At 40.9% G+C, this 1,153,433-nt stretch overlaps 1 protein-coding gene across 2 annotated transcripts; it reads right to left on the bottom strand.

The window, feature by feature from the left end:
- Positions 1-632,948: 632,948 nt before the first annotated feature.
- On the bottom strand, positions 632,949-1,136,816 carry LOC122563391 (glutamate receptor ionotropic, kainate 3). 2 transcript variants are annotated; one of them, XM_043717129.2, is made up of 16 exons: positions 1,136,156-1,136,816; positions 955,124-955,291; positions 952,757-953,014; positions 942,954-943,135; positions 941,343-941,396; positions 920,162-920,335; positions 916,922-917,065; positions 912,275-912,382; positions 889,921-890,034; positions 874,193-874,396; positions 809,036-809,259; positions 763,325-763,443; positions 707,531-707,748; positions 642,564-642,789; positions 641,534-641,784; positions 632,952-637,829 (listed from the first exon to the last, which is right to left on the bottom strand). In XM_043717129.2, exons 1-16 carry the CDS (start codon positions 1,136,238-1,136,240, stop codon positions 637,635-637,637), a joined length of 2,724 nt encoding a protein of 907 aa, XP_043573064.2. In that variant the 5' UTR covers positions 1,136,241-1,136,816; the 3' UTR covers positions 632,952-637,634. The 2 variants fall into 2 exon arrangements, with proteins under 2 accessions (XP_087833030.1, XP_043573064.2); XM_087976904.1 differs by lacking the exons at positions 955,124-955,291; positions 1,136,156-1,136,816 and having other exon boundaries at positions 632,949-637,829; positions 942,954-943,157; positions 952,757-952,920.
- Positions 1,136,817-1,153,433: the final 16,617 nt, after the last annotated feature.

The following is a 1,153,433-nucleotide window of genomic DNA, read 5'->3' as shown; positions in this document are numbered from 1 at the left end:
TTTAATTCACCACTCAGAATTACTTTCTGACATTAGCCAAAAAAGAAGAACCTGTTGCTTTCTCAGAAGTGAAATCTTAAATCTATTTTTCCACCATTTTTGAAACAGACCTCCCAACTCGTAGCAAAAGACTACAAATTTACATCACAGAGTACAAAAATGTAGACAAATATCCTCATGGATATATATATGTTTTATCAAAAATCTCCTCCTCTTCTATACAGAAAACTTCCCTTAACTGCCCTACCCACATGTCTTACTCATACCCCCACCTCCGCCACCTCCACGCCCTCAAATCCCCCTTCCTCTCCACCCCTCCAACCCGCAACTCAAATCACCGTAATATAGAGAACACAGTATCAGGAATTATGCAAAAGCAATGTTTAAACTGGCAGGTTTCTTGACAGCTAGACTGCAACTCACTTGCAGAGGCATCAAGGGAATAGGCATCAACTGATGACCATCCTTTAATTTGATGTCCTTGAGGGATTTTAGGGGTACAACAGAAGAGCGAGAAGAATTCCGATTTTAATTACCAGTGTCCATCAAAGAATGACAAGCAAGAAACTGACAGTGCGTGAGCTATTCTGGCACAGCACCAGGTTACAAAATGTGAGGTTATGCATTGGAATCAGATCAGAACACTGCACTTCAGCTATAAAAGTGTTTTTCACTATGGCTGAAGGATGTTGCAGCTTTTTACTTATCACACAAACTCATGAACAGGCTTCAGGCCATTACATCCGTTCCTGAAAAGTGCCCAATCTACCTCAAATTAAACTGGTGAGGTGTCCCAAAATGTAGCCACAGGAAAGGTGTCCATTTCCCATGTCCACAACATGAGTGGTTTACTTCACCAATGGGACACTGCCACCAACTCAAAACTGCACTCAGCCTATCACACAAATGATGCAGGTTGTGTGGTGCCTGTTTCATAGGCCAATGACTTGTGGACTGCATCAAACAGCATGCCCCTTTGGCTGCTCGCAATCAGTAGATTACTGTTTGTACTCCGTCTAATCCTGCAAAAATCAGAACAGACATTTGGATTTTCTAACGGCCATCCAGTATTAATTCTAATATAAATGGGAGCTACACATGTGGACCACATCACATCCACATTGTAGCAAAGTTCGAAGAAATTGCCAGGGAAATTGAAGACTCTGTCGGCCCATTTAACTGTACTTAGAACCCTCTGAAGGTCTTCATATAAATCAGATAAGTTTTGAGAGTTCCAATGAAATTAAGTAAATAATTACGTAAGAAAAGTTGATAAACCAACTGATGAAGGAGCAGTGCTCTGAAAGCTAGTGCTTCAAGATAAACCTGTTTGACTATAACCTGATGTTGTGCGATTTTTAACTTTGTGCACCCCAGTCCAACACCAGCACCTCCATATCATGTCAGAATTGAGGTAGGACTCTACATTTCTGAAGGAACCCTGATTGAAGTCTTCGCTCAGAAAGGTGAAACACTCCCCTTTCATAAAGAAAGCCTGTATGGGACTGCCATTCCTCAGACAATCCAGACCATCATGCCTCGTATTTGATGTGATACTGTGTTTGAATTGCACTTAATGAACAATGCACAGTGTTTCAAATACTGCAATATCCAACTCCAGATCATCAACTGGACTTACAAGCATATATATTTGTTTGAAACAACTTAAGTTCATTCTTAGGGCTCTGTCACTGCAAACAGAAAGACCCTGTCCAGGCATTAGACCTTTTAGACCTTTTTCTATTCAACAAAACTTTACAACTAACCCCTGGAGCATTCCCTCAGCAAAGCTTTTAAGTCCTCCCGTCATCAAGTCATCATGCTTCTTTTATGCAGTGAAAGGCTGTCATCCCCTTTAAAATGGAATACTTTGGTGTGTGCCCCTGATGAACGCAAGACAAAAAGCTTCAATGGCAAGTTTCTTTATTTTTAAGCAAGTTTTGAATGATCAAGCAGCTATTCATCATGTTTATTTATTCATTAAGTTAAAGAGATAGCTTGAGGTAAACTGATCAAGTGAGCTCTCCTTCATGGACTTTAGTTCATGGTACAATGTTAGGCAGATATACTATAATGGTACAGAATAAAAACAAAACCAGGCAGTTCTAGATGTAATGGTTTGATCTTTGTTCGCATAGCTGATTCTAATTAAGGATTGGTTTTACACTACATAAAGCTTTCAGTGTTTCTAACTGTCAGAAAATCAGCCAAGCTTCTAGTTCTAGTTGCTAACTGCTGATGACAAATGGAAAGTGCATGAGTGTGGAAGATGGCTGAGAGCAGGTTGGACTCTGTTGTGATGTACTTCTTCCATGATTGAACAGCCTGACAAAACATTCCTGTGTAAGATCACCACTTAAATGAGGTACCACAGGGCTATGTAGAATAAACTGTCAGTGCCTACTCAGAAATCATACCATCCATATCCAAAATTAAGTTTTCTCAGTGTAGTAATCATTTTGGGAGTTGGGTAAGATAGCAGGGATTGTGGTGTCCATTCAACTAATTTCTCCAGTGGAGAATTTTCCGATTTAGTTTAATGCTGAAAAATCCTTAAACCAAAATAAAGTTTCAAAGTTTTTCAGCCAGCTGAAGTTAAAATATTAGTGGTGCTTGAGGTGAGACATCCACTTACATTGCGCTAATTTTGAAGAGGCAGAATGCAGAGAAAGACTTTTAAGTATGATCACTCATCAAGGATATTTGCAGGCTGATGAATTCATAAGCATTAATTGTTTCATGAATACAGGAATCAAGAGACCATCATTTAGGACTGACATAGGCAGAAATTACTTCACTCAAAGGATTCTGCACAAAGGGAATCTCCACCATAGTGCAATTTTCCTTCTCAGCTGCATGGCTACACACTTGTAAAACTACTCCACTGTTCTGATTGGCATCACACGCCAACTGTGGCATTGACGTCTGGTTCTGGTCGTCCTTGCTGTGCAGAGGACCCTGAGGCTATCTCAGATGGAAAGTGATTTAGAGAGAACGTTGTCTCGGGGGCCTCTGGAGTATATATCATAAAATATGTTAAAACTGGGATCATCCAGTCTCTGAGGGAATCCAGGTATATGAAGCGTGAGCAGGAAGGTGGAGCTGGAAGCCCCAGATCAGCCATGATCGTGTGAAATGGTGGAGCAGTTGTTTTGAGCCATTTGGTCTACTCCTGTCCTTAATTTTTACTTCTTGTTATGAAAAGCTACGGTGGTGGCTGGGGGATGTTTAGGAGAGCCTTAAATCGCATGGGAGAATAACCAATGAGGAACTGTCAGCTTCCCACCTCTGCTGTTCCCTAGCGTTAAGGCCCATTGGCAGCTTTCCTACCCTGCCACCAATTCTTCTTTTGTTTATTCATTCACGGGATGAGGGTGTCACTGGCAAGGCCAGCATTTATTGCTATTCCCTAATTGTCCAGAGGGCAGTTAAGAGTCAACCACATTGCAGTGGTTGTGTAGGCCAGCCTAGGTAAAGGCAGCTTCCCTCCCTAAAGGACATTAGTGAACCAGGTTTGTTTTTTTCTGACAATGGATTCATGGATCCATGGTCAACATTGGATCGTTAGTGGTCATTATTGAATTCAAATTTCACCATCAGCTGTGGCATGATTCGAATCTGGGTCCCCAGAACATTATCTATGCCGTTGAATTAACAATCCAGTGTTAATACCACTAGGCATAACGTCCCCATTATGGTGCTCCTTATGTATGTCATTTTGGCCACTTATGGTCTTATTCTGCCACTACAGCTGTAACTTCAGGAGTAGGCAGGGACCATGCCATGCAGGAACTTCACCAAGCAAACTTTCCTGGGCTACTTGCAGGCTGGCCATGGGATACAATCGTGCAACTACACTGAGTGCTCTATGGAGAGAGCAAGAGATTCAGCTTCCAGAAAGGAGCATTGGGGGTACACTATCTACCAGCCCCTGCTGTCAACACCCCTCCCTCCTATGTCACAACCACATTCCCTTGATACAGCACCTACTGTCACTCACGTTTTGCTGGGCATTCAGCCTCAGGTATATCTTGCACAGGCAATAACCTCTTTGGTGGCATTGTCATTCAATGGAACTGCAGGCCTCTGATTCACTGTTGCTTTTAGTGGGCAGGACGATCATCGCCTGGATCCTTAATCATGATGATGCAGGTGTTTTTAAATGCCTGAGGCACTGTTATTTTGTCAGGCTTTCCTTATAAAAAGGCGAAACTGAACCTTAAGTTTGTGTCTGAAATCGAGCACACCTCCGTTAGTAACGACATGTGTGCGAGTGTACATCCTGGTAACTCAGAGATGACCGCTTACATTAACAAAAAGCTTCAGTCATAGTCTGTACAAGGTTTAGTTGGCTGATGTACATTTTCATTTCATTAATGTAAAACAAAAAACTGCGGGCACTGAAATGAGAACTGGTTTTTCTGGAGCAACTCAGCAGGTCTGACAGCATCTACGGAGAGAATGCAAGAGCGAACATTTCTTCAGAAGAAGGGTCCGTGGACCTAAAATGGCGCCAGATCTGATAAATTTCTGTTATCCAGCAATTCCTGTTTTTATTTTCACTTCACTGTGGTCCTTACCGGTGAAGTGAAAATACACAGTGAAGTCCTAATCCTGCAGAGAAAGTGAGCAGAGAGACTAACAGCCTTTGGGAGAAATTTTACACTAAAAAGGAAATACCAACCACAATTTTTTTTTTCATTTTGTATCATCTAAGCTGGTAGATGTGAACAAAATGCATGAAAATCATTCCTTGCACACTTTTGATGAGGTGCTAGATGCAGAATATCACTTTCTTAACCTCTGTCAATATAATATGATCTTTTCTTCTTTGTTTTTGACAGTACAGTGGGCCAAGAAGCAGCATACAAACACCCAGCGTCATGAAGCAGTGGGGTATGGGCTCACACAGCTAAATGCCCATTAGCACTTTCTGCTACATTGAGAAGTAGGAACAGGAGATGCCTGCTGATTACCACAGGGGGAAATTAAAAAAAAATGACAAATGAAAGAGTGTGGAAAAGAGACAAGCAGGCATATAAATAAGGGAGAGATACAAAGATGGACAGAAAGTCAGGGAGTGGGGAATAGAATAAATGAGACAGGGAGAGAAAAAAATGAATGAAAGAGAAATGAAAATTCAGAAGAGTGGAAGGACAAATGGGAGAAAAACACAAATAGAGGAACAAAGAAGAGAAATGAAAGTAAGAAGAGGCAATACAGGTCAGAAAGAGGCAGATGACTATCAGAGGAAGCGACAGAAAAATGAGAGAAGGGCCAAGATATTTCAATCTCTCAGTCTAAATTGGATTCAAACCCACTGCTGGTAGATGAGAGGACAGTGCACTAGTCTACTCCACTTACCAGTCCCTGTGATACTGCGGCCTTTTCATATACACATGCTGGTAAATATATTCAAAAAATTGCAACTGCCTTATGTTTCTTTTCTAGAAGCGAAATGTATTGTTGACAGTTAATTAGAAGCTGCTTTCGGATTCTTGTCACATTTGCTGAAAGCATCATTAATTTTAGCTGTAGGCTTCCTTGACTTAATTGATTTTCAAATTGAGGCATTACTGCCAGCCAATTAAATGGCAGAGTTTGGGGGTTTTAGACCACATCTTGTCAGTAAATGGATGTTCTTACATTGTGTGCCATTATTCTGCTCAATTGGTCACCAAGAACAGACTGTTAGCATTAGTTGATCAGAAGCTGAAGCGAGGTATGTTGTTCATTGTAAGGATGCAAATATTTTAGTGATGATTGCCAGAATTTGATGGGTGTTTGTGAAAGACATTTCTGCAGAGTTTAAGACTGCCTTTGCTGACACAGCACCAAATAAACCATTAGGTGAAGTTTGCCACCTTTCCACGATGACATAAGAGGAAAAATTTTGAGGGCTTGCTGATAGCACAGAGGACTTACTGGTGTCTGTCACATGTGAAAAACAACGCCAGCTTCTACTTTCAACTGGCTGCATACTTCATGTCCTAAGTCATGGTCTTGATAGCAGAATTTGGCAGTCAGCAGAGCTGCATTCCGACAGTATGTTCAGGGAAAGAAAAGATTTACTTTGAATGTTTTCAGCTTTACTCCCAAGTTGTGCAACATATGCTTCCATTGTAATTGCCTGGTTAGTCCTTCTCCAGATCCAATCCTTAAATTATCAGTGTATGAGCTGCACTAATGTTGGGCATAAGAGGAAATGCTTGACAGGAGCTGCCATGGAATCAATTGCTACCCCTGCTTTTTGCTTCTGCACACATGTCGTAATACCAGCTTGACCTCAAACCCTCCTTTACTGGGATCAGCAGAGCTTTGGTGAAAGATCGCAGAACCTGAAATGAGACCTATTGCAAGACATTTTATTCCTGGGAGAAAGTGTGGACTGCAGATGCTAGTTATCAGAGTCGAGAGTGTGGTACTGGAAAAGCTCTGCAGGTCAGGCAGCATCCGAGGAGCAGGAGAGTCGATGTTTAGAGCATAAGCTCTTCATCATGAGCTCTTCAATTTACTCCCGGGTCAAGATGCAAGAGCAGAGTTCCAGGGTCTGCAAACCCAGTTAACGACATGTGTCCCAAACATTTGGACTTTCATTTGATGAGGCTAAGTAACAATGTGGGGAAGTGAGGGTGGGAGGGGGGTGTAGGTAGGGGGCAGGCAGGGTAGTTGATGGGGATGGGGTTAGTGTAAAGGCTCAGTTTTATGAAAATCATGTCCATCAACCCTGGAACATGTTTAGAGTCTGCTGGCTGCAGATGCAGGCTGGGCAAATGTCCTGCCTGAGTTGGCTCCAACACTGCACCCTAGCAAGGAGAAACAGAATAAGGTCAAACCAACCTGCCAGCCTTCACACAGTCCTTGGCACATGCATTCCATGCCCCATTCATGCCAACCAAGCCACCTCATGCTTTATATTCCAGCAGCAAATATTTTTCCTAATTCATTTACAAAATGATGGCATTGCTGACTAGGCCAGCATTTACTGAACATCCCTAATTGCCTAGAGGGCAGTTACAAATCACATTGCTGTGGGTGTGGAGTCACATGTTGGTCAAACCAAGAAAGAATGGCAGTTTCCTTCCCTAAAGGACATTAGTGAACACGATAGGGTTATTTTTTTTTGTCCCCCTGGCAATCAACAATGGATTCATGATTATAAAGAGGCCCTTAATTTTTATCGAATTTAAATTCAAACATCTGGACTCAGGTCTCCAAAACATTATGTCGGTCTCTGGATTAGCAGCTCAATGATCATACCACAAGGCCATCGTCTCCCCGTGAGTGCGAGACATGCAGCTGCCTGAGTGAACAACAGATGTGCATTGTGTGAAAACGGTAGAGGGCTGAGTTTGAGGCGCAGAACATTCAGATTTTTCCCTCTGTTACTATCTCCACTGTGATGGAGGGCATGCCCATCTGGACAAATACTGAAGTGCCTGTTTCTTCCCACAGCCGTTGCCTCTCAGCCCTCCCTGCTAATACTGGAGCCAGTGTCATTCTCAGAAAATTGGAGTGAAATATTTTGACAATGTGGCCTCCTTCAGTTATTCTGATTGAGTGTGAAACTGTACGAGTCAGTAGGCTGCTAAAACATTAGCTGATCAGATGGAATCCAGACCCAGAAATTTCAGTACATTTCACTTTCATAATGTCTTCCTTAATTTTAATTTTAAAATATATGCATGTCTTGGCTCCATTTTATTTGAAATTGCAGAATTCCAACTGATAAATACTGACTGTCCTCGAAATTCATGAAGGTACTTCAATAGCTTCTTGCAGTGTTCTACTCAAACTGCATTAAAACCTGGCATCTGTGGTTCCAATCATTTAATGTTCATTCTTGATCCATAAAAAAAAAACATTTAAACAGTGATATCACTTAGAAGCAACTTATAAACACAGGAACATTGGAATTAGGAGTGAGAGTTGGTATTTCAGCCCTTCCATCTTATCCTCTTCTCAACTCCACTCTTCTGCCTACTCCACATCGCCCTTTCTCCCACTTTCCATCAATAACATATCAATTTCTTTCTTGAATATGTTGATTGATTCTGCCTCTGCTGCACTTTGGGGAAATGAATTTCACAGATTCACAGCTGCCTGAACATATGCCCCTCTTACACTATATCTCTTGTTCATGACTGTCCCACACATGGTGACTCAGTGGTTTGCACTGCTGCCTCACAGTACCAGGGACCCAGGTTTGATACCACCCTTGGATGACTGTGTGGAGTTTGCATGATCTCCCTGTGTCTGCATGCGTTTCCTCCCACTGTTCAAAGATATGCAGGTTAGGTGGATTGACTGTGTTAAATTACCCATTTCGCTTTAAGGGATGTGTAGGCAAGGTGGGTTAGTCATGGGAAATGCAGGGTTACAGGTCTGAGTGGGATATTCTTCAGAGGGTCAGTATGGACTTGATGGGCCAAGTGGCCTATTTCCACTTTGTAGGAATTCTATAAAGGGCAAACATCTGTTTAGTGTTTACCTATCAATGCCCTTTAGAATTTTATATACCCACAATCAGATCCCCCTATATTCTTCTGAACTCCAGCAAGTACAAACCCAAGCTACTCAACCTCTTCTTGTACAACTGCCTTTCCAGCCCTGGAATCAATCTGGTGAACCTCCTCTGAACTGCCTCCAGCGCCACCACATCCTTCCTCAAGTAAAGAGACCAGAACTGGACAATTTGCCAGATTAAGGTTCCACCAACACTTTAAGTAACTGTAACAGCACTTCCTTCCTTTTATAATCCAATCCTTTTGCAATAAATGCTAGGATTCCATTTCCCGTTCTTATTATATATTATATTTGCATACCCACTTTTTGCGATACATGCACAAAGACACCCAGATCTCTCTGCACTGACGCACGTTGAATCTGCTTCCCATTTAGAGAATAAAGTGCCCTTATGTTTTTCTGATCAAAATGGACAACCTCAGACTTACCCACACTTATCCACATTGAACTCAATGTGCCAAATTCTGGCCCATTCCCTTATCCTATCGACATCCATCTGTAAACTGTTTATCTCCTCCGCACCCTCTGCTTTAGTATCATCCACAGATTTTGAGAGAGCTCTCGTATATGCTTCCAATTGGATATTTTGGATGATGATCTGCTTTGCATTCATAATCTACTTCAAATACCAAATTATTATTTATGTCTGTATGAACAGTTTTAGGGGTTGGGGGGTGATGATCTCAGTTAGCCCAGTATTACTTGAGGAAGCTAGTTGATCTCCTGGAGCCAAAGGGTAACCATGAAGGATCAGACTCACCTCATCGTGGAATTTATAAATGATCAAGAAAAGGTGTAGGAAATAGAAACTGTCACACTCTTGGGGGATAAGGCCAGCAAAATTATTAAGTTCAATGCAAGAACGTAAGAACACAAGAAAAGGGAGTTGGAATAAGCCATTTGGTCCCTTGTGCAAACTCTGCTTTCAAGAGGTGATCGTAGTGTGGACTTAAGTGGAAGCGATGGCCTAGTGGCATTATCATTACACTATTAGTCCAGAAACTTAGCTAATATTATAAGCACCCAAGTTCAATTCCCACCATGGCAGATGTAGAATTTGAATTCAGTAGAAGTCTGGAATGAACAGTCTAATGATGACCATGAAACTATTGTCAATTGTTGGGAAAACTTGCCTGGTTCATTAATGTCTGCCATCCTCACTTTGTCTGGCCTGCATGCAATTCCAGATCCACTTGAGTTTGACTCTCAAGTGCCCTCTGAAATGGTCAAGCAAGCCACTCAGCTGTATCTGTTAACTGCAGCAGCTCAAGAAGGCAGCTCACCACCATCTTCTCAAAGACAACTGGAACAGGCAATAAATGCTGGATTGCCAGTGATGCCCAGGTCTACTGAATTAAAAATAAAGTGATTCTCCTTACTGTCTCCTGTAAAAACTGTTTCTTTAAAAATCCAAAATATATGCTCAAAAATGCTGAAGCCCAAACACCAAGTTTACATCTTCAATAATGCCAATTTCTGAGAAATAGGGAGACAAATTAATCAAATTAGTTTGTGAAAGCCGCCCAATTGTGTTTCAATACAGAACAATGGGCACACCTTTAAAGATAATTTGAAAGCAACCAAATTTAGTCTAAATAGGTGGGATCGTAAAAAGAGAAAGGAACAAAAATGAAAAAAAGAGAAAAATAAAATGACATATATAAATCCTCGAGGGAGAAAGGGATGAAGCTCCTCAGGAACAGTATAAGATGATGCAGAAACATTTCATAAAAGTTTTCAAAGTGGCAAACTGACATTTTTAAAAAAGTGAAGTTGCAGATAACCATGAGACTTCTTAAAAAATATTTAAACTTAACCAGAGTACCCTTCTGTACAGTTATTCCAAAAAGGATAAAAACAATGGGAACCTTATAGGGATCTGAGTGATTTCAGCTATGGGGCAGAATTGTATGAAAGGTCTAACAAGGCCTAGTTTGATTTCTGGAAAAGCTTGTTACACCTCATGCATACTTGCCAAACAGTGATGCAACTTTCAGTGACGAATTGCTAATTAAGGGGGCTTAATGCTTGGTAAATTCCTTATTAATGGCACAACTTGCCTCATTATTAATCAGCTTCCTGTCTTACCAAACAAGTCAGACTTTGAAAATTCCTAAAATACAGGGTAAAGTAGAAACATGGTGACTTTAGCTCATCACTTATTCCAAAGGACCACCCACGTTGGACACCAGACAGTGATTTCTCAGGGCATGGTCATGGGCACTGGCTACACATACCCCACATCGATGGACACTGGCATCTAACCATGTGCCAGCCTTTTACAACCCTCTTAGTCCATCCCTACACCCTCTGAATGCTACTGCACTTCAATCCTGCACCTTGGACTGCACTGGTAACCATCATGCATTGCTGTAGCAAGGATACTTTGCATTCAAGAACATGTGCCCAACTCATTGACTGGAGAAGGTTACCTCCCCAGGTTGTTTGCTTGCTATTATAGCATTCTCTCATTCTGAGCCTACTTATATGCTCACAGCCTTGTGATGCATTGCCTAGCCTTGTTTTCCTTTTGCCTTGGCCCTCAGGCAGAGAGATCAGGCTCAGAGTAATACAGTATTGCTGTGACATTTGTCACAGACAAAAAGAGAGGCTTATATGAAAAAGGACATTTTGCCTGTGAACTGCTGGTCACCCACTCTAGATTCTGGTCAAACCTCTACCAGGTGAATTATTCTGGTGCTGTTATGATGGTTCAGAACCTCAAAATAATGTCAACTTTATAAACTTGTAATTTCAAAACATGTTTTGTTTTTAAAGAGGGCTGATCCAGCTGAAAATGGCTAAAGGTGTATATTAACTTACTGTCTACAGTTGTAACACCCAAAGTACTGGAGAACTTCAAACAGACTGGACTGACTTTCTCACAGGATCACTTAAGTGTTGTAGTGCACAAGGAAGATCTTCAGTCCAATATGCCTACACTGGTTCATTAAAGGAGAAGGAGAAAGTGAGGTCTGCAGATGCTGGAGATCAAAGTTGAAACTTTATTGCTGGAACAGCACAGCAGGTCAGGCAGCATCCAGGGAACAGGAGATTCGACGTTTCGGGCACAGGCCCTTCTTCATTAAAGGAGAATCATTACTTTGTGCCAATTTCCTGCTTTTCCCCCAAAACCTGTGTACATTATTTTTAACCAAACAATCTCCAATGCCCTCGATTGATTCTACCTCCTGGTTTGCAGACCATGCATGTCAGACCCTAAGTATTCACTGAATCAAAAGGTTTTCCTCACTTTGCTCTTACTTTGTTTTAAATCTATGCCCCTATGTTCATGTTGCTTTTATGAGCAGGAGCAGCTTCCCCCTCTCTATCCATACAATCTGCTCATGATTTTGAGAACTTCTATCAGATCTCCTCTGAGCCTTCTCCTTGCCCAGGAGAACAGTCCCAACTTCTTCATTCTAACTATTTTCACTTCTTATGACTACAAAGATCAGGAGGAGCCGATGACCCCTTGCTCAATGACAAGCTGCCACCTGCAAATTATGGCCCAAGCTCGCTGGGCATAAAATGAGATCTTGAACAACTGATTCAGTGGGCTGAGGAATGGCAGATGGGTTTAATTTAGATAAATACAAGACGTTGCATTTTGGGTCAAGCCAGGGCAGGACTTACACAGTCAATGGTAGAGCCTTGGGGAGTGTTATGGAACAGAGAAATCCATGGGTTGAGCTTCAATGCTCCTTGAAAGTGGAGTCACAGGTGGACAGGGTGGTGAGGAACGTTGGAATTTAGAAATGATTTCAGAAGGTTATTCACACATTGGAGGAGTCAACAAATGGAATGGACTCCAGGATGAAACAAGGTGAAGAAAAAGACCTGGAACTATTTCAGAATGAATTGGATGTTGTAATATTCGTGGATGTTAGGGAGTAGGGGGAGCATAGAGTTTGGGGTCTATGATTAATGTGGGTGGAGGATCTGGAACAGATTGTTCATCATACTCTTCGAATCACAAATTAACTTGTTCCTTTACTATTCAACCAACAAATATGGCCAGAGATCATAACACACTTTAGTCAATCTCTGATACTTCTTCTTTTAATACTCTTAACAACTTGGTCATCAAAATGATTTTTAGTGAACATTGTTAAATCTAAACTTTCTTCATTCAACATTTAGAAACTCACTGAATTAAGCAGGGAATGTTAGACAGCAGTCAGAGTTTTAGCTGATTACTTGCCTCCACAGGTTTAAGGCATTGAATCTATTATGATCCATCTTAACATCTGATGATGGTTAGCTAACACACTAACTAGGAAGCATACCTGTGGCTTCTGGGATCAATGACACTGCCATATTAATTTGAAATCTTCCTTGCATATTTACCACTTGCAAGTTTATTGATGTTTATTCCAAGAACAAAAATTTAATTAACATTTTTATTTTTAAAATGGAGTGTAAGCTTCGGGATACAATCTATCCAATTTAAGAATCTTGGACTCTTTGTTGCAGAACCTGATGTTATGTCCCTTTGCTCTTCACTGCACATCAGTCCAAGTAAATTATTCATTCTAGCTTATAAATTACTCCTACCAGTTCAGAGGTAGTATATCTTGTTGTGCCCTTTTGAACCTTTTTGCTTTAATGAGAGTAAACGAACTATGACTGCTCAGGAAGCTCATCAATCTTACTTGCTTCTTGTTTCATTTTTATACAGTACCATTTGCTGAAAATTTGAGTAAGTGTATGATAATGTATACCAAGAATTGGCAAATATACAGAAAACATTTTGAGTAAGTGTATGATAATGTATACCAAGAATTGACAAATATACAGAAAACAATCAGAATTATATATATATATATATACTGCCAAAATCATTTAATCACACAGTCAGTGCATATTGCTGAAAGAACCTCATTTCCATTGCAATAGAAATAGAAAGGTCCTTTCTCTTTCCCAAAAAAATAGACAAATGAGAACAACCTGAGGGGATGTTGACCTTATATCCACCAAACAAAAAACTAAATTATTTATTAAGCAGCATGAGTGAACCGTCCCTTACCGAAACGTAATCAAGGTAGGAAGGAGGAAGTATAAGAATAGAAGTTGACCTCCATCTTGGTAACCCATTATGGCAGATCTTCCACAGCCCAAAACGGGAGACAATGACTATGCTGTTTTGATTTGATTCAGCCTGTAACATATGTGATGTTGGTCTTTGGTGCAGGCAGGAATCCTAATATGGGATTTCTATTAACTTGACAGAAGTAGAAATCAAGTGGCAATCTTTCCTGAAATAGTTGAATCTTTGTTTTAAAAGTTAAAATTGTTTGTACAAGATTACATATTTAGAGGGTCTCAGAGGGTTCAAGCTCAGAATCAATTTGGCTGGAATTAAGGAATTAAAAAGTTACAATTGCATTGCTCAGTGTAGTCTATGTCGCCAATGAGAGAAAAAATTGCAGGAGACCAGATCTGCAGGGAGACTACAGAGAGATGCTAATGGTATAGGGTAATTGTAATGGGACACTTCAATTACACAAATATCGACTGGGATACTGGTAGTGTAAGAGGCACTGAGAGGCAAGTGTTCTTGAATTGTGTTGAGAAGAGTTTTCTTCATCAGGATATGTCCAGTTCAACAAGGAAAGATGCATTATTGGACTGGTCCTTGGAAATGAGATGAGCCAAGTGGATCGAGTTTCACGAGGCAAACATTTAGGAGACAGTCATGATTTTACCATAAATTTCAGGGTGATTTTGGAAAATGACATGCAACAATCCAGAGCAATAAAAATCAATTGGTGGAGAGCTCACTTCAATGGATCAAGATCAAAGCTGAGCATGATTGATTGGAAGACAAGTTTGCTGGAAGATCAATATCCCAATAGTGTAACAGCTTCATGGAGCAGACCGGTTTGGGTACAGTCAGTGCATATTCCTCCTCATGGTAGCTCAAATAATTCAGAATTCCCGGATGACAAAGGAGGTAGAAGTTAACATTAGAAAACAAAAATTTGCTGATGATAACAGTAAGGCAGAAAATGCAAATGAGGTTCAACAAAAATATTGAAAATTTGGAGAGAGATGAAAAAGATGAGAGTTTTTTCAAACTATTCCTTAGTGAGTAGTTAGAGTATGGAATATACTGCCTGGAAGCTGCAAGTGTGGGGGAGACAAGTTCAGCTGAGGAATTCAAGAGCTCTTTGAATGATTATTTGGATAAAAATAATATAAAGGCTGTGGTCAAGTTACCACAGGGCCAAAGTTTGATGTTCTATGTTAACGCGCAGCAGGAGATATCAGACCTGACAGAAAATTAGCCAAACTAAATTAAACAGCAGTTATCAGCTACAGAGAGCAGTTAAACCAAGATCAAAGAGGTCAAAAATGTTCAGGGGGAACCCATTACTATTGGCCCAAGAGTTGTACATTGGAGAAGTAACAACCAAACTTTCTGGCACCTTGACTCCCAGCCATGCTAGAGGCCATGCACTTTACATCTCTCCCAGTGGAAGCAATGAAGGGTGTTGGAGCATTCTAATTGCATGCTTTGAACTTCTTGCGCTCCCATTGGTCAAAGGCCACAGAACATGCAGGAATATCTGCAGCGAGGGGGCATAAGTCAGAGATGGGTATTTTCCATTTGTACCGGTACTGTAAGTTGAACTGTTTTGAAAGGGCCTGGGACATCTACCCACAAGCAGTGGGAGTGAAAATCACTGATTCAATGTCAGTTTCATGTTGGCTTCAATTCAGTTCAACATTGCTCATATAATGATTAGAAAATCAGATCTCAATATTCCACAAAATGGCCGAATTAGCAACTTCTGCAAATGTTACTTTGTCCATAGAATGAATTATTTTGTTGGCCACCTGGAGATCACGGTTAATCTGTTTGCTGATATACTGTGAGGTTTCAATGGAAACAATGCAAAGAATCAACTTAATCAAAGATTATCCAGGGAACTGATGGGCAAGCTGTGAACTGTGAAAGTAATTGGTCAGAAGAGTCAACAAAACATCATTTGAAAGGAGGAGTGTTATTGATTTCTTTATGTCAGAAAGTTATGAGCACTAAATTTCATCATTACAGATATAAAGAAATCAATTGATAAAAATTCCTGGAGATTAAATTTTGTAGCACTTGAAAATGGGTGAGAATCATAGAGCGCATAATTTACCCAGATCCATTCATTGTGTTGCAGATAGCACATTAAATTGGTGTTGCCTTTTCTTAAAAAAAAATTATTTCTATACACAACATTTAACAATAGTTGCCTATTGTTACAAAGTTGAAAGAGTGTATGTTCACTTTAAGATAAAAACTATTTTCTGAATTTTTAAAGTAAATGTGAAGTACAGACACAGCTGCCAGAACAGCTAAGATCCAGGCTGTTCAAAAGTAGATACATATAACAATTGGCTGTTAAATTTGGATGGGTATATGATTAGGAAGGATTTGGAGGGATATGGGCCAGGTGCTGGTAGGTGGGACTAGATTGGGTTGGGATATCTGGTCGGCATGGATGGGTTGGACTGAAGGGTCTGTTTCCATGTTGTACATCTCTCTGACTCTATATGGATTAGCTGAGTTTTGGTTGCTGTTTTAACAGCAATTCAAATCTAACTCATTAATTTAAATTATGCCCAGGATATTAAATTCAATTGAGTTTGAATTTATTGTATTGGCTATATCAGATCACTGACAGGGAGTGATGTTGGGGGTATAAAAACGCGTGGAATTTTAAAATTGGTCAGAACAACTGCCAGCAAACAGCAGACCCACTGCTGTGGAGCTGGAGAGCTAACTGCCCACCTAACACTTTGCTCTCAAAGAAATAAGAAGGCACTCTTTCTCAGAACGTGCCTCTTCCAGTAAAAATAATTGCAGTAAAAAGAAAGAAGACCATGTAGGGAGATCAGCAGATGTAAGACTGAAGATAGCAGAGCAGACAGAGACCCAGTGCACTTGATATTAAGCTAATGTAATGTTTGCTAAGTGTGTTATTGGAACAGCACGTTAATAGAATTTTAGTTAGGGGAAGAGTATTCAGTTTTTTAATGGTTTTGTTTTGTGTTCTGTATTAGAGTTAGGAAAATAAATTGATATGTTTCTTCAAATAGTGGGAATTAGGATCTTTTTTTCACTCCCTCACACTTTTAACAGATTACAGGGTGAGGCAAGCTTGAGTTTATTTTTATATTTAACAGAGAGGTTCAACCTCCACATCATAGCAATATACATAACATGACTGGTTACTGCTTCAGAAAGGCAGTATACAGCTCTCACAGAGTAGGTCTGGTGTTGTTACAAGAATGCTTCAGATTTTTTTTAAATTGAATCTGGACTCAAATACATTTTGCAATGGCTAAATTATACAAAAGATGGAGCATCAAAGTCCTCAGAAAATGCCCTGAAATCCTTGGTGCAAAACCTGAGAGATGGTAGATGCGTTCTGCATCAACAGAAGATTTTACAGACATCCACTCAAATGACAGTGAGATAACACCATAAGACATCGGAGTGGAGACTAGGCCATTCAGCCCATCAAGTCTGCTCTGCCATAGACTGATAAGATTTTCTACCCCATTCTCCTGCTCGCTCCTCACAACCCTTGGTTCCCTTGATACTCAAGAACCTATCTATCTCAGTCTTAAATATACTCAATGATCTGGCCTCCACAGCCTTCTGTGGCAATGAATTCCATAGATTCACCACTCTCTGGCTGAAGGCGTTTCTCCTTATTTGAAGATCTTTCCTTTACTCTAAGCCTGTGCCCTAGGTCCGAGTAGTTACTCCCAATGGAAACATCATCCCAACATCTACTCTGTCCAGGTCGTTCAGTATTCTGTATGTTTCAATTAAATCCCCCCTTGTCCTTCTAAACTCTATTGAATATAAAACCAGAATCCTTAAATGTTCCGAATATGTTAAGCTTTTCATTCCTGGGACCATTCTCGTGAACCTCCTCTGAGCACACTCCAGGGTCAGTACATCCTTCCTGAGATATGGGGTCCAAAACTGTACAGAATACTCCAAATGTGTTCTGACCAGAGCCTCATAAAGCCTCAGAAGTACCTCCCTGCTTTTATATTCAAGTCTCTCAAAATAAATGTCATCATTGCATTTGCCTTCCTAACTATTGACTCAATCTGCAAGGTTTCCTTGAGGGAACCCAAGACTAGAACTCATAAATCTCCGGGAACCGGAGCTACAGATCAGATGATGGAGTAGCTGGTGAACACACAGACACAGCAAACAGAGAGTCAGTGATAAGGCAAAGGTTCATTCAGTATGATGGGTTGAAGTGTGTCTATTTTAATGCAACAAGTGTCAGGGATAAAGGTGATGAATTTAGAGCATAGATCAGTGCTTTGAGCTACAACTGTGTGACCATTACGGAGACTTGGATATCACAGGAGCAGGAAGATTGTTGGATATCCCAGGGTTTAGCTGTTTCAAAAGGAATCAGAGAGGGAGTTAAAGAGGTGTGGGAGTGGCATTACTAATCAGGGATAGTATCACAGCTGCAGAAAGGGACCTCCTTTTGACTACAGAGTCAGTATGGATGGAAGTCAGAACAGGAAAGGAGCAATCACTTTATTGGGAGTTTTCTACAGACCCCCCAATAGCATAAGAGACATGGAGGAGCCTATTGGGAGGCAGATTTTGGAAAGGTGCAGAAGTAATAGGGTTGTTGTCATGGGTGACTTTAACTTTCCTGATATTGATTGGAACCCCCTTATTTCAATTAATTTGGATGGAATGGTTTTTGTAAAGTGTGTCCAGGAAGGATTCCTGACTCAATATGCAGATAAGCCAGCTAGAGGGGAGGACATATTTGATTTGGTGCTTGGGAATGAATTAGGTCACATGACAGATCTTTTGATGGGAGAGCATTTCGGTGATAGTGAACACAACTCCCTGACTTTACTATAGTGATGGAGACGGATAGAAGCAGACAGTATGGGCAAGTATTTAATTGGGGGAAGAATGCTATTAGTCAGGAACTGGGGCACCTAAATTGGGAACAGATGTTCTCAGGGAAATGCACAACAAAAATGTGGAGGTTGTGGACAGTGCTGGATAGGTTTGTCCCACTAAGGCAAGGAAAGGATGATAAGGTGAAGGAACCTTGGGTGACAAGTGATGTGGAAAATCTAGTCAAGAAGGAAGAAGGAAGCTTACTTAAGGTTGAGGAGCCAAGGATCAGGCAGGGCTCTAGAAGGTTACAGGGTAGCCTGGAAGGAACTGAAGAATCGACTTAGGAGAGCTAGACGGGGGCATGGAAAAGCTTTAGTGGTAGGATTAAGGAAAAACCTAAAGTGTTTTACACATATGTGTGGAATAGAAGGATGACCAGACTGAGAGTAGGGCTGATGGGGGACAGTGTGAGGAACTTGTGCCTGGAGTCAGAAGAGGTGGGGAGGTCCTTAATGAATACTTTGCATCCTTATTCATGACTGAGAGTGACCTTGTCATTTGTGAACACAATGTGAAACTGGCTGCTATGCTCAAACAGGTTGATGTTAAGGATGTGCTGAAATTTCTGGAAAACATAAGGATAGATAAGTCCCCTGGGCCAGACAGGATAATAGTCAAGAATGTGGTGCTGGAAAAGCATAGCAGGTCAGGCAGCGTCCAAAGAGCAGGAGAGTCGACGTTTTGGGCATAAGCCCTTCTTCAGGAATGAGGCTCATTCCTGATGAAGGGCTTATGCCCAAAATGTCAACGCTCCTGCTCCTCGGATGTTGCCTGACCTGATGTGCTTTTCCACCACCACACTCTCGACTCTGACCTCCAGTACCTGCAGTCCTCACCTTCTCCAAGACAGGATAATACCCAAGGTTACTACAGGAAGTGAGGTAAGAGATTGTTGCGCCTTTGACAATGATCTTTGCATCCTCACTGTCTACTGAAGTAGTGCCAGATGATTGGAGGGTAGCAAATGTTATTCCCTTGTTCACGAAAGGAACAGGGATAATCCTGGGAATTACAAACTGGTCAGTTTTACGTCTGTGGTGGGCAAATTATTAGAAAAGATTCTGAGAGACAGGAGTTATGATTATTTGAAAAGCATTGCTTGATTAGAGATAGTCAGCCTGACTTTGTGAGAGGCAGGTCATGCTTCACAAACCTTATTGAATTCTTTGAGGGTGTGACAAAACACATTGATGAAGGTATGGCAGTGGATGTGGTGTATATGGATTTTAACAAGATATTTGATAAGGTTCCCAATGGTAGGCTCATTCAGAAAGTAAGGAGGCACGGGATACGGGGAGATCCGGCTGTCTGGATACAGAATTGGCTATCTCATAGAAGATAGAAGGTGGCAGTAGATGGAAAGTATTCAGCCTGAAGCTCGGTGAGCAGTGAATTTCTGCAAGGATCTGTTCTGGGACCTCTGTTCCATGTCATTTATATAAATGACATAGATGAGGAAGTGTAAGGGTTGTCCAGTAAGTTTGCCACTGACACGAAGATTGTTGAGGTTGTGGATAGTGTGGAGGGCTGTCGTAGGTTTTAATGGGACATTGACAGGATACAGAACTGGGTTCGAATTTGAATGCAGAATATAGGGTTAAAGTCAGGTTTCTTGGCACTGTGGAGGAACAGAGGGATCTTGGGGTCCATGTTCATAGATCACACAAAGTTGCCACCCTCATTGATAACGTTGTTAAGAAGGCATATGGTGTGCTGGCTTTCATTAGCAGGGGGTTTGAGTTTAAGAGCCACGAGGTTATGCTGCAGATCTATAAAGCCCTGGTTAGACCACACTTGGAATATTGTGTTCAGTTCTGGTCACTTCATTATAGGAAAGATTTGGAAAATTTAGAGAGGGTGCAGAGGAGATGTACCAGGATTCTGCCTGGACTAGAGGGCATGTCCTATGAAAAACGATTGACGAAGCTAGGGCTTTCTCATTGGAGCGAAGAAGAATGAGAGGTGACTTGATCAAAGTGTGCAAGATGATGAGAAACATCAACAGATGTGATGGGTCCACTACTTTTCATCATTTATTTAAATGATTTGGATGTGAACATAAGAGGTACAGTTAGTAAGTTTGCTGATGACACCAAATTGGAGGTGTAGTCGACAGCGAAGAGGGTTACCTCAGATTAAAATGGGATGAGAAGTGGCAGATGGAGTTTAATTTAGACAAATGCAAGGTGCTGCATTTTGGGAAATAAAATCTTAGCAGGACTTACACACTTAATGGTAAGGTCTGAGGGAGTGTTGCTGAACAAAGATGCCTTGGAGTACACGTTCATAGCTCCTTGAAAGTGGAGTTGCAGGTAGATAGGATAGTGATGAAGGCATTTGGTATGCCTTCCTTTATTGGTCAGAGCATTGAGTACAGGAGTTGGGAGGTCATGTTGCGGCTGTACAGGACATTGGTTATGCCACTGTTGGAATATTGCATGCAATTCTGGTCTCCTTCCTAATGGAAAAATGTTGTGAAACTTGAAAAGGTTCAGAAAAGATTGACAAGGATGTTGCCAGGGTTGGAGGATTTGAGTTATAGGGAGCAATTGAATAGGCTAGAGCTGTTTTCCCTGGAGCGTCGGAGGTTGAGGGGTGACCTTATAGAGGCTTATTAAATCATGAGGGGTATAGATAGGATAAATAGGCAAAGTCTTTTCCCTGAAGTGGGGGAGTCCAGAACTAGAGGGCATAGATTAGATTACTTACAATGTGGAAACAGGCCCTTCGGCCCAATAAGTCCACACCGCCCCCACCGAAGCGCAACCCACCCATACCCCTATATTTACCCCTTACCTAACACTACAGGCAATTTAGCATGGCCAATTCACCTGACCTGCACATCTTTGGACTGTGGGAGGAAACCGGAGCACCCGGAGGAAACCCACGCAGACATGGGGAGAACGTGCAAACTCCACACAGTCAGTCGCCTGAGGCAGGAACTGAACCTGGATCTCTGGCGCTGTGAGGCAGCAGTGCTAACCACTGTGCCACCGTGCCACCCATGGGTTTAGGATGAGAGGGGAAAAATATAAAAGAGACCTAAGGGGCAACGTTTTTACTCAGAGGATGGTCCATGTCTGGAATGAGCTACCAGAGGGAGTGGTGGAGGCTAGTACAATTGCAACATTTAAAAGGCATTTGGATGGGTATATGAATAGGAAGGGTTTGGAGGGATATGGGCCATGTGCTGGCAGGTGAGACTAGATTGGGTTGGGATATCTGGTCGACATGGCCAAGTTGGACCGAAGGGTCTGTTTCCATGCTGTACATCTCTATGACTCTATGACAGAGTGGATAGGCAGAGACTTTTTCCCATGATGTAAATGGCTATCAAAAGGGAGCATAATTTTCAGGTGATTGGAGGAAGTTTTAGGGGAGATGTCAGAGGTTCTTTACATAGAGGGTACTGGGTGCATGGAATGCACTGCCAGCGGTGGTGATTGAGTCAAATACATGAGGGATATCTTAGCAACTCTTGGATAAGCACGTGGAAGATAATACAATGAAGGGTCTGTAGGTTAGTTTGATCTTAGAGTAGGATACAAGGTCGGCACAACATTGAGGGCCGAAGGGCCTATACTGTGCTGTATGTTCTATGCTCTCTGTTCTTTGCACTTCAGACTTCTGAATTTTCTCCCCATTTAAAAAATAGTCCATGCCTCTCTTGTTCCTCCCCAAGTGCATGACCTCACACTTTCCCTCGTTATATTCCATCTGCCGCTTCTTTCTCCACCCTCCTATCTTATCCAAATCCTTCTGCAGCCTACATGCCTCCTCAATGCTACCTGTCCACCTACTTATCTTTGTATCATCTGCAAACTTCACCAGAATGCCCTCAGTTCCTTCATCCAGATCATTAATGTGTAAAGTGAAAATTTGTGGTCCCAACACTGAGCCTTGCGGAACACCACTTGTCACCGGCTGCTATCCAGACAGCCAAGCTTCTATCCATGCTAGCACCTTTCCTCTAACACCATGGGCCCTTATCTTACTCAGTCGCCTCCCGTGTAGCACCTTGTCAAGGGCCTTCTTGAAATCCAAGTTGATAACATCCATTGGCTCTCCTTGGTCTAACCTGCTCATTATTTTCTCAAAGAATTCTAGCAGGTTTGTCAGCATGACTCCCCTTGCTGAAACCATGCCCTATTTTACCATATACTTCCAAGTATTCAGAAATCTCATCTATCACAATGGATTCCAGGATTTCACTCATGACCAAGATTAAGCTAATCGGTCTGTAATTTTCCGTCTTTTGCCTTACTCCCTTTTTAAACAGGGGTGTCATGTTAGCAATTTTCCAGTCCTCTCGGACCGCTCCTGATTCTAACGATTCCTGAAAGATTACCAATAACACTTCCACTATCGCTTCAACTATCTTCCTTAGAACTCGGGATGTAATTCATCTGGTCCAGGTGATTTATCCACCTTCAGGCTATTCAGTTTTTCTATCATCTTCTCCATGTGATGGCTACCATACTCAGCTCTGCCCTCTCATTCTCTTGAATTTTTGTGATATTACTCATGTCTTCCACCATGAAGACTGATGCAAAATGATTAGATCAGAGTCCCTACAGGATGGAACAGGCCACTTGGTCCAACAGGTCCACACCAACTCTCCGAAGAGCAACCCACCCAGACCCATTCCCCTGCCCTGTATTTACACCTGACTAATGCACCCAACATTATGGGCAATTTAGAATGGCCAATTCACCTGACCTGCACATCTTTCGATAGTGGGAGAAAACCAGAGCACCCAGAGGAAACCCACGCAGACACGGGGAGAATGTGTAAACTCCACACGGACAGTTGCCCAAGGTGGGTATCGAACCTGGGTCTTTGGCGCCGTGAGGCAGCTAACCACTGAGCCACTGTGCCAGTCTGAAATAACTATCAGGTCCTCAGCCATTTCCCTGTTCCTCATTACTACCTCTCCAGCATCATTTTCCAGGAGCCCAATGTCCACTTTTGTCTATCTTTTGCCGTTTATGTATCTGAAGAAACTCTTACAGACTTCCTTAATATTACTGGCTAGCTTACCCTCATATTTAATCCTCTCCCTCCTTATTTCATTTTTTGTTGCCCTCTGTCAGTCTTTATAAGCTTCCCAATCCTTTGGTTTCCCACTGTCCTTGTGACATCAATCTAGTGTGGGATATGTAGAACATGGCTGCAGTGTAGGAAGTAGTACAATCTCCTGATTCAAATCATCAAAAAGTGAGTGAATTCATTGCCAAATGACACATTTTAAAACCTGCACATGAGCTACATCCACTGTTCCATTCATTATACCCCAATAACCCTACTGCTTACAATTTTTTTAAATCAGTACTCAAGCCTATCTCATGGTCACACACTCAATGTTATTACAACCCTGTACCCACATCTCATAATCTGTACACATTGACAGTCATTGAGTCATGACAGCCATATTACCAAAACAACTCTACCGAGGATGTCATAGTGGCTCAGTGGTTATCCCTGCTGCCTCACAGCACCAGGAACATGGGGTTGATTCCACTCTTGGGCAACTGTTTGAACGTAATTTGCACATTCTCCCCGTGACTCTGTGGGTTTCTTCCACGGGCTCCAATTCCATTCCACAGTTAAAAGATGTGCAGGTGAGGTGTATTAGCCATGGGAAATACAGGGTGATAGCATAAGCCGATGGGTCTGGGTGCGATGTTCTGCAAAGGGTGGTGTGGATTTGATGGGCCAAGTGTCCTGTTACCACACTGTAGAGATTCTAAATTGCAGGACATTTGTTGTTAACATCCCTTTTGTAGGAGAAAATGCTACAACTTATTTCAGTGTGAAGTTGTTAAATGACCAAATACTGTGTGACGATACGGCTCCTTTAACAAGGTTAGGTTATCCTTGTTTATTTTCAGAGGGGTCATAAATGCATAGATTCAGATGTGTCAGGGTTGTATGGGTTTCAGGGCCAATTTGATTATAGCTAACAGATACTGCCTCAATAAAAAAGGCTTTCAAGTTTAAAAAAAACACTTGTACAATGAAAGGGGAGTGACCAGTCCTCCCATCTCAGCTTCACCTCTCTTTTAGCAAGCAGTCAGTTTTTCGAGGCTGCTGGTCAAAGATACAATTCTATGCTGATCCTTTCTTCCTCCTGTAAGAACCTGTGTTTGATTTTACCTTTTTTGCCAAGGTAGTGTTTATGGGGATGGTGCAAATATTTGGAACAGCATTGTTAAGTTGCGATAGAGTCAACTAGGTTTTCAGATATTATGTTAAAGTATTCTAGATTCTGTTCTCTTTCGTTTGTTCTTCATTCAGTATTCTGTAAGTAAATTCGGTTTTGTTTAAAACCAAGAGGTTTTGACAAGCAGCGTCGCCCCTGGAATACCCAATGAACACCTGCTTAAAACAACCATAAAGTTAGGGTTTGGGCTACCCTCTGGAAATGTTTTGAGGGGATCTGCCCTGATCCATACCACCTGCCTTCAATCGCAGCATGATCATTCATAATAGATTATTCAAATTTAGCCAAGTATAATGAACTATTAATATTGAAAATTGTCCTTGCATCACATAACTGTTTCACACTAATTATTAGTATAACTTGGGTTCTCGTTTACTGTTGCCAGTAAGTGTGCTTACACAATCTCTGCAGCATGAACGCTGTTAGGATCACAGCTCAAAAGATTAAGATACTGTAGACATTTTTATAATTGCAATTTCAAAATGTATTTTTTTTAATGGTTTTATAAAGCCCAAAATGAGTCTCAATGTAAACTATGTGAGGAGAGAGAGAACAAACTACTAACTCTTCTTGCATTTCATAGTTAATAAACTCACTCATCTTGTTTATTCAAGAAAGCCTGAATAAATTGACTCTTTTAAATCCATCAGTTCATTTGGGTCTGGGACAGAGGTATCCACAAGGGAAGGGATCATTTTAAAATGAAACTTGTTATGATCAACTGAGGGAGTGAGTGTATAAAATAAAAAGGGAGCCAGTTCATCCCTCCTCATTCAAGAGTTTCGCAGTTTGGGGTATCCTATCTGGAACTATAATTAGGTAACCTCTCCTGGGATCTGGTCATAACCCTATTTCCAATTGTGAGGGAATGGATTCACCTTGAACCCCAATTTCAATCTGCACTTGACACCTTGCCCCTGAGAAAAACATTCAACTTTCCCCCTCACAGTATTAACACACAGTACCTTGTAGAAATGTTTTTGAAGGAATGATTTACAACAAAGGGAGAAATAAAGGATTTCATTTGCTCACAATTTAATTTACAAATATGTACTATTTTCTGTTTCAATTTCAGCTTTCCGACACTGACCCCAGTTCATTGATTTCTCCAGAACATCAGCATTATTTAACAATGAGGGCCATTATTAAAATAACATTATATAATGAGGAATATAATGAGGAGAAATTCAGGACAATTACTTTCACACCTATATTTTGAACACAATTTGGTGTCTATCATGACCTCTAGCTTTGTGATGACCTCTATCACCATCAATAATCTGGCTGCTGATAAACTCCTTTCTCAATGTAAGTTTTCTCTAATCAGTTACTCAGACTACTTTACAACTCTATTGTAGACCAGTCATATTATTGTGAATCCTACCCCTGCCCCAGCAATCACGTTTTATCCAAAAGCTCTAATCAATAACATTACTGCAAAATATAAATTTCTCTGGAATGCAGCTGCCATGACAACCTCTATTCTTTCTCAGAACAGAGGAAAGCTTTTTGTAATAATATTGCTTTAAATGTGAATTAGTACACCACCCTCAGTGGAAAAATGACTTGAGGAAACCTACGATCTCACCGTATGCATATTTTGAGTTTGAGATACCTGGGGCAGAAAGTCAGACATGTGGCATACACGCACACACGCACACACGTACACTGCAGGCAGATCATGCTGTCAAACACTTGTGCAACACGAAGTTGTGACTCTTTCAAAGATCATTATTCAACTCATGACTAAGATCCTAAAGCCATAAGACATAGGAGTAGAAATAGGTCATTCAGCTCACTGAATCTACTCCATTAGTCAATAAGGTCATGGCTGATCTGATAATCTCTCTTAACCTCAGAGAACTGAATAGATATTAAGGAATACTATGAATATCCCAATCACTATTATCCAAATGAACCATCCAATGTTTACAGGGTAGTTGATTGCTGATTGTTTTCTTTCTGGCCGTGGAGAAGATTTACAAATGGTTACTGTTTTGTCTGTTCATTCAATTTGCAAACACTAGGCAATTGTGATGAGGCAAAGGTTTTGCTGACTTCAAAACATTTTGCATAAACAAGTTGCTCTGAGGATTGTGGAATACTAGTCCACCCTCTTGCAATAGAATGTCACTGGGAGATTGGGCTGTGGCTGTTAAAAGAGGGAAACCAAATATGGAGGCTTCACAAGAAGCGACATTGACACAGGGTTTTAAGACGGCTTAACTAGGCACCATGTATGAGACATCTGTGTTTTAACAAAGATATCATTGAATTGTTATGGTGCAGAATTAATCCAGAATTTCAACTAGAATTAGATTTTACTGTCATTCAAGTACAGCAATATAGGAACATAGTGAAAATTGTATAAAGTCACCATTTTCAGTATCACCTTAGAACATAGAATGTAGAACAGTGCAGCACAGTATAGGCTTTCAGCCCTCAATGCTGTGCTGAGTATTTATCTTAATTTAACATCAACCTAACCTACAACCGTGTCAATTTACTGCCATCCACGTGCTTTTCCAGCAGTCACTTAAATGTCCCTAATGTCTCTGACTCGACTACCACCACTGGCAGAGCATTCCACGCACCCACCACTCTCTGTGTAAAGAATCTACCTCTAACATTTCCTCTAAATCTTCCTCCAATCACCTTAAAATTATGATCCCCCATGACGGCCATTTCTGCCCTGGGGAAAGGTTTCTGGCTATCCACTCTATCTCTGCCTCTCATTACCTTGTACACCTCTGTCAAGTCACCTCCCTTCCTTCTTCTCTCCAGTGTGAAAAGCCCGAGCTCCCTCAACCTCTCTTCATAAGACATGCCCTCTAATCCAGGCAGCATCTTGGTAAATCTCCTCTGCACCATCTCTAAAGCATCTATATCCTTCTGATAATGAGGTGACCAGAACTGGACACAATATTCCGATTGTTGTCTAACCAGAGTTTTACCGAGCTGCAGCATAACCTCGTGGCTCTTAAACATAATCTCCCTCTAATGAAAGCCAAAACACCATACGCCTTCCTAACAACCTTATTAACTTGGATCATAACTTTGAGGAATCTATGTACATGGACCCTAAGATCCTGCTGTTTCACCACACTGCCAAGAATCCTGTCTTTAACTCTGTAATCTGCATTCAAATTTGACTTTCCAAAATTAATGACTTTGCAATTATCCAGGTTGAACTCCATTTGTCAGTTCTCAGCCCAGCTCTGCATTCTGTCAATGTCATATTGCAGCCTGCAACTGCCCTTGACACTATCTACAATACCACTGACTTTTGTGTCATTGGCAAACTTACTAATCCACCCTTCCACTTCTTCATCCAAGTCTTTTGTAAAAACTACAAACAGCAGAGGCCCAAGAACAGATCCCTGTGTGACACCAGTGATCATCAACCTCCAGGCAGAATACTTTCCATCCCTACCACTCACTGTCTTTTTTCAGTCAGCCAATTCTGTATCCAGACAGATACATTTCCCTGTTTCTCATACCTCCTAACTTTCTGAATGAGCCTACTGTGGGGAACCTTATCAGATGCCTTACTGAAATCCATATACATCACATCCACTGCTCAACCTTCGTCAACTTGTCTCATCACATCCACAAAGAACTCAATCAGGCTTGTGAAGCATGATCTGCTCCTCACAAAGCCACGCTGACTATCTTTAATCAAACTATGTTTTTCCAAATAGTCATAAATCCTATCTCTTAGAATCCTTTCCAGTACCTTGCTTACCACAGACGTGAGACTGACTGATCTGTAATTCCCAAGAATTCCCTATTTCCTTTCATGAACCGAGGAACAATATTCGTCTCTCTCCAATGATCCAGTATTACTACTGTGGAGAGTGAGGATGCAAAGATCATTGCCAGAGGTGCAGTAATGTAATTCCTCACTTCCTGTAGTAACCTTGGATATATCTGGACCAGCTGAAAATGTGTTCCTGGAAAAGCGCAGCAGGTCAGGCAGCATCCAAGGAACAGGAGAATCGACGTTTCGGGCATAAGCCCTTCTCCAGCATCTGCAGTCCTCACTTTCTCCTCTATATCTGGTCCAGCCCTGGGGACTTATCTATCTTGATACTTCCCAGAGGTTTCAGCACATCTACTTCCTTAATATCAATCGGATCGAGCCAATTAACCTGGTCCATGGTATTCTCACTGTCAACAAGGTCCATCTCTCTAGTGAATACTGAAGCAAAAAACTTATTTAGGGCGTCCCCTGCCTCTTCAAACTCCAGGCACAAGTTCCATCCACTATCCCCGATTAGCCTTACCAGCTCACTGATCATTCTCTTATTCCTCACACACATGTAGAATGCCTTTGGATTTTCCCTAATTCTTCCCACCAAAGTTTTTGTGTGTCCCCCCACCCTTGCTCTCCTCAGTCCATTCTTGAGTTCTTTCCTAGCTACCCTGCAATCCTAGGTAAAGCACAAAACACACCAGATGGCCTCCTTCTTTAGAGACCGCAATTTCCCTTCCCAAATTGTTAAAGATGCCCTCCAATGCATCTCGTCCAAATCCCGCACCTCTGCCCTCAGACCCCACCCCTCCAACCATAACAAGGACAGAACGCCCCTGGTGCTCACCTTCCACCCTACCAACCTTCGCATAAACCAAATCATCCACCGACATTTCCGCCACCTCCAAACGGACCCCACCACCAGGGATTTTTTCCCTCCCCACCCCTTTCCGCCTTCCGCAAAGACCATTCCCTCCGTGACTACCTGGTCAGGTCCACCCCCCCCCCACAACCCAACCTCCCATCCTGACACCTTCCCCTGCCACCGCAGGAATTGCAAAACCTGCGCCTTCCTCATCTCACTTACCTCCTAAAGGAGCCTTCCACATCCATCAAAGCTTTACCTGCACATCCACTAATATCATTTATTGTATCCGTTGCTCCCGATGCGGTCTCCTCTACATTGGGGAGACTGGACACCTCCTAGCAGAGCTCTTTAGGGAACATCTCTGGGACACCACGCATCAATCAACCACACCACCCTGTGGCCCAACATTTCAACTCCCCCTCCCACTCTGCTGAGGACATGGAGGTCCTGGGCCTCCTTCACTGCCACTCCCTCACCACCAGACGCCTGGAGGAAGAACGCCTCATCTTCCGCCTCGGAACACTTCAACCCCAGGGCATCAACGTGGACTTCAACAGTTTCCTCATTTCCCCTTTCCCCACCTCACCTTAGTTCCAAACTTCCAGCTCAGCACTGTCCCCATGACTTGTCTTACCTGCCTATCTTCTTTTCCACCTATCCACTCCACCCTCCTCCCTGACCTATCACCTTCATCCCCTCCCCCACTCACCTATTGTACTCTATGCTACTTTTTCCACACCCCCACCCTCCTCTCACTTATCTCTCCACGCTTCAGGCTCACTGCCTTTATTCCTGATGAAGGGCTTTTGCCCAAAATGTCGATTTTACTGCTCCTCGGATGCTGCCTGAACTGCTGTACTTTTCCAGCACCTCTCTAATGTATGCCCAGTAATCCTCTAAAGCATGCCAGATCCTTGCTTCCTCAACTTTAAGTAAGCTTCCTTCTACCTTTTCGCATGAAGCTCCTCTGCTCTTGTCATCCACGGCCCATGAACAAAGTTATCCAACACTCGCAACAAGTGCTCCTTAAACAGCCTCCACATTTCTGTTGTGTATTTCCCGTAGAACGATTTTTCCCAATTTATTCTCTACAACTCCTATCTAATAGTAGTATAATTTCTCCATCCCAATTAAATACCTTTCCATACTGTCTGCTCCTATCTTAAAATACAAAACCAGAATTAAAAAAAAAAGAAATAGAAGAAACAGCGCCAAAAGAAAAATGGAAAAGCATCCATATTTTAAAGTCCTTATCCAAATGAAAAGGGAGAAGTCCAGATTTTAAAGTGTAATCTCCCTGGGCCAAGCCCTGGCCTGGAGTTTAGATCAGCCTCCCTGAAGTAATGTTTCAGCATTTGCTGCTTTGATGGGAGTTGAATCAATACCCCTCCCAGCAATAATGTGACCTGTGGATTATTGCTTCCACCGTAAAATCTGACTGCTGCAGCTAGATCTTCAACTTAGAGCAAGAAAAGTGATTGCAATACTTATGACTGTGAATGTTACCGAGATATTGAATGTTTATGTCGCTATCTCTTTCCAGGCTGAAGATATCTGCAACATTTGGTCATGCATTTCATATCCACTGGGGATAGACAGCATTGAGTGACCACTGACACACTACAGGGCAGAAGTGGACACTACAGGGCAGAAGTGCAGAAGATTAGAGTCAAGATTTGAGCATTCCTGATGGAGGGCTTTTGTCTGAAACGTCAATTTTCCTGCTCCTTGGATGCTGCCTGACCTGCTGTGTTTTTCCAGCACCACTTGAATCTTGACACTGACAACTACACTCTAATTCTGTTTCCCAGTCTCTCTATTGATGGTCTTTTTATTTATACTAGTAGTTTATCTTCTGCCTTGGAACATTAAAGACATGAATATTTGTCACTGTCATTGCACTTGATCGTGAGATAAGCTTCAACACCTAAATTGTTGATATGACCCAAGAATATGAATCATTCTTTAAATATAAAAGTTCCACATTGTCAATGTTAGAGAATTACCAGCTACTGAGCATATGGAATCTTATAATCTGAGGTAAATAATTGGTTATACCACATTTGTGATTATTTAATTTCCTCCATTATGCAGTAGAAACCGTCAACATTCAGTAAACTCTCCATTATTATGCATGCCTGAAAAAAAGTGAATTGGGACAAATGCCTTGTGGATGCACACTGACATTTAATGAGACCTGCTGATTTTCTTATGGCCTTGGTCATGAACTGATGGCACTGACCATGTTCCATGGAAGACAGGTGTTGGCCCAAGCAGAGGTTACAATAAGTGGCGAGTTGAGTTTGGAGCATGTGAATTGACCTATATAAAAAAAAAATCATGCTGAATCTATGTTGCCTGCTCTTTATTTCCATACACAAACAGTGCTAATAATACTATTCCTTGGCTGCATGTATCAGCCCAGAATTGTAACTTCCAGATGTATAAAGTTTGACTAAATAGAAGCCCATTTTGACTGGAATATTTGGCTGGATAGGTATAGAAAATGAATTTGAGATGCATCGTGGCAAAATACAGCAAACAGCATGATCCAAGTTTTCCTCAAGTTGAACTGGAGGTCATGCTCTTTGAGGTGAAAATAAATATCTCACATCTGAAGAGGGACAGCCGGATCTTCACACATAAAAACACAGTAGGATACAGAGTGGGAAAGATAGTCAAAGCATGATTCATATTCTTGGGCCATATCAACAATTTTTAAAATTGAAGCTTACTTCTGGATCAAGCCCACTGACAGTAACAAACATTCATGTCTTTAACATTCCAAGGCAGAAGAAAATCGAATTATATAATTGAAAAGACCATCAATAGAGACTGGGCAACAGAAATGGAGCCAGAGGTCATACCATCACGCCCAAGCCTGAATGTTTGGGTAGCACTGTGCGTCTGTGATTAGCACTGCTGCCTCACAGCACCAGAGACTCAGGTTTAAATCCAACTTTTGGCAACTATGTGGAATTTGCATGTTTTCCGTGTCTGTGTGAGTTTCCTTTGGGTGCTCTGGTTGCCTTCCACAGTCCAAAAATAAGCAGGTTAGGTGGATTAGCCATGTTAAATATTCCCACAGTGTCCAGGGATGTGCAGGCTAGGTGGGTTAGCCATGGGTGACAGGGTAGGGATGTGGGTTTGGGAGGGATGATCTTCAGAGGGTCAGCCTGGACTTGATGGAACAAATCTCCATGCTTTTGGGATTCTATGATTCTGTGCAAGGGTAGCTTCACTGCTGGGAACATTTGACGGCATAATTTCTCCCAGTATGTAGAGTGAAAGAGCGAATTCAATTCCTTGTATTGTGTGTGCACACGCAAAAACAGACCGCGAAACAGCTGGCCCTAATTACTCCACACTGCAGTCATTGCATTAGATGTGGACCATCTTCACTGCCTGCAGTGACACTCCATAAAGCTTTGTGTCATCTCAATTCTCAACATGGCACACTAAAACAATATAGAGTGAAGTTAAGTTTTAAAAAGTGAGAGCTTAAATGCTCATTTCTTTGAACTGTAATTATTACATAATTCTGCATGGGAAGCAGTGAAGTTTATTCATAGGTATAAAAGGTTTATGATGTAGTAAATTTATTAATGCAATTAAAACATGTGGAGAATTCAATATTTAGAGAACAAACCTTCTCAAAAGTTTGAGAACAAAGTTAAACTTAATTTAAACTAAGGCTATGCTATAAGTATTAAGAATAAAAACACACGTAGACTTAAAATTGACTCAATAGAATTGAATAGATAGATATTTGATGATTGGTACAGATATCTTAAAGTGAAGGGCCCCTTTCTATACTGTAAAGGCTCTTATGACTCCATGACGATACAGCAGAAATGACAGCATTTCTCATTGCATTGAAAACAAATGAGAGCTGGTTACAACTCATTTCATTAAAATTAGATTCTCACATGAATGAAGGGGCTTCTTTTATTTCAAAAATATACTTTATTCATAAATTATCTGCATGTAAATACAGCAAGTACAAACCAAGTCCATACACACATTACGGTGGAATTTTGACATTCCTTATTACAGCTTCAGACCAGCTGCAACATAAAGGCATTTTCTCAACATGAAGGTAAACTATTTACATTCCTGATAAGGCAACAAGGGGAGTGTGATAGTTAACAGACCTTCATTATATTTTGACAGAAAGAACTTTGACAGTAGCCATCCCACACTGAATGATCTTCAACACTACAACCAGTGGAAAAATATATGACCTTTTGTTTGCAGTATTTACAGCATACACTGTTACATATGCAGTTTAATTCATAATACACTGATTTTCAGTGAAAAATAAATTAATCACAGACTTGGATTCTCAAGATACCAATTTCAGAGCTGTGTATAACTCTGAACTTGAATGATTCAATCACTATATACTAAATACTGATTGCAGGCAATGGCTGCTCCTTTTGTTACAGTAAATTCAAATGTATTAGTTTCCAGTTGTACAATATATGCAGACAAAGAGCAGAAAACACAACATTTCTGGATGAAAATATAAGCTCCTAGTTTCAATAATTAATCACAAAAAGAACTTGTATTTATATCACATATTCACTATAATAAAACATTCCATCTTGCAAACACTGAGAAAGAAGAGCTGAGAAAGGATTGATAAGGTTACCAATAATGCGGTAAAAATGTTCCATTTTGGAATTTAAGTCTAGCTTTTCCAATTAACCATAATTTAATGCCATTAACTCAATTAGTCTATATAGTTTAAAATTATAATTAATCTAGCCTTATGCGACTCCAATCTTATATTGATGTTTTTGACTTCTAATGTCCCTGACATTAAAGTTAGATTGTGAAGTGCAGAAACCCTACAGTGTGGAAGCAGGCCATCTCACCCACTGAGTCCACACTAACCCTCCAAAGAGCATCCCACCCAGATCCATTCCCCTAAATATATCCCTGTAACCCTACATGTCCCATAACTAACCCATCTAACCTGCACATCTCGAGACAATCCGGACAATTTAGCATCTATCTAATCTGCATATCTTTGAACTGTGGGAGGAAACCAGAGCACCCAAAGGAAACCCATGCAGACACGGGGAGACTGTGCAAACTTCATGCAGACTGTCAGTCAAGACAGGAATTGAACCTAGGTCCCTGGTGCTGTGAGGCAGCAGAGATAATTAGTCAGCTACCGTACTGCTCCCTTCAAAAAAGAAATCACAGAACAACTAAGAATGGGATATGAATGCTGCCATTGCCAACAATGATCACATGGCAAGAGTTTCTATTTTGAAGGAAAGGTAATTTTTGTCTTCCTCACTTTCTATGGTGCATTTCAATAATTATTCTCCTCCACCATTGCTGGTGCACCATGGTTTCAATATGGATCCACAGGATATTCTACAACTTATTCCCAATTGCAGCCTCCATCACTGAGAAGGACCAGGCAGCAGCTGCCACCATCACAGTTTCTTCATGAACCTGGTTGTGTACTATTTCAAACATACTTAATTTCCTAAAGAAAGCGACTTATCAGTGGTAAAACCGCCAAGCGAGAAACCCTCGAGATTTATCTACTCACCTCTGACAGAAAATGATTAAAAACTGCAGAATATTCCTCCTGACATTGAAGTTCAAACTACTTAGTGGTTCTCCTCCACGGCTGCTTCTTCTAATGTTACCTGGAGCCATAATGTTGAAGAGAAGGTTTGGATTATATATGACTATTCATAACCCCATCAAATCCAATTGCTTTTTATTATCAAATATTCATTGAGTTCCTTTTTTTAAAATGACATAAAATTCTTTACTCTTGGTGGGACACTTTTTAAATATCTACAAATTAAAAATATTCCTGCCTTTGTCACTGAGCTAATATTAGCTGAATTTTCCATACTGTTGTGGACAATTGATGAAATCCTGGCGCTGCAGCTAAAGTGGCGTTTAGAATATAGAAGATAGAAAAGCACAGCATGATGTTGTGCCGAGGTTTAATCCGAATGTAAAATATAATAACAACCTACGCACCCCTCTACTCACTGCTGTCCACGTGCAAAGATTTATCTTTCTGAAGATAAGTCAAAATACATTTGCTTTAACATCAACTGTAGTTCAGTGCTAACATTCTCTTCTCTGATGCAAAAGGCTATGTGTTCAGCCCTGTCCCAGAGTGCAAACTTTGTCAACAGTACCAAGGGAATGCTGCACAGTCAGAGGTACCATATTTCAATTAACACATTAAATTGAGATCTTGTTGATTCCTTGAGGTGAATGTAAAATGTTTTATTTTAAAGAAGAGCAAAATCATTTTCTCCTGGAGTCTAGTGAATAATTATTCCTCAACCAGTATCACTGAAAAATACAATTCATTTGTTAATTGGCACAATAGTTGTGAGATGCTGCTTTGCACAAAGTACCTGCTACATTCCCCCTACATTACAATCATGAAGTTAAAACTATTTCATTGGCTGAAAACTTATTTTGGAGATTGTTATAAATACTGTCCTTTCTTTTCATTTCCAAATTAGCAGCTGGTTGAAATTCCAATTCTCCGTTCAATTTCTCAGCATGACCATCAATAGTTGACTTCAACTAATTTGAATGAAACATTTAGTTGCAAACAATGCAGAGAACAAAACTGAGAAATTGATACTAATTTAGAGTTAAATAGAGTATAACGTATGTTAATACTTGCTCATGAAAGTTGTCATTCTTGTTTAAGAGGTGCTGTGACTGAAATGAATACAAAACCACTAGCAAATGTGTCTCACATATAAAAGGTGCAATTTAACCTTCATGGAGGAGGAGGAAGCTGTAACTGATGGTGAAAAGTAATAGTTTTGTGACTGAGGATTTAATAAGGCAAAAGAGAATGACAGCTGTTTTAAGGAATGTCCTTCTGCTGCTAGGTGACCTTAATTCTACATAAATAAAAAGTAAGGAAGCTCAAAGATAACTGCAGGTTTGTCAGCAGCTGGAAGAGAAAAATGCATTGATGCTTTTGGTGAGGAATTTTCATCGTTTCCTAATATAGGGAATCAGCTGACATCATATTCAACTTTTTAAAATTCAAATATGTACAAGCTTGGATACTGCCAGTGATTTTTTGTTTTGGTTTCCAGCCTCCTATAAAATCTGATCTCTTCTACATTCCCTACTTTCTCCACCACACCATTGGTTACAGGTGATTTCAGTCATCTAGATTCTAAACTCTGGGACTTCTTCAACCCCAAACTTCTTCAGCTTTTTTTTTTCTACTTTTTTAAGGTATTGCTTAAAAGATCAATATTTTTGACCAAGCACTTAGTATTGCCCTCTAATGTTTCCCTTTTGTGATCATTTCATGTGACACTTGATGATGTACCTTAGTATGCTTTGCTGCACAGAAGTCCCAAATTCAATGTGAACTGTAATTCCATATCTTGAGAGACTCTTATCATTTTAGTTTAGTTACATCCACAAAATGTTGTACTTCAGGTAAATGAATTGCAGCCAGATTTATTTAGCAGGGATTTCCTGCACTACAATGGAAGTGTGTAAACAGTACATATTCAATCAAATGCTGAAGTCCTTAATTAATTAACACCAGCACTTTGGGTGTAATCTTGGCATCAGGCAGCATCAGCTGTGGCTCAGTGGTAACATTCTTGTGATTAAGTCAGGAAGTTGTGGATTTAGGTCCCATTGGGTGAATTGCACAAAATCCAAGCTGACATCTCAGCGAGAGAGTATTACACTGTTAGAAGGGCCATCTTGTGAATGAAATGTTAAACAGAGATTTGCTTACCCTTTCAGATGCACATAAAAGATGTCACAGCATGCCTTTTTCTAAAAAAAAAGCCAACCAATCAACATCCTAGCCTATTTGAAATTTGCTGAACTTGCATGCAAATTAACCACCGCACTTTATATATTACAATGGGACTGTATTTCAAAAATACTTCAGATGATGTATAGTGCTTTTGGGATATTCTAAGCTTGGCTGGTGTTATATAAATACAGGTTGGACTTTCTTCTTTATAAAAATCATGTGGGTGAACTGCAGGTGCCACGTGAGATTTATCATGAGAGTCTGCAATTTTAAAAAAATATTTTACAGGACGTGGAAAGCACTATTATCTGGAGGATTTTCTGGCCAACATTTATTGCTGAGAGGGCAATTAAGAGTCAACCACATTGCTATAGATGTGGAGTTAAATGTCGGCCAGACCAGGTAAGGATGGCAGTTTTCTTCCCTAAAGGGTATTAGTGAACCAGATGGGTTTTCCATGACACTCAACAATGAATTCATGGTCATCACTAGACTCTCAATCCTACATTTTTAATTGTATTGGATTCAAATTCCACCATCTGCAGATGCAGGATTCGAACCCAGGTCTCCAGAACATTACTTGGATCTCCAGATTAACAGTGCAGTGGTAATATCACAATGTCATTACCTTTCTGATAGATTACCTGAGCATTTACCAACTATCCTCTGATCAGAAATGTTCAATATGGATAGACAAAAGGAAGACCATTCTTGACAAGCCAGTCTTTTTTGTTTGAAGAGGCGACTAAGTTGACAGGGGGTGTCTATGGCTATTTTACGATGGGTTGCTGGAAGATATTTGATAGAGTCATCAGATATTGTTAGCTAATGCTAATGTTCATGGAATTAAGGGCAAATTATTGATCTGGTTGTGACTTTGTTGAGTGAGAGGAGTTGTGATAAGTACACTCCTTGACAAGTTGTGGCCTGTCGTGTCCAGCAAGGATTTGTGTTACAGTCTCAATTACTCAATCTATTTATTATTGAACATTCCCAAATAAGAAAGATAAGCAGAAATTAAGGCAATGTAGATTAAAGAATGAAATAATAAGGAGTTAATAATAAAAGAATGTGTAAAATTGTGATCAATGTATTTCAGTGTAGAGGAATGTGCAGATTATTTTGCACCATAAAGATCAGGGTACTTCCTAAACGGTAAAGTAGTAACCAAGAAACTGTCAGCGTCTAGTTAAACAGAAAATTACTTTATCATGAGCAAATACAAAAAGTAATCTAGAAAGATAATATATTGGTGGTCTTGATAACCAGTGATCTAAATGAAATCGATTTGAAGTAATAGTTCAGCTATAAAATGCCCTGGTTGGATTACATTGAAAATAATGTAAGCAATTCTGAGCACTACCCTTTAGGAAGGAGTAGAGAAAAATAAGGAAGTCAAATTTTCTGCTTGATTATGTCTCTTCCAGGTCACCTCTGTGTCTAACATCTGACTTGAATCTGTCATAGCTATTCACCAAGCTGTGTTGCACTTCAAGTTATCAGTTATGGGTTTCTCTGCTGAGAGGGTTATATTACTCATTGGCTATTTTACTATTCATGTTTCCTTGTAATGGTTGCTGATACTTGCTGTCTGAATGATCTTCGGTTTTGATAGCAGTGGAAAACATTTCTGCCAATCTAATCTAATCACAAGTTTAAATCTCACTGACATTATAAGACAAAATTCTCCTGCCAACACAACAAATGTCAATGGAATTGGTCTTCTGTTTGAGACCTGTCATGAGTCGGAATCCTGTAAAATTTTCTAATATTTTTCCTTTTGACAGCCTGCTCCTTTACTAATCATTCCTTCCTGGCTAGCCTTTAATCAGGTGATCCTTAACTTTAACAATTTAACTTCTCCTGTCTTTTAAAGAAGAAAAGCATCAAAACATACTCCTACTCAGAGTGAAAGTCATACAGATTAAAAAAATATTGACTGCAATATCTATAGGTTAGTAATAATTTGGCATCACTTGTACTGAAGAATTGCATGTAGTATACTCTTAATCTTAATTACTATGTCTTCTCCAATATGTCAAAGAATTGCTATCAGCTATGGACAGTACTTCTTGTTCATGGCTCATTGTCTGGTTTTATATGAACATGCACCCTGATGTCAAACATCAAATTTATAAGATGATCCTTGACATAAATATTAGCTTTCCAAAATGTAATGTATAAATCAGCTAGTTTGCCAAGGAACAATTTGGGGTTTTCTTCTGTTTTAGATTCTACTATCTTAATGATGTCTTTGTGTGGGTTGTTATTTGATTTCTTGTTTTTGTGTAACTGTCTATTACTTCAACAAAATTATTAAAAGCAATCTATTACATCACTGGTGAAATCTTCACTTTTTTAAATAGTTGGACACTGTTTTTGCCTGTGAGGCATCTTTTGTTCCACACTGTTGACAATAACCTTTTAGTGCCAGGTGACTGATTTGGTTTCTCACATGATTTTATAGCTTAAGAATTTCCATGAATTATGTTGATGTCTATTTAGGATTGATGTGTTTTCTTTCCAGACTTGTGATTTACTCATTTGAATGGCTTTCCCTGGAGCAAAATCCTATTTGACATTATAAATCTGATAAAGACTCCTCAACAATTCTGATAATACTTCTGTGCTCTTAAATTCTGAACAGAATTAATCACAGTCACATTTCTTCACTAATATGTAGAGAGCGCTCATTAAATAATAAATAAATACTACCTGATGCTGAACTCTTAATCTTAAGGTTTTTTTTTAAAGTTCTGAATTTGAAGAAATTGTCAAAGATTTTCTAGGCTTCTTTAAAAGCATCTATTGCTGCTTTTACCCCTGAGAATCATTAACATCAATTGCAATCCAATTAGTGCACAGACATTTATTTACACATACACCTTCTGATATTAGATGCAATTTAAAAGATTTTCTGTGTATTTTGAGAACTATTTTCTCCAAGTGGTTCAATCCTATGTTCTGTTTGGTGCATTTCTGCAATTACATCTTCCTGGTTATATTATATCTGATACTATGTCATCCTAATGTGATCAAATGTTTTCCTTGCTTAGAATGCTATCATGCTGTTCTGGTTTATTGAGGAAATTTACAGTGTTTTGAGGCTCAAGTTGATGAAATCAAGTCTGAGCAGCTAAAATAGATTATTCCTGACGTTTTTTGCACTTAACATGGATAAATCCCACAGTTTTCACTTTAATAAATTATTTCCATTTCCTTAATAGCTTTACTGAATGAATATAGCTTCCTGTGGCTTTAATAAATGACATTGACTTTAATGAAAGTATTAGTAAATGATTCCCATTTTCACCTCTTTAAGAAATGAACTCTGGTGTTTTTTTATTTTCCCCTGCTGTCTGGTAATCTAAAAGTTCTTGGTTGTTTTCATTTTCTGTTCCAGGATTATTCCCATCACCTCTATTTTAAAAAAAAATGACTCAACTGTTTTTTTTTCAGTTTTACTGAAGGATCTCCAACATTTTCTGGGGCCTTAGTAACACCTTCTAATACTTGCTTTGGCTTCAAAACTTATTACAGATTACATTGATATGATAGATACAATTACAGAGACTGAGAAGAATATGGTTTCACTTCATCACAATCCTAAGCTATTCTGCCACAAGTCCAAATGACATCAGCACAGTGGCTGGTCTTTGGCACATCCTGGTATTGACCCTTTCAAATCCAGGAGGAGATGGATGAAGTATCATGCCATAGGGGTCCAGACTGCACGAGTGTCATGAAAAGACAGATTAGCTAGTCTTTGCCCAGCCATTGTTTTTGTAAATCATTATGAAATCCATGTTCACGTTATCCTGATCTGAAACATGAAATAGATGAAAATCAAAACAAAAAATGTGGCTTTCAGAATCTATAACGATGAAATGAGAGTCAGTTTTTGGTATAGTCAGAATCTGCTCCTTGGTCAGCCTGATATTTGCTGTTGTCATGGTCACTGGAACAATCTGAGATGTTTGGGTTTATTCATTTCCAACAATCTTTCTTGCTACTATTGGTCTACTTTATTAATGCCATGCATTGACAAATGTCTGCACAAAGCCTTTTGCAAAGGAGGTGTTCAATCTTACTAAACAATAAATGTTTACATTGCATTTAGTAACCAATTAATTACATCAAACACATATTAAAGTCTCTCAGTAGCACTTGCAATTGGTACTGCAACACTCAAACATTCAGCACACACTAAACTGGCTAGACACACTGGTTAGTTCTTCCAAGGGCCGATCCTTGGACAGGATTTATCTCATGATACCAGATAATCCTTTGAAATACTGACTGTCTTATACAACAGCTTTGGCTGGAATTTGAACACCTGTCTGTTCTTTACCTTTAGCCATGGTACGTACTTCTGCACTTAATATTTGGACACAAATCATTGAAAATATTGCATAGACATTAAAACTATGGAGGTATTGAAACCTTCATCTGGTAAGCTATCAATTATCACCATATTGTGAAATTAAGCATGCAGTTCCAATGTTGTGCATTCGAGTTTGGATGGGCACATTGATTGTGATTTAAGTAGTCTTTTGTGTGGTTGCTATCATTAGGTACTCTGTTAAAGTTCCCAACTCTCAAACTGCAGTCAGGTTGACTTACATCATCTCTGGGGAAGATTGGGGTACGTGAACAGTTTAAAAATTGATCGTTCAATGGAACCAATAATTTAGTTGCTGACAATGCATCCAAATTGCACTGTGCATTCATAAAAATATGTCTCAGAGCTTTGTGCAATACAAGAAAACAAGCCTCATTGAGATTTAATTGATTAATCATTACTTTTACTCACATGGTGTTCCTGCACCATGAAAACCACCATTCTTCATTGTATACAGCAATTATGACAGACATTCAAATTATCAACTGTGTATTGATTCCATAACAATGTATGACTAGACTGAAAAATGAATTAACGTCAGCCTGCAATGAAATTAATTATTGAAATCTACACTTTATGTTATCAGGATATGTTTGAACTAGTATAGCAGGTTATTATAAAGCTCTTCCAGAGAGCTCAGTTGATGAAGTACTGGTGAAACCCAAAAATTCTTGTTCAGCTTCATTTTTAAAATAGAATTCAAGGAGGCTACATTATGACTAGACTTTCAATAACACCCTTCCCCACTGGTGAAAGAGGACAGCAACTAACTTGACTGAATGATGCAAACACAGAACTACGTCTTTATACTATTATTTACTTGGCCCAAGCAGTCACAGGTAAGGTGGGCAGATTCTCATCTTTACCACGTGGACATCAATCTAAGGGAGTGAATACTCAGTCACTTGTGAATCCTTTTGAATCTTTGTATCATAGATTGACTCATCAGATTCCCACCGAAACAATGAATGTGAAAAATGCTTTCTGCCTCATCAAAATAGACTGTTTAATATCATGAAATAAAAATAAATCTTGAATTTCAGTAGATTTCAGGATATCAATAAACATTTCCTTTGGAAGTTATTCAGAGAAGGTGTTAAAGAGCAGTCTTATATAGCTTTCTATCAATTCTGAATTATTTGTTTCCAATATTTGCTGAATCCTCTCAAAAGGCCCAATAGTGTTTTTGGTGCAGTGGTAATGTCCCTATGTTCGGGCCTGAAGGCTTGGGTTCAAATCTCACCTGCTCCAGAGGTGTGTCATAACGCATCTGAATAAGTTGATTTGAAAATCTTTATAACTGAGACGTGCTAAATGGCACTTTAAATATCATTGAGGAGAAATAGTTATTCTTTATGATTTTCCTGGTGATAGGTCTTGTTCAGAGCAAGGATGAATTGGAGGATCAGTTGATGGAGTGGGATTGTGCAACCAATTTGCACCAAATTGAAATTGTCAGCTGGAACTCAAGATCATCGCAGGTTGGGATCACTGAACTCAACCCAAGTCTCCAAACAGCAAAATCACTGAGGAATACCAGGTACTGGGGGCTTCGCCCAATGAAATTAACACTGTTTACATGTTCTTAGAAGGCTATCTTGTAGTGTTGTTTTTATCTCCTCATTTTTTCCATCTCAGAGTTATAGCATCATAGAGATATACAGCACGAAAACAGCCCCTTCGGTCCAACTCGTCCATATCCTTATTAATCTAGTCTCATTTGACAACACTTGGCTCATAACCCTCTAAACCCTTCCTATACATATACACATCCTTTTGTTGCAATTTAAATCTTGCAATTGTACCAGCCACCACCACTTCCTCTGGCAACTCATTCCATACACTCACCACCCTATGTGTGAAAAAGTTGCACCTTAGGTCCTTTTTAAATCTTTCCCCTTTCACCCTAAGCCTATGCCCTCTAGTTCTGGACTCACCCAACCCAGGGAAAAGACCTTGTCTATTTACCCTATCCATGCCCCTTATAATTTTATAAACCTCTATAAGATCACCCCTCAGCCTCCCAAGCTCTAAGGAAAACAACTCCAACGTATTCAGCCACTCCCAAAGCTCAAACCCTCCAACCCTGGCAACATCCTTGTACATCTTTTCTGAACCCTTTCATGTTTCACAGCATCCTTCTTATAGGAGGGAGACCAGAATTGCACACAATAGTCCAAAAGTGGCTAAACCAATGTCCTGGGAAGCTGCAGCATGACCTCCCAACTCCTATATCAATGCTTTGACCAATAAAGGAAAGCATACTAACCACCTTCATCACTATTCTATCTACCTGAGACTCCAGTTTCAAGGAACTAAGAGCTTGAACTCCAAGGTCTCTTTGTTCAGCAACACTCCCCAGGATCTTACCATTAAGTGTATAAGTCCTGCTCTGATTTGCCTTTCCAAAATGCAGCACCTCACGTTGACCTAAATTAAACCCGATCTGCCACTCCTCAGCCCATTGGCCCATCTCATTAAGATCCTGTTGTACGCTGAAGTAATTTTCTTCGCTGTCCAATACACCTCCAATTTTGGTGTCATCTGTAAGCTTACTAATTATACCTCTTATGCTTACATCTAAATCATTTACATAAATGAATCGTACAGCATGAAAACAGATCCTTCGGTCCAACTCGCCTGCACTGATCAGTTACCTTAAACCGATCTAGTCCTATTTGCAAGCATTTGGCCTATATACATCTAAACTCTTCTTATTCATGTACCTATCCAGATTTAAATATTGGAATTCTACCACTTCCTCTGGCACCTCATTCCATACACGCACAACTCTTTGCTTGAAATCATTGCCCCTTAGGTCCCTTTTAAGGCTTTTAAGGGATAGAGTAAGGTGATGGGTCTGGGGTGGGATGCTCTTCGGAGGGTCAGTGTGGGTTTGATGGGTTGAATCGAGAGTGTGGTGCTGGAAAAGCACAGCAGATTAGGCAGCATCTGACGAGCAGGAGGATTGACTTTTCAGGCACAAACTCTTCATCAGGAGTTGCTTGGATGCTGCCTGACCTGCTGTACATTTCCAGAACCACACTCTTGACTCTGATCTCCAGCATCTGCAGTCCTCACTTTCCCCTTCGTTGGGCTGAATGGCCTGTTTTCACACTGTATGGATTTTATGATTCTATGATTAAGTCTTTCCCCCTCTCACCTTAAACCTATGCCATCTAATTTTGGACTCCCCTACCTGAGGGAAAAAGACTTTGTCTATTCACTGTATCCATGCCCCTCATGATTTTATAAACCTCTATAACGTAACCTTCAGCCTCTGGCACTCTAAAGAAAATAGCACAAACCGTCCGACCCCAGCATTATCAATGTAAATCTCTTCTAAACCCTTTCAAGTTTAACAACATCTTTCCTACAGCAAGGACCACAGAATTGAATGCATTAATCCAAAAGCGGCCTCACCAATGTCCTCTACGTGACACCCCAACTCCTGCACTCAGTGCACCAATCAATAAATGCAAACAATGAAATGCCAGCTTCACTATCCTGTCTGCCTGCAAAACTAAATTTCAAGGAATTTTGAATCTGCACCCCAATGTCTCTTTGTTCAGCAACATTTCTTACAATGCTACCAATTAACTGTATAAGTCCTGCCCTGATTTGCCTCACCAAAATGCAACACCTCACATTTCTCTAAATCAAACTCTATCTGCCAGTCCTCGGTGCTGTTGTACTCTCAGATAACTTTCTTCATTGTCCATTATACCACCAATTGTGGTGTCATATGCAAACTTACTATATATACATCCTATATTCACACTCAAATCATTTGTAGAAATGGTGAACAGCAGTGGACTCAGCACTGATCCTTGAGCACACCACCAGTCACAGGTGTCCAGTCTGAAAAGCAACCCCCTACCACCTCTGTCTCCAATCTTATTGATTGTAATTGAGAAGAAAGGTACCGCCTTCTTTCAGACTGTGCAGGACTGTGCATGACAGCACACAGAATGATTTTTTTTCTGATGTTCCCTCTATCTTTATTGAAAAACGTTATCTCTCAATGAAAGTCACTGCATAGAAATGAAATCATGATTCTGAATTGAACAATTGTGTCTTTGGGTGGAATCTTGTAGGGATCTGAGTCATGTGGGCAATGGAGAGATTTCTTGCAGAATTGGATGAACTCGACAACGGGAACATCTTGTTTTCACCTTTAATTCGTTCCATGAGCCATGTGGCATATTTCTTGCCAGGCAGCAGCAAGTTGCCAGTTAAGGAGAATTACTAATTTGTAAACATCTTCTCAAAGGCCCAACTCATTTCACTATATCCAGCATCATATTTTATCAAACTTACCAAACAAGCTTGATGCTGAGAAAACAACACGGAAACTATAGCTGGTACCTTGTGAATTCAACTTGTTCAGAAGGACTCCTATGTCGAATACTATGCATTCAAACACTCCACTTCCACAGATATTGTTATTCGATATGTATCTGCCTCTAACAACCCACATGGCACACCTCTGATTCATTTGTAGGATGCTTCTGTATTTCAGTGCTGCATCTTGGGCTCCACAATCAACTGTCATTGTAATGTTGCTACAAGGACATTGCGTTTCGGGGTATGCACCCACCTCATGGACAGGACCAAGCCACTTCTAGTTTTCAGCTCTCTTCAGTTAAAGGGGACAGCTGTTAGTGAGATGTCCTGCCACAGTAAGTCAATGGCAATCTTTAATACTTGGGCAGGGGCTTGGACGAGTTCCATCTGCCACACAGGGTATTCAGAGTTAGCAGGCTTTCCAAATAAGGGGTGAGAATCATTTTCCTCAGTTCACTACCCGACTTGATTCTTTTTCACCTCTATCATGGGTTGCTCCTCTCTTCTCTTAGAAAGAGAGAGAGAGGCATGTATAACAGGAGGTGACAGTGGTGGCACAGCTGTTACTTTGTGTGGAGGTGGAGAGGCATCCCAAGTGAGTGATTAGGCTCAAGAGAAAGTATGCGAAGTTGTTAGTGTTGTGGGTTGGATTGAATGGGAACAACTGAGGAACAATGTTGTGGGCATTGGTGAGATTGGTAGAAAATGGGCCTTGGTGGGAAGGGCATAAAATAGCAGAGGTGCAGTGAATGTGAGACATTGGAAGATGGCGGCACTGAAAGTAGCCAATTTGAGAAGGCCAATGACCCTGCTAGACATTCCTCCTTTTGGCTGAGACTACACAAACCTGAGTGGTGACTTCAGACCAGGCTGGTAGCAGGACCACCAGGTTCTGACCCTCAAAATGGGGTAATATTTCTCTTTGTCTGCCATGCCCAGGACAAATATCAGGAACCCTGCAGGGGCATCGCTGGACAGACAATGTTTGTTCAGCTGCACAATGGGCTTTGGGAAGGGTGCAAGTATTGCTGGTGAATTCTGGGATACCAGCTGAGTGGTGAGTTGTCATAGAACAGCCTGTGGTAAGATGAAATCCAGAACTGGACGTGAGCAATACCCTAGGGGTGCTATATGTAGTTAGTGAGGCAAGTTTTGTAAGATATGGTCAGAAAACCCACAAGACTTCACAGTGGAATTTCCTGCAAGAAAAAAAAATCAAATGCAAATTGGACATAGTCAAAAAATGTAAAATGTCAATCCTTTGAGTGATTTCTCAACAATGCAATGGATTACTGACTTGATACTTTGCTATTTAATATCATTACTCTATCAAACCTATGGCTTACTGGCATTAACAATATTAAATAAAAAAGATAATAAATATTTATTTATATCTTAATGCATCACAAATACTTCCATAACACTACAAATTTTATTATTTGCAGAAAATGGTGCTTGATGCAATCCATCTATTATGTGGGCATAAAGCATTAAAATATTTGCATAATAAAATATTAAATAACACAAAATATCTATAAATGTTAGTAATTTTAAATTGTTTTGTAAAGAGGGTCTTAGTTTATATATTAGAAGGACTGCTAAATTAGGGGCAAATTGCATTTGTTCTGCTATGACCTTGGATTTAAAAAAGATTACAGCAATGGCTTATATTACAAAACATGAACCACTGACATGACTAGTTCTACCAAATATTAAACTTCCCAAACTATATCTCTTGCCTTGGTTCTGTGTTATTCTTTCAGTGGATTATAAAGATATCTTCCAAAGGAAACTGAGTATTCCCTGTGTGTTTTGTGACCATTCATTTTAGTAATAAAGAGAGAGCATTGACTTAAAATAACATTTTTTAGCTGGCTCTACAGAAGGGACAGAACTCATTCTCTTGGCCTACATTTTGAGACTATTACTAAGCTGATCCAATTTACCTCCTGATTATAATGAGTGAAGTAACAGCTTCAAGGGTCATCTATTGTATACCCAAGAGACATTCCTTCCACTGATTCCAATCTCTTAATGTAGCATGAATAGAATTTCTTTCGTAAAAACTTCCCTTTGTTTCTCCCTCACCAACCACTGGCAAAGCCTTTCTTACTGGATTGTTGCACAAACACCTGCTCATCCTAATGATGGCATGATGCATTTATCGGACAATTACCTGATAAATTATGACTCTGGAAATTGCTAATAGAAAACCTCAAGTCTGTCTGGCTTGTCATCAACCTAATTGTAATCAGCACAGGATATGTTTGGATATTAATGAGCTGTGAAATAAGGATTGATTTTTGAAGTGTTTGCAAGCTATAACTTAGTTAGAAGTTACAAATAGGTAGAGCTTTATTATGCAAGATTATCCTAAAATATTACATACAAGTTAAATATTGTATAGCTTGCTGCAATGAATTTATTTCAGTAATGACATGTTCATTAGATGTAGAGTTATTATGCATTGTTTATTGAATGATAAACTTCTTGGTTTAGTAATTTGAAGTCAATATATTCCACTTGCACTATTTTATTGGAGGCAAAGTAATATGAATACATCAATGATGTGAATCATATTGCTAAATTTCCTCAAGCTGAGTCAATAAGTGCACCATACTCAGTGATATCTCATCATTTTTAATATGTCAAATGCACTGACTATGTGCAGATTGGAAAAAGAAATACATGATCCAGGCACATAAGCCTGAACAACCAATCTAATGCCACAGCACTTATTGATTACAATTCTGAGTGGTCCCAAAGATTGTTCACAATAGACGGATAATTTTTTCTGAAGTGTTGGAGGCCGCGGAGTGACTTCATAGAGATTTATAAAATTATGATAGCACGAATAGGGTGTATAGTCAAGATCTTTTTCCAGGGTAAGGGAGTCCAAGACTCAAGGGGATAGATTTAAGGTGAGAGGGGAAAGATTTAAAAGAGACATAAGGGGCTACCTTTTCACGCAAAGAGTGGTGCATGTGTGGAATTAATTGTCAGAGGAAGTGGTGTAGGCTTGTACAATTACAGCATTTAAAAAACATTTGAATGGGTATATGACTCAGAAGGTTTTAGAAAGGTTATGGGCCAAATGCTGACAAATGGGACTAGATTAATTTAGGATATCTGGTTGGCATGAAAGAATTGCACTAAAGAGTCTGTCTCTGTGCTGTACACTCCTATGACTCTATAACTCGAAGGTACATTCTTTTAAGTCTGCTGCACTTTAGCTGAACTTGACATTGACCTTGGTTCTATTTTATCATTCTACTCTACTGATCCAAATCCTTCAGTCTTCTGCCATTCTTCAATTCATTGAAGTTACAGGTTCTTCACAACAAATGGTTTCCTCTTTACCAATGATGCCCAGTTTATTTATGCCTCCAATCCTTTTCATGAAGGTTTGCATGGCGACCACTTGTGAAAACGTAATTGAGGTCCCAATCGATTTTTCTCTACCAATAGCATTCGTTATTTAGATTTGTTTCATCTTCAATTTCTTGTTTAACTTCAGTTAATTGTTCCTGATTAAAGAAGTCTTGTGAAAATCTCTATGGCATGTGTTAGTCTTTCTAATCTCATCTTCAAAACAATTATTTTGTTGTTGTTGCTTCCTGCCCTCATCCTTACGTTTCGTATTTCCACCTAATCTTCATCTTTGCCAAACTTTCCCACACTGCTGTTCTTCCCTCATGTCCATATGATTTCTGCAATTGTGATTTGTTATCTCTTAAAAACAATTCCTATTTTATTTCCTTTGCTGAATTTATTTTATTAATTGTGATTTGATCTCTGCAATCCAAATAAATCTTGCCAGTCATGCAGCCACTTTACAATTGGTCACGGAGTTTTAAATCCATTTTTGAATGTGTTTTGGAACCTTAATTGTCTCCTAAACCCAATTTATTTTCTGTTGTGAACAGAAATTTTCATTTCTCTATCCATTTCCACTCTTGTCCTCTCCCAACAATGACAGTTCCTTTAGTCCTCGCTTTTTATTCCGGTCGTCTCTGCAACTCCACCTTCTATATCTTCTGTCATTTCCACTTGGACTGGTGCTGGTGTGGTTCTTGTCAGTGTATATCATTGTAAATCTGTCCCCTCACTCCTTGAGCACTCATCTGAGCAATTTAACGTTGTTTCACTCCTTCTCCCTCTCATCTAAAGTATCAAGCATCATGACAATTTTCTTTGAGCTATCTCTTACTGCTTTATTCCCTCAGCCTCCACACCAGCAGATTCTCATTCTAGATGATTTAAAATCATTTAAACCCTTTCAAAAGGTCTCTGTTCACTACCCTCCTCTTCTGCCTTGTCCTCTCCATAAATTTAAATTTCATTAATATTTCTGGCTCATGTGTCTTTTCAGGTGGCCTCACTACCTTAAATTTCAGTTGTAAATAAGGCTATTTGAAGTACTTCCTTATATTTCTCTCTATTCGCATTATGTTCTGTCTCCAAATGGTGCTTTGTACTATATTCACTTTTGGTTTTAAACAAAAACTTGTCCCTACTTCACTTTTGCAATCACCTCCTTAGATTATTGAACTCCTCCATCAATGGTCATTCACTGCAATCTTTCTTTCTTTTAGCTTTTATGTACTGGATTTACTGAATAGAGGTTTTATCCATTGCACTGACAGCTGGTCAGGTACCTCTCCCATGGAAGAGGTACCCCTGCACTTTATCTTTCTACTTTCTCAAGTTTGTACATGTATGCAGCTGTTGAAGCTGCACAATTTTCTAACAATGAATTAATTAAGCAACAACGAACACAAAAATGCTGTCACAGATTTAAGTAGTTGCTCTGTCGGGACACCAAGGCAGTATTAAAAATATGGCTAATTATAGATTAATTGGAGTGATGTTTTAGTGTACTGCTGTGATTTGCTATCTAGATGATCTAATATTGCTGATAATCTGAAGTACAATCGTGACTATGTTTAGTGGTTTGGTGTCAAAAAGCCATGGTCCGTTGGATACTCCAACTATTTCCAGCGACAACCAATTGTTTCTTGGTTGTAATTATTTTCCACTTGGTTAGCTGTAATCGCTTTCTGCAAGTTCATCTGAATACTGATTGACCTTATCTGTTAGTGATGCATATTATCTAATTAGTGCGTAGCTAACAAATTTAATGGACATGGCTGTGGATTCTAAAAGCAATATAAAAAGATTGAATCATTCCCAGATTGTGCTTTCGCCCTGTAGGCAGTCCATCTGTATGGATATCTGATAATTTTTCACAAAAGGAAATGAGGGGATTTAGGTTCCCAATTTAGCGACAAAAAAATATAATGAGCAGCAATTCTCAAGGATTCAATAAAGTGTTGAATCAGGTTGAAGGGTCATCAACATGACAGCACAGATATTCAGATGGTCACTAAAAGACGGTATAATTCACTATAGCTTTAAAGGGAAGTCTATAAAACTATTATTAGCAATCAGGTGAGAATAATATATTGAAAATGTCACCAGCAATAAACCCATCGAATTCGCAAACATGAAAATAGTAGAATTTGTAATATTGCAACATGTATAATATTACATGTTATATAGCACATGCTATATAACACATGGTACAATCCTTTTGGAATATCCAAAGGTATGTTGTTCAAACAACCAAACTGTCAATTAACTGTTTTGGAAAGTGAGACCTGTTCACATAGAAATTTAGAACCTAAGAGTAGGAGGAGACTATTCATCACTTCAAGCCTGCTCTATCATTCTGTATTGTCACATACTGTCCTTAACCTTGAAGACATATTCATAGTTTCTCTTCGTACCCTTTCATGGTGAAAAATTATCAAACTTTTTAAGTTACTTTATCACCAGTGTGTTCACTAGTAGAAGCAAGAAGATGAAAGTAATTTTTGGGGAAGGACTAATGACAGGCTGGATTTTACTAATGGCTTTATAGCGCCTACAGTTGGACAATTGAGTGTCCCCAGTGTGCACTTGCAGGCTGCCATAGTGGCCTAATGGTAACCCCAGCACTGAACTCTAAAATGTTGGAATTGTACCAGCCTGCACTACTTCCTTTGGCAGCTCATTCCATACACTTACCACCCTCTGTATGAGAAAGGTGCCCTTTAGATCCCTTTTATACTTATACCCTCTAGATTTGGACTGCCCTAACCTGAGGAAAAGACCTTGAATATTCATCCTATCCATGCCCCTCATGATTAGGTCTCTTTGCCCATATAAGGTTTAATCTACAGCCCACTGAATTAAGCTGATGCCCTCCTGTTGCAGAATAAGGGCTGTGGGTGGGGTCTGCTGGGTGGTCATTTGCAAAATACCAATGAGCCAGTAATGACACATTTAATTGTAGTATTAAATTTGTAAATTTGTTGCCCAGCTCCATAGCCAACTTCCTTTTTTGTGACTGTCCCTTGGACATTTCTGTGGTGGCAAAGAATGCATCATACAACTAATCAACATGGTGCTCCACCATTTTCCTTGTCCACCTTCTGCTTCTGAAACCCATGGGCACAGTATTCAAACTCAGCCTCACTTTTTCAAAAAAAAATTCAAAATTCCACCATTGTTATCGTAGCAGCAAGGACCATTTCAAATCCCATTGTCGCAGATAGCAAAAGTTTATTTTAATTAAAGAAACATCTGAAATTAAGAGTCTCAAGATAACCATTTCTGATCATCAAGAAAAACAAACTCTTCTGGTTCGCTCACAAACATCCTTTTTTTAAGGAAGGAAAATACTGTCTTTACCTAGTCTCTGTGACTCCAGACCCACAGCAATATGGCTGACTCTCAACTGCCATCTGGGGAAAAAGGGATGGGCAATAATTGCTGGCTTCGTCAGTGACATTCACATCCTGTGAATATGCGTACAAAAAAAAAATCAGTGAACATCCTCGCTTCTGACCTCCTGGTAGAAGATTATTGATGAAGCAACTGAACATGGTTGGGCTGCAGAGCTTAAAGCTGATCTGTTCTGGGATGAGGAGAAAGTGAGGACTGCAGATGCTGGAGATCAGAGCTGAAAATGTGTTGCTGGAAAAACGCAGAAGGTCAGGCAGCATCCAAGGAGCATCCAAGGACCTGCTCCTTGGATGCTGCCTGACCTGCTGCACTTTTCCAGCAACACATTTTCTGTTCTGGGATTACACAACTCTGTCTATCATTTGTAACTTATGCTGTTTGGCATGCAAGTAGCCCTACAATGTAGCTACACCCAGGTTGATACTTGTTTTGTTTTATCTGGTGCCATTTCTGATATGCCCTCCTGCACTCCTGATTGAAACAGGGTTGATCCTTTAACTTGACAGCAATAACAAATTGGGGGATATGTTGGGCCATAAGGTTGCAGTTTGGGCTGTAAATCTGCAGCTGCTGATGGTCTATGCGTCTCAGATATGATCGTCTTAAGTTGCAATCTCTGTTCGAACTCTATCCCATTTATAATCATGCTAGCACCACACACAATGGGGGTTAGCTTTAATGTGAAGAGGGAGCTTTGACTCGACAGAGACTGTGTGAGGATCACTACTGTCATGAATAAATACATCACGCAACTCTGTGGGGATAAGGTTCAATATATTATTTTCCCTTCTTGATACCAAGTTAGAGCCAGGACATTACTTCGGTTTTGGATTACCAATCCAGCAGCAGTATCATTGCCACCCGAGAGAATTCTGTGAATTGTGACAAAGGCATTATGATTTTGGTTGTTTCTGGGAACTTTATATGTGATTCTTTGTTCGGTTTCGCATTCATCCTCCACAATCCCACACAAATGTGCCTTACTCCAAAACATGTTGTAAGTATACAACATGTTGGTGGGCGGCACGGTGGCACAGTGGTTAGCACTGCTGCCTCACAGCGCCAGAGACCCGGGTTCAATTCCCGCCTCAGGCGACTGACTGTGTGGAGTTTGCACGTTCTCCCCGTGTCTGCGTGGGTTTCCTCCGGGTGCTCCGGTTTCCTCCCACAGTCCAAAGATGTGCAGGTCAGGTGAATTGGCCATTCTAAATAGCCCGTAGTGTTAGGTAAGGGGTAAATGTAGGGGTATGGGTGGGTTGCGCTTCGGCGGGGCGGTGTGGACTTGTTGGGCCGAAGGGCCTGTTTCCACACTGTAAATAATCTAATCTAATCTAATCTAATCTATACCACACTATTTCACTGCTTATACTCGCGAGCCTGTGAATGCACTTCAGAAGCTTTTACAGAAGTACAAACTGAAAATGTTAGAAATACTCAACAGTCAGCATCATCTGCAGTGAAAAGAGGAGTTAAAGTTTCAGGTTAATAACCTTTCATTGACACTATCATAGACTCCATTTCCATTCCAGTAATTTAAATGGATTTTATAAATTGACATGGTACTGTTTTTAAAAAAGTAATAAACTTTCTCTCTGGCCTGGCTAACATTTCTTCTTCCACCAATACCATCTTAATCACTTTGTTGTCAATGCATTAACATTTATGGTATACAAAATGGCTGCGAAGTCAAACTACTTAATCGTCATCAGTGGACTCAAAGGAAGAAAAATTCTGTAAACACCTGAGAAGGAGGATAAGGCATAATATAAATAAAGCTTTTCTTTCTGCAATGAAAGATAAGGTTACAATCACACACATTCTGTTTTAAGCCTGTCTCAAGGCAATTTTTACAGAAATCTGTGCTGCTTTTGATTCAGCAACATTTAAAAGCATTTCATCAAAATGAATCTGCTTTCTGTAGCGTGCTTTTTTGACCCTAGGGACACACCAGTGAGTCATGAATAGTCTGTTTTCCTGCTTCAACCTATACTTAACTTCAGCTAATATTTGCAAATATGCATCCTGCTATATTACCTCTTAAAAATGATTACAGTAACTTCTATCTAAATTTGAACCAAATATTATATTTCTACTCACTGATTTCTTCAAATTTCTCTGCATTTACTCTCTTGCTTTTGCTTTAGAATCTTTGCTCTAAGTCCTCGTCCTCCAAAGTAAGATAGTACTTCATATAATCTGATTCATTAGTCACTTCTCAGCAGGATTGATGTTACAGGTCACATTAGGTAAGATATTTTAACTGAAACACTGAAACACTTCTTATGCTATAACATAACCATCTCTCTGAACTATTGCTCATCAGGACTTCCAACAGGGTAATTTGTATCTCAAATGAGCACAAATGCAAGTAAAGAAATTAACCCTCTACTTATGACTATTCCAGTTTAAAAATTGAAATGTAAACTAATTGCATATTGATTGATTTTGCAAATAATAATATCAGAATCAAAATTCTTAAGTTCTTCATGCATGTGCAGGCTTTTTGGTGGTGCTTTCCATTAGTAACATTCCCAATTTTTTCCTCATGTTTATAGAATTTTCTTCCCCTTCAAGTAATCAAATTACCTTCTGAATAAAAGCATCTGAATATTAATGCAAGTCCACATATGTTTTGGCATTGCATTTCAGATCATAATGCTTCTTGCATAAATTTTTTTTCCTCATGTCCCCTTTTTGTTCTTTTGTCAGACACCTTAGGTTACTAATGTTTCTGTCATTGAAAACTGCCTCGTCGTATTTATTGTGTCATTGATAATTCTGAATACCCGTATCAAAGCTCTCCTTAATCTCTGCTCCAAGGAAAACAATGCCAGTTTCTCCACATAATTGGAATCTCTCCTCCCTAATTCTAGTAAATCCCTGTGTTAATCCCTAAGGCTTTAATGTTCTTCCAAAAGTCTCATGCTCAGAATTTGGATATTAATGCCTAGCCAGTTTTTCAGAAAGGGTTAGCATAATTTCCTTGTACTTGTATTTTCCACACTATATATACAACTTAAAGATGCCACAAGATTTTTTTAAAGCTTGTTTTGCCACTATGCATATACATGCATCCAAAGTCACTCTTTTTTCTCACAAATTTAATTGTACCATTATTGTTGTTTCTCATTCTGATGTGCAGATAGACCACTTCACACCTCTAAGCAATAATTTCATTTGCTATGTGTCTTTGTGTTTCACCAGTCTGTCAATGACTTCCGAAAGTCCGTTAATGCATTAATTTCATGTCATGTAAAAACTTCAAAGAAGTCACTTGCATACCTAAGTTTATATCAATGAGGATCAAACGTGATCCTAATACTGACTACTGGCAAACTCAGCTGTACATTTCTCAGGTTGAAAAATAACTGGTAAATGTTAGTTTCTGCTTTCTCCCCTTCATTTAATTTTGCAGCTTTATCTTTTTCCCTTTTAATCCTATGCCTTTTGAAAGTCATCACATCACATTATCAGTTTGCAGTCTTCAATTTTATAACTTTAACTCAACCAATTTAGTCAAATCTGATTTGCCTTAAACAAATTTGCAATGATTTTCACTTTATTAATTGATACTTTTCCAAAAGCCAATTCATTTTGACCTTAATGTGCCTTGAATTTTCCCGTCAGCAACATTAGGTCAATTAATTCCAAATAATAAGACAAGTACACCAGCCAAGGAGGATATAGAATCTTTAGAAAGTTTCCAGCATGGGAAGAGGCCATCTGATCCATTGTGTCTGTGCAGGGTAAAGGAAGATGATCCACCCAGCCTGATCCCACTTTCCAGCACTCGCTCTGTAATTGCAAATTACAGCACTTTGTACATATCCTAATACAGTTCAAATGATTTAAGGGCTTCTGCTTTTTTATTTTTTTTTCCCAGGTGGTGTGTACCAGCATCCAATTTTCTTCTATGTAAATCAATATTTCCTGCTTCTCCCCTTTAATCTTTCTACCATACAATTTTAATGAATGTCCCCATGCCACTGATCTCTCCTTACCCTAAGGTAAATAGACTTTTCCTTTTGACTCTAAATAGTCCTCTCTCAATTCCACACATTTCAAACAAATCTCAGCCTCTAAAGAGAAGCATCCCAGCCTATTCCATTATTTCTCATAGCTGTACTTTTCCAGCCATGGCAACGTTATCAAGTCTCCTTTGTTCCCTTTCTCGGACAATTGCATCTTTCCTATTCTGAGGCAAGTAGAACTGCATGTAATAATCGAATTGTGACCTACCTAATGATTTATGCAGTTTCAGCATAACCTCACTGCTCAGCTAATAAAGGATAGGATTTCATATGTTACCTTCATCACCTTTTATAGACCTGTTCTGCTATCTTGAGGAACCATGGACATATAATACAAGGTTACTCACTTCCTCTACACTACTCAGCATTCCACCATTTATTGTGCCTTCCTTTAAATTATTTTGCATCTCCAATGTAACACCTCTCACTTCTCCAAGTTGAATTTCATTTGATATGTTTTTGCCCATCTGACCAGTCCAAGTCTATTGGAATTTTCGTGCAGTTAACAGATATCCACCTCACTATCAACCACATGGTCAATTTTTACATCACCTCAAACTGCTTGATTTATCCCACACATTTACATTCAAATAATTAACATATACCACAAAAGAGCTGGGAACCTAATGCTGAACCCTACAGAATGCTACTTTTAAATCGGCTCCTCGTCACAAAACACCAGTCAACAATTATTGTTTGTTTCTAGTCCCAAGCCAATTGTTGTTTTATTTATTCACTCATGGGATGTAGGTGCCATTGGCTGGTGAACATTTATTGTCCATCCCTAGTTGTCCTTGAGAAGATGGTGGTGAGCAGCTGCCTTGAACTGCCACAGTCTATGTGCTGTGGGTTGACCCACAATGCCCTTGGAGAGGAAGGTTCAAGATTTTGATCCAACAACAGTGAAGGAATGTTGTACCTTACAAAGAATTCCAGATGGACAGAATCACCTTTTTTCTACTTTGTGGACTGTCAATCTTTTGATATTTCCTCTTTACTTTTATTCCAGCTAAGATCACCACTGCCTCCTTTTTTATTTCTGAACTGGCAACATCCTTTATGAAGAGAGACAAATGCAACATATTCATTTAATACATCAGTCATCTTCATTCCTAATTGGCCTCACTCTTCATATGCATATTTTTTAAACCAGTTGTCAATTTTTCAAAACTTTTGGGTTCCCTTTTAAATTAGCCACTAAGCTATTCCATACTCTCTCTTCATCCCTCTCATTCCTTTTTCTACAATTTCTTTGCACTTCTGACATTCAGCTTAATTGTCTTATTTTTATATTTCTTTGTAAGCCTCCTTTCTCAGCTTCATTTTCACTTCTATGGGCAGAAATTCATTTGCACAGTGCAGTGCAGTGCTTATCGTGTTATAGGAGGAACTCTCCACTCTATGTTATGCAGCCCACAGGATATGTGCCCACTGGAGTGGCTTGCATCTGAAGTTGGTGAATGTGCCAGATATTGATTTTACTGAAGTAATACCCACAGTACTTGGGTATTAAGTTGGTCAATGGACATGTCATGCTTTTTGGGTCACTGATGAAAAATTATTTCATGCATTATATAATAAAATGATGTTTCATGAATATATAATATTTGATTTAGGCTTTAATAGCTGTTTTGTATCCTGTCTCATGTAATGATCTTGAATATCCTGTGTGGCCACTGTGTATCCAGAGTATTGAAGGAATTGCTATGAGAATATAAATTGTTTTAAAATTATTCAAAGGCTCTAGTTTTGCTGATGGAAAATAATGTAGAGGCAGTGTGCCTGCTCCAGCTCAAAAAAACAGGTGATAGCCCATTCTCTGGTTTATTGGTCAAGGCATTGCACTGAGTATTTAATTAAAGCTTAGCTATTAACTATTATCCAGATTTAATTTCATTAATATTTCACTCTAGTTTGGTGCAGTTCCACTACCTACTCGATTACAATTTTCTTCTGTGTAATTGCTGTTTCGCTTTAATTTAGTATCTCTAGTGAATTAAACGTAATCTGTGGAAGATGAAATGTTTCAACAAAATGGGTTAGTTTTCAGTAATAGTGAGTTTAGAAATGATTTGTAGCTCAGGTTGAGGTTCTGGATGTCGGTTTGCTTGCTGAGTTGGAAGTTTCATGTTCTGACGTTTCGTCACCATACTTGGTAACATCTTCAATGAGCCTCGGGATGAAGCATTGCTGATGATTCTTGCTTTCTATTTATATGTTTGGTTTTCTTTGGATTTATGACGTCATTTCCTGTGGTGATGTCATTTCCCATGGTGACGTCATTCCCTGATCTTTTATTCAGGGGGTGGTAAATTGGGTCCAATTTACCGATTTACCCAATTTACCACCCCCTGAGTAAAATAACGGGAAATGACATCACCACATTAAATGACATCACCAACCCAAAGAAATCCAAACATATTAATAGAATGCAGGAATCATCATCAATGCTTTCTCTGGAGGCTTACCGAAGATGTTACCTAGTATGGTGACAGAACATCTGAACATGAACCTTCCAGCTCAGCGAGCAAACCTACATCCAGTTTTCAGTAATACTGGAAAAAGCTGACATCTAAAATGTGACAGTGTGCAACCACATCCTAATTTTGAATAGTATCCAGATATTTTGGTGCTGCTGAGGTCACATACATGTTATTTTACTGTGTGTCAAATTATTATGATTGACAAAGGAAAATGCATTTTCTACCAACGCAGTTTCTCATCGAGATTTTCTGCTGCCTCTCATTTGGCAGTGAATGTTTTGGCTATTTGTACTTTGAATAAAAGTCCTATCTCGTGCTGGCATATGTACAAAACATGCTCACAGAAACCCAACTTGCACTCAGTACTCCAAAATAAATTAGGAAAGCACAAATATTTCATGGCATCTGATCAGGTCTTCTGTAATAAATAAATTTGTGATGCAAAAACACAGTTATTCTCATTAAAGCTAGAGACAAAATATCCTATGGTTATTTTTAAAATTTCAATCACGATAACAACTAACAAATTAACATGAATCCAACATCTGAAAGCTTTTAATTAGGGCACTCAAATCATTTAAAAACAGTTTACATTCTAATAGCAATTGCTTAAACATTCTGGATACACACTGGCCACACAGAGTATTAAAGCTCATTGCATGAGGCAGGTTACAAAACAATTATTAAAGCTTAATTAAATATTGTGTTTAGTGAAACAACAAGTCATTGCATAAAACATTATAAATTAGTAGGATTTTAATTTTGAAGGTCCGATTTTACAGAAAAATTAAAGGACTTCTAAATCATGCATGCTATTATTACCATATAGAGTGGTCAGCAGCTTAAGGTGAGGTAGAGATGCCCTGAGAATAATGTATCAGCAATTCGTTTTGGATATTTTGCTCTCTTTCACAGCAAACTTCACAACAATGTCCTCTATCCTATATTTTCACCATGTGTTTGATAAGTTTACTGCCTTTCCATATTAATTGTCTTAGGCTGCCACAGTAAGTCAAATCTGATATTTAAAATTTCGAAGTGCCCGATTAATGATATAATTGTTGCTGACTGCCTCAAAAAGTAAAGATGATCTGTGTGGCATTTCACTCCTTCAGAAAATTCCAGTTTTTTTTGTGTACTTGTCTTTTCTGTTGTTTTTCCCCTCACTCCTTTAATCCAAAATGTCATTATTTCTCATTCTGCACTTGATAATGACATTGACCTCATTCCCTCAAATCCATCTTCTTTCTGAATCGCTTTAATTTGTGCTTCTATGCTTACTTCTAAAATCTTCAATGTAATTAATTAATGATATATTAAGATGTTCAAAGTTTGTGCGAAGATTTGTAGCTCGGGTGCTCGGGTACCAACCACTACAGCGGACAGCTGAAACTGACAACCGGAAGCGGCAGGGACAGACCACTATAAACACCGGAGGAAACATCAAAGAAGCGCTTCGCAGGAGGCTCCCAAGCACTGATGATGTTGCCTAGCCAGGGGACGAAACGTTTGCAACAAAAACTTCCAGCTCGGCGAACAGAACCACAACATATATTAAGATGGCAGCGGAGTAAGTGGGCTGAGCTCAGGGCTTGTCCCGTTGACTTTCTTCCTTTTCTTTTCTTCATTAGCTTCTGTAGATGGAAACTGAAGGGTTAAAAAATTTAAATTTGTACTGAGCCTTGTTTTGCAAACTATAACGTGATGTACTGCTAGATCGCTGCTGTAAACAGACTGTAGAAACCTCTGTGTTCACGGTCTGTGGCCATGCAGTAGAGCTGGTACGCCCACATAACTTTTGCTTTTCAACATAACTTCTACTTTTTATCTGCAGTCAGCTTCTAAGCAAAAACACAAGGCTTCCTGAGCTCAAACTGTGTGATCTGTGTCATGTAGGCTGCATCACATGATTATCTCATGGTTCTTTATAAACCTTGGTACTTGCCTGTAATCTGTGAGAAGCTAGGTCTGACTGTGATGTGGTCACATGCATATGCTTTTCCCAAAAGCTTTTGTTCTAATAAATGGCTTATGATTCACTTCTAAATTCATAATGTGGTATTATTTTACCTCCAACAGCTTCTTTTCCTTCTTTTTCTTTTCTTTTAAGTCTGGAGAATGGCGGTTGGATGAAGAAGGCTCTGGTGGCAATGGCAGCAACACCAACACTGGCTCCACCCCAGCCTGGGACCTCCTGTCAAATGAGGAGCAAGTCCCTGATTTACTCCCCAGGCCTGGCCTTACAGGCTATGCCCTACCGCCTGTAGGTGGAGAAATGGTGGTCTCGACACACTGTGGTGGTCTCATCTCCACGTGGGGGTCTTCTTCGGCGTCTAGTTCTTCCAGCGGTCTGGCAGGCAGTCTTGTCGAGGGGAATGGCAGTCTCAGCTGGCATGGTGGTCTTTGGTGGAGACTTCTGGCCCAATATTCCAGCAGCCCAGCAACACAGTCTCATTCCAGACTGGCGATCTCATCCTGGCTGCATTGCCAGGGTATTCCATCGTCCCTTTAATTGGCTTTCCCTGAGCCCAGGAGCAATTAACTGAACTGTGATGAACTTTGTCTTAATGTTACATTTTATCGTTATTATGTATGCCTTCAGTGATTGATGTAGGTGCTGTGCTGGGGTGACTTACAGTGAAGAGTTATGCATGTTTCATGAAAAAGAACAGGTGACAATAACTTTCACAATAAATTTCTGTTCTATTTTTTATTCCGATGCTTATCTTATTATTTGCCCAGATCTGAAAATCTTAATTCTCCGCATCATATCATAATTAAATCACACTTGCAGCAATCTTGTGAGCAAACATAATTGTGCTTTAGATTTACAAAGTAAGTCTGAAAGTGTGCCTTTCCTGCAAAGTTTATCTTTTATCTTTATGAAATATATAACATAGGCATAAACTGTAACTCAGTGTCAGAGTCTCTTGCCTCTGAGTCAGATGATTGTGGGTTCAAGTCACACTCTGGATGCTTAAATACAAAGATCTTTTAAATATGATGTTAATCCAAAGATCTGTTTTTTCTCTCACAAGCGAACATAAAAGATCACATGGCACCTTTGAGGAAGAGAAGTGAAATTTTCCCCAGTGCCCAACAGTTAGCCTTCAATTAAAATTGCCATCTGATCATATTTTATTGTGATGAGTGGGACCTTGTGTGTTACTTGGCTCATGCATTTCATCTAGTACAGCTGTGGCTACATTTTAGAATTTAATTCATTGGCCAAAGGATAGCCTGATCATGTGGAAGTCACTACACAAATTCAAGTTCATTCCTTTTTCGTAAATGCTATAATAACTATCAAAAACACAGCTGTAAAGTATAAATATGTGTCATCATTTTGAGCATAGGGAAACTGAATATTTATTTCATCCTTCCTTTCCCCTTTCTCGGTTGCCTTGTCTCCCGTATTGAGCTGGCTCAAGCTGCATTTCTTTTCTGAGGGCATCAATATTGTGAAACAGTCCATCTTTCATTGTGGCAAACTAAAAGTGAGCACTGACCAGACTTACTACCTTGAAACCTATCACAGTCTGATCTAATACAATCCTGTCCTCAGCTGATTTTAAGCATGTTTCTTTCCAGCAACATTTAATAGATAGCCATGGAAACACTGACTGCTTTTGACCCTCCTTGACACAAGGCTTCAGAGGTTAATGTGAGCGCTCCAATCTCTGAGTGAGATAAGCCAACTTACTGATATTAAGCCTTAGTCCATTTCTGTCTTCATTTCATCTCATTTTTTTCCCAATCATGGTGCAGAGTCTTCAGTTCGAGAAATGGATCACTTTTCTATTACTGACACACATTCACCGCATCAAGCCAAGAATTGCCGAGGTATTTGGAAGTTAAAACTCCATCTGCCATTCCTTAACAACATATTATGAAGTAGTTTGGATAATTTGTGTATTTTTTTCCCATGGTGTAGCGAGTGACTTACAGGACTTGTTTTTCTGTGAGTTTTAGAATATCTGAGTACTTCTTTTTGTTTAAGAAAGAAAAAAACAAAAGAACTGCAGATGCTGTAAATCAGAAAGAAAAGCAGAAAGTGCTGGAAAAGCTCTGTCAGGTTGGCAGCATCTGTGGAGAGAAATCAGAGTGAACGTTTCAGGTGCCAGATGTTCTGAGGAAGGGTCACTGGATCCGAAACGTTAACTCTGATTTCTCTCCACAAATGATGCCAGATCTGCTGAGATTTTCCAGCAATTTCTGTTTTGGCCACTTCTTTCGGTTAGTTTACTCACAGCAATGGCTGGGTGAGCCCTTACGCAATTTTGGATTATAGCTCCAATGCTGCAAATCTCTCTTTGTTGATTTTCTGCATATGTTCCACAAAATGGATAAAGATGTCTAAAATAACTTGTGCAATGGTTATTACAAATAGCATTGATTATTCAGTCCTACGGGAAGAACTGATATCGGGGTTGGACCAGAAACAAACTGGTCCAATTCATGGATTTCAACATCCAGAACCACCACTGATTCACAAGTATTCCTGTTTTTCTTTTGGATCTGAGTTCAAGTCTCACCTTATGAGTTAATGGCCACAGGCAACTTGTTTTAATGCAGTCAGAAAATTTGAATTATCAGTTGACAACCTGTCCTGATACACCTATGGTAGATGCTAAAGAACAGGGGAGTTTCAGCTTAAGTTATGTAGTAGCGACAGTGCAACAACATCCCCACGTTTAAAAGATTTTGCACATCTTTTCTTCATAAGCAAGTGCCATCCTCGTGCTGAGGGGCTCCCACACATGCACAAACTGGTACAGATTGAGTGTGGTAAGATACAAGCTGCCTACTACACTCCAGATCTATCTAACGAAGTAATGTCATGGGAAATGCAGGTGTTCCTGTGCTGCTAGTGAAGCAAATACATTCTGATAATTACATTGCTAAATTGATGCTACAGACATTGACCGTATGATACATAACTAAAGAACTTGTGAGGGAACCTCTGAAATTCAACTGTCAGCTGACTGACTGATTACTGAAAGAAAAGCATACATAGTTTTCATAGAATCCCTATAGTGTGGAAACAGGCCCTTCAGCCCAACAAGTCCCCACCGACCCTCCGAAGAGTATGCCACAAAAACTCATTCCCCATTACTCTACATTTATCTCTGATAATGACCCTCCTACACATCTCTGAACACTAAGGGCAATTTAGAACAGCCAATTCACCTAACCTGCACATCCTTGGACTGTGGGAGGAAACCAGAGCACCCGGAGGAAACCCACACAGATACGGGGAGAAAGTGCAAACATCACGCATACAGTTGTTCAAGGCTGGAATCAAAACCGGGTCCCTGGTGCTGTGAGGCAGCGGTGTTAACCACTGAGCCACCATGCACCCTCTTTTGATGATGAAATATGAATTGCTTTCAGTGCTGTTCTGACCCTGGAGCTGATTAATCAAGCCTGTTTTAAACTATACCAGAAGCTATTGCTTCTTGGATGTGAGGTGAAATATAGAAGTGACTTAATAGCCAAGGAAACATGTAGTTTCCTCTTTATTTCCTTCCTGCAGTGATTGACAAATCACTTCCTCCTGAGAACAAAAGGAAATGTCAGTTGAGTAGAGTTTAGAGTGCTGTGTGTACCGCTGGTATAATAGAATGCATGTTGGGCATTGTCTGAACACAATTCCTTTAACCACAGTAGGTGAGCTCAAGAGCGTTACTCACACAGAATGCCAATTTAAATTTTTGCACCTTGTACATCGCTGCTCGAAATGGAATTGCCATGAGCTCTTCAGACAAGAAGTCATCTGAGATTTTAATCACGTCATCGATAGCCCTGTCTTCTGTTTCCAAATCTCGAAACTCAAGAATTATCTCCCTAAATTTCTCTACCTTGCTTTCATCCTACAAGGCATTCTCTTTAATCTACCTCTTCAATCAACGTTTCTGTCTTTGGCTCGAATTTCTTCTTATGTTATTCAGTGTCAATCCTTATAAAGGAGGTTTTATGACTTTATAAACACAATATTTTTTTTCTTTAATAAATTTGTGGGATTTCAGCATCACTGGCAGAGCCATCTTTTATTGCCCAACTCTAATTGTCCAGTGGGCAGTTAAGAGTCAACCACATTGCTGTCAATCCAGAGTCACATGTACGCCAGACCAGGTAAGGATGGACGATTTCCTTCCCCAAAGGACATTAGTGAACAGATGAATTTTCATGGTCATTATTAAATTCTTAATTCCAGATTATTATTGGATTCAAATTCGACTATCTGCCATAATGGACTCGAACCCAGGTCCCCAGAACTTTGCCTGGATCTCTGGATTAATAGCCTAGCTATAATACCAGTATGTGGATGTACCTACTAGAGAAGGTGAAAAACTTGACCTACTCTTGGGAAATAAGGCAGGGCAGGTGACTGAGGTGTCAGTGGGGGGGGGAGCACTTTGGGACCAGCGACCATAATTCTATTAGTTTCAAAATAGTGATGGAAAAGGATAGACCAGATCTAAAAGTTGAAGTTCAAAAATGGAGAAAGGCTAATTTTGATGGTATTAGGCAAGAACTTTCAAAAGCTGATTGGGGACAGATGTTCACAGGCAAAGGGACAGCTGGAAAATGGGAAGCCTTCAGAAATTAGATAACGAGAATCCAGAGAAAGTATATTCCTGTTAGGGTGAAAGGAAAGGCTTGTAGATTTAGGGAATGCAGGATGACTAAAGAAATTGAGGGTTTGGTTAAGAAAAAGAAGGAAGCATATGTAAGGTATAGACAGGATAGATCGAGTGAATCCTTAGAAGAATATAAAGGAAGTAGGAGTATACATAAGAGGGAAATCAGGTGGGCAAAAAGGGGATATAAGATAGCTTTAGCAAATAGAATTAAGGAGAATCCAAAGGAGTTTTACAAGTACATTAAGGACAAAAGGGTAACTAGGGAGAGAATAGGGCCCCTCAAAGATCAGCAAGGCAGCCTTTATGTGGAGCCGCAGAAAATGGGGGAGGTATTTTGCATCAGTATTTACTGTGGAAAAGGATATGGAAGATATAGACTGTAGGAAAATAGATGGTGACACCTTGCAAAAGTGTCCATATTACAGAGGAGGAAGTGCTGGATATCTTGAAATGGGTAAAGGTGGATAAATCCCCAGGACCTGATCAGATGTACCTGAGAACTCTGTGGGAAGCTAGAAAAGTGATTGCTGGGCCACTTGCTGAGATATTTATATCATTGATAATCACAGATGAGGTGCGGGAAGACTTGAGGTTGGCTAATGTGGTGCCACTGTTTAAGAAGGGTGGTAAGGACAAGCCAGGGAACTATAGACCAGTGAGCCTGACATCAGTGATGGGCAATTTGTTGGAGGGAATCCTGAGGGACAGGATGTACATGTATTTGGAAAGGCAAAGACTGATTAGGGATAGTCAATATGGATTTGTGTGTGGGAAATCATGTCTCACAAACTTGATTGAGTTTTTGAAGAAGTAACAAAGAGGATTGATGAGGGCAGAGTGATAGATGTGATCTATATGGACTTCAGTAAGGCATTTGACAAGGTTCCCATGGGAGACTGGTTAGCAAGGTTAGATCGCATGGAATACAGGGAGAACTAGCCATTTGGATACAGAACTGGCTCAAAGATAGAAGGTGGTGGTGGAAGGTTGTTTTTCAGACTGGAGGCCTGTGACCAGTGGAGTGCCACAAGGCTCAGTCCTGGGTCCACTATTTTTTTGTCATTTACATAAATGATTTCGATGCGAGCATAAGAGGTATAGTTAGTAAGTTTGCAGATGACACCAAAATTGGAGGTGTAGTGGACAGCGAAGAAGGTTACCTCAGATTACAGTGGGATCTTGACCAGATGGGCCAATGGGCTGAGAGTGGTAGATGGAGTTTACTTCAGATAAATGCGAGGTGCTGCATTTTGGGAAAGCAAATCTTAGCAGGACTTATACACTTAATAGTAAGGTCCTAGGGAGTGTTGCTAAACAAAGAGACCTTGGAGTGCAGGTTCATAGCTCCTTGAAAGAGGAGTTGCAGGTAGATAGTGAAGAAGGCATTTGGTATGCTTTCTTTTATTGGTCAGAGTATTGAGTACAGGAATTGGGAGGTCATGTTGTGGCTGTACAGGACATTGGTTAGGCCACTGCTGGAATATTGTGTGCAATTCTGGTCTCCTTCCTATCGGAAAGATCTTATGGAACTTGAAAGGGTTTAGAAAAGATTTATAAGGATGTTGCCAGGGTTGGAGGATTTGAGCTATAGGGAGAGGCTGAACAGGCTGGGGCTGTTTTCCCTGGAGCGTCGGAGGCTGAGGGGTGACCTTATAGACATTTAGAAAATCATGAGGTGCATGGATAGGGTAAATAGACAAAGTCTTTTCCCTGGGATCGGGGAGTCCAGAACTAGAGTGCATAGGTTTAGGGTGAGAGAGGAAAGATATAAAAGAGATCTAAAGGGCAACTTTTTCACAGAGGGTGGTACGTGTATGGAATGAGCTGCCAGAGGATGTGTGGGAGGCTGGTACAATTGCAACATTTGAAAGGCATTTGGATGGGTGTATGAATAGGAAGGGTTTGGAGGGATATGGGCCGGGTACTGGCAAGTGAGACTAGATTGGTTTGGGATATCTGGTCGGCATGGACGGGTTGGACCGAAGGGTCTGGTTTCATGCTGTACACCTCTATGACTCTATGACAACCTGGTGTTGTGTGATTTTTAACTTTATGTGCCCCAATGCAACGCCAGCTCCTCCAAATCAGAATTGGTGAGGATAGTGGCATAGGAATTTCAGTCCTTAGCTTCGGCACTAATACAGATCAGGAACTCCTCCTTCCTGCACTCCAAACATGTAGAATTCTAACTCTTGCAAAAAAGCTTAGCATTGCGAGCATTCACACTGCCAGATGCTATCTTCACATTAGGTTAAAGGGAACTGTACAGAGAGAAGATTCTGCCTGACTAGAAATTGAACTGCCTTGAATCATTAGCTTGAATTATAAATGTCCTTGAAACAAAGAAACTCCACACACCAACAAAGTTTGAGCTGACTGTTATGTTTTTCCAGATGACCACTGCTGGCACATTGATGTATTTTCCACCTCTACCAGTGTGTGTTGTTGGGTCAAGTTGCTTTAATGTGCTGCATTGCCACTAATCTTCCTTCCTCTTTGCTTTGTCTTTGGCCAATGTAGAGATTAGTGATGAAAAATACACCACTGCACTGTATTTATAGAAGAGTCAGTGGTCCTGGATATCAGGAAGGTTTAGCAGATTACAGCAATAAGCACAACTGTATTTGGTTAGACATAATTACCAGGATCTAAGAGAGCTAGAATGGATAAATCTGCTGTCTCCAAAAGCTACAGTAGAACTCTTAATTTCCTTCCACACTCTCTATGTGATATCAATAGAATGGGTGCAACCACTGTGACATGAAAATTAACTTCTCCAGAATCATTAACTTAAATCACCTTTTCAATCTCAGGGAAAGTGTGGATAGAGCAGCAAAAATCAGTGAGTAATCAGCTCTCAGTTTTCATTATTCTATCTCAAGCACATGATTATAGCATTGGCCCAAGCAATTTCAGCACTGCTGTCTGCTCCTCAGAGCTGCTTACAACTTCTGCAGACTCCAGGGACCTGCAGGGGTCACTTACTGATCATGGAGTAAACCCAGTCTCCTCTTCAGGCTGCACCTTCGTTGTAGTTGTACATGAATTATTAGAAGATGTACACTCAGGATGATAAAGAGTTCCAGATTGAGGAATGCAGCACAAGAGACATTAGTTGGCTCAGATGCACAGGAAGAGAAATATCATAATCAGAAGGATCCCCTAAATACTCCAGAAATGGTAAATGTGTTCTGTTCCTAGATTTTGTGCCTGATGAACAGAGAGAAGCCCTACACATAACCCAATGTCTTCACCCAGTTAATAAAATGATTTATAAATGTTCATATCTCCTGCCTACTATTTCGCTGACCTTTCATGCTGTTTGATTCATCTAATCTCTGTCAGTCCCCCAGGAGCAGTCCGTCAGGACTCAAGCCTAATAAAGCAATCATTGCCATCAACCTTATTCATATCTTGCTAGCCTCACATTTCATTTGTTCACAGGATGTGGGCATCATTAACATTTATGGTCCATTCCCAATTGCATACTGTGATTCTGGAGTCTCACTTAGGTCAGACCAACTGAAGATGGTAGATTTCCTTCCTGAAAGGACATTAGTGAACCAGTTTTTTTTAATAATTGATAGTGGTTACATGGCTGACATTCTTTTCCCCAGACTTTATCTTAAATTTCATAATTGACCATGATAGGATATTAATCTATGTCCAAGCCCATGTTGGAGAAACGCAACAGGTCTGGCAGCATCATTTTTTTTAGATTCATTACAGTATGGAAACAGGCCCTTCGGCCCAACAGGTCCACACCGACTTTCTGAAGAGTATCCCACCCAGACCCATTCCCCTACCCTATTACTCTACATATCCCATGACGAATGCACCTAACCTACACATCCCTGAACACTATGGACAATGTAGCTTGGCTAATTCACCTAATCTGCACATCTCTGGATTGCGGGACGAAACCCAAGCACCCGGAGGAAACCCACGCAGACACGGGGAGAATGTGCAAACTCCACACAGACAGTCACCTAAGGCTGGAAGCAAACCTGGGTCCATGGTGTTGTGAGGCACCAGTACTAAACACTGAGCCACCATGCCACCCTCAATCTGAAAGAAAAACAGAGTTCAAGTTTTGAGTCCAATATGACTCTTCTTCAGAACTGAAAGGTTTTGGAAAATGCTTTTTAAAAAATATTCCTTGACAGGCAGAAGAGAAGTAAGGGGAGATTTGATGTGGAGACCCAATGCAAAAGACAAAGGGATTATTGATGGTGGTGAAAGAGAAAAGAAATGTAAAATGGGTCTACACTAAGGTGTGAAAGGGAGACAATCAGGCCCTATCTACTAAGAGCGACGTGCACAAGACAAGGCTGTGAGTGGGTGGGGAGAGAATGTAAGAAAAATGGAGAACAGACAGAATGTAATCAGTTTCTGAAGTTATGGAATTGAATGATGTGACCTTGAAGTTGTAAAGTGCCTCAGTAGAAAATAAGATATTGTTCCTTGATCTTGTGTTGTCATTGGAACATTGCAGTAGGCCAGCGAAAGGAATGTTAGCATGGAAGAGAAGTGGTTTATTGATAACAGCAGGCATTCCTATGAACAAGGAGGAGGTGATCTGCAATGCAGTCCCAATGCTGCTTTTATCTCAAAACATCAATCTGTGGTTCTGGATTATTAATCCACTGACAGAACCAGTACGCTAGGACCTCCACCTCCCTTCATCTAATCATCTGCAGCAGACATATCAGACAAACACATTGCTGTACAATCAATTATTTTCTGCACAGCAGAGATAACATGGAGCAAAATGCCTGCATCTCCTGAACCTTATAGTGGGCGGCACAGTGGCACAGTGGTTAGCACTGCTGCCTCACAGCGCCAGAGACCTGGGTTCAATTCCCGCTCAGGCGACTGACTGTGTGGAGTTTGCACTTTTTCCCTGTGTCTGCGTGGGTTTCCTCCGGGTGCTCCGGTTTCCTCCCACAGTCCAAAGATGTGCAGGGTCAGGTGAATTGGCCATACTAAATTGCTGTAGTGTTAGGTAAGGGGTAAATGTAGAGGTATGAGTGGGTTTCACTTCGGCGGGTCGGTGTGGACTTGTTGGGCCGAAGGGCCTGTTTCCACACTGTAATGTAATGTAATCTAATCTTATGTTAGACATTACATTGACCTCTTGGACATAAATGTACAAATCTCACATAAGGTTTGGTAAGGCATATTCTGGGCTTTTTATTAGAGAGTAAGACTATTTGCAGATAGTGTTCACTGGGAGATTAGATTGGTACATCTGACTTCTATCACAATTGCTTCAGTCTGACTAAACAAGAAGATGGGGCGAACAACTCATATTCTTTTGAGATAGATAATAATTGACTGCATTTTAAGGTTATGCACCCAGAAAGGTGCATGGACATCCTGTCGCATGAATGGAAATAGTTCTGTATATCATGGGGCTGAACTGCAACATAACTCTTGTCATCCGATGTTAAAATTAACAACATGCTTCTGCCTTATGACCCTCCTCAAGTCTCAGCACATCCTCACTATGCAAACTGTCATGATGAGTGACCATAAAACCTCTCGTTCCTGAGAACAATCTTCTTCTTATGATTCCAGCAACAATAGGTGAGAAAGGGAGAGAGAGAGAGAGAGAGACATAAGTGTTGGGGGGAGGGGGGTACAAAGTTAAAGTCATTTAACCTTATGAGAGGAAGGAATTCTCCTCATCTCTGTTCTAGAAGGGCAACTTCTTATACAGTGCCAGTGACCACTTTTCCTGAACTTACTAATAGCAGGAAATATGTTTTTGCATTCACCTTGTCATGAGCATTCAAGACCTTATATACTTCAATCAAACCACCCTTCCTTTTGTTTACTCCAGTGGATACAAGCCCAGCTCGCCCAACCTATCTTCATAAAACAAAACACTCATTCCAGATATCAATCTAGGAAACCTCTTCTGAACCATCTCCAACATATTTCCATCCTTCCTCAAAGAAGAAACCAAAAATGCACGCAGAACTTGCGATGTGGTCTTACCAATATCCTGCACAACTGAAGTAAAACATCCTTATTTTTATGGTCAATTCTTCTCATAGTAAAGTATATCTTCCTCCTAGCCATCTTAATTACTCCTCATACTTGTATACTCGTAAGCTTGAAACCATTAGACATGTTTGCATTAATCTCTGAGACTACCACTCTACCTGAGAAACTCTCTCCATTTCAATCAGCTCCCATTCCTCTTGATAGTAGGCAAGTCATTTTGTGATTCAGGTGCAAGCATACCTTGATTCCTCTCCACTTGAAATCCCACATACACTCTCTGTTTCAATAGTATTCTAGCTTTTTTTTAATGCTCCGTGTCAAAGTGAACAACTTCATGTTTTCCCACATTATGTTCCATGTGCCAGATTTTTGCCCACTCACTCAACCTATTCATATCCATCTGCAGACTTTCCTAACTATCTTTGTGATGAAGTGGAAGTGTGAAGAAGGGCTTATGCCCGAAATGTCGATTCTCCTGCTCCTTGGATGCTGCCTGACCTGCTGCGCTTTTCCAGCAACACATTTTTCAGCTCTGATCCCCAGCATCTGCAGTCCTCACTTTTTCCTATCTTTGTGATGGCCATGAAGTTAGCGACCATATCTTTTTCCCCTTATCCATGTCATTCTTGAGGCCAAGCACACATGTCTATTAGAATCCACCTGCTATATCCATGCTAATATGTTCCCCCGACACAGTGAGTTTTTATTTTCCACAATAACCTAGCATCATTTCTTCTGGAATTGCTAGCTTGTTTATTGACTCACCAGAGGGTAACAGATACAGATTCTGATGGCCAGGACTATGCTATGAGCCTCAAAGAGGTGCTATACGTGACAATACTGAGAGACATGCATATTGAAGGGCTGGGTGCATTTGTAGACTTAAGGCAATTTCCTATCACCACATGGAGCATGATGGATTTGCTAGCATAGGACATCACATTGGGCTTGCCCTGTCTATAGACTTTGTTCCACCTCTTTGTCAACCTGCAGACTGCACTTCCACTGTTGCCCCCTTACCCATGTAGTCTTTGGACACAGAATCAAATGTGAATCATTGAATCCCTACAGTGTGGAAAGAGGTCATTTGGCCTATCGAGTCCACACCAACCCTCAAAAGAGCATCCCACCCAGCGCCAGCCTGACACCCTATCCCTGCATCCGTACATTTCCAGACTCCTGGACACTGGACAATTTAGCTTGGCCAATCCACCTGACCTGCACATCTTTGAACTGTGGGAGGAAACCAGAGCACTCAGAGGAAACCCATGCAGACACAAGGAGAACGTGCAAACTCTGTCAATAGACAGTCGCACAAGGGTGGAATGGAACCTGGGTCCCTGGCGCTGAAGATGCATCTTCACTCTCTGCCAAACCCAGCAACTTACTATGGTGCCTCCAAAACTAACTCAAAATACTTGGCAATAAAAGAAGTCCAAAATCATCACTAACCCACACTTTTGGTGCAAGGTCTCTTGAACTAACATTAATACAGGGCCCAATTTATAGCTTCATGTTCATTGTTTGTAGCACAAACAGAAATGCTGCTGAGTTTATATTTGTTCTCCACATCAGGAAACCTGGCATCATGTCAGCTAGTTCACACTGTCCATTCATAGCTTTCCATTTACACAGGGTCACCACCCCCCACCATACTCTCCATGTGTTTTTATTAACAAGGCTGCACATGCACAAGCCGGTGGGTGGAGAATCACAGATCAGCATGACACTTTAGCTGTGTCTTGCGGATGTTTTTATGTTGTAAATTCTAAGAAATTCTATGTAATGTAATCCCGTTCACATGAACTGGGGCAGCAATCTGAAAGTGATTCTATGAGACAAAATCAATCATGTCTCAGGAGTGTAAAATGCCAGTCATTAAATTGATAATGGGAGTTCTGTAACAGTAAAAGATTATTGAAGTTTATTGCCTGTACAAGAGTGCAAATTTCACTGTGAAATATTATCAATTTTATATCAAACTCCTCTGGCCAGCACTTTAATGGGGATATTAATCTAGTTACTTTGATTGAATGAATATCTCTATTTGAATAGCAATGCAAGTAGGTAATGTGGAAAAATGAAAATCACGCTCAGGATCTGCCAAAGGTATTTTTTATGAGATTAGAGCTAAACAATGCTATTGAGGAACATTGTTCACAACATTGCTCCAACTTTAAACTGGTGCACAGTTTAATAGTAACACTAGATGCTCACAAAGGAAAAGCAACCCGTTCTTTGATACTTTGTTAAATACATATTCATAATAAGTGATTTTTTAATATTACATTTCCATTTGATCATACATGAAAGAAACATTTGAGTTTTATATGGCTAAGCACACGAAATGTGGATAACTGAGGAAAGATACTCTCAGGTAGACTTCAATAATTTTAATGGAATGCAAAAATCTGATAGAAGTGAAGAAATTAAGAAATGCAATTGCAAACCTTAGGACTGAGGCAGCTGAAGGGAACCATTCAACATTGTAACAATAAGAATGAGAATGTTTATGAAATAAATGCAACACGGTGGCTCAGTTTTAGCACTACAGTCTCACAGCATCAAAAACCCGGGTTTGATTCCACCCTCAGGCAACTGATTGCGTGGAGTTTGCACATTCTCCCCGTGTCTGCGTGGTTTTCCTCCAGTTTCCTCCCACAATCCAAGGATGTGCAGGTTAGGTGAATTGGCCATGCTAAATTGCCCATAGCGTTCAGGGATGTGTAGGTTAGGTGCATTAGTCAGGGGTGAATGTAGAGTAATAGGGTAGGGGAATGGGTCTGAGTTGGTTGCTCTTCACAGGGTCAGCGTGGACTTGTTGGGTCAATGGCCTATTTCCACACTGTGGGGATTCTGTGGTGATTTCTATGGTGAAGTATATCGATAGGGTTTAATTAACATGCAGGTAAGATGTTGAGGTCTGCAGTGATGTGACAGTGACCTCAGTTGTTATGTGCGAGAGAGACTCTGCTAGAAGGTTGAAACTAGTGTAGCTTAGCCTAGAGATATGCACCATTAATAGATGTATTAATAAAGTGTGCTTGTAGTAACAGATTGAGGGTCTGGCCTAATTCTCTGAGCAAACAAGCCCATACCAAGTTTGTTAAAAACTAGAGGAATGTAGAGAGACCTGGAAGATTTGTAAATATGGATGAGAATTTAAAATTGTGAATTTTACACGGCTCGTGATTCAGAACATTAGTTGAACAGGGTTTCTAATTTTTGACATTGGTAGATTTGCAATTACTTAATACGATTTATAAAAGCTGATGAGCAATTGAGATTAATGTTCCACGTTTTTGCCAAATTTGTGGATAATCACGTATATTCCTTATCCTCCATTACCTGGGAGAAATGGGAACTCACTGAAATGAATAGCCGCTCAGCTAAAGTGATTGTCTAAGACGTTCAGACAAACATGATTAACATTGTCGGGCTGAATGACTTCTGCCTCCATTGAGCGGAAAAAACTTTCATGTAGAAATTCTTGAATCAGAAAGAAATGGGAAGATGTCCTTGATCAAATGTTTAGTAACTTGTCCTTAGAATTCTTAATGTTTTATTTATGCTCCTTTGAACCTGCACATAGCGCTTAAAGGGTTTTCTAAAAATAAGTTGTTGTTGTGATGAGATAGGTAATCAATTGTCCTTCATATACCAGTAGGAATTCCCCTGGATTGTTGGGCACTTGCCCCAGTGAGGGCTGGTCCCAATGGATTTTTCATGGTCAGTCTCACTTACAACAATGACAACTAGCTTCTGGCAAGGGCATTGGTGGAGGTGAGGTGGTGCCGATGAATGGCGACTTTAGTTCCAGCAGCGGCAGTGTGGCAAAGTGGATCTGTGCCTGGCCACCAGGCCCATGGCCCATGATGGGGCAATTAACAAGAAGAACTGCAAACTTGGACACTTGCTTCATTTTTTGCATTTATATTCTATGTTTTGGTTTATATTTCTATGTTTTAAGATGGTGCCGGAGAGTGGCGACACTATACAAAACTTTTCATTGTATTTAGTAATAAGATACATGTGACAATAAATTAATCAAATACTACGTGCACAGCTAATGTAATTTTTTAAAATCATTCACAGGATGAGAACTTCTATATCTAAGCCAGCATTTATTGCCCAGAGAGTAGTTAAGAGTCAACCACATTGCTGTGGGTCTGGAGTCACATGTAGACCAGAACAGGTAAGGATTTGTTTTTGGCATGGCACTCTAACTGGAACTCTATCAACAAACATATTGAGTTTAACCCCATCTACCACCCCCTGAGAAAAAGAACAGGAAATGACATTACCACAGGAAATGACATCACCACAAGAAATAACATTACCAACCCAAAGAAACCCAAACATATAAATAGAAAGCTGGAATTATCAACAGTGATTCGCCCGGAGGCCCACTGAAGATGTTACCTAGTAGGGTGACGAAACATCTGGAAATTAACCTTCTAGCTCAGTGAGCAAACCAACATCCAGAACCTGGCAAGCATAGCAGTCACCTTCCCTAAAGGACATTATTAAACTAGATGGGTTTTTTTCCAAATTATTGACAATGGATTCATGGTCATCATTAGACTCTTAATTGCAGATTTTATTGAATTCAAATTACACCGTCTACTGTGGCAGAACATTTACGTTCCCACAACATTATATGGGTGTCAGGATTAAATCTAGCAACACTACCCTTAGGTCAGTGCATCCCCTTAATGTCGTGAAATGTCCCACAGCACTTTACCACAGTAGCAGGATTGCACAATACTCCCCAAATCCCCACCATACGGTCTTCTGATGTACTGGATAGCAACCCTATCTCTGAGATAGAAGATCCAACTTTAAGTCCCATCACAGAACCTGATGGCCAAGGAAGGCTTATTCATAATTTAGCAAAACAATTTGAGTATCAATTTTGTATTGAAAAAAAAAACAAGATCCTCTGCCATCATTATTTATAGCTCTGGGCCATAGCGTGTATGCAATGGTGCATGTTGCTTCAGTATCTCCAACTCTTTGGGAAAGAGTTGTTGGTTACCAGGCTGACATGGAGCAAATTGGTGCCAGCAGCAGGGAGTCTGAGCCCTGTTCTCACCATTTTGAGTATTGGGCCTGTCTGTCTGCTCTACCTGTGTCGGTAATCAGATAGTTGTGGATTAGGAGAAAGTGAGGACTGCAGATGCTGGAGATCAGAGTCAAGAGTGAGCTGCTGGAAAAGCACAGCAGGTCAGGCAACATCTGAGGAGCAGGAGAGTCAATGTTTCGGGCATAAGTCCTTCATCAGGAATGAGGCTTGTGGTTTGGGGCTGAGAGATAAAGGGGACAAGGGTGGAGTTGGGGGGAGGTAGCTGGGAAAGCGACAGGTGGATGAAGGTGAGGGAGAAGGTGATAGGTCACAGGGGGCAGTGATGGATTGGGTCCGGAAGGCGGTGCCGAGTTGGAGGCTTGGGACTGGGATAATGTGGGGGGCAGGGAAATGAGGAAGCTGTTGAAATCCACATTTTTCCCATGTGGTTGCAGGATTCCAAGGCGGAATATGAGGGGTTTCTCCTCCAGGCTTTGGGTGGTAACAGTTTGGCTGTGGATTAGAACAGTCATCAAGCAAAGATATCGAGAAGATTTCACCTATGCAAAAGCCTTTTTACATGTGCATTCGACTATTATCAACATTAAAGATTGGCTAATGCTAATTGGTAATCATATAGTCCCTCAAAAGCAAAACCTCCTGATAATTTTGCATAGAGTTAAGCGATTTAGTTACAAAAGTGAGATAGAGGAAACCAAAAGTAAAATCTGAAAGTTTTGATCATCTATTTTACAAGTCACATCTGTTACAATAGAAATGCTGGGTAAAATGTAAAGTGGAGAAGGGAGATGGGCAAGAATGAAGAAATAGGGTTAGAGCCCTGAAAAATGACATTGTGTCCATAACCCAGCATCTTTTTGCCATTTGAGAGTTTGAGCTGGGTCTAACCAAGCTAGAGGCTAATTAAGGCACAAAGCACACCCCCATGCCAGTAGAGCTCTGAGGAATGCACTTAAAGTATTCCAATAGATCATTGAATTAAGTTTCACTTTAACTTAATTAATGGGGAGGTGATGGGCGAGTGGTATCACTGGACTGTTAATCCTGAGACCCAGGTAATGTTCTAGAAACCAGGTTTAAATCCTGCCATGGCAGATGGTGAAATCTGATTTCAATGAATCTCTGGAATTAAGAGTCTAATGATGACCATGAATCCATTAATGATTATTGAAATACCTATCTGGTTCAATAATATCCTTTAAGGAAGAAAACTGCCTTCCTTACGTGGTCTGCCCTACATGTGATTCCAGACCCACAGCAATCTGGTTGGACTCTCAACTATCCTCTGAGCAGTTAGGGATGAGCAATAAATGCTGGTTTAGCAAATGAACATTCACATTCTCATTAATGAATAAAAAAAGGCTTCCACAGCCTGGGTTGCCTCAGCTCTTGACATTTTGTCTGGGTCCACCAAGTGAGAACATAGAGTGGAGTGATTACCTAATGAATGCTGGAAAGGCTTTAAAGACTGAAAATGTTGAAAGCTTATTAGCTACAGCTCATACTTTCAGGGTTATTTCTGGCAGCTTGAAATCATTATTTTGAATGTCAATTTCAACCTTTAAGAATTACTTCAAAGTGCCCTGGTGTACATACACTTTCACCTCAGCTTCTTTGCTGCCAACCTTCAACCTGGCAATAGAAAGCAGGTATGTGACATTAAACAGGTGAAAATGGAGGAGCCACACGAACAGCAACACAAACAAGGTCACCATCAGCGGCTGCCTGCTACACAACCACATGCTGCTCCATACAGCAGAAGGAAGAAACAGAAGGTTTTTTTTTAATATTCACTTGTGGGACATAGGCATCACTTGCCAAGACAGCATTTATTGTCCATCCTTAGTTTCCCTTGAGAAGGTGTTAGTGAGCTGCTTTCTTGAACTGCTGCAGTCTATAAGCTGTCGGTAGACCCACAATGCCATTGAGGAAATTTTAAGATTTTGACTCATTGACAGGGAAGGAACTATATATTTCCAAATTAGGGTGACAAGTGGCTTGAAGGGGAACTTTCAGGCATTGGTGTTCCTTTGGATCTGCTGCCCTAGTCCTTCTCGGCAGTTGAGATCACTGAATTGGAAAGAGCTATAATAGGGGCAATTGTGAGTTACAGCAGGGAGTTAGGAAGATGGTACATAATGCTGCCATTGTGTATTGATGGTAAGGGAATGAATGTTGAAGGTAGTAGATGAGAATCAAGCAGAATTCTACGTTGAGTTTTCTCAGTATTCTGTGACATTCCTGACATCTGTCTTGTTGACTGTGGACAGAAATTAGGGTGACAGGATGTGAGTTATGCATTGAAATCTTCTGACTTTCCAACCTGTTCTTATAACTAAAGTATATAAATAGCTTGCCCAGTTCAGTTTCTGGCCAATAATAACACCAGGATGTTGACAGTGGGATATTAGTGTTAATATTGCCACTGATCATCAAGGAAGATGGTTATTGATTGGCACTTGTATGATACAAATGTCACTTGTCACTCATCAGTCCAAGCCTGGATGTTGTGCAGCTCTTGCTGCATTTGGCCTGCTTTAGGATCTGAGGAATCATGTATCGTTCTGAACATTATCAGTGAACATTCTCACTTCTGACCTTATGATGGAGGGAAGGTGATTGAAGAAGCAGCTAATGATGTTTGTGTCTAATGCAGTACCCTGACAAGATCGGGCAGTAATGTCCTTGAACTCAGATGAATGACCCTCAACAAGCTCATCCTACTGTTGTGCCAGTTATCACTTGAAAAGTAATTGAGTTTTCCTCCTGATTCCTATTGACTCCAGTTTTGTTCAGGTTCCTTGATGCCACACTTTGTCAAAAGTGGCTTTGATATTAAGGGCAATCATTCGCATCACACCTCCAGAGTTCAACTTTTTTATCTGTGTTTGGGCTGAGACTGCAATGAGGTCAGGAGCTGAGTGGCCCTGGTGGAGCCCAAATTGAGTGTCAGTGCACAGGTTATTCCTCTGCAAATGCCATTCAAAAGCAATATCTTTGACCCTTTCCATTAGTGCCTAAGGCATCATGTCAGCCAGGTCAATGATAGATGCATCCATTCTGGTAGGCAATGGCCTTGTGGTATTATTGCTACACTATTAATCCAGTGACCCAAGTAATGTTCTGGGGAAGTGGGTTCAAATCTCACCACAGCAGATGGTGGAATTTAAATTCAATAATAATAATCTGGAAATAAAAGTCTTAATGATAACCATTGCCAATCATCAGGAAAGCCCATTTGGTTCACAAATGTCCTTTAGGGAAGGAAACTGCCACCCTTACCTGATCTGACCTGCATGTGACTCCAAATGCATAGCAATGTGGTTGAGTCTGAACTGGCCTCTGCACAACTGGGATGCGCAATGAATATTGGCATAGCCAGTGATGTCCACATCCCATGAATTAATTCTTAAAAAGATGAAATTCTCTCTGCCAGGATGAGCTCTGACAGCAGCACGTATATTTCCCATTGGTGCTCCACACTTTCTCATTCAAATCATAATTCCTTAAGGCTCAGCATCTATATGGAGCTGAGTAAACTTGGAGTGTCCTACACCTTCCATCATAGACTCTCCATTATTCCTGCTCAAGTGATTTACTACTTATTGTGTGCCAACCGACATAACTCCAATTAGTATCTACTATGGGTAGCATGTGTATTGGTGGTGGTGCACAAGTGATGTAGGGGAGTATCCTTACACTGTACAGCTTTGACTGAGAACTCTTATCCTGGTCCCTTATCAGCTACGTCATGAAGGGAGATATTATGGATCAGTGATTAGCATTACTACCTCACAGCATCAGGGACTCTAGTTTGATTCCAGCCTTGGGTGGTTGTCTGTGTGGCGCTTGCACATTCTCCCTGTGTTTTCATGGGTTTCCTCCCACAATCTAAAGATGTGCAGAGTAGGTGGATTGGCCATGCTAAATTGCCCCGTAGTGTTTAGGGATGTGCAGGTTAGGTGAGTTAACAATGGTAAATTTGGGGTTGCAGGGCTGGGTGCAATGGCCTTCAGAGGGTCATTGCAGACTTGATGGGCTGAACTACCTCTCTTTGCACTGTGGGGATTCTATGAATGGACTTGAATGATAAGAATTTGTCTCCCGAAACCATTTGATACCAGTTTAGAAGACTATTGTTTATGAAGTTAACTAAAACACTCTACCTTATTTGAGTCCCAGCTAGTGGTTTTATGGGTTAACTCTACAGTAGGCTCAAATGTATGATGTCTATGTTTTCGACAGCTGCAGCAAAGCCCCATCTAAAGGTAAACAGGTTTTCATCATGTTGCAAACAGTTGGGTTACCATTTAAAGATTCTAGTATCTTTCCTCTACCTACATTGAATCAAAATCTGTGAGAATCAAAATCTGGGACAGGCAACAGATGTGGATCACAAATAGTCAAGCAGTCACTGGAACTATGTGCTGCATCACAAAAAAACTGCAGTTTGACTTCAAATATTGTCACAGCCATTTGTCATTTGAAATGTTCATGCTAAGTGTTTGGCCAATGGGAGATTTACTCTGGAGTCTTGTCCATTTCTAGGTGGGACCACTTGGGACTAATAAAAAGTCACAAATGGTTAAAATACAAGAAAAGCAGACAGGATGATTTGATTTCATTTTACTTATTACGGTGACGTGTACAGAGGTACAGTTAAAAGTATTGTCCTCCATGCTGTAAAGGCAGATCACATTATACAAGTGCATCAGGATAATGGAACAGAGTACGGGACATAGTGTTACAGCTGCCGAGAAGATGCAGAGAGAATTCAACATTAAAGAAGTCCATTTAAAAGTCTGATAACAGCCCTGCAACCCCAAATTTACCATTGTTAACCCACCTAACTTGCACATCCCTAAACACTACGGGGCAGTTTCCAAACCTGTGTATCTTCTGCCCAAAGGAAGATGGTGGAAACGAATATAACCAGGGTAAGAGGTTTGATTATGTTCCTGAGTGTAGACGGTGTCAGTGGATGGAAGGCTGGTTATTATGATAGACTGGGTTGTGTTCACAACTCTCTGTACTTTCTTTCAGTCTTGGGTCGAGAAGTTGCCACACTAAGCTGTCATGTATCCAGATAGGATGCTTTCAATAGTGCATCTGTAAAATTCCGAAGAGTCTTTACGGACATACCAAATTTCCATGAGGAAGTAGAGGCACTGCTGTGACTTGTTGAGCATCGTATTAACATGGATCGATCAGGACAAATTGTTGGTGATCATCACTCCCAGGAACTTGATACTCTTGACAAAGTCAGCACCATTGATGCAGACAGGAGCATGCCCTCCACTCCACTTCCTGAAGTCAATGATCACCTCCTTCGCTTTGCTGATGCTGATGGAGAGACTGGTGTCTTTACACCATGTCATTAAGGACTTTATCTCCTTCTTGTACTCCATCTCATCATAGTTTGAGATCCAACGTACAACTTTGGTATTGCCAGCAAAATTGTAAGTGGACTTGGTGCTAAGTTTGGCCACACAGTTGTGAATGTATACTGTTCACCTCTATTGACAAAATCCTAGCCAGAGAAACAATAGCCAACCTGCTGGAATACAGAACAGACAACAAGACAGGGAACCTATCAACAAAGACTGCTACTCAAACTACTGGACCTGTGCCTCACAACACACTTCACATTCGACAACCAAATACATGAACAAATCAACGGCACACCCATGGGCTCAGCCATCTCTGGACTCATAGCAGAAGCTGTAATGCAAAGATTAGAACAAACAGTCTTACCACAAATTCAACCCAAACTCTGGGTCAGATATGTAGATGATACCTTTGTAATCAATAGAAACACAGAAATAGAAAACACACACCAGATCATCAATGCCATACTCACAGGAATCCGATTCATTAGAGAGGAAGAAAAGGACAACCAACTCCCATTCCTAGACGTGATGGTACAGAGAACACCGAACGGAGAATTCACCACAAAGGTATACAGGAAACCCACACACACAGAGACCAAGTCCTGAACTACGGAAGCAACCACCCCAACACACACAAAAGAAGTTGCATCAAGACACTATTCAAAAGGGCCACACACATTGCAACACACCTGAACTGCAAAAAGAGGAAGAAGAACACCTCTACAATGTATTCGCCAAAAACGGATACCCGCGCAATTTCATCAACAGACGCCTAAGGGAAAGACAACGGAATAAGGACATGCCGGAACCCAAAGGACTAGCCACATTACCATACATCAAAAACATTTCTGAACTGACAGCCAGACTACTACAACCACTAGGACTCATAACAGCACACAAACCAACAGCCATTCTCAGACAACAACTCACCAGGACAAAGGACCCATACCCAGCATGAGCAAAACCAACGTAGTGTACAAAATCCCAAGCAAGGACTGCATAAAACACTACATAGGACAAACAGGAAGACAGCTAACGATCTGTATCCATGAACTAGCCACGAAACGACACGACAACACACGAGCCACACACGGATGACAAGCGACATGAGTTCGACTGGGACAACACTACTATTATAGGACAAGCCAAACAGAGAACAGCCAGGGAATTCCTAGAGGCATGGCACTCATCCACAGATTCTATCAACAAACATATCGACCTGGACCCAATATACCGGCCACTGCAGCAGACAGCTGAAACTGACAACCGGAAATGGCAGAGACAAACCACTATTAACATCACAGAAGCACTTCACAGGAGGCTCCCAAGCACTGAGGATGTCACCGAGACAGGGGACGAAACATCTGCAACACAAATTCCCAGCTCAGCGAACAGAACCACAACAACGAGCACTCGAGCTACAAATCTTCTCAAAAACTTTGAGTACAGTAGGAGCTGTGTACATAGCCTTGTGGGGCACCAGTGCTGAGGATTATGGTGAGAGAGGTGGTACCATCTATCCTTATTGATTGCGGTCAGTGGGGCTTGAAGTCAAGGGTCCAATTACAGAGAAGGCAGCAAAGTTTTATGCCCTGGAGTCTGGAGCTGAGTTTGTTTGGAGTTATGGTGTTGAAAGTGGAGTTGCAATCAATAAGAAGAAGCCTGAGGTAGGAATCCATGTCCAGATGTTCTGGGGGACGAGTGTAGGGCCAGGGAGATGATGTCTGCCGTGGACCTGTTGCATTCGTAGAAGAGTTGCAAGGGAGCAAATCAGTGTGGGTGGCTGGGTTGATGTGAACCATGACTAACCTCTTGAAGCACTTCATAATTATGGAGGTCAGAGCCACCGGGCGGTGGTCATTGAGACACGCTGCATGGTTTTTCCTTGGCAACAGGATGATGGTAGTTTTCTCAATGCTGACTGTTCTACTTTACACTATTGCCCTCAGGCCTATTGATAACTAACATCTTTCAGTTTCATCTCCAATATAATTTATCACCTTATTCAGCAGGATCAAAGCACCTCAGGTGTAGCACAAATAGATTTGATCTTCACATTAACTTCATGCCAACATTTTCCTTTGCTTGTCCAACAAGTATTCAGGGACTGTATTTGTGACATCATCGCTTAGTTTAAATGAACTCCTGGATAAGGTGGAGCTGTGTGAGGGATGGCCAGATTTGGAAGATTTTCAGTATTGGGTGCACTTTCAAGTTTAACCTTTAATACATGAGCAGCTGGCTTCTCTTGTCCTGTTGGGAGTGCAATGTGAACATGACAGACGAGCTTACTTATTCAGTGCCAGCTCTTGCATATTTACCAATGAAAATCAAGTCAGTGATTGATCTCAAGTAAATACATGTTTGCTAATGCATTCATGAGGCTGATTGTTAGCAGGTTTGGTTTCAGTGGCAAAGTATGAAGTCAAAATCTGAGAAGAAAAATGGGGAACTGAAAATTGTCAAACCCGCCTGTCTGAAGAGGTTAAAAATGGTTAAGACACACTGCTTTCTAAAAATGATAGTTTAAATGATTTTGGTTGGGGATTGACAGCACAACAGTGGAAATTGACATTCGGTACAAATTTATAGTCACCTTCCATTAATGAATTAATGCCAGAATGGTATTGTGGCTCAGTGGTGGTTTGACTGTACTGCAGACAAGAAAATACTTGTCATTTGTTGTAAGATTGGCAGAGGGATAGTTGATGTCTTTTATATGAAAGGGTCCTATGTCCATAATTGTGTGAGCAGTGTTGACTCATAACGCCAGGGACCTGTGTTTGATTTCTGCCTCAGGCGACTGTATGGAGTTTGCACGTTCTACCCGTGTCTGCTTGGATTTCCACTGGGTGCTCAGGTTTCCTCTCACAACCCAAAGATGTGCAGGTCAGGTGAATTGGCCATGCTAAACAGCCCATAGTGTTAGGTGCATTAGTCAGGGGTAAATATAGGGTCAGGGAATGGGTCTGAGTGGGTTACTCGTCAGAGGATTGGTGTGGACTTGTTGGGCCAAATGGCCTGTGTCAATAGTGTAGGGAATCTTTTAAAAAAAACACTGAGATACTAGAATGATCTGTGATAGCATCAGGAAAAATAGAAAACTCTGAAGTGTTAATTGTTTTGGGGTCTAGGTGGGGGTACGGTCTTAATTTATCAAAAGGTTTTAAAAAAGTGATTTTTAAATCAACTTGTTCAGATATGCTATAACATACCTCCATAGCAGATGGAATCTAAAAATTGTGCTTCTAGCCCAGAGAGAAGTATAGCACAACTGGACTCTATTAAAGACGAGAGGCAACAAATTTCTTATTGCTAATACATATGAGCCGGGATGTTAAAATAGGAAATACTGTTAAACAAACAAAATAAATGATGTTTCCTTATTTGTGAATTTAGTTTAGATATTAACCTTTATGTTTCAAATGAGTCAACACTGCTCACACAATTATGGACATAGGACTCTTTCATATAAAAGACATTAATTATCCCTCTGCCAATCTTACAACAGATGACAAGTACTTTCTCGTTTGCAGTACAGTCAAACCATCACCGATATTTTCCTTTAGTCATCATCATTACAAATTATATTTGATATGTACTATCACCTTTTGGAGCTTTTGGGGAAAATTTCTGTTGATTTTTAAATGAAAGAACTTACATGTAACCAGGTGCTGAAGGCATTGTCAGGGGATTGAGTGAATTGAGTCACTGAGTCTGATAGGATGAGGAAACAAAGTTATTGTCACTAGAATTATTAATCCTATTATTTTGTTATTTGAAGTCTGTACAGATAGAGCTTCCCTCCCTGTCAACTGTAGTAACAATTCCCTGACAGGTCATCAGGGCTGTCATGTCAATATTTGTAGAAAATGTGCTCAGCACAAGGTGCCATGAAAGAAAATCTAATCATAATTATGCTCAACTATCATTACCTTACAGGAAGACATCCATCTTAATGTCATAGAGTCTCCTGGAACATATTTCTGAATGATTTGTGAAAATCTCTGGCTAATTGATTGGTTCAGTGGTGTGCAATTAATCTAACGAACAAACTGATCTGGGAGGCTCTTGTGGCACAGTAGTAGTGTCCATGCCTCTGGAACAGTAGGCAAGAGTTCACAGTCAGATCATGCGTGGAAGCCCTGTTAGAAAGACTGTAATGTTTACCTTTTCAGCTTTATTTCTTATTTTCCTAACTTACACTATGTATATCTCTAATGTAGTGTAACCTTTTTCTTTATTTTCTCTATTTTTTGCACCTAAGATGGCACCATGTGTTGGCAAAATTGTACACTTTTCACCATACTCCCGTGCTTTTGTAAGTTGAGTACACATGACAATAAACCTAAGTCTAAAGTCTCATCTCTTCCACATACATTTCACAACTTGTCCAAGCAGGTTAGTTCGAAAATATCTGAACTGATTAGATGCCAGCAAATGTTTTTAACGTACTGTGGTATATCTTCACCAGATTGATTATAGCAGTTCAGGAAAACTGCTCCTTACCAAACTATCAGGAGAATTAGGAAAAGGCAACAATTTATGGCTTGTCCAGGGATACTTGGATCCCTTCTAAAAAAATCGAGAGAATCAGATTTTCTCGATATTTTTTTATATCTGCAGACATGGAGATGCTACCAAACTATGGTCCATAAAACTAATTTGGTGGATTTTTCCCAACCCTTGAACAACATGGGCAAAGGCAAGTCAGTTGGAAAAAGATGCTAAGATTGAAGAAAATGTAATTCTTGATGTCAAGAGAAAGAAGGCTGTACATTGTGATATAAGCTGCGAAATACTTATATTATTTATATACTTTTTTGAGTTAACAACTTTTGGGTTTTCCGTGTGTCTGAAGACAATAAATTAACATCCAAATATACCGGTAGCCATGGCAATTTCCTTAAAAAACAGGTTTTGAGACCTGGCTTTCGTACGAATGGGTTTGTGTGCAACACCATTTCCTTGCTTATTTTCATTATTTTAAAACCAGCAACATAAATAAAAGGGCCTTTGGCTTGTTTAAAAGTAAAACAATTTTCAGAAGTTTCTAAGCTTAAGGGAACACCTATAACTGAGAGAGATATAGGTTTGGTTTCAGCTTTACTTTGCATTTTGGAGTAGTTGTTGAAGAGGTTAGTTAAAACCTGCACATTTAATCTAAGGTTTCATAGCTCCAGGAAGAAGCTATTTGCAGATGCAGTCTATACATTGAAGGCACATTACTTCAAACATACGGAGGTGCAAGATAAAAAGATTTTGGTATGAGTGAATACTGTACCAAGAGTCTGTTTTGGGGTATTATGTAAAAGCTATATTATTCCTTTTATTCAACTTATGAGGATAATTTTGGAATGAATCAGATGAAACTTTTAGCATGTGTTTAAAAATATTTGAATCTGTATTATAAGTAGGTGGTTTTCTTAATTAAATTTTACCTGAAACAGCCCATGTCCAAATAAAGCAAGATTTGGACAATATCCAGGCTTGGACTGAAAAGTAGCAAGTAACATGCATGCCACACAAATGCCAGGGAATGGCCATCTCCAACACAAGACAAGCTAAACATAGCCTTGACATTCAATAGCATTATCATCACTGAATTGCCCACTACCAACATCTTGAGGGTTCCCATTGACCATAAACTGAACTGGATAGCTAGATGCATACTGCACCCAGAAGAGCAGGTTGGAGTTTAGGAATCTTGAAGCGGGTAACTCACGTCCTGACTCCCCAAAGTCTTTCCAATTTATAGCGGTAGAAGTCAGGAGTGTGATGGCACACTCCCAACTTGGCTGAATGAGTGCAGCTCCAATAACACTGAAGACACATGACAGCATTCAAGGCAAAGCAACTATTCAGTCCCTCCACCACTGACTCTCTGTAGCTACAGTGTGTACCATCTACAAGATACACTGCAGAAATTCATCAATGTTCCTAAAACAGCACCTTCCAAATGCACAACCGCTTCCAATGAGAAGGACAAGGGCTGCAGATTTATGGGAATAATACCACATTGGAGTGCCCCTCCAAGCCACTCACCATCCTGAACTGGAAATACAGTGACTTTTCTTCACTGTTGCTGAGTCAAAATTCTTGAATTCCCTCCCTAACAGTATTGTGGATCTACCTATAGTACATGGATTTTAACAGTTCACCATCATCTAATGACAGGTAATCTATGTAACTTTGTTCTTGTAGCTGCAGTTAGAATGACAGTTGATCAGACACGTATTGATGTAAAATGGCAATGCATTTATGAATTTTCATTTCCAATGAAGTGTCATCTATGCAGTCTATGTGTCCTCAGAATCTTTTCTTTATCTTTCTTTCCAATTATGTATATTGTGAAGGGCTATTCATGACTGATTCATGGTGTACAGTTGGGCTTTAAATAAGGCATAAGCACCAGAAATCCGAGAAACCCTAACTATGGTGACGATTTATGCCACTGGTGAGTGTCAGATCGTGATTCATCATAGAGGCATGATGCATAAGTAAGGAAAGTGAGCAGTGCAGAATTGTATGAAATAACTCATTACAGCTCACTGTCTCACAGATACGGTAATAAATTCTTGACTTCCTCATCACATCTACAGCACTTGGACACAGGTTAAAACTTTGAACCTTTTTACAAATAAAATCATTGTTTGCTTTTGTGGACAGTACAAAACATGGAAGGCATTAACACTTGTTAAGCTAAAGAGTTTTACATTTTATATTCGCCTTTATTTATTATTTCCTGACATATTAAAGAGCAAGGTTCTAAGTGAACTTGCATGCACTTCGAATGTGAAACATAAGCAGCTCCTTGACAATGTTCCTATCTAGTGAGGCTTCATTGTCCAATATAAATGCCTGGATATGAGCTGGTTGAGGATTGGATGAAATTCTACAAAATGTGCAGTTTGGTTGAAAATAATTTGAGTATTGCTGTAAAAGACCATTTCACTACAACATTTTCGCTTTGCAGTCATTAGCACCTTTCACAAAAAATACCAGTTCTAGGGGAAAAACAACATTGATAGTGTATGAGAGGGGAGTCCTAATTGGTTGGCAAACTCTGATTGGGAGAGGTGTTGTTATGGAGAATGCACATGTGCAATGTTGGCTTTCCTCATGAATTGATATTCTTGCAAAATATTCTCATGAGTGCAAGATGAAAAACTTTGATAAAATGTACCTTTTTGAACAATATTCAAGCTTCTTATATTGTTGAAACCATAGAAAAGTTAACTAAAAATATTACATTATTTCAATCTGCAAAAATAGAACAAGAGCAGGAAGATATAGGTAGATAAAAATTTTTAATACAGATATCCTCAAATTCTTCTTCACACAAGATGAGTTTAAGGAAGAGTACTTGTATTATGTCTCACAGCCAGATTATAGCATAACATTAAAAGATATGCTTGTGGTATAATCATTGTATCATGACATGATCTATGGATAGAAATATCTCCATTTCCATCTTAGCTTGTTTGTAGCATGATATGCTGACGTGTGTGTCTAACTGTTTGTAACTGAATAGCTTAGTATTAGTTCAAACATCAAAGTACCTGTGACAATTATTTGAATATATAAGGAACTTTCATAAATGTCTATTGAATCTTTCAGTGCTATTCTACCAACATTTATTTCTTATGTCATGGGAACTAACATTAATGAAGTCCCAACACTACTGTACTGTAGGCAAAAGCCAACCCTCAAGAGTTTTGTATGAATTAACTTAAGAATAATTTATGAAATGTTACAATGATTTGACTCTGAGGTGTTTAAGGATGGGTGAATCAAGATGGGCGACGTCATTATCTTCTCCCATTACCTTACGATATTGGGAAATATATGATGTGCAAATGATGAGCATGTGGCCTTTACAATATTTGGAACACAGTTGTATTTGAAGAATGAATTTCCAGATTTCAATAAGATGGCACTGTAGCTGACATATGGTGATGGAAGATGCACAAACCCTGTGAGGGAGTACCCTTACACTCCACAGCTTTGACTGAGAACACCTAGTCCTAGTCCCTTATCAGCTACAGCATTAATGGCAGCACAGTGGCTGAGTGGTTAGCAATATTACCTCATTGCACCATGGACCCATGTTCAGTTCTACATTTGGGCAACTGTCCGTCTGGAATTTGTTCATTCTCCCTGTATCTGTGGTGGTTTCCTCTGGGTGCTCTGATTTCCCCCCAAAGTGCAAAGATGTGCAGGTTTGGTGGATTGGCCATGCTAAATTGCCCCATAGAATCTTGGGATGTGCAGGCTTTTGCAAACAAGAATTGCACTACTTGAAAAAACCTGGCGACCTTGGTTCCATTGCCTTCTGAGGCAAAGAGTTTCAAAGTCATATAACCCTTGAACAGAAAACAAAAGTACATTCCCTTGTGTCTGTTGTAAAAGGGTGACCTCTAATTTCTGGACTAACCCACAAGACAAAATATCCTTCAAATATTTACCTTGTCAAGACAATTTGGAATCGCATATTCTTCAGTTAATTCACTCCTCACTCTTCGAAATGCCAGAAGAAACAAACCCAGCCTGTCTAACCTTTCTTCATAAAATAACCCACTCATTCCAGTATAAATCTCGTAAACCTCCCCTGAATCACTTTCAATACATTTACATTGTTCCTTAATTAAAGAGACCAAGACTGCACACAGTATTTGAGAACGTGGTCTCACCTTTGTCCTATATACCTGAAGCATAACATCTTTACTTTTAAGTTTGTTTCTTCACATGAAAAAGGAACAGCATACTATTAGCCTTCATAATTTCTTGGTGTACTTCAGGTTACCTTTTTAACTCATACGCTAGGACACCCAGATCCCCATGCAGCTTTGAATTTTGGCTGATAACCAAGCATTGCGTTAGTACAATAGCAAATGGAATCAAGCACATTATATGAGTTTTCCTTTCATTTAGTGGAAGACATTTGCAAATGTTTTATAAATGGCATTATGCAACATGTTGTGCCTTTTAAACTCAAATCTATGTGGAGATGACAGAGGTTCATTGTATGTTATAGGCTTTATTGACAGCACTTTAAATTGACTACACCATCTTGCATTCCAACTTTATTTACTATTCCTCTGGTCCATATTCAGACTTTATCAGTAAAATACTATGGGTTTCACTTGTCAACAAAATCACAGCCTACAACCCCCAAAACATGGTTGTACTTCTCTTATTCTGACCTCTTGCACACCCCCAATTTTCTCTTTTCCAGTTTTGATGAATATGCTTTCATCTCCCAAAGTTATAATTTCTGGAATTCCATCCATAAACCTTCCCACCTACCTGAGTCTCTTTTATCCTTTCAGGTACTCTTTAAGTATTGTGTTTTTGACCATACAGTCACTTCTTCTATTATGCAATAGTCACGTTCCTCTATTGCCAGCACTATACAAAAATTGCAGAATACAAACAACACTTAATATTGGTGATTTAATTGCATTATGGCCAACACAACTGCTACAAGTTCACGTTTTAGAAACAGCATTCCCTATTCAGCAATCGCACAACCACCAATTCATGTTAACGAAAGATGTGTAATAGCAGTACTGATGCATTTAGGTTGCATCTTCTGATAATTACTTAGATAATGTAAACCTCTTGTCAATGCTCCTGTGAAGTTGTTGTAATTTAGTTGTTTTTATAATTTTCAATAGCATCCATACATTTTAAAGTCCTTACATAAACCGATATCAACAACTGGTCTTTGGAGATAGCACATCAAACACTACACATTGCTGCTTAGTCAGCAAGAACTGATTATCATTTCAGACTTTGCACCCTGAGATGACTCCACAAGTGAAGCAGAATTCTCTTCCAGTGCAAACTTACTTGAGCACCAGTGCTACATTTTGATGGATTTTTGTATTACCTAGTTCACCTCAGGTTGATCAGCTTAAGGTTGCCTTTAACTGAATGAGTAAGCTATTTAAAAGTTGTTGTACTTATACCTGGAGATTCATTCTTCAAATCCAACTGTGTTCCAAATAATTAATTACAATGCACATAGGTGATAAAATTACTGTTCTTAATTATAAATTGTTTCGTCAATTTAATTAATTATTACATTCTCAGGAGAGATGCTACAACAATTAACCTTTCGACGTAAATGTCACAGAACATCAGCATGGGAAAAATGAAAGTATCAGTTTCTGCTCTCTTGTTCTCAGAACACAGGACTCTGGAAAAAAAAACTGTAATCCACTTCCCAACATTAACTAATTTCAGGCAAACTGACATCAAAGGCAGTCAATTAACAAGCTGACAGCCACTTCAAACATGTACCAGAAAGATATTGGTACATTTGACCTATCAGGCCAAGGTATTGCGCTGTTAAGTTTACTTACCCTTCATTTGACTGTGTCAAATCACACCTTCCAATATGCTGCAATGTGGATAATATTCATGCATAGTTATTATTATACAGTTAGGAAATTACAAATCCTACAAAAAGAGTATAATAGGAACAGGCCTCTGTGATTAATTGCCAGCACGTTTCAATTACAAGTTGAATTTTTGACAAAATGATCAATCTTTTGCTTGATTAAAAAAGAAATCCTCCCATGGAATTAAGTTTCGGTAAAATGCTTGGAACACGCAAATCATAATCCATAGAAGTAATTTTCCATACAATATTCATGAAATGACCTTTTGTGGTCTTCTGTTAGACCGACTGTAAATCGTCAGTTAAATACTCTCACACTTACTGACCTAGCTCTGCTAACTTTCTCGGAATGGCTGTCACACAAATAGATCATTCTGACTTGTGCCTGATAGAAGTAGCAACCCAGGCACATTAGGAAAGATGTGTGAAGTTTGAGCTGGATGAGCAAAGTCCATAAGGGACTGTGATAAAGAACTCATCAAAGAAGCATTTTAAAGTGAACTTTAATGTTGTAACGAGCTTATCCGATAATCATTTGAGCTGTGCAACTCATACTGATCATATTCCTATCTACACAATTTTCTTTTCTTTCCAACCTACTTTCACTTGCAAACTTGAGGATATAACCTTCTTTGTTCATTCATTGCGATAAATGGTGAAAGGCTGAGGCCATAGTTTTTGATTTGATTTATTTTGATTGTCACATGTACCGAGATACAGTGAAAAGTATTGTTTTGCATGCTATCCAGGCAAAGGATACATTACATAAATACAGCAGCGCAATGGAACAGAATGCCAAATATAGTGTTCCAATTACAGGGAAGGTGCAAAGAAAGAACAACTGTAATATATGAGAGGTCAGTTCATAAGTCTAGTAACAGTGGGGAAGAAGCTGTTTAAGAATCTGGTGGTACATATTTTCAAACTTTTGTATCTTCTGTCCATTAGAAGAAGGTGGAATAGAGTATAACTGAATTAGGAGAGGTCTTTGCTTATGTTGGCTTTTTTGCTGAGACAGTGGGAAGTATAGACTGAGTCAATGGAAGGAAGGCTGGTTTGAGTGATGGACCGTGTTGTGTTCACAACTGTCTGTAATTTCTTGCGATCTTTGGAACAGCAGTTGCCATTACCAAGCTGTGATACATCCAGATAAGATGCTTTCGATAGTGCATCTATTAAAATTGGTAAGAACCCTTGTGGACATGCTGAATTACCTTTGTCTTCTGAGGAAAAAGAGACATGACTGTGTTGTCTTGTCTGTGGCGTCAATGTGGATGGACCAGGACAGATTGCTGATGATATTTACTCCATGGAGTTTGAAGCTTTTGACCACCTCCACCTCATCACTGTTGATAAAGATAGGGCCATGTCCTCCACTCTGCTTCCTGAAGTCTAGTTTACTAAGGAAGGCTACTGATTTATGGGAAGTAATTATAGAATATTCCATCTTCTATCTCCTAAGCAGTCACAAACCTATGCCTGCTGTTGCCATGGTTGAGGAGAAGAAAGGGAGAGGTGGCTTTGACGGATGTGGAAGAACGCCTTCCAATGTCATCTACTGTATCCGTTACACCCGATGGGGTCTCCTCCACATCGGGGAGACAGGACGCCATCTTGAGAAACATTTCAGAGAATATCTCTGGGACACCTGTACCCACCAATCCCATTGCCTCGTGGCTGAACAGTTCAACTCCCCCTCCCATTCCAACAAGGACATACAGGTCCTGGGCCTCCTCCACCACCAAACTGACACCTGGAGGAGGAATGCCTCATATTCTGCCTAGGGACCACATGGGATACAAAAGTATTGTCACATTCTGGTGTCAGGTTTCTCAAGACAAATTTCACATGGGATAGGTAAGTGATGTAGATGATAAGACCAAATATTTCGGGGTAAAAATAGGCCATTCAGTCCCATCGGTTCTTCAGCTTTCCTGCCTTTTCCTGATAACCCTTCATTCCCTTACTAAATACAAATCTGTCTATTCTTAATATCCCAGCCGGGATAACCCTCAATGGTAAAGAATTCTACAGAATCACTACAATCTACAGGAAGAAATTCCAACTCACTTTGTCCTAGGTGTAAGACCCCTTAAATTCTGAGAGTATGCCCTCTGCTCCTTTACTTCCTCAAAGAGAAACGACTTTTCTGCATCTAACATGTAAAACCCTCTAAGAATCTTGTACCTTTCAATATAGTTGCCTCTTGTTCTTAAATATTTCAACCAGTATAGATTCAACCTATTCAACCTCTCATCATAACATGGTAGTCTCCATACTTGGTACATGCTGAGTGAACCTTCTCTGGACTGCTTCAAATTCCACTATATCTTTCCTTAGATTAGAGTCCCAAAACTGTTCACAGTATTCCAGTTGTGGTCTGATTAGTCTCTTGCATAGTCTTCACAACACTAACTTTTGTACTGTATTCCCTTTAACATAAGCTTAAAATTCCATTTGCCTTGCCTATTATCTATTAAACTTGAATACGAGCTTTGTGATTCGTGGATGAGAACTCCCAAATGTGTAGCTTTCTGTAGTTTATCTCCATCTAAATAATATTCAGCTCTTCTAATCTTCCTGCCAAAGTCCTCAACCTGACATTTCTCCACATTATACTACGTTTTTGTCCACTGACTTAATCTGTCTATATCCCTCCACAGACTCTGTGTCATCCCCAGACTTGGCTATCGTACGTTCCCTTCCCTCCTCCAAGCCTTTGGTATAAATCTAAATAATTCCGGACCCAGCACTGATCTCCGTGGAATGTAATATTTGTTCAATTTATTTGAAATGCTTAGGCATGTTGATTTAAGAGACAAATGGATTGCCTGAAGTTACAAAGCAACTTAATTCGTGCCCTCCCTCAAGACAGATCCTGATTGGGCTAAAAGCAAAATAATGTGGAATGCTGAGGAGACACTGAAGAAGTTACACTGGATTTGAAACATTAACTTTGTTTCTTTACACATTAATGCTATCAAATCTGCTGGATTTCTTCAGCATTGTCTATGTTTGCTGATGACTCCACTGCTCAGGGCTGCTGAAGAGGAGGCATCCTAATCTTGGCTCATTGCATACTTAGCTCTTAAAAGAGTAACACAACAAATATCACCAGCTACAGGGCAGGAGTGGATTCCTGGGTGACAATTCTTTCAAGCATAAATCCAACTCAAAATCCATTGAGTTAAGAGTTGAGGCCTTTAAAAGTATGATATGATTAAATATGGAAAGGACACTGAAATAACAGCACATCGGCTAGTATCCTGTCACCAAGTTGTACACAGTGCATGGACTCTGACTAGTCAGCTCAGAGCTAGTGTAGAATGAGGAGACTCTCTGAATCTCTTGTTTTTTTTTATTTATTCTACCCCCATACTACCGCCTAACTGCGGTAGTGCTTAGTTTTTCCCCAGCACTAATGTTGTGTGTGCAGGTGTAAGACACAGTGAAAACACTCCTGTTTATTTTTGTTTTCTTATTCTTCCCCAGCACTCGTGTGTGTGTGCAGGTGTGAGACACACTGAAAGACACAAGGGAATCTCTTGTTTATATCTGTCAGCCAGGGCTCCCCGATTGGTGCAGGTTTATAGCCTCAATCAAGGATCTCATAGTCAATGAGATCCACCTGGCCCTTGTTCCAATCATGACACACACAAAACTATTTGCTCAAGTTAAGAATCTAGAAAAAGGGGGAATAATCATAAAATCCATTTAGAAGTAAAATTATAAATTAGATATTGACATACACTTAATCAAAGGGTTGTGGAAGCTAAATGAGACTATCTAAGAAATAGAGTATATGTTTTTTTTCCCCTTATGGTAAAGTGACCATGAACCCAAAATTGAACATTCTATGTTGACTCATAGCTGGAGAAATTGGGCCAGAGTAAAATTAGCCAAAGTAAATTAAATACCAGCCAGCAGCTATCAGCTACAGTGAACAATGAATATCAGGTCAAAGATATCAGAAAGGTTCAGGGGAATCAGTTAAAACCAGCCTTAGGACTGTGTTCTGAAGGAGTATTGATCAGAAGTTCTGGCCTCTTTACTTGCCGCCAGTGCCTGATGACTTGCACTTTACGCCTCTCTGACATAGAAACTGTGACGGTGTAGGTACGACCCTATTTGATGCTTTGAACACCACTCTTCACTTACTGGACAAAGTCCACAGAACATTCAGGAAGGTCTGGGGTGAGGGGGAATAAATAATACACCTCATCAAAAACTTGCAGCAATACCCATGGTGGAAGATCCTGAGGCAACCCAAGAAGACCCAGGAGAAGGTCTACCCTGACCTGTGAGACCCACCTTTATGGGAGAGAGGCAGTCCTATATTATTGAGGGAGGAGATTCCAATGGTCCAGCTCAAACATATGGATCATTATGGGCAATAGCCTTTAACAGGCAGATAGAGCTAAATAGCGAGTAAATATTATGGGAATTTGGGAAATGCTGACATGATGTTTCTCAAATGGATATTTTAAAAATACAAGTAAGTTGATCTGCAAACTGAATTCTGTGTCCCTATGTCCATCTCACCAACAAGAGCGCTTGGGCAAAGTGCCTTCGATACATAAATTGGTCAAAGTGTCCTTTGTACGGATAGCATTCTGATTAAGGTATCAATGGCAAAAAGGTGGTGAATCGAATTGAAATGCAGGCCCCCATAATTTGATTGAATAATGAAGCATGTAGATGTTGTCTGAATTTTTTGCTAGTGATACGAATAAACTTTTAATGTGTTTTCATCACATTTACCTGACTACTATTTTAATAGAAGCAATAACTCATTTTGTTTTAAATATGTTAAAGAGTTGCATCATAACAGCATCAATGGTTGATCTGAATTTATGCTTTGGTCCTTGAAAAAGAAATAATTAACGAATAGACTATTGGGGTGATGCAGTGGCTCAATGGTTAGCACTGCTATCTCTCAACACCAGGGTTCAATTCCACCCTCGAGAGACTGCTAGTTTGGATTTGCTCCAGGTTCCTCCCACAATCTAAAGATATGCAGATTATGTGGATTAGCCATGGGAAATGTAAGGTTACAGGGATATGGTGGGTGTAGGTCTGATCGGTTGAATGGCCTGCTTCCACACTATAGGGATACTATATGGGGCTGCAATTGAAATTACATAATAGTTCCACATGATTGATTAATATAATGTCTAAAGATATATATAAATCTCCTTTGATCTCAGTAAATGTTTACAACAGTCACCAGACAGAGTGAAGAATACCTAAAGAGATTTAATTTCTACCGAAGGAACTTACATGAAAGGGTAGTGACTGAACAGGTGGAGTGTGTTAAGTACTAGTGTGGCCAAGAAAATGAGGATAATTAACTGAATGAATAATTGAGATTAGTAGTCAATTTGGAGAGTTTGGAATATTTATTCAATACAATTGCCTGTACACAATGCTGTGTACCCTTTTAGGTCCAGCTCATAAATAGGGTTAATAGATGCTCTGATCTAATAAATAGACAATGTCAGGGAAAAAGGCTTTCTACTTTCAGAATGACTGTAGTCAGGGCTTTGGCCCTCAAGTAAAGACAACACAGTTGATGACAAGACCTCAAAAAGATGTGAGTCTTGAAGAAAGTAACTGGCTGCTTCTGGCAAATCATTTGTTCCTCCTTTTTAGTTCATGAAAAGTGTAAAGTCAGTTTAACGTTTTTGCATTTTTGTGGTGCAATTGCAAACTCTTTCCTTTAAAAGAGCTGAAATAAACAAGCCCTATAAATCTGAAATAAAACTGGCTGATGCTGAAGAGACTGATGTACTCTGTTGCTTCCACACTTGATCCCTAATTGTCTGAGCATTTTGAATAATTTTTGTATTAATTTCAGCTTTTCAGCACCAACAGTATTTTGCTTTTTGTGCTTGTGTTACTGAGAAGTGCCAGCTGTGTTTCAGTGGTAGCAACTTCAGCTCTCAGACTGTGAGCCCACAAGTCCTAGTCTAGAGATCAGAGTACAGACCATAAACCAAAACTCCACACAGTGTTGAGGAAATGCTGCGCTGCGATGTTATGGAAAATATTAAACCATGGCATAACCTGCCTTGATTGAGGACTCCTGACTTTAGTAGGCCCAGAGCCTAGACTTGGGAACTCAGTGGGCCATTGGCTGGGGTGGAGCTTGATGCCCAGAGCGGGGATGTGTTCAGATCAAAGCAGGGACAGATAGGTCACTGAGGTGAGACTTGGCGTGAATGGAGGTGAGACTTAGCACGGTCTGGAGGTGAGACCCGGTATGGACTGGAGGTGAGTGCTGGGTGATCTGGAGGTGAGATTCAGAGTGGGCTGGAGGTGAAACCTGGAGTAGTCTGGAGGAGAGACCCGGAATGGTCTGGAGGTGGGAGCCAAAATAGTCTGGAGGGGAGAGCTGGAATGGTCTGGAGGGGAGAACCGGAATGGCCTAGAAGTGAGACCCGGGATTGTTCTGGAGGTGACAGCCAGAATAGTCTAGAAGTGAGACCTGGAATGATCTGGAGGGGAGAACCGGAATGGTATGGAGGTGAGATCCAGATTGTTCTGGAGGTGAGAGCCAGAATGGTCTAGAAGTGAGACCCGGAATGGTCTGGAGGGGCGAATCGGATTGTTCTGGAGGTGAGACCCAGAATGGTCTGCTTGAAGGACTGTAATGCTGAGTTTTTTATTTCTTTATTTTCTCAATTCTTTTCTAAGATCCTGTACCTAGGTACCTTTGTACATAAGATGGCATTGCAAATAAAACTGGAAGATGCTGGAAAGACCAATTCACTCTATTTCTCCTATAGCCTGATCCTGAGCATTTCCAATAATTTTTATATCCATTTCAGCACCACCAAAATTTTGCTTTTAGTGTGACAGTGCAATTAGTCATTATATATAAATAAAATTTTGATTGCAATATGTAAACAGATTTTGATGCATTTTTCATGTTAGCCTTATAACTCTCAATCCATAGCAATAAAACAAAGTCAAAAAGTTTTAAAAATCAGTAAGTTGTAAGATGGCATTGTAAGTAACAACTTTATCAACTTTTCATTGCACTCATGGTTGTTCATAAAACAATTAAATCTAATGCTAATTCCTCTTTAGGTCAGAAGATTATCCCAAAAAATAGCAAACAACATTCTTCATGGCCAATATTTATTCTGAACCAAGATAATATGTAGTTATCTGTTCTGGAATCACAAGCTTTTTTGATATTTATGAATGATTTGGATGAAGAGGTGGAAAGATGGGTTAGTAAGTTTGTCGATAACACGAGGTTGGTGGAGCTGTGGATTGTGGAGATGGCTGTTGTAGGTTGCAACGGGACATTGACAGGATGCAGAGTTGGGCTGTGAAGTGGCAGGTGGAGTTCAACCCAGAAAGTGTGAAATGATTCATTTTGGAAGATCGAATTTGAATACAGATAAAGGGTTAAAGGCAGGATTCTTGGCAGTGTGGAGGAACTGAGGGATCTTGGGGTCCACATCCATGGATCCCTCAAAGTTGTCACCCAAGTTGATACAGCTGTTACGAAAGCGTATGGTGTGTTGGCTTCCATTAGCAGGGGGATTGAGCTTAAGAGCCGCAAGGTTATGCTGCAGCTCTATAAAGCCCTGATTAGACCATACTTAGAATATTGTGTTCAGTTCTAGTTGCCTCATTGTTGGAAGGATGTGGAAGCTTTAGAGAGGGTACAGAAGAGATGTACCAGGATTCTGCCTGGACTGAAGGACATGTCTTAAGAAAGTTTTAGTCAGCTAAGGCTTTTCTCATTGGAGCTAAGAAGGATGAGAAGTGACTTGATCAAGGTGTACAAGATGATGAGAGGCATAGATAGAGTGGATACGCAGAGCCTTTTTCCCAGGGCAGAAATGTCGATCACAAGGGGGCATAATTATAAGGTGGACTGGAGGAAGGTTTAGGGGAGATGTTAGAGGTAGGTTCTTTACACAGAGAGTGGTGGGTGTGTGGAATGCTCTGCCAGTGGTGGTAGTAGAGTCAGATATATTAGGGATATTTGAGCGACTCTTGGATAAGCACATGGATGATAGTAAATGTATGATGTGTAAGTTTGTTGGATCTTCGAATAAGGTAGAAGGTCAGCACAACATCGAGGGCTGAGGGGCTTGACTGTACTGTACTGTTCTATGTTCTATGTATAAGAAGTGATTATATGGTATGATCTTTTAACTGTTGGCTTTCATTTGTTACAACAGGGACTACACTTCAAAAGTTATTTCTAAGTTAATACATCCTTGTTGGAAGGTTTGGATGTGGGAGGCTTTTTATCAACTAGAGAAGGTGCTGGATGGAGATTCCACTATATTCTCCCAATTAAAGCTGTGACATAAGGTCCATGGAACGCCTTCTCATCCAGACATTGATTGAAATGCTTAAGCATGGAAACAACTAATACTCACTCATGGGTTTCATCTTGTCACCCCTGTATTCAACCAGCAGTAGGCAGAGGGGGAGGCGACCCCTCATGTGGGAAGTTCAAAAGGGCAAACTCTTGTTGGTTTAGATTAGGTTAGATTAGATTTCCTACAGAGTAGAAACAGGCCCTTTGGCCCAACAAGTTCACACCGATCCTCCAAAGAGTAACCCACCCAGACCCATTCCCAGACATGTACCCCGAATAATGTACCTAACACTATGGGAAATTTAGCACAGCCAATTCACCTAACCTGTACACCTTTGGACTGTGGAAAGAAACCGGAGCACCTGGAGGAAACCCACACAGACACGGGAAGAATGTGCAAACTCCACACAGACAGTCGCCCAAGATTAGATTCGAACCTGACCCCTGGTGCTGTGAGGCAGCAGTGCTAACCACTGAGCCACTGTGCCACCCTAAAAGTGCTGTTTACTGTGTGGATAGCAAGGAAGATCTCTTGTTCAAAAATACTTGGTTTTTAATTGAGCTGATACCCACTGCAATTCACTGTTTCACATTGTCAGGTGACCTCCACTCATCAAGCTGTCTCTCCCTCTCCCTCCATCGCACACTTTTGATCAGAGATCCCTCTTTGTTCCTAAGCCTCTGGTGGGTGTATTAGTAGCAGCTCGCCTCTCCTGCTGGTGGCACAGCCAGCAATGGGGATCTGCTGTCCCCGGTACAGTATGACTCTATAACTTGCTGACAACTCTAGGGTCTAGATTACTGCCCTTTGGGTCCCTCGTGTCTGAGCAGGTGTGTTGGCACCCACATATGCAAACAGTTCGCCTTTCCCAATGAAGGTGGGATACAGCTCTTACCAGCTCTCCAGCCAGCGGGCAAGACTGTGGTTGACTGGTTTATTGCCTTTAAGGCAACTTGGGACAGCCCAAGGTTGAGAAAGTCACAAAGGGAAGATTCTGGAAAGATCAATTCACTCTATTTCTCTCTGATCCTCTGAGCATTTCCAATAATTTTTGCATCTATTTCAGCACCAACAAAATTTTTCTTTTAGTGCTAAAGTGCTTCTAGTCATTATATATCAATAAAATTCTGATTGCAATATGTACACAGATTTTGATGTATTTTTCACCTTAGCAATAAGACAAAGTTAACCGTCTAAAAGTTAAAAAAAAATCAACAAGTTGTAAGATTAATCACACTTAAATTGGAAGCTTCTTAATGCTGAAATATTTTTAATTGCTCATATTGGTGCAAGCAGGATCCCTGGTCTTTGACCTAAGCTGGCACTGTCCTGCAGACAATTCAGTATTCCTCCTGTCTTTGTGATGCATTCCTTCATGGAGACATAGAGTCATACAGCACAGAAACAGACCCTTCCTGTTGTAAAGGCATCAGGCCTTCTGTGAGTATTATGAACAGTAAGACTCCAACCTCTGTGTAGAAATGATGATTTTCTGACATGGGGCACAGAATTTTTTTTTTCCCAGAAGTAAGAATAAATTGAAAGGTTTGAGACCAGTTAAGGAATTAGTTTAATAAGAATACTGAAATGGTTGCACCTTGAGGACCTTCATGACCAGAATTAGTACAGTGACTCAGGATTGTACTTGGCACCAGTGAATTTCTGTGCCCTATTGACGTTAAACCTAGTGGGTACTGCTGCGGTTATGGATATAATTGGCATTGTTACTCCTCACAGATCCAAATGACATTACTGTGACTTATGAAGTCATAGTGAAAATCACTTGACTAATAACATTCAGTCCCACACTTTGGGAGCACACATATTTCCTGCATATTGTATAATGCAGTTTATAATAACCTACCTTTAATGACCCATCCACTTGCTACAACTGATTAAGTTTGCTGGCTATCAAGAATCATTTGCACTTATTGTAATACAAAAAAAAAATTACAGAAGACTTACAAGGAGACATTTATATTTGACAGGAAAGCCTACTAAATATATATACTTTGTAAAATAAGGAGTCATTTTATTAGATTCTAGAGATAAAGTTAGCCCCAGTTTCCTAACTCCTATTTACCATTATTGAGGCACTTGCAGACTCTCAAAATTATCCCTAATATTTTATTATATAAAGCCAGCATGTTGATATAAGATTGTAGCTATGGCATTTAGAATAATATTCTGCTAGGTGGAAGTTAGAGCTTTTTACATAATATATCTCAGTTGATGTCCATGCAAGCTCATGCCATTTTATGATTCATGGTATGGTTGCAAGCAGTGCGTTTAAAATATACCAGTTGAAGACGTGATATGTATTGATTCTTTAAAATATAAAATGTGGAAAAACGAGACTCTGGACTACCATAGGTTCCAAAGTAATGGTTCTGAAGGAAGAATAGCTTTGAATATTCTAATGGTCAGATAGTTATTGGAGAAGAGTAGACTGAAGGTGTGTATCATGAGCTTGCAGAATCTAATGCATTGGACTCCATGGAAATAGGGTGGGACATGAAAGTTTCTTTTGTGTAATTCCCTGCATTTGGAACCCTCCAGGAGAGTTCATGCAAGCCAGAGATTCCAAAGTGTTCTGTTTCAGGAAAACTGATTAAATTATTATAACCTGTTCTTACTCCTATGCAACTATTAGAACCCCAGTACTTCAGTCGAACCCCAACGCTCCACTCACCCACAACTACCCTCCATAGCATTTCATTCTTTTAAATTCCAAGAAACAGAGGTTTATTCAACCCAATCTCTTCTCACACAATAATCCTGCCATTTCAGGAATCAGTTCTGGTGAATGTTTGCTGTACTTTGTCTACGCAACGATATCATTTCTTAGTGGGTTGGTTAGTTCAGTTGGCTTGTTTGCAATACAGTGACACCAACAACCTGGTGTTGTGTTTTAAATCATCACAAGTTACCTTTAATTTGGCTACTTATTAAGAAATCTCTCAGAAAATTAAATACTGAAACAGTATTTTTAAACTTCATTCCATGTAGCAACCAAAATAAGATCCATCAAGTAAGCCAGTTTAGCACCACAACTCAACTTGGCTATTACCTGTGCTATGAAGCGGTCGGTGTGTACTGTACCTTAAAGAGAGAGTGAAAGCTGGCAAGGACTTAACAAGCACAGAGTGTGTTGTAAAATTTAAAAATCTAACATTTGGCTGTAAAACAAATAGCTGAGTCGAGTTGTTATGATACACAACAAATTTGAATTTGGCCAATCAGTTTAAATTATGCCCCAAGATAACAAAATCCAATCGAATTTGAATTTTACTGCTTTGATGACATCAAACCAATGAGATGACCTGATATTTTGGAGTAAAAACATTGGGCATTTTGAACCTTTAGCCAGAGCAGCAAAGAGCACCATACTGCCCGCAGACTCACTGTTCATTTGAAATCTGTGCAGCAGAAGTCCAAAGAAAAGATCCTGAAAAATCTATAGAGGAAGATAGACAGTTGGCTGGTTTTGAAAATTTATTTTTTTGTTAACTTCATTGGGGGGGTTTTCATCAGGTCAGTATAGTGTTGTAGAGTGGGAGGTAAATAAATTGTTAAGACAAAGGAGGTTTACAATGTTGTTGTTTAATCTTCTCTTTTCTTGAAATTAGAGAATAAATTGTTAATTTTTTTCATTAGATAGTGCAATTTGGTAGTTCTTCGTCACTCATACTTTCAGATTATGAGGCGAGGTGAACTTTTCCGTGTATCTGGTTTAAATTCGCAGAAGGGTTTACCCTGTGTTGTAACACCTGATTAATGATGGAACTTGGCCTTGATCCCAGCAACAGTGTCTAGAGAGTGTCCAGGGTTCAATACTTATACCATATTGTTCTTTGAAGTTCTGTTATTGAATTGTTCTACCATTGGATTCTTAAACAAGGTTTCTCTCTTTCAAGTTTGTGGTGTGACATTATTGATGCTTCAGTAGATTCTTTCATCCCCAGCATTGATTATATTTCTGGAGGCCTCAAGTCTGTGGCTTGCCTTCTTATCAGAAGTAGCATGTTACATTCAGGGTTACATTAGCTGTCAGTTTAAAACACAGTCTTTCCTGCAATTAATCCCTTTAATTCAGGACATTACTTCTGCAGGCACTCTTAACTTGCCAGAAGCAGTGGCTTATCGAGCAGTTGTTATCTCCTCTCTCCTAGGAAACGGTATGTTTATGTTCTTTCTGGTCAGGATGGCGTTGGATTGGGATAATCCAACCAGAGTTCCTTCGCTCCTTCTAGTTATTTCCCATTTCCTCATCTTTTATTCCCCTTTTTGCTGTATTTCTCTGACACAGAGCAGGCTGGAGGCATGCAGTGGAGCGGGCCGGAGACCTGCGCAGAGCGTGGATAGTCTGCAGGCTGAAGGCCAGAGCGGGGGCAGGGACCGTCTGTGTGCTGGAGGCCTGAGCAATGCAGGGACAGTCTTTGGGCTCAAAGCCTGAGCGGAGCGGGGATGGTTGATGGATTGAGGATATGTGTAGACAGTCAACAACCTGCGAGCCTGGTCAGACAACGTTTGGAATCCCACTGCGCTGATCTACTGCAGGTCCATTACAGAAAGACTATAATGCTCATCTTTTTAACTTTATTTCTCATTTTTCTAACTTGCACTATGAATAACTAAGTAATGTAACAATTTTCCTTTATTTCTCTATCTAAGATCTATACTTAGGTATAGTCAAAAAGTGTGGTGCTGGAAAAGCATAGTCGGTCAGACAGCACTCGAGGAGCAGCAGAGTCGAGCTTTCAAGCATAAAAATTCCTGATGAAGAGCTAATGCTCAAATCATCAACCCTCCTGCTCCTCAGACGCTGTCTGACTGACTGTGCTTTTTCAGCACCACACCTTTTGACTCTGATTTCACTCATCTGTAGTCCTCTGTTCCTCCTGTACCTAAGTAAACTTTTGTTTTAAATTCTGTGTCTTATGATCCTTTTCCAAAGCTACCTGATGAAGGAGCAGTCCAAATAAACCTGTTGGACTATAACCTGGTGTTGTGTGATTTTTTAACATTGCCCACCCAAGTCCAACACCAATACCTCCACATCATAGGTACACTGTATCCAAAATGGTGCCTGTACGTCCATGCTTGAGTACACATAACAATAAAGGATATTCTATTCTAAATCTTCTTCCCAGAGACATTGTTTTTAACTCCTTAATAACAGTTTCTTCTTGCCCCTTTCATCTCAAGAAACAGTTTATTCCAGAAAAAGTTATTGCTTTTTGAACAGTGATTAAAGTTGTGATGTTTACATTATCATCATTTGCCTTTTAAATTACTTGCTGTACATGCCTGCTTGCTTGCAGTGACTAGTATGTAAGACACAAAACTCCCTTTTTACAGCAACATTTCTCAATCTGACACTACTTAAATAATACCCTACCATTCACCGACTGATATGAATAACTGCATACTTATCAAGTTATGTACTGCATCTGCCAAGTATTTCACTCAACTAGTCTACTTGCTTTCATAGAATTTTTACAGTGCAGATAGAGGCCGTTTGGCCCATCAATTCTCCACCAGCCCTCCAGAGAGTATCCCAACCAGACACACCCCATTTCTCTGGACAATAAGGGGCAATTTAGTATGGTCAATCCACCTAACCTGCAACTCTTTGAACTACGAGAGGAAATCCACGCAGATACAAGAAGAACATACAATCTCGACACAGCGTGGCCTGAGGCTAGAATTGAACCTGGGTTCCTAGCACTGTGAGCTAGTGGTGCTAACCACTGTGCCACCACGCAACCCTCCTTTCAAGCTTCTTTACATCCTCATCACCACTCACAAACCCAGCACTTCTCTGTTTTCACCAAACTTGAATACATTACAGTTCATTCCCTCATATAAACACTTTATATATATATAAAGCTAGGGTCCAAGCAATAAGCCACTTGTCAACTTTCTTCTACTCTGAAAAATATGCATTCATTCCTACGGTTTGTTTCCCATCTGCTAACCACTTCTCAATCCAAGCTAGTATATTACTCCCAATCCCAGGTGCCTTAAATTTGCACACTAACTAGCTAATCTTATATATGGGACTTAAAAACTTTCTGAAAGTCCAAATACACAACATCAAATGATTCCTGTTTACTTATTCTATGAGTTATGTCCTCCAAAGCTTTTGTCAATCAGGATTTCCCTTTTATAAATCTACACTGACATTTTCAAACGACAAATATTGTTGATATTTTTGAAGTGCTGTGATATCAGATCCTTTACAATAGCTAGTATTTTCCCTATTACTGACGTTAGCTGACTGGTCGTAATTTTTTTTTGCTCATTCTATCTATCTATTTGTTTTTGAAGTGCTGTGGCTACAGTTATCACCCTCCAATCTGTCAGAAACATTTGAAAATTTTACTAATTTTGGAAGATGACAACCAACACATCCCTATTTCCATAGCAATTTCCCTTTGTATCCTGAGCTGTACATTATCAGACTCTGAGGATTTACCAACTTTCACTCCTATTAATTTTTTCAATATCATTATTTTACTCAAACTAATTTCTTTCAATTCCTCCTTCTCATGATCTCACAGTTTTTTGTGTCTTCCTCAGAAATTTAATGCTCATGTTACACTGAGTCCCACTCAGTCTGTGGGATTTCTACACTAGCCTTCGTGGGGAACTGATCTTCGTGGGGAACAGTGCGTGAGAATCTTAAAAATCATGCTTGACTGGTTGGCAATTGTACTTACGATAACTGATCTTACAGATGAGGTTGTCTTCCATAAAGACTCTATGGTGGTATATTCTCTTCTATTAATCATTAGATATGACTTAGACAATGAACAGACAATGGAGGATTGGTGATAATGAATTACATCAAAAAACCTTTACTCTGAGCCATATTCTAGGAGAAGTAACAGATACCACACGATGCCAGTAATGACAATCATGGTAAGATCATATCATAAGGCAAGTTCTGTCCATACTTTTTCTTGTACACAATCTTCCGAGATCATATTATCCCAAACATTCAATTTATTGAATTCATTTGATCAGAACTGACATTATGCTTAACATGGTTTCTTGCATCAAGTACAGTGCCAGTATGGTATGGTCAGAAGGCTTCCATCTAAATCCGTGCAAAATATACCACAAAGTCTGGCATTTTGTTGAGACAGATATTTTGAAGTTTATTGACAACACCAACTACTTATACTGTTCCAATACCGCGGATTTGCATGTCATCTGGGTTCTATGCTTATTAACTATTTCTGTTATATTATGCATACATAACAGAACACATTAGGCTGACTGCATTGCACTGAATGGAGATTGACTAAAATGAGGACCTTCATATCCAAACATTATATGCTGTGATGTCTTGTAACTGTCTCAAACAGTCTGCAATCTAAGCGATAATATGTCTTCTCCTTTCCCTTGAAATAATGGGAACTTCTCTGATAAACAAGTACAAAGATGGGAATACATACTTTGGCTGATCTTTATTTACGAAGTGCAAGTCATGCCAAGTATTCTGGAGAGAATCTTGCCAGGCGTCCCAGAGACCACTTGCCATATCTCACCAAATGCACCTCTTTAATTATCTACCCCACCCCATGGCGTCCCTCCAGTCAGATTCTAATGCCATCTTACCATGCACCATTCCCAGAGTAACTTACCACTCATCAAATATCTGTCAAAAGGTGAACATTCCTTATGCCCACGCTATTTTGTAAGGCTATCAGGCACCCAGAAATGCATTAGTAATCTGGCATTGACCCTTTCCAGGATGTTAATGGCACAGTATCTATCGACCCATACTGCACATTGCTAACACTCACTCACATAGGCAATCCTTTTCTCTGTTTAACTACCGGGCCACCTGGAATACTTGTCATTACTGGCATCACATTTAAGCCCTCTCTGTAAGTCACCACCACTCTTCCCCTAATGTGTACTGGAGACCCACATCCTGTCATTGTTTAATGGGGTGGGCATTACATTTAGGTAAGCAGCTGACAATTCTAAACCACCAAAAAGGAACACAAAAAAAGCCAATAAATGCTGCAGGTTGCCTCCATGTTCAAACTAAATTCTGACATGGTTAACCATGATTGTTCTACATTCCATGGTGATTCATTGCACTGAACTCTCATCTCCTGGACCTTAGTGGCTATCAGGTCCTGTTCAGCTTGTAGCACCCATCATAGCTGAGCGCCGGCATAAAATGGGGCTTCCTGCTCCCCTATGTCCTCATCTCCCCATTCAGAAGATTGCTGCCATTCTCACAGTTCCTCAGCATCCAGCACATCTCCTCAACGCCTGTTCCAAATGGGAAGAGCACAGCATGGCTGGATGACATGGCACACTCCATTCAAACTGGACTGGAGGGAACTCTACCACAAAATCATTCCATACAGCAACACTGCACCTTCATCAACCCCCTCACCCTCTTCACCACACCCCTGGTCAAGGGATGTATTTGTGTTTCACATCTGTCGGGGTACGGAGTTGCGGTTACAGTAGACATTGCTTACCTGCCAATAATGCACCCAGGTGCTCAGATGCATCAGGTATACAAGAGCCCTCCAGGCTGTACTAGCCATGGCAGCTGCCAAGGTAGATGGCACACAACTTCAGGAAGTGGTAACAGTGATCACAGATCATATGTACATTAACGGGATTGAATTCCTTCCTGTCGATGTGATGTGACATGACGGTCTCTGTGGCATGTGTGCACAGGCCCTGGCATCTTGCAGCTGGGAGAAGCCTGGTAGATTCCTGCATCCTGACTGCCCAGTCTGCAGCACTGACCTCGTCATGTAGAAACTCAATGGACTGATATGACCTTGCACAGGTGGCATGGGCCACTGTTGACAGTGCACAGCTGAGAGATCCCACACAGGTCACCAGTCACTCCCTGGAAGCACACAGTCACATTGATGTTCAAAGCATTGGTCACCTTCACAGTCACCAGCAGAGCATGGCCTCCCATTCCTATAGGTCTCAGGCCCGGCTCCAGCATAATTCTGTCAGTCTCTCAGGACACACACTGACACTGTGCCTTGCTCATTCTCAGAAAACACAAACTGGGTGAAAATCAATGGTTTCCCAAGATCTTCTTCATTCCCAGTTGTGGTGTGTTGCTGCTCCTGGTCTTGCAATCAGACATGAGACTCCTGTACCTGCCTTCTAAGGAATCTAAGGAAGATTGCCACAAAGATCAACATCCCACCCAGAGGCAGGTTGCAGTACTCCTGGTGCAAGTGGCCTGGTTGGAAACACTTGGAGTGAACAAGGTTCTAAGGTCTCAGAAAGGTCATTAGTAGCATATGCTGCAGATGAGGACTGTACACACTTCTCTACACAGTGAGCAACTCTGCATCCCGAAAAAGAGGGTCATATCGCCATCGTTCATTCATTTAACTTCAGCCTGAGCATGTGCAACAACTTGAGAAGGTGTTACTCCAGCTGAGGGATCAGCACATTACATCAAAGCAGGAGTGCCTGTTGCACTTTGACCCCTCCATCCCACCTCAGATTCACAACCATGTAACTTTGTGTTGCAGTCAGCGCACTGTAAAACCTACATGCCAGATGGTTAAGTGATGTTCTCTTCTTTCTACAGCACCCTTGAAAGCTGCACCAATAATGGGTCACCTTTGCTCAGCATTGGCATCTTTACAAGGTGCTGCGGCTTACTCCAGCATCATTGAGATGCCATTTGTTTAACTTGTGAGGACCAATAGCCTGTTGTAAGTTGCCTTTCACCGGCATTTGAAACCTAAGCATGTTCACTCTGCCTGCACAGCAAATGGGCAAAGAATCATAGAATTTCTACAGTGTGGAAGCAGGCGCTTGGCCCAACGGGTTCACACCAACCCAGTGACGAGCAGCCCATTCAGACCCACTCCCTTACTTTATCCCTGCATATCCCAAGAGCTAATTCACCTCAGCTGCATGTATTTGAACTGTGGAAAGAAACTGGAGCACCCGGTGGAAACCCACGAAGACACGGGGAGAATGTGCAAACTCCACACAGACAGTCACCCAAGGGCAGAATCGAACCTGAATCCCTAGCGCTGTGAGGCAGTAGTGCTAACCACTGAGCCACCGTGCAACCCTGGAAATGATTGCAAACTCCAGCTGCATTTACTTTGCAAGTGCCTACTTTATGTATTTCCTCCTTTAATGTTCTAGCATCCAGCAGACATGGATGTTTGCCCAAAGTAATGTTGACTCCATTCATCATCGATATCCCCCACTATCATCATTTTCCAGTTGCATTGCATATCTAGACAGTGGCAAGTGATGGCAGAGAAGGCAGCTCACATTGGACACTACCAGCCTCAGGCTCTCCTGTGACTACCAGGCACCTCTCCAGCCGTGTGCCCTCTAATCCCATGCTAACCCAACATCTCATTTCCACCAATCCACTACATTGAACTTCAAGAACTTCAATTCCAACTATCCTCCCTGCCCCTTGAGCCCAGCATTACATCTAAATGATGCTGACTGTCTGGAGGTTTTGATGGTGGTCACTGCCAATAACCCACGCTCCCATAGCCAAACATATCCTCCAGTGCTGTTCTGCATAACTCGAATATAGCATACTGACAGCCACCTTGTAACCATCCCTGTCCGTGTGTCTACAACTGCTTCTGCTTTCCCCTGCAGCCTTGACTTCTCCACTCATCCTGACAGTGATCCTCCCACTGTCCATATAAGTCAGTCTTGCAGCCTCCTGAACAATCACAGATGGATCTCCAAGGCTGTGTGCACCCCAGACCATCTGGCTGACCGTGATGAAAAAGCCTCCCACATGTGACTGACCAGGCCTCTGACCACTGCATTCGCAGGTACCTGGCTGCTTATATGCAATTTCCCTGACTGCCAGAGCTGGCCTTCCAGCTTACCTCCCAGACTATAATTGGAAATATCACCTGACCTTGCGCAGCCTGAGCAGATGATTGACCATGGCCTAGGCTCTTGACTGAGTGTGGACTGCGCCCACGAGTCCCTGATAGATAGTGACCCCACCCCACCTCCCAGCCCTGACTGAACTGAGGATATCCCACATCAGTTTCCAAAATAAACATTTGGTCAAATAAGTTTGCAGTGTGTTTGCCTCTCAGAGAGTTAGGTGATGTAGATGTTAGACTGACGTCTTGGCGGGCCCTAAAGCAGGATGTGTCCCTCTCCTCAAACCAATTCCTACTGACAAACATAACCAGCAGCCTGGCTGTTTGTGTGCACTAAAGAACATGTCAATGTGGCAATACTGAGAGTCTTTGGCTCTGGTTCAAGCAGAAACGCACAAACAGAAATGGCACAGTAAGATAAGGCAACACGTGGATGTAGCAGGTAGGTACTAGTGAGCAAGTGAGTAACTTTGATACGCAGTCTGGTCCAATCTGAGAGCTAGTTACCTGTCTATGTATACAAAATCTCCTTCCAGTAGCCTGTCAATTTTCGTTGCCAGTGTATCCAACAATGCAAGTCTATGTTTCCTGAGTAACCTGCAAGTGTGTTGAGAGGTTCCATTATGGTTGTGCACATGTCCACATATAAGGGCTGTATGCACTAATGCCCGGAGGTGCTGTTTGATCGTAAGGGATGTGGAGGGTTCACCAGGTACTTACTCTGACTTTCATGTTGAGAATTCTTGATGTCTGGCTTGTTCGATACATTAGTTCAGACAAGAGCCTGCATGTTAATGAGGTGAGTTGCTGCATTAATAAGGCATTTAACAGGCAATAATCTCCCTTAATTTTCATCCCACTGCTGTCTAGCAAGAAACCTGCCTCACCACTCGGCGGAAAAGTGAAAAATGGGGCGGCACAGTGGCTCAGTGGTTAGCACTGCTGCCTCACAGCACCAGGGTCCCAGGTTCGAATCCAGCCTCGGGTGACTGTCTGTGTGGAGTTTGTACGTTCTCCCTGTGTCTGTGCGGGGTTTCCTCCCATAGTCCAAAGATGTGCAGGTTAGGTGAATTGGCCATGTTAAATTGCCCATAGTGGTAAGTGCATTAGTCAGAGGGAAATGGGTCTGGGTGGGTTACTCTTCGAAGGGTTGGTGTGGACTGGTTGGGCCGAAGGGCCTGTTTCCACACTGTAGGGAATCTAATCAAGATGCTCCTGACATTTACAGAGGCCTCGACAGACTTTGCATCCAATTATGTCACTCAGACCCCTATAAAATTGCAATTATTAACTCTGCATGTTAAGATTAAGTCTTGGCAGATGTGCAATGCAACCTTATTTAGTTATTACAATTGGATTGTGTGGTTTCACTCTGCAGTTTGCTATTATTGTGGATGGACATGTATCATTTGATGCCGATGTGTGGTTAGTGTTTGGAATGTTATCATAGTATCCAATTTGTTGAACCTGTGTGACAGGTTTTTGATTATTAAATTCAGAAAAGATTGCCACTCATTTCAGTACTGTATGACCTAGGCCAACACTGCAATTTAATATCTTAGCACAAACCTACATGTTCAATTGACAATCTTCCACCAGGATGAAGCAAAAATGTTCAAGTTGGGATAACTGTCTGCAGATCTAATCAAGTTCAAAGTGCTAAATGACATACTCCTCCTCCTATTGCATGCAGAGCCAAAGAGTCTTACAGAATGGAAACAGACCCTTCAGTCCAAACAATCCATGCTGAACATAAACCCAAACCAGGCAAAAGTGAGGACTGCAGATGCTGGAGATTAGAGTCGACAGTGTGGTGTTGGAAAAGCACAGCAGGTCAGGCAGCATCCAAGGAGCAGGAGAATCAATGTTTCGGGCAAAAGCCCTTAATCAGGAATGAGGCTGGGAGCCTTGGGGGTGGAAAGATAAATGGGAGGGGTGTGGGGCAGGGGAGAAGATAGCTGAGAGTGCGACAGGTGGAGTGGAGGTAAAAGTGATAGGTCAGAGGGGAGGGTGGTGCAGATAGGTGGGAAGGAAGATGGACGTATGGCACAGGTCAGGAGGATGACACTGAGCTGTAAGGTTGGAACTGGGGTAAGGAGGGGGAGGGGAAATGAGGAAACTGGTGAAATCCACATTGATGCCCTGGGGTTGGAGGGTCCAGAGGTGGAAGATGGGGTATTCTTCCTCCAGGCGTCGGGTGGTAAGGGAGTGGTGATAAAGGATGCCCTGGGCCAGCATGTCCTCAGTGGAGTGGGAGGAGGATTTGGTATTCGGCCACAGGGCAGTGGGATTGGTTGGTGCGGATGTCCCAGAGTTGTTCTCTAAAGCTCCTGTACTCTGCAATCCCACCACTCTGTGGCCGGGCACTTCAACTCCCGACCCACTTCGCCAAGGACATGCAAGTCCGGGGCTCCTCCATCACCATCCCTTACCACCTGACGCCTGGAGGAAGAACGCCTCATCTTCCACCTCAGGAGCCTCCAACCCCATGGCATCAACATGGATTTCACCAGTTTCCTCATTTCCCCTCTCCCCTCCTTATCCCAGTTCCAACTTTCGGGCTCAGCACCACCTTCATGACTCTCTTACCTGTCCATCTTCCTTCGCACCTACCGGCTCCACCCTCCCCTCTGACCTGTCATGATTGCCCCCACCTTCATCCACCTATCACACTCCCAGCTACCTCACCTACAGCCCCACTCCCTCCCATTTATCTCTCCACCCCTGAGGCTCCCAGCCTCATTCCTGATGAAGGACTTTCTAAGTATCGATTTTCCTGCTCCTTGGATGCTGCCTGACCTGCTGTGCTTATCCAGCACCACACTCTCGACTATAAAGCCAAACCGAACTAGTCCCATCTGTTTTTGCTGGTCCATTTCCACTCCAAACCTTTCCTATTCATGCACTTATCCAAATGTCTTTTAAACATTGTAGTCATACCTGCATCCAGCACTTCCTCAGAAAGTTCATTCCACATGCCAACCACCTTTTGTATAAAAACTTTGCACCGCAAGTCTTTTTTTGAAATGTCTCGCATCTCACCTTAAAATGTTTCTCTTGGTCTTGAAATCCTTCATCCTAGGGAAAGGACAACTACCATTTACACTATCAACACACCTTATTATTTTATAAACTTCTATAAGGTCGCCTCTCTTCTGCTTACACTCCAGTGAAAAACGTCCCAGTCTTTCTTTATGATTCAAACCCTCCATACCTGGCAACATACTGGCAAATCTCTTCTGAATCCTCTGCAGCTTAATATTATCCTTCCTATAACTGGGCAACCAGAACGGAACACAGTACTCCAAAAGAGGCCTCGTCAATGTCCTGTACAACCTCAACATGACTTCCTACACTCAAAGGACTGGGAAATGAAGGCAAGCATGCTAAACATGCTTTTTGACTAACTTGTACCACAAACTTCAAAGGATTATGTACTTGAACCCCTGGTCCCTCTGTTCTACAATACCACCCAAGGCCCTACAACTACTTGTATAAGTCCTACCATTTTTTGTTGTACAACAATGAAATGCTTGTATATATGCGAAGCTCTTGTAGTATTTTCTCCCTTCTTTCCAACAATGCATCATTGAAATGTAATGGGGGGTAGAGTTGAAAGTGTGGTATAGAAGAATTGTGTGGATTTGCTTTACAAAATACATTTGTGAATGTGAACCGTTGCTTTGAGAAGTGGCACATAGGTATAGCATAACTATCCAAAACTCTTGGTATGTTGCTTGACATTTAATGATCCTTGATCTTAGAATACAAACAGTGCATTTTGTGAGACAATTCAACTAACTGTAGTAAGAGGCAAAATTAATGTTCACAACCCCATTTTCGGACATGTCTCGGAAGGGTTCATAGTATATTGCAGACCGTTGACAGATGCAATTTGTTGAGGAATGGTGAACATCCCAAATATGGTGGTCAGAACGTCAACAAACATTTCACTATTGGCATCTTTAAGTTATCTCACGAGGAATTTATGAACTACTCCACTATCAGAATTTAATCAAGACCTTCGAAGTACAGAATATCAATGATCATCATCCACCATGCCACAGAAGGAATTGCATGTGGGGAGAGGATTTCTCAATTGTTGAAATTGATAGAGTTTCATCCAAGTTGATCAGTTGATCAATGTTCTTCTTGAAGCCTGGACACCAAAGGGATTCTCTTGTTTTCTTTGTAGAGGGAGGAAGAGAGCTTCTTCAAGGGAGGCATCCTTGCAAGAGGATTCGGAGTAGGTTAGAATCAACTAGGAGAAAGTGAGGACTGCAGATGCTGGAGATCAGAGCTGAAAAATGTGTTGCTGGAAAAGCGCAGCAGGTCAGGCAGCAACCAAGGAACAGGAGAATCGACGTTTCGGGCATAAGCCCTTCTTCAGGAATGAGGAGGGTGTGCCAAGCAGGCTAAGGTAAAAGGTAGGGAAGAGGGACTTGGGGGAGGGGCGTTGGGAATGCAATAGGTGGAAGGAGGTTAAGGTGAGGGTGATAGGCCGGAGAGGGGGTGGGGGTGGAGAGGTAGGGAAGAAGATTGCAGGTCAAGAAGGCGGTGCTGAGTCCGAGGGTTGGGACTGAGATAAGGTGGGGGGAGGGGAAATGAGGAAGCTGGAGAAATCTGCATTCATCCCTTGTGGTTGGAAGGTTACTCGGCGGAAGATGAGGCGCTCTTCCTCTAGGCGTCGTGTTGCCATGGTCTGGCGATGGAGGAGGCCAAGGACCTGCATGTCCTTGGCGGAGTGGGAGGGGGAGTTAAAGTGTTCAGCCATGGGGCGGTTGCATTGGTTTGTGCGGGTGTCCCAGAAGTGTTCTCTGCAACATTCTGCAAGTAGGCGGCCTGTCTCCCCAATGTAGAGGAGGCCACATCGGGTGCAGCGGATGCAGTAAATAATGTGTGTGAAGGTGCAGGTGAATTTGTGACCAATATGGAAGGATCCCTTAGGGTCTTGGAGGGAAGTGAGGGGGGAGGTATGGGCTCAAGTATTGCATTTCTTGCGGTTGCAGGGGAAGGTGCCGGGAGTGGAGGTTGGGTTTGTGGGGTGTGTGGACCAGACAAGGGAGTCGTGGAGGGAGTGATCTTTCCGGAACGCTGATAGGAGAGAGGAGGGAAATATATCCTTGGTGCTGGGGTCTGTTTGAAGGTGGCGGAAATGACGAAGGATGATACGATGTATCTGGAGGTTGGTGGGGTGGTAGGTGAGGACCAGTGTGGTTCTGTCCTGGTGGCGATTGGAGGGGCGGGTTTGAAGGGCGGAGGGACAGGTAGTGGAGGAGATGTGGTGGAGAGCATCGTCAACCATGTCTGAGGGGAAATTTCAGTCTTTGAAGAAGGAGGCCATCTGGGAATTGGTCCTCCTGGGAGCAGATGCGGCGGAGGCGAAGGAATTGGGAATATGGGATGGCATTTTTACAGGGGGCAGGTTGGGAGGAGGTGTAATCTAGGTAGCTGTGGGAGTCGGTCGGTTTATAGTCAATATCCGTGTTGAGTCGGTCGCTCGAGATAGAAATGGAGAGGTCTAGGAAGGGGAGAGAGGAGTCTGAGACGGTCCAGTTAAATTTGAGGTCAGGGTGGAAGGTGTTAGTAAAGTGGATGAACTGTTCAACCTCCTCGTGGGAGTATGAGGTAGCGCCGATACAGTCATCGATGTAGCGGAGGAAAAGGTGGGGGTTGGTGCCAGTGTAGCTGCGGAAAATGGACTGTTCCACATATCCTATGAAGAGGCAGGCATAGCTGGGGCCCATGCGGGTGCCCATGGCTACTCCTTTGGTTTGGAGGAAGTGGGAGGATTGGAAAGAGAAGTTGTTCAGAGTGAGGACCAGTTCAGTCAGTCAAAGGAGGGTGTCAGTGGAAGGGTACTGGTTGGGTTGGCGGGAAAGGAAAAGTGGAGGGCTTTGAGGCCTTCGTGATGGGGGATGGAGATGTTCACTGGATGTCCATGGTGAAGATAAGGCGTTGGGGGCCGGGGAAGCGAAAATCATGGAGGAGGGGTAGTGCGTGGGTGGTATCTCGAACGTAGGTGGGGGGTTCTTGGACTAAGGGGGACAGGACCATGTCGAGGTATGCAGAGATGAGTTCAGTGGGGCAGGAGCAGGATGAGACAATGGGTTGGCCGGGGCAGTCAGGTTTGTGGATTTTGGGCAGGAGGTAGAAATGGGCGGTGCAGGATTGTGGGACTATGAGGTTGGAGGCAGTGGATGGGAGATCCCCTGAGGTGATGAGATTATGGATGGTCTGGGAGATGATGGATTGGTGGTGGGAGGTGGGGTCATGGTCAAGGTGGCAGTAGGAGGAGGTGTCCGCAAGCTGGCTTTTATCCTCAGCAGTGTAAAGGTCGGTGCGCCAAACTACTACCGTGCCTCCCTTGTCTGCTGGTTTGATAGTGAGGTTGGGGTTGGAGCGGAGGGAGTCGAGGGCTGCATGTTGCGAGGATGAGAGTTTGGAGTGGGTAAGAGGGGTGGACAGGTTGAGGCGGTTAATGTCGCAGTGGCAGTTGGCTATGAAGAGATCAAGGGCGGGTAAGAGGCCAGTGCGGGGTGTCCAGGTGGATGGGGTGTGTTGGAGGCGGGAGAAGGCGTCGTCAGAGGGTGGGCGAGAATCCTGGTTGAAGAAGTTAGCACGGAGGCGAAGGCGGCAGAAGAATTGTTCGATGTCTCGCCGCGTGTTGAACTCGTTAATCCGGGAGTGTCGGGGGATGAAGGTGAGGCCTCTGCTGAGGACTGATCATTCATCCTCAGAGAGGGGGAGGTCTGGAGGGATGGTGAAAATACGGCAGGGCTGGGAGCTAGGACCTGGTGTAGGGCTGGAGCTCAGAGTGGGGGCGGGGTTAGACGTGGGGGCGGAGTTGGGCATGGGGTCGAAGTTGGGCATGGGGGCGGATATCAGCATCGGGGGGGCGGGGTTAGGCATGGGGGCGGTGTTAGGCGTGCGGACGGAGATTGGCGCGGGGGCAGAGATCAGCATGGAGGCGGAGATCGGCGTGGGGGTGGGGTTAGGCGTGGGGACAGAGATCGGCACTAGGATGGAGATCGGCGTGGAGGCGGAGATGCATGCGTCGTGGTCGTTGTGCAGGTGAGTGACCTCACTGGGGGCGGAAGTGGCTGCGGCGATGGCAGAAACGGCGTTGTTCCCCGTGGCTGTGGACATCGTGGAGGCCGCGAATCTGTCGGCGATGGTCTTCCTGGCGATCATGGAGGCGGTTGTCTGGGCGGCGATTGGGGAGACTGCATGGTCAGTGGGGACGGAAGTGACGTTATGGTTTGCGGCAGCGGTTGCTGCAGCGCCGCGTGGGTAATGGTGCCCGAGTGGTTCCGGAGGCCGATGGAAGATACTGGAACTGTTGGGGAATCCGGAGTGTGGGCGTAAGTACATGAAAGTTTTTGGTACTTACAGTCTTTAATTTCCAATATGGCTAGGAAGAACTGTTTGTTTAGCGTATGGATTCTTCTGTGGATGAAGAACAGTAGAGGTCTTTTGCAGGTCTGTGAGAGTGTTGTCCTGAGCTGGGGTAGGGCTGACTGCAGGGAATGTAGGTAGCGGCGCATGGCTGCAAGCGTGGAGCAGAGGATCCGGAGGGAGGTCTGTTGCTGGAGGCTTCAGATTTGTTGTAGATACTGGTTGTCCTGGTTGGGTCCAAATTTTGTTGGTCTGAACGTAATCCAGAGTCCATGCGGGGTCAGTCGGTTCCGTAGACAGGTGCTGAGGAAGGAGATGTGGCTGTGGTAGCGAGTCTGTTTGAGGACGTGGCTGAAGAGCTTCAGGGCAGAGGAGATGACCTGGGGAGCGCATTGAGAGAGGGACTCACTGAGATCCTTGTAGAGGGAGGAAGAGAGCTTCTTCAAGGGAGGCATCCTTGCAAGAGGATTCAGAGTAGGTTAGAATCAACTAGGAGAAAATGAGGACTGCAGATGCTGGAGATCAGAGCTGAAAAATGTGTTGCTGGAAAAGCGCAGCAGGTCAGACAGCATCTAAGGAGCAGGAGAATCAACGTTTCGGGCATAAGCCCTTCTTCAGGAATGAGGAGGGTGTGCCAAGCAGGCTAAGATAAAAGGTAGGGAGGAGGGACTTGGGGGAGGGGCATGGGAATGCGATAGGTGGAAGGAGGTTAAGGTGAAGGTGATAGGCCGGAGAGGGGGTGGAGGTGGAGAGGTCGGGAAGAAGATTGCAGGTCAAGAAGGCGGTGCTGAATCCGAGGGTTGGGACTGAGATAAGGTGGGGGGAGGGGAAATGAGGAAGCTGGAGAAATCTGCATTCATCCCTTGTGGCTGGAAGGTTACTCGGCGGAAGATGAGGCGCTCTTCCTCTAGGCGTCGTGTTGCCATGGTCTGGCGATGGAGGAGGCCAAGGGCCTGCATGTCCTTGGCGGAGTGGGAGGGGGAGTTAAAGTGTTCAGCCATGGGGCGGTTGCGTTGGTTTGTGCGGGTGTCCCAGAAGTTTTCTCTGAAACGTTCCGCAAGTAGGCGGCCTGTCTCCCCAATGTAGAGGAGGCCACATCGGGTGCAGCGGATGCAGTAAATGATGTGTGTGAAGGTGCAGGTGAATTTGTGACCGATATGGAAGGATCCCTTGGGGCCTTGGAGGGAAGTGAGTGGGGAGGTGTGGGTGCAAGTTTTGCATTTCTTGCGGTTGCAGGGGAAGGTGCTGGGAGTGGAGGTTGAATTGGTGGGGGGTGTAGACCTGACGAGGGATTCGCGGAGGGAGTGGTCTTTCCAGAACACTGATAGGGGAGGGGAGGGAAATATATCCTTGGTGGTGGGGTCTGTTTGGAGGTGGCGGAAATGACGAAGGATGATACGATGTACCTGGAGGTTGGTGGGGTGGTAGTTGAGGACCAGTGTGGTTCTGTCCTGGTGGCGATTGGAGGGGCGGGGTTCAAGGGCGGAGGAGCGGGAAGTGGAGGAGATACGGTGGAGAGCATTGTCAACCATGTCTGAGGGGAAATTGCGGGTCTTTGAAGAAGGAGGCCGTCTGGGTTGTACGGTATTGGAATTGGTCCTCCTGGGAGCAGATGCGGTGGAGGCAAAGGAATTGGGAATAGCAGATGTGACGAGATAACATTGTAAGGTTGCTACTGCAGAGGACTGTCAAAACATGATTAGGTGACAGGTATCCGTATCAGATGCTTTTTGTGCAATCAACGTCTATGTTACAACCAAGGCTAGTGGAATGTATCATCATTCGATTCCAACTACTCATGAATCACAACATAAAGTAAGAATATTTTTTCTAATTACCAGGATTACCAGTAGCTAATTGATATCAAATTTTAAATATTAATTATCAAATATGTTTGCCACCAAATAAAATTGTTTATTATCAAAACAACACCAATTATTGCATCTTTATTGAATACATTAACATACACAGTCAGTAATAGAGAAATATAAATGCTTATCCTTCTCAATATTCCCTGAGCATACACACAAACACTTTTCAGGATGGGAGAAAAAAATAGGTTTATCGCAGATTGGCTTTGTGAAAGATAACAATTTGATCAATGGTTTATTTTTGAAGGCAAAAGCATAATGTTTAGAATGTTAAAAAACTTGTTACTTTGATGTTCTATCATATGTGGTCACGTTACTAAACATGCATGATTACTTCAGGAAATACAATCTCAAGATGTTCTTTCAATCACTTTGTAAAGAACAAATAGGTTTCCTAAGGAAGAATTATTTTCAGAAATGAGAGAAGCCAGCTGAGCAACTTGTTCTTAGAAGGTTTTCCTTCAACTGGACCTAATAAAACTTCTCTAACCATGCTTCTGGTCAAAACAGATAGTTATGAATCATCATGTGATTTCTGGATGCCTTGTGAAGAAGAAAATTTGTAATGTGCTGTCTGAGTTTTCAATGAGTTTTAAAGAAACCACTCCAGATATATTCATAAAAGTTGAAACAAATTCCTTTTTCCACAATCCTTCAAAACCTAAGTTCTCCAAGCAATATTAAAAATGAAGCATCTTTGTAACAGTATGCCAATTCACGACAATGTAGCACAACAGGCATCACAGTGATGTTGTCTTTCCTGCATCTGTGAGGGTTCACAATGAAAACATAAAAGTTGTTGCAAGAGTCAGCAGCTCATGTCTGATCACTGATCTTTCTTCAGAACTAGGAGCAGCTGCACATGAGGTAGCTTTTCACCAGAGTCTTGCATCAGACAAAGACACAACCACAATAGTGGTTTCAGGGTGAATTCTTCACAAATGTCAGGCACACACACCAGACAAAGTTTTTTCATTTACCATAGCTCTTTTCTGACTCTCTTTTTATTCAGTAGCCTTTCACATCTAACTTGTCCTGTAGCATATTCTTTTCACTGGTAAACATGGATAATCAGAGCTCTGATTGGCATAGTTATCTGCTGTACGTCCCTGTGCTAATGTCATTTTATTATTCCCCCATTCTGTCGGACTGGAATGATCATAAGAACTATGAAGGAGCCCATTTAGGAGTTAGCAAGTCTTGACATTAGACTCCCTTTCAGGAGAAAGCTACCAATCAGGAGGACAGCAAAGGAACTGTGCCTGTGCTGAAGAGGAGATTGGAAGCTTCCAAGCACTACTCTGAGCTGAATATTAAATAAACCTGAATGAAACCTATGGGTAAGAGTGATGGTTCACAACTCTAACATATCTTCTTGATTTCTATGCAATCTCCAGATCCCACTCCCTAGCCAGAAAGAGAAGCGTGTTGACCCTCAGGCACATTTTTACCCCTCAAACTACAACGCTGAAGAGGAACAGTTCTGACCCTCAGAGGACGCACCATTGAGGTATTCCTCCCAACCCTCCACCAGCATAGAGATACTCAACATTAACAGGGCCACATGCACAGCATGATTTTCCAATCCGGGCAGCTGGAGATGTGCCTGCAAAAGATGACTAACAAAGTCAATGGTGATCTTAGTTATGCAAAGAAGTCGCTAACATTACCTTTACTTATCTGCAAGATTGGACCATGTCCAATGAGTATGAAGGTACCCAATATCAGGATAGGAAGTCTTGATATGAGGCTCCCTTCTAGGGTGCCTTCTGCTATCCCTTCAGTAGACCAACTCCTCATTTAGTAAGCTGCTCACTGGCACTGAAGCTTTTGCAAAACATGTACTATGTAGGAACACATGGAAATATGTATCAGGTCCACTCACATTTGCATTGTGAATACCCCATTGCATGAATAGCCTTCGCATTCTGTACTGTGCATTCTCTGTGAGAGTGTATTCCGCATTTTGCTTGAAGAGAGGGTGGTAATAAAGTTTTGATTTGTTCACCCTCTTGGCTGCCCCTTCCTCCCTATTACTGTAAACGGTTCTTTCTTTTCCTCTGGCATCCCAAGTCCTTCTTCAGTCTCTGTCTATGACTATCAGCCCTTTCAATATCGCTCTTGATATTCCAGACCTTTGCTCTGATCCCACTTCTATTCAACTCCCCAAACCTAGCCTTAACCCTATCCTACATCATTTCTTATTCAATTCACCTGTTCTTTCTCCCTCCAAATTGCGCTCAATTACTGCATTGTATTTCCCATCCTAAATATACAATTCCAAAGCTACCTTATCCCACTTGCCTCCATTTCAGTGCTCTGTCCTCTGCATCCCAGTTTCCTGCCTAACATCCCTGTCTATCTAACTCATCCTGGATATAACACTGTGTTCTGTAACGTGTAATGCTAAGTGCATAGATCAACAGAGTCAATTTAATTCCAAAGGATTGCTCATTTTGACAGTAAAAAAGATTGTCAAACAAATTGAGAATTTCGCTTCTCAAAAATGAAATATTTGACCTTGGACAAATGAACAGCATCCAACAAGGTACACATCTCTTTGGTAAACACCTCAATTAGCTGTTTCTCTATTGGCCATCATAAATATTAATTCAATAACAGGCTAAGTTTTCATTTTGTAAAGTTATAATGCCATGGCCCGTAAGTCAAATTGTTAAAGTGCTGGAGCGTGGTTAATAGTTTGAGAGCTTGAATGAAATGATCAAATGCTCTCTCGGGAACTGTGCTTATCAAAATTTTAACAAAAGATGAAGTATTTCCAAGTGACATTTTAGCTGGTTTGAGTCTTACCCTCCAACATTTTGTTTTTAAAGAATCCCTCAATAAATTTTGCTCATCCTGTGTCCCTTGAGAAACAACATGTTTAATGCCATGAGACAAAGAGATTAGACAAGAAGGAGCAGCAAGTACCAACAGAGTGAATTCAACATTTGCCATTTATTAAATAGTTTGGAATTCATGTGGAAGTAATTTGTCGATGTGACTCTAAACCTGACAACAGAGAAAGGTTCTCATGTCAACCTTGCAAAGTTCATTTGGGATAATGTGAAAATACACAGTCAGTGGTTCGCTGCTTTCGAATTTCTCCAATTATTTTCCTGACCGCAGTATAAGTAAAGATCAACAAACATTACCTGATTCTGTATGAAGAGAAAGTGAGGGCTGCAGATGCTGGAGATCAGAGCTGAAAATGTGTTGCTGGAAAAGCGCAGCAAGTCAGGCAGCCTCCAAGAAACAGGAGAATCGACGTTTCGGGCATAAGCCCTTCTTCAGGCTTATGCCCGAAACGTCGATTCTCCTGTTCCTTGGAGGCTGCCTGACCTGCTGCGCTTTTCCAGTAACACATTTTCAGCTCTGATGTCCAGCATTCCTGAAGGTAATTCTGTATGAAAAACACATTGGAATTTGGTTTTCAACAGCAAACTTGTGCAGAGCAGGTATTGTAATTATTGCTATTGCAACTCAGATCACCATAACAGTATGTTGTGAATGTGGCAACATTAAACCTGATTACAATTGAGGATTATAACAGTTCCTAATAGGTTCAAGGCAAAATGCGCTTAAAAGCTGACCTTCCAAATTTCCAGAGGTTAGTTGATTGCAAATGACATTATGGATAGAAATTTGTCTTGGGGTTGGCACAAAAGTGAGCGGTGTCTGATCAGATATTGCAGACAATATCAGATATAACAGGTGGCAGATGCAATACAGCACACTTTGTGACACCATCTGTCATGAGTTTCAAGTCCTATCCATTTTAATTAACTAGATTTCCATTTCAGATCCAACTTGGATCGATGATACCAAAAAAAAACTACTAAAAATTGCAAACAGAATGGGTTCAGTACATCGTCCCATTGGATTTGAAACTTAGAAATGCAGATCAACTGAATGAAGTTATATCTTGCTGCTGGCTATTGGCGTTCTGGGTGAAAGGTAAGTCCCAGTGCAGTTCCAATTCTGTATTGGCCTATGATCTAAACTCTGCATGCATTAGCACTGATTGGCAGATCATTCAGGCTATTCAGTTGATTGAGATGGGAAATAGAAATATAACAGTGATTTCACAACTTGTCTGCTGCTGGGGTGAAAAGTTGGGTCGGTGTGCAGGGAGCCTTACCATGCTATACTTTGACTTGGGAATGCTTTATGAACACCAGAGGTGCTCTTTACACCTAAAATCACACATTGAGTAATCAATTGAATATTAACATCCAATTGAATATCCATAATATCCAATTGAATAATACCAATCGTACAGTCAAAGTTAGCATTCTCTCATCAATACAGATAGAAATCTTGTGTCCCAATCCTTATGGCTACCTAACCCTTAAAGAGGGATGTGTAAAGGTAGATCAAACAATGATGGCAGCTGGAAAGACTCCCACTGGAGAAACATCTAAAATCAATGAAGAAAAGATCAGTAGCAGACTTCTTTGAAACGAAATTCAGAAGATTTGCTGAGTTCCAAGGTGAACTGAGCCGATGGTGTCCATAACACCAGCTGACTCACTGCCCATAGTTTCTGCAGTTTAAAAATGCAGAGGTCCAGAGAGCAATCAGGGTGGGAATTGCAAACAAACCCTTTCCAACTTTGCCAAACAGCATCTGGATTGAATACCAAAGATCAAAAAGACCAATCTACTACTTTCCTATATGTAGTCAGGCCTATGGTTTATAAGGCCCTCATCAGACAGGGGTAGAAGAGATCAATGCAGAACTTAGATCCATCCTTAAGGCATTTGATGCATATTTCAGCCCAAAATTGCATCGTTGAAGCATGACTGAATGAAAGATTCCAGAGGCCAGGATAATGCATTGATTTGTTTCATAGCAGTAAATTAGCTGATAAATATTGGGTATGGATATGAAACATTAAAAGATGATCTGATTCAAGGCACCCACAATGAAAAGTTACCAGATTTTCTATAATCTAAGGATGACTAGACTTTGAAAGAAACAATCCATTATGCAAGGCAGATTAAAATCAGAGTTCAGAAATTGAGTTATCATTTTGCGAGAAACAGAAACTGCGGATGAATTTATTGATGGGGTAGGCCACAAGATGGCAGCATCACCCTCACAAAAAAAACTTGCCCAAACAGCAAAAGAGTGGAAATCAGTAGAGCAGCCATATTGGAATGTTCATGTTGGGAAGCAAAGTGATATCACAGCTACAATGTAACTCCAGCTAGGTAGTGTCTTTTCCAATGTGGAAAGATCAACCACTTCAAGTTGTTTTGCAGATTTATGCACACAATTGTCAAAAAGCTGCAGAGCGTTCCCAATAAAGGAGAATATCCCTGCAAGGGAAAATGAAGTAGGGTGGCACAGTGGTTCAGTAGTTGGCACTGCAGCCTCACTACACCAGGAACTCAGGTTCGAGTCCAGCCTCGGGAGTTTGCACATTCTCCTTGTGTCTGCGTGGGTTTCCTCTGGGTGCTCCAATTTGCTTCAACAATCCAAAGCTGTGCAGGTCAGGTGGATTGGCCATGCTAAATTGCCCATAACGTTAGGTACATTAGTCAGAGGAAATGTAGAGAAATAAGGCAATAGGTCAGGGTGGGTTACCCTTTGGAGGGTTGGTGTGGACTTGGTGGGCCAAAGGGCTTGTTACCATACTGTAGGGATTCTAAGTTCTAAATGCAGCACAAAAAAATCTATTTCCTTTGGCAAAATAAAGGAAGACAAAGATTCTGGACAGTTACACTGAAAGTAAAAGACTTCAAGAGCGCACTGTTTCAGTTACAGACTGCAGGTTTCCCTGGTTTAAATCATTGGATGTTTAGCAAGCAAGCATTATTCCACAAGATGCAGGGGATGCAGATCTTCAAGTACAAAGTCAGTTCCCACAACACTTGCAAGATCCAGAAGCCTATGTTAGGAACAACAAAGCAACACCTCTTTCAAATAGGAATGCATTCTTACAATTTGATCTTTTAGAATGATGACATTTCAACTGTCCCTTTCGTACCTATTGCGGAACCAATGATTTGTGGTGAGTCTCAATTTGGAACATCAATCCCATCAGATGAACTGAGAAATGTTCACATTCCCACCTTACTGTTACACAGTTTTCTTTATGGTTGCATAACATTGTTCTGTTTCAGTTAGTGTTTTGGATGTGAAATTTCGTCCTGCTTTCTTCTACCACTGTCACTCTGGAATCAGGTGACAACTGCACCTACTCCTGTTGAAGATGTATCTGGTGCCACCACCATGCAAAACTTGAGATTATAACGAGCGAACATATCAGAATTGCTATGGTCCATTCTAGACTGCAAAACCAATATTGACTTTATCAAAAGATTACTTAAAGGTTGTGTGATTGTACCCACATTTTTGACGAATTTCTCTATCTGCTCAACCATTATTAGAAATTGATGAAAATCACTGACAGACTTTCAGAACATCATAAAATCTACCATGTATAAGTTTGTCACCAATTTGACAAATTATAATCAACTTTCCTATCTAGTATTTGAGCTATTGCATGTTGACATATTTTTGGGGCTTCTGATATACCAAAGGTTAGATATCAGAAACAAAATTGGCCAAAAGGCATAATAAAAGTAGTTAACAACTTTGGCTTGTAGGCAAGATATACAATTGTCAAAATGCTTATACGATCTGACTTACTAAAGAGGATAGAGACAGTCATTCACTGAAGACATTTGATGGACTTCTGTCTGGCTTGCTTTATTGAAGTGTGTGAGATCGCTACACAACGTCGATTTTGCCTGTCCTCGGACTTTGCCTGTCCTCGGATGCTGCCTGAACTGCTGTGCTCTTCCAGCACCACTGATCCAGAATCTCGTTTCCAGCATCTGCAGTCATTGTTTTTACCTCGTTGATACAAACCCTAACCCTAACCTGATAATAAATAGACCATGTAATAAGAACAAAAAACTAGAACAGACTGAAGCATATTGCTCCATACACTTCTGTGTTCTATGTGATGTAGCTTAAAGAGAAATGGATCCATTTAAGAGAACTACCACTCTTTAAATGTCTTCTCTCTCTGCTGACTACAATTCTCAAGTTCTCCTTGAAAGACATTTTAGATGTTTTAGACTGTGCCACTGTTGATCATCAAGTCACTTTAAAATTTGAGGCAAGAAATGTATTAGTCGTTGGGTCATTAATCAATATTACCATTTTACTATTGACAATTCTCATTGATCCCGCTATCTCGTTGATATTTGACAGGCTTCTTTTATTAGTGCTGATACAAACAGGAGGCCATTCTACCAAATATTATCTTGTCTTGCAAACTTCCTTCTCAGTAACAAGACTATTGATCAAACAGCAGTGATATCCTTTTGCTGAATTTTCTAATGCTCTATGACTTTGACTGGCTTACAAAGCAAATAGAGTAAGTACCTTGACTCTATCTCCAAACACAAATGTATGTCTAATTATGACAGGAGATGGACAGCTATTAACTTACTGAAAAAAGTCCACTATCAGTTAATTATTTGAACAGCCTGAAAAGGAAAACTATGCAAAGGAAATGACTATTTTAATGTTTTTATGAACTGAATAAAAATGCTTTGCTATTCGAGCTCACATCAAGGTACTGGCTGTTAATGTACAATACCCCTTGTGAATAGACCTACTTTGTAATTCAGTCTGGTATCCAAGTGCCTGGTGTGACTCATAATAATGATTCTGTGAAGTGACGTTGATATCTTGTAGCAGTCCAATTATGGAATCCACGAACAATAAACAGGTACCTTGCTGCCTGGGGCACACCATCCCAAATTACTTTGCACACCAGGTCGTGCTTGAAATCATAGGCAGCAAATATGCTTGACTAATAAAACAAAAGCATCTGCTGAGAGTTTGAGGCATTGCAAGAACATTTGATATATAAAAACAACAAGTTCCTTAAGTACCCATAATAACTCCACAAAGTTGATGGAAGGCCATTACATTTTTGGACTTTTCATTAAGTTTGCAATTAAGAAGCTTTATTCTTCACTGTTACATGTACACACAGTCCATAGAAGTGAAGCTGCCAGTGTATTTACAGAGGAATACACAAGTAGAGCTGCAAAATATTAAATCAAACCTTTGAAAGAATAACAACAGGTGTATTATTTGAATGACTCAGGCTGCATTGTGTTCCCAGTTAGGGGTTTCATACAGAAAACTCATCAACTTTAATTGCTAGAGCCACTCTGGAACCTTTTTAATTTAATTGTCTGTTGATCACTCAAAGTCCAACAGTGCATTCACATAGCTGCGTGTAATAAGAAATCACTTTGCAACTAATTGATTTGCAAATAACTGAGACACTGCTTGTGTGTCACTTTGTTTGCAGCACAACAAAATATAGGACTTTAGGGCTAGTTAAAAATATGAATTCTACATTAATGCTGGAAAATAATATTTCATCATGATTAAAACTCCTATAGACATGGCTACCAATTAAATAATGGCAGATTCTAAAAGGAAACAAATTGCATGTACCATAGACTTACATTCAGCAAAACTAACAGATTAAGCCCAAAATTTATAGTTTTTATTAGGAAATTGTCAGGTGCTCTCTGTTAAAATATTGCATTCCCTGTGTCTAAATTTCCTGTGGTTTCATAAAAGACTTCTGCATAAAATGAAACCACGGTGGCTCAAAGGTTAGCATTGGTGCCTCACAGTACTAGAGACTAGAGTTTGATTCCACCCTCAGGAGACTGTCTGTGTGGAGTTTGCACATTCTCCCTGTGAATGCATGGGCTTTCTCCAGGCAGTCCAGTTTCCTCCTACAGTCCAAAGATGTGCAGGTTAGGTGGTTTGGCCATGCTAAATTGCCCATAGTATTCAGGGATATGCAGTCTAGGTAGATTAGCCATGGGAAATACAGCATGACAGTGATATGGTAAGGGGTCTGGGTCTGAGTGGGATGCTGTTCAGAGGGGTGATGTAGACTCAATGGGCTGAATGGCCTACTTCCACATTGTAAGGATTCTATTCTATGATTCAAGCTCATGCCTGCTCTTTTGAAACACAGTGTAGTTAATCTTATTCTTTCACTTTTTCTCTCCATATCCATTAATGTATCTTCTTAAAATATTAATTTGATTGTCTTTTGAGAGTTATTATTGAGTCTGTTTGCACCACCTACTCAGGGAAGCCATTTCAGATGCTCAAGCTGGACTTAGAAAATGGGAAAAGAGTAAAGGGAGCTTAACCATGAGTTTAATGGGCTATGTCAGAGCTGAATATGCTTGGTTCCAACAGTGGCTATGAAAATAAGAGGATTTGCTGTCTCTCTATGAAAAACAACAAAACCGTGACAAACAAAGTGTTAACAGGACATTGCCTCTGAGAAATAAAATGTTCAAGTCAACAAATCAGACCAAGAAACATTAATTATTTATTGCCTGGCAACTGAAAATAACTCTTTCTGCTCAATATTCATTCAGTAAGAAAATATCACAAACAGTTGAACAGGGCTCTGCAGGAACCACTTCAGGGCAAATGGATTCTTGGATAGCATGGATATACTGCACACAAAGACCATCAACACAATGCGGCCTACCGAGGGGTACAACTTGAGGTCATGCCTTAAACCCTTGTACTCTGGGAGAATACACTAGATTCATCGTGATATGTAATCGTGATGTCGAAAGGCCATCATAGCTATTTGGCAGATCTGATTGGCACTGTGCCAACTGAATACACCTGCTTAAAAATCTACATTTCAGCCTCAATTCTGAGGCTAATTTTTGATCGCTATAACTTAAACATGCCTGGACTCACTAAACCAAAGTACATTTGTCATTAAAACACTGAGCAGGACTAATTTGCATTGAATGATGTTTATATCCTCTACTTGCACATCTCCATAGAAGGTATGGAATGTACCAGTTGAATTCAACCAAGGCTTCAGGATAAACTCAGGAACCAAGAAAGAGAGGACCCATGGATTTTCAGAGGTCCTAGGTGGCAGAGGGATGTTCTGTATACAAAATCTACTGCGGATATGGAAGGGGATTGCCCCCTTGGCTGGATTGAGTCCTGCCGACAACAGTGAGGAACTCCCTTCCTTTGTGCCTGTGCTAAACAGTAAGGGAAGATAGAAGTACAATGAACCTAATATATCTGGCTGAAGAATGAAAAGTGCAAAATGCAAGCCAATGCAATGCAAGGATGCTGTGAGTATCCAAATTGTCCCACAGTGAGTGAGCTATATTACAATAAATAAGGAACCTCAAGATACAACCTGCTTTCACTCATGAACTGGCACTTGCCCCCGAATACTCAGACTCATTACAGTCACATTACAATGATAGTTGCTAGTGCTGCCCAAGGTATAGCACTGAAGTATAGAAGAATCCTGGAAGTTGAACAAGACAGGGTTGTTCGAGGCTGGAATATGTTGGATGCTGATATGTAAACCACTCGCATTAGACATTTTCTTTCTCAGGGTAGCAGTGATAAATTCACTCTTAAACTAACCAATAAAGAGTTGAGTTAGTGAAACAAGCCGCATTATAGCAAAATCATTTATCCTTGCCTTTTTTGATGAACTGATTTAGAAGCCATACCGAGAGTGTACAGCAAATATAAGTTTTGAATTCAAATATTCAAAAACACAAAAAATAGTTGTCTGCTTGCAGCTATAACAGTGGCATTGTAATGGAAAGTGGACCTGTTCTGACGTTACTGTATGCTTCACTTATTCACCAGAAATCAAATTAAAATTGAAGGCTTCTTTTTTTTCCCAAGCTCCACATTATACACATAACAAGGAAAAGAAATATGAGCTAGGGAGTTAAATCAATAATTGTATCTCAATTGTGGAATGGATAGATGATATAATACAGTATTTCCATTTCACTAAAATGTTGAAAACTCTGTTCCCAATTGTGTATTTTGATTTTAAAACACAAAAAGTATTTATTTGCAATTGTTTTAAGCTGAAGTAAATCTACATGTGACTCATAATGGAGTACAGTATTGACAATGTTATTTTTTTCAGACATTTTCATCCCCAGCTATAAATGAGAGGAACTCTGGGATTTTTGTGGTCCAAAGTAGTTATCTCTTGCACAGATGTTGCTGCCTCTTCTGACTTTTCTTCAATCTATCCTACTCTTCATCTCTTAGTTCTGGAAATATCTGCTCTTTCTGAGTAAGAGTTGGAGAAGGGAAGAACGGGATAGTGGTGGACCTAAACTTCACTGCCTTTATACCTCCATCTGAATCAAAGGTCTGAGCAAGGAGGCCCGTGGTCAGACTTCTCACACTGCCACCAGTTGAGGTTCCTTAGTATCCATTAATAATGGCATAAGGGCCCAATCCTTTTGGAGTGGGGAGGGGCAGAACTAGTGAGCAAAATCAAGGTCCTTAACACTCCTCCTTTATCTGACACCCTTATTCCACCTCCCTCCTCCTCTACATTTTACTACCAAGCACTTTTGCAACTTGCTTTGGGTCCTACAAAATACAACAGTGCAGCACAGAAGAACCGTTAGCCCATTGAGTTTGCATCAATTCTTTATAAGAGAAATCTAGTAATTACCAGCACTGCACACCCACTCTCTTATCCTTCCAAACTCTCCTTTCAGTACTTTCTTCTTCACTATTCATTCAGATTCCTTTCCAACATTCATAAGAGTCTGTAACTATCACAATATCAGGAAGTGCAGCCCAAATTGTGGTAAGTCTTTGTATTAAAGCTTTTCTTTGTGTTGCTTTTGGTTCTTTAGTGAAATCAACTTAAATTTAAATCTGGACCATTCGATTATCATTCCTTCAGCCATTGGAATGAATTTTCATTTATTCAATCTCAACCCATTTCATACAACCCCATCAAATGTCTGTCATTCCTCATCCCTGGAGCTATTCCAAGAAATTTCTTCCAACTCTCCACAAAGCCTTTGTATCATTCTGGTGCCTAGGTTTGGAAACTAGTATCAGTGAGGTGAACCAAATATTTCTTCATTATTGCCCTTTATGCCTCAATATATTATGTCCATCAGAAGCTGAAGTCTCAATATGATATATACTAAAACCACAGCTTTGTCAGACAATTGCATACAATGTGATGGTTCATATCATCTAAGCAGCTTAGCTTCTTTGAACCTAGCCTTACGGCATTTTTGTTAGGGCTTTTTTCTTTGACATTCTCTTGAGAACTGCTTTCTGATTTTCAGAGACTTCTTTTTAGTTTTCATAGTTTCTAAATTAATAATGAGGTGGTGCAGTCATATAATCACAATAACTACCATATTTGAGTTGAAGCATGGGGTATTTGGTCTCTCAGAATTACAGGAGTTCATCAATACATTTAACTTGCAATTCTCATTAAACTTAAATCTACACTACACAAGGAAAGCATTAATTTCCTGGACATTGCAGTGTGGCACAAGACAACAGGCATAAGTGAACATTTTTAAAAATATGTTGTAATAACGTCTACCTGGTAGGCATGGAGGAGTTGGACTGAAGGGTCTGTCTACAAGTTGTACATCTCTCTGACTAGATGACTATGATAGATACATTTGCACAAAGCAACTGTCACCCAAAACTCACCTTCCACAGACTGGTGATGGCACCACTAATTGCCATTGCATGTACACAATGCTGGAATACCTCAACTGGGCAGTTATTGCACTATTTACTGTTTCTCTAAACGCAACACCAGATTTAAAAGTAAAAATTGTCACAGTGCTTATTACAACAGTACCCAGGATATATTCCCCAGATAGCAGCTTTTGAACTTCTATGCAGTAAATCAGTGTAAAAAGGAGCTTACGAGTGGAGAAGCATGAGGGAGATAGCACTTCCGAATTCCTGATTATCTCTTAGAGAAAATTGTTCTGATTGGTCTTCACTTGTGAGAGGGGCAGTGCTTCCCACATTTAGGACCTTTCCTGAAGGCATGGGAGCTGGTTGTGAATCGTGTCAATATTAATCTCCCCTGGGCCCTGGAGCAAGGGATCCCTGAATGCCAGTGTTGGACTGGGGTGGGAAAAGTCAGAAGTCACACAACACCAGGTTATAGTCCAACAGGTTTATTTAAAATCATAAGATTTCAGAGCGTGAAACCTGATGTCATATGACTTCTGACTTTGCTTGATTATGGACATGGGATGGGGGGATGCAAACTGAAAGCCATCTTGTGTCCAACACCCCTGCATCATTTTCCCTGCTCTTCAAACTCCACAAACACACTCCCTCCACTCCCATGACTAATCTATGGCCTGGTCTAGCCGACTCCATGAATGATAAGTATTCTTCCTACGGCAGCCACACACTCCTCTGAGGTGCTGCTGAGCTCAGCATCTGCTGTCTCTGATTGGCTGACAGCTTTGAGCAGGCAAGACTTCCATCTCTGGGGTCTTGATTCCATGGAAGTCTTGTTGGTGACTTTGTTACTGCCTGTTTTGCCTGTGGTTTAGAGGGCCTTCTAAAAAAAAGAGGCAAAACGGGCCCCGCACAGTTTCTTCAGCAAACCGTTTTATTTGACTGTGGCTGAACAAACACTCTAATGCCTTTTATCCACACTATCCCCACAACCCTTCGCATCATTGATAGATTTGTGTTTACCAATCTTTACTTTAAAAATACTGTACTTATGAACTGAGTTTCCACAACCCTCTGATCCTCAAAATGGGGTTGGAAATCAATAAGATGAGTATCGAAACTGTAGTGAACAAACTTTTGCTAGGTGTCTCGGTGGTTAGGAAAAGCGCAGCAGATCAGGCAGCATCCAAGAGGCAGGAAAATCGACATTTCGAGCAAAAGCCCTTCATCAGGAATGAGGCTAGGAGCCTCCGGGATGGAGAGATAAATGGGGAGGTGGTGTGGAGCGGGGAGGTGGGGCTGTGGGTAGTAGCTGAGAGTGTGATAGATAGATGGAGGTGGGGGGTAAAGGTGATAGGTCAGAGAGGAGGGTGGAGTGGATAGGTGGGAGGGAAGATTGACAGGTAGGACAGGTCATGAGGGCAGTGCTGAGCTGGAAGGTTGGAAATGGGGTAAGATGGGAGGAGGGGAAATGAGGAACCAGATGGCCTCCTTCTTTAAATACAGCAATTTCCCCTCTCATATAGTCGACGATGCCCTCCAGTGCATCTCATCCACTTCCTGCACCTCTGCCTTCGAACCCCCACCCCTCCGACTGCAACAAGGACAGAACCCCCCTTTGTCTTCACCTTCCACCCCAACAACATCTGCATACATTACATCATCCTCCACCACTTCTGCCACCTACAAACGGACCCCACCATCAGAGATATATTTCCTTCCCCACCCCATCCGCTTTCCATAAAGACCATTCCCTCTTCAACTCCCCCCTTCCATTCTGCCGAGGACATGCAGGAAAGTGTGGGGAGAGAGAGAAAGGGCGGGCAGTCAATCATTTGGAGACGGTGCCTGGGCTCCAATCAATACAGGACTATTCTTGGCAGCATTTCGGAAAGCCGAGTTCACTTTTAATCACTGTAAACAAAAGACGCGATCAGTATTGGAAGCACGTCTTTGACGTAATGTTTCTATCGGGACCTCAAGATCTCCTTCGGATAATCCGATATTCAGATAATTGATATTCAGATAATCGAGGTTCCTCTGAATATGTTCCTTACTACAACCTCATCCACACAAAACCATCACCACCTCATTTTTATCATCTGGCACTGACCTAGCTCTTGCGAGTTCCCACCATTAGCTCTCCTCATGGGCAAAAGGTCCTTGACCTCACAGTGAATGGGTATTTAATATTTCCAGACTCCAGTGAAATAGCTCTATCAACAATATCAGCTCTTTCCAAATTGTATAAAATGCTATTGCCTCATATTTAGAAATGTACAAATCCTTATTCCAGATTTTCCAGTTTGAAAACATCTGCTGTGACACAAATCCCTTTGGTCTCAAGAACATTTACACCATGCAAGTACCAGACAATAACAAGACAACAAGACCAACAAGACAGACTCTTGTGACACTCCATTGTATTATTATCACTGACTCCTCCACCATAAACATTCTGTGATATACTATTGAACAGAAATTGGTGAAGTATAACAAGGGCCTGTTCAGTTGTCAAGCTCTCCTGGTGCCTCAAAATGAATATAAATGGCCTCCTATATTTGCAGAAAATTCTTTTGTATTTGAATCTCTGAGAAGCATCTCAATCCCAATGGTTTGCTTGTTTTATTTTGTTTCTGTAACAAGTGTACAGAGCTAATTTAGATCCTTTGTATGTGTAATTATAGGTGATATTTTATGAATAACATATTTCTGAAATTTAAAAATGAACAGAAATTGAACTGAACCAATTATGCATATCCTGTCAAAGAACAAGTCAGAGTCTGGGAAATCAATGGCAAGCAACATAACTTCTAACTCCTGGAAATCTGTTCACCATTTAGAAGGCATTCCTCTTGGAATTCAAAATCACTGTTTAAAAATAAGTGATCGTGCTTTTAAGACAGAGATGAAGAGAAATTTCTCCTCACAGTGGATCACAAGTCCTTGGAAATCTATTCCTCAAAAAGCTGTGGAAACAGAATCTTTGAATATATTTAAATAGATTATTGGTAAACAAGTGGGTGAAAGGTTATTGGAGAGAAGGTGGAAGTATGGACTACGTAGATCTGTCAAGAACTTCTTGAATGATGGGCCAAGTAGCCTAATTTTTCTTCAAATTTGTATGTCCGAATGTAAACCAGAAATATTGAGTGGATAATCAACCTCAGCATCTTCACTAATATTCCCAACATCCTCGGCATGCTGAACTCACTCCAGGTGTGATCAAGAAACGGCTGACTATCAAGGTACTGCAAAAGCTTTGAATCCAATAATGTTCTGAGGGTAGTACTGATCACTGGTGCTCCAGAAATAAGCATGCCGTTAGTCAAGCTGCTCCAAAGTTGACACAACATTGGCATTTACTCTGTGAAAAATTGCCCCAGCCTTTGTTCCAATTACCGCCCCATTAATCTACTCTCTTCCATCATCAAAGTGATGGATTATGTCATCAACAGAGCTATCAAGCAGCACTAACAAAGGAAAAAATTGCTCTTTGGTGCTCACTGCAGATTATGCCAGTCACTCACCACTACTCCCCAATATCATTACAGTCTAGTTCTAAACAATGACAAGAGTGCCAAACTCCAGAGATGGGGTGAGAATAATTATCCTTGGTATACAGGTAGCACTTGACCAATTATGACATCCAGGAGTCTTAGCACTGAAGTCAATAGAATTCAGCAAGAAAACACAATGGTGGTTGAGCCAGATGTAGGACAAAGGAAGATTTCTGTAGATGTTGAACACCTCTACAAGAGCTCCTCAGGTTCATGGCAGCTCAGCGGTTAGTAATGCTGCCTCACAGTGCCAGGGACCTGGGTTCGATTCCAGCACTGGGTAACTGTCTGTGTGGAGTATGTATGTTCTCCCCTTGTCTGTATAGGTTTCCTCCAACAGTCCAAAAATATGCAGGCTAGGTGAATTAGTCATGGTAATTATAGGGTAATGGTCTAGGTGGGATGCTCTTTAGAGAGTTAGTACTGACTCAATGTACCACATACCCTCTTTCAGCACTGTAGCGATTCTGGGCTCATATGTTTGTCTTCCATGTACTGGCATTGTGCCATGGCAATCTCCTGCTCGTCAGCATCTAGATGCTGTCCATGAATAACATCATAAGATAGTATCAGGTCAAATGTAACATGTTTCTTGATCATATTACTACATCTATACTTCTATCAGTCCAGATGTTGCTGCTTTAACTTCCAACGAATCAAGACCTGGAATACAACAGCTCACTCTTACAAAGTCATGATGAATATTCCTGTATCACATTATTCTGGAATTCTGCTAGCACCAGATCTGTCCCCTAGGTTCCTTCTTGCTCCTTAGCAAGGTTGACTTAAGATTACATGGATTGTTGGTATACTATTTATTCTATAACTGATTTCTTCTCCACTTTCACCAAACCATCACATTCACTTTCTTCAACCTCAGCTAATAGTTCTTCCCATACCATCTAACAAGATTTTGAAGAACAACTTTACCAATGATCAACTAATTCACGTCAATCCTCCAAAAAATTCAATAGGTTCAGCCCGCATCCTACACAACATTCTCCTTGTTACTCCCTCATTTACAACTCTCCAAGTTCCACTGGCTTCTTGTGCACTAGTTGCTACAATTCGACATACTCATTTTAATTCCCTTCAAAGACTCAACCCATGTAACATGTGCGACCTTTGCCTTCCTTACACAACACAGGCTTCTCTTTTCACTTCTGTCCAGTTCCTTCAGTCATCAACATTGTGGCATTCCACTCCTATCCTTGGAAACTTAATATTTTATGCAACTTCCATTCCAAAGCCAACTCAAAATTATTTGCGTGATTAATTTCATCCTGAGATGTTGCTGGATCAAACTTGCATGAGAGAAAACTTGAGAAAAGTCAGTTCAGAAGTCCAGAAAACTCCTTTTCTGGTAGACCTTGAGCAAGTCACTATTCAGAATTCCAGCCATCAAACAAGATGTTAAAGAGCAACCTGCTCTGTGCGAACAGCAGGATTACATTTCTGAAAAAGTAATGCATCAGAATCTAAGAAAGCCAAAGTGAGACTATTTTAAGTCCAGCATTATTGACTCCCCATAAGAAAATATAACAGTAAAGCTGAAACAGCCCACTCTATGCAAAGGAAGGATTGAATAACAATGCACAGGTCAAGAAAGTAGCAATGAATTTTCCTGACTTTTTAAAAAATATCTATACATTTTTAAGCTTGCTGAAATTCAAAGCTCTGAAGATTAAAGCTGAATGGTTTTGTTGAGTGATTTAATGAGGAACTTTAGGGCTTCAGGACAATTAGCAATTACAGCCAGGATTTCACCAATGATGTGTCCTCTATGAAATGTGCAGCATTAAGAAGTCAATCGTCATAAAATAGATCCATTACTGATAATGCCTCTATGCAGCCTCCCTGCATCTCTTTAATGGAAAGAGGAGGAGAGGATCTTGCTTGTCACTTCAGTTTGTGCCTTAACCTTCTCTCAGTCCTGACTGAATCACTGTGACATTTCCATTTCCCACATCAAAATTGTTGTGCCTTTTGAAAGGAACATATAGCATGCTTGTGCCAATTACTGCAGAATTACTATACATCTACTATGAACTACCTAGACTGCCAAAACCTGTTAGAAGCTTCACAGCCAAGAGGAAAGAATTCTTTGATCCTGCTAGGCTGAGCTAGATTCAAATGAAGTTTCCCAAGGTGAAAAGAACAGTGTTTTAATGAAATCCTGATACATAATTTTTTTAAGGATTAAAGAAGATAACAGAATGACTAACTCAGACTCTAGAGAACCCTATTTGTTAAAGGCATGAATTGTCTTTGATCTGTCTGCGTTTCCTCATCTTCCCTCTCCCAAAGACTGCATCAATTGTTTTCATGATAATAATTGATTATATTTCATAATACATGATTCAGTAAGACATATCTGACATTCAGATTTCAGACCAACGTTAATAAAGTTGGTACCATTTGACAGAGCCAGTATTTAGACAACAAAATGGGAAATTGAGAAATAAAATGTAAAATAGAACACACCTGGAGCGAACACCGGCAATGAAAGAAACCGGGGAGAATAAAAAACACATTGACAGGCTCCCCCCCAGGAGAAAAGGCAGAAGAACAAGCTTCTAGCAAGATAGTGATCAATAAAAAATGTAGAGAAAAAGCAAGGAGAAGATATGCTGCCAGCACAACTGCCAAAGTAGGGTGGCAAACCTAACCAGCTCATGGTCAGAGAGCAGAAGGTAAATAGCTGATAACAGGCAGATACTTGGTGATGGACAGAAGCAATCAATGTATTGAACACCTTTCATTTGGTCGAGCCAGAACACAATTGAAAAATATTGTGTGCTGATTCCTAAAGTAATTCTCCACTTGGACGGACCCATTTCTCATTTCTCTCTCATGAGGTGAATAAGATGTCCTTGAATTTTCTGTTATAAGGAAGCATGTCCACTTGTGAAGAGAAGAATAAGATGAAAGTATTTCCATTCTTCTTCATTTTCCGAGATGCATTAATTAGCTTGTGCCCTTTAATGATGCATTCCTGCGTATTCACACAAAACTAACCCACCCAGCTAGTGTCCTTCCTAAAAAAAATCATCACATTATCACACTCATCAGGAGCTGAATTCTTTTAAAATATGAACCAATCCTTCCCCTTGTAATCAGTTGAGCGTATTAATGTAACATCTTCATCCTAGCAGTGTGCTAAAACTGAAAAATCACATCTTTAGGATGAACAATTAAAACAAGGCCTCCTTTGACTCATTCTCAGAATGTCATGACACTGTATAAAGAGCAGATGAGTTGCAAAAAGATCCTGAGGCCATATTTTCAAACAACGCTATAAAAAAACAGAATGACTGCTCATTATCCTCTTGCTCATTGTGAAACATTGGGGTTCTCATATATCCCTATGTACAAGTGTGTAAATTTTGAAAGCATTTCACCACAGTAATTCTGTTTGAGAAAGTGAAAAACGTATTATAGGTGCGAAAGGTTTTAAATCTTTCTTTAAGACAGATCTGAACTATTTTTCCATTAATTTACAGGAAAGGAGAGCTACAGGCTTACCCAGCATTTGTTGTCAATCTACAGTTGCCCTTGAGAAACTGGTGATGATCTATGTCACTTTATGCACAGCAGATACGCCTACAATACAATTAGGGAGAGAGTTCCAGAAGTGGAACCTAGCAACAATGAAGGAACAATGATATATGTCAGAATGGTGATTGGCTCGGTAAGGGTATTGCAGGATTTTTTTTGTGTATCAGTTGCCCTTGCCTTTCTAGACGGTCGAGTTCATGGGTTTGGGAGGTGCTGTTTTAGGAGCTTTGATGAATTTTTGGCATGCATCTTGCAGAGCGTCATAGGTGGAAGGAGTGAACTTACTGTCAATCAAGTAGGCTGCTTTCTGAGAACTCAGAGAGTTCTGACTCAATAGCTATTCATGAAAAGTTAAAGAATTTTCTCTACTTTGACTGTAGGTAATGATTGAAATGACTTCTCAGCTTTCTATTGATGCTTTCGTTCTCTCCCCACGTACATGCTGCCAGTCCCTAATAACTCCACACCCAACATCCCCAAACACCCTTGATCTGACCATACTAGATCCAAACTCATGTTTGTCCTGGCCTGACACCTCTTCCCCCATCCAACACTGCTGGTAACACACTACTTGACACACTCCCCTTTTGCCTCAGCCCAACTCAACACAGGCACAGTGCTGTGTTGTCAACCAGGGCTGACAACACCCCTTGGGCTAACCCTCCAGCATATCCTACATACTCATCCATTACCTGCTACCCTCATCTGCCTGGCAAACTGATCTCTCACTCACCTGGCAACTTGATCTCTCACCCACTTGGTGCCCTACTCACAAGCGGTCTTGGAACATTTAAACAATTTAACTCCAGAAACATGACAGCAAATGCTTTTAAAAAAAGGTGCATCTCAGCCTGCATTAAATGGAATCTCCCTGTTTTCCTCTAATGGACATATTTGGCACTGGGGGGACCCAGAAATCTGACCCAAAAAATCTCAAATAACCATATGTGTAATCTTAAAAAGGGAAACCTCGGTTATAGACTCTTGGTAATCTCTAGTCCCTTGTAGCAAACAATGAAATGATCTAATGCTTTACTTGAAGATCTGTTCCACTGGAATCTTGCAATTTAATTCATGATGGATGGATCCCGACTGATTTGAGCCAAACCAAATGGTTAGTCTGTATGGTTACATCTGTGTCAAAAACAGCTTTCAATTCTGTTTTCAATCCTTAGACATCTAAAATAACTGAACCAAAGTTTTTGTTCTTGATCTTTTAACTCACGAAGAAAATTGTTCCTCTCATCCACTTCATTTTCAAATTCCTGAATTTTCTGGTTTCTAAAGATTTGAAAGATCTGAAGTACAGTAAGGAAGTAATTAAGATAACAGATGGAAGGAATAATCCAATGGACTCACCTGGTCTTTGGGGTCTGGAGTTAAATCTTCCTGATTACTATTTCTTCTGATCTCACGGCTTTAGAATCTGATGAGCTATTTTATCTTCTTCAAAGATTTTTATTCTTCAGTATTGTTGATTCACCCGACTGTTCTAGAGCCTGTTTGTTGCTATGTTTGTCAGCTATAATGGGTGCTTCCCTTTGCTTTAGTGCCTCACTATAGACTGGGCCACCATGTGCTTAGAATGCCTGAGTTCATCTTCATCCAGTTCAAGGAGGGCACTCAAATGAGAGGAGGACAAGGCAAGTGATTCTAAACTCCCTAAGTTTCCCTCAAGAATAGCAACATTGATATCAATACGTGGGAGACCCTCGTTCAGAAGAAGCTGATTTGGAGGAAGCTTATATATGAAGCTTATATATGAAAGGACAAAATTTTTAAGAATTCCCATCGGTGCGAGAAAGTACAGAATTGGAACTGGAGAAAGGAATGCCAATGATTTCAAGGCCAAGGACCTATTCCACCTCTCAGAAATACCTGTCTAATATGTGGTTGGAGGTGTTCCTCTGGGATTGGGCTCATAATCAAATAACAACCCACAGAACTCATAACCAGTGACATGGAATTTCTTGTATGGAAAATCATATTAATAGACTCATAGAGATGCACAGCATGGAAACATATACTTCGGTCCAACCCATCCATGCCGACCAGATATCCCAACCCGATCTAGTCCCACCTGCCAGCACCCGGCTCATATCCCTCCAAACCCTTCCTATTCATATACCCATCCAAATGCCTTTTACATGTTGCAATTGTACCAACCTCCACCACTTCTTCTGGCAGCTCATTCCATACACGTACCACCCTCTGCATGAAAAAGTTGCCCCTTAGGTCCCTTTTATATCTTTCCCCTCTCACCCTAAACCTATGCCCTCTAGTTCTGGACTCCCCCACCCCAGGGAAAAGACTTTGTCTATTTATCCTATCCATTGCACTCATAATTTTGCAAACCTCTATAAGGTCACCCCTCAGCCTCTGACACTCCAGGGAAAACTGCACCAGCCTGTTCAGCCTCTCCCTATAGCTCAAATCCTCCAACCCTGGCAACATCCTTGTAAATCCTTTCTGAACCCTTTCACGTTTCACAGCATCTTTTCGATAGAAAAGAGACCAGAATTGCATGCAATATTCCAACAGTGGCCTAACCAATGTCCTGTACAGCTGCAACATGACGTCTCAACTGCTGTACTCAATATATTTGTTAGCAAGGGATTGCCAGTGACAACTATTGAGTGTCAAATACTCTTGTTGTTGCCCTGAGAAATTTCTGCTTTACGACAGAATCTCTTTCTTCTTTAAATTGGCCAAAATTTATCTGCCTTAAGTGGATAAGCTGACAATCTCCCTATCTCTCTCCTCCCAGAATACATGAGCTTTCTTATGTGATCCTGGCTTGTGGTAGCTGTGTATTTTGAGAATGATGCCTGACCTGAGCTGCAATTGTGTAAAAAGTGACTGCTCTTTTCGCCTAAGTTACTGTGCCATTTAGTGTTTCCATTTGTATATAAGGGATTTTGGCTTCAACTCATAACCCTCAATGCCTGGTCAGCACTCTACTCAACTCAGAAGCTGGAATGTTTCCAGAGACCATTGCCTCATGATACAGGCTGGACCTCTGTCTTGGAGCTGCAGATTTCTCCTGTTCCAGTCTGGTCCAAAACATTTTTGTGTTTTGCTCTCTCAAGTAATTTTAGTCATAACAATGTACAACATGGAACAGTCTCTTTGAACTAACTCGTCCATGCTTACCAGATATCCTAAATAGTCCACTTGCCAGCATTTGATCTATATCCCTCTAAACCTCTCCTATTCATATATCCGTCCAGATGCCTTTTAAATGTTGTCATTATACAAGCCTCCACCACTTCCTCTGACAGCTCATTCCATACACGCACCACCCTCTGCATGAAAATGTTGCCTCTTTAGTCGCTTTTAAACCTTGCCCCTCTACCGAAATTCCCTATAGAGCAGCAAGGGACCATTCAGCCCATTGCATATGTACTGACTCTCCAAAGAGCATGCTACCAAATCCCAGTGCCCCATCCCTGTGGCCCTGCATTTCCCATGCCTAATCCACCTAACCTGCACATTTTTGAATGGTGGGAGGAAACTGGAGCACCCAGCAAAAACCCACACAGACGTAGGGAGAAATGTGAAAACTCCACACAGTATGATTCCAAGGGCTGGAATCAAACCCATGTCCCTGATGCTGTGAGGTAACAGTGCTAACCACTGAGCCACTGAGCAGCTTGTACAGCTTGCTTTTATCAACAACCAGCAGTATCCTTTCTCTCGATGTCTTTTAGGTCACCGGTATGCATTTCCCCTCACTGTTCTTAAGCCCTAAATTCTAATTTGTCTTAGTTGACAGCATTTGGAAATAATGTTGCTCGCTATGTTGTGACAGAAGCCTATCAATATCACTTCTATTTCACATCTTCAACTATCAATCACCAATTACTTTGTCCATTTCTTTGTCCCAGGACTTTGCGGTTCCTCAGTTCAATGCTCTTTAATTTTGTTTTGAGCAAATATTAGAAACTATTAGTAAAGCAATGAATTATCTCTGTTACCTGCTCCAGCACCTGTGATCGAGCGTGTAATCTTCCAATTTATATTCTTTCTTTCATACTTTAGTTGGAAATAAAAGATAGCTATAAATTCTAAAATGGTCCTCAACTGCACAAAGATTCATAATTAACTATATTAAGGGATCATTTCAAACTAAATAAGTGTCTGAGATCACTCGTAACCCCAATCTGAAGGATTATCCCTGAGTTTTATTGGAATCTGTTGAAGGTTAGTGTCATAATGGAAACCTGCAGAGAAGTTGTCTCCAATGAGAATGTGTTCCTACGCAGCATTTTAGCTTCAATGATCTGATGGTCTTCTCAAAATATCATGCTGTTCTCATTAACTTAAAGTGAAATAGTCTCCTGGCAGCATGAACCATTCATAGGTTGCAAAATGGAGACAGTCAAATTGAAACAATCACCCAACCATTCACTGAGGTTTCACAACAGGGTCGAAATGGTCAAAGACATTGGGCTGGAAGTGGGTGACAATGGCATTCCTCACCCATTCTGTGATTGCACTGCTGTCCTGAGGATCCTGGAGGGGCAATGGTGTGGGGTTCATGGACCAACACTGAGAAAAAGGAGAGCTTTGAATCTGTGGCTGTGTGACATCAACTGATACTGATGGATGTGCTGACATAATCTGTAAATGATTATCCACACCGGAACACAGCCAAATTCATGCTTGACTGGTCAGCCATCAGTCTCCAGACCAAGGTCAAGTCAAGATTTCACCAAGACAGGCATAGGGCAGGTCAGTAGGCAGAGATCCTTGTCAGTGTAGCAGAAGGGAGATCCCACATGGCTCTCACATTGTCCCTTCATGTTTCTCTTCAGGGCATTCGGGAAAAGCAAGAAGCTTCCTTTCTCAGGGGCTTGAGCAGGAAACCTCCATATATAACCAAGCAACCTGGAAGAAGTGTGCAGGGAAGGTAATCAGCAATGTGATTTTCTGAAGAACATTCTGCCAAGGTAAATAACTCAGTTCCCCTTGAGAATTAGGATATGACCGAGTATGAGGGTGTTATCTGAGTTCTGAACAAGAGTCATATTGAAGTCAAATTCTGTTTCTGTCTCTTGAGATGCTGCCAGACCTGCTGAGTTTCTCCAGCACTTTCTGTTTTTGTTTCAGATCTCCAACACTTGCAGTATTTTGCTTTTATTTGTGGATATTATTGTTGCAGAGAGGAAGCCTGCAATGTCATTGGAAATGGATGGTAGCAGCAGCACCTCCTTTTGAAAGGAAGAAATCCAGGTTGGCTTTGAGGTACTAGCTAACTAGTAGTGGCCTTGCAGTGCCACACCAGAGTTGCCAATCTTGCATAAATTCGAGTTGCTCCAAACTGAACAGCTGTGGTGCCAACCATCTAGGCACTGTACTAGATATTGTACGATAACTGACATTCCTCTTACTGCAGTATCTCACCACAAATTGTTCAGCTATTACAGCCTGTGTGTATTGTTACAAAAATATTACTTTCTTTTGTTGAAATTTCTCTCAATGGTTGGAAACCCACTGAAAGTATAGGAGGAGCATACTTCATCCTACAGGCTGTATAAAAGAGACCTTAATGTTAGTGCTTCTCTTTTGGATCTCAAATTCCAATTGAGGTAAGCGAGGGTGATGCTTACATCCAGCTGAGATTTTCCTGCACCTCCACACACGTCATCTACTGTCTTCATTGCTCTTGAAGTGGTCTGCTCTACACTGGGGAGACAGGATGCCAATTTGCGGAAGGTTTCAGAGACCATCTCTGGGACACACAAACTAAACAACCCCACCACGCTATGGCCGAACACTTTAACTTCCCCTTCCACTCTGCCAAGGACATGCAAGCCCTGGGTCACCTCTCCTGCCAAATTCTAGCCACCTGATTAGAATGGTGCTGGAAAAGCGCAGCAGGATAGGCAGCATCTGACTGGCAGGAAAATCGACACTTTGGGCAAAAGCCCTTCATCAGGAATCAATCAGGTTCCTGCCCGAAACCTCGATTTTTCTGCTCCTCGGATGCTGCCTGACCTGCTGTGCTTTTCCAGCACCTCTCTAATCTTGACTCTGATCTCCAACATCTGCAGTCCTCACTTTTGTCTAGCCACCTGATATCCGGAGGAAGAATGCCTCATCTTCTGCCTTGGGACCCTCCAACCACACTAGATCAATATTGATTTCACCATTTTCCTCATCTCTCCTCTCGCCATGTTATCTGGATCCAACCCTCCAAATCAGCGCCTCCCTCTTGAACTGTCCTTCCTGTCCATTTTCCTTCCCATCTATCTGCTCCACCCTATCACCATCACCCCCCACCTTCATCTACGTATCGCATTCCCAGCTACCTTCCCCCAGCCCCACCTCCCTCCTATTTATCTCTCAGCCCCCTTGGGCCCTTTACACATTTCTGATGAAGAGTTTATGCTCAAAACATCGAATCTCCTGCTCCTCAGATGCTGCCTGACTGGTTATGCTTTTCCAGCACCACATGTTTTGGCTATAATCACAGAATACCCGACAGTGTGGAAACAGGCCATTAGGCCGAACAAATCCACACCGACCCTCCGAAGAGTATCCCACCCAGACCCATTCCCCAACCTATTACTTGACATTTCCCTTGTCAACATAGAACTTAGAAAAGTACAGCACAGAACAGGCCCTTTGGCCCATGATGTTGTGCCACGGTTTAATCCTAATGTAAAATATAATAACTTAACCTACTCACCCCTCAACTCACTGCTATCCATGTACATGTCCAGCAGCCCCTTAAATGTCCCCAATGACTCCGCTCCCGCTACCACAGCTGGCAACGCATTCCATACATTCACAACTCTCTGCATAAAGAACCTACCACTGACGTCTCCTTTATACTTTTCTCTTAATATCTTCAAACTATGATTCCTCGTACCAGTCAATCCTGCCCTGGGGAAGTCTCTGGCTATTGACTCTATCTATTCCACTCATTATCTTGCATACCTCGATCAGATCATAGAGTCATAGAGTCATAGAGATGTACAGCATGGAAACAGACACTTCGGTCAAACCCATTCATGCTGATCAGATATCCCAACCCAATCTACTCCCACCTGCCAGCACCGGGCCCATATCCCTCCAAACCTTTCCTATTCATATACACATCCAAATGCCTCTTAAATGTTGCAATTATACCAGCCACCACCACATCCTCTGGCAGCTCATTCCATACACATACCACCCTCTGCATGAAAAAGTTGTCCCTTAGGTCTCTTTTATATCTTTCCCCTCTCACCCTAAACCTATGCCCTCTAGTTCTGGACTCCATGACTCCAGGGAAAAGACTTTGCCTAATTATCCTAACCATGCTCCTCATAATTTTGTAAACCTCTATAAGGTCACCCCTCAGCCTCTGACGCTCCAGGGAAAACAGCCCCAGCCTGTTCAGCCTCTCCCTGTAGCTCAGATCCTCCAAACCTGGCAACATTCTTGTAAATCTTTTCTGAACCCTTTCAAGTTTCACAACATCTTTCCGATAGGAAGGAGACCAGAATTGCATGCAATATTCCAACAGTGGCCTAACCACTGTCCTGTACAGCCATAACATGACCTCCCAACTCCTGTACTCAATACTCTGACCAATAAAGGAAAGTATACCAAACACCTTCTTCACTATCCCATCTACCTGCGACTCCACTTTCAAGGAGCTATGAACCTGCACTCCAAGATCTCTTTGTTCAGCAACACTCCCGAGGATCTTACCATTAAGTGTATAAGTCCTGCTAAGATTTGCTTTCCCAAAATGCAGCACTTCGCATTTATCTGAATTAAACTCCATCTGCCACTTCTCAGCCCATTGGCCCATCTGGTCCAGATCCTGTTGTAATCTGAGGTAACCCTCTTCGCTGTCCACTACACCTCCAATTTTGGTGTCATCTACCTGGACCTCTTTTGCTCGCATCCAAATCATTTATGTAAATGACAAAAGGTAGAGGGCCCAGCACTGATCCTTGTGGCACTCCACTGGTCACAGGCCTCCAGTCTGAAAAACAACCCCCCATCACCACCTTCTGTCTTCTACCTTTGAGCCAGTTCTGTATCCAAATGGCTAGTTCTCCCTGTATTCCATGAGATCTAACCTTGCTAATCAGTCTCCTATGGGGAACCTTGTCGAATGCCTTACTGAAGTCCATATAGATCACATCTCCACCAGAGAGAAAAGTCTGAGCTTATTCAATCTTTCTTCATAAGGCAAGCCCTCCAGTCCAGGCAGCATCCTGGTAAACTTTCTTTGCACCTTCTCCAAAGCCTCTGTATCTTTCTGATAGTAGGGCGACCAGGACTGGACACAATATTCCAAGTGTGGTCTCACCAGGGACTTGTAGAGCTCTAGCAAATCCTCACAGCTCTTAATCGCCCTGATCGCCCTGATAATGAAAGCCAAAACACCATATGCTTTCTGAACAACCCTATCCACTTGGGTGGCAACTTTGAGGGATTTATGTACTTGCACACCCAGGTCCCTCTGTTCCTCTGCTCTGCCAAGAATCCTATTTTTAATCCTATATTCAGCATTCGGGTTTAACCTTCCAAAATGCATCACTTTGCATTTATCCAGGTTGAACTCCATCTGCCATTTCTCAGCCCAGCTCTGCATCCTGTCTATGTCGCGCTGTAGTCTGCAGTAGCCCTCCATACTATCGACGACAACTCCAACATTTGTGTCATCTGCAAATTTGCTAACTCACCCCCCAACCTCCTCATCCAAGTCATTTATAAAAACTACAAAGAGCAGAGGCCCAAGTACAGAACCCTGCAGGACCCCACTCAACACTGACCTCCAGGCAGAATACTTTCCATCTAAAACCACTCTCTGCCTTCTTTCAGCCAGCCAATTCTGAATCCAGATAGCCAAATCTCCCTGTATCCCATACTTCCTGACTTTATGCATGAGCCTACCATGGGGAACCCTATCAAATGCCTTGCTGAAATCCATAAATACCAAATCTACTGCTCGACATTCGTTGATCAGTCTTGACACCTCCTCAAAGAACTCAATAAGATTTGTGAGGCATGACCTGCCCCTCACAAAGCCATGCTGACTGCCTTTAATCAGACTATCCTTTGCCAAATAGTCATAAATCCTATCCCTCAGATTTCTTTCCAAAACTTTGCTGACCATAGACGTAAGACTGACTGGTCTGTAATTGCCAGGGATTTCCCTATTACCCTTCTTGAAAAGAAGAACAACATTCGCCTCCTTCCGATCCTCTGGTACGACTCCCTTGGAGAGTGAGGAGGTAAATATACTCACCAGTGGCTTAGCAACCTCCTTTCTCGCTTCCCGGAGCAGCCTAGGATAAATCTGATCAGGTCCTGGGGACTTACCAATCTGAATGTTTTTCAAAATTTCCAGCACATCACCTTCATCAATCTTGATCGGGTCAAGACTGTATCTCAACTCCTCAAAGTTTTCATTTATAACAAGTTCCCTATCCTTGGTGAAAACCGAAGCAAAAAACTCATTTAGGGCTTCCCCTATCTGCTCAGACTCCACGCACAAGTTCCCTCCGCTATCCCTGATCGGCCCTACCTTCTCCCTGATCATTCTCTTATTCCTCACATATGAGTAAAATGCTTTTGGGTTCTCCCGAATCCTTCTTTCCAAGCCTTATCGTGCCCCCTCCTGGCTCTCCTCAGTCCATTTCCGAGCTCTTTTCTCGCAAGCCTGTAATCCCCTAAAGCTGTGCTAAATCTTTGCTTCCTCCACCTTACGTAAGCTGTCTTCTTCCTTTTGACAGAAGCTTCTCTGTTCTTGTCATCCAAGGTTCCTTAATCTTACCCCTTCTTACCTGTCTCAGAGGAACAAATTTGTGCATCACTCATAACAACTGCTCTTTAAATAGTCTCTACATGTCTGCCGTGCCCTTTCTGTGGAACAATTGCTCCCAGTCTGTATTTCCCAACTCCTGTCTGATAGCATCATAATTTCCTTTTCCCCAATTAAATATCTTCCCTCGGTAACTGTTCCTTCACTCTCCAAGGCTATGCTAAATGTAAGGCCGTTGTCATCACTGTCACCAAAATGCTCTCCGACCGCGAGATCTGACACCTGTCCTGGCTCGTTACCGAAATCCAAAATGGCCTCTCCCTTTGTCGGTCTGTCTACATACTGAGTAAGGAAACCCTTCTGGACACACCTGACAAAAACAGCTCCATCCAATCCATCTGCACTTAGGAGGTTCCAGTCGATATTGGGAAAGTTGAAATCACCCATAACAATAACCCTGCTTCTTCTGCATTTTTCCAGAATCTGCCCACCTATGAGTTCTTCAATCTCTCTACTGCTATTAGGGGGTCTGTAGAAAACCCCAATCTGGTGGCTGTTCCCTTGCTGTTCCTAACTTCCACCTATACTGACTCAGTAGACAAACCTTCCTCAACAACCTTCGTTTCTGTAGCTCTCTGATTAGCAATGCGACACCCTCTCCTCTTTTTCCACCCCTCTGTTCTTTTTAAATGTTCTAAACCCTGGAACATCAAGCAACCATTCCTGCCCCTGTGAAACCCACGTCTCCGTTACGGCCGCAACATCGTAGCCCCAAGTACTCATCCATGCTCTGAGTTTGTCACTCTTATTTTGGACACTCCTTGTATTAAAGCAGACATACTTTAACCAATCCCTTTGTTTCATCACGTGAGAAACCTTCCTGATAGATTCAATATATCCTGTTACTGCCCCGTCTGCAACTGAACCCCTCTCAGACATTTGGCTCTGATTCCTACCCCCTGCCAAACTAGTTTAAACCCTCCCAAATCACACGAGCAAATCTCCCATCCAGGGCATTTGTGGCCCTCCAGTTCAGGTGCAACCCATCCTTCATGTACAGGTCCCACCTTCCCCAGAAGGTATCCCAATGGTCTAGGTATCTGAAGCCCTCCCTCCTGCACCAGCTTCGCAGCCACATATTCAGCTGTATTCGCTGACTGTTCCTCATCTCACTATCTCCTGGCACCAGTAGCAAACCTGAGATCACTACTCTACTCGTCCTGCTCTTCAGCTTCCAACCTAACTCTCTGTGGTCACTTTTCAGATCCTCAACCCCTTTCCTGGCTATATCATTGGTGCCAATATGTGCCATGATTTCTGGCTGCTCCCCCTCCCCCTTCAGAAACTTGTAAACCGGATCAGTGACATCCCGGACCCTGGCACTGGGGAAGCAACATACCTTCCGGGAGTTCCGTTCCTGACCACAAAATCTCCTGTCTATCCACTAGCACTTTTCTATTTTCTCCACATCCCTTCTGAGCCACAGTGCCAGGCTCAGTGCCAGAGACGTGACAACAATGGCTTTCCCCTGGTAGGCTGTCCCCACCAGCAGTATCCAAAACAGTATACTTATTGCTGAGGGGAACGGCCACGGGGATCCCTGCTCTGATTGTCGGTTCCCTTTCCTCCCCCTGACAGTAACCCAGCTGTCCTTATCCTGTGTCTGGGGAGTGACCACCTCCCTGTACATCCTCTCAATTTCCCCCTCAGCCTCCTGGATGATCCATAATTCATCCAGCTCCAGCTCCAGTTCCCTAACTCGGTTTTTGAGGAGCTGGAGTTGGATAACACTTCCCGCAGATGTAGTCGGCAGAGACATGTGAAGTGTCTCTCTCCTGCCACATTCTGCAAAAGGAACATGCAATTGCCCTAACATCCATATCCCGCTATGCTGAAAGCCCACACAGAGCTAAACAAAGAAACAGAAGAAAAAAAAAGAGAAACCTGAAAATATACCTAGTTTACAGGCTCTTAGTAAGGTTAGAGGAGGTGGGTGGGTGGGAAGGAGGCCCTACGATGTAGGGTCTCAGGTTTAGATCTCACCCACTTAAAAACTTCCCAGAAGTCCTTTGTTCCTCCCTCACACCTCTCGGCAAATGGAGGCCCCGACCCCTGAAGTAAGTGTTTTAAACAGTTATGCTCACCTTCCCAGGAGTCCTTTGCTCCTCTCTCGCACCTCTCGGCAAATGGAGAGATCTAATGCATCCAACCTACAATCCTTGAACACGATGGGCAATTTAGCATGGCCAATGCACCTAACCTGCACATCTTTGGATTGTGGGAGGAAACCGAGCACCCTGAGATAACCCACATAGACATGGGGAGAATACAGAACTCCACACAGAGAGTTGTCCGAGGCTGGAATCAAACTCAGGTCCCTGGTGCTATGAGGCAGCAGTGCTAACCACTGAGCCACCATGCCATTCTAGGGTAATATTCTGGGAAACCAGGTTCAAACCCTGCAAGAGCAGATGTTGAAAGTTGAATTCAATAGAAGTCTGGAATTAACAATCTAAATGATGGTCATGAACCATTTGTTGGAAAAATCCATCTGGTCCGGTAATGTCCTTCAGCGAAGGAAACTGCCATCCTTATCTGGTCCAGCCTACATAGGACTCTAAATCCACAGCAATGTTGTTGACTCTTAATTGCCCTCTGGGCAATTAGGGCTGACACTAACTAGTGATGTTTGTGAATGAATAAATAAAAACTTGGCCTTTCAAGCTTGCACGGCCATTCAATAAGATCATGAATTTAACCACAACTCTACATTCCTGCATATCCCCCCCGATATTATAATGTTTCATGGAGACTTGATCGGGATAGTATTGCTCTGTGTGCTAATAAGTTGTGAAAATACAGTAGTACAATAAAGATAACCTATAACACAATATCTCACATAGGTCATGTTGCAGCTTGACAGGATATTGTTTAGGCCACTTTTGGAATATTGTGTGCAATTCTGGTCTCCCTCCTATAGGAAAGATGTTGTGAAACTTGGAAGGGTTCAGAAAAGGTTTACAAGGATGTTGCTAGGCTTGGTGGGTTTGAGCTATATGGAGAGGTTGAATAGGCTGGGGCTGTTTTCCTTGGAGCATTGGAGGTTGAGGGGTGACCTTATAGATGTTTATAAAATCATAAAGGGCATGGATATGTTAAATAGACAAGGTCTTTTCCCTGAGGTGAGGGAGTCCAGAACTAGAGGGCATAGGTTTAGGGTGAGAGGGGAAAGATTTAAAGGGACCTAGGGGACAATGTTTTCATGCAGCACCTGGTAGAATTGCAACATTTAATAGCTATCTGGATGGGTATGTGAATAGGAAGGGTTTAGAGGGATCTGGGCTAATTGCTGGCAAATGGGGCAAGATTAATTTAGGATATCTGTTTGGCATGGATGAGCTGGACTGAAGATTCTGTTTCTGTGCTGTACATCTCAATGGCTCCATGACTTTATTTAAAGAATCTGCATCCACTGCCTTTTCAGGCAAGTAATTCCAACGACTCACAACCCTCAGAGAGCAAAGCTGTTTCCTCATCTCTGTTTTAAATGCACGCCCCTTTATTTTTAAACTATGGCCCTTCATTCTAGATTCTCCCACAGGAGAAAATATCCTTTCAACATCCATCCAGTCAATTCCCTCAGGATCTTATGTTTCATTTAACTCACCTCGGACACATTTAAACTTCAGAGGATACAGGTCTGGCCTGTCTCGCCTTTGCTCTTACGGTAATCTGTTCCTTTCAGGTCTTAGTCGAGTCAACCTTCTTTGAACTGCTTCCAATATATTTCTGAAGCAGTTCAAAGAAGGTTGACTCGGCTAAGACCTAAAAGGAACAGATTACCTTAAGAGCAAAGGCTAGACAGACCAGAACTGTATCCTCTGGAGTTTCGAAGTGCAATCAGTACTGTACACCAGATATAATCTCACCAATGGCCTGTCATAGATTCAGTTAACAACCAATGAGATTATGTCACCTTACACACCTCATTACCTTGGCCTTTCAGTCTCTTGACGTCAGCAGAACTCCAAAGTCATAGGCAATTCCTTATATCTGTCCCGGCTGATTGTACTGTCAATAGCTAATATGCTTTCCCCCATTAGTGATCGGTCTTTAGCTTATTGCATGTTCAGGTCTTAAAGCTCCTTCTGTTCCTGATGATGGTGATGCATATTTGCAGTTAAGATGCAGCAATTTCCAGTGATTAATGTTTCCAAGTATCGTAAGTCAGGATTTCAGCTTGTTCATTCTTTATGAGCATTCAAAGTTCTTGTCCTTAAGAAGATGGTATTAAATTCTACCTCTGACACAAGTTCTCTGACCAGAACACACTGCCTCTTGAAGGGCATTAGAGGGTGATGTGACCAAGATGACTTGACACAGATTCAAATGTATTTCAAGGTTGTTCCCATGATCACTAGTGATGAATCACAAATTTATGGATATCCTTCTTGAGTCAAAAATAATGCATTGTGTCAACACTCACTATCAGTGCAGGGAGAAATAAAGTTGACAATTCACTTTGATTACCAATAGTCAGAACTGGGTCAGTTGTGTGAATGATGACACAGACGAACCACGCAAGATGAACAGTGGGATTGTAAATTTTAAGATTGATAGAGGTGCAGATATCACTACTATATCACAACACATGTGATCCTGTTAGCTGTCCTCCACCAACAGCAGTTGAATGTTAAACTGCAAAGCCCAAGAATAAAACTGAATTGCAAGTGATTTATGTCAGACGCAAGGCAGGAGAGTTTTGAGTTTTCATGATCAGAATTTTTAGCAATCTGCTAGACTGATGGAGAAAGAGTTGACAGCGAGGAGAGAATAGAGAAGATCAACAAAAATTTGTTTTCTGATCTTGATTTTCTCAAGTGTGATCCAGTAATGATGTGCTGACAACCCAAAACCTGGCATTTGTAACGTAACTCAACTTGATGTAAAGAGGAACATATTTCAGGGAATTTATAATTGAAACTGAAAGCTATCAATGTGCAAAATTCAAGATATTAAATGTCTCTGAAGGTGAGATTGAGACACCAACCTGACTTGACAGAAATTTGCTCTATCAAGAGACGCAGTAATTGATGATGAAAATCTTCAAAAACAGTCCAACAAAGAGAGAAGCTGCAACATGTTCCTGGTGTGTTCGGACACTGTGTGAGTGGAATTCTTGGTTGTATTTTCTGACGCTCGACACCTGGGCAGTGGCAAGGCTGTTATTTAATTAAATACAGTAAAAATAGAAACATGTCCTTGATTACAGTCTGTGTGGATTTTGTATGTTCTTTCCATATCTCCGTGGATTTTTGTTGGGTGCTCCAGTTTTGTCCCACAATCAAAAGATGCACAGACTAGGTGGCCCACCTCAGCTCATCTCCAAATCTCTTCTAACTCAGTTCAGCACTTTATACTGCACTTCAGTGCTCAATAACATCTTACATTGCATGGTTTTGCACAGAGGGATAGGCTCCCCATCTCATGTATTGGGGCAGAGTGCATCTGTGGGTTCTAAATTTGCTACCTTGGTGCTCACTCATATTGCACCTATTTGTGCTCACAGAATTACTGCCTTTCCTGGTCTTGCCATTTTGAACATTGACACTTGGGATGCAATGTAAAGGGTCACATTACGTGTATCCTGTCATGTGTTTTAGAGCAGACACAAAGCTAAGGCACTCTATCATGTTTGCTGCAATGATCAGTCAAGAGAAAGGATACGCTGGTCTACAGCATTGTGTCAAGTCAATATCACATCTGCAGCAAGTTACTCAACAAATGTACTGCAAACAAATGGCTATATCTCAAAATCTTCTCAAAGAGAACTCATCTAGTTCTAAGGTTGTCCATTGTCAGTCGATTGATACCAGCACAGAAAGGGCATTGTCTAATATTAGTCCATGGGCTTTGATAAGGTCACACAGTGAACTGGGGTGTCCAAATTCAGGAATTCAATTGTACTTTAGTCTGAGGCGTAGGCCATGGTCAGTCCTGTAGTTACAATACAATGTGGAGATTAGTGGCAAATCAGCCTGGTAGCTACATAGAGATTGGTTAGTGACCCAGTCACTCCACAATCAGGGCTGCCTTTCCAAGTCAGTCAAGGTGGAGCACGGTCAGTCCTTGGGGTTCTTTTTATTGAAAATCACGTTAGATAACCATGATACAATGTGTAGTGGAGAAATTTGGGAAGGCAAATGTAGAGATTGGAGGCAACATAGTGGCAGGCAAAGGGGAAAGTTGAGGATGGGAAGTGCAGAGGGGCAGTTGTGGAAAGGGGCAACTCAAAATAGAATCTCAATGATAGAACATGGGAAGGCATGGGGTACTGCAGTGGGAGGGTATGTGTGTCATCAGTGGTCATCATGGGGGAATAGCACTTGATGATGTTTGGTGTAACTAGACCTAGGGCTCAGCAGGTAAAGTGAGGAGATGAATTGAATGAAAAGGTTGAGTGGGAACGTGGGAACCTTAAACCTCATGGCGTTGCCAGGGAGTGTAAGGCAGAAAGGAACATGAAGGTTCTGGGACAGGATTACCAAAACTGAGAGGCTGAGCCTATGATTCACTTCAGGAAGTGACAACTGTCTGTCTTCCCTCATCTGAAGTGCAATTTCACACTGCACATAAAAAATAGCTGCTTGCACATAGCAATGGGTACAATAAGCGGTTTTCTTCTCTCTGAGTGAGCAGGCTCTATGTGTGAACACTATGTGGCCTTTCAACAGGCAATTGCATTGAACAGATGCTAACACAGCACAGGTAAAAGGCTCAAGTCTTTACAGAATTCTGGATGCGAACCTTATGCAGCGATCAACCATGTCAACTAGAGATCCTGGCCAGAAGCAATCCGGAGCATGTCATTGAGCATTACAAATTAATCCTGGTGATAGCTGTGAAGCTGCAGTAATGGCAAGTGAGCTGTAATTCCATAATTCACAAACGCCATCCAAAAGCTCATAAGCAGCACAAGTTTTCAGGAGCTGCTAATGTACATCTTGCACGATAATATGTGCACACCATTATCCTATATACAATGTGACCTTTCTTGGATAATCATTTGAGAATTGGCGTCGGGGAAGAAATTCTCACTCTTCCCTCAATTACAATTTCTAACTGTGTGTGTTGCAAAATGGCTTATGCAGCATACATCTAAATCTATGTCTACAATGTAAAGGATCCATGTAAAGACATCCTTATCCTCCATGTCCCAGTGCTTAGAGCATATTTGTTCAATGTAATTTGTATGTGCTGTTTCTGCTGAATGATCCCATTACTGAGGTGATAATTTATTTCTGATATTCCCCACATGGTCTCAACGGAACCTGTCCCCAGTGAATCCAGGCAGAAAACATGTTGTTATCTCTGTGTAAACCACACTGAGTGTCCACAGCGATTGATGAGGATATGCCTGAAAGCCCAGGATCAGCATCAAACTCCAGCAGATTTGGAGAAGCATCCTCATGTTACACTTCCAGCAAAATTTGCCCTCATAATGCAGAGAAAGTTCAGGAGACCTACACATGTTTAATGGAATATTTGGTTTCTATCCTCCCTCAAGTCTGGGGATCTGTTGCACTGCAGTGCATACAGAAGGCACTGCATAATAAAGGGATGCTTTGCTTTGGGCAACTGGAGGGCATATAAAGTCATAGAATTATCGAGCTGTATACCTCAGTCCAACTCATTTACACTGACCAGATATCCTAAACTAATTTAATCCCATTTGCCAGCACTTGACCCATACCCCTCTTAAATCTTTACTATCTATGTACCCATTCAGATGCCTTTTCATATTGTAATTGTATCCACTTCAACCAATTCCTCTGGCAGTTCGTTCCACACACACACCACCCCTTATGTGAAAAGGTTGCCCCTCAGGTCACTTTTAAATCTTGACCCTCTCATCTTCAACCTAGTCCTCTAGTTTGTGTTCTTCAACACTGGGAAAAAGACCTTGTCTATTCACCCTATCCATGCCCATCCTGATTTTATAAACCTCTATAAGGTCACCCCTTAGCTCCGATGCTCCAGGGAAAATAGCCCCAGCCTAATCAGTCTCTCGCTGTAGCTCAACCCCTCCAACTGTAGCAAGATCTTTGTAAATATTTTCTGCACCCTTTCAAGTTAAGCAACATCTGTAAATCTTGGAATATAACGATTTTTGAGAGTAGCAGCATTGTACTGAGCAGAAAAATGTTCATTGGAAGGAACATCACCTCCACTGTCCTACAGCATAGCATTGTCAACCACAACACAATTGTACGGTGAAATGAACATACATTTAGAAATGGAACATTCTATTTACAATGAATTGTCACCTGTGCCACCTATGTGCCCTCAGCGGCTTTCCTCTTTCCTTTCACTGCAATTATAAGGCAGACTCCCTCCATCTCAGATGCAGACACTGGGACTACATCTAGAGAACTCCCATGGTGTTCATTATTAATGATTTTGCAAAAATGTACAAACAGACCCAGGAACAGCAAGCACATTGTTGGCAACTTTCGGCTAATAAGACTGAAGGTTGGAGGATTTTTCCAGTGCCCAACTGTGCCAAGGTGGTTCTGGTATGCATGCATCTGGCTGTCTCCATGGATAGGCTGTTGACTGCTAAGGAGAGTCATTTCCTATCTGGAGCTGAGCAGGTGCCTGGTCTCCGACAGTCGTCTGAGTGCCAATGACCTAGGCATTGCTTCTTTCACCAGCTGCAGAGATATGGCAGTGCTTTGTCGAATAACGAGTGCTTCCGTGTCTAATCTAGCAAAGTATCTACCAAGTAGTTGAGCAATGGAGGTTGCAAGAGAGAGCCGTGTCCAGTACTTCCTCTGAAGGGTCTGTAACTTCTTCGTCAAAGATGCAGAAGGAATCAGCAGGAACTATTGGTCCCTTAAGAGCAGAGTCTATGTAGATGTCACTCATGCCTGCAGAGGTCAAGAGATGTAATGAGTTGAGAGACAAAGGTAGAAGTTCAGGCCTGTTGAGAACACACTTACATTAGGAGCAATTTGGGATCAGCTTAACAATTATTTTTACTTGGGACTTGGGAGGTTTGGCATGAACACACGAGTGGTTCCAGTCCTCTCCCACTAAGGAAGGGATTCTCTCCTCATGGTGGATGAACAGACAAATGTCAGACATCCCACCTTGCCCCTTGCTGCCCTACTCTGGGCTGTTTATCCTTTAATGAGACCTGGCAGGTAATTCAGTGAGATGAAAGTGGCTGACACAGCTCTTATTAATGACATAAGTGGGACAAAGTTAGTGAGGTGCATCAGTGAGTGAGTGTCTAAGAAATACAGAGGGCATGCAGGTTTAAAAGTCCAAGAGAATGGTGAGGCGGACAGCCGTTGAGGGAAGTTGCTTTATGCAATAGTGGAAGTTGGAGCCCATGAACCTGGATGGGAAGTGGATGCAGTAGTGAAGTTATGCTGAGGGTGAGATAGCACTGAAAAGATGGACACAATTATATTTATGGAGCACAAAAGGACATAAACCTTCTTGCAGCACCAATGTGCATTTATCTGGACCAAGGAAAATGCAGTAACCCAGATAACAACTTCAGACCAGGATGTGGTTTTTTCTAGTTACCCTGAAGAAGGATGATGTTCCTTCTTCTTGTTACCCTATCCACCAGGATCTCCAGGTCTCTGTCAGCAAACAGGGGTCCCAACTTGCCTCTGTTGGCCATGTCTGAGGTAATTCTTTCCACAGTGCAACTATGGGGGGAGAGGCACGAGGGGGAGGGGTGCTATTCCTTGTAACAATTAAATTGTTGTGCAACTTGGCAGAGGTGGCAGGAAACCTGATGAGAATGTGTGCCAAATGTGAGCACAAGACAGCTGGAGAAAAACGTGGAGGCATGCTTATGGGTAATAAGGTAAGAAGCGTAAATTTACACGAGAAAACTATTGCTTTTCATGCTCTCTCTATGAAACTCCATGGAAATTTATATCCAAATCTAACAGCTGGCTGGGTTCATTCCCCAGTACCAAATCAAATGTGGCTTCGCCCCTTGTTGGGCTGTTTGCATACTGTGTCAGGAAACCTTCCTGTACACATTGGACAAAAACTAACCCATCTAAAGTACTTGATTTATAGTATTTCCAGTCAATATTTGGAAAGTTAAAGACCCCCATAACAACTACCCTGTCACTTTCGCTCCTATCGAGAATCATCTTTGCTATCATATCCTCTATACTATTTGGAGGCTGAGAGAAAACTCCCAACAGGGTAACCACTCTTTCCTCTTTTTAATCTCTGCACATACTCATTTCAGTAGACGAGTCCTCAAACATCTTTTCTGCAACCGTAATACTGTCTTTGACTAACAATGCCATACCACCCCCTCTTTTACCACTTTCTCTGCTCTTACTGAAAAATCTAAATCCCAGAACTCGCAATAACCATTCCTGTCCCTGCTCTACCCATGTCTCTGAAATGGCCACATCAAATTCCTAGGTACTAATCCATGTTGCAAGTTCACCCACCTTATTCTGGATGCTCCGGATGTTGAAGTAGACACACTTTAAACCAATTTCTTGCTTGCCGGTGCCTTCTTGAGGTCTTGAAATCTTAGTTCTGACTTCACTAACTCTGATCCTCCCTGTATACTTGAACTACACTTTTGGTTCCCGTCCCCCTGCTGAATTTGTTTAAACCCACCCGAAAAGCATTAGCAAATTTCCCCCCGGGGATATTGGTACTCATCTGGTTGAGGTAAAGACCTTCCTATTTGTCGAGGTCCCACCTACCTCACAAAGAGCCCCAGTTATCCAGGAATCCAAAACCCTCCCTCCTTCAACATCCCTGTAGCCACGTGTTCAACTCCTCTCTCTCCGTATGCTTTGGCTCACTAGCATGTGGCACGGGCAACAAACCAGAGATAATAACTCTGTTTGTTTTAGCTCTAAGCTTCACTCTTGCTCCCTGAATCTCTGCTTTAAATCCCCATCTCTTCCTACCTGTGTCGTTGGTGCCTATGTGGACCACGACTTGGGGCTGCTCCCCCTCCCCCTATCGGATCCCAAAAACACGATCAGAGACATTACAAACCCTAGCGCCTGGGAGGCATGCATCTCTCTCATTTCCACAGAACCTCCTAACTATGGAGTGCCCAATGATTAATGTTATTACAGTGCATCTTGTAGATGGTTCACATGGCTGCTCTGTGCTTCAGTGATGAAGAGAGTGAATGTGCAGGCAAATGAAGAACGCTCCATTCTATTTCTGACTTGCCCCTTGTAAAAAGTGGACCAATGCTGGGAAACAGGACATGAGCTACTTTCCATTGAACTCCTCATGTCTGAAGTCACTTATGGAAGGGGTCCAGTCCCAAGGACTTTGATCAGAAAAGACACAACAGGGTGACAATGTTTCATTCATAGCTTGGAGGATACTCAATCCAAGAGCATGTAGAGGGTTTCCCCACTTCTCCTGACCAGACCTTATGTAACTTTGGGTGTTTAACAACTATGACTAAAAGAATCCACAGGTGCCTAATTCAATGAAGTCCAAGGGGGTGTGATCTGTTTCATTGTTAGTTCAGACAAGAATGGTTAGCATTGGTTGTGCCATATTGGGATTTGTTGTTATATTAAACATAATCTTAGTATTCAAAATCTGAAACCTGTATAAATTATATCATTCATCATTCTTCAGTGTGGTTCATAAAGGTAAGTTGTAAATAAGTGATTTTGGTTGTGACCAGGAAGGCTGAACGACCCCACACGATCCCCCCCTCCCTCTCTGTTTCTGTCAACACCGGAGAAACCTGTGCTCAGTGAAAAAGCAACTGAGAAACAACCATTCACTGAGAACTCAAACATATCTACAAACATTATCACTGTTAACAGTCAACAATTAAATGCTGCTGTCTCCAATTAAAACTCTAATACCTCAAGGACTCTAAGGACTTTGAAACTATGCAACCATTTATGTTTCCTGCCTGTACCAGACACATCCTTTAAACATACTATCTATGTTGTGTGCATATTTAATGTTATATTTTTATTATTTATTTCAGGGTTAGTATGTAATTAATTTCCTCTGTTTCACTGAAAAAAACCTTGGTAACTGGCTTTTTCATTTTGTTCTTGTTAACTACATTTTTAATTGAAGTGTGATAACTGAATGCTAAAAAGCAGTAAAATGTTTGTTGTGAATGACAAGAAGGGTTTAATAAAGAGGAATGCTGATTCCTCCTCCTCAACTGGATTAACAAATTTGGGGGTTTGCCCATGACATTCCCACAGGCCAATGACAAAGTCGGAGTGTGAAAACCTTAATTAGAATGCAGTTTGTGGGCAGTATACCAAGAGGTTCATATCATTAATGCACAACCTCAAAAACAATTAGAACATTCGGAACTAGAAAGCATAGTTTGCCCCAATTCTCTTAGAGTTGGTTCTGTAGCAAACATTGTCTCCTTTACTAATAATCTGGATTTAGGAATGATAAAGTAATTTGAACTCTTTATTCCAAGTGCATATGTTACTGGAAATGGGGTCTTGAAAATGTCCATACTCTTAAGCCAGAAGACCCAGTTCAAATATTGATTGCTCCAGAAGTGTGTCAAAACACATCTAAATAGATTGATTAAAACTATCTGCACTTTATTGGAGATAGTTAATTATAACATCGGTAACAGTATTATCTTATTTGTACTAGCTCTTTACTTCACAAGCAACAGCAGCCAAACAAGTTGCCTTATCCACTTTGTACCACTGATGAGCACACAGAATAACTTAAACAATTAATTTGGTGGCAGAAAGTTGCAAAGTGATTACTATTATGCAATTTGGGTGATTTGATTTGTCCTTCGAACGGCTTTAAGTTCATAACTCTGACCTGAAACCCTGAAAGCAATTTTCTTCAAAATGGAAAGCGCAACAAAAAACCAGAGCTCACTCAGTTCCATCTGAATATATGAAGCCTTTCACACAAAAGAAATATTTTTTAAGAAGTGTAATGGAATTTGGCCTAATTGCTTTCCTTATTTTTTCTTCTGTTTTTAACTGTGTCGAGTCGACCATCCAAACTGCCTTGTGATTACTTTCAATTTATTTAAACTAGGTAAGTGCTCTTCATGCTACACCTCCCCTGAGAACCAGGCAGGAGCATGTTTTATGGCTCTGTAATTCGCTACTTCTACAACACTCTATTTAATGGAAGTCTTCATCCCTGACCAACCTCATCAATAGCTTACAGCAGAGTAAATTATCAATCTAAAAATGGCTGCACTGCTTATAAGGGATGTCAGCAAGGATGGGGAATATCATTACAAGGTTAGGCGCAACGTCAGAAATGGGAATCAGTGAGGTTTTTAGATGATATAAAGAAGCCCAAAGGGCCACCAGCTATAGGTCACAATATTCATTACATGGTGGACTGTCCTTATATAATGGCCCAAGTAGAAAATATCATTAACCCTTGCAACATCATTGATCTACACATAATGAAGACTCCGATTAATTGCATTGAAATCAACTGCAATGCATCCACGAACATTTGTTCCAAAAGAAAGCGAGCTATTTTTCTCTTAATTTTAACAAAAGCAGGGAGAAAATCTGGAATTGCACAGCATGCCATCCAGAAACTGAATAATAATGATAGGCTAATGCCTCAGGTGCAAACTGGCTTCAGAATCGATAAGATATTCTGCAGTAAATAGTCACCTAGTGTTCACACTCGATTAACCTGCTATCCGTTTCCTGAATGTGTTGTGTTTCTTTACTTTTAAACAAGGCAATATTCAGCTCATCACTTGGCAAAACTGTTCTGAATGCAAGTTAGCTGATTAATGGCTCATTGGTGGTATCGCTTATGGTGCAGTGGTACTGTCCCTATCTCTGAACCAGGTGGCCTGGGCTCACAATCCATATACTCCAAAGATGTGACAATGACGAACCTGAACATAGGGATAGGGAAATACCTGATGGTTCATTGTTTAACTTGTGTATAACATTAACTTGTACCTCCTCTTTCTTTCTTTGGCAATTTTCAGTTCAAGTGATTGATGGGCTCCAAATCTTCCTTCCAGATTATTCAGATGAGCAGCTTAAAATGTCTATCACAAAAAAGGGTCCCCTTTAGTGTCAGGAAGCACCTGCTCTTAATTTGATACTTTGTCTTGTTTTTGCAGCTACAATCAGAATCCCATTACAGTTAAGAACCCATGACAGAATACTGTACTTTGGGCTGCAACACAATCATTGGATCCTAGGATTACAACTCTCCAGCTTTGGCATTGTGTATCCAGGAATCAAGCATTAACATTCAGGACATCACATCAAGGTGTTGTGAAAGGTGATAGGAGCTTTAACAATAATGTACTCTTCATTTCCTTTGAACTCCTGTACTTAACAGTTTTAAAAACATTGATAATGAATCAGAAGTGGTTTGACTGTCTGTCAAGGGACATCCAATTAGGCAATTAAATCCGTTTTGATTTCTAGCTGTTGTGGGATGTAAGACTGTGAGGATGGAGTTATTAGTCTTCACCTTGTAGGCATTTGGGGATGAACAGTGGGAAGCAGGAGGTCACAGAATGAGTCCTCCAAAAATGCATTCAATTACAACTAACAAAGCTGTTGGATCTCCAGAACAAACAAGACCTCACCAGCTTAGGATGGGTTTCGCACTCACATGTTCAAAAGGTCAGGATCATATCAGATGAAGTTGATTTATAAAGCTTTGGGATCATGAGGAATACATTATTTTTGTCACTTTAATTTTCAAACACAATCACCCCACCAAAGCTTCAATTTCTGCCAAGAGGTAAAATGTAAAATCCAGACCTTCAGAGTCACAGAGTTATTCAGCATGGAAACAGACCCTTCAGTCCAACTCCTCCATGCCAACCAGACATCCTAAATTAATCTCGTCTCCATTTGTTAGTATTTGGCCCCTATCCTCTAAACCCTTTGTATTGATGTATCCATCTGGAGCCTTTTAAATGTTGTAATTGTACCAGCCTCCACCACTTCCTCTGGAAGCTCATTTCATACTTGCATCACTCTCTGCATGAAAAATTCAATACTTTGGTCCCTTTTAAAGCTTTCCCCTCTCACCTTAAACTTATGCGTTCTAGTTTTGGACTCCCCTACCTGGGAAAAAGATCTTATCCACACCCCTCATTATTTTATAAACCTCTACAAGGTCACCCTTCAGCCTCCGACATTCCAGGGAAAACAGCCCCAACCTATTCAGCCTCTTCTTCGAGCTCAAACCCTCCAATCCCGGCTGCATTCTTAAGAACCTTCACTGAACCCTATCAAATTTAACCACATCTTTTCTATAACAGGAATGGTATACCAAATGTTTTCTTTAATATTCAGTTAAAAGGATGCTTGGAAGTATTGGTTGAAGTAGATAGCCTGGAAATTACAATTTCCTTTCTCTCCACAATAAGGTTATGTAATTGTGTTTAAAATGGTGTTGAAGGTGCATGTGCATACATTTAAGCATGTTCTGATTATTTGATGCCAGCACTGTCATTTGGGGTTCAACATACCTGTGAGTGCAATATCTTAATCTTATACACTTAAAAGCAATGTAGCAGCAGGGGAAAAAAAAACATTTAGTGCCATTTAAAGGGATCATCAACTGGTTACAGATGGTCCCTAGTTAATATTTTTGCCTTCTGTTTTGTGGAAACAGTGCTTGATGGCTTCCATAATTTTTTTCATGCTGCAGTAATGTGGAGTTGAAGGCATGTACTGTACCTTTAAGAGAGAGTGAAAGTTGAAAAGCTGGCAAACAACTGTCATGCCATTGAGTGTAAGCACAGAGTGTACTGGATAAGTTGAAGGTGTAACATTTGAGATGTAGCTCAGGTAATGAGTTGTTTTCACAACCATTCAATTTCAACCAATCAGATTAAATTATGCCCAAAGATACTAAAACCCAATCAAATTTAAATTTTACTGTTTTGACAACATCAAACCAATGAGATGATTCAATGTTTTGGGGTATAAAAGCTATCATTTTGGATAGTTAGCTGGAGAAAGAGCACCTTCTGTCATCGAATGGCTGCTATTAATTCTATTTGAAAAATCTGTGCAGCAGAAGATTGAAGGCAAACCGGGAAGATACAGAGGAGGATCAATATCACTGGCTGGTTTTGAAAATTGATTATGTTGTAAATTTTATTGGGACTTTATTAGATCAGTATATTGTTATAGAGTTGATAAATTGTTAAGACAAAGGAGGCTTACAGTGTTGATAATTGTTGTTTAATGTTCTCTTTTGGAGTTAAAGAATAAATTGTTAATTTTTTTCTTTAAATATTGGAATTTGGGTCGTTCTCTATCACTCAAACTTTAACAGATTATGACGCAAGAAGAGCTTTTCTGTGTGTCTGGTTTAAGTTAGCAGAAGGGTTTACTGTGTGTCATAACACAGGCAAAATGAAGAATGGAGCAGGTTAAAGGTCTTTGAATTGGCTTTGTGGTTCTGAATAGACCATTTACAATCAGAAAGGTAGAGTAGTTTTTATCCTCTTGGACTACAGTATTGAGAGTGAACAAGGAGCGGTGATACAGAGCTGGACAAGCCACTGAAGCATGGAAGAAAAGAAAGAATGAAGGTGTCCCTGCCAAAGTGTAACCGATGGGAAGATCACTGAATGAGGAACAGTGCTTCAGACATGCTTACAGGATTTTTAAAAAATCAATCTATTCAGAGAAGTTATGATCCACATCTGGAGCAGGTAGGTCTTGAACCCAGGTCCACCTGGCTCAGTAGGTAGGGACACTATCACTGCAACACAAGAACCCTCTATCCTTGCATTGTTTAATTCCTTCACTGAAGTCTGCTACCTGCTGCAAACAGAATTGTAAAAACACAGCAAGGTCAGAATTGCAAGTGATTCTGACCATGAACATTTATGTGTCAGACATAAACGTTCACAATGTCTTCACACTGCAGTGGCCCATCATTCCATTTGTAATTGAGCCACTCTGAGTGGTGGCTACTGAATAGCAAGGGCTGACCACTAACCACATGACTGTGCTAAATCTCCACGCATATGGTTAAACTTGGGACAATCTATAGTCAGACATTCATAGGAGCAATTTTATATCAATGTGTGTCAAATTTATAAATCACTTTATTCCATGAAGTTCTCAGTCATTTAAAATCAAATTATGGAAGCTGATTATTAAGATTCCATACTCACTAATAGAACAAACATAAGTGAATGCAAGTTTAGTTACTCATTTATCAACTGGCCAATACTTGCCTTCTGTTACTGACCATCAGAGAATTGTCATTCCAAATCACATGTATAAATCAAATCAGGATATAGTACATACAAAATTGATTTATTCCTTCTTGTATATTTCCTTACTCTCAATCAATCAAGTCCTTTTGTTTACTTCATTGCTCCCACACAGAGGTAGCATAGCAGCTGTGATACTTTACTTGGAAGAGTGCTGACTTTCAGTGGGAAAGCCTGTGGATATCTTGCAGGATAACTTGTTCTGTGGTATCATTGTTACTCATTTGAGGCAGTGCCTCAGTTTTGTCCTGCTGCATTACCCTGCAAGGATCTCTGAACACAGGCATATCACGGACAGGAGCATTCTACGCTGCATTAGTTCAATTTGAGCTTCGACAGTAGTACCCAAATGAGTGGATTCTCCTTGTGCTGCAATGGAAACTGAAACATCAACCATCAGAAACTACATCAGAGATGAGTCTGGAAGTGTTCTATTGAAGTCTTCACCTGAGTCGTCTTCAACCTGAAATCTAGTTTTGTTCAAACTTAATCAGAAATTGCTGGAAAAACTCACCAGGTCTGACAGCACCTGTGGAGAGAAAGCAGAGTATACATGCCAATGTTTTCCTTGTGACAATCAGTTCTGAAGAAGGGTCACTGGACCTGCAATGTTAATTCTGTTATCTCTCAAGAGATGCCTCTAGACCTGCTGAGTTTTTCCTGCAATTTCTGATTTCCAGCATCCACTGTCCTTTTGTTTTTCTGTTTTGTTTGAAGCATTAATTTATGGATGTAAGCATTGCTGGCTGAACTAGCATTTGCTGTTCATCATGAATTGTCCACGAGTAGGTGGTGGTGAGCTGCCTTCTTGAACTGTGCAATCAATCTGGTGCAGGTAGGTCCACAGCGCGGTCAGGCAGTAAGTTCCAGGATTTTGATATATCTGAATATTTAATGCAACCGTGGCTGATCTCTGGCCCAATTCCATATATCTACCTTTGGCCCATATCCCTTAACACCTTTGCTTAACAAAAATGTATCTATCTCAGATTTAAAATTAACAACTGATCCAACATCCACTACCATTTATGGAAGGGAATTCCAAACTTTTACCACCCTTTGTGTAGAAGTGCTTCTCTATCTTTCTCCTGAATGGTCAAGCATTAACTCTCAGACTATTCCTCCGAGTTCAGCAATCTCCAAACAATGGAAATAATTTATTATTACCTATCCTGTTTTTTACCTGTTATTATCTTGAAGACTTCAATCAAATCATCCCATAACCTTCTAAATTCTAGAGAAGCAGACCTATTTTGTATAATCCCTCCTCATAGCTTAACTCCCTGAAGTTTAAGTATAATTCTTGTAAACCTACATAGTATTTCCTTCATGCTCAATATATACTAGCGCCTAGATCTGATTGGAATACTCCAAATGGTGTTTAAACAAGGTTTTTTACAATAACTACAGCATAACCTTTGCATCCTTACACTACACATTCCATGATTTTCTTGATTACTTTCTGCAACTGTTTGTGGCATTTTAAAGATCTACACATCTGGATCCCACCCAAGTTTCTTTGCACATCTGTTGTATTTAACTTCAAACCATCAAGAAAGATTTGTCCTTTTTCCATCCAATATGGATAATCTCACACTTGTTTACATTGATTACATCTGCCAGTTTTGCCCATTCACTTGGTTGATCAGTAACCCTTTGAAATATTATGCTCCCATCTAGACTCCAATGGTAAAGTCCTGGGAAGTGTTGCTGAACAAAGAGACCTTGGAGTTCAGGTTCATAACTCCTTGAAAGTGGAGTCGCAGGTAGATAGGATAGTGAAGAAGGCGTTTGGTATGCTTCTGTACCAGGTTATAGAGTTATAGAAACGTACAGCATGGAAACAGACCCTTCCGTCCAACCCATCCATGCTGACCAGATATCCCAACCCAATCTAGTCCCATCTGCCAGCTCCCGGCTCATATCCCTCCAAACCCTTCCTATTCATATACCCATCCAAATGCCTCTTAAATGTTGCAATTGTACCAGCCTCCACCACATCCTCTGGCAGCTCAATCCATACACGTACCACCCTCTGCGTGAAAAAGTTGCCCCTTAGGTCTCTTTTATATCTTTCGCCTCTCACCCTAAACCTATGCCCTCTAGTTCTGGACTCCCCGACGCCAGGGATAAGACTTTGTCTATTTATCCTATCCATGCCCCTCATAATTTGTAAACCTCGATAAGGTCACCCCTCAGCCTCTGACACTCCAGGGGGTTCAAAGCCGCTGTATCTTTCCTATGGTAGGGCGACCAGAACTGGACACAATATTCCAAGTGTGGTCTCACCAGGGACTTGTAGAGCTGCAGCAAAACCTCACGGCTCTTAAACTTGATTCCCCTGTTAATGAAAGCCCATACACCATATGCTTTCTTAACAACTCTATCCACTTGGGTGGCAACTGTGAGGGATCTATGCACTTCCACACCCAGATCCCTCTGTTCCTCCATTCTGCCAAGAATCCTGTCTTTAATCCAATATTCAGCATTCAAGTTCAACCTTCCAAAATGCATCACTTAGCATTTATCCAGGTTGAACTCCATCCGCCATTTCTCAACCCAGCTCTGCATCCTGTCTATGTCACGCTGCAGCCTGCAGTAGCCCTCCATACTATCAACGACATCTCCAACATTTGTGTCATCTGCAAATTTACTAACCCACCCCTCAACCTCTTCGTCCAAGTCATTTATAAAAACTACAAAGAGCAGAGGCCCAAGTACAGAACCCTGCGGGACCCCACTCAACACTGTCCTCCAGGCAGAATATTTTCCATCTAAAACCACTCTCTGCCTTCTGTCAGCCAGCCAATTCTGAATCCAGATAGCCAAAATCTCCCTGTATCCCATACTTCCTGACTTTATGAATGAGCCTACCATGGGGAACCCTATCAAATGCCTTGCTGAAAGCCATATACACCACATCTACTGCTTGACCATCATCGACCTGTCTTGACACCTCCTCAAAGAACTCAATAAGATTTGTGAGGCATGAACTACCGCTCACAAAGCCATACTGACTGCCTTTGATCAAACTATACTTTGCCAAATAGTCATAAATCCTATCCCTCAGATTTCTTTCCACAACTTTGCTGACCATAGATGTAAGACTGATTTATGTGGGACTTTCTCAAATGCCTTTTGCAAATCCATATTAACAATATCCATAGATATTCCCCCGTCCGCTACCTTAATCACATCTTCAAATATTCGATGAAGTTTGTCAGGCATGACCTACCTGTCATTCAACCCATGCTAGCTTTGCCTATTTAACTGAAAATTTTCACAACCATAGATTTCAATAAAATCCCTATCGCAGATATTAGGTTATGTGATTCTCCTCTTTTGCCCTTTCTAAAACATGGAGTGACATGTACAATTTTCCAATCCAGAGGGACAACCCCTCTATCTAATGAACTCTGAAACTTTATAGTTAAGGCATCTATCATGTGCTTCACTATTTCTTTTAACACCCATGGATGGAAACTACCAGATCCTGGGAATTTGTCACTCTTTAATTCCAATAATTTCCTCATTACCAATGTCTTATTTGAGCTAATTTTCATCAGTCGCTATTCACTATCCACTATTAATTTCTATGCAACTTCCAGCAAGCTGTAAATATGTTTAATATGGAATATGAACTGGCTTTTATTGTGTCTATTTGTTTCTTTAAACATCATCCACTGCTCCTCAGTTATTTTGCCTATTAACAGATTTTTCTAATTTGCTGTGAACAGTCCTTCTCTCATCTCATTAATGTCAGCCTTATCTAAATCTGAAAGTCGAGTTGCTAATTTATGCTGTACACTTTGAAATGATACAACAAACCCGATCATATTACGATCACTATTTGATAAATGTTTGCATTATGTCACAGATAAAATCTGGCTTATTGCTCATTACCAAAAACAATATTGTTTGTCCACTTGTTACATTTAGGACATATTGCTGTAGGAAACTATCCTGGACTCATTCCAGAGATTCACAACCTTTCTGACAGGTGCTTGTCTGGTTCTCCTGACCTGTGGTAAAGTTAAAGCCCCCATTAGTACTACTCTGGCTTTGCTACAACTCATGCATAATTTCTGTATTTATACAATCTAGTACTACAGAATTGCTCCAGAGGTCTGACCACAACACCTTTAGAGCCTTTACTGTTCCTCAGTTCTACCATATGGTCTCCACTAATTGTTTTCCCATCATTATATCCTTCTCACTATTAAAGTAATGTTGTTTCTAATCAATAAGGCTACTCCACCTCCTCTTCAATTTTCTCTGTCCATCCTGTAAGTGTTCTAACCTGGTATAATTTAGTTCCCAATCCTGACCATTCTGCAGCTGTGTCTCAGTAATGGCTACTAGATCAGAATGTCCAACTTGAATTTGTGCCTGCAGTTCATTTAATTTAGTCCTTATGGTCCATGATACGGTACATCTTGAACTGGCTGGAACAGGTATTCGAGTAGGAGGGGAGGACTCAGTCATTGTGGTCTCTGTTAACACCAACAACATAGGCAAGGATAGGCAAAAGGTTCTATTTGGAGAATATCAAGAATTAAGAACAAATTTAAATATGATCTTGAGGCTGATAATCTCTAGATTATTACGGGAGCCATGTACAAATTAGGGAAGTAAAATAAATAAGGGCAGTAAACACACGGCTAAAGAAATGGTGCGTGAATGAGGGGCTCCATTTAATGGGATAGTGCCAACAGTATTAGAATAGTAAGTGTACCATTGGGACAGGTAACTCCTGAATCAATCTGATACTAATGTCTTAATGAGGTGGGGTAGTCACAAGGGCCTTTAACTATTAAATGGGAGAAGAGGGCTCGGGGCCAGTGAATCCAGTTTCAAAATCATGTAACTTGATAGAGATTGAAGCAACAGTCAGGAATCCTGTTTCAGTATAGGCAGGTATCTGAAGGGAAGAAGGCACAGGGGCTTGGTTTTGATGATGTGAGAAATGGTGGTTATCAAAGGTGAATGCTTCCAACATATGCAGCTTGTAACTTGGAAGATCTGATAGAGTGAAGAGGAAGTGAGATATTGAAGAGTGAGGTCATGAATGAGCATATCCTACTCCTTAATGGTTTCAGCCCCAGCATTGGCCATAGCAGTTGCTCCAGTGATGATGGCCACTATCTCCTGCATAGTGTTAAGGACAAACAAATGTACTAGCATTGCTATCTCTAATTATATGCCAACATGTTCTGAAAAAGAGGGAAACGTGTCCGAGAAGGTGTCGTGCAATGTGTTGTAACTGGCAGCATTTGTAAGCTGTGCTTTTGGTGTGTGATATTGCAGCAGAGCGTTCTGTGAGGATAAGGTTGAGTATTTGGCTGTTATATATGAGTTGTGTTTGATGGAGACTGTTACTAGATTGCTAATGCAGATGTAGTATATTAAACAATGAAGCTCGGGATGCCATTGATGGCATTTTGCATTTGAAGATTAATCCACTGAAAACAAGTTCAATGAACTTTTTGCAACCCTTCATTCAAGTCATCAGACTGAGACTCCCCATTGATGGCCACAGATATATGCTTCCATTGCCTTCATAAAGTTGACTAGAGGGACTGACCACCTCTCCCACTGCATCCCATTCCACCACGGGTAAAGAAACAGAAGATGTCTCTCCTCCCATCCATCTCCTCCACAAAGCTGTCCACTGCAGTACTGCACCCTTTCTGTCATGTTGTATTACAATTCACTGGTTTTTGTGCGCACACTCTCCACTGTAATCTGCTCCAGCCAGTATACACCTTCACTCGCTTTAAATGGTGACAGTGTCACACAAATGTAGACCCCTAGATATCCCCCACCCCTTACAGCCACTCAGCAGAATTACAGTTAGATGTTATTGCCTTGTGTACTCAAGTGCAATCAGTTCTTTGATAATGTGATGGTTGTATTCATGTGCAATCCCACTTTATAGAAAAATCACGTTTAGACATGCACTTAAAGTTTTGGTGCTGCAATCATGTTACAGCCAACACATGTTTTAAAAGTTCACGCTGAAGAAACGACGTCCCTAATTTTTTGATCGCGTTACAGCAAATTTGTGTTGACAGAACGTTCTAACAGAATGACCCGGACAGGAACACATGAGTACTGTGAAAAGTGTACAAGGTTGTCATTCTCTTCTACCATCTTGGTGACAAAACCAGAATCTCAAAAAAAACCACAAGAAATTCAAGAAAACCAAAGGACAAGAAAAACGTCCAGATCTCAAAGTCTAAATCTTACCTCCATAAAGGTTTTTGGAACCACTGATGAAGGTACCCAGGCCAAGCCACAGCCTGAAGACTCGGTCAGCCCATGAGTCTGGCTGTTGCTGACATCACCGCCGGCCCCAGATTTCAAGAGAATGTCTTTACCACTGCCACCAATCAGTGGAAGGAGCTGCGTCCACCTTCGCTGCCATCATTCCCCTCACTGCACCCTCCAGCTTCTGTGCTGATGTCACTGAGTAACCCACCACAAAAGACTTTAACGAAAAAGAAAATGAGATAAATAATGAAAGAAGAAAAAGGAACAGAGCAGAGGTTAAAGCAAAATGAAAAGAAAGAAAGCGGATGGGAGCAGATAAGCCCCGAGCTCAGATGCGCGCACACAGCTCTGCTACTCTGTCACCATCTTGTTTGAAAGCTGTAGTTCGTAAAGCAATATGCAAATTGTGAATTAGTTATGAATTGCAATAATCACACCTACTTCCAACAAGAATACAATTTTCCAGCTGACATTTCTATGTGGATAAAGCCACGCATTCTAGCAAATATCTGAAATGAACAAGAAAATCTGAAAATATTTAGAGTAAAATCTGTAAATACTGGAAGTTCAAAGCAAACTAATCAGCATCTGGAAAGACACTAAAAAAAATCTGTCCAACATTTCATGTGTGCAACCTTCACAGAACAAATGTGTACAACAAGCCTTGCTTACTGCCTTCAAATGTTGACTGATTTGCTGGCAATTTGTGACTTTAAAAAAAATTACAATGTCTAAAACTATTTTGAAACCATTTGTCATTTCACACAGATTGTCTACACAAAGAAAAAGCTTTCCCACAAGCTGTCTCACTTCATAGCAGCATGCTGTCCTTCCTCGTTTAATGAGTGCTTGCTTCATATGTTTTCACATCAAATCCTGCGTGAAGGACTTGGTGTTTGTGTATTGAGCCAAATGGCACCGCCTCTCCCAATAACAAGTTCCAGCTACATTACAGCACTTCTAATTTCCACCTCATTCTGGCCGCCAGGAACTATCAACTGTGCTGAAGTGTTAAATGCTCTGACTATCCCTCCGGAGAACAGCTTAACCAAATCTATTGCAGATATAAAACAAAACCTGTGGACCTCCTGTGATTCTCCAACAATTGTTCTCCCCAACTTTATCACAAGCTCATGACTGAACAACTTATAAGTGCTGTTTGATGTGTTTAGCCAAGACATTTCAGAAGATGTGGGAGAACAACCAGATTAAAGTAAAAACACAGGGTATGCTGAAGGAAACAAGCATTTTGATGAACCTTAAAGCGGACTGATATCTAACATAATTTAATGATTGTTACAGAGGATGATAAAAATGTAATTGTTGTCAGAATATTAATGATTATAATTGGTTCACTTGCACCATTAAGTGATACATGTAAGGGCTAAGGTTGCCACAGAAATTCAATTTCATTTGGCAATTCTCTCCCATCTTTGCTGAAAGGTTGTCACATTTGTAATGTTAAAATGCAATAGTCAATTTGCATTCAGCAAGGTTGCAAAAAACGGTGCATACTGAAATGACAACCTGATAATTTGCTGAAGTGATGTTGATTATGTATAGAATCCCTACAGTGTGGAAATAGGTTATTCAGCTCATTTGAGTCCACGCCCACCCTTTAAAGAACATCTCACCCAGACTCACCTTAACCCCATATCCCTGCATTTCCCATGACTAATCCACCTAAGCTACACATCCTTGGACACGATGAGCAATTTAGCATGGCCAATCCACCCAACCTGCACTTCTTTGAACTATAACAGGAAAACGAAGCAAACATATGCTGACATTGGGAGAATGTGCAAACTGGACACAGACTGTCACCTGAGGCTGAATCGAACCCAAGTCCCTGGCACTGTCAGGCAGCAGTGCGAACCACCAAACAATGTGCCACCCACCACCTAGTATTGGCCAAGGGGATTCAGAAAGAGCTCTGCTCCTCTCTGAATGTTGCCATAGAATGTTGCACACAAACTTGGAAAAGAAGAAAGGCCTGAATTTAATGATTAATTCAAAAGACAGCTTTGCCTCAACACTGCACTGAAGTGTCAGTGAAGTTACAGCTTTAACCAATGTAGCGGAGTTTACCAAAGATTATCTGACTTGGAATTATGGTTTTAAGATTGAGGCAAGACTGATACCATTGGAATAAACAATTGCACATATTCATTCAAAGTATCTTTTTATTCTTTTGGTATAAAATAATTTTATGAAATGAGGCAATCGCCAGTTAAAACAATTGAACATTATTGCACAGATTTCTCTTTCCATTAGCTTACTAAGTTCTCTATTTTTTTTGTAAAGGAGATGTAATGACATTATGATTTTTTTCACACTCTACTGAATATGCTCACTATTACTTTTACTTTATTTCTATTGAGACGATGATTCAGCCAAGAGATTTTGTAGAATGATGATGAGTGCGGTACAGTTCCTGTGATTAATACATTAAATTAACCTGGTCTAGTCTCAAACAACGAATCACAATGCGAACAAAGACTTTGCCACTTAAGCAGATTCAACTAAGTGATGATCATTGATCATTAATGTGGCACAAACATGAGTGTGTGAGGGGGTTAAAACTGAGGAATTCTTCTCGTTCCAAAACCACAGATTCCCATCTCCAAATTCCAAATATTGAGATTTTTGGATTTTTTCAACCTTTAATGGTTGGAAAGAAGGAGCTAGAAGAACACAGCAGGCAGTGCCAGGAGGTGGAAAAGTCAACGTATCGGATATAACCCAGAAGCAGCTTCACTAATTATACCAAAGAAATTAAATGCTTTAAAAAAATGGTTCATGCTATTTCAAATCAACTTTTATAATTTTAGTTGGAAAACAATTATAAAAGGAACCTTCATACCTGATCCATTAACACGTTCCCTTGTGAAATCATAATCACTGATGGTACTTGTCATTTTGTTTCTTTAATTATATTTTTAAAATTACTTGGAAATGGCGTTAGAATACTTAGTTGGTTGTGTGTTGAACCAGCGTAGACGCAAGGGGCCAATAGGCCTTTTTCATGGTGTAGATCTCTTTCACTCAGTGAAATATAAAATCATAAATATTATGCCATTCATAAAATACTAAACAACTTCTTCACTCTCCTCTACACTTTTATGTTAATCACAAATCAATAAAATATATACAATTCTCAGGGGGCGGAGGGTTTGTAATTTACCATTCTGTGTGGCATTATATTGAAATATATTCCATTACTATCAAGCGTGTTCAAAATAATAAAACTTGTCAGATAATTTAGGAACCCGTTCAGCCAAAGAAAATGAAATGCAGGGAACCTCTGAATATCATGAAAGGCAGAAGGTAAAACAAGCTACTTGTGAAACTTTCTGGAAACTCTTGACATGACTGATTCCAGATTCCCTGACAGAATGCCCAGAAGATGTGATACCAACACATCGGGCAATCCAACTGATTGATGGTTAATGTAATGCTTCAGTAACTGTAAAATAAGAAAAAATAGTAAGTGGTAATTCAATGAGCATTCACTTTCACAGAGGAACTTTAAAGCAGCCATAAGATTGAGAAACAAAGATGTAAAAGGAATTTCATCCTCTTGTGTCTTGAAATAAGGCTTTTTTTTTCCTGTGATATTTTGTTTTTCTTTCATCTCCACACTTTTGTCTTTTAATAGAGGTTCAGAGATTGCATTTTGATTTTCAAATAAATTATTTGTTAAAATAGTTCATTTGGAATTTGGAATTGTAATTCGTTAGAACACTAACTTTTGATTTTTTTGAACTGTATTTAAGTCAAGCTCAGACTATGACTGTTAAGTTATACACTTTGTTTGGAAGAGTGGAGGCACAGACTTTTTTCTAAATGGGGAAAGGCTTCAGAAATCTGAAGCACAAAGGACACTGAGAGTTCCTGTTCAGGGTTCTCTTCAGGTTAACATGCAAGTTCAGTTGGTGGTTAGGAAGATAAATGCAATGTTGCACTCATTTCAAGACAACTAGAATACAAGAGCAGAGATGTACTGCTAAGCCTGTATAACACTCTAGTTATACCACATTTGGAATATTATAAACAGTTTTGGGCCTCATATATAAGGAAGGAAGTGCTGGCATTGAAAGAGTCCGGAGGAGGTTTACACGAATGATCCTGGGAATGAAGGACTTGTCATTTGAGGAGCGGTTGAAGACATTGTGAGGGCACTACTCAATGGGTTTTAGAAGAATAAGAAGTATCTGATTGAAATTTACAGAATACTGAGAGGCCTGGATGGAGTAGAAATGGAGAAGATATTTCCACAAGTAGCAGAGAATAGAACTCAAGGGCACAGCCTCAGAGTGAAGAGATGACCTTTTAGACATGCGATGAGGAGCAATTTCTTCACTCAGAGGCTTGTTAATCTGAGGAAATCATTGCTATAAATGGAGATAAAGGTTCTTAATTAATAAAGGAATCAAGGGTTATAAGGAGAAGGCAGGAGCATGGGGTTAAGAAACATATCATCTATGATCAAATAAGGAAGCACACCAGATGAGCCGAATAGCCTAATTCTGCTCATATATCATATGCTCTTGTGGTGTTAGACTACAACAATTTGTATTTGTTTGTTCCCTTTAGTTGAGAAAAAGCATCCTAATGTACTTCACAGAAATGCCATCAGGTGAAAATGAATTCCAAGTGAAAGAAGGAGATATTGGAAAGGCTGACTAAAAGATTGACCGGGATGTCAGTTTTAAGGGGTGTGGATAGTTGAAAGGAAAAGAGAAAATTAGGGAGGCACAAAGGATTAGGAAAGGAATTTCAGAGTTAAGAAATTAAACAGCTGATGAGACAAACAGTTTAAATAAAAGTCTGGATCCAAAAAGGCAAGGTTGGTCAAAACTCAAAAAATTCTACATTGTTAGTTTTCAGTGTTATTTTATAGCTGGCACACAAAGAAAAATCTAACATGAAAGAATAACATTTAAGATATAAAACTTAATAGTTCTGCTAATACATGTCATAATACATCAGGAATACAAACTCCCATTAAAAATAGCTATTGCTACAACTGAGTATTACCAGTGTGAACAGAAGATTCTAATACTAACAGTGCTGGTGAATAATGTTTTACATATAGTTTATTTCCAAGTTATCCAGAACATAGACATGATTCCAAAGCTTTTATTTTGTGGACAATTATAACCTGATGCCAAGTGTTGACTTTGTGCAATTATTCAGCAAGATATTTATAAACCACACTCAGATGATAACAATTTCTGTTCACACAACTTAAAAAAACTCATCCGATTAAAGTATGTAGTGATGGACCCAATCAATCCTGCCAATGTAGCACTGCTATTCAGTTCTGCTGACTCAGATGAAAATATTCAGCATATTGGAAATATCATTCATTGGCTGAATATTAATCCCGACATATGTCCTAATTGCGTGGTGTTTGTCACATTGCACCCTTTTTTTCATTGGGACAGACTTGCATCCCACACCAAGCTTTGTATTTGGTCCAATTGCTTTGTTGTTCCACAATTAGTTGTCAAGCTATTTCTCTTCCTATAAAGCACTCAAACATCACTATCACACACACACAACAACAAATGAATGCCAAGACTTTACGTTCACAATAAATGACTTTTCATTCCTTATACAGTTCACCCCAAGCCCTGAACAAATGGTGCTTACAAGTAAAGTAGAAAGTGTGTGACTGAAGAAAGTGTGATCATTTCAAGTGTTCTTTTTAAACGAATTCAACTGCTGGTCTGCATAATTTTTCAACGCACTATTTCCTGAAAGTATGCACTTTAGCCATTAACTTTCCTAACATAGACTGAGGCTGCCAGAACCCTAAGGGCTTAAGTGGGCTGGACTTTGTTATGTGCGTTCAAGAAAATTTCCTCAAGCAGTATATAGAGGGTCTTACATGGGAAGGAGCAAATCTCGACCTACTTGTGGGAAATAGGGCAGGACAGTGACAGAGGTAACAGTAGGGGAGCACTTTGGGACCAGTGACCATAGTTTTATTGATTTTAAGTTAGTTATGGAAAGGCACAAAGCTGTTCCACAGGTTCAAGTTCTAAACTGGGGCAAGGTGAATTTTGGTGAAGTTAGACAGGAGCTTGCAGGGGTAGTTTGTTTGCAGGCAAAGGGACTTCTGGCAAGCAGGAGGCCTTGAAAAGTGAAATGGCTAGAGTTCAAGGTCCATTTGTTCCTGTGAAGGTGAAGGACAAGGTGGATGTTGGCAGGACTAGTGAACGTGGATGATGAGAGATATTGAGGCTTTGACCAGACAAAAGGAGGTGTGGCTCAGGGACAGGCAGCTGGGATCAAGGGAATCCCTGGGGATATACAGGGAACACAGGAGTTTTACTGATGAAGGCAATCAGGAGGGCGAAGAAGGGCACAAGGTAGCCTTGGCTGAGAAGGATAGGGTGAATCCAAAGTGAGACTTTAAGTATATTAAAGGAAAAATGATTAACTAGAGAGAGAATGGGGCCCCTCAAGGACCAAAGTTGACATGTGTGTGTAGAACCAGAAGAGATGGGAGAGATCCTCAATGAATATTTCTTCTCTGTGTTTACCATGGAGAAAGACATGAAGACCTGGGAACTTGGTGAGGTTAGTGATGATATCTTGGGGATAGTTCATACCACAGTGGAGGAGATGTTGACTGTATTAGAATGCACGAAAGTGGATAAATCTCCTGGCCCTGACCAGATACATCCAAGAACACTGCAAGAGGCTAGATAAGAAATTGCAGGGGCCCTGGCTAATGTTTTTGCAACATTGTTAGCCTTGGGTGAGGTCGCAGAAGACTGGAGGGTAGCAAATACTGTGTCATTATTCAAGAAGGGCTGCAAAGAAAAGCATGGGAACTATAGACCAATAAGCTTAACATCTGTGGTGGATAAGTTACTTTGAGAAATAAGGGATATGTGCACTTAGAAAGACAGGGGTTGATTAAGAATAGTCAGCACGGCGTTGTGTATGGGAAATCATCCCTCACACATTTGTTCAAGTTCTTTGATAAAGTGACCAGGAAGGTTGATGAGGGTAGGGCAGTGGATGTAGTTCATATGCAATTCAGTAAAGCCTTTGATAAGTTGGACATAGTAGGCTGCTCTGGAAAGTTAAATTGCATGGAACTCAGGGCAAGCTGGCAAACTGCAGACAAAATTGGCTTGATAGTAGGAAGCAGAGGCTAATAGTGGAAGGATGCTTGTTGGACTGGAGGCCTATGACTAGTGGAATGCTGCAGGAGTCAGTGCTGGGCCCATTGCTGGCTGTATCTATGCCAATAAGTTTGAAAAAATGCATGTTTAGTAAATTTGCTGATGATACTACTGGTATCGTGGACAGTGAGGAAGGTTATCAGAAATTGCAGCAGGATCTTGATTAGCTCGGGAAGTGGGCTGAGAAATGGCAAATGGACTTTAATATAGATAAGTGTGAAGTCTTGCATTTTAGAAAGTCCAATCGAGGTAGCAGTTTCATAATGAATGATTGGGCCTTAAGGAGCTTAGTGGAACAGAGAGATCTTGCAATTCAGGTTCACAGTTGCCTGAAAATGGAGTCACAGGTAGATGGGACAGTGAAGAAGGCTTTTGGCACACTGGCCTTCATCTAATAGGGCATTGAGTATAGAAGTTGGTAAGATATGTTGCAGTTAATAAAGATGTTGGTGAGGCCACACTTGGAGTATTGTGTTCAGTTTTGGTCTAGGAAGGATGTTATTAAACTGGAAAGAATGCAGAAGAAATTTACAAGGATGTTGCCAGGACTCAATGGTCTGAGTTAAAAATCACACAATACCAAGTTATAGTCGAACAGTTTTAGTTGGAAGTACAAGCTTTTGGAGTACTGCTCCTTCATCAGATAGCTGAGATTGGAAAAAAAATCCTTACGGCATCTACTATTTCCTCTCTGACCTCCTTCAACATCCTCATGAAGGATCAGTACTCCGAAAGTTTGTCATTCCAAATGAATCTGTTGGATTATAACCTGGTGTTGTATGATTTTTAACTTTGTCCACCCCAGTCCAACACCAGCATCTTCACATCAAATATCTGAGTTATAGGAGAGGTTGGAAAGATAGGATATCTTTCTTTAGAGCAGAGGGAGGGAACTTATAGAAGTGTATAAGATCATGAGAGGCATGGGTAGGGTGAATGTCTGCTGTCTTTTTCACAGGGTCTGGATTAGCTGCTCCTTGGATGCTGCCTGAACTGCTGTGCTCTTCCAGCACCACTAATCCAGAATCTGGTTTCCAGCATCTGCAGTCATTGTTTTTTACCTTTTTCACAGGGTTGGACAATCGAGGACGAGAGGGCATCAGTTTAAAGTTAGGAGCAAAAGAATAAAAAGGAACCTGAGGGGCAACCTTTTTACCCGGAGGGTGGTACTCATATGGAGTGAGCTGCCAGCAGAAGTGGTTGAGGTGGGTACATTAGCAACATTGAAAAGGCATTTGCACAAATACATGGATTGGAAAGGATTAGAAGGATAATGGCCAAGTGCAGGGAAATGGGGTTAAAGTGGACAGAACGTTTGGTCAGCATGGACCAGTTTGGGCCAAAGAGCCTGTCTCTGTGCTGTAGGACACTATTACCCTATCATAACGTTTGGGAAGTGTTTATATTCTACATAGCAACAGAAGTGTCAGCTGGTCTAATTGGAGCAAGGAATTCCTATGGGTAAAGTCAGGGCATGAGAATGCTGTGCAGATCTATGTCTAATGTTTGCTGGATATTAATATAGACCAAGATCTAGATAAAATTGTGTAGTTTAACTTTAAAGATGAAAACACTAAAATATAAATTATTAAGAGATGGTTCCTCACCAAGAGAAGATTCTGATTTGTGGGGTTTCTGGTTTGCGATCAGTAATTTGCTGATTTTTAGGTGGTTCAAATCACCCCTAGATCCCGGACACTGGTCTTATTTAGGGAATGTGAAATGAATTGGGCAGATGTTTCAGGGCATAAACAAACTAGTGTAGTTGTATGTGTGAAATTGCTAATTTTATCAGTGTATATACAAAGACAAGAGAAAAGAGACAAGATAGGAAATGAAACATTGTAACAGAATTTACACTCAGTACATGTGCTTTTGGATATTCAGCAGTGTAGATGACAAGATCACAACTTGCTGACAGCAGTTCTGAGTTATACAGACAGATGTGCTAAGCAATATCTCACTGCGCAATGTTCACTCACCAGAGGTGAAGTATAAAGAAAATCTGTAAGTTAATGTAGCCAACAGAATGATTGGCTATTTCATAAAATAACATTCAAGATTTCCAGCATGATCCAGGCAACAGTTCAAGAACTTAAATGTTTGATTTTCAGTTAAGTAGGAAGTTGGGTGTGAAATTGAAATGTAGATTTTGGTCATCATTCAGTTCAAGCAACAGTTCACCCAACTTATGCAGTAACAACAGTGTTAATTTATGTCATGCATTTAATGAAGTAAAAGATCCTAATGTGTTTTTCAGGTGTATTATTGAATTCACCATGTCTCCTGCTAATGCAATGAAACATGTGGTCAAAACTGCTGATGTGACTATTGTGTCTAAACTGCACTAAAACCATAGGTTTGTGCTGTCAATGCCGTTACTTTATGCCTGTAGTTACTGCCTCTTCCTCATTGGCAAGATGTCTACTCCCATCACTGCTCCTCTCACACTCCCCACAGTAACATGCTGATCCCTCCAGTGGTTGGTCAGCCCCCCTTAGTTGACATTCTCATCTGCATTGCCTCTCTCTCATATCCCTGCTCACTGTCTGGCACAACACTTTGCCCATGGAGTGGGATGGTAAGTGAAGTGGCAGGTGGGCAAGCAAGAGCTCTTTCTTAGACCTTCCGTTGGTCAACAGTATTGCAATTGGTTTCATGGGTTCAAGGCTGTTAGACTAAATAAATGTAAAGTATGAAACCATTAACCAAACCGATGGCACCCACTGGCAGTGATTTCATTAAACACTGCAAATGCCTGAGCTGTGAATGTCTCCCCTGTGCCTGTGGTTGCAGCAAACACAACTTTTCAAATGTGAAACTGTGGTGCTGAAGGAGACAATAGGGTTGGCCAAAAACTTTGTTAAAGCTTAGGTTTTGAGGAATATCTCAACAGAGGAGAGAGCTAAAAAAAAAGCATGGAATGATCAATGATGCAAATTCCGGAACTTAAGGTCAAGATTGCTGATTGCTTAATATCTAATGGTGAAGGCACTGTTCATATCAATGTATTAACAAAGTACAACAGTTATTGATTGAGGACATCTCGTAGATAGTACTATTCCTGTTGAGGGTTCCTTGATCCACAGTTTGTTCCAAATTGGGCAAGGGTTTGATGGCAAACTGCCTGTTGCAGATGAAATTCCATGTTCATTGTGATAAGTGGTTTTAAAAACTGTGAAGGTCACTTCTGGACTTAACCATTTTGGAAGGATGTGGAGTTGAATCCTTAATTCTCTCCCTATTGGTAGTTCCACCAGTGAATAAACTACACTGAAGTGCAGTGGAATGTTCGTATTAGTAGAGCTGTGAAGATATCCACGTTCTGCTTTACAAGATTTCTGACTATTTAATTTCTGCATTCAGTTTCTCCATCCAACTGAAGACATTTTGTTCAACTAGTGACCCATTGGAACCCTGAAATAGTTGCAACGATCTCAAATGTCTCATTTGCAAATTGTGATCCATGAACAGATCACGTGATCATGGTCTGCAGGAAAAGGTAGCAGAAATGAATGGGTCCCTTCTTTCATGACTATCGATGGCCATTATCTGAAAATCATTCAGAAGATCTTTGATGTGTTTTGTGCCTCCTGGGTCAACAACCTGTAGTTCGAGTTCTAGCTCTTCATTTGCTGATGCCTAATTGTCTTTAAGATATCTTATCAAGGATATTGGTTTACAGTGTGGGAAGAATCATGAGATAGATGAAAAAAAACAATAAATTGTCAATAATATTAAAAAGCTGTTATGTTCAAAATAGGTTTCCACAATGAAACTATTAGGTTTCTTTTCTGACCAGTCTATGATACAGTAGTCGATGAATGACAAGACATTCAAAATCCTTTTTCTGTTCCACTCTGATGAGGTTTAGGTTTGTTTCTGTTGCTGACCACAATATTTTTGTTTCTTGAATTCATCCACAAATTCTGTACCTGCTGTCATGAGGTTGTCAATAGTTGCTCTGGAGTGCAGTTTCATAGTTCCTTGAAAGAAGAGTTGCAGATAGATAGGATAGTGAAGAAGGTGTTGGGTATGTTTCCTTTATTGGTCAGAGCATTGAGTAGAGGGGTTGGGAGGAGAAAGTGAGGACTGCAGATGCTGGAGATCAGAGCTGAAAATGTGTTGCTGGAAAAGTGCAGCAGGTCAGGCAGCATCCAAGGAGCAGGAGAATCGACGTTTCGGGCATGAGCCCGAAACCCGAGCCCGGGCATTCCTGAAGAAGGGCTCATGCCCGAAACGTCGATTCTCCTGCTCCTTGGATGCTAGAGGGGTTGGAAAGTCACGTTGCGGCTGTTCAGGACATTGGATAGGCCACTTTTGGAATATTACATGCAATTCTGGTTTCCTTCCTATCAGAAGGATGTCATGAAACTTGAAAGGGTTCAGAAAAGATTCACAAGAATGTTGTCAGGGTTGGAGAATTTCAGATATAGGAAGAGGCTGAACAGGCTGGGGCTGTTTTTCCCTGGAGCGTCGGAGGCTGAGGGGTGACCTTTATAGACGTTTATAAAATCATGAGGGGCATGGATAGGGTAAAGAGATAAGGTCTTTTTCCCTGGGGTGGAGGAGTCCAGAGCTAGAGGGCATCAGTTTAGGGTCATGATTAGGAGGTGTCGATGTTGGACTGGGGTGTATAAAGTTCAAAATCGCACAACACCAGATTATACTCGAACAGGTTTATTTGGAAGCACGAGCTTTCAGAGAGCTGCTCCTTCATCAGGTGGTTGTGGCCACTTGTTGAAGGAGCAGCACTCCGAAAGATGGTGCTTCCAAATAAACCTGTTGGACTATAACCTGGTGTTGTGCGATTTTTAGCTAGGTTTAGGGTGAGATGGAAAGATATAAAAGATACCTAAGGGGCAACTTTTTCACGCAGAGGGTGGTACGTGTATGGAATGAGCTGCCAGAGGAAGTGGTGGAGGCTTGTACAATTGTAACATTTATAAAACATCTGGATGGTTAGGATTTCTGTTTGGCATGGAAGAGTCAGACTGAAGGGTCTGTTTCCCTGCTGTACATCTCTATGTCTCCATGACTCTACTAATCATCAACTTTTCCAATATAGAAGCATCCCATAAACACACCCTTGGCAAAGGCACATTCAGCAAAACAGATTTTCCCTAAGTGTTAACTTCCTCCCAGTCCAGGAAAAGGAATATTGAAAACAAAACAATCTTGAAGCATAGAGAAAACTCAAGCTTTTTCCTTCAGCAGACAGAGAGCTGTATCTATGAGCTTCAACAGCCAACCCCAAAACCCAGGTGCAAGCAAAACTAAAACCATGGGTCAGCGTAAGTCTGACTCCACCCACACATACTTCTTTTGTCTTACTTTAAAAAAAACACTTAGGGAGCTCAAAGCCCAAAGTTTACGAATTGCTTTTAAAGCAGATTTGTTGGCATCATGGTGTCAACATTCTTTTCATTTGAAACAGGACAGAACATCTCGTAAAGGCACAGTATCATCACACATGTAACTTAGAGGGCTTCCTTTTCAATAACTGCATGATGAGTTTGTATATCACATATTGCTTGAGTACACCTCCATCCGCCATGACCAGGGCCTCCAAGCCCTCCGTGTTTTCCTCTCCAGACGTCTCCAACAGTACCCTTCCACCGACACTCTCATTCGTTTGGCCGAACTGGTCCTCACCCTTAACAATTTCTCCTTCGAATCCTTCCACTTCCTCCAGACCAAAGGGGTAGCCATGGGCACACGTATGGGCCCCAGCTATGCCTGTCTTTTTGTTGGCTACGAAGAACAGTTGATCTTCCGTAATTACACCAGCACCACTCCCTACCTCTTCCTCCACTACATTGATGACTGCATTGGCGCCACCTCGTGCTCCCGCGAGGAGGTTGAGCAATTCATCAACTTCACCAACACATTCCACCCTGACCTTAAATTTACCTGGACCATCTCTGACACCTCCCTCCCCTTCCTGGACCTCGCCATCTCCATTAATGACGACCGACTTGACACTGACATTTTTTACAAACCCACCGACTCCCACAGCTACCTGGATTACACCTCTTCCCACCCTACCTCTTGCAAAAATGCCATCCCATATTCCCAATTCCTCCGCCTCCTCCGTATCTGCTTCCAGGAGGACCAGTTCCACCACAGAACACACCAGATGGCCTCCTTCTTTAGAGACCGCAATTTCCCTTCCCACTTGGTGAAAGATGCCCTCCAACGCATCTCGTCCACATCCTGCACCTCCGCTCTCAGACCTCACTGCTCCAACCGTAACAAGGACAGAACGCCCCTGGTGCTCACCTTCCACCCTACCAACCTTTGCATAAACCAAATCATCCACCGACATTTCCGCCACCTTCAAAAAGACCCCACCACCAGGGATATATTTCCCTTCCCACCCCTTTCCGCCTTCCGCAAAGACCGTTCCCTCCGTGACTACCTGGTCAGGTCCACGCCCCCCTACAACACACCCTCCCATCCTGGCACTTTCCCCTGCCACCGCAGGAACTGTAAAACCTGCGCCCACACCTCCTCCCTCACCTCTTTCCAAGGCCCTAAAGGAGCCTTCCACATCCATCAAAGTTTTACCTGCACATCCACTAATATCATTTATTGTATCCGTTGCTCCCGATGCGGTCTCCTCTACATTGGGGAGACTGGACGCCTCCTAGCAGAGTGCTTTAGGGAACATCTCCGGGACACCCACACCAATCAACCACACCGCCCCATGGCCCAACATTTCAACTCCCCCTCCCACTCTGCCGAGGACGTGGAGGTCCTGAGCCTCCTTCACCGCTGCTCCCTCACCACCAGACGCCTAGAGGAAGAACACCTCATCTTCCACCTCAGAACACTTCAACCCCAGGGTATCAATATGGACTTGAACAGTTTCCTCATTTCCCCTTCCCCCACCTCACCCTAGTTCCAAACTTCCAGCTCAGCACTGTCCCCATGACTTGTCCGGACTTGTCCTACCTGCCTATCTCCTTTTCCACCTATCCACTCCACCCTCTCCTCCCTGACCTCTCACCTTCATCCACTCCCCCACTCACCTATTGTACTCTATGCTACTTTCTCCCCACCCCCACCCTCCTCTAGCTTATCTCTCCACGCTTCAGGCTCTCTGCCTTTATTCCTGATGTAGGGCTTTTGCCTGAAACGTTGATTTCGCTGCTCCTTGGATGCTGCCTGAACTGCTGTGCTCTTCCGCACCACTAATCCAGAATCTGGTTCCCAGCATCTGCAGTCATTGCTTTTACCTACCTGCATAATATACTTGTTTTCTGAAACCTTTTGGCTCCTCTTAGAAGACAAGTGTTTTAATACATGCATCTGATGCATTTGCAGCAGTAGTAGTTAGAAATGCTGAATTGTAATTGACCAAAATATCTGTGGCGGTTAGTAGGCTTTTGATCTTCTCAAAAACCTCTTTTCCATGCGTGTTCCAACAAAATTCTCAACACTTTCTGAGTAAGTGAGTAAGTGGTCACATGGATCAAAAGTTTTGCTAACTGAGGTGAGATGAAGTCAGGTAGGTGAGGTGAAAGAGAACAAAGCGAAGGAGCTGTGCAGCCTGGCCAGCTGTGCATTCCTGGGGAATGTTTTTTTTTATGTAAGTGCAGCATTAAGTTAGACTAAGTTAAAATCATGCAACAGCAGGTTATAGTCCAACAGGTTTATTGCTGAAGGAGCAGTGCTCCAAAAGCTAGTGCTTCCAAATAAACCTGTTGGACTATAACCTGGTGTGGTGTGATTTTTCACTTTGTCCACCCTAGTCCAACACCTGTTCCTCCACATCACAGCATTAAGTTAATAGAAGGGTGACAAGTGTGGTTTCTTTTACCTGCTTGCATCTTGTTCTGGGAAGGCATTGTTATTTAGATATTTTTGATACTTGATATTTGAGACTTTGAGAATAAACGAGTGAAATGATTAAGTTAATGAGTACTCTGTGCCTTTTAAACTCACTGTCACTGAGGTTAACTGTTATCTCTGACAGAGACAGCCAACGGCATTTGGCATCCCTACGTAGACTCGATAAGAAGCAGTTTTGCCACTCCGAGAATGGACCGATCCCGAAAGAAAGCATCCAGCTGGGGACCCCAAGAAAGTCCCTGAAGTGGAAGGAGCTGAAACAAACAGTGAAGTGAACTCTGAAACACAGTGCTTTTAAAGTACACAGTGCTGTTACAAAATGATAGGTTCAGGGAACTGTGACTGGGGTGGTTTTCTCCATCAATATGTGACTGACAAATGCAAAAAATATAATGAATTAACCGGAAAGAGTGGTACCGTGTCTGGGACCTACAGGAATACACTCTGGAGTTTAGCTAAGATAGTGGAAAATTTAAGGAGTTGCAGAAGGCTGTCATTGTTTCACAAGCCCGGATCTCATCCACACGACAGACATACATCTTCCAATCCTTGTAGAGTGTCAGACACAATAGATTGGAAGATATCTCAAGCTGAGACAATCTGAAAAGGCAATCTGTTGAATTAATGTCTCCTACGCAAGTGGTGAACGTGTTGCGAACTGTAGGCTTTACAATTAATGGGCTCTGTCTGAAAACACTGTGGACATCAGACTTAGTGAAGACATAAACCAGGGAGAGATTGGGTAAACTCTCACCTATAGTAGCCATGAGATAGATTTCTTTCGGCACTGAGTTATTGAGTTGTGTAAAATAAATACGTTCTAATAGAACTGTTAGGTTTTGGTACAGTGATCATGCCCAAGCCCTACCCTGCAATTAAAGCTGAGAGTGTTGGTGAAACTCAGCTAGTCTGATAGCACCTGTGGAGAGAAAAATAAGAGTTAATGTTTCGAGTACACAATGATTGTTCTTTGAGACTCTGAACAAGGGGAGTAGAAATAATATCATGATAAGAAAAATGAAATTAGAATCCTGGCAATGCAGAAAGAGGCAATTCAGCCCATCAAGTCTGCATTGACCCTCCATCCCACGCCCCTATCCTGTAACCCAGCATTTCCCATGGCGATTCTGGATTAGTAGTGCTGGAAGAGCACAGCAGTTCAGGCAGCATCCGAGGAGCAGTAAAATCGACGATTCGGGTAAAAGCCCTCTTTATTCCTGATGAAGGGCTTTTGCCCGAAACGTCGATTTTACTGCTCCTCGGATGCTGCCTGAACTGCTGTGCTCTTCCAGCACCACTAATCCAGAATCTGGTTTCTAGCATCTGCAGTCATTGTTTTTACCTGGTTATTTCCCATGGCGAACCAGCTTAGCCTGTCCATTACTGGACCCTATGGGCAATTTAGCATGGCATATTCACCTAACCTGAACATCTTTGGACTGTGGGAGGAAACCCACACAGACACAGGGAGAACATGCTGTCGTTCAAGGCTGGAACCAAACCCAGGCCCTTAGTACAGTGAGGCAGCTGTGCTAGCCACACTGTCACCCAAGATTGGTGGGAAAGAAACAAGTTGAAATGATGGGTCTGCCAGGGCAGTACTATTTGTGAATTTTGGGAAGAAGGTAGAAGCAGTCAATACAGAGTGGAGGACTGCGAGGTGGGAAGTTGTAGAAGGGAAGTGTTCAGAGGACAATGACAGTCGTGACAACAGCAGCTTGATATTCAGGGGTGAGGTCATGGACTGGATGAGATGGGGAAAGCACTCAAACGTTGGTGTACAGCCTCTGCAGTACCAGTGTACCAGACAACACTGCATCCACATCAACAGGTTTGATAACAATGTCAAGGTTAGACTTGATAGAACAAAGTATAATGACTTCAGAGGAAGTCAGGTAAGATTGGGTGAGAGGAGCAGAGAAATTATCGTAGCAAAATAAAAACTACATTGATAACTTAGGATGTATGAGATCTGAGTGACACATCAACATACACAATACACAAGGTTTATGGTCCGAATAAAATGCACACATTTGTAATCTCAATGCATTCAGATTGGAAACTGAGTATTCTTTTAAACTTTTGCCATGGAATTTCACTAATTGAATTACTTTTTATTGTGATGTACGCATATTTGAATCATATATGAGTTGTTCAAATAAATCATTAAAATTACTGCAGTTTATGATCCTTAATTAAAAGAGAACTTAAATATAATTCATTGTTTCATGTAAATTTTGCTGAGTGAAATCTTGTGATACATCAGTACTGAGGTAAGGATAATGTTTCTCTTTAATTCACCCACTGTCAGTAATATGCACAAATTGAACACAAACACAATTTACTGTCCATTATAAGGTCGTTTCTCCATGATCACGCATTCTGTGGTGGGCTTTCAGAGACAGGATGAAAGAATATGGAAAATTAAAAGAGGGAAAATATGTTAGAATGGTTGCCTGAAACTTTACACCTACAGGGGTGTATCTGTAGGAAATGCTAGGATGCAGTTTGACAATTGACACTGCACCCATGGTGACTCAGTTGTTAGTACTGCTACATCACAGTACCAGGGACCTGGGTTTGATTCTACTCTCAGGTAACTGTCTGTGTGGAGTTTGCTCAATCTCCCTGTGTCTCTCTGGGTTTCCTCTGGGTGCTCTGGTTTCCTCTCACAGCCCAAAGATGTGCAGGTTTGGTGGATTGGCTATGCAAAATGCAGGGCTACAGTGATAGGGTAAGGGAATGAGTCTGGGTGGGATGCTTTTCAGAGGATCAGTGTGAACCTGATGGAATGAATGGCTTGCTTCCATCCTGGAGGGAATCTATATTTGTTTCACTTGATATTGTCAGGATTATGTAGGATTATATTAGAATCAATAGATCTTCCAGCATTTTGTTAATGATGGGATATGTTCATCCGTCTGTGAAGACCACCAGTTTAATATAGATGGCCTCATTGCAGCAGCCTGGAAGACCATCAAAGCCAGGAGCTCCTTGACCCAGTAAAAGACCCAGGGCAGATCCAACCGGGTACAATGCAACCAATCTTCCTCACCAGTCACAGGGACCTAACAACTTCAGCCCTGATAATTGTTTATTTGCATCTTTATGATTGGACATCCAAGAATAGGCTTAGGAGAGCTAGAAGGGGGCATGAAATAGCCTTGGCGGGTAGGATTAAGGAAAAATCTTCTGTAAGGAACAAGAGGATAGCCAGAGTGAGAGTAGGGCCAATCGGGGTAGTGGAGGGAACTTGTGCCTGAAATTGGAAGACGTAGGGGAGGTCCTTAATGAATATTTTGCTTCAGTATTCACTACTGAGAGGGACCTTGTCGTTTGTCAGGACAGTGTGAAACAGGCTGATATGCTCAAACAGGCTGATGTTAAGAAGGAGGATGTGCTGGAAACTTTGAAAAACATGAGAAAAGGTAAGTCCCTTGGGCCAGACAGGATATACCCAATGTTACTACAGGAAACGAGGAAAGAGATTGTTGTCCATTTGGCAATAATCTTTCCATCCTCACTGTCCACTGGAGTAGTACCAGATGATTGGAGGGTGGCAAATGTTACTCCCTTGTTCAAGAAAGGGAATAGGGATAATCCTGGGAATTACAGACCAGTTAAGCTTATGTCGGTGGTGGGCAAATTATTGGAGAGGATTCTGAGAAACAGGATTTCTGATTATTTGAAAAAGCATGGTTTGATTAAAGATAATCAGCATGGCTTTGTGAGGGGCAGGTCAGACCTCACAAGCCTTATTTAAATCTTTGAGGATGTGACAAAACACATTGATGAAGATAGAGCAGTGGATGTGGTGTATATAGATTTAGCAAGGTTGATAAAGTTCCTCGTGGTTAGGTTCATTCAGAAAATAAGGAGGCATGGCATACAAGGAAAGTTGGCTGTCTGCATAAAGGATTGGCTGGCCCATAGAAGACAGAGGGTGGTAAAAGATGGAAAGTATTCAGCCTGGAGCTCGGTGACCAGTGATGCTCCGCAGGGATTTGTTCTGGGACCTCTGCTCTTTGAGAGTTTTATAAATGACTTGGATGAGGGAATGGATGGTTGGGTTAGTAAGTTTGCCAATGACACAAAGGTTGGTGGAGTGATGGATAGTGTGGAGGGCTGTTGTATGTTTCAACGGGACAATGACAGGATATAGAACTGGGCTGAAAATTGGCAGATGGAGTTCAACCTGGAAAAGTGTGAAGTGATTCATTTTTGAGGGTCGAATTTGAATGCAGAGTACAGGGTTAAAGGCTAGATTCTTGGCATTGTGGAGGAACAGAGGGATCCTGGAGTTCAAGTCCATAGATCCCTAAAAGTTTCCATCCAAATTGATAGGGTTGTTAAGAAGGCTTATGATGTGTTAGCTTCATGAGCAGGGGGATTAAGTTTAAGAGCCGTGAGTTTATGCCGCAGTTCTGTAAAACCCTGGTTAGACCACACTTGAAATATTGTATTTAGCTCTGATGGCATCATTATAGGAAGGATGTGGATATTTTAGAGAGGGTGCAGAGGAGATTTACGAGGATGCTGCCTGAACTGGGGGCATGTCTTATGAAGAAATGTTGAGGGAGTTAGTGCTTTTTTCATTGGAGCATGAGAGGTGACTTGATAGAGGTGTACAAGATGTTGAGAAGCATAGATAGAGTGGATTGCCATTTCCCAGGTCAGAAATGGCTATCACAAGGGGGCATAATTTTAAGCTAATTGGAGGAAGGTTTCGGGGAGATGTCAGGAGTAGATTCTTTACACAGAGAGTGGTTGGTGCGTGGAATGCACTGCCAATGGTGGTAGTAGAGTCAGAAACATTAGGGATGCTTAAGCAACTTTTAGGTAGGCACATGGATGATAGTAAAATGAAAGATATGTAGATTAATTTGATTTTAGAGTAGGATAAAAGGTTAGCCCAACATCGGGGGCTGAAGAGCCTGTATTGTGCTCCACTGTTCTATGTTCTATGTTCTTTGTCTATGTTATGTCCTTGCTGTCCCACAGACTGCAGCAGCAGCTCTCAGCTCTCCTGCTGGGTCTCCTGATGTTGCTGGCCCTGCCTCTGAGAGCAGTGAGGCAGAGAGCGGGGAGCTGAATGAATACAAGGCTGCTTCCCTGGACAATGTGCAGGAATGTTTTGCCATGAGCAAACATTGGATCAGGACATCCATTTTGCAAAATGTGTGGAGAAATACAATCCACAGTGATGGTGACATTGGCTCAAACTTTCCAATATGGGGAGAGACCTCTGATCCAACTGACATCACTGTGATGTATCAGGACACTTTGGATGTCCTAACATGCATGTATCCATGGTATGTCCTTAGTAACTTTATACTTGCTGGTATTACTCCACACAAACTGCATCGTAGTTCCCATGAGAATAGGATCAGATGGTCAGGAGGTGGCCTGGATGGTCCAATGGCTGGATAATCATTTTGTAACATAGGTGTGAATTGGGTCTCATGACCTGGTCTCATGATCCTGAAGAATGCCTAATGTAGCAGAATGTGAAGGAATTGCTCAGGAATTGAAGACTCGAATTAGCAATTCCCCTACACTTGGAATCCTTCTAAAATATCCATTTAATTCAGAGAATTCAGAGGGTTACACTGCAGTTAGAAAACTTCATTTAACTCCCGAGTAACCGTGGGATGGCTCAGTGGTTAGCACTACTGCCTCACAGTATCACGGACCCAAGTTCAAGTCGATCCTTGGGTGACTATCTGTGTGGACTGCACAGACTGTCTGCACATTATTCCCTGTATCTGGGTGAGTTTCCTCCAGGTGCTCCAAATTTCTCCTGCATTCCAAATATATGCAAGTTAAGTGGATTAGCTGTGGGAAATATTGGGTGGGGTGCTGTTCAGAGGGTCAGTCTGGACTTGATAGGCCAACTAGATGTTTTCATACTGTAGGGATTCTCTGATTTTAATGATTAAACTGAGCCCCCAATTATAACTACTCCAGACCCTGTCCCAATACCCACTCTCAACCACAGAACCTGAAAACCCTGCCACCAGACTGGGCAAACACTCTCTTCTTTTTGGACCCCTCAGTCCCCTGGATATAAAATATCCTCCACTATCTTCCTCAGTACCCAATGCCCCCAGTTACACCATACTGCAGAAACTGACACTGTCACTCCTTCCGCAACTTGAACGTCCCAACACGTAGTCCTGATCCACCATCAGACCTGTCCTCCCTTCCCAGGCACAGGCAACTCAACTACGTTCAGGTGCCTTCTCCCTGTCCCACCACCATTCATCGCCAAGTAATCATAGAATCCATACAGTGTGGACACAATTCCTTCAGCCCAACAAGTCCACAACGACCCTCCGAAGAGCGACACGCCAAGACCCACTCCCCCACCCCATTATCCTGTATTTACCCCTGACAAATGCACCTAATCTACACATTCCTGAACACTATGGGCAATTTATCTAATCTGCTTATCTTTGGATTGTGGGAAGAAACCAGAGCACCTGGAGGAAACCTGCACAGACACAGGTAGAATGTACAAACACCACACAGACAGTTGTCCAAGGCTGGAATTGAATCCGGGTCCCTGGCGCTGTGAGGCAGCAGTGCTAACCACTGATACACCGTGCCCCCTCACAAAGTGCTTCCACACCCTGCTACCTGATGAAGGAGCAGAACTCTGAAAGCTTCTACTTCCAAATAAACCTGTTGGACTATAACCTGGTGCTGTGTGATTTTTAACCATGGAATGAGGAATGGGAGGGAAGACAGTCGGGACTGATGGACCACCACATTTCAATTGATTAATAAATTTATCTTTCCTATATACTTTCTTAACCACCTTATCTAGCTGTCCTGTTGTCTTCAAGGACCTATGGGCACACACGTCAAGGTCCATCTGATTCTTTGTATTTTCAAAGGCCTACCATACAAAATGTACTCCCTTGCCTTGCTAATCTTTCAAAGATGCTTCACCTCACAATTTTCCAAATTAAATTCCATTTGGCACTGTTCAGCGCCTCTGTCCAGCTCATCTATATTGTCCTACAGCCTAAGGCTTTCTGAATCGATATTTACCATATTAATTTTCATATCATCTGCAAACTTATTGAACAGACTTTCTGCATTTGTGAGTGTGTGTGATTGTGTGTATGTGTGTACTAGTGTGTTAGAGTGTGCATGTTTGTTAGTGCAATCTTACGTGTTAGTGTATGTGCGTCCTTGTGTGTATTTGTTAGTGTGGGTACGTTTTTGTCTACCTATGAAGATTTGCTTACAAAGCAACAGTTTTTGTTATCACTCCCTCTTCTTCTCATCACACTGCAGTAATTTATTCCCCAAAAGTGACAATCAATGATGCATAATTATGAAGAGTGATACCACTCAAGAACATAAGGGTGGAAAATGAAAGGCACCTTTCATAAACTAAACATCCAACCAGAATTCTATCCTCTGTATTTGAACTAGCCTAAGCAAACTTCCAGATAAATATTCCCTGATCTCAAAGGTAACCAATCAATGCTAGAGATTACCTATCAGCTTCTACATATTCACAAATGGCTGATGGTGGTCCCCTGGTCCCAGAAGCATAAGGACAACTTCAACATACAATGTGTTGAATCCCTGGTGTCTATATTCTCCATTCCATCTTCAATTTCAATCTTAAACATATATTTATCCAGCTTTTTTTTTGAAGGTGACAGAAATAACAATCATTCCCTATATGCATTGCAGAAAATAAAATTATTTCTGTGTTACACTTGTGATGAAAATACATGGAAGAATTAAATAGATATGCAAGAGAGTAGGACTAAAGAGCAAAGGGACTGACCTGATCAAATACATTACCTTGCACAGCCCAGTACTTCCTTAACTTCCAAATCACCTAGTTTCACAAACAATAATTTTATATTAGAGTTACTTCATTTGTGTTTAAATTACAAAGTTAGAATTACATTAGAAATCTCAAGTTTTCTGCGTATCCGCCTAACGATATGATTGTTTTGCACCTTAATACGTTTTTCTGGTGAAATCAAGTTTAATTCAGAGAGTCTCTCATTTTAACTTCCTGTCCCTAGTTTGGTAGTGTTTGCCCAGTCACAAAGTAACCTCCAATCTTTACACAGCTATTTATACTAATGTGTCTCAATTATGATCATATAACCATGGTACATGACAAGGCAAAAATGAGTACTGCAGATACTGGAGTATAGAGTCAAGAGTGTGGTGCTGCAGGTCAGGCAGCATCCAAGGAGCAGGAAGATCGACATTTCGGGCAAGAGCCCTTCATCAGAAATGAGACTGGGAGCCTCGGGGGTTGAGAGATAAATGGGAGGGGGGTTGGGGCTGGGAGGAAGGTAGCTGATAGTGCAATAGGTGGATGGAGGTGGGGGTAAAGGTTTTAGGTCAGAGGGGAGGGTGGAGCAGATAAGTGGGAAGGAAAATGGGCAGATGGGATGGGTCATGAGGACGGTGCCGAGCTGGAAGGTTGGAACTGGGTTAAGGTGGGGGGAAGGGAATTTAGGAAACTGGTGAAATCCACATTGATGCCTTGGGGTTGGAGGGTCCCAAGACAGAAGATGAGGTGTTCTTCCTCCAGGAGTCAGGCGGTAAGGGAGTGGTGATGGAGGAGGCCCAGGGCCTGCATGTCTTCAGCAGACTGGGAGAGGGAGTTAAAGTGTTCAGCCACGGGGCAGTGGGGTTGATTGGTGTGGGTGTCCCGGAGATGTTCTCTGAAGCACTCTGCGAGTAGGAATCCTGTCTCCCCAATGTAGAGGAAACTGCTTCGGGAGCAACATATACAGCAAATGACATGTGTGGAAGTGCAGGTGAAGCTTTGATGAATGTGGAAGGTTCCTTTGGGGCCTTGGACAGAGGTGAGGGGGGATGTGTGGCTGCAGGTTTTGCAATTTCTGCGGTGGCAGGGGAAGGTGCCGGGAGGAGATGGTAGGTTGTTAAGGGGTGTCGACCTGGTGAGGTAGTCACGGAGGGAACAGTCCAACATATTCTATACTTGTGGAAACATTTCAGCTCTAATTATAAGCTCAAAATTGATCATGTTTGTTCTAGCTGCACTCACAATCCACAAGGACATTAGTATCAAACAACGAGGGGGCATAAGTTTAAGGTGAGAGCAATAGTTTTAAATGGGACCGGAGGAAAACTTTTCTCACCCAGAGGGTGATCAAAAGATGGAGCTTGAGAAGGTGGTGGAAGCAAGTACTCTCATAACTTTTAAGAAGCATCTGGATGAGTGCTTAAACTTTCAGCACAGTAGGGTATGAACCAAGCACAGGTACATTGAATAAGTATAATTTGCTGTTTGCTGGTCAGCATAGACATAGTGGGCTGAATGACCTATTTCTATACTGCATGACTCTCTGACTCTAAACATAATGCTTGACAAATTTAGCAATGTTTGTAGATATGGTCCGTAAGTGAAGACAATGTTTCTGATGGTTGTTAGGTATTTTGAAGTTTTCCTCTTGGTTCAAGTTCCTCCATGATCTGACCACTTTCCATCGATATAACCCTCCCCCATCTTACAACCCTTCAAAGTCATGGCACTCCAATTCAGCCCTTTCCTCTTAAACATTTCCTATTTTAATCTGTCACTATTGATATCTGCTGTCGTGCTTGGGTGACATGGTGGCTCAGTGGTTAGCACTGCTGCCTTACAGTAGCAGGGACCCAGGTTCAATTCCAGCCTCAGTTAACTGTCTGTGTGGAGTTTGCACATTCTCCCTGTGTTGTGTGGGTTTCAGCCCATGTTCAAAAATGTGCAGTTTAGGTGGATTGACCATGCTAAATTGTCCATAGTGTCACAGGGATGTGCAGGCTAGATGGGTTAGCCAGGAATGGGGATGTGGGTCTGGGTGCAATGCTCTTTGGAGGGCTGGTGTGGACTCAATAGGTCAAATGGCCTGCTTCTACACCGTAGGGATGCTATTTTTTTTTCTTTAACTCCACATTATTGCCTTACTGTGGTAATGTTTATATTTCCCCCAGTACTCATGTTGTGTGTGTGCAGGTGTGAAACACAGTGAAAGGCAATAGGTGTACAAATCTTTATTCAATTCCCACCACCAGGGAGAAAGGAAACACCTGAGTGGCCAGTGACAAGCAGTGACCTTCTCATCAAAGGGCAATGCTGCGTGGTGAAAAAAGTGAGACGAGGGCAGGGATTAAATCAAATTAGAGTTGGAGGGGGAAATAAAACACTCCACTCCCTGTGGTGCCCACCACTCCCTCAACAGCTTGAAGGAATTGGTAGACAACGTGTGCTCCTTTTCCAGAGATACCCGGGCTTAGATGTAACCATGGAAGAGGGGCACGGTAAGGATTCTAATTGTTCTGTGATTTATTTGGTGATTCGAGTAACAGATAAATGCTCACAATGCTTGATTAATTAAACCTGGCTGTGGACTCAGAGCAAAGTAAAATGACTCACAGAAGTTACTGGAGATGAGCTGTACATATCAGTACAGATATTTTATGATTGCAGAGGTATTTAAAAACTGTTATAAATAAATCTATGTACAGCACACTTTGGAACTAATGTTATCTTTGCATTGCACTGAGATATAGAAAACAAGCCATAGCTCTGCCTCTGGAATGCCCTTGTTAAATTTCTCTACCTTTCCATTCCTCTCATCTTCTTTAAGACACTCTTTAAAACCTACGACTTATGAGCAAGCTTTTAGTTATCTAGTCTAATATTTCTTTTTGTGGATCACTGTCACAGTTTGTCTGATACTTGTTCTGTGAAGCCCCTCAAGACAAATTAACAAAATTAACGCTCAATATAAAGTTATTGTTGTTGCTTACAACATCAGCTACTGTATCAATTGATCAGCTTGTGTAACTGGTAAGACAAATAACAGGACAATAAACAAATACACTCCAGGGATGGTTATTTTAGCCAAAGCATACAAACTGGTTTTAACTGGGTCCTGTGATAATAAGATGCATCTGTTTGAAAGTTTGGATTTAGCATATGATTTTCGGTCTTATTACTGTTTGCTATGATTGGAATTTGACTGGAGGTGGTAGTTTTAAAGGCTGCGGGTTTAGCTGAAGCTTCAAGTGCTGATTGGATATGATTTTCTTGAGCCACCACATGATGGGCATTTTTGTTTTATTGAAGATGTACAATACGCCATCTGGTACACAGCAACATATTGCAGGATGGTTTTGAGGGAAAGCTTTGCAGTCTCGGTGGCAATTTTCTGCACAGATAAGCGTGATGGATGCCACTACATCTTCGTCTCTTTCTCTGTCACCACTGCTCGTGCTGTTCTCCTTAGCCTCATGTCCTCTTCTCATTTCTCAGCAAAACTCAGAGGGACCCTAAATAAGGGATCCATGACCAGACACACCCTATCTCCTGGTGAATCTTATTAAGATATTCAAAAAGGTAAGAGAGCACTGGATTTGCTCCTTACAGGTGACATCCTCAGATAATTTGAAGAATAACAGTGGTCATCCTATACCACTGTTAACTGAACAAACCCTGAGGCCCATTTTAAAAAGGTGGCTTGGTAATTATACTCCACACCAACTGCGAGTTGCCAGTGACTGCTACTACAATGTATGACACTCTGACCAACCTGGTGGATCATGGACCATGACAAAAAGCTTTAAATCATCCTCTGAATCTGTTAACTCCTATACAAGCACAGTAAAAGGTATCTCATTAATTGTGAAAATGCTTAGTTTCTTCAACCAAAGAAAGAAACTTTTGCCCTCCAAATAAACTTAAAAATGCATAAAATGCATGACAGCACTAAAACTCTAAACTAAGCAACAAGAATGCGCTTTGAATAGGTTAGAAAATAAACACTGTTTTGAAACCACAAGAGATTTCCATTGACTCTCTGCCTCACTCACAAACTGATTTCCTTAACCTTTTCACAAGCTGATGGATTCGAGCTAATGTTATGGACCAATATATTATCTAATTGCTTCAACCTGCACAGTGAGTTAATAATGTGTGCACTGCGCTTCATCAAAATGTGTAAAATATTTGCAGGTTGCTACAACAAAAAGAATAAAAGAGGGAATACATTTTTAAAGCGCTTTTTTGTTCAAAGGTGCTCCCTTAGTCACTTCTTGGAAAAAAAATGTCACATCGAAAGCTACGACTCACCATTTGAGACATAGTGCTATCTCATTGAGCTCATGTTACTGACTAACAGAAGCTTGCAGAAAGACTCAATTGACTAAACAAGCTAAATATAGAAATCAGAGATCAACGAAACCAAGTTTTTGTTCATTTATCAAGAACATCTGTCAACAGCGCTTGGATCCTGTTTTGTTTTCCTTCCACTGGATTGTCTAATTGCATCCTGAATAATTCTGATTTTTTTTCTTCCATCACTCCATTTGAAAGATTGTATTTTGACATTCGAACCCATTTGCATTAATGGACCCAACAGCACATTGGAGACCTGAAGTGTTTCAACAGCGTTTTTCATCACTTTTTAAACCAATCACTATTTGCATCTAACTTTAAACCATTTAGAGTAAGACCATAATGTTGATCATAAGGATTCTCATTCAGCTCCATTACTTACAGCATTCTGACAGGGTCACATGGTAGCTGGGTTTGGACTAAGAGTCAGCATGGAAATATAGGATTACCCTTCATCAGTACATTTTTGGAGATAAACTGCAGAGTGTGAGGGACCATAGGTAGCTTTTATTCACAATGGATATGAGCAAGCAGGTAATCTTACAAAATAAATACAAATGGCTGGAAGTGGCAGAGGAAGTCAATAGCATAGTGCCTTGTTCCTGGATCCTGTGCTACAAATTGCTAAAGGTGAGTGACAAGAAGTACATTCAAGCATAAACCCCCCTCAGTCTGTAAAGTAACTCCACAGAGGCCGTTATCCCATTATCAAGACACCCTTTATATTCACATGGAGAGTTCCTGACATTGATCCTGCTCCCTCAGAGCCAGCTCTCAGCGTGAAATGATTCTCTGTCACACCGTTAGTAATCTGTAAGTAATGTAAGTAATCTAATCTAAACCTGTTTATCGTTTGTGTTCCAGAGTGGCCAGTGACAGACACTCCTGTTTATATCTGCCAGCGAGGGCTCCCTGATTAAACCAGGTGAACAGTCCCAAACAGAGAACTCATATTCTATGAGGTCCACCTCGATACAATCTCTGCACTCTGCCTTCTTTGGCCTTCCTGTACATTTTTACTCCTCAGACCAACAAACAGAGCATCCGAGAGATGCAGATGATTGAAGGTGATTCTCTCATTACATTTACCTTGCTAGCATAGGGAGGCTATGGCCTCAGGGTATTATCGCTGGATGTTAATCCAGAGACCAATGGGAATGTTTGGGGGACCAGGGTTCATATCTCTCCACAGCTGATTGTGGAATTTTAATTTGATTTATGGTCGCATGGTAGCTCAATGGTTAGCACAGCTGCCTCACAGCAGCAGGGACCCAGGTTCGATTCCAGTGTGAGGCGACTGTCTGTATGAAGTTTGACGTTCTCCCCGTGTCTACGTGGGCTTCCTCCGGGTGCTCTGGTTTCCTCCCACAGTTCAAAGCTGTGCAAATTAGGTGGATTGGCCAGGCTAAATTGCCCATAGTATTCAGGGATGTGTAGATTAGGTGCATTAATTGGGGTAAATATATAGTATAATAGGGTAGGGAAATGGGTCTGAGTCAGTTAGTCTTCGGAGGGTCGGTGTGGACTTGTTGGGTCAAAGAGCCTGTTTTCACATTGTCGGGATTTTATGATTCAGCAGAGGGGCTAGGATAGGTGGAGAGGCTGGAGGTAAGTCAGGTCTCAGCATGTCTGGTCTTACCTAGTGACGGGGGGGGAGGTGCTCTTGTAGTGCAGTGATAGAGTTTCTATCCCTGGAATGGGAGGCTTAGATTCAAGTTCCACCTGCTCCAGAGGTGTACAATAACATCTGTGAATAGATTGATTAAAAAATTAGGTTAAATAGAATTCAATCACATTGTACACAATAGCTCACTCATGTTGATTTGATGTCATTGGTCTCTAAAATATGATAAAATGTAGACTTACCATCTTCTTGCTGGTCAGATTGAATTTGTATTTCTTTTTATTTTCCATAGTTTCTGTAAGCAGCTTCCTGGAGATGTTGTCAAAGGAAGAGGAGGGAGGTTTCTTACAGGGGGACAGGTACACTGAGAAAATAAGATCACATGATTCATGCACAACCTCCTCAGATACAAACGCTTTGGTGGCAATTCAGGGAGAGGTCACTGGGACACCCCACAGGTTAGCATATGACTCAAATGATTCGGATCTGTCATTAGACACAGACACAGTCATGGAGAGACCCCATCATATAACTCCTAAAATGTGGAAGCAGGCCATCAAGTCCATATGAACCATCCAAAGAGCAATTCAAACAGATTCGCTATACCCTACCCTACACACCTACATCTCCCATGGCTAATCCCTGCATCTATGGGAGCTATGGGGAATTTAGCATGGCCAATCCACCTAGGCTGCACATCTTTGGACTGTGGGAAGAAACCAGAGCACCCAAAGGCAAAAAAGGCAGATGGGAGACAATGCACAAACTCCATGTAGACAGTCACCCAAGACTGGAATCAAATCCAGGTCCTTAGCGCTGTGAGGCATCAGTGCTAACCACTGAGCCACCATGCCACCCCACTCAGTTAATGCAGGGATTGAAACCGCAGCAACGATGACCTATCGGTCCTTCCAAGGGCTTTGTAGATGACTGCATAGAGATTGAAGATTTTTTTGTTGAGAAGGAGCCCTTTGTTGTGGCTAACCTTCTTGCTGGAGTTTAAAGATGTGGAGAGTGATTGAGTGCATATTGGCCCTCCTCAATATCCACAGATTGCTACCTTCAGCAGACGTGAAGGAAACCTTGCTTTGGCCATCCAATGCCTCACTGAAATGCAGCCAAGTGCTCTCCAGCTTCTGATTAACAGGGAACTGCTGGTGGGCGAGGAAAACTGGAGGGAAGGGTGGGGTGGTCTTTGCTGCAGCCTTCATGGGCTTCAATATCCTAAGCATTTGACCCAGGACATATGATCTGTCAGAGCAGGGGAGGAAGCAGTCTTTTACTAACTCTGCTGCAGTCACAGGGGTTGCACCATGTAGAAGTAGCTCTTGGGTCTTGAAACATTCCTGTTGAATGTCTATATAATGTAGGTTTTATATCAAAGGTTCCTTTTCCCCATTCCTACTGTCAACCATCAAGTCAATTTATGTTTTGTGACATATAATATTCATTAAGAAGGAAAATCTGTCATCATAAACATCCAATTCTCTTCTCCCTCAAATACTTATTTAGCTCCCTCTTAAATGCATCTATACCATTTACCTCCATCACTCCCTGTGGTAGTGAGTTCCGCAATCTTACTGTTGTATGAAAGAAATTTCTTCTGAAATCCGTTTTGCTTGCTTGCTGATTTTCCTGTACTGATGATCTCCAGTTATGATTTTTGCTGACAGGGGATAATATCCACTGTAACTCCGCTACAAAAGAGATCTGGCCTGTCAATCCTTTCCTGATATACCTCCCCATGTTTCTGCTGAATGATGACTTTTATTAATATCCGATCTCTGTTGTACCTTTCCTGGGGGTGTCTGTGGTAAAGCTCCTCAAAGATGCCATCAGGCACAATTGAGCAGTAGATCCCATGTGGTCTTAAACTACCATCTATTGAACTGATTTTGAAGTGTGTGAATATCCATATGAAATTTGATTAGCACAGGAATGTAAGTACCATGACCAGCTCCCAGTAAATCATGCACAGAACAGGCAGCAATGACTTACTGGTGATTGCAAATGGGCTGAACATGGAGACAGTGGGATTCAGGATGATTTGGGGAATACCTTGATACCTCCTGTTTGGATAATGATTACACAGACCTGTGCCCTCACTGAGCCCCCACACACATTCTGCTTGGTATATCTCAATAATTCATTCAAGGTGCTGGCCCTGCCAAATATGCACCTATCGGCAGACGGTAAGAAGAACCCATCCGCAGCCAATTGTGAGATTTTAAAAATACCATCAGCAGATCTATGGAAAGAAAAATGAATGAAGAAGTTTTGTTTTTTTATTCACTCTTAGTCTTTGTGTGTCGCTGGTTGGTCAACACTTATTGTCCATCCCTACATTCCTTGAGCAGGTGGTGGTGAACTGCCTTCTTAAACCACTGCAGTACAGATGCAGTAGGTTGACCCACAATGTCCTTAGGCAGGAATTCCAAGATTTTGACTCAGCGACACTGAAGTAGCCATGATATATTTCAAGGTCAGGATGGTGAGTGGTTTGGAGGAGAACCTGAAAGTGTTGGAATCCCAGGTATCAACTGCCCTTGTCCTTCAAGGGGGAAGTGGTTATTTGGAAGGTGCTGTCCAAAGATCTTAGACGAATTTCTGCAGTGCATCTTGTAGATAGTACACACTGCTGCTGCTGAGTGTCAGTGATGGAGGAGTGGATGCTTGTGGATGTAGTGCCAATCAAACAAGCTGCTTTGTCCTGGATGGTGTCAACCTTCATGAGTGCTGTTGGAGCTGCACACATCCAGACAACTGAGGAGTATTGCATCACATTCCTGACTTGCATCTTGTAGTGGAGAGGCTTTGGGGAATAAAGAGGTGAGTTACCTGTTGCAGTGTTCCTAGCCTCTGATCTGTTCTTGTAGTCATTGTAATATGACAAGTCCAGTTCAGTTTCTGATCTTTGGTAACTCCATGGATGTTGATAGCGAGTATTCAGTGATGGTAACATCATTGAATGTCAAGGGGAGGTGGTTAGATTGTCTCTTATTGGAAATAGGTATTGTCTGGCATTTGTATGGCATGAATGTTAATTGCCACTTGTCAGCCCAAGCCTGGATATTGTCCAGAACTTGTTGCATTTCAACATGGACTGCTTCAGTATCTCGGGAGTTATGAATGGTGCTGAGCATTATGTAATAATTGACAAATATCCTTACCTCTGACGTTATGATGGAGGGAAGGTAATTGATGAAGCAGTTGTAGATGGGTGGCCGAGGACATTATCCTTAGCAACTTTTGCACAGATGTCTTGGAGCTGGGATGACTGACCTCCAGTAACCACAACCATTTACCTATGTGTCAAGCATGACACCAGCCGGTAGTGAGTTTGCCCCTGATGTCCATTGCTCAATAATGCCAAACTCATTCGAATATCAAGGACTGTCACACTCAGCTCACCTCCAGAATTTAGCTCTATTGCCCATGTTTGAGCCAAAGTGGTAATGAGATCAGGAGCTGAATGGTCCTGGCAGATCCCAAACTGAGTGTCACTGAACAGATTATTACTGAGCAGATGTTGCTTGATTGCACCATTGATGGCACTTTCCATGATGATGAAAAGGTACAATTTTATTTGTAGTTGCTTCATGGAATATATGCCACTGTCTGGGCTAACTTTTATTGTCCATCCTTAATAGCCCTTTGAAAAGTGATGATAAGCTGTTTTTTCATTGACTGCAGTCCATTTGGACTAACCACATCCAGAATGGCATTAAGGAGGGCGTTCCAGATTTTTGATCCAGTGACACTGAAGGAATGGGATTATATTTTCCAGTCTGGATGATGAGCAGCTTAGAAGGAGCTTGTAGGTGGCAGTGTCCTCATGTATCTATTGCCCTTGTCCTTTTAGATGGAAGTGGTCATGGGTTTGAAAGGTGCTGATTCAGGATCGTTGGTGAATTTATACAGTGCACCTTCTTGATGGTACACTCTGCTGCTACTGAGTGTTAGTAGTGGAGAGAGTGAATATGGTACTAAATCAGAGGCTATTTTCTCTTGGAAGGTATCAAATTGCAGCAAGCATTCCAAAAGTCAGGGATTCTGTTCAATCTCCAGTTGGCAGCTGAGATCACCATCATCACTGCAAGGTTTGGTCACCGATCCTCCTCCTCCTTTCTGATGATCCTGCACCTTGATTTCATTCAAATCACTGCTGAGTGAATTTAACGTAGTTGCAGATCCATAGTGTACTGTAGTGATTCGAATCAGCTCAATTTCATTGATTACGAGAGCCTTGGTTGGGGTTGTTAACTTGGGCCAAACAGGAAAGCATTGGCAGACCAAAATAGCCAGGAGATGATAACTTAGCATTGCCCTTTGATGAGAAGAGCACTGCTTGTTACTGGCAGCTCGGGTGTTTCCTTTCTTCCTGGTGGTAGAATATCAATAAAGATTTATGCACTCATCCTTCTTCACCGTGTCCTACACCTGCGCAAACACAACATGGAAAGAAAATATAACCAGGAGATTAGAATCTCCTCAGTTCAGGCGACTGACTCCAAGCTGGCTGGCTACAGCCAGTGTACTGTGGGAAATAAAATGTTCCCGTGACTGAAGAGACATTGCCTTCTGTTTTTCTTCTTTCAAATAAAAATAACTAGAAGATTTAAAATCCCCTCAGCTCAGGCGACTGACTCTGACCTGGCTGGCTACAGCCAGTGTACTGTGCACAAGTAAATAAAGGGTGACTCGGTGATGGGATACCGGCCTCTGTGCAGTTATTTCAGGTACCATCCTCCGAACACAAGGTTGTTGCCTTTAGATCACTCCTCAGTGCAGTCTGAAAAATAATTGAAGGCACTTTGGAGAAGAGAGTGGTTCGTGAAGAATGAAAATACCAATTGTTCACTCTAAGATAGAAAATTTATGGATGTCTTTGAGCACTTCTACATATTTCTATAGCTGTAATTATTCCAGAGATAGTGTCAGAGTGTATTTTCAGCAAAAGGCAATCCCTGCAGACTTTCTTTCCCTTATGTTTGTTTGATGACAGATAAAAACATGTAGACTACTGTTTGTTATCTAACTTTATCCGCATTGATTAACACAATAAGGAATTGGTAGAGATGTTTTGCTGGCTGAATCATCTGTCTTGTGCATAATGTTGCCTCATCATCAACAATTAATAAAGAAGGTCTATGATCAACCTTGATAGCAGAGAAAACTGCTATCTTTTGCACATCTTGGATAAGAATCTTACATAAATCTAGAAATGACTTTTGGAAAGTGAGTTAAACAATTAGGCTAAGAAGATATTCCTTTCTTCGTTACTTTGTTGAAGAAACTGATCCATTTAAAATATTTTATTATCTGCTCTGGCTGTATTAATGTGCTTTCAGTTGGATAGATTAACAAAGTAACATGTACCGTGACCACTTTCACTTCTAGACAGGACACTGCTAGCTTATACCATCCACCTTTTCTGTTCCTGTCAATACCGGCTAAAACATTACTCCTGTACCAGCCGGCTGTGTTTTCCAAGTTGGAACATCAAATGATTGATAGTATTAAGATGATTAAATGAAAATCCAAGCATCAGTGCAACCAAAAATTGAGCTGTATAGCACACAATGGCCAAGTGCATATGAGAATTGGCTCCCGGCCACAGGAAGGTAATAACATGAAATGGTATGACCTTTATCATCTACTCTTCTCCTGTATATCAAATCTCCTTCCTGCATTAGAAAACTAACTGTACAAAAACAAGGAACAAACCAAACCAAATATATGCAAACAGCTTATATACATCAAAAATGAAACATTGAGTAAACATTGCAGACATCAAATACAAAATTGCCTTTGTGAAAGGGAAATGAGAGATGGGCAAAGAAAGCACGAAAAACGGTGTGTGTACTGAGCATGTAAACATCTTTCAGAGGGGCAGATGAGCCTCTGGCCTTTGGGATCCATTCTGCCTCAAAGTATCAGCATTAATCCTGAAGTATAAAATCTATGAGCTGTTTTGGGAAGCACCTCTGTTGGATGGAAAATTTCAAAGCCAGAAGTGAGGGAACAAGAGCTGCCAGCAGAAATAGTTGATTTGGGTACATTAACGGCATTTAAAAGCTATTTGAACAAATACATGGATAGGAAAGGTTTAGAAGGATATGGGGTGGAAATGTGTTGCTGGAAAAACGCAGCAGGTTAGGCAGGATCAAGGGAACAGGAGAATCGACGTTTCGAGCATTAGCCCTTCTTCAGGAATCCGAAACGTCGATTCTCCTGTTCCCTAGATGCTGCCTGACCTGCTGCGTTTTTCCAGCAACACATTTCCATCTCTGATCTCCAGCATCTGCAGACCTCACTTTCTCCTTAGAAGGATATGGGCCAAGTGCAGGGAAATGGGGTTAGTGTGGATGGACATTTTGGTCAGCACGGACCAGTTTCGGCTGAAGGAGTCTTATCTCTGTGCTGTAGGATTCAATGACTCTATAACAGGGTTGGTGGGAGATGTAAGCAGTTGGTATGTTAAAATTTGCTGCTTTAAAATCAGGGGGCAGGCTGGATCTGATAATTTTCGGAAACTGAAGAGCAACAGAGAACAAGGAAATAAAGACCATGGCTCATGGTCAGGTATTGCGCTCCTCACTAGGGCTTTATATTTGCATGAAAAGCTCAGCAGGTCTGGCAGAATTTGTGGAAGGGGAACTGAGAAAGGGTCACTGGACCTAAAATGTTAACTCTGATTTCTCTCTACAGATGTTACCAGTCCTGCTGAGCTTTTCCATCAATTTCTGTTTTTTCAGCATTTGCAATTCTTTTGGTTTTTCCGTTTACATAATGGGCATGACATTATTTGTTTGTGTGAAGGAAGGGAGTTGTGACGTCTGCCTCAAGTGAGGTCAAAGTTGTCAGGTACTTCTGGAACAGGGTCACCACTCATCCTGTACTTTCCATGGCTGTCTGTATGTGAACTACTTGCCCAAAACTTTGGGTTACTTGCATGTCCTGTATTCTGGATGCACAGATCTTTGTTTGTGCACAGAACCCACACAGCATTGCACTGTGCTTCCTCCACATGTCGATGCTTTGATGCTTTCATAGGGTTACCAGGTTTTCCAGCACCACATCTCCCTGCTCTGCTTGGAAACATGACCTAATTGAGTCTATGAGATCACTATAATCTAGAAGGAGATGTGCAAATGTTTGAAGTCTGTCTCCATGCCCATGGGCTGTGGTTACTGTCACTTTGGTTGATTTACAGTATCAACAGTGCAGAAAACATCAAATCCAAATACATTTACAGCTTGAATGTGCAATAGCAAAACAAACTTTCAATTTAGGACACTCTCAATTATGATGTCCTGCTCAATCAGATGTTAAACAGGGTAGATTTTGAACAGATGCAGAAACTTAAACCTGGGGATGTATGAGATACTATGGGTCATCATCAACAATAAGATTGTATTCGATCACCTTCTGCACTCACGAGACGCAGCTTTGCTCTCATTGCTAACAAGTGTAGAATATCAACCTGGATTCAATGAAGAATACAGGAGGGCAAAGTTGAACAGAGTCAAGTGTACTTGAGTGAGGTGTCAATCTCTTTAAGCTACAATGCAGGATGACTTGTGAGTCAAATAGTAGATGCAGTGTGCAATGAATCCCTTGATTAACCAATCAGATCTAAGATCTGCAGTCCTGCCATTCAGTCATGAATGGCAATGAACAATTCAACATCTCAGTGGAGGATCCACAAAAAATCCCTATGTTCAACAAACAGAGAAGATCATTGCCAAAGACAAAACTGAAGCAATTGCATCCACCTTCATCCAAAATTGCCAAGTGGATGAAATTGGATTCCACCTGAGCCCCAGCATCAACAAATCTGTTCATTCTACATGATATTAAAAAAACACTGAAGTACTGCAAAATCTATAGATCCTGACAAAATTGCAGCAACATTCCTGAAGACTTGTGCTTCAGAACTTGCCATGTCCAGCCACACTGTTTCAGCACAGTTACAACAATGGCACCCATCAGACAATGAGCAGATTTGCCATTTGACAAAGAGCAGAACAAATCCAACTGAGCCAATTACCGTCACATTGGTTTGTTTTGAAGCATCAAAAGAGTGATGGACGATTATGTTGACAGTGCTATCAAATAGCACTTGCAATGGATGCTTATTTTACTAGGGCCAGTCAAATTCTGATCTCATTTCATTGACAAAAAAGATAAAAATCCCTTGAAAAGATGAGAGTGACTGCCCTTGATATCGAGGTGGAATTTAGTGAAGTTGAGCTGGGAAATGTGCCATGAAATCCTCTTCTGAAACAATGAAGATTTAACTTTGCCTGACTCAACAATCACTCTGCAACAAAATGACTGTGCCCTATGCCAGCTTTAATCTGCTAAATGCTACAAACCCATTTTCCCTATTTTCCATGCACAAGTGCCAAGTTTCACAGTGCAGACTCATAATAGAAAGAAAACCACTACAGGGTAGACAATTAAATGTTTTAAGATTGAGGAGCAATCTTACAATGACATCACAGAGCTATATATCAGTAGGTGTAAATATCAGTGAATATCACAGTAGCAGAACAGGAATTCACACTTCTCTGCTCCATGGGAAGAACATCAGTACATGTGTTATATAGTCAATAGAGAAATGACTGACCAGTTTCATTTGACAACCTCTGAACAGCTTTTGATCAATATTTCACAATAAGAACAAATAAAGCTCTGATGAGATCACACTTCAGTAGCAGACATCATCTTCCAGGAGAGACTGCAGATAGTATATACAAGTTATTGGTGAAGCTATCTGATCTACACCATTATGGAAACTTTAAACTAGAGCTCAAAGGCAATTGAGTTGTCACTGATATCTTAGATAAATTAATTAATGTATTTCTTTAAACAAAAAAAAAACATTGATATGAGCAGTCCAAATAGCAATGGATGCAGATTCTAGAAAATTGTTCAAGAAATATCATACATGAAAATTTCAATTTACTGTGTTATATTCCATGGAGATTGTTGACTATTTAGTGTGTAATAGATGCTCTGCATCACGAAAAAGTAGCAAAACAACAAGATCAACATAAGATCCTAGGCAATCTTATGTCCCAGTATTTTGATTAAGGTGGCATTCTGAAATACCACATCAACAATAGTGAAGCCTGTCCAGTCTTATGCCAACAATAGACTCATTAAAGGGAATGCAGTCACTTCTTAAAGATATGCTCCAGTCTAAAGCACACGTCATATTTCAAAACTGATTATTTCCAGGCCGTCCATGTCTTGGAATAAAACTTTGAAGAACAGATCAAGGGAACAAGTTTCTTTGTAAAGGGAACAGCTGTTTATGACAGAGAAGTAACATCATCATCCAACATAATGGCTATTTATGAAGAATAAGAAGCAAACCAAGTTTTCTGATCAGCACTGCAGTTACATTAATAGATGACCCTTCACCCAGATTAGTAGAATCTAGTCTAATGGGAGCCTGAAGTGAACAAAAAGGATCACCAATTTTATCTCAACTGTTTCTATTCCTGATCATGGATTTACATCACCTCATCCACTTATTATCCCACCCACTTACCCACTATACACACAAACCTCACCTATCTGCCCATCCTACCGTATTATTTATTCAATTATTCATATGGTTACCAATTCATTCAATCATAAATATTCTTTATTTCATATAGATATTTAAACATGCATTATGATCACTAGGGCTTTAAAAAGGGGACAGGGCTTGTCTTTCTTGCCAACACTCAAATTCTACATTGCTAACTACAATACATGTCTGAACAAACTGAATTCAGAAGACCGAACAAGAAATATCAGGCACAGAAATGTAAGCATAAAGCAGGAGTGATTGCTGCTCTACATAAGATTTAGGCCGTGAGCGCACTGCAAGAATTGAAGGATCTAGTATGTGCATGCACAAATATTTGAAGATGGCAGATCAGAGTAACAAAGCATTTATTAAAACATCTGGAATATGGCTCTTCCTATGGTCCCAGCAGACATTATTATTGGACAAAACTGAAATCTGGTTTGATAGTGACATGGTCTTTCACAGAAAAACTAACAGGTAATGCTGCAGATTTAATAATAGAACAGAAACTTATCAAATGAACGAACTGAAAATAAAATGGAAATAGCCAAGCTACTAGCATGTAACAAAAACTGAATGTTTTTGACAGCAGATGGAAAAATATAATCCTATCAATTCACAACTTCATCTCTTTATAACACTCAAATAAGGAGTTCCTTTCTCTATCCTATCTTAAGGTTTAACTGAACAATTTGTGTTTAACTTCTGATTGTGAGGGTTTTCTAGCCTTTTGTTTGATCAGTCACATGAATGAGCTTAGACTTTCTCAGCCTTAAATAACCATCTCTGATTCCTAACAAAACATTTCTGGTCTGGAATTGTTAGACAAAACCACTTACACTGAGGTATTCTATTTGCTATCTGTCCAGAACCAACTTCTTTCTCCAGCAGAAAACTGAACTTGCATCTAAGATCAGCTAGGCCTTCTGCCAACTAAAACCAAAAGTGTTCCAAACTATGTTTTTACACTGAAGTAAAAATAATCAATTCCTGCTTCTTCTAAACTGAACTTAGTTAATGCTTTTCAATGCTCACTCTCTTCAATTTTAAATTCTCATAATACAAACAAATTCTCACTATCATTCTAGGAACTGCTCTCACACACATCCAGAAAGGCTGACAAGTTGATTTTTATACTGCTAACATCCATAAACCAAAACCCACATGCTGTTAATTCAAAATCCAAAATCTGAAATAAATAATATTAATGCATATTTAAATCAAACATCTAAGATATTGATACAAACCTAGCTGGAGAGTTGCATCCAATTTTGGATATCACACATGAAGAAGTGATGACTTTGGTGAAGGTTCAGAAGAGATTTACTATAGATATCGGTACAAATGCTGATCTGCAAAGCTGTCAAAAGTGATTCAAAAATGGATACAACTTGTACACTGACTAAAGAATGTAATCTATTTCTTTCTATTTTTCTCCACTGATGCCGTCAGATCTGATCAGTTTCTCCAGCATTTCCTGGGTTTGTTACAAAATGTGAACAGGCAATGTGAGTATAAGTGGTCACCATTTGAAATGTCAAAAACAAATAACTCTGGCAGTTTATACTGAATTAATTTGGTATGATTTATTGAATGAGGAAATGCAATGGCATTTTGGTGTTATCATTAGACTATTAATCTAGACACTCAGCTATTGTCCTTGGGACTTGTTTTGCATCTTGCCATGGCAGATGGTGGAATTTGAATTCAGTTAAAAAAAAACTCTGGAATTAAGCATTTGCTGATGACCAATGAAACCATTGTAAATTGTTGGAAAAATCCATCTGGCTCACTAATGTGCTTCAAGGAAGGAAATCTGCCATCCCGATCTGCTCTGGCTTACATGTGACTCCAGACACACAGCAATGTGGTTGACTCACAACTGCCCTCTGAAATGGACTAGCAATCCACTTAGTTTAAGGGCACCTACGGATGGGCAAGGAAGAAATGCCAATGTCTCACAACTGAATAAAAGCAAAATTCATAATGATGCATTTAATCACAATTAAATAGTGGTTATGGAGAGAGAATAAGATTGTACTTGAGCATGTGTGTGTGTGTGTCAACCATGTGGGCTATGGGCCCTGGACAGTTCGGCTTCACAGCTGCTGTATTATGACCTTGCTGAGAAGAGACAATGTTAGATTGCTAATGCGTTTCCCAGGAGCACAGCTGCCTTTCAAAGATGGATGGATGCGAAGGATGATGGTGTTTTCATTGGCAAATGCTGAGTGGAGAGTTGTTCTAGGAAGTTGATCATTAAGATAGTGCAGAAATCAGAAATAAGAAATATCATGGGGTGGCGGTAGGTACTTAACAAGGAGAGCTGGGTAAGATAAAATGAAAGAACTTGTTAGGCCTCACAGTCAATAACCCTGCAAAAACACAACATAACTCAGGTTTAGCCCTCTACAGCAATGTCTATCATATCAAAGTGTTTCCTGTGTTCAAAGTGGATGGTAGCAGCAACCTTCATGATGAGCAACAGCTGATACAGTAATGCCCATACAACAGACTTCCAACAACATATTGGATGAATATTTGAAAAAGAAAAATTGGCAGAAATATTGGGGTGGGAAGCAGGAGGTGAATTGAGATTAACCAGATAGTTCTTCAAAAGAGCTGGTAGACATCCTGTGGGCAATGTACCCATTCTGTGCTGTACTTTTCTAGAATTCCACAGAATATATTTGCCAGTCCTAGGTGTCACTAGCAGGCTAGATTGGTGGACAAAGTCATCCTCCCTGCTATATTATGGTCTTGATGGGACCAATGCTTCAAGGTATTATATTTCCTGAGTGTTTATTTCTTTTGTGGTTTGAAATAAGCATTACCATTTTTCTTTCTCTCCAAGCAACAATCAAGCACTAAAATAACAAAACACTTCAGCAATAGATGGTCTTTTGAACCTTCTATATTTACAGAAATTAGTCATACAAGGTATGATTGGAATTGACAAATGCATTCTCCTCAGAATTGCAATTCCCACTATAAATGCCACAGTAAACCATCTGTTCTCAGGGAAATGGAATGCCAGCTTCATTACTCATTACTTTCCATTAGCATATGTTATAGACTGTGTTGCCGACGCATACGTTTCATTAGAAGGTGACAGAATACCAGAGGCTGCTATTTGCACTGTGTGGTATGTTCAGATAATTTTAGTAACAATACAAGACTCAGAAGTTTTTTGAGAGATATAGAATTGCAGATAACACCGGAAATGTTATCAGAAACAATCACCAACTCCTGTTACAAATAGTTGACGAAGGAATGAGCCCCACTTGGGTTGGGCTAATTCTCGAGACTCAATAGTTCATTGCAATTATGTAATTATTTCTTAAAATTGCAATTTCATATTATCATGGCATTTCATTTTTCTGTTCCACGAAATAAGTTTCTTTTATTGGAATAACATAATGGCTATAAAAACAGTAAGGTACTTCACTTTTACAGGTCTCTGTCCTACTAGTTGCGTAGCTGGAAAATGGCTCAAAATTAAATAATTATATTAAACAATAATAATACCATTATATTTGCCACTGTTACTTCTGTAAGCAGATTGCTTCATTTACAGTCCCTCTGTTAAGTCTCAGAACCAGTATATAGCTAGAAAAGCATTTTATTGAAATGTAAAATAGATATTATATATTATATATGTTTTAGTGAGACTTCAGGAACAGAATTAAGACCAATTATATCTTAAGTAATACTGAATGATGATAAAGAAACAGAGGTAGTGTTACTGCATGCAAACAAACAGTATGGGTTACTAGAGAAGGAATATGTCATTTTCAAGTCAAGATTAGAGTGGTGCTGGAAAAGCACGTTCCTGATGAAGACTGTTTGCCCGAAACATCGATGTTCCTGCTCCTCGGATGCTGCCTGACCTGCTGTGTTTTTCCAGCACCACTCTAATCTTGACTCTAATCTCCAGCAGCTGCAGCACTCACTTTTGCTCATTTTCAAGTCAGCCTGGAGGTTGTGTGATGCAAGGTTGAATTAGAATGCCAATGGTCATAATAAATATATTCCATTCTCTGATCTTCCTCTGTTCTTGGAAGTTAGTGCCACTAGAATATTTTTCTAATGGTATCTCAATTACCTGTGCTTTAATGTTTGAACCCAGACCATGGTTGTTGATAGGGAAAACAAGATTCTGAGCTGACAACCTGACAGGTACGATTGCCAGCAGCTGTCAATGATCAATCAGCATCAGCAGAAATCCCATTTCTCATTCACGAGTTGGCTCTGAGGTAAGTTATCACAACCTGAAAACCAATTAAGTACAGATCACGGGTTGGACTGGAAAATGTGCCTGAACAGGCTTTTGTTCAAACTACAGAATTTACATGTACAGCCTGACCTGCTGTTATGGTAGCATAAGGAGAGGCTAGTATTCAATTCATTTATGTTTCATTTTATTCATTGACATTTGAATATCAACTCAGATAACTAATGCAATAATTGCGGCCAGGAACACAATTATACATTAACATCTTATCAAACTTAAATTCTAAAATCCAAAGGTACCAAATCATAAATTCACTTAGTTTTACTGAGTAGATATGACAATGTATTGTTTTTTATTCAGAAATAAAATACAAAAGTGTAGCATACTTTTTATATCTTTACATTGAAGTGTAAGAACTGGAAGAAAGATACATTCATTCTGATATTGCTAGCAAAACCATAAGATCTTGATCACAGCCGTTGACTGCAAGGTTTCTTGCTCCCTTTGAACTCTTCTTTCGATGATATCCCATTACTGCATTACCTTCTCTTCTTTCTTAGGTTGATCCCCAGGTTGAAAGATGACTTGCTTTCATTCTGGTTTGAGGGGTTTATAAATCCAATGCATGATATACAGACTCTGCCATACATGGCACATGGTACTTTAGAGTCTGAGAGTCATATTGCATAAAAACAGGCACTTCAGCCCACTGTACTGGAAGGGTTGGGTGAATGGATTGTTTGGAGATTTTTGTGCTCCCTCATACACCTTGACTTCACATTTGCATGCTCCCAATCAATCTCTCATATGTTCAGTGCCTTCCAGCAGCAGCCTCCTCCATTTTGATAGTTCACAGTCTAGGATCTTTTATGACTTGGCAAGTATTCAGCTACTGCACCTTTCTCATTTAAGGGATACTGGCCTCAATTACCCAACTATGTAACCAACTACCTTAACAGCTAACTAATACCCAACTGGCTGCCAACTATCTTACTGGTAAACAATTCCCTACCAGCTAACCAGCTACCCTGCTAGTTAACTAACTAACTGATCAGCTAAACAACTACCTTACAGGCTAATCAACCACTTGTCTGACTACTCTGCTACTACAGCTAGTCATTAGCCTCTGTGTTGTGATGACATATTTTACATCATTGAAATCAGCACTGCTTTTCAATAGCCTGAAATATAATAGCAGTGATGATTTGAGCAGACACACACACACAGTTATCTTTATCTACATCAGCAGCTGCTCTACTTTTTGTACCAAGCAGTTACCATGATAGAACTGGAAACCATTTTTATTCCTTAAACTTGTCACTTATTTGATGCTGGAACTGAATGGCATTTGGGTTTCAGGAACTTACCAGTCACTCCATCGTGAGTGAATGAGAAAATTGTCTTTTCAAGCCAATTGGTCACATACAGCCCACAGATTGTCTGACACTTTTCAATTTGCCCTCAATTATGATAAATGCTCACAGCTGATGATCATGTACAGACACATTTTCCTATCGGAAGGATGTTGTGAAACTTGAAAGGGTTCAGAAAAGATTTCACAAGTACGTTACCAGGATTGGAGGATTTGAGCTATAGGGAGAGGCTCAATAGACTGGGGCTGTTTTCCCTCAAGCGTCAGAGTCTGAGGGTGATCTTATAGAGGTTTGTAAAATCATGAGGGGCATGAAAAGGATAAATTGACAAGATCATTTCCATGGGATGGGGGAGTCCAGTACAAAAGGGCATAGGTTTAGAGTGAGAGGGGAAAGATATAAAAGGGACCTAAGGTGCAACATTTTCACACAGAGAGTAGTGCGTGTATGGAATGAGCTGCCAGAGGAAGTAGTGGAGTCTAGTACAATTACAGTATTTAAAAGGCATCTGAATAGATATTTGAAGAGGAAATGTTTAGAGGGATTTGGGCCAAGTACAAGCAAACAGGACTAGGTTAGGTTGGAATGGACGAGTTGGACTGAAGGGTCTGTTTCGGTGCTGTACATTTCTATGACTCTATGTGAAATTTCAAGGTCAAGAACCTTGTAAAACAATTGAAAGCAAATAGTGTTGCTTTTTATTAGATTTGATTTAGATGTTCAAAATCATGAGGAGCCTGGACAGAGTATACTGATAAAAGTTGCCTAATCCATGAAAGGATTCAGAATTAGGTTAAGGATTGAACATATCTGGCAAAAAGGAGCAAAATCTGAAAGGAGAAAAATCGTTTTCACGCAGTGAGAGTTAAAGTCTGCAGTGTGTTGTGTTCCAGACATTGAATTAATAGAGTCATAGAGACGTACAGCACAGAAGTAGAGCCTTCGGTCCAACTCATCCAAGCCGATCAGATATCCTTACCTAATCTAGTCCCTTTTGCCAGCAATTGGCCCATATCCCTCTAAACCCTTCCTATTCATAATACACATCCAAATGTCTTTTAAACGTTGTAATTGTACCAGCCTCCACCACTTTCCCTGGCAGCTTATTCCATACATACACCACCCTCTGCATAAAAAAGTTGCCTCTCATGTCCCTGTTAACTTCTTCCCTTCTCACCCTAAAACTATGCCCTCTAGTTCTGGACTCCTCCAACCCGTGGACAACACGCAACACAAAGTGGAGAACTCTGGATCTGTAACAGGTGATGGCAGTTTGTGAAGCTATCGCAATAAATCCTCCCAATTGAACTTTCCCTCAATTAACTGCCCCTGAGCTATACTTATTATGAAGACTCCTGACACCATTTGTTTTACATAAAACACAAATAAGCATTTATTACTGACAAATTACTTTACAAAATCCTAGGAATGACAATGATACAAACTCTTAAAAACCACTAACTAACCACCTGGTCTATGAGCCCAAACTCCCCGCTCCGCCCCCAAGCTGGCGCTTAAACCTGACAGAGAAGACAAAAATTATTAAAGGAGATTAGATATTAGTTTAAAGATTGAAAAAGAGAAAGATAGCAAGCCACACGGCTGGACTCCAAGTATTTGAATCTCAGGCTAGCAGTTCCGACCTGAGAGTGTGCTGAACCGTTCTGAGCAGCTCTGCAACAGTTTGGTGAGGAAGGAGCTGAAACAAGTGAGGTGCATATTTGGACAGCAAGTGCAGAAACAATGGGCTAATCCATTTCCTTTTGCACTGTGACAATTCTTTGATTGTGTTTAATGGGTTTATAACAGAGCACTTCAAGGTAGATACCAATCAGTGCCCTTTTATTCAAATTAAACCAAACACCCTCCATCAACCATGATGGTAAATCTCATGATGGTCAGTGAGACACTGGTCTAAATCAGGTGAGCATCAGCCTCTGATGTGATGAGAAGTCAGAATTTACAGGATTCCTAATGTGAAAACAATAGTAAGACATTATGTAATGGTAACAGTGAATTTGAACACGTGTACCATCAGCGGGGGAATTATTTTGGCAAAAGGGTGAAAACAAATGCTCAATGGGCGCAAATAAAATTTGAAAGAGACACCAGCCAGTATAGTAATCCGTGCCAATTACACACACCATTTTCACTCTTCTATATAAATGGGCAACTTACCACTTCCATAGAAGGTGTGAAGTGCTCTGGATGTCCCAGAACAGCATGTTTCAGGCAGTATAGTTTGGCAACTGAGTGGGAGGCTGCACAGGTTAAACTCAGAGACAATTCCAGAACAGAAAGAGACCATTTGGCCCATTATGTCCATTAAGATCTGACTCCACTCACCCAGTTTTCCAGTTCTTGGTCTACAGCTCTTTAACCTGTGATAAACCAGTGAATATCAAAAAAGTACTTATTTGTTTGAGAGTTTCTGACTCTACCATTCCTTCAGGCATTAAACTCCAGGATTATTCTACTCTTGGGGTCAAAAATTATCTCCTCTTCTCTCTTCTTAACCTTTTATCTCTGATCTTAAATCTTGCCCTTGGTTATTGAACACTCTATTAATGGTAATATGCCTTCCTTTCAATCTTACATATGCCCAACACAATCATACACACGTCTGTCAGGTCTCAGCTAAATCTTCACTAGTCCAAGTAAAACAAACCCAGCCTATCCGATCTTTTCTCATAGCTTTTCTTTTTCTTTATTTTAATTCACTCATGGGATGTAAACATTGATAAATGGACCATCACTTATTGCACATCCCGAGTAGCCCATGAGAAGATGGTGATGAGCTGCTCCATGGTGTCTAAGTAAACCCATAATGCTGTGAGAAAGAGAGTTCCAAGATTGGGACCCAGCAACACTGAAGGAAAAGTATTGCATTTCCAGGTCAGGATGGTGGGTGGCTTGAACAGGAATTTGCAGGGTGGTGGCTCACCCATGTGTCTGCTTCCCTTGTCCTTCTAGCTAATATTGCATGTGAGTTTTGGAGATAACGCCCAAGAATCCTAGGTGAAATTCTGCAGTTCATAGTGCACTTGGTACATGCTGCAGAACCTGAGAGTCTGTCTTGGAAGGAATCCAGAACTGCAGGGCATAGGTTCAGAGTGCGAGGGGAAAGATATAAAAGTGACCTAAGGGGCAACTTTTGCATGCAGAGTGTGGTGCATGTATGGAATGAGCTGCCGGAGGAAGTGTTGGAGGCAGGTACAATTACAACATTTAAAATGCATCTGGATGGGAATATGAATAGGAAAGGTTTAGAGGGATATGGGCCAAGTGTTGACAAATGGGACTAGATTATGATATCTGGTTGGCATGGATGAGTTAGACCAAAGGGCGTGTTTCCATGCTGTACATCTCAATGACTCTATGAGTGTGGGTGTGCTGCTAATTCAGCAGGCTGTTTTTTTCGGAATGGTATCTAGCTTCTTGAATGCCATTGAGCTGAATTCATCCAGGCAAATGAAAAGTATTCATCACGCTCCTCACTTATGCCTATTTGATGGTGGATAGGTTTTAGGGAGTCCAGAGGTGAATTACCTCTACAGAATTCCTAGCTTCTAACATGCTTTTCTTGCTACACTATTTAAATCACTATTTAAATTCCTGATGAAAGGCTTCGACCCGAAATGTCGAGTTTCCTGCTCCTTGGATGCTGCCTGACCAGCTGTGCTTTTCCAGCACCACTCTAATCTAGACTCTGATCTCCAGCATCTACAGTCCTCACTTTCGCCTATTTAAATCACTTGTCCAGTTCAGGTTTTGGTTTATAGTAACCTCCAGGATGCGGATAATGGAGGATTCAGTGATGGTTCTATTGATGGATAAAGGGCAATTGTTAGATTCTCTCTTGCTAGAGATGGTTCTTGCTTGGAACATTATTCAGCACTTATCCACCCAAACCTGGAGATCATTGATGTTTTGCTGCATTTGGACATGGACAGCTTCAATATCTGAGAAGTCATCAGTGGTGCTGAACAAATTACAGTGAACATTCCCTTTTCTGATCCTATGCTGAAGGGAAAGTCATTAAAGAAGCAGCTGAAGATTGTGCACCTCGAACACTAATATAAGGAATTGGGATGCTACCATGAGGAATTCCGGCAGAGATGTCCTGGAACTGAGATGATTCACCTCCAACCAACACAACCATCTTCCTTTGTGCTAGGTCTGATTCTAATTAGGACAGACCTTTCCCGGATCCTCACTGACTCCAGTTTTGCCAGGGCTCCTTGATGCCACACTCAGTCAAATGATGCTTTGTCATCAGGGGCAATCATGCTCCCCACATCTCTGAATTTCACCTCTTTTTTTCATGTTTGACCCAAGACAACAATGAGATCAGAAGCTGAAGGGTTCTAGTGAAATCCAAACTGAGCTTTTTAGTATTTTTGATGGCACCTTCCATCACTTTACTAGTGATTGAGAGTAGACAGATAGGACTATAATTTAACAGGTTGAATCTGTTATGCTCTTTGCACAGACAACACATCTGTGCAATTTTTCACATTGGGTAGGTATCAGTGTTGCAGCTTCATTGGAATAGCTTGGCTCTGGCTATATCAATGTGACAGGTTCTCCAGCATATATATCAGCTCAGATTCTTCATCCCAGGCTGCGTCCTGGTAAATCCCCTCTCCACCTTCTTTTGTGCAATCAAATGTTTTCCATGATGCAGTGACCAGAACTTCATACAGTTGTGGCTTAATCAGTATTTTATACATTTCCACCATTAACTCATTGCTCCTGTATTTCTATGCATCAGCTAAAAAAGGAAACGATTCCAAGTGTCTTCTTAACCACTTTCCACCTTGCTAACTTTATCAGTCTGTGGATATGCGCACCAAGGTCTCTCTGATCTTCATTACTGGTTATTTCAATGCCATTCATAATGTAACTCCTTGACTTGTTAACCCTCATTAACAAGAAACTGGAGGTCCTAATGAAGAAAGCCCAGAGGAGGGAAAAGTCCTGTTCCTGGAAGGGTGAGATGAAGGTGCTGGTGATGGACCGGTGTGGACAAAGTCAGAAGTCACATTACACTCCGTTTTGGATACTTGTGGGGGGGATGACTTACCAGGGGTAAGTAACGGGGCTCAGGTCACTGGCACGGAGCCTGTCCCCGTTACTCAGAAGGGAAGGGTGAAGAAGAGCAGAGCAGTAGTAATTGGGGACTCGATAGTTCGGGGCACAGATAGGTAGTTTTGTGGAAACGAGAGAGACTCACGTTTGGTATGTTGCCTCCCAGGTGCAAGGGTACGTGATGTCTCTGATCGTGTTTTCCGGGTCCTGGAGGGGGAGGGGGAGCAGCCCGAAGTCGTGGTCCATATTGGCACCAACGACATAGGTAGGAGGAGTGCCGAGGATGTTAGACAGGCTTTCAGGGAGCTAGGTTGGAAGCTCAGAGTTAGAACGAACAGAGTTGTTGTCTCTGGTTTGTTACCCGTGCCACGTGATAGAGATTCGAGGAATAGGGAAAGAGAACACTTAAATGCGTGGCTACAGGGATGGTGCAGGAGGGAGGGATTCCGGTTTTTGGATAACTGGGGTTCTTTCTGGGGACGGTGGGACCTCTATAAACAGGATGGTCTACACCTGAACCTGAGGGGCACCAGTATCCTTGGGGGGAGGTTTGCTAGTGCTCTTGGGGGGGGTTTAAACTAACTCTGCAGGGGCATGGGAACCCAGATTGTAGCTTCAGGGTGCAGGGCCTGGAGTGTAGGGAGGTTAGGAACATGGCATCAATTTCCAAGGAGGGTGCCTGTAAACAGGAAAGTGGCTTGAAGTGTGTATACTTCAATGCAAGAAGTATACGAAATAAGGTAGGTGAACTTGCAGCGTGGGTTGGTACCTGGGACTTCGATTTTGTGGCTATTACGGAGACATGGCTAGAACAGGGACAGGATTGGCTGTTGCAGGTTCCAGGATTTAAATGTTTTAGTAGGGTCAGAGGTGGGGGTAAAAGAGGGGGACGTGTGGCATTGCTTGTCAAAGATAGTATTACAGCTGTGGAAAGGACGATGGATGAGGACTTGCCATCTAAGGTAGTTTGGGCTGAGGTTAGGAATAGGAAAGGTGAGGTCACCCTGTTAGGAGTCTTTTACAGGCCTCCTAATAGTCCTAGAATCATTGAAGAAAGGATAGGGAAGGTGATTCAGGAGATGAGTGACAGTAATAGGGTGGTTGTTATGGGGGACTTTAACTTTCCTGATATTGATTGGGAAAGCTATAGCTCAAGTTCGTTAGATGGGTCAGTGTTTGTTCAATGTGTGCAGGAGAGTTTCCTGACACAATATGTAGACAGGCCAACAAGAGGTGAGGCCATACTGGATTTGGTTCTGGGTAACGAACCAGGCCAGGTGTTAGAATTAGAGGTAGGTGAGCACTTTGGGGATAGTGACCATAATTCGGTGATTTTTACTCTCGTGATGGAGAGGGATAAGTATGTACTACAGGGCAAGAGTTATAGCTGGGGTCAGGGAAATTATGATGCGGTGAGGCATGACTTAGGATGTGTGGCTTGGAAAAGTAGACTCCAAGGCAAGAGTGTAAATGATATGTGGAGCTTGTTCAAGGAGCAACTATTGAGTGTCCTTGATAATTATGTACCTGTCAGGCAGGGAGGAAAGGGTCGTGCGAGGGAGCCGTGGTTTAATAAGGAATTGGAATCCCTTGTTAAATGGAAGAGGGCGGCCTATCTCAAGATGAGACGTGAAGGTTCAATTGGGGCGATTGAGAGTTATAGGGTAGCCAGGAAGGACCTGAAGAGAGAGCTAAGAGCAGCAAGGAGGGGACATGAAAGGTCCTTAGTCGGTAGGATTAGGGAAAACCCTAAGGCTTTCTATAGGTATGTTAGGAATAAAAGAATGACTAGGGTAGGAATAGGTCCAGTCAAGGATAGTAGTGGGAAGTTGCGTGTGGAGGCGGAAGAGATTGGGGAGACACTGAATGAATACTTTTCTTCAGTATTTACTCAGGAACAGGGCATTGTCGTCGATGTGAATACTGAGTCACAAATAAGTAGAATGGATGGCTTTGAGGTATGTAGAGAAGAGGTGTTGGAAATCCTGGAAAAGGTGAAAATAGATAAGTCCCCTGGGCCTGATGGCATTTATCCTAGGATTCTCTGGGAAGCAAGGGAGGAGATTGCAGAGCCATTGGCCTTGATTTTTATGTCCTCTTTGTCTACAGGAGTAGTGCCAGAAGACTGGAGGATAGCAAATGTGGTTCCCTTGTTCAAAAAGGGGAGTAGGGATAACCCTAGTAACTATAGGCCGGTGAGTCTCACTTCTGTTGTGGGCAAGGTCTTAGAGAGAATTGTAAAGGATAGGATTTATGCACATCTGGATAGGAACAATGTGATCAAGGATAGTCAGCATGGTTTTGTGAAGGGCAGGTTGTGCCTCACAAACCTTATTGAATTCTTTGAAAAGGTGACGAAGGAGGTTGATGAGGGGAAAGCGGTAGATGTGGTATATATGGATTTTAGTAAGGCGTTTGATAAGGTTCCCCATGGTAGGCTACTGCAGAAAATACGGAGATATGGCATTGAGGGTGAGTTGGAGGTTTGGATTAGGAATTGGCTGGATGGAAGAAGACAGAGGGTAGTAGTTGATGGCAAAGTTTCTTCATGGAGTGCCGTCACTAGCGGTGTTCCGCAAGGATCTGTTTTAGGACCATTGTTGTTTGTCATTTTTATAAATGACCTGGAAGAGGGGTTAGAAGGTTGGGTGAGCAAGTTTGCGGATGATACGAAAGTCGGAGGAGTTGTTGACAGTGAGGAAGGATGTGGCAGGTTACAGCAGGATATAGAGAAGCTGCAGAGCTGGGCAGAAAGGTGGCAAATGGAATTCAATGTAGCTAAGTGTGAGGTGATTCACTTTGGGAAGAATAACAAAAAGATGGGGTACTGGGCTAATGGTCGGATACTTGGTAGTGTGGATGAGCAGAGGGATCTTGGTGTCCATGTACACAGATCTCTGAAAGTTGCCACCCAGGTAAATAGTGCGGTGAGGAAGGCATATGGCGTACTGGCTTTTATTGGTAGAGGAATTGAGTTCCGGAGTCCTGAGGTCATGATGCAGTTGTATAAGACTCTGGTGCGGCCGCATCTGGAATATTGTGTGCAGTTTTGGTCGCCATACTATAGGAAGGATGTGGAGGCACTGGAACGGGTGCAGAGGAGGTTTACCAGGATGTTGCCTGGTATGGAAGGAAGATCGTATGAGGAAAGACTGAGACACTTGGGGCTGTTTTCATTAGAGAAAAGAAGGTTTAGGGGTGACTTGATTGAGGTGTACAAGATGATTAGGGGGTTAGATAGGGTTGACAGTGTGAACCTTTTCCCGCGTATGGAGTCGGGTATTACAAGGGGGCATAGCTTTAAATTAAGGGGGGGTAGATATAGGACTGAAGTTAGGGGTAGGTTCTTCACTCAGCGAGTCGTAAGTTCATGGAATGCCCTGCCAGTAGCAGTGGTGGACTCTCCCTCTTTATGGGCATTTAAGCGGGCATTGGATAGGTATATGGAGGATAGTGGGTTAGTATAGGTTAGGTGGGCTTGGATCGGCGCAACATCGAGGGCCAAAGGGCCTGTACTGCGCTGTATTCTTCTATGTTCTATGTTCTATGTTCTAGGTTATAGTCCAACAGGTTTATTTGAAATCACAAGCTTTCAGAGCGCAAGTCTTTCAACAGGTGAAGGACTTCAACTGACAAAGGGGCTACACTCTGAAAGCTTATGGTTTCAATTAAACCTGTTGGACTATAAACTGGTGTTGTATGACTTCTGACTTTGCCCAGAAATGTGGACAGATGCTACATCATTGTTTTCAGCTTCCTAGTCCTTTCCCTTTGCGCAGCTAATACTACTCTGTCTGACCTCAACTCTCCTCCCATTCTTCATACATGTCCATCGAAACTCGTAACAGGAACCCTGTGGAAAATCATTGCCTTGTTCGTCATACTTTCAAAGAACAATTATTTTCCACTTGAACATTAACTCTGTTTTGTTCTATCTCTTTTGCCAGATCTGCTGAGTAAATTCAGCACTTCTGTTTTTATTTTCATTTTTCCCTTTTGCCTGGAAAGCTATGACATGGGTCCAATAAGTTGGCAGCATTTACTCTTTGGAGGTGTAATCCTCAGACGATTCCTGAAATAAATGTTTCTCAGGCATTGGTGAAGTATTGGCAATCTGTTGCAAAGGGACTTCTGCTGCATTTCCAGTATATTCCCTTCACGGAGCCAGCAGCGAGTGAACATTGAAAGCTGATTATCTCCTTAGGTTCTATGTTAAGTGGTGAGGAAACCTTGCAGAAAAGGTTAAAGTTGACATCACTGTTACTCATACAGCTGCTTCAGAGCACTTATCGAAGTGTGAGCTATCAAAATGTAGTGCAGCCTCTTTAATGAATACCAGCAGTGCCTAATAACACTTTTTTTCCTAACTTCAACCATTTTAGTAATTCAGTTTTTCAGTTTAATGCAGACTGAATGACCTGCTACTCTGCTTAAGACCTCAATCTGGAAACCACTTTCCATTTTAATATCTAAATACTCATTGTCAACATTCACCCTCTGCCTTTTCAATTATCTTAATCAATCAAAAGCTTCATATTGCAATCAAAGCAGGAAAGGACAAGACATGATTTCTATGGACTTTATGTTGGAAGGACAAGAAAGTTGTATATTTACAAATTATTTCCATCAAATTATGACACCACAACTTGTACATTGTGTTAGTTCTGTTTGGTAGGTTTTTTTTTGGTGAGTCAGTCTAAATCAGCTTCTTGCTTGAGAGAAACTCAGAAATGCTCCAATAAGCTGCATCATGAGTGATGATGGCACTGCACTCTTTGCCTGCAGCTGTCACTTATTAAGTTCCTAATCGCAAGTATCCCAAACTGTACATAATCTTGTGGAGGACAAGTATTTAGCCATCTGCAAGATGGATAAACTGCAGACCTGTAGGTTGGATCAAGACTATATGACTTTCATTCGTTATGAGAACACGCTGCAGCTAAAAAAGATTTTCTAGCTGCGCCTCACTTCCCAATTCCATAACTTCCAGAAGGTGGGCAAGTTGCCCTTCAAGTCACACACCATCCAGATGATGAACTATATTACATTCCTTCATTATTACTCTCCGAAACCCTGGAATTCCCTAGCTAACAGCACTAAGGGAGCATCTTCATCTCACTCACCACCATCTTTGTAAGGAAACAAAATGTTAACTATGTCTACATCCTAAATATGAACAAATGCTTCCTTGTCACTCAAGCAGTTTCCCATAGCTGGGAAGCTCTAGTGGTTTGAGATTCAGAATAAATCTAGAATAATAACTGTAGCAAGGACTGCAGACAATGAGCAGAAGCTTGCAACCAGCCCCTGGCTGCCTTTCCATTGGAATAAATGGATTTGGTCATGAGTGCTTAGTGTGTGTTAAACTATGGTATTTAGCTCTTTCACTGCATTTATTTTCAACTGTAAATGTTATGACAATATTTAAGGGAGGTTCATTAAAGTCATTACACAACCAGTTGTAGACATGCATCTGTTGAGAGAATGTTAGACAAAAGAGAAGGAATGCATCGTCAGGAACTTTATAAAATGTTATGGCGCTAATTTTGTGTGCGGAGAGAACATCAGGCAGTGATCACAGCAGGATTCAATACAGTCATTTTGACACAGTTAAGCAATTCTGTTCCAGATGCTTTCTGGTGCAGTGTATTGAAATCGAGTGCAAAATTTGACCATTGCTCATTCTCTTCTCTACACTTACATTGGTACATGAGTCATGTATGAAAAATCTAACAATAATTCAAGGAATTATGCAGAAGTATAATTTCAATTACTTCATCCTTATGTCAAAGGTTATGACAGCATTCCGATGGTCCGTTACTTTAAATAGACAATTAGAAAAAACATTGGACCTCTGCTCTTGAACACTGATCTACAGTCTAGTTCACCTATTTAGATTAGATTATTAGATTATATTACAGTGTGGAAACAGGCCCTTCGGCCCAACAAGTCCACACCGACCCGCCGAAGCGTAACCCACCCATACCCCTACATTTACCCCTTACCTAACACTACGGGCAATTTAGCATGGCCAATTCACCTGACCTGCACATCTTTGGACTGTGGGAGGAAACCGGAGCACCCGGAGGAAACCCACGCAGACACGGGGAGAGCGTGCAAACTCCACACAGTCAGTCGCCTGAGGCGGGAATTGAACCCGGGTCTCTGGCGCTGTGAGGCAGCAATGCTAACCACTGTGCCACCAATACAGAGAAATCTGTATTGGGTAGGAGATTTAGAAAGGAATGGGGGAAGAATTAATAATCTATTCAGCAATGGAGATTATACAAGGCACTGGTAGAATTGCAGAAAATGTTCAAATGTAGACAGTCAGGAGCATAAAGCACAAGAGAAATTGTGAACGGAATGAGTCTGCAATGGAGCTGCAGTATTTCCACTGAGCTGATGTGGAACAGGCAGAAATGGAAACATGCAAGGGATCTAAAACATTGTGAATGTAGCAAAACAGAACTCTGCCAAAAGGCAGAATGCTGACTGAAGCAGTACTGTAAAGCCCCCTCCGTGATCCATTCTAGTTGATGCTAAGCGTTCCAGTGCCAACATTTTGATGTCACAAGTCATAACAAAGATTTTGTCAAAACTCTTACCGAAGCGTAGGTAGACTAAATCCATTGAATTACACTCATTTACACAGCTAGTCATGCCCTCAAAAGAAATGAATCAAATTTGTTAGACTTGATCTCCTCATTACAAAGCCAAGCTATTCTTCATTGATCAAATCAGAAAGTTATATGTTATTGCCATAAAACTATTGTACTGTAAAGGCTAAAGTAATAGATAATACTAAATCAATATGAGATTTAATATTAATTTAATTCAAAAAAATCATAAATAGTTGTTAAACATCACAGAAACCAGAAACACCAGAAATAAGTTAGAAGAGCAAAGAGGGGGCAATATAAACGCTGGTAGGTAAAATAAAGTGCAGAGTTGTTCTATAAGTGTATATGGGGCAACCGGATAACCGGGGAATAAGTAGGGCACATGAGGGTCCAAAATTACCATCTGTGCGTGAAGCCGGAAGACATATATGAGGTTTTAAAATGAATACTCTGTATATGTATTCACCATAAAGTAGGATGATGTAGGTATAGAAATCAGGAAGGGGGACTTTAAAAATTAAAAAGGAGCAGATTTTAGCATTTAATGGGTTAAAAGTGGACAAGTGCTCAGGACCAGATGAGATGCATCAACACTGCTGTGAAAGTTAAGGAAGGAAATTACATGGGCTTTTTCGTTAATTTTAAACTAATTACTCTCTCTCGTAATAAGAGTGGTGTCAGAAGACCGGAGGAAAGCTAATATAGTATCATTATTCAAAAAGGGTAGGAGGGATAAATTAAGAAGCTAGAAGAAAAAAATTCTGAGGGAAAGAATTAATATTCACTTGGAGAGGCAAGGATCAATCAACGAAAGCCTCGCATTGTCATGAGCAGATCCACTCTAATAAATTTGACTGGATAGTTTTGAAGATGTGACTGGGAGTGTAGATGGAGCGGATCTAATATACTGACACTTCAGTAAGGGTTTTGACAAGATCTTACACAGGAAACTGGTCAAGAAGGTAAGAGCCCATGGAATCCAGGGCAATTTGGCAAATAAGATACAAAATTGGTTTAGTTGCAAGAGACCGTGGGTGATAGTCAAAGATTATTTTTGTGACTTGAAGACTGCATCAAGTACCCTACCACAGCATTCAATACTGGGTCCCTATCTGTTTGTAGTGTACATTAGTGCTCCAGACATGAATGTAAGACAATAGACAATAGACAATAGACAATAGGTGCAGGAGTAGGCCATTCTGCCCTTTGAGCCTGCACCACCATTCAATATGATCATGGCTGATCATCCTTAATCAGTATCCTGTTCCTGCCTTATCTGCATAACCCTTGATTCCACTATCCTTGAGAGCTCTATCCAACTCTTCCTTAAATGAATCCAGAGACTGGGCCTCCACTGCCCACTGGGGCAGAGCATTCCACACAGCCACCACTCTCTGGGTGAAGAAGTTTCTCCTCATCTCTGTCCTAAATGGTCTACCCCATATTTTTAAGCTGTGTACTCTGGTTCGGCACTCACCCATTAGCAGAAGCATGTTTCCTGCCTCCAGAGTGTCCAATCCTTTAATACTCTTATATGTCTCAATCAGACCTCCTCTCAGTCTTCTAAACTCAAGGGTATACAAGCCCAGTCACTCCAGTCTTTCAACATAAGGTAGTCCTGCCATTCCAGGAATTGACCTCGTGAACCTACGCTGCACTCCCTCAATAGCCAGAATGTCTTTCCTCAAATTTGGAGACCAGAACTTCACACAATACTCCAGGTGTGGTCTCACCAGGGCCCTGTACAGCTGCAGAAGAACCTCTTTGCTTCTATACTCAATCCCTCTTGTTATGAAGTCCAGCATGCTATTAGCCTTCTTCATTACCTGCTGTACCTGCTTGCTTAATGCTTGATTGGCTTATAGATGATGCAAAAATTGGGAATGTGGTAAAAAAAATAAGGAAAAAATCCTTAGATTACAGGAAACATAAGCAGGCTGGTCTGATAAGTAGAGCAATGACAAATGGAATTTAATTGTAAAAAAAGTATAAAAGGATAGATTTTAGGAGTACTAACAATGGTGGGACCCAAGGAAGTACAAGGGATCAGATGGACCTTGGTGTTCATGTCCGTAGATACTTTAAGATATCAGAACAAGTAGACATATTGGGTGAGAGGGGACATCAGATACTTGCCTTTATTAGTTAGGTTATTGAACACAAGAGCAGGAAGCTGTACAAGAAATTACAATTGGAGTACTGTGTGCCGTTCTGGTCAACAAAATATAGGAAAGATGTAATTGAAGTAGAGACAGTTCAGAGGAGATTCATTAAGATGATGCCTGAGCTGGAACTCTTCAATTTTGAAGGGACACTACATTGATTGAGGCTTGATTCGGAGATGCCGGTGTTGGACTGGTGTGTACAAAGTTAAAAATCACACAACACCAGGTTATAGTCCAACAGGTTTAATTGGAAGCACACTAGCTTTCGGAGCGACGCTCCTTCATCAGGTGATTCCTGATTCCTGGCAAATTTGAATCACCTGATGAAGGAGCGATCTCTGAAAGCTAGTGTGCTTCCAATTAAACCTGTTGGACTATAACCTAGTGTTGTGTGATTTTTAATTTTGATTGAGGCTGTTTTCCTTAAAACAGAGAGGGTTGAGGGCTGTCATGTTTATGATGTATGAAATTACAAGGATTATACTTAGGGTTCATAGGAAGAAACATTTTCCAGTTAGTAAAGAAGTTAAAAAAAGAAGCATAGACCTAAGGCCAAGGTAAAGGACAACATTAAAGAATTAGTTCAATAAACACCGGAGATGCCATTGACTCTAAAGCACCAAGCCAAGTTCTTGAAAGTGGGGTTAGAGTAGATAGGTATTTGACAATCACTATAGATATGATAGGCCTGAGGGACTCTTTCCATGCTGTAAAACTCTATGTCCCTCCCAAATTTATATTTATGAATGTGAATTGATACATTGGGCTGAATCATACCAAAACCAGGCTGTGTCATTTTGGTGAACTTCATCAAGGGTTTGTCTCCATGAGTCCAAGTGTTTTATTTCTCATGCTTTCTTTCCAATCTCACCTCGTTATCTGTTCACCACACCCCTCATCGTATTCTTACACTTGCCATAGGTAGAAGTAACTGCAGTGCTCAGCTATCCCAGGATTCCTATTTGAAAGGCAGTTATGCACCACATTAAGCACTGACAATCTGGGCCTAACATGGACAATATTTGACCTGGGCATGACAGACATGACAGAAAACTGTCACCCCTTTGTGGACAGAGATGTGGAGACACTAGTTCAAGGGGTGGTGGTAAAGAGGAGATCTAACGTCTACCTTCAGGACCACCAGAGGAAGACACAACACCAGATCCTGCCAGCCAGATCTAAGATTAGCATCTAGTACATTCCAGGGAAACAGTCAGAAAGATGGTCAATGACTATTTCCAGATTAAGTGCCACCATCTTCTCTGTGCCACCTCTTACTCACTCCAACTCTGCTGCTGCATCCAGAGACTCAGAGCCTAACACTTTCCCTCACTCACTCTCCCCCCACTACTGAACTCTGTATGACTCTGCTGTCTACTCATTCATTCGAGACACCTGACCACTTTTCCCCTACATGACGAACACTAACAGCTCTACCAGACACTTGCATCTCACTCAATCCCTCCCTCTGTCTCATTCCAAGAGAAAAAAAAGCCCATAATAGGGCAAAGAGATCTAAGGTTAGTACTGGGTGCCTGATATTTGTCCCATCACTGACTAGGAAGTGAAGATTGTGGTCCTGATCAGCAAGGACTGACATTATTAGATTAGATTAGATTACTTACAGATTAGATTACTTACAGTGTGGAAACAGGCCCTTCGGCCCAACAAGTCCACACCGACCCGCCGAAGCGTAACCCACCCATTCCCATACATTTACCCCTTTACCTAACACTACAGGCAATTTAGCATGGCCAATTCACCTGACCTGCACATCTTTGGACTGTGGGAGGAAACCGGAGCACCCGGAGGAAACCCACGCAGACACGGGGAGAATGTGCAAACTCCACACAGTCAGTCGCCTGAGTTGGGAATTGAACCCGGGTCTCTGGCGCTGTGAGGCAGCAGTGCTAACCACTGTGCCACCGTGCTGCCCAAATTCCTATGGTGGTGACAAAACCTCCATATCCTGGCAACTGAATAGTAAAAACCATTGGCCATTGTTGCTCAGTCATTCCCATTGCAGTCACTGCAAATGTCATCAGAACATGTCCAATCTTTTACCCCTAGTTTGCAATGCATGCTCTCTTTTGCCTCCTGCAGGCAGTAGTTGGATCCTCACAGGCTCTATGGCCAACGAAGGTGTACCTGCCTCAATAAATCCCTCAGAGGAAGATGCTTGTTGCACACTTGGCCAGCTCAGATATTGAATCCTCACTGGGTACATCAGCCAGATCAGAATCTGAGCATCTACTAGTAAGCACATTATTGCCTCATCTTCCCGGGTGACTGATGAAGAACAGCCCAAGGTTGCTAGCACTCAGAGTTCTGCTGAAGCCCAGGCAGCACTCCATAGCTTTGGTAAAATGCACAAGCAGACAGAGGGGCACCAAGTAGACGTGAATCATCGAATAGAATCATAGAATCCTGACAATGCATATGGAAGCTATTCAGCTCATCAAATCTATACTAACCCTCTAAAGAACATTCCGCTCAGACACAGTTTCCCCCATCCTCCCACCCTCTCCCCGTAACCCTGTATTTCCCATGGCCAATCCACCTAACCTTCACATCTTTGGACTGTCGGGGGAAACCAGAGTACTCTGTGAAAAGCCACACAGACCCAGGGAGAATATGCAAACTCAATACAAGCAGTCGCCCAAGGTTGGAATTGAACCCAGGTCTCTGGCACTGTAAGGCAGCAGTGCTAACCACATTGCACTGGAAAAATTGACACATGGATGCAGAACTCCAGCAAAACTGCTTGCACCATGCTGCTTCTTGCATATGTATCTTTGGTTGCCTCGATGGACAAGTCAGCAGCTACACTCGCTGCATTCCAACACTCCATACTGTAAAGGATGAACATTGACTTTACTCCAGATGTTGTTTCCTCCCAAGGAGATAGGGAGGTGCCAGTAGGCATTCAGCTGGAAGTGAAAACAATGGACAGTTCCTCTCAGGACAGAGTACTTCCAACCTGTCTATTGCCTGCAGCCCTGTAGAGTTCAAACTGAGTAGAGTGTACCTGGTCCTGGGCAGGATACATGCATCAGGTCTGCACTTTGGAAACACAATGTTTTCTATTGTACTTCAGTGAAAATTCCAAGGCTAACACTGTAGAAAGATACGATCCAACCTCATTGTGGATTCCTGGGTCTGAGCCAAGCTGAAGTGGGAGGGAAAGTGAAAGTACGACAAAGCAGTGTTTGCCTCACAAAAACCTGCTCACTGATGCTCAATTTGGGTTGTGTCTCGATTATTCAGTTCCTGGCTACAAGACAGCCTTGGTTCAAATGTTAAAATGGTTGAATTCTAGACTTGAGGTGAAAATAACTGCTCTTGACATCAAAACCACTTTTGACCAAGTACGGCACCAAGGAAATCTAGTGAAACTGGATTCAGTAGGAGCCAGCATAGAGTGGAGAACTGTCCAGTGGAGTCATACTTGTCACATAGGAAGATGGTTGTGGTTGGAGGTCGGTCATCTCAACTTCAGAACATCTCTGCAGGAATTTCTCAGGATATAGACCTTTGCACAAACATCTTCAGCTGCTTGACCAATGATCTTCCCCTCATCAGAAGTGAAAATATTTGCAAATGACTGCACAATGGTCAGCACTACTTATATCACCTCAGATGCTGAAGTAGTCAATTAACATCCTGGGTTTACCATTGATCAGAAACTGAACTGCAATGGCCAGATCAGTACTTTGAGCAGTTCAGAAACTAGAAACAAACCAATGAACTGTGGATGCTGGAATTCTGAAACGAAAACAGAAATTGGCGGAGAACCTCAGCAGGTCTGGCAGCATCTGTGGAGAGAACGCAAAGTTAATGTTTCAGATTCTGAAGCAGAGCTAACATTCTGGAGAAAGGGTACTAGACTAGAAATGTTAACTCTCTCTCCACAAATCCTGCCAGACTTGCTGAGGTTCTCCAGTAATTTCTGCTTTTGTTTCAAAAACCAAGATTATGTCAGAGAGTAAATTACCTCCGAGCTCCCCAAAGCCTGTCCACAATCTGCACACATAAGTCATATTTCCCACTTGTCTGGATGGGTGCAGCTCCATCAGCACTGATGAAGCTTGACACCATCAAGGACAAGGAAGCCCACTTGATTGGTACCACACCTACTCCAACGTTCAGTGGTAACTCTGTTTACCCAGATGCACATTGTGTTGTGTCTACAAGTTGCACTGCAGAAATTCACCAAGGTTCCTTAGACATCACCTTCCAAAATTCAGAAGGACAAGATCACTGCTTGGTTAGCACAACCAGAATATTATATGCAGTTCTGAAATCCACATTATAGGAAGGACGTGATTGCATGGAAAGGATACACAGGTGATTTACCAGGATTTCGTCAGAGCTGGATGGTTTTACTTATGAAGAGAATTTCGATGGACTGGAGTTGTTTTCCTTGGAGCAGAGGAGACTGAAGAGGCAAATGATTGAGACTTAAATTTAGAGGGTGACATAGAGGAGAAGACAGGCCTTTTCACCCGGTTGGAGGAATCAATGGCCAGGTGAATGGATTTACAGTAACGGGTAGGGTTTTCAAGGGGATGAGAGGAAAACTTCTTCACTTACAATGTAACAGAAATCTTGAACTCGCTGCCTGGAAGAGGCAGAAACTCTCATGACAGTTAGTAAGTACTTAGATTTGCACTTGCGATACTATGGAACACAAGGTTATGGGCCTAGTGCTGGGAAATGGAATTAGATAGATGCTTGTTTTTGACTTGATGGGGTGATGGGCCTTTTTTCTGTGCTGTAGATCTCTCTGCATTTCTGGCAATAGGTAAATGGGAACACCAGAATGTGCGCATTCACCTCCAAGGCGTGCAGCGTCCTGACTTAGAAATGTATTGCCATTCTTTCAATGCCACGAGGTCAACATTCTGGAACTCCCTTCCGAACAATATTGTGGGTGTATGTAAAGCCAATCTACATGTTGCAAGTCCTGTTGACTCCAGTTTAGCTGCAGCTCCTTGATACCACACTTTTTCAAATGCAGTTTTGATCTCAAAGGCAGCCACACCTGGAATTTAAATCTGGAATTTGTTCCAACTAAAGATGCCAATATCCCATGAATTTAAAAAAAAACTTCTGTCTTTTAATTAACTCACTTCTTACTATTAACGTTATGTTTTCTATATAGAAAAGTATCCAGATATCTCCTAGATGAGTCCTTTGCACTAATACTACAAAAGCAGATGTTTTTTAATAGTGGACATATTTCATTATATATATTTTACTCAACAAGGAATTACATGTGCTCAACTATCCATTACACATACACACTGCTTTTCTTTAATTTATACTGGAGGTCATCCAGTTAAATACCCAATTGTTCTGCAAATATCTTAAACACAAGATTGTGGAATTCATCACGAAACCCTTTCAATATGCAGCTACAATCACACCATGCGCCATTTTCACTTAATTAACTGCAATGTTGATAATTACTATGCTACTCTCCGACAGCAACATTGCTAATCATCTGTTACTATTTAATCTCAGTTATCCTTCAAAGGAATTGCTCATCAAATAAATCAAATAAGCTTCCTTCCTCCTGGGCTGGGTTCTGAGCCTTAATTCCATGTAGTGACAGTGTACTTCAGGACAAACATCAATGTAGTTGCCAGCAAGATGTTGTTCAATGTATTTTTTTGAGAAGTCTGGAAATGCCCAAACAACAGTTATGGAGAGAGTAAGAGTTAACAAGAAATATTTTAACCTTGTGTGGGAGAGTGCAAGAAGATGAGCAGTAGGGACAGCTGCCTGAAGATGGGCAATGGGGAAGAATGTTTTTCCCAAATATCTTGCAGAATTTTACTGGAGGACTGTGGTTTATGGATATGAACTGAAAATGTGTTGCTGGAAAAGCGCAGCAGGTCAGGCAGCATCCAAGGAGCAGGAGAATCGATGTTTCGGGCATGAGCACTTCTTCAGAAAGGGCTTTCCTGAAGAAGGGCTCATGCCTGAAACGTCGATTCTCCTGCTCCTTGGATGCTGCCTGACCTGCTGCGCTTTTCCAGCAACACATTTTCAGCTCTGATCTCCAGCATCTGCAGTCCTCACTTTCTCCTCTGTGGTTTATGGATATGTCAGCTCACTACAGTGTGTGAACTGTATTCATGATGAGCCTTGTTGCCACAATTTGCTTTGTTGATTGGAAACTATTGGGTCTGCCTGGACTGGTGGGACAGAGTAAAACCGCTTTCTGATCTAAATTGAAGAGTTGCTTGTAGATATAATTTGTTGCCTATTAGCAACAGGTTACATTGATAAGATAAACATTGTTACAGTGAATCAAAGGGTCACTAGACCCAACATGTTAACTCTGCTTTCTCTCCAGAGATGCTGCCAAATGTTTTGAGTTTTTCCAGCAATTTCTGATTTTGTTACTGAGAATTTGAGGAGGATCAAATACTGGGTTTCACATTTTCAAGATCCTAACATTTTCTATCCAAACTCGATGTAGCATCAAAATGAGTGGTCCTTATGATGCTTCTCAATATTAACTATTTTGAAGTCTTTCAAATAGAAATTATTCCCTAAATTTTAAATCCATTATTAAGCCTGTGCACCCATCTGTGAGAAGTCTCTGACTTTTCAAATCTGTGCAATGTGGGGAATTCGCTGATATCCCAGAATATATTTTTGTCAGATTTGGAAGGCACATAGTTGGGTGAGTTTGATACTCTTCTTGACAGTCTGAGGTCTGTGGGTACTGTTAAACTACAGGACCTTTAATCACTTGGATTTCCTTCACACAGCATGTCTTCCCACTGAAAGAGACAATTTCCTTTTTGCAGTATTTTGAATTGTTGGACAATAGTTATCCCTTCTCAGTGGGGGGCTGCCATAGAATTATATGCATCACACACTTAATCCGCGTGAGCATATTTGTATTCTCAGTCTACCTACTGATTTGTGCTGAAGCATATCAATGTGTTACTTCAGCATGTTGATTGGTTGAGACTGTTTCATTTGAACTCAGTAATTGCATAATCAGTAAAAACAATAAGTTCACGTCCTCAGTTCTGCTGTTTGAGGATTTCTTCTGGCTTGGTATGATCTCTGTCACAGATACTAATGACAGTTCCTGGGCAAATATTCTGCTTTAGTTTGCCATTCTGAATCACCTAAGAATCTAATTTCAGACATCATTTGTCAAGGCTATTTATTCAGTAAGCTACATTGCTCTTTGAGTTACATCTGTTGTAGATTTATTGGTTGGCTCACAGGCAGTATAAAATTTGGTGATTCTCTAATTATTGGTTCTTCTTTACAAATGAGGACAGTTCCAATCTTCAATGTTGTTTTCTCTAAGACTGGAGACATTTCTTTCTCCAAGAGATCTGATCCTGTGTTGTGTTTGGTCTTTTCTGAAATCAATTCTTCCCTTTAATATTATTTCTGATGTCCTGTATTCCTAATGTATTATGTACTTTGCCGATTTACAGTACTTTTATTTCACAGTAATGGCAGCTCCTCTGCTCTTTGCTCCTGTACTACATCATTTTTCTATTATATTGTGACTAACGTGGAGGATTTCAGTAGTTTCTTGCAGTTTACTGTTTGAATACCACAGTTCATAGATTTAAAAATGATTCCCACTTTTAATCAGACCTCTGCTGAATTGTTATTGCATTTGTTAAGTATAAATGGATAATTTCTGCCTTTATTGTATCTGTTATGGAGGACCTCCCACTTTTCAGCCACGTAAAGTCTTCACAACTTTATTTTCCTGTTAAACCACACTTAGAATTTTAATCTACTCAATGTTATTACTTTGCTTACTTGCTTTGTGTGTCTACTCTGATGTCCCTTATTCTGCAGAGTTAGAGTAAAATTTCATTCATGACCCTTTACTTCTGTTTCTGTAGCCATGTGTGCTTGTAACAGCAACAACACTTACCCTGAGCTGTAACATTTTGTTAGCTCCTCACTTTTGTATCCTGATTCCCTGGCCTACCTGGATTATAAAGCTTTGCTAACAGAGTCTCTGAAGTTGCTTTGCTGACTGATGAACTCTGACTCAGGACTTCTCATGTATATCATAGCTTTGTAATGCAGCCGATATTGGTTTTGAAATTACTAATTCTGCTTCTTTGGGGAATTATTAACGCTTCTGCTGCAGTCAATCTTCGACAGGTCTAAAATACCTTTACTATTCACTGGAATATTGTTGCTTGTTGAGGGTGATCACAATGGTTTCTGCTTTACAGTTCTTAAACGTATTGTGACAGATCAGAATTAAAGCTGCCGTTCATGCTTTAACTTGTAATTCTATTTTTTTTTATTAGAAAGAGAACTGACATAGCCAAAACTAGCTGTGGATGTAAATTTAAGTTTTTTTTTTAGAGAGAGGGAGAGATAAATGGAATGTAACATTTAAAGTATCAAAGGAATTTCATGCAGATTGGACTTTGATCTCTCGTGACTGCAAAGGTGAAGAGGGGCTGATGACCCCTACTCAACAGCAAGCCTCCCTATAATGGTTATGTCCTAAATCACAATTGAAGAATATACAAGCACAAGGGTTAAAAAGAAAGTTTCAACTCTACTGGAATGTGCTAGTGGGATTGAACATTCTTGAGTGTGCCAATCTGGGTTAATCTGGAAGAATAAATTAATGCATTATAGACAAATTTTCAGGTGACACAAAAATAGGTGAAAAGGCAAGTTGCCAGGGGGATTTAAACAATTTGTAGAGAGATATTAATAGGTTAAGTAAGTGGACAAAAGGTTGGTAAATGGAGTATAATGTGGGAAACTGTGAAGTTGTTCATTTGGAATGAAGAACAAAAGAACAAAGTATTACTTAAGTACTTAGATGCAAGGCAAGGGTGACTCATTTGTTTGACACTTTAGGTGTTCCATTCCATTTGTCTTTGCCTTGTTTCTCTATCTGTCTCTAGGCAACAGCTTAATTTACATCCACAACCAGTTTTGCCTGTGATAGTTCACTTTCTAGAAAAAGGGAGGAAAAAAGCCTGCAGAAATGGCCACACAAATGGACTTGGGGGTACGTGTGCATGAAACACAGAAAGATATCAGACAGATGCAGGAGGTAATCAGGAAGGCGAATGAAATGCTGGTCCTTATTTAAGGGGATTTGAAGTATAAAGTAGTGAAGTCTTACTGCAGCTGTATAAGGTGCTGGTGAGACTACATCTGGAACAATATGAGTGGTTTTGGTCCCCTTGTTTAAGGAAAGATTGGAGACAGTTCAGAGAAGATTTGATACAATGATCCTCAGTATGGAGGAATTGTCTTATGAGCAAAGGCTGAAAAGTTTGGGACCCTCCTCATTATAATTTAAAAGAATGAAAGATTATCTCATTGAAATATATAGGATTTCTTTTATTCACTCGTGTAATGTGTCACTGGCTGTTTTTAAACCTTTTAAACAAATGTTTAAATCCATTTTAAATTTAACTTTGTTGCAACCAACCAAAGGAGAGGTTGTTCATCTCTCCTTATTAGGGTCTTTAGTGATTTGGCATATCCTGTCTGGAACTGTTACAAATTGAGGAACATCTCCCAGGGTCTGGGCGTAACAAATACGGGGTACTTGCCACAATTTATGAAACATGATGAAACAAAGTAATTGGAGTGAGTAAATTATCCTCTTGAAACACTTTTTAAAAGATAAAATGCAGAATATTTTCTTTAGCTTGCATTGTGACAATATGAAATATCTGCATTGCATGCAAGCAGAAACCTGCAGAATTAGGGCAAGTTCCTTCTGAGGATTTAAAAGTCCCTTGAACAGTGAAAGATTTATTGAGGTACTTGGGGTTAGAACTTTGTTGAAGGTTTGAAAGCCCTCAACATTTAAAAGTGCCAGCCAACAGTTTGTAGGCAGAAACTGAAAATGATAAAACAGATGGAGAATCTAAAATTGAATGAGCAGGAATTAAAATTTCTGGAAAAAAGGAAAGAACAACAAAGGGAAACAGAAAAATGGGAAAGAGAGAAAAGAACGAGGAGGAAAGAGAGAAAGGATTTCTGGAGAAGATACAGGAAAAGTAGCTAGAACTAAAATGAATCTGAGGAGTAAGAACCCTACTGTGTCCCAGGAAGATACCAGGTCAGACCTAAAGGTGGAAGTAACTCAGTTTGTTCATTGAATCCCTATGTTTAAGGACGCAGAGCTAGAAGCTGTCTTTATCTTTTGTGATCATGTGGCACAGCAGCTAATGTTATCAGTAGATCGTTGATCCTGATTGCTGTAGAGTAAACCCTCAGGGAATGCACACAAATGTTTACTCTCTGTCGCCAAAGGAATGTGCCTCTGATTACAAGGCAGTAAAGAAAGGGCTATCTTTGGTGCATCATATATGGTCCTGGAGAAATGCCATCAAAAATTCAATGCCCTCAGGAAACCGCCTGCCCAGGCAGACCTGAAACTTTAAAGGCGAAAGCAGCTTGTTTTGATCAGTGAGGGCATCTGAGAATTGCAAGCAAAAGCCATTATATGAAAAGCTCTGTTAACTATTTGTCCTTGAGGTTTGTAAAAAAACTCCATCTTCTTCCCAGTAAGTAATAATCTGGGGAACAGAGAGCGACTGAGTCAAGTCAAGCTGTCACATTGGCCAATGAACATCAGTTGATCCACAAACCCTTGTTCCTGAAGAATCTCTCTTTAGTCATAGAGCCATAGAGGTATATAGTATAGAAACAGACCTTTCAGTCCAACACATCCGCGTCTACCAGACATCCATGTCTGACTTAGCCCCATTTGCCAGCATTTGGTCCATATCAACAGCAAGGCAAGATGATTCAGCCGGAGTTCCTCTCCTCGTCAGTTCCTTTTCCTTTCTTTCCTTCTTTCCTCTTTGCAGTATCCTTTTCTTCCCTTACACCTCCCAAAAATTTTTAACTACCCTTAACTGGAGAAAGGAGTTCAAGGGAGTTGAGTTGCGACTGGAGGTCACCCTTCTACAAGAAGGATGTTGTTAAACTTGAGAGGATGCAGAAAAGGTTTACAAGGATGTTTACAAGGGAGCTGATCGAGCACAGGCCGAGTTGAGGACCACGTCCCGGAGCAACAGCAGCAGAATGAGCACAAGTGGGTCGAGTCCCAGAGCGATGGCAACAGAGGAATCCCGAATCCCGGAGAGATAGCACCAAAATGAGCACAGGCGAGCCAAGTCCCGGAGCGATGGACAGGCCGAGTCCTGAAGCAGCATGAGGTTAAACGAATCCCACTACAGTGTGATTTACCTTGTTGTTGCTGAGTGCCAGTGAGAAGCAGACTGGAAGCTGGAGTGATGAAGGACAGTTGTTGGACTTGCCCTCGTGCCACATGCTGTTTGGAATTTGTTACTGGACTGTAATGTAAATCCTTTTCACCATGTTAAAACTACCTCATTTCTAACTCATTCTCAGACATTGTGAGTAATGCTACTGCTTTTCTTTTAATCCTCTTTTGTATAACACTATTTTTCTTATTCTGTAAGATTTGTACCTAGGACCTTGTACCTAAGACGGTGCTATTAAAAGGTAACTATTGTAAAAACTTTTCGCTGTACTCCTATACTTCTGTACTGGAATACAAGTGTCAATAAAGGATGTTCAATTCAATTCAATTCATATCCCTCTAAATCTTTCCTATTCATAGACCCATCCAGATGCCTTTAAATATTGTAATTGTAGCAGCCTCCACCACTTCCTCTGGCAGTTCATTCCATACACACTCCATCCTCTGTGTGAAAAAGTTAATCCTTTTTAAATCTTTCCCCTCTCGCTTTGAACCTATGTCGTTTAGTTTTGGATTCACCCACCCTAGGAAAAATACCTCAGCAATTCACCCTATCCATGCCCCTCATGATTTTATAAACTTCAATAAGGTCACCCTTTAGCTTCCAATGCTCCAAGAAAAAAGACACCAGCCTATTCAGCCTCTCCCTTTAATTCAAACAGTCATGGCAACATCCTTGTAAATCTTTTCTGCATCCTCTCAAGTTTAACAACATCCTTCTTGTAGAAGGGTGACCTGAATCTGTACAGCCACATAACATCCCAACTCCTATACTCAATGTACTGACCAATGAAGTGAATGTATGCTAAATATGACCAATGACCCAATGACCAATGTATGCCAAATGCCTTCTTCACCACCCTGTCTACCTGCAACTTCACAGTCAAGGAAATATGTACCTGTACATCCATGCTTCTTTATTCAACAACACTCCCCAGAGCCCTACCATTAAATCTGTTAGTCCTGCCACCTCCAACCAACAGGAAAAGATGGATTTGGAGAGAGTAGTAGAAACATAGCTCTAATGGGAGACAGGAAGATCCTGGGAGCCTTCCTTGGGACAGAAACGATGGTGTTGAGATAAAAGTTGAGGCCAAGAATCCTGTGAGTTTTCATATTGAAAGTTAGGATATGTCTTGAATCACTGCTGAAAACTGTAGGCAACACCAATGAGATTCACTGGGTAGCATAGACCCCTTGCAGAAAATAGTCAGTGAGCATATCCAACCAGGTTATGGCTCTGACTGCTGCTGTACATCACTGCAAATTTCCTCTTAAGAGTGCAGATGACATTAGACAAATCCCTGAGTTACAGGTGATTCTTCAAAAACGTGACGGTTGTGTTCTTGTGTGACCCAACATTATTTTAAAAATCGTACTTTAGAAACAGCACTTAAAGTGCTGGTGATGTAATCATGTTAGAGCCAACACATATTTTAAAAGTTCACACTTTCGATACAGTGTCCCCAATTCGTCAATCATGTTACAGCGAATTTGTATTAACGAAAAGCACATTCTAGCAGAATGACCTGAAATAGGATTTTGTATCAAACAGAGAGTTGGCCACATTTCCCTTGGGTGAGGCAGGTAAGCCTGGTCATGATACCACAGGATATCATCTCCAGCCAAAGTCTACTGCTTGGCAAAGACATAACCTTCCCACCAGAGAGTGAGAAGATGTTGGTAAACAGGATTGACGGAGGAGATGTGCCCATTCCCTTATATTGAATCTAGACCGTGACACAAATCCCTCGAAAGAACGTTATTACAGGAAACCTGACATGTTGTGGATCTGGATTAACTGGATGGTTTGTTAAACCATGAAGATCCATCATTTTCAACCTCTCTACTTGTCTGAAGTGTGGTGAACCTCAGGTTCCAGTCATCTGTCTCTAATGAGAGTGTGGCCTATGGTCCTCTGGGACAATCGCAATTTTAACTATTTACTAATCTGATTGTGAAGCTGAGCAGTAGATTCAGTTCTGGTTTTACATTAAATTGACAGACTGGCCAAGCTGTTCATTACCACAGTGTCCTTCCACCTCGGTAGGTAGGTGTTGCATAAGGAATGTATTCCAATTTAGACGCAATCCAATTTCTAGGCTGTGGCCTGCTTCATTTCTTTCTTCCCTGTTGGAGGAGCACTGTCCTTAAGTTTAATATAATAGGTCTGTTCTGTGGGCTCAGGAAAGGAAAGAATTGAAGAAAGGTCTCTGTTTAGGCAGTCAGAAATCCTGACTATGTACATATAGAGGCCAGCCAGTAAAGCAACCATGTCTTCTCGTGTAAATAAACACTTATTTTTAGGCATATATCAGCCACCTGTTTTCCTCTTGCCCCATGTTAGCTGAGAAAATAAACTGCCGTCTTTTAATTGGAGCAACTTTGTGGTGGGAACCAGGAATTTTCCCTCCAACAGTACAGAAGCTGAAATATAGCTGATGTCAATGGTACACCTCTAAGGCGGCTGGAAATCCTATTCTGCTGGAGCTACTCAAAACCAAAAGGCAGGGATAAGAACCTGTAGGCCATTGGACCCCTTTGCCATCCCTATCCCCAAACCACACCCCCCATTCTCCACCAGCCTCTGTCCCATCAAATTCAAATCATTTTAAAATGAATAAAAGTTTCATTTAAACTCTCAGAATGTCCCAAATGTTTTCTGCCTAGTTAAGTACTTTGCAAATAAAGTAACTGTTGTGTTGTCGGAATGACATGCCCCATTTTCTTTCTCCTAATTGTCTAATGTTGTGCACTGAGTTTCTGTCAGCTTGCAAATATTATCTTCCTTTTCCATAGTTCTTTGGCTGCTCTATCAGGCTGAACTGTGTTAACAGAGCAAATCAAATGTGGATTTGAACAACTTGAATTGATTTCTAAATGCAGGCCATTTACGTTGATTAGAATCAGTAGGGATATTTTAATCAGAGCATTTCCTCAACCAGGCATCACTTCATTAATTGGCTCCTACTGTGTACCTTCTTTCAGTCAGTTCCTCACCCACTAACAAATGTTATAATGTGTTCTTACTACCTTAACCTGCACAACATTCTCAGTGTTTTTCACAACTTTAGGACTCAACACTGAACTGCATAATTTCTGTTAAAAACCATCACTGCCAGAGTGCAAGTGTTGTTAAATCTTTTTGTTATTGTCAATTGCAGAACTTTTGTATCCAAGTTCCCTCAAAATTGGATGAGTGTGACCCATCCCTGCAATTAAGAAGGGGCTAACCTCAGAACCCTCAGGTGTCACACAAGTAAAGATCCATTGAGAATATACGCCTGCACTCTGTACTTCAATCTTAAAGGATTACACATTACAATATAATGGGTTACGTGACACAATGAGCATCTTATAATGCAGCAAACAAAGGTCAGAGGAATACTACTCTGGATTCACCTTTTTATCTTCACTTACTTCGATACCAGCTCCTTTTTCCTTGCATTGCCATCCATTTAATCATTTCTGTTCTCCTTCCTATCACAGACCTGCAATAAGGTTTACTCTTCGGAGGGTCATTGTGGACTTGTTGGGCCAAATGGCCTGTTTTCCTACTGTAGTGATTCAATTCTATTTTAAAAGACCTCTCATTTAGTTTTCTCCCATCCTTTGCCATGTCAAAGCTGTTAAATCATTAACTTCCCCAATAGCAATGAAAAATCATTAGCTCTGGTTAACACTGGTCTTTTCTTCATTTGTGCTCCTAATTGGTGTATGCTTCCTGCATTTTCTGCAGATTTTCATGTTAACCCTACCTGAGGGTAGGGCTGGGGATTTGGTTTGTTCAATTGGCTTTAATTGTGGCTCATGTTGGTACCAACATCAAAGTTAGAAGCGTAAGAAGCAACATATTAGCATTGATAAAAGATTGGGTAGCTAATACCAAACAGAGATTGAGCATAGATGTGTAACTTTCTGTGGTACGACATAACAAATTGTCTGCCACATGGATCAGTGCTTGTGGCTCAACATTTTTACAATTTATATAAATGACTTGAATAGAGGTAGTAAATACATGGGTATTACATTCACTGGTGGCACAAAAATAGGTCAGAAAGTAAGTTGAGGAGGGGACTTAACCTATTTTTATCCCTCTATAGTCTTCTGAAGAAAGTGGGCAAGGAGATGGCTAATGGAATAAAATGTGATAAACTGTGAAGCTCTGTAGTTTGTCAGGAAGATTAAAATGGTGAGGGATTGCACAACTCTGAGATGCAGAAAGAACTGGGTATCTGAGTGCACGATTCGCAAAAGGAATGCATGTAAAGCAAGTAATTAAGGAAGTCAATAATGTTATAATTCATTCCAAATGAATTAAATATAAAAGTAGGAAGGTTATGCTTCTGTTACACAGGGCATTAGTGCGACCATATCTGGAGCATTGAGGATTGTGTTGGTCTCTTTATTTGAGGAAGAATGTAATTGTGTTGAAAGCATTTTGGAGAAGGTTTACAAAACTAATGTTGGTGTGCTGTCTTGTGAAGAAAGTTTGGGTAGACTAATCTTGTATCTACTGGTGTTTAAAAGCATAACAGGATGCTTGACTGAAATATATAAAATCCTGAATGGCCTTAGCAGGGTAGAGTTGGAGAGGATGTTTTATCCTGAACAAGAATCTAGATCAAGGGATATTTCTTTCTAAAAAAAAGGGGTCACCTATTTAAAACAGAGAGGAGATGATTTATTTAATCACAGATGGTCTGAGCCTTTTGAACTCTGAATCCTTAAAGATGTAAGTAGAATCTTTACATTTCTTTTAAAGCAGAAATGGATGGAGTCTTATGACAAAGACTCAGCAATGTTATCAGTGAAGATGAGATTGTGGATTTGAGATTACAATCAGATCAGTCATAATCTTATTAAATGTTGAAGAATTCCTGAGTGGTCTACTCTGTATTTTCTATTGTCTACCTGTATGTCCATTAGACAAATTGAGGTTAACATTAAAAGCAAGGACGAGGTCAGCAGACATAACACAACGTTTGAAATTGGAGACGGGCAAAGCAAACCAAATGATAATTCAGTTGGGTCAGATAAAGGTCAATTGGAAATGAAGTAGCATGAAAATTAGAGTAAAATGATGTAAAAACAGGAAAAAAGAGCTAGAAATGAAAAAGCATAAAGAGAACTGTTTAAGAGAGAGGAGAAAGAAAGACAAAGAGCCACCTTAGGGAAAGAGACGAAGGTAAAAGAAATAGCATTTAAGAAGCTGGAACTAGAAAAGCCAAGGGGAAAGATAAAAGGAAAAAAAAACAGAAACAGCAAAATGTGAGAAGGAATACAGACTTAAATAGCAAAAATTAAAAACAGCAGTGTAAGACAGGGCATATTCTGATGAGGAAAGATCTGAATCCAGTTGAAGACCCAGGGGGAGATGTTGACATTTGTGCAAGTCCTTGCAAAATTTGATTAAGTAGATGCCAATGCATTTAATATTTATTTGAAGAGCTAGCTGAGCAGATGAGATAGGCAGACGTGAACCAAACTCTGCTCATTCAAAGCAGGCTGACAGGGAGAGCTCATGGTGCTTATGGGCTGCCTTCTGATAAGTTTGCAATCCATTATAAATTAACAAAAGAAAAGCTGATTTTGATGCATAGGATTTTGTTCCTTAGACTTGCAAACTGAAATTTCAAAATATTCAGAAGCAGCTTGGGTAGTGCTATAGAGAATGTGAGAGGGTGAAGAAATGCAATTTCAACTATTGAGTGAGGCATTAAAGATGGAGACTAGGTTTCAATCATTAATGGAAATAACTCTCCTATAGGATTTTAAAAACTCATTCCGTCTATTAGCAACCACTCACATATAGTACCAAAACTTATAACAACAAGTTTAAACTTGAAAGGTTCAGAAAAGATTTACAAGGATGTTGCCAGGGTTGGAGGGTTTGAGCTATTTTCTCTGGAGCTTTGGAGTCTGAGGGATGACCTTACAGAAGTTTACAAAATCATGAGGGGCATAGATAGGGTGAATAATGAAGGTCTTTCCCACAGGTGGGGGGAGTCTAAAACTAGAGGACATAGTTTTGAAGTGGGGGGGAAAGATTTAAAAGTGACCTAAGGAGCAACTTTTTCACAGAGAGGGTGGGGCATGTACAGAATGAGCTGTCAGAGGACATGCTGGAGGCTTGTCCAATTATAGCATTTAAAAGGCACCTGAATGGGTAGATGAATAGGTGGGGTTTAGAGAGATATCGGCAAAATGTTGGCAAATGGGACAAGATTAATTTAGGATATCTTGGCTTGGACAAGTTGGACCAAAGGGTGTGTTTCTGTGTCGTACATCTCTATGACTCTATAGCTCTACCTGCTGTCACAATGGCTAATGATTATGAGATGCTCTACAAATTCAAAACCTTTTCCCCCACAAACCTAGAAAGGGTAGAAGGTGGGAGGATGAAAAGAAGGTAAGGAGTCAGGGATCAGACAGGAAAACATCCAGGATCTCCTCCTTAGGCTAGAGAAGACGGTACTGAGGGTGGAAGTGATGAATGAAGCACTAAACGTATCAGGGTGGGTCATCTTTGTACGGATTGTTGGAAGCTCTGGGGAAAACCCATGGGACTTATTTAGGTACACAGGTCATTGCACAGAAAGAAGCACTGAATGAGATGAGAATAGATAAAGCTGTAGCTCCAGGCACAGATATAAGAACTAGAATGAACACAGCCACAAGTGCAAACAAGGCAGCTGAGACTTACTAGGAGCTCATGTTGAGAGGAAAAGTAACTCTTTATTCCTCAAACTGAGGTAAATAAACCTATTGTCATGGTTGGAATTCAGGTGTTATACAAACTGTTTTGTTTAGAAAGCATGAGTTTTCCATCAGAATGTTTTCGGAACGCCAATGTTTTAATGAATGTTTTCAGTGCCTACCCATGTGTTTGTATTGGGTGCACCCGGAGTGTGGAGAGGATCTGAAGGAGTTGTCCATAATTTACTTGTAGATAAAGTTGACCTATCACTGAAGAGAAGGTAGTAGCTTCCTTAGTAGTCATGGAATGGCCATCCAATAAAGAGATGCTGGCATGTCCCTTTAACAACCTCAAACATTAACCCCTAGTTCTAGATTCTCCCAAAAGAGGAAACATCCTTTCTGCTCCACCATGCTAAGACCACTCAACTTCTTACGTGTTTCAAGTCACTCCTTACTATTCTAAACTCCAGTGGATACCAATTTTGTCTGTCTGAACTTTCCTCATAAGACAATGCCCCATCCATTCCAGCTGTTAATCCTCTGAACTACTTGCAACACATTTCTACCTTTTCTAAATATGGAGATGAACTACTTCAGATGTGGTCATATTAGTGCCCTGTTTAACAAATTTTCCCACATCTCATCCCATTTGCAAGATCTTTGTCCACTCACTCAACTACATTATTCCCTTTGTAGTCTCCTTATATCCTCTCACAACTTATTTTCTTAATTATCTCTATGTGTGCAAATTTGACAAACTAACCTTTCATCCAAGTCATTCAAATATAATTTAAAAGGTTGAGTTTATGGCACTGATCCTTGTGGCACACAACTTGTTACGTCTTCTAGGAGAAAGTGAGGACTGCAGATGCTGGAGATCAGAGCTGAAAATGTGGTGCCGGAAAAGCGCAGCAGGTCAGGCAGCATCCAAGGAGCAGGAGAATCAACGATTCGGGCATGAGCCCTTCTTCAGGAACATCTTGCCAACCAGAAAAAGGACCCATTTATGCCTACTCTCTGTTTCCTATTAGCCATCTAATTTTCTATCCTCACCAATGTGTTACTCTTTACACCAGGAGCTTTTATTTTCTGTGAGGAACTCTTATCAAATGCTTTTGGAAATCCAAGTACTGTATATGTACCAGTTTACTTTAACCATTGCACATGAGTTTTTCAAAGAACAATCTGTTCAGCTATAATGTATGATTCCTCAAAATGAATTGGGGCTTTAATATAATTGAAGAGTTTAGACTGTTATTTGTAGAACGTGAACTTTCCTTACCTCTATTGGTTATAACACAATTCCGGCCCCATTAGTTTAAATGATGTGGCTATTGCTCAATTTTCTGATGACACGAGGTTGCATAAGAGCTGAACTATCTTGTTATATCAGAACTGACTGAATTTCACTAGATCTGCTCAGTATGACTTTTATTTCACAAACTATTTTAACTCTCCCTGATCTTAACTGGCTTGTAGGTTACTGCTTTCTGTGTCCCTCCCTTTTTGAAGAAAAGGGAGCAAAATTCACTATATTCCAATCTAATAGAATCTTCCCCAAATCTCGGGCACCATTTAATTTAAGAGCTAAAGAGAAAATATGTCAGGACTCAAGGACTTCTCAGCACACTCCTCCAATAATTTGCAGATTACGACTTTCCTGTGACTGTTATTTTCTTTGGTTCTTCACTGCTTTTCTATTTAAAGTGTTAGAATCATAGAACGATACAGAATGGGAACAGACCCTTCAGTTCAACTCAGCTCACCAGATATCCTAAACTGATGTTACCCACTTGCCAGCATTTTGCCAACATCCCTCTAAAGTTTTCCTATTCATGTACCCATCTTTTAAAAGATGTAATTGTACCTATCTCCACCACTTCTTCTGGCAGCTCATTCCACACACTAACCACCCTCTGCATGAAAAGGTTACCCATCAGGTCCCTTTTAAATCTTTCCTCTCTCATTTTAAACCTAGGACCTCTAGTTCTGGACTCGCCTACCCTCCGGAAAAAAAAAATCTTGGCTGTTCACCACATCCATAACCCTCATGATTTTATAAACCTCTATGAGATCATCCCTCAGCCTCTGATCCTCCAAGGAAAATAGCCCCAGCCTATTCAGCCTGTTCCTATTGCTCAAAATCCCCCCAATCCTGGCAACATGGCGGCACGGTGGCACAGTGGTTAGCACTGCTGCCTCACAGCGCCAGAGACCCGGGTTCAATTCCCGCCTCAGGCGACTGACTGTGTGGAGTTTGCACGTTCTCCCCGTGTCTGCGTGGGTTTCCTCCGGGTGCTCCGGTTTCCTCCCACAGTCACAAAGATGTGCAGGGCCAGGTGAATTGGCCATACTAAATTGCCCGTAGTGTTAGGTAAGGGGTAAATGTAGGGGTATGGGTGGGTTTCGCTTCGGCAGGTCGGTGTGGACTTGTTGGGCCGAAGGGCCTGTTTCAACACTGTAATCTAATCTAATCTAATCTAATCTAATCTAATCTAATCTAATCTAACATCCTTGCAAGTCTTTTCTGAACCCCTTCAAGTTTAATAACATATTTCCTATAGCAAGGAGACCAGACTGTATGAAGTATTTTAAAATTGGCCTCACCAATGACCTGTACAGCTGCAACATCATGTCCCAACTCCTACACTCAAAGTACTGACCAATGAAGGCAAATGTGCTAAAAGATGTCTTCACTACCCTGTCTGCCTGAAATTCAATTTTCAAGGAAAGATGCACCTAAGTCTCTTTGTTCGGCAATACTTCCCCACATTAAGTATATACGTCTTGCCCTGACTTGTCATACCAAAATGTAGCACTTCACATTTATCTAAATTAAACTCAATCTGCCACTCCTCAGTCCATTGGCCCATCTGATCAAGATTCCATTGTACTCTTAGATAATTCAATTCACTATACACTATGCCACCTATTTTGGTGTCATCTGCAAATTTACTAACTAGACCTCCTACTTTCACATCCAAATCATTTATATAAATAACAAAAAGCAATGGACCCAGCACCACCTTATTTCTGGAGCATTGTTTACTGTTTGTCTGGTGAAAACACACAGAAAATACTTGTTAAATTCACCTGATCTCTCCTTATTTTCCATTACTAACTCCCCAGTCTCACTTTGTATCAGGCAACATGCACCTTGTTAACTCCTCTCATTCTTAAATCTGCAGAGAATCTCTTCATTTAAAAAAAAAATTCCAGTTATTGTTTTGTGAAGTCTATTTTCCTTCCTTATCAATCTTTTAGTCGTTCTTTGTCTTTTCATACATGTCTAATCTTCTGACCTGCCACCCACCTTTATATAATTATGTGCTTACAGTACATTTGATCCTATCTCTTTTTGCTGGTGAACCTTCTCCTTGGAATGTTTCTTTCTCATTTTAATGTATTTATTCTATGTTCTGAAATATCCCATTAAAATATCTGTAGCTGCATCTCTATCAACCTAGCCTTGACCCAATTTTCCAGCTTTCTTTAACTTAGCCTGATTTCATATACTCATAATTGCCTTATTTAAGTTCAAATATTAATCTTGGACCCATTTCACTTGATTTTAAACCGAATGCAAAGTTCAATCACATTTGATTCTTGTGACCAAGGAATGCCTTTATTCTGAGATCATTAATCAATTCTGTCTCGTTGTACAATAGCAGTTTGAATATAACCTGTGCTTCAACAGGCTCCAGATCTTGGTGTATAAACAGACTATTCTCAAAACATTGTATGAGAGCCTCTTTTTTGGTTACTTTTACCCATCTGACTTTTATTTTGACCTTTATATTATTCTACCTCATTGTTACTGGAACTCATATCTCTACACCACTCCAACAGGTGACTACTTACCTTGACAAATCCTCATCATTGTCCAGACCACATGCTGATTTCCTGAACTTACATCATCCTTCTCAATTGTGCTGCCATAAATTAACAGAACACTCTCCAACTTCTCCTAGCTTATTCTCTTTTCTAAATGGCCTACACTCTTAAATATTTATGTACCATTTGATATTATCCTACAGCCAATTCTCTGGAATGATTTTCAAATCTGACTTATTTGTTTCGATTTGCAATCTCAGTTCAACTGTTTTATTTTGAATGCCAAGTGCATTCAGTGACAGAAATTTAGTTTTTTTCCTATGTTCTGTTTGGAACCTCTAGCCTTATGTAATGGCTTATTCTTGGATATATTCTCTCTACCCATTCCTGCCATGGATTGGTTAGTATTTTCTCTACTGATTCCTATCTCTCTTACCTTTTCTTTAGTTTTTCATTTACCACATCTTCCCAACTTTGATCCTTTACTCCCACTATTAATTTTAAAGTCTTATCTGCTTCCCTCGTTATGTAGATCACTAGAGCACTGGCCTGTGCATGATTTCTTTGTAGATCTTCTCAGTAGTACAGATCCCATTTTTCCCTGTACTGGTGCCAGAGTCCAACAAAGCAGAGTTGAAGAGTGTGGCGTTGGAAAAGCACAGCTGGTCAGGCAACATCCAAGGAGCAGGAGAATCGACATTTCGGGCATCAAGCCCTTCATCAGGACTGCCTGAAACGTCAATTCTCCTCCTCCTTGGATGCCACCTGACCTGCTTTGCTTTTCCAGCACCACACTATTTGACTCTGATCTCCAGCATCTGCAATCCTCACTTTCTCCGACAAAGCAGAATCCACTTCTCCCACATCAGACTCTGAGGTATGCTTTCATTTCTCTAATCTCAATTGCTACACTCTCCCCAATGTTTTAATTCCACTGCGCAGACCTCTGAGGTCAGTGCATGGCGGCAAATCACAGGAAAACATGTGAGTGGTCACATTGTCAGCTGGGTATTTAATATTGTATAGTAGCCATTGGAGTAGTGGAACAGTTCACTCCTCCCATCTTGGTTATAAGAGATTTGACTTCTTTTTTCATTTGACGATTTGTCTCGAGGCAATCCATTATATTTCAGGACTTTTGCCATTTAGGAATTGAAATGATTTTCAGATTAATTTACATTATGATATTGCTGGTCAATTAATTTCAGTTCACATGTTAAGAACTTCAAATATAATTTGCCTGCGATAAAAGGCGAACTAACCAGAATACCAACCTCCTCAAAATTGGGTTTCTGACAGGATTAGATTGAAGGAAAGCAAATAGATGTCAGAATATTTCAGAGATATTCACAGTTATATGCCACAAAATGCAAAAAGGCCTGAAAACAGACATGGAACAGACAGCAGACAGCACACAATTAACCTACACTTATTGCTTCTGATTCAGCCAGCATATAAATTATTGGTTGCAGTGTGCAGGCAGCTATAAGTGTGCTATTCAGTGACAACATGAGCAAGGCCACAAAATTACTCATAGCTAGTACCAAACAAAAACTGCATCCTGTACTACTTAATGCCAGTTTGCATTATTTTTTTAAAAACTGGAAGATATAATTTAGAGGAAGGATTATAGCAAAAGTTATTTTAACAGATATTCTAACCTGGAAAATGTGATAGGTGAGAGTCCAACATATTCTGGTGCTGCTAGGGATGATTTGTTGAGGACATGTGGGGAGCGTTAGATGCTATCTATTCACAAGCCCTCCAGACATACTTCAGGAAACAAATAATCGTTTTGGATCACATCAGGAGCCCAAAATCCACAGCTTCAGTGTCACAAGAGTGACACCATTTGAATGATTGAGATCAGTAAATGCATCTTCAAATACCACAATCGTCGCAACCATGGTATCTACTTCAACCATGTCTCAAATCACCACATCCTCATTTCCCATCAGTTATGACTTTTTTCAGCTACTCCAACTTCATGTAACACTGCCACAAATTTCACATCGATTTCTGTCAACTTTTCCAAGGTCTTTGACTAACAGCCTACCCGCTGATGTTTCAAACCAAGCCTTTTTCTTGTCTGTGGTGGTTTGCCTTTACCTTTAGTGCAGAGAGGGAGGGCAAAAAGGCAGATTACAAGTCTACCTCAGACACAGAGAGATTTGAACTCATGCTGCCAATATTATTCTAACCAGAGCACTGCTCCATTGTCAGCTAGCTACCTTTTGAAGAAGCAGCACTCTGAAAACTTGTACTTCCAAATAAAACTGTTGACTATAACCTGGTGTGTGACTTTTAATTTTGCCCACCCAGTCCAACCTGGCACCTTCACATCAGGAACATTTAGAACCACTCAAATGTAGCACCCTTGGAATTGAGAGTACTCTGAAAGTTATTTTGGTCATAGAATTTTGGAAACAAATTATATCACACACCCAATATTTATATCGTTTAAAAAATATTATTTTGTGCCAATTGTGCATTACCTCAATGCCTTGTTGGAAAATGGATGCTAGCATGAAGCCATAAAGGCAGGTCAACACCTCTGCCCCTCAACTCTCTTGATGTTCTGACATACTATGGGTGTCTTACATCAGGAGACTGATGTAATGTATCTATTCATTTCCTCTGCCATTTCTTTATTTCCCATTACGACTTCTCCAACTCCATTTCTAGTGGGCCAATATCCACTCTGATGTATTTCCTACCTTTCATATATCTATTAAAGCATTTGAAAATTTCTTTAATATTACTAGCTAGTTACTCTCATATTTCATCTTTTTTCCCCTTTATTACTTTTTTAGTAATCCTCTGTTGATTTTTACAGATTTCCCAGTCCTCTGGCTTCCCAGTAATCTCCACTAGATTGCATGCTTTTTCTTTAATGCTGTCCCTGATTTTCCTTGCCTCATCCTCCCCTTAGTATGCTTCTTCTTCCTTGGGATGAGAGTTTGTTGTGCCTTCTGAATTACCCCCCAGTAACTCCTGCCATTGCTGATCCACTGTTTTCTCTGCTCAGCCCCCCTTCCAATCAACTCTGGCCAACTCCTCCCTCTTTAACAATAATATCTTTATTGTTACCTTTACTCAATTGCAATACCATTACACCTGATTCCATCTTCTCCCTCTCAAGCTGCAGGGTGAATTCTGTCACGTATGGTCACTGCCCCCTAAGGATCCCTTCACCTTAAGCTCCCTAATCAAATCTGCCTCATTACACATCATCAAATCCAAAATTGCCTGTTCTCCAGTGGGCTCTACCACAACCTGCTCCAAAGAACCGTCATGTAGACAAAGTACAATTCTTGGGATTTGCTACCAATCTGATTTTCTCAGTACAGTTGCTGATTGAAATCCACCATGATTATTGTAATAGGGTCTTTCTTAATTTATTTATATTCCTTCACGGGATGTGGGAACCTTTGGCTACACCAGGATTTATTGCTAATCCCTAATTACCCAGAGAGAGCAGTTGAGAGTTAATCACATTGCTGTGGGTCTAGAGTCATACGTAGACCAGACCTGTTAGGGCAGCTGGCAGTTTGCTTCCCTAAAAGACATTAGTGAGCCAGATGACTTCTTCTGAAAAGAGGTAACATCATCATCATTTGACCCTGAGTTCTGGATATCTGGGATGTTACCTGGGTCTCTGGATTAATAGTCAATGATAATACCATTAGGCCGTTGCTTCCCCTACACATGCCTTTTCTAATGCCTGCTTTATTTTTGCCCCACATCCTGAGTACTGCCTCAAAGCCTGTACATAACTCCCTTCAGGGACTTCCCTCTTGTGGTTGCTCGACTGTAACCACACAGACTCTATGCATTCCAATTCTACATCACTTCATGCTATTGATTCAACTTTATTTCTTACTAAGGAGGCAAACCTATTCCGCTCCCCGCCCCCCCCCACAATTGCAGCGCAAACCATCTGCCTGTCCATCAGGAAGTGTATCCTGAGATATTTAGTTCTGAATCTTGATCCAAACGCATACAAACGTAACAACGAAGTGAACTGCCATCAAGCTGAAAAGTTTTTTTTTGGAGATGACCAAGCCTTTCCTATGATCGCTGGAAAAGCGCAGCAGGTCAGGCAGCATCTCGATGTTTCGGGCATAAGCCCTTCTTCAGGAATGAGGAAAGTGTGCCCAGCAGGCTAAGATAAAAGGTAGGGAGGAGGGACTAGGGGGAGGGACGTTGGAAATGTGATAGGTGGAAGGAGGTCAAGGTGTGGGTGATAGGCCGGAGTGGGGTGGGGGCGGAGAGGTCAGGAAGAAGATTGCAGGTTAGGAACGCGGTGCTGAGTTTGAGGGATTTGACTGAGACAATGTGGGGGATGGGGAAATGAGGAAACTGGAGAAATCTGAGTTCATCCCTTGTGGTTGGAGGGTTCCGAGGTGGAAGATGAGGCGCTCTTCCTCCAACCGTCGTGTTGCTATGGACTGGCGATGGAGGAGTCCAAGGACCTGCATGTCCTTGGTGGAGTGGGAGGGGGAGTTGAAGTGTTGAGCCACAGGGTGGTTGGGTTGGTTGGTCCGGATGTCCCAGAGGTGTTCTCTGAAACGTTCCGCAAGTAGGCGGCCTGTCTCCCCAATATAGAGGAGGCCACATCGGGTGCAGCGGATGCAATAGTGATGTGTGTGGAGGTGCAGGTGAATTTGTAGTGGATATGGAAGTATCCCTTGGGGCCTTGGAGGGAAGTAAGGGGGGAGGTGTGGGCGCAAGTTTTGCATTTCTTGCGGTTGCAGGGGAAGGTGCCGGGAGTGGAGGTTGGGTTGGTGGGGGGTGTGGACCTGACAAGGGAGTCACGAAGAGAGTGGTCTTTTCGGAACGCCGATAGGGGAGGGGAGGGAAATATATCCCTGGTGGTGGGGCCCGTTTGGAGGTGGCGGAAATGACGGCGGATGATATGCTGTACATGGCGGTTGGTGGGGTGGTAGGTGAGGACCAGTGAGGTTCTGTCCTGGTGGCGGTTGGAGGGGCGGAGCTCAAGAGCAGATGAGTGGGAAGTGGAAGAGACGCGGTGGAGGGCATCGTCGACCACGTCTGGGGGGAAATTGCGGTCCTTGAAGAAGGAGGCCATCTGGGTTGTATAGATTTGGAACTGGTCCTCCTGGGAGCAGATGCGGCAGAGACGAAGGAATTCCGAATATGGGATGGCATTTTTACAGGGGGCAGGGTGGGAGGAAGTGTAGTCTAGGTAGCTGTGGGAGTCGGTCGGTTTATAGTAAATGTCCGTGTTGATTCGGTTGCCCGAGATAGAAATGGAAAGGTCTAGGAAGGGGAGGGAGGAGTCTGAGACGGTCCAGGTGAATTTAAGGTCGGGGTGGAAGGTGTTGGTAAAGTGGATGAACTGTTCAACCTCCTCATGGGAGCACGAGGCAGCGTCGATACAGTCATTGATGTAGCGGAGGAAAAGATGGGGGTGGGGGTGCCAGTGTAGCTGCGGAAGATGGACTGTTCCACATATCCTACGAAGAGGCAGGCATAGCTGGGGCCCATGCGGGTGCCCATGGCTACTCCTTTGGTTTGGCGGAAGTGGTGCGGTAGTAGTTTGGCGCACCGACCTTTACACCGCTGAGGCTAAACGCCAGCTCACGGACAGCTCCTCCTACTGCCCCCTTGACCATGACCCCACCTCCCACCACCAAACCATCATCTCCCAGACCATCCATAACCTCATTTCCTCAGGAGATCTCCCATCCACCGCCTCCAACCTCATAGTCCCACAACTCCGCAATGCCCGTTTCTACCTCCTGCCCAAAATCCACAAACCTGACTGCCCCGGACGACCCATTGTCTCAGCCTGCTCCTGACCCACCGAACTCAACTCTGCATAACTCGACATGGTCCTGTCCCCCTTAGTTCAAGAACTCCCCACCTACGTTAGGGACACCAACCACGCCCTCCACCTCCTCCATGATTTTCGCTTCCTCGGTCCCCAATGCCTTATCTTCACCATGGACATCTAGTCCCTGTACACCTCCATCCCCCATCACGAAGGACTCAAAGCCCTCCGCTTCTTCCTTTCCCGCCATACCAACCAGTACCCTTCCACTGACACCCTCCTTCGACTGACTGAACTAGTCCTCACCCTGAACAACTTCTCTTTCCAATCCTCCCACTTCCGCCAAACCAAAGGAGTAGCTCCTCCACCCTTGAGCTCCGCCCCTCCAAACGCCACCAGGACAGAACCCCACTGGTCCTCACCTACCACCCCACCAACCTCCATATACAGCGTATCATCCGCCGTCATTTCCGCCACCTCCAAACAGACCCCACCACCAGGGATATAATTCCCTCCCCTCCCCTATCAGTGTTCCGAAAAGACCACTCTCTCCGTGACTCCCTCGTCAGGTCCACACCCCCCACCAACCCAACCTCCACTCCCGGCATCTTCCCCTGCAAACGCAAGAAATACAAAACTTGCGCCCACACCTCCCCCCTTACTTCCCTCCAAGGCCCCAAGGGGTACTTCCATATCCACCACAAATTCACCTGCACCTCCACACACATCATTTATTGCATCCGCTGCACCCGATGTGGCCTCCTCTATATTGGGGAGACAGGCCGCCTACTTGCGGAACGTTTCAGAGAACACCTCTGGGACACCCGGACCAACCAACCCAATCACCCCGTGGCTCAACACTTCAACTCCCCCTCCCACTCCACCAAGGACATGCAGGTCCTTGGACTCCTCCATCGCCAGATCATAGCAACATGACAGTTGGAGGAAGAGCGCCTCATCTTTCGCCTAGGAACCCTCCAACCACAAGGGATGAACTCAGATTTCTCCAGTTTCCTCATTTCCCCTCCCCCACGTTGTCTCAGTCAAATCCCTCAAACTCAGCACCGCCTTCCTAACCTGCAATCTTCTTCCTGACCTCTCCGCCCCCACCCCACTCTGGCCTATCACCCTCACCTTGACCTCCTTCCACCTATCACATTTCCAACGCCCCTCCCTCAAGTGCCTCCTCCCTACCTTTTATCTTAACCTGCTGGACACACTTTCCTCATGCCTGAAGAAGGGCTTATGCCCGAAACGTCGATTCTCCTGTTCCCTGGATGCTGCCTGACCTGCTGCGCTTTTCCAGCAACACATTTTCAGCTCTGATCTCCAGCATCTGCAGTCCTCACTTTCTCCTCCTTTCCTGTGATCAACCTCACACCACATTTATGACATAAGGTGGTCAGATGCTTTAAAGGTCATCAACATCATACATCCTCAAAAAGCAGGCTCTCACACCCTCAAGGCCAAAATTGATCCAGGAGCTAATGCCAACATATCAACACAACATGTTCAATAAGATATGTGTCCCAACAAGCGGAATTCTGTGGTGCAACCTACAAAGGTCATCCCACAGCTCTGATGAAGAGTCATCTAGGCTTGAAATATTAACTTGCTCTTTCTCCATGGATGCTGACTGTCCCATTGTGAGCTCCAGCATTTGTTCTATTCACCTCACAGCACACAGTGGATTCAGTCCAATGACACAATCACACTGGAGTGCCTATATGAAAGTTCAGCTTCGATTCTCAGAATCCTCTACGTGGGAGAAACCTTTGATCCAACCTTGCAAAAGTATCAATACGTGTGGACCTTAGTATCATGATCATTCATGAAACTCAAACAACATCTTGTGGGCGGCACGGTGGCACAGTGGTTAGCACTGCTGCCTCACAGCGCCAGAGACCCGGGTTCAATTCCCGCCTCAGGCGACTGACTGTGTGGAGTTTGCACGTTCTCCCCGTGTCTGCGTGGGTTTCCTCCGGGTGCTCCGGTTTCCTCCCACAGTCCAAAAGATGTGCAGGGTCAGGTGAATTGGCCATACTGAATTGCCCATAGTGTTAGGTAAGGGATAAATGTAGGGGTATGGGTGGGTTTCGCTTCGGCGGGTCGGTGTGGACTTGTTGGGCCAAAGGGCCTGTTTCCACACTGTAATCTAATCTAATCAAATCTAATCTAAACATCCACTGTGGTGAAAAAGAAAGAGTGACCGGTCTCTTCTCTTCAAAGTAGAGGGGAATCAAACAAATGCATAACCACAAGTAGGGAGAGTAGCATCACAACTCAGCACTAGACTGAGACTAAGTCAGAAATTCAATCAGAAAAACTGAGATACCAGCAAAAGCTTCAAAGGTATGCAGTCAGTTAAGTTATCTGAAGTCATTACCAATCATAGTGCTACGCTGCAAAGGAACAAAAGCAGCTCTCACCAACGTATGACCCAGCAATCATGCACACAGAGTGAGGAAGAAAACTCCAACAACAATTGTACGATGATGCTGAGTGACCAGCAACCAGCAGCAAAATGGCCAAGTTGTCAGCCTAGAGCAATTGAGAATAACCTGCACCTCTGCAGATGGGTGTACAATCAACAGACCAAGACAAGTTGTCAAAATCCCAGTATATTATTCCAACATTTGAATTATTCAACTTGTTAAATCTGTTTTTATATGTTTCTGCCTATGCACATTTGGGATTTATTTTCTTTGGAAAAGGGAGATAGAGTCAAAGAGTCATAGAGATGTACAGTGCAGAAATAGCCCCTTTGGTCCAACTCGTCCATGCCCACCAGATATCCCATTTGTCAGGACTTGGCCCATATCTGTCTAAATCCTTCCTATTCATATACCAATCCAGATGCCTTTTAAAGGCTGTAATTGTACCAGCCTCCATCACTTCCTCTGGAAGCACATTCCATACACGCGCTACCCTCTGTGTGAAAAACTTGCCCCTTAGGTCCATTTTAAATCTTTCTCCTTTCACCTTAAACCTATGTCCTTCAGTTCTGAACTCGGCAATCCCAGAGAAAAGATCTTATCTGTTTACGCTATCCATGCTTCTGTAAGGTCACCCCTCAGCCTCCAACGCTCTCAGGAAAATAGCCCCAGCCTATTCAACCTCTCCCTATAGCTCAAATCCTCCAACTCTGGCAACATCCTAGTAATTTTTTTCTGAACCCTTTCAAGTTTCACAACATTCTTCCTAAACAAGGGAGACCTGAATTGCACACAATATTCCAAAAGTGGCCGAACTAATGTCCTGCACAGCCTCAACACGACCTTTCAACTCCTGTACTCAATGCTCTGACCAATAAAGGAAAGCATATCAAATGTCTTCTTCACTATCCTATGTTGTAAAATGTCTTTTGGAAGATGTGCTATATATTTTAAGGGATATGCTTATGTGTCATCACCATAGTCATGGCATATGACCTAATGGTATCAGATCAAAGTCTCCATCTTACTGAGCTCTGTCTTCTTGCAGCATGACATTCTGAGGGATGCCTGTCATAACAAATGCAAGTTACTTTGTATCATAAATCAGAAAGCCTGATTGAAAAAGGAAATAATTTATTATTGAACACCAATTTAGAACCATTGCTTGTGTTATACATAGGCTACTCTCAGCCTGAGGAAACAGTCCTGCAGATTCATCCTGGGTCTGCTTTGTAAAGGGCTCAGGTGATGAGTTCTAGCTTAGCAGGCCATTGCCTGAAACCCAGGGACTTATACTCAGTGAGCTGTACATGGAGATTAATTAGTGATGACCCATGGGCCTTAAAGTCATTATCAACTTAGCTTGAGCCCAAGTTTGCAAATGTCTGTGACTGCAGTGTAGATACGTAGGCATAGTGGACTGTAGTGAATGTGCATTGAATTCTTCATTGCAATGTGACCAACATCTCAGCTATATACATCTTTAGTTAACATCATGACAGTTGTAGATCATTAACTACCACACCATCTCACGTCATTTGTTTTCTTTAATATGAGGTATAAAGCAACTGGACGATCATTTGGGTAGGCAGCAATTGTTTATACCTTGATCTGTATTCGCTCCTCTAGTTTCATCTGAAAAGAGGTGAAGTAACAAATATGCTGTCAATTTTGGTCATGGAATCTCTCACTCCCTCAAATTTCCTTAACTCTAACCAACCTGATTCAGTGCATGAGAATGCTCCAAGTGTTCAGGTTGAGACAGAAATTCCAAGCTCACTTACGTTGTGATTGCCTCAGTGATTATTGTTTTCCAAGCCTGTGAAGTCTAGGGTAGATGAAGGCCCAGTGCCACCTGAATCTCTAAAGTGAATAAACAATAAGGGACCGAATCAAAATTTCTTCACCCTCTATATTGGCTTCCACTCAAAGTTCCATTCAACTTTAGGCTTTCTCCCTCTGACCTGTGAACCATTTTTTTCCTGATTTTAGATCAATGATTCCACTGAGGTAACTCTTTTTCAGCAGGCACCAGCTTTTAAGCAACTGAAAATAGAATGGAACAATTTAAAATAGACTTTCAATGCAGACAGATCTTAGATTCTAAAGCACAAATATGCTTTTTACCTATGTTTGGTTGTGAAACATAGAACTTAAAAAGTCCATCAAGAAAGGAAACTTGATACCTTTGTTACTAGATGTCTTTGAAGGCTTCTAGGCATATACGTGGGAGATTACATATCGAACACTGAAGAAAAACAGCTGCTCAGAGCAGCTTTTATTTTCATTTATCATCTGTAAATGTTGGCTCAGCCGTCTCGTCTAGGTCATCTTCTGCCATCAGGTCATTCAGTGAGTCCATATTATTTACAAAGGAGAGGGTAACATTGGATAAACTGGCGATAGACTGTCAGTAGATATCTCCAGCTAGTCAACAGACAATAGAATGAAGTCTGAAGGTTTACTGTGGATGAGAGAATGGAATGCTTTGTGTTACCCCAGGCAGCTCTTGACATGCAAGCTACATAGTACAAGATGAAGTCGAAATCACTAGAAGACTTCCCCTTAACCATTTAGATTTCTAAATTTAGATGTTTTTTACTGTCACATGTATTCAAGCTCAGACATATGTGAAAAGTGTGCAATGTCACACACATGGTCCCATCTTAAGTACAAAGGTACCTAGGGATCTCTCTTTGTAAAAGAGAGAAACAAAGTTAAAAGGTAAAGATTCCCATCATTATAGTATATGTAGAAAAAATAACAAAATAAAGTAATAATTAACATTAAAGTGCTACAAATTCAAAAACTTCCCTGTTGACTTTAAAATGCATTAGTTTTCTAAATTTTGAAGTAAACTCAGCTAGTTAGTCAAATGGAATGGCTGGGAGATGGGCTGATTCAGAATTGGGTGTTTAGCCGATACCTGAGTTTTGGTTGCTGTTTTGACAACAATTTGAATTTAGCCAATTAGTTTAAATTGTTCTCAGTTTGCTAAAACCCAATCGAGTTTGCATTTATTTGACAACATTATACCAATGACAGGGAATGATGTCAGTTGGGGTGGGGGTGGAGTGGGCGGTATAAAAAACACAGGCATTTTGAAAATTGGTTAGAGCAACTGGCACTGATCAGCAGAGCAACTGTTGCAGAGCTGGAGACCTAACTATCTATCTGACATTTTGCTTTCAAAGGAATAGGAAGGCACTCTATAAAAAAAAGTACCTTTTCCTGTAAAACATACTCGTAATAAAAAGAAAGAGGACCCAGGGAGATCAGCAGATGGAAGATTGAACACAGTGGAGAAGACAGAGACTACGTGGATTCAAGATTAAGTTAATGTAATGTTTAATAAGTGTGTTATTGGAACAGCATGTTAACAGGATGGTGTTCAGTTAAGGGAAAGAGTGTTCAGTTTGTTAATAGTTTTGTTTTGTGTTTACTAGTAGAGTAATGAAAATAAATTGTTATTTTTTCTTTAACTAGTGGAAATTAGGAGTTCTCTGTCACTCCCTCACATTTTAACAGATTATGAGGAGAGGTGAGCTTTTCTGAGTGTTTGGTTTTAATTGATAGAGAGGTTCGACTTATGCATTGTAACAGTTTGAGGGTTCGTCATTCGGGATTTGGACAGGTTTGGACAGATCCAGCCCAGGATTTGGACAAGTTTGGACAGATCCAGTCTGGGATTTGGACAGTTTTGGACAGATCTGGATCAATGTGAAATAAAAGTTAGGTAAGATTAGACTGTATCGATTCTAATGTTATCTGTATACAAGTGCAGAATTAATATGAAAGGTATTACTTAGAATAATGAGATATATATTTCATAATAATGATATTAAGAATTGAAGAAAAAAACGGCCATCTTTTCATGATGATGGTTCATTTTTTTCTTAATGGGGGATGTGTTACGAAGTCGAAAGCAAGTATATTCACTTTAAAATAGACAGTGTTTTCTGAATTTTGAAGTAAACTCGAAGTGCAGACTCAACTGCCCAAATGGAATGGCTGGGAGACGAGCTGTTCCAAAATAGATACATGTAACAATTGGCTGTTAAATGGATACCTGAGTTTTGGTTGCTTGTTTGACAACAATTCATTTAATCAATTCATTTAAATTATACTCTGGCTACTCAAATCCAATCGAATTTGAATTTATTGTTTTGACAACATCAGAATGGTGACAGGGAACGATGTTGAGGCAATATAAAAATGCGGGCATTTTGATAATTGGTCAGAGCAACTGCTACCAATCAGCAGAGCAACTGCTGTAGAGCCGGAGAGCTAACTGCCCATCTAACATCTTGCTCTCAAAGAAATTAGAAGTCACTCTGTAAAAAGGGTGCCTTTTCCTGTAAAACATACTCATAATAAAAAGAAAGAAGATGACCCAGGGAGATCAGGAGATGGAAGATTGAAGACAACAGAGAAGACAGAGACCATGTGGATTTGAGATCAAGTTAGTGTACTGTTTAATAAGTGTGTTATTGGAACAGCATGTTAACAGGATGGTGTTCAGTCAAGGGAAAAAGTGTTCAGTTTATTAATAGTTTTGTTGAGTGTTCACTATTAGAGTTAGGAATATTATTGTTAGTTTTCCTTTAAATAGTGGAAATCAACAGTTCTCTGTCACTCCCTCACATTTTAACAGATTATGAGGTGAGGCAAGCTTTTCTGGGTGTTTGGTTTTAATTAATAGAAGGGTTCAACCTCAGCATTGTAAAATAAATCCTTCTTAATATTAATGAGAAAAATGAAGAAATAAAGTTAAAATATCAATAATCTTTCTTGAGTGTGTAGGCATGCTAGGACCCCAAACTCCTTCACTTATCTCACTGTCTGGGAGAGCTCAGCTTCTTGTTCTCACCACTGCCCACATTGATGCTGGGGGACCACATTTGATAGCAGACTAGTCCCAACCAAAAACAGCATTCTTCAAGAGGAAAATCCTCTTTTTAGGCTTCAGAGATATTTTAAAAAATGCTTAATATCACACCATCTGACCATGCAGAAAACAGTAATCAAATTAATCTACTTCAATAATTTCAAAATAGTGACAGGCATGCAACTGTGCTACAGGCTTGTTGTCCTCACTTCCTTATTCTATATTGTTCTTCCAAAATAATGCAACCAGCCAAAAAGTGCCTCTTAGTTTATCATTGACAGTATTTCATCTGAGACTGCATTATTTTCTTTCAAATAGTTACAGTATTCTCTATGTCCAGTGTTCTACTTTTAGTTTCTTTTTTGTTTTTCCATCTCTGCATCATTGTTTTCTGACAATTCATCTTCAGTGATCTAAAAGTGTGGCATTTACTGCATTCAAAGCAGATAGAAGGTGGGTTGCACATGCTCTTTGGTATTCTGAATGTTGTACCATGATTTTTAATACTATGTTACACTATTCCATCCACAGCACGCATCAAGCTTCAGACTACAGTTTATAGGTGACTGATTTGTTACCTGAAGCTGCCCTTTGAAAGTAAGTACATGTCAAAAGTTTTGGAAGGAAACCTGAAATATAAAAATGAATGTCTAGAGGCTCTTGTCCAGTCGTGCAAACTGGATAATGATGCATAAGAAAGCACTTCTAAGACTTGGTTTTAACTTGGAAGTATGAGCTGAATCTAACGTTCATTGATAATGCAATGAACTTCATACTCACAACAATGGACACATCCATATGGTATTATAAATATTCTACTGTTAGTTTGCTTCACTTACAAGCACTCCCATCACTGGCTCAGATTATTATATATTTTAACCCATTTAAACACCTATAGATCTAAGGAATTGCCTGGTTCAAATTGTCAAGGTTTAATCTTTGGACGTAATGTTAAATTGTCCTACCTTGAAGGACAATAGTGAACCTGATGTGATTTTAAAAGGAAATCTGATAGAAATCTTTTTGCTGCTTTGTCATTTTTGGAAACTTGCTTTGCTTTATTTCCAGTTTTTTGTTTTGAACTGGATTCACTTGGTCAATATAAACTCACATCGTCTCTGAATAAAGAGCCCATGATTTTAGATTGCTAATCCAACATTATGCCCACGATGTTACCATGCCTTAATCTTGCAGTGTATTGTCTTGTCCGTGAAACAATATCTCTACATTTTGTTTTATTTGCTGATGTCAGTAGTTTTTTAACTGGAAAATGCTCCTTGCTGAATATAGCCAGGGAAATAATACTCTACTTTCAGTTTGCCTGATGTGGTACATGTTGCTGTTAATGGAAGAACAATCATTGACAAATATTCATTATATCATTTTTTTGAAGAAAATTTTTAAAAATTCTAGTGTTAGATTGAAAATATTGTTAGGAGAAGCAAAGGATTTTAGGCTATTACATCTGGCCTTCCCTGACTTTGCCATGAATTGGTCACAACCCTGTATCAACTGACACAAAGCAACAGTCAATTCAACTAAGTAATTAAGTAATTACTTAAAATTGTAATTGCACTTATTTAATCATACTAAGTCCCCTTTCCATCAATGTGATAACCCCACAGCATTTACTAAATAGCCTTTGTTTTATGAATGCTTTAAATCACAACTTAAATTCCATTGCTCCTGTCGCTGAGTCAACTAACTGAATATTGAAAGAATACCGCATCCACTGTCAGTCAAGAAATAGCATGAATGCATTTGGGGGTAAAAAGTTGTTCACGCAGCATCTTAGTGTGCTATGTAGATTATATCTTTTCCCTGAAGGGCAGAACATTGTGGCCACCTGCTAAATCCTCACGGGATTTTTCATCGATACCAATGCGAAAAACCAAATGAATCAGAAACTGAAAATACCAGTGGTGGACACTGGCAAACCTTCATTGCAATAGTGCCACCTGGGCAAGGATGGCATCTGCTGCCACACATCCACCAAAGGCTCAGGATCAAGTAGGGACCCAGGCCTCAGGTAGGTAAAGGGGGTATTAAGGCCATGAAGAATGGAAATTGACACGAAAAGGGGTCAACAAGGAGAGAGGAGTAGCTCTCAATGCTCACACTACATTCTAATGGGTCCATCAAGCTCCAGAATGAGGGGTAGCACTGCCAACCCCCTATCCCCAGAACCTTATGACCCTGCAAGCAAATAAGTGGTATCAGTATTTTTCTTGCAGACTGGAACTGTTATTTTTTCTGAAGCTAACACAATCAAATCGCTGTAAGAATGAATCATAAAACCATACAGTACAGAAAATGCTCTTCAGCCCATTGAAACTTTACCACCAAAAATTACGATTAATGACACTAGTTCCACTTTCCCATGCTAAGCCCATAGCCTTAACTATTGTGACATAGCAAATGCTCATTCAAGTACATTCGAAAGGTTGTGAGGTTTCTCACCTCAACGACCCTCCCAGGCAGTGCATTCCAGACCTCCACTACTCTCTGGGGAAAAAGTGTCTTTTCACGTTCCCTCTCACATTCCTGCTTTCCACTTTAAAATTATGCCATCTTCTTACTGAACTTTCAACTAAAGCTAACAGCTGTTTTCTATTCACCCTCCCCATGCCCCTTATAAACTTAAGCACATCTTTCAGGTCTCTCCTCAATCTTCTCTGCTTATCCAGCCTCTCTTCATAACTGAAATGCTTCTTCCCAGGCAATGTCCTGGTGAATCTCATTTGCACCACTCCAGTGCAATCACATCCTTCCTAAAGTGCAGTGACCAGAACTGTACACAATACTCTAGCTGTCGCCTAACCAAAATTCTGTACGACTCTAACATGATCTCCCTGCTCTTCTAATCTATGTCACAACTGATAAAGTTATGTTTTCTTAACTAACCTATTAACCTGCCTTTCCACCTCAAGAACTCTGTGGGTAAGCACCACAAGATCCCTTTGATCCTCTGAGCATCCTAGCATCTTGCCATTCATTGAGTACTTCCTTGTCTTGTCCTTCCAATGTGCATCGCCCACATTTATCAGGGTTAATTTCCATCTACCACTGATCTTCCCATCTGAGCAATCCATTTATATCCTCCTGTAACCTAACACCTCCCTCCTCACTGTCAACTACCCTGGCTAATCTTTGTGTCATCCACAAACTTATATATTATCATCCCTACATTGTCATCTACATCATTTATGAATATTACAAACAATAAGGGATCCAGCACTGATCACTGTCATACACACCAGGTTCCAGTAATACAAACAGCCTTATATGCAATTTCTTTGTCTCCTATTAGTAAGACAATTCTGGTTCTATCTTGCCAAGTTACCCTGAATCCCATGATCTTGTACAATTTTTGTAAGTTTCTCATGTGGGACCTTGTTAAAGGCCTTGCTGAAATATAAATAAATTACATCTACTTCCCAAACCTCATCTAAACAATTGATGATCTCCTCGACCATGTTCCCCATGGATAATGTCCATCCCAGGAGTGAGAGGAAGTTGAGAACAGAAATGATGGTTGAGTTTATCTCTCAATATGGATCCTTATATATCAACATTGAGGGTTGATATTGTCTGGAATGTTCACAATGACTGGGCATTCCTTAAAACGACCTGCTACTCTACCATCTTTGATGCTGTACACATTTTGTAGCCAACTCTTAGAATAAATTCCATCATGTATTGAGTCATGAAGTCCTTTACAACAATGGCTGTTATTTTCCCCCTGCTCTGTTGTTGCTTAATAGCTGATCAACTATCATTATCTGGGTTTTTTTTGATGAAAAATCGTCAAATTGAAATGTTAACTCTCCTTTTGATCTCTTCAGAAATGCTGTGTGATCTGTCTGTTGTTATTTTGGATCTGAATCAAATCAAATTTGAAGTAAATCTCTCAGAAACCAGAAACAAACAGAACCAGTGATAAATGTGTATGCCAAATGGAACAAAAAAGAATTGAAACAACATTTCTTTTCTCTCAAAACCTCTAGTGGGTGCAGATAGATGGGAGCACTACTATTTGCAAATTCTTTTCCAAACCACTCACCCTATCCTAACTTGGAAATGTATTACCATTCCTTCACATCAAAATCAAGGAACTCCCTCCCTCACAATATTTTGGGTGTCACTGTCCCAAATAGATGCAGCAATTCATAAAGGCAGCTCATCACCACCACCTTGTCAAGGGATGTGCAATAAATGTTGGCTCAGCGAGTGAAACCATCTCCTGGATGATTTACTTTTAAATGCCTTTTCGAAGACTGTTCTAACAGTTCAATCTAACACAGTTTAAACTGTTTTTGTTTTCCTAAGTAAGCAACATCCTGCCAGGCAGTCAATGAATACCAGTCATGTTAGTCATAAGGTTGATTGGGACAGTGTGTGCAAGGACAAAAATCAGATCAGTCTTGTTATCCCAACACAGAAAAGCATAACTGATGGGCTTATCCCTAATGAAGATGGCAACAATGAATTTTCAAGCTAAGGGTATTAAATGTATTTTCAACAAATCACCATCTACACAACCTCTGTGAGACCAGATGGACAAGGGGAATAGAAACGGTATCTGCCCTGATGATGAAGTGTTATATTCATTTTAATGTCACTGTGAACCATTATGATTAAAATAATTTCTCCTTTGGGAAAGCAATGAGGCAGTTCCACAGCTTGGAAATCAATCATTTATGACTAGTGCTGTAACTTACTGATGTACTCAGTTGTACAGAGTCACTGTCTCGCAAACCAGTCACTGTAAATGGAGATCTTTGCTAGAGAGTCCCAAGAGATCTGAATGAATTTCACCCTGGGACCTACACAATATTTTTTGTTCCATCATGTTATAATATTCAACTGTATCTGATATGTGCAGAATGTACTGATTTCAGGAAGTTAAAAAGTCACACAACACCCGGTTATAGTCCAAGAGGTTTATTTGGAAATAATAACTTTTGGAGCACTGCTCCTTCATCAGGTAGCTGTGGTGTAAGATCATACCTGAGACAGACACAATTGCGAGTACTTTTTTAATCATTTTTTTTAATTTACTCGTGGGAAGTAGGCATTGTTGATTTAACCAGTATTTATTGCCCATCCCTAGTTAGTCTTGAAAAGGTGGTGATGAGCTGCATCTTGAACTGCTGCAGTCCATTTGGTGTAGATACAGTCACAATACCATTTAGAATAACTTTGACCCAGCATCAGTGATGGCACGGTGATATATTTCCAAGTCAGGGTGGTGAGTGGTTTGGAGGGGAACTTGCAGTTGGTGGTGTTCCCATGTATCTGCTGCCCTTGTCTTTCTAGGTGGAAGTGGTTGTGGGTCTAAAAGGTGCTGCTGGAGGATCTCAGGTGCATGTCCTCTGTGCATCTTATAGATATTACACACTGGTGCTACCGATCATCGATTTTGGAGGGAGTGGATGTTTGTACATGTGGTGCCAATCATATGTGGACCGCTTTGTCTTGCATTATATCAAGCTTCTTGAGTGTTGTTGGAGCTGCACCCATCCAGGTAAGTGAAGAGTATTCCAATGCATTCCTAACTTGTACCTTCCAGATCGTGGATAGGTTTTGAGGAGTTATGAGGTGAGTTACCTGCTGACTCTGACGTGTTCTTGTCGGGCTGATAGTGGGGGTGAAGTCCCTACTTCACAGACCTTGACCTCCACTCCCCTACAACCATTGACAGGATAGCACACAGTGCATCCTGCCTCAATGGCTGAGTATACCTCTGTACAGATACAAACAAGGCAGACTTTGGTGATGTTTTCACTGGTTCCAAAACTCAGAGGATGTCCGTCACCAATGTCTAATGTGTTATAGCTGGGGAATGAAGACCTTGATTCTTACATCTTGCATTGCTGAAATCACAACGTAGAAGCTACAGAAAACATACAGGCAGAAAGGTCTCAGTTGTGGAAGGGGAAATCAGTTAAGGGTTGATTACTTTGTCAGTTCCATCTATGCATTTTATTTGAATGAAAGATTTGGGAATTTTTGTGATCTAATTAATGACATGTCCCCTATTTTGTTGGTCCTGGTGAATGGCAGAAGTTGTCTCAATGAGAAGCTAAAGAGCCCTTCTGCCATCAATCATTTCCTTATTTTGCATCTTAGGACCTCCCTGTGAAACACAAGAGGGAGAGCCCTTGCTTGCATTTGTTCAGCCCCCACTGTTGTGTAAATTGTTAAGCTGACTGGGTCAACTTGCACCTGATGGCCACTGCATCTGACTCTCTGTGAGGACACTCACTATTTTAGTGATGGACGCACTCTGTTTGTTAGTGCTGTGCTGGAGTTTACACAGAGCTGCTAATAGAAATTTCCACAGCTACAAGTCTACATTTCTAGTGAAACGTGAGAATGTCAGGACTGCACCGACAGGATGTATTGGTGCACTGGAGGTGTTAGTGTCAAATTGTGATGCTCCTTCATGTCATCCTCCTCCAAGGGATCTTTGTGCTCTCCATCTCTCTCTGCCACTAACTCCAGTTCCCTTGGAAACTCATATTTCCCAACCACAGCAGACAAAATACCAATGGCTTCGTCAATGGTGATCCTGATGGTAATAGACTCCAGCTGTACCTCCACAGATTCTGTGTGGTAGATTCCTCACTGGGACCCATCAGTTTTGAAGTTAATGTCCTTTGTCCCCCATGTGTCTATCATAAGACCATAAGATATTGGAACAGAATTAGCCCATTCAGCCCTTCAAGTCTGCTGTGTCATTGCACCATGGCTAATATGCTTCTCAATCCCATTCTCTTGCTTTTTCCCTATTCCCCTTGATCCCCTTACTAGTCAACAACTCGTCTATGTCTTAAACACACTCAATGATAGTCTTCTACAGCAAATAGTTCCATAGATTCACACCTTCCTGCTGAAGAAATTCCTCTTCATTTCAATTTTAAAGGGTCTTCCCTCACCCTGAGGAGGTGCTGTCAACAGAATTTCAGGGGTTTTATCTTCATTCTGTTTATTGGTGATTCTGCTTTTGTCTAATTACTTGGGCCCTACATTTGAATGGTCTCAAAATACAATGCTAGCATTGTATTGTGTATATTTGTTGTCACTGTTGATGATCTCTTTGAACCATTAAATCTGCTGGAAATGAATGTTTTCGCAAAAGAAAATTCAACATTTCAGACTTCTGATCTAAATGTATATCTGTCTCTTTGAATCTAATTCTGCCAATCCATGTTTGATATTATGGAAAAAGCCCATCAATATTTCCAAATTGCTGTAATCTTCCATATAACTGACTGTTAGATCTCATATTTTCCAATGAGATTCCGAGTCGCTGGGTGGTGTTAGAAACCTTTATTGCAATTTACAGCTTCACTTCTCCAGAGCACTAAGGCACACAAAAAGTTTTAGGAGGTCTTAACACCTATACAATGTATTCGCCAAAAAAGGATACCCCCGCAATTTCATCAACAGATGCCTAAGGAAAAGACAACGGAACGAGGACATGTCACAACCCAAAGGACTAGCCACACTACCATACATCAAGAGCATTTCCGAACTGACAACCAGACTATTGCGACCATTAGGACTCATAACAGCACACAAACCAACAGCCACACTCAGACAACAACTCACCAGGACAAAGGATCCGATACCCAGCATGAGCAAAACCAATGTAGTGTACAAAATCCCATGCAAGGACTGCACAAAACACTACATAAGACAAACAGGAAGACAGCTAATGATCGGTATCCATGAACACCAACTAGCCATGAAACGACATGACCAGCTATCCTTAGTAGCCACACACACAGAGGACAAGCAACATGAGTTCGACTGGGACAACACTACTATTATGGGCCAAGCCAAACAGAGAACAGCCAGGGAATTCCTAGAGGCGTGGCACTCATCCACAGATTCAATCAATAAGCACATTGACCTGGACCCTATATACCGACCACTGCAGCGGACAGCTGGAACTGACAACTGGAAGCAGCAGATTCAAACCACTACAAATGCCGGAGGAAACATCACAGAAGTGCTTCACAGGAGGCTCCCAAGCACTGAGGATGTCACCTAGACAGGGGACGAAACGTCTGCAACACAAATTCCCAGCTCGGTGAACAGAACCACAACAATAGTACACAGTATAAAGGTTGTGGCCAGCCAGCTTGGAGTCAGTCCTCAACTGAGGAGATTCTGATCTCCTGGTTATATTGGTCAGCCAAGGCTTTCCTGAGTTGCCCAGGTTAACAATCCCAACCAAGAGCGTTGTAGTAAATGAGGTACACCTCATCCCAATCACTGCACTGTGCTTGCATCCACCACTTCCTCTGACAGTCTATTCAATACACTAACAACACTCTAAAAAGGTTGCCCGCATGTCCTTCTTAAATCTTTCTCCTCTCACCTTAAAAATATGCTCTCTAGTTTTTAACTACCCTACCTTCGGCAAAAAAACTTTGCTATCCACCATATCCATACCTGTCATGATTTAATAATCCTCTATAAGGTCACCCCTCAACCTCCTATTCTCCAGTAAAAAAAAGTCCCAATCTATGATGCAAATTTCAAAGAATTATGTACCTGAACTCCTAGATCTCTTTGTTCTACAACACGACTCAGTGGTCTACAATTAATTGTATGAGTCCTGCCCTTGTTTGTTTTACCAAAATGCAATACCTCACACTTATCCGAAATAAACTCCATGTGCCACTCCTCAGCCCATTTACCCAATTGAACAAGATTGCTTGGTAATCGTAGACAATGTTATTATGCATCTTTGGAGCAGGTGGAACCTCAACCTGGAATTCTGGATTCAGGGGTAGGGACCTATCATTGCACAACAAGAACCCCTTAATATCTATTTTAATTGCTATTTTCTTATTAACCTGTCCCAGTGTGTTTTGATACACAACTGGAGTGGGTGGGACTTGAACTTAGGTCCTCTGACCCAGACGGCAGAGACACTACCACTGCACCATAAAATATTGTCGAATCAACCTGTTCAACTGATGTTATTAGATGCCTCTGGAGCAGGTGGGACTTGAACCCAGTTATCCTGACTCACAGATGGGGGCACTATTACTGTACCACATGAGACCATAAAATATATTTAGCTCATCAATTTTCCACATCTTTTTCTCTTTTAACATTTAACTCCAACCTATTTCGCCACCCATTAATAGAATTAAATACTGATAATACAGTATTTAATTCTATTAATTTGGTTGTTGCAGTGAGATATAATCTTCTGAAGACTTGATCAACTAACTATTTCATATTTTCTTCCCAAAATTAAGAATGTGCAAAAAAAACATGAATCATAAATGGGATTTTTATCTTCAGGGAATCTGTCTGGACATAAAATGAATGATCACAAGATACACCCTCCAATTTGTCCTGCACAACTGTGATGCTTTGGATTGTGCATCATAATACATGGAATCACCATTCCGTCAAAAGGTGTCATTTCCTGGGAGAACTGAGAAACCATGAAAAAATACAAATCAATTTAGGAGGAAAGAGTTCTGGAGAATTTCACTTCAATCAATTGGATTTAGAATTTTATTTATTGCAGTGATTTGATAGGATAATATAATTTCCGTGACAATGACATTCACATTGAAAGGTCAGTAGAAATAGAAGACTTTGTGGGCAAAAGAAATGCCTTTGCAGAAATTCACACTGTTTCTCACCCCCAACAGAAACTCTTCAGATTGATCCATTAGCTGTCCAGGAACTTGGCTTATGTCTGTGCTGAGTATATTAAATTCGGTTCTACTTGCTATTTGATAAGGGTTTGTTAAACTGTTGAATTGATTATAATTAGTAAGAATGGAGAACTGAAACCCTATGACAGGATAATTAATCAAAACAATAGGTTCATGTTCTTGCTCACTAGGATGAGACCTAACAGTGTATGCGTCTTCTGTACTGTATGAACCTTTAATGTACGCTTTATTTATGATGGATGATTGGCATGCAAAATCCAATCCAAAGAATAATGATGCCAGCCAGAGAAGCTATTTTATTTAGGCAGGAAAGGACATTTGCTACAGAAGCAGCAACAAACTTTGATGTGAAACTAACCCTTCAAGGAATAGTTCCTTTATGCCTAACACAGAAAGATCCTGAGTAATATGTGGCAGATGCACTTGTTGCCTTCACTACATGTTATGGTCAGCACTGTAAATATAAATCAAATTAATGCAACTCACTAGAGACCAACTCATCAGACTGAACACAATCATTGAGTTAATTGGAATTCAATTTACCAATTGGTGGAATGGACAATGGAGGAGAAAAGTACAACGAGGTACAGGCAACTTTTATTATAAGTTGTGTGAGGAGGGAATGTCATTCTGCTTTAATTATCATTTTACCAAGGTTTAATACCTCACCTCATCTGTTTTCTTTCCTTTTCTTCTTTTGGTTGTGAAATTACTCCATGAAGGCCAATATCCTGTCACCAAGCACCCTGTATTTAAATGTGCATAGTACATGACACTGATCCAGTGAGCTCAGAGCCGGCCCCCAATGTGAGCAGAACCCTTGACATTCCTGTTTATATTTGTCAGCCAGGGCTCCTTGATTTGATCAAGTTAACAGCCCCAATCAGGGAGCTCATTATTATGATGTCTACCTGGCTGACCTTGTTCCAATTACTACTGATTGAATTGAGTTTGTTGGGTCTCACAGTTCCTGTCAACTTTACAAAGAATAACCTCAGCCATGCCATGTTTCCACTCTGAACTTAGATAGCAGCAGGACCATAACAGACATAACTCTTATTTCTCTCCACAGATGTTGCCAGACCTGTTGAATTTCTCTAGCAATGTCTGACTTTGTTGATTTGGAGGTGCCAGTGTTGGACTGGGGTGTACAAAGTTAAAAATCACACAACACCAGGTTATAGTCCAACAGGTTTAATTGGAAGCACACTAGCTTTCGGAGCATCGCTCCTTCATCAGGTGGTAGTGGAGGGCTCAATCTTAACACACAGAATTTATAGCAAAAATTTACAGTGTGATGTAACTGAAATTATACATTGAAAAATTGATTGTCTGTTAAGCCTTTCATCTGTTAGAATACCGTGATAATTTCACTTCTTTCATGTGTAAATCACAAAACCTTTTTTTAAAAAGTTGCATTCTTGTTGCATTCTTTGTTGATGATATTCTCACTTGATGTGCCCACATTTGTAAGTAAATCTAGGGGACTATTGGATTAGAGTTATGAAAAAAAAAGTCCTGAAGACGGATTGATTATCTAAATTCTGACAGTTCAGATGCTGGTCCTGCCTTAAGAACATAAAAAACAAAAAAAATTACAGCACAGGAACAGGCCCTTCGGCCCTCCAAGCCTGTGCCAATCCAGATCCTCTATCTAAACCTGTCACCTATTTTCCAAGGATCTGTATGCCTCTGCTCCTTGCCCATTCATGTATCTGTCTAGGTACATCTTAAATAATGTTATTGTGCCTCCCCTCTACCAGCTCCACTGGCAACTTTCCAGGCACCCACCAAACTCTGCATAAAGAACTTTCCATGCATATATCCCTTAAACTTTTCCCTCTCACCTTGAACTCGTGATGCCTAGTAATTGAGTCCCCCACTCTGGGAAAAAGCTTCTTGCTATCCTTTCGAAACTGCTCTTGATTTTGTAGACCTCAATCAGATCCCCCCCTCAACCTCCATCTTTCTAATGAAAATAATCCTAATCTACTCAACCCCTCTTCATAGCTAGCGCCCTCCATTCCAGGCAGTGTCCTAGTGAACCTCCTCTCTACCGTCTACAAAACATCCACATCCTTTTGGTAATGTGGCAACAAGAACTGTACGCAGTATTCCAAATGTGGCCGAACCAAAGTCCTACACAGATGAACCTAGATTTTTGGAACATTGATTATCTGAATTTCGGATTATCCGAACAAGATTGCAAGGTCTCAGTGCTTGGCTAAACCGTACTATCCAGCATTCAATTATCTGAACATTCATGTACTGAACAAAATACTCCCCACCAGTGTCGTTCAGATAATCCTCTGTACAACTGTAACATGACCTGCCAACTCTTGTATTCAATACCCCACCAATGATGGAAAGCATGTCGTATGTCTTCCTGATCACTTTATTGTACAATGAGGTACAGACAACTTTTATTATAAGTTGTGTGAGGAGGGGATGTCATTCTGCTTTAAGTATTCATTTTACCAAGGTTTACTACCTCACCTCATCTGTTTTCTTCCCTTTTCTCCTTTTGGTTGTGAAATTACTCCATGAAGGCCAATATCCTGTCACCAAGCACCCTGTATTTAAATGTGGATAGTACATGACACTGATCCAGCGAGCTCAGAGCTGGCTCCCAATGTGAGCAGAACCCTTGACATTCCTGTTTATATTTGTCAGCCAGGGCTCCTTGATTTGATCAAGTTAACAGCCCCAATCAGGGAGCTCATTGCTAACTTCAGGGGACAATGGACCTGAACACCACATCGCCCTGTAAATCAATTTTCCTCAGGGCTTTCCATTTACCATCTAGTTCACTCTTGAATTGGATCTTCCAAAATGCATCACCTCGCATTTGCCCAGATTGAACTCCATTTGCCACTTCCCCACCCAACTCTCCAATCTATCTATATTCTGCTGCATTCTCCAATAGTCCCCTTCACTATCTGCTACTCCAAAAATCTTGGTGTCATCTGCAAACATACTAATCAGATCGCCTATACCTTCTTCCAGATTATTTATGTATATAACAAACAAGAGTGGTCCCAGCATGAATCCCTGTGGAACACCACTGGTCACAGTTCTTCATTTGCAAAACTCCCTTCCACTATTACTCTCTGTCTCCTGTTGCCCAGCCAATTCTCTATCCATCTAGCTAGTACACCCTGTACCCCATTCACTTTCTCCATCAGCTTACCATGGGGAATCTTATCAAAAACGTTACTGAAGTCCATGTAAATGATATCTACAGCTCTTCCCTCATCAATCAACTTTGTCACTTCGTCAACGAATTCTATTAAGTTTGCAAGGCATGGACTTCCCTGTAAAAAACCATGCTGCCTATTCCTGATAAGCCAATTTTCTTCCAAATGTAAATAGATCCTATCCCTTAGTATCTTCTCCAGCTGCTTCTCTACCACTGATGTCAGGCTCACTGGTCTATAATTATCTGGATTATCCTAGCTACCTTTCTTAAACAAAGGGGCAACATTAGCAACTCTCCAGTCCTCTGGGACCTGACCCATGTTCAAGGACGCTACAAAGATACCTGTTAAGGCTCTAGCTATTTCCTCTCTCGCTTCCCTCAGTAATATGGAATAGATCCTATCCAGACATGGGGACTTATGCACCTTACTGCCTTTTAGAATACCAACACTTCCTCCTTCCTTATGCCAATTTGACCCAGAGTAATCAAACATCTATTCCTAAACTTAACATCCGTCATGTCCTTCTCCTCAATGAATACCGATGTAAAAGTGTTCATTAAGAATCTTACCCATTTTCTCTGCCTCCATGCATAACATCCCTCCTTTGTCCTTGAGAAAGGCCAACGCTTTCTCCAGTTACCCCCTTGCTCCTTATATATGAATAAAAGGCTTTGGGATTTTCCTTAACCCTGTTTGCTAAAGATATTTCATGGCCCCTTTTAGCCCTCTTAATTCTTCATTTCAGCTTGGTCCTACTTTCCCAATATTCTTTCAAAGCTTTGTCTGTTTTCAGCCACTAGATCTTATGTTTGCTTCCTTTTTCCTCTTTGTCTCACAATTTCACTTGTCATCCATGGTTCCCTAATCTTGCCATTTCTATCCCTCATTTTCACAGGGATATGTCTGTCCAGCCCTCTAATCAACCTCTCTTTAAAAGCCTCCCACATATCAAATTTGGACTTACCCTCAAACAGCTACACACAATCAACATTCTCCAGCTCCTGCTGAATTTTGTTATAGTTAGCCTGCCCCCGGTTTAGCACTTTTCCTTTTGGACCACTCTTGCCTTTAAGATGATTATTCTAAAACTAATTGTGATCACTATTCCCAAAGTCACCCCTACCAAAACCAGGCTTTAGTTACTACCTCCTTACTGTCCACTAACCTCCTCATTTGGTTTCCATCCCTTTGCCACATTAGTTTAAACCCTCCCAAACAGCATTAGCACAAACACCCCCAAGGACATTGGCTCCAGTCCTGCCCAGGTGTAAATCATCTAATTTGTAATAGTCCCACCTCCCCCAGAACCAATCCCAATGTTGCAAAAATCTGAACCCCTCCCTCCTGCACCATGTCTCAAGCCACTCACACCCTGCCTATTCTTTCATTTCTACTCTGACTAGCACGGGGCACTGGTAGCAATCCTAAGATTACTACCTGTAAAGTCATTGGCTCCTAACTCTCTAAATTCTGCTTGTAGGACCTCATTCCATTTTTTACTTGTATCATTGGTGCCTATACGAACCATGTCAGCTGGCTGTTCACCCTCCCCCTTCAGAATGTCCTGCAGCCGATCTGAGACATCCCTGACCCATGCATCTGGGAGGCAACATCCCATTTGGGAGTTCTGTTTCCAACCACAGAACTGCCTATCTGCTCCCTTTACAACTAAGTCCTCTCTGACTATAGCCCTTACAAACCTTTTCCTGCCCTTCTGTACAGAAATGCCAGCCATGGTGCCATGAACCTGGCTACCATTGCTTTCCTCTGATGAACCATCTCCTCCAACAGTATTAAAATGGTTTACCTGTTTTGGAGAGAGACAGGGGACACCTGCACTGACTCATGCTCTTTTTCTATCTTTTTGTCACTATTCTCTTTCTTCCTCAGCAAGCCTAATTTGCTTAACGTGCTATCCATGACCTCCTTAGCATCGCTTATGTTCCAAAATGAACCCATCTGCAGCTCCAGACGTGTCGTGTGTTCTAACAAGAGTTGCAGCTGGATACACTTCCTGCACATGAAGGAGTCAGGGACATCATCCGTGTCCCTGAGCTCCCACATTGAGCAAGAGGAGCATAACACAGGTCTGGAAACTCCTGCTATTTTTACTCTTAAGCCTAACTTAGTCCAGCTATAATATCAAATAATAGACATGACGTTTTAAAAAAACATTACCAATCACATTACTTACCAGCACATGATAAAAAAGAAAAAGAAAATCTTTACCTTATCAACACACCACAGAACCTTTTTGTTTTGGTTAGAGGAGGAGGGCGAGTGGTAGACATCACTCATGTGGTGTCTCGGGTTTAGCCACTGCCCAAATGTATCAGTTCACTCAACTTCCCAGAGCGCAATTTGATCACACCCACTCAGCTCCACTGCTAAAATTAAGGCCCATTGTGCCAACAGTAAATATTTATAGCCTTTACTCACCTTCCCAGGGCACAATTCGACTACTCTCACTCAGCTCTGCTTCAAGTTGTATCATGCAATCCCAACAAAATGGAATCAGGCCATTCAGTCCACCAACTCCACATTGACCCTCCAAAGAGCATCATGCCCAAAACCATCACCCCTATAATCCTGAATTTCCCATTGCTAATTCACCTAGCCTACACCCTACTGGCAATTTAGCATGGCTAATCCACTTAACCTGCAAATCTTTCCACCATGAGAGGACACTAGATAATCCAAAGGAAACTCATAAGGACACAGGGAGAGTATACAAACTCTATACAGATAGTTGCCTGAGGGTGGAATTGAACCAAGGTCTCTAGTGCTGTGAGGCAGCAGTGCTAACCACTGAGTCACCGTGCCACCTAAGCAGAAGATACACCAACTTCTCAAGGAGCCTAAGGGTCAGTAATTATTTCAACCTTACCACTCTGGCTATTTCTGCACAATTACCTAAATAACAAGTTAGCAGAGGTCACAGACTAAGCCCGCCACTCAGTCAGTCTGTATGGCTCAAAAGCACACGAATTGATCGTGTCTTGGAAAAATATACATGAAAGGAGGTCATTCGGCCCATCATGCCAGTGTGGGCTTCTTGAAAGAGATTTTCAATTTGCTTGCTCCTCATTTCTTCTTTCATTGCCAGATTTCAAAGTATTAATGATATTCTGAGAAAGTTAAAACTGAATCTGCTTTCATCACACTGCTAGGCCATGTAATCCAGATAAATGTACCACATTTAAAAATGCATCTCTCGTCTTCCTTGTTGTTATTTTTCCAATTGCCATTAAACCAGCATCTTCTGCACACCAACCTTCTGCACACCAACCGATGGAAATAATTTTTCCATAGTTATTCAATAAAACATTTTATAGTTATAATCAACTCTATTAAATATCCCTTTGACCTTTTCTATTCCATGGAGAATGAGCTCAGCTTCTCTCATATATTAATATATTTTCATAGTGTAGCACAATACTCACAGCATAGAAACTGACCATTTAACCCAACTCATCTAAGTCATTGTCCATGTGCCACACAATCTAATTCTGTGATCATAATCTCTTTTATTACTATAACCTTTGTTTCTTTATTTTAGTTTTCTTTAAATGCAGTTAACAAGCTCCACATTCGAACCACACATAGGACAGGTACCTCTGTTTCCAAGTCATACTTACTTACTTTCCTTACTTATATATTTAAATGAGACTTACAGTATCATTCTTCCTCCAAAATATACCATGTGAAATTCAAGTAAATTGAGGATCTTTTACCAATTACATTTCCTGCCACTTGTCCTTGATATTGTCCTCATAAATCTCTTCTGCAGCTACTAAAAGGCTTTGACATCCTTTGAGTGTGGTTCCCTCAACTGGACAAAGTATTCCATGAAGATGAAACCAATAATTGATTAACTTCAATTAAGGTCCTGGGTGTATCTCAATTCAAATTCTTCTCCCCTTGTTGTTGAAAAATGAGTTTGAGTCAGACAATAGCAAAACAATCTTCTAATATATTTTAAAAGTAATAACATGATCGAGAAAAGACATATAAAAATGTACGTCTTTAGCATTTCTTTCACATGATTTCAGATAGTAGAAGTGGTTAAAAGCCATGAGGTAACCAATCTTCACACAGTAAGATCCAACCACTGGAGATCAATACATCCATCAGTTGCTACAACATAATTTTGAAGCAAAACTAAGGTAGATGAGGAGATGTTGCCCAAAAGCACCCCAGTGCCAATTACAGACAACATTGCTTTGAATTAAAACAGTCCACAAAAAACATAAAACAATGACTTTAATATATATATTTCCTACAGTATGGGAACAAGCCTTTCAGCCCAACAAGCCCACACCAACCCTCCAAAGAGTAAGTCACCCAGACCCATTTACCTACCCCTATTATCCTATATTTACCCCTGACTAATGCACCTAACCTACACATCCCTGAACACTATGGGACAATTTAGCATGGCCAATTCACTTAACCTGCACATCTTTGGATTGTGAGAAGAAATCAGAGCAAACCCACGCAGATACAGGGAAAGTGTGTAAACTCCACACAGACAGTTGCCTGAGACTGGAATCAAACCTGAGTCACTGATGCTGTGAGGCAGCAATGCTAACCACTAAGTCACCATGCCACGCTTGGGAGCATTCTAAATGTATTAATTAAAAGATAACTTCTGAATCAAAATTCTTTTCCAATGATGGAGGAAATTAGAATTTTGGTCTTGCACCATGGGGTGGCACGGTGGTGCAGTGGTTAGCACTGCTGCCTACCAGCGCCAGAGTCCCAGGTTCAATTACAGCCTCGGGTGACTGTGTGGAGTTTGCACATCGTCTGCGTGGGATTTCTTTGGGTGCTCCAGTTTCCTCCTACAGTCCAAAGATGTGCAGGTCAGGTGAATTGGCCAAGCTAAATTATCCATAGTGTTAGGTGGGAAATGGGTCTAGGTGGTTACTCTTCAGAGGGTTGGTGTGGACTTCTTGGGCTGAAGGGCCTGTTTGCACACTGCAGGGAATCTAATCTAATCATTTAATTTATTTCTTACAACTCACTGCAGATCAATGGCTTCAATTTAATCCACAAGGTCTATATGTTTACTGACTTTTTTAATAACAGTTTTCTTTCCATTTAAGCTGTAGTGTTCAGGTAGTTGATCACTAGGGGTTAATGTGGATGAGCAGAGATCACCAGCATATCTAGTATAGAAAGAGAAATGATTTTGAAGAAGGTGCACATATTATTATTGTAACCTTTTCCAATGCCAGTGCTCTCTTGACTGTGGTCTCTTGTGTGCTCTTATCTACATTAACAACTGTGTCTTCAGATACTCGGCCATGGAATTCTTACCCCAAAGCTTTCCACTGTGAAAACACTCCTTGACACAATTTTCTTACCAGGAATTTGCTACTTGTGCTGTGAACTAAGGAGTGCCAAGGGATTATTCATTTACTTTCTGCTCTGAGTCCTGTGGTATTGTTGACTATTAGAGATGCTGCCTGCTAAAAAGACATGAGCAACAATTTTTATTTGAGGTTTTGTGTTATCCAGCGTTCAATTTTTGCTGTAATTGAATCAAATTAGTGACCAGTTAAATCCTTCAGTGTGGTTTTCAGCTCTGATGACAAGTTCTTACAAAAACATTACCACATAAAATAATGTTGGTATAATATCCTTGGATTGTGTAGCTCATAATTGGCAGTTTCTCCAAACTGAAGTAGACTTATTAAGCTAGTCAATACTGTGGCTGGATCTGGCATCATATAAAACTAGCCTTGAGTTGGTTGGAACAGAGTTCTCAGTTTCCTAATAATTTTTAAGCTGTCAGACACAGTCATCAATGTCACATATTCCTTATCCACTTTCTATCTACTGTTTCTGTTTGTTTCTGTGATCGATAAAGTTTGAGTTATAAAAAGCACTGTATACTTGTGAGGAGGCACAAAATCAATGGTGAATTATTGCCTTCTTTAATGCCGGTTGTAAACAGTTCAGTTATGATTGTTTATAATCGTGACACCATGTGGGACTTGGAAAAGGTCAAGTGTTCTATAATCTCTTGCTTAGTGCTAAATTTGCTTTAACACAATGGCCTCCATTAGGGCCTTCCACAGCATTGGCACTTAAATATTTTGTTTACTGTTTAAGAGCATTTTAAATGTAATCAATCTATGAATGGGCATTTTTGGAATTTGAAATTTATATTCATCACTTTTATAATTTGATAATGTTGCAAAACTGTTTTTACTTTTAATCTAAAATGACTTTATTTGAGAGGACCTTAATGACAGGATAAGTTTTAAAAAGCCTGGAAAAGAAATTCTCTACTACACTTGTTAAAATGGCTGAACATTTGCATGATTTCATTTTGCAAATTATAAAGTTATCATAAAGGAGGCATGCTGTTTGGAAGGGGACCACCACTATACACAGCTGAATTGAGTGTGAACAATCCATCCCCTGAACTACTCACAGCTATCAATATATATTGACCTACAAAATTTGGCGATTAGATAATCTGAAGCATCGATGGGAGTGGCACATGGAAGACCCTGTGGAGACCTCACATGAGTAAACTACGAAGGAATTATCCTATGCCTGGAACAGTTCAAATGTATCCTTTTCAATCAGAGAATGCAGAGGGTTCAGATTAAACTAAGCAAGAGTTATTCAGGAAAAGTTAGACTATTACTATTGCTCAGATGAGGTACCTCATCTGCCTCCTAAGCAACTACAAAACTACCTCACAAGCCTCCAACTACACCTCCTCCCAACTCACCATACTCCCAGTTCCTGATTTAATAAACTTATGGACCTATCGTTGCTCCCCAATAACTGGACCCAATCCCTTCTCACAGAGGCTGGTCTTGAGCACCTCTTGATTACAACCAGATGCAACCACCTATACTTGCAATGTCCAGAATCAAGCTCTTTTGTTTCATAAATAAGAAAAGGAAAAAGTGCTCTGGCAATATGTGAGAGTTAGGAATTTGCCTCAGTTTTTGCACAAAAGCAATGTATGAAAGAGTACTTATTGGGTGCCACTTGTGTTGTAAGCAAATTTGGTGAGGGGACGGGGTGACACACACGGGCAATCTAGCCCAATGTGCTTATTCAGATTTGTGTGGGCCTATCAATTCAACTCTTCACTTTGGACATTGGATATTGACTGATGTGGGCTCCACTGAACATTTAATCTGAACAGTTTAGATAATGGACTCCAGCTGTTAACTGTTGTTAATTTTTTTTAGAGTAATCAGACTGAAAGCTGTTAAGGTTTCTGTTGATCTAAATGCAGTTATCAGTGTAAAGTTTGGTTTTCCTGTACCAATATGGATAGAGATTTAAAGCATAGAAATAGATCTGTCAGTCCAACTTGACCATGCTGACCAGATATCCTAAATTAATCTCGTCCCTTTTGCTAACATATGGCCCATATCCCTCTAAACTCTTCCTATTCATAATACTTTTCTAAGACTCCTAATAGTACTCAAAATGATCTGGCTGTAGAGACTTTCTCAAACTGGCTTCACTGGGTGGCACGGTGGCTCAGTGGTCAGCACTGCTGCCTCACAGCACTAGGATCCCAAGATTCAATTCCAGCTTCAGCTGACTGTCTGTGTGGAGTTTTCACATTCTTCCTGTACCTGCTTGGGTTTCCTCCCATAGTCCAAAGATGTGCAGGCCAGGTGAATTGGCTATGCTAAATTTCCTCTAATGTTAGGTGCATTAGTCAGAGGGAAATAGGTTTGGGTGGGTTAACTCTTTGGAGGATCAGTGTGGATCTGGTGGGCGGCATGGTGGCACAGTGGTTAGCACTGCTGCCTCACAGCGCCTGAGACCCGGGTTCAATTCCCGCCTCAGGCGACTGACTGTGTGGAGTTTGCACATTCTCCCCGTGTCTGCGTGGGTTTCCTCCGGGTGCTCCGGTTTCCTCCCACAATCCAAAGATGTGCAGGTCAGGTGAATTGACCATGTTAAATTGCCCGTAGTGTTAGGTAATGGGTAAATGTAGGGGTATGGGTGGGTTGCGCTTCGGCGGGTTGGTGTGGACTTGTTGGGCCGAAGGGCCTGTTTCCACACTGTAGGTTATCTAATCCATGATCTTTTACATATCAAAGATGGTTGTTATTCAATGTCCTTTTTCTTCAACTGGCTGCCATGACTTCAGTCAAGCACATCTTCACTACATCTGAGGTATTTTCTCATGAAGTACAACTTTTTTTTTTCCCATTTATTCACTCATGGGACATAGGTGTCCTTAGCAGGCCAGCATTTTTATTGCCCATCCCTAGATTGCCCTTGAGAAGGTAGTGCTGAGCTGCCTTCTTGATCCATTCGAGCCCAGTACTATCAGTAGACACACAATGTCTATTTACAACATTATTTTAATGCAACAAGTGTCAGGAATAAGGGTGATGAACTTAGAGCATGGATCAGTACTTGGAGCTACCATGTTGTGGCCATTACAGGGACTTGGATATCACAGGGGCAGGAATGGCTGTTGGTTCTTCCAGGGTTTAGATATTTCAAAGGGAATAGGGGGGGTAAAAGAAATGGAGGAGTGGCATTGCTAATCAGGGATAGTATCACAACTGCAGAAAAGGAGGTCATTGAGGAAGGTTTGTTAGCTGGATCATTATGGGTGGAAGTCAGAAACAGGAAAGGAGCAGTCACCTTATTGGGAGTTTTCTGTAGAATCCCCAGGATGTTCACCAGAAAGTTGCCTGGTTAGGGGAACACTAGCGATGAAGGGAGGTTGAGTAGATTAGGATTATTTTCATTAGAAAGATGAAGGTTGAGGGGGAACCTGATTGAGGTCTACAGAATCATGAGAGGTATAGACAGGGTGGATAGCAAGAATCTTTTTTCCCAGAGTGGGGGACTCAGTTACTAGGGGTCACGAGTTCAAGGTGAGAGAAGAAAGGTTTAAGGAAGATATGTGTGGAAAGTTCTTTATGCAGAGAGTGGTGGGTACCTGGAACGCGTTGCCAGCTGAGGTGGTAGAGGCAGGAACAATAGCGTCAATTAAGATGCACCTAGACAGATACACGAATAGGTAGGGAGCAGAGTGATACAGATCTTTAGAAAATAGGTGACAGGTTTAGGTATAGGATCTGGATCGGCGCAGGCTTGGAGGGCCGAAGGGTCTGTTCCTGTGCTGTAAGGTTCTTTGTTCTTTGTCGTGCAAATACTTTTGATGTAGCAGATTTTTTTCAGGTGTATCCGGGAAGCATTCCTGACTCAATATGTAGATAGGCCAACAAGAGGGGAGGCTATATTGGATTTGGTGCTTGGCAAAAAACAAGGTCAGGTGTCAGATCTCTCTGGGATGGCATTTCAGTGGTAGTGATCACACCTCCCTGTCCTTTACTGTAGTCATGGAGAGGAATAGGAACATACGGTATGGGAAAGTATTTAATTAGGGGAGGGGAAATTACAATGCTATTAGGCAGGAACTGTGGAGCATAAGTTGGGTGCAGAAATTCTCAGGGAAATGCTCAATAGAAATGTGAGGCTGTTTAGGGAGCACTTGCTGCGAGTGCTAGATAGGTTTGTCCCAATGAGACAAGAAAGGGATGGTAGGGTGAAGGAACCTTGGATGACAGGTGGTGTGGAACACCTGGTCAAGAGGAAGAAGGAAGCTTACTTAAAGTTGAGGAAGCAAGGATCAGTCAGGGCTCTACAGGCTTACAAGGTAGCCAGGAATGAACTGAAGAGTGGATAGATGGAAAGCATTCAGCCTGGAGCTCAGTGACCAGTGGTGTTCCACAGGGATCTGTTCTGGGACCCCTGATCTTTGTGATTTTTATGAATGACTAAGACGAGGAAGGGTGGGTCAGTAAATTTGGCAATGACACTAAGTTTGGTGGAGTTGTGGATAGTGTGGAAGGCTGTTGTCAGTTTCAACAGGACATTGACAGGATGCAGAGCTGGGCTGAGAAGTGGAAGATGGAATTCAACCTAGAAAAGTGTGAAGGGATTCATTTTGGAAGAACAAATCTGATTGCAGGTTACAGGATTAAAGGCAAGATTCTTAGCAGTCTAGAAGAACAGAGGGATCTTGGGGTCCATATTCATTGATCACTTAAAGTTACCACCCAAGTTGATAGGGTTGTTATGGTGGTATACATTGTGTTGGCTTTCATTAGCAGGGGGATTGAGTTTAAGAGCTGCAAGGTTAGGCTGCAGCTCAATAAAGCCTTGGTTAGACCACACTTGGAATATCATGTTCAGTTCTGGTCACCTCATTAGAAGAAGGATGTGGAAGTTTTAGTGAAGGTGCAGAGGAGATTTCCCAGGATCTGCCCAGACTGGAGGGCATGTCTTTTGAAGAAAGGTTGAGGAAGTTGGGCTTTTCTCATTAGAGCAAAGAAGGATGAGTGGTGATTTGAAAGATGTGTACAAGATGATAAGAGGCATAGACAGAGTGGATAGCCAGAGACATTTTCTGAGGGCAGAAATGTTAATCACAAAGGGGCATAATTTTAAGATGATTGGAGGAAGGTTATGGGGAGATTTCAGAGGTAGGTTCTTTACACGGAGAGTGGTTGGTATGTGGAATGCACTGTCAGCAGTGGTAGTAGAGTCAGCTACATTAGGGACATTTAACTGACTCTTGGATAGGCACATGGATGATAGTAAAATGAAGAATCTGTCGGTTAGCTTGATCTTAGAGTAGGATAAAAGGTCAGCACAACATTGAGGGCTGAAGGCCTGTACTGTGCTCTACCGTTCTATGTTCTATGTAATATCCTTAGGGAGAGAATTCCAGATTGTTTGGTTATGACGCGGTCAGATTTGTGCTTTTGTCCTTAATCCAGTGTTTCATGGTGCAATGACTAAAAGTAATAAAACTTCTTACATATTGGTCTTGAGGGGTTTGCAACATTGTTTTACAAGAATGTTATTTGTTTCATCCCCAGTTGACCTCATTACTGTTTCTTGATTTTCACTGCTGTGGTGAGCAAAGAAATTCAACTTACTGCCCTTAATAACAGGCAGGACCAACATAAAATTGATATCACATGATCTTCCCTGTACATTGTGTTGCACTATTCAAACTTGATTTTACTTGCGTAGATGTTTTTGAAACCTTGTTATTTCCCACCACAATGACCAGCGAAATTACTCCACGAAGACTGGTGTTGTGTCATTAAGTCACCTTTTATTTACACGTGCATAATACATGACACTGACCCAGCCAGCTCAGAGTCGGTTCCTGGAGTGAACAGAATTCCTGATACTCCTGTTTATATCTGTCAGCCAGGACTCCTTGATTGGACCAGGTTAACAACCCCAATCGAGTAACTCATATGCTATGACCTCCATCTGGCTGACCTCGTTTCAATCACTACAACCAGCTCATATAGTGGATATTTAACTCTCAAGTTTCCACACGAGAGTGGTGTATTTCAATTCCCGAAAGGAAGTGCATTCCTCAAAGGAACATAGAATTATCAAAATCCTACTGCATAGAAAGTGACCATTCAACTCCTCGTGCCTTTGCCAGTTCTCTGAAAAAGTTATTCATTTGTTCCATTCATTTGTTTTTCCTTCATAGCCTTACATTTTTATGTTCTTTTTGAGATAGTGATTGATTCCCTTTTTAAAGCTACAATTAAATCTGTTTTCACCTCCCTTTCAATCAATGCATTCCTGATCATAGCAATCTGGATTAAATTCCAATAGAGTACACTGATGATTTTTCTGGAGTTTATTGTTCAGATAATTGCTTCACAGCTGTTATTCAGCTGTGGGTCCATACAGGTTACGCTTAAAGCTACATAAAGATTTTGTCGAAAATGATTTTTTGCATTCTTTTACAGGTGGAAAAAAAACTAAAATAAGAGTCAGATCCAAAATATTTGCCTTAGATTTTGCACAGAAGGAATGCATGAAACGTTCTTGTTGGGTGAAATTTATGTTGTCAGCAAATTTGGTGAGGCGACAGGGTGATACTCAAAAGGTGTCTCACCGGATACATGACAGCTAAAATCCAGCCCAGAGCATTAAGATGTATGGTACCTCAACCTCGTAACTATAAGGCCAATTTGGAAAATCTCAGCTCAGTTTCTAAGTGAGAACAGATCCTAAACACAAATTTATTCCCTGTTTTTTGGCCCTTACTGTTAACCTTACAAATTGAGACCAAAGAATTGTTGATATTCGGATTTAAATAATGCATGGCATGTCAACCTTTTAAGGAACTAATAAACTTCTAACTAGAAATTTAATTCAATAAATATCAGATCATTTTTCAGCACCACCAACATTTTTATGGAAACGTTTTCAAACCCTGTGACCTGTCTACCTCATCCTGAGCCCATTCCATAAGTGCTAAATGTAAGACAAAAGAGGTACAGATGCTTTAGATGGTTCAAAGATAGTAGAAAGAGGGGAGGAGGAGTTGCATTTTTGATTAAGATGGGTATCACAAATGAAATAACTGAAGAATTATCCAGTGAGGGTTTGTGGGTGGACCTAAGAAATAAGCGAGTCAATGGGAACTAGAGGAACAAATATGCAGGGAGACTGGGGAGAGTTGCAGGGGCATTAGGGTTGTCAGAGTAGAGGATTTAAATTTTCCTAACATAGACTGGGACTGCCAGAGCGTTACGGGCTTAGATGGGGTGGAACTTGTTAAATACATTCAGGAAAGTTTCCTCAAGCAGTCTATAGAGGCTCTTACTTGGGAATGGGCAAAACTCGATCTACTCTTGGGAAATAAGGCAGGGCAGGTGACTGAGGTGGCAGTGGGGGAGCACTTTGGGACCAGTGACCACAGTTCTATTAATTTTAAAATAGCTATGGAGAGGGACAAAACTGATCCACAGGTTCAAGTTCTAAATTGGGGCAATATGAATTTTCAAGGGTTGATTGGATTAGTTTGTTTACAGGCAAAGGGACCTCTGGCAAGTGGGAGGCCTTGAAAAGTGAGATAGCTCGAGTTGAAGGTTTATATGTTCCTGTGAGGGTAAAGAGCAAGGTTGGCAAGAATAGGGAACCCTGGATGACAAGAGATATTGAGACTTTAACCAGAAAAAATTAGGTATGGCTCAGGTACAGGCAGCTGGGATCAAGGGAATCGCTGAAAATATACAGGGGATACAGGAGTTTACTTAATAAGGAAATCAGGAGGGCAAAAAGGGAGCACGAGATTAGGGTGAATCTAAAGAGTTTCTTTAAATATATTAATGGAAAAAGAATAACTAGAGAGAGGATAGTATTCCTTAAGGACCAAAGTGAACACGTATGTGTAGAACCGCGGGAGATTGGCAAGGTTCTCAATGAATATTTCTCCTCTGTATTCACCCTGGTGAAAGACATGAAGGCTTTGGAACTTGGGTCATATCTTGGCGCCAGTCAATATCACAGTAGAGGAGGTGCTGGATGTCTTGGTCTTGACCAGATATATCCAAGAACGCTGCAAGAGGCTAGAGAAGAAATTACTCTGGCTGATACTTTTGCATCATTGTTAGTCATGGGTGAGATCCAGAAGACTGGAGGGTAGCAAATGTTGTGCTCTTCACCAAGAAGGGCTGCAAAGAAAAAACAGGAAACTAAAGACCAGTAAGCCTAACATTTGTTAGATAGATATGCTACTTGAGAAGATTCTGAGATAAGATATACATACATTTGGAAAGACAGAGTTTGATTAGAAGTAGTCAGCATGGCTTTGTGTGTGGGAGATCATGCCTCACAAATTTGTTAGAGTTCTTTAATGACGTGACAAGGAAAGGTAATGAGGGTAAGCTGATAGACGTAGTTTACTTGGATTTCAGTAAGAACTTTGATAAGATTCCACATGGTAGGCTTCTCTGGAAGGTTAGTTTGCATGGAATCCAGAGGGAGCTGATAAATTGTAGGAAGCAGAAGATAATAGTGGAAGATGCGCATCAGGCTGGAGGCCTGTGACTAGTGGAGTGCCTCAAAGACTGGTGCTGGGCCCATTGCTGTTTGTTATCTATATCAATGATTTGATTGAGAATGTACAAGATGTAATTAGTAAGTTTGCTAATGATATTAAAATAGGTGGTATCGTGGACTGTGAGGAAGGTTATTAAAAATTGCAGCAGAACCTTGATCGGGTGGGAAAGTGGGCTGAGAAATGGCAAATAGAGGTTAATATCGATAAGTGTGAGGCCTTGCATTTTGGAAAGCCAAATCAAGGTAGAAATTTCATAGTGAATGGTAGGGCCTTAAAGAGTAAAGTACTACAGATGGACCTTGGAGTTCAGGTACATGGTTCTCAGAAAGTAGAGTCACAGATAGATAGGGCAGTGAAGAAGGCTTTTGGCATACTGGTCTTCATCAGTCAGGCATTGAGTACAGAAGTTGGAAAATTGTGTTGCAGCTATACAGGATTATGGTGAGGCCGCACTGAAGTACTATGTTCAGTTTTGGTCACCTTGTTATAGGATGTTATTAAATGGAAAGAGTGCAGAAGAAATTTACAAAGATGGTGGCTGAACTCAATGGTCTGAGTTATAAGGAGAGGTTGGACAAGCTAGGAGAGTGTTGGAGACCGAGGGAGGATCTGCATAAGATCATGAGAGGCATAGATAGGGTGAATGCACTCAGTCTTTTTCCCAGGGTTGGGGAATCGAGGACTAGAGGGCATCAGTTTAAGTTTAGAGGGCAAAGAATAAAAGGGAACATGAAGGGCAATGTTTTTCCACAGAGGGTGGTACACATATGAAATGAGCTGCCAGCAGAAGTGGTTGAGGCAGGTACATTAACAGCATTTAAAAGGTATTTGGACAAATACATGGACAGGAAAGGTTTAGAAGAATATGGGCCAAGTGCAGGGAAATGGTTTTAGAGTGAATGGACATATTGGTCGGTATGGCCCAGCCTGACTCCGTGCTGATGCTATGACTCTATAAAAGAACTATGCCTTTCTTGTATATGCTTAAAAATGACTTTAATGAGATTGAACAGTATTCATGAAGAGAGAAAAATCCTTCAAAATTGAACGCAGTTAAAGAAAGAATAAAATGTAAAATATAAAACACTTAAAGGGCAGATTAACATAATATAAAAGTCTAATAAAGAAGTCATTAAAACAAATCATAGAGAGTCAATGGCTAACAGCATTTAGCAGTAGTTCAACATGAATTCCAAATAAGGCCTACAAGAAAAGATTTTGCAATTTTAGGAATGTATAGTCAACCACAAAGCCCTGATTAATACAGCACAGAATAAAAACTTGATAATCTTTGTTATGTCGAGACACGTTTACATTTCCAGTTTTCTTCCATCTTAGATAAATATGTTCAAGTCGCAACAAATATCCAAATGTAAAGATCGATTAATCTCTGCCTCTATGTAAGAGCAGAATGCGAGAGAAAAGAAAATCACAATTAAATTGCACATTGAGAGCAGAAGTATGAAATACCTAAATGTCATTGTCATACATCTGGCTATTCCTATTGATAAACTAAATTAAGCATTATAATATTTACTGAGCATTCCAATTTCCTTTGTTACTTCGTAGTAACATGTTCAGATGAGAGAAAGGCAATAAAGTAATTAAATGAGAACACCAAACTATCATACAATTACAATTTTCACAATTTAAATCTGACTTGGCAGTTTTCTGAGGTGACCATTATCACTGGATATCAGGATTTGAGCTCACATTTAGCTTCTGTCTACTTTACTCGAGAAAACACAATTGGTTCAGTATCAAATTTGCATGTTTACTTCATGATTCAAGGTATCATGTACACCACTAGAAACAGATTTGCAAAATCATGAGCAGGCTGGAAAGTGTAGACAGGGAGAAGCTGTTCCCATTTGTGAAAGGAAAAGAAAATAAATGAGAAGGCATGGATTTAAAATGACGTGCAAATATAGCAAGGGTGCCACAAGAAAAACCTTCTTACACAGCGTGTTCTTAGGGTGTGGAATGCACTGCCTGGAAATGAAGTGGAGGCAGGTTCAATTGTGGTGTTCCATAGGGACATTGGGTAACTTTGTTTTGGATTGAAATAGTGCACAGGGATATGTGGAGAAAGAAGGAGATTGACAATAGGCAATAGAACTAGTACAGACACAAATTACCTCTTTTTGCACTGTAACAATTCTGTGATTCTGTGACTTCACCATAACCTGTTATTTCTGTTATTTACAAATGATTGAAACAATAAACAACAAATCAAAGGTTCAACAAATCAGTCTCCCTCCCGCCCTCCCCTCCCACACCAACAGAAGATCATCATTCCTAAATGCTCTGAAGAAACATTAGGGTTTTTTTGTATACTCCATATATAGACATCAAGCTCACCATCTATGATGAATATGAGCTGTTTGATTAAACTGGTAGCACACCATCAATGTGCTATATATTCATTTGGGTGATCAAGAGACACTTAAGGTGTGCTATAAGCCACATGCTTCTATAAAACAATCAAGTGACAATGGAGAAAAATTGAGCAAAACTCCTAAGGAGATTAGAGAGAGAGTGTATTGCTTCAAATATGTACACAGCCTTTTTGCTAATCATTGCCAACAATGCTTTCTGTACTTAGAAAACTGTTTCAGAGATTCAGGAATCAGTAGCGGAAATGCCTTAGCAGCTGCAAGTCTCTCTTGGAATTTTGTTCTCAGCACAATTTCAAACACTGACATTTCTGTTGATCTTGTCAAACCTGAAAAACTGGACACATTCTAAAGACTCAAACCAGACTGACTGCAATCAAAACTAAAGTTCTATGATCAGTCTCTGGCTATCTGCAGTTCAACATCATGCCACAAGTCATTACCTTTTATCTTTTGATTTGAGACACTTGACTTACAGAAAATGCCTTTTTCTTTGTTCCTTTTAAAAATTGTAATTTCTGCAGGGACTTGATTTCTTGTGTTGTGTGTGTGTGTGTGTCTGCATTTGGAATTAAGTGGATTTAGCTTTATTTCTGATCTACTTCTGTTAACCAGCGTTTACACCTGCTTTAAAAAATTATTTTGTTTATAATAAATTGGTTATTTTGAGTTGAGCAAAAAAAGCTGGTGTAAAAATTATTTTTTTCTGGATAATAGTGTGAAAAAGTGACAATTTGGTCATTGAGACAACACACTGTAACTGATGGTGTAGTGTGGTTTGTTCATCAGTGCGTCCCAGCCATCAGAGTTATAACAAATTGTAAATCTTTCTTTCTTTCGAGAGCCTTTATCACGAAGAAGCAAGAGGAACACTGCCAACTCAGGACCCTTTGACCTTTTCGTGAAACATTCCTTTTGTCTTGCAGCCTCTGTGTCCAATAGTATATCTCTCCATGAATTGTCAAGCAGTGTATGTGGCAGAAAGGTGACAAGCACAGAATGGGCAATGCATTAGGATGGCTAATATTTCCCCCTTTCCAGCCATACATACCCCTTTGTAGATATTTTACCACCCTGACACAATTGTAATCATCCCTTCCCCAAACCCTTCAGCCCCAATCCCAAAGACTAACTTGTTGAATCTCATTCATTGATCAGTAGCTGCCTTTATATCTTCTCCCTTCCCCACCACACCTTTAGCCGTTTTCTCTCTAATTGATATGGATAGAGGACTGTGAAAACTGCTGGAACATAGAGTAGGAATGAGATGAACATAGCACATTGCTGTACAGCAAGAGGCATACCCCCAGTGCTAAGGGCTGCTGACCAGTAAGGCAGTTTGCGTGGCAGTATGTGCACTAATTAGCAAGGGATGCTAAGAGCATGCAGATTGTTGTAAAGTGAGTGAACTTGAAGAAAGCAATCGTGAGATGCAATCCGGTCCAGTCTTGTGAACTGCATTCCAAATTGTCTTTGCAGCAGCCTTTCAATCCCAGTTGCTAGTGCACCCTGCAATGCAAGTGAATGCTTCCCGAATGGTTTGAAATGGGATCAAAGACATATCATAATGGTCGTGAGGGGTTGGCAAATGCCAGATATCAATGTCCCTTGTTGAGGGATGTGTGCAGCATGCCCTGAGATGCTTTAGGACATTTCTGCAGGAGTTCACTGGGATATTGTCCTAGACTCAACTATCTTCAGCTGCTATTTCTACGGCCTTCATACGAGCAGAAAGGGAGATGATAGCTGATGCTTGTACAATGTTCAGCACTATTCACAACTCGTCAGAAACTGAAGTATTCCTGTTGAATGTTCAAATGCAATAAGATCTGAACAATATTCAGGCTTGGACTGACAAGTGGCAAGTAACATTCACACCACACAAATGCCAAGGTTATGACCATCTCCAATAAGAGACAATCTAATTACCACCCCTCTGATATTTAGTGTTATTGCCATACTGAGATTACCATTATCAACATCCTGGGGGGTTACCATTGACCAGAAACTGAACTGGACTCACCATATAAGAACAGGTCAGAGTCTATGAATGATGCAGTGAGCGACTCATCTCCTAATTCACCAAAGTCTGTCCACCATCGACAAGATACAAGTCAGGAGTGAGATGGAATACTCCCCACTTGCCTGGATGGGTGCAGCCCAACAGCACTCAAGAAGCTTGTCACCATCCAGGACAAAGCAGCCTGGTTGTTTGGCATCACACCCACTAGCATCCACTCTCTCCACTATCGGCATTCAGTAGCAACAGTGTATGCTATCTTCAAGATCCACTGCAGAAATTCACCAAAGATCCTCAGACAGCACCTTCTAAACCCATAACCACTTCCATCTTGAAGGATAAGATCAGCAGAGAAATGAAAGCATCACCACCTTCAATTTCCCATCCAAGCCACTCACTATCCTGATTTGGAAATATATTGTTCCTCCACTGTCTCTGGGGCAAAATCCTGGAATTCCCTCTCTAAAGGCATTGTGCATCGACCTGCAGCAGCTCAAGAAAGTAACTCTCCACTACCTTTCCAAGGGCAATTAAAGATGGACAAATGAATGCTGGCCAGACAGCAATGTCCTTTCCCATGAGTAGATAATGTAAGGATACTGTGGCTTTAAGAAATGTATTTTGTCCCAATTTGTTATGAAGCAGACCAATACGGCATGCAATTCTGTTCTCCCTGTTACAGGAAACATGTTGATAAACTTGAAAGGGTTCAGTAAAGATTTACAAGGATGTGCCAGGATTGAGCTTTGAGCGATAGGAAGAGTTTGAATAAGCTGGGGTTATTTTCACTGGAGCTTTGGAAGTTCAGGGGTGACCATACAGACATTTATAAAATCATGAGGGGCATGGATAGGGTGAATAGTCAAGATCTTTTCCCCAGGATAGGGGAGTCCAAAGTTAGAGGGCATAGGTTTAGGGTGAGAGAAGAAAGATTTAAAAGGAACCTAAGGAGCAACGTTTTCACACAGAGGGTGGTGCGTGAATAGAATGAGCTGCCAGAGGATGTGGTGGAGGCTGGTACAATTACAACATTTAAAAGGCATCTGGATGGGTATATGAATAGGAAGGATTTAGAGGGATATGGGATAAGTGCTGGCAAATGGGACTAGATTAATTTAAGATGCCTGATTGAAATGGATAAGTTCAACTGAAGGGTTTGTTTCCATGCTGTATATGTGGACTCTATGACTCTAAACCCCCTTAAAATATTTAGAATGTAGTCTCAACTCAAACTTTTTCTAAGTTTAGATGTAAATGTAAGGCGCTGTGCTCCAGATGCAATTTGATTGGTCAACTACAGAATTTAAAACTAAATACACTTTATTCTTCCACGATAGTTAAAATATAACAAAAGAAAGAAGTAATTGAAATAACTTAAATCTATTGGAAAACCTAACTGAAAAATGGATGCAATAACTGTTACTAATTAACTGTTCTGATGCAGTAGCATCCTATAAACACACCCTTGGCAAAAGACAAACTCAGAAAAGAGATTGTCTCACTGCAACACTAGTATTATCAGGAAGAGAACCCCTAGCTTTTGGCTGTAACTGAGAGAGGGGAATAATAGCTTCCACTTCTTCAAAACCCTAACAGCAAACTGCTTGACCACACCCATACAGGCTGCTTCTATTGTTCCAACTTCAAAAAACCCAAGGTCTCACAAACTGTTTACTCTGTGGGTCTGGTAGACTGCTCATTACGTCTGCCTTAAAACCTCCCTTCAAAACAAATGCCATTTCAAAATGCACCACTCAAAGCCTAGTGCTGCCATAATAAACAAAAAGGAACATGGAGGTTCCTCATAATTTGCGGTGAGCTCTAGTTACCAGGTACCTGCCCTGACCTCCATGTCAAGAATTCTGGACAGTCCGTATGGTCAGATATGAAGCTATTTATTCAGGAGTGGGTTATGACATTAACAAGACATTTAGTAATTGGGAACTTAATTGGCAACTCTGTTGCCCAGCATGAAATCTACCTCACTACATCCCAAGTACATAAAAGATGCAATGTCTTGCTCCTAACATTGAGATAGGCCTCATTGGACATCTCCCCTGAATCTGCTACAAAGTGCACATCACTTAGGCCTCCCAATAAGTTTCTCCCTATGTTCATTTCTACTCTTTCTCCACTTTGATGTCTATACCTATGTTGTAATTGCCTGGATGGCTGAGTTGTGATTCAGACTTACGATGACAGAGTGGATTCAGTTCCTGCGCTGAGTGAGGTTATTGTGATGGACTCGCCTTCTCAACCTCTCCCCTTGAGTTAGGCATGATGTTAAGCCAGCACTAGTTATCTCTTTCCAATGACAAAACAGCACCATAGCAACTTTACCTGTGTCATCCCTTTTTGTTGTGAAGAGTGACGCCATTCATTCGTGGATGTGTCTTTGATGACACCTAATATGCCCTATTCTTTATTCTCTTATTCTTTCTATGTTTTAATTCCTTTTGGGTTTCCTGTTGTTCTAGCCACTAATGTTTCTCCTACACTTTTTCGTCTTTCCAAATTTTCTTTCTAAATTCACCTCTGCACCTTTTAGGCACTTTTCAATGTTGAATACCTGGTATCGGCCATAAGCTTCTTTTTTACACTTCATTTTAACCTTATTGCCACTTGACGGTGGCACGGTGGCTCACTGATTAGCACTGCTGCCTCACAGCATCAGGGTCCCAGGTTCGATTCCAGCCTCGGACGACCTTCTGTGTGGAGTTTGCACATTCTCCTCGTGTCTGCATGGGTTTTCTCCAGGTGCTCCGGTTTCCTCCCACTGTCCAAAAATGTGCAGGTCAGGTGAATTGGCCATGCTAAATTGTCCATAGTGTTTGGTGCATTAGTCAGAGGGAAATGGGTCTGGGTGGATTGCTCTTCAGAGGGGGTTGGTGTGGACTGGTTGGGCTGAAGAGCCTGTTTCCACACTGTAGGGAATCTAATCTAATGACATCCACAGATCGTTCACAAACAACTTGAGTCGGTATAACCAGAGTATTTACTAAAGGTATGATAATTCCAACCCACCCAATTGCACAGCACTTTGCCTCACTGTGATAATCCCTGGCCAATCAAGAATATAATGCAGGGTGACAGAAGGAGACTCGGAGCCTGTTTATCTTCACAGTTGCTGACAGACCTACTCAGCTTTTCAGCATTCTCTGTTTTTATTTCAGATTTCCAGCGTATGCAGAATTTTGCTTTTGTCCAGAAAAGGCGATAAGTGAGAGAATCACAAAATTCAAAGTATGGTTTATCAGTTGCAATTGAATAATTCTCCAATGGATAGGTGCAACGTCATCAGCCAACAACACAACTACAACATTTTGTGGCTAGTGAACTACATTTGCATTATAACAATCCCATTATAACTTTGAAATTAACGTTAGGTCTTAGGAGGATGTCATCTCACAAACAGTGGCGGAAATCTGCAAATTTCTCTCCCCAAAAGCAATTGCGATTAGATTCCTTTAAAATATCAAAACTGAACTTAATAGATTTTTGTTAGACAAAGGCATTACGGCTTGCAGAAGGAAGGCAGGCTGATGAAGTAAGAGACAGGTCTACCATGATTTAATTAAATGGCAAAATAGGCTGGAGGGCTACTTTGTATGTTCCTTATCTTCCCTAATATCTAAGCAATAAACCAGTCAGTCACCCCTGAAGAGTCTCACTGTATGAGGTAAGTTTCATTTTTTTAATGTGAATGATAAAAATAACTGTGGAATGTAATGTTCGTGGCATAGATCCTACCCAAAAGGATTGAAAGGAGCTCTGCATCACCACTGTGGGCCTTTGCCCAGGGTTTAGGACACCTGGGGAAGAAATCCACCCTTCAAAAGCTTCTGGGCAATTAGACGCTGATTGCTCTGCATCACCTGTTAGAACCGCCATGAGCAATGCACCCATCAATGGCCTAGACTCAAGAGGACAGTGAAGGGAGAATGTGGGATTGAAGTGAGTGAGTGCAATAGTGAAGTGGCAGAGAGAGAATGCTGGCACTTACCCTTCACAAAGATTCATTGGTGTCAGAAGTCACAAGACAACAGTTTATAATCCAACAGGTGTATTTGAAATCACAAGCTTCTAGAGTGCTGCTCCTTCATCAGGTGAAGTCAGACTCCACCTGATGAAGGAACAGTGCTCCAAAAGCTTGTGATTTCAAATAAACCTTTTGGACTATAATCTGGTGTCATGTGACTTCTGGCTTTGTCCACCCGAGTCTAACACCAGCACCTCCACATCATTATAGACGTGTGATGCCTAACTAGTGAGGCGAGCTGTGGAGAATAGCATGGGAAGACCTCACAGAGAGAATCCCTTCTTGAAATGCGCATGATGACATTTGATTGATGTCTGGTAAAATTCAGCCAATGTTTCTTAAAAACGTATCTTGAGCCCAACTGTTATCATGCAGTAAATTATATCTTCTCTTAAGACAAGAGCATCTTCTTGTTAGACTGTCCAATGGCTGTGCTCTCCCACTGTGAATTATACAGGTCCTGCAAATCCAATTAGAAATGGAGGATGGTTGTAGCATTCTACACACCCACATGTTGGTTGTGGTAGGCATTGCCAGCCTGTGCAACAAATTGTGTAATTCCACAATCTATGTTGACATAATCCATATCATTCTGGAGGTTTTACAGTTTTTGTTTTTGTGAGAGCTCCATGCTGTGCTTCCTTATTGTTTGAAGTAAGTAGTAAATGACAATATGAAAACAGAATCAATCAATGCAAGGCTATATGCAAACTCCATCTGTGAAGTGCAGTTAATTGCAAATTCATTTGCTTCTATTCAAAATGTTTAACCACTCAATTTGTCCTTCTTCACTAAAAGATATTAAAATTATTTTTATAGAGAAGGAAAAACATGTTTATAGGTTTTTCAACCTTTTCACCACAAATTATGATTAGCATTAAAATTTCTACCTCAGTTCTGTTTCTTCTTGAACATATGGTCACTGAATCCAAGACAGAAGTGTCTGGTGGGAGAAGTGAAACTATCCTTTGAAACACGGGGAAGCTAATGCTCTTCTAAGTTACTTTAAGGTACAGTGTTGAGGTTTATGTCAGATAGATATATCCTGTGTTTGCTTCACAATCCCAGACTGTTGCTTAATGTTGACTCATATCAAAAAACATTGAACATTATTCTGGTCCTCAGTGTGGGGCTATTATTTTTCTTGACAAGAACCAAATTGATCTAAGTAAATAGTGAATTTGAGATTGCAACATTTCACTGTGAAGGCTCCTCCACGAAACAGAATAGATCCATTTTGCACTGTTGCAGATGAGTTTATCCAAAATTCTTGGGAAGGTAAAACAGATAGTAACAACACAATAATATTATAACATGATAGGGATTGGTTTAGTTCAGTTGGCTGGACCGTTGGTTTACAAAGCAGTGTGATGTCAACAACGTGAGTTACCAACAAAGGATTCTCATTCTCAACCTCTCCCCTTGCATGAGCACTCAGGTTAAATCACCACCAGTCATCTTTCTCTCATGAGAGAACAGCTCAATGGTCTGGTGCAACTATGGTGTCTTGAGTTACATTATTCTAGTCTTCAATATCACATTGCAAAGACATAAGTTTCCATGTAATTTCTGTGAAAACAGAATGGATTTCTGGCAACCAGAAAGGATTCCATAGTTTTTTTCATGTTTCTTAGTTTTCAGGAATGTTAAATGGGAGCTGAGAACACCTTCATTAAAAGTCAATGGGATAAAACTTGTTGAAGCCTGATAACTAGCACTTCGTTGATGAAACAACGCTATTTCAGCTTCAGCTCCATTGCTGAAAGCAGGCCCACTGGTAGTTTGCAAACCCTCTTGTCAGAGTCCAGTACCACTTCGTTTTGAAACAAAAGCATATCCAATATGACTGAACACAACAGTACCACTTGCTGTGCAGCAGCTAAATAAAAGTCAAGAATAACTGACTGGAAAGTTCATGATAATCCCTTTAAATAGAGAAACGGGATAGAAGTAGTGATCCTCAAGGAAGTTGAACATATACAGGAATTAGCTGAAAATGTGTTGCTGGAACAGCGCAGCAGGTCAGGCAGCATCCAGGGAACAGGAGAATCGACGTTTCGGGCATAAGCCCTTCTTCAGGAATATACAGGAATTAATCCACCTATGTATAAGCTTCTTTGGGGCTTTGACAGGGTAGATGAAGAAAGGCTGTTTCCCCTTATGAGAGAGTCTAGCACCAGAGAGCATAGTCTCAGAATAAGAGGTTGCACATTTAAAACAGGTGAGGAGGAATTTCTTCTCTCAAATGGTAGTGAATCTGTGGAATTCTTTGCTGTAGAGGCGAGGTCATCAAGTATACTCAACACTGAGATAGATCAGTTAGGGAGTCCAGGATTATGGGGAAATGACAGGAAGTGGAGTTGAGGATTACCAAATTAGCCATGATCTAATTGAATGGGGGAATAGACTTGATGGGCTGAATGGCCTACTTCAACTCCTATATCTTATCATTACGATGTGTCAGTGCCTAGATTTGGAAGTCAGCAGGACCTGCAGGTCCATGATGGGTTGGAGGAGTGTTGCTGCAACAACGCTCAAGACATTTGGCTCCAATGAAGAGAAACCAGCCGGTTTGTTTTGCACACTATACCATCTACAAGGTATACTGCAATAACATCCCGAGTCTATTCCTGATGAAGGGCTTATGCCCAAAATGTCAACTCTCTTGCTGCTTGAATACTGCCTGACCTGCTGTGCTTCCAGTGCCACACTTTCTGACTCTGATCACCAGCATCTGCAGTCCTCACTTTCTCTCTATTCCAAAAGTGCTTTCCAATGCTGGGACCTCTGCCATTTTGAAGCACAAGGGCAGCAGAGACATGGGAACACTACCGTCTGCAAGTTTCCCTTTGAGACGCACACCATCTAATTGTATTGCCATTCTTTCCCTAATGCTGGGTAAAAATCCCGACATTCCTTTCCCAACAGCATTGTGAATGTTTCTACACTCCAGGAACTGCAGAAGTTCAGGTAGGCAGCTCAACCCCAACATCTCCAGATATTGTTGGATAATAAACATTAATTACAGCCAATGATGCCCACATCTTGTGAATGCATATGCATATCCAGAACACAAGGGCACAACCTCAGATTTGGGAGCTGGCCATTTTGGACCAAATGATGAGAAATTTCTTCACTGGTCCAGTTGAGAATCCTTGGAAAATTTTATACAAGAGGGTTGTGGATGTTCCATCATTCAAAATTTTCAAAGATGAGAGATTAAATTTTCATGGAATTCAGGAACATTGAATATAGATGGGAACAGAGATTTGGGGAGAAGACATGATCATATTGAAAAGCAGAGCAGATTTGAGTGCTTACAAGGTCAATTGTTAATCCTAGTTCATTGGGGCTGTGTGGTGTAACAATCAGTGAACTCAGTATGATTCCAGACCATGTTGATGATCTTAGAAACATGGCTGACTTCGTGAGTCATACTGAATGTCATTGGATGTGATTTTGCCATCATTTTATAAATAGCAGGCTTCCATGGCACTGAGTTGAGCACAAAACCAAACTTTGTGGCCTATTTGTTGATTTTCAACCTCTATTGAAGTGCCTTAAATCTTCTTCTTCTGGTTCTTGACCAACCTTATTCTCACACTAGGAACAGTTTCTCTGCTTTGATTCTGCTGAAATCCCTGGTAATTATGAACCTCTATCAAATTTGCTTTCAATCTTCTGTTCTCTAAGGCAAAAAGTCTCAATGAATTCCCTCATCCCTTGAATCATTCTTGTAAATTACATATTCATATCTTGTCTGAAGCTTTCTTTTCTTTATCTTTTTTATAGGCATTGCAGGCAAAGTCATAGTTTTTAGCTCATTCCTAATTGTTCTTCAACTAAGTGACTTACTTGGTAAGCAGTTGAGGATCAGTTGCATTGATGTGTGTCTGGAGTTGCATGTATGCAAGGATATTAGTGAATCAAAATCAGTGGTAGTTTCATGGTCAATAGTACTCAGAGTTGATTTATAATTCCAGATTTAGTTAATTAAGTTTGCTTTTTATCAGCTGCTGAAATGGGATTTTGAGTCTATATTCCCGAAGTATTAGAGTCAGCCTCTGCAGTAGTGAGATGACTGAAATAACTCAACAGAGATCAGTTTCCATCATGAAGTCACCTTTTATTCACACATGAATAGTCCTTGACTTTAGCGCTAGCTTATTCAGAGTCAGGTACCAGAGGGTCAGCATCCTTGACACTCCACTTTTTATATGTCAGCCAGGGCTCCCTAATTGGTGCTGTTAATCTGGTCCAATTGGGGAACTCATATTTAATGATATCCAGACAGCTGACTTTGTTACAATAACTACAACTACCATATTGTCTAATTTGCAGTGTTCAGAATTAGAAATGATACTCCAATTGAGTCTGAACCATCGTTTTATAACCATTCATCATCATGTCCTTGCTTTTACACTCAATGCCTCGAGTTATGGAACCTGGGATCAGATATGCCTTTATTAGGACTTTTTCAAACTGTACTGTCACTTTCAATGATTTCTGCCAGAGGTGACTAGAGGAAAGTTATGTTTTGTTGTTAACACAGTTAGTTGTTGTGGTCTGGAATGCCTTGCCTGAAAAAGTGAAGGAAGTAGATTCAATAATTACATTCAGCATAGAAAGGGGTAAACACATGAAGACAAAGTTATTTATAGGACCATAAATGTTGGTGGAGATAATTCAACTGATCAACTAATGAGCTGGCATGATCATGATGGCCCAAAGGGTCTCTTTGCATTTTGTATGATTCTCTAATTCTGAAGTTTTGTGCTTACTGACAGGTATAAACATGTGAAGAGAACCAGAAAGACTGCAGTGGTTAGAATAATTTCGGGGAATAGCAATCCATTGAATTATTGGACACTGGTCAATAATAAAGCACTTTAAAGTTATGTCATGTTGGTTATAACTAAAGATGAAATGACTATTAACTCCTGTTGGTGTGGATTGATTTACCAAATTTTCATGAATAACTTTTCCGTATTCACAATGACAGTGGCAGCAAAAAAGAGTGTTCAAAGTGGTTTCAAATCACTTAGATCCAGCCATATATTTGTTGCGTTTTTAAATAACATGAGACTATAGATGCTTGTTTTGCTGAATTTTCTTTTAAAATCATTTACATTTGCTCACTTCTTTAGCAACAGACTGGTACCAGACAATGTTGAAGTCAGACTACATCTCTGGAATACTGCCAGGCTCCAAGTAAGCTAATGAATTTTGTCGACTGACTGAATCCTCAAGCCAATGACCCAGGAAGTTTCTGCAGTACAGTCATTGAAGCTAGGTGTCAGAAAACTCTGTCTTCCTTAATCCATGTAGACAAGGAGATGAATGAATTTCCAACGCAACTCAGACTTTTGTTTGGTTGAAGATTTTGTCTCTATGGAATATATTTGAAATTGAGAACAACACAGCATCTGCACTCACCTCTCAGCTAATTAAATGTATATCAAGTGGACAGCAGCTCACTGAAGAAACTGCATGAAGCGCAGTTCAAGGGTGGTCCAACATGACCCGCCATTTCCAGAGAAAGCAATTAGTGGCCGAGTGATAAAATTTCATTACCTTTGACATTTACTTGCCTAATAGCTAATGCTTGCTGACTGCAATATATTGAAATATATTCTTGTTTTTCAGTTTGCATGATGTACTGGTCAGCCTCTCTCAGATTTGTTATTTTGTTGGTAGGATGGGACTGGATTTTTTTTTACAAATGTGAATGCATTGGTTTCTAGCAATTCTATATCAAAAGCATGTAAGGAACAGCTTTAAAACAGTTTAGCTGAATGTGACTATTGTTGACTGGAGACCTACCACATGTGGTAATGTGAAAATATATAAGCTGCTTCAATCAATTGTAAAACATTGCGACCTTGTGAAAAACAGTTAAAGCACAATTTCCTGATGTTGTGTTCTAGCAATTTCTGTTAGGGGGGCAATGATTGGATATTCAGTTGTGTGTTTCAACTGATTTTTCACTCAATGCACAACAGAATCTAATATTTTCTCATGAAAGTGGGAATAAATGACAAATTTTTGCAAAAGAAAAGAGTAATTTATGTATAAATATAGCACAATGTAATGGGTGGCATTAGGGGAAGGATACAGCAGGTGACAGCAAGTTGATAGGTTGTTGTACTATCTATCTCTCTTGGTCTTTATTCCCATTAGTGTCAATCATTTGTGATGAAAAATGGGATACTGATCCATTGGCATTGATTTTCTCCTCTTCTTAGGCCATCTCACTGGATTGAAGATGCCTTTCTTCCACACCAGTTTTGGGAGTCCTGAACTGATTAAACAGTATAATGTCGAGAGTGTGGCACTGGAAAAGCACAGCAGGTCAGGTAGCATCCGAGGAGAAGGAAAATCAATGGTTCCAGCAAAAGCTGAATCAGCAAACCCAGCTATATGTGGGACAACTGGTGTTAAAGAGGTAGGTGAGTCAGATGCTTAGATTCTTGTACATTCCTGCAGTTTTTCCTTGACCTCCATCTGGGCCTGTTGGAGATGCTGTAAACATTTGGCACCATCACAGACATTTCTTCTCCAATTTGGGCAGTCTTGGGAAAAAGCTTCCTGTGAGACTTTCAGGATATCCTTGAAGTGTTTCCTCTTCCCTCCTGTTAACTGATTGATAAAACTCGGAACAGAGAACTTGTTTTGGAAATCTTGGGCCAGACATGTGACCCATCCAATGTGGCTGATTGACTGCAACTTGATTATGAGGATGTTGGCCAAAGGAAGGGCACTGTATTTGGTGTGCCAATCCTGCCAGTGGATTTGTAGGATTTTGCGATGACATTGCTAATGATATTTTCAAGGGATTTGAGGTGTCTGCTGTATTTTGTCCATGTGTCTGGAATATACAGCAAGATAGATAACATTGTAGACCATGACCCTGATGCTGGATTTAAAGGCTCTGCCATCAAACAGTCTATTCATCAGATGGCCAACAGCTATGCTCACACACCATAAACAATGTGGAATTTCATCATCAATGCCTTCCCTTCTCAGTGTATGGGAATTGATTCATATTGTCCAATGACACATGTGCATCTCGATTTCCAGGATTCCTGTTTTATAGAGTCATAGAGTCGTAGAGTTGTACAACACAGAAACAGACCCTTTGGTCCAACACATTCATGAAAACCAGATATCCTAAATTAATCTAGTCCCATTTGCCAACATTTGGCCCATCTCCCTTGAAACCCTTCCTATTCATATACTCATCCAGTTTTAAATGTTATAAATTTACCAGCCTCCTCCACTTCTTCTGACAGCTCATTCCATACATGGACCACCCTCTCTGAGAAAAGATTGCCCCTTCGGTCACTTTTAAATCTTTCCCCTCTCACCCGAAATCTATGCCCTCTATTCTGGATATTCCCACCCCAGAAAAAGGTCCTTGCCTATACATACCCCTGATGATTTTATAAACTTCCATAAGGTCACCCCTCAGCCTCTGATGCTCCAGGGAAAGTATCCCCAGCCTATTCAGCCTCTCCCTATAGTTTAAACCGTCCAACCCTGGCAATATGCTTGTAAACCTTTCAAATTTAACAACATCCTTCCTGTAGCAGAGAGACCAGAATTGTATGCAGTATTCCAAATGTGGCCGAACCAATATTTTTTACCTCTTCACAACATGGCATCCCAACTTCAATGCACTACTACAACCTAAAGTCAAAATTACATTAAAAACGTTCTAGGATCCACAATCCTAGGCAGATGAATGGTAAGAACTGTGATACATACCTTGTAAAGGTTGTGCACTGTTCAGCAGTTTCTTTTCAACAATTTCAGTAATGTTACAAAGTAAGTCAGATCTATTTGCCTGGATATCATTATGCCTGAATTCTGCAATGCCTCATTCAAGAATGAACAATTTTCGTAGTAATTGGAAGAACAGTCAGAGTGAAAGACTCAGAGCAGAATCATCAGTGAAGAGGCATGATAGCCCTTGTAATAGAAAACATTGTTTCAATTTGATTGGGTTTCAAAATCTAACCTTTTTTTTCCCATATAGACTCGGAGCTGTCATTTTTCTCTGCATTAATCATGGAAAACCAGATCACTTCAGGAAGTCTGTGAAAAAAGGCATGTGTCTACATTATGGATAAGAAGTTTGCAAAGAGATAGGAAAATTGGAGGTACGGATGAGCATTTCTCAGATTGGAGACAAGTTGAAAATGGTGTTTGGACCCTTGCTTTTTCTGAGTCATATAAACAATTTTTGGAGATGGGTGTTCAGGGCAAAACCTCTAAAACTCCAAAGGATTATGTGGAGCAATCCAGAGGGACATTTGTATGTTGGCCAAATGAGCAGACATCTGGCAGATGATTTTCAGTGCAGAGAAATGTGAGGTCATGCATTCTGGTTGAAGAAACAGGGAAAGACAATACAGACTTGGTGGTCCAACTTTGAAGAAGCAGGGGACCTCGGTTTACAATTGCCTAATTTTCTAAATGTGGCCAGACAATTTGAAACAGTTGTCCACAAGTCTTATAAGATCCTTGGGGTTACAATGAGAGGCATAAGCAAGGAAATTATGCCATACCCCTATCAATCATTGGTCAAACCACATGTGGAGTATTGTGGTCAGATCTTGGCACCTTATTTAAGTTAAGATGCTTAAGTTAATAGAGTGCAAAGGAGATTATTGGAATGATACCAGGAAAGAGGGATTTTAGATATAAAGAAAGATTAGAAAAATTGGGTTTATTCAACTTGCAGCAGAGAAGATTAAGAAGTGACATTACTAAGGAGTTCAAAGTTATGAACAATTTTGACAGGATAAGGAAGGATATTTTGCTTCCTTTAGTTAGCATGTCAGTGACCAAGGACCATAATTTTAAGATTGTCTGCAAGAGAGTCAGGAGTGAGATGAGGAAAAACTTTTTCACTCAGAGAGTTGCTAGGATTTGGAATGCACTGCCTGTGAGAGTGGTCATGCTTTGGAGATACCGGTGTTGGATTGGGATGTACAAAATTAAAAGTCACACAACACTAGATTATAGTCCAACAGGTTTACTGGGAAGCACTAGCTTTCGGAGCACTGTTCCTTCATCAGGTGTGGATTTCTCTTTCTGGTGCCAGTACAGACATGGTGGATTGAATGGCCACCTTCTATAATGTAAAATTCAATGTTTCAATGATTCTATTACAACACTAAAAGCCGGATGTGAATGGACTCTGATTATTTGATTTTCATTGTTGGGCTTAAGGAGATTCCCGGTCATAAAGTTCAATTTTTGATCAACTGAATTATTTTTCTTAAAGAAAACCATTCTCCTAAAGAGTTTGGAATATACTGCAGCACGTTTTAGTTCTTAGTCAATGCTGGTTAAAAAAACACAGTTATTACCATAGGAAAATGGTACGTTTAATTCTATTTTGGTTTCCAATTTCCTCAATTCCTGAGGCTTCATCTGATCTGCCCTCACAAGCTGCCATGGACGCAGTGATAAACATTTTGTCGTCAGTAGGATATTCATACTTGATGAGATGATATTTATGCTACCTCTTATGACATGTGTGTAACAGGGTACTGAAGGATTCAACAGACTTTTACTGCAGCTCTGGGTATCTACATATGTTACAATTATAGGCAGTGCTATCTCTGGGCTAATGCAAAACAATTTGGTTACAAACTGTGAAATGTTTTCTTCATCCCAAGATTTAGTCTGAGACGTTCATATCATCAAGTCACATGCATGACACAGTGATGGTATATGAGACAACACACAACATGGCTCAGCCCTCTCCATCCATTTCCATTGAAATAAAATCCAGGGCACACAATAACTCAGGACTAAACACTCTCAAAATCTGAGTACTTAAACCAAATGGTGCTTCACAGCTGCAGTCTAGAAGATTTTTACTTGATTCAGGGCAACTTCCTGATGAAGGACTTATGCCCGAAACGTCGATTCTCCTGCTCCTTGGATGCTGCCTGACCTGCTGTTCTTTTCCAACACCACCCTCTCGACTCTGACCTCCAGCATCTGCAGTCCTCACTTTCTCCATGGCAAATGCTCAACCCTTTTGAGAAAACTGGGCAGCATGGACAAGTTGTGCTGAAGGGCCTTTTTCCATGCTGTAAACCTCTATGACTCCATGAGTTAGACCATCAAATTATAACAATTCAAAAATACTTATGAACGAAAGAAAACAAAATCTTAATAAACTGAACAGCAATTGATAGGTTTAAAGAGGCTTTACTTCCTTGTTGAGCATTGGAAACAAAGAAACTAAACTCAGATCAGACTATATATAAGACTAAATGAAATAGGAACAGAAATAGGCTAGACAGCACTCTGAGCCAGCTCTGCGGTTCAATAAGATCATGCCTCGTCTGATGTTCCTCACATTCACTTTCCAGCCCTTTTCCTCATACTCTTGATTCTCCAACTGATCAAGAATCTATTTATTTCTGCTGCACAGCTCTCTGTGGCAAGGAGTTCCAAAGTCTCACAGCCCGCTAAGAGGAGAAATTCATCCTTATCACAGTCTTAAATTGGCACCTCTGTATTGTGAGACCATGCCCTCTTGTCAAAGACTCTCACAAAAGGAAAACATCAGTAGTTCACCTGTCAGGCCTCTTAAGAATCCAATATGTTTTGATGAGATCACCCCTCATTCTTCTAAACCCCAGTATGTAGAGTCTCAACCTGTTCAATCTTTGCTCATAAGACAATCCCTCCATTTCAGGGATCATCCAGGTGAAGCTTCTCGGAACTGCCTCCAGTGAAATGATAGATTTCCTTAAACAAGGGGACAAAAATTACTCAGTACTCTGGAGGTGGTCTCACCAGCACCTTGCACAATTGCAGGAAGACTTCCTTGCTCTTATACTCCAACTCCCTTGAAATATAGGTCCACATTCCACTAACCTCCCTGATTACCTACTGCACCTGTATACTATCTTTCCGTGTTTTATGCACAGGTACCTTCAAGTCCCTTTGTGTTGCAGATTTCTGGATATTTTCATCATTTAATAATACTAAAATTCGGAGAGATGTCCCTCAGACAAGTCAAGCAACAGTCGGACATAGTTGTATTCACGGAATCATACCTTACAGATAATATCACAGACATGCCATCACTATCCCTGGAAATGTTCTTTCTCAATGACAGGACAGAGCCAACAGAGATGGTGGCACAGTGGTGTATAGTCGGGAGGAAGTGGCCCTGCAAGTCGTCAACATTGACTCAAGGCCCCATGAAGTTTCGTGGCTTCAGGTTAAACAAAGGCAAGGAAACCTCTTGCTGATTAGTACGTACCGTTCTCCCTCAGCTGATGAATCAGTACTCCTGTTGTCAAATTCCAAATGAATACCATCTACAAGTTCACTGATGATACCACCATAGTTGAATGGGTATCTAACAATGACAATTCAAAATACAAATGGGAGATAGAAAGCTTGGTGATGTGCTCCAAACAGGACAATCTCTCTCTCAATGTCAGCAAAGCTAAAGAACTGATCAAGAGTGGCACAGTGGCTCAGTGGTTAGCACTGCTGCTTCACATTGCCAGGGATTCAGGTTCGATTCCAGCCTCAGGCGATTGTCTGTGTAGAGTTTGCTCATTCTCCTGTGTCTGTGTGGGTTTCCTCCGGGCTTTCCAGTTTCTTCCCACAGTCCAAAGATGTGCAGGTTTGGTAAATTGGTCACGCTAAATTGCCCACAGTGTTTGGCAATGTGTAGGCTAGATGCATTAGTCAGGGGAAATGTAGAGTAACAGCGTAAGGGAATGGATCTGGGTGAGATACTCCTCAGAGGAACAGTATGGACTTGTTGGACAGAATGGCCTGTTTCCACACTGTAAGGATTCTATGACTTCAGAAAGACAGGAGAACACGCTCCCATCTATATCAATGGAACTGAGGTTGAGAGGGTGGAGAGTGTCCAGTTCTTTGGAGTGACAATCTGTCTTGGACTTCCCACATAGATGCGATGGTCAACAACACCTCAGCTTCCTCAGATAGCTCAGGAACTTTGGCATGTCCATAAGGACCCTCATCAACTACAACTGATGTACCTTTGAAATCATACTGTCTTGATGCAAGACAGCCTGATGTGACAACTGCTCTTCCCAGGACACAAGGAAACTACAAAATGTGATGTGCACAGCTCAGGCCATCACAGAATCCGTGGACTCCAATTACATGGCTTGCTGCCTCATCACACAGAGTCATAGAGTCATAGAGATGTCCAGCATGGAACCAGACCCTTCCGTCCAACCCGTCCATGCCGACCAGATATTCCAAGCCAATCTAGTCCCACCTGCCAGCACCCGGCCCATATCCCTCCAAACCCTTCCTATTCATATACCCATCCAAATGCCTCTTAAATGTTGCAATTGTACCAGCCTCCACCACATCCTCTGGCAGCTCATTCCATACACGTACCACCCTTTGCGTGAAAAAGTTGCCCCTTAGGTCTCTTTTATATCTTTCCCCTCTCACCCTAAACCTATGCCCGCTAGTTTTGGACTCCCCGACCCCAGGGAAAAGACTTTGTCTATTTATCCTAACCATGCCCCTCATAATTTTGTAAACCTCTATAAGGTCACCCCTCAGCCTCCAAAGCTCCAGGGAAAACAGCCCCAGCCTAATCAGCCTGTCCCTGTAGCTCAAATCCTCCAAACCTGGCAACATCCTTGTAAATCTTTTCAGAACCCTTTCAAGTTTCACAACATCTTTCCAACAGGAAGGAGATCAGAATTGCATGCAATATTCCAACAGTGGCCTAACCAATGTCCTGTACAGCCGCAACATGACCTCCCAACTCCTGTACTCAATACTCCAACCAATAAAGGAAAGCATACCAAACGTTTTCTTTACTATCATATCTACCTGTGACTCCCCTTTCAAGGAGCTATGAACCTGCACTCCAAGGTCTCTTTGTTCAGCAACATTCCCTAGGACCTTACCATTAAGTGTATAGGTCCTGCTAAGATTTGCTTTCCCAAAATGCAGCACCTCGCCTTTATCTGAATTAAACTCCATCTGTCACTTCTCAGCCCATTGGCCCATCTGGTCCAGATCCTGTTGTAATCTGAGGTAACCCTCTTCGCTGTCCAATACACCTCCAATTTTGGTGTCATCTGCAAACTTACTAAATAGTACCTCTTATCCTCGCATCCAAATCATTTATGTAAATGACAAAAAGTAGAGGACCCAGCACCGATCCTTGTGGCACTCCACTGGTCACAGGCCTCCAGTCTGAAAAATAACCTTCCACCACCACCCTCTGTCTTCTACCTTTGAGCCAGTTCTGTATCCAAATGGCTAGTTCTCCCTGTATTCCATGAGATCTAACCTTGCTAATCAGTCTCCCATGGGGAACCTTGTCGAATGCCTTACTGAAGTCCATATAGATCACATCTACTGTTCTGCCCTCATCAATCCTCTTTGTTACTTCTTCAAAAAACTCAATCAAGTTTGTGAGACATGATTTCCCACGTACAAAGCCATGTTGACTATCCCAAATCAGTCCTTGCCTTTCCAATTACATGTACATCCTGTCCCTCAAGATTCCCTCCAACAACTTGCCCACCACCGAGTTCAGGCTCACCGCCATATAGTTCCCTGGTTTGTCTTTACCGCCCTTCTTAAACAATGGCACCACGTTTGCCAACCTCCAGTCTTCCATCACCTCACCTGTGATTATAGATGATACAAATATCTCAGCAAGAGGCCCAGCAATCACTTCTCTAGCTTCCCACAGAGTTCTTGGGTACACCTGATCAGGTCCTGGGGATTTATCCGCCTTTAACCGTTTCAAGACATCCAGCACTTCCTCCTCTGTAATCTGGACATTTTGGAAGATGTCACCATCTATTTCCCTCCAGTCTATATCTTCCATATCCTTTTCCACAGTAAATACTGATGCAAAATATTCATTTAGTATCTCCCCCATTTTCTGTGGCTCCACAGAAAGGCCGCCTTTGAGGGGCCCTATTCTCTCCCTAGTTACCCTTTTGTCCTTAATATATTTGTAAAAACCCTTTAGAATCTCCTTAATTCTATTTGCCAAAGCTATCTCATGTCCCCATTTTGCCCCCATGATTTCCCTCTTAAGTATACTCCTACTTCCTTTATACTCTTCTAAGGATTCACTCGATCTATCCTGTCTATACCTGACATATACTTCCTTCTTTTTCTTAACCAAACCCTCAATTTCTTTAGTCATCCAACATTCCCTATACCTACCAGCCTTCCCTTTCACCCTGACAGGAATGTACTTTCTCTGGATTCTTGTTATCTCATTTCTGAAGGCTTCCTATTTTCCAGCCGTCCCTTTACTTGCGAACATCTGCCTCCAATCAGCTTTCGAAAGTTCTTGCCTAATACCGTCAAAATTGGCCTTTCTCCAATTTAGAACTTCAACTTTTAGATCTGGTCTATCCTTTTCCATCATGATTTTAAAATGAATAGAATTATGGTCGCTGGCCACAAAGTGCTCCCCCACTGACACCTCAGTCACCTGTCCTGCCCTATTTCCCATGTGTAGGTCAGGTTTTGCACCTTCTCTAGTAGGTGCATCCACATACTGAATCAGAAAATTGTCTTGTATGCACTTAAGAAATTCCTCTCCATCTAAACCTTTAACACTATGGCAGTTCCAGTAATGTTTGGAAAGTTAAAATCCCCTACCATAACCACCCTATTATTCTTACAGATAGCTGAGATCTCCTTTTAAGTTTGCTTCTGAATTTCTATCTGACTATTGGGGGGTCTATAATACAATCCCAATAAGGTGATCATCCCTTTCTTATTTCTCAGTTCCACCTAAATAACTTCCCTGGATGTATTTCCGGGAATATCCTCCCTCAGCACAGCTGTCATGCTATCCCTTATCAAAAATGTCACTCCCCCTCCTCTTTTGCCTCTCTTTCTATCCTTCCTGTAGCATTTGTATCCTGGAACATTAAGCTGCCAGTCCTGCCCATCCCTGAGCCATGTTTCTGTAATTGCTACGATATCCCAGTCCTATGTTCCGAACCATGCCCTGAGTTCATCTGCCTTCCCTGTTAGGCCCCTTGCATTGAAATAAAGGCTGTTTAATTTATTAGTCCTACCTTGTCCCTGCCTGCCCTGACTGTTTGTTTGACTTATTTCTGTTCTCAGCTGTGCCCGTCTCAGATCAATCTCTTTCCTCACTGTCTCCCTGGTTCCCACACCCCCCACCTTACTAGGTTAAATCCTCCCAAGCAGTTCCAGCAAATTTCCCTGCCAGTATATTAGCCCCCTTCCAATTTAGGTGCAATCCGTCCTTCTTGTACAGGTCACTTCTACCCCAAAAGAGATTCCAACGATCCAAAAATGTGAATCCTTCTCTCATAGACCAGCTCCTCAGACATGCATTCATCTGCTCTATCCTCCTATTCCTGCCCTCACTAGCTCATAGCACTGGGAGTAATCCAGATATTACTACTCTTGAGGACTTCCTTTTTAAATTTCTGCCTAACTCCCTGTGATCTCCCTTCAGAGTCTCAACATTTTCCCTTCCAGTGTCATTGGTTCCAATGTGGACAATGACCTTCTGCTGGCCCCTCTCCCCCGTGAGAACATTCTGCACCCTCTCTGAGACATCCTTGATCCTGGCACCAGGGAAACAACACACCATTCTGCTTATCCTCTGCTGGTCACAGAAACATCTGTCTGTACCTCTGACTACAGAATCCCCAAACACAATTGATCTCTTGGAAACCGACATACCCCTCATTGTATTAGAGCCAGTCTCGATACCAGAAACTTGGCTGTTCGTGCGACATTCCCCTGGGAATCCATCACCCCCTACATTTTCCAAAACAGCATACCTGTTTGAAATGGGTATATCCACAAAAGACTCCTGCCCTCGGTGTCGACTTCTCTCACCCTTCCTGGAGTTAACCCATCTATGTGACTGTATCTGAGACATCCCCCCCTTCCTATAACTGCCATCCATCACATACTGTTGCTGTTGCAAATTCCTCATCGCTTCTATCTGTCTCTCCAAACGATCCACTTGATCTGATAAAATTCGCATCCAACAGCATTTATGGCAGATATAATCCGCAGTAACCCTTAAACTCTCTTTAAACTCCCACATCTGACAAGAAGTACACATCACTGCAAAGGCCATTTTTGCTCCTTCACAATCTACAGACCCAGAAAATAACACCGTCTTATTCCTCTACAAACACAGCCCCAGGTTAAATTAATAGCTATGGCTTATATTTTAAGTTTAATCAAGAGACTTACCTTCAAAAACATATAATCTAGAAATAATCCACTATACTCACTACTGCAACCTTTCTCTTGGACAGACTTAAAACAACAATTAATTTATCTGATTCTGTGCTGTGAACTTTACCCAAGAACAGTTCCTCCAAGATTAGTTGTGAATTTCACTGTTTGTTAATTTTCCCAGATGCACTCCGATGTCCGGCGATACACAAATTCAAACAGTAAAGGCGGTAACTGTGCAGGTTCTCTCTCTCTCTCTCTCTCTCTCCTGCACTGTCCTCACCACGTGCTTCCTTTGTCTGTTCTTCTCCCTTTTAAACTGCTGTTGTTTTGACTTTGTTTTTCCAAAGTTCCAAAATAATGCAACAGCATATAAAACAGTAATTGCTGCTCCTGGAATTTGAGGAAATCACCTCCAGCACCTAAAATACCTCAAAAAAAGGAGCAGCTCTTACAGCCAGAAATGTTTCCACACTGGTAATGATCTCCTACAATCCCTTCTGTCAGACAGAAGATACAGAAGCCTGAACATTACTACCAACATGTTCAGAGACAACTTCTTCCTGGCTGTTATTAGATTAATGAATGGATTCTCTAGCCTCAAATAACACTGCTCTTGCTAACATTGCTCTTGGGTAGTGCACACCCTGTGCAATGTAACCTGTACGCATCTGTTGAAGTCTTTCTGATTTGTATATCCTTGCTTACTATGATTTGCCTGTACTGTTCGTAAACAAAGCTTCTTACTGCATTTCATTATACATGACAAGAAAATAACTCGCAGGAAGTGAGGACCGCAGAAACTGGAGATCAGAGTCGAGATTATGACATTCCTGATGAAGGGCTTATGCCCGAAACGATGATTCTCCTGCTCCTCAGATGCTGCCTGGCCTGCTGTGCTTTTCCAACACCATGTTCTCGCCCATGACAATAAATCAATCAAACAATCAAGAAGCTTGGCACCATCCAGGAAAAAAGCAGCTCTCTTGATTGGCACCACATCTACAAGCATCTCTTCTCTCAACTCTAACGTTCAGTAGCAGCAGTGCATACCTACCTACAAGAAGCACTTCATAAATTCACCAAAGATCCTTAGACAGCATCTTCCAAACCCAGACCACTTTCATCTCGAAGATCAAAGGCAGCAGTTAGCTTTGAGCACCACCCCATGCAAGTTCCCCTCCAACCCACTCATCATCCTGACTTGGATGATCCTGTTCCTTCACTGTCTCTGGGTCAAAATCATGGAATTCCCTCCCTGAGGATGTTGTGAGTCAACCCATAGCACATGGACTGCAGTGGGTCAAGAAAGCAACTCACCACTACCATTTCAAGGGCAAGTAGAATGGGCAATAAATGCTGGGCAGCTCATGATGCCCACAACCTATGAGTGGAAAAACAAATTAATTTAAATCAGGTTTAAAAAAGAAAATTATGGGTGCGTGATTCTTATGATGCCATTGTTTGATGCCATTTTAATAAAATAAATTTTGGGAGTTATCAAGGATGCTGGAGATGGGGTAGACCCTATTATGCCTTTCCAATATTGGTGGTTGCTTAATGTACTGAAGTGATGTGTAAAACATAAGTATTCTATACTGCATGAGTGAAGAATATCTGTTTTCCTTGAACATGTTTGCCATTAAGCAATGTTGGATGGCAATTCAAAAGTAACCATTGTGTGAAGCATTTGAGATATTTCAACAAAAATAAGGCAAGTCGAGTATCAAATAATTGAATTTTACAGCACACTAGATCATTTGGCTCATTGTGCTTGTGTGACATTCTGAAAAGCTTTCTACTCCATTGAATTTTCCTGACTTTTCCACATACTTTTTATACTTGTTGAAGTAGTTATTCACTTCCCTTTGAAAACGTCTTATGGATTCTTTTTCCATCATATTTTCTGGATGGATAAATCACTCTTTCAACAACTTCCCCAAGCATCTCTGTTCATGCTTTTTGGAAATTCATAACTACGTGCATTCTAGTTCCTAACTTTCAGTGGCTAACTGAAACATTCTCTTGTGATTTTACTTCATTGTTTCCCTTATAATACAGACGTATACTTCTAGCTTATCCATTTTTTTGAACTATGCAAATATTTATAAAATCTGGAATCTTCCATTCCTGCTGTCTGTAAGATTTCTGTCTGTAAACATTTCTGATTATTTGCTCCTCTATTCCATTAATTTGAACAGCACACAGTTGCCTTCAGTTCATCATATACCTTGCTTTTGTGTTGTCTAAAAAGTAATGATATTGCATCTCTGTACCCACACCCAAAACATCATGTTTGTTGATAAAGAGCAATCATCTCAACTCTGAATCCTTGGCTGCCAACACTGTGTACATTGAATTATACCATTTCTTTAAGTATACCTACTGAACATGTACTGAAAAGAAGCTATGCTAGAACAATATCAGATCACATGGGATTAAAGACAGGGTCTGCAGAGCTCCAAAATAGATGTCATCTCTTCTCATTCTCTGTATATAGTTAAGTTCAGTAAAGCCTGTTGGTGTTTTCTCACAAGAATGGAAATCTAACAAATGGTAACAACAGTGACCAGACCTACAGGACGACAGATGTAAGATCCTAAAATGAAGATCAGAGACTGAAAATCACAAGGCCAGCCAAACTCAGAGTTGGGAGTGGGGGTGGGGGGGGGGGGAGGGGTGGGGGGGGGGGGGGGGGGGGAGTAGGGTGGGAGAGCAATACCAAAAGTGAGGTGCCGCATTAGTGCAGACTGGCTAATGATGGGCTTTGAAACATAGAGAGGCTCTGAGCCACAAAATGAAACAGCCAGTGCAGAAATTGAAGAAAGTGCAGAAGAAGGCCCATGACAGAGCATACAGTTAGCAACAGGAATAACTTAATCAGCCACAGTAAGTATTACAGAAAGAAAAACACTTAACGAGATGGGGAAGGAATGGGTATTCAGCAAATACTCCAACAAAAGACAAGTAAAGGAATAGAGTGTGGTCCAATCAAAAAAAGAACACTATTTGTGGGTGCAGTTTTATAGAGATAGATGTCTGTGTAGGCTGTAGCACAATCACAAAAAATCAAGCACAGACTGGAATGTGCTTTGGAGGTCCCAGCACAAACACCTCCATTGTTGTTTAATCATTTTGCTCTCTATCCTACCATGGATGTTGCCTTTTGCTCTTACCTTCTCCCAGCAATTTATTTCTCTTACTCCATTGCTGCTTAAAAATTGTTAAATCCCAACTGTTGTGTACTTCAAAGATTGTTTCTCATTTTGTTCCATGTACCCTATCCTGACTTTCTGATGAAAGGGTGGAACAACCTCTCAACTGAGTTTGATTGATTTGAGCAAGGCCAATCAGACAGCAGAGAGATCAATCATGTTGTGACTCGGGAAGAGAAGTTGTAATTCTTGTTGGTTTCATAGAGTCATAGAGTCATACAGCACTGAAACAGACCCTTCCGCCCAGCTTATCAATGCTGACCAGGTGTTCTAAACTGAAGGGGTCCCAGGGTGTAGGTTTGCTCGCTGAGCTGTAGGTTTGATATCCAGACCTTTCATTACCTGGCTAGGTAACATCATCAGTGGCAACCTCCAAGTGAAGCGAAGCTGTTGTCTCCTGCTTTCTATTTATATGTTTGTCCTGGATGGGGTTCCTGGGGTTTGTGGTGATGTCATTTCCGGTTTGCTTTCTGAGGGGTTGATAAATGGAATCTAGATCTATGTGTTTGTTTATGGAGTTATGGTTGGAGTGCCTGGCCTCTAGGAATTCTCTGGCATGTCTTTGCTTAGCCTGTCCCAGGATAGATGTGTTATCCCAGTCAAAATAGTGTTTTATTTTCATCTGTGTGTAGGGCTACGAGGGAGAGAGGGTCGTGGCTAACTTTCTTCCTCTTTGTCCTACGTCGTGTTTATGGCAGTCCTTGCATGGAATTTTGTAGATGACGTTGGTTTTGTCCATGGGTTGTCCACGGGTTTTGTCCATGGGTTTAAGTTTGTTAGTTTTTGTTTGAGGGTGTTGGTGGGTTTGGTTGCTACTAGGATTCCGAGGGGTCTTAGTAGTCTGGCTGTCATTTCTGAAACTTCTTTGATGTATGGTAAGGTGGTTAGGGTTGCTGGCTGTTTTTGGTCTGCTTGTCGTGGTTTGTTCTTGAGGAATCTGCGGATTGTATTTTTTGAGCATCCGTTCTTCTTGAATACGTTGTATAGGTAGTTCTCCTCTGTTTTCCGAAGTTCATCTGTGCTGCAGTGTGTGGTGGCTCATTGGAATAGTGTTCTCATACAGCTTCGGTTGTGTGTGTTGGGATGGTTACTGGTGTAGTTAAGTTTTGGTCAGTGTTTGTCGGTTTTCTGTATACGCAGGTTTGTAGTTTTCCGTTGTCCTTTCTTTCGACTGTGACGTCCAGGAATGCGAGTTTGTTGTCGGTTTCTTCTTGGTGAACTTTAAGCCTGTGAGGGTGTTGTTGATGATGTTAAATGTCTCTTCTATCTTGTTTCGTTTTGTGATGACAAAGGTCTCATCTACGTAGCGGACCCAGATTTTTGGTTTGATGGTTGGTAGGGCTGTTTGTTCTAGTCTTTGCATTACCGCTTCTGCTATGAATCCGGAATTCCAGAAAATGTAACCAGATGGGACCAACACCCCATGATTCTACGGACTACCAAAAATCCATAAACTAGGATCCCCCCTCAGATCCATAGTCTCACTACCCGGAACACCAACTTACAGACTGGCCAAAGAACTACACGCAAGACTGAAATACCTAGTAGAAGAGTCACAGCACTCCATCTACTCCACCCAGGAATTCCTAAAAATCATCAAAAATACCAAGATAGAGGAAGACAAAACAATGATCTAATTCGACATAACAGCACTGTTCACCTCCATCAATATTGACCTGGCAAAGAGAACACTTACCACACTTTTAGAAGAGACCATCACACACACTCCAACCACCATCAATCACATTACCAATGAAAGCATCATGATGCTAGTGGACCTGTGCCTCACCACTCACTTCACCTTCAACAACATAATCTACAAACAAACCAACGGCACACCCATGGGATCTCTGCTATCAGGATTCATAGCAGAAGCACCACACACTCCAGCACAGACGAACTTTGGAAAACAGAGGAGAACCACCTATACAACGTATTCATGAAGAACGGATACTCAAAAAATACAGTCCGCAGATTCCTCAAGAACAAACCACGACAAGCAGACCAAACACAGCTAGAAACCCTAACCACCTTACCATACATCAAAGAAGTTTCAGAAATAACAGCCAGACTACTAAGACCCCTCGGAATCCTAGTAGCAACCAAACCCACCAACACCCTCAAACAAAAACTAACAAACTTAAAAAACAAATGACAAAACCAACATCATCTACAAAATTCCATGCAAGGACTGCCACAAACACTACGTAGGACAAACAGGAAGAAAGTTAGCCGCCAGGATACACGAACACCAGCTAGCCACAAAAAGACACGACCCTCTCTCCCTTGTAGCCCTACACACGGATGAAAAAAAAACACCATTTCGACTGGGACAACACATCCATCCTGGGACACACTAAGCAAAGCTGAAAATGTGTTGCTAGAAAAGCGCAGCAGGTCAGGCAGCATCCAAGGAACAGGAGAATCGACGTTTCGGGCATAAGCCTTTCTTCAGGAAAGCAAAGACATACCAGAGAATTCCTAGAGGCCTGGCACTCCAACCATAACGCCATAAGCAAACACATAGATCTAGATACCATCTATCAACCCCTCAGAAAACAAACAGGAAATGACATCACCACAAACTCCAGGGACCCCATCCAGGGCAAACATATAAATAGAAAGCAGGAGACAACTGCTTCACTTCACTTGGAGGTCGCCACTGATGATGTTACCTAGCTAGGTAATGAAACGTCTGGATATCAAACCTACAGCTCAGCGAGTAAACCTACAGCCTAAACCCCAAACCTGAGCTCCAAACCTTCACAAACCTTGCAATGAAGGGGTCCCATTAACCTGCATTTGGCCCATATCATCCTAAGCCTTTCCTATTCATGTCCTAGCCCAAATTACTTTTAAATGTTGTAATGCACTCGCCTCTAACACTTCCTCTGATGTTTTGTACCATACATGCAACACTCTCTGTGTGAAAAGGTTGCCCCTCAGGTCCCCTTTAAATCTTTCTCCTCTCACCTTAAACCTATGCTCTCAAGTTTTGGTCTCACCTATCCTGGGGGGGGGGAAAAAATCACTGTTATTCACCTTACCTACACCACAAATGATTTTATAAACATCTATCAGGTTACCCCTCATTCTCCTACGCTCTCTAGTCCATGCTATTATGATCTAAAAATCACCATCAACCCAATCCTTCTCATATTGAACACTTCACCCCACCACAACATCCCATGGTCAAATGTGTCTTGTTTCGAATGATAAGAATTGGTCATCCTGAATAGATCTGAAGAAGGGTCACTGGACCCAAAATGTTAACTCTGTTTCTCTCTCCATAAATGCTGCCTGACCTCCTGAGTTTGCTGGGAGCATTCATCAGATTAGTGACATCTGCTCAGAAAGAAAAAGAGTCTGAAGGAGGATCACTGGACTCGAAGCATGAACTCTGTTTCTTTCCCAGCAGATGCTGCCAGACCTGTTGAGTATCTGTTTTTATTTGTTTCAAATTTACAGCATGTGTAGTTTTTTGTTTCTTATGAGTCCTCCAAACACTTTTACTTCCTCCTTCAGGATTTTAGCTTTGTTTTGCTCCTTTGAGAATACTATAATGCTGTAAATCACTAATATTTAGTCATTTATTAGTATAATTAAAGCATTCCTTTTCTTTCATCCTCCAAAATTAAAAACAAAAATCAAGAGAAAAAGCATCAAAATGTCTCAGAACAACTTAAATGAAGATTACGCTGGCAGATCCACACTGCTCCTATTGTCAATTCTTTTATTGGTTTCTCAGTAAAGTAATGCAAACCTTGCATTTGAATGATAATTATCCATATGAAATAATGGTGAAAGTTGAAGCATTGATTGATTTTCAAAAGAAGCTTTGGTCCATTACTTCAGTTCAATGATGCAAAATGCAACATTAATTTAAGGTTCAGGCCCCAGCAATATGTCAATTCCGCAACGATACTGTACAGTGGCAGACATTAATTCAGCTGTCAGAATGTCACAATTACTTCCTATAAATCATTGAAAGGAGCTGCATCCATAATTTTGCTGACCTCGTTCATTCTACTTTTGTGCCTGCTTTGAGATAAACTGTGAAATAGATTGGAAAATAATGATCAGCTCTTTCCAAAGTTCTTTTGGCAAAAGCAGCGTGTGAAAGAAATCAAGAAGGCTCCACATCTGGTCCTGTGTCAAGTTGCTTGCTCTCAGCAAGATCAGAACAACTGCTTCCAGTGCCGTCACTTAGAGAATTGAATAAAACCGACACCTACGAATTGATATTCCATGTTTAAGCTTAAATAGTCAGCAGGCACTTACTTCCTCTGTTTGAATGTGAAGAATAATTGATTGAGTATGACCCGTCCATATTCTCAAATGCATCAGAATCTTCAGGGCAAGAGTTTTACAATGAGGCAACTTGCTTTTCTGACCTGTGGTGATACTGCGTTTGGCTGGATTGTAACTTTCTTTTTTCTTCATTTCTTTATTCTGTAACTAAGGATTTTACCTAGGTACTCCTTACTTAAGTTGGAGCAGTGTGATGGTGACATTGTTACACTATAACTAATCTGTTACTGAAGAAGCTGTACCTAGATACCTTTGTACCTAAGGTGGCACTGTAAGTGGTGACTTATAAACTTTTCACTGTACTTATTTGAGTACACATGACAATAAAGTTAATTCAGTTCAATTCAGTTCAACTCAAGCCAAAGGGAAAAAAGGGACTAACTACCTGTCTTTCAACTTGAACCAGTGATATGATAGTGGGCCTGACTCAACTAGATCATTGATAACGTAACTTGAGAAATTATAGGATGCAAACGTTCATTTTTAATTATTAACTTTAAATAATGCTTCATCTTTTAAAGCCAACATCTGATTAGATACAAGATTAGGATGGTGGTACATCAAACAAAGAATTAAGAATTTAAAAATCAGATCAAATCTCAACATGTCTCAAGAAGCCAACTTTTTCCTCAACTTTCATTAATATTTCATAATACAACATACTGCAGAAAGATTAATGATGAAGGAGCAACTCTCTTGCTGTCACTGTGGAGAGATGCATTTGGAAAAACGACAGTAAGCCTTGTGTCATTTGACAATTTACTGATCTAAACTTGACAAGTAAATTAATAATTTGCACTAACTTTCTATTTATCACTCCATTTTAAGATTCAAACCACTTCTGCTATTTTCATAACTTACTCATTTAAGTTTCATTCGTCATGTTTTTCAGAAGCCATTTATTAAAATTTTTAATTAAAAGTTTTTAAATAATTGATTGATCCATTCCTAATTAATCTTCTGGTTTCTAGCATTGCAACATTAATCCAGGTGCCTTCTCAACTCTTTGTATGATTCCTTGTGTTAACATCAAAGTGAAAGATAATTCCTGCTCAACTTATCATGGAGGCATGAGCAGCTCTCTTCTCAGTCTTAATTCAGGGCGAACATTCCAGCTATATTGTAAAACATCTTGTGTTCTTATTCGGTTTGCTGATGTTTGAATGGGAGTAATGTTCCTTCAATACTAAATGCATGACAAGTTCACCAATGGGATTGTCAAAGTCAATGCCTGGGATATCAATATTGATGTAGTCACATTGCGCATGATTAATTTGATTGAAAATGCACTCTTTCAACCACAGCTTGCATTTGTATAAGTGTCTTCAATGCAGTGAAACATCTGAAGGGACTTTGAAAGAAATCACACAATGATTGAGGCTACATGGTGGCTCAGTAGTTAGCACTGTTGCCTTTAAGTACCTGGTTTGATTCAACCAGGTTTGATTCCACCCTCAGGCTGTTTGGAGTTTGCACATTCTTGCCCCTGTGTCTACATGAGTTTCCTCCAGGTGCTCTGGTTTCCTCCCACAGTCCAAAAATGTGCAAGTTAGGTGGATTGGCCCTATCAAATTGCCCCATAGTATCAGGGATGCATGGGCTAGGTGGATTAACCTTAGTGGGAAATGCAGGGTGGCAGGGATAGGGCAAGGGAATGGATCTGGGTGGGATGCTGTTCAGAGAGTTGGCGTGGAGTCGATGGGCTGAATAGCCTGTTTCCATATTGTCGGGATTCTATAATTGACAGTGAGTTAAAGAAAGAGTCATGAGGACAGTTGAGCTAAAGTCTGTTTAAAAATATGCATTTCAAATTGTGTTTTGAAGAAGAATAGAAAAGTGGAGAGATTTATGGAGGGAAATTCAGAGTTTGGGACGTGAAGAGATGTGTTGAGGCAAAGAAAGTTAGTGGTAAATACGTGGTAGAATCAGAGAAGACAGAGTACTCAGAGGGTTATAAGGCTGAAGATTACAGAAAAAGGGAGATCAAAATCATGTGAAGATTTTAAAATAAGGGTGAAAACTTTAATCGTAATATATTCGTGGAGGCTATGTAGGTTAATTAATATTGTCAACTTATCACATGAAATACGTGGTTAGATGGTCACCTTTCTGGTGTATGGGAAAGTGATCTGTTTATTTGGAGATAGCTTTGTTAACTAAGAACTGCACTTACACTGCCAAATTCATTCCACTTGGAATCCTGACATTCAAAAATCAAACCAAAGTCAAAAAGTAGAAGGGCAAATTCTAGACCACAGTCATCCAACCTTTTTATATGGGGATCACATTTCAATTTTGTTCCATACTGTGGGCCAGTTAGCAAATTTCAGAAAGATAACGGTTTGGCACAACAGTGAACATGAATTATAACAAAATGGGTTCCAAAGAAAAATTGTGTTCTGTCACACAGTATGTCAGCATATCTTTAAGAAGCATGCATTATTGCATGTGACCTGAAGGTATGGAGGTCTCAGACTCCATCTTAATTTAGGTCCCATGATGGAAGCATGAACCCATAGCTTCATATTAGCCCAGCCATGCTGCATCTATGAATGTAATATTTGTATATATTAGTACAATGTACACATTACATTGTACACAGAATGAATATCCGTTGGATCTTTCAATACCTTGTTACTCACATCCTGGCTTCTTCTGTTACCAGTTAAATATGTAAGCATAGCCTCATCAGATAGAGATATTCCGCTGGAGGTAAAACACACATCAAACAATAAGTTGATCATTTAAATAAATGAATAGTTAATTTAAAAATGACCAGTAAAAAGTCCGAAGCTGCAACGATCATTGATAAAAAACCTGTTTTTTGCCCTTCCTTTTCAGAAGCAGAGCAAGACAGAGATAGATTCAGCCCCAAGTCCTAATGACCAGAAACTGGGCAGGGGACCAGCCTGAGCTAAATTGGATTTTACTAACAATTGCCTTGTTGGGCCTCGAGTGACATATTAGCAAAGTTTGTATGAATTTGGGGGTTGAAGCAGTTTGCCTTTCAGCCAGAAATTCTCTTCTCTCTTCGAAGAAAAGACAGAGTTTGTGTTTGGGAAGATAAGGCTGAAGTCATTTCCAACAATCTACATCCAGGAGAGTTGAATGGATGGTCCCCAGCATCACAGATACTAGCCCTCAGCCAAATTGACTCACTCCACATGACATCCAGAAATACCTGAAGGCACTGGACTCTGTTTTCTGGGTCCTGACAACATTCCAGGAATGGTACTGAAGACTTGTGCTCCAGAACCTGCTGCACCCCTACCGAAGCTGTACCAGCACAGCTACAACATTGGTATCTACCCGATAATGTGAAAAATTGCCCAGATCTGTACACAAAAAAGCAGGACAGAGCCAACCCAATCAATTACCAGCTCATCAGTCTACTCTTTATCACTAAACTAATGAAGGCTGTCATCAGTAGTGCTATCAAACAGCATTTGCTTTGCAATAATCTGCTCACTGGCATTCAGTTTGGGTTTTACCAGGTCCACTCAGCTCCTGGCTTTTCTTTTTAGTGAATGATTTGAATCTTTCTATTATAATTCATGCAAATCAGAAGAAAGGCTTATGTTGAGTACTGAACAAACACTTACAGAATCTTTCATTGAATATGTTTCAGCAATATTCATTCATGTCAAATAAGGGATATAAACTATGGATTCTTGTCGACTGTTGAAGATAAAAGAACATCAGAACCTGCTACAAAGACAGGATTATCACATCACTAGCAGTACATTGTTCAACACAAAACAGGTTTTAATATACTACTGAACCAGCAAAGGGAAAATAAACATCAGAAATCTCTTTATTGAAGTTATTTATGGCAGCAAAACATGTGGTGTAGGATCATTTTAACTGAATGATTTCTTACTTGGAAAAATAATAAAAGGAGCAGGCCTTGGAGTGGAGGATTTTCTTTACCACAAATGAGCTGTCTTGACTAAGGGACAGATATATTCTGATTGGAAAATACATTTGAACAGTTGTGGGTGAAGTGAGAAGTATTTTCTAAGTGGCTATCAGAATGGCTTTTTTTGAGGCCTGTGTGAGTGAAAGGGAATAATTGAGGATGGATTGTTGCAATTATTCCCATCAGGGGACATCTTTATCCCTATGGAATTGATCGCAAATAGAATGATGCATGGCATGAGCAAATTTAGATGTTAGTTCAAATGAAAAGGTGTTGGTAATAGTAATGAAGTTAGTGAAAATTTTGGAAACAAAAATAGGATTTTCTTTCATTTTTCTTTCTTCCATGCCAAATATGATTTTGAAAATTTTCAGAGGGAAAATATCTTTCTTTATTGAGGTAAGTTCAGCAATTGATACAGGATTTGTCTGTAAGGCATAAAAGTAGAGTCTTGGACAATGTGGAGTAGTAATCGATGTTTCATCTACTAGCTGATTTCTGTAAATGGGTACACATCTGTATGAGATACAGATACTGCCTCAGAACATCCTTGCCAGAGGGTATCAAATTCTTAGGCACAATTGTGTATTTTGCTTCTATGAAGGTTGGTTCAGTGTTCTATGCTGCACAATGACGTTTCTCCTTTAACAAGGTTAGATTGTCTTTGATTTTTTTTGAGGTCACATAGACACAGACTCTGAAATGTGTGGAATTGATCTACTTGAGGAGGCTTTTAAGTTTTAAAAGAGACACTTGTACAATAAAAACGGAGTGGCTAGTTCCCCAATTCAGCTTTTCTCTTGTTTGGCTTAGGTTCAGAGCTGCGAGTCAGCTTTGTTTTGAGGTTGTTAGTCCAAGGAACAGCTGCATGGAAGAAGGTGTTCCATGCTGAATCTCTCTGCCATCTCTCCCTCTCCTATTAGTCTCTGAATTTGATCTTACCTTTTTTGCCAAAGGTGTTCATGTTGCAGGAATTTGGAACAGCATCATTAAGTTGGGATGTTGTGTTTTCAAATAGGTGAAGTTATTCTATATTCTGTTCTCTTTTTTTAGATTAGATTAGATTAGATTACTTACAGTATGGAAACAGGCCCTTCGGCCCAACAAGTCCACACTGCCCCGCCGAAGCGCAACCCACCCATACCCCTACATTTACCCCTTACCTAACACTACGGGCAATTTAGCATGGCCAATTCACCTGACCTGCACATCTTTGGACTGTGGGAGGAAACCGGAGCACCCGGAGGAAACCCACGCAGACACGGGGAGAATGTGCAAACTCCACACAGTCAGTCGCCTGAGGCGGGAATTGAACCCGGGTCTCTAGCGCTGTGAGGCAGCAGCGCTAACCACTTTTGTTTGTGCTTCATTCGGTAATCTTGCAAATAAATTCTGTTTTGTATGGAACCATGTGCAACCATAGGCCAGCTGCATCAATCCTGGAATATCCACATTGCACCTGCTTAAAACAACTAGCAAAGTTAAGATCTGGGCTACTTTCTTGAAAGGTTTTGAGTGAATCTGGTCTGGTCTGTAACAGTTGTGCAGAGTTACAATTTTGTTTCCTGACTTGGAGATCATTGTCAAAACATGTGACACAGACCTTTCAGGAATCAAATGAGGAAGTGCATCGTCATGCAAATTGTGGCAGAGGTTCCAAATTCTCTTCTACAAATGGCAATTAATGCCTGATCAGTTGTTAATTTTAGAACTGGGATTGATCAACTGTTGTTAACCAAACATGTAGAGGTGTGTTTGACAAATGAAAGTGTATGGAGTTACTTTTCAGATCAGTTATTAGCTCATTGAATGAAAGAACATACTCAAGAAACTAAATCAGGTTAGATTAAGTATTCTTCCATCACCAGGGACTGACCAGACAAAGAATAGTATTCAATGAACCTATCACAGTGTGTAAGTGTACGAACCAAGTAGGTTAACAACGATATAGAAATGCTTATGTTATCCCTCATAATATAATAAACTAGCCACGAAAAATATAACATTAAAGGATCTAACGGGCATTTATTATGGCTCACTAATATAAACAAATATTGTATTCATGGGGACATCAGTGTATGGGCTCCTACTTATTAAGCTAGTTACAAAGAGCAACAGTCTTCTGTTAGCATGTCATTCTTCAATTAATCCGTGTTAAAATGGAAACTGAGAACATTATACCCTCAGGTCAGATTCTATGATACACTGATGATATCGTAAGCAGTATTCTTAAAGGTATACTGATATAATGACCATAAGAAATAACATAAAAGGAACTACAACTCACTATTATATCGTATATCAGTTGTTGACGCAAAATTATGCTCGTCATGTTGAATGTTCACCAGTTAGCTGAGTTGTGTTGTTTATTTATCTGCATATTAATACCATAATATATTACATATATTTCTCCCTCAGAATATTCATGTATTTCTGTCAAAGATCCTAGCTTGTTATTTCGTTGTATAAAACTTTCATTAAGCTAGACATTTTTCTTCTCATTCACTTTTCTTCCCTTCTCTCCAGAAACTATTGATTCATGAGGAGTTATAAACAGAGACATTAGCCTACCTCACAAGAAAAATAGATTGGACAAGATTGATATTGAAAGTCGCTAATGTATCTGACACTACTATCAGTCCTGGCAGTGCATTCCACACACCCACCACTCTCTGTGTAAAGCACCTACCTCTGAAATCTCCCCTAAACCTTCCTCCAATCACCTTAAAATTATGCCCCCTCACAATAGCCATTTCCACTATGAGAAAAAGTCTCTGGCTATCCATTCTATCTATGCCTCTCATTATCATGTACACCTCTATCAAGTCATATCTCATCCTTCTTCACTCCAATGAGAAAAGTCCTTGCTTCCTCAACTTTTCTTCATAAGACATGCCCTCCAGTCCAGGCAGCATCCTGGTAAATCTCCTCTGCACAGTCTCTCTTATGCTTCCACATTCTTCCTATGATAAGGTGACCACAACTGAACACAATATTCCAAGTGTGATCTAATCAGGGCTTTATAGAGCTGCAGTATAACCTTTTAATTCAGTCTCCCTGCTAATGAAAGCCAAAACACTGTACACCTTCTTAACAACCCTGTCAACTTGGGTGGCAACTTTGAAGGATCTATGGACCTGGACACAAAGATCTTTCCACACTGCCAAAAATCCTGCCTTTAACCCTGTAACCTGCATTCAAATCTGACCTTCCAAAATCAATCACTTCACACTCTTCCAGGTTGGACTCCATTTGCCACTTCTCAGCCTACCTCTGTATTCAGTCAATGTCTCTTTAAACCTACACAGCTCTCCACACTATCCGTAACTCCATCAACCTTTGTGTCATCAGCAAACCTATTAACCCATCATTCCACATCCTCATCCAAGTCATTTATAAAAATCTCAAGAGCAGAGGTCCCAGAACAGATCCCTGTGAAACACCACTGGTCACCGAGCTCCAGGTGGAATATTTTCCATCAACTAATACCCTCTGTCTTCTATGGGCCAACCGATTTTTATCCAGGCAGCCAAATTTCCCTTTATCCCATGGCTCCTTACTTTCTGAATGAGCCTAACATGGGGAACCTTATCAAACGCCTTACTAAAATCCATGTACACCACATCCACTGCTATACCTTTATCAATGTGTTTTGTCACGTCTTCAAAGAATTCAATAAGGGCTTGTAAGGCAGAGGGAAGGGAGCAGAGAGGATGGAAGCTCGTGAAATTGTATGCTCCTCATCCAGAATGTGGGAGGTAAGTTTCTCCAGTAGAGTTCCTGCTGACTTGAGATGCAAGAAATGCCCTCTACTCCAGCTCCTAATAGACTGCATTAGGGAACTTGAGCTGGAGCTGGATGAACTTTGGATCATTTGGAAGGCTAAGGGTTTGATAGGGAGGGAATATAGGGAGGTAGTCACACCTAAGTTACGGGTTAAAGGTAGCTGGGTGACTGTCAGGAGAGGGAAAGGGAATAAGCAGTCAATACTGGGATCCCCTGTGGCCGTTCCCTCAATAATAAGTATACCTCATTGAAAACTGTTTGGGGGATGACCTACCAGAGGAATGCCACAGCAGACTGGTCTCTGGCACTGGTCCCTGCTCTGTGGCTCAGAAGGGAAGGGAAAGAATAGGAGAGTGACATTGGTAGGAAGTTCAATGGTTAGACAAACAGACTGGAGATTCAGTGGTCGCGAATGAGACTTCTGGATGGTATGTTGCCTCCTGGGTGCCAGAGTCAGGGATGTGTTGGATCGGGTCTACAGGATTCCTAAGGGGGAGGGTAAGCAGCCAGAAGTTGTGGTACACATCGATCCCAATGCTAAAAGGGATGTTCACCTGAAAAGTGAACACAGAGAGTCAGGTTGGAAGCTAAATGTCAGGACAAGCAGTTTAGTAAACTTAGGATTGCTACCGGTGTCATGGGCTCAAGAGGCTAGGAACAGAGACCGAGTGCAACTGAACATGTGGCTGGAGAGCTGGTGTAAGAGGGAGGTCTTCAGATGTGTGAATCATTGGCATACATTCTGGGGAAAATGTGACTTGCACAAGGAGGACGAGTTGCACCTGAACTGGAGGGGCAGTAAAATCCTGGGTGGGAGGTTTGCTCGAGCTCTTCAGGAGGCTTGAAGCTAGTTTGGCAGAGGGATGGGAACTGGAGATACAGATCAGAGGATGGAGTAGCTGGTGAACAGGCTGCTATATCATGCAGAGAATCTGTGAGGAAGGACTAACAGTTGACAGGGCAAAGTTGTAGTCAGTGTGAGAGGTTGAAGTGTGTCTACTTGAGTACAACTGTGTCAGAAATTAGGGTGATGAATGCAGAGCATGGATCAGTACTTGGAGCTACATTATGGCCATTATGGAGACTTCAATATCACAGGGGCATGAATAGTTGTTGGATGTTCCAGATTTAGATGCTTGAAAATGAATAAGGGGAGATAAAAGAGTTGGAGGAGTGGCATTGCTAATCAGGACAGTGTAACAGCTGCAGAAAGGAAGATTGTCAAGCAAGGTTTGTCTATTGCGTCAGTTTGGGTGAAAGTCAGGAACAGGAAAGGAGCAGTTATTTTGTTGGGAGCTTTCTGCAGACCCTCCTATAGCAACAGAGGAGTGGAGGAGAAGATTGGGATGCAGATTTTGTAAAGGTGCAGAAGTAACAAGGCTGTTGTCAAGGGTGACTTCAACTTCCCTAATGTTGATTGGAACCTCCTTAGTGCAAATAGTTTAGATGGAGCAGGCTTTTTTGGGTGTGTCCAGGAAGGATTCCTGACTCAATATGTAGATATGTAGATAGGCCGACTAGAGGGGAGGCCATATTGGATCGAGTGCTTGGCAACGAACCAGGTCAGTTGTCAGATCTCTCGGTGGGACAGCCGAGTCATAGTCATAGAGAGGGATAGGAGCAGATCAGAAGGGAAAGTATTTAATTGGAGGAGGGGTAATTACATTGCTATTAGACCATACTGTGGAGCATAAATTGGGAACAGATGTTCTCAGGGAAATGCACAACTGAAATGTGGAGGTTGTTCAGGGAGCACTTGCTGTGAGTGCTGAATAGGTTTGTCATACTGAAGCAAAAAAGGGATGGCACAGTGAAGGAACCTTGGATGACAAGAGGTGTGGAACAACTAAGCAAGAAGAAGAAGGGAAGCTTACTTAAGGTTGAGGAAGCAAGGATCAGACAGCTGTAGAAGGTTACAAGTTAACTGAAGAGTGGACTGAAGAGAGCTAGAAGGGGGCATGAAACAGCCTTGGTGGTTAGGATTAAGGAACACCCTAAGGTGTTCACACTTATATGAGGAACAAGAGGATGGCCAGAGTGAGGGTAAGGCTGATCAGTGATAGCTGAGGGAACGTGTGCCCTGAGTCAGTAGAGGTAGGGGAAGTCCTTAATGAATATTTTGCTTCAATATTCACTAATGAGAGGGATGTTGTCATTTGTGAGGACAGCATGAAGCAGACTAATACACTCAAGCAGGTTGATGTTAAGAAGGAGGATGTGCTGGTAATTTTGAAAAACATGAGGGTAGATAAGTCCCCTGGGCCAGACGGCATGTACCAAAGGTTGCTACGGGATATGAAGAAGGATTTTGCTCTGCCTTTGGAGATGATCTCTGTGTCCTCATTGTCCATTGGAGTAGTACCAGATTATTGTAATTCACTTGTTCAAGGAAGTGAATAGGGATTACTCTGGGAATTACAGACCAGTCAATCTTACATCTGTAGTGGGCAAATTATTGGAGAGGATTCTGAGAGACAAGATTTATGATTGTTTGGAAAAGTCTAGATTGATTTGAGATAGTCAACATGGCTTTGTGAGTCTTGGGTTATTAAGAGACACAAATGTATAGCAATGACCATTTCAAGTAAGCCAAGATATGATCTCTTGCTTTTGACATTTACCATCACTGAATCTCTAACAATTAACATCAGTTACCACTTCCAGAAGCTAAAGTGAACCAGCGTCCTAAATGCCATACTACGAGAATGCAGTGTGCAACTCACCTCTCTCTCCTCCACAAAGCTCTTCCACCTTCTACAAGGCTTAAGTTAGGATTGTGATGGCATAAGTTTCACTTGCCTGGATGAGTGCATCTCCAACAACACACAAGAAAGGAGACACCATTTGGGAAAAAATAACCCACTTGATTGGCACCCAAACTGTGATCATAGTTGTCCATTTCTCCTCCTCCAGCACACCCTGGCTACAATCTGGCCCACCAATAAGATATAGTGAAACAATTTATCAGAGCTTCCTTTATTTGTTCATGGGATGTATGCATTGCTGGGTAGACCAACATTTTTTGCCCTTATGAAGGTGATGGTGAAATCCAGCAGCACTGTGCAAACATTCTAGATGAGCAAGGACTGCAGATGCATGGGAATACCACAATCCAGGAGGTCCATTTCAAGTCACATGTCACCTTCTCTTGGAAACGTATTGTCATTCCTTCATTTTTCCGTAGTCAAAAGTCTGGAACTCCCCACTGAACAGTACGATGGGTCTCCCTTCGCAATGTAGACTGCAACGTTTCAAGGGACATTGAATAAATGAATAACGTCACATGAATAAATAATAAATAAACTTGTCTTCGCTTATCTTGAGAAGTACAAAATTCACAAAGACGGAAAATAGCTCATTACAATTATTGGCTATCAGTCAAACCTGCAGTACATAAAACTCAGTTGGAGACTGGTTTTGAATCAGATTTAATGCAGCCATATGATAGAATAATGAATGCTTTCAATGCAAGGAAGAAAAAAGCTCCATTTCAGTGATGATCTTGACATCACAATTACATGAACACAGACCTTGTGATTATTAATTTCAAAATATGAGCTGCAGTGTAGAAAAATTCTGCATTAACATGAATCCAATTTGAGGTTGCAATCAATGTAGTGCATTGTATTTAAATTTTAGAATAAAAACTATAAAGAGGTCATTTTAACCTTATGTTGCCATATGCTATGATATTGCATACAAATTGGATGTTCTAGAAAGCTTAATGCAGGGACAGTTGATAACTGTTCAGAAATGTGTTTTGAACTCTCACTTAGTTAAAGCGCCATCAGCCCTACAAGCTGAAATGTTGAATGCGTGAGTAGCAATTACTGCTTGTATTTCTATGGGGAGAGCAACAGAATGGAATCAGAATTTGCTTGCTAAAAATATGCATTAGAAAATTCTGAAAGATTTGTCAAATTAAAATTGCAAGTTGTTTGTCCCTGTGCAAACAGAGATGCTTTTGAAAATCATCAAGTGAGTCTCTAAATTAGTGGCAAGGTAAAGCTAATCATAAATTCCTGATTGGGCAACTTGTCTCAAACAAAAGAATGCAACAAGTATATTTGGAATCTATGAATTGGACAATAACAGGAACACACCGAAAGGTCTTTGATCCAACTGCATGCAGTTCAGCCAATATACAAGCCACTGAACATTATCAGATACACTGAGTGGGAGATATCTATACCCTCATACTATGTCTGGCACTAAAGGCCATGTTGATTTTGATACAAGCAATCAAAAATGGTGAATAGGTAAGCATTTTCCAGATGACAATGAAGTGTATTTGAGGAAGATGCCTGTTTCATCATCTCATTATTTGACAGAAGAATACTCCACTCGGGTTGACATTGCACACATTTGTGGGTTAGCATTCTCAAATGGTGAATTTGTTTTAGAAGTATTTCACAGGCCTTATATAAATTCAGAAATTGTAGCTGGTATTGATACAAGGTAAACCAGGAATTCTTAATAACACTTGTCCAATTTCTTTACCATCCACATCTTTACCTCATAATCTTGCCTTTGCAACCTGGTTTGATTTAGGTAGTTATGCTTTCTCACTGTGAACAAGAGTATTCCAGTCTTAGATTTTTCATCTGTCTGTAATGCTGAACAGGAAATCAGGCAATAGAGTGGTGGCAAAGTCACTGGCCCAGTCATCAAAAACCCTAAGCTAAAACTCTGGGTGTTTGAATTCCTCCACTGCAGATAGCAAAAATTATTTTTTACTTGAAAATATTTTATAATTAAAATCAATGTTGACATAATGGGACCATGTAACCATCATTAATTGTTATAATAACCCATTTGGTTCAGTGATATCCTTTGGAACTTAACAGGTTGTCTTTACCTGGCCTACATGTGGCTCCCAATTGTATGCTCAATTCTCTCTCACCTTTTTCTTAAAACTATGATCTTTGTATCGGCCTTGAGTTGAACAGAAGACTAAGAAAGACCTGTATTGACAATCTGTTGACTTGGAGTAACTATTTCCCTTGTTGCAGCTCTAGTGAGATAAACTTTCAAATGCACTTCAAAACTTTTAAATAACTCGAGACAAATTCACAAGATGCCTTCTAGTGGTGAATCCTTTCCAATGCCACATAAATAACATTAAGAATGGCAAAGATATAGATATGACAATGAAGTGTATTTGAGAAAGATGCCTGTTTCATCATCTCATTATTTGACAGAAGAATACTCCACTTGGGTTGTCATTCCACACATTTATGATGTTGTGTTACTGTACTGGACAATAATTGACCAAAGAGATTTATGGACTCTAACCAAAGTCTTACCTGTCACTGATTTCTAATCTTATTTGGATATTTGGTCAGTAGATTATGAGCTTACTCTGGAGTATAGGCATCACGAGAACAGCGCATGACAGGTACATTGTGATATCCGCCCTTGTGCAAAACTGATTTGATGCCAGATTATTATTTTCAATCTTATTGCTCCAGCTAAATTCCTTCCTTAAATGTGCACAGCCAAAAATATATTTAACAGTGGGAAAGAGCCCCTTGTATTGAAAGGGGTCAACAACAACCCACAGGTTAACAATAATTTTCATGCTATCCTTGTGCCTGATCCTTTCAGATATCCAGAAACTATCACTGCTGGGCGCTGCTGAGGGAATATGAAATGCATGGGGAACAAGAGATGAAGAAAGATAATCACCATAATCTCACACTCATAACTACCTGCTCCTCTTCCTCTTCCTTCTCCTGAACTGCTTATATTTCCCAGGTTCCCCTCATGACAGCCTGTTGGTAGAGGAAATCTGAAAAGATAAAGCTACAAATATAAGGTTTTTTTTTAGATTCTCTACAGTGTAGAAACAGGCCCTTCGGCCCAACAAGTCCACACCGACCCTCTGAAGAGCAATTTACCCAGACCACTCCCCTACACCTAACGCTACAGGCAATTTAGCATGGCCAATTCACCTAACCTGCACATCTTTGGACTGTGGGAGGAAACCCACGCAGACATGGAGAGAATGAACAAACTCCACACAGACAGTTGCCCAAGGCGGGAATTGAACCTGGAACGCTGGTGCTGTGAGGCAGCAGTACTAACCACTGAGCCACTGTGCCACCCCATTTTTTTTCAACGATTTTTTTCATTTCTATGCTGGCTAGCACGTGGCACTAGGAGTAACCCCGAGATCACTACCTGTGAGGTCCTCCCCTTTAACCTCTCTCCTAACTCCATGAATTCTTCTTTCAGGACCTCAACTCGCTTTCTACTTATATCGGTGGTGCCGAGATGCACCAAGACAACTGGCTGTTCACCCTCCCCTTTTAGAATGCTCTGCAGCCAATCAGTGACATCCCTGACCCGAGCACCTGGGAGGCAACATACCATCCGGGAGTCCCGTTTTCACCCACAGAACCACCTATCTACTCTCTTCACAATAGAATCCACTATGACTATGGCCCTAAGAGTCTTTTTCCCACCCTTCTGAACAGCAGTGCCCGCCACAGTGCCATGATCTTGACAACTGCTTCCCTCCCCTGGTGAGCCACCTCCCACAACAGTATCCAAAACGGTATACCTGTTTTGGAGGGAGATGACCGCATGGGACACCTGCACTGCCTTTCTACTCTTTTTCTGTCTTTTGGTCACCCATTCACTGTCTCCCTCAGCAATCCTAACCTGTGGTGTGACCAGTTCACTAAATGTGCTATCCACGACCTCCTCAGCATCACGGATGCTCCACAATGAGTCCATCCGCAGCTCCAGAGCCATCATGCGGTCAAACAACAGTTGCAACTGAACACACTTCATGCAAGTGTAAGAGTCAGGACCGTCAGACATGTTCCTAAGCTCCCACATCAAGCAAGAGTCACATGCCACAGGCCTGAGGTCCCCTGCCATTGTAGGCTTAGCTCTATATGAACTAACTAAAACCAAACAATGCATTAAATCAATGAAAAAGAAACTTAAGAAATAAAATTCTTACCTTACAGGGTCTTTTTCTTCCAGTTAGAGGAGGGGGGTGGGAGGGAGATACTACACGTGTAGTATCTGGGGTTTAGCCACTGCCCAAATATAAATTAAGTCTTCCCGGCAGTCCTCGCTTCACTCCTCCTTCTCTCCTCGCCGCTCCGGCAAAATGGAGACCCGACTCCCGAGGTAAGTCCCTTTTTATGGGGGGAAGCTTACCCTTCCCGGGTAAGACCACGTTGGACCAATTGGTTGCATTCGACTTTGTGACTGTGGCTGGTGATTTTATGAGTAGGTGAACATTGGTGCTGCATGTGAAACAGATCCTGTATACAGGTTCTAGTCAAGTCACTTGTACTATTATGAAATCCCACTGTGAGGAAAGAGAAGCAGGTGAAGAAGAATGTTCAGCCGTAAGCCTTTTACATGTAGGGTCTTCAGGGAGCACTTTCTTAGCTTAGTCTGTCAGAAGTAGTTTCATCTTTCTTTGCGAAATGTCTCCAATTTATTGTCACCAGACCTGTCATCTCAGAACAAAGCTAAAACAATTATTGTTAATGTGAGCAGAAAGATCTCAACTTCTTTATAATGGGATCCTTTCAGATTGGCAGGGGCAAAATCGGTAACTTCTTTCACTTGTCCATCTCAGGATAGCAGACTTCCCCATGGTACAGGTGCCACCAGCTGTGGAACTATTACAGCAGCATCCTGTAATGTAACAGTAAAGGTTGCCACTTGCTGAATGTGCAGTCAATGTGTAAACATACTCAGAATGCCATGTTGGCAGACGCCTGACATTATAGTGAATGTTTCATTCATCTCCAGCCCACTTTTCCCTTAGTGTTTGTGACAAAACATTAAATCAGAGGGCGGATGCTGGATGAGAAGGGCTCATAATTTTCCAGCCAGAGCAATGTGGCTACACAATAACTCATAGAACAGGACATTTGGAAAGGAAGCAACAGTTTTATTGTCTGGATTGCTGTGGGTGAGCCCTGCTAGGACTGTTTCTTGATTGACTAAGTTGTCTTCTGCGCTGTCCACAACCTTGCTATCATAAGTGTACACACTGAGGGGGTAAGTAGCCAGTGAGCAGGATGAGGAGGAGAAACAGTGCCAACATCTGAGCTGGTAGTTGTAACTGTGAGATTGTCATTTCTGTTTTTCTTCTTCCCCACTTTCTTAATCAATTTGCATTTCACCTACCTCATTACTGAAGAACCCAGTGGCAGATCTTGAATATCTGAAAGGATTAAAGCCTAAGGGTAGGTGTGGACTAAGTGGAAGTATGCTAAGTTTAAAAAAAAATTGTACTATCTGCAGCTTGTATATCAGAAGGGATTGTCTGAATGAGGGGAGATGTAAGATGGATGAGGTAGGAGTTTAGCATAATTTTCTATATTCCCAGTCCTGCTCTGACCAGCAAAGGCCTGAATCATGACCACACCAGGCAGTGTCTCTTCCATGAGAGTGAAGAGGGAAGTCATGTCATTGTAACCAGTTTTGGTCTATCTAACCATGCAACAGCAAAGGAGATTCTGCGCTGCTTTGGCTACTCGTCAGAATAAACGCATGGGAGAGCTACTTAGCCAGAATGTGCCAATTTGGGAAGGGAGCAGTGTTTCCTTTAAGCTGCTTGGGTGCACGGTTGTGCAGTTACTCTGCAGAAGGCAAACAGGCAGCTCACAAGCAGCCTTCCTTTTAAGATGTTCTAACTGCCGTTATGCTGAAGTGTTAAAGGAACTGCACAATGCAACAAGCATGTTGTGCATAATGAAGGGAATTTAGAGGAAAGATTATTCCCACACAGTTCATTCTTAATGCTGGTTTACATGTTCCACTCAGTCCTCAGTAAAAAAGAAATCATATTTATGCAGTGTTTGTAACAATGAACAGGAACAATGAAGTCTTCCCGTGAGCCATCAAGGCAGTTCAGAGATGTTGCTTGTATCTTTAACAGTATATTTGTGATGATATAATCAAAACGAGATAATCCGAGTCTCTCCTGACAGTCTTACATTTTCATTTTGCTGGAGCGTTGAACATTTTACATTTAATTAGCCACATAATGAACACAGTATGTCATTAAAATGTAGCCAGTGACCTAATTACATCAGTCTTTTAAAAACACATTTAATTAATGTACTCCCATTAGTTATGGATTACCAAACTAATTGCAAATACTGACACTGGGCTGTTGCTGACTAGAGCAGCTGTGGATATGTTTGTAAGAAGCAGGCAACTAGAATCACAACTCATTGATACAGACAGTACCTGCACAGTACTCCACAAACCATTTCTACATCTCAAATTGAACTTTTTATATTTCTACATCTGAAATCGTAAATCTAATTCCTGCATCTTTAATCGCCGCCAATCCATCCTTCATTGTTGCTAGCCCACACTCACTGTGCATCAGAAGTTCCAAGATTGCTATTATTGATGTGATATTTCCTCTCTTTTGTATATACTTGACAAATTAATTGACTGTTAAGATAGGTAGACAGATGGCAGGTGAGGTTTAATTCAGAGAGATGTTAGATGGTATATTTTGTTAGAACTGACAAGGAGAGACAGCATAAAATAACGGGCACAATTCTGAAGAGGTTACATGAGTTGATGGACCTGGGTATACATGTACCTTAGTCTGTAAAGATGGCAGGAGGTTTTAATAAAACAGACAATATCCTCAGCATCAACAATAATAGAAACAAAAGTTGCTGGAAAAGCTCAGCAGAATTGGCAGCATTTGTGCAGAGAAATCAGTTAACATTTTAGATGGAGTGACCCTTCCTCAGAACTCAGACTTTTCTGAGGAAGGGTCAATCAACACAAAACATTAACTCTAATTTCTCTCAAGGTGCAACCAGACCTGCTGAGCTTTTTTAGCAATTTCTGTTTTTGTTCCTGATTTCCAGCATCTGCAGTTCTTTCGGTTTTTATTTAGTATCTCAGCTTTATTAACAGACGGATGGAGTACAGGAGCAGGCGGGGGGTTTGTTGAATTATCTAAGAAGCTGGTTCAGTTTCAGCTGGAGTACGCTGTCTAGTTTTGGGTGTTGCATTCTGGGAAGGGTGTGAAGGCACTGCAGAGAAGAGATTTATGTGAATACTTCCAGAAATGAGGAATTTCCATTCTAAAGATAGATTGGAGAAGCTGAGATAATTCGATTGTAAAAGGGAAGGCTGAGAAAAGAGCTAATTAGCATATTCAAAACCACAGGGCTGGATAGAGTCAGCAGGAAACAAATATTGCACCAGCTCATAAAAGGGTTGAGAATGAGTGCACAGATTTAAAGTAACTTTGGTAGAGATTATGGAGGAGGCAGTTTCAAACAAAGCACTCCAAAAGGCAAGTGACTGTCAGCTGAAAAGGGAGTTCCTGCAGGATTGTGGGGAGATGGCCGCAGACCAAAGGCTCAGACAGATAAACTCGTGGTCAGGAGGAGCAGCAAGAGTTGTGGGGAAAATACAGGCAAGTGGACATGAAGGGTGGTGGATCAATGATGATCTTATTGAATGCTGGAGCAGGTTTGATGGGCTGAACAGTGGACTCCTGCTCTGATTTCTTATGGACTTATAGAGTCATAGAGTCATAGAGATGTACAGCATGGAAACAGACCCTTTGGTCCAACCCGTCCATGCTGACCAGATATCCCAACCCAATCTAGTCCCACCTACCAGCATCCGCCCCATATCCCTCCAAACCCTTCCTATTCATATACATATCCGAATGCCTCTTAAATGTTGCAATTGTACCAGCCTCCACCACATCCTCTGGCAGCTCATTCCATACACGTACTACCCTCTGAGTGAAAAAGTTGCCCCTTAGGTCTTTATTATATCTTTCCCTTCTCACCCTAAACCTATGTCCTCTAGTTCTGGACTCCCAATCCCAGGGAAAAGACTTTGTCTACATATCCTATCCATACCCCTCATAATTTTGTAAACCTCTATAAGGTCACCCCTCAGCCTCCGACGCTCCAGGGAAAACAACCCCAGCCTGTTCAGCCTCTCCCTGTAGCTCAGATCCTCCAACGCTGGCAACATCTTGTAAATCTTTTCTGAACCCTTTCAAGTTTCACAACATCTTTCCGATAGGAAGGAGACCAGAATTGCATGCAATATTCCAACAGTGGCCTAACCAATGTCCTGTACAGCCGCAACATGACCTCCCAACTCCTGTACTCAATACTCTGACCAATAAAGGAAAGCATACCAAACGCCTTCTTCACTATCCTATCTACCTGCGACTCCCCTTTCAAGGAGCTATGAACCTGCACTCCAAGGTCTCTTTGTTCAGCAACACTCCCTAGGACCTTACTATCAAGTGTATAAGTCCTGCTAAGATTTGCTTTCCCAAAATGCAGCACCTCGCATTTATCTGAATTAAACTCCACCTGCCACTTCTCAGCCCATTGGCCCATCTGGTCCAGATCCTGTTGTAATCTGAGGTAACCCTCTTCACTGTCCACTCCACCTCCAATTTTGGTGTCATCTGCAAACTTAATAACTGTACGTCTTATGCTCACATCCAAATCATTTATGTAAATGACAAAAAGTAGAAGGGCAAGTACCGATCCTTGTGGCACTCCACTGGTCACAGGCCTCCAGTCTGAAAAACAACTCTCCACCACCACTGTCTGTCTTCTACCTTTGAGCCAGTTCTGTATCCAAATGGCTAGTTCTCCCTGTATTCCATGAGATCTAACCTTGCTAATCAGTTTCCCATGGGGAACCTTGTCGAATGCCTTACTGAAGTCCATATAGATCACATCTACTGTTCTGCCCTCATCAATCCTCTTTGTTACTTCTTCAAAAAACTCAATCAAGTTTGTGAGACATGATTTCCCACGTACAAAGCCATGTTGACTATCCCGAATCAGTCCTTGCCTTTCCAAATACATGTACATCCTGTCCCTCAGGATTCCCTCCAACAACTTGCCCACCACCGAGTTCAGGCTCACCGCCATATTTATTCCCTGGTTTGTCTTTACCGCCCTTCTTAAACAGTGGCACCACGTTTGCCAACCTCCAGTCTTCCATCACCTCACCTGTGACTATCGATGATACAAATATCTCAGCAAGAGGCCCAGTAATCACTTCTCTAGCTTCTCACAGAGTTCTTGGGTACACCTGATCAGATCCTGGGGATTTATCCATTTTTAACCGTTTCAAGACATCCAGCAGTTCCTCCTATGTAATCTAGACATTTTGCAAGATGTCACCATCTATTTCCCTCCAGTCTATATCTTCCATATCCTTTTCCACAGTAAATACTGATGCAAAATATTCATTTAGTATCTCCCCCATTTTCTGTGGCTCCACACAAAGGCCACCTTGCTGATCTTGTGGGGCCCTATTCTCTTCCTCGTTACCCTTTTGTCCTTAATGTATTTGTAAAAACCCTTTGGATTCTCCTTAATTCTATTTGCCAAAGCTATCTCATGTCCCCGTTTTAATGATATTAGATGAGATGCTCATTTGGAGAGCCAATACAAGTATGATGGACCAAATATATGTGTACTGCAGTCATTCTGTAATTCTGTGAGATATCTACCTTTCTTTCATTTCTGCTGCACCTCCAGAGGGTGCCCTATGATTCACAGTGTTGATTTGTCCTTGACGTTTCAACCTCAAGGACTGTTAGTATGTTGGTGGTGAATTTCTGCTTCCACTGAGAGTTGCAGCAGACTGCAAGCAGTAATTCACTGAAGATGGTGGCAGAGACTTGTCAGAGCATGAGATATGTAATATCTGTGCTTATGGAAAAAGTCAACATTGTTAAATATTTAATGTTAGTGCAAGGCTTGGCAGTGTTCTGCTCTGATTTGAAACTTCTGTTTTTTCTTATTCAGACGATGTGGGCTTCAGTGATTGGGCCAGCATTTATTTCCCATCCCTATCACCTTAGAAAAAGGTAAGCTGCCTTCTTACAGCTGTCCTGATTTACAAAGATCTGACTTGTGAAAGCTCGCACTTGCAAGTGTAATCCCAAACAGAGGTGTCATTCTAAAAATCCAACATAAACATTTCTAGCACTTGCAAACAGCTATGTTCTATTTTCCTGCACTATGTTCCAACTTGCGTACAAATCAACTTGTTAACAGACTGAAGAGTGGAACCTGTTCACAATGCAGGAACTGCCTGTACTGATGTCAGGGTCTTGTGGTGCAGTGTTAGTGTCTATATGCTGAGTTAGGAGGCCCATTTTCAAGAGGTGCTTCAGAGATGTAACAACATAACAGGTTCATTCAAAAACACAAATGATCGGAGCAGGACTAGGCTACTTGTCCCTTTGAACTCACTCCTCCATTCAGTGTGATCACATTTGCTCATCCACATCAGTTCCCTATTCCTGCTTCCCTATACCCCTTAGCCTGAAGAACATATCTAACTCCTTCTTGAAAACCTTCATTGTTTTAGCCTCAACCATTTTCTGAAGTAGAGAATTCCACAGGCTCACCACACTGTGTGTGATGAAGTTCCTCCTCATCTCAGTAGTAACTGCCATATCGTTAGACTGTGACCTCTGATTCTGAATTCCCCAGTATCATAGAACATTACAGTGCAGTACAGGTCCTTCAGTCCTTGATGTTGCACCAACATGTGAAACTAATCTGAAGCCGATCTAACCTACATTATTCCATTATCATCCATATGTATATCCAATGACCATTTAAATGCCCTTAAAGTTGGTGAATCTACTACTGTTGCATGCAGGGTGTTCCACACCCATACTACTCTCTGAGGAAAGAACCTACCTCTGATATCTGTCCTATATCTGTCGCCCCTCAATTTAAAGCTATATTGCCTCATGATAGCCATCACCATTGGAGGAAAAAGGCTCTCATTGTCTACCCTATCTAATCCTCTGATCATCTTGTATGTCTCTATTAAGTCACCTCTCAACCTTTTTCTCTCAAACGAACACAGCCTCAAATCCTTCAGCCTTTCCTCATAAGACCTTCCCTCCATACCAGACAACATCCTGGTAAATCTCCTCTGCACCCTTTCCAATGTTTCCACATCCTTCCTATAAGCTGGTGACCAGAATTGTATGCAGTACTCCAAGTGCGGCTGCACCAGAGTTTTGTACAGTTGCAACATGACCTCATGGCTCCGAAACTCAATCCCTCTACCAATAAAAGCTAACACATGTACACCTTCTTAACAACCCCATCAACCTCGGTGGCAACTTTCAGGGATCTATACACATGGACACCAAGATCTCTCTGCTCATCCACACTACCAAGAAACTTACCATTAGCCCAGTACTCTGTATTCCTATTACTCCTTCCAAAGTGAATCACCTCACACTTTTCTGCATTAAACTCCATTTGTCACCTCTTCACTCAGCTCTGCAGCTTATCTATGATCCTCTGTAATCTGCAACATCCTTTGGCACTATCCACTACTCCACCAACCTTAGTGTCATCTGCTAATTTACTAACCCATCCTTCTATGCCGTCATCCTGGTCATTTATAAAAATAACAAACAGCAGTGGCTCCAAAATAGATCCTTGCAGTACACAAGTAACTGAATTCCAGAATGAATATTTCCCAACCACCAGCACCCTGTCTTCTTTCAGCTCACCAATTGCTGATCGAAACTGCTGAATCACCCTCAATCCCATGGCTCTGTATTTTGTGCAATAGCCTACCATGGGGAATCTTATCAAACACCATACTTAAATCCATACACACCACATCAACTGCTTTACCCTCATCCTCTTTGGTCACCTTCTCAAAGAACTCAATAAGGTTTGTGAGGCACGACATACCTTTGAAAAAACTATCCCTAATCTAATTATTCCTTTCTAGATGATTATAAATCCTATCTCTAATAATGCTTTCTAACACTTGACCTACAACCGAATTAAGGCTCACTGGTCTATAATTACCAGGGTTGTCTCTACACCCTTCTTGAATAAGGGGACAACATTTTCTATACTCTAGTCTTCTGGCACTATTGGGAATATCCTTCTTGTGTTTACACTGTCTGGTCTTGTTAGAACTTTATAGTTACTATGAAAAACTCTCTTATTCTTTTAAACTCCAGTAAATATAGTCCTAACCGATCCAGGGTCTCTTTATAGAACAGTCCTGCCATCCCAGAAATCAATGTGGTGTGTAGGTACACCCACAGAGCTATAAGGGAGAGAGGATCCAACCTGGATCATGATTCATATCTTACTAAATGTGCTGTGTACCAAACTGCAGATCCCAGGAAGTACATTTGAGTCTGTTTGTCTCTGTTTTGTATTTTAAGTATGCCCGCTGCTCTATTTGGCCAAGACAGCACATATGAAAAATAGAGGGTGCAGAAGGAAAATAATCACACAAGAACACATTTATTGGAAAATTTATGTGTTGGAGGGATGGGAAATTATAAATCAAGACTGTTATTTTGAAATAATTTTATCCATGCACGCTGCCTGATGAATTAAATAATGATGGAGTGATCCAGCACAGACAATAGGATTAATATTGCCAGGGAATAATTTAAACTGCCCTGAGAAAGCAGACCAACTCCTGGTTTACTGTTTCATTCAAAAGAGGGGACCAGCATTCTACCAGTTGCGAATTTCAGTGTTGATTCAGAATTTGTGTGCAAGCCTCTGGAAACTAAGTAACTTACTCAAGTTACTTAGATTAGATTACTTACAGTGTGGAAACAGGCCCTTCGGCTCAACTAGTCCACACCAACCCTCCGAAGAGCAACCCACCCAGACCCATTCGCCTACATTTACCCCTTCACCTAGCACTATGGGCAATTTAGCATGACCAATTCACCTAACCTTCTTTTAAACATTACATTCTCAAGTGAAAGCATTTTGCCCCCTATTTCTTCCTGAAGTGTGAACGTTTAAAATTCAAACCAGTCAGCTTACTTAAAATGCTGTACTTCCTATGTCATTCCTCACACATTATAATTTATTTGGAAAGTATGAATCACATCACAAATAAAATAACTCAAAGTGTACTTTCCTATGTTTCCAGAGGCTTGCACACAAATTCTGAATTAACACTGAAATTCGCAACTGGTAGAATGCTGGTCCCCTCTTTTGAATGAAACAGTAAACCAGGAGTTGGTCTGCTTTCTCAGGGCAGTTTAAATTATTCCCTGGCACTGCATTCAACAAGAGCAGAGGGGCTATCCCTCAACGGACAAGTGCGTGTTCGTTTACTTGTTTGTGGGAACGTGGACATTGTTTGCCAAGTCAGCATTTATTCTGCATCCCTAATCGTTGTGAAGAAGATGGAGATGAGCTGAACTCTTGAGCTACTGCACAGTCCTTGAGATGTAGAGACACTTACAGTGCTGTTAAGAACACAATTTCAGGATTTCTATGCAGTGGGAATGAAGGAGTGGCAATATATTTCCAAGTCAGGATACTGTGACTTGGAGAGGGACTTGCCAGGTTATGATGTTCCCATGCAGCTGCAGTTCTGATCCTTCCAGGTAGCAGAAATTGTGTAGTTGGAAGGCCCTGTTGTGGCAGTCTCTTGTTTACCCTGTCTGGACCTCTTAGAATTTTATAGTTTCTTTGAAATTCTCTCTCTCATTCTTTTAAACTCCAGTGAATATAGTACTAATTGATCCAGAGTCTCTTCATAGAACAGTTCTAGGTACAGAGATGATACAGACAAGTGCCTCCTGTGTTAGTATTGAAGCAATGAACATTGAAGAGAATGGATGAGGTGCCAGTCAAACATGCTGCTTTGACCTGGATGGTGTCAAGCATCTCGATTACTGTTGGAACTGCACTCATCCAGCTAACTTGAAAGAATTTTATCACATGTCTGACATTTGCACTGTAGATGGTGAACAGGATTTTGGTATTCGGGTGATGCGTTACTCACAACAAAATTTCTAGTCTCTGATTTGCTCTTGTAGCCATTTCAGTTTCAGAACGATGGAAAATCCTAGGATGTTGTCAGTGAGGTATTCAATGATGGTAACATTATTGAATGTCAAAGGTAATGTTAGATTCTGTCTGCCTTTACAGACTATTCTCTGATACTCGTGTGGGGCAAATGTTATTTGTTAGTTATTAGCCAAATCCTGAATGTTGCTCAGATCTTGCTGCTTTGAGATGCAGACTGCTTCAGTATCTGAGAAGTCACAAATCTTGCTGGATACTGCAATCAAGAGTGAGCATCCCCACTTCTGACCTTATGGTGGTAGGAAAGCCATTAATGTCGTAACTGAAGACGGTTGGGCCTGGACTCTACCTGAGGAACTCCTTCAGTGATGCCCTGGGATTGCAATCATTGACCTACAATGACCACAATCCATTTCTTTTGAGCTAGGTATAACCCTAAATGGCAGAAAAGTTTCTCCTTGATGTCATTGACTCCAGTTTGGTGACAGCTCATTGGTGTCATTTTCAGTCAAATGCTGTCTTGGTGTCAAGGGCAGGTACTCTTACTTGGCTTCTGGAGTTCAGCTATTTTGTCCATGTTTTGATCAAAGCTGTGATGAGATCAAGAGCCAAGTTGACTGACAGAATCCAAACTAAGTGTCAGTGAGCAGCTTATTCCTTTGTATGTGCTTTTTGATAGCACAATTATCAATGTCTTTTACTTTGCTGATGATGGAGAGTAGACTGATGGGGCAGTTTTGGGTTGGATGGTCCTATTCTTTGTATACAGGACAAATGTGGTCAATTATTGTGCCATTATCACATTATCGGACCTTGCTGTGTAGGAATTGGCTGTTGTGTTTCCTACCTTACAGTAAAAACAACTGGGACATTCTGAAGTATGAAAGGTGTTATCTCAATACACATCATTCCTTTATTGGCATTGTATCAGGAAATAAAATGAATTGCTTTTGAAGTGTCTGTTGTAGAAGCCATTGGATTCATGTGAACTCTGAGTCTGTGAATTTCCCAAATCCATCAATATTAGCTGAAGTGATGTCAGTATCAGGTGACAGAGGCAACCACGCAAACAGGGAGTAGAAATATTTCTGATTGACGACACGACCGGTATGTGGAATTCTGAATCCCAGCAAATGCTCCTTGACACCTAATCATAAGTTTTCTGAGATAAAGGAAATTCAACCTTCTCTGGAAGCTGTGTGTCCCTAATATGCCCTTCTCTGTTTAATGAGTCAGAGAGCGATGCCCTTCGAGATTCATTCAATTATTTTACTGAGAACTGACTTCAGGCCAAAAGGTCTAGGATTCACTGGATTTAGTTTAACTACCTTTTAAATGATTGGAACTGTGCTAGCCTCTTTCAAGCCTAAGGGAGCAATGTTCTCCTACAAGTTGGTATTGGTAAGAGCAAGAGGTTATATTACTTTAAAATGAAATGATGGATGCAGTATAACAGGTTTCAAGTAATCATTTTGGACTTAAACAAGTTAGAAAAATTGTGGCCCATGAAATTCAGTTCCACAGGACCCAGATTGTCAGCCCCATCCTGGTTGTCTTCAGCAGAACTTGAATAGGTCCTTGACTTTTGTTGAGCTGGTGTTTGTGCTGCCCTGCCCCGTCACAGGTCGCCCATGCCCACTGACTCACCATGCACAGACCTCACCTCTGCGTTCCCCTTTGAGGTATATGCAGTGTTGGTTTCTGTGCTGGTGGCTGTGACTATGAGAGTGACTGTTGGTGTTTTATTTCCATTACTGTCTTCCTACTGTATTGCACCTTGTTGTGCATCCGAAAGGAGGAAGACACATCTATTGGATTGTGGTGAGGGGTTTTGGGTTGAAGGGGGAATGAAATAAAAGGATCCCACCAGCTTCAATGATCTCAGCTAAACCACTGGCCCCAACCTTGGCCAGGTTGTTCCTGTTATAGTGAGTATTGTCTCCTTCTTGGGGTTAAGGTCTTACGTTTACTGATACCTGGGGTTCTGAAATACTTCCATCCCTCAAGAGAAAGAAACTACCCCTAAATAAAGCTCAGATCTGTACTCAGGTAAATTAATCTAACAATTTTTATTGTACAGAAAGGATAGGACACAGCTTCCATGAGACCAAAAACTCAGATCTAGGCCTTTATTCTGACATTATGTGAACACTGATAACATAGACCCTAATTATCATTTTGTTATATCATGCCACATCAGAAATAACTTTGGGTGCTATGGCTATCATTGGTGGATAACAGGCAAGATGTACAAGCTGTGAATACAGAGGGAAGTCTTACACCAGTGTTAAGCCTGTGAATGTGAGGAGATTCTGGGTCACCTTATAGGAGATTGATAGTAGATGAGAATTGAGGTGTGGTGAAGTCTGTTAAGCTGATGGTGCAGTTAGTGGTGCATTGCTTTTGGAAAACCATGCGAAAATGAGGACTGCAGATGCTGGAGAATAGAGTCGGGGAATTCCTGATCTAGGGCTTTTGCCCGAAACTTCAATTTTCCTGCTCCTCGGATGCTGTTTGACCCGCTGTGCTTTTCCAGCACCACACTCAACTTTTGGAAAACCATGCACTGGCCTTGACCATCTGTGTGAAGGCATTAAGCTCCATGCAGCACAGCATCCCAGTCTCATGAAGAGACTTGCATTGATCACCACCTGTGCCCTTTTCTTACTGAGGGTTTATCAAAAAGGTCTCCTGGCCCCTGCGCACAGAGAATATCTTTTGTTGTATTGACTTGCATCTGAGTCTAGAATGTAATATCAGAAAATCCCAAAGCTCACTCTCTGTTTTACCAATCCTGGGATTTTCCCAGGTAACAGTCAGTTACACAAAGATATTTAGTACCTGCTCCATTTTAATGCACTCTCCCTTTCTGAGGTGCAGGCTACTTTAAGTCTTGTGTACACCTTGTGTTAATCACTCAGGATTTTATACCTTCTCTGACAAGCCATTTAACTGTAAGTTTATTTAAATCAGTGGACAATGTGAAGTTTGCAAGCCACCTGCAGTGAAAGGAATTGCAGCAGATTAATTACTAATCCCACCTTTGTTTTAAGGATGTATGGAATTTCGTGACACTAATGTTTTTTCCCTTTTTTTGTATGTGATACCCCAGACCAAAGCTATTACCTGGCAATCATAACTAATTAACTTTTTAGTTCACTTCAGAACAAGGTGCTGAAACTAAAATAGAAACCATTGGAGAAGCACAGCAGGTCTGGCAGCATCTGCAGAGAGAAGGGTCACTGGATCTGAAAGATTGACTTTGCTTTCTCTCCACAGATCCTGCCAGACCTGCTGAGTTTCTCTAGCAGCATCTGCTCTTATTTCAGATTTCCAGCATCTGCAGTGCTTTGTTTTTTGCACAGTGCTGAATTATTCATGGTCTGGATCAATTGCATCAAAGTGTTCAGGTCACACCAATGATTATTTAACAGTTAGCTCTGGTAATCAGTGTTCTGATTTTTGCAATACAATGTAGCGAGTACCAGTAATTTTCCAAGTTGTGGTAAATACAGCAGATTGCATTAAAGTGCATATGTAAGAATAGACCGTCTCATTGGGGTCTACTTGTTACCTCAAATTTCTGAATCAATTATTTCAGTTGTCACAACCATGCAGTTAATCACTGAGAGGTTCACTGACATATTAAGGTTGAAACCTTGTGAATAATGTTAATAATCTGCTATTTAAACAAGAATGGTAACAGGCATGTGAGTGTGTATTTTTTAGTATTGTTTTCCACTATTCTTCAAGCTGCCACTGCACAGCCAGTATAAATTGAACTACCACTGCGCCATCAACTTTAAGAGCGTCCCTCAACATCATTTGTTCTTTTGAAGTGGAATATTATTATCAACAGTAAATCTGTTTGATCATTTTACTTCTGATGGTCAAAAACAATCAGCAATGACAGTATCATGAACAACTGCAGAACATAAATTATCATGCGTTCACAACAATATTAGTCTGAAATGCTTCTTTGATATAATTGAGACATACTTGGCCAAAGCACCTTGGGACAAAGAGACATGGTCGAATATTTTCTATGACTCTATTACAGGAACATTGAGGGTACATGCCTACCAGGAAATGGAACTGCAAATAATGCAAATAATACCTGGACAAAAGATAATTTTGAATCCAATTTCATGGTAAAACTGAGAAAAGGTTGGTGTAGGAACAGTAGAGTGTGATGCCTGTCATTGATGCAAATATAAAAGCAGAAACATTTCTCAAATATGCTGAGGGGTGACTTATAGAGGTTTATAAAATCATGAGGGGCATGATAGGGTAAATAGACAGGGTCATTTCACGGGGGTAAGGGTGTCCAGAACTAGACAGCATACATTTAGGGTAAGAGGGGAAAGATTTAAAAGAGACATAGAGACAGCTTTTTTAGGTAGAGAATGGTGCATGTACGGAATGAGCTGTCAGAGGAGGTGGTGGCGGCTGGTGCAATAACAGCATTTAAAAGGCGCCTGGATGGGTATATGAATAGAAAGAGTTTAGAGGGATATGGGCCAAGTGCTGGCAAATGGGATTAGATTGTGGATGTGGGTTTGCTCGCTGAACTGGAAGGTTCGTTTTCAGATGTTTCATCACCCCAATAGGTAACATCTTCAGTGAGCCTCCAGATCTACATCCAGAACCTCAACCTAAGCTATGAATCTTCTCAAAACTCGCCGGGACTAGATTAATTTAGGATATCTGGTTGGTATGAAAGAGTTGGACTGAAGGGTCGGTTTCTGTGCTGTACGTTTCTATGGCTCTATTACTCTCAGTGTAATGTAGAAAAATCACAACCACCACATAAACCTTGGTAATTAGACTAAATACTTGTCCAACTCAGACACTCTGGCATGTGTTGGTGTGCCACTGAGTGTGTGGATAGCATCATTCAACACAGAATTGCCATAACATTAATTCTTCCTGAGTCGACACTTTAAGCTTCCAAAACCAGGTTTGGCACATTCAATTAAAATTCTTTTAAATTAAATTGATGATTGAATCTATAGTCCTACAGTTTTTTTGTGAAGTAATCATTAGTGCATGTCTGCAGGGTAGACTGTGTGCTTAACGCAAGTATTTATGTTCTGCTGCCTCAGTCCATCATACTAAAAGTATCTGCTTTGCAGATATTATCCATATATTTTTAAAAAGCTTACTGACATTGTACTTTTGAAAATTATCAATACAGTTGGTTCTGGTATAACACAATAGTTTCGTTCTCATGCAACCTCCCATTTTAAGAAAATTGGGCAGTAGCCACACCACTTATATTAATGGGGCCGGAATTGCATTATAACCAATACAGGTAAGGAAAGTTCATGCTGTAAAACTAATGGTCGTAATTCTTCAATTGTGTTAAAGCCAAATTGCATTGAAGAAACACACATTATAACAGAACTGACTGTATACTAACCTTTTGAGAGTAGCAATAGTACTTTATATTGATGACTGAATTTGTCATTTTGCATGATTGTAAAGTTACAATAGTTTTATCTTGAATGTGATTGTGTTATTAATGAATGTTAAACTGTTTGGACCATCACTGACTTTCTTTATTTTTCTCATTTTTGGTTTGGAACTGTGAGATGAATTTAAAAGCTGAACTTTGGACTTTGAGCAGCAGCTTGTTTAAAGAAAATGAAAGAACTAACAAACTGATATTTTTCGTAGAGTCACAGAGTCATCGAGATGTACAGTGCAGAAACAGACCCTTCGGTCCCACTCATCCATGCTGACCAGATATCCCAACCCAATCTAGTCCTACTTACTGGTACTTGGCCTATTTCCCTCCAAACCCTTCCTATTCAGATACCCACCCAGATGCCTCTTAAATGTTGTAATTGTATCAGCATCCATCACTTCCCCTGGCAGCTCATTCCATACACGTACCACCCTCTGTGTGAAAACGTTGCCCCTTAGGTCTCTTTTATATCTTTCCCCTCTCACCCTAAACCTATGCCCTCTAGTTCGAGACTCCCTCACCCCAGGGAAGAGATTTTGTCTATTTATCCTATCCATGCCCCTCATAATTTTGTAAACCTCTATCAGGTCACCCCTCCGTCTCTGACGCTCCAGGGAAAACAGCCCCAGCCTGTTCAACCTCTCCCTATAGCTCAAATCCTCCAACTCTGGCAGCAACCTTGTAAATCCTTTCTGAACCCCTTCAAGTTTCACAACATCCTTCTGATAGGATGGAGACCAGAATTGCATGCAATATTCCAAAAGTGCCTTATCTAATGTCCTGTACAGCTGACATCCCAACATGATGTCCAAGCTCCTGCACTCAATACTCTGACCCATAAAGGAAAATTTATCAAATGTCTTCTTCATTATCCTATCTACCTGTATTTCTACTTTCAAGGAATTGTGAACCTGTACTCCAAGGTCTCTTTATTCAGAAGCACTCCCTAGGACCTGACCATTCATTGTATATGTCCTGCTAAGATTTGCTTTCCCAAAATCATAGAATCATAGAATAGAGTCATACAGTAATACAGCATGGAAACAGGCCCATTGGCCTCTGTATCTGGGACCTGTCCTGGAAAGTTAATTGTTCATTGATTACCTCTCCAAGAACACGGCAGACATTTTGGCACCTGAGATTTATTATGGTCAAGAACTGGCAGCTTTTTAGATGTTGAAAAGGAGAATCAACGAGAGGCTAGTGCAGAGCAGACAAACAGAAAATGTTGAAAACAGAAAGACAAACCAGAAATTGAACCGATTTTGTCTGACTTTTAGGCAGAAGGCCGTGTAATTGTGCAAGCTGCTGGTTGCTCTCTAGTTATCTTTTAGTGATCAAATTATTGGAAATATCTGAAAAAAATAACTTGTCTGTAAGACATTAGTAAAAGTCTCCAGTGGTCTGTGGAAGCTGTTTGCATTGACCAGTGATTTTGGAAGTCAAGAAAGATATACAGTCCCATGGGTTGCTAAATAACTCATTATCCAAGGATGACATGAAGGTTTAGCAACCATCATTCAAAGTGCTTAAGGCTGGTTATAAAACTTATATTTTTATTTAAATTTATATCTTAACCATGTCTTTGTTCCTGTCTATGTGTTTGAGTGAGAGCTATGATCAAATAAGATTGAGTTTAAATCATTCATATCAATCGAATTACCTTGTTGTTTTGATTTTGTCTTGTTAATGTTGCAGTGTTAATAATAAATTGTTAATTCCTGATTGAGGTATAATGATGTATGATATTTTTAGATTAGATTAGATTACTTACAGTGTGGAAACAGGCCCTTCGGCCCAACAAGTCCACACCGACCCGCCGAAGCATAACCCACCCATACTCCTACATTCACCCCTTTTACCTAACACTACGGGCAATTAAACATGGCCAATTCACCTGATCTGCACATCTTTGGACTGTGGGAGGAAACCGGAGCAAACCCACGCAGACACGGGGAGAATGTGCAAACTCCACACAGTCAGTGGCCTGAGTTGGGAATTGAACCTGGATCTCTGGTGCTGTGAGGCAGCAGTGCTAACCACTGTGCCACCCTCTTATCAGGAACAATTGTGTAAGTTTGAGGATCATTGGATGTTTTATTTTACTGTGTTGCGATATCCGATGCAATTGATTCTGATTTAGCCTGACTTGCTGTCTCTGTGTCATAACAACATTCAAAACATATACTGTAGACAGTCGGGTTCATCGTGAGACAGATTCTCTGGACATTTATTAACAACTGACTATGCACACTAATGTAACATCTCAGACAGTACAGTCTGGATTATATGTCTTAGGTTATTAATGTGTTGCATACATAGTTGACTGGCGAACTAACAGAATGCATGGCTGCTTGTTAACAGATGAACTGACCAGAGCATTGCATGTTGTGATGTCATTTATTTGTCTTCTATGTTTAGTGCCTTTTTTAGATCTGTACAAATATACAACAGACCATTTGCAGTTTGAGGTGACATTGACAATGCACTGTTTTTTTTTAATTCAAGAATGCATCATGTTCAGATTTTAAAAAGTGTTGTATAATATTTGTTTGCTTATATAAATTATGATGAGAACTTTTAGAGTTGAAATGCACATGGGTTTGATTGCAGGTGACACGTTGGTTTTGATGAAAACACAAGTGCCCATCCTCACATTTAAATTAAGCACAATCTGTTGATTAATCTTTATCCAATCAGGAAGGTGGGTTACCAATTTCGATATGCAAATAAATAATTGTACCAATACTTACAAATATAACATTGCATCCACAGGTCTCCTGGGATTCCCAACACAGCATTAAAATCAAGCTAAGTCCTCAAAGTATGATCCTTAGTTTCATTATAAATCAGGGAGAGTTGAACAAATACTCAGTGCTCATGGCTAGTGGCTTTCCTGTGTTGGACGTTTAATTTTTACACATTCTGCATTTTTGAGATTCAGATGAGGATGGAGGAGGTTCTACCAGCCTTTGATTTAACCTTGAACAAGGATTCAATGCGCATTAGCCGCACCAACAGCTTATTGCTAGGAGACCTGCAGGTGTTGAGTAGGGAGGGATGCAGCCAAGAGATGCATCGAACTCCCAAAAGGATCTCCAGATAAGACAGTCAGAGGTTCAATTTCATGGCCTCTCTGAAAAGCAGTGCCTCAGAAGACTGAGGATGTTATGTCAGGTCATGGCAGACATGCACAAACTGGAGAAGAAGGTTTATTTCCTGTTGGCACTGAGGGCTGACAATTTCATTTTCTACGAAAGTGACTTCTGCCCTCAATATTCGCTTCCTTCTAAACTCCTCTGCTACTGTTCTGGAGATACATCCAGAATTTCCCACTCAGATTGTTGTAAATGCATAAGGCAAATCCCCAACAAGTTATTTAGTCAGGTTTCATAATTATGTCAACTTTGCTTGTGATGATGTCAGTCAGAATAAGCAGGGGTTTGAGTTTCCAACTTTGACTGACTTTCCATGGAGTCATCAGCTGCAAGCACATTACAAACTGTATATCCCTAGATTAACCAGAGGTTAATGGGTACTATTTTTAGATTACATTACAGTGTGGAAACAGGCCCTTCGGCCCAACAAGTCCACACTGACCCGAAGCGCAACCCACCCATACCCCTACATTTACCCCTTACCGAACACTACGGGCAATTTAGCATGGCCAATTCACCTTACCTGCACATCTTTGGACTGTGGGAGGAAACCGGAGCACCCGGTGGAAACCCACGCAGACACGGGGAGAACGTGCAAACTCCACACAGTCAGTCGCCTGAGGCGGGAATTGAACCCGGGTCTCTGGCGCTGTGAGGCAGCAGTGCTAACCACTGTGCCACCGTGCCACCCACAAAAAATCTCTGCACGTCTATATCTTTTATTTCAATTCAATAATCCTGCAAATAGCTTATTTGATTAGATTAGATTAGATTACTTACAGTGTGGAAACAGGCCCATCGGCCCAACAAGCCCACACTGACCCTCCGAAGAGCAACCCCACCCAGACCCATTCCCCTACATTTACCCCTTCACCTAACACTACGGGCAATTTCAGCATAGCCAGTTCACCTGACCTGCACATTTTGTTTTGGACAGTGGGAGGAAACCGGAGCATCTGGAGGAAACCCACAGAGACACGGGGAGAATGAGCAAACTCCACACAGACAGTTGCCTGAGGCAGGAATTGAAATTGGGTCTCAGGTGCTGTGAGGCAGCAGTGTTAACCACTGTGCCACCGTGCTGCCCACATATTTATGGGTATGTGTGGGGTCCCACTACATCAATATGCAATCTTTGGGCATCCATCTTGAGCAACAAGACTAAGCATGGTGGGAAAATGGTTCAGTTTAATTACCTCCATGTGATTTTTGGTAAAGAACTGAACTTAATGAACGTAAGGTTTTGTCACAGTCCCATCTGCACCACCTATATCAAAGCTTTACTCTTCCTTTTTTTAATCAGTCGGTGATACAATCACCATGTCTCCAGCAGACCTAGAAACAAGTTGCCTCGATCTATGCTCCTATGAGGGCCATGTGAGACACAGCTCCAGCTGTATCTGGGCAGGGGCATATGGAGTTATGTCATGATATCTGATCCTATGTATCTGAAACCTGAGTATGCAGCGATTCAGAGATGCCCTGTCTTATATAGAGTTAATAGATACTAAAAGTTGTTGATTTTCACTGACATGGATGTATTCTATCAACAACTTAGACCAAGAGTGATTGTCCTGAGCAAACGTTGCTGCCAGGTACTGGCTGAACTCTACCAGCGTCAACCAGGGGTTTTTTAAAATGAAGATGCTTGTGAGAAGTTATGTGTGATGGTCAGGCTTGGATGAAAACATGCTGCATTGTTGGGGTAGTGTCCAGAGTGCCAACAAGAACAAAAATTACCACTAACAACTCCTCTACATTCATGGATATGGCTGGGTTCAATGTTCTTAGTCACTGTGGACGCCCACTCAAAGGATGGCTTGGGGACAGGATATCAGCCTCTGTGGAGTTACTTTACTCTGAGGGATCATATTCCAATCCTCGCAAGATACAAGCTTGGTAGCAGAGAATTAGACTTCATCCAACATTGTACTCATACTCAAAAAAGTTGTAAGGGATGGACCAAATAATAATCCAGGGGAGAAAGTGAGGACTGCAGATGCTGGAGATCAGAGCCGAAAATGTGTTGCTGGAAAAGCGCAGCAGGTCAGGCAGCATCCAAGGAACATGAGAATCGACGTTTCGGGCATAAGCCCTTCTTCAGGAATTCCTGAAGAAGTGCTTATGCCCAAAACGTCGATTCTCCTGTTCCTTGGATGCTGCCTGACCTGCTGCGCTTTTCCAGCAACACATTTTCGGCAAATAATAATCCAGCCAGGCTAACCTCAGTGGTGGTCAAATTGCTCGAATCAATAATGGGAGATAGGATTAATTGTAACTTGGTAAGGCATAGATTCATCAGGGATAGTCAGTATGGTTTTGTTTATAAAAAGTCATGCCTAACTAACTTAATTTTTGTGTAAGTAAGGAAAAGGATTAATAGGGGCAATGCTGTCAATATTGTCTACATGAATTTAGTAAGGCAAATTAATTAGAATTCATGGGATACTGTGGAATGAGGTAAGTTGGATCCAAACATGGCTCTGTCATAGGGATCAAAGGGTAAAGGTCAAAGGATGCTTTTGCAAATGGAAAGCAGCTTTCAGTGGTGCTCCACCTGGCTGTGTTAGATCTCATGCTATTTGTGGCTTTGATTAATGATTTAGACTTAAATATGGGAGGCACAATTGTGTAACTTGCAGATGGCACAATAGTTAATGGAAAAGATGATGACTGTTGGTTACAGGATGATATCAATCATTTGGCCTAGTGAGTGGAAAAGTAGCAAATGGAATTCAATTTGGACAATTGTGAGGTCATACATTTGATGAGGGTAAATATCCAATAAATTCCAGAGAGGAAAGCTATTGAAGTGCACATCCACAGATCCCTGAAGATACCAGGACAGGTAAGTAAGATGGAAAAGAAAGCTTATGTGATGCTTTTCTTCACAAGGCATTAAATACAAAAGCAAGATGTAATGGTTAAATGATATTAGGCACTTTTAGGCCACAACTGCAGTGCAGTGTGTACAGTTCTGGTTTCCATATCACAGAGGACATTTACGAGAATATTTCTATGGCTTGAAAATTGCAGATGTGAGGAAAGATTGGATAGGTTGAATTAGAACAGAGGAGGCGGAGAAATAACTTCATTATTCTGTGCAAAATAACAAAGGGTTTGGATAGCATGGACAGAGTTGTTCAAGCAGACAGATTCATTTATCAGTGATTACAGATTTAAGGAGATTGGTAGAAGGAATCAGGGATCATGAAGAATAATTTTTTTTATCCAGAGAGTTGTTGCAGTCTGGAATTTGTTTCCTAGATTTGAAATAGACACCTGGATCCCACACCAAGGTTCCCCAAACCATTGTGTTTCCAGACAGGATATCTGCAAATTATTAAGCTTCCAGTGAGCTCCCGGTATTTTATTCACTCTTCCCATCCATACTTCCAACAATGTTAATTTAAAAATAAGGCCCTTTCCTTGTGAATATCTTTCTCAAACCCAAATATTTTAAAAGGAACCAACTTAACCTGGCTGTCTGGAATTAACAAAAAAGTTACTGCATGTAAGAAGAAATACTAACACAACTTGCATATGCGCACAGATAGAAAGAAAGGGTGAGTCCAAAAGATAAACTTTCAACAAAATGGATATACAGATCAGTTTCTGTATTTAATTCAAAGATTGGACAATTGATCATTGTGACCTTTGCAGTAGAAGCTTACAGGCACATTACCCAGAAATTTATGTAGCATCTGGGGAGATTGAATGTACATAGGTCATTACCTGTAACACAGGAGTAACTAGGGGATAGTTCTTTGATAGTCAACTTCACAGAAGCTAATTAGAAAATTAGAGGGAACCCTGCTCACCATTATCATTGCACACTTTCATAATTCTTTCCTCACGTGAACTAAGGGCATTGAGTTCATCAGGTGAACACACATCATGATATTCACTCATACATCTGACCTTTCCCTTATTGTGTGAAAAGAGAACATTAATATAAGGTGGATCTCCCTGGAGCGCAGTTAACCAATGCAGAGGACGAAACTGAAATATAGTGATCTCTTAGTGTTTCTGGCTATTAGAAATAAGAAGATTAGAATTTCATAGCTATCTGGTGATATAACTAAAGAGAATAGAAAAGAACTATGAAAAAGCACAAAAAGAGATAATAAAGTCCATTGCATCTGTGCTGTCTGAATAACTTAGTTACCCATCCTAATCCTGTTTACCAGTAACTGCTTCATAGCTTTGCAAAATCCAGCACTTCGAGTATTGATTGAGATTCTCTTTAAATGAGTTGTTATGATGACAGGATCCCAAAAACTCTACAGGAATTTTTATTCTAAAACGTGTATTATTTTTAAATAGAGAACAACTGCAGAGGCCAAGTAACTGCAGTTGTACATTCAACAGCTGAACTGCCAAAAATTCTGTGAGGCACTGATGAGATGTAACACCCAAAGATATCAAAGAAACTTCAACCAGTCTGGACAATTGTGAATACAAACATATTTCATGGATGAGCCTCCCCAGTGCAACAACAAGCCATGGGCAACAACATGTAGCAAACCTCAGGCACAGTTTGTTTTTTTGCCTTTGAAAAATACATGAGGACAGAGTAAAACAGCTAGATTCACCTCAATTGGAGCTAATAAGTGGGGCTGAATGTTCTCATGAGCATCAGCCTGAGTTGATTTTCTAATTTTCTAATTAGCTTCTGTGAAGTTGACTATCAAAGAACTATCCCCTAGTTACTCCTGTGTTACAGGTAATGACCTATGTACAATCAATCTCCCCAGATGCTACATAAATTTCTGGGTAATGATAATGGTGAGCAGGGTTCCCTCTAATTTTCTTTCCAGTAGACCCTGAGAGGTCTGTATGCAGCAGTGACTTCTGGAGCCAATAGTCAGTGTGGCGACTGGTGTAAGATACCAATCACTTTGAAGTGACTACATGTACAGTTTAGAAGGAGCATAGACGGGGAGTGGCCATGGTGGAATCAGAAGAAGGCATGTGAAGAGCTGCACAGAAAAAAAAATGAATGGGCCTATTTCAAGGCAATAAGGTGTGAGGAGTGACATGATAAACTAAACTTTCAATGAAACATGAGAGGGAAGACAAAGATACAAGCATCAGAATTAATACACCCCAGTATTCACCTATACTGGCCTAGATAGATTATTAATGATCTCCTGGTGCCTAATCCAGGAAGATGGCACAACGCTCCTGTTGCTGACTTTCTGGGCACCTTCTAGCCAAGTGGTTTTGTTAGCAAGTATCCTCCAATTGCTGCAGAATATCTCTCAAAGCTATGTTCCCCTCTATTTAGATAAGTGTGAGGTGCTGCATTTTGGAAAGATAAATCAGGGAATGACTTATACACTTAATGGTAAGGTCCTGGAGAGTACCACAGAAGCACGGTGGGTGTTTGAATGGGATGGGTATATGAATAACAATGGTTTAGAGAAATAAGGGATAAATGCTGGCAAATGGGATTAAGTTAATTTAGGATATCTGGTTGGCATGGATGAGTCAGACTGAAGGGTCTGTTTCCCTGCTGTACATCTCCATGACTGTGACTCTGTAAGTGATACATGATTAAAGTGGGACACAGACTCTGAGTGCTTTGCTGGTCTTCTTCTGAAGCCACTATCTCTATATTATCATTGATGAATCGTCCAAATGTCATCTTCAGATTAATCTTGGAAGTAATCCATGTAAATCCCTGTTACATAGGTGCATAACCAGCCTCCTGGCCATGCACTTGACATCAAACTTGGTAGTAAAATTACAATGAGATGCCTTGATTAAAATGGCATTGACAGATAGATTAGAATTGCTTTGTGATGCCATTGCCATGTAATATCAAATATTCTGCTCCCAGTAAACCCTGAAATTAATATTGAGGTTAATATTTCAGTGAGTGAGGCCAATCTATGAAATAGCCTCCCAAGCGAAATTATGGAAACAATCAGTATTGATTAATTCAGATGCAAATTCAATAGAATTCTTTCAGAAAATTACATCTTGGGATACAATGTTGTGAAATTGAAACATAACACAGGTTAAACATAAAACCCTTTGGAGGAACAGGTGACTTGAAACCTATAATTCCAAATGCCTCTACCTCTGGGATTTTCCTCATGTCGTTTCCAGGTATGTATAGATTAGACAGCTTGACCATTTGACCATTAATACAGGTCAAATTTCCTGATTATTCAACAACCATTTTTACTGTGAATCTTAAGTTTCATGGGTAATAAGTTAACTGGACAGTAGTCTGTGGTATCATTGTTTTCTTCAACTTTGCAACCTAAATTTAAATGCGACACAAAATGAAGATATGAATGACTTGCCTTCCTCAGTGTTTTGAGGTACACTTTACAGTTTGCTCTTGACAGTTCTTCATGGACATGAGTATGAAGTTCCATCAAAATTTGAGGTGCTTCTCCATTTGCTAGACAGGACAGGAGACTGAGTTGGAGTTAAGTGGAAAAGGGGGCACGTGTAGACCTTTTGGCTTTTGCATATATCACCTTCTCCGAGAAAAGACTCCCTAAATATTGCTGACACAGGTAATCAACTCCAAAGCTAATGCTATTCAGCTTAACCTTAGATAGATGAGCACAGAACACTGTACTCATGCAAACTGATGAACATTTATGAACTACTTATACAAGAGCAGAAAGCAAGCTTAACAGGGAGCCTCCTCCAAGCCCCATGTGATCTGACATCCTCTAGCTACTAGAACCTTTTACAGTCATTACCAACAATGGTGTATTCTCGAAAACCCAAGCCATTCAGAAACTGTCAATATCTACCTTCCAGAAATCGATTAAAAGACCAAAAGATTGTTGTCTTCTGTTGGCTAGATTAAAGTTAGCACAAGCTTTCTTATCTCTTCCAGACAGAGCAGAGCATTCATTGTCACAGCATGTTGACTTCACAAACTGCTAAATACCAAGAAACATCAAGTAGACAAGAAATCTTTTCCTCACATAACAATCATTTTGTAGAATAAACTGCAGCAAAAGTGGTTAATGCTATGTCAGTGAACCACTGTGTAAATATCTGGCTGGGAACTAAATGGAAGATTCTAAAGATTGTGTTTGAATGTGACCAAGATGGTTTCAGCTTTGTTGAGATTATGAAGTTTGTTATATTTGAGAGAATTTGTTTTTTTGTTGGATGATTTGCTTTCTGTGTTTCATCCACTTCTACAGGTTACTACTGCCATCCTGTCTCTTCATTGCACCCTCCTTACTTTTGGAAAGTCATGGAACAGGACAGTACCACCCGTTAGGCTGCAACAGTAACAAAACAAGTTAAGAGAGGCAAGAAGGATAAATCTTACAAACACTGTCCAAAGGAACCTACACATCCAAAAGTGTTCTTTTATACAGAAGAAGCAAATCAATCATGGTTTGACATACTCCTTTAGGCTACATTGCAGAACCTCCTCTCTCCAATGGTAGCAAGGTGTCAAAGGTTAGCAGAGGCAACGGAAGTAGCAGAGCAGCCATGCTTTGTTTTGGATGACAGAGGAGACTGTTGGGGCAATGTGGTCTAGTTCCTATACTCATATGCCTAATTACCAGGCCTGATTCTCCTACCATTGGTCAACCAGTGGTTCATGTTCAATTCACTGCCTTCCCATGTTAACTGAAGAGTGATTAAACCTTTTATTCCAGGTTGGACGATGCTTGATAATCAGGCAAGCAGGTTTTTTTCTAATCATTGATGATTTAAAATGAAGAAACATATGTTTTTAAAAAAGAATATTTTTAAATAACCCTATCAGGACATCAATCCATAGACACACCACGGCAATTGTGGAAGTTTGACAACTTTAACTTAGACTTGGGAGCACTATTTTAACATTTTGCTAAGTGATGGGTTGGACAGTGTTCTATGAGGCATGGATTTAGCAACAAACACATTACTGACAAATGCCACACTTCAGTGAAGTGGAGACCAGTGCAGAAATTATACTCTCGAACTAACAATTCAGAAAAACCTGGAGCAAGATTGACCACATTTTGCTGTACAAGATGTTATTGTGCAAGTGAGTTATAAATAGTAGCTAGCCAATTTTGCAAACTTATTAATGATGATGCACATTTCAGCTCCATAGTATATTGTGACAGAAGTGAACCATGGAGAAGTCATGAAACTATATAGATTCAATTTAGGGGCCATTACCTGAACAAAAAATATTCCCATCATAATTCTTTTTTCATATTTTTCTGACAGATTTCAGGAAAAAAAAGCTTTTATTTAGGAATAAAAGCAAAAAGTCCCGAGGAAACTTAATAGGCCTGGTAGTATTTGTGGAGAGAGAAACAGAATTAATATTTACTGAACTTGAAATGTTAACTCTGTTTCTCTCTCCATAGTTTCTGCCTGATCTGTTGCATTTCTCTAGTAGTATGCTTTTATTTTGCTCTCCAGCATCTGTAGAACTTTGCCTGTATACTAGCATTTAGTTCATTGAAACAAAAAGCAATTAACTGAATGCTTCTTGGTATATAAAAATACACAGTTTGTTAACAAGAAATATTGGCTTTTGACAGAGTCGTAAGAAAGAGTAAATAGATTTTAGTCAGTAAATAGAAAGCTAATCACCTTGATTAATTTTGAGTCTATGGAATGAAATATTAGATTACAATTCAATATGTTCAAGCAAATCCCAGGAGATGGTGAAAGAATGCACACAGATGAGAAAGAAGGATAACACCATTTATTGTAAAGAGGTTGGAAAAAGACATTGAGCAGTGCTTTCTTTAGGCTGGGCTAAGTAAACGATTGTTCACTTGAACTAATTCAGTACTGATTTTGTTGAAAAACATACAGGAGCATAGGATTCACGAAAGATAAGTTTAAAAACAGGGACAAGCTGAGCTGAACCTTCACAAATTACCGCAAAGGTCCCATGCTCATGGAGTTTTCTCTCCAAGTCTGGGCAGCACAGTTAAGAAGAATGGGCCAGAGTACAGGGTTGGTTAATACAATTAATACTAAGGTAACTCCGTTGTGTGGAAAAAGCAGAGGAGTCCCTGTTAGAACTGAAAATGTTCAGTGCAGGTTTAACAAAATTGTGAGGCAGTCTGATTGAGTGGATCAGGCAACTTGCTTTCCAATAACTGGAGCGTGTTAACCAGAGGAGACAGAGTTAAGATGGTTTGCAAACAAACAATAGGGAATTTACACTAAACATTGAGTTGATTCGGACTGGGAGGCCATTGCTTGAAAGGACAGTGAAAGCAAATTCAGTCATAACTTCCAAAACAAATTGATTGAATACTTGTCTCAAAGAATACACAGGACTATGAGGAAAGTAAGGGCAGAAAGACTAACTGACTATCTTTCAAAGGGATAGTGTTGATACAATTGGCTGAATGGCATCCTCTTTGCTATGAAATGAGACAAGCAATCAGCCCCACTGTCAGAGTATGTTGTTAGAGGCCCTCTTCTAATACATTCCCCATGTCAGTAACTAAATGCATTAGTATAGCACCTTTAAAGTAATAAACTATTTCAAGATGGCTTACAAGAATGCCATCAAGTAAAATTTGACTCTGCATCACAAGAGGAGATGCTGAAAAGGTTAATGGTGAAGCAGGTTCATTCGTCCTTTACCTCCATTTATAAATAAATCCCTAACAGTTTTTTTGTAGACCACAGCAGGAACTTGCTCTCCTGACGGAAGTGCGGCTGGCAAAATGAATACGGAGGACTGATGGTGAGGTGCAATGTGAGCACACATGACTTTTTACAACAAGAGGTGAAGACATATTCCACAAGCCTGTCTTCAGCTCAGTGACAGTTAATTTTAATCATTTTGAGTGCTTTCTTTAACACAATTTTAATTCCATTTCCCACGCCGACACTCTCAAATTTGTTTCTACTACACCTGCCACTGCTCAAGATCACTTGCTCATCCCCTCCTCATCCATAACCGCCAACATTCGGACATTCCCTGCACGCTTCACCATTACCCCAACTCACAGTGTTGTATGTGTTGTAGAATCAAATGCTACCAGCAAATAGTCAGGATACAATGCTTACAAGATTCTCCTTTTCGCACCGATTCTGTTCTGTAATAATGATAGAGGATGAAGTCCTCTATTGCTGGTGAATGTTAAGGAGAGGAGGCACTTGTTTTAATAACAACTTTGAATTTTAGCAATTGGTACAAGCTGCATTGACGAGTTAGATGTAATTTCTAAAACTATCGGGAACTATCAACTTTTGCTTTGCTGGTGTTTCCCTTTGGGATGAAAAGAAAAACAGACTGTGCTGTCATAACTGGTGACTAAAATAATAATGAGGAGCTGAGCCATCCTACTCTGCCCACATTTTACTATTTTTGTTCTAAACTGCAAACACAATTTGTGTTTATTACTTTGAAGAATACATAAGAAGAAGGATTAAAAAGCCAGTTTCAACTCTTCTGGAGTGTGTTAGTGGAACTGATCACTCTTGAGTGTAGCTACCTGTATTCAAGTAAAACTGTGCTGAAAGGTCACAGTCAATGAACTATGGGCGGCAAGGTGGCACAGTGGTTAGCACTGCTGCCTCACAGCATCAGAGACCCGGGTTCAATTCCTGCCTCAGGCAACTGACTGTGTAGAGTTTGCACGTTCTCCCCGTGTCTGCGTGGGTTTCCTCCGGGTGCTCCGGTTTCCTCCCACAGTCCAAAGATGTGCAGCTAGGTGAATTGGCCATGCTAAATTGCCCGTAGTGTTAGGTAAGGGGTAAATGTAGGGGTATGGGTGGGTTACGCTTCGGCGGGTCGGTGTTGGGCTGAAGGGTCTGTTTCCACACTGTAATGTAATCTAATCTAATCTAATCTAAATTCCTGAGTCATCCCTGTGGTGCAGGTAGAAGAGGATTATCTCTCACTCCTGATGCTACAAAACAAAAAAAAATTGGACAGCAAAAGGATTTCTCTCATTGTTAACACTCAATATCCATCATAAATAAAAGAAATCAGAGTTACAGGATCTCAAGCAATCTTTACAGCTAAGAATTGCAAAGCCAACTGTTCAATTATCAATGTGAATGCTACCAGTGACTTCAATAATAGCAGCCGCATTGTTCAACTATGTGACTTTGCAAGCAATTCAAGCATTGGTCAGTATAAACGTTTTATTAACTTTTTACCTTTTGGAACATCATTTTTAATCTGTTTTTATGTGTATTGCATTTAATATTTCATCTTGCATGCAGTAATTGATAAACCTTTTGCTAATCCCAAACATTCTGGTTTAATTGGCTCATTTTTAAACATAAGTTGATTTAGTTCAGGGAGAAAGATATCCACAATGGAAGTGATTGTTTTTAATCACATTTGTTGTAACAAACAAAGTTGGTGGCTGAATAAAGAAGTGGAGACTGTTCATCCCTCTTCAACTGTGGACTTAACAGTTTGGGTATCCTTGTGGAACTGTAACAAATGGGGCTACGTCACATAGGGTCTGGTCATAACAAGTTCCTCAGAATAAATCAGAACAGTTACAGAGTTGACTGAGAACTGATGATGTTCACTAGATTTTGTAATTAAGAGCTGTGTTCTTTTAAGATATGCAGGCACCATGGGGGCTGGAAATAATGTGTGTGTCTTCTGCTGACTAATAAACCATATAGATATCAGTCTGTAAAACAATAAGAACTTCTAGTCTCAAGAGCAAGCAGGGTCCCCAGAAGTTATATTATATCTCCCACTGGAGGTAGAGAATATTCAACCTCCCAACAAATGAAATGCCTGCTCATTAAAATAAAGCTGATAAGAACTACAAAACAAACTTAGAAAATGCAATATTTGTGGTCCAGGAGATCAGTAGAGAGTGGGTCAGAAACTTTAACTAATTACTTAATGAACAATGGCAGAAACATTGCTGCTCTAATTACATTGTCAAGAATTAGCTGTTGGGGATTTTGAGGGATAAAACTTCCCGTATTCTGTTCATGTTTGTTTGTTGTACACCTCACCCTGTCTAACCAGGATAACAAAACAGGCAATCTATTTGAACAACTCTTTGACAAATCTATTTAGCAAATGGCTGTGAGAAGCTGTAGGAAGTTATTTTCACCTCCCTTTGTACCACTGTGTTCAGATTGTTAACTCAGGCAAAGAGAAGCTTTGGGTATGAAGTTTTTACATCTTTCTAATGTGCAACTATACAACAATGTACTGTAGTTAATCATGGGTATCTTGGCTACAATAGAAAAACACTAAGTCAAAAAAAGACAATTCTTTTGATCTATAGAAATTTACATGTTGACACACATTGAATACAGCTATGGCATCATCATCATCATTATGGATTGATACCACATGGAAGGAGGCCATTTGACCCAATGTGTATGTGTTGGTTCATAAAACAGCCATCCAATTAGCTCCTTGCTGTTTCCCCATAACTGTATAATTGTACTCATTTGAAGTAATCACCTGATTTCCTTTCTAAAGAAACCTGTTTTGAACTGCTATCCTATTTCGCAAACATCTGTTTCTGGTCTCTCTCTTCAATCAATTTTCTTAAATTTGTGTCAAAGGGGACCTAGACTTGAACCAGAAACATTGCGATTTTCAGTCAAATGCTTTGAAACTGAGCTATTCATATTTGTTTACATTAGCTTCTTTAGTTAACAGATGGTATGTCCTCTCTTTATAATTGTTCACTTTAGTAGGAGTATCTCCATAAATGTCTGTCACTGCTCCACTACTGATCAATCTCTGAGCCTAGTATCCCAGATGACTTTAGTTAGATCAACTTTCATGCCCAAAGAGTTATCCCTAATTAAGTTTTAAATACTAGTCTTCTCTCTTTCAATCTGGATGTAAGTTCCAATCATATTAAGATTGCTGCTTCCAAAAGGTGGTTTTACCTTGAGGCGATGAATGAATCCTATTACAATGCTCCCCACACCCCAGCCCAACCTAAGTATAGAATTGCTTGTTTTCTGGCAGCTTCCAGAATGTACTGTTCTAAAACACTATCTCAAGAGCATTCTATGAACTCCTTATCAAGACTACTGTTTCTGATCAGATTTTTCAAGTTTAGATGTAGATTAAACCACTCATGATAATTGTTGCTCCTTAAAAAACAAACTATTTATTCTCGTTTACTACTCCACATGTTGCTGTTTCAGTGGAGGCCTGTCATTGCTGTTACAAAGGGGACCTGTCAATCAGCCTCACAAATGACTTCATTCTCCTTTTATTCCTCATTTCGACACAAACCAATTCTACACCTTGATCTCTGGAAGCAAGGTATTCTCTAACCATTGCACCAACGTCATCTCTGATTAGGAGCTCTATCTTTCTGACTTTACCGAGCATCTTGAGTGTCAATGTCCAGATCCAATTCTTGTCATCCTGCAGCCAGATCTCAAAACGGCTATCAAATCATAATTGTATGGAACACAGTATTGTTCTGAGACAGTTTTTTTTTATATATATCATCTATCACAAACAATCCATTCCAATCTTTCAGATTCTTGTAATGTCCTTCTCTGGCCTTATGTCTCAGCTCAGAGGTGTAATTTAGCTTTCAGTAACAAACTGATAGAAATTTGTTTTATTTTGAAAGAACTTACAATCTAATCCAAAAGAAATTGGTGGTCAATGCACTATCTACAAATCTCGACAATTGTTAACAGAGAATCCACTGATGTTCAAATTTGCCCTTTGCCCGAATTGTCTGTTTTCCAAAGCAATTGTGCAGTTCGTCTTCATTTTCTGACGCCAGGAAATTGGAGTCTTTCATAAACAGCCAGTGGTGTTACCACAGTATGAACTTACCATGGGTGTTTTACCTGACACAGCAATGTTTCTATTATTTATGCAACACAGAAAGGTGAGTGTGTACAGAGGAACCTTAATTACGGCATTCGATTATCCGAATTATCGGGTTATCCGGCAAGATCTCAAGGTCCCGATGCTTGGCTAAACTATGTTATTTGGCATTCAATTATCCGGAATTCCATTAACTGAATGAAATACTCCCCGCAGATGTCCTTCGGATAATCGAGGTTCCACTGTATATCTAAAAAAATGAAGAATCTAACAGACATTTCTTTCAACTAACGATCATATAAAAATTGCATTCATCAAGCACACAAGCATGTGGGTTCATATTAAGCTATTAAATTACAAGAGAGAAGCATTCCTCAAATAGAGTGGCATGCTTCAAGTGATCCAAAGTAAGATGGAATATGAGACATTTATATTCTCAAATCAAATTTTATGACACAGTGATGACACCATGAGCAGATTTCTTCAATGTATACTGACATACTGACCACGAGGCATGACACAACACTTCTGCCAACTTTTTCAGTAAATGATCTACATTCGAATTGATTCAATTCCTCCTGATATGTTCTATCAAAGTCATTTGAAATTTGAACACCTGTAACAATTTTTCCCTTTAACTTCCTCCAATGCATTCTCTACAAGAATTCCTGAAGACAATCAAAGACACCAAGATAGAAGAGGATGAAATAATGGTCTCCTTTGTTGTAACAGCCCTGTTCACATCTATCAACATCAACCCAGCCAAGGAAACACTGACTGCATTATTAGAAGACCAAAGACACATACACCAAATATCATCAACTTCATCAGCAAGGACAGTATCGCCAACCTAGTGGACCTATGCCTTACCACCCACTTCATCTTCAACAACAAAACCTACAGACAAACCAACGGAACACCCATTGGATCTCTGATATCAGAGTTCTTAGCAGAGGGAGTAATGCAGAGACTCGAATAAACAGCTCTGCCTATCATCCAATGCAAACTTTGGGTCAGTTACGTGGGTGACCACTTTGTCATCATTAGAGGAAATCTTCAAGACCATCAGTAATACTCTTATTGGCATAAAATTAACAAAAGAGGAGAAAAACAACAACAAATTGCCATTCCTAGATGTCACAGTAGAGCATACAGCTGGGGAACTTCAAACCAGCGTCTACAGGAAAACAACACATACGGACCAAATACTGAATGACAGAAGTAATCATCCCAACATCCACAAATGAAGCTGCATTAGAACATTATTTCATGAAGCCACCATACACTGCAGCACAGAGGAACTATGAAGAGCAGAGGAAAATTACCTATACAATGTATTCAAAAAGAATGGGGACCCAATGAAAACAGTCCACTGATTTCTCAGCAACAAATCCAAACAAGCAGACAAAATGCTCCAGAAACCCTAGCCACTCTCCCCTACATCAAAGACATCTCAGAAATGACTGCCAGACTACTCAGACCTCTTGGCAACATGGTAACCCACAAACCAACCAACACACTAAAACAGCAGCTCATGAACTTGAAAGACCTTGTGCAGACAACAAGTAAAACTAATGTCATTTACAAAATACTGTGCAAGGACTGTAACAAACACGACATTGGACAAACAGGCAAAAAATTAGCCACCAGGATACATCAACTAGTCACAAAATGACATAACCCACTCTCACGGGTATCCTTACATACAGATGAAGAAAGATACCACTTTGACTGGGACAACACATCCATCCGAGGTCAAGCAGAATAGAGACATGCATGAGAATTCCTAGACGCATGGCATTCTAACCAGAACAAACACATTGACTTGGATCCCATTTACCAGCCCCTAGAAAGAGAACAGGAAATGACATAACTACCGGATATGATGTCACCACAGGAAATGATGTCACCAACACAAGGAAACCTAAACACATAAATAGAAAGTGGGCATACCACCAGTGCTTCATCTGGAGGCTCACTGATGATGTTACTTAGTATGATGATGAAACGACCCTTCCAGCTCAGCAAGCAAACCTTCATCCAGAACCTTCTTTACTCCAAGGAGAATAATGCAATCTCCCAGAATAACTGTATCAATTATCTCCTGTCCTTGTACACTTAGCTTACATAAGGAAGTGCTTTTGCAACTGGTGATTCTAGCATCATGTCTGACAAAGATAACAATTGTAGCAGATTCCAGTGCAAAGGATGAAAGTACCTCCTTCAGATTCACTGACCTTACCATATTGGCTGAATGCATAACACCGGAACAAATAATCTACTTTTGGGGACTAATGGCTGCTACTATGTAGCATAATTGGCAGCCATTTTTGTACAGCACTATTCACAAACATTAAGGAGAGAAATGGGTTGTGAGCTGATTCTGTGGTAGTGTTGATTTAGGAAATCACGTTGTTAGAGAAATCCAAGACATTTTTCAAGTTATGGGGAGTCAAGACTCATCTATCAGTGGGATTTAATTCATGGGAATCAGAAAATCTGGAGTAAGAAGAGTAGAAAAGTCTCAGAAGTGTTAACATTCAGCTTGATGATAAAGGTCAGTGCAATTAAAAGGAGTCTGGATCCTAAAGCCCATTGACATTCATTTGCATGTCATTTGCATTCTTGTGCCCTTCAGGAACAGATCTGCACAGACAGCAAAAAGGACCAAAGGAAAGTATGACTGCGATGCTACACAAGAAAACAGAATTTAGATAAACATCAGCATCCACATTACCATTGCATTGCTCTAACTTTGCACTATTTAAAAGATGGGAGGATGATAATTTAGCTGTCACATTTCATTATTAGTCCGTACAGATGACAAAGGATGAAAATGCACTCAGATCTTCCAATGCTGCCTCTGGACTCACTTGTTCTTTTGAACATGATGGTAAATGCCAATGTTAAAAATTATGAGACCATTCATAATTAAATCTGGTAGGATGTATTATAAATGGGGTCATGCTAATTATGAGAAATCTCCACACTCATCACTGGAGGACATCATTCAAACTGTTGTGTATGTTTTCAGGGGAAGTGATTGATTAAGTCTGATATTGAGAGAATGCAATGCTGGATTACCCTGCACATGGTACTATCAAGGCAGGCAACACACTAACTTTATGCTGCCTGTTTGTGTTTCTGAACACAAAGTATTCAACCCAGTGCAAAAGATGCCCCTTTTATTTGCATGAATTGAAGTGTGCCTAGTAGAGTGTTTGGTTATCACGATATACACTTCTTCAAAGTAACCTTTGTCTAAAAGACTTTGTAATGATGCATAACAAACGGATAGAACATGGAACACAGAACAGTACAGCACAGTACAGACACTTCGGCCCTCGATGTTGTGCCGACCTTTTATCCTACTCTAAGATCCAACTAGCCTACATACCCTTTCTTGTACTATCTTCCATGTGGAAAAAACAAGGACTGCAGATGCTGTAAACCAGAGTCTAGATTAGAGTGGTGCTGGAAAAGCACAGCAGGTCAGACAGCACCTACCACTCTCCGTGTAAAGAACCTACCTCTGACATTTCCCCTAAACGTTCCTCCTTAAGATAATGCCCTCGCATGATCAACATTTCTGCCCTGGGAAAATGTGTCTGGCTCTCCATTCTATCTATGCCTCTCATCATCTTGTACACCTCTATCAAGTCACCTCTCATCCTTCTTCGCTCTGATGAGAAAAGCCCTAGCTCCCTCAACCTTTCTTCATAAGACATGCCCTCCAGTCCTGGCAGCATCCTGGTAAGTCTCCTCTGCACCCTCTCTAAAGCTTCCACATTCTTCCTATAATGAGGCAACCAGAACTGAACACAATATTTCAGATGTGGTCTAATTAGGGCACTACAGAGCTGCATCATAACCTTGCAGCTCTTAAACTCAATCCCTCGCTAATGAAAGCCAATACACCATACACCTTCTGAACAGCCCTGTCAACTTGGGTGGCAACTTTGAGGGATATATGGATATGGACCCCAAGATCCCTATGTTCCTCCACATTGCCAAGAATCCTGACTTTAACTCTGTATTCTGCATTCAAATTTGACCTTCCAAAATGAATCACTTGACACTTTTCCAGGTTGAAGTCCATCTGCCATTTCTCAGCCCAGCTCTGTATCCTGTCAATGTCCTGTTGCAACTTACAACCCCTCCACACTATCCACAACTCCACCAACCTTCATGTCATCAGCAAACTTACTAACCACCCTTCCATGGACTCAATCAAGTCACTTATAAAAATCACAAAGAAATAAAAATCACAAAGATATAAAATCACAAAGAGGGCAATCATGCCGTCATGCTGATGTGAGGATGAGATCCCAGGGGAACTGAGGTGGGAGTATTTGTCCTGGACACCCCATTCAGAGTGGAAAGAGTATCAGATGTCTCCCCCACTTTTTCCTTCCTCCTGTTCATCTAAACAAATCTACTTGTTTGCAGGGTATGTCCTGCAAGATTGCAGGTGTTGTAACGGATTAGAATAGACATGGAGACACACTGTTCTGAGTATTGGGGGCTTCCCCTGAGTAATGCAAGTCATGAATGCATTATTTACAGATTTCAACAACTTTTTGATTAGATTAGATTCCCCTGCAGTGTGGAAACAGGTCCTGTGGCCCAACAATTCTACACCGACCCTCCGAAGAGTAACCCACCCAGACCCATTTCCCTCTGACTAATGCACCTAAGACTATAGGAAATTTAGCATGGCCAATTCACCTTATCTGCACATCTTTGGAGGAAACCATCCTTGGAGTGGGAGGAAACCGGAGCACCCAGAGGAAGCACATGCAGACACGGAGAATGTGCAAGCTCTGCACAGACAGTCGCCCGAGGCTGGAATTGAACCTGGGTTCCTGGCGCTGTGAAGCAGCAGTGCTAACCACTGAGCCAACGTACTACCCCAATGATATCCCTGATATCCCTCCGTTATATCCCTCCGTTATATCCCTGTGTGATATCCCTGATCACATAATGGCTCACAATGAAGGCATGTTGTTCTATTATGAAAGGGTGAGGGACAGAGGTCATACATTGTATATACTTTTAGTTACCCACACAGACAGATTCTTGTTCTGTGTGACTGATCCACAATGCTACCTGCCATGCAATGATAGGTAATGACTACTCCCAGGATAGACACTTTTCAGCAGCATGACCTTCTGGGGTTTGGTCACACACGATCTGCACATTCATGGTGTCGTGGACATTGTAGTGCATCTCTCTATCAATAGCTTTCTGAAAATCCTACCAAACTGGTGTAACTATGTAGAACTAACCCTGCAATAAGGAAAAATAATAAAGTCTTCAGTCCTTTTCTTGAAGGCCTCTGTCAGCTCCTTGCTGTCGCAATACATGGTGAACTGTGGAATATTGGAAACGCTGCCTGCTCTCAAATGAAAGGAAAGTGATGGCAAAGATATTCAGGGGGATGATGATGGTGACAGCAAGTGGCCTATAGTAAGCTGTAGATCACAGTTCAGTGACCACTTGGTTGGTTAATCATGGGTGCCCATTCAAATGGTTGCAAGGGAGATTGGAGAAGTGCTTCCTGAAGACCTTACATGCGTATGTCCTTCTTAATGAGAACCCTTCCCTTCCTCCATCCGTCCTGCCTGATCACCATCTCTAGGTCATGCTACAGCCGAGGAGGAATCACACAGAGTCCCCATCACTAACCTCAGGCAGGCTTTCCAATGCCAGTCACCTCCTTATCAGAACCCAACACTATTCCTTTGAAAATCCAAATGTTTTCATCATCTCGACTAATGAGACTCAACACTGTCCTTTCACTTATTCTGTAGCACAACAAGAAAGTCAACATCACCTTGATTTTAGATTTGATTTGATTTATTGTAGTCACATGTGCTTAGATACAGCGAAAAGTTTATTTGTTTGAGTAGTACTTGTGCATCATATCAAACAAGGACATACAGACCATCGGGTGCTTCGACAGAGTGCAGTTTACAAGGTAGTGACTGCACAGAAAGTGCAAAAAGCAAGATCAGTATGATCAAGAACAATATCATTTGAAGTCAGAAAGTCCATTCAGCAGTTTAATAACAACAGGGAAGAAGCTGTTCCTGAACCTGCTGGTGCATGTGTTCAAGTTTCTGTATATTCTGCCTGATGGAAGACGTTAGTAGAGAGCATTACTCGGGTGGGAGGGGTCTTTGATGATGTTGGCAGCCTTTCAGCGGCAGTGAGAAATGTAAATGGAGTCCATGGATGGGAGGTTGGCTTCCGTAATGGTCTGGGGTGTGCACACAACCTTCTATGCTTTCTTGTGGCCCTGGGCAAAGCAGTTGCCATACCAGAAGGTTAAGCACCTGGACAGTAGGTTGTCTCTGGTGTATCTGTAAAAGTTGGTGAGAGTCCTTATGGACATGCTGAATTTCCCAAGCCACCTGAAGAAGAAGAGGCGTTTTGTGTTTTCTTGACTGTCGCATCAAGGTGGGAGGCCTAGGACAGATTGTTGGCTATCGTCCCTCCTAGAAACTTAACGCTCTTAATCTCTGATCTGTATAGAGGTAACACTAATTTCCACATGCATATATGCTTTCATTTTCAGGACTTTAACATATCCACTCTATGCTTTCAGCCTTTCTACATTCTGTCTATTTTCTGAGTCCATGTTGGCTTAACCAATCAAGCACAGCGATCATCAAGAGTAAATAGATTCACGTCATCAAACAGTTGTTGACCACATTTAATCATGGTGCCTGAGAATTGACTGGTAATTCCATAAACAAGTGTTTTTTAGCACTGTGGTTCCTCATGAAACTGAATACATATTCATTTGGGTGTGATCAGGAAAGGATATTGCTATGACTTGTGAAATTGGAATTGCAGATCATGCACTAAATCAGCAGTCAAGCCTGGTGGATGTCATAAGCTATATACCCGCCATATTCACAGAGAAGTGTGGGCCAGATGCATTAGCACCAGAGCTCGTCAGATGCACTGCAGTCAATATTTTTAGAGTTTCAGACTTCCATAGCTGATATATGCTAGTTGCTTCCACAACTAACTTCTAAACTTCCATAGTCAGGTCTGCTTCAGTGATCACTGCATTATACTTTGTTTGAACTCAATGATTTTAGATAAAGCTGATCACTGAAAGCTATGCTTTCAAACAATGTGGCCATTTAACATGGGATTGGTGATAGCAAGTGAACTGTAAATATAAGCCTCATGTTTAAATTAAATCATTGATGCCTGTGCCACCATTAGTTTGAAATATACTAATTTTAAGCATTACCTAGCAGCAAGGTATGGAACTGTTGAAGCAGACTTAAAAAATTAGAAAGCACTCATGACAAATAAATTCCCCTTGCACGATTTCTGCATAATTCTAATTATCATGCATAAAGCCCGTTTTTAACCTTATCTACGTAAAAAATAATTAACTGCACAGGATAGTAATAAGTCATGTGGAAAATTAAATTGATTTGCCCATTAGATTAAAAGTTTGACAGTCATGTCCCTCCAATTGCTAGAATTTATCACTCACTTCATGGTAAGAAATGTAGAAACAGTTAAGATTTCATCCCTGGCTTGTGCTATATTAGCTGATCTTAACTGATGTAAATTGGACTCTCACTCTAGAGACAAAAAAAAGGGAAACAAAGAGAGAGCAGACAGTTATCATATTAATGTCAGTTTATAATAGTCAAACATTTGAGTGGTTTTAGTGAAGCACTGATACTCACTCCCATTATTCCATATTGTGCAAGATTGAAAAGATTGAGGTGGAAGACACTCTGCCACCATCCCATCTTCATATTCCAAAGATATTTCAATAGGCCGAACAAATGAAAGATCAACTGTGGAGCAGAGTAAATGATGAATGTTGGAGGAAAATATTGAGGTTCATAGTTTTTGTATCTAGTTCATAGTTTTTGGGCGGCACGGTGGCACAGTGGTTAGCACTGCTGCCTCACAGCACCAGAGACCTGGGTTCAATTCCCGACTCAGGCGAACTGACTGTGCGGAGTTTGCACATTCTTCCCGTGTCTGTGTGGGTTTCCTCCGGGTGCTCCGGTTTCCTCCCACAGTCCAAAGATGTGCAGGTCAGGTGAATTGGCCATGCTAAATTGCCCGTAGTGTTAGGTAAAGGGGTAAATGTAGGGGAATGGGTGGGTTGTGCTTTGACGGGTCAGTGTGGACTTGTTGGGCCGAAGGGCCTGTTTGCACACTGTAAGTAATCTAATCTAATCTAATCTAATCACTGACCACTGTTGGCAAGTGTGAGTGGACTTTCATTGAAGACAGGTTTGGTTTAACTGTGATGGCTCTCAAGCTGCTAACTTTTTCACTTTGAAATATAAAATAGCCGTTTGGGTGGAATGAGGCAGTTTTGGAAACACATTTGTTCTTACGTATCCTGTGACCAAAATGTTTTTTGAGCAACTCCTCATGGCTGTTTTAAAGATGGCAGCTGAACACCTCAACAATGGTACCAATGGAGACAGCGCAATTAAGTTATCAAAATAGGTGTTCAGTCAGAAGTCAGGCCCTCACAGACATACTTCAAGAATAAGATGTTCTTGTAAATTGGATGTAAAAGGTTCCATAGCTACTAACATGTAGTTCCTTCTTCTCAATGTCTCTGCCAATTTCTACCATTTAACCAACATCACTAAGACAGACTATCTGACCATAATCACCTTGTTGTTTGTGGGACCATAGCATATTTCCTATATTATAACAGTGCCTAGACCTCAAAAATACTTCATTATGCATAAAACCCTTTGGGTCATCCTTAGGTAATGGAAGGTCCTACACAAATGCAAGTCTTCCATTTTCCTTTCAACATGAAACAAGAATATTTTTGGCAATACTTGGGAGCTATGAATTCAAGCCATGTGCTGCATTCTCTGATACCTGGATCATTACACATTTATTTAATCTGGATTAAGTCCTTCTGGATTTTTTTCTACAAAGTTAATCTTCATTGCCTGAAATTGTTTGTTCTGTGAATATATTGGAGTCAATTTTATTTTATTTTTCAATTCCAATTTGTCTCTCTTTTTATTTTTACGTGATTGATCTGGGTTCAGGCACAATTCCCTGGATTTCCTAGTTGGGATATTACATTCTCATTGATTTTCTTCATTCTTATTTTTGTCCAGTGTTTTCATTAATGCCTAGAATTCGGAATTTTCAAAATTGTAGTTTTTGTAAAAAAAAAGTTATTCCAGAGATTTATGGAACCATTTAGGTTCTAATGGATCTGACCATTAGAACCATTCTTGCAAGAAGTTGAGTTACTAATTTCAATATTTTGAGTGGTTTCTATTCATTAGATAATATTATCAGCAAGAAAGAACATGCAAAATTAAGTCCACACATTTAATTTGTAAAATGCAATAATACTGTTAAATATTCCTAGAACAGAACTTAAAGTTTACAGTTTGTTGCTTGCACTGTTTTACCAATTGTGAACCTTTTTCTGGAAAGTAAGGGACCCAAATTCAGCTCTGGGTTAGGCCAGTACAACTGATGACCCAGTGACATCCCTACACACCACGAGCCTTCTATTTTCTCTCTTCAGAAAAAAGGTCTAATTTAGGGGGAATATCATCCTAATCCAATGCATGCCAAGTTTAAGGATGAACCAAAAGATTGCAGGCAAAAATGTGAAGAACTATTTCAGAAGTTTTGTTTGCTAAGTATTCTCTATCAATGGTCCTCATGGAGCCACCTCAAAGAGTCATGGAGATCCACAGAAAGGAAAAGGTCTTTTGGCTCATCATATCCACACTGGTCAAAAACAACAACCTAACTATTCTAATCCCTTCTCCTTCTCCTTTACTGTTGCCAGCTCTCTCCCCTGCTGCAGTCTTGATTTCACATTACCCTGAAAGGGATAAATTTCATTTGTGCAGTGCAAATTGGCACCAACTGTGATGCAATCTACAGGTCTATGCACCGTAGCACGAAAAATAGATTCCCTTTGATTTCATGCCGTGCTTACTCATTCCAAATTCAAATTTGTTTTTGCACCAGCTTGCTGAAATGATGTCATGGCCTAAAGGATAAAAAGTGTTGTTACTGCTTGTAATTTCATGACCCATTGTGCGACAATAGAAAAGTAAAAATCGTCAGCTTTAGCAGTGATGATTTAGCAATGAGCATCCTAAAGGTCAAGCAAAGGGAAGAGTGACCAGCCTCTGAAGCTGCTTTTACAGATACCCCAGATTGGCATCAACAGGAGTGAGTTTCCTAACAAATATTCTGTCTGTAGGTGGAGTCATAGAGTCATGGAATCATACAGCATGGAAACAGACACTTTGAACTGACTTGTCCACACTGACCAAGTTTCCCAAACTACACTGGTTCCCCTTGCTTGCATTTGACCCAAATCTCTTTAAATTGTTCCAATTTATGTACCTGTACAAATGTCTTTTGGCCTGGGTACCCAACAGCAGAGATAGTGTCACTCCAGCAATAGTGGAGTGTGGAGTCTCGGGACAACTGAGTGCTCACAGACTGAAGGATGGACCTTCTGGCTTTGTTTTCTGGTGACGAGGACTCATGTGGAGTGATCTGAATGTTTCCTTTTCTTCTGGCTCTTTCTTCATTTCTGCTTCTGCTTTTTAAATCCTGTGTCGTGTATTCAAAGATGATGCTGGAGAATGGCAACTTGTATACTTTCCACTGTATTCCTGTACTTGAGTACATGTGACAATAAAATCTAATACAAAATCAAAATAAAATTCCTCTGATAGTTCATTCTACACACGAACTACCCTATGTGTGAAAAAGTTGCCCCTCAGGTCTTTTTCTTCTCTCACCACGGCCTTGAACCCCACCCTAGGGAAAAGCTTTTAACTTTATCTATGTCCCCCATTATTTCATAAACTTCTATAAGGTCACCCTTCCATCTCCAGTGAAAGATGTCTCAGCTTATCTAGTTTCCTTATAACTCAAACCCACCGGTCCCAGGAGCACCCTGGTAAATCTTTTCTGAACCTTCTCTGATTTAATAATCTCCTTCCATTGCCCAGTCTGAGGGATAAGGAAGAAAGAAGATGGTGGGACATTTTGTGTTACAAGTTGACGGAACTTTATCAAAAGCCATTGGTGGCAGTTACCACCCTGGAACCTGGAAATTAATCCCCCACCACTGAACATAGTTCCTGTGTGGGGAAGGGAAGTCAGTGATTGTGCAAGTTGAGAATTTCGCTTCTGACTGGGTCTCAACTACTGCGGAAGAGGGGCAGCAAGGACCTGGGAGAGGCATCAGGGTAAATTGCAGCACTTACAGGGCTGCTGCAGCCCAGCTTGGGAGAAGCATCACAGGCAACACTGCGGAATAGAGCATAGGTGTGAGTAGAAAGGGGAAGGCAACTGAAGTTGTGCTGAAGTTGATTATTTAAAGGTGACAGCAGTGTCTAAGGGACCTCAAACAATCAAGATTTGAAAATTCTCAGTGAAATTGTCCTAATGAAGAGTAAGCACAGAAGAGATTTAATGGCAGGATTGTAAAATTATATCTATCTGGAAAGAACAAATGGATGAGATCTTTTCTCATAATTATTATTTGAAATGAAGCCAGCGTTTCTACCACATGCAACTCAGAATGAGCGGTTCATGGCTTCCCATGAATGCAAGGTATCAACAACTACACTTCTGTGACAAATAAGGCACCAAGAGATTTCCCTGGAGCATTCATTTACTTCAAAGATATCACTCATCAATAGACAGCCCAAAGCTACTGTAAGCAAGTGTACACAAGTCCCCCAGGTAGTTATCATAGAGTCATAGAAATGTACAGCACGGAAACAGGCCCTTCAGTCCAACTCGCCCATGCTGACCAGATATCCTAAATTCATCTAGTCCTATTTTCCAGCATTTGAACCGTATTCCAGAGACATAGCTCAGGTATGGACAGGATTGGCAGCTTAATGTGCCAGCGTATAGGAAATATTGAAAGGGATGGGGGGGGGGGAAGAGAGGAAGGAGAGTGGCATTTTTGATTAGGGATAACATTACAGCTGTACTTAGGGAGGATATTCCTAGGTAAACGTCCAAAGCAGTTATTTGGTGGATCTGAGAAATGAGCAAGGGATGATCCCTTTATTGGGATTGTACTATAGACCCCCCCAATAGTCAGGGAAATTGAGAAACAAATTTGTAGGGAGACCCCAGTTATCTGTGGTGGTTATGGAAGGGGACTTTAACTTTCTAAACATAGACTGGGAAAGCCATAGTGTTAAGGACTTGGATGGAGAGGAATGGACAAGAAAAAATTCTGATTCAGTGTATGGATGTACCTATTAGAGAAGCTGCAAAACTTGACCTACTCTTGGGAAATAAGGCAGGACGGGTGACTGAGGTATCAGTGGGGGAGCACTTTGGGGCCAGTGACCATAGTTCTATTAGTTTTAAAATAGTGATGGCAAAGATAGACAAAATCTAAAAGTGGAAGTTGTAAATTGGAGGAAAGTCAATTTTTTTGGCATTAGGAAGAACTTTCAAAGGTTGATTTCGTTGATACTTGCAGGTAAAGGGACAGCTGATAGGTGGCAAACTTTCAAAAATGAGATAACAAGAGTCCAAAGGCAGTATGTCCCTGTTAGGATGAAGGGCAAGGCTGGATGACTAAAGAAATTGAGGTTTTGGTCAAGAATAAGTAAGACGCATATATCAGGTATAGACAGCAGAGATTAAATGATTCTCCAGAAGAGTCTTAAAGCAATAGGAGTATACTTAAGAGGGAACTCATGAGGGCAAAAGGGGGACATGAGATAGCTTTGGCAAATAGGTTTAAGTAGAATCCAAAGGGACTCTCCAAATATATTAAGCACAAAAGGGTAATTAGGGAAGAATCAGGCCCCTTAAAGATCAGCAAGACTACCTATGTGTGAAACTGCAGGAATTGGGGGAGTATTTTGCATCTGTATTTGCTATGGAGAAGAGTATTGAAGATAGAGAATTTGGGGAAATAAGTAGTAACATCTTGAAAAATGTCCATATTAAAAAGAAGGAGGCTGGATATCTTAAAACGCATAAAAGTAGATAAATTCTCAAGACCTGACCAGGCATACTTCAGGACTGTGTGGGAAGCTCAGGAAGAGATTGCTGGGTGCCTTGCAGTGATATTTGTATCATCGATAACCATAGGTGGGGTGCCAGAAGACTGGAGATTGATTAACGTAATTCCACTATTTAAGACAAATGGTAGAAAAGCCAGGGAACTATAGACCAGTGAGCCTGACATTGGTGGTGGGCAAGTTGTTGGAGGGAATCTGAGGGACAGGATTTACATGTATTTGGAATGGCTAGGACTGACTAGGGATGCTTTTTGTGTGGGAAATCGCATCTCATGAACGTCATTGAGTTTCTCGAAGAAGTAACAAAGAGGATTGATGAGGGCAGAGCAGTGGATATGATTTATATGGACTTCAGTAAGGCAAGGTTCTTCATTGTAGACTGGTTAGCAAGGTTAGATCACATGGAATAGAGGGTGAACTGGCTACAAAGGTACATCAATTATCCGGCATTCGATTACCCGAACATTGGATTATCCAGCAAGATCGCAAGGTCCTGATACTCAGCTAAACTATATTATCCGGCATTTGATTATCTGGCATTTGATTAACCGAACAAAATTCTTCCTGCCTGTTTCTTTTGGATAATTGAGGTTCCTCTGTACTTGGTTACAGAACTGGCTCAAAGGTAGAAGACAGAGGGTGGTGGTGGAGGGTTGTTTTTCAGACTGGAGGTCTATGACCAGCAGGGTGCTACAAAGATCAGTGCTGGGTACATTGATTTTGGTCATTTATATAAATGATATAGATGTGAACACAGGAGGTATAGTTACTAAGTTTGCAGATAACACCAAAATTGGGGGTGCAGTGGACAGTGAAGAAGGTTACCTCAGAGTACAATTAGATTTTGATCAGATGGGCTAAAGGATGGGAGAAGGAGTTTTGTTTAGATAAATGTGAGGTGCTGCATTTTGGAAAGGCAAATCAGGGCAGGACTTTTACACTTAATGATAAGGTCCTGGGGAGTGTTTCTGAACAAAAAGACCTTGGAGTGAGGTTCATAGTTCCTTGAAAGTGGAGTCTCAGGTAGATAGGATAGTGAAGGAGGGATTTGGTATGATTGCCTTCACTGGTCAGTACATTGAGTATAGGAGTTGGGAGGTTATGTTGCAGTTGAACAGGACATTGTTTAGGCCACTTTTGGAATGTTGTGTGCAATTCAGGTCTCCTTCCTCTCATAAGGATGTTGTGAATCTTGAAAGGGTTGACATGTGTTGATCATATTCAGCCAAACTGTTTGTGAAACCCAGAAAGCTCGAAGTTTTGAGAACAAAAACTGCTGAAGAATGCACTGCTAGTTTTCTTTTGCCCTCAGGGTGTCCCTGCCCCCAGCGCATCAACAACTTCAAAACCAGGACAGATGGAGAAGCAGAAGCTACAGCAACTCTTGACAAAAGCTTCCTGGATATTGCATTTGTGAAATTGGAAGTGTGATGTTTAAACGGCTGACTACTATTTATCCCAGGCTCAGATTGATCACATGACCATGGCATTACCTAATGCAGTTAAGAGAACTGTATACCACCTACAGCTATGTTCTGGAGAGGTTCACTCTGGACTGAGAAATACTCTGTTGTATATCAGCTACATCTTGGAGAGGTTAACTCTGGGCAGAGAGATACTCTGTTGTATATTAGTTACATCCTGGAAAGGTTCACTCTGGACTGAGAGGTATTCTGTTGTAAATCAGCTTTGCTCTAATATGGCCAAAGCAAAAACAATCCATGTTTGGCCAATCTCTCTTTAAAGCTGATAGACTCCAATCATGGTAAAGCTATTTTGAACTCTCTCCAAAACATCCATCTGCTTTCTATAGTGTGGTGACCAGAACTGCATGACACCAACATCTTGGGAGGGAGGTTTGGTTGAGCTCTTCAGGAGGGTTTAAACTAGATTGGCAGGGGGGTGGGAACTGGAGCTACAGATCAGATGGTGAAGTTGGTAGTGAACAGCCCAATACAACGTGCAGAGTCTGTGAGGAGGATTAGCACTTGATAGGGCAAAGGTGTAGTTAGTGTGATGGGTTAAAGTGTGTCCACTTTAATGCAAGAAGTATCAGGAATAAGGGTGATGAACTTGGAGCATGGATCAGTACTTTGAGCTATGACATTGTAGCCATTACGGAGACTTGGCTATCACAGGGGCAGGAATGGTTGTTGGATGTTATAGGGTTTAGATGCTTCAAAAGGAATAGGGAGGGAGTTAATACAGGTGGGGGAGTGGCATTGCTAATCAGGGATAGTATCACAGCTGCAGAAAGGGAAGTCATTGAGGAGGGTCTGTCTATAGAGTTAGTATGGGTGGAAGTCAGAAACAAGAAAGAAGCAGTCACCTTATTGGGAGTTTTCTACAGGTCCCCAATAGCAACAGAGGCACGCAGGAGCAGACTGGGTGGCAGATTTTGTATAAGTGCAGAATTAACTGGGTTGTTGTCATGGGTAACTTTAACTTCCCTAATATTGACTAGAGCCTCCTTAGTTCAAATAGTTTAGGTGGAGCAGTTTTTGTCAGGTGTGTCCAGGAAGGGTTCCTGATTTAATATTTAGATAGGCCGACTAGAGGGGCGGCCATATTTGATTTGGTGCTTGGCAACAAACCATGCCAGGTGTCAGACCTCTCAGTGGGAGACCATTTTGGAGATAGTGATCATGACTCCCTGAACCGTTACTACACTCATGGAGAGGAATAGGAAGTATTTAATTGGGGGAGGGGAAGTTGCAGTGCCACTATGCAGGAACAGGGGCACCTGTTGCTGATAATGCTGGACAGATTTTTCCCACTAAGGCAAGGAAGGGATGATAGATTCAAAGAAGCTTGAGTGGGAAGGGATGTGGAACATCTAGTCAACAAGAAGAAGGAAGCTTACTTACTGTTGAGGAGGCAAGGATCAGACAGGGCTTTAAAGGGTTACAATGTAGCCAGGAAGCACTAAGGAGAGCTAGAAGGGGGTACGAGAAAGCTTTAGCGGTAGGATTACGAAAAACCCGAAGACATTCTACACTTCCGTGAAGAACAAGAAGATGGCGAGAGTGAGGCTAGGGTTGATCAAGGATAGTTGAGGAAACCTGTGCCTGAAGTCAGAGGAGGAGGGGGAGGTCCTTAATGAATACTTTGCTTCAGTATTCACTACTGAGAGGGACTTTGTCACTTGTGAGGACAGTGTGAAACAGACTGATACGCTCGAACAGGTTGATGTTAAGAAGAAGGATGTGCAGAAAAATTTGAAAAACATAAGGAGAGACAAATTCCCTGAGCCAAATGGGATATACCCAAGGTTACTACAGGAAGTGAAGGAAGAGATTGCTGCTCATTTAAGAAAGAGAATAGGGATAATCCTGGGGATTACAGAGCAGCCAATCTTACATCTGTGGTGGGCAATGTATTGGAGAGGACTCTGAGAAACAGGATTTATGATTTCTTGGAAAACTTGATTAGAGATTACTTGATTACTTTGATGGGAGATAGTCGGTCTGACTTTGTGAGGGGCAGGTCATGCCTCACAAACCTTATTGAATTCTTTGAGGATGTGACAAAACATAATGATGAAGATAGAGGAGTGGATGTGGTGTATATGGATTTGTGCAAGGTGTTTAATAAGATTCCCTATGGTAGGCTCATTCAGAAAGTAAGTAGGCATGGGATAAAGGGAAATCTGGTGGCATGGATACAAAATTAGCTGGCCCAAAGAAGACAGAGTATGTTCTTAGATGGAAAGTATTCAGCCTGGAGCTTGGTGATCAGTGATGTTCCGCAGGGATTAGCTCTGGGATGTCTGCTCTTTGTGATTTTTATAAATGACTTGGATGAGAAAGTGGAAAGGTGGTTAGTAAGTTTTCCAATGACACAAAGATTGGTGGAGTTGTGGATAGTATGGAGGGCTGTTGTAGAATGCAACAGGATGTTGACAGGATGCAGAGCTGGGCTGATAACTGGCAGATGGAGTTCAACCTGGAAAAGTGTGAAGTGATTCACTTTGGAAAGTCAAATTTGAATGCAGAATACAGGGTTTAAAGGCAGGCTTCTTGGCAGTGTGGAGGAACAGAGGGATGTTGGGGTCCATGTTCATAAATCCTTCAAAGTTGCCACCCAAGTTGATGGGGTTGTTAAGAAGATGTATGCTGTGTTGGCTTTGATTAGTAGAGGGATTGAGTTTAAGAGCTGCAGCTCTATAGGACCCTGGTTAGATCACACTTGGAATATTGTATTCAGTTCTGGTTGCCTCATTATAGAAAGCGTGTGGAAGCGTTAGAGAGGGGGCTGAGGAGATTTACAAATATGTTGCCTGGACTGGAGGACATATCTTATGAAGAAAGGTGTGAGGGAGCTAGGGCCTTTTTCATTGGAGCAAAGAAGGTTGAGAAGTGACTTAATAGAGGTGTACAAGATAATGAGAGGCATAGATAGAGTGGATAGCCAGAGACCTTTTTCTCACAGCAGAAATGTCTATCACAAGGAGGCATAATTTTAAGGTGATTGGAGGAAGGTTTGGAGAGATGTCAGAGGTAGGTTCTTTACACAGAGTGGTGGGTGCATGGAATGCACTGCCAGCAGTGGTAGTAGAGTCAGATACATGAGGGATATTTGAGCGATTCTTGCATAGACACATGGAAGATAGTACAAGGAAGGGTGCGTGGATTAGTCTGATCTTAGAGTAGGATAAAAGCTCAACACAGCATCGAGGGCCGAAGGGTCTGTACTGTATTGTAGTGTTCGATATTCTATATTCTATGTTCAATTTAGCAAATGTGGCCTAACTAATTTTTTGTACAATTCCAAAATGACTTGCCAACGTTTATACTCACGTCCCTGATTGATGAAGGCAAAAATGAAGTACACGGCTTCCTTCTTTCAAACAACACACAAACTACCATACTTTGTGATTGTCAACTATTTATTCATGGGTAAACTCTGCTGTCAATTGTGTCAAGATGTTCAATTAGATTTATCCACACAGTGACTATATCTACAGAACAATCGCCTGCTGGGGATGGTAATTAGAATTCAGACAAAATATCCAAATTACTTGAGACAATGGGCTTTCATTAGAAATGTTACATTAAACATTCACAACTGAGACATTGAATGACCCTGTCCATTTTTGCTCAGCAGGTAATAGCTGCTGGGAGAATGGCACCCGCTGAGGACGGAGGTAGCTGGCTGGACTGGCAGCTGTGCTGGTCATTCCCTAGACACGGAGAGTTGGATTTGATTTCCTATCCAGCTAAGAATAACAATAAATGGAGTAATCAGATAATCAATCAAATTTCCCCAGAGATTCAGAACCTGTCAATTTCAAAAAAGTACTGACCAGAAAAGTGTGCGTACCCTACATTTCCGAGATGTACTTTGCTTATTTTCTTTTTTAGTTGGATAACAGCTTTATGCCATGTTTGCCTTCATTGATCAGGGCATTGAGGATAAAAGTTGGCAAGTCATTTTGCACTTATCTAAAAAATTTAATTCAACCACATTTGTTGCATTGTATGCAGTGTGGTCACCACACTATAGGAAGAGGGTGGAGGTTTTGGAACTAGGTCAAAATCACTTTACCACGATTGCAGTATATTAGCTATGAAGAGAAGTTGGACAAAGTTGGATTGTTTTTGCTCCAGTGTCAGAGGCTGAGGGGTGATCTGATAGAGGTATATAAAGGTGGGGAACGCATGGATAGGGGTATAACCAATGACTGCAGATGCTGGAAACCAGATTCTGGATTAGTGGTGCTGGAAGAGCACAGCAGTTCAGGCAGCATCCAAGGAGCTTCGAAATCGACGTTTCGAGCAAAAGCCCTTCATCAGGAATAAAGGCAGAGAGCCTGAAGCGTGGAGAGATTAGCAAGAGGAGGGTGGGGGTGGGGAGAAAGTAGCATAGAGTATAATGGGTGAGTGGGGAAGGGGATGAAGGTGATAGGTCAGAGAGGAGAGGGTGGAGTGGAATAGGTGGAAAAAGAGATAGGCAGGTAGGGCAAGTTCGGACAAGTCATGGGGACAGTGCTGAGCTGGATGTTTAGAACTAGGGTGAGGTGGGGGAAGGGGAAATGAGGAAACTGTTGAAGTCCACATTGATGCCCTGGGGTTGAAGTGTTCTGAGGTGGAAGATGAGGCGTTCTTCCTCCAGGTGTCTGGTGGTGAGGGAGCGGCGGTGAAGGAGGCCCAGGACCTCCATGTCCTCGGCAGAGTGGGAGGGGGAGTTGAAATGTTGGGCCACGGGGTGGTGTGGTTGATTGGTGCGGGTGTCCCGGAGATGTTCCCTAAAGCGCTCTGCTAGGAGGCGCCCAGTCTCTCCAGTGTAGAGGAGACCACATCGGGAGCAACGGATACAATAAATGATATTAGTGGATGGGCAGGTAAAACTTTGATGGATGTGGAAGGCTCCTTTAGGGCCTTGGATAGAGGTGAGGGAGGAGGTGTGGGCGCAGGTTTTGCAAGTAAAACTTTGATGGATGTGGTGCAAGTGAAACTTTGATGGATGTGGTGCAAGTATATTCAGAGTCTTTCAATTATGGTGGCAATGTGAAATTTTTTGTGGGCATAGATTTAAAAAGAGAGGGGGAAGGTTTAAAGGAAATATGCGAGGCAGTTTTTTTTGACACAGAGTGTGTTAGGTGCCTGGAACACACTGCTAGCAGAGGCAATAGAAGCAGATACAATAGCAATATTTAAGAGTCAGTTGAATAGGCACATGAACACGCAGGGAATAGGGAGTTACTGACCATGTGCAGGAAGATAAGATTAGGTTAGAATGGCATCATGGTTGGTCCAGATATGTGGGCAAGAGGACCTAATCCTATGCTTTACTGTGGAGACGCCGGTGTTGGACTGGGGTGGACAAGGTCAGAAGCTACATGAAACCAGGTTAAAGTCCAACAGGGTTATTTGAAATCACAAGCTTTCAGAGTGCTACTCCTTCATCAGGTGAAGTGAAGAGGAGCACACAGGCACAGAGTTTATAGGCAGAGAGATCAAAGAATCATAAAAATGGTGTGAGTGGAGTGTCAACAGGGTTAATAACAAGTCTCTGTAGGGGATCAAAAGTATCAGATGGTGGAAGACTTGTTATTAACCCTGTTATTACACCATTTGTATGATCTTTTGATCTCTCTGTGACTATCTGCTTCTCTTCACTTCACCTGATGAAGGAGCAGCATTCCAAATGCTTGTGGTTTCAAATAAACCTATTGGACTATAATTGGTGTTGTGTGACTTCTAACTCTGTGCTATACTCTTCTGTGTTCTATGTTACAGATGGAAGCTGAAGAGGTGCACTTATAAATGTTGACTGTGTTGAATCACTTAATGTTTCACTAAAGGGCTCTTCAAGTCATCCATCAGATCGTTGAAATGCATGTATTTGGTTCCCATTGTGCAGGAATGCAGCATTCAGTTCATATTGTTGTAACCATTATGAACTGGCTTATGAAGTCTGACACATGACTCACCTTAGGAGAAAGTGACGACTGCAGATGTTGGAGATCAGAGTAAAAAATGTGTTGTGCTGGAAAAGCACAACAGGTCAGGCAGCATCTGAGGAGCAGGAGAATTGATATTTTGGGCATAAGCTCTTCATCAGGAATAAGGAAACGTGCTTTATTTTATCACACTGAAAACAAAACTGATCTTAAAACTACAAACTGAACACAGAACTTAAGCTAACTGGCCAAAGAACTAATGGGGTAACAAGTAGAAATGTGTTTACACAATGAGTTACTATGGTCCAGAATACACTGTCGATTTGTATGATGGAAGTCAATTAAAAAATAATTTTCAAAAGGGACTGGGATTTTAATGGAAAAGGTCAATTAAGAAAATTGTCATGAATTAAAGAGCACTTGCAATTTCCTGGCAAAAGCATAATGGGCCAAATGGTCACCTTCCATTCTATGCCAGCTTATGATTCTATGAACTGAAACAGATCACATTCTCTCTTCAGAGCTGATTCTTTGTGCGCTCAGGCAGACTGTCAGCAAGTGTGTGGTTCACGACACCTTACTCCTCATCAAACAGGAGGCCAGAACCTCCCTGTTAAATCTGTAGTTTATTACTGGTTACTTGCTGTGGGGTTTTTCTGCTTCCGTTCACTTAACAATATTCATAAATAAATGATACCATTAATTTAAATCTGCTTGATGTAAGCTGACAATGTTGTGTTTAACATGTTTTAAAATGGAGTGGAGAAGGCGGTGAGCAATCCATTTATACTGCAGGGCAACATACTATGTTTCACATGCAGTTATTAGCCTCATGGTACACAATTTTCTCTTCCATCACACATAATATTCACAAGATTTGTTTCATAGCAGCCAAAGGATTGTTTATGGAAACTGTTTTACGTTGTGAATGCTAGTTAAGGGTAACAAGTGATGTGAGAGGTTTCAGACTGACAATGCACTAGTTCTGTAATGATGAAAGGCAGTTCTTTAAATTGCAGTGCATTCAGTGCTGTTCAGGGGACTCAGGCTCACTTTATATTACTGAACTGCCATTATCTGAAGTAATTGTTTTACATATCATAGCACAGAGTTCTTTGGGACATGTCCCATTGCACTGCAGGCCTGATTTGGAATCAGTGGCAATGCTGAAGCAACCATGCATGATCAGGTCTCAATGTTTACTGATGCTTCAAGAGATAAAGAGAGACCTGGGCTTCTATAGTATCACTCAGGATTTCAAAATGACTCAACATGCTTTGCGGCTAATTGCTGTCATGCAGGAATTATGCACCATAAGATACTACAATAGCAATGTGATAATGATGACCAGACTGGTTCAGTGACATTGGTTAATGGTTAAATATCGGCCAGAGCACCAGCAGAACATCCCTGCACTTCTTTAAATAAACTTTCTGATGAAGGGCTTTTGCCCTAAACGTCAATTCTTCTGCTCCTCGAATGCTGCCTGACCTGCTGTGCTTTTCCAGCACAGCACTCGACTCTAATCTCTAGCTTCTGCAGTCCTCACTTTCACTAAGGTGGGAACTCAACTCCAGTGTCTCATCTGAAAGGCAGCATCTCCAACAACGCAGCTCTCTTTCAACACTGCCCTAATGTGTCATCCCAAAATATGTCCTCCAGTCTCTTGAACAGGATTCAAATTCACAACTTCTGATCTAAGGCAAAAACATCAGTTTTAAATGTGACACGAGTCATTTTTTGTGCAGTTTTGGGGGTGTCTATGGAGGCCATTGATGGAAGATGCTAAGAGAAGGCAAGGGACATAGGCAACAAGCAAGAATGTGAAGGTTGCGGCCTGGGTGAAATAAGCCATGATCACATTGAATGGTGGAGCAGGTTGAAGGACAGAATGAGCTACTCTTGCTCATTTTCCTTATATTTTCTTTGCTGACCCCTTTGACTCGGCTGTAAGTGCAACTTATCCCAATGTTGAAGACATGAGACAGCATCATACTGAGATAGTTCTCCTCTCTCCTGGAAACAGAACCTTCTCATATATCCTGTAGCATTGTTGTTAAAGTCTGTCATATTGTCAAAATGGAAGATAATTTAAGAGAATCAAACAAAAGAGAAGAATAGCTACGACAGATGCGGATAATTGTCTAATGAACTGTTGGAAAGTTAAAAAAAACTTAGCAAGTCAATAACTTGTATTTAAATGGGATCCTTAATATGGCAAAACATCCCAAATGTCTTTGCACAAGTGTTACCTAACAGAACTTGATGCCTGCTATAATCCCAGCTGATGATAATATTGGACAAGTCAGATCCCAGAATAAAATCTAGCTTATAGACTGATAGAGTTAGCAAGGTCTACAGCATGGGAAAAGGGCTCTTTAGTCCATCAGATTTATCACCTACTCCCATTTACAAAAACAATTATTTACTCCCATTTGCCAGACTTTGGTCTATAGCCTTCTGTGCCTTAGTATTGAGGTGCACATCAAACTACATTCTATAAATGTTATGAGAGCCTGTACTATATAGACAATGAGAACCAGATTCCCACCAACATCTAGGCGAAAGAAAACTTTCTCTCATTCCCTTTAAACCTGCTGTCCTAATCTTAAATCTATGCCCCCAGCCAATGATCTCTCCACCAAGGGACAAATTTCTTCCTGTTTACCCTGTCTATCCCCCTCATAATTTTATACATCTCACTCATGTCCCACTCAGTCTCTTCTGCTCTTATGAAAATAACTCCAGTCTATCCAAAGAGGAAATTTGACAGCTTTGAACTTAGTTAGCTGAAGACTCATTTACCAATGTCACAATTGCAGGAAATCCTAGATCTCCAAAGAAAGAAATTTAAGGACCACTTCCTTTTCGAAGACATTTATTGCACCTTCCTAATTGAACTAAGTGGCTTGCTAACACATATCCGCGGCAGTAAAGAACCTGCTATGGTCGGGTTTGAACTTGAACATTAGTCTGAGACTTTGGACTATTCATTCAGTGAGATTAACTGCCTTAAGATGAGGATGAAGTGAGGACTGCAGATGCTGGAGATCAGAGCTGAAAATGTGTTGCTGAAAAAGTGCAGCAGGTCAGGCTCATGCCCGAAACATGCAGAAGGGCTCATGCCCGAAACATCAATTCTCCTGCTCCTTGGATGCTGCCTGACCTGCTGCACTTTTCCAGCAACACATTTTCAGCTTAAGATGAGGATGTTCAAGAATAAAGTAAATTATTTATTCAGTTTAAGGAAGTAGAGCAATTAAATTGGGAATTTGCATCTTCACTAGGATAAACAAGCTGTTTATCTTTTGTGACATTGTCTGTTGGATTGACTGTATGTTGCTGGATATAAAGTCTAATCAACTACTGATAATTACTTGCTTTTAATGAAAGAAAAATAGTGTATAATTGTGATGAGAAATTGTTTGTCACAATCAAGATTAATTGGAATTAAATTAAGAATGATTTATCCTTTCTATGCTAAACATGTTTTGTTGAGAACTTCCAGCTCAGCACAGCATGAAATAACCAATCATGTGACATGCTGACCCTGAATCCTGACACAATGTCATCCCAAATTCTCTTTGCAATGAGTTCTGGCTTCATCTGACAGAAATGGGGGCACTTGATTACCTCCAGGTATCCTTATCAGGCACCAAGCAGCACAGTCCCCATGGGAGATCCAGTCATAATGCATCACAATGTGAAGGATCATTGTCAATGGTATTATAATAAACTGCCTGAGAACACCAGATCTCTGCATTATTAATGCAGCTTCCCTCATTAAAGGAGCAACTTTTCAGGGGCGATTCTGTGACCCACACTCCTGAGTGAGCTGCAGCACACATGGAAAGCAAATTTCAAGGTAACGGAGCGCAGTCTATAACAATCCCTCCACAAGCTAGAATGGGCAGATAATTCACTGGACTTGTGCTGACTGTATGATCTGCTCCCTGTGAATACAATAGGAATTCATTTTAACACAAATGCTGGGGTCCGGAAAGAAGAACTACATCATTGCTGAATCACATGAAGAAGATAACTCCCATCCTATTCTACAAAAATGAGGATATGAATAAAGATTTGCCTGTTTTGGGAGCATGACACTCTGCACAGTAAGCAAATTTGTGGCACATTTGATTACATTATAATAGGTTACATGTTTTGGGAACACAAAGGGTAAATAAGTTCAACTCCTCACAATGCAATATAAAATAAAGAACCATGGTTGCCGGAGACTTTAAACAAAAACAGAGTGCTGGAGAAACTCAGTCAGTCTGTCAGTATCTGAGGAGAGAAAAACAGAGTTAATCTTTTGAATTCGGTGACCCTTCGTCATTCAGAACACCTTATAATGTAATATCAGTTTCAATATTTTTAGTTGAAAAGTATGGAATATTAATGTGACCGTTTGAATTAAATCAGTGTAGAATTTCAGAGTTCATATTCAAAATCATTCTATTGAAGCCAATTTCCCATCTTTCAATATCTTATAAGTTTGAGTAATTATCAAACTATTATAAATTATGCTTTGCTGCTGAGTAGAAATATCCAACTCATTTTACTAATTTCCAATCTTAATTTATAATTTTCTGAAATGCCTTTAGTAAACTAATGGTAGAATGGCACAATAGGATTAACTATACATGTAATGTCAATGTTCATTTTTAGTATTGAAGATCCTTCTTCAATTGAACATTTAAGTGTCACTGTACAACTCTGTCAAATCTTGGTTGTGTATCTCACATTAAACAGGAAGGAATAGTTGGCTTGAATAAACATTTCTGCTGTCTGACAATCAAAAACTAATCATATTGAACAGATGTTGGAATAGTTATATTGGAAACAAGCAGCCACCAAAGCCATGACAAATAAATTCTTATATTACCAAAGCTAATGGGGCAACAGCAAATAGACTGGTCGTAATACTTTGCTTCAATTTCTTTGAAAATTGCTTACATAGAAAGAAAATAATGATCATGGGAATTTAAAGAATATCTGGGGTCCTGAATGGGAATAAATTGAAGAGATTGCACTAATGCTCACTTGCCTTGTAAAGCCAGATTTGGGGATTTATTAGTCGATCAGTATCAAGCCAAAATAGTGAGAGACAGGCTTTCACAATGTTGGAGAGTCTCTTTGTTACTGTAAAAAATGGCAGAAGTATCCTTAAGTCACAAATCCCACCACAACACAGCTCTTCCCAATTTTGCATGGGTGGGAACGGTATTAGCTAAGATGAAGAAAGCTTAGGCTTGAGCAGGTGCCTCAGTGGTTAGCACTGCTGCCTCACAGTGCTGGGGACTCAGGTTCAGTTCACCTTCAGGTGAATGTCTGTTGGAGTTTGCACTTTATCCCTGTGTCTGCATGGATTTCCTCCAGGTGATCCAGTTTCCTCCTGCAGTTCAACTTATGCAGGTTAGGTGGGTTGGCCATGCTAAATTGCCCTGCAGTGTTCAGAATGTGCAACCTAGGTGTGTTAGCCATGGGAAATTCATGATCACAAGGATAAAGTAGAGGGTGTGGGTCTAAGTGAGATGCACTTTGGAGGATCAGGGTGGACTCAATGAACTGAATGGCCTCTTGCTACACTGTAGGGATTCTATGATTTTTGAATGCTATGGCTTCATTTCACTTGTCAACACATCCTTTGAAGAGGTTAGGTATCCTTTGAGTCGGGTTCTGGAATATCTCTTTGTGGAAGTAAGCTATCCTTTGATAAATGTGAGACATAATTGTGAAGAGAGAATTGTGTAAAAACAAGATGGATAAAAAAGGAGGATGTGAAGCAGTCTTGGGCATAGCTCTTGAATGAGATGCAGATCTTGAATTGGAATCTCTGTGGTTGGAGGTGAGAACAGGAATGGAGTAGTGATCTTGTGTATTTATTATAGAACTCCAAACAGTGGGGAGGAATAGAAGAGAGCATTTGTAGGCAGAATCTGTAAATCTGCAGGACAAATAGAGTTGTGATAGTTAGTGATTTCAATTATCCCAGGTTAGTCTGCGATCATGGAAGGGGTGAAGTTTCTGCAATATATGCAGGAAAACATTTTGGAACAGGACATTTCCAGGTTGACCAGGAAGAGAGCTGTGCTGGGTCTGGTCTTAGGAGAAGAGGCAGGCCAAGTGCAGAACATCAGGGATGGGGAGCATTTGGGAAACAGTGATCATAATATAAAAAGGTTCAATATTAAGTTAGAAAAAGGATAAAAATCAGTCAAAGATTAAGATCCCAGTCTGGAAAAGGGAAAATCTTTGGGATGTAAAAGTTGAAGGAGCAGATTGATTTGAATGCACTTTCAGGATAAAACGACAGATGAAAAATGGGAGACTTTCAAAACAAATATGAATAGTATGCAAGCTAGGGACATACCAATGAAAAATAAATGTAGGGTATCCAAAGCTAAAGCACTCTGGATGATGAAGGATATTGATGAGAAAGTAAAGAAGGAAAAAGAGGCAACTGATGCATACTGGAATAATAATAACAACAGAAATCAAGGAAGAGTATTTCAAATGCCAGAGAGAGGCTAAGGCTGGAATAAGAAAGCATGAGGAAATTTGGGCAAGCTGCACTAGACAAGTAGTTAACTGCTCTTGAAAGACATTGATCATAATTGATGAGTGGGGCCAAGAATGAACAAGCAGGGTGAGCTGCTCACCAAAGCAAAGCGAATTGCTGGGGTATCCTTTGAGTCGGGTTCTAGAACATCTTTTTGGGGAAGCTTTGTTTTTACTGAATTAGAAAATGATGACAATTGCCTAGTTTGAATCTTGCGGGTGTTGTGCGACTGAGCAGTACTATGACAGATAAAGAAGAGGTGCTAAAAGGGCTGGCAGCACTCCAGGTAGAGAAGTCACCCTGTCAGGATGCAATGCATCCTAAATTGCTGAGAAAGAACAGGGAACAAACTGGGGACCCATTGACAAACATTTTCCAGGCCTCTCTAATCACACGTTTAGTCCCAGGAGATTGGAGGATTGCAAATGTGATGCTGTTGTTCACAAAAGGGCAAAGGGTAGCCCAGGAAACTACAGACCTGTCAGTTTGATATCGGTGGTGGGAAAATTGATGGAGGCCTTAACACAGGATAAGAAATAGGTATATTTAGAGAAAAATAAGTTAATACTAGACAGTTAATATGATTGTGTCAAGAGCAGGTACAAGCAGGGGATGGGGCAGTGTTGTGCTGTTGATTTTGTATATTTGGACTTTCCACTTTGTAGGTAAGTTAGCAAAGTATAAATATTTTCAATTAGAATCATAGAGTCGTGGAGACATACAGCATGGAAACAGACTCTTTGATCCAACTTGTCCATACTGACCAGATAGCCGAAATAAATCTAGTCCCATTTCCGGCACTTGGCCCATATCCCTCTAAACCTTTCCTTTTCATAGACTCCTACAGATTCCTTTTAAATGTTGTAATTGTACCAGCCTCCACCATTTCCTCTGACAGCCCCATCCATACACGCGCCATCCTCTATGTGAAAATGTTGTCCCTTAGGTCCCTTTTAAATTTTTCCCCTCTCACCCGAAACCTATGCCCCCAAGTTCTGGACTCCCCCACCTCAGGGAAAAGACTTTGTCTATTTACCCTATCCATGCCCCTCATGATTTTATAAACCTCTATAAGGTCACCCCTCAGCCTCCGATACTCCAGGGAAAATGGACACAGCCTTTTCAGCCTCTCCCTATAGCTCAAACCCTCCAACCCTTGCAATGCTCTTATAAATCTTTTTTGAACACTTTCAAGTTTCACAATATCCTCCTATAGGAGGGAGACCAGAACTTCACAGAATATTCTAAAAGTGGCCTAACCAATGTCCTGTGCAAGTGCAACATGACCTCCCAACTCCTGTACTCAATGCTCTGACCAATAAAGGAAAGCATACCAAATACCTTCTTCACTATCCTATCTACCTGCGACTCCACTTTCAAGGAGCTATGAACCTGCACTCTTTGTTCAGCAACACTCCCCATTAAGTGTGTAAGTCCTGTCCTGATTTGCCTTTCCAAATTGCAAGATGGGTCCTTGGCACCATTGATTAGAATTTAGCTGTAAAATAGGAAAAAAAATGGTTGTTATAGACTGGCATTTCTCAGACTGGGGACGAGCTGAAAGTTGTGTTCCCCAGACATCCTTTGCTTTTTCAGATTTAAATAAATGATTTGGAGATGGGTGCTGAGGATAAAATCTATAAAGTTTCAGATGATACTAAGCTAGGCAGAATTGTGATTTGTGAGAATAATGCTGAGCAACTTCAGAGAAGCATTGACAAGTTGAAGAAATGGACAGACATCTGGCAGATGAACTTCAATGCTGAGAATTGTGAGGCAATGCATTTTTGTAGAAGCAACATGGAGAACAATACAAGCTCAATGGTACAACTTTGAGGGGAGTACAGGAGCAGCAGGACCTCAGGGTTCACATGTATAATTATCTGAAGTTGGCTCGGCAATTATTAAGAAGGCTTATAGGTTCGTTAGTTGTATAAATACAGGCATAGTGTATAATAGCAAGAAAGTGATGCTACAACTTTACAAATCATTGGTCAGAATACATTTGGGGTATCAGGTTCAGTTTTGGGTACCTTATTGGAGAAAGGCTGTTAAAGACCTGAGAGACTGCAAAGGAGGTTTATTAGTTTGAAACCAGGAATGAGAATTTTTTGATACGAATGAAAGATTTGAGAAATTAGACTTATTCTCCTTGGAACTGAAGTGTTCAAAATTATGAACAATTGTGATCGAGTCGAGAAGAATATTTTGTTTCCACTATTGGTATGTCAGTAACTAGAGGTCACACTTTCAAGATTGTCAGCTAGAGAGCTAGGAGTAAGATAATGAGAAACTTATTTAGTCAGACTGTTGTTAGGGTTTGGAATGCACTGCCCAGGAGTGCAGTAAAAGTGAATTGCATGCAAGATTTCAAAAGACAGCTGGATATATATTTGAAAGTGATCAATTTAGAGGGCTATGGAGAAAGGGCTGGAGATTGGGACTAATTGGTTATCTCTTTTGGGAGCTGCTACAGATAAGATAGCTCAAATGGCCTCTTTCTTTACTGTAAAATTCTATGTTCTATAATGTCGGACAAAGATCCACTATCACAAGGAGCCCTTTCAATTTAGTAGCTTGATTGACATCGATGAATGATTTTGGACCCTGGGGATTATGAATTCCAGTGATTATTACAGTTGAATGTAATGCTTATTGTCATAAGGCTTTATTGAGGGCATGGAATTTAGTGATTTTCTCAACATCATGCATTTTCAATATACTTAACTTATGAATAAAATTTTATTTTCTCTAATCTGTGCATGGACCCTGATGTCTGTCCATAGTGAATACCAGAAGAGTTGGCATGGTAGATCAAATGACAAGGAGCAGTGGTTGGGGTCATGGGTCGGCCTGAGTCTGCTCTAGCTTGGTTTATGGATGGTAAAGCGTTAGGAGTTGGGTACTGATGCATAGGTTGGCATGGACGGTATGGTGTGCCATGAGATTTAGTAATACACAGTGGTTTGCAAGAAGGTGGGTGTGTCATGGGGACATCAGTGTCATGGGTTAGTATGAGGAGTGTGTGGAGGTGAGGACCAATGAGCATTGGTGATCTGAGTTAAGGTGTTTTTTTAAAGCTTTGAACATAGGGCTAGAGCCTAAGGCCCCGGTTGAGGCCCTCCCTATTGGTACTGAACTTAGCTATCAGTCTCTGCTTGGCCACTTTTCGCTGCTGCCTGTCCTGAAGTCCGCCTTGGAGGATGGTCACCCGAAGGTCTGAGGTCGAATGTCCTGGATCACTGAAGTGTTCCCCAACTGGGAGGGAATACTCCTGTCTGTTGTTTGTTGTGCAGTGCCCATTCATCCGTTGTCGTAGCCTATGCACGGTTTCCCCAATGTACCATGCCTCCTGGGAAGTATTGAACCACGAAGGTACCCTGTCGGTTGCAGCACGTGTCTGTCTCCTGAGGAGGTCATTACGGTTCCTTGCTGTGGCACGTTGGAACTGGTGGTCGATGATTTAAGCATCGTTCTCTGTTCTTATGAGGGCATTCTGGAAGTACCCATAGGGAGGGCCTCAACCGGGACCTTGGGTTCATGTCACATTACAGGTGACCACCATTACACTACACACACACAGACACTCCTACACACGCACACACATATACACAGACACACACACAGACACTCACACACACGTACATATACACAGACACTCATACACACCCTTACAGACACACATACTCCCACACTCGCACAGGCATCCTCTCAGAGACTTAGACCACTCTACACTCATGCACACACATATACACTCTCTCACAGACACTCACAACCCCCCACCCTAGACACACACACACACTCCCACACTCACACATGCACACCCTCACAGACTTAAGACACTCTATACTCACTACACACACAACCCCCAACCCAGACAGACACACACACAGACAGACACAAAGACCCACATGCACACATATATTTTGTGGGGTGAATTTGTACTTGCAGAGTTACATTGTACTTTGCTCAAAAATTGCATGAATTTATGTAAAACTCTGTTATCTCACTTTTTAGATTAGAATCAATCTAAACATCAGGGCATAGACAGAGAACACAGGGGCGAACACCTTCAACATATTGTCTAGCTAACACTAATTGTTACAGTTAACCTGAGAATGCAACTCTTAAAAAAAGGTTTTGTGATTTACACATGAAAGTAGTGAAACTATCATGGTATTCGAACAGATGAAAGACTCAACAGACAATCATGGCATTTTTCAATGTATAATTTCAGTTAGATCACACTGTAAACTTTTGCTATAAATTCTGTGCCTTACAATTTGTGTCCTCCACAATCAGCTGATGAAGGAGCGGCGCTCCGAAAGCTAGTGTGCTTCCAATTAAATCTGTTGGAGTATAACCTGTTGTTGTGTGATTTTTAACTGGGTTTAATAAGATTAGTTTTCAACAAAGTGTTTGGCCATTCTTTGCACTCCAGGATGATCATGGAAATCATAGAATCCCTACAGTCTGGAAACAGGCCCTTTAGCCCAGCAAATCCACACCAACCTTCCAAAGAATATTACACCCAAACCCATTCCCTATTACTCTACATTTACTCAGCCCCGGATCCCTGGAACTGTGAGGCTACAGTGCTAACTACTCAGCCACTATGCAGTGAGCGGGAGGCTTGGCAAACAAACAAAACATATGTTTCAAGATGTATTTGGATATAACACTTAGGGCTAAAGGAATCAAATGATATGGTGGGAAGCATGGTGGGGGGGAGCACAAACAGGCTATTGAATTGGATGGTCAGCTATGATCATAAAGAGTGATGGAGAAGGCTCGAATAGCTGAATAGCCCACTCCTACTCCAAGATTGTGTGTTACCATGCTAATGTTTTATTTGGTTCAGCTTGATCAGGCATATCCTTCTAAGTCCTATCCTCTAACTGACTAGAAGTAAGGTCTTAGTAAACATGCTGGTTAGTTCATAAGAATATCATGGTGCAGCACTTAACTTGGAAATGTATTGCACCATTACCTTGTGTTCTCAAATTGGCTTTCCGTAATGTACAGAAGCTGATAGCCACATGATCATTGCATTCTAACTTAGATAATAACACTGGGAATGACTATGCACTTTATCTATAATGATAATATTCATCTCCAGACTTGAGAATGGTGTCTTCCATGTCCAGTCCCATGCATCAATTTGTTAAACACTAGGTTATGAATAAAGTGAGCATTCAGCATTTAATCAAAGGAGAAATAGCAATGATGTATATTTAATGATTCAAAATCCTTGGCATGGCTTCAAGCACAGTGTATAATTTCTTTACAATTATATACACAATATTATTTGCACTGGGAGTGTATTATAATAGGTTCTGTTTAAATGAATTATCTCAAGTTGTCATCAATTTAATGTTCATGCAGTTCTCAGAGAATTTTCACAGTATCATTGCTAGATTAAAAAAAAACTATGTCAGTTCTCCCTTCAGCTAATGTACAGGAACGTTACACTTCCCTTTTATCATTCACAGGTACCACCCTCTGCACATATATAATGCCTAAACTGTCCTTGCTTCACCAACCACACACAACCTAAGTGGCCATTTGAAAAATGTCTGTCTGTTTCTATGGCTGAGAAACTTATTAAGTTTAGTTCTGATTCCTCATTGGTCAAACAGAGTCACAGTTCGCACATCAGGATTGGCTAACTAACAAGGATACCAAGCAGAAACTGGTGGCCATGAGACTGGCCTTGTGAAAATGGTTAATGCCTTTTGCAGAAGAGAAAAAGGAATAAAGTCATTGGGAAAATCTTGAAAAGAAAACGCAAAAGAAATTGAACTATTCTGAAGGAAAATCACCCTGAAACATAAAAATCCTGATGAATATTATTGTGTACTGTCTCATGGTCAGTTTCTCAGTATACCTTTAAGCCCACGCTCATGATCGCAGCTTGAAACATTGGATATGACTTGTGTTATGGACGAGACAAAATCTCCTCAAAATATATTGAGGAGATAGTCTAGACCTTAACGTTTTTGTATTTAAAGGTAAGTATAAAGCATTGAACTCTAGATGCAATTCATTTGGTCAAACTCCTCAAAGTTAAGCAAAATGTACTTTATTTTTATGCTGCAGTTAAAATACAGAAAAAATAAAAATGAAAGAACTGGCTTAACTGTAACGCTATTGAAACGCTTGACAAAATAACAGATATATTAACTACTACTAGTTCACAGTTACAATGTAGTAACATCCCATAAACACACCCTTGGCAAAGACAAATTCAGTAAAATAGATCACCTCATATGAATTTTAGCAGCAGGAAGAGAACCCCAGCTTTTAGCTGTAACAGAGAGTGGAAAAAGAGCTTCCACAACCAGCTTTAATTTCACAGCAACCCTTACTGAAAGCTAGAACTAAAAAAAATTCCTGGTTCTGGGTGAGCCTGACCCCACCCATTCAGGCTGCTTATAAAAGAAACACAAGGCCTCACAAGCAGTTTATTGACTTTAGAGCTCAAAAAATACAACCTTAAAGCCAGAGTATTGTCACACTTGAGGGGACAAATGTTTTATATTCCTTCTTATCTCAGATCAGTTGAGCACAACACTCTACTGAAAGCATGCTCCTCTGCTGTGAATTAATAGATTGATACTATTCCACAGATTTTTATATCTGGAGGAATGTAATGTTTGTGTACAGCAGTTAGTTGTGATAAAAAAATCTGTTGAATTTTTCAATAACTTGATACCAAACGGAGTTTCTTATGTTGTGAGAGATAACATAAGCATCACCAGATCAAGCAAAACAAGCTGTTGAAGGTAAACTCCCACCATAGCAGCAATGTCTATAAAACATCCAATAATATGGTGACAGATATTTGGTAAGTTAGTTGGAAATTAACCAGGTAACAGCTTTGCACAACAAAGAATTCAGACAAATAAAGAATTTCTCACCCCTCAGCAGCATCTATTTTTATGGGTATAGATAGTTGTACAAGTCTATAGAGCATTAACCACTGAGAATTTTGAGATAATTACTTTTTTTATTAGAATGTAAGTTATTTCAAGGTAAGAGAAATATCAATGATGGTCTGACTTAACTATAAAGGAAAGCTGAAGGGCATGTTGAGCTGGAATGCAAGGCTCATGCATTATAGTGCAGAAAGCTAGAAAGTGAGACCACTCTGTTCCTGCCAATTGATACTCAAGGAGAAAGTGAGGACTGCAGATGCTGGAGATCAGAGCTGAAAATGTGTTGCTGGAAAAGCGCAGCAGGTCAGGCAGCATCCAAGGAGCAGCAAAATCGATGTTTCGGGCAAAAGAAGGGCTTTTCTGACATCCATCACCATCTGAGTGAAAACCACTGCAGCAGACAGCTGGAACTGACAACCAGAAGCGGCAAATACTAATCACTATAAATGCCGGAGGAAACATCACAGAAGCGCTTCACAGGAGGCTCCCAAGCACTGAGGATGTCACCTAGACAGGGGACGAAACATCTGCAACACAAGCTCCCAGCTTGGCGAACAGAACCACAACATGAAGTGAGTCTTATTGAGTTGGTCATTGCACCTACACCAACTCAAGGAAGAATCTTTTGGGAAGTAAAGGTGTCATACCATTGATGTATTACCTGAGAATAGATGCAAAATGAAACTGTAATGATAGGTCAACAATTGTTGCATACTTTAGTACAGCCACTATTATTGCTATCTGAAAAGCACACCAATCAACAAAATTTGTCTCAGATGCAGTTTGCTACACCTATCAGGGATCCAACCAGCTTTTCTTGAAATTTATAATGCATGTGGTACCAAGGGATATTGGCCATGTGTGTGTAGGAGATCCAGTCAAAATGCCAAGAAAGACACCAAAGCAAAAAAACAGGAGACCAACAAGATGGTAAAGCATAACAATATTGCCATTAAGGAAGTTAAGAAGTTGCACTAAATATGTACACATTGCTAAGGTTCAGACTTAAGCAAAACAATACAAACAAAAAATAAGTTTAATAAAATGACTAAGCCAGCCATATGTTTAACCAAAAACGCATCATGTCAACTGCATAAGGCAATCAGAGCCTTTATAACCTTGTAAAAAAATGGGATTGAATCTTCTCTGCTAAGGTCTGTGTTTGTTATCCATCCCTAGATGCCCTTGAACTGATTGATTCTCTAAGCCATTTCTGAGGGTTATTAAGAGTCATCCTCATTTTTATGAGTCTGGAGTCATAGGTAGGCCAGACCACGTAGATACTGCAGATTTCTTTCCTTGAAGTACATTTGCATCATATGTCCTGAAAAGCCAGAGCAATCCACACTAAAAACTAAAACTGAGTTAGTGACAATGTTGTTGTCTTACCATTACGCAAGTACACAAAGGTAAGTACATCAGCAATGGCAATCCATTGTCCAGCTTATGACAGATCATCTCGCAAAGCTCAGCAGATCATTAATTCTGTGAATTGACAGAATCACACTCTAAGGTCAAAGTGCACACTCATCTTGAAATTTCATTCCTGAAATTTTCTGTCTTGTACATATCAACAGTCCTACAGTGGCAGGACTACTAATGGGCACAGATCTTGATGCAGTCACAATTTATAAGATTCAAACCATGCCCAACTGTGGCAGGATAGATCTCACCATGTGCGACACCCATCCTTAAATAACAACTATTTCAATGCTGATAAAAAATACTCAAGCAAAGATGTAACGTTTATTAAGAAAATGTATGAACTGTGCAAATATAAATAGCTACCCTACTTGAAAAAATAACACTGACATATACCATCTTTAAGTCTTGAAAGAGTTATGTAAACTTTACAAAATACTATTTTAAAAGTAGTTAAGTAAAAGTAAATCTGAAAAAGAAAGAATCATTCACAAATTGTCCAAGCTTTACTCTGTAACTGAAGTTACTTTGCACACAAGCTCTGTTAGCATTGGTGTGACTTCCTGGAGCAGTTGTGACTAACAGAATATGGTTGTCCGGAAACAATGGTGATTACTTTCAAATTTTCATTTAGGGACACTCCACTTGGGGTGATGAAGTTTTCCAGGGGGCTTACAATTCAAAGTTTGATAAGAAAGGTGTCAGAGAATGAAGAAAGGCTGTTATCTCTCTGGCCATTTGTCTGCAGGACATTCTGCCTGGGGGAGGATGAAGAATCAGCGAACATGGTCCATATTGGTTCTAGTGGTGCAGACAAAAAGAGGAATGAAGTCCTGAAAGTAGAATTTAAAGAGCAATAAAAATATAAAAACTCAAATGCCAGAAATTCAGGATGGTTTCCAGTACCAAGCGCCACTGAGTGTTGAAATATAAAGATTAAGGAAATGGAAATGTGTCAGGAAATGTTGTGCCATAGGTAGGGCTTCTGATTTATGGGACATTTGAACAGTTCGACAGCAGGTGGAGCTTGTATAGGGACTTTAGCAAGGCTGGGATTAATATCTTCAGAGATTTGGTAACATTGACGGATGGTTTAAATTGGCTCATCAAAGGGGTTTGGGAAGCTAAGGGGATTACAGATAAGATAAAAATGATGCCAGTTATGTGAAGTAGGAAAGCTGTTACAAGCGGAAAGTAGCAGAAACAAATTTGAAAATCATTCATGGTCAAATTAGAGAAGTATGTAAAGTGGCAGAATTAAATTTCTCAAAATTTTGGAGAGTCAGGCAGAAAGAAAAAGAGGGTTGCTAAGGGAAAAACTGCACTTGAGAGAGACGAGCTCAATTCAAAAGAACAGAATGTGAGTTTTGATTAGGTGGAGCTAAGAAAGCGCAAGAGGCAGCACACATTGGCAGGAATGGTTCATGGGCCACGAAACAGAAGTGATAATGTAGAGAATGGTTTAAAGCAGGAAAGTAAATGTGCATGTAGTAAGGGGAATTCAATATTCATGTGTGACTTCAATCAATGAAACCTGAGTAAAACTAATGAATATTGTTGTTGTGGAGGATGAATTCTTTGAATGTGTCTGAGGTAATTTTCTGGAGCAACATGTTGAGGAACCAACTAAGGCATCAGCTATTTTAGATTCGGTTAAAAATCACACAACATCAGGTTATAGTCCAACAGGTTTCTTTGGAAGCGCTAGCTTTCAACGCACTGCTCCTTTGTCAGGTAGCTACTGGTGTAGGATCATAGGACACAGAATTTATAGCAAAAGATCATGGTGTCATACACTGATGCAATACATTGAACAGACTGTTAAGTCTTTGCTGTTAAGTCTTAATTGCTGTTAAGCCTTTCACCTTTTAGAATGGACTGCACGATTCAATTCATTAATATATATTATCCCCGAACTCCTTTCAAGCAATCTAACCTCATGATGCTGCACTTCTGTAGCTTCCACCCCAACCATATTAAAACATCCCCTACAGACAAGCCCTACGCATAAACAGGATCTATTCAGATGATGAGGAAGGGGATGGACACCTGAAGGTGCTGAAAGATGCCTTTATAAGAACAGGATATGATGCTCAACTTATCGATCGCCAGTTCCAACATGCCGCAGCGAGAAACCATAATGACCTCCTCAGGAGACAGGCACAAGGTTCGACCGGTAGGGTATCCTTCATTGTCCTGTACTTCCTGGGAGGGGAGAAGCTATGTCACATTCCTCACAGCCTGCAACACATTATCAATGAGAATGAGCTCCTCGCCAAGGTCTTCCTTAACTCTCCACTTCTCGCCTTCAAACAATCGCCAAATCTTAAACAGACCATTGTTTGTCGCAAACTGCCCAGTCTTTAGGACAACATCAACCACAACACCATACAACCCTGTCATGGCAACCACTACAAGAAATGTCAGAATGTCGGCACGGATACCACCATTACACGTGGGGACACCATCCATTGTGTACGCAGCAGGTGCTCATGTGACCCAGCGTAGGTCTATCTCATATGCTGCAGGCAAGGATGCTCCGAGGAATGTTACATTGGCGAGACCAAGCAGACGCTATGACAAAGGATGAATGGACATCGTGCACCAGTAACCAGACAGGAATGTTCCCTACCTGTCAGGGAACATTTCAGTGGTCAGGGACATTAGACCTCGGATCATTGGGTAATCGTCCTCCAAAGTGGACTTCTGGAAACACAATAGCGCAGAGTGGCTGAGCAGAGGGTGATAGTGAACTTCAGTACCTATAAAGGTGGCCTCAATCGGGACCTTGGATTCATGTCATATTTCAGGTGACCCCACTACACCACACACACACACACACATATATACACTCTTACATACTCATACACTCACACACTCCCTCTCTCATACACACATTCTCTCTCTCAGGCACACAAGCACACACACCCCACACTCACACCCACACACACATAAATAAGTCTATGGGGTGAATTTGCATTTGCAGCATTGCATTTGCAGATACATTCTATTTTGTTTGAAAAACACACAATCTGTCGACAGTCAATTTTTTTTTATAATCTATGTGACATTTTATAAATTCCTACTCTGGAAATAGAAACAGTCTGACTCAAGATTGGAATAGATACAAACTCTAATCTCACACCTTTAATGCATTATCTAAGCTGTGATGTCACCTTTATTTATAAAATCTTAAGGTATCTCGGGAATGTGACTTGAAAGAAGTTCTGGGATTTACATATTAATGAATCAAAACCTTCAACCCATTCTAAAAGACTTAACAGCAATCTAGGTCTATTCTATATATTGCATCAGTGTATCATTTGCTATAAATTCTGTGTCCTATGATCCTACACCAGTAGCTACCTGACAAAGGAGCAGTGCTCTGAAAGCTTGCACTTCCAAATAAACCTGTTGGACTATAACCTGGTGCTGTGTAATTTTTAACTTTGTGCACTGCAGTCCAACACTGGCACCTCCACACCATATTTTAGGTTCAGTATTATATAATAAAAAAAGACTGATTCACAGTCTAGTTGAAAAATAATTTGAAGAAATAGTGATGATAGTTTGTTAGAAGTTTAAAGATGTATAGTTCCATCTGAAACAAGGGTCTTAAATCTGAACAAAGGCAATTATGAAATTTTAGGAGGAAGTTTCAAACAAAATTCATTACATTTTCTTATGTCCAAATACATAGACAAAATGAGAGAAGTTAAAAGTAGTATTCGATCAAAGGAGGAAGCTCATAAAATTGTTAAAAAAGTGGTATCCCTGAGAACTGGAAGAGGTTTAGAATTCAGGAAAAGGGGATCAAGAAATTAATAAAGCTGGTGAGAATAAAATATGAATGCAAAATAACAGGAAGCATAAAAATGGGTTATTAAAGTTCTGGTAGGTATGTAAAAAAGGAGACAATTAGCAAAGGCAAACATTAGCCCATTCCAAGCTGAGACAGGAGAATTTATAATAGGAAATACCAAAATGGCAGAGAAGCCATATATGCTAATTAAGCAAAGAAGTTTCATGAAGGTAGAGCAGTAGATGTTATCTACATGAATTTCAGCAAACCATTCAACAAGGTTCTACATGGTAGATAGGTTAGTAAGGTAACAGCACACAGAATCCAGAGGAGCTAGCCAGTTGGATACAAGATAGGATTGAAAGTAGAAGGCAGAGGGTGGTGGTGGAGTGTTGCTTTTTGGACTGGAGGCCTGTGACTAGTTTTGTGGCATAAGGATTGATGTTGGGTCCACTGCTTTTTATCATTTATAGAAATGATTTGGATGTGAGCATAAGAGGTATAGTTAGTAAGTTTGCAGATGACACTGAAATAGGTGGTGTAGTGAACAATGAAGAAAATGATCTCGGAGTACAACAGATTCTTGATCAGATGGACCAATGGGTTGAGGAGTGGCAGATGGAGTTTAATTTGGATAAATGTGAGGTGTTGCATTTTGGTAAGGCAAGTCAGACAGGATTCATACAGTTAATGGTCGGCTCCTGGGGAGTGTTGCTGAACAAAGAGATCTAAGGGTGCAGGTGCACAATTCTTTGAAAGTGGACTCACAGGTAGCCAGATGGTGAAGAAGGCATTGGGTAGACTTGCCTGCATTGGTCACAACACTGAGTAGAGGAGTTGGGATGTCATGTTGCAGCTGTACAGGACATTGGTGAGATCACTTTTACAATACAATATATAATTCTGGTTATCCTTCTATAGGCAGTTTATTCTTAAACATGAGAATGTGCAGAAAAGATTTACAAGGGATGTTGCCAGGATTGGAAGGTCTGGGTTATAAGTTGGGGCTGAATAGACTGGGACTTTTTTCCCTGGAGTGTTTGAGCCTGGGGAGTGACCTTGTGGATCTTTGTAAAATCATGAGGGTCTTGGATAGGGTGAACAGCCCAGGTCTTTTCCCTAGGGCGGAGAAGCCCAAAACTCGAGGGCATAGGTTTAAGGAGCAGAGAAAGATTTGAAAAAGACCCAAGGAGTAACGTTTTCATGCAGAGAGTGGTGCTTGAATAGAACGAGCTGTCAGAAGAAGTGGTGGAAGAGAGTATAATTACATTTAAAAGGCAGCTAGATGGGTGTATGGATAGGAACCGTTTAGAGGAAGATGGGCCAAATGCTGGTAAATAGGACGAAGTCAGATTGGGATGTCTGGTCAGCAAGGACAAGTTGGACTGAAAGGCCTGTTTCCTTGTGATACGACTCCATAAATCTAAGCAATTTGTGTCTATCATCATAGAGAAAGACACGAGACACCTTTCTGGCATATTTAAGATCCAAGTATCTGGTGAGAGTGTGCAACTGAAAGAAATGAATATTGGTAAAATGTGGTATTGTTGAAATGAATAGCATTGCAATGTAACAAATCTCTGGGACCGTCACTATACAGTATTGAAAGAGATAACTACAGAAACATTGGGTGCATAGTGCTAATCTCTTAAAATTGTATTAATTCTGGGATGTAACCCAACTATTTAAGAAAGGAGGGAATGAGAAAATGAGGATCTACAGACCTGTTAACCTGACATCAGCAGTAGAAAAATACTAGAAGCTATTATGACCTTTATTAATGGATATTTCAAAAAGAATGATCAAATTGGACAGAGTGAATATTCATTTCTGAAGTGGAAATTATGCTTGACAAGCCTGATAGAATTTTTGACCTTGTTATTTGGAGTTGATCACCGGTTGTCGTGTATTTGGGTTGTTAGAAGTCCTATACAGGAAGTCAGTACATAAAATAAGGCACATGAGATTGGAGGTAATGCACTAACACAGACTGAGGATTTATCAACAGACAGAAAGCAAAGAATAGGAATGAATGGGTTGTGCTCTGCTTGGCAAGCTGTAATCGGGGGTATGACAAGGATCAGTGCTTTGTCATCAGCTGTTTACAATCTATATCAGTGATTTGGATGTGAGGGTCCAGTTGTAATATTTCTAAGTTTTACAGATGATACAAATCTTAGTGGGAATAAAAGTTGAGAAGAGGCTGCAAAGAGGCTTCAAGGGGATTTGGACAGTCTGAATGAGTGGGAGAGAGCATGACAGATGGAATATAATATGGTCAAAAGTGAAATTATCTACTTTAGTAGGAGAAATGAAGGTGCAGAATATTTCTTAAATAGTAAGAGATTGCGAAGTGTTGGTATCCAGAGGGATTTTTCTCATGTCAAATTACTGACAGAAGTGTTTAAGAAATTTATCCAGAATTATCTCTGAATAATACATGATAGTTGGCAGCCCTATATTCCATGCACCTGCTCACAGGATCTTCTACTTTATATAAGCAGGCTGAAGGCAAACAAACATCTATTAACCTGAGGAACATATGCACGAAGGGTTTGATTTACTACTGAAGCCATGACAGAATTATGTTACATATCACAAGTCAGGTACTGCCAGCAGTTGAAAAGCCACAACCTCACCAAGCTGTTATGCTTCAGGGTATTACTGACCTGCCGCTGAGGACATCTTGAATATGAGTTGGGTCTGCGAAGCAAATCCCAAGTGCATGTTTCTATTCAAGTCACATAATCTATATCTTTCCTCATGGACAAGTGATAGCAGCTTGAAAGGGCAAAGCAGTCTTTAAGATTGACTGGCTTCTGAAGGTCCAGGGAATTATGGGCTTCATCCATGTGACATTATTGCTCTCTCACTAACTGCATGAATAGGAGAGTACTTCACTTTATGAATGTTCAGCCTACTTTCAACCTTCAGCATCACATTATGCAAGTCGTTGTTCACCTTACAGCCAGCTGTCATAATATCTTCCTTTTAGGGAACTTCACTCTCACATCAATATTAAGATTCAGAAAATTAAGTCTCTTGATGGTTCCCAAGCAATCAAGACTATTCTCTGTAGCCATGCCACGTGCCATTGTTAGGGCATCCAGGATATGATCTGTAGAGCATCCAACTAAGTAACTATTTAGCATCTGTTTCCAACAAAAAGCAATGCTTTAGATGTTTGGTTTAATATTGTATAAATTTGAAAAATTATCATAACCTTACCATAAAGACCAACTCGCATCTACAAAGTTATCACAGGGAATCATGAATATTTAAAGCATGGAGTACCTCACTGCATCTGGCCTGTCCCTGAAGCCATAACAAGAAGGCCCCAGATGACAAACTAAGTAAATCAGCCAGAGAAGAAATGACATGGTGGCTTGGTGGTTAGCACTGCTGCCTCAAAGTGCCAGAGAACTGGGTTCAATTCCAGCCTTGAATGACTGTCTGTGTGGTGCTTACATATTTGCCCCGTGTCTGTGTGGGCTTCTTCCAACAACCTAATGGTGTGCAGGTTAAGTAAATTGGCCATGCTAAATAGCCCATAATGTTCAGGGATGTGTAGGTTAGGTGCATTAGTCAGGGGTAAATATAAGATAGGAGAATGGGTCTAGTCGGGTTACTCTTCAGAGGGTTGGTGTGGACTGGTTGGGCCTGTTTCCACACTGTAGGATTCTATGGCATGGGAACTTCTTGCTGTCTGTCACTGAACTTCATGAAGTGGTCTACAAAACTTGACCTACTCTTGGGAAATAAGGCAGGGCAGATGACTGCGGTGTCAGTGGGGGAGCACTTTGGGGCCAGCAACCGTAATGCTATTTGTTTTAAATTAGTGATGGGAAAGGAGAGACCAGATCTAAAAGTTGAAGTTCTAAATTGAAGAAAGACTAATTTAGATGGTATTAAGCAAGAACTTTCAAATGTTGACTGGGGGCAGATGTTCGCAGGTAAAGGGACGACTGGAAAAGAGGAAGCCTTCAGAAATGACGTAACGAGAGTCCAGAGAAAATATTTTCCTGTTAGCGCGAAAGGAAAGGCTGGTTGGTATAGGGAATGCTGGATGACTAAAGAAATTAAGGGTTTTGTTAAGAAAAAGAAGGAAGCATATATCAGGTATAGACAGGATAGATCGAGTGAATTCTTAGAAGAGTATAAAGGCAGTAGGAGTATACTTAAGAGGGAAATCAGGAGGGCAAAAATGGGACATGAGATAGCCTTGGCTAATAGAGTTAAGGAGAATCCAAAGGGTTTTTACAAATAAATTAAGGACAAAAGGGTAACTCGGGAGAGAATAGGGCCCCTCAAAGATCAGCAAGGTGGCCTTTGTGTGGAGCCTTGGGAGATGACAGAGATATGAAACAAGTATTTTGCATCAGTATTTACTGTGGAAAAGGACATGGAACATATAGAATGTAGGGAAATGGAGGATGACATCTTGAAAAATGTCCATATTACAGCTGAGGAATTTCTGGATTCCCCAGGACCTGATCAGGTGTAACTTAGAACTCTGTGGGAAGCTAGGGGAGTGATTGCTGGGCCTCTTACTGAGATACTTGTATCATCAATAGTCACAGGTGAGGTGGCGGAAGACTGGAAGTTGGCTACCACGGTACCACTGTTTAAGAAAGATGGTAAGGACAAGCCAGGGAGCTATAGATCAGTGAGTCTGACATCAGTGGTGGGCAATTTGTTGGAGGGAATCCTGAGGGACAGGATGTATATGCAAAAGGCAAGGACTGATTAGGGATAGTCAACATGGCTTTGTGCTTGGGAAATCATGTCTCACAAATTTGATTGAGTTTTTTGAAGAAGTAACAAAGAGGATTGATGAGGGCAGAGTGGTAGGTGTGATCTAAATGGACTTCAGTATGGTGTTCGACAAGGTTCCCCATGGGAGACTGATTAGCAAGGTTAGATCTCATGGAATACAGGGAGAACTAGTCATTTGGATACAAAACTGGCTCAAAGGTAGAAGACAGAAGGTGAAGGGTTGTTTTTCAGACTGGAGGTCTGTGACCAGTGGAGTGCCACAAGGATCGGTGTTGGGTCCACTACTTTTCATCATTTATATAAATGATTTGGATGTGAGCATAAGAGGCATAGTTAGTAAGTTTACAGATGACACCAAAATTGGAGGTGTAGTGGACAGCAAAGAAGGTTACCGCAGATTACAATGGGATCTTGATCAGATGGGCCAATGGGCTGAGAAGTGGCAGATTTAGTTCAATTTAGATAAATGTGGGGTGCTGCATTTTGGGAAAGCAAATCTTAGCAGGACTTATACACTTAATGGTAAGGTCCTAGGGAGTGTTACTGAACAAAGAGACCTTAGAGTGCAGGTTCATAGCTCCTTGAAAGTGGAGTACCATGTGGATAGGATAGTGAAGAAGGCGCTTGGTACGCTTTTCTTTATTGGTCAGGGTATTGAGTACCAGATTTGGGAGGTCATGTTGCGGCTGTACAGGACATTGGTCAGGCCACTTTGGAATATTGCATGCAATTCCGGTCTCCTTCCTATCGGAAAGATGTTGTGAAACTGGAAAAGGTTCAGAAAAGATTTATAAGGATGTTGCCAGGGTTGGAGGATTTGAGCTAGAGGGAAAGGCTGAATAGTCTTGGACTGTTTTCCCTGGAGCATCGGAGGTTAAGGGGCGACCTTATAGAGGTTTACAAAATCATGAGGGGCATGGATAGGGTAAATAGATAAAGTCTTTTCCCTGGGGTGGGGGAGTCCAGAACTAGACGGCATAGGTTTAGGGTGAGAGGGGAAAGATATAAAAGAAACCTAAGGGCAACTGTTTCATGCAGAGGGTGGTATGTGTATGGAATGAGCTGCCAAAACAGGCTCGTACAATTGCAACATTTACAAGGCATCTGGATGGGTATATGAAAAGCAAGTGTTTGGAGGGATATGAGCCAGGTGCTGGTAGGTGGAAAGAGATTGTGATGGGATATCTGGCCAGCATGGATCGAAGGGTCTGTTGCCATGCTGTACATCTCTGTCACTGTATGACTCTAAAAGGCTTTCACTTAAATTTAAAATGTGACCACTGCATGAACAGGCCTATCCAAGCTTTGCCCATTCCTCCTGTCCATATGTTTTCACATAATGATGTCCCAGTGTGCTTTGCCAAAATTTGTGAACCAGTTTCCTCAGAATAATATAAGTTGCAAGATGTATGACATAACTAAATTATTGTGTGTGTGTGTGTGTTTTATGTTGAGAAAAAAACTGAACATATTTTTGAGCATTCCTGAGGACACAAGCACAGTTAATGTTTCTTGTCCAGTTTTAGTCTTCTTTGGAAATGTGTACATGCTCAGTTTGCTGAGAGAACACTCATGGTACCTTTCTGAAACACTGACATGGCACTCTGGAAGCACATATTTGCATTGCAAGATCCACTAGCATCTGCATCAGAAGAAGCTCTCAGGACACTTCATGCAGAGACAAACACCCAGCTCACAGACTGGACCAGGCTCTAACTCAAGACTGGTTGCTTACTTTCTGAGCATTCACTCACTTAGTGCCTGCCTGAATGCCCACAATACCTGTGCCTTGCATTGCCTTTCTGTGCCATGCCAATTAGCACAGTGACAAAACCAGGCACCTGGTCTTCTTTCTCACCAGTCCTCACTCAAGGAGTTGAACATCTTGCTGTCCGGTAGTCTAATACATCTATCTCACACGTTCACCAGCTTCTGCAGCAAACACATGCATGGACAGCAAGCTGGCAGCCATGTCTTAGTGGGAGCAGTCCTCATCAAAATCCGTGGAGGCACTCATCAGTCAGGGGTCCCTGCAGTGTAACTCAAAGCCACCCTCCCACACAAATCTAAGGGATTTGTTACAATTAGGCACTTGGTTGGAATACTCTTGGTCAGGCGGTCGAATGAGTGGGTTGCAGTCATTCATAGAGCTCCATAGTGGGTGGTAAAGCTCAAGTAGTTTGGAAAATGTACAATCAGGAGTTTGGGCACTTCTCGCTGGGGGCCCTTACTTTGGTTACTCAGGAGGTTCTGAGCTCCATCTGCAGAAACTTTGGTTCCGTGCAAGGTAGACTCCTGCTGTGAGAAGGAGACTTGCCAAGTTAGCCTCAGGACACAGAGCTGCAGAGTTCTTTCTCCCTGTCCATCCGAATGCATTGTCTCGCTCTTTGAGTAGCACCTTCATGCCCGAAATATCTCTGAACAACTCATTGATGCATACAGAGTCTTACAAATCAATAGGGATGTTGCACAAGGAGAGCCAGAGGTATCAGTAGCACCAATTTCACCACACACACCTTGTTCCCCTTGCTTCCAGCTCAGGCTCTCAGCCCAGACATCCATCCATGAACCACCAAGTGTGGGCATGCAGTGATCCCTCATGCTGAAACACTGGCCTTTGGGGCTTCACTGACTGAAGAACAATTGGATATAAGATTAAATCAGAAATACTTATTAAAATGCGAAAGATCGGGTACAAATGTCACCCATACCAGCAAAGTATCTTCAATATGTTGTTTCCTTCCTTTCCCTTCCATCATGTCTGTGTACTTCACTTCTTCACTCAAAGCTCATTGATGCTAGATGTTTGGTCAGGTGAACCCCAGAGACATTTGTCTCAGGATGAGCCAGATATGCCATAAGTCTTTGTGTGAGAGACATGTTGACCCTCATTGAACTTCCCAAGGGTTAGAGAGAGGCAGATGGAGAACCTCACCACTTTTGGGGTGCTCTGAGTGGAGGACTGTGTGAGAATCCCCATATGGCTAGTTGCTGCCTGGCACCAACTCTTTGCAGTGAAGGGGTACCTGAATTGTGTGCCAGGTTCCCCATCTAGCTGTTGCTATGCCATTGGCCCTGAAGACCAATAGCTGTGGGTTGAAGAGTTAGTGTGTGCCACTCTCCAGGAGACTCTGAGTGTACTGGACCTCGGGCAACTGTCACATAACTCACTACACCGTTACATCTTCTGGACAGCAAGGGTCAGTGTGTCCCACATCCCTCCTGTTCCGCCCTGTGTATGGAGACAAAGTCTCTGATTGCCAACACCACAGGGTCCTCTCATGCCCGGGACTGTGTGTAGCCACTTGATGTCTGGCAGCCCTCAGAGCACCAGAGATCTCAAACATTTCTTCCTGAGTCAGCGGCAGAGCTGTCACAGTGAGGTACTTACCAGTTTGTGCTCCCAGACTCTCTAAATTAGTTTGACAAATGTTATCATCCTGCAACTTTCCCAAAGTCATTATTTATTCTATTCAAGTTGGAATCCTTGTAACACCTCATGTGTTACAGTACTGCACTAAGTAAAGACAGCTCTGATGCATTTCATGGTTTATTGTATTCAGTGTTTGGATGACACTCAGAAACTAATTAAGCTTTGCTGCTGTTGGGTTCAAATGACTAGCGTACAACTCTTGTAACATACTCTTATTCTCTGCTAATGATATACACACGTCTTCCTTGTTATTCACAGTACCCTGTTGGTTGTTAATGATCCGTTCTCAATTTGACAGAGGAGGGTTGTATTTTCCCATCAATGTCACTACACATGGCTCAAAGAATCTGCAATTCTGTTCAAGATGGTAAGAAACAGATGCAAATTCTAATTAACAAGTTAATAGTGTATGACATAAAATAAAAACAGAAGGACAGTCAAGAATGAGAATTGGTTACTTGTTCTATCAAACTCACTTTCCCAATTTCTTCTGCTCTGCCATTCTCTTATCTCTACACTATTGCATGACAGCTTACCTCAATCATCATATTTTCAGAAAAGAATTTCATTTTTAAAATCAATTTTAAATGTATGTTCATTTATATCTTACATTCTAATATTTTGAATTATTTTGAAACAATGTATATCTGGCCTTTGTAAGTGACCAATTTACATAAAGCCTTAGTCGAACCTTTCTAACTTTAAAGTCTGATGTTCCAAGTCCAAGTGTGTCAATCCACAATCCTCTTGTTTTTCATGTTTTACTTGCCATGATGTCACTGTGCTGGTGTTGGACTGGGGTGGACAAAGTCAGAAGTCACATGACACCAGGTTATAGTAACAGGTTTATTTAAAGCCACAAGCTTTCCAGAGTGCTCCTCCTTCATCAAAACTTCACCGGAGGAAGGAGCAGCACTCCAAAAGCTTATGATTTCAAATAAAACTGTTAGACTATAAACTGGTGTCATGTGACTTCTGACTTGCGTAATTAGGTCATTTTGTTGACTTTGTGGTTTAAGGTATCACCAGAATCAATTTCACATGTACATTTAGGACAGAAGCAACAACAAAAAGAATAATAAGAACAAATTCACCTTGTATTTATACAGAACATTTAACTTAATGAAACATTCCATGATTCATCACAAGAACATTAGAAAACTAAATCTGACACCTAGCCACAGAAGGAGATGTTAGGTCAATTGATTTGATTTTAAGGAGTATCTTAAGGAAGGAAAGCAAGGTGGAGAGAGATTGGGAATGAATTCCAGAATTTGGAACAAGGAAATTGAAGGCACAAGTACCAATGATGAAACAATATGAAATAGGAACACAAAAAAAGGTTAGAATCAGAAGAGCACAGATGTCTTAGAGGGATGCAACAATCTGCTGATCTGCTTTTCAGTCTCAGCATTTAATTAATTGAAGTCAGGTTACATGGTGGCTGCTGTCCAACGGAAGAATGACTTGGGGCAGAGCAAGTATAAAAATAATAAAGGGCAGAGAGATGACAGGACTGCCAAATTTTGCTGCCAAGTAGCGATCAACATGAATAATTTAGCTCCTAATTACAATTATCTTGTATTTACTACATTCATATTATACATTTTAGAAGGTAGAACTTCAATATAGCACCCAAACATTTAAAGAGTGAGGAAAACTACTTTAAAAAAAACTTAAAGTACCCAGGTTCAACCTTCAGCTGCATAGCGCCAATAGTTTCAGTGTGACAAATGTAAAATTGATGCTACTTTGGCTGCCGAATAGGTTTACCTTTACTTCAGATTTTAATGGTTACTTTAAAGTCTGTTAAAAACATCTTGACTGAAGGAGTTTTTATTTTTAAGTTTAAGGGAAACACCCATCATGAGGAGAGAAACTCACATTTCAGCTTTACTTTGTTTCAGGCAGTTGTGTGAAGATGTTGCATGAGATGCTTGTGTATAGCAGTGCTTCTGAGAAGAAGAGAACATACTAAACTAGGTCACCTTAGAATGACATGCTAGTGATTGGTAGCATTGGGCTAAAACCCTGAACAGAACATGAAGCTGAGTTTATTTAAACTCAGGTGCAACATCACTCCAGAAGTAAGCTGTCAGACATTCCAGGTGAAAGTAAGGACTGCAGATGCTGGAGTCGAGACTGTGGTGCTGGAAAAGCACAGCAGGTCAGGCAGCATCCGAGGAGCAGGAGAATCAATGTTTCGGGCAAAAGCCCTTCATCAGGGATTCAAGTCTAGGAGTTAATATCACAGTTACCCTAAACCATCAAAGTGCTGGAGAAAGGGATTCAGAGGGAGTGCTGTACAACTGAAGCTGTTAGGAACTGTACAATGGATTTTATTTCTATTTAAAGGAGTATTTTGGCAATAAGGATATATTTTTATGTGTTTACAATTCTTGGAACTTGTACCATTTGGTACCATTTGGTTAATTATTTTTCCTCTTAATTTCTTTTGATATTAAGTATTTGTTTTATTGTTATAACAAAACATGCAACATCACTTGTGTTCCAGTGAGAGGCCACATCATTAAAATCAATACAAAACAAAACCTGTTCCATCAATCCAGGTTTCTGTCTGGGCTCTGACTTGTCCAGTAATAACATTAGAAAGAATTACAATAACATTCCATAGTTGAATGTATTTTCAGTAGCACCAGGGACACTGCCTTTCTCTGAAAACATCCTTGTCCCCAAAAATCCTACAGTGTGACGTAAAGGTATTACTACCCAATTTGCAAATCAGTTACTTTCCATGATCTACTTTCTGGCGCTATGTTAGTGGAAGAAATAGCTGTTGGAGGATTGGTGAGTATATGAATCTGTATGTTGGATGTTGCAAAGATTCTTCTGAAAGCCCTTGGGCATTTCACATTCTCCCAGTAGTGTCGGTCAAAGCAGTTTTCCTTTGGTGTGCAGTATTAGGGGAAGGTGGAACAGAACCTACAGAGAGGAAATTCTGCTGACAGACAGGAAGAGAGTTCACATTCAGAGGGCTTAGTGAGAAAACAAAAAGGAAAAATAAAATTAGAAAGGCTGACAGTTATTAGAGCAGATTATAAAGAAAACAAATATACAGAGCCAATTAAAACTTTGATAGATTTAGAAGAATCCAGTGTGTAATACCAGATGACTCATAATGAGCTGAGATCTTAAGGAAAACAAATGGGCGACACGGTGGCTTGGTGGTTGCACTGCTGCCTCACAGCGCCAGGGACCCAGGTTCAATTTCTGCCTCGGGCAACTGTCTGTGTGGGGCTTGCACATTCTCCCCGTGTCTGCGTGGGTTTCCTCCACGTGCTCCAGTTTCACCCATGATGCAAAGATGTGCAATTCAGGTGAATTGGTCATTCTAAATTGCCTATAGTGTTATGTGCATTAATCAGGGGTAAATATAGGGTAGGAAAAAGGGTCTTGGTGGGTTACACTTCGGAGGGTCGGTGTGGATTTGTTGGGCTAAAAAGCCTGTGTCCATTCTATAGGGAATCTAATCTAATCAAAACAACAAAGACCAAGAAGATTTCAATCATTCCAAATAACTTGAGGAATGAGATCAGTCAGTGGTTAAACTGGAACAAATCCTAGCTGTCGATGCTTAGAATACATAAATCCCAGAAAAAAAAACTACATTCCATGAGAGGAAAAGATGGCAAAATTAGCAGGAACGACAGACAATATCACTAATGGCTGTAGCAATTAATGACACCTCCAAACAAATTCACCATCACAAAATCTTCAAAATATGGACTTACCAACAAATTATCTACATGTTGTAGAGACTTGTATATTTATGTGTTAGTTTAATAGTTAAACTTTGTTTTTGATAGGAAGAGAATGGTGTATGTCTACCTTGCCTTTAAAAGTGCTCATCTTTAAGCACACAGTGTGCTGTGCACATACAATTTCACAATTGTGCCTGTCAATTATTTAAGTTTAGGTTTTCAAGCTGCATACACTGAAGCCATTTGATCCACTGTAAGTCCGCTACATAGCTTGTAAAGTATTTCATTGTTTTAAATTGTAGAATTTCAAAAAAGGCCTTCAGCCAGGAACATGCCATCATACTGGGTGACTTCAGTGACATGGCCAGTCAGAGTCTCAATGACTACCACACACTGCCAGCATTCAGCACCCTCCTCCATGGGAGAATTTTCAATTCTTCAAGAATAGTTTTGTTTCAAAATGCATTTGACAAACAAGTACTACAGGTAACCAGAGCCTGGAACTTTTTTTATAAATAAAACTTTTGAATTCCTCTGTTACAAGAAGAGTATCTTGAGATTTCACTCCATTAGCAGCTGTCACTTCATATACTGTAGGCACTGTCAATTTTAATGGTGTCACTCTGCCTTTGGTCGTGTCTCAAATCTTCAGCTGTCTTCTGTTGCTGGGACTACACAACTCCAGAAATGCCTGCAGTGCTTGCAATGTCAAAGAAATGGGACATATATTCCTTGTCAGGGGAACATTTTTTTAATCTGAAAATTGCATCTGTATTAATGCAAGATTAAAATCTTCATAGATTTCTGCCAGATATTTCCACTCATGCTTTTAATTGTCGTCCATGGATCACTGTCATTGGGTCAACTTCCTGGAACTCGCTCCCTATGGCATTATGGAGTATAACTACATGGAATAGACTGCACTGGTAGAAGAAGGCAGCTTATTACCACCATCTCAAGGGCAATTAAGGATGGGCAATAAATGTTGGCCCAGCCAACAACACCCACAACCATGAGTAAATAAAAGCAACTCACCATGAATTGGTCCTGAGCATTACAGGGAACAACCTATTTCTCTCAGAAACTTTCTCAAGTGTCCAACATATGAAATGGCCAAGGACAATGGAATAGGGGACAGCCTGAACTGGTTTGAACACAGGGTACATCTGACAGTCCAAGAAAGATGTAGCTTGAATTTCGGTGTACCATTTCCAAAATGCACTGCAGTAATTCACCAGGGTTCTCTTGGCCGCACCTTCCAAACACATGACATCTACTAAGTAGAAGACCAAGGGTCAGTAAATGAGAGTGTTGCCATTTGCAAGTTCTCCTTCAAACCACATATCATTCTGACTTAGATGCATATTGCTATTCATTCACTACTGCTGCATCCGAATCTTGGCATGCCTTTCCTAACAGCACTGTGCGTTTCCCTATTCTCCATTAGATGTCAGTTATTCAAGAAGGCAATTCAGTTTCTCAAAGGCAATTGGGAATAGAGAAGAAATGCTGACCTGGCCAGCAATGCACACATCCTGAGAAAGAATAAAACAAAAAAAAACAACAGCTGTCACATCCACAGGATATCCCAAAATACTTTATAGCCAAATAAATATTTTTTAAGTGGGCTTAAATAAAGCAAATCTGCACACAGTAAACACAAGCAGTAATGTGGCAACAATGCAGATTGAAGAATACATCTGGGGGAGAACATTTCTTCTATTCTTTAAATAGCACTGTGGAATCTTTCCATCCTGACTGACAGGGCAAACAGGTTTAGCATCTGATCTGAAAATCAGCTCCTCCATTAATACTCTGCCTCCAGTGCAGAATCAAGGAGGCCGTAGCAAGAGGGTGAGTTTGGGTCCAGTACGAGATCCCAAGGTATTGGCACGGCTGTGCCCGTGAGGTGGGCCTGAAGCAAACTCATAATGGCGGAGTCAAGTTTGGGCTGGTGTGGTACTCAGCAACCCCAATGGCATCTGCATTGGCAAGGTCCATCAGGAATTATAGTGGTGAGGGCATCAATGGAGGCAAGATGGCGCCAAAGACACGCAATGTTTGTTCCAGTGGCCGCTGCACGGCAAAAGGAACTTATGTCTGGCCACCAGCCCATGGTGGAACACTTAATAAGAAGAACTGTAAATTTGAACACTTTTTCTTTATTTCTTTGTTTTCTGCCTTTGTATTTTATATTTTGATTTATTTTTCTGTGTTTTAAAATGGCGCCAGGGAGTGGCACACTAAACAACCCTTTTCACTGTAATTTGTAACAAAATACATGTGACAATAAACAAATCAAATCAAATCAAGCACAGCACTTCTCCAGTTTGAGGGTTTCTGATTATGTTAATTGATCAAGTCCCTTGAGCCATACCTTCTGACTCAGAAATCCAAGTTCTACCAACTGAACCAGAGCTGACAAGTGTAAGTATAGAGTCAGGTGGTTAAATTACTATTGCACACCCAATCCCATCAGGCTGTTAACCAGTTCAGACTGCAAAAGAGGTTTGCTATGTTTGGGACTTGTTCCGACACCTGATAGAATGCTTAGATTCTGTGGACAAAGGCTTGTGTGGTTGTTGATAAGAATCTTAGAGCTAGTAGCTGACAATTTGTGAACACATATCACTATTGATCAAAGCATTAGCAATAACAAAGTTGAATCTTACATCAAAAATCTGCCTCAAGAATTCTTACAGTGTGCAACCTTTATATATTAATGTGTAAAATATTGAGACTTTGTTTAACAGAGACTGAGATGCCTCTGAGGAAGAGGAGACTAGTTGAGTGTTGTTTATGCTTTCTGCTGGAAGGGGTTCATTTAAAGATGAACACCTTTTCTCTCCAACCCGGGGAACATGGGCAAAAGTTTCAAAATCTTTTACAGTTAAAAAGAAATTCCACTTCTCAAAGTAAAAGTGCTTTTACGAACACAAGATCACCAGCCTTTCATGAAGAGCTGCCTAGAAAGTGTACATGCTGATGAAAAGGAACTTTGCTTTGGAAAAAAAAATCCAAAGGACGCCATTTACAAAATAAAAGTGATACACTGGATCCAATTCAGGAATTTCCATTTCTATTTCACCAGTGTGGAATATGAATGTGGCTAAATACAGCCTAAATGCAGCAATCGCACTCTCGCCAACTCCGTTGTGGGCATGAGTATTTCAGCACTTCCCTACAATTCTTCTTTGGTAGGGCTCCTATTGTAAGTAGATTTGGTTTGTTATACTTCAGAGGATTGTGAACCATGGGGGAGTTCTAGTCTGAAATCATCAACTGAACAAAATAATATTCAACATTTTCTTTGAAATACGTTGGTCCTCTTACCTTATCATAAATCTGTCAATCAATCAGAACCATTGTAGGCATCAATCTCAGAAACCTCCCTACACTTCACATCTTATAATCACAAAGTTCAAACAAACATACAGGCAGTAATAGAAAACCTGCACAGGAGCAGTAGGTTACTACAAGTACAGAGGTATCAATCAAACAGAGGTTTCCCTTCAGTCTACAGCTGTATAAACATGGCTTGCTGAAATCTAAGTGGATTAAGTATTCATTGATCTCAACCAAAAATTCATAATAATACCATTTGATCAGCATGCATTTGTTCATACAGTTAGAAGAAATATTAAAGCAGGTGAGTCTACCAAGCAGAGGGGAGCTTATCTCTGACATTTATGTTGGGGTGCAGGGAACTTCTGCCTGTGATCTATCCTGTTAATGCTCCTTTTTCAGATGCTGACAGATCTTATACACATTGTGACAATACTATGGCTTTTAGAGGTGTATTTTGTCCTGGGATGTTTGTTCTGAAGAGTGGTTTTGAGCCATAGGTATTGAGCTGTCTTCTCCAAGCTAATGAAGTAAACAGCTTGTGATGGCTTGGGTTTTTTTTTAAATCAGCATGAATGGGTGGAGTCAAGCTTCCACAGAACCAGGGTTTTAGTTCAGCTTTCAGCTGTTGTTGGGGTTTTGAAGCTGCCATACATCTCACCCTGCAACAGCAATACGCTTGAGTTCTCTCTGTCTCAATGTTCTTCCCTTTTGGACTGGAGAAGCTTTGCACGTGAGCCAATCTATTTTACTGAATTTGCCTTTACCAAGGATGTGTTTATTGGATCCAACAATATTGGAATAGTTGCTGTTTAGTAGTTAAATCATCTATTACTCTGTTAAGTTTTCCAATAGAATTAAAGTTACAATAATTGTTTCCACACTGTAAGTAATCTAATCTAATCTAATCTAATTCATCTTTATTTTAATTGTATTTTAACTATAGGATAAGAATAAAGTGTGCTTTGTTTCAAGTTGAGTAGTGTAACCAATTGAATTACATCTGGAACATAACACCTCACACTTAACTTTAATAAGATATAAGTTAGGGTCTCGGCTAGCTCCTTGATATAATCGAAGGGGTTTTAGTCTGATCCATAGCAACATCATTTCTAGCATTTGCAACTTCCCTTCTCTTCCTGTACATCTGAATTTCAGTTCACCTCATTTGGATCACACCTATAGTACGTCCAGTATTAGAAGAGAAACTTACATAAAAATAACATCATTAACCAGGATGCCATTTTCAGAATGGTGTCTGAAAAACTGACACCATTCTTTGGAACAGGGTCATGCTGGGAATAAGAAGGCAATGTTTCAAAAACAATTTGCTACCCAACGTCTCTCCACAGAATCTTCAGAGCATGAGTAAAATTATATAGCGAATGAACTTGAATAAACTTCACATGATTCTGTTACTGTGATGACCAGTTGCTTTTCAGGTGAGATGTCAGCTTACTGACTTGAGAAATATCACAATACCCAACAGAATTGGAACTGTGAGCAGAAATCACTCATGAAAGTTCTCAATGCAGGACCATTTAAGTGTCAAAAATATTCCTCATTTACAACCTTATATGTATTTTGTGAAACTTGGAATGTTTGATTGTTTCCATAAGTTTCTTTATGTCAATTAATTTGTGTTAGACAAGTTTTATTTTGTCACCATTTAATCCAGTTCTTTAATTTACAAACAAGAAGTAAAATGGTATTTGTAGCAAAATGGAGCTTAAATGATATTATGTACAAATTTAACATTCATGTTTGATGGAGCTCTTTCTCAGCAGGTTAGAACAGAACCCAAGGCTCATTTCCCACAACAATTTCAGCGTACAGAAGGTGGGAGATGCAAAAATGAAGCAAAAATATAATTTGGCAAAAATGGGCTGGTCACAGCTGTCTGAAGGGAAGTGAGTCTCAGCGCAGTGGGGGGCATTTAAATGGGAGCTAGGGAGGGTTCAGAATAAATAAGTTTCACGAAGAAAAAGGTTGAGATACACAATTCAAGAACAACAATCCTCCCTCCCCTCCCTGCCCCTACTTAACCTTCTGTAACTGCCCCCCCCCCCCCCCCCCACCCCCACCACCCCCCATGGAATAGGATGGAATTCTATAAAAAGCTTATCTCAAATGCCAAGACCTTAGTCTTGCACAAAGCAAAAAATAGTGTAAAACATGCACAAATTGAATTAAAAATGAAATTATGAAAACAAATGGAGGAGTATGAAAAGATTGTCAAATAAAATAAAGGGAAATCCAAAGCAATTTCATTCATACAAAAGATCAGGAAGGAAAAGTTAGGGCCAATTCAAGGCCAATAACGAAACACGTGGGGTTGCATATTTTGATCATGATGCTTATAGGAAAGATGCGATCACATTATAGATAAGGTAGAGAAGAGATTCTCAAAGATGATACAAAAGCAGAAATTGTGAGAGAAACTCAGGGGGTCTGGCACCATCTGTGGAGAGAAAGCAGACTTAACAGTTCAGGTCCAGTGACCCATGATCTTCTGACTTGATTAGGAAGAACAATGAGTCTGGCAAAGGTGTAAGAATACAATTCTTGAATTGATTTTATTGAATTATGTATCAAAACACAAGAATGTGTTTGGTTCACCAATAACTGATGAATAGGTAAATAACATTATGCAGGACCTATCAATGTGAAATAAACTGAGGAACTGATGTCTTCAGTTCTATCATCCACCTCATTTTATAAATATCCCAAAGAAACTGAATCCTCCAAAACCAATCCATTTAAACTACAGGCAAATGCCCTTAAATGCACTGTCTTAAACTAAGAAATCACAGGTTTTCACGTCCAATTATGTGGATAAGATTCACAAAGTTGAATTGTTCTCACAGTCTTCAGTCTTGCCCTACAATCTTTACTTTAATCCACAATAAAAGTTGCAGTCTCTTTCACTCTGGCCTAATATCTTTAACTTGACAAGGAACTAAAAAAAGATTTTGTGCTTTCTGAAGAATACTCACAATAACCTAATCTCTCTGTTCATACTGGGTGTGCTGATCAAGCAACCAAGGGAAAAGACATAATATTTGATGGCTTGCCCAATGTCTTACCAAGGTAGAAAAGAAAGGTATATCTTTTGTTTGCCCGCCTGTAAATGTGTTCAGAACCTGTATCAATTATAGATTGACTATTCTCTGCATCATTAGTCTGTGACTAGTCAAAGGAACAGATCACCCCTCATGAAAGAAGTTCCAATGAACTTTTTCAAAACGTCCTTATTAATTATTACAAGATACTCAAACTTTCAACACATTGATAAGTGTTAGACAGGCACATCTTTACTCTATTTCAAGGATCCCCATTCCCCTGACCACAATGATGACCTGACAAATTCAGAAGAATTTTCAAACTTCCCTTAATAAGATTTGTCAGGTGAGTGTTTTGACAATGTTAGTAAAGTTATCATTAAAAAGTCTGTAATAAAATCCCGACTCATACCTAGCCTTATAATTTTATGTTGTGGGTGATATTTCTGGCTCATGACCAGCCTAAAGACTGCCTTTCTGTTTAACTGCTTATCGACATAACTGAACTGACCATTACAATTTTTTTCTCCATTCAGTTTAAAGCGATCAAACTCAATGGTGACAAACTTGACTTAAGTCCTTTGTCTCTAATACACCTTCTCACAGCACAAAAAAAGCATAATCCTGGTCAAGATATGCAGTGAGAATTATTCAAATGCATTTTCATTTATTTCTTTACTTTTCCAAGCTTTTTTGTTTCCTAAAAATTTGAACTTAAATATCTGTACTAGGTACCCTTGTACCCAAAATGGCATTGTAACGGAGCAACTGTTAATTTTTCACTGCACTCATTTGAGTACTTGTGACAATAAACCTCCTTCAATTCAATTCAAGCTTCCCAGAAGGAATAACTACTAAAACTTGCAAATATTACATACAGGTCAGGCCCATCTCATACAGTCCAGAATAGAGCTCTAGTATGACTATGACAATAATTTCGATATATTACTAATTTATTACTGTTTATTTTCTCTTTGGGTTTTTGCTCCATGTTACATCTCTGGGTGCTATAAATCATTCTATGCTTCACTTGGTTATCATGTCCATGCTTCACTGGATTAGGACAACTTTCTTTTCTGTTTTGGGATATGGATTCAAATTTATTTCAAACAGAGAGGATAAAAAATAATGTACTATTTACTGGCCAAATATACGAGCCTTGAAATCCATTGCTGATGGGCACTACTCCACACCAGAAATGTGCCCATAATTCAAAAGTAATTAGGACAAAATTAGCAGCATCAATCAGGCGACTGGTATGGGAAATTAAATCTCATCAGCGCAGCACAAGATGGTACTTAACAGATTGTTGTTGCTGTTCAGGGTGTTCTTATGAGATGAGGGTTAGGGCACATTGTTGGCACAAGGTAGACAGCAGACCTTGTCTCGTCTGGTGTGTAGTTTGTTTTAAGAGTTGAGCACAGAGTTGAGGCAAAGGCTGTTGGTTGAGGAAAAAAACAAGTCAGAACAACTGTCATTTTTTTTAGATTACTTACAGTGTGGAAACAGGCCCTTCGGCCCAACAAGTCCACACCGACCCGCCGAAGCACAACCCACGCCCCTACATTTACCCCTTCACCTGACACTATGGGCAACTTAGTACGGCCAATCCACCTAATCTGCATATTTTTGGATTGTGGGAGGAAACCGGAGCACCCAGAGAAAACCCATGCAGTCACAGGGAGAACGTGCAAGCTCCACACAGAAAGTCACCTGAGGCGGAAATTGAACCTGGGTCCTCAGGCACTGTGAGGCAGCAGTGCTAACAACTGTGCCACCGTGCTGCCCGTTGCAGATTTTTGCTTTAGATCCATACAGACGTAGTGTTCTCAATAGGCATCCTTTTATTAAATGTAATTGCATTACTTTTTCAACAGTTTCTGCTGTCTGCAGTTAAGTAGGTCATTCAAATCAAGTAAATAGTTCAGTTTCACATGGCACAGACCAAATTCTGACAGACATTCGAGTTGTTAAAGAGGCTGCATATTGCTGAAGCAAGTATTCTAATAGATTAATTAGTGTAAGGTTTATTGCTGCAGGACTGCTCCCAGTAAAAGACTAATATTTTATAGAACTAAAGTGTTGCATCTTCTTGTGTGGGAACTATACAGTGTAACTGAAGTGGTGAATACCAGTGTTTATGCCCAAAGACACTGTAAAATTAAGATCCTAACATAACTGACATGAGCAAGCTGATGAAATGCCAGAATATTAAAACTGGCCAATGAATAATTCGGCAATGTCTTCTTTATTCACTCCTGAAACAAAAACAGTTGCGAAGTAAGATAGGCTCTATAATGGAGTCCTTTAAAAAATCAATCAGAAACCTGCAGCTGAGACTTTTAATCAGACAAGTGAAAAGTTAAAATCTTGCCCTCTGATCCTTTCAGTCATTCACTGGAAAGTTTTGATATCTTTTTAAAAGTTTTTGGTCTTTACAGGATTCTAATAGTATTCAAGTGGTAAGCATTAATTGAGCCCTTGTCTATACTCAAATATACAGGAAGTAGTTTATTGCTGGAGATAAATAATGTGCAATGCATTTTTCTGTCAATAAAAGTCTGCAAATGGATTTCAAAAAAAACTATGTTCTAATGTGGCATTCTTCACTGCTTGTTTATTTCACTTCAAGCCATATTAATAAACACAGGGAATCTCAAATTATGTATACATGTTTACAAAATAAGGTTAGAATTGATGTGGTCCAGTAAATATTGAGAAATAAATAGTTTACACAGAAGGGAGATCAAAGTTAAAGTCAGGGATGCTGTGGTAGGATAAAGTTGATTTAGATGGAGTTGCTTAGAAGCACGGATACACTGGTCCCGTTCCTGAGAATAAAATAGAGTCAAAGTGCGTCCAAAAGGTAATCAGTGTCATGGAGTATTAGAGCACTGAAAGAGGCCTTTTGGCTTATTGTGTCTGCACTAGTCATCAAGCACCTATATACTCTAATTCCATTTCCCAGTACTTGATCTTTAGCCATGTATGCTATGGCATTTCAAGTGATCATCTAAGTACTTCTTGAATGTCATAAGGTTTCCTGTCTCTATCACTCATTCAGCAGATGAGGTCCACGCATCCACAACACCTTGAGCAAATAAATTTCTCCTTAGATCCACTGTAAACCTTTTAACCTTTATCTTAATTCTAAAGTTTATTCCTATCATAGCTGTATAAGCTGCTTATATTTTATACACCTGATTCAGGTTCCTCCCCAGCCATCTTTACTGAGAAGAAAACTATCACAGCCTGTCTGATCTCTTGTCTAGTCTCCTTGGCTAAACCTCTCCAGCCCATGCAACATCCTGATAAATCTACTCTGTGCCCTCTCCAGTGTAATCACGTTCTTCTGATAGTGTGGCATTGAGAACAGCACATAGTACTCTGTTTGTAACCTAACTAATGTCCTATTCAGATCCATCATAACCTCTCACCTCTTGAATTCATAAAGGCAAGCATCTCATCTGCCTTCTTAAACATCCCCCATCCATCTATTATGTTGCTTTCAAAAATCTATGTAACTGCACAACAAGGTCCTGTTGATCCTCTGTACTAGGCAGGATCCTACAATTCATCACGTGGTCCTTTCCCTGGTTAGCCTTCCTAAAAGGCATCACCTCACACTTTTCAGAATAAATCTCCATTTGTCACTGCTCTGTCGATCTGACCAAGCCTCTATATTCTCCTGTAATCTAAAACTTTCCTCCTTGTCATTTACCACCAATTTTTGTTTTGCAAACTTACTGATAACATCTCATAAATTTGTGTCTAGATCACAAATGTACATTATAATCAATTAGGGAACCCAATGTTGAAACATTGACACACCATGGTTTCCAGTCACAAAAGCAACCTCCAGCCATCACCCTCAGCTTATACCTGAAACATCTTTTTGTTAAAAATCCCTCATTGTTTAATTTCAAATATTTTCTTCAATTTACCTTGACTAGAGTTCCCCATTGTTTCATTCTAACCAGTCATCTTCCAATTCATAAGTTCTACAATAAATTGGCATTTGTTAGTTGCTCAGGTGGTTTGAGTTTGCTGTTAATGCTGCCAAGGTCTTTGGTTCAATCCCCTCACTCACCAGGTGTAGCATTGGGATTTGCAAGTAGCAGGTTTGCACTTGCAGGGCCTGTGTTTGTTGCTGCTTTTTGGGCAGCACTGTGGCTCAGTGGTTAGCACTGCTGCCTTACAGTGCCAGGGATCTGGGTTCGATTCCCGCATTGTGTGGAGTTTGCACATTCTCCTGGTGTCTGCGTGGATTTCCTCCTGCTGCTCTGGTTTCCTCCCACAACCCAAAGATATGCAGGTCAGGTGAATTGGTCACACTAAATTGCCCATAGTGTTAGGCACCTTAGTCAGGGGTAAATATAGGGCTGGGGAATGAGTTTGGGTGGGTTACTCTTTGGAGGGTCAGTGTGGAGTTGTTGGGCTGAAAGGCCTATTTCCATGCTGAAGGGAATCTAATCTAATCTTCTCCATTACAAGTGCAAACCTCATAATGCAAGTATTACACTTACCCAAGAGTTCCTCATATTTAGGTGGTCCACTTTGCCCACCTCCTTCTTCAGCATTAGATGCAGTAATAACCATGTGCCATGGTTTGTAAATTTCTAGAACCATTAGGCTGTTAGTTTCAATCTTAGCATTTCAGGAAATTGACAAAAATCCAGCAATGCATGGTTCCTGGGTGAACACAAGAGTTTCTGCTGAACACAATAGCTCTATTTTGACACATCTTTGATGATGTGTGAATCACGCTAATGTTTCAAAATGCCTGTTTATGCAAATAGCTAGAGCTTCTGAAAAGATAATAGACAAAATTCTAGTTCGATTATTGAGTCTACAAGATATTGTTTGAAATAACTTTTCTCTTTCTCTGTCTTGTGGGCATAGAAACCTGAGTTTTCAGAAAACAGTACACAATCTATTTGTTACAACGTTATTTTAACAATTGAGTTAAATGTATGTAAGATCACAGGGGTCTTCAATCCCTTTTACACTACTCAAGCTCTCAGCCTTTTTGTGAATTTCCTGAAATGCCCAGATTGACACCAATAGCCTGATGGCTCTGGGAATTTGCAATCTAGGCTGTATAATAGCTACTCTCCTTCTCTTCTAACCAAGGGTTGAATCTCAGATCATCTTTCCTTGTACAAGTCAGCTACTTAATGAATAATCTTGCCGAATACATTAATATTAATAAATTACGAATACATTTCCTTGGCCCGATTAAGAACCCCATTCTGAAATTGAACTAACCTGTTGTTTCTCAAAAGCTAACAGATTTTATAAGAGCTGCCAGCATTTTCTGTCATGTTGAATTTGCAAAATTCAGAGTTTGTCCTTCAATCTTCACTTTTACTGTTTCATTTTGATTTCTACAGCTCGCATTAATATCTGATGGGCCTTTGCTATTGAAAGAGAATTAACGTAAGTTGCAGCCTTCAGCAAAGATACAGTATTGCACTAATCAGGGCACTGATTAACTTTGCTTCAATCTCTCTCTTTCTTATAACCTTGTACTTGATCAGGTGAGCAGGCTCTATTAATACACAGAAGGGAGTAAAGCAAAAATAACGCACCTCTTTTAAAGGAAAAGCACTCAAGGGTCATGCTAAGCACGTGTGAAAAATTACAAAAAGAAGTAGCTGTCATGAAGCAAGTTCACCAATAGACCCAAGTGAATGACCTGACCAGGGTGAACCAGGATGAAAAATGACTGTGTGCCCACAAATTCATACCCAGAGACACTAAATACACTGGACATTTAATACATGTAGTTTTATTTCTAAAAATAAATCTGTGTAATTATTTTGCATTCTGAGTATTGAAATGCTGTATTAAGCATTTAAGCATTGACATTTTTACTCATATTTGTTACAGTATAGCCTGGGTACCTTTCATTTTAATTTTTTTTTGCCCAAGACTGTTGACTGAAGAAATTCAAGTCAAATTCAGCAGTGGACAGAGTTTTAAAGAAAAGGGTATCACTGTTTTGTAGCAGAGCATTAGTGATCAATAGTCACAATGATATGAATATGGACTTTTGACAGGCTAATTGTTTTCCCCTTTGACCCTGCTTTGCTTCCACAATACGTCCACCTCCTCTACATATTCACTCCTCGCTCCCACACTCATTATTGCCTCCCCCAATTCCCCTCTCGCAACTGCTGTTTTCCTTATTCACCCTGACTTCCTCCATTTCTCTATTTACCTATCCTCTCCAGCTGCTCTCTTCTCTCCATCTCCCATTTAGATGTCCACTTCTCATATATGCTACTCCTGTTGACTTCTCCAATTCCCACTTTCACTACCTTCCTCATAGTTCCCACTGGTCCTCTGAGGCCCTGATGCTTATTCCAGCTGTTTCCAGTTTAGACCAGCAAATTCTAATGAACATAATTTAATACTTCTTGATATTTCTAACTGGTGCCAACTAACTTTTCCTTTAGCAATGTTATACTTTCCAGAATTAGTTTTGCCCCTTACTTTCTACTCTTAATCTTCAATAACAGAAAATTGTTTCTGTTTTGCATGTTATTGTTCTATCCTGAAATCATAAGGCTGTGCAGTACCAGTAAGCGTTCTCTTTATTTGTACTGTTGTTCACTCCCCCTTCCTAATGAAGTTCCTTCAGTTATTCTCACTGGAGATGATGAGCACTGAATCACAACATCAACACCCTCTGGAAATCTATTAAACAATTGGAGCATTTAGAGGAAAAGAATCTGCAGGGAAAACGAGAAAATTAACAAAATGTGAACACATGGAAATCTGACATAGAGTAAGAGACCTCAAAGAGAATAAAAGAAAACTTCAAAGCCTTGTGTTCTGGTCTTCTCCAAACATCATTGTCTTTTTCTTTCCTCCCCTACAACACTCTTTGACACCAACGGTGGAATGAAAGTTGAGATTTGATCTCAAAATTTCACTCATATACCTTTTCGCCGAGTACACAAAGTTTCTCACGCATGGACATGCCTGAGCTAAGAATGTATTTCCTTTCTATTTCTGTGAAATCACTGAGATTGTAGTTAATCAAGCTGACTTAGGAAAACTATTGAATTCTCAAAATGCATTTTTATTTCATTGGTTTGATCTCAATTTGTTGCTGGTTGTATAGAACCCTTTGCAACTGATCTGAAATGAAAACCCCACTGTATGGTTTTTGACTGATTGCTGGAGTAATGAATTATACAGGGAAATGTCAAGGTATGATTACTTTCTTCTGCACTGCCTTTTCATACAAACATTATATTTTAACTTCTTTGTAAGATACAGGTAGAAGTGCAGTACCACCAGTTCAATTGAAATTGCAGATAATCTGGGAATCTAATTCACAGCCACTCAGTTGGCATTTAGCCACCCACAGCAGTTGCCTGTTAAAATTTTCATTAAAATGCATGTGTATGTTTTATTTCAGGAATACATATATCACAATTAGCATTGGATGGTGTTGATATTCAATGGGTGAAATATTGGCCCAGGCTGGAGTAAAACAAACTGAGTTCTATTGTACATGTAATAATACCTCATCAATGTTGACACTGTGCGTTTAAAATAAGAAACATTCTCTGTACTAACATTTCTTACGTTCATCAGCTCAAAAACCATGATTTTGAAAATGAAAGGATCTATCAGCTCTTAGTGTATTCTGTTAGATCAAGGAGTTTCCAACTTTTCTTTTCTGTTATAGCATATATATGGAGCATTACCCATTACCTTTACAATGTACTTGTGAATGTCATTGACTTAAGAATGGTCCTTTCCAATAAGGTCAATAACATTGATCAAAATGACAAATCTCTAACTGACACAGCCAGCAAAAACATTTTGAAATGACAAATTATGAATTTCTAGCTGAAAAACTCTTCAGATAATGTGTTTGAACTAAATAAATAGATTTTTTTTCACAGCAAGTATAGAAATGGGCCATTAGCCACTTTGGTGTCTCTTCAGAGGAGCCATGTCTGTCCTGAGAAATGTGCCACAGTGCTGCGATGATGGATGCGATAAATCATGCTGTTAGGGGGCTTGTTTTGAGAAACCTGTAGGGATCTTGAATTTTTTTTTATTAAATATGTGTCACATTTTACCCTCTGAGTCTGTAGCTGTTGAAAGCTGCCTTGCCAAAGCTGGTAAAAAGGCAGAATTGATAGAAAGACAGACCAAAATAAATGAGATTTAGTCACAGATTCGAAGAAACTTGTTTCCTTCAGTGACTGTACAACAAGTCATTGGCTGCAAAGTGCTTTAGGATCTCCTAAGGTCATGAAAAAAATGCATATTTTTCATTACACCTTGCAGTCAGACAAAAAGGGCTGAACATCTGAAGGAATTTTTAAAAAATCACTAACAATTACTTCTTGCAAGATTTGTAGCATACCTTTTAAGAGAATTTTCAGGTTTAAAATAATAAAGCAATGGCAAACTTCAAACATGTAAAAGAGTGCAAATTGCTTCAGGTTATCAAGGAGCATTGAATAAAATTTTCTCTTTCCCTGAGCAAATTTATTGGCAAGCATTTTGTCACGCAAGCACAACCCATTCAAGTACAATTTATAAAAGAGTTTGGATGAGGTTCACATTTTTTTAAACTATTTGGGTAGACAGTTTAATTAAGGCAACCTGTCTGGTTATCAGTGCCTTAGGATCAGGACATGTGATTGATTGTGCCCATGATCAAAGGACTCATCAATAGAGAAAGAGAGATCTACGGAGGGTCGGTTGGATAAAGAACTACAGAGGGAGATGAGTCCTGGTGGGAAAATTATTTCATCATGCAATGATACACATTACATACAGTCATCTCTCACCAGTTATCTTTTCTTTCCTTCCCAAAGGTTTTGATTCTGATATAATTTGGCGTGACATGTGAGTGCTCATGTGAATTACTCAATGTCGAGTAATTCAATAAACTTTCATCATTAAATCTTGACTCTAAGTATTAGTGTGCCTTTTCACTGTAAAAGCAGTACAGTTAAGCTCAATTCTAATATTATCCCAGTGCCCCAGCAAACACACAAGCAACTGGAGAGATGAGCACATGATTGCTGGTCTCCACATCCTCCAATGAGTCAAAGGGCTTTAAAGCTAAATGCAACATGTCTTGTGGAAAGCAGTGAACTCAATAAAAGTCTGAGTTTAATTCTGGCACCTTCCTAGTTATGTGACACTGTTTACGTTGGATTGTTATTTATAGTCTACCTTTAATCTTGACAGATATTCCACATGGACCATGCAGCTGCATGTCTGTAGGCAGTAACTTCTGTTCCTTCTGCCATGATATTTGATCTGACAGGGGCAGTCTCACACATTCTTGCATCATGTTTAAAATGAATGTGATATTAATTGACACAACAATTTCTGTCAAATCAAGATGGCTAAATCAGCGATTTCCAAGATGAATGCCCCAAATATATTTTCCCATGGCGGTGGTTTGATTATATTAGCACTTTGTTTGAAGAAGTATTTGGCTTTTTGTTGCACTGCAACTGGGGTATATGTCTGAAAATGAATCCTAGTTTTACAAATGAAGCATTCTTTTGTCATAGCTGGGCACCAAGTACGCCTGAAATAACTCCACACAAGCAGGTACCCCATCAACAAGTCACCCTTTATTTACATGTGGAGAGTCCTTGACACTGATCCAGCTCCCTCAGAGCCAACTCTCAGAGTGAACAGGACATCTAACACTCCTATTCTTATCTGTTAGTCAGAGTTCACTAATTCGACCAAATTTAACAGCCCTTATCAGGGAACTCATATTCTATGAGGTCCACTGCCTGACCTCATTACAATCACTACATCCCTCCCCCTCTGAGCTCAAAGACACAGGCCAGTCTTTTTTTGGAGCTTTTCCTGGGGCATTTTAGCACCGGGTCAGGCTCATCCAACTCTGCTTCTGATACAGGCAGCATGTAACACACAATAGCCTGCCTCTTAAACCCAGAGCATCTCAGAAGAAATTCATTCTCCTCTTCAGGTGGCAAAGACATCAAAGTGTGACATCTGTCATGTCCATCACCAATTCTGAGGTCTCTTCAATACTTGATGGAGGGGGAGAACTCACAGGTTCTGGAACAGTCAGAAAGGCTGCCGCGGAGTCGGGCACATTTTGACCCACACCATTTGTGAGTTTGCAGCTTTCACAAGGTCCATGTTCTTGTTCAGGATATTACCCCTAGCTGAACCTTATACGTCTCTGAACCTGACCTTGCATTGACCATGCCTCTAACTCATGCAGGGCCGTCTCCGTGGGTTTCTACACCAAACTTTGTACCATGAAGTAAACTGTCTCTCCTACGCAGCGGAGACGTCTGTCCAGCATTGATGTTCCCAATGCCATTTTACCCACCTAGTCCAGGTCTGGCAAGATCAGATTTGACCTGGTGCAAAGTCTTGTCCCCACTAGCAAATCTGCTGGAGCTATCCCTGTAATTGCATTAGGGGTAGTCCTATAGTCAAAGAGGAACCGGGACAGTTAGTTATCTAGTGAGGCTGTAAGCTGTTTCTTAAAGCCTGCCTTCAAAGTTTGGACTACACTTTTTACCAGACTTTTGGATAACATGGAACTGTCCTGATATGTCAAATACCATTCAATTTTAGAAAATACACAAATTCCCTGAGATAAATGATGGCCAGTTATCTGTGACCAGCACTTCTGGATGTTTGTGTATTGCAAAAGATGTACAGAGTTTTTCCTATCATTGTCCCTGTGTTTGATGAATGAACTCCATACACACCTAGCCACTTTGAGTGGGGTCCACATGACTAAGGACATTAGCCCAAGAATGGAAATGCATACTCGACGTGTAACTGAGCCCGGATTTCACCCGGCCATTCCCTTAAATGTGGGAGAGCTGCTGGTGATAATTATTTTCCTTTTAGGGACAGCCCCACCATGTGTCTATGTCTGGTTCCAATCCTGGCTACCAGACATGACTTCTTCATTGTGGAAATCCCTGGATGACCCTAGAGTTCAACCAGTATCTTGTCATGACCTTTGCTCAGGACAGTCACTCTTGCTCTCTACAATAACATGATGCTCTCCATTGTGATCTGGTCTCTCCCTGGCCAAAAAAATAATAATTCTGTTGTAACAGGCCTTTAGTTACCCCCATCAGCACCAACTGTTTCAGTTTTGCCAGGACTGAATCTTAATGTGTCCAAAGTTTTATATTGTCAGCTGTGACTGAAAATGTGTTCAGAAAATTTAAAGCCATTACAGACCGTTCCTACGTGAACGTACCACCAGCAGCTCCCCCAAATTCATGGGAATAGCCGGGTAAAACCTGGGCTTGGTTACATGTTGACAATGCAGCTTCATTCATGGGCTCAATGTCCTTAGTCATGAGGACGCCACTCACAGTGACTGGATGTGTACAGAAGCAGGAAACAGCTCAATATATCTGCATTTACTACTTGGCCTCTAGGAAGGCGTTCCAACATGTACTCCTACACACTTGGTATTAGAGCCCATCTCTGAATTTGGCCTGAAGCTATGGGTGGCACTATCCCGTCCTCTTTAATAGATCTAGCAAGGGTTTGTGGTTCAATATTATTACAAATTTATGTCCATTAAAGTATTATTGGAACTTCTTGACTCCAAATATGATCACCAAACCTTCCTTCTCTATCTGGGCATATTTATGCTCTGCATTAGCCAAAGTCTTGGATGGATGCACTTGCGATGATGCTGTCACTTTAAAAAGGTTATTGTCCTTGTTCTTCTTTCAAGAGGGGTTGTAAAGGCAGAGATGCTGATTTGTATGGAAATAGTTACATTGAACAGTGGCAGGGGAGGGGCCGTTTCTTCCAGTTCAGTTTTTTTTACCAGTTTAGTTGAGTTTTTTAGCAGGGAGTCAGAAAACTGCTGGGGACCTAGAGAGACAGCTACTGTGAAAAGTAGTTCTATGCTTCAACAGAGGTTTTGCCTAGACTTTCTGTCTGAAGTCTCACCTGCCTGTGAGAACCCTGTGTTTGACTTTACCTTTTGCCAAGAGGTGTATTTATGGGATGTTACAGTTTCATTAAGTTGTGATATCATATTGGTTGGGTTATCAAATAAGTCAAGATATTCTAAATTTTGTTTTCTTTTGTTCATGTTTCATCCATAATGATTAAATAAATTCTGTTTTGTTTAAAGCTGAGTAGGTTGACCAGCTGCATCAATTCTGGAATACCCACTTTACATATTGGTGTAAATACTTATAGATACTAATTGTAGCATAGTTCAGGGAATCCTCATCTAACCACAATAGCAACTACACTTGGCTCATGTCCAGCTTTGTGAAGGATAGCAACCCCGCGCCCCCACCACCACCACCCCCAGCCAACTTTGCATATAAGTCCTCAATATGAGGGTTTGGGTACTTATCCAACTGTGAAAAGTGGTTTACTATTTCTTTAAAATTCTCACAAGTGCTCCAACCCATTAGCTCCACAATCGGTGCAATCGGTACTGCTCATTCTGCAAACTGGACTGGTTTGATGATTCCTTCACTTTCCAGCCTTTCTAACTCTACCTAAATCAAATGGCATTGATAGGTCTTGCAGAATCATGGAATTACTTCTTGGTCAAAATGCAAGGTGGCCTTGGCTCCTTTGATAGTCCCTAGGACTTCAACCTCTGGGTATTTAATTAGGATTTCATTCAGGCAACCATTTTCTGATTTAAAAATGTTGAGCTAATTTAGGTGAATCTTTCCCTACCAATTTTGTGACATTAAGCTTGGGCCTGAGCCTTTTACTACAATCACAGCTAACCAAACTAGCTGCTTCTCATAACAGGCCGGAATGGAATTTGTGTACTTCATTTGTTAAGGTTTCCTGGTATAGTTTCTCCGTCTAACTGAAGTTTTGCAGAAACATAAAGGACGGGGTCCAGAGTGAATTTTGTTAAAGATTGGTTCTGCAATCACTGAAATGACTGAACCGGTATTGACCTCCCTTAGAACTGGGTGGCCATTTAACCAGACATTTATTTTGCTTGCTTCTGATTTGGATGTTGCTCAGTAATTTAACCATTCCAAACCAGATGTATATGGACTTTCCAGGGTGTGCACTTTCCTAAATACTGGCTTCTGTGTTCTCTTACTCAATTTAGGTTGAGTATGACTCTTTTGCTGTCTTGAGTCCACATATCGGCAGCTAATACAGTGGCTTGCTGGCCTGGATCATGAAGAAACTTTTAACTGTTTGTCCGAGTTTTGGCTTTGTTTTGGGATCTTGTTGTGGGCTGACCTAGAGTCCATCTGTTCAGGTTATATCCTGAGTGAGACGATGTAATTGCCTTCACTCAAGTGGTGTTCTTCAAGTTCAGTCACAGGGCAAGTGTGTTCACTTCCACTGGGATACCCTGCAACTCATTTCCTCCACTTGTCACATTTTCCAATGATGCAGCCAATTGCAGTGTCTACTTGAAGTCTGGTTGGGCTTCAACTAGTAGTTGATTTTGCATGGCTACATAATCAATTCCATATATAAAATGGTCTCTCAGCATCACGTTAAGGTTTAAACCAAATTCACATATCTCTGCCAGTCATCCTAACCTGGTCAAAAATCCTGATATGGAATCCCTTGCTTTTTGAATTGCCAAATAAAATCCCTAGCATCTGAGAATTACAGGAGGCTTGCAGTCATAATATTCCCTAACTACATTCATCAATACTTGAAGGATTTTAGTGTCTGGTACAACAGAGAAAGTTAGGTTCTTAATAACCAAAAAACCTGCAGGTCCACAAGCTCTCAGGAGAATTGCTCATTGCTTTTCATCTGCCCTGATGTCATTTGACTGGAAAATATACCAGATTCTTTCCACATACTGGGCCCAGGTTTCAGTGGCAGGATTAAATGGGTCCAGCTTCTTAAATAATGACATGATGCCAGAAATGCTCACCTCAACTCAAAAATGACTGTCATGAGCGATTTTCTTCAAGAGCCTGCATTTGTCCGGTTGCCACTAAAATAACTTCACAGAAGCTGATATCCCGTCACCAAGTTCCCCTTTTATTTACATGTGGAGAGATCTTGACACTGATTCAGTTCTCACAGAGCCAACTGTCAGAGTGAACAGCATGTCTGACATTCTGTTTGTATCTTATTAGCCAAGGCTCCCTGATTGGACTGGATTAACAGCCCTAATCATGGAACTTATATTCTATGAGGTCTACCTGGCTGACTTTGTTACAATCACTGCCATGCCAATGAAGTGTTTTTGTTCCACAGCACTGACACTAACTCTCATATCTGTTCTTTGACCTACTGTTTGTGTTTTCTGGCATGTCACATGTGTTTTCTGAGAATGATTTTCTGTTATAATGTGATAAGGATATCCTAATCCTCTCATATGAATGGCAAACAGTCACCTTAAATGTTTGTCATTTTTAAAATTTTAAAATGTGCATTTCTGTTCTTGTTTTAAGAATGAAAATGTGCTGTTATTTAGCCAATGTTGCCATATTGTAACAAAAGTCAGTAAGTGTCAATATAAAGTTCATATAGCATTTTTCTCTTTTTTTAAATTTTTGCTTCTGCACGATTTCAATAGCTTTCTTCAAAGTCAAATCTTCTTTGGGCTGTAGTAGATCTGACAAAGACACATCAGCAATTAAAATAATAATTCAGGATTTTATGGATTCTAATCACAAAGGTCCATAGTCACAGATTCCCCCTGATCTGTAGAGGTCTTACAGACTCCCTCATAAGCTGAATCTTTTTAGTTAAATCTTGCTCTTTAAAACATTTGGTTTGTTCTCAAATTAAAGTAATTGTCAAAATCTTGATGAACTATTACAAAAGTATTTGTACCTTGTTTTTTAAGTTTTCATATCTAATAATGTCATGAGATGTAAGTCATATTAAATACAATAATTATTTACTTTCTCAGCTTTTCCTGAGACTCCTGAGTTTTATGCAACTCTACACATTAAGAGTTATATTGGCACATATCTGACTTAAAATCTCTTGAATGTTTCTTATATTCTCGATGGTAAAATGTGCACTTCCCATCTTTCTTGAAATTGTCCTTTTGATAATTTTTCTAATAAATATGTATATATATGGTTCTAATAGATCTTTAAGTCACAATTACTGTTTAAATTATTAATGCCCCATTCTTATGTATAAAAAGTTTTCTAACTATCTTCTTCTGTTAGAATTTGTCCTCATCTTTGAAATTGTCTTATTGTCACATTAAGTCTGGTCTATGACATTATTGATATTGCAACCATAAAGATTGTGAACTTTAACTAGTGGGGTACCTCAAAGATCACAATTATTTGCAATATAGAACATAGAACATAGAACATTGCAGCGCAGTATAGGCCCTTCGGCCTTTGATGTTGCGTCAACCTGTGAAACTAATCTGAAGCTCATCTAACCTACACTATTCTATTTTCATTCATACGCCTAGTCAATGATCTTTTAAATGGACTTAAAGTTGGCGAGTCTACTATTGTTACAGGCAGTGTCTTCCATGCCCCTACTACTCTCTGAGTAGAGTAATAGAGATGTACAGAATGGAAACAGACCCTTCGGTCCAACCCGTCCATGCCGACCATATATCCCAATCCAATCTAGTCCCACCTGCCAGCACCCGGCCCATATCCCTCCAAACCCTTCCTATTCATATACCCATCCAAATGCCTTTTAAATGTTGCAATTGTACCAGCCTCCACCACTTCCTCTGGCAGCTCATTTTATATATGTTCCACCCTCTGTGTGAAAAAGTTGTCCCATAGGTCTCATTTATATTTTTCCCCTCTCACCCTAAACCTATGCCCTCTAGTTCTGGAGTCCCCGACCCCAGGGAAAAGACTTTGTCTGTTTATCCTATCCATGCTCCTTATAATTTTGTAAACTTCTATAAGGTCACCCCTCAGACTCCGACGCTTCACTACCTCTGACATCAGGCCTATATCTATCAGCCCTCAATTTAAAGCTATGTCTCCTTGTGCTAGCCATCACCATTGGCTCACTGTCCATCCTATCTAACCCTCTGATTACCTTAGATGTCTCAATTAAGTCACCTCTCAACCTTCTTCTCTCTGATGAAAACAGCCTCAAGTCCCTCAGCCTTTCCTCGTAAGACTTCCCCTCCATTCCAGGCAACATCTGGTAAATCTCCTCTGAGCCCTTTCCAAAGCTTCCACATCCTTCTTATCATGCAGTGACTAGAACTATACACCATACACCTAGTGTGGTTGCACCAGAGTTTTGTACAGCTGCAGCATAACCTCATTATTCCGAAACTTAATCACTCTACCAATAAAAGCTAACACACTGTATGCCATCTTAACAGCTCTATCAACTTGGGTGGCAACTTTCAGGGATCAATGTATGTGGACACCGAGATCTCTCTGCTTATCCACACTACCAAGAGTCTTACCATTAGCCCAGTTCTCCCCATTCCTGTTGCTCCTTCCAAAGTGAATTGCCTCACGCTTTTCCGCATTAAACTCCATTTGCCACCTTTCAGCCCAGCTCTGCAGCTTATCCATGTCCCTTTCTGACCTATAACATCTTTTGTCACTATCCACAACCCTACTGACCTTAGTGTCATCTGCAAATTTATTAACTCAAGCTTCTATGCCCTCATCTAGGTCGTTTATAAAAATGACAAACAGCAGTGGACCTAAAACAGATCCTTGCGGTACACTACTAGTAATTGAACTCCAGGATGAATATTTCCCATCAACGACTACCTCTGTCTTCTTTCAGCTCGCCAATGTCTGATCCAAACCACTGTATCATCCTTAATCCCATGCCTGCATATTTTGTGCAATAGCCTACCGTGGGGAAACTTATCAAATGCCTTACTGAAATCCATATACACCACATCAATGGCTTTACTCTCATCCACCTGTTTGGTCATCTTCTCAAAACACTTGTGAGGCATGACCTACCCTTCACAAAACCGTATTGACAATCCCTAATCAACTTATCCTTTTCTATAAGACTATAAATCCTATCTCCTGTAACCTTTTCCAACATTTTACCCACAACTGAAGTAAGGCTCAATGGCCTATACTTACCAGGGTTGTCACTACTCCCCTTCTTGAACAATGGGACAACATTTGCTATCCTCCAGTCTTCTGGCACTATTCCTGCAGACAATCATGTCAGAAAGATCAAAGCCAAAGGCTCGGCAATCTCTTCCCTGGTTTCCCAAAGAATCGTAGGATAAATCCTATCTGGCCCAGGGGACTTATCTATTTTCACACTTTCCAGAATATGTGTTGACAACTTGGATGAAGAAAATGCCTGTACCACAGCCGAATTTGCAGATGACACAAAAATAATTGAGAAAACAAGAGCTAAGGATGACATAAAGTTTCTGAAGAGGGATATAGACAGTTTGAATGAGTTGGCAAAAACTTGGCTGAAAGATCATTTCCCATTGTGAGACAATCTAAGACAAGAGAGCATGAACTCAGAATAAGGTCTTAATTGAAGACAGAGCTGAAGAAGAATTTCTACTCTCGGAAGGTTGAAGATCTGTGGATTTCTTTTAAACACAGAGGATCATCATGTACATTCAAGATTGAACTAGACAAGTGTGTAATCAATAAAGAAATCAAGGATTATGAGAAAAGATTGGAAAATGCAGTTAAAGATTATCAGCTCAGCCACGATCTCATGAAATAGTGAAGCAAACTTGATTTCTGAATGCCCTACTTCTGCTACATCTCATGGTCTTACCGTCTGCAAGAAATGTTGCAGAAATTCGTAAAGACTCCATAGCACTTTCCAAACCCAAGCCTACTTCCATCCAGAAGGACAACAGATACAAGGGAACACTATCATCTTCAAGTACCCTCCAACCCACTCACCATCCTGACTCAGAAGTATGTCACTATGCCTTCAAAGTCACTGGGTGAGAAGTGCGTCCTGCCCAGAGGCAGGTGTGCCCTCTTCACCTTGAACTCCCACTGGACTGAGGCTGGCAGGAAGGCAGGCTAGACTGGGAAGGCCAGGCCACCTCTTGAGTGTCCTGAGAGAAGACTTGTTGGGGGCCTATTTGTCATTCCCCATCCAGCTGGAGGCCTACTGGCACTATGCTAACACTATGCTAATGGTCACTTGAAATAGTCATCAGACCATTGGAGATATCTTCTATGGGCATATACTCCCACAATCCAAAAATGTGCAGGTTGGGTGATTTGGCCATGCTAAATTGCCCACAGTGTTCAGGGATCTGTGGGTTAGATGCATTAGTCAGAAGTAAATGTAGAGTAATAGGATAGGAGAATGGATCTGGGTGGGTTACTGTTCGGAGGGTCGGTGTGGACTTGTTGGGCTAAATGGCCTGTTTCCACACTGTAGGGATTCTATGACTCTGTGATCATTCACCTGAAATGTTAAACCTGTTCCACTCTTGGCAGATGTTACCAGACAATTCTGTCACTTTTTATTTTGGTTCCAGTTTGTTTTTGAATTATAAATCATTATGGCCTGCAAAACTTCAGCAAGCATTATCTTTTGAGGGTGGTTCACTGTAATTCTGTGTGTTGGATCAAGAAATGACCTACACTCTGGACAGCAACTTATTAAGTGCTATTTGGGTGTATAATTTTCTGTCTGTTTTTCATTTGCCAATATTTTGGATGAAAGACAGATGTTTGAAAACATCTGCTGAGGAAGAGAATAGGATGAATGGAATGTAGAGGAGGTCACGCATGCGGTGCCCTGAGCCTGCCCCTTGGCAGAAATGGGCTCTCACAATGTGTATTGCTAACTGGTTTGATCATGTGTGTTGTTATGTCAAAATGAATTTCCTGCAAGGCTAGCTGTTTTGTGCTGATGAACGGCTCCCAGCAGGAGATGCAGAGGAACTCGACCCTTGTTACTGTTTTATTTTGCTGTCCAGTCCCAAATCTGGTTGCTACAGTTTAGCTATCATTGGTTCTTTCTATGGTCCTGCAAATAACATGAAAATGGCTGCCACCACACCTTGACTGGGTGGCTTAAGTGTTTTATTCAGTGAGCGAGGGGGCTCCTCTTGCAATCAACATGAAACCCTTGAAAAAACAGCAGTGATATACAGACACCCTTATGGTGCACCAGTATGTAATCCATGCTAAACAAACATTAGATATGAACCTATTTGTAGATGACAAGTATTAGCCCAAAAATCTTAATCCAACTGAGCAGCATCAGAAATCAATCCCACTAATGGCTGTCATGCATAAGCAATGCTTTTGTACCTGGAAAGACTCACTGTATTTGTCAAAGTTGTAAACACCTTTCAAATTTCTCTATAATGCAAATAGTACTGCTTACTACAAAGCCTGCACCAGAAAACATTGTGAGCTCTAAGGATGGCTCGGCATCGAACCAGCAATCTCGTAGTTGCAGTTTAACAAATGTAAGAACGTTATCATAATTTGGTGCCACACGTACGTCATCTTTGTGTCCTCATTAGAGCCTGGTGGCCCTGAAGGTTTAATTAGGTGACCCCTCCAGGGGCATTTGTGTCTAGAGAGTCCAGATATGTTGATGTGTCCTCCCCAGAGGCAGGTGCATCCTCTTTTCTTTGAACTCCCATAGAGTTGAGGTTGGCAGGGAGGCTAGTGTCTTAGACAATTCTGCCTCTTGCTCCTTTATGTGTCAAAACATTGAGTGAAGCTGTTAATAGACAATACCTGGGGTCCTGTCCACCCTGGGATGGAGAAGGTGCTTTGTCTGGAGCTGTGTTTCAAGTGCCAGTGATCTGGAGTATTTTGCCCTCAAACAGCAGTGTAGACATGGCAGTGATGTTCTTATGAGAATCTGCCTTCTAATCTGATCTCACAATCTACCCACTGATATGCCAGCTTCTGAGCTGATAGATCATGCAGGAAGCAGTGGAGGAGGAGATTTCTTGCATTAATAGTTTTTTGAGCACTGACACCATGGTTATTCCACTGGTGCCTGCTTGAGAGAAAAGAGAGAATATGTTGTTTAAGAAGGATAGAGCTTTTGATATGTCAAGAATATATTCACAGTAGTAGTAATGGGAGCTCAACACAGCAATGGACAATGCATCTTACCTAGTTGCCAGAATATGGCAGTTGCAGCATCTCCACTGAAGCAGCCTCAGTCTTTGCCAGCCAAGTTCAGCATGGAAGAAACCAAATGTCAGGAAGCTAATGATATGGTCACTGGTCTAGCAATCCAGAGACCCAGGTAATGTTCTGGGGACATGGTGTCAAATCCTGCAAAGACAGATAGTGGAGGTGCTTCAGGAATTAAGAGTCTAATCATAGGATCCCTAGAGTGTGGAAAGAGACCATTTCTGTCTTCACCAATCCACCAAAGAGCATCCCACCCAAACCTAGCCTCTTGCTCTCTCTCCAAAACCATACATTTACCATGGCTACTCCAACTCACCTGCATCCCTTTAAACTATGGGTAATTTGCCATAGTTTCAAGTGGGCAAATCCACTTAACATCCACATCCTTAGACTGTGGGAGGAAACTCATGCAGACAAACGAAGAATGAGAAACTTCACACAGGCAGTTGCCAAAGGTCCCTGGTGCTATGAGATAGCAGTGCTAACCATGCTGCCCATAATGATGGCTGTGAAACCATGAAGAATTGTTGCAGAAAAATCCATCCAGTTCACTAATGTCCTTTGTGGAAAGTAACTACCATCTTTGCCTGGTCTGGAATATATGTGACTCCAGGCCACACAGCAATGTGGTTGACTCTTAAATGCCCTCTGGGCAATTAGAGTTAAGCATTTAAATGCTGGCTTCACCAATGACAGAAATGTTCCAAGGATGAATTTTTAAAAAATACAACACCAGTCTTGGCTCTCTCTGCCTTATTTTTATTTATTCCTGGACAGAGGGAAGGGTCAAGTGAGACAAAAGTGCCCAGTATGTGTGGGGGATGTGCTGATGTGTGTCGGGGTGTGTGAGCCAACCAGACCTCCCAGTCACCGCCCATTTCAATTCCCCTAACCACTCCCTTTCCGACATGACCATCCTTGGCTTCCTCCATTGCCACAATGAACCAAACCGCAAATTGGAGGAACAACACCTCATGTTCTGCCTGGGCAACCTAAAGCGTGGAGGCCTACAGCCTGGAAGACTGAACATTGAGTTCTCCAACTTCAAATAACGTCACTTCCCATCCGCTGACTCCCTTCCAAGCCCCTCCTCCTCCCTTCCACTCCTCGCTGCCACCACTGGATTCATTCCTCCCACTGACCAACCAGGACGTACTCTTTACATGTCTTCACCTATCCCCACTTCACCACCTTCCCCCCGCCACCTCCTTATCTGCAGCTCCCCCAACATCCACCCCCAAGTCCTGAGGAAGAGTTTCATCCAAAACCTCAACATCTCCACCTCCAGATGCTGCCTGGCTTGCTGTCTTCTTCCAGCCTCCTGCCGGTCTACTTTGGATTCCAGCATCTGCAGGTTTTTTTTGTCTCTAACTGAGTGAGTAGGCAGGGCAGGTGACATGCGTTAGTTGTCAAGAGGTGTTGGAGTGGCTGAGAGTGAATGCAAACTATTGTGAGATTGGTACACCAATAGCCTTGGTCGGAGGTGGTGAGGTAGTAGCGATAACATGAGATAGAAGACATAAACTGTTGGTACTTACCCCACCAGAGCTGAGAAGGTCATTGACCTACTGTCTATCCTGCTGGGCAGTAAATCAGACCATAGAGACCACACAGTGCTAGTGAGCAACTTTGGATCTAGCTCACAAGGTCTGGTATTGTGACCTCCTCTAGTGATCTTGTGGGAAAAGGATGCACTGTGCCATCAACCAGGACGCCTATGTCTCTGACTGCAAAATATGGCGCCAACTACTCCTTATCCCTAATGTCCAGGGCAAGTTATCCAAAACATGCAGGCCAGTTCTGGGCTGCTAATGCATGATCAGGTGCACTATTATCTTTTAAAGATAGCACCAGTACCAGGAATCCTGGGATAAGACAGGAACAGAGAGTGCTTTTGTCTACAATGAGGGGAAAATATAACATGCAGTGTACAGTAAGGGTGTGGTGCATAGACTATGAGGTAAGTTTGAGAAGACAACACAAGAAAACTTGTTGACTCTCACAGAAAACTCCTCCATGAAACTCACCAACACAGCCAATATAGCATCTCGATTCTGAATGCAAACAGTGACCTTATCCACTCACTTGGATGAGTGCAGCTCCAACAAAACTCAAGAAGCTCAACTCCATCCAGGACAAAGCAGCCCGCTTGATTGGAACCACATCTGCCAACATCCACTCCCTCCATCACCAGCATTCAGTAGCAGCAGATCTGCAAGGTGCACCAACGGTTCGTAAACAACTCCTTCCAAAGTGAAAACCACAAGAGTCCAGGAGAACGGGGGCAGTGCATATATGGGAACAACATCACCTGGAGACTCCTTCCAAACAACTCACCATCCTCATGGGGAAATATAACACTGTTCCTTCACTGCCACTAAGTCAAAATTCTGGAGCTCCCTCCCCAGAAGCATTGACTATCAAATGAACCACAGCAGGTCAAGAAGAAAACTTGACATCACATCCTCAAGGGCAGTTAGGGATGGGTAATGAATGTTGGCCCAGCCAGTGGAACACGCATGAAGGGGCGATCTCGACGGACCAGATGGCCCAATCCTGCTCTAATTTACTATTTCCTGTGGACATTTAAAAAAATATTTCACGAAAGACCTTTAGCCTCCTCTACCTTCTGCATTGTACTAAAAATGGAAATATTGAATATCAGAGCTGGTTTAAGAAGTTATTCCTATGCCTGCTCTTGTTTTCTCATGTTCCTATATTTGTGCTGACATTTCCTGGTTTAGAAATCATTCCTTTATTCCACACTGTTAAAACTCTCTAATCAAAGGCAGTCTAGAATATACTATAACTCTAACATCTTTTTGTTCAGATGAAAAATATCCCTGGATGTAACAGGGAGACCATGAAAAAAAAAATACGCAGACAAGTGCAAAAGGTGTTGTTGAGAAATAAAATCTATTGAGGATCTTTTTTGTTGCTTCTTCAAAGCTTTCTTGTGAGGTTCAGAATTGTCAACTTGACTCACAATGTTTTGCCTTAATTTAGATTTCACAGACAAATATAACTGAATACTATATTATGCTGTCCTCAGGAATATTATCGTAGGAAAGGATTTTTTTCAATACACTTATAGTGATTCAACAATCTCATTATAATGTAACATCACATGCAGAGTTAATAGTTTTCAATTAGTTATAGACGCAAACAAATAATACTAAAACAGTTCCTTTTTAAGAACCTTTTCTTTATATCATTATTGTGTAAGCAAAGAAGATTTTTCCCTGATGGAAAGAGTACAGTAGATTGAAAACTTGCTCTTGATGTCATTTTTGACATTTATCTAGGTTTTTAAGGTTCACTCTGAGCCATAGTACAATGTAGCTAATGGGCTCCACCATCTTTGAACAGCTGACTTCCTCTTGGAGCAGCTGGACATGTTATTAATGACCTAATTAGGATGTTGGCTTGAGGCACACTGGCAGAAATCTGTAGAATTTCAGCATGTCTGCCAAACTTTGGTCTTTTAAGATCGAGTTACAACCTGGGGCAATCAAAGTTTCTGTGAACATTTTTTTTTAAATTGTCACTTCTCATCCAACCAACCCAGATGTTCATGTTTTGTGGGAGATTATTGTTTCACTGTGATACAAAAAAGGCTTCCTTTCCAGTCTATTAAACTGGAGAGGGTTCAGAAAATATTTACCAGGATGTTGCCAGAAATGGACGGCTTGAGATATAAAAATGGACTGGAAATGCTGGGATTTTCATCACTGGAGAGTAGGACTTTGAGGTTTGTAAAATCAAGAGGGCATAGATAGGGTGTATTACAAGGCTGTTTTTCAAAAGATGCAGGAGTTCAAAACTAGGGGGTGTATTTTTAGAGTGAGAGGAGAAAGATTTAAAAAGGACACAAGGGGTAACTTTTTAATACAGAGGGTGTTCATGAGTGAAATGAACTGTCAGAGAAAATGGTGGATGCAGGTTAAGTTATAACGTTCATGAGTAGGTAATATTGTGAGAGATATGGACCTAGTGCAAGCAAGTGGAACTTGTTTAGTTTGGGAACATGGTCAGTATGAAATGGTTGAATCAAAGGGTCTGCTTCCATGCTGTATAACTCTATGAAATGAATCAAGTATGGCAAGGCCTTAACAATTTTATCATTGTGAAGAATATGCTGCTTTTTTGTAGTTCTGCAGTCTGTTGTGTAGGTGGCTAATGAGCTCAGTTAGCTAGATGTCAAGTGTATGGTTCAGAATATATACCACAGTGAGGGTTTGATTCCTGTTCCAGCTGAGGTAGACCTGAGATCCATCTCCTCAGCTTGTCCCTGAAAGTGAACGGCAATAGTAAACCATGATTGACAAAGCAAAAGTGTCAGGGAAATGGTTCAGAGTGAGGCACGAGCAGATAAGGTGCCAAGAGGTCGCCTTTAAGTAGTGAACACATGAGTAAATGAATGGGTGAGCCTTTTGTGTGCTATTGCTATACTCAATACTAAGCAATACATCTGAAATAAGGCAAGTTATGATGACAATTCTGTCTTTCGTAAATGAAAGCCCAATCATAAATGCACCTGATGAGTATTTCTCTATATCTGAGCATTATTCCAGATAAGTGATATGTTGCAATTTATTCAAATGCAAGCTAATGTGGAAGCAAGCCAATCGAGTCCACATTGACCCTGCCATCCAGACCCAGCCCATCCCCATGGCTAATCGATCCTAACCTACACATCCCTGGACATCATGGACAATGTCTCATGGCCCATCCACCTGACCTGCACATCTTTGGACTGTGGAAAGAAACCCACGCAGACGCAGGGAGAATGTGCAAGTTGCACACAGTCACCCTAGTCTGGTGCTGATGAAGCAGCAATGCTAAACACTGAGCCACCATGCCACTAGATAGTGTATAGCTTTGCTAAGTAACTAAATAACAGAACTCAGCAGCTTGAAAGCATTAACTGGGGTAATCTTAATCTAATGAGCCCAATGAAAATGCAGTGGAATCAGATGGAAAATTGGTTATAGACTTTTAAACATTGAATTCAATATGGAGTAAAATTACACAATATATGATATCATCATTATGCCCATTCCCACCAGGTTATGTTAAAATTTCTCACAATGTCCTTCTTTCAGTCTGATGTTTTATTGTGTCCTTCCCTTGTTCTCTACTGCATCAATTCCCTATGGCTTTCTATACTTCTTTCTAGCTTCTAGCTTATTGTTTTCAAGGAGAATATTTTTATTTTTAAAGATTACGTTAAAATTAATTGAAGAGCATTAAGAGAAGTTTCGTACAAGCTTTTGGGAGTATTTTGATGGAGTAGTTAGAGAGAAACTGGCTTTCTCCCCATAACTGAAGTCTAAACCAGAGGGCATATTTTAAGGTAATTGAGAAACATACCAGGGATTGTTTTTTACACACAGCAAGCAGTTATCAGCTGGAACGCACTGCCAGAATGATAAGCAGAAACAGATTCATCAATGATTTTTATAAGGGAATCAAATGTGCTTCCACTGTTTTGGGGTGACATGGTGGCTCAGTGGTTAGCACTGCTGCCTCACAGCACCAAGGTCCCAGGTTTGATTCCAGCCTTGGTCAACTGTCTGTGTGGATTTTCACTGGGTGCTCTGGTTTCTGCCCATAGTCCAAAGATGTGCAGGTCAGGTGAATTGGCCATGCTAAATTGCCCAGAGTGTTAGGTGCAATAGTTACTCTTTGGAGGGGTCGGTGTGGACTGGTTGGGCCGAAGGGTCTGTTTCCACACTGTAGAGAATCTAATTTATCACAGGCTTCATATGCAGTGACCAGTGCAATGAATCTGTTTTAAATATCATGGAGAAAATTTCATTCCAATATTGTAGTCAGTCCTTATTTATTTGAGAGTTTGATAACACCAAGGGCATTTTCATTCTCTATCTCTGCATTTCTCGTTCAGCTTAAATTCCTCAGTAAAGATCAAGCTAGAGATTAAGAGAGAGAGATAGTGAATTGGTCAGTTTGGTTTGCATTTTTGGAGAGCTGAATGGGTGTTGCCATACATAGCAGGCTGCTCAGACACACCTGATAAATAATTGGCAAGCATTTTAACAAAACACATACAACTGCTTGAATGGCTCATAATAGCTGACATACCGACAATGCTTTAAACAGAATTTGTTTTGGTTTGTTGTTAATGCCCATGTTTGCACGAAGGGTAATTGTGGCTTTTTAGATACAAGTGGCTTTCTATATTGGGTTATACCAAATCAATGAGTGTGCATAGAATCATTGATCAGAACTCTAATATTGCAGGGATGCAGGTGTAACATAATAGGAGTTAACATGTTAATCATGAAAATATAAATATGACGTGAATTGTCACATACTATCAAGACTCTCAGAGGAATGGAAGAATTATACTAGAGAGATATAAGCTGTATTCTGTATATTAAATCTACTAAATGTTTTGTAGTGTCTATTGAGAGTCAAATAAAAGTTACATTTAGATAAAGTAGAGGCAGAGCTACAGAAGTTTCAGAGAAAGAACAGTCCAACTGAGTAAAACAACCTCAAGAGCGCAGTATGAACACTCAGTGCCCAGACCACTGGGCAGACAGAATCCAAAAAGACAGAATAAGAATCGACATGATCAGAGTAGTGCTGTCCAGGGATCTAAAAGCCAGAACACAAACTAGTCAGTCAAGAACAAAAAGGCAAGACAAATTGTATAGCTTTTACAAAGAGTAAATGAGGTAAAATGGGCTGAATGGCTTCCCTCAATGCTGTGCATAATTCTGTGAGCTGCAAGTGATTTTGAAGCCAAGTTTCCATTAAAGCAATGTTGTATTCACACAGATCTGCTAACACAGCAAAAACATTTCCTCGGTTCTGTCAAACCTCTATTGTAAAGAGATGCACAAGACTCAAGATAGGAATTTGGGAAATAAACATTTTTCCTTCCTGAGTTGAGACTAATGTGATGTAAGTCCCCTCTTTCTGCTGGCTGGAAGTTGCATAATTTAGAAAATGTGCTAAATCAGTTCCTGGTGGGTTTGAGTACACAAGAACATTCTCCATTATATAATACTAATGAGCTTCAAACTGTCCATTTTACTTAAGGAGACCAGGGTAATTGGTACAAGAAACTCAAGCTCTTTCTCTTCTCACGAGCTAAACCCTTATTAAACTCACCCGTTGTCAATAAGTAAGTCTGGCAGCTAAAGTTATAATTTATCTTCTGGGGGCAATGTAGGCTATCAGCACCTTTCAAGCATAAAACCATTCAGTTAGATATTAGATGGGCACTATTAAGGCCACAGTGATCTTAACACAGCATCATATTAACAGGTTGGTAGCCTGTACAAATCCAGCCTCAGCTGAATCCAAGGACAGTAGTTTCCAGCATGACAGTGTAGGAGAGAGGCAGTACCTTATAAAATAAGCAAACAAAGTTCTGGAGAAACTCAACAGGAATGGCAGGAAACAAAGCAACAGTGGTAATATTTAAGGGCTCTGAAGAAGAATCACATTGAAATGAAAAGATTAACGTTGTCTCTTTCTCTTCACACACTGCCAGACTTGCTGAGTTTCTCCGACATTTTCGATGTTTGTTTCAGATTTCCAGCACCTACAGTCTCTTGCTTTCATTTGGCAGCACCTCCGAACATCACAACTTTCTTTTCAAAACCTATGATTAAAAATATGACTTTTTGTTTCATCCAATTTATTTCCGTCAACTTCAGTTAGCTGGAAAAGCTGATCAGGTCACCAGCATGACCCAATGTGATCATCAAGCTCTGATCTACATGTTGCGAAAAGGTTTCAGACACGTGCTTTTCCCTTCTTCAAGGACCAGGGAGAGATCAAAGGTGTTGGAGTCTGGGTAGGCATGTGGCAGGGAAGATAGACTGTTAGAATTAAAATTAACTTCCCCCACAACAATATCAATGCAAATTGGTTGAAATATTACACTGTCTCTCCAAATGTTCTCTCAAGTTGCATACAGGAATGTTACATCAGCAAGTATGATCCCTTTGTTTTTGTGAGGGCTGGGAATTGCCATGACTAAATATATTTAATTTAATTCGTTACTAAAAATAAGCAAATGTTACTTCTCAGGCATGCTGGATTGATCAGTGAAAGAGTACAGGCATTTCACAGAACTCAGATGATAAGACCAGAAGAAATAGGAACAGGTGTAGGCCATTCGGTCCCTCGAGCTTGCCCCGACATTCAATAGGATCGCGGCTGATCTGACATTCCTCAAGTCTGTTTTCCTGCATTTTCCCCATAGCCTTTGATCCCCTGTTGATCAAGGCATTATCTATATCAGCCTTAAATATACACAAACATGGAATTCTCAGAACTTACAACCCTCTGAGAAAATACAGGAATGAGAGGAGGCTATTTAGTTCATTGAAGTTCACCCCCATGGGGTGAACTCTCACAATAAATGACTTCAATATTTGTGCCTGTGTTATCTTGTTTTATGGATTGTTCTGAATACTTATATCTCTATGAATGTCAGGCTTACCTTTTTCCTTTATTTCACTTAATGCTCTTTGCTCCTAATTCCTCACAACTTTTACAAACTCGCTTTACTGTGTCTATATAATTTTACAAACCCCCTTCACTGGCATTTTTGCTAGACTATAAAGATTAAGCTTCTGTAATATTTTAACATGGTTCAACTCATTACAAGAAGGATGAGCTATATGGCTCTTTTCTGCACGTATTCTGATGTTTAATAGATACCTTTTTCTGAAGCCAAAACTGAATACAATCAAGATGATTTTACAAAATCTGACCCATCTTTACCTATCCCTGGCCCTTTTCATTAGTGGATATCAAATATTCAGGCACACATTATGCACTAAATATGCTTAGAAAACGAGTTAAAGGCTTTGTGCCAGTAGGACATATTTCTATTAACTTCTGTATTTGAAGTGAGGCTGACAATAACATTGTAAAGTTTTACTGAAGTCATTTTGATATTGTCATGAGAAAAGGAGATGATATTAATGACATTGGGTTGTGCACTGTAGCTGCTGAATGTCACCTCCTCTTTCCATGACAACATGATAAGTACCAGCAGCTTGGATGGGGCATTATTGGAATGCTTTGTCATCTGCAGTGGAATTAAAAAGTATTGTGATCTGACATCAGTAATCTTTCATCTCTTCTGTGGTAGGCATCAAACTCATCTATAAAGAGGTCCACTTACATGCTGGACCTGTGAGAAAGCTGCTCAGCCTCACATTCAGTCCTGAAGAAGGGTTATAGCCAAAATATTGACCTCTCCACCTCCTGATGCTGCCTGGCTTGCTGTGTTCTTCCAACCTCCTGTTTGGCTAATTGGATTCCAGCATCTGCAGTTTTTTTGGTTTCAGTCTTGCTCACCTTTCCCTGCTTGAAATCAAAGACAACAGTTCACTAAGTCCTTACCAGAGATATGCTGTACCCCGAAAATGTTGCAATAAAATTGCAAATTCAGGAACACCTTCAAGAGCAAATGGATGGACTCCTCCCCATCTGTAAAGCAATACATCTGGCTATCAGCATCAGGAGGCAAAATGTCACAATCCAAATGTCGTCAGATCATCAGAACATAAGAACCAGGAGCAGGAGTAGGCCATCTGGCCCTTTGAGCCTGTTTGGCCATTCAATAAGATCATGGCTGATCTTTTTGTGGCCTCAGCTCCACTTACCCGCACTCTCACCATAACCATTACCTGTAATTCCTTCATTATCATCTATCAACATTGACATTGTGTGAAAGAATCCAGTTTCCTCCCACAGTCCAAAGATGTGCAGGTCAGGTGAATTGGACATTCTAAATTGCCCATAGTGTTAGGTGCATTAATCAGAGGGAAATGGGTTTAGGTGGGTTACTCTTCGGAGGGTCGGAGTGGACTTGTTGGGCTGAAGGGCCTGTTTCCACACTGTAGGGAATCTAATCTAATCTAATCATAATCACCAACGATTTGTCACTGGCGCTGAATTTGACACACATATTGCAAAAGCTGCTACTGTTATATTCAAGCTCTGAAAGAGAATGTGGAACAACAATAATCTGAAAAAGAATACAAAAAGTGAGTGTACAAAGTCAGTATATTCCACATACTCCTCAGCAATGATGATGTCTGGGCAGGGAGAAAAGGCTGAACAGGTTGCAACTGCATGTCTCAGAAACATCCTTGGCAAGACAAGGTCACCAAAGGTCTTGGAGAATGCTAATTCATCAACATAAATTCTCTTTAGATGTAAGTTTGCTCGCTGAGCTGAAAGTTTGTTTTCAGATGTTCCGTCAGCATACTAGGTAAAATCATCAGTAATCCTCTGGTGAAGCACTGGTGGTATGGCCTGCTTTTTATTTATGTGTTTAGGTTTCCTTGAGTTGGCGACATCATTTCCTGTGGTGATGTCACTTCCTGTGGTGATGTCACTTCCTGTTATGATGTCTTTTCCTGTTCTTTTTCCCAGGGGGTGGTAAATGGGATCCAAGTCAATGTGTTTGTTTATTGAATTCCAGTTGGAATGTCTTGCTTCTAGGAATTCTCATGCATGTCTCTGTTTGGCTTGTCCTAGGATGGATGTGTTGTCCCAGTCGAAGTGGTGTCCTTCATTACATTTATGTAAAGATACTAGTGAGAGTGGGTCATGTCTTTTTGTGGCTAGTTGATGTTCATGCATCCTAGTGGCTAGTTTTCTTCCAGTTGATCCAATGTAGAGTTTGTTATAGTTCTAACAAGGTATTTTGTAAATGACATTAGTTTTGCTTGTTGTCTATATAGGGTCTTTCAAGTTCATTAGCTGCTGTTTTAGTATGTTAGTGGGTTTGTGGGTTACCATGTTGTCAAGAGATCTGAGTAGTCTGGCAATCGTTTCTGAGATGTCTTTGATATCGGGGAGAGTGGCTAGGGTTTCTGGATGCATTTTGTCTGTTTGTTTGGGTTTGTTGCTGAGAAATCAGCAGACTGTGTTCATTAAGTACACGATCTTTTTGAATACACTGTTTAGCGAATTTTCTTCTGGTCTTTGTAAATCTCTGTGCTGTGTGTGGTGGTTCATTGAAATAATGTTCTAATGCAACTTTGTTTGTGGATGTTGGGATGACTGCTTCTGTAGTTCAGTATTTAGTCCGTCTGTGTTGTTTTCCTGTAGATGATGGTTGAAATGTTTCCCATTGGCTGTTCGCTCTACTGCGACACCTAGGAATGGCAGTTTGTTGTTGTTTTCACCTCCTTTCGTGAATTTTATGCCAGTAAGCACATTGTTGATGGTCTGGAACATTTCCTCTAATTTGTTTCACTTAATGATGACAAACGTGTCATCCATGTCGTGAACCAAAAGTTTGGGTTGGATGGTGGCAGAGCTGTTTGTTCGAGTCTCTGCATTACTGCCTCTTCTAAGAATCCGGATATCGGAGATCCCATGGGTATTCCATTGGTTTGTCAGTAGGTTTTGTTGTTGAAGATGAAGTGTGTGGTAAGGCATAAGTCCATTAACTTGATGATGTTGTCCTTGCTGTTGAAGTTGGTGGTGTTTGGTATATGTGTCTTTGATTCTTCTAATAGTATAGTCAGTGTTTCCTTGGCCAGTTGATGTTGATGGATGTGAATAGATAGGGCTGTTACATCTCAGAAGACTATTGTTTCATCTTCTTCTTTCTTGGTGTCTTTGATGGTCTTCAGGAATTCTTGGGTGGAGTAGATGGAGTGGCATGAGTTTTCTAATAAGTGTTTTAGTCTTTGGTGTAGTTCCTTGGCTTATCTGTTAGTTGGTGTTCCGGGTAGCGAGAGTATGGGTCTGAGGGGGGCTCCTGGTTTGTGAATTTTAGGTAACCATAGAAGCATGGTGTGTTGGATCTGTCTGGTTTCATTTTTTGGAAGTTGGTCTGATTTATTTCTCCAGATTTCTGAAGCTTTTTGAGTAGACCTGTGATTCAGTTCTCTAGTTGTGTCGTCAGGTCTTTCACTACTTGTTGGTACTACATTGGACAAACCTGCAGAAAACTAGCCACCAGGATACATGAACATTAACTACCCACAAAAAGGCATGACCCACTCTCACTAATATCTTTACAAACAGATTAGGAAGGACACCACTTTGACTGGGACAACACATCTATCCTAGGACAAGTGAAACAGAGACATGTATGAGAATTCCTATTAGCGTTGTATTCCATCTGGAACTCTATCAAGAAACACATTGACTTGGATCCTATTTACCATCCCTGACAAAAAAACAGGAAATGGCATCACCACAGGAAATGACACCACCACAGGAAACAATGTCGCCAACCCAAGGAAATCTAAACACATAAATAAAATGCGAGATATACCACCGGTGCTTCACCGGAGGCTCACAGATGACGTTACCTAGTATGGTGACGAAACATCTGAAAACAAATCTTCCAGCTCAGCGAGCAAACTTACATCCAGAACCTCAACCTGAGCTACAAATCATCTTCAAACTTGATAAACTCACTTTCTCCTCACTGTTAAGTGAATGAAGTTTGTCCTGCCTTAGCATGTTATTGGATGGATGTCAATGATATACTCACAGATGCCTTGTATGATGAACTGGTCATGTCCTCCTGGCTGTCCACACTTTCTCCAAAAGTAAACATGTAAGTGAAATATGAAGATAGTAGACAAATAAAACTGGCAAATAGTTGCTGACAGTCATAATCTCTGGAAGCTGACCATTGGAGAAGCTTAGAAAGAGGCAAATGGAAACAAAAAGCTCAACTGGCCAAGGAGAGGGTCCAGAGAAAACAGGGTACACTTCCTCAGCCCAAAGTTATCCTCTGCAGCAATTGCAATAGAAGTTACCATGCCAGAGAGGGATTCTGAGTCACAGCAGGTGAGGTTTAACACAGAATTGACCATTAAGTTTCCAGTCCTTTCATTTCAATTGTCCCAGTACGTTCTGAGCTGGTTCCATCCCAGCACAACATTGAGTTGGAAGGTAATGTGGGAAACAGTGGCATTGATGCAGGATTCACAGACCTTAACTGACAATGTAGAGTTGATCCTGAACTACACTTTGGCAGAAGGGATCACGAGTAAAAACCTCAGAAGTTACTTTCTGTTAATTGTAACCTTTGGGCTTCCTTAGTGTTCTGTAGACCCTCCGGTTCCTGTACTCCCATCACAGATCCCTACACCAGCATTCTTCCAGCCCCTCTGCCCCCAACAATCAAATTAAACACATTAGGAGTCATGAGGGCGTCTGTCTAACTCAACTCCAGCTTATGCCCAATGATATCGCTAAGGAAATTCTGGCATGTTTTAATGGAAACACAGATCTGATGTAATGGAATGTATATGTCTTCAGATGGAAAGAAGGGGAAAGCTGTCAGATGTCACTGTTGCACTTCCAAAGATTTTTTTGTAAAATATGGTTCCAACAATTATCCTTTAAAATTTCCTTTGAACATATACCTAGTTGAGAATTACACCTCTCATTAACTGTCCTTATTTGCTAACTTTTCAATTATCCAAACCAAGATACCATGGACTTGTATTGCTTTTAATTTGTTTACAATCTTTCCTTAAATGTTTCTCAAAATCTCAAGCAAGTAGAATCAAAAAATTGCATATTTTAACATGTCATATTCTCATAGAGGATAAGAATTATTTTTCCAACACAATTTACCCCATTTAATTTCATCTTGTCCCATAATACTTTTCTGGTAAACTTTCTAAAATCAAGAAGGAAGCGTTTGGAGGGATATGGGCCAGGTGCTGGCAGATGGGACTAGATTGGGTTGGGATATCTGGTCAGCATGGACAAGTTGGACTGAAGGGTCTGTTTCCATGCTGTACATCTCTATGACTCTATGACTCTAAGTCTTCAATGATGAGCATTATTGTTCTATTAGTTTATGTGAGCTTTGATTGTGAGTATTTCCTTTTCATTCATTGGTGGGAAATAGACATCATTGACAAGGTCAGCATTTCTTACCCACCTCGAAAGGAGATGACAGTGAGAGGCCTTCTTGGACCACTGAAGACCATGTGGTGAAGGCACTTGGTCAGGACTGTTTTTGTAGAGGGTTCCAGGATCCTGATGCAGCAATGGTGACAGAATAGTCATCTATTTCCATGGCAGGATGGAATGTAACTTGGTTGGGAGCTTGTAGCTGGTGGTTTCCCAAGCACAAGATATTTCTGTACCAATAGATGGTATAAGTTATGCATTTGGCAGATTCCAATGTAAAAGATTTACTGGTTACTGCAATGCATCTTCCAGCTAGTGTAGACCACAGCAAATTTGGGCTGGTAGAAACAAGAGGGCTGCTTTCACTGTTTGCTATCAAGTTTCCAAATTTGCTTTATTGTCATGAATACAGTGAAATGTTTACAAATCGCCACTTATGGCACCACGTAAGGGACAAACGTAGCAAACTACAGATTCTTAAGTACAAATTCATTGGGAAGTGAATGGAGAAATAAATAAATTAAAAAGCCCAGCATTGCAGATCGTAGGAATAAATTAGAAAAATAGAGAGATAAAAATGTTCAGTCTAACAGTCCTTCCAATCCAGTCCACACCAGCACCTCGCCTCTTGTAACTGTAACAGAGTTATACATCGGCTCACCACCGCCTGTGTTAGACCTACTAATGTAGGAGTCGCCATATTTTAGGAGCCATCTCTTCACTGTTGGGCCCATCATGCCAATGTTGCCCAGTCCGAACCCACATTTGCCCGTAAACCAGGAACCCCCGGCTCCTGGCCATAACCAGAAGTCCCTGCTCTGGGCCTATTGCGACAGCAGCCAGGAGTCTCAGCCTTCACTGCTGCCTCAGTAATGCCATGAGTCCCCTCTTGGGCACGTCACACTGCCACCACTGCAGCACCACCTTATCAGCACCAGGAGTGTTGAGTGTTGCTGGAGCTCCACTCATACAGGCAAGTGTAGAAAATGCCATCACATTCCTGACTTGTGCTATAAAGTTAGTGGAAAGGTTTTAGGAAGTCAGAAGGCAAATTGCTCACTAAAGAATACCAAGCCTTGGATCTGCTGTGCTTTCACAATATTCATACGGCTGATTCTGTTAAGTTGCTGGTCAATGGTAGCCTTCCTTCCCCACCACTGCATGTTGGTAGTGCTGGATTAGATCATGGCAATGTCATTAGGTGTCAGGAAGAGGTGGCTGGGTTATCTCTTCTTGGAGGTGGGCGTTCAGTTGGTATTAGTGAGTTATATTTGCCACTTAGCAGTCCAAGCCTTGTCCCTTCTAAGCAGCATTGCTGGTGCACCTACACCACATAGACAGCAGCAGCTCAAGAAGCCAGTGAACCAAATAGGAATGGGCAATAAAAACTGGTGTTGTGAAAGTGCTCATATCCCAAGAATCAATAAAAAAACCTAATGACTATATCACTGTGTTACCAGAAAAAAATGTAATAGAACTGATCAATTCAACTGCACAAATCTATAGAATAGTGCACACTAATAATTCAGATTTGTTTGAGAGAAAGGACATTTCTCCCATATAGGCTCAATTATAGGATTATAATTAGCTTGTACACATTTTTGAACAATCTGTTGCTTTTTACAGTGCTCACAACAAGTGCTCCATACATAAGCACTGTCTGGATGCAGTCAGTTGATGCCCCTCGCAGCACCAACAGTGAAAATGATTTGAAGGACATAAATGAATTGTCAATTTGCATCTTGGGAAATGAAATACCTTTTCTCTTTTCACTCTTATTATAAAATCCAGATGACATTTTCCACATTCAGTAAACGTAGGGATCATGCCCTAATGACGTATGAGTGCTGTCTCGCATTTCTCCTTTATGCTGGTGGCAAAGTACTACATATTCTTTCCACAGTTTGAGCAAAATACATTATGGTTCATATTCAGAGAACATGATCACAAATTGGTTTCTTACCAATTTCTTTTCGGTCATGGATTTTCCTATGATCAGGAAATTCTGCAGAAGTGTTTTTAATAAATGAACGAATCAGAGACCAGCAATCGTGTATTACCTTTCACAATCTCTGGGCATCCCAGTGTCTCTTGGAATTTGTAAGTTTCACTCCTCCCGAAACTAAATTTTTATTTAGTCTGTTTCTCCTAATCACACAACTCTAGAATAGGTAGAGTTTGAACCCAAGTCTCTCGGTCAAAAGATAGGGACATGACCACTATGCCTTCCATTCCCCACCCAAAGCTGGAGAACTTCCAACATTGATTACACTTCAAAAGTACTTCATTGATTGTAAAGTTATTTTGGGATGTTTTAGGTTGTGAAAGGTGCTGTATAAATACAAGAGTTTACTGTATTGCTTATTTCACATGCAGCACAGTACTCGTATTAGCTTTCGCAAACTTAATCGAGAATTATTTGCTGATACATAACTGTTTCCATTACTTGGATATTACTTTGTTTCGTTCATGGTGAAAACAAATGTCACAACATGTCCAGCTGTTTAAACTCACTGACATGAGCAGCTGCTCAGGTCAGAGAATAGGTGAGAGTTGTTCAATTGCTGTGACAATAAATGTACATGATAGCCTATGTGGACACATTCATTAACATACCTGGATTTTTACCGGATGTCAGGGAGCTATTAACATATTCAATTTGAAATTCAGATAAGGTGTGCTTTCAGAATTTGTGGAGCTCAGCTCTCAGATGCATCCTTTTGCATCGATTTTTTTGCCACTCAGATCAGTAAGATACTCAGCATGAAATCCTTTCACAGCTTCAAACAGCTGAGATCTTACTTCCCAATGGGGACTATGCCTGGTGTCAGAGACTCCAGCTGTCATTTTCTTCTGCGATGGTAATAAATGATTTATATTAAAAATGGTATATGTAATACTTAGCCCCATGAGGTTCAAGAGAAATGAAGCCAAGTCATTTCCATACAGAGTTTACGTGTCATTAGCAATATTGCTTTTTTCCCCAGCAGCCCGATGCAAACAGATAATGGCACTCACTCTACAAGACCAGGCTGGACTCAAGCCAGGCAATAATATGTCTTCACACCTTCACAACCCCCAATGATTGATAAATTCTTTATGATTAGCTGGCATCTGTCATTTTAAACAGGTTTCCAGAACTTTCTGTCACACGCTTACTGAGCTGCTATCACATAATTAACTTGTGTGTTTTTTGGTAATCACATCTGTCTGCCATCTTGCAAGGAGACATAACAGTCACAAAACATAAATATATAAGGAACAAACCAAAATGTTTTGTAGGCAGGCATTTTTATGTCGCATAAATCGACAATCCCTCGTATGTAAGACTTTAACAGGATGCTGCAACTCCTTTCTCGCTATATACTTCTCTCTCCTGCCAATCCAAGCAATTCTCAGATGACAAACTAATGATACTTGACAGTAATTAATGATAAAACTGAAAATAAATTAAACCAAATGAGCAATGGCAAATATGATGATTACTTTGGACATACTAGATTAATTTTAATTTTTGTAATCTCTCTTACCAAAGAAAATGCTAATTAAAAATAATACAAATTAAACAGCAAGGATTTTTTTTTCAAGATGAAACTTTGTTTTTTTATATACTGTACTGGATAATTTGACCAAAAAAATACAGTCCAAGAGTCAACCTGAATTTGATGGATTTCTGCCAACATGAAAAACTTGTAGTGAGGTACTCAGTTACACAAGAGTGACAAATAGAACAGAAATGCCAAAAATGTTAGCAGTGTGTCCATATTCATCATGTTGTATTTTATTTTGGACATAAAATAGGCATCCATGGCACACGTGCACATACACACTGAGAGCCATATGATAAGAAAAGAGGTTAGGGTGGCCAGAAGGCACTGATTGTATCAGCTCATAATGTTAAAGCATAAAGCACCAGATAGCACCCCCTTAACCACAGATACTCGCCTTCAACAGCAGGAAGTCCCCTCCCACCAGTACAATTTAATAAGGCTCATGAGCCAGGTTAGATCCTGATTGCTGTTGAATGTCTTGCTGAATTTATAAAAATACTTAAAATAAAACAAAGAAATAAAATAAAAATGGCAGATGTTGAAGATTGGAAACAAAACAAACCAGAAATTGCTGGAGATATTCAGCAGGTCCAGCAGGCATCTGTGGAGAGAAAGCAGAGTTAATGTTTTGAGTTCAGTGATGTGTTTGTATATACGCGCGCTCACGTGTGTGTCTATATCAGCATGTATTTGTGTGAGTGCGAGCATGTGAGCTTTTGGATGCATGTATGTGCTTGCATGCATGTGTGTGTGTGCGCGCGCACATGTGCGTGTAGGTGTGGTGAAGAACTTGGCTTTCATTTTGAGCCATCTGCTCAGATCACTTACTCCCCAATATGCATAAAGCAGCTTTAATTACCCTGACCTACATCATGATAGGGAGAATGAGCAGAGGTGATGCTTGGGAGGATAATTGATAAAAGAGGAATGGCTCAAGGATGGGCAGGACTGGCAGCTTAATATTCCAGAATACAAATGCTACAGGAATATAGAAAGGGGGGCAAGAGAGGATGGGGAGTGACATTTTTGGTAAGGAATAGCATTACAACTGTGCTGAGGGAGGATATTCCCAGAAATACATCCAGGGAAGTTATTTGGGTGGAACTGAGAAATAAGAAAGGGATGATCACCTTATTGGGATTGTATTATAGACCCCCTAATAGTCAGAGGGAAATTGAGAAACAAACTTGTAAGGAGATCTCAGCTATCTGAAAGAATAAAAGGGTGGTTATGGTAGGGGATTTTAACTTTCCAAACATAGACTGGGACTGCCATAGTGTTAAAGGTTTAGATGGAGAGAAATTTGTTAAGTGTGTACAAGACAATTTTCTGAGTCAGTATGTGGATGTACCTACTCGAGAAAGTACAAAGCTTGACCGACTCTTGGGGAATAAGGCAGGGCAGGTGACTGAGGTGTCAGTGGGGGAGCACTTTGGGGCCAGCGACCATAATTCTATTAGATTTAAAATAGTGATGGAAAAGGATAGACCAAATCTAAAAGTTGAGGTTCTAATTTGGAGAAAGGCCAATTTTGACGGTATTAGGCAAGAACTTTTGAAAGCTGATTGGGGGCAGATGTTCACAAGTAAAGGGATGGCTGGAAAATGGGAAACCTTCAGAAATGAGATAACAAGAAGTGAGAGAAAGTATATTCCTGTCAGGGTGAAAGGGAAGGCTGGTAGGTATAGGGAATGCTGGATGACGAAATAAATTGAGGGTTTGGTTAAGAAAAAGAAGGTAGCATATGTAAGGTATAGGCAGGATAAATCGAGTGAATCCTTAGAAGAGTATAAAGGAAGTAGGAGTATACTTAAGGGGGAAATCAGGAGGGAAAAAAGGGGACATGAGATAACTTTGGCAAATAGAAGTAAGGAGAATCCAAAGGGATTTTACAAATAATTAAAGACAAAAGGGTAACTAGGGAGATAATAGGGCCCCTCAAAGATCAGGAAGGCAGCCTTTGTGTGAAGCCGCAGGAAATGGGAGAGATACTAAATGAATATTTTGCATCAGTATTTACTGTGGAAAAGAATATGGAGGGAATCCTGAGGGACAGGATGTACATGTATTTGGAAAGGCAAGGACTGATTCGGGATAGTCAACATGGCTTTGTGCGTGGGAACTCATGTCTCACAAACTTGATTGAGTTTTTTGAAGAAGTAACAAAGAGGATTGATGAGGTCAGAGTGGTAGATAGAATCTACACAGACTTCAATAAGGCATTCAACAAGGTTCCCCATGGGAGACTGATTAGCAAGGTTAGATCTCATGGAATACAGGGAGAACTAGCCATTTGGATACAGAACTGGCTCAAAGGTAGAAGACAGACAGTGATGGCGGAGGGTTGTTTTTCAGACTGGAGGCCTGTGATCAGTGGAGTGCCACAAGGATCAGTGCTGGGTCCTCTACTTTTTGTCATTTTCATAAATGATTTGGATGCGAGCATAAGAGGTACAGTTAGTAAGTTTGCAGATGACACCAAAATTGGAGGTGTAGTGGACAGCGAAGACGGTTACCTCAGATTACAACAGGATCTGGACCAGATGGGCCAATGGGCTGAAAAGTGGCAGATGGAGTTTAATTCAGTGGTGCTGCATTTTGGGAAAGCAAATCTTAGCAGGACTTATACACTTAATGGTAAGGTCCTAGGGATTGTTGCTGAACAAAGAGACCTTGGAGTGCAGGTTCATAGCTCCTTGAAAGGGGAGTCGCAGGTAGATAGGATAGTGAAGAAGGCGATTGGTATGCTTTATTTTATTGATCAGAGTATTGAGTGCAGGATTGGGAGGTCATGTTGTGGCTGTACAGGACATTGGTTAGGCCACTGTTGGAATAAGGGTCTGTTTCCATGCTGTACATCTCTATGACTCTATGTATTTAGAAAGGCAAGGACTGATTAGGGATAGTCAACATAGCTTTATGTGTGGGAAATCATGTCTCACAAACTTGATTGAGGTTTTTGAAGAACTAACTAAGGGGATTGATGAGGTCAGAGCATTAGATGTGATCTATATAGACTTCATTCAGGCGTTCAACAAGGTTCCCCATGGGAGACTGGTTAGCAAGGTTAGATCTCATGGATCACAGGGAGAACTAGCCATTTGGATACAGAACTGCCTCAAAGGTAGAAGACAGAGGGTGGTGGTAGAGGGTTGTTTTCCAGTCTGGAGGCCTGTGACCAGTGGAGTGCCACAAGAATCAGTGCTGGGTCCATTTATTTGAATGATTTGGATGTGAGCATATGTTGTGTAGTTAGTAAGTTTGCAGATGACACCAAAATTGAAGGTGTAGTGGACAGCAAAGAAGGTTACCTCAGATCACAATGGGATCTTGATCAGATGGGCCAATGGGCTGAGAAGTGGCAGATGGAATTTAATGTAGATAAATGTGAAGATTTTCGGGAAAGCAAATCTTAGCAGGGCTTGTATATTTAATGGTAAGGTGCTAGGGAATGTTGCTGAACAAAGAGACCTTTGAGTGCAAGTTCATAGCTCCTTGAAAGTGGAGTTGTAGGTAGATTGTATAGTGAAGAAGTCATTTATAGAGTCATAGGGTCATAGAGATGTACAGTACGGAAACAGACCCTTCGGTTCAACTCTTCCATGCCGACCAGATATCCCAACCCAGCACCTGGCCCATACCCCTCCAAACCCTTCCTATTCATATACCCATCCACATGCCTTTTAAATGTTGCAATTGTACCGCCTCCATCACTTTCCACACCCATACCATCCTCTGCGTGAAATAGTTGCCCCTTAGGGCTCTTTTATATCTTTCCCTTCTCACCCTAAACTATGCCCTCTCGTTCTGGATTCCCCCACCCCAAGGAAAAGACTTTGTCTATTTATCCTATCCTTGCCGATCATAATTTTGTAAACCTCTATAAGGTCACCCCTCAGCCTCTGACGGTCCAGGGAAAACAACCCTAGCCTATTCAATCTCTCTCTATAGCTCAAAATCCTCCAACTCTGGCAACATCCTTGTAAATCTTTTCTGAACCCTTTCAAGTTAAATATGTTAAATAAATCCTCAAAGGCTGCGGAATAATACATTTTTGCATTGATATATTTTGGAGTTTCTCACGTTTTCACTCTGCAGTACTTCTTTTGCTAATGATTTCTATGGAGATAATAGATTGAGAAATATTACTGTGTTTGCTGGTGTAGCTCTGTATGTGGGCACAGTTTTAGGTAGTGATTAAAAACTGGAAGTTGCAGATTAGACCGCAATAAAACACCCTGACTAACTCTAACTAGCCAATGTAATTTACATCTATTACTGTCATGCAACAAACCACATCTAGTTATTAAGAAAAGTGTCTCTTCTCACTAAGACTCATAAAATGTTCATACTCGATCACTGTTAACCAAACAGGCTCCTAGACCCAGTATTTAAAGGAGAAAGTGAGGACTGCAGATGCTGGAGATCAGAGCTTAAAAATGTGTTGCTGGAAAAGCGCAGCAGGTCAGGCAGCATCCAGGGAACAGGAGAATCGACGTTTCGGGCATAAGCCCTTCTTCAGGAATTCGGGCTTATTCGGGCCTGAAGAAGGGCTTATGCCTGAAACGTCGATTCTCCTGTTCTCTGGATGCTGCCTGACCTGCTGCACTTTTCCAGCAACACATTTTTAAGCACCAGTATTTAAAGGGGCATTGGTGTCAAACACTATGTCCTAATAATAAACTAGAAGTGGCTGCTTTCACAAAGCTGTGATAGATATCAGACAAAATCATATTGTGCAGTGGAGAAGGCTCAAAAGGCTACATTGTCTACTCTTATTACTATAGTCGGTTCTGATATAAGACAATAGTTCTGTTCCTGTGCAGTCTCACACTGTAAGAAAATCATGCAATAGCAAAGTCATTTCAACTAATGGGCCAGAATACTGTTACAACCAATATAGATAAGGAAAGTTCACACTCTACAAATAACAGTCTAAACTCTTCAATCGCATTAAAGCTAATTCACATTGAAGAAACACACATTATTACAGAACTGACTGTACTTCTTTTGTCTTTATTTTCTCCCACACCATCTTCTTTCCTTCCCAGTGATGTGGCTGTAATGCAGGGGTCCAATCTGCTACCTGCAACTTTTAATCACTACCTAAATCTGTGTCAGTGAATGTTGTGTAGAGCTACACCAGGAAGCTCAGTAACATTTCTCATTGCATTATCTCCAAAGAAATCAGAAGCAAAAGAAGTTTTGCAGAGTGAAAATGTGAGAAAGATCAAATTAAAACAATCCAAAAAATCTGGTACTCATCAGCCTTTAAGGATTTATCTCATATATTCGTTAATTTCAGTACAATTTCAGACAGATTTTAAATAGAGTGTAAAACTAGTATTTGGTCATTGACTCCTCACATGACCTTTCCCCAACCCTACATTTTTGACTCAAACTACTGTTTTTATGAGTTGCCAAAATAAAAGCATTTCAGGATCATAATGTAAAGATATGCCCTATACTTCCAAGAATATCAATGCTGTACAGGAGCCCACTCCAGGGGGAGGTAGTATTTGAATGGTTGGTAGCCTGGCACCACACCAAAGAACACATGAATGGCAGTGCGGAGATTACAGTCCGTTCAGTAAGATCTGGAGCGATTGCAAATTTTAGTCATTTTCAGATTAGAGGATCAGGATTGACTGACTGTTTAGTCTACTAACCAGGACAATCTACATGTTTTCATATTTTATGCATTATGAAGAGGGACTGGATTAAAAGTGAACTCAGATAATATTTACTTTTATCTTACCATATTGAAGCAGACCTACACTGAAGGGAAATTGTTAGAGGAAAACTGCTGGATGTTTTTAATTGTAACTACAAAATGTTATCCTTTCATTGAAAAACACCCTACTGTAGGTTTAAAGAGTAATATTACAGCTTACTGATGTCTGGCATGTGTAAACAGATGGTGCTGATTGTAAGGACACTAGCAGTAAAGGGGCACCATCTGCTCAGACAAGAGTGATGATGTTCATGTGAAAGTTGAAAAACAAAAGGGATTTGCAGCAGATTTGGAGCATAGCAGAGATACAAGAGCATTTGAAGGGAGGGGTCTATACCAAAACAAGAAGGTACAACAAGCCCTCCTCTGATGATAAAATGATTGCAAGTTGGAAGGGTTATAAAATAGACAACCACCATGTTTCAGGGATATTATTGCTCCAATGTGGACATATAGTGCATGGTCCTTGTGGGACTTGGGCATCGTTGGATGGGCCAGTACTTATTGCTCCTCCCTAGTTGCCTTCAAGAAGGTGGTGGTAAGCTGCCCCTTGTACCGTTGCATTCCATTTGACACAAGTACAGCCTCAATACTATTGGGAAGGGAGGTCGAGGATTCTGACCCCGTGACTGTAAAGAAATGATATTATAAATGGTAAGTGGCTTGGAGAGGAGTTTGTAGGTGGTGGTGATCTCATGATTCTGCTGCCTAGTCCTTAAGTTGGTCATGGTTGTGGGTTGGAAGGTGCTGATGTAGAAGCCTCACTGAAGTTCTTAATAATAAAAGATTAGGAAGAATATAGTAGGAGCTTTGACCCCTTGCGCCTATTTCACTATTCAACTAGTTAATGGCTGATCTTCTCTCGCAATGCCATTTTGCCATACTTTCCCCATATCACATGGCATCTTTAATATGTAGAAATCTATCAACCTCTGTCTTGAGCATGCTTAATGACTGAGCATCTACAGTCCTCTGGTATGGGAAACTCCAGCGATTCTCCATCCTCTGAGTAAAGAAATTCATCCCTATTTCCTGTTTCACCTTTTTTTTTTCTTGGACGCCCTAGCCAGTGGAAATATTTTTCATATATTTATTGTTGATCTGCTCTGTGAGAATTTTATGTGGACAATGAGATCACAATACGAAAGGAGAGCATGGTGATATGGTGGTTAGCACTACTCCCTCACAGTGCCACGGACCTCGGTTCAATTCTAGCCTTGAGTGACTGTCTGTGTTGAGTTTGCACATTCTCCTTGTGACTGTGTAAGTTTCATCCTACAGTTCAAAGCTGCGCAGATTAGGTGGATTGGCCATACTAAATTGTCCAGGGTATTTGCAGGCTCGATAGATTGACCATGGGAAATGTCGGGATGTTCTACAGAGGGTTGGTGTAGACTTGGTGGGTAGAATGACCACTTTCCACATTGTAGGGATTCTATATTTAAATTACTGTGATGCCGGAAAAGCACAGCAGGTCAGGCAGCATCCAAGGAGCAGGAAAATCGACGTTTTGGGCAAAAGCCCTTCATCAGGAATAGAGGCCGCGTGCCTGCAGAGTGGAGACATAAATGAGAGGGGGTGGGGGTGGGGAGAAAGTAGCATAGAATACAATAGGTGAATGGGGTGGGGATGGAGGAGATAGGTGAGAGAGGAGGGTGGAGTGGATAGGTGGAAAGGAAGATAGGCAGGTAGGACAGGTCATGAGGGCGGTGCTGAGCTGGAAGGTTGGAGCTGAGGTGAGGTAGGGGAAGGGGAAATGAGGAAACTGTTGAAGTCCACATTGATGCCATGGAGTTGAAGTGTTACAAGGCGGAAGATGAGGCGTTCTTCCTCCAGGCGTCGGGTGGTGAGGGAGCGGCAGTGGAGGAGGCCCAGGATCTGCATGTCCTCGGCAGAGTGGGAGGGGGAGTTGAAACGTTGGGCCACGAGGCAGTGGGGTTGATTGGTGCAGATGTCCCAGACATGTTCCCTAAAGCGCTCTGCGAGGAGACGTCCAGTCTCCCCAATATAGAGGAGACCGCATCGGGAACAAAGGATACAATAAATGATATTGGTGGATGTGCAGGTAAAACTTTGATGGATGTGGAAGGCTCCTTTGGGGCCTTGGATGGAGGTGAGGGAGGATGTGTGGGCACAGGTTTTGCACTTCCTGCAGTGGCAGGGGCGGGTGCCAGGATGGGAGGGTGGGTTGTTGGGAGGCGTGGACCTGACCAGGTAGTCAGGGAGGGAATGGAAGGCGGAAAGGGGTGGGGAGGGGAATATATCCCTGGTGGTGGGATATATTTAAATGTTAACCACTTAGGCTTACAGAGCATTTTTTTTTGTTAAAGGGGAATGAATCTGTTCAGCTACTGGCAATTTTGAAACAAGCATATAATAAAGGTCATTTATCAAAAATTGGCAGTGACAATGCTGACTGCTATTTATTATCACAAGACGTCTTTGCTTTGTCCAAACAGGTTTTAATATTTTCTTACTACAGCCATTTACTCAATTCCTTCTCATTTATTGTGATTCCATTTTCTTCAGTAGAAAAGGGTTCAGAAAGATTTACAAGGATGTTGCCAGGGTTGGAGGATTTGAGCTTAAGGGAGCGACTGAACAGGCTAGGGCTGTTTTCCCTGGAGCATTGGAGGCTGAGGAGTGACCTTATAGAGGTTTACAAAATTATGAGGGGCATGGATAGGATAAATAGACAAAGTCTTTTCCCTGGGGTTGGGGAGTCTAGAACTAGAGGACATAGATTTAGGGTGAGAGGGGAAAGATATAAAAGAGACTGAAGGGGCAACTTTTTCACACAGTGGGTGGTACGAGATGAGCTGCCAGACGAAGTGGTGGAGGGTGGTACAATTGCAACATTTAAGAGGCATTTGTCTGGGTATATGAATAGGAAGGGATATGGGCCGGGTGCTGGCAGGTGGGACTAGTTTGGGTTGGGATATCTGGTCGGCATGGACGGGTTGGACTGAAGGGTCTGTTTCTATGCTGTACATCTCTATGACTCTATGACTCTATAACAAATATCATTTTGTTTCACAATATAGTAACTGTTTGCAAGAAAAGCTTTGTTCCCATTTCACCCTCAATGTTCTGTGTACTAATCTTCAATTTGAATCTTTCTTATCACTAATTGAATATTATTGCTCTTCACACTTTTGGATCTCCATTTGATTCTAAGAAGCCATTGCCTGAAAATGTGAGAAAGACCAAGAGCATTTCAATCTTTCAAAACTGTGAGCAAGTTTGGACTCCTTACTTAAGTAATTGCACTGGAGGTGATTTAGACGGGATTTATGTGATTGGTGCCTCAAATAAGTGGATTATCTTGTAACCATTGATTGGACAAGTTGGACATGGTTCCAGCTGGACTACAGTTTGAAATTATGAGGAATAACATGATTAAAGTTTACGTAAGATCTGAATAGCCTTGACAAGGTGGATGTGGACAGGTCATTTCCTATTGCGTGCCATTTCAAAACCAGGGGCATGTTTTAAAATTAGGGGCCACCCTGTTAGGACATAGATGAGTTTTTTTCTCTCTCTCTGAGGATTGTGCATAGTTGGAACTCTCTGCCTCAGAAAGTGTTGGAAATTGGATCATTAATTATTTATAAGGGCAGAATTCGTTCAGCAAGATTATCGGACATAGATTGGAATGTGGAACGGGAAATACAAACAGATGGGTCATGATTTCTGGGAATGGTGCAGCAGGCTCGAAAACTCAAATGGTCTACTTCTGCATATATTTTGTATGTTTATAAATTAGGAACATACGAGAGTAAGTAACAAATCAGAGCGTTGCATAAAACTGGCTTGGCCACAGTTAGAGTACTGTGTTGAGTTTTGAGTGCCTTGTGCAAAAAGGAGAGAACAGACAGCATAGAATCATTCCATGGACAGTGAATTGGAACTGTAATGAAATACTTCAGATCTGGGATGTTTCCACTGAGCAGAGTACGCTTAGCAGAACTTTTTCTGAATGTTTTTTTACAATTACTTTTATTCAGTTCGGGGATATGGCATCTCTCATTAGGTCAGCATTAATTACCCAGAAGGCACATTGCTCTGTGTCTGGAGTCAAATATCATCCAGATTGGGTAAGGATGACAGACTTCCTGGCTTGAAGGACATTAGCGAAACAGATGGATTTTTCTGACAAATTACAATGGTCACCATAGACCCTGAATTGCAGATTTTGTTTTTATTGAATGAATGGTTGAATTATTAAATTCCACCATAAATTTCTAATTTTAAATAAATAGTACTGTGAATTGATAAAAAATGCCCAGTGCCAAGATTTTATTGTCGGATGACAGAGCTTCCCAACCTCCTCCCTGCAGATTCCTCAAGAACAAACCAGGACAAGCAGACCAAACCCAGCCAGAAACCCTAACTACCTTACCATATATCAAAGAAGTTTCAGAAATGACAGCCAGACTACTAAGACTCCTCAGAATCCTAGTAGCACACAAATCCACAAACACTATCAAACAAAAACTAACAAACTTAAAAGACCCAGTGCAACCCATGGACAAAACCAACGTCATCTACATTAGAGGTGGGAAGGAGAGGAAGCAGGCAGTGCAGGGATCCCATGTGGTCGTTCCCTTCAACAATAAGTATACCGCTTTGGATACTGTTGGGGGGATGGCCTAGCAGGGGTCAGCTGCAGTGACCGGGTCTCTGGCATGAGGTCCGGCTCTGAGGCCCAGAAGGGAAAGGGGGAGAGGTGGAGAGCGCTAGTTATAGGAGACTCTAGAGTTAGAGGGACAGACAAGCGGTTCTGTGGACATGGGCGAGACTCTCGGATGGTTTGTTGCCTCCCGGGTGCCAGGGTCCGAGACGACTCGAACCATGTCTTCAGAATCCTTAAGGGGGAGGGTGTGCAGCCAGAAGTTGTGGTGCACATTAGCACCAATGACATAGGTAGGAAGAGGGGTGGGGAGGTCATTGAGGAGCTCAGGGAGTTAGGCTGGAAGCTAAAAGCTAGGATGGACAGAGTCGCCATCTCTGGGTTGTTGCCGGTGCCACGTGACAGTGAGGCAAGGAATAGGGAGAGAGTGCAGTTGAACACGTGGCTGCAAGGATGGTGTAGGAGGGAGGGCTTCAGGTATTTGAACAATTGGACTGCATTCTGGGGAAGGTGGGACCTGTACAAGCAGGATGAGTTGCACCTGAACCAGAAGGGCATCAATATCCTGGGAGGTAGGTTTGCTAGCACTCTTCTGGGGGGAGGGGGGTTAAACTAATTTGGCAGGGAGATGGGATCTGGACTTGTAGTCCAGCAAGTAGGTTAGCTGTTTTTCAGGATGTCCAAGAATGTAGGGAGGCTGTGGAGAAGGTAGCACTGTCAGGGAATACTTGCAGACAGAGATGGGCTCAAATGTGTATACTTCAACGCAAGGAGTATCAGAAATAAGGTGGGTGAACTTAAGGTGTGGATCGGTACCTGGGACTACGATGTTGTGGCCATCACGGAAACGTGGATAGAAGAGGGACAGGAATGGTTGTTGGAGGTTCCTGGCTACAGATGTTTCAGTAAGATTACGGGGGGTGGTAAGAAAGGACGGGGGGTGGCGTTGCTAATTAGAAATGGTATAACAGTTGCAGAAAGGCAGTTCGAGGGGGATCTGCCTTTGGAGGTAGTATGGGCTGAAGTCAGAAATAGGAAAGGTGCAGTCACCTTGTTGGGTGTTTACTATAGGCCCCCCAATAGCAGCAGAGATGTGGAGAAACAGATTGGGAAACAGATTTTGGAAAGGTGCAGAAGCCACGGGGTAGTAGTCATGGGTGATTTCAACTTCCCAAATATTGATTGGAAGCTCTTTAGATCAAGTAGATTGGATGGGGCGGCGTTTGTGCAGTGTGTCCAGGAAGCTTTTCTAACTCAGTATGTAGATTGTCTGACCAGAGGGGAGGCCATATTGGATTTGGTACTTGGTAACGAACCGGGACAAGTGATGGGCTTGTTATTGGGTGAGCATTTTGGTGATGGTGACCACAATTCTGTGACTTTCACCTTAGTTATGGAGAGAGATAGGTGCGTGCAACAGGGCAGGTTTTACAATTGGGGGAAGGGTAAATACGATGCTGCAAGACAGGATCTGAGGAGCATAAATTGGAAGCGCAGGCTGTCAGGGAAGGATGTCGTTGAAATTTGGAACTTTTTCAAGGAACAGATACGACATGTCCTTAATATGTATGTACCTGTCAGGCAGGAAAGAGATGGTCGTGTGAGGGAACCTTGGCTGACGAGGGAGGTTGAATGTCTTGTAAGGAGGAAGAAGGAGGCTTACATAAGGTTGAGGAAACAAAGTTCAGACAGAGCATTGGAGGGATACAGGATAGCCAGGAGGGAGCTGAAGAAAGGGATTAGGAGAGCTAAGAGAGGGTATGAAAAATCTTTGGCGGATAGGATCAAGGATAACCCAAAGGCATTTTGTGCGTATGTGAGAAACATGAGAATGACGAGAACGAGGGTAGGTCCAATCAAGGACAGTAGTGGGAGACTGTCTATTGAGTCGGAAGAGATAGGAGAGGTCTTGAATGAGTACTTTTCTTCAGTATTTACGAATGAGAGGGACCGTATTGTTGAAGAGGAGAGTATGAAACGGACTGGTAAGCTAGAGGAGATACTTGTTAGGAAGGAAGATGTGTTGGGCATTTTGAAAACCTTGAGGATAGACAAGTCCCCCGGGCCTGACGGGATATATCCTAGGATTATAAGACCATAAGACCATAAGACATAGGAGCAGAAGTAAGGCCATTCGGCCCATCAAGTCCACTCCGCCATTCAATCATGGCTGATGGGCATTTCAACTCCACTTACCCGCATTCTCCCCGTAGCCCTTAATTCCTTGTGACATCAAGAATTTATCAATTTCTGCCTTGAAGACATTTAGCATCCCAGCCTCCACTGCATTCTGTGGCAATGAATTTCACAGGCCCACCACTCTCTGGCTGAAGAAATGTCTCCGCATTTCTGTTCTGAATTTACCCCCTCTAACTCTAAGGCTGTGTCCACGGGTCCTAGTCTCCTCGCCTAACGGAAACAATTTCCTAGCTTCCACCCTCTCCAAGCCATGTATTATCTTGTAAGTTTCTATTAGATCTCCCCTTAATCTTCTAAACTCCAATAAATACAATCCCAGGATCCTCAGCCATTCCTCATATGTTAGACCTACCATTCCAGGGATAATCCGTGTGAATCTCCGCTGGACACGCTTCAGTGCCAGTGTGTCCTTCCTGAGGTGTGGGGACCAAAACTGGACACAGTACTCCAAATGGGGTCTAACCAGAGCTTTATAAAGTCTCAGTAGCACAACAGTGCTTTTATATTCCAACCCCGTTGAGATAATTGACAACATTGCATTCGCTTTCTTAATCACGGACTCAACCTGCATGTTTACCTTTAGAGAATCCTCAACTACCACTCCCAGGTCCCTCTGTACTTAGGCTTTATGAATTTTCTCATCGTTTAGAAAGTAATCCATGCTTCTATTCTTTTTCCCAAATTGCATGACCTCGCATTTGCTCACATTGAATTCCATCAACCATTTCCTGGACCACTCCTCCAAACTGTTTAGATCCTTCTGCAGCCTCCCCACTTCCTCAGTACTACCTGCCTGTCCACCTAATTTTGTATCGTCGGCAAACTTCGCTAGAATGCCCCCAGTCCCTTCATCCAGGTCATTAATATATAATGTAAACAGCTGCGGCCCCAACACTGAACCCTGCGGGACACCGCTTGTCACTGGCTGCCATTCCGAAAAAGAACCTTGTATCCCAACTCTCTGCCTCCTGTCAGACAGCCAATCCTCTATCCATACCAGTAGCTCACCTCGAACACCATGGGCCCTCACCTTGCTCAGCAGCCTCCCGTGTGGCACCTTATCAAAGGCCTTTTGGAAGTCTAGGTAGACCACATCCACTGGGTTTCCCCAGTCTAACCTACTTGTCACCTCTTCAAAGAACTCCAACAGGTTTGTCAGGCACGACCTCCTCTTACTAAATCCATATTGACTTGTTCTAATCCGACCCTGCTCTTCCAAGAATTTAGAAACCTCATCCTTAATGATGGATTCTAGAATTTTACCAACAACCGAGGTTAGGCTAATTGGCCTATAATTTTCCATCTTTTGCCTTGATCCTTTCTTGAACAAGGGGGCTATAACAGCGATCTTCCAATGATCTGGGACTTTCCCAGACTCCAATGACTTTTGAAAGATCTCAACCAATGCCTCCGCTATTTCCTCACCACCTCCCTCAGAACTCTAGGATGTAACCCATCAGGGCCAGGAGATTTTTCAATTTTAAGACCTTTTAGCTTTTCTAGCACTTTCTCTTTTGTAATGGCAACCATACTCAACTCAGCCCCCTGACTCCCTTTAATTGTTGGGATATTACTCATGTCTTCCACTGTGAAGACTGACGCAAAGTACTTATTAAGTTCTCCTGCTATTTCCTTATCTCCCATCACTAGGCTTCCAGCATCAGTTTGAAGTGGCCCAATGTCTACTCTTGCCTGTCGTTTGTTTCTTATGTATTGAAAGAAACTTTTACTATCATTTCTAATATTACTGGCTAGCCTACCTTTGATATTTGATCCTCTCCTTCCTTATTTCTCTCTTTGTTATCCTCTATTTGTTTTTGTAGCCTTCCCAATCTTCAGATTTCCCAGTGCTCTTGGCCACTTTATAGGCTCTCTCTTTTTCTTTGTTAGATTTCCTGACTTGCTTTGTCAGCCATGGCTGTCTAAGCCCTCCCCGGATAATCTTTCTCTTCTTGGGGATGAACCTCTGGACAGTGTCCTCAATTTTACCCACAAACTCCCGCCATTTTTACTCTACTGTCTTCCCTGCTAGGCTCTGCTTCCAGTCTATTTTCGTCAGTTCCTCTCTCATGCCCTCATAGTTACCTTAATGTGGGAAGCAAGAGAGGAAATTGCAGAACCATTGGCAATGATCTTTTCGTCTTCACTGTCAATGGGGGTGGTGCCAGGGGACTGGAGAGTGGCGAATGTTGTGCCCTTGTTCAAAAAAGGAAATAGGGATAACCCCGGGAATTACAGGCTAGTTAGTCTTACTTCGATGGTAGGCAAAGTAACGGAAAGGGTACTGAGGGATAGGATTTATGAGTATCTGGAAAGACACTGCTTGATTAGGGACAGCCAGCATGGATTTGTGAAGGGTAGGTCTTGCCTTACAAGTCTGATTGAATTCTTTGAGGAGGTGACCAAACATGTGGATGAGGATAAAGCAGTGGATGTAGTGTACATGGATTTTAGTAAGGCATTTGATAAGGTTCCCCATGGTAGGCTTATGCGGAAAGTCAGGAGGAATGGGATAGTGGGAAGTTTGGCCAGTTGGATAGAGAACTGGCTAACCGGTCGAAGTCAGAGAGTGGTGGTAGATGGTAAATATTCAGCCTGGAGCCCAGTTATGAGTGGAGTTCCGCAGGGATCAGTTCTGGATCCTCTGCTGTTTGTAATTTTTATTAATGACTTGGAAGAGGGAGTCAAAGGGTGGGTCAGTAAATTTTCAGATGATACGAAGATTGGTGGAATTGTGGATAGTGAGGAGGGCTGTTGTCGGCTGCAAAGGGACTTAGATATGATGCAGAGCTGGGCTGAGGAGTGGCAGATGGAGTTCAACCCTGTCAAGTGTGAGGTTGTCCATTTTGGAAGGACAAATAAGAATGCAGAATATAGGGTTAACGGTAGGGTTCTTAGTAAGGTGGAGGAACAGAGGGATCTTGGGGTCTATGTTCATAGATCTTTGAAAGTTGCCACTCAGGTGGATAGAGCTTGTAAGAAGGCCTATGGTGTATTAGCGTTCATTAGCAGAGGGATTGAATTCAAGAGTCGTGAGGTGATGTTGCAGCTGTATCGGACCTTGGTAAGGCCACATTTGGAGTCCTGTGTGCAGTTCTGGTCGCCTCATTTTAGGAAAGATGTGGAAGCTTTGGAGAGGGTGCAGAGGAGATTTACCAGGATGTTGCCTGGAATGGAGAATAGGTCGTACAAGGATAGGTTAAGAGTGCTAGGCCTTTTCTCATTGGAACGGCGAAGGATGAGGGATGACTTGATAGAGGTTTATACGATGATCAGGGGAATAGATAGAGTAGACAGTCAGAGACTTTTTCCCCAGGTACAACAGAGTGTTACAAGGGGACATAAATTTAAGGTGAAGGGTGGAAGATATAGGGGGGGATGTCAGGGGTAGGTTCTTTACGCAGAGAGTGGTGGGGGCACGGAATGCGCTGCCTGTGGGAGTGGCAGAGTCAGAATCATTGGTGACCTTTAAGTGGCAATTGGATAGGTACATGGATAGGTGCTTAAGCTAGGACAAATGTTCGGCACAACATTGTGGGCCGAAGGGCCTGTTCTGTGCTGTATTGTTCTGTGTTCTGTGTTCTATCTACAAAATTCCATGCAAGGACTGCCACAAACACTACGGAGGACAAACAGGAAGAAAGTTAACCACCAGGATACACGAATACCAGCGAGCCACAAACAGACACAACCCTCTCTCCCTCGTAGCCCTATACACGGATGAAAAAAACCACCATATCGACTGGGGCAACACATCTATCCTGGGACAGGCTAAGCAAAGACATGCCAGAGAATTCCTAGAGGCCAGGCACTCCAACCACAACGCCATAAAGAAACACATAGATCTAGATATCATCTATCAACCCCTCAGAAAACGAAGAGGAAATGACATCACCACAAACCCCAGGAACTCCATCCAGGACAAACAAATAAATAGAAAGCAGGAGACAACAGCTTCGCTTCACTTGGAGGTCGCCACTGATGATGTCACCTAGCTAGGTAATGAAACGTCTGAATATCAAACCTACAGCTCAGCGAGCAAATCTACACCCTGGACTTGATTAATTTAGGATATCTGGTCAGCATGAAAATGTGTTGCTGGAAAAGCGCAGCAGGTCAGGCAGCATCCAAGGAACAGGAGAATTGACGTTTCGGGCATAACCCCTTCTTCAGGAATGGACAAGTTTGACTGAAGGGGATATTTCTGTGCTGTACAACTCTCTGACTTTATGTTGCTACTGCACTGAAACAGTATAAAACAGCTGGTTCATCTGTTCGGCAACTCCTGTGATATGTTCCCCTTCCAGGGTAATCTGATACAGGCTGCTCACTTTGGAGGACCGAGAGTAATCATATTAGGCCCTTCCTTGATTTGTGTATGATACAGCGATAAATGATCTAATCAGGGTAGCCATTGAATGGCTTTGATGCATCCTACTGCAGAATTGATCAGGGTAACCCAAGATACTTTCTCACCAGTTAAAAACAACAGGTATCAAAATAACTACAGGAGAGCAAAAGACAAAATGCTGAAAATACTGCACAAGTATATTACTTTCTTTCATTCTGTTTCAAATCAAAGACTCAAACTGCCATCTCTAGTGGAATGTTCAACTTCACATCGATGAGCAAATGTTGAACACTGCAGAAACTTTGAATAGTGAATAACGACTTTCAGTTGCTTCGAGCTAGCAGAACATTAATTAACTTCCCAAATTTAAAAAGTTAAAAAAAAGCTTGTCCATGAACTCCAAGAGGCGATAAACCAAATTAAATTCTGTGATTAGATTACATTACATTACAGTGTGGAAACAGGCCCTTCGGCCCAACAAGTCCACACCGACCTGCCGAAGCGCAACCCACCCATACCCCTAACCTAACAGTACGGGCAATTTAGCATGGCCAATTCACCTGACCTGCACATCTTCAGACTGTGGGAGGAAACCGGAGCACCCGGAGGAAACCCACGCAGACACGGGGAGAATGTGCAAACTCCACACAGTCTGTCGCCTGAGGCAGGAATTGAACCCAGGTCTCTGGCGCTGTGAGGCAGCAGTGCTAACCACTGTGCCACCGTGCCGCCCACCGTGCCGTGATCTTATCCAAAGATAAACATTTTACTCAACGAGTGTTCTCAACACTGATGAAAGGACCTGCCAGTAGATTACCACTCAAAAAAGCCATAATGTTTATTAACAGATGATGACGTTAGCAGGTGAACCTCTTTTACAAACAGAAGGACAGAAAAGTAGCCACTGTAAAATGTTGTGCCTTCACCTGACAGTGTGAGGTCTGACAGCAAACTAGCAGACAGCTTTACATTTCTCTCAATACCTATTTCTTTTAAAGTTAAATTGGAAGAATCGTGACATGTCTTGTCAATTTGATCTTGGACCTCTCAGACAAAGTCAAAAGTGCCACATCGTTTTCCCAACAGAGCTATGACAGCTCACAGGTCCACATTCCACACAGCAAACCACATAAAACACTTTCTGAGTCTTCATAGAAATGACACCCTCATGAGTTTAACATATTTTATTGCTTGTTTAGCTTGCAAGCATGTAGCACAACCAATTAGGTCCAATTAGCTTGATGCCATTGACACACGTTAGTTTTGTTTAGAAAGCCTAACTTAAAATAACATTATTTTGCAGAACATTGTTGCTGGATATTACTCACAGACCACTGAATTCACAAAGAGGTAAGGCTACTATGCTTAGAGTTTGAGTAGCGAGGTAAGGCTACTATGCTTAGAGTTTGAGTAGCAGTTGAGTACACTCATTACAAAAGCAGGGTGAAGCATTATTCCTACAAGGTAACCACTGCACTTCTGGAGATCAGTTTCATAACCAGCATTAAAAAGATTCAAGCTGTGTTATCACTGTGAACTTAAAATTATGGAGAGATTTCTATTCTTAAAATCCACATCAATACTGAAGCCATGATCTTTGCAAATGCACAGTATAGCAAAAAAAGATGAGAAATGTTTCAACTATCCACTTTCAAGTTTGACAACTACCTGGACTAAAAAAAAGCATAATTGTTAACACATGTAAGCATCTTTTCATTGCAGTTTCCCCAAATATCACCTCTTCACACTTCTAAAATATTATTGGACATTCTGTATGATGTATTGTTCTGAAATGTGTGTTACATTATTAATGTTTAATTGAAATAGTGAGCAATTTATAAGCAAATTGCTTCCCTTCTTTTCAATGAAACTGCCAGGGGTTCCTTCATTCATTCACCAGTTGGAAAGATAACCAAAAAATTTATTATTTATTGTTGGTAAATTTCACCATGTGTTTCAAGAGTGTAGTGCTAGAAAAGCACAGTTGGAATTCCTGATGAAGAGCTTATGCCTGCATCACCGATTCTCCTGCTCCTCGGATGCTGCCTATCCTGCTGTGCTTTTCCAGCACTACATTGTCGACTATGATCTCCAGCATCTGCAGTCCTCACTTTCTCCATGTGTTTCAAGCAATGCATCAGAAGCTGAGCTTTCCATTTTTCTCCCGTTCTTTTCCATCCTCTTATCCCCGATCATGTAACGTATCATATTTGTGTGCTGTTCCATTCCCAGCATGTGAGAAAAGTAATGAAACTCTCCCAGCTGAGGCAAGGGAGTTTGAGTGGCAGTAAATTCTGATGCAATTTCACAGCTCAACAAGGGCAACCAAGTTTGAGTGACAAGTTGGCCTGGAACATGATGTCAAACCCAACTGTAATGACCATTTGTGATTGATATGCCATCTTGGGACCTGATCTCACAAACTCAACTTGGGCAAAACAAGTTGAGTGAAAGGCAGTTTGGGGACTTGATTTCCGAAGTCTACTATAGAAAACAAATTTGAGTGACAGGATATGTTTTCTCTGACAGCTCTGCACTGATGATGGGAATTACCATGTACTGAATGTATTATCGCAATTTGGATTTTGTTTCTCTTTCAAATTTGGATGCAACGATAATCTTGAAGCCTTGAAAGGAATAATCAGGAACAGCACTGTGAAAAAGGGACTGCATGGTCCTCAGATAGGAGAATGCACAGAAGACTGATCCATAAACCAGAGATTATAGGTGAACATTCAGATATGATCATTCCCCAGACCAAGCATGGAAAGGTGCATGAAAATATGGGACAAACTAGGCAAGAAATGACTAAGGAAGTAATGAAATCAATGGAAGACCAATAGGCAAAGATCAATTAATTAACTGCTTTCATAAAGAAAGGTAGATCAGGGGTAAATAGCCTGCAATAGATTTTAATCTATCAGAATGTGGCGTAAGGTGCTGTAAACTATACATAGACGTTTTTAGATGGAGGACAAGCATACATCAAAAAATCAAAGACATGAGTCAGGCACATATCCAAAATGGAAGGGAAAAAAACAATAGTGATGAATACTACCCACTGGGAGAATCATGCTGCAAAATAAAATCTTCTTACTGTTGAAAATCTGTTTGAAATTTTATATGAGAAGTGTTCAGTAGTCACGGCATTCTTGAGCAGGATTGTGTGAAGAATATTAAATGTTTTATGATTGCTGTCAGTGCCTGAAAAATATTTCAATAATTGATTAACATACACAAGTGGTTCTTCCTTACAGATTCTTCAAAATCACCTCTTTGCATATATAGAAATGAAGCATATCTTCTTTAAAAATTCTTTTTTTCGGACCAAACTAATTGTCTTTAATTTATTTCCATTTAAAGAGACATGATGTCTTACCTCACTACAACCTCAGTATTCATTGGATTAAATTTTTACTGCATTTTTCTTTCTCTTGCATAACTGTCTCTACAAGGAATATCTGTTGAAGACATTTTTTTGTTGAGGATGGCAGTGCTGCAAAAGCCCTGCACTCCACTTATGTTGGCACAAAGCACATCACATATTCATGGTGGTTGGTATAATTTGAGTTTTCATCCTTTACACCAATGAGGTTTCTTCCAGAGGAAGACCTGCAAAATCAAGCTTTAATCACAATGTTATCATACTGCAGCATTACCGACTACTTTTTTTTTTCAAGATACATTACACTTGAAAAGACTGGGATCCTAACCTCTATGATTTGTGCCTGGTTCTTAATAAATGCTTAGCTTCTGTTTTCACAAAAGAAAGGGAAAAGTTGACGTTGTATTTCAGAAAGAGGACTATTTTATGATGCAAATATAGTGAGAGAGGAAATATTTAGCTGTTTAAATTAAAGTAGATAGATCACACAGCCTGAATGAACAAGATCTAAGCTGTTAAGAGAACCAAGGGGTGTGAAAACAAAGGTTCTGATTACCATTTCTCAATTGTCTGACTACAGTCTGGAAAACTGAGGGACTGCTGTTTCTGCCAAGTATTTACAGGCCAGTTAACCGAACTTCAGTAATCAAAAAATAACTGGGAAAATTTTCTGAGGAACAGCATTAATTTCCACTTAGAAAGGCATGTATTATTCAAGGACAGTCAGCAGGAATTTGTTTAAGGAGAGTCCAAAGTTGACTAACTTAAGTTTTTGAAGATGCAACAAGAAAAGTTGATAAGGTGCTGATTGGTGCTGGATTACCTGTTAACTTTAAATCTGAGATTGTTAGCATTATGTTAATGTTTTAATAATATTTTTTAGTGATAATGGATACAGGCTGCTATATGGAGTTGCTGCAGATCAGCCATGATATCAATGAATGGCAAAAGGGACAAAATGGTCCTGTCCTGAACTTCTGTCAAATTCAAATCACCTTCTTGCATTTTTCTTGGTATCTAAACAGGTTTGTATTTTCTAAGTCCTCAAATCACTACCTAGAGACAAGGTAGTGGCAGTTTCAACTGAGGCATTCAAAATAGCATTAGATCATTGTTTCAACCGGATCGTTTGCAGGATTATGGGGAAAAAGCTGGAGATTAGCACTGAGTCAAAATGATCAGACAGCCATTGTGGATATGATGGTCCAAATGACCCCTTTCTGCACCATCATATTCCTGTGGTTCATGGTTAGGGAACTGTACACAATCTCTTATTTCTTTTGAAAAATAATTGTAGAACTGTCAAGTAAAACCCATCTGTCTGTTCAGAATGCTTTATAAATACAAAGGCAATTGTGAGCTTCATCTATTCAAGGTTCACCCATGAGAAAGAACTATAAGAGGCCTCTTTTAACTCTATAAGTACTAGCTTGGGACAAAAATTCAGATAAAGTGGTTGCTTAGTCTCCATTTCTGGTGACATTCACATTGACCACTAGCAACAACATTTTCCATAATGCATCTCTTACTCATGGAATACCTTCCCAGACAATACTGTCACACTGAAATCTTCAGATGCAGTTAACTGTTTGCAGCTAAAGCAAGAATTTTATTTTCCCAACCACAGTAGTTTCTATATTATTAATACCTAATGAAGTCCATTTTGTGGAACATCTGTCTTTATTACAGTTGCTTTTATGTTTTTCATTATTTCAGTATCACACAGAAAAACAGCATTGATTTGACTGTATAACTGTGCATTCTATTTACTTTTACAGAATGTATTGTACTCCGCCATGTGGAGTGCATCTATTACAATTCAATTTCATCCTCCAAAAAATGTGACAGGTTAAAGTAAGCTGAAACTTGTAATGCAACTTACTTGATGACTACAATCCAACACTAAATCAGTTTTATATGATATAATTTTATTCAAGTCTTCACACTTCAATCCTCCTTACCTATAGCCTAGAGGATCAGAAGTAATGAAACTAACTAATGTGGTTGATCTTCTTATATAAATCAAGCAATTTTCAATTTTCAAGTACCTGTTCAGCTTTTCTTTAACCATCTCTGCCATACAGCAAGTTCTTACAATATGTTAGATGCCTTTCCCTTACAGTTGGCAGCTATCAATGTAGCTGTGCCCTTTAAAGAAGGTGCAGTAAATTATAATGCTGAACTTTACAATGAATAAGCATTTTATGAAGGTGAAGTATTAACCATTTTAATAGCACTTTTTTTGCCTCTGACACACAAAAAAGGTCTCTGTAGCTTATTGTGTTAAGTTAATCACAATCAATAAATGTTACTAATCTGTGAAATTGGAAGCAGTCAATACAGGTCGACTTCTATTCCCCATTGGGAGGCAGCTGGTAAATTCTTAATTATATAGTCTTTATTTTCAGGCTACATCTAGGGAGAAAAATACATTATTATAAGAGAATTGAAACATTAATACAAACAACATAAATCAGAAAAGAATTGTATAAACAGAAAAAAAATGAGTGCAAAACTCTTTCTGGTAGGTTTGAGCTTTGAATGCTCCATAGGCAAACGAATTAGCAACCACTTATGTTACTGTACCCGAAATATGCTGATATTATGGAAATGCTGACATCCCTACTCAGACTTTCTTTTAGCAATTTGCAGGGAATTTCATCTTCCAGAGTGCAATCTAATTTAATGGTAGTGTTGTATTTCACTAGGTGAAGTTGACCAGAAATCAGTTGAATATTGGCCAATGCCATGATGCATTCTTCCGTTGACGTTGTCAATCTGTGTTTTGCTTTCTTTGCCTTAAATTCCAAAGATTAAAATCCACAATCCAGCAAAATTAAAAATTGGCTGATCTGAATAGACCTCGAAAATGAGTATTATGCATTTAACCTCAGTGTCCATTCAGAATAATGCAAGCAGTACAACAATTTTGTGTTTACTCTTTTAAATGACTTCTGTACACAAATAGGCTAACTGCACTGTTTTCATTTAGTTATACAAAAAAGGGCTCAAAATTATTGTTAGCATTACTTAAAACTGGCTAGGATGTCTTAAAAGGACCACTACTGATGCTGGAGTAGGGGCTGGGGCTTGCTGTAAGTGATTCCGATCCGTAAAAGTGAAGTTTGCAGAAGGGTTCAAATCTTTCTTTACACTACCAGAGGCTGGAAGCCAATGCATTATCTACCCTGTATTATGTTAAGAACTTTGAATCATGTATCCATCCTTTTCCTTTTTATCATGAATGAATACAGTCAGTTCTATTATAAAGCAGTAGTTCCATTCTCATGCAATTCCATGTTGTAAGAAAATCACGTAATAGCAGCACCACTTAAACTATTGGGGCTGGAGTTGCATTATAACCAATACACGCTTTAAAACTTTGTGCTTTAGAAACAGTGTCCCCAATTCATCAATCGTGGTTCTCGTGAATTTGTATTAACAAAATGCACATTATAGCAGAACAACCTGTAGTTGTGGTGGAGTTCGAATGTACACCTCATGATGGTGGAATGGAATATCAAAGAAGAAATGGTAGCTGAACTGAAGAAATGCATTATAGGTTTCATAAGAGGAAGGCAAGGCGGAACATGTCAGCTGGAGAATTTTTTTAATTCATTCATTCTCAGGATGTCGGTGTCACTGGGTGGGCCATCATTTATTCTCAATCCCTGATTGCTCAAAGGGCAGTTGGGAGTTAACAACATTGCTGTGGGATTGGAGTCACAAGTAGGCTAGACTGGTTAAGGACAGCAGATTTCCTTTACCTAATGGACATTTGTGAACCAGATGGGATTTTCCTGACAAATGTTTCATGGTCATCAATAGACTTTTATTTCCAGTTTTTTTTATTGAATTCAAATTTCACCATCTGCCATGGTGGGATTTCAACCTGGGTCCCCACAATGTTACCTAGTTCTCTGGATTAAGAGTCTAGCAATAGCACCACTTGGCCATTGCCTTCCCTCTCCTTGATTGATGAAATGCAATCCTATTGGCTTCCTGTACATAGCAGAATTGACTTAGAGTCATGGTGTCATACAGTCATACAGCAAGGAAACAAATTCTTCGGTTCAACTGGTCCATGCCAACTATGCTCCCAGAATAAACTAGTCCCACCTGCCTCCACTTGGCCTTTATCTCTTCAAACCTTCCCTATTCATGAACTTATCCAGTTGCCTTTTAAACGTTGTAACTGTACCTGCATCCATGGATTTTTTTCCGGCAGTTCAATCCCCACATGAATTTCTCTCTTTGTAAAAATGTTCGCAGTGTCAACATAGAGATAATGGCACCTTGCTTCATGGGGAATGTTATTAAAGATACATTTTCTGTCCATTTCCTTTTCTCTGTTAAGAGAGAATGAAATGCATTTGACAGCCTTTGAAAAGACAACCTCTGTGACCTCCCTTATGCAAGTGTGAATGGAAAACTGTAAAGGTCTTGCAAAAAATCTTCAGCTCCAACCTGGAAGAAAACATAAATGTTTATCAGCATGGTCACTTTACAGCCATTGACAATGTCATGCTTTGCGTGCACTGAGATTGCAGTTTTTCTTGAAGTAGCTGATAGGTTTCAGTCAAAGATGAACTCACACCATATCACACATTGTCCCTCCTCGAGGTTCAGACTAGAGAACTGATCCTTGAACACGTTCCATGGAAATGATCTCCTGCTCAGATCCTTACTCTCCACATGCCTCCACTATCTCCCATTACCTTTTTCCGGTAGCTTGATCTGCTCTGCAGCATCACATTCTCCAAGTTATTGTACATTTTGAGAGGAATTCATGATCAGCAATAACTAGGTCACGGAGAATCCTTGAAGTCAATATTCCTTTTCGGGCAACACAGTGTCTCAATGGATGGCACTACTACCTCACAGTGTCATGGAGCTGAGTTCGATTCCAACTTCAGATGACTGTCTTTGTGGAGTTTGCACATTCTCCCTGTGTCTGCATGGGTTTCCTCCCACAATCCAAAGATGTGCAGGTTAAGTGGATTGGCCATGCTAAATTGCCCTTAGTGTCCAGGGATGTTCAGGCTAGGTGGAATAGCCATGGAAATGTAGGGAAATGGTGGGTCTGGGTGGGATGCTGTTTGGAGGGTTGATGGGCCAAATGGACTGCTTCTGCATTGTAGGGATTCTATAATTTTGGGAACTTGCAACAACTGCAGAAGATAGCAATCATTCTGTAAAGACCAGTCTGTTAGACTTAAGAATAGAAAGCTAATGAAAGAGTTCCAGAAAGTGAACTGAATGACAGAAAAAGATGTGTAGGTGGGATTGGTGTGGAAGAACTATATTGGTGTACAAGTTTTAAAATCAATAGCATTGTTTTGGAAAAACTCTCTTGACGATGAGAGTGACAGACAAATCAACAGTCGGGTAAATGACATGGGCAAACAAATGTTGGAGAAGTTGGCAAGTTATGGAGGGTAGAAGAGGGAGGTCAGCTTTGGATTACCTGAGCTGGGACATGATTAAAAAGAACACTTTTAATTGTTTCATAGGCAGCTGAGGTTTGGAGAGAAAAGCTAAGTAGAGAATGTTCTTGTTGTAAGACATCAAGCAGCCAGAATATTTGGGTGCAAAAATGGGAGCATATTTTACATCAGGAGACTTGAGAACATTGCATTTTAATGATGGTACAGATGAATAACCTATTACACAATTACTGGAACACTTAATGCTGTAAACTTGGTGCAAAATATTGCACCTTCTGACTTACTGTCTTCAAGTATCCTCAGCTATAAACATTAGGTACGAATTGGTAACTGCCAAAACCACAGCTCCTAGTCATGTGAGGTCAAGATAAAAGAAGAAAGAGAATAAAAAGCAAAATTAAGTTGAAGCACATTATGCAAACATGTTAAGAGAAAAGGCGACTGAAAAATGTAAAGGGAAAAATGTTAAACAAGAAAGATCTATTACTTGTGTCATTCCCTAATATATAAATATTCAAAAGATGTAAGACAGAAGCAGGGAACGTTTACGCCACTATTAACATTTCAATTCTGTGTAGTGAGCAAATATGTTTTGCGATCCTAAACAGGGATAAGAGGTACTTCTTGAAAAAGGACCATGTCCAACTGATTTGATTGATTTTTTGAAGACTTCATACATTACCAGGTGATTGTAGCCTGGTAGACATTGTCTATCTAGATTTTCAGAGAGTGTATAATAAGGTACAGTTTTGGACCAGATCAAACCTCCTCAAAATATTTAACAAGGTAGTCTCAACTCTAATGTTTTCTTACTTTACAGGCCAATGTGAAGTGTTGTGTTCCAGATGCAATGTGACTGGTCAAACTACTTGATGTTAAGCAAAAAACATAACTTACTCAACCACTATAGTCAAAACACAAACAAGAGAAAGAAGAATTGAGAAATCTATTGGAAAGCTTAACAGAATAATAGATACAGCAACCAATGCTATTTCACTGTTCTAATATAGTAACATCCAATGAACATACCCCTTGGCAAAGAGAAAAATTCAGACACAGATTCTCACAAGCAGTTCTCCAATCCAGGAGGAAAAAAATCATGAAGAGAAGTTCAGGGAGAGTAGCAGCCAGAAGATACTCACTGAAGCTTCCAGTTCTGTTGAGACCCCAATAGCATCTGCTTAAAGATCAACCTAAAAACTCAGAAATCCTCATCTGTGAGAGCTGGTCACACCCATTCAGGCTGTTAAAAAAGAAGGGTACCCAAGCTTTTTACTCCAGTTGTTCTAGCAGATTGTTCGGTGTCCCTGCCTTATAACCTCTGTTCAAAAAATAGGACAAAATAACTTCTCAAAATCACAGCATTGTCAAAGTACCTCTCAATCAGTTACTTTACAAACAGGAAAGTTGGGAAGGTACTACAGTTAAATACAGTCAAATACAGTTAAATGCCAATCAGAAAAATGTCGCGTCCACTGCTGTTGATCTGTTTGCAGCTTGTTACTGGTGGGGTCCTACAGGAATCATAATTGGGGTCTTTGTTCTTTCTTGTTGACTCTGCTTTGCATGTTGGGGTAATGAGCTGCACGTTTACAGCTGAAATCAAAACTTGTGCAAAGGTTAAGATGGTGGACAAATTAATATCTGCAATTAGATATTGTAGTGGTGGGAGGGGATGACTTGTTTAAAATAATGAAGGGAATAGATTATCTCTTGGGAATACAGAACTTAACTATTACTGTGAAGGGACACATATACCATAGAATCCTTACAGTGTGGAAGTAGGCCATACAGCCCATTATATCCTCCCTGGCCCAGCGAAGAGCATCCCACCCAGACTAACCACCCCACCTGGCGCTACTCCTGTAACCATGCATTTACCATGGCCAATCCACCTAGCCTGCACATCCCTGAACACTACGGGCAACGTAGCCTGGCCAATTTACTTAACATGCACATCTTTGGTGTGTGGGAGGAAACCGGAGAAGCCAAAGAAAATCCAAGCAGACACGGGGAGAATTTGCAAACTCTATGCAGACAGTCACCCAAGGCTGGAATCAAACCCAGGTCCCTGGTGCTGTGAGGCAGCAGTGCTAAACACTGAGCCACCGTGCTGCCCTTTTTTCTATTCTTAGAGCATCAAGATCAACCTCCCTACCTTATCCCTGTAACTCTGCATATCCTATGGCTACTCCATCTACCTTACACATCTGAGAACATTACGAGCAATTTAGCATGGCCAAGCCACCTAACCTGCACATCTTTAGACAGTGAGAGGAAACCAGAGCCCCAAGAAGAAACCCATACAGACATGGGGAGAACCTGCAAACTCGGCACAGTCACCCGAGACTGGAATCAAACCTGGGTTGAAAGGTGTGGTGCTGGAAAAGCGCAGCAGGCCAGGCAGCATCCGAGGAGCAGGAGAATCGACGTTTTGGGCATAAGCCCTTCTTCAGGAATGAGGCTGGTGTGCCAAGCGGGCTGAGATAAAAGGTAGGGGTGGGGGTGGGGGGAATTTGGGGGAGGGGCCCTGGGAATATGATAGGTGGAAGGAGGTGAGGGTGAGGGTGATAGGCCGGAGAGGGGGTGGAGGCGGAGAGGTTGGGAAGAAGATTGCAGATCAAGAGGACGGTGCTGAATCCGGGGGTTGAGACTGACATAAGGTGGGGGCCTTGTAGAGGGAGGAGGAGAGCTTCTTCAAGGTAGGCATCCTTGCAAGAGGATTCGCAGTAGGTTAAGATCAACTAGGAGAAAGTGAGGACTGCAGGTTCTGGAGACCAGAGTTGAAAAGTGTGGTGCTGGAAAAGTGCAGCAGGCCAGGCAGCATCCAAGGAGCAGGAGAATCGACGTTTTGGGCATAAGCCCTTCTTCCTGAAGCGTCGATTCTCCTGCTTCTCGGATGCTGCCTGGCCTGCTGTGTTTTTCCAGCACCACACTTTTCAACTCTGGTCTCCAGCATCTGCAGTCCTCACTTTCCCCTAGTTGATCAAACCTGGGTGCCTGGTACTGTGAGGCAGAGGTGCTAATCACTGAGCCACCATACCAAAATGTTTATCCTGTGCTCATCAGGACAGGCACAAGAATGCCAATTGTTAGACATTCACAATAATTTATGCTACAGAAGACAAGGGTGCGAATTGCTTGGGAGCCAACAATGATTGTCTGAGGTGAAATGAGGTGGGGCTTAGAGACCGTAAAGTTTCCTTTTAATTACTCTGAGGCAATGTTGCGTTAGTGCAAAGCAGATTGCCTGTCCTCTCGCCAGACTCCATGCCAGGTCTCCACATTAGGAGTTTAGAATTACCAAACTAAACTCCAACAAATGTAACATGTCAAATGAGGCTTTCTATCACCAGAAACAGTCCAACAAAATCAGCCGTCTGCTGTCCATGATACTGTTGGAATCTGACTGTCAGAATAAGACTAAATTTTGGTCAGTCCAAAGCCTGTTACTGGTTTATGATCCAAAACACTTTAATTGTTATTACAATCAGCCCGAATCTTAAATCATTAACATCTGTTTTCCTCAATAGCTCACCAATTTACCTGATTGCACATTTTACATCATGCAACAAATCTACACTGCTTATTTCTAAGTGTAATATTGAAAACAAATTGTTTTATTTGGAAGGACACCCTCAGAAGGATTCAATAATTCCAATGTAGCTTTCTACCCCAAAAAGAGGAGTCGGCAGGAAAATCTATTTGTAACTGTGGTCTTCAATTATGGTGTAAAATTACCTTGTGAGATACAAGACATTGCAGTAGGACAATTATTTCCCTAGCTGATAGGCAAGCAGACAGTGAGACATATCTGGTTCCAAAGTTGCTGTATTAAAGCAAGTTAGAAACAGAATGAAAATAAACAAAATATATTGTTTGCCAGATCAAAATGAATATTTCACAAAATAATTTGCACTTTATCTGAGCTTACATGGATTTTAATATCAATAAACAAATCTAATTCTAGTGAATACTTCACTGGAAATTAATCTTGAACATGATCTCACTCTGCTTCATTATGCAAGGATTAACATTTTCAAGTCTCTCCTGAATCAAGCCTTTGAATTAGCCATTTCCCTCCACAATGTAAAGTGTTGCACTGTCATTGATATTATCTAAAGTATTTGAGTGTATTGAAATTTTGTAATTTCCACCCAGTCGTCTGTTATTCTGCCCCATAGGACGATGAAACCTATTTCATTGTGAAAGGTTTTCAGCTTAACATGCCCACTCACTGTGTAATACAAATCAAGCGTAAATCCGACTAAATCAAATTTAGGTAATCAGTATGGCTGCACCTTGAGCTAGGATTGCCAACTTTGCTTGGTCTATTTCCTAAAGGGTTGATCATGTGGTGTTTGCTGCAGTCTGCAATTGTAATTGCATTTACCTTACAAACATTGGGTCTCTCATAAGTTTTCACGCTCCCTTCTCTAATTTAATGAGCCTACTTTCACCGTTGGCATGTGTGGCTCATCTTTTCATTTATACTTCCCCATAATGGTATCTGGACTGCCCCGAAGGAGCCTCGCAATACTGCACACTGCAGGACAGGTGGAAGTTTTAATGTGGTCTTCTGAATTCTGCAAAACCTGCCCATTATGAGGGCACAGTCCTTGCCATTGGGAACACAGTGAGCAGCTGAGGAGGAGGAGAAAGAAGAGGAGGAGGAAGAGGAGAAGGGATGAGCTGAGCATCCTCTTTCCAACTAGGCTGCTCTTGAGTGATCAGCACATTTGACTGTAATGCCAATTTCCCAGTTATCGCAGCCATGCCTGACCTGCCTTTTGTTGCTGACTGTCACAACATGTTCTTGACCACTGAAATAAAATCACAACAAAACAATCATTTTAAACCAGCTTTATCTATCAAACCATCCAATATTCCATACAAAAGTCAGTAAATCACCCTTGTCCTTTCCCTTTGTGCCTGTTTTTCTCTTACTTTTGTCTCTCCTGAAACTCCTACATTAGTGGATGCTGCATTTCATTGGGAGAATGTAGACAGGCTTCCAGGAAAACCTACAGCAGTTCTGCCCTGAGAAGGCCCAGCTTCAGCCTGCACCACTTTGGCATTGAAGGTGTAAGCAAGGAGAGGTGTGGATGGATTGAGTAGACAGACTGGCAGTGACATGAACAGGAATGCTGTCATTCTGAGAGGAGACAGAAGATCGTGCCCAACAAAGTGGCATTTCACTGATCTGAGACCTGTGCTGGAGCACAGACACCTGTAGTGCTGGGAGACCCTCCCATTCCCTTTGAACATTGGTATCTCAATAACAATAGCCGCAGTTAAAGCTTACATGGCTTCTCTTTACACAGTAGTGGTCAGTATTGAACAATGCTGTATTAGATCTCATAAATACAGCTATCAAATATTTGCTCTTTTTATTTAACTTCCAGTCAATGTGAAAATTCAGGGGGCAATATATTGACACTATTTCCAGTTTTGGGATGGCACAGTAGTTCCATGGTTAGCACTACTGTCTCACTGCGCCACGGTCCTGGGCTTGATTCCAGCCTCAGTTGACTGTGTGGAGTTTACACATTCTTCCCATGTTTGCCTGGGTTTCCTTCAGTGATCCCGTTTCCTCCCACAGTCCAAAGATGTGCAGGTTAGGTGGATTGGCCATGCTAAATTGTCCACATTGTTCATGGATGAATAGGTTAAGTGCATTAGTCAGGGGTAATAGGTCTGGGTAGGATACTCTTTAGGGGACGGTGTGGACTTGTTGGGCCGAAGAGCCTGTTTCCACACTGTAGGAGTTCTAATTCTAATTCCATGTTTTGTCAATTCTTATGGAGTGAAAGATATTTAAACACTGTCGGCAAAATCTGCTGACCTCGTTTACTGCTTGTCTCAAGTTGCCTTTGCAGCCATTACTTCAGAGGATAATGAAAAACAACTACTTTGTCTGAGATTGGAGTCGCATACTGGTTGGACCAGAAAAAGATGAAGGATAGTTGTGAGTCAGTTGGATTTCACAACAATCAAGCAGCTTTGTTTTTTTTTTGTTAATTAATTCATGGGCATCACTGGCTAGGTCAGCATTTATTGCCCATCCCTAATTGACCAGAAAACAGTTAAGAGTCAACCACATTCTGTGGTTCTGGAGCCACATGTTGACAAGTCTGGGTAAGGATGGCAGAATCCCTCCCTAGTGAACCAGATGAGGTTTTTTTTCTGACAATTGGCAATGGAATTACGATCAGCATTAGATTCTTAATTATCTGTGGTAGCAGGATTTGAACTCAAATCCCCGGATCATTACTTGGGTCTTTGGATTAACACTCCAGCGTTAATACCTCTAAGTCTTCAACCCCCTCTTTCATGCTAATTAATACATTAGCAGACTTATTGAAGTTATTTGGCAGTGTGTAATAATAAAAATGGATATGATACAGAGATGGGGTATAGTATGATTAACAGGTATGTGCAAGAGACTAAGAAGGAAAGATGGAATAGCCTCCACAGAGGTAAGAGAATTACTGGCAGAGATCAGTATTAATAAGGGCGGCATGGTGGCACAGTGGTTAGCACTGCTGCCCCACAGCGCCAGGAACCCGGGTTCACTTTCCGCCTCAGGCGACTCTCTGTGTGGAGCTTGCACATTCTCCCTGTGTCTGTGTGAGTTTCCTCCGGGTGCTCCAGTTACCTCCCACAATCCAAAAATGTGCAGGTTAGGTGAATTGGCCATGCTAAATTGCTCGTAGGGTTAGGTGAAGGGGTAAATATAGGGGAATGGGTCTGGGTGAGTTGCGCTTCGGCGGGTCGGTGTGGACTTGTTGGGCTGAAGGGTCTGTTTCCACACTGTAAGTAATCTAATCTACATGCAATGGTGTAACAAAAAGTGTTTTCAGAAACATTCAAACACCAGATAGCAGGGACTCATATATAAGGAGAAAGTGAGGTCTGCAGATGCTGGAGATCAGAGCTGGAAATGTGTTGCTGGAAAAGCGCAGCAGGTCAGGCAGCATCCAGGGAACAGGAGAATCGACGTTTCGGGCATAAGCCCTTCTTCAGGAAGAAGGGCTTATGCCCGAAACGTCGATTCTCCTGTTCCCTGGATGCTGCCTGACCTGCTGCGCTTTTCCAGCAACACATTTCCAACTCATATATAAGGGGAAACCTTTACAAGCCATAAACTAACAGAATAAACAAGGATGTCCAACAATGCATAAAAATACAGAACAAAAGACTTTGAGAGCCTTCATCCACAAACCACAAAAAGCCAGTCAATAGGGGAGGTAATTGGAATTTTGGCCTTTATTTGAAAGGGAATCAAGTATAAATATAGGAAGGTGTTGTTAAAAGTATGTAAGGACCACTAATCTAAGGAAAAGGACACTGGAGAGAAGGTTCACTACACTGATCGGCGTATGAAGGGACCGTCTTGTAAGGAGAGGTTAAGCAGGTTGGGCCTGAACTCATGAGAATTTAGAAGAATGAGAGATGATCTAATTGAAACACATTATCCGATTCAGTGTAATCTCATTGGATAGCGAAGCAGGCTCAATAGGCTGAATGGCCTCTTTCTGTTCTTACATCTTATGATCACTGAGATATTGCCAGCAACAGCATTGTTAGGGTTAGTTTTATAAATTTGTTACTGCACTTCACAATTTCCACACTAGAAATGATGGGCTCCAGGTTTTGCAGAAAACAATGTGCAATATTGGTGCTGCACTCCTCCAAGCTCCATGTGGAATCAAGCATTATGCCAGGCTTTCCAGTGCAACATTAATACCTTCTTCTGAATGATGCCCTATCAAAGTCCACATCAGTCACCTCCAACTGAAAACATCTCTCCACTGCAAACTGGTACCTCTGCCACCTTTGTACAAGGCAATTTGTTCATGAAAGGGTTAATAAACAATCATGACATTAGCTTTTCACATTAGAATATAAAGGACATCTTCTGGGACGAGTTAACCAGCCTCCAACGAGTTATTTTTGTGTTTGCTGGAGTGTGTACAGTGCTTTATGCTTAAGGCATGTAACTAAAGTAATAATGTGTACATAACCTTAAGATGAGCCTGATAGTCTCACAAGAGACAATCATGCTTCATAGGTGTAACTGAACTAGCTGCTAAGTAATATGTCATAAGGCTACTTACTGTTCAAGATTGAATCTGCTTTTGGTGAAAAGTTTGTATGGACATCATTCCCCACATGGTATCAGGAGCTTAGATTGATGCGAGGAAGAATTATTGGTGGCAGTGAATCTACCCAAAGCTTCTCAGAACAGCATTATTAGTGGTGAACAGTGTTGAGGATTCATTGTTGTAATACAGTCCTGTTCTTTACTCCAGCTACTGACCAAGATGTTTAAATCCCACATCACATCTGCTGTGTAAAATAGGCAGCTTTTGAGTTGGTGGCTAACAAGGTGATTTTAAGTGATATGCTTTTTCAAACTTTCTCCTTCCTCCTGCACATCTTGGTCACACAGCAGTGCTAAATCAAATTGCATTGCTATCTTCTGGAAAGAGAAAGGTTTTGAGTGTTGGATGGGAAAAACAAGAGGACCAGCTCAGACCAATCAGAAGTAGGATGAGGGCAAGTGGAATTGTATGAAGGTGGATTTAGTACAGGTACACAATCCTTTATCCGAAATGCTTGGAACCAGCTGGTTTTTAGGAATTCAGAATTTTTCAAATTTCAGAATAAGTGACACCAAAAGAGAAAATGCTGGAAAATCTCAGCAGGTCAGGCAGCATCCATAAGGAGAGAAAAGAGCTGACGTTTCGAGTCTAACTGACCCTTTGTCAAAGCTCGAGGATGAGTTGAAGGAGAAGTTGTTGAGAGAGAGAACAAGTTCAGCCAGGTGGAGGAGAGTGGAGGTGGATGGAGATTGTTCGGGCCTCTTTTCAAGAAAGAAGCGAAGACCTTTCAAGCTGCCTTGTTGTGGGATGGAGGTGTAAAGAGATTGCACATCCATGGTGAATAGAAGGTGGTTAGGGCCTGTGAATTGAAAGCTGTCAATGTGTCGCAGGGCATCAGAGGAATCCTGGATGTAGGTGGGGAGGGAGTGAACCAGAGGAGTAAGGATGGAGTCAAGGTCGGAGGAAGTAAGTTCAGTGGGGCAGGAGCATGCTGACACAATAGGCCTGCCGGGACAGTCCTTCTTGTGGATTTTGGGGAGTAGGTAGAAACGGGCTGTCCGGGGTTGAGAGACTGAGGTTGGGAGCTGTGGGGGGGAGGCATCCGGAGGAAATTAGGTCAGTCACAGTGTTGGAGACAATGGCTTGATACTCAATGATGTGGTCATGCTCCAGGGGGAAGTAGGAGGAGGAAACTGAGAGTTGGCGCTCAGCCTCTGCGAGGTAGAGGTCACTATGCCGGATGACAACAGCACCCCCTTTGTCAGCAGGTTTGATGACAAGGTTGGGGTTGGACCTAAGGGAGCGAAGGGCAGAAAGTTCGGATAGAGAGAGGTTGGAATGGGTAAGGGGGCAGAAAAATTAAGGCAGCCAATGTCCCGTCGACAATTGTCAATGAAAAGGTCGAGGGCAGGAAATTGTCCTAGCGGGGGTGTCCAATTAGAGGTGGAATGTTGGAGGGATGTGAAAGGATCTGTGGAGCGGGGGGAGGACTCTTGCACAAAGAAGTGAGCATGAAGGCAAAGGCAACGGAAGAATATCTCAGGCTCATGTCGAGCCCGGAATTAGAGTCAGAGAGATGTACAGCATGGAAACAGACACTTCGGTCCAACCCGTCCATGACGACCAGATATTCCAACCCCATCTAGTCCCACCTGCCAGAACTCGGCCCATATCCCTCCAAACCCTTCCTATTCATATCTGAAAATGTGTTGCTGGAACAGCGCAGCAGGTCAGGCAGCATCCAGGGAACAGGAGAATCGACGTTTCGGGCATAAGCCCTTCTTCAAGAATGAGGAAAGTGTGTCCAGCAGGCTAAGATAAAAGGTAGGGAGGATGGACTTGGGGGAGGGGCATTGGAAATGCGATAGGTGGAAAGAGGTCAAGGTGAGGGTGATAGGTCAGACTGGGGTGGGGGCGGAGAGGTCAGGAAGAAGATTGCAGGTTAGGAAGGCGGTGCAGAGTTCGATGGATTTGACTGAGACAAGGTGGGGGGAGGGGAAATGAGGAAACTGGTGAAATCCGAGTTCATCCCTTGTGGTTGGAGGGTTCCTAGGCGGAACATGAGGCGCTCTTCCTCCAACCGTCGTGTTGTTGTGGTCTGGCGATGGAGGAGTCCAAAGACCTGCATATCCTTGGTGGAGTGGGAGGGGGAGTTGAAGTGTTGAGCCACGGGGTGGTTGGGTTGGTTGGTCCGGGTGTCCCAGAGGTGTTCTCTGAAACGCTCTGCAAGTAGGCGACCTGTCTCCCCAATATAGAGGAGGCCACATCGGGTACAGCGGATGCAATAGATGATGTGTGTGGAGGTGCAGGTGAATTTGTGGCGGATATGGAAGTTTCCTTTGGGGCCTTGGAGGGAGGTGAGGGGGAGGTGTGGGCGCAAGTCTTGCACCTCCTGCAGTTGCAGGGGAAGGTGCCGGGAGTGGAGGTTGCGTTGGTGGGGGGTGTGGATCTGAAGAGGGAGTCACGGAGGGAGTGGTCTTTACGGAACGCTGATAGGGGCGGGGAGGGAAATATATCCTTGGTGGTGGGGTCCGTTTGGAGGTGGCGGAAATGATGGCGGATGATACGCTGTACATGGAGATTGGTGGGGTGGTAGGTGAGGACCAGTGGGGTTCTGTCCTCGTGGCGGTTGGAGGGGCGGGGCTCAAGGGCGGAGGAGCGGGAAGTGGAAGAGATGCGGTGGAGGGCATCATCGACCACGTCGGGGGGGAAATTGCGGTCCTTGAAGAAGGGTTGTACGTTTTTGGAACTGGTCCTCCTGGGAGCAGATGCGGCGGAGACAAAGGAATTGGGAGAATGGGAGGCGTTTTTACAGGGGACAGTGTGGGAGGAGGTGTAGTCCAGGTAGCCGTGGGAGTCGGTCGGTTTGTAGTAGATGTCCGTGTTGATTCGGTCGCCTGAGATAGAAATAGAAAGGTCGAGGAAGGGGAGGGAGGAATCTGAGACGGTCCAGGTGAATTTGAGGTCGGGGTGGAAGGTGTTGGTGAAGTGGATGAACTGTTCAACCTCCTCGTGGGCGCACGAGGTGGCGCCGATACAGGAAAAGGTAGGGGGTGGGGCCAGTGTAGTTGCGGAAGATGGATTGTTCCACATATCCTACGAAGAGACAGGCATAGCTGGGGCCCATGCGGGTGCCCATGTCTACTCCTTTGGTTTGGAGGAAGTGGGAGGATTGGAAAGAGAAGTTGTTCAGGGTGAGGACCAGTTCAGTCAGTTGAAGGAGGGTGTCAGTGGAAGGGTACTGGTTGGTACGGCTGGAAAGGAAGAAGCGGAGGGCTTTGAGTCCTTCGTGATGGGGGATGGAGGTGTACAGGGACTGTATGTCTACGGTGGGAAAGGAAGAAGCGGAGTAGTTGCAAATGTACCAGCCTCCACCACATCCTCTGGCAGCTCATTCCATACACGTACCACCCTCTGCGTGAAAAAGTTGCCCCTTAGGTCTCCTTTATATATTTCCCCTCTCACCCTAAACCTATGCCCTCTAGTTCTGGACTCTCCGACCCCAGCGAAAAGACTTTGTCGATTTATCCTATCCATGCCCCTCATAATTTTGTAAACCTCTATAAGGTCACCCCTCAGCCTCCAATGCTTCAGGGAAAACAGCCCCAGCCTGTTCAGCCTCTCCCTATAGCTCAAATCCTCCAACGCTGGCAACATCCTTGTAAATCTTTTCTCAACCCTTTCAAGTTTCACAACATCTTTCCGATAGAAAGGAGACCAGAATTGCATGCAATATTCCAACAGTGGCCGAACCAATGTCCTGTACAGCTGCAACATGATCTCCCAACTCCTGTACTCAATACTCTGACCAATAAAGGAAAGCATACCAAATGCCTTCTTCACTACCCTATCTACCTGCGACTCCACTTTCAAGGAGCTATGAACCTGCACTCCAAGGTCTCTTTGTTCAGCATCACTCCCCAGGACCTTACCATTAATTGTATAAGTCCTGCTAAGATTTGCTTTCCCAAAATGCAGCACCTCACATTTATCTGAATTAAACTCCATTTGCCACTTCTCAGCCCATTGGCCCATCTGGTCCAGATCCTGTTGTAACCCTCTTCGCTGTCCACGACACCTGCAATTCTGGTGTTATCCGACAACTTACTAACTGTACCTCTTATGCTCACATCCAAATCATTTATGTGAATGACAAAAAAAAGGGGACCCAGCACCGATCCTTGTGGTACTCCATTGGTCACAGGCCTCCAGTCTGAAAAACAACCCTCCACCACCACTCTCTATCTTCTACCTTTGAGCCAGTTCTGTATCCAAATGGCTAGTTCTCCCTGTATTCCATGAGATCTAACCTTGCTAAACAGTCTCCCATGGGGAACCTTGTTGACCGCCTTACTGAAGTCCATATAGATCACATCTACTGCTCTGCCCTCATCAATCCTCTTTGTTAGTTCTTCAGTTCTTCAAAAAACTCAATCAAGTCTGTGAGACATGATTTCCCATGCACAAAGCCATGTTGAATATCCCTAATCAGTCCTTGCCTTTCCAAATACATGTACATCCTGTCCCTCAGGATTCCCTCCAACAGCTTGCCCACCACTGAGGTCAGGCTCACCGGTCTGTAGTTCCCTGGCTTGTCTTTCCTGCACTTCTTAAACAGTGGCACCACGTTTGCCAACCTCCAGTCTTCCGTCACCTCACCTGTGACTATCGATGATACAAATATCTCAGCAAGAGGCCCAGCAATCACTTCTCTAGCTTCCCACAGAGTTCTCGGATACACCTGATCAGGTCCTGGGAAATTATCCACCTTTAACCCTTTCAAGACATCCAGCACTTCCTCTGCTGTAATATGGACATTTTTCAAATGTCACCATCTAATTCCCTACAGTGTATATCTTCCATATCCTTTTCCACAGTAAATACTGATGCAAAATATTCATGTAGTATCTCCCCCATTTTCTGTGGCTCCACAGAAAGGCCGCCTTGCTGATCTTTGAGGGGCCCTATTCTCTCCATAGTTACCCTTTTGTCCTTAATGTATTTGTAAAAACCCTTTGGATTCTCCTTACTTCTATTTGCCAAAGCTATCTCATGTCCCCATTCTGCTCTCCTGATTTCCCTCTTAAGTATACTCCTACTTTCTTTATATTCTTCTAAGGATTCACTCGATCTATCCTGTCTATACCTGACATATGCTACCTTCTTTTTCTTAACCAAACCCTCAATTTCTTTCGTCATCCAGCATTCCCTATACCTACCAGCCTTCCCTTTCACCCTGACAGGAATATACTTTCTCTCGATTCTCGTTATCTCATTTCTGAAGCCTTCCCATTTTCCAGCCATCCCTTTACCTGCGAACATCTGCCTCCAATCAGCTTTCAAAAGTTCTTGCCTAATACCGTCAAAATTGACCTTTCTCCAATTTAGAACTTCAACTTTCAGATCTGGTCTATCCTTTCCATTATGATTTTAAAACAAATCGAATTATGGTCGCTGGCCCCAAAGTGCTCCCCCACTGACACCTCAGTCACCTGCCCTGCCTTATTTCCCAAGAGTAGGTCAAGTTTTGCACCTTCTCTAGTAGGTACATCCACATACTGAAGCAGAAAATTGTCTTGTACGCACTTAAGAAATTCCTCTCCATCTAAACCTTTAACACTATGGCAGTCCCAGTCAATGTTTCAAAAGTTAAAATCTCCTACCATAACCACCCTATTATTCTTACAGATAGCTGAGATCTCCTTACAAGTTTGTTTCTCAATTTCCCTCTGACTATTGGGAGTCTATAATACAATCCCAATAAGGTGATCATCCCTTTCTTATTTCTCATTCATTGAGGTGGGGATGTAAGGGTACAAAGCTGAGTCCTTTGCTGAGAATAGCACACTCAGCCTCAGAGAGGGGAAGGTCAGAGTGTATGGTGAACACACGGCAAGGGCTGGGGCTGGAAGAGATGGGGTTCGAGGGATTGGGACTGTTGGAAGGTGGAGGGTGGGCAAAGGTATGGATAAGAAGTTGAAGCTTGCATTCCTTAACATCTGCAAGAAACAGGATAAGTTTGGAGTTAAGGCATTGAATAATACGAAGGATGAAATGAAACTGTGGACCAGGACAGCTTTGAGAGAGAGTAAGTCAGTGCTGCTGGAGAGAGGTGTCGAGTGCTGTCATGTGGCGGCTCATGGCCCTGAGTATGGCTTTTCGGATGCGGCGAGAACAACAGTTGGAAAAATGTTGTATATCGTGCAAGTACCTGTAATCCTGGAGGCTGCATGCAGGGTGGAATTTGAGTTGAAATCCATGTGGAGTAAGTCAGAGGTGAAGACAGTCACTGAGGAAGGAAATATGGCTGTGGAAGCGAGTTTTAGTAAATACCTTGTTTAACACTGAGAGAGAAAAGTAAAGCAGTGAAGGTGGACAGGGGGAGAGAGACATTCCTGGAAGAGAGGTGGCAGTGGATTAAACACTGGATAAAAGCAAATTACTGCAGATGCTGGAATCTGAAACCAAAAGAGAAAATGCTGGAAAATCTCAGCAGGTCTGGCAGCATCTGTAAGGAGAGAAAAGAGCTGACGTTTCGAGTCTAACTGACCCTTTGTCAAAACTAGTTTGATGGTGAATTTTTTTTTAGAAATTTTACTGGAGGAGCATGACTCACGAAGTAAAACAGACCTTGAGAGAGAATTCAGGTCTGCCAGTGCTGGGCCACGCCCCCACACATCGCATGTGAGTGACACGCATCGAGTGGATGTCAACTTGGGTTAACCTTTTGCATGCCAAAATCGCAATGAGAAAAAAACTTCACAAAAAAAATTTCGGAGTTTGGAGCTTTTCGGATTTTGGGATTTCAGACAAAGGATTGTCTACCTGTATCAGAATACCTCTCCCTTTCACCACTGCTGCTTGCCATGCCTGCTGCCATGCTCAGTCTAATGAAAATCATCACTGTCTACTCCATCAGGGGAAGAACACACTGCCCATGTATGTTTATTGCTGTTATTGTAATGTGCACCAGTGAGTCTGTTACAATATTATTTATCTGTTATGCTTAAAGAGCTGGCAATATGCACGTTATGCGATGTTGATGTTGAACTGTCTAAGCATGAGATGAAGCCATGAATGTGCGGCAAGAGTTGTGGTTGAAAGAGTTGGTGAAATTGGGTTCTGAATAGGCTACTGTGTGAGGATAAAGGTGCAGTTGTTGAGAAGTGACATTTGAAGGTGCGTTCACTGACCTTGCCCACAGCCATGACTGTACAGATATTCTTAGTCAGCACACTGAGGTCCTCAAGGCCCAACTGAAGCAACCTCCATGCTCTGACTGCCATTTTAGTATCTGTCAATCAACTGGGTCCCCAACTGATGGAAGATATTTCTTCTCCTGTCACCTCTGGGACCAAGATCTCCACTGCACCACAACAGCCTCCCTCTGATTTGTCGTATGTACATTAAAATGTGGACCTAGTACAAAAAGCACATTTATTTTCAAACAATGCTTTGTTTTCCTTTTACTGTTTTCCTTTGCTGAGTTTCTATTTAATTGAACATCAAATTTCCATAACTAATTTCTTTCCAGCATTACCAGAGAGCTCCACTTGACATTGAAATTCAACTTAACTGAGGATATGAAAACATAGGTTTTCAAGACTATTTTAAATAGGTGCAATTCACAGTAGGTTGCAACTTGGTGAGAAACCTGGAAATTTAAGACAAAAATTTAAGTCAGACAAGATTATTGTATGTCACAATCTTACAAATGCACAGTCATGAACAGATTTTGCATAAGGATTGCAATGAAGTCATCAACATTCACTGCTTTTAAGGTTACATTAGATAGCACCTTCCTGTGTGTGCAAATGAACTCAGGAAATTGCTACACATCAACATCGCATAACTTGCACACTGCCAGCTCTTTAAGCATAACAGATAAATCAATCAAATAACAGTGCAGCAAACTCACTGGTGCACATTACAATTAACATACATGGGCAATGTTTTCAAGTTGCCTGCCTTTCAAAACCTTAACAGGGACATCATGCAGAGATGTCACAAGCACACCAAAGGTAGGAAACACCTAGTCACCAATCATATCAGGAAAAAGTTAAGAGTTGTCTATGCTTGTGCATGTGTTTTAATTTATAACAATGTGAGAAGTTCCAAACAAATCTGATGCTAATAAAAGTTCACAAAATTTGGAATTGCATGCCTTCGACTTGAATAATTATTGTAGATTTTTTAACATTTATCATTTTCTTTTCTTTCTATCTCTTTGAAAGCTCTTTTTAATCAAATGTTATTTTCTTATCTTTAATTTCATTTCCTGCATATGATATTTTGCACTAAATATCCCAACTTACATTTCCTGGTTTAAAGTTTGCACATTCTCCCTGTGTCTGCGTACTCCAGGTGCTCTGGCTTCCTCCCACCATCCAAAGATGTGCAGGTTAGATAAATTAGCCGTGGTAAATTGCCCATAGTGTACAGGGATGTGTAGGTTAGGTGCATTAGTCAGGAGGCATGTTGAGTTAATAGGATAGAGGATTGAGGCTGTGTGGGTTACTATTTGGAGGGTCAGTGTGGACTTGAGGAGACAAGCGGCCTGTTTCCACACTGTAGGGATTCTATGAAATTAAATGAAAATCTGCATGACTCAATAAGAATTCTTCAATGTGATTTGTATGGGGACTCACTATGGCTTGTGATGTTCACATGGGTCCTGCATCTCCTGTAGAGGAGCACCATGCCGTTTCTACTCTAATTACTAAATGTTGTCAAGCAAAAGCTCAACAATAGTGTATATGTAGCAATCGGCATCTGTCATTCATTCGCCACTGACCAGAAAATCCAAGCCAATTTATGTTTATTAATTCCTTCAGTTAGTGTGAGAATGATTAACAAAGCCTTGTTTTCTATCCCTTATTGCCCTTGATTAGGTTGTGATCACTCACCTTCCCATTTTGACCCCATATTAGCCATTATTTTAATTGTTTCTCCTATTTTAGATGCTGCCCCTCTATCTTATAAACTGGCCATTATCATTCCTCTCTGAATCCACCATTCTTGCTAACTACCATCTCACCTTCAAACACCCTTGAAAGTCCTCAAATGTTTTGCATTCTCCCAAATTTATCCACATCTTTCACAGTACTCCCTCAAATCAGGTTTCTAACCCATTGCAAACTTGAAGCAGCTCTCAGCAAATCACAGATGACATCACAGGTGACAAATGCAAACTTATCCTTCTGAACTTGCTCAGTCTTCCAGATGGTTGACCACACCATTCCTGTCCAACTTCTCTCCACTGTTATCCAGCAGATTGGGACTGCTCATACCATCTACATACTCATTTCTACCTGGTTTCCATTCCTTCACTGGCAAATTTACCTCTGGCATCCCCTTATCCTTATCTTTTCCTCATCTACATTATGCCTCTCTGCAATATCACCTGAAAGCGCAGTGTTATGCTCAAATTTTCACCAGGCAAAAAGTTTGGAAATGGCCCAATAACACAAGCCCCACTTCTCCCAACAAGCAGTGAACCTCTCAAACCCACAGACAGGAATGGATTTGGCTCAGGCTTTATGCATGCACCTTTCTGTGAGGCAACTGGTCATTCAAATGATCAGCTGTCCTGATTTAACCTGGCTTAGGAAGCATACTGCATTGAACCAGTTCAGAGCAGCATCGTTCTTGTATTTATTTTAGCCAGGGTACCACAATGGAGGTCAAATGGAGTCCTGTGAGTATGGTCCGAAGGGAAGGGGTGGGAGTTTGGGTATTTTTTGCAGGGACAGTCAGCAACCTTTGTTCAGGGAAATACATCAATGGGAAGACAGATTCAAAAGTCCTTTAAAATTATTCACAATAGAAAAGATTGTATAAAACTATATAAATCCCATGAGCTACCAAACCTACAAAAGCGCTGCCTAGCTTGTCAAGATGTGTCAAATCTGTCGAGACTTGTCAAGAATATCAAACTTGTCAGTACCGGGATATGGGATACAGGGAAATCTGGCTGTTTGGATACAGAATTGGCTGGCCCATAGAAGAAAGAGGATGGTGGTAAATGGAAAGCATTCAGCCTAGAGCTTGGTGATGAATGGTATTCTGCAGGGATCGGTACTGGAGCCTCTGCTCTTTGTGATTTTTATAAATGACATGGATGAGGAAGTGGAAGGGTGGGCTAGTAAGTTTGCCGATGACATGAAGATTGATGAGTTGTGGATAATGTGGAGGGCTGTTGTAGGTTGCAACAGAACATTGACAGGATGCGAAGTTGGGCTGAAAAGTGGCAGATGGAGTTCAACCTGGAAAAATATGAAGTGATTCACTTTTGAAAGTTGAATTTGAATGTAGAATACAAGGTTCGAGGCAAGATTTTTGGCAGCATGGAGGAACAGAGTGATCTTGGGGTCCATGTCCATGGATCCCTCAAAGTAGCCGCCCAAGTTGATAGGGTTGTCAAGAAGGCATATGATGTGTTGGCTTTCATTAGCAGGGGGGTTGGGTTTAAGAGCCACGAGGTTATGCCGCATCTCTTTCAAGCCCTGGTTAGACCACACGTTGCATTTTGTGTTCAGTTCTGGTCATCTCATTATAGGAAGGATACAGAAGGTTTAGAAAAGGTGCAGAGGAGATTTACTAGGATGCTCTCTTGACTGAAGGGCATGTCTTATGAAGAAAGATTGAGAGAGCTAGGGCTTTTCTCATTGGAGTGAAGAAGGATGAGAGGTGACTTGATAGAGGTTTACAAGATGATGAGTGGCATAGATAGAACAGATAGCCAGAGACATTTTTCCATAGCGGTGTGAGGCAGCAGTGCTAACTACTGAGCCACCATGCCACTCTTAAATCTCATCCTGAATGAACAGAAATTTCCTCCAGTTAGGTATTGGGATTATTGAAAGTGTTGTTTTTAATTCCCACATCAAGTACTGTTCCCAAGCTACTGAGTCTTTAGTAACAGAAATGGCTATCATGATGGGGCATAATTTTAAGGTGATTGGAGGGACGTTTAGGGGAGATGTCAGGGGTAGGTTCTTTACACGAGGCGTAATGGGTGTGTGGAAAGCACTGTCAACAGTGCTAGTAGAGTCAAATATATTCAAGACATTTAAGCGACTCTTGGATAGGCACATGGAAGATAGTACAATAAAGGGTATGTAGGTTAGTTTTATCTTAGAGTAGGATAACATTGAGGACCGAAGGGCCTAAACTGTACTGTACTGTTCTTTGTTTTTTGTACCCACCAAAGCGTGTTTTAATTAACGAGTGTTTTCTCAATATATCATAGAATGCAATGTATAGTTTTAAATAATAGAATCTTATAGTTTCTTCAGTCTGTATGTATCCTCATGTATAATAAGAAGGTGAGAGGGGAAAGGGAGAGAGATGAAAATTGGCAGTGGTATGAGGGTTATGGGGTTGGGTAAAGAGCATTAGATGGCATAGGTTGGCATGACTGGAGCATGAGGAATGTGTGGGAATTGAGGGAGGTGTGATGATGAGGGATTGTGTTTTTTTTAAATTTTATTATTTTATTTTCATGTTTGAACAAATGCTGAAGGCTCCAGGCTGGTTTTCCTCAGATCAACTCAACAACCGATGGCCTCCTCAGCTCTTCCAGGGTCACCAGTCCAATCCAGTATGGCAAAATGTCAGAATAAAGATGGAGTGTCAGGAACCACTGTGAAAAATTGAATTACTGGAACCAAGAATTCTACGACCTCTGTGCACCTGATCCTAGAACAAAAAAAAGTCATGAGTTTTCCCACACACACCGATGAACAGCAGCTGTGCTTCGTTGCCACCTATTTCACTCTCACCAAATTATCTTGCATAGAATCCCTACAGTGTGGGAACAGGCCATTTGGACATCAAGTCTTCTCCAATCCTCTGAAGAGCATCTGAAACAAGCCCACTCCATTCCTGTTGCCCTGCATTTCCTACGGCTAATCCGCACATTCCGAGAGACTTCAGGCAATTTAGCATGATCAATCCACCTAGCTCGTACACCTTTGGACAGTGGGAGGAAACCAGAGAAAGTCCATGCAGACAAGGGGAGAATGTGCAAACTCCACACAGGCAGTCAACCAAGGGTGGATTTGAACCTCGGTCCATAGCGGTGTGAGGCAGCAGTGCTAACTACTGAGCCACCATGCCACTCTTAAATCTCATCCTGAATGAACAGAAATTTCCTCCAGTTAGGTATTGGGATTATTGAAAGTGTTGTTTTTAATTCCCACATCAAGTACTGTTCCCAAGCTACTGAGTCTTTAGTAACAGTTTGAGATTAAGTTATTCTGTTTTCAATTTTTGTGTCACATTTGATCCTGAAATAAGCTTTTAACCATATATTTTCACCGTCACTAAGACAATTTTCACTTTTGTAACATTGTCTGACTTTACTCTTGTCTTGGCTCATCTGATGCTGAAATTCTTATTCATGTATTCTTCTGCTCAAGACCTGACTACTGCAGTATATTTCTGGCTGACCTCCTATATTCTTCCTCCAGGAAACCTGAGATGATCCAATCCTTTGTTGCCTGTCCATGAATTCATGCTAAGTTCCAATCCTTAATTATGCCTTTCCTTCAAGATGAACATTGGCTCCTGCATCAGCAGCATTTTGTTTTTAACATTTTCACATTTTGTTTCAGTTCCCTTTATGATTTTGAGTCCACAACTCTCTGGGATGTCTGTGTTGATTTCTGCCATTGGTGGTCCTAATTGATGTCTCAATCTCCAATTTGCTCTCTGCTTCTCAACACACTTCGATTCTTGAAGACAATCCTTAAGCCTATCACTTAGACCAAGAAATTTGTCATCTGATCTGTTATTTTCTTCATTATTAATATGGCTCAGTACCAAATTTTGTTCTATAATATCCTTTGAAATGTACTGGAAAAGACTGATGGCCATACACATAGAAATTCGTCATTCATTCTTTGATAGTACTGATGATCATCTATATAAATTGACATTGTTCCATTATTGTTACCTGGAGGTAACAATTGAGAAATTGAGAAAATAGAAATTTATAACCTAACATCCATTTTTAAAAAGCTGACAATTGAAATATCTGATGGATCAAGGAACTGGAGAAACTGGTACTAAACTTTTACACTACTTAAAAGAAATCGTCATAGCAGAAGACTGGTGAAAAGCCAAAGCTCCAATCCCTTAAGAAATCTGGTGTAGAGCCTGTCACCTATTGTGAGAAGTATGTAGCAGAGTGGTTTAAGTGCATTTGATGTGGGTAAAAGAAAGAAATCCAGGCTGGTACACATTTTTGCAAAGCAAGTTTTGAATGACAAATCCATCAAAAAAATTAAGCGTTAAATTCTGGAAGATATCCTTGTATTTGTTAGAAATTTGATATAGTCTAAGAGTTTGAAAGGGGTAAGTTCTGAGATAGTATGAATAACACCACCCACTACAATGATGTAAGAGATCTGTTGGGAGCATATACTTGCATAAAGCATAAGAAATTGAAATTGGACATGTTTGGAAATCACTGAGTTGAAAAATATTATCATATGGTGTTTACACATGGAAGTGTAAAATCAAAAGTGAAAAGGACAAGTGACTTTGGAAAATAGTGTCCAGCAGTTTTTAGAGAAAGATAAGGAATAAGTCTTATTCCTTTAATTGTTGAAGAAATAGATTTTGAAAACCCTAACAGCTTTGGACTGAAGTGCTTGCTTTTTTTTTCTATGTACACCTATATGTGATGGGCAACTGCTAGAGAGGTTTACAAATATCAAGCAGCACTTTCTTTCTCTGTCTTTGTCAGTAAAAATCAGAGTGCTGAAAGAAGCACTCTCTACATCTATCTCAGTGAATTAACTTGAAAAAAATCTGATAAAATTTCAAATATCAGGACGTCTAATTGTTCCTGAGCTGAATCAGAAATCTAGTCTGAAGATTTTCCATTATGCTGTGACCGTCATCAATCTGATCTCATTGACAGAAGTTCAAAGGAACAGTGACAATTCAAATCACTTTGTCATCTGAATTCTTTCTTTGCCTCACAGAAGTACTATAGATTTATTGTCTTTTTGCCTAATTTTGCCACCCACATAATAGCTGCACTTTGTCCTGTCTGTGCATGAAGTTGTGTGAATTTTAATTAAAAGAGATTATCAGTTAATTTGTACATTAGTTTCATTGATAACCAGTTTGCCATTTGTTTGAAGAATGCATTTGTCTGTATTAAATGTATTATTTTTGAATTTATTGAAAAACCTTGTGAAAATTTCTTTGGTTCCCATTAACGTCAATACAGCAAAACAAAGCAACCATTTTTGGGGATGGAGTACACATTTGGACTTTTGGTATGGCCATTAGAATTGTGCAGCTTGATTTCCAGTGCACTTCTGTCAGAGTCAAAACAAAGCTTGGGGGCTCAGTGGGGATTATTTTGGAAGCAGACAATGTGTAATGGACCCTTCTGTAATGGCACCTAACGAAGAATACCAAGGTAAAAACAATGACTGCAGATGCTGGAAACCAGATTCTGGATTAGAGTGGTGCTGGAAAGGCACAGCAGTTCAGGCAGCATCCGAGGAGCAGGAAAATCGACGTTTCGGGCAAAAGCCCTTCATCAGGAATAGAGGCAGGATGCCTGCAGGGTGGAGACATAAATGAGAGGAGGGTGGGGGTGGGGAGAAAGTAGCACAGATTCTTGTAGAGAGAGGAGGAAAACTTCTTCAAGGCAGGCATCCTTGCAAGAGGATTCGCAGTAGGGTTAAAATCAACTAGGAATTGAAAGAATACCAAGGTTTATATCGAGTTTCTCATATTTCAAATAAGGTGGCATTGGAAGCAGTTCAAACTTTCTGAAAGCTGGAGGAAGTATCTCTGACTGATGCACAATATTTGACTATTAGAGCCAGTAAAAGGATTAGAGCTGGAATTTCCTACAAAAGCTGCAAAAGCAGAGATGACTGAAGTAGGAACACATCATTTGGGATTGATGGAAATGTAAGAGGGACCAGGGACACTAAGTGGTGAGTCATTTGAGTTGGCGAGAATTCAGTTCCAATTAAATGACAAGAATCACAAAAAGGACATGAAGCAGCTAAAAATAGAAAAAGAAACAAAAACAAAAGTTGCTGAGAAAGCTCAGTTGGTCTGGCAGCACCTGTGGAGAAAAATCAGAGTTAATGTTTCAGCTTGAGTGACCTTTCCTTAGAACTCAGAATAGAAAAAGATGAGAATTGAAAAGGATGAGAAGGGAAATGGAACCCAAAATCCTGAACTTTAGTTAGGGGAGATGCTGAAACTGAAGCTTCAAGAAATATACGAGGATAAAGAGAGAGAATTGAAACAAGAATATCAAATTAGAAGGTTGGAGTTAAAACTGGAAGGAGGAAGTTCTGATGAAAACATAACCTAAGAAAGCCTAATAAATCTTATAAGGTCCAATAAAATGATTGTTATATTTATACAGACCCTACTGATTTTTGGAGGCACTCTTTATGCTTAAAACATAGTATAGCAAATTAAGTTGCCAAAGGAAAACTGGACACTCCCCATGTGGTGCAGATTGATAAGGAGACAACATGCAATTTTGCTTAACTACCACAAGAGGTACTGCTGAATTATGGAGCAGTAAAAAAGGATATTCTGGGTGTATATGAGTTAGATCTTGAAGCATTCAGGCGGAAGTCAAAAAATATAAGGAAACAGCTTCAGTACATCAATATTAAGTTTGAAAATGTGAAATAAAGTAATTTAGACCATTGTCAATGGGCATTGGGAGAGCACATCACATGTGAAGAAATTGTGTTCTTTGGAGAATTTAAGAATCTGTTGCCTACAGTAATTGGAACTGGTGCTGAAATCTGGAGGGTTGCAATAGTTAAGAAAGCCACTGAAGGGAGGCAATGGCTTGGTAAAGTTGTCACTGAACTGGTGATCCAAAGGTCCAAGAAATATTCTGGAGTTCAAATTCTGCTATGGCAAGTGATGGAATTTGAATTCAATATAGATCTGAAATTAAGAGATTAATACTAACCATGAAACAATTGAGTCACTAATGTCCTTAAAGAAAAAGATGACTGGCCTACATATGACTCTCAGCCTACAACAATGTAGTTAACTCTAATCTATCCTCTGGGTAATGAATGCTAGCCTGGCCAGCAACATCCACATCTCATGAATGAGCACTTTTTAAAAAAAGTGTGATGATGAAGATGAGCAGGTCATTAAATTAAACAGTTTTCCTGTCTCACTGAGGGTGACAGTAGGAGATGAAAGGAAAACAATTAGCCAGAGTAAAGAGGGGACAACTAGGAATGTCCCAGAAATTCTTCCTCAAATTGGAAAGGTAGCCACATAGGATCAAAGTGAGAATCAGATGTCTAAGAATTCTAAAGTAACAAAGTAGCACATCTTTGTTCAGAGTGCTGGAAGCCAACCTGACGTACTGGAGCGTGCAAGAGTGAGTTCGATAAAGGAGTACAGAAGGAAAATACTATGGATCAAATTGAGCTTTAACTACAGCTACACGTCAATGATAAACACTGTTGTGAGCGCAGGAGAGATGAACAAGATAACTGAGATTTGTTGTAAGAAAAGGTCACCTCTTTTTCTTCAGGTTATGAGGCTAAATCCATAACAACACGAAGGGATACAGCAGCTAAGCAAACATTTTTTTGCTGGAGAAAGACATCATTTTTCCTCCAGAGAGTGCACTGAAACCCAAAGATTTAATAAATGGAATAAGTGGAGAATATATTGCCATTCCACTGTATGAAGTGCACTTAGAATGTGACTTAATGTGACTGTCGGGGTTGTTCAAAGTAGGCTCATGGATAGGGTTGACTTAATTCTGGGGAATTACTTGGCTGGAGCAATGGAACAGTTACAGGAATAAACACCAGGAGCTTTTCCATCATATGAAGTACTGGAACACTGGCTAAACAATGTACATTGCCAGAGTTCAAATGGGAATTGGAAGCGGATGTTAAAGTATCCAGCATTGAATGTTTGGGCCCAAAAATCTGGCAGATGAACCTTTGGGGAAAAAAAAGAGTAAGTGCATCTACAGCAATCTGATGGTGATCATTGTTTCAAGAAGATTCAGGCTGGTGCTTTCTTCAGCATGATGGGCCAAAGGTGTCAAAAGAAGCAGGGCTTCTGTTAAGTGGACTATGTTGATATAATGAGATTCATAGAACATAGAAAAGTACAGTACAGAACAGGCCCTTTTGCTCACGGTGTTGTGCCAAGAGTTAACCCTAATCTAAATTAAAATAACTTAACCCATGCACCCCTCAACTCACTGCTATCCTTGTGCATCTCCAGCAGTCGCTTAAATTCAAGACTCCTAATATGACTAAAATAAAATGCACTGAGATTTGTATTCAGTTAAATGAAGCAGTTGTTAATTGAAACTGAATATGACTACATTGTTCAGTTTTCAGTGACCATTAAGCATGTCCATTGTGTAGCTGAGCAATGTACTGTGAATGTTTGTAGTTTGATTAACCTCTTTTATTTTTTTGTAAGTACCACTTTTAAAAAGAAACAGCAAAATACCTTCATGTTTAAACAAATTCAAATGTTAATTTATCACACAATTATTACTAAAAGTTATTAAATAAACATGCAATGCATACATTAGATTAAATATACGTACAAGGATTATAAATAGAAAAAAAATATAGAAAATAGAAAAAAAAATCTCACATCAGTCTAATACCAATGCAGGTCCTTTTCTCAAATGAAGATTTCTTTTTCTGTGGTGAAGTTTTGGAAGGTCATGTTGCGGCTTGTAGAAGATATTGATTAGGCCACTTTTGGAATACCGCATTCAATTCTGGTCTCTCTGCTAAAGGAAAGATGTTGTTAAACTTGAAAGGGTATAGCAAAGACTTACAAGGATGTTGCAGGGGCTGGAGAGTTTGGGCTATAGGGAGAATGGTTCTTCAAATGAAGATCAATGTTAGGAGTTTCATAGTTGAGATAATGACTCCGTATGGGATATTCAAATAATCGTCTGGACAAAAAGGGAGGACCACACATATCTGAGTCACTCAAACAAGTCTTATCAGCACAATGTGTGTGCAACATTTCTAATAGGCTGGGGCTATTTTCCCTGGAGCGTTGGAGGCTGAGGGGTGACCTTTTGGAGGGTGAGGAAATCATGAGGGCATGGATAGGGTGAATTGCCAAAGTGTTTTTCCCACAGTAGGGCAGTCCAAACCTAAAGAGCATTGGTTTAAGGTACGAGGAGAAAGATTTAAAAGGGGCCTAAGGGGCAACATTTTCATGCAGAAGGTGGTGCATGTACAGAATGAGCTGCCAGAGGAAGTGGGGAAGCTGATACAATTGCAATATTTAATAGGCATCTGAATAGCTACACGAGTAGGTAGAGTTAAGAGGGATATGGGGCAAATGCTGGCAAATGGGACTAGATTCGTTTAGGATATCTGGTCGGCATGGATGAGTTGGACCATAGAGTCTGTTTCCATGCTGTACAACTCTATGAATCTATGACTCTATAAGTTATTGAAACTTGAAGTCAGAATTTGACAGCTATTGACATATTTGTGGTGTAGACTGTGTGCTTTATGTATACTTTTAATATTAAGTTTGGATTTTTGATTTTTGAATTACTGATATGTAGGTTTTTCTGCGTATCTGAAGAGTTAATGATTAACATGTAGGCATTTCTGTAGCTATGGTGATTTATTTTAGAACAGCTTGATTGAGTAGCTTCCAGAACTAAGGGGTTTAAATATACATTAAGGAGGTTTACAACTGGACAATGCAAACATTTGTCCAAAAACGGATCTGTTCTTTATTTAAGTTTAAGGGAGATACTGTTCCTTGGCTAAAACGTGTTTTTTGAGAGTTTTTTCCATTTTTGTTTTTTCTGGACATACATACATTGCTGGCTGGGCCAGTACTTATTGTCCATTCCCAATTGCCTCAAGGGAAATTATGAATCAATCACATTGCTATGAGTCTGGATTCACATTCTGGTCAGACCAGGTAAGGAAGGCAGATTTAATTCCTAAAAGACATAGTGAACATGATGGGGCTTTACCACAATCACTACTGGTTACATGGACACCATTTATTCCATCTCAATGCAGTTGGTGATAAAGTATAAATAAGAATAAAGTAAAAATAAAACCTTCTGATCAAACACAGGTGGCAAAGTGACACTTCATTGTGAACAGAATATCACATTTTTAAATATATTGGCGCTCTGAATCACTGCTTGTCTGATCAACTGTTATTTTAGCTGCAGTTAAAAGAATGAAGCCAAACAGTTGAGCAACATATGATTGTTGAGCCCTGCATGGAGGAGTGCTGCTCTTCCCTGATTGTAACACAGCGTGCTATTGCTGCTGAATATGGCAGCATCAGATTCCCTAAACAATTGTTAATATTAACTTTTATTGCACAACAGATAAAATGAAGAAAGAAAATAGCAAAAAAAAAAGCTGCATTTTCACTTGGGTATAAACACAGGTTACTGCCTTGTCAGCAGCAACACAATTACAGTCAGTTAATGATGACTTCACTCAATTCCATTCTATTGGAAATGTTTGTGTCAATTGAGACCTCTCAGGGTTGTTGCTCCAGGGATTGCCACACTGTATCACAGTGAAGGTAATGTTCCCCCTGCTCAATGTCCTCATCTTCCTTGTTGGAAGATTGTTGCTATTCTCCCAGCTCTGCAGCAACCATTACATCCCCTTTTCACCTGATCCTGTTGTCCACAGCACAGCACAGCACACAAGGATTAAGTAGTACACTCTGTCATGTACTGCTGGGATTCCCCAGACCTGTCCAAGCACTGGGACATCATCTTGAGGAGGTCTATCAACTTTTTCATGATGGCTCCAGTGGAGGAATAGGCTGCCTTCTATTTACACTTGGCCTCAGTCAGGGATTGTGCATTGAAGTCATCAGTCATTGCTACAGAGGGTAACTTTCGACTTCTGAAAGCCAATCTTTATTTATTACACCCATTCTTTGAAGGGAATCACCACTGGAGATTTATCAAGAATATACGCATCACAGCAACTTGCAAGTTGGCACAGATTCTAAGATGTGGTAGTAATTATCACAGATGATTGGTTATTGACCAATTGGAACATTTTCTGATCAATAAAGGCAGTTGGGTTAGGAAATGGAACACTTATTGCAATATGTGGAGTGTCTATACTGCCTGAACCTGGAATGCTCCAGGAAGGATGAACACAGTGTCCAAGGGACATCTTCAATTGGTGACAGGCCTGTGCCTCATTCATTTTGAGTAAATTACATTGAGGATGAAAGATTGTAGGCCTCTTATATCTGTTGTGTGTCCTGAGGGGACCTTGTGCTTGTAATTTCTACATTTGAAAGCTGTTCAGTGGTTACTACAGTTTGCCGATGCCTTCGGCTTGCAAGCACATGGTATGTTTTTTCCCAATCTCTGTGACCTTACATGGTGCCATGATCACAGTGCCAATGACCCTTTGGATCCATCGGGGACAGTTTCAATGAAGCCATGTGGGCAATATCAGAAACAGAGCAGCTCCTCAGTCCTGATCATCTCCAAGGGAGGTGATGGCCTAGTGATATTATTACTAGACGGTTAAACCAGAGACCCAGGAAATGTTCTGGAGAGCCAGGTTCAAATCCTGACAGACGATGGTATTTAAATTCATTCAACATTTGGAATTCAGAATCTAATGATGACTATTGTTGGGAAAAACCCATCTGGTTCACTAATGTCCTTTAGGGAAGGAAAATGCCATCCTTATCTGCTCTGGACTATATGTGACTCCAATCCATAGCAGTGTGTTTGACGCTTAACTGCTCTCTGGGCATTTAGGGATGGGCAATAAATGCTGGCCTAGCCAGCAAGGCCCTCAATCTATAAATTAACTCTTTAAAAGTCAATCACAGGACATGCAAATGACAGATTACCATCACATCCATACATTAGGCCATTAAGGCCTCTGAATAGGATGGCAATGGGTTACCTCTACATAGTATACCATATTGAGATGTATAATGTACAAGGCATATAGCACACATACATTGGGAGACTGTGGTAGGATAATTAAACTTTCTCCCCCAAGCCCCAAACTCCACATGAACCTAAAGCATGTTGAATTCAAAGTGAGAAGAAAACAGCTCCACATCCTCTTGCAGCCTCTGATGGAACCTTTTTGTGAATTGCTGAATGCGGGTTATGCTTTTAGCGGCAACCTGTGATTGTTTCTGCTTCTCAGAGGTTACAAGGGTTAATTTTGTAATGATCAATGTCAAGATTGCTTGTGCCCAGTATTTGTAATCTGCATATTTGACAACACACACTGGATTTTGTTATTGCAGATGTCTTTAATCTGGAATTTGTGAGGTCCTGATTAATGCAATTGCCCCAAGAATACTCTCACATCAGTGTCATACAAAACAAAACAAGCTGACTCTGCCCACACTGCATGTGCTGGCAGCTATTTATTCGTTTTATTACACATTGACAATGAGATGGATTAAAACAAAAAGCAAAACAAATTTTAAAAATGCTGGAGAATCTCAGCAGATCTGGCAGAATCTGTGGAGACAGCAACAGTGTTAATGTTTCGTGTTCAACAAGAGTCTGTTTTGAGAGAGAGAGATGACCATATGACATTAAACTGCCTTTGAGAATTGTCCTGCTGGCCATCACACGGAGCCACTGGAGATATTTCTTCAGTACGATAGAATGTCTTGAAAAGTGCTGAAAGTACCAGGTAAGGATGATATAGCATGTAACCTAGTTTAGATTCAGAATAGAATTCTATTGGTGATCTGCCTGATTCAGTGGACATTACCTCAGGCCAGGATTTGTGAGTGTAAGAGGGCAGTGAGGCATCTTCACTGCCAACTCAAACCACTGTTAGTGCTGTCAGACCTCACCTCAGAGCAGGATCGGGAATGGTGCCAGTAACCTCGAGTTTTCCAGACTGGCCATCATAACAGGGTTCTCACTGGGCGAAAGGCATGAGACTTGTTGTCAATATATATTTACTGCTTTATATATATAGTTTCACATATATATCTATGGCTTAACATATACTTACCTTCAGTATATTAATTTACTGCTCAATATATAGGTTGCCATTTTGTATCCACACTTGACTGCCAATAAACATGCTAATTTGAATTGTTTAACCTGTGAGTTTTGTTGCATCCCACTGAATTCACTCTTGAACTATAACATCCCCACACGATCTTCATGTTCCTTTCTACATTGCACTCTGTCGACACCATCAGGTTTGAATCTCCTCATCTTATTACCCACATCTTTTACTTTAATTGATGTGCGCTCTTTGAGTAAAGTCCACCATGCTCACGCACTGTGCCCCCAACAAAGCCAGGCTGGTGGTGATCGTTGATGACACCCTATCTTGCAATCCTTTCATCTGCTGATATTGTATCATCTCCCATTCTTAAATGTTGAGTTGTTCCCTTCCCTTCATAGTAATGGTGCCCTCTGTATCCTAGCGCTTGGCCTGTCATCATCATACTTGACATCCTCTAGTTCCTCAACATAGTATTAGCCCTAATAGTACACTTGATTTCTAATGCTCAGACCTCACAGGAATGATTGGTGGCCACCTTCTTGACTGTTAGCCAATCACACCCTGATTGGCTACAGGGCAGCTTCTTGACTGACCTACTGCTAATCCCTGGGCTGTTTGGACTCAGGCTGTGGGAAAGAAAGCGACTCACTCTGCAGACTGTAATGGGACTTTACCCTCATCACACCAAGCAGTTGATTGACCACAGCCAAGCCCCTAAACTGCCCTTAACTGACTGGTAGCAACATGACTGATCATGGAACACCTCGACTGGACTTGGGATGTTCCTACTATACAGTCAGACATTGCTATTTGGTTGAGCACATGGGGCATGTTTGCTGTGGTAGCTGCTGGCACGTGCTATAGGAATAACATTGATCAGCACTATGCTGCAGAAACACATCCACTCCTTTGACTTAGCATCATTGGTAAACATGACAGGCTGCCTGGCCTTGTGTTTGCTCTAAAACACATGGCAAACAGAACTGCAGAGAGCTCTGGATGAATTGGCAATACACAAAAACAGGAAGCCGAGATGCTGTGAGCATTCAAGTCAGCACAAAGCAAGTACTTAGAACTTAGCACCCCTACAGTATAGAAACAAGCCATTTGGCCCAAACAGTCCAGACCAACCCTCGAAGAATATCCCACCCAGACCCATTCCTGTAAGCTATTATTCTACATTTACCGCTAACTAATGCACCTAACCTAAGCACCTACAAGACAAGCAAAGAGCTTTAAAACTCATTCTGCTCTGCTGCATGAGATGGTACCTATCTCTGCACACTAAGTGCTTTAGCAACAACACTGTAATGTAAGGTTCTGAGAAGTTTCAATGCGTAATAGTGAAGTGCTTCATAATATTATCAGTGAGTTTGAGACGCACCATGACGATCTAGTGAGGCTAGTACTTTGCCTTAACCACCCTCTGTGGATAGAGGCTGCATGTAGTCACTGCCCATGGAATGTGCCCTCAGGGGTTGGTAAATACTGACCAAGGTGATGCCCAGAGAAGACTCACTCGACTACCAGGAAACCACACTGACTTTCATGTCGAGAAGCCATCGAGGTTCTCACTGGTATCATGTTAATGCCTAAAAATAGGCCCATCACTGCTTATTAGTGAGATTCAGATCTAATTGTTAAATCCTAATCCATAATTTTAGATCCTTTTTCTTCAAATTCACAAATCTGACTTTTCCATTCTTACAATACTCTCTCCATCTTCTTGACATAATACAGGTCCTCAAGGGTCATAATCTCTGGATTACTGCCCGAGCCACGTGCCAATTGGCATAGGGACAAGAAAATTAGGCAAGTAAACACGTGGCTAAGGGATTGGTGTGGGAAAGAGGGATTCCACTTCATGGGGCATTGGCATCAGTTTTGGAACAGGGGGGATCTGTACCGTTGGGACGGTCTCCACCTGAACCGATCAGGTACCAATGTTCTAGCGAAGAGGATAAATAGGGTGGTCAGTAGGACTTTAAACTTCTGAGTTGGGGGGAAGGGAAAGTGAAAGCGACAGGGAATATGGAGGTAAATGGCAAGATAAGCAGCAGGATAGCATGTTTCCAGGCGGATTTAAAATTGAGGCAGACTGAGAATGCAGTAAAAAGCAAGGATAACTTAGGACATATGACTTCCAACATCTCTAATGATAAGGAAGTTAGCATTAAGGCACTTTACCTGAATGCTCGTAGCATTCATAACAAAGCCGATGAACTAATGGCACAGATAATAGTGAATGATTATGATGTAGTAGGCATCACAGAGACTTGGTTACAGGGGGGTCAGGACTGGGAGTTAAACCTCCATGGTTTTTCAACTTATCGAAAAGACAGAGAGGTGGGCAGAGGGGGTGGGGTTGCCTTGTTAGTTAAGAACAAAATTAAATCTATGGTATTGAATGACATAGCATCGGATGATGTGGAGTCTGTGTGGGTGGAATTGAGGAACCACAAAGGCAAAAAAAACATAATTGGAGTTGTGTATAGACCTCCTAACAGTGGTCAGGACCAGGGACGCAACATGTACCGGGAAATAGAGAAGGCATGTCAGAAAGGCAAGGTTACATTGATCATGGGAGACTTCAATATGCAGGTGGACTGGGTAAATAATGTTGTTAGTGGATCTAAAGAAAGGGAATTCATGGAATGCTTACAGGATGGCTTTTTGGAACAGCTTGTCATGGAGCCCACAAGAGAGCAGGCTATTCTGGACCTAGTGCTTTGCAATGAACCAGACTCTATAAAATATCTTAAAGTAAGGGAACCCTTAGGAAGTAGCGACCATAATATGATAGAGTTCAGTCTGGAGTTTGAAAGGGAGAAGGCAAAATCGGATGTAATGGTGTTACAGTTGAATAAAGGTAATTATGAGGGCATGAGAGAGGAACTGACTAAAATAGACTGGAAGCAGAGGCTAACAGGGAAGACAGTAGAGCAAAAATGGCAGGAGTTTGTAGGTATAATTGAGGACACTGTACAGAGGTTCATTCCCAAGAAAAGAAAGATTAACCGGGGAGGGATTAGACAACCTTGGCTGACAAAGAAAGTCAGGAAATGTATTAAAGAAAAAGAGAGATCCTATAAAGTGGCTAAGAACAGTGGGAAATCAGAAGATTGGGAAGGATACAAAAGCAAACAGAGGATAACAAAGAGTGTAATAAGAAAGGAGAGGATCAAATATGAAGGTAGGCTAGCCAGTAATATTAGTAAAAGTTTCTTTCAGTACATAAGAAACAAACGACAGGCAAAAGTAGACATTGGGCCACTTCAAACTGATGCAGGAAGCCTAGTGATGGGAGATAAGGAAATAGCAGGAGAACTTAACAAGTACTTTGCGTCAGTTTTCACAGTGGAAGACATGAGTAATATCCCAAAAATTAAAGGGTGTCACGGGGCTGAGTTGAGTATGGTTGCCATTACGAAAGAGATAGTGCTAGAAAAGTTAAAAAGTCTTAAAATTGATAAAGCTCCTGGCCCCGATGGGATACACCCTAGAGTTCTGAGAGAGGTGGCTGAGGAAATAGCAGAGGCATTGGTTGAGATCTTTCAAGAGTCACTGGAGTCAGGAAAGGTCCCGGATGATTGGAAGATGGCTGTTGTAACCCCCTTGTTCAAGAAAGGATCAAGGCAAAAGATGGAAAATTATAGGCCACCAGCTTAACCTCGGTTGTTGGTAAAATTCTAGAATCCATCATTAAGGATGAGGTTTCTAAATTCTTGGAAGAGCAGAGTCTGATTAGAACAAGTCAACATGGATTTAGTAAAGGGAGGTCATGCCTGACAAACCTGTTGGAATTTTTTGAAGAGGTAACAAGTAGGTTAGACCAGGGAAACTCAGTGGATGTGGTCTATCTAGACTTTCAAAAGGCCTTTGATAAGGTGCCACACGGGAGGCTGCTGAGCAAGGTGAGGGCCCATGGTGTTCGAGGTGAGCTGCTGGGATGGATTGAGGATTGGCTGTCTAACAGAAGGCAGAGAGTTGGGATAAAAGGTTCTTTTTCAGAATGGCAGCCGGTGACGAGCGGTGTCCCGCAGGGTTCGGTGCTGGGGCCACAGCTGTTCGCATTATATATTAATGATTTGGATGAGGGAACCGGGGGCATTCTAGCGAAGTTTGCCGATGATACGAAGTTAGGTGGACAGGCAGGTAGTACTGAGGAAGTGGGGAGGCTGCAGAAGGATCTAGACAGGTTGGGAGAGTGGTCCAGGAAATGGCTGATGGAATTTAACGTGAGCAAGTGCGAGGTCTTGCACTTTGGCAAAAAGAATAAAAGCATAGACTACTTTCTAAATGGTGAGAAAATTAATAAAGCCAAAGCACAAAGGGATCTGGGAGTGCTAGTCGAGGATTCTCTAAAGGTAAACATGCAGGTTGAGTCCGTGATTAAGAAAGCGAATGCAATGTTGTCTCTTATCTCAAGAGGGTTGGAATATAAAAGCACCGTTGTGCTATTGAGACTTTATAAAGCTCTGGTTAGGCCCCATTTGGAGTACTGTGTCCAGTTTTGGTCCCCACACCTCAGGAAGGACATACTGGCACTGGAACGTGTCCAGCGGAGATTCACACGGATGATCCCTGGAATGACAGGTCTAACATATGAGGAACGGCTGAGGATACTGGGATTGTATTCGTTGGAGTTTAGAAGATTAAGGGGAGACTTAATAGAGACATACAAAATAATACATGGCTTGGAAAAGGTGGATGCTAGGAAATTGTTTCAGTTAAACGAGGAGACTAGGACCCGTGGACACAGCCTTAGAATTAGAGGGGGTCATTTCAGAACAGAAATGCGGAGACATTTCTTCAGCCAGAGAGTGGTGGGCCTGTGGAATTCATTGCAGTGGAAGCCGGGACGCTAAATGTCTTCAAGGCCGAGATTGATAGATTCTTGTTGTCTAGAGGAATTAAGGGCTACGGGGAGAACGCTGGTAAGTGGAGCTGAAATGCGCATCAGCCATGATTGAATGGCGGAGTGGACTCGATGGGCCGAATGGCCTTACTTCCACTCCTATGTCTTATGGTCTTATGGTCTTACGTGTTATTCCAATGCTGGGAATGCCGTACCTAGTTTGAAACATTCTGTCCACTTTTTCCAATCTCCAAATATCAAATCATCTTCAGCAACTGAGCTGAGAGAAAGCATCAACATTAATCACACCAACTCAGACTCATTGGCTATGTAAATTATATCAATTTTACAATACTCCAAGTCACACGGGTCTGGAAATGATTTCTTTTGAATATTTCTCCATATTATTCCCTCAAGAAGTAATCAATGTCAGTTTGATTTCAATCCATTCAATATTAATAAATACAGAATATAGTTTTCACAGGTGGAAGAGAAAATTTATTTGGCTATTACAAAAACACATTGAGCAAATTTAGCTTATTACCATAATTAATTAAGGAATATGTCTAACAGTAGAACAGTTGCATTGGCTGAGTATTTAAGGTTTGGATATACAGAAAGTGCATGTGCATAAATATAAATTTTAATTTAAAAATTAAACATGCTTAACATGCTTTCTCAAAAGATTAGCTCCAGTAGCATAATTACATTCTGAAAGTTTTACAGAGTTAAAGTTTCCCAATATAATTAACTTAATTTGCATAGAGATATATTTATTCAGAATTCATTAATGTGATGTGTGTAACAGCATGCAAATTATACCCTCTAGATTGGAATACAATAGTCTTTACCTATATTGAAACATGAGAGAGATGATGCCTGATCGGATTTAGCGGTGTTCATTAGGACGATTAGTTTGATTTCTTAATCTTACTTCAATTACGATATAATAGCAACAATTATTAGTACTCGTCAATCTTTACAGTGGTATATTCCTGGTGTCTAAATTGCTGTAGAGTCTTGAGCCACTGGAACAAATAGATAACAAGGAAGAAATTGCAAGTGACAAAACGCATTTGCTCAAATTCAATAAAATACTTCAATAAAACTGCGTTACAAAAGTTTGATTTGAAAAGTATACAGATATATGGTAAATTAAAATGATCTATATTTTGTGACATATTAATATGAAAGACAAATAAATTGGAAGGAGTAGTCCATTAATTTTGTGTTTCTAACTGAGGGGAAGTGCTTGCTTTGTTATGGTTTTTTGACAATTGTTACCAGTGTTCTTGCTGAATCTTATGAAAATCTTAAAAGATCTGAAATGAAATTCGTTATGAGGTTCATTCAAAGGCACAAGAGTCAATTCTTCACTAATTTTGTTTATTCTCTTTTTTCCCTTAGGCTAGTACAAAATATTACTTTTGAATCCACCTCACTGCCCTTTGCGACGCTGTATTTAGGTCATAATTACCCTCTGCATAACATTCTGTGGTCCTGCTGTATGTATTTAGTTTTGATCATTATTATAGGTTTTCCTTTTTTTAATTTAAATTAAAATAACTCCCTGTAGCTTAGAAAATTTTGTTGTGTGAAATTCTCTGCACTACCATAAGCTAAACTCAGCTTAATAACACAGTGCCATAAAGGACTTATGTGGGATCTTACCAAATGCCATCTAAAGGACATGGTATTTTGACGAATACAAATAAATTTGATGGGCATAAGTGTCTTTCATAAACCCATGTCACCAACCTCCCCAACACCCATACCCCCCCTCTCTCCATAATCACCAACGAATGTCTCTTCTTGAGATATGTTTAAAATGAGTTCCCTTATGATCTGAGAATGATATACAAGAGTAACCCAGAATAATAACTCAGAGCTAGGTATATAGTATCCTTTACAACCTTACATAATCTCATAGTTATTTGCAGACAATTACTTTTGAAGTCCATGCACTGTTTAACATAGAGAAAGGTGTCAGCCAATTTGGACATAGCACACACCCCACCAGCAGCAATGAAGTGAAGGCCTGACAATTTGTATCCACTGGTGCAATGTTGACCAGCACTCATTGAAATGAAAATATTATAAGTATTCACTGGGACACAATAGAATTCCTCATGCTCTCTTTAAAACTGCCATGGGATCTCTCCGATATCACATCCTACCTCCTCCTTGCCCATGACCCCACCGCGACCTATCAGGCCCAAATCCAAGACATCATCAGTGCCCTCTTTGCCTCTGGGGATCTCCCCTCCACTGTCTCCAATCTCATAGTCCCTCAGCCCCATACTGCCCAGTTCTATCTGCTACCCAAGAACCACAAGCACAACTACCCTTGCCGACCTATCGTCTCGGTACCAAACTCATCTCGTCCCACCTCGACTCCAACCTCTCTCCCTTAGTTCAGGCACTTCCCATCTACATCCGTGACACCAACCAAACCCTTCAGATGTTTAGCAACTTCAAATTCCCTGGTCCACAGTGCTTTCGCTTCACTATGGACGTGTCACCCTTAGACACATTTATACCTGACATAGACAGCCTCCAGGCCCTCTGCTTCTTCCTCTTTAATAGACCTATTCAGTCCCGCTACACCTATACCCTCCTCTGCCTCGGCAAACTGTTCTTCACCCTCAATAACTGTTCCTTTAACTCTTCCCATTTCTTCCAAATCCAGGGGGTGACCATGGGCACCTGGATGGGCCCCAGCTACACCTGTCTCTTTGTCGGCCATATCAAACAGTCTCTCTTCAGTACCTACATAGGCACTGGACCCCAGCTGGTCCTTCATTAAATTGATGACTGCACCAGTGTAGCGCTCTGAACCCATGCCGAACTGGAGTAGGTCCTCGACAACACCCACTACTTCCACCTTGCCCTCAAATTCACTTGGTCTATCTCGGACACCTCGTTCCCTTTTCTTGACCTCTCCATTTCCATCTCCAGCAACAGCCTCCAGACGGACATCTACCACAAACCTACAGACTCCCATAACTACCTGGACTACACCTCCCCCCACCTAGTATCCGGCAAGAACTCCAACTCATTTTCCCAATTCCTCCGCCTCCACTGCATCTGCTCGGATGAGGAGACATTCCACTAGTGAGCATCCCAGATGTCCACCTATTTTGACCAAGTGCTTTTCCTCGCTCTGACATCTAGATAGCCCTCTGCCACACCATCTCCATTCCCCATTCCACTGCTCTAAATACCCTCTCAATGCAATAAAGACAGAATCTCCCTTGTCCTCATCTACCACCGCCCAGTGCATCAGGACAATTCAATGCATTGTCCTTAAACACCTCTTCCAACTCCACTTAGACCCGCCACCTTCCCCTCCCCAACCCTCAATGTGTTCTGCAAGGTCTTTGATTAATGCCACCCCAACCACCAAAAATCCAGGTACCTTCTCCTACAACCAGAAAAGATACAAAACCTGCCAGTACACCACCCCCCTCACCTCCATCCAGGGCCCAAACTGTCCTTCCAGGTGAGACAGGGGTTCACCTTCCTCTCCTCCAACCTAGTTGCAACACATGCTCCCAATGTGGTCTTTTCTACATCAGGGAAACCGAACATAAACTTGGGGAACAGTTCATTGAGCATCGCAGCCGGGTCTGCAGGGGCCAACCGGACCTCACAGTCAACGCCCATTTCAATTTCCCCAACCACTCCCTTTCTGACATGATCGTGCTTGGCCTCCTCCATTGCCAAAACAAACCACAGCTCCTGATGGACGAACAACACCTTATCTTCCGCCTGGGCAGCCTACAGCCCGAAGGACTCAACATTGAGTTCTCCAATTTCAAATAACCTCCCTCCCCATCCCCCAACTCCCTTCCCAGCCCCTCCCTCTTCCTTCCACTCCTCCCTGCCACCAACTGGATTCATTCCTTGCATTGACCAACTGGGTTGTCCCCTCTACCTGTCTTTACCTATCCTCACTTCAACACCCTGCCCCCCCCCTTTATTTGCAGCTCCCCCCACACCCACCCCCAGGCCTGAAGAAGGCTTACATCTGAAACATTGACTTCTCCACCTCCTGATGCTGCCTTGCTTGCTGTGTTCATCCAGCGTCCTTCCTGTCTGTCATGGGATCTTTCACATTCAGTTAATAGTGCAGATGGGCCCATTATATAACATTCCACTTGAAAGATGGCATGTCCAACAACAAAGCACGACCACAGTCCTGTAGTTAAAGTTCAGCTTGTGTTATGTGTTAAATTCTTGCCATTTTGCAAAATCTCTTTCTTAGACATGCATAGAAAAACACAATGTATGCTCCAGCAACCTCGGAAGTGAGCTAGTTGTGATGATGCTATGGCGTTAAGAGGTGAATTTTGTTCTTTTTTTTTGAATGAAGAGGGGCTAAGAAAGAGGTTATGAGCAGTCTGTTCCAAGCCAAAAAAGAAAACAGTTTGTGAAGCGTTGTTTTGTTTTTTACAAGTTGTGAAAATAGAAGCACAATGAATGGGTGGAATCAGGCTCTCACAGAACCAGGGTTTTAGTTTAGCTTTCAGTAGTTGTTGGGGTTTTTTGAAGTTGGCTGTGGGAATTGTTATATCTCTCTTGACCAGAGCAAAAAAGCTGGAGCCCTCTCTCTCTGCCAGAACTTTCCCTTGATTTCTTTTCCTCCTGGACTGGAGAAACATTGCAGGTGAGGCAATCAATTTTATTGAATTTGCCTTTGCTAAGGGTGTGTTTGTGGGATGTTACTATATTGGAACAGTTGCTGGTTAGTATTTAAATAATTTATTATTCTGATAAATTTTCAAAGAGAGTTAAAGTTACACCAATTCTTCTTTCTTTTGTTTGAATTTTAACTGGGGGTAAGAATAAAGTGTATTAAGCTGAAGGCTGAGTGGTGTGACCAACTGAATTACATGTGGAACGTAGCACCTTACACCTACTTTTAAATAAGGTAAAGTAAGATATTTCCTTGATATATTTTCAGGGGATTTGGTCTGGTCCATAATAAAGCAGGGCCTCTTGACAGGATCAAAATCTTTAATTCCAGGTTGGGTTTAGGATAATTGGACTCAAAGACAGTGAGTGTTGCTGTTATGTTTTTATTTTGGGTGTCACGTTCAGTTGATTTAAATAGGGTTAGCCTTGTGTCATAATGGCCCTTCCAGTCACGAAGAGATTCCTAGGGGTGGAAGAAGTCACTTTGGGTAGTTTACAGAGAGTGAGCAAGGCAAAATTTTCAGAATTGGTAAGTAAGCTGAAGTTGGAGTTGCTTGTGTCTGTGAGGAAAGGGGAGGTAATTGTGGCAATAGCTCTGCATGTACAATTGTCAGGAATGCACTCAGAATCATTGGAAATGGCCAAAATTCAATTGTAAATGAAGCAGCTTGAATTAGAGGCAATGGTGAGGGGAGCAGAAACAGAATAGGAAATGAAACAGTTTGAATTATGGTTAAAAGTAGAGGAAAATGAAAAAGAAAGGGAGGCTCTAGCAGAAGAGAGGAAGGAAGTGAAAGGTTTTGAACTTCAGAAGTTGGCAATGAAAGAGGAAATTTGACTTAAGATCGTGAAGGTGAAGGTAAAAGGTAGGCTTAGTGATGAAGAGCAAATCCATCGTAGCCAAAAGCCTGGTGATGATCTGTTTAAATATGTCCATGCAGGAGCAAAGTATGATGAGAAGGACATAGAAGCCTTTTTCATTTCTTTTGAGAAAATGGTTGAATAAATTAAATGGCTAGCGACCATGTGGATGCCATGGATCCAAACAAAAGTGGTAGGTAGAGCAAATGGGGCATTTGCATTACTATCAAAGGAGGTGTCTGGGAAGTATGATGAGGTGAGAAATGCCACCTTAAGTGCTTTGAACTAGTGCCTGAAACTTATGGACACAATTTTAGGAAACTAAGGGAGGAACCTGGTCAAACGTACATAGACTTTGAAAGAATCAAAGAAAATAACTTGATAAGTGGATAAGTGCATTGAAAATAGATCAAACATATGACACTCTTAGAGGGATCTTTTTTTGGAGGAGTTCAAAAATTCCTGTTTATCACATATTTTTCGTTTCTCCATTCATTTACAGGAGGAGGGCATTTCTGGCTCCGAAGTATTTATTGTCTAGCCCTAATTGCCCAGCAGGCATTTAAAAGTCAACCAAACCACTTGGGTGTGGTGTCTCATGTAGGCCAGATCTGGTACGTATGGCAGTTTCTTTCCCAAAAGGACATTAGTGAACCAGATGGGTTCTTCCAACACTCAACAATGGATTCAAGGTCATCATTAGACTCTTAATTTCAGTATTTGTAAAATAAAATTGAAATTCCACCATATGCTTTGATGGGATTCAAGCCCTTCCCCAGAACATTGTCTGGATCTCTGGATTAAAAATCCAGTGTTGATATCACTGGGTCATTGCCTTCCCATGCTGTGCTACTTTTAAATGCTATCTAACCAACTCATCTAGCCCATTTAATCTTTTCCTAAAATTTAACACATACTCCAAATATTTAATCTCTGAACTCTGACTTACCAATTTTTCTTTAAGTAATTTCAGTGGTCCTCTCATGTCATGTTTGAAACAAATACAAATGGATCGAATTTAGTTCATTCAGTAAGTGCATCCCTAATTGCATAAAGTGCAAATGGAATTCCTTTATCCCAATCCTCTGGATAGTCTTGACTATAATCCCACAACATGGTCTTTGAAGTTTAATGCCACTGTTCTAATATTTCCTGCAATTCTGGATGGTAGGCCATTGAATTAAATTGTTTTATTCCTAAGCTATCCACAACGTCCTTGAATAATGTTGATATCAAATTTGACCCTTGATCTGATTGTATTTCTATGAGTAGTCCACATCTAGTTAAAAAAAGTCTAATACTTCCTTGTTAAAATGGTAACTTTCTGGGATATACTCAGATTCCTCTTCTGTGTATGTGTTTTGATATAACGTCTTTTTTTTCATCATTTTGTTGCAATTCAACTAACCGCTCTGAACTTAAAATACTGCTTTGTCCTCCATCAATTCTGGTATTTCCTGAACCATTTGCACAAACATTGTTCCTTATAATTGAACTTCAACTTCCTTATCTTTATTATTTGATTTCTCTTCCTGTTTCAACTTGTGGTTTTTTGACTTTGTGATCACAGAGTGAGGAAAAATGCTGTGAAATACATACTGCAACACCTGTGACAGATGACTCCCACCTGTGATCCATCTATATCATTCCTGAGGATCAACTGTATCTCCAGAACAGAGAATTTCTCTATTATTCGTATCACCAGTAGACCACTTTCCACCAAACTCTCCAACCTCACCTTATACAATAGAAGACTCCACTTCTCTGTGTGAATTTCACATATCACCACCTTTTCTAGCAATACTCATTCCAAAGTCCATACCTCCTCATCTCTCACTTTCAAAGATTGACTTGCTTCTGCATCTTTAAACATATTTCCCTACTCCCCTGGTATACAAGTTTATACCTTTTTTAAAGAGGTCTGTGAATTACTTATTAACCAACCCCTAACCAGGTTTGCAGCTGTTTAGCTTCCACTGGGACCTTTTTACCATGAAGTAAGCTCCAATGGTTTACCTTGTTTTTCCATGTCCATCTTCCCAGTGCTTTTCTTAAATAACCAACACTGCGACCATCATGTGTCCTGCTTTATTGCAGTGACATTATTTGAGGGTATTTACTGTTCTTCCCACTTCATGCATTTCCTTTTTATTCTGTGGTAAGCTATCTTTACTATCTTCAATGAGATCTCCTTTTCCATTACTACCCAAGGATTTCTTTTCACAATTTGTATCCCTTACAGATTGAAATTAATGTCAGAAGCCAAACATTGATTTATGGATTAGCTCATAATCATCTACTATCTTTGTTGTTAATCTAGCAGTTTTAACTTTCTGCTCTTCCACATGAACTCTCACTAGCTCAGGAAGTGATTTGGGGTGGCACGGTGGCTCAGTGGTTAGCACTGCTGCCTCACAGTGCCAGGGACGCCGGTTCGATTCCAGCCTCAGGTGACTGTCTATGTGGAGTTTGCACATTCTCCCTGTGTCTGTGTGGGTTTCCTCTGGCTGTGCCGGTTTCTTCCCACAGTCCAAAGATGTGCAGGTTAGGTGAATTAGTCATGCTGAATTGCCCATAGAGTTAGGTGCATTAGTTAGGGGGAAGATGTCTGGGTGGGTTACTCTTCGGAGGGTCGGTGTGGACTTGTTGGACCGAAGGGCCTGTTTCCAGACTGAATGAAATGAATTCATGTTTTCACATACATGCATTGTAACCCTAATTTAGCAATTACAGCAGTTCTCTGAGACATCTAATGCCTTACTGTTTCTTACTCCTTTGCTATTTGTCTTCCAATGCTTTGAGAAGCTTGTTTTTTCTTTATAATGATACAGCCTTGTCCCCATGCCCTGACAAGAGTGTGGTGTAAATGCAGAATACATTTCCTTCCTGTAACATTTGTAGCTCCAAGGGAATTCCCAATCTAGAGGAGAAGGTCATCAGGACTCCTTTGAGGCCAGGCATCATGGTAGAACTATCAGATATAGATCCCACTAAGGTGGGATCTTCAGGTCTACACAACAACTCTGGTTAGACTTCTAAGTTAATCAATGTGTTAGCACTGCTAGCAGGTTAGCACTGCTGCCTCACAGCGCCAGAGACACGGGTTCAATTCCCGCCTCAGGTGACTCTCTGTGTGGAGTTTGCACATTCTCCCCATGTCTGCGTGGGTTTCCTCCGGGTGCTCCGGTTTCCTCCCACAATCCAAAAGATTTGCAGGTTAGGTGAATTGGACATGCTAAATTGCCCGTAGTGTTAGGTGAAAGGGTAAATGTAGGGGAATGGGTCTGTTACGCTTCGGCGGGTCGGTATGGACTTGTTGGGCCGAATGGCCTGTTTCCACACTGTAAATAATCTAATCTAAAAAAGAAGCAAGGAAGTTATCCAGAGTTTCCTGATCATTTTTCATACCTCATTTCACCTCCCAAAAGCATATTGTATGATCATTACCTAATTGGTGTCTGTGAACATGTACTGGGTACATTTGTGAGGTGATGGCCTAATGGTATTATCACTGCGCTATTGCCCCAGATAATGTTCTGGGGACCTGGGTTCAAACCCTACTGTGGTGGAATTTTAATTCAATGAAAGAATATCTGGAATTAAGAATCTAATCATGACTGTGAATCCATTGCCAATAGTTGAGAAAAACCTATCTGGTTCATTAATGACCTTTTAAGGAAGGAAACTGCCTTCCTTACCTAGTCTGGCCTACATGTGACTCCAGACCTACAGCAATATGGTTGACTCTCAACTGGGCAATAAATGCTGCCTCGTCAGCAAAGTCCTTATGCCATGAATGATTTTTTAAAAAAATTGTTTGCTATGTTCTCTAAAATTCAACAACGACTGCACCTTTACAAAAAACATAGCTGTAATTTGTTGTGACATATACTAAACAAATGTAAACTATCTTTTAATAAAAGAGGTGTTGAATATTCCCAGTAAATCTTTTGTCACACAAAACATGTTTTTTACAATAATGAGCAAGGCATTGTAGCAAACCAGAAGATAATAAAGTGGACAGGTTTTCTCATTATTACATCTGTTTACATGAATCATGCTGTTTTAGAGTAACACATTTTTACTACATATTAACAAGTAATTACACAAATTAGGGAAAAAAAAAATTCATGAACTGTGCAACCTGAACACCTTTTCCTTCTCTCCCCTGCATAGTCTTAATTGCTCAGTAGCTCAGTGGAAAACTTTAGGATCTTACTAAAAGGAATGCCAATTAAAAACTTTATGTGTTAACGAGGCATCCTGTAGATTTCATACCTTGCAGTATCTAAATACTTGAAGATGGAAGTGAAGACCATATCATGGGAACAAACTAAAGTTTCAGAATGCATTCAAGAATGATTCTGTCCTTTTGTTGAAATGTTTCTTCAGATTGGTTGGCCCCATAATTCCTGTAACTGTGATGCAGTTGTCACTGCATGAGGAACACTATGTTGAATATGCCTGCAGCACATATTAAGAGACTTATGTTGTTGTCTGCTCCATTTCAGAACACTTCAACAGACTAAGAAACTTTGTTTAACATTTTCCATCTGCTTTCTCCATCTGTTAGCAAAAGCCTCAACAACTAACTCATCAAGGAATGAAAACGGATGTTTCGGAATTCTGCTTGTCAACTGGAAGGTTAGAACATTGAGGAATGACTGAATCAAAGCTTTCAATCTAGGAAGAGGTTTGGATGAGTTAGACAGAGACAAAAGAAAAAAGCTCTGCTGTTTGAGGCACCTTGGATGAGGGAACATAGCGTAACATTTGGATACATGTTATTCAGTAGCACAAGACAGACTTCACACTAATTCTGGTACAAATTTGTGATCTCACACAAAATTTGCAACAGGCACATCATGTTGAAAAAGACTGGTCAGAGAGGCTGAACAGTGGCAATTGGAATTTAATCCTGAAAAGTGTGAGGTCATGAATTTTGGGAGGACGAAAAAGGCCAAGGATATGACACTGAATGTTAAGACCTTAGGTGTGCGTGTTCATATATTCACAGACCCTTGAAAGCAACAGGATAGGTAAAGAAGGTGGTTAAGACAGCATGTGGGAATCTCGTCCTCATTAGTCAAAGCACTGAAGAACAAAGAGGTTATGATGGAGTTCCACTGAACATTGGTTTGGCCACAATTGGAATATTGAGTCCAATTCTGGTTATCTTACTGTAGAAAAAATATAATTGCACTGAAGACAGTGCAGAAGAGATTCACCAAAAAGCTGTCCTGGGCTGGAGAGATTCAGCTAAGTGAGTGTAGATAAGATGATATCATTTTCATTAGAGAAACAGAGGATGAGGGGGGCCCTGGGAGGCTTGCACAAAGTACTGAGGGACATAAATAGGCTAGTTAGGGAGAAACATTCCTCTTCGTAGAGGGGGGCAATATTCAGGGTGCACAGATTTAAGCAAAGGAACAAGTTTAGAGGAGATGTGCAAAAATTATTTCACTTAGAGGGTTGTGGGTATCTGAAAGTCATCACCTAAAAGGATTGTGAAGGCTGGAACCTTCAAGATATTTAGGAAGTGTTTAGATGGACACTTGAATGTGACAGCTTACAAGACTATAGGCCAAGAATTGGAAAATTGGATTAGAGCAGATAGATGTTGATGACCAACAAAGACACAATGGACTGAAAGGTCACTTACCATGCTGTGAAAACTCTATATGTCTAAGACTCCATGCATGGGACCAGCAGAGCTATGCCCCTTTTTCTGCAGCATAATAAGGGGATGGGGCACAGAATGTAGATAGGGCATGCTCTATGCAGTGGTGTGTATCAATTTAACCAGACTCCTCTCCACTACTTGTTTGTGACAAAAGGCTGATTGGCAGGCTAACCAGTAAATCAGCATTCTCCTGAATACCAACCCACTGAAGCCCTCACCTGAGTCCTTTGCAACAGTATGCATTTCCAACCACTGTCTAGTGAGCTGGCAAACTAACCATCCTTTGACCTCAATCTATCAGCAGGTCGCTTGTGCCCAGTTGACACACTTCATGCTGATCACAACTCTATACTAGACTCTATACCACACCAATTTGGCCATTGTCTGATTGGGTGGCTTTGTGCGTATCAGAACAAATCATGAGGTCCTTTCATTTTGTCAAACTACTTTGGCTAGACAAGCAGTGGTCTTTGGGTCAAACACAGAAATTGCTGGAAAAACTCAGGCAGCCTGGCAACATCTATGGAGAGAGAGCAGGTTTAATGTATCAAGTTCATTGACCTTTGTTCAGAACTGATAGTAGCTAGGAAAATGTGATATATGTGCTGAAGATGGAAGTAGGTAGGGGGTAAAAGAGTAAGCAATAGGTGGAGACAGTGCCCAGACAGGGAGAAAGACAGTTAGGCAGATGAAGAGATGAATAAGGGTGACTTGTGTAATCTAGTATTAGGTGATGTTCCTGCTTGAGGAATGTAGAAGCAGATTAAAGAGACTGTCAGTATCAGTAAGTGAGTGAACTGAGAGTACTGTATTTGGTGTTGCTTTGACATTTGTACCAGAAGCAATGGTGATAGTTAATCATACATTGTGATCTCACCATCATTTTGAGTCTTATTGGTTTTCATGACCAAAATCCCTTTACAAAGCTGCTTTGAAAATCTACTTTTGAACATGGCTGTATGTTGGACACAACATATTACTGCCATTAGCCTCGATTGGCAATAAATTAAAAGGCTTGCTCATAGAGAAACAAGACTAACTAATATGAGAAATAGGTGTGAAACACAAGAGTAATAAGGGTTGATGAACTGGAAACAGCTATTGTTACACATTCATGCTGCATTTAACCTGTTTGTTTGCACAATGCAGCAGCATTCTGTGCTGATAAAAAGGCAATGAATCCCCTCAGTATACATTTTTCTTTTTTGTTAAGGATAAACTTTCAAACAACCTTATTTCAAAGAAGATCAGAGTTCTCATCAAAACTTCTCACTCGTCTTTAATATTAACTCAAGACTAGATTCCACTTCAGGTTTCCCAAGCACAAGTAGGTTAGTGCTTGTTGCTTTTTGAACAGTTGATGTACTCTCTATGTTCTTGCCTCCAAGCTTTCAACAGCAGATGGTGAAACTAAACAAAGAGGTTGATGTCAACTGCTTTTAACAATCAGGCATTGAAAGAGCAAGAGCATATCTTTAGGCTGACTGCTTTACCTACAATAGGTTTTGTATTGATTCTAATGATAAAGTACAGTTCTCCCAAACTGATAATATACTTGAAAAGAAATTGATTAAATTAGGGTTAATGCAGTTCATCAGACAATCTCAATGTTGACTTCTAATCTAAGTTGGCTATAAAAGGGTCCTACTGGTGACAAATCCTTCACCACACTTTGTGTTATTTATTCTGTCAAGGAATGAGTGCCACTAGCAATACCTGCATTATTATTATTTCTCCCTGATTGCCCCTGAAACTGAATAGCTTGGTCAGGCCATTTCACAGGGCATTGTAGGTTGTGGATCCAGAGTCCTATGTAGACCAGACCAGGTGAGGGCAGCAGATTGCCTTCTCTCAAGATCATTTCCATATCCCTCACTGCCTTTGATTTGAGTAACTTGTTTGTCATGCCACACTGTTCTGGGTCTGGAGTCACATGTAGGAGGTAAGGAGGGCTTTCTTTTCCTCAAGGGCATTAGTGAAAAAGGTAGGGACTATTGACAATAGTTCTAATTAGCAGTTTTAAAAAAAGATCTAGACTTCTGTTAAGTTGAATTTTCCGCACCTACTATGCTGGGATGTGAATCCACGTGCTCAGTTATCTGCTCTTTGTGACAACACCACAATGTCAATGTATCCCACAAAGACTGCCATGGCATCAGTCATCACACTTCAAAAAGTGTTTTATTGGCTGTAGTGTACTTTGATATAGAACATAGAACACTACAGCACAGTACAGGCCCTTCAACCCTCCATGTTGCACCGACCTGTGAAATCAATCTGAAGCCCATCTAACCTACACTATTCCACTACATCTTGATGTTATACTCCACTTTTGCCCTGAACCTACACATCCCTGAACACTGTGGACAATTTAGCTTGGTTAATTCACCTAACCTGCATACCTTTGGCTCATAGGAGGAAACCCACACAGACACACGGGGAATGTGCCATCTCTACAGTTACCTGAAGCTGGAATTGAACCCAGATCCCTAGTGCTGTGAAACACTCAAGAATCACGCCCTCGAGCACAGACAGCCCACAGCCCGGTTAAATGTTCCATACATATGTGAGATCATTTTGTAAATTTTAAAGTCCTATTGTAATGTCTGCTGTCATAACTGTCAGGTAATATTGAAAAACATGAGGCAGTCATTGAATGTAATTGAGCAGGACCAAACTAGATGTCTATCCCTATCCTGAGTGGTAATCCCAATTTCTTTATCAAAGGAAAAGCCCAATCGAAGACAAAAAGAAACAAATCCTTTTTGATCCTGCACCTCGATAAATACTGATTCAAAATCAGAAAGCACATGAAATGAATGATATGTTAAACAGAATGTCCAAAGTAATGATTTTGGTTGCTCAAATGGTGACTGATTTCTATTTAATTGTGGCAAGTGGTATGAGAATACTCAGCAACAAGTGGAGTAGAGTGAGTTAAAATTGCAACTCAACATACATTAACAAACTGTAAGGGAATATGTGTTATACTAAAATATGGAAAATGTTGAATAGAATCTATTTCCAGTGTGATGAACTAGCCAGTGTCCAAATATATAAACCTAAATTTCTAATTATCAGTGTTGTTAAGAGCTATTAAAGTTTTGAAACCGCTGTAGAATAGAAAATGTCTTTTGCTTTATTGCAAAGCAGTTGTATTCCTTCAATTTGCTTTCCAAGGAGCAGGGAAATTGATAATTTTTAAAAACTCATTCTTAGAAAATGCTCAACTCATGTTTGCCAGTGGCCTTGGATAGTAATAAGGAGGGCTTTGCACGGTTGACTTAATTAGGGTTATCTCTATTTCCCTCCTTGGATGCTTAGATGAGCAGACCATCTGTTCTTATTCCTAACAGTTTAATTCAGTAGACAGTTTAGTAGGGCACTTCAAAAAAAGAGATAAATGACAACCAAGTTTGTGTGGAATTGAAGTCATATGTAGGCCAGGTCTAGTAAGTGTAAGTTAATGTAGATAAAGTATTGAGTGTGAGACTTAGGAGAAATATAGTGTAAAGGGTTAATACTCAATCATGTACATAGCCTGCATAAGTGATGATGTAAGAGATCATATAACAGCAGAATCAAGATTTGAGATTCAAAGCTGATTTTGTGCATGGGCCTTGTCTAAGCTTAAAATTGTACATAATAAGGAAAATAAGTAATGAGTTAATCTTATGAATAGCTTAGATGTTGATAATCTCTCTCGATCTTATCAAGGACACACATTTTCTAAGACCCACCATCAGGACAATAGAAAAGATTTTCTTCCTCATGACTGTTAATAAGATAGTTGAGGTTTTCTGATTTAAAGGCTTTTTTAAGGCTCATTTCAGTGGTACTAACTTATTATTACTTTGAAGTCTATTTATTTGAAATGCATTCAAATTAACAAGCTTTTTTTTAATTTCAAAAATTTTCTTTAGTCATAAAAGAAATTTTTGGATATACACTTTGTCGCAGGTGCAGTTTGGTTCTGTACAGTATAATATCAATGAAACAAACATTGAAGTTTGGCGCTATCCAAACAAGCCTAAGACATTTCTTACACATACAAGATAATTCAAACTCACATAGTTTGAATGATTACCCCAGTACTTTGGATTACAAGCCTAAGAACCATTTCACTATCATACTCATATTACCCATATGAACATGGCTGAAAGACCTTTGTCTTTAATGAAGAGAAGCTAGCTTTTTAGAAATTAGGTATCCTGGTAATGTTTGATAATGGTTAAGTCATATGCTTGGTTCTCTATCATGCAGGTTGTGAGCTGTCGAAAACAGTCAGTCATTCTCAGACATTGATCGCAGTTTTCCTGTAATGATGGGTGTGGTGCTTACAAGTTAATTACATGAACAGGAGAACGTGAGGTCTGCAGATGCTGGAGATCAAAGTTGAAACTTTATTGCTGGAACAGCACAGCAGGTCAGGCAGCATCCAGGGAACAGGAGATTCGACGTTTCGGGCACAGGCCCTTCTTCAGGAAGGGCCTGTGCCCGAAACGTCGAATCTCCTGTTCCCTGGATGCTGCCTGACCTGCTGTGCTGTTCCAGCAATAAAGTTTCAACTAATTACATGAACACACTGCTCTGCATTTTTAAAAATTGATTTACACACTTCACCCTTTGTTTCCAGGCAGATTTTAGTTTGTGGTCTTCTCCTGTGCTTTAACAAATGAAAGGACTGGATAGTGACTATCTTCAAAGACTACTAACAAGCACTTGATATTCTCAGATCAACCTTTCAAAACTGGTTTTCTGGAAGGCTGAAAGCTGGAAATGGAGATAGATGCATAGAGTCAGCCAAGGAGTGAGATTCACTTTCAAAAACTAATTGGTAAATTCCCATCTGAGTACTGAGTATAAACACATCTAACTTCCATGTACTAAATCCACAGGGCGGCATTGCCACTTCAATCTTCTTATATTAGATATTGATACACTGAATCTTTCCTTTATTTCATAAATCTAGTTCATTGTAATTATACCTTCTATTGCTTATTAGGCTGAGGCTGGCAAGACAGAGGAATAAATTACCTTATTTATTTCATGAACATCAAGCAATGCTTCATTTCTCATCCCTTGCATGCTTGGAGAAATGTTGGGAGCTAGGCTTCAGTTTTTTTTAGTTCATTTTGATAAGAAATCAGAAATTACCCTTGGGTAAAGAAATGTTTATTGAGTCATCTTTGACAGTTGCATATCATACATAGCAAGAGCAAGAGTTGCATGCAGAAGTGGGTTGTTTATGCTCAGTACAATTATAACCTGAATAAAACCAAGGACTAGGGATGCTGGAGACCTGAAACAAGCAAAAGCAGCAGGTCTGGCAGCATTCTGTGGAGAGAGAAAATGAGTTGACATTTTGGGTCCTGTGACCCTCCTTCAGAATCGAAACAGCTGGAAGAAGGTGGCATTTACTGACAATGGTGGGTGAGGGGGAATGGAATGAGTGGATATTTGGAGAGGGACTCCAGAGAGAGATAAAAAGGTTCAGGAGGGAGAGGGATTGTTCATTGTGAGTCAGGGGAGAAAATAAGCCAGACAAGTGATAGGGCAGCACGGTGGCTCAGTGGTTCGTGCTGCTGCTTCACAACACCAGGGACCCAGGTTCAATTCCACTTGCGAATAACTGTCTGTGCAGAGTTTGCACATTCTCCTCATGTCTGTGCAGAGTGCATCTGGATGTTCTGGTTTCACTTGCAGTCCAAAGGTGTGCAGGCTATGTGGATTGGCCATGGGAAATGCTGGGTATGGGTGGGATGCTCTTCGGAGGGTCAGTGTGGAATCAATGGGCCAAATGACTTGCTTTTGAACTGTAGGGACACTATAATTCTACATATGGGTAATTAAAAATCAGTTCGCTCTACTGAAAGCAATCCCTTTCATGATAGGTCATGGAGGTGGATAATAAACAAGGAAGGGGTGTTTATGCTCTAAATGTGTTGATGTTGAGTCCTGAAGGCTTCAAGGCATTGCTAATCAGACAGCGCATCACAGCTCCAGAAACAGAGGTTGTTGAGGAAGGTTTGTCTACTGAGTCAATATGGGTGGAACTTAAGAACAGCCAACTCATTGGGGGTTTTCTACAGACCCCCCAATAGCAGTAGAGAGATTGAAGAACTCATAGGCAGGCAAATTTTGGAAAATTGCAGATGTAGCAGGGTTGTTGTTATGGATGATTTCAACTTTCCCAATATCGACTGGAACCTCCTTACTGCAGATGGTTGGATGGAGCCGTTTTTGTCAGGTGTGTTCAGGCGGGTTTCCATACTCAGTGTGTAGACAGACCGATGAGGGAGAGGCCATTTTGGATTTGGTGCTCAGCAATGAGCCAGGACAAGTGTCAGATCTTGCGGTGGGAGAACACTTTGGTGACAGTGATCACAACTGCCTCACATTTACCACAGCCTGGGAGAGGGAAAGGAACAGTTATCGAGAGAAGATATTTAATTGGGGAAAAGGAAATTATGATGCTATCAGACAGGAGATAGGAAGTACAAACTGGGAGCAATTGTCCCACAGAAAACAGACATGTGGAGACTGTTTAAGGAGCAGTTGTTGCGAGTGATGCAAGACTTTGTTCCTCTGAGACAGGTAAGAAGGGATAAGATTAAGGAACCTTGGATGACAAGAACAGAGAAACTTCTTGTCAAAAGGAAGAAGACAGCTTACGTAAGGTGGAGGAAGCAAAGATGTAGCACAGCTTTAGGGGATTACAGGCTTGCTAGAAAGGAGCTCAGAAATGACTGAGGACAGCCAGGAGGGGGCAAGAAAACAGCTTGGCAAGAAGGATTAGGGAGAACCCAAAGGCATTTTACTCATATGTGAGGAATAAGAGAATAATCAGGGAGAAGGTAGGGTCGATCAGGGATAGCGTAGGGAACATGTGCGTGAAGTCTGAGCAGATAGGGGAAGCCCTAAATTAGTTTTTTGCTTCAGTTTTCACCAAGGAAAGGGAACTTGTTGTGAATGAGAACTTTGAGGAGCTGGAAAATCAGCTTGAACAGATCAAGATTGATGAAGTTGATGTGCTGAAAATTTTGGCAAACATTAAGATTGATAAGTCCCCAGGGCCAGACCAGATTTATCCTAGGTTGCTCCAGGAAGTGAGAAAGGAGGTTACTAAGCTGCTGATGAAGATCTTTGCCTCTTCACTCTCCATGGGAGTCATACTGGAGGATTGGAAAGAGGTGAATGTTGTTCTGCTTTTCAAGAAGGGTAATAGGGAAATCCCTGGCAATTACAGACCAGTCAGTCTTACGTCTGTGGTCAGTAAAGTTTTGGAAAGAATTCCGAGGGATAGGATTTATGACTCCTTGGCAAAGCATAGCATGAATAAAGGCAGTTAGCTTGGCTTTGTGAGGGGCAGACAGTGCCTCACAAATCTTATTGAGTTCTTTGAGGAGGTGACAAGACAGGTCGACAAAGGTTGAGCAGTGGATATGGTGTATATGGACCTCAGCAAGGTATTTGATAAGGTTCCCCATGGTAGGCTCATTCATAAAGTCAGGAAGTAAGGGATACAGGGAGATTTGGCTATCTGGATTCAGAATTGGTTGGTTGACAGAAGGCATAGAGTGGTTGTAAATGGAAAGTATTCTGCCTGGAGGTCAGTGTTGAGTGGGGTCCCGCAAGTTCTCTGTCCTTGGGCCTTTGCTCTTTGTAGTTTTTAAAAATGACTTAGATGAGGAGTTTAGTAAATTTGCAGATGACACAAAGGTTGGAGGTGCCGTTGATAGTATTGAGGACTATTGCAGGCTGCAGTGTGACACAGACAGGATGCAGGGCTGGGCTGAGAAATGGCAAATGGAGTCCAACCTGGATAAATGCGAAGTGATGCATTTTGGAAGGTCGAACTAAAATGCTGAATATAGGATTAAAGACAGGATTCTTGTCAGTGTGGAGAAAGAGGGATCTTGGTGTTCAACTACATAGATCTCTCAAAGTTGCCACCCAAGTGGATGGGGTTGTTAAGAAAGCATATGGTGTTTTGGCTTTCATTAACAGGGGGATCGAGTTTAAGAGCTGTGAGGTTTTGCTGCAGCTCTACAAGTCCCTGGTGAGACCACACTTGGAATATTGTATCCAGTTCTGGTTGCCTTACTATAGGAAAGATACAGAGGTTTTGGAGAGGGTGCAAAGAAGGTTGATCAGGATGGTGCCTGGACTGGAGGGCTTGCCTTATGAAGAGAGGTTGACTAAGCTCAGACTTCTCTCTCTGGAGAGGAGGAAGAGAGGTGACCTGATTGAGGTGTACAAAATAATGAGAGAAGTGGATAGAGTCAATAGCCAGAGACTTTTCCCCAGGGCAGGATTGACTGGCACGAGGGGTCATAGTTTCAAGATATTAGGAGAAAGTATAGAGTGGACGTCAGAGGAAGGTTCTTTACATAGAGAGTTGTGAATGCATGAAATGCGTTCCCAGCAGTGGTGGTGGAAGCAGAATCATTCGGGACATTTAAGCGACTGCTGGACATGTACATGGATAGCAGTAAATTGAGGGATGCGTAGGTTAAGTTACTTTATTTTACATTAGGATTAATCTTCGGCACAACATCATGAGCCAAAGGGCCTGTTCTGTGCTATACTTTTCTATATTCTATGTTCTAAGATACCTTAGCAGAAGATGGTGTTGAGCTTTAATGGAGCACTACAGCAGGCCTGAGACAGAAATGTTGGTATGGGAACATAATGTTGAATTGAAGTATCAAGAAGTAGAAGCTTGAGGTCAATTTTACAAAAAGAATGTAAGTGTTCTGCAAAGCGATCAACCAATCCATTTTTTGCCTCTCCAGTGTAGAGGAGACCATTGCAAGTAACGAAAACAGTAGATTAGATTGAATGATGTGCAGGTAAAGTGCAGCTTCACTTGGAAGGTTTTGGAGCCTTGGATGATGAGGAGGGAGGAGGTAAATAGGCAAGTGATACACCTTCTATGATTGTATGGGAGTGCCTTGGGGATGTGGGGAGGTAGTGGAACTGGAGAAGGAGAGGACTAGGGTGTCCCAGAGGGAACAGTCCCTGTGGAAATCTGACAAGGAAGAGAAGGGGAAATATGAGTCTTGTGGCAGCATCCTGTTGGAGGTGACAGAAGTGGCAGCTTATGGCCCTTTAGATGTGGATGCTGGTGGGTGTTAAGTGAGAACCAGGAGGACTAGATGGAGTACAACATGGGAAAGTGTGAGGTCATGAACTTTGATGGAAGAGTAGAAGCATTTTCTAACTGGGGAGAAATTCAGAAGTCTGAAGTACAAAGAGACTTGGGGGTTCTAGTCCAGGATTCTCACAATGTAAATTTGCAGGTTGAGTCAGTAGTTAGGAAGGCAAATGCAATGATAGCATTTATTTTGAAAGGATTTGAATATAAAAGCAGGAATGTACTTCTGAAGCTCCACAAGGTTCTGGTCAGACCACATTTGGAGTGTTGTGTGCAGTTTTGGGCCCCATATCTCAGGAAGGATGTTCTGGCCCTGGAGTGTGCTCAGAGGAGGTTCACAAGAATGGTCCCAGGAATGAAAAGCTTAACAGATGAGGGATGTTTGAGGACTCTGGGTCTATACTCAATGGAGTTTAGAGGGATGAGGGGAAATCTAATCAAAACATACAGAATACTGAATGACCTGGATAGAATAGATGTTAGGAAGATGGGAGGGGGAGCAGCCCCAAGTCGTGGTCCACATAGGCACCAACGACATAAGTGGGAAGAGAGATTGGGATTTAAGGCAGAAATTCAGGGAGCTAGGATGGAAACTTAGAGCAAGGATGAACAGAGTTGTTGTCTCTGGTTTGTCTCTGTGCCACGTGCTAGTGAGACAAGGAATAGGGAGAGAGAGGAATTGAACACGTGGCTACAGGGTAGATACAGGAGGGAGGGTTTTGGATTCTTGGATAATTGGGGCACTTTCTGGGGTAGGTGGGACCTCTACAAGCAGGATGGTCTTCATCTGAACCAGAGGGGTATCAATATTCTGTGTGGGAAATTCGCTAAGACTATTGGGGTGGGTTTAAACTAGTCCAGCAGGGGGATGGGAACCAAAATTGTAGTTCGCGTATAGAAAAGGTTGAGAGTAGGGAGGTCCAAAATCAAGTTTCAGGGACGCAAGATGGCACTGGCAAGCAAGAAGTTGATTTGAAGTGTGTCTACTTCAATGCCAGGAGCATCCGGAATAAGGTGGGTGAACTTGCAGCATGGGTTGGTACCTGGGACTTCGATGTTGTGGCCATTTCAGAGACATGGTTAGAGCAGGGACAGGAATGGTTGTTGCAGGTTCCAGGATTTAGATGTTTCAGTAAGAATAGAGAAGATGGTAAAAGAGGGGGAGGTGTGGCATTGTTGGTCAAGGACAGTATTATAGTTGCAGAAAGGAGATTTGGGGACTTGTCAGCTAGGTAATATGGGCTGAAGTTAGAAACAGGAAAGGAAAGGTCACCCTGTTGGGAGTTTTCTATAGGCCTCCGAATAGTTCCAGAGATGTAGAGGAAAGGATAGCAAAGATGATTCTCGATAGGAGTGAGAGAGACTGGGTAGTTGTCATGGGGGCTTCAACTTTCCAAATATTGACTGGGAACACGATAGTACAAGTACTATAGATGGGTCAGTTTTTGTCCAGTGTGTGCAGGAGGGCTTCCTGACACAGTATGTAGACAGGCCAACAAGGGGTGAAGTCACATTAGATTTGGTACTGGGTAATGAGTCCGGCCAGTTGTTAGACTTGGAAGTAAATGAGCACTTTGTGATAGCGGTCACAATTCTGTTATGTTTACTTTAGAGATGGAAAGGGATAGGTGTATACCACTGGGCAAGAGTTACAGCTGGGGGAAAGACAATTACAATGCAATTAGGCAAGATTTAGGAAGCATAGGATGGGGAAGGAAACTGCAGGGGATAGGCACATTAGAAATGTGGAGCTTTTTCAAGGAAAAGCTACTGTGTGTCCTAGATAAGTATGTACCTGGCAGGCAGGGACAAAGCTGTAGAGCATGGGAGCCGTGGTTTACGAAGGAAGTTGAATCTCTGGTCAAGGGGAAGAAGAAGGCTTATGTTAGGATGAGATGTGAAGGCTCAGTCAGGGCATTTGAGGATTACAAGGTAGCCAGGAAAGACCTAAAGAGAGAGCTCAGAAGAGCCAGGAGGAGACATGAGAAGTTGTTGGCGGATAGGATCAGGGTAAACCCTAAGGCTTTCTATAGGTATTTAAGGAATAAAAGAAGATAAGAGTAAGATTAGGGCCAATCAAGGATAGTAGTGGGAAGTTGTGTGTGGAGTCAGAGGAGTTAAGGGAAGCACTAAATGAATATTTTTCAACAGTATTCACTCTAGAAAATGACAATGTTGTCGAGGAGAATACTGAGATACAGGCTACTAGACTGGGTGGGATTGAGGTTCACAAGGAAGAGGTATTAGAATCCTGCAGAGTGTGAAAATAGATAAGTCCCCTGGGCTGGATGGGATTTATCCTAGGATCCTCTGGGAAGCTAGGGAGGAGATTGCCAAGCCTTTGGCATTGACCTTTAAATCGTCATTGTCTACAGGACTAGTGCCAGAAGACTGGAGGATAGCAAATGTGGTTCCCCTGTTCAAGAAGGGGAGTAGAGACAATCCTGGTAATTATAGACCACTGAGCCTTACTTCAGTTGTTGGTAAAGTGTTGGAAAAGGTTATAAGAGGTAGGATTTATAATCATCCAGAAAGGAATAATTTGATTAGGGATAGTCAGCACGGTTTTGTGAAGGGTAGTCGTGCCTCACAAACCTTATTCAGTTCTTTGAGAAGGTGACCAAACAGGTAGATGAGAATAAACCAGTTGATGTGGTGTATATGGATTTCAGCAAGGCGTTCGATAAGGTTCCCCACAGTAGGCTATTGTACAAAATGTGGAGGAATGGGATTGTGGGAGATATAGCAGTTTGGATCAGTAATTGGCTTGCTGAAAGAAGACAGAAGGTGGTGGTTGATAAGAAATGTTCATCCTGGAGTCCAGTTACCAGTGGTGTACCGCAAGGGTGGTTGTTGGGTCCACTGCTGTTCGTCATTTTTATAAATAACCTGGATGAGGGCGTTGAAGGGTGGGTTAGTAAATTTGCAGATGACACTAAGGTTGGTGGGGTTGTGGAGAATGACGAAGGATGTTGTAGGTTACAGAGAGACATAGTTAAGCTGCAGAGCTGGGCTGAGAGGTGGCAAATGGAATTTAATGCAGACAAGTGTGAGGTGATTCATTTTGGTCGGAGTAACCAGAATGCATAGTACTGGGCTAATGGTAAGATTCTTGATAGTGTAGCTGAGCAGCGAGATCTCGGTGTCCAAGTACACCGATTCTTGAAAGTTGCCACCCAGGTTGACAGTGTTGTTAAGAAGGCATACAGTGTTTTAGCTTTTATTAATAGAGGGATCGAGTTCCAGAACCATGAGGTTATGCTACAGCTGTACAAAACTCTAGTGCGGCCGCACTTGTAATATTGTGTACAGTTCTGGTCACCGCATTATAAGAAGGATGTGGAAGCTTTGGAAAGGGTGCAGAGGAGATTTACTAGGATGTTGCCTGGTATGGAGGGAAGGTCTTACGAGGAAAGGCTGAGAGACTTGAGGCTGTTTTCATTAGAGAGAAGAAGGTCGAGAGGTGACTTAATAGAGACATATAAGATAATCAGAGGGTTAGATAGGGTGAACAGGGAGAGCCTTTTTCCAAGAATGGTGACGGCGAGCACAAGGGGGCATAGCTTTAAATTAAGGGGTAATAGATATAGAACAGATGTCAGAGGTAGTTTCTTTACTCAGAGAATAGTAAGGGTATGGAATGCTTTGCATGCAACGGTAGTAGATTCGCCAACTTTAAATACATTTAAGTCGTCATTGGGCAAGCATATGGACTTACATGGAATAGTGTAGGTTAAATGGGCTTCAGATTGGTGTAAAAGGTCGGCGCAACATCAAGGGCCGAAGGGACTGTACTGCGCTGTAATGTTCTATCTTCTATGTTCTATGTTCCATTGGTAAGAGAGACTGGGACCTGAGGGCATAGCCTTAGAATAAAGGCAAGACCTTTTAGAACGGAGATCAGGAGAAATTTCTTCAGCCAGAGAGTGGTGAATTGATGGAGTTCATTGCCATAGAAGGCTGTAGAGACCAGGTCATTGAGTATATTTAAAACTAAGTATCAAGGAGATCAAGGGTTATGGGGAAAAAGCGGGAGAATGGCCTTGAGTAACTTTTCAGCCACAACTGAATGGTGGAGCAGACTTGATGGGCTGAATGGTCTAATTTCTGTTCCTATGTCTTATGGTCTTTGAACCCTATCATTGTTGTGGAAGGGAATGGAATGGGTGAGAGCAGAAGTGCAGAAAATGGGTCAGGCATGGCTAAAGGCCCTGTCAACCATAATGGCAGGGAACCTGGTGGAAAAAGGTAGATATATCTGAGATCACTTGCTGCAGATTGTAGCATAATCACAACAGAGACAGAGAAAATGGGAGAATGGAATAGAATCTTTCCAGGAAGGAGAGTGTGAGGATGTTTGGTTAAGGTAACTGAAGGAGTTGATGGGTTTGTATTGGAGCCTGCTGACCAGCCTATCCACAGAAATGAAAATAGAGATGTTGAGGAAGGGAAGAGAGGAGTCTAATATGGGCCAGGTGAAGGTGAGAGAAGGATGAAAATTGGAGCAATATTGATAGTTTTTGTCCAGTTCTTGACCAGCAAGGGAAGCAGCATCAATTATGGCATTGAAGTACTAGAGAAAGTGTTGTGGAGAGGGACCCACATAGAATTGGAACAAGGAATGTTCCACATACACCATGAAGAAACAGGTATAACTGAGGCCCATCTGGGTACCCATGGCCACAGGTTTGACCTGAAGGAAAGCCCATCAAGTCTGCTCCACCATTCAGTTGTGGCTGATAAGTTACTCAAGGAGGAATTATTTGGTGAGGATGGGCTCAGCCAGGTGACAGAGGGTGGTGGTGGTGCATGGGCATGGTTTAGGCTTTCTGTCAAGGAAGAAGTGGAAAACTCAAAGACCAAACTGATGTGGGTTGGATGTGTAAAGGGATTGCATATCCATCATGAAGAGGAGCTGGCTGCTGCCTGTGAGCTGGAAACTTTGAAACCGACGTAACTGTGGATGTCCATGGGAAGGAACTGGGAAATGGGAGAAAAGTAGAAAGAAATCAGTTCCATGAGTTAGGAACAAGTGTCTGCTCTGGTGGTCCTGCTTGTGGATTTTGAGAAGAAAGCAGAGGCCACTTCTGTCACCTTCTTCCACTGTACAAGTTTGGGGACTATGAGGTGGGAAGCTGATTGGTGGGGACATCCCCTGATCAGATGAAGTTAGTGAAAGCCAGTGATACAATAATCTGTTGATTAATAGTGAGGCCATGGTCCAGGGGGAGATAGAGATGGAAATGTGTTGCTGGAAAAGCGCAGCAGGTCAGGCAGCATCTAGGGAACAGGAGAATCGACGTTTCGGGCATCTCCTGTTCCCTAGATGCTGCATGACCTGCTGCGTTTTTCCAGCAACACATTTCCATCTCTGATCTCCAGCATCTGCAGACCTCACTTTCTCCTCCAGGGGGAGATAGGAAAGAGCTGGTGCTAAGCCTCTCCAAGGTAGAGGTCAGTAAGCTGGACAACAACAGTCCCACCCTTATTGGCAGATTTGATTACAAAGTCATGATTAGGTCTGAGAGGACAGTTGGAGAGGTGCCTGACATCAGATTCTTCAAGTCCTGGAGGAGAGGAAATCCTTTCTCTCACAGGAGAAGATTAGGACCACACATTTGGGATGCCGAGACATCTATGTCCTGAGAAGTGAGTAAGTATCACTCTTCATTCCACTCTTACAACTCTGACAGTAACCCAGCTATCAGTATCATTCAATGCACAAATATTGAACCATTAACTGTAGCTCCTTTTCTATTCCCTATCAGGGTAATGTCAGGATGTCCACCACCTCTGCAGAGAAACCGCTGGATCTGTCAGAAACCATGCCCTCAGCCTCATAGGATGAGATTTCAGCAAATGACATTTCAGCAAATCTGTCTCCCGCACACCCCCACCAGCTCAGTTATTGATATCTTGATGAAAGCATTAGTGCTCAACAAGTTTGGGAGTACAATCTGGTGAGCACCTCACTGCAACAATTCCACAGGAGGCCAGAGGTTAAAAAAAAAAGCAGTCCATGCCACTGGCATTAGGAGGACTGCTGGAGACCAGGCACCAGTTGAGCTCACCACCCCCAAGAGACTGTGCCCATATGAACAGGGAGCAGAGGATTGCTATGTGGGGTGTAATTGCTCTTAAAGACCAGAAGCTGCAATTACTCATGTGACTGCTTGACTCTTTCCATGGATGAATTGACAAAGATTGCCCCATCCCCACCTTTCATCCCAGAAATCATCTCCATCACAGTGTACGCAGCTAAAAATCACACTATGCCTTCCACAACTTGTATGACCGTAATTAAACATGCAGTCAATATTAGTTATGATTCACAGAAGAATATTCTTGGGGCAACTGTATTTTATTCTAAGAAGGCAAGTCTATTTAGTTTCCCCAGAGTCTAAATTAGTCCACAAATTGCATAGAAACCAAATTATTCCAAACTAATTTGATTTGAATCCCTCTGAGTTTGGGGATTTCGCTTGGCATTCAATCCTAGCAGTATTTCAAAACAAAAAGAAGATACTCAATTGCTCTGAATGGATGAAAGGAATCACAAATTCAAGCCTATGCTGCTGGATATCAATGACAATGTTTGTCTAAGGTATGAAAACAAAGACACCCTTTTGCATATTACGCCTTTATCCACATCTCTCGTACGAATTGAAGTCAACTTGCATATCGTGCCTTTAATGCATATAGATACCCTCAGAAGATTAATTAGTGGAAACTTGATTAAAGAACAAAGAAAGAAGCATAATAATGACTGGCTAAAAGCTTCCTAGAAATGCTTTGAGTAAATTTAAAATGCCAGAAAGAAGATAGGGATTCTTGAGTGAACTCCACAACATGGGACCTCATTGCCAAAAGATACAGCTACTAACGGTGAAATAAGGACAAGGGAAATGCTCAAGAGACCAAGTTCAGAAAAACAGAGAGATCTGGGTGTAAGTGTAGTGCTGGAGGAGATGACAAAGATGCTCAGAGTGTACTCACCGAGTGAATGAGAAATTTAAATTACTGTAAAATGTAATGCTGGGTGTGAATTGCTTGCATATTGTTGTGGATGTGAAAAACATGCTTGATAACAAATTTGGCTTGTGATCCAATCACCATACTAGACCGCAGCCAAAACAGAGAAATTAATAATAAAGTGGGAAGACAAGCTCCTTCAAATAATCTGGTTGCATCTGTTTGTGGGATTTGGAGTTAGCCACTGAAGCTGGAAACCACTCAGCAAAAACAAATGGAGTTTTTGATGGAGTTTTTTTCACTGCAGTGAAACCTTAGGAGTTGTAGCATGGCAATATCTGAACAATAATACATGCAAGGAAAGAATATTCCAGGCATAAGACCTATCAACATCAATTTATGGGTTTTAAAATGAGTCATGGATATAGAATCATGTTACCAGCTTGTATATCAGCAAAAGTACAAAAATTGCTAATTGAGAGATCCTAAAACACAACAAACAGCACTTGTTTGCTTAAATTAATTTATATCCTTAATGATCTATACTGTTTTCAGTGAAAACCCACCAATAATGTTATCCTTAAATTGTAGCTCCTCTAATGCATTTTTGGTTATAGCAAAATTAATTACGAAGCACATTTATGTTGTAAACTACTTCTAAAACCTGAAAAATATAACTATTCAATTAAAATGGTTAACTTTTATTAGCTAACATTAAGTTAATCAAATAGAATTAAGAGTGATGCAGCCATGAAAATTATAAGTTAAATATGAAAAACCATAAAATAAACTAATTGCCATAAGGATTGCAAATTCATTCAATAATTGGTTTCAACTTTGCTCAAAATCAGGCATTTCAGTTGAAACTACCTTCAAAATAGATGTAGAACCCATTTCATTGGGAATTCTACTCTGTCCCTCCAGTGTCAGTTTAGCCCTAGACTCTGGATTCAGCTTAACTTGTCTTGTCTGGTGGTGTGTATGACAACTGTCTTGTGACTGCACTTTAAGGGACTAATTTGGTGGAAATTTAGATGAGATCATATCTGGATACCACTCCCTCCAAAATCTGTATGGTTTTTCATGGGTTGCAGACATCTGCAAGTGGTTAGAAGATCATTCAGGAAAATGGAGATTATTGCTTCCCACTATTGACTAGCGTCTTGTAGTCAGTGGATGGGATTTGGAAAGGTAAGAGGTGAATTAATTGCAAGCCTTTGATTTCCTCTTGTAGCCACTGTACTGTATTTATATAGATCCAGTTAGGATTCTGTTCAATTGTAACCTCAGTATGTTGATGATGCTAATGGGTCAATGATGCTAATACTGTTGAATGTCAAGGAGAGTTGATTCGATTTGTAAACTTTTGTAGGAGACAGTTATTGTCTAGCATGGACGCAGTATCTGAGGAGATGTGAATGGTACTGAATATTGAACAATCATTAGCAAACATCTTCACTTCTAAACATTTGTTGGATGTGATAGAGGAAAAGCAATTGATGAATCAACTAAGATGGTTGGGTCTAAGACATTACCCTGAGGAGCTCCTGCGATATTTGATACTGAAATATTTGACTATTTACAAATGTAATCATTCTTATTTGTGTCAGGCATAAATGGAGAGTTTGAGCCTTGACTCCTACTGACTTTAATTTTGCTTGCAAGGTAGTTACTTTCACCTCAGAGTTTTGTTTCTCTGTCCATGTGATGGACCAAGGTAGCACTGTGCGCTGGAGTCAAGTGACCCAAGTGAAACCAAAGCCAGAGACAGAAGTCACGGGCCCTGGATTTTCTCTTTTGCACTGTAGCACTGCTTCCAACCCAAACACAGTTGCCCTGTCCTCAACTGAGCACAGTGGCCCCACATCCAACCTGAGACATAGCTGCCCCGCCTCACCCCAAGCACAGGAAGCCTGCTCCTGATCTGAACCCATTGGCTCTGGCCCACACCTGAGCAATAGCTGATCTAACCTCTGATGCCAATGGGCCTGACATAACTCAAACTCAGTGACTCTGCCCATGACTCAAACCCACCTCCCAATCGGAGTTCTGCTGATGCCCTGGAGTCCTGGGCTATTGGGCCCTCAGCGAGACTCACATTGATAATCAATAAACTGGCCATTGGTGAGTAAAGGCCATTTGAGAAAGTAATGTAATGTCACTTTGCTCAGACTGAGTGTAAATGGATGACATAATAATTTCGTGACTTGGAGTCATCTCGGTTTTTGGTGGCAGGACATACCTGAGCAATTTTATAAGATCATAAGATATAGAAGCAGAAGTTACGCCATTCAGCATATCAAGTCTGCTCTGCCATTTCAATCATGGCTGATAAATTTCTCATCCCCATTCTTCCGCCTTCTCCCTATAACCCTCGATCCCCTTGGTAATCAAGAACCTATCTATCTCGGTCTTAAATACATTTAATGACATGGCATCCACAGTCTTCTGTGGCAGTGAGTTTTCCCCAATATTTAGTTACTTACTGTATTATAGATAAGACCATAAGACCATAAGATATAGGAGTGGAAGTAAGGCCATTCAGCCCATCGAGTCCAGTCCGCCATTCAATCATGGCTGATGGGCATTTCAACTCCACTTACCCGCATTCTCCCCGTAGCCTTTAATTCCTTGTGACATCAAGAATTTATCAATCTCTGCCTTGAAGACATTTAGCATTCTGGCCTCCACTGCACTCCGTGGCAATGAATTCCACAGGCCCACCACTCTCTGGCTGAAGAAATGTTTCCACATTTCTGTTCTGGATTTACCCCCTCTAATTCTAAGACTGCGTCCACGGGTCCTAGTCTCCTCGTCTAACGGAAACAATTTCCTAGCTTCCACCCTTTCCAAGCCATGTATTATCTTGTAAGTTTCTATTAGATCTCCCCTTAATCTTCTAAACTCCAATGAATACAATCCCAGGATCCTCAGCCGTTCCTCATATGTTAGACCTACCATTCCAGGGATCATCTGTGTGAATCTCCGCTGGACATGCTCCAGTGCCAGTATGTCCTTCCTGAGGTGTGGGGACCAAAACTGGACACAGTACTCCAAATGGGGCCTAACCAGAGCTTTATAAAGTCTCAATAGCACAACGGTGCTTTTATATTCCAACCCTCTTGAGATAAATGACAACATTGCATTCGCTTTCTTAATCACGGACTCAACCTTCATGTTTACCTTTAGAGAATCCTCGACTAGCACTCCCAGATCCCTTTGTACTTTGGCTTTATGAATTTTCTCACTGTTTAGAAAGTAGTCCATGCTTGTATTCTTTTTTCCAAAGTGCAAGACTTCACATTTGCTCACATTGAATTCCATGAGCTATTTCCTGGACCACTCTCCCAAACTGTCTAGGTCCTTCTGCAGCCTCCCCACTTCCTCAGTGCTACCTGCCTGTCCACCTAACTTCGTATCATCGGCAAACTTCACCAGAATGCCCCCAGTCCCTTTATCCACATGTAGTGAGATAGCTAGGTATGACACAACTTGTTCTGAAACATTATTTTTCAGTGGTATAACCAGGATGTTGTCAGGGTCCACGATCTCTGCTGGCCCCTATGCCTTCCACCATTCCTTGACATTATGGAAATGGAAATAAACTGTAGACTGATCACAATTTCTCCAAGGGCCAAATGGAACTTTTCATGCTTGCTCTGCTTTCTGGTAATTAGTTGAGAGTACGATGCTGGAAAAGCACAGCAGGTCAGGCAGCATCCAAGCAGTAGGAGAATGGATGTTTCGGGCATAAGCCTTTCATTAGGATTCGTGATGAAGGGCTTATGCCCAAAATGTCGATTCTCTTACTCCTTGATGCTGCCTGACCTGCTGTGCTTTTTCAGCACCACACTCTCGACTCTGATCTCCAGCATCTGCAGTCCTCACTTTCTCCTTTCTGGTAATTATGCCAACCGAGACATGTGGATAATGGGGGCTTGATATCTTCCCAATATTTGACCTAATTTTTCACACATGCTCTTGCCAACATACCATTGGGGATGGGGAAAGTGGTAGAGCCTAAGTCTAGGCTTTAGAAACATAGAACGTCAGAGCAGGAGTAGGCCACTTGGCCCTTCAAGATTGCTCTGCCATGCAATATGATCATGGTTGATCATCCAACTCAATGCCCTGTTCCGCTTCCTCGCCATATCCTCAGGTCACTCTATCCTTGACCGTGTCATACTCCGACATCACCAAGACAACCTAGCATGGGATTGCTGCCAAAATCTGTGTGGATGGGGAGAATGCAACTGGGGTGGAGATGATAAAATTTTAATCATGACAAAAGGGTATCATGATTTGGAGATGACAGGAGACAGTCACTGAGATAAAATGTTGAAAGAGAATAAGATTTCTATGCAAAGAATTATAGTATAATCAATAAACATTGCACTTTGCACTAACCAAGACAATAAAATAATTCTTTCCTACGTAAGAGAGAGATTGAAAGAGATTCAGAAGTAAAGTGTATTATGCGGAGGTAATCAAGCAAGGTTTATCCTAGTAGATGGGCAACCACTAACAGCAAAGCATGGTGGATAACAAGGTATAGTGTAGCAGGGAGAAGATGCACATTGTGACGTGTTCAATTGAGGATAACCAGATGAGTAGAAAACCTAATGGTGCTTAAGCTTTGATAAGTCAAATGCAATGTATATTGTTTTCCTTTTTGCTCTTGCTCCATAATGATTTTCTGTTTGGTGAGAAAATTCATAAAGCCAAAGTACAGAGGGATCTGGGAGTGCTAGTCCAGGATTCTCTAAAGGTTGGCTTGCAGGTTGAGTCTGTGGTTAAGAAAGCAAACGTAATGTTGTCATTTATCTCAAGAGGGTTGGAATATAAAAGCAGCGATATGCTACCAAGACTTTATGAAGCTCTGGTTAGGCCCCATTTAGAATACTGTGTCCTGTTTTGGGCCCACACCTCAGGAAGGACATACTGGCATCAGAGCATGTCCAGTGGAGATTCACATGGATGATCCCTGGAATGTAGGCCTAATATACAATGAATAGCTGAGGATCCTATGATTGTATTCATTAGAGTTTAGAAGGTTGAGGGGAAGTCTAATAGAAACTTACAAGATAATGCATGGCTTACAAAGGGTGGACAATGGAAATTTGTTTCTGTCAGACGGGGATATTAGGACCGGTGGACCCAGACTTAGAATTAGAGTGAGTCAATTTAAAATGGAAATGAGGAAACATTTCTTCCGCCAGAGAGTGGTGGGCCTGTGGAATTCATTGCCATGGAGCACAGTGGAAGCCGGGACGCTAAATGTCTTCAAGGCAGAGTTTGATAAATTCTTAATCTCGCAAGGAATTAAGGGCTATGACGAAAGTGCAGGTAAGTGGCATTGAAATGCCCATCATCCATGATTTAATGGTGAAGTGGACTCGATGGGGTGAATGGTCCTACTTCCACTCCTATGTCTTATGGTCTTATAATCGAGATGGAATTGTCTCTGGGTGGAATGTTTTTCTCTCACTAGTGGCATGTTTGAAGGAGAAGAGGATATGCAATGAGGGAAAGTTGTTGGTCGGGGAGCATTGTTTTACCTCCAGCAGGTACTTCTGGGGCAGGGAGGTAATATTTTCTGTCCCACCATCAACTGAGGCCTGTCAGTGGGTAATTAATGACTACTTAAGGATTGTATCCCACTACCAGTTGTTTTAACTTGATTATGGACAGTTCTGTAACTGCATGGGGAGTACAACAAGTGAACGTGTGTGGGCCTCTGAGTACCTCTGAGGACAAGCAGGGGAGAAGCTCTCCATTGTGTGAAACCCCCCCCACCAATGCTCCCCTTTGGCTTGGATTGCTGTCCAATCCTAGATTTTAGGTGACTGCTGTTCCAGCAGCATCCACCACTGCTGCAGTGGCGCTGCTGAGCAGGAAAGCTTCCAAGCTACTCCTGATCCCATAAAAATGCGTACTGGATTCCTCAAAAATGTCAATGTTTTATTCTGCCCAGTTCTGCAGCCAGCAACCAAGATCCCAGCCACTGCTGCTCAATTTTATCCTTTGTCTATGAATCAGTGCCAGCTTCTGAGAATTACCAATATTTCCATTCTTATCAGTTGCTATTAGCCCTCCCTCTCTTTACCTGAGTCCATTCTCACTGCTCACCAACCCGCCCCCAAACTTACAACCGAGAAGAAAAAGGTCATTAGTTCAGTTTGCTGTCCAACTGGCTTGCAATGTACAGAGTAATGTCATCAACATGGGTTCACATCCTGTCCTGGCAGAGATCATCAGAAAGACCCAACCTTGGGCGGCACAGTGGTTAGCACTGCTGCATCACAGCGCCAGAGACCTGGGTTTAATTCCCACCTCAGGCGACTGACTGTGTGGAGTTTGCACATTCTCCCTGTGTCTGCGTGGGTTTCCTCTGGGTGCCCCAGTTTCCTCCCACAGTCCAAAAATGTGCAAGTTAGGTGAATTGGCCATGCTAAATTGCCCGTAGTGTTAGGTGAAAGGGTAAATGTAGGGGAATGGGTCTGGGTGGGTTGTGCTTCGGTGGGTCGGTGTGGACTTGTTGGGCCGAAGAACCTGTTTCCATACTGTAAGTAATCTAATCTTTTCACCCTTGACTCTTGCCTGAGGTGTGTTGTCCCTCAGGTTAAACTCACACTCAATTGTCTCTCTCTAATGAGAGAGCAGCCAATATGGTGACTTAATTTCATTTTCCTAGTCAGCAAGATCAAGGCTTATAGGAATGATAACCTATGATTCTCTTGAAGAATGTACCTACAAAACCCAAAATCAGTGGGTCTGGCAGCATCCAGGAAGGGTCACTGGACCCAAAACGTTAACTCTGATGTCTCTCCACAGATGCTGCCTGACCTGCTGAGCTTTTCTAGCAAGTTTGGTTTTTGTTTCTGATTTACAGCATCCGCAGTCCTTTCAGTTTTTATTAAGCATCTATCTACCTCTGTCTTAAGAACATTCTATGACTCTGATTTCACTGCCTTCTGAGGGAGTCATTTCCAAAGTCCTACAGTCCTCTGAGAGGAAAAGAAAATCTCATTATCCAAAAGGCAACTCTCCATTTTAAAACAGTACTTTCTAGTTTTTGAAAGTCCTTCCCACTAATTGGAAATGACCTTTCCACGTCTACCTTGTCAATACTATTTGGGACTGTATAAATTTCAACCAAATTACTCCTCAGTCTTTAAAACTCCAGCAGAAATAAGCCAACACTGCTTTCTAAGTAAAAACTCACACCACACCAGGTTATAGTCCTACAGGTTTATTTGGAAGGACTAGCTTTTGGAGCACTGCTCCTTCATCAGGTGATTGTGGAGTATAAGGTCGTAAGACACAGAATTTATTGCTAAAGTTTATTGTGTGATGCAACTGACATTACATATTGAAAAAGACCTGGATTATTTGTTAAGGCTCTCAATTTATTCATATGTACATTCCAGAACCTTAGAGCCTTAGCGTTACAAGTGGTGTAGAACAAACACGGAAAGTAACATTTTTGGAATTTCAGCTCTGCTTCTCTCTGCACAGATACTGCCTGACCAGTTCTATGTATTTTCCAAAGCCTTTTTATTTTTATTTCTTATTTCCAGCATCCTCAGTATTCTGCTTTTCAAAAAAAAAATGCACTTGGGTTTCACCTGCACTGTGTCAATTACTTAAAGGGAAGACATCCTTATAGATCAAAGCCATGGACAATGGAATATCCTGCATAAACCCAGACCTACTCCACTTGATTTGAAGGGGACATTTGAAGGTCAGGTTCAGACTTCATCATAAACCATCATCTGTTAAAATATGGAGTTAAAAGTATCTAAATTAGACTCATGAAGACTTCTGAATTGCAAGCTGTTGTACATTGCAAAACGTTATAGTTGGTCTAATAAAAACGAATCATTTTTACTGCAGGAAAACAGTAGGCTGGATTAGGTTAGAATCATTCAAAATCCAATTTATAACACTGATTGTTAACATAAACCTATTTTTGAAATTGGATTACTTAGATATTGGAATATGCTTGTGATAATGCACATAAAAGGAGTCAAAACAGCCTCAAAAGAAATGTAAGATGAAATCCCTTAACCAAAATGAATTAGATTGTATTATGTGAGGTAATAGGTTTTTTTTTGACTCAATGATTTTGCCATTTCTAAAATGTTACACTGCACCTCCACAGATCAGCACAATGGCAAGTAGTGAATGAATCATTGAGTGAAGGAATTTTGCTGCCTGTAATTTGACTTTGAGCTCAATTTAATAGGATTTTAGGAAATGTCATATTGAGTTTTAAATCAACACCTCACATCCTTCTGGGACAGAAAGTTAGTAACTATATATGTTTTAATGAAACTGTGCAAGAAAGTAAATGCCACAGTGCTACTCTGTGAGATTGCTCTATTGGCTCACATGTCTTCATTACCCTAACTTCCAAAAAGGAATGCATGCATTCTCCTTAAAATTTGCATTTTAATTCAAATGTATATTTAAATCTGCCAATAGTTGTGAGTGTGAAATAATTATATTGATTGAACGTGAATGTTAAAAAAAGGCTCCCATATTTTCAGTTGTGTCACTTAGTCACCAGGATAGCATTTTGATTATCCAAAATGATGCTGCCTTAACTATGGCTTCTGATAATGACAGCTTTTGCATTGTTTAGGTTTTTAGACTTTCACAGCAGAAATGTTCTCAAATTAATATACAATAGGAGCAAAGTGAGTTTAGGAATAGCAACAGTTTTTAATGACACAGAGATTGCAAGGATCATTAAACCACAAAATGTGTATATCACAGAAGGAGGTCATTTGACCCCTTTATCACCACCTGTCCCATTGTTCTATCCTTATCACATAAACAGACAAAAGTTTCAGTCTTCAGGTGCTTACCCAAATATCTTCTGAAAACCATGATTGAATCTACCTCCAGCCCAGATGATAGATCCCAGCCACTTGCTTCATCAAAAAAAAATGTTTTCTCGTGTTGGCTTTGGTTCATGTGCAATCACCTTAAACCAGTATCCTTGGTTTTGAGCCCAAAGGAGAGTGCATCACTGGGACAATTTAATTCAATGTCACAGGTACAGGTGGCTATCAATATAGTATATATCTAGGCTTCCTCATGGAAAGGCCCAATCCGCACCTTTCCTTTCAGGTTCATGGGAATGTGCAGCTTGTCATTAAGATAGTGTTGTGGTCCTGCTGGCACTGACAGAATTTGACAGAATGGTGTATTTGGAGATCTCGTGGAGCCTAATTCTGGCTGCAATCTAGTTGGAAAGTAAGTCGTACAGTCCTTTCTGCCTTGTTGCTGCATCATCCTCATATCAGTGCCTTTCACTGTCTCCTGGACATCAGCTTCTTCCCCTTCCCCCTCATCAGAAGGAGTTGCTGGCTGTGCTACTACTCCAACTGCCAGTTCACTATCTTCTTGATGCATGAGGTTGGGTCAGACACAGAAAATCACTGCGATCCTGAGCACTCTGTGCTGCACAGACTGCAGTGGGTGTTCCAGGCAGCTGAAACAAATCTTCCGCAGCCCGATGGCCTGCTTGAATATTGCCCATATTGAAGAATGGCTGGCTCTGTACGTCCTCCTTGTTGTGGTTTACAGGTTCCATACTGGTGGCATGAGCCAGGTCCCCTGCAGATATCCCTGTCATCCAGAAGATAATGCTTCTCTTGCTAAGGAGAGCAAACAGTCAGGGTAGCTGTGAGTTTATGAGGATAGACACATCATGACACCTCCCTGAATAGCAAGATGGTAATGTTGTGGTAACGGCACTGGACTAACAATCTAGAGAGGTGGGAAAATGTTCTTGGGACACGGGTTTAATTCCCACCATGACTTAACAATAAATGAGACTGAATCAGGAGTAATGAAACTACCATTGATTATCAGAAAAACCCACCTGGTTCAGTAATGCCCTTTAGGGAAGGAAATCTACTACCCTTACCCAGTATGAATTACATGGGACTCCAGACGCATAGCAATATGCTTGAATTTTAACTCTTTCAAGGCCCTATCAAAGCCATCCAGTTTAAGGACATTAAGGATGGGCAACAAATGCTGACCTTGCTGATGAATGAATAAAAATAAACTCTCTGATGGGTAGATGGGCCCTTTTGCTTTTGCCAACTATCACATAATCTCAATCAATGTTTAGCATTGAAGAACTCTCTGTATTGAAGAAAAAATAACTCCACTCCAGGAACAACATTATCTCATTTGCTGTATCCCAGTCATGAATCTGAAGACATGCGCTTCTCGTTTGCAGATTATTTAACGTGAAAATGCACTTGCTTCTGGAGAGATTAACTTCATTGGGAAACTCAAACCTCTGAGAACTTAAAACTATGGTTTTGTCTCGCCATCAGAAATCTGCTAATGGGCCCCTGCACTATGAAGCTCCCCCAACAACTTAGCTTCCCACCTACAGAAGAAGCACTTGATTTCACCCAAGGTCTCCACATCTAATTATATGTAAAAATGGTTATAAGTGAGAATAAGGAAGTGAAATCTTTATTATGTAGCTACTGCTTTTTCTCAGATTCTTGTTCTGGGGAGGGACTGAATAAGTAGGAAACCAAAAAAATCATAACAGAGGATCACCAATCTAAGTCAATGTTTGTCATGTTTGTCAACTTTGTGTGGAGCGGAACCATCAAATAGATCGTTTAGGCTGAACAGCTTATTTCTGCTCTCTAAATATTGTGTAGTACAATATAAGTTAACATATTTTCTTCATCTCTTTTGTATGAATCATCAGTGTTCAGAACAGATGGCAGTTATATAAGTCTCATAGTTGTCTTGGGAGACCACTCCCTCTCAAACTGTTCCACTGGACTTTTTACATTGTGTCAGTTTAATTGTAACTAATGAATGGATGACGAGGAAGGTCCTGCAGTCAGTTTTCATTATGATCAGCTGCTCTTTGCTGCCTTCTGAAAATGCCCTATGTAATAAAAATCTATCCTTCTTAATTGCTGCCAATTGGCCAACTACATCTTCCAAATCAAGTTAAGCATTAAACATGAAGCAGTCAGATGTAAAAGCACTTTCCCCTTTTCAATGTTAATTACAAAATCCATCCAGTTCAATTTCAGTGACATTCATTTGGAGCGACTTACTGGAAGGAAAATCAACTCAAATGTCTGCATTTGGTTCTAGGGCATGCAGACAAAGCTCGTGAAGGCAAAGTTCAAAAAGCAATAATTCAGCTAACTATCTCTTCGTTCTGTCTCAGTTGTGTCTCTTCCAACTGCTTTCCAAGCATTCCTGCATGATATTCTTTTCAAAGAGCTGAGTTTGTGAAGGAAGAACACAGGCAGCACTCAATGAATGTGGGATCAAGCTAGTATTGGGGTAAATGAACAGACACAGATTACAGTGGTTAAGATTTGGAATCAAGAAAGCATTTTGTAGTGCAATGATACAGTCCTTACCCCCTGGCTTGGGAAGTTCAGGTTCAAATCCCACCTACTCCAGCGATGTGTAATAACATCTCTGAGCAGGTCGATAAGAAAAAGGCATTGCCAGTAATGTTGGGGGCCTACTAGTTGTGTAATGGTAGCATACCAATACCTGGACTGGGAGGTCTGGGTTCAACTACCACACCTGCTTCACCTGTGTAATAACATCTCCGAATGGGTTGATTAGAAAATTGGGGTAAATTAAAGAAAAGTATTTTGGGGGGCCCTCTTCAAGTGCAATGATAGAATTCCTACCCCTAAACTTAGAGACCTGGATTCAAGCCCCCACCTGCTCCAGAGGTGTGTAATAACATCACTGAATTGGTTGATTAGGAAAAATGTATTTTGCCTCTCTGATACCAGAGTAAAGCATTTAGGATGTACACAAATCAGTTTTTTCAAAACAGTTGTAACTTAATATATTCTGGAAAAGAACACAATGATAAGATTGTGGTAAGACTGTGATAACTGAGAGCTACAGGAATAAAGCTAAAAGACAAAACAACTAAGGTGTTATCCTTGAAAAACATAATTGTGTCCAATACATAATTAGACAGGCAGACAATGAGGAGGCAAGTAACTTCATAATTGGAACAGCAAATGTTTCAAGGAAGTGTTTTAAGTCTGTAAGTGACAAGGAATAAGTTTTGAACAAGAGGAGCTTACACAGAAGGAATGGAGACCGTCTGTGTCAAAACCGGTGCTCATGTTCTGATATTAAGAACAGATAAGGCTGTGATTGATTCAGGAAAGTGTGGAGCAGAACCCAAACAACAACTGAATGAAGGGAATAAAGAGCTGAGAAAAAAAATCTTCAAAATTTAAAAGAGAAAAAAAACACGATTACAATGGAAGTTGAATTCAACCGTTTACATCCAAAAAATGCAATGGTTTAGGACCATGGTCTGACTGCTAGAAGCACAATTTATTATGTGAATGTCAGGTGTCACAATTTGACTAAATCTTGGAATTAGTTAGTTTGTTTTTAGTACCTGAATATGACATTTTCAGAAGAGCCTGAGAAATTGAGAAGTGGTGAAAGAATGGTTTTACTGACCAGGGGACACTGTTACAATAGAAGTCAAGGATAATATCTAATGTAGCATTCAGACGAAGTCATTTGAGATGGAGTTGAAAATTAAAGGTGGTATGCTACAGTATTGAATGTTCATTTTGGTTATTAAATAGTGAAATGAAAAGGCAAGTAGCAGAAATAGACACTTATAAGATTGACAATATGTAGCCGCTTAAGTGTTCAAAGAGGTTTTCAGAAACAATTCTATAATAGGGAATATACTCAGCTGGAGTCTCGAATAATACTAATAACAAGAATCAACATAAAGAGGGGTTCATAAAATATATTCAGAACATTTTCTATTATAATAAGCTTTATTTTTCCAAACATATATGTGCTGGATTTGTAATAAAATGGGGCAAAAACATAATGTGAGGGCAGAAGAACATTAAAATGCAAATGATCAAAATAATTTTGGATTATGATCAGTGGAGAAGAAAAAGCAACAAGAAGTTATGATACATATGATAAAAACTGGAAGAACTGCAGATACTGTAAATCAGAAACAAAAACAGAAATTGCTAGAAAAGCTCAGCAGGCCTGGCAGCATCCATGGGGAGAAATCACAGTTAATGTTTCGTGTCGAGTGACCTGAAACATTATCTCTGATTTCACTCCACAGAGGCTGCCTGACCTGCTGAGCTTTTCCAGCAATTTCTTTGTTGCATTAGATGTATAGAGTACAGGTATTAAAGTGTTCTTTTTTGTTAGAGGAGAGGAACTGTGATATAGGCCAGGGATCCAAGTAGAGATTTTATCAAAGCTAGCAACTTAGAGTCACTGGATGTAGGTTTGCTCGCTGAGCTGAAAGGTTCTGAAAGCTGAATGGAAATGAACCTTTCAGCTCGGCGAGCAAACCTACATCCAAAACCTCAACCTGAGTTACAAATCTTCTCAACACTCACGTGTATCATCATGTTAAAGTTAGTAATAGAAAAGAGAACTAAAATACAGGGAGAAGTGAAGCAGAAAACAATAATAAGGTTAAAAGCATTAAAAAAACTAGCATAAGCATACCAATAGCAAAAGGATAGTAAAAGCATAGGATAAAGCTATGAACAAAATCAAAAAAGACCCTCTTATAGAGAAAGGGATGGTGGAGGCATGATAACGTGTACTATACCCCAGTGTTTCCAGAGGATAGTGAGGTATTGCAATGCTGCAGAAATACAAATACAGGGGCAGAAGAATCATTAAGTAATGTAAATAGTCAAAGGAAGTGTTAATCAATCTTAAATTTGTAAAGATAACAGATCATGATTGTCCCAACTGTAGAATATTAAAGGGTGACATGGTGGCTCAATGGTTAGCACTGCTGCCTCACAGCACCAGGGTCCCATGTTTGATTCCAGCCTCAGGCGGCTGTCTGTATGGATTTTGCACATTCTCCCCGTGTTTGCTTGAGTTTCCTCCCACAGTCCTCAGATGTGCAGGTCAGGTGAATTGGCAGTGCTAAATTGCCCATAGCATTAGGTGCATTAGTCAGAAGGAAATGGGTCTGGGTGGGTTACTCTTCAGAGGGTCAGTGCGGACTGGTTGAGCCGAAGGGCCTGTTTCCACACTGTAGGAAATCTAATCTAATCTAAAAAAAAACAGTAATCCAGATAGTATACTTTTCTAAATTTTCTGATAAATGGCAATTGTGCTCAAGGGCTGGTTGGTTGCATTGTTTCAGCATGATTAATGTATTCACAGATGATTACACTAAACTGCCCGAGATTATAATAATGGATCATACGAGTGAAGACTTAGAAAGATGTGGGTTAATCAAGGGCAGTCTGCATCTATTTGTATTGACTACTGTGTACCTCTTAGATCATTGAATTGAACATGGAATTTACCAAGTATATAGTCAAAGGAAATGTGGTTGGATGTTTTATATTGGAAGCCATGAGAGAAGTATAATGCAGATTTACTGTTGTAAGGGCAGAAATGAAAGAGTGTAGTAGTTCTGAAAGATTTTTTTTAACAGACAGGACTGTATTGAGTGGAAGGGAAGGGCTTAATATCATGTCATGCAAGGTTTATGGTCTTTTTTTTTAAGTGTAGCAGGAGTCAGTCCCCGAAACTGAGGATGCTCTGAATCTCCTGTTTATATATATTTTATTAAACAAATTACAAACAAACAGTTTACAAAAAACATTTACAGCTGTACATAAGAGACAGCAATGTTACAAGGGAGAGGAGCAGCAAAGCTAGGCCCCAAACTCTACCATTCAACCATTTTACAGGGAGATGAGGACAAACCTCAAATCCCAGTTCCACGTATGACAAGACAGTGACAATGACATTTGTACATTAGACAATAGATACAAAAGTGCAGACAATACAGACCCAGCAAGCCCCCGCCCCTCCCACCTTCCGACCACTCTAAGGCAGCCCGCCCCTACCCACCTTCCGGTTCTCGGTCCACCCCATGCCCCTTCCAGTTCTCGGTCCGCCCTGACACACCTTTCGACCACCTCTAGGACAGCCCGCCCCGGTACCCGCCCAGGGTGGTTTATGGTCTTGAGTAATGTGAGATTATTTTGATTTGCTCGTGAATTGATAATAATTTGAATATAAATTTAAACTTGATGCACAACAATTAAATACAATTCTTTCTTGCAAAGATTTTAGAAATGTGGCATGCTGCTAGAATTAAAGACAAGTCAGGCAAGGAATTTTGAAAATACTTTGGATAATCATTTGAAGATGGAAAATAAGTGATAAGGGGAAAGAAGTAAAATAGATCAATATAAAACAACAGATGTGTAACCAGCACTAATACATGTACAAATGTTTTGAATGGCCTTCCGTCATATGGACAATGAAGGATCTCTAGTATTTCAGAGAGTGTCCATTTTTCACATGTGACCCAAGACAGTGGGAATCAACAGCCACTTGAGACAATGACCTTCCCTCCAGTGCAGGAACAGAAATGGGGATGTTTGCAGTTGATTGCACAATGTTCAGTAGCATTCACAGATGCTGAGGTAGTGAATTAGTCTATGTCTGTACGCAGCAAGACATGGACAACATTTGAATAAGCGACAAGTACATTCATGTATCCAAGTGCCAGACAGTGACTGTCTCCAACAGGACAGAATCTAACCCATCTTTCCTTGTCATTCTAATGGCATCACAAAATTTACCTTCATCACACCATGAGTGTGGCTGTTTATCAGACAGTTAATGTTAGCAACAAGAGAAGATTAGGTGCATTATGTGCAAGCAAGCAATTCAAGTCCAAATTTCCAAAACCTTTCAATCACCTACTGGGGAAAAGTAAAGAGCATGATTAGATACTCTCCACTTGCTTGGCATTCATGCAGCTTCAACAACATGGCTTAGAGCAGCTCCAACAACACTGTAAAAATTTGACAGCATACAAGGCTTCCTTGTTTGGCCCTCCATCTATCACAATAACATTAATTACCGTCCACCACAGTTGGACTGTAACTGTATTATCTAGAAAGTGCAGTGCAGCAAGTCATAAGGAAAAGAGAATGCATGAGAATGCCAATGCCTGAATGGTCCCATCCAAGTCAAATCCATCCTGATTTGGAAATTCATTGTCATTCTTTCACGTCAATGGTTCAAAATCCTGGAACTTCCTTCATAATGGTTCCATGAGAGTGCCTTCACTACCATGCATCAGTTTAAAAAGACAGTCCCAACCTGTTTTCAAGGGAAACTAGGGATAGACAAAATATGTTGTCAGTGATAACATATTCCAGGAACATCTGAAATAAAAACTATTTGACTCTTCTGTTTCCTGCTTTGGAGGCTAACGGCATACTGACATATCAGTGACTCTTTAATGAATCGGGACAAAATCAATGCCTGACTATTCTGCCCATTACCCCCTTACTCTCTCTCTCTCACACAAATGCAGGGATTTGGATCGATAAAGTTAATATTGTATAAGAAAAAAAACATAAACAAAAATCTAGGAGAAGCATGCATTCAGACATGGAATTTCATTCAATGGAATTTATACATTAAGCTTATAGAAATGCTTTCATGAGAATAGTGCCCTGTTAAATGAGTGACGATTGTTTGCAATATTTTGACATCTGGAAAGTGATAATGATTGTGTGACTGTCTTTCCTCAGTGTTACAGTAGATCAAGTGATTCATATTCACCAGGTATTAGCTGAAAGAATGCTAATAAATGGCAGAGAACTAAAGCACCAAAAATCAATGCTTTATTCACAGTGATGAACTCAGCAGAACAATCTAGTTGAGTTGCTTGTATGCCTTATGATTCCTAGAGAATTATTTGTCTGAAGCGTAATCATGCGTATGCCACTATGTTCTCACTGTTATAAGCACTAGGTGCCTAGAGAACTAGATGGACATCAGGATCCATCCAAATGATGGTATTCAAAATATCTAAATTAGTGCCATAGATTAGGTATAGTCTGCGGAAGAGACAGAGAGTCCATTGAGTGCAGTCAAAAACCATCACAATGAACTTAGCTATTTCAATGAGAAGACAAGAGTCCTCAATCCATTTAGAGACCTGTTTGTTATGGACTGTCTTACACCAATACTCCAAGGGCTCGTGGCCAGCTCCACATAAAGGGGGACTTCTAAAATATAACGATAAAAGGTGACAAGATTGCTTAAAATCTGGGAAACACAAAAATAGAATTGAAATATAGACATTGAAAATCAAAGAGGAATTTTCCAGACCATTTGTGCTGTAATTGGATGACACTCTCATCTAGTTATTAGAAGATGAAATTAATATTGGTCAGGTGAGAAGTGTACATATATTGAAGAAGAAAGTGTAATAACCATGTGGGACAGGTTAAATAAGTTAGTCATTAATCATTGTTTTCCAAAATTATCATTGATTTGTGGCACAGTGGCTCAGCGGTTGGCACAACTGCCTCACAGTGCTAGGGGCCGGGGTTCGATTCCACCCTGTCGATGTAGAGTTTGCATATCTTCCTTGTATCTGTGTTGCTTTTTTCCAGGTTCTTCCCACAGTCCAAAGATGTGCAGGCTAGGTGGATTGGCTGTGCTAAATTGCCCCATAGTGTCCTAGGATATGTAGGCGAGATGGATGAGCCATGGGAAATGCAGAGTTACAGGGATAGGGTGGGTGGGGGCCCAGTTTGTTAGCTCTTCAGAGGTTTGGTGCAGTTTCAATAGGCTGAATGGCTTGTTTACACATTGTGGTGATTCTACAATTCTATGATATTCTCATTTCTTTACTGTTGGAGAACTTTATGTCATTCCAGGCCTGGATCAACATTATAGATGGGATGTGACAGTACTAGAGAGGAAAAAAAAGAGTTTTACCAGGATGTTGCCTGGGCTGGAGAGTTTTGGTTATGAAGATTGGACAGACTGGGATTGTTTTCCTTAGAGCAGGGGAAATTGAGAGGTCATGATTGAGATTTATGAAGTTATGAGGGGTATAAATGGGGGAGACATGAATAAATATTTTCCCTTGATTGAGGGATCAATGACTGGGGGTGTAAATTTAAAGTAAGGGGCAGAAAGTTTAGAAAAGATGTAAGGAAAAATGTTTTCAGCCAGAGAGTGGCGGGAATCTGGAATTCATTGCCTGTAAGGGAGGTAAGAAACAGAAACCCTCCTAACATTTAAGAAGTATTTAGATATGCATTTACTCGATTGAGTGTAGCATCTGTTACACAAGATAATAATGTTGAAAGTATTAATGCTGAAGCATTTGTTATGTTTCATATAATCTTATGAGGCCATGAAGACTTTGGTGGGAAAAGGCAGAATATCTTAGGATCCTAAAGGGAACAGAACTCTCATCCACGGTCTTTCGAAAGTCTTTGCAACAATGGACCAAATATTCTGAGAAGTGGCAATCACATTCAGATCTTTTTCCTTTTTTGTGAGTGTCACATTTCCAGGAGGAAATTTCAATCAGGACTCTTCAAAAATGTGGAATTATATTTTAAATCTGAAAGGTCCTGCTGAGTGCAGCATATGTGGGAGTAGGCAATCCTTGCTGCCCTTTTATACAGTAAGTCGGTTGATGTCATTTGTGACTGAAATGTCTAGCATCACAGGGAGGCACTTTGACAACTTCTGTGAGAGAGTAAGCACAAAAGGTAAGCCTGAACGAAGGGTGCCAACTTGTTAGGGTGCCCGGATTCTGGGTGAGTAGGATACCAGGTGAGTAGGGTACCAGGATGCAAGGTGGTATGGGGGGGCGATGGGTCAAGTAAACAAGCATTTAGTGTAAGTCAGGGTGGCTGGGAAATACTGGATATGGTGAAAGAGTTTAGGTCCCGTTGTGTTGCATTGGGGTTAGATTTTCCGGGGCTGTATATATTGGGTCCAGGGGAGGCGGTGGGGGGGGGGAAGGTATCAGGTCCTGGGTTTGCTGGGGCAGTGGATCAGGATTTAGGAATGTAAAAGATCAGCCAGAGGCATATTTGGGGATTGAGTGGCAAATTGGAGGGACAGGTGGTCAGTCTAATAGTTATTCAGGAATTTTAGGTCTTAAAGTGTGAAATATTTCCTAAATAACAACTTACTTAACTGCAGTGGAACCCCCTGGATTCCTTGAAATAAATGGATGCATTCCAGACTTGCGGGAATTACACACTGAAATTTTCAAGTCCCTTAGAAATTTCCTCAGAGAATGCTACATTGGTGATTCTGCACCGTCCCAATGTGCAACCCTGATTTATTCTAAGAAGATGGCTATCTGTCTATTAAAAAATCCCAGCCAATATCTACCTTGCTCATGTAACTAGTCCTGATTACTATCATGTAGTGAATCCTGTTTAAGGCAGCATCCTCTTTTCATTAGAATACTCCGTGATTTTCCTACATCCTATTAGTATATATCCTATAGACCTACTCAGAAAGAAAGGATGGCAACAGCATGCTCCCTAGTCACAGTGTTGGCAGTGGTTGACATTGCTAGGTCATACAACATGGTAGGCAGCAGGGAAGATTTAGCTGCAGAAAATTAATTTTAGATAACCCAGAAGAAATGTCTAGTTACAGCTTTAAGGGCAAGTCAGGCAGACAGTAAGCAACACAAGGAGCTGAACAATCAGGCAGCCTACAGCAGACAAACACATAGCAAGAATCAGCTAGGGAAAATGAACAAGATTCACCTTAAAGGCAACAAGAAATAGGATTTAAAAACAGAAGTTGCTGGAAAAGCTCAGGAGGTCTGGCAGCATCTGAGAAGAGAAATTAGAGTTAATGTTTCGACTTCGGTGACCCTTCCTCAGAAAATTTGTCAAAGTTGGGGAAAAGGACTTGAATTGCTTTCAAATTGCTAAGGTGCTGGGTTTGGTGGGGGGTGTGAGGGGGTTGGGAATGGGGAAGAGGTGGTTAACCTAGGGTCTGTCAATGGAGGAGTTGCAAACACGATGCGGCATTGGTGCAAACATGTGATAGGTATCTTCCTGTTCAGGTTTGAGGCCTGCCCTGGGTACTCTGATGATTTCTGGCCCTCCCATTGCCTATTATCCTGGGTTCAGACTCCATTGCGGCCTTTTCATGGGAGAAGCAAAGAACAAGCTTTTAATTCCAACATGGTGGTGAATTAGAATGCTTCAGCCAGAGCTCATCCGCTCCGTCCATTCTTTTTCTCGTTTATTTTTCTTTTCTGTGTTTTCTTTCTCCTCTTTCTCCTCAGTGGTGTCCTGAACTCCCAGCCTCAGCGCAGACTCAGACTCGGGGTCTCAACTCAGACTTGGATTCCCAGCCTCAGTGCTGGCCCAGTGAGGCATAATCTTGGCCCTGGTGTGACAGTCTCTCAGCCTGGTGTGGCAGTCTTTCAGCTCGGTGTGATGGCCTCTCAGTGGTCTGGTGTAGCGGTCGCTCAGTGGCCTGGTGTGGCAGTCTTTCAGTCTGCTGTGGCAGTCTCTCAGCCTGATGTGGCAGTCTTCCAGCCTGACGTAATGAATCCTCAGTGGCCTGGAGTGACGGTTGCTCAGTGGCCTGGTGTGATGGTTACTCATGGCCTGGTGTAGTAGTCTCTCAGTGGCCTGGTGTTGCAGTTGCTCAGAAGCCTGGTGTGGCGGTTACTCAGTGGCCTGGTTTGATGGCTACTCAGTGGCTTGGTGTGGCGGTCGCTCAGAATCCTGGCATAGCAGTCTCTCAGTGGCCTGGTGTGGCAGTTGCTCAGAAGCCTGGTGTGGCAGTTATTCAGTGGCCTGGTGTGACGGTTACTCAGAAGCCTGGTGCGGCGGTTACTCAGTGGCCTGGTGTGATGGCTGCTCAGTGGCTTGGTGTGGCGGTCGCTCAGAATCCTGGCATAGCAGTCTCTCAGTGGCCTGGTGTGGCAGTTGTTCAGTGGCCTGATATGGCTGTTGCTCAAAGGACTGGTGTGACGGTTGCTCAGTGGCCTGGTGTGGCTGTTGCTCAAAGGACTGATGTGGCGGTTGCTCAGTGGCTTGGTATGGCACTCGCTCAGAAGCCTGTGTGGCAGTCACTCCTTTGGCTGATGTGGCAGTCTCTCAGTGGCCTGGTGTGGATGCCACTCAGAGGCCTGGTGTGGCGGTCGCTCAGAGGCCTGGTTTGGCACTCTCTCAGCCTGATGCGGCAGTCTCTCGGCCTGGTGTGACAACCTTTCAGTGGATTAGTGTGGCAGTCTCTCAGTGTTCTGGTGTGGATGCCTTTCAGAGGCCTGGTGTGGCGGTCGCTCAGAGGCCTGGTTTAGCAGTCTCTCGGCCAGGTGTGGCAGTCTCTCAGTGGCCTGGTGTGGCAGTCTCTCAGCTTGGTGTGGCAGTCTCTCGGTCTGGTGTGGCAGTCTCTCAGCTTGGTGTGGCAGTCTTTCAGCCCGGTGTGGCAGTCTGTCAGTGGCCTGGTGTGGTGATCTCTCAACCTGGTGTGACAATGGTGTGTAATGGTATCTCACTAGCCCAATGTGGCAGTCTCACAGTGGCCCAATGTGGCAGTCTTTCAGTGGCCTGGTTTGGCGGTCACTCAGTGGCCTGGCGTGATGGTCCCTTGGCCTGGTGTGGCAGTCTCTTAGCCGGGTGTGGCAGTCTCTCAGCCTGGTGTGGCAGTCTCTCAGTGACCTATGGTGATCTTTTGGTAGCCCAGCATGGCATCCTATCAGCCCAGTGTGGACCTCCAGCCTCAAGGTGTTGCAAGATCTGGAGACAAGGTGCTGTATTGGATTCGGTTGGAAAGATTGTTATCCTGAACCTTTTGTTTCTCTATTTTGCTAATTTACTCCCTATGATCTGTAACACTGGGTGTTTTTTTTTAATTTTCCATTTTTTTTCCGAAGGACTTGTACTGAAGAATCTGTACCTAGATACTTTGTTCATATGATGGCGCCATAAGTGGTGACTTGTAAACTTCTTACTGTACTAATGTGAGTACATGTGATAGTAAAGCTAATTCAGTTCAAATCACCCACTTTGTTTACAAACAGGCAGGAAACTTCCACTTCATCCAATCTGTTGCTGTCGAAAGAAAATCTGACTTTGGAAAATGCCATTCAGGTGGTGGTTAAAAAATAGTCAAAAAGAACTGCTGATAAGCATGAAGAGGAAAAGGGCGACCTGAAAACATGAGAGGAGTACAATCCATTTTGATTATGAGAGGAACCTCGATTATCTGAACGTCACGAGCGGGGAGTATTTCGTTCGGATAATCAAATGCTGGGTAACGAAGTTTAGCCAAGCATTGTGACCTTGCAATCTTGCTGGATAATCCGAAATTCGGACAATTGACTACCAGATAATCGAGGTTCCTCTGTAATTAGTATAAACCTGGATGAAAAACATGATAAATCAAGAGAAAATGGTGGCCAGACGGCTGGCATGGTGGCTCAGTGGTAGCTCTGTGGAACAAGAAAGCCTCATCATTAAAACAATGGGTCAAATCCAGAAGACGTGCCGAAGTAGGACACAGACACAGAGCAGCAAGAAGTCAAATAGCACCTCACATCAAGATGTCAATGAAGGACAACAACCTGCAATAGATGAGATATCTAAGATTTTCCATGAAGACACCGTTGATCCAACCATTCATTTTTTGGCAAGAAGTGACTTATGTCAATGGGTATCTCATTAATCTCAAGCTTTAGAGAAAAGTGAACAGCATTATCTGTCAGATTATGTACCATGATGAAGAAACAGAGGTTACAGCCTGTGTTCCCTCTAACGTTCCCTGCCACTATGTGGACTTCCAGATCCATGCATGACAGCGACTTGCAGAAATGGAAGACAATGTCCACTACAGCCTACAACGAAATCGCATTGTCCAAGAGTTATAGACCTGCTACGAGTAACTGTGCAATATAAATGCATAAGACTGGAAAGAATGAAATCTGAACTCTCACTAATGATCATGAATGTATGTCTGAAACTCAAATGGCTAAAGAATACTTATATTGACAGCAAATTGCTTACATAGAATAAAAATGACCAAAATAAATCTCCTCGGAAACCACCAGGGTGGGACAACTAATGTCCACAGATCTAAGGCACAGTATAGAACAAACTACCTGGCATAGATCCAGAATACTGACAAGAAAAAAAACCTAGCTCAGAAATCCATGCTGATACAAAAAAAAGGTTTCATCAGGACAACCTTCTTTCACAAAGGAAATCTGTGAGATTAAAGTTTATGCATTTGAGGTAATGGACCCATTTCCATGTTCAGCAGGAACAGCAACCTTTGCAAAAGACATCCAAGAGACAAAGATCTTCCAGCTTAAAGGGACTTAGAGAATGTATACAATCACAAACAGAATCAAAATCGACATTTCTTCAATTAAAAAACTTCCAAAATTTCGAGCCTGAAGAGAAAGTAGTCTGGGAGAAGTGTGAAGCCTCCACACTGCCCAGATTTCTGAAGGCAGTGATTCAGAGAGATGGATTAATGGGAAATGGAATCATAATAATGATTGAAACTTTGGAAAATATATAATATAAGGTATTGCTCGGAATGTCTACTGTTTTGAAGGATGAACATAGGAACACTACCAAAATGTTCTACTCCAAGTCATACACCATCTGACATGGAACTATATTGCCGATGCTTCAGTGCTACTAGACCGAAACCCTGGAAATCATTTCGTGATACCCCTGCATGAGTACCTTTACCTCAAAGACGGCAACATTTCAAGGAAGCAAGACATTCAAGATGGCTTTGTCAGAGGGAAGTCATGTTTAACAAATCTGGTTGAATTTGTCAAGGAGATGACCAAATGTATAAATGAGAATGAGGCAGTTGATTTGGTTGGATGTATTTCAGTATGGCCTTTTAAAGGATCCCACATGGAAAACTGACAAAGAAGGGGAAAACACATGGGATCCAGGTAGGTTAGATCCAAAATTGGGTTGGTGGTAGGAGACAGAATATTGTGGTGGAAGAATGTTTATGTGACTGGAGCCAGTATGCAGTGGCATACCACAGGGATCAGTACTAGGTCCCTTACTGTTTGTGAGATTCACAATTGGTGTAGCTGAGAATGTGGAGGAATGATAAGCAAGCTTAGATTGCTGAGGAATGATAGAATTCCGACAGTGTGAAAGCAGGTTATTCAGCCCGTCAAGTCCACATTGACCCCCCAAAGAGCATCCCACCCAAACTCACCCCATCCCATCCTTCACATTTTCCATCGCTAATCCACTTAGCCTGCACATTTGCTGGACACTATGGGCAATTTAGCAAGGCCAATCAACCTAACATGCACATCTTTGGACTGTGCGAAGAAATTGGAGCATCTAAGGAAACCCAAGCACCCACAGTGGTCAATGTCCACCCTGGGGGTGGAATCAAATCAAGGTCCCCAGTACTCTGAGGCAGCAGTGCTAACCACTGAGCTACTGTGCTGTGTGAGGAGAATATAAACAAATTGGTCAGATAGGCAGATCAGTGGCAGATGAAATTTAACCCTGATAAATGTGAGTGATGCAGACATAAAAGATAGGAGCATGATTCGGCCATTTAACCCTTCAGGCTTACTGTGTCATTCAGTATGATCATCTTTGATCATTGTGCTCAATACCCCAATCCTGCCTTCCCCCATACCTTCCTCATATGTCATATGAGGAGCAGTTAAGGATTCTGGGTCCTCAGATAGAGAGACCAAAACTGCAGACAATATTTGAGGTATGGTCTTACCAATGTCCTGTATAACTGCAGCAACACTTTCTTGTTCCTGTATTCAAATCCTCTCGCTATGAGACCAACATACAGTTTGCCTGCTATAATACCTGCTGCACTTACTGTCAGCAATTGATGCAGGAGGACACCCTGGTCTCGTTGAACATTCCCTTCTCAATTTACAGCCATTCAAATAATAATCTGCCTTCCTATTTAAAGGGCATAACCTCACATTTGTCTACATTGTATTACACCACCCATGTATTTGCCCACTCACTCAATTTAGCCAAATCAAACTGCAACAACTCAGCATCCTCCTCACACCAAACTAATCTTCTTAATCTAACCTTGTCATCTGCAAAATTTCAGATGTTACATTTAGATCCCTTATCTAGCTGGGGTCCTAGTGCTGATTCCTGTGGTACTTCCCTAGGCAATACCTGCCATTAAGAGAAAGACCCATTTATTCCTACTCTTTGTTTCCTTTCTGCTAACCAGTTTTCTATCAATGCACTTTTGGAAGAATTAAAAAGACAAGGGAGAACTCAGTGAATGGCAGAAGAATCTTGGGCATTTGTCCACAGCTGACTGACGGTGGAAGAACAGGTTCATAGAGTATTTAAGAAGGCATCAACGATGCTTACCTTTATCCAACCAGACATGGATGACAGGAGCAGGAAGGTTATGTTGGAACCTTGGTTAGACCACAGGTGGAGGACTGTGTGCAGTTTCGATCACCACACTATAGGAAGGTTGTGATTGCACTAGAAGGAGTGCAGAGGTGATTCACCAGGATGTTGCCTGGGATGGGGCATCTCAGCTATGAAGAGAGGCTGGATAGGCTTGTTTGTGTTCTTTAGAGCAGTGGAGGTTGAAGGGGGATTTGATAGAGGTATTGAAAATTATGAGGGGCATAGACAGGGTGAATAAAAAGCACCAGTTCTTCTGAGAAAAAAAATGTTTCATCCAAAGGCTGGTGGGAATCTAGAATGCACTGCCTGGGAGGACAGTTCAGGTGGAAACCTCCCATCCTTTTAAAAGTTCTTGAGTGAGTACTTGAAGTGTCTGAATATTCAAGGCCATGGACCTATTGTGGGAAAGTGAGATTAGTGTAGGTGACAGAGTATTTTTGGTGTTACAGGTTCAATAGGCAATAGGACCTCTTCTATATTCTGTGATTCTATGGCAATTATTGATAAACTTCCTTTCCAATTAAGTTTACTTCACATGAAGGAATAAAAATACATGGAAAGAATATCAGTTAAATCAATTTAGGTTGGCTGATGTCTCCATGAATAAAGATATTCAAAGTTTTTTATGCATAAGATTAATCAATATAGATTTTTTATTTTAAAACCATTATCCCAAGCATTATTTATTTCAGTTAAGAGAACAAAAATGTGTTTGATGAAAGGATTATCCAAAAACATTTTGAATAATGTGAATAACTCACTTCTTCCCTTTCAATGTTACTTTGTAAATTGCTTTGCCTGATCTTAGGGTGGCACAGTGGTTAGAGCTGCTACCTCAAAGTGCCAGGGACCTGAGTTCAATCCACCCATGGGTGATTGTCTGTTTGGAGTTTGCACATCCCCCCATGGGCTTGCTTTGGTTTCCTACCACAGTCCAAAGATACACAGGTTAATTGGTTTGGCCATGCTAAATTGCCCATAGTATCCAGGGATGTCCTGCCGAGGTGAATTAGCCATGGGAAATGTAGGGATTGGGTAGGATGCTCTTTGGAGGGTTAGTGTGGATTTGATGGGTCAATCAGCCTGTTACCACCCAATATGACTTTTATTCTGTTGCAGGTATTGGTTGTCTGCTGACTGAATCCCAATTTATTGCTCCTTCACAAATATGAAATTTGAATCAATAATAAAAGAATGTTGTATAAATGTGTCATTGCAGGAATTGTGGCCTCATATGTTTTTAATGTACTTCTACATAAATGTACATGAAGCAGAAATAGATTTTGCCAGGTTCGGAATTATCTGGAGGATTAACAGGACATTTCCAATCTGAAATAGTTACATTATATATATTAGAATTATCAGCTGACAGTATCTTCAGTGCAAACATTGCATACATCAAACTGTAAGGTGCAGTCATTACTATCTTCTAGACATATATTTGTAAAGTTTTAAGTGCTTTCCAATACTAAGCTTACAATTCATAATTTAAATGGCTTTTTAAAAATTCAACCAGAATTCTGTTACAGAGAAAACATGATTGTTTAATCACACTTTCACATACAAAAACAAAAAAAGAATGTGCATGAGTTCAAAGGGCCTGCCTCTTATAAGAATACAAAAACAGAGGAATAAATTAACACTAATACAGTTGAAAAGGCAAATGGAATGTTGGTCTTTCCTTCAAAAGGAATGGAGATTAAAAATAGGGAAATCTTGTTAAATCTATACATAGAATTCGCCAGATTACATCTTGTATACTGTGAACAGCTTTGGCCTCTTTTCCAAAGCATAGTTATACTCTGTCATTGGAGGCAGTCCAGAAAAGGTTCACTGGTTTGATCCCAGGCAGGAAGAGATTTTATTATGAGGACAAGTTGAGTAGGTTGGACTAGTGCTCGTTTAAGTTTAGAAGAGTGAGTGGAGACTTTATTGAAATATATAACATTGCTAGTGGCCTTCACAGGGTAGTTGTGTAGAAGAAGTTTCCCCATTGTGGGAGAGTTTCAAACCAGAGGACATACCATCAAAGTAAGTGATCAACTGTTTAAGACAGAAATGATGAGGATTTTGATTTCTCTCAGATGGTAGTGAATCTATGGGATTCATTGGTACAGTGGGCTGTTGAGGCTGGATCATTAGGCATACTCAACGCTGAGAATGACAGATTTTTAATCAGGGTTAGAATCAAGGGTGATAAGGACCCTACAGGAAAGTGGAGCTGAGAATTATCAGATCAGCTATGACCTCATTAATTGGCATAACAGAATTGCTGGGCCAAATGACCTATGTCTGCCCTGGCAAGTTATGGTTTTATGATCTGATAAGAAATAGAAGCAAGAGCAGGCAGTTTGGCTCCTTCAGTCTTCTTCATAATATGGCTGATCAGTTGGACTGCCCTTCCTGCTCTCCATCAACCATCCCCAAATCCTTGTTGATCAAAAATGTTTTGAATTCAATCTAAAATTTATTAAATGATGCAACCTCCACTGTTCTCTTTGGTTGGCATTAACAACTCTCTGAGAGAAGAAATTTCTCCTCATCTGCATCTTAAATAATAGACCTTAATTTTTGAAATATGCCCCCTAGCTCCGGATTTTCCCATGAACAAGATACCCTCTCAATATCTACTCTGTCAAACACCTCAAGCTTCAATAGGAACACTGCATTCTTCTACTCTTCACTGAATGTAGATCCACCTCTTCAACCTTTCCTTCACTTCATTCCACAAATCAGTCTGGTGAGCCTTCCTTGAAATACCTGCAATGCAAATATATGTGAAGTAACTCCACAGATTTGGAGATGCCGGTGTTGGACTGGGGTGTATAAAGTTAAAAATTACATAACACCAGGTTATAGTCCAACAGGTTTAATTGGAAGCACTAGCTCCCTGATTAACAGCTGCAATCAGGGAACTCATTCTATGATGTCCTTTGGCTAACCTCATTACAATCAGAAGTTGCAGTGCACCAGGTTGCAGTCCAACGGTTTATCTGAAATCACAAGCTTTCAGAGCGCTGAGTTCACCTGAAGAAGGGGCAGTGCTCTAAAAATTTCAAATAAACCTGTTGGACTATAACCTGATGACATGAGCTTTCTGACTTTGTCCACCCCAGTCCAACACGAGCAACTCCACATCATTGTTACAATCACTAGAGTAACTCCCTTAAATGAGGAGACCAAAACCGTAAACAGTATTTTGGGTATGATCTCACCAATGTCCTCTCAACAATGGCAAGCTCAATCTACTTCAATGCTCTATCCTTTTTCAATCAAAGGCTAAAATTCCACTTGCTGTACTGACATGCTAATATTTTTCATCATTCAACTTCAAGAACACTCTGAACACTCTGTACCATAGCACTGAAGTGTTGCTTTTTCCATTTAAATAATATTATTCTTTCATATGCTTTCTACCAAAGTGGGCAATATCATGATTTACCACAATCCACTCCATCTGCCAATTTTTATGCCCACTCACTTAATACATCAATATTCCTTTACAGTGTCTTGTACTCTCCTCACAACTTGCTTTTTATCTATTGCTTATATTATCAGAAAACTTAGTTACAGTACATTCTGGCCCTTCAAGTGAGTCATACACATTGATTGTAAATAGTTGAGGCCCCAGCATTAAACCAATGTCACTCCACTTGTATCTGTTTGCCAAGGTAGAAAATGATAAGTTTGTTCCTACCCTCTGTTTCCTGTTGGTTGGTCAGTCTGCTATAACTGTTTCCATCATTTTGTAGACTCTTGGATTGTCATGGCCAAAACTGAAATTGAAATTGTACTGGGGGTTAAACCAGGAATAAATTAATTAAGCAAGTGTAAATGGCTGTGAATTTCCCACTCCCATTGCTATAGAAATGAAAGGTGAATTTTTTTCCACTTTCAATGGAAAAGACGATGAATTAAATGGAAAATTGCATAGATCAGAAATTACAAACCTGCTGTCAGTCCTGGGGAAGAATGCTAGAATCTGTATTGCAATCCTAGATTTCACGAGAAGCAGAAAAATAAGGCAGGTGAGACTTTGCAGTCTTTGGAGACACACTTTGAACCATATTTGCGAACAGCATTTGTTCAGCATCAGAGCTCAAGTGGGCAGGAAGAGAATTGATCAGTGTGGAATCACACAGACACATCTAGCAGGATCCTGTGTGTTTGGATAACTGAGAGATGATCTCATCAGAGGTAGGATTGTTTTAAGCATTAGAGATTCTGCAGTAAAAGCATGTCATAGTGTCAAAGAATCATAGAGATGTACAGCACGGAAAAAGACTCTTTGATCCAACTCGTCCATACTGACCAAATATCCTTTGTCAACACTTGGTCCATATCCCTCTGAACCCTTCCTATTCATATCCCCATCCAGATGTCTATTAAAAGTTGTGATTATACTCCTTAATAATCTACAGACCCAGATATTGGTACTGTATTATTGCTCTAAAAAAACACTGCTCCAAGCTAAGTTAGTGCCTATATTTTTTATTTTAAAAATTTAATCAAAAGACAGATTTCAATAAAGCATGTAAACAAAAGGAACCCACTCTGCTCACTATTGCAAACTTACAGAAAGGTTACACTTAAAAACTATGCACTTAGCTTCTCCCAAGCTGTGAGCTCTCCCACACAGGGAGAGAGCTGTTTGTTCATTTTTCCTAGACACACTCTGATGTCCAGAGATACCTGAACTCAAACAACAATGGCAATACCTGTGTAGATTCACTTTTATGTCAGACAGCAATATAGGTTTCTTTCTCTGAGCATGTGGTCTCTATCTTTGTCTGTCTTCCTCCTTTTTAAAGTGCTGTTGTTTTGATCTTTTTCCCCCCAAAGTTCCAAAACAATGCAACAGTTTATAAAATAGTACCAACTGGAATTTGAGGAAAACTGCACCAACACCGAAAATATTTCACAAAAGAAGCAGCTCTTACAGCCACAATTTTTCCCATCCTTCATCATTAATTACCCAGAGTCCTCTGCTGAAAAAGGAAAAATCTAACCCAAGAAAGCTTCTGACAATTGCAGATGTCCTGCAGCCATCAATCATCAGCTACAATGTATGGATAGGATAACAGACAAGGCTTTGCATTATAGTACGAGATATTCAGGCTGAATGAGAATAGGATATTGTAAAAAGGAAAGAAACATTCATAGAAGATCCATCATAAAGTTTAAAGTCAGTTAGCAGCATGTAAATTTTGTGGGAACATGGCATAAAAGAAAATAAAGCCCATCCAAAATTGGAAGAGCAGAGATTGATCTTCAAAAAGCTAAATAACTTATAAGTATGTGTTCTATGGCACCTTCTTTTTAATTTTTAATAAGCCAAATGCACTACATCTACTGGTCTGCTTTATCCATCCAGCTTATTATATCCTTCGTGAACTAATACATTTCTCAACAAAAGAAAATTGACTGTGCTTGATTGAATAATGAAATAATGAATGTTCTGCTAGTACTTCAATTGTAATGGAGGCCAGCATTTTCTCAAGAACAAATGTTAATCTAACTGTTCTATATTTTGCTGATTTCTGTCTCCATCCTTTTTGAAGGATTTATGATTTTCCCTACAATAGGCACCTTTCCAGAATGTAGGGATTTTTGATAGATTACAACCAACGTTTCCAGTGTGTCATTTATTGCTGTTCATTCCTGGTGGTAGCTTGAAGATGCAGAGGACATTTAACTGGATGGAATAATAATGGATGGGGATTCTGCTACCTTTGCTCCTATACCCCAGTGAGGTTCCAGGAAGGGAGGCTTGCCAATGGTGTTGGTGTACGGCCATGAATTGAGACCCTAAAGTGGGCAAATAATGCCTAGCTAAGCATGTCATTGCATCCCTGTGGGTATTCAGCCTGCAGTGGGCATAGAAATTGCCACGTTTTAAGACTAAAAATCAAATGTGACCTGGATTTCAAGAGGACGGGATGGAGCAGTAGGGTCCCTCATTCAAAGACAGTGACTGAGAGACTCGATATGAAAAGTGGTGGAGAGGCACCCTTTTGTCTTTGCTGCCACCCCTATATCCTCCAAGTCACAACCCCATTCCCATCCTCGCTCACATTAACTTGGAACCCCTTGACTGTCCTGGGGCTCCTCCTTCTCCTACTGATGCTGCCTGCAATCCTGTCACTGTCCTATTCAAGCAGACAGCATTTCCCACCTCAGGTCCTTGAGCGGGATCAAAGCTGCCTCTGCCCTTTTATTTGGTGTTGAGGTGACTCTGAAACTTTTGCTGGCGCTTCAGCCATTGGGCAAGAGCTCAGTCACCTGCCACTTATTTTAAGGCACTCTAATACAGGAAATCAGGTCCAGGAAACCTGTCAGTCCATTTTCCTTTGGCACCTGTAAATGAGCAGGTAGTTATTAACTTTTACATGTTTCACCCATGAGCTTCTGGATTTTTTACACATTGTTGGCTGATCACTCATGTCAGCATTTGGTTTACATCTTGGCAACAGTCAATCTGAGCTCAACACTGACAACCCCTGTTCAACCAATAACAATCTATCAGATACATTTGCTCCCACTGAATTAGCTTTCCCAAAGTAAAATATTTATACTCTAGTCTGCTCTCTGTCTTTATCAACACCCAAATTAAATATTATGATACAGTATTCATTGAACACCAAATTTCCCTAATCACACTTGATTCATTTGAATGATCTCATTCACATGGAGCAGGTCTATCAATATTTTTTTGTTTGACTGGAAAACATTCAGGTAGAAAATTACTTTTGGCCCACTCGTGGAATTCTTACCCTCTCTACCCTTTACACGATCACGATTCCAGTATTTCAATTCTATTCAGATGATTAAAGTGCCTCAATATAATGATTCAGTGGGATGCCATTGGGTTTGTTTAGTTGAATTGTTGGATGACTCATTCGTGTCACAGGCTAACACTAATATTCCAGGTTAATTCCAGCCCCTGTTGAAGTCACTGTGAAGTTACTGTCTTCTCAATGTCACCTGAGGCATGGTTGCCCCTAGAATAAACTGCCCACTGGTCATCTCTCTCTCTCTAATGAAAGACCAGTTCCTGGGACTATGATGACTTTGGACTGAGCTTTACAGGCTAACTGGAAGTGGGAATGACGGCATGTGGAGCTGTCATTCATGGCCCAGCCCAAACATTATAATCTGTGTTTGTATACTTTTCCCAGTCTGATAAACAGTAATCCTTACCTCCTTCAACTCTCTCCCAGTCTATTTCACAGTGATCCCAATCTGTTGTACATTCCTCCCAGTCTGCTGGGAGACATGGGTCATGTAGTACTGAAGAAGTCAATGAACTTTTGTTACAGCTCTGGGTATCGCTCTGGGTATCCATGTATCTGCAATACAACCACACACACTTGAGTGTCCATATTCAAGCTACATAGTGCAAATGTCCTGCAGCACAACCCTCTCAGCATGTCTTACTGCAAAAGGACAGAGCGCAGTAAGATGGAGTTGATGACTTTTATAACATTGGGTCACATGTCCTTCAATGGTGATGACATCACAAGCCATGCTTCTTCAGGATCTATCCTATAGCTGTTGCAAGACCTAACACACATTCCCCTTTCTCCAAACAAAAACAATCCGAAAACGATTAACATCGTTGTCCATAGATATGTGTCACCAATTGAGGTGTCACAATTTTAACAACTATATAGACATTCAAAAATATAGTCAACGATAATTCCACCTTTAATTTAAAGTTTTAGAGGTTTGACAACTCGTTTTGATCTGATGATCTTATACCTCTATGGAGAGGTATTCTCAATCACTCTTGGCTGGTATCTTGGTTTCCTCGCTGCTGGTTCCTAGCACTCAACATCATCATACAAATATTGTCATTGAAGATTTTTCCTCACTCGCTACCTGCATCATTAGTCTGCCATATATTGGTCTGAGCAGGCATCTGTTTCTTCATAATTTAGTACCAAGGATCAATAATGTCTTCATATGGACCTGGGCTGTTTGTATGAGTTGGAAATCTTTACTGGTATATCTGTTTCATTCTCCACTATTTATGAAGTGGGAAGTCCTGTGTTTCTTTCATTCACACCACCACTGGTGTTGTTTAAATCTCATGAAATGGATTCAATGCTGAGATCTGCAAATATCAGAACTCTTGCATGGGGTACATCTGCTTTAAGGTTCACAGTAGTTATATGTTGGCACTGAATCCTCTATCAACTTTGGCTTAGTATCCTTGAAGAATCGTCTGGGAACATATGATGTTGATAGTCATAAAAGCTTCTGTTTGTTATATATTGTTGACATGATTTATGAGGTTGACATTATGAAAGGCTTGGTCATCTTCCAAAGGTTGCTCTTCAGTTTGTTGGCTGCGTGATGCATTGATAGGCTTGTAGTTTATTTGGACAAGTTTCCATGCTGCCAGCATTGTGGTGTTGTAACATCTTGTTGGTCACTTGGGTCATGTTCCATTGTCTGCTTTGATTTTCACAATCAGGTTTTCTGCACGTATGTGTCCAATGTTTCTGGTACCTGTCTTGGATGATAGAATGCATCCAAGTGGTTCTTTTGTATTCAGTTAAATGTAGTTAAGAGAAGAACCGACAACAGCAATTTGCTTAATTGTGAACCTTTATTGAGTGATGATAAAAGGTGGCAAAAGCAGGAGAAGAAGCAATAAGTCTCACGCTCTCCTGCCTGTCAGGGACCCCTCAGTTGACGGCTGGTCTGGGGGCTTAGGTTCATTCCTGGCACCGTTCGCTATCCTGGTCCGAGGTGGAGTCCAAAACCTCGGAACAAAACTCTCACCCTTATCCAGTCGTAAAGAACAAGGCACAGAAAAGCAAATACAGAAAACCAGCCATTTTCAGCAAGTAAAGGAATGTTCCTAGGACTCGTTCAAGATCATGCAGCGGTCGAATATCATCAAAACTTTTAGCCCTTCAGCCTATCCTATACAATGCATTGTCTTTATAAATGGAAAACCAGTTCCTGACCATTTCTGAGTGTGTGGGACAGACTTGTCAGTGACAGGTATTGCTGGTATAGTGCATTTTAATGACAGCAAGCAATAGTGTTGGCTGCACCTAAAACACATAATTGATGCTGGCCTGCTACTATGGTTTCATCTGGTAACCATCTTCCAGCAAAGCTTTCAATGGTATGGCAGTTTTCTCTTTCTGGAAAGTTTTGATTGGAGTAGAGCCAATTGCCAGCTCTATTAGCCTCCCTATGAGTTCTTCTTCAGAGAAATCACACTCAGGCTCTTTGCTGAAATATCTGGCAACTATAGATTTTTGGGGTTTTTGTCTGGATGTCCTGTGTCACAGTCTGTGAATGTGAAGTAAATTAACATTTTGTACTCCAGTATTGTCCAGATCTTCTCTGAGTCCTGTTTATCTTCCTCAAAAAGACCAGATGTATTTAGTTAATAAATCTCCGACATGCCAACGGCAAATATATTAGGAGATCTCCTCTCAAGATCATTTAGGGCTTGATCTGTGAAGCTGTGAAGCTATATGTTACTTAAATAGTTACTTTGTTGAAAATGTCATTAGCTGAGCAATCCATAGTTAAATCTTTCCTTCCTTGTTTTGTGGACATTCTGTGCTTTTTGTTTTATTGAACTAGAGTGCGGGACCTGTTTACTCCTTTCTTTTATTTGGTTCCCTCTTCTGTCCCTATATATTTTCTCTATTTTTAGGCTCTATTTTACTTTATTTTTCACAGTTGTGGCCTTAAAAAATTTTGCTGAGCGTGGGTCTGTACCTTTAAGGGATAAGGGCCTACAGTTGCAGATGCCGTCACTAGAGGGAGCTTACACCAATAAAGGAATAATGACATTACTCCAGCTCTTGTCATCTCATTGAAGGATGCAAAATGGCAAAATTAACCAAGCAGAGTATACAATTAGGTTAGAAAAATCACCTTTTAGTACTTAAAACATTGCTTGCACTGGCCACTTGGGTGTTTCCTTTCTTCCTGGTGGTGGAAACTGAATAAAGATTCGTGCACCTTGTGTCTCTCACCTGCACACACACAACATGAGTGCTGGGGACAAAATACCGCAGTTAGGCGGTAGTGTGGGGGTTTAAAAAAAAGAGAATAGAAAAAAAAAATAAAACATTGCTTGGATTTTCCAGTGGCCAGTTGTCATTCCAGTATAGTGTAAGAGGATCCTACAGAATGCCCATCATAGAATCCCTACAGATTGCAAGCAGGTTTTTCGGCCCATCAAGTCCACACCAACCCTCCAAAGAGCAGCCCACCTGGACACTCCCATCCCTGAAACCCTGCATTCACCATGGCTAACCCATCTAGCTTGCACGCTGTGGTCAATTTAGCAAGGCCAATCGACCTAACTTGCACATCATAGCAGACTCCAAAGGAATTGTCTGGAAATTCAAGGTTCCCCTGGATAATTCCTTGCATCTGGAATCTGCCAAACAACGCCATTTAAATCAGGGACATCAGACAGTACTCATGAAATTAAGTTAAATAGTTATTCAGGAAAAGTTTAACTATTTAATACATAGTCTAACACCTTATTAACAATTGACTGATTCTACACTTAACTCACACACACCCTCTACATACCCCCAAACTGGGACCTGACCCCCAGCACAAACTGCCTGGAGGTCGGTGACCAGTGGTGTCCCACAAGGATCTGTCCTTGGGCTTCTGCTCTTTGTAGTTTTTATAAATGACTTAGATGAAGAATTAAAAGGGTGGGTTAGTAAAGTTGCCGATGATACAATGGTGTTGTCAGTGGTGTTGTAGATAGTGTCGAGGGCTGTTGCAGACTACAATGTGACACTGACAGGATGCAGAGCTGGGCTGAGAAATGGCAGATGGAGTTCAACCTGGATAAATGTGAAGTGATTTATTTAGGAATGTCAAATTTAAATGCTGAATAGAGGGCTAAAGACAGGATTCTTGCCAGTGTGGCAGAACAGCGGGATCTTGGGGTCCATGTACGCAGACCCCTCAAAGTTGCTACCCAAGTTGATAGGGTTGTTACGAAGGCGTATGGTGTTTTGGCTTTATTAATGGGGGAGTGAGTTTAAAAGCCTTGAGGTTTTGCTGCAGCTCTATAAAACCCTGGTTAGACCACATTTGGAATATTGTGTACAGTTCTGGTCGCCTCATGAGAGGAAGGATGAAAATGTTTTAGAGAGGGTGCAGAGGAGATTTACCAGGATGCTGCCTGGACCGGAGGGCATGTCTTATGAAGAGAGGTTAAGTGAGCTCGGGCTTTTCACACTGGACAGAAGAAGGAAGAGAGGTGACTTGATAGAGGTATACAAGATAATGAGAGATAAATCGAAGGGTATGGAGTTGGGGGGGGATGATATTTGGGAAAGCGATAGGTAGATGAAGGTGAGGGAAAAGGTGATAGGTCAGGAGGAAGTGATAGACAGGTCCGGAGGGCTATGCTGAGTTGGTGGCTTGGAACTGGGATAATGTAGGGGGAGGGGAAATGAGGAAGCTGTTGAAATTCACATTTTTCCCATGTGGTTGCAGGATCCCAAGGCAGATTATGAGGCGTTCTTCCTCCAGGCATTGGGTGGTAACAGTTTGGCGATGGAGGACACCCAGTACCTGCATGTCCTTGATGGAGTGGGAGGGGGAGCTGAAGTGTTCAGCCATAGGGCGGTGGGGTTGGTGGGTGCATTTTCCCAGAGACGTTCTCTGAAACAATCCCCAAGAAGGCGTCCTGTCTCCCTAACGCAGAGGAAACCACACTGGATGCAACGGATGCAGCAGATGACATTCATAGAGGTACAGGTAAATTTCTAATGAATGTGGAAGGATCCTTTGGGACCTTGGACAGAGGTGAAGGAAGTGGTGTGGGCGCAGGTTTTGCACTTCCTGCAGTGGCAGGGAAAGGTGCCAGGAATGGGGTGTGGGCTGGTGGGGGTTGTGGACCTGACGAGGGAGTTGTGGTGGGAATGGTCTCTCCAGAACGCTGGTAGGGGTGGGGAGAGAAATATATCTTTGGTGATGGGGTCCGTTTGGAGTTGGCAGAAGTGGCAGAGTATGATGTGATGTATGCGGACGTTGGTGGGGTGGAAGGTGAGGACCGGGGGGTTCTGTTCTTGTTGCATTAGGAGGGGTGGGGTTCAAGGGTGGTGGTGCGTGAAGTGGAGGAGATGCACTGGAGGGCATTGTTAACCACAGGGAAGAGAAGTTGCAACCGTGGAAGATGGAGGCCATCTGGGACCTTATGAGGTGGAATTTGTCATCCTGAGAACAGACGTGATGGAGGAATTAGAAATAAGGGATGGCGTTTTTACACAAGGTAGGATGGGAGGAGGTGTAGGCTTGGTAGCTGTGGGAATCTGTGTGCTTGTAGTAGATGTCTGTGGTTAGTCGGACACCAGAGATGGAGATGCAGAGGTCCAGGAAGGGGAGAGAGGTGTCCGAGATAGTTCAGGTGAATTTAAGGTCGGAGTGGAAGGTGTTGGAAAGTTTACGAACTGTTCAACCGCCTCATGGGAGCATGAGGTGGCGCTGATACAGTAATCGATGTAGCAGAGGAACAGGTGGGGAGGTGGTGCTGGTGTAACTGCAGAAGATGGACTTTTCCACATATCCAACAAACATGCAGGCATAACTGGGCCCCATGTGAGTGCCCATGGCTACCCCTTTGCTTTGGAGAAAGTGAGAGGATTGGAAGGAGAAGTTGTTGAGGGTGAGGACCAGTTCAACCAGGCAGATGAAGGTGTCGGTGGAAGGGTACTGGTTGGGATGGCGTGAGAGCAAGAAATGGAGGGCTTGGAGACCTTCGTCCTGGCGGGTTGATGTGTACATGGTGAAGCTGAGGCATTGGGGGCTGGGGAAATGAAAATTTTGGAGGAGGTGAAGGACGTGGGTGGTGTCACGAACATGGGTGGGCAGTTCCTGGACTGAGGGGGACAGGACAGTGTCAAGATAAGAAGAGATGAGTTCAGTGGGACAGGAGCAGGCTGAGACAATGGGTCAAATGGGGCGGTCAGGTTTGCAAATCTTAAGAAGGAGGTAGAATTGGGCAGTCCGGGGTTCACGGACAATGAGGTTGGTTTCTGTGAGTGGGAGATCCCCAGAGGTGATGAGGTTGTGGATAGTCTGAGAGATTTGGTGATGGGAGGTGAGGTCGTGATCAAGGGGGCAGTAGGTAGAGGTGTCTGTGAATTGGCATCTGGTTTCAGTGATGTAGAGGGCAGAGTGCCACACTACTACTGCACCCCCCTTGTCTGCGGGTTTGATGATGTGGTTGGGGTTGGAGCGGAGGGAGTGGAGGACTGCGTGTTGTGAGGGTGGGAAATTGGAGTGGGTGAAGGAGGTGGACAGATTGAGGTAGTCGATGTCCCAGCGGCAGTTTGAAATGAAGGAGTCAAGGTGGGGGGGGGGTGGTAACAGGCCAGCACGGGATGTCCAGGTGGATGGGGTGTGTTAGAGGTGGGAGAAGGGGTCCTTCATGTGTGGGCGGGTGTTTTGATTGAAAAAGTAGGCACAGAGGCAGAGGTGGAGGAAGAAACGTTCAAGGTCACAGCGTGTGTCGAACTCATTAATCTGGGACCATAGAGGGATAAAGATGAGGCCTTTACTGAGAGCTAAACATTCATTCCCAGTAACTACTTGGCATAGTACCCACACCCAGCTGGCACTCGAGTAACCTGCTTACCTGGCAACGCCTACTTATCTGCACCATGCCCTCTAACCATCTGGCATTCCCTGCCTTGCACCTTACCACTACCCAGCTGACACATGGGTCCTTATCCAGTAGACATCCTAATTACCTTGCACCCGACTCATCTGACACCTTACTTAGCTGGCACCCTTCCTTCCCAGCACCCTAACATCACATTGACATATGTACTTACGGTTTGAAATCAGATGACTGATCACAACAAATTTAAGTGAGTACAGACCTCCAACTTAAATAACCAGGATGCAGACCATCTTTGTATTTTAAGGTTTATCTCTATCAAATACAGAGATTGCTGGGGAATCTTAGAAAATTTGGCAGCAGCTGTGGAGAGAGAAAAACAAAGTTAATATTTCAAATCTGTATGACTTCTTCAGTCTCCCTCTTATTGAGGTCTAAGCTCTTGCAGCATGACTTGCTGAAGAAAACGTGCTACAGCATAACTGGATTGCTGAGCTGAGCCCAGTCACACAAGTGCTTCTGAGGCAGCATTAATGGAGAGAAAGCAAACTCTGATGAGGAGTCATCAAAATTCAAAATGCTAGGTTGCTTTCTCTCCATGGATGCTGCCTGACCCACTGTGATCTCCAGCATTTTGTGTTTTCAGTACAGATTGCAGCATCTGAAGTAATTTGCTTTGACACAAGTGCCTGTGATTATAATGTACATACATAAACATGTAATAAAGGTTCATTGATTACTTCATGTGATGTAACATACAAAATGCATTAAGTTTATGGGAGCCAATGTAAGTATAACAATGTGAATAATGTCAGATCATCAGTATACCACACCACTTCATCGCATAGTGACAGCCCAGTAGTAAGCACCAGTAATTGCTTATAAACGAACCCACATTGAAGATCACACAGCCCTAGATCATAAAGCATTCAGATGACTGATCACAGCAAATTTAAATGAGTACAGACCTCCAACTTAAATAACCATGAGGCAGATTTACCTTCTTTCTAATTTAAGGTTTATCTCTATCAAACACAGAGATTGCTGGGGTATCTTAGAAAATCTGGCAGCATCTGTGGAGAGGGAAACAGAGTTTATGTTTCAAATCTGTATGACTCTTCAGAAACAAAAGAAGGCCAGGTTTCCATGAAGTGACAATCTCATATAGGTTGGTACTTCAGATTTTTTTTCAATGATAGAAAGGAGTGCCACATTTCTGAGAGGAGATTCCACTCAGGGCTCCGTCAGGAAATGCAGAGAGAGACCGAGAAAGAGAGCGCGATAGAGACAGATAGAAAGGAATGCCACATTTCTGAGAGGAGATTCCACTCAGGGCTCCCTCTTTCTCTAGGTCAGAGGGAGGAGTGTGGTGCCGAGTTGGAGGTTTAGGACTGGGATGATGTGGGAGGAGGGGAAATGAGGAAGCTGTTGAAATCCACATTTATTCTGTGTGGTTGCAGGGTCCCAAGGCAGAATGTGAGGCGTACTTCCTCCAGGCGTTGAGTGGTAACAGTTTGGCGGTGTAGGAGGCCCAGGACCTGCATGCCTTTGATGGAATGGGAGGGGGAGTTGAAGTGTTCTGTCAAGGACAAGCTGGTCCTGGGCCCCCTCCACCGCCAAACTGTTACCACCCAATGCCTGGAAGAAGAACGCCTCATATTCTGCCTTGGGACCCTGCAATCGCATGGGATAAACATGGATTTCAACAGCTTCCTCAATTCCCCCCCTCCCACATTATTCCAGTCACAAGCCTGCAACTCGGCACTGTCCTCCGGACCTGTCCACCACTCCCCCTTCTGGCCTATCACCGTCTCCCTCACCTTCATCCACCTATCGCTTTCCCAGCTACCTTCCCCCCAAGCCAACCCTCCCCCTCCCATTTATCTCACAGCCCCAACCCACAAGCCTCATTCCTGATGAAGGGCTTATGCCCGAAACATCAATTCTCCTGCTCCTTGGATGCTGCCTGACCTGCTGTGCTTTTCCAGCACCACACTCTTGACCATTCACTCATATGCTATGACATGGTGATGATATCAAAAACATATCCCATAGAGGAATCACAGACATAGTACTCTTCCCAACCTGCATCAGAGTGATCCCAACCTGCTCCAGAGTGATCCCAAGCTGTTACAGAGTGATTCCAATCTGCTCCAGAATATTCCAATTTGTTTCAGAGTGATCCCAACCCGCTTCAGAGTGATCCCAACCCACTTCAGAGTGATCCCAACCCGCTTCAGAGTGATCCCAATCTGTTTCAGAGTGATCCCAATCTGTTTCAGAGTGATTCCAATCTGTTTCAGAGTGATCCCAATATGTTTCAGAGTGATCTCAATCTGTTTCAGAGTGATCCCAACCCGCTTTAGAGTGATCCCAATCTGCTTCAGAGTAATCCTAATCTGTTTCAGAGTGATGCCCATCTGTTTCAGAGTGATCCCCATCTGCTTCAGCGTGACTCTCATTTGCTGGATGCTCGCTCTTATGATGGAAAGTCTATAAACAATTGTAAGTCTTAAAAATCAACTGATGATGTTTCATCTCTTTGTACAAGATACAGGGTTGATTAAAAAAAGAATAATGTATGGAGCACAGAAATAGTTGCAGTGTATAACATTCATATGGATCTCAATTATTCTTATTTGGATTTGAACAGAATAAAGTCTAAGTGGTCCGGTATATTTAAAATTATTGTACATTATTTGGGACTAAGATCATTTAATAACAGCAGTAAATTAACTTTAATCTAAGGGTCCTGGAAGGATGAACAATTTTATCTTCTGTGTGAATCACTTACTCGTAACTGTATTGTATGAAGGTCATGTTATGTATGCAGCCTTTCGCAAAGTAATCAAGCAGAGTTGCATTTAAAAGACTTAGATAATTTGAACTTAACACATTGAATGATTAAGATGAAGTAAAAATGGAAGGCTGCTCTGTAATAAACAATGCCCATTGAATTGGATGACATGTACAATACACCTGCCTAGACTGTCAATATTTGCTCACAGGGGCAACATTATGAATAGAGTATGTTTTAGCTATAGAGGAATTCATAATGGAGCACCTTCACCTTCCTTCACTACTGAAGGAAGCAGTGGACATGTTTGATTATCCATCAAAGATACGTTCTCGAAACAATTTTGCTTGTCTCTCTCAATATTATGGTGGCAAACTGTGCATGGCAGATCCATTCCATATCCAGTGAAGAAGGATTAGAAGGATTAACATATTATTAAGCTCGGTAAAGTGACATTTATCTAACCCATTGTGGGGGTGGCACGGTGGCTCAGTGATTAGCACTGCTGCCTCACAGTAATAGGGTCCCAAGTTCAATTCTAGACTTGGGTGACTGTCTGTGTGGAGTTTGCACATTCTCCCCGTGTCTGCGTGGGTTTCCTCTGGGTGCTCTGGTTTCCTCCCACAGTCCAAAGGTGTGCTGGTCAGGTGAATTGGCCGTGCTAAATTGCCCATTGTATTAGGTGCATCAGTCAGAGGGAAATAGGTCTGTTTCTTACACTTCGGAATGTTGGTGTGGACTTGTTGGGCCAAAGGGCCTGTTTCCACACTGTAGGGAATCTAATCTAATCAATAGTCATTTAATACTCATATGGAGCTATCGTCTCAATAGATTGACAAACACAAGTGGGAAAGCAAGAGGGAAATTTCAATCCCCAAGGGCAGATGGGAGGCATTGGAGTTGAGGAGTGGGGGAGATGAAATGTGTTTTAGAGTGGAAGCACAACTCAGCTCCAATGCACTCACTTCCAGTTAAACAATGGTATTTTGTATGCCAAGCAGAAACTTACCAAGGAGATTGCGATGAGAAAGTGAATTGGTTCAATGAAATCCTCTAGGGGGCGCCAATGATCTCTCCTTAAATTGTTTACACCTGGTCTCCAAATTTGAGTTTTGCCTCACAGATTCCCACGGCTCAAGAAACTGACTGTGGGCATATGTTTGAGTAGCATTTCAGGTGAATATTCAAGCATATCCTTCCTCAGTATAAATCAGCCCATACTTATTGCAAAGCTTACTGTTTTCTATGGTGGATATTTGGCAGAAAGTGCTCATGTGGATGCAGCTTTGTTTTAAGGTTGACAAGATCAATGTGAGAAGTAGCTTTAATGTCTTTGGCAGCACATCTGAGGAGGAAGACCATCACCATTGCTGATCTGTTGCAGTGGGATCTGCGTGTGTATAGATAGGAGTTCAACATGGGTCAGCTTCATTGGATACAGATGTGTGGGAGAGAAGCTGAGGTCACAGAAAGAATTGAATACTGTCAGTTTGTGGATATTTTCCACACCTCAGAGTAATGCAGAGATGATATTACTTTCTAAGTGAGCAACAGGTTTGTTGAGAAAAGTTTTAAAATATTCTTGTAACCACAACAAGGTTTGCAACCATACAACACATCATCTAGTAGGTTCTGTTGCATCTGCATATTCAGGCTCTGAGTCAGTGCCCATGCTTAGCTAATCAGGCACAGTGAACATAAATCAGTTACAAAAACAGAAGCTGCTGGAAAAGCTCTGTGAAGCATCTGTGAAAAGAAATTTGTGAGCATACATCAGTTACCAGGTTTATGTAATTAAAGACAGAATGCTTGAACAATTGAACAGTGCAGGAAGCTGTTTCCTTGACCTGCACTTAACTATTTTACGACTAGGGAAAGTGAGGACTGCAGATGATGGAGATCAGTCAAAAAGTGTGCTGCTGGAAAAGCACAGCATGTCGGGCAGCATTCGAGGAGCAGGAGAAAAGGGCTTATGCCTGAAACGTCAACTCTCCTGCTCCTCGAATGCTGCCTGACCTGCTGTGCTTTTCCAGCAGCACACTTTTTGACACTTAACTATTTTGCGTCTGAATCCTTCCAGGATGCTGGCAGCAATGTATCTTGGAACACCTCAGCCACTGCATCGAGCAGGTCACTGATGGGTTATTTCGCAGGACTGACAATTACAGAAATTATGATAACAATAGCTCAAATGAACAGCTACTCAGCTTTGGCACTGTGACTGGATTAACTAGATCCAGGGATACCATTGACAGTGCATTTGTGGGAATCTATGCCACATGGATCTTTTATGAAGCAGAAGAGATATTTCTGCATCAATGTACAACCTTAGGAAAGATTTACGCTTAGTACTTGGAGGCATCAGGGTGTAGCTAAATGTCTTCATAACCTTGGTTATTATTTCCCATCTAACATTACTAACTTAGTTATAACATTGTTGTTGCTCAACTCCTTAGTCACTTCCAACCAGACCAGCAGATTTCTGCCTCCCATTACTAGGGAAAAAGTATATTCTCCTACCTCCAACCGCTCCATCATGGAATCTGGCAGCTACTTTTGCTGTGAGTCCAGCATTTGCACTTACCACCTCCAATTTCGATTTGTGGAGTGTTCCTCTTAATGCAATGAAGATCAGGTCCTTTGTGTGCCTAAATCGGGCCCTCTTGTGGCACAGAGGTAGTGTCCCTGGACAGGGGGGCCCATGTTTAAGTTCCACTTGCTCCATAAATGTGTAATAACATCTCTGACAGGTTGGTTAGAACACAAATAGGTCAAACTATAGTGATTATAATGAGGCTAACCAGGAATGACCTCATGGAATATGAGTCCCCTGATTGGGGCTGTTAATCTGGTCCAGTCAGGGAGCCCTGGCTGACAGATATAAACAGGAATGTTGGATATCTGTTCATTCTGAGAGCTAGCTCTGAGGGAGCTGGATAAATGTCAAAGACTCTCCACGTATAAATAAAGGATGAATTGGTGACGGGATACCTGTCTCTGTGGAGTTATTTCAAGGGGGTAAAGATTTTCAAGGTTAGTCTGGAAGGTGGATTACCTAACATCCAGACCCAGCCTGATTTTGTTGCCTATCACACATCCAACCTGTTATTCCGAATTCAGCCCCCTCTGGATGCCTGTAAGTGTCAACTCTTCAGGATTACAAAATGTGTACTCACTGAACTCTCTTTGCTTTTTTTTGTTCCCAAAATAATGAGACCAATTACAAGTGGTTTAATTAGAAATGGGGATTAGTGCTGAAAGGTTTAAACAGCAATGTTTGCTTGCAGAGCCAAAGGCATTCTGTCACTAAATGATGTCTTCATTGATGTGAATAACACTAGGTGGCTACAGAGTTTTAAAGCAAAATTCTGATTCAAAATAGAATTTGCACAACTTGCCATTCCTGATTGGAAAATAATTCAGAGCAAGTGCAATATGTATTTGTGCAGAAGAAAATTACAATTCAAGTACCAGGAGCTTGGCTTAAAGGAAAATAGAATTCCTATTTAATGAAATAAAACCATTGAAGATTTAATTACTCACATAAGTATCTTTGACATAATTAAGTTGTATAATTCTCACAGTTAAAATACTCATGCCAGAAAAATAGATACAACCATTTTAGAAACCTACCTGCAGAATCCGAGGACTGAAAGGCAAGGGCGTACACGTTATAATCACTATAGTTTGACCTATTTGTGTTCTAACCAACCTGTCAGAGATGTTATTACACACTTGTGGAGCAAGTGGAACTTAAACATGGGCCCCCCTGTCCAGGGACACTACCTCTGTGCCACAAGAGGGCCCGAGTTAGGCACACAAAGGACCTGATCTTCATTGCATTTAGAGGAACACTCCACAAATCGAAATTGGAGGTGGTAAGTGCAAATGCTGGACTCACAGCAAGAGTAGCTGCCAGATTCCATGATGGCTTGCAGGAATTTCCTCCAGGTGTAGTTGGTGGTAGGAAAACATACTTTTTCCCTAATAATGGGAGGCAGAAATCTGCTGGTTAAATGGTAGTACCCTATTAAGTAGAGTCAGAGGGACATGTTAATGTACATGGATCCTGGAAGGAAACAGGACATTAGGTAAGGTGGTTAAGATGGCATATCGGATATTTGCTTTTATTAGTCAAGGCACTGAATAACAAGGAGGTTATGAAGTTGACTATAATGTTAGGCCACAGGTGAAGTAATATCTACAGTTCTGGCTGTTCTGCTATTGGAAGGATGTGATTGCACTAGAGAGTGTGCAAAGGAGATTCACCAGGATGTTGCTGATGGGGCTGGAGTGATTTAGAAATGAAGAGAGCCTGGATAGGCTGAGTTTTTCCTACGAATAGAGAAGCCTTGGAGAAGGGAATGGTGTTGCTGATTGAGGTGTATAATGGTAGTAGAGGCAGGAACCTTGAAGAAATTTAAGAAATATTTAGCTGAGTTTTTGAGACACGATAACATGCAAGTATATGCCAATTGCTAGAAAATGGAAATAAAATAGTCAGATGTTGATGGCCAGCACAGAGACGAAGGGCCAAAGTGCCTTTAATCATGCTATTAAATCTCTATGATTCAATGACTCTGAAATACCTGTGGATACATGATCAATTATTGTGCCTTCAGTCCAACCTGAACAATGTGTATGTGCATTGTAACCAGTATGGATTGTATTTGTGTCGTAGCATTGATATTGCAGCTGTTTATTTGTCTTCAGGCTGTAAAAGCAATGTAAAAGTATTTCCTCTAGCTGAAATAATTCCCCTTTCTTGTTAGGGGTCATAGTTCTGTTGGGAAAATAAATGCTTGATAGATAACTACCAGCCCTAATTTTAGTTTGGAGAAACAGTGGTATTGTTTGCTTTTGTTAGTCAAGGTTGTGAATGAACGACTCATTTTAGGAAATCCTTGCCACATTTTTTATTAATTCTTTCATGAGATCTGAGCATTACTGGTAAAGCCAACATGTGACTGCCTTTGAAAAGACAATGGTGAGCCATCTTCCAGAACCACTGTAGTACATCTAGAGCGGGTATTCCCATAGTGTTGTTAGGGAAGGAGCTCCAGAATTTTGGTCCAGTAACAAAGATGGAACAGTGAATCAGTTCAACGTCAGGATGTTGTGTCGCTGGTGGCGCTGTTTGAATGAACAATATCGGGCACATAGTCTCATTTCAAACAGGAGCATTTTTGGAATAAATAAATAGATTATATTCACTCACCACTGCCAATAGACTGCATCCTATTACTACAACGTACCAATGATATTTCAGAATGTGCAGAACTGAGAAAAGTTATTAGATTAGATTCCCTACAGTGTGGAAACAGGCCCTTTGGCCCAACAAGTCCACACCGACTCTCCGAAGAGTAACCCACCCAGACCCATTCCCCCTGACTAATGCACCTAACACTATGTTAGTGAAAGAGCTCTGCATTCAGCATACAGAATGAAATATTTGGAAACCACAGACTGGAACATTGTCTTGTTGCAAAACATTCAAGCTGCTGCAATGCTGAGTGAGAAATGCAAGAACTAATTATTTTTATTGCAAAGAAATGTGCACAGTATAGAAGAAGTTTGCTCATGTCATTTCACAGTTTAAGAAAGGTGATAGTGGAAAACCAATGAATTGCAGATCAGTTAGTCTAACATCTGTGGTGGGGAAATTGTTGGACTCTGTAATCAAAGATGGGGTAACTGATCACCTCAAAAATATTCATTTAATCAGGAATAGTCAGCATGGATTCATATCTGCACCTGTTTGGGACATTTCAAAGAGCTATGCACCTGAACTCTCAAAGCTCATTGGACATCCTCTGTATTTAACCTTGTGCCTTCCAAAAAATACCCTGATCTATCCCTTTTCTGTGTCATGTCCAGAAAAACCTAGTAGAGTTGGAGATGGACATGAGCAAGTTAATGAACGTTTTTATAATGGGTTCTCTGAAAACTTTTCATAAAGTCCCACATAACAGACTGTGAGCTAAGGTGGAAACCCATGGAATTGAGGGTGAAATACTGACATGAAAAGGAAATTGGTTGAGTAGCAGGAAAAAGTAATTAAATTGGGTGGATGTGATTGGTGGGGCCCCGCAGGGATCTGTGTTGGGGCCTTCATTATTCAAAATATTCATTAATGATTTGGATAATGTCATAAAAAGTCAAATATCTAAATTTGTTCATGACGCAAAATTGGACAGCCTTATAGGCAGTGTTGATGATATTTTAAAATTAAAACAGGATATTGATAGATTAGGTGAATGAGTAAAGCTGTGCCAGATGGATTGTAACATAAGCAAATGTGAGGCTATCCATTCCGGATGGATAAGGGATAGATCAGGGTATTTTTTTGGAAGGCATAAGGTTAAATACAATAGCTGTCCAATGAGATTTTGGGGTTCAAGTGTATAGCTCTTTAAAATGCTCCAAACAGGTGCAGAAAATAGTCAAGAAGGCTCGCGAAATGCTGGCCTTCATATCAAAAGGGCTAGAGTATAAGGATTCAGAGGTTATGCTGCAATTATACAAAATCCTAGTTAGATCTCACTTAGACCACTTAAACAGATTTGGGCACCATGCCTTTGAAAGGATGTTTTGGCCCTGGACGGAGTTCAATACAGGGATGTATCTGGATTTCAGGAATTAGGGTTATGAGGAGCAAGTAGACAAATTAGGTCTTTATTCTCTGGAATTCAGAAGTTTAAGGGGTGATCTAATCAAGTTCTTGAGGAAATTAATGAGCAGAGTCAAGTAAGACGAAGATAAACTATTTCTGCTGATAGAAGATTCTAGAAACAGGAGAAACTCCACAACCACCTGATGAAGGAGCAGTGTTCTGAAAGCTAGTGCTTCCAAATAGACAATAGACAATAGATAATAGGTGCAGGAGTAGGCTATTCAGCCCTTCAAGCCAGCACCACCATTCATTATGATCATGGCTAATCATCCACAATCAGTATCCTGTTCCTGCCTTATCTCCATAACTCTTGATTCCACTATCTTTATGAGCTCTATCCATCTCTTTCTTGGAAGATTCCAGAGACTTGGCCTCCACTGCCTTCTGGGGCAGAGCATTCCATATATCTACCACTCTCTGGGTGAAGAAGTTTCTCCTCAACTCTGTTCTAAATGGCCTACCCCTTATTTTTAAACTGTGTCCTCTGGTTCTGGACTCACCCATCAGCGGAAACATGCTTCCTGCCTCCAGAGTGTCCAATCCTTCAACCTATTGGACTATAAAGTGGTGTTGTGTGGTTTTTAACTTAGAAACAGGAGACATAGTTTAAGAATTAAGGCCAGGTTGTTCAGGAGAGATACTAGAAAGGACTTCTATATGCAAAGAATAATGGAGGTTTGGAACTCTCTTCCTCAAATAGCAATTAATGGTAATTCAGTTATCAAATTCAAATCTGTGACAGACAAATTTTTATTAGGCAAGGATATCAAGGGATATTGCCCTTTGGCAGTCACATTCAATTAGACTACAAATCAGCCATGATCTTACTGAATGGCAGAGCAGGCTTGAAGGACTGAATAACCTACTCACATTCCTATATTTCAATGTTCCGAAAATCAAGACTTCCTACCATTGAGTGTGATATTTTGTATTCGTGGTTCTGCGAGCTTATCATTGCTTCCCATTCTATTTTAGTGATTTGCAAATTAAACAACCTGATATAATTTTGCAATGAACGGCATGCAAAAGAGGTAATTTTATATTTGTGTTTATAAAATGCCTAGTTGTCACAACATTTATACATCAAACCCAATAGATAAAATGGCTACATATTTTAAACTTAAATATCTAAGTGTCTTTGTAGTTGATAACAAGACCTTGAACGAGCCTTTGGAAAGGGCTGACTGTGATTTTGAGATACTGGCTTATCAACATCAATCTTCAAGCTGCATCTTTGGTTCACCAAATGGGCATCTCAATGTTGCTCACCATATTGCAAGGCTTAATGTTGGGAGGATTCAAAAGGCAAGTGTACTGCCTCAATCATAATGATGAAAGGCAATAGACTGGAGTGGCTATGGGTCAAAATGATTAAGAACAAAATTAATTTGAGGCTTAGACCTTCACTCTTTCATCTTTGGAATTAATCAGAATGTGTGTCTATCTAATCTGGCAGAGCCTCTGTCCTGTACTTTCATATTTAAAGGGGCATATCTAACACTGGTGGGTACTTGGAGTGCTCTGCTGTGGGATCTTTAAAATTGCTCTACTTGATAAGGTTAATCAAGTTGTAAGGCTATTGGTCACTGGATGAATAATTCAGAGACTCAGGCTGTTTTGAGAATGCAAATGGAGGAGTGTGTCAACAAAAAAACTTTATTGATGTGAACCCAAGATGCAAGACCATACAAAATAGGAACAGGATGAGGCCATTTAGCCTCTCAAGCGTGCTCCGCCATTCTATAGGATCATGGCTGATCCGACATTCCTTATTTCCACCTTACTGAATTTTTTCTGTAACCCTTGATTCCCCGAGCAATGAAGAATCTATCTATCTCAGCCTTAAATGTACACAGGGGCTCTAACCCCCACAGCTGTCTTTGGCAAGGACTTCCAAAGGTTCTCAATCCACTGAGAGAAGAAATTCCTCCTCATCTCAGTCTTAAATTGGCACCCCTTTATTCTGACACTATGCCCATTCTCCCATAAGGGGAAACATCAGCATTTACCCTTTCAAGCCCCATTTGTTTTGATGAGATCACCCCTTATTGTTCTAAACCTCAGTGAGTAAAGTCCCAACCTGTTTAATCTTTGCTCATTAGATGATACCTCCAAATCAGGAATCATTTGAGCAAACCTTCTCTGAACTGCTCCAATGAAATACTATCTCTCTTATATGAGGGGACCCAAACTGCTCACTGTACTCCAGATGTGGTCCCACCAGTGCCATATACAATTGCAGTAAAACCTCCGTACTTTTATCCCCAACCCCTTTAAAAAAAAACAATATTCCATTAGCCTTATTAACCTGATTACCTGCAGCATGTGTGCTAGCTTTCTGTATTTCATGTCCTTTTATATTACAGCTTTCTGCAGTTTCTCGGCATTTAAATAGTATTCAGTTCTTTTGTTTTCCTTGCCAAAATTAACAACTTTGCATTGTACCACATTATGCTCCATTTGTCAACTTGCTGCCCACTTACTTACCTGTCAATATGTCTCTGTAATCTGTTTGTATCCCTCAAACAACTTGCCTTTTCACATTTGAAGAAGGGTCAGTGGATCCAAAACATTAATTCTGCTTTCCCTCCACAGATGCTGCCAGACTGCTGACTTTTGTCAGCAATTCTTCTTTTTGTTTCTGTCTTTCATCTATTTTAGTGTTGTCTGGAAATTTTGTTAGAGTACATTGACTTCCTTCCCCCACTCATTAACATATAGTTGCGATCCCTCCATTGATCGCTGTGGAATTTCACTGGTTAAGGATCCTGAAACCTGAAAAAGAACCCTTTATCACCACACACTGTTTCCTGCCCATAAGCCAATTGTCTAATATATTACCACCAACACAATGGTCTCTTATCTTATGACTTAAAATTTTTGTGAGGTACATTGTTGAACACTTTCTGGAAGTCCAAATACAACACACCTACTGGTTCCCCTCAATTCAATCTGCTTGAGACTTCTTTGACGTTTGCCTATAGGGTGTCCGCCTCATTGTAGGGTACACATGGCTATATCAGAGTAGGATAGACATTTGTACATAATTGCCTTTCATTACTGCGGAGAAAGTCATGGAGGCAAGGGAACTCGGAAATAAATATTGTTATCTTGAAAGCAGTCCACATTACAGAAGTGGAGGTGCTAGAGGTCTTGTAAAAACCTAAAGGTGATAGCGAGTTTTGAGAAGATTTGTAGCTCAGGTTGAGGTTTTGGATGTAGGTTTGCTTGCTGAGCTGAAAGGTTCATTTCCAGAAGTTTTGTTACCTTACTAGGTAACTTCTTCAGTGGACCTCAGGCGAAGCAATGCTGAAAATTCCTGCTTTCTATTTATATTTTGGGTTTTTTGGGGTTAGTGATGTCATTTCCTGTGGTGAAGTCACTTCCTGTTCCTTTTCTCAGGGGGTGGTAGATGGGATCTAAAGGGTCATGTCTTTTTGTGGCTAGTTGGTGTTCATGTAGCCTGGCGGCTAGTTGTCTGCCTGTTTGTCCAATGTAGTGTTTGTTACAGTCCTTGCGCGGTATTTTGTAAATGACATTAGTTTTGCTCATTGCCAGTAGAGGGTCTTTCAAGTTCATTAGCTGCTGTTTTACTGTGTCGGTGGGTTTGTGGGCTACCATGATGCGAAGAGGTCTGAGTAGTTTGGCAGTCATTTCCGACATGTCTTTGATGTAAAGGATAGTGGCTAGGGTTTCTGGATGTGTGTTTTTTTTTTAGTGACCCTCTGTCACTAGTATCCTCACATATGGATGAGGAAGGACATCACTTTGACTGGGGCAATACGTCCATTCTAGGACAAGCCAAATAATGACACACATGAGAATTCCTAGAAGCACGGCATTCTAACTGGAACTCTATCAACAAACACATCGAGTTTGATCCCATCTACCACCCCCTGAGAAAAGGTACAGGAAGTGACTTCACCACATGAATTTACATCACCAACCCAAAGAAACCCAAACATATAAATAGAAAGCAGGAATTTTCAGCATTGCTTCACATGAGGTTCACTGAAGGTGTTATCTAGTAAGGTGACAAAACGTCTGGAAATGAACCTTCCAGCTCAGCGAGCAAACCTACATCCAAAACCTAAAGGTGGGTAAATCTCTAGGACCTGATTAGAACATTATGGAAAGCAAGGGAAGAGATATTTGCATTAGCGACATGGGTGAGGTGCCGGGAGACTCGAGGGTGGTTAATGTTGTGCTTTTTTTTAAGAAAGCTTGTAAGGAGAAGCCGGAGAACTATAGACACCTTCTTGCCCTTTTTCTGTAACCCGTGATTCCCCGAGTGATCAAGAATCTATCTATCTCAGCCTTAAATGTACACAGGGACTCTAACCACACAGCTGTCTGTGGCAAGGAGTTCCAAAGAATCTGAATCCACTGAGAGAAGAAATTCCTCCTCATCTGAGTCTGACATCAGTGATGGGTAAGTTGTTGGAGGGAATTCTGAGAGAGATTTACACACATTTGCAGAGGCAATGACTGGTTAGGGATGGTCAGCATGGCTTTATGAGTGTCTCACTAACATGATTGAGTTTTTTGAGACAGATGAGGGCAGAGTGGTTGACGTTATCTACAAAAATGTTAGTAAAGCCTTTCACAAGGTTCCGCATGATAGACTGAACAGTAAAAGTTAGATAACATGGAATTCAGGGAAAGCTTGCCAACTGGACACAAAATTGGCTCGAGATGATAGAAGAAAGCCGGCTGGGGGTGGGGAATGGTTATTTTTGGGCCTGCGGGCTGTGAGTAGTGGTGTTCCATAGGGATTGATGCTGAGTCCACTCCTGTTTGTCATTCCTATAAATTATTTGGATGAGAATGTAGGAGCTTGGCTAGTAAGTTTGTGGATGACATCAAAATTGAACGTACCATGGACAGTGAGGAAGGTTGTTTAAGACTACAAAGACGTCTTGATCAATTGGGCCAATGAGGAGTGGCAAATACAGTTTAATTTGGATAAATGAGAGGTATTACATTTTTGTAAACCGATCATAAGCAGCACTTATACAGCTAATGTTAGGATGCTGGGAATTTGAACAGAGACACCTAGCGGTCCAAGTACATAGTTCTTTGAAGGTTGCATCACAGGTAGACAGGGTGGCCAAGAAAGCATTTAGCAAGCATGCTTGCCTTCATTGCTCAGACCATTGAGGATAGGAGTTGGGACATCATGTTGAAGTTGCATAGAACATTGGTGAAGCTTCTTCGAGGTTATGATGTCCAGTTCCAGTCGACCTGCTATAGGAGAGATATTACTAAGTTGGAGAGGGTTCAGGAGAGATTTACCAGGAGGTTGCTGGGACTAAGAGTCTAAGTTATAAGGAGAGGCTGGATAGTCTGGGACTTGTTTCACTGGCGCAAAGGAGGTTGAGGGGTGACATTACAGAGATTTATAAAATCATGAAGGGCATAGAAAACATGAACAGCAAAAGTTTTTTTTTTCCCTAGGTTGGGGAAGTTCAAACTCAGGGGCATATTTTTAAGATAAGAAGGGAAAAATTTAAAAGGGACCCAAAGGGCAGCTTTTTCACAAAGAAGGCGGATCGTATGTGGAATGAAGGGCTAGAGGAAGTGATAGGTGCAGGCACTGTTACAACATTTAAAAGACATTTGGGCAGGTATACGAATAGGAAAGATTTAGAGGAATATGGGCCAAATGCAGGCAATTAGGTCTAGTTTAGTTTGGGAAAACTGGTCGTCATGGACAAGTTGGATGGAAGAGTCTATTTCTATGCTATATGATTCTCTGACTGAGTTTTCAACTTGTTTCTGCTGAGATGAACCAAGTTGCTTTATTTTTTGTGTTGAATATCTGGAATTTAAAATCTTCAGGTTTTCTCATAACATTGGACTTTCGGATGTGTATCACCTCTTGAGATGAGTATTGCTCCATGAGCACTGTGCAACAAAGTAATGTGATAACACAAGAACTTTATTAAAGTCAACTCCAGATATCTGCCCATAATGTGTGTGCATCATGGTAGAGGTCACTTGATTACTGCGTAATGGGGTAGACATTTGTACATGACTGCTTTTCAGTCCAAACACAGGTTAAGGATTTGGGACATGGATTCAAACCCTACCATGGCAGCTTGTGAAATTAGGTTCAGGCATGCTGATCAAAACAATTATTGATGGCTAGGGCCCCAGCTATGCCGGCCTCTTCAAAGGATATGTGGAACAGTCCATCTTCCACAGCTACATTGGCACCACCCCCCACCTTTTCCTCCGCTACATCGATGACTGTATCGGCGCTGCCTTGTGCTCCCACGAGGAGGTTAAACAGTTCATCCACTTTACCAACACCTTCCACCCCGACCTCAAATTCACCTGGACTGTCTCAGACTCCTCCCTCCCCTTCCTAGACCTTTCCATTTCTATCTCGGGCGACCGAATCAACACGGACATTTACTATAAACCGACCGACTCCCACAGCTACCTAGACTACACCTCCTCCCACCCTGCCCCCTGTACAAACGCCATTCCATATTCCCAATTGCTTCATCTCCGCCGCATCTGCTCCCAGGAGGACCAGTTCCAATACCGTACAACCCAATGGCTTCCTTCTTCAAAGACCGCAATTTCCCCCCAGACGTGACCGACGATGCCCTCCACCGCATCTCCTCCACTTCACGCTCCTCCGCCCTTGAGCCCCTCCCCTCCAATTGCCACCAGGACAGAACCACACTGGTCCTCACCTACCACCCCACCAACCTCCATATACATCGTATCATCCATCATCATTTCCGCCACCTCCAAACGGACCCCACCACCAGGGATATATTTCCCTCCCCTCCCCTATCAGTGTTCCGAAAAGACCACTCCCTCCGTGACTCCCTTGTCAGGTCCACACCCTCCACCAACCCAACCTCCACTCCCGGCATCTTCCCCTGCAACCGCAAGAAATGCAAAATTTGCGCCCACACCTCCCCCCTTACTTCCCTCCAAGGCCCCAAGGGATCCTTCCATATCCGCCACAAATTCACCTGCACCTCCACACACATCATTTACTGCATCTACTGCACCCGATGTAGCCTCCTCTATATTGGGGAGACAGGCCACCTACTTTCGGAACATTTCAGAGAACACCTCTGGGACACTCAGACCAACCAACCCAACCACCCTGTGGCTCAATACTTTAACTCCCCCTCCCACTCCACCAAGGACATGCAGGTCCTTGGACTCCTCCATCGCCAGACCATAGCAACACAACGGTTGGAGGAAGAGCGCCTCATCTTCCGCCTAGGAACCCTCCAACCACAAGGGATGAACTCAGATTTCTCCAGTTTCCTCATTTCCCCTCCCCCCACCTTGTCTCAGTCAAATCCCTCGAACTCAGCACCGCCTTCCTAACCTGCAAACTTCTTCCTGACCTCTCCGCCCCCACCCCCACTCCGGCCTAACCCTCACCTTGACCTCCTTCCACCTATCTCATTTCCAACGCCACTCCCCCAAGTCCCTCCTCCCTACCTTTTATCTTAGCCTGCTGGACACACTTTCCTCATTCCTGAAGAAGGGCTTATGCCCGAAACGTCGATTCTCCTGCTCCTTGGATGCTGCCTAACCTGCTGCGCTTTTCCAGCAACACATTTTCAGCAATTATTGATGGCTGCTGGGGAAAACAAAAGGTTCACTGATGTCATTTAGGTAAGGAGTTCTCCTGTCCTTCACTGAGCAACATGTGACTTCACAAGTACAACCATATAAGTGAATCATAATCTCCCTCTGGAAAGTCTTTGGAAGCCACTCAGTTGAAGGGAAATTAGGGATGGGAAATAAATGCCAGTGACACCCGCATCCCATGAAAGAATAAAACAAATGAAGATTGACTTCAGGTTGTGTGAGCCATTTGTGGAGAACATTTAATGCAAATAACAGAGCCATTAGTAGAGAATAGTGCAGCACTTGGCCCCAGAAGCCAAAATTGAAATGGAAACTTCTAATAACATAAGGAAGAGCAATAAAGAAAAGGCACGATTTCAAAAGTAAGAACTTATAGCAATCAGAGCCAGAGAAAAAACAAAATCTTTTGACATTTTTTTAAAGCAATGGCCATTATCCCATAGGGTTCCATTGTAAATTGTCTTCGGGACAACAAATGCTAGATGCAGGTTCAATTTTAATTTCTTTCACCCAATATAGCTACTATGGTGAAATGTCAAATGTTCTTTCATGGAGAAAAGAAAAACCCCAGGGAATGTCAGCATTGGTTCCTTTCAGAGCACATTCTGAGTGGCACGTATATAATCACTCTTGGCTGCTGTTGGTACAAGATCTTGTAACAAATTGGTAACTGTTTATGGCATCAACCATGACCAGCTAATGGTTGTGGTAGAAATCTCCTTTCTGCATTGAGTCTCATAGCCTATGTGGTAATCAGCGGTCGAGGACAAACAAATAGTGAGTCTTATGAGAAGAGAAACTTGTCTTGACACAATATAGCTGACTGCATGAAAGCAATAGGTAAATTGACTAGTTAGTGATAACAAATAAGGCTATCAGGAGACAATGAAGTAAGACTCCTCTTTTGCATACCCAAGACTCCACAAAATCATCAGATTAGATAGGGTTTAATGTAATTTCTAATATTGTTTCTGAAAGGAGCATTACTTTTGTAATGATTGTGACAAAGTCAGCCAGGTGGACCTCATAGAAAATGAGTTCCCTGATTGAACCAGATTAACAGCCCCAATCAGGGAGCCCTGGCTGACAGATAAGAACAAGAGTGTGAGGGATTTCCCTCACTCCGGCTCTGAGGAAACTGGATCAGTGTCAAAGACATTCCATGTGTATGTAAAGGGTGACGGGATACTGGCCTCTGTGGAGTTATCTTAACTTGACATAACAATAGTGTCTATACTTCTGGAAATGTGTTGCTGGAAAAGCGCAGCAGGTCAGGCAGCATCCAGGGAACAGGGAACTGAGTGGCTTCCAAAGACTTTCCAGAGGGAGATTATGATTCACTTATATGGTTGTACTTGTGAAGTCAGATGTTGCTCAGTGAAGGACAGGAGAACTCCTTCCCTAAATGACATTAGTGAACCTTTTGTTTTCCCCAGCAGCCATCAATAATTGCTGAAAATGTGTTGCTGAAGAAGGGCTTATGCCCGAAACGTCGATTCTCCTGTTCCCTGGATGCTGCCTGACCTGCTGCGCTTTTCCAGCAACACATTTCCAGCTCTGATCTCCAGCATCTGCAGCCCTCACTTTCTCCTGTCTATACTTCTGGACAGAGTTGCATATACATGACCATTCATCCAAACAAGGCCCTTGAGTCTGCTTCGACATTTAATAAGTTCATGGCTGATTTGATTGTAATATCAAATCCACATTCCTGCCTCCCCTTGATTACCTTTCACAGCTGTACTCAGCAAGTTCTGCTTTAAAAGTATTCAAACAATCTGCTTCCACTGCTTTTTTGACAAGATTGAGTTCAGAATACTCTCAATCTTCTGTGAGAGAAAGAAAAAGCCTCTTGTCTGTTTTAAATGGGTGATGTCTTATTTTTATAGAGTGACCACTAGTTCTGGATTCTCCCAAGAAAGGAAACATCCTCTCGACATCTACCCTATGAAGACCACTCAAGCTCTTACATTTTCAATCGTTATCTTCCCCTTCCAAATATCATAGCATATAAGGCTTGCCTGTCCACCCTTTCCTCATGACATTTTGTATTAAATGCTTTTTACAATTAATTAAATGCACCCTGAGCTTTTCTAATTACTGGCTGTGCTTGCATACTAGACTTTCATGAAACATGCATGAGGGCATCCAATGCTTCTGCTTCTCATAGCATTTCAATCTCTCAAATTTTGGATAATATGTTTATTTTATTCTTGCAGGCAAAATGCATAATTGCACATTTTCCTGAATTAAATCTATTTGCCAGATTATTTGGCTACTCACTTAACCTATCCATACTTTTTAAAAATCTCTGTATGCATTTTTTTGCAACTTACTTTCCTTCCTATCTTTGTCACATCAGCAAATTTGGCAACTGTACCCTGCATTCCTTCATCCAAGTTATTTAAAAACATTGCAAACAGTTGAGTTACAGGTGAGCCACTTGTTAAATCCTTTCAACCAGAAAATTACATCTTCTCTTTGCTTTCTGTTAGACAACCAACCTGCTATCTATGATAATATGCTATCCACTACACCTTGAGATCTGATTTTCCCCAATGAACTCTGAGGGAGCAGTTTATCCAATTTCCTTCTGGAAATCAAAGTACAGTACATCTTCTTCATCTACAGGACAAGTTACTTAGACTCACAGTGTCATAATGTACAGCATGGAAACAGACCCTTCGGTCCAATTCATCCATGCCGCCCATGCTAACCTAATTTGGTGCCATTTGCCTGCACTTGGCCCATATCCCTGTAAACCCTTCCTATTTATATACCCATCCAGATGCCTTTTAAGTGCTCCACCATTTCCTCTGGCAGCTCATTCCATACATGCACCACCTTCTGTATGAAAAAGTTGCCCCTTAGGTCCCTTTCATATCTTTCGTCCTCATCCTAAAATTATGCTCTCGTGTTCTGGACTCTCCAACCCATTTATTCTATTCATGTCCTTCATGATTTTATAAACCTCTATAAGGTCACCCCTCAGCCTCCGAAGCTCAAGGAAAAACAGCCTTAGCGTATTCAGCCTCTCCCTGTAGCTCAAATCCTCCAACCCTGGCAACATCCTTGCAAATCTTTTCTGAACCTTTTCAAGTTTTATGACATCTTTCCGATAGGAAGGAGACCAGAATTGCATGCAATATTCCAAAAGTGGCCTTACCAATGTCCTGGACAGCCGCAACATGGCCTCCCAACTCCTGTACTCAATACTCTGACCAAAAAAGGAAAGTATACCAAACACCTTCTTCACTATCCTATCTACCTGTGACTCTACTTTCAAGGAGCTATGAACCTGCACTCTAAGGTCTCTTTGTACAGCAACACTCCCCAGGACCTTACCATTAGGTGTATAAGTCCTGTTGTGATTTGCTTTTCCAAAATACAGCACCTCACATTGACCTAAATTAAACTTCCTCTACCATTCCTCAATCCATTGGCCCAAATGATCAAGATCCCGTTGTAATCTGAGATAACCTTCTTCACTGTTCATTACAACTCCAATTTTAGTGTCATCTGCAAATTTATTAGCAATAGCTCTTATGCTCACATCCAAATCATTTATATAAATGATGAAAAGTAGTACTGATGATTGTGGCACTCCACTGGTCACAGGCCTCCAGTCTGAAAAATAACCGTCCATCACCATTCTCTGCCTTCTACCTTTGAGCCAGTTCTGTATACAAATGGCTAGTTCTCCCTGTATTCCATGAGATCTAACTTTGCTAACCAGTCTCCCATGGGGAATCTTGTCGAACGCTTTACTGAAGTCCATATAGATCACGTCTACCACTCTGCCCTCATCAATCCTCTTTGCTGCTTCTTCAAAAAACTCAATCAAGTTTGTGAGACATGATTTCCCACGCACAAAGCCATGTTGACTATCCCGAATCAGTCCTTCCCTTTCCAAATACATGTACATCCTGTCCATCAGGATTCCCTCCAACAACTTGCCCACCACCGAGATCAGGCTCACTGGTTTATAGTTCCCTGGCTTGTCCTTACCACCCTTCTTAAACAGTGGAACCACGTTAGCCAACCTCCAGTCTTCCGGCACCTCACTTCTGGCTATCGATGATACAAATACCTCAGTAAGAGGCCCAGCAATCACTTCCCTAGCTTCCCATAGAGTTCTAGGTACACCTGATCAGGTCCTGGGGGTTTATTCACTTTTATGCATTTCAAGACATCCAATATCACCTCTTCTGTAAACTGGACATTTTTCAAGATGTCACCATCTATTTCCTGACATTCCATCTCTTCTGTGTCCCTCTTCACAGTAAACACTGATGCAAAGTACTTGTTTAGTATCTCTCTCATCTCCTGCAGCTCCACACACAGGCTGCCTTGCTGATTTTTGAGGGGCCTATTCTCTCCCTTGTTATCCTTTTGTCCTTAATGTATTTATAAAAACCCCTTAACCCTATTTGCCAAAACTATCTCATATCCCCTTTTAGCCCTCCTGATTTCCCTCCTAAATATACTCCTATTTCCTTTATGCTCTTCTAAGGACTCATTCAATCTCTCCTGTCCCTGGAGTCTCATTTTTGCAGGCTTCCCATTTTACAGCCTGCGAACATCTGCCCACAATCAGCATTTGAAAGTTCTTGCCTAATGCTATCAAAATTAGCCTTCCTTGAATTTTGAGCTTCAGAATTCTAGGAGATTGGTTTAAGATTCCTTCCTTTTATTGACTCTACCTGCTTACGTTAACTAAGTACTCAGCTATGATTGCTTTAAGAATAGTTCCTGTCATTGTAGTTATGACAAATGTTATGATAAATGGCCTGTAGTTTCTTGATTTGTGACGCTCTCCCTTTTTTGAATAAATAAGTTACATTTGTTTTGTTTCAATTTAATGGATTATTCCTTGTAAGGTAAGATTAAATAAGCCTGAGCCATTTTCCTTAGAAAACCAAGAGGCTGAGGATGACTTGATTGCAGTATACTAAATAATGAGGACCTTTGATAAAGTGGACAAGTAAGAGCTGTTTTCACTAACGGATAGGTCAATTATCAGCGAGCACAGATTTACCGCGTGATTGGGAGAAGGATTAGAGCGGTCATGTAGAAATGTTTTTTTCATCCAAAGGGAGGTGGCTTTCTGGAGTTTGTTGTTCAGTTCCGTGGTTCAGGTGGAAACCGCATTTAAAAGAAACCTGGACCTGAATTGCAGGGCAATGGAGCAGATGCTGAAAAGTGGCATTATTTCCTCCTCTTTCTGCACCTCCACCCATGAAGTCTACCCATCCAACTGCAATGAAGGTAGAGCCCCCTTCGTCCTCACCTCCCACCCCACCAATCTCCAGACACAGCGATCATTCTCCACCATTTGCGTTACCTACAGTCAGACACCACCACCAGGGATATATTTTCCTCCCCACTCCTACTAGCATTCTGCAGAGACCATTCCTCCTCCATGACTCACTTGTTAGGTTCACATCCCTCAACCCGCTCCCCCTCCCACAAACTCACCCTCCACTCCCGACACCTTCCCTTGCCGCTGCATGAGATGTAAAACCTGCGCCCCCACACCTCTCTCCTCCCCTCCATCCAAGGCCTCATAGGATCTTTCCACATGCACCAGAGATTTTCCTGCACCACCAAACATCTCACGTATTGTGTCAGTTGCTCTTGATGTGGTCTCCTCTACATTGGGGAGACAGGATGCTAACTCACGGAACATTTCAGAGAATATCTCTGGGACACATGCACCAAACAACCCCACCGCCCTGTTGCCAATCACTTCAACTCCACCCCCCCCCCAAGTCCCCCAACTCCACCAAGGACATGCAAGTCCTGGGTCTCCTCCACTGCCAACTCCTAGCCACCCACGCCTGGAGGAAAAATGCCTCATATTCTGCCTTGGAACCCTCCAACCACACGTCATCAACATTGAGTTCACCAGTTTTCTCATCTCCCCTCCACACACCTCATTCCAGATCCAACATTCCAACTCGACACCACCCTCTTGAACTAACCCACCTGTCAACCTCCTTCCCACCTATCCACTCCACTCTCTGTTCCAATCTATCAACAACACCCCCTACCTGCATCCATTTATCACCTTCCCAGCTGCCTTCCCCTCCACAGCCCCAACCCCTCTCCTATTTATCTCTCAGCCCGCTTCCCCTTCCTCCACATTCCTGATGAAGGACTTATACCCAAAACATTAACTCTCCTGCTTCTCGGATGTTACCTGACCTGCTGTGCTTTTCCAGTGCCACACTTTTTGACTCTGAGCTCCCAACATCTGCAGTCCTCACTTTCTTCTTGTTTATTCAGCCAGTGCGGATATGATGCATTGAATACCACTTTGTGCTTTTGCGGCTTCATGATTCTAGATACTATCTTTAATATTTATCATTAATTATGGTTGGTGGGACTGGCCCATGGATTTTTCCCTCAGTGTTTAGAGCACATTTATTCTGTGTATTCTGAAATATTCTCTTAAATACTTGCATTAGCATCTCTACAGAGCTATCCTTTAATTTAATTTGTCAAGTCACTTTAGCCAGCTCTGCTTTCACACTCTGATAATTTCCTTATTGAAATATTGAAAAGTGGTCTCACCCACTCCCTTTTATCTTCAAATTGAATGTAAATGAAATCATGTTGTGGTCGCTTCTATTTAGAACTAATTAATGAGCTCACAGCAAAGGTGTTCCTGTTGTTGAACACTAGGCCCAGTACGGTTTGCCCTCTGATTCTTAGAACTGATGTTCTAAGAAATCATTTGGAAAAAAAACTGTGAACTCATCGAGGCTAACTTGACTTTTTAAGTCAATATGTTGATTAAAATTTGCCATGATTATTACTGTGTCTTTCTGACAATGTCCTATTGTTTTTTTCTTTATGCTCCATCTTCCAACTTGTTACTGTTAAGGGTCATACAACTGACATCTTACCTTTATTATTTGTCATTTCCACCCAAATGTTTGACACAATCTGCTTTCCTGAACGTAGGTCATCCCTTTCTATTGTGCTAAAGTCATCACTAGCCAACAGAGATCATCTCCACCTTTCCGAGCTTCCTGTCTAGTACCCTTCAGTCAGGTCTCAATCTATATCATCCTGCCCAAGTCTTTATAATAGCTACATGCATTCAAATACGGAACTTGAAATTCTGTTTATCCTTTTACGGTGTCTAGCCGTATCTGCTCCTTTATTCTTGGATTTGTACTCTCTATCGCTTCCTGTCATATCATTTTCCATATAAATACTTTTCTCGTTTCACTTGTCTATACTGTTTACTACATCTTCCCAAACTTTATCCTTTGGCCCAACTGTTTCATTTAAAATCCTCTCTCCTTCACTAGTTTTGCAGCTTTAATGAACAACAGCCTTAGCATAGTTCAGGTAGAGGAAATCCCAACAGCATCCATGCCACTTTCCCCATGCTGGCAACAGTTCTCCATTAGCTAAAACCCATTTCTCACACATCAGTCTGTAAACCGTCCATTTATCTCCGTAGTCTGATCTGACTTGCACTATGTTAATTTACTTTTGCTGCAGAGAACAGTGTCAATTCCTATGTCTATACTGTGCCCAATTATCTCTCCATTCCTTTTGCTCCCATTCCTTCACATCAATAGCTTTGTGTACCACAATACCAGGGTTAGTTGGTTCATCCATTTTGCAGTACCCACTGTCACACAAATAAGCTGAATCACAAATCCACTGGGCAATTGCAAAGGCTGAATCTCATATGCTCATTTATATTTATATATCCAGATGTGTTCTTACACACAACTGAACTTTTTATTTCCCATCACCAAATCACCTACACAAAAACAGAACTTGCTGGAAAAGCTCAGCAGGTCTGCCAGCATCTGTGGAGAGAAGTCAGACTTAATGTTTCAGACCAAGTGACTCTTCCTCAGAAATCAATCTGGGGAAGGGTCACTTGACCTGAACAATTCCATTTGATTTCTCTCTACAGATGCTGCTAGACCTGCTGAGCTTTTCCAGCAATTTCTGTTTTTGATTCTGGTTCATAGCATTCACAGTTCTTTCAGTGTTATTAGCGATGCACCCATGCTTTTTTTAATCTATTAACCACCACGGTAAATTACCTTTGTTTCCCAATCAATTAATTTAGTGAAGGTGAGGGAGACTTCGGGAGAGGGGCAAGTGCTTACTATGCTCATCTTTTTTTTTCCCTTTTAACAAACCACAAGTAATCCCTTTTGTGCTCATGCCCATTTACGGAAATTGCTTTCAGCTGCTTCTTTAAATTAACTAAACCCAACTAACTTTCCACTGGACACTTTGTAAAAGACTCACTTAAGAATGAACACTTCAGAATTTAAACTCCTGTGCTGTTTTAACTACGTGCAGCTAAACTAATACTCAGCTGAAACTTTATTGCTGGAACAGCACAGCAGGTCAGGCAGCATCTAGGGAACAGAAGATTCGACGTTTCGGGCACATGCCCTTCTTCAGGAATGAGCAGAGAGTGTTCAGCAGGAGAAGATAAAAGGTAGGGAGGAGGGACTTGGAGGAGGGGCGTTGGAAATGTGATAGGTGGAAAGAGGTCAAGGTGAGGGTGATAGGTCGGAGTAGGGTGGAGGCGGAGAGGTCAAGAAGAAGACTGCAGGTCAGGAAGGCGGTGCCGGGCTGGAGGGATTCGGCTGAGACAAGGTGGGGGGAGGGGGGATGAAGAAACTGGTGAAGTCCAAGTTCATCCCCTGTGGTTGGAGGGTTCCCAGTCGGAAGATAAGACGCTCCTCCTCCGACCGTCGCGTTGTTGTGGTTTGGCGGTGGATGAGTCCAATGACCTGCATATCCTCGGTGGAGTGGGAGGGGGAGTTGAAATGCTGTGCTACAGGGTGATTGGGTTGGTTCGTCCGGGTGGCCCAGAGGTGCTCTCTGAATCGCTCCGCAAGTAGGCGGCCTGTCTCCCCAATATAGAGGAGGCCACACCGGCTGCAGCGGATGCAGTAGATAATGTGGGTGGAGGTGCAGGTGAATCTGTGGCGGATATGGAAGTTTCCTTTGGGGCCTTGGAGAGAAGTGAGGGGGGAGGTGTGGGCGCAAGTGTTGCACCTCCTGCGGTTGCAAGGGAAGGTGCCGGGAGTGGAGGTTGGGTTGGTGGGGGGTATGGATCTGACAAGGGAGTCGCGGAGGGAGTGGTCTCTACGGAAAGCTGATAGAGGAGGGGAGGGAAATATATCCTTGGTGGTGGGGGAAAAGATGGGGGGTGGGGCCAGTGTAGTTGCGGAAGATGGATTGTTCCACATACCCTACGAAGAGGCAGGCATAGCTGGGGCCCATGCGGGTGCCCATGGCTACTCCTTTTGTTTGGAGAAAGTGGGAGGATTGGAAAGAAAAGTTGTTCAGGGTGAGGACCAGTTCAGTAAGATTGGAAAGAAAAGTTGTTCACGGTGAGGACCCCTCACCCTGAACAACTTTTCTTTCCAATCCTCCCACTTTCTCCAAACAAAAGGAGTAGCCATGGGCACCCGCATGGGCCCCAGCTATGCCTGCCTCTTCGTAGGGTATGTGGAACAATCCATCTTCCGCAACTACACTGGCCCCACCCCCCATCTTTTCCTCCGCTACATTGATGACTGTATCGGCGCTACCTCGTGCTCCCACGAGGAGGTTGAACAGTTCATCCACTACACTAACACCTTCCACCCCGACCTCAAATTCACCTGGACAGTCTCGGACTCCTCCCTCCCCTTCCTAGACCTTTCTGTTTCTATCTCAGACGACCGAATCAACACGGACATCTACTACAAACCGACCGACTCCCACAGCTACCTGGACTACACCTCCTCCCACCCCGCCCCCTGTAAAAACGCCATCCCATTCTCCCAATTCCTTCGTCTCCGCCGCATCTGCTCCCAGGAGGACCAGTTCAAAATACGCACAACACAGACGGCCTCCTTCTTCAAGGACCGCAATTTCCCCCCCGACGTGATCGACGATGCCCTCCACCGCATCTCCTCCACTTCCCGCTCCTCCGCCCTTGAGCCCCGCCCCTCCAACCGCCACCAGGACAGAACCCCACTGGTCCTCACCTACCACCCCACCAATCTCCATGTACAGCGCATCATCCGCCGTCACTTCCGCCACCTCCAAACGGACCCCACCACCAAGGATATATTTCCCTCCCCTCCTCTATCAGCTTTCCGTAGAGACCACTCCCTCCGCGACTCCCTTGTCAGATCCATACCCCCCACCAACCCAACCTCCACTCCCGGCACCTTCCCTTGCAACCGCAGGAGGTGCAACACTTGCGCCCACACCTCCCCCCTCACTTCTCTCCAAGGCCCCAAAGGAAACTTCCATATCCGCCACAGATTCACCTGCACCTCCACCCACATTATCTACTGCATCCGCTGCAGCCGGTGTGGCCTCCTCTATATTGGGGAGACAGGCCACCTACTTGCGGAGCGATTCAGAGAGCACCTCTGGGCCACCCGGACGAACCAACCCAATCACCCTGTAGCACAGCATTTCAACTCCCCCTCCCACTCCACCGAGGATATGCAGGTCATTGGACTCATCCACCGCCAAACCACAACAACGCGACGGTCGGAGGAGGAGCGTCTTATCTTCCGACTGGGAACCCTCCAACCACAGGGGATGAACTTGGACTTCACCAGTTTCTTCATCCCCCCTCCCCCCACCTTGTCTCAGCCGAATCCCTCCAGCCCGGCACCGCCTTCCTGACCTGCAGTCTTCTTCTTGACCTCTCCGCCTCCACCCTACTCCGACCTATCACCCTCACCTTGACCTCTTTCCACCTATCACATTTCCAACGCCCCTCCTCCAAGTCCCTCCTCCCTACCTTTTATCTTCTCCTGCTGAACACTCTCTGCTCATTCCTGAAGAAGGGCATGTGCCCGAAACGTCGAATCTTCTGTTCCCTAGATGCTGCCTGACCTGCTGTGCTGTTCCAGCAATAAAGTTTCAGCTTTGATCTCCAGCGTCTGCAGACCTCACTTTCTCCTCCTAAACTAATACTCAATAGAGTCATAGAGTCATACAACACAGAAACAGACCCTTCAGTCCAACTCATCCATGCCAACCACATATCCTTAATTATTCTATTCCCATTTGCCAGCATTTGGCCTATATCCCTCTAACTCTTTCTATTCATTGTGCAGAGTGGCCGAATGCCTCACTGCTTTCTCCCAGCTATAAATAAAGGATCATGTACTTTCCCTTCTTAGGCAGCACCTCCGGATGGAGAGTGCCTTTTCTCAAATAAAGAAAAATTAAACTAGTATTGAAGTGCTACCTCAGGATGTGGTGATTTAAAAAGGGGAGCCAAACAGGTTGACTGTAAATCTACTAATCCTTCTAAACAAAATCCTGGTAGGCAGTAACACTAGGAAAGTTTCCTTCTCAGCCAGAGCCATGCAGTAGTTGCAGTGCAAGCAAACCTCAGGTTAAGAGAATCAAGAACAGATCTTGTGTTCAACAAGTGTTAGACTCATTGAGGGATTACCACATACAAACACACACATGCACATACTACATTAATACCAAGGAGATAGAGGGATTTCATTACCCTCAGTCAATCAATACCATTGTACCACAAAATAGTATTGACAACAAGCATGCAACAATATTAATTTCCAGAAAAGAGTTTATTTATTTTTTAAAAAAAGACTTCAAAACTAGAAATTCAGATGGCAAACTTACTAAAAGTATAGACTTGAACACTGCAACCTACACATCTGTTTTTATAGTGGACAGCAGTTTGATACTCGGCATTCAAGTTAATCATGGAATAAGTATTATACAAAACTAGCGAGTTTTGATAAGATTTGTAGCTCAGGTTGAGGTTCTGGATGTAGGTTTGCTCATTGAGCTGGAAAGTTCATTTTCAAATGAACCTTCCAGCTCAGTGAGCAAATCTATATCCATTATTCAAAACTTACACAATGGCTTGCCTGTTTGGCACATAGAAACCTGATTGACACATAGACTGCTGTAGAGAAACGTGTTCAACAAATGTGCGAAACAAACGGCTAACCTACAAAAGAAAATAGTCATGCTGTGATTCTAAGAAAGAACTTTGTCAAACTGGACACTTTCTATGGATTCATAAGATAGAACAGAGAGGAAGCCTTACAAATCCACAGCTCTCGCTCCTCTATGACAGTACCTGTGTGTTTCCTGTCTGACTGCATAGTCTCTTGCCTTAACTACCTTAACTGGAGACCATTCTAGATAGTGATCATTGTTTCAGTGAAGAAGTCTTTCCTGATAGCTTGTCTTTTACTCACTGTTGCCTACAATCCCTTCAGTTCAGCTTTACTTCAAAATATTGTTTCAGATTTTTTCTCCTCACATGCCGTGGTTTTTAATGCCCTCCCATATACCAGGCTTGGTGGCAGGAATCAAGTGGGATGGTGGCAGGCGGGAAATCTACTCTCTTGCCACCTAAGTCCCAGTTAATTCTGTGGCAGAATGTTTGCAATTGCCCTTCTCTCTAGTAGCCAGTTGATACCTCAGTTCGGCAATTGATGCAAGTGAATGGCTCAATTGAGCTGCATAGCAGCAGGTAGGATGCCCACCATTAGAAAGCCCCAAGGCTTACCTATGTTTCTTAACATGACCAGGTATCTACCTGAGTGAAGCTAAATGGCACCAATTCTAGCATGTAAGTGGAAATGGCTAAGTATAGATTCCCACAACCACTGGAAGCTCATTATAACAGCAGTGTTTGTAGAAGTTTTTGAGAAATTTCAAGCCATTCTTGAGTACTGGATAAAATATAGAACAGAATAGTGGCAAATGGGAACTGGTATATACCACAGAGCAATTGCCATTTGAAAATGTATTTTCTTAATATGGAAGAAGTTAAATATTATTATCATTTTGTTTTGGAGAAAATACAAGCAAATGATTGAGATTTTTATTTGCAGTAAGGGTCTGGTCCATGGGCTGGAGAGCTAGAAAGAGCTTGGTTGTGTTAACGTTTTCTGGGAAGGCCTGTGCCAATTAAAAGTTTCGCTGGAATCAAGGAACTCCCATGCTCCCAAACCTCTTTGCAGAGGGTAACAACACTTTGTTGCTTAGCAGCGCCATTGGGAGGCTATGACTGGTCTCGTAAAGCCCCTACGAAAGAGACCCAGGATCACAGAAGCATGTTGGGAATGTTTATAGGTTTTGGGGAGAAGAATTGCATGTTTCCAGATATCCAAGGGAACTGGCCTCAGGTGAGTGGCTGGACATTGAGAATCATTCTCCTGCCTTTTATTATTGACCTCTTTGCCCCTGCCCTTCCCTCTGACTTGCCTTTCTGACATTTGTCTTTGGCTTGGATCCTTCCGTGATCCTGGGTCTCTTTTGTAGGGGCTTTACAGAGACCAACCACAGCCTCCCAATGGCGCTGCTGAGCAACATAGAGTTGTTATCCTTTGCAAAGCGGTCTCAGAGGGTGGAGATTCCAGCTAAATCTTTAATTGACACAGTCCTTCCCAGAAGACATTGACACAACCAAGCTCTTTCCAGCTCTCCAGCCCATGGGCTGGACCCTTATTACAAATAAAAATCCCAGTAACTTGTTTGTATTTTCTCCCAAAGAAAATGACAATAATATTTAACTTCTTCCATATTAACAAAATACATTTTCAAATGGCAATTGCTCTGAGGCATGTACCAGTTCCCATTTACCACTATTCCGTTCTATATTTCATCCAGTACTTGAGAATATCTTGAGATTTCTCAAAAAACTTCTACAAACGCTGCTATTTTTATGAGCTTTCAGAGGCCGTGGGAATTTACACTCAGCCATTTCCACCTACATGCTAGAATTGGTGCCATTTGGCATCACTCAGGTAGATACCTGGTCATGTAAAGAGACATAGGTGTAAGTCACAGTACATCCCTCCAACACTGAATGAAATCCTTTAACATTCCTTGTAACACAGTACTGTAATTGTACTTATTAAAGGACAGATCTATGGTCAACCACAATTACTAATGTGTTATAAAGCCACTTTTCAACTTTATACCTCTCATCTCTAGTTAAAATTCAAGCTTGGACCTTTTGTCTAATACTTGGACAACAACCTATGGATTTAATGATGGCATATTGTCTTTCAGTCTTCCAACAACAATAAGCCAAATGTTTCATAATAAATGAGCAAATCAGCTCATTATAAATAATTTTATACATAATGTCCTAAGAGATTGTTGCATGGAATGAAAAGCAATATATACTACTCTCCCAAACCCAGTTCTGGGATTGTGGGCTTTAGGCACACTTTTCTTAGGAATTATAGGAGTTTCCTTCAGCCATATTATCTTTTCTCAGAAATAAAATTTCAGTATTATTTTGACCTTAGTGGGTAATTGCTAAAAAAAGTGAAGAGCAAATTGGAGCAGGACCATATTTTTATCACAATGGGACTCTTATTTGGTAAACGCAACTTTGCATAGCACTCTCCAACATGTAATAAAGGCATGTAATATGTACATTGGGGATGAAGTATATCATATCACAAAAAACCAAGGAGACTAATGTGAGAATACTGAGGATGCTGAGACTTTCTACATCTTTAGAAATACCATTATTTAGTTTTGCTCCACTTATTTTAATCCAATAGAAGTATTTAAGATTTTAGACCTGATGGGTACAAGCTCACATGAGATTATCCATATTTTGCCAGTAATGGGTTTTTAAATCAATTCATTCCAAAACGCGACAACAAAAGGGTGGAATGCAAAATAGAAATGTTATGCTGATACAGAAATCACAGCAGCACCTTCCTTCTCCATTTCCCCAATAAGTTTGGGATTGAGCCACAGTAATACGAGCTTCATTCAACTTCAGTCTAAGTGTGTGTGACTTGTGAATTGTGAGATTTGTACAGATGCTGTGGTGAGGTCACAGGGTATGTAGACTTATTAGCTTTCCAATACAAAACCCCTCAACATGGAACACACCAAATGGTCATCCCACCTCCTTCCCTCTGACATAAAAATGTTGTTCATCGCTGCAGCACAGGAAGGAAGGCATTATCCGTGGTCTTGAAAGATGTTGACAATTGATAAATCTTAATGTTATAATGCAGTGAAGGAAGTGATTGTGTGCAAATGATGTTTATAATCTGATTTTTATCTATGTATTGCTCACAAAGTTATCCCATACTGTGTTCAGATCAAGTATTGACTTTAAGGCGATCAGTTGTCAAATGCTGGTTCAACTCAATCATGTTCCATGTTGTATTGCATGATAAAATCCTGAAATAAATCTCAGAAATTGTTTGTTGTGTTTACCACAGAATGGAGGGAACAAACATGGGTGAAAAGTCACAGGAAAAGCCTTTCAAACTGTCAGAAAAATTATTGGTCCCATTTGCTTTTTCCTGACTTGAAGCTATAACCGTACCAGTTTATGTTAGGAACATACTTAACTGATACTTTAATCTCCTTTAAAATCAATCTTTCAAAACATTGCGGCTGCTTCAGGTCATTTTCCAACAAAAGCCGATTGCATTCACTGTCACATTTGAATCCAATGTATAAATTGTGGCACCACATTATAATTTTTCTTTCCAGATTGAACTAACAGAATACATATAAAGTAGGTCTCAGTTTTAAATAATCCTAAAAGGATGGCAAATTATAAGTGTACATGTGATTCATAGTGCACTTGTAATCCAGATACTAAGTTGGGCATACTATTCAGTTTCTTTCCAGTTCACGCTGTTGTAGTTAGGCAAAGCCCAGCTTTAAGAATAAGTTCAATTATAACAACCTAGCGCTCCATATATAAAATTCCAAATACCGATTGGGCTTTCAAGTTACGTAAGGATCTCTTCCTTATAAGTGAAAGAATTAAGTTGAATGTTTGCAGACTTACCTTTAAGAAGCTTCATATAGCTCTCAAGGAACAGTGATCCTGTAGCTCAAAGTTTATCTTAATTCTGCAAACTCATCGAGACCCCTACTAGATGTTTCTTGAGGGTAAAAGAAAAATATCCTGCTGGTACAATTTTAAGATGGCGGTGGATTAGAGCTTGGTAAATTACAACCTAAAGCTGAAGTTAAACCTGTTAACAAAGCTCACTCCTGGGTATACAACCTGCTAAGGACAAAAGGAATACAGAACAACTTCGGCTATCCAAACGTCAGTTATCTGAATTTCGGATTATCCAAATAAGATCTCAAGGTCCTGTAAAAACGTTATTCGTTATCTGAACAATCAGTTATCTGAACAAAATACTCCATGCTCAGCTGTTTCAGATAATCGAGATTGTTCTGTATGCAGGTTTTTGCAAGCAACCCCAATCACAGATCCCTAGGTTTGCTGTCAGAAAGTCTGCTGCTCACAACTGAAATTGCTCACATTAATACCCAGGACTTTCATTTCATGTATTTTCTATAGCCTATGTAGGTAAGATTTTGATTTAGACTGTAATATGCCCAATGATTGCAGAGGTCTGATTCAGATATAATTTCTGGTAATGAATTACTGGGATGAAATCCAATAAATTGATGCATTCAGAATTTTGATTAATTTCGGTGAAATTGGGTATAATTGCAAACGAGAATATAATACTGAACAGAGTTCACATTCAGAGATCACTAAAAATCTTCTTTGGGTGATACGAATATTAAATGATTTGACTCGCAACCAAAAAGAGGAAACACACTATTTACTTATTGTGTGATAACTGAATATACTTTGCCAAAATGTCAACCTTCCCTGGTCTAAAGGAGGGTCTGTTTTGAATTGAAACAGAGTGATAACACATCTCAAAGCTATTTACTTCTGTTATGGACCAGACCAGGCCCTCTCAAAACATTTCAAGAAAGTAGCCCAGACCTTAACTTTGCTCATTGTTTTAAGCAGGTGTGACGTAGACATTCTAGGAGGGATGCAGCCGGTCAAACCACTTAGGTTTAAACAAAACAGAATTTATTTACAAGATTACTGAATTAAACACAACCAAAAGAGAACAGAATACAATGTGTCTGAAAACCCAACAGATTATACCATCTTAATGAGGCTGTTCCTGATACTTGCAACAATTGCCATAAACATCCCTTGGCACAAAAGGTAAAATCAAATACAGGGTCTTACAGGAGGGAAGTCAGAGAGAGAGGGAAGGTCAGCATGTATCTGATTCTCTTGGGTTCACCACTGACTGACTGCCAAAACCAGAGAAAAGCTGAGCTGGGTGAACTGGACACTCCCTTTTCATTGTACAAATGTTTATTTAAGTGTAAAAGCCTTTTTCCTGAAGCAGTATCTATTAGCTATTTTCAAGTTGGCCCTAAAGCTCTTTGAAAGGCAGACGTTTTGGAATCGCTGCTTTTACGTCCTCTCTGAAAAAGAGCCAAGGACAGCATAACCTTGTTAAAGGAGCAGCATCATCACACTTCACTGTCAATCTGTGTGGTGCCCAGACAGGGTCAATTGACATAATCTTGCCCATTCCTTTTGATCCTTCAAACCTCACAGCCTCTGTTTATTTGTATTGCTATTGTAATTTCTTTTTGTTCTCAATGTCAGGGACATAGGTATTGACCCCTCTTGTCTAAAAGATTTTAAATGTCTTTGCAGTTATCTTGTTTACTCAGTTGCTTACTTGATTATATTGCATTTACATTACAGTTTTGGATATAACATTTATTTAAGGGTGAATTCTCCATGAGAATGCTAATTGGAGACAACAATAGCACATTCCTACATTGCGTTCCTTAAAAAAAAGAGACTGGTTATAAGTTTGCTGAACTCTGCTTTGTGACTCATCAAAACTTTGTGGGCGGCACGGTGGCACAGTGGTTAGCACTGCTGCCTCACAGCGCCAGAGACCCAGGTTTAATTCCCACCTCAGGCGACTGACTGTGTGGAGTTTATACATTCTCCCCGTGTCTGCGTGGGTTTCCTCCAGGTGCTCCGGTTTCCTCCCACAGTCCAAAAATGTGCAGGTTAGGTGAATTGGCCATGCTAAAAATTGCCCATAGTGTTAGGTGCAGCGGTAAATGTAGGGGAATGGGTCTGGGTGGGTGCGCTTCGGCAGGTCGGTGTGGACTTGTTGGGCCGAAAGGCCTGTTTCCCCACTGTAAGTAATCTAATCTAATCTAAAAAAAGCTCAGAGGAAAGGGTAGCAGGGCCAAACCAAAGTGATTTTTGACGTTTTTGCCATTTTACATCATAATTTCAAAGGTGTCACATAGTGTAAATGAAGAAGAATGACATGGTTATGTGTAGCAACACATTTGGGGCAGCACACTCACTCAGTGGTTAGCACTGCTGCCTCACAGTGCCAGGGAAATGAGTTTGATACCAACTTTGGGCAGAAAGTGAGGTCTGCAGATGCTGGAGATCAGAGCTGAAAATGTGTTGCTGGAAAAGCGCGGCAGGTCAGGCAGCATCCAGGGAACAGGAGAATCAACGTTTCGGGCATAAGCCCTTCTTCAGGAAATTCCTGAAGAAGGGATTATGCCCGAAACGTCGATTCTCCTGTTCCCTGGATGCTGCCTGACCTGCTGCGCTTTTCCAGCAACACATTTTCACCAACTTTGGGCTACTGCCTGTGTGGAGTTTGTACATTCTCCCCATGTCTGCATGGATGTCCTCCAGTTGGTCTGGTTTCCTCCCACAGTCCAAAGATATGCAGGTTCAGTGGATTGGCCATAGAAAATGCAAGTTTACAGGGTAGTGGGGTGGGATGCTTTTCAGAGGGTTGTTATGAACTCAATGGGCTGAATGGCCTGCTTCCACACTGTGAGGGATTCTATGATTCTATGAACACCAATAGTAGAATGGATTAGCAACACAAAGGCTTGCAGAACAGTGCCATATGGGAGCAACTATACAAGTTGATCACATTATCAACACATGAATACTAAGGTTAACAAAGACACCTAGTGGAAGCAGGGCCTTTTCCTTTAGGAAGTGGAGAAGCATCAGGGGAATGAGCCATTTCTAAACTACTCTCCAAGACCAGCAAAACAGCAGCAATAGTGAAACTCATACCAACATATTTCTCCACCTAGAGAATTCTGAGGTTAAAAATATGGGCAGTGGGGCAAATTAGAATGTCTTACAGTCAAATATTAAAGTGCAGAACCCATTAGAAACTTAATACACTGTCGTCTTCCCAATAAAGATTTATGGATCAATCTATTTGGTTTCACTAAAGAACACAGCCTTTTGAACTTGCACATTTTTCCAAACATTTCCATCACGGAAATCAGCCAGCTTTTTTATGTTTGAAATAAACTCAAAATTTATTTTTTATTCACTCATTCCCCAAAACATGAAATCTAACCGGTAGTTCAAATAATAGTTAAGAGAGCACAACGGGATAAATAGCTGTCAGCACTTCTGGCTCTGACACTTGTGTTACACAAAGAAAGACGATCTTAATACATGATATAGTAGGTCCATGAAAATGTTAGATCCAATGAAAATCTGAGTGTAATCACCAATGAGAGGTTCTGATTGCAATCTTGTGATTTATGTAATCTGAATTTCCAAGTGCATTATTATTTTGTTACATCCCAAAGCCTGTGTATTAAGAATATTTTACTCCAGTTCCACTGGTATTCAGCACTTAGTAGTTATTAATTCGTTTTTTAAAAAAATATGCTTTTCTGTTGCATTCAATTTAATCCAAGTCATGAGCACGCTGCAAGCTGTACTAAATAAACAGGAGCTCAAGGTCATAGGCAAAAGTCTTAATCAATGGAAATAGGTTGCATTATCTTGCTCTGACTATTTGACCATCAGAGAAAGATATCACTGATTCGAAATTCAAACTTGTATGGATTTACCATAATTAGAGTAAATATTTCCCACTTACCATAAGCCTCATCAATCAGCATAATTTGAAAACACAAATAATTTACAGTAGTTCTTTCCAAACTGTTGTATTTGGATCTGAACTGGTTAATGTCTGATTAAGGTATTATTGAATTGATTAAATGTGGTAATCACTGCTCACTGTGATGATGTCACAGGAAATTGGGCAGATTAAAAAGGAAGCTTGCAGGAGACAGACTTGAGGCTACTGTGCTCCTAACACTCACTGTAGTAATGCAGGTCACATTCATATATCTGTAAATAGTTGCAGTAATGTGTAATGATTGTAATGAGGTCAGCCAGCTGGATATCATAGAATATGAATTCCCTGATTGGGCTGTTAATCTGGTCCAATCAGGGAGCCCGGGATTACTTAAAAAGGTTGTGCACCAGAGATACTAACACTCTGGTACCTGACTCTGTATGAGGCAGTACTAAAGGTAAGGACTATTGATAATGAAAGTAAAAGCTGACTTGGTAATGGGATACCAGCCGCTGTGGAGTTATTTCAGAATGCATTAAATTTTTTTATCATTGCTCAATTGCTCAATATTTGGACCAGAAAGTTGACTATCTTCATACCTCTTTGTACTTGAATAAACACACATAACAGAATCCACAAGTTTAAAATGACTTTTACACTTGCTTCACCAATTCTTCAATGAGGAAAAGCAACCACAACATTATAGAATCCCGACAGTGTGGAAACAGGCCCTTCGGCCCAACAAGTCTACATTGACCCTCTGAAGAGTAACCCACCCAGACCCATTTCCCGACCCTATTATCACCTCTGACTAATGCACCTAACCTACATATCCCTGAATACCAAGGGCAATTTAGCATTGCTAATTCACCTAACCTGCACACTTGTGGGAGGAAACCAGAGCAACCCACAAAGACATGGGGAGAATATGTAAACTCTGCACAGACAGTTGCCTGAGGTTGGAATCGAACCCAGGTCCCTGGCGCCATGAGGCAGCAGTGCTATCCACTGATCCATCATGTCACCCAGTGTCCATAATATCATGTAAATATATGAGGGCCAACGTTTTGAAGAATTGAATTTTTGACTCCTCAGTAAACAAACCTGGAGGTAAGGTTGGACTTAGAATCCTTACTGTAAAGTATAGGAATATATTGAATCTTTTGAAGGTTTCATGCACTTTACAGTAATTGACTCATTGCCCTACCCTGTACAATACAGTTACTGTGAGCTTTACTGCTCCTTAGACTGACTCTGCAGGTTCTAAATAAACCACTTCAGCTCCTATATGATCATGCAAAGTCACAAATGTAATTGAATGCTTTCACTACTTTATGACTCTAATAGTTCACTTTGAGCATGTCAGGAATAAACCTTTAATTTTGTACATTGTTAGCTTGAAATATCCGTCAATGACCAACCAAAAAAATTCTTTGTTTGATTGTTTCTCAAATATAACAACTCCTTTGTTCCTGTATTTAAAACAAATAAATGTATCACCATGCACAGCACCTTTGCCACTACTGAATTATTACATTCACAGTGAACTACAGTCTTATGTAGTTTTTAACAATTTTATTGTGTGAATCTTCTTCTTAAGGTAAAGTGGTTGGTAAATTAGCCAAAATCCCAGCCTAAATCTGAAAATAAAGTAAAATAATTGCTCGTAAAAGTTTTATTAGCCTGCCAATGGGTGTGAAATATTAATCTAGCTAAAACACCAGTTATTGGCAACATTTATTATTTGAAAATTGAATTATATTTATTGCAAGCACTTAAGCAAGTGTGGTGAGATGGCACAAATACTTTCATCATGAGCCCAGTTCTGACAATCATTCCAGTTTTCTTTCAAGATTTCTGTTGATGCTTCACTCAGTTAATACTTAATGTTTGTAAATGCATTTACAATGCACTCTTTTAACTAACTGATTCTAACACTGAGGAAAATGTCATCATGTATCTTATAATGACAAGCTTCATAATAGTGAACCACAAAAGCCTCTCCCTGTTGAAGTTGACTTCTGCTTTCAGTATCAAACATACTATGTCAAAAAGGTATGTGGTTCAGCGAGTGGTTTCAGTCCAATTGCCTCTAATGAAGATGGTAATGAAGGAACAGCCTAGATTATAAATGTCTGGGTGACATGCTTATAGAAAAATACAAGTAAAAACAATTCTTGATGTTTTACCTCAAATAACACCGAGAGAGTTTTCCCTTAAAGCAAACCTGTGTTCAAGACAGATACGGGACAGTTTACAGAGATTGAGAAACACATGAGTCAGGAGTGAATGGGTTGGAAAGCAATGCAAACATCAAAGAGATTTGAGAATGTAAATTTTGCCTTATGCTCTCTCAATAATACCATTTGGTTGCTTTGTTTCATCATCAACACTGCATATGACCTTACATGCCTCAATATGATACAGATACTGGAATCTTATTTCAGTTGACTGCCAGCTAGATTAAAAAAAACACTTTATTATGAGTCTAAAGCACTGTGTAGACCTGTCAAGGACTTTATCTGAATGCAGCTTTTGTATCAAACTGCTGTAAGTAGGACAAAAACCTTTGTTTCACTCCAGTGAGTCACAGCTGACTTGATTACACATTAAGTACAGTTTGCAACAAAAATGAGGATAAAGAAAATCAAAAATGGGAAAAGAGGGTTTATTTTGCTTTTAAAGATCATTCATCTTTGAGAAAACTGCCACGGATACTGACAATAATTATGTGACCTGAAACTGTAATTAAACATAAGTTGTCACTGTATATACAAGTGCATGTGTATTTCTGCATGAGAAGACATGTTGGATGCAGGATGGAGAGCTTTCATAAGCAGTGATCAATCACAAAAACCATTACAAAGTACATGTAAGAGTTGTATGACACAACAACTTGAAGAACCTTTAAGCTCTTATTGAAAACTGACATGCACTGTACTGCTAGAGAATGAAACAGCATTCTTCAAGATTAATGGCCTCAACCACCATTCAGCCTGGTAATGGTCTGGACACCAATAATTGTTTGATTTTCAGATTGTTTGAAAATTCAGCAAAGTAAAACAACATCTTGTGAAGTGAAAACAGAAATAAAAAAAAAGCTCTCCTGCATGTACTTAAAATCAAGAAACATCTTTTTGTATGGAAAGAGAAATGATTGGCATCTGCATTGGAAAAAATCAGCAACCACTGCATACAAAATTTCAATGAGTGCATTTATGTTACATGTTAAAATCTGAAACAATGAGTTGGTGAAAGGTGGTTATTTTCTTCCCCCCACTTTACTACTCAATTTTTTTCCATCGTCCTCAATTTGATTGCTCTGGATCAATAAAGGCTGATCACACCCTTTTACTATAACTAAATGACAAGACCTCATGTATAAGCTGGGCAGTGAATGTCTGTGGTTCACTGAACACAGGCTTTGTAGAAAAGCCTGCTGCAACACTCATATATGTGGCATTGTCTAGCATCATTAGCGGTTGACTAGGCATGGGAATCCAGGTTTGAATATTCTGAAAATTCAAAGAAATTTAGCTCAATATGCAGGGAGTGGTATTGAGAGGGAATTCAATTGTATTTCTCTACATTCACTCCAGATGAAATCTCCTAAGTCAGGCCTTAATACATACCATTCAAGTCCACATAGATCACTGTTTCCCCATTAGGAGCGATGCAATTTTAAATAATATCTTATTGATTGGCCTCTCTTGATAAAATTGCCAATTTATAATGTGCAAGAATTCCTGAGTCCACTAAAGTATAAAAAGGTGAGTCTGCTGAATGGGAAATATACACTCTACCAGTTCTATGACACGTAAAATAACAGAGAACTGCATCAACAAATATTACAATAACATTTAAGAAAATTATACACAATTTATTCAAGTATGTGAGATCATTACTGATCAAAATCATTAATAATGGATCAGGGCAGGGGTTAAGGGATTAGAATTTTAATGATAATGTCAACCCTCATGGCAATTTGCTGAACTTATCTCAAAAGATGAAGGATTAGAATGATCGCAAAAAATGTATCTCTGCATATATCACTTTCCCTCCTTCATCTTTAACTCACTCTCATTTTTACCCTGCCAATTTTCTTCTCTTCTCCTCATATTATCAAGAAGAATAATTTTAGTGAATGCTTGTTCTGGGTATCTAAGGACAAAAAAATTCTGCAAATGCCGACATTTACAATAACCCCAAAATAGTGTTACAACACAAGCTGTTTTAACATTTGCAATAGAAATTGAGAATGAAGGATCCAGTGAAATATCAAACAGATCAACTTAAAGTTTTGCTAAATGAAACTCATAGTTGCCTAGACTTTTACGCGAGCTTTCAGATCTGGGCAGCAGGAGGATACTAGAATGCAGCCATGTCAAAATCTGCTTTGCAATGAGTCAATCTGGCATCAGGTGAAACAGGTGCTTCTTTTAGTGGTTACTGGCATCCCCCTGTCTTAAGGAGTCCAGCATCAACTTCCAAACCAGCCATCAATGAGAGGCAGGGAGATATTGTACCTTGCAATGGACTGGAAACTGTTATTTAGTCACAACTTAAAAAATGCAGGTTATATATAAACAAACTCAAAGGATTAAAAAATACACATACTCCACAGATTACCTCTAGTTAGCAGATAGTTCTTTGGTAATTTTTACTGAATTAAAATTTTGTTCACATGGTAAAATCCCTTCAAAACCATCATTTCATAAAAAGACTACCATTTTTCTTTCTGTTAATCAAGCACAAATTAAACAATTAGATAAAAAACTGGACACAAAATATGAAAACAACTACATTTTGAATACTCTGCTCATCATCTTGATGTCTGTTTAGTCCTTTCCACTGTTTGATTTTTGTTTCCCTCTTCCCCCCCCCTCCCCCCGCACCCTCACTCTCATAGTTCTCTGGAGGCACCGTTCACTTCCAGCTCTGTCTGTTAGTCTCTCCCAATGGCAGAAAGGAAGCATAGCGCTGAGGTAAAAGATAAAGGAGTAACAGCTGCCGAGATGTGACAGCAACTTTTCATGCTGTGAGTTAAATGGTCAACTGCACCCTTGAATGAACGCACTGTGTGCAGTTCCTTTGAAATCAATATCCGTAGATGCCTCCTGTCTGAGTCAATCGCTGTAGCTGACAGAATGAATGCTGTTATTGCCATGCTGGAGTTTCCCACCAAGGTGTAATTGCATTGTTGCTACTTCCTTTCCTCTATTGTCTTGGTCTTGCTGCCCACTGCCCAGATCCATTTCTTCAAATCTATCAGCACTGAAATTTCCCACGCATTTAGAGTTTGGAGACTGATGTCCACATGTGTCCAGGCTTAAGTTTCAGAAACACTACCTGCAGCCTTGTGCTGTGTTTTTGTTGTGGTGTTTTTTTTTCCATGCGTTGCATATTCCATTGTCCATGCTCAGGCTTTTTGCTCTTATCGAAACACCTCTGACATCCAACAGGCCCTGTCTCTGAAACAAAGCTCCAGCCTCTCACCTTTTCCAGTGCGCCTCTTCTGCTCCCAGCACAGGCTGCATGACTCCTAGGGAAATACTGGAGTCAGCCCGGTGTTGCAGGTCATATTGTCCTTCCCGGGCAGTCGTCGGTCATTGAACGTGTGCATGTTGATCACCGCCTCTGTCTTCACCATGACTGGCGCCTGAGGCTTGTGTTTCACCCGCCGCTGGCATGTGAGAGATAACCGAAGTTCCTGGGCCATAGTGCTGCATAAGGATCTCTGCAAAAACACCAGGTACAAGTTTTTCAGCCCATTTTATTACTCACCAATGTAAAGTTACAATTTGAAATAAAAAAAAAACATATATAACTTTTGGTCATTATGAATGATAGGTGTTCATCATAGAGTCATGGAGATATACATCACTGAAACAATTCCTTTAGTCAACTCATCCATGCTGACCAGATATCCCAAACTAATCCAGTTCCATTTCCCAGCACTTGGTCCATAACCCTTTTAACCCTTCTTATTCACATACCCATCCAAATGCCTTTTAAATAAAAACTGAAAGAACTGCAGATACTGTAAACCAGAAACAAAAACAGAAATTGCTGGAAAAGCTGAGGAAGTCCGACAGCATCTTTGGACAGAAATCAGAGTTACTGTTTCAGGTCATGTGACCCTTCCTTAGAACTGTTTTATAAATCGTGCAATTGCACCAGCCTCTGCCACTTCCTCTGGCAGCTCATTCTATACACGCACCATACTCTGCGTGAAAACATTGCCCCCTACAACCCTTTTACGTGTTTTCCTTCTCACCATAGCATTAAGTGATAACAAAAAGGTGCAATTCATTTTCTACAAAACAATGCTTGTTCGTCACAATATATCATTGTTTGATCAAAATGCCATATCTCCTGGTCTATTAGTGCTGTGGCAGTCCCTTCATCACACAAGCTGAATTGTTCAAGAAAGTGATTCACCTTTCAAAAGACCCTTGGTTAACAATGATAAATGTGTCTGGTACCAATATTTCAAGAATGAATTGAAAACAAAATAAACAATGATTGGTATCCAGTTCAGTACTTTTGATATAAAAGGCAAGATTAAGCTAGACATGTGTCAGGCAAGTGCTATTCCTTTCATATGTCTTAACTGCCCTGTAATATTTATATCCTTTGCAATGTTACGTTGCAAACATTGCTTTCTCAATCGTCAATGTGGCTCACTTTGTTTTCTATTATTAGCTGGTCTGTGGGCTGGGCAAAAAAAAATCTCCACATAGTTGTTGTATATTTTTAGGCTGGCAATAATATTTATTTCTTGTGTTGCTAAGCCTATATTTGAAGGCTGTTGGCCTATGTGAGGTGCACAGAGATTCAATTCAGAATTGTACGTTTCTTGGTTTTCAAGAAATGCGGTTCATTGGCAGGGTTATCCCAGCTTGCAAGCAGCAGGTGAAAGAGCATGATTAAAATAATAATATTTAATAGAGTTGCAAGCTGTTTGATTCTACCTTCTGTGGCTTGTTTCCAATTAGGAATATTCCACAAAGCAGGTTTAAAATGAACAGTTTACGCCATGGAGTTTCAGAGATGTAGGCCTGAGTTTCATTGCAATGTGGTGAAGAAGCCAAAACATTGCCTTAAGTAATCCTTTGGCAATACTTTGACTGGGCTTGTATCCTTGTAAAATGTTAATTGATGGTAACATTCACCCACAGTACACAGTGCTATCTGAGTTTTATCAAATATATTTGTCTAAAGCATACTGAAAGGCCTTTGATAAGGTACCTCATGGGGGGATGCTGAGTAAGTTGAGAGCCCACGGTGTTCGAGGTGAACTACTGGCATGGATTTATGGATTGGTTGTTTGACAGAAGACAGAGAGTTGAGATAAAAGGTTCTTTTTCGTAATGGCAGCTGGTGGCAAGTGGGGGCCCACAGGGTTCAGTGTTGGGACCACAGCTGTTCACTTTATATATTAATGATCTGGATGAACTGACTGGGGGCATTCTGGAAATGTTTGCCGATGATACGAAGTTTAGGTGGACAGGCAGGTAGTACTGAGAAGGTGAGGAGGCTGCAGAAAGATTTAGACAGTTTAGGACAGTGGCCCAGGAAATGGCTGATGAAATTCACTGTGAACAAGTGCGATGTCTTTCATTTTGGAATAAAGAATACAGGCATGAACTATTTTTTAAACGGTGAGAAAATTCATAAAGCTGAAGTACAAAGGGATCTGGGAGTGCTAGTCCAGGATTTTCTAAAGGGTGATTTGCAGGTTGAGTCCATGATTAAGAAAGCTAATGTAATGTTGTCATTTATCTGAAGAGGGTTGGAATATAAAAGCAGTGACGTGCTTCTGAGACTTTATAAAGCTCTAGTTAGGCCCCATTTAGAATACTGCATCCAATTTTGGTCTCCACACCTCAGGAAGGACATACTGGCACTGGAGCATGTCCAGTGGAGATTCACACAGATGATCCCTAACATGGTAGACCTAACATATGATGAACAGCTGAGGATCCTGGAATTGTATTCATTAGAGTTTAGAAGGTTGAGGGGAGATCTATTAGAAACTTACAAGGTAATGCATGTCTTAGAAAGGGTGGACGCTGGAAGTTGTTTCTGTTAGGCAGGGAGACTCTGGCCCATGGGCACAGCCTTAAAATTCGAGGGGGCCAATTTATAATGGAAATGAGGAAACATTTCTTCAGCTAGTGTGGTGGGCCTATAGAATCCATTGCCGCAGAGCACAGTGGAGGCCAGGATGTTGGGTGTCTTCGAGGCAGAGATTGATAAATTCTTGATCTCGCAAGGAATTAATGACTACCGGGAAAGTGCCAGTAAGTGGAATTGAAAAGCCCATCAGCCATTATTAAATGGCAGAGTGGACTCAATGGGCTAAATGGCCTTACTTCCACTCCAATGTCTTATGATCTTAAGGAAGGGCAGTGGAATCATAAGACGAGTCAATCTTGAAACTTAAAATCTCCTCTCTTTCTTATGGTGAAAATTATGGTAAAAATTCACATTACAGAGCATGTCAGATGATCTGTACCAACACAATCTGGCTCATTTCTGATGACTCCTGTTTACTGTCACTATTTGTGAAATTGTAACATTCATGGCAGGGGAAGGGAATGGGCTTTTGTCAATAGCAACTCCTGAATTGAATTCTTACATCCTAATTTCAATGCCATTTGGCCCATCTAGTCTGCACTGACCTTCTGGAAGCATTTGACCCGGACCCACCCCCTTACCCTATCCCCATAACTCCACATTTTACCATTGCTAATCCACCTAGTCTTCACATTCCTAGTCACTCTGGGCAATTTAGCATGGCCAACCCACCTAACGTGTGTATCTTTGGACTGTGGAAGGAAACCGGAGCACCCCAAGTAAACCCACGTGAACACAAGGAAAACACACAAATTTCACACAGACAGTTGCCCAGGGCTGGAATCAAACCCAGGTTCCTGGTGCTGTGAGGGCAGTAGTGCTAATCATTGAGCCATTGTGCCTTGCCTGTTGCCAATGTCCAATGTGACTTTTCTTTACAAACATGCATTCACTAAGCTCAACAGAAGACAGATGTAACAAGTATTTTTCTGAGTCTTGAGCTACTATGTCATTGATCAAGTTTCTCCCATACTCAGACAGGTGTAAGCCTCACAAGAGTTATGAATTCAAATAGCACGCACTATCAGATTGTTCCATGGTCACACTGTCTGTCAATGCTCTGAAATATTTTAATGCTTTTTTAAAAAATTCAGAACCAAAGGTGAAAGTTGTAGATTCAGACAGCTGCTTGTGACTCTAATGAATCAGTCATGTTGCCATGGGCAACCAAGAGGTGGGGCAAGAATGGAATTTGCAGCATCAACTCTCCAGTTTCCAAGGAAACAGAGAGACCACTAAAATTCTGTATGTCTCCCCTTCCTGTAATTGAGAGCAAATGACTCATTCTTGTTTACATACCTGTTCACGTTCTGCAGTTTTTCGTAATTTATAAATAAATTCTCCTATTGCCACAAACACTGAGAGCACTAGGCCTGCTGCTAACACAATGAAGATGCCACCAATGTTTTGAATCCCCAGGGCGCTGGCCTCTTTACTATCTTCCTCAGGGCAGCCGTTGCCTCGCCACCATTTCTCTTTTATCATGTGCAGCTTGCCGTCCTCTTGAAGTTGCAGGACAGCAATGGTTATCTTTTCCTTATATGGTGACCCTGTGACAGAGAGGGATATACAACAATTAATGACAAAGACAAGCTAAAATATCTATTGTGCCAGTACAGTGCACTACGATGCGTGGCATCTTGAAATACTGCTGTCTTCTAATTCATCAGCATCTCTAGAATTTTAGTTCATAGTCATAAAGGTAATGTTTTTTGAGATGATACTATAACAGGATCAAATTGTACCATCAGCTCTGTATTCATTATATCAGTTAAATATTAATTACAATGAAAATCTCATGGGACAGTTGGCTGTTTGCTAAGAATAAAAAGACTGCAAATGTCATTTATTTAGTTATAAAATTTACAAGATTACATTTTACTTTGGGATTGTATCTTGAAATTTAAAGTAATATGAATTGGGGTGGGGTTGGGTGTAGGACAGTTCACGTGACCGGTGCTGAAGGCAGTCTGACAACAGGTCTAGGTGGTCTCGCCGCAAAAGATTAACTTGGAAAAATGTGTGAAGAGAAAAAGAGAGAATTTTATTTTGGCATTAACTTTACATAATTATACTTCATTTTTCTCATTAATACCACAAAGATAAATCTACTTTGCTTGAACCTTGTAGCAGGTCCATATACCTTACTACTTAACAACATTATTGGCAATAGGTAACTTTTGTCAAAACAAGTTTCCTAAGTTACTTGGTTCTGAGTCACAAAAGAATTTGTTAACAATACACTAGTGTGATGTTTGACTATTAACAGACAGGTTCTACCCAGGTCTGCACAAATGGTCTGTGGTACGAAAGAAGTACTGTTCCATACCAAGTGGTGTTCCGATACCATAGCCTTTCGAATCCATAGGTGCTCCAATCTGGGTCAGGTTGCAATTCCTTTGAGTGACATACTCAATGGTGGTAGATTCCATTAGGAAGGCATAATCAGCACCAAGAACTCGTTGGATTCCTTCCTCGTTTGATTTAACGAGTGCTGTTTGCTGCCTGCTGCTCATAAAAGCCCACATCTTCTCAAAAGTGGAAATTTTTGATTTCTGTTGCAAAATGAACAAAAGCGTTTTGTTAATGTTTTCATTTTGAATTATTTAAACATCTGCTGAAAGTCTACATAATCATCTGGATGCACTTGCAGTCCACTTGGAGCATCAAAGTAATGGCAAATAAATGTAATACTTGAAAACCTGAAATTAAGGACCAAAGATTACCCTCCGGGAACAGCAAGCAGATTGCATCAGTGCTTTGGAGCTGAAAGCTATTGTGTCTGTAACCACGGTGAACAAACCTGTACATGTTTTCATCCCCAGTTCAATCTCCTCACTTCATTTCTAAGATTCATTTTTATTCCCTCCTTTTGTTTCTATTTGCTTAGAGTGGCTGAGGCACCTTTCAGTATCTATCACTTGTGAATCTATATCCTAATGAAAATTAACTCCTTTAGCAGAAGACAGGAGGGGGATATCTTCACTAATTTATTGCTTATTATGTTTTGCAGAGTTTTCTCTGATCTCACATATAACTGTGTTACTGATAGCTCAATTAATACTATTTGAAAATAAAAACTTTTTAGCTTGTGTACTTGAATTACAGTCTTCAGGTGATGATGTATTGTAGAAATGTATTATTATTAAATGCAGTACTTCAGGACTCATGTTTGATTCATATCCACAACATGACAAATGCAGCGAAACCTATCTACCAGTGCTTACACTTTCCTCTCAGCCAGCAAATTAATGAACTTACAGATTAAATGTCAACAATCTGGCTGCATTTGTGAACACAGATCATATTTATCTGAAAACCAATTACAAAATTCAGTTCAAAAACCTTTAACCACCTGGTGACTGAGTGTTCACTGACCCTTAGTCTGATCTGAGAATAAAACTTTATTTTAAATAGTGAGATAAGTATTTGCCAACAGATATTGTGCAAAACAGTGATCAGTTGAAGTAACCTCAATGCATGTTTCCCAACCACAGTTCATTCATTGAGGAAGCAATATTAATACTTTAAGTTTGAATGGATATAGTTGAAGTGTTGCACAGCTAAAGTAATTTACTGCTGTAAATTCAGAATTACTTCATCAAGACAATTGACTTGTACAATGATCTAGGTTGTACGGACATCATTATTATTTAATGCATGGAACTATATTTGCTGAAAAAAGTAGGTCCTATTTTTGGGCTTTATTGGATATGTCCCAAACATGTGTATGGAGAACACAATGCACACCTAATCAGTAGAACACACAGACTATGCCAACTCTGTGCTGCTTGATCATTTTAATGTGAGTGCAGCCGGCACTACCTATGCTGATCATTAGCTACATGCATTCAGCAGGAAGGCTGAGAGGATACCTCCTCATGCACTTCTCAAAGATAAGAGGTGCTGTGGTTGCTGAAGGCATTGAAATCATTCGGGTTTGTGTGCAATATCTGATCAATAATTGCTGACTATGGGAGACAGAATGCACCACTTTCTTTCTTTTAGACACTACACTTGGTTAAAGAGATGTAATGGAATAAAGATATACTGTAGCTTCAGGGAGTACTGGCATTCCTTCAATCACATGGTCAGAAGAGAGCTGTGAGTGATAGTGGAGTTAGTTGATACCTGGAGTTATGCTCAAAAATCATTGTAGCAATGCAGCAGGAAATTTATTGACATAACACAAGTGGTCAAGGTCAGTGACTATGTTTTCAGATACCGGATTCAATGAACTCTACCAAATCAGAACTCATACTGAGCATTTGTAACTTCACAGTATCCTCACACATTGAGCACTATTGGAAGCCTTACACCTGTATCTCACTGTTTGTACATGCTGCCATTTCTTTAACTATGACTGCCATATCACCTTTGAAGACTGAGTCTTAATGGGCATACTTGAATGGAGCCTGCTGTATAATTGAGCAGCAGTCCCCATTTCCTATTCCTGGCACCAGGGAAACTGCCTCAAGTTTCATGGAGAGTGGAAAGAGCCTCCACAGCGAATGGTCCATAACAGTATTGGGTACAAAACTTGCAACATTGATCAGCCCTCCAACTTGGGGAATTTGAACATACAGCAGGCACATTATTTAGCTATTGCTGTCTATTGTTCAGATAGTTGCTTTTCTACTGCATCAAAAATGCTTTCTTTGAGTTAACTACCATTATTGGATACATTTATTTAACTAGTATTCCTGCAAAGTTGATGAAATAGTATTTATGGTGCCACATTTGAACTTTGAAAACTGTGTTCTTCCTTTCCAGTCAGATTAGTTTCTTATTATCACGTTACAATAGTAAATTTTAAGAATCCTAAGCAATTACATAAAATAAAGGCAATCAGTTCATAGAACTTTAACTGAGATGGATCTGAACAATTTTTTGTCGATACTGCTTTTAAGTTTGTCCCTTCTCGCCAGTTAACCCCACCTTCTAAATCCTTGATTGTCAGTTGTTAGAGAAATAGTGATATATAAAGAGATAGAGAGCAAGGTAGTTTAATAACTTGGCCTTCATACCTCCCTTTGGCATGAAGTTACATTGATTTCCAATTGTTAATTAGATTTTGATAAAGATGAAATATTAGCAGTTTAAATGTTTCATTCAGATTTGACCACAATATTAATTTGACATTCAAGGCTTAACGTGACAGCCAATGCTGAACAAAAATTGAAACTCGTGCATGTTAAATTTATAGTCCATATTATTAAGATTAGTCAACAATTTCTAGTTAGTAGTTTAATCTGACAATTCCAAGCCATTATTAAACATTGCATTCTCAGTACAATTACAAACAGCAACAGTCAGGAAGTATTCAGTCTGTCAAAAATAACACTTACATTTATATTGTGCCTTCAAAGCACTTTAAAGTAAATAAATATAATCACTTGTAAGCTAGAAAGCATGGCAGCATGTTTACACAGAATAAGCACTCACAAACAGCAACGTGATAATTGTCATGATGCTGGTAGACTATGAACTATTAATGTTCAATATTCCTCATCTGATATTTTTACCAGAGACCTTCCTGGATTAGAATGGTTCTACAACAGAAATAACCGTCATTTAAAATAGCTGCAATAATTGCTTGACCACAGATTGAGGCTTGTTCAGGAAATCAATTTGGAATAAATGGAATCAGCTGATATGAAACGGGAGACTTGCATCTCTTGTTTAAAGTTATATTTGCTTGAGCTGTACACATAGGACATACAAGATTACCTAAAACTTTCCAAACTTACAAAGCCAGATTCAGGAATAAACAAATGAACCATAAGCTGCTTGATAACACAGCAAAGAGAGAGAGAAAGAGAGAGAGAGAAAGAGAGAGAGAGAATAGTAAGGATTGATATTAGGAAGGGTTGGTAGGGCTGTCTCTTTCTCCATTTCCTTATCATCTTTAAAACCAGCAACAATGATAAAACAAATCTGAGAACCATCGAAGATTCTACAGTTCAGGTTTAATGTTAAAATCTCAAGGATTTTAAGAAGCCTTTAAATGCTATATTCAATATCATCTGAACCCAATTGACCTTGCCCATTTTTAAAAGTTTCTGCATGTGTTTGTGTGTGTGTTTTGAATGTCATACGTCAATTTTTTTCAGGGTTAGTAGGAATAAAATTCCTATTTCTAGCAATCAAGGAAGGCCTTGCAATTAGATCCTTAATTTTGATCTAGTGAACAATGTCTTTATTGAGGTGTGATAGATCAGTGTGCTAAACAGAATTCAAAATCTTTGTTTATTGAGAGGAGCTGATTGTGTTTTGTGATGCTGATGAAAGGTAAATATTGGCCAGAACACAGGGCCAGCTCCCCAGCTTTTCTTTGCAATAGTTTTATGGGATCTTTTATGACCACCTGAGAGAGCAGAGAAGACCTCGGTGTAATGTACCATCAGACAGATAGAACTCTGGATCATGCAGTACTCCCCTCAGTACTGTGCTGGAAGGCCAGCCTTCATTTTCTTTCTGTGCACATGTGCTAGAGTAAGATTCGAACTCTCAACCTACTGATTCAGAGACCAGGACTATCAACTAAACAATGACTGAAATGCTTTTGAAACAGTATATAGTTATTGGATAATTGACAGTCAATACAATTACTTCCTAACGCACTAACTGATTAATTTTAATGGGATTAGTGGCTTTGGTAAACATGATTTCACTAAATTTCAAAAGAATATTGTATAGCAAGATCAATTCAAATGCACTTCTATTTGTCTTTGCTTTGAGGAACAGTTGGATTGATGGGACTTCATTAAATAGGATTTGATCATTCTACTCTTCATTGTGAAAGCACAACACAGGTATGAATGGCATAATCACATGACTTGCATGTGATAATTGCATCTTTGGTTCCAGCTTTTTATCTGAAGAATAAGTAAAAATCTACGCAAGCTCGTCCTTCTGTAAAAAAAAATGTCATTTTAAAGATGGAGTTATGTTACACACACAGTGGATATGGTGGTGACATGGAAACACAGCCCTCTTATTGAATGGATGAGCAACTATTGTCAATTCATGAGTGACAAATCACAGCAGAGTTATAGATAACTTGAAGCAGAATAAATTGGTTTTACTGCTTCCCATTGTGTATGCAGTTTATGCCAATCATGATTAGCAGATACAAAAGTAATCTTTTCATGTTAATCCATCATTCCCATAACAACTATTTAATTGTAAAGGGTGTTTTAATCATTTGCGTGATTAATCTGTTCCACCAACTAGTATGCTCAGTGACTGTGATGGAAAGGCAGATTGGAAAATTAGATGACAGTCAGAGTAACATTACAATAAATTGACTTTGTCATTGGATTCAAGCTCTGAGAGATAAGATGTAATCTGGTTTGATTTCCCACCATGACCTTATAATATTACTATTTATCCCTTAATAATGTTAAGGATGAACACAATGAGTTATGGTGTGGATTACACTGCATGAAATGATAATGGAAGCAGATTCACCAGTATTACTGAAAAGAAAACTGAAAAATATGGAAAAGGAAAAATAAAATGTGCAGGGCTGTGGGAGAAATGAGTCGGCGTGGGTCAGAACTAATTGGGTAGCTCTTTTAAAGAACTGAAGAAGGTATAATGAGCCAAATAGCCCTACTTTGTACTATACAACATTTTAGTTCTGAACACTGAAGAGTTAATTAATCAATTGCTGTTCAACAACTGACCTTCCTCCATCATAAAGTCACTGATGATACCACAATGATCAACACCATTCACAATTTCTCAAATATTGAGCCAGTCTACGTCTACATGCAGGATGCCCTGGATAAAATTCTGGCTTAGGTAAGCAATATTTGTGCCATCTCAGTGCAAGAAATTATCATCTCCAACAAGAAAGAATTTTACTATCTCCACTCAATGTTCAAATAGCATTACCATTGATCAGGAATGTACCTGCACTTACCATACAAATACTATGAATATCAGAGCAAGTCAGTGACTTGGAACTCTGAAGTAATTCCTGAACCCCCCAAAGCTTGTCCACCATCTACCAGGCACAGATTAGGAGTGTGATGGGAAATTCTCCTCTTATTTGGCTGAGTGTAGCTTCAACCACAGTCAACAGACAAGTTAAAAACACCATTCAGTATAAAGCAGCCAGCCTGATGTTCATTCCCTCACCCCAATCCTTTGCCTTGAACATTCACTGTCTCCACATCCGATGCACAGTGGCAGCAATGCATACATCCACAGCTTGCACTGCAGAAATTGACCATGCATCCTTTGGCAGCGCTTTCCCAGGATCCCTACCAACTAGAGTGGACTGAGAACACCACAAACTGCAAGTTCCACTCCAACCCCCAATCCATCCTAACTTGGAATTATGTTGTCATTCAGTCACTATTGCTGGGTCAAAATCCTGGAGCCCCCTCTGCAACAGCACTGAGTGTACATATACCATGGGAACTATAATGGTTTCAGAAGGTGGCTCATTTGATCTTCTCACGTGTGGTTAGAGATGGACAATTATTTCTGGTCTTACCAACAATACTCAAGATGCACAAGTAATATTAAAAAATCATGCATCTTTCCCCGCTGAAACTTTTAGTGTTCCACTTCAAAACAAAACATAGCTCTTAAGATCAGGATTTTTATAGAAGAAATACTTTATGACTATTTTTAGCCTTCAAAGTAAAAGTGATATTCAGGGCTATGTGTGAATGGAAAAAATAAATGGAAAGATTGGTGTCAAGTTGTGCTTGAGGCAATGCAGGCTGCGAACAATGTCGAATTGGAACTGGAGCAGGTCAGGGGCAAATCAGAGGGTGCCCACATTCTATCTAATGCAACAAAACAAATTTTCCAAGTAGTCCTCCATTATAGGCTGTCTTATACTTCAAACTGATGTTCACTGCAAAGACTAGGTTTGGTAAAAGGTAAATGCGGCAACATATTTCATAAAAAGCATGGAGGTGTGTTGATTTTATGAAGGTTTTGCAAGGAATACAATGTGAGATGTTCACTTGAAATAAGGCTGAAAGCTGATTTACAACAAAATGTCAGAACAAAAGAAATAGGAGCAAGAGATGGCTCTGGGCCTATTGAACCCATGGTTCCATTCAGTATAATTGTGGCTGAACTTTTTACATTAGTTCCACTTTCTTGATTGATCCCCATATCTGTTGCTTCCCTTAATGGCTGAAAATCTATTGATCTCAAGCTTGGATATATTCAATTAACTGAGCATTCACAACCCTCTGGGAGATAGAAATCCAAAGATTCACAATCCTCTGAGTGAAGACAGTTTTAAGTTAACTACATTTTTTGTAATTGATCGCTTCCTTTATATTTATTTGTTCAAGATCTTACAAATTGTTTTTACATTTTTCAAACCACTATCCAATTGTACTATCACTTTCTTGATTATCCTTTGCTTAATGGTCATTTTGCAATGTTGTAAGTCGCACCTCTCAATCTAAGACTAGTCCTAACTTATTTTGTTGGTCACAGCTTTACAATGGCATTTTTAGTGCTGAAAGGGATAACATATTAATTAAAATTTGATGCCATTTTATATCTACTACTTTTCAGCCTAAATCCCTGCTCTAGCTCCATCTTCTTTAATTGACTTGGTTTCAATTTAAGATCCTAGTTCTGGACACAACCACATCACTTCCTAACTTAATAAAACCATATTAAGCTCATTCTTTCCCATAGAATCTTTTACTGTACGTTACGAACTAACTTTGTCTCATTACAAAGTAAAAGATCTAAAGTAGATCATTCCCTATCGATTCTTCTAGAATCTATTATTCTGGAAATCTGCCTTGAATGCATTCTGTGAACTTGTCCTTCAAACAACTTTTGCCAATTTGAAGATTGTAGACAGTAAGAAAATTAAAATCCTCCATGACTATTGCATAACCCTTGTTAATTACTTTGTAATTTCCTGATTTACCTTTGGCTAACACGGAAATTACTACATATCGATCTATAAACCACTCTTATGTGTTTCCTGCCTTTTGTTATTCCATCGTTCCACCCATATGTAAATCTACTTTCTTGCTATTTCTGGTTTAAGATCTTTTCTTCTTACTACCTGCATTTCATCCACAATTATCAGGACTATCAGATCCTTTCCGTACTCTCTATCTTTTCTAAAAGTCATGTTCCCAGGCATGTTTAAAAATTGGCCATCATGTAATCATATCTTAATGTCCATTTACCTCTATTTGCACCATAAATATCCATCTTGTTACAAATGCTTCAACTGTATTCAGTAAAGAGCTTTTAATTTTAAATTTTCACCATATTTTCTTCAATTGGCCTTAGCTGCTAACATTCTATTACTATCATTAAGCTCTCTGTCTCCTCCTGCTGCAACATTCTAGGTATTTTTGCAAGGTTTGTGAAGGTTTGTAGCTCAGGCTGAGGTTTAGGGTGTCGGTTTGCTCACTGAGCTGTAGGTTTGATATCCAGTGGTGACCTCCAAGTGAAGCTTCACTTGGAGGTCACCACTGATGATGTTACCTAGCTAGGTAATGAAACGTCTGGATATCAAACCTACAGCTCAGCGAGCAAACCTACACCCTATTCTAGGTATTATCTAAATGTACTATCATATACGGGCTTGATTTTTCTCTTTACCTTGCTGTTTAAAGCTCTCTTTACTAATTTACTAGAACACTGATCTCATCATAGTTTGAGTAGACAAGGTCCTTCTCTCTGTTCATGGTGTCAGCGTTCAGTCATTGAAACCCCTTCCTCCACTCTTACAGTCCAGAAACGATAGACTCCACAAATTCCCACACCATCCTCCACACCACCTTTTTTATCTTGTACCTTTGACCTTCCAAATGTTGAAGCTCGTTGATCTACATCATTGAACTTTGGAGGAGAGCTTTGTGGGGACTGGGGTGGAGGTCAGTGATAACCAAGTATCACTGCTGAAGAAGAAAATATTCTCCAAGTGTTCACACAGTATCATTCGCCAGATGAATATAGAATAAATATAATTGCTCTTCATGAGACATTTCTGGTCCCTGTACCAGTCATTCTTGACACCTTCTTGCACTGGTCTGATTTTAAAGTAATAATAGCTCTAGTATTACTCACACCTTTTATTCTTTGATGTCTCAAAATGCTGCAGAAGTGCATGGAATCTATATCAAATGAAAGTGTAAAGGACTGGGAAGAGAAAACTCAGAAGTCCATTTGTTCAGTTCCAACGGTAAGAAAAATAATAATATGTCTCTGTAAAACACCTTGAGATCATTTTCTACAATGGAAGCATCAGGTAAGTGCAAATAACTGTTAAGTGCGGACTTAATGCTGCATTTTCTTCACAAAATGAGCTCAAAATGCTCTTTCTGGAACATTTTAAGGTGGTATAAATGCTCAAGTATTCCAACGTGCTTTATTTCATTGTATTAGCTAGAGAATGTGGAGGAAAAGCAGGCAGGAGGCATTGCTAGTTGGAAATTTTCCATCTCAGCATGAACAAAGTATTAAGACCAGCTAAAATCCACTAAATATTGGACAGCATAACTGCAACAAGCTGGCTGAGTGACCCGTTTGGAGGGAGACTTAGCCATGAAGAAAGGTCCCAGTACCTCCATGATCTTGAGACCTGGCTTTTTGCTTTAATCATTAACCTCACTGTTTACGTTTCATGCTACAATCAGCTCTGGATCACAGCCCACATAAATTCATCATTGCTGCAAGAGAAAAGGGGGCTAGATCATAGACAGTCTGTGCATCCTCCATTATTCAATATGTTGATAGTTGATTTAAATTTCAACTCCACCTGCTGCTGACTGGATGGGTATCATCTGGCTACCTGAGAGATCAAAAATCTTTCTGTCCCAACCTTAGCTGTATTCAAAGCCATGTAAGGTAGGGGATTCATAGTGAAATCATTTCTCATCTCAACCATAAATAATCAAATCCTTATCCTAAACTTGCATTCCTTGTTCTAGATTCCCTCTCTAAGCCTACCCCAATAATTCCCTTCAGAATCTTGTATGTTTCAATTGCATAATTTCTCATTCTGCCAAATTCCGAAGAATAAAGGTTTGATTTCCTCAGATTCCTAGCATAAGACTAACCCTCTTATCTTCAGGAAATTTATTGCAAAATGTCATTGCATTATCTCCAATCCAAGTGCAAATCTTCAAATATGGAGAGCAAAAACAGCATACAGTGGTCCAGGTATGGTCTCACGGAGCTTCTGTACTCAGTGAAGCCTGCTATATTCCTGATCACCAGTCCGTACATGAAAAGCCAACCATGCCACTTGTCTTTTTGGTGTTCCTTCATATTAACTTTCTTTTAGAATAATTTTGAACAAAAGTCATACCAGACCCCAAACATTAACTTGGTTTCTTTCTCGATGGATGTTGCCAGACCTGCTAAGTTTAACCAACATTTTGTGTTTGTTTCTGATTTCCAGAAATCACAGTAATTTGTTTTTGTGTTAACTTCCCAAATTCCCTGCATGAGCACACTCTGCAGTTTGCTAGTAACTACACTGACAAGAAATGCCATACCTGGAGTACTTAAAATGAAAGAAGCCCATAAGGTGCTTTATATTTTGAAGTTTCTTGACACATAGTCATGACGAATCAGTCCAATTATTTTGTTCCTATCTTCAGGGCAATATTTTGTTTTCACTAGTTCTCTCTAAACTCAGATCTTGTTGGAATATTGTTCCATGATCTCTAGATATTTCTCAGTACGTCCTTTAAGTCATCATATTTTACTTAAATTATTGTTTTTGGGCTTTGGCATTTGTTCCTTGTCAGTTGACCCAAGAAGGTAACCAACTGTGCAGTTCAATTGTCCCCATCAATTATAGCAAGTGTCAACAGGCTAACTGACCAGAGGAACATCACTGGTCCATCCATAACCCAGTGTTCATATTTGCGTAGTTTTCACAAAAGATGATAACCAGGATTGGCAACCCTGGATTGATTTTCTTCCTTGACCTTGGGTCCAATTTTCAGCTTTGATGGGAAGATCAAGTAACTGCACAGACTGGAAATGTTTCTGGTGTACAACTCAGTGATTTATTTTGGAATCATTACGGCAGCCTGGTTGAAATAATTTGGTTGATGAAACGCATTCATCTTAAGTAAGATGGGAATTAAATTGTTCATTTGCTATTAAATGTTGCCAAACTGTTGCATTTTTGTACTGGGGCCTGGTATTCTTTACAAATCTCACAAAGATATCTGACATTTACAGTAATTATATGCTACTGGGAAAGAAAGGAGCTATTTTGAGCCTTAAGAATGCTCTAAAATGGGGCACAACCAGATGAAAAATGAATTTTAATCAAATGAGTATTGAATTAAATGATTGCACAGTATGCTTTCTCTTTTTAAGTCTAGGGCTTATATTGTCCATAAAGTAGCTATCAGCAAAACTGCACTTCTCATTAAGTAAACAGAAATAAACATTGTGTCTCAGGCTTTATATATTGATCATAATTAAAATATTCAAACACTTAATCCTGGAAGAGTCATGTTAGTAATATAAAAGATCATTATGCCTTGAAATATTGAAGTTTCAAGATATTTCTTTACATAATGAATTTCTAAATTAATCAGGTGAATTTCTGTGACCACCTTGAATCAACCTTTAACACTTTGGGAATCTATACAACCCATTCCACCAACCTCAAGCCAGTTGAATAGTCATTGGTCAGTTTGAGTCTTGATGACAGGCAGAGTCCACAGGAGAAGGTTAAGAGTTGGCAAACATTATGACACAGGAGATTAATTGACACAAAATCAGCAAGGTCACTCTTTGTGAGCAAAATGGCCAGGACAGACATTGGAAATGTGTCACATTTATAGGATACAAGTTCTTATCTGATGGTGGAAATGAGAACAATTAAGAAACAGCATTATTCTGCTTTTAACTATGCAACAGTTGACCTGGTTTCTTGAAATGGAAAGTATTATATCCTTCACCTTGCTGAGCATAATTTCAATAATAAAAGGAATGCCTTGTGGCAAAATAATGGCCTAAGATTTGGTTTCCTAGCAAGTGTAGTTATGGCAGTTGCTGAAAATGTGTTGCTGGAAAAGCGCAGCAGGTCAGGCAGCATCCAAGGAACAGGAGAATCGACGTTTCGGGCATAAGCCCTTCTTCAGGAATGAGGAAAGTCCTCATTCCTGAAGAAGGGCTTATGCCCGAAACGTCGATTCTCCTGTTCCTTGGATGCTGCCTGACCTGCTGCGCTTTTCCAGCAACACATTTTCAGCTCTGATCTCCAGCATCTGCAGTCCTCACTTTCTCCTAGTTATGGCAGTTACCTTGTGATATCTCTCATGTACAGCCTGATTAAAAATTATGGAACTTTCTTGGTCTCAGTTTGTGTCACTTACTACATTGTGCATTTCCTGATTTTTTTAAAAGATTGTTTTACAGGATATGAGACTGACTGGCTCAGTCATCATTTGATCATTTTCTTTATGACAGCTTGTCTATCAAAGCACATTTGACCAGATAGAAGAAAATCAATGTTGAAGGAAGCCTGAGAAAAGTTTACATTGTTAAAAGCTTTGGCATTTGATGTTGGGCAAAGTAAGTACAGAAATACTCAGGGGATTAATCTCTTCACACAACAACAGCAGGTGAAACAATTGCTCTTGTCTTGTTAGATAACTATATTCTACACTAAAATAATAGTCAGTATTTTTTTAAATACAGGATTAAAAGAACAAGTGTGGAATATAGCTAATTGGGAGATGCATTAAAAACACAATCAAACATTGAGAAAGTGAGGACTGCAGATGCTGGACACCAGAGTCGAAAAATGTGATGCTGGAAAACACAGCAGGCCAGGCAGCATCTGAGGAGCAGGAGAATCGACGTTTCGGGCATAAGCCCTTCTTCAGGAATTCTTCAGGCTTATGCCCGAAACGTCGATTCTCCTGCTCCTCGGATGCTGCCTAGCCTGCTGTGTTTTTCCAGCATAACATTTTTCAATAATCAAACATTATAACTCAGTCAGTAGGCTTTGTAGTTTAAAGTTCCATCAAAAACATTTATAAGGAATTTGCTATTCAGCTAATTGATTTAAATTAATTTCCAAGTAAATTTAGAAGTGTCACTTATTCCCCTCAGATAGTGGTAGTTTGATTTCTTTTAATCAGCCGATACAGTGGGATCCTTCAGGAAAGTACTATGGCTGGATTGCTTTTGGACAAGTGACAGCTGAACAGCTTTCTCTGATCGTTCAACAATTCCTAATACCTTCAGTCACTAATGCTGTTTGCATTCTCCACTTAATTTCCAAAAATAAAGCAACTAAATCTTACATTAAGCAGATTCACTTGAGTATGCCAGCTTTTCTATCATTCTCTTTCTCTCGTACCTCTAGTGTCTCTGTCAATCCCTTTGTCTGCCTCCTGCAATGTTCTTGGAGGGGGTGTTGTGGTGGGGGGGGAGCAATTTGTAAAGGCACTTTCTGCTCATTTAGGAATCTACTGAAAGGTATCAACCCACCCGTGCATCTGTCACCCTTGTTGGTGCCCACCCCTTCCTTGTCACCCTGGAGCCTCTCTCCTCACTTGTCTCTATAGATCCCGTGATGATCCTGGGGAAGGATTAGTTGCAGGACTGGCAGCAGCCAATGCTCCTGGGTTACTGTGGAGTTGCCAGACTTTCAATTAGCCAGCAATAGTAGGGGGCAGGATTTCCACTTTACTGGTGACTTCTTCTGTGGAAGGACACATGCTGCCCACATAAGTGCTTGATTGCAGTTAAATGAACTGGGGGCCCCTTGGATACACGACACTGGTTGCTCACTAGTTTCTCCCCTGCCAGTGGGCTGAACTCATGTCACCGACATAGCATTTTATTCACGCTTTGAAGTTAAACTTTAAAGCCTCTGAATTAATCTTGGTGTTTGTCAGATTTTTATAAGAGTAAAAATATTCATAAGAAATTTGGCCATTGAAATCCAGAATTCTAATGGATTGTATTTAATTTGCTGTTTCATGACAACACCCATCTTTCACTCCTTGATAGAAGGAATTGCTTAAGATAAGAAACATAGAGAAGGCTGAAGAAATTCAGCAAGTCTGGCAAAATCTGTGGACGGAGAGGCAAAGTTAACGCATTGAGTCTGGTGTGACTTCTTCGGAACTAGACTTAAAAGGTTTCAGAACTTAATTAAAGTAAACCCCTTTGTGACCCATGATGATAACTGAAAATGTTTGTTGTGAAAGTTGTCATCCATGTGCACCAGGAAGAGATCATATCAGTGAATAAAATATGGCAAGTTACTACGACAGCAACAACAACTGTAGCAGAGGTGGGAAAGAACTGCATTGACTAATATAGTTGTTATCAAATTGTAGAGGCGTACTGTACCTTTAAGAGAGTTAAAAGCTAGCAGAACTACCTGACACAGCACAAAGTGTTCAGAACAAGGTTAAAATGTAGCATTTGGTTGAACAGCTAGCAGTAGTTGGGTTGCTATGAGACAAAAACAAATTTCAAATTTGGCCAATCAGTTTAAATTATGCTAGGAGAAAGTGAGGACTGCAGATACTGGCGATCAGAGCTGAAAAATGTGTTGCTGGAAAAGCGCAGCAGGTCAGGCAGCATCCAAGGAGCAGGAGAATTGACGTTTCAGGCATAAGCCCTTCTTCGATTTTCCTGCTCCTTGGATGCTGCCTGACCTGCTGCGTTTTTCCAGCAACACATTTTTCAATTTAAATTATGCCCCAAGATACCAAACTCCAATCAAGTTTGAATTTAGTATTTTGATAATATTAAAACCAATGAAACAATCTGATGTTTTGGGTATAAATAGCAGATATTTTTAACACTTAGTCAGAGCGGCAAAGAGAATTGCCAGAAGACCAACAGATGTAAGTAGCTAGTATGAGCTCTCTGAGAGGTACCTGTCTGGAGAAGGAGTTTACACAGAAATAAACAATAAAATTGACCTGGAGAGAGAATCTACAGAGGAAGACCTACAGAGGACACTCGGCAAATGTGATTTTTTTTTCTGTAAATGGTAAGTGGGATTTTTTTTATTGGATCAGTATTGTAGTGGGGGAGGTAAAAGATAGGTTTAAGAGAAAGGAGTTATAAATTGTTGTTCGTTCATATTCTGGGAGACTTCATTAGACTTTTAAATAAGTTGTTAATTTTTACTTTAAATAGTGACTTTTGGGAAGTTCTTTGCCTCTCGAATTTTAACAGATCACAGCATGGGGTGAATCTTTTCTGTGCTGTTGGTTTAGATTAGCAGAGAGGCTTACCCCATGTCATAACACCGTGCTGCTATTGAATATTTGAAAGAGAAAAGCTGATAATTGTATACAACAGAGATGCCCTTTATAAAGCTTTGTAAAGAAAGCTATAACTAAATTACTATTAATAACAGGGAAAGGGATGGGTGATGTGAAAACAAATATGGCTCCACACTAGTCACGCTGAATTATCCCTATGTACTATTGTCTGGCTGGTTACAGACTAATCTTGTTACACAGTGTGAGCAGCGCAGCCACACATCCTGTTGGCAAGAAGAGGAGAACAAAAAACATAACTCATGAAAACATATATAATTTTCATTGGGAATGTCATCCTCAATGGATAGTCAAAACACTTAAAGTGTAAATGAGTACAAAAGGAGATTGTTATCAACAGAGATTTCATCTGGTACAATGTTCCAGTTGCTGTGGTGCCAAATGATGCAATTTTCAGAGAAAACATTCTAACATACAGCATTCAGCAGTTATCAAATACAAGGTTTGTGCGAAGATTTGTAGCTCTGATGCTCGTTGTTGTGGTTCTGTTCGCCGAGCTGGGAATTTGTGTTGCAGACATTTTGTCCCCTGTCTAGGTGACATCCTCGGTGCTTGGGAGCATCCTGTGAAGTGCTTCTGTGATCTTTCCTCCGGCATTTGTAGTGGTTTGAATCTGCCGCTTCCGGTTGTCAGTTCCAGCTGTCTGCTGCAGTGGCCTGTATATTGGGTTCAGGTCAATGTGTTTGTTGATTGAATCAGTGGATGAGTGCCATGCCTCTAGGAATTCCCTGGCTGTTCTTTGTTTGGCTTGTCCTATAATAGTAGTGTTGTCCCAGTCAAACTCATGTTGCTTGTCATCTGCATGTGTGGCTACTAAGGATAGCTGGTCGTGTCATTTCATGGCTAGTTGGTGTTCATGGATGCGGATCGTTAGCTGTCTTCCTGTTTGTCCTATGTAGTATTTTGTGCAGTCCTTGCATGGGATTTTGTATACTATGTTGGTTTTGCTCATGCTGAGTACTGGGTCCTTTGTCCTGGTGAGTTGTTGATCTGAGAGTGGCTTTTGGCTTGTGTGCTGTTAAGAGTCCTAGTGGTCGTAGTAGTCTGGCTGTCAGTTCAGAAATTTTCTTGGTGTATGGTAGTGTGGCTAGTCCTCTGGGTTATCAAATACATTGTACTGTAAATACACTCAGTGTAATAGCACTACTAAAGTTATTGTATATTCTCAAACCTTTATGTTTATGGTGAAGTATTTATCTTTTTCCCTCAGTAAAGTTAGTTTGTTTGTTCAAATGGGTTGCCATTGGAACCACAGACAACGGCTCAGATCTTGTTGTTAATGATGATCATTGTATGCAGCTGCCCGCTGACTGTCCGATTTTGAAAAACAACCTACAATTATTGCAAAAGAACACATTGTCCACGACTGTGGATCTCAGATTCCTGTCAGTAAGGCCAGCATTTGTATGCTTCCTCAGCCAATTAGAATGATAAATTCTTAACAGAGCATGTAAGGCATAAAACAAGAAAAGTTATTTGCTACATTTAATTCAGTACAAAATTATGTAAAGGGAGCAAGGAAAAGACAGAGAGGTAAAAGAAACAGGAAAAAAAAAGTCTAGCTTGAATTTATTTATTTGAAAAACATATTTATTTTTAAAAAGTGATGAAAATAAGGAATGTGACTCAACATGTAAAGTAAATTTTCAAAGCTGGATATGTTTTTTGGCAGTATTAAGGCACTTTTTAAAAATTCATTCACGGGATGAGAGTGTCACTGGCTAGGCCAGCATTTATAGCCCATCCCTAATTGCCCAGAGTCAGTCACATTGCTGTGGGTCTGGACTCACATGTAGGCCAGACCAATTAAGGATGGCAGTTTCCATCCCTAAAGGACATTAGTGAACCAGGTGGGTTTTTCCGAACAATCGTCAATGGATTTGTAGTCATTCATTAGACTCTTAGACAGCATTGATATACAGAGGAAACTTGGGATTGAAGTCCATAGCTCCCTGAAAATAACCACAACTTAGATTGGGTAGTAAAGAAGGTGTACGGCATGCTTGCCTTTATTGGTCGGGGAATTGAGTACAAGAGTTTGGATGTCATCCTGCAGCTTTATAAGACTTTGGTTAAGCCACACTTAAGAGTATTCTGTTCAATACCGGTCCCCACATTACAGGAAAGATGTGGAGGCTTTGGAGAGGATGCAGAAGAGATTTAACAGGGTTAGAGGGTATGAGCTATAAGAAGAGGGTAGAAAAACTCAACTTGTTTTCTCTGGAGCAGCAGAGGCTTAGGGGAGACTTTATAGAAGTCAATAAAATTATGAGATGCTTACATAGGGTTGACATTCAATTTTGGATAAGCACATGAATATGCAAGGAATGGAGGGATATGGATCATCAGCGGGCAGACGGGATTAGTTTAATTTGGTGACATGGACCAAAAGGCCCATCCCTGTGCTGTAGTATTCTATGTTCTAAATTCCAGATTTTTATTGAATTCAAATTCCACCATCTGCCATTGTGGGATTTGAACCCATGTCACCAAGAACATTAGCTGGATCACTGGATTAGTAGTCCAGTGACAATATCACCAGGCCATGGTGCTATCAACAACTCATTGATACTTTCTGGCCTGTCCAGTCAGTATCTAAAAAGTCCAGTGGGTAAGTAACATCCTTCATGTTTCTGGATACTCAGGGACTAGCTTTTGGAGAAATAGAGGACAAATTGGACAGCACTTTTGTGATTTGTGTATGTGCAGATGTAAGAAGTTGCCGTCCAATGTACTCAACAGCAGTCAGCACTAATAGCAACACCATTATTCTTATGGCAAAGTTTAAGCCATTGTATATATTCTCAGAAACTAAGAGTCTATTTGAAGTTTCATGGCTATTCACAGTGATATGATGGACAGTAATGAAAAAAACTGGAAAGGAATTTGACTTGTCATTGCATACTTTCCTCAGTTTTAGAATTTCACCTCATGTATTTTTGAATGCTGTACCATTTAACCAGCAAACTAAAGACACAGATCAAGCAAACTAACCGAACCAAATAGCTTAAACTGTCAGCACTTGCAGGAGCCAGCTGCCAAATATTTCCTCTTCAATCATTGATGCTGATATGCAATGGCTGTAAATTCAAGCCATTTAAGCAATTATTACAGGGATCCTTCAAGTGGAGGGATTAGAATTTTAAATACAGCTAAAAATAATAAATATCTCTCAATTTACCTTACATTTCATCACCCTCTGTCCATACTGACATCATCACTTCCAGTTCGGATCTCTGATTCCTGTACTATCTGGCCACAATACCTTTTGCAAATGTTATTGATATGAATAAAGCAGCACATGTTTATAATCTATAATGTTAAAGTGTGAGTGAAAGTTTTAACATCCACTGTTCTGAATAGAAAGATGAGAAGATGATCAACATGAAATGGCTATAAATTTTGAGGAAAAAGAGTAACAAGTGTTATTGATTCTAATTAAGATTTTATTGGTATTTTTCCAATATTTCCCTCATTGCCTTCTCTCCCACCATATCTGCTGCTCCAAATATTCCCCTCTATCCTCAAACTGCTAATAGTTTAATCAGTATTGAAAAGCCTCCAAAATCTCATCCAAGTAAGCATTCTTCATATGTGAGCTTGGTCAGTAAGTGCCCTTGCTGAATTGCATCTGGAATGCCGTAAAATGTTCTGTGTGCCAAAAAGGTTGAACTCCAGAGGGTAAGTGCCGTGGTCTCAATGAATGGCAGTCCAGACTAAAGGCGCTGTCTCCTATTCCTAGGTTCTGGTGCCTCATACTACACAAAGTATCACAGTTATAATTCATACTTTTCAAAGGGTTAGCAACAATGACAAGGAACATTTTCTGATTTTGTGGCCCTTGACATTGGCTAAATGTGGCATCAAAAAACTCTAGTGAAACTGAAATTAATGAAAAATTGCTGGATAACTAGTGTAGACCACTTTCCCATGTTATGATAGTACCCAGTTTTCCGACTATTTTTGACTTCTCACAAAGTCACCAATGACACTGATTCAATTTAGCTCAGTTGCCTCTCTAGTTACCTAGCTGAACAGTTCTTTTCTAATGGAACTCTGCATACCGCTGTCTTTTTCTGCACTAACCATGACAGTGGAACTGCTGTTTAGTAAACAGTGAACTGTTTTAAGCAATTTAATGAAACCCTTGTAACAAATCCCACTGTTATTCAATGGTAGTATAACACCTAAGTATTACTTTGGAACAACCAAAAATAGTGGATCTCAAATGTTACAACCCCTTGGAATTGTCCGATCCCTGAATGTGACAATGTTCAACAAGTGCTGGCTACATCACCAAGAAAATGCTTTCCAGAAGGATTCAACAAATATTCAAGTGGTCAATAACAAAAACAAAACACCATACTTGACTGGCATCCCATCTATCACCTTCAATATTCACTCCAGTGTGTACCACCAGCACTGCAGCAATTCACCAAAGAGTCTTTCAACAGTATTTTCTAAACCCATGATCTCAATTACCTACAACACAAGAGCAAAGATGCCTGGGAAGACCTTTACCTGCAAATTACCCTTGAAGCTGCACGTTGAAACTGTTCCATGTATCTTCAATGTCAATTGTGTTAAAATCCTAGAACTCATTTTTTTTTTAAACTGAGGAAAGTTACATTGAGATACATTGTCATTGAAGACATTGTCACTTGGATCTACCAGAATGATGCCTGGACTCCAAGTGGTTAATTAGAGGAGAGATGACTGAAATTAGTTTTGAATTGTCAGAATTTAGATGATTAAGGAATTATTTGTCAAAATTTAAGTAATAAAGGAGAACTGACTGAGCTCAGAGACAGCAAATGTTTCTGTTGTTTAGGAGGGCTAGGTTCATGTGATATTGTGTAAATAGTCCAATGGGTTTATTTGAAAACACTAGCAAATAAACCCATTGTACTGTAACCTAGTGTTGTGTGATTTTTGAGCGTGTCCAACCCAGTCCAACACTGGCACCTCCACATCATTGTGTAAATAGACTTTTCAGGAACAAAATACTTCTCTGAACCAAATGGTCATAAAAATTAAGAGTTCTCTTCCACACTGGCAATGGATATTAAATTGAATGTGAATTTTAAAACAGCAATTGATAAACATTTTTAAACCAAAGGCATATGGGGTAAATCGGGGTGTTAGCTCACAGATCAACATGGTCTCAATGAAAGTCAGCATGGGCAAAAGGAGCTAAGTGGTCTACATCTTCTCCCAGCTTCCTGTGTTAGCAAGGCATTTGATCGTACAAGGTATCGCAACTATAATGCACACATTGAAAAAAAAGTTAGCGACAATGATTGAAAATTTCCTCTGATTTTATTCAGCTGAGATCAATCTTATTCTTTTTTTAAACCTCCAGTCTTTTATAAAGGGAGTCTTATTAATTTTAGAATGGCAGAAGTAAACAGTATTTTATTAGCTCGTAATACTATCTGATTTCATCCATGAGAGCAGTCAAATCAATCTTATTTAGCTTCTTTAAAAGGGAGAGTTACAAGCATATCAACATATCTGTTGAGTATATAAGGTAACCTGCAGGTACATTGGAAAATATCCTCAATCATGCTTCTCATAACAAAAAACTCTAATGTCCATTTATGATTGTAGGTTGATTATGTCTGTCAAAAAGCTAATTTCTTAGCCTGTGCAACAAAAGTTGATAAAATCACGCAACAACCTATCATGAACAAATAAATGTAAGAGAGAGCAAAAAAAATCCAAATTTTACAAATCAAAATGGTACATATTTTACACTCGTGTGAGAAACTAAATATATTGACCTATGTATTGAGAGTCGCGACAATCACAGATGAATTGCCACTCCACTTATCTTAAGACCATAAGACATATGAGCAGAAATTAGGTTGGTTTGGCCCATTGAGTCTGCTCCTCCATTCAGTCACGCCTGATAGTTTGCAACCCCAATTTCACACTTTCTCCCTATAACATTTGATCTCCTTGACAACCAAGAAATGATCGATCTCTGTTTTAAATATATTCAATGACCTGACCGCCACAGCCTTACATGGCAATAAATTCCACAGATTCATCACTCTATGGCTAAGTGAGTTTCTCCTTATCTCCATTTTAAAGGATCTTCCTTTTACTCTAAGGCTGTGCCCTTGGGTCCTCATCTCTCCTGTCAATGGAAACATCTTCCCAACATCCACTCTGTCCAAGCTGTTCGGTGTTCTGAAAGTTTCAATCAGATCCTTACTCATCCTTCTAAACTTCATTGTGTATAGTCCCAGAGTCCTCTAATGTTCCTCATAAGTTAAGCCTTTCATTCCTGGGGTATTTCTCATTATCCTCCTCTGGAACCACTCCTGGCCAGTACATCTTTCCTGAGATATGGAGCCTAAAACTGCTCACAATACACTGAATGTGGTCAAAATGAGAGATGAGGACCCAAGGGCACGGTCTTAGAGTAAGGTGAAGACCCTGTAGAATGGAAATAAGGAGAAACTCCTTTAGCTAAAGAGTGGTGAATCTGTGGAATTCATTGCCATAGAAGGCTGTGGAGGTCAGGTCATTGAGTGTACAAAGCCTCAGAAGTACATTCCTGCTTTTATACTCTAATCCCAAAAAGAGTTACAGGTAGACAGGATAATGAAGAAGGTGTTTGGTATACTTTCCTTTATTTATCAGAGCATTGAGTATAGGAATTGGAGGTTATGATGTGGCTGCACAGGACATTGATTTGGCCAGTTTTGGAATATTGCATGCACTTCTGGTCTCCTTCCTATCGGAACGATGTTGTGAAACTCAAAAAGGTTTAGAAACGATGTACAAGGATGTTTCCAGGGTTGGAGGATTTGAGCTATAGGGAGAGGTTGAACAGGCTAGGGCTGTTTTCCCTAGAGCGAAGGAGGCTGAGGGGTGACTTCATAGAAGATATAGAAGAGACCTAAGGGGCAACTTTTTCATGCAGAGGGTGGTATGTGTATGGAATGAGCTGCCAGAGGATGTGGTGGAGGCTAGTACAATCGCAACATTTAAGAGGCATTGGGATGGGTAGATGAATAGGAAGGGTTTGGAGGTATATCGGCCTGGTGATGGCAGGTGAGACTAGATTGGGTTGGGATATCTGATCGGCATGGACAAGTTGGACCGAAGACTCTATGACTCTAAGTGTATAAAATATGTCCAAAGTATTTTTTTTCCTGTTATTCTCCCTGCTGTGTTCTTAATGCCTGAATACATGGAAGTGTTGAAGTATATTACAATGGACAATTGTCAATACCTTGCGCCCAATTGTTAATTTTTTGCATGAACAGTAGCAACCAATGGGTTTGCTATTTTTACTTTTACTTTTGCTTGATCTTGTCCTTGTTAGACATCCACAGTTAGCTTACAATCAAAGGTTGGGAATTATCACCCATCTAATTATCTCCCCAACCGTTCTCATCATCTGAAGTCCAATTTGGCTCTCCAAACAACTTTAGTTAATATAGTTGCAAGCTCTGTCTGCAAGCCACTCACCAATCTGTCCTGGAAACATGTTATCATTCCTTCACTGTCACTGTGTTAACATTCTGGAATTTCCTCCCTAGCGGCATTGTGGGTCTACCTACCTCACATGGATTGAAGTGGTTCAAGAACGAAGCTCACCACCACTTTGGACTAGATAATCCACCTCAAGCTGAGAGTAAAAAAGACTTCTGTTTGGAATAGACTGGGATAATTCAGAAGCAACAGCTTCTGCACATTAAAAAGTTGTTAAGCTTTGAATAATTATCACTATCACTGTCATCTGAGATTTACTGAATGTTTAATGGCATTTGGTAGAACTTGATTCACAAGAGACACTTTTTTACACCTGAAAGGTCCAAATACTCCAATGGCCAGAGCTACATTTCCACAGCGCAGTCTGGAGTTGGATGTAGGGACTGCACAGACTCTATGTGAAACGTCTGGAAAATTGAGGCTTCAGATGGATGATTCTACTGCTCCTGGAACCCCCCCCTCCCCCACCCCAAAGAAAGGCTTAGACATCAGAGTGGGTTCCCTCTGTTAATAGTTATAGAGGAAAAGTGAGACAATGAAATACATAGTCTCGCTCCAAGTAATTATTAGTGTGAAGCCCCACCCACAATTTACCATCTAAAGTCCCATCCCTTGTTTGCACCTCCACCACCTGGAACACAATTTGTCCCCCACCACCAGCCCAATACCCCACAGATAGATCCCTATCCCTCAACCCACCCAGGCCATGTGTGAGGCAAATTCCATCCTCCACCCACACTAAGCACTCGGTACTCCAACTACCTGGCACCTTATCCAATTGACACCCTTCTCCTGCCATCCCAACCCGACATCTGCCTTGATGTGTTCTGAAGAAAGGTTACTGGACCCAAAACACTAACTCTGCTTTCTCTCCACAGATGCAGCCATACCTGCTGTGATTTTCCAGAAATTTCATTTTTTGTTTCATTTCCATTGAAAAGCATTTCTTTGCTTAACCCACATGTTTATCTTTCCACAGCGACTGTCAGAGTTTCTGGCCCTGCTGCTGTTGGACAGTTAAATCCAAATCTCAGAACATGGCACACTGTTGCAAAAGAGTGTGTGGTTTGACTTCCATCAACTGTCTCTTGCACTACTGGGGAATTGGGTTGATTTCAGTTCTGTTCTGCATCTCTGAAGCCACTGGGAATAGATTAGATCCATGCTAGAAACAAGGAGATGTGTGCTAAACAGAAATATGTTTTGGCTGTTTGAGAGAAGGCAGAGAGTGGGGATAAAACTGTCCTTCTCAGGATGGAAGCCAGTGACTTGTGGTGGTCCACAAGGGTTGGTGTTGGGACCACAACTTTGTACTTTACACAATAATGATTTGGATGAAGAAACTGAGGGCATTCTGGCTAAGTTTGCAGATGATGCAAAGATAGGTGGAAGGACAGGTCAGTATTGAGGAGGCAGGGAAGCTGCAGAAAGATTTGAACAGTTTAGGAGAGTGGGCAAAGAAGTGACAGATGAAATACAATGTAGGAAAGTGTGAGATCATGCACTTTGTTAGGAAGAATAGAGGCATGGACTATTTTCGAAACGGGGAAAAAAATTAGAAATCAGACATGCAAAGGGACTTGGGAATCGTAGTCCAGATTTCTCTTAAAGCATACTTGCAGGTTGAGTCGGTAGTTAGGAAGGCAAATACAAAGTTGTCATTTGTCCCAGGAGTCATAGATTCATAGAGATGTACAGCACAGATACAGACCCTTCGATCCAACTAGTCCAGGCTGACTAGATATCCCAACCTAATCTAGTCCTATCTGCCAGCACCAGGTCCATTTCCCTCCAATTTATATACCCATCCAGATGCCTTTTAAATGTTGCAATTGTACCAGCCTCCTCCACTTCCTCTGGCAGCTCATTCCATACATGCACTACCATCTGCATGAAAAAGTTGCCCCCTAGGTCCCTTTTAAATCTTTACCCTCTCACCCTGAACCTACACCCTCTAGTTCTGGACTCCCCGACCCCAGGGAAAAGACTTTGCCTATTTATCCTATCCATGCCCCTCATAATTTTGTAAACCTCTATAAGGTCACCCCTCAGTCTCCGACGCTCCAGGGAAAACAGCCCCAGCCTGTTCAGCCTCTCCCCATAGATCAAATCCTCCAACCCTGGCAACATCCTTGTAAATCTTTTGCAAGATGTCACCATCTATTTCCCTACAGTCTATATCTTCCATATCCTTTTCCACAGTAAATACTGATGCAAAATATTCATTTAGTATCTCCCCCATTTTCAGTGGCTCCACACAAAGGCCGCCTTGCTGATCTTTGAGGGGCCCTATTCTCTCCCTAGTTACCCTTTTGTCCTTAATATATTTGTAAAAACCCTTTGGATTCTCCTTCATTCTATTTGCCTAAGCTATCTCAGGTCCCCTTTTTCCCCTCCTGATTTCTCTCTCAAGTATACTCCTACTTCCTATATACTCTTCTAAGGATTCACTCGATCTATCCTGTTTATACCTTACATATGCTTCCTTCTTTTTCTTAACCAAACCCTCAATTTCTTTAGTCATCCAGCATTCCCTATACCTACCAGCCTTCCCTTTCACCCTGACTGGAATATACTTTCCCTGGATTCTTGTTATCTAATTTCTGAAGGCTTCCCATTTTCCAGCCGTCCCTTTACCTGCGAACATCTGCCTCCAATCAGCTTTCGAAAGTTCTTGCCTAATACCGTCAAAATTGGCTTTTCTCCAATTTAGAACTTGAACTTTTAGATCTGGTCTATCCTTTTCCATCACGATTTTAAAATGAATAGAATTATGGTCGCTGGTCCCAAAGTGCTCCCCCACTGACACCTCAGTCACCTGCCCTGCCTTATTTCCCAAGAGTAGGTCAAGTTTTGCACCTTCTCTAGTAGGTACATCCACATACTGAAGCAGAGAATTGTCTTGTACGCAGTTAAGAAATTCCTCTCCATCTAAACCTTTAACACTATGGCAGTTCCAGTCGATATTTGGAAAGTTAAAATCCCCTACCATAACCACCCTATTATTCTTACAGATAGCTAAGATCTCCTTACAAGTTTGTTTCTCAATTTCCCTCTGACTATTAGAGGGTCTATAATTCAATCCCAATAAGGTGATCATCCCTTTCTTATTTCTCAGTTCCACCCAAATAACTTCCCTGGATGTATTTCCGGGAATATCCTCCCTCAGCACAGCTGTAATGCTATCCCTTATCACTCCCCCTCCTCTCTTGCCTCCCTTTCTATCCTTCCTGTAGCATTTGTATCCTGGAACATTAAGCTGCCAGTCCTGCCCATCCCTGAGCCATGTTTCTGTAATTGCTATGATATCCCAGTCCCATGTTCCTAACCATGCCCTGAGTTCATCTGCCTTTCCTGTTAGGCCCCTTGCATTGAAATAAATGCAGTTTAATTTATTAGTCCTACCTTGTCCCTGCCTGCCCTGACTGTTTGACTCACTTCTGTTCTCAACTGTACCAGTCTCAGATTGATCTCTTTCTTCACTATCTCCATGGGTCCCACCCCCCGGCCCACCTCCCCCCACCTCACCTTACTAGTTTAAATCCTCCCAAGCAGTTCTAGCAAATTTCCCTGCCAGTATATTAGTCCCCTTCCAATTTAGGTGCAATCCGTCCTTCTTGTACAGGTCACTTCTAACCCAAAAGAGATTCCAATGATCCAAAAATGTGAATCCTTCTCTCATACACCAGCTCCTCAGCCATGCATTCATCTGCTCTATCCTCCTATTCCTGCCCTCCCTAGCTCATAGCACTGGGAGTAATCCAGATATTACTACCCTTGACGACCTCCTTTTTAAATTTCTACCTAACCCTCTGTAATCTCCCTTCAGAATCTCAACCTTTTCCCTTCCTATGTCGTTGGTTCCAATGTGGACAATGACCACCTGCTGGCCCCTCTCCCCCGTGAGAACATTCTGCAACCTCTCTGTGACGTCCTTGATCCTGGCACCAGGCAAACAACACACTATTCTGCTTTTTCTCTGCAGGCCACAGACTTGATTGTTTCTATTTCTTAAAATAGATTTCCATGGATAGAGGAGCCCAAAACTAGAGGGCATACGTTTAAGGTGAGAGGGGAAATATTTAAAAGGGACCTGAAGGGCAGCTCCTTCACACAGAGATGGTTCATGTATAGAATGAGCTGCCAGAGGAAGTGTCAGGAAACTGGTACAATTACAACATTTAAGAGGCATTTGGACAGATATATGAATAGGAAAGGGTTAAGAGAGATATGGGCCAAATGGCAGCAAATGGGACCAGCTTAGTTAGGATACCTGGTTGGCACGGACAAGTTGGACTGAAGGGTCTGTTCCTGTGCTGTTTGATTCTATGAATCTATGACTCATGCAGAAGCAAGAGATCAACCTGTTCATTAATGACAATCAATGGTTATGTTACGTACTCATTGTAAAATTGTCAGATGATGGCAAATTGACTTTTCTAGTTTGCATTCTTGTGGAAGGCACGCTAGTGGCCTTGCCACGATGGTGTACTTCTATTTCATCTTGCTGCCAGAGCATCTCCGTTCAACAATTCTGAGTCAATGTCCTGTGCAGTTCTTGGATTGAGGATAGTGCCATTGTAACATTGGTATCATAAACTTAATTATTAACCTTCCCAGACAGTGTCTCTCAACACTGCACACACAGTTAGAGATTAGATGATGTCTGTAAGCTAATTGCATTCCAAATCTAGCGCAGGAATTAACGAGCAGAAAATTGGAAAGTTAGTCATAGCACAGAAATATGACAATGGACTTTGTTGATGTGACTATTTCAACAGTGATCAGTTCTGATATAACTAAAGTTCACATACATGGAATGGATTCAATAAACTCGAATGATGATCTTCACCCGTAGGGGTAGAAAGAGCTTGGCATTCTGCTCATCATTTTCTCTTTTATAGTTGTGATGTGAGTTGCTTAATTTGACACATATTTGATTCCTGATGAAAGGCTTATGCCCGCAACATTGATTCGCCTGCTCCTCAGATGCTGCCTGACCTGTTGTGTTTTTCTTGACTCTGATCTCCAGCATCTGCAGTCCTCACTTTCTCCTACATATTTGATCTCTGAAGAAGGTGGTGTAGATTCCAGCTTCATTTGTAGGAAAGTGAAGCCATAACTAATATTGAGCTCCAGGTTTTGTGGTAAGGCATAATGAGAGGTGGTGGCTTAGCGATAACATCACTGGCAATCCAGAGTCCAAGCTAATGTTTGGGTGACATGGGTTTGAATTTCACCTTGGCAGAGAACAAAACTTGAATTCAGTTAAGAATAAAAAGCCAGTCCAATGATGACTACGTAACCACTGCCATTTGTTATATTAAATAAGAATGGGTCAACAATATCTTCTAGGGAAGGAAACTTTCCAACTTTACCTGGTCTAGCATGCATGTGACTCCAGACCCACAACAATGTGATTGACTCCTGATATCCCTTTCAACACATGGGATGGGCAATAAATGCCAGCGATGTCCACATCCCATGAAGAATTAAAATAAACACTATCATGAGCTTTTGATTGGGATGTTAATTCAAGGCTGTTTCTGTCTAAATCTTGGTAGACAAAATCCCGCATTATCATCACAAAGCCTACTGACCAACATTAGTATTAACTTAGGTTTGCTAAATACTGTGCCTTGACATCCAACACATATGGATGTACCATCTTAGAATTACTTTGCTTTCAAAATCTTGAATTTCAACTCCATATACTATGAGCTGACAGAATCTTTTAGTAATTTTAACTTAAATGCTAACTCATTATGCTACTTATTTTACTTCTTCCAACATGGCTCTTTTTTCATTCCTTTACACATACCTAAAATAGTAAAGAAGGCAACTTTATTTTCAGCTCCCTCATCATCCGTGCACTCCCAATTTCCACAAGAGAGAGAGCCTCACAACAGAACAACTTACCATCACCAGACAAGAGCAAATAAGACTTGTACCAGGCACCACACAGCCCTGTGATATTATCTACTTATTGGACTGCAGCTGTGTTTCAGATCTCTGTACTATGTTTGTAGTGTTAAAACAGTCCTGTATTGTAACTGTGAATTATGAATTCAATCAAAAAAAAGCACCATACTGTTAGAAGAAACAAGTTGGAATGTTATACTTTTCAACTTTTGGCACTGCACATAAGTGAAGACTGGATAGATTTAAATGGATTAATTATATCATGCATGCCATTGACTATTCAACAAACAATCATATATGTGTTGTCATGGCCTTTCATACTTTAAAGAGGTCTAAGTTCAAACTGAAGCATTTTTGGTTTCAGCATAAGTTGAGAGAATAATTAGCTAAATGGCATATTCTGAATTGGCCACAATGGGTGTAGTTGTCCAAATTACTTTGGGGATAGTTTTGGGTGGATTTAGATTTAGATTCTCTGAAATGAAGCCAACCTGATAGATGCCCATCTCGGAATGGTTAATCAACATTGTGAAAATTTAAGTGTGTTAGGATAGACGTGTTGATTTCTGTGGAACATCATACTATGGTACCTGCTACCATACTCATTAAGCACGTATCAGTCATATCTATGCATTTCTAAAATAATTTCAGTTAACCTAAGAAAGGTTGCGCCCATTTTGTCTTGAAAGGGTGCTTCACTACCATGAGAAACTTGCCCCACTTTTCATTAGACAGTTGGAAATCAGTAAACGCATTGCTTTTTTTGATTTGTTGATAGCCTCAGAGAAAGGATGCCAGCCACTAGTTTTGTTTTTGATCAATAGAACATTGGCTGTTCGGAATAGTGGAAAAAAGAAATAACTGGCTTTTATATAATACTTTATCTGAATTTCAAAGCAACCGTTTGTGTGTGAAGAATTTTTGGGGAGTCCTCAGAGACAATCAGATGTTACAGAAGAGCAAATTTGTTCTATCTGCACATGTCTTTCAAAAGTTTCCAAAGCACTTCACACAGAATGTATTACCAACAAATTCAGTCAAGTGAGTCTGGTAGTCACTTTATACAGAATTGCATTCTATTGTCAGGTAAGAACTGACTGAGCAGTGAAACCAATTTTGCTGTTGTGGCTTTAGGGATGAATGTTATCCAGGAGACCTTCCCATTTTCCATAGAATGCCTACAGTGGAAGCAGGTCATTCAGCCCATTGGGTCCATACCAACGCTCTGAAGAGCATTCCACCCAGACTCAATCCCTTACCCTATAACCCCACATCTGCCCTGGCTAACCCAACTAGCCTGCACAACCCTGGACACCGTGGAGAATTTAGCGTAACCAATCCACCTAACGTGCACATCTTTGTAACTGGGGGAGGAAACCAGAGCACCCAGGGGAAACTTACGCAGGCATGGGGAGTATATGCATACTTCACATAGACAGTTGCCTGAGGGTGAATCGAACCCAGGGGTCCCAGGCACTGTGAGGCAGCACTGAGCCACAGTGTTGCTCCATTCTTTGGATGGCTTGAGTTGCTTGCCTATCATTCACTGGTAAACTGAGGGAGGCAGTTAAAATCATGCTATATTTGCAGAGGCTGCAACTTCATTGATTGTTTAATGACAAAACATCTCCTTATCTGGTGATTGTCCTACATGCTTTGTTTTATTTCCATCACTCTCCGAAAGGAGCATTTATCCAGTGTGGCAGTAATAACTCTTTGGGACTTTACCCAAGTGCTCATTTCTCACAATGGGGCATTGATGAATGTAACTGAGCCTCTTGTATAGTGGCATTACAATTAAGTCCATTCACTCAACATCCACTCACCATTTACTTCCTGCAAAGTTTAATGAAGAGCTAACTAGAGCAGGAATTCCCATATCTAGCCAAAAGATTGAGAAGTCAATTGTAACAGCTATTTTAGCGCAATACATCAATTGAGTAAATCTGGTTTACTGGAATCATGTTAAAAATCTTCCAGAATTTGATCCAAGGAACGAATTGTATTTTAGAGCTCTGTGTAATTTGCTATATGTTGCTTCCTTTGCCAACTTCTTGAACACATTTGTTTCATTTTCTCTGCATGACTTGATAGATTAATATTTGTTTCTGCTAATATTTCACTGTTACAGCCCAACTGATTGGAATCTCATCAACCACCTTAAATGATCATTCTTTCTGTCACTAAAGCAGCAATACCAACTATCTATATGATGCACCAGAGCAACTCAACAAGGTTTCTTTGGAGGGAAAAGTGAGGACTGCAGATGCTGGAAACCAGAGTTTAGATTAGAGTGGTGCTGGAAAAGCGGAGCAGGTCAGGCAGCATCTAAGGAACAGGAAAATCGACGTTTCAGGCAAAAGTCCTTCATCAGGAATGGAGGCAGGGAACCTCCAGGGTGGAGAGATAAGTGGAGGTGGAGTGGGGCTGGGGAGAAGGAAGCAAAGAGTACAATAGGTGAATGGAGGTGGGAATGGAGGTGATAGGTCAGAGGGGGAGGGTGGGGGAAGGTAGCAAAGAGTGCAATAGGTGAATGGGGGTGGGGATGGAGGTGATAGGTCAGAGGGGAGGGTGGAGTGGATAGGTGGGAAGGGTGATTGGCAGGTAGGACAGGTCATGAGGACAGTGCTGAGCTGGAAGGTTGGAACTGGGATAAGGTAGGGGGAGGAGAAATGAGGGAACTGGTGAAATCCACATTGATGCCCTGGGATTGAAGTGTTCTTCCTCCAGGTGTCGGGTGGTGAGGGAGCGGCGGGAAAGGAGGCCCAGGACCTGCATGCCCTCAGCAGAGTAGGAGGGGAAGTTGAAATGTTGGGCCACGGGGTGGTGAGTTTGATTGGTGCGGGTGTCCCGGAGATGTTCCCTAAAGTGCTTTGCGAGGAGGTGTCCAGTCTCCCCAGTGTAGAGGAGACTGCATCAGGAGCAACAGATATAATAAATGACATTGGTGGATGTGCAGGTGAAACTTTGATGGATGTGGAAGGCTCCTTTGGGGACTTGAATGGAGGTGAGGGAGGCAGTGTGGGTGTAGGTTTTGCAATTCCTTCGGTGGCAGGGGAGGGTGCCAAGATGGTACGGTGGTTTGTTGGAGGGCGTGGACCGGAACAGGTAGTCATAGAGGGAACGATCTTTGCGGAAAGCGGAAAGGGGTGGGGAGGGAAATATATCTCTTGTGGTGGGGTCCGTTTGGAGGTGGAGGAAATGTCGGCGGATGATGCACTTTATGCAAAGGTTGGTAGGGTGGAAGGTGAGGACCGGGGGGGGCGGGGGGGGCGGGGGGGGTGGGGGCGGGGATTCTGTCCTTGTTACAGTTGGAGGGATGGGGTTTGAGGGCGGAGGTGCGGGATGTGGATGAGATGCATTGGACGGCATTTTCCTCCACGTTGGAAGGGAAATTACGGTCTCTAAAGAAGGAGGCCATCTGGTGTGTTCTGTTGGAGAACTGGTCCTCCTGGGAACAGATACGGCAGATGCGGAGGAATTGGGAATACGGGATAGCATCTTTGCAGGAGGTAGGGTGGGAAGAGGTGTAATCCAGGTAGGTGTGGGAGTTGGTGGGTTTGTAAAAAGTGTTGGTGTCAAGTCGGCTGTCATTAATGGAGATGTAAATGTCCAGGAAGAGGAGGGAGGTGTCAGAGATGGTCCAGGTGAATTTAAGGTCGGGGTGGAATGTGTTAGTGAAGTTGATGAACTGCTCAAACCCCTCGCGGAAGCACAAGGTGGCACCGATGCAGTCAGCATTGTAGCAGACGAAGAGGTGAGGAGTGGTGTCAGTGTAACTACGGAAGATGGACTGTTCTATGTTGCTGACAAAGAGACAGGCATAGCTGGGGCCCATACTGATGCTCATGGCTACCCCTTTGATCTGGAGGAAGTGGGCAGCAAATGTTCCCCTCCAACTCTCACAGCACCCTGTTTTGGAACCATATCACCAACCCTGCATGGTACCTGGCTCAAAGATCAGTAGCTCCTTCACTAGCAGGACCATGGCACAACCTTACCATTTGGAATGAAATGGTTCAAGAAGGCTGTTCACCACCACCGTTTCAAGAGCAGTTAAGGATGAATAGTAAATGTTAAGACTAACAGCAATGGCACATCCCATGAGCAAAGAACAAAGCTCTTTATTGTTGGCTCTGAGGAAGAGTCCCTAGACCTGAAACGTTAACTCTGATTTCTCTCCACAGACACTGCTGAGATTTTCCAGCAATTTCAGTTTTTGTTTCTTTATTGTTGGGCTTGATGTAAATCAGCATCAGTTCAGAACTGAATAAAAAACTTAGAAGGCTGGTAAAATCTAAAAGTGTTGACACTTCGATACCCCCTGTATGAAAATAACTAGTCAACAAGTAGTTAAGAGAACAAGGGTTGCAGATAATAAATCTAAACATGTAATTATGAACCTAATAAATGGGGCACTCTAGAAAGATCAGGGCAGTATTTTTTAATTGTTCATAGAATGTTGGCATTGCTGATTGGTCAGCATTTATTGTCCATCCCTAATTGCCAATTGAGTGGATTAAGTTAACCACGTTGCTGTAAGTCTGGAGTTATATGTAAAAGGCTGATAGGTCCTGGAGCTGCTTCATCAGCAAAACAAATAGATATTTATGACAGTCACATAGCTGCACATGGTCTCACATTTAATTCCAGATTTTTATTAAATTGAAATTTCACCATCTGGGATTCAAACACAGGTCCCCTGAACAGCCCAGGATTACTGAACTAAAGGTATTACTGACTAGGAGAAAGTGAGGATTGCAGATGCTGGAGATCAGAGTCAAAAGGTGTGGCGCTGGAAAAGCACAGCCAGTCAGGCAGCATCCAAGGAGCAGGAGAGTCAATGTTTCGGGCATAAGCTCTTCATCGGGGATGAACCACTGAACCATCACCTCTCCTTTGTTTTACTTCACCATATCTGACTTCACAGAAGATTAGCTGGTCATACATAGAACAGTGAAGTCAATCATTTTCTTCTAGAAGTTAGCCAATGTAGTTGCTTGTTATATCAGCTGGGCCCCACACTTTGCTATTCAGAGCTGTTTGAAGTCAAAAATATGGTGCAGGAAATTATGATGAAATTAGTGAGAGGAGTTTTTATTAAGTGTCCTTCACATGGCATGAAAAGACAGGAGAATATAAATGTATCTTTTTCAACACTCTTTCTATAATACCAAAGAGAAATCAAGTTATGTGACCCCAGCATTATGTATACACCTCATGAAGAACACTGGGACTTTGATGTTGCTGAAGCTAACAATCTCATGAAACATTTTGGATAATGTAAGTAGGGAATAACTTTAAGAATTGTTCAACTAAACTTTAAGAGTGTATTACAGTTTCCTTTATCATTAATCAGTTTTTAAATGTATTATTTTTAATTAATATTAATTCATTCTCAAGTAGACTTGATGTTACTTTTGGTGTTTTTTTTCAAAAAAATCTCACAGTTTAATAGATAATAATAGAAGCAGGGGATTGTGAAATGGAGTTGTTTAAAATCCTCAATTTGTTTGCAAGGGCAACTATCACACAAGATTCCTGTAAATTGCCAGAAGTGTTAAGGGAAGCATAGTCAGTAGAAACTTTATAAAGGGAATAAGATAAATTCTTCAAATGGAAGATATTTAGAGGATTAGGGAGAAATGACAAGGTAGTGGCACTAACTAGAATGCTCTTCAATGAACTATAAAGAAATGAAGGGTCATATGAGGGTGAGAGGGGATAGATTTAAGGGTTAATGTTTTCCACGCAGAGGGTGGTGCGTGTATGGAATGAGCTGCCAGAAGAAGCTATGGAGGCTGGTACAATTATAACATTTAAAAGATATCTGGATGGGTATATAAATAGGAAGATTTACTGGGATATGGGCCAAATGCTGGCAAATGGGAATAGATTAATTTAGGATATCTGGTCGGCATGGACAAGTTAAACTGAAGGGTCTGTTTCCATGCTGTACATCTCTATGACTCTATGACGTCTTTGCAAGCTAAAGCCTCTTGGGTGGTTCTGGCATATGCGCTCCATGGTGAACATTGACCTTTGTTGTAGGATATTACAATGATGCAGGATAGTGCAACTCTGGGGGCAGGATCACAAGATTCTGATGAAAATTTGATACTAGATAGTCAATTGCAAAAGTCGCACTAGTCATCTTACATAATTTTTAAAAGTTCATTAATCAGATGAGGGCATCACTAGCATGTCAGCATTTATTTCTCATCCTTAATTGCCCAGAGAGCAGTTAAGAGTCAACCAAATTTGCTGTGAGTCTGGAATCACATGTAGGCTAGACCAGGAATGGCTAGCAGTTTCTTTCTGTGAAGGACATTAGTGAATCAAATGGGTTTTTCCTGACAATTGACAATGGGTTCAGAGTCATCTTAATTCCAGATGTTTTTATTGAATTAAAACTCCACCCTCTGTCATCGTGGGATTCGAATCCAGGTCCTGAGAACCCTTGTTCTTTGGATCAACAGTCCAGCGAGAATACAATGAGCTTATCACTTCCCCTGCATTGCACTGATGAAGAATGAGGTGTTGTAGTGTTGCAAACTGATCTGTGTTCAGGGGGAAATTATTGTGACTCTGGGCATTATGCTTTCTTAGCAAGTATGGCTGGACACAAACATTTCCATGTTAGACAGAAGCTCAGATTGATAGGACTTGCAGCAGCAATAAGTCAATAAATAGTTGAATAAAAGTCAGCATTAAAGGTGATATTGATATGGAAAGCAAAATGCTATGGCAACATTGCTGCAATGTTACTACAAGATGACTTATGGCTATTACTGGAATCGGATTCAAAATCTTGCTGATCTCACTGTGTATGATACATTTATGAGTAAATGCAATATAATCCATGGACACAAAAATTTATGTTCCTCATTTGACCTAAATCAATTGTTCATTGAATTAGCTCAGGAGACACCATGAATAACTTTGATACAAGCCCAAGTACCCCAATACATTAATGAATGTGCTCACAGGAGCTGAATTGTGTGGCAACTCGCCAAGTTTTCTCTCTGTTCTCCTCATCACTCTAGCTTGTGAGAGATGGGTTGCTGAGATCTAATACTTCCAATACCAGCTTCAAAGTGTAAATCTAAATTGATTCTGCCATTCAGGCTGAACTAGTTCCATTTCTGGGTCAACGTATTTTGCACAGTGATTATAAAAAGGAGAACCGCATAATGGTCCCTATTTTAAATGAGCTGTAAATTTGCATATATGAACAATATGTTCTGACATCCCAACCCACTGTAGTGATTGAAATGCTAAGGTAAAAGAAAACAGTTGAAACAAGTTTATGATTGTATGCACTCTCTTGGAACAACATGCAAAAAAAGTTGACTTAAGCTTTCAAACTTATCTCTTTGGTTAGTTAAAAGTAGGATTAAAATAAGTCGTGAGTACAAAATTGCAAAAATCTGAATTGGCTAATATTTGAAACAAAAAATGATTAACTAATAATCTGTGAAACATCTCTCAACGTGGGTGGATTCGTTACAGAGAACATTTTGCTTCTAAAATGGGACATTTTATCTACATATTCGCAAGGAATTGCTAAGCCAGTGATCAGCACATTGTGATGTTATTCTAGTTTGAGGCGATATGGAAGGAAAAGATTATTGCTTACACTCAGCATATCAGGAACATATACCTCCTCATCATTAAAACTTGCCTTTCACATAATTAAATATCAGCCTTAATATTATGTACTGAATTTAATTTGCTTTTACTGCAAAAGTTCAGCCTTTTCTTCAGGTTCATGGGTGGTTAACAATGAGAGTCCATTACTGTAAAGAGAATGCAGAGTGCTTCAATGTACTAGTACTCCCACCAATGTGGAAGGTTCATCTCAGTCAAGTGACTAACTGGTTACATGCATCCCTGTGATGAGGAAGAGAGAATTGTCAAATCTGTTCCATGTCACAACCTTATGACTGATTCAGAAACACTGACTCAGAATTTGTTGGGAAACTTACAGTGAGTTAAATGCACATGGCATTATTCATGTGTAAACAACCTCAGCAATTGTTGGTAAGGAAGAGATATGACTCTATGAATCAGGATGATTTGTAGCACACTGCTATTATGTTTACAATAATGAAACCTTACCATTAACCACCTCATGAACCTGAATAAAGTGCTGAACTTGTATGGTAAAAACAAACCAAACTCTGCGCACAAAGACTGATATCAAAGTAGGCAAAGCAACAATATTAGTGAGGAGAGATATGTTTTTGCAGAGCTGCTGAAACTCTCAGGTCCAGGAATGAAACACCTGGAACTGTAAAGTTTCATTCTTGTAGCAGTGAATTGTTTTGAAAGATTGTAAAAAGAAATAGTTCTTACTTTTATTGCTTTTCATTTTTCAATTTCCTCTTCTCTCAATTCAACATTTTTTTTCTCTCTATTTTCCTTCAACATCTAATTTGGGTCCAATTCACCAATAGATTAGAACAGTATCAGAATAGTTAGGCTCTTGTTTTTGACTGGCATAGACACAATAGACCAAAGGCATTTATGGTTGTCAAACTCCAAATTAAAACAAAAGCTAAGCATAATTCCTGTTTTACTTACATCCAACACTCACACCTTCACAATCTATTTTTTTTAAAACAAGAGAAATTACCATAACTTCATTGTGTTATGATCCCAGCAGATGGTAATATTGCACAAGTCTGATCCCTGAGTAAACGTCGGCCTGAATATTTTATTTTTGCTGTTTGCTTACCACGATAGTCAGTCACCAAGCACAAGAGGGAATCAAAATAATTTTAACAAAACAACAAAAAATTATTACGTACAAAAGGGGAAAAATTAACTATTTTATAGATGAGAAATAATCAAAACAATCTTACTGCAAACATCAGAAATAAAAATTCAACCCTTTTAGCCACGAGAATTTTACAGATACTCAAAACTCAGTGAAAGATCACCCGATTTCATTTCTAAAGTTTCTATTTCAGTTGGCAAAGCAGCAATTGATTTTATTGATAATTTTCTACATTAATCTGCTGTCCCATTAGTTGACCCTACCCAAGACCCTTACACAAATGGTGAACGTGGCTCAGATCTTTGTAAAGTATGGGTTCCGTAAACTCCTCTTCTTCAGCTTTCTGTTTCTGGATTTTTTTCTCTTCCCAGCTTTAAGCCACAAGACTACTGATTGTGTTCGAGTCTGTCTAAACTATGTTGTTACTATTCCAGGCTTTCATTCCATTGATTGGTTTACTGCTCCCTCTAAAAGCAGCCTGCACATTCATTGCCCTTCGAGAGAGTTGTCTTTCTGAACTGACTTGGTTCCATCTTTGTCTCCCTGCCTCATAGGAAACCTTCTTGCAAGTCAATAGCCCTTTTTTCTCCCTCCCTCTTATCTACTATTGTTTCCAACGCACTGAACAATTCCACTTCATGTATCTTAAAAGCCTCATTTAAATACATGTTAAACATTTCTTCAGAATTGTGTAACAATCTCAGAACTCAAAAATGAAACTAAAGCTATGCTTCCTGACACAATGGACACTAACAAATCAAACTTACCATTATATAAGCTTTTATCCACTTTAGTATACTTGTTTCCAAATAATAATTATTAACACAATAAGTTATTAATTTTCATCACAATTGTTAATGCACTCCTCTTTAGATGTAAGTGTTAAATTTTAACACCAATTTACTTTGGACCACATTGAAACAACAAAACAACCCACTTCTTTGTGAGGTAAAATATGTTAAAATCTCCTGGCGCTACATGTTGAGAGCAGATACTGAATCATTAATCTACCCAAATTTGCCTTTCAATTGATAAATGTGTTTTTCTTGCTCTTTGAGGGTTCCTGCTATGTACAAAATGGCTGCCATGTTTACTGTCATAGTATGTCAATGGTTGCCAAAGTATTTCATCATACGTGAAATATTTGAAGATATTACTACAGCAGGTGATGTAAAGATACATTTGACATAGTCTTCCCAGATTTTAGGGCTGTTTTTTCATTAGAATGAGACAATTGGTGTGGCTTAACCAAAAGGTCACCATGTTTTAGGTACGAAAGATGTTGAGAAGCGAAGTCTTTTGTGGTAACCTCAGCAAGTGTGGGAATTGAAACCATGCTGTTGACATCATAGAACATAGAACATAGAACAATACAGCGCAGTACAGGCCCTTCGGCCCTCGACGTTGCGCCGATCCAAGCCCACCTAACCTACACTAGCCCACTATCCTCCATATGCCTATCCAATGCCCGCATAAATGCCCATAATGAGGGAGAGTCCACCACTGCTACTGGCAGGGCATTCCATGAACTCACGACTCGCTGAGTAAAGAACCTACCCCTAACATCTGTCCTATACCGACCCCTCCTTAATTTAAAGCTATGCCCCCTTGTAATAGCTGACTCCATACGTGGAAAAAGATTCTCACTGTCGACCCTATCTAAACCCCTAATCATCTTGTACACCTCTATCAAGTCACCCCTAAACCTTCTTTTCTCCAATGAAAACAACCCCAAGTGCCTCAGCCTTTCCTCATACGATCTTCCTACCATACCAGGCAACATCCTGGTAAACCTCCTCTGCACCCGTTCCAGTGCCTCCAAATCCTTCCTATAGTATGGCGACCAAAACTGCACACAATACTCCAGATGTGGCCGCACCAGAGTCTTATACAACTGCAACATGACCTCTGGACTCCGGAACTCAATTCCTCTACCAATAAAAGCCAGTACGCCATATGCCTTCTTCACCGCACTATTTACCTGGGTGGCAACTTTCAAAGATCTGTGTACATGGACACCAAGATCCCTCTGCTCATCCACACTACCAAGTATCCGACCATTAGCCCAGTACCCCATCTTTTTTTACTCTTACCAAAGTGAATCACCTCACACTTAGCTACATTGAACTCCATTTGCCACCTTTCTGCCCAGTTCTGCAGCTTATCTATATCCGCTGTAACCTGCCACGTCCTTCCTCACTGTCTACAACTCCTCCGACTTTTGTATCATCCACAAACTTGCTCACCCAACCTTCTAACCCCTCCTCCAGGTCATTTATAAAAATGACAAACAGCAATGGTCCCAAAACAGATCCTTGCGGAACACCGCTAGTGTCGGCACTCCAAGATGAACCTTTGCCATCAACTACTACGCTCTGTCTTCTTCCAGCCAGCCAACTCCTAATCCAACCCTCCAACTCACCCTCAATGCCATACCTCCGTATTTTTTGCAGTAGTCTACCATGGGGAACCTTATCAAAAGCCTTACTAAAATCCATATACACCACATCTACCGCTTTCCCCTCATCCACCTCCTTAGTCACCTTCCATAACAAGCCATCCGACCCACTGAGCTAAACCAAGCACAAGAAAAGTTAGCATAGTCTTGCCAGAACATAGTGATGCCCTCTCATTAGAGAGAGGCATTTGGTGTTGATTAAACTGGAGGGTCACCATAGCTCAGGCAAGGGGAGAGGTTGAGAGGGGCCATTCGTAGTGGTAACGTCAACAATGTAACATCAATCCAAATCTCATTTACTCACAGCTGGTAATGGAAAAAAAATGACTATTCATCTGTTAGCCAAGAAACAGGGCATAAAATTGTGAAGGTGGGAGGAAATCTATTTTCATCAGTGATCTTTTTCATCTCAATTCCATTTTCCATCACTGCTCATCTGTAATATAAAACCCTATATTCTGACCAAAGTTTTAATTACAATTGGATTATTTAACATTGAAAAGAAGTCTTGTTGCAGCATTTCATCTTGCACCACCCAGCAGGCCAAACACATCAAACGTATAAAACACGTTTTACTGCAGGAGAGGAGGGTATTGGTCAGGTGGGCAAGTAACTTGGATTGACCTGAGAACTGCTGTAGCTTCCCAAGCTCCCACGTAATTCAAAAAGGACATATGCCTTGATTATATTCCATTTGCTTATTATGAAAGGATTCCTGGAAATGAATGGAAACTGCTTCTGTAAAGCACAAATGAACCACATTACAAAAGCAATAGATTAGCTTAAACTGTTCACTAGGGTAACTATTAACACACTCGGGATTACACACTAATTGCTGCTCAATGAGGGTTTGTATCAAATCTTTTATTTCTTGAGTTGTTTCGGATCATACGTAAGCAGCCTGCATTTCCATAGTCCAAAAGAAAATATCCACTGTTCCACAACTGAGCGGCAATTGTTGAACTAGAACGAACATGCCAATATCTACCTAAAATAATTTAAGGAGAACAGTCAAGCTCATAAAATGGATAATTTTTATTTGTTTTCCTTTAACATGCATTATGTATTGGGCATGGTTATCTGCAAACAAAATGAATATGTTCCAGCCATTCGATTTTATTAAATTACCTGGGAGCAGTTGTTTCCTCAGTAATGGTGCCTTTGCCAATCAAAGTCAAAATGACAACCAGATAGTATACTTTTCCTTCCGCAAAGGATATTTTCATGATTAGATTAGATTCCCTACAGTGTGGAAACAGGCCCTTCAGCCCAACAAGTCCACACCGACCCTCCGAAGAGCAACCCACGGAGACCCATTCCCCTATATTTACCCCAACTAATGCACCTAACACTATAGGCAATTTAGCATGGCCAATTCACCCAACCTGCCCATCTTTGGAATGTGGGAGGAAACCAGAGTACCCGGAGGAAACCCACGCAAACACTGTGAGAATGTGCAAACTCCACACAGACAGTTGCCCATTTAGCATTCTTGCGTTTGTTCTAAGTACAAACTAAAAAGCTTTGGTAACCTGTCTCTCTTATCAACAAAATTCAGGTTCTGTCCAAGTAAGCAATAATATGATTCTTGGGTAAAGGTTTCCTTTCCTTAAAGAAAAATCTCATCAAAGCAAATCTATGGTTTCAGATTTCTTTTCCTCTAATCTACACAAACCTGACATGACATGAGAAGAAAAAAAACTATTAAAGTATAAAACCTGGTCACTGTCAACTTTCCTCCCATCAGTTAGTACTGACATTAAAAATGACATCTACGGATTATTAGATTCTAAGCAGTCTAATCAGGAGAGAAAAACAGGTTACCCTCTGAGGAACAGATTAGCAATATCTGTGAATGATATATAAAGCTCTTCTGAAAAGGATTTGGCCTTCACCAGTCTGGAGCATATAGATGAACAACACGCCCTGCATCCGACAGATAGTGGGGATAGAACAGACTGAGTGCATACTGGTTGGCTAAAATTTGTATGCCATTATATGGCAAAATAATTTTAGAAATGCAGAAATAAATTACACTGTCAAATACTACAGCTCACACATATATTATTCCAAATCCAGTGAGATTAATTTGTACGTTGCTCATAAACATAACTGATATTGTGCAAGCTAATGTCACCCTTACATGCTGAGGCAGCAGTCGGCAATCCTGATGGGACCCCTCTGATATTTTAGCATTCTAAGCAATAAGGCAAAACGTTTTCTCTTAACAAAAAGTAAACAAAAAGTTCTTATGTTATTTCAGTGCTGTTTGCATGGTGATTCTGAATGGGAGATCATCTGCCATTCAGGAGACAGTGCCTGTAAGATTGAATTTTCATTCAACGGGTCCAGGTGCCAACTGGAGTTTGGTCTAGTGCCACCAGAAAGAGTTCTGAACCAGCTAGATGGGCTGCCGCACTCCAAGGGAGGTTCTTTAAAAATAAGCCCACTGCAGGTGCTGTGGGATTTTGAACCAGTTGTGGAAAGAATAGCAGTAAAGCAAGGATGAGCAGTGACTTCATGTGGTATCAACACTCTTTTGCAGTGACGTCTTATACATTATGGATACGTGCACGGTTCTTAACAAGGATTTCAATGTCATAGTTGATGATGGTTAAACACCGATTCCATTCTGAATCTTCTCCTTTGTGGACAAGAGAGAAAGTAATGAAGTTATTGAAGAATCAACAAGAAAGAATTTGCATGATGACCTGCTTTCCTGCTCGGCAATATACACACTTGAAAAGGCCAATACAGTCCCACACATTCATGGATATGCTGAATTGAATCCTTTAACCATGTTTTTCTGTAGTTTCTGCAGTGTGGAATCTTTGCCATTTCTTATTGTAGCTGTTGACATTTGCCAGACCAATTTAGAGAATATATTCAAGTTTAATGTTCATAAAGTCAACTTGCAGATCTAAGTGTGTATCTTCTGTTTTTAGTGGTTTGAGCAGCTTGCTGAGTGTATGTAATGTGAACATCAAGTGGTACATAGTATTCAGTGGTATTATTGCTGGACTATTCATCCAGAAACTCAACTAATGTTCTGAGGACAGGGTTCAAATCCCACCGTGACAGATGGTAGAATTTGAATTCAATAACAAAAATAAAATCTGGAAGTAATAATCTAATGATGACAATGAAACCATGGGTTGATTGTCAGAAAAGAAAACATCTGGTTCACGAATGTCCTTTCAGAAAGGAAACTGTCATCCTTACCTGGACTGGCCTACGTGTGACTCCAGACCCATAGCAATGTGGTTAACTCTTAAGTGCCCTTTGGACAATTAGGGATGGGCAGTACATGCCTGGCCGAGCCAGCAATGCCCTCCTCCCATGAATGATTTTTTTTTTAAAAAGTTGCTTAACTTGTATCTGAACTCACAACAACATTGGATCTTTATTAGGAGATGGTGCAGTACACAAATCAATGATGTCCACCAATTCACCTCTGGTGATTTGTGAACAGTCTCAAATTATTTGCCAAATAGATAGGTATGAATTTGCATGATTCCAAAACTGAAACATGCACAAGTAGTTGGACTGTGCTATGGACAGAGCTTGAAGTAAACAAAAGGTTATTATGCTCTTTCAGTGTTGTGTGCGGTGGCTCTTAATAGAACATCATCTGCCATTTTGGATCAGTTCCTGTAAGATTGAATTTTCATTCAATTGGTGCAAGTGCCAACTGGCGATGGGTCTGCTCTCACCAGAAAGCAAATGTAACTGGATTAACTTTTTGCACCCATGCTCCCAGACTTTTCCATGGGATTCCAGCCTCAGGAGAGTTGTTTCTCTTACATTTTTGATGTTTTCAATAATGACTGTGCTTCAAAAAGGCACTGGTGGTCCTTATGCTACAGGAAAGCAATGGCTTCATCTCTAATTCCTGCAATAATGAAGGGTTTTGACCAAAATTGGGAATGTATGGCGACAGGAAATTAATGTGGCATAGACATCCTGGAAGATTGCCCCTGACTTGAGGAATTGGAACAGCTTTTATGTCCACTATTTTACTAGGTTCAAGAGATCCGTCCTTTTTTTGCACACACTTCCTGAGCTACACCAGTCTATGTGCTCCTATAATCTATTGAGATACAGCTCCTATACTTTTAATGATTCCTTCTTGCTGCATCTTCTCTAACTGAATCTTTATATTTGCCTTTTAAGTTGACACTGTTCTTGTGCAGCAAGTCAAAGGGCAAGCTTGTATTCTTCAAGACCAATGTGGAAGCTACCTTAAAGCTTCACGCTTCCTTTGTTCACCCCATCTCATCCCCATGAAATATAGTGGGAGCCAGGTTCTGAGGAAAGCAGAGGATGGGGCCCCCAGGTTCTGGGTTCCACATCCATTTTGGCTCAGGCATAAAGCTCTTTTGAATTTACAAACATTTGGCCCCAAAATTTCAGCCAAGAACACCCCAATGCACACAGAGACTCATGTTCTGGCTCTTGCACCCCTTACAAAGAAGGCTAATTTGATTTTCATTAAGGGCAATTTTGTGCTTCACAACACTAATTTGCCCGAGTTGGATTTGACACATGAATCTGCAGCTAAAAAAGAGCGCTTCAAAGATGTAATGTTGCATTAAACCTGGATCACGGAAGTGCATACAGATTTTAGATTCTTTGCCTTACCCAATTCCTTTGGATTTTCCAATTCATTTCTTTATTCCTTTCCAAAATATATAAATAAGACACAGACACTTGCCAGATGCTTTTTTTTCCCTTTCGGGACTGAGAGATTTGGAGGATAATTGCAGCAGAGTGTTTGGACCAGCAATTTATTTTTCTCTCTAACATTAACAATTAGTTCTCACACAATTCTTACACTTTTAATGTTTGTGGTTAGTTTAAATCAAACTGAACAGAGAAGTTGGTTGTTTTGACCAATCAGAGCTGTCTGGTTTATTTTTAATGATGTGAAATTAGTGGAACATTCTTTAATTTAAACTGTCTTGATGAAAACATATATTAAATTGCCATTTGGTCCTTACAATGGGATTTCACACTGAGAAATTTAACTTGAATCCTGTTGCTAGTGGGCACAGGTCTCCAATAAGGTCTTAATTAACAGTCTAACCCACATGGATACCTGGTACAGGTACAAGAATTGCTTAACTATTGCAAATGCCCTAGCCTCAGAGCTGAATTACTTGGATAATGTAAAAAAGATACGAATCAGGGAACATGCCAGTGATCACATGGATTGTTTTGTATGACTGTAATCAACATCATATTCCATCTAGCACAGTTTTGCCACTCTCTTAGTCTGTCCAAATCCTTCTGCTGCCTCCCTGCTTTCTTAACACTACTTGTCCCTCCATCTGTTTTTATGTCATCTGCAAACCTAGTAACAATGCTCTCAGTTCCTTTATCCAGATTGTTAATGCATAATGTGAACAGTTGTGGTCCCAACACTGATGCCTGAAGAGCTCCACTTGTCACCGTATGCCAACCTGAAAAAGACCCCTTTATCCCTCTTCTTTGCCTTCTGCTAGTCAACCAATTCTCTATCCATGCCAGTACCTTGCCCCTAACACCAGGAGCTCTCACTTTATCATATTTAGCAGCCTCTTGTATAGCACCTTGTTCAAAGGCCTTCTGGTAATCCAAATGGAACATATTCACTGGTTCTCCTATGTCTAACTTTCACATTACTGCCACAGCATTCGAATGGATTTGTCAGACACGACCTCTCTTTGACAAAGCTGCGCTGACTCAGTGCTATTTTACCATATGCTTCCAAATACTCCACAATTGCATCCTTAATAATGGACTCTAAAATTCTACTAATTTTATGACTGAGATCAGGTGGACTGGCCTATAATTTCTGCCTCCCTTCCTTCTTAAACAGGGGTGTCACAGTAGCCATTTTCTAGACTTCTGGGATCCTTCCTGACTCCAGTGATTCCTGACAGAGCACCACCAATGCCTCTACAATCTCCTGAGCTTTCTCCTTCAGAACTCTGGGGTGTAGTCCTGGTCTAGGTGATTTATTCACCTTCAGACCTTTCAGCTTCCCTAGCACCTTCTCCTTCATGATAACCTTTACCCTTACCTCTGCTCACAGATTCTCTTGAAGTTCTGGTATGCTGCTGGTATCTTCCACCATAAAAACTGATGCAAAGTACCTATCCATTTCTTAGCTAGTTACCCTCATATTTAATCTTGCCCTCCCTTATTACTTTTTCAGTTGTCCTCTGCTGGTTTTTAAAGGTTTCTCAGTTCTCTGGCTTTCCACTAATCTTCACCACATTGTATGCTTTTCATAGAACCCCTACAGTGAGATAACAGTCCCTTAATCCCAGCAAATAGAAAATCACCCCTCGAAGAGTAACCCACCTAAACGCATTCCCCCTACCCTACATTTACCCTTGACTATTGCGCCTAACCTACACATCCCTGAACAATGTGGACAATTTAGCATGGCCAATTCAACTGACCTGTACATCTTTGCACTGTGGGAGGAAACAGGAGCACCCACAGGAAACCCATGCAGACATGAGGAGAACGTGCAAACTCCACACATATAGTCGCCCAAGGCCGGAATTGAACACGGGTCCCTGTCAGGCAGCAGTGCGAACCACTGAGCCACTCTGCCCCTCTTGCTTTTATTCAGTCTGGACTTCCCTTGTTGTCTCATCCTCCCCTTGGTATGTTTCTTCTTCCTTGGGAGAATTTCTATCTCTGGAATTATCTTAAGAAACTCCTGATATGGTTGCTCCACCATCTTTCCTGCTAGACTCTCCTTCCAATTAAGAGAAAGTGAGGACTGCAGCTACTGGGGATCAGAGTCAACAAGTATGGCGCTGGTAAAGCACAGTCAGTCAGGCAGCATCCGAGGAGGAGGGTAGTCGACGTTTCGAACATAAGTTCTTCATCAGGAATGTGAAGGAGAGGGTTGGTGTTCCAATGGGGCTGAGAGATAAATGGGAGTGAGGTGGGGATGAGTGGAAGGTAGCTAGGAATGTGATAGGTGGATGAAGGTCGGGGTGGTGGTGATAGGTTGGAGTGGAGGGTGGAGTGGATAGATAGGAAGGGCAACCCTATCATTCTGGGTGGGACAACTTTCAGGGATTTATGCACCAGAGCACTGAAATCTCTCTGTTCATCCACACTGTCAAGAATTTTACCATTAGCACAGTTCTCTGCATTCCTGTTACTTCTTCCAAAGTGAACAATATCACAGTTTTCTGCATTAAACTCCATTTGCCACTTCTCAGCCCAGCGATGCAGCTTATCTATGTTCCTCTGTAACCCACAACATCCTTCAGCATTATCCACAACTCTGTGTACCTTAGCACCATCTGCAAATTTACTAACCCCATCCTTCTCTGCCCACATCCAGATCATTTATAAAAATGACAGCAGTGGTCCCAAAACCGATCCTTGCGGCACACCACTGCTAACTGAGCTCCAGGATGAACATTTCCCATCAACCACTACCTGCTGTCTTCTTTCAGCTAGCCAATTTCTGATCCAAACCACTAAAACACCTTCAATCCCGAAACTCCATATTTTGTGCAATAGCCTACCGTGTGGAACCTTATCAAATGCCTTATTGAAGTCCATATACACCACATCAACTGCTTTACCTTCATCCACTTGTTTTGTCACATTCCCGAAGAATTCAGTAAGGTTAGTGAGGCACGACCTACTCTTCACAAAGCTGTGTTGACTATCCCTAATCAAATTATTTCATTCCAGATTATTATAAATCCTTTCTCTTATAACCTTTTCCAACACCTTACCCACAAGCGAAGTAAAGCTCATTGGCCTATAATTACCAGGGTTGTCCCAATTCCTCTTCTTAAACAAGGGAACAACATTTGCTATCCTCCAGTCTTCTGGTACTACTCCTGTCAACAATGATGACATAAATATCAAAGCCAAAGACTCTGCAATCTCCTCCCTGGCTTCCTAGAGAATCTGAGGATAAATCACATCCTGCCAAGGGATCTGATCTATTTTCAGATCTTCCAAAATTGCTAAACATCCTCTTTGTCAACCATAATCCCATCTAATCTTGTAGCATATTCTCACTAACATTGCCCTTTTCCAATGTGAATACTGATGAAAGTATTCAATTAGCACTTCCCCTATGTCCTCAGATTCCACACATAACTTTCTATTATTATCTTTGATTGGCTTTAATCTTACTCTAGTCATTCTTTCATTCCTGTTATACCTATAGAAGGCCTTAGGGTTTTCCTTAATCCTCATGCCAACAACTTCTCATGTCCCCTCCTGGCTCTTCTTAACCCTCTCTTTAGATCTTTTCTGGCTAACTTATAACTTTCAAGTCCCCTATCTGAGCCCTTGCATGTCATATTCACATAAGCCTTCCTCTTCCTCTTGACAAGAGCTTCAACGTCTTTAGTAAACCATAGTTCCCTCTCTCGACATCTTCCCTGCCTGATAGGTATGTACTTATCAAGGATCCGCAATAGCTGTTCCTTGAATTTCAAGAGTGTCCTTCCCCATCCTATGCATCCTAAATCTTGCCTAATCGCATCATAATTGCCTTTCCCCAGTTATACCTCTTTCCTTGCAGTATATACCTATCCCTGCCCATTGCTGTTGTAAACATAACTGAATTATGGTCACTATCGCCAAAGTGCTCACCTACCTTCAAATCTAACACCTAGCCGGGTTCATTCCCCAGTACAAAATCCAATATGGCATCGCCCTTTGTAGGCCTGTCTACATACTGTATCAGAAAACTCTCCTGCAAACATTGAACAAAAACTGACCCATCTAAACTACTTGAACGATAGTATACCCAGTCAATATTGGGAAAGTTAAAGTTCCCATAACAACTACCCTGTTACTCTCACTCCTATCGTGAATCATCTTTGCTATCCTTTCCTCAACATCCCTGGAACAATTCGGAGGCCGATAGAAAACTCCCAACAGGGTGACTTCTCCTTTCCTATTTCTAACATCAACCCAAACTACCTCAGTGGATAAGTCCTCCAACATTATCTCAGCTGCTGTAATATTACCCTTGATTAACAATGTCACACCCCTCCCTCTCACCATCTTCTCTGTTCTTACTGAAACATCTAAATCCCGGAGTCTGCAACAACCATTCCTGCCCCTTCTCTAGCCATGTCTCTAAAATGGCCACAACATCGAAATCCCAGGTACCAACCCACGCTGCAAGTTCACCCATCTTATTCCGGATGCTCCTAGCATTGAGAAACACACATTTCAAACCAATGCTGGTTGCCGGTGCACTCTCGCGACCTTGTAAATCTATCCCTGACCTCACTACCCTCAACCTCCTGTACACTGGAACTACAATTCAGGTTCCCAGCCCCCTGCTGCATTAGTTTAACCTCCCCCTCCAACACCGAAGAGCATTAGCAAATATCCCCCCCAGGATATTGCTACCCCTCATGCCCCAGGTCACCCTAGTTCAAGTCCCACCTATTCCAGAGATATGTAATAATATCTCTGAACAAGTTAATTAGGAAAGATAGGTTAATTTTCTTTTTTAAAAAAACGCAGCAATGAACAATTGAACACTACAAACAGAGTCATCTGCAGTGAGTTCACAAGATCACATCTCAAAGCTTTTCAACTAGTGTTTTACAGTGTACTGGATAAGAGACCCAAAGCTTGCAAGCTCAAATCCTATAATGACACATTTAGCAATCAATGCAACATATTTGTGGGCTTGTACCATTTTACAATCAATGTGAATACTTCTACATTGTTGAAGAAGTCCTGCGGATTGGTGAATTTTTTTCAAGGAAGGAATCCTGCCATTTCAATGGTCCATGTGAGGCATTTCCACATGCCTCACATGGAATGTTTGGTTTAGAATGTATTCCTTGTAAAACACAAAAAAAGGGATCAGCACCACTTTCTGAAGGCAATAAAGACAAATTGAGCTGTCAATAAGGACAGATCCTACAAGCAATTCTATTAGTAATGAATGAACTCCCAGCTTTATTCACTTGAAGTGGCAACATGGAGGAAGCAGACAGATGAGAATAATTAATGAAAGAGGTACACAGCTGGCAATTGAGAAAAATTATGTTGACCTGTTAAAAATCAGAGCCTCTTCCAAGTTTTTAAAACTTTGATTGTACTCAAGTAATGGTACCTTTGCAAGTGTTTAATTCCTCAAATCATAGGACGTTGTGATAATCTAAGTAAACATTGAGGGCTCTAATGGCATAGTGTTAGTATGTCTTCCTCTGAACCAGGGGTCTGGGTTCAAATCTCACCTGCTCCAGAAATGTGTGATAACATATCTGGGTAGGTGATTAGAAAATATCTTTAGTGCTGTTATGATACAGCAGTAGTGTCCTTGCCTCTGAGCCAGATGTCCCAGCTGTGGCAGAGCTGTCTCATAATATGTTCAAACAGTTTACTTAAAATAACGATAGATCAGCCTGTACAAGCAAGTTTGAGATTTCATGTTAATGTACTCAGTTGGATGTTAATAAACTTCCAAATATCTGATGCAACAAAAACCTGACTCTGTTATATGTAACATGGGGATACTATATAAAAAAACCTCAAAGCACATCAATGGGAAGAATTCTGAAGAATCATCATAGAATCCCAACAGTGTGGAAACAGGCCATTTGGCCCAACAAGTTCACACCAAGCCTCCAGACAGTAACCCACCCAGACCCATTTCCCTGCCCTATTATTCTACATTTACCTCTCGTTAATGCACCTAACCCACACATCCCTGAACACTATGGGTAATTTAGCACAGCTAATTCACCTAACCTGCACATCTTTGGTTTGTGGGAGGAAACCAGAGCACCCAGAAGAAACTCACACAGACACAGGGAGAATGTGCAAACTCAAAGCAGACAGTCACCCAAGGGCAGAATCGAACCCATGTCCCTAGCACTGTGAGGCAGTAGAGCTAGCCATTGAGCCACCATGCCGCCCTAAGAGGCTTGCAAGAGCTAACAACAAAACCAGGAGTGGTTAGTGTTGCAGGGATAAAGAGGGGCCAAACAGAAAAAGAATAAGTGAAGTTACAGAGGAAGCAACAGAAATAGAGCTGCAAGAAAGAGAGACGAAGCATGCTTCAGAGCAATCATTGAGAAAGAAAATTAAAATGCATTTACAAGTTAGTTCATTTCATTTTAATGAGTAACATGTAAGGAGGGCCATAAATACTGCCTTTCACAACCTAGAGTCCAATTGCTGTGTTGTCAACAAAGCCTCTGAAACTGAAGCACTAACTCAGAACTATTAGAAACATTGTGTAAATATAGAATGAGGAAATGAAAGTAAGCATAGAAATCAGAGGAAGATTGCAGAAATCCAAAGGAATACAAGGAGAAGGTGCAGAATTGATTCATTTCACTGGCATTAAAATTAATCTGTCGTGCTCAGAAATTGTAGTGTTATGTTGCTGAGAAATTAAATAAACTTTAGATTTAATGATCACTATACTGTAAATATCCTAGAAATCTTTTAAACTTGAGTTTAGCAGTGATGTAATCAAGGGAACAAGACAGAAGAGCATGTAATGCAACGTAGTGAGTGACTGAGGATCATAGAATCCCTTCAGGCTTATCAAATCCACACTGCCCCTCTGAAGAATATCCCATCTCTCCCCATTCCCCTAACCCCATCCTGGTAACCCTGCATTTGCCATGGCTAATCCACCTAGCCTGCACATCTTTGGCCTGTGGGAGGAAATCCACGCAGACACAGGGAGAATTTGCAAACTCCAGTGACAGTTGCCTGAGCCTGGAATTGAGCACAGGTCCCTAGCGGTATAAGGCAGCAATGGTACAGCACTGAACCACCAGAAGAGAAAAGAGAAAGAAAGTGAGATTGCTTTCTTGGGATCAACATGATATGGGACAGAGACAGAACTTTTATCTGGGTGCCAGAATTATATACTTATTTCAGTGAAGGTACAGAAAGAGATTCTGTCATAGTTCAGAAGAGAAGGAGAGAACTATCCTTTGGCACTAACAGTTAGAAGGAAACACTGCTGAAGGGGAGGAAGAGAGACTCAACTAAAACAGGGAGTTGGGAACAACTAAAAACCAAAAGATACAGATGCTATAAATCAGAGACAAAATCAGAAACTGCTGGAAAGGTTCAGTAGATCTGGCAGCACTTGTGGAGAGCAATCAAAGTTAACCCTATTTCGGGTTGAGTCATTCTTCCTCAGAACTGACTGTTTGACAGATGCTATTCTGATGCATTCAAAGGAAACACTGCTGTACATGGTCAACAGTGACAGAAGCTATGGTCAGGGTTTTGCAAGCAATACTGCAATGATTTGTGAGTCAGTTCTGAGCAACTTGAAAGGAAATGTAGTAATATTATCCAACCTCATGTTGTTAAAAATGCAATTTGTTCTGCAGTGAATGAACCTAGTCTAACTTGGAAGGTATGATAGAGATGATACAAAATAATGCAAATTTCACACTTCATTGGGAGAAATCTCTTATTCTAATCAACAGAACTTCATTATCATCAAAAAGCAATTAACACTTGTTGGAACTAAAGCATAAAGGAACAAAATGAGCCATTACATCTGTCTTTTAATCAGATTAATTTTCCTTTGTTATTTTAAGAACCACAATAGAAAGAGAAGCATGATGGACACCTATGACGTATAGGGCTTCCAGATGTATTAATGAGAAAGTACAGGGATAAAAATAAAGTTATATGTTCTGTAATATCACTTGTCCTGAAGTAAAACACATATAAAAGCACAGCAGGAGCAAATCACTACAGATGCTGGAATCTGTACTAAAAACGGAAATGCTGGAAATTACACAGATCGGGTGACATCCACAGAAAGAGAGCAAGTGAAGGTTTTGAGTCATCTAGACTCGGAACATTAGCTTGATCTCTCTCTCTGTAGATGCTGCCTAACATGCTGTGATTTCCAACATATAAAAGCATGCCTGGTAGTTGCATGGTTTTCAAAATATCATAAACCTGTAACATGGTACTGTATTATGACCTGTTATTAGCAAACATGGTATCACCAAAATTTGATTAATGAAAACTACTCATTTTTTTCAATGATGTGGAGCTGCTAGTATTGGACTGGGGTGGACAAAGTTGAAAATCACATGGCACCACGTTATAGTCCAACAGGTTTATTTGAAAATACAAGCCTTTGGAGTGCTGCTCCTTCATCAGGTAGCTAGTGGAGCAGGATACATAGGGTACGGAATTTATTCGTAAAAGATCAAAGTGTCATACAACTGATGCGATGTATTGAACAGTCCTAGATTGCTGTTAAGTATTTAATCATTTAGAATGGGGATGCAGGTTTTGAATGATTAGTATGTAAATCCCAGAATTTCTTTCAAGTCATTGCCTTGAGATAACATAAGGCTTTATTGGTATATAAAAAAAGTGACATCTCAGCTCTTACAATGCATTAAAGGTGTGAGGTTAGAGTCTGTTTGTATCCCAACCTTGAATCAGACTGATTTTATTTCCAAAGTACTTAACAGCCATCTAACTTTGTCTAATATATCACATCAGTTGTATGACACTTTGGCCTTTTACTTATAAGTTCTGTGTCCTATATATCCTGCCCCGCTGGCTATCTAATGAAGGGGCAGCGCTCCAAAAGCTTGCATTTTCAAATAAACCTGTTGGACTATAACCTTGTGTCATGTGATTTTCATTTTTCAATGGTGTAACATTCCAATATATATAATAAAATCGGGATGGATTTGCTGAACATTTTGCCCACTGTGAAACGCTGAAATATTCATTTCAGCGTTTCACCGTGGCGGCACGGTGGCACAGTGGTTAGCACTGCTGCCTCACAGCGTCAGAGACCCGGGTTCAATTCCCGCCTCAGGCGACTAACTGTGTGGAGTTTGCACGTTCTCCCCGTGTCTGCGTGGGTTTCCTCCGGGTGCTCCGGTTTCCTCCCACAGTCCAAAGATGTGCAGGGCCAGGTGAATTGGCCATACTAAATTGCCCATAGTGTTAGGTAAGGGGTAAATGTAGGGGTATGGGTGGGTTTCGCTTCGGCGGGTCGGTGTGGACTTGTTGGGCCGAAGGGCCTGTTTCCACACTGTAAGTAATCTAATCTAATCTAATCTAATCTAATCTAATTCATCTTGAAATAACAAAGATTGCACATGCATTGTCATCACAAATGCTTCTTCATGCATTTCACTATTTACTAATGGTGACTCCTACAGTTGCACTGTCTCATTATCTCATACACATAACATTTCTATAGGTTTTCCTTTCCTGCAAGCTGGAAATTTGCATAAGCGATAACGTTATTTGAAATATTTACTGATTTCAATTAATTCTGGAGGATTGCTGACAAAAAGAGACATGCTCTCAAAGCTTGCACTCAAGACAGAATTGCAAGAATATAAACTCTCAAAAGGAACACCAATTTGCACTGCATGAGTAGAGGATGTTGTTTGTTTGGCTCGTACACCCTGACTGCTAGAGTAATTACCACACTGCATATATCATGGAACAGTTAACTGCTGATCAATTCTATGCATCACAAAAAGAGATGAACCACATCTAGTTCACCTGTATACAAATATGTCTATCATTTGTATGTTCGAAGTATAGTGAGGTTGATGACTTTCAATTAGTATCTTCCCAAAACATCACAGTGTCAATAATGTGTGTTGTCCACAAAATAATAACTGAGGAAAGATACAACATGGTGGGAGTTTTTCTCCACAGCATAGAAGACTGGCCATGTCTTATCAAGGTCCTTAGAACTTCAAAACTCATCTTGGATATATTTACAGAATTTCCTTCTTACCTGTGGAAGAGTCCAAAGCTGGAGAATCAACTATACAAAGCATATGTAGAACACACTTGGACTACCAGGTGCAGTTCTGGGCACCACATCTTATTCAGGGTATCGTAGCCTTGAAAGGAGTTCAGTGTAGATTTATCAGACTTACACATGGATTCCATGGGTTAAATTATGAGAGATTAGACAAACTAGAATTGTAATAATTGAATTTAGAAATTTAAGGCAATTTCATTAAAAAAATGAGAAACATAGAGTAGATTTAGAGAAAACATTTGCATTAACTAGAAAGTCTGGGATTCAGACCATAGCTTAAAAAGCCAGATTTTCAGGAGGACATGAGATAACATTCTACACAAAAGTGTGGTAGAAATTTAGAAGTCACTTCAGCAAACAAGTGATACACGCCTACAAGCAATATTCATATGGCCCAAGTGTCATGAAATGACGATCTCTAACAAGAGAATCAAACTATTGTCCCTTGACATTCAATAGCATTACCATCACTGAAGTCCCTATTACCGATAACTGATCAGGAACTCAATTTGATTAGCCATGTACAAACAGTAACTGCAAGAGCAGCTCAGAAGCTAAGAATTTGCAGTAAATCTCCTCCTAACGTTTTGAAGCTTGCCTCATCTACAAGGCCCATGTCAGAAGTATGATGGAATACTCACCAGTTTTCTAGATGGACGCAGCTCCAGCAATATTCAAGAAGCTTAATATACCATCCAAGACATAGCAACCTGCTTCACTGCTACAACTTCCAGAAACATCCACTCCCTCCACCACCATCCTTCAGTGCCAACTACAAGATGCATGACAGAAGTTCTCCAAGGCTTCTTAGACAGCACTTTAGTCTTGGAGAACAAGGGCAGCAGATACATGGCAATATCACCAGCTGCAAGTTCCACTCCTAGCCAGTCAATTTCCATTTCTCACTGGGTAAAAGTCCTGGAACTCACTCCCTAACAGCACTGCAGGTCTATCTAAAGCAAATGGATTTCAACAGTTCAAGGTGACAGCTCAGCAATGTTCACATCCCAATAAAAATTTTCAAAACCATCACCTTAAAATATGAGATTGATATTTTTAGCCAAGACATTAAGGTAAACAGGCAAATGCAGGTAATTGGAATTTGTTCACAGACCACCCTTGATCTCACTGAATGGCAGATCAGGCCCCAGTAACCACTCTAATCTTGATCCTGTGTGCCTTATCAGATAGCTATTTATAAATTGAGTAAAGAATTCATCATGTCATACAATGAATGGTTAAAATATGAAACCTATGACCATAAAGAGGCTGATGGGAGTAGCATAAGTGCATTGAAGGGAAATCTAGATGCAGGAGAAAGCAAAGAAAGATGATGCTGGGTAATTATTATGAAGGCTGGGTTGGCAGGGGGGAGGGGGTATCAAGAGTGTCATCTGAAATATAAGCAGTAGAATAGATCAGTTAATCTGAAATAAATATTACCTGCTGCAAAAAAGTATGACTGTAAATCTAATTGCTCACAGAATGCATCAGGATGAAAGTTCTGACCTTCTGGATACAAGCTGATGTTCTCTCTCTGTCATGAGTTTGATGCTGAGGACATTCAATCAGATGGGAGGATGGTGAGTGAGGAACATTCTACACTCTTGCTTCCACTCCAAACAAGCCCAACAAAAGATCTATGATGGCCTTCCTGTCTCACAGCCAATTGAGGTTCTTAGATGTGGGATAAATATTGTCCCTTAAGGGCCTCACCTTGCTGCCACAGTGGACCATGATTCTGTGCTTCTCCCATGTAATGCTTCGATGAAAATGTGTCAGATATATGCTTTCTCCGAGTTGAGATGAAAAGTCAGTGACCGGATGGTGCCTGAGCTGCAGGGTTTTGTAGCTTCTTTTGTGTCATAACTGTCAATCCTGGAACATGTGAGACATGTGATGCAGTAACACAATGATGGAATGAGTTACCAGAGCAAGTGGTGGAGGCTGGTACAATTACAACATTTAAAAAGCATCTGGATGGGTATATGAAGAGAAATGGTTTAGAAGGATATAGATCAAATGCTGGCAAATGGGACTAGATTTATTTTGGATATCTGGTCGGCATATAAGAGTTGGACCAATGGGTCTATTTCTGTGCTGTATATCTCTACAGTTCTATGACAGTCCCAGTTAACTGAAACATATTTAACACACAAAGCATCAGATGGAGATGCCCGGGATCTAATTTTATGTGTAAAAATCTTCTGCAGTGGCAAACTTGTAATGCTAACTCACATATTCATTGGGGTATGAAGTACTGAATAGATAGTGGGACAGAGTGCAGCATATCATCCGTCCTCTTGGAGCACTAGAGCATATTGTCATGTGCGACCTATGGCTACTGCACTCTGTTGCGACTTCAGTGTAGCCTTCATCAGTTGAAACAACCCCCTGTTGGCACCAAATAGTAAATCATTCTTCTGTTCTGGACAGCCTGCAGGAGAACCTCAATGCCTGTTGCAAGACACGTTCAGGGGAGACGGCAGGTGACTAACAGAGATTCAGTAATGTTCCTGTCCCACAGAAAATGAAGAGCTGTTTGGTACATCCCCAGACATCAAAGAAAGGACGATCCTGTATGGTTCATAATTTGCTGCTCATAGGTTTTGATACTCACCTCACGTACGCATATCTAACTAATTAAAAAGACCATCATTGTCCGACACAACCCAATCCATCCTCAAGCTGGAAGTACCCTTCACTATGAGACCCAAAATCTCTCTCAGTCTCAAAACAAATCAAAACACCGTTCCATATTTCTGTGACAGATTTTGTTCCTTTTAATTATTTCCTTTCAAACTCACTGGAAACCAAGTGCAGACTGGACTGGAAAATTCTCAATACTGTGCCTACTCAAGTTTGGTCAGGCAAGAGTATTTGGAGAGCTCAGCAGATTCTGCAGAGATAGAACTTAGTTGTTAAGAGCCAGTTTAGTGCCTGATTTTAGCTGCAGCTGAGCATCTGATAGCTGCTGTCTTAGCCAAGATCTCAATGGGTTTGAATTTAATAAGTTATTGTCCCAAGAGTGACTTGATTCTTCCTGCAATTGTCAGTTTTAATCGGGATTTGAACTGCATAATTTGGCACCTGAAATGTTGTGACTTGCTTTCATCCAACGGGTGCAATTGTGCTGTTCTCAAAGTTAATATTAGATTCCCTACAGCGTGGAAACAGGCCCTTTGGCCCAACAAGTCCACACTAACCATCCAAAGAGTAACCCACCCAGACCCATTTCCCTTTGACTAAAGCACCTAACACTACAGGCAATTTAGCATGGCCAATTAACCTAAACCTGTGCATCTTTGGACTGTGGGAAGAAACCAGAGCACCTGCAGGAAACCAACGCAGACACCGGGAGGATGTACAAACTCCACACAGACAGTCACCCGAGGCCAGAATTGAACCTAGGACCCTGGTGCTGTGAGGCAGCACTGTGCCACCCCAATATCTTCACATGACATTCTGAAGACTAGGTATATAGATTCTTCCTCAATCCAATGGTGATTTACAAGAAATCAGGTTGTCTGTTCTGTCTGTCAGGTAGCATTTTAAGTCCCTAATCTCCTGTTTGTTTTGTCCACAATTCTGAATGCTGCACTGAGTTAATTATCTCGCCAAGCTGTTTGTAAGAGTTGGTAAACAGCAGCTAAATAATACCTCGCAGAAAGCAAAGGAACAATCTGAGCGAGGGGCATTCAGTGCAGTCAAATCATGGCCCATTTACAGACTAGCTTTGACAGAAATGCTACAGTACCTCACATTGCCAGTTCAGTTAGCCAAGACAGAGTTACCACCCAGGTAGCAGTGACAGCTATTCATCCTGGGGAAGAAATGTGAGGGGGATTGCTTTGGTTGAAGCACGGAAGATTTAATTGAGAGGTCGCTCAAAATCAGGAATGTTTTTGATAAAACAAATAAGGAGAAACTTCGGCCAAACAACAACTAGAAGGACAAATCTAAAGGTAATTGTGAAAAGTATAGCTGAAAGGTAAGGTGAAAAAAATACTCATGCAACAAAATTATGATGGTTTGCATTCTAGTGCCCAAGATGGTGCTGGGAGCAGCTTTAGTAATAATTTTCAAAAGGAATTAGGTGGGGGAAGTGGGAGTTGGGAGTGAAAGGGGGGAGAGAATAAAATCAGTGCCATGTGCAGTAAAGACAAACTGAATTAATTGTATAGCTCTCAAAGAATCAGCATCAGTATGAGGGAATGGCATCCTCCTGTCATGCATGATTTTATGAAACTCTAGCTCTTGCTAATGATTGTGCCCATAACTAAGATTTACAAGAAATACATTCAGAGTTGATTTATGTTATCAACAGTGTCACAATCCACTGAACCAACCATATGCAGGTTCCCATTAGAATAATGAACTGAATCATTTGTGTTATTTGTAGTATACACGCACTGCACAGAAGACAGTAACCCAAGAATTCTAATAAGCCTTTTATCGTTTTGTAATTGATTATATAAACCACTTTGTTATTTTGTTGTTACAAAGAATATTTTCCCCTCTGCTATAAACAGAACTCCTGTTAACCTTCCTATGATGCAGGTTGAAATCATATACCATTGAACAGTGAGTGATTACACAAGCTCCTGAAATCACTGGAGCAATAAACTACTCTATATTGAACCCATAAACAAAGTTCTAATGGGGACAACTGACTTTAACTTTGTAGTGAGACAGGTATTTAAACAACAAGCTAATTTAAAAATTCTATATTCCTACAACTTGCAGATATCGATCCTTAGTTTACTGATTGTTGTGATCTGATAAAGTGAATTTTGAGAGTTATTGGATCTCTCATATTTAGAGTGTTATACAAACATATAAACAATCATTCCCCGAACCTTTGTGATATTTTTGACCCTGGTTTTCACTGCTCTCTGTAGCTGATAGTTAATGGTTGCTGTTTGAGTTAGTTTGGCCAATTTTCTGTCAGATCTGATTTCTCTGGTTGTGGAACAACTTAGAAGCTCATGGTGGCACAGTGGCTTAGTGGTTAGCACTGCTGCAGCATAGTGCTAGGGACCCGGGTTTGATTCCAGCCTTGGGCAACTTTCTGTGGAGTTTGTACATTCTCCCTGTGTCTGCATGGGTTTCCTTCCCCCAATCCAAAGATGTGTAGGTTAGATAAATTGGTTATGCCAAATTTGTCCCTAGTGTTCCAGGACCTGTAGACTCGGTGCATTAGTCAGAGGTAAGTGTAGAGTGATAGGGTCTGGGTGGATTACTCTTTGGAGGGTCGTTGTGGGCTTGTTGAGCCAAGTGGCCTGTTTCCATGCTGGAGGGGTTCTCTGAATTTTTGGCCTGTGGTCGCTTATCCACAGTTCAACGGATGTTCAAAGATATATTTATGAGTAAATTTCAAGGCATTGGGAGCATTGTGAACTGCAGGGAAGACAGTATCAAACATCAAAAGGACATAGACAAATTCGTAGTATGGGCAGATGGAGTGAAATGCACATCTGAAGTTATACATTTTGGTTGAAAGAACATAGATAGATATTATCGAAGAGTAGAGAGGCCTGGGTGTATAGTTATGGAAACCATTGGAGCTGACATGACAAGTGAAAAGCATGGTTAATAAATTAAGTAGTATCCCAAGTTTAATTTAATTTGGCATTGATTACAAGAGCAGGTGGTTATGCTGAAACTGTGCTAGACCCCAGACATTCTTCCAAAGAGGTTGCACACAGAACTGCACACAATTCTGCAGTCGAGGTCCAAGTATTGGAGACAATTATGATTCCAGGGATGAGAAATTTCATTTATGAAGATACCTTTGACTGTTTCCTTGGAGAAAAAGTCAAACGTTTTCAAAATCATGAGATAGCTGGAGACCAAGTCTGGAGAAACTGTGCCCGCTTGTAAAAGATCAACAACAGCCATTTGCAAAGTAAGCATGATGTGAGAAGAACCTTTTTCCACGGTGAGTGGATCACGTCTGGACTGCACATGTTGGAAGTGTGATGGAGACAGGTTCTATGGAGACATTCAAAATGCACAGTATTACAGGGACAGGATGGGAGGGTGGCATGGTGGCTCAGTGGTTAGCACTGCTGTGCCAGGGAGCCAGGTTCGATTCCAACCTTGGGCAACTGTTTGTGTAGAATTTGCCCATTCTCCCCCTGCCTGTATGTGTTTCCTCCCATATTCCAAAGATGTGCAGGTTAGGTGGATTGGTCATTGGATATGCATGGTTACAAGGCTAAGGTGGGGGTAGCTCTGGGTGTGAAGCTCTTCAGAGGGTCAGTGTGGACTTGGTGGGCTGAATGGTTTGCATCCACACTGTAGTTATCTATGATTCTATGGCACGTAGCCATGACATTGTTTTGGTGAGACCTGCAGACATGATGGGCCAAACTACCATCTTCAATATTGTAACAATTTTGTGGATGCTTGAAAAATGCTTGATCTCATTACTATGCTCTGCCGAATTAGCTCATTTCAGAAGCTATGCCTCATTTGCTTATATAACTGTTGGGAATGACAACCAGGATTCCAACTCCTGAGTACTGTCCATTTATCTGTGCTGGAACATGGGCATTTGAATGATTGCAGGTACAGACTGCAAATGAACTTGACACGAGTTTGGCAGAATCACAGTAATCTCACAGTGTGACCTGTGAAAAGCCACTAATTAAAAAATTTACCCAAAGAAAATTAAATTATCCCTGCAGGTACAGGCTGTGTTTGTTTTACATAGGGAAGAGATAGACATGCGCTTCAAGATTCAAATGATAGAACATTTCTCTCACTGTCTATAATTTTAGGGAAGCAGGTTGATATATCATTGTCTTCGAACATGCCTTGGTTTTAAGTGTCATCCATTACTTACATAAGAATAATTATGGACAAAAGGATTTACACCAAAAATTCAATTGTTTACCTTGTCTTGTTTGATTTACCAAAATCAATGAACAACCACATTAAAATATGAATGCACCTTTTATGAACAGATTTAATCTAGTAGATGGATCTTGATAACCAAAGGACTCTCTATTCTGCAAATTCCTCATCATAGACAATCCACACCAATTGCTGATCTCAAAGCATTAAAGAGGATATCCAGCTCATTATATTTCTCCCAGCACTTACTTACAGTGTCTCATAACATAAAGTAAACATATACAAATAAAAATGTTCAAAAAACCTTAAGATTGTCATTCATTTAAATTTAAGTCTGAAGACATTCTTTTAAAGAAAACGAAAGTAGAAAGTGCTGGAAATGTTCAGCAGGTCCAACAGTATCTGTTGAGAGTGAAACAGAATTAATGGCCCAAGGGTTTTGGTCTCTAGAGCACTGGCGCTGGGAATGTATGTTGCAGTTGAGCACCAAGATCCTATGGAGGCCCACACATATGAGTATATGCAGATATTGACTGGACACTTTAAAATTCCAATAAGCCGATTTGCTGCAAATGTCTTTGACACAAAGGTAAGGCTGTTGACTTCAGTTATGTACGTACGCATACAAATATGAGATACCCGATCAAACTAAATATCACAACTGATTCTCAATGAACCCTTCACTGTGCATGACCACTCAATTACCCCTCCAATGACCCAATTCTCCCCAACAGCCAACGACCTGACTACCCACTCACACACCTTACCCACCTACCAATCTCGCCCACTCATTCATTCACTGAAAGAATCGAAGTACCTAAATATGGTAGCTATTATCATAAAAAGGCTTTGGCCTCTCCAGCCTACAATTCTTCTACATATATTGGAATTCCAAAGGCTGCCTATTTCTGCTTTAACCAGGGTTGGAATGTATGACTTAACATTGACAATTCCCATGTCTTACAGCAAACATCACTGGCAGTGACAATGCAGCATCCAACTGGAATGCCTCAGCCAATGTTTCAGGTCAGTGACATTTCATTAGAATTGAGAAAAATTAGCAATGTAATGGTTTTTAAGGGATGAAACTGGCACCATTTTTAAGGATGGCTCAATCAGGATCAGGGGTTTGAAAATAAACTCCTCAAAACTTCCTAATTTCTTCAATGGACTATGGCCCTACCAGCAAACCTCCCAATTTCTCCAGGTCTGTCATTGACCTTATCTCCTCCGAAGACTCCTTCCTTGAATACCAATCTCTCAGCCCACAATTCCCAACAGAAGAGAAAAGAGAAGATGTGAGACAAAGGTATAAATTGGAAACTAAGGTTATGAATTTTCCAGTTCAGGATGAGAGCAGGAAACTGCACTAATATATTCATCAATGTACCAGACAAAGTGGTGAGGGAGGGGTGTCAGAGTCAAGTAGAAACAGAACAAACAGTGTTGCACAAATCTCATAAAATAACCCTTGATTCTTTCCTATCCCTAATACCCATTCACTACCTTTCCCCAGATCCCTCAGGAGAATTGCCCTTCTCGACCCAATGGTTAACTTGTTTCTGTTCAACGGATCACTCTTTTTCAAACCAGTCTCCGTCCACTATCATGCTCTTCTGCTAGGCTAATTCTGTTCTCACATTGAATAATGTCTCCTTATTCCAACTTACTCATTCCAAATACAGCATGTTGCTATGGGTGCTCATATGGGTGCTAGCCTAGAGGTACAACAATCCATGAATATTCACTGATGGCCGATACTTTCTCATACCCTGCTTCCTGTAAGGATGCTATGCCATTCTCCCAACTTCTCCATCTCTGCCACACTCGTTTGATGATTTTATTTTCTGTACTATTGCTGTTGATATGTTTTTCTTTTCCTGAACTGAAGATTCTCTTTTCTCATGACTAATAGGGCTATTCCATTTCCTGCATTTTTGCTTGTTATCTTCTGCACTGTAGAATTTTCCCTTTTCTCATTTGTACCAGCCTAGTATTCAATACATTGTCCTCCACGATTTCCACACTTCCAAGTGTCACAGGATCATTCAGTAAACAAATCTTCTCCTCTCTTTCCATCATTCTGAAGGGACCATTCCCATTGTGACACCCTAGTCCACTCTTCCACTACTCCAAAAGCCCTTTTCTTCCAAGTACCTCTTTCAACATACCAGAGTTGCTGCTTCATACTGTAGTCTATTACTGGGAAGGCTTCATGAAAAATTGACCGACCATTTTGCAGAACACATAATCCTTTAAACTCAGAAAAGTGACTCCAGTTTCTGGTCAATAATACAAGGCCTGTGTTGAAATCATTAAAATGAGTGGAGAGCACAGAGCACATGTCAATCAGTGTGCCATTTGAGTCAAGTTAAGTTAGCTCCTATCATATCTACAATTGCTTTTCTTGGGCTGCACAATGCAGATGAAGTTTCTTTTGAATAACCACATGAGACCTGTTTGCAAACTTACAAAGGCAGTTTTGGAAAATGTCTAAGATATTGAATTTGACATAATTAAGGATAACTTTATATGTTAACACAGTTTCATAAAATGCTGCATTCTTGAGTTAATTTTTTTTAAGGCTCATTTCTGCCATAACATTTTAAGGAATCCAACAAATGAAGTTAACAAGGCAAATGCTGGGCCTGGCTCCTTGATGCCGGGCTCCTGGAATATGAATTTCATGAACATAACATTGTATGAATTGTGCTGCATTGTTCACTCCCCAATCATTCGAGATCCACAGTCAATGTTTTCATGTCTCAACCTTCCAAGGGCTAAGCAGTATTTGATCAAAGAAACATTTTTTTTTAAGATTACTTACAGTGTGGAAACAGGCCTTTCAGCCCAACAACCCAAAACCGACCCTCTGAAGAGCAACCCACCCAGACCTATTCCCCTACACCTAACACTACAGGCAATTTAACATAGCCAATTCACCTGACCTGCACATCTACATAACTGTGGGAGGAAACCCACACAGACACAGAGAGAATGTGCTAACTCCACACAGACAGTTGCCTGAGGCAGGAATTGAACCCCAGTCTCTGGCGCTATGAGGCAGTAGTGCTAACCACTGTGCCACCGTGCTTTTCATAAATCTTTTAACCTTTAGTCCTCTTAAACATAAGCTATAGGACTCCTTTTAATTCCATCCTGGATGGAAGTCAACCCTATCAACTACTGTTTTTTTTTGCTTTAGGGCAGGGTAGAATTCTCATCTCCTGCTGATGGAGTGTGGTTTTTTTTTGTTTCTAACCTGCATTCTGCAAATAAATTCTGATGATAAATATTGGGAGTATATGTACGGTAATTCATTCCAAATGTGATCTTGAGTAAATGCTTCTTGATTAATATTTGAAGCCATAACAGGTAGTTGCATGACCCTGCAGTAAAATTGATACCAACGTACAGAACTCAAAGCAATAGTACACTTAAACTGCTGGTAAATCATGCAAATTTACATGAATCTCACCAGCTCACATAAATTTTTTCTTTCAAACAAGGACGATAAATTTTAAAAATCCTTTACACATGATTTAAGACTTGTCTACATGATATTAAAATACAGTTGGGAAGGCGTCTAGGCATCCTGGTGAGAATAAAGCAGAGGGAATAAGGTTGTGTTTGAAAAAAAGACAGCATGCCTCCTTACCTTGAAAAAAGTCATGGTGGCTCCATCTTTAACTGCCCCGTATTCTATTTTGGTTTGTTTCGCCAGGTCATCAGCTGACTCTATGGGGGATTCCATGCGTTCAACGGTTAGGAAAGCAGCCAGGTTCGCCGTGTAGGATGAGATAATTATGAGGGTGAAAAACCACCAAATGCCACCGATAATTCTGGTGGACAGGGCTTTTGGCATCAGTTCAGAGCCTGCAACAAACAACAGGATCAGTCACAAAAATAATATGCTGAGCAAACAACAAATAGATAATAGTTTTCTTGTTTGTCAATAATAAATACATAACTATTTTAATTTACTTTAAAATGCTGTGTTTAATGAGAAAAAAGTGTGATTATTACATTTTATGGATCAAGAGCAGGAACAGAAGGGGTTAATTTAACATGAACGAATTGAATTGAAGAATCTGGCACACATTCATTCTTTCAGTCTCTTCTATTGGTACCTCGGTCTCAAAATGCATTGGGTTCTCAATGATTCACTGATGCAGCCTGTAAGTGACTCTGCTCGCTTTTCCACCCGCAATATTGACCAATCTAAGAGGCTGCTGGGAGGAAACCAAAGGCAAATTTCTTTGTCCATGTAGAAGTGCAATAAAATAGCTGAAAACAGGAGTGTTTTCTTCAATTAAAAATCCCCTATTTGAAGGTTTTGTAAAATCTAAATATGAACTGTAAAGCCCTTATTTTTCAAACAGAGAAACAATAAAACTCATTGGACACTGCCCAGGTGTACAATTGATGATTCAAATCAGTTGCCCTTTTAGGAACTACCCAAATTTTAATTTTGCTTATTTTCTTTTTTTCCAAAGAGCAGCATTGGCACATTTCATTAACCGGGCTCCCTTCTGTTGGATCATTCAAAGTTGAAAATCAACCCACTTAATTCAATCGACATAATTATTTTTTTTATGCAAACACATAAAAAAGTGACTATTTTATACAGAATGTGATTCACTTTTATACTTGTACTGTTCTTTTTTTTACAATTCTCATAGTTTCTGATGTTCACTAATTTTGACAGAGGTTCTATCCAAAACTAACTTATCTGCTCTCTCCATCTGAGCCAATGAACAGTTTTTGTCTCAGAATTGCAACATGTTCACAAATTTACTTTCTTTGAATGACAAACTTTTGTTTCGAACTAAAGGTATCATGGTCTCAAGATGCAGAATAACCCATGTGCATTAAGGTATAATTATACACAAATGTGTTCCCATTAAACGGAAGGAAAAGTCACCGTAGACCATTGGGCTGCTCTCTAATGAAAAAGAGGCAACTGGTGCTGGTTTAACCAGAGGGTTTACATGCCTCAGGAAAGAGGAAGAGATTGACAGTCCTTTGCAGTCACCTACAGCAGGAATTGAACCCACTGCTATTAATGCCACTCTACATTAGAAGCCAGCCAATCAGCCTGCTGAGCTAAACCAAAGCCTCCCCAATAGGCATACCTCTGATGCCAGTGAGTAGAGCAATTCACTCATTTCTCTCAAGAATTGGGAAAAATATATAATTCTAATGATTAGTTTTCCTTCTTTGGTTCAGTTTATGGCTCTGTCATTCTGGTACTGTAGGTTTTTAAGAAAAATATGTTTAAAGGATATTTCTGCTTTAATTTTTTTTACACTGGACCCTGTCCCTATGACTGTCACTCACTTGTTGTTGAGGCCTTTTGCTGATCCTTGGCTCTGGTGGTTACATTGCTGGCAGCCACCATCTTTCCCACAGTGGCACTGTCAGCAATAGGAACTATCAGCCTTGGGTTAACTGGCAGCTATGAGGATCCTTATATGCTGCTCTTGAGTCCCCGATGGAGCGGAGAGTCTGCTGCTGGGTATTTCCAATGCCAGCGTGTCTGCCAAAAGGAACTGGCATGGGACACTTGCTGAGTTGTCTGCCAATGGGTGGCACAATGGTTAGCACTGCTGCCTCACAGTGCCAGGGACCCAGGTTTGATTCCACCCTTGGAGACCAGCTCTGTGGAGTTTGCACGTTCTCCCCATGTCAATGTGTGTTTCGTCTGGGTGCTCCAGTTTCCTCCCCCAGTCCAAAGATGTGCAGGTTAGGTGAACTGACCATGCTAAATTGCCCACAGCATTCAGAGATGTGCAGGCTAGATGGATTAGCAATGGGAAATGCAAGATTACAAAAGTTAGTCTGGATGGAATGTTCCACGAAGGGTCGGGGTGGACTCAATTGGCCGAATGGACACTTTCTGCACTGTTGGGATTCTATGGTTCTCACTGAGACCTCAAGCACCTTGTTTAAACTTTGCCTCTTGATTTAATCACTGTAAGGAGCATCATGCTAATGAATCATCCAGGCAGTAGAACATGAGAATCAGCCACTGCCAGCATGTAATGTGGAAGAGTATAGCTGTACTTTCTGGGACAAAGCTGCCTAATATGCAATCTTCCAACAGATCTTCCAGTAAACACAACCCATGTACATTTATCAGTCCTGGTGTGAGATTATGTATGTTTAAGTAAACACAAAATCATAATACCTTTTTTATAAGGATCTGCATTTATCATTTGAGTAATTGCAATTTTGAAAAGGAATCAATCTATGCATAGTCACGTAATTGTGTGCACAATGCATTGGAGTCCTTTTATTTATAGAAATCCAAAAGTTATGAACAATTAAGTTTCATAAATGAGCTCTCTGGTTTGTCATTAGCCTTGGACCTGACAGCATGAAATAAACAAGACTTCCAGTTGATTCAAAAGAAAACCAGTAGCGAGTAAAATCAAGGCATTTGTTCTATGATGCAAACACAGAACAGTGCAGAAACTCAGCAGGCCTAGCAGTATCAGTAAGGAGCGAAACAGAATTAATGCTTCGAGTCGAATATAACTCACCTTCAGAATCATTCCGAAGATTTGACATCCGGAATCAAAATTTTAACTCTACAGACGCTGCCAGACATGCTGAGTTTCTCCACCATTCTGTTTTTTGTGTCACAGAACACAGATTGTTCCTATTAAACTTAGTCAGATTAGGGAGGGGTGTGTTGATATTCTAGGGCATGTCAATATTAAAGGAGGAGGTGTTAGGTGTCAGCAAAAGCATTAAGATAGATAGGTCCTCTCGGGCTGATGGGATCTATCCCAGGACACTGAGGGAGGGAAAGGAGGGCCTTGACAGAGACCTTAATATCCTTTTTAGCTACAAGCCCGTCCTGGAAGACTGGCGAATAGTAAATGTTCCTTCGTTTAAGAAGCTGACAGAAACAATCTGGGAAACTATAGAAGATTTTAGGGACAGGATTTCTTGAATTTGGGAAAGAATGGACTTATTGTGAATAGTCAGCATGGTTTTGTACAAGGAGGTCTTTGAGGAGTTTTTTGAGGAAGTTATGAAGGTGATTGCTGATGAAGTGCAGTGGGCATTGTCTACATGGACTTTACGAAGCATTTGAAAGGTCCCTTGTGGTAGTTTGGTCCAGAAGATTAACTCGTATGGGATCCATGGCAAATTGGTGAGTTGGATACAAAATTGGTTTGGTTATAGGAGATATTGTGGTTGTGGAGCAGTGATTTTCTGACTGGACATCTGTGACAAATGATGTATATAAAAATGTAGGTGGGCGGATTAGTAAATTTGCAAACAAGACAAAAATTGATAGAGTTGTGCATACTGAGGAAGGTTGTCAAAGGAAAGAGCAGGATATAGAAAAGGCTGACTGATCTGGATTTAGTTATGGAAAACATAAATACAAACTTTGCAGATGCACAGAGCTTAGAATTCTTGTGAACAATGAGAAAGATAGAGACTGACCTCAAGGAGATATTGAAAATGCATTGGAATGAACAAGCACATGGCAATTGAATTAGAATACAGAGAAAACTGATGTGATACATTTGGTAGGAAGAATGAAAAAATGCAGTATAAAATAAAATAAATAGTTTTGAAGAAGGATCTGGGACTTTGAATACAATATGTTGAAGGTGGCAGGGCAAGTTGAAAATAAGACAGGAGCAGACCATTCATCTGATTGAGTCTGCTCCGCCTTTGAATGAGATCGTGGCTGATCTGATAATCCTCAAAATCACTCTCTTGATTCTGTTACTGATTATAGATCTGTCTGTCTCAGCTTTGAATATACGTAATCACCCAACCTTGACAGCCTTCTGCAGTAAAGACTTCCACAGAGTCACTACCCACAGGGAAAAAAAAATGCTCATCTCTGTCTGAAATATGTGACCACTTATCCTGAGCTTATGCCTTTTGGTCTTAGATTCTCCCACAAGGGAACAGTCCCTCCACATCCACCCTGTCAAGTCCCCTCATAAATTTGTGTTCTTCTAAATTCCAATAAGTACAGGTTCAATCTACTCAACCTCTCCTCATAAGGCAGTCCTTCCATGTCTTGCATCAGCCTAGCAAAACTTCTCTGGATTGCTGCAATGCCAATATGCCTTTCTTTGGATAAGGGGCCCATGCCCACTGAGAGTATTCCACCTGTAGTCTGATTAGTGTCCTATAAAGTTTAAGCAAAGCCTCTCTACATCTACAAAATTAAAAAACGAAAGAACTGTGAATGCTGGAAATCAGAAACAAAATCAGAAATTGCTGGAAAAGCTCAGCAGGTCTAGCAGAGTCTTAACTCTGATTTCTCTCCACAGGCACTGCAGAACCAGCTGAGCTCTTCCAGCCATTTCTGTTTTTGCTCGCTGCTTTTATACTCTATTTCCTTTGAAATGGGAGTTAATCGCCAAACTTTCTTTGGATTTTATTTAATTGCACATGGCCTTAATCTTGGCCGACAAAAAGAACATGGATGTATATTGTGTCTATAACTCAACTCAACAAAACAGATAACAGATTCAGCCTGCCCGCTTTAAATTGAAATGTTAGCTGGCTGTGTGGGATTACTTACTATATAAACTGACAAAGTTTAACAAAACTCTGCATATGTATGGCGGTCTGATGTTTGTGATGCCATTCTGGACAAGAAAATCAAAGGTTGAGTTCAAGTGGACTTTAGTTAAGCCTTTGACAGTGTTCCGCATAGTAGACTAATTGGTAAAGTTAGATCACATGGAAATCAGGGTTAGCATGCCAATTGGATACAAAATTGGTTTGATAGTAAGAAACAGAGGATGGCGGTGGAGGGTTGTTTTTCTGACTGAAAGCTTCTGACTACTGGTGTTCCACAAGGATTGACACTAGCTCTACATTTGTTTGTCATTTATATAAACAATTTGGATGAGAATATAGGAGAATACTGGAATACAGGTTAGTAAATTCGCAGATGACAGCAAATTTGGTAGTATAGTGAAGAGTGAAGAAAGTTATCTAAGGTTGCAAAGAGATCTTGATCAATTAGACCAACGAGCTGAGGATTAGCAAATGGAGTTTAATTTGGATAGATGCGAGATATTGTATTTTGGTAAAACAAACAAGATCAGAACTTATACAGTTAATGGTAGGGCCCTGGGTAGTGTTGTAGAACAGAGACACCTGGGGTTTCAGGTACATAATTTTTTGAAATTTGCATCGCAGGTAGACAGGATGGTTAAGAAAGTGTTTAGCAGCTTGCCTTCATTGCTCAGTTATTTTAGTAAATGAGTTGGGACGTCAAGTTGACGTTATCTAGGATGTTGGTGAGGCCTGTTCTGTGTACTGAGTACTGTGTTCAGCTCTGGTTGCCTTGCTGTAGGAAGGATATTATTAAATCGGAGATGGTTCACCAGGATGATTTACCAGGATGTTGCCAGGAAAGTAGGGTTTGAGTCAAAAGGAGGGCTGCATAGACTGAGACCTTTTTTTCACTGGAGCTTGAGGGGGTGACTTTATAGAGGTTTATAAAATCAAGAGGATAGAGATAAAGTGAATAGGAAAGATCTTTTCCGTACAGTGGGAGAGTTCAAAACTAGGGAGCATACTTTTACAGTGAGAGGAGAAAGATTTAAAAAGAACATGAGGGGGCAACTGTTTTACACAAAGCGTGGTTTGTGCATGGAATAAACTGCCAGTGGAAGCGGTAGATGTCAGTACAGTTACAACATTTAAAAGGCATTTGGATAAGTCCATGTATAGGAAAGGTTTGGAGGGTTTGGGGCCAAATACAGGTCAATGGGTCATGTTTAGTTTGGGAATATGGTTGGCGTGGACTAGTTGGACCAAAGAGTCTCGTTCCATGCTGTATGAATCTATGACTTCCTCCCACAGTCCAAAGATATATGCAGGCTAAGTGGATTGGCCATACTAAATTGCCCATAGAGTTCAGGGATGTGAAGGATATGTGCATTAGTCAGGGGTAAATATCGGGTAGGGGAAATGGATCTGGGTGGGTAAGTCTTCGGACAGTCAGTATGGAGTTGTTGGGCCGAAGGGCCTGCTTCTACACTGTAGGGATTCTATGATGATCCTATGATGACTGTATGACTCTGTAAATTCCATCAAGCTGTGGAATCTGGTATGACTCCATAGTGGAGAACTTTCTTCCGATTTCCGTTGACTCCATTTTTGCTAGGTCTCCTTGATGTCATTTTCAGTAAAATGCGGCCTTGATGTCAGAGGCAGTCACACTCATCTCACCTCTGGTATTTAGCTCTTTTCTCCATTTTTAAACAAAGTTGACCCAGACTAAGAGTCAGTGAGCAGATTATTGGTAAGCAAGTGCTGCTTGATAGCACTTATGATAACCACTTTTACCACTTTTCTGATGATTGAGAGGAGACTGACAGGATGGTAATTGATTTGCTTGGATTTGTTTTGCTGTTTGTGTGCTGGGCATAACAGAACAATTTTCCACATTGTCGAGTAGATACAATTACAACTCTGACATTGGAACAGCTTGGATAGGTGTATACCCAGTTCTGGAACACAGGCCTTTAGTACTACTGCTCAAGGTAATTGGGGCACATAGCTTTCAAAGTATGCTGAGTCTCCAGTAATTGAAGTGTATAAGATTCTGAAGGGTCATGTGAAGGTGGATGTGGAATGTTAACTCTTGTGGCTCAGTTAAAAATGAGAGGACACTGATTCGAATTTAGGGGCTGGTTTCCATGAGATGAGAAGAATTTTATTCCGCCAGAGGATTAAACTTTCTCTCTCTCTCTCTCTCTCAGAAACCAGTGGAGGTCATTAAATATTTCCAAGACAAAGATGGATTGATTCTTGTTGGTCAGGGAATCAAAGGGCTAATGGGGATAAATGGAAATGTGAAATTCAAAACAAACAGACCAGCCATGATCTCATTGAATGGCGGAACAGGCTCGAGGAATTGATTAGTCTACTTCTGCAATTACTTTGGCTGTTCATATGCAAGTCATCCCCAATTATTATATCTGCTCTTTGTGCCATGTGTTTGCTTCCTATCAGTCTTGTCTTTTTATCCCGATCCAGTTGTTTAAGTTGTTTCAGATCCTCGCCTTCCCTTCCTCGAACCTCCTCTACCGTCGCAACTTCTAACTCTTCATTCTTTACTCCCCAAGTCCTTTGCTGCCTTTGACCTTCTAAAAATGGATAATGTCAAAGCCAGACCTTTTTTCTTTGTTTTAAAAAAAAGACAAAGCACTAAGTGAATAAGGTGCTAAAGAAGGCATTCAGCATGCTTGCCTTTATTGGTCGGGGCACTGAGTATAAAAGTTGACAAATCATGTTGCAGGTGAATAAACCTTTAAATAGGCCAGAATTGGAGTATTGTCTGCAGTTCAGCTCACCATACCCGAGGAAGAATGTGGAGGCTATGGAGAGAGTTCAAAAGAGGTTTGCCAGGATGTTACCTGGATTGGAGTTATTAGCTATAAGGAGAGGTTGGACAAACTTGGATTGCTTTCGCTAGATTATCAGAAGTTGAGTGGCAACCTGATTGAAGTGTACAAAATATGAGAGGCATGGATAGGATGGATGGTTGGAGTCTTTTTCCCAGAGTGCTAATGTCAAATAATGAAGGCATTGATTTAAAGTGAGCCGAGGTAAGTTTAAAGGAGGTGCAAGATTTTTTTTGCGTAGGTTTAATAGGTGTCTGGGGATGTGGTAAAAGCAAATATGACAGCAATATTTCAAAGGCATTTAGACAGACACATGGATAGGCAGATAATAGAAGTATACAGACCATATAGGGGTGGTTTGGTGGCTCATTGACTTATACACTGCGTCACAGAGCTCGGGACGCAGGTTCAATTTCAACCTTGGATGTCTGTCTGTGTGGAGTTTGCATGCTCTTCACATACCTGTGTGGGTTTCCTCTGGATACTACAGTTTTCTCCGACAGTCCAAGGAAGTGCAGACTAGGTAGATTTAGGAAATGTGGGGTTACAGGGATAGGACAGTATGGGTTTGTGTGGGATTCTCTTCGGGGGATCGGTGTGGGCTTGAATTACTTGCTTTCACATTGTCGGGATTCTGATATGCAGGCACAGGGATTAGTTTAGACTGGCATCATGACTGGCATGGACTTAGTAAAACAAAGAGCCTGTTCCTGTTCTATGACATGGGAAGGAATGTGCTGTTGGTGGTGTTCCATCATCGAAGGATTAAAGAATGCATCTTGTATTTATTTGTATTTTCTAATCCAGTGTATTAAAACATAAAACAGCAGTAAATAATAAACATGCAATCCTTTCACTGAGTTGGTAAGTAACAAGGTTGAATCAAATTAGGGTTGTGTTATGTGAATTAAAGGAACCAAGCATTCTAACTTTTTTTTTAAGAAAAGATATCAGCCCTTAAAGCTCATTACAGTTTGGAAATATTAAATATGTCTCAAAGTTTTGAAATGTTTCTTCTTGGAGCATGTTTAGTATCTGGTCCTGCCTTCAAAACATACCTAATTCTGCCAAGCACAGATTTTAATTGTTCAGTATTTAATGAATGGAAGAGTCAGTTAACTCAGTTGGCTGCTGATCTCAGGCCAGAGTACCACTGGTCATCTCTCTTTAAAGAGAGCTAAAAGTTGAAGTTCTAAATTGGAGAAAGGCCAATTTTGACGGTATTAGGCAAGAACTTTCGAAAGCTGATTGGAGGCAAATGTTTTCAGGTAAAGGGACGACTGGAAAATGGGAAGCCTTCAGAAATGAGATAACAAGAATCCAGAGAAAGTATATTCCTGTCAGGGGGAAAGGGAAGGCTGGTAGGTATAGGGAATGTTGGATGACTAAAGAAATTGAGGGTTTGGTTAAGAAAAGGAAGGAAGCATATGTCAGTTAGGACAGGATAGATCAAGTGAATCCTTAGAAGAGTATAAAGAAAGTAGGAGTATACTTAACAGGGAAATCAGGAGGGCAAAACGGGGACATGAGATAGCTTTGGCAAATACAATTAAGGAGAATCCAAAAGGTTTTTATAAATATACTAAGGACAAAAGGGTAACTAGGGAGAGAATAGGGCCTCTGAAAGATCAGCAAGGCGGCCTTTGTGTGGAGCCACTGAAAATGGGGGAGATACTAAATGAATATTTTGCATCAGTATTTACTGTGGAAAAGGATATGGAAGATATAGACTGTAGGGAAATAGATGGTGACATCTTGCAAAATGACCATATTAAAAAGGAGGAAGTGCTGGATGTCTTGAAACGGTTAAAGGTGGATAAATCCCCAGGACCTGATCAGGTGTACCCGAGAACTCTGTGGGAAGCTAGAAAAGTGATTGCTGCGCCTCTTGCTGAGATAATTGTATCATCGATAATCACAGGTGAGGTGCCGGAAGACTGGAGGTTGGCAAACGTGGTGCCACTGTTTAAGAAGGGCGGTAAGGACAAGCCAGGGAACTATAGACCAGTGAGCCTGATCTCGGTGGTGGGTAAGTTGTTGGAAGGAATCCTGAGGGACAGGATGTACATGTATTTGGAAAGACAAGGACTGATTCGGGATAGTCAACATGGCTTTGTGCGTGGGAAATCATGTCTCACAAACTTGATTGAGATTTTGAAGAAGTAACAAAGAAGATTGATGAGGGCAGAGCAGTAGATGTGATCTATATGGACTTCAGTAAGGCGTTCGATAAGATTCCCTATGGGAGACTGATTAGCAAGGTTAGATCTCATGGAATACAGGAAGAACTAGCCATTTGGATACAGAACTGGCTCAAAGGTAGAAGACAGAGGGTGGTGGTGGAGGGTTGTTTTTCAGACTGGAGGCCTGTGACCAGTGGAGTGCCACAAGGATCGGTGCTGGGTCCTTTACTTTTTGTCATTTACATCAATGATTTGGATGCCAGCATAAGAGGTACAGTTAGTAAGTTTGCAGATGACACCAAAATTGGAGGTGTAGTGGACAGCAAAGAGGGTTACCTCAGATTACAACAGGATCCGGACCAAATGGGCCAATGGTCTGAGAAGTGGCAGATGGAGTTTAATTCAGATAAATGCGTGGTACTCCATTTTGGGAAAGCAAATCTTAGCAGGACATATACACTTAATGGTAAGGTCCTAGGGAGTGTTGCTGAACAAAGAGACCTTGGAGTGCAGGTTCATAGCTCCTTGAAGGTGGAGTCGCAGATAGTTAGGATAGTGAAGAAGACATTTGATATGCTTTCCTTTATTGGTCAGCATATTGAGTACAGAAGTTGGGAGATCATGTTGCGGCTGTACAGGACATTGGTTAGGCCACTGTTGGAATATTGCGTGCAATTCTGGTCTCCTTCCTATCGGAAAAATGTTGTAAAACTTGAGAGGGTTCAGAAAAGATTTACAAGGATGTTGCCAGGGTTAGAGGATTTGAACTACAGGGAGAGGCTGAACAGGCTGGGGCTGTTTTCCCTGGAGATTCGGAGGCTGAGGGGTGACCTTATAGAGGTTTTCAAAATTATGTGGGGCACAGATAGGATAAATAGACAAAGTCATTTCCCTGGGTCGAGGAGTCCAGAACTAGAAGGCATAGGTGTAGGGTGAGAGGGGAAAGATATAAAAGAGACCTAAGTGGCAACTTTTTCAAGCAGAGGGTGGTACGTGTATGGAATGAGCTGCCAGAGGGTGTGGTGGAGGCTGGTACAATTGTAATATTTAAGAGGCATTTGGATGGGTATATGAATTGGAAGGGTTTGGAGGGATATGGGCCGGGTGCTGCCAGGTGGGACTAGATTGGATTGGGATAACTGGTCGGCATGGACAGGTTGGCCCGAAGGGTCTGTTGCCATGCTGGACATCTCTATGGCTCTATGACTCTATGAGAAAGCAGCCCCATGGTCTGGTAAGACTATGGTGACTTTTCTTTTGGGAGTTGGGAGATTAAAATCAAAATATTCATGGAAAAATTTTAAAAATGAGAAGGGCCGGTTTGATTAACAGTGGGAAAGGATGAACCACAGTGAATCTTAAAAACAAGAGGAACTTGCCTCAACAAGAAGATATAGTTTTTTGCATGATAATGATAGGTACAAGGTATATTGGCTGGATATACAAGATATATTCTCTGTCCCTCTCTCACTGCACCCCCCAGGTCATCTCATATTGGCTGGACAGGCATAATTATGAAGGAGAAAGTGAGAACTGCAGATGCTGGAGATTAGAGCTTAAAAATGTGTTGCTGGAAAGGCGCAGCAGGTCAGGCAGCATCAAAGAAGCCCTTCTTCGGGAATGAGGAGGGTGTGCCAAGCAGGTTACGATAAAAGGTAGGGAGGAGGGACTTGGGGGAGGGGCGTTGGGAATAGGTGGAAGGAGGTTAAGGTGAGGGTGATAGGCTGGAGAGGGAGTGGGGGAGAGGTCAGGAAGAAGATTGCAGGTCAAGAAGGCGGTGCTGAGTCTGAGGATTGGGACTGAGAAAAGGTGGGGGGAGGGGAAATGAGAAAGCTGAAGAAATCTGCATTCATCCCTTGTGGTTGGAGGGTTCCTAGGCAGAAGATGAGGTGCTCTTCCTCCAGTCGTCGTGTTGCTATGGTCTGGCGATGGAGGAGGCCAAGGAACTGCATGTCCTTGGCGGTGTGGGAGGGGGAGTTAAAGTGTTCAGCCACGGGGCGGTTGGGTTAGTTGGTGCGGGTGTCCCAGAGGTGTTCTTTGAAACGTTCCGCAAGTAGGCGGCCTGTCTCCCAAATGTACAGGAGGCTACATCGGGTGCAGCGGATGCAGTAAATGATGTGTGTGGAGGTGCAGATGAATTTCTGATGGATATAGAAGGATCCCTTGGGGCCTTGGAGGGAAATGAGGGGGGAGGTGTGGGCGCAAGTTTTGCATTTTTTGCAGTTGCAGGGGAAGGTGCCGGGAGTGGAGGTTGGCTTGGAGGGTGGTGTGGATCTGACGAGGGAGTCGCGGAGGGAGTGGTCTTTCCGGAATGCTGATAGGGGAGGGGAGTGAAATATATCCTTGGTGGTGGTGTCTGTTTGGAGGTGGCGGAAATGATGAAGGATGATACGATGTATCTGGAGGTTGGTGGGATGGTAGGTGAAGACCAGTGGGGTTCTGTCCTGGTGGCGATTGGAGGGGTGGGGTTCAAGGGTGGAGGAGCGGAAAGTGGAGGAGATGCAGTGGAGTGCATCATCGATCACGTCTGACGGGAAATTGCGGTCTTTGAAGAAGGAGGCCATCTGGGTTGTTCGGTATTGGGATTGGTCCTGACCTGCTGTGCTTTTCCAGCGCCAAACTCTGACTCTGACTTTCCAACATCTGCAGTCCTCACTTTCTCTTAGTAATTAATTGTGACAGATAGTGAAATCTGAATTCAATAATAAGGAAAAATTTGGATAAAAAAAAACAGCTGGCCCAATGATCAGTATTGATTGTTTTACAAACTCATATAATTCACCATTGTCCTTTTGGGAAGAAGCTCTACCAATCTTTATCAGGTCTAGCCTAGATATGAATCCAGAGGCACAGCAGTTGACTCTTAACTGTCCTCTGGTTAATGAGGGCTGAACAATAAATGCTGATCTAGCCAATGACATCCTCATCCAATGAACACATTAAAAAAAACTAGTCAAAGATTAGTTATTATTAGGCTCATGCAGACTTCCAGTTAAATAGATTCTGAAAATGGGATGCCTTTTAGGAAACTGCATCCTTCCTAACTCTCAGCCTAAACTTGGAAAACATTCTCATTACTACCTTATGAAAATCAGGTGCATTTTTAGATTATAAATCAACTAATCCAATTATGGCTACCATTCCTTTCCATGAATAAATTACTACTTCCAATATATTCCACAAACGCCTCATGACAGTGCACAATACTTCAATGTTATAATATTGTACTAGCCTGAATTTTTCTCCAACATATTCCCCCTCCTTTATGTAAAAAGAGCTAACTTCTACTGAGTTCCAGTTCCATGTGCAATACCTTACCCAAGTGAAACATTCTTTGGGTAGAATCAACTGTGGGTCCAAAGGCAAGAAAATAATTTACGCTGTTACCATCCTACTACTATCCAAACTTATTTCTGGGCAAGAGAGTCCAAGCTTCACTTTCCTGCCTGGTTTGTCATTATATAAGCTCCAGGTGGGGTACCATGCAATGTGAGCAGGCTTCCAATTTGTGTGGGGAATTTGCACTAATCTGTGTGTGATTGAGAGACCAGACATATAAAAGGCAGATGGCTGCTCAGAGCTAACATCCTGCTGTACATTCTGACCCCATGGCCTTTACTTCGCAAGACCCATCTCCTACCAGCACACACTAACCAAGCAATTTCCTGCAGATCATCCCCTACCCTGAGAGTCTGGAGGGTATATTAACAGGAGAAGCTACTGCCTCCACTGTGACATTGCTGAGGTCTGGAACTGCCAAGGTCTGACTGATCCGCAGCTCATGGTGGTTTTGGGTCTTTATAATTTGAGGTCTTAATTCAGCTTGCTGGGAGGCTCTCGGTCAGTCAGCTGTTGGATTGCTGGAAAATCCGGTGCACTTTTTTAACAGTTTGTAGGTTTCCCTCTTCTAATCTCTCCTGCTTTTGGACTTAGTCCAAAAATGGGAGGAAACCATCCTTCATCTTTGTTCCACAAACACTGAAGAATAACAAGCTGGGAAAAGGGATTTGATTGCATAATGGAGGCTGAATTTAGCTGTATCTGTAATTTTTTTCCCCGAGCCAATGCACATTTGATAATGATAATGACTTAGGGTCCCTTATTGATCTTTTTCCAGTTGAGAAACAGAGGCAGCATAATTGTGCCAGTCCCACTGTATTTTTAGCTGATTAAATGATCAAACTCCGGCAATTGAATTTGACAGGTTCTTTCTGTCTGCACAGACCAGAACAGTGGATGATGCATTTATCTATTGAGGTATTGGGAGCAGAGTCATCTATGTAGCCTTCTAATTCTTTGCTTCTTGCAAATTGTTTGATCCTGCCACCTTCACTTATGTGGTCCTGTTTCAGAATCTTGGTACATTTAATAATAATTGTACCATTAACCTTTCTAATTAAGGTCCACTAATGTGATTTGATACAAAGAAAGACGTCTGTGCTGTGCTGAAGGAACATTCAAATCACCGCAATGGAACTAACTGCTAATTTAAGGAACTATGATATAATTTGTGTTTCACCACCATCTCAACAATAAAACACATTTTCCTCTCCATCTGTCTGATTCATCCTTAAATACGCTTTAGGCCCTTAATTATTTTGGGTTTGGGATAACCTAACTCCCGCCTAAACTAAACTGAGTTCTGTGAAAGGGTCACTGGACCCAAAACGTTAGCTCTGCTTTCTCTCCAAAGATGCTGCCAGACTTGCTGAGTTTCCCCAGCAATTTCTGTTTCTATTTCTGCTTTCCACCATCCACAGTTTTTTGGGTTTTTTTCTGGCTAATTGTTTGGTCAATGTATTCTACAACTTGCTTTGTTGTGGGGTGCCGAAATCACAGACAACTGAATCTTAAACTGTGTGGAGAGACGCTGGTAAGTGTAGTTCTGCCACCGGCCATTGTAATGTGAACAAAGGGGAGGGATTTGTATTCTATGTCATCAGATGGTGGTGCTCTGCTCGAGGGATAAACTGCTAGTGACAAAATGCTGCCAATGTATAACCACCTGAGTTGGCTATTTACCTGTACAGGACACACAGTCAATAGGAATTTCCCCTTGCCCATTCAGCCCAGCAAATTTTCTCCACCAAATGTGCTGAAATATTATGAACATAGAAGAAAACATTTTTTTTCTTGACAGAGCTGGGCAGGCAATCTAAAGGATACCCTCAGAATATGATATCTGGGTGGGTATATGAATGGGAAGGGATGAGAGGGATATGGGCCAAATGGTGGCAAATAGGACTAGATCAGATTGGCATATCTGGTCAGCACAGACATTTTGGAGAGAAGGTCTGTTCCTGTGCTGTATGACTCTATGAAAGAACATCAGAGAAACATTTTTGCACAAATGGTTTCCTTTGGTTTTTTTGGAGCTTGGAATGATTTGTTACATTGAGCAGAATAGATAAAGATCATCATATTTTTAAAGGACAAAATAGGAACGTATTTGAGGTGGAAGTTTTTGCGAGATCACAAGGCGAAGATTGGATTAAGAAGGAAAAGATTTAGTATGGACATAATATTCCAGTTGGGGCTCAGGTTTCAGAAGGGATGAGAGGGATACGAAGATCTCATTTCTTTAATTATTTTCTTTTCAGGAGGTTCTGATCCCAGAAACTGAACTGGCTTCCTTTGGGTAGGAAATGCTTGGGTGAGGCTCAGAGTCATGGCATGAGACTGATTGGGAGAATCATAGAATCGCTACAGCTTGGAAACAAGTCATCAGGGGCACATTGACATTCTGAAGAGCATCTCACCCAGACACCCTCCCCCCCACTCCTGCAGCCCACACACCCCACTCCCCTACCCCGCACCCTATGCTTGTAACCTTGCCTTTCCCATGGCTAAACCACCTAGCCTGTGCATTTCTGAACACTATGGGCAATTTAGCATGGCCAATCCATCTAACCTACTCATCTTTGGACTGTGTAAGAAACCGGAGCACCCAGAGGAAACCCAACACAGACACAGGGAGAATGTGTAAACTCCACACAGATAGTCACCTGAGGGTGGAATTGAACCCGGATCCCTGGTGCCCGCAGTAGCAGTGCTAATCATTGAGCCAATATGCTGCCCTATGCAGAGAGGTGGATCATAGGAGAGGGCATAGTGATCCTGAGGGAGGTGACTAATGCCACCAACATTGTAGAGAGTTAATCATATCATACACTCAGGCCCAATTGCACGGTGGCTGTGATCTTAGGAATGGGGTACATGTGTTCATCAGAAGCAGAAAGTTGTAAGACTGGGCACTGCTTCTCTGGTCCACAAGCGGTGCTGGAAAGAGACTTACAGCTTGCCTTTAGGGGCTGGGCCATGGGAAATATGGACAGTTCGAATGAAACCTGAAAATGTGATAAAACTAGACGAGTAGCTGTTCTATGCAGTCATGCTTTCCAAGCTGCTAAACTATTTTTTGCAAAACTGCAGGTAAAAAGTTGAAACACGAAGAGGAGCTTGGGAGTTTGGAGATGCATTCAAGACTTTTAGATTTTTTCTCATACAACCCACACATCTATTTTTGAAGAGTTAAGATCCCCCTTGGTGATTTCAGGAGATCCCTCTATGCCTATAACATATATGACTCGAAACGAGTTCTGAAGAAGTGTCATACTTGACTCAAAACATGAACTCTGTTGTTCTCTCCATGTGTGTGATGTCCTGAAAGCTGCCTTGAACTCTAAGTGGGATATATTCCAGAATCCATTAGTGAAACTCAAAGAACAGCAAATACTTGAGCAGCTCTTTTTATGATCAATAAATGAACAGGATAAATTTGTGACATTTGTTCAAAAATATTTACAACCCAGTCGATGCATTTGAACTTGTGCCTGTTTTGTTTGTGTTTGCCTCCAAACATGACATGTACTCAATCTAAAAATGTACAAGCCCTGGAGGCAAAACCAAGAGATCTGCAAATTCTATGCAGAATAAAATCCAACATCTAGGTTTCACTTATGAATGATTAACATGATTGTTCACAGACTGTTGTGTTAATGTTTTCTGTTACATATTGTCCACTTCCATTGCTCTTTGCAAGTCGATATGTAAAATCTGATTGTTTCAGCTTAAAATGCCTTCTTCAACCATTGGCTTTTGCTATTTGATAAATTACATTGTGACCTTAAGGAAATTCTTTAATTTACATACAGCACAGAAACATAAAAATTGTTACCATAAAAAAGAAACTATGTTAATCTGGCTTGCCCTTTCAAAATCCTGATTGTCAAATTTAACTGTGAACTGATATAGAACGTAGGACAATACAGCGGAGGACAGGCCTTTCAGCCCTCAATGTTGCACTGACCTGTAAAACCGATCTGAAGCCCATCTAACCTACACTATCCTATTATCGTCATATATTTATCCAATGACCATTTAAATGCCCTTAAAATTGGTGAGTCTACTACTGTTGCAGGCAAGCTATAGGTTTGATATCCAGACGTTTCATTACCTGGCTAGGTAACATCATCAGTGGCGACCTCCAAGTGAAGCGAAGCTGTTGTCTCCTGCTTTCTATTTATATCTTTCACCTGGATGAGGTTTCTGGGGTTTGTGGTAATGTCATTTCCTGTTCATTTTCTGAGGGGTTGATAGATGGCATCTAGATCTATGTGCTTGTTTATGGCATTATGGTTGGAGTGCCAGGCCTCTAGGAATTCCCTGGCATGTCTTTGCTTAGCCTGTCCCAGGATAGATGTGTTGTCCCAGTCGAAATGGTGGTTTTTTTCATCCATGTTTAGGCCTACGAGGGAGAGAGGGTCGTGTCTTTTTGTCGCTAGCTGGTGTTCATTTATCCTGGTGGCTAACTTTCTTCCTGTTTGTCCTACGTAGTGTTTGTGGCAGTCCTTGCATGGAATTTTATAGATGACGTTGGTTTTGTCCCTGGGTTGTACTGGGTCTTTTAAGTTTGCTCCTCAAAAACACCTCAAGCCAGAAATTTAACAGAACAAAACGGCCGCAGAATACTCCAAGAACTAATCAATGACGCCCACCACAGGCTCCGAAAACATTGCGCGCCAAAAACCGTTATTCAGACAAGCAACAAATCAAGAATGGGCAGACGCGGTAGAATGAGCCATAAACACCAAACAACGACAAACACAGAGAAAGAAAAATCGGGACCTGAAGAAAAAACTTGACAAACTCACAAAAAAAGACAAAACCGATAACACAGGGGCATGGATAAAGAACTTATCAAACTGGACCCTATCAGACACAGAAGAAGCGGTACTAGTCAAAGGATTAAATTTCAATTACCGAGACGCTGACAATAAGGATTTCCTAGCGGCATTATAAACCACATTGAAGGACAACAATCTCACAGAAGAAACACAACAAACGATTAGACAGACAGTTGCACCTACTCTGAGCCAAAAAAGGGAAGGAAACAAACTGAACACACAAGAAAAGAAAGCTCTAGAAAACCTCAAAAAAGACAAAAACATCGTTATATTACCTGCAGATAAAGGTCGGCTCACAGTCATCCTGAACAGAAGGGACTACGTAGAGAAAGCCAATGCACTACTCACAGACACCAACGCCGACCAAAAGGTGGCGCTACACCCGACCCCACAATTAGGAAACAAAATTACATATCTCGTAAGAAAATTACACAATTCTTGACAATTAAACAAGACGGAATTACAGAAAATGAAACCCGACAGGACCAACACCTCACGAATCTATGGACTACCAAAAATCCATAAACCAGGAGCCCCCCTCAGACCTATAGTCTCACTATCCGGAACACCAACTTACAGACTGGCCAAAGAACTACACGCAAGACTGAAGTACCTTGTAGAAGAGTCACAGCACTCCATCCACTCCACCCAGGAATTCCTAAAAATCATCCAAAACACCAAAATAGAGGAAGACGAAGCAATAATCTTATTCGATGTAACAGCACTGTTCACCTCCATCAACATCGATCTAGCAAAGGAAACACTCGCCACATTTTTAGAACAGACCATCTCACACACACACCAACCACCATCAATCACATTACCAACGAAAACATCACAAAGCTAGTGGACCTGTGCCTCACCACCCACTTCACTTTCAGCAACATAGTCTACAAACAAACCAACGGCACACCCATGGGATCTCCGCTATCAGGATTCATAGCAGAAGCGGTAATGCAAAGGCTAGAATAAACAGCCCTACCAATCATCAAACCAAAAATCTGGGTCCGCTACGTAGATGACACCTTTGTCATCACAAAGCGAAATAAGATAGAAGAGACATTTAACATCATCAACAACACCCTCACAGGCATAAAGTTCACCAAGGAGGAAGAAACCGACAACAAACTCGCATTTCTGGACGTCACAGTCGAAAGAAAGGACAACGGAGAACTTCAAACCTGCGTATACAGAAACTGACAAACACTGACCAAATACTCAACTACACCAGCAATCATCCCAACACACACAAACAAAGCTGTATCAGAACACTATTCCAACGAGCCACCACACACTGCAGCACAGATGAACTTCGGAAAACAGAGGAGAACCACCTATACAACGTATTCAAGAAGAATGGATACTCAAAAAACACAGTGCGCAGATTCCTCAAGAACAAACCACGACAAGCAGACCAAACCCAGCCAGAAACCCCTAACCACCTTACCATACATCAAAGAAGTTTCAGAAATGACAGCCAGATTACTGAGACCCCTCGTTATCCTAGTAGCACACAAACCCACCAACACTCTCAAACAAAAACTAACAAACTTAAAAGACCCAGTACAACCCATGGACAAAACCAACGTCACCTACAAAATTCCACGCAAGGACTGCCACAAACACTACGTAGGACAAACAGGAAGAAAGTTAGCCACCAGGATACACGAACACCAGCTAGCCACAAAAAGACAGGACCCTCTCTCCCTCATAACCCCACACACGGATGAAAAAAACCACCATTTCGACTGAGACAACACATCTATCCTGGGACAGGCTAAGCAAAGACATGCCAGGGAATTCCTAGAGGCCTGGCACTCCAACCACAACGCCATAAACAAGCACATAGATCTAGATGCCATCTATCAACCCCTCAGAAAAAGAACAGGAAATGACATCACCACAAACCCCAGAAACCCCATCCAGGTGAAAGATATAAATAGAAAGCAGGAGACAACAGCTTTGCTTCACTTGGAGGTCGCCACTGATGATGTTACCTTGCCAGGTAATGAAACGTCTGGATATCAAACCTACAGTTCAGCGAGCAAACCTACACCCTAAACCTCAACCTGAGCTACAAACCTTGCGTAAAGAACCTATCTCTGACCTCTGTTCTATATCTATCGCCCCTCAATTTAAAGCTATGTTCCCTTGTGCTAGCGATCACCATTCGAGGAAAAAGGCTCTCACTGTGCACCCTATTTAATGATCTGATCATCTTGTTAAGTCTCTATTAAGTCATCTCTTAACCTTCTCTTTAACGAAAACAGCCTCAAGTCCCTCAGCCTTTCCTTATAAGATCTTCCATCCATACCAGGCAACATCCTGGTAAATCTCCTCTGCACCCTTTCCAATGCTTCCATATCCTTCCTATAAAGCAGCGACTAGAACTGAACACAATATTCTATGTGCGGCTGCACCAGAGTTTCGTTCAGCTGCAACATGATTTCATGGCTCCAAAACTCAATCCCTCTACCAATTAAAGCTAACATACCATACAACTCTTAACGACCCTATCAGCCTGGGTGGCAACTTTCAGGGATGTATGTACATGGACACCAAGATCTATTTGTTCATCTACACTGCCAAGAATCATACCATTAGCCCACTACTCTGTATTCCTGTTACTCTTTCCGAAATGAATTATCTCACAATTTTCCACATTAAACTCCATTTGCCATCTCTCAGCCCAGCTCTGCAGTCTATCTATGTCCCTCTGTAACCTGCAACATCCTTCAGCACTATCCACAACTCCACCGACCTTAGTGTCATCCACAACTTTACTAACCCATCCTTCTATGCCCTCATCCAGGTCATTTATAAAAATGACAACAGCATTTTTGTCCCACAACAAATCTTTGCAGTACACCACTAGTAACTGAACTCCAGGATGAACATTTCCCATCAATCACCAGCCTCTGCCTTCTTTCAGCTAGCCAATTTCTGATCCAAACCGTTAAATCACCCTCAATCCCATGCCTCTGTATTTTCTACAATAGCCTACTGTGGGAACCTTACTGAAATCTATATACACCACATCTACTGCTTTACCCTCATCCACCTGTTTGATCACCTTCTGAAAGAACTCAATAAGGTTTGTGAGGCACAACCTACACTTCACAAAACTGTGTTGACTACCCCTAATCAAATTATTCATTTCTAAATTATTATAAATCCAATCTCTTGTAATCCTTTCCAAAATTTTACCCACAACCAAAGTAAGGTTCAATGGTCTATAATTACCAGTGTTGTCTCATTTCCCCTTCTTGAACAAGGAGGCAACATTTGCTCTCCTCCAGTCTTCTGGCACCACTCCTGTCGACAATGATGACATAAAGATCAAAGCCAAAGACTCTGCAATCTCCTCCCTGGCTTCCAAGAGAATAAATCCCATCCAGCCCAGGGGACTTATCTATTTTCACACTTTCCAGAATTGCTAACACCTCTTCCTGATGAGCCTCAATCCCTTTTAGTTTAACAGCCTGTATCTCAGTATTCTCCTCGACCACATTGTCTTTTTCCAGTGTGAATACTGATAAAAAAATATTCATTTAGCTCCTCTCCTAACTCTTTGGACTCCATACACAACTTCCCACTACTGTCCTTGACAGGCCCTAATCTTACTCCTGATGAAGGGCTCCAGCCCAAAACATTGATTCTCCTGCTCCTCAGATGCTGCATGACCTGCTGTGTTTTTCTTGCAATACACTTTAAACTCTGCTCTCCAGCATCTGCAGACCACACTGTCTCCTAATCTTACTCTGGTCATTCTTTTATTCTGACATACTTATAGAAAGCTTTAGGGTTTTCCTTGATTCTACCTGCCAAAGACTTCTCATGTTCCATTTGGTTCTTCTTAGCTCTCTCTTTTTAGGTCCTTCCTGACTAACTTGTAACATTCATGTGCCATCGCATCTCATCTTCACATAAGCCTCGTTCTTCCTCTTGACAAGAGATTCAACTTCTTTAGTAAACCAAGGTTCCCTTGCTCAGTCACTTCCTCCCTGCCTGACAGGTACATACTTATCAAGGACATGCAGTAGCTGGTCATTGAATAAGCTCCACATTTCAATTGTGCCTATCCCTTGCCGTTTCCTTTCCCATCCTATGCATCCTAAATCTTGCCTAATCGCATCATAATTGCCCTTCCCCCAGTTATAACTCTTGCCCTGCAGTATATACCTATCCCTTTCCACCGCTTAACTGAACTGTGGTCACGATCACCAAAGTGCTCACCTACCTCCAAATCTAACACCTGGCCCAGTTCATTACCCAGTACCAAATCCACTGTGGCCTCGCCTCTTGTTGGCCTAGCTACTTACTGGGTCACACATTGGACAAAAACTGACCCATCAAAGGTACATGAACTATCACATTTCCAGTCAGTTAAGACCCTATAGTTTAAGTTAAAGACCTTACAATTAAAGACCCCACACACCTACCCTGTTACATTCACTCCTATCCAGAATCATCTTTGCAGTCCTTTCCTCTACATCTCTGGAATGTTTTGGAGGACTATAGAAAACTCCCAACAGAGTGACCTCTCCTTTCCTGTTTTTAAACTCAGCCAATACTACTTCAGCAGATGAGTCCTCATGAACTGTCCTTTCTGCCACCGTAATACTGTCTTTGACTAACAATGCCACACCTCCCCCTCTTTTATCACCTTCCCTGTTCTTACTGAAACATCTAAACCATGGAATTTGCAACACCCATTCCTGTCCATGGTCTATCCATGTCTCTGAAATGACTACAACATCAATGTCCCAGATACAAACCCACGCTGCAAGTTCACCCATCTTATTCCGGATGCTCCTGACATTGAAGAAGACACACTTCAAACTACCTTCCTGCCTGCCGGTACACTTCTGCCACCTTGAAACTGTATTCATGACCTTACTACTTTCAACCACCTGTACACTGAAACCACAATTCTGGTTCCCATCCCCCTGCTGAATTCATTTAAATCCTCCTGAAGAGCACTAGCAAACCTCCCCCCCATGATATTTGTACTCCACTTGTTCAAGTGTAGACCATCCCGTTTGTAGAGGTCCCATCTACCCTAGAATGAGCCCCGATTATCCAAGTATCTGAATCCTTCCCTCCTGTACCATCCCTGTAGCCACGTGTTCAACTGCTGTTTCTCCCTGTTCCTCATCTCACTAGCACGTGGCATGGGTAACAAACCAGAGATAATAACTCTGTTTGTTCTAGCTGTAAGCTTCCAACGTCGCTCGCTGAATTTCTGCCTTAGATCCCAATCTCTTTTTCTATCTATGACATTGGTGCCTATGTGGACCACAACTTGGGGCTGCTCCTCCTCCCCCCTAAGGATCCCAAAAACATGATCTGAGACATCATGAATCCTGGCACCTGGGAGGAAACACACCAACCGCGAGTCTCTCTCATTCCCACAGAATCTCCTATCTGTCCCCCTAACTATGGAGTTCCTAATAACTACTGCTCTACTCCTCTCCCAGCTTCCCTTCTGTGCAACAGAGACAGACTCTGTGCCAGGGACCTATGCCTGTACCCTATGGCTTACCCCGCAACAGAGCCAAAACGGTATACTTGTTATTGAGGGGAACAGCCACAGGGAATCCCTGCACTCTTTGCCTGTTCCCTTTCTGCCCCCTAACTGTGACCCATCTAGCTTTTTCCTGTACCTTAGCTGTGACTACCTCCCAGTAACTCCTCTCAGTTACCCCCTCAGCATCCTGAATGATCTGAAGTTCATCTAGCTCCAGCTCCAGTTCCCTCATGCGGTCTCCGAGGAGCTGGAGTTGGGTGCACTTCGGGCTGATGGAGTCAGCAGGGACACTAGTGGTGAGCACTGCCTCCCACATTCTCCAGGAGGAATATTCTACTGCCCTAACATCACTTCCCACTACTCTGAATTCCCAAAGAGACGACTGAAAAAAAATTAGTAACCTTACCAAATCAGCGCACAGAACCTTTGTTTTTTTTTGAATAGAGGAGGAGGATGGATGGGAGACATCAACTAAATAGTTTTTTGGGTAAAGCAACTGCCCAAATATCTAACCTCACTTAGTCAGCCCATCCTGTGTCCACTGCTGCACAGCGTGTGCTCCGTCTGTTCTCAAAGTAAGTTTGTAGGATTAATTTACCTTTCCAGCAGCCCACTGGTCCTCACTGTCACTGCTCCTGCTTCAGAAATGGAGGCTGCTCTATTTTTACCCACTCGTTACCCTTCAGTTCGCTCAACCATCCCCCCCCCCCCCCCCCCCCCCCCACCCCATCATTTTGGCACCCCATCACATGCTGATGCTAGTTGGTGGGCCGCTCTGTCCATCAACAATCACAGTTATTACTCACTACCAATTAACCTACAACAGATCTAGACATGAGGAAGCCCTTGTGCATCATGAGTCACTTCAAACACCCTGAATAATTTTCCAGCTCTCAGGACTTCTTTAGCTGTGTGAGTAGTAGGAAACAGCAAGGCAGACAGACAGGTAGCAACAGAGAGCTTACAGAGACATGCACTGAGAAATGAATGCTATAAACAGATGGTAAAAAGATACATGGAACCGAATTCAATTTCCCCACTGACACTGCTCCTAAAATGAAAAGTTAAATGTGCTTGCATCAATCCCTCTGCATTAATTTAGCACAGCATACAGCAACTGAATACAAATACACCAGCACCAATCAGAAAATTTACTCCAGGAACAGAATGTTTGAGAGAGTGAGGCAAATGCAAAACAGTGAGTACTGCTGGATGAAAAAAAGATAAATCAACAAATCAATTGCCAAATTAATTATTGAAGATTTTATGCAATATTTCCATATCTGTATTCCCTATCTTGACTTTCAAACATGTTTAAAAGTGGAGGAGAGCAATGAAATGTTATTTTTCTCAGATAGAAGTATGCCCAATACAGTGTTTCCATTGTCTGCACCTTGTTGTGCCAGACTGGGGTAAAACAGAGATTAGATAAGGGGCAAAATATCTATTACTTCAAACCAAAAACATTTTTTTTCAAAACATAACACTCACAGCATAAGCATAACCAGATTTCCAACTCCCTTGTCAATTTTCCTTGCCATTTGTCTGAGTAAAATTGCCAAATTAATCATTTGGCAATTTCTTCCCTCATGGAAATGGGCTGGGGGTGTTCAGAATATCCCAAATCCACTTTGCTCAACAAATTCACAGCCATCAGTGACCAAGGAATTTCTCCCGATCTGAGTCATCCTTGACTGAACCTTCAGTCGAGTCTGGCTAGGTGATAAATGGACTGTGTCCAAATCTATTGCACCATGTAGTAGTTTTTTTTTAACTTTGTGTATCACAGATGGTATTGTCCATTAAAAACCGATAACAGAGAGTAAGAAGCAAGGTACTTCTAACTGAGCAATTATTGATATTCGGCGAATTTTAATTTCAACCAACTGTCATATTTTTCAAATAAATCTCTTCTCAGCTGAATAAAAGTGTGAGTTATCTGTGGTGCTTGATAGTGGGCAGGCCATTTATTGTGAGTAATGAAGGAATTATTGGATCAGATATATGCATCACAAAGAAAATACTGAAGCGGTCTTTCCTGTTAGCATCTCCCTCAGTGCCAGACTGTTCCTCTTCAATCTGAGCTCTACTTGTGTTTAATGGGACAGTATAAATTGCACACGATCCAGAGCAGGGCTTTGCAGTGGAAGAGTGTGTAGGAATAGAAGCACATTTGCCAGCTCAACTATTGATCTTATAAATTACCTATAATACGGTAGACTGAAGTCACATGACTTGCCCCAACCAGGTATTCCAACACAATACCTTCAGTCAACCAAACAACAAAGGCCTGTCATTCAGCTCTTCGGCTTTTGCTAAATGATCAACTTGGACCTGCATAATCATAGAAATTCCAATTAATCCAAAATGGGCGTCCATGTTTCTATTAGTGATGACACATGGCAACATTCAATACAGCTGATTCAGGGATCTGGTGCAAACTGAGGACAAGAATCTTACATTTTTCTTGCACAATCTGAGATTTTCATCTTTTGTCTCATTTGGGAATAAACAGGATAATTGCCAAAATTTACTATTTTTATTCCTGCAGGAATTAAGTAGATTTCCTCAAGTTAAGAGAAATGCCTTGGCTGAATGGAGTACAGTAAACATCTGATGACTGACTCTTTACCTACAGCCAACTTGCTTCATTATTGTTGTTCTTTCTATGTTCTGCACAAGTACAGAGTAAATCATTCTATCAAAGAGAATGCAGGAAAAAAACCCTTACTTGATGCATTATCAGGACATACAATCAACTGTAACACCTTGGTAATACTCTGAATCTGAAAGGATTGGTTTTAAATGCTACTCCAGAGGTTTCTCCACACAATCATAAAGATATATAGCATAGAACAGACCCTTTGGTCCAACTCATCCATGCCAACCAGATATCCGATATAAATCTAGACCGTTTGCCAGCATTCGGCCCACATCCCTCTAAACCATTCCTACTGATTTACCCATACAAGTGCCTTTTAAATGTTGTACTTGCACCAGCCTCCACCACTCCCTCTGGCAGCTCATTCTATACATGCACCACCCTCTGCATGAAAAAGTTAACCCTTTGGTCATTTTATATCTTTCCCCTCTCACCTTAAACCTGTGCCCTCTAATTTGAATCCCCCAACCCATGGTTAAAGACCTTGCCTATTTACCCCATCCATGCTCCTCATGATTTTATAAAGCTCTATAAGGTCACCGCTCAGTCTCCAACATTCCAGGGAAAATAGCCCTAACCTCTTCAGCCTCTCCCTACAGATCAAACCCTTCAACCCTGATAACATCCTCATAACTGTCTTCTGAACCTTTTCAAGTTTCACAACATCCTCCAAGTTGCAAGGAGACTAGAATTGCACACAAAAGTGGCTGAACTAATGTCCTACATTCAATGCACTTCCCAATAACGACAAGCATATCAAACACCATCTTCACTATCCTATTCACCTGTGACTCTACTTTCAAGGAGCTATGAAGCTGCACTCCAAGGTCTCTTTGTTCAGCAACACTCTCACAAACATTACCATTAAGTGTAGAAGTCCTGCCCTGATTTGCATTTCCAAAATGTAGCACCTCACATTTATCTAAATTAAACTCCATCTGCCACTCCTCGGATCATTTGCCCATCTGATCAAGATCCCATTTTATTCGGAGGTAACTTTCTTCACTATTCACTACACCTCCAATTTTAGTGTCATCTGCAAAGTTACTAACACAAAGTTGTGTTTGCATCCAAATAATTTATATAAATGACAAAAAGCAGTGGACCCAGCATCGATCCTTGTGGCACACTGCTGGTCACAGGCCTTCACTCTGATAAGCAACCCTCCACCACCACCCTCTGTCTTCTATCTTCAACCCAGTTCTGTATTCCATGAGATCTAAACAAGCTAACCAGTCTCCCATGAGGAACCTTGTCAAAGTCCATATAGATCACGTCCACCACTCTGCCCTCATCAATCCTCTTTGTTAATTCTACAAAAACTCAATTGAGTTAGTGAGACCTGATTTCCCACACACAAAGCCATGTTAACTATCTTTAATCAGTCTTTGCCTTTCCAAATACATGTGAATCCTGTCCCTCGGGATTAATGTACACTGTCACAACAGTGTAATACTAAGGGAGTGTTACAACACCAAAGATGAGACTATATCACTGAATGGTTCCAACAAAGAAGGAGGCTATTCAGCCTTTTAACCCCACTTAGACTCCGGAGGTGCAGCGTAACTAGTTCCACATCCCTACCTTGTCACTGTTACCGATATCCTGTTTGTTGTCATTCTACATTTGCTGAGTTGACACCGACCAATCTCACAGCAGAACCGATGGACTAAACAATGCTCTGCTAATTGGAGGATGTATCTCAGAATAATTCAGCAACTACTGATACAAAAAAAAGTGATACCGCTGTCATGCTGCTGTTGGAGTGGACAATGTTTGCTGGTCACACGCTGCACATCCTGGTCAGTTGCTTATTAACGTATTTCCATTTAAAGTGATATTGCAACATTATGTACCATCTAATAAGTCACAAAATATTCTGCGGCACTCTTCAAAAATAACAGGGGAGTTCCTCCATTTCCCTGACAGCCATTTATCCTACAATAAGCACCACTAAAACAGATTTTTCTATCTTTTTAATCTTTAACACTACTTCATTGACTGTGAAGTTTTTTTTTTAGAAATTCTGAGACTATCAAAGCCATGACATGAGTACACGTCACTCCATGGATATTTTTAGTACACACCTCTGGAGCAAGTGGGACTCAAACTTGGCCCTCCTGGCTCTGACTGCTGTCATGCCACAAAAAGAAGGTTTTGTTTAAAAGATTATACAGTCACCTCTAACATAGTCACTATTATTGCTCTCTGAGCCTAATTATGTAAATTGTGTGAAATATCAGTTGCTTCCTGACCATAGCGTGTACAGAGCTGCAATCTGCATATGCTTTTGTTTATCTCTTGATAATGGTGCTGTAGTTTCTATGGCAGAATAACAGAAGACAATTCCAAAGTCATTTGGGAGTGTTAACACATCTGTAAACAGCCAGCGGTCAGTCTCTATCATTGCAGTTAATGTAACACCTCTGCTTGTTCTCACCTTGGAGAAACAGGCAGTTATTACATTCATCCAGCATCCGAGGAGCAGTAAGATCGATGTTTCGAGCAAAAGCCCTTCATTAGGAAGAGCTTTTGCTTGAAATGTCGATTTTACTGCTCCTTGGATGCTGCCTGAACTGCTGTGCTCTTCTAGCACCACTAATCCAGAATCTGGTTTCCAGCATCTGCAGTCATTGTTTTTAACCTAGTTATTACATTCAGGTAGGGCACCAATTATGTGATTGGAGGTCACAAATGGCAGACTAGAAGTGTAAAATGCAGCTCAAAAGGTCACCAAAGTCACTCCAGATTGCCGAAGCGTGCCAGATTAGAATGTTCACCTTTTTTATGCTTTGGCTCAATAGAAATGTATAGCCAGCAAGAGATAAGAAATAAGGTGCCCTGGTTACATCAACGATTTAGATTTGTCATGGAAAGTACCTTAACTTGGCATCAAGCCCACATTCAGGGAACCCAAGCAAAACTGGAATCATGAGGTATCAGGGACAAGCTGTCTGCTAGTTGGAGTCATGTCTGGTACGTATGAGGACTGTGGTTGTTCGGGTCAGTCTTCTCAGCTCCAGGACATCTCTGCAGAAGGTTCCCAGGGTAATATCCTAGGTCCGACCATGTTCAGCTGCTTCATTAATGACCTTCCCTCCATCATAAGGTCAGAAGTAGGGATGTTTGCTGATGATTGCATAATGTTCAGCACCATTTGCAATTCCTTAGATACTCAAGCAGTCCGCATTCAAATGAAATAAAATCTGGACAATATCCCGGGCTGATAAGTGGCAAGTAACATTCACACTGCATAAATACCTGGCGATAACCATCACCAATAAAAGACAATCTAACCACCAACCCATGACATTCAATTGTGTTATCATCACTGAATTCCCCACTATCAATATCATGGGGGTTACCATTGACCAGCAGCTTGACTGGACTCACCATGTAAATATAATGGCTACATGAGCAGGTTAGAAGCTCAAAAAACTGCAGTGAGTAACCCACCTCCAGAGTCCCCAAAACCCGTCAAGGAACAAGTCAAAAGTGTGATGGAATACTCTCCACTTGCCTGGATGGGTGCAGCCCCAACAACACTCAAGAAGCTTGACACCATCCAGGAAAAAGCAGCTCACTTGATTGATCACATTCACAAGCATCCACTCCCTCCACCACCAACACTCAGTAGCAGCAGTGTCTGCAAGGTGCACCACAGACATTCACCAAAGATCCTTAGACAGCACCTTCAAAACTCATGATCACTTCCATCTAGAAGGACAAGGGCTGTAGATACATGGGCACACCATCACCTGCACATTCCTCGCCAAGCCACTCACCATCCTGACTTGGAAATTCATTGATGTTCCTTCAGAATTGTTGGGTCAAAATCCTGGAATTCCATCTTTGAAGGCATTGTGGGTCAATCTATAGCATTTAGAAGGCACCTCAAGAAGGCAGTTCACTAACAGCTTCTCAAGGGCACCGAGGAATGGGCAATAAATACTGGCCAACTGGCAATGGCCATCTCCCACGTGGAAATATAAAACCAAAGCTGTAGAATATATTTAAACATCAGAGAAGAGGGTTTCCAATAGGAAAATAGCTGTTGCAGAAGTACAGATTCAAGTTGCGTGTCTGGATTATGCAAAGGTTCTCACCAACGCAGCTAACTCCTCAGGAAACATCCCCAGGGAAGCTGAATCAGCCATAGTGCGATTATCCTGACATCTGATACCCTCAAATGATGTCTCTAACTCTGATTTAGAATCAGCCACTTCAGGCTGACTTACCGTCATAGTTAACCAAAGGTTAGAGTCATTAAAATCTGACCTAGCTCCTGGATAACTATAAAACCAATCTCCCTCTTTCTCAACACTAGTAATCCCAAACAAGAACCAACTCCCTATCCAATCAGCAAAACCCTCACCCTCCCTATTAGACATCCAAATTCATACCCAACTAAACACCCAACTCTCTGCTAATACCCCATGCATACCTGACCCTCCATCCCCAACACCCAGAGCCAACTCATGAACTCCTTCCACCATCCCATTCCCAGACCCAAACTCCATCTCAGACCTGAAACCTCTCCTGATCTGAATAATGACCCCACCTCCAATAGCACACCCACCAACAGCCCACAAGTTCCTGTCCAACATGACTCATCTCCCCCCAGTTCTGCCCTAAGCTCTCACCCTTTAACTAGCACCCTACCTGCTTGCCATGTGTCCACCCTCCCTATCTAGCATCCTATCACCCACCTGACTCACCCACAGTTATTCAATAGAAATCATTAAATGTCTGTAGCTCCCTGCAATGACTCAACCTTTCCTCTCCATGTTCCCAATGAATTCCCTTCATGTTGGGTGCTTTCTATTTTGACCAATCCCCTCGAGCAAGGGTACCCTCTAGTTGTGGTGTATATTTACACTTTTGTAGATTGAATGAAGCAATCCTAGTTGTATTATACATTTTATGTATGTGTTTTCCTGTATGTGTAAGAGGTTTGATTTGAGCTCCCTTTGTAATTGTGATAATCCTGATAAGTTCTTTTGTGTCTTTTTTCAGTGCTGGACAATACTGGTTCTTTGAACTGAACACATTTAAGTTTAAAGTTATCAGAATAACCTTGACATCCCCCCTTACTCCAGCTAATCTACACCTTCCCTCATTGATAAAATGTTTGGACTTTTGACTCTGGCCCTCTCCGGCAAAAGAAACATTCCATTCTCCGACCACTGATGTGGTATGATATGGATAAGTGTGAACAATCAAATTTTAAATTCCATCATCTGAGTGTTATACCTAAAATGCTTAATGGACTAAAATCATTTTTAAAGAAGAAAAGATATGTACACAAAACAACTGCAATAGCCACCTAACCACAGATCGAAAGAAGCTTGGAAAGATGTATGTTAAATAACAAAGCTGCCTGCACTGAAATTATCATTTTTATCTAAAGACATTGAAATCAGGCAATTGAGTTAGCATCAAGAAATTTACATCTCCCCATTTAATTCACACTTAGAATCATAGAATCTCCACAGTGTGGAAACAGGCCATTTGGCCCATCAAGTCTGAAACTGAAGAGAATCCCATTCAGAGTCAGCCAACCAAGATTCACACTAACCACCCACACCATTCCACCCCCCCACCCCATCAGTTTTTCTCAGCAGAATGAAAACAGCATCAGGTCAAAAAGCAAACTGAAGAAGCAACGATTTCCTGAGAACTTAAAGATATTTTCAAATTTTGCCATTGCTGAGGATTCCAGTTAACAATTAAACAGCTGTAATCTCAGTTAAAGGTCTAATGCCTCAAGATCTCCAAAGACTTTTGAATAATCTAGTCCTTTATCCTTCTTATCCCCCTTTTTAAAACTTATTACCTGCGGTTGTGTATGTGTTTAATGTTGCATTTTAATTTTTTTTTCCCTTGGGATTACGAGATAATAAAATTACTCTTACTTTCACTCAATAAAACTTGATTCACTTTGATTGCTAAACTCCATCTATGACTGAATTGTGGTGGCTGCTTATGGAGAAGATGTAAAAATCTTTGTTGGAATATTTGTAGTAGGGGGCTGGTGGCTCAGTGGTTAGCACTGAGTGGTTAACTAGTGGTTAGCACTGCTGCCTCACAGATCCAGGGGCCTGGGTTCGATTCCAGCCTTGGGTGGTTGTCTGCATGCAGTTTCTATATTCTCCCCATGTCTGCGTGGGTTTCCTCTGGGTGCTCTGGTTTCCTCCCACAATCCAAAGATGTACCTGTTTGGAGAACTGGCTGTGCTAAATTGTCCATAGTGTTCATGGATGCATAGGTTGTGTGCGTGAGTTGGGGAGGGGGATTGGGTCTGGGTGGGATGCTCTTCGGAGGGTCGGTGTGGACTTGCTGGTCGAGGGGCCTGTTTCCATGCTGTAGGGATTCTAAAACCAACAGGGAGGAGGTAGTACATGCTAGCACATTCAGCTGACTAGGCACTGCACTCACTCCTCTGATATCATCCCCCTCTCTGAACTTAAAAATCTTACTTTTGCCAAGTCTATAATCCCTTTACTCTTCTTTCTTACCAATATCTTTCATGCTTATGTAAAGTGATTTTCCATTGAAGATTCACTTTAAGTTGTTATAACCTGATTCCCAATATTAGATTCGCTTTCTGGACTTCAGTGCACTACTGGTGAAGTTGATTACTGCTGGCTTCTGACTAACTGAATGGCTGGACAAGTGTAAATGTTATAGTCCTGTGGTCATTTATGACCATAAACCCACAAGTACTGTATTGTTATTCTTTGTTATTCCACAGGCAACTTACGATTCAAGCAGTGTCAAACTAATTCAGCCTGTGAGACTCTTTTACACTACACAAACACAACCAACAGCAGATGCATCTTTTTCTCCTGAACATAAAATTAGAAGTAACTCAACATTTAAACAATGTAGTTTTATAGTAAACAGAAAGTTGCTAGCAGCTTGAGAAGCTCAAAGGAATCATTGAACTTTGGGGTTTATTGTGCATCCATAGTGTGCAGAATCAGACAGGTGAATTCGTAGTCCATAAGGTGCAGGGTAGAGGGTTACAGAACTCCATTTGAATGCTGCTTCCCTGTGGCATTTTTACAGATGTAAAAGTCCTTTAGAACTTCAGGAAAGATTTTTCTGTCTCTGAGATAGCTATAAGACCATTAGACCATAGGAGCAGAAATTAGGTCATTTGGCCCATCAAGTCTGCTCTGCCATTCAATCATGGCTGTTAGATTTTTCAAACCCATTTTCCCGCTTTCTCCCATAACCTTTAATCCCTTTGGCAATCAAGAACTTATCTATCTCTGTTTTAAATATACTCAATGACCTGGACTCCACAGCTTTTCTGTGGCAATGAATTCCACAGATTCCCCACTTTTTAGCTAAAAAAATCTAGTGTCTATTCTCAGCTAATGTATTGTAATGCAATAATAAAGACTCTCAAGCATGAGAAATAACCTGAGTGTAATATTGAACAGTAGCTTTTGAGTTTAACAGTATATTCAGATTTCAATTTTCACTTCTTTCTCAGTTTGTATTTCACCTTTAATTCCAGTCTTCATTTTATATAACGAGTTTGACTGATTATTTTTTTCTTGTCCTAGATCAATTGCAACTCTTTCCCTAGCTTTAGCTGAAAGTTACACATTGATGCCCCACTTTGGGATTTGAGCACTAATCGAGGTTAATATTTCAGTCTGAGAAAGACTTCCATTGGAGGAGGTGTCACCTTTTGAGTGAGATGCAAAACCAATCATGATACCACCTGCCCTCAACTAGGTATAAAGGATTAGATGACAATTTTGAAGAAGAGTTTTCTTGGTCCTCTGGACAGCTTTTCTGTCTCAATTAAACATTTCCTCAAACAGATTACCCAGTCACTTATTCCACTACTGTTTTTTTTTAACAAGGGTGCTAATTGTCTGTTGTAATGTGCATTAGAATGTCTTGAACTCATGCAAGGCACTGTATCACTGTATTCCTTTTATCTTTGATCACTCGCTTGTTGATTATTGCTCAGCGTGGTTTAACTTCTGTACTCTACTGTTTGTGACATGATGAAACTTGTTTTGAAGATTGGCAAAGAGATTGAAAGTGGTGTTTCAGCTCTCCTGAGAGTTTAAATTGTCACAATAAGATGCAAAATGCTGAACTATGCAAGCGTAGAAGGTATCATAAAATATGTAAGTACGCTGTATTAGTATTGTATATGTAAGAGAGTTCTTTGGGTTTTTTTTGGATAGAGTCAAAGTCCAATGTTTTGTTTTATTTACTTGATATGTAACTGTAAAGAATGGAAATGCTTTTGTGACAGTGTATATAGAGTTTTTAAAATATTTTTGAAATAAGAAGTAAGTACCAAATTTCGATGACTGCTGTGCTTCCTGCCATTAGCTAAAAACTGAATGGTGATGAAGGAATAAAGGAAGGTTAATCTCTATCAGGAATCCGTTTTTCATTAAGTCATATATTCACTGAGTAATTCAGCATGGAAATAGACTCTTCGGCCCATCTTGTCCATGCCAACTGGACATTCCAATTTGACTTAGTCACATTAACCAGCATTTGGCACATATCCTTCTAAACCATTCCCACTCATAGATCCATCCAGGTGCCTGATATATGTTGAAATTGGGCAAGACAAGGGGCGGTGGGGTCTGCCTCCTAATCAACACCTTCTGGTGCTCAGATGTAGCTCCCCAGACCTAGTATATCTTACAGCAAAGTGCCGAGCCTATGACCTACTGCACGAGTTCACCTCCGCCATCCTGATAGTGGTTTATATCACACTCCATGTGGAACTGAAGACAGCTCTTGACAAAGTACACAACAAAGAGTCTTGAGACGCAACCCCAGGCCTTGTTCATCAAGAGCTAGGCCAATCTCAAGAACTTGTTACCAAAATACCATCAACACATCCTCTGTTCCACTAGAGGTTTGAACATCCTTGACCATTGTTATACAACCATCAAAGATGCCCATTGCTCCATCCCCACCCCCATTTTGGAACATCAAATCACAATGCAGTGCTCCTCCTCCTGGTTTACAAACAGGAATTGAAGCCAGGATCAAGTACAGAAAGTAATGCAGTATTGGTCTGAGGCAACAGAAGGTCTTCTATCAGACTGCTTAGAGTTGATGGACTTGTCCATATTCAAGAACTCAGCAGCCAACCTAACTGAGTACGCCACCACAGTTGCAGACTTCATTAGTAAATGTGTAGAAGACTGTGTGCCAAAACATTAATCCAAATATTCCCCAACCGGAAACCATGGATAAATTGGCAGATCCACTCCCTACTGAAGTCTAAGTCTTAGGTGTACAAGTCAGGCAACCTTGATCTACACAGGAAATCCAGGTATATCTTCATTAAGACATCAGTGATGCCAAGAGATAACACTAAACCAACCTTGAGACCCAGACCAATCACACAGACACCCGTTGTTCATGGCAAGGCTTACGTGACATTACGGGCTACAAAGCAAAGTCAAACGGAATCATGGGCAACAATGTATCACTATGGATGAGCTCACTGCATTCTACGCTCCCTTTTAGCAGAAGGGCTGTGAAACAATGTGACCTATTCCCTCAGCCTTGGATGGGCCTGTACCCACTGTCACTGCCATGAATGTTACATCGACCTTCTTGAGACTGAACCCATAGAAATCGACTGGCCTGCATGGATATCCTGACCATACACTCAGATCCTGTGCAGACCAGCTGGCAGGAGCATTTGCTGACATCTTTAATCTCTCCTTACTATGATCTGAAGTCCCCACCTACTTCAAGAAGACCACCATCATCCTGGTGCTGAAGAAAAATCGTGCAGCATGTCTCAATGACTATCACTCATTAGCTCTGCCCTCCATAATTATGAAATTCTTTGAGAGGTTAATTATGGCTTACATAAGCTCCTCCCAACCAAACTGCCTTGATCCTTTGCAACACAAACAGGCCCACGGTAGGCGCCATCTCTCTGGTCCTACACTCAACCCTGAAACATCTGAATAACAAGGATATCTATGTCTGGTTCCTACTTATTGACTACACTTCTGACTTCAACACCATCATTCCAAACAAACTCATCTCTGAACCCCAAGATATAGATCTTGGCTCTTTCCTCCGTAGTGGATCCTTGATTTCCAATAAGAATAGGTGACAATGTCTCCTTCACGAAAATTCTCAAAAACTGGTGTACCACAAGGCTGCGTACTCAACCCCAAATGTACTTCTTATATACTCATGAGTGTGTGGTCAAATTCTGCCCCAACTCCATTCACAAGTTTGCTGATGATACTACCATTGTAGGGTGGATCTCAAGCAAGAAAGAAACAGAATACAAGAAAAAAGATTGAGAGCTTAGCGGTATGGTGTAAAGACAGTAATCTCTCCATCAACATCAGCAAAATGAAGGAGCTGGTCATTAACTTCAGGAAGCGAAGTGGAGGACATGCTCCTGTCTGTAGTAATGGTGCTGAGGTTGTCAAGTGCATCAAGTTCCTGGCAGTGATGATCACTAATAATCTGTCCTGGCCCACCCACATCAATGTGATGGTCAACAGAGCACAACAACATCTCTACTTCCTCAAAAGATTAAGGAAATTCAGCATGTCTATGAAGACTCTTACAATTTTTTATAAGTGCACCATAGAAAGCATCCTATCTGGATACATCACGGTGTGATCTGGCAACTGCTCTGCCCAAGACCACAAGAAACTATAGAGAGTTGTGAACACAGCTCAGTCCATCTTGCAAACCAGCCTTCCATCCATTGACTTCATCTATACATCCCACTGCATCAGAAAAGCAACCAACATAATCAAAGACCCCTCCCGCCCGGATATACTCTCTCACCCTCTTCTGTCGGGCAAAAGGTTGAATACATGTATGTATAGATTCAAGCGCAACTTCCCTGCTGTTATCAGACTTTTGAATGGACCTCTCAAGTGCTTATGTTAATCTCTTTCTTCACCTTCTCAGTGGCTGTAACATTGCATTCTGCACTCTGTGCTGTTACCCTGATGCACTTTGTATGGTATGATTTGCCTGTATATAACACAGAATAACACTTTTCAGTGTGTCTTGGTACATGTGATAATAAATCAATTAACCAACCCTCTGCATGAAAAAAAGTTACACCTCAGGTCCTTTCCAAATCTTTCCTCTTTGAGATTAGATTAGATTCCCTACAGTGTGGAAATAATCCCTCTGGCCCAACCACTCCACACCGAACCTCTGAAGAGTAACCCATCCCCCTCTGACTGATGCACCTCACACAATGGGCAATTTAGCATGGCCAATTCACCTGACCTGAACATCTTTGTACTGTGGGAGGAAACCGGAGCAAACTCACCTCGACATGGGGAGAATGTGCAAACTCCACACAGATAGTCACCCGAGGCTGGCGTCGAACCTGGGACCCTACTGCTGTGAGGCTGCAGTGTTAACCACTGAGCCACTGTGCCATCCCTTAAAACTATTGCCTCTAGTTTTGGATTCCCTCACCCTAGGAAAAAGACCTTGGCTATTCACCCTATCCATGCCCCTCATGATTTTATCAACCTCGACTGGTTATCCCTTATGGCTAACTCTCCGCTGGAAAGTATGCAATATGGATATTGGACAAGAGCCACAATCAGACTTGGTTGTGATATCCTACTTGATCAGTCTTTCTGATTTAGATATGCTGGTTTTGAGAGGAGCTTGTGTCTTGAGTCTCTCTCCTTGGCTTCCAGTGGGAGCAACTAGTTTGTCTTTCTCACAGCTAGTAATAGTGAATCTCCAGAGTGAGTTAGCAAAATTGTCTGGATGGATGGTTTGCAATGCAGCATGATGCCAACAGCCTAGATTCAGTTCCTGCACTGATGAGATTACCATGAAAGATTGTCAACCTCTCCCCCAGAGGCACGGTGACCCTCAACTTAAACCACCACCAATCATTTCTCTGTGATGAGAGAACAGCCCTATGGTCTGGTAAGACGACGGCAACTTTACCTTTACATTGCAAACCTAGCAAATTTACATCAGCTGTGCATGAGACGATTGTACTGGGAAATGTGGAGCAAAATAAATCCTTTCCAGGGCACGTGTACACGTAGCAAACGAAGAGATAATAACTCGTTGCAATGACTGAAAGTGATGGTTGGAGCAGCTACAAAACTGAATGGCTCAGAATCATCAGGCGGAGGTGAAAAATTGGGGAAACGAAACTGTGACATTGCACAATGCTTCCATTCATATTCTAGGCCCACAAATGGCAAAAGTAATGTAAGATCGATTTAATTCTGTTCATTTAAAACTCATGACTCCATCACTCAAGAAGACGTTTCTATCACATCAGACTGCTGTCAGTTACACACTCTCTGTTTGTGTAGTGAAGGGCACTAAATAAGCAATGATCTTGTACGTATTTACTTACAGCATTTTCAGACAACTAATGGTAGCTGATGAATATGTAATTAGAATTTGACAGGCTCCTGCATGAAATAAAGTCTTCAAGGCAGCCCTGCATTTTGAAAAGTTGCAATGGTTAACTTCCATAAATCATGAAAACACATTTGGCATTCATAAAGTGCCATTAATTTGAAGCCAAAGAAACCAAATAATCCAACTTCTATTCTCACAGATGTTATAATAATTTGTATTATTCTCACTGACTGACCACAAGGCATGTGTGTGTGTTTGAAAATATTTTAATTTGTCTCACTAAGAAAATCAATTGAGAATTGACAGCTGCTTTGAAATGCTGTAATGTCTTTTATCACATGAAGATAGATCATATGAAATTGCTATTCTCAGAAGAAATCTGGGACTAGACTCCAATATATCTCTCCAGCGCTCTGACATTTTAAGTATGGAATTTCTATTGGAGTTTTCATCACAGAACTCTCTTTTCAAAATCTTTCCTGAAAAGATACTAAAGGATTGAAATACTGAATGTTAACAGAGGAATTATGGTTTGGTTGTGCAACACATGGAAATTGATTTCTTCTCAAAGGCTAGATTTATTTTCTCTGCTCTTCAGAAATTATGTAAGTAATTTGAACATAAATTTGGATATATACTGTTACAAAATCACTGTTGTTCAAGAAAGGACAACAAATTATACTTACAATTATACGTGTCAAATGAAACTTAGTTGTTAATGTGGATCTCTAACTCAGGCCTTATGTATTTGGAGCCAGCTTTGACCAATGATGGTTTTCTGAGGCTGCCAGTTATGGGTCAGTGGTCGGATTTATGCATCTACAGTCAAAAAGTTAAGGATTCAACCCCCAGTCGAGTGATATGGGAAGCTACTGGAAATGACAGCTTTCTGATAAGACATTAATCCAAAGCTCTGCCTGCCCACTTGGCTGGTTTAATTGATCCTGTAGTGCAACATGAGTAGAGAATGGCTAACATTTATCCCTATACTGATACCATTAACAGGTAACCTGGTTATTTATGGAGAAAATAAGGACTGCAGAGGCTGGAGAGTCAAAGTGTGTTGCTGGAAAAAAACACAGAAGCTCAGGCAGCATCCGAGGAGCCAAGAGAATCGATGTTTCAGGCAGGACCCTTTTTCAGTTCTGGAGAGGGGGAAGGGGGCTGAGAGATAAATAGTGGCTGTGGGACTAGGGGAAAGGTGGGGAGGATGGCAATAGCTGGGCGAAGGTTGGAGGTGATGATGATAGGTTGGTGGGAAGTATGGAGCAGATAGGTGGGAAGGAGGATGAACAGGTAAATCAGGCAAGAGGGCAAACTTCAGTCTGAGGGTTGGATCTGGGATGGGTTGGGGGAGAGGAGGTTTGGAAACTGGTGAATTCAATGTCCATGAGTGTGGTTGTAGGCTCCTCGGGTGAAAGATGTGTTCCTCCTTCAGTCTGCTGGTGACCTTGTGTGGTCGGTGGAGGAGGCCCAGAATGGACACGTCATAGAGTGATTGGAAGAAAGAGCGGAAGGGGGAGTTGAAATGGATGGCCACAGGAAGGTGGGATTAGTTGGTATGTATAGACCAGGGACCATTCCACAAGCTTGCGCTCGGTTTCTCTGACGTAGAGGAAACTACATTGAGCACTGGATGCAATAAATGAGGTTGAATTTGCCAGATTTGGAATGATCCTCTCAGGCCTTGGATCAAGCTGAAAGGAGAGGTGTGCGCGCAGGTATTGCACCTCTTATGGTAGCAGGGGAAGGTGCTGAGTGTGGACCTAATGAGGGAGTCACAGAGGGAACAGTCCCTACGGAATGTAGATTGGGGTGGGGACAGAAATATACTTTTGGTGGTGGGGTCTGACTGTAGATGGTGAAAATGCCTGAGGATGATGCATTGGATTTGGAGATAGCTGGAATGGAATGAGAAGACCAGGGGGATTCTATCCTTGTTGTGTTTGGTGGCGTGGGGCTCAAGAGCAGAGATGCAGGAAATGGAGGGGAAAGTTGTGATCCCTGAAGTAGGAGGACAGCTCGATTGGAATAGCTCATCCTGAGACCAGATACAATGGAGGCAGAGGAATTGGAAATAAGGGATCACACTTTAATGGGGGAGGAGGGTGGGGGTGGGGGGTCAGTGTTGGGAGGAGGTGTAGTTAAGGTAGCTGTGGGAGTCAGTGGGATTATAGTAGATGTAGATGTTGAGTTAGTCACCTGAGACAGAGACGGAGAGGTCCAGGAAGGACAGGGAGGTTTCAGAGATGGTCAAGGTGAATTTGAGGTCAGAGTGTTGGTGAGGTGAATGAACTGTTCAAACTCCTCATGGCAGCACAAGGCAGTGCCAATACAGTCATCGATGTAACAGAGGAAAAGGTGTGGGATGATGCTAGTGTAACTGCAGAAGATGGACTGTTCCATGTATCCTACGAAGAGGTAGGCATAGCTCGGGCCATGCAGGTATGCATTGCTTCCCCTGCCCCCCAACTTCTGATTTGTGGGAAGTGGGAGGATCGAAAGGAGAAGTTGTTGAGAGTAAGGACCCATTCTGCCAATCAAATGAGAAAGTCAGTGGAGGGGGAACTGGGTGGGTAAGCAAGAGAGGAAGAATCGGAGGGTTTTAGGTCTTCCTAATGGGAATTACAGGTGTAGAAGGACTGGATACTCATGGTGAAAGTGAGGTGTTGGGGGCCAGGAAATCAGAAGTCCTTCCTGTGGCCATCCACTTCAACTCCCCCCTCCCACTCCCCTCAGGACATGTCCATTCTGGGCCTCCTCCACTGCCTACACAAGGCCACATGCAGACTGGAGGAGGAAAACCTCATCTTCCGCTTTGGGACCCTATAACCACACAGCATGTACTATACATTGAATTCATCAGGTTCCAAATCTCCCCTCCCCCGACCCCATCCTGATCCAACCCCATCAGATCCGGCCTCCTGACCTGTCTTGTCAATCTTCCTTCCCACCTATCCACTCCACATTTCTCATAGACTATCACCATCACGTCCTACTTTTGTCCACCTATTATCATCCGACCTACCTTCCCCCCCACCCCATGTCTCCTCCCCCATTTATCTCTCAACCTGCTTCCCCCTTCCCAGTCCTGAAGAAGGGTTATGCCCAAAACATCGACTCTTTTGTTCCTCAGATGCTGTCTGACCTGCTGTGCTTTTTCCAGTGCCAGACTTTATCAACTCGACCTGGTTATTTATCTCATTCTTATTTGTGGAGCCTTGCTATGATTGGTCTGTGATAATAATCTATAGTCTATAGAGGGCCATAGATAGCTCTCTCTGTTAGGGTTCAATAATAGGTTACATAGCTGAGACAACCATTTCACAGGAAGCATCGGATAAGATAAAAAGATGGCTTCCATGATCTACCACAATGGTGATAAGCGTAAACCTAGGTGTGAACACAAGTGCGAACATGTGCGATCGGTGTCATTCATGAGCTAACCAATGCCCACTGCAGCTGCCATTTCAATGGTGAATACACTTTAAGTTTTGTTGGTTGTAATATTCTTTGGAACTATGAAAGGCGTTTGTTTCACTTCAAAATGACTTTGACATTAACTGTTTACTTAACAAAGGAAATGTGATCGCAGTATAAGTCAGCCTCTAACTTCCTTCAATTGGTATTAAACTTTACAATCAATGATGGTACAAAGCTATTTGAGCATGGGAAATGAAAGTGCTGTGCAGCTTCAGTACTGCTATCCCTGAATGACTGCAGACAATTAGTAGTACAGAAAAAAGCAAACATTTAGCTCCTTTTATTTAAGCAAAGAAGGGAAGTTAGCTCAGATAACTAGATGGCCATCATGTAGTATAGACTGATGCCAACAATGCAGGTTTGATTCTTGTTCTAGATGCAATAGACTGGCAAGCTACCTCCTTGCCTTGCCACAAAGTGGTAAATAATAACAGTCACTGACAGAAAAGTGCCAGGATGAAGAATCAGGACATCGGTTAGGCCATGTTTAGAGTACCATGTGCAGATCTGCTATCCCTCCTATAAGAAGGAGGTTGTCAAACTTGAAATGGTTCAGAAAAGATTTACAAGGATGTTGCCAGGCTTTGTGCCCTGCAGCATAGGAGGCTGAGGGGTGACCTCATAGAGGTTCACAAAGTCATGAGAGGCATGGATAGGGTGAATAGCGAAGGTCTTTTCCCCAGGATGGGGGAGTCCAAAACTAGAGGGTATAGGTTTAGGGTGAGAGGGGAAAGATTTAAAAGGGACCAAAAAGGCAACTTTTTCACCTAGAGGGTGGTGTGTATTTATGGAATGAGCTGCCGGAGGAAGTGGCGGAGGCTGGTACAATTACAACATTTAAAAGGCATCTAGTAGGGTATATGAATAGGAAGACTTGAGAGGGATATGGGCCAAATACTGGAAATGGGATTAGATTCATTTAGGATATCCAGTCAGCATGGATGAGTTGATCTGATAGGTCTGTTTCCGTCCTGTACATCTCCATGACTATACAACACTATGACTTGTCTTCAGCAGAACATACATAATGATAGAACATAGAACATAGAACAATACAGCACAGAACAGGCCCTTCGGCCCATGATGTTGTGCCGAACATTTGTCCGAGCTTAAGCCCCCATCCATGTACCTATCCAATTGCCGCTTAAAGGTCACCAAAGATTCTGACTCTACCACTCCCACAGGCAGCGCATTCCATGCCCCCACCACTCTCTGGGTAAAGAACCCACCTCTGACATCTCCCCTATACCTTCCACCCTTCACCTTAAATTTATGTCCCCTTGTAACACTCTGTTGTACCCGGGGAAAACGTTTCTGACTGTCTACTCTATCTATTCCTCTGATCATCTTATAAACCTCTATCAAGTCACCCCTCATCCTTCGCCGTTCCAATGAGAAAAGGCCTAGCACTCTCAACCTATCCTCGTACAACCTATTTTCCATTCCAGGCAACATCCTGGTAAATCTTCTCTGCACCCTCTCCAAAGCTTCCACATCTTTCCTAAAGTGAGGCGACCAGAACTGCACACAGTACTCCAAATGTGGCCTAACCAAAGTCCTGTACAGCTGCAACATCACTTCACGACTCTTGAATTCAATCCCTCTGCTAATGAACGCTAATACACCATAGGCCTTCTTACAAGATCTATCCACCTGAGTGGCAACTTTCAAAGATGTATGAACATAGACCCCAAGATCCCTCTGTTCCTCCACCTCACGAAGAACCCTCCCGTTAACCCTGTATTCCGCATTCTTATTTGTCTTTCCAAAATGGACAACCTCACACTTGGCAGGGTTGAACTCCATCTGCCACTCCTCAGCCCAGCTCTGCATCATATCTAAGTCCCTTTGCAGCCGACAACAGCCCTCCTCACTATCCACAACTCCTCCAATCTTTGTATCATCTGCAAATTTACTGACCCACCCTTCGACTCCCTCATCCAAGTCATTAATAAAAATTATGAACAGCAGAGGACCCAGAACTGATCCCTGCGGAACTCCACTTGTAACTGGGCTCCAGGCTGAATATTTACCATCTACCACTACTCTCTGGCTTCGACCAGTTAGCCAGTTTTCTATCCAATTGGCCAAATTTCCCTCTATCCCATGCCTCCTGACTTTCCACATAAGCCTACCATGGGGAACCTTATCAAATGCCTTACTAAAATCCATGTATACTCATCCACTGCTCTACCCTCATCCACATGCTTGGTCACCTCCTCAAAGAATTCAATCAGACTTGTAAGGCAAGACCTACCCTTCACAAATCCGTGCTGGCTGTCCCTAATCAAGCATTGTCTTTCCAGATACTCATAAATCATATCCCTCAGTACCCTTTCCATTACTTTACCTACCACCGAAGTAAGACTAACTGGCCTGTAATTCCCGGGGTCATCCCTATTCCCTTTTTTGAACAGGGGCACAACATTCGCCACTCTCCAGTCCCCTGGTACCACCCCCGTTGACAGTGAAGATGAAAAGATCATTGCCAACAGTACTGCAATTTCCTCTCTTGCTTCCCACATAATCCTAGGATATATCCCATCAGGCCCGGGGGACCTGTCTATCCTCAAGTTGTTCAAAGTGTCCAACACATCTTCCTTCCTAACAAGTATCTCCTCTAGATTACCAATCCGTTTCACACTCTCCTCTTCAACAATACGGTCCCTCTCATTCGTAAATACTGAAGAAAAGTACTCATTCAAGACCTCTCCTATCTCTTCCGACTCAATACACAGTCTCCCACTACTGTCCTTGATTGGACCTACCCTCGTTCTCGTCATTCTCATGTTTCTCACATACGCATAAAATGCCTTTGGGTTATCCTTGATCCTATCCGCCAAAGATTTTTCATGCCCTCTCTTAGCTCTCCTAATCCCTTTCATCAGGTCCCTTCTGGCTATCCTGTATCCCTCCACTGCTCTGTCTGAACCCTGTTTCCTCAACCTTATGTAAGCCTTCTTCTTCCTCTTTACAAGATATTCAACCTCCCTCATCAAACAAGGTTCCCGCACACGACCATCTCTTTCCTGCCTGACAGGTACATACATATCAAGGACACGTCGCATCTGTTCCTTGAAAAAGTTCCACATTTCTACGACATCCTTCCCTGACAGCCTATGCTCCCAACTTATGCTCCTCAGATCCTGTCTTACAGCATCGTAATTACCCTTCCCCAATTGTAAAACCTACCCTGTTGCACGCACCTATCTCTCTCCATAACCAAGGTGAAAGTCACAGAATTGTGGTCACCATCACCAAAATGTTCACCCCCTATTACCGAGTACCAAATCCAAAATGGCCTCCCCTCTGGTCAGACAATCTACATAATGAGTTAGAAAAGCTTCCTGGACACACTGCACAAACACCGCCCCATCCAATCTACTTGATCTAAAGAGCTTCCAATCAATATTTGGGAAGTTGAAATCGCCCATGACTACTACCCTGTGGCTTCTGCACCTTTCCAAAATCTGTTTCCCAATCTGTTTCTCCACATCTCTGCTGCTATTGGGGGGCCTATAGTAAACACCCAACTATTTCTGACTTCAGCCCATACTACCTCTAAAGGCAGATCCCCCTCGAACTGCCTTTCTGCAGCCGTTATACCATTTCTAATTAGCAACGCCACCCCCCCTCCTTTTTTACCACCCTCCCTAATCCTACTGAAACATCTGTAACCAGGAATCTCCAACAACCATTCCTGTCCCTCTTCTATCCACGTTTCCGTGATGGCCACAACATCGTAGTCCCAGGTACCGATCCACAACTTAAGTTCACCCACCTTATTTCTGATACTCCTTGCGTTGAAGTATACGCACTTGAACTCTGTGTCCGCAAGTATTCCCTGTCAGTGCCACCTTCTTCACAGCCTCCCTACAGTCTTGGACATCCTGACAAACAGCTAGCCTACTTGCTGGACTACAAGTCCGGATCCCATCCCCCTGCCAAATTAGTTTAAACCCCCCCGAAGATTGCTAGCAAACCTACCTGCCAGGATATTGGTGCCCTTCTGGTTCAGGTGCAACCCGTCCTGCTTGTACAGGTCCCACCTTTCCCAGAATGCAGTCCAATTGTCCAAATACCTGAAGCCCTCCCTCCTACACCATCCTTGCAGCCACGTGTTCAACTGCACTCTCTCCCTATTCCTTGCCTCACTGTCACGTGGCACCGGCAACAACCCAGAGATGACGACTCTGTCTGTCCTAGCTTTTAGCTTCCAGCCTAACTCCCTGAGCTCTTGAATGACCTCCCCACCCCTCTTCCTACCTATGTCATTGGTGCCAACGTGCACCACGACTTCTGGCTGCACACCCTCCCCCTTAAGGATTCTGAAGACACGGTCCGAGACGTCTCGGACCCTGGCACCCGGGAGGCAACAAACCATCCGAGAGTCTCGCCCATCCCACAGAATCGCCTGTCCGTCCCTCTAACTAGAGAGTCTCCTATAACTAGCGCTCTCCTCCTCTCCCCCTTTCCCTTCTGAGTGTCAGAGCCAGACCTCACGCCACAGACCTGGTCACTGCAGCTTACCCCTGCTAGGCTGTCCCACCCACCAGTATCCAAAGCGGTATACTTATTGTTTAGGGGAATGACCACAGGGGATCCCTGCACTGCCTGTTTCCTCCCCTTCCCACCTCTAACTGTTACCCAGCTACCTCTATTCTCTGGCGTAACTATGTCCCTGTAGCTTCTATCTATCACCTTCTCAGCCTCTCGAATAATCCTCAGTTCATCCAACTCCAGTTCCAGTTCCCTAACCCGTTCTGTGAGGAGCAGGATCTGACTGCATTTCCTGCAGATGAAGTCGGCAGGAGTATCGGTGGTCACCCCTACCTCAAACATCCTGCAGGAGGAACATTCCACTGCCTGCGCTGCCGTTACTCTACACTTCATCTCCAAAGCAAGAACACTGAGTCGCTTACCTGTGGACTATAAAGTTAGGTTAGAGGAGGAGGATGGGAGGGAGGCCCTACTGTGTAGGGCCTGGGGACTAGAACACACTCACTCAAATATCAATCACTTACTTTCCCGACCAGCTCTGCGCTCCAACCTCACTTCCGCCCAGCTCGCGCCGCTCTCTGCTGAGAAAAGACCGTTGGCGTGGAGGTAAGTTCTTTATATATCACTTACCTTCCCGACCAGCTCTGCCCTCCAACCTCACTTCTGCCCAGTGATGTTTGAAGAAAGCCATTATACTGACCATTTCATTATCAGTGCGAGGGATAAGCATCAGTATTACAGATGTGCGACAATAAGAATGTCCATCCTTAATCTGTTTCGTTAATATTCTGTAGTAAAATGTTATGAGGCCTCTTTAGCATTGTAGCTCATGTAGAATGGATTCAACTTTGGTGCAATGATGCTTTTTGAAAGAATCACTCAGACATTTTGAGCTGAACCTTAAGCCCCTAAAATGGGTGATCTAGACTCAGGTTAAGAGTTAAACTTGGACAAGTCTGAAGCAGGGACCCAACTGATCAAAAACTCATCCACCCTCACTGGAATAGAGGTGGAATGAGGTGAGGACAACCAATCCACTTGCAGGAGCTTAGCTGGTCATTTAAACATTATCATAAGACTCCTTGCCTTCATTTTTAACTCCTGTTTGCTATGTTTCTCAAGCCAGGAGTTGGGGATGGCTGAATCCATGAGGACCCATACCATCTCTCATGATAATTTTTCTGGCATGCTCAGAGCTCAAAGTTCAGCAATATAAGTGTCACCTTTCATTAGGGGTATAACTCCAGTCTGAGGACTACATTATACATAAACATAGGAAAGGGGAGAAGGAGTAGGCCATTCAACCCTTCAAGCCTATTCCACCATTCAAGATGATCATGGCTGATCATCCATAATGCTTTCCAGATTCTTGGCAGTCACTGATACATTGTAAATACAATCTGATCTTGCCACACATGACTCACAAATGTCTGATGCGGATGCTGGATAGAGACCACTAAAGTTTTTCATTCTCCAGAGCATTCTTCACATCATAAGCACAAAACTTCCTCAGAATTGTTTTCAAAATGCACTTTGAAATCTTTGCTTTCTTTTGAAGACCTACTTCTGTTCCTTTACAAAAGGCAAGGTCGCACAGAACTCTATTTAAAATACTTCAGCCTTCAAGTAATAGCATCTTTTGCTAGTGAACCAGTATTTGCATAAGAATTTGGCTTCATTTACTGATGGATAAAAATGTCTGGAAGTCACAAGGGGAAAATGGCTTGCACAGGCTAGTTCAGTCCTGACTGTAGTACTTTGTCTAATTCTCTAAACAGTAATTTAAAGAATGAGGCTTTGGAGAAAGTATTTAAAATGATTTAAGAAGGACTGAGGAATATCAGAAACACAGGTCGGAGAAACAGGGTTTGATCTACATGGAGGAAAGTAGGCTGATCAAGGTGTTTAAAACATCATAGGTCTGGACAAGGTAGATAGGGAGAATCTCTTCCCATCAGTAGAAGGTTTATGAACCAAAGTATAGTAATTTATTTTTTGTCACAAGAAAACCAAAGTTGGCACAAGGAAAACCTTTTCAAAAAATGCATCAAAAGTGATCAGGAATTCACAGGCTGAAAAGATGATTGAAACAAATTCAATAATGGATTTCAAAAGGAATAAGTATCAAAGACAAATGTTGCCTTTAAACTGTGTGTGTTTAGCTGCTCCAAAGTGCAACACACAGCTCTCAGCATCGGCTGGTTCCAGAAGTGTTTGCAACACACGGACTTTGGAGACTCATGCAGCCAATCAGAAAACCAGAGGGATCGCTGCTTCAAACAAGCCAAAATACTCTTATAGAGAGCTGATCTGGTCTCAGTAGGCTGAACGGCTTCCTTCTACAATATAACTGTTCTACAAAAAGAACAACTTTCAAGGCTCAATCAACAATTAGAGTTCCCTGCATGGTTAAGCTAATTACCTGGATGATTAATTTTGACACATTATGAAGATTACAGAAGCCACAGAGAGACCAAATAATCCTTTTGATCTATATTGGTGATCTTGACAGCAAAATATTCCTGATGAAGAGTTCTTGCCAGAAACATCGACTGTTCTGCTCCACGGATGCTGCCTGACCGGCTGTGCTTTTCCAGCACCCTCTTCAACAAAGTTAAGCACATATGCAAGGTTGAACAGTTACAATCAACAACTCATTATTTGTTCATTTTGGTAATGCAGAGATGAATGTGGCATATTACACCAAGTTCTTTTGAAGAAGTCCTAACACTAATAACATTATGCCAAGGTGTGGTCATGGTACACGAGGGACATATGGATTGTGAACACACAGGTGGCTAGCATGTGCATGTCAATCTGTTTACTGGCTTCAAGAAATCAATCATAAAGGTGTCACGTGTATCAATCCAGCAGTGGAGGGAGTCTCCACATCTACATGATGTTTTTTCTCTGCCCTGGACAAAAATAGCAACAGTTCCACTCACACTTTGAGAAGAAAATTATACCTTTATGATGAATCGCTTCCCTGGATTTCTCATTGTTTGACAAATTACAACACAATGAGTGCAACTGTCGCTGACACAATAGGTATTATTTTCAGATCAAACTGAACAACATACCCTACATTTTACTATCATCCATGTGCCTATCCAAGAGTCATTTAAGTGTCCTTAATATGACTGACACTACTACCACTGCTGGCAGTGCAATCCACTCACTCACTACTCTCTGTGTAAAGAACTTACCTCTGACATCTGGAACAATCCTCCAATCACCTTAAAATTATGCCCCCTCATGATAGACATTTTCGCCCTGGGAAAAAGTCTCTGCCTATCCACTCTGTCTATGCCTCTCATCATCCTGTGCACCTTTATGAAGTCACCTGTCATCCTTCTTCACTCCAATGAGAAAAGCCCGAGCTCCCTCAACCTTTCTTCATAAGACATGGCCTCCAGTCCAGGAAGCATTCTGGTAAATCTTCTCTGTTCCCACTCTAAAGCTTCCACATCATTCCTATAATGAGGTGACGAGTACTGAACACAATATTCCAAGTGTGGCCTAACCAGGGCTTTATAGAGCTGCAGCATAAACTCACAGCTCTTAAACTCAATCTCCCTGCTAATGGAAGGCAACACGCCATATGCTTTCTTAACAAACCGATCAACTTGGTTGGCAACTTTGAGGGATCTATAGACGTGGACCCAAGATCCCTCTGTTCTTCCACATTCCCAAGAATCCTGCCTTCAACCCTTTAATCTGCATTCAAATTTGACCTTCCAAAATGAATCATTTCACACTTTTCCACGTTGAACTCCATCTGCCACTTCTCAGCCCAGCTTTGCATCCTGTCAATGTCCTATTGCAAACTACAACACTATGCACAACTCCATCAACCTTTGTATCATAAACTTACTAACCCAACTTTACACTTCCTCATCCAAGTCATTTATAAAAATCACAAAGTGCAGAGGTCCCAGAACAGATCCCTACAGAACTCCACTGGTCACCAAGCTCCAGGCTGAATACTTTCAATCTACTATCACCTTCTGTCTTCTATGGGCCAGCCAATTTTGTATCCAGACAGCCAAATTTCCCTATAAGGCATGGCTCCCTACTTTCTGAATGAGCCTACCATGGGGAACCTTTTCAAAGGCCTTGCTAAAATCCACTGCTCTACCTTCATCAACATGTTTTGTCACTTCCTGAAAGAATTCAATAAGATTTATGAGGCATGACCTGCCCCTCATAAAGCTATGCTGACTATTTCTAATCAAACTACGCTCTTCCAAATAATCATAAATCCTGCCTCTCAAAATCCTCTCCAATAATTTGCCCACCACATTTGGAAGACTGACTGGTCTGTAATTCACAGGGTTATCCCTATTCCCTTTCTTGAGCAAGGGACTAACATTTGCCACCCTCCAATCATCTTGTACTACTCCAGTGAGGACACAAAGATGATCACCAAAGGCGCAGCAAACTCTTCCCTCAATTCCTGTATGAATCTTGGGTATATCCTGTCTGGCCCAGGGAACTTATCTATCCTCATGTTTTTCAAAATTTCCAGCACATCCTCCTTCTTAACATCAATCGGTTTGAACATATCAGCCTGTTTCACACTGTCCTCACAAATGACAAGATCCCTCTCACTAGTGAATACTGAAGCAAAGTATTCATTAAAGATTCCCTTACCTTCTCCGACTCCAGGTACAAGTTCCTTCTACTCTCCCTTATTGGCCCTAGCCTTTTGTTCCTCACGTAAGTGTAGAATGCCTTGGGGTTTTCCTTAGTCTTACCCACCAAGGATTTTTTCATGCCTACTTCTAGCTCTCCTAACTCCATTCTTCAGTTCCTTCCTGCCTACCTTGTAAGCCTCGAGAGCCTTCTTTGACCTTTGTTTCCTCAACCTTATGTAAGCTTCCTTCTTCCTCTTGACGAAATGTTCCATGTCTCTTGACATCCAGGGTTCCTTCACTCTACCATCCCTTCCTTTCCTCAGTGGGACAAACCTATCCAGCACTATCAGCAAGTGCTCCCAAAACAACATCCACATTTATGTTGTGCATTTTCCTTAGAACAATTTAGGCACCCAGTTCCTGCCTAATAGCATTGTAATTCCCCCCTGCTTAATTAAATACTTTTCCATACCATCTGCTCCTATTCCATTCCGTGACTATAGTAAAGGTCAAGAAGTTGTGATAACTATCACCAAAATGCTCTCCCACTGAGAGATTGGACACCTGGCCTGGTTCGTTGACAAGCACTAAATCCAATATGGCCTCCCTTCTAGTCAGCCTATCTACATATTGAATCAGGAATCCTTCCTGGACACACCTGACAAAATCTGCTCCATCCAAACTATTTGCACTAAGGAGGTTCCAATCAATATTAGGGAAGTTGAATTTGCCCATGACAACAACCCTGTTACTTCTTCCTCTTTCCAAAATCTGCCTCCCAATCTAATCCTCTGTGTCTTTGTTGCAATTGGGGGGTGATAGAAAACTCCCAATAAGGTGACTGCTCCTTTAGTGTTTCTGACTTCCACCCATACTGACTGAGTAGACAAACCATCCTCAACGACCTCCTTTCTTTAGCAGTGTCAGTATCTGATTAGCAAAGCCACTCCCCCACCTCTTTTACTTCCTTCCCTATTCCTTTTGAAAGATCAAAACCTCAGAACATGATCAACCATTCCTGCCTCTGTGATAACCAAGTCTTCGTAATGGCCACAACATCATAGCTCCAAGCACTGATCCATGCTCTCAGTTCATCTGAGACAAAGAGTCTTCTTCTTCCAAAGTAAAGGAGAATGGAAGAGATACATTGCAAGTAATCAGGTAAAGATCTATCAGAACTGAGCATTGGACAGAGAATTGAGAGTCAGAAATCTGAATACAAATTCTTGGTTAACAGAAAAGGTTCTTATGATGTGCACCCAATCCAGGTCACCCAAATTAATTATTCATCATGGTGCTACATTATGAAGGAATAGGGATCAGCTAAGGCCAACTTATAGCACACCAATCATGCATGATGTCAAGTAAGGATAACATTGTGATGATGCCTTCATAGTGACATTGAGTAACTGCAACCAACAGCATGACAACTAAACTGTCAAACAAAAGTAACAGAAATCAATATGTAACAACCTTCAACACTGCAATAAAGTTTGAAATTTTAGATTTGAATACTTTGTTTTGCTTATCTGTATAATCATCAAATTGACAACACGTGCCTGTGTGCAAAACAAAACTGCGGATGCTGGAAATCAGAACCAAAAACAGAAGTCACTCGAAAATTTCTGCAGGTCTTGCAGCATCTAAGAAGAGAAAGCAACATTAATGTTTTGGGTCCAGCTCTGAAAAAGGTTCACTGAACCCAAAATGTTAACTCTGCTTTCTCTCCACAGGTGCTGCCAGACCTGCAGAGATTTTTCTTGCCTGTGTACAACTATGTATCGTTGTTTGGAACAGGTGTTTTAAATCTTTGAACAGATGGGTTGTTGTGTTACATCTGACAGTCAATATGTCAGTATTCCTTTAAGAGACACATTAATGATGTCATCAATGTATCTCGCATGTGACCTGAGGATATAAAGACCTTATACTTCATCCTGCCTCAGATCACTTGAAGCATGACACTCCAATCGATGAATGCTATTCTGTATGTAGCAAATATTGCTTGGAAAGTAATGGTTCTGCATAATAGATTGTAGCGATAAATCTGTAAGGTCTTGTAAGGATCAGCTTATACCCAATTCCATAGTATTCATGACGAGTTCCCTATGTTGTAGGAGATAATGCAAGCATTGTTTTATCAGGTCAAATACTTTGTTGGAGGCAAATATACACCAGGGGATTTGCTATTCTGGAGCCCAAAATGCAAATGCTATCAGGGTTACCTTCAGCCTTCCAGGGTTCCTCTGTTCAAGAACATTCAGTGCCTGATCGAGTGACCTAGCATCAGGAAGTAATAAGGGGTTTGAGGACACACTGATGTGCCCTTCCTGTTGATTACCTTCAAAACTGTGATTATCCTCCTGCAATCACTCATCCCAGGCCTGGATCCCAAGACAGTTCTGGGCACTGGGCACCCCATCTCAAACTGATGAAGCTCTGCCAGCTTCCAGCTGGATGGCAGCTCTCAAAGATGGGAACCTCCACCCCTCTGGGTCTTTGATCCTGACCACTGCCAGCCATAAGGACAAGGGCAGCATGGGAACACCACTGCCTGCAATTTCCCTTTCAAGGCATTCACTTGGAAATATATCGCTGTTTCTTCACTGTTGCTGGGTCAAAATCCTTGAATTCCCTCCCTCCCAAAGATATGGGTATACCTACAGGATATGGACTGTAGCAGTTTGAAATGCAACCGGTCTGGGCAATAAATGCTGGCCCAGGCAGCGACACCCACACCCCATAAGAGTGAAAAAAAGGCTGAAAGTGTGATGCTAAGTGCCAGCTACTGAGATCCCCACAGCCTACATTAAATCCGTCCCTAATGTATTTGTTTCTTAAACCTCTTGAGAAGGATCTCTAATAGATGCCTAAACGGATACATTCACTTTGTGTAAGTGGCTCACCCTATTAAAAAAAAAGTCTGTCATTTCTGCAGTGGTTCATTTATGCTGACTATCTATGCAACATGTAAAAATACTTCCTCATATTTTTGAGAATGTTTGTGTCTTCATAGCCAAAATGATTGCTGTTGTGCAAGTTTTGCCATGGCAACATAGTATGGTGGCAGTAGAGGTTGCCTGGCTGTATGTTGTGGAAATAGAGTTTGGCCAACCTTCTTTTTGATGCTGTAAAAATTCCCTATGTTTTTACAATCTGCATTCCTTATGTGTTATTTGCAGCACTCCTCTGTTACCCTGACCAATGTAAACAATTTCAGCCTCATCCAAGGTTAAAATATTTCATCAGCATTTCGGTACAAACATTTAGTCTCTGGGTTACAGCTACTGGCTCGCAATATTCATCACTTAATCTCTCTGTTGAATAATGGATATTTCTGTAAAATGACCAAAGGTGCCTAACACTTGTAGAAATGGATCTATGAAAGAAGTCAATGAATTCAGGAAAAGGAAGGAACCAATTAGTGACATTAAATACATTTCTTTATTTCCAATATTAAAAAGTCAATTGCAGTTTTGAGTTCTAAAGCTTTGGAGGAGGCAAGACTAGGAATGTATTTCCGCTTGGCAAATATAACTAGGAAAACCTTTATTTGTTTTATAATAGTTCTTATGGTAATGAGCTGCTCATTTTCTTATTGTTAGTTTGGTCAGGAAGGAATCATATCAGTAGCAATGAGCAACTGGATGAATGCCCAGAGTTTGTGCTGTGAATATTCTGATTAGATTTTAAAAGCCATTGGGTTTAAACTGCTTTTAGAGCTAAGTGCAATAATTATTGCATGTCTGAATATATTTCAGAGAAGTTGAAATAACTTTGGATGAAAAAAAGCCAATGAGGTAGACAGTTAAATGTGCTTATTTTCCTGTGAGGAGGAAGGTGAGTCAGGACATATTAGCTTTGGGGGAAAGTTAGCTATGGTTGACCAAGATCGAGACAACAACTTGCATTCCTACAGTGCCTTTAACAATGTCTCAATCCATTTCACGGAAATGCTGTCAAACAAAATTTCAGTGGTGGAGATATAGGAATACTGTTGGGTTGTATTATCTCTGAGGATCAGAGATCAAATCATAGATCAATATAGCATCATTATATTTATTGCAGCATCTTCAAATTCATTATTCCTTCTTCACAAGACAGTCTATAACATATAATCTCAGGAAGGAATGGGCTTCATGAGGTGAAAGACCTTTTTTTTAATGCCCTCCATGAAAAACAGAAGTTTACTTTGTCACTCCATTGACACTGATACAAGATCTGATGGTGTGAGCATTCAGCACTGCTCAGTTCTGCTTTCCGTAATAATTACTTCATTGGCCATGAATCTGACTAATTAGCCAAGTATGCCAGATGTTGGGAGCTTCAACAATTTGCAACTCTTTCTACTTGGCTTTGAGTTGTACTTTTATAAATCCCATCTCATAAGCAGATTGTAGTAGAAGGACCATCTTATTCCAGTAGACAGATAGAGGAAGAAAGAATGAGTGAAAAGTATCTCACCTTGTTGCATGAGAGCTCCTACTCCAAACCAGAAGCTATTCAATAGGGTGAAATTGTTTTCCACAACGTCAGATCCAGGGTTACAAGGATGGGCATCGTACCATTCATAGGGGCTGAACCTGGAAGGGGAGGTCAAAAGAGTGAATAAGCAATGAGGAGGAAAACCACAAGCAATAAAGTCTGAATAAAAACAGAAGTGCTGAAAGTTTGATCAGATCTGTTAGCATCTGAGAGGAGTTATTTTTGTACATGTGCAGACACTTCCATTTGCATTTTTGAGAAAATGAATGGATTTGGACAGAAATAAATGACCCATAGATAGTTTAGCGATGCGATAAAAGTTTTGGCATATTATAAAGTATTCACATCACAGAAACAGCTCCAAATGTTCTAGTCCAGTGTTAATGTTTCACACGAGTCTCTGCCCAACATGTATGATCTGACCTTTACACAAATGCTTTCATTCCTTCCTCTACTTAGCTTCTCCCTGAATGCACTTCACCTTTCTCACTTCCTTGATAACAAAGTCCATATTTTAATAACAGATTAGTGAGTCAGAAGTGTATTATTATGAAGTGACAGATTGGATGATATGTCCCTTTATTATAGTGCTAACAAATGGCTCCTTGTTTTGCTATTTTTGAAGGAGGGCGTGTCACACAGATTGAAGTATCAAAGCTTCAAAGATTTAGAGTGAGCAAATAAATAAAATTTTGACTTTAAAAGCCGACAATTCCTTTATTTTTACAAGTCCTTCCAGGTGTATATTCCAAGGGGAGACTTGGTAGAAATCTATAAAATTATGAGAATATAGATCAGGTTGACAGTTGGAATTTCCCTCCCCTGCCACTGCAGGAATTGCAAAACCTGTGCCCAGACCTACTCCCTCACCACCTCATCCAAGGCCCTAAAGGAGCCTTCCACATCCATCAAAGTTTCACCTGCACATCCACCAATGTCATTTATTGTATCTGTTGCTCCCGATGCGGTCTCCTCTACATTGGGGAGACTGGACACCCCCTGGCAGAGCGCTTTAGGGAACATTTCCAGGACACCCACACCAATCATCCCCACCGCCTCATGGCCCAACATTTCAACTCTCCCTCCCACTCTGCCGAGGACATGCAGGTCCTGGGCCTCCTCCACTGCTGCTCCCACACCACCCGACGTCTGGAGGAAGAACGCCTCATCTTCCGCTTCGGAATACATCAACCCCAGGGCATCAGCGTGGACTTCACTAGTTACCTCATTTCCCCTTCCCCCACCTTACCTCAGTTCCAACCTTCCAGCTCAGCACTGTCCTCATGACCTATCCTACCTGCCACTCCACCCTCCCCTCTGACCTATCACCTCCATCCCCATCCCCATTCACCTATTGTACTCTTTGCTACCTTCTCCCCAGCCCCCCACCCCCAATCCCCCCATTTATCTCGCCGCCCTGGAGGCTTCCTGCCTCTATTCCTGATGAAGGGCTTTTGCTCGAAACGTCGATTTTCCTGCTCCTCGGATGCTGCCTGACCTGCTGTGCTTTTCCAGCAACACTCTGATCTAAACTCTGGTTTCCAGCATCTGCAGTCCTCACCTTTGCCTAGTTGTAATTTCTTTCCCAGAGTTGAAATGTCTAATACTGGGGGGCATGCATTTGAAGTGAGAGGGAGAAGATTCAAAGGCGATGTAAGGGGCAAATTTCTTTAGACAGAGAGTGGTAGGAATCTGGAATGGAATGCCAAAAACAGTGGTGGGGGCAGATTTGGGGCTTTTAGATAGGCATATGAGTGGAGGGATATGGAGTATGGGCAGGCAGAAGGGATTAGTTTAATTTGGTGTCATGTTTGGCACAACAATTCTACATTCTATGCCATTGTTTGGTTTCAGTTCTTTAAAAATGTGAATTAATGATTACAATTGTTTTTTTTTGCTTGGGAGATCAATGCATTTGTAACTTTTTTTTAGACTTCAGGATACATAAAAGGATAACGGAGTTAAGATATACAGTGGAAGAAGAACCTGTAATTTAAATAAACTGAGGAAATCCTGGCATCTGTAACAGTGGTTTTAGTAGAAAGGGAATGTGTCTACAGACATGTAATATTCATATAATGGGAAAGCATTGGGATAGAAAGCAAGAGGACAGTCTCTGGTACCTTGTCACTACTTTACCATTGTACCTCCAAATGAAAAGCACAGATTAATCTATATATATTTATACATACTATGGACTTTCATTTATTAGTTTGATGAACAGTAGAAGTATAAGCGATAGGGGAGTGATAGTTTTGTGATAAGCATGGTTTGAGCTATATGGAGAGACTGAATAGGCTGGGACTTTTTTCCCTGCAGCATCGAAGGCTAAGGGGTGACCTTATAGAAATTTATAAAATCATGAGGAGCATGGATAGACTGAAAAGCCAAAGCCTTTTCCCTAAGGTAGAGAAGTCCAAAACTAGAGGGCATAGGTTCATGATGAGGGGGGAAAGATTTAAAAGGGACCTAAGGGGTAAAGTTATCATGCAGAGCATGCATGAAAGGCATTGGGATCGGCGTATGAATAAGAAGGGTTTTGAGGGATATAGGTCAAATGCTGGCAAAAGGGACTAGATCAGTTTAGAAACAAAAACAGAAGTTGCTGGAAAGGCTCAGCAGGTCTGGCAGCATCTGTGAAGAGAAATCAGAGTTAAATTCTCGGGTCCAGTGACCCTTCCTCAGAACTGATGGTAGCTAGGAAAATGTTGGTTTACATGCAGAAGGAAGTTGGGGACGGGATAAGGAGTAAATGGTAGTTAGGGATAGAGCCCAAAGAGAGAGAAGAATAGTTGGACAGGCAAAGGATCCAATCCCGATCTGGCTGAGAGCGTGAAAGCTGTGAATGAAGACCGTCTGTAGCTAACAATAGGTAGTATGTAATAGCAGACTTGTGACAACAAGGCCTGGTGTGTGGGTAGGGGGCAAGGACATGGGGGAGTTCAGGTGCTAAAGTCATTGAATGGAATATTGAGTCCAGAGGGCTGAAGGGTCCCCAACCAGAATATGAGGTGTTGTTCTTCCAGTTTACGCTAAGCTTCACTGGAGCACTACAGCAAGCCTGAGATACAGATGTTGACAAGGGAACAAGGTAGTGCATTAAAGTGGCAGGCAACTGGAAGCTCAGGGTCTTTTTTGCGGGCAGAACATAGATGTTCTGTGAAGTGGTCTCCCAGTCTATGCTTCATTTTCCCAGAGTAGGGGAGACCACATCATGAGCACCGAATGCAATGAACTAGATTGCGAGAAGTGTTGCTTCACCTGGAAGGCCCTTGGATACTGTGGAGAGAGGAGGTAAATGAGAAGGTGTTACACCTTCAGTGGTTAGAGGGGAAGGTGCTGTGGGGCTGTGGAGGATATTGGGAATTAAGGAAGAGTGGACAAGGGTGTCCCAGAGGGAACAGTCCTTGCGGAAGGTGGACAAGGGAATATGTGTTCTGTTGGTGGCACCTCGCTGGAGGTGGCAGAGATCTAGGCTATCTTGTCAGTGAGGTGGACTGAAGGGTCCTTTTTATGTGCTGTATATCTCTATGACTATGACTCTAGAAATCCAAAAACCTGGCTAAAGTTCCAGTAATCTAGATTTGAATCCCACCGGCCATGATGAAACATGAATCAAGTAAAGAGCTGGTCTAATGAAAACCATGCAACAATTGAATGTTGTTAAAAAAAAAACGTCTGGTTCACGAATGTCCTTTAGAGGAGAAATCTGGTCCATCCTTACCTGGTCTGACCTCCACATGACATTTGACGCACAGCAACAAGATTTACACTTAACTGCTCTCTGGCAATTAGGGATGGACAATCAATGCTAGCCTTATCAGTGATATCCATTTCCAAAGAGTGAATTTAGTAAACAATCAAGTGTCCACATACCGTCCCTCAAATTTCTCGTACCAATAAGTAACTTTGTGTATCACACATGCATCTTTTTGGCTCACTGTCAAATTTGCACCATCTCCATTGATACTCATTACACTTACCTAAATGATGTGATTCAGAATTGTTAATTATAACTTAGTCACTCGTATCTGTGTTAGAAATGCAAATGCATCAAATATTTCTTGATATTTTAAATCTACTTTTTTTACTTATCTTGCTGACTACAGGTTTTAAAACTGGGTTTTCAAACTAAGGCAACATTAGGAAAGGCATCTTATACACCTTGACGCTTATTTGTTAACTGTTCATACAAAAGTGTAAGGATTTCCTCACATTTAAGACACGGATAGCTTTAATTTATGTGACTGAACACATTGTCCCCTGACAGAAGTTAAATGTAATCATTATTGTTTCTGAATTTATCAAAAATGCAGCTCAAAAATACTGCATTATCCATTCACTAGGAATATCCAGTACACAGAATTATTCACAAACTCTAAAGAAATGTTTTCCTTTGGCCCAAGAACAATTGCTTTGTTCAGAACTGGGATATCTGGTCAGCATGGACGGGTTGGACCGAAGGGTCTGTTTCCATGCTGTACATCTGTATGACTGTATGACTATGACTATGTACCCTGGGCTTTTAATCAGTGGGGATCTTCATTCAAGAAAACAGTAAGGAGTATAACAGATGAAGCACTATGGTCATGGTGTGAGAAATGTGGCTCAATTTTGGATGTCAACAAGCAACTCAGAAGTTATAAAGGATCATATATATGTCCCAGAAGATTCAGAATGGGTCTATCCTCACACACCAGTATGGTCTGCAAGGTTGCTCTTTGCAACAGGAAGTTTTCACATAACTATTGACCTTGGAAATACACAATGAATAACAAATTTATTTCTCTCCCCTATTGTTGGTATCCATCATCTTGACAGGGACAAAAACTGGCTGAAGTAAAAATCTGAACATAAAGCTGCAACTGATGGCTGGATACCACTTGAATGATTTGTAAAGGACTGGGTGAGATCATGTTCTGAGTCATAGAGTCGCAGAGTAATAGAGATGTACAGCATGGAAACAGACCCTTCAGTCCAACCCGTCCATGCCGACCAGATATCCAAACCCAATCTAGTCCCACATGCCAGCACCCAGCCCATACCCCTCCAACCCTTCCTATTTATATACCCACCCAAATGCCTCTTAAATGTTGCAATTGTACCAGCCTCCACCACTTCCTCTGGCAGCTCATTCCATTCAAAAAACTCAATCAAGTTTGTGAGACAGGATTTCCCACGCACAAAGCCATGTTGACTATCCTAATCAGTCCTTGCCTTTCCAAATACATGTACATCCTGTCCCTCAGTAGGAGTAGGAGTATACTTAAGAGGGAAATCAGGAGGGCAAAAAGGGACATGAGATAGCTTTGGCAAATAGAATTAAGGAGAATCCAAAGGGTTTTTACATGTGAGTGTGGGAGTGCGTGTGTGTCTTGGGTGGGGGGTTGTGAGTGTCTGTGAGAGAGAGTGTATATGTGTGTGCATGAGTGTCGAGTAGTCTAAGTCTCTGAGAGGATGCCTGTATGGGTGTGTTTGAGTGTCTGTGTGCGTGTCTGTGTGAGTGTAAAGAGCAATGGTAATCAGACCACCATTGCACAATACACACACACAGACACTCCTATACACACACATACACACGGACACATATATACACAGACACACACACAGACACTCACACAACTCTTACAGACACACACACACTCCCGCACTCACACAGGTATCCTCTCAGAGACTTAGATCGCTCTACACTCATGCACACACACAGACACAAAGACCCACATGCATACATATATTTTGTGGGGTGAATTTGTACTTGCAGAGTTAATTTGTATTTTGCTCAAAAACTGCATGGATCGTGTAAAACTGTTATCTTACTTTTTAGATTAGAATCAAGCTAAACATCATGGCATAGACAGAGAACACAGGGGGCTAACAGCTTCAACATATTGTCTAGCTAACACCAATTGTTACAGCTTACCTGAGAATGCAACTTTTTTAAAAAAGGTTTTGTGTTTTGCACATTAAAGAAGTGAAACAATCATGGTATTCCGACAGATGAAAGACTCAACAGACAATCAAGGTATTTTTCAATATATAATTTCAGTTACATCACACTGTAAATTTTTGCTATAAATTCTGTGCCTTACAATTGTGTCCTGCACAACCACCTGATGAAGGAGTGGCGCTCCAAAAGCTAGTGCTTCCAATTAAACCTGTTGGACTATAACCTGGTGTTGCATGATTTTTAACTTTGTACACCCCAGTCCAACACCGGCATCTCCAAATCATGTTTTCATAAAGGTCTTCTGAGCTGCTGGGTTTCTGGACTCCTGTCAGGAATCAACAGTGTGGAATTCAATTAAAATTAAGCAAAAAGTTTCAAAATCAGATCAAGGTCTGGTGTAAGGATTCCAACTCCTACTGGAATGTTTGGAGCCACTGAACGTACAGCACAGCAACAGGGCAACTGGGCTTTGCTGCTGTTTACACCCCATTCAAGCTTTTTCCCAGCCCGTTTCATCAAAACTTATCAACATATCCTTCTGTTCCTTTCTTCCTTGTGTATTTATCTAGCTTCTCCTTAGTGCAATAATGCTATTTATTTCAGCTACTTCATGATGAACTGCTCTCCAGCTTTTCAGTCTTTTCTCTGCAAAACAAATATTACAACGAATTGCAACTAAAGTTTCTGTATGTTCAGCAATAATACAACACAATGCAATAATAAAATATACGGACATGCCCTTCAGACCGCCAATCCTGCACCAATTCCTAATCCTCATTTAGACCCCCCTACTTTTTGCCCATGCACAGTATCCATCCCTCCGTTGGCCTTATGTTCATTGTCTATGCTTCAACTAATTCCACTGGCAGTGCGATCCAGGCACCCACCACTGTCTGTGGGAGAAGGTTTTTCCGCACTTCTCCCCTAAACTTTCCCTCCTCTCACCTTGAACCTGTGCCCTCTCGCAGTTGACTTTTCCACCCTGGGAAAAAGCCTCTGACTATCAACCCGGCCTTTGTCTCTCATCATTTTGTAGACCTCTATCAGGTCATCCCTCAGCCTCCACCTTTCCACTCAATGTGAGTTTGTTCAACCTCTCCTCATAACCGAAGCCATCCAGATTGAGCAACATGCTGGTACACTTTCTCTGTACCTTCTCCTAAGTATCCATGTCCTCTGGTCGTGTGGTGATCAGAACAGCATGCAGTATTCCAAATGTGATCAAACGAAAGCTTTGCACAGCTGTAACATAACTTGCCAACTTTTATATTCGATGCTCCAGCCAATAAAGACAAGTGTGTTGAACACCTTACTCACTATCTTATCCATCTGGGATCTGTCCACCCAGATCCCTCTATATGTCAACACTCCTCAGGCTTCTGCCATTTACTGTAAAATTTGCACCAGAATTTGATCTTCCAAAATGTATCACTTCCCATTTGTCCAGATTAAACTTCATCTGCCATTTCTCTGCCCAAATCTGCAATCTATCAAAATCCTGCTTTGACAATCCTCCTCACTATTTGCAACTCCGACAAATTTCGTGCCATTCATAACCTACTAATCAGAGCATCTACATTTTCCTCCAGATCATTTATATATAAATAACAACAACAAAGGTCTCAGTTACTGATCTCCATTCTAAAAATCACCGTTCCACCGCTACTCTCTATCTTCTCTGACCAAATCAGTTTTGTATCCATCCATCCAGCCCACCCCAAATCCCATGAGACACTACTTTATGTATCAGCCTGCCATGAGGTACCTTATCAAATGTCTCAACTGAAGTCCATTTAGACAACATCCATTGTCCTTCCCTCATCAATTATTCTTGTCACCTCCTGAAAAACTCAATCAAGTCAGTGAGACATGACCATTCCTATGTTGCCTATCACTAACAACTCCATTTACTTTCAAATGTGAATAAATTCTGTCTCTCAGTATCTTCTCCAACAGCTACCCCACCACTGATGTCAGGCTCACTGGCCTGTAATTACCTGGATTTATCTCTGTTTCCTTTCTTAAATAAATTAACAACATTGGCCATTATCCAGTTCTCTGGAACCTCACTTGAGGCCAAAGCGGATGCAAGGATATCTGTTAAGGCCCCAGCTATTTCCTTCCATGCTTTCCACTGAACCCTTGATTAGATTTTCTGACCCTAGGAGCCTGTCATCCTTAATGCATCTCAAGACACCCAACACTTCCTCCTCCATTATGTTGAACTGTCCAAGGGTACTCACATATCTTTCTCGAATCTCAACATCTTTCACGTCCTCTCTTTGATGAATACCAATGTAAAGTACTCATTACGAATCTCATTCATTTCCTCTGGCTCCACATATAACATCTCTCCTTTATCCTTGAATGAGACTAGTCTTTCCTGAGGTAGCCTCTTGCTCCTAACATATGTATAAAAGCCCTTTGGATTTTCCTTAACCCTGCTGGTGAAGGACATTTCATAACCCTCTTAGCCCTCATAACCTCCTAACTGAGCTCCTTCATACTTTTTCTATATTCTTTAATGACTTTGACTGTTTTATTTGCCTGGACATTAGGTATCCTTCCTTTTTTGACTAAGTTGATAATTTTCCTGTCATCCAAGGTTCCTGAATCCTGCTATTCCTGCCCTTTATTTTCACAGGTACATGCCTGCCCTGCACTCTAATCAACTGGTCTTTAAAAGACTCCTACATGTCAAATGTGGATTTACCCTCAAACAGCCACCCCCAAATCCACATTCTTCAATTCTTGCTTAATTCAGTTATTGTTGGCCTTCCCTCAATTTGTAACATTGATCTGAGATTCACTCTTGTCCTTATCCATAACTTTCTGAAAACTTATGGAATTAGGATCACTATTGCCAAAATGCTCTCCCCATTGAAACTTTGATCACCTGACCAGACTCATTTCCCAGTACTAGGTTCAGTATGGCCTCCTCCCTCATTAGACAACCCACATACTGTTTCAAAACATCCTCTGGACACATCTAACAAATTTCTCCCCAGTCCAAACTCCAGCACTAAGGGAGTTTCAGTCAATATGGTTGAAGTTAAAATCACCCACCACAACAACCCTATTATTTTCACATCTTTCCAGAATCTGACTACATATCTCTTCCTTTATCTCCTGCTGTCAGCTGGGAAGTCTGTAGTACAATCCCAGCATTGTGATTGCACCCTTCCTATTCCTGAGCTTTACCCATAATGCCTCACTGCAAGATCCCTCCTGGGTATCCTCCCTCAGAACAGCTGTGATGTGCTCCTTAGCCAGTAATGCAACACTCTTACCTCTTTTTCTTCTTCCTCTGTCACATCTAAATCATCAATATCTTGGAATGTTAAATTGCCAGTCCTGTCCCTTTCAACCATGTCTTTGTGATAGCAGCAACATTACAATTACTTGCATTAATCCATGCTCTAACTAGGTATCCGTCCTGCCTATTATAGTTCTTACATCAAAGCAAACACAGTCCAAGCCTCCAGTTCCCCTGAGCTCAACTGCCTCTCCCTGACTGCTCTCCCACTCAACTATGCTTGTCTTAGAAGTAAGCTCTCTCCCAGTCTCTATACTTGCTGAGCAGCTGCTCCATTTCCTGCCACACCAGTTTAAATCCTACCAAATGGCACAATCAAACCTCCCTGTCAGGATATTGCTGCCCCTCCAGTTTAGGTGCAACCCATCCTTCTTGTACATGTCCCACCTTCCCTGGAGGACATCCAAATGATCTACATATCTGAAGCCTCCCTACACTAGCTTTTTAGCCACGTGATCAACTGTATTCTGACTCTGCTCTTAATCTGAGTAGCACATGGCATGAAGAGTAATCCTTTAAGTCCTGCTTTTCAAACTTCCTGAATTGCCATTGCATTATCTTGTCACTCTTCCAACCTACATCATTTGTGCCAATACGGGGAATCTGCTTACCCTCCCCTTTCAGAATACTCTGTACCTGCTCAGACACATCGATGATATCTCTCCTATGTGGGTCATGTAGCAATAAACTGAAACTTAAAAAAAGTAAATATAGTAAGGAACACTGTGTTCTGGTTAGAATCTGAATAAAACCACAACTTGGAATCTTCTGGAATTTTGAAAATAATTTCACCCTATGTCTGACTTGAATTTTTGGTAACACAATATGGTACATTGGGTTCCAGACTTAGTTGCAATTGTAACATTGCTGTCTCACTCCACTCACCTTGCACCGTTTGGCTGACGGCACTAAGTGGGTGTACTGTTAACTTTCTATGAAAATAGTGCGATGGGGATGTCAATTTACAATTCGCTTCTTTCTGTTTAAGTCTAGGCAGATGCAGGATAAATCTGTCATGAATAGGTTGCCTTCCCTGTTAGATTTCTTTATGAAATGAATGAACAGTTAATCATTCTCTGCTGATGTTTTCTAGGACAAGGAGAACCGGCAGCAACAGTGCAACATGACATTTTACCTCGACTGAATGGGTAGAAGCTTCTCCCACAGGATGCTAACTTGTGGGTAGAAAGGACACTTAATTGGGCAGACTGGTGGCATGCACCAATTCCATTGCCTTCTCATTACTAATTAAATGCAAGGGAAAAAGGTTTTCCTTCAATGGAAGGTTGACTTTCCAGCCCCACTGCAAAATGAGGGGCTTCCCTGGATAATCAAAGGCCATCAGGCCAATGCCATTGGAGTTATAATAACTGCAAGTGTGCCTGTTATGGTAAACCATTGCTAGCAGTTATCAGCTTGGAGATTTCTCAATTAACAGCAATCCACGCCTGATTGAAGGTCTGGAAATAGAGCAGTAGGGTCTCAGCTAACAGTAACACTCCTGCCCTCCACCAACCCTCATTCTCACACAAACATTTACTTCACATCTTAATCCTTGGTGCTCCTCAGTGCTCTTTCAAGAGAAGCCATGGCCTTCTCTGTGGCACGGCCAAGTGTGTGAGCATTTCACTTTTTAAAGTTAGAATTCCTACAGTGTGGAAGCAGGCTCTTTGGCCCAACAAGTCCACACTGACCCTCCGAACAGTAGCTCACCCAGCCCATTCCCCTACCTTATACTTACTCCAGACTAATGCACCTAACCTACACATCCCTGGACACTATGGGCAATTTAGCACGGCCAATTCATCTAACCTGCACATTTTTGGATGTAGGAGGAAACCGGACCACCCGGAGGAAAACCACACAGACACAGGGAGAACGTGCAAACTCCACACAGACAGTCGCCTGAGGCTGGAATCGAACCCGGGTCCCTGGTGCTGTGAGGCAGCAGTGCTAACTACTGAGCCACTGTGCCACCCTGCTTCGTGAATTGGGCAGGACATTTCTTTGGCCAGAATGTGTGCCACTGGGATCTTAGTTCCAAATGAACTTCATCAGTGACCTCACCAACAACTGACTGAAATCAGATTCGGTGGGCCTCACCTGCATGGTGATCAGAGTCCCTTGTCAACTCTTTAGCTGGATGACTGAACCTCAGGCCTCTCAAGAAAAATCCACCCCAAGTACGTGATCAGAATCCTGAGAGTTCTCAAGTATTATAAAGTATTATCAATAAACCCAATTTAGAACTAATGTCTTCTCTGCATTTCTGTGAGGTAAGTTGTACATCTAAAATGCACAAAAAACATTACAGTATTCACATAATATCTCATCTTAAAAAAATCATACATCTGAACTCATACTACTAAAGTCTTAGTTGGATCGTATATGGAGTTTCTGGTTTGTGGAACTGATCCATCACATGTAACATCCTCATAACTCACTGCTCTGTTTCTGTTAACTCTCTCCCTATCATCATTGTGGGACCTGTGTTGTTTCATGGATTGGAGTAGCACTGATATTTGATTCAAATATTTTTATGAGCCAGTTGGTTATGTTATGCATGACATAGACATTACACCATTGACGTGAACTTTAATGCCTGTAGTATGAAAATATAACCGTTTTATACATTTTTAAAACAGATGGTATAAAACAAAAAGTCTATCTCTTTTTTTGTCATTCAATGTGCCTTCGTTCCTTCAATGTAAACTTGCCACACTCTGCAGTGTGTCATGTGGTGAAATTTAGATAAATGAGAGGTGCTGCATTTTGGGAAAGCAAATCTTAACATGACTTATACACTTAATGGTAAGGTCCGAGGGAGTGTTGCTGAACAAAGAGACCTTGGAGTGCAGGTTCATAGCTCCTTGAAAGTAGAGTTGCAGTAGATAGGATAGTGAAGAAGGCAGTCGGTATGCTTTCGTTTATTGGACAGAGTATTGAATACAGGCGCTGGGAGATCATGTTGCGACTATACAGGACATTGGTTAGGCCATTGTTGGAATATTGCATGCAATTCTGGTCTCCTTTCTATCTGAAAGATGTTGCAAACCTTGTAAGGGTTCAGAAAAGATTTGCAAGGATGTTGCCAGGGTTGGAGGATGAACTACAGGGAGAGGTTGAATAGACTAGGGTTGTTTTCCCTGGAGCGTTGGAGGCTGAGGGCTGTCCTTATAGAGGTTTATAAAATCATGAAGGGCATGGATAAAATAAATAAACAAGGTATTTTCCCTGTGGTGGGGGAGTCCAGCACAAGAGGCCGTAGGTTTCAGGTGAGAGGGGAAAGATGTAAAAGAGACCTGAAGGGCAACTTCTTCATACAGAGGGTGGTACGTGTATGGAATGAGCTGCCAGAGAAAGTGGTGGAGGCTGGTACAATTGCAACATGTAAAACGAATCTGGATGGGTATATGAATAGAAAGGGTTTGGAGGGACATGGGCCAGGTGCTGGCAAATGGGACTAGATTAGATTGGAATATCTGGTCAAAAGTGAGGACGGCAAATGCTGGAGATCAGAGTCAAGATTAGAATTCCCGAAAAAGGGCTTTTGCCCGAAATGTCAATTTTCCTGCTCTTCGGATGCTGCCTGACCTGCTGTGCTTTTCCAGCACCACTCCACTCTGGAATATCTGGTTGGCATGAACGAGTTGGACCGAAGGGTCTGTTTCCGTGCTGTACATCTCTATGACTCTATGACTCTATAATTCTTCAACTAAGATAGAAAAATCCTCAACAGCAAATAAACAGACCACAGCAATGGAAAATGCAACCTAACCACAACAAATGTTGAAAGTGAATTTCAATAAGCAATATCTTCAGTTTCAGATATCAAATTCAAATAGCTTGTACTCTTCTCTGTGCTTCATGAACTTCTCTGAATTTCTTAATCAGTTTAGTACCATGTAACTGCAGGTATCAGTTACCCCCCTGGTAAAATGTACAACCTCAAACATCACCCAAGGAGGAAACCTTTCCAGTGGCACAGTGGGATGAGAATGACAAGATACCTCCAAGATTTGTTAATGTCATTGGAGTATTCACACTACACACTAGTAACAGTATAAAGCAGTTACCTGACTGAAGCGATTGTCACTAAGCTTTACTTTGAAGGTAACCATCACCTTGCCATCTGATTTACATCACACTGGTTGAGCATCAGCGAGAAGACCAAAATATTTCAGCAGTCCAGGACATTCAGCCTCAGACCTTCAGATGACCATCCTCCAGGATGGACTTTGGCACAAGCAACAATGTAAAGTGGCTGAGCAGAAACTGATGGGAATGGCTGCAACCAGGACCTTGGGTTCATTTAGCACTTCTGGTGACCCCACTGCACGATACACTCTTTCTCACGCACACACACAAACACACACACACACCTACATACTCACAACCCATGCAGACCTTCCCTCATACACAAGCTCTCTCTCATATGCATACACATGCACCCCACTCACTCACACCACATATGCAACTTCTCACAAACACATACCCCATCACACACACTTAAACAAGCTTTTCACACATACACACACACACACTCTATCACATGCACTCACACCCACACACACACTCACTCAAATGTACACTCACTCTGCCACTCCTACAAGCGCACAAATATGGGTTTATGGGGTGAATTTGTTTTTGCAGATTTACATTTCATTTTGCTCAAAAACTGCATTAATCCATGTAAAACTCTTTAAAACCGTGCAGCGGTCTTGTCAGTCTGACTCAACATTGGGACACAGACAGACTTCACACCTATTGTTAGAAAAGCTGAGCTATCTTGAGAATGTAATTTAAAATAAGTTCTGTAATTTACATATCAAAGAGCAGAAACCAGCATATCCCATTCTAAAATATGAAAGATTTAATCTTAAATTGTTTAATGTATCATATCTCCATGATGCTAGACTCCTCTGGCTATAAATTCTGTGATCATGATCCTATTCTCCACAACTACCTCATGAAGGAGCGGCGCTCCGAAAGCTAGTGCTTCCAAATAAACCTGTTGGACTATAACCTGGTGTTGTGTGATTTTTAACTTTGTCCACCCCAGTCCAACACCGTCACCTCCAAGTCATTTCAAAGACAACAGAGTTTAGATGAATGAGTGGTAATCTTATTGAAACATAAAATCTTGAGAGGATGCTTCCTCTCATGAGGTAATCTCAAATTAGGGGAAATTTCAAAAGAATGGACACATTTAAGATGGACACAGGAGAAATTTCTTCTCTCCAAGAGTTGATAGCATTTGGAGTTCTCTCCTCAAGTGAGCAATGGATGCTGATCATTAAAGATATTCAAGGCTGAGTTACATAGATTTTTAATTGACACGGGCATCAAAGGTTACAAGGAAGTAGAAAGGAAACTGAAGTTAAGACCATGTCAATAAGCCACAATCTTACTGACTGATGGAGCAGGTTCAAAACACTAAACAGTGTACTCCTGCGCTGCCCCCTTATGTTCTTACATGCTGTAGTCATAAAGTAAAATTTATTTGCAACGTCTTCTATAATGTACAATGTGGAGAAACTGAACATTACCTCACATTCATTGTTTCCTTTTGCTTTCATTTGACTTGGTGCCAGGATTCTGATAGTTTTAGTCAGTCAGTTCACTGCCCAATGTGATGTGCAGTCATATAGATCAGTATACTGTTCACTGACTTGTGGCAAGTTAGCTGGTATCAGATGAAGCAGAGATATGGCACGAGACCACAGGATTGGAATGTTGCTCAATCATGTAATCAAATTACCATTCAAATAGTCCAGGTTTTGTTGCCAGGCAGCAGTACGCTGAACATACAGGCCTTTCAGATAAACGTTTGGATCTGTAGGTCAGTTTACTTTGCTGTTTGAACAATGTTTGTGGTTATAATGTCTGTGCCTTTTTGAAGTGACAAGTTGGCTTCACTGTAAAAATGCAGCAACTACATTATAAAGTAAGCACAGATTGGTTGATTGCTTCCAGTGGTGTGTTGTGTCAATCGGAGGCAAAAACTAAACACTCTTGTATCTTGCCGCAATTTTATAGGATCTGGGTGAGACTGCATGTGAAATAGTGTGTGGAGTTTTGGTCTCCGAATCTAAAGGTTGTTCTTGCTACAAAAAAAATGCAACAAAGGCTTACCAAAGTTATTCCTGGGATAGCAGGACTGACATAAGAGGAGAAGGTGAATCAGTTAGGATTATATTCACAGGAATTTAGAAGAATGACGCAGGATCTAATCAACACGTACAAAATTCTAACAGCTCTAGACAGGGTAGATGCAGGAAGGATGTTTCTGATGGCAGGGGAGTCCAGAACCAGGGATCACGGTCTGAGGATAGAGAGTAAACAGTTTTGAACTGAGTTGAGGAGGAGCTTCTTCACCCAGAAAGAGTGGTGAGCCTGAGGAATTTGCTGTCTGGAAAGCAGCCAAAGCCAAAACGTTGTATGATTTCCAAAAGGAGGTGGATATACCACTTGGATCTAAATCTTCTCAAAACTCGATAGCACTTGGGGTTAAAGGGATCAAAGAAGGAACATGCTATTGAGTTAAATGATCAGCTATGATCATAATGAATGGCAGAGCAGGCTTGCTGAGTTGAAATGACCTACTCCTGCTTCTATTTACCACGTTTCTTTAACAAAATTCCATTTCTCATGACACTGAGGGAGAGTGTAACACAGGCTTGGGGTAGATGTTCCATGAACAAAGCCTGGACGATGTACTTCTAGCAAGAAAATACTGGACAACTTCCATCTCCATGATGCCAGTCTTGGCATCACTTGGGAAGACAAAGTCACCAATTAAGTAACCTTTTCTACTGATTTCAGCAGGTGTACGAGATGGAAGATGGCTACTTCCTCAAGGAGAGATGAGTGGAAGGAATGTGAGAGGTATGGAAATTAGCTGCAAATGGTTCTCTCCTTTTGTGTGCAAAGGTTAAATTGTAAATACATCATTGCATATGTGGTACAGATGGAACCCTGACATTCCTTACACCCAGCATTGCTATGATGATAATGAAAGAAAATATGATTTGTGACAGTACATTGTCACGACTGCCAAATCTTTTATATAGTCTCATAGTTGAGTGGAGAAACCCTGAAGTGACAGGAGGTTGTTGAAAATTCAACAGAAAGTCTTTCTGATTATGTACTGTCTTGAGCTCCTTCCAAAATTTGGGTTGAATGGGAAGTTGGCCATTCAGGGATTCTTGGAGCCAGAGTGGAGGAGTTATAGCCTGTGATAAACTGAATAACACTTGAAGCTGACACTAGGTCAAAAATGCTGTCCTATTTCTTAAATCTGCCACCATTCCTTACAAATACCCTATTTAAAAATGTGTACATGACTTTAATGAAATCATGGGCTGCTAATTAAAAAAGCTGTAACATTAATGTTGGTGGAGGTAATTTTAACTTTCTCTTCTCAGTGGATTGGACATACTAAATTGACCATAGTGTCCAGAGTTGCGCAGGCAAAGTGGATTAGCCATAGGAAATATGGTGTTATGGGTAAAGGTTGGGGGTGGTGGTGCTGGGTCTGGATGGGATGCTCTTTGAAGGGTCGGTGTGGACTTAATGGGCTGAATGGCCTCTTTCCACACATGAATATTCTTTATATCCCTATGTCTTTTCTGTGTCTATGTCTTTGTCCTTTCTGGCAGAAAGCTGTTACAATCTTTCCATCAAGTGTCTTTGCATTCCACCAATTGCACACCGACTAGTGTCAGTCCTGTCTATTAATCTTGACAACTTTAGCCAAGACCAACACACACTGGAGAAGAGGGGGAAAGAACATTGAATTGTAATTCTTACTTCCAACTGACAAAAAAAAAATTAAATGTTAACACTGAGCATTCTCATTTTGTAAGGCATGGGTTTAAAATGTACTTATTAATTTTCATGCATAAGTTTATATTTGATAGTCACAAAACAGATGGATTGCAAACTTAACTAACTTATTCTCAGCTGACAATGTTCATTCATTTTCCTATCAGAATTGTCTCGCAAAGTAATATAGTCTGAGGGAATCAAGGTTGAAAGGGTATAAAGGAGGAGAAAGTGAGGTCTGCAGACGCTGGAGATCAAAGCTGAAACTTTATTGCTGGAACAGCACAGCAGGTCAGGCAGCATCTAGGGAACAGAAGATTCGACGTTTCGGGCACATGCCCTTCTTCAGGAATGGGTATGAAAGGGTATAAATACTGATTAACTTGACACATTGTATGTGATAGGTGCAGCATACTTAGGTGAAGTAAATGACTTTGAAAATATGGTTTGTTGTATATGGCTTTGCAAAGGCTTAATAAGAGTTAATATTGCAGAGGGTCATAAGCACCACCCATTTTGACAATGTCATATGGAGTTGTGGTCAGAACAGCTTAGAATATTGAGACTGGACGTCTGGTCCTCCTCAAAGTCTCCATAACAACATCTACCATATCAATGTAACCTCTAACTAGGTGCTCAAAAGCAATAAACTTTATATTGTTAATTACAAAAGACTGTTCTCATTAATAAGAGAAGTGATTTCCTATATCACATGTGCCAAGGACACCCTGTAGTTTCCTAAACTAAAACAGGATGGTGGTACCAACCTTCAGCATGAGCAGAAGCTCAGACAATGTAGTGAGGCTAGCGTGCCTATGCAACATGTTTCACTAAACTCTTCACCCCAATGGAATTTTTCTAATTTCTAATCAATTGTAGAGTGATTGACAATGACTGATTACTACGATTAATTATCAGCCCCATTAGCATTGTCTCATGTTATCTCAGGATGGTAGAAGGTGAACTATCTTGTCATTGTCCTCTTTGTATCGAACCATTTCGACATGATTGTTCAATTTGTCATTGTGATACCTAGTGTTCAGCATTTCACATCATCATAGACATGTACAGTGCAGAAACAAGCCCTGGGCCTTATGTTCCAGTCAAACTAATAAACTGTCTAGTCGTTGAGCAAATTATTTCAAATTTAATCTGTGAGTCGTTCGTTTATAAATTCAGATCAGTTACTCTTAACAGTAGAAGTGCAAGCATTTTTTGTTTTACAAAGAAAATGTATTCAGACAACATTTTCAACATCCTCAGGAAGTCCGAAAGCACTCAGTGAAGTATTTTTATAACGTAGTCACTTATAGAAACCTCATACACTTTCCTTTCATACTGGTATACCCAGTGGCTGGTTCAACATGCATTTTATGTAAAGAAAACTTTAATTTACAATTAACAGGTAAAATTAATCCAAGCAATTATCTTGCTGATATTGCCTGCAGGTTTGTTTAAAATCGCTAAAATTGTTCAAAGTTCAAAGATCGAGATTAGTGAACAGAATGAAAGGAAATGCCAAAACAATTTGTGTGAGTATTTTTCCACTTCTTTAAATAAGTTAAATTAGATTTACAGGCTGGCCATTCATCATTGAATACTCAGTTTCTGACGTTTTCTAATTGTCACAGTTTATATGTGGCTGAGCTTAGTTAAGTTTCCAGCCAACTGTGACCCCAGTATAGATACAGTGAGAATCTTAACGAAGGTAATGACATTGAATGTCAAGGAGAAGTAACTGGAAATAGTCATTGGCAAAAGTTTCTTATTAGCCTAGGCCTTAAAGCTAGCCAGGTCTTGTTAGTTTCTTGGGAGCTTGGCTAGGCACAAGGCACTATTCCACAATTAATGAAAAAACGCACTCCTTTAGCCTTCACTCATCCCATAAATTCTCTTCACACATTCCTTCTGACTCTCAATCCACTCTAAAGGTCCAGCTTACCGTCTTGTCACCCCAAACCCGTGATGTCTGATACATCAATATTTTAATTACTTTTATTAGAGAACTTGCACTTTGAATTAGTGGCATATGGGTTTGGCTTGATTCATGAAGGGGTTTAATGATAAACTCATAAGTATTCCTGTAGGCATACAGAGTTTTGTTTTTATTGAGGGAATTGTACAAAGCAATGCACATCTGGTTTCAGGTACAACGTTCCACGATGGATTTTTTTTTGCTTAGGAGAAGTATCTATAGGTTGAAAAAGCCTTTTTGATTTCACATTTTCAGAGGACTCATCTGCAAATGCATGTGTAAAATAGTTATTTCTGATTAAAGGGGATGGTTTATAATAATTAAGGAATATATTACCTCAGCGCACAGAATTTACTTGTAAAGTTCCAGACAAGAAGTATTTGGCTGAAGTCCTGAAGTGTTATTTGAAGTTGTAAAAGTTTAAACTCAGTTGTTGAAGACTCAAGGAATAGGACATCAAATTCTCAGTTATAAAAATGGAAGTCACTATCAAATTCAGTCCTATAAAAATGAAAGGGTAGAAGTTCCTGATAGGAGTGTTAATCGGATTAATGGGATGTTATTTTGCTGTGTTTTGAAGATTTTAAACTTGTGTTTCATGTTAATAAAAGCAGAAGTTACTGGCCTGGCAGTGTCTGTGGATAGAAAGCAGAATTAATGCTTCAGGTCTAGTTCCCCTTCTTCAGACCTGATGGGAGCTGAAGTAGGTGGCAATTATGTTAAATTTAAGGGATGGGGTCTGGTGGGAAAAGGGGCCCACAGGCTGAGAAAGACAGTTTACAGAAAAAGGGATAGATAATGATAAGCCAAGGAGAAAGGAAAGCTGGCAATGGGGAGCATTAGTCGGTAAAAATGTGCCAGGCTGGAAACCGTCCATGTGATGACAGGGCCTGAGGTGTGGAGGTAGGTAAAAAGATGTGCAAGATGGTGCTCAGACTCTAAAATTATTGATCTTGTTATTGAGTTCTGAAAACTGTAGGTTCCCCAAATGGAAATTCAGCTTGCTATGAACCTTGTTGGAGAACTGCGGAAGATGTTTCCATACTGTACATCTCTATGACTCGAGGCAGAAATGTTCGCCATGAAACAGAGTGATGGTGTTGAAGTGACAGGCAATTGGAGGCTCAGGGTCCTTTTGCCAGGCTTAATGCAGGTGTTCAGAAAAAGTGAACGCCCAGTTTGTGTTCCATCTCCCCAAAGTAGAGAAGAACACATTGTGAGTAGTGAAGACAGTAGACTCAATTGAGTGAAGTGCAAGTAAATCATCACTCCACCTGGAAGGTGTGCCTGAACTCTTTGATAGTGAGAAGGGAGGAAGTAAAGGGACAAGTGTTGCACCTTCTGTGCTTGCATGGGAAGGTGCTATGCGGCTGTAGGGGGATGATGGGAATAGAGGAGAAGTCCTGGAGTGTCCTGGGAGGGAAGGGTCCCTGCAGAAAGCTGACAAGGGAGGTTGTAGTTGTAAGTTTGGTCACTGAGCGGGCAGATTTGTTTTCAGAAGTTTCATCACCATGCGAGGTAACAACATCAGTAAGCCTCCGATGAAGCACTAGTAGGTGTCTTGGTCTCTTGACAAGGGAGGGAAATATGTGTCTGGTGGTGGCTTCCTGCTGGAAGTGGAAGAAATTGTAGCATGTGATCCTTTGGATGTGGATGCTGGTGGAGTAGAAAGTGAGGACGAGGAGAATTGTGAGATGGAAGAGAAAGGGTGAGGCTCGAAGTGCGGCAAATGGGTCAAACATGGCTTCGGGTCTTGTCAACCACAGTGATGGAGAATCCTCAGTTGAGAAGAAAAGGTGAACATATCTGAAGCTACCCTGCAGAAAGTAGGGTGCCAACAATCAGAACAGATGTGATTGAGAGAAAGAAACTGAGAGAATAGATTATAGTCTTTACAGGGAGAAGAATGTGAGGATGTATTGTCAAGGTGACTATGGGAGTCAGTGAGTTTGTAGTGGATATCAATGGCCAGGCTATCCCCAGAAATGAAAACAAAGATGTCAGGAAGTGCAGACAGGATTCAGAGATGGACCAGATGAAGGTGGAAAATGGAAGCGAAATTGATCAATTTTCCCAAATCTGGTTAAGAAAGTGAAGCAGCGTGGAAAATGTTTCAGAGAATTTGGGGAGATACTGCAACAAAAAAAAATATTCAGCACACTCCACAAAGAGACAGCCATAACTGGGACTCATGTGGGTACCTATGGCTACACTTTTGTCCTGAAGAAAGTGAGAGGAGTTAAAGGAGAAGTTGGTTAAAATGAGGACAAGCTTGGGCAAGTGAAGGATAGTGGTGGTAGATGAGGATGGTTGAGACATTTTTATTTTATTTTAGTATTATAAGTTGATAGTTTTGTTTATTCTTCATTTCTTTTGCATTATAAGCTACTATTTTGTTGCCAAAATTAAATCTGTAACATTGCATGTTTGTGCATTAGTGACAAATGCTTTCATTAAAACAAAAAAAGACAAGCAAGATTTCTGTGTGGAAACTGACTTGTTGAATACTATCAGCTAGGATCAGAACAGTCCCTTTTCCTATGGTCCCTTAGACAACTTAGGTCTACCTATGACCACCCCACCCCCCCAATTCATTCCCATGATCCTTTATAGCTCCCTATACTTACTTGGTACCAACTCATGCCAACACATTGCCACCCCATGCCCAACACAACTATTCAACAGAAGCAAACAGCAGTTGATTTGCAAACATAAAATAAAATTGTGCCTGCAAATGACATCATAACTAAAACCCTACTTCAATTAATACTAAACAACCTTCAATATATTCAAATTTCTTCATCTAATCTTGTTTAAAAGCAAGCTTTCACTTATTAGCTTACTTCCTTATAGAAAAAAATTGAAGATGTTCATCAAAATGCTCGTTTGACATTGTGGAAATGAAAGATCGGGAAATGAAAGATCGGGAAATCAGTCCCTCAGCACAAATCCTCGAATGGCTTATATAAACAGGAATGCTGAAATAGCTAGCACATTTTTTTAAAACTTCACAGATTTTTATTGACAGCTGTTTGAAAGTGTTAACTGCTCTATATCAGTTTTAACTATATTGGCAGTTCTTTGAGTGAAGCTTTGACAAGTATGCTACTTCATTTTGACTGATCCAACAAGCATTTTCATGCTTTTTAGCCAAATTTCTTGATAACTTCTCAAAGCTCCATTCTCACCACCTGAACCTCTAAGAAAACCTGACTGCGCTATCAATTGTAACTGCCCTTCCCTCCTTACTAGGTCACCAGGCCCATCCCAAAATGTGCAAGACATAACCATGGAGACACATCATCGCTCTAAAGGGCTATCCAAAATAAACTGAGACTCTGATCTGATCTGCTTTGCACACTCAGTGCCCCAGGTGATGGGATACCAAAATGTTATTCAGCTGGAGACAGCTGACCATTTCAATAATCAAATATCTCCATGAGTGAAATGTAGGCCTATCTCGAACACACACTGACAAAAATTGGAATTGATCAATTTGGATGAGGGACAATTGATTTTCAGGGATTTCTGGCACACTTATCAGGCAAAAATCTGGTCCGAAGGTTACAACCGGGAACCTACTTAAATAGTGTGAGACTCACTGTCCCAGTGAAATCAGTTGTGGTCTGGCCAAACTGGGTGAAGAATTTCAGTTTACACATTTAGTTTTGGTAATCAGCAGCAACCACGATCATCAACCTTTATATTTTAATCTGATATTTAGATTCATAATGAATATCCAATTGTTTCTTACTATATTCTCAATCATAATAATAGCAAATGTTGATCTGAAATTTCTGAATTTAACTTGGAAAGAAATATCAGAATAGGAAAAAGCATCTGCATAAAGTCAATAAAAATACTAAGCCTCACTTCTAATTAATTAACACTAAAACAACAATAATGACCTTATTAATTCATGTTTGTAAGTGCAGTACCAATTTGAAAGCTCTGATGTTTACTTGGTGAATTGAGCTGATGTTTCGTGAAATAATTAAGCACGTTTTTAGATTAAATTACATGATAAATATTCTGATCCAATCTCTGACATGTTTTTTCCTTATTTTGAGGATGCAATGGAAGAATTGCCACAGTTCTTCATTTTAAACTTCAAGATAAACCATCATTCCCTCAGCAGTGCTTATGAAAATGCAATTACACACAAATGTTATTTGTTGAAGGTTTTTTCAAGTAGTTAGTGATTTCATTCTTTCCATTTATCCTGGGGAATGTACATCAATCTCCGGATTCACTTTTACACCCTTGCATTTAACGCCCTCTTATTTGTGTGGCACGGTGGCTCAGTGGTCAGCATCACTGTCTCACAATGCCAGGGACATGGGTTTCATTCCAGCCTCACTGCCTGTGTGCAGTTTGCACATTCTCCCCGTGTCTGCGTTGGTTTTCTCCCACACTCCAAAGATGTGCAGGTTAGGTGAATTGTTCATGTTAAACAGCCTGTATGTTCAGGGATGTGTGGGTTAGGTGCATTAGTCAGGGATAAATGTAGAGTAATCGGGAAGGGGAATGGATCTGGGTGGATTACTTTTCAGAGGGTCGATGTAGATTTGCTGGGCTGAAGTGCTTATTTCCACATTGTAGGGATTCTATGTGTGATCGGTGCATTTTTGGTGTCAATTTTAGCCCAGTGGTAGCCCTCTTGCTTCTTGTGTCAGAAGGTTAAGGATTCATAAACCACTCTGGAAGCTTTAGCACATAGTGTGGGTTGATATTTTGATGCTGTATTGAGGGAGTACCTCACTGTTGGAGGTGCAGATGTTTGGATAATGTTTAAAGAGAGAGCCTGTCTGACCACTTGGTTGCATGTAGGTGATACAACAGAACCATTTCAAAGTAAAGTAAGAGGATTTTCCCAGGTTTTCCAGAAAAATCCATCCCCAGTCAAAATTAACAATCGATCTTTGGGTCATTGTCACATTGTGGGATCTTGCTGTGTGCAAGTAATCAATGGCTGTGTTTTCTACATTATAGTGATGCATGATATTGGCTGTGAAGCATATAGTTGATGATGGATGCTATATAAATGAAATTCTTCTCTCTTTAAGTCTGCTTTCATAAATGCTAATAAGCATAGGACTGGAATTGTTTAAAGTGCACATCAAGGTTTTAATAGCAATGTCATGCCTAAATTAGTGGGCTGGTAAAGGGAGGTGATGGCTTAGTGGTATTATGATTGGACTGTTAATCCAAAGATTCAGGTAATGTTCTGGGGACCTGGGATTCAATCCCACCATGGAAGATGGTGGAATTTGAATTCAACAAAAATCTGGAATTAAGAGTCTAATGATGATCATGAATCCATTGTGTCGATTGTCATGGAAAATCCCATCTGGTTCACTAACGTTATTTAGGGAAGGGAACTGCCATCCTTACCTGGTCTGGCCTACATGTGACTCCAGACCTACAGCAATTGTTGACTCTTAACTGCCCTCTGGGCAATTAGAGGTGGGCAATAAATGCTGGCCTAGTCAGCGACACTCACCTCCCATGAATGAATGAAAATAAAATCCCCGGGATAGGAGTCCATCAGTTTCAATTTGAGAATTTGATTTCATTGTGTTTTTTTAAATTGGGAACTAAAAAGCAGGAATCAGTAAAAGTGGTCCAATAGATTCACTGATGGCCTTTTTGGAAGACTTTTCCAAACAACACACTTCTCAAGGCATTTGAAGACCGGAAATAACTTCCAGCCTTTCTGGTAGTGCTCACATCCTAAGTATTAATTCAAATTAAGTATTTGTATGGAATCAAGAGACAACAGATACCTTCCACTATATCACATAATATAGTAGTCTGCAATTCAGGGGAAGGGGAAAAGGTAGCTGCAGTTCAGGATAGAAAATAAAGCTCTCTGACCTATTTATACACCGCTGAAGAAAAATTTGGATGAATTAAAGAAAGAAAACTTTGCATGTGCATCAACTTTGTCCCTTTGGAATATTCAAAAAAAAATTCAAGTAAATAGCGTTGAACAGCTGGAACCAATGTTATTCAGGTAACCATGATTTTTACACAGCAAGATTCCACAAATAGTTCCTTATCAGTCTGCATTTTTCTTGCTATTGTTCTTGACATATGTTTATTTGTTGTAAACATAGTGCTGGAAGTGTGTTAAATGGAGACGAGATGTCAATGCTTTTCATTGCTATCTCACTGAGACTAGGACACAAAAATAGACTTGAAAAGAGAAGGGACATCATATTTACACAGATTATGAGAGGAAAGTTCTGATTGACTGGGCAATTGTTAGCATGGGGGGATACAGCAAGTACAGTTAATCTTACTTCTCACCAAGTCGGTAGACTTGGATTGATCAGAGTGTTACCATGTGAATACAGCACAGATTGCCAGTCTCCAAGTCCCCTTTTCATTTCCATGCAATGTATGTGCAATTTCCTTTTGCCAATATAAAGTAGGTTGCTGTGCGTTAATATATGTAGTTCTTAGCAAATGTAATACAATCACATTGCAAGCATGACTGATGATTTCCAGGAGCAGAATCATATCAAATGTTAGATAAAATGTTCTGAGACTTGCAGGCACAGGTCTGGCTGAATATGACCTGCATGGTCCGATTGCAAAAGGTCAATGGGGCGTCTTATTTCATTTGGTCTCCCAGTCTTTGGGATGTAGAGCCTACATACCTGCTGTCCCACCAACACTGAAACTCATATCAGATTACACATTTGTGTGTTGGGCAAAAAATTTGACCAAATTAGCATTAGCATTGCCTATTGGTGAAGAAATCACTCGTGGGTTAATTGCAAAGTAGTATATGAGACAGCTAGCTTCAACTGATGTTCACATTTTTTGAGACACATTCCTCTTCCAGAAAAGTATACAGAAGAACCTCAATTATCCGAAGGACACAGGCGGGGAGTATTTCATTTGGTTAATTGAATGTCGGATAATTGATGCCAGATAACATAGTTAGCCACGCACTGGGACCTTGTTATCTTGTTCAGATCATCTGAAATTTGGTTGCACGAATGTCAGATAATCAAGGTTCCTCTGTATTGTGATGAAGGTTCATAGTCTGTTATTGTTGTTGGGTAACTTCATTCTAAGTTAGAGGAATGCTGCACGTATTTAAATTGATTTGTATTTCTGCGTTGCATGTGTTAAGAAGGGAAAGACACAGTTTTCAGTTTAAATTTAAATAAATTTTATGAGTGACAAAGGGGTGTCTGGAGATGTTTTTTAACATTCATTTAAATAAGATCTTTAAAATTATGAGTGGATAGTTCAGTGCTTTAAAAACAATGGTAGAAGAGGAAGGAAAATTGATGTCGCCTAGTGGTAGATGTCCAGCAACAAGAAAATCAGAATCATCCTGAAGAAAGCAGAGAGTGTGCAAGTTCATTCAGAGACAGAAGGTCGAGTCAACATACTGTCCCTTTAGAAGTCTCCAAAACATCAGGCCTTAAGCAAATAAGTCCCTGATTGCTTAAAAGTGAGTAAGAGAAAAGCTCCAAAAAGCAAAGGAAAATGAAAATATTAATTTAAGAAACACTTTTATGTGATATGTAAGCTGATATTGCAGCTTATTTAAGGGACTCAGGAAGAGATGTCAACTAAAGGAACACATTAAGTGTTCTCTGAAACTTATCGAAATGAAATTGATTAAAGTCCTGCCAGCTGAACACAGAGATTTAAATTAGAGACTGGGTGACCTTTCACTGAGTATCTGTAATACTGTTGTTTGGTTAAAGTGTTGAATCTTTCTTTCCAATATTTTTAATGAGACTGTTTCAAATAATTCCTACACTGAATAACATTGTTTGTGTTTCTTTGTGTAATATACATTTTGGGTATTGACCTCTGTTGTAAACAAAAAAAAACCTTTAGTCTGTCAAACTCCCTTCCATTCTGCAATCTGATCTGTCCAGTATTGCCATTAACTGGAATAGTAAAAATGTAAACTATTAATTAATATGAATAAAAAGAACACAGAGCTTAATTTGAAATAAAAGGAACTTTTCGAAATGTAGTTGTAAATTACTAAATTCTAACTTTGAACAGTAATATTGTTCATAGAATCCCTACAGTGTAGGGAGAGGCCATTTAACCTGCATCAACCCCCTCTGAAAAACATCCCACTCAATGCCATAACCACACATTTCGCATCACTAACCCATCTAATTTGCACCTCGTCAGACTGTGGGAGGAAACTGGAGCATTCAGCAGAAACCCACACAGTAATGTTCAAACTGTAGATAGTCACTCACAGCTGGAACCAAACCCAGGTCCCTGGTGCTGTGTGACCGCATTGTTAACCACTGTGCCACCCAGCTGGGTATAACCTGTCAGCCAAGGTACTAACATCAGGACACTAAAGACGTAGGTAATTGTTATTGTAATTCAACGCGTTTCCAAAGCTCTTTGTTTGAATTCTGGTCAATTCTGACTCAGAAATAGTCCAGTGTCCTCAGGGAGGAATGCAGCTCTAACCCATTATGAGTAACCATCATCAGGGATGAGTGGAAACATCAGAGAGGATATTGAAGAAAACATAACATACACAATTAAAATGCTGATTACTGGGGAAAAGCACTTAAAATATTGAACTGGAATAATGTAGATAATTGAGATTTTTCCCATCTTCCTACACTCCTGGTCATTTCAACTGCTCTAAAAAGTATTCTTTTCATAAGCCAGCACGAATAGTGGGTGGGAGTGTGATAATAAAATGCAGTTGACAGCAACACAGCCTCCCCCTTTTAAATTGCAACACCTCTGGGAAGAATGTACATTCAGACCTGAAATCCATCATTTAGCAAGGTGCTGTGAGGCCAACTAAGAAAGTGCCGAATTCTCTTCACAGTCCTGACCCTTACCTTTAGTAAAAAGGAGATTCTGCTCGTGTTAGATAAAATATTAACAGGCAGCATGCTGGTCAGCTTAATATTACTTACACCCCTTCGCACTGGAGCCTGGATCCTCTGTTCACCCCCACTCTACCATCCACTCAAAGACAAGTGAAGCACCTCCCTGTCATAGTCTGACAAGCTCACTCTGTTATGATAAGACCATAAGACATAGGAGCGGAAGTAAGGCCATTCGGCCCATCGAGTCCACTCCACTCATGATAATATCTCTGGGGTTGTAAATTGGGCCAAGAAGTACCAATGTACCTCATGTTTGCTGACTGCATCAACTGAGCAGGTAGCCCTGGGGACTGCATAAGGTAAAGTGCCAGAGCACATGGACACCAATTTGGTGGGCAGGGAACAAAAAATATGGTTGAGAGAAGGGTCAAAAGGAGATCTTGAAGCACTGGGGAAGGTGACAATGCAAGTACCAGAAAATGGTGTGAAGGTAATAAACAACCAGCAATTTGACCTCCTGCCCGTAAGCTTGCAAAAAGTTACAGTTATATATTATGTTGAATGCATATAATCTGCCAGACTGCTTTGACAGAATGCAATCATTCCTGGATCCTCAATATCCTGCATATTTATAAACAGCCTGGACTCAATTAGATACAGAGCACAATTATTTCTGGGTATTAATTATTCCATATAAAACCAGTTTGACCTCTTTGATTAGATTATAGTGTGTGATCACTCCTGCGTATTAATTACTCTGTAGACAAACAGACCAGCCTCTTTGATTAGAAAGCAGCCTGTAATTAGCCTGGGGCATGTATATATTTTACTAATAAAGGACCATGCAGGACACTCTTATTTGTCAAACGTTCTTTCATAACCTTATCGCTTGTTTGTTACAAATTCAAGGCTTCAGTGACATATCTTAATTTTGAAAAGATCGCCATCAATTTATTACATTAGCTATAATATGCCAAAGTATCTCAATTAGGATAACATTTTGTTCTGATGTACATTCTCTGTGTAGTAAAAATATTACACACTCTCTGAATAATCTCAGTACAGGCAGGCACAGTCTTTCGAATTCAAGGTCATAGAGGCAGAAATTTCAAGCACTGTTGAGTCAGTTGCTGATGATTGGAGAGTTCCATGATTTTCAGATATATAATGGTTCAGCATTGATTGTTCTTAAAATCAAACCTCTCATTTTAAGAAGCAGCATTTGTGAGTAATATTGAAATGTTTCACTCAGAACATTAATTTCAAAACTTTCACCTTGTCATTCCACTTTTATTTTAAAGTCTTCATACTCCATAAAATGTTAATGAGCTGGATTTTGAATCAAGCTAGTACAAATAATTATAATTCAATAATAATATCCTTTACTTTCTCTGCACTACCATAATGCTTTACCGTAAATCTCCTATTACGATATACTTTTTTTTTGTTTAATACGGATTATAGTGCAAAGACTTGGAAAACATTGTGAATAATAAATAGATTTTGGTATCTGTGTATACAATCCACCTTCTACAGTGGATTTGGGGAAGGTTATGGGCAAGGCTAGGAAGGAATTGTGTTTCTTACTTCAAGATTTATAATATAATTGTATGTAGTTGATGTTGAAAAATACAAGCAGAAGTGTTGGCCAAGAGGAGATAATAAGCAAACAGCGTAAATGAGCATTGCTAGACACTGTGATTACCCTCGAGGTGATTCAATAACTGTAGCTTATCAACTGCATCACGTAATTCAGAACCTTCTCGTTACTGGGCTTAACTCTCCCCAGGACATATTTTGTTGATGATTTCATCAATACTTGATGCTTAAAGGGAAATGAAGTGTTGTGAGGGGGAGAGTTTAAACTATTTTATTTAATGCAAAGCTAATAATATTTTATTTACTACTAAATGTGTTTGCTGCTGCGTTGAACTCACCGCTGGTAAAGGATGCAATGGATACCAACACCCTCCAGCACAGTGATCTCCTTCATCCTGGGCCCTGTCAGTGTGGCCAACTTTGGTTGGATGTATTCCAGAAGCTTCTATCGCATCTCCCATCACCTCTAATTGTCACATTCATAGTTAAATCATTGCACACCTGATTCTTATACTCTACGCACTGTATTTGCTATTCCAGTTTTGATAGTGAACAGATTCCTCCTATCTAATTAACAATTATTAAATCTGTCAGACTTTCTCTTTCCTGGCCTTTAATACTGCACAGGATACTCCATTTATTTGAGGAAGAGGCGTATTCAAGGATCTAGAGAGAGGACTGGGGAGGAGCAGTATGTGAATTTCTGCTTATCTAATCATGAGGGATGGGCATCACATTTGAACCCAATCTTGTTCTAGTTTAACAAGCATTCAGGTTTGCAGCAGAAATCATCACACAACAAGGAGCATTGGAAATCCTGACTGATCCTTCTAACTGCGCATCAACCAAAACCCATCTGTCAGGAACACAAGGCTAGTTGTGGCATAATTTATTTTACATTTATTTTGTGCAGCAGACCTAATAATGATACTTTGTTTTCAGAAGAAGTCTGGGTGTTTATATCAGAGTTTGCAAAGAGCCAACCTCCAATGACAAAGGAAAAACTGCATTTATTTTAACAGAGGCAGCAATGTGTACGATATTCAGGATGCACTACAACATCTCACCAAGGCTTCTTCCACAGTACTGTACAAACCCACGGCATTTATGATGCAGTTAGATTCTCTTAGATTCCCCTCTATGCCACATTCCACTCTGACTCAGAAATATATCATTACCATTCTTTTATTATAACTGGGTCAAAAGCCTCCCTACCAGCACTATGGTTCAAGAAGGCAGTTCCCCACTCACTTTCCCAAAATGCTGTCAGAGATTGGCAATAAATTCTGGCCGAGCCAACGATGCCCACATCATGTGAATGACCTAAAACAAAATTATTGAAAGAAGTGTTCAACAGCTCATTACCAGTTTACCACTTCCATTTTACTAATTTATGCCATTTTACTGTATTCTCCAGTCTGACTGTGACCAATTGTTTAATTGTAACATTCATCAGTGATTGCTCAAGTCAAGGGGATGTCTCATACTCAAACTGCTACATCATTACAGGAATTGAGTAGCACAGTGTAAAAATGCTGGCTTTTTCCGTTTGAAGCTGACTTAATTCTGGCTAAACTAACAGCTTGTAATTCTGTTCCTTTTGATGCCTTTGACCATCCTAAACAAATCTGTATCTGTGAGGGTTCTGTTCCTGAGAACCAGCGTGAATGGTGAAATTTGCGAGTGCAGAGCTCAATGATAATAAATTACAAATATGTTATATGATGGATATGTGATTTTTGCCCAATTTTTCTTGTTAAATACTTCTTAATGCAGATAGGCAAATTCACAATTTGTGATATCATGGATACAGAGGATTTACTGAATGACATTTTACAATTTATGAATGCTGGATAGGAATACGAACTCAGCTTTAGTTGATTGCCTTTAAAGAAAGAAAGATTTGTATTTATAAAGTGTTTTTCACAGCCACCTGGACATCTTTGGATTACATTTGAAGTGTAGCTACTGTTGCCATGTAGGACACTTGAAAAGATGACTGAAATGGTTGGTGTGAAGCCTGGAATGCTGCATTGCTTCAATGGAGAATATTGACCTGAAACTGTGGGTAGGACTACTGTTGGGATGGAATGGAGAAAGCTTCAGTTTGAAATGTCTTGTTATCAAAGTTGAGAATGTTCTGTCTTCAATGTTAATAAAAACAGTGTGAAAATGTTCAACTCTTCAGCACTGACATCCTTGATAATAACAAAATAATAATCCACCAATTGCTTTTTCAAAGTAGGTAGATATCATAAGTGTTAAGTTCACAATTAACAAGATATACAAAATATTGGATATACACTTTCAACAGGGCGGGACTATTTGTAATTTCAGTGACCTGAGTTTGAGCGATTTTCTGGGCTTTCGAGAACCCAGCATGTTACAAGATCTAACATTTCACTGTCTCACTTATATTTCTACTGTGTGACACTCTTTGCTGTCAATCCCTCATCTGTCCTGGTTAAAGAGAGGGTGTTAGTTGGTGCAGGCCTATGAGCAATTGATTTGAGAGAACTGCTCAGTCTGGAGTTTTACTTGTCCTTGTGTGGAGGTGGTGTAGCGATGCTCAATGACAAGACTGAAGTAACCAAGTGCACAAACAAACCAGTAATTACAATGTGTGATGGATAATTGCTGAGTAAAATATGTTGCATGAAGCTGAAAAGCACTACGTTCAACTTGTGTCACTAAATTTTATAGTTATGTCTGTCTTAGGGCCAGGGTTGAGTCATTCAGTTTTGTCAAGTTTACTTCAGCATTCAGTCAGATTGTAACTGATCACAGTTTTTAATTACATTTACCATTGCTTGGTTCCGTAATTCTTACCATCGACCGACTAAGCTAGACCAATCTCAATTTTGAAACTTTCAATTGATCTTACCTCAAAAGCTTTTAAGGGGAGACAAATACAAGATTTTCGTAAACATTGTATAGAACATAGAACATAGAAGAATACAGCGCAGTACAGGCCCTTCGGCCCTCGATGTTGCGCCGATCCAAGCCCACCTAACCTATACTAACCCACTATCCTCCATATACCTATCCAATGCCCGCTTAAATGCCCATAAAGAGGGAGAGTCCACCACTGCTACTGGCAGGGCATTCCATGAACTTACGACTCGCTGAGTGAAGAACCTACCCCTAACTTCAGTCCTATATCTACCCCCCCTTAATTTAAAGCTATGCCCCCTTGTAATACCCGACTCCATACGCGGGAAAAGGTTCACACTGTCAACCCTATCTAACCCCCTAATCATCTTGTACACCTATGATGACATGTTTTGTAACAACCCCACCTGGATGTCAGGAAGTTGCTGCTTTTGACAGTATTAACCTGCTCAACCACTGATATTTTCAAGTGGCCAGGTACTGTGCACATTCTTATCCACTGAACAAACATAGACTTCAACTGCAATCTTACTTGCAAATCGTGATCCAGTCCATTTTCAGTGGAAGTAAGGGCAACAATGTTAGTAATTCTGTTTGGAGCAGAAATGAGATTGCTGGAAACTTCCACAGCTTTGTTCTGCCTGCCTCATTACAATGTTTAAGTTTGTGGATTTATAGGAAAGAATTGCCAGCCCCATCAATGTCATGAAATTAATATAAGATCAACACAACACATTTAGTTATAGGAGGTGCAAGTTGCTGTGTTTCTTATACCTATGTCACTTGATTAGTTTTATAACCACCCTCACAAGTTGATCATCCAAAATTTGCTTTGGTGAGTTTAATAGTGTACTGCATTATTAATGCACAAATTATTCACCACTATCAGACAACAAAGAAATACCTAACAACTTGCAACTTTCCCCAAATTGCTGGACAATTTACATTGTTTGCCATGAGCTTCTCACAAATGACAGTTCACCCTTCCTGTTAGTTTTCAAGAAATTGCTGCATTTGCACATTAATTACCAATTAAATGTGCTGCAGAAATTAGGGCTGGTACTTACCAGCTTAAGTATCCTTTCAATGGGGAATTTTATGTTCCTATAATACTACACAACCTTTCCACTGCAAAATAGAATCACTTAAAGGGTGAAGTTTCAATCTGAGTCAGTTATTCTTGAAAATTTTTTAATATCTAGTCTAATTTTTCCATCCCAATGCAGCTTCCACCATTATCCCAGACTCTTTCCTCCTTCAGGCTTGACAGGACAGGAATAGGAAAATTCTATCTTACAACCTGGAGTGAATAAATAGATAAAGAACCGATAATACAGAGGAATCTCGATTATCCCAAGAACACGGGCTGGCAGCTTTTCTTCGACTAATCAAATTCTGGATAATTGAATGCTGGATAACATAGTTTAGCTGAGCATCAGGACCTTGTGATCTTGCCGGATAATCCGATATTTGGATAATCGAGTGTCGGATAATCGATGTTCCTATGTACATGGATCTGACCCTGGTCGTCCTGGAGCTCCACTTTGAAGTTTATAAGACAAGTGTGCGTCATTGTCAAGTGTTATGGATTTTTCCTCTTGGGAAGCAGAGGGTGACCAACTGCCTCAGATTTTTGGGGAGGTCCTGCAATCTATTCCCTGGTTGAGTCCCTGGTTGGGACAGTCTGTCCTGTAGTTCCATTTTCTGTGCATGTGGAGGACATCTCCTCAATGTAAACTCCTTCCACTCCAACAACTCCAATTGTCTTACAGGTATTTTCATTCACAACCCATTCTGTCTTGTCCCTATAACTCTGACGGCATCTGCTCCCCTTTCTGCAGCAGCAAGGCATTTGCAACAGTCTCCCTTAATTTACAACTTCAGGCTTACAAGCTTGTCTAAGTGCAATACGTCAAAAGCAAAATACTGCGGCTGCTGGTTTTTCTGAAATAGAAACAGTAAGTGCCTCAGAAACTGGCAGCATCTGTGGAGAGAGAAACAGTTAACTTTTCAAGTCTGATATGACTGATCTTCAAAACTCCAGTCTCTCTCCACTAATTCTGCCAGATCTGTTCAGATTCCCGAGCCACTTCTGTTTCTACTTTAGTGCATACAATTTTACTAAGTTACCTCTTCCAACATGAATGGAGCCTACTCAACTTTCTGTTGAAAAAAAGTGATTTAGCCATGAACAAGAACTAAAGTCTTTGTTCTGTTTACAAAATGTCAACAATAAAACCCAGTGAGATTGAAGTTTAAAAGATTACTAAAATATTTTTAATTGCTGCAGGGATTGATTGGTCATGTTTCCTGATAACCTCTTGTATCATGTATTTTGTATGTATCCTAATGAAATAAATTTACGTTAATAATTCCCTCTGCTTTAGTTATTGCATCTAATTAAAGTGTGACGAACAGGGAATATTCAAAAATCAAAGTCTTGAAGTAACAATTACTCATCTGCAAACCATATGTGTTTCTCCAATTACTTCATACATTTAACAAAATTGCTGTGGCTATTTATCTAGTTAATTAAGTTCATCATTTAAAGCCACTTTCACAAAAGGGCAAGTCATCAGGCATTAGACAATAAGAAATATTCACAGCTGAACTATTGCTGAACAGAAGTGTCTGGAACACTATTCACCCTTTCTCATTCAAAGCTGATTTACTTTGAAAGATGAGAATATAAAGTCAGTTAACACCAGAGGAGAAACTCAATGACCTTGAAATCACACCAAATGCTAAACTGCAAAGGGGAAGGATGATTAATTATGACTTCGGAAAATGATAATTAAATCATTTTACTAATAGTGAAATGGATTGTTGGCAAGATGACTGTGACAGTGCTGGTCTAACAAAGTATTTTAAAAGACAATTTTATATCCCTAGGGGACTGAAAGGACTCTTGCTCAGCATCAATCACTTCACATCTTTCAAAATATCACAAAATTTCATGTTAAATATAGAGATAATATTAAGTGACCTGTCAATACACATTGTGCAAAAGATAACTTGAGACAAACTCTGCTAAGAACCCTTCAACTGGGTCAAGGAATACTCATACTTTTCCCATATTCTCGTCAATGTTGCGGTATTCCATCTTTAACATTAAGAGAGAACATTCAGTTTGGAAATGGTAATGCATATTGATGGAATGGACAATATCTGAATCCTCAGCCTCAGAGCTCTAGTAGACTGAATTCAAAGCTGGACCATTTAGGAAGATTAGATAATAGTCAGCTTGAATTACATCAACTGTTGTATAAGGGTGGAAGGTCTGAAAGAGTTAATACTGAGGAGTGCATTAAATACTACCTACTACAATGATGCAATATAAACTGGTGGGCTTAAAATCTTTGGCAGTCAAGCCTGACGTCCAATTCCTCCTCATGGAAATTGTAGCAACGTCAATATCAATGTAACATGTAGTTGGTGCTAACATACAATAAGCTAATTTCTGTTCAATACAGGATCCCCTTCCAGTTAAACCAGTCAGTGGGTTTTCTCTTTACCACACTAAACACTGGGCAAAGTGAATACCTACACTTAAAAAAGATGGTGGTTGCCAACCTAGTCAATGATAAGATGCAGACTTCATTTAGTTGCACATACAATATGGTGATTAGTGGTGTGGCTTCCATTTAGCTGTCTCACATTATATGCTAACAACGGTGGAAATCTGATGATTTTTCAACTCAGCTTTAAGTCGTCTGTTCATGCAGACAGTCAGCAGAAGGGAATAGATGAACATTTAAGAACCTGATAGAAGAATTTCTTGTGGCAAGATTCAATAAGACACATAGAGTGTCAACAATAAAAGCATTTTAAACTGAGTAAGATGCAGTTGGAGAGTAAGGAACTTCCTGGAGAAGGAGTATAAGTTAGTTCAAAGCAGAGAAAGATTACCGCAAGTGGTAATGGTTTGACAGCTCTGATCTGAAGATCAGAGACTTTGAGTGTAAAGGTAAAATCTCTGGTGGGTAAAGGAAATCTTGTAAAAAATAGTGCAATATGACAGGCTGGCAAAACAAAAACCAAGAGATTACTTCCATCTCAGACTGAAAGATAGGGGAGGGGCACTGCAATTCCTGGTTACAGTAAGTGAAATTAAGGGTTTCAAAAACAAGTGGCAAGTTGGAAGCCTAAGCAGCACTGGTCTAACATAAAAAAGATAGAAGATTTTATTAAAACTGCAGAAAAGGGCCTTCATTGATAACACATTAAATATGAGAGGGACTTGTTAAAGATATGTGGTACAGGAGTCATCCAGGGTTAACATATGACTGATCAAGGGACAACTGGTAGAAGAATTCAGAGCACTTCTTAGTCTCATGGTGGTCCCCAAATAGAAGATAGAAATGAGCAATGTTAGTGTACAATATTTGGTCCATATAGTTCAAGAGAGTTCAGACTGCAAGGTCAGCAAAGTTTGCGAGGAAATATAAGCAGACAATGTACAGTACATCCCACTTGAGTCAACTGATGAATCTGTAACTAATGTCACTCAGAACACAAAGCAGCAGACACGATGGGCTGAATGGCCTACTTCTGCACCATAAAGCTTCTACAATTCTGTAAAATAGTTTTGACAGATTTATGTCTGATGCTGGATGATGAGGTGACATGGAAGAAACAAATTCAAGGACAATATGTTTTTCTCTTATTTGCCCAGGAGGAGTCCTCATATGACATATATTATGGAAGTTTGTGAGAAGATTTGTAGCTCGGGTGCTCGTTGTTGTGGTTCTGTTCGCCGAGCTGGGAGTTTGTGTTGCAGACGTTTCGTCCCCTGTCTAGGTGACATCCTCAGCGCTTGGGAGCCTCCTGTGAAGCGCTTCTGTGATGCCGGAGGAAAGATCACAGAAGCTCTTCACAGGAGGCTCCCAAGCACTGAGGATGTTACCTAGACAGGGGACAAAACGTCTGCAACACAAATTCCCAGCTCAGCGAACAGAACCACAACATATATTATGGAAAGCCAGAAGCAATCCTCAAATAGCAGAGCACACTGCTTCAGCAATAATGTAACTACGGAGTGTGAGTGAGGAATATACAAATCAATCAGCACATTGAAGTAACATATCTGCATAGTTCAAGGTTGATCTGCAGGCAGATCATGCGAGAAAGAGAAAAAAATACAGCTGCCACAGATTGAAGATATGGTGCATTCAACTCTAGGGAAGCTACCACTGAGAAGGGAGAATCAATCAAATCAATTCCCAAATACTCAGCGTTCGGCAAATACAAAATTCACTGTTTCTGCAAGAAAGATGTTGTCGCTGAAGGAAGTTCAGTTCATGAAACTGAAAGTCCTTCAGTTGAAAGGAACCTTTGAATCCCGTATGTTAAGTGACGAAGAACCAACATTAACAGTCATCAACCCAGAGATCGACCAGTCCTCCAAGTACAAAGAGAAAACATTGTGGAAGAATAATAAAATTCGCAGACTTCCTGAATTTGTAAAGTCAGAGGCCAGATTGGGTATTGGCAAGCTTCGGTGCATACACAAATATGTACTAATAATGGAAAAATGCTTGGAGTGGGGAGATGTGTAAGATTCTGAAATGGTTAACATTGAGGGATATCATAAGCATGACACACTATGATGATGTCATTTGGATTTGTAGCCAGTACAGGTTCAGATTTCAGAGGAATGAAACCTAACATCCAGGTCCTCCTCATCATCTCTGTAACAATAGCCTGGATCTTTTGCTGGAATGATTGTTGTAGCAGGGTAGGTAGGAACAGCTTGTCAAAACCATGTGGATTTCTCAGCCCAGCTGACTCAGGAAATGTCTATAAAATTAAAACCTTCAATGCACAATTACCTACCGCCTGGAGCTATGCAAAAGACCCCCATTCTGACTTAGAGTAGGAGGTTTCAGAGGGTTCTGACTGACTTATGTTAATGATGACAACCCATAAAAAAGAGAGAGGAATTACAACATACTTTAATGCCTGAGTAGCAGTAATAGGCAAATAAACAACTCATTGGTGGAGTGTTTAAGCAAATATCTCCATCTTCAATGATGGGAGAGCCCAGCACTTCAGTAGAAAAGATAAGGCAAAAACTCTCCCAATGATCATCAGCAAGATATGATGATTCAGCTCAATCTCCTCCTGAGGGTAACAGCATCATAGATGCTAGTCTTCAGCCAATTTGATACACAGAAACAGAATGATGGCAATGGTACTGAAGACCTGTGCTCCATAATTTACTGCACCCCTAGCCAAACTGTTCCAGTACAACCACAATACTGGCATTGACTTGACCATGTGGAAAATTAGCACTGCATGCACTGTACACCAAAGTCAGACAAATGCAACCCGGACAACTACTGGCCCATCAGTGTACTCTTGATGACCAGTAAAGTGAAGGAACATGTCATCAATAGTGCTATCAGCATCACTGCTCAGCAATAACCTGCTCACTGATGGCCAGTTTGAGTTCCAGCAGGGCCACTCAGCTCTTGCCCTTATTACGGCAGTTATCAAACACTGACAAAAAAGCTAAATTCCAGAGGTGAGGGAAGAGTGACGGCTCTCGACATCAAGGCCACATTTAACAAAATGTGACTTCAAAGAGCCCTTACCCAGTTGACGTTATCAGGAATCAGAGTGAAAACCCTTCATGGTTAGAGTCATACTTGGTGCAAAGCAAGATGGCTGTGGTTTTTTGGAGGTCAGTCATTTTAGGTTCAGAACGTTCACTGCAGGAGTTCTTCAGGGTAGTATCCTTAGCCTAGTCACTTCAGCTGCTTCATCCACAACTTTCCATTCATCATAATGTCAGAAATGGGAATGTTCACTGATGTTCGCACAATGTTCTGTGCCATTCACAACACCTCAGATACACTGAAGCAGCCCATGTTCTCATACAACAATACCTGGACAAGACCTAGCTTTTTGTTGAGATGTGGCAAGTAATCTTCATGCCACACAAATGCCAGACAATATCTATCTCCAATAAGAGATAATCTAATCATCAGCACTTGATAGAGTGGTGGCATGGTGGCTCAGTGGTTAGTACTGATACCTCACAGCACCTGGGACCTAGGTTCGATTCCAGCCTCGGGCAACTGCCTGTGTCTGTGTGAGTTTCCTCCAGGTGCTATGGTTTCCTCCCCCTGTCCAAAGATATGCAGTTTAGGTGAATCGGTGAAAAGTGTGGCACTGGAAAAGCGCAGCATTTGAGGAGCAGGAGGATCGTCGTTTCAGGCCTAAGCCCTTCATCAATTTAGAATTGGCCATGCTAAATTGCCCATAATGTTCAGGAATGTATAAGTTAGGTGCATCAGGGATAAATGTAGAGTAATACAGTAGGAGAATGGGTCTGAATGGGTTACCCTTCGAAGGGTCAGTGTAGAATTGTTGGGCCAAATGTTTCCACACTGTAGGGATTCTATGATTCAATTACATTTCCATCTCTTAATCCTCCACAGTCAACATCCTGTGGGTTACCATTGACCAGAAACTCCCTTCCACTAGCCTTATAAATACTCAGGCTATAAGAGCGCATCAGAGGCTAGGAATACTGCAGCAAGAAACTCACCTTCTGACACCCAAAGCTTGTCGACCATCCACAAGGCAGAAGTCAGAATGGAATACTTCCTACATGTCTGAATTGGTGCAACTCCAACAGCACTCAAGAAACTTGATACCACCCAGGACAAAGCAGCCCACTTGATTAGCTGTACATCCACAAGCAGCCCCTCCCTTCACCACCAGTGTTCAGTAGCAGCAGTGTGGACCATCCACAAGATGCACTGCAGAAATTCACCAAGGCTCCTTAGACTGTACTTTCCAAATCCATGATAATTACCATCTAGAAGGACAGGGCAGCAGATGGGAACACCACCACCTACATATTTCCCTCCAAGCTACAAATCACCCTAATTTGGAAATATATCACTGTGTGCATGTCACTAGATAAAAATACTGGAATGTCACAATAATGTCATTGTGAGTGTAGCTACACCAAATATATTGCAGCTGTCCCAAGAGGCAGCACACCACCATCTTCTCAAGGGCACCTAGGGATGGGCAGCCAGCAAGTCCCACATCCCAAGTATGATTTGTTTTTAAATCCCTTTGCAATAATCCTTTGACATTATTATAAACTGGACCATTTGAATTTTCGTTTCTCCAGATCACAGAGGTGAGAGGTTTTAAACAAGTTTATTATATTTAGTTAAGAGCTATTTCAAAGCTGTTCAGGGAGAGGTGGGCACTGTGGGGAGTTGAGTGCATTATTTCCCCATCCAATTCTATTTTGATTTAATCCCTGCCTTCCCCTTCACTGTTTGATCACGCAGCATTGCCCTTTGATGTGAAGGTCACTGCTTGTCACTGGCCACTCGGGTGTTTCCTTTCTTCCTGGTGGTGGGAATTTGAATAAAGATTCATGCACCTTGTGTCTTTTACTGTGTCTCACACCTGCGCACATACAACATGGGTACGGGAAAAAAATAAGCACTACCGCAGTTAGGCGGCAATGTAAGGTAAAAATAGAGCTATTTCAATCAGGGTACACAAATAATACACTATTGAAATTCAGATTATTAACTTCAACCAGTCTTCTAATTAATTTTGTTTAATTTATTTCAATTTGAGTACCTTTATTCTGCTCTTTTTTGTGCTTTTGATTTGAATGGTATGAGATGGTCACACCATTTACAGTAGTTCCCATCACCAGCTTTGTCATCTGCCTTAATATAAATCCCTATGTAATTATTAAATTGGACACAAACAGAATACCCTGTCAGAGACAGCCAATAATGGTAGCAAAAGGAAGAAATTCAGGTGAACCTGGGAGTATTTTTGACTAAATAAGAACCGAAAGAAATGCAGGTGCTGTAAATTAGAGACAAAACCAGAAATTACTGAAAAAGCTCACCCTGAGTTCTGAAGAAGGGTCACTTGAACTGAAATGTTAACTCTGATTTCACTCCACAGGTGCTGCCAGCCCTGCTGAGCTTTTCCAGCAATTTCTGTTTTTGTACTTTTGACTACCACACTTTCATCCCTGATAAATTGAACTCTTTCATAGAAAAAAAAAGAGATCGGCAGCACAGCTTGCCCAACTATTCTACATATTAAGGGTGAGCTTGCAAGAATCCTTAATAGTTAAGGTGTCCATTATGTTGTTAACTATTAATCCTGATCCATACAGATGTTGAACAGTTAAAACTATTAGTATTTCAGTGTATACGTTAAAAGCACTTTGAAGTTTTACCTTTGATAACTTGCTTTCGGTTCATTAAAAAGATGATTAAACTGCCCTCAACAATTGGTAGCTACAATGCTGTCCCCCAGAACTGAGACCTATAAATTCTGAACATCCTGTGGTCTTTGCTGAATTAGTTTCCTCTGTCAACTCTGTGTCACAATTACATTCAGCACTTGCATCAGTAGAAAGGGAGTGTTGTATGGGTGTGTCTGTTTTTTATATTGTATGAGCTGCTGCTAATGATGAGAATTTGTGCTACCGTCGTCTTTAAGTGCAGCAAACTACAGGACCATCTTGGGTTTGTGTGATGAAGGATAAGCCCTTCTTGGCCAGTGATGAGATATGGCTTTAAGAGGTCTATTTTGTCCTGATATTTTTATTTATGAACAATGGTTTTAAAACAGAGATGCCGAGTTATTTATTTGAATCCAATAAAGGAAAGACCTTGTGAGGTCTTGCTTTTTTCTTAAAGTTGGAACAAGAGAACCAGCCTGAATGGGTGGGCGCAAGCCAGGATTTTTAGTTTTAGTTTTTCATCAGCAGTTGCTGCTGGGATCTAGAAGCTGGATGTGGAAGCTGTTTTCCCATTCTCTTTTACAGCTAAAAGCTGAGGGTCTCTTCCTGCTGCTGGAATTACATGTGAGACAATCTATTTTTACTTAATTTGCCTTTGCCAAGGGTGTGTTAATGGGATGTTACTATATTGGAATAGTTACTATCTAGTAATTAAATAACTTATTATTCCGTTAAGTTTTCCAGTAGATTTAGGTTATTCTAATTTCTTCTTTCTTTTTGTTGTATTTTAACTATAGCTTATGAATAAAGCATGTTTTGCTTCAAATCTGGTTGAATGACAAATCGAATTGCACTTGCCTTGAATATAAGAAAAAAATTAGTGTCTAGGCTATCTTCTTAATACATTTTGGGATTTTGTTCTGGTCTGTAATGGGTAGTTTTGGAAGAGTTAACAAGATATAGTTGAGTGCAAATTAACAACTTGTCATGGGTTACATTCATATGTTCGACATTGTTACATGGATTTTGAGGAGAACCAGATGTTGTGTCTCATCTCCTTGAGATCCTTAGCTGTTCTGCCCACAAGTTTATATGACCGTCTAAAAGTAGATAGTGCTTTTGACACTCTTCATATTAACCCTTTCAGAACCATATACAACAGAGTACAACACCAAAAAATGCTTTAAATATTTGACTATCAATCTGTTGCAAAGTATATGTCTGTGTTGATATTAGTTGTGGATAGAATAATGCGTGGAATACAATGAGGACCCCACTGAGCACCTTTATCCTCATGTCCCTTCCCAAACATACACTGACCAAGTTCATATATAAAGAACAACCACATGGTGAGATGCAGATAGCAGCTGATAGTCATGAAGTTTTATACCAATATGAATCAATGTGTTAAGAAGAGAGGACAAAGGATAAACCCAAAGGGTTTTTCTTTTAAGTCTTGCCTATTCATTGAAAATCAAGTGAATGGGCAGCTATACCCCCTTCACTTGGGGTGTCTGATGGTTATTATGGTTTCAAATGAGGCATAGGTTAAATGTGTTTCAAATATAGCCCAGTTACCTTTTGGTATGTTGAGCCTAACATGTGTTCACCCCTGCTAGCATTGCTTCAGGCATGCCAGTCTCTCATATGCTGAACTATTTAATTATCATTATTTCACTGGTACTTTTCCTCTAATTGAACAATTCAGCGGCTTCCAAATCAGAAAGTGAAGAGTAACCTCACAATAAAAAATGTAAACTCAAAACCCTTTTTCTTTTGCTTTGGAGTTGCTTTCATTAGAACACAGAAGATAAAAAAGGTGGTTTGATAAAGGTGTTTAAAGTCATGAAAATATGGGAGAAAGTAAATGAAACAGAATGACTGCTTGGTCTACAACAAGGGGACAAAAATATAAGATTAAACGTGAAATATTTATGGTAGAGAACTAATCTTTTTTTTCCCTCAGCTGGTTGAGAGGATGTGAACTGCATGACCAGAATTTGTGTTTGAAGTAGAGACCTTGACAATTTTTATGAAAAGGGTAGATAGAAAGAGTAATACAGATTTACAGGAACAGAATGAACACTGGGAATTTTTCTAGCTGTGAATAAGGAATATTTGGAGAGATATGGGCAAGCACAGGCAGGTGGGACGAGTATAGTTTGGGATTAGGGTCAGAATGGACTGGTTGGACCAAAAAGTCGGTTTCGATGCTGTATGATTTGATGACTATGGTATTAACATGGACAGGCCAGATTGAATGTAGGTTATAATAATTCTGTGGGATTCACTGATAAAAATAAAATGGAATTATTGAGAAAGATCGTATTCTCTGACTTACGTTCAAAGAGAAACAAAAATTAAAATTGGAGTGTATGCAACCAAAAAACAATTTAGAAAACATTTCTGAAAGAATCTGATGAACCCTACAACTTATTGATGATCATTTCAGTTGTCAAGAACATGAGTGTCCACTTCCTCATTGTCAATTTAGACAGCTGATCAATTAATTGAGAAATACTTGGTCTAGCTTATGATGTTCTCCATTGCTAACCATTTTCACTGACTGAATCAAATATTGGTGTATTATAATCCACAAATATCATAGGCTTCCGAGTACTGCAAAAAAAAAATTGCAAACATTACTATCAGACACAAAGGGGGAAAGTAAATAATTTTGTGGCTATCTTCTCTGAGAAAGAATGCCAAAATATTATAGATTCAAACTTCATTTTCATCAGTACATTCATTCAGTCTTCAGTGTTCTTATTATTTGGGCATCTAAATAGTCAAACGCACATGTCACTTTGACGACTATCATGGGAATATGGAAAGTTCTGTCCCTAATGATTAGATTAGATTACTTACAGTGTGGAAACAGGCCCTTCGGCCCAACAAGTCCACACCGACCCTCCGAAGTGCAACCCACGCAAGACCCATTCCCCTACATTTACCCCTTCACCTAACAATATGGGCAATTTTAGCATGGTCAATTCACCTAACCTGCACATTTCTTTTTGGACTGTGGGAGGAAACCGGAGCACCCAGAGGAAACCCACGCAGACACGGGGAGAATGTGCAAACAGACAGTTGCCTGAGGCAGGAATTGAACCCGGGTCTCTGGCACTGTGAGGCAGCAATGCTAACCACTGTGCCATTGTGCCACCGTGCCGCCCAATGAGGACAATGGAAACTTAATATCCTTGACATTGCTGAGAATTGATTGTAACTATTTCTTACATAATCAAACTTTGATATACCCCAACTTGCTTAATCAGTGTCCATCAAATATCCAATCAGTGAGACTACAGTGATCCAAAATATGAAACAATTGGTTGTACGTTGAGGGAATTGGGATTACAAGGATTAGTCTTCTTCAAATCAATGATGTTATTGCATGTACTGAATCAAGACCTCCTGGCTCTGGAGTAAGAATATTACAACTGTGCTACAAGCGCCTCTGGTTGCAAGGCACATTGAATGCATATAATAGTCGCACAGTTGAGGCCAATTAGTTTCCTTTGAAGAGAGTTGACTAATTATGCTAATTCGGATGGATTGTTTGAATTCCATCAAGTACAAACAACTAGTTCATTGAAAGCAACTCCTCAATATAATTGAAATTAATTAGGTTAGGATGAGTATAAGTGCCAGAATAAACCTCTTGGGCCAAATGATTTGCATTTGGGCTGTAAATTCCATGTAGTTCCATTCAATTATATCACTAATGATCAAATGCTCCAATGTCTCCTGAAATTGAACATAGGATTTTCCTGACCTTCCATGCAATCAGAAATCAATTGAACAAGGTACTAAGACCAATGTTTGCCATGTGTCTCCAAAAGTATAAATTTGGGACTTCTAATCATATTTTTCTGCATTAGTTATTTATTTTATGATAAAACTAAGGTGCAGCAACTTTCAAACAGGAAGTGAATATGCCTTGATACACATTGCTGGTTGATTTTCTCTTAGAAAATTGCAAAGTGCGAATTTTACAATCACAATGACACAAAGCTAATATTATCCATACCTTACCTGGCTATGACAAATAGCACACAACTCACACCGAGGTATGCCAATAAGATATACATCCAGATATCTGGAGAGAGAGGATTCAGGAAGGAGAAGACACCAGCGTTTGTTCCATTTGATTTTCGGTACAAAATACTGATCCCCAGTGTCATGAAGGGTTTAGAAAAATCAATGACCTTCTCACGGGCATAGGTGATCGTCAATGGAGCAACAGCAAGGTCAGCTTTCTGTTGGGAGAAGGAAACATTTTGAATAAAAAAAATCAATTTCTAAACTGGCATTTAATGGAGAGTACATTGCTAAATTGAAATGCTGAGGAATATCATTCAGTTAACATAAAACCACTTGTGTTACGGTCTTCTCAGTATCCTATTCTGCTTATTACAATATAAACTGTTTAACTGTGCAATGTTGTCAGGCTGCTGGTCGTAATCTAATAATCGGAGCTTGTACTTGTGCAGTAGCTTCTAATATAGTAAAATCTCCCATCTTTCTATCCAATGATAGTGCATTATATCACATGCACTTTTTTTTGTCTTTCTATCTCACACTTTCCAAGCATTTCCATTGCTACTTCTGTAAGTCTACACTCAGCACATTTCGCATGATCATAGGGGAGATGATGATCTCCTGGTAGTACAACTAAACTAGTCATCCAGAAGTTCACACTTATACTGTGCAGACATTGGTCCCAAACACCATTACAGCAGCTGGTGGAACTAAAATTCCGTGATAAATATCTAGATCTGAATACTTGCCTCAGTAATGGTGGTCATAATTCAACCAATGATTGTTGTAAAAACCACCACCAGTTCAGTAATGTGTTTTTGGGAAGGAAATCAGACATCCATTTCTGACCAGAACTATATGTAACTCCAGATCCACAGCTTTTAGTTGTCCTCTGAAATAGCCGCATAAGCCAGTTTAAGGGCAATGAAGGATGTGCACCAAATGTGCCAACAACATCCATATTCCATGAAAGGATACATTAAAACAATTGTTTTGTTCCTCTCTTTAAGTGAATAATTTTGTCATTCAGCCACTGGAAATGGACACCATGAACCATAGGGGAATCAAGGAATCAAGGCCATGGAAGTAATTTATATTGAGAACATCACAAAGTATAATAAAGTTAATAAAAGAGAAACATAAAAATTAAAGAGAATAGAATATAGTGGAAGATAATTTGAAGATTTCCGTGACTGCGATAAGAGCAAGGGAGGTGGCAAGACTTCATTAAAGCTGCAGATGCAAGCTTTACTCATGGAAGTTGTGAAAAAGAACAAACATCGCTTATTAGACCGTGGAAGATGGGAATTCATCCACTTTGCCTGCAGAACACCAAAAACGTCCATCTTGACTAAAAAAAAGAAAGTTCCTGTATAGTAAACATTATAATTTTATAGAATTACAATTTAACAGAATTAAACATTTTAAGTACAGATAATGTTAGATTGCATAAGTGAAAAATTTCAAAACAATGAAAATTAAACTGCATTACACCTTACAGAAGTCATCAAGGGAAAGATAATAGAGAAGCATTAAGTTGCTTTAGACTTTATAAGCTTTCCAAAAAATAAATAATCACAGTAGGAATAGATGACAGCAGAAATAACACAATTATAGAGATTTCATTTCAGAGATGGTTCAAATAGAACCTAGAATTGGACATCTTGGAAATAATAATTCTTAAATTATGGAATTCATCTAACTTAAGTGCTAAATTGAAAGGTGAAAAAATAAATACATTATTGCATTCAGTAGGACCTTCAATGGGTGAGGCTATAAATTGAAAAAAAATGTAAAAGAAGATACTTTTGAAGAATGTCTTCAAGCTTTTGGCAATTACTTTAATGTGAGTGCAAACAAAATTTTTGAATGAGCAAAATTTAACAGAAGATTTCAGTATCATCCAGGGGAATCAGTAAATCATTTCATTTATCAGGTCTAAAGCTAAGAAGAAAGCTGTAACAATGAAGCTTTGAAGTCAGAATTCATTCGAGATAGAATTGTTGCTGGAATTACTGAAGAGAATTTCCTGACTTTGAAGAAAGCTACTCGAATTGGCCTGGAAACAGAAAGAATCATAAACAAATCCTAAGACGAGAAGAACATTGTTATTACAGGAGACCAACAAAATTCATTCATTTTTGGTCTCAACATGCTAAAGACACATGTAAAAAGCACAGGATAAAGAGTAGGCCAAACAAAAGAAACAAGGCATCAGTGTAGGTGCTGTAAAACAAGAGATCCTCACAAGCACAAGCAATGCCCAGCCATGTTACATCTGTAAAAGAATAGGTTATTCCCAGAGGATGTACAGAAGTACGAAAATCACCCAGGGACGAAGGGTCTCCATAGTTTAGGGTGGCATAATGTCTCAGTGGTTAGCACTGCTGCCTCTCAGCGCCAGGGACCCGGGGTCAATTCCATCCTCGGGTGACTGTGTGGAATTCTCATGTTCTCCCTGTGCCTGCGTGGGTTTGCTCTGGTTTCCTCCCACAGTCCAAAGGTGTGCGTGTTAGGTGGATTGGCCATGTTAAATTGCCCATAGTAGCCAGGAATGTGCAGGCTCGGTGGATTAAGTATGGGAAATGCTGGGGTAAGATGAGGGAGTGGTAGGTCTGGTTGGACTGCTCTTCGAAGGGTCAGTGTGGACTCAATGGGCCAAATGGCCTGCTTCCACACCTAAAGGATTCTATGATTCTCAGATCAAAAAGCTTTAAATCTATTCAGACAAAGGTACAAATGCAATAGAACTGTCAGCACAAAAAGAAAAAGGTACCCAATACATTCCAATGAGAAGTGACTCAAGTTTGACATCATCTGTTTATGTTAATAAACTTATCATAGAGTCATAGAGATATATAGCATGGAAACAGACCCTTTGGTCTAACCCATCCATGCCGACCAGATATCCCAACTCCTGTATTTAATACTCTAACATATAAAGGAAAGCATACCAAATGCCTTCTTCACTATCCTATCTACCTGCAACTCTACTTTCAAGGAGCTTTGAACCTGCACTCCAAGGTCTCCTTGTTCAGCAACACTCCCTAGGACCTTACCATAAGTGTATAAGTCCTCCTAAGATTTGCTTTCCCAAAATCAGCACCTCATATTTATCTGAATTAAACTCCATCTGCCACTTCTCAGCCCATTGGCCCATCTGGTCAAGATCCTGTTATAATCTGAGGTAACCCTCTTTGCTGACCACCACACCTCCAATTTTGACATCATCTGCAAACTTAACTGTATCTCTTATGCTCGCATCCAAATCATTTATGTAAATGACAAAAAGTAGAGGACCCAGCACCGATCCTTGTGGCACTCCACTGGTCACAGGCCTCCAGTCTGAAAAACAACCCTCCACCACCACCCTCTGTCTTCTACCTTTGAGCCAGTTCTGTATCCAAATGGTGAGTTCTCCCTGTATTCTGTGAGATCTAACCTTGCTAATCAGTCTCCCATGGGGAACCTTGTCGAACGCCTTACTGAAGTCCATATAGATCACATCTACCGCTCTGCCCTCATCAATCCTCTTTGCTACTTCCTCAGAAAACTCAATCAAGTTTGTGAGACATGATTTCCCATGCACAAAACCATGTTGACTATCCCTAATCAGTCCTTGCCTTTCCAATTACATGTACATCCTGTCCCTCAGGATTCCCTCCAACAACTTGCCCACCACCGACATCAGGCTCACTGGTCTATAATTCCCTGGTTTGTCCTTACCATCCTTCTTAAACAGTGACACCACGTTAGCCAACCTCCAGTTTTCTGGCACCTAACCTGTGACTATCGATGATACAAATATCTCAGCAAAAGGCCCAGCAATCACTTCTCTAACTTCCCACAGAATTCTAGGGTACACCTGATCAGGTCCTGGGGATTTATCCACCTTTATGTGTTTCAAGACATCCAGCACTTCCTCCTTTGTAATATGGTCATTTTGCAAGATGTCACCGTCTATTTCCCTGCAGTCTATATCTTCGATATCCTTTTCACAGTAAATACTGATGCAAAATACCCATTTAGTATCTCCCCCATTTTCAGCGGCTACACACAAAGGCCGCCTTGCTGATCTTTGAGGGGCCCTATTCTCTCCCTCGTTACCTTTTTGTCCTTTATATATTTGGATTCTCTTTGGATTCTCCTTAATTCTATTTGCCAAAGCTATCTCATGTTCCCTTTTTGCCCTCCTGATTTCCCTCTTAAATATGCTCTTACTGCCTTTATACTCTTCTAAGGATTCACTCAATCTATCCTGTCTATACCTTACATATGCTTCCTTCTTTTTCTTAACCAATCCCTCAATTTCTTTAGTCATCCAGCATTCCCTATACCTACCAGCCTTTTATTTCACCCTGACAGGAATATACTTTCTTTGGATTCTCGTTATCTCATTTCTGAAGACTTCCCATTTTCTGGCCGTCCCTTTACCTGCGAACATCTGCCTCCAATCAGCTTTCAAAAGTTCTTGCCTAATACTATCAAAATTGGCCTTTCTCCAATTTAGACCTTCACCTTTTAGATCTTGTCTATCCTTTTCCATCACTATTTTAAATCTAACAGGATTACTGTTGCTGGCCCCAAAGTGCTCCCCCACTGACACCTCATTTCCCAAGAGTAGGTCAAGTTTTGCACCTTCTCCAGTAGGTACATCCACATACTGAATCAGAAAACTGTCTTTTTTAGATTAGATTAGATTACATTACAGTGTGGAAACAGGCCCTTCGGCCCAACAAGTCCACACCGACCCGCCGAAGCGTTACCCCTTACCTAACACTACGGGCAATTTAGCATGGCCAATTCACCTAACCTGCTCATCTTTGGATTGTGGGAGGAAACCGGAGCACCCGGAGGAAACCCACGCAGACACGGGGAGAATGTGCAAACTCCACACAGTCAGTCGCCTGAGGCGGGAATTGAACCCGGGTCTCTGGCGCTGTGAGGCAGCAGTGCTAACCACTGTGCCACACGCTTAACAAATTCCTCTGCATCTAAACCCTTAACACTATGGCAGTCCCAGTCTATATTTGGAAAGTTAAAATCCCATACCATAACCACCCTATTTAACCTTAAAGATGGTTGAGATCTCCTTACAAGTTTGTTTCTCAATTTCCCTCTGACTATTAAGGGGTCTAAAATACAATCCCAATAAGGTGATCATCCCTTTCTTATTGCTCAGTTCCACCCAAATAACTGCCCTGGATGTATTTCCAAGAATATCCTTCCTCAGCACCGCTGTAATGCTATCCCTTATCAAAAATGCCACTCCCCACTCCCACTCTTGCTTCCCTTTCTATCCTTCCTGTAGCATTTGTATCCTGGAACAATAAGCTGCCAGTCTTGTCCATCCCTGAGCCATGTTTCCATAATTGCTATGATATCCCAGTCCCATGTTCCTAACCATGCCCTGAGTTCATCTGCCTTCCCTGTTAGGCCCATTGCATTGAAATAAATGGAGTTTAATTTATTAGTCCTGCTTGCCCTGTTTGACTCGCTTCTGTTCTCAACTGTACCAGTTTCAGATTGATCTCTTTCCTCACTATCTCCCTGGGTCCCACCCCCCCACCTTACTAGTTTAAATCCTCCCGAGCAGCTCTAGCAAATTTCCCTGCCAGTATATTAGTCCCCTTCCAATTTATTTGCAATTCATCCTTCTTGTACAGGTACTTCTACCCCAAAAGAAATTCCAGTGATCCAAAAATGTGAATCCTTCTCCCATACACCAGCTCCTCAGCCATGCATTCATCTGCTCTATCCTCCTATTCCTGCCCTCCCTAGCTCGTAGCACTGGGAGTAATCCAGATATTACTACCCTTGAGGACCTCCTTTTTAAATTTCTACCTAACTCTCTGTAATCTCCCTTCAGAATCTCAACCTTCTCCCTTCCTATGTCGTTGGTTCCAATGTGGACAATGATCTCCTGCTGGTCCCTCTCCCCCATGAGAACATTCTGCACCCTCTCTGAGATATTCTTGATCCTGGCACCAGGGAAACAACACACCATTCTGCTTTTTTGCTGATGGCCACAGAAACATCTGTCTGTACTCGGACTAGAGAATCCCTTAACACAATTGATCTGTTGGAACCCGACATACCCCTCGTTGCATTAGAGCCAGTCTAAATATCAGAAACTTGGCTGTTCATGCTACATTCTCCTGGGAATCCATCACCCCCTACATTTTCCAAAACAGCATACCTGTTTGAAATGGGTATATCCACAAAAGACTCCTGCACCAGCTGCCTACCTCTGTTACCTTTCCTGGAGTTAACCCATCTATGTGACTGTATCTGAGACTTTCCCCCCTTCCTATAACTGCCATCCATCACATACTGTTGCTGTTGCAAATTCCTCATTGCTTCTAACTGTCTCTCCAACCGATCCATTCGATCTGATAAAATTCAAAGCCAACAGCATTTATGACAGATATAATCCACAGTAACCCTTAAACTCTCTTAAAACTCCCACATCTGTCAAGAAGTACATATCATTGTATTAAAGGCCTTTTTGCTCCTTCACAATCTACAGACCCAGAAAATAACAACGTCTTATTCCTCTACAAACAATGCTCCAGGTTAAATTAATAGTTATGGCTTATATTTTAAGTTTAATCAAGAGACATATCTGTAAAAACATATAATCAAGAAAGAACCCACTTTACTCACTATTGCATATTGTTGTGCTGAAGGGCCTGTTCCCATACTGTGGAGAATCTGATTTAAATTGTAGTAGTTATTTCTGTCTTTATGACTTTTTCTGGCGGCTCATTCCATACGCAGACCACCCTCTGTGTGAAAATGTTACCCCTCAGTTCCTGTCTCAATCTTGTCCCTCTCACTTTAAACCTATGCCCTCTTGTTTTGATTTTCCCCAACCTCAAAAAAAAACCTTGATTATTCACCCTATCCAGGATTTTACAAACCTCTATAAAGTTACGCCTCAGTTTCCGATACTCCAGGGAAAAAGCCCCAGCCTATTCAGCATGTCCCAGAAACTCAAACTCTCCAGCCCTGGAAACATCTTTGTTAATCTTTTCTGCACCCTCTCAAATTTAACAATATCCTTCCTGTAGAAGGATGAGCAGAATTGTACACTACTCTAGAAGTGGCCTCACCAAAGTTCTGGGCAAAGGTGAGTACTGCAGATGCTGCAGATTAGAGTCAAGATTAGAGTAGTGTTGGAAAAGCACAGCAGGTCAGGCAGCATCCGAGGAGCAGGAAATTCCCTGAAGAAGGGCTTTTGCCCGAAACTTCAATTTTTCTGCTTCTCGGATGCCACCTGACCTGCTGTGCTATTCCAGCACCACTCTAATCTTGACTGTCACCAAAGTTCTGTACAACCGCAACATGACGTCTCAACTCCTATACTCAATGTTTAGACCAATAATGGTAAGTGTGCCAAATGCAATCTTCACCATCCTATCTACTTGCAACTCTACTTTAAAGGAACTATGCATCTGCAATCTTAAGTTTTCTTGTTCAGCAACACTCCCCAGAGCCCTACCATTAACTGTATTAATCCTGCTCTGATTGCCTTACCAAATGCAACACCTCACATTTATCCAAATTAGATTTAATCTACCACTCCGCGGCCCATTGGCCTATCTGATCTGGGTCCCATTGTATCCTGAAATTATCTTCTTAACTGTCCATTACCCTACCTATTTTGAGTCATCTGCAAACTTACTAATCATGCCTCCTATATTCACATCCAAATCATTTATACAAATGATGAACAGCAGTGGACCGAACAGTGATTCGTGTGGCACACTGCTGGTCACAGGCCTCCAGTCCAAAAAGCAACCTTCTCCCAACACCCTCTATCTCTTACCTTCGAGCCAATTTTATATCCAATTGGCTAACTCCCCTTGGATTCTATGTGATTTTACTAACCAGTCTACCATACTGAACCTTGTTGAATGCTTTGCTGAAGTCCATCTTGTCGATGTCTACTGCTCAGCTTTCATCAATCTTTTTATCAACACTTCATAAAATTCAGTCAAGTTAGTGAAATCTGATTTCTCACATACAAAGCCATATTGACTATCCCTAATAGTCAATATTCCAAATGCATATAAATTATACCCCTCAAAATGCCTTCCAACAACTTACCCTCCACTGACATAAGGCATACAAGTCTACAGTTACCTGGCTTTTCCTTACAGCTTTTCTTAAATGAGGCACCACATTAGCCAATCTCTAATCTTCTATAATATTACCTGTGGCTGCCAATGATACAAATATCTCAGCAAGAGGCCCAGCAATCTCTTCCTTAGCTTCCTACAATCTTTAATCTCCTTTTGTTGAGAAATGTGTTGAAGTATGTCAACATTTGATTTCAACTGGTTGATTAGGTTGATCATCTTCTTTCACCCTCTGTCATCCATGTGCTGGTCCACCAGACATCTTCCATCCTTATGTTGTGGCCTTAGAGAATTGCTGCTTAATTAGCATTATCTCTGACTCTGGAATTAATCATTTTGCTCTAGAACATGACGTGAAAAATTCCTATTGCCTCATCATATAACATCAAACTTAATTTGGTTGTAATAATTCATTCTGCAGATAATTCTGCCATCTGAAGAACTTCAATTAAGGGCTCCACATTAAGTTCAGATGAATTGTACTGCTCATTCTCATTGCCAGTATTTGCTTCTGCTCACCACCTTCGTGAATGTCCATCGTCTAAAGGTTCTTCAGAGAGGATAGAGATGGAAAACTCCTATAAAACCACAGATTATCTTCCTGTTTCAGCATGAAACCTTTGCCAACATAGATAATCTCGCCAGATTTTGTTCTTCTTTGTGGGTACCACACTGAGTCTAGGAAGCCAAGTAAAATCTTGTGCAGGTTGCCCTGGACCAGTAGTGTGACAACAGTTTTTTTCCTGCACCTGGTGTAATCAAATTGGCTTCTTACTGAATATATTTAAGAGGAGGTACCACTGTAGCCTCCTCCAGAGATTCACAGCATCACAGATGCCAATCTTCATCCAAATCAATTCACATGCATTATGTCAGGAAGAGGTTGGAAGTACTGGAATCTCCAAAGGCTATGCACCCTGACAACATTCTGTCAATAGTACTGAAGACTTCTGCTTCAGAAATTACTGCTCCTCTCACCGAGTTATTCCAGTACATCTACAACCTTGGCATCTACTTGACAATGTGCAAGATTTTCCAGTTACATCCTGTAAACATAAAACTAGGGTAAATCCAACTCAGCCAATTACCATCTCCTCGGTCTACTCTTGATCAGTAAAATGATGGAAATTGTAATTAACAGTGCTAACAAGTAACATTAGCTTATCAATAACCTTCTCACTAATGCCCAGTTTGGATTCTGCCAGGGACACACTGCGCCTGATCTCATTACAGCCTGAGCTCAATTGTGGACAAAGAATGAAATTTCAGAGGTGAGGGGAGAGTGACTATCATTGATATGAAGGCTGCATTTGGCATGGCATCAAAAAGTTCTATCAAAACTGGATTCAACTGAAATCAGGGAATAAAGTATTTTCCACTGGTTACAGTCATACTTAGCACAATAAAAAGGACTATGGTTGTTGGAGGTTGATAATTTCAGCTACAGGACATCTCTATAAGGTTTCTCAAGGCAGTGTCATTGCCCAACCATCTTCCGCTGCATTATTAATTACCTTCTTTACATCATAAGATCAGAATTGGAGGTTGTCGCCAGTGACTGCACGATGTTCAGCACCATTGGAACTCCTCAGTTATTGAAACAATCCATGTCCAAATGCAGCAAGACCTAGACAATATCCAGATTTAAAATAACAAATGGCAAGTAACATTCGTGCCACACAAGTGTAAGACAATGACCAGTTCCAATAAGAGAAAATCTGATTGCCACCATTTGACATTCAATGGCATTACCATCACTGAATCCCCCAGCATTATATCCTGGGGGTTACCATTGAGCAGAAATTAAACAGGACTGGTCATATAAATGTTGCGATTACAAGAGGAGGTTAGAGGTTAGGAATCCTGTGAAATTAGTAACTCACCCCCTGATTCCCCAAAGCCTGTCCACCGTCCACAAAACACACACTTGCCTAAATCACCTCCACAAAAGTCAAGAAGCTTGGCATCAACTGAACAAGGCAGCCCACTTGATTGCCAATACATCCATGAACATTTACTCCCTCCCCACTGGGACTCAGTAGCAGCAGTGTGTACCACCTACAAGATGCACTGCAGAAATTCATCAAGATTCCTGAGACAGCACCTTCCAAACTGAAGAGCACTAACAATTAGAAGGACAAGGGCAATAGACCCATGTGAGCACCACTATTCTCAAGTACCCCTCCAAACTATTCATCATCCTGATGTGGGAATTTGTCACTGTTCCTTCATTTCACTAGTCAAATTCCTGGAACTCATTCTCCAACAGCATTTTCTGATGGTTTACATTAAATGGACTGCAGTGGTTTAAGAAAGCAGCTCACTACCACCCTCTCAAGGTCAAGCAGACAAGTAGCAATAGATATTGCCTCGGCCAACAACACCCACATCCCATGAATGAATAAAAAACAACTTGGCAACCTCATTTTTTCTTGGTTTTTGAGGAGGGGTCACTGGACCCAAGACATTAACTTGGATTTCTCCCTATATATGCTGCCAGACCAGCTGAGCTTTTACTGCAATTGCTCTGTTTTTGTTGTTTGTTATTACCTGATCGCTGCCTCTCGGAACTAGTTGGGCATTTTCTGCCTCTTCACAGATGATGAGGACAAGATGTGCCCTGTGCAAGCAGGCTCCAAAGTAAAAGTGCTGATTAAATGTCATGTATACATTTTCAACTCTAATAACTTCTTTGTGTTGTTGCAGAGGTACTTGTGGAGTACATCTACTCCTGAGAATTATGTCATTTGAACATATAGTTTCATCTTTGCAGACTGAAACTTCAGTTTCTTCAGCCATGGTATTCAACCTAATAAGATATTTGCCCCAGTACCAAGCTTTTAGGGTGAGAGGGGAAAGATATAAAAGAGACCTAAGGGGCAACTTTTTCACGCAGAGGGTGGTACGTGTATGGAATGAACTGCCAGAGGAAGTGGTGGAGGCTGGCACAATTGCAACATTTAAGAGGCATTTGGATAGGTATATGAATAGGAAGAATTTGGAGGGATATGGGCCGGGTGCTGGCAGGTGGGACCAGATTGGGTTGGGATATCTGGTCAGCATGGCCGGGTTGGACCGAAGGGTCTGTTTCCATGCTGTACATCTCTATGACTCTATAAGTCTACACCAACCCTCCAAAGAGTAAACCGGCCAGACCTATTCCGCTATATTTACCCCTGACTAATGCACCTAACACTATAGCGAATTTAGCATGGCCAATTCACCTGATCTGCACATCTTTGGACTATGGCAGGAAACCCACACAGACACAGGGAGAATGTGCAACCTCTACACAGACAGTCACCCAAGGTGGGAATCGAACCCGGGTCCCCAGTGCTGTGAGGCAATTGTGCTTACCACTGAGCCACAGGATTGATAAATGAATAGGAAGGGTTTAGGGGGTGTGGGTCAAATGCTGGCAAATAGGACTAGGTCAGATTGTGATGTCTGATCAATGTGGATGAGTTGGCCCAAAGGATCTGTATCCATGATGTATGATTCTGTAACTCTGTGACATGCTTGATAAAAAAGACGATGTACTGTGTATTGCTCCATGGAATCCAACTCAATATCCCCAGATTTAGGATACTGTCAAACAGAAGGTAATAAAAAGATGTTAGAACTTATTTTCACCAAATAGCTATCTTCCATGATTAGAGATCCCCATAGATGATGTTTTCATGCCATTTCCTGTTTCAGTGGGGAAAAAGTTTCTCTGTAAACCAAATTCAGGAGATCAAAACTCCTACAGATAAAGTAATGGACAAATTCCCCAGTCTGGTACAAGCAACATCATCAGTGAAAGCCACCCAAAATATGAAAGGTTCTTGACCATGGAAAGATTTTATAGGTTGAGTCAGCTCAAGAACAGAATCCAGGGCATAAGTCCTCAGGCTGCAGACCTGCAATCTTCCAAGTCCAAAAAAAGAGGGTACTACAAAAATTGTGAAACATCAAAATTATCTGAGACATAGTTTGAGAATTGTGGGGAGATGGGATAATGGTAAATGTAATCATCTGAACAAATGTTAACCATGGGAAAGAGGCTGGGGGAGATGTTGCACGAGATAATGGTCTGACAGGGTTAATGTTGGAGATTGCCTTAGGGTCCAGCTGATCACACTCCCATAGGTGGAGATAAAGCAGAACACCTTAAAACCAAAATAAATTAAATATCAATATCTATAGATCTCCAGCATAGCACAGTGACTCAGTGGTTCGTAGTGTTATCTCACAGTATCAGGGACCTGGGTACAATAGATTTGGGTAACTCACCCGATCAGTGTAGGTTTCTTTGGAGTGCTCTGGTTTCCTCCCGAAGATGTGCAGGTTAGGAAGGTTGGCTATGTTTGATTGGCCATTGCGTCCAGGGATGTGTGGGCTCAGTGGGATAGCTAAGGGAAATGTTGTGAGGATAGAGTGGGGGCTAGGTCTCAATCTGATGGGATACTCTTTGGAGGTTCGGTACAGACTTGATGGGCCAAATGGCCACTTTCCACCCTGTAGGATTCTGTGATTCATCATTACTCCAATCATAATGTCTAATGAATAAGTGTAGATATTTTAATCAAACTGTTTAGATAAGTTTGACACATCCATGGAGCAGCTGTGGCTTGAACCCAGACCTTCTATCAATATTGTTATCAATAGTAAATGACACCTTGTGAAGATGAGAGCCTTTTCTTTAAGATTTACTAATGATCAATCCTCTCCTTTTGCCTGCTAGGAGGCGGTTCACTCAGTTGATTGGGTGCTGGTTTGTAATTCAGAACAACACCAACAGTGCAACTTTAATACCTGTACTGACTGAGATCACCATGCAAGTCCTGCCTTCTCAAACTTGCCCTTCACCTGAGGTGCAATAATGCTCAGATTAAATTCACCACCAGTTGCTTCTCTCTGATGGAAGTGTGGGACTTTACCTTTACTATTGTAAACCAATGAATCCTTTGGACCAATTCAAGGAACAGGGGTTTAGTGACAGCATCATTTTACTCACAAAAATAATAGAATGTAGCCTTGTTTTTTTTTGTTCCCCTTGCTTATCAATGTAACTCTCATTAAACCAAAGTTAATATCGCTTCATTGTCATTCAATTATTTATTTGCTTCTTCTTATCTCCAATAGTTTCCTTTCTCAATTACCCTTTGCTACATGATTTTATTACTTAATTCTATTGATTTTTTTTTAACTATTAAAAACAACCTGAAAATTTGGGATAATTATTTCAGAAAGGATAATTTCTGGAAGAAAGTACTTTGAACCTAATCAATTTTGACACGTTATTTCACTATATGTTTTATTTATTTTATTTTTGTATGAATGATAGAAAATTCATGTGTGTTTTCTGTGCTTTTCCCTGTGCCCTGCGGAGAGATGTGAATGTACTATGACCAGTGTACTTTGTCACTTGTGTTACTACCCAAGTCTCTGATTGTAGGTAGCTTCTGTAAATCTTTGGAATGTACCAGTGCCTCCTTCTGAATTAATTAAGTTTGTGTAGTCTGAGCTCCCTCATGGCCTGGCAAATGCAACTGTCAATCTCTATCTTGTTCTCACTTACTCATTTCTCTCTACTCATCATACATACACTGGCTCTTCTCTCATATATCCCCTCTCCACTTTTTCTCTCCTTTACCTCTTTGCACATTCCTACTTCACTCAGCTCAAACAGCACAAATAGCGCAACAATATTTCTCATCAGTGAAGCGAGAAACGTTCTGGTCTATGTCTTGACAATTATCCTCATTTTTAATGATCTCCAATTGGACTTATTCGATTCTGCCGGGGAGGTAGTCAGGAGAAAATGGAAGATGGTTTCAACATCTTTCACAGAATACAAACAACTGCTCCACCGTTATTGGTTCCATTGAAATCTGACCTCACACAGTAAAGAGACCATGGAATTTGTCAGAATCAGCATAATCAGTTTAAGTGACAGTAGTTTCAATAATTGCATTATGCTGAAGGGAACCGTAATACGTTTATTGTGATGGTCTCAGTTCAGCTTCAGTGTTCACCACTTGACCCGAGTCATTGGTCCACAATTCTCAATAGTAATGAAATACAATAATTTACCTTTCTTGGAGAATTCTTCTCACATTTAATCCTATTGGATAACATAGTGCACTGATGCACAGCAGCAAATTAAATCCATTATACATTCTGAATCTGTCAGTGATGAATATAAATCAATATTGTTTAAAAAAAATGATTGCGGCTAGCTGTTTATGAAATCGATGTGACCTCCAGGTTTGTTGAACATAAACAGTGAATTCAAACTGTAACAATGGAAAATTTGCTGTTAGGCATAAATATCAAACCTCTGCAGCTATTGTTCATGGTATCTGCAATATGTTTTTCAGATTATATTTTGTTGTCTTGTACGTACACTTTGCAAACATTTCTCTGACTCCCACTTGGGAGCTTTCACCTGGAGCCTGATACCATGTTGTTGCTGACTTCTGGCTTTCATGTGTGGATTTACAGGTTCTTTCCACCAATCCCCACACCTCAACTAACAAGTCATTCAGAGCGGCAAAAATTTAACATTTACCATTTTGTAAGATTTCTGGTTCTGAAAATATAGGCTATCACCGAGAATGAACATCTGAATTGTCTATACGTTGTTGAGCAAGCAATGCTGAGGTGATTAATGGCACACATGTCATACACAAACTGAAAATGCTGCAAAGATGCTGCATGATGGCATGATTATGTAAACATAAGTCATTTTAGATGCTTATGGTGTCAATCTTCTGAAGAGAATACAAGGGGATTGGACAGTTTGATTGAAGGCCCAATAAAATAACTCCCTCTGAAAACAATAAAGTGTATTGCTGCACTAAACTGATATCTGAGGTAGAATGCACATAAAATGTTTTTCCTTTGATTTAAATCTGACAGGTAAGAATATATTTCCAGATCAAGGGGCAAAGTTATATGCCCTCCCCCATGGCCAGCCCAGTGATGGTGAAGATATTTAGTCAATCCTCCAATCTAGAGTTGAAACGTATGAATTGATGACTGTGATGTACTACTTCTAAGCCAGGGTGAGCGGCAGAGTCATGAAGCTTTCACTAGTCCCTCGGAAGCTGTCTGATTTGGCATTCTTCCTCAAGGTGTATCCTTCTGGAAGCAGGGGGGTTCACCGTCTTGTTCTTTAAGCTGATGTTCTCCTTCCCAGCCTGGCTCACTCAGTACAACAATGTCAACATTCTCGTGCTTAGAGTACCCCGGTCAATGATATTGTTGTGGCGTCCAGCTCTGTCACTGCTGGTACTGACTATGTTCATTCAGATGTTCCAGGGCTCAAACCTCATTTTGAGGGCTGAGGAAAGTGCCTGTGTGTGAGATCTTTTAACACTAGGAGGTCCTGGCATAAGCAGGACCTTGTCCAGAGGTAGTCATCGCTGAGTCAATTGGAGACTAGGCTGTGCTACACAATGAGACCTAATATGCATTGTTGCCCTGAGTCATTGTCATTCTAGGATCTATACTGTTGCTTGTCGGTGAGTTACATGCTGTTTTGACTGCATAATAACCATACCTTAAGCATTATTCCTGTCGTCAGGATTTTCCATGGTGCAGGCTCTTTTTAAAGGTTTGGAAACAGAATATCTCTTTGCCAACATCCGTAATTCCTGCTTTATTTAGGGTAAATCTAACTGACCTCGGTCCATTAAAAATAATCTTTGTTTTACGGAGATTGGATTCAAATTATTTGTTGTTTTCCTGAATACCAACACATTAGGTTAATGTAAACGTGTTGCCTGTAAAATATCTCTCCTTTGAAAGGCGTTTACATGATTATTCCACTGATATAATATATATGTTGTCGTTTCACATAGCTCTTAAATCAGTTTAATTGAGGTCAATTAGAGCTAGTTGGCAGTTCTCATTTGAAGACAGCATCACTTCTCTGAGATAATGAGCATTGGGAGTTCTGATGACCCCTCTGAAAAGGTTAGAATTCAACATGCTTAACGTAATGGCCAATGTGCAGTAGGTTTCAGTTTTGAATTATGTTGTACATGAATTCAGGGCCTTCTTAGTAATGCAGAGTGAATAGCAACACAGTGTGGTCTATGCCTACAGAGACTAACTCTCTCTCCTTGTATCTCACAACAATATGATGGACTGGTTTAATCAAAAATTCTTCCCAGCTTCATTTGAAGGGTCACCATTTTGATTGAGAAGTGTTTGGCTATATTTATTTTGTTTTGTTATGTTCTTTGAGCACTGGCTAGCAAAATATAAAAAGAGCCACAGAGCTCAGTGTTGGAGCTTCATCTGTTTACAATTTGATGAAGAAACCAAAATTGTGATTGACAAATTTGCTGATGACACAAAGGCAGGTTGGAAAGTCTGTTTCGAAGAGGACATAAGGGTTATAAGTAGATTAACTCAGTGGATAAAGAACTGGCAAATGGTGTATAATGTGGAAACATTTGTTATTATTCATTTTAGCAGGAAGACAAAGAAAGAAGCACATGGTGAGAGATTGCAGAGGGATCTGAATATCCCAGTGTATGCATAGCAAAAGGTGAGTATTCATGTACAGCAAGCAATTAGGGAAGTCATAGAATCATTCATTGCAGGGGAAATTGAATACAAAAGTGGGAGGGTTATACTTCAATTATGCAGAGCATTGGTGATTCCATCTCTGATATATTGTGTGCAATATTGCCTTCCCTAAGGTAGGATATATATAAATGCATTGGAAGCAGTTCAGGGAAAGTTTGCTAGAGAAATCGGGGAATGGGCAGGCAGTGTTGTGAGCAAAGGATGGACAGGCCAAGCTTGTATTAGCTGAAGTTTTGGGGAGTAAGAGGCAATTTGATTGAAACCTGTAGGATCCTGAAGTGATTTTGGAATGGATGTTTCCTTCTGTGGAAGTATATAAAATTAGATTATATATGTTTCAGAATTAATAGCTGCATTTAAGTCAGAGGTGAGGAGACTTATTTTCTCACTGAAGTTCACAAGTCCTTGAAACTTTCATGTTTAACAGGTGGCAGAAACTGAGCCTTTGGGTACTTTTAAGGCAGTGGTACATAAATTCTTGGTAAGCAAGGGGGTGAAAGTTATCAGGGGCAGGCAGGAATATAGAGTAATCAGATTAAGTGATCTTATTGAATGCTGGAGTATGATTGAGAAGTCGAGCGTCTTACTCCTGTTCGGAATTCATTTGCTGATATGAAGAGGCTAACTTTGCAGAGGGTCACTGTTAGTAAACAGCCACAAGACAGCTGAGGATGAAGTGTTTGTATGAATATCATGACTAGTTCAGGATAGTTTCGTCAGATGAGTGCTGAAAACCATACTCATGCTGATCAATTAATATTTATTAACTATTTATTAACTATTTGCAGAGATTAGTTCAGGAGGACTCCAATAGATCTTTCTTCTCTCGGGTTCCAGTTTACATGTCTTGACATCACTACACTCTAAATTTTAGCATCATAGCTATTAACCCTTTGTTTTGGCTACAGGTCAGCCTCCATGTCAAGGTCACTATTTCAGCAAACTTATTCAATGTCCTTCATGGTACTGCTTACTCTTGGGTTTTATCTACTCGTAGTTTACATGTTGCAGTGGTTCCTGTCCTCCTATATGTCTCTGAGAAATGGACTATGTACAGCAGACACCTCAAGGCACTAGAACACTAACACCAACACTGCTTGCGCATGATCCTGTGAATTAGCTGGGATGACAGACACACCAACACCAGAGTCCTCGACCAGGCCAACAGCCCCAGGATCAAGGCAGTGATCACCCCGATTGCCTGTGATAGGCTGGGCACATTCTCCACATGACTGACACGAGACTCCTCAAAGTGCTCTACTCCTAACTTCTAAACGGCAGGCAAGCCCCAGGTGGACAGAGAAAGCAAATCAGTGATACCGTCAAGGCCTCACTGGTGAAGTGCAGCATTCCTACAAGCACCCTGGGAATCACTGGGCCAAAACTGTCCAAAGTGGAGGAGGATTACCTGGGAAGGCATTGAGCATCTCGAGACTTGCCATTAGGGCAATGCAGGAGCGAGGTGAAAACAGTGAAAGGAACGTGCTGCCGCACCAATGCCCCACCCACACCCTTCCCATGACCACTTTCTGCCCCAAGTGTGGCAGAATCTGCAGAAGCTGCATCAGTCTGTACAGCCACCCATGGACTCACTCTGAGAGTGAAAGAGTCTTCCTCTTCTGCAAGGGAGCACCAAAGGTGATGATGCTCTTGAGGACTGGCAATATTTCATCTCTCCACTTTATTGGTACATGATTTGACATTCAGCATTTATATAAGAAATTTCTGACTATTTCTACACAATCTGTGATGGTTGGTGGTTTTAGTGGGCACAAAGAGCCCATATTAACCAAGCTTCTGATACTATTTCCCACCTTGCAGCCCACTTCCATAAAATACTCCATCAGAGTGCGATAGTGCTTTTGCAATTGATGATTGCAGAGTGGAGTCTCTTGCAGGAACTGGACGATTTTGCCATGTTATCTTGGATTCATTTCTTTGATTCTATGTGCGCAGCAGTTAAAGTCAAGCCAGAAATAGAAATTGATTTTCTTTTTCAGTCTGAACTTGTAACTGCTGCACACACAGAATTGAAGGCCAGTTCAAAGAAGAAAACAGTTACTGCACTCTGGCAGGGGCTGTCCACTGAACCCTGCCCATCGATTTGTCCAAATAAGATTTAATAGGGCCTTTAAATCAAAGAGCTGCTTTAAAAAAAGGCATGTCTGCAAATTCTGAATGATGCCCTCCTTATGTTCCAATTCCATTGTTTCAACACAGGGTCAGTGTTAGCAGCCAGAAAGTAAAAGAAATGCACAAAACAGGGTGGCTGCCTTGAAAGGTAGTCTGAAATCCTACAGGCTGAGATGGGAGATGGGTTGAATATATATGATGTGGAGGTGCCGGTGTTGGAATGGGGAGGACAAAGTTAAAAATCACACAACACCAGGTTATAGTCCAACAGGTTTATTTTGAAACACTAGCTTTCGGAGCGCTGCTCCTTAATCAAGTTACTCCAAAAGCCTATACTTCCAAATAAACCTGTTGAACTATAACCTGGTTTTGTGTGATTTTTAACTTTGAATAAATATGTTGACTGTTCCAGTAATGCAGATACTGCAGGCAACCAGGAAGGTAAATAATACATTAGGTTTCATTGCAAGGAGATTGCAGTTCAGGAATAAGGATGCCTAAATTATATTGAGCCGTTGGTGAAAACACAAGTGTTGCACAGTGTGCAGGTTTGTTTTTCTTACCTATAGAAAATTACAGCTATTTTGGATGAGGGTGCCACAAAAGTACACTAGATTGGTTCCTAGCATGAGAGGACTGCCCTATGAGGAGGTCAAGCAGAATAAACCTGTATTTGTTTGTGTTGGGGAAAATAACAAGTTATCTCATTGAAATTTGCAAAATTCTTTCAACACTTTGACAGGAAAGAAATTGAGAGGCTGTTTCTTCTTCTAAGTGAGGGTTACCTCAGAGAGCTGGGAATGAACAGTCATTCAAGATATTACAGAATCCCTAAAGTGTGGAAGCAGGTCATTTGGCCCATCAAGTCCATATGGCCCTCCAGAGAGCATCCCACTCAGACCCACACCCCTACCTATTCCATCCTACTGCTTAATCTCCACATCCTTAGACACTATGGGACAACTTAGCGTGGCTGGTCCATCTAACCTGTGCATCTTTGGACTGTGGAAGGAAACCCACACACACATAAAGGTAATGTGCGAACTCCACACAGATAGTCACCCGAGCTGGAAGTGAACCTGAGTCTCTGATACTGTAAGGCAGCAGTGCTAATCACTAAGCCAACATGTTACCTTCAAAGGCCAAGATTGATAGATTTTTATGAACTAAGAATTTCATGGGATGAGGGGGTGGAGTGAGAAAGTGAAGTTGAGGTAGACCATCACCCATGACCATCCAGAGGAGGAGGAGGACAGAAATAAGTTACCGTCTGCCTATTACTGCTCCTATAATTACTTAAAACTGTTCTAGTGAAACAATAAGTACTTTTCATAGCTCTGTTAAGAAATTTTGTGATTTTGTCTGAAAACTATTTTTATTGGGGCAAGGGTTTTATATAAGTAAGTGAGGGGGAAATTACACCAAGATATACCGTGGAAGTCATACTATGTTCAACAAAGAATGGATTGTAGATGCTATACTGGACTCAGAACCAAAAGCAGAAGGGGGGTGTTGAATGAGTAAACAGGAACAGAAACTGCTTCAGAAACTCAGCGGGTCCAGGATCATCTGTGGAGACAAAACACACTTAACATTTTGAGTCCAGTGACCCTTCCTCAGATCTAACTGGACAAGAAACATTAACTGTGTTTTCTCTTCACAGATGCTGCCAGACCTGCTGAGTTCCTCTAGCAATTTGTGTTGCTGTGTCAGACCTCCAGCATCCACAGTTCTTTGTTTCATTCCAATGAAAAAAAGTCACTAGTTTCTTGTTAACGTGAAAGAAAATTCATGGATTAATTTGACTACCAATCACGATAAATGGATTAGTCTCTAAGGAACATCGCTTCAAAATTAGTTGGGGAATAGAATTAGGAAGTATTTTAACTGGCAGTGAATGCAGCTTTAATGGGTCTTGACATAGAGCAGCCAATGTGCAACCCTGCCCTGAGCATGTGTCAGTGCATCAGTAAATTGTCTGCTCTTCCATCAGGGTGCTTTTAATTCACTAAAATGCCCATCAGTCTTCCGATAATGCTCTCATTTGAACTCTGAGTAACATCCCAGGCTTCCCATTATTTCACATATTCTCCTCCAGCCTTTTAGTTCCAATTAAGTTGCAATGCATTGTTTTCATTTTACACACTACAATTTACAGTAAACCAACAAAAAGTAAATGCTGATCAGGCCTCAGTCATAGGCATTTGAACATTCAGTTGATTGTATTTTTTTTCAAAATTCCTATTTTATTTCCATGTCTGCAGCAAATTCTTGAGTTTTTTACTTGAGTATTGAGTGGGTGGCATGGTGGCTCAGTGGTTAACCGTGTTGTCCCATAGTGCTTAGGTTCAATTCTGGCCTTGGGCAGCTGGCTGTGTGGTGTTTGCACATTCAGCCTGTGTCTATTGTGGGTTTGCTTGGTGCTTTGGTTTCCTCCCACAGTTCAAAGATGTACAGGTTAGGTGCATCGGCCAGGCTAAATTGCCTGTAGTGTCTATGGAAGTGTAGGTTAGCCGTGAGAAATTTAGGGATAGGGTAGAGGGTGGGTCTAGGTGGGATGCCCTTCAGAGGGTCAGTGTGGACTCAGTGGGCCAAATGGCCGGCTTCCACCCCAGAGGGATTCTATGAATTTTAAAAGAAGGTAAGCAGGGACACATTATAAGCTTTATTCTGTGCTCTCTCTAACGAAGGACCCATTAACAATGTGTACTTTATAGCATCTAAACAGTACTACCATGAATGTGTATAGAATAGAGCTTTAATTACAGTGTGAGTTCATTCAGTTTATTCTCCCTTCATTTATTAAGGCATTAGAAATATCTTTGTACTACAGGGAGTTGGTTAGCTTAGTTGGCTGGCAAGTTTGCGATGCAGAGTGATGAAAATAGTGTGGGTTTGGTTCCTTCACTGGCTCAGGTTGTCATGAAGGACTCTTCTTCTCAACCTTGCCACTCACATTAGGTGTGATAACCTTCAGGCTAAACCACCAGCAGACTTCTCTCTCCAATGAGAGAGCAGCTCAATGGTCTGGTACACCTAAGACGACTTTACCTTTGTTCACTCAGAATCTGGCACATGAAATGGAAGCCCTGCTCCCCAAACTCCATCATATTTATCTTCAATCTTGATATCTCTCAGGGAACTTTCCCAAACTGGTCTGGAATGCTCAAGCCGTTGTACTAAACAGTAACCCTTCGACACAAGATATGAGAGTGGAACAATCATTAAGGGAAATAGATAGTCCCTGAGAGACGTTTTGTCATCATCTTTCAATTAGTCTTTCATACTAGGCAGGAGTTCAACTACTCTTTCTTCTGTTTGGTGTAATACTACCTCCTGATGTTCTAGATACTTTCTTCATTATATTAGTACAGGACAGGGAAGGTGCACATATGCCAGTGCCTATGCGCTTGCATAAAGTGGGTGCATATGTGACAAAGCCATAGCTCTAGCACTACTTACCCCTGAAAATAGGCTTAAATTAATCTGATACAAACATTTCTTCACATCAACAGAAAGGATGCCAACTACTGTATATTGACTATTGCATAATTTGAGACAACCTTAAAATACAAATTCAGGACATAAATGTAAATCAATTCTTTCTTGTTCCCCTTTTTCCTTTACACCCCCATCCCCTCCTCCCCCATCCCCCATCCCATCTGATTGTAGAATTCTCAATCTGACCAGTCACTCTCAGCCAATAAGTTATATTCTATTTAACATTAAATTGGAAGTTTGACAATAACAATGACATTTAAAATACACACCTGGCAGTGGGATTGACACAATGATCTAAGATTTTATCTGTAGACTTGAGCTAATTTAGGCTAATCTTTTTTAACCAATTTCACCTCATCAAGTTTTGGCCTGAGCCTCTTGCCACAATCACTGGTAACTGAGCCAGCTGCTTCTCATAACAGACTGCAACCAAAGTTGTACCCTTCAACTGGAAAGGTTCCCTAGTACAGGTCACAGTTGAGCTGAAGTTGCGCACAAACTTAAGAGTGGAGTCCAGAGTGAATTCTGTTAAAGACCGGTTCTGCAATCACTGAAATGGCCGCTCTGGTGTCTTTCACTATTAGAACAGGGTGACCATTTAATTAGACATTTATTTTGATTGGTTCTGATTTGGATGTTGCTTAGCAATTTAACTGTTCTGAACCAGATGTCGGTGGACTTTCCAGAGTGTGCACGCTCCTGTTCTTATCGATCAGCCAGGGCTCCCTAATTGGACCAGATTAACAGCCCCAATCAGGGAACTCATATTCTATGAGGTCTACTTGGCTGACCTTGTTACAATCACTATAGCAGTGACATGTGATGCAAATGATAAGTGTTCCTTACTCGACCTTTGACCTTCTCAGCCTTTTTTTTGCTATCAATTAAAAGTTTCTTCCCTTAACCTATAGTTATATATAACTTTACTCATGATCACCCAAAATGGCCACTTTCTAAACAGACCTTGAATCAGAATTGACCCAGAGATCTCTCTATCTAAGGACCATGTATCTGCCAAGGATGTATAGTTTTTTTAAGCTCTTACTAGCTCATAATGCTTCTTTTATACTCATTACATGGTTTGCAGTGAATGGCTTAGACTTGAGTATTAGTTCTGTCTTGTTGTTGCTTCCACAGGCCCTGCTGACTGTTTGAGCATTCTTAAAGCAGTTAAGTACTTAACGCGGTAAACATATTTATTTTCTGATTTCCTCTCTCCTTGGATATTTTTTTCCCACTATTTTGATCAACTGTATTTTTACGAAATAGAACTAACTGCTGCCGGCTAATGGATAGATAGGGTGAACAGGTTTAGCGGTTTAAAAATAACAAAATACAAATTTTTCTTTCTATAGTGACTTTATGGGCCAAGTTGGTAATCAGTGCTGGAGGACGTACCATGAATGAATTTTAATGAGAATGGGCACTTATCTGAGTGAGATGCAGTTTATTGCTTGGGAATCGGTTTAGCTCAGTTGGCTGGATTGTTGGTTTACAGAGCAGCGTAATGACAACACTGTGGGCTCACTTCCCATTACCGGTTTGAGATTACCAGGAAGGACTCTCCTTCTCAACTTTTCCCTTGCCGGAGATCTGGTGACCCTCAGGTTAAATCATCACCAGTTACTTCTCTCTGATGAGACAACAGCCCCTATGGTCTGGTAAGACAATGGTGACACAACAACAAATGCTTATTGCGTGATAACAATATGTGCAAATTAAGTCAGATAGTTGGACATCATAACTAGGAATATCAGGGGACATTGACATCACATCTGTCTCCAACAGACTTGAGCCAATTTCCATTTTCCCACCCCAAGCCTCTATAACATTAACAGATTGTGTGGAAAATAATATCCTTCACCTTGAGTTTTAAAAACTATTTCAACTGAGTGTAGCTTCAGAACAGAATGTTACATGATCAAAAACTCGAGGGTTGCCTCTGTTAAGAAACAACTAAAGCGACTAAGAGAGAAAAATCTACTGGAACAAGTTTCATGTAAGGAGACGATTGTCATCAGCCACATGATATACAACTAATAAAAATTGCTCTGACATAATAGACACTCGGAACTGCAGCCTTGCAGTTGTGTCTGATTAATTCAATCTAATTACAGTCGAGATTTATTGAAGGTTTGAACTGGTCTGCTGCGTCTTCTCATTGCTATTTTAAAGACCAGTGTTGAAAAACTGGGAAGTTACAAGTGCAGCAAGAACTTACATAGCAGCACTCTATATTATTGTTGGCATCACAGATGGATCAATGATTGGCGATGCAGTGCAGAAGCTTAAATTCTTCTGTATACACATGCTGAATGGTCAATGATTAATCTTTCACTTGGCATGTGAAGTCAAGAAGACAACTAAAATTGGAGAGAAATGAATCATGAGTTCCATGGTCCAAGGGGGATAACTATTCCAGAAGAAATTGGCCAAGACAAAGGGGAAAAGTTCAATTCCTCCCTTTTCCAGGTACAGAGGTCACAATCAATGACTATCCTGTATCCGGACTCATGCAGATAGAATGAATAATTCCCGTTAGCTCACCATTTCATCATTTCACTGTTTAGTCTTGCACTAACTGTGTTGTTCATTGAATACTTTATAGGGACAAATCAGCATAAATAGTTAGAACACGTTTTAGCTTGCCTTCATGTCTTGGACCAGGCCCTCTTAAAGAGAACTGCATCCTTTGAACATTGTTTTCACTGACTGTAGAAAATTGGTTCCAAATGAAAGCACAGGAAATGGAACATACGATAGCAATTCGAGTTCAAATTGCATCTCAAATGCAGTAACATGACAACAAATGTAATCTGACATTGGGACACATGGAGATATAAGAAAAGAGGACAGAAAACTTGGTTAATTATTTTAAAAAACATTTTAAAAGGAGGAGCGAGAATGTTGAGTAGTGCTGAGGGATAGGAGGGAATTCAAAAATGTAGTCCTGAGGAAGCAGAATGCACAGAATGATTAGAAACCAGAATTAGCAAGAGGTCAAATTAGAGGAAGGTAGGGATTTTGGTGGGTCATACATTCGAGGTAAGAAAGTAACATTTCAAAAACCTTGTCTGCTAAAATTGCATTTCAAGTATCAGTAAGAAACGCAAACAAAATTAGTCATCTCTAACAACAGGAATTTTCCTGATCTCAGCATTGTGCTTTATAATTTCTCTTTGCTGTACTATCCATTTAACATGTACAAGTCTTAATGGGACCATCACTATCGTATGAAATAGTTATGTCTTGGACATTAAGATTTTGGTACTATGTGACTGTACAATGAGAAAACCTAGAGTAATATTATTCTCATCTACAACCCAGGAATTACTTTTTTATGTTGCACAAGGTAATAGCTCTGAAATGGTTAATATTCATGTTACATTGACTCTATTCATACTACTGGTGTTGCACACATGGTGACAAAAATTCTACACTAACTTTTGGAGGGAACAGAGGCATCTGTACAAGTTCTCTAATATTCTAGGAACTATACCTGGCTAAAGGTAGTTGCACTTATTGCTGTCACGTAATAACTCTTTGTGCTACCTAAGAACAGTGTCTCTTCTATAGATACTTTATGGTGGTTTATCCTCTTCCACTAATCATTAGAAAGGCCCCAATCAAGGCAAATACTCTGGCAGATTAGTAGCAGCCAATCATAACTCCTAATCCCATTCTTAAACAACCCTCACCCAGTACAGAGGTGGAAAATACCACATGGTAGAAGAATACTCATTCAGAAAAAAGAATAATGGTCATCAAGTTTGTATAGTGTTGATAGAGCACTTGTATTTGTCTCCCACATCTTCCAAGTGTGGAGGTATAAAGAAGGAAACAGCACAACAGGAAACAAGAGCAGTGGTAGATCATTTGCCTCCCTCAAACCAATCAACTAGATTACAGCAGATCATCTATCTCAATGTCATTTTCTTGCAATATTCTGACATCTCTTGATATTTTTAATATTCAGCAACCTATAGATTTTTTTCTTGAATATACTCAATTATTGTACATCCATAGCCTTTGGGGTAGAGAATCACAGATTTACTACCATCTGTCTGAAGTTTTCTCTGTGTCTCAGTCTTGAATGATTTAGATCTTGTTCTGCTACTGGGTCTCCTGATTCTAAACTCCCCAAATAAGAGAAACATCCTTCCTGTGTCTAACCCTGTAAAAAACAGTTATTTGTGCCTAATAAAATTGCCCTACAATGTAATGTTTAGATTCCCTACAGCGTGAAAACAGGCCATTTGGCCCCACAAGTCCACATCTACCCTCTGCTGAGTAACCTACCCAGACCCATTTCCCTCTGACTAAGCTTTGGCAAAGGGTCAGTTAGACTCGAAACGTCAGCTGTTTTCTCTGCTTACAGATGCTGCCAGACCTTCTGAGATTTTCCAGCATTTTCTCTTTTGGTCCCTCTAACTAATGTACGTAACACTACGGGCAATTTAGCATGGCCAATTCACCTGACCTGCACATCTTTGGATTGTGGAAGGAAACCAGAGCACCAAGAGGAAACCCACATCAACACAGACAACGTGCTAACACCACACAGTCACCCAAGATGGGAATCGAACCCAGCTCCCTGGCGCTGTGAGGCAGCACTGCTAACCACTGAGCCACAGTGCCACGCCATAATGTTTCTTTGAATTTATTTTATCTGACTGCCATATCAATCCTTTAACTATGTCTTACTTCTAACTTATTGTTTAAACACTGTAAAGTGATACAACTACTTTTCTTTTTTATTTCTCTTTCGTTTCGAAGATTTGTACTGAGGCAAGATGACGCCATAGGAGATGACATTGTCAAACTTTTCACTGGATTCCTGCATGTCTGTTCTTGAGTACACGTGACAATAAAAAATATTCTAATTCTAATTTCATTTCTACAGTCTGTAGAAAATAAAAACATGGAAGAGAACATCAATTTTGTCAAAGCTTCTCCCTTAAAATAACCGTGTGAAATTTTACCTGGACTTTCCACACTTTGATCTCTGAAAGAAGGTTCTAAATCAAAGGATTTCCACATTGATGCAAAAGAAGGAAAAATCTCCAAGATAAGATACCCCTAAGGGGAAATTGCGATCCTTGAAGAAGGAGGCCATCTGGGTTGTACGTTTTTGGAACTGGTCCTCCTGGGAGCAGATGCAGCGGAGACGAAGGAATTGGGAGAATGGGATGGCGTTTTTACAGGGGGCAGGGTGGGAGGAGGTGTAGTCCAGGTAGCTGTGGGAGTCGGTCGGTTTGTAGTAGATGTCCGTGTTGATTCAGTCGTCTGAGATAGAAATAGAAAGGTCTAGGAAGGGGAGGGAGGAATCTGAGACTGTCCAGGTGAATTTGAGGTCGGGGTGGAAGGTGTTGGTGAAGTGGATGAACTGTTCAACCTCCTCGTGGGAGCACCCAGTCTGACCTATCACCCTCACCTTGACCTCTTTCCACCTATCACATTTCCGACGCCCCCCCTCCCCCAAGTCCCTCCTCCCTACCTTTTATCTTAGCCTGCTGGACAAACTTTCCTCATTCCTGAAGAAGGGCTTATGCCCGAAACGTCGATTCTCCTGTTCTCTGGATGCTGCCTGGCCTGCTGCGCTTTTCCAGCAACACATTTTCAGCACTTTAACTATTTGCCCAACATTTTGCACTTTGTAATTTATTGAGAGGACTACAGTCATTGTTTTCAATGAAACATCTCACCATTTGTGCTCATATTATCTCTGTAACCTTCAATCCCATTCTTAAACAGATTATCTTATATTTAAAGGAAATGAATTAAGAAAACATTTTTATTTGTCTGTGGGGAAAGGTCCTTTCTAATTTCTAAACTCTTGATTTAGATACAACATCTGGAAGATGATCTGCTTCATCGATATAGTGAGAGAGAAAATATAGAAGCAAAATACCACCAACAGTTAATCCTGGCTTGCATAAGTTCTTGCATTTGGCTTGATCATTACATTCAAAATACAAAAAGTGCTGGAGAAACTTAGCAGGTTTGGCAGCATCTGTGGAGAGAAAAAAACAAAGTTGATGTTTTGAATCCAGTGATCTTTTGCCAGAACAAGGTTGAATTATTTGCATCCATCGTCAGCCATAAATGTCGAGTACATAAATGTCTCTACCACTTTGTGAGGTGTCCAGCATCAATCTTCAGTCTTCGAACAAAATGATTCACACCAGTGGACAACAGAAATGGCTGAAGGCACTGGATACTGCAAAAGCTGTGGGCCCAGACTTCCCTAAATTGTACCAAAGACTTTTTCTCGAGAATTCGCTGTGCCCCTGTTTCAATACAGCTACTACACTGGCATCTACTTGGCAATGTGGAACAAGAGAGTCGGAGGGGTGGGGGTGAAACGCAAAGATGAGTATGGTAGCCATCAATGAGGAGAAGGTGCTAGAAAAACTGAAAGGTCTGAAAGTGGATAAATTACCTGGACCATTTGGACTACACCTTAGAGTACTGAAGGAGACAGCTGAAGAGGTAGTGAAGGCTTTCATAGTGATCTATCAGGCATCACTGGAGTCAGGGATAACACTAGAGGACTGGAAAATCGCTAATTTAACCCTCCCCCCATTTGAGAAGGGAGCAAGACAAAAGGTGGGAAATTATAGGCCAAATAGCCTGACCTCTATCATGGGTAAGATTTTGGAGTCCATTGTGAAGGATGAGATTTCTGAATACTTGGAAGTATATGGTAAAATAGGGCAAAGTCAGCATGTTCTAATCAAGGGGAAGCCATGCCTGACAACTCTGTTATAATTCTTTGAGGAGTTAACAAGCAGGTTAGACAAAGGAAAGCCAATGGATGTTTTCTGACTGGACTTCCAGAAGGCTTTTTTCAAAGTGCCACACAGAAGCTGCTGAGTAAGTTAAGGGCCCATGGTGTCAGAGGAAAATTGCTAGCATAGATAGAAGCTTGGCTATCTGGCAGAAAGAAGAGAGTGGGGATAAAAGGGTCCTTCTCAGGATAGCAGCTGGTGACAAGTGGTGTTCCACAAGACTCAGTGTTGGGACCACAGCTTTTCACTTTATACATTAATGATCTAGATGAAGGAACTGAGGGCATTCTGGCTAAATTTGCAGATGACACAAAGATAAGTGGAGGGGCAGGTCATATTGAGGAGGCAGAGAGGCTACAGAGAGAGTTAGACAGGTTAGGGGAATGGGCAAAGAAGTGTCAGATGAAATACAATGTGGGAAAATGTGAGGTTATGCAGTTTGGTCAGAAGCTTAGGTGCTTGACTATTTTCTAAATGCAGAGAAAATTCTGAAGTGGAAAGAGACTTGGGGGTCCTAGTAGAGGATTCTCTGAAGGTAAACTTGTATGTTTGGTCAGTAGTTCGGAAAGCAAAAACAATGTTGTCATTCATATCAAAATGACTAGGATTAATAAGCTGGGACATATATCTGAAGCTTTAAAAGGTGCTGGTCAAGCCACATTCAGAGTATTGTGAGCGGTTTTGGGCCCCATACCTCAGGAAACCAAGTATTGGCCCGGGAGCATGTCCAGAGGAGGTTCACTAGAATGATCCCAGGAATGAAAGGCTTAACATATGAGGAATGTTTGAGGACTCTGGGAGCATACTCGATGGAATTCAGAAGGATCGGGAAGGATCTGATTGAAACTTGTGGGCGGCACGGTGGCACAGTGGTTAGCACTGCTGCCTCACAGCGCCAGAGACCCGGGTTCAATTCCCGCCTCAGGCGACTGACTGTGTGGAGTTTGCACGTTCTCCCCGTGTCTGCGTGGGTTTCCTCCGGGTGCTCCGGTTTCCTCCCACATCACAAAGATGTGCAGGGTCAGGTGAATTGGCCATACTAAATTGCCCGTAGTGTTAGGTAAGGGGTAAATGTAGGGGTATGGGTGGGTTTCGCTTCGGCGGGTCGGTGTGGACTTGTTGAGCCAAAGGGCCTGTTTCTACACTGTAATCTAATCTAATCTAATCTAATCTAATCTAATCTAATACTGAACGGCCTGAACAGAATGGGCATTGGAAAGATGTTTCCATTGGCAGAAGGGACAAGGATCTGAGAGTACAGCCCTTAGAGCAGAGGGAAGAACCTTTAAAACAGAGATAAGGAAAAATTTCTTCAGTCAGAGAATGGTAAATCTGTGAAATTCATTTCCACAGAAGACTGTCGCAGCCAAATCATTGAGCATATTTAAAACAGAGATAGATAAGTTCTTGATTGCCAAGGGGATCAAAAATTATGGGGAGAAAACAGGAAACTGGTGTTGAAAAACCTATCAGCCATCATTGAATGGCAGAGCAGTCTCAATGGGCCTAAAAGCCTATTATCTGCTCCTCCATCTTATGGTCTTATGGTTGAGTCCTGTCTGCAAAAACCAGGATAAATCTGATCTGACCAATCACTACACAATTAATCTACTCTTGATCATTGCCAAAGGACAGTGCAATTGAGTGGCACCTGCTTAGCATTCACCTGCTCAATGCCTCTCAGTTTGGATTTCACCAGTTCAGCTTCTGACCTCATATCAGCCTTGGTTCAACTATAGGTGAAAAAGCTGAACTCCAGACAAGGGGTGAGAGTGACTACCATTGACATCAAGACAGTATTTGACTGAGTGTGGCTGCAAAGACCCTCACAAAATTTGAGTCAATGTGAATCAGGGTGAAAACTCTCCACTGATTGGTGTCATTCCAAAGGGGATTATGGTTGTGGATATCATCTCAGTCCCAGGGCACCACTGCAGGAGTTCCTTTGGGTGGCATCCTAGGTGCAACCATCTTCAGTTGCTTTATCAATAACGTTCCTTCCATCATAAGGTCAGAAGTGGGGTTGTCTGTTGATAATTGTTCAGTTGCAGCATCATTTGCCATTCCTTGAATACTGAAGCACTCACATTAAATACAACAACACTTGGACTGATAAACGGCAAGTAACATTTATGCTACACAAGCAGTGGTCATTTCCAACAAGAGAAAATCAAACCATTGCTCCTTGCTTGATGTTAAGTTGCGCTGCCATCATTAAATTCTCAATTATCAACACCTCAGGATTTACCATGAACCAGAAATGGATCTGGACCAGCCAGATATATACTGTGGCTACAAGGGCAGGTCAGAGTCTTGGAATTCTGCAGTGAGTAAGTTATCTGTTGATGCTCCAAAACCCATCCACCATCTACAAGACACAAGTCAGGGATGTGATGGTATATTTTTCACTTGCCAGGATGAATGCAGCTTTAACAGCACACAAGAGGCTCAACACTATCTAGGACAAAGCAGCATGCTTGATTAGCATTCCAGCCACCACATTCAACATTCACTCGCTCCTCCATGGAGACATAAAAGCAGCAGCTACATGTGCATACAAGAACTTACCAAAACACCTTTGCCAGCATCTTCCAAAACTAAAACCTCTACCACCTAAAAGGACAAGACTAACAGATGTAACCTCACTAGCACTCAACACTGGACCCTCCCAGGGGGTGTACTCAGCCCCAAATTGTACTCACTGTACTGTATACCCATGATTGCGTCGCCAAATACCAGACTAATGCATTTACAAGTTCTCTGATGACACCATCATAGTCAGTCGAATCTCAGATGGTGACGAAACAGACTACAGATGGGAGGTGGAAGACAAGGGAAAATGGTGCACTGAGAACAACCTAGCTCCCAATGCTGGCAAAACTAAGGAACGCATTATTGACTTTTGGCAGGCAGGATGTTATTCATGCCCCACCCCCTACACATCAGCAGCACAGAGGTGGAATGAGTGGAGAGTGTCAAGCTCCTGGGAATGATCATCCACAACAAGCTTTCTTGGACTCTTCATGTGGACACACTGGTTACAAAGGCCCAACAATATCTCTTCTTCCTCAGGCAGCTGAGGAAATTTGGCATGACGGCGAATACCCTTGCCAACTTTTATAGGTGCACCATCGAAAGCATTCTGTCTGGATATATCACTACCTGGTATAGTAAATGTACCATTCAAGATCGGAGACAGTTACAGAGAGTGGTGAACTCGGCCCACACAATCACAAAGGGCAACCTCCCATCTATAGAATCCATCTACCAGGCCCACTGTCAAGGAAAGGCCATCAGCATTCCCAAAGATCCATCCCACTCTGGCAATGTTTTTCTACAACCTCTACCATCAGGGAGAAGGTATGGAAGACTGAAGGCACACATTAACTGGTTTTGAAACAGTTTCTACCTTACTGTTGTTAGAATACTGAATGGACTCACAAACTCTTAACATTCGCCTGTACCTGTATTTTTGGTTTTGCTGCTGTTTACCTATTATTTACTTATCTATGCTGCTTAACTCTGTGATCTGCCTGTATTGCTTGCAAGACAAAGCTTTTCGCTATGCCTCGGTACACGTGATAATAAATTCAATTCAGTTCTATAAGTATGTGAGGAATAAAAGGATGACTAGGGTAGAAACAGGGCCAGTCAAAGACAGATGTGGGAAGTTGTGTGTGGACCCTGTGGAGATCGGAGAAGTGCTAAATGAATATTTATCATCGGTTTTCACTCGGGAAAAGGAAAATATTGTTGAGGAAAAGAAAGAGACAAGAGAATTAGACAAGAAAGGACCAAAGTTAGTAAGGAAGATGTTTTATCAATTCTAGAAAGAGTGAAATACGGCAAGTCCCCTGGGCCACATGAGATTTATCTGAGGATTCTCTGAGAAGTGAGGGAGGAGGTATTGGAGCATTTGGCTTTGATCTTTGATTGTCTACAGGTTTAATACCAGAGGACTGGAGGATTGAAAATGTTGTGCCTTTGTGCAAGAAGGGCAGTAGAGATGATCCAGGTAATTATAGACCAATGAGCCTTACATCTCTTGTAGGAAATGTTTTGGAAAGGATTATGAGAGATAGGATTTATAATAATCTAGCAAGCAACAATTTGATTGCAGATAGTCAACATGGTTTCGTCAAGGGCAGGTCATGTCTCACAAACCTCATTGAGTTTTTTGAGAAAGTGACCAAACATGTGGATGAGGGTAGGGCAGTTGACGTGGTGTACATGACTTCAGTAAGGCCTTTGATAAGGTTCCACATGGTATGCTGTTGGAGAAAATGCAGAGGCTTGGGATTAAGGTGATTTAGCAGTTTGGATTAGAGACTGGCTTTCTGTAAGAAGTCAGTAAGTGGTGGTTGATGGAAAATATTCAGCCTGGTGTCTGGTTACTTGTGGTGTGCCACAATGATCTGTTCTGATACCACTGCTATTTGTCATTTTCATAAATGACATAGACACAGGCACAGGTGGATGGGTTAGTAAATTTGCAGATGACGCTAAAGTCAGTGGAGTAGTGAACAGTGTGGAAGAATGTTGCAGGTTGAAGGGGGACTCAGACAAACTGCAGAATTGGGCTAAGAGGTGGCAAATGGAGTTCTATGCAGCTAAATGTGATGTGATTCATTTTGGGAAGAATAACTGGAAGGCAGAGTACTGGATCATTGGAAAGATTCTTAGAAGTGTGGATGTGCAGAGGGATCTTGAGTCCATGTACGTAGATCCCTGAAAGTTGCCACCCAGGTGGATAGTGTTGTTAAGAAGGCATACGGTGTGTTAGGTTTTATTGGTAGAAGGATTGAGTTCCAGAGCCATAATGTCATGCTGCAACTATACAAAACGCTTGTGTGGCCACACTTGGAATAATGTGACAGTTCTGGTCGCCTCATTACAGAAAGGATGTGGAAACATTGGAAAGGGTGCAGAGGAGATTTACCAGGATATTGCCTGGTCTGAAGGGAAGGTCTTATGAGGAAAGGCTGAGAGACTTGAGTCTGTTCTCATTGGAAAGAAGAAGGCTAAGAGGGGATTTGATAGAGACATACAAGATGATCAGAGGATCAAATAGGGTAGACAGTAAGTCTTTTTCCAAGGATGAAGACATCAGCTTGTACATTTGTAGGGCATAGCTACAAATTGAGGGGTGATAGATTTAACAGAAATGTCAGAGACAGGTTCTTTACTCAGAGAGTGGTAAGGGTGTGGAATGCCCTGTCTGCCAATGTAGTTAAATCAGCACCATTAGTGAGATTTATACAATCCTTGGTAAGCACATGGATGATGATGGGATAGTGTATGGGATGGGCTTAGATTAGTTCACAGGTCGGCGCAATATCGAGATCCAAAAGGCATGTTCTGCACTGGATTTTTCTATGTTCTATGTTCTATGCTCAGTTCAATTCAATTCAACATTATCACCTACAAGGTCCCCTGCAAACCACACATCAAGCTGACCTGTAACAATTTTACTATGCCTTTAACATCGCTGGGTCAAAATAATGGAACTTCTTTCTAACGGCACTGAATAGGTTACCCATATCATCTGCAATATTTCAAGAAAGCAGCCCACAATCATCTTTGCAAGAGTATTTAGGGATGGACAATAAAATCTGGCCTATCCAGAGAAACCCACATCCTATGAACGAATGGTGTTGGACTTCTGGCCCTTAAATCACGACTGAAAGATCTAAGAAGAAAAGGAAGAAGTCATTTCCTGTTGATTGTGATGAATTGGCTTCTTGGCAATGGGTGTGTAACTAAGATTGTAAAACGATTGACAAATTGGAGGGGAGTTCCAATCATCACCAGTAATTGACCATAAGTCTTCTTAGGATGCGCAACTTTACAACACTGCATCATAACACTTTACCAGGAAGCAGCAAGTGAGCTACACATAGAATATAGAACCTTCGATTTCAAAATAGGCCATTTAGTCCACAATACTGTACTGGCTTTATCAAATAAATATCTAATAAAGCCCATTCCATTGCTCTTTTCCAATAGCTCTGAAAACTTTCCTTTTTTGGTATGAATCCAATTACTCTTTGTAGGTTACTATTGCATTTTGGGCAATATGTTGCAGATCATAATGACTCACTGCATTAAAAAATCTCCGCCATATAACTTTTGGTTCTTTTGTCAATTATCTTAAATAGCGCTATGTCAACAGCAGTCAGCCTTGCTCAAAGCAATTCCTCTGTGCATTTTTGGAAAAGGTGATTCAGTGACAAATGTACCATTGTAGTTACATCCTGGGACTTTTTTGTTCCATGGTGTAACAGATGCTGCAACTTCAAGTGAGCAATGTGCTTAATGTGTATGTTCATGAAATGCAATCTAAGTTCATTGTGCAAATGGGAATCACATAAGCATTTGCTTCATTAGGTTACTGCTTTGTAATAATCCATTGTATGCATTGATCGCATTATTTCTTTGCAATAAAAATGGTTGATCGAATTTCATTAACTTGCAGCAATTATACTATGAACATCCTTAGCTGGAGGTCTGATGCTGCATCAACATGAGCCAGTATGTGGTCCCCGGATCTACCACGAGGCCCATCACTAGTTTAAAATAAAGTAAAACTAAATGGAATGAAGATGTATCCACTGCCACCGTTTGAGAAAGTAATGGAGAAGTGACTGGAAGGCTGCAGTCAACTTCTGTAGAGTATAACTCCTGGAATTGTTGCTTTACAAACATCTCAACAAGTGAGAATATATGATCATGGAGCAGCAGTAAACAAACTCACTCAATTTAACCAATTTTTGCAACAGAAGTATCCTAAATAACTGCCGTATGTCTTTCAAAAGACCAGATTTTCTAAGTTGTACCAAAAACTCAGTGATTGCCAACCTGCTGCTCTTTAACACAATGAACCAGATCCACATTTAGAGTCATAGAGTCACAGAGATGTACAGCACAGAAGCAGATCCTTTGGTCCAACTTGTCCATGCTTACCAGATATCCCAATCCAATCTATTCGCACTTGCCAGCAGCCATCCCATATCCCTCCAAACCCTTCCTATTCATATACCCATCCAAATGCCTTTTAAATGTTGCAATTGTACCAGCCTCCACCACTTCCTCTGGCAGCTCATACCATACACGTACCACCCTCTGCATGAAAAAGTTGCACCTTAGGTTCCTTTTATATCTTTCCCCTCTCACGCTAAACCTATGCCCTCTAGTTCTGGACTCTCCAACCGCAGGGAAAAGACTTTGTCTATTTATCCTATCCATGTCCGCCACGATTTTATAAAACTCTATCAGGTCACCCCTCAGCCTCCGATGCTCCAGGGAAAACAGACCCAGCCTGTTCAGCCTCTCTCTATATCTCAAGGCCTCCAACCCTGGCAACATCCTTGTAAATCTTTTCTGATCCCTTTCAAGTTTGACAACATCTTTCCAATAGGAAGGAGACCACAATTACACACAATATTCCTAAAGTGGCCTAACCAATGCTCTGTACAGTCGCAATATGACCTCCTAACGCCTGTACTCAATAGTCTAACTAATAAAAGAAAGCATACCAAATGCCTTCTTCATATCCTATCTACCTGTGACTCCACTTTCAAGGAGCCATGAACCTGCACTCCAAAGTCTCTTTGTTCAGCAACACTCCCTAGGACCTTACCATTAAGTGTATAAGTCCTGCTAAGATTTGCTTTCCCAAAATCAGCACCTCGCATTTATCTGAATTAAACTCCATCTGCCACTTCTCAGCCCATTGGTCCATCTGATCAATATCCCATTGTAATCTGAGGTAACCTTCTTCGTTCTCCACTACACCTCCAATTTTGGTGTCATCTGCAAACTTACTAACTATACTTCTTATGCTCACATCCAAATCATTTACATAAATGATGAAAAGTAGTGCACCCAGCACTGATCTTTGTGGCACTCCACTGGTCACAGGCTCCAATCTGAAAAACAACCCTCCACCATCACCCTCTGAGCCAGTTCTGTATCCAAATGGCTAGTTCTCCCTGTATTCCATAAGATCTAACCTTGCTAACCAGTATCCTATGGGGAACCTTGTTGAGTACCTTACTGAAGTCCATATAGATCACATCTATCACTCTGCCCTCATCAACCTTCTTTGTTACTTCTTCAAAAAACACAATCATGATTTTGCACACAAAAAGCCATGTTGACGATTCTTAATCAGTTCTTGCCTTTCCAAATACATGTACATCTTATCCCTCAGGATTCCCTTCAACAACTTGCTCACCACCAACATCACGTTCACTGGTCTATAGTTCCCTGGCTTGTTCTTGCCATCCTTCTTAAATAATTGCACCACGTTAGCCAACCTCCAGTCTTTTGACACCTTACCTGTGACTATCGATGACACAAATATCTCAGCAAGAGGCCCAGCAATCACTTCTCTAGCTTCCCACAGAGTTCTAGGGTACACCTGATCAGGTCCTGGGGATCTATTCACTTTTATGCATATGAAGGCATCCAGCACTTCCTCCACTTTCAAGATGTCACCATCTGTTTCCCGAAATTCTCTACTTTCCATGTCCTTCTCCACAGTAAACACTGATGCAAAATACTCATTTCGTATCTCCCCTATCTCCTGCGGCTGCACACAAAGGATGCTTTTTTGATCTTTGAGGGGCCCTATTCAATACCCAGTTACCCTTTTGTCCTTAACGTATTTGTAAACACCCTTTGGATTCTCCTTAACTCTATTTGCCAAAGCTATCTCATGTCCCTTTTTTGCCCTCCTGATTTCTCTCTTAAGCATACTCCTACTGCCTTTATACTCTTCGGAGGATTCAGTCGATCTATCCTGTCTATACCTGACATATGCTTCCTTTTTTTCCGAACCAAACCCTCAATTTCTTTTTTCAAGGTGATTCCACTCAGGGCTCCCTCAGAAATGCAGAGCTGTATATCCACTCTGACAGTTCTCTTGTCGTGCTGAAAATGTGTTGCTGGAAAAGCACAGCAGGTCAGGCAGTATCCAAGGAGCAGGAGAATCGACGTTTCGGGCATGAGCCAGGGCTCATGCCTGAAATGTCGATTCTCCTGCTCCTTGGATGCTGCCTGACCTGCTGCGCTTTTTCAGGAACACGTTTTCAGCTCTGATCTCCAGCATCTGCAGTCCTCACTTTCTCCTCATAGTTCTCTTGTAGTGCTTACCAATATTCCTTTTTTCAGACCAGTCACCTGTCATATTCTGAAACATAAAGATCCAGTATCACAGACAGCCACTTTAACAGCTGCTGTCAAACAGTAGACCCGTAAGACAAGTATGAGGTTAGGATGCCAAGAGGGTAAGTTGCAAGGTTAGATGGGGGTTTATGGTGCCAGGTCAATAGGGTGTCAAGTGGATAGTAAGTGGGGTACAGGGATAGAACAGAATCACTACACTGTGGAAACAGGTAACTCGGCCTATCAAATCCACACTAACGCTCTGAAGAGCATCCCACTCAGACCCATCCCCAAACCCTATCCCTGGACCCCTGCATTTTCCACAGATAATGCACCTAACCTCGAAATCCCAGCACACTATGGGTAATGTAGCATGGCCAATCCACCTATCCTGCACATCTTTGGACTGTGGGAGGAAACTGGAGCATCCGATGGAACCCCAAGCAGACTGGTGGGGAATGTGCAAACTCCACACAGATGGAAATACCAAGGGGGAAATCGAATCGGGATCCCTGGCGCTGTGAGGCAGCAGTGCTAACCACTGAGCCACCGTGCCAGCTCTTGAGCCACCATGCTACCCTTGTGAGGGGCCAGGGTGAGTGGGGAGCCAGGGTGAAAGGTGCTTAGGTAAGAAATAGATTTACTTTTGGGTAGGTTTGGGTAGCTGGGAGATCATGGGTATGTCAGTGGGGATGGATGAGGAGTGTACGAAATCCCGGGAGTGGCATCTTCAATTCCCCAGCTAATTCCTTCGGGATCTGCTATAATGGATATTCCACAGCATCCATGTGCACAACTCCCACCTACAGTTAGTAAATGCCTATCTGCCTATTGGAACATATGGGCTAATATTTCTACAAAAAACACCTCTGGGACACCCGGACCAACCAATCCAACTACCCCGGGGCTCAACACTTCAACTTCCCCTCCCACTCCACCAAGGACATGCAGGTCCTTGGACTCCTCCATCGCCAGACCATAGCAACACGACGGTTGGAGGAAGAACGCATCATCTTCCGCCTAGGAACCCTCCAACCACAGGAGATGAACTCAGATTTCACCAGTTTCCTCATTTCCCCTCCCCCACCTTGTCTCAGTCAAATCCCTCAAACTCAGCACACCTTCCTAACCTGCAATCTTCTTCCTGACCTCTCCAACCTCACCCCACTCCGGCCTATCACCCTCACCTTGACCTCCTTCCACCTATCGCATTTCCAACGCCCCTCCCCCAAGTCCCTCTTCCCTACCTTTTATCTTAGCCTGCTTGGCACACTCTCCTCATTCCTGAAGAAGGTTCATGCCCGAAACGTCGATTCTCCTGCTCCTTGGATGCTGCCTGACCTGCTGCGCTTTTCCAGCAACACATTTTCAGCTCTGATCTCCAGCATCTGCAGTCCTCACTTTCTCCTCTAATATTTCTACAAGGTGACTATGATAACTGAGCCTTACATAATATTTGCATGATCATGCATTCCATTTATAATTTGGAGCTCCAATCTTAGATGCATTTTGCCTTCATTAGTTCTACTTGCATGTCTACTTCCTTGATTCCCTCATTCTTCAAGAGCTTATCTACCTCTACTCTAAAAATATTCAAATACTCTGTCACCATTACTCACCCTTAGGTAAGTGATTTGGCTCTCTCAAACCTCACAGTCCTGAATAACTCAACACAGACCAGCAGGGATTGAATTCTGGGACAAAATATACAAGATCAGAGACATATATCATGGGAAATCTGATAGTGTCTATGTCAAATACCATTTCCATTGTAACTTTGTTTCAGTGTTCCAGCAAGACCCAACACAGCATTTTTGTGCCTTCAGAGCTTAATATTGAGTTCAAAACATCTTCAGAACATTGTCCACAGTTTGCATCATATCCCAGTCGCCCAGTGTTGTGTTTGCATGGCTTTGCTCTCAAAAGTCCTGACCTATTTTTCTACTATTCTCATCCATTTTTCATCTTCATCACTCCTTTCCTTGCACTCTCCCCATCTGTTTCTCTCATTGTTCCCCTCCCTTTGTCAACAGCATATCCCCCTTCAGTTCTGTAGAAGAGCCATTGGACTCAAAAAATTGGTTAGCCACAAAAAATAACTGCAAAAAAAAACTGATAGAATACAAAATAGATAAATAAGATTGGAAGAACATCGCAGGCCAAGCAGCATCAGGAAGTGTAGAAGTCAACATTTCAGATACCACCTGTCTTCAAATCTCGAAACATTAGCTGTGTTACTCTATCCACAGAGGTTGCCAGACCTGCTGAGTTTCTCCCGCACTTGTTATTTTTATTTCAAATTTCCAGCAGCTGCAATATTTTAGCTTTATTTGTATGTTTATACAATCTTCAGCTTTAACCAATGGTAGCATTTTCACCTTGTGTCAAAAATTGTAGATCTAAATCCCATTCTCCAGACTTCAGTACATAATTGAGTGCTTCATTGTCAAGAAAAACAATTTTTGAATGAGATGGCTCTAAACAAATAACAGCTGGGGATTGTTGCTGTTTTCTGGTCCATATCTAACCTTTAATCAGCACTATTAAACACTATGGAACTAAACATGCTGTTCAGCCTACAAATTGATTCTGTGCTGTTGATCAGTGACTCTGCTTGAAACAAATACTTTATTGGCATCAAAGTTGTTGAGAGGTCTGGAAATTGTAAACGATTCCACATTAAATGAAGTTCTTTATTTAAAAGTCGACATGCAATATGTCATTTCCACTCAAATCAGCTTCAAAATTATTAACGAAAACAATAATTTCAAAGCCAAATCAATACATTTGTGATGATGAAAGACGTTTGCAACTTGATGGTAAACCAGACATTTACAAGAATTTGACAAGTTGCAAGCAGCTATTTTCAACAAGACGCCTATTTGCATCATTTCTACAACAGGAAGTAGTTTAGCAAATAAAAACTGGAAAAACTGCAAAGACCAAAGGAAGTATTTAAGCAATTGTCTTATTAGAAAAGTGACGTTTAGCAACTAAATGTTATAATCAAGCTCCATAAATTACAGTAGCTGTAGGACATCCACTACTGCATAACAATTCAATGGGCATCAATCCAGAGGCAACATGTGAAATATCAACAAAGAAATAAATAAAAGTAATTTGTAAAAATGACCTGAATTTAATTGTTTTGTCCTCTCTCTCCACAGATGTTACCAGACCTGCTGAGTTTCTTAAGCATTTGTTGAATTAATTCTCCACTGGTTGATGAAACTGTGACATGGACATACCCCCATATCAAACCCAGCTGGAGAAAGTGATGTGATTTATCAAGAACAGGAGCATGAAACAAGACATCAAAATAAAACCATCCTTTAGACACTCCTTTCAGAAATTCACAAAGATTGTCACCTATTTGCCAAGTTTGGATGACATTCCATAATGAAATCTTATTAGGAGCCATATTTGCAAATCCTGGACCTCCACAAGAATGCTTAAGTATTCTACACTATCATATGTAGGGCATGAATCCCTGCTCCTGAATCCACAAATAGTCAACTCTGGATTTCAAATGCATGTTTCCCAGCAGTGCAGATTCACACAATTAGGGAAATAACATGTTCGGGAACGTACCCTATAATTCAAATGCAGCCTTTTCAGTTGTTTTATCTCATTTTCTGAGAGAATTTCCTTATGATTTTCATCAGGGTACTACTTCAGATACCTGGTGACAAATTGGAGCTGGGCAGGCCATGAATGGAATGAGGAGAAAGTGAGTTATAATGGCATTGGATGATTTTCCGAATATGTCAAACCAAGATTGTGTCAATAATTTGCAAGGCCATTCTTTTTTAAATCATTTTATGGATGTGGGTAACTCTGTCTCAGCCCGCATTTGTTTCTTGTCCATAACTATCACTGAGAAGGTGGGACTGAGCTACCTTCTTGAACCATTCCAATCCTTGTAATGGAGGACCACCCACAGCCTTGATCAGAAGGGAGTTCCATGATTTTGATCCAACAATAAAGGAATGGTGAGAGATTTCAGATCAGGATGGAGTTAGCTCTGAGGAAAACTTGCAGGTGCTCTGTTCCAGTGCAGACACTAACCTTATCCTTTTAAATGGCAGAAGTTGTGTGTTTGGAAATTGCTGCTGAAGGAGCTTTGATGACAGCACTTTTCAAAAACACAATCTCTACAATCCAGAAGGACAAGGTCAGGAGAATTTCATATCATGGACATTGCATAACTGTTTGTTACTTCTGGATTAATAAATGCCCAAAACATATCACATAATAATCAAGAAGAGAGAAAAATAAGATGACCTATTTTGGTGACTGGTTCAACTGAAAGTAACCAACCAGTTAAAAAAAAATCAGCATTTTTGACTTAATGCAAATAGAATAAAAATTGAATTAATGTGTTGCAAATTTGAAACAAATAAAACAACCTCTCGATAACATAATATGTGAAAAGCAAAGTTAGAGAAACATGAAGATTATGATTGCAAAAGCAAAACATTTAACAATGTTTCTATATTTATAAATTTTGAAATTTTGTTCAAAGATATGCAGAGTACTTGAATTGCATCAATCCATTATTCCACTGGACAAAATGCATCGAGAATCTTAGGTTTTTTTTGTCTCAAACTTTTGGAAATCCAAGCAAGCTAATCTTTACCCTTTTGAGGGATATCTGACTTTTCTGAGGTATGTGTATGTGTCGGATCCACTGCATTATATTGATTTTAGGCAGTTTCTTGATTTGATGTAGAATCGTTGCGCAAAGTCTTTGCTGATTAATGTTATAACTGTATGCTATACGTTTTAATATTGGCATGTTTGGCATGATTTTACAGATATCTTCAACTCATCATCATTAAAAGCAGTTTTTGGCTTGACTTGAGTCATGAGCAGATGGAATGGTACTGACTCAATTAATTTAAAAAGAAATTCAATCAATTTGTGATTCAGTAAGAGGTAGAAGGGCAATAAGCGTGAAAATCAAAAAATATAGGTGGCAGGAGACCTCCACTTTTGGGCATTAGGAGTCCAGGTTAAGTTGGAGATCAGAGAATGCATGTGTTTTAGGGGATTTGTATTCCATGTATCTATTTGTAGAGGGGTTTCTATTTTTAAATTTCATCCTGTCCTACAGCCCCTCAAAATTGCTATATTTCTCCAAATCTTCTCTTTGCTCCTGCACTCACTTTGTTCAGTCTGTTACTGGCAGCTATCTCAGACCTTGCTAACCTTTGTCTCTCTGCCCCTTTAAGTTACTCCAAGAAATTCAAGTTTTCCAGCAGGACTTTTGTTACCTTTACTGATATCTCTTGTTTGGCTTATTGCTAATATTTGTTTCATTACACTCCCATGAAGAGCCTTAGAGTATTTTACAGTGTAAGTTTCTGATTTTTAAATGTATTTTGTTGTTATTTTTGGGTAGGGGGCAGTATCATCTTAGTTGAAGATAATATGTTTCCATTTGGATCAGACTAACCATTCTGGGTGTTTCAGTCTGCCAAAAATGTTCCTTACTGGGGACTCTTTGATCTTAATTCAAATTGAACATTAAAACACAATGTCATTTACCAGATCTAAAATGTCCCGTAATTATCTTCTTTTTACTCAATGCTTCAATTAGATTCAATTCTCTGCCAAACTCAGCTTGGAAAAAAAAAGTAATTTTAGTTAACCACTGTTATGTAAAACATGTTTTCATTTCAGTTGAGTTGTTGTATGAGCAATTAAACAGATGAGGAAAGAAAGATGGATAAATCTGACAGTTCTTTTCTCATTATAGAAATCACCATGAATGCAGAATATTTTGATATCAAACAAATTGTTTCCAAATTTAAACCGTAATGGTCAACATTGACAACTTGGTGATATCTTTTATGCTGGTCTATGTAAAGAATTTTAGGACTCAAGGAGAATTGGAGAGGGAATTACAAGATACTAAATAAAAGCAATATCATCCTCCAATCGTTTTTGTAGATTCATTTCCTTCACACTTCAAAATCTAAATGATGGAGACAAGTTCCAGAAGTTAAAACAGTATTTCATATGCACATTATATTAATAAACAGATTGCATCAGACCTTTATTTTCTGCTGACTAGGTCCCCTGAAGGCATTGATGCCTTAGGAAAGATTTCACAAGTACCATTTCTTCCCAGTCAGTGAAGTATCATTCATGAATGAGCCGTGACAATGAATGCCAGTGGGTTATTTAAACACAGAGGATAATACTATACTGAACCCCAGTACTGGGGAGATATGGCATAGTGGCAATTTTACTGGACTAATAATCAAGAACCTTAGGCTATTGCTCTGAGGATATGGATTTAAATTCCACAATAACGGATCATGAAATTTGAAATCAATACAAATCTGCAATTGAAAGCTAGTCTCATGATATGTAATTATTACAATCATTGTTGATTATCTTAAATACCCATCTAATTCATTAATGACCTTTAGGGGCAGGCAATCCATGACCTTTACCTGGTCTGGCCTAGATGTGACTGCCGACCCACAGCTGGAATGGTTAACTCTTAAATGCCCTCTGACAAAACTGAACAAGCCACTCAGTTCAAAGACAATTAAAAATGAACAATAAGAACTGGTCCAGCCAACAATGCTCACATCCCATGAACAAATAATAGAAAAGAATCTCAGTAGGCTGCCTCACACTGGAACTACACAAAACAATTAGGAATTGAGGCATTTACAGATCTCTCGTCACTAAAATGTATGTTTTGGAACTAAATTTAATATTCCCATGTCTGCTTTGTTGTGATCAATTAGTTCAGCAGTGACCAAAGATAAAAGACTGCAGACTTTGTGAGTTAGTTATTGTAAGTGGTTCACAATGAAGACTTAATGTGATGAGGTGAGGAGCCCCTAAACTGTATTTCTTTTCCTAAAGACATCTCTTAAATACCAGAGAAGATTTCACTGTCTTGTTCACAATAAAACACAGAAACGATTGAGAATTTCAAGGGAAGGTCTGTTTGTTCTTTTCTGGAAAAGATGGATAAATATCTGGAGTCAATACTGAATGCATTACACTTCTGGACCAGATTTGTCAAATTGCTCCAATGCTTTTTAAAATCTTGCAAATCTATATTTGCATTGAATGTTAGCTTAATCCTAAATATGGGATTAATGTTCAAAAGCAAAATAAAAATCTGTCAAACGTCCATCAGGGATGCGAAATTCAAACACATTAGAAATGCAATGTGCCAGCCCTATCATCTCTAAGTCTTAGAGCGATATCAACGTCCTGGAAATTTTCCAAGGACACTTTTGCATTAAAGAAGCAAAAAACTGCTTAGTAATCACAGTGCACTGCCAGTATTTTCACCACTGAAAGAAAGTTTTTGATGTTTAAAATGCAAGACCTGCAGAGTTATATAATGTTTTCTGCTCATTTCTTCTCTCACTTTTTCCTCTCCTACCCTGGAGACAATGGCTTTGTGTGACAGAGGATCAGTAACCTTTTCACATCTCTCCCAATATTAATATAATAACATCAATAGAACTATACATTGTGGTAGAAGGAAAACAGCCTGCCCGTTACAGCATCACACTGTAGAACAAGGTATAAATCTGCCTCTGGTTATTCAGAGTTAGTACATGTCTCATAATATCTGTTGTGAAAACAAAAAGACAGCGCCCACATTACAACTGTTCTGAGAAATCATTGGTGAGTCACCATATTATGCAGGGACTATTTGAACAATCGGATGGTTTGCAATGTTAACTCAGAGGAACAATAGCTTTTCAAGGATTATTTACAGGCAGGTAGGTGTGTCAGTCACACAGTTGACCCTTTACCACAAATCGTTATTTTTCATGGCTATTATTCTTTAAGGAATGAACCAATACTTTATGTAATTCAACATTACAATTTGTCATGAATTTGTGTTTTAAAAAATTTTAATTTCTAATCCCAGTAGTAATTTTTTTTGTTATCTTCACTCAAAAGATAATCATTATAAATGATCACAACAATTGAGTGAATCTTGCAATCATATATAGCATCATGTTTAAATATCCACAGCAAGCATGTGAATCTGTGTGCTAGCCAGGGATGAACTGGAATATTCAAAACATGGGAAATGAATGTCTAGCATGTCAAACACATCAGCAGCAGAGGTGTTCATTACATCTATTCTTTGGTCAAAAGTAATGCAGACCTAATCAAAATGCATGGGAGGTTTAAATCCGTGTGATGGATTATTTCCTTAAGTTGCCCATTAATCAATAACTTAGCAAAACAATGAGCGGGAGCATCATTGACGTGATGAGAATTATTTCCAGTTTATTCAGTGTCCCAAATTAGATATTGTCAGACAGCAGGTGCTGGAATCTGTACTGAAAACAACAAATGCTGGAGATCACAGAGGGTCAGACAGCATCCAAGGAGAGAGAGCAAGCTAACGTTTTGAGACTAGATGACTGTTCATTAGAGCTGATGTGAATTTTGGAGTGACAGCACTTATGCTATAGTTTGGCGGGAGGGGTCGTTGGTGGTGGGTGCAAGTAGCTTGTGGAAAAAAAGATGTCGATCGTTCAGATTAAGTGATCGGAATGTGAGAATGACAGAACACTGATGTGTCTCCTGCAGACTTGAAAGCACAGTAACTGGGATAGGGGAAGAGAAGGACATATTCACAGACTGAAAGAAAAGGAAGAAATGGTTCACTATTTAAAGGTGTTGATCTGAATATTACGTCTAGAAGTCTGTAAGTGCCAAGTCTGAAGATGAGATGTTGTTCCTCCAGTTTGCACTGTGATTCACAGGAGCACTGCAATATGCCAAGGACAGACATGTGGGCATACGAGCAGGACGTTGTATTAAAATGACCGGCAACTGGAAGGTGAGGGTCCTGCTTGCGCCTAGACCAGGAAGAGGTCACCCGGTTTGACAACAGATCTCAACACAATGGCAAACGATTTCAAAGCAGTGCAAAGTAACCTCTATCACAGTATCACTACATTGTCCATTCTTAAATAGTTCAGGAGAATATATACTGCATAATATCAAATCAATGGCCATTATGTGTCAAACAACAGAGCAAAATACTTGTGCTGCTTTGCTACATTTTATGCAACACCAATGGAGAAAGGATTACCATCCCAGCACACCTTATGCTTGGAAGGTAACTGTGATTAATCATCCCAGAAACCAATTGTTCAACCATTCCAAGACATGGGGCATTCTTCTTCAAGGAAGAATAAGAATGAAATACTGCATACACGTTAGAAATACAAATACAAATACTTGGTGCTGTTTAGTGCTTTAGGTCACCACATTATAGGAAGAATGTGGAAGCACAGCAAAGGGTTCAGAGATGATTTACTAGAATGTTGCCTGGTATGGAGGGAAGGTCTTATGAGGAAAGGCTGAGGGACTTGAGGCCATTTTCGTTAGAGAGAAGAAGATTGAGAGGTGACTTAATTGAGACATACAAGATAATCCGAGGGTTAGATAGAGTGGGCAGTGAGAGCCTTTTTCCTGGGATGGTGATGGCTAGCACAAAGGAGCATCGCTTTAAATTGAGGGGTGATAGACATAGGACAGATGTCAGAGGTAGTTTGTTTACTCAGAGGGTAGTAGGGGCATGGAACACACTGCCTGCAACAGTAGTAGACTCTCCAACTTTAAGGACACTCATAAGGTCATTCAATAAACATATGGATGAAAATGGAATAGTGTAGGTTAGCTGGGCTTCAGATTGGTTCCACAGGTCAGTGCAACATCGAGGGCCGAAGGGCCTGTACTGTGCTGTAATGTTCTATGTTCTATGTTCTAATGTGCAACCTGCCAGATGATATGAAGTCATCACTGATCATAATGTTATATTGTGAAGGAACAATGCCAGCTCAGCCCAATGTACTGCACACCAATCTAACATAAAGAGGGTGAGAAAGAACACTGATGATGATGGACTGCTGATGTTGAATGGAAGCTACCCGCAGCATGACAACCAGGTTGTCAAACAATTACAACAGAGAACAACACACATCTCTCCAGGTGGATATGTGGTCACCATATCAAGCTGAGTTGTCAAAACCTTCAAAATTAGTTTTCAATATTAGTTTTGTAAACTATTTGTATAAGTATCAAATTGACCACATGTGCCTATTTGCAACTTATTACATCTATTTGGGATCAGCCTTTGTCTTTGGAAAAAGAGGACTGTTTTAACCATGCCTCACAGTCAATATATCCAACACACCTTGAAGCAATATGCTCAGAGCCATATGTGCCTCTGTACAGAAAAGAAAATGAACAAAACGTCTGAGGTACTCCTTCAATTCAGTTAAGCATCATACCATGTGATCTGAGGAAATAAACATTACACTCTACCTTAGAGTCTTAGAGTCATAGAGCTGTACAGCATGGAAACAGACCATTTGGTCCAACCCATCCATGCCGACCAGATATCCCAACCCAATCTAGTCCCACCTGCTAGCACCCGGCCCTTATCCTTCCAAACCCTTCCTATTCATATACCCATCCAAATGCTTCTTAAATGTTGCAATTGTACTAGCGTCCACCACTTCCTCCACAGCTCATTCCATACCCGTACCACCCTCTATGTGAAAAAGCTGCCCCGTAGGTCTCTTTTATATCTTTCCCTTCTCACCCTAAACCCGACCCCAGGGAAAAGACTTTGCCTATTTACCCTTTCCAAGCCGCTCATAATTTTGTAAGTGCTGCAGTCTACTGAAAGCATGATCCTCTGTTATAATCTAGCAGCAGAATATTAGCTCAGGTACTTATATTCCTGAGGAAAGTAAGGTTCATGTATAATAGTTAGTTAAAATAAATGCTTGTTGGATTCTTGAATACCACAACAGAACTCAAGTCAGTTTCTCTCTATGTCTCATCCTTAACAAAATGGAACATGGAAACTCAATGTCTAAAAGGGGAATCTGAATGAATCCGTTCAAAGTTCCATTGTACCGTGATAGTTTCCCTCATCCAAACTAGACTGGCAAAATATCTCAAGGTTTTAAACAGCAACATCGGATGAGGAACTCAATTTGATTTTTGGTCTTAAATCAGTTTGAAGCTTTTCTTCAGAAAGAGAGAATTCCATCAAAAAGTATCACACAAACTATGAGTCATGCAAGCAGCCAAGACAATAAATCTTGAAAGTAAGAGATTCTAATATAAAGAAGGCTTCCACCAAACCTCTTCCAACTTCAAGGACACTTAAAAATGATTTCCTGAGTTTTTCTGAAAAAATAGACACATTTTGCAACAGCTGTTCATTTGCACTCATCCAGGTAAATCACAGAAAATATCAGTGTCAAGTAAAAACAACGATATATCTTATGAAAACAGAATGGTGATTGATTGGCAAGGGAACACTGATCATTCCATACATGCACTGCCCCCAGCATGAAATTGTTCCCTCTTATGTCTCTTTTATCCCTTTCCCCTCTCCCCCTAAACCTATGCCCTCTAGTTCTGGACTCCCAAACCCCAGGGAAAAGACTTTGTCTATTTATCCTGTCCATGCCCCTCATGATTTTATAAACCTCTATGAGGTCATCCCTTGGCCTCTGACGCTCCAGGGAAAACAGCACCAGCCTGTTCAGCCTCTCCCTATAACTCAAATCCCTAACCCTGGCAACATCCTTCTAAATCTTTTCTGAACCCTTTCAAGTTTCACAGCATCTTTCCAATAGGAAGGAGACCGGAATTGCATGTAATAGTCCAACAGTGGCTTAACCAATGTCCTGTACAGCGGCAACATGACCTCTCAACTCCTGTACTCAATGCCCTGACCAATAAAGGAAAGCATACCAAATGTCTTCTTCATTATCCTATCTACCTGTGACTCCACTTTTAAGGAGCTATGAACCTGCACTCCAAGGTCTCTTTGTTCAACAACACTCCCTAGGACCTTAGCATTAAGTGTATAAGTCCTGCTAAGATTCGCTTTCCCAAAATGCAGCACCTTGCATTTATCTAAATTAAACTCTATCTGCCACTTCTCAGCCCATTGGACCATCTGATCACGATCCTGTTGTAATCTGAGGTAACCTTCTTCGCTGTCCACTATACCTCTAATTTTGGTGTCATCTGCAAACTTACTAACTATACTTCTTAAGCTCACATCCAAATCCTTTATATAAATGATGGAAAGTAATGGATCCAGCATCAATCTATGTGGCACTCCACTGGTCGCAGGCATCCAGTTTGAAAAACAAATACTCTACTACCACTCTCTGTCTTCTACTTTTGAGCCAATTCTTTATCCAAATGGTTAGGTCTCCCTATATTCCATAAGATCTAACTTTGCTAACCAGTCTCCCATGCGCAACCTTGTTGAATGCCTTACTGAAGGTCATATAGGTCACATCTACCACTCTGCCCTTCTCAATTATCTTTGTTACTTCTTCATAAAACTCAATCAAGTTTGTGAGACATGATTTCCCACACACAAAGCCATGTTGATTATCCCTTATCAGTCCTTACCTTTCCAAATACATGTACATCCTGTCCCTCAGGATTCCCTCCAACAACTTGCCCACATCAGGCTCACTGGTCTATAGTTCCCTGGCTTATCCTTACCACCTTTCTTAAACAGTGGCACCACGTTAGCCAACCTCCAACCTTCTGGCACCTCACTTGTGATTATTGATGATACAAATATCTCAGAAAGAGGCCCAACAATCACTTCTCTAGTTTCCCACAGAGTTCTAGGGTACACCTGATCAGGTCCTAGGGATTTATCCACTTTTATGCATTTCAAGACATCCAGCACTTCCTCCTCTGGGAAACTGGCATGTAGGCCTACAACACTATTTTTATTACTTGCCTGCCTCTGTTTCTGGCCTTTGTCTGCTTCCACATATATGGAGACAACACTTAGTTTCACTTTTCCACTGCATTTTCTGACTTCTCCTCTGACTCTGCATTGTTGGACAGCTTGACAAAAATCAATCTCACAATGATGTGCAATCAAATATAAGGAAATCCAAAGCCATCACCAACATTCCTTCTGATGAACTTTACAACTTTACAGGCCATTGAATGCATCCATCTGCTCAGCAAGTGTCTTCAATTGAACTTGACACTATATTTGACCATAAGCTAACATTCCTGCGCCTGAAATGTCACCATCACAAAGACTTCCAACACTGGAATATCACACACTTATGTTCCAGGCTTAGCCAATCTGGTGCTGAAACCCTTATCCAAACATAGGACAGCTCAAAATTGGATTATTACACTGTTCTCCTATTCAGACTCCTATAATCTCTTCCAACGTCTTCCGTCAGGTAGAAGATATAAAGCTTAAATAGATTCAAGAACAGCTTGTCCCCCAATCTAATTAGAGCTCAACTTTTAAATTCAATGTTGATGTTGCTCTTTGTGCACTTTCTCTGCAGCTGTTACATTGTATTCTTCACTCTGTTCTATTATCCTAAATGTATTTTATGATCTACTCGTATTACATGCAAAGCAAAACTTCTCACTTACCTATGTAAATGTGATATGATAAATCACATTTTTATAAAAAATCGAACATTTTATCATTTCTTGGAGGTGCCAGTGTACAATGAGGTGTACAATGTTAAAAAAATCACACAACAACAACTCTAACCTGGTGTTGTGTGGTTTTTAGCTTTATCATCCCTAGACTTAAGGTTATCAGAAACTCTGTGATCTATATTCCTTTCTAAGTCTACTTCCATGGTTACATAATTTCCTTGGCCGCATATTTATACAGCATGAGAAGTTCTCAGATTGGATTGACAGTTAATAGTTTCTGTTGCATTGCCAGACCTACAAAGACTCAACCAATCATCAACCTGTTAGCATACTGCATGAGTAAGGTTTCCTTCAGGAGTCTGGTTTCTTGTGTCCTGGTCCTTTGATGCGCACAATGAAACCCCCCAACTTCTCCTTTGTGTCTCTTTTTAGCTATGTTTAAGTTCAGGATAACATTTACGTGAAGCACCTCAGGTCATTTCTCTGGTAAAGGCACCATATAAACGTATTTTTTTGCCACTGAGAGAGACACTTTTGTATCATTTTTGTGTCAGAATTAAAATCGAATTCTATTGTTAAAAATAAAAGTAATGGTTGGAAAAAAGTGTAAAATGTTGACTTGCCACTTCTCAAATGTTATGCTGCTTTTCATTTTACACCAATATTATAAATTATCCTGCGTGACACTTGATCTGTTTTAACAATGGCCTATTAAATTGTGTGAGGGAGACATTGTCAGAATTAGCTCTGGCAGAATCAGAATAATGTATTCTGATATTAAATGATGGCATTTTGACAAAAAGACACAGAACGCCTCTTGCCTTTCTAATGGTAATAAACATCAGATTTTAAAAGGACCAGTTAGTACAGTAGCTAAAAACAAACCACCTCTCAACTGACAACCATTGTAATTCACTGACTGATATGTTTAGGAATATCCTTTCTTGCAAATCTACAGAACAAATAGTCTATGAATCAAAACATTTACATTTGCATGACCTTTTTAACTGCTGCTGTTGTGCATTTGTGACATGTTGGAACAAATCGATCATATCTAGCAAGTCTTTGATTGCACTCTCCCTGGTATTGTGATAACAGCAGCAAAAAAAATTATATCTGTATTAAGATGGATGACTGTAGAAAGTGGTTGTTAACATATGCCACAAATCTTTCTTCAGAAGTAGCAATCTCCTGAGACTTTGAAATGAGAAACCTAGCTTCCCAGTGGACAAGCACTGTATCATGATCGACAGGGAAATTTTAGTCAGAAATGAAAGCTTAAAAGGTGCAATCAATGATCAAGCAATCCTGATTGCATTAGATGACACTTAAACATCTTCAATTTTTTTTTCCCTTTCTAACTAAGAGGCTTCAGTAATAATTGAAGGATGTATTACATCATCTGCAAGATTAACACAATCATATGGTTGTGTCTTTTATTATTGGTGTGCAAAGTTGAGTAGAAAAAAATTCTCTCATACTTGATTTTGTCGGAGGCTGTATCACTGTTACTGTTTTGCATAAAGAGATAGCATTCATTTTGAGGGATAGAATACAATCATAGTTTGTCAGAAATAAAACTCAGGGTTAAGTTGAGTGAGCAACAATTTATAATACAAAATTAGAGGTCAATTATAGCTTGAATGTTATGTGATTAACGTCATCAAATTGTTTGAACCCTCAGAGAATTGACAAGTTCAGGAAACATTTTACCTCCTGGGCAGACTGATTTTTCTGATTGTCACTGGTGGCACATTTCTATAATTGAGAAATTTGGTGCTTATAACAGTTGAGTAAATGTATCCATTTTGAACCAAGCCACAGGGAGCAAAGGTGGATAGCTACAGTCCAGAAACAGTTTATTCATGCTCTAATTGAATGCCAGAACAAGACACCTGGGACCAAATGACCTCTTCAGGTTCCAAATGGCCTGGTAAAGAAGGGCACACCCCGATTTTTAAGCTTCTCAGTGCACAATTAAAATTTCTTTCCTTGCAAGCTAGTGTTTTTAAACTACCAGTAGTTTTCCCATGGCATTGCTCATGGTAACAGATCCTGCCATGTTGTAATGATCAGATATTAATGGTCTGTGGATAATAATGTCAAACCATAACCTATAGTATTTTAATAAATCTTATTCTATGTTTAGTAAAATGCGTTTTAAGATTTTTGCTGCGGATTGAATCCACCAAATAGTCAAAATCTTAAACAATAGGACTCATGTTTGTTCTTTATTCCTTTACTGAAGTATTTTATTTCTATCTCAAACAATGTTTGAAGCTATGATTGTACCAAAAAGTAACTTACACCAAGTGGACAGATGTATTTGATTCTTAACAACACTTGGGATGAGAGTAGCTTTCCATTTGTTGGCTCTAAACACAGAATGCAATGTTTATCAACTGGGTTATGGCTCTGCAATTCTATCAGGATGCCACAGAATTACAAAACACTTAATGCACAGGAGGAAGCCTTCAGTCCCTCATAAATGCTGGTTCTCTGAAGATGTGATCTACCTCGTGTCATTCTCCTGCCCTCTTTCCAGAATTTGAATGGTCTTCCTTTCAATTAATAATCCAATAGCCTCTTAAATGCCTCAGTGGAACTGCCTCCACCACATTCTCAGGCAGTGGATTCCCATACCCAAGCAGTTGATGAATAAAATAAATTCTTCTACTTTTCGGCTTTCAAAATGTTCTTTCTTGGTCTGGTTCCTTTCATCTCTGGGATCATTTTTTTTGCTACTCTGAACAGACTCCTCAATGAAATCACCTCTCAATTTTCTTCAAGGGAACCATCTAAGCTCTTTTCTTTCTATATTTACAGTGTTTAGATTAGATTCCCTACAGTATGGAAACAGATCATTTGGCCCAACAAGTCCACACTGACCCTCCGAAGAGTAACTCTCCTATATTTACTCCTGACTGATGCACCTAACACTACGGGCAATTTAGCATGGCCAATTCACCTGACCTGCACATCTTTGGACTGTGGGAGGAAACCAGAGCACTCGGAGGAAACCCACACAGACACGGGGAGAATGTGCAAATTCTACACAGACAGTTGCCAAGGCAGGAATTGAACCCGGGTGCTAACCAGAGCTGAAGAAAATTCAATGGACTCAAAACATTTACTCTGCTTTCTCTCCACAAATGCTGCCAGACCTGCTGATTTTCTCTAGTAATTTCTGTTCTGTCATCAGCATCCACAGTTCTTTGTTTTATTTCTGTGTTAAGATCCTTGTTCTTTCTGAACCTATTATACAGAGCACAATTTCAAAATAGTGGTTAGCATAAAATGTAGAAGTATTGTCAATTGTGAGGAAGATATTGTAGAACCTTCAAAAGGACACAGACACTATGGAGGAAAGGGTGGGACAAATGGCAGATAAAAGTCAGAGCAGAGAAGTTCTAACTACTGAGCCACCATGCTGCTCAGTTAAAGTTACTTATTCCAGGTGTGATTCTTGTGAATCTATTCTGCAATCTCTCCGGTACCTTCACATTCTTTTTTAAAAAGTGAAACTCAAAAGAGGACTTGTTCAGGCCAAATCATTTTTCTGCCTCAGTTGCCTCACTTCCTTTCCCTTGCATTCCATGCTTCTGTTCATACAGCCTGCAATACTGAACATTTTATTAACTGTGCTCTCAACCTTTCCTATCATCTTCAAATAATTTATACATGTATACCCATAGGTCCCTCAGCTCCTGAGCCCCCTTTAGAATTATTGATTTTATTCTTCTTGTCTCTACTGGTGCTTTTTATCAAAAGTTTCACATTGCTCTGCACTGACTTTCATCTGTCAAGATCAGAGTGGTGCTGGAAAAGCACAGCAGGTCAGGCAGCATTCGAGAAGCAGGAAAATCGATGTTTCGGGCAAAAGCCCTTCATCAGCTTTTCCTGATGAAGGGCTTTTGCCCAAAACGTCGATTTTCCTGCTATTTGGATGCTGCCTGACCTGCTGTGCTTTTCCAGCACCACTCTAATCTTGATTTTAATCTCCAGCATCTGCAGTACCCACTTAGCCTACTGACTTTTATCTGCCATTTGTCCCACCCTTTCCTCCATAGTGTCTATGTCCTTTTGAAGGTTTTACATTATCTTCCACACAATGGACAATGCTTCTGCATTTTAAGCCAACCACTATTTTTGAAATTGTGCTCTGCACAATAAGGTCAGAAAGAGCAAGGGTCCTAACACAGAAATAAAGCAAAGACTATGGATTCTGAAGGTTTGAAACCAGAACAGAAATTGTGAGAGAAACTTTGCAGGTCTGGCAGCATCTGTAGAGAGAAAGCAGAGTAAATGTTTTGAGTCCATTGAATTTTCTTCAGAACTGATAGTAGGTAGGAAATTATGTCTTTATGCTGATGAAAGAGGGTGGGGGCAGGGGAAGATTGAGAGGATTGGTGGAGATAGAGACTAGAGAGAGAAAGACTGTTAGGCAGGCGAAGGGATAGCTGATAGTATGCCATCTTGTGTCATAAGCTGTAGCTTTGCTCGCATGTCTATTATGCGGCCCTTTATGGCATGATTTTGGAAGTCCATGTAACTGCATTGTCCTCAACAAACATCTGTGTTAGCTCTGCCAAAGATTCCAGTATGTTCAAAAAATAAGGTCTGTCCTTACAAATGATTTGGAGATGCTGGTGTTGGATTGGGGTGTACAAAGTTAAAAATCACACAACACCAGATGATATTCCAACAGGTTTATTTGGAAGCACTAGCTTTTGGAGGGCTGCTCCTTCATCAGGTGGTTGTGGAGTATAAGATTGTAAGTCACAGGATTTATAGCAAAAGTTTACTGTGTGATGTAACTGAAATTATTTATTGAAAGAGACCTGGATTATTTTTAAATCTCTCATCTTTTAGAATGGGCATGTTGGTTTCAGTTCTTTCATATGTAAATCACAGAATATTTAAAAGTTACACTGTGGGCTGACATGACACCAATTATTAAAGTTCACTTGAGAATGTAACTTTTAAATGTTCTGTGATTTACATATGAAAGAACTGAAACCAACATGCCCATTCTAAAAGATGAGAGACTTAACAAACAATCCAGGTCTCTTTCAACATATAATTTCAGTTACATCACTGTAAACTTTTGCTATAATCCTGTGACTTGCGATCTTATACACCACAACCACCTGATGAAGGAGCAGTGCTCCGAACGCTAGTGCTTCCATATAAACCTGTTGGACTATAACCTGGTTTTGTGTGATTTCTAACTTTATCCTTACCAAATCCATGCTGGATTTCCTTAGTTAATCCACACTTGTTGAAATGGCTATGAATTTTGTCCTGAAGCTTTTGCCCTGTTTCAAGAAGCTTCCCCACCACCAATGGTAAACAGACTGGCCTACATTGGCTTGGTTTATCTTTACTCTTTTATTTTTAACAAGGTTGAAATATTTGCAATCTTCCAGTCCACAGACACCACTCCTAACTCCACAGGTGATTGAAGAATTATGTCCAGTGCCATTTCCATTGACTCATTGTCCTTAGATACATCTCATCCAGTCTGTTTTTTTCATTAAATTTAAATACAGACTATTTGATATTTGAACTATTCTATTTTTCTCCATAATTTGGAGCTTTTCCCTCCTCTTTAATGAAAAATGCAATGCATGCAATGTATTCAATCAAAACCTCAGTTCTGTATCAATTTATTTTCTTTTTGGTCCTGACTTTGACTCATTCTTTCTTTGAATACCTTTTTACTGTGTATCTGTCTCTCAGACTGCAGGATTCCTGTTAGATTAGCTGCCAATCTCTTTTTTAGTACAATTTTGAAATCTGTTGATAGAATGGGCAGATAGAAGATGAAATTCACCACAGAGAAGTGTGGCATCTTGTGGTAGGGAGCATGAGGGGAAATGATACATGCTAAATGGATCCATTCTGAAGGCAGGTCCTTGATATGAAATGTTCACTCTATCTCCTGTCTCCATAGATGTAGCCAAAGATAGAATCATAGAATCATTCAGTCATACAGCAGGGAAACAAACCCTTTCGCCCAATCAGTCTATGCTGACCATAATCCCAAACTAAACTAGTCCCACCTGCCTGGGCCTGGCCCAAATCCTTCCAAACATTTCTTATTCATGTCCTTATCTAAATGTTTTTTTTTAAACTTTGTAACTGTATCCCTACCTACCACTTCTCCTGGAAGTTCATTGCACACACAAATCATTCTGTGTAAAGAAAATTGTCCCTCGTATCTCTTTTAAATCTTTTCCTTAAATGTATACACCCTAGTCTTGAAGTCTCCCATCCCAGGGAAAAAAACTGCTGAGCAATTCCAGCATTTTCTGTTTTTATTGTACTTAAATGTGGGAAGAGAGAAAGAGACATAAGTTGTCTGTGCATAACTCTTTGAAGGTGGCATTGCATTCTTAAAATGATTTGGCAATTCATAGACTAAAAAAGCCAAAAGGTTAATTAACCCTAAGTAAAACTTAAACTCTGGTTCAATTGTTATGCTCAATTCTGAATGAACTCTTTTGGAGGAAATACTCTTTGGAGAGATTATAGCAGAGATTTGGTTTCTAGAATAAGGAATTATGATCAGATTGATAGTCTGGAAATGATGAGGTTGTTTTTCAGAGCAAGAAGGTTAAAACAATGGTGGACAGAGGAGTTGATAACCATAAAGGGCCCAATGGTGTAAATAAAGATAAGTTGTTTCCAATGGCTAAAGGATCAATAACCCAGAGGTCATTGTTGGAAAGTGATTGGCATAAAAAAGGCAGAGATGACATGGTGAAGAGCTATTTCATGTAACAAGTGGTTAGATATTGGAGATTTGCTTAATATATTGATACATGTTCAATAGGAGCCTACCGAAAGGAACTGCATAAATATTTGAAGGGAAGAAAGTCTGCAAGTATGCTTGAAAAGAGATTGGGACCGGGACTAATTGAATATCTTTAAAAATCTGGCATAAACTCAATGGGCCAAGGTGCCTCATTCTTCTGTACCTTTTCCTATGAAAGCTCCCAAACAGGAAAAATAAGTCTCATCTCGATTTTCAAACTTTAATTGTGGCTTGAGCATTTCTTAACCCTTCCAAAAGGAGATATTTACTAAATTATATGGACAAGAAGGAAGAACATGAAAATATTAGCTCAGGAGCTTTGTATTGGAAGTCTTAATCTTATTATACTATGGTAGTACTCATGCTTAGGAATCAGCCAAGTATAAGGGATAACATTAAAATGAAGTAAAGTTTACATGTATTATATTCTACAAGGCACCATTGGCTGAATTTTATGCCAGCCGGAAAAAAACAATCTTTCACCAATATTTACTACTTTTTATCCCTGATCCAGTGGTATCAATGCTGCCTTGTTTACTCACTCACATTGGATTTAATTTTAGCTTGCAGGTCTATTATGTCTTTCTTTGTCTGTTTGATATATTTTATGTGAAAATAATTGCAGCAAAATTAGTTCTGAAATTTTTCTCTGCAAATGGTGAGGTCTCTTTAAACCTCGATACATTCGTATGTTGTGGGCAGATTGTACAGACATGGTGACTGCTGACAGAATTTGGAGAATGCAGTTCTAAAGATCCATCAATAGTGTCTAACAGTGGCACTGAGGGATTTGCAGAAGATGAAGAGCATTCAACCTTTTTTCATATAGAGGTAGCCCAGGTGATGCATGCTAATAGAAAGGAATGACATACAATTTTCATGAGGTGGCTATTGCCTTCCCAGGAGACGCTAACCTCTGGCAATTTATGTTCCATAAAGGCATTCTGTGTGCTAATCTGTTGTCATCACCACAGCATTCACTATTTTTTCCCAACCAGTAAGACTCCAGTTGCTAAATACATTGTTATTCCTTACATTTCCTTACTGGAGGATCTTAGTACAAGGAATTATCAAGGAATTATCCATTATCAACAGGGTACTGCCATAGATCAGGGGCTTAAATAGACCAGTCACATGACTGTATAAAATAACCACAAACGGTAGTATATTCTATGGTTAGTAACTCACTTCCTGATTCCCTAAAATCTTACCATCGTCTAAAAGGTAAAGGCCAAGGGTATAATGAAATACTTCACAATTGTATGTGTTATGATCCCAGTTAATCATAACACAAGTGTTTAATACGTTTAATATTTTCAAATAGTTAATGTGATGTTAATAACTGAAACATATTTGCACAAGACTGCACATGTTATTTAATAACATAATATTTGTTAATTACCCAAATGAAGAAAAGAAACAAAGGTATAGGTTGTATATGATAGTTAGAAAGATTTAAAAAAGAACAAACTTTTAAACTGTAACCCAACACTCTCTTTTCGAGAAACTCAATTCAAGAGACACATCACTCCTATGTTCACTTGTTAAACTCTTACTCTTTCACCAGCTTACTTCTCTTGAACTGTGGGGAGAATTTTATGATTCTATTGTGAGATTGCAAGCATGAGCCTCACAATTTTAATGTCCTAAACCTTTCTGTTTGAACAAGTTGAAGATTTCTATCCCAAACTCTTCCAGCCTGGATATGTCACAGATTAGAAACCAATGCTGAGGTGGCCAGTTTCTATGAAGTGCCTTGATTCTCCTGTTCGGAGAAACTAGCATATTTTCTGAACTGAACTCCCAGTTCTCAACCAAAAGTTTGAACCTTATTTTCTGAAATAAAAGCCGAACTAGTATCTTAATCTGTTTATCATTCACAAATGAAATACTGCAGTACATTTTTTTTCCCATTAGCACTACAAGGGTTTTCCCAGGCACTTCGCTATAGTCACATGCTTACTTGGAATGGATACACATAGGTCACTGTTCCAAATGACTTTCTGACCTGTGTTTAAAAACAGAACTTCACAGAGCTGAAACCAAAATATCTGTGTCTCTCCTAAATTGCAAATAAAAATAAAATATAAATTATACACATTTATCATGCCTGGATGGATGTAACACCAAAATACTTAAGAAGCCTATTTATATAGAAGCCAAAACACACCTTTAATCATTAATTTCCTACAGTCATGATACGGTAGCAATGGAACTTGTATCCTCTGTAAGATGCATCACACAAATACTCCTAGGCTTCTTTAACGTGATCTTTTAATCTTGTGACCTCAGCTGCCCAGAAGGATAAAGACTGCAGTTGCATGGGAACACCACAGCTTAAGCCTTCCCCTCCAACTCACTCAATCTCTTGATTTTGAATAATATTGCCATTTCTTCATTGTCACTGGGTCAAAGTCCCTCCTAATGGCACTGCAGGTGAACTAACACTACATGGACTATATCCGTGCAAGAATATGGCACAGAGTATAAATAACGTTTTCAAGGAAATGTAAACAAAAGCAAATATGCTGGCCTTGCCAATGATATTCAGATGCCATGAAATTTAAAAAAATGTATTATTTTAATTTTGCAGAAGTTTGGGGGATATTGGGGTTGTGTGCTGGGATTGGGAATTGGGATTTTAGTTTTCAACGGCCTGGTTGTAAGTTTTCATGTTTTTTTCTCGAACTACTGAACCTTTCACCAGAAGAAAAATAGCTTTTCTGTATCTAACTTATTAAATTCAATTATCATCTTAAACACTTCAGTTGAGTCTCGTCAACGATAATTATCAGAACAAATAGGGTTCTGAGGCTTGGCATTCCCTAATACTGAATATGTCCTATTCTTACATAATGTTCACTATTTAAAGCTTTTAAAGTTTACATGTGCTTTTATTCATGTGTTCTTCAGAAAGTTTCATCATGGAATATAGTTTAAAACAGTGTCTACCCAAAAGTAGAAGAAGTGCGGTGATTTGTAACTGTTCTGGCTTCCTCAACAAATCTGCTGGTGTTTTAAAATGTCATTGTGCATAAATGAATTTCCTATTCTACTTCATTTCTCCTGTCATTTGAGCAGGAGCTGGTAATTTGAAAGCTGCAACCATTTTCTTTTAAACAATTTTTTGACTGTGGCTTGTTGCTTTGTTGTTGATTGTTGTTGATTTGAGTATTAGCTCACAACCTGTGGACAACACTGTGTCTCCCTGTCTATAGTTATGCTTTCTTATAGCCCTGCAACACTCACGTCAGTGCCACTTTGATACCATGTTCTGTATGTACAGTATAGTACTGTTCAACACAGGCAGAATCTTTATTGATGTCAACTTAAGATATCTGCCGACAGCAACAGTGCATCATGGTACATGTCGATGGACTAGGAAGAATATTTGTACATGATTGCATTCCAATCCAACCAGATAAAAAATAAGTGAATTAGTGCAATAATTGTCTTTTGTCTGGAATACCGGTTGTGTGTGCTTCACAAGCTTAAAACATATCTCTATTCACATATTTATTCCCCTAAAAATCCTCTGTCAAGGTTTCCAGAGCAGCAACAGAAAATCTTGGAACCTGTTCTTCCATATTGTGCTATTGTTGACTGTTTTTCAGCTCGGAATCAGTTCTAAAGTTACTTCCCAGACTTTCTCCTGCCCTAATTCGCCTCCACTTCTCACAAAGGCCCCATTGCTCGCCCAGATAGATATAAAATAATTCCATAGAATGATTCAAAGTAAAGATGTGGCATTTCCTATTGTCCTGGCAATGTTTAACCCTCAAACAATACCTCAAAACCCCCCAGATTGTCTGATCATTTATCTCCTGGTCTTTTTTTACAGGCTGTGTGCAAATTGTTATGTTTGTCTTCCATTAGGACCGAAGTGCCCTGTTACTAAGTCGTCACAAAGTTATTAAGTCCACCACAGGATCTAAATACCTTGAACAATTCCAAACTTTCGGTTTCACATATATTGCCTGTTTACTTTTCTGAAATAATTCAAAAACACGTCTTTTCCTAATCTGAACCAATGCTCCTTGTCCTTCTTTAATTCAGGAAATATAGTTCTTGGGTTTTTGATATTTTGTGTTATATCTCAACAAGATCCCTTCTCAATCACCTCAATTCAAGTTTAAAAAGGCTGTGATTCTCCATCCTATCTTCATGATCCAGTGACCTAACACTGAGCTCTGTCCTTTTGAATCCACTGTTTTCAGTGTTAAATCTATACTTTTTGGCTCTGCTTGGGTTTGTTTAACCATATGTACCAAAATCAAAGCTGAACAAACAGTTTGAATATCGACTGGGACAATACATCTATCCTGGGACAGGCTAAGCAAAGACATGCCAGAGAATTCCTAGAGGTCTGGCACTTCAACCATAACGCCATAAACAAAACAAAGATCTAGATACCATCTATCAACCCCTCAGAAAACGAACAGGAAATGACATCACCACAAACCCCAGGAACCCCATCTAGGAGAAAGATATAAATAGAAAGCAGGAGACAACAGCTTCGCTTCACTTGGAGGTCACCACTGATGATGTTACCTAGCCAGGTAATGAAACATCTGGATATCAAACCTACAGCTCAGCGAGCAAACCTACACCCTAAACCTCAAGCTGAGGTACAAACCTTGGTTTGAATATTGTACAATGTTCAAACCATGTTCAAATTAATTAGTTTTGGTTTTACTAAAAGCAATCTTCTCCAATTACAGATACATTTAACACACAAACTGTATTTTTTTAAATAGCAGTTTTACAATACTTATGAGGCCTTTTTTCCCCTCTAAGCATAATTGTTCTCACTTCCACATTGTACCCTCTGATTACCTGATGTAATCCAAAGTTTTTCTGCTCATGTTTCATTCTTTATCCTTGCGTATACTATAGTTCCCAGTTAAGCAACAAAATACATGAATATATTTCCCTCATTTTCAAATCCTTCCATGGTTTCACTCCTCTTCATCTCTAGAGTTCTTCCTGGAACACAATTTTCCACGATATCTGAGCTCCTCTAATTCTGATTTCTTCAGCATCCCCATTTAAACCATTCCATCTTTAAAGGTTATGCCTTCAGTTGCGCTGTCCCTAGATATTTCTTTGTAAACCTCTTTCCTTTAAGGCACTACTTAAAATCTACCTCTTGGAGTTTTTTTTTCCCCAGTTTACCTGAAGTCACCTCATGTGGTTGAATGTTAAATGTTGCTTTGCAATATTCCCATGAAGCACCTTGGGACATTTTATTACAATCAAAGTCCCAAGTAAATGAAAATTGTTGGTGTTGATTTCAGATGATCTACTTAAACAAGAAAACACTTGGCATACAGGCAAAAGGTCCAGTTGTGTAGATGTTCACCTCCAAAATCAGAATGTTTTATTCCTTCATGGTTAATATTGATACATTACCAGTTTCAAGATGCACAGACAACAATGTTCATTGTGTGTGCTGTCACCTTATAGAAATCTGTGTTTTTTAATGTCTGCTGCAATTTGGAAGCTTGATTCCAAATGTTGAGGCTAATTGATCCCATCTATTTTACTAAAATCACATCTGTGGGTATCAACCATTAGACCTTAAAAGGCAAACCAAGCAAGCTTATTGAAGTGTATTTACTGAGGTACACAGAATTTATTTATTATTAAAATGTTAAAATATTTATTATATCTTTTGTCCATAATAAAACCCCTAAGGTGTATATTTTTAATCCATCCAAACAAACCTTTAAAATATAATATAAGTACGTTAACTTTAAAAATATGAAATACGTTACAAGCATTTAATACCCCAGCAAGGCTCATTATTAGGAAAATGAATTCAATCAGTCTATTGTGGGCTAGATCTGGTAGAATAAGGTAAGTCAATAGATCTACATGAGCTAGCAGAGAGATTGAAGTCTGTATTGAAGCAACAGTAAGAAACTAATTACATCCATTTTAAGAGTTCTTGAGGTAGTTTATGAAACCAATTTTAATGGCATTAGTTAAGTTTGTTCCACTGCTTTTATAGAGTGGAAAATTTAGTGCAGGTTTAAGCACAATGAATAGTACACATTTAATTCAACATCAGGGTAAGTACACGAATGAAGTGCCCCAAACTCATTAGTCTTTTAGAAGGGGCATAAGTATAGTGAATGAAGTGCACTTACCTTGATCTCATAGTTTTGCTTTTATTATTAACATTATCACTGTTCTTATTCATTTAACATTTACGTGGCTTCACAAGGGTTCCTGCTCCAAACCGTTTCAGTGAAGTACACAGACCAGGCTTTCATGGGCAATGGAATTTACATGATTTTTGTTGTGTGGGTGCTTTGGGTTGTTTTGTGTTTATTGTCATTTCCACAGATTCAGATCTATAGGAACATATGGTCGTGACATATCATTTTCTAGTTAGATATTTACTGGCTTTGAGAGTGATTTGTGCTGCGCAATGTTTCTAATAATTCATTCATATTAAGTGCTTGAGAGCCAATGGATGAAATGATCTTAAAATCGTATTCGAAAACCCAACACTACTCACGTGATCAATGAGCTCCTTCACCATGCCATTCCACTGCCCCTTGTCATCTGGAGTTCCGTACTTTCCATCTTGCGTCAGTTGAATATCATAAACAAAGCCCAGAATACTGGATAATTCCTTCAGCAGATCAATGCAGTATCCTTCAAATCGGTCATTACCAGAGAGTGGCTTGTCAGACTTCTTAAACATGACATATGGTTCCTCCTGTGAGCAAGTCAAATTAGCAACAGTTAATTGCCAAGGTCACTTCCAATGCTGAAAGCATTTAGTTTGGATATGTGTCCTACCTAGGTGAATGACAATAATAAATTACGTTTACCTCAGTCCTCAAGCTTTATTAAGTTCTAAAATTAGATTGAAGCCAATTAGATAATCATTTCCTCACTTTCAAATGTCTTTATATACCTTGTATGTGTCAAGTTTCATTTATTCAGGTTCATATATATTGCAGGCTTATCAATGCTCAGTATGACTCCACAAATAGCTTTATTTACATGTCAAGATAAAAATAATATACTGCTGCTCAGTGTTAGACAACTGTTTGGCAGATTGGCCTTTTTGAACTTAAAGTTTGGTTAATGACAAAATTCACACTGTTATTAAAGTATGATCAAGAAGGATGTAGTTGCCCCTTTTCACAAGATCCACAAAAATAATACTCCTTTTATCCTAATGGCATGAACAGAGATACAGATTGGTATGTAACCTGTACTTTTTTGGATGATCGATTGATTAGTCCAGTCTATCTTTGTTTGAACCGTGACCATTTCAGACAAAGGGTAGAATCTTGTCAAACTGTTGCATCTGCTTCTGGAGAGCTTGTAAAAGAGCCATATTGCTTTTTCAGGGAAGGCCCAGTGAACCTCAGATCAATCAGGCAGAGGTGAGGACAACTGTGGGCCCTTCCTTGGAACTAATCATAGGGCCAGAGGTCCCATCCAGTGAGAGCTGCCAGTCAGTCAGAGATTGGCATCCCTTGTGCTCAGCTGTGCAATGGAGAAGAAAGAGCACTTCTAGAGTTTCCAGGATTTCAGAGTAGCCAGGGTGAAGGTATTTCGGCTGAATAAATGTTGACCTAACAAGAGATGCCTTTATCCTGTGAATGATTTTTTTTAAAAGACAGTTCTCCCAACTTTGGCACTAGCCCTCAGATGTTAGTAAGGAGGAGTTTACAAAGTTGACAGGTCTTTTTCTGCCATTGTAATTTTCACTGCCTAGGTTGATGCTAGGTGGGCTGTCTGGTTTCCTTTCTTTGTTGAGACTTTGTAATGATTAATACAGCAGAGTGGCTTCCTTGGCCATTTCAGAGAGCAGATAAGAGTCTATTACTATGGGTCTGCATTCATACGTGGGCCAGAACAAGTGAGGATAACAGATTTCCTTCCTGCAGAACATTAATTCTGTCTGTCAACAATGGTTTCACGGTCATCAATGGATTCTTAATTCCAGATATCTATCAAATTCAAATTCCTCCACCTACAATGGTGATATTCCCCAGAACCTTACCTGGGTTTCTAGCTTAATCGTCTAGAGCTCATACCAGTAGGCCATCACCTCCCTTTCAAGGGTAACAGAGTGGTTTTAAAGAAATATTTTTGGGGAACATTTATGAAAGAGTATTGTAAAATGGTTACAAAAGGACTTCATGAGAATCAAAAATGAGTAATATTGATGTAATATATATTAAGAACCTTCTTATAAATTAGCAATAAAAGCCACATGATCCTCAATGTAACAGATGATGTATATTTTGTACTGTAAGTGGTCTTCAACCACATTAATCAAATATTTGGCAGAGATAAATAACATCAAAACAATAAAGCTTTATGGAACTTCTTCATGGACCACATACACAATTGAGTAACACTAAGCCATCTGCATCCATTATTACAAACTATTGAATTCAACTCTGGCCAGTTAATAAACATAGACAACAAACCCATGATCACAAGAACAGAGGTACTATTATTTTTCACTGAGTATTTGGTCTGAAAGTTCTGATTTTTAATCTTCTGTTCTACTGCAAATTATACATGGACTTGTTCTTTTCACAGATCTGCTGGGTTGTTGGCTGATGTGAGGAAATACAAATATAAACATTTTAAAACTAAAGGTCCTTTTTTAACAGAGAAATTCAGTTTTGGGACAACATGACTGAAATGTTTCTAATGATGAAAAAAGATAGGATGGAAGCTTTCCTGGGGAGTTATGAACAATGGCATACAAGATGCAAGCTTTAAGTTGAGAAATTGAGAAAACTGAGGAAGTTCTTTAAACAAAGAGTAGTAGGGATGTGGAATTTATTTTTTGGGCTAATGGCTCAGGCTGAAACTACATTGACATTCAACATTTGATTGGACAGATAGATGGAGGTAATTGGATTGAATGAATCTGGAAACAGAATGGATAAATGTGATTTAGACTGAGAGGTTTGATTCAAGTCATTTAACTGCTTTATTCCAGGATAAAGTGAACATAGACTGAATTGATAACAATTCAATTGCTGGAACATTCTTTGCTGAAGCAATGAACAAGTCAGCTGCCCACGACGTTGAATTGATTTAACTGGTAGTTCTAAGTTTATAACTTCCTGACCACAGCTCAAGAGGAAAATCTTACAGATATTCAATTTACTTAACAGCTCTTGCTATTTTGTGTCCAATGGATTAACTAGAACAACTGCTAATCAAATCAGCTATTGCATTACTTTGACTTTAACATTAGCTCCCCAGAAAGCTCAAACAGCAGGGGAGATTCTGTTATTAATGTTTGTTGGGTGCAGTTGAGATGAAATAACAGGTCACTTATTGTTTGACTCATCCAGAGTAACAATACAATCCAGAGTAACAATATCATCCAGAGTAACAATATCATCCAGAGTAACAATATCAATATTCAGCCATTTCTGAAGCGGAAAATGGGAATGAAAGCCAACAACTCCTTTGGACCTGACAACTTTCATTGTAGGGTTTTATAAGAGGTGGATGCAGAGATGATGAATACACTGCTTTTGATGTTTCAGATTTCTGTACATATTTGGAATCATCCCCTGTGGATCAGAATAATCCCATTATTCAAGGGTTTGGGACAATGGTGTGGAAGCACTGAGAGAAATCAGGAAAGTATAGGCTTGTAGCCTGATGTCAGAATACAGAATGCATACTATAATCCATTTGATAGCAGTGACTAGGCGAAGATAGCACACCGGTTTTTTGAAAGAGGAATCATGGTGTCCAAATTTTTTTTTTAATTGCTGACACAATAAATTTGGAATTTCACAAGACATTCAATGTGCTGCCACTTAAAAGGTTTTACACAACACAACATAAGAGGTTGTTCCACAAGCTTATAGGTAATTGGATTAAGGATAATATATTAGGATGGATTGAAGATTCATTAAAGCACAGAAAACAGAGAAGGATTAAATATTTTTGCAATGACAAGTGCTTCAAGAATCAGTGGTTGTGCCAATTTACAATCTAAATCAATAATTTCGAAGAAGGGAGCAACTGTGTACTATATTCAAGTTTTCTAATGACATAAAGTAAGTGGGGAGAAGAATGGAGACTGGTAATGTGATTGGGCAAGAAGGGGTCTGATGAAATGTAATGTGGGGCCAAGTGAAATAGCCTTTTCTGGTAGGAAAACTAGAAAAGCGAAGCATTTCAAAAGTTGAGAAACGTTTGTAAATATTGGTGTTCAAAAGTTTTAAAGGGTCCCTGCACTCTCTTGATGGAAAGTTAACATACTGCCACAATGATCAATGAGGGAAGCAATGTCATGTTATATTTTATTGCAAGGGTATTGAATTAGAAGAGTAAATACATTTTGCAGGAATTGTACAGGGTTTTGTTGAGACCACACTTCTTTATCTAAGAATGAATATTCTTGTCTTAGAAGTGGTGGAACAAAAATTGATCGGATTCATGCCTGCGATGAGAAGACTGACCTATGTTACAAAATGGAACTATGCAGCTCAGACTCCTCCTATGGTCCCCAGCATCACTGATGTCAATCCTCAGTCAATTTGATTCACTTCACGTGACATCAAGAAATGTCTGAAGACACCGGATACTGCAAAGTCAACACTCAGCAGTAAATATATGGAAGAAAATTCGGAAGCGTAGAATTAGCCATGCCCCTAGCTAGGCTATTTCAAAGTGATTATATCCTTGGCATTTTTCCAACAATATGGAAAATTGCCCAGATATGTGCAGTGCACACAATGCAGGACAAATCCAGCCCAGTCAATTACTGCTCTATCAGTCATCAGTCTTGGTCATCAGCAAAGTGATGGCAGGGGTTGTTGACAGTTTTATAAAATGGCTCTCACAAATGAGTAACCTGCTCACTGATGCTCAGTTTAGCTTCAGCCAAGGCCAGTCAGCTCCTGACTTCACTATAAGCTTGCACCAAACACAGACAAAAGAGCTAAACGCTAGAGGTGGTGAGGTTGAGTGAGGCAGCTTTTGATCAAGTGCATCATCAAGGAACAGAAACAAAATTCACATTGAGGAGAATCAAGAGGAAATCTCTCTGCTGGTTGCAAGCGTACTTAGCAAGGAAGATGGCCAAACTGCCAATGTAATAACTATGATGTCATATTGATCTATTTCTATTTGTAAGTCAAGTCATGTAGCTTGTAACAAAACATGGGCTCTCAATTCTAAATTTCTGTTAACTGTTTTGATACCTTAGACTTATTGGTTAAATTTAAAAAGAAACACAAAAAACACTGACCAATGAAAGCTGAGGAACTCGATGAGAGGTGGGTGGGGCTTTGCAAGGATGAGGTGGTGTTAAAATAAGAGAACTGTCACAGTCACAGCTTGATATTTCTTGCAACTCCAGCCAACCACATTGTCTCATTCTAACTCCCCAGCAATTTTCTAGACACTACAGAAATTCTGAAAATGTGATCGAGATCATCAAAAATTGGTTCGTCTCCATTTTTAACAAAAAATCCTTCAACTACCTCTAAAAGGAAAAAAACAAGAGAGTTTCAAATTCTCAAGTTGGCATTGGGTCATGGTTGCTTGACAAATCTCTCACCCACCCCCTTGTTTTAAATCACCCAATACTTGAAGGCATATAGACTTGGATCTTTATCTGCACAATGTCAGGGAAGTTCCCTGAATCTGGCTTCCAGAAGTGGCTGCCCAGGCATCAGATTTTAATTCTGGCAGAGATGCTTTATGTTAGAAATTGGGTGGACAAGCTCTGCTGGAGTGGCAAGAATGTCAGGTGCAGAGGAAGGAATTCCTAGGGGCTCTGGCACTCTGTTGAAAATGTTAAAATATGGAATAAAGCATCCCCTTAACTTCACTTTGCATAGGCTCTGACACTCACTAATATGCTTCCCATTCCCCATCTACACCAACCCAAACCACACAATGTAAACTTTCCACCCCAGAAAGCCTTATAAATCCCACACAAACCCTTTAACCATTTCCAGTGTTCATACCAATCTAAGCTGCACTAACTATCCTCATGATCCTTCACAAACCTGCTACCAACTTCATGCAAACTCAGAAAAACTATGCCCAATGCCAACCACCTTTTGTGGCAGCATTTACCATGCTAACTCACAGAGTACCCAACATGGGAAGAGGTTAATAAAATGGAGTTCTATAAAATAAAGATGTAAATATTTATTGCAGATTGGCCATGATTTAAAAAAATTCTTCATATTTCTGTTCTTTCAACTAAACAAAACCTTATCACCACAATCATTTTATTCAAGTTCACAATCTCTTCCAATACACTTAGGTCTATAACCACTTGCAGCTGTTAGTCAAATTGTGAAATATCATCAACTTTACTGTTGCAAACAATGATTGTAAAATCAGACATGCTATTTCTGGACTTGACAGGTATTTTCGACACAACTGAGAGGCTCTTTGCTGTGGTGAAAAATCCAGACCATGATATTCATTGCTGAAGAGTAGAAGTCACAATTGAAAACGTTGTTAAAAGAATCTACATTGAATCAATCTGACGAGAATGCATCAACACATCTGAAGATCCATTAATAAGATAATGCACCAAATGGAACAACATCTCTCACTGTGTTGTCCAGATTAATGCAAGAATTGTGTTTGTGTCAAACCCAACAAAGATTATTAATCTATTTAGGATTAACTCTCTTTCCTTGTTCTGCATTATGTTTTACTAAGATAAAAAAAAGACTATTGATAATAGAACTGAATGGATTTTATTGAATTAATAGAATTGGTATTTTTCCTCTATGATCTTCAACAATGGTCACCACGATAAATCGAATTGATATAATTTTCTCTCCAGTGTCCCTATTTGATGAATTCTGTTAACCACCAATTTACATCATAATAGAAAATGTGATGCTGAAAATAAATAGGGCACCCCATTCAAGTGACACTTCAGCAAAATAACAGATTTCTCAGCAGCGTATTTGCTCTTGAGTTCACAGTTTTATGGCCTGTATATTCAGAAATATGTGAAATATTTTCTTCAATTTCTTTCATACTTATATTTCCATCCTCGCAGAAAGTTTAATAATCTGTACCACATTTCTCACATCCTTTGTTTTATGAAAATAAACTTTATTTTGAATTTTGCCTGAAATGTGTTTTTTTTGAAGTCGAGTTTCAATTTATTCACATTAGTAATGATAGGACAATCCAAGTAAGTGAGCTGTGCTCTGCATCATTTATATTTGTGATTTCTGTAACATTTTCAACAAGTTTAAAGTTCAACTCACTGAACAATTATTAATAATGCTTAGTTTCAGCAATGAACACATTTACAGCTCAATACTAAAATTGAAACATGCTTGAAAACATCAAGTATTTTGGAAAGAAAACAATTACCTCTCAATATGATACCAGTTGTACGAGCTCATTTAAGATGCTACATTTTTGAATCTGCAAATCAATTTTAGCAGAAATTGAACTGCAATCTAACCATCTCAGACTTGAGCATGCTAGTGTGCTGTCCTCTATGGAAAGCATCGCGGCTTAGTGGTTAACTCTGCTGCCTCATGGGACTTGGGTTCAATTCCACCCTCCGGCAACAATCTGTGTGGAGTTTGCACATTCTCCCTGTGACTGTATGTGTGCTCTAGTTTCCTCCCACAGTCCAAAGATGTGCAAGTTAGGTGGATTGGCCATGCTAAATTGCCAATAGTGTTTAGGGATGTGCAGGCTAGGTGGGTTAGCCATGGGAAATGCAGGGTTACAGGGATAGGGTGGATCTGGGTTGGATGCTCTTCAGACAGCCAGCATGGACTAAATGGGCCAAATGGCCTGCTTCCACACTGTAGGAATTCTGCTGTTATATCTGAGAACAACCTGATTTATATTCAGCAAAAAATGACTTTATAATTCACCAGAAATGACCTTATAATTCTACATTGAACTATCCATTTTATGTATGCTCGTCAGATGAACTGTAACATAATTAATACAACTTTGAACATGTTTTGGGCAATTACCTGACTGCCAAAATGGAAATTTGTCTTATATGTATAGAAATATACCAACTTTATACACATTGGTGATACAACCTCTGATAACTCTTGAATATTAACTGTGTTAGACGGGAAGTGACATGCCTAGGTCCTGACTGTTAATGGCATGGGACTGTTTGATATTAGAAATAGAGATTGATCTGCACGGGGAGTGGAACTGTCCAGAAAGATGTCTCCAGCCTGATAAATTAAATATCCTGTTGGCTATAAATATCAATGAAATCAGTCTAAGAACTGGTCCTGCAAATGCTCATTTGGTTAGCTGTAGTACAGTTGGCTGTTCTCTTACATCATAGTCAGATGGTTTGGTGTTCAAATCTCAATCCATAACCACAGGATGCCCAAAAGGACATTACAACCACTGAAATACTTTTATAAATAGACCTGAATTTTACAAGAAATTGACTGTGTCGTCTACGGCAAGTTTAATGGAGGATTTACCTCTATGAGATCTAGCAAGATTTCTCACATATTATCTGAAATCTGCCTATGCACTAGCCTTCTGTGTTGCCCTAATCATCCTACTTTTCCTCTCACCAGAGGTGAAAGTATTAAGACCATTAGGTACAGATGTAGAATTAGGCCATTCAGTCCATTGAGTCTGTTTTGCCATTCGATCATGGCTGAAATGTTTCTCACCCCCATTCTCCTGTCTCCTCTTCATTACCATCGATCCCTTTACTGGTCAAGAACCTATGCATCTCTGTCTTAAATATATTCAATTATTGGATCTTCACAGCTTTCTGCAGCGATAACTTCCACATGTTCACCACTTTTGGCTGAAAAAGTTCCTTCTCATCTCAGTTCTAAAGAATCGTCGCTTTACTCTGAGACTGTGGTCTCAGATCTAATCTCTCCTAAGATGTTTGTTGGAAACATCTTTTCCATGTCCATTTTTTCCAAGCCTCTCAGTGTTCTATAAGTTTCAATGTGATCCCACCTCATCCTTCTAAATTCCATTAAGTACAGACTCAGACTCCTCAACCATTCTTGCTATGAACTGCCCTTAATTCCCGGGATCATTCTTATAAACCTCCTCTGGACCCATTTCAATGCCACCACACCCTTCATTAGTTAAATTGTCCAAAACCACTCAGTATATTCCAAATGCAGTCTGCAGGCTATTCATCCTCAACAGCATGTCTCTGTTCTAATATTTTAGCCGTCTTGAAATGAATGCATTTGCCATCCTAACTGTCAACAGAACCTGTATGTTAGATTAGATTCCTTACAGTGTGGAAACAGGCCCTTCAGCCCAACAAGTCCACACCGACCCTCCGAAGACCAACCCACCCAGACCCATTTCCCTACATTCACCCCTGACTAATGCACCTAACACTACGGGCAATTTAGCATGGCCAATTCACCTAACCTGCACATCTTTGGACAGTGGGAGGAAACCGGAGCACCCAGAGGAAACCCAAGCAGACACGGGGAGAATGTGCAAACTCCACACAGATAGTTGCCCGAAGCAAGAATTGAACCTGGGTCCTTGGCCCTGTGAGGCTGCAGTGCTAACCACTGAGTCACTGTGCCGCCCCTTCAGTGAATCTTAAACTAAGACTCACAAGTCCTGTTGTGCTTCAGATTTCTGAAACCTCATCCCATTTCGAAAATAATGTGTGCCTCGTTTCTTCTTACCAAGTTCAATAATACTGGGGCCTTCTGGGATTTCTAGTGCCAGTGCCATTGTTATAAAGCCCAACCATACACAAGGTCAAGTGCTGTCAGTCGAGAGTTGCCCTTTGTTGTGAATATGGTGAGAGGAGAACCAAAAAGAAATGCTTCTTCTGTGAGCAGTTAGGAAGCACAATGAAGCTGACACTTCATTGCACATACAATTTCATGTTTGTATTGCTATTTAGTAACCCAGCTTCACAGCTTATCCATCCTTAGCTTCATTCCTTCTTAGAATACTCTCAAAGGGAGTGCTAATCTTCCTTCATTGCCCAGTGTTAACCTAAAGCTTAGACATATCAACCATCATGCTCCACTGCCTCCTGATGGTGTGTATATCGAATGAGCTACCAGATATAGTGGCAGAAGTGAGCATAATTACAGCATTTAAAAGACATTTGGATAGGTACATGGATTAAATGCAGGAAAATGTGACTAGTGCAGTTTAGGAAACTTAGTCTGCAAGGCTGAGTTGGGCCAAAGGGCCTGTGTCTGTGCTGTATGACTCCATGGTTGAAGCAAGATGGTTATCACTGCTGATGATACCATCCTTCCACAATAATTCATGTTCTCCAATGCCTTCCCATATTTTATGTTGTGCTTTTCCCTTCACGCTTGTTTCCTCTACATCCCAGCATGCTGTCTCTAGTCCACAGATTGACTTCCACAACGTCACTCTCACAGCAGTGTATGTTGTTCTCAAGCAGTGTGGAGGGATACTTGCTAGGCCATTACAAGCCCACCTTGTTAACAGTTCAACTCGCTACAGCTTGTGATCTTACTGAACTAGCCAATGGGGAAAACCAACATGGAAACCAGAGCAGGATCATGGAAGATTCAATTCTCTGCTTGGCCTTAAAGACTTTCATGTTACAGACTGGGCACCAGCATCTCAGGCACGCACCATGGGCACTGGTCACATGCATCCAAGATACATGAACATTGGCATCTGACACGTCTCAGCATCTATAAACCCTCAAGGCACATTTCTGATCCACTTAGAGGCCATTTCAAATGGAGTAACAGCCCTTAGTTTCCTCCTTTTGGAGACTGTGTGACAAACATCAAAGAGTGACAGATTTAAGTGGACAACTAGTTGAGGAAGCATGACCAAAGTTCCAAAACTGACGATGAGCTGCTTGCTGGGTGCGTTTTTAATGATACCAGCAGATATCCTTGTAAGATAGCAATAAGGACACATTGGCCTCAGGGGCACATACACAGGTCATGGACTGGACCAAGCTGCATCTCTGGCCTCTTTGCTCATTGTCATAGCGCTCACACACACTGAACCTACCAGGTGCCCACAACATCCCCTTCTGGCACTGCTTTGCTTTGCATTGTATTTTTGTTCATTAGCCCTCCTCGATTCATACCAGGCTGATATTACTATTGTATTACTGTGCCATTTAGTACAGGCATAAAGCAAAGAAACTTGCCAAAGTTGTCGGAAGACTTCATTCCAGTCAAAGGGGATAGTCTTTACTCAAGAAGTCAAGACAACCTCTAGTAGAAGGAGCAGACCAATAATGGGCGACACCCCGCCGGCCTATTGTGAGCTGATTTGCTCCCAAAATGACAGAAAGGCAGGTACGTGGATGATAAGAGTGGATGGCACATCTCTAACTGTTGGTGCAGATGGGGATGCTTCCCAAATAAGCTATGCGGCTGCACAGAGAGCAGGCATGATGAGGCAGGTGAGGTTGAATGTGGAAGATGTTACATGGATTAGTGATTGTGATGGAGGACAAGCTGTGGTGGGAGCTGGGTCCAGTGGCAGGCATAGGTAGCTGGAGAAGGCCCAGGATCTACATGTCCTGGGTGGAGTGGGAGGGGGAGTTAAAGTGTTCAGCCATGGGGTGGTGGGATTGGTTGATGTGTTGTCCCAGAGATGTTCTCTGAAACAATCTGCTTCCTCCATTGCCAAACCCTAACAGGTCCTGGGCCTCCTCCAATGTCAAACCCTAACCACCCGATGCCTGGAGGAAGAATGCTTCATCCGCCTTGAGATACTGCAACCACACGGGATTAGTGTGGATTTCACCAGTTTCCCTATTTCCCCTCCCTGACCTTATCTCAGTCCTGACCTTCCAACTTGCCATTGCCCTCTTGACCTGTCCATGATCCTTCCCTCTTATCCACTCCACCCTCCTCTCTGACCTATCACCTTCCCCCCCACTTTCATCTACCTATTGCATTCCCAGCTGCCTTCTCCCCCCCCACCACCAGCCGCATCTCCCTGCCAGTTATCTCTCAGCCGCCATGGACAGGATTGCCAATGTCTTGTGTAAGACTTGGACAGGTTAATATTATGTCAGCCAAAATTACATCTGGCAAAATCTGGAGTGATTGTGGGGAATAAAAAGAGGGAACATGTAAACCAAATAGTAAAACTTTAAAAAAACGTGCCACAAAGGAGACCTAGGGATTACACTTATATAGCAGTAAGCTCTTTCGGGTGAACAGCAAGGCCATAAAAGGAATGCAAACGTTATTCACTAAGATTACCAAAGATGAAAGACTTTAGAAATCAAGAGACATAAAAGAGCTGGAGCTTTTGTGACTACAAAAGGAAGGCCAAGAGGATTTGTTTTCTAAGGTATTCAAAGTGATGAATGGTTTTGAGTAATAAGTCAGAAAAACTAAATTTGTTCTGATTGGTGAATTGGTAATGGGAAGTCATAAGTTTAATATAATATGAAAAGAACAAAAGGAAATCAGGTAACATCTCTTGCAGAGGCTGGAATGTCCAAACACACATTCTTTGACCGATGATTTTTAACAGCTTTTTCAAAGGAAAGCGAGTAAACAGTTGAAAATAAGAAGAAAGCATATGAGATAAGGTCAGGTCACCAGAATTTAGTGACAGTTTCAAAACATTATAATGAGCTAAATGGTCTCTTTCTGTTGTTACAAATGTCTAACTGTCACATTATACATTTTGAAAAGAAGGTTAGTCTGTCTGTAAAAAGGCAGAGAGTGCTCTGCTATAGTCATTACTGATTCACCACAGCCCCAAAAGTAGCAAACTGATGTGTTATCCCATCATAAAACAAAAAAAGGATGAAATTTAGAATTCACATAACAATTGGACATCATGATGTGTCCTGCCAAAGATGTGAGAACGCAAAGTCTCTTAAGAATTAGGCAACTGAAAGCACGCCATTGGGAATTCCAATTTATTTGACTTGCTTGGTAGAGCAACGATTCATCAAGGCTTGCATAGCCACCAGTTCACTCAAACAAGTTGAGTTACAGCATTTTGTGGAGTTCTACAGGAAGGTCTCTGAGAGTTATCCCCAGAAAGAACATTCTCAGTCAAAGGGAGCACAAAAAGAAAGGCTTTCAGAAACTCACTTCTGTTATTTGGAAAGGACAGGCAAACTGGAAGTGGGGCCAAGGAGCTAATGAAGAACTAGAAACCTCTGTGAGTCCCAAAGCCTACTGTACCTGTTTAATCCATTGTTTGAATATAGGAATCATTAAAACTGCTGAAATCTGACTTCAAAGTTTCAATTCTGCTATCCAGAAAGAGAACGTATAAGTGCCTGAACATATAGGTTAGGAGTAGGAGTAAGTCATCTGAGTCCACATGCCTACTCAGCCATTCAGTAAGATCATGGCAGATGAGACCATAAGATATAGGAGCGGAATTAGGTCATATGGCTCATCAATATATTTCTCAGCCCCATTCACCTGCCTTCTTCCTGAAACACTTGGCTCCCGAAATAATAATGAATCTATCTAACTCTGTCTTAAGTACACTGAATGACTTGGCATCCACAGCCTTTTGCGGCAATGAGTTCCACAGATTCACCATCCTCTGGCTATGGAAATCCCTTCTCCTCTCAGTTCGAAGGGTCATCCTTTCACTCTGAGGCTGTGCCCTCAGGTTCTGGTCCTGGTGTCTCCTACCAGTGGAAACATCTTCTCCACATCTACTCTATTGAGGCATCTCAGTATTCCGTAAGTTTCAATCAGATGCCCTCTCATCCTTCTGAACTCCATTGAGTACAGACCAAAAGCCCTCAACTGCTACTCATTGGCAAACTCTTCGGTCCTTGTGTTTTGGGGAGGTGATAACCGAATGGTATTTATCACTGGACTATTCATCCAAAGACACAGGTTACATTAGGGGCAATTGGGTTCAAATCCTGCCTCAGCAGATGGTGGAATTTAACTTCAATATAAAAAAAATGTTTGGAATTAAGAGTCTGATGATGATTGTTGAAAAAGCCCATCTGGATCACTAATGTCCTTTAGAGAAGGAAACTGTCATCCTTACCTGGTCTGGCCTTTGTGTGACTTCAGACCCACAGGAACATGGTTAACTCTAAATTGCCCTCTGGGATGGACAGTAAGGGTTGGCCTAGTCACTGATGCTGTCATCTTGTGAAATAAAAAAAAAGAAGTTCCTCTCCACACCTCCCCGCCTTTTCCCACCCCCCCACCCACTCCGAAGCCAGCATATTCTTCCTTAGATACAGGGCACAAAATCAGTCACATAATTTCAAATGTGTTTTGATCAGAGTCTTATATACCCTCAGCAGTAAATCCCTACCCTTATATTGTAACCCTCTCAAAGTGATTGCTAACATTGAAGCTGCCTAACTGCCAACTGAATCTGCATATTAAGAGAACCCTGAACGAGGACTCCTAAGTCCCTTTATACTTCAAATCTCCAAAGCTTCTCCCAATTTAGAAAATAATCTAATCCCTATACCTCCTAGCCCAGTGCAAAATTTCACCCTTTTCAACATTCTATTCCATTTGCCACTTCTTTGTTCATTCTCCTGGCCTGTCCAAGTCCTTCTGATCTGATACTCCATATTCCAGCATACCTTCAGTGACCTTTCACCCCACTGCTCATCAAGAACCATAACTGCCTTAAAAAAATTCAAAGCATGTGCTTCCACTCTCTTCTCAAGATAAGGGACATCTATTTAAGACAGAGATGAGGACGACTTCTTTTCTCCCAAAGGACAGTCAGAAAAACCCTAGTGTGGAAGCAGGCCAATTCAGCTCATCAAGTCCACACCAACCCTTCGAAGAGCATCACATCAAGGCCCACCTATTCCTTAAACCCTGCGTTTCTCCATGGCTAATCCACCTAGCCTGCACATCCCTGGACACTATAGACAATTTAGCATAGCCAATTCACCTCGGCTGCACATTTTGGACTGTGGGAGGAAACCGGAGCACCTGAAGGAAAGCCACGCAGACAATTGGGAGACTCCACACAGACAGCCACTCGAAGGTGGAATTGAACCTGGCTCCCTGGCACTGTGAGGCAGCAGTGCTAACCACTGAGCCACCATGCTGCCCCAATCTGCTGCATTCTTTGCCACAGTAGTGTCTAGCCTGGATTTATAAGTACCTTCAAGGCTGATATAGATTGATTTTTAGTCAGTAAAGTAATCAAAGGATATGGGATAAGAAAAGAAGGTAGACTTGAGGATTATCAGATCAGCCATAATATCACAGAACAGCAGATTAGACCTAATGAATAGCCTACTTTTGCTCCAACATATCATAGTCTTATTGGAGATCAATTTGATTACTCTGCTTATCTCTGATAAAAGCTTATGTCTCTTGATTTGACTGAACCCTGCTGACAACCATGATAAGCCTCCTGGCTTTGTGTCTGTGCTAAATAGCATGGTGATACGGAAATATTGTGATCTGGTATCTCTAGCTGAGGGCCAAGCCTCAGAAAGAGAAAGCAAGGCAATGCCAATCTGGATTGCTATGAGGATCCAGGTAGAGTCAAAGTGAATGAGCAGGAAGAGAATAACTGAACAACCCAAAGATACAGCCTTGTCAAGTCCTTGATCTGGGTGTGTGCTCCTAACCACCAAGTGTTCTTGCTCCAGCACTACAATGACAATTGCTATTGCAAGGGAAATGCAGCATTGAAGTGCAGAAACACTTTTAAGTGGACAAGAGATGTGCCATGGAGGGTTCATAGATGTTGGCGTGTGTCAGGATGTCAATGTGCATTGATGTGGGTGATACCCATGAAGCATGCTGTGAGATGTTGATGTTCAGTGTCCTATATGGAGGTTCTTTGAAGCAAAAGGCAAGCTGAAGTTGCCAGGTACCCACTCTGACTTCAATTCTGAGAATTCTTGGCATCTAGTTGCTTCAGGGTAGGATGAGAGGATAGAAAGCTGCATAATAATAAAGCACAATTTGCTGTTAATAAAGCTGTTAACAAGCAATAATCCCCCATAATAGGCAACCCACTGTTGCCCAGCAAGGACTGCACCTCATTGCTGGATTCATTTAAAATATTCACAATTTTCCGACATTGCAACAGGCCTCAATGATTTCACACCATATTAGACTCTATCTTATGTATTTGCAAGTTTAACATTTAAAAAGCTTGAAACAAGGGAGTGGGGTTTGAATTTTGAAGATTAAGATGCTGCAATCCAGTAGTTAACTTTGATCTGTAGTCTGGATCTCAGTACCAAAATATACAAAACTCTGCTTCAGACCAATTACTTTACATAAGAAAAGAGGATGTAGCAAAATCACCTACCAGGATTGTTGTCACAATCAGTGACCGATTTGTCAATGAGTCTGTTATGTTAGAAACTCTTCCCCTCGAAATCTCGGTGACATTTAAACCATTGACTGTGTCCCAAGTCCCAACCTGTGTGACAAGAGACCATAATTTTCATAAAATTATCAAACGCAGTCTCAAAACATTACATTCAGAAGATGTAATACAGTGAAAAGCCGTTACAGTGTGGTTCAATATACCATGAAACTCCTTTATAGCACAAAGGTTTCAAGGCTTCCCAAAGAGATGTTTCTTTATTTAAATGTTCGTTTATGAGGAGTAATAGAGAAAGTAGGAGACTTATTATTTATTAATGTCTAGCTATAACACAGTGTAAGGTTTTGAACTCCAACGGCATTACCAATTGTATTTTATCAAAAATACATTTTCTAAGGCTATCTTGGATGACCTATACTTGACATATTAACATGTTTAAAATAACACAGTAACATTCACTTAAATAGACTGACAGAGTTTTTTGAAGCAATCATAGATGTGGCTGGAGAGGTGCAATTTGTATTAAGCATTTGAGTTCTCAGAAGTAATTTACCAAACTTCTGGTTCAGTGAGTTGAGACACAGCATAGATATTGATGACAGGGCTTTGGTTAAGATGTTCGGCTATTGTGCATGATCTCTCCTAAGGATATCTTATACTTCTGCATCAAAATGTATTGAGGTGTCCAACTCATGGTTGAGTGCTGATCACAGAAATTCCTGCAACAGAGATGCATGCTAACAGTGCTATGTACAGACCTCAAACAGTCTGGCCAGTTAATCACTAAATATTTTTCACCAGCTTAGTTCCCTGCACAATGGCTGACAAAGGCAATAGTCTTATCAGCTACAGGGCTGTTTATGATGTGTTATTAATTTAGCAAGAATTGGATAACTGATCTGATACATTCTCATTTGTTATCTTTGTGAGACTCTTTTTCTAATCAGAAGTGTATGTTTTTGAAGAGTTATCTTTCTGACTAAGACTAATGAAATTCATAGAGATGGATGATTGATCTTTTGTCAGTCATCTGTGGATATCCACTGACAGTGAATTAAAGTAAAGCGGTTTAAAAATCCACAAAGCAATCCCAGGAGCATCTCAGACTTGACAGTATCTTAAGAATTCTATATTCCTTTTCTCTTCCCTGCATTTGCTGACTTGTAAGTAAAATTAATTCTGTTGCTTCCAGGCCACAGTTAAAAACGCAGTCTGCAATCGTGGACATTCCATTACATAAAGGACATTGAAACCCAGAAACCCATTGACACAGAAAATGTTTCTACTTGTGTGGAAAAAGTAAACCAGAAACCAATAATATAAGATAATTTGTGCTAAATTTAACAGGGAATTCAGAAGCATCTACCCAGAAAGTGGTGAAAACAGGGTACTCAGTACCTTAGGAAGCAGATGAAGACAATAGGATTGGTATACTTAATGGATAAGACATGCAAATAAGGGAAGGAATTGAGGGTTATGTTGACAGAGTTGGAGGAATGATGAAACGTTGTGTCAGAGGAGCATAAACACTAGCTTGGTTTGTTTGAGTAGCCTGTTACTGTGTTCAATCTTCCGTGCAATTTTATGCAACAGATACAACAGAGATTTCTCAGAAAGATACCAGTTCTGAGGGGAAAATTAACTTATTGCCTTTGGAAAAGGGAAGGCCTGAAGAGGTCTCGATGCTGATGAAGGATTTTGATCAATTGGATATGTGTCATTCATTACATTGGTGAGTCAATGATGAAAGATTATCAATTTCAAAATATCACTAAGACCAGAGAGCAATTGATATAGAATTGGTGAAGAATGGGACACTTGGCCATATGAACTGGCTGAGGCGATGCAATTCATTTTGACTTGCTCTAGGAACTGGATCTGATAATCACAATGGCGGAATGGCGTCATTCTATGCTATAAGTGTTTGTTTCTTTATTCCTGCTTTCTTTTCAGTTGTTGATAATCTCTCTCAAATTAGTTTAATGGATTTTGGGGAGTCCTTTATGATCTGTGAGAATTTGCTGGCAGCCTGCCAATTATTGTGGAGGAATCCCTCTACAGGAAGTTTTCGTAGAATCCCTACGGTGTGGAAGATGGCCATTCGGTCCTTTGGGTTCACATCCACTCTTTGCCCTCCCAGACAATCACCCCATCCTTTTCCTATAACTCTGCATTTTCACTGGCTAATCCACATAGCCTGCACATTCTTACATACTATGGGCAATTTAGCATGGCGAATCCACCTAACTTGTACATCTTTGGACTATGGGAGGAAACTGGAACATCCAGAGGAAACCCAAGCAGACCCGGGGAGAATGTGCAAACTCCACACAGACAGTCACCTGAGGGTGGAATTGAACCTGGATCACTGGCACTGTGAGGTAGCAGTGCTACCCAGTTGGTTTTGGTAAGAGAACGCTTGGATCACTCTCCTGATATCACACTTACAAATATTACAATTGTAATTTCTCAGATGCAATAACAGGAATCTTGCATTGAATTTGAATTAGTAATAAATAGAAAATTATATTTAAAGTTCATGTGGACAGATTTTCACCCTTGAGGTGGATCGCAGGAAATGTGAAAATTACTAGCTTGTGCTCCCACTTCATGAAAATATTGGTTCAGGTGGTGCAAACTTTATTGTCAGGGCAGGAAGTAGGAATGCTCATACACATTTACGGATTTATTTTTATTAACCAGGAACGTATGTCACACAGAGTCCAGTTCATGTTGTGTCAGATATCTGGAAACTTATTAATGATTATTAATGTCCAGATTATGATATCTCAGACTTGCATATGCAGACTGGGTTATATGCCTTAGATTATGGCTATGTTAAGCTTACTGGCTAACTAGCAGATTGACCGAGTCCTTGCTTAACTGTTAATTGAATAAAGAAAGAATAAATGGGGATCCTTATACTAAGGCATTTTACATCATGTTGTCATCCGGTTGATTTTTTGGTGTAATCTCGTCTTACCTTCATGAGATTAGTGCAATAGTACAACATACAAATGAGCAAATATCTTTACACATTAAGAAAAGCTTTGGCAACACTCTTATTCGGTAGGCTCAGTTTATTTCATCTTTCTCATAGAACAGTCTGTTTTTCAGAGGAATTAGTTTGATGAACATTTGATGTGCTCCCTCTGTTTACTTCCATGGGTCTGACTGAATCACATCCCTCGTGCTGGGTAGCTCAATGAAGTTGGAGATATTTGGATTGTGGACGTGGGTTCTAAGCGGAGCCAGCAATAAAGTTAAGCTTGGGCTCTTCTTTATCCACAAACAGTGTGGTAATCCTTTCCATGCAGTAAGCCAAGCTTTCCTTTAGACACTGGGTTTCCCAAGAACTAGGAAATGCAAATTGGCCAGGGTTAAGTCCAAAAACAGGTTAAAGTTAAGCTATATCATGTGATTTAACTCACCACTTTTACTCTTAGAAACATACTCATGGCACAATCCTTTGTGCATATCGATTAAAAATAGAAGTGTGTGGGTTGAAGTGGTTTAAATATTTTCAAAATGTTAATATACCCAATCCAGCTAATATTTGTGATTGAAGTACCTCTCCTATTTTCAATCAGTACATGTCTTCCTTCTTCTGGCTACCAAAAACATGACATTTTACATTTGTCTGTGTTGAAATTAATTTGCCAATGAGATTCACATTTGACAAGGTTATTGACAAGGGATTCCTGAAGAAGGGCCTGTGCCCGAAACGTCGAATCTCCTGTTCCCTGGATGCTGCCTGACCTGCTGTGCTGTTCCAGCAATAAAGTTTCAACTTTGATCTCCAGCATCTGCAGACCTCACTTTCTCCTCGAAGGTTATTGATGTCACCTCTTTTCTCACAATGTCCATTCTTCCTTATTCTTAAGCAGATTTTGAACTACAAGTAAAATGAAGCATCTTATTGATCAAGGAAGAGATCATGTTTAGATCAGATAAATCTATGTGAAATTGGCCTACTATATTCCAAGGGGAAAGTGAGGACTGCAGATGCTGGAGACCAGAGTTGAAAAATGTGATGCTGGAAAAACACAGCAGACCAGGCAGCATCCGAGGAGCAGGAGAATCGACGTTTCGGGCATAAGCCCTTCTTCAGGAACTACTATATTCCAAATCAATGAATTCAGATCAAAAAGAGAATAAACTGATGATGTTTCCAGCAGTAATCAAATCTCATTTTGGAGAATTATGCATTCTATTTACTCAATGACAAGAAATATATAATTGCATCTTAGCAGGTGGAGGCAAGTAACAACAAAGATCCTGGAGTATTAGGAATATGATTATGAGGAAAAAATATCAGGCGACAGTTGAGCTTTTTACCTTTGAAATCAATTATCGCACTGTACTTTGACTGAAAATTTCAGGAATGTATGAAGAGGATTGACAGGAATTAATACAGACTAACAATCCATTATAATGGAAAGTTGACATTCCAGAGATCACAAACTGGGAGTAAAAAAGGATTTCAGGTGGAATTCTTCCACAAATAAAATTAGATTTGTGAATTGGACAATACAAGTTGATCCAAAGAACAAGACAATGCATTTCAATTGGAAGAAAATATTCAAGATATGATGCATGTAAGTGGCTGAGTTGGTTGCAATGTAAGAATGCAATAGATCAGTTGGTCTAATAAGAGCAAAGTGCTGCAAACATTGAAGAATTGAAATATAAACAGAAGGTACTGGAGAAATTCAGCAAGACTGACAGCACCAGAAGAGAGAGAAACAGAGTTAATCTTTTGAGTCCACTATGACTCTTCTTCAAAACTCTGCATTTTCTGAAGAAAGGTCATACTGGACTCCAAATGTTAACTCTGTTTTCTCTCCCCACAAATGTTGACAGACCTACTTTGTTTCTCCTGTAGGTTCTGATTTGAGATGTTTTGGTGCTATTGTCCTATTGCTGTTGTTAAAACTCTTTTGTGCTTTTATTTGAAGAAATATTTATAGTTGATAAATCTAAGAATATAGAATCCCAGAATCCTGACATTAATGCCATTCTCAACGTTATATTGCATATCGTGCAGCTTAGCAAGTTTTACAGAAACATGGAGAAGCCAGTTCTATACACAAATTACCCAGCATATCTTGCTGCTGATCTCCAATGCCACAGAGAATTGTCCAATGTTCCTATTTGTTCCTGGGGATTTGTGAAAGTCATATCAAGTTGACCCTGACTAATGAGTAATGGCTATTTGGCTAAGATGTCAAAAGAGAAGCATGAGATGTGGAACCTTACCCAGCAATAAGCAAAGGGTCCTCTCAACTGGAGGCACATTGGAAAACAAAAATGTAATTTTAGAATAAAGCTCTACCACTAATTATTTCCAGTGTAATTCTGAGTAAAGTTGCATTGGAAATGTTCATGTGCCATTGGATATAACTCTGCCATATTCCTGACTCGAGCTGAGCTTAACAAGAAGAGATAAAAGTTGAAGTCATTTTTTACATTGGTGTTTGCAAAGTTTGCCCTTTCAGAGATCTGTGGGCTAGGACTCTCATTCAGCATTGTTTCCGACTCCTTAACTGGGACAGAATCATAAATTCATGAAATGTGGGACTGCAATTTTCTCAGGGATGGAAGGGAACTAGATTTAGTAAAGTAATTGCTGATCTCCTGGATTCCAAACTGAAAGAGCTTCAGTAGAAGTGAAACTTCTTCTCCATGACAAAGACTAATGTTTTGTGTACACTATTTTCAGCTGTATCCTTGTATTAATGCATAACATCTGTTAATAAATAAACTTGTCCCGATCCTCATTTTTATGACTTGTTGTGTAAGAATAAACCATAGCCAACATTTCTTATGATTTTGAACACCACATAAATCGCAAATTGTTAAATAAGCCATTTAATCTCAAAATATTTTATATTCACTCATAGAATGTGAGCACTTCTGGCAATTGTCCAGATCCCTATTGCCTTTGAGGAGGTGTTAGGGAGCAATCTATTTGATCTGCCTTGGAGTGAAGGCATACCTACAGTGCTTTTAGAGAGGGATTACCAAGATTTTGAGGCAGTGCCAAGAAAGCAACAGAGGTGTATTTTTTTTTAAGTCAGAATGCTCGCCCCGCCTTCCAAGTGATAGAATGTCATGGGTTTGAAAGGTGCTGATGAAAAATCCTTGTAACTACACAACATAGGCAAACTGGACTTTTGGTGGCAGGAGAGAATGTTAATGTGGTGGATGGGGCGTCAAGCAGGCAGGCATATTTGAACTGGAGGGCATCAGATTTCTCAAGAGTTGTTGGAGCTCACTGGAACAAGTCATGAAAGCATTTCACCACGATCCCAACAAGTGCCTTTCAGATAGTGGACAGGCTTTGTAGATGGTGAGTTGTTCCAGAATACTAGCCTGCTCTTGTAGCCAAGATATTTCAATATCTTTTTCTATTAAGTTTGGAGAAAATGGTGACTTTTATTCCTGGAAGAGGATTTGAGATGTTAGTATCATTGAGTGCCAATGAGGGTGATTAGAACTATTTTTGTTTAATATGGTCATTGCCTATTGCGTGTATAATATAGATGCAACTTGGTACTTATCAGCTCAAATCTGAATTCTGTCCAGATCTTGCTGTGTGAGTTTCCTCTGTGTGAGTTTCCTCTGGGTGCTTCAGTTCCCTCCCACAGTCCAAAGATGTGTAGATTAAGTGAATTGGCCATGCTAAGTTATCCATAGTGTTCAGGGATGTGTAGGTTAGATGCATTAGTCAGGGGAAATGTAGAGTGGTAGGGGGATGGATTTGGGTGGGATACGTTTTGGAGGGTTGGTGTGGACTTGTGGGCCAAATGGCCTGTTTACATCCTGTCAGGATTCTATTTTTCTAGCTTTGTTTGAAACCACAAGCTTTCGGAGCCCCTGCTCCTTCCTCAAGCATAAGAAAGAAGCAGCGCTCTGAAAGCTTGCAGTTTCAAATATACCTGTTGGACTATAACCTGGTGTCATGTAATTTTTGACTTTGTCCACCTTTTGAAATCAGATATGGCATTAAGTGGTCAAAGGCAAAACCAAAGTAACCATCCAAGAGGTCGATAACATCCCCATGCCTAGCTGAAGGCCTTGAGGAGGAAATTGTAGTTCAGAGAATTTGTGCATAAGAGCATTTTTTTTCTCAAAGTGAAAGGTGATGTCTGTGGGAGTGAGGAAAGGTGCAGAGATAGTAGAGATAAGCAAATGAACCAACTAACCTTGCCAATATTCAAAGCTTAAATGATGACAGACTTTGTTTGATGGCAAGTTTGGTAGGATGGCCAGGCGTGTATAGTGAGTTTGGTGAAGAATACAGAGAGATTTTGGGAGAAGGGAAAAGTGCAGGTCAGATGAAGATTGAAATCAGAAGGATCACAAGTCTTGCTGCATGTGGGAATGGACTGCTAAATTATCTAAAGTAAGGCGAATAAAACAGGCCACTGTTTCTCTGTAAAGGCTAGGTTAAGATCTTCCCTCCATCATAAGGCCAGAAGTAGGGATGTTTGCTGATGATTGCACGATGTCCATCACTATTTGTGACTTCTCTGATACCGAAGCAACCCATGTTCAAATGCAACAAGATCTGGATAATATCCAAGCTTGGGGTGACAATTGTCAAGTATTATTTGTGCCAGGTTATGACTGCCTCCAGTAAGAGAGACCCTAACCACTGATGTTTGATGTTCCATGCATTATTATCACTAAAGATCACACTATCAACATCCTGGGCTTATCATTGACTGGAAAATCAACTGGACTCGCCATATAAATACAGTGGTAACAAATGCAGGTCAGAGGCTAGGAAGTTTGTAGTGAGTAACTCACATCCTGTCTCTCCAAAGCTTATCCATAATCTCCAAGGCACAAATCAGGATTCTGATGGAATACTCCCCAGTTTCCTGGATGAATATAACTCCAACAATACTCAAGAAACTTGACACCATCCCAGCTAAAGTAGCCCACTTGATGGCATTACATCTATTAGCATTCATTCTCTTCACCACTAAAGCTCAGTAGCAGCAGTGTGTATGATCTACAAGATCATCATTGAAATTCATCAAAAATCCTTAAACAATATCTTCCAAACCCACAACCATTTCCATCAAGAAGGACAAGAGCAGCAGTGGCAACATCACCTGCTAGAAAAGAGATGGGAGGAATAGGCACATATGCACAGTACATAATTTATAAAATGATTGATACATGCAAGTAATGGAAGGAATGTGCATGACACAAATATTATCACCTGATGTCAACTGCTCTTGCTTGGAAGGACTCAGTGGCTTAAAAATTAAAGCATTGGTCTTTTATAAACAAATGATATAACAGTTTATTTTCACAGTAGCACTGGTGAATTGCTGGCTACACATATTGTCCTTAGACCTGTTTTATATGGGTACTGGAAATTCAACATTAATATGCTACAAGAGTCATTTCTGGGCAATAATATTACTTGCATAGTTTCTAGAGCCTTTAAGGTTTGAATATTTGGATGTTTCGCTGCACAAACTCTTAGCTAATATATTATGGCTACACAACAAGTCTTAAATATAGGTTGTGGATGTAGATTTTAACTATGAATGTCATTAACGTGGCTGACCTTTGCTAATGTCTATGAGCACACAGTTTTGAGTAATGAGGTGCCCAAAATAATGCACTGTTCTGGTAAAATAATACAAATGATCACAAGGGTAAGGATCTGCAAAAAGCAAAGTCACACAGGAAATTATTTTGATTATTTATTGAACATATGTTCATTAATACAGTAACAATAGTCAAGACAGGCAGAGTATCTCCAGCTGAAAGTATATGATAATGATGCTTTAGGAATCACAGAGGAGACCACATTCACTGGTATGTTCAGTTAAATCAATTTTTTGTGAAAATCTTGTCAGAAGGTAGTAAGAAGGATAATTACTGAGGGAATCAAGCAGCTATGGAGAAGAAAAAATAGAAAGTATGGAAGATACTCAACTGGTGTGGATAGAGAAATTGAGCTCATATTTTGAATTGAATATGATCCATCTTCAGCACAGATGAAAACAGTGTGGTTGTGGAGAGAGGATGAGCAATGGTGAAGTTCTGAAGTAGTGTAGAGCGTAGGGGAAAGTAAATGTTAAAGATGCCATGGAACAAAAGGCAAATGGAGTGATCATTATTGTCAGAAAGAAACAAAGATTTTGGCCAGAGTAAGCGTGAATGGCACATTGAACAACACTGACCTCCTCCAGATCAGTGCTCCCTCTAAACTGTGTAGCTACATGTTCTGCTGTTCTGTGCATGGCGATTGGCATGCCAGCACGGATTGCAGCATTGATTTACGGTTCCAAGAGTCGCTGCTGCGCACATACCTCTGATGTTCATGTAGAAGAAAAAGGAATCATCTTCTAGAAGTAACTACATGTATAGCCAAGTTGTTCAAGTATAGATACGACACTGGCATCAACCCAACAATGTGAACAATTGAACATGTCGGGCCAGTGCACAATAAGCATGAAAAGTCCAAACTGGCCAATTATTACCCCATCAGTCTCCTCTCAAATCATCAGCAAAGTGATAGAAGTATTCATAAATAGTGTCACAAGATGGCATTTGCAAAGCAATAACTTACTGGAACTCAGTTTGGTTGAGTCAAGATCATTCAACTCCTGAGTTTATTATAACCTAGGTCTAATCCTGGACAAAAGAACTAAACTCCAGAGGTGCGCAGGAAGCGACTGCACTTGATATCAAGGCTGCGTTTGACAGGGAGTGGCATAAAGGAATCCAATCAAGAGTAGAGTCAATGGGAATCGGGGAACATTCTCCACTGGTTGGAGTCAGGACAAGCACAAAAAAAGCTGTTTGTGGATGTTATAGGTCAGTCATCTCAGCTCCAGAACATCACTGTAGGAATAATATCATAAAATTCTGGAAAATCTCAGCAATTCCAGCAGAATCTGTGGAGAGAAATCTGATTTAATGTTTCAGGGTCAATGAACCTTCTTCAGAACTTAGGACCTCCTCAGGATAGGTCAAACCATCTTTAGATGCTTCATTATGACCTTCAATCTATCATATGGTCAGGAGAAGGAACTTTTGCTGATAATTAAATAATATTCAGCACCACATGCAAATCCTTACATACTGCAACAACCTATGTCCATGTGCAACCAAACTTGGGCAGCATTTAAGGTTCAAATTATTTAAATTGCAAATCATTTTCATGTGACAGAAGTGCCAGGCAATGACTATTTCCAACAAGAGGAATCTATCACCTCTTGACATTCAATGACATTGTTATCGCTATATTCCCTTATATCAACATCCTGAAGGTTACTATTGATCAGAATCCGAACTGAAAATGCTATATAAATACAAACATTCAGAATTCTGCTGTGTGTGATTCACTTCTTGCTTCCCAAATATCTGTCCACTGTCCAAGAGTACTAGTCAAGAGTGTGATAGACTGTGCAGACTTTAGACTTACCCTGAGAGTGGCAGGAAGTCATCCTCATCTGTAAGGGACAATCAATGATGGTGGAACACTCTCCATTTGGCTAGATGGATGGAGTTCCAATGATACTCAAGAAAATGACCACCATCAGGACCAAGTTGTACGCTTCCTTGGCACCCTACCCCACCACCTTCCACAATTCAGTCCCTTCACCACAAACACATACAGCAGTAGTGGGTACTATCTGCAAGATGCACTACAGCAAGGACATGGCAGCAAATACATGGGAAACCACAATCTACATGTTCCCCTCCAAGTTACAGACAATCTTAACTTCGAACTAAATCTCACTGTCACTGGTTCAAACTCCCTTCCAGTCTGAACTGTGGAAGTACCTGAATCAAATCGACTGCAAGGGAATCCAGGCAATAAGGGATGGGCAGTGAATGCTGGCCTAGCCAGCAATACTCATCTCCCATCGATGCATTTAAAACACAATACAATGTCAATGAAACTCAAGTTTCAAACTGGTACATGGCAAGTAAAAAACATCAAAGTGGTGATAGATGTTTTAGACTAAACTTGTTGAAATTGAGACCAGACAGCTGCAATGTCGGAATTGGAAGTTAAGTTTCTATTATGAGCTTTTGTTGAAGTTTAGAGAGAGTCTGTCGCAGATTAAGGACAGAAATGTGAGAGTGAAAGCAAGGTGTCAAATTAAATTGGCAAGTGACCGAAAACTGAATGGAGGCGTTCTGTAAAATGGCCATTCAATGTCTGTTTGGCCTCCTCAGTGTAATGGAGAGCACATTCTGAGCCATGAATACAATATTGAATAATAAATTGAAAGAAGTACATGGAACTCACTGTTTCAGCTGGAAGAGCATAGGATTCTAAGAGAAAATGGAAAAGGAAAGCTATTGCATATTCTGCAATTGTATTGGGAGGTGCCATGGGAAAGAGTATGGGATGATTGATTTTTTTTCATTCGTGGGGTGTGGCTGTCGCTGGCTTGATCAGCATTTATTGCCCCCCCCCAGGTGCCCTTGAGAAGATGGTGTTCAGCTGCCTTCTTGATCTGTTGCAGTCCACTTGCTGTGGGTTGACCCACAATTCCCTGAGAGAGAGAATTCCAGGATTTTGACCTAGCAACAGTGAAGGAATGGTGATATATTTCCAAGTCAAAATGGTGAGTAACTTAGAGGAGAGCTTGTGGGCGATACTGCTCCCATGTATCTGCTGCCCTTGTTATTCTAGATGGAAGTGGTTGTGGGTTGGGATGATGCTGTCTAAGGGTCTTTGGTGAATTTGTAGATACAACATACTGCTGCTACTGGGTGCTGCCTCGTAGATGACAGATAGACTTTGTGGAATTAGAAGGTGAATTGTTCTTCGCTGTATTCCTGTCTTGTAACCATTCTGTTTATGTGGTGAGTCCAGTTGAGTTTCAGGTCAATGCTAACCCCAAGTATGTTAATAGTGGGGGATTCAGTGATGGTAACACCATTGAATGTCATGGAGAGATGGTGAAGTTGTCTAATATTGAAGATGGTAATGGCCTGACATTTGTTTGGTACAAAAAGTTATTTGCCACTTGTCAGCCCAAGCCTGTATTTTATCCAGATCTTGCTACGTTTGAACATGAATTGCTTCAGGATCTGAGAATTCACAAATAGTGCTGAACATTGTACAGCTTTTGGTTACAGAGAATAATGGAAACCAAGGTCAAGGAGGTGACAAATCTTCAGGGAGAACCAGTTACAACCAGTCTGAGGATTGCGTCTTATAAAAGTGTCAATCAGGCGTTCTGGCATTCTGACTGCCTGAGTGGGTGCTCTTTACATCTGCTGGCATGGCAACAGAAAAGGATAATAGCATGGCTCCATTGGATGATTTGAACTCAACACATGACCCTATTGATCAAAGGCCATTTAACATTCTGGAAGATCTAGTGAAAGAAGGGATTAAAAACACACACCCTTGGAAGTCAGACCGTCATTGAAGGAGCAATAAAGACTGAGGGAAGACTCTCAGCAAGACTTGTGGAGGAGCTACCCAAGACAACCCAGGAAGAGATCTTCCCTGACCTGCAAAATCCATCTTCGTGGAAAAGAGCCAGCCCTACATCTGAGAGGAAGGAGATTCCAATGGCCCAGCTCAAATACGTAAATCATTGTGAGTAATACTCTTTCTCAGACAAACAAAGCCAGATAGAGTTGATATTGAGGGAATTTAGGAAATGCTAATATGGTGTTCTTACTAAAATCAAGTTGCACAGGAAACTGAATTCTGTATCTCTTTGTCCATCTCACCAACTTGGGGAAAATGAATTTTAAAAGATAAACTGTTCAAACAGTCGAAAGGCAACAGTTTTTATTTTAGAGCTTTAGCATCCACAGCACTTTGCTTTCGTTTCAATGCTGTCAATCAGAATTGTAAAAGGTTATTGAGTTCTCATTTATCAGCAAAGAACTCAGTAGAATATCCATGTAAATGTTGTGTACGCTGAATCATAAGACAACCGTACAATATGGGTGTAAAGCAAAGAATGTCACTTGGAAGAGAAATTGCTTTCGTGTTTCTGAGTCAAACGGTAACAGAACGTTACAGCTCAGAAACAAGCTTTGACTGTTTGTTTCCACACACCAGCAATCTAGTCGAGTTCCACTTTCCTGCTCACATGCTGTAGCTGTAGCCTTTAATATTTCTCTTTTCCAAACAATTACCCAATTCACTTTTATAAGAATTTATGGACTCTGCCGAACAACAGCTTAGTGGCTGAGAATTTCACATTCTAACTGTTTTAGCTAATTCTTTCCATGATTATTTTGAATTTGTTCCTTCTTGTTACTATGTCAGCCAGTGTGGAAGAAATCTATTATTTCAAGATCTTAGCCAATGGAAAGGAAAGTTGCTTGGCACCAGGAATGTGAGCTTAATTGAAGAAGATTTAAGTGGCATTCAACTAATAGCTTGCACTGGCCTTGAGGGATATTGCAATTTAACTGAGACTGCACATGAGCTTGTTGCACCATAACTAAATTCCTCAGTGAGCTTTTCAATGCAAGCAATAGTTGGGTGGAATCCAAACTGTTAGCAAGCTAATTCGATAGTTCCTAAATGTGGTTGCAAAGATTGTGATGCTTGGTTATCCTGTGCCCATCAAGTCAATAACGTACAAGCATTGGGTGAACTTGATTTTGCCTGCTCATTTGAATGATTCTAGTATGGAGTCCAGTACTGAATGTGCTATTGAATGACTGCAGGTCTTAGCCTCCAGTCCCCATGTCCATACACGCTGTGCCCCTACACCACATAATGTCAAGTTTCAAAGCTTAAAGGCAAGGTTTGTTCTGTTTCACTGCTCTGTAGGAAGGAATAACGGTGGTGCATTAGGAAAGCCACCATGTTGTGCTGCCATCATTGGTTCAGAGAGAGAGACACAGAGAGAGAGAGAGAGATAGATAGAGAGAGACAGAGAGAGAAAGAGAGGGAGAATTCTTGTCCCTCAGTTGACAAGTCCATATAGGTTTTGAGAAAAGACTAGGAGAAGATCAAGGTTATGTGAGGATTTTAGGGCCCTGGAGCAAGCATGTGATAATGTCACAGAGCTGCTGTCCATGTTGGCAGAGTTAATTAGATAGTAAGAGAAAAAAACACATGCAGGGAAACATATGGAATAATAAAAGCAGAAGTTGCTGGAAAAGCTCAGCGGGTCTGGCATCATCTGTGAGGAATAATGAGAGTGAAGGTTTCAGATCAGGTTACCCTTCCTCTGAAGGATCTCTTTGTTTCTGATTTACAGTATCCACAGTTCTTTTGGTTTTCATTAAGCACAGGAAGTAAACCAACTAGGATTTGACAATACAAGTTATGGAATATTCTTTCAATAGTGTCGCAATAAGATAAGAGCCTGGCGTACATCTGATTATCATATCTTGTGTATTTAGTCCTAATTTATAATAACAATTTGTCATGATTTTTGATAAAGTTCTAGAAAGTAGCCTAAGCCTGAAGGCTTTTCTCTCAGCCAGTCTGTCTTGAACTCAAACTCTTGGACGTGGTCATGAAACTACAAGACAAAATTGCCTATGTCATTAGTTTGATGTTGAGGTCAAAGTGAAATAATAAATACATCCTTGAAGTAATTTTCTAACAAATACATCACCAGTCTCACAATCTGTCCCCTTTACCTAACTTTACAACTTGCCTCCTAACATAACAGACAAATATGAGTCAAGCCTCTCATACTTGACCTCATCCGAGAAACACTAATTATGATCTGCACATAATGTGTCACTGGGTAGGAATGGGTTATAATCAGGTCAGGGGAAAGATGACCACACGTGCCAATGTCTCACAGGGGAGGTTGCCAATGGTTTTTGATGCAAAGATTCACATGAGGACATTGAAGGATGTACACCAGAGATTGCTGATGGCTATGTACATAGGAATGTTTGTTATACTGGCAAATCTTGAGAAAGTATTTCATTACCTGGCACATCAGTCTATTTTACTTTTGTTACTTCAACTACTTTTGAAAGTACCAATCATTGGTAGAAGCTAACCAACAGCCAGAAGAAATCAATCCATCAACAAACCTGTAAGTTCTTGATGGCACCTTTAAGTTGTGATGATTGGGGAGTTGTTTCTGCTACTGAATACCTTAATCGACAGTTTTATCTGGAGGTCTGGACTTTGATTGTGTCAATCATTGCATGCTAGTTGACAACATAACCTGTCTGAAGTTTATTCCACATGCTAATCCTTTACCAATATGGTGTCTTGTGGGCTCTATTGCCCCTATCTGTGAACCTGAAGGCCCAAGTTCACATTCCACCTTCTCTAAAAATGTGTCATTACTTCTTTGCAGAGGTTGATCATAAATATCTGGGATGTCTTGTGCAATTTATACCAGAGGTTTATGCACATATTTCAGCTGACATTTCAGAGCCCTACAAGTTAATTTCTCTCCCAAGTCCACAGCCCACAGCTATCATTTTGCAGTGAAATATATATCTTTAAGTATTTCATAGAATGCAAAGGAAGGCAGCGTTGGGGAAATATTTAAAGTAAGAATTGAGACATAACAGACAATTAAGAGAGAACTTTGGAAACTGCCATAGTTCTTGCTGGAAAAAAAACGTGAAAATATCTAATTCTTTCAAACCGTTTTGAAGAGTTTTATTAATATTTTCTTTAACAATAAGCTGTGTCTGTTGGCTTTTAGGAATGCAATTGTTTTTAAATGTCAGAACTGTAGGTCACTATAACCTGAAATTAAAGACTGTTCCAGAATAGAAGATCCTGAATTGAAGTCACAACAAACCATTTCAAAAAAGAGCAAAACTTAATTCTGTGAAACAGTTCAAATGCACAGAATATGATCATAAAATACAATTTAGAGATGCAAAACCAATTAAGCTATTAGAGCTGAGTACACGATAGTGAGTTTTTGTTGATATCAGAGAGGTTTCAGATCATGTTTAACATTGGCTCCTGAAATAAGGAACTTGGAATACACTGAGAATAGAGTTGTATGCAGACGGTAGAAAAACTATTGCAAGTGTCTCCATTTGGTTTGCTACTCTTGACTGAATGCAGGGTTCCTCAAAATGAACTAATTAATTGACAGAATTCTAACTGATCCTCACTGATAGTTCAGTAATGAGTAGTCAGTGCAGACTGGAACGGATGAAATGGGTCTGATCATAATAACCCTGAGGCAGTACTTGCAGATTATTACATAATATTGTTTTATCCATTCATTAGAACTATCATTTGGGTTTGGCAAATGGTTTTTACAATGTGCCTTTCCTGCTGCTAAAACTTCCTGTTTATCTCGGCGAAGAATTGGCACTTATTTTCTCGAGCGTGTGGGGTTTAACTACCATTCGTCTCCTGATTTCTGATTGTTGAATCCAAGTTGCTTTCCTTTGAAAATTCTTTACTTACAGTGTTGTAAATGCACGCATTCTCTTGGATTCTGGTGAAGCTTCTGCTCACTTCCAGATCTCTCTAAATAGTCACTGACACTATCATCGCATCATTTGATATAACCATCATCATATACATTCTATTGATGTCTCAATATCCCACAAGTAACCCCAAGTTTTTATCCCCCATGTGAACACTTTCCTTCCTACCCCTACATACAATGTCCTGGACATCAGTATTTGGCTTTGTGGTGCTTCAATCAATCTCCTTGATCTAGTTTGGTCTCAGTTTGAAATGTTTGATGCTCTGCACTTTTCTGTTCTTTGGTCTGAATGTTTTTTTCCCAGGTGGGTTGTATAGCTCTCTTCTTCCTCTTCTGAAAGATAGTTCCACATTTCTATTTGTCTGTTATTCAATTATATCAATGCATTGTGATTTCCTCTTGATATTACTCCATCTTTTTCAATCTATATGGTCTCAGTTGTGGTGTCTTAGCTATGAATGTTTCTTTTCCCTGGTGATCACTTATCCATACTCTCTCCCTGGGCTTTAGTTTTAGGACATCTTGTTTATTTTCTTTCATTTACTAAACTTTCAAGCCAAAGTTTTTGTCTGTTCTCCGTGCATTTTCACTCTGTTACATCCATACTCAGTGGCTTTAAATTGCAGCCTTTGAGCCAGAAATGGAAATTGTGCTTCCAATCTCCTCTCCCTCAGTACCATTCTGCAATGGTGATGTTCTGTAACTTAATAATGCAAGGCATACATCTTCATTCATTTTCAATAATGTCTTGATTGTACAAACACCTTATTCAGCTTTTCCATTCACTTGAGGATAGTATGGTGAACTTGTGAATAAAATCGTATTCACATGCAAATGTTTTGAACTGATCAATTGCAAACTGCAGAACGCTGTCTGAAATAACAATGTCCAAGTGCTGTGTGCTGGGAAGACTTCTTCAGTGATTCTACCACTGCTTCAACTGTGATTTTGTGTCAATGGTTTACCTCAATCCATCTGGAATACTAATTAGGTTAGGTTAGATTCACTACAGTGTGGAAACAGGCCATTTGATCCAACAAGTCCACACTGACCCATTCCCCTACATTTACCCCTAACTAATATACCTAATATTACAGGCAATTTAGCATGGCCAATTCACCTAACCGACACATCTTTGGGCTGTGGGAGGAAATTGGCGCACCCGGAGGAAACTCACGCAGGCATGGGGAGAATGTGCAAACTCCACACAGACAGCCACCCAAGGATGGAATCAAAACTGGGTCCCTGGCGCTGTGAGGCAGCAGTACGAAAAACTGAGCCACCATGTAATCCATAATCTCTGAGAATAGTGAAGGCCGTGCCTTTGAACATGAATAAATTTATTCCCAAGTGTTTCAAAGCCTTGATGGGAAAAAAATGCTGATAGTAAAAGTAATGAAATCTCTCAGGTGTTCGTTACACATGAAATGTGATTCGTGATCATTTCTTGCATTGAGTTTGAAGCCCCTGACCAGCCAGTGAATGTTGCACTCTCACAAGACACTTGGCATTGGCCAATGTCCTTGATGAATTCTCTTATGCGTTCCAACTCTAACTGCCCTTGTTATTACGAATCCCTCATTCAAGACTATCACGACATGAGTGCAGGATGCTATACTGCTTGAAACATTGCTTATGTTATGGATTTATTCAGTGCATTGACTGATCAACCTTGCAGACAGTATTTCCTTCTTCAAATACATTCTGCATCATGTTTGTGAGGTTCATTTGAGGTGCTAAATGGTTTGAAATTTCAAAAGCGTTGGCTTCAGCCTCTTTTATGAAGTTAATGTTTGCTTTCCCTGTTGCACCTACTGGTATTCTTGACTGCTGTGTGTAATGGACTGAATCAGCTCACTCGCTTGCTCAGTTTTTTGCATGGCGCTTCACTTTCACTTGAACAAACACCCTGCTTTGCTTTCAAAGTTCTGCTTGCCTTGCGACTGATATTACATTTTCGAACATTGAATCTTCTCTCACTTATAAAAGATCTGATACGCCTCATCTGAAGCTCTTATCACAAATGGTTTGGTTTTTAGGTCCTCACATGTGCAGTTTTCTGCTAGCCTGGAAATGTCGTTTACGAACAAATTTGCGCTTTCATTAATCCTCAGTCTTCTTCGATTAAATTTTGCGCATTTGCCTATGAAATTTCTCCTCACATTGAAGCATACATTGAAAACCTTCAATGCTTCTTCATATGTCCTGTCTACAACTACATCATTCAAAATGGTTGCATGGTTGTGCTGACCTTGCCTGAGCCTGAAGCCAGTCCATAATCTATCATCGTTTTCTTCCAAATCTCCCATTCCTGGATCTGTGTGATTTGTCAGTCACTTGTAATGGCTTTGCCAGTGGCCAATAGGTGCCCTGGAACTGCACCTTATTCTATGATTCAGCTTATCCCAATACATAGATTAGAGTGGTGCAGGAAAAGCACAGCAGGTCAGGCAGCATCCGAGGAGCAGGAAAATCGATGTTTCAGGCAAAAACCCTGATGAAATGCTTTTGCCCGAAATGTCGATTTTCCTGCTCCTCGGATGCTGCCTGATCTGCTGTGCTTTTCCAGCACCACTCTAATCTTGACTCTAATCTCGAGCATCTGCAGTACCCACTTCTGCTTAACCAAATGCATGCTGCTTCAACATGGCTCCCCCTCCTTTTTTGCCTCTGAGTCTATTTTCCAGTTTTCTGCTGTGTTCGCGATATCCCCCTTTCCTGATGAATTTGAAAAATTGTCTATTTTCTTTCTTGACTATGAGGTTCACTTTGAAAGTTACATTCAATGCTTGCTTTGCAATTTTTGTGCTTTTTCCACTGTCACCATGTTTGATCATTGCATCTAATTACCTATGCATCTCCAAAATATTGTTTCTTGAGTCCAGGGTGCTTTCTGTAAAATTATTTACTTCAAGCATGCTAAATACACACATTGTTTTAGACTCTGGTGTACCTTATGCTTCCTTGTAGATCTCTCTATTTAATCAGGAGACACTAACATCAGTATTACGTCTTTCCACATCGCCATCGTTATACATTCTACTGATGCCACATTTCTCAACAGCTCTGATATGCACTGTTGCATGTGTGTGTGACTGTGGCTGGAGAGAAGGAGATTTGGTCAGGTGAGTAATGAAAATGCGACTGCCAGGAAGAAGGAGAAGAGAAAATCTAAAGCCAGATGAAAGATTGTGATGGTAAAGGACTTAAGCTGCAGAAGAAAGGGTGACTGATAGCAGAGAAGGGTGATCAGTCAGGAATGCGGCAATGCCAAATCAAGTAAGAAAGGCTACAGTAAGAAGAGGTGAGTAGTTTTGTTTTGAAGCTCATTAAAAAGTGATTTCTGAAGTTGATCTGGATTCATATTTCCCACTCTGGAGTGGAAAAACTTTTTAACTTCTGACTGAAATTCAGTTCACTTGTATTTCACTCATGAAGTTTCATTCAATCCAGTAATGTTCAGTGTGGCATTAAATAAATGTCACTTAGAACCCAACCACCGTTGGCAACCTGGAGCTTATGTACTAGCTGGCTGTACCAGCCATGGACTGCATAATGCTGAGGGTGGAGTAACATAAAAAATGTTACACAACCAAAGGATTAAACTCAATATGGATTGTTTCATTTCTTTTAAATTTGGTCTTTATCTTTGGATCAACAAATTTCAGGAACCATATATTGCAATTACCTTTATCCAATAGTCAATAATGCTAATGACCTTTGAAGTCAACCAAATCACATTTAAAACAACAAGATGAATGTGTACAGTCACACTATAATAAGCATTACTCCTTAATTAGCGAGACAAGATTTATTAGTTGAATGTTTCTCAGTTCTCGTGCTAAACGCATTCATCATGCGTTCAGGTTAATTCTGGTTTTGTGTAGCCCTCCCAGTGATTGATCTGCTCTGCTTTACCATTAAGAATAATAGTCTAATATCTTTCTCTGGTTTCTATAAATAAATTACACCACAAAGGTAGAGATAAGGATGATGTTAAAATGAATTTTTACATTCTTTCTTTGCATGTTCCAGATCAACACTCATAATTTAGACTATCATTTTCTTATGGAGTTCCGAAAGATACCATTGGGTTCTAATATCATTCAATTTTTAATCAAAGCATCCACACAGTTTTTCCCTACTTTAACCCTCTCAAACAGCACCTTTAATGCAACAGACATTCCATAACTCTTAATGTTCTCTTTGCTTTCTCTGAATGCCTTCATCTCCTTCCAATCCCATGGATTGTGGTTACCATCCTTTTTTTATTATTCCCAAGGAAAGCTACACTGCGGGATATCTTAGCTAAGCCCAGTCATGACCTCTGATGAATTCCACATGTATGAACTACGAGTGAGGTTCATGAGAATGTGATCAGAAGCCATTAGTGATTTTCAAACCATCAGGGCAAAATGTAGTGTCGGAATGATAACATTTAACTTAATAAAGGTTTGGATTCAAACTTGGGACTATTTTGTTCTGTAAATCATACACTTTTGACTTGGTTTTGTTTTTATTCACGTTATGTAGCCTCACAAAATATCACAAAAAATTATGACTTCTTAAAGTGACAATAGGTGACACTACCGGATAAATTTGTAGGACTAAATGGCCCTTTTCTGTGCTCTAAATACAATATATTATCATGGAACATTGAGGCATACGATGCCGATCTTACACACAATCTCATTGCCCCATACAGTTAATTGCAGCACAGTCTCCATTACTCCCTGTGATAGCTGATCTTTACAGAGCTATGATAGCTAAGTTTCACAGAAAAATCAATACTTAATCTGATAAGAGTCCGGCACAGATTTAGCTAGCCTGATTGCTGTAACTCATGCATGGAATCACATTCACATATAATTCTGATGCTCACACACAAACACACACACACTCTACTTTCCATTTGGTGTTTACACACAATTTCTCAAACTGTGCCTCATGTGTACACTGGCATTCCTGGACCTCTACTGTAATCAAAAATATCATAGAAGGACAACACAAGAAATCACAGCAGGTTACTTGCTTTTTGCTAATTGGAAGTGAGATGAATTTCTAACCTTTTTTTATATAATAAATGTTTCACTGGAAGGAAGTGGAGAGGGGCTGAAAGTGGAAAAATGGAGGAAAGCAGGAAAGAAATAGATATAGAATCCAAGTCAGGACCTGAGATGGAATTTGATGAACAAAACCAGAAATTGCTAGAAAAGCTCAGCAGGTCTGGCAGCAGCTGTGAAGAGAAATCAGAGTTGCTGCTTTGGGTCTGGTGACCCTTCCTCAGAACGGGTCACCAGACCTGAAATGTTAACTCTGATTTCTCTTCACAAATGCTGCTAGGCCTGCTGAGTTTTTCCAGCAATTTCTGGTTTTGTTTCTGATTGACAGCATCTGCAGTTCTTTTGGATTTTGTATTAATTTGAGGAACTGGTTTAGAAACGGAGATAGTTTAGGCAGGGAATTCCACAGTTTGGGCTGAGGTAGCTAAAGGATTAGTCACTAATGGAAAGTGAAGAGAAGGGGGATACATAGAAGGCCAGCAGTGAATTCCCATTAGATGTGAAAATATTCATTTTGATGACTTGGATTACAAATGAACAATCATGATGTGCAATAGGTGCAGCATGATTATTGTCAATAGATATATTTAATTGAATAGTTGCTGGTTGTTAACACTGGAGTCTGTTGTTTATAAAAGTAATTCACTTACTAAACAGCACATTGAATGAAGGCTATCTCTGTAAATATGTGTGTGTGAGAGGCATAACTATGTAATAGAATATGACTAACTTGGAACTATAAGGAGCATAGTTAAGGAGCACATATTTGTGTGCACTATTATATGAAATATTATGCTTTATTTTGAAATATATCAACTGAAATAATTACAACATCACGCTTTCAAAGAGAGTAAACATACAGACCTTTTCCAGGCCTTCTTCCTTAAGACTGATAACATCCAAATCGAAATCAGTCCGCAGTCCAGTGCTTTTGTTAAATACGATTCGGCCTGTTAATCCTTCCCATTGAGCCTCAACAGAAAAATATACGGTGGTAATTATACAGCAGTATAAATCATTATTCTCCATAACAGTAAATTTTAATTACACTCCCACAAGGAAATGATCCTAATTATATTTCCTTGTGGAATATGATTAATTAATCATTGCTGTTCTTTATCCAGTACATACAACTCGCTCCATGAATCCCATTTGGCTCCATGCATTGATTTATAGGCACAGCTATTGTGCCAGCCATGTATCTTATTTCAGACTTTAATAAGATTATGTATATTGAGGACCTACACCATTGCTCAGATGTCATTTGGAAAATAAAAGATGTTGCTTTCATCTCACCAGTTTTCATTGTAAGCTTCTTATCTCACAGCCTTTGTAAGTATATGTGTATCTGTCATGAGTGGAGTGAGGAGAACACTAGCTGGAAATTATTAGAACTTCTTATTAACACTCTCATTAACCTTCTTAACCTACAGATACAGTGAGTTTGCCAACCAGTGATGAAATATCAACTTAGGTTCATTCTGGACTCTATCTGTAAGTGCACCTGCAAATTTGTGACAGCAGCAATACAGGGATGATGAATGAGTGTGCAGGGACACCTCCCTGAGATTACTGGCAGGGGCTTGCAGAACATCTAATTCTCAATTTATACGATAGAGCTGCAGAAATAACATTGATATTCTGAATTAGGACTGTTTATAATGCAGTCTGCTAACACTGGAGTGAGGGAACACACGGATAAAGGTACGTTGCAGTTATGAGCTTGCAATTAATATTGTGGGCTTTTCTTGACGTCTGTGTGGGACAATCGTGTAGAAATCATATTGTGGGGCCTCTTTAAGCCAGCTGAGAACTTAACCCACCCATGGCTGGGACAAACTGATCATTTATGTGAGGTGCTAAAGTTGTTTTTGTTTCACCAGGTCCCCTCAGAACCCGAGCTGCTGAGATGAGCTTTTTACACCCTGTAGAAGCAAGGTAAAAAGTGCATGCATAAAGCAATGTAATGCTCAAATGAATAAGGGTACTGCATATCCTTGAGCACAAAATATTTGGAATACCAGTGTTACAGCCCACAGATTTTATCATTCTCTCATTGATACAGAAGACACATAAACATTCTTTCTTTTATAGATTCCAAAAGTCAATCTTAAAGAGCAGACCCTTTATAAACATCATTGATGAATCTAACATCATTAATTTTAGGAGTGTTGGTTAACATAAAATATCTCTACTTTATTTAACATTTTTGAAATGTTGCTGCAGATAATTGAGACAACCTGGCTAGAAATTCAATGATGTGGCTCATGAAATGCACAACAAAGATCCATATTGCAGTATTTTGCATAGGGTTTCCACTTTTCATAAAATTTGAAAGGATTTTGAAAACAGACTGAAATCCTGGTTAAAAAAAAGAATCTCTACACTGTAAAAGGTTCAGGTTCTTCTTTGAGACAGTATGCCCAGTGGCAGCCCATTATTTGTCTTTTAGCAATAGCAGCTTGTGGATGTTACTTAGTGTTGTAATGTGACATGGAACACAAATAGTTTAAAATAGCTAACACAGATGGACAGTTTGTTTGAAAATCAATTGAGAAGAGAAATGAAATTGAATGCATTCTTGATTTCAGCAAGTTTTCTTGTGGCTTTTATTTTGATTTGGCCTGTTCTTAGGCAAATCCAACATTTATGGAATATGATGTTTACACCTTTGTAATTAATAATTGGAAGGATTCTTCTTGACCGGACGTTATAATATAAGCCTTATTGCATGAATAAAGTGATGTGGATTTACAGAGGAGTTGCTGCTGAGAAGGCAGAAAAATCACGACTAATGTAAAGTTATGAATATTCATAAAGAGTTAACTTCTTTTGGATTAAAATATTTGATTTTCCACATTTATCAAGGTGCGCTGTGGAGTTCACATTTAATTCTGGTATCAGCATTGAGCATTCCCTAAACTCATGACATGTTGGTTAGAGCATTCTGGCATTAGGGGAGGCAATGGCCTAATGGTATTATCACTAGACTGTTAATCCCGAGTGCAAGAAAATGTTCTGGGGCCACAGATTTGAATCCTGCCATGGCAGATGGTGGGCTTTGAATTCAATAAAAAGAAAATCCAGATTGAATTAAGAGTCTAATGATGACCATGAAACAAATGTCAGAAAAAACCATCTGGTCCCTTTTAGGGAAGGAAACTGCCATCCTTACCTTGTCTAGCCTACATCTGACTGTAGACCCACAACAATGTGGTTGACTCTTAACTGCCTTCTGGACAATTAGGGATGGGCAATAAATGCTGCCTCGCCAGCAATGCCATCATCCCAAGAACAAAATAAACTTCATTACACCACCAATTTTCTTCACAGCTTCTCCAACTACACTGGTACCATCCCTCACCTCTTTCTCCGCTATATCGTGGTGCTCGAGGACTTCATCAACTTTGCCACACCTTCCACCCCATCCTCAAATTCACTTGGACCATTTCTGATGCCTCCCTCCCCTTGCTGTACCTGTCGGTCTCCATCTGTGGAAACCAACTGATATCCATTTCAAACCACTGACTCCTACAACTACCTCAACTGTACCTTCTCTCACCCACCCTGCTGCAAAAATGCTATCCCATGCTCTCAATTCCTTCACCTCCACCGCACGCACTCCTAAGATGAGGTGTTCTACTCTAGAGCATCCCGGTTATCCTCCTATTTTAGGGATCATAGTTTCCCCTCCACGTAGTTAAGGATGCCCTCAACCACATCGCCTCCATTTCCCACACCTCTGTCATCAAATTCCTTCCTCCCAGAAACAATAAGGGTACAGTCCCTTTAGTCCTCATGTACCACCCACCAATCTCCAAATCCAACGAATCATCCTCTGACATTTTGGCCACTTACAATCAGACCCAATCACCAAAAAGATATTTCCGTCCTCACCTCTGTCTGCTTTCCACAGAGACTATTCATTCTGCGATTCAGTTGTCAACTCTACACTCCCCACCAACATTTCCACCTGGTACCTTCCTCTGCAACTGCAAGAAGTACAACACCAGCCCCTACAGCCAACCCACCACCGCCCTCCCACCCCACCTCCACCCAAAGCCCCAAACAATCATTCCAGATCTGACAGAAATTCACCTGCACACCATCCAACCTGATCTATTGAATGCGTTGCTCCTGATGTGGTCTCTTCTATATCGTGGAGACCAAGCGCAGACTCAGGGATCGGTTCACAGAGCATTTGCGCTCTGAACATATCAATCAACCAGACCTTCTGGTTGCCATCCATTTTATTTCCCGCTCCCACCCACCCACCCCACCCCCACCTGACCTACCCTTCCCTCAGCCCCATTCACCTCCCATTATTTACTTCTGGGCTCCCTTCCTCCTCCCGTGTCCTGATGAAGGGTTTCGGCTCAAAATATTGACTTTCCTGCTCCTCAGATGCTGCCTGACCAACTGTGCTTTTCCAACTTCACATTTATTGACACTGGCTTCCAGCATCTGCACTCCTTATTGTCACCAAGTTTCCAAGTAGCATATCTGGTTTAATATTTCATATATCCCAGAATTTTTCACATATAAATAGTTTCAAGTTTAAGGTGAATTTACAAAAATGGCTATTGTAACTGAGTTAACACATATCAAATCAATTTACCCTACCGAATATCCATGAATCCACAAACACTGAAATAGTGGTACCGCAGGAAATAACAGCAGTAATTGTTTGTGCCTTGAAGAATATTGAATTATAGCATTACTTTAACAGTATAAAATCATATAGCACTATAAGAGCCTATTTGGCTTATCATGCTTCTTTGAAACCATTATCCAACTGGTCTCAATTCCTTTCCACATTGCCTTGCAAATTTAAAGCCAGTGACTATCTAGAAAATTCTGATTTGAAAGTTACTACGACTTAGTGTATAAGAAAACCCTCATGTCAGTTCTGTTGCTTTTGGCAATCACCATAAGTCTGTTATAAACACTTCTGCTATAGGAAACAGGTTTTTTCCTTCTTATTTACCTTATCACAGCCCATCATGATTTTGAACACGCTGAACAAATCTGTCCTTACCATTTCTACCATAAGGCCAACAATTTCAGTCTATCTTGACCGTCCAACTAACAGAAATCTTTCATCATTGCTCCCAGTATAGTGAATCTCCTCTTGACTTTTACTTCAGTACATGCTGGAGTTGAATCAGTCTTAAAGCATCATCTCGATTAGTTGTTATGAGAGAAGATGTGGTTAGAGCTAATACAAAATGGAAGGGTTTGCAATGGAAATTTTGCAAATTTTATCTGGTTATAATTGTAAACCACACACTACTGCCATGCCATAACAAGGATATAAACTTTATCCTTATTGGATTGAGTTTAATTCAATTTCTGAAAAATCTAAAGATACCATACTAAAGATTTATGCTTGGTGCATCTAGCATAGGACATAGATGCTAGAAATTACTTCCTTTTTCAAATTATATTCAGTTCTCATGAACATGACGTGAACATCACCTCCATGCACACACTTTCAAATCTGTTTGTTACCTCTTTTATGAAGTTCATGAAGCGGCTTCCAAATCTCCAGGGCTTGTGTCTATGGCACTGCAAAGAGTTAACAGTCATCTGAGGCGCTCGCTGATAGGACATTGATACAATATGAACTGCATCGTATGTCAGAGCAGCATCTGTCTGAAATAAATGTGAAAACTGCTTAAGTTGATTTCATGGAATGCCTGTGCTTTGTACAGAGCACATTAGACACAATTTGACATCTGGCAATTTGACAATTAGGTTTTATATGCTAGCACACTGCAGATATTATAAATTACTTTCATAACAATACTTAAAACCACAAATTAATCTGTCAACTCTGCTACTTTAAGCAGTCCATTTCACAATATTGTACAACTTGAAAAGGTTGTTTGTTTAATGTTTATCAGAAACCATGGTGACCAAATGTCATCTGCTGTTTTGTTCTCAACATTTACGTCCATGTTATCCAGTTGAATTTGTCAAGGCACTTTGTCATTTCACTCACTTTCAAAATTTCAGAACAAATAATCAATCAGAAAACAGTGACTTGTTTAAAATTAAATCCTTTCATTGTATAGAATTGTAGGAAATTGCTGGCTTCCTAATTGCTTTCACCCTGAATTGGAAGTGTGTTATGGTGGGCTTGAGGATGGTGAGGGATTTTTCTAGGTATGAAGACTTCCTTGAGCACTGCTACATCTATGGTGTGCATGCCCAGCTTTGAGCTTGGCCACAGTGCAGTACATCGTTCCTCTGCCAATGTCTGCAGGATTTCTCTGATAAATACTTATCCATTTAATAACCTGGCTGAGAATATTTTAAGGGGAAAGCTTGGAGTATCAATTCAAGCCTGGGTATGAGTTATACATTTGGCAGGGCTATCATTTTATTCATAAAAGTTCCAAACTGATCCTTGCACCCAGTTAGCTCATTAAAAACAAAAATTCATACTGGCAAATAATCCATTATTGACTCCTGTTAGTTCACGGGAAAGATGTCTATTTACATAGTACTCAGAATTATTTACAGGAACAATTTATAGTAATCTTATCGATGTTATACAGTACAAAACTCGCACATTTTTCATTTTGGAGAGCAAAACAGGGAACAAGAGAGGTTTTTTTATGACTGGAAGCAGACAGATGTTGAGTAAATCTACTGACATCAATCCATATCCACTTCACATATGAACAGAATTCAGAACAGAACTTCAACTGAGTTTACCTTTACCTGGGGATTAAAGTGATTCTTATTTACAGTTCCTTGCTCTGGATTCACTTTTCCCATTTTGAGAATAAACTGTGATATCGTAAAGCAGCTCAATATTAATGTCCTAAGATTCACAAATTGGTGATCTTATGTAAATGGTTTTGTCTTAAGTCAATTTACAGTGGGAATATTGTAATTTTAGAGATGTTGAAAATGGAGTTTATATATTACTACTAATGGGCAATTAGCTATTCTCATACCAGGGAAGTCAGCATTAACCAGCCACCTCACAGAAAGAGAAAGGAAGTAAGTTTTTGAAAATGGTCGTTCTCCTTAATCCAACACCTACATTTTCATATAGCACCTTTAATATAGGGAATAAGAATGAAGAAGCTCCAACCTAGGCAAAATCCAAGCCACTGAAAGAGTAATCTTTTACACAGGAAGTGGCTCATGTGTGGAATGAACTTCCAAAAGATGTAATGCTTGCAGATACAGTTGCAACATTTAAAAGAGATTTAGATAAGTACATGGATAAGAAACATTTGGAGGATTATAGGCCAAGCGCAGGCAGGTGGGACTAGTTTAGTTTGGGATTATGATTGGCATGAACTAGTTGAGGGTCTGTTTCCCTGCTGCAGGATTCTATGATGCTATAATATATCCAAGTTTGTTGATTGCACAAAGCTACTTGAAATCTAAGTTATAAAGAGAACACAAAGGCTGCAGAGACTATTTGAATGGGTGACAAGGTAGCAGATAGAGTATAATGTGTGGAAGTTAAAGTGATTCACTTTGTTCATGATTTGGAGATGCCGGTGTTGGACTGGGGTGTACAAAGTTAAAAATCACACAACACCAGGTTATAGTCCAACAGGTTTAATTGGAAGATAGCTAGTGTGCTTCCAATTAAACCTGTTGGACTATAACCTGGTGTTGTGTGATTTTTCACTTTGTTCATAATAGGTAAGAAGGAGAATTTTTGAGCACCATGAAACTTTTAAATGATGTTCAGTGAGACCTAGTTGTGCTTATAAAAGAATTGTATAAACTGTAGATAAAGTGAGCAGTTGATAAAGAAATTAACAGGAGTCCATCTTTCCAAGGGCATTGGCATACAAGATAGGGATGTTTTATGAAAATTATACTGGGATTTAATAAGGTCTCATTTGCACTTTTGGCCTCCATATAGAATTCCTTGAGTTGACATCGGAAATTCCACTAAATTTGGATCCTGGGAAGAAAGTTCTTTTTCCTTTGATCAAGGTTCGGTAAATTGGGTCTATGCTTTCCAGGTTTTAGAAAAGGACTGAACTCACTGGTGATTGTGAAGGGAGTTGTCAGCGTAGAGACTGAGAGGTTGTTTCCCCTGTTGGAGGGGTTCTGGTACATGGAGGTACCTTCATAGTACATATGAACAGTCACTGACGACTGAAATGAAGAGAAATGCCTTTGCTCAGAGAGTTGTGAACCTTTGGAAATTTTTATTCCAGTCGTCATGGATAATTGACCATTGAATAAATTTGAGATGGGAACGGTCAGATTTTTGGTCTGTCTCTTCATAAGTTCCATATGGAATAGGTGGGAAAGAGGATTGACCGTTGTTGTGGTTCTGTTCGCCGAGCTGGAAGTTTTTGTTGCAAACGTTTCGTCCCCTGGCTAGGCGACATCATCAGTGCTTGGGAGCCTCCTGCGAGGCTTCGCAGGAGGCTCCCAAGCACTGATGATGTCGTCTAGCTAGGGGACGAAACGTTTGCAACAAAAACTTCCAGCTCGGCGAACAGAACCACAACAACGAGCACCCGAGCTACAAATCTTCGCACAAACTTTGAACAGGATTGACCGTGTTAACTGGCAAAATAGATTGAGTGGCTGGACAGCCTTTTCCTTCAATGTTTTGTCATTGTAAGCAATCATGTGAAACAGTTGTGCAAAAGTGAACAATATTAAGATTTCTGTCAATACAACTGTGATTTATTTTCATAATTAAGAAAATTGGCATCCTCGTCTATAAACCATTGATCTTTCAAAAACCCACCGTACCGTCATAATTCCATCAAGTAGACCAGAATCTGCACTGGGAGATGCCTGGAGTCGCTCCATAGACCACTTTTCAATGATAGAAGCTACATGTGGGTTTTCAGTATTTAAAATTCGGAATCCCGTCATGTTTACCCCACAGTAGCGATAGGAATCTAAGTCGAGGGCGAAGAGATCCTGTGAACGAGAGAGCAAGTCCTATATTATGGCATTTCACACGCTGAATGTAATGAATAGTTGTACTGTCTCCTTTGTTTCCACTGCAGTTGCCTTCTATCAAAGATGCACTCGAGTGCTTTTCTGCTCAACATTCTTTCAGCTGCATTGATCAATATTGTGAGCTGTGTAAAACTCTCCAGAGCTAAACCTTAACCCCTATAAGAATCTGCTCTACACTGTGTCATCTCAGTTGCAAAAAGAAAGAAACAGGTTTGAATCAACTTACAATTAATAATAAGAATGCTGCACCATTAATTGTGCCTGTTAATAGTACTGTCATGATCAATGAAAGAGTTGGCATTTTAACGGTTTAATTCAGCCAAATGCTGAGAATGTTCCTTCAAACATCGCTTCATTTCCTTTCAATTGATGTTGCATTTGACCCATAGTTCATGAAAAATAGACCTTTAGGCAAACAGTAAACCAGTCAATCCTGTTTTTAACAGACAAAATTCCTCTGCTGATGAACAAGTTGAAGTTTGGACTCCTGATTATCTGTCAGACCGTGAGTAAATGTTTATGAGAATAGGAGGTTGATGAGATGTGCACCAGCAATTTGTTTAACGTGAAAATCTGAAATAATTGTTTAGAAAACTGGAAATGTGTATGGAAAAATGTAAAGGTGCAAAGAAGTAAAAGAGAATCCTCATACATTAAACATTTTTGCACCTTTCCAGTTTATTCTCTCATTCATTTCTTATCAATGTTCTGCCTTCCTTTTACCTTTAGAAGTACAGAACAAACTTGGTTATCCGAACGTCAATTATCCAAAGTTTGGATTATCTAAACAAGATCTCAAGTTCCCTTAAAAACGTTACATAAAAAGGTGTTACTGACACTGGTGCAATGATCATGTCTTTTGTTTCCAGTTCTCTAATTTGATCTCAGTCAGTCATTTTAAACAGTGTTAAAATAATTTTAACACATAAAAATGACTGACATGCTAAAGGATTTATAAGCATGGCATAAAAAATCAAGAAATGGTAAGCAATATCCAGTGTTTCTACACATTTTATGAAATGAATGAAATAAAAAAACTCTGTAAACATGCTTTTTTTACATAATTACATTCAGTATGACTTCCTTTGTTTACAATCAGATCAGTTATCCGAACAATCAGTTATCCGAACAGAATATTGCCCACTTGTCTCATTCGGATAATCGAGGTTGTTTGGGATTTGTTTCTTTCTGCAGCATAATTGAATAGACCTTGATCTCCCTCTGTTCTTAGTGTCAAGTTTTTCATAAGCTAGATGAGATCCTCAATGTTGCTAGCTTATTTTGGGGTGGGGGTGGTGCAAGGAAGAAGAGACACAGTAGCCCAAGCCAGATCCTGTTCACCTGATGTGAATGGAAGCAGGAGTCTCAAAACACTGATCGAGACACAATCCCTCGCTAATTGCATTCTGACATAGGGGGTTAGTGCTAATTTTAGCTTAGACATCAGCCTGGCTAAGACCATGCTACAATTGAATCTAAGTGATGAGAGTCTCTCCCATTCCTGGTGACCCAAGGAGATTCCTGTGGTGTCTCCTTTGGGAAAGATCTGCCATATTAAATGTCAGTTGTGCATTTACATGGCCAGCAATGGACTTGCCCGAGGATCAAGGACCCCAAATCTGAAAATTCTATCCTCACCTCCCCACCACCAAGAGCTACCAGCTAATCAAATGCCAGCAACTTTGAACTGCAGGTAGTATCATGAGAAGAATGGTTGGAGCTATTGGTAATGCATCCAATAGAGACCACAATAGATCCAGGCCACGAGTAATTCAGGGCAGGACGGGGTTTACTTAGGTAGAGTGGTTGGGAAACTACAGCAAGCCTTTCTCGTTTTATTGAATGGTGGAGCAGCCACAATGGGCTGAATGGCCTATGTCTGCTCCTATATCTTAAGGTTTTAGATCCCCATGAAAAGGCACCTTCTGCACATGACCATTCCACCACTATGAGCTGAATACTAATGGCAGCAGAATGAGTATTAATTACTCACTTCAGGGCTTAATTGGCACTGGGCCAGGAAGGATGCCCATGGACTTAATCAGAGCAGAGGTGAAGACAGAAGAGTCAGCATCTCATAGATTCCACCCAATTTAATGCACCCTAACGACCAAACCTGCCTTCAGGGAGATACTAAATGCTGTCTAATGTAACTCAGTAACACTATGGTTCATGTCAAAAACCATTCTGATCTGTACAATAACCCTGACCTTAACCAACTAATATCATAATAGGGCATTCACTCTCTACTTTTACCTTAACTTTCTGGCTAAACTCCACTGTGTTGGGCTTGCAAACCCTTAAGATAAGGCAGATCAACGAGAGGAGCTGATTAATTCATGGAAACCATAATTTATTGCACTTATTTACCTCCATTTGCTCCTTCTTTAAGTCTCTCCTTCTTAGAGAGAAGATTTATTAATTTATGTGAAATTGCACAATAGATAAACCACCTAGAAGTAACATGTTGTTTATCTGTTGGTTGTGATTCTGATAAACTTTGGTCTGTTATGTTTCAATGGTCTGGTAAGATCAAAGACAAATAGAATGATATGCATAAATAATATTTGAAATCTAAGAAATCAAATTGCCTAAATAGTGGACAATTCTGAGAAATTAGATTTTATATTTCAATAGATTACAACTTCCAAAATCATTGTTACCTAAGTAATTTAATTTCCTTTTGTCTTTACCGCATTCTCATCCCAAACACAACTTTTCCTGACCACTCGTTTCCAGTCCCTCTGTGTCTTTCTCATTAAAAAGGAAACAGAAGCAAAGAATTTAGCAAGTTATTTGGCATTATGCGATGAGTAAATTATCTTTGAGTCAAGAAACAACGAGATTGTGCTGTGATCCCTATGTCCTGTACTTCGTTTCAACAATGGGGGAAGAGTGAGAGGGAAATCTAATCTAGACTGTTCAGCTTGTTCAAACCCTTATTGATCTAATGAATGTTTCCCTGTGATTGCCACTTAATGAATGTTTTATCTGCTCTCTTATGGTAAACACATACAAATGGCAGGATACCAAAGCCTCAGGAAAGAAACCAAGATCAATGTTTTCATACTGAATGTACCTTTGCGATCCCTACACTTGTCAGAAACAGTCCTTTGTGCTTCATTCTTATGGGCTGTTTGCTTTTTAGAAAATGTTGGGTAATTGTGTATGCTATTCTGTTTCATAATGCTCTATGTAAAAAAAAGAAACAAGCAGGGATGCATTTTTGCACCTGTTGCATATTCAGACAGATGTGTGTCTTTAAATTCAAAAAGTATCAAATCCCTGAACATATCATTTTCTGAGATGATTTTACATAATACCAATCAGAGAGGCCACATCTGTTGAAAGAATTAAGAAATGCTTTCACATGACATCTGTAGCCCACTGGAAGTATTTAAAAAAAAAAGAATTGTTCAGCAAGCACTTCTTGCACATTAGATGAAATTAGGTTTAAGGATCTTCTAAGGGATATGAAATCTGATTAGCTGCCCTCGTCATACATATCTATCCAATGGCTCAAGAGGATAATAATCTTCATTTATTGTCTATCTAATTTATTGACCAACCAATAACTGGAATCATTAAAAAGGAGATGCATAGTGTGAAACGCAATTACATTTTTTATAAGATGAAAGAATGCATTGGATTGGAATGTTCTATGAAAAGATTCAGACTGAACTGAAGAGGGAGGCAAATGATAACATTAGGACCAATAACGTTGAGGACTGTAGAAAACAGAGTGGAGAAGTGAAAAGTGAAGATGAGAATAGTCAATTAAATATTCCAAAAAGAAACAGATAACAAAAAATTGGTTGTGGGGATGCATGGAGAGGACAACACAAGAGAGTGGAGAGTTTAATTGAAAGGTTAAAGGTGGGACAATTTAAACATCTTGTCTTTCTCAACGTAGAATAACAGAATAGGTATAGTAGAAACAGAGTGGAAAATAGTGACAGTGTTAACAGAAGAAAAGGAATGACCTTGGCAAAAATGAACAGCCCTTAAGTTATTGGATTCTAATTCTATATATCGGAGGCTGTTGGAATAAGTTGAAGAGACAATTTTTCAATTCTTCCTAAATATGAATATGAGCCTCAGAACAGGAGAGCAGTCAAAGTATTACTAATAAACATCTTGTCAATTAGAAGATAGTGGATAAGTGAATACACTTCAAGAATAATGTGAACGAAGTTCTGGCAACATACTCCTCATCAGGAGACATATTCCAGGGCCATATTCCCATCTGAGGATTCAGCTGAGGGTTGCAAAGATCAAACTTCATTTATACTATTTCCTGAATTGATCAATGACATTACAATAATACCTTATTTATCATTACCAGGCAATGTTTTCTTTAGTTCATAGTCAATTAAGTTTATTCGTAATATCATAGCCAAGAATCATTCTCAATACCTATAGCTTTGCACTTCTGATAGAGTCATAGAATCCTGACAGTGCAGGGAGAGGCCAATTTGGCCCATCAAGTCTGTACCAACCCTCCGAAGACCAACCCACTCAGACCCAGGCACACAACCTATCCCTTCAATCCCGCAGTTTACAATGGCTAATCCAACTAGCCAGCAAATCCCTAGACACTATGGGGAAACTTAGCATAACGAATCCACCTTACCCATACATCTTGGGACTTGCGGGTGGAAACTGGAGCACCCGATGGAAAGCCATGTTGACATGGGGAAGACATGCAAACTCCACACAGACAGCCACTCAAGACTGACATCGTACCCGGGTCCCTTGTGCTGTGAGGCTGCAGTGCTAACCACTGTGCCTCTGTGCCACTCTTAAACCTTCATATTTTAAAGATTTACAAAGAGGCTAGCTGGATCGCTTATTCTCACTAACTGCTTTTCTTTAGATGGACTCCGAATAAACAATGTCTCTTCACAGAAACCAAAAATAACTTATTATTAAAGTTTTATTTGCTTTTGCTTTTGTCATTTCATAATGCATCAAGTTTCAATTTCCATAACTGTACAGACAGCTGGCAGAACAAGCACTCCAAGGGTTAAAGTGCCATGTAAAATCCACCTGCCATGTTGCCTATTGAAAGGACTGCATTGAGGCTTGCCAGCTGGCTTCAGCTTCGTAAACCTCTGCCAAGCTCCTGAACACAATGCTTTGACTATCAGCGTGGGACCATTCTGAAACATTCAGTTTAACATAAAAGTCCAATTCATTTGGACCCCATGAGTCTGGTTCAGTGGAAAAACATTAGCCAAAGCAGACAAGTAGGTGAAGCTTCACTAAGCTCACTGGAAAAATGTAAAGTAACAATCTTGGTACCATAAATGTATTGTTGCTGAGCTGTCACAGAACGTGAGGTAATTTGGATTTAAGCCAAACAAATCCTATTTAGCCAAATTTAAAACACTCCGCATTTTCATCTGAAGAGAGTATCTTGCCATCATGAAGAAAACATAACTTACAAAGGATTATTGTCAACAATTAACATTGTTTTTTTAAATAGTACTTCTTAAGTCCATGATCGATAATGGCAAGTTGTGAGGATGTGGCCTTGAGACATGACTGTGTGAAATAATGAATCCATAAACACGGGACAGGCTAAACACACAAATGCATACAGTATCAGACCATAAGACGTAGGAGCAGAAATAAGCCACTCAGCCTGAGTCTGCTCTGTCATTCAATGAAATTATGGCTGATCTGAACCCTCAACTCCACTTTTCTGTCTTCTATACATGACCCTTGATTCCCCTACAAACTAAAAATCTGTTTATCTCAGCCTTGAAAATTCTTACCGACACAGCCTCTGCAATCCTTTGCAATAAAGAATTGCGCAGATTCAGTACAGTCTGATAGTAGCAATTCCTCAACTCCATCTTAAATATGCAACCTCATACTCTGAGATTATGCTCTCTGGTCCTCGAATCTCCCACAAGGGGAAACAAGCAGTTTATCCTGTCAAGTCTCCTAAGAATCCTGCATGTTTCATCTCTCATACTGTATACGTCCAACCTAGTCATGCTCTCCTCCTAGGACAGTTTCTCCATGCTTGTAGGATATTCTCTAATGCAAGCATACCTTTCTTAGATCTGGAGCCCAAAACTGTTCACAGTATTCCAGCTGTGGGTCTGACAAGTGCTTTGTATAGTTTTAACAAAACCTCTCTGCTTTTACACTGGTCAGTTTAACATTTGTCATTGGGAATCCAACATCATTAAAGGTGTAATGGGACATTTTGAAAGTCAAAATGCAATTAATCAGAATCAGCATGGTTTTGTGAAGAGAAAATCGTGTTTAACTAAGTTGTTAGAATTCTTTGAAAATGTAACAAGCAAAGTGGATAATGGGGTTCTGTAATCTATCAGGATGTCTGTACACAAGGTTAACATACAAGGTAAGCTCACAGGAGTTTAGGGGTTACATACTAACATGCATGGAGGATTGGCTAATCAGCAGAAAGAAGGGATTAAAGGGTCTCTTTCTGTTTGGCAAGATGTATCTAGTAGGTGTCACAAACATGACCCTCAGACTTCAGCTACACATACACAATCCTTTGTCTGAAATCCGAAAAGCATTTGAAGTTTTTTTGTGAAGTTGTTCTCTCCATAACAAGGTTGTTTGACATGCAAACAGTAAACCCAGCTCCACACCCATTCGGCCCATGTCACTCAGAAATGACATGGCAGTGTGGCCCAGTACTGGCAGGCATCAATTCTGTCTCAGCGCTTGTAGTGCTCATAGGTGAGTCTGCTGTTCAATAACGTTTAAAAATTTCATCGTTAAACTGTCACTTGTTCCGATATCCAAAAAATTCTGAATTTCGAAAACCAGCTAGCCCTGAGGGTTTCGGAAAAAGGATTGCGTACCTGCATTTACCATCTGTAATAATGACTTGGAGGCTGGGATCAAATGTAATATTATCAAATTCACAGCTGATATTAAAATAGGTGGGAAAATAGGTTGCATTGAAGAAATAAGAAATTTACAAATGGATATGTATATTAGCGATTTTTGAGAAGATTTGTAGCTCAGGTTGATGGCAAGTATGTAAGTTAGCTCGCTGAGCTGGGAGGTTTGTTTTCAGAGTCTCCAGTGACTGCAATTTCTCTTCCCACGTGGTTAAACATGCCCTCCAACGCATCTCGTCCACATCCCACACCTCCGCCCTCAGACCTCACCCCTCCAACCGTAACAAGGACAAAGCGCCACTGGTGCTCACCTTCCACCCTACCAATCTTCGCATATACCAAATCATCCGCCGACATTTCCGCCACCTCCAAACGGACCCCACCACCAGAGATATATTTCTCTCCCCACCCCTTTCCGCCTTCCGCAAAGACTGTTCCCTCCATGACTACCTGGTCAGGTCCACGCCCCCCTACAATCCACCCTCCTATCCTGGCACCTTCCCCTGCCACCACAGGAATTGAAAAACCTGTGCCCACACCACCTCCCTCACCTCCATCTAAGGCCCTAAAGGAGCCTTCCACATCCATCAAAGTTTTACCTGCACATCCACCGATATTATTTATTGTATCCGTTGCTCCCGATGCGGATTCCTCTACATTGGGGAGACTGGATGCCTCCTAGCAGAGCGCTTTAGGGAACATCTCTGGGACACCTGCACCAATCAACCACACTGCCCTGTGGCCCAACATTTTAACTCCCCCTCCCACTCTGCCGAGGATATGGAGGTCCTGGGCCTCCTTCACTGCCGCTCCCTCACCACCCAACACCTGGAGGAAGAACGCCTCATCTTCCGCTTCGGAACACTTCAACCCTAGGGCATCAATGTGGACTTCAACAGTTTCCTCATTTCCCCTTCCCCCACCTCACCCCAGTTCCAAACTTCCAGCTCAGCACTGTCCCCATGACTTGTCTTTCCTGCCTATTTTCTTTTCCACCTATCCACTCCACCTTCCTCCCTGACCAATCACCTTCATCTCCTCCCCCACTCACCTATTGTACTCTATGCTACTTTCTCCCCACCCCCACCCTCCTCTCATTTATCTCTTCACCCTTCAGGCACTCTGCCTGTATTCCTGATGAAGGGCTTTTGCCCAAAACGTCGATTTTACTGCTCCTCGGATGCTGCCTGAACTGCTGTGCTTTTCCAGCACCACTAATCCAGAATCTGGTTTCCAACATCTGCAGTCATTGTTTTTACCTAGTGAACTGCTAGTGGTAAGTCCCGCCTCTCACTGATGATGTTACCTAGTCATGGTGACAAAACATCTGAAAACAAACCTTCCGGCTCAGCAGACCTATTATCTAAATGGAGAAAAACTTCAAAATGCCTCCATGCAGACAACTCTGGGTGGCTTTGTGAATGTTCTTGCTAGTATTTAGAAGGGTGAGGGGAGATTTAATTGAGGTATATAAGTTGCGAAAAGAGATTGACAAAGCAGATATAGAGTAGATGCTTCTCCTTGTGGGACAATCTAGAAGAAGAGGTCACAGTGTTAGATTAAGGGGTTGCAGATTTAAAACTGAAATGAGGTGGAATTACTTCTTTCAAAAGGTCATGGATCTGTGGAATTCTATGCCCCGGAGTGAGGTGGACACTGGGACACTGTATAAATTTAAGAAGAAGAATTTTAATGGGTTAAATAGTTATGGGGATCAGACAGCAAAGTTGAGGTTGAAATGAGGTCAGCCATGATCGTTTTAAATGGTGGAACAGGCTCTAGGGGCTGAATTGTCCAGTCCTGTTCCTAATTCTTAGGTTGTTATACTAATTCCCTTTGAAATAAAGTCCAAGATTTAATTTGGTTTCACTATTACTCATTGAACTTGGATGCTAGCTTTCTGTGATTTATGCATGAGGACTTCCAAGGCCCTTTTATTCTCTAGCTGCTTTCAGCCTTTCTCCATTTAAATAATATTCAGCTCCTCTATTCTTACAGCCAAAGTGTATAACCTAACACCTGCCCACATTATATTCTATCTGCAAAGTTTTTGTCCATTCCCTTAACCTGTATGTAATCCTCCACATGATGGTCATGCCATCTCAATCTTGCCCCTCACTTGAGATGTGGTGACACTTGGATTAAACTCACCACTAGTCATCTGTATCTAACAGGACAGCAGCCTTATGGCCCCCTGGGATAATGGTCAATTTAATAGATCCCTCTGCAAATGCCTTATACTGTTCTCAGCACTTTCCTTCCCACATATTTCTTGTGTCATCTACAAACTTGGCTGTACATTTGCTTTCCTCATCCAAGTCATTCATATATATTGTAAAAAATTGTGGCCCCAGCTCTAATCTCTGTAGTATTCAACTAGTCACAGGTTGCCATCCTGAAAGTGACCAGTAAGCCAGCTCCTTGTGTTTTAATAGTTAATCAAGCCTCTGTCCATGTTAGAGTCAAAGAGTCATAGAGATGTACAGCATGGAAACAGACCCTTTGGTCCAACCCGTCCATGCCGATCAGGTATCCCAACCCAATCTAGTCCCACCTGCCAGCACCCAGCCCATATCCCGCCAAACCCTTCCTATTCATATACCCATCCAAATGCCTCTTAAATGTTTCAATTTTACCAGCCTCCACCACTTCCTCTGGCACCTCATTCCATACATGTACCACCCTCTGTGTGAAAAAGTTACCCCGTAGGTCTCTTTTATATCTTTCCCCTCTCACCCTAAACCTCTGCCCTCTAGTTCTGGACTCTCCAGCTCCAGAAAAAAGACTTTGTCTATTTACCCTATCCATGCTCCTCATAATTTTGTAAACCTCTATAAAATCACCCCTCAGCCTCCAACACTCCAGGGAAAATAGCCCCAGCCTGTTCAGCCTGCCCCCATAGCTCAAATCCTCCAACCCTCGCAACATCCTTGTAAATCTTTTCTGAACCCTTTCAAGTTTCACAACATCTTTCCGATAGGAAGGAGACCAGAACTGCATGCAATATTCCAACAGTGGCCGAACCAATGTCCTGTACAGCTGCAATATGACCTCCCAACTCCTATACTCAATACTCTGACCAATAAATGAAAGCATACCAAACGCCTTCTTCACTATCCTATCTACCTGCAACTCCACTTTCAAGGGTCTATGAACCTGCACTCCAAGGTCTCTTTGTTCAGCAACATTCCCTAGGATCTTACCATTAAGTGTATACTTCCTGCTAAGATTTGCTTTCACAAAAAGTAGCACCTCGCCATTTATCTGAATTAAACTCCATCTGCTATTTCTCTGCCCATTGACCCATCTGGTCAAGATCCTGTTGTAATCTGAAGTAGCCCTCTTCGCTGTACACTACACCTCCAATTTTGGTGTCAGCTGCACACTTACTAACTGTACCTCTTATACTCGCATCCAAATCATTTATGTAAATGACAAAAAGTAGAGGACCCAGCACCGATCCTTGTGGCACTCCATTGGTCACAGGCCTCCAGTCTGAAAAACAACCCTCCACCACCACCCTCTGTCTTCTACCTTTGCGCCAGTTCTGTATCCAAATGGCTAGTTCTCCCTGTATTCCATGAGATCTGAATATTCAGATATATTACATTCAGTGCTTTTCCTTTATCTATCCCATTTTTTTCCCTCCTAAATGAATTCTAATAAGTTTGTCAGGAATGATTTCCCCTTCATTAAGCCATGATGACTCTGCTTGATCATACTATGTACTTCTGCTATTGCATCTTTTATAATAGACTAACATTTTCTTAGTAACAGACATTAGGATAACTGGCTTGTAGTTACCTAATTTGTCTCCTTTCCTTTTCAAATTAAGCAGCCACATTCACAGCTTTCCAATCTGTTGGGATTTTTCTGGACTCTAAGGATTCTTGGGCATTTACTATCAATGCATTCACTATTTCTGTAGCTGCTTCTTTTAGTGTCTTAGGATGAATCCCATTAATTACAGGTAACCCACTGGTCTCTAGTCTCAATAATTTCCCTAACAGTAGTGTTTCCATGTATTTCCTCTTCTCCTTTTCGCTCTTGATTCTTTAATAATTTTGGTCTGCTATTTTTGTATTCTACAGTGAATAATGATGCAAAGTACTTCCTCAACCTTTCTGTCATTTCTTGGTTTCCCATTATTATTTCCCTCGCCTCATTCCCTAATGGGCCTATGTTCACTTTGGTTTCTCATTTCTTTTTCATAACTTTAACAAAGCTCTTGCTTTCTATCTTAGTATTACTTGTAAGTTTATCTTCAAAGTTTCCTTCCACATTTTTTCTGTTCCCCTTTGTTGTTTTTTTTGTTGGTCTGCAGAACTTTTCCAATGCTCTAGCTTACCACTAACCTTTGTCATGTTTGTTTGATTTTTCTTTCGATTTAATATTATGCTTTAGTTCCCCGCTTGGGTGCCTTATCCCCTTCCTAGGATCTTTCTTCCCCCTAGGTCTTTTCTGTTAAATTCCTTTCCCAGTCCACTCCAGCCAGTTCTGCTTTCATTTACTTGTAATTACCCTTATTCAAGCTTAACACAATTGTTACTGAGTTAAGTTTCTCCCTTCTCAAGCTGACTGCTAAATTCCAACATTTGTAATCACATTTTACTCGAATTTGTTTTACTAAACCTGCCTCAATACATGTCACCAGATCCAGCATTGCCCAATCCTTATTTGGATCTACAACATATTGTTCCAGGAAACTGTCCCAAACACATTTTTATGAATTCTTCTTGTGCCTCTGCAAAATTGATTTTCCCATCGACATATAAATTAAAGTCATTCATGATTAATGACTGACATTGTTGCATGTCCTCCTAGTTTTTCCTCTGTCCCACCATGCAGTAACTATTAGGGAACCTAACGTGACTCCTCCCAAAGTTTTCTGCGCTCTTTTCTTTGGATTCTATGCTTTCAAATCCAAGATAATTTCTTGCTATCATACTTATTCCATTCTGTATCAACAATGCTACCTCACCACCTTTTCCTTCCTTCCTTTCCATTTGAAAGATCACATACTCTTGAATATTTAGTTCTCAGCTTGCTGCATCTGCAAGTGAACTTTCTGTGCCATTTGTGCAAGTTTCTCTTAACATCAACAATTATTCATCCATTTGTATGTTTCCAAATATTACTTTGAAATTTTTTTATGCAAAGTGATTGCGTGATCACACAACGATTTGCTTTAAAGTACATATCATACCAAGCATACTATTCACCCTTCTCCAACTACCTTCTAATTTATCACAGGCTTTCTCAATTGCTATTCTTTTTTTCATCTTCCGGCTTTACTTGTGTGAAAAATCAATGCCTTTCCTAACTTCCTTCAGTTCTTACAAGTGGTAATCAATTTGAAACATTAATTCTGTTTCTCCATCCACAGATGCTGTAAGACCTGTTGAATATTTCCAGCATCTGCTGTTTATTTGTTTCCAACTTCCAGCATCTGCAGTATTTTGCTTCTTTAGTTGTACCATTGAGGGAGTGTTGGTTGAATGGCTGACATGTGTTTCAGAATAGCACCAAAAGCGTAGATTCAGTTCCTGTTCTGGGTGTAATAGAGGTTCAGCATGCTTCCTGACCTTATTCCTGAGAGTGAAAGCTAATAGTGAATTACAGCTGACAAAAAAAAGACTCAGGAATAAGATGATGAGCCATTGGCCTGCCTTCAGAAAGAACACACATGAGTGAATGAAATTTATACCAATTTTCATTCATCATCTATCTCCTCATGACTGAAGTGAAAATAACAATCACATCTATTAAATAAAATATGAAAATAGATATTCAACTCAACTGAGATTTTGACTGATGAAATGTAGCTATTAGAAAGTATGATCATTAAATGTTGCCCTCTATTGACCTGCACTTGTTGTTTAGAGCTATTGGATTGTGACTTTTGCTTTACTGAACTTTTAGTTTATCTTAGTACAGATAATTTTATATTGTGAATAGTTCATTATCATTCATACAAATTTAATTTACTTAAGTGACCCCTGTATATAACAGCTTGAGTCCAACTAATTGATGAGAAAGTATTAATAGTCTCCCTGTATTTAAACAAATTTGACATCCTCATCAAGATCTTTCACAATGGTAGTAACACTTACATGCAAATGACTGCCTGGGGAACGAGGACAGGAGCAACATCAGAGGACTTTCCTATTAGTGCCTGTCCTGGACTTCTCAGTCTAATTTATTCTTCCCCATACTCTCCAATTGTTATCAGTTAAAATGAGTTTCAGCTGCTTCAGAAATTTACAGCAGAACAGTTCCTACATGATCGATTAAACCACAGGCAGTATGCTAGCATGGTGAAGCCAATTATAGTTGACAGAAATAGATTCTGAATATGAAATGGGTTTTCCCCATGATCCTTGTATATTTTTGATACTCTAAGGTTTTAAGTAATGCAGGTGATCACTCCATGTGGCCGCAAGTTCCATATTAAGGCCATGCATGGAAAGCATTTTGCAAACATTCTGGAAAATTCCCTACTGTGTGAACATGATTGAATCATTAATTCAATTTTGGGACTCAGCTATCAAAAGATGAACTCCTCATTGTTAATGTAATCATTCCTGTTTCTCTATTGGATTACTGCTTATGATTCATTGATAGGCAGACTCTCGTGTTTTTGATATTTCATCAGATTTTAGCTAACAAAACATATTTATATAGTTTCATTAATACAATATAACTTATGTGATATCAAATGTAATTCATTGGGATTATTTTAATTATGGGACATATATTTACAATTCCTTTACTTTGGCAAGAGCACTTTATTCTCTCATATACTTCAATACATTAAAAATGGTTGGCAGAGGGGACAACTGGGTCTTTACCTCCTAAACTAGGAGGGTGGTTGCTAGTCTATCACAAAGCTGTTCCTTTTCTCAAGGATACTGTGCCCTTGGGTTTTTTTTCAGAGGAGTCGTAAACAGATCGGGCTCCAAAAAGGCTGGGTTTAATACAGAGCTGAAAGGTCTTTTTGTTTATATGTAAACAGATGAGTCTTAGGCCAAAGCTTTTGTTTTTAGAAGTAAGTTGTATAAATCAAGGGGGCATGGCCAGCTCTCCAGCTGAACAGTTCCATCCAGAACTAGTTAGGGAGTTTAGCTGTGGAGCTGTATGGAAACAGACTGCTAAACTCTCTCTCCTTCTGCCCTTCTAACTTTGACCTGTAAGCCTTTGTTTCATTTTTATTGCGTTTAAGGGATTTGCTTATTGGGACTGTTGTGTATATTCAGAACGGCATAATTAAGTCTAGTTTGGATAGACAGAGTTCTATCGGCATCCTTTATTCTGTTCTTTGTGTTTCATTGAGTAATTTTGTGAATAAATTGTTGTCTGTTTTGAAACCTGACAGGAGAAAGTGAGGTCTGCAGATGCTGGAGATCAAAGTTGAAACTTTATTGCTGGAACAGCACAGCAGGTCAGGCAGCATCCAGGGAACAGGAGATTCATCGTTTCGGGCACAGGCCCTTCTTCAAAACCTGACAGTCAACCTTGCAAATTTACTGTGGGTTATTTTCACTGTACATTTACCAAAACAACTTGCAAAGTTATGGTCTGGGCTGCTTACGTAACAATGTTTTAAGTGGTCAAGTTTAGTCCATAACAATGACTTCCATTCACTCAACTGTCTCCTAAATTTGAGATGTAATCAAATCATTTTCCCAACTATCCATGAGACCAAGGGGAGAATTAAGCCTTTCTATACTTTTCAGGTATCTCCTAGTGACGTATCTGTAGAATGATTGATGCTTTCTTTAGAGAAGGATCATCATTTAAAGAGAAACATATCTATAGGATCAGAGTACTGGGATCTTTAAAATTGATTTGAAACAATTTTCTAGGTTGGTATCCCTTTCCTAATTTCCTTCTGTGCACACCTAGCTGGACTACATTAAATTGCTGATCTGCCTCACCTTCTACAAATGCTAAGGTTAGCACATTTTGATCTCCCATCATCCTGGTTTGAGCTCTTATGTAGAAATCCATTTTACATAGCTTTTTATATAATATGCAACACAGAAAGAGGCCATTCGGCCCAATGGGTCTATACTGGTGTTTAATGTTCCAAGCTTCCTTCCGCTTCAGCTGTCCCTGTACTATATTAGCTGAAAATGTATTGCTGGAAAAGCGCAGCAGGTCAGGCAGCATCCAGGGAACAGGAGAATCGACGTTTCGGGCATAAGCCCTTCTTCAGGAATAAGGGCTTATGCCCGAAACGTCGATTCTCCTGTTCCCTGGATGCTGCCTGACCTGCTGCGCTTTTCCAGCAACACATTTTCAGCTCTGATCTCCAGCATCTGCAGACCTCACTTTCTCCTCCCTGTACTATATTAGTTTTCTTTCATGTGTTTATTGAGATACTCCTTAACTGCATCTGTGCAATTCACCTCAATTATGGGAGCAAGTTCCATAATCTAATCACATTCAGAGTAGGAAGGTTTGTCATAAATTCCTGACTCAGATTCTTATGGATTATCTTGTACTTATGGGCCAGCTTGCGTTGGACTGTTTCCCAAAATGCAAGATCCACACTGTCAAAAACATTCACAATTTTAAAGACTTCTTTCGGGTCAACTCTCATTATGTCAAATGGTGACTTCTTATTCATATGGTATGGACTATTACTTGCAAATCACTCAATGGGTTTGCTCCTCTTTTATTATATCTGTGATCTCCTCCAGCCCCACACCCTCTAGTATATTTGAGTTCCTCTTAAAATGATTGGAATGGGGGCCCGATGGGATTGCATTGACTATGAGATCTCTGATTGGGGTGTTAACCTGAGCCAATCAGGGAGTCCTGGCCAACAGATGTAAACAGGACACTCAGAGATTCTCCTCATTCTAGGGACTGGCCCTGAGCAAGTTAGACAGAGTCCATGCCCATTGCATGTATAAACAAAACATGACTTGGTGTCACAATACATGCCTCCTTGGAGTTATTTTACTCTCTTGTGCCTTCAGCTGACTGTGGCCCAAGCAATTCCAACATCTCTGCTGTTTACCTTCATTAACGCATTCAGTAAGTACCATTTCTTTGACAAAGCTTTTGGTCATCTCGCCTAATACCTTTCTGCATATCTCTGTGTCACATTACGTTTTATAATGGTCTGAAAACGTGCCTTGAGAGTTTTAACTTGCGGGAGAAGGCACTCTATGGATAAAAGTTGTTGTTGTAAGCCAGAATTGAATAAATTATCAAGTGAATTGGTGTCTTTCTATCCAATTGAGGGGCAAGAATGACATCATTAACAATGAGTAATTTGTATTTTGCTACTAGACTTCCAAAATTGAACGCAGTAGGAAATGGTTTCAAAGATGTTTTCCATGCAATTTAAGTATGCAACTTGCTACCACATGGTATGATTGAGCCCAATGGAATAGATGTAGATAGGGAGGAACAAAGGGAAAAAAATAATAGAAAGATTTGGTCATTGTTGAGGTGAAGTAAGATGGGAGAATAAATGTGTGGCGAATAACCAAAGGGATAAGTCTGTTGGTCTCATGACCAGTTGCTGTATGGAAGTGCATATAATACTAGTTTTTTGGTAGCATGGACCTTGAATATATCTGGAAAAGAGAGCTGGAGCTTAACATCTTGCCCTAATCAGGGCAAACACAAAAACATCCAATTTTAAAGGATTACAAAAAGTTATAATTTGGGAAAAAAGGGTGTTGAAACGTTGCCATCGGAAAGCATTGGGGAGCTATAGGGTCCAATTCCCAAGTTATTCAAGAAAGGCACATGACTTAGGCACATTAATTTTATGTGCTAATAGCATAGTAATGTACTTTACCTCTAGCAAACATAAATGCGCAACATTACAAGCTCAACTGCATATGTTAATTTAATTGTTAGTTTAGAATTAACACACTCAGGATTATTCAGCACTTGCTGAGTGAAAAATGAAAAGTTTCGATAACATCTGTTTCTTTTCACTAATATATAAACCTTTAATATTATATTTATAATCAGACATTAAGCAAAAATGTCACCCATCAACTGATTAAACAACAGTTAATCTGAATGGTATCTCAAAGGGTTTGTATGATATAAAACAGTATAAAATTACTCCAAAATGAAATTTCTTGCCTTCACTTTTTGCCATTAATAAGGAGATTTTCCACTATTTGTGTTCTGAGCTTTGTTATTTAGGACTCTGGACTTTGGTGTTTCTAGGAAGTGTGACCAAAGGTTTACGGTGGAACAAACATGGGAGTCTGCCTGCTCTTGTTCATTGTCTGTTAGATTTCTAAAAGGCATAGAGTCTTTTTAATATTTCCAGTGCCACATTTATGAAAAGAAAATGTGTAGAAAATGATCTATTCTTCACTCTGGGCTCCAGCCAGTTGTTCTTTGAGCAAGAGAAGACGACAACTGCGAAGGAGTGTTTCCAGCATTAGTGCATTTAACTTGATGTGGCAATGCTCATGTTCTCCATGATAATGCAAGAAACTGGGCATGAATATTGTAGTATTGAAGAATCCAAAAGAGATTTTTTACAATGAATGACAATGTACAAATTTTACATTCCTCAGGTACATAGGTCTCTTGTCTAATGTCAAGCTATTACATTGTAACTGAGCAGCATGCTTCTATTAGATCATCATCCCTCAAATATTCTAATGTAAGCTGGTGTATGTGACCTTTTTACCATCAGATCACACGGATGCTTGTCAGACTGGAGATCTGTGACTAGTGGTGTTCCTCAGGGGTTGGTACTGGGCCCATTTCTGTTTGTTATCTATATCAATGATTTGGATGAGAATGTAGAAGGCACGATTATTATGTTTGCAGATGGCGGTATTGTGGACAGTGAGGAAGGTTCTCAGAAATTGCAACAGTACCTTGATCAGCCAGGGAAGTGAGCCAAGAAATGGTAAATGGAGTTTAATATAGGTAAGTGAAAGGCCTTGCATTTTGGAAAGTCAAATCAAGGTAGGAGTTTCATAGTGAATGGGAGGGCCTTAAGGAGTGTAATGGAACAGAGAGGCCTTGGGGTTCAGGTACACATTTCGCTGATAGTGAAAGATAGTCAGGGCAGTGAAGAAGGTCTTTGGCACACTGGCCTTCATCAGTCAGGAAACTGAGTAAAAATGTTGGGAAGTTATGTTGCAGTTATACAGGACATTGGTGAGGCTACACTTCGAGTATTGTGTTCAGATTTGATCACTTTGCTCTAGGAAGGATATTATTAAACTAGAAAGAGTGCAGAAGAAATTTCTAAACATGTTGCCAGGACTCAAGGTCTGAGTTATAGGGAGAGGTTGGACAAGCTAGGACCTTTTTCTTTACAGCGTAGAACACTGAGGGGGACCTTGTAGAAGTGTGTAAAATCATGAGAGGCATGGATAGGGTGAAAGCACTCAGTTGTTTTCCCAGGGTTGAGGAATCGAGGACTAGAGGGCATCAGTTTAAGTTTAGAGGGCAAATAATAAAAGGGAACCTGAAGGGCAGCTTTTTTTACACAGAGGGTGGTACACATATGGAATGAGTGCCAGCAGAAGTGGGTGGAGGCTGGTACATTAACAACACTTAAAAGACATTTGGACAAACATATGGATATGGGCCAAGTGCAGGGAAATGCGGTTAGTGTGGACGGACATTTTGGTCGACATGGACTGTCTTGGGCCTCTGTTCTGTAGGACTCTCTGACTGTATGTTATCATGAGCAGAGTAGCTGGAAGAAATAATGCAACAGACCTTAGTTTGTAATAATAACAATAAGATTTACAATCTCAAATCCAGGAAATATTTTGCTTTTTGTTTGAAAAAAACTGCTTCTACAAGGTTATTTTACCTTAAATGTTGATGTGTGTCAGCATAAAATGGTGGTCCATATAAGCCTTGCTTTATTATTGTTCCACTCTCAATGGCAAGCAGGCAGTAGACTTTAATAGATTTCAATGTGCTCTTGCGGCTATGCTGCTGATAATCCCTAGGCAACACCATGTTTTCTTATGCTCAATGAAGAATATTGCTTTATTTGATTATCGTTGTACTTTTACATTCCTTCTCTAATATCAATATAAAATGGGGAAGGAGGGAGCTGTTCAGATGGGATGGGCTCAACCTGAGTCATGCTGGGACCAGAGTCCTGGTGAATTGCATAACTTGGACTGTGGATAGGACTTTAAACTAAGTAGCAGGCTGGGAGTGGAGGGGGTAGATTAAGTTGAATGGAAGATTAGGGAAAAAGTTAAAAGGGTGAGGACTCAGGGGTTATTAAAGTTTCCAGAACAAGTCGTAGAGTCATAAGAGGTCTGGCACAGAACCAAATCCTTCGGTCCAACTCATGCATGCTGACCAGATATCCTAAATTAATCCAGTCCCATTTGTCAGCATTCGGCCCATATCCTGATTCATATACCTATCCAGATGCCTTTTAAATGTTATAATTGTACCAGCCTCCACTACTTCCTCTGGCAGCTCATTCCATACATGCACCACCCACTGCCTGAGGGTACCTGAGAAAGCAATAAGTGGGGAAAAGATGAAATATAAGAATAAGTTAGCTACTAATAGAAAAGAAGTTTCCAAGAAGCTTTTTTTTCCAGATATCTCAAAGAGAAGAGAGAGGTAAAAGTATCTTTTGGACCACTGGAAAATGAGACTGCAGAGGTAGTAATGGTGAACAAAGAAATGGAGGAGGAAGTGGGCGGCACGGTGGCACAGTGGTTAGCACTGCTGCCTCACAGCGCCAGAGACCCGGGTTCAGTTCCCGCCTCAGGCGACTGACTGTGTGGAGTTTGCACATTCTCCCCGTGTCTGCGTGGGTTTCCTCCGGGTGCTCCGGTTTCCTCCCACAGTCCAAAGATGTGCAGGTCAGGTGAATTGGCCATGCTAAATTTTCCGTAGTGTTAGGTAAGGGGTAAACGTAGGAGTATGGGTGGGTTGCGCTTCATCGGGTCGGTGGGAACTGGTTGGGCCGAAGGGCCTGTTTCCACACTGTAATCTAATCTAATCTAATCTAATCTAATCTAAAAACTGAATAGGAACTTTGTAACAGTTTTCACAGGGGATGACCACAGCAGTTGTCTAGAATTTCAGGAGAGTCTGGGGACAGTGGTGAAAGTAGAGGCCATCACTAAAGGGAGGACATCACATGGACCAGATGGACTAACCCCCCAGAGGTCTGCAAGAGATAACTGAGGAAATTGGACAGCTATTGATGGCGATCTGCCAGGAACCACTCGAGTCAGAGCCTGTGTCAGAAGACTAGAAAATGATTAATCTGTTTAAGAGAGGAGCGAGGCAGAAGCCTGGAATCTTTAGGTTGGTTGCCTGACTTCAAAGGTTGGTAAGAGTTTAGATTTCATTAATAAGGATGATATTGAGGAGGAGTTTGAATTGTGTGGTAAAATAGATTGAGAAGTTGGCAACCCTGTGCGTATTCAATGGAGAAAGTGAGGACTACAGATGCTGGAGACCAGAGTTGAAAAGTCTGGTGCTGGAAAAGCGCAGCAGGTCAGTCAGTATCCGAGGAGCAGGAAAATCAACGTTTCGGGCATAAGCCATTCTTCAGTATTCAATGGAGGTTAGAAGGATGAGGGAGATCCACTTGAAACTCACAGAATACTGAGAAGCCTGAACTGAGTGGATGTGACAAAGATGTTTCCCTTAGTAGAAAAGACTAGGAACCAAGTGCACAGCCTCAGAGTGAAAGGATGACCCTTTAAAACTGAGATGAAGAGGAATTCCTTCAGCCAGAGATCGGTTAATCTGTGGAACATATTGTCACAGCCAGCTGTGGAGACTAAGTCATTGAGTGTATTTAAGACAAAGATAAATAAGTTCTTAATTGGTAAGCGTATCAAAAGTTATGGGAAGAAGGCAGGAGAATGGGGTTGAGAAACCCATCAGCCATGACTGAATGGTAGAACAGACCCTTTGGGCCTCATGGGCTAATTCTGCTTCTATATCTTATGGTCCTATTGTCTTATGAAGATAGTTGGAATATGTTAATATTGTGTGCTGTAAATGTCTGACATTTTCCAATTGATAATTAAGTAATGCTTGCATTCAAAATAAAATAGAAAATTAATTACCAGCGTGGTAAAAATATAGTGGTAATATTCGGTCATCATCCCCATACTCATCGCCTGAAAAGAAGAGAAAAGGCTGTTATAGATTTTGCGATGTTTTTTAATTGTGCCAGGTCATTCCAGCTTCACTGATCCCTGTTATCCTATTCCTTCTCCTCTCCTGAAAGTGGTGAGTCATGCTGATGAACAGATCTATAGGCCAAGTGGCCGTTTCGTACGAATGCACAGATGGAATGCACATACACCATTGGATTATGACAGGAAATGCAAAATAAGAGTCATACTGGACTCAATACATTAACTCTGTTTCTCTCTCCACAGATGCTGTCAAACCTGCTGAGTTTCTCCAGCATCCCCCGTGCTTGTTTTTTTCCTATTTCAAATACAATTCTTTTTAAATGATGTTCAAGTCTTTGCCTCAATGACTACTTGTGCTAAAACTTTCCACCCTGGGGTTTCCCATGTAGTTGTATTGGTTTTGACTTAAGCACCAGTGGGAGTTTTGACTGACTAGGGCTGTCTGAAGGTCTTCAAAAAAATCTCTAACAAATAAGTGCATTGATAGCTGCAAAGATAGAAATAGGCACATTTAAACATTTTTTGGTTGTTCAAAATTTTATGAAGAAACCAACTCTGCATCATCAAAGAAAATAAATAAATAGCCCTGCATAGTTATTTTAAAATCATTTTCACTTATTCCGAACCCAGATTGCTTGCAGGTAGTGCCTGATTAAAGTGTTTGATCTTTATTACAATTTCAATCCAATTCTATAAATCAAACTGCACCACGCATTACCATTTTGAAGCATATTTTTAAAGCAAATTTTAAAACAAAAAATGATTAATTGGATTTTTAAACATCATCTGCTCAGGCTAGTTCATGGAAGACTTTACATAAATATGAATTGAGCAGAATTGGCTCACTCCTCAGAGCTAGTGAAAGTCTGGGTGCAGTTTGCACCTGGATTGCTGCCTGTACCGAAAGCAACCACCAGCAGAGTGAAAAATTGCAGAACATCAAAAAGAATAATCTTAATTCTGAACATGTCTTGCCTTATCCATGGATATAATAATCTGCTGAAATGTTTTCACAGCAATGACTGATTACTGGGTGAAAGTATTGTGGGGGTACAAAATTATTTAAATTATATTATTTTTCATCACAGCAAATCCATTTAAAACTATCAGACTAAAATTATGCAATAAAAGTTTATTTAGATTTTCTAAGTTGGTGCTGCTGTAATAGAGAATGCCTGAATTTCCTCTCCAGTGGTTTCACGGTCAGACTGCACTTTGATAAACTAACCCTTGTTGCTTCAGTCATTGACCTTAATAGCAGTGTGCTGCAGTAGTTGATACATTCTGTTGGTTCAGCTGGTAAACTAAGTGCCAAGAGTGGAAAACGTGTAGAAAGGACTGGGTTGAAAAGGCTGTGAGCACATACGCTGTTATGAAAGACCAACAGAGCGCAAACAAAGTATTAAACATCACAAAAAATGTGAATCCACTGCTGTTTTTGTTGACTTAGATCTTTAGTATTCAGCATATTGCACCCTGTCAGTATTTTAAAGTGAACAATGGCACAAAGCTGCAGCGACAACGAATGGAACTCACTTGTTTCAGGATCTGAGCAGCCATTGTGTAGCTGCAGTCAAAAATAATGCGGAACTCTCTTCCTCGCTTCATCTCCTTCAAGAGAGGCCTGGCATCGGTTGAGTCAATGGGAAGTTGACGAATCTTTAGCCGGATATTGTACCTGGAGGGAGCTGTTATCAGCTCCTGCAGCCGTATGAGACCTTCAATGATAAAGCAGAAAAGCTATTTCTGATGTGCAGTATGTCCTGCAAAGCTAACCATACAATTTTGTGCTGTCCTCCCATCTCTCCCTTCAAATTTATCTTCTCATTTTCTGGCAATGTTGTCAACTTAAGCATGAGAATCCAAAAGAACAAACCAATGATAAAATTAATTATATTGCATTAAATTGCACATTTTTCTTTAAAATATGCTTTTATTTTATAACATTCTCTATAACCTTAGTATTTATAAAAGCCAAGTTATTTGTTTGAAGCTTAGAATGAAAGATCTTGATGCTTAAATGACTGGTGTTTTTTCAGGTTATTCCATTGTACTAGCAAATGCTGCATGCTACAACTGGTAATGGTGCATCAAGTACATTGCGTGCTTCCACATGGAAATTCCAAAATCCTCAGTCTGGCTGCAGCACATGGTTGGCAAAGACAGATCATGAAGAAGAGATCCTCTAGACCATGTGGCCATTGGTGTAACTCTTCAAACTTATGAGGAAAGCCCATTTCAATCATACAATCACATTTCCTATTAGTAGCTTATAAAACATATAACTTGTCTGACATAGCTATTTAAACACAGGGAAGGACTGTGAACTCAAGGACATATCTGTTAAATTGAGCCTGCATAGTTGTTGAGGGAACCAACAAGAGGGAAAAACATACTCATGCCTGTTCTCACTAGTGTAACATCAGCAGAAGTATCTCTGCATTGCAGTTTTGATAGGACTGACCATTTCACAGTCCTAATGGAAACAAGTTCTTGCCTTCTCAATGGGAATATGCACCATTGTTTTGTGTGACATTATCGCCAAGTGAATGGAATAGATTTCAAATAATCTCCAGCAACTCAAAACTGGGCATTTATGAGGTACTGTGGTTATCAACAGCTGCCGAATGTTATTCAACCACAATCTGTAACTTCATTGCCCAGCATATAAGAACTCTGCCACTGCCATCAAGGCAAGGGATCAATTCTGTACAATGAAGAGTGTAGGAGTGCATGGAAGGAACAGCAAAATGCAGCTGAAAGGTGAGGTGTCAACCTGGTGAAGCTATATAACAGGGTTACATGTATGCCAAAGATCACAAGCAGCAAGTGATAGAGCCAAGCAATTCCACAAACAGCAGATAAAATCTAAGCACTACTTCACTGCCACACCCCATTGTGAATGATGATGGACAATTGAACAACTTTGTGGAAGAGGAAGCCTCAAAGAATCTTCAATAATGGGTGATTCAAACACTTTGGTGAAAGGTCAAGGCTGAAGAATTTGCAATCACCTTCAGTCAGAAATTCCCAATTAATCTTGGTCTATTCTGAAGACCACAGCATCATAGATGCTAGCCTTCACCAGCCTTTGATTCAGTTGACATGATATCAAGAAAAAACTAATAGGACTGGCCATTGCAAAGGCTTTGGGCCCTGACAAAATTTCAGCAACAATGTTGAAGACTTGTGCTCCAGAACGTGTTCATGATCCTTGTCAAATTATTTCAGTACTGTCATAACATTGGCATTGACCCAAGAAATTAGTCAGGTATGTCTTGTATACAAACAGTAGAATAATACTACTCTGGCCATTAACTACCTCATCAGCACACTTTCAATGATCAACAAAATATATAGAATATGTCATTAGCAGTGCTACTCAACAATACTAAATTAGTCAACAATACTGAAGCTCATTTTGGGTTCTGTCAGGTCCACTCAGCTTCTGACCTCATTACAATCTAGGTACAGACATGGAGAAAAGAGCTGAACTCAAGATGGTAGTAAGATCACAGTGCTTGACATCAAGGCACCTTAAGTAAAGCTAGATTTGATGCGAATTAGGGAGAAAACACTCCACTGGTTAGAGTCATACCTAGTTCAAAGAAGATTTTGGTGAAAATCAATCATCTCAGTCCCAGGATATTACTTCAGGAATTTCCCAGGGTACTTTCTGAGGCCCTATCATCTTCAGCTGCCTCATCGATGACCTTACTTCCAACATAAGGTCAGATATGTGGATGTTCACTAATGATTGCACACTGTTCAGTACAATTCATGATTCCTCATTTACTCGTGCTGCTCAAGACCTGGACAACATTTTTGTTTAGCTGTAAGTGGCAAGTAACATTCATGTCACATAAGTGGCAGACATGTGCCAAAGCTAACAAAAGAGAATCGGATCATTGTCCTTAATATTGAATGCCATGACCATCACTGAATACCACACTATTAACAATGTAGGTATCATTGACCAGAAGCATAACTAGATAGCCTTATAAACTCTGTACGAATCATAAGCAGAAATTTTGCAGTGAGTAATTCACTTCCTGCCTCCTCAAATCCTGTTCACCATCTGTATGGCACTGATGAAATATTCTCCACTTGCCTGTATGAGTTTAACTCCAAATAAAAACTCAAGAAGGTCAACACCATCCAACCCAAAGCAGTCTACTTGATTGGTACTCCATCTAACATCTTCAACATTCACTCCCTTGACTACGAATGCACATTGACTCCAGTGTGTATGATCTACAAGAGATACTGCAACAACTCACCAAGATGTCTTAGGAAGCCTTACTTTTTCACTCTTTTGGGTCAAAATCTAGGAACTCCATTTCAAACAGCACTGTGAGTGTACATGGACCATATGAACATTGAGGTTGAAGTAGAAAGCTCACTATTACCTTCTCAATGGCAATTAGGAATGGATAATAAATATTAACCAGGCCATTTGGCATTCACTTTCCATGAATTAATCATTTAATAAAATTCCCTTAAGCATTTATTTCAACCAACTCTGTGAATGATAAAGATTCATGGTCACAATCTACAAATTCTCAAAAAATTACCATTAGCCAAATTGACAGTGGGTGATTTGGAATAATAATGAGGGTATTGAGTTCAGACAGCAAAAAGCTATAATTGGGGACTGGGAGTGGTTTGAGCTGACAGAAAGGTTACAAATTTATGTCCTCACAAATTCTGCCGACCATGAGGTCCGATCATTGGCTACTTCCTTCACTGTAGAGGCTTTTCTCTCACACTAGTATTCTGTATTCTGAGTTTGTTACATCCTTTCCTCTGCCTAATCTAAATGTGACTTATTTTCTGATCCTCTGGAGTTTTAGTAACTCTTATACAGTTCTTCTGATCCTATCTACTTGAGTCTCAGTAGCATGTCTGTGACTGTTGATGTCAGAATTACATCATCATTTCCATCGTCATCTGAACAATTCAGGCCTTCTTAATATACTACCGGGTGAGTGAGAAGAGAGATGAAGGAAGGAGTCAAAGGTGAAGAGAGAGGACTGCATAAAGGCTGTTATTTGAAGATTATTTTCTTTGAAGTAAAATGCTAACTAAAATCAAGTGAGGATTTGAACATTCACTTCATTTAATAGCTTCTTAAAGGATTTATCTTTTGTAGGATAAAAAACATAAACATTCTTCAAATTCACATGTATGATACCTTGCTGTGTTTTGCTTCAGATTAGATGGGATTGCCCCTCCTGCTGAGAATGCAGAACGAAAATGAGAAATGCTTGCTGATATTGGAATGAAGATGAAGAAAGTCTTTAGAAAAATTCTGACACATCTCAATACAGCGGTGTGCCAAAAGGATCAGGCCCACTGTTTTTCCTCATTTATATAAATGGTTTAGATGTGAACATAGGAGGTATAGTTAGTAAGTTTGCAGATGACACATAAATTGGAGGTGTAGTGGACAGCGAAAAATGTTGCCTTAGAATACAACAGGATCTTGATCAGATGGGCCAATGGGCTGAGGAGTGACAGTTGGAGTTTAATTTAGATAAATGTGAGGTGCTCCATTTTGGAAAGGCAAATCGCGGCAGGGCTTATACACTTAATGGTAAGATCCTAGGGAGTGTTGCTGCTAAGAAACGGAGCTTGGAATGCAGTTTCATAGTTCCTTGAAAGTGGAGCCAGAGGTAGATAGGATAGTGAAGAAGGCTTTTGGTGTGCTTTCCTTTATTGCTCAGTGGATTGAATATAGGATTTGAGAGATCATGTTGTGGCTATACAGAACATTGGTTAGGCCACTTTTGGAATACTGTGTGTAATTCTGGTCTCCCTGCTACAGAAAGGATGTTGTGAAATTTGAAAGGGTTCAGAAAAGATCTACAAGGATGTTGCCAGGATTGGAGGATTTGAGCTTTTGGGAGAGGCTGAATAGACTGGGGCAATGTTCTCTGGAGCATCAGAGGCTGAGGGGTGAACTTATAGATGTTTATAAAATCATGAGGGGCATGGAAAGGGCAAATAGGCAAAATAGTTTTCCCAGGATGGGGCAATTCACCATAGGCATAGGTTTAAGGTGAGAGGAGTAAGATTGAAAAGGGACCTAAGGGGCAACTTTTTCATGTAGAGGGTGGTGTGTGTGTGGAATGAGCTGACAGAGGAAATGGTGAAGGCTGGTACAATTACAACATTTAAAAGGCATCTGGATGGGTATATGACTCGGAAGGATATGGACCAAACGCTGGCAAATGTGATTAGATTTATTTAGGATATCTGGTCGGCATGGACCAGTGGACTGAAGGGCCTGTTTCCGTGCTGTACATCTCTATGACTATGACTCAGTCGCCAAAAGCTGTGTACTCAGCAACTTGAAAGATTGCATTTTATTCTGTTTTGCCTATTTCATAGTGTTTATTATTCTATTGCCTTTGCAACAACTATTGATTTACCCATTGGCTTTCCACTCTATATAGCACTGTAGAGTGGGAGCTAGGGAGTAAAATTAGTGCAACCATGATATGCTAGGACACAAAACACCCTGAGAATAAGTAGAATATGGAAGTATAACCCACTGGGTTTCAAAAACTGATAATTAGTGTTACTTTTATATCATAGAATGAACAATCAAACCAATTACATTCTGGAATGTTCTATTTACTTTTGATTCTCACAATGCCCACTTACTCAAAATAAGAGTTCGAGTCATAGTTATAGAGTCCTGCAGCACAGAGACAGGCCCTTCGGTTCAAACTGGTCCATGCCAACCAAAATGTCCATCCACGCTAAGTCCGTTTCCCTGCATTTGGCCCATAGTGTTCTAAACCTTTCCTGTCCATGTATCTGTCCAAATGTCTTTTAAACCGTGTAAATGCACCCACCTCAACCACTTCCGCGGGCAGTTCATTCCATATGCAGAGATCCTCTGTGGAAAAAGTTGCCCCTTAGATTCCCTTTTATTCTTTGCCTTCTAACCTAAAGCTGATGCCCTCTAGTCTTTGATTCCCAAACCCTGGTAAAAGACAGGGTGCATTCACTCAATCCATGCTTCTCATGATCTTACGCACATCTATAAGGTCCCCTGTCAGTCTCCTATGCTGTAAAGAAAAAAGTCCAAGCTTGTCCAAACTCTCCCTATAACTTAGATCTTTGAGTCCTGGCAACATTCTTGTAAAGTTTTTCTGCACTCTTTCCAGTTTAATAACATCCTTCTGAGAGCAAGGTGATCAAAACTGAACACAATACTCCAAGTAGGAGAAAGTGAGGACTGCAGATGCTGGTCATTACAGCCGATAAGTGTGTTGCTGGAAAAGCGCAATCGGTCAAGCAACATCTGGGGAGCAGGAGAATTGATGCTCTGGTCATAAGCCCTTCATCATTCCTAATAAAGAGCTTCTGCTCAAAACGTCAATTCTCCTGTTCCATGGATGCTGCCTGACTGGCTGTGCTTTTCCAGCACCACACTTTTTGACCACAATGTTCCAAGTGTGGCCTCACTAACATCCTGTCCAACTGCAACATAACTTCACATCGTCTATGTTCAATGCCCTGTCCGATGAATTGGAGATGCCGGTGTTGGACTGGGGTGTACAAAATTAAAAATCACTCAACACCAGGTTATAGTCCAACAGGTTTAATTGGAAGCACTAGCTTTCCCAGTGCTGCTCCTTCATCAGGTGGTTGTGAAGGAGCAGTGCCAAAAGCTTTCTTCACTGCCTTGTTGTCCAAAGCATTTCACTTAAATGAAAAGCTTTAAATGGGTATATTAAGGTCATTGCCAAGCAAGTGCTGCTTGATAGCACTGTTGGTGACACCTTTCAACACTTTACTGAAACACATGATGCAAACACTCCTGTCAGTGAGGTGGATGAAGGGACACAGTGTTCGTTTTGCAACTCGATTCTATTAACAAAATATTCCTCATTAAAAATACCATGTCAGCATTTTCCAAATTTCCAAAATGTTTACCACCTAACCCTTCCAATCTGAGGAAGGATATTACCCTCTATGATCCACGTGTTCTTCCATAAAGGTGGGTCTCGCAGGTCAGGGCAGATCTTCTCCTTGATTGCCGCACAGTCTTCTGCCACAAGTCTTGTTGTGAGTCTTTGCTGTGATGCTACACTGAAAGTCTTGACTGAGGGGTTGGCTTCCAGGTGTGTGTTCTCTGCCCTCAACCCAGACCTTCCTGAATGTGCTGTGGCCTTTGGCCAATGGGGTCATGAGGGGTTTCAAACCATCCTATAGGGTCAGGACAACACTCTTCACTGTTGCCATGCACGGAGGTGTAAAGTGCATGTCCTCAGGCATGCCAGGTGCCAGAAGGTCTGATCGATACTTCTTCAATTCACAGTCCTCAAGTTGGTTGTAACTGGTTCCCCTTGAACCTTTATTTTACCTTGGTTTCCACTGTTCCCTGCAGACAATAACCACTGCCTGCTGTTTAATTTGGCCAATTATCGTTATGCCCGATTTCTCAGGCTATGGGTCAATTTGCAATGTCCAAATTTGGACATGTGATCACTTGACTCGAGGCAATAGTTAATAAGGGTGGATTTAACTGCTTTATGTGCACAGGGCATACTTACATAGGTTCACACATTGTTATACAGATGCCAATGTTGCAGCTGTACAGCTTATCAAGGATTGAAGCAAGCAGTCCACAGTCTTTGCAGTATTCAGTGCCTTAACTATTTCACAATATCATGCAGAGTGAATCATATTGGCAGAAGACTGATTCTGTGATGCCAAAGTCCTGTGGAGGAGACCAAAATGGATCATCCACTCAACATTTCTGATTGAAAATGTCTGCAAGTGATTCAGCTTTCCATTTTGCACTGATACGTTGGACTCCCCATCACTGAGGATGGAGACATTTCTAGTGCCTCCTTGTTCAGTGAGTTGATTAATTGTCCACCAACATTCACGGCTGGATGTGAGAGGACCGTGGAGCTTCAATCAGTTCTTAAATTGTGGAATTGCTAAGCTCTGCCTATTATTTTCTGCAAATGCTGCTTGGCACACAAGTGTGCTATACTTCACCAGGGAAACACTTTGTTTTTAAATACATCTTGGCATGCCCTTCTCAACTCTTCATTGAACCACAATTGATCCCACAGCTTGATATTAATGGCAGAGTGGGATAGTTGCCAAGCCACGAGTTTGAAGATTGTGCTTGAGAGCAGTTCTGCTGCTGATGCTATTGATGCCCACAGCATCTCATGGTGCCCAGTCCTGAGTTGCTGAACTTGTTCAAAATCTATTCCATTTAACCTGGTGATCGTGGCACACAACATGATGGAGTATGAAGATGGGACTTCAGTTTCACAAGGTCAGTGCAGTGGTCACTCCTTCAAATACTCTCACAGACGCAAGTATCAGCTGCACACTGAATAGAAGGAATAAGATATATTTTTATAACAAGTGTATTATTTTTTCTCTTGTTGATTCTTTCATCACCTGTTGTGTCTGTTGCTTATCTCCAATTGTCCTTGAGCAAAGGGATATCTAATTCCAATGTTTCATTAGTATGGTCTTTTGTATATCAATATGTGCCATTAACCACTTTATGGGTAACTACAGCTGACAAGTAAGAATGACAACACTTTTTGTTTGTGGCTGGGAATAGTATATATTGGAGTAATGCCTGTGTAAGGACAAAAGAGGCTTGACATAACAGTCTAAGAAAAGTGTTGAGAAACAATTAATGAAGTCCTTTGAAATATAGGTTTTGCTATTGTCACTGTCGTGGCATTAGTGCCGAATCTTATAGATAACTCTATAAACATAAAAGGAATACATTTATCTTGTTCCTTTAATGTGAAAAATGTGTCTGCGTAATGGCATTACTTGGAGCCAAGAAGCTGACAAGGTATGAGTTAAGAGAAATAGCCACAAGCCTCATAAAAGATTCATTTTGAGGAGACGTTGAAATTAAGTCATAAGGTGAAAAAGTTTGCAGTTAAAATGTTCCAGAAAGCACTACAAGTGTAGCTGTGGGCTGTTGGGAAAGGAAGCAGGACATTGGTGAGGGAAGTTTCACAGGCAGGATGCAAGGTGGCAAGAGGATGAAAGACTATGGGGGGGTGGGAACGCAGGAATACAGAGTCAAGGTTAAAAGCAGATTGTGATCTTTTTGAATGGCAGAGTAGGCTCGATGGTCAGACTGGCCGACTTGTGTGTCGTGTTTATAAGGCTGTAAGGGTAAAAGAGGGTCATGTGATTGATATACATAGATTTATGAAGTCATTTAAAATACCACCTGATACAACTGTTCAGAAAATTGGAGCCAATAGGATTGAAGAGGTAATAGTAACTTAGATACATAACTGGCTCAGGCATAGGAGCAGAGATTGATGGAAATGGTTGTTTTAGAGACTAAGAGTCACTTTTGAGACCGTTGTTCTTTTAATTACAAGTTAAAAACCTGAACTTGAGTGCACAGGGCATAATTTCAAAGCTTATAGATGACACTAAAATGTAGTAATCAATGAGCAGGATAATAAGACTCTGGAACGGAATAGACAAACTGGTGAACTAGGCAGTCACATGGCAGATGCCACTTAAAGTATAGTTCTCGCTGGGAAGATTGATGGGAGATTATAGAAACAAAATGGGATAATTTCAAAGAAAATATTGGAATAAAGAGATCTGGGGATGTACAGAGGCAAAGTTTTTGAAAATGGCCTGGCAACTTGAGACGGCTGTTTTAAAAAAGGAATCCAGAATTTTGGCTTTGTAAAGAGAGGCATGGCAAAAGCAAGAAAGTGATTCTGACCGTTTATGAAACACTGCTTGGGCCATCGCTGGCATAATGTGCCTCATTCTGAGTACCAGAGTTTTGGAGAGATATCAAGGCTGTAGAGAGGCTGAAGACAGATTTAGTAGAATAGAACCAGTGTTGTGGGATTCTAGCTACTCAAAAAGATTACAGAAACGGGCTTTTGTTCTCTTTGACTCGAGAGCTTAAGGAGAGATTTAATAGAGATCTCCAGACTCATAGTGGGAGTTGATTAGGTAAATAATAATAAAAGCAGGAGTGTTGATAACTGGAAAACTTATCTTAAAGGCTGAAGATCTAAAAAAGGAAAAATAAACATGCAGTTAGTTGTAAAGACCTGGAATCCCATGCCTCGGAGGATGGTGGAAGCACATTCAACAATTGCAGATGGAAAATGTTCAGGACCACAGGGAAAGAGTTGCAGAGAGGGACTCACTTGACTGTCTATCAATGGGCTGGCACAGATATGACTCATCAAATGATCACCTTCTCTTGACATTTTATTCTTATTCCAAGGCCCCTATCCATCTCATGTATTCATCCTTCCAACTACTAATAAATACAGCTCTGAACTTACCAGTGCTATCATCATAAACCACAGTTGCTGTCCTCCATTTCAGAAACTGCACAAGGTCCAAAATTGCATGGCTGAGAGAGGCGTAGTCAGGATAAAAGTTAGTATAGAAGGAGTCTCTGTTGTCCATAGGATGGTGTTTCCATCGAATTTGGATGTGTGGGACTTCCAGCGCATTGCAGATAGATTGGACAGCATTGGATGAAGAGCTATGAGAAGGTCCAAATATTGCAACCACTCCTAATGAAAGCTGATCACAGGCTGGATAAAAAAAAAGTATCAGAATTTGTTGAAATGGTATCATGAATTAAACTTTTAAAAGCACGGTACAAATGTTTCTTATTAGGACCTGACCAGTCATGACAACTTAGGAAAGAAAATAATAGTTCAAGGAAAGATAAGTTAGCATGGATTTTTATTATAGCTACTTTAATGCATATATAAAGTCAAGTTTCTCTCACCATTTCCTAAAGCTGCTGACTCATGTTCTAAATAAATATGCTTCATGAATGCAGCATGACAGTGTGTGTTGGCAAGCTGAGCTTGGCCTTATCTTCATCTGATTTTGTAAATGGATTGTGAAGATCAATTCAGGCCAATGTTTCTAGAGAGCTCATAAACCACCATCCCTGCAAAATTGCCCCATTCACAGATTAACTTGAGTCTAAAATAGAATTGAATCCAGATTCTGGTCATATCTTAAGATCACCCAGCCTCAAGTCAGGTTTGCAATTGTCCATTAATCCAGATGCAGAATTGTTAGACTGGTTGGATGAGTTTGCTTTTGCATTTTGGTGCTTTAAGCTAATGAAAATAGTTTTATTGCTTTGTTGGGGGACTTCATTTAAATTACATGGGAATCCTTTCCTCATTATATTTCACATCATGACGATGGCTGAATCTATCTCCAATGAGATATTTCCTTCCTCTCAAAAAGCTGTTCTATGGTAACACACACAGGAATGAGAAGGTTGCACATCCTGCATTTTCACAATTCTTTAATTCTGCTCTCAAACTCAATTATAGATTACCTTTTTGGCCGAGTGATATTAACACAGTCTCATTTCCTCTATTTTATTCTACAGTGGTTACCCCACATTGCAGTTGAAAGCAATTCAAGAATGACTCCCCTCTTCCTTTTCTTGAGACAAGACCTGGGGCTGGAGTCTTTCTTTCTGGACTCAGGAACCCAATATCAGGAGAACTTCCAGGTCTCAACTTGTCACTGTGTTAGAAGTAGAGCTCAAAGTGATTTATTTCTGTGCCAAGTCAATTAAAGGCCAGAAGTTGAAACTTCTATAAAATTAACGAAAGCAGGCAGGCTCCAGAGGCTGCCTGGCCAATCAGAGTCTCTCAAGTAATGTTGGCAGCCGTCATTATCTAAGATGGGAGCTGTCAATATATGTAAGAGAGAGAGTGTGTATGTCAAGATGCTTTCTGAATGCTTGTTAGAAATATAAAAGTAGCAGACACAATGACCAGGGTATTCTCATTAGGTGGAAACATGGTAGCATGTACCTGCAAAGTGACCATCATGGAATGGATCAGGTGGAGGGCATGAAGGTGGGGGTGGGAGAGGAGGCAGGTGGAGGATAGGTGGTGAGGAGGTGGCTAAATGCTCCAATGGAGCACCAGGCCCTAATCGTCATTGGAAAGTTGCCTCTTCCCATTGATGAGAAGCTGTCTGCTGGTTGGAAGTCTAATAGCACCCTTAATTACTTTTGATAACTACTCAGCACTTGCAGATCTGTTGCATTTTTGTTCCCATAACCCGGCTTTTTGGAAAATGTTGTGGAGGTGGATGTGTGCAGGCAAACAGTCAAAATGCCTCTGTTCCAACCACCACTGGAATTTGAAAATTCAGTCTCTGTATTGTCCTTTTACTGAGACATCTCTGTCACAGTACATTAAGGTTTTCATGTGCTTTCATGGGTTGAAAGTCATTTTTAGTGTTGTAATTGGCTGTGAGTGGGAATGGTAACTATGGCATGTCATTGGTCCACAGTCACATTCACCTCGAAGAATAACCTAACCTTTTAGCCAAAATGTTATGAATAGTTAACAATGGGATTATTTTTTCTTGGCAGCATACATTGTATACAATGTCATAAAGACTCTGAAGTAAAAAGCTTAAATACAAGTGACATCTGAAATTAAGGAAGGAAAATAAATTAGTCAGGAGCATTCTTGATAGTTCTCATCTAAACGTCATTCTTGCGAAGATTTCAATTCAAGGAGTGAACCATCAGAACTTTCCCCTCCAGCTCAACATCCTGCTGATATACAGGCAAACGTGAACTCAACAGAATGCTAAAATGCAATCAAATCAAGAAAGCGCAATAAGTAACGCCCTTTGGACCAGGGACTTACCTTTTCTGGATGCTTCAAAGCTATCGTAGATATTTATTCTTTGAATATCGTACGTCAGGGTGGTATTTGGAAGCAGTGTTCTGTTCCTGTTGATGTTATTAACAGCAAACTTGAAGGCCAGCTCTTCCGCTCCCACTGTGCCACCTTCCACTAATTCAAAGATCCCTCCTGTGACAGAAAAACAGAATATGTTTCAACACAGTCTGTACCTTTCATAGAATTGTTGGGAAGTGGAGGAGAATAGATTTCCTCTGATCAACAAACAGCAGGAATATTTCATCTGGCCATTATTTTGAGTGAGTAGTAAACCTATTGTTTTGTAAGGAAAAGTAAACAAGGTCATCTTTTCACCATTTGACTACTGACAAGGAATGACTAATAAAACACTCTGCCTTCATATTTTGCTCTGTGAATCAGCTCACTTTTCACTTTGGAATCAAACAGGATCCAGACCTGAGACAGGAAGTCTTCCTTTTTTTCCTTTCTGACTGATGCAGAATCTAAAGACAATTCACTATTGGGTGCTCCCATTTGACATTGCAATCCAATTTTTACAAAGCATAAGGAAGGCCTGTGCAAGAAAAAAATCACAAGGCTATAGTTCAAGGTGTTCCATTGGGATTGGATTCAGACATGTATTCGGGCTTTTGAAGAGAGAACTTTATTTCACTATCGTCAGTGCTCTACCTAATGTAGGTGGACATACTTGGGACTGGAATACCTTTTTTAGCTAAGCATCTTAAATATTACAAAAGGCAGCTGGGAGGAGATAAATTAATAATTGGCCACGAGCTAAGTTAACAGTAGAACACGGTCAAGAAATTGGTATCTTTTGATACTAATGTTTTGTTTGTAACATTGATATCGCTGGCCTCATCAAACATAGTCATTGCAAAGTAAAGGGTTAAACCTCAGTCATTCGATAGTCTATTCTCTCTACCAACCTGCAAAGTGTTTGCTACATTTTCAGTTTATGTCTTTGCAAGATCAGTGGTTTTGATTACTTTAAGCTCACGGTTGTTCACAGTCATTTGGTCCAATGTTGCGCCATTGTTGCCAGGGTCAGGGGTGAGAATGTGTGTCATGCCAGAGAGGTGAGGGGCTAAGATAAATGCCAAACATGACCTCAACACACTTCCAACCAATCAACACCAGGATTTAATCAAGTTGAGTTAGAGGTATGGGAGTAGGACCATTCAGTTCACAGGAGAATATCAATACAACATTTGAAAGAGGCGGTGAGCCTCCATTTGAATTATATTCTTATTTCTAAGAACTTATAGGCTGTGATTCATGGGCATCAGAAAACCCAAACAATGACAAGAAGCACAATGCCGAAACTCATCAGGTTAGTGCTGTTACACACTTCCCTGGCACCTTCACCTCTCCTCACCAGCTCAAATCATCAACCAAATCCATTTGTCTGGGGGCTCCTCAAATTAGACACCCCATCTAAATGCTACAGATTCTAATCTCTTCCTTAGTTCCTTTCCATCCCAACAGGCAACATCAATTAGAGTCATAAAAGCATAGAGATGTACAGCACGAAAACAGACCCTTCAGTCCAATTTGTCCATGTCGACCAGATATCCTAAATTAATCTAGCCCCATTTGCCAGCACTTGGCCCATATCCCTCAAACCCTTCCTATTCATAAACCCATCCAGATGTCTTTTAAATGTTGTTATTGTACCAGTCTCCACTACTTCCTCTGGCTGCTCATTCCATACACACACTATCTTTTGCATGAAAAGAATCCCCCTTAGGTCCCCTTTAAATCTTTCCCCTCTCAAACTAAACCTATGGCCTCTAGTTCTGGACACCCCTTGACTTCAGGGAAAAGACCTTGTTTATTTACCTTATCCATGCCCAGGGGAAGATATCTCAAAAATGTTTAAATAGGTACAGCCTTTTAAACTCAGCAAGTTGTGTGTGAAATTGAGTTTCCTATCTACATATGCTCACCCTTTCTGACTTCCTGCCTCAGTGTTATCGCCAAGAACACAGCATCTCACTTCGCAGAAGAACACCATTCAATGGTCAATTTGTGTTGGGTCTTTGAGAAGAGCAAACCAGTCAAGCCCACTTCTTTGCTCTTTCTTCAAAGCTCTGAAATGTTTTGTTTCTGTATCCCTAATACTCTTTTGAAAATAACTGGTCCCTTTTTCCAGCTCTTTGCCAGCACATCAGCAAGATCCTGCATGTCACTCACATGCCATGTGAAAGAGACTTCCAGCAAGATGCTTCCTTATGGAAGTTCAGGAAACCTTTGGAACAGAACCAAAAAAAATTAGAAGCCTTTGGTTTCACAGCAAGTCCCAGCAAGGGATCTTTGAACAACACTGGACCACAGAGAATCCTTTCCCAAAACCATGTTTCCCATTACTTAAGAGACTCAGTATGGTTAAGGAATTATGGATATCAAGCAGTTGATGCAGTTAGAGAGAGAAGATCACCCGTGTTGATGTAGAATGATGGAGAAGGCTTAAAGGGTTGATGGGCTTTCTTTTGCTCCTGTTTTTTTTTGCCACATACTCTACCATGCTCTGAGTATGCCATGCAAATGAAATGGAGAACAGGTGATAATGTATTAACCCTGAGTACAATTTTAGGAACTTACAAATAAACTTGACTGAACAACATATTTAGAAAATAACACTGCATATCACTGTCAGGCACTGGAAGGTTTACATTGTGTGAATAGCCTTTTATTAACTGTCCTTTTATGAAAACCACTAAGTATTCTGCATGTAAGCACTGTTGCTAATTTTGGCTTGTATGATAATCAATCAAGCTGCTGTCACCAATTAAAAATATCATAACTCATCACAACAAGCAATTTCTCATTAAGAATGGAGTAATAGAAAACACTACAAAACAGACTGATGAACAGAATGAATAATATAATAGGCAAACGGTCTCTGAGGAGAACAAAGCATGTTTATAAAAATTGGATCTTTCTTTGATTTGGAGATTAAGCCATTTCACTAATTTCTGAGTGTGTGTGTGTGTGTGGGTGTGTGTATGCATGTGTCTGATGGGGTGTGTGTTTGGAGGAGGGGAGTTTGGGAACTATTGCTGCACAGCCATGCTGCAGTGCGGTTGTGGTGTGTGTGTGTGACGATCATGAGTTCATTGGCAAGGTCTGCGGGCATGTGTGTGGCCGCTGACCATGAAGCTTGCCTGAGATGCTGTTACCCAGCATCTGAGCTGGAGGTCCAGAGGTGCAAGCAATGAGTTGGTGTCTCCAGGTCCTCGCTCAGACTTGCATATTGGTATTTCTCAGCATTCCATTTCCATGTGGTGGGTAAAAGTGTAGAAAGTCACATATTAATGAGTTGCCAGTAATGAGACTGACACAAGCAATAATCCCTCTTAATAGACATTTTACCACTGCTTAACAAGAATCACATTGCAATGTCCAGAATTCTGCTAGAAAAAGTAATTAATTGTTGCTGATATCAACAAAGGCCTTATTGGACTCCTTACAAGATTCTCCCAGATTTTTCACCACAGCCCATGGTGTTCAGACCTATATAAAATTCTAACCATAGTGTCTCTCCCATCTTCTGAAAATTCCAATGCAATTTTTGATTTACAAATATTGTCATCAAATAGGCAATTGCTGTTAAATGAAATATCTGATGACAGATCTTATTAATTCCGGAATAAGGAATGTAAGAAAGGATGGAGCATAACAGGTCAGCAAGTGAAGCTTTTCTGTCCACAGAAAGCAATTCTTGAAATCAGTTCATCACATTTATAGGAGAAAGTGAGGTCTGCAGATGCTGGAGATCAGAGCTGAAAATGTATTGCTGGAAAAGCGCAGCAGGTCAGGCAGCATCCAGGGAACAGGAGAATCGACGTTTCGGGCATAAGCCCTTCTTCAGGAATGAGGAAAGTTTGTCCAGCAGGCTAAGATAAAAGGTAGGGAGGAGGGACTTGGGGGAGGGGCGTCGGAAATGCGATAGGTGGAAAGAGGTCAAGGTGAGGGTGATAGGTCAGACTGGGGTGGGGGCGGAGAGGTCAGGAAGAAGATTGCAGGTTAGGAAGGCGGTGCTGAGTTCTCCTAAGTCCCTCCTTTTATCTTAGCCTGCTGGACAAACTTTCCTCATTCCTGAAGAAGGGCTTATGCCCGAAACGTCAATTCTCCTGTTCCCTGGATGCTGCCTGACCTGCTGCGCTTTTCCAGCAACACATTTTCAGCATCACATTTATAGGCCAATATGCCAAATAATGTCAATATTTTCTGTGTTTGAAATATTAGTTGATGGTTGTTTTGTTTGAGATTGGATATTTTATCTGAGAAATTACAGCGACCAGTTCTGCATGGATTACATTCCTGCTGCTCTGTGAATAGCTATTTACAATTTAGAAGAATTCGTAGATCTCAGATAAGAGAAGTGAGGACAGGCTCAAAGACTAATGAAGTCAAAGTGCTGAAATCATGCAATTCAAGCTGATTTTTCAAAAAATTTGTAAATATGCAAATATTTAAATAAGCTCAATAGATCCACTAGTATTTTGTAATGTTTACATTAACACTAATTGATCCAAGATGTAATTAAATATAAACAACAAAATTGAACTATAGCACTGACATAATGCTCCATTTTTCTGCAAATCAATTCAAACAAATCCTTATGTGTTGAGACTACCTGAAAATCTGAACACACGGTCTGCTGAGAGTCAGTCATCTTACGCTCCCCATAGCCACAGTCTGTCGAGCTTTTCATGCTTAATGTCACTCGATGAATGAAAGACTAAGGTCAGAATTGGAGTGGCGTGATCTATGGTGAGATGTATGCTAGAATCAGGTGAGATGTTGGACAAGACTCATCTTGACGTTGAAGTCATCTTGCTGCATCTTGCTTGCTGTTCACAAGTGGTGTGGTGAGATTCACACTCGGTAGCAGTATGTTCAGTCATTATTGCTTATTAAAAGACTTCTTAAAAGCTCAACTCACCACAGGTTGCAGTCTTGCCAAACTCAGAGCACAGTTAACCTTGTTGTTTTCCTCATTCACAATCAGTGGGCATAACTTCCCTGCCTTGAATTCTCCCTTGGCCCCCAAAGCCTGATTAGAATGTTTTTGTTAGCATTATCTTCTGTTTTCCTTTCAGATTTTGATGACACTAACATCTAGCATCCACAAGGTTCAATAATTGAAGCCTGCTTTTTATTGTTATGATAAAAATCCCTCTTTGACCTTTACAGTTAAAATTTACTCGAAAACAGTAACAAGGTGTTCACATGGAAACAACATTGTCCTGAAACATGTTACTTTGGCAACAAAGAAGGTAGCATCTCTACTCCCCGACCAATGTGCAGCATTGACTGTCTCTATGTTACACCTTGGCAGAAGTGGGTACTGCAAATGGTGGAGATTAGAGTCAAGATTAGAGTCATGTTGGAAAAGCACAACTGGTCAGGCAGCAGCCGAGGAGCAGGAAAATCGATGTTTCGGGCAAAGGCCCTTCATCAGGAATCTATGTTACACCTCCTGGTCACCACCACTCACAGAGTCATAGAGTCATAGAGTCATAGTGGAAACAGACCCTTCGGCCCAACTCGTCCATGCCAATTAGATATCCCAACCCAACCCAATCTAGTCCCACCTGTCAGCACCCGGCCCATATCCCTTCAAATCCTTCCTATTCATATACCCATCCAGATGCCTTTTAAATGTTGCAGTTGTATTAGCATCCATTACTTTCTCTGGCAGCTCATTCCATACATGTACTACCCTCTGTGTGAAAAAGTTGCCCCTTAGGTCTCTTTTATATCTTTCCTCTCTTACCCTAAACCTATGTCTTCTCGTTCTGGATTCTCCGACTCCAGGAAAGAGACTTTGTCTATTCATCCTAACCATGCCCCTCATAATTTTATAAACTTCTATAAGTTCACCCCTCAGCCTCCGATGCTCCAGTGAAAACAGCCCCAGCCTGTTCAGCCTCTCCCTGTAGCTCAAATCCTTCAACCCTGGCAACATCCTTGTAAATCTTTTCTGAACCCATTCAGGTTTCATAACATCCTTCCGATAGGAAGGAGACCAGAATTGCATGCAATATTCCAACAGTGGCCTAACCAAAGATCTGTAAAGCTGCAACATGGCCTCCCAACTCCTGTACTCAATACTCTGACCAATAAAGGAAAGCATACTAAATGCTTTCTTCACTATCCTATCTACCTGCACTCCAAGGTCTCTTTGTTCAGAAACACTCCCTAGGACCTTAGCATTAAGTGTATTAGTCCTGCTAAGATTTGCTTTCCCAAAATGCAGCACCTCGCATTTATCTAAATTAAACTCCACCTATCACCTCTCAGCCCATTGGCCCATCTGATCAAGATCCCATTGTAATCTGAGATAACTTTCTTCTCTGTCCACTACACCTCCAATTTTGGTGTCATCTGCAAGCTTACTAACTGTACCTTTTATGCTCACATTCAAATCATTTATATAAATGACGAAATGTCATGGACCTGGCACTGATCCTTGTGGCACTCCACTGGTCACAGGCCTCCCGTCTGAAAAACAACCCTCCACCACCACACTCTGTCTTCCACCTTTGAGCCAGTTCTGTATCTAAATGGCTAGTTCTCCCTGTTTTCCATAAGATCTCATCTTGCTAACCAGTCTCCCATGGGAAACCTTATTGAACGCCTTACTGACATCCATATAGACCACATTCACCACTCTGCCCTCATCAATTCTCTTTGTTACTTCTTCAAAAACCTCAATCAAGTTTGTGAGAAATGATTTCCCACGCACAAAGCCATGTTGCCTTTCCAAATACATGAAAACCCTGTCCCTCAGGACTCGCTCCAACAGTTTTCCCACCATCGATGTCAGCCTCACTGGTCTATAGTTCCCTTGCTTGTCCTTACCACCCTTCTTAAACAGCGGCTCCACATTAGCCAACCTCCTGTCTTCTGGCACCTTACCTGTAACTATCGATGATACAAATATCTCAACAATCACTTCTCTAGCATCCCACATAGTTCTGGGGTACACCTGATCAGGTCTTGTGGACTTATCCACTTTTATGTGTTTCAAGGCACCCAGCCCTTCCTCCTCTGAAATGTGGACATTTTTCAAAATGTCACCATCTATTTCCCTCCATTCTATGTCTTCCATGTCCTTTTCCACAGTAAACACTGACGCAAATATTCATTTACTATCTCCCCATCTCCTGCGGCTCCACATAAAGGCAGCCTTGCTGATCTTTGAGGGGCCCTTAATCTTTTCCTAGTTACCCTTTTGTCCTTAATGTGTTTGTAAAATCCCTCTAGATTCTCCTTAACTATATTTGCCACAGCTAATTCATGTACCCTTTTTGCCCTCCTGATTGCCCTATTAAGTATACACCTACTGCCTTTATATTCTTCTCAGGATTCATTCGATCTACCTTGTCTGGAACTGACATATGCTTCCTTCTTTTTCTTAATCAAACCCTCAATTTCTTTAGTCATCCAGCATTCCCCAAACCTACCAGCCTTTCCTTTCATCCTAACAGGAATATACTGTCTCTGATCTCTCGTTATCTCATTTAGAACATAGAACACAGATCAGCCCACGATGTTGTGCCAACCATTGATCCGCATGTATGCGCCCTCAAATTTCTGTGACCATATGCATGTCCAGCAGTTTCTTAAATGTCCCCAATGACCTTGCTTCCACAACTACTGCTGGCAACGCATTCCATGCTCTCACAACTATCTGCGTAAAGAACCCGCCTCTGACATCCCCTCTATACTTTCCTCCAACCAGCTTAAAACTATGACCCCTCGTGCTAGCCATTTCTGCCCTGGGAAATAGTCTCTGGCTATCGACTCTATCTATGCCTCTCATTATCTTGTATAGCTCAATTTGGTCCCCTCTCCTCCTCCATTTCTCCAATGAAAAAAGTCCGAGCTCAGTCAACCTCTCTTCATAAGACAAGCCCTCCAGTCCAGGCAGCATCCTGGTAAACCTCCTCTGAACCCTCTCCAAAGCATCCACATCTTTCCTATAATAGGGTGACCAGAACTGGACGCAGTATTCCAAGTGTGGTCTAACCAAAGTTTTATAGAGCTGCAACAAGATCTCACGGCTCTTAAACTCAATCCCCCTGTTAATGAAAGCCAAAACACCATATGCTTTCTTAACAACCCTGTCAACTTGGGTGGCCATTTTAAGGGATCTATATACCTGCACACCAAGATCCCTCTGTTCCTCCACGCTGCCAAGAATCCTATCCTTAATCCTGTACTCAGCTTTCAAAATTCGACCTTCCAAAATGCATCACCTCGCATTTATCCAGGTTGAACTTCATCTGCCACCTCTCAGCTCATCTCTGCATCTTGTCAATGTCCCACTGCAGCCTACAACTGCCCTCTATACTGTCAACGACACCTCCAACCTTTGTGTCATCTGCAAACTTGCTGACCCATCCTTCAATCCCCTCATCCAAGTCATTAATAACAATTACAAACAGTAGGGGTCAAAGGACAGAGATCTGTGGAACACCACTCACCACTGACTTCCAGGCAGAATATTTTCCTTCTACTACCATTCGCTGTCTTCTGTTGGCCAGCCAATTCTGTATCCAGACAGCTAGGTTCCCCTGTATCCCATTCCTCCTGACCTTCTGAATGAGCCTACCATGGGGAACCTTATCAAATGCCTTGCTGAAGTCCATATACACCACATCCACAGCTCGACCCTCATCAACTTTTCTAGTCACATCTTCAAAGAACTCTGAAGGCTTCCCATGTTCCAGCCATCCCTTTACCTGTGAACACCTTCCCCCAATCAGCTTTTGAAAATTCTCACCTAATACTGTCAAAATTAACTTTCCTCCGATTTAGAACTTCAACTTTAGATCTGGTCTATCCTTTACCATTACTATTTTAAAACTAATAGAATTATGGTTGTTGGCCCCAAAGTGCTCCCTCACTGACACTTCAGTCACCTACCCTTCCTTATTTCCCAAGAGTAGGTCAGGTTTTGCACCTGCTTGAGTAGGTACATCCACATACTGAATCAGAAAGTTTTCCTGTACACAGTTAATAAATTCTTCTCAATCTAAACCTTTAACACTATGGCAGTCCCAGTCTATGTTTGGAAAGTTAAAATCCCCTATCCATAACCACCCTATTATTCTTACAGATAGCTGAGATCGACTTACAAATTTGTTTCTCAATTTCCCTCTGACTATTAGGGGGTCCATAATACAATCCCAATAAGGTGATCATCCCTTTCTTTTTTCTCAGTTCCACCCAAATATCTTCCCTGGATGTATTTCTGGGAATATCGTCCCTCAGTACAGCTGTAATGCTACTCCTTAACAAAAAGGCCATTTTACCTCCCCCCCCCACCCCCTTTCTGTCCTTCCTGTAGCATTTGTATCCTGAAACATTAAACCGCCAGTCCTGTCCATTCCTGAGCCATGTTGCTGTAATTGCTATAATATCCCAGTCCCATATTCCTAACCATGCCCTGAGTTCATCTGCCTTCTTTGTTAGGCCTCTTGCATCGAAATAAGTATAGTTCATTTGATCAGTCCTAACTTGTTCTCTGCTTTTGTTTGTTCCTGCCTGCCCTGACTGCTTGACTCGCTTCTGTTTTCAACTGTATCAGTTTCAGATTGATCTCTTTCCTCACTATCTCCCTGGGTCTCACCCCCCCCACCACCTTAATAATATAAATCTTCCTGAGCAGCTCGAGCAAATCTCCCTGCCTGTATATTAGTCCACTTGCAATCCATCATTCTTGTACAGGTCACTTCTACCCCTGAAGAGATTCCAATGATCCAAAAATGTGAATCCTTTTCCCAAACACCAGCTCCTCAGCCACATATTCATCTGCCCTATTCGTACCCTCACTAGCTCATAGCACCGGAAGTGATCCAGATATTATTACTCTTGAGGATTTTTTAAAAAATTCCTGCCTAACTTTCTATATTCTCCCTTCAGAATCTTATCCTTTTCCCTTCCTGTGTCGTTGGTTCCAATGTGTATCTTCCCTCCTGCCATAATGCTCTAAGTTCCCCTGCTCCACAGGAGGGAGCCTGCTTCATAGTGGAGCCCACTGACCCAAAGGGTTTGGTCAGGAACCCTGAGGGAACATTGGTGTATGAATAGGCGACATCAACTGAGGACCTTCCTGCTGGAGGAGGTTGATCTTCCTTAGCTGGAGCTCTTATTGCTTGGAGAGGGACAGGCACAGGCAAGGTGGAGGTGGATGGCTCAGCCTGGCTCCCCTGAGTGGAGATTGTGGAGGAGCCTGCTATGTGGCCTGTCCTCCACCTGAGTGCCTTGTGGCAACTTCCTACCCCCCCACCAACCTCCTTCGCCCCTCTCGTGAGGACAAGCACCTGAATCCAAGGCTCCACATGCCAGTCTTGCTCTACTCTCGCTCCTGACAATCAATGCAAGGGCCACTGAAATGCAGGTGTTGGTGACTCACCCAACAGCCCCCTGAGGGAGCAGGGGCTGACTCTCTGTGACAGTTGCCAGCTTGCTCTGTGTAGATGGGCATGCAGTCACAGGACTGCCTGCTGCTGCAGCATCTGAGCGATGACAGGCTGCCTGTCGCAGAACTGACTGCATCACTCCATCTTCTCTGTTGTGAGGGCCCTATCCTTCTGGTGTACCAAGGCTGCAGTGTCACCTCTTTCCAGAGGTTCTGCAGGTGCTTGGTCTCTGGCCCTCTGCCCGCTGACTGCCAGCTGTCCTTGTGTATTTCTCCCTCACCTGAGCGCAGAGCTGCTGGCATCTGGAACACTGTGTGAACTTATCAAACCCACTGATTTGTCCTCACCCGTGCTCTGAGGGGGTTTCAGAGAGAATGCAAATGAGAGGCCCTTCAGTATGTCTGCCATCCGGAGAGATGGAGGAACTTTCTTCTGTGGACATGGATCAATCTTAGGGATGGTGAGTATAGCCGTAAGACACTGGAGCAGAAGGTGCTGCAGGCTACTAGTTAGTGGTAGTGTTTGATGCCTGGTAAACGTGACCATTTCAGTTAGATGATGTGGTATTTACTTGGGTGGAGGGGCATAGATATCTCTGCATTCCCTTACGAGTAGTCCCAGTCATCTCCAGCCAAGTTAAGTATTCTTTCCTGGGAAAGGTGAGGACAGACACCTCATCGGCATCTCACCACAGAGTCATATAGAAACAGAAGAAACAGACCCTTTGGTCCAACCAATCCACGCTGACTATTATCTCGAACTAAAATAATGGCATTGCTTCAACCTGTCATGTGATGTCTTCTCTAGTAGTGACATAAGGGTTGATTGAGTAAGATGCCGGTAGATGGCACAGCTGGGGAAGGAATGGTGTCGATGTACTCTGAAGGAGTGAGGAGGGACCGTGGGGGGTATGTGGGGTTCAGTGTGTGGGAAGATGGGTGGTAGCCACTGCAAGTGAAGAAGGTACCAATACAATGGAAAGGTTGTCAGATCATAAAAATTGATGGGAAGTTGGTGCAGTGGTACAGATAAACGTGAGATAGCAGACAGGAGAATATTGCACTCATCCTGATAGAGCAAAGAAGATCATTGCCATTTTTCCTGTAATCTTGCCCAGTCCTTCTCATCCTGGATATGGCACTGACTTGGTTGGCAATATCTACCAGGCTGGCATAGTATGGTGATATGGCCCCCTCTGCTGGTACTCTGGGAAGAGGACTCCTCTCTTCTCCACCATCCCATCAAGGGCCTTTGGATTCCCTGCAGAGGAGCGTGTACCAGCTTCCTGTCTCCACCACAGCCTCAAGATGCAATGCTCCTAGAATGGGGCAGTGGGCTTTGTAAGATAGTGTAGCTGCAGGCCATGCTGGTCTTAGGGAGGACCTCACCTGAGCAGCAAGTGGCTCTGGGAATGGCACCTGTGAGATGGTTGAAATTGGATGTGCTTTTCACCACAAGGGATCAGAGAACAACTCATGCGGTTAGATTGATAAGATGCAGTGAGAAAAATACAACTATTGTGAGAAATACTTCACAAAACTCAATGCAACTTGTACTTGACAAAAAAATGGAAACATGACTTTAAGTATTTGCTCAGCATTGACAAAGGCCTCTTACAATCAAACGGCTTGGAGTTATCTGTTATGGGAATAGTTACAATTAGTACAACTCACTGAGTGAGCACAAGCTCAATGGGATTGCAACTAAACTGAGGAGATCGAGGAGTTCCCACAGAACAGTCAAGATAAACAGCAATTCTCAGAAGTGTTTGCTGATGCCTTATCTGGGAATGTCAAATTGCAAATATTGGTTTCCTCGTGTACTACATCTTACGTTTGTTGCATGATCAATTAATTTCAATGATAAATGTTTCTTTTTCTTTCCTGTTAAGTGAAGCTAGACATTTTGTTTTGAGATCTGCTCACATTTGAAGAAGTAGAATATGAATGTTCACTTTAAATTTCCAGGTAGACTGACTGGTCCCAAAGCTGGCCTTTACTCTGCGTTGTTTTTGAACCCGAGTTACAGATAGGAAGATAAGAACAGGAATAGGCCATTTAGCCTGTTGAGTTCAGTCTGCCATTCAATTAGATCACAGCTGATCATCGGTCCGAGTGTCAGTTTTCAGCACTTTCTCCAAATCCCTTGATGTAATTAGTTTCTAGAAATCCATCAATTTCTATCTTGCCACAATACTAAAGCCTATTAATGGGAACGGCTGCAAAACAAGACCTTGAGCAGGGAGACAAGGGAGTAATTTGTCTGATAATAATGCATATGTTTTAAAGCGTGAGAATCCAAAATGAACCTGGAAGAATTCCAGAGTTTATGAGTGTAAGATTTCTACATGGTATCTTCACACCATTAACGGTGGACAGCACAACTTGCACTTCAATTGCTGAAGATTAATATTGAACAACACATTTACCACTTGACAAAATTCAATTTGCCATTTATGCAGTAATTAGCTTTGATGAGTTTGTAAAGTAACCCCTGAGGCAGGCTGTGATGTAAATGGGACCTCTGTCGTCATGTGTTAGATTATCTACTGCAATACGTTGTTTCAAGGGCTGTCCATGCAGTAATGCCTGTTGCTGGCTCACCATGAAAGTATTGTTAATAAAACGTATTGAAAGAAGTACTTGGAAGTGTGGACTGTGAATATCTGAACATCAGATCAACTCAGAGAAAACATCATAAAACTATTTACCTACAAATAACAGAGAACAGCATTATCCTTGTTGGGATTTTAACAGCACATTCTTGCTTTGTAATTCAGAAAGTAGGGTAGCATTTGGAGTGAGTGTTTCAGCACTTGCAATGGAACTCAGGAAGTTGCCAATATTTGCATGGACTGTTGCATGAGAAACTTTGGGAAACAATGGAACAGAGTGAAATCAAAACTGTTAGCTTTCTCGTTGAGAATTAATGGGAGAATGTTCCCAGCCCCTGAACAATGTGAGCAATGGCAAGTCATCAGGGTGAATATGGTGAGATCAGAAACATCAGATTCTTGACATTGCACTTCTTAAAATTTTCTAACTCCCGTATTAATGGCGAGATGAGAATCTCAGGGGAGAACAACGAGAGGCCTGTTAGAATACATTTACATTTAGCAGTTACTTAAGCTTGCCCTATTTATATGCAGTTTGCTGATTTACCAGGCAGTGGAGAGAAACTAGACAGCGATAATTCCCTCTCTGAAAGTCTGAGTGGGTACCTATTACTAATGCAATTTGTGCCAGATCACATTGCCTAACTTTGTTTCCCTGTGACTAGGTCAGAGTGCAACCCAGACACTAGGCTTTGTCAACATATCTGGTCTCCCCCAGTTTCAAGGGGCTATAGACTGTACACAGGACTCATTGAAAACACATTTCACAATATGGTGTGGTTCCATCAATAGAAAAGGCATTCATTCAGTAAATGTCAAAGTCATATGTGACCATCGGCACCACAACTTACAAGTCTGTGCCAATTGCACTGAAAGCTGCTGTGATGCCTACATCGTTAATAAATCTTAAGCTTGGGCCTTGTTTCATGAATGTCTTACAAGGATGGTTTGTGTGAAACAAGGGGTATGCTCTGCAACCATAGCTGATCACTGTGTGAAACAAACTTCCTGGCTACGGCTAAGGGTAGATACAATGTAGGGGAGAAAGTGAGGTCTGCAGATGCTGGAGATCAGAGCTGAAAATGTGTTGCTGGAAAAGCGCAGCAGGTCAGGCAGCATCCAGGGAACAGGAGAATCGACGTTTCGGGCATAAGCCCTTCTTCAGGAATGAGGAAAGTTTGTCCAGCAGGCTAAGATAAAAGGTAGGGAGGAGGGACTTGGGGGAGGGGCGTCAGAAATGCGATAGGTGGAAAGAGGTCAAGGTGAGGGTGATAGGTCAGACTGGGTTGGGGGCGGAGAGGTCAGGAAGAAGATTGCAGGTTAGGAAGGCGGTGCTGAGTTTGATGGATTTGACTGAGACAAGGTGGGGGGAGGGGAAATGAGGAAACTGGTGAAATCCGAGTTCATCCTTTGTGGTTGGAGGGTTCCTGGGCGGAAGATGAGGCGCTCTTCCTCCAACCGTCGTGTTGTTGTGGTCTGGCGATGGAGGAGTCCAAAGACCAGCATATCCTTGGTGGAGTGGGAGGGGGAGTTGAAGTGTTGAGCCACAGGGTGGTTGGGTTGGTTGGTCCGGGTGTCCCAGAGGTGTTCTCTGAAACGCTCCGCAAGTAGGCGGCCTGTCTCCCCAATATAGAGGAGGCCACATCGGGTGCAGAGGATGCAATAGATGATGTGTGTGGAGATGCAGGTGAATCTGTGGCGGATATGGAAGTTTCCTTTGGGGCCTTGGAGGCAGGTGAGGGGGGAGGTATGGGCGCAAATCTTGCACCTCCTGCGGTTGCAGGGGAAGGTGCCGGGAGTGGAGGTTGGGTTGGTGGGGGGTGTGGATCTGACGAGGGAGTCACGGAGGGAGTGGTCTTTACGGAATGCTGATAGGGGAGGGGAGGGAATTATATTCTTGGTGGTGGGGTCCGTTTGGAGGTGGCAGAAATGACGGCGGATGATACGATGTATATGGAGATTGGTGGGGTGGTAGGTGAGGACCAGTGGGGTTCTGTCCTGGTGGCAGTTGGAGGGGCGGGGCTCAAGGGCGGAGGAGTGGGAAGTGGAAGAGATGCGGTGGAGGGCATCGTCGACCACGTCGGGGGGAAATTGCGGTCCTTGAAGAAGGAGGCCATCTGGGTTGTACGTTTTTGGAACTGGTCCTCCTGGGAGCAGATGCGGCGGAGACGAAGGAATTGGGAGAATGGGATAGCATTTTTACAGGGGGCAGGGTGGGAGGAGGTGTAGTCCAGGTAGCTGTGGGAGTCGGTCGGTTTGTAGTAGATGTCCGTGTTGATTCGGTGGCCTGAGATAGAAATAGAAAGGTCGAGGAAGGGGAGGGAGGAATCTGAGACTGTCCAGGTGAAGTTGAGGTCGGGGTGGAAGGTGTTGGTGAAGTGGATGAACTGTTCAACCTCCTCGTGGGAGCACGAGGCGGCGCCGATACAGTCATCGATGTAGCGGAGGAAAAGGTGGGGGGTGGGGCCAGTGTAGTTGCGGAAGATGGACTGTTCCACATATCCTACGAAGAGGCAGGCATAGCTGGGGCCCATGCGGGTGCCCATGGCTACTCCTTTTGTTTGGAAGAAGTGGGAGGATTGGAAAGAGATGTTGTTCAGGGTGAGGACCAGTTCAGTCAGTCGTTGGAGGGTGTCAGTGGAAGGGTACTGGTTGGTACGGCGGGAAAGGAAGAAGCGGAGGGCTTTGAGTCCTTCGTGATGGGGGATGGAGGTGTACAGGGACTGGATGTCCATGGTGAAGATAAGACGTTGGGGACCGGGGAAGCGAAAATCATGGAGGAGGTGGAGGGCATGGGTGGTGTCCCGACCATAGGTGGGGAGTTCCTGGACTAAGGGGGACAGGACCGTGTCGAGGTATGCGGAGATGAGTTCGGTGGGGCAGGAGCAGGCTGAGACAATGGGTCGGCCGGGGCAGTCAGGTTTGTGGATTTTGGGCAGGAGGTAGAAACGGGCGGTGCGGGGTTGTGGGACTATGAGGTTCGAGGCGGTGGATGGGAGATCCCCTGAGGTGATGAGGTTATGGATGCTCTGGGAGATGATGGTTTGGTGGTGGGAGGTGGGGTCATGGTCAAGGGGGCAGTAGGAGGAGGTACCTGCGAGCTGGCGTTTGGCCTCAGCGGTGCAAAGGTCGGTGCGCCAAACAACTACCATGCCTCCCTTGTCTGCTGGTTTGATAGTGAGGTTGTGGTTGCAACGGAGGGAGTGGAGGGCTGCGCGTTCCGAGGGTGAGAAGCTGGAGTGGGTGAGAGGGGTGGGGGAGTGCTGGACAAACTTTCCTCATTCCTGAAGAAGGGCTTATGCCTGAAACGTCGATTCTCCTGTTCCGTAGATACAATGTAGCCCATTATTGCAATAGGGCCATGGTGGAATGAACAACAGGCCACCTGGAGATATGGTTCTGATGGTTGGAATGATCCAGGGTGGGACTTGCTGCATATTCTTTGCATGCTATGCTCTACAAAACTGGAGCAGGGATAAGTGAGAAGGTGATGGACTCAGAATAGTTGGGAGAACTGTGTTCCATAGAGGAAGACCACGATGTTGAGTGGGAGAAATGTGATAGAGCACTGCAGCATCAGGCTCAAAAGGCAGACAAAACATAATTAACATTCACTTCCAATGGAAGTGAGTGGGACCTGGTAGTTAGTCATTGATTGCAAGTTTGTTGTTATTCGAAAGGCAAGCTACCTCTGTTTATTCTCAGAAACAAATGCAGCTTTCTTGTTTTTTTTGTTCTCTTTACTTTTCCTTTTCTTCAATAAAAGTTAACATTGTCAATTGTGTGGAAACTTTCCAACATGTGAAACTTCAACATTGAATAATGACAAGGTGTTAAGCTAAACTGGGCATTAGGGAAAGAGCAGCATACCTGCAGACAGAGTTCTAACATATTGCAGTGCTAGGGACAGGGAGCTTATGTAGCTTCATTCTTCTATCAGCAGTTATAATGCCATTCAATCAGATAGGTGAGGATTTAAGAGGTAACACATATGTAAATACAGCCAATTGCTAATGGATTCTACCCTGGAAACTGTTTGCATATGTTTGATTTGCATATAAATCAGAACACAATGGAGGACAATGTAAAACAGCCATTCACAAGAGCGGGAAATGTTTGCATGTCCGTTCTTTAATACTACATCCCTTTATAAGACCATGTCCATAAGAATGAGCATTCGCAAGTTGGACATTATTGAATCAGGAATCCCTTTGGATGGGCATACTTTTGCCACCCCTGTGTCCTCAGAAGCTTTTATTTTTGTTAGCCTTCAACAATGTTACTGTGAAGGGCTGTTCTAAGCTGACAAGATTGACTTGGTGCCTTTTAAACACGGCACTGATGGAGGAACTCTGGAAGGTTCGGGCAATGCTGAGTGTGTGTCAGATGGTGTAAGAGTGGTGTCCTTCAGGCTTGGTACATACATAATGAAGGGGGGATTTGTGGAGGAAATCCTTCATGAAACTCCTTGAAATTGACACTCAACCAATTTTCCAATAACATTCAGCCCAATATTCCCTTCAGATGCTGCGGTGAAAGTGATTTTCTATCAAATTATACTTCTCTTCTGAAGACCAAGGTGATGCCTGAATGAGCTTTTTGTTATCTTAGGCACTTTTGCAGATTGTAATGTGAGGATGTGGATGAATACCTCAACTGAATGTATCTGTTTTGGATTACACGGATTCGGCTAATTAAAACTGGGATTGCTGCTTTTCAGCTTATAAAAGCTAAAGCTAAACCTTGTTATAAATTCTGCAAACCTAACTGCATTTTATGTAGAACAGCTATGAGATGAAGCAGGCCCTAAAAACGAATTTTAAAAAAAATAATCATGGAATTATTTCAGAGTTGCTACCCTATTGGTGGTCAAGAGGGATGTAGCAATATGTTATTTAGTGTCTTGGAAGCAGAAATCTATTTTCATTGAACTGAATTGTTAATAAGGTGTGTGACTGAAACTGGATAAACAGAGCACAGTCTTTCATTGCCAGGATTTGTGCTGAAATCCATTCCTGATTCCTGCAGAATAGGCCTTTCTGCTGACCTGAATTTTCAGACACCTACACCAAGTAGTTGCCAGCAGTAAATAGTTCTACTATGTTGAACCTCTAGCATGGTAGCAAGTTGCATGACACTTTGATATTTTACTACAAATTCTCTGTCCTACGATCCTGCCCCATTAGCTACCTAATGAAGGAGCAGTGCTCCAAAAGCTTGTACTTCCAAAAAAACCTGGTGTTGTGTGATTTTTAACTTTGTCCATCCCAGTCCAACACTGACACCTTCACATCAAGGTAATACTGTGCAATCAAACCCATTGCTAGCCAAAAAGCTTAAGTCAGTGTAATTTCACATGATGAAAAGAATTCAGTTAGCTTTATGAACAAGAGACTGGGTCCAATAATGAATTGTCCACCCCCTCAGGATTTTCCAACGAACAAAACCATTTTGTGATGGAATATAAATACAGAATGTACATAGATTATTTTTAATCAGAAATTTTTTGTCCAACTTAACCAATATCAGCACGTACATTCCCCTAACTTATCCTCTCTACCAAATGTTTCAACTTGCAAGTTAGAATCCCTACAATGCAGAAGCAGGCTTTTTGGCCCACCAAGTCCACACCAACCCTCTAAAGAGCATCTCAGACGGACCCACCCTGAAACTCTGCATTTCCCATGACGAATCAACCTCACGCCCACATCCCTGGACACTATGGGGAATTTAGCATGGCCAATCCACTAACCTGCACATCTTTGCATCATGGGAAGAAACCAGAGCACCTGAAGGAAACCTACACAGACACAGAGAGAACATGCAAACTCCACACAGTTGCCTCAGGGTGGAATCGAACCTTAGTCCCTGGCGCTGTGAGGCAGCAATGTTAACCACTGAGCCACCATGCCGCCTTAAGCCTGAGCAGACTAGCAGCATCTATGACTCCAATTGAATCTTACAAGCTGAAGCTGGATTGTGTGCCAGAAGAATAAGTTTTATAAAGATACCTTTTTACAGGTTTTCAGAGAAAGCAAGAGCATTCTTCAGGGCCTCTGAATAATGACTTGAATCTACTTTATCTCGTGTTCTAACCTTCCTCATTTCTCCTCAAGAATCATCACCAGAAGTGTTCTACATGTAAACTGACTGACCGCAGGAACCATTCCCACTATTCTTTATCTTTGGCCTCCTACTGGAGAGTTCCAGCCTGGTAATGGATGTAACTACGTTTGAGCAGGGGACTGGGAAAATTCCATTGCGATTGACAAGTTCCCATGCTTCTGAATTCCCTGGGCTTGCTGATGCTTTTGAATTTACAAAGTGTATGCAACATCACCCAATCCCTACTCATCTGTTAAAGTCAGGCCTAATAAGGGAGGTTTTAATTCACTTGCGACCCATTTATTTGCACAAAGTTAAAACCGCATCCATAATAAAATCAATGGCTCAAGAAATTCAATTACTGACATAGAAATGTAAAAGTAAATGGCCTAATGTTTACTAAGTTCTTGTGTGCTGTAAAGATATTCATTTTTTCTAATATTTTGTTTATTTTTGTTGGTATTTCACTCAACAGATATATAGATATTAGACCTGTTTTGAATTAATTTTCAGTGTACTTAGTACAGTATATTTTATACATTATCAACAGCAACCTAATGGCTATGAATATAATTAAGATATCAGATTAAATGTAGTGATTGTAATGAGTTCAGCCAGGTGGACCACATAGAATATAAGTTCCTTCACTGGGGCTGTTAACCTGGTCCAATCAGAGAACCATGGCTGACAGACATAATTAGGAGCGTCAGAGGTTCAACTCACTCTAAGAGCTGGCACTTAGGGAACTGGACCAGTATCAAGTACTATAAATGTGTAAATAAATGGTGACTTCGCGATGGAATACTGGTCTCTGTGGAGTTATTTTACTAAGTGCTTCATCATTTCTCTTTACCGTTACAAAGCACACTAATTAATCTCTCAGGAATGACATTCAATTGATGAAGATACATTCACTATGATTGTCTCTAACTCTGTTTTCCATATACACGCTCCACAATGGGTTGCTTATCATTAAGCTGTTCAGACAGCAAACTCTGGCATCTGGTTGTGAAAATCATTCAAAACCTTTCACCTCAAAATATCTTATCACTTTCCACCTTTGTGCATACTCATCAAATGAGCCTTGATAGCAATGCAGAATGATGCTAAGGACATTGTATTATTTTAAGGCTGCAGTTAAATTGAAACAAAATATTTCAGAAGGATTAAGCTATTAACATAGCCTTATATAGATGAGAATCTAAATAATGATAACCGCACAAGGGCCTTGTGCATTGAAAAATAGAAAAAAAATGGTTTAAACTTGGATAGGGTTATCAAATGATACAGGATAATGAAATAATATTGAACTTGATTTCTGAAGTAGAAATATTATGTTTGAATTTTAGTGGCAGCTTCATAAATCTGTTGGCCAGGTCCTGATTCCTATGAAGGTTGTTGTGTGATGGCCATCAACATTTTGCAGCAACTATTGACACTTCCAGAGGACAACATCCAATTAGGGGTGAAGGTGGTTAGACATCGTGGACCACATTTAAAGGCCCCCAACTATGAACAGAACTGCAGTCAGGATGCGTAATGGTAAAGAATATCAATATGACAGACAGTTGAAAATGGGTGAGCCTATGAAGACGAAAAGATTAGGAAAAAGGGAAAGGTTAACGAATGAGAGAAAGATAGCTAGACATATATGTTATTATGACATTTCAAAAGAAAAGATTTAATAAAGTGAACATTGATCATTTGGAGAGCAAGTCAGTGGAATTAATAATGCAAAATAAGCAGACAACAGATGGTTTGAACAGGTATTTTGCATTTTTATTCAACATAAACAGACAGCAGGAACATTCAGGAATATTTAGTCTAAATCAGGAAACGTATAGAAGGGAAAGAAGAACTCCAGAAAATTATAATCACTTGGGAATGTCATCCTTCCAATTATTTCTCTTTATTCCTGAAGAAACTTGACAGCATCGATTAGGCACATATGCCTTATTCATTTCAAGCAGTGTACCAGTAAAAGTTGCAGTTTCTTTCAAAGTGACAAATTGATCTTCATTCATTTGTTATGGTCATACAAGTGTGTGCAACAGAAATGAAACAGCTTTTTGAAGAAGCTTGTTTGTTACAGCTGAGTTGGTCAGTGTAATGCCAAGCTCAACCCAGGTTTTTGAAAAAATTGCAATGTCGCCTTGAAATCAGGGTCTTTGCCAATAATAACAAACAATTGGCAAATGATGATTTTCAATTTGATATGATTTTAATGCTCAGAGATCAATTGGTGTATCTGCATGATCATTGCAAGTGAATACTATGGTATGGATTTATGAAAATCTCTGCGCTATGCTTATTTGCCACTCGTGGCCAATATCATGTATTTATTTGTGTCACAATATTTCAATATAAATGTCACTGTTCAAGATCCAATTTGATACTATGATGTGGAGCTGCTGATGTTATGACTGGACAATGTCAGAAGTCACATGACACCAGGTTATAGTCAAAAGTGTACACCTGATAAATGAGCAGAGCTCCAAAAGCTTGTGATTTCAAATAAACGTGTTGGACTATAATCTGGTGTCATGTGACTTTTCAATTTCATATTATACAACAGGAAGTGATTTCCAGAAACTTTCAACAGTAGTATATATTTCCAGGTAGGACTGTACTCTCAGGATTTAGTTATTTCTAAGTTTTAGTGTGACTGTAATATTAATTTGGATTGGTTAATTATGTAACTACTTCACAAAATAGGTTAGCTGCAGAAATCCATATGGGGTCAGCTAGCTCTGTTTGCTAGAACACCAGCAACAGATCAGTTTAATACCAAGGGTTCAATCGCCATTCTGTCTGAGGCAGCCTCTGTGCCTGCCTCCTTACATTTCCTGCAGTAATAATCAGGGCACATTGACAATGATTCAGCAGATGATCCAAAACAGCTACGCACTGTCAAAGGCATCAGTTTTCAGGTGAGACTTTAAACCAGGATGTTTCCTGCTTGGTGATGAGGGTCCCAAAAAGAAACCCATCGGACCATTCAAAGAATAGTCAAAAGTTCTTCTGTGTCCTATCAATGTTGCCACAAAAACAAACACGATAAAAACATAACTGTATGCTCATTCATTCAAACTACTTGTGAGACTTTGTGAGCAAACTGATTTCTGCTGTGGCTCAGAACTTCAGTGACTACACAACAGAAAGATTGCAAAGGACTTTGAGATTTTCTGGGAATATATGTCATGGAATAAGTGTAAATTCATTCTTTTTTTAACAAAAGGCAAAAGGCCACATCCCATTGAATGTGAAACCAACAAGATTGAAAAGAGTAGGAGAAAAGATGGGATAAATGTTGATGTACCAATTTACTTGCATACAAATCTTTAGCTTTAAGAGCTTTAACAAGAAGACTGAGTGACGTAAAGAGTGTTGTAAGTGTTGACCAAGAGGTAAGTTTCAGAAATATAATTGTCCTCCAGTTCTTATTGCCCAATTATTTGTCTTACTGTGTGGAATGAATTGTCCCACCAAAATTAACCATAAAAAACAATAGCTGTCTGAGCATTAGAACAAAGGAACAATTTATTCAAATAGAAACCACAAACATTGACCACAAACATTGGAGATCACAATGGGTCAGGCAGCATCCATGGAGAGAAAGCAAGCTCACATTTTAAGTCAAGGTAACTTTTCATCAAAGCTGAAGTGAAATGTGAAGGGGACAGAATTTACGCTATGCAGTAGTTGGGGTTGGGGGGTTGAGGTGTAGTGTGTAGGGGGAGAAACAATGTTGATAGTTTGTGTTAAGTGATCAGAATGTGAGAATGGCAGAACAATGGGATGTCTAATTGCCAGTCTTGAAAGCACAGACAGTCCCACTGCGTTTGGCGTTGGGGAGAGAGGACATGGTGACAGAGTACAGTGAAAAGAACAGGAAGGAATTGGAGTTGGTTCACAATTTACAGGTGTTGAATCCAATATTAAGTCTGAAAAGCTATAAAGTGCTTAGTCTGAAGACGAGATGTTGTTCCTCCAGTTTCTGCTGTGATTTATTGGAACACTGCAGTATGCTGGGAGCAGACAAGTGGGAATATCAGCAGGGCACTGTGTTGAAGTGACCAACTACGGGAAGGTCTGTGCCAAACTTATGCACAGACTGGACGTGTTGTGCAAAGCAGTCACCCAGCGGTATGACACCATCCAACTCATCTTCCCCTGTCTGCATTTCACAGATATCATTCCCTCCAGGACACCTGAGCCCATTCATCAACCATGAATACCATCCCCCTTTCCACAGCAACTTCCCATGTAAGTGCAAAAGGTGCAACACTTGCCCTTCCACCTCCTCCCACCCCATTCAAGGGCCTAAACATTTTTCCAGTTGAAGGTGCATTTCACCCATACCTCCTCCATTCTTGTCTATTGTATTTCTCCCTCCTGCACCCAAATTAGCCTACTCATAACATTAGAGTAACCAAGGACAGACAGGGTGACCATTTTGCAGAACATCTGTGGTTTGCACACAAGTATGACGTCGACCTTTCCGTAGCCGATCATTTTAACATAATGTCCTGCTCACGTGTCCACTTGTCTGTTCTCAGCATGCTGCAGTGTTCCAGTGAATCACAGTGTAAACTGAAGGAAACATGTGTCATCTTCAGGCTAGGTATTTTACAACTTCTGGAGCTGAATATTGAGTTCAACACCTACAAATTGTGAACCAACTCCCATTCCTTCCCTTTGTTTAGCTTTACTTGCGACATTCTCTATCACCATGTCCTCTCTCCCCTCCTCCCACACTAATGGGACTGTCTGTTTTTTTCCAGTCTGGCAGTTAGATGCACCATTCTTCGGCCATTCTTACATCTGATCACTTAATCCAAACTACCAATATCTTTTCTCCCCCAGCACTCTACCCCCATCCCCACCCCCAAATATAGCATAAATTCTTCCCCCTCCACACTTCACTTCAGCTCTGATGAAAAGTCATCGAGACTCAAATTATTGGCTTGATTTTTCTCCATGGAAACCGAGGCCCTGTTGTGATCTCCAGCACTTGTTGTTTTCAGTACAGAGTCCAGCATCTACCGTAATTCGCTCCTAATTTATTCAGGTGGTTCAGATGGCAAAAATAAAACCCTCCAATAATTCTTTCACACTTTGATATCTGAAAGCCTCAATGGTGTTTGCAGGAATTTATTATGCATTTGAAAAGTGCAACTGTAAAAATGTTCCTTATATGTTTCTGACTTAACTATGCTCAATTCACAGAGATCACCCCCTTCTCTTTACTGTCTTCTCATAGTAGTTTACACGTGAATTTTTTTCACTCATTCATTACTCCTCAACTCGAATAGAACATGGTAGAATGTGGTGGTAATGCTGTCATTTTCTGAGGTTCAATCCTTCTATTGAATAACTCTGCCACCTGTTTTAACTCTTCTAGGTTGGCAGCCGTTACATTTTCTCATTGAAGTTCTCATAATTCCATTTTATCTACATCAGATGACTGAGTAATCCAAGGTCACTGAGATCACAGCCTCCTAAAATCATGGATTCAAACCACACTTCCACTAATTAGCCCCTTACAAACATTTTATATGCCTTTTAGCTGGGATATTTTTAAATGAAGCCATGTATAAGTGGGGCTTGGGGTTTTCTAAAACCAGATCGTCTCCATTCTCATGAGCAGAATTGGATTCACTTTCACAATGGCCTGCAGTTGTACTAACGAGGAGAATGTGAGCACTGCAGATGCTGGAGATCAGAGTCGAAAAGTGTGATGCTAGAAAAGCCCAGCCAGTCAGGCAGCATCCGAGGAACAGGAGAATCCACATTCTAGTATAAGTCCTTCATCAGAAATCTGCCATAAGCTATTCCTGATGAAGGGCTTATGCCCGAAATGTCGTTTCTCCTGCTCCAAGAATGCTGCCTGACAAGCTGTGCTTTTCCAGCACCATACTCTTTGGCTGCAGTTGTATTAATGTTTATTTAGACCAAAATGTCAAAATGGAGGCTCTTGCTGAGTTCCAAGTGTTTAGAATTCTAATAAAAATTCCTTGAGTATGCTATTTGGATGAGCCTATCTCAGGTTAATAAAGTTAAGCCATTTTTAAAAAATTCTTATAATATAATGTATAATTCCAAATTACACAGAGATATTCTGTTGAGACAAGCAGGTTAATAACTTTGCTTTAAATCCTGCCTGTTATTTAATTGGAGGTATTGTGTTCTTAAACTTCATAAAATGTTTTTTGGGACAGTTTCTTAGAACAACATGTTCAGGAGTCATTTACTGGACCTGGTATTGTGCAATAAGATAAGATTAATTAATGATTTCATAATGAAAACACCCCTAGGTAGCAGTGACATAACATGGTTGAATTTTAGTTTAAGTTCAAGGGAAAGAGAAGTGGATCAGAGTCTTTTTTTAAAATAAAAAAATAATAACAACTATTATGAAGATATGACTGCAAAGTTGAATAGCATGAATTGGCAAACCAGCTGCAAGGAATTGATCAATGCAGATGCACTGGCAGACATTTAAGTGAATATTTTATAATATACAATTTGAATACATTCCAATGAATAAGGTAAATTCCAAGTGATAAACCCACCATTTATGGTTAACTAGAAAGGTTAAAGCTAAGATGAACCTCTAAAGAAAAGCCAAAAAATTGTGTAAAGACAAGTGGCTCATCAAAAAATTGGACAGAATCTGAGAGAAATGGCAAAGAATAGCTTAAAATTGAATAAGAGAAAAGTTAAAGAGTAAGAGAAGACTAAGCAGAAATATAAAAACAGATAGTAAGAGTTTCTACAGTTACGCATAAAAAGAGAGTTCACAAAAAAGGTTTTATCATAGAGAGATTGAGGCTGGAAATTGATAGTGAAATGTATGGACAGGGTAGATGAGCAGATATTTTGCACCAATACTCACAATCATTGGATACAAGTTCGACCCCAGAAACAGCTATAAATCAGGAGTTTGAAGGACCAGAGGAATTGATGAAAAATTGCAACCATCAGAGAAGTGGTATTGAGTAAATTGTTGAAACTGTAGGCTCTAACAAAGTGCCCTGATCCTGACAGACTTCATGCTAGATTCTGAAGAGAAGTCGCCATTGATGCATTGTTTTCAATTTTTCAAAACTCTCTTGATTTAGGAATGTCACTTAAAATTGGAAAATACCATTTATAACTTATTTATTCAATAAAAGGAGGGAGATAGATATCAGGAATCCACAAGTCTGTTAGATTAACTTCTACCATTGGAAAAACATAGAGTCCCTGCAGTGTGGAAACAGGCCATTTCGCCCAATTGGTCCACACCGACCCTCCAAAGAGTAATCCACTGAGTCCCATTCCCCAACCTATTCCTCTACATTTACCACCTAACCTACATATCCCTGAATGCTATGGGCAACTTAGCATGGCCAATTCACCCATCCTGCCCACCTTTAGACTGTGAGAGGAAATACACGCAAACATGGGAAGAACATGCAAACTCACACAGACTGTCATCCAAGGCTGGAATCAAACCCGGGTCCCTGGAACTGTAAGGCAGCAGTGCTAACCACTGAGCCACAGGGCCACCCTAACATTTGAAAATATTTGAAGCCACGACTGAAGAAGTAATTGCAGGGCACTTAGATAAATTCTTCAAGCAACGTTTATATGGTTTTCCAAAATAAAGATCATATTTAACCAAGCTGTTGGAGTTCTTTGAGGAAATAACATACTGTGGATGCAGGAGAACTGTTGGATGTACTGCACTTGGATTTCCAGAAAATAATTGTTATGGAACCACATTAAAGGACGTTGTGAAAAATAAAAGCTCATGATGTAGGGGATAGCATATTAGCATGTCGCACATGGCGTGGCAGCATGTGTAAAAAGAAATCAGAGTTTACAGCATCTGCAGGTCTTTTGTTTTTCTTCAGCAGGCATAGAAGATTGGTTAACTGCCAAGAGACAGAGAGTAATAGGAATGGATTCTTTTCAGATTGGCAAGATGTAACAATTAATTTGAAATAGGATTCAGTGGTGGGATCTCAATTTTTTACAATTTATATGAATAAATTGGATGAATGAATAGATGGTGTTTTTGCCAAATTTGCTGATACTGCAAAGATATGTAAGAAAGTAAATTGTGAAGAGGACATAGGAGGTTGCCAAAGGATATGCATAGGTTAAGCAAGTGGGTAAATATAAGGCACACAGATTATAAAGTGAGAAAATGTGAAATTGTCCTTTTTGGCAGGAAGAATAAAACAGAATAAAGGAGGATAGTAAAGGCTTTTTTAGGTATGTGAAAAGAAAAAAAATGGTTAAGACTAAAATTCTTTGAAGACAGAAACGGGTGAATTTATTACAGGGAACAAAGAAATGGCAGAAGAGTTGAATTGGTACTTTAGGTCTGTCTTCACTGGGGAAGACAGACCTAAGGGGAATTTATATTAGGCAGGAAATGGTGTTGGAGAGACTGTTAGGTCTGAAGGTTGATAAGTGCCTGGGACCTGATGGTCTACATCCCAGGGTACTGAAGGAGGTGGCTCTAGAAATCGTGGATGCGCTGGTGATCATTTTCCAATGTTCTATAGATTCAGGATCAGTTCCTGCGGATTGGAGGATGGCTAATGTTGTCTCACTTTTTCAGAAAGGAGGGAGAGAGAAAACAGAAAATTATAGACCAGTTAGTCTGACCTCAGTGGTGGGAAAAATGCTGGAGTCAATTACAAAGGACGAAATTATGACACATCTGGATAGCAGTAACAGGATAGGTCAGAGTCAGCATGGATTTATGAAGGGGAAATCATGCTTGACTAATCTTCTGGAATTTTTTGTGGATGTAACTCTGAAGATGGACAAGGGAGATCCAGTGGATGTAGTCTACCTGGACTTTCAAAAAGCCTTTGATAAAGTCCCACATAGGAGGTTTGTGAGCAAATTTAGGGCACATGGTATTAGGGGCAAATACTGACATGGATTGAAAATTGGTTGGCTGACAGGAAACAAAGCGTAGTGATAAATGGCTCCCTTTCGGAATGGCAGGCGGTGATCAGTGGTGTGCCGCAGGGATCAGTGCTGGGACTGCAGCTTTTTACAATGTACATTAATGATATAGATGAAAGTATTAAAAGTAATATGAGCAACTTTGCTGATGACACAAAACTGGGTGGCATGGTGAAATGTGAGGAGGATGTTAGGAGAATACAGGGTGACCCGGACAGGCTAGGTGAGTGGATGGATGCATGGCAGATGCAGTTTAATGTGGATAAATGTGTGGTTATCCATTTTGGTGGCAAGAACAGGAAGGCAGATTACTACCGAAATGGAGTCAACTTAGGTAAAGGAGCAGTACAATGAGATTTAGGTGTTCTTGTACACCAGTCAATGAAAGCAAGCATGCGGGTACAGCAGGCAGTGAAGAAAGCTAATAGCATGCTGGCCTTCATAACAAGAGGAATTGAGTATAGAAGCAAAGAGGTCCTTCTGCAGCTGTACAGGGCCCTGGTGAGACCGCACCTGGAATATTGTGCGCAGCTTTGGTCTCCAAATTTGAGAAAAGACATTCTGGCTATTGAGGGAGTGCAGTTTAGGTTCACGAGGTCAATTCCCGGAATGGCAGGACTATCTTAAGCTGAAAGATTGGAGCGACTGGGCTTGTATATGCTTGAGTTTAGAAGGCTGAGAGGGGATCTGATTGAGACATATAAGATTATTAAAGGATTGGACAGTCTGGAGGCAGGAAGCATGTTTTCACTGATGGGTGAATGTGCCGAACCAGAGGACACAGTTTAAAAATAAGGGGTAGGCCACTTAGGACAGAGTTGATGAGAAACTACTTCACCCAGAGAGTGGTGGGTGTGTGGAATGCTCTGCCCCAGAGGGCAGTGCAGGCCAAGAGTCTGGATACTTTCAAGAAAGAGTTGGATAGAGCTCTTAAGGATAGTGGAATCAAAGGTTATGGGGATAAGGCAGGAACAGGATACTGATTGAGGATGATTAGCCATGATCATAATGAATGTGGTGCTGGCTCAAAGGGCAGAATGGCCTACTCCTGCACTTATTGCCTATTGTCTATAGGAGCATATTACTTAGAAACTGAGAGATTAAAGAGCTCTGCGTTACAGAAGGAATAGAGTGACATTTGACATTAATCACGAAAGACACATGCAGGTCTAGCAAACAATTAGGAGGATTAATAGAATGTAGTCATTTCCTGCAAGTGGGATTAAATTCCAAAGCAGGGAGGTTATGATTTAGTTGTAAAGGATACTGGTAAGGCTGTATCTGTAGTACTTTGGACAGCATTAGTCCTGTTATTTAAGAAAAAATGTAAATTTATTGCAAGAAGTTCAGAGAAGATTTACTAGACTAATACAGCAAGCTTTTTGTTAACTAGCACCTCTGGGACTAAGAACATGTCAGTTGATCAAATATTCTGGGTAATCAAGAGGTACATATAACCACAGTTGACCCTGACCAAGCAAAGCTTTGAGACATCAACATCCCTCAAAACACCTATGCAGAAATATCAGCACACTTCCAAAAATCAATGCAAAAACACATAGTAAGTAATAGAAAAGCAATGTATGGGATATACACTTCCTCTGTTATACTTTATTTACAGCCTAAACAGTCAGATATCAAAGTATTTGAGATATATAATATTTAAGTTATGCTGATTTATCAAGAGTGCCAATTGATAGGGTGCCAGCTAAAACTAAGTTTGCTGTACATGAAATTGTTAGGTTGTTTTATGAGGAAAGGTTGGATAAGCTACGTTTGTAACCAGTGGAGTTTGTAAGTGGAAGAGGTGATGATTTTAACATACTAGACTCCAAATGGTCCTGACCGGAAGGTGTGGAGAAGATGTTTACTTTTATGGGAGAATGTAGAATTAGGGATCATGATTTAAAAAGCAAAACAAGGATAAACTAAGATTCTCTCTCTGAGAGCTGGGAGTCTTCCGCCTCTCTTTTTGAAAAAGGGGTGCTAGCAGAAAATTATAATATTTTAAAGATAGAAGTGGATAGATTTTTGTTAAGCAAAGGGATTAATTTTATAAGGAGCAGGTGGGTAAATGGATTTAAAGTTAAACATCAGGTCAACCATGATTTTCTCAAATGGGGCAAATGGTCTCCGTCCTTAATGTTCATATATTTTTCTATATGTTCATATTAACAATATAGAACATTACAATTGCAATTTACAGATGTTCAGATGTAGGCAAGTTAAGCTACATCAATGTCATTAATCTCCAATGATTACATTCAACATTTCTACACCGGATGAGTTTCCTGTATCTCTTTAGCACAGTCTGTTTAAAAACCATACTTTGTCCTGAAATTTCTAGATATCTACAGCACACAATCTGAATGCAAACCAGATACGTGGCTTAAAATAAACACCATTTTGGGGCAAGTCAGCTGTATACATAATATATGATCCTAATTTTCCTTGATGTTTTGAATTCATCTTTCAAAGTCATTGTAAGAAAGAAATCTGAATGGTTTCAAATGTGACCATCCTTCAGTTAAACTTCTTTGGAGTGAGTGGGATAGCGTTGTGGATCTCTCAATATTGAGGTGCAACGTAATATCCTTACAGGATTGTTGGATATAGCTGTCCCTCCATCGAAGCTGTTTACTAGAATCCTGATCTAACAGGAATGTTGCTTTGGGAAGTTTGAAGAGAGAAATTTCTCCTGTATTTTGCCATTCCTGACGCTAGCGATTCTCTATTATCATCTCCTACTGTGGTATGATCAGTTAATGATTGAGTGTCAAAAGTGCACAAAACACTGTTGGGGTGATTGGGATTATTCAGTAACCAACTTAATAATTATTTAAGCTAATGAGAGTTCACTGCCACAATTACATCTTATTGCCTGCATGAACACAAAAGCCTTATTTTTCCCTCTTACACAAAGCACAAGTACAGAAGCATACACTCCTTAACCCATCAGGTACAGGGGATGAAGAATAATGGGTGAGGTTGAGAATCATTAAGGCTGCCCACATTTTTAATCTATCTACCTTGTCTGTACAGAGGAGTTTTGATTTATGCATGTGCAAACTGTAATGTACAGCGACAAGAAAATCTTATCTTTGAACACGACTTTTGAACTCTGTCAAGTATAGAGTGATTATTCACTGTATAATTGAATGTTCCGATAGTTTGTATGTGGAATAAAAATGGATTCTCAGGTTTGAGTTGTAGTCTGTAATCTAATTGAGTCCTTTCTGTGGGTTAGTTTTGAGCTGAAACACTCTTTGGAGCAGGTTTCAATGTTCCAATTGTGAATCTCATTGCAGAATTCAGTTCACTTTATCAATCAATGAAGGTTGAGTCATTTGCAGTCACTGCTTGAGTTATCAGATAACTAGGTGAAAATTAGACGCTTACAGTGTGTTGAGCAGCTAGTTTTATCGTGCTGGATAAACACGTATTCAGTTTTATTCAAATAGCTACAAGCCACTGAATTTCAAAGATTAGAAGCTTAGTTGGTTGAGTCTTTGTAGGATGCTGAAAATTACCTTACATTGAGTTAAATAGCTGTCAAAAACATTCCTGGGTGAGATAATCAATTTGTATTTTTAACTGTTTGGAATGTGTTTTTGAATTCTGCCATTACAGGAAGGATAATAACATGTCTGCATGAGAGATGAGCAGAATTTATAAGGACCTTAACTGCAGTGTTACGTCTCATTTTAGTGTGGAGGACAGTACAGGATTGATGGGCTGAAGGACCCCTTCCACACTGCGTAACTTTATGATTCCTTGATTTGATGAATGTACATTTGAGAGGCATGTTCATGATATTAGCGTTATTTCATGCCATGTGGCCTAATGGTATATAGGTCTCAGTTTCCATCCTACTGAGGACACTTGTAGCATGGCATGCTATTGTTGAAATGCTACAATTTGTAACCGAATTGCTCAGTACTAGCCTAGAGAGGGAAATGCCTGTGATTCCAATACATGTGGATGCCATGTGCTGTAATAAATGTCTTTGGAATTTTTCAGTACTATCACTTTTCATTACGAGAGCTAATGTCACCTCATCAGGAAAGAATATCATGCGGAATGTAAAATGTCATCTGTGGCAGTTCATGCAGACAGAACAGATCAAGGTTAACAACAGTGGCTTTACATAAACAAATATATCCCAGGTTCCAGATAACAAATTTTCAACCATCATGATTTCAAGCTGGCAAGATGACAGCTGATTCACACAGATTGCTGATAGTATCTCAAGTACTTTTGCTAAATAGCCATTTTCATGCTTCATTGTAATCTGTATCTGTGGACTATTGATTATTAGATTACTTACAGTGTGGAAACAGGCCTTTTGGCCCAACAAGTCCATACTGACTCTCTGAAGAGCAACCCACCCAGATCCATTCCCCTACATTTACCCCTTCACCTAACACTATGGGCAATTTAGCATGGCCAATTCACCTGACCTGCACATTTTTGGACTGTGGGAAGAAGCCGGAGCACCTGCAGGAAACCCATGCAGACACGGGGAGAACGTGCAAACTCCATACAGACAGTTGCCGGAGGCGGGAATTGAACCCAGGTCTCTGGCGCTGTGAGGCAGCAGTGCGAATTATGAAGTACCTTGGAACAAAGCTTCAAATTGATCCCTGTCTACTGTCACCACTTTTCATCATGTAGTCACTGTGTTACAATCAGGAGGAAAAACTCATGCCAATCTTTTTCCATCTCTAACCAAAGACCATTGAGTTCATGGTCATTTCCACAAGCTTTTTAAATGCTATTGGCTGGAATAAACCATCAAATAGGTTATTTGGCTACTGTCCTCATTACATTTTCTTGTTGTTTCCAGTGACCCATTTTACACCTTAACAGAACATCCTGGGTAAGTATTTGTACTCAAAGAAACGCTGCTTTTCTTGGGAAAAACAATATACCACTTTACTACCACTAGAAGCCAGTACAATGTGTACTAAGTGCATGAAAATAATGCACCTGTGGGTGCAAATTAGCAACGAAAATATTGAAAACACTTCTCATCTCTCTGAGTAAGTACACTATCATGGTAATCACTTTGACTTATTATTGTGCCAGACCTCTCGACATGGGATCAAATGTGAAAGCAGTTCTGAGGATAACAAGAATGCAAACTGTGCAAGTACACCAATTCTTGAAGCAAAAGGAGCCAGAGGAATATTGCTTAAACTGCAGTATTGTTCTAAACTGAGCATTTTGCAATGTATTTATTTCATTGGTTTGGTGCAGCAGTTCTGCGTTGTCCACGTTTTAAAATTTTCATCAGAAAATTGATATGGGCACTAAACACTACTTCTTGTATGCACACAAAATCTTTGACAATGGCAGTACAAGTTGAGGATGTTCTGCAGAATTCTGAAGAGTCATACTGAACTTGAATTGTTTAATCTGTTTCTCTCACCACAGATGCTGCCAGACTTGTTGAGTTTCTTTGCACTTCCTGTTTTCATTTCATATTTCCAGCATCTCCAATATTTTGCTTGTACTTGAGTACTTTCAAAGAGCTAACAGAGGAAGGATGGGCCAAATTGTGGTTTCCTGTGCTGTAACCTCTGATTTCTCTCTAAATGTTTTTGTGCTGTTGTACAATGGATCAGAATCACTGGAAGCATTTAATGAGTGGTCTTTCTTGGATATTTGGCTCCAAGGTTGTTGGAAGTCCTGATTCCAAAATTTTCAGAACAGATTTTGCGGACATCGTCTATTCTGAATTGAATACAAACATTTGAGAAATGGCTATTCATTTATAGGACATAGTTGGCCTAATAAACATTCCTTCACATGAGTGTTTGTACAACACTACAAATGTTCCTGCTGCCACACAATAATGTAATCCCACATCAGGGCTAAGAAAATTTGGTCAATTTCTAAAAAATGTACCCAACCCAAAATATTGGCTTCACACTCCACTGGCAAGACAAAGCTTAGCTTCTATCAGTGACTTCCTTATTTAAAAAGAGTATAAAAATTATGGGAATGTGTGGTGTAAGTGGCAGGTCACATTATAGTGGAGGGATCAGCTCTTTCTGAAAATAAATATCCATCTTACCATATAGTTAAATGTTTGTTAGTTTATATACCAATGGCTTATGACCTGTTCTGATCTACATCAACAAAATTTGTAATGAATGGTATGGTGTAAGGATAAAATTTGGCTAAATCTAGAGAAGTTTATTTTTGTCTTCATCCCGTTCCTAGTGATTTTTGTTCTTTCATATGACACATAAATACTAACTTGCTTTCGAGGAGGCCTATGTTACCACAGTAGATACTGTTTAGAATTACTAATACTGTGAAGTCTCTAACCCTGTAAAGATGTTTTCTTTTAGCAAACCAACAGAAAAAGTATTTCAAATGAATCCTTTACTTAAAGCTCATACTATCTCTGATTAAAGCCACTGTCAAAATGCTACACAAATGATATTGTTTGTAAACTTGTGAACAGAAGTGTATGAAATAAATTAATTAACTCAACATGTTCCTGGTGACAGCACAAAACTGAATTCAATGCCTGTTGCAAATTGAAAAGTTTTATTCTGCTTTTCAAAGAAGCCAAATATCACTTAATTTTAAAGCACATTAAGATCCTTTCAAATTACACCATACTTCATTTCCAACAGACTTGATATGAGATTTCTGCCAATTTTAGTGATTGTTTCTTTTATCTAACACATTTTAATATTACAATACTATAAGAGGAGTTGTGATGGAAATCCCTCTTATTCGATATATTTCTATTGTATAATTGCAAATAACATGTCATAATAATCAATGGTCCATTTTCTATAGACTAAGGAATGCACTTAGTTGACTCTCCTTGCAGTACTTTAATCAGTGGTTTGAATGCAAACTACTCAATATCCAATGATATTAGCCTAATATTTAATGACAAGTGCCAGTGAAACAGTGAGTTGTCATATGAATATTGTTGACTAGGCACTTGTAAACCTTGTTGTTTCCCATTGTTATGCATTAGTTCCGATCCCATTGACCGTTTCCATAGGCTAGATCTTTATAGGTGGAAACTATTCTGAATCTCCTTTGCAATGTATTTCTTCTATGCTAATTTTTTTTTTAAATTGTAGATGGTACACATTGCTGCAATAATACATCAGAATTAAAGGCATTGTACGTTGTATGTTGGCAATGATGGGTGTGTTGCCAAACAAACAGCTGAAATGTTGTGGATGCCATCAAACTTCCTGAATGTTGCTGGAGCTGCATTCATCCAAACCAGTGGAAAGTGTTCTATCACACTCCTGATTTGTGCCTTATAATTGATGGGCAGATACTGGGGAGATAAGAGGTGATTTATTCATGACAGAATTCCTAGCTTCTGAACTGCTTTATTGTCATTTTGTTTATATGGCTAGTCCAATTCAGTTCTAATCTATGTTAATCACCAGGATCTTGAAAGTAGAGGTTTCCATAAGGGCCATTGAATGTCAAGGGGTGATTGTTAGATTCTCTCTTGTTGACCATTTCTTGATACTTGTGTGAGGCAAATGTTGTTTGTCAATGATTAGCCTAAGGTTGGATATTATCTAGGTCTTGCTATATTTAAACATGGACTGCTTCAGTATTTGATGAGTTTTGAATGGAGCTGAGCCTTCCACAATAATCAACCAACATTCCTACTGCTGTCCTTTTATGAGGAACAAACATTATTTATGAAATAACTAAAAATCATTGGGTCTAGGACATGACCTGACAAATACATGCAATGATATTCTGGAGCTGAGTTGATTGACCTCCAACAACCATAACCATTTTCCTTTGTGCTAAATATAATTCCTACTAATTAAGAATTTTCCCTCTTATTCTTATTAACATGAAATTTGCTAGGGTTCCTTGATACCATACTCAGTTAAATGCTTCTTTGATGGCAGGGGCAGTAACCTTCATTTCACCTCTCAAGTTTAGCTGTTTTGTGATGCTTGGACAAAAACTATACTGAGATCAGGAGCTGACAAAACACTAACCATTAGTAAGCAAATTACTCCTGCTAGCCCCTTTTGAAACTTCGCTTATGATCAGGAATAGACTGATAGAGTGATAATTGATCTGGTTTGATTTATGGACAGAAAATACCTTGGCAAACTTCCACATTGTTGGGTAGATAGTAATGTATGCTGGAAATGTGTTGCTGGAAAAGCGCAGCAGGTCAGGCAGCATCCAGGGAACAGGAGAATCGACGTTTCGAGCATAAGCCCTTCTTTGAAGGCGATGGTTGACTTTGAAGAAGTGGCCAAAATCTGCAACACTTCCAGTGACAAACCTTTTGAATAAAATGGAAGAATGAGGATAAGAAAAACAATCCATTGAAAGCAACCAGTGACAAGACAAGGCTGAAGCATTTGCATCTATCTTCAATCAGAAGTACTCAAAGGTCGATCCATTTCAGCCTGCTCACGAGGTCCCTAGCATTACAGATGCAAGTCGTCCACCAATTCAAATTGCTTTACAGGGTGATATCAAGAAATTGCAAAGTAGACAGGCTCTGACAACATTCCGAATTCTGAAGACCTGTACTCCAGAGGTTGTAATGATCTGATCCAGTTCACTAGTAATGTATAAAAAGTGAACTGGATCAGATCATTACAACCTCTGGAGTACAGGTCTTCAGAATTCGGAATGTTGTCAGAGCCTGTCTACTTTGCAATTTCTTGATATCACCCTGTAAAGCAATTTGAATTGGTGGACGACTTGCATCTGTAATGCTAGGGACCTCGTGAGCAGGCTGAAATGGATCGACCTTTGAGTACTTCTGATTGAAGATAGATGCAAATGCTTCAGCCTTGTCTTGTCACTGGTTGCTTTCAATGGATTGTTTTTCTTATCCTCATTCTTCCATTTTATTCAAAAGGTTTGTCACTGGAAGTGTTGCAGATTTTGGCCACTTCTTCAAAGTCAACCATCGCCTTCAAATAAGTCCAAGTCAACTGCAGTTCAGCCTGGATATAGTATGGACTTACTACTACACATACGTTTTAAGATTCATTTTTGAAATTGCTGTAAAGCAACCACAGAATTGAGTTGATAACTCTTAAAGCACGTTACCCTTCACTTCACAAAGCAATCAGATATTTCCAACTCAGTAAAGGACTGAGCATGAGAGCCGTCATTATGCAACCAAAGTATAAAATAAGGCTTAGTGTCTCACTTCTGGAAGGAGCCTGATGTAAGTCAAATTAGATTCAATTAGCCTATAGTCAACTTCATCTGACTAACTTGGGGAGGGTATGCTGACATTACTTTATTATTTTAAGTTTAAATCCTTGGTACTAAAGCTATTGGATTTGAGAGGAAGTTGTGATAGTTTGCTTCTTACTCTTTCTGATGTAAAACATTACACCATAAACATGATTTCACATAATAACTGAAAAGAACAACTCTGTGAAGTCGACTGCTATGTGCATCTTCTATATCAGGCATTCACACAAATTCCTTTCTCAGTCATACTACTGTATTGTGGACTGTTTCATGTTATAGATTCTTGGAAATAGATTGAGAACAGTCATGCTCATATTTTAGAGAACTGTTAACCTTCAAAAGGAGGTTACTTTTCTTCCTTATGAGCTGACTGAAGTCAGAGCCCGGATGTAAAATGATCATTTTTGGCCTCCTTATGATCTGCAATCTCTTTAAGTATAGCTTTCATTTTACTCTTTGCTAAGCTGAAGAACATAGTTGATGAATCAGTGCTTCGTTGAGATGGATCAATGGCACTGTATTAACCGCATTTTGATTTAGGAACCGCTACACATTGCCACATTTGTCACATTAAAACACTATCAATTGCAGAATGTGTTTTTGCATTTTAGTTATTTGATGGCCAACTGGATACAAATTGAAAAATCTGGACTGCCCAATGTTTAGGGCAATGACAGACACCCACATTTAAGTGGAAAGCAACACCATTTTGATGAATTAATAAGTTTTGTATCAAATATGTGGGTACTGTTTCAATTATATATTTTCCTCTTGGTATTTTTTTTTTGGATTGTTACACAATCCAGGTGAATTGGCCATGCTAAATTGCCCGTAGTGTTAGGTAAGGGGTAAATGTAGGGGTATGGGTGGGTTACGCTTCGGCGGGTCGGTGTGGACTTGTTGGGCCGAAGGGCCTGTTTCCACACTGTAAAGTAATCTAATCTAATGTGCCAGCTGTTCGGTCTTTATTTATTCCTGTTTACAGCTGAATTAACACATGGGCCGAAGGCAGCACGAAATGGTGCCATGTTGCACTTAAGAATTATCAAAGTTTACATGATAAAATGAAAACAAATCTTATGTACTAATTATGCTTCTCTTTTATAAGAGAAAGAACCAGAAATTATTGACTTTCACTCAATCCTCCTCCACTCACATACAATGTGCTGCTTCTAAGCTCAAAATCCTGGTTAACATCTTTCTCTCATCTTTATAGCACTCTTCCTCATGTTCTCTTTTGCTTTTAGCCTAACCTTTTCCACCTTGCTCCCTCTCCTCATTTGGTTCTTTGTCTCAGACCATCACTGCCTATCCTGATCCTACATACTTAGCAGTGTCACTTAATGTCTCCGCACTGACATCTCTTTTCCATCTCCAAAGGCTTTTCTACTTCTAAGGGAAATTGAGACTGAGTAGCAATGAGCGAGTAATTAAATACTACATTTCAATGCACACCCTTTAAAAGAGAATGTAAAAATGGTAGCTGTGAGCTTCGTGGTTTTAAACATTGGAAATATCATAGAGTCATACAGCACAAAAACAGACTCTTTAGTCCAATCAATGCATGTTGACCATAATCCCAAACTGATCTGGTCCCACCTGCCTGTGCCTGACCCATATCCCTCCAAATATTTCTTACTCATGTAGTTATCTAAATGTCTTTTCAATGTTGTAACTGTACCTGCATCCAGCACTTCCTCTGGAAGTTGCTTCCACTAATGAACTACTCTCTGTGTAAAAGAATTGCCCCAAATGTATTTTTCAACTTTTCTCCTCTCAACTTAAAAATATTCCCCATTGTCTTGAAGTCCACCACACAGGGGAAAGACACCTTCCATTCACCTTATCTATAACCTCTTATTATTTTATAAACCTCCATAAGTTCACCTCTCAATCTCCTATGCTCCAGGGAAAAAAAGTCCCAGCCTATCCAGCCTCTCTTTATAACTCAAACCCTCCATTCCTGGCTACACCTTTGTAAAACTCTTCTAAACCTTCTCTAGCTTAATAAAATCTTTCCTATGTCATCATCAATTACAGAGACTAGAACTAGCCGCAGTCATGTTTTGATCATTAAAAGAACATGTGCTACAAGATAGCAATGTTGTTTGATTCCAGTCTGAAGAAATGAAATGGTAATCTCTCCTTTTTCTCCCTATGCTTTCTGTAAGTGTTAGCAATTAAAACTATTTCTTTGAAGTCTTACCTCAGTCAGGTACATGATATAGGCCTTGCTGTAATAAATCGGTGATATGAATCGTGATAAGACAAATGAATTGTTTGTATAATGAACAAATCAATTTATGTATTTTGAACTGAGAATAAACTCATTGGCTTTTCTTTACAGCTAACTTGGATGATTTTCGCATGGCACAAAAAGTGCTTTATCAAAAATTGATGGAAAAGACAGAAACACGTCCGATTCAACAATGGAATTTCTCCCTTTGAGCAGAAAAAATAAATATCTGTGGAATTTCCAAAAAGGCTTGATAAAATTGATGAAAAAATATCATTTTAAACAATCACGAAATGAAAAGTACACCTTTGATGGGAAATAAAGATTGATGAATAATTGATTTCATAGAATTCTTACAGTGTGGAAACAGACCATTTATCCAACAATTCCACACTGACCCTCCAAAGAGTAACCCCACCCACACCCTACCCTACTAATGTACATTTACCACTGACTAATGCACCTAACCTACACATCCCTGAACACTATGGGTAATTTAGCATAGCCAATTCACCTAAGCTGTACATCTTTGGCCTGTGGGAGGAAACTGGAGCACTTAGAGGAAACCCACGCAGACACAAGGAAAATATGCAAACTCCATACAGCCAGTCATCTGAGGCTAGAATCAAACCTGGATCTCTGGTGCTGTGAGGCAACAGTGCTAACCACTGAGCCACCATGCCACACTGCAGTTAAATCAAATATAATAAAATTATGCTTTATGATAATTCACCTAAGAAGAGATGTTAATCCATGAGTTAATGGTGTCATAAAAATAGCACAGAGCAGTTTTTAAGTTCTGGTAGGCTTTTTTACAAGTTATTTTATTGCAACATGATTTCAGGCCCCTACCCTCCTCATACTTTTCTTGATCGACTCAGATTGTCAGGCCTGTTGTTTCCCATTTAAAAAAAGAGAGATTCTCAGTTGATGATAATTCCAGTCCTTTAGTCAGAGGCGAAATATCAAAGTGCAAGCAAAATAAATTTTACCAGATATTAGATATGCAGATAACTGTTTACCCTGCCGGACCAAGAACTTTGAACCTGTGAAAAATCAATTAAAAATGCTCAATTGCATTTCAACTAAGTTATGCAAACTAAAACCTCAATTCGACAAATATAATTGCAGACGATAAGAGTGTGAGCAATTGAAATTCTGATGGATTGAGAAGAAAACAGTCCAACAAGGCAGTCTGGTGTTCTTCTTGTACACAGTGTAGCAAATGACAAAGCATGAATGAGGTACACTTGGCTGAATATGTTCCAGAAATAGGATGATACAAGAGTTTGTACATGGTTTTACCTGATGGTACTTAACAGATAAGTGAACAGAAATCACATGCATTACTAGTGATAGCCAACCCTGTATTTATACAGTGTGATAGATAATATCATTCCTTGGTACATTATAATCTTTTAGTCAATACTGGAAAAAAGAACAAACTATTAAAATGGCTGTTGCAAATCATGTTAACCATAGGCATTTGAGTAAAAGTCTTATCTTTTAAGCATATACCTGATTAAATATGGACATTCAAATTGTTTTAAGAACAAGCATCCTTTGTTTGAGGATGACCAACCCAAAAGCACTATAGAATTTCTCGTCTACTTGCCTCTATGTTCTATTCAGATCAAGAGGAAGCATCAAAACTCAATTGTAGCAGGTAGAAGTGAATGGACCATATCAGTTTTCCATTGTATGAAAATAGTTTCCCCACCTACACTGGACAGATGACCCTCAAAGATTTGAAACAACAACAGAGATTAATCTAAACATATAAACTGCTTTTTTAAAAACACAATTTGAACTTGTAAATACCACATAATGAGAAAACCATATTGCTATCTGCTTTAACTCAACTCAAAATTGTTTGCTGACTGTTCCACCAAAGCTATCAAACCCAGTCAAAAATAAGTCAATCAGCCATAGAAATTCACAGCTATACTCTATAGTTCTAATGGAAAGAAGGATTCCCAACAAATTCCAATGTCAAGTTCACCTGAAAGCCAACCTGTAGGAACACTGCTCTTTGAAATCCACATTCCACCAAGAATTGTTTGTTCATTGAAACCTTCGCTACAACTTTAAAGCATCACCTTAATTTGAGAAATCAAGCCTAACTCGTAAGAGGTAAAGGATTGAAACTAGAAAATGAGCTATCCATAATTTGGACAGGTTTTAAATCTTTATCTCTGACAATGTGTTTGCAAATGTACATGTGGAAATGAATGTGAGAGTTGAGAGCATTTTAAATTCAGGACACAAATACATTTCTTTAATTAAGATAAAAGTTTGCTGCTACTGGAATTATTTAATTGGAATATTTGTTTTGCTGAGAAATCTCTGTATAATTGCTACACAAAACAAGATCAAGCTTTACAAGTGTATAGACCTGAACTACCAACCATTGTGCCCGTTGATGCATCATAAATTGAATACATAACATTGTTTTCCAAATTCAAAAAGATGGCAAAACATAACTAGTTTACTGTATACCAAGATCCATAACTGAATAGAATATAGATACATAGATTGAAGCACTATTGGAAGCACAGCCAGAAAAAGAAGCAATAGCAGCTGCTTGAGCATGCAAAACAAAAACAAATTGTATTTGGGATTGCAGTTCAAAACTGAAACTGGCCATAAGCCACTGGTAAACTTGACAAATACAAAATAAATTTTAAAAAAACTGCTTAAGACCTAAAGATTCAGATTAATGTAATTTCAATAAGATCACACAGCTAAATATGATCAAGGGGCATATGAAACCACTACTGATATAATATTGAGAATAACTATTAATTATCTCATGCAGGAAAAGAAGAGCTCCTATGAAGGAGGATTAGTTTTTAAATCATTAGCCGCTAGCTACTTGCCAATAATAGCAAAACACTAGCAAAACTGTATTCATTGGATTTTAGAAGATTAAGGGGAGATCTAATAGAAACTTACAAGATAATACATAGCTTGACGAGGGTGGACGCTAGGAAATTGTTTCCGTTAGGCAATGAGACTAGGACCCGTGGACACAGCCTTAGAATTAGAGTGGGTAAATTCAGAACAGAAATGCGGAGACATTTCTTCAGCCAGAGAGTGGTGGGCCTGTGGAATTCATTGCCTCAGAGTGCAGTGGAGGCTGGGACGCTAAATATCTTCAAGGCAGAAATTGATAAATTCTTGATGTCACAAGGAATTAAGGGCTACGGCGAGAATGCGGGTAAGTGGAGTTGAAATGCCCATCAGCCATGATTGAATGGCGGAGTGAATTCGATGGGCCGAATGGCCTTACTTCCGCTCCTATGTCTTATGGTCTTATGGTCTTAAAATATTAGATCAGTTGGACAAAATGCAAACTTTTTACTCTGGGGCAAAGAGAAAGGCAAATGAAGGTCGAAGAGAGCATGAAACATTGGCCTTCAGGATGCAGGAGTGAAGCTGCTGAGTGCAGATATCCAATAACCTTAAAGAGAATATTGTGCAGGATTGAGAAGATTGGCAAAATCATCATTACAGTACCTCTGTAAAGGTTAGTAAGATTTTGGGGAGAGGTGCTTGAGGATGCGTATACATTGTCTAAGAACAAATACTTGAGGAGTTGCAATGTAAAGGGTTAATACTTGAGAGTGCACATAAGAGACTTTGTCAAAGATTTAGGCATGATCACAGGATGATGAAGAAATTCTGAAGAGGGAGCAACAGCCTGGACCCCATGATTAGCTAAATTACATACAGTTTCATATAAATAAAGAATTAGCTTGAAAAATCAGCAAATGTAACTGCATCTCTTACTTAATGCAGTGGAGGCTAAATATCCTTGAAGGTACCACAAGACAAAACAGAGATCAAAGACTAATGGGGTCAATTAAAACCAAAACAATATTTCAGTTTTTGCATCAACTCAATTATTCATTCTTACTTTTCATGATTTTCTCTTATGATGAATAATAACAACTTGAGTGTTATGTCTAATAATATTGCAACCAATTAATTTGGTACAAAATGATAATTGGTCAGACAATGATAATTGATTATTTTAACTGCATTCCCTCACTATTTTTACCTTATGTTCACTGCAAAAATAGTATCTTTATGTGTGTGGTGAGCGGAGCGAATGGATAAATTTTAGCATGGTATATTGCTGACATTCTATTGCTTTTCTGCTATCTCCAAACTATTGCGTTCTGGCAAAAACAAATTTTTAGATTTCTCTCTTTATTAACATTACGTATGGCAACAGTACAATGCTAAAAATAGATCAGGAACACAATATTTAAAACAATGAAGGTAGTGCTGGCCCACTGAGAGGAAGGTTTAGACAGGATAGATCTAGTGAATCCTTAGAAGAATATAAAGGAAGTAGGAGTATACTTAAGAGGGAAATAAGGAGGGCAAAAAGAGGACATGAGATAGCTTTGGCAAATAGAATTAAGGAGAATCCAAAGAGTTTTTACAAATGCATTAAGGACAAAAGGGTAACTAGGGAGAGAATAGGGCCCCTCAAAGATCAGCAAGGCAGCCTTTGTGTGGAGTCGCAGAAAATGGGGGAGATACTAAATTAGTATTTTGCACCAGTACTTACTGTGGAAAAGGATATGGAAGATATAGACTGTAGGGAAATAGATGGTGACATCTTGCAAAATGTCCATATTACAGAGGAGGAAGTGCTGGATGTCTTGAAATGGGTAAAGGTGGATAAATCCCCAGGACCTGATCAGGTGTACCCGAGAACTCTGTGGGAAGCTAGAGAAGTGATTGCTGGGCCTCTTGCTGAGATACTTGTATCATCAATAGCCACAGGTGAGGTGCCAGAAAACTGGAGGTTGGCTAACGTGGAGTCACTGTTTAAGAAGTGCGGTAAAGACAAGCCAGGGAACTATAGACCAGTGAGCCTGACTTCAGTGGTGGGCAAGCTGTTGGAGGGAATCCTGAGGGACAGGATGTACATGTATTTGGAAAGGCAAGGACTGATTAAGAATAGTCAACATGGCTTTGTGCCAGGGGAAATCATGTCGCACAAACTTGATTGAGTTTTTTGAGGAAGTAACAAAGAGGATTGATGAGGGCAGGGTGGTAGATGTGATCTATATGGACTTCAGTAAGGCGTTCGACAAGGTTCCCCATGGGAGACTGATTAACAATGTTGGATCTCACAGAATACAAGGAGAACTAGCCATTTGGATATAGAATTGGCTCAAAGGTGGAAGACAGAGGGTGGTGGTGGAGGGTTGCTTTTCAGACTGGAGGCCTGTGACCAGTGGAGTGCCTCAAGGATCGGTGCTGGGTCCTGTACTTTTTTGTCATTTGCATAAATGATTTGGATGTGAGCATAAGAGGTACAGTTAGTAAGTTTGCAGATTACATCAAAATTGGAGGTGTAGTGGACAGCGAAGAGGGTTACCTCAGATTACAACAAGATCTTGACCGGATGGGCCAATGGACTGAGAAGTGGCAGATGGAGTTTAATTCAGATAAATGCGAGGTTCTGAATTTTGGGAAAACAAATCTTAGCAGGACTTATACACTTAATGGTAAGGTCCTAGGGAGTGTTGCTGAACAAAGAGACCTTGGAGTGCAGGTTCATAGCGCCTTGAAAGTGGAATCGCAGGTAGATAGGATAGTGAAAAGGCGTTTGGTATGCTTTCCTTTATTGGTCAGAGTATTAGAGTACAACAGTTGCGGCTGTACAGGACATTGGTTAGGCCACTGTTGGAATCTTGCGTGCAATTCTGTTCTCCTTCCTATCGGAAAGATGTTGTGAAACTTGAGAGGGTTCAGAAAAGATTTACAAGGATGTTGCCAGGGTTGGAGGATTTGAGCTATAGGGGGAGGCTGAACAGGCTGGGGCTGTTTTCCCTGGAGTGTCGGAAGCTGAGGGGTGACCTTATAGAGATTTACTAAATTATGAGGGGCGTGGATAGGGTAAATAGGCAAAGTTTTTTCCCTGCGGTCAGGGAGTCCAGAACTAGAGGGCATAGGTTTAGGGTGAGAGGGAGAAGATATAAAAGAGACCTACGAGGCAACGTTTTCACACAGAGGATGGTGCGTGTATGGAATGACCTGCCAGAGGAAGTGGTGGAGGCTGGTACAATTGCAACATTTAAGAGGCATTTGGATGGATATATGAATAGGAAGGGTTTGGAGGGATATGGGCCGGTTGCTGACAGGTGGGACTGGATTAGATTAGATTAGATATCATTACATTGTGGAAACAGGCCCTTTAGCCCAACAAGTCCACACTGACCCGCCGAAGCGAAACCCACCCATACCCCTACATTTACCCCTTACCTAACACTACGGGCAATTTAGCATGGCCAATTCACCTGACCTGCACATCTTTGGACTGTGGGAGGAAACCGGAGCACCCAGAGTAAACCCACACAGACACGGGGAGAACGTGCAAACTCCACACAGTCAGTCGCCTGAGGCGGGAATTGAACCCGGGTCTCTGGCGCTGTGAGGCAGCAGTGCTAACCACTGTGCCACTGTGCCGCCCATAATCCAATCCATGGATTGGATTGGGATATCTGGTCAGCATGGACGGGTTGGACTGAAGGGTCTGTTTCTATGCTGTACATCTTTATGACTCTATGAATCTATAACTAAAAGTAAAGAACCTCTCTCGAACATATTCCTCACAGACTATTGCATTATTCAAGATGTGTTGATGACAGTCTTTTCAAAGCCATATCCTATATGGACACCACAATATTTGAGTTTGGCCTGAGTGGGTCAAGAATGCATTTGTATGCTTGCCTTGATTTGCAGAGGAAGAGAATATAAGAACTGCTAGGTTACACTCGAAATGTAAAACTCATTAATTTTGTAACAGCAGTACTACTGACCATTGTTCTGGCCACTGGATTACAGACAAAACTGTAATTGTAACAGGGAGGAGATTCATGCAAAATATCTTGAGCTGTTGACCTTCAGTTATGATTGTGGGAATAAATAAGTCTTTTTTGCTGACAGGCAGTGACTTGCAAGGATCAAAGCTTCAGCTCCAGCTCATCACAATAGATATAAGTGACCAGATACAGGAACCAAGTACAACATTTTCCAGTTTGTTGATGCCACAAAATTGAGCAGGATTGTGAATTGCAATGAGGGTGCAAGGTGGTTCCAAGGTGATTTTGATGAGTTGAGTGAGTGAGCAAACACATGTCAAATGCAATACAATGTATTTAAATATGAAGTCATACATTGTAGTGTGAAGAATAGAAGGGAAGGATATTATTCAAATGGTGATATATTGGGAAGTGTGTATATACAATGGGATCTGGGTATCTTTTTCCATCAGTCAATGAAAGTAGACAGGCAGGTGTAGCAAGCAATTAGGAAGGCAAATACTATTTTGGCCTTAATTACAGGAAGGTGTGAATTTCAGAAGTAGAGTATCTTACAGCAGTCATACAGGGCCTTGGTCTAACTACACCAGAGGTACTGCACGTGGTTTTGGTCTCCCTATCTAGAAAAGTTTAAAAATCAGGTTATAACCAACAGGTTTATTTGGAAGCACTAGTTTTCAGAATGCTGCTCCTTCATAAGGTGGTCTCCACAACCTAGTTGTGTGATTTTTAACTTTGTCCACGCCAGTCACCTCAAAGTCATGGCTGCCTGTGAATACTATACTCGCAATAGAGGTAGTGCAATGGAGGTTCACTAGCGTGATACCAAGACTGGCAGGACTGCCCTGAGAGGAAAGATTGGTTCAGCTGGGTCCTTATTCACTAGATTTTAGAAGGATTATAGGAGATCTGATTGAAACAGATAAATTTCTAGCAGGACTGGGCAGACTGGATGCAGGAAAGATATTTTCACTGGATGTGGAGTCTAGAACTGGGTAACACAGACTTAGGATGTGTGATAGACTATTTCAGACTAAGATAAAGAATAATGTTTATTCACTCAGATTGTAGTGAACCTGTGGAATTCTCTATCACAGAAAATGTGGAAGTGAAATCACTGAATATATTCAAGATACATTTTTAGATTTTCAAAGACATCAAGGGACATGGGGAGAAAGTGAGAATATGGCAGTGGGATTGAGGATTGACCATGGTTATCTCGAATTGCGGAGGAGGTTTGTCGTATTAAATGGCCTATTTCTTTCTTCTATGTTTCTTTGCATGAGAAAATTACACGTAAGTTATGTTTTTTTCTTGGAACAGAGGACTTTAGCGGGAGACCTTCTTGAAGTGTTAATGTTACACATTAAGCATTACGAGAATGACAGTCCAATCAGAACCAGGAATGTGATTTCTGTGTGATACCCGTGCTGTAGGGAACGTTCAGCAAGCCAAAACAGGCCCTGGTTGAAACCTGGGTAAACGTTTACCTCAAATTCAGCATTAGGCTTCACTGCTAACTTGTCATTTTACTCGAGAGACATCTCAGCTAGTAACTGCAAACAGCATGAGCAAATCTAAAATCGATGCTGTAATGGCAAAATCTTGATGTCCCAATGACTTCCTCCTTGCAGCCATTTAATCTTACCCTATATTCACTGATGTGGAAGAAAAAAAAAACAATTATTATTTGAAAATGAAACTATTAGAAATAGCTCCAACCTTTAACTGCCAAGCTCAATGATTTCAAATAGCATTTAAATTGAGATTCGGGCAAAATCTTCATATCAATGCACACAATTAAAATCCTGAGATGAACATTGTTTTCAAGTGCATTTAAGGTCTTACAACTCTTGATAATCAATGAGCAAAATCTCAAAATAAAAAATGGGACTTTCTCCAACAGGTTAAAAATCTGAACTTTCTCTGTTGTAACTGCTGAACAACAATTCCTGTCTCCATGCATGTGTAATCCTGATGAATTTTTGTTTTATATTTATGTTCTAAATGAATAGTTCAAGGCAACTTCAGGGCTGAATCAAAGAGGAGATGGGATGGACTCAGAAATAATGGTAACTCAACACCAAACATCAACCTAATCCCAGTACCATCTTGAATTGAGTCTCATTGCAAGTCTTTGCCTCTGTCAATACATAATTCAACACGGGAAAGGATGTGAGAACATCCTTGACTGTGAAAATTCTACTCAGTTACTACTGTGGTGCCTGAAGATACACCAATGTGAATGTACTTACTATGGTGCATTTGCCCTTGACCCAATAAGCATTCTAGTGTCAAGTTAATTTGAATAATTCAAAAGGCAGTTCCTTATGTATGGGGTTGCTATGGGAGAGTGAAAAACACTGTGGCTTCTAACCTAATGGGTCCGGTGATGTTAGGATGAGGACAAGGATTGGGTTTGACTGTCAAGTCTTACCAACCAGGTCAATGCTTCAGGAGAGGAACAGGGTTTCTCATTAAGATCACAAGGTTTTTTTTGCAAAAAATCTTATCAATTTGCCCAAATTTTTGAAGCCTTACTAAAATGGCGACTTTCATCAACTGACCACTAATTTGCTGATTAATAAAACAGACAAAGGCAATTGACAGATATTTCTCTAGCTGTTTGAAATGACAAAGCTTTTTTTTATCAGCACAGGAATACCAAACAGATAAGAGTGAATAACAAGCAAAATATTGACTTGCAATCTCCTTCATTCTTGCCGCTCTGCATAAGTAAAGGCACCAGCTACAGCTCTCCTTCAATTAATGTTTGCAGCAACTCAGTCTTGCATAACCAGACAACTTGGGTCCATTGATGACAACTTGTCAGCAAAATAATATACAAAGGCACTGAATAATATCGATTTTCAGATGCTTACAATGTAAAACCTAACCAAGGTGTTCCTCAACATTTGCAAGTGCAGCAGCTTCGCACTTCTTAACTGGTTCCCAAGGTTGGAATTTGCACAATTCTGCTTTCTGCTTTCCCTTGGGAATGTCTCCTGTTCCTGTACTGTCCCTAGAGGCTTCTACTTTCTTGTTGTTCATTTTTGATCCTTGTGAATTCTTTCATAAATACAGATGAGCTGTGAAAGAAAGAGGAATGTGTCTTGTCTATCTTTCTACTATGCCTTGGACAGAATTACTGCAGATGCTGGAATCTGCACTGAAACCGAAAAATGCTGGAGATCACAATGGGTCAGGCAGCATCCATGGAGAGAAACATGAAGTCATCTCTGATGGAGAGTCATCTAGACTCAAAACATTAGCTTGCTCCCTCTCCATGGATTCTGTCTGAACCGCTGTGGTCTCCAGTATTTTTTGTTTTATACTATACTTGTTTAATTGTCCTCCAAGTCAGCAACTGAGAAATCTCTTCACCTGGATTGAATGGGTTAACGTCAAAGAGAGTATAGAATGGGAATCAAGTGCTTCTTACATTAGACCCAGTGTAGCACGTTATACATTAGGAAGTGAAAATAGCAATTCATTCTCATGTGAGGAAATCAACTTATTTATCCTGCTTGGGACTTCTCATGCTGCACACTAGCTTCAAATCAACTCAAGAACTTATTCCTAACTCGTTTCATTGATATTCTGAGCACAGCCAATACAATGCTGCACAACCTACATAGAACAAGTCCAGAATATGATGGAGTACTTTTCATTCACTCTAATGACATTCCAAAAACAAGATAAAGCAGCCTGCTTGATTGGCACAGCATCTGCTGGCCCAAACACACCCACTTAGACCACAATGTATCATACTTGTTGCACTGTAGTCAAGGCTTATTTGAAAATGTCTCTCAAACCAGTAGCTTCCACAAGATGGAGGGACAGGGTGAGTGGGTTCACCAGCACCTTCAAGATTTCCACAATGTAATACACCATCCTAACTTGAACATGTATTTCCATTCTTTCATTGTCACCTGGTCAAAATCTTAGAATCCTTCAATGGAACTTTCCATTGTAAGCACTCTGTCCTTTGGGCCAGGAGACCCTGGATTCAAGCACCAGTGAGGTTTTGTTGCCTCATGGATACAGTAGTAATAAACATTCCACTAGTTAGTTTGGTGCTCCAACATGATATGAACATATAATGGCACAGGAGTTTGACACAGCAACACTGAAGGAACGGTGATATATTTACAAATCAGGATGGCGAATGGAATGGTGTTGAATCTGCAGGCATGAGTGTTCCTGTGAATCTGTTGCCTTTGTCGCTTCAGATGGTAGTGGCTATTGGTTTAGAAGAAACTGCGAAAGAAGCTTTGATGAATTTCTGCAGTACATTTTGTAGATAGTACACACTGCTATTACTACGTATAAATGTTTGTGGATGTGATGCCAATCAAGCAGGTTGTTTTCTCCTGGACAGTATCAAGCTCCTTGAATGTTGTTGGAACTGCACCCATCCAGGCAAGTGGGGGATATTCCATTGCTTTCTGATATGTTTCTTGTAGGCAGTGCATAGACTTTTGAGGAGCCAGGAAATGAGTTACTTACTGCATAATTCCCAGTCTCTGACCTGCTCCTATAGCCACAATAATTATATACATAAAATAAAGAACTGTGGATGCTGGAGATCTAAAAGAATAACAGAAATTACTGACAAAACTGGCACATCCAGTGACTCTTTACCAGAACCGGTACATAGCTATACAGTGTGTGCTTTTGGAGATAGCCCCAGTTCAGTTTCTGGTCACTGATAACCCAGGATGTTGATAGTGGGGGATTTCAGTGATGGTGATGCTATTAAATGTCAAGGAACAGTGGTTGGATTCTCTAATATAGCTTGAATGATCAATATTTATGTGAAAACGTGGATATTAGGGCTGACTATTAATTTCTGCTGCCCAGAAGAAATCACAAGAGGTTGCAAATAAAATGGAATAAGGGTAATATCCAATCTTTCATTGAATTCATGAACCTTTCAGTCTACATAGTTTATGACCATCTATAGACCCATCAGAGTAGTCTGATAAATTACTTTTTTACCTAATAATAACTGAGCAAGGACCTATTAAAACAATTTCACCCACTTCATTTACAAATTTAGACCCTGATTTTTACTCTTGGCCATTAAAAATGGAGATGGAATGGGACGAGACTTCCAGGCAGGATTTTCTGATTGCCTATAAAATATACCTCTGGGATGCTTTTAAAATTTGTCCAGTTGAAGACCATTGTGAGCCTGTGTAGATAAGTCAGAGATGAGTGATAATGGGGGTGAGTCAAATACTGTGGATAGCAGAGAGGTTGAAGATCAGGGGATCAGGGCATTGTTAATAGTGGAAGATGAGGTGAATCATTGGTAGATTGTGCAATGGGTAAAGAGCCAAGACTTCTTAGGCATAGTGATGTTATTATGGGCTTCAGGACCCTGAAGCAAACTTGTGATAATATCTTGGAGCTACACATCACTGAACACAAATAGCACAGCACGGGCAGAACTACTTCATATGAGACCAGTCTAGACCAAACCACTCTGCACTCACTCTGGAAGATTCACATGAGCACATGGACATGAACACATAAGAAAATAAATTCATTCCTCACCTACTTTAACTACAAAATCAGAGTCTGATGTCTCTATGATTACCATGTAAAGCAGAATTTAGTATTGTAGCGATTGGAATCAGATGGATCTTGTTGACTATGAGATCCTTGATTGGGGTTGTTAATCTGGAAAAATCAGAGACACCCTGGCTGACCAATATTAACAGGAGATGTCCTACACTTGCACACACACGACATGGGTGCTGGGGAAAATATAAGCACTACCTCTGTTAGGCAATATTGTGGGGGGGAAATATAGAGTCGCCTCAGTTTAGAATCTCCTCAGTTCAGAGCACTGACTCTGAGCTGGCTGGGAACTGCCAGTGTACTGTGCACAAATAAATAAAGGGTGGCTTAGTGAAGGGATGCCAGCATCTGTGCAGTTATTTCACCATCCCGATGCCTTTTAAATGCTGTAATTGTACCAGCCTCCACCACAACAGAAATATAACTGAGAGATTAGAATCTCCTCAGTTCAGGGGACTAACTCTGAGCTAGCTGGGCCACAGCTAACATTCTGTGCGAAAGTAAATAAAGGATGAATTGATGACAATATACCAGCTTCTGCGCAGCTACTTCAAGTATCAAAAATAATAAGCACTGTTACTTTGAAGTCAACATTTTGCCTTCTCCTCTAAGTTTGGCATAATGTGGCATCAAACCACATGATAAAAGTAGTGGAACCACTCCTGTTGCTTCTGAACAGCAAACACAGTTGTAAATGCATGATAGTATGGGTTTTTTCATCCTTTTAATGGCTGGGATTCCTGAGCCCTGGGAAAGTCAACAAGATGGGTGGAAGATAAAAATGTTGATGAAATGAAATTGGATAGCCTTTTTAGAAGATGTGCTGATTGGTCATCTTCTGAGGGGAGATTTTTGCCCACTCCCTACCCATCAATAAACCATATCCATTAAAAGCAGAACAGGATAAGTCGGAGGTACATTTGCGGTACATTTTTCAATGTTTGCCCACCACCTGTCCCCAATCCACTTGACCTTGGAGATTAAAACTTTTCCCAATGTACCTTTGAACTTTGAATTTGTAGTTCATAGAATGATACTGCACACAAGAGAATCTGACAGCTTTTGTGTCTGTCATGGCTCATTGAAAAATCTATTCAAATAGTCTCACTCACCTTTCTTTAACTATACCTTTAAAAATGTTCTCCTTCACAGATATATTCAATTCCATTTTCAAGATTGATTCTTATACATGTTTCTACTCGTTCTCCAGACAGCACAACCCAAATCATAGCAACTCATTTCATCTTACCTCTGGTTCTTTTGCAAATTTCCTTTGTAGTATAAGGAGTTCAATCTGACTGTGTGATGTGCTAATGACAGGGAATATATCATCGCAGGAAATGATGTGATGCATCTGAATAAATAATAACCAAAATTTACTCGGTCATCTAAATTTGAGCTAAATTAGAATGAAATATGGAGATAACATATGAAACCAGTTTATTTCAAGTATTTCTGTAAGGCAGAAGGAACGTATATTTTTGCTTGCATCAAGTCTTGAAGCCTGCAGTAATTGTCTGAACTATTTGGAAAGGCTAAAATTTTGTTCATAACACACACAGTGAATCAGATGTGACAATGTAAACTATTTATCAACTGACTTTGTGAATGCCATCAAATTGTGCTGTGTAAATATCATACAGTTGATTGGATGAAGTATAAGTGGTGAACAGCGAGTCAAAGTTCATTAAAAGAAAGAGATATATTAATTTTGAAGGAGACACAAGGAAGTCTGAATGAATTAATTGATCAAATTGACCTGGAAATCCTAACACACTTCTGATGTTTGCATGTTTTCAAACTGATCATTTTCTGTGGACTGGCTAGTGTTAAAGACATTGAAGTTCTTTTATGTGGGAAAAGTATAAAAGCAATTTTCCACACAGCAAAAAGTTAGCTCACTTGGGAAAGAGGTTGACACGAGGCTAAAACGAGCCTGCTGATCATTCCTGAAGAAGGGCTTATGCCCGAAACGTTGATTCTCCTGCTCCTCAGATGCTGCCTGGCCTGTTGTGTTTTTCCAGCACCACATTTTTCAACTGCTGATCACCTATTCTGGTCTGATCTTCAGACAAGTCTATGTAAAAGGGTTCACTTGTGATTGTAAGCATTTTATAAGTAAGATGTTTGTTTTTTTTTGTAGTGGTCTTTGCTTTAATAAGGAACATTGAGTATACTCCATTGTCAGAACTTCCTTGGGTTTTTAACATTTAGAGTAAACCCGATTGACCGGGAAAAGTTGCAATAGATGCTGACACATGATTGCTCCCTCTTGCAGCCTTGTGGCAAGATCAAGCCACTGTAAGATGTACCTTAAATAAAGGTAATGTTTGCTTTTTTCTCAACAGTCTCTGTAAATTTTCTTTAGCAGCACAAAAATTGAGATCAAGAGTATGAGAAAGTTTACTTCTTCTTAGGTGTTGATCTTTCTGCTACTGAATAGAGTTTCCACTATTTCCCCCCTCAAGAAAACAAAACCTTCATGATTTTAACATCTCTTTTTCTTAACCTTCTTTCTTCTAAAGATGAAGTGCTTATGCCTGAAACGTCGACTCTCCTGCTCATCGGATGATGCCTGGCCTGCTGTGCTTTTTCCAGTGCCACACTTTTCAACTCTGACTCTCCAGCATCTGCAGTCCTTAATTTCTCCTCTCTTGTAAAGAGGATAACACAACTGTCTCCTTGTAGCTGAGGTGCCATTTACCTCATGTCACTCCAGTAAATCTTCTTTATACCCTCTTTAACAGCTTGACATTCTTCCTGAAAAATGGTACCCAGAATACCCCTTTGAGACCTAACCTCTGTTTTAAAGAAATTTGACATAACTTCTTTACTATGCAGATTCTTACTCTGTTTATAAAACCAAGGATCCTTTCTTTTCAAATAGCCTTCTCAAATTAACCAGGTATTTTCAGTGATTTGTGTGCACACACCCAGGTCTTTTTGCTCCTACCCTTCCTTTAAAATTGTATCATTTAGCAAATTGTTTACATTCTCTTTGTTCATTAATAATTAGAATCATGTATAACTAGTTAGAAAGTAACTGTTGCAAATAACTTCAGGTTCTTTTGATAAATATGTTCTGTAGTTTGGTTATTCATTTGTGTCTGGGTTTAATCTGCTTTTTCTATGAATGTTTTATTTCCCAATGGATTTTCACAAGATTCATTACTAAGCCTCAATGTTGGCCAACAGAGACACTGCAGGATTCATAAGCCTGAATAATGTTGAGCTGAAGCAGCACTATGCAAATCTTGGCAAGGTATCATGATTTGGGCATATCGATCAATCTCGAGAATACTACTGTATTTTGCTCTCTTCAAAGTTGATGCACTTCTTTCTCCATTTTCGTTCCAGTGTTTGGATAAACAAACTGGGCCAAGTTCAGAATCATAGGCTATTTGATGTGTTCCTAAGGTGCATCCTCTACCTGCATCAACCAATCTGCCACCTTTAGCTAGTGTCAATGGGTATTGTTTGTGCTTTTGAATAAGAAGGTGCATGAGTTTGCAGACAGGTACATTTCAAAGAAATTAGGTCGATGCCCTAGGCAGTATTTGGGAAGTACAGTTCTGTTTGTTAGTTTGATGTGAGCTGGCCTTGCAAAAATCACAAGGCATTATTTTGAAGAGCAGGCAATATTGATCTTGCAATCAACATCATTAAAATACAATGTTAGCATTGCCACATTATGGAAGTGTGATCTTGTGTACAACTTACTGTTTGGTTGCCCCTTATGAAAAGGATAAAGATACATTATGAAAGGTGGCACATTAATGTAACTCTTCTGATACTGATTAGATCCTTTTTGTGACATGTACTGCGTGAAGATTTGACTTAAGACAGCTAAAACTTATGACTCGTTGATCCTTCCTTCAGTGAGACCCTGCTTCAGTTCTGCTGATAGTGGAACACTTGTCCAAGATAAACCTGGGTATTGTATTACTCTCAATATTAGATTTTGAGTTGTGTTCCCAAACTTTGAAATCTCCAACACTGAAGTTAATTTGTCTGCATCTTTACCAGTCATGGTCTTTAAGTATTTGAAGCTCCCATTAGCTCACCTCAAGTACTCAAAAAGAACAACTTATTCTTCTTGACCTTTCATTAAAATTGGATTATCATCTTTATTATACTGCAATCCCTCAAGATTGCTGTGGAACAGGAACAAGTACTCCACACAGTCCTCCTGGTGGGGGTTGATCAATGGCTACAACAGTAACAATATCACCCCACCTTATTTGTATTCTATTCTTTTATCAATGCTGTTGGTAGCTTTTCTATTTTTTTTCCCAGCAGCCTTACAATAATGGTCAAACCCATTTCCTGATCAGTGCAGGGCTGGTTCCATTCAACATGCGCTTTGTATTTTAGTCCCTGTTTCTGAGCTAATTATGTTACATAATCCACCCAGAGACTCAGCTGAGATGTCAGGTTCAAATGCAAGTATGAAAATAATTTGAAAACTGAATTGAAAATGTGCCTTGAGATAAGATAACATGGTCTGAGACCACAATATTAATTATAAATTTCATTCTTATCATGGATTTAAAATGTTTCCATTCAACCAACATGAAAGACTTCTGGACGTTACTGAACATTAGAATTGAGACTGCTGAAATGGCTGTACCGAGTGTAGTAATCCTTGTTGGTTTTGTGTGATTATTTAATTTCGATTTTATAACACAAAGCAACTTGAAAAGAGTGTGTATTGATGTTTTTGTAAGCTTCTTTTGTATTGGCTGGACTGTGTTTTTCTGTCTGTTTGCGTGGAATTTAATGTAGGAAGCAGAGGTCTTGCCTGCTGGCTGGAAGCTGACAAGAAACAAACATTGTCTTTTTTTTCATACAGGTCTGCCAAATTATGTGCTGTGACATCAGGTGCTCAACTAAATAGAGGTAAATGAAGGACTTATAAAGTCAAAAGCTGATCAGAGGCCAATGGCCCTTCATTGCTGGGCTGGTGGTGATTTTTGCTAGCAATACAGTGAGACCTACGATTCTGGAAAGTTCCAGGCCAGCGATGTAGGACAGCAGGAAGGAGTTAAGGATAGCACTTGCAAGGCGAAGGGGGAGGTAGTGTTGAGATTCAGTGGGAAGTGTCTTCTCTCCGTTTAGACCTTCAATCAGGCAACTAGATAGGGGGATACTGTCACTAGATCTGCAATCTGGAGACCCAGGCTCACACACTGGCAAAGAGGCTCAATTCCCACCAGGGCAGGGGTGGAATTTAAATTCAACTCTTATTTGAAATTAAATCTGGAATGAGAAGAAATTGTCAGAAATGTGACCATGAAATCATTGTGGTAAAAAAAACCCATCTGGTTCCCAACTATCTTAAAGTGAAGGAAATCTGCTGTGCTTTCTAGCTTACATGTGACTCCAGGCCCATAGCAATATTTGATTTGATTTGTTGTTGTCACATGTATCTAAGGACAGTGAAATGTTTTGTTTTGTGAGCAGTACAGGCAGATCATAGGGTGCTGAGACAGAGCGAGACATACAAGGTTACAGCTGCTCAGAAGGTGCACAACGCAATATCAACATTAGATTTGATGTTAGAAAGGTCCATTGCAGTTTAATAACAGCAGGGGAGAAGCTATTCTTGAGCCTATTGGTGCATGTATTCAAGCTTCTGTATCTTCTGCCTGACGGACAGGTTTGGAAGAGAATATTACCAAGGTAGGAAGAGTTTTTGATGATGTTGGCAGCTTTTCCACAGCAAGACGTGTAAATGACACGTAAATGCCCTCTGCAATAGGCTAGCAATGTCAATCAGTTATAGAGTCAGAGTAATACAGAACAAATGTATCAAACTTCTACAAAAAGCCAAAAAGGAATGAAGCCAATTAGACAACATTGCATTGGATACCATGATGTCTAACCCAGTAAAGTCTTCACTAATATCAGCGGGTTAGTGCCAAAATAGGGAGAGCGGCCCATAAGGTAATCAAAAAATAGCCAAACGGAATCATACTCACTGGCTCATACCTTAGAAATAGTGTTCCAAACGCAACCATCTCTGTGTATATCCTGTCCCAACCAAAGTGTACAGTTGTGAGAAAGTTGCTTGTAAGCTTCAACATTGATTCCAGGACCCACAGCACCATTTCAAACATGGACGTGGCAACCTTCAGTAAATAAGCAATGACCACAGTTGCCTCCTCACCTTCTCACCACATCCATCCGCAACCTCACCCCTCCCACCAACACCAGCCATTCCGTCACTCCATGGATCAGTGATCCTTCATGTTGTACACCATTTAGTCGGGCACTGAGTGTCACAATGAAACAGAATGTACTCTGGATAGCAAACTTCAATATCCATTCTCAAGACAGCTCAGTAGCACTGTTGCTGACTGAATTAGTCAAGTCCTAAAGAACATAGCTGCTCAACTGGGTCTGCAGGAGGTGGTGAGGGAATCAACAAGAGAAAAAATACCTCACCTCTTTTTCACTAATCTGCCTGTTACAGATGCACCCATAAATGACAATATTGGTAAGACTGACCACCACACAGTCCTAGTAAAATCTTTACATCGAAGGTACCCTCCATTTGTTGATTTGTGTTACCACTTTGCTAAATGGGACAGATATTGAACAGCAGCTTAAAACTGGTTGCCCATGATGTGCTGTGGGCCACAACTGTATTCAACCACAATTTGTAACCTCAATGCTCAGCGTATCTCCCACACTACCATTATCATCAAACCAAGTGATTAATCCTGAACCAATATAAAGTACAGAAGACTATGTAAGTTTCAATATCAAGGAGACGTAAAAATGAGGTGAAACCACAGCATTGAACAACTTGTACGCTGAACAGAAGAAGTAGCATGAAATGTATAGGGGTACGCCATCTCATAACTAACAGATAAGATCTAAGCTCTGCATTCCTGATGCATCCAAGTCCTAAATATTTCCAGCCAGCGATATTCCATGTCAGAAGTCTAGGAGCTTTAAGTTCCTCCAGATATTGCTGTCACCTACCTGTCTCAATCGGGAGACGTTCCTTTACAAAACAAATTCTGCAGATTAAACATCAGTACAGCAAAGGACAATATCATCAGCAATCAAGTGATATATTTAAGCCCAGGATATTTGGTAGCAGGTATTGGTCAAAATCTTTTCCTGATAAACTGTTTCCTAACCTTCTGCCAGACTCAAAAATATGCCAATTTATGATTCTTAAATGAGGATGCATGAAGATGGCATGGGAGCATGTGAACAAAGATCTGGAAAAAGATGTGCAGATAATCAGGAAAAGAAAGGGTAATAAATGTTCATATTGCAACACATAATATTTTACATCAATCTCTGTTAGGATATTGATTTTGTTTTTAAGCTTCATTATCGCAATTGCTTTTTCTCTTGTGTTAGAGATAGATTTGAGTCCAATTAACTTACTGCTCAGATTTATTTTTCAGTAGCCAAGAAGGTGAGAGGAAAGCAAAGCTAAAGTCAGCTGACATCAACATTTTTATTACCTAGACATAAAAAAATGGTTGTGGGCTGGTAGTTATGCAGATATTTACGGTGGCCCAATGGTTAGCACTGCTGTCTCACAGCGCCAGGGACCTGGGTTCAATTCCCACCTCAGGCAACTGTCTGTATGGAGTTTGTATGTTCTGCATGGGTTTGCTCTGGCTTTTTCCTACAGTCCAAAAGGATGTGCAGGTCAGGTGAATTGGCCATGCTAAATTGCCCATAGTGTTAGGTGTAGGAGAATGGGTCTGGTTGGGTTGCTCTTCGGAGGGTTGGTGTGGACTTGTTGGGCTGAAGGGTCTGTTTCCACACTGTAAGGAATCAAATCTAATCATTTGTTGGCACTGAAATCTGGTGCATGAGTTGAGTGGCTGCAAACAAGGTTTAAATTCCCTTTGTACAGGCTGTGTTCCGAAGGATTTTAAGGCTCTGACTACTGTGCTTTGACAACATGAGGCCTGGGCCATTTTGACTCTCATGCCACATTCTCATTCAGCAAACAGGGGTCTGAAATGAGGATTTATGTGTCTCTGCTGAGTTGCTCAACTGTGTACTTTCAGAAAGTGCATTGCAAAAAAACGTCCGCGTTTATATGACAACACTGCACTTGGAGTCATGATCCTTAATTAGAGAGACACTGCACTTGTCATTATTAATAATAGTCCAGCAGTAGGACTACTTTACATTATTGGAAGATTTTTCCTGGGGCTAACAGATGCTTGGTATGTACACTCTCAAGTGAAGTGCTTCCTGTTTCTAAGGCAACTCTCATTCCGATTAGTACAACACTGCCTTTCAACACTTGAGAATAAAAAAGCAAGAAATTTCTTTTGAGTACATTGTCAATGGAAATATACATGAGCACAAGATCCAAGGTCACTCATCGACTATTGATTGTTTTGCACTGTGGATAAATCCATAGGCAGAGGAAATCAAGTACAAAACAGGTCCAATTTTTCAGACAATATTTTCTGAAGTGAAAATGAATCTTGCTATCAACATATCACTACCACAGGATCGTTGCATAAATGTGAACTCTCATCAGATACGAGCAAATCCTGTCCCTAAGAATCCTCTTCAATAATTTCCCTATCACTTATGCAAGGCTCATCAGTTTATAATTTCCTGGATTATCCTGATTGGCTTTCTAAAGCAAAGGAACAACATTTGCTATTCTCCAGTCTTCTGGGACTTTGCCTGTGGATAAAGATGATACAAAGATCTCTGTCAAAGCCTCAGCAAACTCCTCCCTTAATATTTTCAAGAGACCCAACATCTTCTCCTGATTAATATCAACATTCTCTAAAATATCAACAAAACCCTCTCTAGTTTTACCATCTCCTTCTCCTCGGTGAATACTGATGTGAACTACTTGTTAAGGACCTCACCCACTTCATCAGACTCCAGACATAAATTCTCTCCTTTGTCCTTGAGTGGACCCATCCTTTTCCGAGCTACCTTCAAGCTCCTAATATATGTATAAACTATCCTAGAATTCTCCTTCGTTTTACTTGCTGAGGGAATTCCATGGTCCCTTTTAGCTTCCCTAATTCCTTGTTTAAATTCATTCCTATTTCCTCTGTATTCCTCAAGACCCTTAGGCTGTTTTCAGTTTCTTAAGCCTTACATATGCTTCCTTTTTCTTTTTGACTAAACATTCAAATCTTTTGTTATCCAAGGATCCTGAATCTTGTCATCCTGATCTTTCATCCCCACAGGAGCATGTTGGTCCTGAACTCTAATCAGAAGACCCCCACATATCATATGTGAATTTATCCTCAAACAGCTGCCTCCGATATAATTTCTCCTATTCCTGTCTAATACTTTTGTAATTAGCAATCCCCAATTTAGCACTTTTACCTGAGAACCAGTCATGTCTTTATCCATAACTATCTTAAATCTTATGGAATTATAACCATAGAACATTACAGTGCAGTAGGCCCTTCAGCCCTCAACGTTGCACCGACCTGTGGAACCAATTTGAAGCCTATCTGTCCTACACTATTCTATTTTCATCCATATGTTTATCCAATGATCATTTAAATGCCCTCAAAGTTGGATTTATGTGCCCTGAAAGTTGGGATGCCCTTAAAGTTAGCCAGTTGGAATCGCTGTTCCCAAAATGCTCCCAACTGAAACTTCAATCAGCTGTCCAGGTTCATTCTCCAATATAAGGTCTAGTATGGCCCCTTCCTTAGTTGGAATATCTACATTGACTGTTTCAAGAATCAGTACTGGGGATGAATCAGTATTTCCTCTGTAATTTTTATTGCAAATTCAATACCTAGATGTCCCTGGTGTGCATATACCTAGTATCTTGAAATAATGCTCTTGTATTAGGACTTGTTAGCCCTTGAAAATTATTTTTCATGATATGCCAATTCATGTCTATATGGTCAAAAATGAATAAATCTTGTTAAGGTATTTCTTTAACATTGTCAGGTCACCCCAGAGTAATGATATTTTGTAACTTTAATACCGTATGAATTCATCATTGGCAATTGCCAATTACAATGGTTCACAATAGCTAGGATCAAAGTTTAAGAGATCATTCTTCCTTGAGAACTTCTTCAACTTCATAATCTAGACCATGACTGTTTAAATTATGAGGAATATCTTTGTGTGGTTTGGGGATTCTGCTCAGTGTGTCAAATGTAATCATCTTGGCACCTGGCTTGTACATCACATCAAAGTCATATCCTTTTAGATCATTGACTGAATTAATTTTGTCACATGCAGTCTGTTCTGTCGCATATGGTGTGTTTCAATGTCATGAATTTGCAACTCTAATGAGATCTGCGCATTTGGTGGCCTATTGGTATCTAACGGGTAAGTGATTTCCAAAGCCACAACACGCTGGTATATTGGCATTGCAGTATGATTCTGCAAACTCACAGTATTGATGATCCATTATATGCTATGACATAGACTGTCATAAGCTATACCATGGAACTTCAGTTTCTGAAGTACATTTTTCAGGATGCTTGCAATAATATGTTGGCATTAGCTCCCATGTTGACGCTAGCTTTTAGTGTGTTGCCTTCATTTTTAGGATATATTATTTTCGTTGTTGTAAAAGCTTATGACCATATCATATTGTTAACATAGTGTATGGGAACAAGATGGAAGGCTTGATTATCTTTAGAAATTTGTCTTTCACTTGGTCAACTTTGAATTGCATTGTTTTTGCATATGTAAACCTCCTTTACATTTTACACTCAGTTTTGTGGCATTGAATTGTCTTCTTGGTCAGGGGCTCAAGTTTTTTGAAATTTGCATCACAGGGTGGTTAAGAAAGTGTTTTCTTGCCTCCATTGCTCATGAAGGAGGAGATGTTAGGTCTCTTGAAAAATATTAAGGTAGATTAGTCCTCAGGACCTGATGGGATCTGTCCCAGAATACTGAGGGAGGCAAGGGAGGAGATGGTTCAAGAGGATGGTTTTGACAGAGATCTTCGTATCATCTTTATCCACAGATGAGGTCCCAGAGAATACCAGCACAGACACTGAGAGATCGTGCAAACTCCAAAGAAACAGTTGTCCAAGGATGGAATCAAACTCAAGTCCCTGGCACTGTGAGGATGCAGTGTTAACCACTGAGCCACTGTGCTGCCCTATATCAGTTTGGCATGAGATTTTATTCTTCGGGAAAAAACAGAACATCATATTATTCTCATGATTAGTATGTCAGTATAGTTTTAGGAAATATGCATATGATATCATCACTGCATCATAGCATGTGACCCAAGTGTTTGAAGAGCTCATACTCCATGTTACCATGGATCACTTGAAACATGATATTGCAGGTAGCATGCTGCTCTTCTGCAAATTAATAGCTTTATATTATCTCAGACACATGTTTCAATGAATGTAATGTTTGTATATCATAGTTACTTGTAATTAATGAATATTCAAAATCACAATATCCATACCCAGTTTCATAAAGAGTCATACAGAATAGAAACACGGCCACTATGTCTATGCCAATCAACAAATAGGATACTACAAAAATTCCATTGACATAAACTTGGCCCCTAGTGTAACATGCCCTGGCATTTTAAGTGCTTATCCAGATGCTTCTTAAATGTTGTAAATGTACTTAAATATTGCAATGGTAAATGTTAGGGGAAATAAGGTACGCATTGTCGCTTTGGGTGAAATACTCTTTTGAAAGCAAACCCACACCGGTGAGCACCCAGCAAAGATTAAGGAAACTTCAACAGTTTTATTAAGGCATGTCTCTCCCAAACAGAGATGCTTTCCTTCTACCTTTAGCTCATTCCTGCCATACTGTTTATGAGAGACATTTTCTTACAACAGAAGCTATAGTGAAATGCAGGGACTGATAGATTATGGTGCTGGCAAGTTATACTATAGGTATGTCCAGAGTCATAACAGGCAGCTATGTAACAGCTGTAACAGCTAATGCAGAGCTGCAGGCCAATGCACAGCTATCTCCTCTGTGTTGATCTGTGGTCTCACTCCATTCAGGGCATATAAGCATGATAATTAATTTACAAATTTCAAAAGTAAAAGGCTATATGACTGGAGGCTATAGCTAATTTACTCTGTTACAAACCTTTCATAATTTTCTGTCTTTTTGACATTAACAATCCAGCATTGGCTTGCTCCCTGAAATATATTGACTTTTCCTTGCAGATCATGAGATTAGTAACCACTCTTGGTTTTCAGGGTCTGTTGTAGCTTTGAAAGGTTTACAGCTAAATCACACAAATCTTCCTTTATTGTCATATTAGCGTTCTACAAGTGCTAAGTAATGACTAAATTATTGAGGCGAGAGCAAATAAAATCCCACCAGACATAAAGGTGTTATTTTCAAGCTGTGCAGAGGGAGCATAAGGGCAAATCCCAATACAAAGGCTTGTAAGATGAGAGTGAGAATAACAGAAGCTTGCTGATCATACTAAAAACTTATTTCTGAGCTGAATTATCATTAAGATTGGCATCTCGATTTTGCAACTTCTCCCTGCCTGTATTTCCTTGATAAGAATGCATGGAGAATGGAAGATTGGTGTTGAGTCTTAGTATACCTCCACGGGTGACAGAAGTCCTCACCTAAATAACCACTCAACGTGTGAGTTAAACAGTAGGTGTTGGCAGGCCATTCAAGTGTAAGCACCTTTACAGGATTAATTCAGCTTTCATCTGGCCTCTATTTTTCAGCAGAGCTTACTGCAATCAATCAGCGGCATGTATCCTGGCCACTTGGTTCTCTCTTACTCCTGGTCATTAAAAGAAATAAAGTCTATTTAAATAACAACTTCCATGTTCTGAAGGCATTGAGAAACATTTGAATGCAATCACATTTGATCTGTAGGAAACTAATTTCTAAGACCTTGAAATTACAATTAAAAAAATCTTCTATTAATCTATTGAATGATGACTATTAGGTGGAACTTTCCAACCACAAGGTATTTTACTGCATTAAATATATTGTTTAGTCATCCTCCTGAATAGTCACATTTAGCCTCATTTTAAGATCACTTCCTGAAGGTACCATCTCTGATAATGCAGCATTGCACTGATAGTGTGAGGTTGAGGCTTCAGATATCTTGATATAGATATAAAAGCAGCACTACTGGCTATGCTGGTCTGACCAATTGTCATATACCACAGAATCACAAGTGGGTTACATGCAAAAAGAGTACAGAAAGAGACCAGTAGACCCATTGTGTCCCCACCAGATTTCCAAATGAGCATTGAGGCTGTCGTGATTAGAATGAGGTTGGCCAATTGGATCTCATTATGAGATCCTGATTAGGATTGTTAGGCTGGGCCAATAAGAGAGTCCTGGCTGACAGATATAGACAGGAATCTGCGTCCTCAGCGCTGTCACCCCGGGCAGGTACCAGGGTTGGCTGTCCTAGAGGTGGTGGAAAGGTGTGTCAGGGCAGACCGAGAATTGGAAGGGGCATGGAGTTGTCCGAGAGCCGTAAGGTGTGTAGGGGCAGGCTGCCTTATAGTGGCCGGAGGGTGGGAGGGATGGGGGCTTGCTGGGTCTATATTGTATGCACTTTTTTTATGTAACTGGATTGGCTTTTTATGTACAAATGTCATTGTCGCTGTCTTGTCATATGTGAAACTGGGATTTGAGGTTTGTCCTCATCTCTCTGTAAACTGGTTGAATGATAGGGTTTGGGGCCTGGCTTTGCTGCTCCTCCCCCTTGTAAAATTGCTGTCGTATACAGCTGTAAATATTAACTGTTTTTTATAAACTGTTTTGTAATTGTTTAATAAAATAAAAAAAAATAAACAGGAGATTCCTAGTGAAAAAAAATAGACAGGGGTCTGAGAGATTCTCCTTACTCTTAGGATTGACTGTGAGCTAGCTGCCCATAGGGATGTGCATGTTTGATGCATTAGTCAGGGGTAAATATAAAGTAGGGGGAATGGGTCTGGGTGGGTTATTCTTCAGAGTGGTAGTGTGGACTTGTTCAGCTGAGGGACCTCTTTTCACACTGTAGGGATTCTATGATTCTGTAAGTGCAAATGCAGGGTGAATTGATGACAGGATTCCTGCCCCCACGGAGTTATTTCAAACAGAGCCAAACAGAGAACAGCCAGGGAATTCCTAGAGGCATGGCACTCATCCACAGATTCAATCAATAACCACATTGATCTGGACCCAATATACCGGCCACTGCAACGGACAGCTGGAACTGACAAACGGAAGCGGCAGATTCAAACCACTACAAATGCCGGAGGAAAGATCACAGAAACGCTTCACAGGAGGCTCCAAAGCACTGAGCATGTCACCTAGACAGGGGACTAAACGTCTGCAACACAAATTCCCAGCTCGGCGAACAGAACCACAACAACATAGGGCTGCTCTCTCAGTGGAAAGCGAGATGTATGGTGCTTGCTAGTGTGATGGTCACCACGCTGCAGGCATGGGGAAAAGGAATGTCCTTCATAGTAAGATCAGCCAGTGCAGGAATTGAATCTACTTTGTTCATATCACTCTACATTGTAAAGCAGTGTTCAGCCAACTGAACTAACTGACCTCTATAATGGGGTGCACTACTAGCTAGTGCTCATGAAACTCCTACAGGACAGTGTATCCAATCCAAAAAGAAAGAATGTATTCCTGGAAATTGTTCTTGAAAATGATGGGGTCCAAGTCTATCAAGTCAGCAGGGGGACATTTAAGAGATAGTGATCATTGTATTAGAAGGTGTAAGATGATGGTAACAAAGAATAATAGGCAATCCAGAGAATATTAACTGTGAGCGAATGACTTTAATGGAAAAGAGCTGGGCTGGATAGACTGAAATAAATGGTTAGTGGAAGAAACCATAACCAAATAATGGGCTACCAACAAGAATTAAATGGTTCAGGTACAGTCAAGGTACGTTCCTTTCAAAAAGTAAGATAGACAAAATAATTCACAAACTCTTGGATGTTAAAAAAGTCAATTCCAAACACCTTGTTGATTGTGATTTGTTAACTTTACAAAAGACTGGGCAGAAACTGATATATTCCTGTTAATCTGTTTCAATCAAGCTGTACTAACCAGTGATCTGTTTAAATTCTCATGAAGTTAAAGAGGAATAACGTTTCACTTCCAACTCAGTTATAGTATGGGTTAAATGCAAACTGAAATCCCTTATAAACAATTTATTCTCAGCTGTGCACTATCTCCAGTGAAAGAATAGCAGGTGCAATTGCCACTCATGTTCCCTCTGGCCTTTTTGATTTATACTGGCAATCTGATACAAAATCAGAAGCAGTTTAGTAATTCCCAGAGTTATTTTCTGAATGAGATTGTCCATAATAAGATTGAAGTGGATTTGTAAATAAATCAGTGGCAAGCATTGTAGAACCGAAGATTCTTATTCCAACTTCAATCTGGCAAATCACTCCTCACCTGAGCTACTTTCAATGTTAGAATTCTAGATCTGTATGATGTTTGTGTTGAGATTCTTATTCGAATATGCAAATGCAAAGACATAGACAAATAACGACAGAGGTTCTCTGATGCTCTTAATATATGAATGTCATTTCAGAGAAAGGCATATTTTGAATTTTTGTTTTCCCTGTGAAAGAACTTTGGAATCAAAGTTACATTTCCATTAACTCCAACCAATACCATTTACTCAATGTACAATCTGTTTCATTTAGTGTCAAATGTGCACCTGCTTTTCTCGTGATGAACTCTCATCCACTGTGAACAGCAATAAGAACTTGCCAAATTGAATTCAAGTCGGAAGCCATCCACATGGCATGGTGGCTCAGTGGTTAGTACTGCTGTCTTACGCTGCCATGGACCAAGGTTTGATTCCACCCTCAAGTGATGGTATGGAGTTTGCTCGTTCTCCCTGTTTACATGTTCTGTGCAGGTTTCCTCTGGTTTTCTCTCACAGTCCAAAGATATGCAGGCTAGGTATATTATCCATAGGAAATGCAGAGTTATGGGGTGGGTCTGGGTGGGTTGCTGTTTGAAGTGTCAGTGTGGATTTGATGGGCTGAATGGCCTGTTTTCACACTGCAAGGACTTTACATGCTGAAGATGTTTTCCCATTTAAGGGGAAACTGTGTATCACCCTCCCTTTGAGCTCCAAAACGTTTATCACAAACTGCCAAGGACTACAAATCATAGATTCTTATGGTCAAGGTTGATCATTCGTAATATAGAGTTGTTCAGACCTGTGTACTAGCCCTTCCTGCTGCATTTGAGTCACAGGTTTCTTGCTACAAATTATTTTTGTCAAGTTCATTCTGAACAATTCAGTTATGCACAACACTGTGCTCTCTGTACTGTTTCCATGGATACACACCATGACAAACTTCAACCGTGGCTAGAGGAGGAACAAATCAGTAAAGGATGTTCTTTGGTCTGCCCAAAACTTGCTGTTTTTCCAGAGCAAAGAGTTAACCTTGACCAAGCGTTGCAGACTAGCACCTATCAAGGCTCAGGACAATGTGCTGAGAGATGCTTTAGAGTTTGGTGCAGCTTCCAGAGATTTGCAACAGGGAAAGGTCACTGCGTATGTCTTTTAAGCAGAGTATGTCAAGGGGCTAGAATCTGTAGAATTCCAATGAATGCCTGACGAAGAAAGTTAAAAATCATACAACACCAGATTATAGTCCAACAGGTTTATTTGGAAGCCTATTGGACTACAACCTGGCATTGTGTGATTTTTAATTTTGTCCATCCCAGTCCAACACCAGCTCCTTGACATCATGACCAAGAAAGTATATCGTGAAATCAAATGCATTGAAATTTATTGAAGCACCTCAGCGTGGAGCTGAAATAATTGTCCATAAGGCATAGGAGAAGAAACTAGGCCATTCAACCCTTTGAATCTGCTCCGCCATTCCATCTTGGCTGATATGTTTCTCAACCCTATTCTCTCGTCTTTTCCCCGTAACCCTTAACACTCACGAACCTATCTATTTCAGTCTTAAATATACTCAATGACCTGGCCTCCATAGCCTTCTATGGCAATGAATTCCATAGATTCACCACTCTCAGCCTGAAAAGGTTTCTCCTTATTTCTGTTCTATAAGATCGGTGGCTGTACTCTTCCTTTATTCTAAAGCTGTGCCCTTGGGTTCTCGTCTCTCCTACCAATGGAAACATCTTCCCAACATTTACTCTATCCAGGCCAATTAGCATTCTGTATGTTTCAATTACAAACCCCCCATCCTTCCAAACTCCATTGAATATAAACCTAGAGTTCTCAAATGTTCCTCATACATTAAAATTTTCATTCCTGGCACTATTTTTGTGAACCCCCTCTGAATATGCTCCAGGGCCAGTACATCCTTCCTGAGATATGTGGCCCAAAACTGCACACAATACTCCAAATGTTGTCTGACCATAGCCTTATAGAGCCTCAGGACAACATCCCTGCTTTTATATTCAAATCCTATCAAACTAAATGCCATCACTGCTCTCGCCTTCCTAACTACTGACACAACCTGCAAGTTTATCTTGAGATAATCCTCGACTAGAACTCCCAAGTCTCTCTGCACTTCAGACTTCTGAATTTTCTCCCTGTTTAGAAAATACTCCCTACCTCTATTCTTCCAACCAAAGTGCATGACCTCACACTTTACCATGTTGTATTCCATCTGCCATTACTTTGCCCATTCTCCTAATTAGTCCAAATCCTTCTGCAGCCTCCCAACATCCTCAATGCTACGTGTCCATTTACCTACCTTTGTATTATCTGCAAACATAGCCAGAAAACCCTCAGTTCCTTCATCTAGGTAATGTATGAAGTTAAAAGTTGTGGTCCCAAAACTGAGCATTGCGAATGCCACCTGTCCCCAGCTGCCATCTGAGAAGGATCCTTTTATCCCCACACTCTGTTTTCTGCCAGACAGCCAAGCTTCTATATATTCTAGCACCTTGCCTCTAACACCGTGGGCCCTTATCTTACTCATAGACTCCTGCAGGACATCATGTAAAGGCTTTCTTGAAGTCCAGGTTAATAACTTCCATTGGCTCTCCTTCATCTAACCTGCCCGTTACTTCCTCAAAGACCTCTTGCAGATTTGTCAGGTATGACCTTCCCTTGTAGGAATCCATGCTTATTTTACCATGCATTTCTAAGTATTCAGAAATCTAATCTTTCACAATGGATTCCAGGATCTTATCCACGACCAAGGTTAAGTTTAATTGGTCTGTAATTTTCCATCTTTTGCCGTACTCCCTTTTTAAACAGGGGTGTGACATTAGTGATTTTCCAGTCCTCTGGAACCTTCCTGAATCTAGCGATTTCTGAAAGCTCACCACTAACACCTCCACTATCGCTTCAGCTATCTCTGCTAGAATTCTGGGGTGCAGTCCACCTGGTTCACATTCAGGCCATTCAGTTTTTCCAGCACCTTCTCCTTGGTGATGGCCACCATACTCAGCTCTGCCCCCTCACTCGCTTGGATTTTTGGGATATTGCTCATGAGTTCCACCATGAAGACTGGCACGAACTAAATATTCAGTTCCTCAGCTATTTCCTTGTTCCCCATTACTATCTCTTCAGCATCATTTTCCAACGGCCCAATGTACACTTTTGCCTCTTGTGTTTCCATTATATATCTGAAGAAATTCTTTCTGTCTTCCTTTATATTACTGGCTAGCTTACACTCATATTTAATCTTCTCCCTCCTTATTTCTTTTCTTGTTGCCCTCTGTTGGTCTTTGTAAGCTTCCCAATCCTCTGGTTTACCACTACCTTTCACCACATTATATGCTTTCTCTTTTGCTTTTATGCCATCCCTGACTGCCCCAGTCAGCTGTGGTTGCCTCATCCTTCTTGAACCATGCTTCTTATTCCTCAGGGTGAATCTCTGCTGTGTCTCCTGAATCACTCCCAGAAACTCCTGCTATTGCTGTTCCACTGTCTTTCTTGCTAGGCTCCTCTCCCAGTCAGTTCCACCCAGCTCCTCCCTCATGCCTCTGTAGTTGCCTTTATTCAGCTGTAATACCATTACTTCTGATTCTATCTTTTCCCTCTCAAATTGCAGACTGGATTCAATCATATTATGATCACTACCTCCACAGGTTCCTTCAACTTAAGGTCCCTTATCAAGTCTGCCTCATTGCAAGACACTAAATCCAGTATTGCCTGTTCCCTACTGGGCTCCACCACAAGCTGTTCCAAAAAGCCATTTGTGGACATTCCTCAAATTCCTTTTCTTGCAATCCATTACCAACCTGATTTTCCCAGTCCATCTGCATATTGAAATCCCACATGAGCACTATAACTTTGCCTTTCCGACATATCTTTTCTGTCTCCTTGATATATCTTGCACCCCCAGCTCCTGACTACTTCTTGGAGGCCTGTACCTAACTCCAACTATAGTTTTTTTAACCTTTGTGATTCCTCAATTCTATCCACACAGATATTACCACATCTGACCCTACTTCCTTTCCTACTATTGATTTAATTTCATTTCTTACTTATAAGGCAACCTCATCCCCTCTGCCCATGTGCCTATCATTTCGATAGGATTTATATCGTTGAATATTCAGTGTTCAGAAGCCAGTATCCCACCACCAAATCAAACTTTTTCACTAGTGCATAGCATACTGTCTATGGCCAGGCAGCTCAGAGTCAGTACTCAACTGAGGAGATTCAAATCTCCTGTTTATTTTGGTCACCTAATATTTTCCTGATTGGTCCATGTTAACAACTCCCATCAAGAAACCCATGGTCAATTCGGCCCACCTGGTCCAAATTACTTCACTATTAGGCCCCAACAGCAAGCTTGAGGAAGTCATGGAGTTCTTTCATTTAGACTGAGATATCTGTTCAGTTGCTTTATTACGCCCTTTCCGCGGTGCCAAACTATAACCCCCACCACCAACCTCTCCTGAACACCGCTCTATCTTAGCTTTAAATTTGCATCATTCTCTAGATTCTGTTCAGTATCCCAACATAACCTCTCTGAATTAATTTTCCAATGTGATCCATGTCATTTCTATTCCTTCCAATAGCATTCCCACTAAAGCTCTTTTCTCAAGGCATGTTGGCTTACACTGTTAGAAGATCCCTCTCCTCAGGAACTATCCCCTCAACTTCAGATTTTCATCCTTGTCCTCATAATCTTACAACCTACTACTCCATATTTAAATTCTCTTTGCTCTGCAAATTCCTTGAGCAGTTTGTTGTCCCATTAATCTAGCTATCTTCCTTACAATTCCATGATTAACTTGTTCCAATTAGATTCTTGCACCAGCCATAGAACTAAAATGTTTTTATCAAAGTCACAGATGACATTGTGTAACCATGATAAACAATCAGGCCTGATTCTTCTTGGTTGAAACCATTTTCATTGTTAATTGCATCATTCTTTGCTAGAACGTCCCTTCTTTCCTCTTTTGTGTGAACTGTCCTTTTCTAGTTCACGTCTTATCTATCCAATCATCATCAACTTATCACTACAATGACTTCTCTTCCAGCTCCTGGACCGTTACTTCTGGAATCCTGCTAAACAATTTATCTCTGGGACCCTCCTATTTCTGATCTACATGTCTGCTCCTCAAACAACTCAACCAAAAACTCATCAGTTTTTATACAAAGGCTGATCGCACCCAAACCTACCTAACACCCAGGACACTTCCACTGTCTCTAATGCAGGGGATGTAAAGAAGTTTTCTCAATCTAAATATTGGTAAGTCTGAAGCCCATGTCTATGGTATCCATCACGAAGTACATTCCATATCCATTCATCTCATTCCTCTCCCCAGCAATAGTCTGAGGCTGAACCTGACCATTCAGAAACTGGGTGTCATGTTCAACCCTGAGATCAAACTACATTCCTACTCATTAATGAATACTGCTCACTTCCATATCAGTGATTTCTCCAGCTTCAGCTCAACTGAAGCTGAAATCTAATTATGCCTTTATTATTTCCAGATTTGAAAATTCTAATGAATCTATGGCTGCTCTCCTAGATTTCCAGCCCGCATCGTCTTCATTTTTCTAGAGCTCAGCTGTTTGTGTTATATCTCACATCAAGTCCCAAATACCCATCACCCAGTCGATCAATGCCTCAATTCATGCTGTTGCTTTCACATCTCACCAAGTCTCTGCTGTTTCTTATATCCTTAAGCTCTTCCAAACATTCAAGCCTAGCTGATCTCCCCAGTGGTTCACTACTAGTAACAATGCCTTCAGCTGTTTGGTTCTTATGCTCTGAATTCCCACTGTAGAATGCTTCAGTTCTGTTCCATTCTCTCTGTTCCTTATATAAAAAAATGTTAAAATTCAACACTTTGACCAAGTGTTTGATATTTATCCTACAGCTCCTGTGGCTTGTTGCCAAATTTTGATTAACAATGTTCTATGAACACCCTTCTGATATCTTACTACATTTTAGCTGCTATATAAATATATAAATACCAAGGTTTTGTTGTATGAAAATACAATGTTAACAACACAGATTTAAATTCAGTTATAATTAATCTCCTCAGGCATTGCTTGTAATTTGTCAGTCTTCAATGCAAAGAGTACTTGCTTTATGTATGTGCAAACTAACCTGGTTTGTTCTATTACAACCATCATTTATTGCCTATTTCCAGATAATCATACCTGTTTACAAATAGGTAGGCATTAACTGAAGCTGAAGAAATTATGTGAACCTCAGCCAAGTTCAGAACCCAGGAGAGAAATATTTATATTTTGACTTACTTTTGCTAACACAGTCTGATCTGCGTCCTTGCTAAAGGCGCTACAGGAAAACAATTCATTATTATTTGCTAATACGCATTAATTGGTTTAGGAGTAACTAAGCAACAGCACCAAAAATTAAGGAATCATCATAAAATTGTTACATTGTGGAAGGAAATTATTTGTCTGCCATCTCTGTGTGAATTGTAAAAGGCACATCTTTGTATTTTCCTTTATTTTTGGATTTCACCTAAAATGGGAGAAGGATATTGTTTCATATAATGGAAAACTGGACAAGGAATTTTTCAGTTTTAAATCGTGTTAATGGAACCCACGATGATTTGTATTCAAACTGGTGCTTTGTTCAAGTAGTGGGGAGAATTACTGGACTCATTGTACCCCCTGGGTGTGTGTTCAGGGCAGTAGTGGGAGAGGATTGCTGGACTCATTGTACCCCTGGGTGTGCGCTCAGGGCAGATGCCCAGGGACATCTTGGTGATTGCTTTATCAGTCAGAACCAGTTGGGTGGGTGAGAAGTCATCAGGACGCCTCTCTACTCGCTCTTGAACAGTTGGACAGCCTATGTGTGAATTCTACAGCAGCAGAAAGTCACCGTACTCTAAATTGCCAGCATTTGTCTTTCCTGGCAGAGACATAACAAATAATTCGAAGGTAGCTTGTTATTCTTTCTCACTATTTGCCCATCCGTCACCGCCTCTAACCAGTGACTAAGAAGCTGAACAGTTAATGTGCCAGTTGCCCATTGTCTTTTGTAGAGATTGGAGGGGACTTCTAACAAAGACCATCAGAGATCAGAAGGGCTCTGAAGAATCAAAGGCACCTTTTGAATACAGTGGACCAGTGGTATTGAAATGTTTCCCTAAAGTTTGTTTTTCTCTATCCATAACATTTTTTTTGCTTATTTGCATATGGCTACATGTGTGTAGGGGTTTTAAGAAGAAGTAGAGTTTAATTTAGGGAGGCGTGAGTTGATAATTCATATTTTGTTTCTTTGTGGTTGGAACTTGGCAAAGGAGCAGCGCGCTGAAAGCTTGTGATTTTATGTAAACATGTTGGTCTTTAACCAGGTGCCGTGTGACTTCTGGCTTTGTCCATTCTAGTCCAACAACCGGCACTGCTACATTTTGATCTTGAAAACCTCAATTAACTCTTCTCTCCATTTATCTAATGTTCCTTATGCTGGAAATCACTCATGTGATCATTTATGTACCATCTCTAATACCTTCAGAACTGTCCTACAACTGTGCCCAGAATTAGACTTAATACTCTAGTTGAGAACAAGCTATTGTGACATAAACATTCATCATATCAGCCATGCATTTGTGGGTGATATGATGGCTCAGTGGTTAGCACTGCTGTCTCACAGCACCAGGGACTTGTGTTCAATATTTGGGTGATTGTTGGTGTGGCGTTTGCACATTCTCCTCGTGTCTGTTTGGGTTTCCTCTGGGTGCTCCAGTTTCCTCCCACAATCCAAAGATGTGCAGGTTAGGTAGATTAGCCACGCTAAATTGCCCGTGGTGTCCAGGGATGTGTAGGTTAGGTGCATTAGTCAGGGATAAATGTAGGGGAAAGGGTCTGGGTGGGTAACCCTCTGGAGAGTCGGTGTGGATTTGTTGGGCCAAATGGGCTGTTTCCACATTGTAGGGATTCTATAATTCTATTCTATGCCTCTATTTATGAAGCTCAGGATCCTAGACACCTTATTGGCTGTTTCTCAATCTGCCCTGCCCTTGAATGCTTTGTATGCTCCAGGTCCTTTTGTAATTTTTCTCCTTTCTTTTGTATTGCCCCATCTTACTCGTCCAAGAAAAATATATCATGTCACTATTCTCGACAATAACTTCAACCTGTTATCTGCCTGTGTATTCCACCAGCCTATCTGTGTCCTTTTGGAACTTATCACTACTCTTCTCCCACTTCACAATGTTTCCAAGGTGTCCAAGGGCCATCTGCAACCTATGAACTTATGCCCTCTCTGTCCAGTCTGTAAAGTAGATCAACAAAAACAGTTGTTCCAATACCACTGTTGGGTAACCCCAATGTATACCTTCCTCCAGTCTGAAGACATGTTGGGGATGTGATGTTTGAACTGTGAATTTGTAAAGTTCCTTGTGCTCCGTTATGCTTTTAATTTAAAATAACCAGCAGCAGAGCTTCTGATGTAAACATGATAGAGGCCAATTTATTGCAACTTTCCTGCAGTAATTTATTCAAGTAAAAGTCATATTAATAGCTCAAAACCATAGATACAAAGTTTAAAAGTGGGTATGCATAAAAGTTACTAATAAAGATGAATGTAAGTTCTGCCTGTTATGTTGTAGATCTGTTACTTGATTGAAGATTCTTTTTCTGTAGTGAAGAGTTTGAAAACTTGAAGTGAGAGTTCAGTAAATTTTGTGGTTACTTTTGTCACATAATTGGAGTTTACTTCCATTTTCTCAATAAGCAGAGAAGGCTTTGTAAAAGAATGAGAATACTTTGGGATTCTCATAGTTCTGCAGATGGCTAGAAGTCTTCCAGAAGAACTGTGGTTGATTACTGAAAGCATTTCTTCATGTAATCCCTTTAGCCAACAGTTCTTTCTCTCCAAGGGTGTCTTTGCTAATGTGTTCTGAAAAAAAAATGATGTCTCGCAGCCTGTCCAAACATAACCAAGCTAAAATGGCTGCTGTGTTAACATTAATGAATCATTGTCCCACAAAGCAAAGTCATTTATACTGGAATTCAATATTGCGGCTATCTGGTGTTCTGTTTTCTCAGAAGCTTTGATTTATTACATCTTTAATAGGACCCATTGTGTTTTCCAAGGATTGATCAAATCCTTAATGTCTCCCTTTGTAATCAATGCTGAGGTAACACATCAGTCTAACTTTTTTTTTGGTAATGAAATATTAAGAGCAGTCACAGATTTATTTCAGAGCCATTTTCGAAGAAGCTGTGTCCGTACTAATAAGTCAGCTGTATCTTCTTTACAAAAGGTAAAGAAACATAATTACACAGTTTTGACTCTTGTCATTTGGGCAACTTTTTAAGCTTTCCATTATTCCATAAGCTTTGTCTCTGGTTCAAAGCCTGGTATGTGGCATTTATCGATCACTTTATGGTGATCCACATCCACCACATGAACTGTTTAACCCTCGTCAACACTTTCTACTATGTCATTAAAAAAAATCCTTCTGCTATCTGGTCAAAAGAAAAACTCACCACTAACTAAGTGATGCTCCTGAAAATGTACCACTCATCTAGAGGTATTAGTTTTCACTACAATGGAATGTAGAAGACAATATTCATGAAATGGAAAATATATTTTAGTGCTGCAGATAACCATTAAGTTCATATGTTTCTGAATTATCAGTAGAGGCTAGATAGGCTGGGATGTTTTTCACTTGAAGGGTAGGAGGTTGAGGGGTGACATGATAGAGATTTATAAAATCATGAGGAGTATAGATAAGGTGAATAGCAAAGATCTTTTCCCTTGTGTAGGGGAGTTCAAAACTAGAGGGCATAGTTTTAAGGTTTCAAAAATTTAAAAGGGACCTGAGGGGCAACCTTTTCATGCAGAGGGTGATTTGTATGTGGAATGAACTGCCAGAGGACATGCTGGGTGCAGGTACAGTTACAAAGTTTAAAAGACATTTGGACAGATATTTGAATAGGAAAGATTTAGAGAGATATGGGCCAAACACAGGTAAATGGAATTAATTTTGTTTGGGAAATTTTGTTGGCATGGATGAGTGGGACTAAGGGGTCTGTTTTTCTGCTATATATCTTAATCATTCATCCATGACTCCATGTTTAAAAGGAAAAGAAAATGTAATATAGTTATGTGAAATATGCTGCTTAAACAAATATAAATGGAATTACAAAATAAGTTATGAAACAGTCAGAAGTGGATTGGGAATGATTTTTAATTAATTTATGTGCAGAGAGAACCATTAGAAGTCAAGGGGAATGCTTCAGAATTTCTGAATTAAGTGAGAGCTTAAAGATCTAAATAAAAGTGCAAATAGCGTAGATGTATTTTATATACTAAATCTTGATATTTTATTAAAATCTGAAAGACTTTAACATTTGCAATGACAAAATTTTGAAAGAAGTTTGTAGCAGATCAGCCAAGACACAATCAGACAAATCTATTTTGATGAATAATGTTTTCCCTGCAAACTGCAGGCTGATGAACTTAAGATTTGTATAAGATTTGCTTATATTAGCCTTGGAATATTGGATGCACTAAATCATGAATTCTAAAGCCTGGAACTCCCCATAACAGCACATTAGGTGTACCTACATAATGTGGATGGTAGCAGTTAAACAAAGCAACTCACTACAACCTGCTCAAAGATAGTTGGGCATAGGCAAGAACTGTTAGAATGCCTGTTTCTGGAATGCACATCCTGTGGACTGATATTTTTAAAATACCACTCATGTGATATTACATATATATTGTTATATATTATACATTTAGAACGTAGGATCTTGTAAAATTTGAATTATGTAACAAATAGCCCTGCAAGAGAGCTGGGGAATAAATGGTTTTGGACGGTACATGGACAGTAACTGGAGGAATGGTAGGAAGTCCTGCAGTGTGGGTCAGAGAAATGGCCAAAAGGTCAAGCTGATTGACTAGAAGTTCTGTTTGTGGTATCAAGTACTTGGAGACAGAATAGGAAACATGCTGTGAACACTGAAGACAAATGAGACCAGAGCAGAACACCCGCAGAAAAACCTCACCTACAAACTACTGGGCTTCCTAACAGAGTGAAGCGTGAAGTTGAATGATACTGGCATGAATAGAAGAATAGGTGAGAAAGTTGGAGTTGGTAGTCGGCTAAGTAGTAAGTGGTACTAGGTGGGAGACTGATTTGGAAGCACAAGAAATAGATGGGCAAAATCCTTTCTTTACTCTTAGGCAAAATATATATCAATAATGTATTGAATGAAGATCAAAAATATAAAATGCAAAACTAAGGTTAACTTATTTGAAAACTTAAAGTAATTAGATAAAAGCAAAATGTCAGCACAGTTTGAAAAAAAAAACTATTCAAACGTTTGGTCCAAGAAACCATGCAGGGACCAAACAATGATAATGGATTCACTATAAATGAGACACAAAAACAAAAAAAAAAGTGGTGACAGCAGTTTTCATTAAAAAGTAAGGATGTAAACATTTTATTGAGTAAAATGTACACCAAACTGTCCCCAGTATTTATGATGCTATATTGCTTAAAGGAGGTAAGTGGCTTGTGTATGGTGGTGAAGCATTGTACATCACCAATAAAAGATCTCAGAAATACATTTTTAAGAGATCCCTGCTACAAGTTGATAAATTAATAGCACTTCATTGCAGTCCTATAGTGAACTAGTGATGCTGTCTATGATGGACTTGCAATGTAATCTGCAATGGACTTGTGATGCCATCTATGATGGATTTGCCAGGCTCTTTGCTGTGCATACAGAATGTCGTTTCCACTTACCAATGATGGGAAATTCAAAACCAGCAACAGCTCACAGAAATGTTGTCTTAATTCCATTAGTTCTCTAGCTTTATAATAGAGTATCATCAATGACACGGAATGTGTATTTTCTGTTGATGGAAATCTTTGAACATAAAAATGCCAATAGATAGCATTGTCATTACAGTCTATGAATTGGTGCTGGCACAAATTCCATTGCACAGCTAATGCACTGAGTTGTTCAGCTCAAGATAATTACTGTTATGAATGATTTTAATGGAACTATTTTCATCCCTTAGATAGCCCAATAAATTACATTGCTAATGTCAATGGGAAAACTAGATGTGCTGTGGGTGACGATAGAAGAAAGAATGGTCAGTTGCTGCAGGAAATATAACTCTTTTTGTTAATTACAGAGGGTGGAGTGAACCAAATAGTTTTACTTATGTGAACAGAGGACCAGATTTAGATTAATTTGAGGATTTTTTTAGAATTCAAGACTATTATTTCCTTTCTTTCATCAATTAAAAACATTAGCAGTGTGCTCAGCTCTACTCTTTATCATCACCCATTCACAGTTGGGATGATTTTGACTGTATCTGAACTTTCTTACTTCATGTTCAAAGTAACTATGTATATTGACAAATTAAATAATTAAAGTGAAAGCTCCAAATGAATTTATTCCCAAAGCTATAAACAGGTAGAGAAGCAATGTGTGTAAATGAAAAAAAAAAGACACTGTATAATAACGACAAACCACTAGTTTAAAGTGTTTACTGAAGTTTATGTTTATTACTTTGGACACCTCTTCATAGATCTTCAAAGCTGCCAAGGCTCTAAGCTCTTTGTTTCTAAACATTACCACCTCTGCACATCTCTTCTATCTTTTAAGGTGCTCTTGACCAATCTTTCAGTAACCTGTGCAAACTAAGCCCCAAGTAGGTTTCGTGTTAAATTTTGCTTCATCATAATTTCTATGAAGCACCTTTTCTCTGACTGCGTTAATTATGCTAAATAAGCAGAAGTTGTTGTTGCAATAAAGACAGGAATCTACCTTTGGCTGAGTGAACCTGAGAAACTGTGACTGGATATGATTCATCAGTAGTTCCTCACTTTATTCACTTAAAACTAGGGGAAATTTCTTTGAAAAAATCTTTGATCCACCCTGACTATTGTCACTACTCTGTAGTGTCAGACCTTTCAAATTGCTTTTGAAAAAGCCATCAATTTGTCAACAGAATACCTGATGGTATGTCAGACAAGGAGACAATATGTCTCTATTTCATTTTTGTAGTGAAAAACCTGTGTATATTTTCTAAGATATTCGTCAAACATTTTGCCCTGGCCACAGGTCACACCATAAAATAAGTGAGACAGCTTCTTTGAACCTCAACATTTATCTCAGACAGGGGCTGGGCATTATTTACAACTTCATGCAACACCAAAAGACATACTCCCAGCAACAACATACATAGTTCCATTTGAAAAACCACTCAGTACATCAGTCTGATATGCTTTTAAATGAAGACATAAAACACAGAAATATTTCATGGCATGAAATGCAGCTTTTATCAGTCATATTAATTGTCTTGAATCCATCTACAGTGGTACCTTGTTTCCAGATAAAAAGAAAAGAAAATTAAAATACCATTCATCACTATAGACAGGCTTTTTAAAAAAAAACTCCTAAGAGGGGCCATTAATTGTGTTGAGTAGGGTCCCTGTTCTGGTTTCCTAGTAAGCTTTTGGAAATTTCCAATTGTCCTGAAGACATCAGGAACCTAAAGACGTCAAGTGGTGGAATTTTCAAACCTCACCTCAAGTCCCTTTGGTATCCAATTGGAAATGAGCACATATGCCACACATGTTGTTTTGGAATGATAAAAAATCTCAGAGCTACTTTACCAAGGCCAATTTTACCCAGACATCTTGTCAAGTGAAAAATAATGGCTGCTGACACCAAATAAGGACTCAACTGGAGTCATAGTTACCACAAACATTAACATTAAGGTTAGAGTAAGGTAGGTCGATATAGTTAGGAACCAAGTTCATTAAAACCTGTGAGAGAAAGTGAGGGCTGCAGATGCAGGAGATCAGAGCTGAAAATGTGTTGCTAGAAAAGCGCAGCAGGTCAGGCAGTATCCAAGGAACAGGAGAATCGACGTTTCGGGCATAAGCCCTTCTTCAGGAATGAAGGGCTTATGCCCAAAACGTCGATTCTCCTGTTCCTTGGATGCTGCCTGACCTGCTGCGCTTTTCCAGCAACACATTTTCAGCATTAAAACCTGTGCCTTGTTTGAGATGGAGCTCCATCATAACTTACTACTTTAAGTAGACAATACAGCCTCTTGTTAGTGGTTGAGTTGGGATCCCAAATGATATTGGTCTTTCTTAACTTTATTTCCATTTTTTTCTTCTGAAGCGAGTATTATTCGGGAAAAAGAAAAAAAACTGCATTGATAACAGGCTTCAAGTGAAATCCTTTCTCCTCTGCTCTCCAGTGATAAGGAGGAGGACATAAGTTCACATTTAGTGTTCTTAAATTTGCACTGTGTCACCAACCAGAGTATATATTTGTTACTTCTGGTGTTTACATTTATTGCCTTAAAAATGTTTTCTTATTTTGCCCTCCTTCCTGAAAATCACTTCCACTGTTTTTGAATTGAACAAATTAATTTGGATATTCATAGGTATACATAGAGAGGCAGAGCTTATGACAACATTTCAGAATAAGTTAAGGAGGTGGTCAAAGCCAAGAGGAATACAAGGGGTGTGGGAGCAGGGTAGACATGTTGAACGAGGACAACGTTTCATGTGGAGGAAAACTATCTATAGCGATTGCTTGGTCTGACAGACTGTTTCTACTTTGCAGTCACACAGAAGTACAAACTCAGAGCCCGTACAAACTCTGCAACAGTATCACATCAATGCAGATTTCATCATCTCAGTTGATTTAAATTTGCAATTACAAGATGATTAAAAGGAGAAAGCAAAGTGTTTGGAGCATCAGCTCACACCTTGCAGCCCATTTAGCTGTCACTATTGATCTCTGATATTGACTGCTGCTATTAATAAAACAATGGGAGACAACACAGCCAGAGCACAAAAGAAATACTCTATTGATATCAAGGACCTGGATCAAATATTGCTGAATTATATTAGAATTGAGATAATATCTAAAGGCAGACAGAAAGACACAGTGGAAAGTCACAGTGAAGAAGGGGCCAGCGAGCCCTCTGTGATTGCTTGCATTTCTTTTCCCAAAAATGTGGCAAACATCAATTAGCTTTATTTTGGGCAAAGTTTAAAAGTAGGTACCAAGCTGTGCTGATACAACACAACCAGTAACGTCTCATTTCAGCCTTTAATTATGGGATGATTGGTGGTTACTATGATTTAAACATGTCTGGAAGGAACAAATTGAATATTTAGTATTCAAGTGCTGATGTGGAGCAATTTCCATGTTGTGTATGTGGCCACCATGTGCACATTTCTAATAAAGATTCAGAATGCACCAGCTGACACTTAATAGCACACATCAGGATGGCTCAGAGGTCATGGAAGAGCAAGCATAGGTTCTCAGATGTGACTCTTGAGGTCAAGGTGAAAGACAATAAGAGGAAGAAAGAGATAGCAAAAGCAACTACTCCTGTAGATTATGGAGTCATAGAGTCACAGAGATGGACAGCACAGAAACAGACCATTTGGTCCAACTCGTCCTGCCAACCAGAACCTTGTTCCATTTGAGGGTTTTGGCCCATATGCCTCCAAAACCTTCTTATTCATATACCCATTCAGATGTCTTTTAAATGTTGGATATGTCACCACTTCCTCTGGCAGCTCATTCCATACATGCACCACTCTCTGTATGAAGAAATTCCCTTTAGGTCCCTTTTAAACCTTCCCCCTCTCACTTTAAACGTATGCCCTCTAGTTCTGGACTTGCCCACCCCAGGGAAAAGATCTTGTCTATTTATCCTTTCAATGCCCCTCATGATTTTATAAACTTCTATAAGGGCACCCTCAGCCTCGGCACTCGAGGGAAAACAGCCACAGCCTATTCAGCCTTTCGTTATAGCTCAAACCACCCAAACTTGGCAACATCTTTGTAAAGAAGGGATTGTGAATAAGGTCAAATTCAGGAACAAATATGCTTTCTGTCGCTTAAGCAATGTAATGATTTGACAAGTGTGGTCAAGCTTAGATTCCTTCTCACAAACACACTCCACCTACTATCTATCTATACTGTTTTTGTTTGCTTTTTTCATCTCCAACTGTATGTAGCTAGTTAACTCAGTTGGTTGCTTTGTGATGCATAGTGATGGCAACCAGGTAGGTTCAATTCCCTTACTGGGGTCACTACAAATGTTTACCTTCTCAACTTGGCCCCTTGCCTGAAGTGTGGAGACCCTCAGGTTAACCTCATGACTAGTTGTCTCTATCAAATGGGAGAGCAGCCCTCTGGGATTGTGGCTAATTAACATAGGTAGTCCTGTTTCAAGCTATTAATTATTTCTTTTTTTCCATTTGGGTATAATATTTGAATAAACAAGTAATTCTGCAGTTCTGAAATTACTTTGCATTTTTAAATGCTAATGATATGTCCTCTTTCTTGTGAAGGTGATGTTAGTGTGCTCCACCATGAAAACCAAAGCAAAATATAAATTGAGGGACTCCGTCATTTCTGTGATCCCCATCATTAACTCCCCAGTCTCATCCTCCATATGATCAACTTTCACTTTAGCTACTCTGTTCCCTTTTATATACTCTCAGAAGTTTTTCTATCCATTTTCATATTTTGTACCAGTTTCCCTTCATAATTTATGTTTACTATTTTTATGAGATTTTTCATAATCCTTTGTTGATGTATAAACATTCATGCCATAGTTTTTATCTTTGTATTATCTTTAATGTTGCTTGGACATTATGTTCTTTCCCCCTTTTACAATGTTTCTTCCTTTCTGGAATATATCTTAGTTGGGAGCAATTGAGTATCTCCTTAAATATTTCCCAATGTTTCTCAACTGTCCTGCCTTTAAGATTTTCCATTAGAATCTGATCTGTCCCCATACAAAGAAAGAACAAAGTACAATACAGCACAGGAACAGACCCTTTGACCCTCTAACCCTGTGTTCACATAGTGTGCCCTCTCACACTAAAACTGTCTTCACTTACAGGATCCATATCTCTCTGTTCCCTTCCTCTTCATGTATGCATCCAAGTACTCCTTGAATGCTGCTATTGCATCTACTTCCACCACCTCCTCTGGAAATGTGCCACAGACACTCACCACGTTTTATGTGAAAAACTTGCCTCACAAATCTCTTCTAAACTCTACACACCGCTCTGCCCTCCCCACCTCCCACCTGTCTCCCAGTAATTGACCCCTCTACCCTGGGAAAAAGCCTCATATTTTCTACTCTATTCATGCCATTCACTATCTTATAAACTTCTATCAGGAAACCACCACCACCACCCCACCCCCACCCTCGACCTCCTCAATTCCAGTGAAAACAAACCCACTCTATCCAACTTTTCATCATAGCCAAAATCCCCCATACCAGGCAACATCCTGGTAACCCTTCTCTGTACGCTCTCCAAAACATCCACATCCTTCTGGTAGTGTGGTGACCTGCGTAATCAGATGCGAGGAGCAATGCAAGCTGAATATACATCCCTGTGATCTTTGCAAACTTCCAGTTCATGTTTACTACCTGCTCAGGCAAGCAAGGGATTAGGAGCCGAACAATTGGATAAGAGCAGATCTCCTGGTTCAACATGGCAGTGCACTGTAATAATATGCTGTGCTGTCAGATGCAGAGAGATTTATTTATCTCAACAGGTGAACGATTATACATTGACTAATAATGAAGGTAGAAAATTATACATACAGAACAATTTGTCGATTGACTTGGACTTGTTCCTTTCGAAATTCTACCCGCTAACTCCCTTCAAAAACAGTTTTGTTTCCTGCCATCGATTGTACCTATTGTGCTTATTCTCCATGGGAGTTAACTTCAGCTGCTTTAATAGCTTTAAAAGAAAGAGAACGTGAATGTGTTTTTTTTTGTAAAATAGAGAACTGCAAAATGTTCAGTTTAAAGTATTTTCTAAGAAAAGAGAACTAATGGCTCTCCCACAGAGATTACTTACGGCTGTAATGGCCCAATTTCGCATGAGAAAAGATGTCAGAAAACGGTGGCCCAGTCAAATGAGATATCCCGCAGACTAAAATAGAGGCTAAGAAGCCAATTAGCGATTTATTCTTGAAAGCCATGAAATTTCTGAGAGACGAAAGCTGCTTTATTTCCTGAACTCACTACTTTTCCTTAAAATAAGTATCATAGAGACCTTTGTGGTAGTTGACTACTGACAAGAAATACCCTTTTCAGGTGTTTCCCCTTGAATAACTCTAACCTGCTGCCCCACTGTGTCTGCAAAATAGCATAATTAAATTCCACTTTGAAAAAAGTTGCCTCCTTTTTTGATCTTAGACATGAGCAGTACGTGCTGTTCTCTCCACACAAAAGCAAATTGCTGCACATGTTGGAAATTGGTAACAACAACAGAAAATGCAGAATCCTGAGAGTTGTGAGAAGAGTGCACAGGGAAATATTTCTACTTGTCGGAGAGAATAGGATCTGAGGGCACATCATCAAAGTGAAAGCACGATTCCTTAGAATTGAGATGAGATGGGATTTCTTCAGCCACAGGATGGTGAATCTGTGGAAAACATTGCTGCAGCCACCTGTGAAGGCCAAGTCTTTGAGTGTAAGTATTTAAGACAACGATAGATAGATTATTGATTAGTAAGGGATTCCAAGGTTCCCAGGCAAAGGCAGGAGAACGGGGTTGAGAAACAGTTCAACCATGAACATTTATGGAGTGTTTTTGATGGGCCAAATGGCCTAATTCTGCTTTTATATCTGATGGTCTTACAGTGGTGAAATCACTTTTGCAACGAGGTTAAAATGCTTTGTGGTGTGGCAGAGTTGATCTGTTCTTTGGGAAGGAACCGTGAACCCTCATGTCTAGTTCCTATTCTAACACAACATGGACCTGAGTTTGAACAAAAAAGCCGTCATGTGTAAATTGGGGCTTTCTAAACTGTTACTGAGCCATCACATTCAGAAATTGAAATCCCACAGTGAGCAAGGTGAATCGGCTTTCCAACACTTACATTGGTTCACTGGCTCATTAACTACTTCAGACAGATTCTTTCGAAAAATAAATTGAAAATTTACTTTTTTTTTGTCTAACTTGGTATTGAAATCACACTCACCAGAAATTTATCCCTGAACATTGCGTTCTCATGCACTTTGATTATTGCAGGATAAAAGGGATCCAAAGAAATAAATGTATTCTTCAACAAGAATTGAAGATAAGACACTGATCCTTAAATCCTATCACCAATAACATCTCGTGTTTTTGAGCAATAATAAAACCAGAGTTTCCAAATCGCAGCACGGTTTGTATCTTTCGGTAATTAATATTTCATTGATCTCAAGAAACCGTAGGAAACCTAAAACAGGTACCCAATTAACTATTATTTCTTTTATACTGTCATACAATATAAAGTTGCATTCCAATATTTCTGCACAGCACAAAGCACCCAGAATTGCAAACCTATATTTGAAAATCTCCAGTTCATTATTCATATGTCTTTGAATATAACTTTTAATTTTGGGAGGTTAAAGTGTGAGAATTAATTCTGATTGAGAAAGTGCTAAAAACCCTGAAGAAAACGCAATTCAGACATGCTTGGGGTTTACTACGTTTAAAAGGTTGACACCATGTAACATAAGAGATTAACAGCTAGAAAGGTAAGATCATAAAATGGCAGGTTACTTAGCTAAGTAATTGGATACATGATTTATGCAGTTATTCCAATAAAATAAATATAAATTATTCATGTGATTTCCTAGAATTAATGGAAACTTGCAATTTGGAATTTCTATCTGGAAACAGGCTGTGTGTGTCATGTTGGCAGAGAAATGGCATGGTGAGGCAGGTTTAATTGAGGTATTCAAGAGGACAATTAATTGGACAAAGAAAATATATTCACGTGTAGGGTCAAAAATAATGGACATTGCCACCAAGGTGATGATCACTTGTAGAGCAGGTGCAGACACAATGGGCAGAATGTCCTCCTGCATTGTATGATTTCTATGTTACTGTTATTCTAACAGAAATGGAACTTAGTGTTTTCCTTTGTTATTGAGTTTATCACTATGCATTCAATTAGGACATAGCTAAAAGGTAAAACTAGTTGAAGCCTGGGAATTAACTATGATAGTCTGTCAGCTTTAGGTCTTACGTAGCTGGTAGCAACTTGGAAGGAGAGTGATAAAACTAGTCATACATCTGAAGTAGAGTAAATGTAATATTATAGCTGAGTTTATGTTACTACAGATATACTCAACAGTCCATGACACCGTCTACGATTGCAAGCTGATTTTCAGTTTAATTTTAATTAGGTACGGGGAGAAATTATTTCACGATTTGTTTCGTTGAAAGCCAATGGATGAATGTACAGAAATCCAGTCAATAAAAGATGGTTAACATTATTGCAGTTGCAGCTCTGGAAGTAATCACCTTGGTTACAATTTGAAACCATCACAATGCGTTATTGGGAATGAAGGTTGTTTTCTGATGTTTTAAACCATTGTGCAGGAGTCAACTTGGAACCTGTGCCTGAAATGTGAAATCTAAAGTTGTGAGATTTTAAGAGGAACTGGCAGGTAATTTAACCAAAAAGTACTGGAAGGATCCCTATGACTTCAGTGAATTCCTGAAACACAGAAGAGCAATCAGAGTGTATTCCAAAGAGTAGAGAAATACCTGTGAAATTGCTCCCAGAAAACAAGAGTTAAGGGTTTCAGAATAGAAGTCATGCAGTAAAATTCAAAATTGTTTTTGAGTTTATAATATAGATTGTTTCTTTAGTTCTTGTTGGTATACTCTGAAATTTTGCTTTTGTCTGGAGAATGTGATTTCTTGTGGCATAAGTTTGCAGATGACACCAAAATCGGTGATCTAATGATCAGTGAAGAAGATTATCTCAAAGTACAACAGGATCTTGATCAGATGGGCCAATGGGCTAAGGATTGGTAAATTGAGATTAATTTAGGTAAATGTGAGATGTTGCATTTTGGTAAGGCAAACCAGGGCAGAGCTTACACAGTTAATGTTGGGCCCTTGGGAGTGTTACCAGAAAAGGAGACCAAGGGGTGCAGGGGCATAGCTCCTTGAAAATGGAGTTGCAGGTGGACAGAATGGTGAAGAAGCTGCTTGGCACACTTGACTTGCCATCATTGGTCAGAATACTGAATATAGGAGTGTAGGCTGCAAAGGGCATTCATGAGGCTACTTGTACTGCATACAATTCTGGTCACACTTCTTTTGCTAAACTAGAAAAGGTATAGAAACGATTTACAAGGATGTTGCCAGGTTTGGAGGGTTTGAGCTATAGAGAGAGGCTGAATAGCCTAGGGTTTTTTTACCTTGGGGTGTCGGAGGCTGAGGGATGTCCTTAATCGTTTATAAAATCATGAGAGGCATTGATAGGTTAAATAACCAAGGTATTTTTTCTATGGTGAGGGAGTCTAAAATGAGAGGCTATTGTTTTAAGAGAGAGGTAAAAGTTTTAAAAACTACCTGAGGGGTAACGTTTTCTCACAGAGGGTGGTTCATGTGTGGAATGAGTTGCCAGAGGAAGCGGTGGAGGCTGGTAAAATTATACTATTTAAAAGACATCTAGATGGTTATATGAATAGGAACAGTTTAGAGAAATATGAGCTAAAAGCTGGGAAATGGGACTAGGTCAGATTGGGGTATCTGGTCAGTGTGGACAAGTTGGACTGAAGAATCTGTTTCCATGCTGTATGACTCCTTGACTCTATGATTATAATTGCAGGGTTGATATTTTTCATGTTAATAGTCCCTGACAGTATCATAACACAATGCACTGATTTACATTTAGAAAGAAATAGCTTGTTATATGACATACTATAAGAAGGATTTTACTGATTAGTGCACTCACATAGATCTCTCAAACTGTCTCCACTCCATACTACTTTCTAACATTAGAAGAGAATGGTAAAGGTTTTGTATATTAAAAGGGTGCACCAATAAGTTTATCAAGTATTTAGGAGGTTCAGAAACCATTTCCTCCTAACACAAAGTTGGCAATACAACTGCATCTTTACCCCTTTTATTGCCTATATCAGCGTTTTCCAAATGTTTTCCACTGTGATCCTTTTTTGAGTATTGAAAATTTGTTGTGATCCCTCAATGTGAATCCATGAGTTTTGGAGGTGCCGATGGGGATGGACCTATGTAAGTGGAAGTTGAGGGGAGACTAGTGGATACAGGTTTGGACGTATGAGATTCAAAGAATCTCTACAATGTGGAAACAGGCTATTTGGTCCAACAAGTCACACCGATTGTCTGAAGACCATCCCACCCAGACTCACGCCCTACCCCATCACTGTAACCCTGCATATACCATGACTAATCCACCTAAGCTACACATCCCTGAACACTATGAGACAATTTAGCCCATAATGTCATTCAGTAACACAGTGTGTTATATTCTATCTCTCTGCCATGTTAGAGCTGGTACTACAGTAAAATTACTTAATAAGTAAAGTAGGATTATAAATGCATAAACTAAGATTTTAAAAAGTGTGTTGGCAAGATGATGTATACAGCCATTTAAAAAGTACTCTGTATAACATGCAGTAACTTTCAAATGTTAAGGTAAAGTTGCAAGGTTCAGAAGTAATTGATTTGAAAACCACAAAATTCTTAAATTGCGCAGGATTTTTTTTCCTGAATACATTTACAATAGTGATTCACACAAAACCTGTTCCCTAAGCAATCAGCTTTGTATCTTGAATGGTCTGCTGCTTTATTTAATTCTGAATTCAGAACCACAATCACGACACTCAATAAAGTGAAAGTCTGCTTCAAGGCAAAATATACATGACATTTCCATCACAGAGTTTCCATTGAATACAAATCTATGCTTCTAGGACATTGCCAGAAGGTAGATTTTCTATTCCGAAAGTCTAGTCTGCCTGGTTGACAACGCCTGAGGGATTTGTTGGTTAGTGTTTACTCTCTAGCTGGCTGTTGCCTTAGAAAAGCTTTGTTGACATGAGGCAGTAAAGACCTAAATTCTAACAGATGTTTGGGTGGATGAACTATGACATCAGATGTAACCAATGGGACTAAAGAATAATAATTATACTTAGTGTTCATGTGCACTCACTGAAAAAAAGACATTGGTGAAATGCCAACTGTGGAGTGTTACAAGTTTATAGAACCCAAAAGAATTGCTATTCAAACTAAATTGCAATCTCATTTTTCACCAGGAAGACTACAAATTGAAGCTGTAGTTTATTCCAAAAACATTCATTAAATTATCAAACGTGCTGTTTGTATTTTAAAATTTTATTGAGATTAATCGTAATTTTGAAATTCATCTTCTGGAGACTGCTTATTATCAAATTAATTTTAAATGCTAAATTCAGAGAGCCAATTTATCTTCAGGACAATTCAGGAGGTTGGTGATAAAGGTTCTATGAAAGTTATTGATCTTAGACAGTTTGGACTGGATCGAGGAAGTAAAAGATACTGTACAACTATGAGTTCTTTCTTGCCTGATTATAGATTTTGCTCTCAAGATGCTTTATTTGAGATGTGATTAATGTTATAAAAATCAGTTGATTTCAAATTGGGGGTCTTACCATGCATTCACAAAATAATTTCAAAGTATTTTCTGAAAAGGCTAGCTGGTCACGTATGTTGCTGGAGGTGGGATTGGATAAGGTCAGGAGGTGAAGTAGTTAGTGGCTGCCAAATATACTGCACAGTGAGGGCTGGCTGTCTCACTGAGGAGAAGGCGACTGTATGCAACTTGAAAACTGTTATATTTGCAAGTAGTCGGGAACTGAAAATCTCCAATAAATACCTTGAATTGTTTTTTTTTAATTCATTATTTGCACGCAGCACTTCCATATTTTGATTATTATGTAGATTGAGGATCTACAATTTTTTAACCTATCTGAAAAGGGATCTTTATCCAAAAACCAATTTGAGAACTACTGGAATAAACACAATTTTTCATACATGACTTCAATTCAATCAAGATAAAGACAATTGAAACAAGTTATTCCAAAATATAACTGCTTTAATATGAGCGGTTAATCCAATAGATCGAGTCACACAGCACGGTGACTCAGCGGTCAGCACTGCTACCTTACAAAACCAGGGGCCTGGGTTTGATTGTGTGGAGTTTGCACATTCTTCTGTGTCCGTGGATGTTTCTGCTGGGTGCTCCGGTTTCCTCCCACAGTCCAAAGTTGTACAGGTTAGATAGATTGGCCATGCTAAGCTCTCTTATAGTGTGCAGGCTGGGTGGATTAGCCATGTTAAATGTGGGTTTTTGGGGACAGAAGACGGTCTGAGTGGGATGCTCTTCAGTGGGTCAGTGCAGTTTTAATGTAATGTGGAGAACTAGCCAATTGGATACAGAATTGACTCAAAGGTAGAAGACACAGGGTGGTAGTGGAGGGTTGTTTGTCAGGGAGAAAGTGAGGTCTGCAGATGCTGGAGATCAAAGTTGAAACTTTATTGCTGGAACAGCACAGCAGGTCAGGCAGCATCCAGGGAACAGGAGATTCGACGTTTCGGGCACAGGCCCTTCTTCAGGACTAGTTTGTCAGACTAGAGGCCTGTGACCAGTGGAGTGCCACAAGGATCGATGCTGGGTCCATTACTTTCCATCATTTGTATAAATGATTTGGATGTGAGCATGAGAGGTATAGCTAGTAAGCTTGCTGATGACACCAAAATTAGAGGTGTAGTGGACAGTGAAGAAGGTTACCTCAGATTTCAATGGGATCTTGATCGAATGGACCAGTGAGCTGAGAAGTGGCAGACAGAGTTTAATTCAGATAAATGTGAGGTGCTGCATTTTGGGAAAGCAAATCTTAGCAGGAATTATACACATAATGGTAAGGTCCTTGGGAGTGTTGCTGAACAAAGACACCTTGGAGTGCAGGTTCATAGTTCCTTGAAAGCGGAGTCGCAGGTAGCTAGGATAGTAAAGAAGGCATTTGATGTCCTTTCCTTTATTGGGTCAGAGTATTGATTACAGGAGTTGGGAGGTCATGTTGTGGCTATTCAGGACATTGGTTCAGCCATTGTTGGAATACTGCATGCAATTCTGGTCTCCTTCCTATTGGAAAGATGTTGCAAAACTCAAAAGGATTCAGAAAAGATTTACAGGGATGTTGCCATGGTTGGAGGATTTGAACTATAGGAAGAGGTTGAATAGGCTAGGGCTGTTTTCCCTGGAGCATCAGAGACTGAAGGGTGACCTTATGGAAGTTTATAAAATCACGAGGAGCATGGATAGGATAAAGACAAAGTCTTTTCCCTGGGGTGGGGGACTCCAGAACTAGAGGACATAGGTTTAGAGTGACAGGGGAAACATTTAAAAGAGACCTAAGGGGCAGCTTTTTCACGCAGAGGGTGGTACGTGAATGGAATGAGCTGCCAGAGGAAGTGGTGACGGCTGGTACAATTGCAATATTTAAAAGGTATCTGGATGGGTATATGAATAGGAAGGATTTGGAGGGATATGGGCCGGGTACTGGCAGGTGGGACTAGATTTGGTTGGAATATCTAGTCGACGTGGACGAGTTGGACAGAAGGGTCTGTTTCTGTGGTGTACGTCTCTGACTCTATGACTTCATGTAGCCTCTTTCCACACCGTAGGGATTCTATGACATGTAAAGTCTGCCAGATTCTACCTTACGAAAGATATAACTGCTGTTGGGGAGGTTTTAAACTAATGTGGCAGGGGGCTGGGAACCAGAAGAGAAGACTACTAGCCAGTGAGGTGGAAACTCAAGACTGTAAGGATCACAAAGTTAGCATTACCAAGGGAAAGAGTAGACCGAGAGCAGATGAATGCAAAAGAATCGTCAGCCTGAGGTGCACCTACTTTAATGCAAGGAGTAGAGTTGGTAAGGCAGATGAACTTAAGGCTTGGATTGGTGCCTAGGAGTATGACATTATTGCAATCACAGAGACGTGGTTGAAGGAAGAGCATGATTGGCAACTAGATTATCCAGGATATAGATGCTTCAGACAGGACGGGGAGGCAAGTAAAAGGTAGGAGGAGCAGTTGCATTACTGGTCAGGGATGATATCACGGCTGTGCCAAAGGAGGACACTGTGGATGGCTTGAGCAGTGAGGCTTTATGGGTAGTGCTGCGAAATAGGAAAGGTGCAATTACATTGGTGTGGCTGTATTACAGGCCTTCCAACAGTGAGCGTGAGGTAGAAGAACAAACTGGTAAACAGATTATGGAAAGATGTAAAGGCAACAGGGTGGTAGTGATGGGAGATTTTAATTTTTGAGGAGAAAGTGAGGTCTGCAGATGCTGGAGATCAGAGCTGAAAATGTGTTGCTGGAAAAGCGCAGCAGGTCAGGCAGCATCCAGGGAACAGGAGAATCGACGTTTCGGGCATAAGCCCTTCTTCAGGACTGGCTGGGATACACTTAGTGGACAGGTCAGAATTTGTAAGGAGCTAATAGGAAAGTTTTCTAGAGCAGTACATCAATAGTCCGACAAGTAAAGGGGCCATATTGGACCTGGTGTCAGGGAGTGAAGCAGGCCAGGTGGTAGAAGTTGCAGTGGAGGATTTCTTTGGAAATAGTGACCATAATTCTGTAAGTTTTTGAATACTCGTTGACAAAGATGAGAGTGGTCTGAAGGGACAAGTGCTAAACTGGGCCAAGGCTAATTATATCAAAATTAGAGAGGAGCTGGGAAATGTGGATTGGACACAGCTATTTGAAGGAAAGTCCACATTTGACATGTGGGAAGCTTTCAAAGATAGGTTGAAGATAGTGCAGGATAGGCATGTCCCTCTGGAAACAAGGGATAGGAAAGGCAAGATTCGTGAATTGTGGATGACAGGAGAAATCATGCGACTAGCCAAGAGAAAAAGGGAAACGTACATAAGGTTCAGGCAGCTAAGAACAGAAGAGGCCTTGGAAGAATATTGGGAGAGTAGGACCAATCTTAAATGAGGAATCAAACCGGCTAAAAGAGATCATGAAATAACTTTAGCGAGCAGAAAAAGGAGAAACCCAAAAATTCTTATATAAGAAGTAAGAGAGTAACTAGAGAAAAGAGTTGGTCCACTAAAGGATAAGGAAGGCTGCGTATCGAACCTGAGAAAATGGTTGAGATTCTCAATGATTACTCTGCGTCAGTGTTCACTGAGGAATTGGAGGTGATGAATGCTGAGATTAGAGATAGACGTCTATTTACTCTGGATCATGTTGACATAAGGAGGGAAGGTTGGGTAGGCCAAAGGATATTAAGGTAGACAAATCTCCAGGAGCGGATGGGATCTATCCCAGGTTGCTGAGGGAGGCAAGAAAGGAAATAACTGGGATCCTGACAGATATCCTTGTAGCATCCTTAAACACAGCGGAGGTGCCGGAGGATTGGACGGTTGCTCACATTGTCCCCCTTTACAAGAAGGGTAGCAGGGATATTCCAGGCAACTACAGACCAGTGAGCCTGAGGTCAGTGGTGGGTAAGTTGCTGGAGAAGGTACTGAGAGATAAAATCTATTTATATTTGGAAAAGAATGAGCTTGTCAGTGACAAGCAACATGGTTTGGTGCAGCGTAGATCATGCCTTACCAACTTAATAGAGTTCTTTGAGGAAGTGACCAAGTTGATAGATGAAGGAAGGGCTGTAGATGTCATATACATGAACTTCAGTAAGACATTTGATGAGGGTCCCCATGGTAAACTAATGGAGAAAGTGAAGTCACATGGTGTGCAGGGTGTTCTAGCTAGGTGGGTAAAGAACTGGTTGAGCAACAGGAGACAGAAAGTAGTAGTTGAAGGGAGTTTCTCGAAATGGAGCAAGGTGAGCAGTGGTGTTCCACAGGAATCAGTACTGGGGCCACTGTTGTTTGTGATGTACATAAATGATCTGGTAGAGGGCACTGTTGGTCTGATCAGTAAGCTTGCAAATGACGTGAAGATTAATGGAGTAGCAGAAAGCATAGGGGACTGTCAAAGTATACAGAAGAATATAGATAGACTGGAGAGATGGGCGGAGAAGTGGCAGATGGAGTTCAATCCAGGCAAATGTGAGATGATGCATTTTGGGAAATCTAATTCTCGAGGGAACTATAATGTAAATGGAAGAGCCTTGGGAAAAGTTGATGAGCAGAGAGATTTGGGAGTTCAGGTCCATTGTACCCTGAAGGTGACTGCACAGGTAGATAGAGTGGTCAAGAAGGTATATAGTATGCTTGCCTTCATCAGACATGCATTGAGTATAAGATCTGGCAGGTCATGTTAAAATTGTACAAGATTTTGGTTCAGCCGCATTTAGAATACTGTGTACAGTTCTGGTCACCACATTACCAAAAGGATGTGGATACTTTGGAGAGGATGCAGAGAAGGTTTACAAGGATGTTGCCTGGTTTGGAAGGTGCTAGCTATAAAGAGAGGTTGAGTAGGTTAGGATAGTTTTCATTAGAAAAAAGGAGATTGATGGGGGGACCTGATTGAGGTCTACAAAATCATGAAGAGTATTGACAGAGTGGATAGAGATAATATTTTTCCCAGGGTGAGGGATCCAATAAGAGATCACTCGTTCAACGTGGGAGGTGAAAAGTTTAAGGGGGACATACTCAGCAAGTACTTTACACAGAGGGTAGTAGGTGCGTGAAACGCGTTGCCAGCAGAGGTCATAGAGACAGGCATGGTAGATTCATCTAAGGTGCATCTGGACAGATGCATGAGTAGGTGGGAAGCAGAGGGATACAGATGCTTAGAAATTGGGCAATAGGTTTAGACAATGGATTTGGATCGGCTCAGGCTTGGAGGGCCGAAGGGCCTGTTCCTGGGCTGTAAACTTTTTTTGTTCTTTGTATAACTACATTTTTAAATATTCTGCATCTTTTTGCAGGGGAATTAATTGCAAATGTTGAAGAAGACTCTCGTATTGCATATATACAAGCTGACAACAAGCAGCAGAAATCCAGTGATAAGCTGTGGACATTGTCAAGAAAAAGACTTTCCATCAGAAATCAAAACCAAAAGTAGAAAGCAAAGATTATGTTTGTGTTTTAATAGAATGTATCTGGAGTGCTTTGAAGATGAAGGTGATTTGGTGAGAACGTAAACTCAACTATCTCTTCAAATAACAGTTTATAAAACAATACCGAATATTGTAAAATAATGTATCTTTGTGCATATGATTGTCAAGTAGGTTTCTGAGAACTGAGGTATAAGATCGCTCCATATAAACTCTCCCAGTTATGTTTATTTCCACCTCCTCAACCTTGCAATTTCAAGTGGCCTTTCAATTACCATTATTTCCATTAGAGATAATCTGTCTTTCTACATATCTCATATTCCAATCACTCTTCCAACACCACATCTTTCTGCAGGCACGCCTTAAAAAAATTTTTCCAAGGCACTTAAAAATGACACTTTCAAACCTTGAAATGTCCATTTGTCATAATATACCCGCAGCTATCAATCTGCTTAATCTCACCTTTGCCTCCGATGGATGCACTTGTCCCCAGTATAATCTCTTTATTGCAAAAGTCATAGACGTTATTCAGTGCTACAAGTTTCATTCTACTCCCAAAATTGCACCCATTCTGCAGTCAAGCATTTCTTGTATGACCTGAGTCATTTCGGTGAGGTTATTCTTGCAAACATTGGGAGCAAGCATTTCAAGGAAGCAGAGTCTTTTTTAAAATTCTTTTGATGGCATGTGGCATGTGTGCACTGCTTGCAAAGTTGTCATTTGTTGCAGTTCCCTCATTGCCCTGGAACTGAGTAACTTGCTAGGCCATTTCAAAATGGCAGTTCAGAGTCAACAGGTCACATGTAGGTTGTACTGCCCAAGGACAGCAGGAGTACTTCCCATCAGGACACTACAGAATCAGGTGGATTTTTAACACAATTGATGAAGAAGGGCCATTAGACCCAAAACATTAACTCTGTTTTTCCCTCCACAGATGCTACCAGACCTGCTGAGCTTCTCCAGCAATTTCTGTTTCAGATGATAAATGTCATCATAGCTATTACAGAAACAAGTTTTTAGTTTCTGGTTTTATTAACTGATTGTAAATTCCATGGTAAGATTTGAATCCATATGGAATCCCTACAATGTGTACAGAGGCCATTCGCCCCATTGAGTCCACAGTGACCCTCTGAAGAGCATCCCATTCAGCCCCAGCCCCACACCCAATCCCTGTAACCCCAAGTATTACCATAGCTAATATACCCTGGACACTGCAGACAATCCACTTAACCTTACAGTTCATAAATTCATAAGGTATAGGAGCACAATTAGGCTATTCGACCCCTCGAGTCTACTCCGCCACTCGATCATGGATATTATGCTCCTCAACCCAGTTTCCTGCCTTCTCTCCATATCCCTTCAACCCATCACCAATTAAAAATCTATCTAACTCCTCCTTAAATTTACTCACTGTCCCAGCATCCATCACATTTTGGGTAAGCAAATTCCACAGAATCACAACCTTTGAGAGATGTAATTTATCCTCAACTCTGTTTTAAATTTGTTACCTCTTATCCAATGACTATAACCTCTCATCCTAGAATGCCCCAATAGAGGAAGCATCTGCTCCACATCAATTTTATCCACACCTTTTTATCAGCTTGAATTCCTCAGATTGATCTTCCCTCATTCTGTCTACCTGCATATCTTTGGACTGTGGGAGGAAACCGGAGCACCTGGAGGAAACCCATGCAGACCAGGGGAGAATGTGCAAACTCCACACAGTCACCTGAGGCTGGAATCAAACCCAGGTACCTGGTGCTGTAAGGTAGCAATGCTAACCATTGAATCATTGTGCCACCCAAAGTATCCCTAGACTATTAGCTTTCGCCCCCAAATAATGTGATGACCATGGATCATAACTTGAGATCTCCGATGGAAACATTGAACTTTTAATTGCAAAATGTGCACTTTTTTAAAAAAGATGACTCTGGATGTAAATTCAGTGGCTGATGAGGAACCCTGGAATGTTGTAGCTGAAGGTGTCACAGTTTTAAATGGAGAAGTGCACTAAAACCAGAACTTTTTACCGCACAATGACAAGAGTTAAAAGCCAATTGGTCTGAGTGTGCTGGTGGGCTGCGGTGTTCATGTATGCGTAGGAAACCAGAGTTTGGAAGCTTACAAAGACTAACAGAGGGCACAAAAAAAAAGAAATAGGGAGAAGATTAAATTATGAGGGCAAGCTAGCCAGTAATATAAAAGAAGACTATAAGAGTTTCTTCAGATATATGAAGGGCATATGAGGCAAAAGTAGACATTGGGCTGCTGGAAATGACGCTGGAAAGATAGTAATGGGGAACAAGGAAATGACTGAGGAACTGAATAATTACTTTGCATCATTCTTCACAGTGGAAGACACAAGTAATATCCCAAAAATTCAAAATAATGAGTGGGCAGAGCTGAGTATGGTGACCAGCTGAGTAAGGAGAAGGTGCTAGAAAATCTGAATGGCCTGAAGGTGGATAAATAAGCTGGACCAGATGGACTACATCCCAACATTCTAAAGCAATAGTGGAGGTGTTAGTGGTAATCTTTCAGGAATCGCTAGAATCAAGGAGGATCCTGGAGGACTGGAAAATTGCTAACATTACACCCTTGTTTAAAAAGAGAGTAAGACAGAAGACATAAAATTACAGACCAATTAGCCTGACCTCAGTCATAGGTAAGATCCTGGAATCCATTGTGAAGGATGAGATTTCTGAATACTTGGAAGTGTATGGTAAAATTGGGCAAAGTCAACATGGATTCATCAAGGGAAGGTCATGCCTGACAAGATGTTTTTAAGGAAGTAATGAGCTGTTTTAATCAAGGAGAACCAATGGATGTTATGTACCTGGATTTTAAAAAGGCCTTTGAGAAGGTGCCACACAGGAGACTACTGAGTAAGATAAGGGCCCAAGGTGGTAGAGGCAAGTTGCTAGCATAGATAGAAACTTGGCTGTCTGGCAGAAAGCAGAGAGTGGGGTTAAAAGGGTCCTTTTCAGGATAGCAGCTGGTGACAAGTGGTGTTCCGCAAGGCTCAGAGTTGGGACTACAACTTTTCACTTTATACATTAATGACCTAGATGAAGAAACTGAGGGCATTCTGGCTAATTTGCAAATGATACAAAAGTAGGCAGAGGAACAGTAGCATTGAGGAGGCAGGGAGGCTGCAGAAGGATTTGGACAGGTTAGGAGAGTGGGCAAAGTAGTGGCAGATGGAGTACACCATGAGAAAGTGTGAGGTCATGCACCTTGGTAGGAAGAATAGAGGCATGGGCTGTTTTCTAAATGAGGAGAAAATTCAGAAGTCTGAACTGCAAAAAGACTTGAGAGTTCTAGTCCAGGATTACCTCAAGAGAAACTTGCAGGTTAAGTCAGTAGTTAGGAAGGTAAATGCAATGAAGACATTTATTTTGAGAGGACTCATATAAAAGCAGGGATACACTTCGGAGGCTCTGTATGGCTCTGGTCAGACCACATTTGGAGTATTGTGCACAGGCCCCATATCTCAGGAAGGATGAACTGGCCCTGGAGTGTGTTCAGTGGAGATTCATGTGAATGGTCCCACAAATGAACAGCTTAACATATGAGGAATGTTTGAGGACTCTGGGATATACTCGATGGAATTTAGAAGGATGAGCGGGGATCTAATTAAAACTTACAGAATACTGTATGGCCTGGACAGACTGAATATTGGGAAGATGTTTCAATTGGTAAGAGAGACTAGGACCCGAGGGTATAGCCTTAGAGTAAGTGGAAGACTTTTTAGAAGGGAGATATGGAGAGAAACATCATCAGCAGAGATTGGGAATCTATGGAATTCATTGTCACAGAAAGGTGTAATGGATGGGATTTTGATTGTAATGAGAATTAAGGGTTACGGGAAGTAAGCAGGAGAATGAGGTTGAGAAAGTTAACAACCATGATTGAATGGTATACAAATTCAATGGGCTGAATGGCCTAAATTCTGCTCCTGTGTCTATGCTTACACAGTAAGGTATAGATGTATACTATTGAGGTTTGAGCATTACTTTGCTGTTAAAGTCATAGTCAAAAAGCCATCCTCTGGTCACCCCTATGTTGCAGGTAAAAGGAAATCTTGCTCTGAGTGCTGGAAGCAAGCCAGTCAATAGGAAGCAGGACAAAAGGATTTCAGCAAACCTGCAAAGTCAGGAGTCTTGAAATCAGCTGGTTAACTATCAATGTCCCATTATCTCCTCTTTCTCAATGACCGAGAGACTGTTGCATATATGTTTTAACTTTTGTCTTTTATTAGACTCACATACAGATTGCAAATTAGAAGTGTGTTGTGTTGTTACTTCTTGAATTTAGTAACTCATGAACACACTTTTATTAACTCAAGAAAGTCTGGTTAATTTTTAAAAAAATATTAATTCACTTCGTCTGGGAGTAAAGTCTCCACAAGGAAGAGATTTTTTTTAACTGATCTGGCTGCATCCAACAAAATGTGGAAGTGAATACAGAAAAGGAGTCAGTTCATCCCTTCTCATCCAGGAACTTGAGAATTTGGAGTATGAAACATAAATTGCAGAACCTAATCTGGGACTGGTCATAACAATCACTAGTCCAATGATATGACCACTAACATTACCACTTCTCCCTAAGTAGTCAAGAATTGTGATATTCAATTTACACTAATGATGCCAATTTCTACCTCAACACTCCAGCTAACAAAAATACTCACATGTCCTCACACAGATGATCTTGTATTGATGGCACTAGAAATAGTGACTTTGTACACTGTTCACTGTACTCATATATCCCTATACTTGAGTGCATGCGACAATAAAACAAATTCTAATTCTAGGATGCTGGAAGAAGGCCTTGACCATATCATTGACTGGGACCATCAGCTACCTTCTGGTTAGTTGCTGATTGAATCAATTGATTTATGCTCAGTTAATATAGAGTCATGGTGGTTTTTAAAACTATTTAATGTTGCTGAAGTTGACAAGTGTGTTGTGTGGCTTTGATTCTGACTTCCAAGGTTACGCTCAGACACATTCTCCCAGTCATGGATGCAGTAGTTTCAACCTCCCTTGGCCTGGGAATTGAGAAAAGGTTGCAAAATGCTCAATGATGGAGGAGAAATAGAAGGTCTTTTAGCAGAGGGCCACACCTAGTCAGGATCTTGAGCGAGAAATTTTCCTATTTCACCCTCAAAATGGGAGTAATGTGTTGTGGACATAATTGCTTCAGTCAGCAAATGTCACTGACCTTAAGTGGCTTTGACATGAGAACAATAGTTCTTAAGCTTTTGTGGATGTTGGGTCCCTTTTCAAATGGATTCGTAAGCACAGACCACAGGCTTAAATCATGAAAGTGCTGCATGTAAACAGTGTTTTAATAATTGCTTTTAAGGAGACAGGTAATCACTTAGAACAGTAACTGGAATACTATTTCATTCATGGAGACAGAAAAATCAGAGATAAGTGTGACACCATTAACATTGCAGCAAACACCAACTGAAATGTGTTTAATGTGGCTAAAGCACATCTGTTAATAGCACAATGCCCAATCACTTCACAGGTCATACCTAATACAAATAGCTATTGGTCAAACCAGCATGAACGACAGTCACACATAGAGTCATAGAGATGTACAGCATGGAAACAGACCCTTCGGTCCAACACGTCCATGCTGACCAGATATCCCAATCTAATCTGGTCCCACCTGCCAGCACCTGGCCCATACCCCTCCAAACCCTTCCTATTCATATACCCATCCAAATGCCTCTTAAACGTTGCAATTGTGCCAGCCTCCACCTTATCCTCCGGCAGCTCATTCCATACATGTACCACCCTCTGCATGAAAAAGTTGCCCCTTAGGTCTCTTTTATATCTTTCCCCTCTCACCTTAAACCTATGCCCTCTAGTTCTGGACTCCCCGACCGCAGGAAAAAGACTTTGTCTATTTATCCTATCCATGCCCCTCATAATTTTGTAAACCTCTGTAAGGTCACCCCTCAGCCTCCGACGCTTCAGGGAAAACAGCCCCAGCCTGTTCACCCTCTCCCCATAGCTCAAACCCTCCAACCCTGGCAATGTCCTTGTAAATCTTTTCTGAATCCTTTCAAGTTTCACAACATCTTTCCGATAGGAAGGAGACCAGAATTGCAACAATATTTCAACAGTGGCCTAACCAACATCCTGTACAGCTGCAACATGATGTCCCAACTCCTGTACTCAACACAGATTTACCATTTTTTTAACAAATTAACCACGTAAAAGCATATAAGATTCCTTCACTCCAATCTTATTGTGTACCACTTACATGAAGGTGCCATCCACGTGACTATTCGACAGGTCCATGTTTCTCATGAGTTGTTTAATCATACAAGGCATGTGTATTGCTTACGGCATGAAGGGAAGTTTAAATCAAACTGTTGGCTTAACCGTGATCATAAGAATCAAACCAACAACTGAAAAGTTCAACAAATAATATGGCGGAAATGCACTGCTGGTCAGGCAACATCATAATTGGTCTTTGCACAAGTCAAATTTAAATGCTACAGCTGAACTCACAGCTCCCTTCACACTGTAACGAAGTGCAGGACTCACTACTAAAAACAACAGCATGAGGTATCAAGAAGGCTGAGTATTCCAGAGTAATAGGGATGGAGGTCAAGTAAGCTATTTGTGCGGGACTAATACGTATTAATTCGTATAAAATAGTACCTTGTCAATTTCTTTCTTCTCTCCTACCCTCTGCCATTTGTGTTTCCTTCTTTCATTCATTTTCTCACCACCTCAAAAGAATATTTTGCAAATCCCTGGACTCTGCATCCTTCCACTGAGCTTGAGATCCTACTACCCAATTAGGCCTGACTTCAAATTGCACCACCATGGTGTAGATGGCAGCAGTGTGGCCTGACTGGCTGACAGGCAACAGGGCATGCCATTGGCAGACACCAGGTTTCTAGGGTAAATAAAAGATTTAACAATGTATTAATAAAACAATAGCTTTAACAGAGCAAAGCTAAACCACACAATTTACCACAATTAATGTCAATGATTTAAATCTAATCATCTTTGATTCCACTCCCCATTCTCACAGAAAAACAAATAGATAGACACAGTTCGGGGATAAATCAAAAGGGAAAATAAATGAGCTGTAACTGGGAAGTTCACTTAAACAGACTCCATGATCCGTAACATCACCGCTAAATGGGATTATATTTTGCTTTGTTTCTGATGCATGCAAAAAGTGGATTCAAGGAATGTTCATTCTTACAATGTAGATTCCGTTCTCTGAACTTTCAATAGGTTGTTAATGAGAGGACAACCAGGGAGCAATCAACCTATAGCTTTTCCAGGCTCAATCCTTCCAACCAAAATACTGTCCAAAAATCAGTTCAAACTCTGGCCTTTCTCTGTCAGATGGATTGTGACCCCATGAGGTCCCAGTTAACATTCAACATCTGCCATCAGTTTGAGCAAATGGCCTCTCTGAAGTCGAAGCATTTCTATAACACTTCTTAACAAGTTTCAATATAACTTTTAGCCTGGCTTCAAAAGCAAATAATAGTATGTTTGTTCTCTTTATTTTAACACAAGCTGCTGCTGACAGTCCAAAAGTCATCATCATCTCTCAGCTCACCGTTAACAGCTTCAAACTAAAAATGATAAAAAGAATAAAACAAAATAATGAAACATCAGTGAGGGTTCTCACACCATTGATAGTTGAGGGAGGTACAAAACATATATTAAGAGAAGTGTGAGTTTAACAGAATATTTGTCAGGATATGTCAATTGAAAATGCATTCATTGACCCTGAGGTCATTGTCATTCTTATGTGGCACTGTATCCATTGATCTTCTTATGTGGCACTGTATCCAGGTTTTCAGAGTTACACTTTTTGTGCTGACCACATAGGAACATAATAAAGTCCGTCATTTGACATTGAGCCTGTCCACAATTCTAATTCATGACTCATCACCCCCTCAATGCCACTTTCCTGCAGTATCTTCATACTTGAATGTCATTAGTCTTCTATTGATTTCTGTCTTGAACCACCTCAATGATTGAGTTTCCCAGGTTATTTTAGTAGAGAATTTCAAAAACTCACCATCTTCTGAATAAAGAAGTTGCTCCTCATCTCAGTCTTAAATAGATTGTTCCTTATACTGAAATTATGGCCCTTAGTTCTAGAGTCACCAGTCAGGGGCAAGACAAGATCCCATCTATATCAACCCTTACACATCCTGAAAAAAATTTGAGAGTTTCAATGAGATTAGCTTTCATTCTTCAAAACTCTAGAGCATGCATACCCAGTTTGTTCAAAAATCTCCTCATGAGACAATCCTGCCAACCCAACGACTAAGGTGGTGAAGTTCTCTTGTACTGCCACTATGGCAAGTATATCCTCCCTTAGATAAGGAGACCAAAACTGAACACAATATTCCAGGTGATGTTTCACGAAGGCACTAGATATTTTTCAATCAACCTGTTCAGGGATGTTATTACACACCTCTGGATCAGGTTGGGACCTGAACCCAAGCCTCCTAGTGGTAGGGCACTATCACTACACACACAAGTCCAGTTCAGTAAGTTGCTAAACAATTCAAGACATGTTTATTTCTGTACTCAAATTCCCATTTAATTAATCCCAACATACTATTTACCTTCCTAATTGTTAGCTTTCAGTGACTTATGGACAAAGATATGTAAATTCCTTTTGGCAAGCCCACTTCCCAACTCTTGTTACTTCGAAAACATTCTACCTTTCATCCTGAAGAAGGGCTTATGCCCGAAACGTTGGTTCTCCTGTTCCTTTGATGCTGCCTGAACTGCTGTGCTTTTCCAGAACACATTTTTAAGCTTTGCCTTTCTTCCTACCAAAGTAAATAACTTCACACTCATGTACACTATCTACCATGTTATAGCTCGTTCATTAAGTCTGTCCAAGGTCCCTTGTAGCTTTTTTGCATCACAATCTGCATTCTTACTCAGTGTGTTGTCAGCAGCAAATTTGGAAATTTTATAATTGGTTTCTACATCCAATTCATTTAGATTGGATTCCCTACAGTATGGAAACAGACCATTCAGCCCAACAAGTCCACACCGACCATCCAAAGAGCAAACCACCCAAACCCATTCCCCTTACTAAAGTACCTAACGTTTTGGCAATTTAGCATGTCCAGTTCACCAGACCTGCACATCTTTGGACAGCATGTGCAAACTCCACACAGCGATTCACCCGAGGCTGGAATCAAACTCGAGTCCTTGGCGCTGTGAGGCACCATGCCGCCACAATTTATACAGATTGTGAATAGTCCTAGATGTAGCACCTCACTGGGAATGATCTGGTTATTCATACTCTCTGCTTTCTGTCTTTTAACTAGTTTTCAATCCATACTAGGATATTCCCCCAAACCCAGTCACTTTCATTTTATTTACTAACCGCCATGCAACATTACCAAAAACGATGATAGTTCTCTGTTCACACAGTATTTGTATTGTCAGTCCAAACAGCTAACTTTTTACCAATGGGTAGAGTAACTTCTGTACGTCTGGGGAAACAAGGCCACTGAGACTGCATCAGAGAAACTTGTAACATGCTAGCTCCATGCTGCTGAACCATTATGTAACAATCTTCCTGCTGGGAAATTCTTCTCTAACCAACTACAACCCTTGATCTAACCAGAATGGTCCTCTTCTTTTCCAAGGTGCAGGCTTGGCTTTAGGTATTGAAGGTTACTTCTCACCTAAAGAGAATTTAAATCTTGCCTGTACTTCGGCTCTTTTCTGAGTTATGCAGACACTCAACAGCACTGACAGTACTTACTCCAACTTACAATCGTTTCAATGAATAGTTTGTGTGCTGACTGCATTGGAAAGAGCAGACGGGGGTCACAATCTCCTTACCCATTTTCAGGGGTTATTCTATTTTGACTCTTTATTGCCTTCTGCCCCAGTAATTATTAAAAATCTTATAAAAAGTTCAATCCAAATAAAAATACATGATTAAGAGTGCTGTTCTTCCTGTACTATGACTGAGGTGCATGGCACATGTCGTATTTCATTCCTCATTGTAAGAAATAAAAATTCTGATCTTCAACCACCATTGTGGTGACCATTCTGCTAGCTTGCTATGTTGACATGCTTGTAGTACACAGCTTGATCACCTTCTCACAAATTCTTTCTTTCAAGCACATCAGGAATGTTTGTGTTCCACTGAGAAGTAGGATTATTACTTTGCTGAAAAGTTCAAACTTGGTAATTTTGAAAAAAAAGACTTATTTGATTAGCCTAGTGTGGAGATGGGCCTGAAAGCAAGATGTACTTCCACTCGAGGGATGATTGGGTTTTCTGAGGCAATTATATTCTTCTGAGGTCATCACATATTGGTGGGTACAATGCCAACTCTGTGGACAGGAAGTTCCAAACTCCAACGTCTGGGTGCCATGTTTAACCAATACAGAGGGACAAGCAACAAAGAAGCATAGAATCTCTACAGTGTGGAAGCAGGCCATTTGGCCCACTGAGTTCACACTGACTCTCCAAAGAGTATCCCTCCCAAACCCTTTAACCCTGCATTTCCCAATGCTAATCCACCTAGCCTGCACATCCCTGGGCACTATGGGCAATTTAGTATGGCTAAACCACCTAACCTGCACATCTTTGGGCTTTGGAAAGAAACTGACCAATCCCAGCGATATAGTTAATAAAGTGCTAAATCAGCTTTGTGAAATGTTTAAACTGTAACCTCGATGAGACTGTGTTCAAACTAACTGGATATTGTTTTGGTCAGACCGCACCTTGACTACGATGGGGGTTGGTGACTAGTGGGTGGGTATTAATAAAAGGAAGATATATGGTTCTTTTCAGCAGAGCAATGCAGTACTATAATGGTCCATGTCCTCACAGGGCCCTAAATGATGAAGCTGCGCTTTGATTCCAGAGTAAAGTGTTCTGAGAAGCATGAAGAATGTTGTCAAGGTGGCAAAAAGGGGGAGGTGTCATGAAAATACAACACAGGGGAACAAAAAGGCTGCTTTATAAACAGGAAGCTACGAGCTAAACTTTAAATGATGAAAGCTTGGTGATGCTTAATGACATTGATTTGTGAAATGGACTGCCACACAATGCAGTCAATACCAATTCTGGAGACAATTAAAAGAAAATAGGATTGATTTATATTTTGCCTGTGATTAGAGAATGCATGTTAGGAAAGCAATGGGAAACAGTTGGCTGATTATTTCTTGCAAGTAAAGTTGGAAGATGGAGTTGACTAGCAATTTCACATTTCTCTTGTTAAAAACAGCAGCACAAATTTTCAGACATATTTGAAAAAACAAGGAGGTGAAATTGGTGAAGTACTAAATTTTAAGAATATGTGCTGTAGAAAAGTAATTGAATCAAGATGTTCCAGGGCTACATTATTGTGAGTAAGCAAGGCCACTAATGACTACCAATAAGAAATGTACTTCAGTGGAATTGTTAACATAATGAAAGAGCCTATCACATTTCCAACGCCCCTCCTCCAAGTCCCTCCTCCCTACCTTTTATCTTCTCCTGCTGAACACTCTCTGCTCATTCCTGAAGAAGGGCCTGTGCCCGAAACGTCGAATCTCCTGATCCCTGGATGCTGCCTGACCTGCTGTGCTGTTCCAGCAATAAAGTTTCAACTTTGATCTCCAGCATCTGCAGACCTCACTTTCTCCTCCATAATGAAAGAGCCCACTACCAATGTGAGACAAGCTTTCTGAAAGCCAGATTCAACTACTGCCCATTTTTAAAGTTTTTGAACATAGTTTTTTTTACTAATACTCTAACCATTACCATGTGAGGGAGGGGAGCCAGGTGTAAAGATGCCTTCCACATTGTTAAAAAAGTATTTGAGTCAAACAGTTGTGGTATTTACGACTGCCTCACTGATCAACATATTAGAGCAGACTATAACCCCATCACAAATCAAACTTTAAGCGTGCTTTCTCCCTCTATATTTTAAAAGTATGGGGCCGAATGTGTTAGCTGGTCACTAACTTGCCACCTCCACACTCAGGTTTACTCACTGCATCACACACAAGCACAAACAGGCTGACCTTATGTGATTTTCTTAACCTCAACAATGGTATCCCTGATTACAAGAAGAACTAGCCAATCAGATGCCAGCAGCTTCTACTCTTTAAGTTAAGGCCTATCCCTCAGGGAATTCGCAGTGAGAGGTCATTTTTAGAATTTTTATACTCCTGTCAGGGGATAAGGAATTGTGGAGAGAGTGTGGTCAAGAGGTTTGCAGGCAAGAGAATAGCTTTGATCCCCTTCTGTCCTTCTGACAGATTTCAAATTGAGACAATTGGAGACTCCACCAGGCAGCTCATCCTGGTTTCACAGTGGAGAAGCATGGAACCTTTTTTTCTGTGACAAGAAGGCAGGAAATTGGGGAGATGATGGTTTGAGGCCTCTCAGTGTCTACTAATTGACATACTTGGGTCTGAATTGGTAATGATCTAAGAAAATTGCACTGGACGTTCTTGCCCAGAACTTAGGAAGGTGGCAAGAAGGGGACAAATATCTTGCTGAAGCCTTCTTGTCCAATTATTCCTCCTTCTCCCAGCTCCAAGGAGGGGAAAATTCCACCGTAAAGGTCACTAATCATCATAACATGATTGAGGGATGCAAATGACTGATCAACCTTGGTTCTTTCAGATGAATGATTATAGGTGAGTGCTAAGATTTTATGTACTTGAGATCCAACTGTATTACTAAGAAGACTCCATCATCCTGATATGAAAGAAAGCACACACAACATGCTCCATGACTACCGCCCGGTGGCTCTGACTTCCATATTTATGAAGTGCTTCAAAAGGTTAGTTACAGCTTATATCAGCCCTACCCTCCCAGTCTGCCTTGATCTCTTGCAATTTGCCTACCGGTGCAACAGGTCTACGGTAGACACTATTTCCCTCGCCCTACACTCAACCCGAGAACATCTGGATAAGAAGGATACCTAAGTCAGGCTTCTACTTATTGAGATGGTCTGAATGTTGTCTGGAGTCCATGGTAGATAAGTTGATTTTATAGGCAGGTGTTGAAAAGGTTGATGTGGCTGTAGTAATGCTTTAATGCTATAATGCCAACCAGCTAATCTTTAAACTCCAAGACCTAGGGCTTTGTTTTGCCCTCTGCAACTGGATCCTCAAATGTCCTGACCTACAGACCACAATCACTGAAGATAGGCAACAACACCACCTCCACAATAATCCTCAACACTGATGCCCCGCAAAGATATGTACTCAGTCACGTACTGTACTCCTTGTACACTCATGACTGTGTGGTCAAATTTTATCTGAACTCCATCGACAAGTTCGCTGACAGCACCACCATTATAGGCCAGATATCTTCTCTTCCCCCCTGGAAGCTCTTCAAACACATTCTGAAACAATCCCATTACTACAGCCACAACAACCTTTTCAACACCTGCCTATAAAATCAACTTATCTACCATGGACTCCAGACAACATTCAGACCATCTCAATTTGGATCAAGCCGAAACAACCATTGCCTACAGCAAATGCTGTATGTGGGCGGTGTGCCATGGTGGCACAGTGGTTAGCACTGCTGCCTCACAGCGCCAGAGACCCGGGTTCAATTCCCGCCTGTGTGGAGTTTTCACGTTCTCCCCGTGTCTGCGTGGGTTTCCTCCGGGTGCTCCGGTTTCCTCCCACAGTCCAAAGATGTGCAGGTCAGGTGAATTGGCCACGCTAAATTGCCCATAGTGTTAGGTAAGGGGTAGATGCAAGGGTATGGGTGGGTTGCGCTTCGGCGAGTTGGTGTGGACTTGTTGGGCCGAAGGGCCTGTTTCCACGCTGTAATGTAATCTAATCTAATCTAAATCCAGAGATGAAGGATTCAGCCCAAAACATTAACTCTCTTGCTCGTCAGATGTTGCCTGACCTGCTGTGCTCTTTCCAGTGCTACACTTCATTGACTCTGATTTCTCCAGCATCTGCAGTCCTCACTGTCTCCCAGATATTAAATAAATATGAGTATGAATACAGGAAAGAGATAGAATGCTTGGTGAAGTGGCGCAAAGATAATAATCTCTCCCTCAATGTCAGCAAAACTAAAGAATTAACTATCAACTTCAAGAAGCAAGGAGGAGGACATGCCCTTATCTGTATCAATGAAGCTGAGGTACAGATGGTCAAGAGCATCAAGTTCTGAGGAGTGAGGATCATCAACAATCTGTCCTGGAGCACCCACTTGATGTGACAGTCAAGAAGGCAAAATAAGAAATCTTCTTCCTTAGGAGGCCAAGAAATTCAACATGTCCAAAAGGACCCTTGCCAACTTTTAAGGGTGCAACATTGAAAGCATTCTATCTGGATTTATCAAAGCTTGGTATGGCAATTGCTCTGCCTAGGACCATAGGAAACTACAGAAAGTTGTGAGCATAGCCCAGACCATCACGAAAGCCAACCTCCCATCTGTTGACTCCATTTACATTTCTTGTTGCTGCAGAAAGGCAGCCAACATCATCAAAGACCCCTCCCACCCCCATTAGAATCTCTTCCAACTTCTTGTCAGGCAGAAGGTACAAAAATTTAAATTACATATCAACTGGTTCAAAAACAACTTCTTCCTGACTATTAATAGACTGCCAAATGGACCTCTCAAATTTCAAATCTAATAATGATCTTGCTTCTTGTACACCTTCTTTGCAGTCGTAACTTTGTGTTCCCCATTCTGTTCAATCACTCAATGATCTTTGTGGTTTTGTATGTTATGATCCACCTGGACAGCAGGCAAAACAATACTTTTCACTGTACGGAACCTGCCTTTGCTGTTTGAATTCATGTATCGCTGGACATCAGAGTGCATCTAGGAAAACTTAACAAATAGTGAAATTCACAACTGATCTTGGAGGAAGCTGTTGGGAGAGGTCACAGCTCAGAAACAGGTAAGTGAATAGTTTTAGGTTTTGCCTTGCTGTAAATCTACAATAGTGAGTAGAGTGGGTTCTTTCTTGATTGTATGTTTTATTGAGATATGTTTTTTGATTAAACTTTTTAAAAAGCCATAAGTATTATGTTAGCCTGGAGCAGTGTTTGTTAGAGGAATAAGATGGTGCTATTTTCTGGATCTATAGATTTTAAAAAGCAAAAATGGCCCATAGTAGAGTGATATGCTCTTCCTGTCAGATATGGGAGTTTAGGGAGAGTTTATGAGTTACTCAGGATTACATCTGCAATAAATGCCATTGGTCGTGAATCCTATCATATTGAATGGATCAGTTGATGTGATAGTCAGATGCAGCGAGGAATTTACAAGAGCAAGGAGATGTGATGGATGGCAGTTCTAAAAAGGGAGAAAAGCCACAGATACAGTCGCACAGATGGGTTAGCTCCAGGAAAGGAAAGACAGGGAGGCAGGTGGTGCAGAAGTCATCTATGGCTATCCCCATTTCAAACAAATATGCTCTCTTGGAAAATGTAGGGGGTGATGGATTCTCAGGGGAATGTAGCATGAACAGCCAAGTTTGTGGTATCAAGACAGGCTCTAATGTAATGAGGGGTACATCTGGCTCCAAGAGATCAATTGTGTTAGGGGACTTTCTAGTCCAAGGCACAGACAGTTGTTTTTGTGGCCTGCAGTGGAAAATCAGAATGGCGTGTTGCCTCACTGATGCCAGGATCAAGGATGTCTCAGAGAGGGTGCAGAATGTTCTCAAAGGGGAGAGGGACCAGCAGGAGGTCATTGTACACACTGGAACCAATGATATAGAAAGGGGAAAGGATGAGATTCTGAAGGGAGATTACAGAGAGTTAGGCAGAAATTTCAAAAGGCGGTCTTCAAGATTAGTAATATCTGGATTACTCCCAGCGCTACGAGGTAGTGAGGGCAGGAATAGGAGGATGAGCAAATGAATTGCAACTGCTGAGGAGCTGTTGTATGGGAGAAGGATTCACATTTTTGGATCATTGGAATCTCTTCTGGGGTAGAAGTGACCTGTACAAGAAGGATGGATTGCACCTGAATTGGAAGGGGATGAATATACTGGCAAGGAGATTTGCTAGAGCTGCTCGGGAGGATTTAAACTTGTAGGGTTGGGTGTGGGGGTGGGACCCAGGGAGATAGTGAAGAAAGAGATCAATCTGAGACTGCTACAGTTGAGAACAGAAGTGAGTCAAACAGTCAGGGCAGGCGGGGACAAAGCAGAGAACAAGATAGGACTGCTAAATAAAACTGCATTTATTTCAATGCAAGAGACCCAACAGGGAAAGCAAATGAACTTAGGGCATGGTTTGGAACATGGGACTGGGATGTCATAGCAATTATAGAAATGTGACTCAGGAATGGACTGGCAACTTAATGTTCCAGGATATAAATGCTTCAGGAAGGACAGAAAGGGAGGCAAGAGAGGAGGGGGAGTGACGTTTTTGATAAAGGATAGCATTACAGCTGTACTGAGGGACGATACTCCCAGAAATACATTCAGGGAAGTTATTTGGGTGGAACTGAGGAATAAGAAAGGGATGATCACCTTATTGGGATTGTATTATAGACCCCCTAATAGTCAGCAGGAAATTGAAAAACAAATTTGTAAGGAGATTTCAGTTATCAGTAAGAATAATAGGTTGGTTATGCTAGGAGATTTTAACTTTCCAAACACAGACGTGAACTGCCATGAGGATTTAGATGGAGAGAAATTTGTTAAGAGTGTACAAAAAAAATTTCTGATTCATATGTGGATGTACCTATGACAGAACTTGCAAAACTTAACCTACTCTTGTGAAATAAGGCAGGGCAGGTGACTGAGTTGTCAGTAGGGGAGCAGTTTGGGACCATCAACCATAATTCTATTCGTTTTAAAATAGTGATGGAAAAGAACAGACCAGATCAAAAAGTTGAAGTTCTAACTTGGACGAAGGCTAATTTTGATGGTATTAGGCAAGAACTTTCAAAAGCTGATTTGGGGGCAGATGTTCGCAGGTAAAGGGATGGTTGGAAAATGGGAAGCATTCAGAAATGACATAATGACAGTCCAGAGACAGTATATTCATATTAGGGTAAAAGGAAAGGCTGGTAGGTTTGGGAACACTGGATGATGAAGGAAATTGAGTGTTTGGTTAAGAAAAAGAAGGAAGTATATGTCAGGTAGAGACAGGAGAGATCGAGTGAATCCTGAGAAGAGTATCAAGGCAGTCGGAGTATACTTAAGAGGGAAATCATGAGGGCAAAAAGCAGACATGAAATAGCTTTGGCAAATTGGGTTGAGGAATATATTAAGGACAAAGACGGAGAATTAGCCTTCGTCCAAGTAAAGACGGAGAGAATAGGACCCATCAAAGATCAGCACGACGGCCTTTGTGTGGAGCTGCAGGAGATGGGGGAAATACTAAAAGAGTACTTTGCATCACTATTTACTATAGAGAAGGACATGGAAGATATAGAATGTAGGGAAATAGATGGTGACATCTTGAAAAACTTCCATATTACAGAGGAGGAGGTGCTAGATGTCTTGAAACACATAAAAGGACCTGGACAGGTGTAGCCTAGAACTCTGTGGGAAGCTGGCGAAGTGATTGCTGGGCCCCTTGCTGAGATATTTGTATCATCTGTAGTCACAGGAAGACTAATGGTTGGCTAACATGGTGCCACTATTGAGGAATGTTGCTAAGGACAAGGCAGGGAACTATAGACCAGTAAGCCAGACGTCAATGGTGGGCAAGTTGTTGGAGGGAATCTTGAGGGACAGGATGTACATGCATTAACAAAGGTAAGGACTGATTAGGGATTGTCAACATGGCTTTGTGTGTGTGGGAAATCATGTCTCACGACCTTGATTGTGTTTTTTGAAGAAATAACAGAGGATTGATGAGGGCAGAGCAGTTGTCATGATCCTCATGGACTTCAGTAAGGCATTCAACAAGGTTCCCCATGAGAGACTGGTTAGCAAGGTTAGATCTCATGGAAGACAGGGAGAATGAGCCATTTGGATACGGAACTGGCACAAAGGTAGGAGACAGAGGGTGGTGGTGGACGTTTGGTTTAAGACTGGAGGCCTGTGACCAGTGGAGTGCCACAAGGATCAGTGCCGAGTGCATTACTTTGTGTCATTTACATAAATGATTTGGATGTGAGCATAAGAGGTACAGTTAGTAAGTTTGCAGATGGCACCAAAATTGGAGGTGTAGTGGACAGTGAAGAGGGTTACCTCAGATTACAAAGGGACCTTGATCAGATGGACCAATGGGCTGAGAAGTGGCAATTGGCGTTTAATTTCAATAAATGTGAGCTGCTGCATTTTGGGAAAGCAAATCTTAGCAGGACTTATACACTTAATGGTAAGGTCCTAGGGAGTGTTGCTGAACAAAGAGATCTTGGAGTGCAGGTTCGTAGTTCCTGAAAGTAGAGTCGCAGGTAGAAAGGATAGTGAAGAAGGCATTTAGTAAGCTTTCTTTTATTGAGTACAGGAGTTGGGAGGTCATGTTGCAGCTGTACACATTGGTTAGGCCACTGTTGGAATATTGCATGCAATTCTGGTCTCCTTTCTATCGGAAGGATGTTGTGAAACTTGAAAGGGTTCAGAAAAGATTTACAAGGATGTTGCCAGGGTTGGAGGATTTTAGCTATAGGGATAGGCTGAATAGACTGAGGCTGTTTTCACTGGAGCTTCTGAGGCTGAGGGGTGACATCATAAAATCATGAGGGGCATGGATAGGATAAATAGACAAAGTGTTTTGCCTGGGGTGAAGTCCAGAACTCGAGGGCATAGGTTTAGGGTGAGAGGGGAAAGATATAAAAAAGACCTAAGGGCCAACTTTTTCACATGGAGTGTGGTATGTGTATGGAATGAGCTGCCAGAGAAAGTGGTGGAGGTTAGTGCAATTGCAACATTTAAAAGGCATCTGGATGGGTATATGAATAGGAAGGATTTGGCGGGATATGGGCCAGGGTACTGGCAAGTGGGATGGATGAGTTGATAGATTAGGTTGGGATGGATGAGTTGGACCAAAGGGTCTGTTTCTGTGCTGTACATCGTTATGACTCTATGATTCTATTTGACAATAATAAATTAAATCAAACCTGTAAAAAAGGAATTGAGACATAAAACTGCCTGCTGTCTGCATTAATTTAATAGGTTGCATTGCAAATGATGCACCTACATTGATGAATGAACTTGAAAGATGGGTAGTGGCGGAATACATTGAGTACTTTGGCCATGTGGCCAGTGTTCTTTGTATGTTCGAAAAGTGTGGCCTCGTCCAGTGCTCAATCAGAAAAGGAAACATGGTGAAAACAAACTCCTGCTTTCATTCCCATGGTTCACGAATATTTAGGATGCCAATTTCTGTGGAGTTACTCCCTATTATTGATTCGTGGAAGAGCCTAGATCTCCATCTTCATTTGTGTCGGTATGATGGGAGATAATCAGGACAGCCTCATGTGGCAATTTCAGCAGAATTTCCAGTAAAATTCACTGGATAGCAGTCAGGAGCAGTCATTTCCAAAGTGCAGGAACTCTTTGATTAAATGTTGGAACCCACATCTTATTCGGAAAATAATTGCATTCAAATATTTTGAGTTGGCTGGAATTGTTTTGTAATTCTGTGAAATATCTCGCAGATTAAAATGAGATGGTCATTTAAAGTTTTATCAAACTCCGACAACTTACGACCTTGAACATTTGTCTGATCACAACAACATGCTCAATTCTATTTGAACATTTTCCAATTTTTGAAGTTTGTTCATTCTGCTATTGTTTGTAATTTCCATACAATTCACCAATTTACGAGGTATCACACTTTGCCAGTTTCATACTGCAGGGATGAAGGTCTCATTTACATCACTGATGTTAGATCAGAATTGTAAACTGCTGACAAATGCCACATTCAACAAATGTGTCTACCATGTGGTCAGTGAACTGTACATTAGTATAAATTATGTAGTCCCCTGTGACCACCAGTTTAAACAGGTTAAAGATTAGTTTATTGCAATTACTATTGAAGCTTCCTTGGTGATATGATTATAATTATTTACAAGCAATTATAGACTCTGAGATTAAACAAGTACAAATAATACAGTAGATTACTTATTAAACAAAAATCCCAATATATTTCTGTGTTATTTCACTGAGGTCCTTTGCTCATGTTCTACATTGCTGAAGGACATATGTTAACACTTGAAGTTAGGACCAGCAACTACAATGGCTTCTGTCATTAGAGAATTGGTATTTTTATTCTTCAACAGAATAGTATTTGATTTCTGTATTCCTTTTCATTTTCACTTCCATCAGTCAAAAGACCCCCTAAGATTGGTGCACAAAGCATTCTTCCTATAGTTCTACACACTGACACTTTTCAAGTAGCTTTCCTTAGATGTTTCAATGCTCAAAATGGTGGTTTGTCAATTTTGAGAAATTGAGGGTTCCAAAATGCAGTAATTTAAGCTGAGCCTTGATGACGTTTTTCCTCCATTCTTCTTTTTTTCTCTAAAGCTTGAATTCTCACACTTCAGTTGCCTGTTTGCAAACTCCTGGCATTTAAAGAGTCTTTACGTGTTCGGCCATGCCATTCTGCAATTCACCTTGAGCTGGATCTATAGAGTCAGGTGACTTGCAAAAGCCTTTTCTAACCCTTTTTTATCCAGTTAGGGACAGATTTGGTTTTACACCAATCTATAATGCCATATCTTCCTTTGTTAATCACATCAGCAATGGACAAGTTTGTGATTAAATTAAAAAAAACTCGTTTTACACACATCATTTTTTTATTAATTTAATAATTTGAATGACTAAATTGTATCAATATAGTGGAATATATCAATGTAAGAAATGGCCCAAAAGGGCTTTAAAACACTAAAGTTCTCATTGCACTTGTAAAACCACTAAACAGCTAACCATACTATTTATTTCCATAATTATCAATGAGCATCACTGGCTAGGCCAGCATCTATTGCCCAGAATCAACCACAATGTGGAGTCTAGAGTCACATGTCAGCCAGCATGGGTAATTAATCCCAGGGGCATTGGTGAACCAGGTGGGTTTTATAACAATCGGCAGTGGTCACTATTAGACAAGCTTTCGTTTCTGCCAGTTTTTGAAAATTTAACTGATATTTCAGCATCTGGGCTTCAAACCTAGGGATGCAAAGTATCAAGATTCTGAATTGACAATCTAGTGACATTACCGTTAACTGTCTCCTCCCCATGCTAGATAACCATTAGGGTGTGTGTCTATAAGTTCCTTAATTAATACTTGCTAGGTGGCTCTCACAGACATGGCTGATGTGTATTCCCCTAGCTATTCCAAGAACATATTGGCAAGCAATCCTCCTGATCTATCAGCAGTGTAATGGCATGACATTTGAGAGGACCGTTAAGGGACAATATATTTGTGGAAATGGAATTGCATTTCAGTCACAGGGCAGGCTTATGTTCTTTAAAAAAGTGAACCAATTGGCACTCATTGACGATTTGATAGCTTCGTGGTCACTTTGACTGATATAAACATTTACTTCCAAATTTTAAAAAACAAATTTAAGTTCTTAAATATGACATGAAAGAATTTCATCTCATTTTCTCTCAATTACGATTTGAGGCCTTTGTTTTGCTAGTTCAGTATTATAACCACAATACCACTGTACTCAGCAATATCAACAACTGTCAACATAACTGAAGAGGTCTACTCGATTGAAGATAATGCATAATTATCCTCTTGTTCCTCGTTAATGTGCCATGCATAACTATTTAAGTTCATCAAAAATGCAATGGTTCCAAATCACTGGCTCATACAACAGATTGGTACATTAAACAAAGAAAGCACTGTAGTCAATAAACAACTATTGAACATGTGAATTCTTACAACATTCAATGGACACTCTTATATCTGCTATTTTGACTTTGTGAAAATAAACAGGTTACTGAATCAAATTAAATATTAGTAAAGGAACTTTCTAATAGCACTGTGTAATCCATTTTGCAATCAGTAGCACTCATAAAACTTATTAAACCTACTGAAGCCAATTGACATTTGTTAACTTTTAGATTAAACCTTTGTTATCACCAGTCAGAAATGGTGCTGTGCCTGCTATAGGGATCTTGGTATCTCTGTTATCAAGGCAATCAACAGCATTTCTCTTCAATCAGACTGAGGAAACTCTTATGGAGACTTGCAGAGTATAGGCCATGGAATGTATTTTGAAGTATTTAATTCAGTGGTAAATCGTGTACGTAAAGTGAAATTAAGACAAATGAAGAGTGGACAAAAGAAACCAAAAACAAAAATAAAAACAAAATAAACCATCAACAATAATTTTAAGCAACTTTTCAATGTCAGAAGTCTTCTTGACAGCAATTAAGAATTATCATTGAGTCAAAAAAATCATTTACATTTGAATGGACAGACTAACATTTTCTGTCGCATACATAATGTGTAAGTACTGCAATTTTATATTTTTCATATGTTAGTTCATTAAGTGTTTGTGGGAATTCTCAATGTAGCAAAGTTAATAGATGAGCAGGAAAAATTTATCTTCAACTTTCTGATTTTCATTTACCTGGATGTATTCTAGCACAAGAAGATGATGCCTGGTTTATTATTTCAGAACGGTGAGGACTAACATGTTTACCCTTATTCTAATGAAAAATATGGATGAATAATTTTCCATTCAATCATGCTACTACCAATATTTGCTGTACTTATATTGCAGTAGACATTTGAATTTATATGCTTCGATGCAATTTGCAAAATCTCAGCTTTGATCATTTGTTTTAATATATTTTGTAAATTATGGAAACAATATTTTATTGGAAATTAAAAAAATGACAACTCTCAAATTAGCTTTAGAAACTTAATAACCATAGTTGTCGTATATATCTTGGGAAATCATATGAGTGAAGCAAACAATGATCTAATTTGTGTGATTAAAGTTAAATTAAAGTTCAACTTCTTCTTTCATTTTCAATCAACTGAGATATGGAATGTTCTAAACACGAGGCTTCTGTCTATATGGAAGTTAATAGATATATTGTTCATTAAAATTAATTACCTGTGTGAATTCATTATTATGTGTATATACAAATTGGTTAAGTTATCTAGATACAAAAATTAGGTTATTTATGTACTTGTTCTGATCTCAATGGTAACAAAATTCTGTTTTGGCAGTTTCCGAAAGTTGCTAAATCAATTTTTTAACGTATCTATTTAAGAAGATAATGAGAATTTTTTTTATTGCTTTTTGGTCGTTTCTAAACCAAAACATTATTCCATGCATCATACAAAATACAAGTGATATTGATGGAAAATAATGAATTATTCAAATTCAGTCTCTCTCAATAAAATGCCAATAAGTCGGAGCAAATATATAACAGCCATTTTGAATCTTAGCTGGAGGTTGACATCATCCCACAGCATGCTGGGGCAAATTGTTAAACAATTTATCTAAAAACACAGTTTATTATGTTCACATAAAATATCTTTGAACTATTTTAACCATTGTCTTTTAGTTGCTCAAAAAACAGAAAATTAATTCAATAGCAGGGGTATTTTCAAAAGGAAATTAGTAATATTATTTTCAAATCTTCTCAAATGTTTCAACATTATTGACCCTTTATTTGTCGCATTTGAGTTCTATAATTAGCTTTGTTGCTTGTTCTTAAGGAAGAACAAAAACATGATAAGTTTGTCGAATCATTATCCATTGCTCCCTACTGGAAAGTGATTGTATTTGAAGACCAGGTACATTCAGAATATGGGTAATCCTAACTTCACTCAAATGTTGGAAATCCAGAAGATCACATTCCATCTTTAAATGGAGAATAATCAGGTAGGATGAAAAGTCTGTGTGTAGTTTTAATAAACACAGAGCCAACCAAGAGAATATAGGGCCCAGGGAAAATCACACTGTGAGACAACTTGCCCTCCTCCCCTCCCCTTTCTCCATCTTTTCCTTCTCTTCCATGAGCAAATGTCTCTGAAATAACTCCACACAGGCTGGTATCCCAACACTTAGCTACCCTTTACTTACAAGTGAAGAGTCCTTGACACTGATCCAGCTCCCTCAGAGAGAACAGAACCTCTGACACTCCTGTTTATATCTGTCAGCCAGGACTCCCTGATTGGACCAGGTTAACAGCCCTAATCAGGGAACTCATATTCCATGAGGTCCACCTGGCTGACCATGTTACAATCAAAGTCTCTGAGTTTGATGAGTAGTTTACCGTAAACAATGTTCCAGAAAGCTCATTTTCTTCACTATTCTAAGCTTTTCTCCTGGGAAATCATCAAGCTGAACTGGAAACTAAACTATCAAAATGTGGCACAGTGCCATTCTCACACATTCAAAGTGAAAGTTGCACCCTGGCTCCCAGTTCCTCACAAGTGTTTATAGTCCCAGCATACCACCCGCTCCCCACCTCCCCATCACCTCCCCCCTCCCCCAAAAAATAAATTGTAGGGGCTGATGTGGTTGCCCTGATTCTCCCTACCCTATGGATGGAAACGAATAGGTCAGTTGGATAAAACTGATTCCCAATTAAGGTCAAATAATGTCTTTCTCTCATGGTGTTAATTGTGTACGGCAATGAGCCATACTCATTGCTGAGACTTACCTATAAAGCGTGTTGAGAATACTTAAATACATGAATGTTCTTTTCAGAACAATAGTCTCTACTTACTACTGGAAGAAAGGGTTGTGTATGTCTATATTTTCAATTACCGTCAATTATTAAGGATGAGATTGCAGAGTACTTGGAAGGCTATGGAAGCCAAATCATTGAGTGTATTTAGGACAGAAACAAATAGGTTCTTGATCAGTAAGGGCATCAAGTGTTATAGCAAGAAGGCAAAGAATGGGGTTTAGAAACATATCAGCCATGATCGAATGGCAAAGCATACTCGATGGGTCAAATGGCATAATTCTGCTTCTATATCTTATGGTCATTTATTTTAATCTCCAGCTGAATCTATGCTTTGCAGGATATTGAGAATGTCTCAAAAGAAATGGTAAGAAGTAAGAGCTTGTCGGATCGTCATTTTTGTTTACAAGCACTGACATTGTTTTCAAAGAACTTCCTGCAATATTAATTTTAGTGAAGCATGTTTATATTGAGGCAGCATTTGTTTCACTAAATCTGATTGTTCTTTCAGTCATAGAGTCTTAGCGATGTACAGCATGGAAACACACACTTCAGTACAAGTCGTCAATGCCGACCAGATATTCTAAATTAATCTAGTCTCCTTTGCCAGCATTTGGCCCATATCCCCCTAAACCTGTCCTATTCATGTTCCCATCCAGGTGCCTTTTAAATGTTGCACTAATATCAGGCTCCACCACTTCTTCTGGCAGATCATTCAATAAATGCATCACCTTTTGCATGAAAAAGTTGCCCCATAGGTACCCTTTAAATCTTTTCCCTCCCACCCGAAACCTATGCCCTCTAGTTCTGGACTTCCTCACTCCAGGGAAAAAAACTTGTCTATTTACCCTATCCATGTCCCTCATGATTTTATAAACCTCTATAAGGTCATCCCTCAGACTCCTGTGCTCCAGAGAAGGCAGCCACAGCCTATTCAGCTTCTCCCTGTAGCTCAAACCCTCCAACCCTGGCAACATCCTTGTAAATCTTTTCTAAACCTTTTCAGGTTTCACAATATCCTTCTGTTGGGAGGGAGACCAGAAGAACAAGCCTGTCCACTGAGTTCTGAGATTCTATAGTTTACAGGACATCTGAATGAATGATGTAAATGTTGCTGGGTCTCTGTTCACCAAACCTTTTTCCTGTGTTCCAGGCTTCTCATTGCACATTTACACAGAAATAGAGAAAAATCTACACGCATTTTATATGCAACTGATCTTATATCTCTTGCAGTTGAACCGGTATGGTCACAACAGAATAATATAAACCTATTTTGTTTTAACTAACTCACTTCACAGCTGCTTTCCAATGGAAAAGAAAAGTGGTCCAATTGCACTTTTTATTTTGCTTCACTCAATATCATATTTGGTGCCTATATTGAAATTCCTGTCACTTAATTTTATCCTTTGGTACCTAAGCATTTGTTAAACAGTTCTTCCTTTTCACTGATAGATTATTAATCGTTGAATACTGGTGAGGAAGTGTTTAAAACAAAACTATAAAGTTGTTTGTCTCACCTTGCCATGAGGTTCTGTCCTCTGTTTTGATGCTGGTTGACATCGGGCAGTGTGCTCAACTTTTTGTTTGAAAGATCACAAAGCCAGGTTGAAATACTACATCTAACATAACACAACGACTGTGATTAAAGTAGTGATTTAAGATCCATGATGCTTTACCAAGGTTACAGTTACAAAGGAGAAAGTGAGGACTGCAGATGCTTGAGATCAGAGTCAAAAAGTGTGGTGCTGGAAAAGCACAGCAGGTCAGGTAGCATCCAAGGAGCAGGAGAATCGATGTTCCGGGTATCAGCTCTTCATCAGGAATGTCGGTGGAGGGGGGGTGGGGGGGAAGTGTATAAAGGGGGCTAAGAGATGAATAGGAGGGTGGGGATGGGACAAACGCATTTATTACCAGGGGCAGATGATCATCCAAGAATTACTGAACTTGGTTTTGCAATTGTGGATAATTTAGATGTTCACCACAATCTACAAAGTATGATAATCTTTCTACCACTTTTTAATTCCCTTTTTATACACCACTTGTGTTTTGATGATCTGATCAACACAACAATGTCAGGCAGCACTATCAGCACTACCACCACATCTTTTTTTGTCCTCAAGTTTACTGAATGGGCCATAGTCTATTGGTCATAGGGGTCAAACTAGTTAGAACAAAATTGTTGCATTTATGTGTTGCATTTTTGCACTATTCTAGTGATTACATCTATCATTTCAAATTTATATAGACTAGAAATCAATCAGAACATTTCCTGCATTACAGAATGTTGGCCATTAACCATAATTTAATTAATTATAAGCACTTTGTCTTTAACATATTAGCATGGAATCACTAACGGACATTATTATTGAGGGACATAATTGTGTTTTAGTTCATTCATATAAAAGACTAAGAGAATGCATTTTTTATATCACTTGGCTGAGTTGACCATTTTATTTCTCTGGACCAAAGATCATGTGGGTTTTAGCTTTAAATGCTCAAGACAAACATCTGTAAAATACAGTGTTAAATTGAAAGTTTCACCTGAACTTTTGTTTGCCAATGGAAACCTTAGAAGAACAATCACAGAACACATCATTATCACTTAAGATTTTTTTTATCAAAGATGGACAATGGGGATTTAATTATGAACCTGTAACCTGCAAGAGATCACTTATACTTCAAAGAATTGATTTGCAGAATGTTTCAGCAAATTTATTGAAATATGAGATCAAAACTTACAGAAAGGAAAGAAAAGCAAACTTCATAGTTCACTTTCTGTCGCTTTGTATCAATAAGACTAAACATAAATGTAGATCTTAATCATTCTGTTGATGGGAAGTTGCTATCAAGCATTAAAATACCACTGTAAAAAATTAGACAGGAACTGGTCCCAACATAAAATGCAATGGCTGTTGCATAACCTGTGAAGCATTGCAACATAAGAATGATTTTTGGATTTCTAAAGGAGTAAATTAATTATTTTTTGTTCAAGTTCCATTGTGCTGGGGTGACAGACTATGATGAGTTTTTCCTTTAGTATTTGCCCTGTCAGAAGTTCTGGTGAATGTTTTGTGAAGTACATGTCAAAATATGTCATTTTAGGTGAATGAGAAAAGTATGATATTTTAGTTTGCTGCTATCTGCATAACATTACTTGAATATATGTGTATTTTATTTTGCAAGTCAGACTGCCTCATATAATCTTACAAGGATTTGTATCACTTTAATGAAAATGCAATTTTTTCTGACAATGTTCACAACTGCTGGAGTACATAGAACATAGAACAATATAGCGCAGAACAGGCCCTTTGTCCTTCAATGTTGCGCTAACCTGTGAACTATTCTCAGCTCGTCCCCCTACACTATCCCATCATCATGCATGTGCTTATCCAAGGATTGTTTAAATCTTCCTAATGTGGCTGAGTTAACTACATTGGCAGGTAGGGCATTCCACACTCTTACCACTCTCTGAGTAAAGAACCTGCCTTTGACATCTGAGTTAAAACTATCACCCCTCAATTTGTAGTTATACCCCCTTGTACAAGCTGACGTCATCAACCCAGGAAAAAGACTGTCACTGTCTACCCTATCTAATCCTCTGATCATCTTGTATGTCTCTATCAAATCCCCTCATAGCCTTCTTCTTTTCAATGAGAACAGACCTAAGTCTCTCAGCTTTTCTCCATAAGACCTTCCCTCCAGACCAGGTAACATCCTGGTAAATCTCCTCTGTACCTTTTCCAATGCTTCCACATCCTTCCTGAGATATGGCGACCAGAACTGTATACAATATTCCAAGTGTGGCTGCACTAGCGTTTTATATAGTTGCAGCATGATACTGCGGCTCCGGAACTCAATCCCTCTACCAATGAAACCTAATACACCATATGCCTTCTTAACAGCGCTATCAACCTGGGTGGCAACTTTCAGGGATCTGTGTACATGAACTCCAAGATCCGTCTGCACATCCATACTACCAAGAATCTTTCCATTGACCCAGTACTCTGCCTTCCTGTTATTCTTCCCAAAGTGCATCCCCTCGCATTTAGCTGCATTGAACTCCATTTGCCACATTTCAGCCCAATTCTGCAGTTTATCCAAGCCCCCCTGCAACCTGTAACATTCTTCCAAAATGTCCACTAATCCACCGACTTTAGTGTCATCTGCAAATTTACTAATCCATTCACCTATGCCTGCGTCTAAGTCATTTATAAAAATGACAAAAAGCAGTGGTCCCAAAACAGATCCTTGTGGCACACCACCAGTACCTGGACTCCAGGCTGAGTATTTTCCATCAATCACTACTCGCTGCCTTCTTTCAGAAAGCCAGTTTCTAATCCAAACTGCTAAGTCACCCTCAATCCCATGTCTCTGCATTTTCTCCTACAGCCCACCATGTGGAACCTTATCAAAGGCCTTACCGAAATCCATTTATACCTCGTCAACTGCCCTACCCTCATCTACATGCTTGGTCACCTTTTCAAAAAACTTAATGAAGTTTGTGAGACATGACCTGCTCTTGACGAAACCATGTTGACTATCTGAAATCAAATTGTTGCTTGCTAGATGATTATAAATCTTATCTCTTATAATTCTTTCCAAAACCGTTCCCACAACAGAAATAAGGCTCACTGGTCTATAATTACCTAGATCATCTCTACTGCCCCTCTTGAACAAGGGCACAACATTTTCAATCCTCCAGTCCTCTGGTACTAAACCTGCGGACAATGATGACTCAAATATCAAAGCCAAAGGCTCTGCTATCTCCTCCCTAGCTTCCCAGAGAATCCTCAGATAAATCCCACCTGGCCTAGGGGACTTGTCTACTTTCAATCCTTCTAGAATTGATAACACCCCTTCGTAACTATCCTTTCTAGTCTAATATCTTGTATCTCATTCTTCTCCTCTACGATATTCCCCTTACCTGAGTCAAAACTGATGAGAAATGTTCGTTTAGCACCTCTCCGATCTCCACAGGGTCCACACTCAACTTCCCACTTCTGTATTTGACTGGCCCTATTCCTACCCTAGTCATCCTATTATTCCTCACATACCTATAGAAAGCTTTAGGGTTCTCCTTTATTCTATTTGCTAAAGACTGCTCGTGTCCTCTCTTTGCTCTTCTTAACTCTCTCTTTAAATCCTTCCTAGCTGCTCTGTACACAGTGGTGATGAAATTGTCAGTAGGTTTGGGGTTAGGATGAGGATTAATCAGTTTTTTTTAAAAAGCTATATGAGAAACTGGTCTGAATCTGCACTTCTTGGAGTTTCATAATGGGGACTGAATCATACAGCCCTGTAGAAGAAAGTCACTTAGTTGTTTGTGTCTGTACTGACTATTTGACAGACCTAACCAAACAGTGCCAATCCTCAGCTTTTCACCAAAAATCCTGACCATTGTCCTAACAAATACCCACTCAATTGATATTTGGAAGCTGACATGGAATTTGATTCATTAGTGGGCGGCACCGTGGCACAGTGGTTAGCACTGCTGCCTCACAGCGCTTGAGACCCGGGTTCAATTCCCGCCTCAGGCGACTGACTGTGTGGAGTTTGCACGTTCTCCCCGTGTCTGCGTGGGTTTCCTCCGGGTGCTCCGGTTTCCTCCCACAGTCCAAAAGATGTGCAGGGTCAGGTGAATTGGCCATGCTAAATTGCCCGTAGTGTTAGGTAAGGGGTAAATGTAGGGGTATGGGTGGGTTTCGCTTCGGCGGGTCGGTGTGGACTTGTTGGGCCGAAGGGCCTGTTTCCACACTGTAATGTAATCTAATCTGTAATGTAATCTAGTCTAATCTAAACTGTAGTTTATCAGTCCTTAACTCATCTGTTTGGTGTTAAACTCAGTTATTATGAAATATAAAGTAAAAAGACAGGCTCCTTCTCCTAATTGACATTTAAAATGTGATGAATGAGGCTTACATTTATCTAGGGTGTCTTGAAAATGTTTTCTCTCTTGTTAAGTGTCTTTGTTAAAAGTCAAATTAATTGAGTCCTGTATGACTCTTCCTCAGAACCTTCTTCAGTCCTACTGGAAACTGTAAATGTAAACTCGGTTTTTCTCTTTATAGATGATGCCAGACTTGCTGAGATTCTCGAGCATTTTATCTGTGGTGCTTTTTTTTCTGATTTCTAGTATTGTGCTCTTATTGCAAAAAGCCAACCTTGCTTTCATTTGACCATTTCTACTTGGACAGCTCCACTTGAATAACATAAGACCCACAGACATGTTGAAGGTTTAGCCAATTCAATGTAACAAAACAGGCAGATCACTAAGGACACCTTCACTTTCACAGGGAGTGGGGAGATATCAGTTTGTAAGAATTGGGTTTAGAAATGATTGTGGAAATGTACTCAAGAATCTCTGATGTCTCCTAAACACATTCGTCCCATATACCCAGAATGTATGTTTCTTAAACTCTTTACTTGTCTGAAGCATTTCCTGTCAATTGCAGCAAGAACCATCAAATTCCTAATGGCAGCTGCATCTGTACATACAGCAATCATTTAGCAGAGTTTCTCGAGGTTGTACAGTACATTATTTCCCCTGTGAAATCAGGACAACAGCGTACAAGAACATTTTTAATAATGTGAACGTGAAATCTCATATATCTTTTGTGAGGCTGTAAGTTTTGCTGCGCTTGTTATGAGTTAGAGCTGTAGATCCTGTCATCAGAAACCATAATGGCGTAACCATCCTTGACAGAAATTCAAATCTCCTTCAACAGAGGTAATGTTGCTGCCAAGCAGCCACCAGATCCTTATCCATTTTCTAGTGCTTCAGCAAAGAATGATCGAGAATCATCCTTGTGCTCAGCGTGGCTTCACCTCTCTCTCTCTCTCTCACTTCTCTCTCTCTCTATCTCTGTCATATCTTCAGCTTTTTTAACTGCCTGAGAATTCTGCAATCCTCAAATTCTGAATTCTTATATATCCACTGCTCCGTCATCAGAGCTTTGGTTGTGGTACCATTAGCTCTCTTCGGCCCTAAGTTCTGAAGATTTTTCTATCAACCTCTTAACCTCTGTCACCTTCGTTAATTCCCTCCTCAAAACTTACTTTGTTGATCAAGCTGTCCATCACATATCCTATCATCTCCTTATGCAGATTGGTGTCCAATAACGCTTCTGTGAAGGTACTTGAGACATTTTGCTAAATTAATGACGCTATATAAATGCTGGTTGTTGTTTGGTGTGAATGAAAAATGCCAGCTTTTGGAGAACAAGCCAGGCCCCTTCTGTGATAGGATAGTGGATGTCACACAAAGAAACCTAGGAAGATAGGAAAAAGGAGCAAAAATAGACCACCATTCATTAGGATGTTATCTAAATTGAAATAATTTAGCCTTGAGGAGAGGCTGAATAGGCTCAGGATATTTTTTGTTGAGAGCTGAGAAGACTGGGGGAAACCCCATTGGTATGTATAAGGTTATGACAGACAAGGATCGTGTGGATAGACAACAACTGTTCAATTTACTTGAAAGATCAATAACAAAGGCATACAATTATAAGGTAAAGAGCAGGAGGTTTCGTAGGGATTTGAAGAAACAGTTTTTCTAAGTTTGTGAGAAGATTTGTAGCTCGGGTGCTCGTTGTTGTGGTTCTGTTCGCCGAGCTGGGAATTTGTGTTGCAGACGTTTCGTCCCCTGTCTAGGTGACATCCTCAGTGCTTGGGAGCATCCTGTGAAGTGCTTCTGTGATGTTTCCTCCAGCATTTGTAGTGGTTTGAATCTGCCGCTTCCGGGTGTCAGTTCCAGCTGTCTGTTGCAGTGGTCGGTATATTGGGTCCAGGTCAATCTGCTTATTGATTGAATCTGTGGATGAGTGCCATGCCTCTAGGAATTCCCTGGCTGTTCTCTGTTTGGCTTGTCCTATAATAGTAGTGTTGTCCTAGTCAAATTCATGTTGCTTGTCATCTGCGTGTGTAGCTGGTCATGTCGTTTCATGGCTAGTTGATGTTCATGGATGCGGATTGTTAGCTGTCTTCCTGTTTGTCCTATGTAGAGTTTTGTGCAGTCCTTGCATGGGATTTTGTACACTACATTGGTTTTGCTCATGCTGGGTATTGGGTCCTTCATTCTGGTGAGTTGTTGTCTGAGATTGGCTGTTGGTTTGTGTGCTGTTATGAGTCCTAGTGGTCGCAGTAGTCTGGCTGTCAGTTCAGAAATGCTCTTGATGTGTGGTAGTGTGGCTAGTCCTTTGGGTTGCGGCATGTCCACCAACTAGCCACGAAATGACACGACCAGCTATCCTTAGTAGCCACACACGCAGATGACAAGCAACATGAGTTCAACTGGGACAACACTACTATTATAGTACAAGCCAAACAGAGAACAGCCAGGGAATTCCTAGAGGCATGGCACTCATCCACAGATTCAATCAATAAGCACATCGACCTGGACCCAATATACCGACCAATGCAACGGACAGCTGGAACTGACAACCGGAAGCGGCAGAGACAAACCATTATAAATGCCGGAGGAAACATCACAGAAGCGCTTCACAGGATGCTCCCAAGCACTGAGGATGTCACCTAGACAGGGGACGAAACGTCTGCAACACAAATTCCCAGCTCGGTGAACAGAACCACAACAAACATTTTTTCTGCTAGAGGGTGTTTGGGAATCTGGAATGCACTGCCTGGGAGGATGGCTAAGGGAAAAAAAATCATTTTAAGTTATACATAGACACGCATTTGAAATAATATGTAAGGCTATGGGCAAATTGCTTGAAAGTGGAATTATTATAGATAAGTCGACATAGATTCAATGGGCCAAAGGGTGTCTTCTATGCTTTATGACATTATGGCTATGGCAAGAGGGGAAGTAGGCTTGAATGGCCATCTCCCAGTTCTAATTTTCATGTATTGGAGTTAACTATGAATATTGGACATGTAACAAAAATGACAAACATCTTGCCAAAAGATTTAGATTCCCAAGTGTCTTTCTGGTGTCAGCTTTATCCATTCACAAAGGGTGAAAGATACCATATTCTACTGAGAAGCAACTATAATCCCAATGCTGAGTTGTCTTTCAAGTTGTGCTCTCACAGGCTCTGCCCTTATTTGAAAAAAAAGGTCCCCTAATCAATATTTAATCACTGATTAAGGGGGCTAACAATGTTCAGTCAAGAGCACTGATACCAAGGAAGACAGTAGGCCATAATTCCATCCTTTGCACCATTATTTCCTATTCTGGTTCACTATTTAGCTGAGATAGTATAGTCTGATGGGTCTACCAACTTGAAAGATAAAAGCACTGCAGACTGGTGGTACTTCTTCACAAGGAGGTATGAATATTCAACTTTGTGGTATGATTTACGAAAAATTGAAACTAACTATGACCTTTGATTCTCAGGTACATGTGCGGCTGGTGTAATGCAGTAACACTCAATATTGTCAAGTCCAAAATTTGTCAACAAGAATTGAAATTGCCAGAGAAACTCAGCAGCTCTGGCAGCATCTGTAGGAAGAAAGCAGAGTTAACATTTTGAGTCTAGTGATTCTTTATTGGAAAATTTAGCAATCCTCTTTTCCCAACCAGGCTGCTTTTCAAAGTAATTATGGATGGCTGTCATACATTAATTCTGCTTAATGTGTGAGGAGTCCTTGAAATGGAGATTGTAATGGAGCTAAGTCTGTGTTCACAGGCTTTGTCAAGATATTTGAAACTACAGCAATCTACATGTTCTTACATAAAAGTGCCACTTCCAGACCTTGCCAAAATTCATTATTTAGGAAGCATGTTGTCATTCAGCTAACGTTAGATCAGCCTCTTGTTTCATTCAATCTCTAAACATGACCACTTGATCTTGCATCATAAATAAAAAATATTAACAAGAGCCTTTCTATTTTGTTTGAATGTTTAACCAGTATGATGTTCATACTCTTTTAGAAAACAGCGAGAAGGCTGAAACGTACATTGATATTTTCCTTCAAGGCTTTTATTATAGATCTGATGCTTACAAATTTCTTCCCAATCTCTATAATTGATGCAGTCCCTTGTGTCCCATAATCCTCCTGTCCTTTTACCTCCTCACCAATAGTTTATTAGAGTACTATATATATATATATGTAGAGTTGCATCTATTCATAGGATTAGAATAGTTGGTCAATTCCCAATCCTCCTCTCTATTGAATGATAGAATTGCAGAATTCTTAAAGCAAAGAAGCTACATGCTTAGTATGTTTTGTTTGTACTATATGTCTGCAAGAACAGCTCTGCTAGTTTCACTTCCCTGCTGTTTTGCCATTGCTCACTATCATCTTCAGCTGCTTATCCAATTCACTATTGATAGCACTGCTTCCTTCAAAAGCACCAACCAGCTATCAGATTAAGACATGATAAAGTAACCCTGGGGATTAAAAGGAGTGAGACAATAAAGGAAATTAATATCAGCAGAGTAAAAGCATTAGAGAACCTTAAGGGACAAAAATCTGTCAAATTCCAGGGACTTAATCGACTAAACCCAAGAGTTCTCAAAGAGATAACTGCAGAGATATTGAATGAATGACTATGCTTTCCAAAATTCCTTAGATGCAGAAATGGTCTCATTAGATTGGAAGTTAGCAAATGTTACACTGCCTTTCAATAAAGAAAGCAATAAATTGTAGACCAGTTAGTATAGCATTAGTTGTTGTGAAAATCCAAGAATCCATTGTTGAGGGAAACTTAATACTATACTTAGAAAACATAGCAGGGTTAGAACAGTTCAACATGATTGAATACATTTAAGGTTGAAATAGACAGAGTTTTAAACTCCTAGGGAGTTCAAGGGATATGGGGAGCAAGTTGGAAAGTGAAGTTGAAGCTGAAGATCTGCCATGATTGCAGTAAGAGATAAAGTTAGGTCCTTTGTTAATGTTCTTATGTCCAATTTGCTATTGTGCTGTCATAATTGAGTATCAACTACCATTACATTAAGCAGCCAATTTTGACTTTTGTAAAGAATTCAGCCATTTACATTTCTCATGTATTCATTTTTCAGAATGAATCTTAATTAAAGACTGAAGTTGCAAGATGCATGACATCAATAGATAAAGACAAATTCAAGAACTCATTTGGGGAAATACCCTGCATTTTCAAAATTTCAGAATTTAATTCTGGGAACTGTGAATCATAAATTAAGAACAGTAAAGATAATTTTGACTGATGTAAAGGTATAATTGCCATAGTATTACAGGACCATAGAGCTGCTCTCACATTAGAAACAGAGATGTCAGACGGTGGTTTAACCTAAGGGTCACCACACCTCAGGCAAGGAGAGACATTGCAAAGGAGAGTCCTTCATGGTAATCTCAGCTGATGTGGGAATTGATCTCCTGCTCTTAGCATTAAACTGCAGCACAAACTAGTCAGCCAAACAAGTGAGGTGACCAATTCCCAATGTCTGGTCATGGGAAATAACGGCATTGAGGAAATGTCACCGGATTACTGGTTTAGAGGAGCCAGACTGTTGCAGTGGGAACCGAGGTTCAAATCCCATCATAGTGGCTGGTGGAAGTTTTTTCATTTTTTTAATTTCTAGAATTATAAAGTTAGTCTCACTAATTGTAGCCATCTCTAATAGTTGAAAACCCATTTAGCTCACCTATCAGGAAGGAGATCTGACATCCTTACCTGGTTTGGTTTGCCTGTAACTCCAGACCCAAAGCAATGTGGTTTACTCTCGGTGGCTCACTGTAATGGGTGCCTAGCACATCTCTTGGTTCATGTGTAACTAGGAACAGGCAATAAACATTGGCCTTGCCAATGATGCACACCATCCCATTATAGAAAGAAAATCATTTTTTTGTTCTCCTTAAATATGAGAGGAATCATTTGGAAAAATGTTCTCTTGCTTTCAGAATAATTTAGAATTGCAATGCTATTTCAGCCAAAGCAAAAATAAGGTGGAATAATGCTATTCATTTCTATACTTTGTTTTTCATACAGCAAAGTGATAAACATCATTGAAAAAAAAGGAACAATATTTTACTCTCTGAATTACTGCTTATTTTTATAGAAAATACAACATCCGATTTTGTTTTGACACAAATTCAAGAATGTATCTAACTGTGATACACAACAGGACCATTTAACCCAACGAGATCATTGCCCTTCACAGATTTTCAAGGGCTTTACCCAACTTTCTTCAGGCCCATAAAGTGAGCTGAACAAAAACATATACAGTATTCAAAGAAAAGACTTACATTTCTTTCTAGTCTCTCTAAGCAAATAGAATCCCCAAAGGATTTGTACATCAATCTGTAACAATGATCCTTGACAAATTACAATGCAACTGATACATTCCCCATCTTCTCAACAGAACAGGGACCAAAGTATTCTACAGCTCAATTACTTTGATGCATCACAGTGTAACTGTAGACACTGTGATACAGCAGGGAACAAGAGTTATCTAGATGCTTTGTACCAGAAAGAAGTCACAGCACTTAGGATAATATCTAGTGATTTGGTCAGTGGTGAGGGAGAGGACTGTATGTCTGTGAGGGAGGAATGCTAAGGTAACTTGGTAGGTACAAAAGTAGCAGCATCTCCAATTGTCTAACAGATTTGAAGTTCCCTCAGCCTGTTTCAATGTAAGTGGGGTCTGTAGATTAGATGGGTGATCTGATCATAACTCCATGGTATAGGATGCTGGATGGAGCAACATGAAACATGGTAGTAGTCATGGGGGGTAATAATACAGTGATGGGAATTGACACTGTTCTCTACAGCAAAGAGTGAGAGTCCCCACAGCTGTATCATTTGTCCACTGACACGGTTTGGGACATCTGCACAAGAACTGGAAAGGAACATGCAATGGGAGAGGAGGACCTAGTGCTCCTGGCCTTAAGTGGATGCTAATGGCATAGATAGAACTATGATATAGGTTCTGTATGGAGAGTATGAAGAGATAGACACCAGATTAGAAAGTAGAACTCCAAAGGTCGTAATCTCTGGATTTTTACCTCAGCCACATGCAAATTGGTGCATACAATATAAAATTAGAGAGATGGCTATGTGGCTGAAAGATTAGTGTGGGAGAAATGGGTTCTAGTTTCTTGGCTACTGGCACCAAAACTGAGCAAAGTAGGGGCTGTAACTTTGGGACAGTCCGTACCTGAAACAAGTTGGGGCCAGTGTTCTTGTGAACTACATCACCAAGGAAACAGATAGGGCTTTAAACTAAATAGGGGAAGCAAATGTAGGGGAAGCAGGGAGGGGAAGCAAATGGAGAATGCTGTGATGCACAAAAGGCATAAGACAAAGTGAGAGACAAAGGTGGTAATAGGGGAAATGACAGGCAAAGCATGAGAGAAAATGCAGTAAGAAAAAAAGTCTAGGAATACACAACAATGATAAATAGAACACCAACTAACAACAAAAAGACATGACCTTCTCTCACTAGTATCTTCACATACGAATGAGGAAGGACACCACTTTGACTGGGATAACACATCCATCCTAGGACAAGTCAAACAAGCACATGCACAAGAATTCCCAGAAGCATTCCAACTGGAACTCTATCAACAAACACATTGAGTTAGACCCCACCTACCACCCCTTGAAAAAAGGAACAGGAAGTGACTTCACCACAGAAAATAACAGCACTACAGGAAATGACATCACCAACCCAAAGAAACCTAAACATATAAATATAAAGCAGGAATTTTCAGTATTTCTTCGCCTGAGGCCCACTCAAGATGTTACCTAGTAAGGTAACGAAACGCCTGGAAATGAACCTTCCAGCTCAGCAAGCAAACCTACATCGAAAACCTCAACCTGAGCTACAAATCCTCTCAAAACTCACTTAGTCTAGATATTCTGAATGTTAGTTAAAGACAAAACTAAAGGCTGTGTATCAAAATGTGTGTAGCATTCATAACAATGTCAATTAATTAATACTGCATATTGAACTAAATAAAATCAGTCTGATAACCATTACAGAGCCAGGGTTGCAGGCTGACAAGGATTTGGATCCTGAATATTGAGAGGTACATAATATTCAAGAAAAACAGTAAAGTGGAAAAAAAAGATTTGCAGCAGTAAATTGGATAATGAGTTCAGAGAATGCTGACAAGATAGTTTCTTCGAGCAACCCATTTTGGAACTGAAAAGAGAGTAGATTTTTTCCACTTTGCATTGTGTAATGAGACCAGCTTCATTAATAACCTCAGAATAAAGGCACACCTAGATAGCAGTGACCTCAATATGATTGAACTTAACTTCCAGTTCAAAAAGAGTAGATTTGCAGCAATCTTGGGAGCGACATGACACTTTAAAGATGTGTTTTATATGGCTATGCACTTTGGAAGGAAGAATAGAGGGGTTGAATATTATTGAAGTGGAGAAAGAGGACAGAAATCTACAGAACTGAGGAATTTTGGGGTCTTCATCCATGAATCATTAAAAAAAGGGAAGATGCTGTCACTTTAAAAGGGTGTTTTGTCTTGGTTCATTTTAAAGAGAGGTTGTAAGGCACAGATGCTCAATTGGCTACTTGAAGATGGCTTAAGTAAACTGCTTGTGAGGTCTTTAGGTTTTTCTAAAGGTGGAACAATGGAAACAACCTGGGTGCAGCCAGCTCTCACAGAACAGGCTTTCTAGTTTTTTTTAATAGTTTTTAGGTGCTTGGGGTCTGAAAAGAGTTGGATACTTTAGTGAATGTCTCTTAGCTGCTACACTCTGAATTTTCTCTTGATGTTTCTTCATCCTAGTTTGGAGAACTGCATGTCAGACTCTGTGTCTGAATTTGCCTTTTTGCCAAGGGGTGTTACTATATTGGAACAGTTAAATAGTTACAGGTACCGTATCTATTATTTGGTTAAGTTTTCCAATGTTAGGTTACTTTAAATTCCTCTTTCTTTTATTTGTGTTTTAACTATAGAATTTAACTAAATTGTGTTTTGCTTAACGTCAAGTGGTTTGACTCGTCACATTGCATCTGGAACACTTCACACTGACCTTTAAAATAAGAAGAATTTAGGATCCAGGCTACAGTCTTAAAATATTTTGAGTGGGTCTGGTCTGGTCCATAATGAAAGTTAGAATCAAAGTTTGACTATTAACAGGAAAGGTATATGAAATATTGACCTTTATTTCAAAGGGAATAGCGTATCAAAGTAGGAAGGTTTTGCAAAAATTATACAAGGCATTAATCAAAACATAACTGGAGTTCTGCGATACGTTCCTTACCTAAGGAATGATATACTGACATTGGAGGAGGTTCACTCGGCTGATACTAGGTACAGAGGGACTGTCTTGTGAGGAGAGGCTGCGTAGGTTAGGGCTGTATAAATGAATGTATAAGAATGAGACGCAACTTTATTGAAACATACAAAGTTCTCTGGGGACTTAAAAGGATGTGGATAGATTGTTTCTCTTTGTGGGAGAGATTTGAACCAGACAGTATAATTTCACAATAAGGGATTGCATGCTTAAAACAGAGTTGAGGAGAAATTTCTTCTCTCAAAGACCACAGACCATAAGAAATAGGAACAGGAGTAGACTGTTCAGCCCCTCTGGTCTGCTCAGCTATTCAATAGGATCATGGCGAATCTGACATTCCTTGAGTCCAGTTTCCTGCCTTTTCTTTGTCATCCTTTATTTCCCTACTGCTCCAGAATCCATCTATTTCAGCCTTAAATAAAGCACCCAGTCCTTACAGCTCTCTATGGAAAGGAGTTCCAAAGATTCACAACCCTCTACAAGAATAAATTCGTCCACATCTCAATCTTAAATTGGCACCACTTTATTCTGAGACAATGCCCTTTGGTTCTAGACTATCCCATATGGGGAAACATGTTCTCAGCATTGATCCTGTCAAGCCCCTTAAGAATCCTAATTGACTAAATGCGATCACTTCTCATCCTCTTGAACTCCATGAGTAGAGTCACAACCTGCTTGGACTTTGTCCATAAGACAACGTCTCCCTACATGGATCATTCGAGTGAAAGGATAGCGAAACTGTGGAATTCTTACAAGACACCTGGAGAGGCTATATTATTCAGTGCCTTTAAGGCCGAGATAGGTTTTACATCAGTCAGGGTATCGAGGGTTATAGGGAAAAGGCACAAAAGTGGAGTGAGGTCAAATGATGATCTCATTGAATGATGGAGCAGATTTAATGGGCTGAATGGCCTACTTTTGCTCCTACAGTTTATAGAAGTGTGGTCTTATCTTAGTAACCTGCAATCCTTTTTCCAACCTTCTGACCCACATTCACATCACCATCATCATAAAAATAACAACAAATTTGATGTATCTAATGCTTTTAAAGTCATGAACAAAACATTTGGAGAAATGGCCAAACAGATGTGTTTTAAGGAATTCCTGAAACTGAGAGACTGAATTGCAAAGGGAAGGGATTAGACATTGAGTCATATTTTGTATTCCAGTCTCCCTTCAAATATTCAACATTTAAAAAACAAATCTCATTTTCTCTGTCAACTCTAAATACCAATAAACCAATGCCATATCATAATTAGTAAATGAAAAATTGCTTGAAGCAATTGATCACTGTAAATAACCAATCAAACTAAGTTATAATAGTGAAAATCTTTTTAAACTAATTAAAGCAGGTCATTCAAACACTATTGTGTGAGTGTACTTTGAACATGAAAATAATAGGAATGACCTATTTGCCTTAAGCTAAGATTACCACGTTTTATAAATGTCACCACCTTAAGGCTGCAACTCATTCCTGAATTAGATTACATTACAGTGTGTGGAAACAGGCCCTTCGGCTCAACAAGTCCACACCGATCCACCGAAGTGCAACCCACCCATACCCCTACATTTACCCCTTACCTAACACTACGGGCAATTTATCATGGCCAATTCACCTGACCTGCACATCTTTGGACTGTGGGAGGAAACCGGAGCACCCGGAGGAAACCCACACAGACATGGGGAGAACGTGCAAACTCCACACAGTCAGTTGCCTGAGGCAGGGAATGAACCTGGGTCTCCGGCGCTGTGAGGCAACAGCGCTAACCACTGTGCCACCGTGCCGCCTACGGTGGTTTACACGGTAAGTGTGTTTTACATAATTATAAGGCATAAGCTTTACAAAACATGTGGACTGAAAATGGTAATGCATCATAACAATATTTTGTGATATCTCTAATGCAATTGGATCTAATCTGGGTGAAATTCTAAATAATCTCTTTTCATTATTCTGTTGTATTACTTAGCAGCAGCTTGCATCACCTTAATTAGGTAAAATGCACCACGACTGATTGAATAAACTTTGTGTTTTTAGTATTTCAGATAAATCTTTGTGAACACTAAGCCTGCAAAACAAAAGGTGCGGGATACCATTTGTCTTTAGTTTCTTTGAGTCCAAATATATTCCCATTTTGATTATTTCTGTGTAATAAAAATTCATTACTCCTGAGTGTAATGGAATAAAAGACTACTCAAAATTATAACTCAAAATGCTTAAGTCTAAAAAAAAGTATTTTACAATCAACCTGTTTTGACTGTATGGCAGGTGTGACCTGAACTCAGACACCAGCACTGCATCACAGACCCCTTTCCTGAGGTTTAGCGTTGACGGAATAGCAAAGCACGTTCAAAAATACTGAAACAAAAATTGAAAGTGCTGAAGAAATTCAACAGGTCTGGCAGCATCTGCAGAGGCAAAGGGAATTAATGCTTTGAGTACAGTGACTCATCATCAGAACTCTGGTCACTACAGCTTACATACTCTGATCTTTTTTTCAGTGAAAACATAAGGATACTAGAAAGGAAATATTGAGTGAGAAATGCCACTAGCACATTGCACACTATCTTCAAAACCTCCACCGCCAACTACTCTGTCAAGTGCTCTCCTCAACTTTCTTAGAGCTCAAATAAAAGAGAATGATCAACCTTTTGACAAGGGAAGGAACACTCCAAATGATTATTGTCAAATTCAAAGCAGCTATAATTAACCCAATCAGACGGACTATAAAACATTGTCAAATTACACATCATAAGAATTGAGTCCTCAATTTTTTGCCCAATAAGTATCCCGTGACTTAATGTGCAGTCTAATCTTGTGAATTCAAGCTTAATTTAAAATTATTATACTTCTATTGTTGGGTCAGTTTTCTTCTCATGCACAAGATTACTTGTGCTTGCACATGTGAGGATCATTTCCCTTATCTGGGAATGGACTGACTGCCATGATCTCCATGATGTGCTTCTGTAATCAAGCAATTTTCTGTTAGAATGCACTCGGAAATATCTGCATGTTGGGCAGAGTCTGTTAAGAGTGGCTGGGATTTAATGTGGCAAGCACGGTTTCACTTACCGGTCAGAAAACAGGTAGGAATCCTGCAGTGCTATTCCAAGGAAATCAAACATTTACCAAACATGGAAAGTGTCAGGTCTTGCAATATATTGATGCCCCTGTGGGATAGGATTTCCATCATGTTAAGCTCCCAATGGGGTGGGGCTCTCCTCCTGAGATTTTGTTGCCAATCAGGGACCTCCCTTTCCCTACATTATCACGGGAAGTGATAGACATGGCTAATACTACAGTCCTGCCCACCCTGGGGATCCACAGACAGAGATGAGAGAGAACAGAATGGGGATCACAAGAATTACTTATCATTAGGAAAGGTGGTTGGAAAAGGGGAATTTGACGTAAGGGTCGGGGTGAGGGGTTGGCTACCTCTGTGCACCGCCCAGTCAATTGCCACCTCTTGAGTGCAAGCACCCTAAGAATAAGGAAGCCATCCCACCAGAGTACAGCACTGGTGAACTTTGAAAGAGGTTGCACAGTGGCTTTCTCATTAGCAAGTCCCCTGCTGGCCATTGCTTGATTACTTAACCAGGCAGTTAAAGGGCTAAACTGACTTCCAGGTGGAAAGGTCATGGGAAAGTCTTCCTTCTCTGAAGCTCATTGGAAGGAAGTGGGAGAGTGGTAGGATTTCTACCTTACAACGATCTCCCTGTACATATGGCCCTCTCTGAATCTTCTATTGGGAGGAGTTATATAATTCTGCTCAAGACTTCTATTTTAAGTGAATAAGGCTGAGCTACTGCGGAGCTTCCATTGCATCTTTCCGTTAGCTGTAGGGAAACTTTTGCACTCGTATTACAAACTTTAATCCAGATAAGTAGAAGCAGTAGACCATTCTGCCCCTTGAGCCTGCTCTGCTATTCATCATGGCTGATCTGATTGTAATCTCAACCCAACATTCTCTGTTACCCCTAATAATCAGTCACCTTTTCTTTATGTCCAACCTGATGATCAGTGATTCTGCTTCCACCATCTTTTGAGGAAGAGAGTTCAAACTCAAAATTCCGAGAGAAAAGATTTCTTTTCATTTCTGTCCTAATTTGGTCAATTTTAAAATGGTGACCTAAATAATGATTCCTAAAATAACTCTCCAGGCGTTATGGGCATCACTGACTGTACAAGCAGTTATTCCCCATTCCTAATTGCCCTTGGGGAGATGGTATTGAGCTGCCCTCTTGAAACATTTGATGTAGTAACACCCAGTGCTGTCAGGGAAGGAATTCAGGATTTTGAGCCAAGCAACAGCGAAGAAACAGCAGTGTACTTGTAAACATATTAGAACAGCTTGGGTTGGGGTAGAACTAGGTTTGGACCTGAATATTGTCAGGGCTAATAACCTTTGCAGTGTCCAGCACCATCAGCCATTTCTTGATATCACATGGAGTGAAATTAATTATGTAAAAACTGGCATCCATGATGCTGGGAACTCAGATTGGAGTGGAGATGAATTGTCCACTTGGCACTTCAAGCTGAAGATGCTCATAAATGCTTCTGCCATATCTTACACTGGGCTCCCACTGTCATTGAACATGGGGTTATTTGAGGAGCCTCCTTTTCTTATGCATTGTTTGATAGTCCATCACCATTCATGACTGAAAGCAGTAGAACTGTCAAACTTAGATCAGATCACTTGGCTCTCTTTGAGATTACATGTTGCTCATGCTTCTTGGCACACAAGTAATCTTGTGCTGCAACTTCATCAGATTATCATGTCGCTTACACAAAGCTTGTAGCTCTATTCCTGTAATACTTGACAATTTGTTCTTTACAGATAACTTGGCAAATATTGTGAAATAGAGAATGATTTCTTCTTTGCCATAAACTAAGGCACTTTTGACTTTGTTGCCCAAGGGGACAGAATTGAGTAAAGCCTTTACACAATTTACAGGACAAGCATTGTAATACTAGATGTTCAGGCAATTTATCAGGCCCCAGACAACAGGTTTATCAGATTCCCTTTCTCTCTGTATTCACTTTTTTTTTAAAAAGGAAAATCAGTTATGGTCCTTGACAATCCTGTTGGGAAAGAAATAATTCATTTTTTCACATATTGTTGAGGTTGTCTGTATCGTTGTGCATGTCATTAGTCAGCTCACATATGTCACCAGTTGGAAAGAGTCAACCCAGATATTGAACATTTGTCCCATTTGATTTTGGTTCTCAGAGGATGGGAAGAATTTAATTCCCTCCCCACAAGAGAATTTGATGGTGACACTCCACCACCTCCCTACCTCCACTCTAAATAGGCCCCTTGGTGGGGAGATTAATTGAGGGCTGTAGGTGGGTAATTAATGCCCATTTAGGTGCCTCACCTTGCCTGCTAGTCATATTAAACCAGCGCAGGTGGGAACTCAATGACAATCAGTCGATGCAGTCGGCATGACAACCAATTCCTGGCACATTTGTTTATAGGTTCTGATTGGTGCATCTCTCATTCTACGGCACTCAGCGCTTAATCAAGGGTAGTGCATGTTCATTTTAAGATAGAAAACGTTTTCTGAATTTTAAAGTAAATTTAAAGTACGGCCTCAGCTCACAGAGCAGAACAGCTCAGATCCAGGCCATTCCAAAATAGATATACGTAACAATTGGCTGTTAAATGGATTAGCTGAGTTTTGGTTGTTGCTGTGACAACAATTCAAATTGATTCAATGAATTCAAATTATGCCCAGGATACAAAAACCCAATCGAATTTGAACTTGTTGTATTGACAACATTGGACTAATAAAAGGGAATGACATTGAGGGTATAAAACCAATTTTGAAAATTGGTCTGAGCAACTGCCACCAAAACAGCAGAGCAACTACTATCGAGACAGACAGCTAACTGTCCATCGAATATGAAAAGCTCGCAAAGAAATCAGAAGCACTATCTATCAATTGGTACCTTTTCCTGTAAAAAATATTCACAGTAAAAACAAAGATGACCCAGGGAGAAGACAGCAGAATCTGAAGGCCAGAAGGAGGACGGCACACAAGACTGTATGGATTTTAGATTAAGTTAATGTAATGTTTAATAATTGTGTAATTGGAACAGCATATTGGTAGAGTGGGTGCTGGAAAAGCACAGCTGGTCAGGCAGTATCCTGTAGAATGATGAAGAGCTTATGCTGGAAACGTTGACTCTCCTGCTCCTCGGATGCTGCCTGACCGGCTGTGCTTTTCCAGCGCCACACTCTTAGACTCTGATCTGCAGTGCTCACTTTCTCCCAGCATATTGATAGAATTGTGTTCAGTTAAGGGATAATGGTTAGTTAGGGGAAAGAGTGCTCAGTTTGTTAATAGTTTTGTTTAGTGTTCATTGTTAGAGTTAGGAAAATAAGTTGCCATTTTTCTTTAAATTAGGAGTTCTCTTTCACTCATTCACACATTTGAACAGATTATGAAGCGAGTCAAGATTTTCTGGGTGTTTGGTTGTAATTAACAGAGGGGTTCACCCTCCGCATTTTAACATACCATGGACTCTGCTATCCCTTACTTCCAGGCCACCATTACTCACCTGTTTTCTTGAGTCCATCCATGACCCTTGGACTTCAGGTGGTTACTATATTGCCAGCAGTTTCCTCTTTTTTGATGGTGTTCTGATAAAAAGATCTCTTTGGTCATTGACCATGGCTCTACAATATAGTGTCTTCCCTAATAGAGATGGGTGACAGCTCTTCAGCCATTGTCTCCATTAAGTTTCATCCTGATAAATCAGTCAAAAATTGGCATATGTTCTACACATAACAGAATCAACTAGATTGGAGTGTGTCCAATTACAACCTTATTATCTGAGACAAATCTCTGGTAAAGATTCACTGAAATGCAAATTTGAATAGATGGAAAATTAAATCTATATTAAATGGCTTACCTCCTCTATTCTTCTCCTTTTTCTTCATTTATTGATGTTACTTGCAGTATTTTATTTCCTTTACTACCTTCCTCAGAGAAGGATTTACTTACAGTCCAATTCCTTGCTGCCATTCTGAGTCCAAGCTCATGTCCTCGTCCATATGCTGCATTGGTCTGTCTGGAGCCAGCTTCACAGAGTCCAAGTCAGTACAGCTGACAGAGTGAGGATGATAATGCCATGGATGGCTGGTTTGCAATATAGAGTCTGCAGCATGGACTCAATTCCCGCAACAGCTGAGGTTACCACGAAAGACTGTCTTTGTCAACCTCTTCCCTCACCTGGGAGATGGTGACCCTAATGTTAAACCACTACCAGTTGTCTCTCTCTAACGAAAGTAGAGCCCCATTGGCTGGCAAGACTATGGTAATTCTATTTTTATTTGCAACATTAAGAAGCTTTTAAAGAGGCGGGATTCTAAAAGTAATGCAGTTTGAAAAAACTTCATATATTTTACTATGAATATAAAATGTACCTTTTGTTTTAGAATTTTAGAAAAAGGCTTAGAACAGAATTAAATTTATTGTCATGTGTACTCAAGTACAGGAGTACAGTGAAAAGTTTACAATGCCTCCAAACACCTTAAGTACAAAGTACCTGGGTACAATTCTTCCATATAAGTAGAGAGATAAAGAAGGAAAAAAAGTTACATTACCTTACAGTTATCCATAGTATAAGTGAGAAAAATAAAAAAGTAAATTTAAAAAGATAAACATTACAATCTTTCTGTAAAGGGCTTAATGTGGATTAATGCAGGGGACTAGCACACTTGCTCTGAGCAGGCTCTGACCACACGCAGCGGTCCCCAGTCCAACATTTTATCTGTGCTTTTGTTAATGGGTGTGAATGTTTGAAACAACAGTTTCTTTGTTTTATCCCAGTTTAACTCAAAGTTAAATGTAAATGCATTCATCATTGTTTAACTTTCCACTTAAACACTTACTAAAATGTCTTTATCAAAGACAATGAGCCTGCAATAGGTTTGGGGTCAGAATTGTCACGGCTTAACCAAGTGATTAGGGCAATGGTTAACAATTTTTGGTTCTGTCCCATCTCTGGTACAGAAGGTGTGGGTTCAATTTCAACCTATCCTGGAGGTGTGTCATAACATGTGCAGGAAGAATGCATAGAACTTCAATTGCAATGGCAGATTGTCAGCTGTACAGCAATCTTTACCATTCAGGACAGACTGTGCTCCTGAACGACATACATTTGTCTTCTCTAGTCAAGACATGTGCTCTCATTGGTGTCTTGTGTATGAACCACCAAATAAATTAGCAATGCTTTTCTTTCTAGCTGAGGGATGCCTCTTAAAGGTAACGAATCATTTTTAGAACAGTGTTAATATTAAGAATCCCTTTAACAGATGCAGCATGGCCGGATATTGAATCAAAGATCATTTCCTTTAACTTAACAGTAGCCTGTAATGTTATAGCATTAGGACTCTACCCCGACTGCATTAGTGTTCCAGATTATATTTCCCTTCTTGCTGGTTTTGTACCCTCGCACAGTCTGGGTTTATTGATTCAATCTTACTTGTTACTCAATGATGGGTAATTTTATACAGTGAACCTATAATATCAGGAACCCAATTGAAGCACTTATAATATGCAACAAACCAATCCAAGTTACGTAAGGTAATAAAAAAATACAGACAAGAAGAAATGAAATGCATTGAAAGACTGAGTGGAAGCCATAGAGCATGGGAAACCCAAAAGTGGATGCAGCAAATTGGCTCATCTCCATCATGTCCATCTTAAAAAAAAAATGACACCATAAGAGTATCATTGGATTTAGAATGCTTCAACACTTCACCTGAAAGATATCAATATAAAATAACAATCCTGGAAGAATTAAATCCTAAGTTTTGCAGAGCAAGGTTTTCTACCAAGTTGGAAGCTAAGCATAGGCGAAAGTGAGGACTGCAGATGCTGAAGATGAGAGTCGAAAGTGTGGCAGTGGAAAAGCACAGCAGATCAGGCAGCATCCATGGAGCAGGAAAATCAACATTTTTGGCAAAAGTCCTTCATCAGGGAACGTCGATTTTCCTGCTCCTCGGGTGCTGCCTGATCTGCTCTGCTCTTCCAGCAGCATACTCTTGACTAGAAGCTAAGCATGGTAACTGGTCTGCCCACGTAGTAGAAGAATCCCAGAGGCTCACAATGTTTAGGACACCACTAAGACAGTATTATTTCAATGATTACTGTTTGGGCTATCAGTAAACCAAAATCTATTCGAGCAACACATGAACAGGATTATTGAAAATGTACCTGACTGTGTTTGCATTACTGATGACACCATTGTCAGTGGTAAAACAAAGGCAGAACCTGACTACAACTTTTCCTTATTGAAGGCAACTGTGTAATGACATAGATTGTGCTATGGGAACATCAACCAGATAAATGTATTTGGGTTCATTTACTCTGCCCCTAGAGAATAGGAGAAAGTGAGAACTGCAGATGCTGGAGATCAGAATCGAAAAATTTAGCACTGGAAAAGCACAGCAGGTCAGGCAGCATCTGAGGAGCAGGAGAGTTGATGTTTCAGGCATAAGCCCTTCATCAGGAATCATTTCTGCTCCTTAGAGAATTGATGTTTCGGACATAACTCTCCTGCTCCTCAGATACTGCCTGACTGACTTTGCTTCTCCAGCACCACATTTTTCGAATCTGCCCCAGGAGAATGTCTGGATTCAATAAAATCATGATGGTAAACAAATGGCGAATCAGTTTAATTGCCAGGTAATGACCTTTCTTCCTAGCTATCTTCAACTCTTTGATCATACCATTAAACACTTCATAAACTCCTGGCAATTAATCAAACCATATTTATTTTCAATGTGTCTTTGAAACTACTGTAGTATGTCTACAGAATGTAATAGGCTACTATAGTGTTCCAACACAGTTTCAGAATACCTACCCACACAGCACTATAATCTTTTCAGTAATGCAGCACGTAAAAGGGGAAATAGTGGCCTGGACTGTGTTTTGGTCTGTGGTAAAGGAATGATGCTCACCATTCAATGAGCTGACGAGCTAGAGATGGACTTTTCTGATATACTTGCCCAGATAACTACCTAGAAAGTGTTAAAGAGAAAATCCTATCAAACTCGAGGGTAACTGTACAATTGCCACCCCTCCCATCACTCACATTGATACCCCACAATTACCTCCTGATCATGCCGCTTCCTGCTGACTGCTGTCCTGACCACTCTGACAAACCCATGACCTGAATTGACCCGACAACGCCTTTCCCAGCTATTCAGCTAACACCTCTGCCAAACTGGATTGCCCACCCGCCCCCGCTCCGCCAACTCCGAAGTATCCCCTGACCACCTGACTTCACCTGAATTGATCTGACAAACCCTCGCCCTTTCCTGATCCAAACCAAACCTGTCCAATCCACCTGCCATCTCACCTGCCTATAACCTCAACCAGCTGCCAGCATATCTACTCACCACCTCACCATCCTGCTCCCTCATCCACATATCACCTTACCCAACTACATCTCACATAACTCTCCCTCACCCACTCTACCAACTACAACCTCACTCATCTGTCACTTCAGGAACTTACCATCCACCTATCTGTCACCTTACCCAAGTATCAATTACCCACCTATCACCCTAAACACTTGCATTCTGTCTCACCTGATATCCTACTCATGTACCATCTCATTCACTTGTCATCTCCTCCACAAACCACACCCCCTGCCCCTATGAGCCGCCTCACTCAAGTATCACCTCCCCTACACACCACTTCCCTAATGTACTGTCCTCTCCTATGTCTCATTCAGCTGGCACCTCCCCCACCTAGGCTACCTACCCATCTTAACCACTTATTCACCCATCTCCTCATCAATTCATTAAGATTCATACTAGGCATATAAACTTAACATACAGCAGCTTGTGCTATAATAAAGGGGCTGAGTTGTGTCTTTCCTGAGTCTACAGTTTTGTGACAAAAAGTGCCAATGGATGCTGCACTCTACATTTCAGGAGAAGCCAAGCTCAGAAGTCCCAGGATGTAATGTAGAGGTGTCAAGGTGGGTTAAAGTTCAACAAGACTGACGTTCTAGAATTGTTAGTCCTTGGAAGATCTGGGCTAATATTCCTATGCAACTGATCTAAGAACATTGGTCCTTCTAACAGTCAGATTATTTCAACGCTCCCTGATTCTAAATGTTGTATTAGTGGCTTGAGAATCTATTTCCTGTTATATACCAGGTCTCTTCTGATATATGGGGCTCAGGGAGATTTCAGACTTCCTGACTCGAGTTTCAGTCACCACCAACAACTAGCATGCCTTTAAATATCTCATGACAGTACAAACATTGCAGTTGACCCAAAGCAGACACACTGGGATAGGTGATCAATGTTTTGTCAAAGAATTAGGTCTTAAATATATTCTTAATCAAGAAGGATGATATAGAGAAGAGGAAAAGTTTAGATAGAATGGAGTGTGGATCTTACAGTCTGAAGGTATGTCTGCCACTGGTGACGTAAAGGAAGAAGATGGATGAATAAGAGACCAGAATTGGAGCAACATAAAGTTTTTGGAAGATTGTAATGTTGGAAAAGGTACTCAAACTATTTAGTACATACCAATTATACTAAATAGTTTGAGTACCAAAATGAAAAGGAATATGGAGGATTTTTTCCCCAATTAATGTTGATAACAATGCATTAATATATTATTGCTGGGATATAAGTTACTATGTGCCAATCTATAAATAGTTTCATTTCTAAGCCTAATCTATTCACTGGGTACATGTCCTTATGGATTCAAACCGCAGGCAACAAAATAACAAGCTGTCAAAAAAAATTATTGTCACTTACAGAGCGATTACACATTTACCATTATATTGGCAAGAAGATATCAATAGCTTTCATTTTACTGGTGTTGACACATAAAAACACAACTCCATTTTCAAGCTTCATTGCCCCATTTTTCCCAGAAGAAGACAATTTAAAGATCTGTAGTTTGAATCCAGAGTAAACGTATTTAGCCAGTTCAAAACCACAATGTTAGTTTTGCTATCGACAGAGATATCGGGCAAATTGATATTAAATGATCATGAGCATTGGTCTCTTCCACTTGTGTCACTGAAAGAGAGACACATATTATAAGTGAGTTCAACTTTCGGTTTCCAGCCAGCAAATGATGAAGTTTTTCTTGCTGTAGAGTTACCCTGAGGGCTGAAAAAGTGGGAAAAATTGTCTCAACTGTATGTTAATGGTATCCCTCCATTTCTGCATGTGTTGACATCAATCAAAGATAAATCAGGTGCTCTGCATAAAAGGTAGCCAATTCAATAGTAACCACGTTAAGACACTGTGCTAAAATAAAACCACCCTCAAATACTTTATCACTCGTAAGTATAAATAATAGAGAGAGACTGTTTTTTATCCATCTAGTCTGTCAGAAAATAATTATGGTACCTTGTGTGTCATAAGATATAGACTTCACACTCCAACCAATAATTATGCATGACTTTAATCTTCATGTTGATTGGGTCAATCAAGTTGAAAATTGTAGCCCTGCCAATGATTTCGTAGAGTGGATTAGAGAAAATTTCCAAAAGTAATATGTCATGGGAACCAATCAGTGAACAATTTGTCCTAGATCTGGTGATGGGCAATAAGATAGGTTTAACATATATGAATTACTTAGAGAAGGAAGTGAATGTACTGTAGTTAGATTTGAAGACAGTACAAAAACAGGTGGAAAGACAGCTTGTGAGAGGGATGCAAACAGTTGACAGTGGCGTGTGGATAGATTAAGTAAGTGGGCAAAAAATTGGCAAATGGAGTATAATGTTGAATATGTAAAATTGTTCATTTTGGGAAGGTGAACAGAAGAACTGAGTATCAGTTAAATGAAGAAAAGCTGCAGAAAGCTACAACACAAAGTGTTTTGGAGATACTTGTGCAGAAAGCTAGCACATCGGTGCAGCAGGTAATCAGGAAGGCAAAAGGAATGTTGGCTCTGATTTCAATGGGTTAGGAACATAGGATCGGGGCAGTCTTATTACAATTGTACAAGGTGCTAGTGAGACCACATCTATAGTACTAGGAGCAGTTTTCATCCCCTTATTTAAGGAAAACTGTTGTTTCATTGGTGGCAGTTCAGAGAAGGTTCATGAGGATTATCCCCAGTATAGATGGATTACCTTATAAACATCGGTCAGGTGGGTTGGGGATTCTCCTCACTGGAGTTTAGATGAATGAGAGGTAACCTCATTGAAACATATGGGATTATTAACAGGCCTGAGAGGGTAAATGCTGAGAGGGTGTTTCCCCTCATAGGAAAGTCTAGGACCAGAGGACACAGTCTCAAAATAAAGGGGCACCAATTTAAGAATGAGATGAGGAGCAGTTCTTTCTTTCAGAGGTTGTGAGTCTTTGGAGCTGCTTGCATCAGAGACCTGCGAGGGCAAAGTCCTTCTCTATATTTGGGTCTGAGATAGATAGTTTCTTGATCGGTAAGGGAATAAAGGGTCACATGGAAAACACAGGAAGGTAGACAAGGAGTGTCAGATCAACCAAGACCCTATTGAATGTGAAGCTAAGAGGATGAGTGCCTACTCCCTGCTCCTATTTCTTCTGATCTTATGATAACCCTGAACCAAATGACCTCCTGGAAGAGGAGGGTCTTCAACCCATCCGGAGATTGAAAATAGTCACAGAGTCATAGAGATACATAGCATGGAAACAGGCTCTTCAGTCCAAATCGTCCATGCCTACCAGATATCCGAAATATATCTAGTTCCATTTGCCAGCAATTGGCCCATATTCCTGCTAAACCCTTCCTATTCGTGTACCCATCCAGATGCCTTTTAAATGTTGTAATTGTATTAGCCTCTACCACCTTCTCCGGCAGCTCATTCCATACACACAGCACCCTCTGTGTGAAAAAGTTGTCCCTTGGGTCCCTTTTAAAACATTCCCCCTCACCCTCAACCTATGCCCTCTAATTTTGGACTCTCTCACCTCGGGAAAAAGACCTTGTCTATTCGCCCTATCCAAGCCCATCATGATTTTATAAACTTCAATAACTGGGGAAATTAGCTCCAGCGTATTCAGCCTCTCCCTATAGCTCAAACCCTCCAACCCTGGCAACATCCTTGCAAATCTTTTCTGAACCCTTTCAAGTTTTACAACATCCGTCCTATAGCAGGAAGACCAGACTTGCACAAGTCCAGGAGATCACTTTAACCTTAATATCTTCCAGAGCAAATCTTTATGAGATGTGATATCCACTCTCATAGATCAAATTAAGCTAGATTCAGGTCACTAATAATTATTTTCCCTCTTTTATTTTGAACAGTATTACAGCTTTGTGAATCATGCAGTGTGGGGTGCTATAGGACTATATCTATAATTGACAGTTTTCAGTTTGTGATCAGTGGTAAATTGAGCCATGCCGATATATTGAATAATTTTGTTTGCACAAAGCTGTTATCATATCTAACCCCGGATCACCTGTGGCTGTTCCTACTTGATTTTAGTTTGTTCACTCAGATAGTTTACTTTGCTGTTACTTGCTCTGACCAAGAGCGTTTAAAACCTGAGCCCATGTTTTCTCTCTTCAGTCAACAGCAGCCTTCTGCTTTTTTTTCAGTGTTTCCTGTTATTATCCCAGATTTGAAGGCTGTTGTATCTCTGTTCATTTGTCTATTTATGTATTGGAGCAGTGTCTCTCCCACTTTGTTGACATATTTTGAGCCCTGCTTAAAATCCAGATATTAGAACTTGAAAATTTCTCTATGCTGAGCTTCAAGACTTGTACTGACAGTTTGAGTTAGAGCAATCACTTTAGATGGGTTATTAATCACAGAGATAATCTCAGTGTTGGTCTTCAGGATCAGAAAGCAAACAAACGCTGTACAATCGACCAGCAAAGTAGGATTTGTTTGAGCGGAAAGAAGATTTCCAAAGCATCTTGGAGTGGGGGGGATGTAATAACGATGTGTGACAGATTCATCGCAGTTGGTGTCCAAACAATTTAATCTCACCTAACAAGTGTCTCCTGTTATTTCTTTTGAAATCACCAGACATCAAGCCTGCAGCTTTTACTGGAGTGCATCATTGAAATGACTGCCATTGAAGAACAGTAGAAACAGCGGGTTATATAGTCTGTCAGGGTTACAGCCAGGCTGACAGAACATTTGTTGCATTTCCAGCATCAGGATGTTTGTAATGATTTTGATGATGAAAGGTGAAGGAATACTAAAATCAGCATGAATGCAGTTATTTCATTGTTTTCCGTGAGTCCGATAGTGCCCTTTAGCTTTGAACCTTCACTCAGACTCCAGCATCTTGCTGATGGGCTGTCAATCCCTTCGTATTTTCTTTCGATGTTATAAAGGCTATGTGTTATTCTTTCATAGAGTTGTATTGATGCAACCACCATTACATTAGCCATAATCTCAGTGAATCATAGAATCCCCACTGTGTAGAAGCAGGCTAGTCGGCCCATCAAGTCCACACCAACCCTCAGAACAGCATCCCACCAAGACCCAGGCCTCAAACTCGATCTCTGTAATCCTACATTACCCGTGGCTAACCCACCTAATATACACATCCCTGGACACTATGGGCAATTTTAACATGGCCAAACCACCAAAGCTGCACATCTTTAGACGTCAGAGCACCTGGAGGAAATCCACACAGACACAGGGAGAGACTCGGTGGGCTGAATGGCCTATTTCTGCTCCTATGTTTGTTGGTCTTATTGTCTTCATAACACTGCTGTTTGTGGGAGCTTGCTGTGTGAAGTTAGCTGTCGCAGTTTCCACATTATAACAGTGATTAAACTTCAAAATTTACGAAATTGGTTGTAAAGCACTTTAGGACATTCTGAGGTCAATGAAGTCACTCATAAATGCAAGTTATTTCTTATTTTTTTATGTGTCAGCTTTAATTGAACCATTATTCACTGAAGTAAAATGTTCAAAACATATCCCCTCCTCAATGATGGATGGGAAATGCTTCCAATTTAATCATCAGCCTGCTCTCAGAGCAGGCAGTGGGGTTCCACATAACTGAATGCTCTTTCAGTAAATCTTTTCTGGACACTGTCACCTGGCATTAGTATTTGAAATAAAACACAGCCAGTATTTTACTGCAAATAGCTTTTTAGGTAATTGCTCTATAAACAAACATTATCATAAATACCTCCAGCATTTTCACGAATATGATCTATAGAAAATGCTCTGTGACCATTCCATACCCAGCAAAACTAAAAGCCCCTGCGCTGAAAATGTGTTGCTGGAAAAGCGCAGCAGGTCAGGCAGCATCCAGGGAACAGGAGAATCGACGTTTCGGGCATACGCCCTTCTTCAGGAGATTCCTGAAGAAGGGCTTATGTCCGAAATGTCGATTCTCCTGTTCCCTGGATGCTGCCTGACCTGCTGCGCTTTTCCAGTAACACATTTTCAGCTCTGATCTCCAGCATCTGCAGCCCTCACTTTCTCCTAAAAGCCCCTGCGACCTACTGGGCTTTTCAGTGAAAATCAGCTTGCCCAGTGAATCAAGAGTGGGTCTGGGACTTTCAAGGTGGGTTGCCTAAGGAGGAGAATGGAAGGTTGAGGTGAAGGCCAAGAAGAGGAAGGGATGCTCCAATACTGGGCTTTAAAGCAAAATGAGCCAAAGTATATTTTCCTTCACCACTGAAAAATAGTGCGTGAGAGAGGGTATGAGGTGGGGACAGGGTCACGTTTAGCTGTAATACCCTTCATGGTTCACAGGCACTTCCCCAGAGAGATTGCACTTATCGTTCAGTGTTCCCTTAGGAACACAGACTTCACTTTCAGTATATCACAGCAATGAAGCAATTTTGTTTCACTGAAAGATTTTATAGCAATACCTACCAATCACTTAGTTGCAGTTGAAGGTTTTCCACTCATCATAATTTAAACAGGTTTTTTAAACCTCCTATGTGCCAGAGGTCTACAAGACAGGGTGCCTGCTCATTGCCTTCAACTTTTCAAAAACATCAGAGCTGGTCAAGAGCTGACCTGCCTGTTCTACAAACTGTGTTATTGTCAGAGACTTAGTGTGCTCATTACTTATGTGGCTTCACCTTGGGATGGATGATTGTGTATTTTTTTCAAACGTTTCTGCAATTTCTACTTTATTGACCGTGTTAACATCAGTTGTCACTCTTCCTGGACGGAACATTTATTTGAGTACAATTTCCCAGTGGAGCAACGATTGCATGGTATTAGGAACATGGCTTTACAGTCAACTGACAATATTGGTCCCATCTGCACACTCGGCTCTGGCCATTATATTGATGATTTTTGCATCTGGTGGTTCAATCCTTCTTTGACACTGATAGCAGTGGAAGGGATTAGCAGGCAGGGGGATTAGAACACATACACAGCAGTAGCCTGGGCCCCCAGGCACAGCCTCCCATTTCAGAGGCAGGCCCTTCCTTGGGCAGGACTGCAGTTGGAGAGGCCAGGTAAGTGTGCTGAGGTAGCAGTGCCTGAGGGAAGCTTACTCCATAGATGCCATCAGGAATGGTCTGCTCTCATCATCAGTCCCAGTCTTCACCTCTAACTCCCCCTTATCCCCAGTCTCACTGACCGCCCTCATCTCCAGCTTGGTGAGATGCACAATGCATGGGCACACTGACGCTTCCTGCAGCCTGCCAACTGACATCATGGGTCACATCCACCAGAGCCATTTTGGCGTTTAGGAAAATCACACCACTTCCTGAATTCCCTTTGAGAAAACATCCTGCAAGAAGTAAACATTTCCAAACTATATGTACTGCTGATATTCTCAGCCATTCTTTCGATATCTTCAGACTTGACTAATCCAATGGTTCCCCTGGCCTGTCTTTCATCTTTCATCAACTTGAGCTCATCCAAACCTCTTTTCTCCACATCCCAAACCTCATCAAGCTTCATTCACCCAGAAGCCCTGTGCTAGCTGATCTACTCAAGTTTTCCATCTACCAAAGACTAGATTTTATCATTTCTTCCATGTCCTCAAATCCCCTGATAGCCTCACTCTTCCTTATATCTGAATACCACTCCAGCTTTACAAACCCCCAGCTGCCTTGCTCCAACTCTATCCTCTTCAGAAGACTGTGCCTTACTGGCATCAATGCTTTCAGTTGTCCAATCCCTAAACTCTGAAAATTCGTCTCCAATTCTCTTTACAGGTATTTCAATCCCCCGCAATACACTCCTCCAATCTTCTCCATGACGATTTTGAACTATTGATGAAAATATACTGCTTTGTCCAATCAAGTGGTCATCTGTCTTAAAATCACTTTCTACTTAGATCAGTGTCGAATTGCACTGACCCTAGAATATTTATCGATATTTAGAGCACTATCCAAATACACGTAGAAGTTCTTACTATCAACATGTTATGCAGCCCTCCCTGCTAAAGTTTGGTAGAACATGTCCTGAGATAGTTATGTCTGGCCCCAATATGGCCCTGGGCCTCACCATCAATTAGAAACATTACATTTCCTTTCTCCCAAATTAAGTATTTCTCCTTATTGCAAAAGACAGAATATCTGAGCAAATATTCACAAAAAAACTCACACAACAATGCATTTTTACACAAGTACTGCAGTTCAGGCATTCATTGCATTCATCACCGCAACTCCCAAATACCACTTGCTCCTACAATCCAATGAATTAACAAGCTGATACTGCAGATGCTGGAAATCTGAAATAAAAAAACAAAAGTACTGGAGAAACTCAGAAGGTTTAGCAGCACCTGGCAGGAAAGAGAAACAGTGTTAACATTTCAAGTTTGATGACCTCTTCAGATTCGTTTTGAAACTCCTTCTCTCTCCACACACTCTCTGACTGAGTTTCTCCAGCAGTTTTGGTCTTTATTTCAAACTTACATGTTGTTTTCTTCTTTAGGTACATGAACAATCTGCAATAGAAAATGGCTGCTGCTCTCCTAATCCTCTCATTCTGAGACTTATAAAGCCTTTATTCCAGCTGATTTTTCAGAAACAACAACTTCAATTTATATTTTGTCTTTTTTAAAAAAAATTCTTTCATGGAATGTGAGCAGTATTTCTAGCCAATCCCTGGTTGCCCTTTAACTGAATGGCTAACTCAACCATTTCAGAGCTAATCGTGTGGTTGTGAGTCTGAGGTCATGCCTAGTTCAGAGTGAATAAAGACAGCAGATTTTTTTTCTTAAATAATGTGATGTGGAGGTGCTGGTGTTGGACTGGTGTGGACAAAATCAGAAGCCATCTGCAAGGTGGCCTTCAAGATACACAACAACTTAGAATTGCCAAGCAGAAACTGATAGTCAAGTTCCATCCCCATGATGGTGGCCTCAACCGTGATCTTGGGTTCATGTCGCACTACATGTTACTCCACTATACCATTCTGTATTTGTCAAATCTTCCTTACTGTCCTGTTTTGACACCATCATCTTGATAATTTGTTATGATCTCCCTACCTTAATTAGTTGCTACAGTTTTGGATTACTTGTTATTTTGTTTAGATCTTCGGCATGTGACCCTTATACATAGCATGTTATTCCAGTCATTTGATTTGTCTCTAGCATCGCCTTATTTTTATTTTTTGTATTTATTTCCCTGACTTGATTAATCAAATTATAGATCATCCCTTCACTTGTTATACAGCTGTTGACACTTTACTCACACCTTCTGACACTCTCAATCATCTGCAGAGACTCATTATTCAGCCTGTTGACACTCCACTCAACCATTTGTACGATCTTTTGATCTCTCTGGTTATAAATCCTGTGCCTGTATGTTTTCTCACCTCACCAGATAAAGGGGCAATGCTCCAAAAGCTTGTGATTTCAAATAGATCTTTTCGACTACAACCTGGTGTTATGTGATTTCTGAGTTCCTAAAGAACATTAGTGAATTCGTTGGGATTTCTCAAAAATCAAAAATGGTTTTGTGAGACTAGCTTTCAATTCTGGATTTATTCATTGAAGTTAAATTACATCAGCTGGAGGAAGGAGTTGAGCCCATGACCCACAAGCACTGACCTAGATTATTCGCTCAGTGACATTACTATTAGGCCACTATTAATCCCATGTAGCCAAACATCTGAAAACAAAATGTGAGACCAAGCCACTTAAGATGATATTATGATAGATGATCAAGAGGTTCTAGAAGAGGTATATTTTACCCAGTAACCTTGAAGGAAAAGAAACAAGTGTTGGAGAGATTTCAGGAAATAATCCTATAGTTTAGGACTGCAGCAAAAGGCAAGTCTGCCTATGGTTCTGTAGAGAATGTAGGGTGATATGCAAGAAATCAGAATTAATCTTCGTGATCACAAAATCATTCACATTACCAAATTCTCCCCGCCTTCAAAAGTCTTTTAAAAACCTTGACTTGTGTTTTTTTTAATTCCTTCTCCACAACTATACAGTATCCACCTTCTTTTTTTGTTTGATGTACCAGTATATTTGCTTTTGTAAAATTTCTTTTACAAATGCAATTTGATTGTGTATTGTCCAATATGCAGATTTGAAATCTCTACTACAGAATAGATAGTCCATTGAACAAGTTTTACATTCAATGGGTGCCCTGCCATGCCAATAGAATTAATATTACAAGTCACTGTTATCAATAGGAACTAAATATATCACCATTCATTGAATAAAATTAGAACTAGAATTCCTACAATGTGGAAACAGGCCCTTCGGCCCAACAAGTCCGCACCATTCCTTCGAAGAGTATCCCACCCAGACCCATTACCCTACATTTCCCCTGACTAATATACTAACCTATACATCCCCGAACACTGTGGACAATTTAGGATGGCCAATTGACCTAACCTGCACATCGTTGGACCGCGAGAGGAAACTGCAGCACCTAAAGGAAACACACGCAAACACAGGAAGTATATGCAAACTCCACACAGACAGTCCCCCCAAGCTGGAACTGAACATGTCTCCCTGGCGCTGTGAGGCAGCAGTGCTAACCACTGAGCCACCGTACCGTCCACAACTACAAATAATGATCAAATGACTAACCAGATAGAAAGTCAATTGATCAGGGCACATTTCCTTCATTTTTGCAGATGGGATTGAACTCAATGCCACCCATATTGAATCTCTGTTTCTCCTGCTACCTCAAAAGATCACATTCAAAACAAATTTAGGCAATCGAACCCTAATTCCCAAAATGATACAACTTACCACAAAATCAGCAAACCCTCACTGAGAAGCCATGGGAAAGGTGTCACATGGAAATATTGGACAAAATGTCTCCATGTCTACAGCTATCATTCATGGCTGAGGCAAAAAAATGAACACTTTATTCCGCAGTTGGTAGATCAAAGTATTTAGCTCTATCGCTGGGAGCAGCAAGTGAATAAGTATTCTGAACCACTTTAGTGATCTGATGACAAACATAACAATCCATTAAATTTGAAACATTAAGAAGTATTGCATTTGACAGCAAAACAATGTCTTCAGACCAGTATTGCATCTTCAGTATCTCAGAGCTTGACATTGTTTGGGATTGGTGTCAGGGTTTTGTGTGGTTCAATATTATCCCAAAAATGTCTATCACATTTGTTTCCCCTGCTATTTGAACAAAGAGATGCTTACTCACTGGGGGAAAAAAAACAAGTTTGCAAGTCCCTTAATATTGCAAATAAAAGAACTTGATTTGAAATGAACAAGCACCGAATTCCCAAGTTCTGACATTTGTGTTTATTATAAATTAATTTACAGCACAATCAGATCTGATAACCAGATATGTAATGGTTCCTTTTTCAAATGATTTTGAAGCATCAAAGCAAATAGCCACAGATCTATAAGAAAGTGATCTATCACTCATGAAAAGGTTAAAGTTTTTACTTTGTTTTACAGGATTATGATTATTAAGTAAATTATTTTGAATATTCTTGAATTAACTTCTTCACGTATAGAATGTTATTGAAGACAGAACATATACATATTCTAAACAGAACATATGTTCTATGTTCTATATGGAGCATATATGTTCTGCAATATTTATCAATAAAGGGATGAAGGCTAATCCACATAGATGTACAGACACCACATTATACTCCACAATTTTTCAATCATTCGGCCTAATGACAGAGCTTTTATCCACCTATCGTGAATTCCAGTGATGCTGCTGTTGAGGGCCAGCAGCTTTTAATATTGCCAGTCTCAGATCACTGACCTGGAGAAATGAATTTCAGCCACTCAAGTCACAAATACACCGTCAAGATGGCAGTTTGCACTTTATTCCCATAATACTATGATTTAATAAATGTTAGCCAGCATTAGAGCACTTTTAAGATTCAGCCTCACTGCCAAATAGCCCAAAACAAATTAAACAGCTGTTTGAATAGAGAAACAGTCACTTTTATTAACAGCTGCAAACAGAGATTAAAAGGGTGAACAGGCCTAGAGTAACCAAATTGAAAGTATATTGTAAGTTTATTGATAATGAGATATATTACAACATTGCACTGTCGACTTAATATCCTGTCAATCCTTTGGGCTCTGTATTTAAGGTTCATTATTTTGATTTTAATTTTAAGACAGTGGCATATATAAAAACTATGTTAGATACTGTAGAGAAAGGTAGATGGTCAGATGGTGCAGTGACTCATTACACTTGTTTCTCACTGCTGGGATTTTGGATTCACATCCAACTAAGATTGATGACAAGGAAGTTTCAACCACATCCCTGGTGGGAAGCCACCCTCAAGCATGAAATGCCGGCAGGCTGGCACTAATTGACTTTACACTGGTATTGTCAGTCAGGGGCTACAGAGATGGCTCCATTGCTAAGTGGAAATGTCATGCCAACACACTATAGTGAGACACTGTGTTCAGGAACATAGGCACATTTTGAGAGACAGCTCATGAGACAGTTTAACTTCACATTCCCTGCAGAAACATTCTTCTGCCATTTCGATTCTATCGTAACCGCTACACATTTGTAGTTTCATTGAAATGTTGAGCATGCATCATTTCAAGGGCTGCATTTTGCTTTGACAGGAGTTGAGTCAGGGTGTGAATGGTCCACTCACTCTCTCCACTGCCATCTCAGCCGAATGAATAAAGCATCGGACTGCCAATTAGTGGCCACTTGGCAAGAGGCCATCAATGAGCAGTTTGGGGGCAATTTGAATTCCCAATTGGAATTCTCAGCCAGCATATCACATGAGAGAGACGTTACTACATGAAATGGAAGTCGGTCAAGACTACAAAATTAAAGCCCTTACCTTCTCAACCTCTCCTTGCTTTTTCTGTCAAGCCCAAAACTGATTAAATTATCAAAAAGACATTCAAATTCTGCTACCCTCACCAGACTCTGTTACTACATTCAGCTCTGGTTCCACTGGCAGGCCTTGCCATCAGGCTTGTGCTGCTTCTGTCTGTTATAAAACACCCCTGGGCATTTTCAGTTTAAAAATAATGAATCAAGAAACATAAAATGGCATTCAATGGATACTTTAAAATGACAGCTTTGGGCCCTTGTATTGCAGTGGTAGTGTTCCCCTCCTTTTGAGCCAGAAAGCTTACGTTCAAATGTGACCTGTTCCTGATGTTTGTAATAATACAGGTTGATTAAAAATATCTAGCAAGTGGTGGGTAGACCTCTGACCTCTGTCCCCATCCACTTTCTGTAATATCAGAGACTAGCATTGTGTCATTAAAATGCCAACCTGACGTCATTGTGCAGAGAGGACAGTGCCGCGTCTGCTTTGCAGCTGTAAAATCTAATGCTAAGTTCCAAAATAGTTGCCATGCATCACTAATGCTCGAACCAAACAACATAACACCTCTGCATCAAGTGCTATTAAGTCCCTAGATGGTTAAATTTATATTTCTCTGTAATGATGTCAAAGTAATTAGTTGACATCATACTAATCCAAACAATGGAATGCTATATATCTCACAGTAAGTAACTGGAAACAATTACAATAATCAACAGAAATGTTACCTTATAGGTTACAGTATAAAGAATAAGAAATAACTGACAGAGAGACAAGGCAATAATTGAATCTTGAGTGTCTGATGGCTTTCAATTCAATTACTACCTCCTATCACACTGCCAGATACCTATCATCCTGTATGTATTGTACTTTAACTATACTTGGCACACTTTCTGAATCCTGCATCTTTCCATCTCCACACTCTTCTCATGTCTGGTGTTCATTAAAAGGATCATGCTGCTTTATTCAGTCAAACCTTTTTGAAGCCCTGCAGTTCATGGTCGGGAACTAGAAGCAGTCTGTGCACACTCCTGTTGTAATGCATTATTTATAAAACATTCATGTCACCAACAATTTCTCCAAATCATGTTTAGCAAAAACATAAACACTCCACTTCACAGAGAGATAAGGTCTGATTTCTTGTAGGAACTTTGTTTCATGGCAGGACAGTTGCAGAATTGGCCCACTCAGAACCTCTCACAGATAAAGACTTCACATTTGGCTGGCATGAAAAAGCTTCAGATGATGCGGTACAGTAGAATTATATTTTAAAATGTTACAAAGGAAAGCTTTAATATATATTGATATATTCTGTTACAGACTAATTGGGCTAATTTTGGCATGGTGCCGGAAAAATGCAAACTGGTCTGTCAAATCCTTATCGCCGGCACAATTAGCTCATTTATTGCTAGTTTGTTTTTCACCAATAATGCTTTTAATTTTTTTTAATAAGCTTCTGCCACTGTGGCAGTGTATTCTACTGCTGGGAGACTGAAGAGATGATAGGTTGATAGACTCATTGGCGTTCATTATCCTCTCTGGCATACAATGTTGGATTTTCTCACAATGAAGAATCATAGATGTGGTAAAGCCTATCCAACAAAGCCAAAATGGCTTTGGAATGTATCATTCATTGATTATATGTGTTGTGTGACATCTAGGATAGGTTTCATTTCTGATATACTTTATCTTATTCACTTTTCCAATGCTTACCACTTATTATATCAAAAACATGGCATTATTCTGTTCTGGTAATCTTTTAAATGTCATCAATGCTTTACTAAATTCTGATCAAGCCTGACATCAAAATAAAGGCTTTGGACTCAGGAACAATATCCAAAAATACATTAAACAAATACAGATAAATATAATGAATACATACTGATTCTCTTCTGATCAAACAAACACTTCAAGACAAAGTAATAACAACAAGTTTTTTTTTTCATTTTCACCTGAACATTTAAGAAGATTACTTATTAGAAATAAAGTGGAAATGTATGGGGAAAATTGGCAGTTGGTAATGATGCTCATTTGAACAGCCACCATGGACACAGTGGGCCAAATGGCCTCTGTGTCCCATGATACATTTGTGATTTGAGATCGCACCTTCAACTTAATGAAACACCCCAAGGTGCTTCATGAATACATTATAAAACAAAGTATGGCACACAGCATAAAAAAGATAAGTTCACTCAAATGTCCAAAAGCTTGTTAAAAATGGTGAGTTTTAAGAATTGCCTTAAAGGACCAAAGAGAGATAGCAAGGTGGAGAGATGTGAGGGAATTTATTTTAAATCTTGTGGCAAAATCACATAGGGATAGTAAAACTGGAAATGCATCAAAGGCCAGAATTAGAAGAGCACAGTCATCTCATGGATGGGGAGGGTGGGAGCACTGTGGGGATAAAAAAGATGACAAAAATAGAAAGATCCAAGACCATTGAGGGATTTTAAAACTAGGATGAGAATTTTGAAAGCAATTCATTGCTTGACAGGGAACCAATGTAGGTCCAAAGATGCAACAGATTAAAACATGGGCAGCAGGGTTTTGGACGACCTCAACTTTAAGGAGGGTACGAAGTGAGAGATCAGTCTGGAGTGCATTGGCTTACTTCAGTGTAGAGGTACAAAGACATGAATAGCAGTTCCAGCTTTAGATAAGCTAAGATGAGATGATGAAATTGTGTACTGTTTATAGAGATGCACTAAGCAATCTTAGTAATGTTATCAATATGAGTTCAGAAATTCAGCTCATGATCCAATGTTGTGAACAGACTGGCTTCATCTCAGTCTGGAAGAAAAACGGAAGTCAGTTTTTGGGACATGCAATTTGTAGCAGAGTTTGCAAACAATGGCTTCAGTCCTCCCAATATTTCATTTGTGGATATCTGTACATCCAGCAAAGGACACCAAAGTCGACCTCAGAAACTTGACATGTGGCGAATTGTTAATGTTAGACTTAGGAATCTGTGAAAATAGCCTCTTCTTTGCTGACCAATAGAAAAACAGCATAAGTACATCCCTGTACATGCACACTTGTTTCAAAGATTGCATTTCTGTTTGCTGTTATTTGTTGTTAAATATCACAACTAGGCTTGTACATCAGAAGCTGGAAAGCAATTGAAAAACCCACCTGTTCCAAATGATCTTCCAGTGTTAACTCATTTAAGTTACTGGGTGCTGCCATGGGTTCAAGTGCTATGAACCAGAAAGAGTCACAAAGACTGGTCTACCAGTCAGATCTCCCTACAGGCTTTATATTGTCTAGGTGTGAGTGACTTATATTTTAAAAAATCATGAATCAATAACATATAAATCCAGTTTTATCGTAAATGTTAGCAAAATAGTTGTGAAATAAGAGACAACTATATTATTCCAGTTTTAACTTATTCTGAATATAAAGGCGACAAACAAACTTGTATTTGTATGATACTTTAAAAAGTCTTCAGTACGTCTGAACATATTCTGCAACAAATTATTTATTTAGTGAAGTGAAACTACTTCCCACAGTTCAAAGACATGCAGATTAGGTGGATTGGTCATGCTAAATTGCCCCATAGTGTCCAGTGATTTGCAAATGCAAGGTCACGGGGATAGGTTGGGAGCCGGATCTGGGTGAAGTGCTGTTTGGAGGGTCAGTGCTAACTCAGTGGGCTAAAGGGCTTCAATCTGCACTTTAGCGATTTGATGATTCTATGGATCTATCATTCTTCAGGTAAGCCGAGCAACCGGTTTACCCACAGCAGTTTTCTTGCAGATGATATAAAGGGAGAAACGTTGACCAAGAAGCCAGGAGAATGTTTTGCTCTTACTTTGATATGGGAACTGCTAGACAGAGAAAAAGAGCAAGGTCAATTTAGTTTCTCTGCTGCCAACTTAACAGTTATGTGGTGCAATAATAATGGATAGTGTAGACTAATCATTTCAATCAATCCTTCTACAACTGAACCAGAAGTGACAAAGGGCCAAATCCCTGTGATAGTGCATGTTTGGAACCATTAGTCCAATCATTTTTGAAACCACAGCACAAAATCATTCCCTTCCATTCACCTGAAATGACGGACAAAGTTTAGTGCCTCTAGACAATCTCCTTTAACATGCCTGGAGTATGAGTTATTTCTGAAATACTTATTGAAATAATTAGAGTTCCATTAGTGAGATCCATGCATTAGAGCTAATTCAACTTCGGATAAGCATTCAGCCAGATACTTTTTTCTTCTGCTGGAATGAGCTATTCAAATCAGAAAAAAATCAAAAGGAAATGTGTTTCTGTCTCTAACAATTGTGGTTAATCACTGTCTTGTACACATCCTTTTACATGTTTACTTCAGTTCTCGCTTTTAATACTAAAATCAACTCATTAGAATTCCTGGGTGGCAAGGCTTCTTATTTATTTAGCACTTTCACACATTTCATTAAAATCTAATCATTCCTCCAATATCATGGACACCTTGTGTACAGTGAGTCAATTTAATGTTTTTGTGGAATTGTTGGCAGATACAGAAAATATCCAGGCAAATGACATGCTTAATACCAAAGATATTCCAGTAAGGAATCAGTTGCAGCTTCCAGTTGAGCTCTCTGCTGATTCAGTCTGCTTTCTATAGTCATAGCACAAAATACGACTCCCAAGTTGCATGTAATTACTCAATTAACATTGCAGACCTCAAACAAAGTGAACCATGTAATATCTGCTAATGGACCGCTCAGCGGTAAATGTTGTCTAGGAATATAATTGGATATTATCAAAGATTTTGTTGGAAGCACAAAGTTAGTCCAACCTTTTGTTTAAAATAATGGTTTAAAATTGTGTAAACTGTGAAGACATCTACTGACTGCACATCTGCAGAAAATTTCTACATTGACATGGAAGCTTTCACTTACACTTGAAATAACAGAGGAAGTATAATCCTTCTTCCCAGAGTGGTACTTAAATTAACCTCCTTTTACGCTCCTTGAGTACAGAGTAGGATAAATCCTTCTGTACCATATTTCTTTCTAATTTTTTAATTCCTGTCATAAAATTTGCACATGTGGCCAGACCTTGGTAATGCTTTCAACCTACATCACAGTAAAATTCCAAAAATTGTATCTTTTGACATAAGATCCATGGTGGTAAAATTCCCTGACTGCTATTGAGGCTGGGCCCTACATTGTCGGAGTTGCTTTTGGTTAGTTTATGTCTAGTGTCTGGTAGAACTAGTATGTGAAAAAGACGATAATCCAATACAGAAACAAATTGTCCAAATTAATGTGATCCTGCTCTGGCTCTGTAGCTTCACTGTGAATGTGTATGTAAGTTTTCAGATCTCTCTTGACCTGAGCAAACCTATTGTAGTGCTACCAGCATGGTATCTAGTACAAAATCTTTCTTGTCTGGGTCACACAAAAGAATGGAAAGATCATTAATCATTTTGGCAATATTGCATCAGACATTAGATGAAGTATTTTGATGTGGAAAGTAAACAGCCAAACATTTTAACAAACAGTAATTCTAGATGATCCCTTTAGCAACATAATTTCTGCATTGAGAACAGCATAAAAGCTAAGGTTTTAGCTCATTGAGCATAACATTACAGCTGGGGGAATCCTACGTAGTATTATTTGTAACATTCTGCCACACTATGCAAACTTGCATTGAAGGATGGGTAGAGATATCCCAATGTACTGAGTGACAATATTCAGTCAGAGATGTATCGTGGAATAAATAATAATAGCCAATGTCTTAATAAAGGAACACCAATTTGTTCAGTGTCTTTTCATTTCAGTTCATTAGAATTAGCAGAATATTTTTCATTTGTGGTCGGCACAGTGGCTCAATGGTTAGCACTGCTGCCTCAGAGCACTAGGGTCCCAGGTTCAATTCCAGCCTCGGGCGACTTCTGTGTGGAGTTTGCACATTCTCCCCGTGTCTGCGTGGGTTTCCTCCAGATACTCCGGTTTTCCTCCCACAGTCCAAAGAACGTGCAAGTTAGGTGAATTGACCATGCTAAATTGCCCATATTGTTAGGTGCATTAGTCAGAGGGAAATGGGTCTGGGTGGGTTATTCTTTGGCAGGTCAGTGTGGACTTGGTGGGCCGAAGGGCCTGTTTCCACACTGTAGAGAATCTAATCTAATCTAAAAGTTATATAACTCATTTACATCCTCAGAAGGCGGCACGGTGGCACAGTGGTTAGCACTGCTGCCTCACAGCGCCAGAGACCGGGTTCAATTCCCGCCTCAGGCGACTGACTGTGTGGAGTTTGCACATTCTCCCCGTGTCTGCGTGGGTTTCCTCTGGGTGCTCCGGTTTCCTCCCACGGTCCAAAGATGTGCAGGTTAGGTGAATTGGCCATGCTAAATTGCCCATAGTGTTAGGTAAGGGGTAGATGTGTAGGGGTATGGGTGGGTTGCGCTTCGGCGGGGCGGTGTGGACTTGTTGGGCCGAAGGGCCTGTTTCCACACTGTAAGTAATCTAATCTAAAAGGTCAGGAAATTCAGCATATCTACAGTGACCGCACCATGGAAAGCATCCTATCCAGATGCAAAACAGTTTGGTATGGCAACTACTCTGGCCAAGATCTCAAGCAATTACAGAGAGTTGTGAACGCAGACCTGTCTTCCTTCCTTTGACTCTGTCTACACTTCCTGCTGCCTTGGGAAAGCAACATAATCAAAGACCCCTCCCACTCTGGTTACATTCTTTCCCACCCTCTTTCATTGGATAGAAGATGCAAAAGTTCGAAAACTCGCACCAATTGATTCAAGAACAGCTTCTTCCCCATTTTTATCAAGCTAATGAATGGACCTCTCATATATTACAGTCGATCTTTCTCTGCACCTTCTCTGTAGCTGTAAAACTGTATTCTGAATTCTTTTCTATTATCTTTATGTACTTATGTAAGTTATGATATTTCTGGTTAGCATGCAAAATAACACTTTTCACTGTATCTCAGTACACGTGACAATGATAAATCAAATCAGTTAAAATTGAAGAGAAAGCTCAAACCCAGGATTATTTGAAATCTCCCTATATGGTGTGAGTTTGTGCCAACGCCCTACCTGCTGCATTAAGTAATGTTGCCTCTGAGGCAGAGACTACTGTCTTTTATGTTCCAATGTCAGAGACCAGAGTGCACCCACAGCCAGTGATGCACTTTCCTGAACCACCTACTGCCCAACCACTTCAAAACACATTACCCAACCAAGCAGAATTGTATGTACGGTTCTACCGTGCTGTTTGACATGCCTTGATTTAAAAATAGGTTCACCATTACTCGAATCAGTGCTGTCAACAACAACCAGCCAGCCTTCTGCAACACCACATCATGTGTCACACACACATGCTCACTTCACTGAGTGAGATTCTTTTGCCTAGTCACATTGACAGGTTAGCTTGAGTGCTGCTACAAACTGTGTCTGACCCCAGTATCAGGAGCTGCTGAAAGCAGCGTCATGTGTTCAGCCAGCATCAAATGCATTCTGCAGCAGCACCTAAAGTTCTGGCTGAAACCTAACAGCTGACGATACATGCCCATTGCACTGAATATTGGGGTAGTCGGGCACCAGACTGACACATTTTAGGGTAGTATTGAGGATGGCTGAGGTATTTAAATTGGAAAGGTTTGAGGATTCTGTGTTCTGTATGAGTTGGGGTTAGGTTGAGGGTTTAGGCTATAGTTTCATGTTGGGCTGTATCAGATTGGCTGCCTATTTTTCACAGTGGCTGATACTTAATCCCATTGACTGTCATGGAACTTTTTAATGAAGTACTGGGTAGAACAGGCGGTCTATCCAAAATCAGCTTGCAGTGTCATGTCAATGGATGAATAATCATGAGTTTCAGGGTAATATCTGGGAATTTTGGTTCAAATCTTGTGATTGCAGATGGTTAAATTTAAATTCAATTAAATCTGGATTTCTTTTTGTTTTTTTCCTTTTTTTTTTCTTTATTCCCACATTGACAGCGGTAGTGCTTATTCTTCCCCAGCACCCACGTCATGTGTGTACAGATGTTGGACACACTGAAAAACAACAAGTGTGCAAATCTTTATTTATATTCCACCACCAGGAAGAAAGGAAACATCTGAGTGGCCAGTGACAAGCAGTGCCCTTCTCAGAGGGCAATGCAGCATCATCAAACAGTGAAGGGGAGGGCAGGGATTAAATCAAAATAGAATAGGAGGGGGAAATAATACTCTACTCCCTCTGGATCTTTTCCTTTAAAAAAATCTAATCTGATTACTGGGGCGGGGAATCATTTCGCTATGTAATGTCTTTTAACAAGAGAAATCTTACCTGGACTGGCCTATATGTGTGGAGAAAGTGAGGTCTGCAGATGCTGGAGATCAAAGTTGAAACTTTATTGCTGGAACAGCACAGCAGGTCAGGCAGCATCCAGGGAACAGGAGATTCGACGTTTCGGGCACAGGCCCTTCTTCAGGAATGGCCTATATGTGTCTCCAGTGCCACAGTTAAGTGGTTGAATCCTAATTATGCAATGGTGACATATACATCCTCTAAACGACGCCTTCGATAAAGATTCTTTGGAGTCGAAATGTTAACTTTATTTCTCTCTGCACAGATGCTGCCAGACCTGCTGAGTTTGTTCAACACTGTTTTATTTCTGTAATATCGCTTTGTGATATCGCTTTTCCAGCCCGTGTCTGCTTCCTTGCCAAGTATTTCACCACCCTCCACGGAAAAAGAAAGTGTCAATATCAGAGATAAAGTTGTCACACTCAGAAGAAAGCTCAGCGAGGAAGTGAACAGCGATTTAAACCGGAACTTGTTGAAGATAGTTTCTGGTCAACCTGTTCGGAGATGTTATTACCCATCTCCGGAGCAGGTGGGGCTTGAACCCGAACCCTCCTGGCTCAGAGATAGGACACTACCACCATGATGGCCCTTTCCAGATGAAACTTCAGTTTTTCTGCCTCCCCAAACTTCAAACCCATCCTCAGTTCTGAGACACTCCCTTACATCACCCCCTCCTCGATAGTGGTTGCTATTAACCTAAAACTTTCTTTTTCAAACCAAGACGGATCTGTCCTGTACTTTCCGCACTATTTGTTCCCCTGTGTGATTAAATCGCTAGTTTGATTTGGAAACGCGTGTTACATTTAAGAATGGAAGTGGAGAAAGAGCCATCACCAGTCCCTCGGCCTCTGTTGCCCGAGTTCCCATGATGTTCTGACATGTTCGGTCTGACTCCTTTCGACCAGGATTGTGGTGGGCATGTGTAAACTTTGACCTCCCCATAGTGCGAACGGGCCTGGGCTCTTTCTGATGTTTTCTAATAACCTGAGTTCCGAACCCACCCGCGATGCCACAATAAAATCAATTTTCAGCGCCGCTACAGTGAAATAGCCTTATCAGTCTTCAGCATTGCTGCAGCCTGGCGGGAACTCTATCAATCTGCAAAGCATTCAACTGCAAAGGTTTGGGAATTATTATGCTAATGATCTAAAATGGCACTGCTGTTTAAAACAGACCGTCTAGGTTGCTATCCCCCAGCTGTCTCTATTGGCCTCGTCTGCACAGAGCTAAATGAGAAATGTTTATAAACTTTTGTTTTCAAAATAAAATCAATTGTTTCAAGCCACTGTCAAGATTGTAAAGCCTCTTGCCAAATATAACTGACATAATTTATTAAGACAGCTTCAAGAAGCATCGTGTCCTATGACTCCTTCGCATTGCCGCCCAGGCTGTGCGCTAACTTTTCCGCCTGCTTTTACCAGGGACAGTGTTTGAAGTTTGCAGGAGAGAATGTGAAAACAAATGCTGTAATTTTGTTTTATTCTGTCATGGGTGCGGGCGCCACAGGGCTAAGCTAGCCTCGACTGCTTCAAGTCGACAGTGTAGTGCTGGAAAAGCACAGCAGGTTAGGCAGCATCCGAGGAGCAGGAGAGTCTACGTTTCGAGCATAAGGAATCATTGAGGAATGATTGCTGCTGAAGGGTTTTTGCCCGAAACGTCGATTCTCCTGCTCCTCGGATGCTGCCTTACCTGCTGTGCCTTTCCAACACCATTCTCATCTCCAGCATCTGCAGTTCTCACTTCCGCCTCGACTGCTTCAACCGGCCCTGCCCTTGGAACAGTCCAGCTAAACTGTATTCTTCAACCTGTGCATTTCATGTAGGGCCGTTAGCGAGGGAGGTCTTGGATACTGACCACGCTACAAGGAAGACATGAACTTGCAGATAACGGCGCTCCCATACATCTACTGACTTTCTAGGGTCATGGCTTTCGAAGGCGCTATTGAAGGAAACTTGAAGAGCTGACAGTTTGAAAAAAAAAGTAGCATTTATTATATTTATACCGTGACCAAGGAGGATGTGGGTGGTGGAAAAGAAAAACGCATGATATTGGCATCGGTCACCCTTTTTATCCATTGTCGAATATTGAGTTCCATTGACTTTATTTGAACGGAACCTGGAATCTGTTTGCAGGCAGTACCTACAATTTCACCTGGAATTTCACCCCATTCGCCCGCCTGATTCTCGAAAACGGAAGCGCTCATGACAAATATTCACAGCATGGTGATTTCTCAGTAGAGAGATGGGGAGAGAGCTGCACTCGGATGGGCAAAAGAACAAAGGAATGGAAATTAGATTGTTTTGTTCAATGCCTAACAATGACCTCACTGAACAAATGACCATGTTTGGTGCTATTCCTTTCTATAGCTAACTCTCTGCCTCAGAAGGTGGTAAAGCTGGGGGAAGATGCAAAGGAATCATAGGCTATCAGGAGGAGGATGCTAGACGGGAATTGCAAATTAGGAACACAAACAGGTCTGCCATGATCTTATTAACTGGTGGAGCAGACTTGAGGGACTCCAGTCCTGTTTTGAAATTGCATGTCTGTATGATTTCAATTTTAATTCTGTACAAGTGAATGGGTTTCAGTATAAGTAAGGAGAGTGGGGGCCAGTTGAGAGTTAATTGAGAACTTCTGGCGAAAGCAGTGGGTATGGCTTTGCATCTGCCTATCACTACTAAATAAGAGAATTCTGACAAACATCATACAAAAGGAAATTGAACGGAAGTTGGATAAGATAAGCAAAGTACAATAGGAAGTACAAAAATCGACTGGCTACATTCAAAGTCACCTAAGCTGAATGAGATCCATCCTTAATTGCTGAGAGAAGCAAGGGTGAAAATTGTAGAGACTTCGGACACCATCTTTCTACCCCTCTTCAATATGGAGGAAATACCAAAGGACTTAAGACTTGTAGATGTGTTCACTTTCAGAAGAGGAAAATAAAGAAAGTAACTACAAGACAGCCATCTTAATGAAGGTGTTAAGGGAACCCGTGGAAGAATTAATGTAGGCCAAAAAAATGATGAATAAAAAATTAAATTAATAAATAAAAATCTGCTTGGATTGGTTGAAGGCAAATTGGATTTGACTAAGTTGAATGAATTTTTCGAAGAAATAAAATATGTTGATAAAAGTAATGTGATTGATGTGCTTAGTGCAAAAAGCACATTATAAAGTGTCACATAATAGAGATGTTGGTAAAATTTAAGTCTATTGGTTTAAATGATTTCATGAATACAATATTGGCAAAAGGGCAAAAAAGTAAAAAGTAGTAGTGAATAAATCCTTTACAGTGCTCCAGGTTAATGTTGAGGCTATTTTTTACCTTTTTAATGAAGTAGACTTCGGTAAATGGATATAATTTCAACATTTGCAGATCACTTGCAATTAGAAGATAATAAAAATTAGTGAGAATATCAATAGACCTCAAGATAACATGAAATGGTCCCACTGATTAGACAGGACAGATGTGATTTAATATAAGAACCACAGCAGACATTGATAGGTCTTGGTAAGCCAAGAAGAAAAAGGTTATGGGAAGTCAGTGGGAAGGTGGAATAATAAGATCACCCATGATCTTATGATTAGATTCCCTATAGTGCGGAAACAGGCCATTCCACCCAACCAGTCCACACCGACCCTCCGAAGAGTAACCCACCCTGACCCATTTCCCTCTGACTAATGCACCTAGCACTATGAGCAATTTAGCATGGCCAAGTCACCTAACCTGCACATCTTTGGACTAAAATGGCAGAACAGGCTTAAGGTACTGTAGCCTACTTCCATTCCTAATTTATACATTCAGGTGGAAATTGAATAATTTTGGTGGCAAGAATTAGAAAAACTGAATGATACCATTTTGAAGGAAATGCAGAAATAGAGACATCTGGGGATACATGTACAGAAGTTTTGGAAATTGGCAGAAAATTTGAGAAACGCATGGGATAGTTGGTCTTAAAAACCAAGGCATTGAACACAAAAGGACAAAAGTTGTGCTAAATCATTATTTGAAAAGAAAGTAGATTAGGTCCCAGCTTGAAGTTTGTCTCTAACTCTGAGCATCACAATTTAGGCAGAACATTTGCTAAAATGGTATTGAGAATGAAAACTTCAGTTAAGCGTATAGATTGGCAAGTGAATTCTTCTCAGTGCAGACAAACCAAAGGGAAATCAAAGAATGATGTTAAAAATTGTGACCTATGAAATATAAATAAGGGGCAAAATGTTTGCAGTATCAAAAAAAGGTTGGGAATCAGTTTTATGGTAAATCAACTAAAAATTTAAAATCTGGATTTAAAATAAAATACCAATTTGTATGATCTGGAACGCATTACCTGAAAGGATGGTGGAAGCTCATACAATAATAACATTCAAAAGGAAGAGGAAAAATACGTGAAAAGTGGGAACGGAGCGGGGGTGTGGGTCTAAGCGGATAACTCTTCCAAAACACTGGCACAGGCAGGATGGGCTGAATGGATTTCCTCTCCTGTAGTTTTCATTGCCCACTTAGCTCGATCACACCTGGTATATGGTTCCGAGAGCTGAGAGGAAGCGGCGTGCAAAACCATAAATGTGTGTGCATGCCTAGATGTCTTATTTAGAAAGTGTATCCACTATATTATTTAATCCTGATTAAGGTCTGGTTTCGTCAAGCATACAATTGAAATTTATTAAATTGCTCTATGACAAAGAACTGCTGACACGGGTGTACAGTATACCCTGGCCAACACTGTTACGTCGGGGTACTGAATGGAAGTAATTCGGTGCCAACTTCTATTTTGCTGGAAAATAACAGTTATTATGTGCATAAATATATATTTCACCCTTTTGGTCTTGGTGAGGTTGATTTGCTGAATGATTGGTCTATGGGGTGGAAGATTTGTCCGCTTTTATTGCGATTGTTCGAATTCTTTATGACAGTCCCGTGTAAACTTGACAAAGCAGGGTCCTTTTTTTGAAAAAAAAATGCTTCTATTTTGATGTGAAGCGTATGTTCTGGCTGTGAGTTACAAGCCTAAATGTCATTATTTTCCATAAAGCTGCAGTGGTCCCATCCCCACCTCTCCACTCACCAGGACCATGAGGATCCTTTCTCTTCCAGCCAGAGACTGGCGGTGCAGTTTGACTGAACTGTAGCTGAGCGCAATCCGTCACCGTCCCTTTCCCAGATATTGGTAGCTACACAATCAAGCAGCACTGGTTAACATGGCCATCTTCCCAGCAGCTCTCTCTCTCTCTCTCTCTCGCCATTGCAGTACAGCGCACATTTTGATCTTATTGGACATGTTAATCTTACTTCAACCTGTCACTGCATACCATTTATCTTTTACAAACTCGCAGTCCCGGTAGTGCTCTGTACTTTCAGCTTTGGTCTTTCTTCTTGGGTTCCACTGACAAAACAATTGTATCTGCGGCAACGCAGCCTGTCAGAATTAATGCAATGTCATTTGCAAACATCAAATCCCAATGGGATTCAGATTTCCACTGACTGGCTTCTTTTATACACTGTACAGTGCCTACCTAGTCCACTCTCTACATGAGGGGTTGGATTACAAATGCAGGTCTCGCCAGTGGATTTACTGGCCGCCGGATGCAGAGGTCTGATTGACATAGCGTTTCATGGTCGGGCCGAGAAGCTGCCTCTGCAGACAGAACAACAGACAATCCCAAATAGTGAGTTTGGGATGCGGATAGGAAGGCCATATATTTCAAGACAGCTCGTCCAGCCGGACAGCACAACTTTGCAGCACAGTGTATAAATTAACATAGGATGAACACAGGCGACTGGCAGCGTACTTGTTACAGCTGTCAACGTCCAACAGATCTTTGTGAAGATCTTAAAAGGCTGTCTAGAGATCTCCATGTGTTTTCTTTTTGTCCCAAAGCCAGAGCTGCAAAGCTAGGAACAAGCTTCATTGTAGAAGTACACTGTTATACTTTGTACATCTTCCACTTGGAAGGATCGACACAGCAGGGAACTTTATTGTTTAAGCACAGACACAAACCCATACACTGTTGTTCACTGAACTGGAATAATAAACTTACATACAAACGGAATGTAACATGAACGTGCAGAGCTTGAATAGCACATGGGTATGATAGATTACAACAATTCTTTCAGAAGTTCAAAAACAATGGCTACAATATTCCCCGTTTACTAAACTCGTGGTATTTGTCCCGTTGTAGTTTTGGTCTCACTTTAGAATATTTGAATTGCCGGGTCTCTTGCAAATGACTGTGGTCTAGTTTACATTCCCGGTTCACCCAGTAACTGTCAGAAACCCGCCTTTTGCGCGTTGAACTCTATCAGATCTCCTCGCCGCTGGCTCCTTCCTCACCAGGAGCGAGTGTTTGAACGCGGAGTTGCGCCGCCGGTTCTCGTTCGCCTCTCCCTTGTCCCTTCTCGGAGGACACGAGGTTCCGACTTGTCTCATTCCCAGTTTGAAATGGACGGGCGGTTACCTCGCGGAGATAACGTAGACTCCAGAGGCGAGTTAATTTGGGCTAATCGTGGATTTAAATTAAAACAAAACCTTTAAAAACAGGAAATCTCTTCGAGGCCTCTGGATGCCAAACCCCTAGCACACTGTCTACTTGTCTCTTAGTGCACCTGATTGGGTTTGTAATATTTTAATGGCTGGTTTGCTTGGGTCCATTCTGGTGTGTTTTAATTTCTACCACTCAACATCTGACAAATGCGTAAACACACTGCCGGGATGCTATCTGCCTGCTCACACCGCAGGGACCGCGCTAGAAATGTTGACTTCTATCCAGCTTTTGTCAATTTCCCCAAATCATTTTGTCAGATTACTTCCACCACCCCACCTCCCCCGCCCCCTGCGTTCTGTTTCATTCGGAGCAACATGGTTGGCATGTTCTGGCGCTGGGAGATCAGTGCTAGGAACAGACTTGGTGTTAACACAGCGAGGTTACGGTGACCCCAGTGTGTTTGCAAATGTGTTCAAGTTGTCTTGATGGGCGGGGAGGCCTAGAGCTGAGAGAGGGAGAGAGGGGTAACCCAGGAGAGGGGGGAGTACAACGCTTCGTCTGAAAGTGGGGGGTGTCAAGAAATTCAATGCTTTAATGATTCGGTCTTAAATGAATGGACCGACTGGACTGGAATTTACGTTCATTCCCGCCGCAAAGAGAACAATTAAGTTTGTAAAGTATAGCGGAACTAATTAATTTGGGGGTTTGAGAGATTGGACTGCTTGCAGATTTTCATTAAAGGGATATTCCGAATCCCTTTCCTGTCAAGTCGGAGATAGGATTTCGCTGAAGACCCGGCTCATTGTTTTAGAAGGGAACTGCTTTAGAACAAAACACTATAAAAAAGTTTATAAATGCTGCAAGATTTTTACAAGGATTGGGGCGAGACGGGGGTCCCACACCCTTACATTTTAGACCTTTAAGCCCCATCTGGGCTCAGGGGTTAGCACTGCTGCCTCGCAGCACCAGGATCGATTCCAGCCTCGGGCAACTGTCTGTGTGGAGTTTGCACATTCTCCCCGTGTCTGTGTGGGTTTCCTCCCACAGTCCAAAGATGTGCAGGTCAGGTGAATTGGCCATGCTCAATTGCCCGTAGTGTTAGTTGCATTAGTCAGAGGGAAATGGGTCTGCGTGGGTTACTCTTCGGAGGGTCGGTGTGGACTGGTTGGGCCGAAGGGCCTGTTTCCGCACTGTAGGGAATCTGCAGTCTTCTTCTTGACCTCTCCGCCTCCACCCTACTCCGACCTATCACCCTCACCTTGACCTCTTTCCACCTATCACATTTCCAACTCCCCTCCTCCAAGTCCCTCCTCCCTACCTTTTATCTTCTCCTGCTGAACACTCTCTGCTCATTCCTGAAGAAGGGCCTGTGCCCGAAACGTCGAATCTCCTGTTCCCTTGATGCTGCCTGACCTGCTGTGCTGTTCCAGCAATAAAGTTTCAAATCTGATCTAATAGGTCAAGTCCCACCTGGCCCTGGGTGTGTTCACAACTTCTCTGAACAGGTTGATTGCTAAGGGGAAAGAAACATACTTCCGATTTCTTTACACACACTGGGCGATAACTGTGAGCCTGTTTGTGATTTTCCTCTGTGCAATTCTCTCATTGATGACCCTGAAGCCTTTGTAGAGTCGGTCAATGACTCAACCACATTTTCTTCCAGCTACCCCCTTATTCCCATGAGACCCTCCATACTGAGGGCGTGCAGGAAGCAGAGGTGATCGCGGACAATCGGATTCCGCCCACCCTTAACGACCTCCCCCTCACCTCCAATAGAAATTCGACTCAGGGGTCCAGGCTCTGCCCCTTCCTCACCCCGTCACCCCAGGTCCAGCCCCTATTTCGCACCTAGAGTAGCTTCCTGAGTCTGGAAAAAAGAAACTCGGAATTTCTTAAACTAGTGCTGCTGGTTAAAGCGTTGGTGTGCAAAGGAGTCATTTCTTATTGGTAAAATAAACAGAAGCGAGGCAGAATGGTGGGCAGAAACCAGGGAATAGGACGGTGAGGAGAGAGTGTCTATGAGAAAGGAGGGAGTGTAGCAGAGTGCTGGTGAGACTGGACAGTGTGATGTTGGGCGGAGGAGGCTACAAAATTCTATAATGGCAGCAATCAGTGGGAGGCAGAGTTATCTTGAGTGCCATTGGGTGTATTAAGACAGATAAAGGCTACGGGGAAGAGGCAGAGGAATGGGCTGGAGAAACATATCAGCCGTGATGGAATGGGGGAACAGACTCAATGGGCCAAATGGCCTAATCCTGTTCCTATGACTTTTGGGATAGATGTGATGTGGAGGTGCCGGAGTCGGACTGGGGTGGACAAAGTTTAAAAAAATCACACAGCACCAGGTTATAGTCCAACAGGTTGAATTGGAAGCACTAGCTTTCGAACCGCTGCTCCTTGATCAGGCAAGTTAGTCACGAGTTGCCCGACTAAGGAGCAGCGCTCCGAAAGCTTGTACCTCCAAATAAACCTGTTGGACTGTAACCTGGTGCTGTGTGATTTTTGACTTTATGCGATTAATTTGAGCGAAAGCAAAAATAAATTTCACCGCTTTGCCTGGGTCGCAGCGGGAGCGCCACAATGGGTAAGTGTTATGTATTTTATAAAATGACAAGGACTTGAGGCGTCCTGGCTAAATGCAATCTAATTTTGCAAATCGAAGGACCTTAGGGGTGGAAAGACGGGCAACAGCACGAAAGCATTGTGCAGCGTGCTCATGGGGAAAAGGAGAGAGAGTAAAGTGATGTTCCACCATCCTCACGATAGTAACAGCTTCCCCCACCTCCCGGCCAGTCACCGCCCTGCGTCCCTTCAGCATCAACATCCAAAGTGTGGACGCGAGGCAGAAACATTGAGATTGCAGGAATTGGCACACAGTTGGACGAATTAAGTCCACTGGATGGGGCAAGTGGAGGATGTCACCTGAGAGGAGGATATGGGGGGGGGGGGGGGCTGGGGCTATGTTGTATTTCCCAGGCTAAATAGACTTGCCATCTAAAAGGACAGGGGTGACAGATACCAACCGCCTCCCTGCAAGTTCCCCTCCAAGCCACTGACTACCCTGCGTTGGAAATACATGGCTATGCCTTCACTGTCCCTGGGTCAAAATCCCTGGGACTCCCCCCAACAAGTAGCTGTCCGTACACTCCAAATACTGGTTCTAGAATCCAGCCCAGCTTCTCCAAGGCAGCGAAAGACAGACAACAAACAACACCCACGTTTCATGAAACATTAGTGCACATTTCAAAAAAAGACATTGGGCCTTTGGGAGCCCGTTCCCCACTATCCAAACAGCCAGAGTAACCCCAATCTGCCCCATGCAGCGTTCCTGGATCTAGGTTACTGTGCTAATTCGGGGGCACCATGTAGATAGAAACTGGGCTTTAAGGGTTCTGGGGATAATTGGAGACAAACACACTGGGAACACCAAACTAGCTCGGTCGAAGCCAATGCTCAAAAAGTATCTCAGATGCTACTTGATCTCAGGGGTTATACATTTCACAGGAGTTCGCTATCAACTTGGGTTCAGTCCCTCAAAGAAACGGGAGACCACTCGATAAATCACTGCCCGAGTCTGACGTCCTCAGTTTAAAGGTTGTTTGTGGTAAATCTGCCTCGGGTCAGTTGAAAACCGGATTGAAGGCTTCAGTTCAACCGACACTGACTGAGGGCTAGATATTTTTTTTAAATGCATCAGAGTTCAGCCAGATCCGAGGAACCTTATTTGCTCCGGGATAGAATCTCCGCCGGGTAGAAGGGTCTTTAGGGGGAGTTCTGTCATGCACATTGACACCTGAGTGAACCAGACCGCCTCAGGTTAGAGTCAGTCGAGAGAGAGAGAGAAACTGGCAGCAAAAATCAGAGCAAAGGTATATTGTTTTTCCAAAGAGGTTGAAAAGGTTCTTCAACCAGAGAATAAAACAGCCCGATAACAGGTACAGTAAGTTTCAGAAAGCTGACAACTTCCTGCTACCATACTCAGCTGCAGTGCGAGAAGCAAGTGTTTTAAAATGAGTTATTTCCCCTGCCTGAAGCAAGCACCCTCACTCCCAACTGTATTTATGAGTCAGCTTGGACAATTTTTACCTGCCCCCTTGAGACCTCGTGTTATTTGGTACAAGTGCAGTTTGCGGCTTTAGTCTGTGGTTCTATCTAAATCTGTAAAGCTTTGCAGATAATTGTGAACAGTCCCCGGTCTGCCCGCTCCCAGACGCCTTGCATGATACTGTTTGGACAGTGCTGATCCCTTTGCCTTTTGCTGTTCACAAAGCGAATCCATAAGGAAGAGTATTCAGAGGTTGCAAGCTGGACAGTGACCGATGCATCCACCGCTCCCAATGGAAATGCTTGCGTGCATCCAGCTCCCTAAAGATAACCGCCCTCCCTCTCACTTTTGAACCTTTTGTACAGCTGGATCTGTCCAAATGGAACACGGCCTCGAAAACAAACCAAAACAAAATCCCTTTTAACTGGCAGCTTGTTCTAACAGGGCAAATGGATGGAGAAGGGAGAGTTGGAGGAGGAACAGACGAGATGGCCTGTAGTTTCGTGGAAAGAATTAATTGCAAGGGAGGAGCGAATGCATTATGTCCAGCCTTTCGGTTTGCACTTGTTTCCAAACGCGAGTTGCCCCAGGCAGAATGTTTGAATAGACTCAAGACATTAAAGTTGCTCAGGTGCTTTCACCAAGGTCGGCCTGTTGGCGGGATGAAGAAGCTCACGGTGTGAGGATGGAGCTCAGAAATGCCCAACAATCAATTGGCAATTCGAGACTTTGAGGCTGTTTGCCACCCTATACGTTCAAACCCCACCTGCAACCCCATGCCTTCCAGATCGACATTTGTGTATCTTACGAGCGGGAGGGGGGCTTTCTTCTTCCCCTTCAGGGTCACCACAACACACAGACTAATTCACAATAATTCCAGGCAGCTCCTCCGCTTTGCGCCCGTTCCGATTGTCATTTAACACTATGCAACGAGTGCAGAAAACAGATGGTGGTGAGAAGTGGTCACATTTACTGAAGGCTGCAGCTTCATGATCTTGCTTTGAGATGTGCCTCGGACCCCCGCCCCCACACCCCCCCCCCCCCCCCCCCTGTCAGGAATGCTCAGCCTCCAGGCTGTCTCTTCCACCTTCACCTCCTGTTTCCTAACTCGGTGGGACGGGGAGGGGTGAAGGATGGGAATGATTATAGAGCATTTCATGGAATTCTGCCTAGGCGCACACTTCATGCGCTCGGAATTGCCTCCACGATTCTGCCTTTTCCAGCAAGCGACTGGAACCCCATCTACCCTCATAACCAGCGGCGAGTTCATTGCTTCCACTGACCATTTCAACAGTGAACGCCTTCATTCTGGGTTATATAACTGCCACAGCCTACAGTCGTGTGACTAATAATGGGCTATGATTGAGGCAGGATCTTAAACTGAACGGTATTTAGGGAACAATTCCTCTGTTGAGGGAACACCCCCGAACATTAATGAGCACCTATACAATTCCACATGTTCCTGCCCAGAGCTTCGCGGCTCTGTTTACTGGGTCCGCAATCCCAGCTGCTGAAAAGTCATTGTCTGAAGCTATTTGTCAACAGCCTCACAGATTGTATTGATCTGCACTCAGCTGTCTGTGAGAGAGCAGCAGTGTTGGAAACGCTTTGTCACTCAGAGCAAGACCAACCTACACCTCCTCCAGCTTTTTTTTTGTTAACACTATCTCGAGTAGGCGCGACAGGTAACACGAATTTAAGAGCCGTCAGCCAACAAGTCAGAGAGAGAGATTAAAGCACACGGATACTCTGGGAGAGGAGCCGAGTCCGAGGCTGGCATATTTACTATGGTCTCATGCACTCAGTCGAAGTGTCTGTCTTAAAGTGGACTCACAAAACCAAGACGGATAGCGCTGCCTCTCCCACTTCACTGCTCCCTGTCCATCTATCATTCTGTCGATCTGAGTCCCCGAGCCTCTCTATCTCGGTCTCTCTCTCTCTCTCTCTCTGGCAAATATCTGCCCGATAACTCTGATATCTAACCCCGGGTGTAATAAATATATTTAATCACTAGAACTATAGTTCATTAATGTGGCCGGTCCATACTGTCTCTCTCCCTCTCTCTCTCTCTATTTTGCACCCATCCCCTTAAACATGCACTTTCAGAACCTGCATTACTGAATCAAGAATGTGCAGTCATGGTGTCATTCCTTCGCGCCTGTCACTCTGGGTTTTATACATGTAGACCCCTGTCTCCTTGTCTCGGGGTTGGGGGAGGTCATTATTCTCATGTCTGCGTGTGACAGCAATCTAATTAATTCAGCATTACATCAAAAATGGACCACTTTAATCATCCTGTCACTCTCCCAGTTACAGAAATAATTACAGCTACACACAGACGCACAAAAGCGCACAATATTACAACACAGTCCGGCATGCAGACAGGGGTGATAATTCCAGGACCGAGAGTTGAACTCTGAATCCAGGTTCCCCTCCTTGAGTGAAGTTGCTGAGTGGGAGACAGGGAACTTACAATGCATTCAGTTTCCCTCTGCTTTTGACCTCTCCCCCATTTGAATTTGGACCATCACAACTCTTATTCAATATAATGGTGTGAACCTTCAAATGTCGACCTTCATCCATGCTTGTGTGTGTGTGTGTGTGTGTGTGTGATTGTTTAATTTCCAACTGAACAGGAACGAGTCCGTTTTGTTACACATAGAGACCAAGTCTATCGCTCATTCTTGGCTGTTTCCCCTTAAGTTGCTGCATGTATTAACTTGACAGATTCCTCAACATTCACACGGCCCCCACCAATACCCTGCCAAAGATGAGGAGCAATAACTGAACAGACTTCCTTATAATAACGGAGTACCCAGAGAGAGAGAGAGAGAGCAGTACTATACAGTACCTAAACACAAAACAAACAAAAAAAACTCTCACGCTGAGAGAAGCCCTTACCGATACGAATGACATGAGGCATCCCATGAGAATATTGTATCCAAAACAAGTAAAAAATAAGTCCCGTCCTGTATTCCAAAACCATGCTCAAAACAGGGGACAAGCCCAGCGATTTCTGGTGGTCACAAGTCTGAAGGAACGAGTTGAGCTTAAAGCAAGATCCCACCGTATTCAGCTTCTGTCCGCCGCTTTGCCCAGAGTCGATGCAAAATGGATTTCTTGTTTGGTTGAGGGGGTAGGATTTGGGGAGGGGGTGTCGGGGGGGGGGAAGCTGCTGGGTAAGGAGATTTACAACTCTCCGAGTGTCAGGAGTGAGCGAGCGGATGCTTTCCCCGAGCCGTGCAATCTCAACATGATCTTCACGTCTCCACACACCGACTTAGTACAATAAAGGACAGACACAACTCTGCAAGGGATGGTGGGAGGCGCACGTTCAGTCAGAAAGTAGCCCAGCTCCAAACCAACGCAAGCAGCAATTCACTTCGAATGAGCAGCAGGAGAGGGGAGAGCGGGAGGGATTTGGGAAGGGTGGGTGAGGGGGAGGGAGCCATTCCTAATTTAGGAAACCGGCAATGGACACAGAACGTGTGCAAAAGCAGAGAGAAATGTTAGGAAGCGCTCCCACCGATAGGGAACATTGTAAGTGACACGTGGGCTTAGTGACATTCACTCTGTCTGCCTCCAACATCCACAGTGCGTTTAACATTGCGCTTACAAATATCCGCGTTGCTTTCACTCATCCTAAAACTTCTATAAAGGGAGCCCTCCCCTCCACAACCACACGGCTCTGTCCCGTTTCGAGACCTGATTAGATTTTACCGCACTTTAATTCGGTTACATTTCTTCATCCAGCCCCCAACTTCAGCCCACTGAAATGATGCGACATTTCTGTCTATTTTTCTTCCCAAACAACAGCATTTACAAAGCTGGGGAGAAAGGGGGTGGGGGCATAAAACGCCAGTTTCTGCAGCGTGTGGAGTTCTGCCAATTATCTGTTCCAGGTTCGGTCTGGAGTGAGAAATTCACAGCCAGTCTCCCTCTCACCCTCTCTCAGAGTGCCTACCTCTGAACTGTCTGAGCGGGACTTAACAGATCTGTGTCCACTAACAGGAGGTAGCACATTCATAGCCGGGGCGGGACAGTGTCTGTCACAAGAGGACAGGCAGCACTTCTGCACTCAGCAGAATCGGAATCAAAGAAACTGCGGTGCACATGAAGTTCTATCCTTGAACCCACTGGTTTTCTTCCAATACACGTTGCTGCTGTCTGCCCTGACCTTGAATTCTTTCCTATCCCCTTCCTCCCCCTATATATTTTTTTTTGTTTTCTCTTCGCGCGGTGTAAGTTGCAGCTTGATTCTTCTTTCACACGTGAACATCGAATACTTTATCCGGGCTAATATTTTCCTTCCTCTGCCCTCAGACTGAGCTGAAACACCCGTCAATCTACCCTGTTCATCTGCACTACCCGAGTCCCTTTTAGCCATTTAGTGTAGCGAGTAAAGACAACGCTCCGTTTCTTAAACGAAGAGAAGGTTGAATTCCTTTCATTTGTATCTGCTCCATATTCATGCCATGTGTTAAGATTTATAGACCCACAGAGCAATATAAAGAGAATCAGTGTGAAATATGAAGCCCCAGAGCTCACATTACAGAGATTCATGGATTACAGTTCACAGCAGCTCCCCTGTAGATCTCGCCCTCCTTGTAGAACCACGGATTCTTGTTTTAGAGCGCCCTCTCTCGAATAAATGGTGCAGCAAGTCCCCAATAAACTCCATGAAGTCGGCAAAACCCATCCGTGTTGTCGTGGAACTCCCGCTCCATTCTTATACGTAATAATCCAAGAGGAGCCCAATTGGTAAAATCTAGGGTGAGACAGGAAAAACTTGAAAGGGGCATAAGGGGCAACTTCTTCACGCTAAGAGTGGTGCGTGTATGGCATGAGCTGCCAGAGGAAGTAGTGCAGGTGGGTGCAGTTACAACATCTTAAGGGCATCTGGATTGATACATGAATAGGAATAACAGTGCTCCGAAAGCTTGTGATTTCAAATAAACCTGTTGGACTATAACCTCGTGTCATATGACTTCTGACCTTGACTCGGAAGGGTTTAGAGGAATGTGGGCTAAACGCTGGCAAATGGGGCTAGATTAATCTAAGATTGGACCTGTTGCCCTGAAGGGTCTGTTTCCGTGCTGCACAATTCTATGATTCTCGCCTGGGAGTTAGTAGGTAAAAAATTGAGCACATTATCTAAGCTGAGCGCAGTCTGTTAGGACTGCTACACTGTCAGGAGTGTCTCTATTTTTTAAGCTGAGGCACTAAACGAAACAAGAACAGAAATTGGTGGAGTTGCTCAGCAGGTCTGGCAGCATCTATTGAGAGAATTGAGAGGTAAGAGTTTCAGCCAGGCATTGATTTTAACCTTACTGCGAATCCTCTTGCAAGGATGCCTACCTTGAAGAAGTTCTCCTCTCTCCACAAGAATCTCACTGAGTATGTCTCTCACTGCAAACCCCAGGTCATCACCTCTGCTCTGAGGCTGTTACTCTTTGCTACCTTCTCCCTAGCCCAACCCCCCCACCAACCCCACATTTATCTCTCCACCCTGGAGGCTTCCTGCCTCTATTCCTGATGAAGGGCTTTTGCTGCCTGACCTACTGTGCTTTTCCAGCACCACTCTGATCTAAACTCTGGTTTCCAGCATCTGCAGTCCTCACTTTTGCCTCCGTAAGAGTTTCAGGTCAAGTGACCTTTCCTTAGAACTTTCCCAGCAATGTCTGTTTTTGTTGTTGTGGTTTCTAGACAGACTAACAACAGTGACTTCACTTTCAAAAGCACCTGTTGGATGTAAATTGCAATAGACAGAATTTTGAAAGGCTGTATAAATATGCAAATCACTTCTTCTTCTATAACCTCTGTCTGTTTCACTTTGGACTCGCTGGCTGTCTGAGTGTAGTGACAAATCAATAGCTGGACAGACACTCAAGAAGGTATAAAATTATTGCCAGTGTTCTGGCAGCTCAGACCTGCCATGTATGACTCATTAGTAGTGACAATGACGTATTTTAGTTTGGGAAATATAACTGGTTTTGAGGGACGCCAGTTCTTGAAAATAAACACAACTTCGTATGTAATTGCCTCTGCAATCTGTGTCACTCTAGCTGATCATACCTGTCACTCCAAACAGTTCCTGCCATGTTGACAGAAGAAAATTGAGGAGTTGCTTAATATTGAAGTGTGTGAATATTTCTGTCAAATAAAGCTCTTGTCAGTACAAGGAGACATTTCAATGCTGCCAGTATGTTCAGTTTGCAAATGTTAAGTAACACCTATTTAACAATTATAAATACCCATATAAAAGTTGAATTTTTGAGATTTTTTTAGCCCCAAAGTCATAGGGTTGAAATAGATCATGTTTTTGAGTCATTGCCAAATTAAATCCAATGAAGATCACTGCAATGGAATAAAGAAAGAATCAACAATGTTTAAAAAAAACGTGTTAACTATGATTATAATCTGAATTCTGTAAAATTGAATAAATAGTACCAAATTTGAAGTTATGAATCTTCTAAGCATTGCATGCAGGCACTCATTTTCAATAGTACATTTATCATTTCAATGTAATCAAATCATTTTTGCATCTGGAATTATATGTTGATTCTAAAAGTTTTGAACTCTGATAACTGAAAAACTAGACTCAGTTTTTTTTTTCCTTAATGTATATAAGAAACTACGTCACTTTAGGACAAATCCATGTGATTACCCTTTGTATGAGATTGACTTTTGCAACAGTATAACAGTCAGAATGAATATTCTAACAACAAAAATTAAGATAAAAATTGCATGAGATATTAATGGGTATTGGTTGAAGTTTCAGTCAATAGAACAATAGGTTTACTAGGAAAAATTAAGAGCCATCTAGCATCAATCTCAGTTGGAGATGATATAAGAAGTATTATCATCCGCAGCTTTGAATCAGGAAAAAAAGATGAAAGTACAGGGAAATGAATCATATGTTCTCCCTTTCCTGCCAGCAGTAAATAATCATGTGTAAAGTCAAACCACTGGAGTCATACACAATTTTATATTTACAACATTTTATCAATTACTAGATAGATTAGAAAAAAAACACACCATTGGAATATAATTCAGTATGTATAATGTATCAAAAAGTAGCAAGTAATGAAAATTGCATGTCCACTGACACACCCTGCTTCATTGCACACTCCCTGCATCACACTTCTGTGCTACACTTAATTACAGGGAAACATGTTGCAATAATTTTATAATTGCAGCTCATTATTTCCAGCCCTAGCATTGATTTTTAAATATGAGACAATACGTTTAGAGAGAAACATCTCCCTAACACAGCATAGCTTATTAAAAGAATAGAAATATTTGAGATAAAGCATACAAACTGACCTTAACAATTGTAGTTTAAAAAGCAGACATTTAATCTTGTATTCTCACTTCTAACCTGAAGAACAACTGAAAGTTGATTGATCTTACTCTGTACAGTGTTTTTGCTGAATAATTATGTTATTATGCATTAAGACTTTAATTGCTCAAGCTTCCATATTAGCAACAATTAGTATATTCCACACTTTTTTTTAGGTTTAACGCTTTTCTCTTTAAAAGACAGAATATTGCCCAACTTATCATAAGCAACATCATAGGAGACTTACATGTGTTTTATCATCTGTGCTTTGTCATTTCAGTTTACATATTAAAAAAACTTTATCCAAAGTGGTCTTGTCATTGAGGTGGACAAAAGGTCACAGAATTTGATTTGTGGTTCAATTTGAGCTTATTAGCAAAATCTTTGATATTATAAACATTTGTAAGCATTTTTCAAATTCCCATAATATTTACTCTCTACCTCGATCCATCCATCTGAGAAGGGATATTACCCACAATGATCCACATGTTTAAACTGGGCCATGTAAATCTCCTTCCTTTTCAACATCAACCTGGCTCTCTTCCACAAAGGTGGATCTCACAGGTCAGGATGGATCTTTTCTCTCTCTCTGTCTCTGTCTCTCTCTCTCTCTAAGTAGTTGGAGCTCTGCTGCAGAACTAGGTCAAGTCTTCACTGAGCCTTCATTGCATCTTCACCATCTTCACTGAGGGGCTGATTTCAAGATGTATGTGTTTTTATCATCCCTTACACTAAACCTTCCAGAATGTTCTGTAGCCTTTAGCCAATGGGATCATGAGCTGGGTTCAAATCGTGCTGTACGTTCATGTTAACACTCCTCATTGTTGCCATGCAAGGAAGTGTAAAGCGCATATACTCCAGCAGTCAAGATGCCAGAACATCTGATTAATATTTCTTCAATACATAGTCCTTGGACTGGTTATATATAATTTCCCTTAACTTTTACAGCCCCTTTGGTCTTAGTTTCCACTGTTCTCTGTAGCTGATAGCTACTGGATACAGTTTAATTTAGTTTGGGCAATTTTCTGTCAGGCCTGGTTTCTTTGACTGTGGATCAATTTAGGATGTCCAATTTTGGGCCCATGGTTACTTGACCACAATTCTTACTATTGATCCTTTGAGGCATCTGGTGAAAATGGAATCACAGGTGCAGACCATGCTCTTGTACAGGCACATATTAAGTCTCAGAAGGATAGCCCAACTCTCTGAAGATCTGGGTTCTCCACTGTGCATAGACAAGGGCACGGCACGGTGATTAGCATTGTTGCCTCACAGCACCAGGATCCCAGGTTCAATCTGGGCTCGGGCAACTGTCTGTGTGGAGTTTGCACATTCTCCCCGTGTCTGTGTGGGTTTCCTCCAGGTGCTCCGGTTTCATCCCACAACCCAAAGGATATGCAGGTCAGGTGAATTGGTCATGCTAAATTGCCCATAATGTTAGGTGCATTAGTCTGGGTGGGTTACTCTTTGGAGGGTCAGTGTAGACTTGTTGGGCTGTAGGGAATCTAATCTAATCTTATAATAACACTAACTATCTTCCTTATGCACATCAATAGGCTTAACAGTACTATGGGCAAATAACACAAAGGTTGAGAATTACCCACTATTTACTACAGTGGTTTACCTTCAAGACTCTTTGGCAATCATCTTCAGCTCTTGATAAAGTGAAATACATATCATGCAATAATTTATATAGTCCTTTTGCAACATAGTCTGGGTTTATTCATTTCTAGGAGGTAATATTTTAGTTTCTGGATGAATTCCTTCTTCCAGTGGACATATTTAATCATGAGACGAGAGTGTGGCACTGGAAAAGCACAGCAGATCAGGCAGCATCTGAGGAGCAGAAAAATCAAATGTTCAGGCAAAAGCTCTTCATCAGGAAACATTGATTTTCCTACTTCTCAGATGCTGCTTAACCTGCTGTGCTTTTCCAGCACCACACTCTTGACTCTAATCTCCAGCATCTGTCACGGATTCAGGCTAGTTGCTCATGTCGGGTGTCATGATTAGGTTGGTTTATTTAATTTCCTGTAATCTCCACCAAGAGTCATCTGGTTTCTGAACCAGCCATATTGGAAAGTTTTTGGTCACTGTTACAGGGCGTATGATTGCTTGGTTTAACAAGCTGCTGAAGACATTGGCCACCTCCCCCTCTACCCGCTTGGGAAAGTGCTTTTCTTTGTGGCTTTGGGTCCTGTCCAGTTATCATTACCTCACCCTCGATACAACCACAGTCGTGTTTGTGACTGGCTCATTGATAATTGCTGTGTTGCTGCATCCTCAGTCATTTCAGTGAGTCTAATCCACAGATACCCTTGGTAAGAATTCACTGTGTGCATGTGCCTGTTGCTATTTCCAGTGGGGTCTTATCAATCTTAGGCATTTGCCAAATGTCAAAAGATAAATTATACTTCCTCATAAGGTCTGAGCCTAAAATGTGCTTTGCATCTGAATGGAAACTAACCAACACTGCTGTGTCTCATTGTTTAATTTCGATAGATTCTGTCTCTATCCCATCCTGCAGGTATCTGAATCTGCTCAGAAAAAGATTCCTATGGGTCCACCACATGTTATCAAAATCCAAGGATGAATTAAATGTCATCCTGGGCTCCCCAAAATAATGACTTCAGAATGCTTTACATTACACCTCTTCAAACAAAGACCAAACCCATATACCACTACTTCAAATTCCAAACTCTAAAAATAAATGATAGTAAAATATGTATAAGTCACTCACTTACATCTTGATATACTCAGAAGATTAGGCTGTATTAGTGAAGGTTTATGAAGAGATTAGATTAGATTAGATTACTTACAGTGTGGAAACAGGCCCTTCGGCCCAACAAGTCCACACCGACCCGCTGAAGCGCAACCCACCCATACCCCTACATTTACCCCTTTAACCTAACACTACGGGCAATTTGGCATGGCAAATTCACCTGACCTGCACATCTTTGGACTGTGGGAGGAAACCGGAGCACCCGGAGGAAACCCACGCAGACACGGGGAGAATGTGCAAACTCCACACAGTCAGTCGCCTGAGTCGGGAATTGAACCCGGGTCTCTGGCGCTGTGAGGCAGCAGTGCTAACCACTGTGCCACCGTGCTGCCCACTAACATTTCAGAGCTAACATTTCAGATTGGCGAGCTTTCATTGAGTGGTAGAGGCAAAGCAATTGATAAGCATGCACTAAGACAGGGAATTAGTTAATTTTCAGGTGCACTTTGAAGATTTTTTTTATTCCTTTAGTGTTGGTTTGACATCAGAAAGGAGGATATATTTCTAAACTAGCTGAGAGCAACACTATCTTTAATTCCTCTTGTTCTGTATTGCAATATTCCAGGTTCTGAATCAGCCGTATTGACGAGTTTTTGGTAGATGTTACAGGGTGTAAGATTCCTTGTTTTAACAAGCTGCTGAAGACCTTGGACACCTTTCTCTCTGCCTTCTTGGGGAAAGTGTTCTTTCTTTGTGGCTTTGGGTAATGTTCAGTTATCATTACCTTACCCTCTACACAATAATCTGTACTCAATATAGGGAGGTCATTGAGGAGGGTTTGTCTACAGAGTCAATACGGGTAGTGTCAGAAACAGGAAAGGAGCAGTCACTTTATTGGGACCCCTAACAGCAATAGAGACACGGAGGAGCAGATTGGGAGTAAGATTTTGGACAGTTGCAGAACTAACAGAGTTGTTTTCATGGGAGACTTTGACATTCCTAATATTGATTGGAACCTCCTTGGTTCAAATAGTTTAGATAGTGCAGTTTTTCTCAGATGGGTCCAGGAAGGAGTCCTGACTCAGTATTAAATAGGCCAACTAGAGGGAAGGCCATATTGGATTTGGTGCTCAGCAACAAACCAGGCTAGGTGTCAGATCTCTCAGTGAGAGAGCATTTTGGTGATTGTGATCACAGCTCCGTGACCTTTACTATAGTCATAGAGAGTGATAGGAGCAGCTGGTACGGGAAAGTATTAATTGGGGGGAGAGAATTACAATGCTATTAAGTAGGAACTGGGACACCTAAATTGGGAACAGATGTTCTCAGGAAAATGCACGACAGAACTGTGGAGGTTGTTTAGGGGAGCATTTGCTGATGGTGCTGGATAGGTTTGACCCACAGAGGCAAAGAAGGGATGGTAGGGTGAAGGAATCTTCACAAGGGATATAGAACATCTAGTCAAGAGGAAGAAGGAAGCTTACTTAAGGTTGAGGAAGCAAGGATCAGAGAGGGCTCTGTAAGGTAGCCAGGAAGGAACTGAAGAATGGAATTAGGGCACCTAGAAGGGGGCATGGAAAAGCTTTAGCGGGTAGGCTTAAGGAAAACTCTAAGGCATTCTACACTTATGTGAGGAAGAAGAAGATAGCTAGAGTGAGGGTAAAGCTGTGGAGAGGTAGGGCAGGTGCTTAACAAATACTTTGCTTCAGTATTCAGTACTGAGAGGAACATTGTCACTTGTGAGGACACCATGAAATAGGCTGATACACTCAAACCGCTTAATGTTATGAAGGAGGATATGCTGAAAATTAAAAGAAAGGATAGATAAGTCCCCTGGGCCAGACGGGCTATACTCAAGGTTACCACAGGAAGCAAAAGAAGAGATTGCTGCACCTATGGCAATGATCTTTGCATCCTCACTGTCCACTGGAGTAGTGCCAGATGATTGGAGGATGGCAAATGTTATTCCCTTATTCAGGAACGGGATTAGGGAAAATCATGGGAATTATCAACCAGTCAATTGTACGTCTATAGTTGGCAAATTATTGGAGAGGATTCTGAGAGACAGGATTTATGGTTATTTGGAAAAGCATAGTTTGTTTAGAGATAGTCATCATGGCTTTGTGAGGGACAGGTCATGCTTCACAACTTGATTGAAATCTTTGAGGATGTGACAAAACATATTAATGAAGATAGAGCAGTAGATATAGTGTACATGGATTTTAGCAAGGCATTTGATAAGATTCCCCATGGAAAGCTCATTCAGAAAGTAAGGAGTAATGGGATACAGGGAAATTTGGCTGTCTGGATACAGAATTGGCTGGTCCACAGAAGATAGGGGGTAGTAGTAGATGGAAAATATTCAGGCCAGACTTCGGTGACAAGTGGTGTTCCCCAGGGATCTGTTCTGGGACCTCCGCTCTTCATGATTTTTAGAAATGACTTGGATGAGGAAGTAGGAGGGTGGATTAGTAAGCTTGCCGATGACATGAAGGTTAGTGGTATGGTGGATAATGTGGAGGCTGTTGTATGTTGCAATGGGACATTGACAGGATGCAGAACTGGGCCGAGAAGTGGCAGATGAAGTTTAACCTGGAAAAGTTTGAAGTGATTCATTTTGAAAGGTCAAATTTGAATGCAGATTACAGGGTCAAAGGCAGGATTCTTGGCAGTGTGGAGGAACAAAGGGATCTTGAGGTCCATGTCCATAGATCCCTCAAAGTTGCCACCCAGTGCTGATAACTTTGTTAAGAAGACGTATGGTGTGTTGGCTTCCATTCGCAGGGGGATTGAGTTTAAAAGCTGTGAGGTTATGCTGCAGCTCTATAGACCAGCCTTGTAATATTGTGTTCAGTTCTGGTCACCTCATTATAGGCAGGATGTGGAAGTAGAGGAGATTTATCAAGATGCTGTCAAAACTGGAGGGCATGACTTATGAAGAAAGGTTGAGGGAGCTCGGGCTTTTGTCATTGAAACAAAGAAAGATGAGAGGTGACTTGATAAAGGTGTACAAAATGATGAGAGGGTTATATAGAGTGAATAGTCAGAGACTTTTTACCAGCACAGAAATGGCTATCACGAGTGGGCATAATTTTGAGGTGATCGAAGGAAGGTTTAGGGGAGATGTCAGAGTTCAATTCTTTAGACAGAGGGTGGTTGGTGCTTGGAATGGACTGCCAACAGTGGTAGTAGAGTCAGATACATTAGGGACATTTTAGCGACTCTTGGATAGGCACATGGATGATCGTAAAATGAAGGGCATGTAGAAGAAGGGCTTATGCCTGAAGAAGGGCTTATGCCCGAAACGTCGATTCTCCTGTTCCCTGGATGCTGCCTGACCTGCTGCGCTTTTCCAGCAACACATTTCCAGGTATGTAGATTAGTTTGATCTTGGAGTAGGATAAAAGATCGGCACAACATCAATGGGTCAAAGACCCTGTACTGTGCTCTACTGTTCTATGTTCTATGTAAGAGAGAGCAGAGGTAATTGAGAAATATGGCATATCCTTTCTTATGTTAAAAAAAAATCCTTTCTTCATAGACATGCAATTCCAGGTAATAAGAATTATTCAGCATAACTTTTAAAAACTAATTTGGAGCACTCATGAAAAATCAAACACTCAACAACATGAATCCTTTTATTGATCCATTTTGTTTTGGTGTTAGGCTTATTACTTATTAATATTGATTAGCAGTTCCAACAAGAATGACAAACCAATATAAACTTGATTCGGTTTCTTTTATTTTTAATAGAGTGATGATGCATAATCATCATTGAAGTATTACAAATGTGGAAGGATAAATGTAGAGAAATGATTTCCACTGGCAAGAAAATCAAAAGCAAAGGGACACAATCTTAAAACTTAGGATGTTCCATTCAGAAGTGCATTTAGGAGTAAAATTTACACAAAATGTGTAACAAAAGAAAGGAAGGGTTGGAATACCTTAACTCCACTGTTAACAGATACAGTATCTATTACAAATTAACTGTTCCAATATAATAACATCCCAAAAACACATCCTTGCCAAAAGGCAAAGTCAGAAAACAGGAAGTCCCGTAGCAGGAAGAGGATCCCCAGGTTTTCCACTTCTTCAAGATCCCAACAGCAACTGCTGAAAGTTAAAACTACAAGTCCTGGTTCTCTGGTAGCTTGACCATATCCATTCAGGCTGCGCCCATTGTTTCAACTTAAAAGAAAAACCAATGCCTCACAAGCTGTTTACTCTAGTGACTTTGAAAGACTCTTTCACATCTCTGCTCCTCTCTTCAAAAAACCAGGACAAAATATATCTCTAAAAAGCCACAGTATCTTCACAGATTGATAAATTCACATGTGGACAGAATGTTACGTAGCACTATAGAGCAAAGGAGGGTAAATCATTTGGTGGTCCAGATTTATTTTAGTTAGGGTTTGCTTCTTTACATGGGAACAGATAGCCCTGGCAAGGCCAGTGGTTGTTGCCCATCTCTCATTACATTTGAAATATGTGGCTCGTAGGTTATTTCAGAGGGTGACCAAGAGTCAAACAATTTGCGGTGTGTCTGGAGTCACAGTTAGCCAGCCCGGTTAAGTTTAGCATATTTTGTTCCCTAAACAACGAGATGTCTTTTTAATGTCAAAGGGAGCCAGGGAGATCTCTACATAGTTAACTAATACCATCAAATGAAAATAACCGCTAACAAATCCAAGAGTATTCGGAAGAACACCTTTTAATTCAAAGAATACAGATTCACCGGTTGATGTGAGTAGTTTGATGCATTTAAGGGGAATTTCAATAAATATATGGCAGAGAAATGAATAGAAATCATAAAAAAAGGTTGTAGCAACCTTCTAATTATGTGTCAATTATTGATTTTCCAAAGCATTGTTAATTATAGGGGATGTAATTTTCATAGTTTTGTTTAGAATATGCTGCACAAGGAGCATAACTGAACCACTGTAAACAGACATGGAAATGTTATTATTAACAAAATATTTGGACTTCCTGTTATGATATAATTAAGTTCAAGAAACCTCCCAAGCACAAGATGATAATAAGTGCTTGAACTAGTCACGTACTATATCTAACAACTGCAAGTATAGTTTGGGACAAACAGTAGCAATCAAAAGAAAAAAAATGCAAACAATAGAAATCTAAAAGGAAACATCAACTCATTGAATAGCTATTAGAACATTGTCCAAGAAAACGTTTGGGTGTAGACTTTTCAAGAGTCATGTTTATTAATTATTGCCTCTCAGAAGAACCTTAATGCCCCAGAACAAGATGCTCATGAATGAAATGTGAATGTGCCAAAACATGTGCATAGATGTTCTCAGAAAAGTACTGTAGAAGACACCTGTGAGACAACAAGGGATTAAGAATGGCCCAGCAATGCAAAGTAGATTGCAATAACAAATTAGTGAAAGGAACAGAGATGATCTGATGTTGAATTTTAGCAATTTTCAAACACAACAGTTCTCTTCCTCATGCTTTTGTGTGATTCTACCTTTATTTGGCTTTGTCTAATTACCTATTTACCAATGACAAAACTAAGTATGACTCCTCACCTATGCTTTTGCAATGTCCCCCAACCCTCAATTGCATTTCTTCTGCTTTTTATTTGGTTCAAGAAAGAATCCCTCACTTTTCAGATTTGCTTTCTGACAAAATATGTAAAAATGAACAATTTTTTTGTAACAGCAAGAAAACTCAAAATGAGTGATTACTCAGAAGAAGTAAAACTTGGTAGTTCTGAAACGCGTCCTGAACAACCATTCATGGACTAATGAGGCTATCTGTCAGATATGCCTATGCCAACTTGTGCAGAAAACTTCTTGAATGGAAAAGACATTTTAAACTAGTTTCTACGTTCATTATTAATTGCAGGAAAGTAGACCTGAGTATGTAGTCCATGCTGACATTTCTGATAGCAGTAGGTAAGGGCTACATTGTTGGAGGTATCCTTTTTTCACTGAGATGATAAACCATTCAGATGGATGTAAAAGATTCCAAGGCACTATTTTAAAGAAGATTGAAGGAATTATCCCTTGCACCTGCGGCAATATTTACCCCTCAACAGCAGCACTAAAATCTATACATTATCTTTCTGGTGTTTATGGGATCCTGCTGTATTCAATTCAATACTGTATTTCTATGTTGTGGTTCTATTCGCCGAGCTGGGAATTGGTGTTGCAGACGTTTCGTCCCCTGTCTAGGTGACATCCTCAGTGTTTGGGAGCCTCCTGTGAAGCGCTTCTGTGATGTTTCCTCCGGCATTTATAGTGATTTGTACCTGCCGCTTCCGGTTGTCAGGCATACAATTTGCCCTTGCAAATGAAATAGCTGATTCACTGGTAGGCGTGCTGCCTACTCTAGTTGAAAAGCCAGTAGAGAAGCAGGCAACTGAAGAAATGAACGATCTTTATTCAGGAATTTTCTCTGATTGTGTGGTCACAAGATCACAGAGACACAAGCTAATGCAGGAGAGTTCAAAAGGCACAGGTAAGGAAGCTGACATAGCTATATTCAAGACTTTTTTTATCGGATAAGTGGGAAAGAGCAGGAGCAATTAGATAAACATGCAAGTATCTTTAGCTCTGCTACACTTATATAATTACAGCAAAAAGATGAGAACTTAAAACCATTATATCAAAAGGCATAAACAGAGAAGGAGAGTGAATGCCTTCCTGTGTGTTAGTACTTGACAAATGATGTCTTAATGAGGAAATGGAGACCATCACACATTCAAGCTGATGAGAATTGGGCACAGATTCATCAAATTGTTTGCCAGTAGGGTATAGAAAGGAGGTGCTGCGAGTGGCGCATGAGCTACCACTTGGAGGTCATTTAAAGGAGAGGAAAACACAGGTTAAAATGCAAAGATATTTTTACTGGCCTACACAAGGATGTAGTTGAACTTTGACAGACATGTCATATGTGTCAGCTAATCGGAAGAACTCAGGCAGTTAAAAAAACCTGCATCTTTAATACCTATTCCAGCATTTGAGGAACCTTTCACAGAGTCTTGGTGGGGGGTGGTGCCAGTGTAGCTGCGGAAGATGGACTGTTCCACATATCCAACGAAGAGGCAGGCATAGCTAGGGCCCATGCGGGTGCCCATGGCTACTCCTTTGGTTTGGAGGAAGTGGGAGGATTGGAAGGAGAAGTTGTTAAGAGTGAGGACCAGTTCATCCTCCCACTTCCTCCAAACCAAAGGAGTAGCCATGGGCACCCGCATGGGCCCTAGCTATGCCTGCCTCTTCATTGGATATGTGGAACAGTCCATCTTCCGCAGCTACACAGGCACCACCCCCCACCTTTTCCTCCGTTACATTGATGACTGTATCGGCACTACCTCGTGCTCCCACAAGGAGGTTGAACTGTTCATCCACTTTACTAACACCTTCCACCCCAACCTCAAATATACCTGGACCGTCTCAGACTCCTCCCTCCCCTTCCTAGACCTCTCCATCTCTATCTCGGACGACCGACTCAACACGGACGTATACTATAAACCAACCGACTCCCACAGCTACCTAGACTACACCTCTTCACACCCTGCCCCCTGTAAAAACGCCATCCCATATTCCCAATTCCTTCGCCTTTGCCGCATCTGCTCCCAGGAGGACCAGTTCCAATACTGAACAACCCAGATGGCCTCCTTCTACAAAGAACGCAATTTCCCCCCAGACGTGGTTGACAATGCTCTCAACTGCATCTCCTCCACTTCCTGCTCCTCTGCCCTTGAACCCCGCTCCTCCAATCGCCACCAGGACAGAACCCCACTGGTCCTCACCTACCACCCCACCAACCTCCAGATACATCGGATCATCCTTCATCATTTCCGCCACCTCCAAACGGACCCCACCACCAAGGATATATTTCCCTCCCCACCCCTATCAGCGTTCCGGAAAGACCACTCCCTCTGCGACTCCCTTGTCAGATCCACACCCCCCACCAACCCAACCTCCACTCCCGGCACCTTCCCCAGCAACCGCAAAAAATGCAAAACTTGCGCCCACACCTCCCCCCTCACTTCCCTCCAAGGCCCCAAGGGATCCTTCAATATCCATCAGAAATTCACCTGCACCTCCACACACATCATTTACTGCATCCGCTGCACCCGATGTGGCCTCCTATACATTGGGGAGACAGGCCACCTACTTGCAGAACGTTTCAGAGAACACCTCTGGGACATCCACACCAACCAACCCAACCGCCCGTGGCTGAACACTTTAACTCCCCCTCCCACTCCGCCAAGGACATGCAGGTCCTTGGCCTCCTCCATCGCCAGACCATGGCAACACGACGCCTGGAGGAAGAGCGACTCATCTTCCGCCTAGGAACCCTCCAGCCACAGGGGATGAATGCGGATTTCTCCAGCTTCCTCATTTCCCCTCCCCCCACCTTTTCTCAGTCCCAGCCCTCAGATTCAGCACCGCCTTCTTGACCTGCAATCTTCTTCCCGACCTCTCCGCCCCCACCCCCTCTCCGGCCTATCGCCCTCACCTTAATCTCCTTCCACCTATCGCATTCTCAACGCCCCTGCCCCAGTCCCTCCTCCCTACCTTTTATCTTAGCCTGCTTGGCACACCCTCCTCATTCCTGAAGAAGGGCTTATGCCCAAAACATCGATTCTCCTTCTCCTTTGATGCTGCCTGACCTGCTGCGCTTTTCCAGCAACACATTTTTAAGCTCTGATCTCCAGCATCTGCAGTCCTCACTTTCTCCTGATTGTGTGGGTCCCCTACCTCGAACAAAAAGTGGGAATAAGAATTTATTAACAATAATGGATGTGCCAACTAGATTTCCAGAGGCAATCCCATTATGCAACATGACAGCTAAAAGGTTTATAGAAGAATTACTTAAATTTTTTGCAAGATACAGACTACCAATAGAGATCCAGTCAGATCAAGGATCAAACTTCATATGCAAACTATTCAAGGATAACTTGGATAGCTTGCGAATAAAGCAATTCATATCTACTGCATAGCATTCAGAATTGCAGGGAGTGCTAGAGAGATGGCATCAAAAACTAAAGACCATGGTGCGGGCTTATGGTCAGGATTATTCAGATGATTGGGATAAGGGAGTTCCGCTTGTACTTTTTACAATCAGAGATACACCAAATGGATCAACCAAATTCAGCCCATTTGAATTAATTTTTTGGCATGAGATAAGAGGGCCATTAAAATTGACTAAGGAGAAACTAATAAGTCAGAATTCAGAGACCGCCCATTTCGACTCTGTGTCAAATTTTAGAGAACGATTATAAAGAGCTGGAGAGTTGGCTAGAACGCATTTAAAAGTATCACAGCATACAATGAAACAAGAAGTGGATAAGAAATCACAAATTTGCAATTTTGCAATTGGGGATAAAGTACTGGTGTTACTTCCAGTAACAGGTGAGCCTTCAAAAGCAAGGTTTAGTGGACCTTATCAAATCGAGAGGAAATTGAGTGAGGTGAATTACTTGATAAGGACTCCAGACAGGAAGAAATCTCGCAGAGGGTGTCATGGTGAATATGGTCAAAAGGTATTTTGATAGGGAAGGAAAGCAAGAGAAGAAGGTGTTACTGATTACAGCACAGAAGGAAGAACCATGTTCAGGGGATTCTGAATTGGACATTCCTCAAATCAAATTGGGCAATGAGACAGTTGTAAAAAATTGGGATAAATTATTGAGTTATCTTCCACAAGGAAATTGAAATGACCTGAAAGATTTATTACTATCACTTGGGAGATATGCGGAAATAAACTGGGAAGTGCAAACCTAATTATGCATGATGTAGATATAGGAGATGCTGCTCCGATTAAGCAACATCCTTATCGGCATAACCCTCGAAAGTTGGCACAGGTTCAGAAGGAGATAGAGCGCATGCTCCAAGATGGCATAATTGAAGTGAGTTACAGTGACTGGAGCTCACCCATAGTCATGGTGCCAAAGCCAGATGGTACCCAATGGTTATGTGTGGACTATCGCAAAATCAATGCCATTACAAGGACTGATGCATATCCAATTCCACAGTTGTGTCAAAAAAGTGGGACAAGCAACTTACATTTCTAAGTTGGACTTGCTCAGAGAGTACCGGCAGTAACCCTGTCAGAGAGAGCAAAGACCATTTTGGCTTTCT

The sequence above is a fragment of the Chiloscyllium plagiosum genome, unplaced genomic scaffold, assembly GCF_037043375.1.
Source record: "Chiloscyllium plagiosum isolate Xiang-an unplaced genomic scaffold, Cpla_swu_hap1 HiC_scaffold_30, whole genome shotgun sequence".
Classification (NCBI taxonomy): Eukaryota; Metazoa; Chordata; class Chondrichthyes; order Orectolobiformes; family Hemiscylliidae; genus Chiloscyllium; species Chiloscyllium plagiosum.
Note: the sequence above shows the minus strand (reverse complement) of the source record. Positions and strands in the feature narration are given on the sequence as shown.

What these genes read in the sequence shown, in the direction of transcription:
- LOC122563391 (XM_043717129.2), bottom strand. Translation starts at nt 1,136,240, where the DNA reads ATGGTTTTGGAATACAGGACGGGACTTATTTTTTACTTGTTTTGGATA. An exon ending in CTTTGAAGCATCCAGAAAAG is followed by an intron (nt 953,015 to 955,123) that starts GTAAGTCCCTGG and finishes TTTTTTATCCAG; the next exon opens with CCTGTGATCAGCTTTCATTA. An exon ending in AGGAAGAAGGCCTGGAAAAG is followed by an intron (nt 890,035 to 912,274) that starts GTCTGTATGTTT and finishes CTTGTCACACAG; the next exon opens with GTTGGGACTTGGGACACAGT.